This window comes from Aulonocara stuartgranti, assembly GCF_965226115.1.
Source record: "Aulonocara stuartgranti genome assembly, chromosome: 13".
Lineage (NCBI taxonomy): Eukaryota > Metazoa > Chordata > Actinopteri > Cichliformes > Cichlidae > Aulonocara > Aulonocara stuartgranti.
This window is the reverse complement of record NC_138949.1, coordinates 27,382,394-28,515,759: the sequence shown is the minus strand read 5'-3', so window position 1 is coordinate 28,515,759 and position 1,133,366 is coordinate 27,382,394. Positions and strand designations below refer to the sequence as shown.

At 39.9% G+C, this 1,133,366-nt stretch overlaps 29 protein-coding genes and 8 long non-coding RNA genes across 89 annotated transcripts; 19 read left to right on the top strand and 18 right to left on the bottom strand.

Moving 5' to 3' along the window:
• The first annotated feature begins 10,420 nt into the window (after nt 1-10,420).
• Nucleotides 10,421-15,350, top strand: LOC309720459 (homeobox protein Hox-D9b-like). Its single transcript, XM_082557428.1, has 2 exons — nt 10,421-11,794; nt 12,948-15,350. Exons 1-2 carry the CDS (start codon nt 11,113-11,115, stop codon nt 13,190-13,192), a joined length of 927 nt encoding a protein of 308 aa, XP_082413554.1. The 5' UTR covers nt 10,421-11,112; the 3' UTR covers nt 13,193-15,350.
• A 13,696-nt stretch (nt 15,351-29,046) lies between these two features.
• On the bottom strand, nt 29,047-39,313 carry LOC309720116. Its single transcript, XR_014280411.1, has 3 exons — nt 38,314-39,313; nt 35,394-35,457; nt 29,047-31,473 (listed from the first exon to the last, which is right to left on the bottom strand). It is a non-coding gene; the product is annotated as an uncharacterized lncRNA (long non-coding RNA).
• On the top strand, nt 31,469-34,051 carry LOC309720114 (homeobox protein Hox-D4b-like). Its single transcript, XM_082556704.1, has 2 exons — nt 31,469-31,996; nt 32,660-34,051. Exons 1-2 carry the CDS (start codon nt 31,561-31,563, stop codon nt 32,974-32,976), a joined length of 753 nt encoding a protein of 250 aa, XP_082412830.1. The 5' UTR covers nt 31,469-31,560; the 3' UTR covers nt 32,977-34,051.
• Nucleotides 38,011-42,980, top strand: mtx2 (metaxin 2). Its single transcript, XM_082556703.1, has 10 exons — nt 38,011-38,199; nt 39,323-39,370; nt 39,448-39,494; nt 40,207-40,279; nt 40,541-40,617; nt 40,737-40,829; nt 40,943-40,981; nt 41,058-41,183; nt 41,458-41,534; nt 41,922-42,980. The coding sequence occupies exons 1-10, from the start codon at nt 38,160-38,162 to the stop codon at nt 42,079-42,081; spliced, it is 780 nt and encodes a 259-aa protein (XP_082412829.1). The 5' UTR covers nt 38,011-38,159; the 3' UTR covers nt 42,082-42,980.
• Nucleotides 42,981-49,773: 6,793 nt separating this feature from the next.
• cdh5 (cadherin 5) lies at nt 49,774-119,584 on the top strand. Of its 2 annotated transcripts, XM_082556702.1 has the most exons (16): nt 49,774-50,458; nt 82,663-83,475; nt 94,917-95,150; nt 95,396-95,675; nt 96,383-96,502; nt 96,684-96,851; nt 97,017-97,198; nt 100,237-100,341; nt 100,704-100,846; nt 100,934-101,067; nt 102,064-102,173; nt 102,957-103,059; nt 108,246-108,376; nt 108,574-108,688; nt 113,088-113,220; nt 114,238-119,584. In XM_082556702.1, exons 3-16 carry the CDS (start codon nt 94,917-94,919, stop codon nt 114,620-114,622), a joined length of 2,343 nt encoding a protein of 780 aa, XP_082412828.1. In that variant the 5' UTR covers nt 49,774-50,458; nt 82,663-83,475; the 3' UTR covers nt 114,623-119,584. The 2 variants fall into 2 exon arrangements, with proteins under 2 accessions (XP_082412828.1, XP_082412827.1); XM_082556701.1 differs by lacking the exon at nt 49,774-50,458 and having other exon boundaries at nt 82,500-83,475.
• Nucleotides 119,585-127,509: 7,925 nt separating this feature from the next.
• bean1 (brain expressed, associated with NEDD4, 1) lies at nt 127,510-184,068 on the top strand. Of its 2 annotated transcripts, none has more exons than XM_082557127.1 (5): nt 127,510-128,177; nt 135,423-135,542; nt 162,494-162,697; nt 163,154-163,289; nt 180,160-184,068. In XM_082557127.1, exons 2-5 carry the CDS (start codon nt 135,518-135,520, stop codon nt 180,548-180,550), a joined length of 756 nt encoding a protein of 251 aa, XP_082413253.1. In that variant the 5' UTR covers nt 127,510-128,177; nt 135,423-135,517; the 3' UTR covers nt 180,551-184,068. The 2 variants fall into 2 exon arrangements, with proteins under 2 accessions (XP_082413253.1, XP_082413254.1); XM_082557128.1 differs by lacking the exon at nt 127,510-128,177 and adding an exon at nt 128,393-128,452.
• Nucleotides 184,069-186,845: 2,777 nt separating this feature from the next.
• LOC309721086 lies at nt 186,846-188,145 on the top strand. The gene is made up of 4 exons (XR_014280654.1): nt 186,846-186,953; nt 187,044-187,131; nt 187,217-187,294; nt 187,964-188,145. It is a non-coding gene; the product is annotated as an uncharacterized lncRNA (long non-coding RNA).
• A 619-nt stretch (nt 188,146-188,764) lies between these two features.
• On the top strand, nt 188,765-198,195 carry LOC309720310 (transmembrane protein 41A-B-like). The gene is made up of 6 exons (XM_082557126.1): nt 188,765-188,972; nt 189,066-189,261; nt 192,766-192,916; nt 193,038-193,199; nt 193,393-193,531; nt 193,622-198,195. Exons 2-6 carry the CDS (start codon nt 189,122-189,124, stop codon nt 193,855-193,857), a joined length of 828 nt encoding a protein of 275 aa, XP_082413252.1. The 5' UTR covers nt 188,765-188,972; nt 189,066-189,121; the 3' UTR covers nt 193,858-198,195.
• On the bottom strand, nt 196,239-207,204 carry gpr155b (G protein-coupled receptor 155b). Of its 2 annotated transcripts, none has more exons than XM_082557124.1 (20): nt 207,107-207,204; nt 206,450-206,658; nt 206,192-206,339; nt 205,975-206,104; nt 205,002-205,180; nt 204,673-204,825; nt 204,503-204,570; nt 203,991-204,162; nt 203,594-203,749; nt 203,308-203,391; nt 203,051-203,174; nt 202,843-202,927; nt 202,561-202,648; nt 202,069-202,294; nt 201,846-201,923; nt 201,426-201,580; nt 200,971-201,066; nt 200,805-200,869; nt 200,572-200,709; nt 196,239-199,879 (listed from the first exon to the last, which is right to left on the bottom strand). In XM_082557124.1, the coding sequence occupies exons 2-20, from the start codon at nt 206,605-206,607 to the stop codon at nt 199,369-199,371; spliced, it is 2,814 nt and encodes a 937-aa protein (XP_082413250.1). In that variant the 5' UTR covers nt 206,608-206,658; nt 207,107-207,204; the 3' UTR covers nt 196,239-199,368. The 2 variants fall into 2 exon arrangements, with proteins under 2 accessions (XP_082413250.1, XP_082413251.1); XM_082557125.1 differs by having other exon boundaries at nt 199,776-199,937.
• Nucleotides 207,205-210,022: 2,818 nt separating this feature from the next.
• Nucleotides 210,023-233,818, bottom strand: wipf1b (WAS/WASL interacting protein family, member 1b). 3 transcript variants are annotated; one of them, XM_082556811.1, is made up of 10 exons: nt 233,643-233,818; nt 227,284-227,391; nt 215,628-215,736; nt 214,574-214,703; nt 214,249-214,398; nt 213,402-214,152; nt 212,003-212,103; nt 211,661-211,837; nt 211,038-211,151; nt 210,023-210,186 (listed from the first exon to the last, which is right to left on the bottom strand). In XM_082556811.1, exons 3-10 carry the CDS (start codon nt 215,688-215,690, stop codon nt 210,134-210,136), a joined length of 1,539 nt encoding a protein of 512 aa, XP_082412937.1. In that variant the 5' UTR covers nt 215,691-215,736; nt 227,284-227,391; nt 233,643-233,818; the 3' UTR covers nt 210,023-210,133. The 3 variants fall into 3 exon arrangements, with proteins under 3 accessions (XP_082412937.1, XP_082412938.1, XP_082412939.1); XM_082556812.1 differs by lacking the exon at nt 227,284-227,391; XM_082556813.1 differs by lacking the exons at nt 227,284-227,391; nt 233,643-233,818 and adding an exon at nt 227,454-227,518.
• Nucleotides 233,819-236,294: 2,476 nt separating this feature from the next.
• Nucleotides 236,295-239,169, bottom strand: ciao2b (cytosolic iron-sulfur assembly component 2B). The gene is made up of 5 exons (XM_082557719.1): nt 238,939-239,169; nt 238,088-238,167; nt 237,705-237,830; nt 237,517-237,562; nt 236,295-237,410 (listed from the first exon to the last, which is right to left on the bottom strand). Exons 1-5 carry the CDS (start codon nt 239,063-239,065, stop codon nt 237,310-237,312), a joined length of 480 nt encoding a protein of 159 aa, XP_082413845.1. The 5' UTR covers nt 239,066-239,169; the 3' UTR covers nt 236,295-237,309.
• A 40,157-nt stretch (nt 239,170-279,326) lies between these two features.
• Nucleotides 279,327-285,067, bottom strand: LOC309720567. 2 transcript variants are annotated; one of them, XR_014280520.1, is made up of 4 exons: nt 284,978-285,056; nt 284,564-284,680; nt 281,495-281,596; nt 279,327-280,675 (listed from the first exon to the last, which is right to left on the bottom strand). It is a non-coding gene; the product is annotated as an uncharacterized lncRNA (long non-coding RNA). The 2 variants fall into 2 exon arrangements; XR_014280519.1 differs by lacking the exon at nt 284,564-284,680 and having other exon boundaries at nt 284,978-285,067.
• Nucleotides 285,057-365,914, top strand: LOC309720566 (contactin-associated protein-like 4; the record flags this gene model as incomplete). Of its 3 annotated transcripts, XM_082557598.1 has the most annotated exons (24): nt 285,057-285,291; nt 303,884-303,994; nt 313,999-314,192; nt 318,963-319,110; nt 320,618-320,821; nt 330,029-330,204; nt 330,324-330,449; nt 332,165-332,429; nt 333,107-333,256; nt 333,486-333,657; nt 339,827-339,933; nt 342,159-342,278; nt 342,455-342,655; nt 343,287-343,449; nt 343,721-343,848; nt 343,987-344,157; nt 347,773-347,991; nt 349,771-350,010; nt 352,183-352,422; nt 358,012-358,145; nt 358,362-358,449; nt 359,784-360,002; nt 361,840-361,911; nt 363,727-365,914. In XM_082557598.1, 24 exons carry the CDS (start codon nt 285,057-285,059, stop codon nt 363,921-363,923), a joined length of 4,080 nt encoding a protein of 1,359 aa, XP_082413724.1. In that variant the 3' UTR covers nt 363,924-365,914. The 3 variants fall into 3 exon arrangements, with proteins under 3 accessions (XP_082413724.1, XP_082413725.1, XP_082413726.1); XM_082557599.1 differs by lacking the exon at nt 361,840-361,911; XM_082557600.1 differs by lacking the exon at nt 363,727-365,914 and having other exon boundaries at nt 361,748-361,861.
• On the bottom strand, nt 302,635-305,764 carry LOC309720568. The gene is made up of 3 exons (XR_014280521.1): nt 305,723-305,764; nt 303,849-303,978; nt 302,635-302,917 (listed from the first exon to the last, which is right to left on the bottom strand). It is a non-coding gene; the product is annotated as an uncharacterized lncRNA (long non-coding RNA).
• An 8,173-nt stretch (nt 365,915-374,087) lies between the features above and the next one.
• On the top strand, nt 374,088-377,016 carry LOC309720776 (paraneoplastic antigen Ma3 homolog; the record flags this gene model as incomplete). Its single annotated transcript, XM_082557947.1, has 2 exons — nt 374,088-374,392; nt 374,808-377,016. Exon 2 carries the CDS (start codon nt 375,379-375,381, stop codon nt 377,014-377,016), a length of 1,638 nt encoding a protein of 545 aa, XP_082414073.1. The 5' UTR covers nt 374,088-374,392; nt 374,808-375,378.
• Nucleotides 377,017-395,229: 18,213 nt separating this feature from the next.
• LOC309719940 (putative nuclease HARBI1) lies at nt 395,230-396,825 on the bottom strand. The gene is made up of 3 exons (XM_082556366.1): nt 396,047-396,825; nt 395,862-395,973; nt 395,230-395,786 (listed from the first exon to the last, which is right to left on the bottom strand). Exons 1-3 carry the CDS (start codon nt 396,191-396,193, stop codon nt 395,413-395,415), a joined length of 633 nt encoding a protein of 210 aa, XP_082412492.1. The 5' UTR covers nt 396,194-396,825; the 3' UTR covers nt 395,230-395,412.
• Nucleotides 396,826-407,038: 10,213 nt separating this feature from the next.
• LOC309721001 lies at nt 407,039-412,978 on the top strand. Its single transcript, XR_014280625.1, has 3 exons — nt 407,039-407,296; nt 407,385-407,600; nt 412,581-412,978. It is a non-coding gene; the product is annotated as an uncharacterized lncRNA (long non-coding RNA).
• Nucleotides 412,979-414,958: 1,980 nt separating this feature from the next.
• On the bottom strand, nt 414,959-421,218 carry LOC309720880 (uncharacterized protein). Of its 2 annotated transcripts, none has more exons than XM_082558077.1 (6): nt 420,860-421,218; nt 418,280-418,410; nt 417,967-418,089; nt 417,758-417,785; nt 417,625-417,663; nt 414,959-416,606 (listed from the first exon to the last, which is right to left on the bottom strand). In XM_082558077.1, the coding sequence occupies exons 1-6, from the start codon at nt 420,891-420,893 to the stop codon at nt 416,524-416,526; spliced, it is 438 nt and encodes a 145-aa protein (XP_082414203.1). In that variant the 5' UTR covers nt 420,894-421,218; the 3' UTR covers nt 414,959-416,523. The 2 variants fall into 2 exon arrangements, with proteins under 2 accessions (XP_082414203.1, XP_082414204.1); XM_082558078.1 differs by having other exon boundaries at nt 414,959-416,527.
• Nucleotides 421,219-422,350: 1,132 nt separating this feature from the next.
• Nucleotides 422,351-428,068, bottom strand: LOC309720182 (uncharacterized protein). 3 transcript variants are annotated; one of them, XM_082556828.1, is made up of 7 exons: nt 426,875-428,068; nt 425,850-425,974; nt 425,437-425,559; nt 425,189-425,216; nt 425,066-425,101; nt 424,131-424,206; nt 422,351-424,003 (listed from the first exon to the last, which is right to left on the bottom strand). In XM_082556828.1, exons 1-7 carry the CDS (start codon nt 426,900-426,902, stop codon nt 423,979-423,981), a joined length of 441 nt encoding a protein of 146 aa, XP_082412954.1. In that variant the 5' UTR covers nt 426,903-428,068; the 3' UTR covers nt 422,351-423,978. The 3 variants fall into 3 exon arrangements, with proteins under 3 accessions (XP_082412954.1, XP_082412955.1, XP_082412956.1); XM_082556829.1 differs by lacking the exon at nt 426,875-428,068 and adding an exon at nt 426,355-426,496; XM_082556830.1 differs by lacking the exon at nt 425,437-425,559.
• An 8,804-nt stretch (nt 428,069-436,872) lies between these two features.
• On the bottom strand, nt 436,873-442,561 carry LOC309720988 (uncharacterized protein). The gene is made up of 6 exons (XM_082558296.1): nt 441,572-442,561; nt 440,751-440,878; nt 440,295-440,417; nt 440,153-440,180; nt 440,030-440,053; nt 436,873-439,046 (listed from the first exon to the last, which is right to left on the bottom strand). Exons 1-6 carry the CDS (start codon nt 441,597-441,599, stop codon nt 438,898-438,900), a joined length of 480 nt encoding a protein of 159 aa, XP_082414422.1. The 5' UTR covers nt 441,600-442,561; the 3' UTR covers nt 436,873-438,897.
• Nucleotides 442,562-442,652: 91 nt separating this feature from the next.
• LOC309720986 (protein FAM161A) lies at nt 442,653-472,108 on the bottom strand. 12 transcript variants are annotated; one of them, XM_082558283.1, is made up of 8 exons: nt 471,831-472,108; nt 454,298-454,464; nt 449,588-449,715; nt 449,120-449,206; nt 447,907-448,290; nt 447,092-447,363; nt 445,547-445,696; nt 442,653-443,685 (listed from the first exon to the last, which is right to left on the bottom strand). In XM_082558283.1, the coding sequence occupies exons 5-8, from the start codon at nt 448,012-448,014 to the stop codon at nt 442,797-442,799; spliced, it is 1,419 nt and encodes a 472-aa protein (XP_082414409.1). In that variant the 5' UTR covers nt 448,015-448,290; nt 449,120-449,206; nt 449,588-449,715; nt 454,298-454,464; nt 471,831-472,108; the 3' UTR covers nt 442,653-442,796. The 12 variants fall into 12 exon arrangements, with proteins under 12 accessions (XP_082414409.1, XP_082414414.1, XP_082414412.1 ...); XM_082558288.1 differs by lacking the exons at nt 454,298-454,464; nt 471,831-472,108 and adding an exon at nt 456,191-457,346 and having other exon boundaries at nt 447,907-448,115; nt 448,194-448,290; XM_082558286.1 differs by lacking the exons at nt 454,298-454,464; nt 471,831-472,108 and adding an exon at nt 456,191-457,346 and having other exon boundaries at nt 447,907-448,098; nt 448,194-448,290.
• LOC309720989 lies at nt 468,554-479,843 on the top strand. The gene is made up of 3 exons (XR_014280618.1): nt 468,554-469,349; nt 478,159-479,524; nt 479,614-479,843. It is a non-coding gene; the product is annotated as an uncharacterized lncRNA (long non-coding RNA).
• A 15,119-nt stretch (nt 479,844-494,962) lies between these two features.
• Nucleotides 494,963-518,367, top strand: b3gnt2b (UDP-GlcNAc:betaGal beta-1,3-N-acetylglucosaminyltransferase 2b). The gene is made up of 3 exons (XM_082557122.1): nt 494,963-495,181; nt 509,489-509,633; nt 514,940-518,367. The coding sequence occupies exon 3, from the start codon at nt 514,965-514,967 to the stop codon at nt 516,156-516,158; it is 1,194 nt and encodes a 397-aa protein (XP_082413248.1). The 5' UTR covers nt 494,963-495,181; nt 509,489-509,633; nt 514,940-514,964; the 3' UTR covers nt 516,159-518,367.
• A 27,784-nt stretch (nt 518,368-546,151) lies between these two features.
• ehbp1 (EH domain binding protein 1) lies at nt 546,152-708,608 on the top strand. 4 transcript variants are annotated; one of them, XM_082557092.1, is made up of 27 exons: nt 546,152-546,544; nt 547,086-547,261; nt 547,367-547,565; nt 571,589-571,646; nt 571,748-571,843; nt 576,411-576,464; nt 603,612-603,793; nt 605,233-605,372; nt 607,438-607,551; nt 609,143-609,280; nt 610,291-610,552; nt 615,288-615,534; nt 630,506-630,684; nt 631,818-631,866; nt 640,608-641,420; nt 642,667-642,708; nt 643,804-643,950; nt 659,580-659,724; nt 661,971-662,222; nt 663,982-664,139; nt 670,970-671,108; nt 671,741-671,841; nt 674,490-674,613; nt 697,790-697,889; nt 698,792-698,865; nt 707,024-707,138; nt 707,458-708,608. In XM_082557092.1, the coding sequence occupies exons 3-27, from the start codon at nt 547,462-547,464 to the stop codon at nt 707,546-707,548; spliced, it is 3,924 nt and encodes a 1,307-aa protein (XP_082413218.1). In that variant the 5' UTR covers nt 546,152-546,544; nt 547,086-547,261; nt 547,367-547,461; the 3' UTR covers nt 707,549-708,608. The 4 variants fall into 4 exon arrangements, with proteins under 4 accessions (XP_082413218.1, XP_082413220.1, XP_082413219.1 ...); XM_082557094.1 differs by having other exon boundaries at nt 547,086-547,565; nt 661,971-662,027; XM_082557093.1 differs by lacking the exon at nt 607,438-607,551 and having other exon boundaries at nt 546,153-546,544; nt 547,086-547,565.
• A 3,613-nt stretch (nt 708,609-712,221) lies between these two features.
• Nucleotides 712,222-718,716, top strand: otx1 (orthodenticle homeobox 1). The gene is made up of 4 exons (XM_082557486.1): nt 712,222-712,555; nt 714,826-715,015; nt 715,419-715,570; nt 716,890-718,716. Exons 2-4 carry the CDS (start codon nt 714,919-714,921, stop codon nt 717,637-717,639), a joined length of 999 nt encoding a protein of 332 aa, XP_082413612.1. The 5' UTR covers nt 712,222-712,555; nt 714,826-714,918; the 3' UTR covers nt 717,640-718,716.
• Nucleotides 718,717-726,670: 7,954 nt separating this feature from the next.
• wdpcp (WD repeat containing planar cell polarity effector) lies at nt 726,671-810,564 on the bottom strand. Of its 6 annotated transcripts, none has more exons than XM_082556798.1 (18): nt 810,453-810,564; nt 787,056-787,140; nt 783,872-783,916; nt 780,280-780,330; nt 777,326-777,396; nt 776,307-776,366; nt 775,062-775,176; nt 770,071-770,207; nt 766,544-766,735; nt 757,449-758,052; nt 751,720-751,908; nt 751,117-751,240; nt 749,964-750,027; nt 740,550-740,649; nt 734,193-734,298; nt 730,006-730,097; nt 728,504-728,535; nt 726,671-727,094 (listed from the first exon to the last, which is right to left on the bottom strand). In XM_082556798.1, exons 2-18 carry the CDS (start codon nt 787,114-787,116, stop codon nt 727,041-727,043), a joined length of 2,097 nt encoding a protein of 698 aa, XP_082412924.1. In that variant the 5' UTR covers nt 787,117-787,140; nt 810,453-810,564; the 3' UTR covers nt 726,671-727,040. The 6 variants fall into 6 exon arrangements, with proteins under 6 accessions (XP_082412924.1, XP_082412926.1, XP_082412925.1 ...); XM_082556800.1 differs by having other exon boundaries at nt 734,193-734,295; XM_082556799.1 differs by lacking the exon at nt 810,453-810,564 and adding an exon at nt 798,362-798,448.
• Nucleotides 810,565-810,848: 284 nt separating this feature from the next.
• Nucleotides 810,849-819,299, top strand: mdh1ab (malate dehydrogenase 1Ab, NAD (soluble)). Its single transcript, XM_082556810.1, has 9 exons — nt 810,849-811,101; nt 811,581-811,679; nt 812,058-812,154; nt 813,452-813,627; nt 813,903-814,025; nt 814,134-814,310; nt 815,468-815,581; nt 818,391-818,480; nt 818,732-819,299. Exons 1-9 carry the CDS (start codon nt 810,949-810,951, stop codon nt 818,852-818,854), a joined length of 1,152 nt encoding a protein of 383 aa, XP_082412936.1. The 5' UTR covers nt 810,849-810,948; the 3' UTR covers nt 818,855-819,299.
• A 1,330-nt stretch (nt 819,300-820,629) lies between these two features.
• Nucleotides 820,630-862,703, top strand: ugp2b (UDP-glucose pyrophosphorylase 2b). 2 transcript variants are annotated; one of them, XM_082556805.1, is made up of 10 exons: nt 820,630-821,129; nt 825,128-825,255; nt 827,147-827,254; nt 841,525-841,710; nt 846,088-846,221; nt 850,032-850,329; nt 850,919-851,116; nt 858,754-858,996; nt 859,376-859,480; nt 859,807-862,703. In XM_082556805.1, exons 2-10 carry the CDS (start codon nt 825,157-825,159, stop codon nt 859,912-859,914), a joined length of 1,479 nt encoding a protein of 492 aa, XP_082412931.1. In that variant the 5' UTR covers nt 820,630-821,129; nt 825,128-825,156; the 3' UTR covers nt 859,915-862,703. The 2 variants fall into 2 exon arrangements, with proteins under 2 accessions (XP_082412931.1, XP_082412930.1); XM_082556804.1 differs by lacking the exon at nt 820,630-821,129 and adding an exon at nt 821,154-822,035.
• A 949-nt stretch (nt 862,704-863,652) lies between these two features.
• On the bottom strand, nt 863,653-930,351 carry peli1b (pellino E3 ubiquitin protein ligase 1b). 4 transcript variants are annotated; one of them, XM_082556808.1, is made up of 7 exons: nt 929,835-930,351; nt 886,338-886,652; nt 878,904-879,033; nt 877,834-877,935; nt 875,440-875,637; nt 874,831-875,019; nt 863,653-868,187 (listed from the first exon to the last, which is right to left on the bottom strand). In XM_082556808.1, the coding sequence occupies exons 2-7, from the start codon at nt 886,418-886,420 to the stop codon at nt 867,600-867,602; spliced, it is 1,290 nt and encodes a 429-aa protein (XP_082412934.1). In that variant the 5' UTR covers nt 886,421-886,652; nt 929,835-930,351; the 3' UTR covers nt 863,653-867,599. The 4 variants fall into 4 exon arrangements, with proteins under 4 accessions (XP_082412934.1, XP_082412932.1, XP_082412933.1 ...); XM_082556806.1 differs by lacking the exon at nt 929,835-930,351 and adding an exon at nt 915,641-916,095; XM_082556807.1 differs by lacking the exon at nt 929,835-930,351 and adding an exon at nt 915,958-916,095.
• Nucleotides 930,352-931,408: 1,057 nt separating this feature from the next.
• On the bottom strand, nt 931,409-989,626 carry abch1 (ATP-binding cassette, sub-family H, member 1). 11 transcript variants are annotated; one of them, XM_082557113.1, is made up of 25 exons: nt 988,902-989,626; nt 988,662-988,762; nt 983,639-983,714; nt 981,897-981,931; nt 981,704-981,804; nt 967,531-967,640; nt 964,590-964,738; nt 962,900-963,059; nt 961,896-962,050; nt 958,051-958,158; nt 956,484-956,577; nt 953,393-953,467; nt 952,965-953,145; nt 952,583-952,679; nt 952,330-952,498; nt 951,762-951,862; nt 947,756-947,826; nt 946,360-946,409; nt 945,952-946,008; nt 945,759-945,829; nt 945,217-945,305; nt 944,187-944,290; nt 940,544-940,703; nt 937,562-937,666; nt 931,409-935,761 (listed from the first exon to the last, which is right to left on the bottom strand). In XM_082557113.1, the coding sequence occupies exons 6-25, from the start codon at nt 967,600-967,602 to the stop codon at nt 935,655-935,657; spliced, it is 2,175 nt and encodes a 724-aa protein (XP_082413239.1). In that variant the 5' UTR covers nt 967,603-967,640; nt 981,704-981,804; nt 981,897-981,931; nt 983,639-983,714; nt 988,662-988,762; nt 988,902-989,626; the 3' UTR covers nt 931,409-935,654. The 11 variants fall into 11 exon arrangements, with proteins under 11 accessions (XP_082413239.1, XP_082413241.1, XP_082413240.1 ...); XM_082557115.1 differs by lacking the exon at nt 988,662-988,762 and having other exon boundaries at nt 983,639-983,719; XM_082557114.1 differs by lacking the exon at nt 988,662-988,762.
• lgalslb (lectin, galactoside-binding-like b) lies at nt 970,780-977,632 on the top strand. The gene is made up of 5 exons (XM_082557121.1): nt 970,780-971,489; nt 972,040-972,123; nt 972,213-972,301; nt 973,106-973,292; nt 975,750-977,632. The coding sequence occupies exons 1-5, from the start codon at nt 971,457-971,459 to the stop codon at nt 975,891-975,893; spliced, it is 537 nt and encodes a 178-aa protein (XP_082413247.1). The 5' UTR covers nt 970,780-971,456; the 3' UTR covers nt 975,894-977,632.
• On the top strand, nt 987,871-1,004,603 carry aftphb (aftiphilin b). Of its 8 annotated transcripts, none has more exons than XM_082557105.1 (11): nt 989,920-991,157; nt 992,409-992,672; nt 992,829-993,892; nt 994,085-994,251; nt 994,762-994,888; nt 995,014-995,070; nt 995,285-995,407; nt 995,516-995,576; nt 1,001,107-1,001,193; nt 1,001,727-1,001,850; nt 1,001,949-1,004,602. In XM_082557105.1, exons 2-11 carry the CDS (start codon nt 992,444-992,446, stop codon nt 1,002,085-1,002,087), a joined length of 2,178 nt encoding a protein of 725 aa, XP_082413231.1. In that variant the 5' UTR covers nt 989,920-991,157; nt 992,409-992,443; the 3' UTR covers nt 1,002,088-1,004,602. The 8 variants fall into 8 exon arrangements, with proteins under 8 accessions (XP_082413227.1, XP_082413229.1, XP_082413231.1 ...); XM_082557104.1 differs by having other exon boundaries at nt 992,409-992,714; nt 1,001,949-1,004,601; XM_082557100.1 differs by adding an exon at nt 991,281-991,338 and having other exon boundaries at nt 992,409-993,892; nt 1,001,949-1,004,600.
• A 1,043-nt stretch (nt 1,004,604-1,005,646) lies between these two features.
• On the top strand, nt 1,005,647-1,019,200 carry actr2b (actin related protein 2b). Its single transcript, XM_082557194.1, has 9 exons — nt 1,005,647-1,005,789; nt 1,007,906-1,008,016; nt 1,009,661-1,009,876; nt 1,010,098-1,010,170; nt 1,010,827-1,010,963; nt 1,011,349-1,011,498; nt 1,013,426-1,013,571; nt 1,014,039-1,014,171; nt 1,017,565-1,019,200. The coding sequence occupies exons 1-9, from the start codon at nt 1,005,742-1,005,744 to the stop codon at nt 1,017,733-1,017,735; spliced, it is 1,185 nt and encodes a 394-aa protein (XP_082413320.1). The 5' UTR covers nt 1,005,647-1,005,741; the 3' UTR covers nt 1,017,736-1,019,200.
• Nucleotides 1,019,201-1,022,197: 2,997 nt separating this feature from the next.
• Nucleotides 1,022,198-1,049,332, bottom strand: LOC309719914 (sprouty-related, EVH1 domain-containing protein 2-like). Its single transcript, XM_082556339.1, has 6 exons — nt 1,048,720-1,049,332; nt 1,033,231-1,033,423; nt 1,032,960-1,033,128; nt 1,031,820-1,031,884; nt 1,025,973-1,026,122; nt 1,022,198-1,025,866 (listed from the first exon to the last, which is right to left on the bottom strand). Exons 1-6 carry the CDS (start codon nt 1,048,743-1,048,745, stop codon nt 1,025,081-1,025,083), a joined length of 1,389 nt encoding a protein of 462 aa, XP_082412465.1. The 5' UTR covers nt 1,048,746-1,049,332; the 3' UTR covers nt 1,022,198-1,025,080.
• Nucleotides 1,049,333-1,070,448: 21,116 nt separating this feature from the next.
• On the bottom strand, nt 1,070,449-1,072,003 carry LOC309720565. Its single transcript, XR_014280518.1, has 3 exons — nt 1,071,421-1,072,003; nt 1,071,257-1,071,337; nt 1,070,449-1,070,768 (listed from the first exon to the last, which is right to left on the bottom strand). It is a non-coding gene; the product is annotated as an uncharacterized lncRNA (long non-coding RNA).
• Nucleotides 1,072,004-1,075,227: 3,224 nt separating this feature from the next.
• LOC309720564 (zinc finger CCHC domain-containing protein 18-like) lies at nt 1,075,228-1,079,729 on the bottom strand. 2 transcript variants are annotated; one of them, XM_082557596.1, is made up of 3 exons: nt 1,079,369-1,079,729; nt 1,079,205-1,079,285; nt 1,075,228-1,078,716 (listed from the first exon to the last, which is right to left on the bottom strand). In XM_082557596.1, the coding sequence occupies exon 3, from the start codon at nt 1,078,202-1,078,204 to the stop codon at nt 1,076,525-1,076,527; it is 1,680 nt and encodes a 559-aa protein (XP_082413722.1). In that variant the 5' UTR covers nt 1,078,205-1,078,716; nt 1,079,205-1,079,285; nt 1,079,369-1,079,729; the 3' UTR covers nt 1,075,228-1,076,524. The 2 variants fall into 2 exon arrangements, with proteins under 2 accessions (XP_082413722.1, XP_082413723.1); XM_082557597.1 differs by having other exon boundaries at nt 1,075,228-1,079,285.
• A 21,084-nt stretch (nt 1,079,730-1,100,813) lies between these two features.
• On the bottom strand, nt 1,100,814-1,125,188 carry LOC309721000. The gene is made up of 3 exons (XR_014280624.1): nt 1,125,162-1,125,188; nt 1,121,669-1,121,767; nt 1,100,814-1,101,181 (listed from the first exon to the last, which is right to left on the bottom strand). It is a non-coding gene; the product is annotated as an uncharacterized lncRNA (long non-coding RNA).
• Between the last annotated feature and the right edge of the window lie 8,178 nt (nt 1,125,189-1,133,366).

Sequence of the window (1,133,366 nt, the reverse complement as noted above, 5' to 3'; positions counted from 1 at the left end):
TTTGGCCTTCAACTTTTATGCTTCCAGCTTCCTCTGGAGTCTTAAGAGTTATGGGCCTAATAAAATTCTGCCTCTTTTCTCTCTCACACACAATCACTCCTACACACACACACACACACACACACACACACACACACACACACACACACACACACACACACACAAAGATAGGCCTATGCTGTATATATAGCTGATGAGTAATCCTGATGCTGATGTTATTTCCGTTTCATTAACCTGTAATAAATTAAACACTGAATGAAAATGAGCAACAGGGACTTTTCCAACTCTCCAGTGCTCTACTTGCATAGAGTACACACACGCTAATTTACGCGGGACAGCTGGATGTCACTAAACAATAATCACTCGTGTTTGACGATTTTAGACAAAGTACAATAAAACGCGCATTTAATTGAGTTTTTAATTAGACTAATCTTTCTTTCCTCTATTTAGATGAAAGTAGAGAAGAGATGTTTTTATGTTAAAGAGAATTAGAAAAAAAATGTGTGAAACAGCTTTTTTAACAGGGATTTCATCGCCTGGGTAATTGTTGATAACGTCAGATTCTGCATACGTATCTAAAAATACAGAAACAATGTAACAAAAAAGTATAACTCCACAAAAACAATTTAAAAAACGAGAAATTTTTTAAATGTTGTTATCAGATCTTTTATGATTTCCACGATATTTGCAGCTTCCTCTCCAACTTCATTCATTTAAAGTCCTTATTTGCATTAAAAGCTGCGCTACAATCGACTTTGAACAGGCGACGTTGATTCGGGTGCACGTCAGGGATGAGGGGCCCCCTGCACTTTGCACTCAATTAGCGAAACGTGACAAGAAGAAGACGAATATTTCGAAGTGAGTGTGGTGGGGATATCTCGTTCTTTGGACTCCGTAGTCAGTGTGTGTAATTAAAAAAATAAAGACCTGCTTTATGGACAATGTCCAACGCAGAGCCCGTATATTTGTTCTGGATGACGCCACTCCGCCTACCTTTCTAACTGTAGGATTTCATACTTTACTGATTAGGGCATTAGGCAACATGTTAATAATTTCGCCTCTTATACTTTTTCTGGTTTTATTTACATTTAGTGTTTCGACTGTTTGACCCTCACTAAACTGCCTTAATAATGTATCTACCCGCATCATTTTTATTTTATTTTAATATAGCCTATGTTTATTTATTTATTGGTTTAGTTTTGGGCATCTGTTTCACTGAATGAGGTGCGAGGCCAAAATGTTCAGTGCTTTGTGTCGCAATATATCAAAACACAAAATATTAAATACACTGTCCTAAACACACTGTCCTAAACACTTATACACATATTACAACATATTAATTGCGCGAAATTTCACAATACTACTGCTACTACTACTAATAATAATAATACATTTGCGGATATTTAGGAGATACAGAATTTACAAGATATTATTTTCCTGGCGTGGGTGGATTTCCTGTAAATGAAAATCTGGTTAGTTAATCGATGGAGGACAAACAACACATGCTTTTAGTGAACTATAAGTTTCATTCATTATCTGTGGGGGTTTTTTTGTTTGTTTTTTTGTTTGTTTTTTTGCTTTTACAACTGCCGTTTCACACCCTAACATTATTTTTTCTATTTTTTTTTCTTACCGCAGTTTAGAGTAACTACATTTTTCGAACAAGATTACTAAAAATACACAGCCTTATATTAATTTTACTAAAACATACGCACTACCAAAGGTAACGACCATGACCACTGTAAGCTGCCGTTTAGAACGAACATCGGTATTTGGCACTCTGCGATGAGAAGGTGTTATAGAAGCCTATTCTGCATGCCAGACATTATCACGTGTGTCCTAGACGTCCACAGGGGCTACAGTAACTACCGTTTAATATACACACATTGTACAAAGTAAAAAATCTCAAAGCATATTGTGTTCCATATGGTTAAATGGTGAGCAGTGGGCATCATTTTCACTGGATATATTTATTTGATACATTAATTAAAATACACCAGTCCTTTGTGGTTTCTGCCATCAAGGATGTTTTGCCTCATTTAAAGACTTGCATCAGCTTGCTCTACATTTGTTTTGCACAAAAGTACTTCATGCAAATTTAGTTTGGTTACCACTGAACCTGGTCAATTCACCAGCTAAGTAACTGATCTGTACACATCATAATCACAAACCATCCAAAACTGATCAGAATAGTTTTTTCAAAGCAGGCCTGTCAACATAATGGTAACTACATTTACACATCTTATATTTATAATATAGCTATTTCTCGGGACTGTACTATTGCATTGCAAAGCTAGTCGAGATTTATGCCTCATATAAGAGGCTACAGATCCTTTTGAAGAACAGCTTTCACAAAAAGATCAGCCAATCAGTAAACCACACCTCTGGTGCAGTTTCCTCACTTGCTGCCTATAATGCCTTCTGTCTTCTCCTACAACAGCTGCAGATGTATTGAACCTCAGCTGATTAAGGCAGCAGGCCAAGGTTAGAAACAAGAGAGTGGTGGTGGATTTGTTTGTGCGATACTTTCATGATTTGGCTGTTGTTTAGTCCAGGGATTTTCCCATGCTTCTACAGAAGGACCAGCTTTTGTCCTTGTGAATTTCAATATTGTTTGAGGCAATGAAGTGGGGGCATCATAAATTGCTTATTTTGATATGAATATGTATGCTTTTGCAAAATGACTTACAGATCTAAATTTTTTGACAGTGTATGCTTTAGTTAGGAAAGTATTCAGGAAATATAAGGGATATTTGCTATACTTTTATCATGTGAAAGCAACACAAATGCTCACAATGTAAAGTATTTTGAAGATGTGAACCATGCATTATTGTCACTTTCCTTAAACAAGGCTTTTCTAATCAATGCCTGTCGGCTAATCTAAATGTCAAAATTGGATACATTTTAAGTTACTACAGTGAGACCATTAAAAAGAAAAATCTGGTCATGTTTTCACTGAAGGCACATAGTGAGATGTTCTCATAATAAGTGAATGCTCAATGAAAGTGATTAGACACATTCTGTATATTTATTAGACAATAACTTGTCACCTCATACTGTTTTTAAAATATAGTAGCAGAATGGGTTGAAATTACTCCTCACTATTTAAAAAGACATCCATCAGTTGGAAAAAAAAGCATATTTCATAAGTTGCTACTTCCACTGTGTGACTATACTATGAGACTGCTCCTACTGCTAATATTATTACTACCACTGATTATTGGTAATTGATAATTTTTTCATCCATTAAAAACGATCTAATAAACCATTCTTGATTGTTCTTTTAGGGTCCAAAAGAGGGCTGGAACTTATTGCAGGTAGATCAAAGACCTACAGTCAGTTTTTTTTCTTCCACTATATATTCTCATCTGTGTTAGTAAGATTTGTTATTTCGTTCTTTTCCATGGAAAATCCAAATTTGTTTTGGACATCAGGTGTGGAATTAAAAGTTTAGAATTCCTTATTTTTCTTATGACATTCACTTACACGGTGTTTATTAGGCCTTATTTGATGTGGCTTCAGTGTAAAAACATCCAGCCCATCCTTTAGGATTACTTAATTATACTCAGAAGACCAAGTTTAAAGAGACTCAAGGTCAAATGCTAGCTTTTCCTTTCTGAGGGCCATTGACTGTTGTCTTGAGGGTAATGAGCACATGCAAACACGATCTTTTTATTCTGTTTTATTTCATAGTTTTATCTTTGAAGGTGTTTTAACATCCTAGAGAGACTCAAACTACAAGTTCATTTTAATTGTAACTCCTGTGTAAGAAGCAACTGCAAAGGTGTCAAACACTGGGAGCAGGCGCCATTTGTCCATTTTGGCCTAATAGATGAATTTCCAAAATTATGCCTTCTATTTCTATATTTTTGCTCATAAAGAGGTAAAATAATATTGTTTTTGCTTACAAAAACTATGTGTGAAGGATTTGTGTCTCTGTAGAGCCATTACAATCTGTAAATTACATAAATTATAACAAAACAAACGGAGAATGTGAATCTGCAAAGTTATATTTTTAAAATCACCCTAACTTTTTAAAAGATGTCTCAGTAAATGCTTTACACATTAAACAAGAAGGTTAATTTAATTTAAGTGCTCCGTGACATGATTTTTTTCAAGGGAGTGCGGTAAGGAATGTCTTTCTTTGGACCTCTTTGTTCAACTTTTTAGTGCAAAACAAGTGTATTGTCTCCAGTACAGTATTAAGCATTTACTGGTCCAGCTCACTCTACATCAAATTGGGCTGTATGTGGCCCAAACTGACCCTTTAGGAGGAGGATCTGTTCCCACCCTCTCTTCAAGCTGCCGGGGAAGCTGCTTATCACGAGTATCTTGGTTTACAGTGCCCGCGTTAAACCCATTTTTAAGCAAAGGCGTTAGATCCAAGGATTTCTCCAAAGGACACATGATGTTCCGAAATTTTTCCTCGCTAATCCAACAGAAGATGGTTTCGATCAGACGGATGTAGGCACATCGAGGACTGATTCCTAGAAGGGAATTTACACCTGGGAACCAACACGAGAAAGAAATGAAACAGCCCGAGTGCAGGAGTTGTCACTGCATTGTAGATACGAGAGTAGGCCACAGTGTAAACGGCAGTTGAAGTTGAGTAAGTTGAAGTCACGGCGTAATTATAGTACGAGAATGTATAAAACGATCTCCACATCAGACAAGGGTTTCTAGATTAGCGGTCACATGACTGGATTTGATAGTTTATTTCAATGCAATTGAATGGCATTTCTACTCTTCGCTTTTCCCAATTTTCATTGCAAAATTAAAATAAATTCCAACAATGACTTTAGGCGCAAATATTCCATCTTTGTCAGCAGCTTACTGGACTGCAACTACTCGAGTACTATATGATGTGTATTGCTTCGTTATTGTGAAGTCTTTTCTGTACACTGTTCTGGCTGAAGGACTCGTATATGCTGTGCAGCTGCATGTGATTACACATCTTGGCAAAGATTTGTGTTAAGAGTGGCGTGATGATGAACGCTCTCCACCCATGAGGTTTTGTTCAACTTGTGAAATTTAACTTGGAATTTTTTACTTTTAATATGTGTTCAGGATTCTGTTAGATACAAACAAAACACAACTATACGTGACGCACACGAGTAAAGCGCTACGTCACTATAAACGTATAATATTTTTTTTACTGTTTTTATCTTTTAAAGATAGATTTTAAATCTGCGGAGTACCTGCTAAAAGACTGACCTTTATTAACCATCCGATCTGGATGTTATTAAGACTCATATCAGTATATCTCAAATACAATGGAATATTATCCAATATGATGATTAATCAGTTAATGTACTAAATGAAAACAAAAAGACACCTATTCTAATTGTTGATCTTGTAATTACCAACTTTGCAAAGTGCAAAAAGCTATGTGACTTCATGATTACCAATAATGGGCTGTCCTGTTACTATTAAACGTTCAGCTGCAGGGAATATTGTGTAGTCTTCACAATGAGAAACTAATGATAACCAATATATCCAGAGTTGAAATTAGCCAAATCAATATATATATATTTGAAATGTATTGATATTCCAGGAATTAAAAGGACAAAAGCAATGAAAATTGTGCAGATAAAATAGGGAATCTTTGTTAGATGTGTGTGTGTGTGGAATGGTGACATATTGAAATATGTCTCAGTATGCTCATGTTTTTAAATTAATTCTATTTCAGTACATTGTGAAGAAAACATTTTAAAACAAGGAAACAGTGTGCTATCTTTTTGTTTTCAGGTGAAAATCTGGTTAAAGAACAGCAGAATGAAGAGAAGAATCAGGAGACTGTGACTACCTGTTCTGAACTGGTGAGGAAGAAGAACTAAAAGACAATCATCTGCAACCTTTGGACACCTATGAGCAGGTGGTAAGAGACATATAAGAGGGTAATACACAAACCCAGCTAAAGGAAGACCCAGAGCTCATGGTGTTTTTCTCTTGTACCAACACAGATTTTATTATGTTTGCCATTGAGAAAACCTTTTGGAATGCTTCTCTTAACTCCAGCTTCAAGTCATGTGGTTTCACTGCAAAGCCATTAATGCTCTCTCTGCCTCAGGCCATGTCCTTTGAACACAAGGCCATGTGAGCAAGCATGAAGTTTTATCCATAGGGGTGGCTGTAGCTCAGGTGGCAGAGCAGGTCAGCCACTAATCAGAAGGTCAGTGGTTCGATCCCAGGCTGCATCCTGGCTGCATGCCAAATATCCTTGGGCAAGATACTAACCCCGTGTTTGCCTACTGGTGGTGGTCAGAGGGCCCGGTGGCGCCTGTGTCCGGCAGCCTCGCCTCTGTCAGTGCGCCCCAGGGCAGCTGTGGCTACAATGTAGCTTGCCATCGCCAGTGTGTGAATGTGTGTGTGAATGGGTGAATGACTGAATGTAGTGTAAAGCGCTTTGGGGTCCTATGGACTAGAAAAGCGCTATACAAATGCAGGCCATTTACCATTTTCATTTGAAACAAACAAAACAAAATATATGTTTTGAGTTTTCTGTTAATATCTTTTAAAAAATATGTATATTGGATTTTGATGTTATTTTCTTTAAGTTGGTGTTTATCATGATGTTAATGTGTATGCATTCATAAAAAATGTCCTGCTTAATGCTAATAACTTCAGTTTAGTAGTCAGTACCTCAGTATACTGAAGCTGAATATAAAACCAAATGAATATGAGTCTAAACAATCATCTTTGCATAACGTTTGATGTTTGCCTCTTTGCTATTTCTCCTCTAATCAGCAAAATCAACAGAAGTGCAGTTATATTCCTGGATTTCCTTTATGTACTCGTTTAAGGATGATGAATATGAGAACTATGAGGAAACTGTTGTTGATCAAACATTAAAAAGATTATCATTACCACTGACACATTGTCTAATGTCTAATTCCTCTTTTTTGTCTCGTTTAATGTCGCATATATATTCTTAAATGTAAAAAGTAATGAAATAATATTAAATACCCTTGTGACAGGACTGTTTATAGTAACACAGACTTGTTTCTCTTGAAATGGGTTTAGTGGGAGTTGTGACAACCTAGATGTTGATTTGTGACAGTTTAATGACTTAATTTTATAGCTTTAAAGTTTCCAACATCTGTTGTTTATGGGAGACCTGGCCAAGGATGAACAATATTACAAGGTTACAAAATGTGTAAAACAGTTTTAAGTATATTTAAATATTCTGTAAATGTTAAAATTAAAAGAATCACTGGTTAAAGATATTACAGAAAATTACTTCATTAAAAATTGAATTTCTCAGTGTATAACAAAAGCAGTGAACAGAAATAAATAACATCAAGGCAAGTAACACAACATCTAACTTAGGAATGCAAATGTCATTGTTCAGTCACAGAAGTTTGAGATTTGAACTCCAGAGAAACCAAAATTATTTAGTGTTAGTATTTCCTGAAGGTTATTCTATGGCTAAGGAGTAATAGAAGAGGATGATGTTCTACCAAGCTCTGAAAAAACCCTGGGTACTCAGAAAAAGGAGCTCGACAACCATACTGGACAATGGATTTAATTGAATTTTAAAAACGCCTGTTGTAACTGAAATGTAAGGCAATCTAAAATACTATACTATATACTATACTATTTAACATTCGACAGCAAAGAGAAGAAGTACTGCATTAAAGAAAATCTGGAAAGAAGAACTTCTCAGACTTCTGTTCTTTGTTCTTTTACACCTTGGTGTGCTGAGTCTGAACAACATGGGACCAGACAGCAGAAACACCCAGTGAGTCCAAGGCTGCTAATGAACCTTGAACCGCAAACAAATCCCAACAAACCACACGGCCACAAACCACCATTTCCTCAACTCGTGACTTTTATTGGGGCAATACAGACAGTCTGCTGCCTCTCGCTTTGTTTGTCTCAAACATTCACCTCATCTGTGTGTGAGTGGGACTGCAAACGGGTGTGTATTTGTGAGTGATGTCTAAAGAAAGACAAAGGAGAGATTGTGTTTCTGGCTGGAAATAAAGACATCAAAGCTAGCTACCCCCAATAAAACTATTTTTGGGGTGTTTTACCTTTGCAAGAACTTGATGCTGTCGTACTAGTAGTTGTTGCAAACTTTTAGTTACATAATATTGAAAATTAAAGGAGTGTAGAAGTAGACTTGCAGGGGCTTTAATAGTCAGTCATTTCATTAAAGAAATAATCAAACAATTCTGAAAAAAGTTCCAACTGGAAACCTTCAAAATCAACATTTCAATTTTTTTACAATGTGGAATGAAGTTGGTGCGTATTTAATCAACCCATGCAGTATATTACCTTTAAACAAGTCAGTTTAACCTACTCACCAAGTGTCCGAATCAAAAGCCAAAATTTCATTTTTTATGTTTTTAAGCAATTTTGAGCATCGTTATCATGGAATATATCATAGCTCCAACAGGAAAAATAAAAAATTTAATGTCTATGAGCAAGATATAGAAATAGGTATTGGTGCCTAGGATGTTTTATCTGATGGAGGAAACTTGAAAAGATGCATTTGAGATATATGGCTGGTGAAACAAGTTATAGCATATGAAAGATCATATGAAGATACATTTTGGTACCAGGCTCATCTTTTAGTTGTAGTTGTCCCGTGTCAAATTATTTTTAATATAGTAATATTCTAACACTGACTAAAATGTACAATTCTGTTTTATTCAAAGAATTAAAACCATGATAATAAAAAGAGTCTGTGTAGAAATACATTAGCAATTACTCCGAATCTACTAACAGGGACACTTGAATGAGGTATTTTGCATTTAGTGTCCATTATAATGTTTATAAGACACAACATATAGTTGTTTGCAGAAGCACAAGCAAAGTGTTACCAATACGGGGAACACAAGTAAATAAAAAGATGATGAATGACAAACCAGGGCAGTAATCATGTAAAATATGGCCTGATAGTAATAACAACACTTCACTAATTGTTTTTCTTAATACTCATCTCTAAAACGTCTTGGCATCAGTTTAGGGAAATGCATCATGGGAAATGGTGCCAACATTGTCCCATCATATCTTACAATCTGTCATATAAATTTAAAGAGCAGCTTGAGTGACTTTTAATTTTTACACAGCAAACACTCTCCATTCTTTTACAGCATCCTCAGACCCCCCACCCCACCCCCGCCCATTAGCAGAGGAGCCGTTAAAACACTGCCATCTAGAGTAAGATACCCTGAATTTCATTCAGGCATTGAGAAGTCTCTCTGGTCCGAATGAGGTTTGAAGTCATTAAATCATAAATTCTGATTCATGTGTTTCTCCATGTCAGTATTTTCATAAAACCACTTAAGAAACAAGATTTTCAGATCTTAAAATCACTTCTGCAGTGATTTATAAATGATTGCTGGGATATTTTGTATAACATAGAGGACTGTTTTGCTCACATACCTCTCTTCATCCTGCTGGAAGTGACTCTCAAAGTGTCTATTTATTTTCAAGACGTTATATTCCAAGCATATAATCTCATTTTATCTGAATATTATTAGCTGTAGTAATTAATTAATTTACTGAAAGCCTTTGGACCTTCTTTAATTGCAAAGTTTGGAGTCCTTGCAGTGCTTTCAATCAGATTTGTCTCATTCAGCCAGAAGATGGCGCTAGCTGTGCACGATCAAGGTGTAGCCCAAGGGTGTCAAACTCATTTTAGCGAATGGGCCACATAAAGAGCAGTTAGATCTGAAGTAGGGCGAGAAAGTAAAACCTTTACAAAACAGTTTTTATTTAAAAATTAATGAATAAAACTAAAATATCACGATGAAAACATTCACGTGGCTCTTATGATTTTTGAAAAGCTGAAACAATTAAGATAATTTCCCCCAGGGATCAATAAAGTATTCTGATTCTGATTCTGATTCTGATACCACAACCCCTCCCCCACAAAATCTGTCAGACAATAGGAACTTTTACTTATATTCCTTGAGCCTGCAGTCATTAGATGCACAATAACATTTGCTGATCACTGTGGATTTATAAAGACACAAACCTTTACGTGTACAGTTTTTGTATTTAACCAACAGTATTATTTACTATTATTATTTATTATTCCAACAACTTGACTAAATCTAGAGATAATTTAAAATTTCCATCTATTTTCACTCCTGTGTAACGCCACCAGTATTACCCTGGAAATAGCAGTGCAATATATTAAAAATGTTCTTGCAGTTTTCACGCTTTTCACACTTTTTCCGAACTCAAAAGTCAGTGGGCCAAAATGAATCCTTACTGTTTACCGTTCCTGGCCTAACCTAGCATATAAGAGCCACAAAGAAAAGCACTTGGAATTTCACTTTTATGCACAAGCACTGCTATATATATAGATTATGACACTGTTTTCCTTCCTTCCTTCCTTCCACTGCTTAAAATGACGGATAAATCAAATGATCTTCTTAGATTTGGTTTATTTAGTAAGAGAACAACAAAAGCACAGCAACAACAAAACACTCGACACTTTAAAATTAGAAAAAAGTAACTAATTTGAGCACAGAACTTGTGAACTGATACAAATCAATTTCTGATCTTGGGTAATAGTTCCAGCAAAATAAAGCTGCACGCAATTCAACATGAACTTCAAGGGAGAATCACTCTAAGCTCGAAATGAGTCACGATTCACACAAAGGAAAGCCGAAGCCCATCCCCTCCCGTTTTAATCAGTCCTGTGACAATCTGAGGCTGTGATGACATAATTACTAATAAAGTGTAAGTCATATTTTTGCATTAAATAAGTGCAAAAGGCAGAAGCACCTACGCTCTCTTCAAACGGGCATACGAACGGCCCAATGCTACTTTTTATTCAGCCTCTAAAAAGAGTCCAAGTTTTTTTGTTTTTTTGTTTTTTAATATATATATATATATGTTACATTCAGGTCCATCCGCAGTAGGCGTGCTATCACATTTCTGAAAACAAAAGAATGAATTGATTTATCTTCTATACTGGCTAAATACAGTCTAACCATGTGATCCGCAGAGTAACCAATGGGCAGCCGAGGAGAAAGTAAGGGCAGGAAAAAATTACTACCATTTTAGGGGAGGATGTAAGCCACTATACCAGCCCATCTAACGTTTTACAGTCGCATTTAAGTGTCTTTTTATTGAAATAATAAAATAAACATGTCGCTAACGAATTATTATTCCATGATGGGTCTCCAGACCGAGGAGCCTTACGGTGCACATTTCATCCCGGGAGGCTTGCAGGGTTCGACGGCTGGCTGCGCAAAGCCAGGCCGGGGAGCAGAGGAGGAGGAGGGGACCCCCGGCTCACACATCCCGGATTTCTCTCATTTTTCCAACAAACAGTCGAGTTTAAATGGCTTTTCTCCTTGGACAAACACTTCCACTTCTTCTACGTCTTCTTCTCCGCAGCGGCAATCCGCCCCCGGTGCGTCCATTCCCGGCCTTTTTCATCCACATCACCTCCTGAGCCACCACCCCTACTACGGCCCGCAGACTCAGACACACGCCGAACACCTTGCATCCGCGTCGGACAGCAGGTTTGTACGCTGCTGGGAAGGGGCGAGCCCCACCTCGGAGACCGCTCTGTCGCAAGTTTCGGCCACTTTCCCCGCGTGTCTCCCAGCACAGAGTGACCTCTCCAATCCGAGCCCGAGGTATGAGACAATTAAGCCCGAGAGTTCACCCCCGTCACACGACAGTCCTGAAGATTCCAGCTTCGCCAGTCCGGCGGAGGTGGTCCTGGAGCGGCTTGGGACTGTAGAGGAGCTGGGGAGGAAGCCTGAGCCAAAGAAAGAGGACGACGACAGAAAAACACAGCAGCAGCAGCAGCTTGACCCGGGTAAACACAGATACACTAAACTCAGGAATGTTTATTAGCTTTAAGAAGTGGCGATACACAGGTGTGTGTGTGTGTGTGTGTGTGTGTGTGTGTGTGTGTGTGTGTGTGTGTTAGAGAGGGGAGTGTGACTTTTATGGGCCTATAAATGTCTTGTAAACTGTAAAATATAAAACCTTATTGTCCATTAAAATAATTAAGGTGATATTGTTATTTAACAGTTTGTCAATAGCTATATGAAAACCCAGGTTGACTTGCACATGAAGGTTTTTCTGATAGTAGGAGAGTTAGCGAGCCCGTTTTTGCAAATACTACTCCAAGCTAGTTTTGCCTAAAATAGTCAGTATAGTCATGCTATGCTCTAAAAGCATGCCATGCCATTTAAAACACATTATTGGACCCTTACTCCAGAGTGCAGACTCATAGCTTTATTATTATTATTATTATTATTATTAGTAGTAGTAGTAGTAGTAGTAGTAGTAGTAGTAGTAGTAGTAGAGATACATTAATATATTTTATCTTGGGATAAACAAAACAATTATCTGGGTTTCATTAAAATATCTACTTTTTGTAAAATGAGAGATTTTAGCTAATCTAAAGTTAATTTAATGATGTAAGAATCCTAAGTGCTTTAATTTTTTTAATGCAAAATAGCATTGTGAGAGCATGACTATCAAACTATTAAATGTTTAAAAAATATCCTTACTCAGCTGATTAAAAAACAGAAAAAATGAGCATGAGTGTGGCTGTGGTTGTTTTTCAGCCCTGTCTCCTCTCGTACTGAGATTTAGGCTCATCTTTATTGGGTATACTTTCCTGTATTTATAGCAGCTCACTGTCCTTCCAAATCGAAAAGGACAGAAACCTCAAATGTGGCCACATTTTCAATTATGTCACATTATGTTAAATTACGGGTTTGTCATAAATTACAGGAGGAGTATGTGAAAAAAGGTGTAGATGTGTTTCTTTTTCTAATGAGCCAAAAACTGTGGGCTCATAAAATTTGCTCCACAAAATGTTTTCTTTGAATCTTATGCCAGCCTTTGAACTCCTCACAACACACACAGAAAGACATGCTTAAAACCAGAGGAAAGTAAATATACATGGTGTTTGGTGTGAGTAAAAACCTATGCAACTCTCGTCTCTTTTCCTGCAGAAAATCCATCAGCTAGCTGGATCCATGCCAAATCGACCCGGAAAAAGAGATGTCCTTACACCAAACACCAGACCCTGGAGCTGGAGAAGGAATTCCTCTACAACATGTATCTGACCAGAGATCGGCGCCTGGAGGTGGCAGGACTCTTAAATCTGACAGAGAGACAGGTCAAAATCTGGTTCCAAAACAGACGGATGAAGATGAAGAAGTTGATGATTCGGGAGAGGAGGAGTATGAATGAATGATGAATTTAGAGGCTGGGGCTTTTGTTTTCTTCCTGTGATAGGTGAAGAGGTGGTGGTGATAAAAGAAACACAGTGCTCAGAGATGGCCAACATCTCTAACATGAACTGGCAAGATCAGCTGTGACTAAGCAAAGGATTGTAGAGCTAACATTGCTGCTTTTGAAAACTGCAGTGATAAACTCTGCAGGGGAGACCGGGATGTGCTGTAACACACACATTAATGTCTTAAAAAAAGTTAGGTAATCTGTACTTTGGCGCATAATTCTTCCATCTGCATGTTTTAAAAAGAAAACAGCTCATCTGAAACCCGGGGTAGTTGTAAATAATGAAGTGTTAACATTTACAGGGAGGTCAATAAACCCGATCACAAACATACCAGCTCATATCAAAGACTACTCATTTTAAAACACATCTGTTTTTAATATGGATGCACATCTCTCATGTTCAGAAATGGCAATGCTTGAAACATTCCAGACGTAATACTTAAACTGTCTGTGCTCTCAACAAAAAAAATGGGAATGGTGTTTTATGATTTAAGGCTAAAACTATCGCCCTCATGAAAACTATGTTTAATGTGCAAGCTCGGACTGAAGTACAAGGGAAAACTATCAAAGATAAACCGCATGAGTAATCTCATGGCTGAATACCTGCTTGTTATAGCCTGAAAAATAGCTGCAGAATATTTGTATGGGATTAAAATGAAATATTTTTGGGAGCAAACAGGATTCAGGCTAGTGGACTGTATCTGATGCATGTAAGTATTAACATATTTACGTGAAAGATGTTAATACTGTTGGGTTGGCACTACCAAAAGATAAAAGACACATTCGCTAAGGCTGGAGTTATTCTCTTTATGCTCTTTTAACAATGCGATTACCCTTAGAAAACAAACCAAAACCAAATGTATCTTCGAGAACACCAAGATTACACATGTGAAAAATCTAAAAATCGCAAGTACTTAAAAGGTGAATTGATCATGCTAAAGTAATAATGTGTTTTAAATGTGATACTTTCACTTCTGTCCCACTTCAGTGGCTTTTTCAGACCAGGGTCAGCTGTACTTTGTCTAACTGGCTAATAAGCGACTAAAGATGAATATTTTCTGTCTAACACATTATCTGTGACTTGAGGCTTTGGTTTATTGGCTGTAAATAAAATGAGTCTACTGCATTTTAAATAGGACCACCTCTTGTTTGGGTTTAAAAGGCGCTCTTGTCTTTTCCTGGTCCTCCATTGAAGTTTCTGCACAAATGCGTGGGTCATAATAGTTAAAAATACTGATGTAGGTTTTGTATAATCACAACCTTTTACATGTCATGCACTTGTAACCACAGTGCATTTGCTAAATTTACGAGATTTTATATATTTACAATAAGCAACATAAAAAAGGAAGCAAAACACCACTTCTTCTTCTTGCTGTATTTCAGGTGCCTGACAGGTCTGTACAGAAACTTGTTTCACTTTGCTCCTAGTGGAGAAGTTCTCTGTGTTACAACCAATCCTGGTCTCCCTTATTAATCAGAAAGGAGCTTTTAAGGAATTTGCTCCAGAAGACAGAATAAAGCTTCTTTGTTTTGTTTTTATAAACTCTGCATGTAGCCTTATAGGGGCATATTTGTTGGTATTGTTGTCCTTGCTGTTGTTGTCATTGTTGCTGTGTATATTTGTTGTTACTGTGGGTTTGAAATGCAGATATGGTCATGCCTACACACACACACACACACACACACACACACACACACACACACACACACACACGCACACACACACACACACACACACACACACACACCAGTCATGGCTAAGCTATGGTGTGACTGCAGTTTGATTGTTAGATTTTCTGTTTCGCTGTTTCCTCCCAGTAACCAGCTACTGTCCTCTTAAGACGTTTTACAACAACGCACAATCGATTTCCATTTTCCAATGTAAGTTGGTATAACATCCGCAGCAACGGGAACATTGTGAGGATTTTAAAGGTATTTTGGTGCTTTTCGTTTTTGTCCACATTCTCCTTGAGAGAAGAGGAAGAACAACAGGCTATGTTAGCCTACAGCGACAGGCCTGTGCTGTGCTGTGAGACGAAGTGTGATAAAATAAGGCCTTCATCCTGTCATTTAGGTTATAAGTTCAATATGCTGCTCATGGTGATTTTTCTAAATAAAATAAAAGATGGATTACAGCGTCGGTGTTCATTTGCGCCTTCTTTTTGGCGACTTGGTAATTTTACGCACGGATTAGTCCGCACAAATCAGTTTTTTTTTCTTTTTGTTTGTTTTTAACTTGATATTAAAGGCATATTAATAATATTTATAGCATCACATGGCAACATTGTAGACATAAAAAATATCCTGCTATAGAACTACTGCAAAAATATTTTGTAGCCCCTGATCAATGTAGCCTAAAACTCATAAAGGTTAAAATTGCGCTGTCGTTTATTAAATAGCGCAATACAACCCAATAAAAAGGCTTACATACAGCATTATCCTATATTATTATCCTGCGGCTGATTCTACAGGGGGGGAAACAAAGGCAGTAATTCATGGTTGACATTAAACAGGATTATAGGCCAATAACTCGATTTATTATGTTTGTCATTATGATTATATTCCACCGTCAAGGTGTTTCACTGCTCTCAGGTATGTGTTCGGAGTTTCAGCCCACGGAGAGACATTTCTGCCTCCTTGTTTTGTCAAAGTCAGTGCAGCGCCTCGTAGCTTCCTTCATTTATTGCGGCTATATAATCTTCTCAGGGCTCATCCTACTGCAGGGTCATAAACCAACAGCATGCATTTGGAGAATAAACGTGACTTTCCGCCCCAACTCAAGACAGAGAGACACGCAGAGAGAGGTGCCATAAAGTAATTTCGCCCAGACAGTCATCGTGACTATATGGTTTTATTGGACACCCTTTCCTGCCTTAGAGCCTCAACTGTCCTTCTAAATGTTAAAGTCATTGTCTGCAGATGAGACTAGACAGCTCCAGTCACGTCTTTTACAGACAGCGAGAGCACAAAACACGGGAAATTTCATTATGGAGGGAATTAAAACGGATTTGCCAAAAAGCATGTGAGTCTTGATGAGGTGTATTTTTCCTGTTTCAGAAGTAATCGTTCAATTTAGGCTAGGTTATCTACAACCTCGGTGTAGCGGTACTGGTAAAAACAGGAAGCTTTAACATCAGCAGTAGTTTGATTTTTTTCAGCTAGAGCAGAACCTTCTTCTTATTTTTAAAGTTAAGAAATGGCCGTCTGAGTTGCAAACACCATTCAGGCCTTTTGTGCTGACTGGGCACAGGTATTGGTTTCTATGGACTAGTATTAAAATAATTTGGTCCTGTATTGGAGCACAGACGAGTGACAAAAGAACGAATATATGCATCCATTTTAATAGCTGATGGACAAGAATAAAAAGTATTATAACCATTTAAATCTCAAAACTTCACTCAGAGCACACGGACAAATGCATTAGAATTATTGTAGCCGAAAATAGCACTGAATGTAGATAACATATATAAAAAAAGATAATAATAATACTAATAACCTGAAAACATTTTTAAGTAAATGCCTCCAAAGTTCTGATTTAATGTGCACTTTTAATAAAACTATCACAAACGAAACTCTTCCATCTGCATTTACATGTAATTAGCCTCCAAAAGAATAATATTTAAAGTGCTGCAGAAATTCGGATGTATTAGGATGATAGGATTTCACGTAGAAACGTTAAAACCATTACAACTGTCTAAGTGCTGCATGCTCCCCTCCACATTTCTTCAGTATGGTAAAAATAGATTCATAATGATCCATTAACAGAGTCCAGGGCCTCACCAGCTGAGCTGCATGCAAACAATTGATGTAGAAAAGTGATGTGCACTTGCATTTATTATGTTATGAAGAAAAAATATAGACGGTAAAGCACGTAAGCCTACTGCGGCCTGACATGAATATTCTGTTTTATACTAACATAGATAAATTTAAAAAAATAAGTTTTATTAATCAAGGTGGTCTCGATAAGTTAAAGTAACATTTTTGAATTAGGTAACTTCAAGACACGAGCTGATTTAAATTCCTCATAAACAAAAAAAAAATCAAAAAACAGGGCTGCTTCTTCATGTGTAATTACTCATTATGTCCACTGGGCGGAGGTGTTGTCTTTCATGAGCTATTTGCACTCGAGCAGTAATTCTATGGTGTGATATTTATTACTGTGGACCTGAGTCCAAATCTCAGATTCTGACGTCAGCTTTCTTCACAGGCAAAATCTCATTCAGATGCTTGCCCCACAGCATTTTACTACATTAACGTGTAGTTTCCCTGACATGAGTTAAGTCTTAGACACAGAACCTTTTTTTCAGAGGACATCGTCACTGAAATTTCCTTTTAGTCTGAGACAACTTAATCCATGTCTGGGAAACTAGCTGTAAACGTCCAACCTGTAGTATTCAACTGGTGACATGTTAAAAGCTGTAACTGTTCAGGCAATAACCTTTTCTCGACCTCTGGAAGAATTTATAATAATAATAATAATAATGGAACATTTCATTTGGGAGGAAGACAATGAAGGAAAAAAGCAGCTCAGTAATATTCAAACAGCTACTCCGTGATCCGAGTTTCTAATCAATTTCATCCACCCTATTAAATAAATTAATCCTCTTCTAATCCTGTTATGTTTCTTATTTAATAGTCAAAAGGGATAGTAACGCTACTTCCGCTCTGTTTCCTCTTCAAAATAAAAGGTGAAGCAATAATTGAAGCCTCTGAACTCCTTTCGACCTGCAGTTTATGATCAAAGCCTTAAAGTCCATAGAATAAAAAAAGGTTTATTTTTACTGAAACGTGCTCCAAATGATCTGACGCTATTTATTTTAAAACAGGAGAAAAAAAATGAGAGGGAAAACAAAATGCCTACAAAATACACATTTAGAAAAGAAATATCGACATTACTCCTTACCAACAGGCAGTGTTCAGCTTTGTCCATCTTATGTCTAAAACCATTTCAACCAGTTTTAGACATAAAATTTGAAATAAAGGCGCATGTACAGAATTCTGAATCAAGAGATGAATGTGTGAGGGTTAAGATAAAAAAGGAGAAATTGTGGAATCTAAAATCAGAATTTATTAAGTTTATTAGTGTGTGTGTGTGTGTGTGGGGGGGGGGGGGGGGGGTGCGCACACACACACACACACACACACACACACACACACACACACACACAATATACAGGTGCTAGCCATGATGACTTCCAGTGTAATAAAATAGAAATAAAACGCACTGCACAAGCTATGTTTATTCATTCTGTAAAATACTAACTATTACATACCAAAAATGAATGTACTAGAGCGTTATGACTAGATTAGTGTGACGGGATGTTTTCTATCCCTTGCTATAAGCTCTCTGTGGACAGACAGAGGATGTCGCTGAACTTTATAAATAATTAGGCTGCAATAATTCAGTATTTATTACATTAACCAAATATAAAATGTATCCATCCTATAAGGCCAGCCTAAATTTGCTATAGATACCAATATAGACTTTTTAATAAAATGTACTTTATTTTATTTCAGGAAATAACCAGAAAATCAGGGTAAATATGAGAGCTGTTCTGCAACAAAGCGTTGTAGGCTATAATATTACTATTATACTATCAATATTAGCCTAAAATATTAATGTTACACTATTAATATTGTACTTTTCACCAACACAAGGAGGTCTGGAGATCTCCCATGAATGTAATTAGTGTTTTACTTTTGTTTGTTTTGTCTTGTTAAAAAAAATAAAATTAGTGTTGTTTAACAAAAAAATAAAAATAAAAAAGTACACGTGATGCATTCAGCAGCTCTGTTATTACAATTACTTAAAGTTGATGCACCACTCATATTTTGGGGCTATTCGATATCAGCCAGGAATATGAATATTTCAGTAGAGAAGTTAAGCTGTCTTCACACGTGTAAACTGACGCCAAAAAAGTTTATAGTTGCTATTAAAACTATTTTTATTTATTAGGTTGAAGTCCAGCCAGAGTTCAAAGTATTTTGAAGGGCAGTAATACTAATATATAGACACTTGTGTAGTCGTCTCCGAAGAAGGGTAAAAAAAAAAAAAGCCAGTTTAATGATTTAATCAACAAATTTAATTAAGGCAAAATTATTATTATTAATATTACGACGTTTGGGCTGCATGTGGGCCGAAATTGTGGTAGTTATTAATTACTCCAATCTTCCAATAAAATACACTGATATTCCTGTTGCGGCGAACCCGACATCAATACATAACTATAAACTGTGTATCCAGACAGGTTGTTGCCGTCATAGCTAAAATTCTACAAGATGCCTATATTTGAAGGTTCTGGGGCCTTCCGTTTTGTTCTGTAAGTGTAATGTAGCCTAAAGGAGCTGACTTGTTTTTTCTTACAACATTTATATTTTTAAGGGTTAAATAACAGCTAGTATCAGAGGTGGTCATCGGATGATGGTGGTCTAAATAAATAATGATTAAACCTTCTTAAAACTGCTTCTTAGATTTATCTGGAGCCCTGCCTGCGCGTGTTTGTTTGTTTGGAAATGCGGCTCTCTTTTGCACCCAGCTGCCACAAATTCCAATTTTCTCTTTGCACAACTCACAGGTCGTAAAAGCGTTTTACGACCTGACCCTGTTCGCCATTGGCCGCTCACTGTCATGTGTGCGCGTGCAGTGTGCCGACAGCTTTGCCTCGCGCGCTCTGACACCACAGAAGTGTTTCTCGGCATCCGCGCGCCTCCATGGACGGTAAACAATTTCTCACTTTTTATTTTTGTCTCTCTACTGTTCTCACCCTAAGGTCTTGTTTTTTTTTTTTTAATAACTCGTTACATTTTTCGTTTGAACGTTAAGACGTCATATGTACGGTTTACTTTACTTGTTTACACATATAAGACAAGTTTCTAACCAACAGGCTGGCAAGAAAGCAGTGCTGAAAATGAGACGTATTTTTAGACTCTTTTCATTATGTGTAGGCCTTTTACAAGCCTCGTGCTATTTGCGCTGATTTCTGACTGATTTAATCATCCTTTCTTTTTCTCCTTTTTTTTCCTGCTTATTTCAGAATGCTGTGGAAGAAAATGGAGTCCAGTAGACTGATGATGTCAGGTACTACTTCTGACTAATTCTTTACTATCTAGAACTATCCAGAATGTAATTCAGCAATGTAATTGAGTCCTCACAGTAGTTGTGTTTTTCTGCCGACTAATATCCAAGGTTCAATAAGCTCTCATGTTATGCTGCAGAAATTTTTAACTTTGTGCACTGTGTGCAAAACCGTGCACCCTTACTAAATAACTGAATTTGTAATGATGGTATTAATGCTTCAGGGTCTGTCTGTACACACAAGAAACAGACTGAAACAGACTCCTCTTTAACTCTTTTTATCCAAATGATGAAACCAAATATTAATACTATTGTAAAAAAAATAAAATAAAATAAAAAAAACAAATAAGGGAAAAAGAAAGAAGCAGCATCCTTCATATTTGCATATAACTGAATTGGGTTAATTACCCTAAATCAAATATGAAAAATGCATCATTTGAATCTATATAAATACTATACATTTAAAATTTATATTGTAAAACAATAATATAATTGTAAATATACATGATGTACATGACGGTGAGATAAGGCCTGATTCCTCTGAGTCTTTAACATACATTTAAGATCACATGACAATGTGCACATGCATATGCTAGCCCAATATTCATACATATTTGTCTGTTTCAGCCATCAATGCAATGTTTATCTGTAAATGGCTCCATGAACCATTGGGGTGCAACACTAACAGGACACCTGGTGGCTCTTGTGAGGCAAACTGCAAAAATAGCCCCAGAAAGCTTTTTTTTTTTCATTCTCAGGGGATTATCTGGCAGTATTATCACAAAATATCATCTCCTTACATGTTATCTTTAGTGCTTGTTCTGCCATCTGTCTCAGTGCTGATACTTTTCAAGGTCTTTATGTCAGAAATTCAATTTCTCCTTCTTTCCCCTGTAAGTGTACTTAATCAGATGGGCAGAATCATACAGAAGGAATGCTTTCCCCCATGTTTTTGTTTTTGCTGATGTCCCTTTTTATGAGGGCAAGTGTCAGAGAGACAAAGAGACAGAAAGACAGTGTTTTCTCCCTCTTTTGAATTTTACATTTTTTTCCCCCCACAAGGGCAGCAGGCGGGGTGTGAGAGATACAGAGAAACAAAGACAGTATTTCACTGGTGCTGCTCACTCAAGCTCAGCTGGCACTGAGTATTTACAACCTACTGCAATGCGGCAAAGACTCTGTGTGTGTGTGCGTGTGTGTGCGTGCGTGCGTGCGTGCGTGTGTGTGTGTGTGTGTGTGTGTGTGTGTGTGTGTGTGTGTGTGTGTGTGTGTGTGTGTGTGCGGTCAATGCGTATAAGACAGAAACAAAGAGACAATAGGAGATAGTGACGCAGACAACGAGGCAGACATTAAATTGAAGCCTGTGACAGACAGAAAGAAAGCCTGAGAAATAATGACAAAGATGTGTGAGATGAGTTTGTGTGTGTGAAGTATAAAACATGCCTGTTTCTCTCTCTTTGCAGTGCAGTGCAAAAACCCAAGTTTCAACTGGATGTTTTTGAAGACAAAAACAGACCGCAGGTTTGTCCAGGGGGCTTCATTTCACAGTTTTCCTCGGCAGACATCGAGGTTTAAGTTGCTTAAACACTATCAAATTTCAGGCTTGATCATGCAGGCTGCTGTTTATTTCTGTTTTAATAGTCCTTCTGTCATGGCTCGTATTTGGTGTTCGGCACAGTTCAGCTCATGCTTGAGCATTTAAATAACAATGTGTTTCTTTATAAAATGTCCTTATTTCCCAGCATTCACACAGTTCGGCTAAATTGGCCATTATCACTGAATGCAAATACTTATTTACAAGCAGTGATTGCCTTATTGATCCTGTCATCTAACTTTCTTAACTTAGACAAAAACATAGACCAATTTGGGGGAACTGCTAGGCCTGGAGTGCTAATGTTATTATTAACCAGCAGAGGGTGCTATTTGCCAGGAAATTGGCAATGCACACTGCAGCGCACACTGCAGATACTGCAAAATATCCATCCACCTTTATCACAGTGCTAACAAACACATAGATAGAAAAATACAGGAGACAGTTTAATCCCACTTCATTCAAGACAGAAAAGGGAACGGCTTTTAAAAGCCAGTAACACAAAGCCCAAGAGCATTATCAAATTTGTAGCACATTTAAAAAAAAAAAAAATATATATATATATACATATATACATATATATATATATATGTATATATATATATATATATATATATATATATATATATATATATATATATATATATATATATATATATATATATATATATATATATATATATGTACTTTTCAGACTTCGAATACATGTGAGCTGGCGCTATTCGGTGTCGTTTGACCACTAGATGGCGTTAGAGACCCAAGGATGACATTTTTAAACAATGGCCTCAGCTAGCTGCACAAATTGAAGCTCTATGGATTTTTAACAGCCGCTGTTCAGACTGGGGTAGCAACACCATCTTCATCCTCCTCACGGTCCAGCCCCGTTATGACGTTCTTTTCTCCCACTTACATTGAATGCACCTGGAGCAGGGGGATTTTCTCCCGCTTAGTGTCCCGGGATCATTTTGTTTGGTCTGGATGGGATTTTATGTTACAGCTGCTAGGGGGAGTCATTAGGCAAGACGCCAAGCCAAGGTGCTATAAATCAGGGAGTCAAGTGGCTTGTGGTTTTAAAAGCACCACTAAAGCTTCAGTGATGGAAAGATTTATACAAAACGCGCACGAACGCTGTTGATCAGTGAAAGTTTGGCCTAATATGATTCATAATTATTAATTAGCCAAATGTTGAATATTTGAGGGTATTGTGCATCATCTTTTCAAGGAAGGAATAAGCCAAAACTAAAATCAATAAAATCTGCCATACTAGGAATAACGATATGTTTAAAAGAACCGATGAAATGCGTTTTATTGAAGTGTTATTGGCTTGTACGCACCAGTAGCCTGTGTGTTTGAATTAGGCTCAATTGTTACCATTGTTTTTGTTATTCATATTTTTCCTTCTTATTATTAGTAGCAGTAAGTTCGGTTATTAGGTTTTTGAAGCATTGCTACTTCATTAGAGAGATTCTTGTGTAACATTTGGTTAAATGTCTTGTTTGTGCCCAGCAGCCGCAAAGCTGCTAAAGCAAGCATACCGGTGTCCAGTCTGTTTTCACAGAGCAACTTTTATGGCTTTATTGCTCCCCATTTACGGAAATCAAAGCAGGAAACAAATGCTCCAAACAGCATTCCAGACACATCCGGAAAATGCAAAAGGCGTTCAGTCTCTGCTTGTTTTAGAGGAAAGCACTGCAGTGCAAACCACATGAGTCTCATGGGAGTGACAGCATGCAGACTCCCCATTTTACGCACACAAAGTATTTTATGCACGAAAATGTATCTGTTAAAAGAAAATTTTAATGGTAAAAAAAGGCGTTAGATTGAAAATGGGGGAAAAATCAATATATTTTAGAAATGAAAGATAAAAAGGATTTGAAGCTTCAATAAATTGAGAAACCCGTATTCAAAGAACATTTAAGTGAGAAGGAAAACGCATATATATATATTTATATTTAAAAAAGACCACAAAACGGTTAATTTTTAAATCTCCAACAGCACAACCCCCAGAGATTAAAGCTCCCCTTTTTTTCCTTTGGCGCCATTATCGAATAAAGTGGTTCTGGTGCAGGGCCTAATAATTTATGAACCCTTGTGGGAGTTGCAAGAAAAAAAAGCTGAGCACGTGACGGTAATAAAGTGTGTTTTATTGCCGGAGCTTTGACAAGCCCCAAAATATAACTCAGAGAGAATAGCCGACAGGCGGCCAGATGGGATTGGTAGCCGATATTTGTCCGAAATCAACAGAATGCGCTTTGTATTGCTGAGAGAAACAACCGAGACGGTCTCCACGCTCAGCTTCGATCCGCTCTAACGGGATTTTACACTACACTAACGAACGATCGCGTTTTAACGCGAGAGCAGGACAGAGCAAGTAAGTGTGTTTCGTTTTTCATATTTGGCGCAGATATGAAGTTATGACTATGGGGCAAGGGGGGCAGGAAGAACATGGGTGGGGGAAGTGATCTCCGAATGAAAGCGGTGGTCGGGAGACCCCCGAGGGCCCTTGGTAGAGTGAGAGAGCGGTTCAGAGAGCCACCTGTAGTCCAATATATAATCGAATTAACTGAAGCAATAAATACGTTTGGACTGAAAGTAAACTTACATCGAATTTGTGAGAAAAATGTTGACTGTCCCATTTAGTTCGATTTAAGGCGTGTTTTAGTAGAAAGAAATCTGAAGAAATATTTGTTTGCTTTATATTGTCTCAGATCTAATATTGAAACTGCCGGTATATACTCCAGTACTCAATATATATGATTTTCTTCAAAAACAAAATTATCCACTTACACCTCTTTCAAGGAGAAAAAACCCTCTTTCAGTGGGGGACTGTTTAGGATCACAGGTTTAATGTTGCTGTCTGCATTCAGCTCATTGCGGACAGATGATTGATGCCGAAAAGCTGTTCCTCTGATTCTGGAAGAAAGATAACAGTAGTCAGAATTTTTAACGTGCTCTGTAGGAAGTCCTTAACATGAAACTCTATATCCGTGCTCGTGTGTGTGTGTGTGTGTGGGTGTGTGGGTTTACGATTTCCATGTGGCATATGTGTGTGTTCCTAAATCGGAAAACGGTAGCCTGCATCCTTTCTGAGGCGGCTTTATTCCATATGTTGAGGATTATCTTGCTTGTGTACATTTCGAAAATATAACCTCCCATTTAGATTATTATTATTATCAATAATAAAACAAATCATAATAATATTAATATGAATATCCTGTGGAATAATTTAATCAGGCTGGAGAAGTGCAATAATGCAAAACTAACCAGTCGCTTGCTTGGGAACTACACTTCTGTTTGGCGCATTCAAAATGATTTTACTATTGTCGTTGCTCGGCTCATGTTTGTATGGATATGTAAACGCAATCAGATAACAGGAGTTATGGCGTCTTTGTTGAGATGTTAAATTTTACAGCTATCTCTCTAACGCCAAGCCCCGCTCCCTATAGGCTATAAACAGAAGCCAGAAGAGAACTATAAACCAGTGGTTTATGGCAAGGGGAAAATTTTGATTATACTCACAGCTGGGCACTCCGTTCAAGAGAGGCATGACAATTTAAAAAATACATGGCAGCAGGGACATTAATCTTTTAAATAACTAAATAATGGTTACGACTGCGGAGAGGGGAGCCTCACTAAGCTGCAACAACAAATTTTGCAATTGAGGCATCTTTTTTCACATTTTAACTTAAAAGTGAGTTCAGTCTTCTGAAGACGGATTGTTGGAAACAAAAGCAGTGTGTGTGTGTGTGTGTGTGTGTGTTACTTATTCTTATTTTGGCTTAACTGTATATATTTTTTAATATGTCATTTTATTTTTTCCGTAAAATTAAAGAATTTAATTGTTTACATACCGGCAACCATTTCGAACTGGTGCAGTTCACAGATATTTATGGGAGCTATGTTCACAACCCGTGTGATTTTTGAGGATTTAAAACTAGGGGTGTCTTATTTTGATGTAGTTTGATATAATTGTAGTTTTACGCATGCGTTTGTGGAAAAAACAAACTTAAAAAATCAATTAAAAAAGAAGCTTATAATTTTTTTTTAATTAGAATTATGAGGTCAATATTGTTGTTTTTGTACTGAAAGTTGATTTATTCCCTCTTAGTGAAAAATGACCATATTTGAAACAATTTCAAAGTAAATCATTTTAGTCTCACAGTTAATAAAGTGTATCTTGTTAAATGTAAAAGGATCGTTTCCGGCGTTATAGATAATACATTAATTCCAAAAATATTTTTGCAGTCTTGCCATAAGTGCTTGCTCATTTAAACTGCCCTCAGCATTTAATTTTACAGTTAGTTTTACTAATTTACAGCCAGATTTTCCGGGTTTTGCTCGATCGCACTGGTCAGTTCGAGACGGTGCCTGGGTTCCCATGCGGGGCTGGAGTTCGCAGTTAATGTCTAAACCGGGTTAAAGCAGCTCTCAGCTCGGCTTTGACCCGGCACAGGGCCGGGGGTGGAGGGGTGAGCCCGCGGTCAGCCTGTCTAAGATGAAAAAGTGAAACGACCCCAGAAAGAAAAGCCACAACTGAATGGCTTCATGTCAAACTCGGGATGAGAGGAAAATTTATTTATGCGATCTTCTAAAAGGCAATAGGCTGTTTATACGGATAAGTGCTTATGTTACTGCTGCTTGTGGTTATATCATCTGCAGACCCGAGTGTTGGATTCAGATCTGCAAAGACAGCCTGGTGAAAAATTACGTAGTCGGAGTATCACATGAACACCAAGTCTGCAGCGAGAGTATCCAAGACGATCATCTTGGACTGAATTAAATCTACAACCGGAGTGAAGAGGGACATTAAAGACGTCTAATTATACTACCAGATTTACAGCGTTAATCAATAATCAACCTACAATGGAAAAACGATACGAGAAGGTTGATTAAACCGCTGCCAAAGTAGCAATAAGTCATACATGTGGTAGAGAATCCCTTTTAGATCAGTGGATCATATTCAAATAACGGTCACGCACGCATCCTCCCACTTTAACCCCTAATATCGGAGGAGACTATCCAACGAGCGAGCGAGAGAGAGAGAAAGAGAGGGAGAGAGGGAGGGAGAAACCCACGGAACAATAGGCTCGCGACTCCCGCAGGCCGCGTGAACTCTGCGTGGTCCCCACCTCGAGCCCCTGCGTTGGCCTGTCCAGCGCGGGGACTAATGAAACGGTGAACCAGCGGTCAACGATTCTGATTGACCCTCTGGCGACCTGACGGCAGCTAGGCTACATTCTTAAAGAAGAATGCTCTTTGAGAAACCGAAGCATCGCTCCGTTGTTGTTGTCTGTAAAAGAAATCCACCAAAGTTCAGAGCTAGGGAACACCATTCAAAGGTGTAAGCTAATGACGCCAGTGTCCGAGGGCAAGAATAATTGTGAAAAATGAAAGTCAAAAAACAAAACAAAAAACTCAGGATTAATAGTTCAACGTGAATGAACTCTCTTTTTTTGACCATTTGTATTTTCCACATCAGCAGAAAGGTGCCCTAAACTCTGCAGTTTCATTTTTCACCCAAAATCAATCAGAATTGTTATGGATCAGTGTTTGCTTCGCTCTTTTATTTTTGTTTAGCTTTCCCACTGTTTAACGTGAAACCAATCATGCTCTACATAAAGTTTTGCTGTTCTTCTCACTCCATGCAACGCGAGCTTTTTGCTTTCGCAACAAATGGTTCTGACCGGAGTTGTCATCAAGCACTCATTCAACCAGCCATGGGAATTTAGAACATGTAAACACAAGGAATGAGCGTCTGCCAGAGCACAGAAAATCGCCTAGGGGAAGAAATGGAAACAGAAACTCTATGTGGCATCTTGACCAAATTTGCAATACAACTCGAAAAACAATGCAGACGTCAGCAATATTCATAATGATACATTACTGTATAAAGAGGTGAAGTGTGTGGGAATGGAAAAAAAAAGGCGTGGATAATGTTGCCCTCAGTGGAGCATGAGCATTGACACGTGAGACAAATCAATACATATGTAACACATACATCTTACCCAAAATTTAATATACAAGCAAAAAGAGTCAACATGATGACTAATGCTGTCAATTGCAAGTGCACAACTTGAATTCAAATACAGTTGGGTATAAACTGTGGTGCCTTCACTGGCAGCTGACGGCAGATGTTCAGCTGTAAACATTTAGAGGCGCTGTGGACCACCATAAATGTATTTCAGCAGGAACTAATGAGAAATTTAGATTCAGTTTCAGGGCCAAGTTCTCTGCAATTTTCAGTTCAGTCCAATAAATCTGAGGTCGAGGCCAAGTTTGGAAATTACCCCCAGCCACTATTTTAATGTGGATTAGTTTCACTGCAGCTGGTAGTTTGTTTACCAGCAAACTTGGCAGGAGACCAACTGCAATTTGGCAGTTACACTACAATCAAAGCTTGGCCGGCTAAATTATGAAAGACATGCAACTTTTAACTGCTGGTGGGCAACAGCACAGATCGCCTCCTCCTTGATTTCTAATGTTTAACGTAAAGAAATGTGGCATACTTGTTTAACAAAGTGAGGTCATCAGTAACAAACTTCTCTACTGTAACAAAGTCTTTCTGATAAGCTAGCTTTTACCTCAGAAAGCCAAAATAGTATGCCTCAGTAAAGACATGGAAGAGAAAGCGGGGTCAGACTCACAGTCACACTTGCAGAACTTCAATGAATTGTGTTCAAACGATAAAATTGATATCAGAGTAACTCCGACACTTTGTATAATAATTAACAAATGAGAATGTGGCTAGGACAAGGTGACCATCTCAGTTTCACATTAACTATACTCTGCTGCAGTTATCTTATGGGCAACTGTTTGCCCTCTTTCCAGTGGAAGGTGAGCTATTTTTCATGCAGCAAGACCAATTTCATAAACCTGAAATTCACCTTGTGCGAATTATTGCTGACCTGCCTAGAATTTATGGTTTTATGTTAAACTGTAGAGCCAATTTAGAAGTAATTAACTTCAAGGACATTTACCAATATTAGGTAGGACAAAATGAAACATTTTGCAGCATATCTTTAAAATGTACACATTAAAATGATATACGAATAATTAGAAGACACTGCCTTGCAGTTTTCAAGAAAATATCATAAACTAATCCAGTTCCAGATAACCTTCTGGATCCAGGGAATCAATTCATGCCTATGTGGAGAGCATTATGATTATTTAACCCGAGGAGAAGTCTGAAGTCTCAGGATGTTCTTGTTGAGCTTGCTAGTCTTCTGGATGATGGCCTCACCAGTTTACAGTAATTGCACACATGTATCAGAATTAATGTGTTATGCCTTATAACGAATTATTGATGTCAGAAGGTACATGCTGAAGCACCATTAATGGTTTCAATAAATTATACAATGACACTTAACAACAGGTACACGCACATCTTTACAAAGAAGGGACTGGCTGAATAGTGATTTTGGGCATTGTAATTACTCTTACGCAGAGCATTAGTCAACACAATGGCCTCTATGAAAAAAGTCAGAATGAGGGCACAGGAGTGTAAATCTCTGTCAACAACAAAAAGAAGTCATCAGCAGCCAGCCATGAAGTGAACCTTCGCCTATATATACCCTGTAGAACCGAATGTGTGTGGAGCTGCCTCAGTCACAGATTGGGTTCTTGGGGAGTCTATGGGCGATGACTAACCATCCATCAAAATCCACGACAGGGGAGGAAAAAGGGATGACTCTTTACTGTGCTCTAGCTTTGCTAAAGGAACGTGTCCTTCTTCAGCCCTACAGTTCCACACTTTCATAGATTAGAAGGATTGTTTGACATTTGTGCGGTGTCAAGCACAGAAAAGTGTCCGTGAAGTGATGCTGTGCTTTGCTGCATACAAATGGATTGGCAAATCGGGCAGGATGGTTTGCTCATACTGAGTTTCACGGCATGAATTGTGATCATGCCGCTGGATCTAATTTCCTGCATGGTAGCGTAAAGGTTTGCTCAGTGACAAATCATAAAATCAATATTAAGTGCAGCATCTCAACAAGAACCACAGCACAGTATCTTGTTCTGGGGTGTAGAGCTGATAAAGCCCTGGCTTATGAAAAAAATGCAACTCTGTTTGCTGCCCTGAGTACACCACCTCTGCAGACCATTCACAAATGTAGTAAATCTGTAACTCTTCAGTGAAAATCTGTTCACACCTTCCCTTTATCTCAGCTGGAACAAAAACTGTCTGATAGAAACTGAAGCTACAAACGCTTCGGCTGAAAAATATCCATTGTAACAACAATGGAAGAGCTGCCTATTTAAATGGCACTAGACCATGACACAGAAAAAAAATATTCTGACACTCTATTACCTATTTGGTTGCTTATCAGTCACTCTTTAAGGGCTGCTTTGTCTAAATGACTCATTAGATCAGAGCCATTAAGCCCAAAGATGCATGAGTCCAGTTGTATTTTGTCAGCCATGGCAAAGACTTCAAACGCATTACATCCTCCATAGGAACTCTTTAATGCTTTTTACAGGAGTATTATAGGAAGGGGTAAAAGTAGTTCATGTAGTAAAACTGGGGTTTTAGCTGCGCATCAGTCTTGCCAAATCCTCGGAGAGCAGCTGCAGCCAAAGAAATCCTCGTGAAATCTTGAAGGATTTCATACGGATTAATGGTCGATTGCTGGGTGTAAAGATGATCTATCAAGACCTTGACATTTGCGATTTACCATTTTTAAAGGGATCACTTTAGCAAAAGAGCAAAATTCCTTGCGCAATGACGCTCATTATGTCTCTCTTTCTTCGTGTGAGGGCACACATTTAGCATATTCCCACTTATCTCTTTCACCCTTTTTTCCACTAATTTTGCATTAAGCTTCATTTTTTAAGCCGTCGCATTTTTGTCTCGTTCGGCTTGATTTAGCATCATTTTTTTTAAAGCAATGCATTTTTCTCCCCCTCCTTTAAAAGCCGTGCTGGTGAGCGGGACACCTCGGCCTGACCTCGGCCGAACAAAGCCAACTACTAGTCACTGTCTGGGAACCTTTTATCCCATTCTTTTATTTGAGGCCTTTCTGACCGGCCACGTTTTGTTGTCCGTCCTTTGACTGGCCACAAGGCCAAATATGGCCCCGCCGTCCCTCAATATGGGCCAGATTAATTTTTCAGTTTCGGCCATCTGTGGGGGTAAAAGTCAGTCAGCTAAAAGTCATAAATCTACAGTCAGCGCGTCTTCAATAGGGGCTGTGTGGCAGAGGGTGATAGATAGATAGATAGATAGATAGATAGATAGATAGATAGATAGATAGATAGATAGATAGATAGATAGATAGATAGATAGATAGATAGATAGATAGATAGATAGATAGATAGATAGATAGATAGATAGATTTGAATTACTCATATTAACACTTTAAACTGTCAGGATTATTTTTCAGTGTCCACAAACACCTAACCGTAGCAACTTACCCGGCCAGCAAATCTTCATTAGTTCTATAATGAACATTTTTTTCCTCCAAATTATCCCATTACGTCTGACATAAACAACCAAAAGTGTCGCCTCTCATTGGCTGGCCGCAGGGTCACGTGGCCCGAGCGGCCGTCCGTCTATTTGACAGCCGCAGGATGGCTTCATGCCAGAGGGGGGAAAAGAGACAGAGAGAGGGGAGAGAAAGAAAAATTAGTATTCTCCTACCAGCCTCACTATAAATCAATCATGGAGTCCTACGTGGTGAGCTGTAAATATGCTGAGCCGCAGTTCCCGCCATGTGAAGAAGATTACAGTAATTTTAATGAACAAGGGGGGTATTACAACAACCCCGAGGACAGTGGCAGTTTTGGAGGGGGCTATATGTCCATGCAGCCCCCTCCGCCTCCCTATACACAACAACAAACCGGTTATCAACACTCTTTGCAGGGGCATCGCCGGCAAGATGGAGAGGACCCCTCGCAGCATCAAGATGCAACCTACCCGGTCTACAGAGAGACGGACGGGCCCGTGAAGGAGAGGTTTCCCGTGGGTGACCTGCAGTGCCAGGCCTGGATGACCTGCGCAAAGCCCGCTCAGGTGCAGAGGAAAACGGCCTGCCAGGGCAAAGACAAGCCGCCCATTGTTGTCTACCCGTGGATGAAGAAAGTGCACATCGCTCATGGTAGGGTAGCCTGAACGTTTTAATCAGTCGATCTTCACTCCCCATTTCATTTCTCCATAACATTGGTGTATTTCTCATGTTAATGTTTTTTATTTTTCTTTCTTTCTTTCTTTCTTTCTTTCTTTCTTTCTTTCTTTCTTTCTTTCTTTCTTTCTTTCTTTCTTTCTTTCTTTGTATAGTGTTTTGTCCATTTGTGAGCATCGCTTTTTGTTGTCGAGTTATTTACGATCTTAGTGAGAGTCAGCGAGAATTACAACCCCTATAAAGTTTTATGACCCTGCCCTGCTACAGCTTGTTTGTGTGTATGTGTGTGTGTGTGTGTGTGTGGGGGGGGGGGGGGGGGGGGGGGGCAAGCAAGCTTATTGTGTGTATCTGATGTGTAACGCTTGCGGCGGAACAAACCTTTAAAGATAAAAGTCAAAATCGTTTTTGGGCATCTTCCCAGACCACCACGAATGAAGATTACGACAGGAAAGGCTACGTGATTATATCTGGAATGAGAATTTTAAAAGATCAACTCATTTTTATTTTAAATATATTCTTAATATGGGGCTTCACCCAGGCCCATCCTCATCATTACGGAACACAAAACAAAATAAAAGCTGTAAGATAAATAAAATAAATTTAAAGCGGTCTTTAAACCTCTGTTCTTTGTTTTTACAGTTAATCCAAATCACGTGGGCCCGGAGCCAAAGAGGTTGCGGACGGCCTACACGCGACAGCAGGTCCTGGAGCTCGAGAAGGAGTTTCACTTCAGCCGCTATCTCACGCGCCGCCGCCGCGTCGAGGTGGCCCACGCGCTCTGTCTGTCCGAACGGCAGGTGAAGGTGTGGTTCCAGAACCGGCGCATGCGCTGGAAGAAAGACAACAAATTGCCCAACACCAAAGGAAAGAGCAAAAACAAGAAAGCGACCGACAACAACAACAACAACAGCAACAGCAGCAGCAGCGACAGCATGAAGACGGTTATAACTGTCTAAACACACAGGAGCGCAGAGTGTGGCAGTCGAAGCAGCCATGGTAGCACCTTCATTCTCCAAAGCTGATGTTGCTTAATTTATCCAGGGTGACTGCAGTCCTCAAACAATTCTCACCTGCTTTAAAGTTACGGCTTTGACGAACACACGTTTATAAATTCCATTATGTATTTTTTCCCTTGTTTTTAACTTCACCTTTGGAGCATTTTAATTTTTTTCCTTTTTTGAGGTTTCATCCATATTGAATCTCATAATTAATGAATGAATGAATATATTTTAAGTTCACGGAGGCCCTGACATCTCTCTGGTGCAGACAGGGAATTGCTTCATATTTAGACATCCGATGAAGACGCAAAAACAGTGCTCGTTTGTCGCGGTGCCAAAATACTCGTGACTGCGTGGAACAGGATGAATCAGGGTTTTCTTTTCTCCACAGGGTAAACATAATACAGGGTTATATAACAGCTACCTAAAAGCAGAAAAATCCTAATTTATGAATATGCACGTTACCAAAATGTTACATAAACTGGCGCTTAAAGGGTAGGTAGAAGAGCAGAAACACCAAATTGCGTGTTGAGTGACTGCACAAATTATGTTTTAGCTTTTGATTTTGTACAGAGAAGCATCCAAAAATAATTCATATTTGGAAGGAAATTAGCCATATTTTTTCTTGGATTTTATTTCCCACATTTATAATTTTGTTTTTAAAAAAGAGCCAAAATGAAGGTACAATTTTTTAACGCACACACCTGACTGTAAATCCAACTTCTTTTCTCAGGGTTACAGGGTTTTACAAAGAGATCTTTTTTTTCTGAAAAAACTTGTTTGATTTCGCACCGAGAGGATTAAATTAGCCCTCTGTGAAATACCATGATGTTGCATATAAATAGGTATGTTCTCTCTTTGATTCCAGTTTAATATGCTATCGATATCTATCATAGTCTACGCCAGTACTTATGTTTAATTTGTAATAATTAGAAGCATATTTTATTCGTTCTTTATAGCAAGCATCTTCTCCGTTATTTTTTCGTTACTTTTGAAAAAAAAAGTGTATTCCTGTAATAATTTTATATGTGGAAATGTTTTGATAAAAATAGATGAGAAAATAATAATAATAAAAAACTTCAAACATTAAAGGTGTGAATATTTTTCTGTGTTGGAAGATAAGCGAAGGACCGATGATTTTTTTTTTTTTTTGGCGATAGGGGAAGATGAGGTCGGGAGAGAATCAACGGAAGTGACGTGTGATTAGAAACAGTGAGTTAAAGGCGAAATCGTGATATCCATTTTCGGCTTAAGAAAATAAAATAAATAAATATATAAAATAAATAAATAAAATACGGTGTCATCTTTAAGCAGCACGGTCTTTGTCGCAGTCACAACTTAACGGGGACTCATGGTATAGATAAGCCAAGACTAATGTCTAGTGCGTCATGGCTCCGTTGACAAGCTTTTAAAATGCATGCACGCTGTCCCACGGGTGGATTTAGGTTGATCTTTACAGTTTTCTGATTTTCGAGGAGTTATTAAACGGAGCCGAAACTAAGGAGAAAATTTGGCGTTAAAATATTTAAATTTGTGGGTATTCTGTGTCTTTTACTGTTTAAAATTTTTTGGGATGTAAATTATTATGTTAAGAGACTTAAGTATTGTCTATGATGATATCTTTGTTTAGAAGTTTATAAATCCCAGATACAATAATTCGGGCTTCTCATAGATTTGTTTGTCCAAATCGCGAATTTCATATATAAACTTAATATCAACTTAATATCACTTAAGTTGATATTCATATTTTTGTATGAATATCAACTTAAGTGAAATCGTTTGTGCCAGGATCAAGATTAGCGGTTAGGCCTATGTGTATAGTAAGTTTACGGGAAAGGAACGTAAATCAAAGTAAAATCCCTTGAAGTAGTGAAATCATGGCTGTGTGTATTTGTGTGTTGATATGTAAGAGAAATGAGCGCTGAGTGCCAATAATTGGTGGCTTCCGTTGGAGACTCGGTTACATGTGCAGGATAGGCACAAAGGGGCTGACACGGAGCAACCTGGATTATCTATCACACGCTGAAGATCAACCACAGAGCTGCCACAATCATGACAAACAAAGTTCAGATCTTCACTAAAAACAGAAAAGCTTCTGAAGTTCTGCATGTCTGCAGTTTGAGATGTTACTCAGGGGAATAATACCACAAAAACACGTCAAACATCTGGAATTCAAAACCTGATCCCACTAAGACACACGCGTGATTACAAACGAGATGCAATTATTCCTAAAATTTCACACCACAAGTTCACACACATTCATGTATTTTATGTACATTTAAATGGACAGAAACAGAATGCAAACAGAATGCAATAATACTGAACAGCATACTTTGTAGATATGCATGTGTTTGTGTTTGTGCGTGTACACCTACCTATCTTTCTCTAGTCTGTGATGAAACAGGAATGCCCCCGACTGGTAGCATTAAGTATTACAGTCTGGAAGAGATTTTTTTTTCAGGTTAAGATAAATAATATTTTTTCATTTAAGAAAACATGGAAATATTTACATTAGAAATACATGGATATATTTATCATTAGCCCTTTGGATTAACAGAAATGTGTATAATACAATGTACCGTAATCAATGCTAAATTAGCCTTAGTAATAATAAGGTATATGAACCAGAAACATACACATCTTTGCAAAGGTTACAATTTTGGGTTGTTACATCTATCCATGCATCATAATGTGTCTCAGTTACTTTGTCCACTTGTGTTTGCACTGTGAACACACAACCGTAAAAATGTACGACTACATCTACCTACAAGTAAGACTTTTAAGACGGGAATGAATGTTGGATACTTCTCACAAGATTAAGAGCATGGCAGGTCACTTTAAATACAGTCACGTGTTCGATTGTAGAGCTTAAAACAGGACAGGGTGAGAAATGTCACGAGAATGAAACAGTGAAGCATTTCTTGTTAGGGTGTGGACAATAACATAGCTACAGAAAAACACAGAAACATGGGTGTGCCACTGGCTTGTTTAGATATGGTCGAATGCAGCAGCATTTTTCTGCAAATAGTCTGGATTAATAAACAAAATTTAAAAGAGAAATGTTTAAATAGATAAAGTACAGTCGCTGTGACTTTCTTGTAAGTTTTTAAAGATAAAGTTTTTATCTTTTATTTGGACATCATCTGCCTTTTCAGTCGTTTTCCTTGTACCTGACTATTTTTAGAGAAATGTTTTTTTCTTTTTGTTGTTTCTACATCACTTAACACCGACATATTATTCATTTAAGAGTAAAAAGTCATCTCACAAGGGACGAAAGGTGTGTATCAAAGAACTCATTTTAAAATAGCATTTTTAGGCATTTAGTCTTTTTGCAACAACAATGCAATTCCCAAACACATATTAGACAAAAACATGGGATGTCTCAGCATGCTGAGCAGTGTGTAATTGAAAAGTATCTGAAAATCAACTGACACAGGATGCAAAAGATGCATCTGACCTTTCAGTTGATTCATCTGTTTGCAGAAATGATCTCAATGGAAGGAAACTGGGAAGAAAAGGCTGATGTATGTCAAACTATTGAAGAACTGGACTGAAAATCAGTAATCACTGACTTTCTTATCTTATGTCTTATGGAGTGATGAATCCAAATGTGAAAATTTAGGTTCACCCCCAGTATAAACAGAGATCATAAAGAGACAGGTACAACAGTGAGATGCTTCCGCTATCTGTGTCATTTTTGGGGGCTGCATTTCAACCAGTAATGTTGGGGGATCTTGATAGATGGAATTATAACTGCAGAAAAGTACAGTACATTTTTGATCCACCACCCAAAACCTTCTGGAAAGCAATTGATTGCCAGCAGCTTAATTTTTTGACAATGATCCCAAACAAACTGTCAATGCAGTAAACACATGTCTAGCTAGAAAAAAAACACATAATGAAACACTATCAGTCATGGACTGGCCTCCCCAGAGCCCAGACCTCGACATTATTAGAGCAATGTGAGATCATCTTGACAGAAAAAGGAGCCAACATGCAAAATGGAATTTTGAGTGTCATTCAAGAAGGCTGGAGAAATATTCCTGAATAAAGAAATTACAAGAAAGTCTAAAACTAATAGAGTCTAAGAGAGTTCACACTGTGTTGAAGAATAAAGGTGGTCATATCAAATATGGACTTTCAAGCTCATTAGAATTGCACAACCCCTGTTTGTGCCTTGTATACTGCATTTCAATTGAAGTGAGTATATATGTGAGAAGATGTTAATTTCTGCGTTCATAAACTTGGTGGGAAGGAGGCAACTCTTAAAGAAACTCCTCTGAATTAAATAATAACAATACAACAAAATAGCAAATATAATAAGACAGCAACAATAAAATAGTGGGCAAAATAACAAGTATATTAACTTTGCAGATATAAAGGTATAAACACACATAAATGCAGTTCTGCTAAAAATTTACGCTTGTTAAAGAAGGATATTGTACTTGCTGCTAGGTAATAGCAGCCATGGAGTGTGGATGAATGCATGAATATTACAAACGCTATTAACCTAAAATTCACACCAAACCTGAGTTTGGTGTCTTACCCAAGGATACTTAAACATGCAAACTAGAGAAGTGTGGGATTGAACCACTGCCCTCTATCTCCTGAGCCACAGCCACCCCACACCACCAGTCAAATATGATAAAATCCATTCATATTTAGGTTTTGCTGACTTTACCCTCCAAATGTATGTTTTCTGCCCTGGACATTATCCTTTTAATCCTATGTTTGCTGTAACAAAATTATCACACAGATTTCAAATAATGCTTCTCTGAGTCCATGTCTCTCTCACATGATGTGTCTGTTTTAGTCAGTTTCCTATACACTTTTTGTGCGGTTAGTTCTTTCCCTTAAACCCAAATTAAAAATGCTACTTTAATAATATGTATTTTTCCATGCATCAAAAGCCCCAATTATTTCTAGTTAAATACAACAACACTGCTACAGTAGCCTCTATGCGCGTCCATAAAGTGGAACTAAAGATTAATGCAACCGTTTCTCTTACGGACATCAATCGCAGGCGGACCGGTCAGTGACTGCAGAACAAGTACTTGCCCTTAAACTTGCAAGCAGTGCTGTTGCTCAGATCGCTCATTATTCTAATCATTATTTAACAATAAGAGTACAACAGCAGCACCATGTCTCTTGCGGCAGAGGCGTTCATGTCGCAGATGGCAGGTAATATGTTGACTTCACCCCGTTTTTCTATTGATTATGAATAACATTAGCCAGCTAGCTAGCAAGAGCTAAGGTTCACAGTAACATAAGCTCTTTACAAATGTAGTTACTTACATATATGGACCTTTAGCTGTTACTATAGCTGCCTTTGTTCGCCTTTTCTTGGTTTCTTAAAAAAAGGCTGACTGGCCTGGAAAAGCCCCAAGGCACTCTGTCATTCTGCATGTCGTGGATTGCTTGGCAGGTGTAACACAGGACTCTAATGTAAATAGCGCCATATTTCTGTTTACTGTTAAAATCATAAATCAGCAGGGGGACGGCGAATTCAAGCGGAAACTGCTCAAGAGGGCTAAAGTTACTGACATCCCCGTATCGTTACAAAAACGGCTCAAATCTATCAATTTTAACAGAGACATGCTCAGAGATTCCCCCCGGTGGCTGGAGGCTGTACTGCAAGCACGGCGGTGTTACAGCATAGGTCGTTGAGTGAGCACCGTGCACCTCGTGTCTGTATTCTTTATAATCTTTTATTGATTAACTTTATATGAGTAGAGGTGAAGAAGAGGGTGCAGTCAGGGTGATGTGGATGGAGATGAGTGTCACGGGTGATTTGTGACAAAGTGAGCCAGAGTGAAAGGGAAGGTCTGCAAGATGGTAGTGAGACCTGCTGTGATGTATGGTCTGTAGACGGTACACTAACAAAGGTCAGTGGTGCTAAGGTTTTCTTTGGGAGTGAGCAGGATGGACAAGATTAGAACTAAGTATATCAGAGGGACAGATCAGGTTAAGGAGTTTGACAAAGTTAGAGAGGTGAGGCTGAGATGGTTTAGATATTTGCAGAGGAGGGGTAGTGAACATGGAGCTGGAAGGCAGGAGGAAAAAAAGGAAGACCACACGAATGGTCATGGATATAGCAAAAGGAGGACATGGGGAGAGTTGTTGTGAGATGAAGGCAGATGATCCACCGGGATGACTGTTAAAGGGAGAGTCAAAAGTAGATGAAGAACAATTAGTAAAAGAATGTTGACAGCTGATCCCACAAGCAACATTATAGATTAATGAGTCACATTATCACCGTATAATTGTGTGTGTTTGCCTGCATGTCTGTTTGTGACGTTGATAGCTGCTGAGCCGTGGCCTGAAAATGCAACCTTGTACCAGCCACTGAAGGGTGAGTTAGTGAAATGGAGGCACAATACATAATGTCAATAGCAATATAGCTATTTATATATTTTGTTGTTTTTGCAGAGGATCAGATTCTCCTGTCAGACTGTGCCTCATCTCTCGCTGTTCAGGTAAAGCAAACATGCATGTACACAATTTAAACACCTTGTTTAAATATAATGTTTATTTGTTAATAACTCAGTCTGTTGTGCTCAAGAAACAAGGAAAGCTTCTGTAAGTTTTAGTGGTTTTAATTCAAATATTTAATACTATTTTCATTATTTAATGAATTAAAACTGAACTCGTATAAAAGCTTTCAGTTCTTAATTGCGCAATTTTGAACATTTAACCAGCACAAAACTGATATAAGATAACAGATGAACATTGGCTTCTGCCAACGATTTAATGTCAACTTATTTGGTATCTTATTAATTGACTGCCAGCTAATAAGATACTGATCTTAGGTTGTTATACTGCTGAAAATATATACATATTATTTTTTTTAAATGCATCAAGTATGAAATGCAGTTGTTGATATTATCTGTATTTGACCTTTTGACCTCTACTCTGACTTTGGATTTGACCTTACTGCAGAAGGAAATCTGCAGTGCTGCAAAATAAAGTTAACTGTTTTTTTTTTTTTTTTTAAAGCATATCAAAGTATACCACAAGTAATATTTTTCATTTACTTTCACAGTATGTTTAGTTAACACATTCATCCCATAGGTGAACTATTTGAGACTCGGAGGAGATGCAAACCCAACCTCATGGAATTACAAGCTAGTGTCCTCCTAGTGCTTTTATTCCTCAGCTGCTTAATTCTGTCCCGTTTCTGATGTGCAGGCGTACCTGAGGATGTGTGGTCTGCCAGTTCAGGTGTTCTGCAGAGCAAATGCTGAATACATGTCACCTTCTGGTTAGTATACATGTAGCTTCAGAGACAAATTCTGGGTGTCTGATCTCAACACTGTGTGACTCTCAGCACTCATTCTGCTCATTAAAACATTACACAACTATACACTGTAAGCTGGAAGGATTTTATTCGAAATGAAATGCTAAGTTTGCTTCCAGGATTCGTGTAGGTGCATTTGGAAGTTACTTTGTTGCAGGTTAGCTTTTTGTGTTGAATTAAATGTGATGATTTTAATGCCCAGCCTTTTTATGTTTGTGTCCACAGGTAAAATTCCCTTTATCCACGTGGGCAACCAGGTGGTGTCAGAACTGGGGCCGATTGTGCAATTTACTAAAGCTAAGGCAAGTGTTGTACAGATGAAAGCTGTTTGTTTCTTTTGGCAAATTTGCTTCTAGTTTTTCCCAGTGGAGGAGCAGGTTTTCATATTTCTTTCTGCTGTTGTCTTCTTTTGGGTACTTAGGGTCATTCTTTGAGCGATGGCTTAGATGACGTTCAGAGAGCTGAAATGAAAGCGTACATGGAGCTGGTCAACAATATGCTGCTTACTGCTGAGGTATGAAAAACATAAAAACCATAACATACTGATACTAGAACTTCAGCACATGTACAGTTTTTATGAATGTGTCTGAGAAGTATCCTCTCACACATGTCCTCATCTCTCTACAGTTGTACATTCAGTGGTGTGATGATTCTACAGCCACTGAGGTGTGTACACCAGGTTTAAAAACAAAACTTGTTAAAGTCTTGATAGCCTCCTAATCAGCTGTATCTGTTTTTGTAGATTTCTCGTCCCAGATACAGCAGTCCATACTCATGGCCTCTCAATAAAATCCTCGCCTACCAGAAGCAGTGGGAGGTGCGCAGGAAGATGAACGCCATTGGCTGGGGAGGGAAAACGTTGGAGCAGGTTAGCAACAACCTGGAAGTGAAAAGTTGATGTTTTGCCAGCTCTACAATTCCCTTTCTGCAATCAGAAAAATAATTTCCTATCTTTTTATTTTAAAGGTGGAATTCTTCAAAATTTTACAGAATTGATCTTTTAGACTGTTTGAAGGCCCTTAAGTTTAACTTATTTGTGTTTGTCTCTTATTTGTGTAAGTAGGAAAAAGAACCCAGTCTGTCTATAAAAAATAAAGTAAACAAACTTGTTTTAAAAGTCTGTATGTCCTCATGTATTTCAGGTTTATGAAGATGTGAGTCAATGCTGCCAGGCTCTCTCTCAGAGGCTGGGAACACAGTCATACTTTTTTAATAAACAGTATGTATTTTTTTTAATTTTTTATATCTGTATGTTTCTGGTTATCGCTTTCTCTTTTGTCTTGTTTATAGCGACTGAATAATAAATCTACATCTGAGTTCTCCAGAATCCTTTCTCCAACCCCTGTTATAGGCATTCACACCAAAAAGGAAATGTTTCTAATTATTGCAAGCAGTTTTCCTGGAGCACCACCTTGTGGTTTAAAATTGTATTGATCTCGTAATCAACTGAAAGGCTTTGTTCTGTACTCCCTGGCAATGTTTGATTTGTGTTAGAACAAAGTATTACAAGTGAAGCCAGTGTCTGTAACACCTCATTTCTGATTATATTTAAAGCTGAAGGAGTGCCAGTCATTAACGGAGTGTGTGTGTGGCGTGTGTGTTATAGGCCTACAGAGCTGGATGCATTGGTGTTTGGCCATCTCTTCACTATACTGACTACTAGACTCACCAGCACTGAGCTGGCAGAGAGGGTCAAGAGCTACAGCAATCTTCTGTCCTTCTGCAGACGCATTGAACAGACCTACTTTGAAGACAAGAGCTCCTGAAGGACTGAAAATAACATATCACCTCTTCTCGTACATTCTTTCCTTCTCTCATTCCCCAGATTGTAGCCCTAAGAAGCTGAAATGCCTAAAACAAAAAAAATGCATACGTGTCCTTTTTCCTATTTTTCCTTCACTTGTGGCTTCCTGTTCATACATCATCTCCAGAAGTTTAAGAATTATGAATGTCCTAAAGTAAGCATAATTTGTAAGTGTATTAAGAATATGTAAAAGAAAATGTCCTGAGTTAAATGTATTTTTCAGAATATTATAAGAACAAATGCCACATATGCTAGTAACTGTGATCATCACAGTTAGTAGAAGACCTTGAGAATCTAGCTTTATAAAAAGTGAATACAAAAAATATCAAAGCTGATATACAACCTTAAATCAGTCTGAAATGAACGTCAAAGATTAGGATTAAATGCTGATCAGACTTCCAAATCTTTCAGATTTGTTGTCAGGATCAAGTTCACCTCAGCAGAATGTCTGCACACACTTGGGTTTTTCATGTTTTACACTCTTTTTCACGGAAGTAGTGTCTACATGTGTTAGAGTGCATGAGTGCGTTTCTAAACGCCCACCGCCTCGCTGAAAACCGAGGTGTGGATTTCTCAGCCTCGTGACATGACTGCATTTCAAAAAACAGAACTCCACTTGACCTACGTCCGAGGTCAAATGGCTCACTGTGTTTTTCCTCCAGGGCACTCCCAAAGCTTGCAAGAAATGTGAAACAGAGAGAGAAAATCCAGAGAGAGGTTACTTCTTATTCTGTACAAAATGCATGAACATAATCATGAAGATGTGATTTATTCCTTATTTTTTCCATGTTTTACTTGTGTGAATAGAAAGTGCCTACATGATGGAATACACTTGCCACAATACATTTCTCCCCCAAATAATACGTGTTCGGAAGTTTGTTTAATATTGTTTGAAATTATAACACAAAACCATATAGTGGCTCTTTCATTAGGTACCCCTGTATGTTTTAGCATCGGGTTTTATTGGATTAATCCCTCATATGTTGCCAAAACAAAATCTGAAAGAGAAGTTTAAAAAGACGGAACATGCTGCCAAGTTATCGGGTGTCTGTTTCTACCTTTGGGTCTAATACAAGCTCAATGGTAATGTCTGATCACCTCTGATTGCCCTTGAGTTGAACAGGTTGTGAGTGCATGACAGACGGGTAGAGCGAGTCTGTCTTCCAGGTTTCCTGTGAGGTCGGGCTTTGACCCTTGAACTTCCAGGAGCTGTGGCATCATGACTAATGACCTGCAACGACCAAATGCTGCACACTTGGAGGTCATCAGCCAGGCACCAGACAGAGATAAATACATGGAAAAACAAAACGGTACATCTTATTGAAGACATGTAGTCAAGTCTGCAGTTTTTTGTGGATTTTCTTTATGCTATATTAGGGTTTTGATTAATTATTAACCTCTAAAAATAGACCTAAAACACCATACAAGTAAAAGACTGAAGTAATGTGAATTCGTTTTGGTTGGAAATTGAACAGATGATGGAGAACAATGCTGAGAAATTGTCAGCAGACCTACAGTGTCATTTGTAGTTAGGTCCTTATAAATATTCTCATGTTTTTTTTTTATTGTTGAACATTTCTAAGGAAAAAATTTAATGTATGCAAAACCATAGTGTGAATAAAAGTTATGAAAATTGATCCTTTATTTGTCCAGGTAAAAGTCTCACAGAGATTAAAAAGAAACCTGGCCAAGAGGGCAACACAAAATACAACGAATATAACATATAGCAATATAACTACAAACATCTGAATAATATGAAATAGCACATCTTTACAAGAGCAATTCACATTATTATCATGCTGCCCAACTGCAAGCTCTAGATTTGGAGCTTATGAGGGAAAAAGGGTAAACAATGCATGATTTCTAATGTGAATCAACTGATTTTAAGCTAAAATAGAGTCACAACAGTAGTGGACAGCGAGAATGTTTTATGGTGCAGAGATAGTAATGGGTTTATTGTCAAAACTGGTGACACCAGACGAGCAGAATTTTCCCTGATTGCCCTTGATTCTACTCTCCTGCAGGGAGGAAGATTACAGCCGAGTCCACACATCTCTGACTTTTCTGTTACCTTTAAAATGTTCTCATGCTGTGTCCGAACTCTTATTTTGGCCTTCCACTTCAAGGAGACAATGCCCGAGGCCATTAGAGGGGGCAAAGGGTTTCAGGTTCAATCTGTGGCAATGAGTTTGGGGTTGAAGGGCAGAGGTACAGCCTTGACTGGTCACTAGTCCATCACAGGGTAACACAGTCTTATATCCACACCTACAGTCAGTTTTGAATCACAAATTAACTCAAGTCAAAAGCATGACAGAGGAATATTAGAAACCAAAATGATATTAATCAAATTCTACGTTCATAAAAGTGCACAGAAAACTGAAAAACATGCATTTGTCCTCCCACACAAGCTTAATATTTGCATACAGGAAGGGACTGCATACAGATATATTTTTGAAACATGGACAAGATTTATCACTAAAGCAGGTTTACCCCGAGCTACAAATTGTATTGAAAACGTTTGTCCAGAAGGGGGCAGCATTGGGATTCCAAAGTATCTTGCAGTGGCAGGGCTTTAAGGGATTTGGGGCCAGCTTGTCAAAGCAAGTTTATCGTGGATTTTCTCAAACTGCGGTTAGGAAAAAAACTGAAAGAAGAAGAAAAAGGATGAAACAAATGGCGAGAGAGTCTAGTTTAACTGCTTTTTCAGTTTTGGAGAGAGAAACATTTGGTTCTTATTATGAGAAAGAAAGTCACACAGCTGGTTGCACTGGTTATCATTATGTTTCTTGATCATGCTGGGTCAGTGTGTACTCAAATTCAAACCACTGAGGAATTTGAGTGGGTGGAGCTGTACCGTCCAAATGTACTTAGAATTATTATTTTCAGCTGTGGATTTCATGTGATGGCCTGGAACAGGCGATGCATTTTCTTTTGATAATATTCTTGATCGATTTATACGTTTATGGATTTGTTCCCCCCAAAAAGTCTTCCCATGTAACAGTTCAACATTCTCTTTGATAGATTAAATTAAAGGATAGTACAATTAGTTAATATGAGGGCGGTGATGGGAGGGAGGTAAAAATGAAGATTATTGCCAAATCGTGGGAATCATTGTCCCATCATGGAAGAAGTTGACAATGTAAGTTTTGTATTCAAGGATGTGAATGTGCATCTGCACATGTGCTGTGATATCAGATTAGCCAATACGTCTGGAGGCTGATGATTACACAGCTTGATTTTCAGAGTTAGTCATGATGCACAATGTGGACTTTCTGTGAAAGAGGTTGTTTTTTCACTTATGTTAATTGCATCTGGTGTGTATGAGCTGGTTTGTGTGTGTGTCTATGCAAGTACTGAACTGAATCAATGCAATGTGTAGTTTCTGATGCTGCGACCCAGTAATTCTTTAATCTCATTCACATAAACTGGATCAGCATGTCTTCTCAGGTGTCAAAGCATAGGGGTGGTTTAAGTGATTTGGAGACCTCAGGCAGTCAAACACTGAGCTAAGTGCCTGTGGGTTTGTATATGGGTGTGAGCCACACACACACACACACACACACACACACACACACACACACACACACACACAGAGAGAGAGAGAGAGAAATCTGTGAATCTTACGTTTTAACATGACAGAATCATCCCACCCTTGAAAAAGTAATTTCACTGAGACTGAGTGGCTGACTTTGCAAAATATGACGTGACACAACCCCCTACATTCCCTGCAATTTACCACCACTCTGCCAAGACTCACTGCCATTACAGCTCTGCTGGAAACTCTGCCTCTCTACTCACATTTCACACTCATGGAAAGAAACAAAAACTATTTGCAGGCAATGATTTTCAGGGAGAAAATGCGGAAAAGCTTTCTAAGTCCGCGCAGAAATGTACCCTTTCTTGTTAAAAACAAAGATGTATAGACTTAAACTTATGAGGTCTTCACTGATTAGCAATCTCTTAACTCTAAAGCTAGTTTTTCTTCATTGCCTTTAGAGGTAAGGAAGCACTTTTACACATTTTACACATATTACTTTATTTATTATGACGATTACTCAGCGAGGACAGTCAAGATTATAAACTGGAGTTAAAAGATGTGGACATGTTGGCTTTTGAGTTGAATAAAGAATCATTAGTTGTTCTTTTTAAAACATTAAACTAACTGAAGCATGAATATGCCAATAGAAACAAATCAATTATATATTTTAAAATTTCTTTGTTGTTTTTACTATTATCCTTTGTGAGATGATTGGCTTTAAATATTAAACCCTTAAAAGTGTAACATTTTAACTATGTGATCAAATGTTTCCCTGCAACCGTTCACATTCTGAAACACTCTGCACAGGAGCTGCAGCAGCTGTTTCAATGCACCAGAATTTACTTAAGCAAACATTTCCCTGTCTGGTGCCACTGAGAAATTTACTTAAGTAAACATTTTTGCACCCGTGCTTCTTATGAACCTCTCCTGGTATGATCTAATATGAAAAACAGTATAAAAAAGTGATATAGTTTAGTAAAACGTAAGCACTTCCATTGTAAACTACAGAAAAGGCAGACGACATCTCATTTTTTGCTTTCTTGGTCCTTTCCCTGCAGCCAAACCAGGGTTTTCTACCTCTTTCTCCAGGTAGGTTTTCTTGTTTCTAGCATTTCCTTTAAAATGCTATATTTAGTTTCACATACTACTCTTGTAGGAGACCCAAAATGCAGTACACAGGAGATAGAGGTTGCAAACAAAAAGTGAGCTTTATTGCTGGTAGCAAGTCCAAGAAAAACTCCAAATGAGAGGAGAAACAGAATCCAAAAAACACAAGGAAGCAGAAATAATGTTGGGTCAACACAAGAATCAAACATTTAAAACTAACCTGTATTCCTCATAACTGGGATCTAGATTCCAGACTGTTGCCACAGATGCTCTGGCAAATGAAGGTGCAATGCTAGAGCAGGGATCCCAACCTTACTGCTGCAGTTTACCTTTAGCACCAGCAGGATTCTTAAAGTAAGCTAAGGGCAGCTCTTAGTTATATTTTATGCAGCCTTTGAGTACTACAAGGAAAGAATGCACCACTGTACATTTCATTAATTTCACATTATACTATGACAATGCATTGCTGAATGAAACCAGGAAAGCATTTCTATTTACTTTCATTTCATGTTGCTCCAGCTGTTATAGCTCATCAAATCTTCTTCAGCTAACTCACTATTGGCTAAAATGACTCGTTAGAAAGATGAAACATGTTTGATGCGTGTAGATTTTCCCATGTGGCCAACTACATTTGCACTCCAGTCATCAAAACTTTAGCATTGATTCACAAACACACACACACACAAACCAGTGAATTACTTTAATTGCTTTGTCATTGTTGTTTAATTTAGTGATAAAGGACACTAGTGCCCCAGTGAGGGTAGTCATTCTCACTCATATCTAATATGTTGCCAATACACGCCTGTGTGGCTGCTTTTGAGAGTATGTTGACTTCTGTATACCTGAAACATCTTATCATGTGTGTCTCCATCACATTCCATGGTGATCATGCGTGTTTATATGTGTGGATTCACTTTATAAGTATGTAAGGAGAAGATGGTTGTTGAGAAAGTGTATTTGGTTTTTTTTTTTTTGTGATGGGTTGATGTAGATCAGAGTGGAATAACGAGATTAGCTGTGTGTTGATAATCCTCTTGTCAAAGTCCATCCCCTCACACTAACACATGCGCACGTACTACCATTTTATTACCGTCTCCTTTCATGATGTCTTCTCTTACCAGCCATGTTGCTTCTAGTTGTCGTGTTCAGCCTCATCTTTCACAGTTTATGCTGATACACTTGCTTTGCTGCAGCAGACTTAAGTCAGAATTTACATGTTAAAAAAACAATAAGTCTGATTTGTCTCAGGCAGGTTGTTGTTTACTCTAATAGGCTTAAACATTTCAAAGTTTCAGACTCATACTCTCCCACATGCCTCTCAGAAATTCCCAGTTTTACATACATATCACCCAATGTTTAATTCTCACCCTGCAGGAATAAGAGACACGTGTTTAAAATAAATAGTAAAAGCTGTCTGCTTCCCCTGAAATGTCTTTTCTTACGAGTTAAAAATAATTCCCTCCATGGTCTTAAGATGCATTAATTTTAATATGAATGGAGTGTCAGGTACATAGTGTTAATATTCATTTTCTGTACAAATAAAGAGATGGTTTCATGTGCTAGCACTCACTCAATGGAAAATCAATGTAACCGTGAATGTAATCAAGGACAAAAAACGAATAACATCGTGGATTTGAGCCAAGAGTCTGCATTGGAAATCTTCCACCGCAGTTGAAAGGTTCCTTCCACAACACTTTAAATCCACTTTCTTAGCAAGCGGTTATTGGATCATTTTTTCTGCCAACATTTAAAGAAACTATAATATTACTGTTTTGTAAGTCGGTGATTCTGCTGATGATTAACGATGAGCGTTGTGGTCAAGACAAGTCTATTAAAGGCTCTTGGTTCCCTTCAGAGTCAGTATGGCCCTTTTACATCTGGGTCTGGTTTACAGCACAATCAGTAACTGAGCTGCAGTGTCATGCATGTGAAATGAAAAGAAAACAGTGCGTTTAGTCAAATTTGGTCAAAAATATGAGTGTTTGAAGCATAAAGAGTATACAGTTCTCCAGCAGAGAAGTGGATTATGCCATATGACTAGCTTTAAAACTGTCTCCACCATGAAAGCTGGAATCCACTCTAACCACTGTGAATGGATCCCAGCCCTCAGCTTCACAGAAATACAGAAAACTACAAAGTTTTTACAGCACGTCTTTCACTGTCAAATGAGACATTGAGATCTATTTCTGGCATTTTGCCTTTATTGGATAGAGACAGTGAGAGAGAGAGACAGACATACAGAAGGGAGGGAAAGGTGGGGGGCGTTCAGCAAATGGCCCAGGAACTCTCTGCAGCAAACTACAAAGTGAGCTAAGGAGGGATAACACATTTTTAAGGAAAGCATCATTTTAATAAGCCATCCTTGAATTGTTCTGGCATTCAATAAAGTATAAAAAATATGTTTAGTTTTTTCCAACCCATCTTGTTTTTCTTCTAACTTCATACCACCAGTGTTAAAGATGTACCTTCTTCACTAGATTAATTCTTTCTCCTTTTCTTATTTTACACCCCCGATTTTTTGAGACATGCTCAGATTCAGGAAACAATCAGAAATGAACATTTCTGTCTATGTCAGTGTGTTTGCTATTGCCAACTTGCTTAAATCCTTTAATGCACAGGGTCACTTTTCCAACAGTGTCTCAGGTTGCAAACACACAGTCATTTAAATGTCAGCAAAGGGGTTTACTTTTTCAGTTTAGACAGATATATTTCATGTTTATACCATTTTATCTGCACACAAATCACTGGAACTTATCATAGAGTCACACCTACTCAGCTCAAATTAGTCTGCGTAGTAATCACAGTAATCACGTTGTGGCACCCATTTCCTTCTCTCCAGCCCTGGCCTCAGCAGCTGAATGACAACATTTTCCAAGAGAGAGATATTCCGCCTTCCTGTGTTGGAAATTCATCCAGCAAGGCTGAGAGTCTTGAGATTACTATTTGGATGCATGTTGACTACTCAGAGTACAAATAAGGATAAAGAATATACAGCTCTGAACTAAACCTGTAACCCAGGTGCTTTATGTTTCTGTGGCATAAAGCGAAACAGATACACTTTTAGAGCATTTTGTGGAACCATGGGACAGTACCTCCACCACTAAATGCAGCAGCATGTCTTTATATGACTCAAGATTTTTGCACAATAATGTAGACCCCTTTATAGTCTTGTGAGCCTGCACAAACTATCTGGTCATTTTTGTGGGAATAACAATTTTAGATTTTCATCAGTGTTGTAAAGCTGAACTTTGCAACACTGCAGTAAACTATGGCAAACAACACCATCTTCCATAGTTACATAAAAGCCATTTCATAAATGATCATGTCCTAAATAATCAAAAATATGTGATTTAGTTAGTTGGTGATTATTACATCCTTTGTACTTTCAGTTCAGGCATTGCGTGTCTTTAAAAGGTTATCTTCAGGCAGAGAACTGTTGTGGTGTCGAGTGATTGACAGAAAGCAAAAAGTGGCTTAATGAATGTGTGGATGGGAAAAACTCTCAGCAGAAACCTGCATGTTTACTATGATGGTTTACTTAACTCCAGAACTTGTCTTTTAATATTAAACAACAGCAGATGGCTTCTGAAGGGAGGAAAACAAGCCTCGATATCTCCCGCTATGCCGAATGTGTGCAGGCACCGAGAGGAACAACGCAGAGGCAAAGGGGAAAACTACAAGTCTGGCACAAATAGTGAGTATTAAAACGGTGCGATATTCATTCTGGAGAGAAAGTCCTCGGTGTTCACGGTGTGACATTCTCACACTCTGCTGTTTGTGTTTTAAAGCAGTCGACAGAAAAAGGCAAGGTTTCAATCAAGAAACACGCTGGTCTGATGGAGAGAAAGCGAGTCATGCGAAACCACATGTTTTAAATGTTAGTTAATGTTGTTTAGCTGTAATTTGAGGTGTGTTTCATTTCCTGAAGCTGTCACTCCTTCTCCAATGACCTCACTCTTAGAGTGCGCTTGCATTTGAGGCCCTTTTCGAACATGAGGCTTAAGTGGCCCCAGAGACCCCGACACCATGTAATCACACACACGCACACACATATGTACCCTGAAATTTAATGATCATGTGAACCGCATTGAAAATGTGTGTGTGTTGCACTGCGTGAATGTGTGTGCAGACTAAACACTGACCGACATTGCTATTTTTACTGATTAGAGGTTGTTCATAACGAGACCTATTAACATCAGACCTTAAAACACATGCACGCACCAAAACTTCAGATTCAGTCGGCAAAAGGCAGAGCAAGAACATACCCGCTGGCCAAAGCAAGTGCTTGTAATTGTCACGGTTGAAAAGGTAAGTGACTTTTTTTTACATTAAATTTTTTACTTGAGTTTTTTTTCCACTTGGTTGTTTTTAAATACAAATTGAGCGAAAACGTTTACCTTCGCAAACATATTCAGACACTTTATCTGGTCTTCTCTGATTGTTCGCCTTTTGAACTAGTGTGCAGGCATACATATATAATACTTTCTATCCTACAGTGGTGTTTTGTGTTTCAGTTGTGAGCACAGCTGGACAGCGGTGGCTGTGTGACAGTGATGTTTAGTGGAAAAGTGAGCTGAAAGTGGTAGTGTGTGCTCGGGTGTGGAAGAATGTGTTTTTCATGTACTTGTCATGTTTATATGCCTTCCACAGATAGGCATATGTATTTAGGAAGGCATCTGTGTCATTTTTCATTTATCTCTATTTCCTTTCATCGACCCTTTTCCTCTTTAATGCTTTGCATTCATTATTAGGTGCATTCTCTTTGTTACTATTTCTTTCTTTTTAATCTCGTATATCTTATTGGCATAGATGATGGCCAAAAATGAGTAATATAATTTTTAGATATATACGACTACAGTGGCGATTCATGTTATTAAGGAGAAGAACCTTTTCTAGAGTTACCATTTTATACTGCTGCTGTCAACATCTAGAGAGAGGAGAAGGGTCAGAAATGGGATAAAGCGCTTGGGATTTTTGCATTTGATGAATTTGCTGTCACCCTCTCTATCTGAACAAATAAGCCTTTATTATCCAAATAAAACTGTGCATCTTCAAAATATAAACTGAGGAACTGAGTACATGTGCTGACAAAACATCACAGTTTTTTTTAAAGGTGTTAAAATCCTAGGAGCTGGCATGTTAGTGTTTGGTGTGAACGTTAAACCAGGAAATTGAAAAGGGCAATTTATCAAATTCAGAAAAGAGTCAGGAGCAAGGGAGCAGTCAGTGTACAACAACAATCCAAAATCAGGACAAGCAGGTAATCAAAACAAAAAGAGTCATTAGCAATCAGGAAGACAAGCAAAACCAAAGATAAATGTCAAGCTGGAAAATGTGTGCATGCTAAGTGGAGGGTGAGGGGCAGGTGTGAAGGCAGGTCATGATCAGGTGTCCACTACATGATTGGATCTACGATTACACAATTACATACATGATATATTACATATTAGATACACGATTAAAAGCTGCACAGCATGCACTGCAGTAGTTTAGCAAGGTTCACCTTTGCATGTGGGGCTCACCATTTTCAGGAAAAGAATGTAAAAATCATGTAAAGAGACAATGGCAACTGAAGCGGTGTGTGTGATACCAGCTGTCTAGTGTACTCTGTGTCACAGCTTTACATAACTGCACCAGCAACATTATTTTTTTTCTCACCGTGCCATGTCTATGTATATATATGAGCAGAGAAAAAAAACTCAGGTGAAGGCAAGTGCTTTGTACATATATTGGTCAACAAACAATTGGCTGTAATGTAAAACCCATTTTTATTTCCACCCCAAACCAATGTTTGTGTTGTCTGCCCATAATCTCGGCAGACAACACAAATGCAGGAACTGCCTTTTTCAGCTAAGAAACATCTCCAAACTGCGAACTTTTTTGTCTAAATCTGAGTTAGACATGATTATCCATGCTTTTATTTCTTCTCACTTAGATTACTGTAACAGTCTTTTTCTCTGTTTGAGCAAAAAGAATCTTGACCGTCTCCAGTTAGTCCAGAATGCTGCGGCAAGGCTTTTAACAAAGACACGAAAAAGAGAGCACATTACACCGGTTTTACGATCATTACACTGGCTTCCAGTACATTTTAGAATTCATTTTAAAATCTTAGTCCTGACTCTTAAAGCTTTGAATCATGATGCTCCTATCTATATTTCTGATCTTTTAGAACCTCACACTCCCTCTTGCAGCCTGAGATCATCTAATCAAAGGCTGTTGGTAGTCCCACGAACACGTTTTGAGACCAGAGGTGATAGATCTTTTAGAGCGGTGGCCCCCAGGTTCTGGAATTCTCTCCATCTTCACGTTGCCTGGATTGTATTTATTCTTTTGAACATCATCTTAAGACTCATTTATTTAGATTAGCTTTTGATTAGATTTGGCTTGTATGTTTGATTGTGTTGGTTTTTGTTTATTTGTTTTATATTATTGTGAAGCACTTAGTGGGTTTTATCCTGTGAAGAGTGTTGTATAATTCAATAAAATAAAGTAAAGTTTATACTGTATAGTCTGAGCCTAGCATTATACACACTGCAAAATTATTCTAAATATTTGTGCTGGTACAGTTCATCTAACATGCAAGTAGCCTCACCTAAAGTTAAAGCTAAAAGAAGACCAAACAAAGTGAATCATATTCTTAAACATTACAAGTGCAAAGAAGCAAGAACAAGCCAAAATGTCTCACTCAAGCTTCACGTCTCAAATTGCAGGCATCAGAGAGGACAAGAGCACACCCAGCTACAACGGCTGACTCTGGGCCCTTCTCTAAAAACAAAATTTTTGAACTTTATTTCAACAAACGGGTTAAACAGATTCAGATTTAAATTAAAACATATGCAGTAAGTTTCCTTATTTCGATGTAATAGTAATAACATGCATGAGGACAAATGTTCTCACTTTTTAAAACCATTTGGTTGCCATCAGGAGAAGAAGCTTCCAGCAATGTTAAGTTAGGGCTTTAATCTGTCATTTTACCTTTGAACCAGTGCACCAACCCTTCAATGTGGCACACTTTACAGACTCAAACCTGGAAACTGTTAAAGATGTTCTTGACAGTGCTTTATGATTGATCTGATAACCACATACATACAATCACAAAGTGGGCAGCAGCCTTGAAAAATTCAAATTATGCCAACAATCTAGATCCTCTTAATGATGCTAATGTCATTATTTCCATGGAAGATTAATGAGAGCTATTTATGGCTCATTAATCATATCGAGAAGGACTAAAGATTAAACTGTTAATCACACATCAAATACAACTGCTGCCCCCTGGGCAATAACTAAATCCCCCTGGGCGTGTGTGTGTGTGTACATGTATTACCACTGGAGTTCACCAAATATCTCCACCTGCTGCTATTGTGTCCTTCTGTCTTACTTTTATTTATTTATTTATTTATTTATTTATTTATTTATTTATTTATTTAGTTAGTTAGTTAGTTATTTTTGTCTGTCTTCTCATTGTGGCTGACTGATCTTCTGTGTCTTATTAGCCTGCAGTAAAGAGTCACTAGCTCAGAGGAACTGGGCCACGGTGCTGAAATCCAATCGTTCCACTGAATCCGCTTTCCCAGAAATAGTGACTTGGTGAACTCGTTGCTTGGCCTTTGCGTGCTAAATGAATACTCTGCCCTCTGTCCTCGGTGCTCCTCTTTGCTCTGGTAGCTCTGTTTTATTTGTCACTAACTATCATTTATCTGACTGAGCAGCATGTCTGCATTTTTCTGCCTGTTTTACATCCAGGCATTTTTATAATGTTGTATCCAGAAACAACAATAATTGCTTTTTTGGTTGTGCATTGTTGGCTGAGCTGTTCATGTGGGTACAAATGACCACCAAACCAAAACGTATTTATCAGTATTTGGGTGACAGGCACCCCTTCTCCATGAACAGGCAGATCAAAGCTGTTGTGGTGCCATGAAGGAAATCAATATAATTTACATTGATATGGATACTAGAAGGTCAGAAAAGGTGTTATCATCCAATCTGACCTATTCAAAATGTAGAATCAGTGATCAGATTAGAAAGTAAACCAAGAGATCTCTTGCAGTCATGTGAAAAAGTGCAATGAAAACCATCATCATTTTATTTTAGCAAGCTTTCTAACATGTGGTTTACATTATAGTACACAGTTTTACTTTAATCACTAACCAAATCGTGAGTGAAAAGAAAACTATGGAGATGAAACTTAAATCCAAAAACTTGATCCAAGCTCAAGTCTCCTGGGTGAAAGTCATCAGATTCACTTAATTGTGAAACTCGGTTCTCAAAAAAGACTTCCAGACATCAGCACGCATTCCCGTAGAGGTGCTCAGATAGAAACCTCCAGTCCAACAATGAAGCAACTTTTACAAAAATACAACTGAGCACAACAAGGCTCTGTATTGTAAAATGCCACGTTTATTGTGTAATACACACTTTGGGCTTAAACAAATTTAAAAGCTGGAGTTTTCCTTTAACTTTAAAATCTTTTCACTTATAGTTTTAACAATCCTTCATCTTCGGATGATGAAAAACAGGATGCAGGTCTCACTATACTTGCAGCACTTTATTATAATCCCATTCCTGTGTTTCTTTTTTGTGGTGGGTGGGGGTGAGGAAGAGGATTTTATGTAGACATTAGAACTGGCTTAACAATATAACAATCAATTTTCTGTTGTTGTGGGGAAAATGCAGCTTAAGCTGCAATCATAGGAGCAGTAGTGGACGATAGATGGGGTGAGGGGGCATCTGGACTGCAAAACCAGAGAAAGATAAAAAGAGACAGAAAGGGATTTCCCATCCCTTTCTACAGAATCTGGGTGTTCCTAATAACAAGCTTAGACCACCCCCCTTCACTTTTCCACTCCTTCTTTTGGATATGAGGGGAGATCATCCCACTGCGCTTTAAACACACACTCTGCTCAGATTAAAACACACACGCACACCAGATGCTGTTGTTGCCTGGGGTAAAGTCGATGTCAGCCACCCCCTCTTTCTCATGTGCTTATGAGTGGATGTGATTGTTTCATACCTGAAGGCTTTTCCTGACCTTTTCATGATGGTAGTGACTGAGAATAATGACACTCCGCACACTTTTTGAATAATTGGAGTAACAGGATAAAGATTCTGTGGTCTCTGTAGCACTGGGACGTGATCTTGGGAACAAAGGTGTAAAAACTTTTATACACTTTCGGCATATGAACCATAAATAGCTCTCATTAATCTTCCAAGTCTCCTGCCACACTCAGATTGTGTGAAGCTGTATTTTGGCACAAGAGGAAAAAATTAAGAATACCAATATGCTCACCATGTAAATGCTCCAAAATTTGAGCTGATATAATACATTCAACATCTCGATTCCCTACAAAATCTGCACTAAAAACAAAAGTACATCAATGACCAGTGGCAATTTCATTAGTTTGCAAGTAAACTGAATTGACTAAACAGGAGATTAAAAAATGCTGAGAGCAGGTTTTTGATCACCAAGCACCAACTTAGTGTGCTAGTATTTGACTTAAGGCTACAGAAGAAAAATGCAAATACCAACCTTTTTTTTTTTCAATTTAATGTTTGTAATCTATCCGAAGATGAAGATTTATGTCTATAATTATATCTTTTGTGCTGGTTTATATTTTTTAACCATGGGGTGTGAATCAGTGAATGAGGTGTGTTGTATAAAGCACTTTGAGTCTTCAGGAGAGTAGAAAAGTGCTTTACCATTTACCATTAGTGAACCGACATTAGGAGGATTTAATCTGCAAAGATGGCGAGAACAGAGTTGAAATTGAAATGCAATATGCATGATACAAACTGTGGATGAATGCACCATATCAGTCCTCGTTGTGTGTGAGTTGCGCAAAATGCTATCAAAGGCCATCTCTGGCTTGGAGAGCACATTTTGAGAAACCTATAGGTTTAGAGGTGACTCAACCTGGTACTTTATTTTCATGAAGAGAGTAGCTGTAAATGCCTTTTATAACAGAGTAATAATAAACAACCATAATAATAACAGGAATATTTTACTTGTGTACACTAAAGTTTCAACTGCATGCCAGTGAAAATCCAAACTCTTTCCAGTTGGCATCATCAGCACGTTTTACATGAACTTTTGATCTGGAGTCCAACAAATCACTACAAGCACACATGAGCATGAGAAAACCTTTCACCTCTCACGCCTCCATCTGGTCGCAGCCTTTGGACACAGACTGCATCGTGCCTGCTTCGGCAGCGCTGTGAACGGAGTGTGCAGTCGTCTTAACGGCCCTCTGCTGTTGGTGATGGGACTCTAGGGTTGTTATTGTGCTGCTGTTTTTAATCACACACATGTTGTGAGGAGGAGGAAGCATTGCTCACCCTGAACTTTGCTGACTGCTTTTAAACTGTGTGGAACTGGGACATTTCTTGGAACTTAGTTTCTATCTCAGATTTTACAGTCCCTGCTCTGCATGAGCCAAACCTTTGATTATGTTATTATTGTGCAAGATTCTGAAAACTTTCCACTTTACTTTCATTTTAGATTAAACCCCTCAGGCTAGTTTCCTGACCAAAAATACAAACATGAAACTAATGCTAACTAAGCTTTGGTATGTCTATTTCAAGCTGAATTGCATAGCTGTGTATATACGTACTTAATTTTTTTTACACACCAAAACCCCCAAGAGGGATTGTCATGACTGCATAAATGCAAAGCCTTTATAAAGTAAAATGCATTAACTCAGAACCGAAAGAAACAGAGATAGAGGTGAGGATTTGTGTAAATGGGGTGGGACAGAAAGAGGATTTGAAAGTTGGGCTTGAAAGCTGTCACTGCTAAACTCTCAGAGAATCTGTTTGGGACTGAATGTCCACATAATGGAGTTTCAGTACTGGATTTGCTTTCCAGCATTTGTACTATACAAAAAGCAAAGCAAAGTTTGTACCCAAAGTACCCAAATTGGTCACCAGTTTTAAATCTTTACCTGGTTACAGCACTCAGGTCCAATGGCTCTATGGCACCTTACCTTTTTCCTGAACAATTAATTTTGGGAGCTGTTGAAAAAGCTGATGATGTCCCTAACTATTGATTCTAATCAGGAAACAACCTCAACATGGAAGTGCAGTAATTTTTTATACAAGAAAAAAGCCACAGCTAAAGAGCAAATAACATAACTAAGCTGCAACTTAATTTTTTAAACCTATTTATAGGTTTATGGGTGCATTATTTGGATAGGTAACCATGTTGACTGGCAGATAGATGCCTACACAGGCAGCTGTAGCTGTCTGAGATGTCTGCTGCCTTCACTTTATGTAAATTCAAGTCATAGAATTGGACTGTGTTTGTGCTGTTTGAATTTTTATCTGAAAAATAAAATGGTTTACTATGTAGTAACTCACAGTCCAATAAGTCTGTGCTTCTTACAGTGTCATTTAGCATTTATTAGCCGGTATTTGTGTCTTAGCAAATAATTTTAGCCAATAATAACTTTCGCCAGTGGATACACTTATCTTAGCAACATTAGTAGCTTAAATTTAAGCCAAAAATCTTTGCATTTCATCAAAGGATAGCCACTTCTGGCTTTAGAAAACCAAGATGACAACTGCTATACTCCTATAATAGTGAGTGAATGATGTTGCAGTGGGTACCTCCTTCTTTTATATATAGTTTGCAATTTGAATAACTTAAAATGATTATTTTTCTTAAACAAACAAGTGGCAGTAGATGAAAATTAAGGAATCATTTTCAATTCAGACTGTGAGTCTGGACCAAAGTGATGGCTGGTCACATTTGCTAGAATCACTAAAATAAACATTAGAGCCTAAATATACTAGAAGAGGCATATTAGACTTTTTTCTGTCTTATGGATATGAAAGAAATGATTTTCACCCAAGAGACTGAACTGCAATACTATTTTAAAAAGGTAAACTTATTGGACTTTGCTTTCTCCATTACACTAGTCTCCCTCTGTTATCACTTCTTCTCCTGTATTTGATTCTCTATTTATTATAAACTGATTTATGGGTGAAATTGAAAGGTCAATATTTTATGATGTTCACTAAACAAGAAAACAAGAAAACTACTAACACTGGGAAACTACCATATCCAGACAGGAAAGCGTGACAAAAAGTAGACAGAAAGTATGTAAGATAAGAAATTAGCTTTTTATTCAGGCACTTAAAAAAAAACTTTAACTTGAGTTGTGTTTTAGCAGCTTATCTCTTTTATAGTAATTTTCTTTAATCACAGAATAATTAAACAACTGAAGAACATCCTGGTAATTTATTAAAAGGCAAATGTTTTTCTTTATCTATATCTACTTCACACTAACCAGCAGAAGCCAAAAAGCATTAATTCCAGTGGTGTCCACACTAAAAAACAGCGAAAATATAGGCAAACGCAATGAATTAGTGATCTGAACTCAAACGATGTACACTGCAAATACTAGACATTGCATACACAGAAAGAAAGTATGCATTATGTTATACATTAGACTAAAGAAAATAATTTAGACTTATAGATAGACTCATAAAGTTTTATCTGCAGCCAGAAAAGTGTGATACTACCTAAACTTAATAGTAAGACTCGAGATGTGCAATAAAGCAATGACATGATTGACAGTTAGGCTTTCTCCGTGTCCTCCACTTTCCTCCCACATTGTTATGATAAATGGAGATTCTATATAGTTTATGTGGATATGTATATCTATCTTTTAGGCCTGTGATGGACTACTGTCTGGGATCTACTCAGCCTCTTGCATCATGTCTGTTGGGATATACATTCCAGTGTGCTAATTATACTTCATAAACCTGAAATAATTATTCTGTTCATCTAATTTTAACTATTTGTTACACAATTTCGTCAAACTACATTCCCCATACCCCAACTACAATTTAAACCACTTTATTCTTCCGGGTTCCAATGGTTACCAAGCAGACAGATTCATGCACCTCTTATGATGGGCGAGCCATTCCCTTTGTTCCCAGACTCTGTTCTGTCTGTGGAAGGTATTAGGATTGAGGAGGTCGTCTAGTTATTCCTTCCATTGTCCAACTATGTCCTGTATTGAAGTCAGCAGCATTCCATTCCCACTGCATGCAGTGTCAGCAAGAAGCTGCTTCCCCCTCCTGAGTAGTGTGAGTTTTGTCAGAATCACTTAAAAGCTGACTGAATGCCTTGCTCTAAGGAATTACCAACTTCTTCCAGACCCAAGCTTGAGGCATTGATAGACCTGTGCTCCACAGGCCCAGAGTGTTGGAGTCGACTGGACAATTCAACGTCATTCCCATGTTCACACACATTTCACATTGTCACAGCTCAGAGAAGAACAGGCAGTCACTGGCAGTTTTGGGAAGGTTACTTTTAAAATGTATTCCACTACAGATTACAGAATACATGCCCCAAAATGTATTTTCTAACGTATTCCGTTACGTTACTCAATAAGAGTAACGTATTCGGAATACTTTGGATTACCTATTATATTATCATGCTTTTTACAACTACATGAATGTACTATTGCTGTGTGAATTATTACTATTACTGAAGGATACCTGCCATACCAATACCAACTAGATTTAAATATTAATATAAAATGAGTAACAGTAGGGTGGACATCAGGTAAGGCTGCACTTTTTGCAGCAATCTCGTATTGAAAACTATTCCACGCGTATAGAAAACAGGTCCGCGGCTCCGAAGTCCGAACCGTAGTAAAGGGACCTCTGGCTAATACGTCGGGTTCGTGTCGGGCTCGTAGCCAAAAACTAGCTTTACTTTGTTGTCTGGGTCAACTTTGCTAGCGAGAGACAGAGAGAGGCGTTGAAAGGCTGCTCCAATGGAACTTATTGTTTCGGAGGAAAACATGAACACAGTGTACAGTCGAGTCTTAATAGCTTACTTACAACTGGGCTCATCAGATATTCTTTTTGGCTGCAGTGGTTATTATTATATTTACATGCTTCCATCTCCCGCTTCTGGTCAGTGACATCTCTTACTTTTCGACTCTCCTTTTTCTTCCTCCCTGGCGCTCACAGACACATAACGGGTATGGCAGTCCATTCTCCCTGCAGCACAGATTACACTGCCCATGAGGCTACATTCTTTGGGACTATGCCTGTAACACTCATATTAAATAATTTTTGTGAATACTTTTTGAAAAATATTTCTTCACATCATTATGTGGGCCGCAAGTAGGGGTGACATGGGCCGCAGGATTGAGATACAGGCATTAGGGCCTCTCAATGCGTGTTTTGCTTGGGGTGTGGAAACCAAAAATAGAGAGGGCATAGCTGAACATATGATACAGGAAAATACCGCCGTGTAAGCCCTTTATTTCAGCAAAGTAACTGTATTCTGAATACCACCTTTTTAAACGGTAACTGTAACGGAATACAGTTCCTCGCATTTTGTATTTTAAATACGTAACGGCGGTACATGTATTCCGTTACTCCCCAACACTGGTCACTGGTTAGCTAGTTCTTGAATCACAATGGCAACTTCAAGTGCTGCTACTGAATAATTATTTATTCAGTAGCGATTCAGAAGAACACCTTCTCCAGCATGCTATATGACAAGCAGAACCGGATAACTGGATGTCCGGTGAGAAGTGCCTTCTTTTACTGAAACATTGTACTGAAACGTTGTGGACCACCACTGCTTGTTCAGTCTTCTGCCACAAATCATCAACAGTAACTTGCAGGCGAGTAAATGTCCTCAACGTGATGTTACCAGTGTGAAATGCTTTGGGCCGAGGAATTTTTCTACTGTGTGGGGTCACACTGACTTCCTACTATTGAAACAGTAGCAGCATGCAACACACACACATGCAGAGAGCACTGTGAAATGCCGTAACCTCTGTCTTCCTGTTGAGTTGATGGAAACTTCTGACCAGTGCAGCTGGATAACTACTTTACGTCACTTTAAGTTCACTGTAAAAACTCAACTCGATGCAGCCACACCTTGGGAATATTTTAAGAACTCCTCTGCAATTTCCTCTACTGCCACTTTTGAGGGTTGAAGATAAAAATTAAAATGAAAACAGTAAATTAGCAGCTAACCATGGTCATCAAAACAATCTCTTATATAGCGGCTTGTCTTGAGATCAGTGCAAATCAAAGTGCTACAGAGAAGACTAATGCTAACAACATAAGAAGACAGAGCAAATTAAATAAAAATCTAATAAAAAGACAAAAATAAATTAAAATATATTGCGATTTAAAGCTCACATAGACTAAAATTTGTAACAATAATAGCAATAAAAACGAAATACAGCAAAATAAAGGAGTTTAAAATAGAGACCAGTTAACATTAATGTGAAAAAATAAAGTAATACTGGATAAAATTAATTAAAATTGTCAGCTCAATTAGGACCCCCCCCCCCAAGCTAACAAACAAACAAAAAACTTTACAACTTTGATACAATGCACTGGTAAATGAGAAAAGTCAGTAATGTCTATAAGAATATGTTATCAAAAGTAAAGCTGAAGTGAAAGGTTCTAATTTTTAACACTATCAGATGTGACCAGGATGAAGCCATTGTGAATTTTAAGTATTTATGATATATCCTATAATGCTGTTCTTACAATCTTATTAATATATTTTGATATGTTTTTTGTATCACAGCCAAGTTTTATAAAAGATTTCTACAATTTAAGCAGCATGTTGTTAATTTTGTTCATTATGTTTTTATTAGAGGTTCAGCCAAGTGTCTTCAAAGATACTTTTAGTACAAAACAACAAATCAGAGGAGCACTTGAAAGAAGTGAAGGGTTGTTGCTATGGAAACCACCAGCAGGAAGGACTGGGGAGACCTGATTAAGGACTGGCTAGATCAGATTAAGTATTGTTTCTATTATCTCACTTGGCTCACCCACATGCACAAGTGGACACGTGCTCATACGTGCGTCCGCGCATTACACACACACACACACACACGCCATACATGTTCACACTGAAACACAAACAAATACACACAAACACATCACTCTGTGGGACTGGTTTTCCAGATGTGAGCAAGGAGGAAATCCTTTTATGGAAATGATTTTTGATATGAGCCTCAGTTCCCTAAATGGGAATCTAGATTCAACTGTAGTCAATATAGCCAGCCAGCTGACTGGTTTGTTACGGTAAATGTCGTAACATTTTATTCAGTCTGAAAAGTATTTGAGGTTTTTTTTTTTTTTTTTACCTCTGTGACTAACTTCCTTTTGTATACATTGCAACAATAACATGACCTCACTTCAAAGAGCAAAGTGTAATTAGAAGAAGATAAGGTTTGAGCTGAGACCTCTTGGTGTTTTTATCAGTTATCAGAAGAGGAAGTTTGTTTGTTCATTTATTCATCACTGTCATAAATAATAGTGTTTTTAAAAAACACAACAGAATTTGTAAAAAAAATGCTGCGTGTATCTATTGTTTTCCAAAAGTAACTGATAGCGTTTTTAAGAGTTTACCTTTCTTTGTCTGTAGGTCACCAGACTGGCCATGTTCTTAGGAAATATGATTTACTAAGGAGCAGTAAAACTGCTGAACAACGCGGTCTCAACACTTTGAAATCACACATGAGATATCTTATATTCTTAAGGTGCCATAAAAGATATTGGACATGTTCCATGTCCCAGGTATAAACCTTTATTTTATTTTATTTTATTTTATTTTATTTTATTTTACTGTGACAATAGTAGTTTGAGCCTCCCATATTAAAGGTCTTGAAGTATGCTCAATCATACAGGTAAGGTCTGAGAAAACTGATTCTGTTCATCTGGATGTTATATTCGAAATGCAACATCCAGATGAACAGAATCAGTTTTCTGGGATTCCCATATGAAAACATCAGTTTTGACTAATGCCAAATATATTTTTTAAAAAATTCAATTAAATGCGGTAAGCTGAGGTAGTTCAGGCGTCTCACTATAATGCTTCCTGGATGGTTTTTTGGTGACGTGTTTTGGGCATGTCTACCTGGGAGGAGACCCCTGGGGAATCCCAGGACTCTCTTCCGGATGCTGGAGAGATAATGTACTTTGGCTGTCTAGGGAACGCCTTGTTATTCCCCCAGAAGAGCTGGATCCAGTGGACAGGGAGCAGAAGCTCTAGGAATGTCTGCTTACACTGCTGCCCCTGCCAGTATTAGTATAACTGATAGAACAATTTATTTTGCTTGGATATAATTTAACGATGGATAAGTTAATAATGATTGATTCACAGCATTGATTTGTCCAGATCCATGTTGTTCTCCTATAAGACTTATTTAACTGTTGCAAGAACATCTGCTAAACACAGCTCAGATATAACGCTCATTAAATCACAACGCACACTGCTCTCTTTCTAGGAGGATTCTTCATTGGAAAGATCTGTAGATTAGTGAAAAGTGGATTTTTATTATAGTTGCGTTGGAATTAGGCAAAACAGAAACTATTGTCCTTCAGAAGGGAGAGGCTAGGCCATCTGTGTGAGCTGATGTAATGCCTTGAGTGAAAATTAGCTCGAACTCGGTGCCATTACCTTTAGATTTGGGGAAACCTAGCATCAGAGAAATTTGTAGAATAAAGCTTTGTAGCCTTGGTTTATTTATTTTTTAAATAGCCAATTTTAAAAGCTAAACCTGGATCGTTTCCTTACCTTAACCACAAACTGTTTGTGTCTATCCCTAACTAAATGTGAACAGTGAGCGAAAGTGAAACTTTAAATTGGGCCCAAAAAAGCCTCAAAATACAATCTCCCATCTACATGCTGCCCACCTTATAATGTGACCTGTTTAACTGAAAATTGCTTATAACTGTGGGCAAAAACAAAAAATTATTTTTTTTTTTATTTCTGAGGAACTTTCAAAGGAAGAAGTGACTGGTCATATACATCAACATTACAGAAATATGGACTTGAGAAACAATAATCAACAACTAGATGGCCTGATTAGTTCCCCTGGGCTCTGAGGGCAACAGCAGTTTTTTTTTTTCTTTTTCTCCAAACAGTCCTCGCCACAGGGGCTCTAAACCTGCATGTAGCCCAAACCTACTCAAACCTGATTAGTCAAGCTCAAAGTGTAAAATACCTTTGCCTAGGGAGTCTGTATATGCACACACAGTTGTGGTCAGAAGTTTACACACACTCGTCATGGTCATAAATGTCATGGTACTTTTTGGTTTTATATAAATCCTTTGAACTTTTGTTTTTCAAAGGTGGAATGATTGTAGGGTATACATCTTTAATGATTGATAAAACAAAACAAAAAAAGAATTGCACGCACAAATTTGAGTTTATTTGGGATTTTTTTTTAGGTTAAGCCTAGTTCAAACTAGGCTCATATATACATATACACCCCCACCAATATATGTTTAAATGTCTTTTAACAAGTTGCAACTTGTTAGCCTACACCTACGTTCCTAAACCTACGACCACCTGTGTGGATTAGAGAAAAGAAAAAATAAATTTAAATCTGTTGTTCTGTACAACGTCGCCATCTTGGAAAAAAAGAAATGCCCAAAATTATAATGGCAATTTTTAATTTATACATTTTTCAACAAAAAGTGGTTAGTTACGGCCACAGGAAGAGCACTACATTTAAAGCACTGCCTAGTTGAGTGTAATGTTTCAGTCTTTCTTATCGTCCCTTGCTGATTTATGTGGATCAAACATTGCACCAAATATTTTTTGCTTTTTGCAAAAGAAATGGGTTTTTTTTTCCTGTATTTTTTTCCTAACCCCCTCTTTTCTCCAATTGTCTTTGACATGGATTTTTGTCCTGGTGGCATATTGAGCTTGTGTGTGTTCTTGCATATCTTGGTGTATTTGGCAGGAGGCTACAAGGGCAGTGAGAGCAGGAGTGGGGTTCTATGATGAAATTCAGTGGCAATTTGAAGTCTCCAATCATTGAACCATGTGAGAAAAAGAGGCAAAGGGGAAAGCGAGAGAGGTGGAAAGACAGAAATAGGTGGGAAGAGACAAAGAGAATGAAGAAGGTTTAGAGGAAACAGGAAAGAGGTGAATAGAGCCTAAGTAAAGAGAGGGAAAAGGTAGAGAGAGAAAGACAATTAATGGCTTCATCACACACATTTAACTGAGAGATGACATGAAAGCGTTGCCTCAGTCTGTTTATTATACAAAAACAGTGTGTGTGTGTGTGTTTGTGTCTTTGATTCCACAGTTGCATCTCTTGCAATTTTGTGTGTGCGCGTGTGTTTTTGTGTCTGTCAGTCTGTGTAATTACTCTCATTCCTTTCCACACACTATAGCTGGAGGTTTTGCCAAGTTGACATTCAAGCTCTTGTGATAAACAACTCAGTCAGATTTGTTTGGCTTGCATGGTGCTCTGTGTGCTTCTAGGGAGGGCATTTGAATCGCATTCAGTAGGGGGAAACACAGCGATATGGAAGAAAAATATTAAGAAAAGGCATGAAGGAGGCAGTTGTAGAGTCTGGGCACTAGTTAGCACCGTTTGGCAAGGAGTGATGAGAGGTTGCATCATCAGAGAGAGAGAGGGAGAGAGAGACGGAGGGAGATCACCTACTGGAAGCATCAAAGCATTTTAACCTTGATGCTCTCTGTATCACAGCTGGATGGCTGGATGTCAAAGAAAATCACACAGTCTGGTGACCTTGAAAACAAAATCATTTGCATTTTTACCTTTTAACACATTTAGCGGAGGTTTAGATCCAGACAGACATACAGTAATCCCAATAGTACAGCATTGCTCCCGTGGTACTGCAATATTGCTATGCCTGTGGCAAAATGATTAAAAAGAATAAATAAATAAGGATGCCTGTGAAGCAAAGACGGAAACACACAAAAGCTTCATGAATATATAAGAATGCTAAGTACTTATTATGTGGCAAATATACTGTGGATGTTTAATACTAAGCAAAGGCAACCAAAATATACCTTCATCATATAGATCCTTTTTTCTCTTTAAATAGCATGAGACATGCAGAATGTCTCTAAAGATGCTTCATTTTCAAACCAAAATGCAAGAGGAATACAAAAAGGAAGCATGCAGAGCATGTTTATTTCTCCCTTTCTGCCTCAGGCAGTTTAAACTGAACACATTTTCTTTTGCACTGTGAGTTCATTTGAATTCAGTCATTTGAAAAGATAAAGTCTTTCTCTGTCACTTTTTTTTCTTTTAAAAGCAGGAGCTCATTCTTTTCACCTTGTTTGCTGAGCGCTACCCAAAATTCAAACAAAGCAGAATAAAACACATGCCAGTTTCACGGTTCTGCATTTTAATACTCTATGCAGCAGTGTGAGTTGGTTGTCTATTGCCTCATTTCAGAAGTTGAGCATCACTCCGTTTGCCTGTAAACAAAGTGTTGATATGTGCTGCTCACTGGTGCAGTTGTAAGATTTTGCAAGTTCCAAGTGAAGGATTTTCAAATACCTTTGATTAAAATAATGCACAGGCAGAATTGTGGTATGGAAAAGCAGCTATGGTGTAGTTGACTGCTATCTCACACTGTTGTTATGACTGGTTATTTCAAAAGCTGACTACAGTTCCAGTGAACTCTCAGCCTTTCTGTCACAATGAGGCGGAAAGGCTGAGAGCTGAGACAATGAGACATTGTTTTCATCTGAAATATCGCTCGTTTTTCATGCGGATGTTGTGGCTCTGTAAGCTAACGCTGAGACTGTAGAGCAAGAAGACAGAAAACATTTTAGAAAAATATTAAATAGTAATAATTTTTTAAAATGTAATACTAATAGCAGTTTCTGTTACAGCTCGGTAAAAAAGTGGTAATAGTAGGGTAACAAGGCACAAACAAGAATGTAATAACATGGTAAATACTACTCAATTACCAAAGTAATGACTACTTAATAGCCAAGAAATATCAACAGTTGAGTAATATTACACCAATATTACCCCCAAACTGGGGATAATAATGTGGAAATAAAGAAATTCACATGAGACAAAACCAATTGCTGATAGTAGTGTAATACTTAGGTAGCAATATGATAACCTGCTAGAAATAAGAAAGTAATGTCTGTGAGCTTGAATTTTCACATTTTTAAAGCTTTTCACTGTAATAACCTCATAATTAATAGGTAATATTGGCTCATGTCATATTTGAACAGTATTACTATATTACAATGCTTGAATGAATCCTACACTAGGTTCCCAGCATTCTGCTTTGCTTAAAAGCAATAATTTAAATATTATGTTCTGGATTAATAAATGAAAACATCTATGGTAGTTTTGTCTAATAAGCTCTAGTTCTCTATTCATATTTACAATAATAATGGTCAACTTATTTCAAGACAACCTTACTTTTATTCAGTCTGAGTTTTTATTTCTTTATTGAAGAACTAAGCTAAAATTTGATGCTAAGGCACTGTTAGATACTCTAATGTGAGCTAATAGTATGTAGCTTAAGTTAATAACAACAAGACAATATAACTTACCTTGCAGTACAGCCGTAGCTAGCATATGGATTTGATTCCAGATATTTGTGTTATAATCGACTGGTTTATACAAGCATGGATCTATGAGTTAAGCCAAAAAGGGGGCAAAAGGAGGCTAAAGTTAACAGGTGTCGCCCCACTTCTTCTTTGTCTTTATCCAGTGATAAAACAGAAAGTGCAAACTCCCAGCATTCTGCCACCTCCTGGCAGGTGGCTCTTTCCCGCAGTGCCTAGTGTTGAAGGGGACAGTTTAAAGTGACCAACACTCACAACTATAAGGAAAGCATAAATTATTAAACTAATTAATTACATTTCATAAAAATCCATAATAAACCAAAATAACTGCTGTACATTTTCTTTCTTTATTTTTACTGCAATGGAAGCAGAGTGAATGGGGGAAAACTATTGTCTGATCACCACATTATTAGGTTCTTGTTTCTCTCGTGTTTCCCTACTATTACCACTTTATTACTGAGCTATAATAGAAAGTACTGCTGTAATACTTTACCTTGTTTGTCATTTAAAGTGAGAATGTGTTCCACAAGGTAGTGTGGGTGGTCCAGTAGTGTGAAGGTTAAACACAGTTCTTTCACTCTGCTCATCACAGCTGGTCAATGTGTTAAATTTAAAAAATTGGGTTTGCATTTATACTTACATGCTGATTAGTCTGCATTGCTCTCTCACCACTAGTGAAACTGAGCTGATCACATTGGACATGGTGTTAATAAATATTGAATAAAAAAGTACTTTTACTGGAATGCAAGAAAGAGAGAGAGAAAATGTCTGAACCTCATGAAAATTATAAAATATACATAGACAGGAATCATGCATTACATTAGCATTGTGAGAACGCTAGTTACAAATACCGTACGTTCGGTTAAACTCTACTTCACAGAAAAATTATCCGAATGCTAATCAGTATAGCTGTTTTAATTCAGTTCAGTTCAGTTCAATGAATTTTATTCATATAAAATTAAGGCACTTTATATTTTGGGTTAAAGACCCTACAATAACAGAAGGACAAATAATAGTTAGACTTGCCCCTTTGAGATAGCACTTGGTGACATTGGGAAGAAAAAACTCTCAACAGAAAGAAACCTGCTGCAGAACCAGGCTCAGGGAGGGGCTGTCTGCCATCACTGGTTAGGGGTGAGGGGAGAACAGTGTCCCCACATACACAGACAACATATGATTACCAAGTGGACCTATTGTTCACTCACCAGCCACTTTGTATATCTTCCTAGTATTGGGTTGGACCTAGTTGGAAATATTCCTCAGAGACTTTGGCCCATATCGACATGATAGCATCACACAGTTACTGCAGATTTATTGGCCTCACATCCATGATGCAAATCTCCCGGTCCACCATATCCGAAAGGTGCTATTTATGATTGAAATCTGGTGACTGTGAAGGTGAGTTGAATAGAGTAAATTTATTTTCATGCTCACAAAAACAGTTTTAGGTGATTGTGAAAAGGCATGTAACAATGGTGGAAACAGCATGGACATGGTCAACAACAATACTCAGGCAGGCTGTGGAGTACAACCAATGTTTGGTTTGTAGCGAGAAGCTGAAAGTGTGGCAAGAAATTATCCCCCACACCTTTACACCACCACAGCAGCCTAAATTAATGATACAAAGCAGGATGGCTCTATTCTCTCTTGTTGGTTACACCAAGTTTTGTTGCAGCAGAAATCAAAACTAATCAATTCAACATTTTTCCAATCTTCTACTGTATTATCTACTCTGGTAAACCGAAGTGAATTATACTCTTAGTATCCTGTTTTTGATTCAGTGTGTTGTGTGCTCTGAGATGTTCTTCCGCACATTTTAGTTCCCATTGCCCATTTTCCTCTGACCTGTGACGTGAACAAGGGCATGTTTATCCACAGAACTGCTGCTAACTGGATATTATCTCTTTTTAGGACCATTCGCTGTAAACCCTCGAGATGATTGTGTGGGAAAATTGCAGTAAATCAGTAGTTTCTGAAATACTCAGAGCAGCTTGTCTGGCACCGATAATCATGCCACATTCAAAGTCACTTAAATCACCTCCCTTCCCCATTCTGATGTTCACTTTGAGCTTCAGTAGGTTGTCTTGATCAGGGTTAAAGAAGCCAGGAACACTAAACATATAAAGGCTAATTTACATCAGGGCTCTGCTTGAAAAAACTGAAACAGATGTAACTCTGTCTGTGAAGCTGATGAAACCTAAAAAAGACAATTCAATTAAATTCTCTTCAACAGTAAAGACTACTTAATAGTTTAATGAAGGTCAATAAAGAAGAAACCAACAAAAGCTAAAAATTTTAAACCTGCTCTTCCAATGTCTTTTTTTTTATCCTGTTTCTCTGTGGATATGCAATAATGTAAGTGTCAGTTTCTATATTTTGAAGGGGTATCTTTCCATGCTTGCATCTGTCTACCTACATGTGAGTTGGTACAAGTATGTCTATCTGGTTCTACCACTGTCCATGTTTGTGTATGCTCTATATGTGAGCCTATTCAGTCCTGCTGTTTTCAACAGTTTGATGTGAATGAGAAGTGACTGTGTTAAAAGCATTAACATTTTCAAACCCCGAATCACTAATCAGGATGTTGTTGGGGAGGAGAGGCATTCGGCAGAATGCTGCATTATTTAGCATCCACTAGTTAGCATCCTCAAAGAAGAAGCTCACTCAAACACATGCAAAAACACACACGCACACACACACACACACACACACACACACACACACACACACACACACACACACACACACACACGTAAATGTGTTTTTTCACACTTTTTGATGTATGAAATACTGAAATGGGAGCTAGGCAGAGCACATTAAACCACACAATCGCAAAATCTCTCAATAATGAGGAAGAAACACATACACAGATTTCTTTTCACAATGTGCAAATGCATACACACATTTTCTCTCACTCAGATCTCAGATATACATGCAGAGACATCCTCAGACATCTCGTCATTGATTCAACCTCTGATAGGTTTCGGCCACAGAGTGGAGGGGGTGATGAAAGACAGCAGCAATAAGAGACAGACAGGTGGGAGAGAGAAGGAGAGATGGGGGAGTAAAACAAGAGGAGGCAGAAGGGAGGAAAGTCTGTTTGGGAGAAATTTGTAGGTCATTATCTCTGGATTTTAATGGGGATGTTGCATATAAATCCTTTGTGTGTGCATCTGTGTGTGTGTGTGTGTGGGTGTAAGAAAGTGAGTCCTGTATCCTTTAGCGCTTCTTTATTCTTTTCACCTCCCTTTCTCCCTTCTTCACCTCCATATTTTCTCCCTATAGTTCTACACTAGAGACTGTCTTTCAAAACACCAGAACAAAAGACAAGTAGTATTTTCTGGTGTCATGAGGAAACTGTACTACTAAATATATTATGAGATCAACTGGAAGAAAATATTTCTAAGCTTGGTCATTTTTCTGCTTTAAAATACCCCAAATAACATGGATTCTTTTATATTAGTCTCTTTGGATAACATGAAAAGTACATAGTCATTGAACTAAAGTAACACCCTGGTTTGAGGCCAGTTGCTGTCATGTTTCCAGTTTTCCAATTTTGTTTTTTTAAGCAGCTGAAGCACAGCAGCACCTATTACCAGTGAATCATTTTGCATCAGTACTTTGTTAGGTCAAGGATGTTACGCTACTCTTTTACTCTCAGAAACATTTTTAACAAACAGCTTAACAAATAACTGGCTAAGTCACACAGTCAAATACCAACAATGCTATTCATTTTGGAGATGTGATTCAGGCCACCCAGTGAAGGTAGCGTTGGGACTGTGGATTTTGAGGTATTATATGGTGCTTCTTTTTTATGCTTTGTTTGTTTGCTATGTTTGTTTTATTGTTTCCCATTTTTATATTTATTGCTGTTTTTCTTTATATTCTTGGCAGTTGGATCGGTGGGGTGGAAGGTTCAAATGCCACTATAGGAACTTTATTTAAAATTAAATATATTCTGTGTCTATTTGGTGTAACGAACTTTAGTTTAACGAGTCTTAAAAAATCTACGATTAAACATGTTTCTTTGTGTAGCTTTAATTTCCTTTAATGTGTGTTCTGTTTTGCTGGATGCCTCCTTTATGTCATCGTGTTGTCAGTTCTCTGTCCCCCTGTTTTTTTATCCTTGATTGGTTTCAGGTGTTTCTGTTACCCATGATTACCTTCAGTGTGTCTTTGTGTAGATATTGCTTTTGTGAGATCACCTTTTTGTTTCCCTAGTTTGACCTGTTTGTCTCGGTGTTCTTGTTTAGAATTTTTCTTCGTCTTTTCTTTGTTTTTTGAGCGTTTTCCTTCAGCCTAAATAAAAGGCTACTTTTACTTTATCTTATCAGCCTCTGATTTTGGATTTGGATCTTTTCAACCAAACCCTGAAGGTCCAACATTAGCTTTCAACATTTGGCTTTCATTTACTCCTCAGAGAAATGATTGCCACAGATTTCCTGTAAATCTTTATCTGCTAAATTGTTGGCTTTGTATTCATAAATAACATAATTTGATTCAGTGTTAAGATAAAGCTGTTTACTTAAGCAGCTTTAATTTGCACTGTCAGACAGCTAATACAGCCACACATCTATGTCATTAGTGACTGATTAGAAAAAAATCAAATTCTTTCATTGTTTGGTTAGTTTTTTTTCCCTCCTGATGTATGCAGAATTAGATAAGATAATTAATAATGACAGTCATGGGCTTGAGCTTCATTTCAGCATCGGGAGGAGGGGTTGGGTGGGGTAACACCCTATACATTTTTGAGCTGCAGGCACAATTTCCTGAGTCCTGGGGAAAAATATTCTTGACTTTTTGTTTTTATTTGTTTTTATTATACCTACTGAGTTAACACACATATAGGCATAAATTTGCTCTGCTCTGCCTTTTTGTGTTTTGTCTGTTGCTCACTCCCCCAGATGTGACAGTCAGCATGTAATGATTGAACCCATCTGACAAGCTGGTTTGCAAACAGCAACAATTCTAAACTTATGGAAAGATGTCTGAATACCTGACTTTCGACCCTTTTTTCCGTGTGCCTCCTCCCTGATTATCAACTGCCAACACCAGATGAAATGCTGCAGCTGCTGACTAAGATCACAAAACTCCCTCTGTCACAGTTGTTTACCACAAAAGATTGGTTATGTGAGCTCATCATTTATGTTTTGTGAGTAAAAAGACCCTTCCTTTTCTTCACAGTTGATTCATAAATCTTGTCTTTTATGCACACCCCCAACCCCCACAGAAATGTTAAATCTACACCTATGATGTGAGTTGTGGATGCTTTACATTTGAGCTTTTGGGATTATGTATGATTTAGCCTATAGAGGTGACACTTTCTTTCTGTTCACATTTAAATGCAATGGGGCGATAATAACAGAAGCTATGTCAAAAACTGTGGGGATTAAAATAGGGATGGAGGAACATTAAATTACATGTAGCTAACATACAAATATAAATACTTAGCATGTTTGTTTTATATTGCTCTTTTGGCTCCTCATCTACCTTTTTTATTACCCCCCATCCCATTCTTTCTCTTCCTGAGTCACCCCGGGGCAGTATTTCACATTACTATGTACATCAGACACAGGAGCTCTGGATGAATACACCTCATTCCTCTTTGCAAACACACACATATATTTATTATTACACACATGCACAAAGGGCATGCAGTGATCAGTCATGCCTGAAAACAGATCCTTTTTCTCATCGGAACACATGCAGAAAACACAGAATGATACAGTGCAGGAATAAACATGCATTAGCGCACACAAAGATCATTGTGGTATCTTGGAATACACACACAAACACGGACAAATGGACACAGAAACAAAGAGCTCATCCAGAGCCAAGTAATGTTGACAGCGACCCTGCTATTTTTAAAGGGCACACTTCACAAGATATCATCTCCTCATCATTTGTCCTCAGGGATCTTGTCTATTTACACAACACAAAGACACACAGACACACACACAAATGATGTTAGACGCATGTATAGTAACACAAAAGATTTTCACACGCATGCACACAGGAGGGGTTAATGTCCTAACATATATCTCTCTTGATTGGTGTGTCGTAACAATTCAAGCTGGTTAAAACTGAAATGACTTTTTTTTTTAAACTGAGGTCATAGGAGAGGGAGGCCTTGTTTGCCCTGGTTTCATTTTAACAACATTTTCAGATTACAAAAGCTCTCTAGATTTTACTGTAAATTCAAAAATAACGTGAAAGATACAAATCAAGTCAGTCTCCAGGTTAAAGGCTGGACTTTTTTCTTTAAATTTTAAAGAAAATTCCTCTGTTTTTCCTTCTAAGTGCAAAGTGGAACAAATATTATACTGCATCTTTTAACAGGAAACTAGATACTAGTACACTTTGCAGAACAGGCTGGTTTCAATCCTTGTTTTAACTGCTGTTCTTAAATTTTATAGGTTAATGTGATGAGAAATCAAGAACAGGTGTCAAGCTTTAGAGTCACAGCTGACTGACAGCATGAGGGAGAGTTAGATACCTCAGCTTTTCAGATACAGACACAAACACTAAATCATACATCTGCAACTCAGTCTGACCTGTTTTAAAACTGTCTGTGGTGATGAAGCAAGATGCCCACAGTCTGCCTGAGGCAGCCAAGCAGAAAAGGGTAACTTGTCTGTTTGGCTCTAATTTGGGTTTTGATAGCTAGTAAATGATGTTATGGCCACAAATCTTTTTTTTTTCACTTGTAGCCATAACATATTTAAGATATATGGTGGATCGGCATACAAGAGCTCTTTTACTGGAAGCTCCATTATATCTTTGTTTTACAGACGATACACTTTATTTTGCATGTGTGTGGATTTTATATGTTCTCCCTGTGGATGGTTAGGTTTTTACTTCCTCTTACAGGCAGGTAGAACAATATAGATGAGCTTTTTAATCTGCTTTCGAAAATTTATTTTTCTAGCAAAAATAATTGTTAAAAATGTTACCAGTTTTATGATATCACCGGGATCTGTGTTGTGGGCAGCAGTCTAAGTGGACATGCACAGACCTTCTCCCCAGCCTCTGGTGAGACCAAGGTGCTCCCAAACCAGCCAAAAGATGTGATTTATCTGCAAAAAACGCAGAAATAAGCTCCTGAAACCATCTAACCCAATACTCTCCACCCATTGGCTGCTCCTAGAAATCCTGTTTATAATAATTATGTACAGAATTAGTGACAGAGTGCAGGTCTTGCAGAGTCCAACACCCAGTGGAAACATGTCTTACTTATTGCTGGTAAGAACTAAGATGGTTTGTGAAAAAAGTTGTCTTTAAATGTGGCTTAGAAGATTTTTTTTATGTGCGTGTGTGTGTGTGTGTGTGTGTGTGTGTGTATGATCTATGTTGAGTGTTGTGTTCATAAATAGTTGGTTGAAAATAGACAAGGATCAAGATGGCTAAATGAAGCCAACACTGACTATAAATGGGAAGCAGCCGTTTACTTTGTAGTAGATGATCTAACTTTATATTACTGTAAATATGTGTGTGTGTGTGTGTGTGTGTGGGGGGGGGGGGGGGGGGGGTTCCTCTGCATTAGTTACAGTTTATATTATATAAAATATTTGGACCTAAGATTTGGGGGAAAAAGTAGAGATTTGAAAGAAACATCAGACATGGCATTTGATAATTCTGCCCAACTTGCTCTAGGAACGAGAGCCAAAATACAACATTTAGTGGAAATCAGGGCTGATGTGCATAATGTGGGTGACTAGAAACATGGAGGCTATGAGTCTCTAATACAAGCTTGCCAGGACGAAGGGTCATCTAATCGCATCCCAGTATGTTTGACCTAAATGTACAACAGCTGCTAAGAATGATCTAAAAGTAAAGATATGCAGCTTTTTCACATGAAATGAATCTGATGCAATAACACACCGAGGAGGTCTGTACAACCATTAAACCATTTCAGTCACTATGCTGAAATTTACTGACAGCCATTTACATAATGCTTTTCTAACAGCCTTTTTGTGGTGGTTAGGCGATTAACAAATGTGTTGCAGCATGACTAATGAATCATGACTGAATTTACATGCTGAAATGTATTTAGTGATCAGCTTGTGCAGTAAGCATTGAAACATTGTTATTCGGCATGGTGTGAGGTGGGTGTATAGCACGGAGGATTTAACAGACTCTAGCATGTACAAAGTGTAATCTGCAACAAAATAAAGTAGTTGAAGGCTGATGATTTCAAGGTTAAACATTTCCAAATCAATTTACGCATTCAGTTCCTTAAAGTTACAAATCTAACCTTGGTGTCCTGACTTGAATAGAATTACTTTTATCTTTATTTTTTTCAGTAAGAAATCTTTTTCTAGCTTCATTTTAACTGGTGCAATGAAGATTTTTAATGTTCTTTTCAGAACTTGTTCCACTGAAACTATATTTTCAAAGTATTTGTTAGCAATATGGATGGGATTCAAATTATTTACTAAAGAGATAGGAAGGACTTCTCATCACTTAAGTAACTACTTCACAGTTCTTCAACTGTAGCTCCATGCTTTTGTCATCCTATGACATGCCTTTATACTCCACTTCACTTGTCAATATTCTGTATCTTCTTGGCAGGCTCTGTTCACAACCTGAAATCCTACAACTGATGATGCAAGTACTGGCCAAATGACAGCAAGAAAGACTCATTCCAGTCACAAGAGTTGTAATCATTCTCTTTATCAGATAAAAATGTGAAAATTTGATGAGGAGAGATAAGGAAACTGCAGTTTTTCCCAATGAATTCATCTTAAAATAAAAAATTATGTAAAAAATACATTTTAACAGTAACTGCAAAGCGTAAAGGTGTATATCATATTTTGAAGTAGAGTAAAACTTTGGCTAGAGGCATAATAAAAATTCACTCTGCCTGCCTTATTCTCTTGAAACCAATATCTGTTGAACACCTTGAAGGGATTTCTTCAAGTTTGATGGAAATTTACACTTGCATTCAATGATGAAGTGATTAGACGGTAATAGGTCAACAATCAAGGTCATCCTGTTCTTGCAAATGAGGTATCTCTGGGGTAGGGAATCTCAGTAATGCATCAAGAGAAGATTTTTTTTTTTTAAATTGAAGTCGGTTGGGGTTTCTCATGTGGTGTCAGAGATTGGTTCCCGACGATATCGGACATACTTACAACCAGTAAGGAAACGTCTATCGCCCAACTACTTAGCAGTGGTTCCTGGAGCTTGCTGGCTGTCACTGGGTGAAACTGGTTGCAATGAAGGTGCTACAATGAAAACCTCGTATTGATCGCTTGGTTGCTAGCATGGTGGCCTATGTTTGTTTTGTTTTTTTCACGTTTGTCTGCAAATACTTCTAACTACTTCCTGAGCAGTATAGTAAAACTAGGACAAATTTCAACTCAAAGCAGAAATAGAGGTTAGCCTTCAAAGTAAGACTTTTGCCTCAGCCCACATGTTTCACAAGCATATTTAATTGAAAGTCAAATGCTCACCATTATGGTCCAGTTTGTGTATTATTTTTCTCATATTTCACACTTGTCTATAAACAGTTTCACTGGTGTTTATAGACAAGCCAGTTGGTTCCACTTAAAATTTGTATGCAACAATTTGCTTGTGACCAAAGCAGAAAAAGGACGTTTTTGCAGACTAGTTACAGAATACACATTTTTCCCTAGCGACAGATGGTTGCCAAGGGGTCACCGACTGGTCTCTAGGTTTCTGTGACTGGTGCTTTATTCACTTGATCTTATATTCTCACCATGATTACATGTTGACTTCATGTGGTAAGTGGTCATATATATGGAAAACCTCAATAGACATTAGTAATCAAATGTCAAGTGACCTCACAAACACGTTTTTCCTTCCTCAAGAAATTTCATGCAAATGTCTAATGATAATGATGTGATGATAGTTTATGTCCACATGATAAAAGGTCCACTTCTCTGGAAAAAATCGAATTCAATGCCGTTACTGTTCTCACACTATACTTAAATTTGATTTTATACTGATTTGATGCCCACCTATTAAATTGCTTTAAACTCTTCTAGACAGTCTTCCAGACTGACATGAAGTTAAACTGACTGTTGGAGGCATAAATGCGTAAGGTGATCATTTTAGTTTTATGTGATAATTAGGTAATATTCTGATATACTGGATGGGCAGATGGGCAGATTACAATGCTCTAGTCTGTTGCTTTTCTAACTATGTGCTGCCTGGTGCTTATAGATAACAATGCAGGGAATGGAATTTGTTGTGATTCATTGTAGTATGGTTTTTTCGTATAATGAAGGGTTGAGGAGGATAAAATATGATGCTTGTCTCAAGAGTAGATGAAAACTGTCCAAAACAACAACAAAGAAAATATAAATGGGAACTATAATTTAAAAGAAGATGCACTCTTTTAGAGAATGAGCCAAAGATTTGAGGCACAGAAAGCTTAACAAATACAGACATTTATCTTCTAAACTGCTCATTAACAAAATGACTTAATTTTTATGTCTCTTTTCAGTGTTTAAATGGATTTCATCATTCTTGCCCGCTCGACATAGCTTGTCATGACAATAGATTTCTATGTCGAGTGTAGTTGGTTGGTTTTTTTTGAGTACCCAAGAGCAGGGCGCAGGAGGAAGATGTACAAAAATAAACATTTATTGCTAATAAGTCAAAGAAATGCATAGTCCAAAATCTTCTATTCCAAGAAAACAGAAAAGGCAAAGTCCAGGGAATTAAGAAATCCAAAAATCACTAGGATCACAAGTTCAGGAACAAACTGCTGCAGATACCCAGCTAAATGGATGATGCAATACTGAACAACTGAACAAAGGAATTATAGAAGTATTTATAGACACACACTAATGGGGGGGTTTAACATAGGAGTGTAAATTAAATGCAAATGAAACTAATAAAGAGCTGCTGAAAGCAATAAAGGGAAGACAGTCAGCAAGTAAAACTAAAACAGGATGCTACAAAAAACCCACCGCAATCTCAACGAAAACACAAAGAACTAACAGAGACACACTAACTAGACTCCAAAAGTATTAATAATAAAGCTAGAAATTAATCAAGATTAAGATCAAACAGAACAACCAACAGAGACCCAAACTCAAGGCTTCTGTATGTTGAGGTTGGACCAAACCAAGCAGAACCAAACCAACAAACCAGCAGATAAGAACTAATGCTGGATTTGCAGTAGTATTGATGGAAAGATCTGTTTTCTTAAAGTGCTAAATGTAGTGCTATTCCTGACTGACTCCTTCACTATAATAATGACAGCAGAGTTGCATGCTTTGCTTACAATAAAAAACGAGTGAGACAGCAGAGTATTTAAGGAGAGGTGTGACCGCTGATACTGGCAAAATGCTAAATACCAAATGCTAGTGTAGGTAAAAGATAAAAATAAAATCAAGAGACTGGTTTATCTGAGCAGATCTTAGCAGTGCATATGTCGGCGTAACCACTTTCACTTATTGTGGTAGTAACATAATCATGTAGCATGTGTCTCATAAATGGTCTGCATATGTTACATGGTTGGTGTAGCCGCAGAGTCATGAAGCACCAGAATTCCTTGTGCAAAAATTACACGGATGTAAATCAAGCCCAGTTGTGAGCAGTTTTTCTCCTAAAGAAAAATAAGTCTTCTGCTTATAAATTAACAAACATGTCAAAATTTCCAAGTCCCTGTTGGCAGTTTTGAAAAACAAAAATTATTTAAAGGGAAAAAACATATGGTTCCTTACAGTACGAGCGTGGCTTTCAAACTTTTAATTTATTATTGAAAACTAAGTCAAAATAAAACTGGTGGATCTTCATTTAAAATAAATGCCTTGTTGAAGCCTGTGGGAGTCAGCTGGACAAACTAAAAAGCCAATAATTTACTCTGAAATTATAACGACTTACTTTTACTTTTAAAAGCTGAATTTGCTTAAAGGTCAGCTGCAACTGAACCCTTAAAAGAATGATATTTGTGAACCTAATAGGGAACATGTTTCTTTTTCAGAAACGTTGTTGCTTTTAATCGTTATGAGCAGTGGGAACATACTGGAACAGATAAGTAGGAAAAGTCCTGTGTCGTGTGGACCCACCTTTGAGGTAGTGTTTTCAACAGGGATCTATATTTATAGGAAAAACATTATATGTGTTAATGATGAAAGTGGACCCTCTAGGCACATAGACACTATTTAAGAAACATCTGTCATGTTAGACATATTCCTCTCTTGCTCATCCTTCTCTTTCTTCCCTCTCAGTGCTCCTTGATGTTCAGCCCCCAATGGTCTTCTTCCAGTCAAACCACTAGTGGGGGAATATCGCCCGTTTCCTTACATGTCATGAGTGGAACGAGGATGCAATTTTTAGTGCCAAAGTGTTATTTAGGAAAGTAGGCCAAGAGCATGAGGATTTTTGAAAAGACAGAATGACAGAGATACACTGAGGGGTAGAGGGAAAGAGATGTGTAAACAAGAGAGTTTCCATCATATTTGTGACATTTTGTTTGTTTGTTCTTGAGACAACCCTCAGTCTTGTACATGTCACCTTGTTTACTGAAAGAAAACAGACAGCCAACATGAGGAAAAAATCTTCCTCTTATTTCTGCGCTTGTTGCCTTTATTCGCATACATCACTGCCTCTGCTCTGTAAAACTGAGCCCAATTAATGGGTGATTTAAAGAGTGTCTTTTTAGATTTAACAGTGGTTATGATGTGAGCATGCAAATGTCATTAAATGTTGCACACAATGTAAAGGATGCAATCTTAATTTTCATTAAATCTAACGATGGACTAACAAATAAAAAACGACACATTTTCAAACACCATCGTTCAAGCTTTCTTTGTTCCCCCTGATGTGCAGCTGCCATTCAAGTCACTAGTTTCTTATTTCTTATCTGTTTAAAATGACAGTCTTTCTATCTCTCTCTCTCCCACACACACACACACACACACCTACACACACACACACACACACACACGCACAGTCATTTTCCGACAGAGAAGGAGTGAAGCGGGTGAAAGATTTTCCCTGAAGGTAGATGTTACTTGGTCAGAAACAAGAAAACACTTAGGAAGGGTGGTTCACCAGGGTGGAACAAGAATACTGAACAGAGCAGACAAGACTCTCGAATGCAAAGGCAGCATGACGTTTTTATAATAGTGCAAGACCCCTTCATCCTCCATTTCGATAATGGAGTGGAAAAAACTGCACACACAAGGTATTCACACTGCAAATTAAATGGCCAGAAATTTGTGCTTCCATCATTTTGATTGGTCAGATTTTAGCCATCTCACACCTCTGCACTTCTTTTCTCCTCGAGCTTTTTGCACTGTTGCTGTGCTTCATGCAGTGCTGAAGTCAGTTTTAGCAATACAGAGAAACTAGCAGATTTTTCATTGTGTTTGCATAGTGAAAAAAACTTAAATTAGGGCTGTGGGTGGGGCTGCTTTGTGAGGTGCGGCCTCATACATGACATTTGTCTGTTTTATAAAGTCTGTAATCCTCTTGTATAGAACATACACAGCACAGGCTTCACAGAAAATCCTTCATTAATTAAAGAAGTTCCTGATTAGAAGAAGCTTGCATTGTTTTTGTGAAGGCCGTCTGTTTCTTATTTGAAAAGCAATGACAAACAGTCCTTTTGTCTTAAAGTTTGGACTGTGTCTAGAGAGAAAAAAATAACAGTATTGCCCTCACTAATCAGATCAGAGAACTGAGAGCAAGAGAGAGACTGTACATACACAAGTACTACATAAAGTAGATTTAAAGTAAATGTTGATGTATGATGTCTGGAAAAGCTGCTCCCAGATGAAATGACAATATTTTATGTAGAACTGAGCTGAAACTGCAAAATAAAATATAAAAGAAACAAGAGACAGAGCAAACGGGGAGAATGAGAAAAAGATGACAGAGAGAGGGAGGGAGGGTGAGATGGGAGTGAAAAAGAAAGGCTGGACTGCTATTGCCACAGGAGAGGTTTCAATTTAAAAACACACAGCCGGCTTTCCTGTCCAATTCGCCAAATTACTGACGAACAACTCACCCCCGAAGAGACGGGGGGAGTAAGATAAGGAGTGTGTGAGTGTGCGTGCGTGCGTGTGGCAAGGCGTCCCTCTCATCTCATTTTCCAGCTTAGACGACATCTCTCTGTCAGATACACTCACACACACATACACACACACACACACACACACACAAAGTCAGCCCTCTGAAATATTTACTAGCCTCATGTGGGGAAATCTCTAAGGATTATCCCCAATAACCTGTTTAACTTAATCCTTATCTCACACACATGAATAATAAATCTCTCCCCCACTCCCCGTCGCTCTCCCGCTCTCTGAGAAGGACCGAGAAGTAACGCCTCTCTCACCTTACTCTCCATCACCCTCCCTCCCTTCTCCTATCTCACACACTCACTCCATCTGCTTCATGAACATGAGCCGGCTGCTTTCTCTGCCTCTCCTAGTGTTTTTGAGCTGTTTTGACATATGCACTCCCTCTCTGCTTCTCTTGCTCTCTCCCTTTTTTTCTGTCTTTTCACCAATCCACCAATACCTCCCCATACCTCCATCTCTTTCTGTTTTCCCCTCCAGGACAGGAAAAGGAGCAGTAGCTGGGAGCACCAGCGGACAACACTGACCAGAATAACAGGAAGAGGAAGTGGGCAGTGACCTGTGTGAGAGAGGACTGCGGTCAGACAGCTGTGGTTCACCATTTTTGGGTCTTGGATGAGAAAACCACATCAGAGGGGAGAGAGGAAAAGAGAACAAGAGAGACTCGAAACCTGTTGGATTCACACCTGCGGAAAAACCTCGACAACCTGAGAAGAGAAAGAGGGTGACAAAGACATTTTGGGGTAAAAACTCCACTGTTGGAGTAGCTGGAGCTTTTACTTTTTTGATAAAAATCTTACTAACTAAGAGACAACTGTAATACCCACTTGAGTAAAAACTGATAATTATCTGATGAGTGGGGTTTTTTTTTATATTTGATTCTCAGTTTTTCTTTGGAAATCCATCTCTGGGATACAACTTAAGAGGCATCAACCCATTTTTCATCATCACAGACTTTCTTATCTCTCTGGCAGTCCAGGAAGGGATTTGTACAGAAGCCTAGTAAAAATCTAACAAAGAGAGAAATCCCTGCTTGTACACCTGCTGCTCTCATTCTACATCAGGGGGGAAAAAAAGGAGTACGAGAGAGGAAAAGAAGTAGTCGTATCAGTAGGTGGTTTTTGCCTCTGTTGAGCTCATGACCACCCACCAACCACTGATTTCTACCTGCGAAATTAATAAAGCATAACTCAAGTCTGAGCAAGTGAACACGTTGAAGGATTTGGGCTTCATTTTATACCTCGACAAAGATCTGAACAGCAGTTCTGCCTGGCTTCGACTTCAGTTTGACTGGTAAGTTCTCTTTTTATGTCTTGGAAAGAAAAATACTGTGCATGTGTGTTATATACGTGTGTGTCTGTACCTGAATAATGAGAATGTGAGTTGGTGAAGGGTGTGCGCTTTCATGTTCAGCAAATGGAAAGTGTGAAGCAGTTCTTTCTGATTGAAAAGCAGTGCACTGCAGCGTACCCAGAAAAATGTAGCCCAGATCCCTTTAAAACGCTACAGGCTACTTTCCCATTCACTCCAGGGTGAAATGCTCATGAATACTTGTAAAACTGCCTCCAAGAAGGTACAGAAATAACTGAAAATGATGGTTATAACCCCTTTTAAGGACATGCTGTCAGCCCCCGTCACTGTTCACATATGCTGTGCCAATGATCTCGGACAGCTCTGTGTAGATTTGAATGCTGTAATTGAGTGCTGTTCTCCCCCCCAGAGGCTGGACTGTCATTCCTGGAGACAAGAGGTTATAACCATTAAACCATTAAAACAATACAGGATGATCCGGAGACACAGCAGGAAAAATTTAGAACCAATCTCAGTTCACCGGGTGGTCTTCAGTTATTCAATTTTGAGGAGTTAAACAATGAAAAAAAAACTTAACTGTCAAGCTGATGTCAAGTTCATTTGCGATTAAATATTGATGAAACAAAGTATGACGCACATCTAATATTAAAAGGTAGCGTAGCTCTTGTCAGTTGAGTGGTGTCAATTTGTGAGCTGAAGACTTCCTTGCGTTATAGTGAGTTTAGGCTCCCTCTTATCAACCTTTCAAGCCAAACTGTACATGAAAGGATAGAGAAAATAACACCTTACAGTAAAATTTTAATTTCTATTAGGTTATTCAGAGTGTGCTGTAGTTGCCTGTGGCTATCACTACACAGACAAAGTGTTTCTGTGTACCTGCATATATGCCCTGTATATATGGGAACAGTTGTTTTGTAGTACTCTGGATCTATGGCTCAAAGTGATAGAAGTGATTTGATTTGTTTGTTACATTGAAAGCCGTTGATGCAACTAAACCCAGTGGTCTAATTCCTGGAGAGAGAAATCCTTTGGGTGCCATCTGGGAGACTTCACCCTCCCACACACACACACACACACACACACACACACACACAAACACACAAGATTCATGATTAGAGCCGTTCATTCATTCAGATATGTCAGTGTGGTTGACAAGCTGTCCAGCTGTGGCGATGTTAGCTCAGCTGAAGTTACTGATTACTACTGAAAGACCCAGTTAAGGTTTTACTTAAAGGGACTGACCTGTATTCTTTGTTTTACACAGTAGACCTTATTCCATTGTGTATCTCCACAATGTCATTTGTTACTTTAGATTTTTTTAAAATGTTTTTGTTTCTTTTTTTTGTGATCGCTTGAGAAACTGATTAATAGGAAAATGCCATCAATAAAATTAAGAATAAAAGTGAGGAATAATCCAACTGGTCTCCAGCTCCCACACTACTATGCCCACTGTGGGGAATTAAAAGCTTTCCAGTGCAGCAAACTGATCTGATCTGGCAAATCAGCATTCATGTATTTATTGTTTTTACATTCAGTCAGCACCACTTAGAGTTATGGAGTATTTACTGGAGATGAAGCTCGATTTTTGAGAAATAATTAGATTATAAATATTGCTCATAGTATTTTTGGTCATTTAAATTATGTTTAATATGAAAGGAAACTCATAAGTCCAGTATTTAGACTCATTTATTTTGTTTATCTGCTATGTAGCGCTGTAGTTGCAAAATTTGCCTTCAGCAGAGGGGCTGACAGCTGAGTCCAAACCAATGAGGATAAGACTTGAGGCTTTAAATTACTTTCAAATGACTGTTTGTTATCACCATCGCTTATAAGCTGGCCAACATCAGTCATAACCAATTCACTGTATGGAAATGGGATTTGTCTGATGTGACCCAGTGACTGTGTCAGCGAGGACGCTGTGTGTGCGTGTGTGTGTGTGAATGACTCCTGGTGTGACTTTCTGGCAGACAGATTGTTAGAAGCTGCTCTGTGATTAAACCTGTTTTAATCTCTACAACACACACTACACTATTCAATAGGCGAAGATCACAGATCTGAGACTGTGAAATCACTCTGCATTCCTACTGCCCACAAATAAACAACCTCCTGATTTTAAGGTGACAAAAACGGCTAAAAAAGCTAAATAGTGCCAAACACTGATATTTGTGTAACACAACCTAAAGACTGATGGTGATGTGTTCATTAAAAAGAAACTAGTGTCCCTTTGCATGTATAATTTGTTATTTAATGTACAAAATATGATTAAAATATCCAAACTTGGGGAAGACAGAACAGATAAAGACATGAATTTAAATGTGATCAATAATAGCACTAAAGTGAGATAGAATTCATTAAAATGGTTCCAGCTCTGCTTTGCTTTTCGCCAGCTCTCAGCTATGAGAATTTGTTCAAAAGAATCAACAACTTGGTCGTGATCTGGAGTCCAAGCAAATCTCATACTAAACCTGCTTCATTTTACGACAACCTCCATGTTAAATAAACCAGCTGATAACTTTAATAGATTATCATGTAAATGCCACTTACATGATCCCGCTTTTGCACACAAACGTTTAGTTTTATTTTAATTAAAGGTACAGATGATGATTATCCACAGCAAAGATATGATGTCTATGTGGTGATTTGTTGTTGAGATCTTTTGCTTCAACACAAGCATTGGACAGATGTTACTGAATATTGATTTTATATGCTCAAGTTATGCATATTGAAATCATAAATTAGTTACAATTTCATCTATAGACATATTATTATTATATTATGGCAAAAAGAATCTGAAAGGAATCATCATCATCAAGGATCTTACTTTGTCAATTTAATACTGGAGGAACAGATGCCACTTCTCAAGACCAGATTGGTTTTAACAACTAAAAAAAGTGATGTGATTTTAGAGCGTTGGAACTAGTTAAACTTGAATGGACACATTTTTATTTTAGTCATTTTAAATGTTTTAGTTATTTAGTTATGAGTTATTAGGTTAAGATTTGTCTTCAGATTTCCTGCCCATTAGAGGTGGTGTTTTGAGTCGCGGAGACATCCTACCACTGTGGCACCCTTAATTAAAACTTTTGGTTTAGGATAAGTCAAAAACAAAGTTAGGAAAAAGTAGAAGTAAACTTGGTAAGTGTAATTAACTTCTTGCAAATCCAAATCTGCCTGAATTTCTTTGTGAGAAAAAGTCATTGACTCAAATCCACCAAGTGTCAAGATATGCTGAATGACAGACTGAAGGAAAGACAGATTTCTTGTCCCACCATAGTGAGAAAGGATTAAATCAAATTATATTTCCATCTTCAAAAACACAGACGCGACAACAGGACTTCAACGTGAACTTCAAATACCCTTCAGCGACCGCTAGGATTATGAAGTCTTGTTGACTCGCTTCTGTGCTTTAGCCTTTGGTAGACTGAAGAACTAGGTCAGATCTGTCTGCCAGTCACAAAACATCCCGGAGAATGACAACTGTGTCTCTGAGTCTGTCTGTTTCTGCTCCTCTGTCACACTCACACACACTCACTTGCCTGCGGACAATGTACAGATGTAATTACAGATATTCCTGAATGTTATTTATTCTTCATAGCTCCGAAAGATGCCTTTGATAAATGATGCCATAAATAACTTTGTATAATCCTCAAGTGAGATTTGTGTGTCTGACACTTGCAGTTTACAAAGTGATTATTATATAAGCTTATATATATACTGTCATGTATTTAAAAAAACAAACAAACATACACTTAAACTGAAAACTCCTGTAACTTTTCATACATCAATCTGCATGTCTGTTTTTACATTTTTAATTCAAAGAATTAAAAAAACTTGAGTTAAACTATAAAAAAGGGGTGAACTTGGGTAAACTGGGTGCACTGGTGTGTTTATTTATCTGGGTTCTTATAAGGTGCTAGATCTATGGAAGCCCGTTTCCGCCACTAAAAAAAAAAAAAAAGGATCCATAACTCAAAATTTCGAGTTATTTTCTCAAAATTTCGAGTTATTATCTCGAAATTTCGACATATTAACTCAAAATTTTGAGAAAAGCAACTCGAAATTTCGAGTTAGCGCTGCCAATCAGTAATCTACGTGAATGACGTCATTTCCATGTTACCCGGAAGCTGAAGCCCTCAGCTACAAATGCTACAGCTAAGCTACCGGTATTACATCCAGTCGTGAATGCACAGATTGCTGAGTGTTTTCAGCCTGGCTTCACAAATGATGAAATCCCTGTGTTATTAGCTGAATCACATGGTGTTACTATCAGCAAACATACTTTAATTTGTTGGGATCCGTTTTTGAGTGCGCGGTCCTGCGCCATATGCTTCCGGGTAACAAGAAAGCGACCTCATTCACGTATATTTTTGATTGGCAGAGCTAACTCGAAATTTTGAGAAAAGTAACTCGAAATTTCGAGTTATATTTCTCGAAATTTCGAGATAATAACTCGAAATTTCGAGAAAATAACACGAAATTTCGAGTTATGGATACTAGCTTTTTTTTTTTTTTTTAGTGGCGGAAACAGGCTTCCATATAGATCTGCTTTTAAGGTGAGACAGAGAGAGTATGGGGGTGGAGAAAAGGAAAGGGGGAGAAAAAAGGTGAGAAAAGGAAAAGGGAGAAGGAATGATAGACAGGGACAGAAATAGACTGTATGAAAACAACATGCATCTTTCACCTTGAGAGATACAACAAGCCACAAGTGGAGACTTTTAAGAGGAAAAATGTATTGAAAGCACTGTCAGAGAAAAGAAAAGAAAGAAGACGTGGAGGGAAGAGAGGCAGCGAGGTGTCAACGGGCAGAAAGAGATGGGGAAACTAAAAAAGGAATGACACAAAATACAAAATGTTAGTCAAACACAGTGAGACACTGAGTCTGAAACTGAGACAAATGTACAGTCAGCAGCAGGAATGAATCCCAGGAAGGGTGTGTCCACTTACTAATGATGACCCCACATTAGTAGACCCGACAGCATTTCCCAGAAGGCATTGTGTTTACACTTCCTGTTTGCTGATAAAGAGAAGGAGGAATTGCTGTTTCAAAAAAAAAAAAGCCCCTTTGGGGAAAACGCCCCCAACAGATTTTTTCTCTGTCAGAAATAACTGTGAATGTACGTGTGACATTTCTGTGTAAAAGTTAGTTGTGATGGTGAGATATTTGACTTTTATCTTTCTTTTTTCAGTATGCAATCACAGCTAAAGTTCAGCTTTGTCAAACAATTATTGTTATTCATCTGAAGCTACTTTTAGTTGCCACAGTGTGAAGCTCCACATATTTGATCTGGGAGATTTTTATACAGAATGCCTTTCCTGACACAATCCAGGGGACTTGTGTTTCCTTCCATGACTGAATTGGGGATCATTCGGTTGTTAGGCAAATGTGTAAATTATTACACTGTGGAGACACTTAAATAAATAAATAAATAAATAAATAAATAAATAAATAAATAAATAAAATAAAGGGCAGCATTCTAACTGCTGGTCAACATTCTAAGGTGGAAATGTTATAAAGGTAATAATGATTAATGGTTATTAGTAATTAATTATTAAACTCCTTTATATTTGTGGTATATTAGTTTATATTGGCTAAACATACAACTCACAAAATGAACAAGTAGGTGTGAATCACAGGAATCAAAATAATGCCAATCTCTGATTCGGTCTTTTACTTTTAAGTACTCACTAAATTATGAACTAAGGTGGGGATTTACCCTTCACAATTCCATTAATGTTTGAGTTGTCAGTTTAAAAAGTCCCCTGCTGCTGCTGAGACTAAGGTGAAGCAATTCTTTAATTTTTTTTAGTGCTTATTTCAACTCTATTGCTCAGGAATAACATAAATGAAGTCAACAATTGTTTAAGTAAAAATTCTAATAGTTAAGTAGCTCATTTTGCCATCAAAATACACTGAATGAGTCGCAGTCCTCTTAAGCAGCTATGGGACAAATCACAGGTTTGGTCACCTAAGAGGTTTTCCTGCATATGTTTTATATGTTAAATTGCTTCATTTATGGTGTTTGTGAAATTTAGGGAGGTTTAATGAGTTTGATTAACTCTCAAATAATTTTGTTTTGAGTTATTTTATTTTGTTTTAATGTAATTGTATTTATTTTAGCTTTAGTCTTGGCTAACATTCTTCTTCAAATTTAGGGTAAGGCAAGTTTAGTGAGTACAGTTCTTTGTTTTAAAGGCAACAGAAAGTGTGATTGCTTTCTTTGTTCAGATTATGTCAAGAAGAAGCATAGAAGCTGACAAACTAAACAAAGGTGATACAGTGATTAGAAATGTACTGTTAATATATGATTTACTGAAGATGTAAATGTTTGAAGGGACCAAATGCATATTATTATTTTTTTTCCAGTTTTTCAGAGGAAAAAAAATGAATAAGGAGCGGAATGAATGGGAAATAAATCACCTTGTCATCCATTTACAGATCGGCATTGTGACATCACACTCACCCCTGAAATATAATTAAGATAAACTTTGAGATGTAATGTATTGCATGAAAATAAAAAAGGGGCAATATTTGATAGGTTCAGACTCTTCTCCTCATGATCATCATTTACATTTTTTTCTTGTCAACTCTACATAAGAGACAGCTGTAGCAGCCGTGCATCATTTATTGGTTTGTGGCCCAAACCGATGTTTCAAAACCTCAAGGCTGGCATATTTGTCATGTTGGAGCCAGAAGTGATCCTACTTGGAATGGGTTGCTGTTATCAGCTAACAAGCTTGATTGGCAAGCTACAGTAATAGACTGTAGGGCTGCATTCCACAGACAAACACACACATACTTGCTAATTAGTGCAAAATTCATTTTCAGTTACCACAGGTCTAGAAACCTGAAGCAACCAGTGTCTAGACCTGACTGACTGAAAGTGGATACTGGAGATTGCTGGCATTTGCTTTTAAATCAGTTGCTAAAGCTCCATTCACGCAGGTCTAGAGACCAAAGGACTGTTTTCTGTGACCATTTGGCAAGTGGAAGGTAGAAGCTTTTGGCTGTCGCTAGCAATAAAATTGGTCTCAAAGGGGTTTAAGGTGCTTCACAGAGACCTCCTTGGCAGCTTTGCCATGCTTGTCGTTGCCATGGTTTCCCATAATTTGCCCGGAAGATGCTGACTTGTCCGCAAACAAAAAATGAACACTTTAGTAATTCAAATTAGAAAAGGTGATGCCTAACAGACAGCTACTTGCCACAGCTGCCTGAACCCGAAGATCAAAGTCTTCTTCATTTTTGGGGGCTGATCCTGACAAGGGTCACACCAGCGGATCATTTGCCTCTATCTCACACTCTCCCTTGTATCCTCTGATGTCACATTTACCCATCCATCAGTGTTTCTAACTTTAGGTGTTTACAGGTGCTTATCATCAGCCTATGTGATTGATGATTGGGGGACATTTCCAATAAGGTAAATGTAGGTTGCCTGATAGATTTAAAACTGCCCTCACAGGAAAATTTAAATGTAGCGACACAAATAGTAATTTTATCAAATCAAATCACCAAATCCTTGGATTACTGCTTTAAAGTAATAGTAAAAGTAATAAAAAAAAATGTTTACTTAGAAGATAGAATAACAGTGTTATGGAAAACAGATGCTGAAGCTACTTAAAGGTAACAAAAATCATAAAGCAAAAGAAGGTTAATAGCAAGTGAAATTAAAGTATTTGGAGGCAACATTATTTCTCAGTGGTATTAACTTTTAATTTCATTTTGATCACACTGTGTTTATTACCTGCCCATGGGGACAGACGTATGGGGATCCACAGCCAGGAAAAACAAATATTTATTAGCGCTGCACAAATGCACTTTTATGAACATGGTGCTCAGATGTTCACTCAAGTCTCTGTTAGACTGCAATAGAACACAATGCACTTCTGTTTAATTAATTTAGTCCTGAAAGGAAACTAAAGAAAGAAAGCACAAGAGAAAAAAATAAAACCCAAACAAAGGGACGTCAACTAAAGGCCATTTGTGGGGAGCAGTGTGAAGAGGTCATGGGAGGTCAGCAGAATATGAGATTAGACCATTAGAGTGAGGAGACTTTGTGCCAGTATAATCCCTTCATCATAATCTTGCTTTCTTCCTCCCTGCTGCTAATGGCTGGAAGACAATAAGATGCACTAATCTCTGCTGGGATGGCGAGGGGCTGTGCTGAAATATCTACTGAAGTACAGAGTGCATATAGATTAAAGTGTTTTGAAGATTATTTCCCTGGCATTTCTGCTTTATTAGATAGGGCCCAGTGGGGGGAGACAAGAACGATGGGGAAGACAAACACAGACAGAGAGGGTGAAACAGTATAAGAAAGACTGGCAACAAAAGTGAAGATTTGCTGCACTGCTGGTGTTTGTGTACCACATACACTTTCATTTTTGTTAAATGGTGTTAAATGCCTTGCACGCAGGAAGAAGTGATGCAACGCACTGAAACGCCTTCCAACTTGTAATCAGTCAAAAGCCATAAATCAAACGAGGTGCCAGTTGGGCCCAAGTTTTTACGATAAATGGAAGCAATTTTGAATTTGATATAAATGAATCCAATGATTGCTGTTGTTCATGATTAGATAGCTTGGGTCAAGGTAAATGCGAATCGCTTGCATGTGTTACAGTACACACCACATCAATGGTTTATGATGCAATCTATGAGTGAAGTGGTGGGAAATGTAAGAAAACAGTAAGACTTACAAGTGTTGGAAAAAAGCTGAGGTATGTAAAATGGTCAATATCAGTTAATACTGGTAATATCGCTCGACTGAAATCAGAAGCGATGAGTGAGGGTTTGCACTCTCATAGTGTAGTGACTTGTCAGTTACAAGGTAGCCAGTCCCTACTTCATATCCTGCTTTTTCGCTTATCTAACTTTGAAAGGAACCATCATTTAAATATTAATGTCATTCTGGAATAAAGAAGATGCAAAACAATTGGGACCATACAGTAAAGACATCAGGATAATGCCTACTGAAGTCAAAAATCAAGTGAGAGTGTTTTCTTGTTGACTTCTATAGAATTGTCTTTTCACAACCAGAGCACTTGCCCCTGCTGGGAATGAGAAATAATGCAGGTTTAAGGCTTTTCTGCATTAGTTTAACTTTTTAGATCTGAAGGTTGCGTCAGTCTTTTCCGTGCGGTGTATTATGAATGTCTTTAATCCCATTGTTTTTATATTTTTAACTACACTAGCAGCATGATTAACTTTCATGCATCAGAATGAATTGCAATGCAAAATCTCATATATATTAATTAGAGATGGATCGATCCAATATTATTATCAGTCCGATACTGACCTAAATTACTGGATCGAATATCGGAGAAAAATAAAAAAAATGTAATCCGATCTATTAAATATCACGAAAGCACCTCACAAAACTTGCGACATGGCGTAACTCATGGCTCATAACCTTAGCACATAGGAGCAGTATGTCATGTGATAGAGCGGCTGTGGTATGTGAGACCTGTCAGCGGTCTGGTTGAGCATTTGAAGCAGCATTTCATCTCCGAGAAAGTTATCCCAGAGGGAAGTAAAGCAAGTGTGTAAGTTCATCTCTGAATGTTTGTAAAGTGTTCCCACGTGAAGCTTAACAACCCATATATGGAGCGAGTGCCTCTCTCTCCCCCTCCCTCTCCTGCTGCTACTTCAATCATGAAACTGATCAATGATCAGCTGATCGGCTTTTCTGTCGCAACTCAGGTCTCTCTTGTTTGTTTTTGGCCTACTTTGCACCAGAAAGAGGAAACCAGCGGCTAAACAACAGCAGCATGTTTAAGCTTGATAGGCTATTGTTAGAATGTATTTAATATTACTTTCTACACCATTATCCTTTTCTACTTAGCTGACAGCTGGTAACTGTGCAGGGGCGGGTCTAGCAAAGTATAGCCAGGGGGGCCGATAGGGCATTAACAGGGAAAAGTGGGGATACAAAGAAATACTTTTCTTTCTTATTCTCATTTAAAATGTGTAGCTTTTAATAAATAATTATCTGAATCTTACACCCAAAGTTTTGATCTGATGTAAAATGTATAGAAGTCCATTACTGTATATAGTAACTGTTAAGTCTAATATATACCCTAGTAAGCTATAGTACTTTTTCCTTTGGGAAGGTACCATCTGTGCTGTCTGCAATTCTGTTGAAGAAAGATGTTGAATCTATTTAATTATTGTGGAAAAATAATTGATTTCTGTGCATTTTTTTTTTTACACGTGCATTAAATTAAAGTTGATTACCGCGATTAAGCATCAGGAGGCGGAGGGTGGGGGGTGGCTCCCTATTTTTATTTTTTTTTGCTGGGAGCTTGCAACCCTATTAGTTAGGTTGCTTAATATTTCCGCTAAGTACTCTTTAAAATACCAGAATAGGGAGGATGGTGTAGGTTTAAGTTCATTAGATTGATCAGTATTGCTGAACTATGAAATATTTTGGGTGCAGTGTATTTTTTGCATACAAGTATAACAGAATAGCTTTAGTGTTTGTTTGTTTTTTAAACTTGAGTATGAACTTATATGAAATGCAGCAAGATATTTAAAAAAAACTGTTTTATTGATTAAAAACTACACTATATCGGATTCATATCGGTATCGGCAGATATCCAGATTTATGATATCGGTATTGGTATCGGACATAAAAAAGTGGTATCGTGCCATCTCTAATATTAATTATAGTTGCTTTGTACAAACATTTTTGATGAATAATAATGATGTTGGCTAACTTTTTGGCTTTGAGTATTATGTCTCTACAGCTGTTGGATGAGTTGCCGGAATTATTCAACTTTGAATACAAAACCCGAGCTACCTTATATTGAAAAAGAACAAAGAAAATCCAGAAAGAAAATCCAGAAATCCAAATGTCAAAAAGTCCCTTTATGGAAAGTGGCCTTTCTAATGGCTGATTAAGACAGACATCGTAAGTGGTTGTAGCATCTCTGTCAGTCTCTCTTTCTCTGTCTGTGCCGCTCTCTCGCACTACACCAGTGGGTCAAGACCTAAAATAGGTCACAAGCCTATGTTTAATAGATCCCCATATGACCACAGTGGTGATGTGCTTTCATTCCAGGTCCCATGATGAGGGGCTAAATGTTTCATTGGAGTCCCAGGATGAAAAGCTTTAAGAGCCCTGGTCCTAAATGATAGCTAGACCTCGAGCTCAGTAGCTGACTGTAAGGGGAGGACAGAGAGTCCTTGGCCTTCACTCTAAGTCTCACCCGTGCACAGTGAAGGGGTCTGTCCGTAGCTGATAAGTGGTTTTAATGTGATCCTCTCTCTGTTCCTTTCTGGTCCCTCTCTCTTCTCTCTTTTCTACTACCCCAATGTTCCTTTCTGCATCCTTTACTCCTGTCTTGCCTCTTCCTTCTTTCATCTTTATTCTTTTACCCCCTCTTCCTCTCATTCCTCTCTCTTCTTGATCCTATCCTCTTCTGTCCAGATGATGGCTTGGCTCCAGCAGTGGACCACAGGACTTATGGCCACTATGGCCTTGACCGTCATCACTGCTCAAGACTCTGGACTTCCTGGGGTAGAAAGAGAGAATCTCGGCCCAGCTGACATTGTCAAAAAGGAATCCCATCCTGTGCTGTTCCGGCAAAAAAGAGGCTGGATCTGGAACTCTCTCTATGTAGAAGAGGAGAAACCTGTTGTGACTCCGCTCAAGATAGGACGGGTATATTAATATTAGTATTTTCACCTCAGAGTCAAAAACAGCATTCTCCTTGCCATGGCTGTCTATGAGAAAGCATTTTGGTATTTTGCCACGCCCCCTCAGGTTGAAGCTATAACATCCAAAGTGAATCTGGGGCACTATCTGTTGCTGAGAATCTCTTTCATGCATATCTGAATTTTTTTTTTTTTTTCAGAATAGTTTATTTGCAGTAATTTATTAAAAGGTCTATTTTCTTTCTTTCTCAGCTCAAGTCAGACAAGAGTAACCCAGGTGGGGTTTTTAAAATAGAAGGTGAGGGAGCAAACGACATCTTCATCGTGGATAATAAAGGAGACCTGTTTGTCACCAAATCTCTGGACAGAGAAAAGAAGAATGCTTACCATTTGACTGCTATGATGTCAGATGCATATGGCAACCGAATAGAAAACCCTGGAGAATTTGTTGTCCAGGTGACAGATATCAATGACAACACTCCTGTTTTCACTCAATCATACAATGGATCCATTGAGGAGAGGTCTAGAATAGGTAAGTATTATCAAGGATTTTTTTTTTTTTTTTTTGTAGAAGGAATTGCCAGCAGCTTATTTCAGGTTAAAAAAGATGTTCATGCATTTACGTTTATCTGTACTGCCTCGTGCCTTAACTGTGCAGTGGAAACCTACGATGTAACTGGAAACCCCTCTTAACCCTAGATTGTAGCCTTCCACGTGCACCTCCTGAGAACTGTAACCACACATGAGGTTAACGCAGCCTACAATGGCTGAATGGCAAGGAAGGTTGTGGTGTAGAGTTAATAGGGGTTTTCGGTTATAATCTACAATGTAGACTTCCAGTTGAAGTATAATGAGGCATCACGCTCTCAAGTAGTGGTTAATGTTAAGGAAGGAACCCAAACTCAGAAAGAAAAGGTACAGAAACACAATTTTCAGAGTTGCTAAACATTATTTTTTTTAAGTATGCATGTGGCATCTGCTAAACAGGGGTAATGAGACAGATTCAAAATAGACTGAAGTGTGAAAATCCTAAGCAAAATGAAACATTATGCTCACACCTGTCACAATCATTAGTACATCTCGCTGTGAAAAACACAAGTCGGTGACTTTAATTACAGTGTTGGCACTTAGTCATGAAGCATTAACCATTTGACATCTGCAAAACACATACACTTAAACATGATCAGCTATTTACTATGAGGATTTCTATCATACATGTATATTATTTCCTTCTTCTAGGAAGAATAGTGGTTGAGGTGAAAGCTACTGATGCAGACGACCCCACCACTGCTAATGCAGAACTCAGGTACTCTTTGACCCATGGAGACATTTCAGCCTTTGAAATCGACAGCATCACAGGTAGGCTGACTCCAGTGGTACCCACCATGTTTGCCATGCTTTAGCGGCCTTTTTTCATCCTGGCAAATTAATTTAGGATCACTTGAGGGTTTCAAGCTATTTTTACTGTAATATGAGTCAGAGTTGACCTGAAAGATAACACCCTCTCCAAATGTCTCGCTCTTTCTCTGTCCCTCTGCAGGTGTGATCAGCTGCAAGATAAACACTTTGGACCGGGAAACCAGGGAGGAGTATGTGGTGGTGGTTAAAGCTCAGGACATGAGAGGATTGGCCTCTGGCAGCACAGCCACCACCTCGGTCACTATTAAGATAACTGACATCAATGACAACATTGCTTCTTTTACCAGAAGTAAGGAACAGTTTTATGAGCATTTACAGTAATGATAAAGAGATGCTTAAAAAGAAGAGATTATCATCAGTCAGGTTTTAGAACCATTAGAAGCATTACATTATCAAATTGTACAGAATCAACAGAAATATTCAGTCTTAATTAGTGTGTGTTTTCCATCCACAGCAAAATATGATCTGAACGTTCCAGAAAACCACAAGGTGGATGAGACGATTGGGATTCTGGAATTGGTGGATAAAGATGAGATTCAGAACAAGGAGCCCATATTTACCATTCAAAATCTTAATAGCAACATATTCAATATTGAACCCAACCATAACAAGGATGGAAACCTCGTGCTCAAAGAGGTAGGAGACTTATGTGTAAATGGTAGAAAGAGAGCCATAACAAAATAAGTTGTTTTTTTTCCCATCAATCGTGTATAATCTTATGTTAATAAAATCCATGCTAGTATTATATAGTATATATTATGGATATGTCTAACTGATGGAATTACAAGTACGTTTATCAGCATTTTTACTACAATTAATGCATATAGCTATGTTTATCACTACCCAGCTGAACCTGTGCAACAGTTCTGCTGGTTCATTTCCTGTTTGGCTTATAAGAGGAATGTGGGGCAACCATATTTGACGTATAATTCTCTGTTGTATTTCAATTTAACATTCCTGAACTGCCATGGCTGTCCCATATTTTTGTATAATTCATTTAGAGAGTGATTTCTCTCTTGTAATTGCTGTCTCCAGTTTGGGGATAAAATAGAGACATGGTTCCCAGCATTTTTTTTCCCTGTGCACGCAAACAGCTCTGACCTGCTCAACCTCATCTTTATTTTATGGTTTTAAAAGACATGATGATTTCATTGGATTAATTTGAATTATTTTGAAACAAACCTTGACTTTCATTTTATTCTTTTATTTATTTAACTTGATTCAAACATGTTATTCTGCCAAAGTTGTTTGGTTGTTGGTCAAAATATGATAAAGGTGAAATTTCATCATTCATGCTACCACGAGGAGTGGCACCATTCCTGAGTGATTGCCTTTAAAAATTTTATTATACATGATCAATTTTAATCAGTACCAGGCTTATAAACTCAATTAGCTACTTGACCCATTGCTACCAATCAAAGGATTGTAGTAATTTATATTATAAATGTGCATCAGACATTATTTTTATGTGGGTTTTCTTTCTGTATTTCAAACAAACAAAAAACGGTGAAATTAGTGAAATATTATTACTTTTGTAAAAGCAGATTTATCAGTCTGATGACCATCTGTTTTGCAATACATAGATTTTTAAAAATCCTATTAGTGTGTTCATTTTCCTCATGAACACATCCATCCATTCGCTTCCGCTTATCCTTTTCAGGGTCGCGGGGGGCGCTGGAGCTTATCCCAGCTGTCATAGGGCGAAAGGCGGGGTACACCCTGGACAGGTCGCCAGTCTGTCGCAGGGCTAACACATAGGGACAGACAACCATTCACACTCGCATTCACTCGCACATTCACACCTAGTGACAATTTGGATTAATCAATTAACCTATCCCCACAAGCTGCATGTCTTTGGACGGTGGGAGGAAGCCGGAGTACCCGGAGAGAACCCACGCAAACACGGGGAGAACATGCAAACTCCACACAGAAAGACCCCGGCCTGATGGTGGAATTGAACTCAGGACCTTCTTGCTGTGCGGCAACAGTGCTAACCACCATGTCACTGTGCTGCCCCATGAACACATATTGCGCATAAATATTATGTAATCAAATCAATAATTTAGTTTTAATGTGCTATGTAAACTGGCTTAGTCTTTCCATGCAGCACCAGGAAATGGATGCATATCCTAAAATACATAAAGGGCAACTCGCTTTTATTTTTATTTATATATGTACACAAGTAAATCAGAGTGTTTTGGGAAGTGTTGTATCCTCACACTTTTTACAGCATCCAAATTGATGGGACCTCATGCCCAAACAGCTTTAGCACAAAAATAGATTTGCAGTCTACCATTACCAACGAGGATCATAGCCACAGCATGGTGACAGGATTTCCACAAATTCAAAATACTAATGTACTGACATTTTCAAAGTGGTTTCTGAAGCCTTCCTGCATACTCTGCCACCGCATGGCCACTAATTATATATAACATTAAAAGGTGCAATGTCAAATTTCAGATTTTTTTTCCTGCAGGATGTATAAGGTGTGACGTGTTTAAGACTGACTTGAAATCTGGCCTCCTTCTGGTTTCTAAAGATATTTATGCTTGCGGGATTTCTAGCAGGTTGACTTCACTGGGTTGTGCTCTTCAGATAAAGTATTTAGGACATCAGAGAGCTGGAAATGTATTCTAATGAAATGAGCTCTGTAATGGCTTGCACCCTTGCTGGCCTGGAATCAAATCGTACCTCAATCTTCCCCTCAGCTCTCGAGCCCTTCTCATCTTTCTCAACGGCTGTGTTTACACATACAGAATAAGCCAGCTGTTGGCCACACTGTGGTTAAGGTCTTATTCTTGTTAAGCTGTTTACAAATGCCTTTGATACCTTGGGACTGACTATCCTTGTAACCATGAATAATCCAGTTAGCAGAATATTCCTCTCTACCTTTAGTGTCCCATTCACTGATAAAAGAGTCTGTCAGAAAAAATAAGAATATCTGTGTATTTCTAATACATAGGAAATAAATTATAGTGCCAATGTGAATATGACAGTAAGAGCTCTTATATTTGCCAATGTAAAAATGTTTCCATAAAACTTTGCAACTAAAAGTTGTTGTTGCCCCCCACCCAAAAATATAGAACCTTTTAAAAATTGAGGAAAGTGAGCTACACAGGTTGCATAGACTGATTTGTGACATTTACAGCCTTTTTGCACCTGAAATCGTTAGTTGTCCTTGGTGGACTGATGCAGGTGTACAAGACACATTTATGAAGAAAAAAACCACTAAGGTGCTAATGCAGTGTGTCCCCAGTTACAAGCAAAGACCTACAAGGAAAATGAGGTCAAAAGATTTAAAGTTGACAGGCTTAAAGAGTAACATATTGTTGAAGGACTACTATTAATTTTGTGGAAGACTGAAAGAAATTGTAACAGAACCCAAATGCATCAGATTCACACAGCATACAGTTGAGTTCTGTGTTAGTGAGAACTTTAAGCAAACAGCATAATCTAATTTCAGATGCCTTAAAAAAATGGAAATTAACGACAACAAAAATCTCAAATATTTAATGTTTGAAAGAGCGCAACCTTCCACTACGAACACTGTTTTGTATATTTATGTAATAAAGATAGTATTGACTCTGCACTGAAGCTTAGAGTCACAGCTATCAATTCTAATCTAATTAGCACTGACATGTTGCTTACTCACTCACACTATCTTTGCTCCCTAGGCTCTGGACTTTGAGAAGACAAACAGCTATTCTTTCACTGTCCGGATGAAAGAAAATGTCCAAACTCCCGCTGACAACACAAACGCTGCAATCACCAGTGCACAGGTAAATATCAAACAGGGCAACTGTAACTTTCATGAGTCAGCAAGTGAATGTTTGTGATTTGCAGTTCAAATTGATTATTTACTTTATTTTATTGATCACTTTAGCCATCTTCAAAGACAGTTGCCGACTTGATTTTCATTCTCTAAAAAAAGAGAATCAATGCTGAGGAATGTATTTAATGCTTCACTGTCAAGAAATACTTTTCACAGATTCGGATTAGCAGGACACAGTGTGATGCTGTGTAAAGGATTATAGAAAAAAAATTAAACAAAACATTTCATAGTTTCATATTCCTAGTACAATTACATTTCCAATGTTGGTCTAAACTGTTGGCAATCATTTAAATCATTTAAAATTGCCAGGTCAACATCAACGTGTTAGATGTAGATGAGCCACCGATCTTCTCTGAGGACATGTACAGCTTTAACGTGAAGGAAGAAATGCATGTGAACAACATAGGATTCATCAAAGCCAGAGATCCTGACAGAGCCAACAAAACCATACAGTATGCTGCACTCATTCCCCAAAATAAGTAATAGTGTTACTAATCCTGTAAAGTGTTTGTTAGAGTGATCTTGGTCTCTCTGTTTAGGTTCTCCATCATGCAGCCGGACTGTCCTATCGGTATCAACCGACTCACAGGTCAACTGTACACTCTGAGAAATCTGGACAGAGAGGATAAGCCCACACACATGTTTCAAGTTAAGGCGCAAGAGGAGCCAAGTGGTATGTCACACACTCTCATAAGAGCTGTACAGGGTTTATTAATCCCTTTCCTCTAAACAATACATCCTCACATGAAAAATTGAAACCACGTGTTTTACAACAACAGCAATGTGCATACAGGGAGGGAGTTAAAGTACAAAGGCCAAAAAAGACAGTTTGTTCTCTTGGCTGAACATCTCTTGTAGATTTATTGAAGGATGGGAGTGTAACACATTAACAGGGATTTTTACAGACTTAACACACCACCATAACACCTGGTCGACCCACATGAGAAGGAGAGAGTAAGCAGGAAAATCACATTAGACTGCCTCTTTGTTCACTTCCAGCTTCCAAACCAAACTCTATATTTTTAGATCAGCAATGAATGAAATACAGAGATCTATTTTAGTGGCTTGTCACAGCGTTTAAGGAAGACAATGGTCCCCTGAGCTTGACAAGGTCCTCGGTATACAGTACATGTTCTGTACTAAAGATAGATTCAAAATCTTAGTACAAGAGACAAAAAAGAGACTCACATATTTATCAAAAGATGAATATTCAAAAAGAACATCAGTGATATAAAATAAATGTAAAAGATGCTTTAATGTGACGAAAATAGCTGTCCAACAAACAGCTCACAAATAGAAATGCTTTCAGTTACTTGACCTTTAATCTAGTCCTTCAGTGACAGAGATATACACACTAATCTCCAGCATAGTTAGTCACTGTTACATTGGCGCATCAAGGTAAATGACAACTAAATCCTTAGTTTAAGAACTTTTATATTTCATTTCTATGTGGCTTCAGTATTTTAAGATAAATGACACAAAGTGTTGCAGAAACAAAAAGTGCAGTTGTTTCCACATTTGCATCTCCTCCGCAAATACTGAATGAGACTAAATTATACTATCACTACTGAATGCCCTCTTGAATCTCTGTTTGCAGCTTTTGCGCATTTATTTGGACTATTTTCATTGTTAGACGTGTCATTAATGTGATGTTTTCTTTCCTCTCTAGGTTTAGAGTCAGTTGTAAAAGTTAATATTAATGTTCAGGATGTGAATGACAATGAACCTGAACTCAGAGCTGACGACATCTATATATGTGAGAACGACGAGTCTAATACGGTAAGAGGTGATCGTTTTTATATCTATACTATTTATAGATTTTAATTATATTTTTTAATTTATATAGTACCAAATCACACAAAAACATTAGCCTCAAGTGGCTTTATACTATAAGGTAAAGACTCTAAATATTCAGGAAAATCCCACAACAATCAAATTATCTGCTATGAGCAAGCACTTTGTGATGGCGGGAAGGAAAAACTCCCTTTTAACAGGAAGAAATCTTCTGCTGACCCAGGTTCGGGGAAAGGCAGCCATCTGCTGTGTCAGGTTAGGAGAAAACATGAGGAGAAGCTTGTTTCTTATTATTAGAGGATGCATCTTAATGGAAACTAAACGCCAACAGATCATGCTGAATTGTTGTTGATGTGTCTTCTGAATTAAAACTCACGTGAAGCCAAGCATGTGATGAGCTGGGGTAATGAATGCATTTTACATAAAAGCCTAAACGCATATTTAACTGTCTGTCTCCTCAATAACGGAGCCTGGGAAGCTACAATAGGTTTCTCCATTATTTACAGTTAAGTTTTTATTTGATTTTTTTTCCAATTGTGACTTTAATATACATAATCTGAAATTTGGATCCCAACCTAAAATGGTGTTTTTGCCACGTGCCATGTACATGGCAGTCGATGACTCAATGATTCACATGCATGCCATACATGTCTGCATAAATCAGTGCATATATAATTTACATATATGGACTGCACACATTGACTGCAGAAATGTGCAGTCAATGTGCAGAAAGGTTAACTTTAGAGTCATTTTTTGGTCTTTCCTCAGATAATTGGAACCTTGACTGCCACAGATAAAGATGATCAGCCAGTTGCCTTCACTTTCAGTCTGGCGAGTGAGAATTCCAACTTCTCCATCAGAAACTATGGCAGTAAGTCCTTCTGTGTACTGAACATTTATTTACTTTTCTTTTCTTGCTTGTTGCTTTAAATGGTGCTCTGAGCAAGCACTAGCCTTGGAACTTGTTGCTATGCAACAACTGGAATTCTATGTGAAGCCCAATGTTCTGTTTTTGAAATGTAAAATTATTTTAACTTCCAAAAACATCCTCCAGTTCTTTAAGCCAGACGGGAGACTTTGAGAGCCTGTCTGGGACCATAAGTACTATCTAAAATGCACAACAAAGACTGGAAATAATGAGAGCTATCAGTTCGATGGGCTTGAAGATAACTCCCTCTGTGTTGTAACCTTGTCACAGCTGATGATGTTCAATGAGCATAGTAACACAAAGTGGTGCTGTTGAGAGGTCTATAATACATTCAAGGACGGAAAAAAGAGAAACTACATCAAGTGGACAATTACTAACTATGGAAACTGTAGAAAGAGGTCCTGGGCTCAAGTTCAGTGGCTGGCTAGGGTCTTTTTTGTGTGGAGTTTGCATGATCTCCTTGTGCCTACTTGGGTTCTCACCAGGTACGGCAAAACACATTCATATTAGCAAGTGGTTAATTTAAATAGGGTGTGCGTGTGAGTTGTTTGCTTCTATATGATCCCCCTGTGACAGACTGGTGATATATATTTTATGGGCCTGGTTTACTAATAACTTGTAGCACTGCAAACTGGGTTTTGGCATAAAAAAATTACTTTGGGTATTTACCAAGAGAACAGTGACAAAATTTCTCAGTGGGAGTTCCTTTCTCAATGTGCAAAATATAACGATAAGAATATCTAAATTAGACATGCTAACTGATTTACAGGTTTAGTGCTAATTGTGATGCTAATTGTGATTACATTTAATTTAGAAAAAAAAAAGCACGTCTTATGTTTTGCACATGAAGATGAACTGTCTACGCCTGTGCTTAAAAAACAGTGAAACTGCTAAAGGTCACATGTAAAACTGACCAGTATTGTTAGTATTTTAGGATGGATTGTGCTGACATGCTACTTTGCTCATTTAATTTAGTATATCTATATCATGCTTTAGTTTTTCTCATTAAATGAGGAGTAATTAACACATTGGAATATATTAGGGATGAACAAAGAATTTTAATCAGAGAAAACTTATTAATATTAACACACACAATACTAAAACCTCTGTAACTAATGTCTTCAAAGTAGTCAAAGGATTCAAAGGCATGATGGTTGTTTGATTCTCATTCATTAAATGATGCAAGTGGTCTTTTTCAGGATGTAGTATGTCTGTAGACACTAAAATGAACCAGCTAGTTGGAGCCAGCATGCAGACATCTCATTTTGATTATTCCATATGCAAAGAGCTCAAAGAGTGAATAGTACTGATGTCATTTGGGGAAAAATATGTAGGTGTACTGTATATTTACAAATGAAAAAGGTTTAGCTTGAATTAACTGATGTGACATATGAAGAGGTATGATCCTGAGAGAAATTTGTTGGTATCAGCTTTAGGGGAGAGGTCATTCAATATAGGATACATAACAGCAGAAGTAAAAGTGCATTCATGATTTTTATCATCATATTCAGTTATTATCCATGACAGCCAGAGGGAAATTCATACCAACTGTTGCAGTCAGAAATAAAAAATATATATAAGTAAATGAAAGCCTAAGGTAATCAGATGAAACATTTAGGTAAGGTGTTAGTATTTAATCTATCTAATCTGAAACCTGAACCATATTGAAGATAAACAGAAAAATGATGTGAATTTTACTCAACAAATTCCACTCGTGCACGTGCCCAGAGGGGTTGACTTGTTGAACTGAAGGAGGAAAGAAAGACAGAGTAGTGCAAAAGCAAGGAAAAATTAGGCTTAGGTGCAAGAAAAGATTTTAAAAAAGGCAAGAAGTTCAGAACTAAGAGGAGAGCAGGAGGAACTGAATCAAAAGAGACTTACAAGCAGTAAAAGAAAAAAAGAAAATGAAGATAAAACTGAAATGGATGCTTTACGTAAGGCAAAGATTAAAGAAGGAAAGGAAAAATAGAAAATCCAAGACAACTAAATGGAGAATAACAGTCTCGAGGCAGACTGAAGAAACGGTGGACCAACAAAATCAAGGAAGACATTAAGTCTGTCAATGCATCACCCGAGGACCCCTTGGACAGAACCAAATGGAGAAACCTTTGCCGAAGAGCGGACCCTGCACTAGCGGGAGCAACGCCAGGGTGAAGAAGGAGAATAACAGTAGATGAGAACCTGAGATAAAAGAGGACTAAAACTAATGAAGAGGGAGGAAAAGCAGTGCCTTGAGAGGGGAGGAGAAGAAAGAAGAGCATGGGATGAAAAATGAAATAAGGACACTTGCAGAACAAAGTAAGAGAAGATGAGGACATGAAAGAACATTAGAAACACCACATTTTAAGAGCAGTGGTTAAAAAGGTGAAGAGGAAACAGGGATGCAAGAAAGGTGGGACAGAGAAAAGGAGAGAAGAGAGAAGAAGGTAGCTGTTTGATAAAGTGCTGGTTGTCAGTGCAAACCGATGTTTTCCTCTGTGGCTCAAGACTGTGCCCCCCAAAACCCATCTGACAACACCTCACACCACTTAACACACAAACTAAAACATGGCCTAGAGACACAAACACACACATACACAACAAGAGCTGCAAAGTGAAGGCTTTTGAAATATTCATCGACTACCAGCTCTTTAAAACTTGCAAAAAACAACCTTCATTATGGGATTCACAAAGAATCTCACACTCCAACAGTCAATGTAGCTGCACAGTGAAGTGACAGGACTCCATGTTCCGACCACACGACTACATGAAGCTTAGCCCATTAATGCTGGACAGACAAAAGGGAAGGAGAGGTAGGAAAACAAGGAAACAAAATAAGAAAAGATGAATAGGATGCCGGAAGAAAAATATGTAAATAGAAAAAGAAAGAGAAAGAGAGGATAGTGAGAAATATCCAGAGAGAGAGGAAAGAAATTAAATCAAACAAAAACGGAGCAGGAGACGAGACGGAGAGGAGGGATGAGATGAAGGGCGGACAGAAGCTGTTTCATCTTTTATTCGGTTAGTTAAGGATTCATTTACAACCATATCCTTCCACACATACCTTTGCAGATGTTGTCATACAGGCTTTATCTGGTTTATCTTGGTTATTGGGATAGTAAACTTAGTTAAGCACCTTATATGCAGAACCTTGTTCATCCCTATGTCCTGTGACTGGGAATAGAGTCAAAATTATGTGGAAGACTCTGTGTATATAGACTAGTCTCATTCATGTTCGTGCTTTTGTCTCATCATTTAGTTTAGTTCATCGTGCAGAGAAATCAGAATTCAGAAGATAAAGAATGTATTTGTAGTGAAGATAAATGGTTAAAAACAATAGAAATTGCAGTGCTTCTCAAGCATGTTTTTTTTTTTTTTTGATGTTTGGTTTTTTGTTTTGTTATCATGTACTTTTTTCTCTTTGAAATGAGCTCCACTGTCCTGCATGTTATGTGCTCTTGGCCTTTTGGGATAATACACACAAGTGTGTCTCTGTAACCTCTGCATATTTTAAAGATCAATGCAAAAAGGTGGTTGGATACCACCAGAGTGTCATCACTGTTTATTTCCCATACAGCATTGAGGAATTGTTACAGAACTGAATCTTCTCCTGTATTCATTATTGCTGCTTTTCCCATATACACGGACACTTGAAATACCTGCAGCACAGTTTTAGAGTTTATATACTCATTTGTGTTCATGAGCATTCTTTCAACTGCAAATTCAAAGAGCAACAATATCACATATCCTTCATGAAGAGTTTAAAAACAATAAATAAATAATTAAATTGTGGTGCAGGTATTTAATATATTTTCATTTCCAAGGTAGAAATGATTGGGTGTTCAACACACAATGGAACAAATACTTGACTAGATCTTTTCAGTAAACATTCTCAGTATTCCCCTATATAAATCACACAAGACAGTGTGACCTGATTTTCGCTGGAAATACTTGTACATGAAAAAGAATTGCAACACTTTAAAGGACTTTAAGTGTAAGAACATACTTTGACTCTGTGCAAGTGTTTGTGAAAATGCTTTCAGGCAGGAAGTTATTCATGCTGGTGAAAAATCAGGGCTTCTGTTAAACACTCTGGATTTGAACTTCAAGTCCAAATGTCAAAAATCGCAAAGTTGTTTTTGTTTGAACTTGAACTTAAACCAAAGCTACTGAATGTGTTTCTTTATTTGAGAGTATTCAGAAGGGTCCTTCCTGCCATTGTGTTCTCTGAAATTCCTCTAGTGGTGGGATATTGTGGAGGAAAGCGTTTGGCAGGAAATTTCTGCCTGCCAGGAGTTTGACTAATGACTGTATTGTTGCTCAGGTCTATGAAAAGGACATCGATGTAATCTACTCAACAAGTTTCTTTTAACTAAAACTGCAATTCAGTTCAGTTCTTTTTTCATAGCTTTTTTAATAACGTCACAATAACAGTAATCTCAAGGTGCCTTTTTTTATTGTAACTGAAGATCATACATTATTACAACAAGTCAATATGGCAGTTACTCTTGTTGAATGGGAGTGAGAAGGTAAACCTCTGTCTTAACACTGGGGATTCCCATGTGCCAGGAAATGGGGGGTGAGGGGCAAGAAAAGCAGAAAAGAATCGATGGAGAGGCATCAAAATGTAAACGACGGCAATGAGATGACCAAAGTTTTCTGTATCAGACTTTGTCTGGTCGCTGATAGACCAAATTACATACAGAGTAGTCTGTAATGAAGAGATATTTCCAATGACAACAACATTCTTCTGCAAAGGAGAGTGATCTATGTTAATACATTTGTTCTGCCACTTCATTTAAAAACCGCCTTGGCTCCTTGTAGGATTTGCTTTTGCAGATTTTTTATGTTCTGTGATTATTTATGATCCTAATTGACTCCAATCTGAAATGCATCAAAGCCATAACCACAAATGATCTCTCTGCCTTTATTTAGTCACTCTCTCCTCGCTGTCTTATCTCAAATCTAGTCTTATCTGTTCAGCATGACTCACATAAATAGACTTTGTAGACTGAGCAGGTGAGCATTAGTTTTGCTTTAGTGAAACGAGGTGATGGGTGAGGCAAATTAAGGGAAATTTGTGAAGCAAAGGTGGTGTGATATTTTGTACTTAACTTACTATGTGTATTTTCTTGTATCTCTTTGTATAGATGGCACAGCAGCTCTCATTGTGAAACAGGGCCCGTTCAGCCTGGATGACCCCAAGAATTACAAGGTGGATATAAGGGTCAGTGACGGAGGACATCCCTCCAAGAGCAGCGTCTCCACAGTATCAGTTGGGGTATGCATTTTTTGTGTGTGTGATATTGAAAGCTGCTTGAGATTATTTTAGCACTGATAATTTTAAATAATTGTAAAGATGAAATGTCTTGTCTCTGTAAACCCAGTTTTAATGCAGTAAATATGTAGCTTCAATGAATGTTCAGTAAATGGACATTCAGGCAAGGTACTGACCGACTGATTGGTAATATGTTGTAGATATGTCAGTGTGATCCCAACCGGAATCGTACTTATTGCAAACCTGAGGCTCGGAGAATGGGAGTCAGTGTTCATGCCCTGACAGCCATTTTGCTTTGCATACTGACAATTCTCGGTAAGTTATTTTTTACTTTTTTGTTATACTACTTGTTTTTTCTACCTTGTTTCATTGTTATGACTTTTAGAGCCACCTTAAAGGGTTAACCTTGAGATTTTTAATGCTATAGTCTGTATACAGGCTTTTTTAAGAGTATTAATGTTTATAAGAAAATTATTTTTTAGCTGCATAAAATCTGAACCTCAATGATGTCACAGATGACTAGAAGTTGTGCAGGTATGGAGTTAATAAAAAGCAATGATGTCTGTTCTCTGCTCATCTTTGCTTGAGGCCAAAAGAAACCCGAACAGATATCTGACAGATCTATCAGTGGTTGAGTTGCATTCTGGGTATTGTAGGTGTCAGATTTTGACAGGAAGAAAGCATAATAATATATATGGTTTTTCAGCATCCTTTTTTAGACCGTCCATCATGAATATGATGTGAAAATGAAGTTTTAAGTTGTTATGATATTAGGTAATAGATCCTGATTTGGTTGCATGTGAACTTGCTTGAGTAACTATCTCTATATTGTTTTAAGTTTATTTATGCTTGTCTGTGTTAGAATATATAGAAAGGTGAAAACACATCATTCCCAGCATATTTGCATTTATGCTGAAAGTATGGGAAATGCATTGAAATATTTATTGCATTTTTTTGCATTCGTATTGTAGAATCTGTCCAAGTTACACATAATGGCATGTGCAATATCAGTGCACATAATGATGGGATTATAATGCAACAGGAAAATCCATATATCCAAATGACAAGTTTTTTCTTAAGACTATAGCTTTTCACCTTTAATACCAGAGGACCTGCTTAATGTCATCTTCTGTCTTACAATAGTAATTATTTTTGGCTTTTTCCAACATTTGACTATTTTCCAAAAAAGATGTTTTCCTGTTTTTCTTGGAATAACAAAGCCAATAAACATTCAGAAACAAAACCATTTTCATTTTGCAGAATCGTTTAATTTCTGAACTCGGTCTGGCTCGTGAAATGCAAAAGCTTTTTGACTGATTTCAAAGCTAGAAATTTATCTTACCTAAAAATCTATTTTTCCACTGTTCTCCAGTGGTCAGATGTGTTTTCTCACCCTCAGAGACTCACTGAAGTGTACTCCAGGGTGTGAGTCTTGTGGTGTAGTGGTTAACACTTTCACCTTATGTGTGAAAGATCTCTGGTTTGAGACCAGGAGGAAACACAAAAATTGCTCAAAGGGGTCACATGCTTGGAAAAATGTGCCAAATAAACTAATGAGAGAGCAGCTGAAAAAACTCAAACATAATATGGGTATGGATGAAGCAAAGCACACCCAAGGGGATCTGGAAGTGAAAAAGGAGATACAACTTTCAAACAGAAAGGGCAATGAAACATTTTAACCCACTGTGTAGACAGCCATGTTTATGCCTGGAATAGAGATTGGATAAAAAAAAATGTTGTTGTTGGAAGTAGGAAAAGTTTTAAAAATGAACAATAGGACTTGAAAAAAATTCTAAACAACAGGGAAAAAAACAACATTTTCACTCGCCTTGTTTTGGGTTTGTTTGCATTTACACACAACAAATAATAAACAAGCTTTTGTGAAATATTTGAAGATTGAATCAAAGATCGATGCCTAAATGTTTAGACAGACAGTAATGTAAAAATAGTACTTTTCTTCGTTCTTCTTTAACTTTATTACCGGTAAGCAGAGAACTTCTGTATATATTGTTATTCTCTGAGAGAAATTCATGAAGACAGCATCAGTGATAGATGCAAAAAGCCAGTGCTGAGTGATCGGGACACGTGCACAGATTCACTTGCCCTTGCTTTGCGATAAATAAGATTTGTGTTTTGCGGGGAACGTTTTCCCCTTCTGGTGTTGTTGGTTTTATGAATAATGCAGCGGCGGATGTGAAAATAATGCCTGTAGTTGTGCACTCAATATTCTCTTTGATACCTTCGCCCCCTGCCTTTTTTGTATTTCTTTGGGAAAAAGAGACAGTTGTCATGTTGGATGAGAGGCACACTGGAGATACTTGGCCAAACAAGAGGGATGTGGAATGAGATGTACTGAAGAAGGAAGGAAAAAAGAAGAGGAACTTTAAGATAAGGGGGGATGGAGGCAAAGTGACACGTGGAAAAAAGTGTATATCAAGACTTAGATATTGGATGTGGAGAGTGGTGAAACAGGCGGACAGATGTAAGACAGTGAATTGAGATGGAATGAGACCGGCTGAGTGACAGAGAGACAGAAAGAGGTTAAAGAAGAGAGACATGGAAGAGGAGAATTGTGGGAAAAGCAGCAGAAGAATAGGAGTGGTAATGAGGGGAGTTTATCAGTTCTTTAGGTGGCGTCTGCTTATCAAGCACCACCAAACACTCAACCTATTAACTATTAATACACTCCTTCACTATCGGGCCTTTTCCCCTTCATTTTTTCCCTTCATCTCCCCCTTCCTCTGTTTCTTTCCCTGTGGGTCTCTCTGTCTCCCTAACTTCCCCCTTCTATCTCTCCTTCTCTTTATCAAACAGCCCCAACACAGGCTAGATTAACTATTTAATGCACTTGTCATTATCTGTCAGGGCCCAAAGCAATTTAGCGTGCTCCCCATTCACAGGCACATTTTCTCACATGAAGCCGGGTTTGACACACGAAAAGACATTTTTTCACAGTCCTTCTTCTCTAAAGAAAGGGCTTCTTTTTCCCCCCCCTCTCTTTTCTTGTCTCTCTAAGTCTGATATCTCCAGAGCTTATTAAACTGCAGAGCATGTGTTGTAAAAGATTAATCTGTTGGTTTCCCATGCAAACTTAAATTAGTCCCACTCACCCTCAACTAAAAGGCATGGCTAATGCTGCCCGTCCGCTGAGAGAGAAAGAGGTTCATATCGGGACCGAGGCTTGGGGCCTAATCTAATGTCAAATGTATCCTTCCTTCTCTCCTTGTCGCTCTCTTTCTCTCCTGATTTCCTCACCCCTAAGTCGCCAGTTTCTTCCACTTCCTCCTCCCCTCAATCAGTACCCTCCCCCCTTTTTGTTTTCTTCTTTTTTCTCTTGCTTCCTTCTCCTCTGTACTCTGTGCCCACTGACATGCAGCGTGTAATCAAAAACTTTACTGAGCTTCTTTTACCCTACTTTTTATCAAGTTTGGCCTTTTGAACCCACTTTAATGTCATCATAATGTTGTGTACAAGTCAATTCGTTTAATTTTAGAGTAAGCCTGGTTGTTCTGGAAACAATTACAGTTATAGCTTCAGTTTATGAATGATCAGACCGGCTCTAGTGTAACAGCCTGCAGATAAAATCATAAGGGGATTATCGTAAGGGGCTGCCCATCATTCTCTCTGAGATTGTTTTACACACAATAGCAAAGAGCTATTTCATGCAGACTATGAAGTTGAGCTCAGCTGTTATCCTTCTACACATCCAATTGGTTGATATCTAATCAAGTGCATAGCTGCTTCAACCTGCCCACAGTTGCTCTACATGTTTAAGCCACTTTGCAACCCACCTCCCTCACAGCTGGGTTCCTGTGTGGAAATAAAAGACATTTATGAATAACAGCATACTTGTTCATAGCTGCTTACTACAGGAACACAGATTGATTGATGTTCCAGTGGAATTTTTAAAATTACTAATGTCACAGTTCGAGTCAGATTATACTTTCATATAATCTATAATCTTGCACGTATAATTAGGTTTAGAGTTAGGCCTTGTTCTGCTAGAATATTTTGCCCTGTGCACAGCATGCTACCTCGATTGTTTTTGAGACAGACATAATTAAAAGTCTCAAGTCTGATAATTGTCTTTGTTTCTTGAACTGAAACAAATGTTTTTTCTTTATTGATTTTGTGATTTAAGACTCCCATTGTTACACCCCCTCCCCCCGTTTCTCTCTTTCACAATTGTTTATTTCATCGTCATCTGCTTCTCTTTCCTTTCCTTCTCAACACCCCTGCACGTTGTTTTCTCACACTCATTTCCACTTCCCTCGTTGTGTTTACTGAAATTCCCTTCCTGTCTTTTATGCTCCCCTTTCTTGTCTTTCTTTGTGCAGTTACTCTGTGCATGTCTCTGGCTGGGTAGATTCACTTAAGGTTTTCACGCTTGGGGCGAACGTCTCAGATACCTTAAACCATCTATTCCTCATTTTCTCTCCTTCGTCACTGCACTGCTCTCTAGTCTCATTCCCTTGTCAGTGCTCTACTTTTCTCACTTGTTTCCTGGCCCCATTCTTATTCTGCTTTGGTTGCGAGTCTCTATCATGATTTCACAGTCATAGAGCCATTGGTCTGAAAGGATAAATGATTAAATGCAGTCTGTCTTTTTGTTTTACTCTTGATGTCTTCATTTTCTACCAACAGCAGTTTTGATTCGCTGTGCTGGATGTCAGCCGAGTAGATTCTAAACACACGTTTCTTTTCTGCTTTTAAGTCATAGTGATCCTGTTCGCGATGAGGAAACGCTACCAGAAGGATTCTCTGGCCAATATGAAAAACAGCGGAGAGATTCATGAGCAGCTGGTCACATACGATGAGGAGGGAGGAGGAGAGATGGACACTAATGGGTATGCAGATGAAAAGAAGCACTGCTATACACTTTTAAACTGACAACTTGAATATAACTGAAATGAGCTGACATGGTTTATCAGCAGCCCCCCTTTTTTGCAGACTTACATTTGATTCTATTTTCTTTATAATCCTCTCAAAGGAAAGATTTTTGACCTCTGAATGAAACAACAAAAACCCAAGAATTTATAAAGTCTTGACAAAGAATGACAGAAAATCCATTTTAAGTAAAAATGTAAAATAAATGTTGCTTCTTACTCACAATTTCAGCAATGCCAGTGAGGCCATTAATGCTCTTTTTTATGTCATTAATTTCTCTTTTGTGGCTGCCATGCATAAAAAAACAGCTCACAAAAACTGAAGGGAGCTTTAATTATTTAAATGTAGGATTGAAACTGTCTACTGGAACATAGACAGCTTTTTAAACATTTAAACATTCCTCTTTACCTTATACTGTTTATGTTTCTATTGCTTACATCCAGATATTCATATTTTTAAAATAAATGAAACAGATATATTCAACGTTTCTTATGCTTTTTTATGGTTTATTTGCATAATCTTTTTATTATTATAAAATCCTTGACAACAAATAATAAAGTGTGCTACCTCCTATATCTCCATTTATTTGCACTTTAATCGTATCATCTTTTATGTATCTACTGACTTAGTTTCACCTAATCTAAATCGAAATATCACTAGAGATCCACATAATTCAGGTAAACTATCCATATTAAATGTACCAGAACTCACTGTTTGCCGATAAAAGCCACAAACGCAAGTTAATATAAGAATATCTAAGTTGCAGAGTAGCCAAGACATTACCTTACTATTGGTGACTTTCTAAAATATATTTAAAAAGACAAAAAGATCAAATATAACTTGATAGTTGAGCTGTAGCATTAAGCATTCTGTAATAAATATGTCAGTGGACATATTTAAATGTCCGTACCCAGAAAATCTCTGTGATGAAGAAATGTGATCAGCAAATTTACTCACTCTATCCTCTTTTCTTTTAGCTATGATGTCTCAATCCTCACTTCCGCTTGCCATGACGGTTCCCTGCTTCGCCACCAAGATCACCGCCCCCACCCCTCACTCTACGCCATGGTCCAGAAACCCCCCCACCACACTCAGCCCACCGCATGTAAGGGCGACATGGCAGCGATGATTGAGGTAAAGAAAGACGAAGCTGATCACGACCGAGATGGATTCCCTTATGACACTCTCCACATCTACGGCTACGAGGGACCCGAGTCTTTAGCCGGAAGTCTCAGCTCTCTGGGAAGTTCCTCTACTGGTTCGAACTTGGATTATGACTTTCTCAACGATTGGGGCCCGAGGTTCAGGACCCTGGCAGAGCTCTATGGTGTAGATGGCCCAGATCACTACCATCAGTACTGATACCACATACCACCACATAATGACAAATCATACACATACATAACAAACATACAGCTTGATACAGTAATCAGAAAGAGCCATAGCAATACACTCACATACTGACCAGAAGCATGCAGGAAATATACACATTCACACAGAAACAGACCTACAGTAGATAACCGTGTTCTTGAGAGACTTCTCCAGCTCCTCAAAACAAAATCAGGGAGCTCCTTTTTATCCAGTAACAATGACTAACTTCTGTTATGATGTGTAATTCAGTGAATCCATTAGTGTGTTGTGCCTCTGTCTGTTCACTCCCAGTCAAAAGAAAAGAAAAGAAAAAGCTTCATCAAAATCCTGGAAGCTCCATGAAGTTGAGTCAAGGAGGCTCTTTTTTTTTTCCTGTTTCCAGTGAAATATTGGAAAAATTTTAAAGGAACAGAACACCAGGACATCTTTGATAGAAATAATAGAAATAGTGGCTTCATACATTTGCAAGAGGACTGATTATTTGGTGACAATACGAGATCCACACCATGAGGATTTTCCTTTACAGCAGTGTTGTGAGTTTTACACGGTAACCCTTTTATTCTGAAAAAGGTCTAAGCAGGTGAAGCCAGTTGGGTTGGTTATGGATGGGTATGGATAATCCAGTCCCTTTCAGTGATGTTACTCAATTACTTAATTTCTTTTGCATTTAATAATTTTGCAGCAGCATTTTGAAATATGATTTTTCCCCCTGTGGTGACTTTGGCAAAAGACACAGACTATTGAAGATGAAAAGTTTATAACGATTCATTTTGTATCCCCTAAAATAAGCATTAACCTTCCCCATCATATTGGCCTGTTAATGTATGATTAACTGAATTCATATATTTAAATCCTTATATCCTGTTTAACATTAAAATGTATTGCTAATATAATATTGCAGACTCTGAAGATTAGTTCATTTTGCTACAAAGAGAATTAAAGGAATCGTAATAATTCAATCCAACAGGGGCTGCAAAATGCTGCGTGTGAAAGCAACTCACTGCTGATCTTTTTTTCCCCCTTCGTTCTTTTTTTCTGTCTCTTTTGGTATACGGCGTGTGATCTCTTCTAACTTTGATGTGTGGGGGTTTTTTTTATAAATTTGACAAAAGGGACACGAACACTGGGAGAACGAGGTGATTTTATTTTTGATCTGTAGTTGATGATTTGATTTGTAAATATGATTGCTTGAGGGGGTTACTGTACTGGGAAACTCTGAGCAGCCACGCGAGTTTAAGCTCAAAGGGGTTTGAAGTGTTTGATCACAGCAAGATGCCAGTTATGTTTTCTTCATCTGAAATACTAGAAGAGACCGTCTCTGAGGAAAGTTCAGCTCTGTAAAGTCTACTTTGTTCATCAGAGCGTCAAGTCCGATGGGTTATTTTGTGACGTGTCCATTGAGTTCGTGATTTTTCTGAGGTCCAGACATGACATCAGGTGTCTGAACAGTAGTCAACAGAATTCAAAAGAAGCATCAGAAGTCCCTGATTTTTTTTTTGCTGTTTTTTAAGGTGAAAACCTTAAAAAAACTTTCCCGCTTTGTGTTCCTGAAACCAACCCTCTGATATGAATAAGGTCATTTTCCGAGTAAGTCATTTTGCCCATTTTCTCAGTTATCTTCTGCTCTGAAAAGAGAAAAGACAATCGACAGACAGAAAGGAAATGACGCTACTGCTTCTCAGACAGAATTACAGCATGTTCCGAGGGTTTATTTGACAGAACCCATCATCACAGTTATTGTTGAGATGAAAGCCTAATTCTCAGAGGCCTACTGGAACAAAAGTAATTCAGACAACTCAGGAAGCACAGAGCTGGAAAAGCAGCTAGTTGGGCAGCCACAATGACTCTGAGGTGGCTTGAATAACTTTAACCTCTAAACCTTCTTGGCTGCTATCAGATCATAAAACTTGAGATGAAAAATACCCCAAACTTTTTGATAGTCTAGATGGTTACTTAATATAGCTACTAAAAGTTAGGTAATAGTTTCTCCTAATAGTTGTGTAGGATTATTTCTACCTTGAATTTTAGCATTACATAGTAAGGATATTCTACTTAGCAACGGATACGGCGCTCCTTGGCGTCAAATTGAAGTTTTGTCTATAAAATGTCAATAAATATGAGAAATACCCACAAGAGCTTCTCAAAAACCAAAGTAGCTCCTTTTTTCCTTTCCAGATATGCTGGATATTTGGCCTGCCCCGTCTCTTAAGTAATCAGGAACAACCAATCGCAAGGCCGCACTCGGTAGCGTTTAAACAATAATCACAGATCTTTTAGATTATTGCACGAACAAATGCCCAGGAAATAAACCATTGTTTCTGCATTCATTCATAAAGCACCACGAAGGTAGAAGGTCACCATTGTCTGTGATTATTGTGACATCTGTGAATCTAGTACCAATTGTTGCTGATAGTACCACCCTACTGAACACACACACAGCGTAGTGTGTTTCTTTTTTCTTTTTAAAAAAAAGTAATTTCATTTCAGTTTATTTAACCTACTATTCAGTCCCAGGAATCGGAGTTGAACTTGTTCCCTTAAAACTCAGTCCTGCTTGGAATGCCTTTTGATAAACAGTGAGACAATAGCTGGAAGTCCTCTCAACGCCTTCCTGTTGGGGTTTAAATATATATATATATATACACTTAGCCAGTTCCTTCTCCTCAGTCTTAGCTTTGCTCTCCTTGTTTGCCTCACCATATCTCCTCGGCGCTGTCTTTTTCTCCGTCGTCTAATCAGTGAGACCAAACAGTGGACTCAACTTCCTGTCCATCTGGGAGGTTGTGCCCGCCTCTTCCTGTCTGTGTTATCTTTCTCCTGGGCCAACACATTGTGCTCACTTCCTGCAAGTCCAGCCTGAGAAATGGGCTTGAAGAGGAAGAGGGAGCGAGGCAAGGAGCCGCATGGGATGAGGTTGGGGGTTAAGAAGAAAGAAAGATGAAAAGAACAATGCAGAGCAATGATTAGTTTTCCAGCTGAACAGAAACACCTCAGAGCAAAGATGTGTTTTTTTTGACCTGTACAATTTGCCATCCTCATGAAAGAAGGCTGATCCCACCAGTAAATATTACGTTTATTTAAAAAAAACAAAAACAAACAAACACAGTCTCAGTTTTGTGGCTTCAAAATGGCAGGAATGGAATCTTAAGTACTCTTACCTTCAGTTTATTTCTCCTCATTGTTTTTAGGCATTGCACTCAAGATCTTGGTCAAAAGCAACCCACTGTTTTGTAAGTGTAAAAAAACCTTCAAATATCTCTTAAAAATTCTGGCACAACAAGCACCACTGCTAAAAAAAAAAAAAACATTTCTAGAATCTAAGAATCTTAGCTAGTTTTATAATCCATGTCCTTGCTCGGTGAACAAACAATGGCTCATTTTTCTGTCTGACATCTTTGTTTGAGTCAAAGAATGGAAACAAACTTTGTAAACTTTGGTTCAATTTTGCTTCATTGTGCAGTGAAAGAAAAACTTTTTGTCTTGTTATTTCAAGCTATTTCGTGGCTCTAAAAGTAACAGTAATCTTTTTTATGTGTGTGTGCGTGTGTGTATGTTCACTATTATTGTAATCATGGCTGTTATTTAAAAGGTGTTCCCATGAAAAAGAAAAACTTCATTGTTAAAAACCAGCAGGCTGTAGCAGAGACAGGTGCTCCATTATCTACTTTCCTAAAAGCAACAAGTGCTGGCTGTACTTAGGTGAGAAAAGCTGGCACATTATTCGAGGCAGATGGACATTCGCTAGCAATTTTGGCCAGCAGTATTTTCAACTTGTTAAGCTCGTTCCAAAACGATATAAAATGTAGCACATACATTTTTATGACAAAAATCCATTAATAGAATACATCAATCATTAAACACTTCCAAAACATGGACCATATAGTCAGACATGGCGTAATATTTTCCAGAGCGTGTCATATTTCTTTTTTCTTTTTTCTGCCAGGACCAAGACTTGGACATATTGGTTTAGACTAACATGTTTCTTCCAATCCATCATGCCCAGCATGCTTTCATTTTTAGGAATTTTCTTGAGCTCTTCACCCGCTTCTCCACACTTATTCATCAGATTTTGCAACTTCCAACATTTTCCAAGTATTACAATAACACGCTACGGGACAATGACAGCCATACGAGTACCATAATTAATTTGATATGTTGGTTATCAGTGGTTGTGGGAGGACATTTACCTCCCCTGCTGAAGGAGTCACATTGGAAGCAGTGAAAATTAAACCTCTCAGGGTGGGATCCCAACACAAAAAAGTTCTTCACATGAACGTGAAGAAACAAAAATACGTAGTGTGGTTTAAAAGACAACATTTAAGTGTTTTTCTTCTGTTTCTGTCTAATGTTTCAACAAGGGATTTTATTTTGAAATGTATATAGAAAAAATGTGCCTAATAGGGATCTTTCTCTGGCCTCACCTTGTTTATTTTTTTCTTATTGTTGCTATTATTTTTGCCTAAATAACTGTATTTAAAGGATTATAAACTTGACACTCTCTTTTTTTAATTGCTGTATAAAGGAAAACTAGATTCAGTTTCAGCACATGAAAGAAAATAGTGTTTGATGCATGAATGAGTCCTCGAGTGAATATGTAACTTTCTGCTTGTGTGTCCACTTTTGTGTGTGTGTGTGTGCGTGTGTGTGTGTGCAAGGGTGCTTGTGATCGTACCATGACTGTACCCATGTAGATATACACACAAATGAGTATCAGACCAGTTAAAAAAAACAAAAAAGGGAAAGAAACCACATTTCTCTTGTGTGAAAACATTAAGGTCTGCAAGGGAGCGACATGTGCCTTTACTCTTTAAAAAAAAAACATGTAAAGAAAAAGAAAAATGCTTTTTTTTGATGGTGAACACGATGTTTTCTATAGTGTTTTATGGTGTACAGCAACTACTTTTTATTACATGAATTTTTGTAAGTGTAGAAGAATAAAAATCCACTCAAATATGTTTTGTTTATCTGGTGATTTTTACTGACACTTTGGGACAGAAGAAAATATTTCACCAAATGAACTATAAAATGTTAAATGGACTGGTTTATGTACAGCACATTTCTGCTCTGCTTGAGCTTTACACAACATGTTTCATTCGCCCATTCAGAGAAGCACTTTTTTTTCTACACCTAAGGGTAGATCAAACATTCACACTTGGGTGCTTGAGAAGCAACTTGGGTTAAGCATCTTGCCTGAGGATAGTATGATAGGTGAATGGAGCAGCCAAGGGTCAAACCACCAACCTTCCAATTAGTAGATGAGCTGCTCTACCTCCTGAGCTACAGCCAAGACATCTGTGCTGAATAAATGTGGATGTACTAGCTCACCGGTTTATTTTTATACTAAAAAGTATTCAAGTAAGCTCTTACAACCATTTCAAATTGCATCAGCTTGTAAATTCCACTATCTGATGATATGATACATGATGCCAGTAAGTGGCTGCCTCCAGTTTTGAGCCACCCCAGATGACTTCAAGTAGCCAGAGGTTCTTGTATTTTTAAGTGGTCTTCAGCAATAGTCCTCCACATAGATTTTCTGAAGGTCTTTGGCTGCTTTTTAATTCTTTTTCAACCCAGGCCATTTTCAGAGGAATGATTTTGTTTGTTTGCTTTTTGGTGTGTTTGTTAATCTATTTAACTGACCTATGAATCGGTCAAGCATAAAAAAGCACCTAACTCAACAAGTGGTGTACCTACACATAACAAACAACTTAGCAAAGAAAAAATATTGTAAATTGTATCTTTAGGTATTTTATTAGCAGCCTGTCGCAAAAATACATAATTTTTTCTGATTTCTTCAGCCAAATCAATGAATATAATATCCCAGAGAGCTATTAGCTGCAAACTTGGCAAATCTCAGCAAGGTGTCAAGGGTGTCCTTAAAAATGTAATGAAACTGGACAAGTGAAGGGCAAAAGAAAAAAAAAAGAAGACTATCTACAGCAGATGAACATGTGAAAGTCATTTCCTTAAGAAACTTTTCAGCATGACAGTGATGCCAAGAAAACTGCTAATACAGTAAAAGCATACCTGGACAGAAAAACACACTTTGAATAACCTCTCCAGCGCCCAGAACTCAACATTATTGAAGTATTGTGGGATCTTGACAGAACTAAAGGCACTCTAATTCCTTTTTATTTATACGTCGCCAAATTACAAAAACTGTTGCCTCAAGGTGCTTTATATTGTAAAGTAAAGACCCTACAATAATACAGAGGAAACAGAGAAATTCAGCCAGCAACCAAAGAAGAGCTTTCGAATGTCCTTCAAGAAGCCTGGAGAACTATTACTATTAAGAGTACTTAAAGAAATTGGAAGAGGACTTGACTTGAGTTCAGACTCTACTGAAGAATAAAGGTGCTGATAATAAATATTGACTTTTAAGTTTGTTGGAACTGTCCAAATTCTGTTTTTGCCTCATATAGTGTATTTCCATGTGTGTTTGCACATTATTGAATAGATAGCTGCACATATTTATCATTTTGCAAGCAGAATATAAAGAAATGAGGAGTGACTTAAGACTTTTCTAGAGCACTTTATACTGGAAGGCTTACAATACAGCTGGAAAGAACATTTAAAAAACTACATATTGAAAATATTTAATGCTCCACAGAGTAATAGCAATCCCTGAGATTATAGTATATGCATATATGTGAAGGACTGATAATAAAAATTTGATGGGCTAAAAACAACTCAATGGGGTGTTTTCATTCAACACAAAGCTTTTTTTGTTTACATAATCAACCAAACTTAATCACAAGATCCTTAATGGCCAGATACTGTTCAACAAATTAATATGATAGGGGTGAGAATTCTTAAACATCTAACTAATCTTCAAGTTTTTTTAAGGTTTTACTCAGTATCAAAAGTGCCTGTGACTCATGTAAGAAATCCAAGAGAAAAGGAGGCGAACATGAACAATATTTTCTGTCACATCACTCTGTTGAAGAACAACAAGAAACAAAGAAAAAGAACAGCAGGTACCATATGTGGTGTGTCTGCCTTTTCATGACAAAAACACACCTAAGTCTCATGCAAAGAAAAAGTGGAATTTACCGGGATAACCCACTAAATGTTTTTTTGTCAGGTTTAAAGTGTCAACATGGGTCTGAAAAACCAAAATACTAGCAAGTTCTCTAACACGGTGAGACCAGCTCTGTTCCTTTGTGTAAAATGATCCAGCATGTCAAAGATTACACATTGTGGGGCCGTGTGAGGAAAAGCTCTGATCTCCCTCCCTTAATCCTTGACAAGCGATCAGATGTCAGTTGGAGGATATCCTGTGTTTTTCTCCTTTTTTAACATGAGTGTAAATTCACCTCAGGATCGTGCAGTTTTATTGTTGTAGGGCCTGTAGTGGATTTGGGTGTCAGACCTCCATATGTGATCATGTCCATATGCGACGTGACTCATTCTACATGTCCACGGGGTTAAAACAGAGAAACAGACACAGACGTGAATAAGAAGGAAATACCAGAGTGACATCCGCTCTTTTGGGACTTCTTGGGAGCCACACACACACACACACACACAGATTTAAGACAGAGTTAAGACTTCGAGAGTGGAAATTTTGTGATCTTGATCTAGCTGATAAATTATGCTATAAATTAGGACCAGTGTTCTTACACCCTCAGGCTTTACTCGGTGCAGTATTACTGGCCTTATATCGACCTACAAGCTAATACCTGTATATATTTATAAACCTTTTCACAAGTCTTTTGATGTTAACATCAGAATACATAATTAGCCTTACAAAATAATTCATATGCATATTAAAAAATACTGATTATCCTACACTCTATACCACCCTACTTTTACCATTGCTTCTGAGAACCAGCAGTCATTAGTGGTTGTCAGCATCTGAATGAACAACATATTTTTCCCATTAGAACACTCTGGTTTAAAGACTTTGTATGTTTAAACAATGAACTTCTCATTAGCTCTACCTAGAGAGCACAATGACTTTACGACCCTCAAGCCCTGCACATTTATTAGCATTCAAGCTTTCATATTTTCTCACATTTACAATTACACCCTAATTCAGTCTAATAAGAAAGTGGGATGCTTTTAAATAGCTTTTACTGTGATTTTTGAGATGCACAGACACCAGTCTGTCATCAGTTATTCAGGCAAGCAGCATAGCTGGGAGATGTGACAGATGTCTGCATGAAGAAGAGAGACTGAAAAGGAAAGAAAATGTTGAATGAGAGAGGAGAGAGACATACTTCCATCCCATCTCTACTTGTGTCTCAGCCTCATCTCAACTTTGGTCCATTTGTGGTGAGGATCGGACAGGACTAGCCGGCAGCCACGTGCTAAACATTGTGCTACGGTCAAACTACAAAAATCAGACTATTAAAGTGAGGCATGCTTATACTTGAAAAAGATTACATGGAGACTGCAAATGGATAATCCTTTGAAGCCTGATCAAAGAAAGTCTGAATTTTGAAGTGGGGTGCAGTATGTGTTTACATGCAAAAGGAGTTGATACGGGTAGCTGTTTACATGACTCCAGCATGTAATCCAGTTAGAGAGCGCTCTGTCTTGTCAAGAGCGGCTGTTGTTGTTTGTTGGCATAAAAAAATAGCACAGATGAATGTGAGAGAGTGGCACAGGTATCTGTAAGGGAAACGTTTTAAGTGCTCACACTGCTTCAGATTATTTTGGTTAAGGTATATGATATGCGTAGGTTTTTAGGCATGATATTTCCTTCTGATATTCTATATTTGCAGCCTTATTTCAAGATTTCAACAAGAGCTAACAATCTACCCTTACATTATCCTTCAGATTGTAGGTCTAATAGTTTACACAGAGTATTGTTAGTGTAAGAAGAAACATTTATATTTTAGACCCTTTAGATTTACCCTTTAGACATTCATTATAGATGCTAGATGAAAGTTAAAGAATATTTCAAACTGTCAAAACTGTGATCTCAGATCTAAAATGACTCAGCAGAAAATAATGGAAAAGAAATGCACAAATGTCTTCAATTTTCCAACTCATGTGCAGCCAAGAGAAAATGTCTATGATGCAACCAAAGAATGTTTTCATTTAGAAGTCATTTAAAAGAAACTTTCAAAGAAATGTTGCATAAAGAGGGTGACATTAAAAAAAACTATTTTTAAATGAATAAATCTAAATGTTGTGCCTTCCACAAACTCATGCACCTGTGCCTAATTACATGTGCACTGTGGTATTTTGGATCTGAAACACTTTGATCTTACAGTAAAAAGAAGTCAATATAAATGTCAATGGGCTTTAACAGGGAGCAATCTTTCGAAAATGGATTTTCTTTCTGTCCAATCAAACATGAAGAATTTCTTCCATTGTCACAGATAAACTGATGTTTTTTATAAAGCCTTCCAACTCGTCTTCTCGCCAAGCTCTTTCGATAAAATCTCGTAAATAAAACGGTCTGTCTCTGTTGTTATTGCAGAAGGAGAAAAATGTTTTCTTTTGCTTGTCTGTGCAAATATTTCAGTGTGGTGTAACACAAACATCTACAGACTAAACATTGACATACAAAGGTTCTGGCCTCGTGTTGTGCATGAGGATTTGCAATTGGGTTGCTTTTGTTTTCATGTCCTCTGACGGTCTGTAAAGCAGATGTGCTGTTGTCTTTGTAATGGGAAGAAATAAAGCTGTGGCATGTAGATAAATAGGTAGATCATGGAATTGCCAGATGTAAAGGTTCAATGTGTAAGTCATGGCAGAGCAGATTACTGAAATTTACCAGTACCCCTCCCAAATGTATGCCCATTGGCAGCAGTCCTAGCCCTCATTCCTGGTTTAAAAAGCACTGCAGTCAACCATCACAAAAGCAGAGCTGCATCAAACATCCCAATGACACACTGACAAATAAACCCAAGTTCAAAACAGCCCTACAAAAACAGGAGCACAAACGCAGACACTGCCCATGTCTAAAAGCTCATATTTGTTGGAACCACAGACATGCCGTGGTTCCCTGTTTGACTAAAGAAAAGACACACGAGGCATTTTCTAGTGAAAAATGCACTATGAGATGTTTCTCCACACAACAAGGAGACCTGTTTGACTAACATCCTGCCTGTGAACAATAAACGCTTCACAATGTGAAGAAAAAGATATTCTTTTTCCTTCCATCCTCTCCATGCTCAACACTCTTTGTTTTCTCCATATCCTGTTAAGGAGCCTTGGAACAGCTGGTACTGCTGAATCAAAGGCGATTTTAAATGATGTCAAAATATTGCACCAATGATGACAGCGCAAATAATGAAAGCACTAAAAAAGTTCAGCTTTATCTTAACTATTGATTAATTATGCATGAAATATAAATTTCAGATATGATGGAAATGTGCATTGATGTACAGGGAGAAAAGCACTGCATACATACTTTTTTGGTTAGGAGTGAACATTGTAGCAGGGGTGCAGTTGTCACAGGTTTGTATCTTTGATACTGTTAATGTGCACTCAAAATGAGATGCAGTATTTACCAGCAAAGGGGAAACAGCACTACCTGAGCAGACAGCTAGCTCTATAAGAAAACTGGAAGTGCGCTGTCTCCACACTGTGGTTCAAACCGTTAAATACATCCTTCCATGGTTTTCCTAGACATTTGGTTCATTTTGTTAAGAAGATGAGTAAGACATAATAGTACTTTTCAATCCGTTACTTAAAGATATCCTGATTACGATATGAAACAGGATTTTCCTTTCAAGAAAAGGATTATTTAAAAGCACCACAAAATGAGACACTCACTTTATGTAAATAAATCTAAAGAAAATTTCCATATTATAATCACATTATATCTCCGAACTAAATGTTGTTTATGGGATTTTGTTGTTTAGGTATAACAGAAAAGAGTTATACAGCAAACCGGTCATGTCTAACGTCAAAAGAACAAAATGCAACCACAGAAAACGGAGCAGTCAAAAGGAGCAGTCAAAGCCCGAGTCCAGGTTTCAGAGTCAAAAACAGACAGATGGTCACTTAGATGCAGCAGCATGAAGGTCAAAATGCAACCTGGTAAGTGGAGAGTGGGGAACTATGTTCTGAGGGATCACCAAAACGAGGAAGTGGACGCAGGTGAGCTGACTGAAGGGGATTAGAACCAGGTGCGATGGGTTCGTGCAGACAGGTGACTAGAAGAAAACAATGGAAGACTGAGGACATCTGGTGGGTGGATAGTGTGATGCACGATGTTGTGGCCAATAACGGCAAACCCCAAGGCAGAATTATGACAAATAGACAACAAGAAGAATGAAATTTGGTGCCAGTTGAGACCATAAGGTTGGTGAATCTACAACAGCATTATAAAAACAGTCCTTGATTACAGCAAATATTGTAGGGAAAAGTGCTACTTATTATTGTTTTGGAAATTATGTGAGATGAGATTTACTGTAAGAACTCTCAGGAGACTCAGACGTCTTACTCATAAAAATGTAAATAAGGAAAATAGATTAAAAGCGAACAGATCATATTTACGGTCAATCTGAATTTCTCACTGTCTTTCAAGACATGTTTGAATCAACTTTCTGAACATCTACATGCTTCTAACCCCAGTCATTAAAAACACTAATCCCATTTCAGATTAAAAGATTAATCTCAGATGACATTACATCAGTTTGACACCTCCACTGTCTCACCAAAATAGGCATTATTTTAATAGAAAATCCTTCACAATATCCTTTTTTATGGTCTGATCAAGTTTTTTAATAGAATTTTCTATTTTGTTTGTTTGTTTTTGTTTCCATTTTATTTTCTATTCTGATATATAATTATTACAGCAATGCAAAGGTCTACCGTGACAGTGCAGCCTTGCTCAAACAGAAAAGTCAGTCGCATATGCCTGTAAATTAACCAGCAAAAATCAAATTCACCTGTGGGGATTCAGTATTACACCTAAGCATTAGCATGCTGCTGTAACAGCCTGCACTGTTTTGGGAAGACTTTCTACAGGATTTTAGAACATGGCTGAAGGGATTTCCATTCAGCCACAACGGCATTAATGAGGTCTGGCAACTGATGTTGGGTGATAAGGCCTGGCTAACAGTTGGGGATGCAGTTAAGCCCAACAGTATTGGATGAGGTCTAGGTTAAGGCTCTGTGCCCTGGCTGCCTGTTTTTCCATATTGAACTGGGAACATCATTTTCATTTTTTTCATGGGTTTGTGCAAAATGATGCTGCTAACATAGATGTATTTGAAAAACACATGCATGCTATACTTTAGCTTTCTTCACTACAAACACAGAAGCTGCCCAAGGGAATGCACAGTCTGACCTCAAGATCTGTGATAAAGAAGCTCCCGTTACATCTCGGACTGAAGTAGAAACCTCCAGGCTGCAAGCTTTAAACACACTATGACATTTGCTGGATTTGTAATATTGATCGTTTCTTGGTGTGCAGGAGGTCCTGGGGGTTTAAATACAGGACAGGCCCCCATTTGTCAAAAACTAGCTTTGGGAAAGTGGCCAGCTGGAAATGGCAAGGGATGTAGTTTAGTTTTAATAAATGTATTTTATTAAACTTTAAAATATATATATATATGGGAAAGTCAGTAATTTCAGCAAGGCAGTGAGTGATTGTGAGCCATATGAGTTGCCAGGTTGTTCAAAGTGCAAACGCAGAAGCCTAATAGCAGGTTAACTAGCGGGGCATCATTTATAGGCTGGATGGTCCAGGTGAGAAACATTAACTAATAACCTTAGAGTAATAGAGTAACCTCCATCAAACCTCCAAGATTAACCGAGTGTGGACCACTGCGTGTTAGGGCATCATTAAAATATTAGCGTTCAAACTTTTTTTTAATGGTTTCAACAGTTCGCTTTCAGTTACTGATTTTTTCATACATCCTAAATTAAATGCTATCCTAAATGTATCGGAGCGTAACTGCGCTTTGTTTTTGGTGAGGGATTTCCTGGCTGCCTGTCTTACTATTGGCATATGCCTGCCCTGGATGATGCGCTTCTCTTCCCAGGCATGACACACTTACTTGGCTGCAGAGCCACGGGACAGAAACACGACGAGGAAGCAAGAGGACAGAGGCAGGCGAGGGAGGTGAGGATGCGGGTAAGAAAAGCGCGACAGATGACGATGATGATGGCGAGGACGGGGATGAAGATGAGAGTGATGATGCTATCGACGAAGGAATGGTCGTAGAAGAAGCGGAAGAAGAAGAACGGAAAATAAAGCTCTGCGGGATCGGAGGATAGTAACAGTGGTGATGCTGATCGTGAGGCAGTTTGGATTGTGAGTACGGGACCGCAGAGGCGAGGATGCTCGGACGCTCGGAGCACCTGCTCGCTCAGTTTTGATCATTGTGCAGGGTAAAACCTCCGGTATCACCGAGAGTTTAACGAAGCGCTATTCTGAGGAGGTGGGCCAAGTCCCAGGAGAGAGAGAGAGAGAGAGAGAGAGAGAGAGAGAGAGAGAGAGAGAGAGCTCTCCGAGGACCTTTGGACTGAGTGCCGGTGATCCAGCAGGGATGTTGTTGTTCTGTTGTCAGTGATGTGAGGCGACATTAAGGAGCTGGTGAAAGGAATCCTGGCACATATTCCTACATTTTTGCAGGTAAGCAGCAAATTGCTCTGTATCGCTTTCTGTGTCTCTCTCCTCATCCAAAAACTCTCTCTGTCTCTGGTGATCATATTGCTGCAAACACGTACACCCTTCTATGGAAAGATATAACACTAAATAGGGAGTTACAGGGAGGGGTGGTTGCAGTAAGTTCATGTTGACCTCTTCCTCACAGTATTTTGCCTCCCACGGATTAACATTATGTAATATTCAAGTAGGTGGACAGAGAGGAGATTGACAAGAATCTATAAAGTGTTAGTTGGTGCCATGTAAGTACATTTATTTTATTACTTGCATGCACACTGTACATGCACTCTAGTTAAAAACACATTGTACTAAAGTTACTGCATGCTTGATCATTTAAATTAAAAACATACACACAACATATAATATATCCTACAGCATGACTTGCAAACAAATGCTGTTCATAAATTGTGAAATTAGTGGTTATAGTCTATAAATTGATGTATAGTAACTCTAATAGAATCTCACTGCTTAATTAGTGGCTTTTACTGCTATTTTAAGTAGTTTTGTTAATTATAATTTAAAGTTTTACATGTGGGAGAGGGCTTTTGAACTGTTGAATTAATTGAAAAGTGTCTAAGTATTAATTCATATTGACGAGTTATAACGTGAATATGAACAAATGCTGAATAAATGCATATTGTGAGTAAAATAATATATTTTCACACTCTACATTTATCTAACATCCACCACACTGGCACATTATTGGTGAACTCTGTGACACAGGGGAGAAATAAAAGCGCAAATACAAAAAACACAAATTGTAGGAGGCAATTACATGTAAGGCAAATTTACTGTTGGGTACCACAAACACCGTAGGTCCCTATAGGAGTATTGTAGGCGTGTTGTAGTGATTTTTGGATAGGCTCATCTCTATCTCGCTTGCTCAGCTTTCCTCCCAGGCTTTCCTCCCACACACTTTAACTCCTTTGTTTCAGCAGTGGAGTACAGTAGCCTTACAACCCTGCAGTTACATTAAAACTAACAAAGAGGAATGCTGCAGTCCAATGTCACTTTATCCCTTAGATCAAATACTAGGTTGTGTAACAAATATTCGGGTCTATAAAAGAGGCATAGAAGAAGAAGTACAGATAGCATATAGGTCAACTTTATAAGAGAAATCAAAATAGCAAAAAATAAATGCTTATCAACTAGAGAATACAAAAAACATAAAATTCCCCAGACATGGTAAAAGTGTAGTTAGCTATGTCCTTGTGTTAAAAGACGTATTTCCAGTTTTATTATGTGTGACATTTTCGGTGACATGTGGGTTGACGGTTTGATCAAAAGAGACTTGCTGTGTCAGGGCTGCAGGCACTTCTTAGTGCTCAGAGTCCCCAGAGAATATTAAAGCTCTGCCATGGGTTATCTAAGTGGTGCCTGTCTCCACTCAGCTATGAAGGTCAATGCTGCAAAAAGCCCTTTGACTTTACTCTGACACATACACTGTAACTTGGAGTAAACACTGGTATTGAGAGATTTCTTAAAAATTTATTTATACGTTTTTTTAAACTTATGACATCTCATGTTTGGTATCGTTGTGCAGTGACCTTTCAGGTTAAATAGTTCAGTGTAAATGTGCCTGGAGGTGCAAATAGAACAAAGGAAGAACATGTGTTAACTTTAGGAAATTGATGTTTGCATGTTTGAATCCAAAGATTTAATGAGGATGTGGAAAAATGACAGAGCCTTGCAATTATCATAAACCCCACCAATCTCTCTTTAATGAAGCAAAATATTATTTTCTTAGTTGTGTGCACAACAATTTTACAGTGTCTTTCACAGTGGAATTAGATCAATTGATGCTCTTTATCTGCTTTCTATGCTACAAATTACATAACTAATGTCACCATATGTCTTTAAAAATGTGATACATGTGGTAGCGTTGTATGTGATGTATTATTAAGACAACTTAGTGATTTTCCACAGAGGGGATCCTTTAATGCAGTAACAGGGTTAACGCAGATTAAGTGACAACCCTGAAACAAGCGATGAACACTGAGCTCCACGGGGACTGAACTTCCGATCCCCTCACTGTGGGGTTCAGTTCTGTGACCCACCCGTCACAGGAGCTGAACTCCTGGGCTTTAAAGGGTGGCATGGACATTCTAACCAAGGGTCCTGTCTGCCCAGCTCCAATCAGGAGTTGCTCTGAGATTGGTGCCGTACCCAGGACTGACAGGTTGAATGGATGACAGGGCTGTGTGGGCCAAATAGACTGTCAGAGAGAGCTGTGAGGAGATGGATGAGAAGAGGGAGAATGGGACACCGAAAGAACATCAGAGAGAGGGAATACCAGAAAATAGAGCTGAAGAAATGATGGAGTGCTGTTGTGGCTACAGGCAATACCTGATTCCCTCAATTTCTCTTTCTCTAACTGTTCCTGTCCCTCACCCTCACCCCCTTTTCTTTTCCTATCATCGCCTGCTTTTCTCTAATCTATGGGGTATTACAAGCTCTACACAGTGTCTGGAGCTGTTTTGCTACAGAACGAGTGTAGCACCTTAGAAATGTGTGATAGCTACTGTGACAATGGGCCCTACTTTCTGTATAAAACCACCAAAATTGCTTATAAATCATAAACTATTAGTTTTTAAAATTTAGGAAATAAAATACTGCTAGCAACCAATGAAATGCTAAATGTTTATCAGTCATTGGTTGGTGTATGTTTTATGAATCATGTATTCTCACTCCCAGAACAGAAAATACAGTTATTAAGTCAAAGCTGCCTAAACACAAAGTTCTCTTTAGCATTAAGCCTGTGATGTCCGTGTTGCACCAATACCCAGCCCAGTAAGTCTGGTGTCTAAACCAAACCAGCTAGTAAAGGCACAAATAAACTAAAGTATCAAAAAAATCAAAATGGTAAGTATAACGAGACACAAGCTGCAGGTTTGCTTATCACCATCTTCTAAAATAGTATTGTAATCATTCATTTAAACCACTGACGGTGCATAAATGATGGGTGTAGGTTCTGGGTCTGAAAAGTGACGCAACAGTACAAGCGCCTTTAACGTTCATTCTTTTTATTAAATTATTATTTGCTGACTGAAGTCATAGTGACTATGTCCATCTTTTACATACAGTGTATGGTACCTTTATAATAGCATTTAAATAAAAGAACAGACTCACTATATAGTATTTATTAACAAAGGTTTTAAAAACCACTTTACAATAACCCTGCAGTTCATTACATACAAAATTATTTTTACTATTTAGTTCATATTAACAATTATACATCTATTCATCCATCTCCATCCATATCTTCCAGGTCAGTGTCGCAGAGGACCTGAGACATAGCTTAGCTGTCGTGGAGCCAGAGGCAGGGAACACCACGGATAGAGGGAAACAAACAACCATGCATAGTCAGATTTACAGCCACGAACAATTAAGAATCACTTAATCGAAAAATCATGTCTTTAAACTGTGGGAGGAAGCCTGAGTAATGAGAGAAAACCCAAGCAGGCACACAGAGAATAATATGCAAACTTCACATAGAAGCACTCGAGCCAGTCAGCTGTGAGGCAACAGTCATTTCAATTTACAACTGATAATAATCGTTGTTATTGTTCCAAATGATGTTGATGTTATTATTACTATTATCATTATTATTATTTTTTATTAGTAACCCTATACTGTTATGCATGTAGTATTGCCACACTTTATTGCTTTGGCTGCTTAGAGAGAGAACAGTATTTAGTGTCATCAGTCCGTCTGCATGTTGTCATGTGTTGCAACATATGTGAAGCTCTGGAGAATTGTGGTATAGTAGATGAGTTTCTGTGTTTGATTACAAAATCTAAAGGATATAAATACTATTTCCCACTCTGCTTGTCCAGTTAGAGTTTTCACAAGCCTTTTATCTCCAACAAACTCTCTCTAAGGACATTTACATGGAATGTTGAGAAATTGGCAGTTGTCTTGTGTTGGCAACTACGTAGAGCTCAGCTCTGTGAAGAAATGACATTATTCCTATTTTGAAATTTACAGCTATAAAAACTGAATATCTAGTGCATTTTTTCCTTTTGTGTGCATTCTATTTAATCAGGGGTGTCAGATTCACTTTAGTTCATTGGCCACATAGAGCCAAGTTTGATCCCAAGAGGGCCAGGCCACTGAAACCATTGCATAATAATCCACAAAAAATACCAAAGAAATGAAAAGAAAACACCTAAATCACAATAATGAACAGTCCATCTACAAAACAAATAACAGGCAACTCGAATTGTTTTTGTCTTAAGCAAAATACATGAAATTTCCATAATATCTCAGCAATGTCACTGAAGGTAAATATAACTGTGCCAGCACCAGCTCTCTCTATGCTTTGTGGTCTGGCATGACATTGGTTATGTCACTGTCTGTAAGAAACCAGTTAAAGAAAAAACAAATAGTGAACTAGTAGTAGTTTGTCACAAGTCCTTCTGCAGTGTTTTAAAAACACATCCAGCCAGGCTGGACTCTTCAGTGGGCTAAATCTGGCCCATAAAGTGGATTAAATAATCCGGTCCATTTTCCCACTGAAGTAACTTGTGTATAAATATAATGTGTTTGTGTGGGGGTAGTATTTGTTTTTGTCTTTGTAGCTGTTGTGATGTGATGAGCCATTTGCTTTGCTTCTCGTTTGCTTCCCTTGTTTTCCTTTGAAAGCTATATATTTCTGTGTGCTTAGAGCTTTTAAACTTTTACATATAACATTTTATATATGTAATAAAAAATAAAGTGCATCTTCAAAATTTTCACTTTAAAGATGTGCATTGCTGTTGTATCTGTAATAGAGCTTCATGTAAAGTGAATTCAAACATAACTATATACATAAAATTATATTTTGGGGCCAAAGTACTTACATGTTGACAAAAAAACAAAAGTAATCTTTACTTTCTGTTGTCTTAATTTGGTACTGAATAATTTAAAGGATTTATTTCAAAGCACTTTTATGGAAATGCTTGATGGTAGATTGCAAGTTCCTTTCAGCTTTTTGATTTGGGAAATTACAATAAAAAAAGGTATGGATGAATTAAACTTGTAAAATGCAGTAAAAGGACAAAGCATGTGCTGCTTTGTTGTCTTGTTAAAGGCTGACAGCTAACACAAAAATCCAAGCACTGCAGCAACCATCTATTTTCTTCCACTTATCAAATTCAGGGTCACGGGGGGGATGGAGCCTATCCCAGCTGTCATGGAGGAGAGACAGAGTACACCATAGGCAGGTTACCAACATATCACAGGGCTAACAGAAAACCTTCCACAGCTTCATCCAATTTTTAATCGCCAATTAACTTAACGCCCACCTCATTCGACTTGGAAGGAAGCCAGAGGGAGAACACGGAAACACGGATTGGAACCTAGTATCTTCTTCCTGTGACGTGACAGTGTTAAGCACTGAACCACCATGCTGCCCACAGTGTAAGATGTTACTACAAAAAAGGCAAAAAAGCAGACAAAGCTACACTAAACTAAAATCTCCACTTAATTTAATTGAAATTTAGTGTGCTTTATCAGTAGACAGACCCCCCTTAATTTAGTTCACTCATCCCTCTAAGCAGTTCCTCTCTTAGCTTCAGCTCATCCTATTGAATGTTTGTTTGGGATTGAAAGTTCTGCTCTCTCTCTCACACACGCACACACACATAAACATAGTCCAGGACAAGACTGGAGTGAGAACAACTCACTATGTGTGAGAGAGGAGAGATCGTTCCGTCTAGCTGCCAGAGTGTGTTGTCCGTAATATCGGTCTGTGTGTGCAGGGACAGTTATATAATAACAATGCAGAAAGCATCACAGGTTCATGAGTCACAAACACACACACACACACACACATGCAGGCTCCTAACACTCTCACTGCGAACAGGAAGTGAGGCATTACAATCTTCCACGTGTTCACGATTTATCAGAATCAGAACAAATTGTAGCGTGACATATTATCGCTTTGACTTGACAAAGACAATGTGTTTGACAGCACGGGATGTGTTTACCAAACTCAACTCTGTCTGTAATGACCTTTTCCAATTTCTGTATCTGAATGCGGGATACAGACCTACGTCTCCACTGGTTCACAGCAGCTGTTCATGATTTTTGAGAAGAAAAAAGATGTTCACAATTAAACAAGCCTGTTGGATGTGTAAAAATAGAGATCCTCCTACATCGGATGGCATGCAATTCATCTCCGAGTTCCAAAACAAGAAGCCTGACCCTCAATAATACTTTTCTTGATGAATAAAAGGTTTTAAAAATGGCTGTGTCATTAATGTCAATAGTGAGTCAGTGGAGCGATGTGATGAATAAGAGAAGTCGACATGTAATGAAACGGAGGAAGTGCCTCTATTGATTAATGCAAAATTTATGCCTGAGGTAAAAGCAGCCTAAGCAACACTAATACATTTTCTGAAATGTGAAAAACATTAGCTTAGTTGTGGTGAAAATAAATGGAAAAGTAAATATAACAAAGAAAGCTTCAAGCTGGCATCTTGGTGTTTGTTCCTGAAAATAAATTAGCAATACAAGCCTTTATGAGGAGGAATAAGCATAATCATTTTACAGAGAGACTGCTCTAAAGTTAAGCAAATCAGAGAAAGTTTTATCCACAGGTTTCTTCTTGCTTTCAGATTTTTCAAAGTCGTACTTACAAAAATTATCCTTTTGATGCTAACGTGTTTTCCTGGCATCATTGTTATTTTGCATAGCTGTTGCACAACTACAGTAGAAGAGTTAAAGCCTTCAGTATACAGTATTACAAGTATTAGATCCTTGTAGTAAATTACTAGTATTTGCCTTTATATGTGTGTGTGGTTCAGCTATTGATTGGAACGCTTCAACCCTTTGGCCATGTTCCTGAAAGAGCAATAAAGACACACACACACACACATTCAAATGTACACATAGATACACTCAAAGGATGGTGTGGGTGGCCACTTGACTGCCTCACAGACAGACAAATACACCTGCACACACACAGACACACACACACATGTGGCCTGGGGCTTTCTAAACAGCCAAGCTCGGAGGTTGCAATTCGCACATCACTCTTTGCTACCTCCCTCTTTTCCTCCATCTCTCAGTAAAGCAACACAGCATCTCTCACGTTCTTTCATTTATTTCTCATTGGCCATCCACCCGCCTGCTGTTTGTTTTCTTTCCCTGCCCTCTTTAGGCTCACACCACACATTTTTTTCTCACTAATGTGCTGACCTTCCCATTGTTCTCTGTCTGTCTTTGTAGTTACATGTATAGCAGCACTGTGTCATACAGACCAGTAGAAGTTGGCTTCCTGCCTGCTGAGATGTGCCAATAGGAAACACTTTGAACAGGGGTTCATGCTGATGAAATTGATCTGCTCAGGTAAGGAACAAGTATGACATATTGATATTCAAAAGCCTGTAAATGAACAATTGTAATGTCAAACTGCATCTATGGGACTTCATTCAAAAGGTGAAAATTTATTCTTTTATGGAATATTTTCTAGAAAATGTCTTGTTTAGCATGCAGCTAAAACATAGCCTAACCCAAACCTGGTCACATGCAGTCTGGAGCACAGTGTGTGAAAAAAAACACATATAACATAAATTGTCTTTAACAATGCTATTGATCAGTTTTACTCTAAATTAATCAAGAAAAAGGCAAAAGTTATTATGTCGTGCTGGTACCAGACATAATGAGATTTGTTTTTGTTATTGAGGTAATCCTTTGTTTATTTTTAGTTGGATTACAGGTTGAGCTTTTAAACCCCAGAGAACGAGTTAGACATATTTATAGAAGCTCCCCATCTCAATAAAAGATGAATCGCTGTCTTATGCAACAACTCCTGACCACAATGAAGACAGGATGGAGATGGAAGGACAGAGGAACAGATGGATAGATAGATGGAGAAGCAGATGGATTGCTGGATGCATGGACAGATGCATGACTCTTGCAGATGTGTTTTTTTCTGTCAAGGTTGCCCTTCGAGAAAAGGATCCATCCTTCTTCACTCCTGTAAATTTCTCTAGTTTCCTCTAGAATATGACTCGGTTTCTTTATCAGTTTCTCTTTCCCTCTATTCACCACTCTGTTGCTCACACCTTTAATATCGCCGTCATTCTCTCCTTTTGACTCTCTCCCACTTTCTCGTTCTCCTCTCTGATCTATTATTCACATCCCTCTCTGACTCTTCTCTTTCTCCCTTGACACCTGAAATCTCTCCATCCCCTTCAGGGTGTTTAGGCCTCCACCGACAGTGCTTCCCTCCCAGGAAAAGAAATAGAATGATGAATAAAAGAACAGAGTGAAGAGATAGATAAAAAGCTTTGGTATGGGTGGCTCTATCGATATGCCAAGGTATTTCTTCCAGGCTGAGCTGGTAGCATTCAGACAGAGCTGAAAAGGAGAGCATTTGCAATGTTGCTGCAGTTTTTCAACACAGAACTGTTGCCAAAAATGTTTTTTTTTTCTTTTTTTGCTCATTACTGAAGCGTAGTATCCAGCATTAGTGAGCTTAAATGCAGTATTAACTGCAGTGTTTTTCAATATTTGACCGAATTTCAAAGCATGTTGTGAATTTTTTTCATTGAGCTCTTAGTGTCACTGCATTTGGTTGTTTTGAGGATGACACGTGGCAGCAGTTTATCCCTGAGCTTCATTGCAGCTGTGCCCCTGAGAAGGGCATGCATTTCCCAGCTGCCAGTAAAAACATCCACATCTGTCTTCTTTTTCTTGAAGACAGGAAAATGCAGTCAGTGAAGATATTCATGGAGTAAATATATGATTTATTCAGACACTCTTCCGCCTTCAGCATGTCCATAAATTCATTGTGTAGATGTCATAATAAGGTGTTAATGGGTGTATTTTAACCCAAACCAAAACCAAGTACAGAATGAGTACTGAAGCTGAATGCTGACACTCAAACTAATGTTACAACTGAGTGCTTTGGGGCAGGGATAGCTCAGTAGGTAAAGTGGTCGCCCCATGATCGGAAGGTCGGCGGTTCGAATCCACTTAACGGCTACCCTGAGGTACCCCTGAGCAAGGTACCATCCCTACACACTGCTCCCCGGGCGCCTGCTTAGTGGGCTGCCCACTGCTTCACTGAGTGAATGGGTCAAATGCAGAGAAAAACAAGTAATTTCCCCATGGGGATCAATAAAGTATCCATTATTAGTATTATTATTATTTAAGTCACTGACTCACTGTCACCAGTCTCCAAAGGTGGAGTTTTGTTGCTATATTAAACTGAACACCAACTCTAACTTCCATTCAATGCAGTAAAACAACCAAATTTCAACTAAGATTAGGTAATAAATGACTCCTTGTAGGAAGAGGATGACACCAAATTGAAAGCAACTGAAAATGGCTATTCAATGAGCTGAAAGTATTCAAAATGATAAATGTTAAGAACATTAACTGCTAATGATCATATAATAAACGGCATCTATTGAAATGTATCATAAGGTATAATAATGAAATAGTTAATGGTCTTGAACTGTAAAGATGTAACAATGTCATAAAGGTTATTTGAACAATTAAGAGAATTTATGTTCTAGTGAACACTTATATTGTCTAAGTATTAAGTGAAAAAGTCTGTGCAGGAGATAAAAGCTAAACATAATCTACATATAAGATCAATGGCATGCGTGTGTGTCAGATGAAGGCAGATCTGAAATAGAATCTTCTTCCGTTCCTCCTCACTGCACACATCGTCTATCCGCGCTTGCCATATCCCTCCACCAAACCATCAATCATCACATTCCCATGCTTTATGGTAATAGGAGGAAAAACTGCATTTAACGGCATTTTACCTTCTACCTCACCTACCTATCTCTCTTTGTCCCTCCATCCATCCATCTGTCTGAGCTCTCATCCAATCCAGACACAGTATGAGGTTGTTTATTTAAATCTATTTAAATGGATATGAGGCGTGGGCATATACAGGGATATTTCACGGCCCGGCAGGTCAGCAAATATCAAAGCTGTTCCAGCTCACTAACCCCTGATCTCAGGGCCCATAGACATTTAGTACATACCACAGGTGGTCAAAGTTATGTCTATAAGTGATTGTGTATGAGAAATAATTATATCTATCTATCTATCTATCTATCTATCTATCTATCTATCTATCTATCTATCTATCTATCTATCTATCTATCTATCTATCTATCTATCTATCTATCTATCTATCTATCTATCTATCTATCTATCTATCACCACCTGAAGAAATGAGCGACAGAAGTGATGAATCATGGCTGAAATTAAAAGGAGTGAAACAACTGCTTCTCTTCTAAGATTAAAAGGCCAAACTGGATGAGGTGTCTTGGAACAGTTTAAAGAATAAGAAAAAACAGAAAGTGCAAGGAAGGGGAGAGGAAGGAGAAGTGAAGGGTAAATGTCTTTGCTAATGTCTTTGGTGCCAATATTGACTAACACTGGCTCCCTCTGACTTTAGTACACTTACTGCATCCTCTTCAGATCGTTAGCTCTGTCATTAGAAAATGGACCTGTTGGCTCAGTTGTTCATTGTCATCACATTGGATGGATGGATGGACGGCTGTACGGACGGATGGCCAGACGGACAGATGGATGGCCAAACATCACATTTTCTTAATGGAAATATGAGCTTCTGAGATTTAAATTCAGTGTCAATGTTCAGTGAGAACTAATTATTTTTTCAAGGCTACTTCCTGACAGGGTGGACTGTGTAACAGTGAAATGTCAATTAACCAAATTTGGAACAGGTGGGACAGTTAAGAAAAAAAAAATCCATCCATTCAACTTTCAGCTTCCATCTTCTGAAAGATAGAGGTAGATAATCAAGACAAACATTAGAATACATTCAAAAATGGTTAACAGTGTCACATGTAAAATTAGCTAGATGTGTAAAGATTACTTAGATAGTCAAAGGCAGAGGATGTTACTCATCTAATTTCTCACAACAGTCAGTTGTATCGATTAATGGAATTAATGATTGGTGGTTCATAATACAATTTCATAGCACACCATCATGTTATGTAACATCTTGATCCATGGAAATGTTAGTATCAGTCTATGACTGAGTCCAGACAGGAAAGGGGGTGCAGGTGCTGTTTTAACACAATTTAAAACATTGCTTTTCATCCCCTCCCTTAAATTTTTTTTATCATCTTATCCCTCTCCACCCTTTTCTGGCTTATATCCCCTGCACAGCACTTCTGACAAAGAAGGAAAAAAGAGAAAGACCTAAAAGGGCAAAGCAACACAAGGATTTACACACTGAAACCCAAAGAGAGAGTGAGACAGCATGTGAGGGGAAAAGGGTCAGGGAAAGAAAGACATCAGTCTTCTAATTCAAAGGGGAGGTGTCTGTCTGAAATGGAATTCTGTGATATGATGTTACAGATTTTTTGGTTTTTTATTTATCAGACTGCTCCAGTTGGCCCTGTGCACTCAGCACTTGCTGGACTTGGTATAATCGTACTTTAGTGACCTGACAGAAAGACAGAAACGCATTTACTGCAATTCAATATAAGTGAAGGATATCAGATACAGTACAAGTTGCGAGAAGCAGACAGATTTAGATGTAATAGATAGTATACAGTTGCAAAAGAAAAAACATTATAGATTTCAACACCATTTCCAAACAACTCCAAGTTGAATTTTCACCTAACCTTATGAGTGTTGTTCGCAGAGGCTAAAAATTGCCCAGCTGGGCATGTGGCCGCCTGTCAAACTCTCAGTGGACACTTCTGCCTCTGCTTCTTTCTTTTTAAAATGTCAGAACAATTTCTCAGCTTTTGTCTGTTCAGTCAGGCTTTAAAGGCGATAATGTTGTTATGGAGATAATTGTGTAACAAGAAAGTCATCACAAAACTGTTAAAAAGTCATTTTTTGGAACTCGCAATGATGACCACTTTTTTTCAGTCAACCGAAGAGTTTATTATTGGCAGGTTTCAACAGTGTTACTAATGAAGGTAAAATATCAACTGGAAGTTTTATAACAAAATTCTTACATCAAATTTTCAAATCTACTCTATCAGATAAACTTATCAAATAAAAATAAGAAGAAGAATAAAACATAGATACATTAACTATTATATACATAGTACATTTCTACTCTGATCACATTCAGACATTGACAGAGCTTTATAAGTATTCTCTGCCTATCATGCACAGTTTCAAACTCTGCATGGGGGTTTAATCGGATTGGGAGCAATTTGGGCGATCGGTATGTTGCCCAAGGACACTGACATGTGGACTGGAGGAGCTGGAGATCGAACTACCGACCTTCCAACTGGCTCTGCCTCCTGAGCCACAGCTGTTGTTTTTGACTTCATGGTGTTTTGGCTTTCATACAAGTCATGAAGTCTGATGGATGACTGGTAATATAAGCAGAACAGGAGTTTTAAAAAGTAATTGTTTTAGTCCACGTGACCTGACTTTCTTGCACCTTGTATCTTAGCTGTACTACACGCTTGCTTTAAACAGGTTTTTAGTTTGTAATGTGTTCCTGTTAGAAGAGTTATTTTGAGTCATTTTTGAGTGTGCTACTGAAGCACAAATGCTCCCAAAATGCAATGCACAAAAGAAATGTAGCGTCTTTTCAAGTTAAAAAAAAAAATGTAAGTTGTAGTGAAACAGTTCCACAAAGTATTCAGTCTTAAAATGTCTCTTTGTTCAGTTTTTATCACCAGCAGCTTTCAAAATCTGAAGTTTCTTTTTCAGTTGGTCTACTTACTAAAGAGGTTTAGTGATGCTGGTGTTCGCCCCAGCATGCATCCCAGGGTGCCTTTTCAGAGACACAGCAGAAATGGATGAAAGCAGACAGTGATGGACACTCTCAAGCGAGTAAGGGTGTACTGCCATCTTGTCAGCTGCTTAGAGCAACAATGTGGAACCACAAGAGAACAGAAGTGGGGTAAGCAGGTGCAGCTGTCACCTCACAGTCAAGTGTGATAGGGTAAGGCACCTGTCACTCAAGAAGAAACAGCCATGCAGAAACTCTAACCAGTTCAACTGAGGTGTTTTGTGTGAAGTGACAGTGCTCTAAAATGTAAAAAGGGTAACAGTAAAATGTTATCCTTTATCCTTTATGCTCAAGGCTTTTTTCCACTTGGCAAAGGGGACTGGAGGTGTTATGTTGTGACTTGTGGAAGGACTCAGCGACAGGAAATTAGTCACTTAATCTACAAATGCATCTGAGCTTCACAATCTCTTGTGAGAAAACACTTTATTTTAGTGAATTTTCCCACAAGACTTTAGTGAAAATGGTCAAGGGTGCACATGGGAACACACAGCAGACAGTATGGTGTGTTTACTGTCTGTGTGTGTGTGTGTGTGTGTGTGTGTGTGTGTGTGTGTTTGTGTGTGTGTGTGTGTGTGTGTGTGTGTGTGTGTGTGTGTGTGTGTGTGTGTGTGTGTGTGTGTGTGTGTACAAACATGCTATTTTTTGCTGTCTTGATTTACAGTACCAATCATAGCTGGATATAAAGTGCTCCCTGAATTCCTATGGCTCATTTTCCAGTCTGTACTGGCTCCATCCTGCTCACTGAGCAATCATAATTTCCAGTTATTATAAATCAAAACTGGATTTCCAGGGATGACTGACCAATCACAAAAAGTATATACTGCAATCAGTGGTAGGATTTATTCAGTGTTGTGCACACCACTGAGATACCACAGTCTGACTATGTGGTTCATATGTGCATGAAAGAATATTAATACATATTTCTGTTCCTCTGCACATTGACACAACTAGTTCACAGGACACCCCGTAAACCTCCCAGGTCTCTGATGCACCTGCTCATTAAAAACTTTCCCTTCCTGGTTCTTGCCAAATCAACACCGCCAACAGCTGCAAGTACATTTTACTTTGAACTAACTAACTAAGTGGACCAGTGAAGGAATTTGTTTGGAGCCGTGTAAGATCACCTGTCTTATTATGCTTGTGTTCAGCACGATGGCAGCCTATTTGCTTCTACAACCAATGGACACAAATAGTTGGCTATAGTTACCTTGTAACAACCCTTTGAGCACTCACATTTGCATGTTATAACCAATCAGCATGTTCTAGGACTGAAAAATGAAGCCAATGTGAAAGCACCAGAAACCACAGATCCCCACAGACACTTATGTTGAAATCCCTAATTTTAGCTATAAAAACCTGTCGTATGCTTATGGTCCCCAATTCATAACAACTGCAAGTTTTATCAGGTTTAAAGTTCGGTGTGTGTAGCTATAGTTTGTGCTCTAGTTTTGCTTAGTGACATACTAGTATTCTATTAGTCTTTTAGCACCTGCACCCTGACATTAACTAATTCTGCTCTTGTGTCCAAGACAGTAACTTCTATCTCTAAAAACCAACAACATAGCAGGCAAAAAACTAAATTTGAGGGTTATGAAGCCTAGAAACCACTGGCTGATGTCACCATGACTATGACCTTGTTTTCAGAAACTATGTTTGGCTATAATCTGTATTAATTAGCTAATTAAATTATGTTTCGGAGTTTGGATAATCTTTGCTAATTGCATATCACCAATATAGAGATTAGCACCAGTCTTACGTCATTAGCATGGAATTGACATAATTTGACAGCTGTAAGTATTTATTTCCTCCTAGATTAAATAATAGGTAAGCCAGAATACAATAAGAATTAAAAATTCTAATTTGATGCCAAGTGTGAACCTCGGTATGCTTCAGACTCATTCTTCATCATGTAAATGCTAACAAAGCAGATATAGTATTTAGGCTAGTTTGACAATGCTACACTGATAACCTAAATCCTCTGACAGATTATTTTTTACAATTCATGATTGATAATATCATCTAAATTATCTGGTTAGTGTGCCAGCAGTTGTTTATGGAGATAAGCAATCCAAACAAGCGATTAACACAACAATAAAGGATGGTAGCAGATGAATGAATTAGAAAAGAGGTTGATGATTAAATGAGGGGAAAGCAGGAATATGGGCCAGCAGGGTGTGATAATATGTCTCTCTGTCATCTATCTCACATGGGAGGGCGAGAGACAGAGAGCGATTAAGGGGATGTATGATGTATTCTGACCCATATTCTCACACACAGCATGTTTTGTGACCCACATACTACCTCGTCCAATTACACATCTAAATGTTATACTAACATGTGTGTGACTAACTGCTTTCTGTGCGTTATCAAGAATGAACGCACAGTTGTACCTAGAATATGAAGCTTTTAAAGCTGGTTAACCTACATTCTGTTATGTTCTGTGGTTTGCTTTCAAAAGATCCTGGCAGCTCACTTGATAGTGGATAATATATTTTATTTTATTACATTTCAATGTTGCACTTCAGAAGTTTTACATTTATATTACATGATAACATCAGAGAGCAATCTGATCATCTATACTTACCAATGATTGCACAACCTTTCTTGGGAATAGTTGTAGTAGTTGTATAGACCCTAATAAGCATGGCAATAGCTTAATATGAATAGATCACAGGCCCATGGGCAAGTGATTTAAAACATCACTATTCCTCACACTGCAGGAATAAGCCCTGCCGAGTTGTTTGTGCTTGTTTCTTGTTCATAAGACATTGGACATTGGCCTGTTTTACATCTTTGCTGAATCAGCGTTGTGTAGCCAAGTCATCACTCAGTTTATACTACTGTAGTTGTCCATCATCTTGATGACGTTCATCAGGATGACGTGTGTAAAGCTTGCATAAAGCTTTGTGAAAAGAAACAAATCCTCAGTATATGATAAATGAAAAATGCCTTAAACAGGCATCACCCTCATCCATCTTGCTGAGTCGCTTAAAGCATGCATTTATGTTTTTTCTTTTTTACTCTTTTCTTACTTTTACCATTATTTTTCACTTTCTTGCACCTGTGAATACAGACATAACCAGCCAGCCCACAATAAATAAGCTTATACACAGGGGATAGTTATGTAATACAAATAGTTCACCTAATGTACTGCTTTTTAATTATATTGTCCAATCGATCAGAAAAAGCTGAAGTAATGGTGTACCCTATGTAATCTTCAGTATTTATTAATGGCTGTTATGATTTTGTAGTGCTGTATTTTAATACTTTAAACCTTTGAGCAAGGATCACTAAACACGAGGAACAGCCAACCCTGCTTCTAACATAAAATCCACAGTTATATAATTTATGAAAATTATGTTTTAAACCAAGGTCGGCTGAGCATAAGCAGAAAAAAATGACAAATTGTTGAAGTGGAACTCTAATTTGGACACACACTGAAGTATTGTGTTCAGAAATAACAGCATACAGTTTGGTAACATTAGAAAGCTTTACTAACAGCTTCTGTGACCCATGGCTGACATTCTGCCCGTGGTATAGTGGATGTACTCCAGGACTCAGCAGCATCACTTTGGATGTAGCAGAATGTACAACACCCAAACACACTTGACACTCTCATCCAGAGAGAAGAGGAGTGCTTTAGCTTTTCTTTGTGAGGTGTGAAGTTACTCCGAACCCGAAACTAGAAGAAAATATTTCGGCACATGCGAGGCACTTTGCTGTTGTTTTCTTCCAGTGCGAATGTAGGTCCTCCTGTTTTTCCTTCTCCAACTCCTCCTCCATTCCCTGCTCCATTGGTAATGGAACATGATGGTTTAATGGACAATGTTCTCCCTCGTCCAATGCCAGTCTTCCTGGCATTCATTCAATACAACAACAGGAAGGATTAAAGACCGAAAGGGAAGGAGAAGAGCAAGACAGCATTGAAAGAGAGAGGAAGAGAGGAGGTTGAGTGAGAGATGTTCTCTTTGTGCTTCCTGTTGTCCTTTGACCTGGCAGTAGGAAGCTTAAAACTTTTCCAGTCACTGCACAAGTGAAGAGATAACATCTGTCATTTAATGTCATGACTGCAGCACTCACAAATTGACACTGTTTGAAAAAATTCTGTTGCATTTAGAGGATCAACATTTTTTCATAAGACTGTAAATGTTATTATTATTACTACTACTATTATTATTACTATTATTATTATTGTTATTATTATTATTATCTGCAAATTAGTTAAATGAAGGACATTGACAACATAGAACTACCTTTTGTTTTATTTTTTCATTGCAAGCCTCTTTCTTTACTTTCAGTACCTCACAGGTACAGGTTTTTCTTTTTCCTGAATATCCCATATAAAATAGCCATGTTTGGCTTGATTCATTCTGAAAGCAATAGTTTTAGTGTCAAGACTGATCACATGTTAGAAAAGGAGGAAAAATATTGTTTCTGCAAGCAGTGCAATATTTCTGCCACCCAGACAAGTTCACAGACTGGATGTTAACCTGCTGCTTCTGATGCTGAACACAAGTGTTCAGCATCAGAAGCAGCAGGTTAACTTCACAGTGTGACACATAAGCTTTGTGTAAAAATGGCTATTTCATTAGTTATACTTTGCAATTATTGGTTGGGCCCCTTTTGCCTCCAGAAGTACCTTAATTGTTTGTGGCATACATTCAACAAGAGGCTGGAAACATTCCTCAAATATTCTGGTCCATATTGACATGATGGCATCATACAGTTGATTTGCAGATTTCCAACACATCCCAAAGGAGTTCTATTGGATTAAGATCTGCTGACTGGAGGCCATTTGAGTACAGTGAAGTCATTCTCATGTTCAAGAAACCATTCGAGATGGCACAGTGTGTTATCCTGCTGGAAGCAGCCACCTGAAGATTGGTACACTGTGATCATGACGGTATGGGCATGGTTAGCAACACTACTCATGTAAGCTGTGGAGTTTAAATGATGCTCAGTTCATACTAAGAGGACCAAGTGTACCTAAAACATTACACCACAACCAGCAGCCTGAGGAAATGTGAAAGCGGGATGGATCCATGCTTTCACTTTGTTTATGTTGAATTCTGACACTACCATTGAAATTGTCACATCAGAAATTAAGATTCATCGGACATAGCATCATTTTTCCAATGTTTTATTGTCTAACTTAGTGAGCATGTGTAAATTGTACCTTTAGTTTCCTGTTCTTAGCTAACTTGTGTGACTTCTGGTGAGGTCCTGTCCTGTTTTATCCCATTTGCTTCAAGGTTCAAGGTTTTATGAAGTCAGAGTTGCTATTGTGCTCTAGTTGTAACAAGTGGTTATTTGAATTAATTTTGCTATCCTATCCTTTTGCTGAAAGCACTCTGGCTATTCTCTTCTGGCCTCTGACTTTAACAAGACATATTGGCCCATAAAGCCGCTTCTCAATGGGTAATAAGGACGTATTTTCTCTTCTTCAGAACATTCTCTGTATCAGAATCAGAATGCTTTAATAATCCCTAATAAAATTATGTAAACCCTAGAGATGGTTGTTTGCAAATTTCCAGTTTGTGAAATATTCAGAAAAGCCCATCTAGCAGGTCTTCATTCTTAAATACATCATGGCGCTAATTAAATACTTGCATTAACAAGCAGATGTGTAGTTGCGTGAGTGTATGTCACTAGTTTTGGGGGGTTTTTAAGCTTCATGAAATACTTTGGAAGAGTGTCTTACTGAAAGAAACCATCAAAAAAAAAAAGCTCATAGCCAAAGTAAGAGAGACCCTGAAGGCTTCTACCAAAAACAATTAGGTTGGAAATGTTCCTTATTTTGTAATGATAAACAAATAAATGTAACATTGCATTTGAAAAAAACACCAGCTGAGAGGTTAATTAGTGTCTGTGCTAGCTGATGCAAATCCAGCATGGGTTAGATGCACACAGAGGGGTTTTCAAATACACTCAAATCTCCGCAGTCCCTGCTAAGCATGAAAACTCTGTACAAAGGCGCATTAAATCATGTCAAGACTCTCCCAGCAGTGGTAAGTTAGACATATTGAAGTAAAGTGCCAACTTTCTATTCTTTCTAGTCTTTTTTTAATTAGCTAAACAATAATGTGTGGAGCACAAACACTTTTGGCTTCATGTCAAACAAAACAAATCACCCAACCAGACACTGCCAGCAATTATTTAAAAAATGTGGTTATGAAAAATACAACTAATAGACTAATAAACCCTCAGTAGTCTCCCTTGTATACCTTTAGATACAATAATGAACCCACTACAGAATGTGTCAAAATGTCAGTCATTGTGAAGAAGAAATTTACAAGAATGTGATTGTATCATGTTTAAATGACACCAATGATTCAGTGCCAAGGAAAGAAAAACAATTATAAACATGCTGATTCAGAATATGTGCACAAAGTGACATGTTCTTAGTTTCATTAGCGTCCTGCTGAGCACTAGCTGTTTTAAAGACACAGTCAGGTAACGAGTCAAAGAGAAACCAATTAAAACTAGCTGTGAGGTTGTGAGCTAGCACACACAGGTTCACTGTGCCTTGGCATTAAATCGTTGGAGCTCTACTGAAAAGAAAAAGGCAATTTTTCATCTTTTCAGAGAAAGACTATCCGTAAAGCAAAGGTAAGTAACGTTACCTCAATGTCTTGTGACTGAGAACTACATTAACACCATAATATCCCTCTGTGTGGATGGTGCAGAGAGAGATGTTTCATAATAAAGCAGCAATAAACAGTGGAGGAACTACCTCTTCCTAATAAGTAAACACATGTCTTCATGCTTTCCGGTACCGACACAGTGGATAACCACAGCAATACAGGGAGTGCAGAATTATTAGGCAAGTTGTATTTTTGAGGAATAATTTTATTATTGAACAACAACCATGTTCTCAATGAACCCAAAAAACTCATTAATATCAAAGCTGAATGTTTTAGGAAGTAGTTTTTAGTTTGTTTTTAGTTTTAGCTATTTTAGGGGGATATCTGTGTGTGCAGGTGACTATTACTGTGCATAATTATTAGGCAACTTAACAAAAAACAAATATATACCCATTTCAATTATTTATTTTTACCAGTGACACCAATATAACATCTCCACATTCACAAATATACATTTCTGACATTCAAAAACAAAACAAAAACAAATCAGCGACCAATATAGCCACCTTTCTTTGCAAGGACACTCAAAAGCCTGCCATCCATGGATTCTGTCAGTGTTTTGATCTGTTCACCATCAACATTGCGTGCAGCAGCAACCACAGCCTCCCAGACACTGTTCAGAGAGGTGTACTGTTTTCCCTCCTTGTAAATCTCACATTTGATGATGGACCACAGGTTCTCAGTGGGGTTCAGATCAGGTGAACAAGGAGGCCATGTCATTAGTTTTTCTTCTTTTATACCCTTTCTTGCCAGCCACTCTGTGGAGTACTTGGACGCATGTGATGGAGCATTGTCCTGCATGAACATCATGTTTTTCTTGAAGGATGCAGACTTCTTCCTGTACCACTGCTTGAAGAAGGTGTCTTCCAGAAACTGGCAGTAGGACTGGGAGTTGAACTTGACTCCATCCTCAACCCGAAAAGGCCCCACAAGCTCATCTTTGATGATACCAGCCCAAACCAGTACTCCACCTCCACCTTGCTGGCGTCTGAGTCGGACTGGAGCTCTCTGCCCTTTACCAATCCAGCCACGGGCCCATCCATCTGGCCCATCAAGACTCACTCTCATTTCATCAGTCCATAAAACCTTAGAAAAACCAGTCTTGAGATATTTCTTGGCCCAGTCTTGACGTTTCAGCTTGTGTGTCTTGTTCAGTGGTGGTCGTCTTTCAGCCTTTCTTACCTTGGCCATGTCTCTGAGTATTGCACACCTTGTGCTTTTGGGCACTCCAGTGATGTTGCAGCTCTGAAATATGGCCAAACTGGTGGCAAGTGGCATCTTGGCAGCTGCACGCTTGACTTTTCTCAGTTCATGGGCAGTTATTTGGCGCCTTGGTTTTTCCACACGGTTCTTGCGACCCTGTTGACTATTTTGAATGAAACGCTTGATTGTTCGATGATCACGCTTCAGAAGCTTTGCAATTTTGAGACTGCTGCATCCCTCTGCAAGATATCTCACTATTTTTGACTTTTCTGAGCCCATCAAGTCCTTCTTTTGACCCATTTTGCCAAAGGAAAGGATGTTGCCTAATAATTATGCACACCTGATATAGGGTGTGCATCATTAGACCACACCCCTTCTCATTACAGAGATGCACATCACCTAATATGCTTAATTGGTAGTAGGCTTTCGAGCCTATACAGCTTGGAGTAAGACAACATGCATGAAGAGGATGATGGGGACAAAATACTCATTTGCCTAATAATGCTGCACTCCCTGTATGTCTGTGCTGTCTGGTTGGAAAAGTAGTGCATTTGTGTCCGTTTAGCTGTGGAGAGGTAAGAATTGCACGTACATAACCAGATGTGCTTGTATGCACTCTTCAAAAAAGTGAGATGGGTTTAGCGTGACACAGATGAAGCTTTGTGCAGGTTGAATACTGATTGGCAAAAAATTTGGCCTGACCATGAAAAGGAAGCAACTGTGTCATTTACTACAAAGGGGGAAAGAAAAAAAAGAATAAACATTTTTCAAAAAAGCAGCTTAAGAAACACAGACAGTGGTAATTTCCATTGTTTTTAACACTGAGTTTCACATCAACTCATTGTATGGTACAACTTTGGTTATCTTGGCAGCTGGATGAAAGACCCAAAAGAGCACAAGCAAGAATATCCAACAGAAATATTGTTCCACATATTTTTGAAACTGGACCTTGGTGATAATGAGCAGCAACATCTAGATGTTGGTCCGCTAAGCTGCGCTTAGGCTCTACCTATGATCGATGCACAACAATGCCGGCTCTTAGGCCCAAATTCTAGAATAGAATTAGTCAAAATATTGTCAAATGGTATACTGGTACTACATCTTTCTACTCAATTTGAGCACTCATAGTTCTTCTACTATCTATTAACCCATTCACACACTTTCATTCAGCTTACCTATACCTAACTACTTTTATCAAACATTGACACACACACTGATGAATTTGCTGAGGATCTTGCCCAAAGATGCTTTGACACATAGACTGTAGGAGTCAGGGATTAAGCCACTAACCTTTTGATTTGTAGATGCCCCACTCTAGCACCTCTGCTATAGCCATCCACAAAAAAGCAACAACAGGAACATTTAAAGCATATTTGCCTGTAACTACAGAATCCTGAACAGGAAATGTACATAAAAATTGGAGGGAAAGGATGTATGTGTTCCTCAATGATAGAAAACGCTTAATTTATTAAACCCTTTTTGGATGCCAAAGAGTTTTTTGATTTTTTTTAAAGGTTCATAAAAAAAAAACTAATGGAAGATTTTATTTTAACGCTGAAGACTGGAGAGGTCAAAAAGAAACAGACATACAGCTATTAAAGAATACTGAATGACACAAAATCAGTCATAGTATTTAAATCAGAAGATGTGCAACTGTAAATGTATCCATAATACTGCTGTCAAAATGTCCCCATTTCAAATTGAAAAGCACATTTAATTAATTGACTGCATGCTAACAAGGTAAATGGCCGTATATTGTGGTTGAGATGTCTTCAATATCACTTAGGCTGATTGGCTTGAAACCCCTGCTGTGTAGTCAGACACTTGCAATGATGATAATGCACCCTAATGAGCATCCTGAACGAATTGCATTGATACTGATTGTTATGTGTAACTGCCTTAATTGCCCCTCAGTGTCAAATGTGCTAAATGTTGTCCATTAGCTAATGAATGAGCTCACTTAAAACACATTTTCTAGACATACAGAGATTTTGAAAAAAATCAGTCACCTAAAAACAACTCACTTACTTCCTATGCAATTTTTTGATCGTGTGTTGTTACCTTGGAAAAAACTCTTCCTTTGATCCTATTTAAGAAAAAAAAAACTATATGCAAGAAATGCATTTATTTATATAAATTAGGCAAATATTTAGATGAACAGGACTAACTTGGTATGTTACTAAAGGTAAGAGAAAAATCACCAAAACCAATTCATCTTTCTACTGCCTACAGCAATCCTCCATGCTATGTTATGAGAAACATCTCCTAATGACTTACTGTATAGTGCGTCTTGATTAATCTTTTTTTCTAAATAATTATTACAAAGGGTGGTCAAACTTTAATACTCTTTTGAAGATGAGATTTTGTTTCTGCTATTATTCACATAGAATAAACATTTCTTCAAGTCACAACATACACATCTGCTATTCGACACAACTTTATCTACCATTGTAGCTAACCAATCAGACACACACAGTGTGACTGTGAGCAAAAATTGCACAAATGTAGTAAATGTGATACAAAATTATGAAAATTTATATTTTATTTCTTTTAATTAAATTTGTTGGAATGTTCAGTAAATATTATAGTTTCAAAAAATATAATTTCCTGGCAATTATTTAATGGTTAAGGCTTTACAGGGCAAATCATATTTCATCAGAGCTGTTATGTTAATGTATATCGCAGTACACCTACAAAAAAAACAAAATGTCATAATATTGTATATATAATAATTGTTTTCATAACAATATAACTAATCACTAATCCAGCACTAGCTAGAGATTGCTAGCACTTGATTTGACCCACTTATACCTAATTCCCTAAATTTTTCATGGCAAAGATTCAGAAAGGTTTTGGAACCATTTCCCAGAAACTGTGGTCTCTTTTGACATGAGAGCATCAAACAGTTGCTGCAAATTTGTTGGCTGAACATCCACGATGCCAGCTTCCTTTTCTAACACATTCCAAATGTGCTCTATTGTCTTGAGATCTGGTTGACCATCAGTGTGAGTTTTCTGATTTGGCATGTTATCCTTCTGTCAGCAGCCATCAGAAGATGGTTACTAAGGAGCACAAAAGCCCCTTTTCCATTAGTACCTACTCGGATTGAGTCACAGCGGTTCACCATGGTTTTCAGGGTTTTCCAGTAGGTCATAGTACGTGGTACCAGGTACTTTTTTAGTACCTGCTCGGCCGGGGTTCCAAGTGATCTGAGCAGGTACTAAAATGTGAAGTCATCAGACTTCATGCCACCGGTTGGCTGTTCAGTAGCGTCACTCGATGAGTCGTGAGAGTGTCCCACCCCGCTTTGCAGTGTTGCTATGACGAAATCACGCACATTAGGTAGTACTGGATTGTAATGGAAAACCAGTCGATCCGAATAGAGTCGTGGCAACCCATGATGAGTCGATCCGAGTATGTGTTCAAGATGGCACCGGGGGTCATGGCACGCCGTCTCTCGGTTCTGCAATGTTTATGTTTTGTGTTCTTACTGGTGTCCCTGTTAGTTTTAAAAACCCACTCCCTGTTGGCGTATGAGGCACACTTTAGCACTTTTTCCATTAGTAGTAGTAATAATAATAATAATAATAATAATAATAACTTTATTTATAAAGAGCTTTCAAACAAAGTGCTGTAAAACTATTTGAAACTAAAGAGATAAATAAAATAAAAGTGATACATAGCAATACAAGTAAAAAACACAATGTCGCTCAAGAAAAAAAAAACCCTACCCACAATAAAGGATGAATTTATGCTTTCAGTTGAGATGTACTAAGAAAATGTTAACTTTTTAGATGGATGAGAGAAAAGATAAAAGGTAATTTATTTATGATTTGAGTTGATAAAATACCATTTTAGGTTTTCATGATTTTCCTAAGTCGTTTGGAGTCAACAAATAAGCCCTATAGCAGTTTTTTGAGAATCAGTCATGCTTCCTCACAATGAAACTTTATTGTAAAATAAGGCACAAATAACTTTTTCTACACTTTGAGTTCAGTGTCATATACCTTAAGATATTTTCTTTGATCCTCGTTGTCTGACAGAGTTGTCACTATTGGCTTGAGCTGATTTCTTTTTCTTAAGTTTTTTCTTTTTTCCTATTAAACCCTTCTCCAGGAGAAACTCTTTCTGCCTCAGTGTCAATGGATGTACACTGAGTCAGTGCTATGGTATACTTTATATTGAAGAGAAGGTGGCTGTAACACATAATGACAAGCTGTCAGATTGAATTCGAGCAGCTGCTTGATGCTTCTGTATAATTTGTGCAGCTAATGTATAAAGTGATGCAGCATGCACAACAGCAGTCAATATGAGAAGCTTCTAACCTTTATAGTTTATGACACCCTTAGTGAGTCACCAGTCTGGATAGGTACACATGCATTTATTAGATGCAGTTTGACCTTTAACACCAGATAAATATCCAAGGATTAATTGTGAAATTAGATACATGCTTATATTCATGCCCGAATCATCAACGTACAGAAGCCCGGGCACAAAAGCCCTAGCCAGCTTGTTTGGAGGATCCGTTTTGGGTTTTTTTTCAGTAATGAGACATATGAAACAGGAATGTGTGCATATATGTACAAAGCACAATTCTTATTGGAAAAAAAATTCCAATAACCATTAAAATACAGCTTTAATAAAACCTCTAAAGTACATGCCAGACCTTTCTTTTATTTATTTGTTGTTTGTTTGTTTTCTGATTAAAATGCTATGTTTATTCCAAGTTTTTCCACATACATAAACACAGACTACAACGGGGCATTAGGGCCACATTCAGGAAAAAAATAGTTCATTTTGAAATTAAAGTCAAAATTTTGACATTAAAATCAAAATAACAGTTTGAAAAAAAGTCAAAACAATACAAAAGTAGATATATACAGTACAGTGCAAAAAGTAAGAAAATGAAAAGCTTAAAATAATAACAATGGGAAATGGGAAAAATCTAATGCTACCCATAGGAAATGTTATCAGGAGGCATGGCATGATACTAATGGCTACACCCCAGTGCAATAAAGAGGATGTACGTTGTATCACAAGAGATAATATAACAGCTGATCCAGCTGTTTCACTAATACATCAACAGAAGGTATAGATCACACAGAAGTCGAGGCAGTTGTTTGGCTTAAAACGACAACTTTAATCTCCACATTTTGACTTTATTCTCTTTTTTCTTTTTCTTTTTTCCTGGAATAGTATTTTGATTTCAACCTCAAACTTTCTAGATTATTCTCAGAATTATGAATATATTTCTTTTTAATGTGGCACTAATATTACTTCTTGCAGTTATGCTCCCAGGTAAGAGTTGAAACAATAATGAAGTACAGCTCAGAGAGCTTTTTTTCAGGAAAAGCATGTTTGGGATGTGTATATTTAAGAAAGAAAGAAACTTTTTTTTTCTTTATCAAAAACTCAAATTAAATAATAAAATAAGAACACGGGTAAGAAAAAGAACTGGATACTGGATACTCAGTTGTTCTTTGGTTGTGAGGTTCAGCAGGCCCTTTATTGGTGGGTCAGCCTGGCTCCTGTCCAGTCAAACTTTGAGGTCATAAATCCATTATGACTGTGATGTACTAATCTCCAGATTATCTTGCAAGTCATCACACTGAACATCTCAACCAATTTAAAATTAACTGCAATATTTCATCACAATTGTTTGCATTTTTTTTCTATAGTTATGCTGATGACACCCTGGTTTACATGGCTACACCAGTTATGAAGTCTCTGCATTGACTTCATGTCTGCTTCAGAATGAATTTCAAGATAATTTTAGTGGCTGTTGTATGAAAAGTGTTCTTTGTGATGACTCCTACTTATTTTTCATTCCCTCTGTCTGTTTTAAATTTTCTGGAATTTTTATTATTAGTCCTTGTAACAAACCACGGCAGACCCGATGACATTCCTGTGCTCTTCACCATCTTTATTAACACCAGTTTTCACACGTATGGTTGCTGTTCAAACACACAGCTGCAGCTCTCCCGCTGCCAGTTCAACTACCAACATACCAACAACAACAATCATGGCAGTCAGGACCAGCTTTTTATGCAGGTGAGGCATGACTGCAGATGCCACGCAGGCGTGTCCATCTCGCCTGCAGCGGCATCGCAGACCACGCCCCGCCACAGTGGTCCTTTGTGCTACTTCATGTTTTATGTTAAATGACAGGTGCTCAAGTGTTTTTACTTTTATGCTTTGTCTTGAGTGAGTCGGTACCTTTAGTGTATATTTTTAATCTGCATTTTCTCTTTTTTCAGGTTATTGTGTCAGAATTTGCATGGCTTTTATTTTACTATGATAATTTTTGGTGTATATTTGAAATTCTTAGAATTAAAGTCTGCATTAATTTACTTCCAATAAATACATCCGATTAAATACAAATAAATACATCCAAATGTTTTGTTTTGGGGATAATAGGCATAAACCTTCTAACACAAAACCACATGTTTTCCATACCATAGTAAGTTTATAGCTTCTCTTAACAAAGTTTGAGTTTATGAACTAAACTTCTCCCTGTGAGCTTTGGTGGAAGTTTGTGTTGTCAAAGCTTCATAACCTATTTATCTAAATGTAATTTTTTAAAATAGTATTTACACTTTAAGGCTCATCTAACCCAGAATCACCAACACATACATACAAGCAAAATTTCTCTCATCCTTCTGTACCTTATCTCTGCAGGTGCATCCAGTCCCCTCAGGGTTTTGTGAAATATAACACTATCATCTTTTATTACAAGGGTTCCCTCCCTCTTCCTTTTCCTGCGCCCTCACTCCAAAATTATTGTGCTTGCCTTCTCCCTGCGCTCTTACTTTACTCTATGTATCACTTAAGTTCTCCTTCTGTCTTAAATCATATTGGAAGTGGAAAGAACAAAAGCCTTGCCCAGCTGCCTTATAGGACAATAAAATCCATGGTGCTGTATGAAGCAAATTCTTCCTCAATAAGAAGTAAGAAGCTATATGATGATCTAAGATATTGTAAGAGAGCATTGACCAATCCCAGTGAGCAAGCTCAAATGAATGACTATGCATCGTGAATGTCCAAGAGCAATTTTTCCTTATAGCAGGGATTTAACAACATAGCTTTTATCACTCAGCAGGTACATTATGAGGTCTTTAAATTAGCACGATAATCTCTAATTGTGAAGATACACAGAATTGTAAATAATGTCAGCTGCAGACCAATTGAGAGAACCAGCTGTTAAATATGTGACGGAGTTACACCGTCCCGGGCCGCAGACAGCTGACCTGAGCGCATACACGCACCACCACCGTTAGTTTCTACACTTGTAGCGCTGGGTTACCATGGCTGCGCGTCTTTTAGTCGACCGGGCAGATAACAGGAAGGGGTAAGAGGTATATTTTGAGCGGCACAGAGGGTGGCCAACATATTTTTTTTTTTACTCACCTTTAATAAAGCCGGTCGCGTAGACTCTCCGTGATCGCCGATCATACGAGTGGTTATGCAAGCCGATGGTATGGTGTTCCGGGGTTCAAATAGTGGGTTTGCGCGCCCTTGGAAAGGTCACGTGAACTGCATTATTTTGGTTTGTTTTGTTTTTGTTTTGTTTTTTGTTATTGTGAAACACTGTAGGCTGCCTGGAAGTGGCCATAAATGTGTGTATACATATATATATATATGTATTGTAGGAATACAGCTGGAAATATGCTGAGGAAAAAAGAGTGTTTGGGGGAAAGAAATGATAAAGGGATGACTATTATGCCTAGTGGGAGGGGCAGTGGGGCTGTCAGGGCCTACCTGGGCATTCTGTGAGATGTTACATTGAGGGTAACATGCAGACTGGCTCAGCCGCTTGTGTTTTGTATACAGATTTTTGTTTTGTTTTGAATTAAGTCAGTTGTTTATTTTCTTTGTAAATAATCTTTTGTGCACCTGGGAGGAATAAACTATACACACTGAATGGTTCCTGACTACTCCTGCATTTGTTCGGGAGACGTTTAGGAGACCCCCGACAAATATGTCCCACATGTGCACCAGTCACACTTTATTTGTCATTAATAAAACTTTATTTTATTGAAGCGTAAGCAAAAGTGATTGCCACTGTGAGTGGAAACAGATTAGAAATTTAAGTATGCAAATGAACAGATGTGTTAGATTATTATTTTATATATTTGACATTAAAGATAACATTGTAAATAGTCTAAATAGTTTTAAACCAATAGTTAGTCCAGCTCAAACAGGATGACAAATTCTTACATGCTGAAGATCTGCCATGTCCTCCAGCATAGTCTCGAGCATGAAGGCGATATCAAGACACACAAGGAGCACTGGACAGGACCACTGAAGGGCATCAACCTTTGCAGTACTGGTATCTGTTCCTTTGTGTAAGGAGGAACAGGAGGAGCACTGCCAGGGCTCTACAAAATAACGTTCAGCAGAGTACTGGCTCATGTCCATGTTTCTGACCAACCTGTCAGAATCAAACATGAGAAGGTTCACATGTGACAGGTTTGAAAGATTCTAGAGACACAGTTGCAAAATTTAGGATGTTTGCAATCTAAGTGAGGAGAACGGCGCGTCAGTGGACATTTCTGGTGTTCTTTGGTGAATGCCAGTTGCATGACGCTGGGCTGCGAGCACAGGTCCCACTAAGGTATCCTGGGGTCTACCACCACCATCATGGAGTGTGTTCCTGATAGCTTGGTCAGAAACATGCACATGAATAGATTGCCAGAGATCATTGTGTAAGCATTGTTCATGTTCCTTAAAAGGAGCAAATGCTGGTCTTGCTGCTTGATTGATGTCCTATTATGGCCCTGCCCAGTTCTGCTTGTATAAAGGGCTATCTGTTGGTATCTCCTCCACATTCTTGACACTGTGCTGGGAGATGAATTTTCTTGTGACAGCACCTACTGATGTGCCATGAGCTAGACTGCCTGTGCAACTTGAATGGACCACCTGCAAAACTATTCCCTGTGGGGTGTATTGGCTTGTTGCTGCCTTTCCAGTGCACCCGTTGTCACTTTCATATACGTCAAAGCAGGTGAACTGGATTCACAATTGTTTATGGTTCCTAACTGCAGAGACTGATATTCCTGAAGTTTAACTGACTTTTTTGTTTTTGTTTTGTTGTGATTTAGTGTCCCCTTAAGGCAGTGTTTTTGTGCAGTGTATTTTATAGGTTAGGACTAGGGTTAGGTGTTCAGCTGTGATGGCTATGTCAGTGAATCTCCTCACAAAGGTAGATGTTTATGTGCATATGTGTGGAAGGAAGGAAGCAAGGGTTATGCAAATTTAAATCTATACAATTATAGATTTCCTTGTGAGTTCTATCTAGAGAGAATGAGAGAAAATGGAGTTTTTGAGGAAGAGATGAGAAGAGAATTGAAGAGAAAATCATGTTAGGGGAGAGAGAAAGAGGAGACAAAGAAGTGTGAGAGAGAGGAAACATTACCAAGAGAGTAAAGAGGTCCGCTGAGAATCATTTGGGGTGAGAGAACATTTTCCTGTTCTCGGGGAAATGTGTTAAACCAAATTACTGTTGACAACAGAATTATAGACGTAGACATACAAGGGAGAAAGAGAAAAGAAAAAAGCAATGGAGAAGCCCAGAGACTGAAATGAAAATAATATTGTGATTGTAAATCATTTAGAGACTTTGATTGTTCCTCCTGCTTTACATTCATTGCAGCTGAAGACAGAAATATTTTTTTAAAAGGAAACAGCAAGGAAACATCAGATGGATGTCTCCATCTGTGTCTCCAGACTCCAGTTCTAGTGACTCCAAAATATTCCTGTGTTGTTTTGGTGTAAATGCTATGCAAAGCTTTAAATGCGCAGTTCTATATGTTGTATCTCTCCACGGCTACTTGGCTGCATTGCCAAAAATATTTGGCAACTGGTAACATGGGCTGCTGTAGTTCTGATTTGTGTTAGTGTTTGTTTTTTAGCTTTGCCTCTGCTGTGGATAAATATAAACCAAGATTTCCATCCTTTCTTCCTTCATCTTTGTTTCATTTAGCACAACACACACAGCCTTTGAGTTGTGGGCTTGAAGGAGGATTGCATGCAAATGCACCTCCATAACCTCAGTATTTGTTGAATACTGAGTCCAGATAATAGTTAAATTGTTTTAAACATGTTTTAAAATACACAAATGCACATACAAGCAAGACACAAACCTAAGTTAATAATAATAATATTTTAGTCCCTCATTGAACTCCAGAAGGAATTTGTGATTAATATGTGCACAAAGGATGGAAATCAAGCATTAATTGAAATTAAGAATTTAGCAATTCCATTTCCATTGTCAGCATCACTTATCGACTTGACTCCTTATCAGTGCTCTTACTGATTCCCATTGGGTTCCTGAGAAACATGAACAGGTATAAATGGAGGCTGTAGCCTGACTCTTCATCACTGCTTTTGTTACCTGTTGAAGTTCAAGATCGGTTCACTCAGCTTTAACATCACTCTGGTTTTGGCTAGCTTAGTGTTAGGATGCTGTCTGCGTGTTTCAAAGTTCTGTCTTGGACACAGTTTGCACTTTACCATCATGCTCTTGTCCTTTTGTGCAAAAAAAAAAGTAAAAGTGATGTCCATAGCCGTGCTGTAGACTGCGTCACTATTTTCCTGAAATCAGCTGATTGTACCGCAAGTTCAAGTGGAATTGATTGGCAAGCAGACAAACAATTTTAAGGAAGTGATTTACTGGGCACAGTATCCACATTGTCTCTTGCATGTGCATGTTATGTGAATAAATAATTGATAGGCACTTTCATTCATTTATCATCATTATTTTCTAACTTTTGTTATATTGTGTCGATCTGTGGAACCAACACCCCAATACAGGAAGTTTGGATCGGTTGTCTGTTTAAATAGTCCAGTCTCTGATCCGATGAGTCGTACCCAGGAGGCAGTGCAGAGCTCAAATGGAGCAGATGGGTGAAGGGACTTGCCCAGTTCGAATTGCCTCTATCCCACGGATTTCTACAGGCAGGGATTTCTACCCTGCCTGTTAAACTGTGAAACTGATTATTAGGATGACTGCTTTTATTTAAAACCATTATCATCAGCAACACAAAAAACAAAACAAAACAAAAAACTAGACAAAACGTGACTGGATCATGGGACCATTTTTTTCTATTGATATTTAACTTCAATATATGGATTAAATACAGTTTCTGTTTAAATCACTGCCTTTTTAAAGACAAAAAGAAACAAAAAGAAACATGATGAATGTGTTAGCATGAATTTAGTCATGAAAAGTAAATTGAATTTTAAGGTTTTGATTCTATAAATATTCATCTCCACTGTGTTGCTACAGTTAAATAAATAAATACAGTACATTTACAGCATGTTTAACAATACATAAAAACAGCATTGCATCATTTAAGAAGATAATTAAGGTCAAATCAGAGAATGCATACTTTATTTTGAGGAACTGGTATAGTACACACAGTGGGTGAGCTATAGAATTGCACAATGGTCCTTTAATAGAAGCATCAATGAGCTCATCCTCCGATAATATGGAGAAATAACATCTAAACTACACAGTGATACATAAATAATAAATCTAAATGGCATTAATTATCCACAACAAAATAAATAGCTTGACAATATCGGAACACTTTTGGTGCAGAGTGAACAAAACAACTGCAACAGAAAAATAAAGGAAAAGAATAAAGAAGTCTTCTCTTTCACCTGCATTGTGAATGTAGACAGACTGATTCCAAGTGATTGGCAGGAAGACAGATAAGAAGGCAGACAGAGAAACAGGCTGATGCTGGAGAAGCAGAACAAACAGACAGATGAGACATTAAACAGAAATGGAGAGGAACAGGATCGGTCTGTAATCTAATGATGATGATGACTGAGAGAGAGAGGGACTGTGTGCCTAGACTCTAGGTCTAATTATCTGTCACACACTGAAATGGAATAAGTCCTCGGGGAGAGAGAGCTGGAAAAGAGGGGGGAAGACGAAGGGAAGGAGAAAGAATGAGGAGGCAGTACTATGTGTACAGGGCAAGACAACAGTTGCATAACATGACCCCCTGGCATACTGTTGTGGTCATAAAACCAGATATCTGATCAACAGATGGATGATGGGTAGAAAACTTAACTTTGACCAATTTTTCATTTATTTATGGACAAGTAAATCCAAATATGTAGAGGAACAAAATTTCAGAAAACAACACTGTATGTTAACTTATGGTGTCATCTGGTGGTGGAGAATAACTACAAATGCTTCTGCCTTCCATATATGTAGTAGGTAAAGCATGCTTTGCCTACCACAAGAGACAGACAAATGCACAGCTGATGATGTATGATAATGCTCCATAATGTAATATCAGGGCTTTTCGCAGGAAGGACATGACTATACTAATTTAAAGCACTCACATGTTACTGAGAAACAAATGCCCCCACAGTCATGTGACAAAGAGAGGTTTCACAGAACTTAATGCCGACCTTTTGCGAAAAGTAATGCACAGCATCACTTTAGTAAAAACCCTGATTTTTCAGCCGCTGGACCTGGGCATTGAGTCAACCATGAACTTCTCTTTATACCAAAGTATTCTGGAGTCAAATGTGAGGCAATTTGTCAGACAGATAAAGCTTGGCTAAAATTGGATCAGGCAACAGGACAATGACTCCAAGCAAAGCAGCAAATCTGCAACGAAATGGCTGAAAAAGAAGGTGTTGTAATGGTCCAGTTAAAGTTCAGACCTCAATCTGATTGAAATGGTCTGGTAGGACATTAAGAGAGCTGTGTACAAACGAATGTCAAAAACTTCAATAAACCAGTGCATCACTGTAAAAGAGAGTGGGTCAAAATTCTTCCACAGCGACGTGAGAAACTGATAAAGTCATAGGGAAAATGATTGCTGCTTAAGGTGGTTCTACAAGCCATGGGATGTTTGACATGACTGTAACATCCAGCTGTGCTGCAGCTCATTACACCTATAGGTACAGGACAATGGTTTCATCTGGAAACTATGGATTCTACCCACAATGGAAAGACATGAATGTTGGATTAATTGGTGATTCTTGGCGATTCTGTGCCATAAATACGTAGATGTCTTTTTCAGTGTTAGCCTTGTAATGTTCTAGTGACACGTTTAAGGTGTACCCTGCTTTTCACCCCACGACATTTGGGATTAGCTCCAGTTCCTTTGACCCTGAACTGATTCACTGATTCACAAAATAGATGGATGCTATTTCTGACGGTTCAGGAGGCGGATAGTGCAAGAGATGACAGCTGAAAGTGCTTCAGCAGTGCAGCTTGTGATGACTGATTTTGAGAAATGTGTCATTGGGTTACACTGGCTTCACAACTCCAGCTTCACAACACCAAGTTGGATACATGTTTAATGTACAGATGGACAGATAGCACTAGAAGACTGTCTTTGTAGATGTGGGGAAATTGTACCATTTGCTGCATGTCTATGAGTATTTATTAATAAAACAGAAATGGAAAACTATTAAGCCCACATTTCATAATTCTTGGAAATTTGCTTTTTACATTTTCTTTAGTGTTGACTATCAAGTTTTATTGTTTTTTTTGTTTTTTTTCATTTTTTCTTTTTTTTTGTTGGCTTTTTGCAAACAGTTTAATATTTAACTTTAAGGGTGCACTCCCTCAAACCTCAGTTATTTTTTAAAGTAGTTAAACACACTGAATCACACAAATACACACTCCACCCTGATCTCCATCTCTCTCTGTTTCCCTACAGTGAGCTCCAACCAGAGCCATGGGGAGTACCCAGACTGCCGGAGTGAGAGGGAGTCAGGAGGGGAGGCATCTCTCCTGGTGTCTCCGCTGGTGGTGGCGGGGATCGTTATAGGTCTAGTCCTCTTCCTCTCATGCATCACCATCATCGTCGGCAGCTTGCGCAAAGACAGTCGACTCCGAAACCCTCACCTTCGAGCAAGCTATGGTCAGTCTGTGACACACCTTGACATATTCTAGAACTTCCTTTTTGGTAGCTTTTCAGACTCCCATTGGAATGTAAATACAGCATCGTAAGACATTAAGTTAATACGCAACTTGATACAATGTCCACGACTTCAGGTATGACTATACATTTAAATCTTTTTGAGTGTCATGCTACGAGCTTAAATTGACGTAAATTGGTTGGTTAGGTTTGGGGTTAATTACGGTGAGGATCAGGACATGATACCAGACTGAAATATGCAAAAGTTGGCTCTAAATACAGTGGTGCGGTGCTGATCTGTAAAGCACAGCTGGAGTATGAGATGAGATGCCATGTAGAAGAGCACCACATAATAGGTTCAAATAAACCTTAGTTCATCACGCTGAAGTAACTGAATGTCCCCAGATGACAAAAGTCTGATTCTAGCACAGCATGAAGTTGATTTTTGTGTCTCCACAGGACAAGACAGTTTTTCTTATGGAGGTTCAGCAGGTGAACTGAGGTCTAGCTGCTTGGAAGACTTTCCTCCTGGTTTAGACTTTGACTCATACAGAGAGTCTCAGATAAACAGTGTGTATCCTGACTCCCCACCACGGTAAGTGCTTTTTGAATTTAAAAAGCCTGTGTAACAGATGTCAGTATTCAAATAAAAAACCCTCTTTTCAGAGTTAAAGTTTCCCCGGAGGCATCTTCCTTGGGGGGCTCAACCCGGGGTAGCGGTCATGTCCGGTTAGGGGCTCTGTTGGCTCTCAGGTGACTGTTTCCTCGCGGCTGCGTGCAGCGGGGCTAGGGGAGGGTCTGTGCTGACGGACGTGGGTTACTGACCTGGTAGCCTGGCTGCCCCTGGGTGGGTCCGGGATGGGCGTGAGGTTCTGGGGGCGCTCCGTCTCTGGGCTGGGACCCGGATCGGGCCTCGGGGGCTTGGGTCCTGGTTGGTGTGTTGCCGGGGTTGTGGGCGGGTGGGTGCATGGGGGCCCAGCCCTGGAGCAGGGTGCCGCCGGTGCGTCGAGCCACCTGGGGGGCTCTTCAACTGGTGGGGGAGATTGTCACATCTTGCAGGAGCTTTCCTCTCCTCAGGAGCTCCCTCTGCAGGAGGGGGAGATACAGGAGAGGTGGAGGAAGATCTCAGCCTGGGTGTTTATTGTCTTATGTAGTCTGGAAGATGAGTGGATGGTGGGGTGGGTGCAGTTTTCTCTGTGGTGGGGTTGGGTGGACTGTCCCGGGCTCTGTGGGGCCGGGCGGCGCTGCTGCACTGGGCCCGGTCTGGATGGGCCTGGGCCCCCTTTCCCTGGCGGGTCGCGGAGTATGGGGGTGCCTACTGGGGTCAGCGGGGGAGCTGGCCCCAGGGAGGGGTCACTTGCCCCTCCCTTCCTTCCCTCCCCATCTCCAGCTGCCTCCCTCTTCCCGCTCCACCACAACCACCCACACATGCAGGGCCTTGGAGTAGGGGTATGTCACCAGGGTGCAGAGGAGGCTACCCCCCCCCCCCTCTGTCCCCTTCTGGCTGCCTCTGCCTCAATTTTATCCCACAACTTAGACATTCACATTACTCACACTCTCATTACACATACATATAGGATCTTGGGGGTGGGCACGATACACGGAGTCCAAAGTACCATCAGGGTGTACACCCCACCCCTGGCATCGTTGCCCACCTCTCAATTTTAAATACACGTAGACCTCCTAGCAGGAGGGACCATGCGCTTACCTGCTGCTCTCTGGCAGGTAGCTCCAAGCCCTCCTGGGTTTTAAATGCACCTTAGAACACACATGCATCAACATTACAATGAGCGGGTGGAGGGAGGTTTGGAGTCTTCTCTCACCCCCATTCTCTGCGACCTGCTGGAGCAGGGGGGCTAGGACTAGGAGGAGGAGTTGGCCGTCCGACTGCGGTCTGGAGTGTGGAGCCTTCCTGCTGCTGCGGAGTCGGGGCGGTCTGCCTCCCCCCACCGCAGGGAAAAGGGAAACACCACCTGGGTCTGGGTGCAGTTCCCCCCTCCAGGGGCGGGGGCACCTAGACCCGGTTTGTAGAGTACGCTTGGGGAGTGTGATCGTGTGTACAACGTCTCTTTATGTCTGTCTCCACGTTGGTTGAGTGTGGAGTAAGTGCATATGAGAGCATGAGGGTGGGAATGGATGTTTGTATCTGTGTGTGCCTGTATGTCTGTGTCTATATGTCAGGTTGGGTGTCAGGCGCCACCTCTCTGGGGACATCTCAGGCCCTCCAAGGTTTGGAGGCCTAGCTCCCCCTACCACCACTTCCCCTGCCAGTGGCGGACCCCCTCAGACATCGGTGCGTTGGTGGTTCTTTGTGTCCGGGGATGGGCGTCCAGGTACACACCGGCTCACTCCTTGGCGGCCGCTTATCGGGGCCTGGAGCCTGGGGCTCGCTCGGGCCACTTCGGAGGTGGGGTGCCCCCGGCCTCTCGGCCTGGGGCTCGGTCACTCAGGCGCAGCTGGCTGCCGGCGGAGCTCACGGGCGCGTCACTGCAACTCCCCCTGGCTTCTGCTCCGCGGCTGCTGAGTGAGCCCTCATCTGGGACTCTCCTCAGCTCTTTCCGGGACAGTGGCGCAGCTGCCCCTCTGTTGGTCTTCCTTGGTCTCTTGTGTTCTGGGGGCCTCTGGATGTCTGGAGTTTTGATCTCCTCCACACCTGCTTCACGCCCTGGAGGACGGGGCTGTGGCCCCCCCCACACCCTCTAGCAGATTATTACATGAAGGAACCTTTTAAAAAACAAAAAACAAGCGCGTCCATGCTCACAGGTGTACACACGGGTGATCACACCCACAAACTACACCCTTTTTGGCTCCTACCTCAAAGCACACTGTGTTCTGTTGATCTTATGTGCTGCACAATAATGTTTAACATTTAGTATTTACTGTCATATTCCCATATATCATTGTGATGTTGTTTATTCTATTACTCTTGTTCTCTTCTGCTTGCTTTCTTTTTTCTTTCTCAGCAGGTGATCCAGGTGATCGATATATGCATTTTTTTTCTCTGCTCATTCTGTTGGTTTTTGTTTTTTGCCCTTCTCCCCCGTCCCTCTTCTCAGCTGTTTCTCTTTCCCTCTTTCTTTCTCCCCTTCTTTCCCCCAGTCAAGTCTGTCCCGTATTCAGTAAGTGAAAATAAAATAAACAATAAAAGGTGAATCAAATGGACCATTACGGCAAGGCTGGGATGGTCAGTTTGGTAAAGTAAATCCGTTGGGCATCTTTCTTTGCCTTTAGACAACAATTCTGATGGCAAAAGAGCCAAACGGGACAGGCCAAAAAAAAAAAAAAAAAAAAAAAGTTAAAGTTTAATCTACTATACATCTATTGCTTTATTACAACAAAATGTAAATGAAAATGTACCATAGTGATGTCTGTATACTAAATATGAAACTAAAATACTGCTAGACACCTGTTAAAATTGGAAACAGAAGGACGCTTGGGTTTTTTTACACATACCATTTGATAATTACTTAGATTTAACGGCGCAGGAAGGTCTCTGGTTTTGGAAAATTCCTTTTTTCTGGCAAAAGTTGAAAATAAAATATTAAGAAAAAACAAGTCAAATGGAATTTTTTGCCTTTCCTCAGCTACACACTACATTCTATTGGCAAAATAAGAAAGAAGAGCCTTTCCTTTGACATATATGTGAAATGTCAAGTATGAAATATAAGTGACCATTCATACACTATCATGCACTGTTCTTTGGCCACTTGGTTTGACCTTTTTCTGTGGTAATTCATTTATTAGAGAGCAGTGCTAACTTTGGTGCCCATTGCAAGGTTGGCTGTGAATATGTGCATGTGTGTGAGAAAGAGGAAGAGGGAGAGAGAGAGAGAGAGAGAGAGAGAGAGAGAGAGAGAGAGAGAGAGAGAGAGAGAGAGAATGGACTTGCTAAAAGCTGGTGTCATGGTGTTTTTGATCTAAATGTCAGCTGGTCTAATTGGCAACTTTAATAATTCACATAAATCCCTCCCCTGCAGTGCATATGTGTGTGCTTCATTCTCATCACAGTTCTTTAGAACCGTTCAAACATTTTACTCTGTTCAAGGGTGGATGATCTGTAGTCTATAACTCAGAGGGAATAATTGTCATACGACTGAACATATCATTTTATTTTATGGTTTATCAGAGGATATTGCTTACAGTTCTCCCTTTCTGCTGGCACCAAGTGTACACTCTATTTCATGATTATCCGGGGAGTATCATCCATCTGTAGTACGTGATTGAGATGACATTACATCTTATCACTTCCACAATTATTGTCAGACAACAGGGATAACGAGGATATCAGAGAGATAATTTACTGAAATGACTCACTGAAATTTAATAATAATAGTAATAATTAGACACAGTGGCACCACATTGCGGAAAGAAATCCAGCTTTTTGCTCTTTTCTTATGTAGTTACAAAGTAATTGTCATGTGCAATGTATTGAGCATCACAGAACTGCTGCATGTGACATAATCAAGGATTCCCATCTTCATCTCCTCAGTTCACATAGAAGGTAAATAAGAAATGTAGTGCTTCCTGGATTATGATTGTTTTTGGGCTCTTTGGAACTGATCTACATATATGAACTTAAAAATCAAAACACTATGTAACACTTTTACCACCGGCTCGTGTGACAAGACTCCCCCCTTATGCCCTCGGGTGCAGTCTTGACTCTACTTAAACATTCTGTGATAAAAGATACATCTCGAAAAATAAATATCAGTCTAGGGTTCATATGATTCTCGTGTCTACACAGACAAGCGGAGGCTAAGGAAATACACTTAACCGATTAAGGCTAATACATGTGAATACTCAAATGATAAGACACCATGCAATAAACCCAACACAGGATCTCAGGGTTAGAAAATGTATTAAACAATTGCAGGAAATTCACATCCAACCCTTTTTTCTTCATGAAAAAAAACACATATACAAAACATACAATAAACCCCCGGGGGATAGATTTCAGTATTTTTTTCCCTTAACCTGTCCAATGTTATTCTTTTCCCAGAGTGCACTCTTAGTTTATTTTTGTTGTTGGCGCGCTTTAGTTGGAGCTCTTAATAATAACAACAATACCTCCGAGTATCCGTGATGTCTCCACCTCCTCCGATGAATAACTCGCTCGTTGTGGTAGCAACCGTCTCCACTCGCGGCAGCGAGCAACGAATCTCCGGTTCCTTAGATAGCAGCGAGTCATCCACGGTTAGCGACTCTCTCCCGAGACAACTCTCCAACTCCGTCTCTCCGCTCCGGCGGAATCTCCGTTAGCCAGGACCGTGGCGTTAGCCTAGCTCCAGGGTGTGACTCCTTCCCTTTCAGAGTCTTTATCTGCCGTTCTCTGCGATAGTGTCTTTTCCTTTCCAGGCTTGTCTGTGCATTCTTTCTGTTTCCTCCGTTGCAAAACTCTCCTTGTAGGGGTGAGATCCGTATGGGATGCAGAGTCTAGACATATCCTCTCCCCAAGAGGCAACAAGTGATTCCGATGGAGGATCTTGATTGGTCCATCACCATCTTCGGGTTTCAACCGGAACACAGGTAGGTTCGGCATCTTACTTTCCACAACATATGGTTTTGACGCCCAGCGGTCGGCCAGTTTATGTTTCCCTTGCAACCCGAGGTTTCGTAGCAAGACTCTGTCTCCCAGTAGCAGCTGTGCGAACCTAATTCTTTTATCATACCGCTGCTTATTGTTCTCATTCTGTTTGGCAGCGACGGACTCTGCTAGTTCATAGGCAGCCTTTAACTCCTTCCTCAGGTCAGAAACGTACTTGAGGTAAGTTTTCTGTGGTGTGCCATCACTAGAAGTCTCGAAACACAAATCCACAGGTAACCTAGCTTCACGCCCAAACATAAGGAAATAAGGAGAGAAACCTGTAGCTTCATTTGGAGTGCAATTATAAGCATGAACCAAATGAACGACGTGCTGACTCCATTTTTTCTTTCTGTTTGGTTCCAGGGTCCCCAACATGTCCAACAACGTCCTATTAAACCTCTCGGGTTGAGGGTCTCCTTGAGGATGATAGGGCGTCGTTCTTAATTTTTCAACTCCAAGTAAACTCAACACTTCATGGACAAGGCGACTTTCAAAATCTCTGCCCTGATCACTGTGCATCCTCCGTGGCAGTCCGTAATGAACGAAATACTTCTCCAGCAACACCTTTGCAACCGTAGAGGCTCTCTGGTCTCTTGTTGGAAAAGCTTGAGCATAACGAGTGTAGTGATCGGTAATGACCAGAACATTTTCTGTGCTGCTCGAATCAGGCTCTATGGACAAAAAGTCCATACAAACGAGGTCGAACGGTCCCTCACTTTGCAAATGCGACAAAGGTGCAGCTCTCTTGGGTAGTCTCTTTCTTTTTATACACCTCTCACAAGACTTGCAATACTCTTCAATCTCTGACTTCATCCGAGGCCAGTAGAACCGGTTTCTTACCAAACCGTATGTCTTGTCGAGGCCCAAATGACCTGAGTCATCGTGCAGTGATTTCAGTACAGGGACTCTATACTTTTCTGGTAGTACCAACTGAGAACAGCGGGATTTCCCTGGAGGAGTTACAATGCGATACATCACTCCTTTCTGCATCTTTAACCTGTCCCACTCTCTCAACAGCAAAGAGCAAGTTGGTTGCTTGGTCTTGTCAACTTGGTTACTATTCCCATTACTCAGAGCTGTCCACACTTGTCCTATGCCGGGGTCTTCCCGTTGAGCGGTCGACAACTCAGCAAGACTCACAAAGGGCATATTCTTAACACTCAAAGAAGCCAGATTGCAATAAGCTTGTGGGATAGCTTGTGGAGAAGTGCCAAAAGAGTCAATGGCTCTTCTGGATCGTGGGTTTTTATGTTTCATCACCCCAGACATTTGACACAAGGCTCTCACTCCTGCTGCAGGAACGTCGTCCCACTCGGATTTGGATATCGACCCCGATTGTGGCCGGCGAGAGAGAGTGTCAGCGTCAATGTTTTGGACTCCTGCTCTGTACTTGAGACTAAAGTCATATGTAGACAGGGCAGCAAGCCAACGGTGACCCGTCGCGTCTAGCTTGGCAGACGTTAGCACATATGTCAGAGGGTTGTTGTCTGTCCTCACCTTGAACTTGGTCCCGTACAGATAGTCATGCAGTCTGTCCACTACCGCCCACTTCAGCGCCAAAAATTCCAATTTATGGGCTGGGTAATTCTTTTCTGAAGGAGTCAAACTCCGACTGACGAAAGCCACAGGTCTCAATCCTTTGCCTTGATCCTGGTACAGCACTCCTCCTAGCCCCTCCCGGCTAGCGTCTACATGCAGCACATAAGGTAGCTGAGGATCGGCAAAGGCCAACACAGGAGCTTGAATAAGTCGTCGCTTCAGCTCCTCGAAGGCTGCCTCATATTCTCCGCTCCATCGACCACCAAAGGGCTCTGCGGGGTTAAGGTACGGACCATCCTGTCTCTCCTTTACTTTCTTCTTTGCAGTTGAAGGGTAACCAGACAACAGTTGGTTCAATGGGTGAGCTACCTTGGAGTAATCTTTCACGAAACGCCGGTAGTACCCACAGAATCCAAGAAACGACCGTAACGCAGTCACAGTGTTGGGTCTTGGCCATGCGGTTACAGCTTCAGTCTTCTTTGGATCAGTAGACACCCCGTCTTGAGATATGAGATATGTGCCCAACGTAAGTCACCGATGGCTGACAAAACTGACATTTATCCAGTGACAGCTTCAGTCCTTCGTCCTTTAGACGGTCAAGCACCTTCAGCAACCGGATCTCATGCTACTCAAGCGTGGCTCCAAACACAATGAGATCGTCGAGATAGACCAACACCTCAAGCAAGTTCATGTCTCCAACAGTTTGTTCCATTACCCGCTGAAATGTAGCGGGAGCCCCTGTCACTCCCTGTGGCATTCTTTCAAATTGGAAGAATCCAGCCGGGCAAATGAAAGCTGTCTTTTCCTTGTCGGAGTCTGCCATGGGCACTTGATAGTATCCACTCCGAAGGTCAAGCACACTGAACCACTTGCTTCCACTGAGACATGCCAAAGCATCTTCAATTCTTGGCACCGTGTATTGGTCGGGAGTGGTGCGGCGGTTTAGAGTCCGAAAATCCACACACATCCTTATTTTCCCATTCTTCTTTCTCACGACCACAGTGGGTGAGGCATAAGGACTGCGTGACTCTGTAATAACACCAGCAGTTTTTAGCTGCGCTAGATGCTGTCTCAGTGCCTCCACGTCAGCAGGTGGCAACCGACGAGACCTCTCCCGAAATGGTTTGTCCTCTGTGGTTTTGATAGTGTGCTGGGTGCTCTTACTGCATCCGACATCAAACTCATGCAGAGAGAAAACTTCACTTCGCTCCATCATTTCTGTCACCAACCTTTCCTTCCACTCCTTAGGAACTGGTGAGTCTCCAAAGTTGAAAGAAGAGGGGCTCAGCTTCCCAGGGAACTCGACTTCAGACTCTTCCCTCCCAGGTAGAGATGACACGACGTCGACTGGAAACAGATGAGCTATTGGTGTCCCTCTGGTCAAGGTAATTTCCCGTGCTGACACGTTTCTAACCAGAACAGTAATTCTTTTGGCCGTCACACCAGTGGAGGTCTGCAACTCTGGTCTCACCAGAAGTCCATCGGGAAACCGTGACTCATTCTCAGGGTCATCAGGTGAGTCTACAAGGATTGTCTGAGTGCTCAGCACTCCATGAAACTTTGGTGCCCCAGCCACTTGGGCGACTCCCCCAGGCCGTATGGTGACAGGTTTGGCTTGGGTGAACCACACCGTTCCCCTCTGGTTACTGTCAGCATCAGGTGGTAACACTGAGATCTCACTGAAAACTTTTCTGAAGACTGGGTGAATGTGCATGGATCTCACAAAGTTTTCTCCTCCCTTTTCCCTGCAGTGGCTAAGCAATCAACTCACAGTGGGTGTGTTAGTGCCAACAAGCAGGGAAACTTCACCTCTCACAACTGGGTCGGGACATACCAACACAAGTGCATCAATGGTCTCACTCACACCTACATCTGCTTCCAAAAACTCCAGCCTAAGTGACAAATAGCCATCATAAGGGTACTCGGCGGAACTGAGACCCCATATCGCCAACGTGTCGATAGACGTCAATGGCAGGTGTGTCAAATATCTGTCGTAGAAGGATCTGTACAGCAGGGTTACTTGAGAACCAGAATCGAGTATGGCTTTAGAGTAGATGCCTTCAATCTGTACCGACACTACAGAGCTAGGGCCCACTAAGCCTGCAGGTACAGTGTCTTTCACTTTTCCCTCTAAGGTGCTGCACTTGGTGGAACGTGTTACAACCACCGGGATGCCAGGCCGTTCCTCTACTGGACCCCGCGGTAGTTTCCCGATTTCTTTGTCAGTTTAATGAGGCGCTTGTTGACTTTGAGTAGGTTTTCTTCACCTTCACATTCTCTCTTAAAATGTCCATCCTCCCCACATCTGTAGCAAAATATTCCAGGTTTATCCTCTTGATAGCCAGACCTTTGTGGGGTAGCATTTCTTTTATAAGGTGGCTTGGCAGGGACTTCTGGTTGTGAAATCTGGGTGTCTGGATGTGATGCAACCGTAGCAGCTTTAAGACTAAGCATCTCAGCTTTCATGACACTTATCTCTTTTTTCAGCTTTGCCACTTCAGGATCAACTTCTTGTTCAGGTGCCGACTTAGAAACAGGAGTTACAGACTGTGACATTACTGGGTTCTTGCTATCATTTCTGCTTTGGAGCATGTCCTCTTCCTCCCTTACTTCTTTTAGCAACTCACTGAAAGAAGGGGGTTCTCGCAGCTTGTGAGTCATACGAAGACGGAGTGCAATCATGTCTTGTTGCAGTGCTCCCCTCACAACCTGCTCCATCCGTAATCGATTCATGTCAGACAGTGCCACGCCTCCTTTTCTGAAAATACAGTGCAGCAGTTTATCCAACCTCAACAAGTAAGTAGACAACTTTTCGCCCACATTTTGGTAGGTATGTCTGAACTTCACCAGAAGATCGGACGCACTCTCAGTTGTTCCAAAAGCCGTCTCCAAAACCTGCATGTAGTCATATGAAGTTGCAGTGGGCTGCTGCACTCTCAAGAACCTTACAATGTCTGCAGCTGGACCTTTCAGATTTTCCACTATTCGCTGTTTCTTTATGTTGTCACTGCACTGCCACTCATCTAGCAGATGTGTTGTCTGTTCTGCCCAGGCATCATACTCTTCCTCCCCATTGGGCGTAGGTTTCACACCAGAGAACATGCGCAGCTTACGATAGCTCTGAGAATCAACAGATGTGGCGTTACATTTATCCACTAAGGAACTGATAGCATGTATCAAAGCCGTGTTCACATCAAGGGGTGAAGGCTGAAGTAAGCCACCAACGTCAGTAAGAGTTTTACCTTCCGCATTCAGGAATGACATTAGCTTAGATTGAAACTCATCATTTTCTGCAGGAGCAGTGAGCACATGGGCTGGCTATGGACCCGCCTCCCCAGGAAGTCCAACAACATCCGGTACGGTTTGATTTTTTAAGTCAGTTGAAGTCTTGATCAGTACCAACTGTGTCTTAGAAGCTACATCAAGACAACGGTCAACTATCTCGGATTTTCCAAATACTTTGACCTGGCTCAAGGCCGATAGCAGAACTGCATCTGTGACATCGGGGTCCACATCACTCAAAACAACTGCATGTCCATAAGCTAACTGCTTCCTTTTGCACCAAGCTTCAATTTCAACTGCTTCCATTTTTCTTTTTTTTCTTTTTTAGCTCAAACAGTAAGAGATCTCACAATAAATGTAACCACACTTGACAATGAAAATAATTTCCTTAGCAATCTCAAAAAAAAAATTAGTTCCCTCTCTTTGGTGAATAACGGAAAACCAGGTCAGTCATAACACAAATTACATACAATCCCGGACGAGCCCCCAAAAATGTAACACTTTTACCACCGGCTCGTGTGACAAGACTCCCCCCTTATGCCCTCGGGTGCAGTCTTGACTCTACTTAAACATTCTGTGATAAAAGATACATCTCGAAAAATAAATATCAGTCTAGGGTTCATATGATTCTCGTGTCTACACAGACAAGCGGAGGCTAAGGAAATACACTTAACCGATTAAGGCTAATACATGTGAATACTCAAATGATAAGACACCATGCAATAAACCCAACACAGGATCTCAGGGTTAGAAAATGTATTAAACAATTGCAGGAAATTCACATCCAACCCTTTTTTCTTCATGAAAAAAAACACATATACAAAACATACAATAAACCCCCGGGGGATAGATTTCAGTATTTTTTTCCCTTAACCTGTCCAATGTTATTCTTTTCCCAGAGTGCACTCTTAGTTTATTTTTGTTGTTGGCGCGCTTTAGTTGGAGCTCTTAATAATAACAACAATACCTCCGAGTATCCGTGATGTCTCCACCTCCTCCGATGAATAACTCGCTCGTTGTGGTAGCAACCGTCTCCACTCGCGGCAGCGAGCAACGAATCTCCGGTTCCTTAGATAGCAGCGAATCATCCACGGTTAGCGACTCTCTCCCGAGACAACTCTCCAACTCCGTCTCTCCGCTCCGGCGGAATCTCCGTTAGCCAGGACCGTGGCGTTAGCCTAGCTCCAGCTAGCCAACGTAGCCAAACGTGCCTCGTGCTTAGCCAAGCACCAAAAGATACGGGAAGCCCGGCTCAAACGCTCCGAATGATTGCCGGGAAGTCCGCAGACGGGTGATATGTTGTTGCCGAACAACTTTGGTGACATAAGCAGTCCCGAAGTCCATGCTTTGTCTATGCCATTTTAGTAATCCTTCTTTTTCTCCTCTCTTCCTCCCGAGTCTCTTTCCCCCGGAAGTCATCTGCAAGTCATGACCTCTCGTGACGTAGCATACAAAACAAGTTACACTTCTTCTCTTTTAACAGACATTCACATTCCATGAAATTATGGTTTTTTAACGTAACTGATTTTTTCACACACTATTTATGCATTTTAATACAAACATTTATATCACATATCTATACCACTCTTAACCTCACCATGAACAATTATTTTCTCTTTAACTTATTCTCATGAAAACAAAATAAATACCACTGATATTTATCAGAGTATTACAACTACAAACCACATTGTTTTAAGTGAGTTAACCTTTTGTCTCCCTGACAAACACTGTTTGCAAAAATGCATTTTTTTGTTACATATGACAATAGAAATAAAAAAGAAATTAAGACATGACCTTGTTATTTTTAAGTTATTGGGTTTTTTTTTTTTTTCCTTTTAGTTTATTCTCTGTGCAGTGTTTAAAAAGCCCCATATGGACTTCAATTGTAAAGTTTGCTATTGTTTTTGGTCAAACCTCATATGTGAAGGGATGCACCTGGTAGCAGCAGGGTTTGGTGGTGTTAAATGATGCTTGAGCCTAATGTGGGCGACAAATTGTGCCCATACGCAGTTAGAGAATTTCAGTTTGAACAGCGGAAATGTGAGAATAACTGTGAAGAACTCCTCAGCTTTCTATCAAGAATAAGGAAAGAAAGCAAAGAGGAGAGCAGGGAAAAGGAAGGGGAGCTAGAGCGCTACGTCAGTACTCTGGCAGGAAACCAGAATGTTCTGGACCGCCTGCGTGTGAGACGTACTTTTTGGCTTGGACTACAGGACAGCAGCCAACCAACGCATATGCATAAACTCACATACACTCACATCCATACATTCGAATCACACTTTTTTTTGTAACCATAGTGCTGGCAAATTATTGTTTGGTACCCTGTGAAGAAGCAGGTAGTTGCAGTCATATGATCAGAGCGTGTGTGGGCGTGCATATTTTTGCGTGTGTAGGCCACAGATGGTTGAGGAAAACTCAGAGAACTCAGATCAACAGCTCACCTGCTGCGACTGTGAACGCTACACTTCCGACACACACGTACACACACAAAGTCTGGTAGAGAAAAAAAGTCACGCTTGCGGATCAGCGCCTCACCTGTGGAGACTGAAAGCTTCTGCTTCCTCTCAGGGAGAAGCTCAGCAAGCACACACACACACGCAGATTCCTTTCTTTCTGATTTGATTTGCATAATAGCATTGGTGAGCACATAGTGTAGGAAGGCACGTGTGACATTCTCATCGTGTATTGAGAAGATTTAAATAAGCATTAACGTCACAGCTTTGTTTCCTTTTGATTTGTTTTGTGTTTGCCACTTACATGTGTCCAGACACTGATCTATTAATATAATTTTTTCAATTCTGTTATGGTGAGCATGTGAAAAGGAATATTTATGTCATGTTGCTCAAATTTAGGCTGAGGTTTGCCCATTATTATGTCTGGTCTCGAGTGTCACAGCATATGCTGCTGGTCTGATTGCCGATTCTGATCCAGAGTTCTGCCTACAACAGTGGAAACATCTTAGTTTCTGGTCAGCAGTTTATGGATACTATGACCTATGGATGGAAAACTACAGTTTATCCATTTGTATTTTAAGCTTGGAATTATAGAGAATTTAGAATCACATTTGCTTCTTTGTTGATATATAATATGTAATTAACTGTAAATTACATGTTGCAAAGGCAGGCAGTCAGAGATGTTACCTGTGTTTTACCAGTTGTACAGCAGTAAACCACGATGGAGCAACAGTAGCCTGCATCTGTGACTTTTCACGTAACATTCAATAATGACATGTTTAGGAGCAGCTGAGGCATTTGCAATAATTTGCCCGTTGCTGTGTCAGGCTGCGTGACACTAACTGCAAGTGTTTGACAAATACAGGAAGCGTTTTTTCATGTTATTAAGCTGTAAAGCAATTTCTGCACAGTGTCACTTGTCATCTCATAGGAGGAAACTAATCTTCCCACTGTGCACAAACTGGTAATGTAAAGAGATGAAAAGCAGGAAAATGAAAGTAGACACCTGATTATTGTTTTCTGGCACTAAGAGTAATTTGATATGATGAAAACTGATTTGTTGAATGTCATATAGAGGTTTCATATTGTTTCTGCTTTATGCTGTAAAAATCAAATCAGTTTTGGGTATGATTCACACACAGTAGCAGCACCATCTACAGTTTAACTCCACAGGCAAGAACCTCTCACAGTGGTAAAGAGCAGAAACATGCTGGCTTTACACACACAAATACACACACTTGCACTGACACACAGAGACCATATGCTGTAAGCAAGAGCTGTGTGGTGTTCAGCTCTGTAGAGCGTCATAACCATTGCATGAATACATGCCAGAGGTCCTCCCTTTCTGCTGACATGCGTGTGCATTTGACTTCTTTTTCTACTGTGACAAATGTTAAGACAAAATCTTTTAGGTCAAGGTTAGAAGTCTGGGAAATATCTGGGTTTAAATAAACCATGACTGTTAATAGGAAAAATGAAAAAGCAACATTCTTCACACTTGTATCAGTGGCAAACTACTTCATCCATTGCTTTTGACAGGCTTCACTTATTGGTTGCATGTGAAAGTTTGGGGGGGTTGCTTTGTTGTAAAGCAAACCTCCATACAGCTGCATAAAATAGCAAAATAACTAGTAGATAAACCTAGCCTTAATTGACAGAAGCAGCCAGCCTATGCAGGAAAAACGTTGAAACATGGATTTCCCAAACTGTAGCATGAGGATTGTGTCAATGTGTTTGTTTGCCACCAAGCAACAGCATCCTTAAGTTATTAATAAATTAATACCTTGATATTGAATTTCATTTACATGATATGTCTGGACTTTAAATAGAAACAAGCAGCAGATAAAAACAAACAAAACAACAAACAGAAAAGCAGTTGTGCAGCTCCCAGCAAGTCTCCCAGAGGGGGCGAATTATTATTTATTCTGCCACACCCTGCTAACACACATGCTAGTGAACACACAAAGGTGTAAAACACCTCATTCATTATCTAGTGTGAGGTGTTTGCAGAAACAGACACAGTGGGAACAGAGCAGCATATAGCTCCTCAGAGACAAGAGACACAGGGATTTAGAGTGTGTTACAACACCTCATCGTGCCTAGCGCTCACTTTCCCTCTGTCTTCAATTTTCACCTCAACGTGCTGTCATGCCACTGATGTTTACAGTCAGATTTCTTAGCATGAGGCAAGTGAAAATAATCCACATGAATATATTTATTGAAACCCTGAGTTATATGGGGGTGTGAGAAAGAGAAGAGAAAGACGATAAATGATAAATGATAAATGATAAACAATATTTAATAATAAATAATTATAACTAAAGCCATCGCAGAAAACTTTATTTTTCTATATTATGTTTTTTGTATTATATTTCTCCTCATGTTAACTTTTATCAAGTGGAAAAAAGTGATTGTGTTCATCTTCCAGCTTCATGTGTTTATATTATGCTAACCATAGCCATGTAGCTAGCCACCATGTAGCACATCATTATATACCAGCAAGCCCAACTTCAGTAACCCTACAAACATCACTGTTTAGTTTTCTATCTTCATTTATGTCGGAAGAGATAGCAGAGCTGTACGTTTTAATTTTTCAGAAATCTCTCAGTCAGAGCATGGTATATAGACCTTAGATGGAAACTAGCAAGCTAACTCCCTGCTAACTTCAAATTCTGTTAAACTTAATAAATCCTGTTTTTATGGATGCCTGGATGTCAAACTTAATTGTTACACCTGGTAAAGCAGCAACACTGATCATGTCATTAAAGATGAAAGAATTTAGAATAGAATAGAATAGAATAGAATAGAATAATCCTTTAATTGTCCCACAAGGGGAAATTTGGTTGTAACAGCAGCCAAAAAGACAAATATACAAACAAACAGTACACAGGACACGGAACAGAAACATACACAATTTTCTTACATATTTACATTATTTGAAAAGTTTTCTAACTCTTAGTGATGCCGCAGTGTTTGTTTGACTTTGAGACCTGAAGAGTTTTGACCCGGAAACAGCTAATGGCGTCAGCTAATGTTCAACTGGAGTGAACATTAGCTGTTATCTTCACATCATGGCGGAAGTAGCTCTCACTCACTTTTTCTATACACAGAAAGACACAAATTTAACGTGAAAGAAACTATCGCTTAAGCGCTTACTTATAGGAGGTCATGTGATTGTTGGGATTTTCTCCGTTTTCTTTCTATTATTGTAGAATATGAAGCGCCTTGAGGCAACTGCTGTTGTGATTTGGTATTGTATAAATAAAATTGAATTGAACTAAAATGAAATTGAAAAAGAAAGAAAGAAACTCATACACACATGTGTGGCACTGCTGTGTATTGATGTTGTTAACCACTGTGCTGATTAAGTTACGCTGATTTACCTCTTCCTACGGCCCATTCTCATCTACCATTACTTCCACAGGGCTATTTTATAAAATAAAAATTCTAGGGCTCCTCATGGTTTGCAGTGGCAGAGCAATGATCAGAACAACAGCAGCTGAACCAGTCACGTCATTGTGCCCATGCTTTGCATCTTTCCAGCATCAACATGACGCAGTTGCTGTCAAACAAGAAACGTTTTACATTGGCTTGTATTTTGTTTGTCTTTTATTCAGTTATAATCCATCTAACCTGCAGAAATCTTTCATAATTTTAAGGTTGAATTTCCAGTTTTCTTTACATGGATTAAGCCCACTTATAAACCTTAAGTGAATATTTTGACAAAAGCCATGGAACTTTAATCTCACTTTTCATTAAGACTTAATAACTGCAGCTATGCATGTATAGAGTCACTAGTCAAGCAAAACAATATTATGGCTTCATTAACAGCTCAGTCCTGAGTGCCAACAGTGTGCATCTTTGGTTTTCCCTACCAGAACACTGAACAACTGTATTTAAAATTTGCATTAAAGATACATAAACCTTTTCTAGACTACAGCTGAATTCTGCAGGTTTATATTTTTTTGTGTCTTGCCTATTTATCTTCCAAATGTATGTTTTAGATGGTTTTATATAGAGCACATTGTAGATATTGCTTGATTGTGCATAGTTAAAACTGTCTTTATATTTGAAACTGAATGTCTCAGTGCAACAGCTCATGTCTGATGGTGGGAGGGGTCCATCTTGTCTCCTATGGTATTCTCCTGTGAATTTCTATTATGGATGGATGTATTTGAACATAGAAAATAAGGCAATGGCATCAAGCTATCATGAAATAGCAGATTAAAAGCCGGCTTATTAAAAAGATAAGCATTGGGAGAGTTCAGCAAGCGCACTACCTGACATGAACCATTTGTCAGCACAACTGTAAATTTGCTAAAGACATGTTTCTTTACAAAATGCCCATTAAGAGTTTGAGCAGATTACTCCCTTTAAGTATGAGTTATTTTGCAGTTGCTATCATTTTTCCTGTGTTGGGAAGGATACATTTTATGTGCCTGCACTTGGAGTAAGCTAAAAAAATAATAAAGAGAAAAGAAAACCACCTCCAGACACCCACATGCACAAATGGCAAAGAAGAACATAACTTAGTAACTGATGTTATGATATAAAATCAATGTTCTGTAATTTATCTAACTTTTTCATTTTTGTCCTTTTGCCTGTAGCTATGATGAGTGTGTCGGTCCAGGTTCGACTCAGATCTACATCCCTACAGATGACCCACCTCCTTACTCATTGGTGGACCCCTGTCAGGGGGGAGCAGAGCAGGATGAACGGCCTTGCTACTCCCTTACAGATCCTTCCCCACACTGCGGAGAGACCTCAGCCAGTGCTGCCTGGTTTTCTCCCTCCCACTACCCACTGGGACTGCAAGAGCAGGAGCATCAACATCTTGCATCCATCTCCTTCCCACTGGAGGCAGCACCACCTTATGAGTCAATGCTGCCAGAGCAGGGACAGCCCCTCCCTCTCATGCCATGTGACCTTTATAAACACCAATCAGAGAGGGGGGATGATGGCAACTCCCAGCAACTCCCTGCGAACCAGATCTCATAGGACAGTTAATTTGTTTCTCTCACCTGTGGGCTTGGTGAATTAAACAAACACTTGGGATGTGTGGAAAATAGCTTTCATTAGCAGCTGTGACACCAAACGATGGTCCAAAAGATGTGCATTTCTTCCACACGGTTGCAAAGACCTGAAGAGGCTGAAGCTTGACTGCAGTGCAGTCAAAACTCCAGCTTTCAACCATTTTACTGTTGTTTGACTATGGACAAAATAAAACTCAAGAACTGCATTATACTGCAAAGTTCCTGGAATGGCAACTTCTCTCAATGGCTCTCCTCTATGTTGTTTAGTTTAGTTTTGCCATGTGTTGACTGTTATCGTCTCCTTGAAGTAGGACTGATACAAGAGTTGTGTGTCTTGTGTGGAGTTTAGTCTGAATCGCTTCCAAACAAATGCATTTACATTTATCCATCATGTCATAGACAACAGGAAATTGAGTTTGTCTTTACAAGAAAGAGTATGAACAGTATAGATGTGGGTTTTAGTAGTCTAGTTTAAGGTATACACAAGCACACTCAGTACCATCCCTGAGTTTATTTTGCTGTGATGTCACATATCTTCGTATTTAGAAATGTTTTGGGAAAAAACTGTACTTAGCTCTGATGTTATATAGAACATGTCAACTACCAGCACACCACTGCTGATTTACAATCTCTATAGTGTGTGCAGACAGTAGCGTGGTTTATGGCAACCTCCAGTGTTAGTTTGTTGGTTGTGGTAGTTTGATTAGAAGGAGTTTGTGATGAAATGGCTGTGTATAACAGGGGAACTACCTGGACAAGGAATTATCAACATGCCATTTTTCCAGGTATATTTGTATTACCTTTTAGCACCATGATGATGCTATAGAAAACATTGCTAGCATGTCATTTGAATCTGTCATCACCAGAGAGGAGTTCAACTTGTCCAGCTGTATAAGTTGTCATAATTCTTCCAATCAAGGGCTCTGGTTTTAATGTCAATGCTGTAACTGGATCCCAGCAGCAAAATGTAGCTTGGAGCTCTCCTCTTGTCGAGGTTGGGTTGATGCAACGGAGAAGAAACACAGTAAACTGTAGACTTTATTACATTATTCACTCATAAGGGATGCTTCTGCGTTGTTGTTCTTGTTCTGCTCTCATAAAATAATTCACTTGGCTTAAACCGTTACAAATGTTCTCTGTATTGCACACAGGTGAGCAACACATGGCTTGCGATAGCCACTAAACTAATTACTAATGAACAAAATAAACTGATGTGGAAACTTTTTGGGTCATTCCATCTTAACTCATTAAATTTCTAGTAACTTCTCTTTTCAGCCACCTTTGTTTTCGACGAAATGTTCAAAGTTTGGATATATTCTGTATGATAATTGTTGTGAAATTTTACCTTAAGATATTAAATACCTTTCTAGATTTTAAAAACAACAACATTAATTTACACATTAGTGTAATATTCAGGCACGTATCCTAAACACAATGAAAAATTTAAAACAGCATGGAAGTTTAGTGAAAATAGCATTTTTAGGTCAAAAAGCATTCTGTGTGTTTCATTTTACATTAAATTTTGAACATTTAAATTACTTTGTCAATAGTGGTCTTTGACAACGTGAGATGGTTTTGGGGGCAAAATGTCATAGCATGAAAGCAAAATGTCATAGCAATCATGGCATATATGCAAACCATGAATATTTTTAGGAAAGTCAAAGATGGCTGAGCTGAAGGACAACGATGATTTGAGACAGAGTGACCCAGTAAGATTTTTTGTAATATGCAAAGCCTTTCGCATTTGATTCTAAAAAAATGTTTCCGCTACAGTATCTCAACATTTAAACATGTAACTGTCAGCTGCAAAGTTTCTGCTGGTACTTGTAAATCAAAGGGTCCCCTTGAAAGGTTATTACATCATTCTGCCTGACAGGCACCAGACTTCTTTTACAGGCATTATTTAAAAATGTTTAAGGTGACAAACATGTATGGACTGTTCCAAGTGTTAGAATTGCAAAATGGTTCAAGACAAGACAAAAGAAAATTATCATTGTGTCCTTGATACAGTATTTCCTTGTTATTTTGCTGTAGATGCATCAGGGGAAATTAGTTTATACAACAGCAGATATGTGGTCAAATGCATCCCATTAGCAGGTGGTTTGGGTGATCTGGTAATGCTGTGTATTGGTGGTCATTTACACTAATATGCATCAGAGCTGACTGTTGCTGAGCAAACTGCTTAAAGTGTAAACAAAGTAAATCCAGATACAAATGTTTTCGATGTTTCACCATTTATGCATCATTTCCTAATCAGAAACAAAGCAATAGATATGAGCTAAAATGCATCAGCTGTACATAAATTGAGTTGAGCAAAGGGGAAGTAAAGCCAGTCGGAAGCATCTGTAGTGAACAATTTTGCCAATTAATAATTAGTCAGCATTAAAACGGTAAATAAGTTAATAACGGAGAGATAATGTTGTTATTTTAATATATATCTGCAGCCATTCTTTCAAATGGACCATGCAATCATTACACACTCCATTCTGTTAATGAGATGTGGGGAAACATCAGGGCAATTAGTTTCCAAAGAAATCTAAATTGTTCATTATTTATTTTGTGTTTGAGTTTGAAACATAATAAGTTGGGAAATTCTTTAAAGTACAACAAACATGGTACAGTTACCATGACATAGACATGTTCAGAGGGGGATTTTTACAATGTGGGTGTTATCTCTGAACAGCCCGGATGGATAAAAGCAGAACAAATCACAAACTTTTCTAACTTAACCAAAACGGAACAAAAACCCAGACAGCCACTGTTGGTGCACAAAATATGAATATACCTGCATTATGGTCACCAGGCAACCTGATCTATCACCTCAGGTGTCTGTGTACATATGTTATATAATTTACTATATGTGTCACAAATACACAAAATGTTTGAATGAAGTGTTTAGAGTTAAAATTGGGGCTATCCTGGAGACACTAAGACCTGTAGACAACATCATCATTCACCAGTTATTGAAGCAGGAAGCCACTAAAGGCTGAGCTTTAATAACATTTTTTTTCAATGTTAGTTTAATTTGAGAAATTGACAATTTTTTTAAAATTATCTTTACGTGTGACATAGTGTTTTAGTTAAAGATGTGCCTATTAGCCCCCAGACTGTTAGCTTGAACATTGTAGCCATAATTATCTCAAGGCAACCAATCTGCTGCTTTGAGCTAAATCTCTGGTGATGTACTGATTTTGTGATGTGGGTAAAAGCATGCTATTGTAACTGAATCCCTGTTAAATGCCTTGTGATGACAGATTTTACTAAAGGATACCATTTTCTTGACTGTTTCAAGCTGTTCTTAAGGGTTCTAGTTAATCACTGGTTGTCTTTTGGCTCAAATTAGCACCTGGAAACGAGCCACTCACAACATTTACTTCATTACGTTAGAATCTCAGTACTGCTTTTAAGATTTTAAGCATTCAGTCAAGAGTAATTTTCTCTGATGGATTACCATATGTTGTAATAAAACGTTTTTGTCTGCCATTTCAAAGTTTCTGCACTATTCATGTTTACTTATTTTCCTCTCTTTCATTTTTCTGACTTCTATATACTATAGAAAAAGTATAGAGTAAAATCATTTGTAAAAATAATATGAAATAAAAATGATGGGTTTTATGAGAAGATGTATAAGCCACATAACAAACGTGATAGAATCACCCAGGCTAGCAAAGATTCAGACAGGCACATTTAAACCAATTATGTATTTTGACCATATTCTCCTGAGAACCGAGGAAAAAAGTATCTTCCTGTTGAACTTTTTTGTGATTTCCTGTCTCTTCGGAACTGAAAGAGACCACCCAAACACATGAGATATCATCAGAAAGACCAGGAAATTCCACAATTAGGCACATCAGGACTTAGTAGGGTAGCTCCAATAAGTCAAAAGTTATAAAGACCAAAATGACAAATGACCATGAATGAATATGCTGGGTCTCGGAAGAATATTTAAAAATCAGACATTATGATAAGCCAGTTTTACATTTATCCACTAGGGGGCGCTGCAGAACAAAATAGTCTACACAGAATGGTGAGAACATTTATCTAACTACAGCAGTGTTTCCCGACCTTTTGGAGCCACGGCACTTATTTTACATTAGAAAACAGCACACCACCAAACAAAAATGTCACAAAAAGCATATTATATTTTTTTCCCGTGCATTAGGTATAGCGGAATTGGCTTGGTTTGTCCCCAGTATACCTTTTTTGCTTTCTTCTGATCGCTACTCATGCTAGGGCCTTCATCTGGGTCAGAATTTTCTCCAGGACCCAGGTCAGATTGACTACTTTAAAAAAAAAAATTTTTATCTATTGCTATTACGCGTCTCACAGCATGACTATTACGCAATTGCTTCTTTGTCTTTGTTTCACTGGCAGTTGGCAAACCATTTAATTAGAGCAGGAAGAGAAGGTAATTATCCTGCCCGTTACTCATGCCGATTGCTTAGAGTACTAATCAGGTGGAACGGTTGGGAAACACTGAACTACACAACGTTCTGTATCAGAGGAGGAATGTGTCACACCTTTATAAGATTAAACAAAAGGTAAAATGGAGAGATCATTAAATTTGTCTGATTTAATGCAGTTAATAGGAACTGTGTGAATTCTTTCTTAGTTAAAGTGTCTCAGTCTTTAACTTAATTGTTCAGCTAGGATTGCATTACTTTGCAGGTGCATTCTCTGTAAGTAAATACAATTTTGATGGTTTACATGTGTAACCAATCATAATCTAAATAAATTGTTTTTTGAGCAAACACTAGCAAGGCCCACATTAGAGGCTCTACAATGTTGAAATATTGCATCAGTGTGACATTTGCAAATTCAAACTTGTGATTAGATTTATCCATTTTTTTCTAAACAGATTTTTAAAAGTTGGCTAATTATGGGTTATTTTAACCTGACATTTTCCTCGGTGTGGCTGTTGTGATTCTGTGGATTTTGTGTTATTATTTTCCGTGTTTTTGGTAGATGTTTAAGTTCCCTGAGCATTTCCCTATCTGCTCCTCTCTCTGTCACATCTTTTTGTGTTAAGTGTTAGTCTTCATGTTCTTTCATACATGTTAAGTGTTAGTACCCATTGTATTTTTTCCTATTTTACAGTGAAGATTTGTTTCTCTCATGCCCTGTGTAGTGTTGCTCTCATCTGCCTGATTGTCCTTGCCAGTCCTTACTCTGCTGTTGGACATTCCCTAATCAGCCTTTATACTTTTTCACAGCATCTACTCCATTTCCCGTGTTTGTTCCCTGTGCTCAGCATACTGTTAGCCTCACTCATTGTGGTTATTGGATTATTGTTTCTTTACTTTCTGGACTTTTCTCTGCTATTTTAGACTTTCTCTTATAAACCATATTAAAGGCTCACTTTTTGCTGAAGTCGACCTCTTGTGTTCTGCATTTGAATCCTCAGCCTTACACTCCACACACCTTGACATCTTCTAACTTCATACTATTCTCTTCTACATTTTGTTTTTGTCTGGTATGTTATTCTGCATAAACAATAGCAGTTACAAAAGTGATAATAATAGTATTGACAATAAGATATTTGGAGAGGTTAGCTGAAGAGTCACAGGGAGATTTTCTGAGTTTGTATTGACTTTTTTACAGAACTGCGGAGGAGGGGAGTCTCATTTTACTCTAAGAAAAACAAGCTCTTTGACAAAACAAAATCTTTGATAAATATGAAGTTACTCTGTTTCTAAATTGCAGTCATCTGGGGAAATGAAAAACAACATGCAAATGGCACACTTTTTCTATTTCTTTTTTTTTTAGAGCTACATAGTTACACTGCTGAAAAATATGCAGTCATGATGTATCTGTTCATCTACTGTTTACAAGTTGCAACATAGAATACTTACAGAAGGAGTCGTTTATACGGAGCCCTTTTGGTGGATCTCATTGTAACAAAAACACAGGTTTTCGTGATTACTTTAAAAAGGGTTTGACTTTTTGTAACATTAAAACAGAGTGACTGTAGATGAATAGTTTCAACTCCTATTTGCCTTGCTTATACGTGCAAATTTAAATTGAAGCTTAGTTTCAAGTCTTTTATTTCACAATCATTGTTTTTATTTAGCGTCAGTATGTTTGCTTTGAGTGCTCTTTATTGCTAACCCAGTCAAATACCTCATATCAGTGTGAGCAGTTTAGTTCAGTTCGCCAAGCTCTGTGCTTTTGAATACAGGGAACATGTGATTTATTTTTAGAACACTTTATTTCCCAAAACTGACCTGGGTAGATTTTTGAGATGCTTCTGACATGTGCACACCTAGCTTAAGTCCTGCTGGACTGGTTTATAAGTCAGTCTGAGACACTGTAAACAGCAGTTATAACTTTAAAGACCCATTGAGAGGCTACTGCTCGTGAATAAAAAGGTAAGATGAGCTATTATTAAAAATCTGTTTTTCTCCCCTTAATGTGGAATTGAAGCCAAAGGACTACACTAAACCTCATTTCTCCTGTAGAAAATGAAAGCTCATATTGTGCTCCTGATCCTTGTTCTTGTGGTCGGACTTACAGTGATGCCTGCTTATCCCAATGAGGACTCTAAAGGTAAGACCTGTGTGTATGACTTAGAGAATACTCAAACAGCCCTTACTAAACACTAAGTTTGTTTATGATGGTTTCAATCTTACAGTCATTCCAGATTACATAGCCCTACACGAGCTAGAGAGAGATGGAACTTTGAAGCCATTTATACCAGAAAACGCAGGAGGTATGTTTTTTTTTTTTTTTTCTTGCGCAGGAGGTATGTTGACTAAGAATAGTTTTGTGTTTGCTCACATTTGTGTGTGTGTGTGTGTGTGTGTGTGTGTGTGTGTGTGTGTGTACCATGTTTAGATATCTTTGTAAGGACCAAAAATTGGAATGCTACTATACTTGTGGGGACCAACAGCCCTTATGGGGACAAAATGCCCAGCCCCACGAGTTTGGAGACATGTTTAAGGCTCAAAATGTGGTTTAGTGTCAGGGTTACAGTTAGGCTATGGTTAGGTTTAGGCTAAGGGTTAGAGTTAGCCATTCACTTGTGATGGTTATGGTAAGTGGCTAGGGAAAACATAAAGTCAAGTAGATGTCCTCACTAAGATATGAAAAGAAGTGTGTTTGTGTTTAAAGTCTTTACCACTATGGCCATGAAGTTGCCATAAAAAACTGTACATGCAGTACCTCAGGGTTGCACCTCAGCACAATTTTGAAAGTACTGACAGGTGTGCTGTACATAAACTTACCAGAAATGTATTTACTTAGACCTCGAACAACTATGAAACCAGAAAGTTGTAGAGTTCAGGATAACAGACTAAACCTTTCTCAGAGTATATGTTGGTTGTACTTGGTGTGGAAGTAGTGTTTGTGACTTAATGATCTTTTGTTTTTTTTATTGCAGGGAAACCTGATGATCCATGACAGAAAAGAGAGGTTTTCAAAAGCTTCTTATAAATGTGGCTCCCACCCAAGGCATGCTGAATAAACAAACATGGCAATCATACAAATAATGCTAATGTAAATATTTTGTGTTATATTATATACAGAAAAATAATAAAGTTCAACTTGGATTTAAAAGGATAATCTGATATCTTTAATTCCTAATTTACAATGCTCTAATTTAGATTATTATAAGAATACATTTTCTTATATGGTAAATAATTAGTAAAATAAAAGGTACGTTACTTTGTTTTTGATCTTTACCTCAGAGAACTCACATGTATGCTATGGAAAACAAATGAAGAACTTTAACCTTAATTAGGTTGATCAAACCTTCCTGCAGTATTGCTACCTTTTATAATATATAAAATGCATAGGACCTTGCAGAAGAATATAAATCCACTAAACAGAGACTTGCAAGAACAAAACTTTTGCATTGTAAAGATGAAAAAAAGGTATATTATATATATATATATATATATATATATATATATATATATATATATATATATATATATATATATATATGCTTTAAAATGTTGCCAGTGTGACTGCTTTAAGTGTCTTTATTGTATTTATATATGTATGAATAACAACTATTATTATTATTACTGTTATAACCTAGCGTTTAAATCTGAATGATACACAGTTAGGATCCTGCTCTATAAATACTACCATTGCACAATATCAGATCGTATCATCTTACTCTGAACTCATCGTGGACTTTAGCGCCCCCTGGTGGCTGGTCGCATAAGTGCAACTGTAGATATATACCGACCATTAACTCATCCTGATTATTACGACCTGTTGGGATGAATTTTTGGTGTTATTTTAAATAAGACGTGTTGGGGGAGAAACTGTGGGCACAAAGCTTCTTTTCCATCAGTCTAAAGAAAGTTTGCCCGGCTGCCATGTGATCCGTGTGCCGAACACCGGCCAGAATGTCAGCCGTCACCGTAGCCTGGTTCTCGGTAAGCGACACCCACTTTTTTCGCTGCCGTCCAACTGAACCGCAGCACGTCGACTTTATCTCATCGGCGGTTTTCCCCTTTGCTTAAATTCAGCCCGAGTTGTCAGCGGAGTTTTATCCGGTGATCACGGAGTTTCTGTAGGGAGCAACATGCGCTCCTTAACGGGACTGGCTGCAGTTGTCGGGGCGGCAAGTGTCTACCTCTACCTGCTGTCCACGCATCTTCCCCCGGGACCCAAGCAGCTCCAGCCTGGCTCCCAGGGGGAGCACGAGGAGGTCCAGGAGTACAGGTAAGGAAACTTTACATACTTTACATGCAGAATTCAAGTTTGGGCAAAAATATTACTTTCAGTTATTAGAGCCACTTGGTGTTACTGATGGATATGCAGGTAAGTCAATTATCATAGCAGTATTACATTAACCTGTTCCTTATTATCAGTATTATTGGGTGTCTTTGACAAAGCTGGTACTTATGGTGCTCCATTCTTTAAAATCTATCTGCCTATAATCTGAATTTGGACTGCAGGCATTTTTCACCAAAGCACGGTGCTAATACTCTTCATAAGCAGAAAATCTTGGTTGAGAGAAGGTTGTGGGTTGTGGCTTTAGTGCAGAGAAATCTTTTTCTTTTTTTACTTACACGCTTTTATCTGAGACATTTTTAGTCAGGAGGAAAGTGAAATAAAATAATTCCTGGATACATTTGTTTTATGACACCCCTAAAGTCTGTCTTAAAATTCCTTGGGGATTCCCTGGCCTCCCCCCATCTTGGAAACCAAAGCAGTAGTGACATATAACCTTCCCATCGTTGAATTAGTTGGAACATGATGTGAACTCATCTAAAGATATGAAGGTCTAAAATTATATATGCCTTAAATAAAGGATATTTGTTTTTAAAGTATCACATCTACAATAAGTATCACATTAATAATTTATTATTATTATTGTTATTGTTGCACTAAAATATTATCTGCTTGATATTTACATCATGTCTCCTCAAGTACATACTGGACCCAAGCTATACTGGACCGATTAACTCACTTCTAAGTGTGTATGTGTGTGTGTATTGGTGTTTTGAAGTGATTTATTTTCTATATGTGTGTCTCAGTGTGTGTGTCTCAGTGTGTGTGTGTGTGTGTGTGTGTGTGTGTGTGTGAGAGAGAGCGAGAGAGAGAGAGAGTTATGAAACTGATATGTTGTAATGTGCCAGACGGTCAAGTGTGAGGTTGTCTAGAGATGATAGAATAACGCAGACCAATGCACTCTGAAGCCAAGAGTAGGATCCTTGAGTGTGTATGTGTGTGTGTTGGAGAGAGAAAGGGTGCACTCCCAGTAAAATGATATTACCCATATTTTGTTACTTATAAAGTAAAAGCATAGCGTGAGTGGATCTGGTGAGGTGACGTTTTCAATAAAAATTTCTATTTTTATTTACGGATGAGAAGTAGTGTTGTCTGATGAGAAGTAAAAAAGAGCCGCCAGGTGCTAAAAAATAAACCTTAGACTCAAACGTTAGAACAGGCTTTTCCCTGCAGCACGCCGTGTAATAAATACTCACAAAGAAAACGGTGGCCGTTACAACTTATGTCTAAAAATGTATAGTTTCATGCCTCTGTTAAAACACTCGACTCCAGCTACATGACGCGCAGCAGGAAACACTTCCCGCAAGTCGAGCTGCACGAGATTCACAGAATTTACAGAAAATGTTAAATTTTTGTGATTTATATCATTATCGGGACGATAGAATTCTTATATCGGGATATGAGATTTTGGTCATATCGCACAGCCTCTGCAATGTTATATCTACTCCACTACTCTACATACACAGAGAATGCTCCATAAAGACATTAGTGAGGATGTGCAGCTAAACAAACTATCACCCCATCAACATCAGTACATAATTTTTTCCCCATTTTGTTTAGCTCCAGTATACAGCAGTGGATTTTGAAAGTCCAGACGCACTTACTTTTTTGTGTTGTAAAGTATCATTTTAACTTCAGGGTCATCCACTGCAGGTACGATACATGGAAGATGGAGATGTGATCAGATGCTTGCACAGGAAGGTTATGCCATTCCTTACAAAATCTTAGTTGCTTTCTTCTGAGTCTGTAACTTTAATCTTAGAATTTCTGAGTTATTGTTTTTATTACAAATGACTTTAATCTGAACAAACTGAGCATCACAATGGGGTAGAAAGGTGGTTTAAGTGACTTTGACATGGTTGGTATGGTTGCTGGTGCCAGATGGGCTGATATAAGTATTTCAAAAACTGCCGATCCACTGGGGTTTTTCCACCTGACCACCCTCACAAGAGATAATATCCAGTGACAGCTCTCTAGATGAAAATGTCCTGTTGCGGTCAGGCGAGAATGAACAGACTGCATTGAGCTGATAGGTAAGCAAGTAACTACTCATTACAACCAAGGTATGCAGAATAGCATCTCTGAATGAACAAAACATCAAACTTTAAAGTACATGGGCTACAGCAGCAGAAGACCACACCGGGTGGCACTGCTCTCAGCTAAGAACAAGAAACGGAGGATAGACTTCACATAAGCTCACCAAAAGTGACTCGAAAAACACTGAAGAAAATGTTAACTGGTCTGATAAATCTCAATTTCTGCTGTGGTCCGAATTTGGAGTGATCAACATGAAAGCGTGGATCCATCCTTCCTTGTATCAGAGGTTCAGGCTGAATAATGAGAATAAGTGAGAACCTGTAACCAAATTTATCACTGAAAGAAACAAGAAATTAATTAATAGTTATATATCAGCCCCAGTCACATCTTCTAATGCTGGAGATTACAGTCAGCCTAATACAGTCCGGCTTCATATTAATATCAAGCTAGTGGAAAGCTATATATGAATGTTGTGTGTGTGCGCAGATACAGAGTGTTTTGCATAAGGTTGTGTATTAGCAAAATTTAAAAGTGCCCATGATGACACTTGTAGCTGCTTGAATACAGTACATACACTCATGCAGTTTCATGTATCTGAACCCTCATGCATCATCAACTTGTGGACCAATGACAGAACAGAATATTCGTCCACTGACCAGTGGGAACAAGGAACACTGAATGCCAGAGCAGCTGGCAGAGGAAGCCGGCATCTTGAGTTTCAACTGGGGGGATTTTATTGTGTGTGCATGTGAGCTTTGAGAAGTGTCTTCCTACCCTCTGCGCAAGTCTACAGGCAGCAACACTATTTCTGTCCTTCAATCAGATATATCCTGTTACCCTCTGATTCGCTTTGGTGCACACATGCGCACAGTTACACTTCTCTTACACTTTGTGTGTGTGTGTTTTTTTTTTTTATCAAATTTAAAAAATACTATATATACAACTCAAAAAAACAATTGCATCATAGTCATGCTGACATTTTTGCCTATGGGTGCTGTAGTTCAACCACTGAACCAATGCAGTAGAAGTAAATGGGGTTTAATTTCAGGCTCTCATATAAAATCCAGATTACTTATATACTGCCATGTACGTGCTGTCTGTCACTGTATTTTTCCATTTATTTTTAATTACCACAAAGCAGAAAATAAGATGATGAAGGTGATTTAAAACGTATCAGATCATTTATTGTTCACGGTACTCAGGTAGCGAAGTAGCATCACATGTGAGCAGACAATGGTAAAAATCAATACCAATTTATTTTTTTAATCATTTTGAAAAAATAAAGGTAGTCAAACAAAAAAAAAGCTCACAACTTGTTAGAATAGTACATACTCTGTTTTTGCCTTTTATACTGTATTTCCATGCACACAGCATTCTTGTGTTTGTTCCATCTAGGCTAAAGTTCCCATCTGACCTGGTCGAGCTACGGGAGCTCGCAGAGATGCTCAAGTTTTACAAAAGACAACACTACGCCTATGTTCTGTTGCTCTTCTGTAGCGCATACCTGTACAAACAGTCTTTTGCCATACCTGGCTCCTCCTTTCTGGTGAGACACACAGTAATGCAAACCAATGATCCGAACTAATCCTGTGTCTTGTTGATTTCCGATAAATATCTTATTCCTACGTGCAAATTTCTTTTAAACAGAGACTGCTTTTCTTCCTCAGAACATGTTAGCTGGTGCAATATTCGGGCCCTGGGAGGGTCTGGTATTGGCCTGCATGCTCACCACCACAGGCTCCACGTTCTGCTTCCTGCTATCTGCAGCATTTGGAAAGCAGTATGTGGTGTACCTCTTCCCTGAGAAGGTGGCCCTGCTGCAGAGGAAGGTAGGCATGTTTTAAATCCCCTTCTCACCTATTCTCTCACTTTATACTACGCAGCAAATCATTTATTCAGTGAAGGACAAACCAATTACAGTTTCCTCTCTATGTCTTTTTTATCATTTGCTGTCTAGGTTTTAATTTTCTCACATTTCCTTTTATCTTCTTCTCTCCTCACCCATTCTCCTCCCTCCGTCAGGTGGAGGAAAACCGCAGCAGTTTGTTCTTTTTCCTCCTTTTCCTTCGTTTCTTCCCTATGACTCCTAACTGGTTCCTTAACATCACCTGTCCTGTTCTCAACATCCCTATGCATATTTTCTTTTTCTCCGTGTTCATAGGTGAGACCATAGTTTCAAACATGAAACATGCAGACTAAAAAACCTACAAAACAAGTACTGATCAGTCAGCCACCACTCTCTCGCTTTCAGGTTTGATCCCCTACAACTTCATATGTGTTCGCACCGGAGCCATCCTCTCAGAGATCTCCTCACTGGATGACATATTCTCCTGGGGGACGCTGGCTCAGCTCCTCGCCATCGCCCTCGTGGCCCTCTTACCCGGAGCACTGATTAAACACTACAGCAAAGGTCGCCTCACAGTGGATGGCATGGATAGCAACGGAATCAGTGAGACTGATATCAAGCAGGAACGGAAGAGGCGATGACGGAGTGTGAGGTAAAAGAAGACCTAAATGTAACTTAATGTGAGAAGAAGTGAGGTGAGGAAAAACTGACCGCTGGTTGGCATGTGACCTTTTGGTGACTCCAGATTTCTGTAAGGTCACGCCAGAGAGTTATCATACCTACAGTACGATCTGTTCTGAACTTGGCTTCTGATCATGTTACACCAAGTTTTAATACTGAAGGTTCCCTAAAGGTTTGGGGTAAGTTTTCTGAGATGGGGCTGGAAATGTCTTGGGCTCCTTTGTTACAGCAATACAGAGGCAATTAAATGCCCTAAAACAATAAACGTATTGTTTAAATACATACGCTGTAATGATCTGCACCTATTGTCTTAATTAAACAGGACAGGACTGGCATTTTTATAAGGCTAAGCAGTCCAAAATCTAGAAATGTTCAGATTATTAATCAGATATTATGAAGAAAAGCTGCACATTAGAGCATGTGAGAAGGTAAAACAATCTATTTACAAAATATTTTACCTTAAAAATAGTTGCAGGTTTTTATTTTTTCGACAGTGCCTTGTTTCATGTCATTTTCTTTAACCCTGCGTAATGACCCTGAGAAACTTTTTGAACTTCCCCATCTACAGATCCCAATCTAAATCCTAAAACAAACAAAACATAATTGAAACGGACCGTGCAGTCTCAGTAGTTCTTATGGATATGGCTTTTATGATGATTATGAGTATGTTTGTCATACTGTGAGTTTCATTTCTGGGCAAACTGAAGGGTGTCTGATATACAACATTTTGGTGTTCTTTCAAAAATATAATCAAATTTAGTGCCTTAAAATGACTTTTTTTAGACTAGATTTAGACTGAAAGTCCTACGTAACTATTTTTCTAATAACTTTAACATATTACATGGACACTGGACTGGATCTCTTTACAGATATTAGTTTAACAATGTTCTTTATTTTATTCATAAAGAAGAGAGCAGCTAGACTAACATTTCTCTTACATATGTTTATTTAGTAACTAATTTGGTAGTCATTGCTGTTAAAGAAGCTTCATGGAGAAAATATATTTGGACTTTAAAATGTTTTGTACCTGTATTTCCTGAAGCATTTACACATGTGTCTTAATGAAGCTGTTTTTCACTGACATGAGAGGTGTGAGGTTTCATGGTGGTTTCAACAAAGATAATTTAGAGCAACATGCTCTAAATGTTGCAGAAATGTGGAGCTTTTCTGGACTCATTTACAGTAATGAACTAGCTTGTTTTTTTTGTTGTTGTTTTTTAAGAGAGACATTATAATCACTTGTAGAAAAACACTTAAATCACTCAATTCATTCAGTGAAGAGTTAAAATCAGCTTTCCAGCCTTTTATTGTGTCATTTTTAAATATTTAAACTACAGACATGAGAAAATCGTATAATGTGCTCCTATTAACACGTGTGGTGTTGCACTTTACATTTGACTGGAATTGTTCTTTATTTATTAAGTCAATGTTTGAGAGAAGAAAGTCTTTAGAAAGGAGTCTTAAAATCTAGCTTTTTATTTATATCATGAAAGAAAACACACAAAAACAAATGTTAGGTGCAACAGAGGGGCAACAAATAACCTTAACTGAGAAAATGACAAACCTTACTTACAGAAATCTGAATTGTCTGGTGTGTATTTTAGAGGCATTTCATGATCAACCTCATTTCAGGATAATTGTTTGAGTATATGTATATGTACTGTTTTTTGATATTCAACAATATACTACAGTTTAGGATTTAGAGTATCACATTTTATAATGTAGCCTCCCAGTGTGTGAACTTTTCCTGCTTTCCCTGATTTGTGAATGTGAAAAACACCCAAAGTGCCTAACTTATTTTTATCTGTAATTTTGTCAAAGCTACATGATATAAATAAATAAATTCAAGTTTGTTTGTTTTTTTATCAGCAGCGTGAAATTACACATTTATGGGGGGCTGGGGAGTTGCTAAGTATGCTGCCTTTATTTTTAAAGGGCTTTTTGTGTGGGTGGAAGAGGATTTTTATTTTCCTCTTGTTTGATCAAAAATCTTTTCTTCCCCCCTCCATCATGTTTTAGCCATAGACAGCAGAAATGATGGATTTAGCTTACAAATCTGAAAAGTGAAGCCAATGTTTTTGACTTAAACCTTCTATTTAATGCCCATCATGGGGCAAAAAAGATTTTCAGTACTGTGGGAGCCTATGGGAAGTGGCCTAGTGATGAAATTACAGGCTCATCTACACGCTTCAAAATGGGACATCATGGTGGAGTTATCCATCATTTTATATTCTATGGTTGTATGTAATGTAATAAAAATCTAAAATGTTTTTTACTTTGTTTTACTTGTGAATTTCCAATTAGAATCAATAATCGAGTTTAGTGATGAAGTAAAAACGAATTTAGATGCAAACATTTTTTATTTATGCCTTCTGTTACAGTCACTGACCCCGACTAACTTAAAGCAACACACTAAAAACATCCACTGTTACACTGAACCTGCTGACCGACATTAAAATGTCTTACTTTATCTCAGTGCTTTGCAACACGCGCATACACACTCAGACATTTTTGTTCATGCAAACACAAAGACACACACACACCTTCATGTTAACTGAGGCAGGCACTCTTTAAAAAAAGGTGAATCACATTTTTATCAAACATCATAAACACAAGGACCTGATGTTGATTGCATGAACCAGTATGGTGTTTGTTGGCAGAGGATCAAAAGATGGAAATATATGCATGGGGACCAAATACATTAGTAGGTCAACAAAAAAAAAAAAAAAAAAAATCACAGCAAACATTAGTTTGACATTAACATGATCTGTGTCCCTGACATTTTTTAAACATGCATATATTTCCATCCACCTTTTATAACTTCGCCAACACACTGTAAACTTCATAGTAGCAATAGTGTAAAACAGCAACAACGTAACAGGCATTTACGAAAGTGCAACCACACAGTTTTGTAACTCTGCCCACTTAAAAAGTAATAATAATAAAATTGCATCCAACAACCATTTAATTTTTTTTTTTTTTAAATTCGGCTCAAGCCTGCTTTAATGTCACCTGAGGATGACACTCCTTGAACATCCCAGTTTGACCACTTTCAATTGCACATCTTCGATTTCCAAACGCAAAGGAAACACACTAGGTCTGGAGCACTACTGGGATTGTATTCACTATTCACAGAGAAGTCAAGTCTAGGGTAGCGCAAGGTCTACGGTGACCATCAGGGCCGCAATTTCCAGGGGGGGATAGGGGGGTATGACCCCCCCAATAATTAGACATTAATTAGGGGCAGTCATGCAGATCCTTACATTTATACTTGGTAGCCGCACCCCTAATGGTCATTTACAGCATCCAATACAACTTTCCTAATTTACCATATATGGATACACATAGCTGATGTGTGTGTGTGTGACACAAATGCTCAGGCCCCTATAAAACAGGATGTGTGGAGGTATGCCGTACCCTCTCTGCACCTCGGGAAGAAGGGTAACAAACTTCTTCTCTCTTTCCTGTTTCTGTTCCATACATTCCTAGCATCTCCCAACTGTGGCTTCCTATTTCCTTTTATGACAGGCAGACCCCCACTTTTACATTACAGTTACAAATTACACACACACACACTCAGGCTTATAGCTAAACCAGCCTAAAACACGCACACACATTCACAAATCCTTTCTTATTCCTCTGATTTACAGCTGGACCCTATCATCTAAACAAACTTCACCACATTTTATTCTAATCGTTTTCTTGTGCTCACAACACCCGGCCTGCTGACGACATGCAGGGGCATCTGGATTTATAACACAAATTTCTAGTGTCGCCACTGAAAAGACTAGAAATGGGGGTAATACATTAGATGTTGGCTAGTCTACAGTGGGATTCAGAACTCCTATTGGACCAGAGCGTAGAGTGTCTACGTTCACCGTAGACTCCGGGCCAATGAAAAGACGTAACCGTCTACAGTGACCGCAGACTTTGCTACCGTAGACTCGACACATTTTGAACAGGATCTTTTTAAATGGACAGAGTAGTAGAACTTTCTTACAGATGTAAACAGTTTAGCAGTGGTTTGTAAAGAAAGATAAGCCATTTGAAACAAAAACAGGACTGTATCTGTGACAACGTGAGCCCTCTGGCTTTACCTGTCTTTCATTCAAATGGACAGATTTGTCATTCCAATAACTACTGTACGTGCTTTTGTCTTCTGTTGTGTAGGTTGGGCTCAAAGGCAAAGAACATGAGAGGAATTTTGGCTGAATTCTCAAATTAAGCCCGTATGAGGTGGTGCTCCACCATGGATGAGTGAATTCAAAATCAGTCCTGAACAAATATTTAAAACTAAACAGCTGCAACACAATTACAGTTGCAAAGAAAACAAACTTCCTCTGCAGCATCACCAAGAGACAGCTATCCAGTGAGTTGCATAATTTAAAAAAAAAAAAAAAAAAAAGGGAAGAATGTATTTATTCAGTTAGTGCAAACAGCTCATTGCTGAGGAGAAGTCCATACTGCTGAGTCATGCAAGCAGTCAGCATAGACTGGAGCTTTTAAAAAAGACACAGCGTGCAAAATGATAACTGAACTAACAGGCAGATTCTGGACGCTTTGATATCCCCTGAAAGAAAATATGACATTGTTCTTTGATAGAAATGTCACAGGCTGTCACTGAGTAGTTTACTGACGGCTTTTCTGGTCTTCTCACCACGTGCATGCTTATCTTAAATATTATTTATTTAAGCATGGTCATTTAAGTTAATTTCTTTGAAAAATATATCCAGAAAGCAATCAAGGAAATAAAACTTTTACCTGCTACAATTGGGACTGATTCTGTACTGTTTACATCTCAGAGTGATTCCAGTGAGAAAACTGAGAGCAAAATAATCGATGAAAATAAAATAGAAGAATATAATAGCCATAATAAAATTCCAAAGGGCTCTTTCCACAACCAAAAGGAGGCAAGTAATAGTCGGAAGTGATCGTTTCGCCTTTTTAACTTTTTAACCCCAACCATCAATTTCCTTGTTTAAGTTCCTTCTAATACAGGGGTGGGGAATCCAGACCTCAGGGGACGATGTCCTGCAGCTTTTAGATCTCACCCTGGGTCAACATACCTGAATCAAATTATTAGTTCCTTATCAGGCCTCTGGAGAACTTCAAGACATGTTGAAGAGGTAATTTAGCCATTTGAGTCAGCTGTGTTGGATCAAGGACACATCTGAAACCTCCAGGCCCTTGAGGTCTGGAGTTCCCCACCCCTGTTCTAAAGCAACTGCAAGCGCAACCTCTCTCCCGATTAGCTAATAAGTTGATATTCAACTGGGAACCACCCTGAATATACAAGGACAAATAACCCAATTCTGGTGGGCAAATGAGTGTCTCATATGATCCAGATTCAACCTTAAGTGGCCTTTGAAGCAGCTGCACCATAAGGCACTTCTGCTTTGGCACTCAGCTATGGTGGCCGTCGCTTGGTATGCCGAAAGCTTTGTTCATCACTTTCATCATCTTGATCCCTCCTACTCTTCCTCCCGTCTTGGCTGCGTGAAGTGATAAAGAAAGTTGGGTTCATCCTTGAAGCTGTGCTGACCTGTCAACACTCCTCCCCGCTGAAGACGGGCACCATACAGCTGTGCCTCGGCTCGTCCAGCGCTGAGGCCTCGTTCCACCAGCCAATCTACTAAGTCACTGCCTCGGAACACATTTTCAAGATGGGACTGGGGATACTGATGAAACTGGGGAGGGCTTGAAGCATTACCATGCTGACAATTGGTGGGTTCGTGGTCAAGGGAGGTTCCTGGTGCATCAGGGTTGGAAATATGCGCTTGCAATTCATTCTCGGGCTCTAGGTGGGGTTGACTCGGAAGCAAACACTGGCTGCTGGATTTATCTGGATTGTGGTTTCGGTTAAGAATCTGTGAGTGATCGTTTAGCTGACCCTGATCACTAGAATTTGTGTTTAGGTAAAGGGGTTCATGGGCTGAGGAATGTCTCAGAACTTCATTTTCATCCTCCAGTCCTCCTCCAAACCTGTTAGTATCAGAGGAAGGATTCACCTGTCGAAGTGTTCACACTCTCCCCTGAGCCACTATGATGATGATGGTGATGGTGAAGAAAAGAAGAGGGAATGGGCAGGCAAAAGAAAGGAAGGGTACATGAAAGGAATAAAAGAGAAAGCAAAGGAAGGATTATAAGGCATAAAGAAGGTATAGAGATAATATAAATTATTTTGTGTTAGAACGATAGCACCCAGGACTTGTAAAAAAAAAAAAGTTTTAGTTTTGTAGTAGGGTGACTAAATTTGATCTTCAGTATTTTAAAACAGGCACGGCAGAGTATAAAATTAAAATGGTTAGACTTGATTTTAAGAAAAATAACATTCTTATGTAGAGGGAAACCCAGAAACTGATGCAACATGCAAAGAGGATTCAGAGACAAACTGGAAAATCAGAAGTAATTATTTGGACATGCTCAGAATTGAACAAGAACACAATTTAAAAAAAAGAGAGAGAGAGAGAATTCAAACTCAAAAACGGAGATCTCTAATATTTTTTTTTCCGTGTTTACTTCAAAAATATTTTGCTTAGAGGGAATAAATTCTATAAGCAGATGATGTGAGGGGTGATTTAAAAACAAATCATATACACAAACTGTACTATGTAACACACACAAATGTCCTTAAAGAAAACCCCACACAAATACATGTAAACAAGTACTCATACCTGCGTGTGTGTACTATGTCTTGTACACACTGGTCTTTGTGGTAGCGGACAAACTGAGTACAGGTGAGCCTGACCTCCTCTGGTACACCCGAGGGACTCAAATCATCAATGTCCCTGCCCTGCCACAGGCTAAGCAATCTAAAGAAAATGCAGACAAAAAAAACTTGTTCTAGTATTGTTTTATTTATTTGATCACAAATTAATTTAGAAACCACAATGAAGTCTCAGATCACCTCTTCTTAAAAGGCAAGATGATTAGGTGTCTGTCCAGACCAAAAATCCCAAAGGACAAAAAGCCCTGGGGGAAAAAAGAAAACAAAATGTAGTAGATACAACTGAACATAGTATTTTTTTTACTCGCAACACTTCATATATACAATAAGCTGATGTATGAGATACCTGTCCATAGTTAGCCACAGCACAGAAGAACTGTAGTTCAAGGTAGAGCCTTCCTGGATCTTTGTTGAACAACCACCACAGACAGCTGGACAGGTTCTTCATTTAGGCAGAAACATTCACCAATCAGGCACCAGGACATTGTTATGGCATGCATTACAACTTTCCATTTTTACAAACAGGTAATCCAACGTAGCATAAGGTTACTAATTATTAACAGCTTTTATATTAATCCAGATGTTTATATCATAAACAAGATAGATAAGTAGATAAAGACAACACTACAAAGGATTTATTATATTTAAAGGTCTCATTCATCTAACTGATAACACTGTTTGAAGGCAATTTTCATACACTTGTAATGTCCATATAAATGGTGATTTAAATGTGGATGACAACAGCATCAGTCCATTCACACATTTTCTCACACATAATCATAAAGAGTGTTTCATCCTTACTGCTAGCAGGCTGACTATGAGCAGCAGACAGAGCAGAACATGTCTCACAGTCTGTTTATCGTCTGTGGTTTGAAGCCCGGGTGGTGGAAGATTCAGCGGCTGCTCAGAGGAGGAAGTACTTTGCTGATGCCCATCACACAGCGCCCCAATGTGGCCTAGAGAGGAAGAGAATTCCAAGTAAAGATGACAAAGCCAACTTTATGGTTGTAAACCATCTTTATTGGATTATACAGACTACTGTTGGCTATACACTTGGTTTAGTTATAAAAATGCATAATAATCAACCACAGAAGACAAACATTTAAATTTGTGTCATTTACTTATTGTTAGAATTAAAATAACAGAATTCATAATAAAACTAATGAAACGTCACAATTTACTCTGAACGGTGAATGGTGAGGTGAAATGTATGTTTATTACCTGTGCTGTTCGTGTGGTCCCTCTGTGTACTGGCTATCATATCAGGTATGGGCTGGAGAGGAGAGAAACCGTGGAGGTCTGCACAGCAACAGAACAGAATGAATGAACATATTTACTGCACATCATCTGGTTACAAACTCAATGACAACAGATAACAGAGATTCAGACTCAGATTATGTTTAAGTTAGAATAAACTAAAGACAAAGTGAAAGAATGGAGTTACCCGAGTTGATACCACAGGCAGGTGAATTTGACATCTGTGTCTGCTCTTGCTGTTGGTGTGAATCCTCCAGGCCACCAGGGACCCTCACCTCATCATTGATACCCGTTACAGTAGCTCTGCTCAGGGCTTGGTAGCCGCTCTGCTCCCAGTCTCCCTGGCTGAGACCCATCAAAGATATTGCACCGAGAACCAGGCTGACCGCAAGAATTACTGCAGTGCTGATTATCTGGAGGAGAATTGATGAGATTATGAATTAAACTTCCCAAACAAACCTTGTTCTAGAATTCCTGAAGTGTGCTTTTTATAAATATTACTTTAATTTGGTAAAAGAATTTCAGTGCGTTTTCTCCACATACAGCATTAAACCTGAACTTAAAATAAAAAGTCTTGAGCTGAAAAAAAAAAGGAAAAAGACTGGACAAAAATAAACAAAGAGTTCAGAACGACTCTTTAGAAAGTGTAATGTAGAGTTACAGCAGCTATTGTTCCAACCTGGGCTCTGCCATAGAAGAAGGCAGAGTCTATCGTATCACTCCTCTCTCCTGATATGAGAAGACCACCAACCATTAGGAAAGGAACCCTGTGCGTGGAGAAAGGTTGAATAATTTTGTTATTACTTAGACTTTAGATCATATTCTCTGATATGATCTTCTTTTCTTGTCTCCACAAAGAAAAAGAAAGTCACATTTCAATCAGTAAAAGTTTTAAAATGTTTCATTCTCTTATTCTATTGTCAATTAAAATATCCTTATTCATTTCTCTGTGGTGGCCTACCCCCAACCCAAAATCATGAATACTCCTGGTCGGAGTCTCAGCAGATCATCTCTGTTAGTCAGAGCCAGACAGAGAGGGATTAAACCTGAAAAAGAGAACAAAACATTCAAATACAATCACCAACATCTACCAGCTAAACACAAATCATTTGAGTTTTGGGGTATTTCATTCATAAAACAGGTGTAACCACTTACAGGTATTCACTTACCTGTCCAAATGTATGTACTGTAAAGAGACCCATAGAGCAAAGTGAAGGTGAGAATTTTGCCGAGCAGGTTGTCCTCTTGTTTCACCAAGAAATTCCACAGGATCATACTGACACACACTAGGAACTATAGAGAAAAGTACAGAGTTTAAGGTACAACATGTACCTATACAAGGTTCTCAATTAACATTTCATGAATGAATCAATTGAATTAAACACTGAAATCTCATTTTAAAAAATGTTTTCGAAATAAGACTGACCTGGGCCAGGAATAGATTTAGCGCAAATAGGTGAGGGAGTTTGTTAAATTTCCTGCTGAGCAGCATCACCGCTATGGTCCACACCTGAATGAAGATAATCATACTCGATCATTTGATATGTCTATATTTGGAAAATCAATCATGACACCAGCTATCATCCACAACTTCCTGTGCTTAAGCTCTAGGTGTTGTTAAAGCATTTCTGTGCTTCTTCTTTATCATTTTAAAATTCTTCCCTGTCCCACTGATCCAACCAGAGCACTGGGGTGAATTCAAAGGCACTTACCAGAGCTATAAGGCTGACAATGCTGATGTTGAAGCTTACATTTTCAAGCTCTGTAACCAAGGGGGTTGGGTCCATTAAAGGGATTGTTAATAGCCAGGCGGACACATACATGATTGGTGCCGACAAGAATGTACTGATTACCATCCCTGACGTTACCTAAAAAAACCCAAACAAACAGGATTTGGGGGTGAGAGAATGTAAAAACCAAGTTTAAAATACCTGGCTAAGTGTCGACCATGTGGGTTTCCATGCCATCATTACCAGTAGCATGAAAGATGGAACATTTTAGTCACAAGGGAGTCCTCTTCTCTTTGTGTTTCAACAACAACAACAACAAAAAGTAATATTCCTTTCATACAGCTTTTTAAAGTATGATTGTTACATTAAGAGAACATACCACTTCTAACTCCATGTTATAGTGTCCAGCATAGATGGCCACACTGGGGGCTGTTGGGAAAACTCCATATAAGAAAGCAAAGTTGGACAAACTTGTGTGATTGGCACTCGTGCTGTTCACTCCAGTGTCCAGAATATCCACCATGTCTTTACAGACCAGCGGCATTATCAAGCTGAAAGGATGACATTGAGAGAGACAGACAAAAATATACTCATGGAGCTGTGTAATCAACCAAAAACCAAACTGACTATTAAAAACACTTCTGAACTTCATATTTTGTTCATTTTCTTTAAGAGTTCTTGGTGAAGCTTAAAGGCTTGTTGCCATTTTAGAAAGATGCATTTCCGTATTTTTGAAGACAGAGTGTATCTTGCATTACATATTATATACAAAATAATGGCAACTAACACAAAAATATGTACCATGCAAAATATGGTCAAATACAAAAACCCACTAGCTCAGGCCACCTTAAACCAATTACGCTCACACTATTCCATTCAGGCTTCACTTACAGTTTGGCTGTGATGAGCAATATCAAGGCAACTCCAGTGTCTCTGGTTAATTTTCTAAGCTGACCAACCTGCCAAATAAGACGGCAGCTGATGATATCCTTCATGGTAAGTAAAACAGGTTATCCTTAGGAGAAGAAAAAAAGATAGACAAACACAAGAGTGCAACTCACCATAGTGAGGCCAAGGTAAAACAACGCTGCCCCTCCAAAAGAGTTTGCGAGACCATCTATAAACTCTGACAACACAGCAGGGATCTGCTGGCCCAGCGCAAAGTGAGAGATGATTCCCACTATCACCATGAACACTATTGGGTTCTTCAACACCTAGAGTGAAAAAAATAATAAAAATTAAAACTCGAAGACCTAAAATTGGTGCAAAAGGTCAAAGTGGGAAACAGCTACAAATGTACAAATTGGGTCCTTAAAGTTTGCAAATAAAGTAAACCTTAGGATATACAGGTGTATTAATGCACTTGTCAAAACACCTGCATGCTTAGTACCTGTAAGACAACAACTCCCAGGATGCCAAGACTACTGTGCTGTGGATGGCTGGCCTGTCTCCACCTCTGCACCTCACAAAGAGCAAAGCCGATGGGATTGAGGAGCATGAGGGATACAGGAGCAACCAGGTATATGTACTGGAGGTATTCTGGATATGTACTTCGATACAAAGCATCAACTAGAAAAGTGAAGACAGAGAGGCAATGAAATATATACACACTGTCTATGTCTTAATTAGATAAGATTAAGATAGACTTTATTGCCATTGGCACAAAGCAGTACAGCTGCTGGTGGATTTATCAGTCTTTCTCACAAAATTATCTTCTTAAAGATCAAGATCCATTTTGACAGCTTTTTGGCTTTCCGTATGTTAAGAAGAGGAATTATTCTCCTGTCTATAGCAAGTTATATCGTTTGCCAGTCCCCTGTACCATGACTCCTCTTCTATAATGCAGCTGAGGATGGCTGTGCCATAACCATATCTACATACTTTATGGTGATCTTTTCTGAGTAGAGGCACAGTCAAAGGTTTACAATCATAGGTGCTGAAGTGGCATCCTTGGGAGGCTCCTGTGTTGACTGAAAGCTTGGCAGAGCTGTTTTGTACCGTCACCAACGGTGATCTGTGAGCAAGGAAGTCTAGGATGGAGATGCCCTGAGACCCTATATGTGTGCTACCTGAAGTTTGATATCAACGTTGAAAGGTCATTATGGTTTTCCAGTAGGGTGTTGTCCTGGATCCCTGACCAGTGTGTATTCCGTTGTTTATGGGTAGTTAAAACTTTGATTCCCTGCCACATATCTCAGCAGCAGCACTTAAGTTATTGGGAATATGCTTCCTTGGCAGCCTTGATAGCACTTTGTAGCTCATATCGAACCTGTTTATACTCTGTGTTATTCCCTGACATGAGAGGACTTTCTCCACTGCTAACCCTGAATGAAGAGCAAACAGTAATGTTTTGTTGCACTTACCTATAGGATATCCAAGGGCGAAGTCATTACTCTGAGTAGCAAAGATGGCATACAGACCAGCCTTGCTGTATCTGTTGTCTGGACTGGCTACCATCAGTGTCAGCACACATACCAGCACAAAGACTGTCACCTACACAGGACAGAAGCGTGATGATCAGGTTTTTGTTTTCTATAAATCTTCAGCATAATGCAAACTTACAAGTGGTTAGACACAAACCTTAGCAACCAAGACACTCCACAGAAATGCCCATATGACATTTCTGAAGTCCAACAGCACCATGTTTTTAAAAAGCAGCGCTGGAAGAGCAAACTTGGATACGAAGTTCCCCAAACCTTTAGCCTGGCTCTCTGTGATGATGTCACCCCTGGGTGGGGGGGGGGATAAATACACATTTACACTAGGCACTTACTACATTTCCCAGCCAATATTTTGGGAAAACTGGGCAAAAACATGGTCTAATTCTCAATCACCTACCTGCCTGCTATATAGCCACACAGTATGATGCCAAAGCACTCCAGGAGAGCTGGGAAGAGCTTGTCTATGGACATGTGAGGTCCTGCAGCAGGCCCTGTCAGAGTGCTATGGGAGATGTTCTTCCCATGGATTAACACATAGCTGTTGGTTGTCTCCATTGTGATGTGGGACAGGGTGATCAGAGAGGTCAGGTGAGGAATATCAGCACACTAAGGGAGGACGCCGAGAGGAAACTATCAGAGGTTGGAGCGATTCAAAAACAGGCAACATAGAAATATAACAGCGGGTAAACTAAGACTAAGAGCAAATTGCAACGTCACGTCTATAGAATTTAAAAAGGGCTTTAGACAAATATGTAAATGAAAGGTTAGCGACTGGTTGAGTCTCAGGGTTACCAGCATCTCTATTTACGCATCCGCGTCACTATAAGCGATGTTAGCACGGTGCCTTTTTTTTAAATGCAATATCCGGAAATATTTAAAGTCTACCAACGCTGATACAAAATATGCTATTTTCCAAACAAGCACCGTTTCTACTGCCTACCGCAGGTTAGCGCTAGCATAATTAAATGCTAAAAACGAATACGAGGGCGCGGTAACTTTACATCTGACTGAGTGTGCTGTTTAAAATACTTTGTTTCACAGCGACACCTCCTACCTCTCTATTTTAGACGAACATCGTTGTGCAGAAAAGCTCGCTGTGCAATTCCGTGTTATTGTCATTTGGATACAATCTGACAGCTGCTGAGATGTGGCAACGCCCTGAAAAATGACTGACAGATGATTCAGCCAATGAGAGCCGAGGTATGTTAGCACACAACTGTGATTGGGTTTTCAAAAAGTTTGGCGTGTCGCAGCGTCATGTGCGCTGGATTTATTGAATTTAGGGAAAGTGTGCAAAAATTGCAGGTATTTTTGTCGTTTATCAGCTATAAATGTTTGTTGCACGTTTTCTGTGGAAAAAAAGAAATAGTGCCTCAAATAATGATTGTAAGTTCCAGAGGTGATGATTTTATAAACATACCTTTACGGTTTAAGCAATTACTGAATAAATCCTTCACTTGATGATACTGAGCAAATGTGAGGAGGTATGACTGAGCCTGCGCAAGGAAAACTGTTGGATTTCAAGTCCATCAATAAGACTTGAACTGGTATGTAGTCACAGAAGTGATATACTTATTAAAGTAACGTGAAGAAGACTGTATGTAACTGAAATGATGGGAAACAATAAATCAGTTCAGAGGAAGGAGGGGTAAAAATAAGGGGAAGACGATGGGGAGATGAAAATCCATCCAGTTTACATCAGGGGTGTGGATTCAATATCACTAAAGGAAGTGACAGCCATGTTAAGGGGCAGACACAGTTTACTGACATAATTTCATCTAACTAAAAATGATTACATAATGAAATTTGAAAACTGAAAGAAAAAAAATGGATGATCTTATACTTGCAAAACAGTTCTTATATTTTAGTTTTGTAATGTGGGCTTTTTAAACTCTAATTCAGCAGGGTGGGTTTCTTAACATTACATTGTGATTTGAGTGATACACCACATCAAGCAGGGATAAATTATGCCAAAGGAGCAAAATGTCTGAGACGACTCCCAAGTTCTGCAGCTCAAGAAAAGATTGAGATCGAGCCTGCACTTGCAGTAACACAATGTGAAATAATAATCAGTCATACTGCTGGGTAATGAAAGTTGCACATACTATAATTCTGCCTAATTATGTTACAGAAGACACAAACAAAACAAAACAACAATAAAACAGACAATGCCTTCTTTGATCTCACTCAGAAGAATGTATTTGCTGATTTTATTGCACAGATATGTAAAAGATGCATATTTTTATTTGGCAATACAAAAGAAAAGTCACTTCATCTGGATCCTGCCACTACAATGCATCGTTCCCATTTTATCACATGATCATTGTACAGTCATATCAAATTACTTACAATGCATAACAGAATAAAAGCGCTCCATTTTCACCCCCAAGCAAAGAACATAAAGCATTGTTTTAAAGTAAATAAGTTTGTGTATGATTGTCTTTAAGAGTTCCTTTTTGACATGTAGGTTTCAAAATCCATACATGTATCATATATATGGATCATACACGATCCATACATGTACTGTATATGTACGATCCATCATGTATACATGATCCCTACATGATGGATCATGTATACCGGACAGTTTTAAAGCAATGCTTTGTGAAGCAAACACATAATACTGCACAGTTCTTAAACATAACTTAAAATAATACCATCATTCAATATTGGTTGTTGAAATTATACTGATACAAACACATGACCTTCATATTAAGTCAAGGGAGCTTTGACAAAAAAACAAACAAAAAAAACAACAACAAAAAAACGCAAAACAAAAATCAGTTCAATTATGTTGCCATATTCCCATACAAAATTTATTTTAACACCTCAATCATAAACATTAGAAGCAAGCTCATGTCACACATAACTGTAAAAGACAAACAAACAAAAAAACGTACCATTCAGTGGCTCCAACAGAAACACACAGATGCACATTGTTAAGGCACATGTGGTTTTGGCAAATTAGACATTCATGTTCCCCCTGATGTGTTTTCTGCAGTGGAGCCTGGAAGTTAAGGCCTTTTACACTTTGGTTCCATGTCTAGGTCTATGTAAGTATGACACGCTGATATAGTACTGATGTTCTAACTGTTTTATTGATAATGTGGGAATGATGCTTTTTGTAGTTGCGCCAATGGTCCCTGTATGTACGTATGCAATTTTCAGTCATACCACATTCTTTAAAGAAAATTATTTTGTGGACCTTTAAGTTGTGGACTCCCTAAGGTTCCTGAACCCCACTTTGAGAACCTCTGTTCTAAATGATCTGGTAGTCAATGCTTCTGTTTCAACACTGACATCACCAGAGTTGTTCCAACTTAACAAATAGATGAGGCATAAGCATCATAAGGCACAAAAGGCATCTCTAGCTAATTCCTTTAAGTAACCTTAAGTATAATCATGAATAGAAAAGGCACTAGGGAAACACTGGTTCATAAAATAACAGCTTGCAGCTTTTCAACACTTGTATAAGATGACTGATTGCATAAGAAGCCTTGCACTACACAACAATCCTGGAACTAAAATATAGTCATAAGATTTTTAATCCGTTTTAATCCATAAATAGTCCCAGAAAGTCACATGTGCTACATGCCACATTTGTCAAGTATGCTTTTCTATTCCTTTTCAAAAGTGTAACTGGTTGGTTGATAAGAATGGAATAACTAGCAAGCAGTTTATGCAATCCAAACATTGGAAGCAAAGACTAAATAAGTTATTGGAATAAAGTCGATGTGCATAAAGGGTCATGAAACCACTGTTGCTCATGAGGCAGCTATGACTCAGGACACCCAAATAAAACGGCATGGTTGTAAACCATGTACCAAAGTGTACCAAAATATAAACATGCTTTGGTCATTTAATGTGTCATTCTGCTGTTACAGAGGCACATGATGTAAACTCCACATTGTGAGTTTGTCCTTTTTTTGGACAACTGTATTTCAGGTCCATCTTACATGTTGCAGTTCTTACTTGAACTACATGCTGCAGGTCAAAGCACAATGAGCGCAACAAAAAAGACAAATAGGGCAGGTAGACAAAGGGGGTAGTTCCAAGTGTTGCGATAGCTTCCATCTTATCTTCACCTGGGTATAGGAGGAAGAGGAGGTGCTCCTCTTTCCTTTTTACCAGAACCTGCAAAGAATCAAAGACACACAAAGTTAGTGCTTTCTTTAGTAACAGAGCATGTTTTCCTCCACCAGATGGCAGTGTCTGACAAGCCAGATCAACAGTTTTCCCACTTGTTTGGAAGTTTGGACTAATATAATGTAAATATCAGCCAAAATCTTTAGTGAGTTCAATATTTTTAATTTAATGGTGCACAAATGCTTAAATATTGTAAGGTAGTCTGATTATAGCCAGAAAGACTTAACAGAACTAAACTGAATGTTGTGACGTTTTACAGTTGGGACATTGATTGATTGTTGAAAAGAAGATTACAAAAGCAAAGTAATGAACTGGGAGGGACAGCAAACTTTGATGTTGGGAGTTAAATGGGAGTTATTGTCAAATGTCGGAAAAGTACTGCAGACGATTATAAGAGAGATAAATTAATGTTGAGGCTAGTAGTAATAGGCCACAGACAACACAATTAGGACTGGTACCAGAACGTGGCCTGGGCTGAAATGAGGAGCTACAATGTCAGATGTCAGTTCATCAGAAGTAATTTACAAACCATAAAGGAATGCTGATAAACTACTTTGCTTTGATTAGAATCTCATATTGAATATATTAAATCAATAATATATCGTTAATTTGTAATGTTATAATCAGCATCACTTTTTCCTGTTTTGTATTCTTTCCTTTTTTCTGATGTTTTTTGTGCTGTAAAGGACTGTGGATCAAGTGGCTCATGTCCAAAGTAATGTTAAAATATGTAATGTTATGCACTGGTCTGTCAGTGTCTTTAACAGGTTACTAAGCAAACTGAAAACTGCATGAAGATCATCTAACGATGCTGAGTGCAGATAACATGCAGAACTCACCTTTGCTTTCATTTTTGCCAAGCTTACTGGGGTAGGTCTTCTGGGAGTGCACATAGGGCTCAGGTGGAGGAAGGTCTGACACTGGGTGAAAATTGAACCGACCCTCCCACTCATCTATTAATGGAAAGAATGAAGGTGTCAGTGTTAATTTCTCCAGGAGAATGACTTAGCTTTATGACAGTATATGTATAAAGGATATTGTATTTGTTTAGAATTGGATGAAACATGACTAAAAATGTAATTTTAAAAAATGGATCCCTGTAAACTCGTTTTACAATCTTACTACTTTGGTTAAAGGAGTAAAAACAACTGCAGCGGAGGTGAGTGAGTTCTTTTGCCATAACTGAACATAACAGACTTTACGTCTTAAAAACAGTGCTGAAGGATATCGTCTGAAAAAGTCCTTTAGAAGTCAGAGTTAGCCTCTTCTGTTTGGAAAGTAACCACTGGTACACATGGGCTTACGTGCTGGTTTTAGGATTTTATTGTTGTTCCTTAAACAGACTCGACATACTTCAGTGCTATTTTCCTCTTTATTTTTGCATCGTCTTGCCATAAAGTAGCAAAATTATTTTATAGACTACTCAAATAAACCTTAATGACATATTAAAGGTTTTTCTCACCTTGTATTTGGTTGTGGTTTTGGAAACCATTCCCCATGGGTGGTGGTGGAGGAAACCCACCTCCTGTTCCCGGCCTGTCAGGAGGAAGGGGAGGCCTGCCTCCGGGTCCACCACGAGGGGGCTCTGGGCCTGGCCGTCCCATAGGTCGACCTGCAGGAGGTGGAGGAGGTAGAGGGCCTTTGGAGCGGGAGAAAAAAACAATAGGATGTTAAATGATCCAAAGTGGCATAAAATCCAGTAACTTTTGATGTTAATGGGCATGCTATATCATAAATATGTCTAATATAAAATTAGAATGCTGCAGTAATTCATAGTTCAATTAACAGGTGAGCTCTTTTTTACCCGAGCGTACTGATGACTGGTTCCTTCCAAGAGCTGGTGGTCTCTCATTTGGAGGAGGAGGGAGAGGTCCTGACCGGGTAGGTGGTGGTGCTGGACTATGGCTGGCGAAGATAAATGTAATATTAATCTATGTTAATCCTTTTTAAAGTATCCCTATTTTTTAAGCACACATCCCTTAGGAAATATAAATCATTGTGCACACTACTTTAAAACCTTGAGGATTAAACTGCATATCTGAAATACGACATACAGATTTAACTTCATAGAGCATCAAGCACTAATCGCTCTTCTTTCAGATTTGCACCCCAGTCACTTTTGCCATTTTAGTTAAACAAACTTGGATGTTGCTGTGTGCACCTCTCCTTCTGTTCTCCACAGTTAGCAATGTTTGAATGCCATCTGTTAAATCAGCCAATGTTGTAAGCAGACACCAGGTGGAGTTTAGCTAAGAGATGAAACCTGGCACAATCTCATATTGTCATGTTGGTGTTGTTCCCAGATCAACATAGTAAATGTTGTTCCAGCATCAACATTGCAAGTGACCAATCAGAATATTGTGACATCATACTTTTACCTAACCCTAACCCTTTAATAAACACTAAGCAGAATTGATATTGTCCTTGCAACATTGGAATTTCATAAATGCACGAATGGCTTGGCGCGCCAAAGAATAACGTCACAACAATGTGATTGGTCACTTGCAATGTTGATCCTGGAGCAACATTTACTATGTTGTTCCAGCAAAAACACCAACACGACGATATGAGATCATCCTGAAAGCTGAGGAGTGGGGTAGACTTAACTTTTTTATAGATACACACATTATTTTGTGTTTTTTGGTGTGGACAGGTAGTTTAGCTTTATTTTTATTTTTCCTTGCAATTTGCAAGTTTGCTGTTTTATTGTGTACTTAATTTTGCTTTATCTGTTTGTCATTTATTTTGTGGTTTGGGACGATTACCTACTGCTTAATAGCAAAGCAAACACCTAATTTAACAGTAGGTTTCCCACCTCAGTAGCAACAGGAACCTTCCAAAGCTAGAGTAAGTGCTTAGTGGTATGTATGTTTTAGACTGTGACTAGACTAGGAAACCTCTTAGTTTAAAGCCAAATTAAATTCGAGAAAAAAAAAAGATTTTATCAACATTCAACTTAAGTTTTCAAACTGCGAGTGGCCTTTTTAAGGAAGGTACTGGTTCCTTTGCATGAAGTGTGAACTGCAGCATCATAGAACAGCTATTAGATTTGAATCTATGCAAACTCTGATATGTCGACCAAAGTAGATACCATGCTCACATTGTCTGATAAGAAATGCACCGCTGCATTTCTTATTTCTTGCAGTCATCCATTAAGATTTAACAGATTTCAGGTGGCATATCAGATAAAACTTTGTCAGTACCTGTTGAGCGAGCTGTTTCTTTGGGGTAGACGAGGTGAGGGGTCATCACCTCCTACTGGGGTGGGAGGTAAGGAAGGAGGCCCTGGACGTCCTGGTGGAAGAGGAGGTGCACCCCCACCGGGTGTGGGACGCGAAGGTGAGGAAGAAGCAACAGACGGAGAAGGTTTGGAGTTGACTGAAGGAGGAGGAGGTGGCGGCATGTCACGTGGTATGGATGGCCGGTGTCCTCCAGGGGCAGGTGGTGGTGGCGGTCGATCATCAGGAAGTGGGGGCCTCCCTCCTGGAGCAGGTGGTAAGGGAGGTCTGCTGCTATTTGAAGGTGGAGGAGGCGAGGAGAAGCTTGTTCGAGGGCCTGGTGTGGAACCTCCTGGTGGCGGAGGAAGAGGGCCGTGCCTCCCTGATGGAATGCTTGGTGGTCCAGATGGAGATCCATGGCCCGGCCTTGGTCCTGTGGGGAGTGATGGTGGAGGTGGGCCCCCACGAGATGGGAAGGACTGAGCAGGTCGAGGTGTGTTGGGTACGGGAGGAGGAGCACCTCCTGGAGAGTCTTGCCTGGATGGAAAACCTGGGCGGCCCTTGGGAAGATCAGGGGCACTGCTACGGCCACCAGCAGGGGTTCCTGGAAGTCTAGGTGGTCCGCCGCTAGGGCTTCCACCACCACCAAAAGGGCTTGGGCCACCACCACCAAAAGGGCTTGGGCCACCGGATCGGCCTCCAGGTGGGAGAATGGGTCCTCGGCTGGGTCCCGAGTCTGACAGAGAACAAAACGGAAAAATAAACTACGAGATTGCACAAAATTTTCTTTGTTGTTTGTCATTGTTTTGTATCTTTTTTTTTTTTTTTTTACCATTGGAGTCTCTGTTCGCTGCAGATCTCAGTTTTGGCATCCCACCCGCAAACAGGCCTCCTAAGCCAGCAGGAGCCCCACCACCACATCCTCCTCCTCCTCCCCCGCCTCCTCCTCCTCCTCCCCCACCTCCTCCTCCTCCTTTGGGTTCTGATAGAAAAAAACAAACAAATATTGAGTTAATCATTCTTGCGACATGTGGAGGACATTCATTACTGAATCATATTATTTCCTCATTACTTGTGACTAAGTTAATATGACTAACTCCCATTATTTCTCCTTTGCAATCATAACTGAAATAGTCACTGAAATGACATCGACTTACTGTCAAATACGGGTGCACTGCGGTCATTTGTAACAGTTTTCTTTAGTCTGGCTCCTTTACCAATATCAGACAAAAGAGCACTCCTTCCATGCTGCTCTGAACGGCTTAGATTTGGTTTTTCTGTGTTGGCCTGAAAAAGACACACAAACACTGTCAGCCTTGGGAAGCCACTAGCAAATTGAGAAATACATGTAATTGTAATTAGTTATGCTTAATTGGAAAAAGATGTCATTAAATTAACATTAAAGCAAAATGTTAGTGGTTAAAATCAAGGTTACAAGTTATTTTGATATATTTTTGATTAAGGGATTTATAATACATCTAACATTAATATTGTTGTTTTGAACATGCCTGCACTTCTTTTTCAGATATTACTGGACAACGCAACTCAGCAAAGGATGATACTGTTCATTATTACCCAGTGTTCAATACATATTTAAGCTTTCTTTTCCCTTCAAATTCTTGGCAGAAATTACACTGCCCTTTTTCTGCTGGTCGCATCACTGCTGATTGCTATCTGCCATGCCTTCAACCAGTCAAATGCCTCAAAGTGGGTGGTCTTTTCGTCTGTCACAAAAGACTAATTTCTGGAAATTAAATAGCATTTTCCTTTTGAAATAATAAAAAAAAAGCTCCAACACATATTCTTCAGTGTGAAACGGTGAAGATGCTGTTGCTATTAAATGCTCAAAGAGGTAAGGTCAATCTATTACATTGAGGATGTGATTAAAATGTTGACATTTCTTTCATTTTTGGCAGGGTACCTAGTCAATTGTAAGCTTTTAGATTTCTAGAGCAAGCTTTTCAACACTACATTACTTTATAGCATTTTATAGAGAGATGGATAAACAGTCAGTGAAAGAAAGAGAAAACTGTCATTTCTTAAATTACTTCAACTTTAAAGTGACAGGCCATGTAGATGAAACTATGAATGAAAAATAACAAAAAAAAAAAAAGATTTGTTATGACATTATATGGCCACAAGATGTCTCTAGCTCAGTAGAACAGAGCAACAGATCTGGCTTGATTTAGATAAATGAAAACAAAAACTCACAAGAGCAAAAGTAGGAGGAGGGGGAGCTGCTGGAGGTGGCGGTGGTGGAGGTGGTCCTGGCATCTTCTGCTTTCCTCTGTTTTACTCTATCTGCACTGGATGCCGCACCCTGGAATACAGATCACAGACATTCTTGAAAAACAGGGAAAACAAGCTGATGTTGAATTATGTTTGGACCTCTTAAGCAGCAGACTGCATTTTTAAAGCATCCCAGTGTCCCATTAGGGATGAGGCAGGATGCTTGCACTGCAGTACATTTGTGTTTCCTCTTACAATTTGTTTATCAATTAAAGGCTTTTCTGATGACTATATTATTCATGACTCCACCACAGGATGGTAGAGACAGTAAAAAAATGGCAGACGGCAAACAAAACTGAATCACAAAAATAGTGACAAAAATGCTGTATGCTGCTGACATCACAATGTAGTGATTGCCATTGCTTTTTGCCTTTTTAGGGACATTTTTTTCCTCCTTCAGTTACACGGTTTTTGTGATACACTTACTCGCCAGTTTGTTAGGTACACGTGTTCAACTGCCCATTAACATAAAAATCTAATCAGCCAATCACATGGCAGCAACTCGAAGCATTAAGGCATGTAGACATGAAACAGATGACCAGCTGAAGTTCAAATGAAGCATCTGATTGAGTGATAAAGGTGATTTAAGTGACTTTGAATTTGGCATGGCAGTTGGTCCCAGACCGGTTGGTCTGAGTATTTCAGAAACCTATGAACTACTATGACTTTCCCATACAACCGTCTCTAGAGTTTATAGAGAATGGTCCTAAAGAGAAAGTTTCCAGTGAGCAGCAGTCCTCTGGGAGAAAATGCCTTCTTGATGCCAGGGCCAGACTGCTTTGAGCTGATGCAAGGGCAACAGTAACTCAAATAAGAACTCTTTACAAACCAAGTTAAGCAGAAGAGGATCTTTAAATTAACAGCAAGCCTTGAAGCACATGGGCTAGAAGGCCACGCCTGTTGCCACTCAGGTCAGCTAAAAAAAGGAAACTGAGGATTCATACGAATTCATCGAAATTGCATGAATGAATATCGGAAACAAGTTACCTAGTCTGATGAGTCTTAATTTCTGCCATGACATTCAAATGGTAGAGTCAGAATTTCACCAACATGAAAGCATGGATCCAATCTGGCCAGTGGTTCAGGTTGGTGGTACACATTTAGAGCCTTAGTACCAACTGAGCATTGTTTAAACTTCACAGCCAACCTGCTATTGTCCATCCAGCCACTGATGGCTGCGTCCAGCAGGATGACACATTTCAAATCATCTCAGACTGGCTGCTTGAATATGGCAGTGAGTTCACTGTATTCAAATGTATTTCACAGTCATCAGATTTCAATCCAACAGTGCACCTTTGGGATGTTGTGGAACAGAAGATTTGCATCTTGGATGTGCATCTGACAAATTTGCCACAACTATATAATACGTAGCGAGGTGTACCTAATAGTGTGGCTTATGTGTGTAGATTACAGATAACTGTTTCGTGTTTCAAATATCACAGGAACGCAACATTATACATAGCTTTGATGTGATAGTATTGTGCTGTGAGTTACTCTCTGACTTCCTCAACTAGTTTCTACAAACCAAAAGGTTTAACTACAAAATGTTGGTGTGGAAGTAACAGTTCTCATTATGTTCGTGCCAGACAGCAAAAGCACACTCTGATGATCATTTCTCTAGCAAAATCTCTGTCATTCACAGACTAGCAGGGATTGATAGGACTACATATGGATGCTAATAACTGTTTAGAAAAATACCACAAGGAAATCCTTTTTAAAGTATTTTAAGCTGTAGTTTATTTAATGACAAGTACAGTAGATACTATGAGCTGACTGCACTGAAGTGCATGCGTCTATATATTTTGCACACAAAAAACAGTGGCTAAAGAAAGTTACTTTCATTTCCTTAAATTTGGTGAGAAGTCTGAAAATATGCAGAATACAAAAAAAACAAAAAAACAAAAACTGTAGGTTACTTTGTTTGACTGGCAGGGATCGCACAATATCACAATCATTTATCGTGGTGGTGCTCGTTCACTACATCTGAGCTCCACTTGGGTTTTAGCCTGCTGTACAAATCAGTGGGGGAGTCCAGCAACTGCAAAGACAGCAGCAAAGGCTCTCTATGATATGACTTCCTCTTTAGTCGAGTCTTTTTTTAACTAAACATTACTAATAAAAGTGGTTCTGACTGGAAAATGTATCACCCTTTGCACTATAATGTCATGTATTTATGCTATGTTGAATTCTTGGAGGAACTGAAAGTAAACGACGGAGACAAGATCGCTCGAGAAGGAAATATTTTTTTCCAGAAATATGAGGAGTAGCAGGTCATAACAACAAATCAGTTGATATCGATCTCACATACAACGGCAAACTGACAGTAAAAGTTTCATCACTAAGGAACTTGAGTGTTCAGTTCCTGTAACCACAGCTTCAAAAAGTGTTGTAAATCTATATAAAGAGTTTATTTTTACAAAGCCAGAAGACAATGTTACAAGGGCTCATTCTGTGTAAATGCCAATGGGAAGTCCAAGAGTTTATAATGCTTATAATAAAATACTGATGATTAACACACCATCCTGTGACTGTGATAATGTATTAGCTGCTATTATTCTCATTACCATTGCTCTTTTCCACTGAGAAGAAAATAGGGGAAAGAAAAACAGTACGTGAATAGTGAATGCATGCAGCTTAAGGACAAACTGAACATGGCTGATGTAGAAACAGCTGCAGACCACTGATTCTCATGTCCATGAAGCTGTGCAGCGGCAGCTTTCTGTTCTAACATCAGGCAGAACTATGAACTTGCTAAACTCATTTGCTTCAAGCATCCACTATGCGTTGTTTTTCACGAGGGAGAGATTCAGTTTTTCTTAACCTATCACAAGATACCAATGTATCTAACTGAATCTAAGATTATTTTATGTGACCGCTGACGTGTAGTTATGCAAGTATACTGGTTTACCTGCATTTCAAGAGTTAAGTCAGATAGAAATGTTCAGTACAGTTGTCTGTTTGTATAACAGTAACTGTGTCATAAGGATGGCAAAGAAAAACAAAAATAATGAGCTGGATCTCCATCATTACGTGCTTAAGTTTAAAAGTTCTTTTCAATTGGATCTCTTGAATGTAAACTCTCATCGATGAGGCAAATAAATGCAATCCCTGTCTGTAATGCAATGTATCCAGAACACTACACCAATGCAAGTGGCCATGTCACCAGTCACATTTCACCCTATGAGAAAAGGACTAAGATTCCAGTAAAGAGTAAGACTTGTTTACTACCAGAGAAAATGATGTCAGGAAGGTGTCAGAAACCCAGTGCGTCACTCACATTTGACACTTCCCCAAATAAACTGAAAATGAACAAGACTTCTGAGTCGATATCTGAGTGGATAGTTTAAATTACCTGTTTGATAAAAAAGGTTGATGTAAAAAAAGCCACGAAGCAATCAAGGCAGGGTTGTGATTACTGATTTACTCCAAAGATGAATATATAAATAATATAATATTTATTTTCTAAGCCTAATCCATTGCTATCACAATGGCAAACTAGTCTGAATGCAAATAACAAACAAACTCATTGGTTTGTCTGTTTACCAGTGTCAACATAACTACTCTAATCACAGAGGTTAGGCGAGGCCACGTACAGTAGGCAAAAGGCATTTAACCTTATTGACTAACTTTCACTTGTATTTATCCATATCAACTGTTTCATCTCACAAAAATACACACCTCACGTTCTCACTTCATTTTTATTTGCACGCATAAAAAAAGACCATCCTCAAGGGGCCTCTTACTTCCTGTATGCTGCTGACAAACAGGAAGTCACGATGCGCCTCAAGAACCGCAGCCATCCGGTTGCCATCCGATGCCTCTACATCGCAGCCACGCATCATTTTGATATTCTCCTACCTCATTTTCTTTCTCTCAACTGTGAATCGCCAAACCACACCCCAACTCCACACACACACCCTGCATGTGTGTATAACCCCCATGTTCCTCCTTTTTTGTGCCTTCATGTTCACCCTTGCATGAACTATCAGCCTTCTTTTCTCAGTCTCGGACAGTTTCACTCAATGCCCTTTCCCTATCGCCCAGTCTCACTGGTTCCTGCGTCCTTTGTCGCTCTCAGTGTCTCAAAACAGCGAAAAGTGAAGTTTAGATTTTGTCTGCTTCCTAAAGCTAGCAACACAAATCTTATTTTAAGGCATACATGGGTCTTCAAAAATGATCCCCATCTCGTACTGGGGTTGTTATAGGGATACAGCAAATGTCATACAAATTTACTTCCATTATAACAACTGTATATCTGTTACAGGGACAAAAGAACATGTTTATAGCAAAAAAACAATAACAATAATATTCAACATGATTATTAGTAAGAAGTTGAAACATTAGGCAGTTATTTCTCAATGTAGAGCAAGAAAAAGCCTGTAAATGCTGCAGAAACAAACGATAAAACACTGAGTGAGAACAGAGTCTAAAGAGGACAGCATGTACCGTAAACATGCATCAGTGTCAGGGCTGGTATATCACACCACCTCAAGTAATTAAGTCACTCAGAAATTGGAAACTTCTCATTTGCAATTCCTTTCATACATTCTTTAGTCATATTTAGCAGTAATAAGAATACAGATTCGGTGAAGAGTAAAGAGAGGATTTAGAAGAAAATTGTGTGTTGGTGCACAAAGATGTTCACCAATTCCTAAATATTTCTGTTTTAAAAACTACAGAGTTGAAAAATTCAGTGTATAACATTTATTTGGAAATATAATGTATCAGTTCGTGTGGGGTGTTTTTGAAGATTGTGAAAGACCTCTTGCCTACTGTGCCCGAGCTTACCTAACCTCTGTGATCACAGAGTAGCTCTGTCAACACTGATACACAGGAAAAACTAACGTGTTAGTTAATGACATATATATTTGTTTTAAACGAGTTTTCCTCTTACAGTAGCAATGTATTTGGCTTTGAAGACAAGCATTATATCCTGATACTTGCAATATAATTTATCCTTGCGCTTTCTACTGTGGTACAAGTAGATGATAATCATAGAAATTATACATAGACAAAAGGTACGAAGCCACCTACACTTCTACACAACCTTTTAGGACAATCCACTTTAAATAGGTGGAGTAACTTTTGCAGTTATAAAGGCCGTTACTCTTCCGGGTAGGCTTTCAGCAAAATTTTGGAGTATGTGTGTGGGAATTTTTACTCATTCATCCAGAATTCCCAAGCATTTTGAGGACAGATAATGATGTTGTAGAACAGGGCCTGACTTGCAATCTAATGTGTCCCAAAGGTGTACGGTGCGGTAGAGGTCAGCACTCTGTGCGACCCAATGAAGTTCTTCCACAATCAAGGTCTCTAAAGGCACCCAGCCCATGCCTTTAGGGACCTTGATTTGTGCACTGGGGCACAGGCATGCTTGAACAAACTGCTCCCATAAATTTTGAAACATAGAATTGTCCAAGTTGTCTTGATAAGATGAAGCTGGCCCAAGCCAACCCCACAGAATTATTAAATTCAATTCATTTTTTGAGTTACCACCAGACATTGTATGAGAGAGACACAACTGTGATTTCTACTAGTGCTTAGTGAAGTCCTGCTGTGAAGCCTCATCCATCTTGGCGTTTGGCTGTGATGAGGGTTGGATGAGACTGAAAAACTCAAGAAACTGAAATTAAATGTCTGGTAAACTGTGTGATTTTATGCTCATACAACCTGCAATCATACAATAAACATTATGCAGTATTCAAAAAGATTTGAAACTCATGAGTGAGCCCCTAAGCCTATTGGTCTATAGACTTTTATACAACAGATTTATTTTTGAAGCTAGAGAAGTCCCCTAATTCCCCTCAAAGACATTACAAAGAATGCTATTTTAAGGCATTCCTTTTCTGTGTATTATTGTAGGGTCTTTGCTTTACAATTGAGGTGACTGCTGTTGTGATTTGATGCTACATAAAGAAAAAAAATAACATTGAAATCACAGTAGACAGCGCAAGGATTAGATTACTAGCAAGAGGTTAATTCATGATATCCTGGTAATCAGTAAAGGACTAACAACCAAGGGATGTCTGATCTTGCTTTTATCTGTAGTAAATTTTCTCCAAATATGGCTAAGTTGCCAAATACCAAGACTGCTGCATCAACTCATTTCCTCTCCCAGTGATGAAATTACACTGATACAACTGCAGATAGAAGACTGGTAAGTGAGCGTCAGGATTACCAAAGACATTTTTCACACATGCATTGAGCCCTGAATACCTGACAGAATGCATTTGAGAATGCAAATTTCCGACATAGTTGAATGATTTTCCACCTGCCAGTTCCCTAGTACACAGTTCGTGTGATGTCAGTTGGTGCAATATCTGAAGAGTGCAGTTAATTGTTGGGTGCATTCACTGCTGACAACTGGTCATTGTGTTCAATGCACAATCCATCCACTCTCGTGTGTTGGCAAGGGAGTGAAGCTGTGGTTAAAACCACCTTTCTGGTTTTATATAGTTGAAAGTGAGCATGTAAGTTATTTAAGGTGACAACAACAAAACAAGAATTAATTTGCATTATGAGCTGTGTGCTAGCTGCATTTTTAAATAATGCTGAAACAGCTCTGACTAACTGCAGAAAGACATCAACTTCCCCAAAGGAAACAGGCTTGTGTGATGAAATGGTAAAATGCGCTTCAAAACTTCTCTCCCTCTCTCTTATTCACACATAGCCTAATATTAGCAAAGCACTTCACAATGGTTCCTTTGACAAACAGAGAGGAGCAAGAAGGGAGAAGCAGGGAGGAAGATTTGAGGGACTTTGAAGAGACTCCATGAAAACACAGACTCAACCTCTAACATATGCTTCAGTTTACAAATGGTCATAAAAAGGCTTCTTCATCCCGCCACTGAACCCCCTGTGCTCCACATCCTCATTAGATTTACTGCTTAAGTAAAATCATACATACACAAATTCATATTACAAAGCACAGACTTTGTGACTGCTACCCTGAAGAAGAACAAAGTTTGTTCTTTTGTTAAGATCTCCACATTTCATTGCTTGGTGACTCGCTAACTTGATGCATTTTACCGACTGAAGGCTCCCTAAAATGGAAACATCACATTTTGGTAGCTTATTAAGTCACGTCTATGTGTCCCCAAAGCACCACTGGCTGGGCTTGCTGCAATGAGTTATCGGTAACCGAATGCCAGTCAAAGTGTTTTCCCACTAACACATTAAATTTAATCGGCCCCATTATACTTTCATCTTGGCATCTTTGCACTGAACCAACACACATGACTCACGTGCATACACACTTGTGCACACGTGCATGCACATACAAACTGACATACATGCTCACACATCTAACCTCTTTGAATTTAGCGAGAAGTGTCTATTCATAAAGAGAGAAAGCAGAGGGATTGTATCTCTGTCTGTTTTGTGAAAATGGATGGGCAGACCCCCCAGTCTACATGCTACAGCCTTTGCAAAAATATGTATTACGGCTCGTAGGAATACAACCCCCACAAACCCTCTGATTTTTAGCACTATATCTTCAAATAGTCTATGTCGCAAACCACAATACAATTAGAAATTGACTTTGAGTGCTTGTGGTCTGTAAACAGAAGAGATGGCACTGCATATACAGGACCATCTAACTCCCATACCATTTGGACTTTTTATTATACCGCCATAATAGTGTTGCCATTTCAACAAGAAAGCTATCTAATGAAAAGAGAAATTAAAAGGATTCAGAGTGTCAAATTTCATAGGAACGTCACAAAAATTCTAAAAAATATTTCTGATCAAAGAGGCTGCTGAGTCTAAAATGTGCCTGATCAGCAATAATTCTCTACAAAGATCAGATCTGCAGCTTTTCTTTACAACTTGTTAAATAGCCGTTATACCTCGGGGTTGCTGTTTGTGATATCCCAAAGTTGAAAACTCTTGTTCTAAAGGGTGTCTCTGAAAAAACGTTAACGTGCACAGGTTGTTGGCTTCATAAGCGATGGAGCTATGATGTGCAGATACAAAGGAGCAGCCACACTTCTGTGTGGCAAGAATAACCCTAATCTGACTGATTCACTGCATCATTCACAGTTAAAGCCTGGTACTGTAAAAATAACATTATAGAGTGAATTCACATACATTAACACATTAACTTTTAGACTTCAGAAGTCTACTACTGTTCTCAGTTAATCGAACAGAATCACCTCTGTCCCTTTCTGGATAAAAGAGGGGTGACATGACATGCTCCACATGAAAGCCAGAAAGTCCATCATCAAAGCTGAGCGTTTTCTTATGGAGCTTAGAAATTTGCACTCCTGTATTTTGACATTATTTCATATTCACTGTTAAAGTTAAATGGCACAACTAGCCAAATAGCTAAGTGGAATTAGCTAAGTGGAAGGGAAATTTAATTCTGGCATCTTAAAGCATTTACATTATTGCATGCGATGGTGAATGTCTGAAAAGAAATATATGGCATTTAGAATATTGTGCATAATGATTAATTAAAAAAATACATCACAATATTGTAAATGCTGTGATTTTATTTTCAAGCTCTAAACTTGATTATTTAAAGTTCACAAATGTTAGATGCACAGCAGTAACAAACACTATCAGGCTTCAGAGCATACAGGAACGCTGTGGTTCGTGAATTAGAGCAGGAATCCGCCCCCCTTTTGTTATTTTTTTCTTTCCACAAATTGCACTTCGGTTTTACACGTATACAAGAACAAACAGGTTAGCACAAAGACAAAAAGAAACAAGTAAAGAAGAAACAAGGACCATTTAATGACTTGATAATATAGCTGGTATTCTGGTATCCATCCACTTGTATTCACCGTTACCGTGAGCCAAAAGTCATTCATCACTGTATGTGAACAAGGCTCCCTTACTGTTATTACATACATTGTTTGTTATTCTTTTCCTGCACGTGGGAAATGAACTCACCAGTGTGCGTTTCTCTCCATCTGTAATGTTGATAAGAGCTGTTGTGTTTTTTGCGTTTGTGCCATGCACTATGCTTGCAGGGTGGGAGGGTGGACAGTGCTTCTCTATGGAAATGGCATTGACAAATATTGACAATCCCACACAGGGACAGGCAAAAAATAAATAAATAAATAAAAGCTGATTTTATCTCAAACTGACTTCAACATTTTGATTACGTGCAGATGAATGGCCAAAATAGTAACTTTTCCAAAGATTGATTCTACATTCATATGGAAGTAAAGAAATGTGGAAGACTGTGTATAAACTATTTTTTAAAAAGCTGTTTGTCAGTATAAGCATGTGTAATAATTTCAAAGGGGTCATGTTGGGTGGAAGCGGGCTTATCATTAAGGGGAAGCCTGCAATCACTTTTCATTCAACTCCACCCAAGCTGCAAACAGGTTCAGTAGTGAGTGTTAAGTTACCATAAACGATAAGACAAATCAGACACATTTTGTGTATTTCAAAAATTTTAACTCTATAACTACAAATTACTATTTTAACATTTTCATGCATTGGAAATCGAACAAAAAATTTGATGCCAATTCCAAAAGGATCCGAATGTGAGGTGATTTTAAACATGAGCTGCAGGAAAACTGTAATATTATACACTTTACAAGAAGCCCAGGGTAGTAATAAATGTGTCTGACACTAAGCAGAAACAGTGCTGAGTGGCTAAGCTAACATCCTGTGGTGTGTTCACATACACACACCCGCTGACACACACACCAGCTGAATGTTGACAGATGTGGTTCCATTGCTGCTGTTTTAGTCTTCGACTCAGCAGGGTAATTTTACCTCTCAAACATTTCTCCAAAATAGAATTAAAAGCTGAAAATAGTTTGTGATGGGAATGTGTCTTCCTCCAACAACAACAAAAAAAACACCTAAGTTTTTCTTCAAAAAACGTTATTGTAAGTATTGTGGATTTGTGTTTTTCCCCTGACGTGCATTGAAATATGGACAGACAACATTTAAGCAGAAAAGGAAAAAAAGGTTATTGCACAAAATTCACATAAGACAAATATAGACTGGACAGGCATATGAAACCACTCGGCGACGTGATGTGATTTCTAACCACTTTTACCATTTTTTCTGGTTTTCCTCCATACCTACACCACTTCCTACAAAAAAGACAATGTATTTACCTTGACTTTGGCTACCATTCAAAGATTTTGTTTTACGATTCATCATGTGTGTTTTTTCTGAAGCAGGCTGAAGGATGATTCAATACAGTCCTTTTAAATAAAAAAAATTATGTTTTTTAAATTGATGGTACATTCTATAACTACCCACAGAGTTGGTTATTCAAAGACCTCTTTTAACACAACAGCCAGATTGCAAGGGCTTTCAAAGTAACTGGACATGTAGTTATTATGTTTCAGTTTATATTTAATTATATAGTTCCAAATTACAACAGTCACCTCAAGGCTATATAGACTCCAGAGACACTGTTTGGGCAGCAGCATGTCATTTAAAAACAGATCATGCACAAAAGACTCAGATAGGAGATGACCACACAAGTGAAGATGAAACTCAAAAACAGTTGGATACTTTCTAACAACATATGTTAGAAAATATAACAGGGAAGTAGGAGAAACATTATATTATTACATATAATGTTCTTGTATAACATACTGAATTGACAGTCAAGCTACGTGGTGCAAAAAAATCAATAATAATAATAATGATAATCTAAGATGTAGGCATGCATATCTATCTTTTGCTAGAATTTTGAGGATTACTGTGAATATAAACTCACAATGATCATTAATCCTCAAAGAGCAGAAAGGCCCATTTGTAGTTTGCAAATACAAATGTAGGCTCCTGAGTCACAGCCCAATGAGCTGAAACAAAATAAGGCTAAGGCAAAAAATACACCGGAAAATAGCATTGAAAGCATGTGACTGCATATTGGTGGTGTTTCTGTTATGCTATTGCCTTAATAATTATTGCCAGCTGAACTACTGTGTTGTTGTACTGCTGTTTCACATTCTTTGTGCTCAGATTCAGTTAAATGCATCAAAACTAATATCCTTGTTAAACATGATATTCTTGAACATAAATCCAAACCTAATAAAGACCTTTTCAGGGCAAAGAAATTGATCTAGTATGCTGAATCTGCAGCATACTAAGTAACTCACCTGTTACGGTGAAGACCAGGCTTAAGACAGCGAAAGACCACAATAAGCTAGAGCTAAATGGGGCCCGGTGAGATCATCATCATGTACAATATAGCAAGTCTGCTAATGTGGGCTTAACAACTCCAGGAAGTCAATGTGTTATGTTTATCCATCTAATTGCTTTTGAAGAACCTAAACTTTGAGTGTTATGTTGTAAAAGGTCAGCATTCATTACCTAATGTATTTGTTTTATCTAGTTTCTCAATGCAATGTACTTTCACATTACTAAAAGAATCCAGGAAATGAATTCTAACGGATGCTCAGCTGGCTTTAACCAAGACTGGGCTTTGCCCTCAAACTTCCTCACCATAGGAACAAATTATTTTTTAGCTCATAACTTCAACTAAACTACTCCAAAAAAGGGGCCGCCAGGTTAACAACAGACTTCAGGCTGATTTAGAGTCTTTTTTTTTTAATGTGACACAAAACAGTGGAAAGAACATAGAAGTGAATGGACTTACTCAATCTGTGTCCATAGAAGAATCAGCAGTATATTCAGTAGACAGTAGAAAAAGCACCTTAGCTCATTCCTCATAAAAAGGCAAAATGCGAACAGCAGCCACATACAGCTGAAAACGGAAAAAAACGGAAGATTAGTAGCATCTAAAAGTCTTCAACACACATTCATTACCAAGTAGGACTTCTTGATTCCACTTCCTCTAAAGTTGCATATCACATATTCAGAGAAGTCCCTCTTAAACACATACAGAGCATACATACAGCGTGCACCACTTCCTTTTTTCAGTTCCCCCACCTGGTGGAGGGGGAGGGGAGCTGGAGTTTAAAAAGAAGTCTGGGCCAATAGAAATCCAGCAAATATCTGACCTCTGTGGAGGTTATTCATCCAGGTAGGAGTCCAGCAATATCATTAGAATGCAATCGTACACTGAGGCAGCAAAATTCACTAAATAAGAAGAAATATGCAAAGTTATTTTTTGTTATATAATCTAGCACAACAAGGTCCTTCTAGAGTTTTTAGAAGTAATGTATCTATAATATATTATACTTTTAAAAGTTAAATGCAGTAGTTCATCAGCATTGCAATTCATGTTTTAAAGGACGTTCTTTTCAAGTAAAGATCATCTGCACACTGTGTGTGATACAAACAGCGACTATAAAAAAGGTGAAACCTCAGAGAAGAGGAATTAGCGCACCCTCGCTCGCTTGCTCTTCACTCAGTTTACAAGATGTGATGACCTATTTGGTTGCAGTGACCTTCCTGCACAACCAGATTTCGATACTTCTTTACATAGAAAGGCAGTGTTATTTTGTGCGACTGTTTAAGATCTAAGATTCTAAAGGTGGCCTTAATGGCCAATTTCACTAATTGATAAATAGATGTTACACTATTATCAAGAGACATTTTTTATATATTTTATAAAATTAACAGCTCTTTGGTATGCAACACCTGAGTGCAGTAGAGTCAAGTGAGTACTGAGATGAACCAGCTAGGAACATTAACATCTTTGTCAGTCTTTTTGCATCCTGCAAACTGAAGCCTAGTGATGACACCAAAACATTTTCTTTTTTGCTACAATTTGGTGTCTTCAGCTGCTGTGTGGTGAATGGGACATGACTGTGTCATATACATATACACACACACACACAATAGATATTATATATATATATATATATATATATATATATTTATTTATTTATTTATTTATTTATTTTCCCCTGCTTTTTAATGACAGAATATCAGGTGCAGCTGTTATTTAACTGAAAGTGAATTGATTGATTCCAGCCCATAATGTGGCTGGACATAAAGGTTAGCATAGCTCCACAGCAGACGCTTCCTGTGCTCTCAGTGTCAAACTTCCTGCTTCACCACACAGTCAGAGGCGGTCTGCCAAGCCACCGTCAGCTGCACTTCAATACTCTCCCTCATGTCTCCGCTTTCCATCCAACTACAGCAACAGAGCAGCGTCTTAAGGAGACACCTTGGCTTATTCTCATGTACTCAGCTGTTTTTCTTTACCAGAATCGAGTCTCCAGTGAGGGGAAAAAACACGTCTGGGTAGTTACCTCAGTTAACCATATAAAAGGCCACTGTTTCCCTTAACGGAGACTGTTGCAACTGGCTAATCCATCAAAGAAATGCCTATTCTGTTAAATCATCACTCACCCAAACAAAGCAAACACAGATTTAAACACAGTCATTGCAGGTGATGGGACTGATAAATGACTGAGAATGAAGCAAGCATTCAAAAAACAAACATCCCTCTATATCTCCTCGAAACATTCTGAAACACAAGAACATTAACCTTTAAGAGATCAACAGCAAAATCCTTCCATGTTTTCTAGCCCTGCTTAAATGCATCCCTAGCAATAGCATGGTGATTTACATTACAATACTTTAGCATGCAGTGTGTATTAGTGTATTTTTACTCATTCTGCACAGATCCTGCTAAAATTAAACAGTCTTAAAGCTTTGAATCCAGAGATTAAGTATTAAGTATCTTTCAGTGTGTGACTTTTTTGGAAATGCACGGGTTATTTTTTGTTATGCACCAACACTATGTCTAAGATGTTTTCCCATTACATCATGTTGCAGTGTTTAGTCACTGCAGCATCAGCAGTTTGGGCTGCAACTGTAGTAAATCTCAAAAATAATCTAGGAAAATGCATCTTTAAAGGAACAGAGTCACATTTTTGTTCTTATACCTCCCTATAGAACAGAGGCTGTCTGCACTGTTTCATACCAGACACGTTTTCATTAGTCAGGTGTTTGTGGGTGAGTTCTGTTATGACAAAGCAAAGATAACCGTTTCCCTGTTTCCACTCCGTACTAAGCTAAGTCGGTGCTGGTTGTAGCTTGATCTTAAACTAACAGATATGAGAGAGCTATCAATCTTTTTGTCTAGCTCGTAACAGCAAGTGGATGACTCCATATTCCAAAATTGCCACCTGAAATGCTGATGTATTTGTTGTGGCATGTCAAATTTTAAATTAACTTAAGTGTCACATATATATAAGTGCTGCTGTAATATACTGTAATAAGAGTTTGAAAAGGTTACACACCATCTCTGTAGTCTTCACAACCACAGCAGGCACTCTTGTTGTGTCTCGGGCATATTCAGCCCTATCAGATTCACAGTCTGAGCGGAGTTGTGTCTCAGTATTTCCTCTTTGTTACCATTGACATCACAACCACACCTAAAGCATGTACTATAAAGCAAGTTCAACATACCCAAGATATATTTTCCTTATCTTTGGAAACATGTATCTAGGTTCATTTATACTTCTTTTGTCAGGCTGAATGGTAACACAACTCAGTAAGTCAACCCAGGGTTGGTGGGTTGGCTGAGGTATCAGCACTTATATATGTAAGGGGAATATGTTGGCAGTGCATCACCAATACAAACATGGATAAGTCTATAGGTTCCAGAGTGGGTTTTTTTTTTTTCAGTTGTAAAAATGTAATATGACAAAATAAAGGCAGGTGTTGGTGTAAAGCAGCAGCATATAAATCTACTACACAGCAGCCTAGTGCACAAAAAGTGTGGTATTAATGTGATAATACGGCTTGCAGTCTATATTGTCTATATAGTCTATATATTACACACTTCCCTGTGTAGACACAGGGAAGTCTCAATAGAGTTCAGGACTCTCAATAGAGTTCAGGAAGGAATGTCATGGGGTTCAAATGCTTATTGATTTTTTTTGCATCTCAACACACAACCTCAAATATGGTATTAATATAGATGCAAACATCAAACACTGTTATTAGACTCATTAGGCTGAAGAGAAGAGAAGAGAAGAGAAGAGAAGAGAAGAGAAGAGAAGAGAAGAGAAGAGAAGAGAAGAGAAGAGAAGAGAAGAGAAGAGAAGAGACTCATCCTTTGCTGTATGTCACAGTCACATGAGTGTTAGTGGAACTTGCCTGCAGGCCACTCAGTCACTTTAGATGCTTTGTGATCACACATCAGACCGCATATGACTCATATAGTGTAGGTTAAACAGAGATGACACAATTGTGTCACTTAAATGCTTCAATAGTGTGAAAAAAACATCGGAAAATATGCAACAGCTAATGCTTATTTGAAGAAACACTTTAACTTGTACATCTGTTAAGTTAAAATAATTATCCCATGATTGATATGCAGTTGGGAAAAACGTAGAGTACCAGAATGAATAGTGACATTGAATTGGAGGAATACTAATCAAGCGTTGGAATTTAACCACTCTGGCATTTCCTGACCACATAAATCATTGTTTCATTTGTGACTGTGCCTGTTTATAGCTTTGGCTGGTTACATTAATGGCACATGAAGCACATGGTCATGAATTTCAGTACTGGACGGACACAGTGGTGCCAGAATCACATGCTTTACACAGGAAACCGAGCAGAGCACAAAAAACAAGTTTTTTGGTTTTACTACTACCCGCACATGCTACACAAATGCATCTGAACAGTGGTGCATTTCTTTTCACATCATAGCCTTCATAGAAGGAAATGGTATGATGTTTCTTAGAACATGTCTTTTCTGAGTTATTTTAGGAGATGACAGAAGTGGAAGCTCCTCGCTTCCTAACTGACGCTGGGTTCGGCCCACTGCGCACTGTGGAATGAAAAGAACTCTGAGCTAATACTAGTTCTGTGACGAGGCACATGAATGAAATACAACCGGGGGCGATATGAGCACACTCACGAGGCTGCCCTCTGTTGTGCAATGACCAAAACCTCAAACGATTTTAATGAAACCCGGACATAAAGTAGAACAAAACTTTCTACACAGTGCTGCTCTTTTTGAAGGTTGTAATCCAGAGAAGTAACAGGTTCAGTCCAAAATAAGGTTACACAGGAACACCACATATTTACACACAGCTACCTTATTAGGCCGCTTAATAGACAAAGCTTGAAAAGGTCAAGTCAAAGAAGATGTGATGGCACTGACGTGAAAGTATTGGATTTTTTTCCAAGTTTCAGGATCCCAAAAAGCACCACTTCTAGTCATCCTCACTCACGCAGTCAAGTAACTTTCAGCAAGATACTAAAGGTCAAGACACATAATCCTAACCCTGAGCCCCCACAATGTATCCAAACATTATCCCAGTAGCTGATACAGGCGCTCTTGCAGCATAGGTAAATGTAAAGTGCTCTAAACTGTCCTCAGTTAAAAGTAATTTCAAGAATACAGTCCATTTCCCCAGTTAAGGATACTTGACTTCACTGCAGATTTCAAGAGGCTCTACTTATGAGCAATAAAGCCTGCTTCTTACTGAGGATGGAACAAAGCTCAATGAGTGCTTGTATGGTAATGCTTTCAGTTTAAAAGCATCTCTAATAATCTTAAATTAACAAAACTTTCTAATGGAAGAAACAAATCTCTATAGGTGCCATAGTTCCAGGAACAACACGACAACATCATCCCCTCTAAAAGAGGCATTTAAAACCTTTTTTTTTTTGGGGGGGGGGGGGTAATAAAATGAGTCATTAAGATCCAAGATACTTACAGCCTACTCTATTCTTTTGTCCTTCTAGACATTGCTTTGATGAAATGCACAGATCACACTGGATCATCATCCCTGGAGCTACTGGTGCACTAATGCTCTGAATACATTATGCAATTAAGTAAATAAAGTGAGAGAGGTCTGGGACAAACCAGGAGGTTTGGTGAATTAATACACTGAGGATATAAGAAATAAGAAGTGGCTACATATTGACAAATGCACAAATAGCATTTCAGTAGTGCTTCAGTACGGAAAACTGAATTCAAGTCAATTTCACACCATTCAGAACGAAATGTATACTTGGTTAATTTACAAGTGTTCCTTTTAGTGTCAAGTGTCCCGAACTATACCAGCATGTTTGCCGACTCCCCATATCTGAAAAAAGTTATCTACCCAGGCACCAAAACGTAAAGTTTTTTGAACAACAGTAACAGGTGAGATATTACACAATATCAAGAAAAGCTACACAGTGGAAAGAAAGAAAAAGTCAACTGATTTAAACTACTGATAAAGCCATGCAAGTCAGACTGGAGCTAAGAAATGTCAGATAAAGTGGCTGCTAAACTGTGAAAGTGACTCTCCAGGCCTTGCAGAGAAGGGAAGCAGTACTGTGTTCCCCATTTGATTAATGTGTTGTCGCCATTCCTCCATTCAAAGTAAGTAGCCTTATAAACTAAACGTTTACAGTACTAGCTCGGGTTTATGAATCTGTCTGTGTAAGTGCATGCAGAGATACTGCTTGCCAAACAGGTTGTGGACGCACACAAACTCGCGTTATACGCTTTCAGCCTAATATCTCTTCTGTGCAGCTGTAGTCAAGTGCATTTTTGTATGTGTGTGTGTGTGTGTTGCCACAAGTGGCCCCTGCTTTTTACAAGGCTCTTTGAAAATAAAACCCAACATTGCAGCCCGTCCCCGCACGCCTGTAGCTCTCTTTACAATTACGCAACACGAAACGCATGCCTTATGTGTAGCTTAACTGTAAGAGAGACGAGCTACATCTTCATGATCTATGAAAAATCGGAAGTTTTAACAGAAACCAACACTGAGCACTATTTGTGGGTGGAATGAAGAAGGAAAAAAACCCTGGCCTGTGCCCAAAGTCCCAGCCAGATCCCCGCAAGTGCCTTAAAGTCGTATTTTAAGCGTGTAAACTACTCTTCTGATCTTGAAATAAACAGTTGTTTCCATCTCTGCTCAAATCATTCCCAGCTGCTTTTGGAAAGATGACAATTCTCCTTCTTTCTGCTTGTACAGCGAACTCGTCTGTCACGGTTTCCGCTTAAGTGAAGCTTTTTATTTTCTCCACACAATTACACAAAAGCAAAACTTCAACGAAATTTAAGACAATGTTTGCTTAACTTACCTCTGCAAGACCGAATTGCTGTCCACGGCCGATGTAATCTTCCATCGACCGTCAACACAATATGGTTGATGTTGAGGACCGCTACGCAGCCAATCCTGAAGTCTGCAGAGGGCTGGCAGGCAGACAGACAGCCCTGCCACACTCGCCTCATCCAGAGCCTTGTGCACAGTGGGTTGAGCAAAGACTGCTGAAGGAGAGCTACATGAGGAAGTAGTTTCATGATCACAGTGACTGTGTGGAAAATGTAGTTTAGCTAAATGAGACCATAAATAATATTTATACTTTCTATAGACAACACAAGACATTTAGTCATAAAACATTGTAATAACTTCAGTAGTGTTACCAGTAAATATTAAGATGTAGGTGTGTGTCTAGAGGGGAAGGTATGTGGTGGCACTGGCCAGACCTGAAAAAGGATTGTAGGTGCAGCTAACTGCCAAAATACTGTAAAGAGAATGGCAGGTAACAAATATGCATTTGTATTTTAGGTGTTTTAAGCTTTATATATTTTATTTTTTAGAAGAATCAGTACTATTATGCTACTTCAGTAGAATTTTGACATATTCTTCAATGGCTAAATACTTTGTTTGCCACTTTGGAAACAGCTATTCTTTACAAAATGATAAATGATATGTAACCCTTTTCATGTCTTAGCATTGATCTGGCTGCACAGGCCTGCAAATGATGCACACAATAATATGCAGTGTTTCCATGCTTTCTAAAATCCCTGATCAAACATTTTGTTTTCCTGTCGGGTTCTCCTGCCTTGTTCTTGGTCCCCCCTTGTCTTCCTATTCAAAAGCTCCTGGAAGCAGCCCCTTAGCTATTCAACCAGGTAACAAATGAAAGCAACTGTACTTAATAGCAGCTTTTTCAAGAAGCCACAATCATCTGTTCACACAATAATGTACACGCTGGATGTCTGTGGGATACGTCAGGAAAACTTTGGGGTGCAGTATCTTGCCTCAAGAACAATTTATGGATTGAAAGAGCCAGGGATCAAACCACTGACCTTCTGACTGGTAGATAACCACCTCTCCTCTTAAACTGACTGAGCAAATCTAAACCTCTTCTAGAAGCAAGTCTTTCAGCTTGGCATCCCTCTTGGAACACCTCCAAGTAATTACTTGTTCATCATTACCTAAATGAACTTCAATTTTAGTGATCACTTGAACATAAACGGTATAAAGAACTGCCAGGGAAACACTAAAAAATGCTTTATGGTTAAAAGCTTTTCTCCCCACAAATGTCATTTCTACCCCCATCTTTTACATCTACATAGACCTAAAATGATCCTGTTCTGTTCATGCCATTTTCATTTTCAGATGACAGTATTTTTCCTCCTTCCTAGGCTCAACTCTTTGAAGGTATGACTCTGGGTTCGGCCAATGCAGCTGTGCCGGCAGGGTCTCTTATCCGGAGTTTTAATAGTGATGCAATGTTTCCAGATGTGGAACAAGAGAGAGAAAAAACAGCATTAGTGTGACCTGAAAAAGTTATTTTCTCAAAAGACACACAAACACTATATATAAGGGTTTCTGACGTCATTGAATTTGGAAAGAAACACCAAATTCCACTCTCAGAGAGAAGACCGTCAACAGTTTGATTACATAACCCTTTTCCCCCAGCGAGACAAACAGCTGTATCGCGATACTTACTTTTAAAATTAAAAAAACAAAAACAAATCCATGTTTTATCATTCTTTTGCTTGATTTTAACATTTTGAACTATATCTTACTCACATATTATTTTCATATTTGTGCTAAAGTTACACGTCTTTTACACAACATGAGTTCAGAAATGCTTGTGACAATGCAGAAGCCCTTCTTGCAAAAAAGGACTTAAAGGAAACCCGAGCTGATTGGTGAGTGGGTGGACAAGCATGCTGGACATATCAGAGGTGCAGTTTGTTCTGCCAGAATGCCTCCTCACATCTGACGGACATAAGCTTCACGTGGCCCGCCTTACACGAATAAGACAAGGCTGCCTCCTGGTGGACTAATGTAAACACAAGTTTTACTAAATAAACAGTTGCCGTGTTTAACCATAAATTACCAGCTCTGTAGTAAAAGTTCTACATCACAGTACACGTACAGGGAAAAAAGACAAAAGCATCATTTTCATTTAATAAGCTGTACACTTTAATAACATTTCAAAAACATTAAGATTATATACAACAGTTATTGCAGAGAAATTAGTCACAAATGCCTTTGTTAGGTACACCTTACTGTTATCACGTTGGAACCCGAGCCTCAACTCTCGCGGCCCGGTACCAAACCACTCACAGACCGGTACCGGTCCGTGGCCCATGAAGGGAACCGCTGCTCTATTGGATTGAGATCTGGTGACTGTGGAGGCCATTGGAGTACAGTGAAGTTATTGGCATGTTCAAGAAACCAGTGAGTAGACTTCAGTTTTGTGGAATGATGCTGGAAGCAAAGTTCTTTGTGTTACTCATGCATGAGGGAGACCTGCCTGGAGCCAAGTGTCGTTCCACCCACTTGACCTCCGTCACTCTCAACCAGGTTTAAGATAAGATAAGATAAGATAACCTTTATTAGTCCCACACGTGGGAAATTTGTTTTGTCACAGCAGGAAGTGGACAGTGCAAAAGTTATGAGGCAAAAATTAGAATACAATAAGAATAAATACAGTTTCCCATAGCAATCCTTTTATTGTGGTTACATGAATATGTATAGGTTCATTAACATATGACATTTCATATAGGTATACATGTGGACAAAGAATACCTTGTCTGTGTGAGGTCAAGATGTGACCCTGTGAAGACTCCCCAAAGCTGGTGCCAGGAGTCTAGCGGTCCATCTGAACAAAAGGCTCTTATACTTAAACAGATATACGTGTGTTTGCTATACCATATATCAGCAAGAGAAGATACGACCTCTCCTAGGAGGTGTGTGATCTATGCCAGAACCCTCTGAAGAGGAGTGAACGCACTCCCCTCTTCATGCTACACAGAGTTGTTACAGACCTTCAAAGCTAAGCATATATAAATATATATTTCTAGGCATAAATGACAATCCAACAATACAAATCTAACAGAAACCTGCCTCTCACTGGATATTTTCTCTTTTTTATTTAGACCATTCTCTTTAAAGCCCACAAGTGGATGGAGAGTGGGGAAACCCCACTAGATAAGCATTTTATAACATCCTCAGGCCAGCCAGTCTAGCACTGAAACTTCAGCGGATGACCCTTCTCGTGTATATATGTTGAAATGCATTTGGTTCTTCACATAAGAGTGGCTGATTAATAATTAAATGAACGAGCAGTTGAACAGGTATACCTGACAAAGTGGCCGGTGAGTGTATATGACAAATGTAACAGGTAGAGTTTCTCTGCATTTCCACACTGTTAAAATTTCCAGGTGGAAGAATAATTTATTTGTCCAAACGACTCTGTGTTACGAGCTTACACTCAGATTATATTATTCTTTGGCAATTTAAGAACTGGCTTTGTCTGCACTCTTATTCAGTAAATGTTGCCAATGTACAGAACCTGTATGATCCTGATCATTCACACTACTCATACCAGGAGTAGGGGTGTGCAGATAGTTGGTAGATACAAACCAAGTTTTCAAAGAAACCAAACAAGTCCTCCTGCAAAAATCTGAGTCTAAAAGCTGACAAGAGTAAAGCTGGCTGACTGTTCAGATGCTCCTGGTCGACAGACACTGGTTGACCACCTCCAGTAGAGATGCATTCTCCAGAGCTGCTGCCACTCTCTCTTTGTCTGCCAGCTGTTTGTTCACTGTACACACAATGACATAAGCAGTATGATAAATAATGCATTCGATTATACTGGTAAAAATGGTCTAAAATTCCATCTCGCCTCGTTTCTCTCTATGGAGTTTTACCTGCTTCCTCTGAAGCATGAGTCCCAGGAGTGATACAAACATCAATCTGAGAGGAAATAGAAAAAATATACTGCAATTTAGGCCACAATTGAAAATAACAAAAAATTAAAGCACATAAAAATTTGACACTGTAAAATATGTTTAAGGTTAAATGTGCATGCCATGTGAAAAAACATGCATAAACATACTTTGAACCTGTCTGGCAGGGAGCGCAGAAGCTTGACTTTGATGGACAGACCAATGAGTGTTGCCATGCTGCAGTGAGGGATGGTGGGCGTGAACTCAATACCCACAGTACTCTCTGCATCATTAACCTGAGGAAGCATACACAAATAATAAACTTCATTCATCAATTTATCTTCCTAACAGCATACTGCATTCATTTATCAATAAAATTCACTGTTAATACTTTTGAATGAAATGTTTGTTGTTGGATTCAACTGTCTTCAACCATGTCTTTACTAAAGTAATCTGCAAGTGTGTTATAGAGCATCTTTTTATTTCTTTATTCACACTACTACAAACATAGGAAAAATATAAGATAATAGGAAGCAAAAAAAAAAACCCATACCTTAACTCGAACTTGCTCCACAACATTGAGCTCTTCCAGTGACAGTGGATGCTCTGGGTCATTGATAGATCTGATCAGATGTAACTTTAGTTAAAGAATTCAAGACGGTATAATACAAATAATAAATATTTTTGTTTCTGCACTACTGTAATCAGTGTACTAATGATATTAAAGTAAAGATCCAACAATATTAGAAAGAAACGCAAAGAACGATATCTCCTGTGAAGCAAGTGTTTGGTAAAAGTGGAACAGAAGAGCTCCCTTGTAACAGGGAGAGACCTCCAGCAGAATCAGGCTTTTCAAAGTACAGAGATTGGCCATAACCAGTTGGGAGGAGGGGAAAGAAAGGACAAAAAGACAAACTTTAAGCTGTTTGCATAGCCACTGTACCTAAGTCCAAGAAATACTAACATCAGCTTAACAATAACTCAATTAAAAACTGTCAAATTGTTCAAATTATATAATAAAATATATTTATAAAAGTGAGACAATTTTACATTCCTGAGAATACGAATTGAGCAACCTAAATCATTAACGGTGTTTATAAATTTAATCTACGATGGTTAACTAACCTATTAAAACACAGTTGCACTTCAAAATGTTTAGTTACGCTTTCAATACTAAAAATGTGACTACTGTTACTTGTCGGTAAACCCAGATACAATCGTGCTACTTCTTAAACTGCTGTTAACTCCCTCCATTTCATTATCTAGCTGAATGGCACTGGCATTAGCTTTTAAGTCAGGCAAATAACAGAATACATGAACATCAGTAAAAAAAAAAATGATGAAGGGCATATCTCTAAAGCGAAAATGCACTCTAAACCACAGTAAAACATGAAAACAGGATATCGAATATTTCTCTGTCGTCGATGGGGTCGTGGACGTCTTCATCCTCTTCGGACGCCGTCTGTACTCTGTCCCCCGACCGCTGAAAAATCACAGGGTTTGCATTCTCCAAGCGGGTCCCCTCGGACATCTTCAGCGCTTACTTTAGTCCGCGTTAAACAGTAAAAAACCTCGTATTTTGTCACAGCTTGCTGTCTCTACCCGATCCGTACCGGAAACCCAATCGGTAACCGCATGCGCAAATCTTACGTCACTTCCTCTCTTTGCCAACATTGCGACGTTCAGTATATTTAAAAAAAAAGAAAAATATATATATATATATATATATATATATATATATATATATATATATATATATATATATATATATATATATATTTAAACAATGGATAATCCGTATACAAATACACATTCTTTTAGTAGGATATTCAGTTAACTTCGTGCGTTTTCGGACGTGTAAGCCTATACAAATGTTTAAAAAATACCATTTAAATTTCCTTTCCTAGTCTTTGCTTATTCTCTTGCTATTTTCAAATTTCCCCAGGCTTCCCATTTTGAAGGCTTAGACTGTACATGGAAATATATATATTATTTTTACTGGCATATGTTTCCCTGTTTGTCCGGCAGATGGCAGATACAGCCCATTTTAGCACTTGACACTAACACAGAATACGCTTTAATAAAAGTGTTATTGCAATAACAATATACTGACCACAATAATCCTAATTTCACAGGAATTTTTACATGAAACATTATTACTTTATTGTTTTTTTTGTTTTTTTTTTTTTACTATATTTTAGTTTGTGTTTTTTTTTTAAACACAAACATATTTCTTTTTCTCGCATTTCTTTTATTTTGTACACAAACACATTTGACCTGTTAGCGGGAAGAAGAGCGATTCTGCTTTTTCATCTGTGCAGAGTAAAGAGTGTATCCTAATTAATTTATGACAAGCCACCAGTGGTAGTTTAGATTGGTGGGTTAGCTATTCCTGATTTTTATGCCATTACCTGTAAGTTCTCGCTTTAGTTTCCTAGAATTTTCTCTCTGTTTGCAAAGTTCGAGTATGATAATGAGAATTTGTAACTGTATTCAAAGCTAAACTGGTATCTACAACTCAATTAAACACAGTAATTTCACCATTTTGATGTTAAGTCCCTACAAACTCACTGCAATGATTATCTTTGAAAAAATTAAAACAAACTGGTTAGAACACAGGTATTACATATTTGTGTCAGCCTTTCAGCCAAACCCCTTTATGGAAGCACTTTATTTAAAGATTAAATTATCATATGGTCTTCATTTCTGTACTACACAACCACCATCACCTACTTCTATCAAGTCAGAATCTTAATGAACTGCTGCAGTCACTGGAAATATGGAGTGCGGTAGATGTGAAGTTTTACTTCAGCCTGATATGTTCACCTTTTTGAGAAAAAATGTGCATATAATGAGACTGCGCACGGCCGCTGACACATGTTTTAACAAAAATGTCATGGATAAGGGCAGCGACAGTTTGAAAGGGTGAAAATATTTTCCTAACTGTGACAATATGGACTAACAACCTTTAGAGTCACAATTCTGGTTTCAGGTGGTAACATGCTATTTATAAATAGTTGTTTCTATGAAATTAGATAGAAAAAATGTTCACTGCTAAGTCCAATTTATGCAAGAATTGCATTATCAGCACATATGACTCCAAAACCTCAGTGTCTTGCAACTACATGAAAAAGACTGAACATTTTCATTATAAAAGGCAAAATCTTAATGAGCTGCTAAATTAAAATCATATCAACATTACCAGTCTTAAATATCTCACAAGCTTAATGTCTAATCAGAACACCTGATTAGACAACCTTCAGCATTTGGGGATGAAAAGTTTAGAAGCATGTAGATAAATGAGGCACAAACAGTAAAGTTTAATGTTTCGCATTAATGCAGTGCACTATCAGAATGAGAAGTAAGAGTTTGCTGCTGCATAATGTAGAGAGTCCAGAGAGGTGAGTTTTTCATGGTCTGACATTGTGAATGTGAAGGAAATAATATCCTGTTCTGAAGTCAAAACATTTGTGAAAAATGAACACTGTTTGTCAGACATGGGTTTCTTAAGCTTCTGAATTTAAAGAAGTCTTTTTTAAAATTCTCAACAGTACTGATAATAAAATGGAGCTACCTGTGGAGAGCAGCTTGCTGCTGCCATGCACTGCGTGCATTATGTGATTGTTCCTCATTTGGTCTTTGTGTTCAGAGCATGGTGGGATTCCATATTTATAGAGAACCACTGGTGGTGTTGAGCCCGGAGCAGCACACCTGATGTGCATAATGAGACAAAGCTGCAGACAACCAGTTCACAGCTTGCCATATAAATAGCAGCAAATGTTTGCAATATGAAGAAATATGGGTAGATTATTTTCCTTAATGTCACAATGTATTCCCAAAAATGGATTATGGAGGACTAGCAAATTTTATTGCAAAGAGGTCTTTAGGTTTGACTGTATTTGTAGTTTTTTGAAATACACAGTGCAAAAATTAGGTGCAGAGAAATGGAAAAGCATAGAAGGCTTGAACTTCCCTCTCAAGACAACTTTTAAATTACGGTAACTAATTTTTTGGCATTAAAATAAAGACTAAAGACAATGTAAATGTGATTTATCCACTTGATGGACAGCAGTCACACCAGAACGGAGGTCAGTGCTTGACATTAGGAGTGTAAATTTCACTCTTGCTATGTGATGTAAGAACAGTAGCAAGAAGCAGACAATCACTAAAGCACCCTGCATGTTAGTGTGATGGTAGTCCATAGGTGCCAGGCAGAGCTTTGTAGACCCATGTCTGTGTATAACAGTTGTCTACTGTCACCTGGGTCCGGGCAAAAAAATAGGTTGAATAACCAGAAATGTCAACTGCTATTTTTCATGATTCGGCTACTTGGTAGCTCTGTAGCTTTGCCCCTGCAGCTGAGGAGAAAGAAGTCATAACATGCAAAGAAGTTTGTAGTGAAGGAAAAAGATTATCAAAGAATGGAAACTGTCCAGTGCAGCTCTCTGTGCTTCTCCTGTTTTTTTTCCTCTTGATCTTTGATGTTTTCACACTTCTCCTTGTTAAGGGTGAGCTTTGCTCGTGCTCTCTTTTCTGTTCGAGTCAACTTTGCAACAAGTCATTATTTGACCTGTGCAGGGCATTGCACTGATGGCTTTTTGGAGGTTCAATCCCTCATATCCCTCTCTCTGCATATCCAGGCAGCTACGCAAATCACCAGTGTGGGAATACAAATCCTGGAAAATTTAGAGAGATTTTATCATTTTAATTATTCATTTTTGTAACAGAAATGAAAGCAAAATAAAACAAAAATACTTCCAGGAGAACAAGCCTTGTCTTGCATGCTGTCACTTTTACTTGCGAATTATTAGGATCATGGTTTAAGTTTATAAAGTTAAAGACATCAGTGAAACTGTATCATTTAAATGCTTTAAAAATCTCTGCCACATCAGCATAAAAGCTCATTTTTCCTTACCAGGTTAGTGATTTCCACCTGTACACTGCTGCCATGTCATATTTGTGAACCTGCATTAAAAAAAAGTTGACCAATATTGTGTAAATTCTGATAATTCAAGTTGACATTTATATTGTTTAAGATTTGCTACAGCTTTGTAATTAAGCCCAGAAAGCCATGACCTTTTGTACTATGGGTTTTGGCCACTGGAGTGCATAAAATATATTATACATATTGAGGCCAACTTTGCAGTCTCACAGAGAGTTTCTGTGTCTTGTCAGAAAATGAGATGCCTTTCATCATTTTTGAAATACTGAATTAAATATACAAGGTCAAAGGTAAACTTTTGGAGGAGAAATACAAACTATAGGAACCAGACTTTTTTTTTCTCTTTACAAAAGCTACAACCAGAGTGAACAATGAAGTTTGAACATAAGCTTTTATATGATGTGTTCACTCATGCTAAACCTATGTTTTGTTATTCATTGAATTAAACATGAAATGGCAAAATCAAGATCTTTTAGTTTTAAATTATTCATCTAACTCATGGTTTATACCCCATACTGTGAGATGAGAATGGATGAGACATCGTGCCTCTTTTTAAGTTTCAGGTTGCATTTTCCTCTCAAAGAGGAAAGTATCAGTTCTGACAAATTATTGTTCAGTCTTTTAGAATGATGTATCGTTCCAGTTGAAAAGTTAATGACTATGTGTTTCATAATTGCTGCCTTTTAGAAATGTTCACATTTTCCTTTTCAGGAGTTTGCTCATTGTTTCACATTAATGTGCATATTCAGAGTGACTGCAGCAGTCACAAAGTGACAGCAGAAGATGACTTACTTTGGAAAGCAATTTCGAAGAGTCAGGAAGGATTTCTTTTCTGCTTTTACCTCGCCCTCGGGGGAATTAGGTGAAGGAACCAGCCAAAGAGACTATCATTTGAACAACTATTTATAAAAAAAGGATGTGGCAGAACATTTATTGAAGGCGTAAATTAAACTAGCTCACAATTTTTAAGAGCGGCTTCAGCGTTTTGTGTGTCTCATTTAATATCATCCAGCGACAAAACAGCACCGCATACAGTAAATGTCTTTCATGGGCTGTTTAAGCTGATGTAAGCTCAGCTCTTTAAGCGCAGGTTTAGTGGGACTCTATAGTATGATATGGCTGCTCCTTTGGATCAGTTAATTAATAATTTCGTCATTTTTGTGCAGGGAGGGGAGCAGCACAGGTTTCGGGAGTCTTACAGAGGAAGAGAGAGAGGTGTAAAAGATGAAACAGGTTTATACTTTGGAACAGTCACTTGTCATCTCTTATAATAGTTTGAGCTGCTGGATGTCAAGGGAGCTGATAAAAACCCTCAAGTTCAACCACATAGAGAAGTAAACTCCAGTTCAAAAACATGAAGACTAACCAGTTCAGTTTAAAGAACAGCTCATCTGTTCAGGGTCCAGTTAAAATGTGTTAAATGTCTTGCAAATGCAAATCCAGCTTCCAAATTTGATCATTTTTTTTTCAAACCTCTCAGGAGCCAATTTGAATCTCTACTGTTCTCTATATTTCGACTGCTGACTCCTCACACTAGTAATGAGATAGCAAGCATGCTTTCAGTCACAGCTATATTTGAGTCATTTTTTCCTTAGATATCCTTAATGTTTTTGCAGCAACTTTACATGGAACACCCTCTGGTTTGTTTTCATTTTATTTCATATAGCCTATTGATTTTGTAAAAAATAAAAAGTGGGACAGTGTTCTGTTTGTTTTCATGTTTTGACTTGCATCCCTCTAATAGTGCAATTATTTCTCTTTCTTCCAGTTTTAGTGTCATTCAGCTTCACAGGGACCAGGTCGTCTCTAAAAGATGTGATCTCCTCCAAGGTGGTATAGGTTTGACACGAGAGTCCTCCTGCTGTGGGGTTCTCCCTCCCCACATCTTTACTCTCTGTGTATTTATCCACCATCACATCAAATCAGGCATCAATGTTTTCTGGCTGTTCACTGACTTGTGGGGAAATGAGCCTTAAATAAGGGATGATCAACATGACAGCTCTTGAAAACTAATATGTAATAGTTTATTTCCACAGATATCTGCCCTCCAGTGCTGGCAACACTAGTCATACATATCAATCACATATGCACACACATATCACTGTGGCTGATAAATAATGTTGATCATTTCATCAAGAATACAGGAGATCATCCAGAAAACCTGGTCTTTAATTAACAATGTCAGTCTCGCGACCCAGATGCACAGCACTCGAAGACAAGTTAACGATTATTTAAGAGGAGCTTTTAAAGGTAATATAGGTTTGATCTTTGGCTCAGTTTAACTATCACTGAAGCAGGAGTGTAAGCAGAGAGCCAGGGTACATATACTGCTCAAGTCAATGAGCCACAGGGGTACATACTGGTTGGAGTGGAGCCAGAGAGATGCAAACAGAAACAGCAAGGGGAGCAAAAACAGGAAACAAAAGGAGAGGGACAACAGAGGAAGAAAGATTAAGGAACAAAAGGTCCTAATGTAAGTGTTCTAATCTAAAAACATCTAGCAACACTGCAGCTTTTAATCTTAGGATGTTTTGTGACTATAATATTTAAATAAAATACACAATATTTGAACATTTGAAGAGTTTTATACAGAAGATAAGGCCTTTGGATGTCAACTGAGCCATTTTATCTTAATCTATTAGTGTAACAACAGTTGATGAGACGTTCCCAGTGCGGGCCAGACAAAAATGAAACATGCTGAGATGTCTTCTTGAAAATGGCGAATGCAATGAGTGTATTCTTAATTTTATGGAGCAAACAATGAATTATTGACCAATAAAAATGTTTACGACAAGCACAGGGCTTTACACCACTACTTGCTTTTCAACAGCTAGTGGTGCATCACAAAGAAAGGCTGCAATTATACTTCTGGATACTCTTCCAGGCCTTTAAATGTTCAGTGATCTCATATTGATAGACCTCAAACTAATGTGAATAATGTATTTTATATTTAATTATCATGAAAATGCAATGGAGAAGGAAATTCCAGATTAAACTGTCCCTTGAACTGAATAAATTTAAATAAAAGTTAACAACTTATTCCACACAAAAATGTTTGAAATTAAAATGAAAGAGGCCTTTTTCCCACCAACTGTTCTGTCGGTCCATCCGACAAGTCTAGAATCAATAAAAGCTCATTAAATTCCCACCACAACGCTGAGGTTTGGTGTGGGCTGAGCCCTTGGAGGTCATACATTTCCAGACATAGCAGTTGTCAGTTAATGCCCAACTCATGCTGGCAAGAACAGAGGATGAGCTGGTCCTTTTTTTCCGTGGAAATATTTCTGATGTTGGAGATATAGATCAATGCTTTGACTTTCCCCCATTGCTCTCGTCCCTTGTGTTTTCTCACACTGACTGCTAAACATTTCAACTGCTCTTGTGTGTGAGATTCACAGCACACAAAACTGAAAGATTGCAATATTTTTTGATGTTTCTTGTGCGGTCTGCAGTTATATCTCAGTGCCTTTCGCTTTGGCAGGACTTTTGAATTCTCTCTGCAGGGCATTTTGGTTAGTTTTGTACTGAAAACACCTTTTAAAAAGATATTTAAAGCAGGCTTGCCTCTGCTCTCTTTTGAAAGCCATAACCTCATGTCTCATTACCAAATGAGAGCACATTAAAAAAACGCAATATAATGAATATTACTATATGTGACTGTAAGGTTGTTACGTCAAATATAACATTCAGTTCTCTAGCAAAGGTGGGGAAGAAATATAAAGCTTTTTATGTAAAGGAAGCCAGCTGCTGTGAACTTGTTTATTTTCTAAGCAGTGACAGCAGAGAGGAAGACAAGAACAGAGGCCCTGCAGCCAGTCAGTGAACCTCAGGATAGCTTCACAAGAGGGTGCTGGTTGTTTTTCTCTCTTTCAGTCAGATTTATGTAGGAAAGACTGTGATAAATGTACCTTCTGTCCATAGAGAGAAGAGGGAGAAGCACATAGACAGGACTTCAGAGGGAGACTTCAGTCTGAAAGGATCATAAGATTGTAGTAGAGTGAGTTCAGACAGTGACATATGAGGGTATAGAGGGAGAAATTATTTTGTATTGATTCAGCCTCACACACAAACAGAATAAGCCCAACAAAGTTTCACCAGCAACAAACTGAAACCTTGCCGTGTTTAAATCCTATAGTCATTCTCTCATGACACATCAGCTCAATGGTGAGCTCACACCAACCTGAAAACAACCAAAGAACACACGTTAGTTGTTACATGTTGTTACAAACTCACCGGCCACATTACAAATTTCACCTGTTCAACTGCTCTTTAATGTCAGCATGTAATCTGATGACCACATGGCCGCAACTCAATACAATGCGGGATAAAGATATGGTCAAGATGACCTGCTGAAGCTCAAACCAAACATCAGTGAAGAAGAATGGTGATTTTTAAATGACTTTGTGAGATCATTCTTTATAAATCTTAGAGATGGTCGTGTGGGAAATACTTTCTGAAATACGCAGATGAGCCTCTTTGGCACCAACAATCATACAATATTCAAAGAGAAAATATCCAGTTCTCTAGGTGAAAATATTATTGTTGTAGGAAAAGAGGTCAGAGATAAATGGCTAGACTGTAGCAACCAATGCAAGCAGAACAACATCTGAATGCACATCTCATCAAACCTTGAAGCAGATGGACTACAGCAGCAGAAGACCACACTGAGTGCCACTCCTATCAGCATTGTTTAGATGGCACGTTCTGAGTAATGTTGTCCATCAGAGGCCATCAGAAGTGTACCCATCTTTTGATGCCCGCTTCCAGCATAATACAGTGCCATATCAGAAAGCTAAAATCATCTCAAACTGGTTTTGTCACAATGAGTTTAATCTACTCAGATGGCCTCCACGTCACTAGATCTTAATCCTATAGAACGCCTTGAGATGTGAGGGAACGGGAGATTCACATCATGGATACACAGTCCAGAATATATGCCACAAAAATTACGGCAGTTCTGAAGGCAAAGGGAGGTCCACCCTGCCAACAAAGTGTCTGGTGAGTATAACCTTTTATACACATTTCCACTGAAACCACACTGGTTTGCGTGACAAGTGATCATTTTGCTACTGATGACTCAACCTCACCTTTGCCTTCCTGCTGCTCCGTGAATACTGTTGATCACAGCTTGCCATTACACTGTCTCCCAAACCATCCAAGAGGCACTTTGCGAAATCAATTTGTCTGAAATTCATTGGGAAGACTGCAGTGAGTCAAGTGCTCCTCAAGTGCAAATATAAAAAGCTTATGTCACAGTTCAAGTGGGCAATGACCAATTTGCCTCGCATAACTGCAGCCTTTCTCCAGCACGCAGCATCACTTTGCTGTTGTTTTAAGTCTGGTGGCTGAGATGTACTTTAACAAGAGAAAACAAGACCCTTGATAAACGAAACATTGATGTCATACTGCAGGCATGCATGTTCTTTGATGTGTGTTTTGTGCCATGCAGTTTGGAGAACATGTAGAAGCGGGTCTCATGGTGTTAGGGTAGTAGGATCTCTTTTTTGAGACAAAGTAAAACAATGAAACAATAAAAGACATTGAAGCTTTTGAAAACCCAAAACAACCCCTCTCAATAAATAAATATAACAATAATTGTATTTTTCATTAATGATATATCAACAGACAATAACATTACAAAGGCAAAAAAAAGCCCAAGTTGGTCTTGATCTGCTGAACACCAGAACAGCTTTAATGCTCCTGATGTACCTCAGTGTTAACTTCTCAAATCTCTGGGAATCTACAGGAAGGTTTAAACACCATTCTTCCCAAAGATATTCCCTCAAATGTTTTGATGATGGTGAATGTTCTGTAACGTGTCCACAACCTCCCATAAGTGTTTGACTGAAGATTGAGATCTGATGACTAAAGGTCACAGCAAATTATTTTCACACTCAAACCTTCTGCCCTGTGAATTAGGGTAATTTCATTCTAGAAAGAACACTCCTATTAATATGCATAGTACGATCAAGTTTATCACTCAGACTGACCTTTCCTCTAAAGAGACAAGGGTCTCTAACTATACCTCTAAAATATCCATGCATATAATAGAGCTGCCTGGTGACCTCATGTAGAGGGGAGGGGACAAGGGATTCAGGTGTTTGAATGTGAAACTGTTTATTATTTTGGCTGATTTGCATGAGCTTGCATTTGAAAAAGAAACTTAAACTCATCTGCAATCCAAGTTATGAAGACACTTGGCTGGTTTACTTAATTTCACAAGTATTAAATTTCATTTCATGTTTATTCATTTACAGGATGCAATTTAGTATACAATAATAGATACTGTAAAGCAGGATGGAAGTAGGGCACACCTGAAGAGACCCACACAGAAATATGCTGACAGTGCAAAATGATGACCATGTTCTGTAACACCAAATATAAACAGCCAGTTAATGATAAACTCGCATTAATACAATTTCTAAAGTGGACATGCTCTGCTTAAAACAGCTCGGTAACGACCAACAGCTGTATCTGTTTCTGCCAGCGTCTAACACTCCCGGCCCAGACAACATTTCCTATCCTGTCATTAGAGAAGATTGGGTCTCTGTTGACCTTTTACTGTAATTATGTTCTGTCAGGGCGGCATGTCTGCTGCTCTCAGTCCAATTCATATTTCGCTCAGACTCCCTGCAAAATGGCAAAGAAATAAGGCAGTTGTAAAACTAAGCTTACAATAAGTAATATCTATCTATCTATCTATCTATCTATCTATCTTTCTTTTGCTCTTTTGTGTGGCCCTCTACTTTTCCAGGGCAGTAGAAGCTTCCAGCTGAGCACCGACCTATTTAACTCCAAAATGAGACGCCATTTGGAAGGATCTGTTTTTTAAGTATAGCACTGATGCCGTGATTTGATCTATGAGGGCTTTCAGGGTTTACTGGCCTGATAGCCTGGTAGAGGAGAGGCTGAGGAGAGAGCAAACAGGTCAGCACAGAGGGTTTTGGAGGAAAATGACCTCAGTATGGGTCCTACTTTTCTAAGATAACTGAAGATTGGGGCTAAAAAAAAAAGAAAGAAAAGAAAAACACTTTTTTTCTTTAAAGAGTGTAACCAAAATAAATTATGAATAATTTCAAAGCACTTAAGTAGAATAAATTCCTATGGGGATATATGGGCTGCTATATTTTTGTCATATATAGAAGTATTCTGGGAGTGAACTACTTACTACACTGGCCTTTGGATTTCTAGTCAAATTAGAAAGTTGGCAAAAAAAAAAAAAAGATGTTGGCTCGAATATATGATCAATAAAGATTCATTAATATTCTCTGTATAGTGATCTGGGTTGTTTGTACTGAAATCCTTGGCCATATGTGTAGTCTCCTGCACTACTGAACCATAAAAGGAACTGATAGCCATTTAGGCTGCAAGTTCCACATTTTTAACATGAGTCCCATTGTGATTAGAGGCATGTTTTCTAACAGATGTAATTATGGAATAAAGATATTTTTCAAACAGCAAGTGTAAAATATAGTTTTGAAATAATTATTAGGGAGAAACTGGGGAACTCAGATGCATGACATGACAGGAGAGTTAAAATTTAAAAAGACAAACTTTACTTCAGGCAAAAAACGGGTTCATACATGGGTGAACAGTTCAGCCAGGCAAACAAAACCAAAGGGACAAGGTAGAGGCAGAAAGTAGGAGGACAAACAAGGCCAAACACATGGGAACACTAAAACTGGATGGTGACTGCGTGATTTTGTACTCTCCCACACAAAAAATACCCAAGGTCACCATCTCACAAAGTGCCTACTTTGTACTTACTGATCAACAGGAAGGTACTGATCAACTCAACACTGGCACATGCAGAGAATAAATAAAGAAATAAAACAAATCCAACTGGGATACATGAAAGTAAAGCATGCAAAGCGAAAGGTTTTGGATGCCAACATAAAAGGAAATTAGTTAAAATATGGTTTGCAGTTGTTAGCATAAAGAGATTATTTGGGCTTTAATAAATCCAGTTCTTTCAGAGTTTAAATAAAACTATTTGGGAATTCAGTAAAGCAACATAATAGCAGAGTGAAGTCCCAGCAATCGTAGAAAGTAAGGCAGAATCTAGATGTTGGGAGTGGTGGTGAAGATGAAGCAGTCTGAAACTTGGATGAAGCTCTCTGATTGACCAGGATTAAGTGGGGATGGAAAGGAGGCAGGTCACATGAACGAGAGTCAGAAAGGCAGAATGACGTAGCGCAGAAATATTATAAGCACTGGGAGCAGAGTCTGATTGGCTTGCATTATTTGAGCATGAAAATTATTAGTCCAGTTTACTGTTGAGAGAACTCAGAAGGTTAAAGAGTGTTAAAGTGGAAATGATGCAAAGAACAGAATAGTTGCAGAAATGTCCTTGAATAGAGGCAAGTGAACAGACATTTTCTTTGCTGAACTGAGCTACAGTGTTTTGGTCCTCTTGTAGTATGTAATATCAATGTAAGTCAACATGGACAGACTTGATGTCATACCCAAGATTATTAAACCCACGTCACACTATAAGGTTCGTGAAGAAATGATAAGGCTGCTAAAATTAGGGGCTTTGAGGAAGGAGTATTAGGGCTACATTAAGAATCATTTTGTAAATATTAGATGCAGTTGCAATACTATCTTGAAAAAATTCAAAATTGCATATAGCAAAAAAGACTAAATACTACTTTAAGAGAAAAGTCGAAATGTGCAGATTACAGTTGTTTTAAGACAAACTGCCACGGCTGTTATACCCTCTACAAAATGCCTTGTGTATATGAGTTAATGAAACAAATTGATTGGCCGCCTTGTGATACTACATACATGCTCTTTATTGCACGAGGGGGTAACCTTGCATCGATTGACTCTTCCGCATTTGTGTGCTTTTCCATCCCACAAGATGCAGTTTCTGCACCATCTTTTTAACACCCTTATAGTCACCACAACAATGTGTTTATGTGCAAAATGAGCAACCATTTCCTTCTGTGTAACTAATACTGAATCTGAAGAACGATTTCACTGAGGTTATGGGCAGGTTGTCTTAAAACAACCGTTTGTTGTTTACATGTATTTCAACTTTATTCTCAAAATAGATTTAATCTAGAAATTTCAACTTGATTCTCAGAATGATCAATATTTATTTTGCCCTTATGTGGCCATAATACTGCATTGTAGGCTTTCATTACTGGGAGCAAGTGTTTTATTTACACTTTATTAGTGTCATGGGTTCAGGCAAATTAATTGATCCCAGTTTTCCTTTTCAGTTTAACTTATTAACTGCACTAAAAATCTGCACATGTTTACACCCACTCTTATAAAAGACGCTGTTTCCGGACAATTTGGACAGGGTGTTTTTCCACGCTGAAACCAGTGAGGCGAGGGACCGCTGTCTGATCCAGTAGAGAAAGTCAGTTTCAAGGAGCTTCTCGCAGCAGGAACAGCCACACTTGGACAAGCCAATTGTGCAGCAAACCCCAGAGACTCTTTTAAAAAAAAACTGCTGTTTAAGTTGAAATTTTATATTTAACTCCTAAAGAGTTTATGTCATTCAGGATTCGGTCCTGTGCAAGGTGAATCCTGCCTTTTGCCCTATGAGAAGATGAAGCTCTAGCCACTTCATCATTCTGAATCGGATATATGGTTAAGAAAATGGAAGGACAGTAGGATGTTTTGGGGATGTTATTTTAATTGTGAATAAATACTTCTGGACCCTCTGTATTTATTGGTTCACATTCTTTGTTGTCATCGTCTGAATCATTTTTAAACTCATTGCACTTTAAGCTCTTCCCCCCCCCCCCCCCATCTTAGTTATCCAAGGAGAAAAACAATGAAAAAAGGGAAAGAAATATTCAAATACTCATAAGTGAAGAATATCATTCACAGACCACATTCTGACAGGCAAAACAATCACAAAATAAGAGCAAAAAGTGGAGGATCTAAACAAGAATAACTGAATAAAACAGGAATGATAAGAAATATTAGAGAGCATAGAGAAGAGGACCATACAAGTTTGCAGCAAAGTCTGCAGTTCACAGAAAAATATGTGTCCAAAAAATAACTGTCAACTCTGGATACTGACTCAGTTAAAAGTATTTTGTTTAGACTCCAGTCTGAGTTTTGAGAGATCTGAGGATTTGCATTGCTTGGTACACTCACAGACACACACATTTGTAGGCTACTCGACTTGTGCATTCAAATTTTAACTTAACAGTATCCCAAAGAGCTAATATTTGATATTGCAGCCCATAAATACTTTGAAAATTTCCTCCCAAACTCTGTCCGTTCTTAAAAAAAAACTAAGTGTTAACAATGTATCTATTTTTTTGACGCATTTTTAGTTCATCAGTACTGTGACTTGAAATGCACATGCTACCTTAACTTATTCGATTTTTATGTCTGCATGGAGATTAGCCGTATATATTCTCTGCAATCTGTGTGCAATCAAGGAAATCTGATTAACAGTTCCAAAGCATTTTTTTCAATTTAAGATAATGTAGAGCCTTGTTTGAGGGCTGCAAGTCCTCTGTGCCTTTAATTTACATTACCAGGCTTTTAAATTACTCTGATGACAGATCATACAACTTATTTAATAAACACCACTGATATTTTGGGGTACTGGTGGATTTTGGAAACCTCAGCCTACGCTGCTGAGCATTAATCATTATCTGATCATCAGCACATGTTTTTCCCCTTCAGCCTACAGGTAGTAACTCTTAAGCATCTTTTGTTTTCAGGTGGCATTCACTGCCAGATTGATGAGGTTCCATGGATTCAGTCTGAGAGGGGAGATCTCTATTAAGATAGGCTGAGACTGCAGGTTTTAGGAGATGAGGAGCCTCCCTCTGTCCTCAATTATGGAAAGCAATTCAAACCAGGCTGAAGCAGGGCAGAGAGGAAGACGAGCACAACACCAGCTGAATATACCTCCTGAGAGACTGTTCTGCTTCACAGAGCACTGTTCTGTATTTATGGCCTCTTTTGTCCTATTTATGGACTCTATTAGAACAAAGGGCCGGCTGTTTTGTTTTATTTATTTTGTCTGTGTTTACAAGGGAGGTTTGCCATGCTTGCATCCCTCTTTTCAAGACCAGCAATTTAAAACCCCACAGCATAGAAATAAAATTGTGATAACAGTGTGTGTAAACTGATATACATTTTCTGTGTTGTTTGGCATTGCTTGTATGTCTCCGAACAACAACAGATGCTTTTGGAATTAATTAGAGTTTAGCTTAAATTCTGAAGTGTAAACACTCCTCTTCCTGTCATACCTATTCAACCGCTTGTTAACACAAATATGTAATCATCAATTCACATGGCAGCAACTCTGTACATTTAATCATGTAGATAACCTGCTGAAGTTCAAACCGAGCATCAGAATGGGTAAGGTAGTTCTGAGTATCATTAAAAGTTCTGATTTACTTGGATTTTTCCATAAAGCTTTTTCTAGATTTTACAGAGATTGGTCCTATAAACAAAAATTTCCCAATCCAGTCCTGTGGGTCAAATTGCCATGTTTATGTCAGAAGTCAGAGGAGAATGGCCACACTGCTTTAAACTGATGGAAGGCAACAGTGACTCAAATAACCACTCCTCACAACCAAGGAATGCAGAAGAGCATCTCTGAAACTTTTGTGTAAAACATTTCTTCCTTGGCTAAAAGACAAAAACATAAAAATGCTGGGATCTTACTGTCATGTTTGTTTTATCTTTTTTTTTTTAAATTAATAAGAAATATAACCAATTTTTTTCCAACTGACTGAAACAGGATATTAAAGGGCCTTTACTCTGCCAACTCTTTAGCTAAAAAGTTAATTTTCCAGTGAGTTCAGGGTGAATGAGTGTGCTTCAATGAACAGAGTTTCCAGTCGTGGGAAAACATCCAGGCATTTCCTGTTGTGTGTGTGAGACAGCTGCTCCAGACCTGATCCTTGCAACATTATCCAGATTTCACGGGACTGACCTTTTTATGAGTTTTGGCCGATGGTTGCAGAGAGAATTTTTTTTTTTTTTTTTTTTTTTTTTTTTAAGTTTTAAACTTGAACAAAAAAGCAGACCTGCTTTCATTATCCTTGGGGAACTCCAGGCCTCAAGGGCCAGTGTCCTGCAGGTTATAGAGTTCACCCCAGGTCAACACACCTGAATCAAATGATTAGCTCATTACCAGGCCTCTGGAGAACTTCAAGACATGTTGGGGAGGTGATTTAGCCATTTAAATCAGCTGTGTTGGATCAAGGACACATCTAAAACCTGCAGGACGCTGACCGTTAAGGCCTGGAGTCCCCCCCTACCCCTGCTTTAGATCATGTGCCCAACATTATAGCGGCATTTTTCATTCCTTGATCAGTTCTTCACTTCATCTTGCGATTATGACAGTTTATTTGGAATTAACAAGATATCATTCATCAATTATTCATAACACAGAGACAAATTGTATAGAATCCCATCTACAATATGGTGAAGTAATTTACTTCAGACATCATTTATACAAAGGGTGAAACGATAACTTGTAACACATCAGTGCGAAACCTGGGTTGCATATAATCTTATGTAAATTAAGGGTCTCATACTGAAGCTCTGCAATAACCTATGCACGGATGTTCTGGATATTCAGGATTGAAAATACGAGCTTGATTTAGGAACTGTCAAGGCCGAGTGGCAGGTGAGTTTGTGGAGCAGACCTAAGCAGACACACGAGAGGCTGAGTTTCTTCACATGAGTTTCTTCAAGCTGTTAGGAGAAACTACAAACAAAGGGCAAGGGTGAAACTACCAGTAACCTAGACTGGGAGAACTAAACTAGATATGAAAAAGCATAACAAATAAATGAACAGGAGCATGACAAAACTGAGACTCAAGAAACCTGAAATCTGTGGACATGTGACGATGACAACAGACAACATGAACAAAGGAAGACAGAGGTTTTAGATACACAGAAGGGTACAAGGGAAGTGGAAACACATGGGGAACACAGGTGATACAAATGAACATGATGCCACAGGGGAAGCAAAACTAAACACACTGAACATGGAACATGAGGCTACCAAAATAAAACAGGAAGCACGTAACTAAGACACACAGAAAATAAAAAACCCAAATATTACAACACAAAAAACCATAAACTCAAAAGGCTCGGTCAAATGACCCAGCACCATGACAGGAACTGTATTTTTTTGAGTAAAAAAACAAATTAGATGACTTTTTTCTATTTTTGTGAATCAACTGAAACCTCTGGTGTAGAAAAATAATTCCCAGGAAAAAAACAAGTAACTTTTATTTTTTTGTATACAGAAGCTGATGCAAGAACAAATCCAATAATGCCTTAAAAATAACAGATCACCATGAAGATAGATAGTCAGGCAGGGGTAGTGGAAACAAAACTAGACACAGGTGAAGGCAATAAAATTAATCATACAGGGGAAGAAGTATAATTAAACACAAGAAACACTTGACTACTAAGTAAAGCATGAAATGACTAACAATAATTTAAAAAAATAGAAACATGAACTTAAACTCTATAAATACAGGAAAGAAACTAGAACTACAATACAACCATGGGGGGAAAAAAACTCATGACACTGAGTAAAACTGCACAATTAGGAAAACTAAAACAAAAAATCATAAAGCAACAGAACCTGTAAATAAACAAGAACTTCTCTAGTCTTGATTACACTTTCCATGTCTGTGAATCTGCTCGGGTTCACTTGAATCTGAGTGACATACATTTCATCAGACAAGCACACACCTACTGTCCTCATCTGCAAATTCAGCAAACCACATGTGTGGAACAAAGAAGTCAAGCGTACAAAACAGCCACCATGCATGTGACAGCCTCTGCTTTCTGAGGGCTGTAGGGCGTACGCACACACACTCTCGCAGGCAACTGTGCTCTTGGAGTTTTATTCTATTCACACAAATTGAAGTGATGTCTCCTTTGGTTTCGAAGCAAGTTGGCCCTCACTTAAACAGTAATGAATCAAATAGTCACAAACTTTTTAGTTTATTCTTCAGTTAACAGTACTCGATTAGGTTTAAATAACATGCCTTACAGTGTAAGTATAAGTATTTATTTCATTTTTGCTTTGATGTTGCAAAATCATCAGTGAATCAACTTTGTAAACAAATATTTCCTTTACTGTATACAAAAGGAACCCCTGACCACCATCACTGGGTTACTTCAAAACTGAAAACAAAAGGCTCCAAGAGAATGTCTGAAGTGTTCACAACAAAAATCACTAAAACCAAGTAAGCATTATATAGAGGAAAGATGATAATATGCTTCACAATTGCACACACATAGTACAGTGCAATGCTCCAACAAAATGCACGTTCACATTCAGTGTTTATTTGTGATCTTTTTGATCATGCTCAGAAAATATAAAATGTCAAATATATAGCAAGTTGAAAGTCTTTCAGGCACATTTCCAAGCTCTTCCTGTCTTATTCACTCAGAAGCATGTGTGCTATATAAAGATACTTTTCTTCAGTTATTCGAATGGGAAATTGATCCAGAACACTTTGTTGAACCAGTTAAAGCCGAGAAGAGTGTTCAGTGGAAAAAAAGAAGACCCAGACGTGCAAAGTGGTGCAGTGGAGGCTGAACATTTCATGGGTTCATATGAAATTTCTGTGCACCCGGAGCAAAGGTGCCAATTTTCTGTGACATTTTGGCTTGACGAGTGACGAGGGAATGGCATGTTCCTGAGTTAATGAGATTTATCCAGAAAGGCCAATCTGCTGATCGAATGGCATTTCATCCCCTTTTAGACTGATCATTTAGTGGCCAGAACAGCAGACTTTCCCCACAGGCTAAACAAGAGGACAAGACTCTAACTTCACACCATTAAATCCATTATTGGGGTCCTTAAAGAATGAGGGTTATTCATTTGAAAGCCACAGTAAACAGCTGGTTCCTCTGAGTAGTGAAAAGAGGCATGGTTAGATATGCATCACTTTACCTCAGGTAAATACGATAAGAAGTACAGACAACAACGGATAAAAACAGCATAACCAATTAAAAGACAGAGATCTAACAGCAACAACTTGTGCCACAGGAAATCTACTTATTCAACCTGGTTCTGTAATAGGAATTCTAAATAATTATAATATAAATGGCACTAAAAACATCCATTCAAAGTTGAGGATGTTGATGTCCATGTAGGTGTTCAACATATAAAGGTTATCTTATCTTATCTTATTGTATGGAATTGTATGGAATTGTATGGAATTTAATGAATAGTTTTCAAATATGCCGACTAACTAAATATGCACCATCATTCATTTCCAACTGAAGAAAGAAAATAGGAAGAAAACAAACTGCTAAACCAGGAAACTTATACTAAAATAAGGAAGTATCTGAACGATGAACGTCAGAGTGTTCTCTGGTCTTTTGGAAATGGATGTGTTAAACCTACAAAACAGGCCAGTCAATAAATATCACAAAACTCTACAATCTGCCATCTGTAACTATTTGTACCTGTTAATGTTTCTGAGTTTAGGGGCTGATGATTTTGCCCCCTCAAAAGATCATTCACATCCCCATACCATCACAGACTTTCTGCCACATCTGGTGGTCAAGTTCACTTTCATCAGTCTCAGCAAGGTTCACCACAAGTAAGTGACACGTCCTCTTCATTGCGATGATTATTTCTTTTATTCCTTCTCTTTCTTTGAATTTCAATTAGGTTACAATAAATATAATTCTTTTCTGTAAGTCTAAACATGTGAAAGTTTGCATACAATGTGACAGATTCACGCATTTTGATTCCATGTGTGGGTGCTAGGTTTCTGTAAGAGCTCACTAACCATCAGTTACTGGCTGACTTTTGACATTATATAAAACAAAGAACACAATAAACAAAAGTGGAGAGAAGACTTTTTTTTAAGAAGATTGAAAACCTTTTCTTTGAAAGTAAAGATTCCATGCTCCCTTCTACTAATCTGTGTTTAAATGAAGTGTCTGCCAACACAACAAGCCAAGCAATCACAGCCTCCAGAATCACTGTCAGTCAACAGCACCAATCACAGGCAGGGCAAGTTTAATCAGGCCAGAAAAATCAATTTGCTCCATGTAAGGCATGTTAACGGCTTCAAGGATAGGCAGCTCTGCTAACGTGAAAGTCTTTCAGCGCGGATTACTTTAGGACTGATTAGTTGGTTCTGCTTTACCACACTGCTGCTGCCATGCAGAAATCACCCAGCTGCTGGTGGTGATTTAAATACGGTTTGGGTGTTTCAGGTGAAACTTGTTTTATTTTCCCAAGCCAAGGGTGAAGCTATGATTTTGGAAAAAAGAAGGGGAAAAGATCAGGTTTTAGAAATATATTGTCTTTCATTTTCCCTTCACTTCCCTTTTCACTTCCTGCTTTTCATTCCCAGTTTTTCTTGACAAAACCCACTGGATTAAATAGGGAAACTGTCTTCCATCAACAGCAACAAAAGCAGAAGAATATTTCTGATGTGTCGACACAAAGGACAAGAAGCTTAAATGAAACTTATTAGGCATTTGTAATCAAAGGCTGCAAAAGACAAACATAACTGCTGTGACGTGTTATTTTTTTTTTATGACCCACAAGTCACAAGAGGACACTACACGCTCAAGTAGTAAACATAAATCATCAACCCTAAAGCAAATACTGATTAATTGAAACTAGCAGGGGTTTTTTTTGCTTTTTTTTTGCAGAAAATGAACAAATTTTTAAATGCACTCAATGAGGATGTAAATTGAGGGATGCATATACAATCTGAGCTGACCTCTGCTGTCTCCAAAATGTATTTATGTGCAGTTCATGCTTGGCACAATATATATATATGTATATATATATATATATATATATATATATATATATATATATATATATATATATATATATATATATATATATATATATATATATATATATAAAATTTATTTTTTGAGTTCCAATGTCAGCATTCAGATTTACTCCATAACTCTACCTTCACTTAGCTCAGGAGTGTCCAACTCTAGTCCTCAAGGTTACTGTCCTGCAGCTTTTAGACGCATCCTTGTTCTGACACACCTTAATCAAATGAATCGCTTGTTATTAGGCCTTTGCCAAACTTGACGGCATTATGATTCAGCCGTGTTGGAGTACGGATGCATCTAAAAGCTGCAGGACAGTTAGTCTTGAGGACTGGAGTTGGAAACCCCTGAGTTTGATTTTTGCTGTGAGGTCTTTAGAAAAGAGTTTTCTTGAATCTGGTTACAGAGAAGATACTATATACAATGCAAATCTTTTTAAATCACCACTTACTTTGCAGCTACTGAAAAAGTGAAATCTCTGCTGGCTTTACCCACACATGGTTGCATCCAGAATTCTGATCTTTCTGTCTTGAGGATCCAGACAGTAAGAGCTCATTAAGAATTGGGAAAAAATGTAATTACCCTCATGGATGTCAAATGGTGACGCTTAACAAGTTCTGATGCTTGGTCAGGGCATTCTCATTCTAAGTGAACAAAATACAGTTTTTTCAAAGCTTCTGGTGTCTCACTTACACACCACAGATGTCCTGTGGTGGCTGTGCCTGAAAATCCACCTTATGGGATTAGTATAACAGGCCTGTCTTTCCCAACCCATCATTTATCAGTGCAAAGAATTTAAAGGCCATGTTATCAGCCAATCTTTCTCTTTACCTAAGTGCTTTAAAGCTTTAAAGCAAGCACCCTTTAATGCTTAAAACTAAAAAGCAGGAAAAAGCTCAATTTAAAAAGGCAGTTAAAAAAACAAATAAATAAACAGAAGCATCCTTTTGTAGGTGCATCTTTGCAGGTGGTGTCTTGATGCACCTGCAAAGATGCACACACAATTCCACTGATGAAAAACAGGCAACATCAGACCAAACAGCACCGTGTGGCACCACGTAAACGGTAGATTAACAATCCCCCTGACCACTAGAAAGTCCAATATCACAAAATTGCTTTGAGAGAGAGGGAGACAAAGAGTTTTAAACATACAACAAACATCTCAGTCTGGATTTAGTCCTTGGACTTTGTAGTTATTTAGCCACCAACATGCCCTTAGATGTTCTGTTTTATTTAAAAACACTAGTTTTGGAAAATGTGCCTACTTATATCAATAACATTTGCTGATGACCAACATTGCAAACTCACCTCATGGTCCTCGTGATTGACTCCTCTTGACTAAATTATTACAAAATATAGCTTCTTCGTAAGGATTTAAACGGGTTGACATAATCTGTTCTAGGTAGCTTCCCATTCTGAGTACTCGGGCCTGTTGTGGAAGACAGAGTTGTTGGTTCGTGGCTTTTTTGAATGTAAGCAGCTCAGAAAAAAAAGGGGAAAAAAATCATAATTACCCGTGAAAGGTTTTCAATGACCCTAAGCACAATAACCTTTTATGGAATTACTGTTCAAGCCGAGGGCAAGATGATTAGATAAAACCTGGCACTTCTGCAAAACACAGGGTGCTATAATGGAGAGCCTGTTAAAACTACAATTAGGGAAATAAATGGCAGCTAATGAAGCCACAGTGGTACTCAAATACTGAGTAATATACACAGAATTTTAAAGGTTATCCAACAGGAAATTATGGACTTACCAGGGCAGAACAAAGTGCTCTATTAAATTATGTACATTAAACAGCAAATGCTTCTACCAACCAATTTTTTTAACATCATTTTTAGTAAAATGCCTCTGTAACTCAGATGGACAGGACTGAAACTGGAGCTGCTGTGCTCCAGTTTCAGTTAAGTAACATGGATCACAGACGCTAAGATTTAGATTCTGCTAATTAACTTCACTTGCTATAAAAGCCAGTTGTTTTCAGTTGAGTTTCAGTTCAGATTATAAGTATGAAAATAAACCAAAGAATCTTATCAATTGGAGGTTAACATAAACATTTTCAGCAGAATCTCTCTCATTTAATGAGCTGGGGAAGAGGTGGCTGGCAACGTGGCTTGTAGCTCTGCATCAGCTGCAGACGGGCTCAAGAAGCTTAAATAGCTCTGGATTACTCGGATGCATTGAGGGAAATTGGCAGAGTTATCACCTTACATGAGGTCATATTGGCCTGGTCTTCTGGGATTATGGCTGAGCTTGACTCTGTGGCCTGTCTTAGCTGAAGAGTTTGGAAAAAAGGGAAGTAAAGTGGTGACATGTTAAAAGTTTCCTTCTTACACCAGTGGTTGGTTCTAACACTTACTTCTAACACAAGCTGCATCTCAGATTTGTCAAACACAGCAGTTTCTGAAAAACTTTGTGGTCAGTTTACTTTCATCAGAAAGATGTGACAGTCTGTCACCTTCTGTACATAAAATGAAAATATCAACATATGCTGCCTTGTGTGGATAATTTGTTTTTAACTTAATTTGCTTTCGTAGAACTTTAATGCAAGTTTATATTTATGGTGATTCTTTGACAGCAAGCAATGCCAAAATGTGCTCATGCAGTAAACAGCAGGCAAAGCGCTGTCACATGTTGGTATTTCTGTAAACAAACTCAGCACTGTTCCATCCAGGTCTCTCTGTATCCAGGTATCTCTCTATAACTTTATGCACCGTTACCTTAATTAAATAATGAGATGATCCAGGAGAAATCAGTGGTTGTGCCAAAGCATCATTTTAATGAGGTATGGTACTCTTTATTTTACATATACAGCAGGTTTCTTAATTCCCTCCTGAGACTCAGAGATGGTGGCCCACCAGTGGAGTCTGTCTAAATAAAGATGATGTGATTCTTTGATCATATTGGAGTTTGGAAGCTGGACATCCAGTTTTTGCTGATGTTGTTAAATAAGCAATATATACCAACTCACTGTCAAGTTGTGTTTTACTGGTGCAATTATTGCTAACAAATAGGACTGTGTATGGGCATAAATATTCTCTATGTCATTATTCCCACCTAAAGAACAGAAGAATGGGACTTTAAAAGCATACTCTTGTCTTCTTATATATTTTTTGGTAATCGTTAAAATGTCTGAGAGCAAAAAGAATTTTGAGAATGAAAGTTTTTGTTTTCTAGCTAATAGGATGAGGAGATTCTTTGGACTAGCAACAAAACTATTTTACAGTGTTGAGTGTCTAAGTTTTCAGGCTTCTTCGTTTCTACCATTTTCTGAGAAACATTATTTTTGTCCTTTCTTAAGCCACCTAAAACTGACTTATTAGTTATTCAAGTGTTAAAAAAAAGGCACCTACCTCAAGGGATGAACCAGTGTCTATATGTAATAGACAACCTAGCTAAAGAAAATACAAAATGGGAAAAAAAAAAAAAACCCAGCAAAGACCTGTCACACGAGGAACACCTAACAGATTCATGTGGTCCTTTAGGTGATCAACTACTGTTTGCTAAAGTCAGAAATGGTATCTGTGGGAGGGTGGCTGGCATGAAGGAGGGGAAACATTACACAAGCACTGGAAGTCAGTGGCAGTAGGTTTAATGGGGGGGGCTCCAGAGAAAGGAACAATGATGAGATCGGCACACATCTGTAAAACATGGTCCATGCTCTGTTGACATTGATGGAATTCTCTAAACAGAAAAGTGCGCCATGCTAAATAATCTGAAAAGTTGTCTGATTCAGTTTTCAACATTTAAATGATCTAAACCACAAAGCCAATTTAGTAAAAGCATACCTGAATTTAAGTAACAGTGTTCCACACAATGGACTGGCCTCCTCGTAGCCTGAGACGTAACATTAGTGAAGCAGTGTTGTGATATTGTAACAGAAAACAGACAAACTTGAAATGTCAAGTATCATTGAGAGCTTTTCCTAAAGACTTCTTCAAGAAATTCTAAGAAAGCTTTCCTAAGAGAATTCAGACTGTTAAATAATAAAGGTGGTCATACCAAATATTGATTATCAAGCTCATTAGAATTGTTCAAAATCTGCTTTTGTCTTATATACTGTATTTCCATACATATTCAACAAATCTAACCTGAAAATCTGGGCAAGCAACGATTGTGAAACATGTGGCGCTTTCAGATTTCAAAGATCAGAAAAAAAAGCATAAGCACAGGGGATGTTTTATTTCTAACAACAAAGAGACAGCCAAAGGATGAGCTTTCCTCCCAAACAGATGGCTCCTCTTCGCACACTGCCAACCACAGAGAAAAAAGACACAGATGAGGGCAAAGTGGAGAGAATGCCAAGCCAAAATGTCCAGCATCTAGACTGACACTTGCGATGAGGATGTTTGTGGTTTTATGGTTTGTTTGTTTTTTTACTTTATGGAAGTAATTCCACATGTGTCATCCTCTTACTCTCTGAAATATAAACTCAGAACCTGGTTCACAGCTGACATAGATGGTGGGATGGAAACATGTACCAGTGAACCCTTTTCTGTGCATATATAATCAAACAGAATATGAAATATTGAACATAATGAGGAAGCCAAGCCAGAACTGAAGCAAGTGCATCTCTATTGGCAGTCCAGTTAGTTCAAGCAGGCAGAGTACAACACTACACAATGCAAATTCAGGAATTTTAATAACTAATCATCCTAAACTGGAGAGTTTTCTCTTTTTCTTTTGTTATTGTGCAGCTGCCACCTCTACATTTCTGGCATGCAAACATTTGCATACAGAATTTGTTCTTGTTTTTGCCAAATAGTTTATTCTGAATAACCCTTGCTATGAAGTGCTTTTAAAGTGGTTTACACTGACATGATACATACCATAATGTACAGCTGTAACTAATGAGAATAGGTGTAATTCATTTCATGTACGATTAGGGCCTTAATTTGTTTGGCCTCTTCACAGTACAACAGAGTATTTTAAGGGGATGGGGATGATATGAAGTGCAGACTTTCAGCTTTAATTCTGAGTATTTCATTGTTGAAACCTTGGCACACCAAAAGCAGCCTCAGTGTGTCCTTCTCTGTCCAAGTTCCATCCCTTTCCTGATATATTCTAGTTTGGATTGTGGTTTGGTTTGGAATTTTTGTGCCTTCCATCAATCCATCAGTCAGTTCATCCATACATCCCTTATGTATGGATCAATCATCCCCTCGAATCCACTGGTAAAAACTGACGCCAACATACCACCAACATGCCGCTTTTTCTGAATGCAACCCAGACTGGAATAAAGATCACCTCCTCTCCAGGAGACTGGTTCCAGAGCCCAAGCACAGCATTGAGGTGAGCTTGACTATGTCTATCCTTACGCACTAGTTCAGGCTCCATCCTCACCAGACAGGTGACGTTCCATCTCCCGGTAGTTTGGGAAGTAATGAAAAGGACGGGTGCATTTAAAGTATTGATTCCTCAAAGTTCCTGTGTAGACACCGGCAATTTGGTTACAAGAAGTAATTTACAATAAATATTCTTCTAAGTAGTTTTTCTTTTAAATTTGTCATCGGTTTCATACAATTCAAAATTTAGATTGTTTAATAATAAAAGAAGAAATTGAACTAATGAAAAAACTTTTGAACCTCAAGTCATACATGATCAGTTGCAGGAAACAAATAAAATGAAGCACTGGCTTTCAGATTTACCTGGTGGAAATGAATCTATTAATGAATAACCGACGCTAACAAGCAAATCTCAAGAAGGTCAACATAAATTTTTCAAGAAGGAAAAAAAAAGCTTAAGCTGGCATGATGATCCCAGGTGGGATTTCTGTATTTCAAAATCTGAAGTTGGGGAGTAAGTTGGGAACGACTGACTTAACAAATGGGCCCATCTACAGTTAAACTGTAAACAATAATACATACACATTTATTTATCACAGGTGTTCAGAAGATTTCATTTTAAGTCAATGTGTAAATATGAATCAGCCCTGTTAATTAAGCTTTAAAGTTATTCAGTTATGTGACAATTTTAACATTTATAAAGTTAGATTTTAGCATTTGCACAGAATATATAATGTTACACTTATATATGCATTCCCAGGTAATACACTGTTATCACCTCCAACAGTGAAAAACACACATTCCTCCTTTTACTGTTGCACACACTAGCACACAGATAAGGTCCGATAGAACAGATACAGCCCACAGTTGGTAATCGTGTGTTACTCTCACTGTGCAGAGCTGTTTATTCATCCAAGTTGACTCCCAGATAGTATCACTGATGCACTGTCGACACTGTCCTGATACAAGTGGAACCACGGCTGTTTTTTAATGAGACAAAATAACACACTCTTCTCACTGCATCCTTTTAGCTCTGACACCAAAGTGTCTGCAAGGCTCTTCGCAGATTTCCTACACAGTTTCATACCTCCTGCTGCTTGAGGCGTGTGTCTGTGAGTTTGTTAAAAACAGAGCGATAAGCTGGCTAGCAGGAGGTACATTGAATGAAACAGTGAGACAGATGGAAAACAGAGAAGGCAGGACAACGACAGAGAGGGTAAACACAACAAGATGCATATGGAGAAGCAGGTGGAAAGAAATCCCGCTTAGCCATGCTCCCACTCCTCAGTGGTATTTCATGCCTTCATCCTTCTTAATGCATCGATAGTTATCAAATCATTAATTAAACTTCATCAGATCTCCATGGCTCAGTGTGGAAATGGAGGCAGAAGATATCAAAAACAATCAACCACCTGCTCCCCACGCATAGTTAGCATGGTTTCAGAAGTGGGATGTGATGCACCAAACGAGGGCAAAAAACATCTAGGCAATAGGGGTTCTCTTAATTTACTAATCATTGCATGTCTTTAGTTTTGGTGTTATCTTGTAATTTGGGTTAGTAAAGCAATCTGTGAATTAATTAATCATTAAAGTGTATAATAACCAAATCAGCAGTCATCACAAGTCACTGGTGGAACTTATCCAGGTTTTGTGGCTAGGATGTTCTTGGAGGACCATGACCTTCTTAAAGGCAAGTCATAATATCAATATAATATTACAGCAAGACAAAGACACTTGCCTGTGCAAGTGTGGGCATGAATGGCGACAAACTATCTCATCTGACAGCAGGTGTGGTCCCTGAAAACCTTTGGTAAGTACAAGTATCATCCATTTACAATCAAGCTTGGTATTTAAGCTCAAACTTCTCCACTACTCATTTGCAGTTTGTTGACCTCATCTAATTGTATTGTGTTGCTCAGGTTCTAATATCTGCTGGTGCCGAGTAATCTATGAAACATTCGTGCTCCTTTCTTCTCCTTTGCTCAGGATCCTCTTTGGAAAACCCATCCCATTATCATTGTGCCTGTTTGCTATTCCCACTCCTTTCTGCGTGCAATACGCTGCTTTACAAGGGCCAAACACAGTCACTGGTATCCAGCAAGGAGAAGGGAGATTGGTCGTTACTGTGGAATTCATCTACCTTCTCAGGAAACAGATCGTAGGTTGCAGAGTGTCCAGAGACTATGAATCTTTTTGCATAACTAAACATTCCAGCACTCAGTGGCGTTCCTGCTTGCTCGTAAACCTGAGAATACTTGTCTAAGTTTTGATTACTGGTCTGCTTGCACACCTTGCAAATCCACCTGTACCCTGCTGAATTAACTCCTGATTTACTTATATTAAAGTATCAAACTTTTTAGCATTTCCTGGGCCTAAATCAATATAAGTAACATTGCTAAATCATGTCTCTTAAAAAAATGTTTCCGGTGATGCTTCCAGTGATGCGTGCACTTTCCTAACCAAGCAGACAAAACAAAAAAAGTTATTTAATTTATGCTTTTATCACAGATATTTTGTGGCTCCTATAATGTAACTTACATAGTTTATATAGTTAGTTTACATAGCTTACATAGTTAAACATAATGCATTTTTATTTCAGCCCTGAATGATAAGGCTGAAGTCCCCTGAAACCGACAGACTTTTATGTCTATTTTACATTTGAAAACGCTTTCAGTATAGATCTAACGGATGATGAAAGTTCTGCAATATACACTTGGGGAAAATCCAGTTATTTATTCAGCAGCAAGGACTCAAACCTTAAAGTCAACCAGATTCAGCTGGAGGCCAGTAGAGGACAGCCAGTGCAACGAAGGCGTTTGCTGATCAGGAAGTCTGGGCTTTTTTGGAAAGCATATCCACTGATCTAGTGTTCTTGACTGTGAATGTCTTGCAGTTGTGCTGCTGCATCTGCCCTTGACCTTTACACTCCCTGAAGGAGGACAAATATAAAGATAAATTCCCCACAGAAAGAAATCAAAGCACATTATTATGATTAAAACTACTTTATGCAGCTTTTTGCCTTGCACCATTGAAAGCGTGACTCCCATTACACTTGACCTCAGTGGCTCACATCCCCTCATGTCACTCAACATGATGAGCTGTCTGCCTTGAAACGGCATCAGACTGAAGCTAAAATGACAAGTGTCTAGAGGAGCTGAAGAAAGCAGGCAGTGAACATAGACTCTGTAATTTCTTACTGATGGTAAGACTATATCTGAACAGCTCATGCCTGCAGTAAATGTGTGCTTGTATAACATGCATATACTTGTTGGTACCATGTAATTTATGACATTTTATTACCTTTAACCCTCTCAGGCTCAAATTAAACTTTTTGTTGCTAATTGTCAATAGGAAATTGTACTTAGTAGTCAGTATAATCTTTTAATGATATAAGTTTGCATATGGTAGAATACTGCATGTAATCATTAGTGTTTAGAAGTATATAGTTGGTGGCATATTGAAAGAATGTCTCATCCTAGGAGGCCTGTAACTTTCCAAGGTGCTCTAGCTTCACCCCCACATCCTGGGAGCATGGGAAGAGGTCGTACCTTGTCTTATTGTTTTACGGTAGGATTAACGTAGCTATATCTGTCTTAGTCTAAGTGCTTTTTGGTTTGATGAACTACTGGACTTCGAGACCAGCAGGTGTGGAGAAGTCATTTATGGGGTCACACTCTGACCACACACACACACACACACACACACACACACACACACACACACACACACACACACACACCCCTCCACATTTCAATGTAAGGAACAAACACTCACCGAAGCATATAAATAAAGACCGGGGCAGTTTCTCAGTGCGAGTCTCAGTTCTGGAGGCTGCCCTTGCTAGCAAGAAGTTCTGTGTTTTTCTCTTCTCTGAGTCTTTACTGAAGAAGTGTTTTAGAGTATATTTCTTGACACTAATGCACAACCAAGTCCTGCAGTGGTACTTCTGAGTAAAAAAACCTTGTAAAATATGTATGTGGGGTAATCAGGTTGTTAATTTTTAACTGTTGCAATTCGGCAACGCCTGCCTCGAGAGGGTTAAAGTAAAACAGATTCTGGTGGGACTACTGGTTCATAAGATTTAGGATCACATTATTTAACCTTCTATACAGGAACAGGATTAAATTTCAAATGTGGCTCATCAGCATCCTCGTAGAAGTTAGGTAAAGTTAGTCTGACAAAAGTTGTGATTCTGCAGTCCAACCACAGTTGGCTTCTTCGGGCCATATTTCACTGAGCCGGTGTCTCAACTTCCATTTCATTCTGTTAACGGAGCAATGCAGAGGCTGTTCCAACTGCTGATTACTCTAAGATTATATATGTATGAGGCGGTGATGACAGGTAAACCTCTCAATCCCAGATTTATCTGGACAAACAAGAGAACCCAAATCACAAGCAGACCCCACTGCAGGTTTGACAGAAAACTGTAATGTTTGTTTTTAAGATGTAATCACAGCTTTCGGATTGGCTTTGATTGTGCAGAGCAGTGAAAATGACACAGTTTCTGATTCCACAGTCATAAACAGAATACTAAATGGCAGCGTTGGAGCAGCTGCACTCTAAAAGTGAAAAGGCTTTGAAGAACATTTAGAGGATTCTTTTTTTTTCTGACTGCAACGCAGAGGAAATCGCAGAAGCTTTCTTCAGAGGTTTCACTCTGACTGTGATGACATGATTATATATGAGTTTGCGTCCATTTAAGCTCTGCTCCTTTTGAAAAAATGCATTGATCAGTCATGTTGTGGTATGTAAGCTTGCATCACTGCGTATATATTTCAAAAGGAGTCTTCACTGCACACATTCTGCTTTATATGTTTTCTGCCTTTTTACAAATATTTTCACAAGGTGAGGAAGTCTAGGGAGAAAAAATGGGACAAAAAACTTAAAGAAATTCAGTCTATATTTAGCTTCCTGACAAAGTATCTTCTACTGATAAACCCTTTGGTGTTGGAGCTTCTTTGATTGCGCTAGAAAGTGAAAGTGTAGCCATCAGTTGCTTGTATATTATTCAAAATTTTTGTAGGATTTAAAAAGGCTCAGCAGTAATGCAAATAATTCATGACATGCACTGGACCTTCAAAGAATCTCAGATAAAGTACATTTTTTAGAGCATGCAAGACCTTCTCAAATGAAGAACAACAAAAGGGGAAAATAATTTTTAAAAACTAGGAGGAGATCCAAGCCTCCTTTTTCCATTTCCCTTATCACTGCGTGCACACAACAGAATGAAATGCAAGAAATGACAAATTTACAAAGGGACAGGAATGCATTAAACAGGCTGTTCACTGTGTGTCCCAAAGTGAATACAGTCCTTTCATCTGGCTGGGTTTTGTCACCACTTCTTGATAATCATTTAATGCACATGAAGGACCCAATTTCAGCTGTTTGTTGCAATTTAATATGTTAATCTCACCCCTGTTTGGAAGCAATTTTCAGTGATTTGAGTTTGTCTCTTCCTACATCTTTCAAGTACATGTTGACTTTTTGCAGAGACTAAATGTACTAAAAATCCTGCTGCCTAAAACAAGTACAAGAATATCACAACACCAAAAACCCACAGTGGACTGTATTTAATTTCCTGTACATCTAACCATAATTCCAGAGGTGGGAATTAACGAAGCACAAATACTTTGTTACTGTACTTAAATACAATTTTCAGGTATCTATACTTTACTTTGGTAGTTTTTTTTTATTTTCACTGCTTACATTTTAAAACAAATATTTGTACTTTTACATTTCAAAAAAGGTTAGTTACTTTTGCTTTAACGCAATTGGGAGGAGTTATTATTTCGTCACTTCAAGCCTTCGAACATCAAACTGATTTGAGCCCAAATAGAAACAAATGAATGGCACTCATGTTCGTTTATTAATCACCAGAAGATGTCGCTTAAAAAGAGATGATGTGTGTCAAAGTCAGGGGTTATAGTGGGATGGTGTTTTATGTTTTGTTTTTGCCTGTTTTATGCCACAGCACCTGAACAACTCAGCATCTGGCTAACTCTATAAAAGAAGAGCAAACATAAAGGGAGTGACTTTTTAAAAGTGTTAGGTAATTTAAAATGCAACATTTCTATCAGCTCAACAAAGAGTTTGTCTGACAGTGTGCTAGCTAAAGATCCAATTGCTGTATTTCACAGGGAGAGAAAAGAAAGAGACTGAACTTCACTTAGAGATGGAGAAATTTAGAAAGACAGGACAGGAGACGAAGAAGAGATGTTATATTTAAAGGTAAGGACTGCTCAGTGGTGTTTAATAAACTGGAAATTTAAAGTCCTCATGTTTTTAAATCAGATATTGGGTTTGTACATGTGACATTGTGTTTTTTCATAGTGTGAAACATGCAAAACAAACTGAAGTAGACTAACTGTTATTTAAAGGCAACATGAAAATACTCTGTTCTTTACTTTAAGTCCATCACAGTAGACTAAACTAATCTAATCTGTTTATCCTGCACTAACCTGCAGTGTGTGGCTGCTGCACTGGTTTCATGGTTGGAGGTAGATTACATCAAGTGTAGCAGATGTAGTGTAGCAAATATGAATTTTGGCTGATGATGCTTATATTCATCAACTGAATTCCACCTTTATACCATCTAGAAAAAAGACAGCATAAACAGTGTACTGTCAGTGTAGAGGATGGAAATCAGCCAGGACAGCTCATGAAACATCTGCTGACATCTGGTTAAATTCAGTTGTGTACATCCACAAAGAGCAGCAGGTCAGCTGTGCACTAAGAAAATCTACTCGAGCTCTCAATATAAATTACTGTGAGTTGTGATTCTTTTCCTCAAACTGAGCAATTACAACCAATTTTAGGGTTCCCCCATCTGCTGAATCCCACTCACTGCTGTTCAGAGGCAAAGTCACCCTCTACAGTGTAAGCAACAGAAAATAGATATTTTTTATTTTTCTTCTTTTTCTTCAGATTCAAGCTGATTATAAGCAGAATAAAAAAAGTTAGACTGAAGTTTGTATTCTTATCTACTGATATTTTCTTATTATAATGTTTTAATGGCAAAATGTTGTGTTAGGTTTGCACAAAGATAGAAACATCTTCCAAAGAGCTACTCTTTAGTTTGTTACTTTGAGTATATTTCAGAGACTGTACATTTTTACTTTTACTTGAGTAAAGAAGTTAAATCAGTACTTTTACTGGAGTATTTATAAACAGTAGTGCTTGTACTTCTACTTAAAGTATAGAATGTCTATACTTTCACCAAGTGTGCATAATTCCCACCAATCCTAACCTTCCCAAAATGATATCCTTTATCTATTGTACCACTCTCTGTTACACCATGAGTAATAACTGGACAATACACACACATGAACACCAGTATAACGGTGTATTTAGTTACAGTTATGTTCTGTAGATTTATTCATAAACCATATGTGTGAAATGCACAGGCACACATTGACTCATTAGTGCTTTGTGGACCATTAGAATGCTCCAAAGGGCACCATCAGCAGGTTTAATGACTCAAAGTAGTGAATGAGGCCTAAAAGACTGGCTCCAGCTGCCCGTGTTAGGAGACAGTATCAGTGTGGTAATACTCCTTATTCAATTATAGAGACTGATTTTTTTTTTTTTAGATCAGTTGTTATAATGGGCGAAACTATCAATAGAGGCCAAAACTATAACAGGCTGTCAGTTTTTTTTAATAATAGTAATAATTTCTTGTGCTATAAAGTTGGGCATTTTAGCTTGGGGGTCTGTGGTGATTGATTGGAACCAGCCTTTAGTGTTTGCCACTTTGTTGGCTTCATTTTTCAGATATGGAGGTGGCCTTGTGATACACAGACCGAACCGTGCAGGGAATGCAAGTTTAACAAGTCTCTCTTACACGTAAGCCCAGTTTGTTCTTGTTGTTGTGACTCTCATGGACCGTGGCCAAAAGTGCTGGTGCACACCAGGCTTTGGTATCATTTTGGCTTTCATGAACTGCAGATTGCGACAGCTTGATAGGTGATGTTCTGGAACAGACATTCAAGAGCAAACTGGGGAAAAAAAACCACAACTTGATATCTTTTCTTCCTGCTTCTACTTCTACTTCTATACCACTGCTGATAAACTGCCTTTTTTCTGGTGTTGTCGGAGCCAATATGACCATAAATTTATCTTCACTCTTGAAACCCTGTCTATGTATAAAACTGCTCTCTAGCAGACAGCTGGTCTCTATTTAACATTCCATGCTGTCATTGCTCAGATGACATATTTTCAATTAACAGTATCCTTTGCTCCTAATGCTGGCCTCAAACCTGAAGCTCACAGTTCAGATTAATTTAACCTATTACCGATCGACTTTACTCCACTATTAATTTTCTTCCCGTCACTTCAAGTTGCCGAATTTCATTGACGTTCAGTGATCTCTGTTTATCATGTAGCTTCTTGTCTCTTCCGTGTGCTCATCTCTCATGTGCTCAGCAGGTCATTACCGTTTCAGGTTAATCCTTTTCAAAGAAAATCAAAAAGCGCCCACCTCAAAATGCCTTTATTCCATTTTTATAATGGTAAAATAGTTTTAAAAACATTTAACATAGGAGGTCTCAGTCTTAACTAACCCTAACTATGTTTTTGAAAAAAAAAAAAAAAAAGCATTTATTTAGAATAAATAAAAAATGCTTTTTTTCTTGTTTGTGTGTTTCCAAGATTTGGTAGAACAATTCTAAAAATAATAAAATAAAATAATATGTTCTGATAGCAGACGTTGTCATAGTTGTGAAACATTGCCTATGCTAAGACTGTCAAGCAAAGTGCTAACTCCAGAGCTATTAACAAAACAATCCAAGCTGCAAAAACGAAACAACAATTCAGCATAACTGATGACACTGCACTAAAATAAGTTAGTCTTACTTCAGCAAAAATGAAGTTTTTTTTGTTTATTTATTTAATTTTTTCATTATTACCACTGCAAGTGTCTTTGGCCCCACAGACAAAAGGAAAAGTTTAGTTATCTGATTTATCATCCTCTTCCTCCAAACAGACAGAGAGAGACAAAGGTAGAGGCAGGCAGCTAAAATTAATTTTAGCTCAGGTGAAAAATTGCCCACATGACGACCTTCAGTGCAACAGTGAGCAGAAACACAACAAAAAGACAATGCAAAGTCCAAAACTGCCACACAAGTAAAACAACTGAAGACTGTATAGTGTAATCAAATGGTAGCAGTACCTAAATTGTGGTTAAAACAAACAGGTTAAGGCTCTGCCTAAGTTACGAGTGCATTTATGGTAAGGGACTCTTTACTCTAATATCCAGGCTGATATTAGGAGTGTGACACTGAATAACATGTATTTTAATATTGAAACTCGAAATATATGAATATCTACAGAAAATGAAAATGTCTGAAATATTTTGTCTTTGACATTACGCAGAACATATTAATTTTGTGTGTAATTTGTCTCAGACCAGAACCAAGATGAACAAAATAGATTTCTGTAACTGAGCAATCATTCCTATCATTTGGTCCTCCAGTCTAACAGCTACTGCAGTCTAATAGTGAGATATTTATAATTAGAGCTATTTTGTTACATTTAGTAACTTTTGAATGTGTTGTATTGTTTAATATAGTTTAGTTACTGTCCCTACTTACTTGGAGCAACGGTGAGCACATAATTTCTTCAGGGATTGAATAGTATTCTGATTCTGAATACCTGTGAGCCTGTCTGAAATGACATTTAGGGGCATTTTCACTAGTGAGAATCAATAAAATCTGTCTTATATATGAAGCAAGGGAGCAAGAAGCAGGACACACACACAGCTTTTGGCCACTAGAAAGGTCTTTGAGTCTTTTCCATAGCAGTTCATTCTTCTCAGTATAAATGATAGACAGGCTGCTGACATGTGAATACCTGACTTTTCTTTGGTCCTCTGGATACACACCACACAAACTCAACATTGTGCACTTTGTAAAGAGCATGGATACACTTGACCTATCAGGAAGGTTTAGCAAAGTCTCTTTTGGACGGTTCACAGCTTTCTAGGTCTGTTCTGTGTTCCATGCACAGGCTGCAAAGTCACCTGCTCTCCGAGTCATTCTGTCCCACCTTTCTTCCTGGAGCTGAACTAGAGACCAAACCTCTGTCTCTTACAACTGCTTTTTGCTTTTGTTTTCACTCAAAGTACGACATTAAAAAATGTCAGAAAGCTTTATCCTCTGCATTTTCAAGGTTTCAGGTTTCACCCCGTCTAAAGGGGCTAGATTCATTTTCTGAAGTAGAATAGTCACCCCCACCCACTCCCTGTGTAACTAAACATGTAGGTAAACAAATATAAAGACAGAAGGTCTGGCGGTCACCACCTTGCATCATCCTGCCAGACCACAGAGTATGTTCAGTTTGAAAGTAGTGTGGAGCATTTGGTTTTGTTTCCATGAAGGTCATCACACTATTCCCCTCATCTAGTTTAATATTCCACACAACCAGATCCTTAACCTTCTGCTTTGGGTTTATATTGCAATTGATCAACGGCAATGAGTAGTTGACTGCAATTAAAACCAAACATCAGTGTCATCAAACGTTAACTATACTTATGAGAAGTGAGAACAGAAACAGTATCCAGATAATGCTTCAGTCTCATTTCCTCTGTTTTCCCTTCTTAGTTTTGCATTTCTTCACCCTCCTATTGTCTCCTACATGCTTCGTCCTGTCCTTCTCACATCTCTCTATAGCGCATTACTTGTCATCGCTGTCTTAGATAAGTAATACCCCATTAGCCTGGTGAACCTGGAACCACTGATGCACAAAAAAGCTCCATTACCATCCTGTAATGCCGTTAGGCTCTCCATTAATTCGTCATCTCCATACACTGCTGGTTTACCACAATAAACTGCCAGCAGCAGGCAGTTCAATCAGCCAAATGATTAAATGTGCACAGATTCAGTGACTGATATGGATTTGAGATGAAAATGTATTCATAACACTTCACAAAGCTATGTAAATTTTAGAAGATGAAGCTGCAGAGTTACCTACTGAGATTATGTCATTTGTTGGCTGACAGGAAGAAGCTTAAGGTTCATATAATTAAAAGAAGAGCTACTTTAGGAAGCTGTGTATGCAATAAGACACAGTTACATTTGGCTTACTGCTTAAGAATTACTTATGAGCAGCTTTCATTTAATGACATTACTTTAGCAAAATACATGATTAATTACAAACTTTCACTGAGGAAAAGGAATATAAATCACAAATTAGTATCTCTCCTAGATTCATATAGTTATTTTCAATATTATTTGATCAATCATTCCTTTTTGGCAAATGATGTTGAAAACAACAGCTGAATATAATTTAGAATGTATGAAAATATAAAGTAGGATGGACTAATAGGATCTTTGCAGGTAATATAAAAAAGTAAAATAAGAGAAACTGCAATAGGAATTTATGGTGCACTGCACAAGCAATTGCAAATCAAGACATGTGGAAAGGCAATGAATTCAAAGTTTCATTCTTCAAATGACAAAAACGTCCTATCCTAAATACGAGATCACTGAAGGTCCTAAATTTAAAAATGTATTTTTATTGTCAAGTTTGAATGAAAAATTAAGGATTTCACGTGTCTTTAATGACACTGAAATAATGTAAACAGCAAAAATAAAACCCAGAACTTAACCATCCAGTCATCCAAGTATAGAAATATTGGATCGTCATATCTTGACTTGAAAAGTAATGTAGCTAACCCAAGTAATGGAGCTATTTCCTCAAGTAAAAGTTAGGAGATTATCACTGTGAGCACGACTGAACCTGAACAGAGAAACCCCGTTGAAATGGTTGGTTTTAGAAGAAAGAAATGAATAAACATATGTTACTTTACACTTCAGAGTTAATTGCAACTTGCAGAGGTTACAAAAATAACAAAAAGGAAGGCATGCTGTACTTTACCTCCTGTAAGAGTGAAAATCAGTTTACTCAGATTAACACAGCTCTTGTCAGCAGGAGATTGTCTGAAAGGAAATTGGTGTTGGCAGTGACAGACAAAAAGGACGTCAGAGACACAAATGAAGAGACGACAAAGAGCTGAGGCAGACAGAGAGAGAATTGTTAGCTTGGATGTGGATGGAGAGTGGGTAGGAAACCAGAGGTTATCGTTGTCCCTGGTCTTGATCACTGCATCATAAGCCAGGATTGAGAAATCTGCCGAGCCGTTTCAGAGAGATTTTTGTCGCCTACATAAATTTAATGGAGCACTCGCTGAGAAATGAAATGGCAGCCTCATATGTGGGATATTTACTTTATAGTGCTCCTGTGCCTAACGGTGGGGGAAGAAAGAATTCAACTTTATGAACAGATTATACACTAAACAAACCCACTATAAGGGTCAGAGGTCACCACAATGACAGATTCACTGACTGAATGCTCTTAACAGCAATGCAGGTCAGATAGAGTGAGAAATCCTTAAACCAATTTTGCTGGTTATTGGTGAGATTTATCCACATCTCTTCCAGTATATTTTTGCCTTGCTGGAAACTTCCTTTTATAAACGGCAAAGCTAAGGTTGATGTGCATTGTCTCCCCAGAGTTGCACATTGAACTAAGGTCTTTCCTATCATCAAACCCTCTGACTCAACTCCATATTATCTCAGCACCAGTTCTGGCTGCAAGATCCTCATCTCGCTGGATAATGACAGAGTAAATAAAGGGTGAATGTAGCCTCAGCAGGTACAGGCACATCTTATTTGCAAGAAATGTGCTTGTTTTGAAGTGGTTTGCATACAACAAAAGGAACCGTATGCTGAATTGATTTAAATTCATGTTATAATAAATGTTGCATGGTTTAGTACGTCCTCTCTGTCCCAAGCAAATTTACCCTCTGGCACTTATCCTGTTCTCTAGCTAGTAAAAGTCACACCCCCAAAGTGGTGTTTTCTTCCAGCTGAGTGGCTCCTGTCAGTCACTGCAGATGGGTAAGCATTGCTCCGAAATCGTTAAGGCTCTGAGGCATCTTGGCTCAAAGACTTGCAGCTAATATCACGCTTCACAAACCGGTCAATACCCAGCAGCTCCGTGAAAAAGCCCAGCCTGAGCCTAAATGCCCCCAGAACACTAGAGGACATGCTTTCATTCACCCCACTGCTCACTGAGGTCGGAGCCACCAAGAACAAATCAGCTGTCATATGTCTGGGAAGTGTAAGAGCAGTCACTCAATCAGCAAGACAGCCAGACAATAAATATGAAAGTCAGTTTTTCAGCTAAAGATCGCAGCTCGGGTGGTCGACTGCAGATTTTTGTTTGTTTGTTTGATGTCACAACCTTTAAAATCATTAATCAGTAGTGACCGGCTGATTCTGCTTATAATCTTATCCAATTGAAAGTTAACATATTAATGTAATAGGGACTTTTTTGGAAAAAAGCCCAGCTTAGACATTCATGCCAAATGAACACGCAGGGACACACTAGTGAGATTTATAGAAAAAAGTTTTGTGTGGCCTGAAGCATGCGAAGATTATTTTAATGCTTTTGAACCTTCATTCACTAAGGACAGAAATCAGCAATTGTGGGAGACTATCAATCCATTTTCTTCTGCTTATCCAACTAAAGGACACAGGAGCCTATCCCAGCTGTTTTAGGACACACTCTGAACAGGTGCCCAGCCTGTCATGGGATTAACACAGACACACATATGCACAGGGACAAACAAACACACACAAAGCCACTCTAAAATCATCAGTTGTCTTTGGATTGTGGGAAGATTTGGACTGTGGGTAACAGAAACGCACCCCATAAACCGAAACAAAGTGGTGGAAAAATATTGTTTCAAATCTTATAAAAACTTAAATGCATCTAAAATTTTAATATAAAGTGAAGAAGACAAAAAATGCTAACAGGAGGTGAAACGGTCTGCTTCCAGGTGTTTGCAGCAGTTTTTCTTCTGAATGTATTAAATCTCTGCAGGATCAGTGTGAGCATCTCTGAAGTAAGAGAGCTGTGCTGATTTATGCATATGTCTCTGCAGAGAAGCAGCTTGGGTTTTATCCACAGCTGTCTAACATTGTGACAGGTAAGCTGTCAAACATGGAGGTTTCAAATAGCTTTTTGTTGTTACACAGTGACCGTCCTCAGGATGAGCCCTTGGTTCCATCACAGGCATTTTATCTTATATCTGAATATTTTTTTATCATGCCAAATTATTATGATTTTTTTTATTATCCAGTCTCACAGTGGGCTGTGTGTTTGTAGCAGTAATTACATTATTATGCATACTTTGACATTAAAGCGTACACCAAAATATTGCCATATGTAGACTAGTAACAAGGAGTGCACAATGCTGATTGGATACATTTCTATAACATAGAGAGTATCCAGAGTTTTCATCAGCTTCACAGACAGATATGCTGTTTATTTGGACTGATATGGAACTATCCTCTTTCTTATGCATGCTCCATTGTGGTCTCATAATCAGTTTTTGACTTGTGTTTGGTGCCGTGACAGTCATTAAATTAATCTGCTGTCATGATTGATTGCTGGGGCATTAATATATGGAAATTTAGAGTGGCTGATATTTTGGTAGGTTGAGTGGTGCAGTAGCTCTGTCGTGCAAGTGAATGGGGGGAAGGGATTGCCTTGAAAAAGTCAGAGCCCTGAGGCCCTGTTGTACTTTAATTTGCCCTTGTATTACAACCTCTGTTTTCTCCACATTCTTAGGGTTGACTGAAAGCTAAGCTACCAAATCTTACATTATGCATGTACACAGTTTTCATGGATGACATTGATTTTTCAAAACAAGAAACACAAGTGCTGTATGAATCAGTCTGTTTCATCAATGTTTATTAAAATTATTCATGCATTAGCTGTTTTGGAGTTCAGCTGAAATACAAAGAAACCAAGCATTTCTCATGGCCAGTAATGAAAGTGAAAAAAGTGAAGTCAATAGTGGAAACAGCCACTTCTGTGAAATTAGCCATGGCAGCATTCCATGTAGAGGAATTCTACCTAAAGTGCTCTTAGTCATATTATTTAAGAATTAGCTGCACATTCAATTGAAACAAATAATCAGCTAGGCAAACACTGCTGCTACCAAAGTGAAGATGCACTTTTCTGCAAGAAAGTGCTCCAGGCTGCCAAATAAACAATGCATGCCAGTGGTTTGCAGATACCCCTCATAAATAAGTCAGTTTCTTTGTTGCAGGATAAATTTTCATTAATATTCAAGGTGACCAAAGACTGAACATTAACAACCAACACTATTCCCCCTTTTAAGGTGTTAACAAAGAAATCTGTGAATTTCTTTTTTTTTCGTAATGCAGTGAATGAAGAGAAAAAGAGCAACATCACCGGTTTAAATGCTTACCATTTCATGGCTATCACTAGACCTTGACTAAAAGATCATGCTTTTATTTATGTATAAATAACATTTTCTGCTCAGCAAAAAAATCTAACTCCAAGCAAATCCAAAAAACAGCTCTGCATTTGCTAAATACTTCAAAACTGACAGCATTTTTCTCAGTGGAAGTTACACTTAACATCTCTTCCTAACATTTATGATAAACACTTGTAATTGTAATTAGGAAAACAACCCATACATCACTGTTACCCTGTAACCACTCATACCCACTTCATAATGAACCGCAAAAAAGCAAAAAGCAAAATCAAAACACTGACCACCATTAAAAAGTGTCCTTGGTCGTCATTACACGGGGTAAAATCAGCAGTAATTCCTGGATCAGATTGTTCTGCAGTGGTCATGGGTATTTATTGGCTCCAGCTCTCGTTGTCAGTGATGGAAATGTGGTGGACATACAATATTTTTCCCCTTTTTTTATTTCATGTCCAAGTACTTAAACCAATAACAGTGCATATGAGAAAAATGTTAAGAGATGCCTGACAACAACATGATAATAGTGTCAATAACCCATACGATTGTACCATTAACAGGATACATTTGTAACCTCACAAAATTCATATTTAGTTTAGACTGTGAGAAAAGTCTTGGATTTCCCTGTTTTGACATTTGGCAAGTTAATAATAAATATAAAAAAACAGGATGAATTTTAGCTTTCCCCAAAGACAAAATCTTTACACAGACAGTGAAGTGAAGCAGAGTGCGAGTACATCAGTCATTGGTGGGCTTTATTTGGTATGCAACAATAAAAACGATTTCAATAAATGATCCCTGACACGTGGCTTCAGAGGGCCTCAAATACAGCTGCAAAGCAGAGGGACAAAGTCAAGGCAAAATAAGCACTAATGCACCAAAAACACAATGTCAAAGTAATCTCAGTTATTTTCACTTTGATACAATTCATAGGAATTCATTAGCTGTTTGAGTTGCCACCAGGCAGATTTGGAAATGACATCCAGTCAACTACTATAGGAACATGCATAATTTATACCATTTTTTTTTCTAAGAGAGCAAAAATGGCATGGTTTGGTCGAAAAATATTTTTCACATTATAACCCAGATGGTAGATTTGTTGATTCAAAAATGAAAAAATAATTCTGCATCCAGGATGAAACAGCAGGAAAAAGAAACTAGCAAAGATCTACTTAAAGGAACACTATTAATATGTGACTTAAGTAAATTAGGTTGGAAAAGGCTGTACTCAGTTGTACCACAAGAAATCGAATGGATGATACGTTTGTTGCATTATGTACAAAATACTGTATTTGTTAGTTTTGATCAAAAAATATTCTCAGCTCTCAATCTGAATAAAAAATATAAATTAATTAAGTGAATTTATTAACCAGATGTTTTAGTTGCTTCATAGGTGCAGCATATTTAGACAAACTGCTCTCAGTAAAGGGAACCAAATATTGGAATAGCATACGAATGGCAATGAAAGAAACCTCTACACATCCTCTACACAAACAATGTATGATGGCAAACCAGATCTGTGGTCACATTTAGCTCACCTTTGTAAGATACTGAATTTGCTTTTGTTTTTGTTGTGTATCTTGGTTATTGTAAAGTTTCATTTGCCCAGGGACCACATATGCCTTTGTGCATGGCATTTGCCTGTTCTACCTGTGCCTGCATGGGTCCTCTCTGGGTTATCCAGCTTCCTTCCACAGTACAAAGGCCCACAGATGTCTGCTGAGCCCAGGACCTTCTGCATCACTGGGTGGCCTAATAAAGAAGAAAATCATCATATTTTTCAAAGATCCACTGAAATGATGGACTAGATGGTTTTTACATCAGTATTTACACAGTGAATCTGCTGATGACACACAGAAATATTTGAAAATGCTGAGTAAATATTATCCATGGAAATATTTACAGTCAGCTTGGTCATTACCCTACAGGGCACTGAGTGTCATCCTGTCACTTTATAAAGTCTATGCAGAGTAGAAACTTTTTGGAAATGTCATGCTTTTTAGAAATGAAGCAATGATAAGCTTAATGCATGGTAATTATTGCTTGCACACCTCCGGGATACTGAGATAAGAAAGCGTGCTCTCCCACCCATCCCCCTGGAGATTGCAGTTAGGGTTCATCAGGACAGATTCCTCATGGCACATGAGCACTTTCCTTCCTCATGCATTGGACTTCTTAACATACCCTACACCCCACTCGCAAACCTACCATTGGTCAGGACATAGGTGATGTGTTACGATAACACACTTATTTGCTCAGGCTGTAACATTTTACACACTAGTTTGATTAGAAACTCTGCAGATCATGCTTTCACTTACATTTTGCACATCTCCCTGCCTGCTGTCAAAAACATGCATCCAGGCTCAAAAACTTCCTTGAATCTTATCTTTATCTGTCCCTTTGCAAGTTGTACCTCAATCAGATGTTTTTAGTGTTTCAGTGAAAAGTGTATAAATATTTGCCAGATGTTTTAGTCAGTAAGCTTCTGTCATAATAAAGGCTGGAGATTTAACCACTCTTCTTAGCAAAATTGGTAGAATTTATTTAAGATGGTTTGTTAGATTATAGATCATGATGCTGCCATCACCATGCTTGACATGAAGGTTACCATTATTGACAGCAGGTTGTTAAGATTATGAAGCTTCACCCTTACTCCTGTGTCTTGTCTTCTTGTCAATCTTCCTCCCCTCTCACCATTAAACGTTTCTCCAGACTTGGGAAGCTTGGTTTCCACCCTCTTAGTCCATCTACAACTTGCTTCATTGTGGACAGTGATGCTCGTGTTACAACAATTTCCAGTGCATGGCAGGCTTGAGACTTTGGATTATTCCTGATCAGCCTAACCAATTTCCTAACTTTTCTCTTATCCTCTCAATTTTATCCCAACTTAAATCTCTTCTCTGTCTTCTGTCTCTGTCTGTTCACCGAGTTTGCTGGACTTTCTCCGTTCTGATTGTATTGGTCAATCAGAACGAATGCTTTTGACTTTTTTTCTGGAAAAGAGAAACTATTAGTTTTACTTTATCATAATCACTAGTGTGATGTTAATAGGCCTTGGTCTTGTGAAGTTAAAAGATACTTTGGACTCTTCAGTACCATTTATTCAAATATTTTAATGAGTGTATGCATATATTTGAGGCTATACGTAGAGTTTTAAGCCTGTGTGGATTAGAGAAAATCCAAACTAAATTCAAACTTGTTAACCTAATTCTTTTCTTTAAAAGTCATTTTAAAGTCATTAAAGGTGCATGCTGTACAATCATTCCACCCTGAAAGAACAGAAATCAACCCCCCAAATTACCATGACATTCATGTTCATGATGGTTTTATGTAAACATCTGACCACATCTGGATATTCCATTTCTGTACCACTCTTTGCACGGCACCAAGCCAACGTCTCTTTGTGTAAAAGCTTGCCAATAAATGTAATTCTGACTCTGAATGACCTTTTTGCTGACATATAAATACTCAGAATACCCAATGCATGTTCTTTGTGCGTGATAGGATGAGAGTGGGTTTCAGCTTCTCACTTTCAGAAACGTTTAAAACTAAAATTACACTTCAATAAGATGCAGGCAGCTTCAGCCCGTATCTCTAGTTTCTCTGTCACAGTGCTTACTCATTCATATGCAGCCTGCCTCCCTGCTCCTGAAAAGCCTCTCTCACATTCCTGAGTGGCTGCATGGTAAGCCATCATGGCAGATAAAACAAGCACAGCGACGTGATCCAGGAATAGTTATATTAACTGTGATAATGCCACAAAGACCGCCGTATTATCTACTTCTTCATTCAGAAGAAGTGAGCTATTTACACAGTATTCACATCAACGTGTGAAAACCCAATTTAGACAGAGAAATTACTTCTCTCACCTCCTCATTATGTGTTGGTTTCAAATGACAGATGACTGCGCAGCAATGTCGGACTTTTCAAGTGAACAATAAAGAGTATTTTTTAAGACAGGTGGTGTTTTATCAGGCCTGTTTTTCTTGTCTTTTTGTTTGAGTACAAAGACTGGAGGTGGCGAGAAGAAAAAAAAACAATACCTGAGGCTTTCTGTCACAATCCAAGAGCATTGTTTCGATTTGGCAGTTTTTTTTATTACTATTTTAAAGCTGTTGCCATATTGCCATATACATTTTAGAAGCAATAAATATTTATATCTGTTTATAATTGGTTGGAGTTTAGATTTTCCCATGCTTGGACTCGAATGTATCAAATGAATATAGAGATGAAGAAAATTTGAAGCCTAGATTTTGATTTCTAGCTTCCATGAGCAGAGAATAAATTGTTCTGGATGTTGGAGGAGTTCGGACTAGTGTATATAAATACTTGCAAATTACAACTTCAGACCTAATTAAAAGGACTTCTGTTTTCATGCTATGAAGCACTCATTGCCAGCAGGAATTTATACTGTCAAACCAAAGCCAGTGTAGTGCTAAAATCTTTAGATGTGATTACAAGAGGGCGTAAACTCATTATAATTATAATTCTTCATTGATTAAAGCTGATTGACTAAAATACTTGGAAAATAATACAGATGGTGATTAGCTTGTATGTTCAAAGTGGTTATATATTTGTGCATTGACCTTATTTTAACCAGTTTATGGTGCATATGTTGCATTTATTGCCATAAAAATATTTTCATGTATTTTTGGGACAGTTTCTGGATCTAGATTTCGCTCAGAGTAAAGATTAAAGTAACAGCGCTGAGAATCAGACCTTTAATTTGAAGTCATCCTTTAAATTCCTGTATCATCCTTCACTGTGCTGCTTTGGCTGATTTGCAGTGACTGAGTAACTGTGCTGGGGATCCCGTCACTGACCACTGGACCTGAACTGTTGGATTACACAATGACAAACAGACCGTGAGCAGGAGCCCCGAACCCAGTGGGACCTAAGATGACTCTTTTTCTCAAATGTTGCTGGAACACAATAGCCCAGCCTGCAGTGGGTTTTCCATAGTTTTCCACCAAAGGATTCAAGCACACTAGAATTTCTTTAAGTCCTCTTAATGACTAAAGTACCTTGCTTTGGCGCTGTGACATAATGAAAGCTTTCTCACTCCTCTCTCTCTCTCTCTTTTTCTCTTTCGCTCTCTCTCTCTCTGACTGTGTGCCTCTCTCCCTCACTTACTTCTTTCCCCTCACTCTGCAGAGTGCAGCCAAACAGAGAGCAGCCTTGCTTCTGGTGCTATCTCTTTGGAGCCAGGCGGATGTTGGTAAGCACGTTGGACGCAGAAGCAAAAAAATTCATCAGGGATCTGGGGAGTGAGAGAGTCTGGAGGACTGAAGTAAAGAGGAGTGGAGAGGCAGACTGTCTCCCTCCTTCCCCGTGCTTTTCTTCAGCATCGTTTCACTTCGTCATGGATCTCTGGAGTAAAACAGTCCTGGGAATTAATGCACATGTCGCCCTTATATTATTCAGCTTGTATGGGGCAGTGAAAGCTGGTGAGTAGAATGAGATGTCATGTAAAGTTGTTTTGCAGTTTGCATTAATACAAGTAGCTCATTTGCCTTGGAGTTGGAGTTTTTGAGCTCTCAGATATTTTGCATTCTGTGTGTCATCCATAAAAACTAACTTTGCTGTTTCACATGCTTTTTACAAAAACAATATCTGGATTTGGGAAAATGCACTCAAATCTTTTCATTGATTTTGTTTCGGTTAAAAGAAGGCACTGGGAACCAGTGCATGAAGCATGGGGTTGGGAAAAGCGAACAAGAAACAATTTCTTCTCCCAAACCTTATTAAGCAGTTGCCCTTGAGCAAGGCACCTGCTCCAGTGAAGCTGCATACTTTAGAAGCATGAACATTGTGAACCAGGGAAAAAAGATAAAATAAGTTGTTGTTTTTTACTTTAATAATTCTTCATTTATTTCCTTAGTAGAATGTAGATATCAAAATGCTCAGAGTGTGAGAAAAAAGGCCTGTTTGTTTCTGAAAACTTAAACTTCAGACTAAATTCATTACGTTTTACTATTTTCATCTTTTTCTCCCTGTTTGTGTTTTGCAAATTCTTTTGTAGTAACACGTTTCTTTTGATTTATTTCTCCCTTTTTTGTTTTAAATCACTTACCACGTGTTTCTTCTGATTTGGAACTTTTGAAGCATAATTGCTGATGATTTAGCAAAGCATAAAAGATCAACTGTACGCATGAATCAAAGTATCCTGCCCTCATAAAGTGAAATATATCCCAAAATGCTTGTGTCACATAATCCCACTACACCACTGGGATCCAGATCACACACTGTTTTGATGGAAATGTTAACAGAGGGATCACTTTACATCTGAGTTGTTTGCATGTGCCACACACTGGTGTATCAGTGACAAAGCTGCTAACACAGTGGAATGAAGTGGGCAAATTTCTCCTCTCCTAGAGGTGATGGTGTATTACACTGTATTTTGAGTCAACATGCCTGAACAAATACGATTTATTAAGCTTTTCAGAAACACCACAGGCTTCATTCGGTGGAGGCAGCATTGGACAGGCAGATAAATGGTAGATATTACTACGTCAGGCTTATATTCCCCTTGACAGACAGCAGCCGCTGGACACGGAGATGTGCTGATATTATGGGCTTTGAAAGAGTGAAAAAAAGAGATAAAGAGATTTCTCTGCCTTGGAGGAAATGGTTTGGGCTGAACAAAGTGCCTACCAGAAACTATAACTAAAACAAAAGAAAATGCAGCGGTCACTCTCAAATCAATAAGGCGTACTTGTAACCCATTTCTGCACTCTCGGAAAGCAAACATACAGTACATCATCCACTTAATAATCTCCAGTGCCCAGACCTCTCTCCACATTTTATTTGACTTTGTGTTAGTGCTGAGCCAGTGCCATAGGCAAGGTCTGACTCAAGCTATTTGTCAGAGTGAACAAAGGAGGTAAAACCGTCACAAGAGGGCAGATGCTTCTGTTTCTGCAGCTGGTCACAGTGACCCTGCCGTCCACCCGCTGCTTCTCCCAAAAGTACTGAAGCAGCAATGTTCTTTTGGGAGAAGCAGCAGGTGGATGGCTGGACAAACATTTCTGTGACATGACAATTCAGGCTTCAGACAGGTCTGTAATGGGCAGCCTGTTTGCCCTATGAAGACTTCTAACGAATGAAAAGGCTCAACATCAACAACAGCAGGTGTTCTGATTAGTGGGTGCCAGCAAAGATTTCAAGAGAATACATGAATTATCTCAGGTTATAATCATTAATGTTGTAGGAAGTTCTTTGATATTAGCCATATCCCATTTTATGAATTCCAAATGATACCAGTAAAAAAAAAAAAGTGGGTATTAAAGTGTACCCACATGGGAAGTGTTGTGTGAACTGGCGTGATGACCAAACGCGGATGAAAATCAGTGACATTCTATGCCCAACTCTGAGGTAAGCAATTAAAGTAACTAAATTAAGAGCACAAGATACGAGTGATTGACACATGACAGAAGAGCATTAGAGGGTTACCTAGGCAACTGGAACCTGGAATGTGCGTTAGTAACCAATTGTCAGCTTCATAGTGATGTGAAAAAAATTGAATCGCTACCTGTGTGAAAGCGACTTTGTGATAGTCTGCACACATGGAAGCTTTGCTTCAATCAGTCATGTCCTACAGAATAATTTGAAAGATGCTAACAATGGACATACACCCACTGGTAATTTAATGTATTAAGAATTAGCATAAGTGTCCAGTTTTAACATTCTTAGGGTTTTAGGGCTGTGTACACTGATATACATTGATTGAGGAATAGTTTACAATTTTAAGTCATCCCTCTGGACCAAAGAACCACAAAGAAGAACTTTTTTTTCCCTCCAGTGTGTTTCAATCAATTTGTGTTCACAATCTGTTTGTAATTTGCTCCTGATGAACTAAAACAGCTGCTCAGTTGGTGCCCTTGACTGTTTGTACAGTTATTTTCTGCAGATCATAGAAAGCGCAGATGCAATTTAGTGGTGGGATTTGTCCAGGATCACCAAGCTCCCTAATGAAGTTGTGGCTGTAGGAACAGCAAAGTAAAGACAGCTGATAACGAAAACTCTGAGGAAGGAGGAAAGATGAAGCTGATATAGCTAATATCTCACTAACACTGCACCTAACTGTTAACATCTTATCAGAATCATTCACATCCCAGCGTGACTAGATATCCTGTTCCAAGTCTCCCCAGTCTCACCTGAAGAAAGACAACAGTGGTTGATTTTTGACTACAGATTAAACGACATCTTGTTTGGATGATAAAAGGCCACTCACCTAAACACATTTTCCATGTCTCCACAGGCCATTGTACAATAAAAATGACTCTCTTCTCATTAATTATGAGGCATTCATTAAATTCACATCCAACTTTCAATAACCGTTTGTTTCTCATTTCAAACCAACAGTCAAAGTGGTTCTTTTTACTCGCAGGTTACAAGTCTGCCGTAACCAACGAGAGTGAATTTTTTAACAATGACAGCAAAAAACCTTAGAGTGCTTAAGAAAGCCAACCCATGATCCTTCCCTACAGTATATATAAGAAAATTTTAAGCAAAACTTTCCCATTATATTGCTGCATAATGATGTGGTTATTACTATAGCTATGATCTTACCACGAATATGCTTTATTTATTTATTTCTCTGTCATCTATAAAATTAAAAGCTTAGGTTCTTTTTCAACCACAGCCTTCCTCTGTTACACCGTGCTTCAAAGACACGTTTTTCCGCTCCAAAATGGTCCCGCATAGGTTGTGTGAACCTGGCACATCCAGCTGAATGCACAGAACTACTTATCTCCTCCAATTATCTACACCACGTTCCTCCAAATTCACATGCTGACAAACACAGACCGCTAATGACGAGACAAAGCACGCGTCCAGACTGCTGTGTCTGTTCACACAAGACTTTAGACACCTAAAAGAGGTGCGAGGGATGTTTTTCTCTCTCTCTCTTCTTCTACTTGTCTCTAAAGTGCAACGTGGGATCATTATCTCTTCACTCAGCTGATTTTGGACTCTGTGAAATGTGTGTTTCACCCGGGGCCTAATGACAGATAATACCACTATCTGTATCCTACGCACAGACACACTAACCTGTGTGTCTGTGCGTAGGAGCATGCATGCGCTGATGTGTGAAACGTGTGCATCCTCTGACAAGAGGATGTGTGAACATGATGAAAGCAGAGCAAAGGAATGCTAATAAGAGATGTGCCTGTGAATGCACACATGATGGCTAAAAAATGTTTACATAATGCATGAATCACCAGTCTTTCACACATACTAATAACCAAGAAGAGAGGTTTCCAAACTGAAACATATATACGGTACTTAACTGGCAGTAGGTGCTGCATCTCGTAAAAACAAAAAAGCACAAGGAAGTGTTGTCTTCTTTAAGTTCAGTTTCCTTTTATAGTTAATGTCGTGCAGGCACTTGTGGAGATTCTGGGGAAAACACAATAGAACAAGAAAAGTTTCCAGTGACCTTAAATAGATCACCTTATTTTCAGACAGGGTAAAAAACAAAAATCTGAGGATATTTCAGCCTAATAAACGTAAACATGATCAAAGGCACGGAGGCTAAAGCTTATAGAAGACTGACATTAATCTCAAGCACGGATATTTATGCCAGTAGAAGAAATTAGGAAAATGTACCGTACATAATTTAAAAAAACAAATGCAAAATGAACTTAAATTGCAGGAACTGAAACAGTCATATTAACGTGAAACTGCTATGTGAACCTTCAGTATTTCAGCCACCTTCTACTTTAACTACAATAATTGCTTGGCAATATTGTATCGATACAGGAAAACCAAATATTGCTTTTCTATTAAATAAATTAAAATAACCTGGGAATAATATGAACAAGAGGATTCATCTCATGGATCACCATCTAATCTGCAATCATTCTCAGAGTGAGCTCAGCCAATCAGGAAGCTCTGTGAAGGTATGTCATTTCCTTGTTACCTGGAAGCAGGAGCTGAAAGTTTACCATCAGTGCTTGAGCTAAGCTACCGGTGCTAAAGCAGCTGGTCATGAATGAATCAACTTTTGAGTACTCTCTGCGGGGTTTTAAAAATGATGAAATCTTTATATCACTAGCTGAATCGCTTGTTCTTATTATCAGCATAGCAGCAATGTATTCATGTTTAATATATATTATTAGCTCACTGATACAGTCACTACCCAATTTACATATTTTATGGAGTTTCCTGATTTTCTAATGGCTAACTCGAAATTTTGAGTTATTTTCTCAAAATGTTGCCTTGTTTCAAGTTGCACAAGTTGTTCAAGTTAGTGTATGAGGTTTGACTCACTTTTGGAGCCAGCCTCAAGTGGCCACAAGAGGAAGTACAGTTTGGTCAAGCCGACATTCTTTTGTTCACAAACAGACTGAAGATGCATTTTCTGACACAGCACATTTATGTGCTCATAACATAGTCTAATGTTCAAATATGAAAAACTGATTTTAACCAAAAACCCTCGAGCACTATAGAGTGTGTGTCTGTTTTTTAAACACATTTTGGAAAATAAAATCTATTCAGTACTCTCAAGATGATTAAATTTGGTTGAAAATTGCATGAGCTGGGTAAATTAGCACCAGCCACAAGCCAAATTCCAGTAAAATATTTAAGTGGTTAGTATATTCCATTCATAAAATGAAAATCAGAAGTAATTATTTTGTCACTGGATGTTACATTTTCACATTTTATGATGTTAATTTCTCACCCTAGTCCTCAGAAAGATGTAAGCTGATGGGTTCCCAGAATGGGCATCAAATAACACCCTAGGCAGATGACCAGTACATCATAGGTCCAACACATCAAGACAGTGATTAGCAATGTGGCATCACAGCCAAAAGGTCCTGGGTTTGAATCTACAGCCCGGCTGTCCCCCATCACTGTGAATGTTGATTTTCTCCCCATCCCTGTGTGGGTTCTGTCTAGATACCATGACTTCTTCCCACAGTACAAAGACACGCACATTACATTAACTGGTGATGCCAAATTGGCTGTAGGTGTGAATATGAGTGTGAAAGTTTAGCTCAAATTCAAAACTAGGGATTTTTGTCGAATGAGCTTTAAAGAGATTTACACTAGACAAAGTGGGTAATTAATGAAATGCTGGATATGTGATTTTCCTTCAAGATTCGATTTGATTTCAGACTGTCCATTTCACATAGAATATCCAGATAAAATTTTTACTTTTCACTGTTTTGATATAAACATAAACCTGCAAATTTCATTAGTGAGGAAAGTGTTGTGCATTTCTTTACGCCTTTGATGTGATGGTGATGAATGATTCATGAGACACTGGTTTGTGACAGCAGAGATGAGAAAAGTGAGAGGAAGCTAAGGAGAACCCCTTGTCATATTTCTTCTTTAGTGTCATTTATGAAAATGTGTGTTCAGAGAAGGCGAGTCATGAATGTGAGTTGATGAAGTCAAGGCCACGTTACGGCGGCGGCACCCATCAGAGTAAACTTGGAGCTGTCAGTCAAGAATCAGGATTTATTAACCCAGAGACAAGTAGTTAAGTGATAAAACTGACAGTCCTGTGCGGTCCATCCATCTGAGTTTGTGACACACTGATATTTGCTCAAGGCCAATGCCCCTGAATCTCTGGCTCCCTAAACACACGCTCATTTATCACAGGGTCCTGTCATCACTGTAGATCATGTGTAGCTGGTCCAAGAATCTGTCAAACTCTGCTAAGATCATTGTGTTCGGTCACCGCATTGTTGCGGGTCCTAGTTTGTATAAGAAGAGAACTTCAATTTACTGGTTGAAGATTTAAACCTTGCTGTAAAGAATCACTTGAGCAAAGTGTGAGAATCCCAACATACTAGAAGAATAAAGTGATGTTAAACCTAACTCAGGGCCAGATGTATTCTTTTCAGATTTCTAAAACTCTCAAGGATCTCAAAAGTTTGATTAGCCAGATTTAAAATCCCATCATTAGCTATGAGCGGAGTGGCTCCATAGTGTCATGGTTAATACATTCAGCTTACAAGCAAATATTCTTGTGAGCACTCCCAGCGGGGGAGGGATGTGTGTCAGGAAGGCCATCTTGCATCAAATTTGCGTGAAATCAAATATGCAGACTCATCATGTGACATTTAGAACAAGAAAAGGAATTTCAGTGCATTCTTATTTAATTTGGACGTAAAATCAATCTTTGCACAAAAGGATATTAGACATGGTAATGAAGACAGCAAAAAACAGAAAAGTTCTCATAAGAAGATTGGAAGATTGTTCGTGAGTAAAAATCCTTTCTCCAAGGACACTGGCTTTGTTTGTTGGACCTTGATAGTTTTGCGATATAGTTTTTTCACTTAAAACATCGTTGAAGGGTAAATATGTAGGCCTCCACATTATATTTAAAAAACAAACAAACAAAAAGAAGTCTCTCTTTTTGTTTTAACTTGCTCTTTGTTAAGCTTGTGGTTAGGATTAGGAAAAAAGAAATTGGGTTAACCCCAAATAATAACCCCATGTTACAAAGGTCTATTTCTATTTTGCTACACTGCCAAGTCACACCCTGACAACTTGACCCCAAAAACAAGATTTTCACAGTTTTTGTAAAAATACTACCCTTGTACCAACGCAGCTGTGACATTCTGCTCCAAGTCTGAGCTCATGCACTGTATCTCTCTCATTAGCTGATAGACATGTTGTACCTACATGCATTTCTTCACAGAAATTAGAATGTGGAACTCCTCAGTTACATAAAAGCCTTTCTACAGTACTTCTGGGTCATAGTTTATTATTTATAATGTACTGTTATAATACTTCTACTTGTTAGTTTTAATTAGTAAGCATGCAGTATTCCTTCTGTGTTTGGTGTTGTACGTATTTATTCTGCACGTACCGTACATTGTTTACCGGTCATTTATTACACCTGCCCTGACTGTAATGCATTAACTTTAGGTTGATTTAATGGATGTCGCTGACAGCTGAATGTCATCTCTAACATGCATATTTTACGAAGAACAGGGACAACGTAATGTATTCATAATTCAGAAATAATTTAGCTTGCCACATGTATGCTTTGTCATCCTCACATTCCTTTGGACTGCAAATCATCTTCTGCAACCTACCACACTCAGAGCTGCCACTGTAATTAGATTAGATGCAGCATCGTGGCAAATGTGAGAGCGGTTGAAATGCCAAAACATAATCTGATATTGAACACCTTGGGATAAAGCTGAGTCAAAGCTAAAACTTTGAGATGTAAGAGAAATGTATATCTGACAAGCAATTTAACGATTCAGTAAACGAGGCTGAAGAAATAGCAGAGAAAGATGAGTGTGCACCGTCAGAGTACTGAAACTTTCAGTTCCATTCATTTTATGTTACTTCACTATATAATCAGTTTGAGAATAGCATCCCAGCAGCTGGCAAAGATTCAAAGACAAAAATCTACACCAAACAGCTGAGAAAACTCCCACTGTAACTACTGTGACCCCAAATTATGAATAGGCTAAAACTTATGCATTTTACATAATAATAATTAGCTGGTGACATAAATATTTCTCACTGATTAAAATCTAGCATCATCTCATTTGAATTGTTTTCATCCTTCCCTCTCATGCATACTAATCCTTCTTCCAGAAGCAAGCAGAGAATTGTTTGTAATAATCATAAAATCTGTCAGAGGCACAGACAGCCACGGTTATAAATGCGTCTCTCTGAGATGAGATAATGAGTAGCAAACATTGTTTCATTTAGGAAAAATCATATAAGAATATGATCAGTAACCTAATTCAGTTCAAGTTTAATGTGTAGAAAATAAGATTTCGCAGCAACACTTAAATAATTACAAATACATGCAAAATTAATTTTTTCTTCATAAATAAAAGAAAATATAACAGTTATTGTTGCATCAATGTTGCATCCTGTCATGTTGTTGGCTTTTTGGTGTATTCGTTGGCTTCTGGTTTCCATGTTTACTTTTCCTAGTTCTAGGGTCACTGCTTGCTACAGCCCATTTAATTTTAATGATATAGGTACACTAACCGGTCCCTTTGTCTGGTACCCCTGTTCAGCTGCTGGTGAACGTCCAAACCGAGCATCAAGATGGTTGAAGAAATACGATTTAAGTGACTTTGAATGTGAAATTGTTGCTGATGCCAGACAGACTTGGTTTGAAGATTTCAGAAATTGCTAATTGCTAATTGCTAATAAAAAAATATCCAATGAGCAGCACTTCTCTGAGCCAAAATGCCATGATGATGCCAAAGATCAGAGCAGAATAGCCAGACTGACAAGCTGATAGGAGGCCAAAAGCAACTCAAATAACCACTGTTACAAAGGTGTGCAGAAGATTATCTGTAAACGCACAACATGTCGAACCCTGAAGAACTACAGCAGCCGCAGAAGACCACAGCGAGTGCCAAGTGCTAAGAAAAGGAAAACTAAGGCTATAATGTGCACAGGCTCACTAAATTTGTCAATATGATCCGAACTCTCAGAGTAATGCTTCCAGTACCTTGTTGAATCAATACCATGAAAGTTAAAGTAGTTCTGAAGGCAAAGTGGGGTCCAAACTGATACTAGCAGTGATTGGTGAGTGTATATTCCAAAGATTTACCTTGCGCTTGTTCCTTTTGTTGTTGTACTTCCTTCACATGTTTACATTGTGTTCACATGCTCAAAAAATTAAGTGAACCTTCAGACATTGAATCTTATTGAATGGAATTTTAAAGTTTTAAATCTCTACTAACATATATTGTGCACTTTGTTAAAAAAAAACAGGAAAAGGTCAGTGGAAACCAAAATAAGCATTAACCCCTTTGAGGATTGGTTTTTAAAGGGGGATATACTTAATTTATCCCAAATTTAGGAAATTACTAATATTATCAAGTTTTGAAGTATGTCCTCCCAACAGGAAGTCTTATATCCTCTCCTGTGTCAACAGACCTTACTAAAAATGTATTTGTGTGTAACGATGAATCCCTGCCAACTATAAAAGTGCTGATCATTAGTATATGGACTAATCTACTTGTGCATTACTAGTTCAGGAACCAATACAATGAGACACAAGAAAGAAAGGCAGATGAACGCTGTAAAATAAAATCTTTTGTTGATAGTTCTATAAACTCCTCAGGGTAGAGGCAGTAGCATGAAGCCATAATGAAGTATGGAGTTAAATATGGAGGTTAAGGCAGTTGGTGTAACTGTCATATAAGTTATGCACCCAATCTGTCTTTAACGCACAAATGTACAAAGATGAAATGGCTTCAGGTGTATAGCAACAGCTTAAGAGAAGTCCACGCTGTGCTGTCTTTGCACTGTTGTAAATTTATCTGCTGGTAAAATCCAGTTTTTGGAATTAGCCTCTTGGTTATTTTCTCAAATGGGAAATACTAAAAACTTGCAAAACGATAATAATAAAAATGTCATGCTGTGACAAAAAAAGGCTTCCTCTTCACGCATATATGATTAACTAGTAGCTCCCAGTTATTCCAGCAAATGACAGACTTAATGTGATGAGCTGAATATTCAGTATTTCAAAAATGCAAAACAGGAACCATCAACAAGCTCGGCCAGCAATGACTTGTTTTTGTTTTTTTAGTATGTTCCTTTTGATTTCTATGCCACATTACGTGAGTAGTTGGGAGTCCAATATTTCATCAGTAATTGAAGTCTGTGACGTTTTGCATTGTTTTGCCGTATTCTGTAACCTTTCCGGCACTGAGGAACCAGGGGTTTCAGTTTTCTGTCACTGCAGATGGGATGGAAGTTAAACGTGTATGCAGAGTATTGCTCCTCTGGTACTCAAAGGATTACAGTCACCTGCACATCTCAAGTAAAGGTCTGTTTCTCACTTGAAAACATTTTCGTAATGTAGACAGCTCTCTTGATATGCTGCCAAAATCTTATTGAATCTAAATTTGGTCAGAAAATATGCTTCACCGAGCTGCTACTTTTTTCTTTGCCCTTGGCCTAAATTATATGCGAATGTGCCAAGGATTGTACCTAGGACATGCATGAGCGAACACAAGGTTTTGCAGCAGCATGAAAGACTTCTACCTGTCTTGTTCCCTAAATATTCCTGCAATGAGCACAAAGTAGTGATGTGCGGATCGATCCTGAAATATCGATTCCTCCGATACCAATCATTTATGTTCTAGAATCGATTCTCACATTAAAATATCGATATTTTAGTAATTTAGAGTAAATTTGTAGTTTATCATTAACAGGAACACAGTGGAAAGAAACTATATCATTCGGATTGTCTACATTCAAAGGAACTACTTCCTCTTCCGCCTTTCATAGTCATGTGCGAAATAGGGCTGTATAAATGTCTCGCAGCCCCTTTGGCGCGCGCACTCACAACAATGGCTGAGCGTAATTGTGCGGACGTATTTTACCTCCACAAACAGCTGAGACGTGGTTTGCGATACATGTGGCAAAAAAAAGTGCTCCAAGAGTGAGGTGTTGTGGCCATACTAGGGAGACATTCAAGAGGTCTGTTGGTGCGGGGGGGGGGCGTGATAAATAGATTTTACAGGGTTTATTTATCGGAAAAAATACGTTAAATCACCGTTATTATTGGCCGGCCCGGAAACAGCGGGGGTGTCCAAATTCAGAGGCTGCTTCCACCTGAGGACCCGCCCTTCGCGGTCTAAAGAAAGCCGGGTTGTACGTCACGAGCTCCCTCGGTGGAGGGTGAATACAACCGGGCGCTGACGTAAACTCTTCTGTTTAATCATTTTCTGTTTGACGTTTATTCAGCTTTGTGAAAACCCCGGAGGAACCCTCCTGAGGGATTAATAAAGTTACATTTAATTTAATCTAATCTACAGTAATAACTTTATTCTCAGCCAAACCGATTTACTCACGAACAAATAAAACACTGAAAAAGCCAAACAAGAACATTTTTAGGTTATCAAAGTGACTTATATATCATGTTTAACCTGAGTAGCGAAAGACCGCGGGGGTTTGAAGACGATGTGTCGGCTCAGATATTTGAAGTTTACACAGCTACATTCTCACCTGAAAATATGTTAAAAGTTTTTTTGTGACCCAGAAAGAGAAATAAGAGTGATATTAAAACTAAGTAGCTGCCGCCATTGTTGGAAACTGGAATTGGCTGGGCCGCGCTATGAATTCTGCGATATGGTTTTTCAATTTTGTTGTCCGGGTGGAAAATCGGGAGAAATTGGGGAGAATGGTGGCTCCGGGAGATTTTCAGGAGGGGCACTGAAATTCGGTATTCTCCCGGAAAAATCGGGAGGGTTGGCATGTATGGTTGTGGCAACATCACTAACCTTGTCAAACACCTCAGAGTAAATCATATCACAGAATATGACGAGCGTATGTTGAGACGAACTGAAGAGGAGGAGAGGGACAGGTGCTGCTAGGGTGAGACAGACGTCTCTCACGGAGTCCTTTAGTGCTGCAGGCAGACAAGGTGTTCAAATAGCACAACTTCAGGTTTTTTATTTCTATATGATGAACTCTGCATTATTAAGTGATAAGAACAAATAATCTGATGTCCTGTAATTATTATGACGCTATAATTTGAGATACAATAAATAAAATACGTTTTTGTACAAAGTATCGGTATCGGATCAGTATCGTCGATACCACCCTGAATATTACTTGGTATCGGATCGGAAAGGAAATCAGTGGTATCGCACATCACTAGCACAAAGATGCTTTGATATTGTTAGAATTCTGCACCATACACAGGGGTCAGGCCCTCCCACCAGGGGAGGAAGCCACAGTTTCTGCTCAGTGCAGGAGCCCAGTGGAGATTTAATGCGTAGCGCATTTCTACATATTTCTTTTCCTTTTTCTTCTTTGATTTCTCTCTGGTCTCTGTTTTATTTTATTTGTAACCAGAATTTCCAGAACCTTATATTTGCATACTAAAGAAAAACATTGTCTCTGTGAACTTATTTTTATCTGTTACTCTTAAAGAATGAACTGCGAAAATTCCTCAGTGATTGTGGTTCATTTTTTTTTTGAATTGAAGACGTGTGTAGGATGAGTGGTGAAACATCTTCCCGAACTCAAAGAACTCCGGTTGGCTTTATTGTACACGTCAACATGTACAAGTTATTATGTGACACATCCCACAGCTGCCACAGATTTGTCAGCGGCACAACTATAATGCAATTATTGCAATCCAGCACATTCTAAAATTGCTCTACTGGACTGAAATCTGGTGACAGTGAAAACCATTTCTGTACAGTGAACTCACTCTCATGTTCAAGAAGACAGTTTAAGAGTTAGATTAAATGTTTTCCTGCTGGAAGCAGCCATCAGAAGATGGGTATATGGTCATAAAGGGATGGACATGGTTACACAACAGTACTCATTAAAACGATACCCAACTGGTACTAAAGTATACCAAGAAAATATTCCCCCCACCGTTTTACCACTACGGTGATACATGGATCCATGTTGTTTACACTAAATTCTTTGTGTAGCCTCAGTTTCCCATCAGGAATGCAACCCAGTGTGGTCTTCTGCTGCTGTAGCCCATCTGCTTCAGTGTTTGATGTGTTCATTCAAACATGCTTTTTTTCATACCTTGGATATAACAATCGATTTCATTTGATTCTCTGTTGGATTTCTGTCAGTTTGAAGCAGTCTGGGCTTTCTCCTCTCACACAACAAGTCATTTTCATCTAGAGTAAGGTCTCAAGAACTCAAGAGATGGTTGTGTAGGAAAATCAAAGCAGTTTCTGAAATACTCAGAGCACATCTGTCACCAATAACCATGGCATATTCAAAGTCACAAAAATCACCTTTCTTTCCTATTCAGATGCTCGGTTTGAACTTCAGTAGGTGGTCTTGAACATGTCTACATGCCTACATGCTTTGAGCCATATGACTGGCTAAACTGAAATTTGTGTCAGCGAGTAGTGACTGTATTTCTGAAGGTGTTACACGATCAATAGAAACAGCAATGTAACACAGTCTAACACAATATCCAGCCTCAAATATAACTCTACTTAACATCAGCATTAAGACATTATGTGTCATTGTTAGGTATTTGAAAATAAATCTACTCATGTTGCCTCTTTAAAAAAAAGAAAGAAAGATGTAATACGCTTTGCAAGATATGACTTGCCCTGGATACTGTGTTTGACAGGGAACTGAGCTACTGACCGGCAGTTTCTGAGTGGATAAGCATCCGTTTCAAACAATACCAGCATGCCAGAGGTGTTTATAACAAGGCAGGACTGGAAACATTTTTTTTAGCATTCAGTCGCAGCTCAGGAGCTATTCAATAGGCAGGCTCCTGTCTCAAGCCAGAGATACATGCTGGAATGAAGGCACGCAAGTCAGAGCAGAAGAGAGATCTCCCCGATGAAATGCCCCATTCTGCTACCTATATACACTAGCAAAAACGTGACATTACGAAGCTTATTTTTAATTAAAACACAACTGAAGACACACATACTTAATTGGGTCTGTGTAAGCGCGCCATCATGAAAAAATGCAGTCCTGAGATCCCAACTGTAGTGGGAAGTACCACAGGGATGGATTTAAGTACTTCAACAGGTGTTTAGAAGTCTGTCTTTCTCTCTTTGGACAGATTTGTCAATACAAGTAGTCCCTAGGTGCTCACAAATAGAAATATAAACATCGTAATGGGCATTGCTGCCGGTGTGATGTTACTGCAAAATGGTCTCTGGTGCACATAATTCACAGTGATCCAGAGACTCCACTATTATCTGTATAATAATTTATCACCTAGTAATTTTTTCAACATCTGCCCCTAAGCAATGCAAGCCAGCCTGGCATTGCAAAATCCGAAATAAATAATATGCCAAATGATTAAATGTTATCCCCAGAAATACTTTGCTTTTTCTTTGTATACTTTTGGTATCCTGTGATTAAAGAAAATGTAAAGGTGAGTGGACAGCTCTTTCTCTGGATGTCCGTATGTTACACCAAAACTTTAATAACTCCAATGGCAGTAAAAAAGCACAGGTGTTATTGTTTGTGGTCATGCTACGGAACTCTTACCCTGCTAATGGAAACAACTTCCTGGTATGTATTACTGAAACAAACTGTTGCATTTGCAATAAGTACTTACAATTTTTGTTGGAGGATTTATTTAAAAACCTATTTTTTGCCTTTTTACAGCTTTATTTGAAAGGGCACAGTGAAGAGTGACAGGAAAGCAGAGGGAATGACATGCGGCAAAGGGCCACAGGTCGGACTCGAATCCGCCTCCTCATCCCAGTGAGCTTAACTGGCACCTTCTTATTGGAGGATTGAGGAAGATTTGAGTTTGAGGCTCTAATATTTTTTGCTCGGCATTACTGGCTAGAAAATAAAGTCAGTTAGACATTAAGCACCACTGTATTGAGAGTCCAGTATCATTAAGGAGCTCCATACCAATAAATCTGACAGCTCTTGTTCATTTAGGTGAAGCCACTCATAAATGCTTCTGCTATTTCACTGACAGAGTAAAGTTGACTCTATTTGGTGACACAACACGATGGCAGGATGCATGAGAGAATGTGTGTAAAGTTCATTCTTTTGGATATATATTTATTTCATACATGCCATGGGCGTGCAGAGCACTGGGAGGGGTTCTCTTTTTATAGCACTCTCAAAGTCACAGGAGTTATGATTATAAGAGCTGTCAGGGCTAATGATTCACAATATCACTATTTAGGCTGAGGCCTGTCAAGCTAGCACTCCATTACTAGCCCTAACACCCAGTCCTCTGAGAGCCTACACTGTCTGCTTCTACATGGTGTTAAAAATATGCTAAGGCTGGAAACATAAATCTGGAAAGAAATAACCAAAAAAGTGAGTATAATGAGTACCAGAGAATTTAATTGTACTGTGTGGTCTCTGTTTTATGTCTTAACTCTTCCATGAGAAACTGAGCTCCAGTTGAGTAAGCAGTAAGTGTTCAGAGCCAGCTTAATTCATTATGCACAATTCTGTGATTGTCTATGCAGCTTCACAGCTAACAACACCAGCTACTGGACCTATAAAATGTTATGATTGAGTGAGTGCAGACCTAATAGTTAAAGTTAGTTAAACTTAAGTTTTCTTAAGAGAAGCCCTTAAAAGGTATTACAACCATTAGAATCCAATTTGGAAAAATTACAACATTTATCAATCCACAGGTTTAGCTTCATATACATGAGTGTGAAACAGCAGAAGAAGTAGTTCTATTGGGCTTAGTTAGGTTGTGACACTCAGGAGGCAGCTGACAGGTACAAAAAGGACAGTTGGAGTGAGGTCCTTGCAGTACGTGAAGCAAAAACTTGGATGTAGCAGGAGTTTGGGTAGGCCATCGAGCAAGACTTTCAGCCAACATCACGGCACTTCTGAGAAACCGTCAGGTAACTGCAGAAGGGCAAGCAACCTCCTTTTCAAAGTGTATACAGTGGGGACAGAGTGGTGCTGACCTTAACTGAGGTTATAGTCAGTTGTTGCAAAGAATACTTTAAAGAATGTGAGAGGAATTGAGGAGATCCTCAAAGTGGAAGCAGAGCAGGGGACGATGGGGATGACTCGCTTATCAGGGTGGCCGAGGTCACTGAAGCAGTCAAAAAGTGACAAAGCTTTGCTTTGGGTTTCTTAAAGTTGACTGACACACCTCTGCAGCGTCAGATAGACGTTAGGGATAGTGCCTCTGTATTGACACCGGACAGTGGTCACCCTTTTTAAGAAGTGGAACCAGGAAATGTGGTCCAGTTTCAGAAGCATTGCACTCCTCAGCCTATGACTTTATCCTGTGCTTTCTGTTGCTAAATGTGCATAGGTGAACTCAGTGAAGGTCTTTAATTTCAACCCACAAAAAGCTGCATTTCAAATATGTAATAAATGAATAACTGGACACTGAACAAAATAAATAAGAACAAGGTCTCGAAGTTCTCTTTAAATTTCTTTTTAAATGGACACGAGAAATTTCAAATATATTTTAAATCATTAAAATGTTGACATTCAAGAATGCCTGAAATATCTTGTATTATAATGTTTCATAGGAGTTCGAACAATATATTCAAAGATACTGATTATTATTATTGCAGTTTTGAATTATATCTTTATCACATATGTTTGCTGGAAATACAACCAACGCCTAGTCATCCTGCATCATCACATTCTGCCTATTTGTGAAATACCTGTCTCACTATGTAGAATGTCACCTTTGCTTTTAGTCCTTGATGCACTTAATGCAGCAATATTTTTCCTGAGAAATTAAAACAGTTGTGTTTTAAGGCACAAGGTCTAGATTTGGAAGTTAGCAGGGTGTTGTGGTTAATGTCCTGTTTGGACATTTGTGTTGCAAGTTTCTTTTTTTACTTAAAACTAACTAAAACTACATGGTCTGGTTTAACTTAAATAAATGTTTGAAAAAAATCAGGAAAGCATGACGTATGAGCACCCATATGTGACTAGTTGGAAGTGAGCTATCCATCTCACTACTGTCGCTACACACTGCCGCTAAAGGACACCTTGTATTCAAAATTAGCTTTGACAGCAACACAGAAATGGGAACCGACTACATAATAACTTCTCCGCTTAAAGAATCAAATGATCTCTTACTCATGAAAACTTTATTTCTTATCTTTGCATATTTTTAGACACACAAAACCACAAACAGTACACATTATACCTCTCTTTCATATTAATTTCCAACCTTGGCATTCTTGGAAATCTATATAGGTATTTTGTTTCGTGTAGGCAATGGCACAAACACCATGGTATGCCTAAACATATATACGGTTTTAATCTTCGGTGTTTCACCGAAAGAAGATCTGTTTACACCTTAATTTTCAAGTCCAGACTCTAAGTGTCTTTTTCATACACATTGAAAGGGGATGAAAAATGCAGCTGTCAGCTTCACCTCTCTCAGTTGATAATTGAAAAGATAGACTAGATGGCACTTTCATTCAGGAAGGGGTGGGGTGAAAAACTAAAAATATATTGCAAATCATCAATTGTCATAGGAACAGGAACACCTGACTGTAGACAATTGTGGAAGTCCTTTCAAGTATCAAGGAGACATTAGTAGATTTTTATAATTATGCATTCTCTTTAAGTTGCTCCCCTTTATCAGCTGCCAGACACAGGTGCTTTTGTTTGGAGATGAAGTGCACAGATGTAGATCTTTCAGAGTAGAATCTTAAAAAAAAACAAAAAACATTTTATGCAAATAATCTTTAAACTGTGTAAACACACAAATGCCTTTTACGCTTTATCAAAAAGTTCAATTGTATTTAGCTTCTGATCATTTTTATCCTTAATGTCAGTACTTTTGTTTATAATCCAGAGTAATTTTGTACTTGATTTTTAATGCTTTACTTTTTACATTGCAAAAATCGCTGTACCGTGTTGTTTAAGCACAATTAAAATGATGAAAGTGAAAGCAAAGTCAAACTTTCTGTCTAATTTCCCAGAACAGGCAGAAATCCAATATCAAAGCAGGAAGGCAAAGTCTGATTAAATCTTGACTAAACAAAGCTTAAGATGCTTCATTTATATAATCTCGCCAAGAGATATCTCTCTCTCCAAGCTCTCTAAGATATTTGGCTCCCGGCCACAAAGATCATCTAGCAGGAGGATTTAGCTGAAGTCCAATCCTCAAGTCACTTCAGCGGATTACTGAACATTTTAGTTTGTTAAATAACTGTTTATCAGACATGAATGCACAAAAATCTGCATATTTCTTTTCTTTATTGCTTATAACTGACAAAATGTTGCCTTGAACTTATGCTTGCAGTGTTTTTTTAAATGAACGTAAAAATGTAATTATGTATATTCATGTAATCCTTGGAGAAACTGATAAAGCTGAAAGATGCTGCTGAGTCTGTAAATTGAAAGAAAGGCTAAATGTTGTATCGTACCACACTCGGCATCAATTTAATATAGTCAATAAGAATTAGACAGTATGAGTAGCCTCACATGACATGACTGATCCACTCCACTGTTGGCCATTATGTTAAATGAATGTGTTTTGTCAGATGGCGAGAACACTACACAGCTTAAAGCTAATCATGAACATTAATCTCTATTGTTGTTTAACATTTGCAACAATGACGAGGTGTATGCTCACCTATTGTTTTAAATTATGTGTTCTCTGATTCTCAGAGGTGTGTCACAGTCCGCTAGTATCCAACCTGCCACCATCATCGTTCAGGAGCTCATCACAATTATCCGGCAGCCATGGACCCGGCTTTGCCAAGCTGAACCGGAGAGAAGGTGAGTAACAGTAATTACTGCATTGTCTTGGCTGAAATGTTTTTGATCAATAAATCAAACTCCATTAGCTTTCCACATGGATTCTCCTAAGTGTTGTTCTTAGGGCACAAGGTAGGCATTACTTTTCATATTAATACTTACTCAAACGAAAGTGTGAAACTGTGTGATATGAGCGATTCTGCAGATTTTAGCAACTCCATCCACTGCTGTGTTTCAGCAACCCATGTACAACTGTCAATATGAAATTGGAGGGCATAACTCTAAAAGGAGCTGTTGTTAAGAAGCTAGATAAACTAAAGTTTAGTTTTTCTATATAGCACAGATTCACAAACACTTATATTATGGTAAAAAGCCCCTTAACACCTACAATATTAGAGAGTTAATGCCAATGATTTAACAGTCCTTTTTGCACAAGGACAGCATGATGCTTGGGAGCAAGATAGCTCTGAAATAACCAAGGCTCAAGTAGCAGCAGTCATCTCCCTCCCACACACTGGAGGCTTAGGGGTAAAGAAAGGAAAGAAAAGCAATACCTCTGTACAGGACAGAGTAGACAAAAGGTAATGACATGTAGTTGTGGCAGAGATTGCATGCAGAGTTTAAAAAAATAAATAAATAAAAATTGAGAGTCATTGAGAGTCCCACTGAAGTTTCAGTCTATTGCAACTTGACCCAGCCCTAACTATAAACTCAATCAAGAAGTTTTAAGCCTAATTTCCTGAACTCAAACTAGGAATAGTTTTCACAGCAGAGTAGACCAATAGCTAAAAGTTCAGCCTCCCATTTTATTTTTGGAAACTCCTGCAAGTAAGCCTGCAGTTTGAGAATGATGTACTATGACTAAATATTATGGGCTGATCATTCAAGAGTTTGAATCCCTTCTACTCACAAATTAAATCTGGCATTGACATTTAGGAGAAATATGATCTCTCTCCCTCCTCCCTGTTAGTGCTCTCAGTGTGGTTTTTAAACTCAACTGAATAACTTCACTGGGAGCTTTGAGAATAAGCTAATAACAAGAAATTATTATGTATAGGCTAGAAGTTAGAAATGCATGGACTAGAATATAACCAGTGTTGTAAGTGGTGGAAAAGGGACAAAAATTAAGAGGTTTCAATGCAAAACTTAATAAACAACCTGAACCTAAGTTAGTTGGATTATAGAAGTCAGTCACAAATCCAAAAAACAAATATAAACAGCAGAATCAAAAGTCACCCAGCAAACATGAGGGACGACAACAACCAAGCAAGGGACACAAAAAAATCTAACAGAGGTCAGAGGAAATATATGGCTATTTATACACTAAGTTAATTAGGACAGAGTGGAAACACCAGGGGAACAAGACACAGCTGAACCAAGTCTGAAAATGAGACATGAGGGGGTGTCCAAATTCACGGGCTGCATCCTCCTGAGGCCGCATTTGTAGGCCAATTACGTCACAGCGATGCGACGAAGGCTGTCCAAATTCGTAGACTCAAATGCAGCCGACAAATGCATCCTCATTTTCCCCGAATTTGAAGGATGGGTCGGTGTGTCCTTCGTGGCCTACCATATCCCAGAATTCATAGCGCGGCTCAACCAATTCCGTGTGCGAATTATTTAGGACCCAAGATGCGGCAGCTCTGGTGCAAGTGAGTTTATTTAGCAAAAGTAGACACAAACAGAGATGGTGAGGGTGAGCTTAAAACTAAGAAAGCCTAAACTGGGAACAACTAAGGAAAAACAAACCTGAAATTTTGAGACAAGAAACCGAGATAGGAGGAGGAGGAGGAGGAGGAGGAGGAGGAGGAGGAGGAGGAGGAGGAAGAAGAAGAAGAAGAAGAAGAAGAAGAAGAAGAAGAAGAAGAAGAAGAAGAAGAAGAAGAAGAAGAAGAAGAAGAAGAAGAAGAAGAAGAAGAAGAAGAAGAAGAAGAAGAAGAAGAAGAAGAAGAAGAAGAAGAAGAAGAAGAAGAAGAAGAAGAAGAAGAAGAAGAAGAAGAAGAAGAAGAAGAAGAAGAAGAAGAAGAAGAAGAAGAAGAAGAAGAAGAAGAAGAAGAAGAAGAAGAAGAAGAAGAAGAAGAAGAAGAAGAAGAAGAAGAAGAAGAAGAAGAAGAAGAAGAAGAAGAAGAAGAAGAAGAAGAAGAAGAAGAAGACGACGACGACCACCACCACCACCACCACCACCACAGGGAAAAACCACACAGGATGACGGCGGGAGAAACGCAGACAAACCAGCAACTAACAGAGGCAGACACAAGATTTAAATACACAGAAGGATAACGAGGGAATGAGACACAAAAGGAGGGCACAGCTGGGAGTAATCCGGCCTGACGAGACAGGGGAAAAGTAAAGTGAACACACTGAGATCAGACACGGATCTTCAAAGTAAAACAGGAAACACATACACGTAATGACATAACCCACAACCTTAACACAGACTGGGGGACACAGAACATAGGAACATGAACCATGAAACAGAAGAGTACAAACACCCAAGGTAACCAAAACCACAGAATAATAATAATAAACTAAAACATAAACACGGAGTCACAGACTCCGGATCATGACAGGTACTAAGTTTTAAAATTACTCTTATTACTCTTTCTGGGTCACAAAATAAACTTTTAACATATTTTCAGGCGAGAATGTAGCTGTGTAAACTTCAAATATGCTCAGTTTATCAAGATATCACATGTTTGCAAAACGTCTTCGGAGACGTCTGTTATCCACCAGCTTGATAGCTAGCCGGAAGAAGTATTATAAGTGACATTTTCAATGCTCATATTTCAGTCTGTGCTTTCACCGGTGCCTTCTAGTATAAAAGGAATCCTGGGCTTCCAAGACTTTTAAAATAGAAGGTGCGATCCTCCAAAATAGATTCATAGAGCGTTCTCCTATTGTGTCAAAGATATTATATATTTCTTAAAGCTAATAAAAATCAAATAATGGATTTGAAAGCTTCTGAAACCTTTTCATATTTCTGTGACTCACCACTGAATCCTATGATGAAAAATAGAGTGGATGCAATCATTTATTTATTTATCTGCTTATTCAAATCAATAACTTTTCCATCTTATTAAATACTGTTATTTGACCAGAATTGGGACACTGATGCAAAATGTAACCAGCTATGGGAATCCTTTCCACTCTGATCAAGTCATAACTTTTTAAAATGTATCCTCTTCACGCAGATGTATAGATTTTATTGTAGATAAACATTCTCATTTTCACTCTTTAATTCCACTGGTGGGTTGAGCGAATTTCCTGAACACGCCTCAGAGGTAGCTGTCTTTAAACCAGATGTATGCACTTCAGAACCCCAGGATCCTGCCATCTCATTGGCATTTACCAACATTTTGTTGTTTTAGATTAAAATTTTTCATGACATCTACTCGTCATCTCAGGAAACAGGCTCAAAGGTAACAGGCAAGGTTGGTGATGTAGTTAAGCCAAAGAGTGTTACAATAGTTTAACTATTCTATCCCTCCCTCTGCTATACTCACAAGTATTCACATATAAAATTTAGAAGTTTAACATTAATAAATTATTGCTGCATCATTGTCATTTTTTTTAACTCTCCAGTGTTTTCCTTGAGCAGATGTAGAGGGAAGCTCTCCTTTGTTTCTGCTCTGATGGTGCAGCAGCGCGTCTGATGGTGCAGCAGCACGTCTGATGGTGCAGCATGCAACATTAAAGACACATTTCAGCTGGATTCACAGCTGACACCTTGTGATTTGACTAATCGGCAAAGAGAATATTTTGCAAACACATTAGAAGATAGAGGTCAACAACTGAATGTGTGGCTACGTGGTCACTGGGAAAAAATTTTGGTGCATCAGTCACCATCATTTGGCTGCTTTACACTCAAACCAGAGACATAAATCAAAAAGGAAATTTGATGTCTTTGTCTTTGACACAACTCAGGATGTGAATGATTTTCACCACCTAACAGACAGCAGGAAGCGCAGCCTGCAGGTTTCTGTTTCCTCGGTGTGTTTGATGGCAAAAGCTGTGAGCAAACACACCCACTGTGTTTCTCCACTTCTGTCAACCTGTTCCGTTTGTTTGCGGATCCGAGTTTGATCTGCATAACAGAAGATGTGTTGCTTCTGAAGGAAGATTAAGTACATCTGAACAACATCAGTTAGTTTTTCTTTTTTTTTTCCCCGCACGGCTAAAAAAAAATCACCAAGGAGATGAAGATAGAAGAAAACTTGGAATAAAAACGAAACTGAAGCTAATGATGTGCGTCAGATTTTGTGCAAACAAGAAACTACCATTTCTAAATCAGAGCACTCATTTTGCCTGTACATGTGTACTGTGTCACTCTATGGTACTTAATTTGGCTCCACATTTTGTTTTGGCATATTGTTACACTGGATATCCTTCGTGATGCAACCCGCAAGTTAGTGAAGTTTCACTTGTTAGGGAAATATGTTACCCACCATAGGGCCTTACTCATATTGATTGGTATATACACATGCACAGCAAGATACAGCTGATTTGCATGCAAAGTGTACAATATGTTTTAAACATGAGACAGTATGGAGCCTCTGAGCTGAGAGGTTTAACTGTTTGCTAATACAGAATCTTGCAGGCTCTACTGTTTAGTATCAGTGAGGATTTAAGTTATTGCTAATAATAAGAAATGCTTCATTTACTTATCTCTTGCACTAACAGCTGGGATCATTAAGGTTACAAAGCCTTATTAGTTTTCTAAATCTAAAGCTGAATTACTATGGATTCCTTAACAGATTGCATTTCGTTTTGAAAGTATTAACACAAAAACTAGGAAGAATCCAAAATTTGTCCATGTTAACAGATTAATTAACCAGAGCTGCTTTTATTTTAAAGTCCCAACTGTTCTCCAAAGAAATCAGTGAATAAATCAGCAGCTTCTGTTCATTTACGTCTCCTCCAGCTGCTGCTAACACTCCTCATACTCTATAGTTATTCTCTAAGGAGCCACCTTATTCAGAGTTAATTTACCAGCACATTTAGCAGACTCGTATGGAACAACACAGATGTTTAAGAGAAATGGATTGCTAATTTTGCTTCGAATCACTGCGCATCAGTCTTGTTGCACTGTTAACCCCAGCATTAGCCTGTGAGCAACCATGATTATGCAAATGTTGCCTAAACCTCTAACTGGCCTTCTTCATATCCTAAAACAGTTATTGTTTCCTTATTTTACTGTATTTTGTTTATTATTTTTTTGCAAATTTAATTTAAATATTTGGGAACAAATTATTGGAAAAATAAAATGGAGCTACCATGTGTTTATTATTTCTATGATTTCTAAAAAATAAATAAATAAAAATGAGCTGAAGGAAACAAACTGTTTAAACATTAACTGATTTCCCACCAAAATCAAATCAGAAAAACTGCTTTAACATTTAGAAACGTGCACAACCTATTCAGCCATGTAATTCTGTGTGAACTGCAGGCTAATCAGGAGTACTTAAATTAGATGAGAGTAAATGCAGGGGTGCACTGAAAACAGATCTCATCCAAGAAGAAGAAAAGTTTATCCTACTGTAGCTTGCCATGTCAACATATACTGTGAAATCTCAGAAGTAATGAAATAATGATTACTGTTGTTTTTACTGTAATAGTAACAATAGTCATAAGAATGCTAATCTTGTCATATCACCTACCTTCATGATATCATTTTTTTTCTCCAGTGTCCAGCATGGACACCAGCAAACGCTGCAACCAGTGAAACTGTCACAAATATTAAACCAAACCTTCACAGTCCCGGGTTCTTGTTTACTTTTTATTAAGTTTTGGTTCTTGTTTAGATTTTACTGTTTGCTTTTATATTTGTCTAAATTCTTATTGTTTCATTCCCCCCCTTATCAGTTCCCAAGTAGCATATCCTCTATTCCTGCCTTTATTCCTCCCATTAGAGATGGGATCAGAGGAGGCGAGGAAAAGATGCAAAAGGAGAGGAGTCAAAGCAAACAAAATGTAACAAAATGAGACCTGTTTGACTTGGATCAAATATTTTAAAGTGTCAATTAATTATGATGTTTGATGCAATCGGATCATAAATAGTTTTGTTCATCGCCCAACTACATCTCTACTTTATGACATATAATAGTATTAATGATATTTTTTACATTTATGACTACTTTTAATTCATTTCACAACATGTGATAAGATATTATACCTTCTTTTGAATATACACGGAAACAGGGCTGTCAAAGTCCAGTCATATGATATGAATCATATGAATAAAACCAGTGAGTTGCTAAAAGAGCACTCGTGGTTTGTTTACAGTAGTGCTCCAGTCTTTGGGTTTGTCTGTCCTGACTTAATTTTTTCCACCTGCCCCATGTACGTCCCCATGTATGTCCTCCATGTGTGCATGCATTCTCTTTGTCAGATCATGTTGGACTTTTGTAGAGCCAAAAACTCAACAATTCACTTTTCTTTTTAAAACCTGCTTATGTGTCCTGTGTTTGGGTCCTCTCTCTCTCACCCAATACGTTAATTCTGATCTGTTCAACCTGAAAGCTTCAATTGCTACACACAGAAATTGCTGCAACATTCAAGTACAGACAAGATAACTTGCCATTTTTTGGATAGGTTTGGTGAGCTGCGGTATACAAGATTTGGACAGATGAGCACACCTTGGAAAAAAAAATCAATCAAGCAGCTGATCAGACAGCCCAATTTTTTTCTTTTTTTCCCATTTCTATTAACTTATGATCGATCAAATGTCCAGAAAGAACAGTACTTTTTAATCTTTAATTAGATCTGTCCAGTTTTTCTCAGCCTGACATAATTTATGCAGTGAGACTGACATGCTTGATGTCTTTTGTCCATTCCTTGCTTTTCCCCATTTCAATCTTTTCCCTTTTTTCCTCACATAGCAGAAATAATGGGAAAACAGACTTTTGTTAGCTACATGCAGCTAATTGTGAAGCTGTCACTATTGAGGCAATCTGGCCATGGCATTGAACACATCTGAACTACCAGATGAGGGTATTCAATCATCTGTCTCTTTGGACAAACATGCAGGGCCCAACTTTGAGGTCAGCTTCAAAATCCTAATGTGTAATCTCACTGTAATTAAGTAGAAAAGCTGGAAATCAAAATGATAATATCTCGTTTGGAGGGAAATTGATTCCTCGAAGAACTATCAGATTCTGGTTCCAAAAGGGTTGGCTGTGTGAAAGTAATATCACTGGCTATGCAAAAACATTTAACTTTTTCTACATTAAATTGGATTTGGGAGGCCTTTAATGTTCTCGGAGAAAATTCTGGAACTTCCTACTCCTTGAGAAGATACAAAGGATTAAGTGAGCAGAGCAGAAGTGATTTTTCTTTAATTTTTGCTTAAGTCTCAAACTCAAACTTTTAATTCTACTGATACCAAGTGACTCAGCGGGCTTTAATCACAGACTCAAAAGTTTTTCACAAAAAAGCAGACACTGCATTCATATATTTCTATTATCATTGTCTTTCATTATAAAAAGAATTGTGCTGGGAAGATAATGATACTGATGATATTTGGTGATATCTGTATGCATTCTCCTAAATCCACATTTAAACCTTTCAATTCTGTGTATCACTGTACCTTACAACTCATCACAGGTGATTCTTCGTCAGCCATGAAAAATGTGATAACCATGTATGTACGGTGTTTATTTAGGAGGCTCTATACTGCAAAGACTGCCTGCTTACCTCTGCTTTCTGACTCAATTTAAACACAGCACTTACAATATCAGATCCCAGGACACTTTAACATCAGCTGTACCTCTTATTCAAACTGAGCTTGGAAAAACTGGATTTAAATACTTTGCTGCCTATAAATGGAATGAGCTACAAAAAACCCAAAACAAAACACAACAAAAAAACAAAGAACTATGGCGTAACATTCTCTAATCTCTCTAACAACAACAACAACAACAAAAACAACAACAACAATAATGAACAATAGATTTGTCAGCCAAAAACACACATATAATTGAGCACAAGCTGCTTTAACATCAGAACGAATTATAGCTGTTTTTGGTATAATCACACTTTCTCTATAAGGACCGTTTCCTTTAACCTTCACAAAGTTGTTCAGTGTGTTGAATAATATTTTTTATGCTTTGATTATAATTTCAGCTTGGCCTGGGATAAAAAGTGACTGATGCTGCACAATTGACTGAGAGTTACAGAACCCCTGAAGTCCAAAAAGACATTTAAAAATATATATTATGTGTTCAAATTATTATCTTGATAAGATAGTTGTCTTATGAGAACAAATTATCTTATTCAAACTGGGGTTGCTGATTCATCAAATAGGAAGTTGCTAAATATTGTTTTTTCTTACTAACAAAATACGTTTGAACACTTGTGTACTGTTTATATCTATAGTTACATTAGATATTGTTTTGTTTTTTACTTTGATGACAGATTTGACTTTTTCATATTATTTTATTTATATATTATTTAATTGCTTTACCCATTATCCTTAGTGTACAAGGACAGTTGTAGGCTACAGAAGACATTAGTGCAAAATATATAAATAGACATCTGTGAACAGATCCTCTCATAGGTTGTCCTCTGTGTCCACATATGGTCTAAAGATCAGTCATTACTGGGCAGAATAAAACAGCTGTCTATAAAGGACATGATCCTCCCATAGTTTTACTGCTGTTCTGACATTGTTTCTACTAAGCTTTCAGTGGAAACAACTTGTATTCACAGTGACAGTCACATCTATTAGTGTGGCAGATATATATAACAAGGTGTCTGCAAACATGGGAAACAACTCTAGTGTTGGTTGTCTCTTGTGTCTAATTGTGTTAGGTTTTAAATATCTCTTTGTGTTCATCTAGCGTTCTGTTAAGGACTCTAAATTACCTTTATTCTGAATAGTGCAATACAAATAAGTTTGACTTGACTTGCCTATGATTATACTTACACTATATGGTCAAAAGTACTGGGCCAGGACTCTTAGTCCTTAAATTATCCTGTAGTCACAACCTGCAGGATATTTTTGAGATAAAGTGTTAATGACTAATTTGCAAACAAATTAAAAGAAAAAATAGGAAAAAGAGTTATGAACTCTATAAGAAAGGCAGTTAAGTTATGAGCCGAAAAAATCAGATCTGCTAATGAGGGAGAAGCAGGATTAATAAAAGCATCTGTTTATAGTTTGTATACAAAAAACTTTTTTTGGTAACATCTATTGTTATTATCTAATTTCAGTTGAACGTGACCCAGTACTGCAAACATAAAAATCACCTTTTGGTATTTTAATAATTGCCTGTCAAGCTGTTTGTTTTTGTTTTTGCTTGTTTGTCAGTGAAATTGTGCAAACATGTCATTTGTTTTTCCAAAGGAAACATAATGAGGTAGAGGCCAAATAGAAAAATGCTGGTGCAGTGCCTTATAGCTTTCTTTAACATTTCTGACAGGAAGAAATCATCCTGGGAGGAAGAATTCTTTGATTTTATCTTGTCTTCACCGTATTATGAGCCTCTGCCATGTACGGTGGTAATATGGAGCCCATGAGCTCAGGGCGCAATTATTGTGTACTTGAATTGAAATGTCTTAGTTGCAGCTTTTATTATGCACAGAAAATATTTTAAGCCAGAGATTAAACTCTTTACTCCAAATTAAACATTAAAGAAAGAAGCTGATAAAGCATTTGCATTTAAGGTGCTTGTACTACAAAAAGAAGTTTGTTTAGTGAAATCAGTTTCGGAGGAACTTGCTCAAATTTGCCTGAATGCTTTTTTGTTCTTCTTAATTATGAAATTGTATTTAAAGCATTCAGCAGATGTTTTTGTATAGCTTAGTGCTTCTTGATACTATTTAATTTATTTTATTCCCCTTTGGTGTTCTTTTAGTCTTAACTTTCTTGAGAAAAGTTTAAAGGTATTGTACTGTCAAGGTTTAACCATTTTTTTTTTTTGAAGCTCCAAAAAATATATAATGAGATAGAAAAGTCAACTCTCAATTCCTCTGGTTATTAAGGGTGTTTTTCTTTCCCTCCCCTCTCTCTTTTTCCCTCTGCCCAGGAGCTGGAGGTTGGTCTCCTCTGAGTTCAGACAGATATCAGTGGTTGGAAGTCGACCTGGGTGGGCGGACACGAATCACTGCTGTTGCAACACAAGGCCGCTATGGCAGTTCTGACTGGCAGACAGCCTACCTGCTGATGTTCAGCGACGCAGGGCACAACTGGAAACAGTATCGACAGGAAGGCAGTATAGGGGTGAGTTTGTTGTAATAGCTCAGAGTCATCAGAGTTGGAGGAAAGTGAGCCTGAAGCGTGACTAAAGAAAACAACATTTTCTGAAAAAATCAAGTAAAGGTGTTAATGTATTAAGGTTTCCATCATCTACAATTATGTGAACATTTTGAGCTGTGGAAATAGAGAACAAATCTAAGTCTTCAGGTGTTTGCTATTAATTTACTGCAGAGGGAGAGCATCAAGAGAGATTTAAAATGTGGAAGTCAAACCTCTAGTGTTAAAAAAAGAAAGAAAAAAAAATCAGGATGGTGTTTCATTTATTTAGTGTATTGGTTAAGTCAGGTTTTTTCTAATGCTAATCAGGAGAAGTTGTTTCATCCATCCACTGGTTATATGAAGTGGGAACAGCAGGCTAAGCAGGTTATTCCAGACGTCCTGCTTTCTAGGAATGCTTTCCAGTTCCTCCTGAGGGATCCCAATGTATTCCTCCGCCAGATATATAATCTCTAGAGCAGGTTCTGGGTCTACCTCAGGGTCTGATGGAGGTAAATATCCACAGAAAGACCCTCAAACTACTATAGTGTTCATGACCATTATGTTATTATTTACTGGTTATGAAGTTTTAATACTGTAACTATGAGCTTTATGATCTTTCGCCCTGCTAGCTATACTAACAAGTTGACTGCTAGTGTCACAACTCTAACTCCACATGTTCAACTCAGTAGTGAATCCGAATGCAGGACGCAGGGCGCAGGATCTATTGATTAATATTTGATTATTATTGGCTCCACTCACCACTGTCTTACTTTTTTTTCCCTCTTCCTCTTTTCCTGTCAGTCACAGAAGAATAACTCCTCTTTGTTGTCATTACATTTGCTTAAACAGAATCATGTACACAACTTCGACGGCAGTGAGTGTAGTCGGATGGAGCCCCTTGAGGGAGGTCAAGTCTCTTGTACACGGCCACTGTTGTAGTTTAAAGTTTGTCAGCCCTTGGGGGTCTCCCCACTGACCTGGGGCCCTAACAGTTTCTAGTTTTAACTAGTGGCAAATGGCGCCTCTGGGCACATATGAGACACCCTAATTAAATGCCTGAACCATCTCAGCTGGCTTCTTTTGACCTCTGACTTAACTGCACTGGAGATATTGCCCTGAAGCGGGAAAAAAATAGCATCAATTTGCCGCCCTGTGGGTTAACCACACGCCAAGACAGACACTAAGGTCAGGTGCAATGTGACCCAAGTGGGGTGCAGTGGCAGGGGCCTGGGGAGACTGACCAGCTGAATTGCAGACTGATTTTGGGGGATTTCGATGTGAAGGGAGTTACTGTTGAAAAATATAAAACATACATTATTCATTTTATTGTAAAATATATGCTTTTTAATTTTGTATTATATAAATATGTGTATTTAGTAAGGTGCCAAGCTTGCATTCCCTCTTCTGACCTGACCAAATTTAGGGGAACCAATTCTAAAAAAAATCCCCTGCAGTGTTAATTTAGGTGACGCTGCTTTCTCGTCATTGGTGGCAAAGATCCAATGTTGTTTAATCTGCTAATATAACATCAGTCTTCAACACTAATTGGTAGAGTTAAAGGTTGGGTGGCATTTAAAAGTTTTACATATATATATATCAATTTTGCCCTTGAGAATGTTCCATGTTATTTTGTAGAATTGATAAACCAATTTTTCCAGTTGTGGCAAGGACAGAAAAAATTACAAAGATTTTTATATTTTCAGTTATTCTTTTAAAGGTTTAAAAAAAAAATGCTGAAATTAAAAAAGGAGTCTAGAACCACGTGGAAAGAAACAGTGCAATGTCATGGCAGTGAAATTGAAGGAGCTAAATGAAATTTAGCTATTGTTACTTTCTTTCTTAAACCTCTGTGTTTTTTCTCCTCTATGTTCTGATGTCTTCTTTGGTGGAAGCAAGACTGAAAAAATTATGTTATTATAACAGCATTAATAATTTAGAAACTGTTAAAAATATATGACCGAGAGTGTGTTCTTAGGTGATCTTGGGCTTACATCCAAATGCATTGTCTTGACTAAAATGCTGGATCTAAAACAGAAATCTGTTGAAAGTAAGCAGCAAAAATATAAAATATCAGAAGTCAGTAAAGCAGATAGCTTTTCAGTCAACTAAATAAAAAGATCACCTTTCCAGGAGTCTGCATTTCATTACTAGTGATAATTTTGCTTGGCCAGAAACTGAATATTAACAACTACCTTCCAGTTTATTCAAATGTACAAAAGCCAAAGTAATTAGCATCGCATTTTCTGATCACTTTCTAAGATCTAACAACTTTTTGCTTAAACCACACCTAGTGGGTAATGAATCCCAGTCATGCTGATGCTGTGGCAAATAGCTTTATTTTAAAGATTAGGAGAGTTAAGACTTTCACAGCAAGGGTAAAACTAATGTCAGCTTAATACTCCTTCTGAGGGAGAACAAAAAAGACTTCTCACAGCTTAAGAGCTTGTTGATTTCACACACAGCATAAGTCGGTATAAATCTGTGGCATGTCTCAGAAGTCCTTCCAAAGCTCTGCATATTAGTCAGCCTAGTTTATCACGGCTTTCAGGGTACAGAGTCGACTGCTGAGCAGCTTCATCAGTCACAATTCCTCCAGGACCTCTTTTTCCTTTAAGCTTAGAGGACAGAGTTTGTAAGGCTGAGTGAAGCGCTCATTCTCCAATTTTCGCTCTCATCGTCTCCTCTTTCATGCTTCGCATCAGCTGTTATGGTATAAAAGAGCAGGTTGTGTTGGGGATGTATATACTGTTCTAATTAAGAAATACAAATTCTTTAAGTGTCAGTAGAGGTAAATTTACTAGATTTGCATAACATATTTTCATTTCCTTCTGATGCTGATTGTCTCTTAAATATTTTTCTGTTAATGTTAGTGGAGCAGATTTGTCCTGGTCTATGTTATGACTCCTGGATGTTCATTGACTTTGTAGGTTTAGTAGTGGTTAAAGTGTTCTGAAGCAGCATTCTGGCACCTTCAGTTCACAAGCAATTAAACCTTATACACAGAATAATACATATTATGATTTAATTAGTTCGTTTTTTGTGTGCTGCAGATTGACAGCATGGAGATTTCTTGCCCAGTAATAAGAAAATAATTACATCCCACAGCCCACTTACACCTTCAACACATCCCTTCTGTTTTCTCCTCCCTTGAATTTGTTCATAGTCAAAATGTAAATAAAGTCTTGGCCACAATTTAAATGAAAAAACGTTTCTTTTTTAAGAGGCCGGTCATTTCAAATGAAATTATTCAAGCAGCTCACATATCATCATATGTAAACATGGATGCATTTAGCATTTCTGTGCAGTTTGTCACAAAATGTGTCCTCTATCAAATTCACATTTGTTCTACATATTTGACACTTTGAGTGTCATCAGTGACGTTTAAAAAAATGGAAACTTAAACTATGCATATATTGTCTTGTTCATTTTAAACTACTGTTTGTAAAGCAAGTGATATCTAAACGTGTGTTGCTGAATTATGTTTGGTGCACAGTATAACAGTATATACATCCCCAACACAACCTGCTCTTTTATACCATAACAGCTGTGGCATTCATGGTCAAATGTTAGGATGTAGATCAAGGGTATTAGATATGAGTCTATATTTAAGGTGATGATGCCTCAAAAAGCAGTGAATATGAGCTGATCACAACCAGCTGAAAAACCTACTGCTGCTCACAAAACAAGTTATTATGAAAGAAGTATTTGCTCCCTTTGGATCATCATACATATGTTAATGTAAGATAAAGATAACCTGAGTAATAATTTACTATTATTATTATCTAACCAAACCTACCTGGCACTTCAAACAAGGTCAAGAAGTCCAATGCAGTGATTTGAATTAGCGGCTAACCTCATGCTCCACACCCTCCTGTCAGAGCCTCGAGCAAGTGGGGACTGAATGGTTTGTTTAAGGGCTTTCCAGCTGGGCAGATGTCCTCCATGTGAAGGACGTTGCTCACTGAGCCATCCTTTATTTCCGCGCAGAGCTACAATTCTGCTGTTTAGGTTGAGTTTACAGTATTTGCATATTAATTAAAAATAATGATCAGAATAGGTACACAAAGTAACCTTTCAAGTGAAACATTTTAATTGAAAAGCACCAAGAGAGGGAATATTAAGAAAAAGCATAAGCACTTGTATTTTAGGAAAACAGACTAGGTTCTGCAATTTATAATGGAAGTCATTTACTTATTAAAAGTCTTTTACTTATGTCCCTGTTGGGTTCTGGGAGGGAGAAGAAAAGAAAAACAGTCAGCTAAAGGTTTAAAACGTACATAGAGGAATTTTAATGCATCACGTTAAGTCCAAGTTGAAGCTGAAACGCTAAAACAAAATGCAGACAGGCTGTTTTAGGATTGCAGAAGTTAATAAATGTTATTCTCCACGGACCACATGTTTACCAAAGCATTTAACGCACATAAAACTACAACTACTGCTTCACAAATCTAATTTTCTACCTGATTGAGAAACCATTCACCAGAAACCTGGCCCTATCTCAACAATATTCCCTCCATTAGGAGAAAAATCAAACACATCACTTCTCACAGATACCTTGGGGATAGTAGTTCAGCTTCAATGAAGAGATGAAATGTTCATTTTCTGTAAGAATCCTACTACAATAAATGTCCACAGGAGGAAATTTTAGTTATCTTTGTAGTGTCTCACAAACAAAATATGAGTCGACTGATGCATGAATGCAAATTCACAAAACCAGCTAACTGTGATTTTATGTCTTTGTTTGTTTTCTTTAAGGCATTTGCAGGTAACAGTAATGCAGACAGTGTGGTTCAGCATAAGCTACAGCACCAAGTGATCGCTCGCTACGTCCGCCTGATTCCTCTCAACTGGAATCCAAATGGTCGGATTGGACTCAGACTGGAAACCTATGGATGTCCTTACAGTCAGTTTTTGTTTTTCAGTACTTGTTTCTCTACACTTACAGACATTAACTGAAAGCATGACAGTAGATTAGACACTTAATTTTGTTTTTGCGTCTTGAAAAAATTATATAACACTTTGTATTTACTGTATATTCCTATTTGTGTGACTTTGAAGCATATTTTGGGGGTAAAATACCAAAATGGTTTTTTTTCAGTGTCTCTTTTCATTTTTTTTTTTGTTATGCTTAGCATCTAATAGGGACAGGTTTGCATCATCTAGCCTTGTGAGAGGGTTGGACATCAATGCATTTGCTAACCAATTCTTAGAATTAAACAATAAATTTCATTTCTTTTACCTTTGGAACCTTACCAAAGATTTATTTCCTCAAAAGGCGTAAATAAAACAATGTGTACATAAAACAGGGGATGTAAATGTACCTTGGGGGTTGGTGAAGAGGCGGCAGATCAATGCTGATTACAGTAGAAATGAGCCACAGGTGAAACAGACAGTAGGAGCTCACCAAACACCTGCTCAGAGGAAGTGTTGATGGAGAGGGTTAGGGCGGAGCTATGGCCATGCTGGTTCAGCACGGTGTGAAAATATAACCTTGCAGCTTTACTGTTAATGGTGTTGATGCTAATGGGTTTAATTAGACTTTGACATGTTGCTGGCAGCGCGCAAACGTTTTGTGACTTTTCCGCACAACTCTGTAACTCTGTAACTGTATGTGATCTCCCACTTTGTAAATAAAAAAACAAAAGTCTTTCAGATCCCCAAAGATTTACCCCACATAAGGGCATCTTATATGAGTTCATTTTATTTACTTATTAAAATCTTATATGATTAAGGAATTTAAATTAATTTTTCAGTTGTTTTTTTTTTTTTTTTTTTACCTGCACTAACTTCAGTGTACACACTTTGGTAACAGTGGTAGAAAAGAAGATTTATGTAAAGCATATAATATACCAGCCCTGACAGACAAACTTTTGAACAATTTCAAGGCATATTTTTTTTCTGGTGCTTTCAGCCTTTCTGTCACTTGTAGAAGTTCAAATGCATTGGATCCAATAACTCATGTGTCTGAGTTGGCGTTTCTAATTTGACGCTTCAATAGAGACACTGTAGGCTAGAGATTTGTGTTCTTAAGCAACACTTTCACCATTAGTGTATAATTTTCTTCAGAGTGACATGAAAGCTGCACAGTGGTCATTAATCTGCTTTCTATAGTCAGACATCATTTGAATATTAGCTTCTCTTCTTCTTTTATTGATGCTTAAATATTAATATGCCTTTGGGAAGCGTTTACTGTAATATTTTATATGTATATGAACACTGCAGGTAGAAGATGAAGAATCCAGAATGTATGTTTTGCAACAGAAAATTGCAAAATGTGCAGCATATCAGATGGGATTTCTGGAAAGCAGGGTTGCATAATTAAATATTTAATGAGTGTAATGAATTATAACAATTACAAGCATCTGAGTCCAGGGTAATGATTTTGTGTGTGTGTGTGTGTCTTTTTAAAGATTCTGACGTGTTGAGTTTCAATGGCCAAAGCAGCCTCATCTACAGGTTGACTCCCAGGCCGAGGCAGATGTCCAGTGAGAGCATCAGCCTGAAGTTTAAAACCCTGAAGAACTCTGGGATACTGCTTCATGCAGAGGGACAGAACGGGCACAGCCTCACCTTGGAGTTAGAAAAAGGAAAACTTCAATTGCTCATCAGAAAAGGTACAAATCTGAGGTTTTTATTTATGCAGTGTGGAAACTGCCTGTGCTGCTGTTTTTTATTGAACAAACTAAAAGAACTAACAAACAATTTGTTGGTGAATTACTAGTAGCTATAAAATGAAAGTTGTGTTGACATTGCAGCATTTTCTGGTGGATGTATTTCTTGAACGTTGCTTGGTCATCATTGTTATTAGACAGAGGGGTTTGTGTATATGCATAATCTTACACCTGTTAACTCTTAGATGAAAAGAGCATAGACTTCCCAATAATAATAATAATATAAAAACATGAAAACAAATTTCACTACAAGGGAAACCTCACTTTCAAGGTCAGGGCTTATCATTCAAGGTCTAGAATTCTGGCCCACTCAACTTTACAGCACTCCTTGAAGTTTGTGGATTTTCATTTATGCATAGCTCTCTTAAGTTCTCACCACAGCATTTCAGTTGGATTGATGTCTGACTTTGACTAGACCATTGAAACACCTTGATTCATTTTCTGGGAGATCCCTTTCTTCTGCAGAAGTGAGTGGGCCTTAACGCCCACTCACTTCCTGGGCCAATTGATCTTAGTAAATCACATGATAGGGTAGTTGATAGGGTAGGCTAGCTTTCACAGTGTGTTCACCCAAAACTAGGGATGGGTATCGTTTAGGTTTTATCCGATACCGGAGCCAAACTGGTACTTTTGAAACGGTGCCTGTGCTTAAACGGTGCTCGAACCGGTGCTTATGGAATGGAGAACACAAAATTGGTCCAAAAACCTCTCATGTTCAGCTGTTTTCCACTTTTTCTTTGGTCATTTTAGCCTTTTTGGCCAGGGTGACGGGAGTATCTGCCATCAAACAAGAAGACAGCTGCATGTAACTATGACGGTGTTTGCTAGTTCACCTTACATGCATTAATTTAATAACGTGGTTAGCCTACTCAACGTAAATTACACATGAACAACATTAAGCCACTCACCCAGAGAAGAACGGCTGCTGCTGCCATCATCATCCGTCATCATTTCTGCTACACTGGCAGGGCTAGGGGCCAAGACTCTCCTCTTCGGGTTCTTGGGGAATGTTGCTAACTCCGGGACTGATAACAGGCACCACACCCGCAGTAGATGTGCTGCTAAGTGTGAGGTCTTGCAGCAAGCTATCAAATACGTGCATTTCTCGGCTTTTAAAAAAACACTATGCGTTGCCGGGTGTTTCATCAGATTCGAGGTGTTACCTCCTTTGCACAGTATCAGCTTAAAGCACTTGTTGCAGGCTGCTGAGTTTGTATCTTTTACTGTGAAGTACAGCCAGACTTTTGACCGCTTTGCCTTGGGCATTTTTAATCTGTAGCTCTGCTCTAAAAGAACGTACGTACCTGGGTCTGCCTACTATCCTTGGAAAGGGAAAATGATTGGCTCGAATCAAAAGTGTATGACATCTCAGGGAAAAAAAGCACCAAAATAAAGCACTGAAATGTGCGCTGCTTTTCGGTCTGGTTACTACCGTTTATGTCAGAACACCGGATACCCATCCCTAGCCGAGACCTTGGCTGATTGTGACCCACACCCGTTTTCACACCTTGGCTCATGTGATTAGGTAGAGGATCAACAAGGGGTCCATGACCCATTCTGTTATAGATTTGCTAATGTGCTTGGGCTATTGTCCTGTTTCATGACCCAGTATCATTCAAGCTTTGTCTGGCAAATAAGAGATGGAATCATGTTTGAGTCTAGAGTACTTTGATACTCAGAAGAGTTCATGGTCGACTCAATGACAGAAAGAAGCCCAGTTGGTATAAGGTGCTGATATGCTGTGTTTGGTTTTCACCAAACCATACTTGTTCAGTCTTTTTCTAATTGCAGTGTTATGATAACTTTAGAGTCTGAGATGTAGTTTGTCTTGCAGTTTATCTGAAGCATTGCATTTTCTGACTTTGAGGTGAATTTGCTAGGACATCCACTCCTGCGAAGATTTTGGCATTGTGTAGTAACACACACCTGAATGCCAAAACCTCTGCTTTTATGGAGGTGATGATGTCACATCTGATGATGATCACTTAGGTGGGCTAGATTAGTAGCACCTGGCTGCTACCTACCCTCCTGATTCCTCTGGAAGCAACAAGGTTGTTTTTTCCATTATTGCACAGAGTCATGAGAAAACTTTCTTTTTCACAATATTTTATTCCATCACACTGCTATTTCAAAGAAGTTTGCTATGTTAGATAATATTAAAAGAACTGTAAAATATATATATATATATAGTTTTTAAAGAAAAACTCAAGTAAGAACCAGCTGCCACAAGATAACCTTTCAATGGTTTATTTTATTGGTTTTTCATTTGGTTGGCAAACTTGCCAGCTTTATTAATGTTATCCCAGAGATTTTATGGTGGAGAAGAACACATTTATCTATGGTTTATGCTTCTTCAGTTCATCACTACAGGATATGCTGAATTTACATTTACCACGTGTAGTACAGTAATATTTCATAAAAGATCTTCCTTCAAGTAATTCTCTGGTTTTAATTAAACGTCTAACCTTTATACTTCTGCTGCGCTTCGTTTAATTTATTTCACTAAACAGGATATTCATTTTACTTTTATGTGGATAAAATGAAAATATCCTAGATCCTATCTGGGTTCAGTATGTCATCATAGGGACTTATTATTATTATTGTCACTCTCCAATCTCGGTTATGCCTCAATTAAAAACAAAAATCCACTCTGTCCATATTTGATTGGCTAGCTGACTTTTTGGGCATGTTTTCTCTCTGGTATTTTACTTTTTGTCATTCCACTCCCTATTTTATTGGCTGCTGTGGTTGGGTTTATCTCTGCCCCTCTGCCCTCTGCACTCAGTCTCTTCTTCTGCCTTAACAGTTCTGCATTAGTAATTTATCACCATCCTTTGAATATGTCATTCCAGTTCTCTGCTTGCCTTTCTTTTTATGTTTTGTTTTGAAATTGAGTCATTTACCTTCCATTAACTGTGGGACTGTGCTTATTTGTCCTATTCTCTCTCATTATTTTCCCACCTACTTGCCCCCTTCTTCCTATATATGTGCAACCTGAAAGCAATACTTTCAGGTTGCATATACAACTAACAACTTAAAAATATACATTTCTGTGAAATTCGTAGTAAAGTTCCAAAACATAGGGGGTGAGAGGCAACACATTATTCCACTTGAATTACACTGGTCTCAAAGTTATGCTGACCCATGAGACCTGACTGAAATGTCTAATTTACAACTGTAGTTCCTGATTGTACTGCAGCGAAAACAAATTCCTCAGCTTGAACATGATCAACACAGATTGCTTAAATTTGTTGAAGGTTTTTAAAGAACTGTGTGATAATAGATTTATGTTTTTTCACTTTTTGGACATGCAAGCTTGAATGAGTTCACTCAAAAACATTTTTGGCCATGACAAAAATGTCACTGTTGGAATGGCGACAGTAAGGTTAATTTTGTAACACGATCTTTTCTCTTTTTTTCCTTTTAGCTGCTACACAGATATGAGACTTTGTCGTGAGTTTCTGGTGGAAGTTGTTGTCTGAAGCAGCTCTCTGTGATTTGTGTTTGAATTTTGGCCTAAAGCAAATTTTATTGCTGAATGTGTTTTTCTTTAGAGAGCATATGAATAAACATCAGTTCATCCAGAATCCATCCTCGATCTGTGGGTTTGTTCCAAGATGCTGAAAAGAATAAATCCAAAAGGCATGCAGCCCACTGAGATAATCACTATGAAAACATTCAAAAATCAGGTTGAAGTTGACTGAGATGACAGAGCTTTTTGAACGCTGACCTCTTGATCATGACAGCATTTGAAAATCAGTTTTTTTTTACACCAGCCAAAGATCAACCTTGGATCAAACCTTGAGTTAATGTAAAAAAAAACTGACAGGAGATTCTTCAAAACACTTCACAGGTAAAGAGAAGAAAGGACAGTGTAGCTTAACTTTCACACATGGCTGAAACATGCATTTTTGGATGTCCCTCTTTTTCTGCACATATTCACAGAACTGCATGGATAGAGCTGGCCGTGCTATGTCTGATCAGTTTTGTTGGCCCAGTGAATCACTCTGTGATAATTCAGCCCTTTGTCATTCTGTGCACTTCTTTAAAAGTTTAACTTTCCAAATTACAGCAAAGGTAATAACTGACTGATTTGCACCTGTACCAGCATTAGATTGAGAGTTTTATTTGCCCACGTTCACAGTGCAGCCTTCAGCAGTATTTAACAGACGATGCTTAGCTCTCGAGCCCAGTTTGAATAAATACGCTGGCTCATTAAAATTCATGTGTTCTTTCCAGAAGCAAACCATTTCATGGTTACTATACATTCATCAAATTCTTGGATTATAGTTCTCAGGGTCATACCTATTTGAGCTTGTAATTAAGCTGAGTTCTCTTTTATTTTGGCTTTTGATTATTTAGTGAAAGCAAATCTGCCAGCAGTCATTGTTCACTGATCTTGTGCCCTCTGGTCAAGTGTTTTTGTTAGGTGAAGAATGAAGACAGTGCTGCTTAAAAAATGTAGCACTTTTCTCTTGTAAAATAAAGAAGCTGCCTACCAGGTATAAGATATAAATATATACATATATATCATGGAAATATTGGAAGTTTTCTACATGTAAAAATAATCCCTTAGGAGACAGGTATAAAATATAAATGCCTTTTTTGCAGAAATATGTAATATCAAGAAAATGACAGATGAGCAGACAACATCCCCAGAGTTTTCGCTATAGCTCCTACAAACACACTGTAGATATTTGCAGTAATAACAAGGAAAGCTCTACTTAAGGCCCTTTTTTCAGGCACCACAGGAGAGGGGGAAAAAACTCCAAAAGGGACTCCTTCAGGCTTCCCCAAAATAGTGAGGTTCCACTAAACAGAGGGGTCATGTCCCAAGGCCAGTAACTGTACACAACAGTATGCATTTAGAGTTGTTGATAAAGTGTGTCTCTTTTACTCACGCTCATTTGCACAAACAGAGTACAGTTCATTTACTGTCCATGTAGGCACACATGACAAATCAAAATGACAAACTGAGGAGTCTTAGGCGGCACATCAGAATGCCGAACATGTCAAAAGTGACTGGTCGTATTTTACTCCCAACAGGCAGCTGGGAATCGCCTGCATTATTATGAGCACTCAGAGCTTTTTATAGCACATGATGAATTATTACAGGTGTAAAATATTTAAATATTTCTTGTCATTTAGTGGCTGTTCTTCTCGACCCTGCTGTTGGATGCAGGTGATGACTCATTCTGCCAGCTCAGCTGTCACAGTGAATGGTGGGCTGCATGTCATGTTCAATACCGTCTTACAATATTGACTTACCTTGTTATTCTGCTCTGCCTGTATTGACTGATGCGAAGGCGTTGCAGGTTTACTCAGTCTTACGGGGTTGCAAATAAGCTGCTTAGCTTTCATCCAAGAAGCAACATGCTCATGTCAGAAGGAGCCGACTGTGTTTAATTTTACAGCCCACAGCTGAATCATTTCAGTGACACAGAGGCTATGTTTGACTCACAACTGTAAACTGATTAGCTGTAAGCCCTGTGAGACTTGGATGGTCTTGAGTTTGGAGCAGGCCCAAATGTTTTTGGATTTGCTTGCTATGTTTAAAAACTACTGAATATGATCTTCTGGATATTCCATATTGCTTATGCTCCAAAGGAGCCAATTCTTTAACAATGTAACAACTCGGGTACATGTCCACTTGCTTTACTTTTTGATGCATCTCAGAAACAATCCAGCAGTAGAGTAGTTGTACTGTAAATTCTTCATATCGACTTGATTTGCTATGTTTCTTGCTTCCGTTTTGTTTTAAACTGTAATTCCTTCTTTTTTGCTTACTTTTTTTTTTGCTTGCTTGAGAAACTTTTGCTCCTGGAGCAGCAGCTTGTGTTGTGAGCACATTTAGAGGTTGTTCATTATGCTTGTGTTGACTGATTGTGCACACCGTCTCAATCATTTACTCTAAATAGAATAAAATGAAAACACTGAAACAATTATATCAGTCTGTCATCTATCAGTGCCTTCTAACAAAATTAGATTTAGAGCTGTAGCGAAGTGCTGAAATGCAGAAGTAGACAGCAGATTATGAGGAGGTATTGCCCTGGGTAGCTGTCTGAAATGATTTAAAACAAGGACCTATGTGAAAATTAAAACAGCTTTGAGGAACTTTTCACAGTAAAAAAAATCTTTTTTATTCTGAGGGCATACTCTAAATTAAGATGATGTCATACTGGGAAATTTCCAAAAGTCCATCAGATACTTATACAACAAATATTCCAGAGAAGGATTTTCTGGACAGGAAAAAGCTTTTACGGTGGGATAAAAAATTCAAGAGTTTCACATTGTTTTGCTTATCTTCGTGGCCTGTTTCGAATAATTTAAAGATGTCATGTGAACTTTTCTGGTAAATAAAAATTATGTATACATTCAACAAATGTGCTGAATGCATTTCCTTCCTCATAAAACATTTTTAAAGTTGACTTCTTGCACAATTTGAACTTGTATTGAATTGTTTACCTCCATGTTCTTTTTTTCCCCAAACCTCTCTCTTGCTTTCGGTGCCATAATGATGTAATAATTATAATAAATGTATTTGTCTCTTTGGCACCTGTTGCCAGCTGTTTAACACTGGAATATTGTGAAACCATTGGTATGAAGGTGTATTGCATCACTGTAATGTGTGTGCATGAGAGAAGAATAATGTGGACTCAGCTGGCACGAGAGATGGTGGTTTTTTTATTAATATTTCCAGTCATCTGCTGTCAGGTTTTGGTGAGCACGCGTGGATTGTAGCCTCAGTTTTATGTTCTAAACTGACTAGAGTGGCATCCAGTGTGGTCTTTTTCTGCTTAAGCCAATCTGCTTCAAGGATTTATGTGTTGTGTGTTCAGAGATGCTCTTCTGCATTCCCTGCTTTTAGAATAATCCTTTAATTGTCCCACAAGGGGAAATTTGGATGTAACAGCAGCAAGAAAGACACATATACAAACAAGTAGTACACAAGACACAGAACAGAAACATACACAATTTTTACATATTTACATCAAGGACAATGGTTATCAAAAACAGATTAAATACAGATAAGAGGCAAACCCTGGTTATAGTGTGAATCGGTTGATAAAATAGTGCACGTTACAGCGCTGATGTAAACATCTATGTTTTTTGGGAGCAGTTTTGATTGTACAGTCTGACAGCTGCAGGGAGGAAGGACCTGCGGAAACGCTCCTTCATGCATCGAGGATGCAGCAGTCTGTCACTGAAGGAGCTCTGCAGTTCAGCAACATTTACATGCATGGGGTGGGAGACTCTGTCCATCAAAGATGTTATTTTGGCCAGTGGGTCCAGGGTGCATCCCAGAACAGAGCTGGCCTTCCCAATGAGTTTATCCAACCTCTTCCTCTCAGCTGCCGATAAACTGCTGCTCCAACATACAACGCTGTAAAAATGACAAATGCCACCACAGAGTCATAGAAGGTCTTTAAAAGTGCTCCCTGGACTCCAAATGACCTCAGCCTCCTCAGCAGGTAGAGTCTGCTCTGACCCTTCCGGTAAAGAGCATCAGTGTTGTGGCTCCAGTCTAGCTTATTATTCAGCTGAACACCCAGGTACCTATACGAGTCCACTATCTCAATGTCCACTCCCTGGATGTTCACCAGTGTCAGTATGGTGGGTCTGCGTCTCCGGAAATCCACCACCAGCTCCTTGGTTTTCCCAGCATTGATCAGCAGGTGGTTCTGCTGGCACCAGTCCACAAAGTCCAGAGTCCACTGTCTGTACTCTGAGTCATCCTCACCTGTGATGAAGCCGACTATGGCAGAGTTGTCAGAGAACGTCTGTAGGTGGCAGCGTGGGGAGTTGATGGAGAAGTCTGCAGTGTAGAGGGTGAAGAGGAATGTTGTCCCTCTGATGTTGTCCTGTTTTGGTTATTTGAGTTGCCTTCCTATGAGCTCGAAGCGGTTTATCCATTCTCCCGTGACCTCTGGCATCAACAAGGCATTTGTTGTTGATTCTTTGTAAACCCTAGAGATGGTTCTGCAGACAAATCCCAGTAGTTCAGCAGTTTCTGAAATACTCAAACCAGCCTGCCTGGGATAGTGTGACAATACCACATTCAAACTCACCTAAATCATCTTCTCCACTGTGATGCTCATTGTGAGCTTGACCAGGTTGTTTTAACTATGTCTACATGATTACATTCATAGAGTTACTGCCATGTGATTTGGTGTAATGAGCAGCTGAACCAGGTGTAAAGTGGCTTGTGAGTGAATATTTTACCCAAAACATAGAAGTTATTAGTATAGTAAAAAGAAAAAAAAACAGTTGTCAGTAGACTACACCTTTGCTCAGTTTCCCTGTTTCTCTTCATCCTTGTGCGGTGCAGACATCAGTCTGCTGATCAGTGATGACTACTCCCATCTCTTTCTCAGGTCTCTCCCTCTTTTGTGCCAACTATCTGTTTGACAGATCAATTATGATTGATGACAGAACACAGTGAACTTGGCCCCAGTCTGTCTCCCTTTCTCATTCACTCATTCTTTCTTTCCCCACACAGACAAAGTAGTCTCCTTTCAAACAATATCTAATTCATATTTAATGACAGAGTGCATTTAGCTCCCCCATCACTCAGTGAAAGTGCTTCACTCTGCTGACACTTTAGGGAGTAGAAAGAATCAGAAGCATTTCACTGGTCATTTTTTTTATACCCATCTACCTCTCTTTCTCTTTTATTCTACCCCATTTAGTGTTAATTACTGAATGTTTCGCCATCTGCGTTTTCTGGTTCTTTCTGAAATGTAGACCTAGCCTTAGTTTTGTTTCCAAGATATAAACCCCGGCAGAAAACTGTGACACCGTGGCACCACTTCAGAGACCTAGAAAACAGCGGGGAGTTCAAGTTGATGAGAAATTTGAAACTTCATTTCCAGAGAGGAGGAGGAGGAGAAGCGATAGCTCCTGCTGTGCAGTTAGAAATAAATATGTCAGAGTCAAATTCTTTCACTGCAGAAATCATTTGGAGGAAAACAGAATTAAAATAAACAGTTTCTACATGGAAAAGATCCTGACAGCCTGCAGAAAGAAAAGTCAGTGATGTAATACTTATCGCCATTGGTAAAGAAAAAGGTTTTAAGATTCAACTGTTCTCTCTTTTAACCACTGTTACTACATGATCATGTCATTCTTCGTCTTCCTCCCACGCGCCAGGAAAAAGTTTGTCTCCTGACAGCCGGTATCTTGTGACTCTGGGCAGCCTGCTAGACGACCAGCACTGGCATCACGTTGCAGTGGAGCATCACAGCAATCACCTCAAGCTCACAGTGGACAAAAGCACAGAGTGGGTGCACATCTCACCAACATTTGCACATTGGGACCATGATCAGGTCTGTATTTGAGGATAGGATGACAACTCATGAAAAGACAGATGGCAGAAAGACACCCACCTCGCAGCTGCAGACATTTTATTGTATCTGCTTGTTTGTGTACTCTGTCTCCTGTACAGATGATACTGGGAGCACAGCAGGGCTTCAGCTATACGTCATTCTATGGCTGTCTGGAAAACCCAGTTTACAATGGCCTGAACCTGGTAGACCTCGCTAAACAAAAAGACCAGCGGGTTACAGTGAAGGTAAACTTGCTCATAGTGTGCTGCTGAAAAAGCTATTTTGTGTATCTTTCACAATGTGTAGACAGGAGTCAAAGTAGAACTACCTAGTTATAAGTAAAAGTACTTGATTTAAACAATAAACAGATAAATAATTCTTAAAGGGGCCGATGTAAAAATAATGTCACAATATTCATGTATTTAAATGCATGTAAAAATGTGATTAGGAATTAATTTAGTTTTAAAAAGTTCAGTATAGTTCAATGTATCTCTCTGCATATTAAATATTTTCTGTCAGGCCTCTATTATGATAAAAATGGCACCTCAGACCAACATCTAGTCAATCTAAACTCCAGGTAAGTTCTGTCCTCTTGATGTCTGCCTGGAGGTCTCTGTCCAGGTGTTTCTTGACTGTCCTTTCTTTCTCTTTCCTTCATTGCATGTTAGAGCTTCTCTGGTGATGCTTGGTGATGATTTTATGATGACCTCACCTGGCCAGCTGCTTTTGAATCTCACACCGTGAGATTAAAACTTCCAGATGTTGATACACTGATAGCTTTTGAGTCTCTCTCCTTCTGTGAGGGGAGTATCATCTTCCAACTTGCCAGTCCTGTTTGGCTGGATGGCATCCACCTCCTAGACTCATTACTAGCAGACATTTATGTCTATGCTTTACACATATTGACAGCATGGGCACATATTGTATCTCATTTTTCTTGTCCTGTTTTTTAGAGGAAAGTTTGACTTTCTTCTTTTTTCTCATTAATTCTGGAGGCCCTTCTGCAATCTACACAAATCTCTAACTATTCATAATGTGGAATATTTGTTTATAATGAGCATGGATGCTGAAACTGACTAAAAACACACTTTGTAGAGACAATTTTAATGGATGTTGAAATGATGAAGTCGGGTAAAAAACAAATATTTTAGTAAAAATGGTGGAAAACTACAAATGCAACACATAAGAGAACATACTGGCATTTATATAGTGTCGTTCAAGTCTTTAGTGGACCACTCAAAGTACTTATGCCTGCAGGTCACAAAGTGCCTCATCACATATATTTATGCAGCACTTTACTTGTTTTATTTACCTTGCGTCCACATCTGCAGTCAATTTAAATTCACCAATTAATCTTGTTTGCTTGTGTGTGTGTGTTTGGGCACATAAAAATGTATGCGTGGCTTTTAGATCTCATCAAGCTACAGCAATATGTACAAGAAAACTGACCATCTTTAGCTTTCACCTCTTCAGTCTGCATTACTCTATATTGCTTTGACTACCCCACAAAGAGCTTTTAGATTTGATCAAGTGTCAGTGTGCTCTGTGCTGAACTGAAAATAGAAACCCAGTATTCCCACTAGAGGACACGGAATGGAACGTATCACTGTTGCTGCCCCAGCGGTGGATTTACTGCAATTACCACTTCTCGAAGCCTGCTTCTCACTCTCTCGCTATCTGTTTTTGCCTCTCCAAACTTCTGCTCCCTGGTGTGACCTTAGAAATCTTTTGGCTGACATTGGTCTTCACTAAGATCTGTGCTTATATTAAGCCTGACTATAATCATCATGGTAATGCTCCTATGCTTTTTAAAGGAGAATTGCTGATGACATCTTTGTGTATTTGGGTAGCACCAGACAGCCTTGGAACTAATTTATATTCAGACATGATTGTTTTCTATACTCATTCCTCTCTATTCATATATTTTCCTGTCTCCTCTTCTCTTTTCCATCTGTCTCAGGGCAATGTGACCTTTTCATGTTCTGAACCCGTTTTTGTTGCCATGACGTTCACCGGCCCCCAGAGTTTCCTTCGGTTGCCAAGGATAGATCAATCTTCACTGGGTATCTCAGTGGGGCTTCAGTTTCGGACATGGAACAAGGCCGGGCTGCTCCTGACCTTTGAACTCCCAAATCGAGAAGGCAGAGTCTGGCTTTACCTGAGCAAAGCCAGAGCACATTTACAGATCCACAAGTCTGGCAGGGCACCCCTGGAGCTCAACGCAGGTCAGTCTGACAACTCAAAATCATGTTAAACTCTTTCTCGGGTGCCTCCATCCTGCCTGCACTTACTAACTGGACTAATTTAAAGCCGTGATGTAAAAAAGGAGCTTAATGTTAGAAATTCAGTATCAAAAATCGTGATAAAAAATTTCTGTTTTGAGCCCAAAACACTGGAAGGCAGCAAGCTGATATCATCTAAACATCCAAATTTACTTATCAAGATACAAAATCCTGACCAACTCCAGAAAGACATTTTTGTGGTTAAAACTGACTCCCAAACATCAGATGTCCAAAGTGAACCATAATAAGTCTGTAGTATGAAGTCTGTTTGATGGCTGAGTGTTCAAATGTGAGAATTACACAGGTATTTTTTAGGTATTCTTCTTTTTGTATGCTTGCATGATTTTTCCAAGTGTCACCATTTCCTAATAGAAACTACTTCCAGGAGTGATAATAGAACTGAATGAAACTATGTCCTGTTATAGGCTGTGTGGCATTTGAGAAAGTGCAAATTATTCTTCAAGCATTGTTGGGAGTTCTTATGTTAAAGTAGTTGTAATATCACACACTTAGACATTCCTGAGCAAGAACCATCTTCTATTTTTTCCATTTTCAACAAATTATAATTGAAACATGATATCAACATAAAAACACTTAGACATATATGTGTGGCTCTTCAGGTTCAGCTCTGAATGATGGTCAGTGGCACTCTGTGGACTTGATATCAGGAGGAGGACGTCTGACCATCACAGTGGATGGTGATGAAGGAGCCAGTGCTCACGCGAGCCCCTCATTTTTAATTACCACAGGAGGTCATATATTCTTTGGTGGTAAGCGAGAAATGAACGATAAAACACATGCATCATTATTCATCTTTGTCTATATAATCTAATCTTGCATGCAGCGCATTCAGTTTAGTTTTATTTATATAGCGCCAAATCACAACAACTTCTTTATATTGCAAGTTAGAGACCCTACAATAATACAGTGGTATGGTAGAATGATGGCTTGATTTCTCTTGTGTTTCATTTACTGATTGATGTTTTCTCTTCTGTCCAGGTTGTCCTGCTGAAGAAAATAGCCAGGAGTGCTTGAACCCCTTCAAAGCTTTCCAGGGCTGCATGCGTCTACTGACTGTGGACAACCGGCCAGTGGACCTGATCAAGGTGCAGCAGAGGCTGATCGGAAACTACAGTCACCTGCAAATCGATATGTGCGGCATTATTGACAGGTAAGACCTAAAGGGGCCGTTTGCGACACTGATTTATGTAAATGCCATGTATTGGGTATTGCTTATGTCTGTCTCTCCATTTGTCCAGGAAAAGAAACGCATTATTCTATGTAATGCATTTGTTGTATTAACGAGGATTGTCAGAAAAGAGGATTCACTGGCATTAAAATGTTTGATTTTGTTGTCACGCTTGCTTTGTAAACCTCCTTAATCTCCCTCTGAAGCCTTTCTGTGAAATGGGGTCGCATGTGGATTATTAGGCAACAGTGAATATGATACAAACGCAATATGGCGTCAATGTTTCCCGAAATGTGTTCTGGTTAAGAAAACGTCATAATTTTTCATGTAGCTTGTCTCTGTTTCAACTGGTATGAGGAAAATAAACCTGGAGGCGTTCACACACACACACTCCGAAGCAATTAGTGTTCAGCAGCGTGCTGATTAAACTTTTCTTCAAGTTTCCTGATTGCTGCCTCTTCATTCCTGCTCTTCCAGTGGTTATCTGTGTGGCTGTGCTCTGCATCTGGTGCTGTGCTTTGTATTGACAGTATAACATTTTATAAGGACACCAGCACCATGTATGCATACATGCTGGGGACTAAAATGCTGTAGCTGAAAAATCCTTTTTTACCGTCTGACAGAATCGATATTTCTGGGATTTCCATATCATAAAATAGTCGAGCAACTGCAGCCACTAACATGTCTATTTTCTCTTTCCATACTGCAGAAAATGTCAAGTTAAGCTCCTCTGTGTGAGTTTAATGTTGTGCTGTGTGTGAGCAATAACACATTGCTCTCAGAACATGACATTAGACCTTTTTCCAAATCATTAGAGCCCACTGGTGAATGGCACACATATTACCCACAGAGCAGCTTTTGTTTCAATAAAATGTCAACTTGAAAAATTGATTTACATTTCTCCAACCCCTCACCTCCAACCCACAGCACACTTTGTTGAAATAAGTGGTGCTTGATTGATCATATGTATACCAAATGTATCAGTGGACTCTCAGGCTTGATTGAAAAATGTATAAAAAAAAGAATGATAAATGCAAATATTTAAAGTGGTGGAGGAAATACGGAGTGCTGCACCTGGCTTCATGTCAACTTACTTTAAGGTAGAACCTGGGACCATTTCGTGGCCTTTCCGTTTTTTAATTCCACGCCATTTCCACTGTGTTTAATGGAGTATAGCCAAATTTTCAAACATGTATTTTTTTCCCATTTTATTTTAAAATTTCAGTCTGAGTTTTTTAAATGAGCTTAAATGGCTGAATAAAAGGCATACATCCACTATCGGACCTCGTGGCCGATTTGTGCCCCATTGAAACCCATTATAAACGCTATTTTTCACTGTACAATTATTACCATTAACGTCGTGGCGATGGCTTAACTTTCACTTTCATTCTGGACTCAGGGCCTTAGAATTGTAATTTTTTATTTGGCCACCGGGTGGCGCCCTTGTTCCACATGTGACGCCTGCTGGAACATACACACCTTCTCCAGCGGCCTGCTCGAGACAGATACCCGGAAAAGGCAGACTAATTTCCCGCGTGCAGCAGCAGCTTGGCCCGCTGCTCGTTCCGGACCATTTTCTGCCCTTAGGATCGTTTGAGGGTGCATTAATTTTTTTTAATCAACAGGAAATGACGTATTTGTTTTCACGTGGTAGCGGAAGTGTGTGCTGCAGACACGGGAACCGAACCATATGCTCCGGCGCTGCGCGAAACACACCCGTGGCAGAGGCACTCCTCCCCGGGGGAGCAGGAGCAGCGGCGCCGCCTGGGGACATTTTCGGCTTCTGCAAAAAAAATTAAAAACGGATCGAAATTAATGTTGGTGCCAATCTTTTGTCCATCTAAAGGCCTAATTATAATAACAATAAAATATTACTTCAAATGTTTTTTTTGGAAAATATTTTATGTTTTATGTTTTATGTTTTTGGGGCAAAAAAAGCAGTGCGCTCATGTGACGAAACCGGGATATAAAGGGTTAAAATCCGCGAAATGTAATTAAAACTTGACATGAATATTTCAAGGAGAAGTAGGTCTAAAAGATTGGCTAATTTAAAGTGGAATAAAATATTAATATATAAATTTTTTATAGCACTTTTTGGGCGTGGTCGATAGTGTGCATTTTATGAAATGCGCTCCTGGAAAAAAAATAAAAGGCGATCGAAATGACTGTTGGTGCCAATCTTTAGTCCATCTAAAGGCCTAATTATAATAACAAACAAATATTACTTCAAATGTTTTTTTTTGGAAAATATTTAGTTTTTTTGTTTTTTGGGGCTAAAAAAACAGGGCGCTCATGTAATAAAACTGGGATTTAAAGGGTTAAAACAATGAAAATATAATTAAAACTTGACATGGATATTTTAAGCAGAAGTAGTTTTAAAAGATTGACTAATTTAAAGTAGAAAAAAATATTGATATATAACATTTTTAGAGCACTTTTGGGGCGGGACCATTTTTGGTCCCGAGGTTCACGAAAGGATGGGATTTTGAGGTTCTACCAAAGGTTAAGTAGAAAAGAAGCAAAGAAATTGGGTGTTAAAAAAACAAACTTTACCATCTGACAGAGCTGCTGAGTAAGTCTTTTTCTAACAGCAAATTTCCCCCTGACTAAAAGATTAAAAATAGATGCTGCTCTCCCTCCCCTTCTTTTTCACTCTCCGCAGTCACAATTTGCTGACCTCATTTCCCCTTCCAAATATATTTACGTACTCATTCACTGCTCTGTTCATCCAACCTTCGTTCCCTTTGTTGCTCATTCCTCTCCTTCAACACACCCCAAACTTTATTTCTGCTTTCCTTTCTCTCCATGTTCTTTTTTTCCTCTCACTGTTTCTGATGTTCTGCTTCTTTTCCTCCAGTCATCCGCTTTGCTGCTTTCCGTGTTTTACACAGGAAGACTGAGGAGGAAAAAGTTAACAGCAGCACAGTTTTCTCAGACTTGTTCTATGGTGTGTAATTTTGACACGAATTGCTGTGAAAATTCAGGTACTTTTGTCCAGTGATGTATTATTCTCACATATACAACTGTGTACTGTAAATCTGCAAGTTTCCTTTCAATCTTATAATTCTATATTTTCCACTTAGGTCAGGCTTGACTCTCATGCTTGAAGCTGTCAATGCCTCATCCAAGTAAAATCACAATGCATTAGGTGCAATTACTTTATTTAACACACACTCACATTAAAAGGCATGAAATATTTTAGCAACTTGAGGTGGTATTTGCTCAGCACACCGATGGTTCTGTTTGCATCCATAAATAGGAGGTTTTGTAATGGCTGTGCTGAATTTAAACATCACTTCTTGTGGATGATTAATCTGGTTTTGCAGTATTTAATATGTGAGGTCCATACAGCACAAGCAGGGCCTGTAGTGATTTATCCTGTATGAGGGTGTCTTACTCGCCCTCTGGCCTTAAGTGCCACCCTCCTGTGCAGCTGATTTTACTCAGCAATTAGGCCACAGTATTAAAGACCGGGGGGGGCGCTCCAGCCCTGAGAGCCTTTGTAGCTTTTGCTTGTGAGCTGTGTTTGGCACCGCTTCATCCCACTCAGTGGGATGAAGTGGTGCTTGAGTCATTTTGTCTTATTGACTTACTGTTTTGTTTGGCAACAAACTTACAGTTTTATTGTGTTCTTGTCATGGTCCTGAGTCCGACGACTCAGTGCTCTGTGTTTCTTTATAATATTCTGTGTTCGTGTTTATTCTGTTATGTCTTGTCTGTTATGTTCAGTGTCTTGTCTGGTTCTGTGTCTGTTAGTTTCCTGTTTTATTCTGAAGGTCCTTGTCTTATGTGAGTGTGTTCACTTTACGTTTCCCCTGCCTCGTCAGTTGTGATTTCACCCAGGTGTGCTTCCATCCTGTGTGTATTTAAGCCCTGTGTGTTCTCCTGCCTGTTGCTGGTTCGTCTGTGTTATTTGGTGTTTTCTTGTCTGTGAATCTCCTTCCGTCATCCTGTGAATTCTCCCTGCAAGTCGCTTTCTCTCGTGTTCAGGTTTGTTGTTTAGGTTTTGGTTTTCCCAGTGTAGTTTATGTCTAAGTTTGGTTTTTCGCCACACTCTCCTTTTGTTTGTTATCACTCGGGTTCTGTGTCAATAAAGCCCTCTCACTTCACTGTATATCCGCATCTTGGGTCCTTTGTTAAATTCACACGGCTTTCCCCGGCAGCCCGTGACACTTCTCTATTTTGATGGAACTTTTTTTAGTTTAAATACCCCCCTGGACTTTTTAAGGAAACATAACAGTGGTTAAGAACAAGGTTTAGCCAGCAGTGGGCTTTCATAGACTCTTAATGAATAATGATTTGCGTCCAGTGTGGGTATTTTTAAAAAGGTAATATTTATGTAAAGAAAATTGTCGCAGAAGCTGAGATATTGGCATAGGCGTGTTATGTGTGTCATACACACACCTGCACATACAAATAGCAAACCCAACCTTCTAATTTAGTGGTCTATTTCTGTACAACTGGCACCAGTCTGCTTTGCTGTCTAATGTTTCAACCCCTCCACCTGTCACTGGGGTTTGTAATATATTTGTTGTTTTAGATTTTTATATAAGTTGGGTTTGTGTTTCTATGTGTGTATAGTTTTGTTTTTTTCCACTGCCTTTATTGACCATCTTTTTATGCGAGGAGAGGAGATCATTCCATCCCAGATGTCAAAATGAGGCGCCATCCAACCATTTATTAAAAATATCAACTTAATAGGCAAAGTGGCACACATCATGTAAATATTAATAATAAATTTGCTTTCCATTTGCATGACCTGCTGGTATGTTTTGAATTTTTAACAACAGGCTGTCAAACTCACAGCTGGTGCAGCTGCCGTAATAAAATCTGCTTCTTGTCCAGATGTTCCCCTGCATGGAGAGCGTAGAACTATATGAGCTCTCTAAATCAAGTTTGTGCTAATTGATCAAAGTGTGTTTAAAGTTCACTATAGTTCAGTTGTCTTTACTAATGCCTTGGAAATGATGATGAATTAATTTTCACTTTGACTCAGCTGTGGTAAGTGACCAAAGTGAATTTAACTTTGGTCACAAAACTCCAAACCAAGGAGGGGTAATTGAGTTGGACTACTTTCCAGCAGAAAGCCTATATGTTATCTTTAAAGTTCCAACTTTTGTAATGGCATTATTTTTATGTTGTGGTAAAAAGTTTAAAATAACAGAGTAGCGGTAAGATACTCATTTTGTAGTCCATCTTATGAACAGATATTAACATTCTTAATTCAAGCCCATTAGACTTTGTGTAATGTACACATTACTGGAGATAAATTTCAGGAGTGGGTCCACCCCTCCTAACCTTTCGGTTCTCACCTATGTATGTTCCCCCAGTTCACCAAGCTGTTCATTCTTGTTTACTGGCCCCACCTTCCCTCTCCTTTTCAATTCTTTAACTTCTTCACTTCTATTTAGTACATGGGGATCTGCCAGGCCCGGGAGCCATCACCAGTCCCCTTTGAGGCCTTCCCCAAACCGCAGCTCAATTCATGTCCAAGCCATTCACCTTTACCTACTGAAGCACTGTCAAACCTAAAATGAGGACGTGGGCCCAGCTAGTGAAGTTTATTATAAATAGATTTATGAAATCCTTCATCCAGCCATCCATTTGCTTCTGCTTATCCTTTTCAGGGTCGCGGGGGGTGCTGGAGCTTATTCCAGCTGTTATAGGGTGAGAGGTGGGGTACACCCTATACAGGTCGCCTGTCTGTCGCAGGGCTAACACACAGGAACAGACAACCATTCACACTCACATTCACTACCGCATTCACACCTATGGGCAATTTAGATTTTTCAATTAACCTATCCCCACAAACTGCATGTCTTTGGACTGTGGGAGGAAGCCGGAGTACCCATCTTTTGTCTTCAGTTGCCTTTATTGTCTTTGAGACTAAGCAAACAAGTTTTAATAAGACCCCAGAACTGATGCATTCTCTCCCTTTCTCCACCAAACTGGGCATCGAGAGCTACTTGCACTGTTCTCTCATGACGATGGGGTATTTTAAAGCAATTGCCTCACTGAATAACTGATGCATTAAGCTGAAGACCAATAACACAGAATGATGTGTGTCATAAAGCAGTTCATTAAGTAGTTCCCCTGCAACAATGTTACATAGATATGGAGATGTGTGCTTTCTTTCCTGTCTGTCTCTCAGATGTTCCCCCAGCCACTGTGAACATGGAGGCAGCTGCAGTCAGTCATGGAGCACCTTCCACTGTAACTGCTCTGGGACCGGGTACAGTGGAGCCACTTGTCACAGCTGTAAGGCCATGATGTTTTTTTGAGTGGTGTCGTTCAAAGGTCACAGATCTGTATTTCAACTCATGTTTGGGAGTTTCCGTTAACCAGCGGTCCCCAACCTCCGGGCCTCGGACCGGTACCGGTCCATGAGTCGTTTGGTACCAGGCCGCTAGAGTTGAGGCTCAGGTGTGAAATGTATGGTTTTCAGGGTTTTTATCAGTTTTCAGCGTTGTCATTTTTTTTATCGTTAACTCGGTTTTCCTGGGTCTTTTCACGTGTGTTATGAATAAATCTTCTTTTTTTCGGTACCGGTACTAGTTTTATTTTGTTGTATTTATCCACGACACGTTAAATATTGTCGGGCATAAACTGGTCCGTGGCGCAAAAAAGGTTGGGGACCGCTGAATTAGACAGCCTGCTGCTTTAACTTTCCCTTCAGACATTTTTGTGGCAGAAGGTCAAGCAGAGATCTAACTTCTTTCCAGCAGTCATGATTGTAAGCACTCATGGAATAACTCTTAGCACAAAAACAGAGTGATTTAGAGGTCACACAAGAAATAATGAAAGAAGTGATACACAACTCTATTGGAAAATACATCCTTTATAAGCACTTTAGTTTAAACCATGAGGCAGTTTCTAAGACGAGCATGTAACATGTGCTTCTTTTTAGCAAATTAATGAATTTCCTTTGCAAAAGCGTTGCTATTTTTTTCTTCCTTTCAGGGCTTTGTAAAGTGCTCATTTTTGACCATCTAACAAAACTGAAAATCACTGGATATTTTACAGGACAAGCATGGCTATGCAGTCTTTGTTCAGCAGTGGCAACAGCAGCCTCTGTAAACCATAAGTGGTAATTACAAGATTCTAGTGCATTAAATTAAATGGTAAATGGACTGGTGCTTGTATAGAGCTTTATGTAGCACTCTTGTAACTGGGCACTCAAATTGCTCTTTACACCCATTCACTATATTCACCCATTCACAGTGTGCTTTATTCCATGCTTTCAAGTGGTTTCAAGCAAGCACAAGAGCACAAGATATGATATCCACATCTATTCATCTGCTGCTGAATAATTTTTGTTAATCAAGGTGCACCAACCTGTGGACATAGATTTGGGTTTAGAGAATATATCTTCAGCTTTTATTGAGGTTTCCTTTTTTTTTTCATTAATTTGACCAGTATAAACAGTACAATCATAATTCATATTAATATAATAATTACAATTATTAGGCAATAATTCATTTTTTGTTGCTTTGCACTAATATAAGAGTTAAAAAAAAAAAGACCAGCAAAATTAAATCAGATATATTAGCATAAACTTTATTCAATAAACCTTGAAGATATATAGCCAGATACACTTGCAACCATTAGGTGCACCTTTTTTGTACCTGGTTGGACTTGAAAAAATGTTCTCTAGTCTGATGATTCTCAATCTTCTATTGTCCAGTCTTGGTGAACTGTGAATTGTAGTCTCAGTTTCCTGTTCTTCCTCAGTGGCACCCAGTGTGGTCTTCTGCTGCTGTAGCCCATCTGCGTCAAGATGTGACATGCACCTCTGAATGCCTTAGCTCTACTGGTAACTTCCTATCAGCTCAAAGCAGCCTGGCCTTTCTTCTCTGACCTCTGGAATCACCAAGTCACTTTCACCCAACTACTACTCGCTGGATATTTTCTCATTTTCAGACCATTCTCTCTAAACCCTAGAGAAGGTTGTGTGGGAAAATCATCAGTTTCTGAAATACTCAGATCAGCCCTCTATCGCCAACAATCACGTCATGTTCAAAGTCAGTCACATTTATTCTCAGTTATAATGTTTTCCATAAATTAAAAAATACTAGTGCATTAAATTAAATAGTAAGTGGGCTGGTGATCTATATAGTATATAGTTAACTTTATGAGATTGTTTTGACCATGTCTACATGCTCACATGCATTGAGTTGGAACCATATGATGAAGTAATTTAACATATTCATTAAGCAGCAGTTGCACAGGTGCACCTATTAAAGTGATGAGTGTATTAAATGGTAACAATAATATCACTAAAATGTAGCTAAACAGATAATCCAGTGGAGAAAAGTTGGTCCCTCTGCATCTACATTGTAAAAAAAATCTTAAGTTACTTGCAATATGTTGAACAAGACCAGATGCTGAAAAACGAAATGAGCAACCACTGTGCAGTTGCATAGACAGAAAAACAAACTTAAATGTCTGCAGTGATGATGACGAGGATGTCTCTCTCTCCTCAGCAATATACGAGCAGTCCTGCGAGGCTTACAAACACAAAGGCAACATTTCGGGGTATTATTACATTGATGTGGACAGCAGCGGACCCATCAAGCCACAGCTGTTATACTGCAACATGACAGGTAGCTGATACACACATCAAAACACACACGCGTCAACATGCCTGGCGCACAATCTCTTCCCCTCTCTCTTTCATCCTGCCTTATTCTTCCTCTTTCAGTCCTGCATACATACAAATACAGATACAGGTGAAAATTAAAAATACACGCTTTCCCTTATTCTTCTTTCATTGCACCAGAGGACAACACATGGATGGTGATCCACCACAACAACACAGACCTAACGAGAGTCCAGCCATCACCAGAAGTGAATACACATGTAGTGCATTTTGAATATGCATCTGATGAGGAGCAACTAGCAGCAATCATAAGCCTATCAGAGCACTGCGAACAGGAAATTGCTTATCATTGCAGGAAGTCACGCCTACTCACCTCACCAGGTAAAGACCTTGGATGATCTTTAACGCCAAATTTATGTATTGTTGTGATGCAGTTTAAACAGGCAGTTGAAGTTATTTTGGACCAAGCATGGGTACTTCAAGACAATAGTTAAGACTCTTGCATAGTGTGTATTGTGTATCACATTGCATCATAACAGGTTTCTGTTTTTAATAATAATTAATTGTTTTTTATAATGTGAGATATGATCAACAGAATGTCTGTTTTACCTTTGGCAGCCAGCAGTAATAAAAAAGTAGGACCTTTTGACTCAAGGCAGCACAGGTCACTGTGGTTAGCACTGTTGCTGCACCGCAAGAAGGTCCTGAGTTCAATTCCACCATCAGGCCAGGGTGTACCCTGCCTCTCGCCCTATGACAGCTGCAATAGGCTCCAGCCTGACCCTAAAAAAGGATAAGTGGAAGCGAATGATTGGATGGACCTTTTGATTGAATTTACTACCATATAGTTGTGGTTGTGGTATAAAATCATTCAGTATAGCCATGTCTTTTTCTTTTTGTGTTTCTTTTTTTATTGATTACAATAGTCTACAAAAATGTGTCCCATTATAGAAACATAGCTACCATCTGGGGATCGGTCACTTGATATAAGTGATATGTCTGTGTGTTTTAGAGGGCTCTCCCCTCAGCTGGTGGGTAGGAGGCCCAGGTGTGGGACAAATGCACACTCACTGGGGCGGAGCTCCACCAGGGAGCCAGCAATGTGCCTGCAGTCTGCAAAATAACTGTGTGGACTCCAGATATCACTGCAACTGTGATGCTGACAGCAATGAATGGTACTGTATATCATAATACTCATATCAAAGCAATTATAGTGTGACGTGTTCCGCTATAAAAATAGCTCATATCCTCACTGCATTTATAAGTCACCAAATTTGCTGCCAGTGCAGCAGATTTTTGTAGGTGTGGCAGCTGCAAGAGCATAAATCAACAACATGTATTATCCTTTACAGTGAATCACATTTTATGCTAAAGATAGATATGTCTTTCCCTCCTCTAGTTTGGAGTTTGTTTTTAATAAAAAAAATTCTGCTCCTTATTTTTTAGGACTAATGACTCAGGCCTGTTGACCCATAAGGAGACACTCCCGGTTAGATCTCTGGTGCTGGGTGATATCCAGAGACCTGGCTCCGAAAGCACCTACAAGGTGGGACCTCTCCGTTGTCATGGAGACAGTAAGTCGAAATCAGAGTGCCAATGTCAGTTTGTCACTTTGTACATGTTTTTAAAATGATGCAGGTGTGTCATGTCAGAGTTGTAAACTCATTCTTGTACCTTGCTTCATGTTTAAAATGCTTTCATGCATTTTGCAGAAAATGTTTGGAATGCTGCATTTTTTGACAAGGAGACATCATACCTCCACTTTCCTACATTACATGGAGAGCTGAGTGCCGACATCTCCTTCCTGTTTAAAACCACTTCATCATCTGGTGTCTTCCTGGAAAACCTGGGCATCAAAGACTTCATTCGAATTGAACTCAACTGTGAGTAAAACCTCTCTGGTGAGATGTCTAATCTAGACTTCACTTAGATGTGAGTACAAACTGAGCAGTAAGAAGAGTCCTCCGAGTTAAAGTTTCATGTGGTTTTAACTCTGCCGAGGTGATGGTGTCCATCAACCCTTCAAAAGAAATACTTTACAGCAGCACTGCCATTTATTTCTCCTCCTCTGGGAAATCACAGAATTGTTGTTTTTGATGTTGTTGTTGCAGCCAGCTGCAGTGCTTTTATAACCACCAGAGCGTGTAGCCCTCTATCACTCTACTTAAAACACTGAACTACCATGTAAAAGAAACATTTGACCCACCTGCAGTCATTTATATCTGCTGGTGGAAGTCCCCACAGACATCCCTGCAGAGCAGACATTATGACCAGGGGTGCATATAAATGGTCTGTAGGTGTGCATGTGCTGTCAAAATAAAAAACGCGCACCAGATAAGAAGTTGCAACGCACGTTTGCGTACATAAGATTTTCTGGAGGGATTTTCACGGCATATTTTGCACCACATCTCTGTTCATTATTTGTTTGAAGGCAGCTCACCTCCAGTAACCACTTTTCCGAGAATACACACTTCTTTCGCGGTTCGGACTCCTTCTGAAATTTCTTTGGAGGTGGAGGAACACCAAAGTAATTGCTTAAAGGAGCTTCTTCGACTTTTTTAAAATTTCTAAACAAATGTCTGTCTTTCTCCAGAAAATCTTATGTACGTAAACGGGTGTTGCAACTTCTTATCTGGTGCGCGTTTTTTATTTTGACAGTGTATGCGCACCTGCGGACCACTTATGTGTACCCCTGAATATGACAACAGACTAGTCTAGCATAGTATTAAAAAAGAGATGCTGGCATGGTCTGTGTGTCAGTTTATGTGAACTTGCACTGAGAGCATATGATGTGCCGCTGTAGATCAGGAGGCAGTGCAGCCTGTCCAGTAATCAGAAAGAGTGTGGTTTGATCACGGGTCTCATGCTCAAAGTATCCCCAGGCAAACTACTGAATGCCCAGCATATCGATTGTGTGTGTAGTGTTATTGATAAAGTATGCAGAATAAAGTGGTGTATGCAATGTATGCTTGAATTGCCTTGTACAGCAAAAAGTGCTTCGAGTAGTAAGACTACAAAGGAGCTGTATAAATGCAAGTCTATATACTTACAAGTCTATTTACTATTGTAGTTCAGCTTGACTGAATTGCTCCAGTTCAAACACTGATGTGTGTGCTGTTGTTGCTTTCCTCTTTGTTCCTCTCTTGATGAGGTGCTTCACTTCATGTGATTGCAAAAGAAATCGAATCTACCGCTGTAGCTGGTTTTACCTTAAAAAGAAGTCCATGTAACTATATATGCTTAAGGCTAGCAATCAGATCTGACACTCGATTCAGTACTTTCACAGTATTTTGCCGTAAGGCTACAACTGTTGCACTGTAAGCAAGACAGTATCTGCAGTGTGGAGGTACTGTTACTTCCTTTCCTTTTTTATATTCTCTTATATTATTTGTTTCATTTTCTTTTCCAGACTAAGCAGCTAGCTCAACATGCAACATATTTCAGTTAGAATAATTAGAGCTTGAGTAATAAAAATGATGAAGGCAACAAAGCAATAAAGGAGAGCCGGTCCTGCTGAAGATAGAAAACAGGAAGAGGGAGAGCTAGCCTTGAACTTAGATGTGGATTGCTGCTCTCTGAACATCCAGAAAAGGGATTAGAGACTAACGGACTGATAGCAGGTGGATGAGGAGGTTATTTGGCCAGGGGAATGATGACAGAATTAAGAACAAACTGAGTTTGGTAGCATGGGAACTCAGAAGTGAGGAAAAGAAGAGAAAAGAATAAGGATCTTTTCAAATATCCTTTTTCCTACTTTCCTACCTGCCTGACGTTCCTTAAAAGCAAACCCTGTACTTCTGGAGTATGGGGTGTCTGCCCCATTCTTTGCAAGAGCTTGGTCCACATAGCTAGCAATAAGTCAGACTCATTCTGGTAGGTGTGGACTACACCAGGGCTGCCCTGGGTGCTGGCCCACCTTGGTGTTTCCCCAGAGAAGCTGGAGGAGGTGGTCAGGGAGAGTGAGGTCTGGGCTTCTCCAATTAGGCTGCTGGCCTTGTGAAGCAGAAGAAGATGGATGGACATTGACTCTACATCAATAACTTTAGCTTGTTTCTGTGAAAACAAACTAGTGCTTTATCTTTGTAGCTGGTTGTCACAACTACAGTACTTCATTTTTATCTTCCACAGTTGTCAGCAGTTTTATGTGACATGCTTACGAGCTGCTTGGTGTCAGGTTGTGTTTGCATCACTTAGGTGATACATTACTTCAGCCTGAAAGTGTTTTTTCTCATCAGAGTTCCAGTGGTGCTCGTGTGTCAGCTGCCTCTGTTCCTTATCTTTCTTCCACAGATGATGTACTGTAGTTCTAACAGAGAATGAGGACTTCAGAGTGAGCATGCTGACAAGTAAAAGGGGAAAGCAAGAAAGAGTTTAGCAAGATAAAAGATCCTTTGTGGTTCCACTATAAAACAACACAAAGTTGCTGGTGTTCAAAACAAAGGAACATGCTCTACTGGTAATAATTCCTGGCATGCAAACAACTTGATGTGATCAGATTTGGCTATGAAAATGTTGCTCTGTGTCCTTTCTTTCTATTTTCTGGGGGAAAATAAATAAATATGACAGACAGATGACAAATTAAAGGACATTGTAGTGAGTGGATGCAGTGGCTGTGTTTAGCTGTGGATAGTGTTTTACTGGCATGGTTTGTGTCCACTTGTCTCTTCAGTTTAAAAGGTTATTGTAAATCAATACAAAATGGCTTTGAGTTGATCACCTTTAACCTACCTGAGTCAGAGACTCACCAGGCAAGGCAAGAAACTGCAGTGGGCTGCCAAACTTTAAGCTTTAGCAGTGGCAATGCTCAAAATTTGCAGTGACAGTGGGAGAGACCTGACTTGACCTGGCCCCGCCTGACTCAACTCATTCTGCTTACCGACCGAATGCAGTCTTTGAGCCTGAGGGACATACTGTAATAAACAGCATTTGCACAAATCATGGCCCCCAACCAATATTCACAATGTTTTTAGATGGTGTCAAAATAGTTATAACATAACTATGATGAATGCTGGTTGTAGAGGCCTCCTGTGAATTGTTGCCTGGCGCCTCAACCGACTCTAGAATTACCACTGAACAAAGCGGTCTCCTCCAAGGTGGAAGTGCTCCCATCCATATGATGTTAGAAAATGATTTGAATCATATGCTATGGTCTTTGCAGTCATCAGAACTCAAGCCACCTGAAAGTCTATTTGAGTTTCTGCAGAGAATCAATACCAAGATGCAGTGAAGGTCTTCTTTTGGCAAGGTAATAGCTCAATACATTAGTAGGATAATATTTTTTCCTTTACACTTGTTACCCACCATTAATTAGTTAGAGGTTAGACAAACAAAAGCTCACTCAGTTAAATCATGCAAATAATGAGCACATCTTTGTGTGTGAGCTGCCTTGTGTGCAGGGCAACAAGTACCAAACAAGCTGCAGGAAGGTACAGGAGACACAGAAGGTGCTTCTTACATGTTCTAAAATAAGTCTTATTTTTCTTTCCTCTCTGATGCAGCCTCCAATGAGGTCCTCTTCTCCTTTGACGTGGGTAATGGTCCATTGGAGGTTTCGGTGAAAGCTGGATCACCTCTGAATGACAACAGGTGGCATCGTATTCAAGCCGAGCGAAACGTTAAAGAGGCATCGCTTCGCCTCGACGAGCTTCCTGCTGTCACGCAGGAGGCGCCGGCTGATGGGCACATCCACCTGCAGCTGAACAGCCAGTTATTTATAGGTGTGCAATCAATTCAAAGCTGCTTTTTTTGAGGTCCCAACAAAAACAATGCGACATTTGGTTTTTACTCATGTAATTATTATTAGAGATTAGGATTTCTTTCATTTCAGTCCATGCTTGTTGTTGGAGCTGTCAGATTTCTACTTTTATTTCTTAAACTTTTTCAAATAGTCTGTTTTCTGCTCGGTCTTTGTTTCATTGTGTCCCTTATTTTTACACACAAAACCGCTCTGTGCTCATAGGGTACATTTTCATTGACCCCCTGGGAGGTTGGTGGATTTGCATTCTCGTCACAGAATATATAATCTTCCACGACTCCACACTTCCCTCATAGTGCACAAAGAACATATTGCATTGTCTGCTTATTGATCCGCATTGATGCTGACAGGTTTAAACAAGTCCACAGTAAAGCAGTTCTTGTTTCTAAACCTTACTTCGATATAAGCTTAATAGACTTAATAGAAAATCCCCACAAAGTGATAGAAATTCCCTGGGGATGTGTAGAAAAAAGTCACAGTTTTGTGGTCAGTGTCCTTGCAGTAACCTTGGTAGAGTGTTTGAACTCAGTCCATTAGTTAAGGTAGTCATTTCCTGACAGGTCCTGATGAAACTCTTGGCCCTGATACGAACCTCATCAACTCTGCAGCCATGGGAAACTGTTTATCTCATCATAACAGTCTTGAGATTGCCAGTTTGGCAGTCTGAGACAATTATAATGTTGCAGAGCGTGAACTCTGAGGACAGCTGGAGGTTGTGATGCGAAAACTCAGAAAACAATAACTTTTTGAGTTTAAATTCTGACCTGGAAGGAAAAAAAAATATTTTCCTGTCACTGTCAGCCAACCAGACAGGACAAGCAGACTGTCAGAGCAATTGGCAGGTCGCTAACTTTCTAGATAACAACAATCAGCTTGGTGCTGGGTGAGCAGAGCCACAGCCAGTGAAATGTCAATTTCTGGAATTTTTCACCTGCCAGTTTGGGTTTCATTGTGCTTCATTTTAAAAATTCAGTATGAAACCGATGACAGGCCTTTTTTTCTTGGAGGTGCAGAGTATGTTCTGCCATTAATAATAGAATCAGATCAGTCAGTTTTGCTTAAGAATTTGATAACACAGATTGTTTGTCATTCATGCGTGTCTGTACAGTATGAATGCATAAAAATCATATAGGTAGTGTTTTAGATTAAGATAAATTACATCTAAAAAGATAAAGCACTGCAAATATGTCTCCTAAGTTGCATTGTCCTGCAGCACTTTTATTTCACTGTGAATGATAAATATATAAAAATAAACTGGTTAAAATAGAGTTACATTCAGTTTGTTAGTTCCAATTATCAAAATGTTGCATCTCTTTTTCACCTATTCATCAGGTAAATCCTAGACAACCTAAGACCAGGTGGCTAAAAATGTTCCCACAGACTGCCACAGTTAGAAAAGGTGTTTTCTTTTTTAAATTAGCAATAGATACATCAGCTTTCAAGAAGGGAGCCTTTCTGCATGTGCAAGAACCATATTTGCTAGATTAGTTTTATGGCAACTGTTTCTCAAATGCGAGGATTTGTGATTTATGCCACTGTGTTTAAATATATTTTGGGTCTTGGACAAACCTGCAATTTTTAACTTGTTCTCAAGGCAACTGTTAAATGTTTAAACATCACTGGGATTATATTATTTCATGTTGGTGGTTTGCACAGAAACATAAGTAGAATAAAATAGACAACAGAGAAAATTCATTACAGTGTATGCTTTTTTTTTTCTGTGTGTCTCCTGTGTGTTCAGGAGGCACAGCTTCAAGGCAGAAGGGCTTTCGAGGTTGCATCCGCTCTCTGCAGTTGAATGGCGTCACTCTGGACCTGGATGAGAGAGCAAAGATCACCCCTGGGGTTCAGGCAGGATGCCCAGGCCATTGTAGCAGCTACGGCTCGCTGTGCCAAAATCAGGGTCGCTGTGTGGAGAGACCCACCAGCTTCTCCTGCAACTGCAGCTCATCCGCTTACACTGGACCTTTTTGCAACAAAGGTACAGAGACTTGGTCTTCAAGCTCAAAGATGCACAATGTCAAATTGAAAATTACATTAAAAATCACTTAAAAGCTTAAATTTGGGGTTTAATAATATGTAGCCTTGGGTCACTTTAGCAGTAGTGCAGTTCTTGTTCTTCCTCTATCAAAAGTCACATAATCCAAATTAACACAGGAACCTGAAGAATGAGTGTATCTTTTGAAATTTTTAAAAACCCAGTCAGCATCTCTTGAGCAACTGTAGTTGCTGACCTCCAACACAGCCACCTTCATATGCGCTACAGTGCAGCACTTGGATGGCCTATAAATAAAACATATATACAGTAATGTCATATATAAGTGAGGTCACACCCAGCTGTGCTGGGGCACACTGCATACTCTACTGTATATACACAAGGATTAGCTGAGAGGTTTGGTTTGTACATGTAGATGTACGACGACCAGTGTTGGAGACCAAAGTACAACCAAAAGTATTGCTATGATGTGCATCAGACGTGTGCTGTTTTTGCCTTTGAAATAGTAGTTTTAAAGATAAAGATTAAGAGATGCATCATAGACAAGTTGCACTTATCGACACTACTGTAATTGATTGTGACATGTTGGCCTTTCTGTTTATATTTATGAATTAGACAGGAATTATTTGCTAACCTTTAGCAATCCGTTTGAGAGTGATTGCAATCAGTCAAAGCTGGACAGCAATAGGAGACAAGTTGCTTCCCAATCAAAAGGCAATCAAAAGTGGTAACCCAGAGGCAGTGTCACATGCCCAACTTCAGATTAACTATTTGCAACTACTTGTAATCAGTTGGTGAATGTGTACAAACTCAATTAAAACTTATTTATAAAACACAAACAAGGTCAAAAAGTGCCTAAAATCAAGAGAAAATATAAATAAATAAAACAAATGAATGAACAACACTGTTAGAACATAAAAGATACAAGCTTACCAGCTACCTTTTCTATCACCTTAAAGCTACCAGTTTTTCCTGTCTTTAGCAGGTTGCTGTCCTATTTTCGGTTTAGTGTGACTGAGACATAGTGTACTATCACTTGTGTCTTCATTCTGAAAGGCAAAACTAAGTTTTAAAATCTACTCAAATCCTTTTTAAACTATGATGAAAAAGGATCAGTACCGCTGCTGACCAACACTGCTGCATGCAGGTGTATTTGATGTGGCATCTGCCGTCAAATCTAAGCCAAAATGCTTCGCATTCATTTTGGCTTGGTCCTGGCACTGAGAGTGCAAAAGCTTGCAACCTTAATGGCAGGAGTAAAGCCAGCCCAGGCAGGAGGAAAAGATAAGAGCCAAAGAGGAGACGTATTGATGTGGTGAGAGAGGAAGATCAGTTATGTTGACTTCTTAAAGAAGCCAAAAGAAGAGGAGGATTTTAAAATGGAAACCAGAAGCTTTGTGAAGATTTTCAACTGAACTTTTCTGACAAATGTTTCATTTTCCGAAAACTGTCAGTAAAGAAGCCCCTGCTGGGCATCCTGATGGAGGGATTCTGTCATAACACTAGTGCGCACCCATACTTCTTTTTATTTAAGTTATCAGAGAAATATTGAGTCATTACATCGGCATAGTAACACATCTTATCTATATTCAGTTATTAACAATCCCAGCTGCGTTGCTTGTTATAACTCTGCATTTTTATCTACAGTGGAAATCATAACTCTGACATCCGACTCTGTTATAATTAGAGAGCCAGATTTGTTGTTGTTTTTTCACCTGTCAGCTGGTTTCCTGTGGCTGCCTTTTCACCAGCTCACTAATTAGGTGTTGTCAATGAAACAGAGGCACAGCACATTTAAATATATGAATCATTGATATTGTCTCTTGTGAGATTAGTTGTCAGTATAAAGACATATTATTTATAGCCATGTAAATCATACTATACAGTATCTGCAGAATGATGTGGTTCAGTGAAATGACACGACTGGGATAAAATGTTTCCGGGGCTTATTTATCAGGTATAATGTGTATGAAATGGTAAAGAAATGCTTGATGTGAGGAAGAAGAACTCCTAGCTAAAATCTAAAAGCTCAAGTAAAATCTTTCACAGCTTGTAAATTAATCATCTACATATTAAAATATAATGCCCGCCACAACTACTGCATAACTGCTATAACTTCTATGTTTGTAATTCAATTTATCGACTTACTCCCTACAGAGGTTTCAGCCAGCTTCAAGTCAGAAACATCAGTCACCTATGCCTTCAAGGAGCAGATGGTGAACAAGCTGAACAGGAGCAGCAGCAGCAGCAGCTCCTTCCCCTCCTCCATCTACTCTGACATAACCCTAAAAGCAGAAAATGTGTCCCTGAGCTTCAGGACCAGCCAGAGTCCTGCTCTGCTCCTGTACGTCAGCTCCTACCACAGAGAGTACTTTGCTGTGCTGCTCAGCAAGCCAGGTGAGCACTGAGATCCTCTCTGTATTTTTAATAAGGAAAGTGTTCTTGCATCAAATACTTTGACTTGGCCTTTATAAAATAACCATGACCTTTTGTTGCTTATATTTATAAGTTGTAACAGTGGTGTTGTAGCATAAGGCAAAAATTGTAGCATCAGTTTCCTGTTTTTAGCTCGCAGGAGTGGCACCCAGTATGGTCGTCTGCTGCTGTAGCCCATATGATTCAGGGTTTGAGTTGTTATTTGCGTTACTGTTGCCTTACTATCAGCTCGATCAGTCTGTCTATTCTCCTCTGACATCAACCAGATGTGTTCAGTATTTACTCTTTTTTTAGACCGTCTCTGTAAATCCTAGAGATGATTGTATGGGGAAAATCCCAGTAAATCACCTGCTTCTAAACCAGTAAGCTTCAGAACCAGCCCGGACAGTCTCATTCAAAGTCAATGAAATCTCTTTCCTTCCCTGTTTTAATGCTCAGTTTCATCAAAATGTAGACATGGTCATGGTCAATGGGCCTCCATGTTGCTACCATTTGATTGGCTGATTGCGTATTTGCCTTAGTGAGCAGTTGAACAGGTGTAACTAAAAAAAAAAAAGTGAGGAGTGTTACAAAAAATGAAACGTTTTTTCAGTCTTATCAAAATAACAGATTTAAATGGATTTCTAAAGCTATTTATTGGTGTTTCTGTAATAGGCATGTAATAGTGAATGACATCAAAATCAAGAATTCAGGCTATGAAGGCCTCATCCATAATTTCAGCTCGTCTCCGTTTGTCATCCTTCTTTTTTTTAATACAACGAGTCTTCCTGCCCTCACTCACCTTCTTTTTCCTATCATCAAGTTCCCCTCTTCTCTATTCCTGTTCACTTCTGTGTTTAATCAACTCACTGTGAGTTCAGCCAAAGAAAGAGACAAGAGGGGCCCATCTGTGTCGGAAAGGACAAAGAAGGCTGACAGACCTATTGAAAGTGGGATACCACCTAAATTAGCTGTAAATAGACTGCGAATCGGCTGCTTTAATAACCCAGGAGGAAGCTGATGACCAGGAGGTCACACAGTTTCCATGGTGATCAGGTAGTCAACATGACAATAAACTGAAGCACCCCATTAAAACTCTTGGACAAGCCTTTTCTGGTGAAAAGACTCTGTGCCAAGACTGCGAGCAGCTTGGTTGATGTGTCGCTGCTGCTGCTGTGCTGTTACTGCACCTGTGTAACATTTTTATTTTTGCTGTAGTTTTAAACAGGAAGATTATATTTCATCGCATGTCTAAATAAAGGATACGTCTGCTGAAATTCAGCACTTTTGTGATCGTCAATAAAAAAGATGATCAAGCCAATGATTAACCAATCTACCACCATGTTTTGGTGGGGCACTTGGGCTCAGAAGGCAAAGTTGGTCCCTGTCTCCTCTTGACTGCATGTTGAAATGTTCTAGAAAAAAGTAAGATACAAAGGTCTGTAAAATGGCATTTTAGTGTGAAAGTGCTTTAAATGGTCAGTAAGGCTAAAAAGTACTGCATGAACACCAGTCTATGCACCATTACAATTGACACCAATCAATATTTTCAGGTCTTGTTCTCTGCTGTCGTAAAGAGAGGCGAGTGTGAAGTCGTACACCAGATTGATTAAACTATTCCTGGATCTGTTCTTTGACAGAAAATGTCATCAGCTTCATCCTTTTGGCAGTTTTAGCCCACACCACACACATTGAGATGATTCTGGGACCGTAAACATGGTTTGCACTGTATTTGAATTTTAGTGGAAAAGTCAGCTCGTGAAATTTATCTTACTAATATTCAGTGTTTTGTTATGAAGCTAATGTTGTCTTGTAGGCTAACAGCTGTGAGTGAACACAGGTTTTGAAAATCCTGATGCTGAAGAATTTAGAGCTTAAAGCATTGCATTCAGGGAGCTACAATAGTGAAAATTATACTGAATACAGCTTGAATGTGGTAGTATCATTACATAATTTACCATAATTATACTTTTTTCTTGTTTTAAAAAGGTTAGAAGGAAGGGGCTTGTCTTCGGTAGCTGACTGAAATTCCTTTTATAAGCCGTGTTTCCACTTTTACGCTTATAATTCGTGAAACCAGTTGTTAAATCAGTGAGGCTCCACCTTCACTTTCAACCATTTAATATCAGACTGCTGAAATGACAGAATTAATACCTCTTATTTCATCTTGTTTATCTAATAACTCCACCGCTGAGCACATGTGGTTAATAAGTACATAAGAGGTAACAGGTGCACTGAAATTTGGGATTCATTCGTGGGATATTTTAGCTACCTGAAAGCGGTAAAAGTGAAAGAGTGATTTGAGTGTCTGTAAACAGACTTATTCTAGTTTAGACCCATCTAGTAAAAGCATGGAAATGCCTTTTCCCACACTTGAACTGTTATTTCTACAGGAAAATGTGTTTTAGACAGCATTTTATAGGCTTTTTTTAGGGAGTCTCTACATCCATTCGTGGATGATGATGAGAGCGGAAATTAGCCTCGGGCACATACAGATAATATATTTCTAATAGACTGAACAAAAACAATGTGCATGCAAATTTCTCTTTTTTTCCACACAGTTTTAGTTGTGAATCTCTAGAGTTTTATACTTCTGGCACCTGGTGTTGTTAGTGATGGCTGAACCTTTCATCTTCAGTATTTGCTAACTTTTTACCACCTACTAGCTTAAAGCTTGCTGACAAACTCTCTCTGTGGAGTAATTTCAGTCTGTCAGCTCAGCAATCACCTCCCCTGACTTGTTAATCGTGGTCATTACAGTGTGAACACACTTTATAACTGCCTTTGGCTCACTGCTGTTTCTTCACCTTTAATAAGCACGGTTCAGAAGCCAAACGGGTGTTAAAAGTATTAAATTGTTTAAAAAAAATTATTAGCAGAGCTGAAAATATGAATAATGCATGATTTGAAAGTTGGAACAGGTTTCTTTCTCACCCCCATTTTTTTTCTGCTGCTCTCACTTTGTCTCTCCTGTCATTGTTCTCATCAGAATCAGAATCAGAATCAGAAAGGGGTTTATTGCCAAATGTTGAGCAGGTTTACAACATTAGGAAATTGCTGCGGTGCTTCAGTGCAAACATAGTGTCATAAATAGCACTTAAATAGACATGAAAAAATAAAAGTAGGAATAAGAATTAAAAGTGCTACGTAGAAAGATATGTGCATGAGATATACATGAGATATATACATGAGAATAAGAATAGAGTGCTACGTGGAAAGATATATACATGAGTGCAGGTGGTGATCAGTGCCAAACATGGAATGCTCATAAGCAAATTATTATTAAAGATATGCTGATATGAATAGGAGTAAACTAAAAATAATGTGTTTAAATTCGCAGTGGATGACGGAACATTTGCTTTTGAGAAAAGCCTGATCAGCAACACATCTTCCTACAACCAATGGAGATCAGTCATTATTCATTTAAAAAAGGTGTGAGGAAAATCAAAGTACTTCATGCTGTAGAGAGCCTGGCTTTTCCAAATACTGAATTATTTCGGGATATTTTTTGGATCATTGTTCAGTTGCTAATACCCTTGAAGAGCTAGATCTTTTGAATTAATATAATCTTCAATATATTCATGATTATATAATGAGGCATGTTTATGGAGAAAATTTGATTGGGTCTATTTTTAATATAAATAGGAAGATGGCTTTTAAAATGCTACAAACGTAAAAGGTTTATGTTTGGAATTAAGTCATGAAGGTTTGAAATTAGGAATTGTGCACTCACCGGCTGCTTAGTTACAGTTTTTATAGTACTGGTTAGGAATATGTTTTGTCTATAAAAATCTCTCAATTCTTCGTGACACCTTTATACTCCATTCTCATGCTAGGTTTGAACTTCAGCAGCAGAACTTCTAAAGCCCCCCTTATTTTAAGCACAGGCTGGAGGATCCAGAACAAGGACCTCTGGAGCATTTAAAAAGGTTTAATGGAGTGAATAACACCAATATAGAGAGCTGTCAAAATGTCAAAAGAGGAAGCACATCAAGTAAATGTGATGAAAATGGCAACAGAGAGTGGACAAGGAGGGAAGTGGAAAAACCTTTGCAGAAGAGCAAAAAATCACTCAAATGTTATCAGAATCAGAATCAGAATACTTTATTAATCCCTAGAGAAATTTTGTGGGTTACAGTTGCTAAAGAACAGTAGCATTAACAATAACAAATTAGACTATTTATCAATATAATATGTTAATATATGAGGAATAGCACAATATATACAACAAATACAAGTCACCAAGTAATAAATATTCAGGGTTGACAGATGTGATTATAAATAAATATCAATAAATTGACAGCAACATTACAGAGTAAGAACGAGTATGTGCAAAAAGGATGTAACCATTGCTTGATACCACACTGATAGCAAAATCAAGGGGAGAGTAAGTGACACGACCGCATTATATATGCAACAGGTTGATGAGTGGATGAGATCAGGCAGAAACAACATAAACAGTTCTGAGACATGACAAAAACTATTTACTGGATGTAGACACTCCTCCACTTCATAATTTGCATCTAAATTTGCCATTTACACCTCAAGTTATTAGACACTGCAATTGAGACTTTTCTAGGGAAGAAGTGCAATTTTCATTAACACATAAGTGGAGGAAAGGAAATGTGAGTTTCCAGAAAGATGGCTCGAATAACTTTCAAAGCAAAAAAGCAACAGAGGATCATATAAACAATCCTACAATGAAAGCACACTATTATATAAATGAAGTTACTGATAACATTCACAGTAAAGTTGAAAAGGTAAACTGTGCATATTGACAGTGGTGTGTGAGTTTGAAAACAGAAAATGTAAATCTTGGCTGTTTTTGTTTCATATTAACCTCCTAAGACTGGAACTCTTTCATGGCATGCATTTTTAATTTCTCTTTGCTATTTGGGCTGATTGGGACCTGATGAATGTGAAAACAAAGAATTGCCTGATTTTTATTTTTTACCTGATTTTTGTTTCTGACAAAAATGATCCACATATGAGGACATTCATTTTAAATTTCAAAAGAACAGTGGCAGTATAATGTCCTCGTAAGTGGATATCAGGCCCCTGTGGGGCAAAATTTGTTTTTTTGGGTCTAGACAACCCAAAATGTGATGTCTACATATGTTGACGCCAGGTCCTAGGAGGTTAAGAATTATTTTTTTATTTCTTCTTCACCTTATAAAGTTCAGCATGCTCTTGAAAATGAGCATCACATAGTCTAGAATATGCATGAGATCCACACCAGCCACACAAAAATCAGTTGGTATGAAGGAATTCCAATACTTAATTTGGTATTTTAATATCTAACGCCAGCTTATTAAAAGAAAGGCAGGGACAATGAATCCACACAATGGACAGAGATGGCAAAGAGGAAGGATGCATGGCGGCAATGAAAGCTTTCTTTTTTGAATATAATCGGAGAAGAATATCTCTTATGTAAGGTGATTTTAGACAATATTTTCTTCAACTACAGGAGCTTTTGAAACTTCCCATTTAAACATGTATTCAATGTTATTCAGTCCTGTCTTTTGTGCCACACAGAAATATAGCAGTTTACTGTGCTGTTGCTAACCACAGATAAGCTAGAGGTGAGGTACAGACTGGACAGCAGCAAAGATGCAGAGATACTGAGGAGCAAAGTGAAGAACCTCGCCGACCGACAGCTGCATGTTATTACCATCAGTCGACTGGCAGACGTTGTCTCTATGCAGGTAACACACACGTGCAAACAAAAAGCACTCAACCCGTCTTCTTAGTCAATAATAAACAATAAGTCAGCCTCTGTCAGCGGAAAAAGCAACAGACAGGAGGTTTATGAAATAAAACCTCTCTGAAAATCAGTATTTACCAAAGTACTTACTAACTATTCAAGTGTTGGCGTTTATTTGAAAGCCCGTTTTGAAGGGAAACCTTTTATTTTCTGTCAGATTGACCAGAATCCCAAAGAGGACTTCAACCTGACATCTGGTGTAGAATTCAATGGCATAAGGTCGCTGGTTCTTGGCAGTGTGCACGGTAAGTGAGACAGCAAGGCCTTTCAGGCTGAAGAGCACTCAGACAGAATATTATTTTTTCTGCTATATCAAACAATAAGGCTTTCAAACCTTTCCTCACTGGTTCCCTCACTGGAGGCGGTGTTGTCTAGACTATAGGGTGTATACGACACAAGGTTTGCTTTCAGTTTTACTGCACAAAATGACAAGAACAAAACTCCTTCCAGGCCAGAAACAACTATTCCCTGCTGTTAACATAACACCAGCTTTACTACAACTTTACAACTTCATTAAGTGCTAACCATAGACAGTATACAAAATGAAAGCTGCTGTGACATCACCCACCGGTTCCTGAAAGACTGAGACGAATGTTTCTGCCATTGCAATCTTGGTTGCATTCAGTTTTCTGTTTTTGAGACTTCTAGATCATCTATGTATATTTTCCCCTTCTGAAAAAACTAAATCAATTGCTTAATATTTTTTAAAGGAATTTTTAAAAAAAAGCCAGATGCAGCAAAATACATTGCAAGTTAAATTATTTTTATGCAAATTCATCAGATGGCTTAATAAAACTTCTGTTTTATAAACATTTGAATTTTCTGGCAACTATTTAATCATTCAGGCTTTAAAGGGTTAAAGCTGTGTGTCCCGACTCCAGCCAAGCAGCTAAAGCTTGACTTTCAACAAGTAACAAAATCAGTGACCTCAAATGCACTAAGATTCGTTTCAGGGTCACGTCACAGGCAAAAAGTACAGAGGAGACAATGAGCCAAAGAACAGAAAAGCTTCATATGTGTCTTCATGCTTTCTTGAGTATTTTGGGACTTTTTTGTTTTGTTTTGTTGGATCCTCCAGTAACCTTGTTTTTGTTCCCAGCCATTTGTCAGCATTATTTGTCCTTTTTTTTGTCTTTGTATAAAACATTTGATCATTTGTAACAACTAAATGTACGACATTAGCATCTTTAATAGAAGGTTCATTGATGCCAGTTTTTACCTCATAGCGAAACTGCATCAGCAACCTCATCATTGTCATCTTCTCCTAGTAATTATGAGTGCATTGTAGTGGAGTTAATAGACCTCAGACTATTTGGAAGAGAGAAAACCAGACACTGATTATTTGGTCAATACTCTAAATCAGCCGCTGCACCTACCACTTTGAAGCAATATTCTTTCAGCTTGTTTTCTTATTATCTGCTTTTGTTATGCCCAAAGTATTATTTTTCCTTTTTGTTCTTTAGCAGAGTTACAGTAGCACTGCTAAAGCAAAATCAATTTTAAAAAAGTGAAGTAATCACCATCCTTACTGTACATTTTATAAAACATCACAGTCTGTGTGCTTGTCTTTTCTCTATAGATTCTGAAGGGTTGGATCCGGACTTGGCTCAGATTGCCTCTCTGGGTTTCACTGGCTGTCTATCTGCTGTCTTCTTTAACTCCATCAGCCCTCTGAAAGCTGCTCTGCTCCACCCAAAAACTAGTCCAGTTACCGTAACTGGTCCGCTGATCCAGTCCATTTGTGGCTTTACTTCAGCCAACCTCTCTCATGCAACAGAAACCACACACCATCTATCAGGTAAGAGGGTTATTTCCTTGCTCTCTTTATTGGTATTGGAGATTGAAGGAGATTGGAGTGGTGGCAATGATGGTCAAACTGTGTCTCCAACACAGTTTTGTTCTGTCCCTCGCATGGCTTCAGATCACGCAGAGAGAATTTCAGAAGCAGAGCATGTTGTCTGCATGGGGTCATCTGTTTTGAGAGTTGACTGGATTTTCTCTGCTGTTCCTGTATCTGACTTCCTGCTCCCCTTATCTGATTTGTTCAGCTTGAAATGGCTTACATAAAAAAATAGAGCTGGTGCTGTTTGCGTGACGCAGAGTGATTTGCTTTGAAATCACTGGCTGATTTCTTTTCTTTTCAGGTGCTTTTTATTTTTGTTTCTTTGGACACCTCAGTTTAGGCATCTAATTCAGGCCTCTTTACACTAACTCTGCATGTTGCAAAGTGTCAGTTAGCTTGTGCATGTGCATGTGGCATCAGGAGATCCTTTAAAAGCATCCATATGGGACGAGTTAAGAATGACACCACTGCTACTGCCACAGCAGAAATGCCAAAGGACACCCGAGACAGCAAGTGTTTTGCCAAATGAGAATGAAAATTAGAAAGGACTGGTGTGTCATGGGCAGAAAAAGTATTACTTACTTTCACTTTAGACCGTATATGTGTTTAAAACTATTAATACGTTTTGAAAATATAATATTGTGTCTCTACCAATGATATCTGAATTTCTAAAGCTGCACATCCTATTTAATGAGCTGTTGCTTCCTCAGTTGTGTTATATGCAGATCTGGAACCACGCATAACGACTAGGTGAAGACAATCTCGACGTTTCATGGGGCAATTTCTGCTGGATGATGGTTTTTCTGCATTATTCCTGCGACTAGGATAGTGTCAAACATCAGTTTTTTTATGCCAGCCTCTACAGATGTTCTTTTTACAATTGCAAATGCATGTGTCAGGGAAAGGAATTAAATGTAATGACATTATCCTGGTGGTTTGCATAATTAGAACATCATCCAAATAGCTTTGAATATCATCATAAATGCAATGTCTGGTCTCCCCCTGCAGATTTTCAAATAAACACTGCTACAAAAAAAAGAAAAGAAAGATGCTAAACTGCTTACCACTCAGACTTATCATGTCTCAGGTTTCTGCACAGCGGAGCAACAACAGTCATAAAGGTCATGTGCTATTCTTGTAAAAGTCAGCCTAAACGTATTACAGAAAATAAAGGCATATATTAAAACACAGATTTGTAGTTAGGGGACAACGCTTGGACATGTCTCATCTGTGAAAGCTACAGCATCCTCCACACAGGTCAGATAGTGAGTAGCAAACACATCCTCCAATATTTGTAATGTTCCTTTACCGCACAGCCACGGGATTATGTTTCCCATCAGACTCAAATAATTAATATTACTGAAATTCCTATCATAGGCACTTCTGTGTGGGTGATACCTCTCCAACTTCATGATGTGGATGACTCTAATGCTGTTGTGCACTGCAGTAACGGCTAGAAAATGAGGCAATTAATTTGAACCAGTGGTGAGAGTTTGCGTTGTCATATCCTTCCCCTGTGGTCACTCATCTAATCCACTCTGAAGTCCCACCGTAGATGATTCCTGTTTCCCCCTCTCTGCATTCTCTTTTCAGCATGTCGCAATATCTATTTTTTGCCTCACTAATGGCCATCCTTTGCTTCCTTATTTTTCTTTTTCTCTTATCTATTCTCTGTACTTTATTTCATCATCTTCTTTCAGTTCCCCTGTGATGCTTGTGCTGCAAATTCCCTCTTTTCTCTTTCATATTTTCATTCTCCCTGCACCTTTTCTTCTATGTCTCTGTTCTGCAGGCCAGTCTGGATCAGTGGGAACAGGTCAGCCTTTAGTGAATGCCATCAGGAGTGACTCAGCTCTCATCGGAGGTACTGTGGCAGCAACCTGTTTCAATGTGGCTCTGCCATTATCATCAATCATGAGACAGAAACTGTGTACAAAGCCAACGGGGATAATGTGATGTCAAGTCAGTTAATAGACAGTTTCAAACTTGTTCTCCTATCACATCTTTTTTCCTTTATTGGAATTCATTTATACCTTTCTTTTGACACACCTCAGTGCAGAGGAACTGGCATTGAAATGATGATTAAAACTGAACTGCATGTTGTGCAAATGAAAGCCCACAGCTGCCTCTCAAACAGCTTGACTGTGTCTGAATACACAAAGGAAAACATGGCTAATTAGAATACAAATTACGTTCGACTCCAAGTACAATTCCTGTCAGTTTTTGTTATTGCTAACATCAGTGTAGATACCTTCTAATAGCTCAAATTGCCCAGGGAGCCTGGAGAAAATGTGGACCCTGCAGTACTAATGATGAAGCAAAGCAATTTTGTTTCCTGTGTCTGTTGGGCCACTGACCACTCGCCTTCAGATAGGAGTTTTATTTCATAATGTTTTGTTTCCAGTTTGGCTCTCCGGTGATAATTTATTCCAATTGAAAATAAGACAAAAGCACTCAATTGTAACCAGTTTAGTTTCCTGAATCTGCTTTCACTGTAGAACAGCAATGAATAGTTTCAGCCTTTTTCAGGAGTTTCCAGAGGTTGTGTGTGTCCTGCATTATGATTTGCATAAAGTAGTCCAGATGGTGGGCACATGCCATGAGTCTATAACTGGTTTTATTTCAATATGTAAAGGATTAAGAGAGTTGCAGTTATTTTTACAAGAAGAAATGTTAAGATGTATGCAAACTTGAAGAAACTTTTAATTTCAGCTTTGACAATTAACAGGTGTTAACAATTCATGATGCATAAAACGTTTTTTCTTTTGATCACATACAGTTCTGACATATTTTAAACTGTTGCAGGTATAGTTTCAGCAACGTATTATAAAATAATATCTCACCTCCATGTTACACATATGGCTGGGTGTTTCATTAGAGACTGCTGCTCCTTTTTCTCCCGACTCTCTTTCCTTTACTGACAGCTTGTGTACACCGTACTTGTGGTTCTGATGAATCATGTAAAGCAAACAAAAGAAAATCATGACATCCTTAGAACAGGGTGATATGTGCTCTGGCTTTCTGTGGAAGTCTTGTGAAAGACAAAAAATATATACCAATGAGGCCAATTGAAATTTCCTGAAATGTTCAAAACTCAGTCCAATCCACAAATTGCTGGCTTGAGAATTTCACAAGTTTTTCATTAGACATGAAGAAAAAGCAGAAACATAGACTCAAACAGATTGTCTCTACGAACACTGACTTTTAGGGAAAATGCTAGTGTGATACCAAGAAATTATGAACAAGAGTTTTCATTTTTATCAAAGGCAAAAAAATATGCTTTGAATTTCAAAATTACATTTTTAAAACTGTTCCATTAACACTGTTCAGGTGTGTTAATGGAATTGTTCACTGTTCACTTTTTATTTTTGTGAGTCAAATCAGAACTTTTTGATTGCACCTCATAGTTGCATACCCTGTATTTGCTTTTTTAAGTAAGGCTGCCGTTGTCGTATACAGTTTGCATGGAAGAAGTCTCCAACAATTCTCTATGTCTACAGAACTGGAGCCTAAGCTAAGGGATGTTCCTATTGGCTGCTTTAAGGCACTTTAGTATCAGCTTTTCAGACTGAGAAGTTACATCCACTGTTTATGTGAAGTCTATGGTTGATGTCCTTAACATATACTTATATTGCCTCTGCCATACTGTTATAACTTTGTCCATTTATTTGCTTTGCAGGTGTGATAGCTGTGGTGATCTTTGTAACCGTGTCTTCATTAGCCATAATGGCCCGATTCCTCTACAGGAGGAAATGCACATGTCAGCGCCAGGAAGTAAAAACAGTGAAACCCGAAGACAATCCAGAGTTGCCATTCAGAAGTCGGATCACTTCACAGAACGGTCCCACTGAGAACCAGAAGGAATATTTTATTTAAGTGACGGTTCAACTTGCTTCTGACCTGGCAGTGTTGGAGCTGAGGGGACAGACAGAGATAGAGATGCCTTGTCAAGCCTCAGTGCTTTACACAACAAACTGAGCCTGACTACTGGCTCAACAAGACAGGAAGACACAGACAGAAACTCATGTTCTTTCATTTTGTTTGCTTTGTTTTTGCTTCTATGGTAGTGTTTTTAAACAAACTCTAAAGATGGTCATATGTCAATATCATCGGTGGAAAAACTGTACATAGAAAATGATGTAAATGTTACAATTCTGACTTTATATCAACCAATCTTGTGATTATTGAAAGAACAGGACAAGAACAGGAATGATGTTGATAATGAATGTCTGCTATTTTATCAGTGAGCTCAGTTCATTTATTTTAATGTTATATTTCATGGTGGGAAAGAAAAGTGTATCTGTTCACAATGAACATGTTTGTGTTCTCTTTTCTTTAACATCTGTTATTCATGCTTCTTTCATTGTTACACAAAGCAAAGTGTGGCTTGTATTCATTTTCTGAAATCTGTTATCTGAACAAAGGTGGAAACCACAGATTGGTAGAAGTTGAGGTACTGATTTAACTTCTTTGCTCAAGTAAGTAAAAACCAAAAGGCTTTGGTTATGTAAGGACATTGCTGACTATTTTGGTTCAACGATAGCGGACTAATGTCTTCATTTTCTCTCACGATGTCACTTTTCTCTAGCGCAGGCATGTCTTTGCTTTCCACTCATATTCCCTGCATATATGTTTTTCGTCTTTCATCTCTATCACATCTTTTTATATCACGCATGATAAACACCAGTAATGGATACACCACACTTCATTACTTCCCGCCTCCGGTTCCTATGAAGGCATTCCACTTTTTGTCCCAATATCATTTTTTTCCTTTTATCTGAAAGTCAGTTAAGTATGAACAACATTTTTATGTATCAACTGGCGCAGACCAATGGACTATATGAAAAATGTATAACATAAATATTATATTTTGAGCCAAGTACCTCCAACCCACTCTCTGGCCAAATAAAAAACCCAAATTGCTCCTATAAGTTTCACCTTCATTGAAAACAACTTGTTTAGGTTTATCAAGGTTTGGTTTAACAACACAAGAAATATATTGCTGTACTATGTAAAATATTTTGTCAACCCATCACTCCACCCCAATCTCCTTTCTGTGGAAGGTTAGTGAGATTTGAAAAACCTCATCTAAATTCTTCAGTTTCTCTCATTGTGTTCATTGCTCTTAGCCGGGAATGGTGTGAAAATTAAATGTAGTGAACCGCTTGCACACACAGTATATGGTCATGTTTTTGCTGAGAACATTGTAAGTTGTCTTTTTCTATGGTGTATTTTAAACAAGGACTGGATTTCAGTTTTATTGTATTTTCTCTTTTCATCCCAGATGTCATTGATTTTATTAGCTGATTCAGCAGCATCTTCGTGTGCAAGTTAAAAATTTTCATTAAAAAAGTGAGTAAATGACCCCTACGATAAACCCGAGTTGAACTGAGGAGAAGTCGTGGAAGTGTGTTTCAGTGATGGCACCAAATGCTTGAAGACGATGCAGGGCATGCTGGGAAAAACGACATAGCTTTATCACTCCACTACATGTAGAAGCATGCAGACGGGCCTGGAGGATGTGGATGTAATGAAGAACAGAAGACCAAATAATAATGTTGATTAAATGCAAAACCACAGACTAAAGAGGACACTGAATCAGTTTATATAGTGTGAACTCTTTAGTGAATGTCGTGTTGAGTTGTTTTGAGGAGTACTTTTCAAGGTGGTGTTGATAGGTTTGGTTCTCTTCTAGTAGTGCTTCACTTCTGAACTATAGCAGCACAATCCTTTTTAATCGTACTGAAGGTTTACTGTGGTGTTAGTGAGTTAGAGTGACCTGCTGTTAGAGTTTAATTTGTACAGCTATTTTAGTAACAAACACGGTTTTTTGTCGTTGAATTGAAAATAAATGATCTTTTTCTGAAGTGGCTTTATCTTTTCTTTCACCTGAATTATAACCCTGCAATTTTATTGCATTATTAACCTTTTTGTTCTGTTACTGAAGCTGTAATTTTTCCATCACTGACTCCATTAACATGAGCACAGTCTCTGCGAAATGGTACAGAGTAGAGTTGAATCGATGAACATGAGCTTTAGAGCTTGATCAATGAGCGGCTTTTAGTACTTGCAAGACGCTCCATCAATTGAGATTTAGACAGCTAATGTCTGAATCAATTATTTCTCTGTTAAATTAAGTCGAAACAGCAAATTTAATTACCATACATTTACATCTCTGAATGTTAGGCTCTATAAAAGTTAGGTGGGACTTTTTCTTCGCCATGTGACATTTCTAATGGATATGAATATGCATCTATCTGCAGAGAGGAGATAACTTCACCGTTTGCTGCTTTGTGATGCATTCAGGTGCAGAAGATGTCGATGTGCACCTAGCCTCTCTCCGAGCTATAACAATAACACGTGAACACAAAGCTTTGACATGACTGTGCTTCCCACGATTGCTGTCCACCTACTTTGTATGCACTCACACACATACACACACATGCCATGACGATTCAGGTGACAGCAGCTGGGTGGTTGTCAGCAGGTATTATTTACAGGAAGAGACACATCGGTGCCTCTAATAGCACCTCATTAGGGAGAACAAGAAAAGGACTTGTTGTAATGACACATGCTGCGGCACTCGGAGGGAAACAAATCAGATCACGAGTCAAGATTATTGTCAGTTATTTGAGGTAAAGCAAGTTTTCAGCAATGTGTGAATGCGTGACAAGGCTGATGTTATTCTGATTGCTTAAATTAGATTTGATGATTACCTAAGGAGATACTGACACCAAAACTGTGAGTTTGGTTTGGTTTGAGAAATTGCTATTGTTTTTGTAAGCCAATGAAGCAGATGGAATCTGATTTTCTAAGAAGGCGAGGGAAGAAAAACAGAATCGACTATTATTGCATGGTGATGGAAAGACTGTCTAAAAGCTTTTTTTAAGCTTTAATTTAATAGGGACAATGTAGTTTAACACTGGTCCAAAACAGAGCATGGAACTGATGTACTGCACAGAGTTTACAAGTATTGCTTTTTTCCAACTGTGGTCCCCTATTGGGCTTTTGTATACATAGTACACAGATAGAGAAGATTTACAGTGTTTAATTACATAAAGCCAAAATACACCATATTCACAAGACCATTGTGATACCAATCATCTCTGATTGGGGTTTTAGGTTTTGTCAAGTCAGCAGTAATCTCCTCAGACACGCTTGGGAAGTACTTAAACTGTAAAAAGCAGTACATTATATATACAGTCTGGATTACAGACAGCCATGTGTAATTTGTAAATCTCATGGGAGTTTACCAATATAAACTCACTTACTTGTGTAAAAATTCCCATCATCATAAATACCATCATCACTGACTTTGTGTTTCTGCATGCACTGTAAACATGAGGGAGAAAAGGGTGTCCACAATGTGCGTGCAGGTTTTTGATACTGTAAGAATCTGCTGTTGACAGACTCGAGATCCTGCTGTGACTCGTGTCAGCTGGTCAGCGATGTTAAAGAAACCTCGCTGACAGCATGCAGACCTTCTGTGCTTGCACACCAACAGTGATGTCATTGGGGTCAGCAGCACGCAGGCCACAGGCGGGACTGCTCAGGCGAGACAATTTTTGTGTGTGATGATTTTGTGGCTGAAGAAGTCAACGGGGACACAATGAGACAGGGACCACGAGAATCATAGGAACAGCTGCTTCTTCTTTTTCTTTCTTTAAACCTCCACCACATTAGTGACCACAGCAGGGTTATTATTCTGTCCTCCCTTCTTTTAACTTCTACTTTTCTGAATTGTGTGATTGCAGCACCCGTGGGACAAATCACACACCGGTTCCCATTGATGTCCATTCTTCATATAAGATACTGACAGCAATATCACCGCCATGTGGCCTCTTAAAAGTGGATGTAAAATTAGCGCATGCAAAATTATTTCGTGGTTACAACCTGCAGATCAAAACAGCATCATAACTACCTGCCATTTACTATTTTTGCATTTGGATCGAGTGCTACTAGCTTATCATTAATCTTTTTCTCAGTCTTTTTGCACAACCCACTGTCATTGTTTGTTTTGCACAACCACCATCATTGTTGCACTTTCTATTGCACTGGTATGTCTGCACTGTCTTGTTTTTTTTTTTGGTTTTTTTTGTTTTTTTTTTCTTTTTTTTTCTAAATGACATCAGAAACAGCAGTATGCGACATTACGTGATGGCAGAGCTTCAGTTCATCCTTTGTCATTTTTTTTTTTTTTTTTTTTAATAAATAGGACAGGGGGAATGAATGAGAGAAAGAGGGGGAGAGAAAGAAAGAAAACCAAAGGGGAGAAGAGACGGTGAGAAGGGGGGGGAAGAGAGAGAAAAAAAAAAAGAACTCCTGGGTCACCTGTATGGAGAAAAAAAAAAAAACAAACAAAAAAAACAAACAGAGGAGACAGCAAACAACAAAGAGCAACATAATAATAGAGAAAACAAAGCACCATCACAATAAACTAGCTAGTCATAGATATCAATATTTACTAAATAATAAACGATATTGTGCAGCACGCAAGATAGACAGCGCACAGTGTGCTTTGAGGCAGCAGCCAAGAAAGCTTTAGTCCGCGTCTGTGAATACCCATGTGTGCATACCTGTGTGGATCAGCATGCTTGCATTCCAAAGGTTTCTCCATGTAATGATCTGCTAGGGAGTGTGGGGGGGCCACAGCCCTGTCCTCCAGGGTGTGAAGCGGGTATGGAGGAGATCAAAACTCCAGACATCCAGAGGCCCCCAGAACACAAGAGACCATGGAAGACCAACAGAGGGGCAGCCGCGCCACTGTTCCAGTAAGAGCTGAGGAGAGTCCCAGATGAGGGCTCGCCCAGCAGCCGCGGAGCAGAAGTCAGGGGGAGTTGCAGTGACGCGCCCGTGAGCTCCGCCGGCCCCCAGCTGTGCCTGAGTGACCGAGCCCCAGGCCGAGAGGCCGGGGGCACCCCACCTCCAAAGGGGCCCGAGCGAGCCCCAGGCCCCAGGCCCCGACAAGCGGCCGCCAAGGAGTGAGCCGGTGTGTACCCGGACGCCCACCCCCAGACACAAAGAACCACCAACACACCGACACCTGAGGGAGTCCGCCACCGGCAGGGGAAGTGGTGGTGGGTGGAGATAGGCCTCCAAACCTTGGAGGGCCTGAGGTGTCCCCAGAGAGGTGGCGTCTGATACCCAACCTGACATATAGACACAGACATACAGGCACACACAGACACAAACATCCATTCCCACCCTCATGCTCTCATATGCACTCACTCCACACTCAACCAACGTGGAGACAGACATAAAGAGACGCTGTACACACAATCACACTCCCCAAGCGTACTCTACAAACCGGGTCTAGGTACCCTTGCCCCTGGAGGGGGGAATTGCACCCAGACCCAGGTGGTGTTACCCTTTTCCCTGCGGTGGGGAGAGGCAGACCACCCCGACTCCGCAGCAGCAGGGAGGCCCCACACCCCAGACCGCAGTCGGACGGCCAACTCCTCCTACTAGCCCTCCCGCTCCAGCAGGCCGCAGAGAATGGGGGTGGGAGAAGACTCCAAACCTCCCTCCACCCGCTCATTGTAGTGTTGATGCATATGTGTTCTAAGGTGCAATTAAAACCCAGGAGGGCATGGAGCTACCTGCCAAGGAGCAGCAGGTAAGCGCATAGTCCCTCCTGCTAGCCCTCAATGACTAAGTGTATTTAAAATTGAGAGGTGGGCAACGACGTCAGGGGTGAGGTATACACCCTGATGGTAATTCGGACTCCGTGATTGTGCCCACCCCCAAGATCCTATATGTATGTGTAATGAGAGTGTGAATAATGTGAATGTCTAAGTTGTGGGATAAAATTGAGGCAGAGGCAGCCAGAAGGGGACAGGGGGGGGGGGGGGGGGTAGCCTCCTCTGCACCCTGGTGACATACCCCCACTCCAAGGCCCTGCATGTGTGGGTGGTTGTGGAGGAGCGGGAAGAGGGAGGCAGCTGGAGATGGGGAGGGAAGGAAGGGAGGGGCAGGTAACCCCTCCCTGGGGCCAGCTCCCCCGCTGACCCCAGTAGGCACTCCCACCCTCCGCGACCCGCCAGGGAAGGGGGGCCCAGGCCCATCAGACCGGGGTCCAGGTCTGCACTGTCTTGTGTGTGTATCGATCTGTTCTGACTGGTGTTGCGCTGTTTTTGTTTTTTGCATTTTTTGCACACTTGCAATATATGTAGTCCTGTGCTGATTCTCTGTTATATATTATATGTAGCACCATGGTCTTGGAGGAATGTTATCTCGCTTCATTGTGTACTGTAACAGTGCACATGTTTGAAATGACAATACAGCCACTTGACTTGACTTGATCTCTTATCTTTGGGGCAGAGCATGACGGGTTGTCAGCTAACTGGATGGTAAATGGCTCTTCCAGGCCATATATCATATCATTTGTGTTTAGTGTTGAATAAAATTGAATTAAATTGTTTGGATTGGAAAATGTGGCGTATAGATGTGTGTATAATCCGTATTACAACTGTTTCTTTGTTTTTTAAACACAATTACACTGAGCCTGAAGTATTCAAGGAGCTGCAGTTTGTGGGACCTCAACACTGGCGGTTCAGTTGAATTTGTGGGGACTGACTCACTTTTGGAGCTTGCCTCAAGTGGCCACTATGTAACTACTGGAATAAGTGTAACCACTTTAGTAGCAGTCCCACACGTGATTCACCATGTTCAGTATTAAATTGAAGAGCTTGTATTTTGGATGTTTTGCTGATGCAGATGGTGTTTGTTGTCTGTCTCGTTTGGCTCTGTAACATTTTTTTCCTCAGTCAATGACTTGTTTTTATTGAGAGTTAATTTAAATGGCCCTTCTGAAAGTCTAACAGTCTTTTATGGTTTATAGAAATGGCCCCAAACTGCAATGAGTCTTTGGGGAATATCTATGAGATTATTTTATTTGAACATCAGATGCATAGCTGAACTGAGATAAAACTGAGCTTGGCTGCAATGAAGAATGAATATACCCAGGGGATGTCACTAATCTGTAACTCCCAAATAACAGCTCTAGAGGACAACTTTTAATCAGAGTGTTTGAAGATGTGACTGAGTCTCTTTGTGAGTGAAAAGCACAAGAAATGGGTGTTTTTTTTTAAACAAAGTGGATTTAGCCACAAAAAATATTACTTAGAAACAGCTGGTTTCACAGGATTTCTTGTTAAGTGTGACTTGTAAAATTATATATATATATGTGTATATATATATAGTAGGGTGGGGTGCACTTACTTACTCACTCAAGTTTGTGAGGAAGTGGAGTCCAATTTTTTGTGCGGCACGCCCTTTTGTGTGAACCTGAAAAAGAAACTCTGGGTTAAAGAAAGTTGATGACCACCAATGTGATACCACTTAACCATACTATAACCAGAGATTTAGCCAGTTAACACAAAGCCTGGCTTTCTTCATCATGGATGAGATCATTTGTCATTTCATGGACATATTAACAACATCATTGTGAACAAAAACAAAACTATTGGTCCTCATCACTGGCTCTGTCCAAATGTTGTAAAAAATTTTGGAGGGTAATTTCAAACTACAGCAATCACACATCCTTGCTGGCTTGGGTTCCTGAAATCTCAAATTAATGCATAAAACTTATCAGTGCTTAAACAGATCCATTTGCAAATGCATTATTCATATTCCTAAGGTAACCACAAACATTTTTGAAATAGCTCAGTCTTTGATTGCTTACTTCAAAAAAGCCCCCTTGCTTCTGAGTGGATGAATACATTGGCCTTTTGCAGAGCTGTTGCGCAAGACAGGTCAGGACTAATTAACATTTCTAAAGATCCTGCTCACCTTTGTTTAAAGATGTTTTAAAATACATTTGCAGAGTTAAATTTTCCCAAGTTTCTCCTTGTTTTCTGTTTTTACACAGTACAAACTTAAAGTAAACTCTGATTTGAAGATGTAGCTTCACAACAGCATGTTCAAAGCTCATCCACTTCCACATCGCCTGTGGTAGTAACATAGTGAAACTTGGCAAGCAGCTGTAATCAGGTCCGAGTATTTGATCAGCAGCTCTTCAATAAAGAAGACTTTATTGAACAGACTGAATTCTAAAAGCAGTAAAAGTTCAGTTTGAGTTTATACTTTAAAAATGCGGTGCAGTCAGTTCGGAGGTGGTAGACTCAACTTTTGACAAGGAGAATGGAGTTCAGCTCTCATCTGACATCAGTATTAAGTTTTGGTTTCAGTTCCTTTTTAAGCTTTCCAAAAGTACTTTGTGTGGTTAGCAAAAGATCTGGTCTGAGTTCAAATACACTCTTTTTACAGAATATAAAACATTCAGTGGCTTTTGTCCCACAGTGAAATGAAAAGCTGATGCACACAAAGATCTATATTCTAGGCGCTGCCATGTGTCTGTGCCTTTTAAAAGTCAGCGCACTGTTGGTCTGTTTGCCCACCCTAAGTGACTTTCTAACTCTGTCGAGTTTAGGACTTTTTTACATCATGTTATGCTTAATTTATGTCACTGCAGTTGTGTCTAATTTCATAGATATTACTCTACACAATGCCTACTACTTTTCATTTCTTTTAATAATCAGTTTCAATTTAATTATTCACTTCACTTTAAATAACACAACCCACTACGTCAAAGCACTTGAAAGTGGGAAGGAAAAACCTCCTTTTAACAGACAGAAACCTCGAGCAGAACCAGGCTCAGAGTGGGGTGAAGGGAAAGATGGAAAGAGTACAGACCAAGAGAGACAGGACAAAAGACACAATATACAAGAGATCCCAAGTTTAATAATTACTAATGATTAAATATAGTAGTGAAGCAGAAACACACGGGAAGTCAAAAAGAACTATATGATGTTTTGGATGAACTTGTAATGTTACTAATTATCATTTTATCACTGCCTTCCACAAAAGTAGTCAGGGCACCTCTGCACAAGCTTGATTCACTCATTACAAAACCGTCTCACATGACTTTTTGTAACACCAACTAATTGTGTTATGTGCATCAAGTGTGTGTCTACATATCACATTTTCAGTCATGCAAATATTCATTAAACACCGATAGGAGGTTCAGAGTGACGGTATGCTCGCAAGGGGACGTTCCAGCTCCACCACGGTCACCCACACGCAGTGATTTTCACTCTGCATATAATCGTCTTTGCAGCAGCATCTGTGTTCAAGTTACACCTCTCCATACATATTTATAACCACTCGAGAGACAGCTGGGTTATGTGCTAAGTTTCCTCTCCTCTGCTGTGTAATTATTCGGTCTCGGTGGCTACAATACATCAGTAATGCTGTTTATGGCTCAAGGTCAGGGCCAAATGTCCACAGAGATGAGGCGGTGATGGATTACTGCTTTTCAGAGTCTTGAACTCTGTGGAACAGTGACAGATTTCAGCAAATCAAAAAAGACATTTTTCTCTGAGTCATTTTATTGACGCCTCAGACCTCTCAAAGTAAAACAACCTAAAAGTTTTCCTGTGTGTGCCTTCATTTGTCTTTTACCCAATCTGCTCCATCTAGATAATCAACAATCTCTTCAATTGTACAGAGCGCTTTAGTCTCTGAGCTCACTGTTTGAGTTTACATGTCCACCTGAAAGCAAAAAACGCTAAGCTTTGGAAAACACAGTCTGTGCAACCTGTTCTGTTTTTAAACACCACAAAGCACAAAGATAATGTGGATAAATGTGTAAAAGGTATATTGTTCGTGGTGCAGGGTGTATTGTGGTGGTGATTGTTGTTTGTGTTGGTTTTAGCATGTGTCTCTTTGCAGATTTGAGCATGATAAACAGTCAGATTCAGCATGGCGCACTGTTCATGCATTAAAAAAGTTCTCTTTGGTTTCACTGAGCTTCTAGTGCTCGTTCTTTTCCTCTTTTTAATTAGGCTAAGTTCTTTATTCTTGAGTCTTTGGTTTTTCATTTGACTTGATGATCAGTCTAGTGATAAAATTGAGTTTTGTAATCGTGTTTTGGTTTATGGTTTAATTTTTTTTTCTCTAAAAAGAAGAGGAAAGAAGACAATGGATGGATGGATGGATGGATGTTTTACTTCCCTCAGTGTTCCTGTCTGTCTTGTGTAACCCAGTAGAGAAAACTACCTTTTGTTATTTTTTTCTTGTTTTCGTTTTGATTGTATAAATGTATTTTCATTATTTTATTTTGAAAAGAAACATTTATTTTGAAAAAAGGAAGTGTGATCCTCTAGCAAACTTTATTTTCTGTTGCTGGATCACAAGGGATAAATGCCTTTTTCATTGGTTGAAGGTGGTTTTAGCCCCGTCTTCCGAAACACCAGACCATCATTTCACATGAGCTAGATCTTTTCGCACGTGGAAATAGATGAGACAGGTCACGGATAGCTCGTGCGGAATTTTCTAACATTTTGGTGAGTTTAGCCCATGGGTTTGAAAAGTTAATAATGTGTTAGTCTGTTGCTAAAAGTTGTTTCTTCTGTTCATACCGATTCGCGAGTGGTAATTTGCTGTTTAAAAACGGTTGAAATGCTGTTGTGGTAGGATTTGTTTAGCATACTCGAAGGATGATTGGAAAAATGTATTATCTTGCTGGTTATACCTATTAATCATAATTTCATGGTTAAAAAGAGAACAAGAAATTCATTTGTTGTTTACATGGTTAAAATAATTTCATGTATAACGAGAGATATATTCAAAGCATGCATGTAATGTATTACTGTGGTAATGTGAAAGATGTGAAAAGAGATAGAGAACTAAAGCTATAGCTGTGATACAAGAGAAGAAACGGAGCTGGCTGTGTACAATAATGTTAATATTGTTGTGCAGGCTAGGTTTTTTTCCCTTGTCCGTGTGGAAGGAACTAAGATTTTGGATTCCAATGGATTCTCTCCGGATGGAGATGGCGAGCCTGAGCCCAGACTGAACTTTGCAGAGGAACTTACTCTTCTTCCTCGACGGAGACTCCCAAGTGGTAACACACAAACCACAAACGAAAGAGAACAAGAACTAGACTAAGAATTTTTGACTTGACAAATGACCAAAGACAAAAAGACAATTGAATATTGAGCTCAAACGACTATTTCTGGGGTTATTTTTGTTTTGCCGGCTTCTTCCTCTTATTGTTATGGTTATTATCACTACTACTGTCAATGTGGAATTTGTGTCTTGTTTATTTCATTTTTGTGCAAAATAATAACTGTTGCTGCTCAAATTCCTGTCTCCAGCCATTTCATTCTGCATTCGCCTCGCTTTCTATTGTAGCCCTGCCGAACCTAGCAACTGGTCCGTAGTTTGGCTGTCCTAAACTATTTAAAATGAGTCAGTGGTTACAGTAAGTCTTGGCGAGCCAGCCAGGAGGCTTTTTCTCATGTGATTACAAGTATATAACGCACCCCAAATGGACCGTCTTGTTGAACGTGAATCTGTTAAAGTCCCAAATTCGGTGATCGTGAGCGAAATAGCTGGAGATGAGCAAATTGATGAGGTGACTGAATTCCTAAAACAGTATGGGTCAATCTCAAGAGTCTTAAAGGTAGATGATGGTAAATCTGAGTTTATCTCGAGTGTTGTTGTTGAGTACAATTCAGGTACTGCTGTTGATGCTCTTGAGCCGTTACCTTACAACCACATATCCGATAGCGGGGTTAAGTATAGAATACAGTCTCTTGCAAGCGTATACACGCGATGTGTGGGGAATGATACAACCAAGTCATATCTCACTGAGTTAAAAAACCTAGCCAAAATGAGCGGCCGAGGGTTTGCAGATGTTCTGAAAGACATGATGTCACAGATAGCTGAATCAATCAAAGAGCCTGAACATGATCAATCAGAGCAAATTGACTTACCTGAATCTCCCTTGGCTGAGTTTCAGCCTTCAGCTGTTGAACCCAGTGTTGATGGTGCACAGCAATCGAACCAGTCAAATCACACTGCAAGAAACCCAGCTCATAGTGTACCCACCATACCTGCACCTGATTTAAACCCTCCTGAGGTGCAGCGTGTAGTAGTTGAGCACATTGTGAGAAGAGATGATCATTCAGTGCAACATTTTTCACAAAAACTCAGAGCTTTTTCTGGCAAGGACCCCCGGCCAACCTATGAGCCAGATTATGATACTTGGCGTTCCAGTGCTGAACTAATCTTGAGTGACACTTCCATGTCGCAACTGCAACAATCGCAAAAGATTCTTGAGTCTCTCTTACCCCCGGCAGCTGACGTAGTTAAGCACTTGAACCCAGACAGCTCACCTGCAGACTACCTTCAAATGTTGGATTCTGCCTATGGGACAGTTCAAGATGGTGGAGAGCTTTACGCCAAATTTCTTGACACCTTCCAAAATCCAGGTGAGAAACCGTCGTCATACGTACAACGCCTTCAGGTAGCTTTAACTCACACTGTAAAACGGGGTGGTGCTTTAAGCAATGATGTTGACAGACTCCTTGTCACGCAGTTCTGTCGTGGTTGCTGGGATGATTCCCTTTTAAATGCACTTCAACTAAAACAAAAACGGATAAACCCCCCATCTTTTCCTGAGTTGCTTCTCTTATTACGCACAGAAGAAGACCAAAATGCTACCAAAACAATGCGAATGAAGCAACATTTGAACATCACGAAACAAAAAGCGACATACCACCTCCAAACAGTCAAAGGCTGCTTAGATGAAAATGAAGACACAACCACCTTAAGCTCAATTAAAGAACTCTCAAAGCAAGTTGCAGAGCTCCAGGCCCAACTGGTGCAGCTGACCGCGAAATCAAAAGCGCAGAATTCCAGATATGCCTCCCATACCAAGTCTAAAGAAAACCGAAAGCCAGACAAAGTGAGCAAGGAGCCCTCAGAACGAACAGTTAAAACTCAAAGTACCCCACCCAAACCGTGGTACTGTTTCCAATGTGGAGAAGATGGCCACATCAAGCCAAACTGCGAAAATGAACCAAACCCAGCCCTAGTTGCTGAAAAGCGCAAACTGTTTAAAGAGAAACAGAGGAAATGGGAGGTTGAGAACCCTCCAGCCACTAAGGAACAGTTAAACTGAAAACAGTCTCTATTGCGGGGCAAATGGAGACTGCAGCCAGGCGATCATGTCCCACTAAGTACATGCAACATGCTAACTGTAAGCAATCTGTCACTAAGCCACAGAAGTATAGTCTGCCAAAAGGGTTGGTTGGCTCTAAATGCACAGCAGTAGTTAGCATTTCTGGCGTTAATGTAAATTGTCTCCTGGACTCAGGGTCACAAGTGACCACAGTCGCTGAGTCGTTCTACAAACAGAACTTTCCAGATCAAAATCTTAACCCACTCTATGATCTTTTGGAAGTGGAGGGTGCTGCAGGTCAGCCCGTCCCCTATTTGGGTTATATAGAGACATGCATTACTTTTCCAAAAGACTTCTTAGATGCAGAGATGGACATACCAACCTTAGCTCTTGTTGTTCCAGACACTCATCCAAACAGTCAGACCCCAGTGTTGGTGGGAACAAACACGCTTGATGTCCTTTATGAAAAATTTTTGGACCTTAAGACTTCTGACTACTTACCTAGTCCTTGCGGGTTTAGAGCCCTGTTGAAAACTCTAGAACTAAGACATACACAGAACAAAGATGGGAGCATTGGGTTAGTTACCCTGTCAGGCAAGGCTACAGTTGTAGTTCCAGCAGGCCAAACAGTAGTTTTAGAGGGATCTGCTAACGTTCATTGTACTGCAGCAGACACGTGTGCCATAGTTGAACACCCCTCTCAGTCTTCCTTGCCTGGTGGCCTTTGTGTTAAAACTTGCTTGATAACACTTCCTTCCCGAGCTCCACACAAAGTGCCTGTTATGATTACAAATGAAACAGAACAAGATGTTACTATCCCGTCTACTTGTGTCATTGCAGAGCTGGGAGCTTTCCATTGTATCATGTCCCAGCATAATGTCACCAGTGTTAATGAGTCAGCCACAAGTAAGACACCGCTGAATTTCAATTTTGGTGACTCTCCGATTCCACATGAATGGAAAGAGAGGATAACCAAGCAACTCAATGACATTCCGGAAGTATTCGCTTTTCATGATCTTGACTTTGGGTGTACGAACAAGGTGAAACATTCCATCAAGCTTAATGATCCGACTCCCTTCAAGCACCGTGCACGCCCTATACACCCTCAAGATCTTGAGGCTGTCCGGAAACACCTGCAGGAGCTGCTTGCTGCAGGTGTGATAAGAGAGTCTCAATCACCTTTCTCGTCTCCCATTGTTGTGGTGAGAAAGCGGAACAATGATGTGCGTCTATGTATAGACTTTCGCAAGCTGAACTTGCAAACAATAAAAGACTCTTACGCACTTCCAAATCTGGAAGAGACATTCTCTGCCCTTTCAGGATCCAGGTGGTTCACGGTCCTCGATCTGAAATCTGGGTATTACCAGATAGAAGTTGAGGAGGCAGACAAAGAAAAGACCGCGTTTGTGACACCGCTTGGGTTCTGGGAGTTTAACCGCATGCCGCAGGGCATAACCAACGCCCCAAGCACCTTCCAGCGGCTGATGGAGCGCTGTGTTGGTGATATGAACTTACATGAAGTGCTCGTCTTTTTAGATGATCTCATCATCTTCTCAGATAGTTTGGAAGAACACGAACGCCGACTTATGCGGGTACTCCATCGCCTTAAAGAGTATGGCCTGAAGTTATCGCTGGAAAAATGTAAATTTTTCCAAACCACAGTTCGGTATCTTGGGCATGTAATCTCTGAAAGCGGAGTTGAGACGGATCCCGAAAAGATTCAGGCCCTAAAGACCTGGCCACGGCCCAAGAATCTCAAAGAACTAAGATCTTTCCTGGGGTTCTCGGGGTACTACAGACGTTTTGTAAAAGGGTACTCGTCCATAGTACGCCCACTCAATGACCTCACTCGTGGTTACCCACCACTACGTAAGAAATCAAAGTCCAAAGAACCCAACCAGACCTACTTTGATCCCAAACTGCCATTTGAGGACCGATGGACCGCAGAGTGTCAAAAAGCTTTTGACTCCATCATTGAAAAGCTAACGTCAGCCCCCGTCTTAGGCTTTGCAGACTCGAAGCTGCCTTATGTGCTCCATACCGATGCCAGTACTACTGGCTTAGGTGCAGCACTCTACCAGGAGCAGGAGGGTCAGCTCAGAGCCATAGCTTTTGCCAGTCGTGGGTTATCAAGAAGTGAAGCACGATATCCAGCCCACAAGTTGGAATTTTTAGCACTCAAATGGGCAGTGACTGAAAAGTTTCACAATTATTTGTATGGTGGTCAGTTCACTGTGGTTACAGATAGTAACCCACTCACATACATATTGACCTCTGCTAAGTTAGATGCCACTGGCTATAGGTGGCTTGCCGCTTTATCTAACTACAACTTTAAGTTACAGTATAGAGCGGGCAAGCACAACCTAGACGCAGATGGGTTGTCTAGACGTCCTCATGGAGAACTCGTAAATGATGTCCAGTCCAGGAAAGAGCAGGAGCGTGTAAGCCAATTTGTAGAGCGTCACCTAGCTGACACTGACACCACTGACACCATAAAGCTTGTAGATAGTGATGTTGTCCAAGCAATCTGTCAAAATCACCTTGTAAAAGTCAGTGATGATTGTCAGGATAGTGGTGTTACACTTGTAGAATCGCTTACCCTCTCAGCTGACGCGATTCCAGACATCTATGTTTCAGAAGAACATCATGGCTTACCAACCATCCCTGCCTTGTCCCAATCAGAAATTAAGGATAAGCAGAGAGCAGACTCGACAATCAGCCAAGTTATCAAACAAATCGAACATGGTCAGACACCTCCACCGACTGTTAGAAAAGAACTCCCAGATCTCCCTCTTTTGCTTAGGGAACTCAATCGGTTGGAAATGCACAATGAGGTGTTATACAGAAAAAGACAAGATGGAGACCAGGTGACCCACCAGCTTGTTCTTCCTGAGGAGCTCAGAGCTTCAGTGCTCCAAAGTTTGCATGATGACATGGGCCACTTAGGTATCGACAGAACCCTTGATCTGGTCAGAACCCGATTCTATTGGCCACGCATGGCGACACAGGTTGAGCAGAAAGTGAAAACATGTGATCGTTGTATACGGAGAAAGAGTCCCCCTGAAAAAGCAGCTAGACTGGTCAACATAACAACAACCAGACCTTTAGAACTCGTCTGTATGGATTTTCTCAGTCTAGAACCAGACAGTAGCAACACACGGGATATCCTTGTGATAACCGATCATTTCACTAAGTTTGCCCTCGCGTTGCCCACCTCTAATCAAAAGTCATGAACGGTCGCCAGGTGCCTGTGGGACCAGTTCATTGTCCACTACGGCATACCTGAGCGCCTGCACAGCGATCAGGGTCCTGATTTCGAGGCAAAACTGATAAAAGATCTGTGTGAGATCTCTGGGATAAAGAAAATAAGAACTACCCCGTACCACCCACGTGGTAACCCTACTGAACGATTTAATAGAACACTACTTAGTATGTTAGGAACACTGGAATCCAAACAAAAGTCTCACTGGAAAGACTATGTTATGCCATTAGTACATGCGTACAATTGCACCCGTAGTGATGCAACAGGGTTTACACCCTACGAGTTGATGTTTGGCAGAAAACCCAGATTAGCTGTTGATCTTGCATATGGACTTCCTCTCAGCAAAGATCAAAAAGTGACACATTCGCAATATGCTGAAAGTCTCAAGAAACGGCTAGAGGAAAGCTATAGGTTAGCTTCTCAAACCGCACAAAAAGTGGCAGACAAGAATAAGGCCAGATTTGATCGCAAAATAACTGTTTCAGAACTTGAACCTGGGGACCGGGTTTTAGTTAGAAACGTGCGGCTGCGTGGCAAGCATAAACTTGCTGATAAATGGGAGGCAGACATCCATGTGGTAGTCAAACGTGCAGGCGACCTACCCGTTTATACTGTTAAACCCGAGTCCAAGCAAGGTCCCTCCCGAACTTTACACAGAGACCTGTTGCTTCCCTGCAGTTTCCTCCCGGTTGCCACCGCAGACACATCTGAGCCACAGCAGGTTCACCGTCCTAAAACGCGTCAAACTGTTGTCACAGAAAGCAATGAGGATGAAGAATCAATGGAACTTGACAATGAACTTTTCATTCAATGGGTTGATGATTCCCCATGTGAAGAAATAACCAGATTTACTACTGTACATGAATATCCAAAACCTTCTCATGAACCAGACATTACAAACTTACCTGATTGTGACCTTTCTGAAATTGCTAGCAACAAGGAGCTGAATATGGATAAAGATGCAAGCAAAGACGAACTTACCAATCATGTGCTTGTTGAAAACTTACCAGATGGAGATGAGATTGGAATTGACGATCCTGTGGACAATGGAACGGGAACCGTATTGGATGAATCACCTGAGGATTTGGTTAAAGAACCAGGAAACCAGCCTGTTAACGCACCTGATGAGATGGACAGTTGTGATCCCATTACAACTCAACCAGTAAGACAGTCAACAAGAATCAGACATCCACCTAAAAGACTTGATTATCCTGATTTAGGAAACCCTCTAGTTACTGTTGTGAAATCACTTTTCCAGGGTTTGAGCATAGCCTTTTCTGAGTCCCTAAACAGTACAGAGGGACAGTACTGGCTACACATGCAACGAGACGTGCATGACATTTAGCTGGGGAGAGTGTAACCCAGTAGAGAAAACTACCTTTTGTTATTTTTTTCTTGTTTTCGTTTTGATTGTATAAATGTATTTTCATTATTTTATTTTGAAAAGAAACATTTATTTTGAAAAAAGGAAGTGTGATCCTCTAGCAAACTTTATTTTCTGTTGCTGGATCACAAGGGATAAATGCCTTTTTCATTGGTTGAAGGTGGTTTTAGCCCCGTCTTCCGAAACACCAGACCATCATTTCACATGAGCTAGATCTTTTCGCACGTGGAAATAGATGAGACAGGTCACGGATAGCTCGTGCGGAATTTTCTAACATTTTGGTGAGTTTAGCCCATGGGTTTGAAAAGTTAATAATGTGTTAGTCTGTTGCTAAAAGTTGTTTCTTCTGTTCATACCGATTCGCGAGTGGTAATTTGCTGTTTAAAAACGGTTGAAATGCTGTTGTGGTAGGATTTGTTTAGCATACTCGAAGGATGATTGGAAAAATGTATTATCTTGCTGGTTATACCTATTAATCATAATTTCATGGTTAAAAAGAGAACAAGAAATTCATTTGTTGTTTACATGGTTAAAATAATTTCATGTATAACGAGAGATATATTCAAAGCATGCATGTAATGTATTACTGTGGTAATGTGAAAGATGTGAAAAGAGATAGAGAACTAAAGCTATAGCTGTGATACAAGAGAAGAAACGGAGCTGGCTGTGTACAATAATGTTAATATTGTTGTGCAGGCTAGGTTTTTTTCCCTTGTCCGTGTGGAAGGAACTAAGATTTTGGATTCCAATGGATTCTCTCCGGATGGAGATGGCGAGCCTGAGCCCAGACTGAACTTTGCAGAGGAACTTACTCTTCTTCCTCGACGGAGACTCCCAAGTGGTAACACACAAACCACAAACGAAAGAGAACAAGAACTAGACTAAGAATTTTTGACTTGACAAATGACCAAAGACAAAAAGACAATTGAATATTGAGCTCAAACGACTATTTCTGGGGTTATTTTTGTTTTGCCGGCTTCTTCCTCTTATTGTTATGGTTATTATCACTACTACTGTCAATGTGGAATTTGTGTCTTGTTTATTTCATTTTTGTGCAAAATAATAACTGTTGCTGCTCAAATTCCTGTCTCCAGCCATTTCATTCTGCATTCGCCTCGCTTTCTATTGTAGCCCTGCCGAACCTAGCAACTGGTCCGTAGTTTGGCTGTCCTAAACTATTTAAAATGAGTCAGTGGTTACACTTGTCTCTTTGTTTTCATGTTCTAATGCGAGTCTTCTTGTTTACATACTCCAAGCAGGTGTCTTTTCCGTTGCTTCTTGTTTTACTTTGGAGATCAGCCTTCTATGTCTGTCATATGTCTATTATGTGTGCACCTACATGTGTTTATCTTTTTCATCTATTAATATTATTACTATTAATAATAATGTTTTCTTGTTTTTTAATGAGTGCCATGGGGATTGACGATTTTTATTCTGTTGTGCTGGTTACAATGACAATAAAGTTATTCTATTCTAGTCTAGTCTATTCTATTTTATATCCTAATTTACCTCCTGTCGTTGTAATCCATGATTCCTAATTGTTCCCCGTCTGTTAACTGTGTGCACCTGTGCCTAATCGGCTGTCTCCACTTTCCTAATCAGCCCTCTGTGTATATATAGTCCTGTGTTACCCTCACTCTCTGTCAGTGTCTCTTGTGCACAGCTGGTTTCTCACTGCCCGCTGACAGTCTATGACTTTTATACTTTTGTTACGTTCACATTTTGGTTTTTCCTGCATGATAGATAGCTTGATTTCACTGCAATCTACAGTGTCCGGCGTTTGGTTCCCTACTCCTGCACTTTATCTGACTAAACCTGTTGGAATTACTTGAAATTATATTTGCCTGTGATTTTAAATCACTCTCTCAGAATAGTTTACTCTAATCTGACTAATGTAATCACTGTTTAAATAAAAGTAATTGGCCTAATGTGTCATTTATACTATAATTGTGATTGCAGTGTTTGCCTGAATTCAGTTTTGTTTCTTTGACCTCTTTTATGAGCTCAACATTTATTACTTTTGTAAATATAATTTTGGGAGGGGGTTAAATAAATAAACCATATTTTTCTAATAATTCCTGGGACCCCTCCTGTTTTTCAACTCGGTCCATCACATGTGGTCACATTATAAATAGCTGGGAGTCTCTGCTGTTCCCTCACTTTGAGCAGTTTTGCATTGTTGCTGTTTGATGCTGCTTTTGTAGAAATAACCCAATTCTTACTTTCTTGGAAGGCTTCCAAGAAACAGGTGAATTTGTCCTGGAAACAGAGAACACTGTTTCAGTTGGGATGACTTGGATTTGATCTGTAACTTCAGCTTGTCACAAGCTTGGATTTATTTTGGTGGTTATCATTTTTTAATGTCAACATTGCTTTTAACATCACAGGACATTTGAGCTGTTGGGCAGATAGCCTTAAAGCAGATCTGCTACTGCTGTGCTTTTTGCTTTGCCTCCTTTTTAATTTTGTTTTGGATGTTGATGGACCTGGGTACGTGTCTTGAAACCGGTCAGGTTTTTTTTAAAACAACAAATATTTACACATACATCTTTGTGTGTTATATGAAAGGCTTTTATTGTTTTTAATATATTAATTTTGGTTTATTTTAGAGCAGTTGGTGTGTGGTTAACAACTTCATAGTACTAATAGTTACTTTATTTGCTTTAAACAGCACATTAGTTTATTTTTGGTTATTTTGAATTGTTTTTTTTTATTGTTAATTTGTTAGACTACTGGAAAGAGGCCCTTCTTATAGCTGCTGATCACCACTCTGCTCCTGTCATAGAAAGAATGTATTTGATGGTTTTTCTTATGTTTTGGATATACAAAGAACACCTCTTTCTCAATCCACACTAGCAATGTGTACCTAATAGTAAAGTGTCTAGTGAGAGTATACAGTTGTGATGGTGTTATAGTCCACACAAGTTATATAACAGCTGGGTAACATTTCATTGATGAATATGTGTGTATGGGCTACAGGTTTGTGTTTAAAAAAAATCTCCAACTGTTAAGCTGTGTTGTGGCTCTATTTTTTTTTCCTCTTTTTTTATATATATATATATATATAAATTTTATTTTTTTTTTAATTTAATTGTTACTTTCCAAAGTTTTTAAAAGCACAACTCAGGACTAACATGAGAGCCACACAGATAACACAAACATGCAGATCAGAGGTAGAAAGTTGCCAGAAAATGGCATCTTATAACATCATTTTATTCTCATTTTGATATCTGCACATTGTATATTAAGCGTTAACATCTATTCTCAGTACGCAGTTAACACTTCCAAAGTTAAAATTTTCATGTACTCCACAGATTACACCAATATCCCAGTTGATGGAAAAAAATCAGGCTCCATCATTATTGTTAAACCAAATATTACATTTTCTACCCTGAAAAGAAAATGCAACATCTTCATTTTTGGTCAGAAATGAGTTTTGGACCGTGTTCACTAATGTCTGTGTTAGACACAAGAGGATGAACGATAAACAATAATCTTGCTTGCTCAGTCAACATATTACATTCTCTACGTTTGGCTCAAAGTACAAAAACAAGTTCTTTTCAGCTCCACACTGAACCGTTGTTACGTCTTCTGTGGAGGTTATATTTTGTTAGCACGACATCTCAAATGTGAACATTTTAATTAAATTTTGTTGTAAAGTTTATCTGTGGATCAGGAAAGAAGTGATGTTGGTGTGTTTGTGCGTGAGTGCACACAGGTTCAATAAATATTCATGATTTCTGCTGAACTTGTTACTGAAATAAAATTGGAGTGTGTGTGTGTGTGTGTGTGTGTGTGTGTGTGTGTGTGTGTGTGTGTGTGTGTGTGTGTGTGTGTTCTGATTCAGAATTATCCAACACATTTCTACCAGTTTGTTTGCTTTTTTTTAAGCACTGGAATACAAAACACTTTTTCTTGTTGTTTGTTTGAATTAAGAAGCTTTCTAGGTTACTGTATATGTGTATATATCCTGTGTTGGGTGCCTTAGGGAGCTTCGCTGGTACAAAACATTTTATTTTTAAAGCCATGCCATCTGCATCTTTCTGTGTTTTGTGTAAATGCTATGTTAAGCTATTTTAAGCAAACGTTTTATTCCCAGCATGGCAGACACTGCCATTCATCAAAGTCACTGAAATGTCATACAACTACAAGTTTCACCCTTAGTATCTATGCCATGGCTATATGCAGCCCATTCTTTTGTGAAAGCCACTGGCTTTAAACTAGGAAATTTTTTGCGTCAAAACCTGGTCAAACAGAAGTAAAAATCACGTGGAAAATAAGTGAAATGCACAGATGCCTAACATAACGGTTTCAGCAAGAATAAGGAAGAAATAAGAGGCAAACACCATATGCAACACTTCCAACCTTGTGATGCAGACTTTATTTCTTTAAAATGGCGCTATTATACCTCAGGAAATCTAGACTCTGGTCCCCACTGTATCACGAGGGCACCAAAGGAGCCTTTTATAACAAGGAAACACAGCATTACTTTGGTCCATGGACAGCTGCAGACAAAGACAAGCAGGTGTTCTTTGTGTAGTACACTTTTTGTGTTCCCAGAAAGAGGCACACCAGGGTCACTGCCATAAATGTTTTTAGGGGTTAAAACACATGACTTGCCATGTCTAAAGATTTCGCATTAATAAAAGCTCCATGTGTAAGAAGTCTTTTAACTAAATATCAATAAAAGCATTTCTGAAACAACACAGCCTGTCTTCACTTAAAAGGGTGAAGACTGGAGGTGGTGCAAAGAAACACGACTTACAGCTGACCGACTGAATGGAGTTCAAGTCTTATTCACCCTTGCGCTTGCGCAGCTTTTCAGCTGCCTCTTTCAGCTCAGCACAACACATGCAGTACCTCCCGTCAGGTCTCGGCATCCCATTGAAATAGGGAATGCATGATATGGTGATGGAGAACAGCTGTGTGAGTCAGCCTCCCCTGACACCCCCCACTACCTCACCCCTCCCCTGCAGCTGAGCCACAAACCACACCCCACCACAACAACATGCTGTTGGGTAGATAATTCTATTTAAAAAGCGCTTCATAACCACAAACATGATTTTGAGGTCCAGTTCAGTTAGTTGAGTTAGTGGAGGTGAGGTGATCGGCTCCAGCTGCACACACACAATAATCAAAGCAGTAAAAAAAATCATCCACTCTACAGAGGCAAGGCAAGGCAAGGCAAGTTTATTTGTATAGCACAATTCAACAACAAGGTGATTCAAAGTGCTTTACAGAGACATTAGAAACAAGAACAAATAAAAAGCATGATTTAAAATTGAATAAAACATGCAAATAAACTAACTAACTAATTAACAAACAAACAAACAACAGTATATAAAATCAAAACAGATAAAATCAGAACAGTAGATAAAATCAGTAGTTAAATGTAAGTTTTGAAATTTAAGCTTAAAGTGTGGATTTGGTGCTTTATTCAAATGCAGCTGAGAAGAGGTTATGAGAAGAATCCACATACACTAACGCAAAGTTAGCCTAGTTCATACAAGGTTGGAGCTACAGTTTTTGGCACATGCTTCGTTCTTCATCCCTCAGAAGTTGCCACTTGTCGGAGACAGAGTCTCTCTATGTAGACACTGGAAATAAGGCCAGGCTCTTATAGCTCAAACATGGTATCCGACTTATCAGCGAATTCTTCCAAAGAAAGTTAAATATTGAATAATGTGTGTAGTTGATCTCTTGCAACTACACACATGGTTTCTGTTAAGGTTTAGCACAAGAGCTCAGGGAAAGGTTACCAGTCTTTATTACAAAAGCCCTCCAACAGATATTCTAAGAATATGCACGGACAGGAGGTGGAGTCCAAAGAGGGGTTTTCAGTGAAAGTGAATGTTGGCTATTATCCCATCAATACTTCTGTGGTTTTCATATGTACTTAATAACTGCACAACCTCTGCCCCTAGAGAGACAAATTGTATTAAACAAGCAGGAGAAACATAATAATCCTTGCATACCTGCATTCAGTTTTATTCTAGTTTTAAAAACTTCATATTCTGCAGCACAGAATGTTCAGTATGAATAATCTGTGGTATTGTTTTTTACTGTGTGTAGGTGGGCAGAGTACTGAATCACTGCAGTGATGTTAAAGAATGAGCAGCTGTTCAGTCATCGGTATTTGAAGTGTTGAGGTGTCTCTAAAACTTACTCAGTATTCAGTCTGTTGCTGCTCCCTGTGGACTGATGACTGAGAGCTTCCTACTTTGTCAAATCCTCAGACACTGTCAGCATACCACAGTGCAGTCCCAGAGGCTCATGGGTAATCTTCAATCCATTGACTCTGTGTAAATACAAGTGTCATGATCTGACTTTTGATTTGTGGGCCTCACCAGCAAACACTTCGAACTTTGTTCCCGTCTTGTTTCTGCGACAGCTTGACTTCTTCCTAATCTGCTTCGGTATTCTTTTTATTAAATATTTGAATCAAACACAGCCTGGCTGTTCGTAAGGTAATTATGGGGCATACTGATAAAGAAAATGATAATATAGTTAAGGCTTCTGCTTTAGCTTTAACTATCAAATACTCCTTAGTGTATGTTGAAAGGTGAAAGGTGAGTTGTATGAATCATTTCATTTATGATGGCATCATTTATTTTCAGTAGGTGTAAATATAGAGATGTACTTCCAAGGCAGAGGGTTTACAAAAATAAAGTGTATCCCTAAGATTAAAAAAAGAGAGAGATGAACTAATAAATGGTAGAATTTAGTGACCAAAGATGAAGGACGAGACTTCTTGGATTGTCTCTTGGTCCAAATAATCACACACACTTGCCCATATTAAAGAGAAAATTCAGGCAAACACTATCCACTCCTCAGTTTAGTAACTTAGACTGGCTGAGATGAAGCCTAGCAAGCAGCTAGTGGTTATAGCCACCTGTCAGTAAAATAGTTTTGCCCTGGTGGCACGAACCATAACCTTTAAAATTCAATCAGAAGAGTTCTAAAAAATAACATGCAGATATTATGTAGGACGATATTAATTATAGATATTAAAACTGTTTGGAGAAACTGCAACTTTTTGCACGACTGAATTTTTGTCATTTTTCAACCTGATATATGGCTTAATCTCTTATGGTTTCAACCGTAAAAAAAAAAAAGAGAAATCAAAAATTAAGTCATCAAAAACTCCAAACGTGAAGCCAGCTTGGATCACAGACATTTTGAGAAAAATGTTGTTTTTAAACGATCCTATCACCAGGCCAGAGCAAATTCTAAAACATGATTTCGTCTGATGAAACTCTCTAAACATTGTAAAACAGTCTTCTACAAATGAAACCCTGATTTTACTGAACCTGTTCTGAAAGTTCAGCTCTGACAATGGAAATGAAGCACAACCATCCTGCATCTGTTTTAATTACAGTAGCACCAGGTGGCCTCCACTCTAAATGTGCCAGCCCCCTAACCATGGCAGCAGAATGAGGTTTAATAATAGATGCACACTTTCACTGCTGTAGGAAACTCCAGTGAGGAAAAGGTTAACAAATACAAAGAATTAGTCATATTACAATGAGGTCACATTTATAACATTCAAACCAGGCTGAATCAGAGGTTTCAGAAAAGTTTGGTTAGGACTGACCCACAAACCCATGCCACAGGCCAATTCAGGAATTCTCTACTACACAACAAACCATGCACATACAAAGAAGCTTGCACATATCCATCGGAAATATTTTACTAGGATGTTTGTCTTTTTTTTGTGGCGGGGGTTCACTTCTTTCTAAAAGGAAGGAAACAGTTTACTAAGAAACTCGGTTAGATTCTAAATAATGTCCTGTAAATTCCTCAGTCCAGCTGGGGAAAGCACTGTACACTTAATGGTATTCCAGTGAAAACACCGATCCTAAAGATCTTCCACAATTAGAAGATCTTTAATTGATTGGTATGCTATGCAAAGTTGTTTTCACTAGGTGAAAGTGATTTTATTTTTTTAATAGGCCATTGTATAGGCCATATTTTAATGTGCAGAAATTTAATATGCAGGTGAGAGGACAGGAGGTGTAAGAACAAGAAAGGCCGCAAAACAGAGTGAGCAGAAATCACAGAGGAATGTAAAGAAAGCTGTGACCGGAAAGCCTTAGCCTTAGGCTGTGGAGTTATGCTTGCTATGGACATCCAGCATAGAGGAGAGGCCAGATTCAGCAGTAACACTCAACATGCAGCACGAGACAGAGAGTCAACTCAGCTGCGAAAAGCAAAACTGAGTCTTTCTGTTACTGTTGTGGAAATGTTTTTTTTACACATTTTTTTACAGCTTTTATATGCTTAAGAGCTTTTAAGTATTTCTATATATTGTATATTTTCTTGTAATTTATTTCCTTAACTATTACACTTGTCTGTTTTTCTTTGTCACTATGCTTTTTGGCTGGTCTCCACCAGTTTCCCCTGTTAAATAGTCTCTGAGCGCTCCTGCTCTTGATCTAAAAGAGAGGTTGGACCACAGAAATGAGAACAAACAGGAGCATTTATAGACATATGAGAAGGAGGGGAATGCATGAGGCATGGTCCTGCAGCTGAACTTCAGCTAAATTATTTCCAGCAAAAAAGCACAAAGCTATTGTGTTGTTTCTGGGATGACGTGACAACTTAAAAGCAGAAAATGTGCAAAAATCCTTTGCACATATTATATTTTTAAATTCCAACACCTTCACCAAATGTTGAAGAAAACAGTGAACATCCTCCTAGCTGTGCTCATGAGCTTGGACTTGGACAGTTCAGGAGCTTGTGACAATCCACACAATAGCAATGTGTGGTTAACTAAATCGCGTGCATGATATCAAGCTTTGGTGAAAAGAAGCATATTGAAAGCAATTAATGACCACATGCAACTTCAAAACATGATGGCCACACATTTGTTCTTTTAGCTGTATTTCCCAGATAATAAAACCTTCAGAAAATCAGGAGGCTTTCCATTTTCTTGAGCACGTCTACACCAGCTGCAGGAATACGGATTGTGTCGCTTTGCTGTCTGGACTGCAAATGAGTCTGAGCAGCCCAACATGAACCCGTCAAATAATTTAGGACCAAGAACCATCCATACAGAACACAGCAATTAGAATCAAATTAAAGCAAATGTGAGTAGAAATGAGCATGGTTATTTCTTTGAGTCAATGGCAATTAAATTGACAACACTAAATTGAAGCTTAAAACAAACCCTGAGGAATAAATGCTAGAGGCATCATGGCTGCTATGTTTGATAATTTTTACAAAAGTTCTAGTGAAAGCCAATTAGTTGTTTTAGCATGCAGGGAGTACAGACTCCCAACAAGATGTGCTCAGAAGCATCTAAAAGCTGCTGTTAGCAGTGCTGCAAAGTCTGTGTGACTCACGTCCAACTCGCAGAATTGATCAAGAAACTAATTTGATTAGCAAATTTGGCAGCTGAGGTCATCCATCAGACGCGGGCACTGTTTCAGCTGGCTGCAGTGTCTTCACATCTTTTCTCCTTTTGGCATTCCTCCTCTTCCTCTGAGAGAATAGCGATCAAACACATAATGAATCCCTGATGATCCACACATGCTCGCCGTGCGCACACACACAGACACACAGGCACATGTGCACACAGACTTTGGATGAGCTCCTAAGTCTCTGTAGCTGTTGTCACTTTGTTTTCACCTTACCACTCACTATAGTGTGTGGTTGTGTGTAGGTGTGTGTATGTGTGTCTGTGGTGAAACATATAACAGATATTTGTTTTTAATTATTAAAAAATGATCTCAGTTTGAATTTCATTTATATAGGTCTAAATCACAACAATAGTTACCTCATGGCACTTAATACTGTAAGGTAAAGACCTTTCACTAGTACAGAGAAAATAGATAACACCACAACAATCATATGACCCCCTATGAGCAAGTACTCCCTTTTAATCCCCAGCAGAGCTAGGCTCAGGGTGGGGCAGCCATTGCCGAGACAGGGTGGGTGTAAGGTGAGTTGGACAGGACAAAAGAAAAAAACTATAGAAACTAACTGATTATGTCAGTTAGCCTACATGTCTTTAGAGCAGGGGTGTCGGACTCCAGGCCTCGAGGGCCAGTGTCCTGCAGGTTTTAGATCTCACCCTAGGTCAACACACCTGAATAAAATGATTAGCTCATTACCAGGCCTCTGCAGAACTTCAAGACATGTTGAGGAGGTCATATAGCCATTTAAATCCGCTGTGTTGGATCAAGGACACATCTAAAACCTACAGGACGCCTGCCCTCGAGGCCTGGAGTTCGGCACATGTGCTTTAGAGCATGGGAGGAAATCAGTGAGTTCAAACCCAGGATCTTATTGCAGTTTACATGATCGTTTTTGTCCAGATTTATAATAAACATTAGTGTCACCAAATCATGCCACAGGCTCCATTCTGATCCTGAGATGTGACATTGAATAATGGCCAGAAAAGTGTTTTACAGAATATGATTTTTCCTGAGTGAAGTGAAGTGGACTGGCATTTATGTAGCACTTTTCTAGTTTTGCTGATCACTCATGATACTTAACACTGCTAACACTGGCTTTTTCATACATATTCATTCAGCATTTTCTTACATTTAAGTGCTTTATTCAACTTAAATTAGGAGCTCTGGCACATTTTGAATAGCCTTTTAATGTATCATGCTTTTCTTTGACTTGGGAGGAATCTGGTGGAACATGCAAACCTTAAAGACCCCGAGCAAACCAGGAGCCTTAAACCAAGAATCGCTGTGACTCAGCTGTAGAACGAGTGCACCATGCATAGAATTGATCCTTCACATCTAGCATAAAAATGGTCTTGCTTAAGCATTTTTGACATTTTTATTGTTTTTGTTTGTATTTAAATTCAGAAGAAAGTGACCTGAGGTCACAGAGACCTTAACCATCGACTCTAAATTCCAAAATCTAGTCAGTTCTTCCTTGAGGCCAAACACGTCTTTGCCAAATTTGAAACAAATTCCCAGTGTCCCATGGGTGTTGCTGGTGGATATTATTGTCATCAATTGTTTCATTTTATTTGTTTGATGCTGTGTTTTTTTCCCCCAACTTTTCCCATTGTGTAATGCACATGAACAACATTATTAAGAGACACTCTGTGTAATTGTGTCATGCCCTTTGGAAGTCATCAGAAATAGATCAACAGTGTTTGGAAGACAAAGAAATTGCCTAAAGCTGATTTTTCTCAGGAAACATTCTGTGTGCAACACTTAATAATCGACAACAGATGCCAAAATGGGACTACTGGGCTACAACTGTACATTTATTTACAAAATATGCACTAGACGCAAAATATCACAGAGGTCTGATACATAATCCCATAAGTCAGGGAGTAACAAGAGTTTGTTTGTTGTTTAAAATTGCTGCCTTTCTCCACTGTAGCCTTGCTGCTGTTCTCTGCACTATAATCACTTCTTAACCTTCTCTGTGGTGTTGATTCTTGGAACCTTTTTGCTGGATCCTGACAGCATGTTGGCATGTTGATACACCTCTCCTGTTTGGAGAGGAGGAGAGTGGGTTTCTTTCTAGCTTGTTGCTTGTTTTGTTTTTGTTTTTTGTTTTTTTTTCGTTTGTTTTAGTGCCAAAACACGAAGAATGAACCCCAGTTGTATCACAATGTGCAAATAAAGCAGCACCCTTCGTCTTCCTCCTGCTGTTGTTCATTAGGTTGGTCCTGACGTAGTGTTTTAAGTGTTATTTGTTTTTTGTTTGTTCTTTTCATCAGTTTGGAAACTTTTCCTTTAAATGTTTTTATATCCTGCTGCCATTTGGTTTTACTACATCTCTTCCTAAATAGGAGTTTCATCAGTGATAGCAGAGATATCTAAACAACCTCTGCATGTTCCATGGAAATTTCTAAGCCTGGACTTATTCCAGTGTTGAATTGACTCTCAAGTGTCAATTTAAAATCTTTAATCTCAGGTTTATTTGAGCCAAGTCAACAAACATGCTAACATTTCAGCCTTGTGCTCCTCATAGGACATCAGAGAAAATGAAGGTCAAGAAGATGGCTTACGTGACAGTCTCTGTGACAGTAACATTTATAGATTTCACTGTTTACTGGAGAAGTTAGACTAGCTGGGAATCTGTTTGACTTCATGATTGTGTTTGTCTGTTGCATTTTCCGTTTGAGTCCTGGGGCCCGTTCTTCGTACGTCGCTTACTACATCCAAGATCAAATGACACATCCAAGATCAAATCATCGCGCTAACCGTGAGCTCGCTAATCCGGTTCCCCGAACACACCTGCTGTTGACGATTACTACAGCTGGATGAAGTAATGCGCGATCACTGGGTGCCGTAAAAGGGGCTACGCATCGATAGCAGAAACAGTGATCGGCAAGCCTCTGATTGGTCGGCGAAAATGTCGAAGGAGCGCGCACAGTACTTCACCGCAGCGGAGCAAGAACTCCTGATTGAGGGATTTCAGGAGTACCAGAGTGAAATTAAAACGCAAGGTAACAGTGCGAAGGCTGCAAAAGCAAGGAGAGAGGGCTGGCAGAAAGTTGCTGACAAATTAAACGCGTAAGTAATGCAACATATTACATGGCACCATACCATATCATATTTTATCATATCAAATCATACCACATGATATCCTCTTACACATTAGAGCCACAACCGGACCCACCAGAACATGGGAACAAGTAAGAGTGAAATACAAGAACATACTACAGAATGGTAATATCCAACACTCATATTGCTGTCAGTCACTTGAAAAGACACCCCTGAAACAATCCCTGTGTTTGTGTATAACAGCAACCAAGAAAAGGGCAGAGCAACAAAAGACAGGTGGTGGTCCTGCACCCCCTCGTCACACCCCAGCAGAGGAGCTGGCCCTAAGGTTGAATGCCACCAGACCCATTGTTGAGGGCATCCCTGGGGGCAGCTCTTCCGGAGACCAGAAGCCGGGGTGCAGTAGCAGCAGCACCTACATAACTGGTGAATGGGCTCATGATTCCATGTGCACAATGTCAAATATGTGGTTGTTGCCTAAATGAAAATGCTATTCGAACTGTGACATTCATTCATTGGCACTGTGGGTTTTCTCTGTGTGTAGTGTTACATGACACACCATCACTTTTACCTGTTCCCATGGAAGGGGTGACTGGAACATGCACAGTAAGTTGGGAGATATACATATATCTGTCCCCACCCAATTGTACAGACCTATAGGCTGTACCACACCCCTTAGTAACACCATTGTGTTACCATTGCACAGGACAGTGACGCAACCCTGTCAGATGGCTGTGGTGTGGCGGAAGACCCTGTGAGTACATGCATGAATTGGCCTGAAATACCATCTACTTGTGTACTGCCATGTGTGTCTGACTGCAGTATGATTTGCAGGCCAAGAGGCCGGCAGAGAGGCCTGCTGATGCAGAGGTGGGCAGTGTTGTGATCAATTATACTGCCTATATGACATGTATTCCCCGTTAAATGTTGTCACCACAATTGACACAGGGTGACATACGTCTGCTCTACAAGAGAAGTCTCCAGCAAAAAATGGAGTATACTGAGCTGAAGAAACAAAAGCTCCTAGGTGAGATCGAACTACAAGCCCTAATGAGGCATAAACTACAATTGGAAATCGAGGTGCTTCAAAAGGAACTCCAGAGTAAGTAGGAATACATGTTCATACGGAGCACTATTGCTGACCCTGCGTGACGCAGTATACATGCTCTGTTTTCCCAGGCAACTGATGACTGGCCTGTGTGTGGTGGGACAGACAACGATGCTCAAATAAACGTCAATAGAAAATGTGTCATGTCATGTTTTTATTATGCGAAATTGTGTTGCACAATCCTGTCCCGTGCAGCTCTGCCACTAGGTTGGTCCAGGTGCACTGGCTGGAGGTCATCATCAGGCTGCACCTCCACCACGGGGGTCCTCTCTCTTCTGATGGTGGCAATGTTGTGCAGTACGGCACATGCAACAATAATGTCACATGCCCTGTCAGGTGCAACCCTCAGGCGTTTTAGACACTGGAATCGTTCCTTCAGTTGCCCAAAGGTCATTTCAATGCGTGCCCTTGTCCTGGCTAGGGCTGCATTGTAGCGGGTTTGTGGCCCAGGGTTGGGGTCAGGGAACGGTGTCATGAAGTACTGCCTGCATGCATAACCTCTATCTCCGAGGAGGATCCCATCGTAGGCCCCTGTGTAATGAAGAAATGCTGTTATGTTAGGCCCGACATGAGTATGTGGCATCAACATAAGCCTCTTTTACTTACCACGCTCAAATGATGTGCATAACCCTGACTCTCTGAAGATCCGTGAGTCATGCACTGATCCGGGCCATTTTGCTTCCACATTTGTGATATGGCACATCGAGTCACACACCATCTGTGGGATTCCATTATGTGTGACCACACTCCTCCCATCGTATATTGCCATCTGGAGTGTTAGTATTGCTCACCTGCACATTTATACTGTGGCCCCCCTTTCGGTTGACAAAGTCCCCTTCAGTGGGGCCTGGGGGGGCCTTGATCGCAATGTGTGTGCAGTCTATGGTGCCAATCACATTCGGGAAGCCTGCGGACGTTGGAGCTACAGTTACCGACATAGGTCATGATTGCATCACATTCACTATCCAATTTACTGTACCTGCAATGGCGAAAAAGCCCTGTTTGACGACCTGTGGTCTTAAGTGGCTTGGAAAAACCACAAACACACCCAGGAAATGCTTGAGTGCCAGGTACACTTTGCGAATGGCCCGGCAGACGGCACTTTTCCCAACGTTCTCTGCGTCTCCACAAGTGTACAGGAACGTGCCACTCGCAAAGTAGCGCAAGGCAATGCACACAGTTTGTGCAGTTGTTAATGCCCGACTACGGTGGGTGGTACTCTTAACATGGGGATCCAGCAAGTTGGTTAGGTAGATGATACCCTCACGGGAAAATCGGTATCTCTCTATGAGCACACTGTCGCGCTGTGCTAAAGGATCCTGTCTATCCCGCAATATACGTTGGATTCTGAACACTCTCCTTATCACTCTTGCACCTTCCGCAATGGGTGGCTCGCGTAGAAACGGACAGGACATGGCTGCGACAAACTTCCCACTTCCACCTTCGCTTTTATAGCCGTGGTCTGTCATCTTGATTACACGACGTAATTTGCTATTCCTCTACTGTGGAATGTGTGTTGCATCTGGCGTGATCACCTACATGCCATAGCGTGATTACTCGTACATTTCCCTTTTTTTAGGGACTGACCTGTATGTATCTGTGTGGAATCAATAAAAGGATCAAGTGCTGCATTATCTTTAGTTACATTGATGTTATTTATTTGTGGTGAAACGGTGGCGGAATGTCGCTGTTGCTTTCGTATGATGACGCGGACATACCTGCATGGCCGCGATCTAATCCTGTTTACATAAAGTAAACCTGCTCCCGAGCAGGTTTACGCTTACGGCTCTGTTGCTATGACAGCAAGTCCCGGATGAGCTTCGGGGAACCGACTGATCCAGGATCACGCGAAATCGTCAACAATCTAATCCGGCTAACCTACTTAGCGAGGTACGAAGAACGGGCCCCTGCTCTGTAATAGTGTCACAGTTTCTCGTAGACCAGGACAAAACATTGAGTCAGAGGCAAGACAAGGTGGTAACTTAGAAAACAAAGCATGTGTTTACAAGCAGGTCACTTGTATAATGTATGCATGGACTAGTTAATGAATGAATGAAATCATGCTTTAACTGAAATGGTCAAAGTCTGGGAGCCAGTGTCAGTCAGTGCTTGTGTGGCCCAGATCACTGGGCACAGGTGTAGCTCACTGCAGAATAAAGCACAAAAAACAAAACAGCAACAACTAGTCCCCCAGGCGGATGCAGACTGATGGTTGTGGGTCTGTGGCTCTTTCTGTGAGATTATCGTGAATTCATGTGCTTTTATTAAGCATATTCTTTACGAAACTGAGACTGGTCTACTTTGTCATGATGTTTTGCTTAAGTGCTATCTTTTTACCTTTTGGTATTCAACACGAAACTGCAAGATTTTGGTTTAGAATCACAAAGAAGTATGCTCTTTTGACTTTGTTATTTAAAGAAGAATGTATTTGTTTACATAACTGCGCTACTTTGGTATGTTTGCTATGCTGTATATCAATTTCATATGGCATGTATTTTATTTTTCAGCATTTTGCTCCAACTGTTTATATTAATCAAAATAAACTAAACATAGACACACGTGAGAGAGACATTTGTTAAAGAAATGTGTTAAACTCATTGCTTGAGTTGTTTCTCTTTGACCGATTCTGCAGTTGTTGTCTTTGCTTTGTGCAGTAGAAGCTGTAATAATGGATTGGATTTATATAGCGCTTTTCAAGGCACCCAAAGCACTTTACAATGCCACTATTCATTCACTCTCACATTCACACACTGGTGGAGGCAAGCTACGGTTGTAGCCACAGCTGCCCTGTGGCTACACTGTGGGAAGCGAGGCTGCCATATCGCGCCATCGGCCCCTCTGGCCAACACCAGTAGGCGGTAGGGTAAAGTGTCTTGCCCAAGGACACAACGACCAGGACAGAGAGCCCAGGGATCGAACCGGCGACCTTCCGGTTACAGATACGCTTCCCAACCCCCTGAGCCATGGTCACCCCATAAGCCATGGCATCTTGTTCATCCTGTTATTTAGCTGGGAGTTGTTCCTCCTGTGGGGATATTAGTAAGTGAAAGACTGATTGCCGATTGCAGTAATGCGGTCATAGAAAGTCTCTAAATAACAGAGGGTTTCCTTTCTCTGAAGTTTATCTAGAAGGCAAACGCAGCACTTTTTACAGCTTCTGTAGCTGTTTACTCAGGTTAATGTGAGGTTGTGCTTCACAACTAACATACACATAAATATTCAAATAACCATGTTGTGTGAACACAAACAAATTCCTACACATACTGATAAGATTTTTTTTCATTAGTCTTTTTTTGAAACTGAATATTCAAAATACTTGGATTTACCTTCACAGTTTTTCCGTGCTGTTTCTTTTTCTTTCCTCATTATCTCGTCACCATCTACACAGGCTTCTTTAACTATTAATCTAACCCATTCGATCAGTGTTCCATGTGTTTTTCTTTGTGCTACTCATTATTCTCTTTGTGGCTTAAATCTGGCTCGTGTGCCAGCCTGCCACTCATCGGCTGCCTGGCAGCTATCTCATCACCTCACCAGCCCACTCACCTCTACCAATCCAGTCTCTCTCCATGCTCTGTCACCAGCCAGCCTCAAGCTTCAGTACTTCCAATACTCACTTTTTACAATAAAACATTTAAAACTGACTCCTGGTCTGTTAGAGTCCATTAACATTTTGCCTGTTATTTTATCTATAACCTTTGGTTTGTACTGGGCCTTGTTCAAAAGTCAGAGTGAGAGATCAAAGCCAGATTAAGAAAAACCTAAACCTAAATCCTCTTTTCTAAGGGATTCAGATGGTTTCCTTTTGAGCAGGAGGCTCACTGCAGAAAAAAACAAAGTCAATGAATCCTATGCTGAAAAATTATTATGCTGATGTGCGTGGCTCCTCCAGAATCATGATGACCTTCGAGAGGTCACTGAATGTTTTGACGAGTATGATTGATGTGAAAATGGTTGTCATCGTCCTTGGTCTTGAACACAGAGTTGAGTTTTAGACTTTTACATTTCAGTTTATTTAGTATTCTCTGTTTGGTTCTTAATCTCTTTACAGGTTAAAATTTCATGTACGTCCATTAATATTTTAAATCTTACTTGTTAATTTTAGTTTTTGGCTACATTAGAGTTTATTTGATCCTGCAGCTGTTGCCCCATTTTAACCCCATGTGTCAAGTTCTCCTGTTACTCATTTTCACTCTTACATTTGCATTTAGGTTTATTTCCTGCCATTGTCTTTATTTATTTTACCTGTGTCTGGTTTCCCCAGCTGTGTCTTTTGACCCTGTTATCTTGGCATTTGTGTGAACCATTTTCCTACCATTAAAAAGTGCATTTTGACTTTATTTTTCCGTGTTTTGGACTCATTTGGACTTTCATTTTGTTCCTTATTTTCTAAATACCTTGACAATGGTCACCAGATCTCTCGGGCAGATCTCGTTAAACACCTGCTGGTTATTTTGGCCACTAAGGTGATAACGTATCTTCTCAAAAATATTACACTTTCAGCTGCATAACCTGAGAATTTGGACAACCAAGACATTTCTTTCATCGTAAAGGTTATGTCATAATTATGCTTGTGCTGAGTGTGTTGTTCAGAGACAAAATAAAGATATTTAAAACATAAATGGCAAGGCAAATGTATTTCAGTTACAATGATGACAAATAACGCTGACATTTGGCGAATAACCAAACTTTATAAGCAAGTCTTACCAAAGTCTAAAAGAATGACATTATACCCACAGGCTAATGAGCACTGACTCTTCTGTGTGCATCTGACGCATACATGAATCATAAACTTTACCGAATATGTTTCTGACAGCTGTGAAAGTCATGTTGGCATTCCCTTTTTTCAGGATTTCTTAAGAAAGGAAGCTGTGATGAGACGGACGGGACAGACAGTAAAGGTCCGTCTTTGTCTATCTCGACAGCTCTCATCTCCTTCTTTCTCTGTCACCCTTTGTCTGCCACTTTTTCTCTGTACTCTTGAATCTCTTTCTTGTTGTTTCACTGCAGAGATTGATGATTCAGCCTCTTGGTTCACTTTAATTTATCTTTCCTTTGTTCTACAGCTGAGATCAAGCTGCAATCCTCCGTTTGTTCTGTCCTGTCTGTGTGTGCATTCTTTAGAATACTTTTTCCTTCAGATTTCCTTCTTTCAATAAAATTCAAGTTGTAATTGCACATATGATTCAGCCCATTTTCTTCTGCTTTTCACCTTAAGACATTGGTGCAGTGGTTATTATAGATGCTTCATTTTATTGGACTTGCCAGGTCAGCTTGGGCAATTATGTGTAGAATTCTCCCCGTGCTTGCATGGATTCTCTCCAGGTACTCCCCTTCCTCCCATAGTTAATGTTGATTCTAAATTGTCCATAGATGGGATATTTGCAATGTATCACACTGCCAACCTGTAAAAACACGCAGACTCCTACTTGCCCCAGGACAGCTAAAATATACTCATGTACCAACATATATCCAGTCTACTCAAATTAATGTTCCTGAGACCTTGTAGGCGTTGTTGTTGTTTTTTCTATATTTCAGTAATATACTCATATCCTAATTTTTATGCCTAGTGGCCTTCATTTGGAGTAATTTCAAAGGGATATGGACAATGACTTTCTAATTCTATAAATGGAACGTCGCTTCTGTTTATGAAAGCTTAAGCAGTGCCAAAGTGCTCTAAACCTGCTGGGTGAGTTGTGAAAGACCTGGGGATTAACCTATTCTATATTCATACAGTAGTGACTTATCAGACAAATCCACCCCTCCCTGGTGACAAACAAAATGACAAACCTAAAATTTTTAAACTGGATTCCATCCATCAGTCAGTGAAATGAAGCTGGCTGGAGGAATGAAAGTACCATCAAAGATATTTAATAATTTATCAATTATGTCCATACAAAAGGCACAAGGTAACAGTCGAAAAACACACCCCATCAACAGGGAGAACAGGGAATTTTCAGGAGAGCTAAACAGAAACAAGATAAACCACAGAAATAAGCCAAAATACAAGGAAAACCCAAGAACCTAAGCTCAACAAAACCATGAACCAACCGCACATTGGGTTGTTGGATTCAGGCTTCTCGCCTAAACTAGCTCAGGTAAACTAGACTACTCGAAAAACAAAGGCAAAAATACTGCCGGTAACTCCCAACTCATCCTATACTCAATAAACAAAGATTTAAAAGCAACAGAGAGATAAAGTCAGTGGTGATGGAGGCAAGGGAGGAGAAGAGAGGGACCAAGAAGCCAGCTTGCGATCTTAATGCTCTGCAGTCTACGGGTTTGTATTCATACGGTGAGCCTTCGTCAATCAATCAGCACTGAGAATATATCAGAGACGTGAGAGAGAGGTTAGGGTGGTCATACAACCACAACAAGATGATGATTGGATCAGTGCATTGAGGTTGCATTTAATAGCATAAATAGAATTAAACTCCTGTCACTGTGATAAGGTGAACAGCTGAAGTTAGTTGTATTATAGTGTTGATCAATGGAAGTGTCTTTCTGACCTGTAAAATCACTGTATCTGATATATCCTTGTGGCTCCATGGTGCAGTGGTTAACACATTCACATTCACCAAGCTATTGTACTCCTAGTGCTGGTCCCAGACCTCAATAAGTGGGAAGGCTGTGTCAGAAGGAGTGTGGGCCAAATAAAACATGCAGATCCAAGGGAGCAACCAAAACAGCTTTCGTCACGTTTGATGGTTATTACAGGCAGTATATGTTAGTTATCCCTGGCCCACATATTTATTCTGCAGGATCCATTTGCTATATACAAATTTGACCTTTGACCTCTCTCAAGCTATCATCATTATTACAAACTATAACTATGAACCTTTCCCTACCATAGAGCTGCCGAAATGACAAATGTGTGGATGTCCAAGCTGACATGTAGTATATACAGATACTCCGAATAACCTCCAGGGCTCCTTATCTGTAAGCACTGGCCATCTTCCTCATCCTGAAGCCTCTCGGTCTGTCAGTGAAATACAAAGTGACGCAAAATGGGAAAAATACAAATATTAATGCAGATGATCAAAAAATCCTGTCTCTCTTCTTAGGCTTGTGTGACTGAAATCACTCCACAAAGTGCTGTGATAGATTGGCCTTAATTACCAGCTTAGTGTTTAAGTAAGAGTTGTGGGGAACTCATGATTAGATGCTCTAGCCACAGACATTAAAAGGCAATGTTTCCTTTTGTTACCATTTGCAGTAGCCAGTCTTGTCCTGTCAGCCCAATGCAAAAAACACACCATGATTATTCACAAGGAAAAACAAAAAGCACTTTTTAGATGCAAATGCATGTTGATAAAGACATCAGATTCACAAGGGCTATTGTTTGGTTTCATCTTGATAAAGAAGACTGGGGGGGGAAAAGTTTTGCAATGCAAACACGCTCAGATTCTAAAGACATGCAGAGTAACTTTAAAATGCACACAGGGATACGAGCAGAGTCTCTTAGAACCACCATCCACAGCTTATTTTTCCACAAAAAGTGAAGCAAAGAAAAGATTATTATATCTTAGCAAATCTCTTCATTCGACCTCTGATGCTTCGGGTCAATGGTGGAAATTGTTTTTGTGGCCACAGAGAGACAGAAAATAAAACTGAGCTCAGAAGTTTGTAGAGAAGGTCTCTGCTTTACTATCAGGCACTAATTGGTTTTGCTGCCTGAGGGGAGGTGATGGTAAGCTGACGTGGCAAAGGGCCAGAGAGCTGGAGCCACAACCAAAGCTGGAAGTGATTGACAGCTCTGCGGCTCGGAGAGTCATCTGCAGGATGGGTGTTGTGTCCAGATGGAAAATGAGTCAGAAATGTGTCCTGAATGATGGTACAATGTGCAGCTATTTAACAGTGTGTACAAAACTAATAATTGTGTGTGTACTTGGGAAAATTCCAGGGTGATCCCATTCAATGTCTTTTTTGTAAAGTGGAAACAGATGGAACTTAATGAAAAACACACATCCCATTAATCTACTTTGTAACCCATTTTCTCAGATGTCATGGCTTTTATGACACTTTTGAGAAGATGACAGCTAAACGGATAAGCTCACTATATGTTTGATATAGCGTGAAAGAGCAGACAGTGAGCTGGAGTTTGTCATAGGAAACCACTAGAAACAAAACATGTCCACCTGTTTTTGTGAGAAACACTTTTAGACCATCAGAGCGATGACAGTTCCTTCACACCCCTTCAAAGGCCAGTTTTAGGTTTAAGACTCCACAGCAAGGTAAGGGTTTGGCATGCAAACAGAGATGTGTAATTGTTAGTAGCATTCGGTGTACACTTCAGCACTGGATACAAAAACATGGCCAGTTTAACCTCGTCTGCAGTCACTGTTTAGTAAAACTGAGCACAGCATGAAATGCAAGTTTTACAACCCATGAAATGAGACCAAGGCACTAACCACAAAACCAAACACAAATTAGTGTGTTCAAAATCCCCGTTTCTGTACTCTTACTTCAAACTGAAAGTAAAAGTGATGAGTTGTTGTTTACCGTAAAATTTAACAGCAGCAAAAGAAAAAAGGACACGTTGGCATACACACCCAGGAAATATCATCACTTTCTGTTAGAAACTGTTGAGGTTTCACAAACAATTGTAAATACATATTGATGTGCTTTCACTCTCTGTACCGTCATAGTCTAGCACTTCCACATATTTATGTTTCATTTGTATTGACATTATGATGATGAATTCTGTAGAATCAATTATTTATATTTATGAGCCAGTGCATTAAAGAGCAAAGAAGCAGAACTATTCACTTCTTGTGAAAAGCACACTTTCTGGTGAAGCCGATAAGATATCTGAGGCTTTACTGACATCTTGTGGGATGTCATGCTTTTGGCCCAACATTGCCTACAATGATAACAGGAGGTTATATTGACCAAGAACACCACATGTGCACTGGTTTTGACAGGTTTCATAAAGACAAATTTGATGAAGTTCTAAAGCCAAAATGTGATCTAAAATGTATTTAAATTTAACACATCAAAGCTGATGATAAAATGAAATGTTTAGAGATGTCATGTGATAGATGGAATTTGCAGATAAGATCAGCGCTCTAATTTCTCAATGCTGTTGTAACAGGCCCCTACTGAGCTGGCTGCCAGCAGAACCTGAAAGACAATAGGTAATGTTTTTTCCTATCTCACTTCTGCAAAGTCTCCTTTTTTTTACACATTCAATTGTTCCAAATGCATTTTAAAGTTACCGATGTCATTACGGTTGCTCGGAGGTAATAGTTACACTCTTTTTTCACATAGGTTGACAGGACAACTCTGCACAAACATGGCAGAACTAAGAGAATTAATATAACAACTGTGGACAGTTATTTTGAAGGCACTCAAAGCAGCCTGTGTGAACTCGTTAGCTTACTTCTATGCAAAGGATGCATGCTATGCAAAAGTTTAGAGAAAAGACAAACAGAATTGGCACACCCAACATTTGTACTTCACTTGGTATGTCAGTTATATGGACTGCATGTGAAAATTAAGGCCCTTATTTAGCAAAGTTACACATGAAAAACTTACACAAGACAAAAAAAAAGTATCACATAATATGACCACACATTACAATGTGTTACTGCTGTTCACAGGAATCAGTTTTACAGTATATTTTAAGCAACACTACCATAAATCAAGGCTTTTTTCTTTCAAATAAGAGAAAATCCCTTGCTAAGTGACAGTATCTAATTTGGGAAACTTTGCAAAGAGAGTAACAATACAATCTTAGAGCGGTACAAGACGGATTAAGGAAACCTCCACTTGCATACAATCATCGCAGTGAAAAACAGTACCAAAGCTCAAATACTGTTACTATTTATGGAACAGGGCCCGTGTTCTTCTTGTAATTATTCCGTTGACCTCAGGATAATTTCCTTGAGTAGATTCCTCAGTGCTGTATCACAGTGCTGTATGCTCTCATAACAAACAAATCACAAACAATGAACCATGTTTACCTGCTTGTTGTTGCGCTGTGGCTTCAGTCAAAGCAGACGTGACTGACTGTTACCGAAGTGGCATAAATCACACATGGGGAGTTGTGTAATTTTTATCTTTTAGTCAGCCTTCCAGTTAGACTGGTCTACCAAAAATCTGTGAGCACACTAGCCAAATATCTTAATAAAATACACCCCAGAGGCTAAAAAATACCCAACAGAAACAAAGAAAAAAAAAAAAAAAGAAAGTACAAACTAACTCCTAGTGAACCTTACACTGAGGCTATGGATCCAACTCGTTGACCTTCCTTTTCATGTGACCAGCTGGACACCTTGGAAACCTGCTGAGTTTATGGATAAACTCTTCCCCCAAATTTTAGGATCATTAAATTAGTTCACCAACTTTTCCTTTCACAATAGATGATGCATAAATGACTCATACATAAACAATCTGTGGTAAAGTCACAGTTGCTTTTCTTGCCTCTGAAATGAAAAACCTCATTTGGCTTGCAGGAACCGATGCATAAAACCAACGTTATGCTCTTTCACCACCCCTCGCACACACAAAACTGGTTTGCAACCACCAGTTCACTCACAGATGGTGAGACAATAAGCATAGTCCAACATCTGATAATCAGTACAGAACCTGGAGCTTTTTAGAAAAACTTAACTTTTAGAACTTTCAAAAGCACAGTGCTCCCTTTAGGGGAATTTCCACCCCTTAAAACATTAAGACAAGGTTTATTCTTTTAGTTCAGCCATTCTACATTCATTCTATAAATAATACCTATAAAAAACAATATTTAAATCCATTCATTTTAGCAGATTCAATCCAATGCCTGAAAAAGTCTTGAACTTCAGAGGATTTAGAAGATTTACTTTGTGGAAAGTCATTGAAGACTCACGATAAAGCACCTCAGAACAACATCAAACTTTTTTTTTTTTTTTGTATTTCCTCTTCCAAGGAAGCTAAACAGACTTACTGTGACTGCAAAGACTACATCTCCTTTTGGAGGGGTATTAAATTACATGTCATGTGCTTTCCCGTTTACTGCAGGTTTAACCCTGGCTGTGCTCTCTAGAGCCACCTTTTACCACAAGTGACCTGACAAGAATTGTGGCAATTTATTGTAAATTAAACATTTCAGTGAAGTGGTTTGCATGATAACGACCTAGAAGTGACATACTGGTCTGTGAAAGAGCATAAGGCACTTGACTCAGTGATATGTTTTTTTGTGTGAGGACACACTGAGAGAAAAAATGATCATAGAGATATGGGTTCTGTGGTTCACAGAAACCACTGAAACCTTTACACAAGTTCTGCTTGCTCAATAAGTCAGAATATCTGTTTGCAGCTTTCGTGTCTTATCACATTTCCCGTAAATTAGAAGGGATTGGGGGAAAGGCATTCAATTTCAAAGAAGCTGGTATTTCAGTCGATATTACAAAAACCACGAAGTGAAGTGGTGGTAACTTCAGGCAGACTTTGCAAACAGGTTTGCATAAAAACATCTATTGTCAATGAGATTTTTGTTTCCAGATGATTACATATGTTGGTTACAATGTTTAAGGGATCCATGGGAGACATATAGTGCATATTCTTCATTCTATTTACTCATCTGCCTACACATCTTTTAATTGTCTCATTAAACCCTGCTGCAGGTATGACACTTTAACATAATCAATTAACTCACACCTGTTAGGAGGTGGTGGGTAGGTGTATTGTTGTTGTTTGGTTTTTGTTTTCCTTTTTGGCATAGGTAGGTGAGGCGGGGCTTGATGGCATTCCGGCACACCTGCGGCGCATCGGACGTCATCAGTGAGTGCTTTTATGGAGCTGAGTCACGGACGTCTGGTGTCGGAGTATTGTCGCTGTCACAAGTGGTAACGTGTTTGTGCAAGCTGAATCTGCTGATTCCACGCTATTGAGCTGCATGTTTTTAGGATCCATCTTCTGCCTGCTTCTACTTTGTTTTAGCCTGTTCCGCTGCCTGCTCGCCTGCCTAGTTTCTTTGTGTTGGCTACTGTGGATCCCTGACGGAGAGCTACGTTACACCAGTCTGTGATCACTGCTACAGCTGTAGTTTTGTGTTTCAAGTAAGCTCTCCAACTCTCTCCGTCCACTTTAGTTTAAATCTCGGCTGTCGACGTTACTCCGTAAACTCTGTTTGTCCCTCGTTTTCAGGTAGCTCCGGTGCGTCATCTGCCCACCCACATACCTTGGCTCTGTCTCATCTCTTCGGCTTTGCTCTCCTTGCACATTTTTATTTGTCACTGTATATAGCCCCCTCCCTTGTAAATATTCCCCATCATTGTAGATAAACTTGCATCACAACTCTCTTGTGCCCGTGTGTGTTTCTGCCACTAAATCCATCCGTGCAGTTTTCCTAACAACACCTGAGTAAGTAGTTATTGTTGGCACGTGTTGGCGCGCCCACACACACTCACTCACACACACAAACACCAGAGGTGGGACCAAGTCATTGTTTTGCAAGTCTCAAGTAAGTCTCAAGTCTTTATCCTCAAGTCTCAAGTCAAGTCTCAAGTAATGTCAGGCAAGTCAGAGTCGAGTCTCAAGTCACTGGTAAAAAAGTCCGAGTCAAGTCACAAGTCTGAAACTTTGAATTTCAAGTCCTTTCGAGTCTTTAAAAAAAACAAACGAAAAAATAATGTTGCAGTTATGCTAAATGTAAATATTAGACCATGTAATTTTAAAATCTGTGTTTTTCTCAACACATGACAAAATAGTGAACTTAGAAAATATACACAAATTGTGAAATTGCACCTCTTTAAAATGCAGCTCAATTAAACCTAGCTCCAAGAATAATTTTCACCGACAGTTCTGAGATAAGCTGCATGTTATTCTTGGATGCGGTTGTAGGACCAGCTTTAAAATCGCATGACAAAAATATCATACACATTAAAAAAAACTGTATCACCAACGTAGCCTGGAAAACATTTGCTAGTTAGATGAAGTCAGCTATCTCATCCTAGCATATTTATATGCATATTTATAATTATACGCTTCTTGGAGTGAGTGCATACACTCATGAAGTTTAGTAACTTCAGGTCACTGCAACAAGCCCAGGTACAGTTTACCGCCGGATGGGTGCAGGACCTTGAAATGCACCGTGTAGAACGAAAGACCATCGTACATATCATAAGTTTACCAGTCTCACAAATTGTCGTCATAAATACACATTCCTTAACCGTTTATTAATAGGACCTTTGAGCTCAACGGTAATTAATTAGTAGTGGAAATAATTTCTGGTACCCATCACAGAAATGTAGCAGTGACAACAATATTGTATGCTGTAATCGTACTGGGCAATTAGTGATACAAAAAACCTGTTTTATCCTGTGAATAAAAGTATATGTTCTTGTCAATGTACCATAATAACAGAAGCGAAACGCAATATTGTGTCAGGACAATTCACTATTTATGCACAATAAATAAAGGAGCATAGCGCGACAATTTCTGTTCTTGCTTGTAACCTATATCACCAATTATGTTATGAAAATGACGTATTAACTACTAAAAAACACTGACCTTCGTGTAAATGCTTGGAGCAGATTAACCTGTGAGCTGGAGTGTTCTAGGACGTTATATTTGATCTTTGAATGGCTGCAATCCAGGCCATCCGTCGCGTCTTTGTTACTTCGGAAACATGAACAATTTCTCTTCAACGACGTAATCCGATAACAACCGATCTCTTTACCCGTCGGCTTCCCGTGGCTGTCATGCAACCGGCTATTGCAGTTAATAATACAACAGCTTCTTGACATTTTTGTGTTTCTTTTTATCGCTGTATAACTGATTTTAATTGAAAGCCTGCGTGCGCTAGTACCGCTTGCCACGAGTTCCCAGAATCCTTTGCGGTTCTACCCGTGAATGACGTCACATTTTCAATCTCTATATAATATGCATGTTAAATTTTATATTTGGGGTAAAATATCAAGTCTTTTCAAGTAAACCGGTTCAAGTCCAATTCAAGTCCCAAGTCATTGGTGTAAAAGTCCAAGTCAAGTCACAAGTCTTAGAACATTTTTTCAAGTCAAGTCTAAAGTCATAAAATTAATGACTCGAGTCTGACTCAAGTCCAAGTCATGTGACTCGAGTCCACACCTCTGACAAACACACACACACACACCTATAAGATTTTTATCATACATAGTAATATACATTTAATCACTACCCTTGTAATGATAAGGACTTACGTGTTTAAAGGTGACTCAGACAATTGCTCATTCTTGCAATCGTGCAGTAATAATTAACATATAGCTTAGGCAAGGCAAGTTTATTTGTATAGCACAATTCAACAACAAGGTGATTCAAAGTGCTTTAGAGAGACATTAGCATGCACACACACAAAAAAGCAAACAAACACTGATTCAGCAACTGTAGCAATTTGGTTCTCTTTTTCCCAGAAGTCTGAAGTTTTCCAGTAACTGCGTCACATCAGCATCAGCATCAAGTTGACTTCAAGTTCCAGCAAAGCAAAGCCAGTTGCAATATTTAAGCTTGTTTAAAAAAACCACAAATCCTTATAACAAAAAAAAGGTTTGTTTCAGCCTTTTTACACTATTGTACAGTTGAATTTAGAACAACATAAAATGCAAAACCCTGGTCTTTAAAAACAATAGATACAAAGTACTTTGAAGTGTGTTGCTACATTGCACAACAGGAAAGTACTGTTTTTAAACCACTGAACAGTCACTTTAGTGTTAAACCAATGATAAGGACCCGCATAAGATGCACTTCTACACTTTCTAAAGTTACTTAGTGCTAAAAGCCAAGAGCAACTATTTCTAATCCTTTTGTTAAGATTTGGACAATTTGAACTGAGCACCTGAGACAAAGAGATAGAAAGAGTGCGCTAATTTAGGATTATGTTGTGGTTTTGGGTGTGGTTACCCAAAGACAAGAGGCATGCCTGAGTTATGGGGGACAAATCTAAAAACTTGCTGGACTGGTTAAGTCTGACATCAAGGTGGCTGTAGCTCAGGTGGTTGAGCAGTTCACCAACTTCTGTCTGCTCCGGTCTGTATTTATGCCAAATATGCTTGGACAAGATATTAACCCCATGGTTACTAATCCAATGCATCCACTGGAGTATGAATGCATGTGAATGTTAAATAGGAAGCAATGTGAATGTGTGTGAATGGTTGTCTGAAGCACTTTGAGTGCTCAGATAAAGTAGAAAAGCGCTTTATAAGAACAGTCTGTTTACATCAGACTTGCTTAGACGTGATAACAGCTTAAATCATTCTATTCATTTATGTAGGTTTAGAAAGAAGATATTTGTTCAATACAGCATAACACAAAGATGACTCCAAACACACTTTGAAGCTTCAAAGTATACACAAACTATAAGGTGAATGATGAGTCACCCAGGCATTACATGTCTGTTTGTTTATCTGATGCCATGACAACAGTTTATGACAGTTTAGCAACATGAGATTATTTTCTGTTTCTTTTTATCTAAATCAATTTATTGTTCACAGCTGTTGTTCTCATTTATGTCACTTTTGATGTGTAGCTTGACACCCTACAGAAACCATTTTGACATTCCAATTTGACTGAGAGGCCACTGATGTTACTGATATGTCAGTATTTCATTTGAGTCTCCAAACTAAGCTTTACAATTCCCATTGAAAACAAAACCACCACATCATGAGTCATCACCCCCTCAGTTCAATTCAATTCAATTTTTATAGCACCAAATCACAACAACAGTCACCTCAAGGCGGTTTATATTATAAGATAGACCCTATAATAATAGATACAGAGAAAAACCCAACAATCAAATGACCCCCTATGAGCAAGCACTTTGGCGACAGTGGGAAGGAAAAACTCCCTTTTAACAGGAAGAAACCTCCGGCAGAACCAGCATCAGGGAGGGCCGGGGCCATCTGCTGCGACCAGTTGGGGTGAGAGAAGGAAAACAGGATGGAAGACATGCTGTGGAAGAGAGAAAGAGATTAATAACAAGTACGATTCAATGCAGAGAGGTCTATTAACATACAGTGAGTGAGAAAGGTGACTGAAAAGGAAAAACTCAATGCATCATGGGAATCCCCGGCAGCCTACGCCTATTGCAGCATAACTAAGGGAGGATTCAGGGTAACCTGGTCCAGTCCTAACTATATGCTTTAGCAAAAAGTAATGTTTTAAGCCTAATCTTGAAAGTAGAGATAGTGTCTGTTTCCCGAATCCAAACTGGAAGCTGGAACTGCAGAAGAGGGGCCTGAAAACTGAAGGCTCTCCCTCCCATTCTACTTTTAAATACTCTAGGAACAACAAGTAGGCCTGCAGGGCGAGAGTGAAGTGCTCTAATAGGGTGATATGATACTACAAGGTCATTAAGATAAGATGGGGCCTGATTATTTAAGACCTTTGAATTTTGAATTCAATTCTGGATTTGACAGGGAGACAATGGAAGGAAGCCAATACTGGAGAAATCTGCTCTCTCTTTCTAGTCCCTGTCAGTACTCTTGCTGCAGCATTTTGGATTAGCTGAAGGCTTTTCAGCAAGTTTTAGGACTTCCTGATAATAATGAATTACAGTAGTCCAACCTGGAAGTAATAAATGTACGAACTAGTTTGTCAGCGTCACTCTGAGACAGGATATTTCTAATTTTAGAGATGTTGCGCAAATGGAAGAAAGCAGTCCTACATATTTCTCAAAAACATAACATTCAGCCCATTTTCAATTAATGTTCCATTTCAGAAAAAGTTTCAGATATTTCAGAAAATATTGTGTTTCTTACACAGGTCATCTAATAAACACATATTTAAACACATATATTCTTTAATTTTCTTTTTTAAAAAGAAAAAAATACACTATGGTTGTGGCTGTTTTGTGAAAGGCTGTACTACAGTACATGTCAATGCAGTATGTGAGAGGGAGCAGGAGTTATCTCTCTAAAGTAAATCATTGCTGGCTGTGATTTGCTAACATCAAATTCAGTTTAGGTTTATCTTGCTAATAAACCTAATAGATCCCCTTTTTCTGTCTTAATTCTTCATGGCATAGATTCAACAAGGTCCTGGAAGCTTCTCTTATATTTTTATATAACAGTATCAATTCCCAAGGCAAAAGGATTCAAAAGAAGCAAACTTCCAGTTTGCAAACACATAATCAAAAAAAAAAGGTGTTTACTTCACACCCTTATACAACCTCCTTCTATTTTTAAGACAATCAAAATGGAATTTACCTAAAGGTCATATGAACCATTCATGCAGTTTGTTTACGCAACTTCGCTTCTTGTCTGATGTCATGGCAACACTTTTAAAAAAAAATGCTAGTGACATAAAGTCAGTAACTGTAAGTGGAGCATTTAGAAGAAGTGATTGGAATATATTTTCTCTCCCGTTCAGGGTGTGGAGTCCTGCATGGACCCGAGGGGAGACACACCCTTGAAGACAACACAACAAAGGAGGCAATAAGGAAGAAAGGAAGAAAAAGACTCAAGGAACTAAACTGCACTAGAGATGTACCCAACATAAGTGAATCTGAAAAACCTTCCTACAGTTTAGTGTCAATTTAAACAGCCGCTCAAGTTGTTTTCCTTATTAAAATTATGGTTGTCTTTTGGAGAAATGTACAGTATGTGAAAGGAAGTTGCAGCCATTATTATTTAAGAATGTCTTTGACTGTTTTTGTGAGTAACATCTTTTTACCCTCATGAGTCATGGCTTCTTTCTTTCTGCTCATGCGTAACATTTTTTGTCACATGTACAGTATGCTTTAACTAATGACTGGGCTTTTCAATAAAGAGTTGTGAACCAGTAAAGGACCAAAGAGTTTATAGTAACTTAAATCAGGCTCAATATCATGTTATAACTCTTAGTTTGTTTATATATCTTGTTGAAATCTAAGATCAGTGTAAGTGTGGCTTAGTCCTGTTTTAATTCAGTTTTATCTGCATAATCCCAATTCAAAACCCAGCAATGTCATAGAGAATCCCCTACAGGAAAGCATTTGACAACAGTGGGAAATCTGCAGTGACTGGCCCTCAGGGCCTAAATGGAAAGAAAAAAACAAATGAGCAAACAGAAACAAGAACACAATGTGAAGTGTGAGAAAGCATAAGGTATGATAAGCAGAAGTGAAAGAAGAAAAAAAATGGCAGAGAAGTGATGACAGCGCAGGTCTTAAGCACAGCCTCGCTGATTGCCGTCAATGGATATCAAGTGAGCAGCACAGGTGAAGAATCAAGGCTCTGCCCACAAGGCAGACACAGGAGAGCACAGGAGGGCAGTGGAAAAACACCAGGTGCTCACCTGGATCATGACACCATTACAATACAATTTAACTAAAACCTCTAAGATACCTCATAAAAATGGGAAGTGAAACAGACACAATGTCTTTGTGTCGTCTCCCTGACGATCCTGTTCCCTGGAACTCAGAGAGCTTTTCCCAGGAAAAGCACTTTTGTGATTTGTTCACTTAGAAAGGATTAATTGCTTCCCTTTGTCAAAAAAAATGGTAATATCATGCAGCGGCGCAGCTCTCCACTGGTAAGGGTAATCTGGCTCCCTTGTTGAGCTCCAGCCAAACTTTCATGTCATAAATTCACTACAGTTGTAAGCTGCTGCTGCTGCATGTCATCTTACTGAACATCTTAGCAACTTTAAAGTTAACTGCAATGTTTTCATTCTGAATAGGTTGAAAAAAAAAAGAATGACCATTTTGATGAAAGTTGGGTGTAGTTATTTTTCCTCTGTCATGCCTGTTTCATTCATTTTGGAAGCACTGTCCCTGCATAGCTACCTTTTTAGTGTCCCCACCAGTGCAGACCAGGTCTCACAGCAGCCCGAGCTCAAGCAACATACAAAAGGGATGATTTTGGGGTCAGCTCATGCAGCAAGACTTGAAGTTTGAAGTCTAATTTAAAAATGAATCTGGAGCCATGCTCCCTTTAGGTATAATAAAATGTCCAAAAATGGAGTACACCAAAAAGTGACCCGTGTCTGAAACCTGTCACTTTAACAGACTGATTATTCTAATCCTTTTGCAAACCCACTGACTTCAAAGGGCTTGTCTAAGACTCTCAGAGGTATTGATTGTTATGCTGCCAGTCCTTACTTTTACTTCCGAACTACACATAAACTCAACCTGAGCTAAATGCTGAGTCACCAGGCTTTTTCCAGGGAAGTCAACTGTCATGTATTTTTTGTGAAGTCAGGAGCATAAGTCATTTTAATGTGACACATTTAATGCAGTTGTTTTGAGCAATTTTGCAAAACTTCCTTTTCAGCTTATTTGTTTTGACGTTCGAGGACGTGGCAGCTGTCCGTAACATGCTGCTGACAAGGTAATTTAGTGTTATTGGAGCATTTTGGAGAACTGATGTGAACATGAAGAGGAAGAGTACAGTGGCATGACCATATGACACCATACCCTCACTGAAAATTAGACTGAGGTCATTTATAACATAGAAATGGATCTGAAATTGCAGCGCTTCCATTTGAAAAGTTGCCAAAAAATGAACTGATCTCAAATAATCACTCAGTGAGTTCATGTATTTTTATTCAGCAGTGTTTATCATTTCCTGAAGCTGCCATGTGATAATGTGTGATGTGTCTTTGAGAATGCCTCTTAAACTAGACTCTCATGGGGCTGTCTGCCTTCACATGCATATGAACTTGAACGTCCCCTAATGTTGTTTTGTTTTTTTGTTTCTGCTTGTTTACTATACAGATTCTAGGTATGAGCAACCATCTCAGCTGTAGGCAAAAGATGACAACCAAAATAATTGTAAAATATATTTTATTAGTACAATCATAAAAGAATGAAGGACAAAACAGTCCAGTGTACCACTTGCAACATGGATAAAACATACATTCCAAGGCCAGAGCCAGTTATGCCACAAGTCAGGTACTCTTTACATGTTGATTGCTTTAACTGGGATCAGCAGTTGTCCTCCAACACCCACCACCCTGTGAGCAGAAGGCCGATAATCATTCTGGCCTCGGCAACCCAACTCTGCCTTTAGGCTGCACCATATAGTAGGCCCTTGTCAAAAACAGGGTCTTGCAGGTTTTATGGAAAATGCCATTTTTGTTCATGGTTGGTCTAATAGCCCCGTGTTGGTGTTCTTCCTGCATCATCATAATGACACTTATGTCTAAGTTCAATAAGCACGGTCAGTAATCTCTCATATGCCTACTTTCCTGGGTGTTCTGTTTTTCTGTATAAAACATAATGTTCAATACTGATATTATTACTCTAGTCAACCTCAACCTCTGCTTCAGATGGTTTCAATCTGTGCTCTCTGTCATTCTCCCTTTCAGACTCTTTTTCGTGCAACCCGCTGATAGGTTCATAGCATAAACCTATTCGCTGGAACGTTCAAGACAATTTACTACACAGCAAAAAGTAAGACACTAGTAGGCAAAGTTCTTTGTGTTACTCATGCATGAGGGAGACCTGCCTGGAGCCAAGTGTCGTTCCACCCACTTGACCTCCGTCAGACTCTCAGCCAGGTTCCCCATAGCACTCGTTTTATTGTGGTTACATGAATATGCATAGGTTCATTAACATATGATGTTTCATACACACACAAAGAGTACCTTGCCTGTGCGTTGTGCAAGTATGTGTGGGGTCAGAGTGTGACCCCATGAAGGCTCCCCAAAGCTGGTGCCAGGAGTCTAGCGGTCCCTCTAAACAAAAGGCTCTTACACTCAAACAGATATACGTGTGTTTGCTATACCATATATCAGCAAGAGAAGATACGACCTCTCCTAGGAGGTGTGTGATCTATGCCAGAACACTCTGTAGAGGAGTGAAAGCACCCCCCACTTCATGCTACACAGAATTGTTACAGACCTCCTAGGATGAGACATTCTTTCAATCTACAAATGATTATATACTTCTAAGCATAAATGACAATGAACAATACAAATCTAACACCCACCCTCGTCATTTCCACCTCAGCTGAGCTGAGCTGATGCAAGCCCCAGTCTTCCTCTTAACCACCACCAGCGTCTGGACTCCGGGGGGTCCTGACCTAAATCCTATCCCGCTGGGATTCTGTTCTGCCCTGATGGATCATCTAATCGCCAAAAACATTAATTTCTATATCTTAATCAATCGTCTTCAATTCTTCCAAGTGAACCCTATACTGTGGGAACTGACCAATCAATTTGTGATCTCCTAGCTTTGAAATGTTGAGGGGAAACAAACAAAAAAAAAAATTCCTTTTTTTTTAATATAAAACTCTCTTCTGGAACAAATGATGTATGAACAACAGCAAGACAGGGATTTCAGATCGTGCTGCCATGTGGGTTAAAGCTGGTAAACTGGAGGAACCATCTTCTAGCTGGTTGCAGACAAACACTGAAGTTGTAAAACCATGATAAAGACCGTGATAAATGTATTCCAGCAGTGAGAAGGTGTACCTGCAAAAGCAAAGAAAATGAGTTTGCTATTAATTTTATGTTAATTTAACATAAATTTGACAGTTAATTGCTTTCCCTAAGATCCAAGATGTGCAATTCATGCATCATTTAAATCTAAAGTAAATCGTGTTTTTCACTCAAATTAGCCTTGTAACATTTTAGGAAATACACATATTCACTATTGTGAACTGATTGATACCTCCTAGCCAAACTTTTCATCTACCTCTAAACAAAAAGGGTAATTTTATGTATTTGATATCTTAAGATGGTGAAGATTTCCCTCAAGGTGCTGCATGTTCTTAACACACAGTTTTCTACCATCCTTCATCTTTATAAGATCATACACCTAAACTAAAATGTCAGATTTCTTTCTGTTTAAATGTCAGACACCTTCAACCTGTTGTGACATGCTGTCACCTGAATCCACCCATCTGCTTCTTGTTTCACTGACACTCATTTTACCACTGACACACGTCACACGTTAAGAGTAGTGGCAATAAACAATATCCAGGAGGCAGGTTTACTAAAAGTGAAATCATACACTGTTAATTTACACCTTTATGTTTATTTACACATGAATAGCTGAGCTGATCTGGCAGAGAGTCCCAGATGTTGATACTATAAACTGCACTGTAACTAGAGACAAGAGTTTATGCTAACAAAGACAGGATGTAGAACACATAATGCTGAGCTGAAATTAGTCACCTTGGTGAGTATGTTTTAACCTTTTAAACAGATAGTTATGAATGAAAAGAGAGCCAGAGACTCATGGGGACACTGTGCATAACCATACAATAACAGGGACTCTGAATGTGCAGGAAGGTGTGAAATTTCATTAAAAGCAGTTTTTATCTCATATGGGTCTGAACATGAGTGTGAAAAGCTGTCAGCCAACTTCTGACCCTGAATTGAATAAGTGGAAGAGGATGGATGGATCTCTTGTAAACTTTTCACACCTGTTTAAAGATACAACTCGAAACCTAACTGCAATCTAATTTCATACAAGTAGTGGTTTTACCTTCACTTTTCTGAGGGTTAGTAGTTCCACTGCAGCCTGCTGTAAACACAAGATATTCTTGCGTTAGAAAACATTTTATATCAATGGTAATAAACATTTATATGTCTAGAAAATCAGGTAGAGAGATACTCACTGAAACAACTGGTTGTGTGTTGTATCCCCTAAGCAGAAAAACAGAAAGAGAAATTGAGTAAGCTTTTAGTTGTCTAGAATTAAATAAAATTAGATTCATAAATTAAATTCATAGCTTTTAGTTTCAGAAATTGTATTAAAATGCCACGTCTGCATTAAATTCTTCCATGTGTTTCTCAGCATGCAGTACAAATGCTGAAAGTGTAACACCTCAGAGACGCAGTCACGGCTGTAGTTGACCTGCTTCAAACATGCACGGGTGAGAAGAGTCCTGATACTGCTGTTCGTCACCAGGCCAGTCACCGTCTCGTTATTATTCACCAGCACATGACCCTGAAAGCAACATATGACAAAATCACAACACTGATTAAATATTAATAATAACATTAGTTGCTTCTTTTCTTTTCCTATTGTGTCTGTAATGACCAACACCTGCATGTTTTATGTTATGGCTTTTTAACAGAGGTAGAATCCCAGTAGCACAAGTGAAAGTGGTAAAGAAACTCTGGCATGTTGAACCTACAGTACTATTCATCCAGGAGTAGATACATCTGGTTGCCTGGAAATCTGGAACAGTGTAAAGGGTCCCATAAGCATCTTCAGTAACACTGCAACTGATGTCCCATCCACAGCAAAGCACCACCAATGCAGCTGCTAAGAAAAGACAAGCAGATGGGAACACTCATCACTGCAATGTTATACCTTGAAAAAACACAACTGTGTGCATGCCTCCACACCCACACACCTGTGTGACAGAACAATGTTACCTACAGCTGATCATCACAGTTCTTGGACAAGAATGATGGAGAAGCCCAAAGGGCCAACCAAACTTAAAAAAATCATCTGCTGGGAATAATTTATCAAAAATAAGCATCAGGGAAAAATTTTATAGCATTTCATGAGCTAGGAAGACATCATTTCGATTTGACAGCATTTCTAGAATATAATGGCAGATGGCATAAAGATTAACTGAGGCTTTTGGGAAAGTGTACGAGGCATTGTCCCGATCCTGAAATTCAAATAAATTATCTCCAATTTAGTTAAATAAAATATATTTCTTAATCTTCTTAATTTTTCTTGATTCACTAATGGTCAAAAAACTTTTTTATATTCCTGTGAGTTAAAATTGTTTAGTCTGTTGTTAATTTTCTTGCTGGGGGTGGATGGGTGGAGAACACTTGGACTAAGACTAAGAAACTCAGTTACATAACTTTGGATAGCATCATATCTGTAAGGTGGTGCTTGGGGAAGTGATGGCTCGTTTCTGTGCAGGGGTGATCTTTTATCCAGCTATGTGTTGAACACATGTGTCGGACTCCAGGCCTCGAGGCCTGGAGTCCGACACCCCTGAGCTAGGACAAAAGCTCTTATTCCAGGTAACAGCACAGACTGGCATCATGTCCTTCGCCAGCCACTGAAACTTCAGGTCACTGAAACTTCACCCACTGAAACTTCAAGTCAGTTCCTGTTCAACCTTTGTCCACAGTACTTAACAATAACAAACATCAGATAAGCACATCACACATTTCTGCAGTTTACCATCCATCCTCTGGAGCAGGGGTAGGCAACTCCAGGCCTAGAGTGCCGGTGTCCTGGAGGTTTTAGATGTGTCCATGATCCATCACAGCTGATTTAAAGTGCTAAATGACTCCTCAGCATTTCTTGAAGTTCTCCAGAGGTCTGGTAATGAACTAATCATTTGATTCAGGTGTGTTAACCCAGGGTGGGATCTAAAACCTGCAGGACACCGGCACTCGAGGCCTGGAGTTGCCTACCCCTGCTCTGGAACCTATCCCAGCTGGGGCAGACACAGCCTGAACACATCATTAGCAGGTCCCAGGACTAACACAGAAAACCACTGTGTGACTCGTCATTGTGACAAAACGTTTCTCCCACTGACACTGCTTTTGGGATTAATTAATTAATTTGGGATTCCTGCCCTCTGGGAGGCGCCACAGGAGCCTCCGGACTAAGACCACCAGGTACCGGAACAGCTTCTTCCCCACAGCTGTCAGACTCCTGAACTCTGCCTCCTGACATCTGACCCACGTTAAACTCATGGACTGAACATACACACACCCACAATGGACAACTGTACCCTCAAACACAATAATAACATGGACTGAACCACCACTCACAACCACTAGCACTTTATATAGCCTCTGTAGAAACTATCTACACCCTCACTTATCTTAACTGCACTACTGTATAGCTCTGTGTAAATAATCATTCTGTACATTCGATAATCTTTAATCCTACAACTGTTTACAACTTGCATAGTTCCCATCAGGGCCGGCCCGGCATAGGCCGTATAGGCAAATGCTAAGGGCGCCGTCCATCAGGGGGTGCCAGTGCCACAAATGTTGAAAAAAAAAAAAAAGAAGAAGAAGTTGGTACTATTATTTCTAAATACAAAAAATAATCCCACGTTAATTAAAATGCAAAGTAAAGCTTATTTAATAGAAATATTATTTGTTACAACATTACACTACACTGCTGATGTAGGGGGGCGCCACCTAAAATCTTGCCTAGGGCGCCAGATTGGTTAGAGCCTTTTCTGGTTCCCATTTCTGTATAGCTGTATATCTCAGATTCTGTAAAGTTATTTATTTCATATTCTGTATAGTTTTTCATATTTATATCCTGTTCATAGCCTGTACATAGCTTGTACTCACTACAGCCTGTACATACTTATAGTTATAGAATATTCACAACATACTTCATACCGTGTACATTATAACATACCATAATAGACCCGTTTCTGTAATATACTCGAATATCTATATTATTGCTAATATATATTGTAATATATCTATATCACTAAAGCACTTCTGGATGGATGCAAACTGCATTTCGTTGCCCTGTACCTGTGCATGTGCAATGACAATAAAGTTGAATTCTATTCTATTCTATTCTATTCTATTCTAATGCAATTTTATTTATATAGCACCAAAAATGGCAACAACAGTCGCTTTATATTGTACCTTAGAGAGTCTCTAATAACACAGAAAAACATGCGGACTCCACAAAGAAAGGTCCCGGCCAGATGGAGGATTCGAACCCTGGACCGTTTCGCTGTTAGGCAATATATTAATCTACTTACCAGTGACAAGCAGATAAACTTCGCTGTGCCTCATTCTTGCGGTGATACTCGCAAGTCCTTTCCCCAAATCCGATTTAATATGCTGGTTTAGCCTCTAATGTATCCAAGTGCTCTGCCCGCTCAGTGAAGAAGTGCTTCTCCTTCTCCTGTGAAAATGAAAGCGCAACTCCTCGTGGTGGGAGAGGGGGTGGTGGACCAGGTCGGCTGGATAGAACTCACTTTGACGCGAATTACTGAGTATGCATGCACGTTTTGGGTTTTTTTTAAACGTCAAAGGATATGCCATCTAATACAGACACAAATGAAACTGATAAACACTTTTTGTTTTGTTTTTTACTTTTTTCCACTTTGCGGGGAGTAAGTGCACCCTCCCTGCCGCCTGCTGCTTGCCGCACAGGGAGGAGAGATTCTCTGGCTGGCTCTAACGGCATCTAATAACCAGCTCGCAAAATAAAGCAAAATAAAAATAAACCAAACACAAAAACACAAGACCTTGTGATACAGACTTATAATGTGCACCGACCTGTTTTCTAAATTCTATAACACACATATACACAAAAAGTGAGCCAGAGAGCCCTCTGTGCGCCTGCTTGCTGCTGAGCTGTCCTGAAGTCTCACACACAACCGAAAGGAGAGGAGAGCGAGCTGCTTCAAAACAGAGTACATTTCATTCACAATGTTATCAATCCAAGCCCATTAAGTTAATTATTTTTTTCCTGGGTTGTGTGAAATATTAGGGGGAAACAATCCTATACAAACTGAATCTGTGCACTAAGGTGTAGGACTAATAGGTTATGTTGTGATGATTCTCTGGTTGGGGGATGGATGCTGATATTGAGTGCAAAATTAACACCAATGGAAGATGGACAAGAAAAGTTCAAATCCATCAGGTGCTCAGTTTAGAAAAAAGAGAAAAGAGGAGGAGAAACGAGCAAAAGATACAAGTAAGCAGATGTGACATTGGATAATGGCAGCTATTATGACATGTATCCTGAAACAAGATAACATTAGGATAGTGAAAACTTCTGTTTACGTTCGTTAGCCACTTGGCTATGAACGTAAACAGTAGACAGACAGTAGACACTGATGTGGCTTATTGAATCTTTTGGCCTGTGTTCAGCACAATATTAACTGGCCATTAAGTGGAAGACGTGTATTGTTTATCTGTCCCGTATTCTCAATGTATTACAAATTATAATGGCCATTTGTTAGCTGTTTGCATTCCTGTCATAGACACTAAGATCTCTATAACACACTTCCATAATTTCATTGTACATGTACAGTGAAAACAAAGGGCTATTTTAATCTATTCTATCATAAGTTTTCATCCAGTACTACTGAAGGGAACGTGCAGGGAACAAAGCACCACAACTTTCCAGTTTTTTCATTGGCTAGGAAAAATTATAGGACAGAGCAAAGAAGGACAAAAATCAAAATGAGCACTCTCAGGTTTCTCTAAATATAAACTTTTAATGTTCAAATAATAAAATACAGTGGCAGAGCAGTCTTCAGATACAGTGAAGTTAAATGGAAATACAACTTCCATGAAGCTGGGTTAGAAGATTTTCATTATGTCATGCAGTATAAAAATGCCTCAAGACCATATTCTTTAATAAAATCTAGTACTGTACACCAGGTACAAATTATATGTATATAAAAGATCCTCCAAAAACGTACCAACTCTGCATTTCCACACACACATCCAAACACACCTTGTTTGTTTGTAGCTGTGTGTTAAATGCCTGTGCTTAGAATATTAATGGAATGAATTTGGTATTTTAATAGTAAGTATCTTAATTCATATCTATATAGACATTTCATAATAGTATATTTTAAATATATACAGTAAAATAATCTGGCATTTAAACATTGACATGGACATATATCTGCCTTCTTATATGCAAAAAATATATTTTTAGCTTTAATAAAGACATTTAAGGAAAAATGATTTTCTCTACAAGCTTAGCAAAAAGATTACAATCTATATTAAAGGGGTTACAGACAGTAAGAAGTACGGGATAAACACTTTCACAGCTTGACCTTGAAAAGAAACGCTGGTTTTGTGGCAAGACCTGGTTAAGCTATGTTGCTGCTGGGTTTTGGTTTGAGGTTTCCACAACCTCAGGAATATTCCACACTGAACCAGTTAATGACATGACACTGGTGGCTGTGCAGTGATTATAAAGGCTGAAACTAATTAAACACTAATTGTGCTTGTTTGCAAGCCAAATTTACCACTGATATATAACCTATCACAGAGAGGGATGGATATTGTTCTGATTTTAAAAATCAGCTATCAATATTTATCATTACCTTATTGGTATTCTCGGTGATGCTGATATTTCACAAGAAAATCTGAACATTTGTCCACCTACTGAGAACAGGCTTGATTTGGGTTGCTAATTCATTAATAATTGAGTAAAAATGGACACCATTGCTTTGCATTTTTAGTTTGGCAAATCCTTTCGCTATCATCATCATCAGAGCTGGGTGGCTACATTGAGGGCTAGTTTCCAAAGTGGAAGCTTTTGGTTTTAGCCTGATTACAAAAGAAAAAGAAAGTTATAAAGAGAAGCTTATAGGAGGAAGACATACTGTAGCTGAAGTTCTGTCACACTACACCTAAACTAATCAAACTATACACCTCATAATATGCAATACAGTAGACAATACATGCTTCCTCAAATCACATCAATACACTGATTCTCCTGAAATGATTGAACTCAAAACAAAAAAAATGAGTAAATGACACATGAAAGAGGAAATATACAATCATATTTTCCCAGAACCTGGCAAGCGGTGGCATGTTTATAGAATTCAATATTAGAGATTATGTTACCTTACTTAGCGGAGGATAATTTCAACTCCAACATGAAAGTGGGGCAAAGCAGGTATATTTCTGTAATATAGGAACACTGCTACTCAAAATGTAGAGGCAGTACTGTAAAAAGCTTAAAAACTGTTTTGAGCATATATGTTTGAAGGCATTCGTGATAAAGAATAAAGGATGTATCATCAGCCGGTGTTGACGATGAATAAAAAGAACCAGAATTTTAATTACTTAACGGGCAGACAAATGAATTTCCGATGCTTTCTAGATGTGCTGGGCCTTCACATTTTTACCGGTTCCTCCTCAGGACACAACTGTAACAGAGCAATAACAGATTTTTATACATAATATGCAAGATGAGCATGAGGTTAAAGTGTGTGCAAAAGTGAACAGAAATGAACGAAGCCTGGTTATAAGTCTAAATATTTATATTTAAAATACCTCAAAAGTCCCAGCAGCAACACCAGCACCAAGAACGACACGCTGGCAATATTGCTCCAGTACTGTCGAGAAATCCCTGCAAGAGCAAAGAGTTTAACGGTTCATCTGCTGAAATCTCCAATATACATGATTCTAATCAAAATCTATAAGACATTCCTGTATCCCTCCTAAATTGGCGTCTTTGAAAGGTGGAAAGTTTAGTAATAGACATTTTTCGACACTCCTTGTCTTTTATCTGTCCCGAATTGTCGCTTTTTTATTTAGTTTGCTAAAGACAAAAGCTCTTTCTACTGAAACCTCAAGACAATTCAACTGGTCTTTAACTGTCATCACCTAAATTCACACCTCTCAGAGACTAACCACATAGGTTCTAAATTTCCCTTTACAAGGGACAAATCCTAACTCACTTAGCTCACTGTGAAATCAGCGAGCAATGTCTTACAGTCCATAGATTTGTTTTACAAGTCATTTACAAATTAATAACTGAGAAAGTCAGGCTGGGAGTCTGTTGCTGTCTCGTGTGTTGTAATTATGAACTTTCTATAGACTCTATGGAAAGCGATTAGTTTTAACAAAGGCAGGGTGACGAATACACAGCTATAGGAGAATTCAAACTACATTCTTGAACTGGGAAAGTGAGTTTTAAATGTTACATTACTACACAATAGTTACTTATTTATGAATGAGAAGTGAGGCAAGACACTCTTAGGTGACTCATTCATCAACAGGAAGTGGAGAAAGGTGATGTAATAAAAAACAACAACACCATCTAAAGTCACACCCTACACTTCCTGCAGTCATTTATCAGTGGTTGTTTCAGATCCTCATCTCATTTTTTAATAAAAGAGAAAAACTTTCATACCTGTTTTAACATGAAACTCATTTTTAATACAAATCTTAACTACAATATAGTTTTCTACTTTGCTGTTCCCTACCTTTTTCCTCCAGAGGCGCCTGAATTATGCAGTCAACTGTAAAAATGAAAAACAATATCTACATTTGTATCAATGGATAAAAACATCAAATAATCTTTAAATGTTAAGGAGACAAATACTCACTGAAGCAATAAGCCGTTTGTTGTATCCCCTAAGTACAAAAATAGAAAGAGAAATTGGGTAAGTCTCATACGTGTACTGAGCTCATGAGAATGACTATGTTTTTAAGTTAATGTCGATAAATGGATAATTGAAGAACTTTAACTTGTAATCTTCTAGTCGCACATAACCAATATGGTTTATACAGTATCTCTGCTTTAAATTGTTCATGTGTTACTCAGTAAGCAGGTCAAATGTCAGCAGTGTGACACCTCAGAGACGCAGTCCCGAGTGTAGTTGAGCTGTGAGAAGCATGTGCGGGTAAAAAGAGTCCCAATACTGCTGTTAAACACCAGGTCACCCATTTTGTCCTTCTGGTTTGCCAGCACGTGCCCCTGAAGGGAAACGCATGGCAAAATCACCACCTGTACAAAGTCAGTCTAAAGGTTTCAATAATAATGACAGTGTCGACAATAAATCAAGCTCATGAGGTGCTTATAATTTAGAAACTCCTCTTTCCATGTATATTTTGCATGTCAAACACAGGTGTAGCTTACAGCGCTAACGTGGCCAAAGACCAATCACACAATTTGTTTTAATATTATTATTTGCACCTGTGCTTTTCATGCTTCGATTTTTTAACATAGAAGCAGAGGTTTGCTGGCAGAGCAGCTGTTGAACTTACAGTGCTGTTCATCCAGGAGTAGGGACACTCAGTTGCCTTCATCTTTGAGACGCTGTAAAAAGTCCCCTGAGGAAGCTGAGTGGCATTGCACGCAAGGTGCTGTGCACAGCAAAGACTGAGGTAAGCTGGGGAGAAAAGACAAGAAGACCAGATGTAGTGATCTTTATTTGAGCATGACTTTATGCACCGTCACTTCTGGAAACTTGACTTCTTTACGTTATCATGACCAGGCCATATGTTTTCTCTCTGTGCCCAACAGGAGAAGACCACAAGCTACATGTTTTTTTTTTTTGGGGGGGGGGGTTAATTTATGACAGAACCACTAACATTATTGGATTAATGTTAGTGGTTCTGTCATAATGGCTTGTGGTATTCGTGTGGTCATCTGAGACAGTGGATCAATTGTGAGAGCCCAAAAAGACCGTAAAACTTTTTTCTATCCCTGTAATCCCTGCGATGAGATGCACACTCTAATCAGTAAATCTGGTATTGCAGGGAGCCACACCTCTCACGCAATGCAAGTCCTACAGTGAAAAGAAAAAAACAGATAGTGTTGCCTCAAAGCTATTTTCGTGGTATTTCCCGCTGCTGTCCAGTCAAAGCTTCCGCTTTGCGCAGTGCGTAAGGGTTGCCTGCTCCGTCAGAGCTGGCAAAAAATATCACGTGTTTTACGGCAACTACATGCCCCCCCCCCCCCCCCAAAGAAAAAAGAAAATAAATAAATAAATGTAATAATAATAATAATAATAAATTAATATAATAAAATACAAATGAATATGCTCAGGTGTTGCATCTAAGAATACTTTCCTTTGACTCACTGAGTAAACAGACTACTGTTTAGTGGTGATTAAGTTGATAAAGGTGATAAAAAAAAAAATAACAAACGCATCACATTGATGCAAATTCCCTGCGATGAGGGCTCACTTCACTTGACTGCAGTTGCTGACAGACTGAAGGTAACAATGTGAGAGCTGCAGACTATTTGGCTTTAGTTGTCCAATGAAATGTTATATTAATCTACTTACGAATAATCCACAGAGCCAGAGTCCACATCGTCTTCGTAGCGAGTCTAGTTGATTCCAATTTCTCCCGGACAGTCACAGCGCGCAGTTCTCCACTGTGTCACTAAAGGGGATTCCTTAAGACTACTGACCTGACCTGCCTCCGCTATCAACAAGCAGTGAAGGCAGGAGGAGAAGAGCGAATGAACGGGTGGTCACGTGACTCACGGAAAAGTCCCACATAACTTTTCAGCGATTACCATTTCCCTTCTTGTAGTAAAATGCGTGAGGCTGTTTTAGTTATTTACTAATGCAAATGTTTAACTGCTTTCATCTTTTCCACATTGTCCAGCTCTTTAAAGATGTAACAACGAAGGGAAAGCCACACAGTAACAATTTCACTGAGAAAATTAATTAATGATAATTCGAGATAAGGCAAAATTTGAAAAAAAAAAAAAAAAAGAAAAGGTAGGCTAAATGGCCTGTATTTGTATAGCGCTTTACTCGTCCCTAAGGACCCCAAAGCGCTTTACACATCCAGTCATGCATCCATTCACACACTGGTGATGGCAAGCTACATTGTAGCCACAGACACCCTGGGGCGCACTGACAGAGACGAGGCAGCCGGACACTGGCGCCACTGGGCCCTCTGACCACCACCAGTAGGCAACAGGTGAAGTGTCTTGCCCAAGGACACAACGACCGAGACTGTCCGAGCCGGGGCTACCACGATCGCCCCTTGCAGAAAGAAAAAAGAACAAGAAGAAAATTAGGTTTTACCCTATAAACTACACGTGGCTTAAAGTAGGCTAACTACAACACAATCAAAGCAAATGAAAACAGCAGCAGACTGCTTTCAGGGAGAGAGAGAGAGAGCCATATTTGAAGGAAATTGTAGCTTACTGAGGCTCCCAAGCAGGAGATTTCCTTTACTGGAGAGGAGGAGCTATTAATTAGGACCTGAAAATGAGATCACAAAAAGCAGGCCAAGCCACTAGGAAATATTCCTAGAGCCATCACATGGGGGATACCCAGGAAATCCCAAGCTCAGTGACATCACTGTCTGCTCTAGGATCTCCTCTTTATTGGGCATACCTAAGATACCTCACCTGCTAGGTGCAGGAAGCATCTGTCCAGGACTTGTCAACATGGCATTTCTGATGAATCTTCTGACAGTGGATTATTAGGACCTAGACCACCTGTAAAACGGTGACTGCTAGAATGGAATCCAGGAAGTCTGGAGGCTAATCAACAAGTTTTGCTGATTCATGTTACATTAGAGATTCCTGAGCAGCTTTTTGCAGTTTGCACTGCCCTGCTCAGTAATGCCACTGCCATCAGCCAGTGCTGTTGCTAGGGAGACAAAAATGTGCATTCCTCGATTGGTTGGTAAATGGTTGCTGGCTGTGACGAGGGGAAATCCTTCAGAAAGAATGTGCCTTACCAGAAACCTCCTTGTGGTTTGTTAGCTTTGGCTGCTGTAAATTAGCTTTAAAACTGCGATAAAAACAGAGAATCTTCACCTTTTCGACTCCGAAAGAGGTGCCTTAGAGCTGTGACCGAAACATTTCCAAAAGCCCGCACTTTTCACAGTTTTGCTGCCACTTGGCAAGTAGTTTGCAAGTTTTTGCAGACAAGTCAGCATTTACCATGCAACTATGGTTTTACCATGGTGGAAAAATTGGCCTCTCGGCGAACAGTTTTGCCCAGAATTTTCCACATTGACGGGCAGGAATAAACAGCATCCAGTCACCAGCCACTCACTAAGCTTGTGTGACTGGGGCCTGACTCCTCCTTGAAGGACACTAAATATTCTACAAGTTGGTGAAATCTTTCGTCCAGCTATTGACAATGAGTCTGAATTTAACTGTGCACTTCATAATAATAAAATACATGCTTTCACAAATCAGGTTAATACACAATTTTCCTGAAGTGATTAAAATCAGAAAGAACATCTGGAAAAACAGCCAATGCATTAACCCTCTCAGGCTCAAATTAAGTTTTAGTTGCTAATGCACAACCAAGTCCTGCAGTGGTACTTCTGAGTAAAAAAAACTCATAAAATATGTATGTGGGGTAATCAGGTTGTTAGTGTTTAACTGTTGCAAATCTGCAACGCCTGCCTTGAGAGGGTTAAATGAAATATGAGAATGTAAGTATCAAATAGGGGAAACCCAGAATCTTTCTCTGCAGCAGTTTACAGGAGTCAATACTGGAGAGCAGAATGAGATGATAAAACCAAAAAGTAATTAGCTGTGTTAAAAACATGTTGTAACCTCAATGAAACAAAGTAAGAAGGTTAGAAATGGTTATTCAATAAAAAGCAGCATATAATTATTTTATGACTAAAACTGTGGCACCTTTTATGAACATGTCTTTTTTCTAGTCACCCTTTGACTCCATGATCCTTGTTAGCACTGTAACAGAATTATAATCTAAAATGTCCCTGATGAGGCTGGAGATGTAAAATTTCAGCAACTGACAAAATGTCTTTAGTTTTATAGTTTTCTGATTTCCAAAGTCTCACTTAAAGTTCAGTCTATACAATAAACACTACTCCAAGTACTGACTGAAGCTGAAAAAAATCAATTTGATTAAAAAAAAAAGAATTTTTAAATATTGTTTTTATTCTTAGAATCAGGAAAACGCATCTTCATTTTTCAAATACCAGACAACTGTGATTGAAAAGACTGAAGTTAAATAAAAACAAATAAAAACAAAAACTTCCATGAAGCAGGTCAAACAGATCTGATGAGCTTCCTCAAATCACACCAATACACATGATTCTCCTCAAATAATTGCACTCAGAGAACATCTGAAAAATGAGTAAAGCAATAAATAACATATGAGAGTAAACATAAAAAGGTGTTTTCACTGAACCTTTTCCTGCAACAGTGGCATGTTTACAGGACTTGATAGAGGAGAATGTTTGATGAAATGTAACTTCGCTGTATCTAACTCCACATTATCTGTGCTGATTCTTCACACTGTTATCAGCACTGTAAAAGATCAATAACAGATCAGATGCCAGATGAGTTGGAGACTGTTGCTGACATCATTGTAATGATAACTTATGGTACGATCAGATATGTTTTCATTGTTAGACCACCTGTTCCTCTGTCTGTGCTTGCTATTTATTATTAGAGAGCTCATAATCTTTATGGTAATCAGCTGTGTTAAGAAGTATGTGAGGTGACTGATGCCAGTTTTGAGAAATAAATAATGATTTCTGAAAATACTTCAGTCTACCTTCCTTATTACTAACATTTACCTATTTATAGGCTTATCAATCTATAAAAGAAGGGCCTTCACTTCAAACATTGTTCTTTTTTAGTGGTTATAAAGTACATAAAATGTAAAAACTAAAGTTAAACACAACAAACACATAATAGCAAATGTGGTTAAGGTGTGGGCAGATTGTCATTTCCTTTTTGGTTCAGAATAATCCTGACTGTGTCAGGAATAATTGATTGTTTTGAGTAAGTGCTGTCGCTGCTGTTATGCCACACTTGTAAATCTCTACTGCAGGCACTCACTAAAAAGTGACAGTGTAAAGATGAACGTAGCTAGCGTGTCGTAAACTCCCATTCTGAAACTTTAAGATGTCGCCATCTGGGTTGCAAGAGACTGATTGTGACAAGTGGTGGGTCTGATTGTCAAACAACTTGCTCAGTGGCAGATGATTTGTAATTGACAGTCATTAGCCAATGAACAAGTAAAGAATGCTATGACTTGTCCTCCTTTTTGAAACGTGGTATGACTGAGAATTACAGAATAGATTTATGTTTTTATTTAGACCATGAACTCATGTGCAAAGTGTTTAGAGAGGTGAAGAAAGAAAGCCCTTTTTCCCCAAGACTTCAATCTCATTGACGTCTTGCTGCAGGTTTAAGGCACTTACAAAGTGCACTAATTTTTATAGCCCAGAAGTCATTCTGTTTCCCATCTTTGGCTCGACGCTACAATTACTCTCAGTGGTGATCTGAGACTCCCTTGTTGAGATTTATTAGTGCAGTGAGGGAAGTGAAATGAATTTTAAAATACATGTCAAATGCCAGAAGCTTAGGAGTTGATAACCCTGACATGAACAAAGTGTTGTTAATAATAAACATCAATGAAACACCTGCAAATGCAGCACAGAAGTACCACCATTACCAGCAATGCTGTGAAAGAGAAACTGATAATGTTACTCCAGTAGTTTTGGGGAGTCCGGCAGTCAGCTGTAAAAAGAAGACATCACAAACATTATGCAAACTCCTCTAAATGGAAATAAACATATCATCAAACATCCCTATAAAATAAAGCAGAAGGATACTCACTGACACAATATGCTGTGCGCTGTATCCCCAAGTTCAGAATAAAGACATTTTCAATTTAATGTCATAGTTATAAAAGTGCGGCTGAAATGTCAGGTGTAAAGTGGTTACAGTTTATATTATTCCAGTTACATGTATCTAATCTGGCTTTTAAAGTGTCTTTCCATTAAACTATTCATGTGTTAGTCAGTATGCAGTTAAAAAGTGAGCAGTGTAACACCTCAGAGATGCAGTCTCGAGTATAGTTGAGCTGGCTCAAACATCTGCTGTTTGTAACACTCCTGTCACTGCTTTTCAATATCGGGTCATTTATTTGTTCCTTCTGGTTTGCCATCACGTGACCCTGACGGTAACATATGGCATAATCCCAATAGTTTTACACATTCATTCAGTCAGAGGATTAAAATAGTGACAATGGAGACATCAAAACAATATGTGTGAGAAACATCTGTATGTCATAGTGCTGTGCTTTTTTAACACAGAGGCACAGGTTATTTCAGGACATAAACATGCTGAACTTACGCTTGCATTATACCAACGGTAGTTACAGTCCACTGCTGGGAACTCTATGACATATATTCCTGACAGAGTGTGTGGTAGGTCTCTGGCAGCTCTTCTTCCCGACTTCCCCTCTGTTTGATATGAGTTATTAAAAGGAACCTCCTGATTCTGTTTGTGACCTTTAGAGAACTTTTTACACAATTATCTGACGCATTATGATTCACTGTGCTGTTCAAAGGGCCAACAAGCTCTACATAAAGTCAGTGCTCAAGTTTTGCTGTTGGCCTTGTGGTATTTTTTAAATAGCTAGTATATGTGCCAAGATGTTATCTGATAATATAGTACTCCACGCCCTCATTCATTGTTTGTTCATTTCCTAAAAGGAAAAGCCCCAAAACTAGCAGGTGAGATCACAGACGGTAACAATAAATCTGTTATTTGTATTCCATATAGAAGCCCCATCCATGTCTGGGTTATCTCTCTCTTGGCCTCAGCTTCTCCATACCAGAGAGACTTTATTAATGCCAGGGGGAAATTGAGTTGTCATAGGAGCAAATGTAAAACAAACATAAAACACTCCTATAAAGTGTAGAAACGGAGATATTGATAGATAAATATTAAAATAAAGGACAAGTATATGTGAAAATATATATTATGGTGTACAAAAGTGATAGGATGCACTGAGGTTTGATTAATTTTGACCCAACCAGATGAATTAAAGCATCTCATAGCAGCAGGAAGGAACGACTTCCTGTAATGTTCCCTCAGACAGCGAGTTTGAAGGAACATGTTCCTAAAACTGCTCTTCAGATTGTCCTGTGTGTTATGGAGGGGGTGGGAGTCATTGTCCATGATTTCTCGCAGTCTTGCCAGCATTCTGTCTGATCCCCATCTCCAGGGTGGCGAGCTTAATGCCAACAACAGACTTTGTTCAGTCTGCTTTGATGCCTGCACCCCAGCATGCCACAGCAAAGAAAATGGTGCTCACAACAACAGACTGATAAAACATATAAAGCAGCCCGCTGCATACATTGGAGAATCTGAGCCTTCGTAGAAAGTCAAACCCTTTTTGTAGACAGCATCCATGTTGCCAGACCACTCCAGCTTGCGATCCAGTTGGACTCCCAAATACTTATAGGATGTGAATATTTCGACATCAGTCCCACCATTGCAGACAGGGAAGGGTTGGGATCTGCTTCTACTGAAGTCCACCACCAGCTCCTTTGTTCTGGCCACATTCAGCAGCAGACAATTTACATCACAACACCTCACAAAGCGATGAATCAGTCTTCTTTACTCCTCTTCCCATTCCATCTCCACACTTCCAGTAATGGCCATGTCATCAGAGTATTTCTGAAGGAGATACGTTTATATGATGTATGTGAAGTCAGTCGTATAGCTGGTGAAGAGGAAAGGGGACAGCACAATTCCCTGGGTGAACTGTGTTGCTGTTCAGTCTCTCTGACACAAAGCACTGCAGTCTCAGTAGCAGGTTACACCACTTGCAGTTCACAAACACACCCACCCCACCTCCTTTCTTCTTGCAGTCATTCCACAGATCAAGTGTGGAAAGAGTGTCAACAACAAAGGCAAGGCAAGTTTATTTGTATAGCACAATTCAACAACAAGGTGATTCAAAGTGCTTTACAGAGACATTAGAAACAAGAACAAATAAAAAGCATGGTTTAAAATTGAATAAAACAAGCAAATAAACTAACTAACTAATTAACAAACAAACAAACAACAGTATATAAAATCAAAACAGATAAAATCAGAACAGTAGATAAAATCAGTAGTAACTGAAAACAAAATAATTAAAATGGTATGATTAAAATGATCTGATCATGCTGGGAGAAGAGCACCTAAGAGCGAGAGACGGAGCGCCACAAGTGTCTGACACAGCGTCTGAGGAGGTGTGAAATCCTGCCCTGTATACGTCACGTGCATGTACTGTTATCCTTCTCTTCCCACATGATTAAACATGATTAAAGGTTTCATAAAGGTGCACGCTAAAGTGTCTCGCACAGCAGAGGATATTTTTTAATAAGGCTTCTTTCTAAACGCATGATCAAGAACGTCCTGTTAGAGAACACATGATTTGCGGCACATCGCAGTTTGTATTGTATTGTCACGATTCCACTCAGATGAAAGTTTAAAAGGGAAAGATGTGCGGTCTTTTCCTCTTGACTGTAATCTCTTCTTTATTGTTGAAATGCGTCTTGCACCAATCCCGCTTAACGCAGCAGGTAAACCGCCGGAAGTCTCAGCACTGCGAGACACATGCCATATGATCGTATGTCATACCTCTCCCCAGGGGAGGGTAAGGCAGGTCAAGCCTCCTTTATTTACACGTTTCTTTTGATTGTATTTATTAAAAGCAACATAGTGACAAGTATAGATTGTGACGTAAAAGACCACGCAAACCATTAACTTTATCCGTGTAGTGTTTTTTGCAATTTACTTATAAGGGAATCTTCTATGCCAGATCAAAGCCTTTTGTTCTTTTTCATTTCCCTAAAATTTTTAGTCCGGAATTTTTGTGGTTTAGCAGAGTGCACTGCTAAAAGTGAGGCTGCTGCTGTCACACAGTACTGTGACACAGTACAGCCCAGCCTCACAATTAGTTAATTTTAGACTGAAATCCTGGAACATAAAATGCATTGTTACTAGTTGAATTGTTACCAAATTTAAAATCCATTTGTGGCAGTGGAGTGTGATTCGTGACTCATCTGCAGGGGAAGAGATAGGCCAGTGGATGTCAGTGAGCTGTCATGAATCTGAGGGTGTCTACTTCTTGTGCAATAGTCCAAGACATGGAAGTCAAGACTGAAAACCTCTGAGAAAAGTCTGCAAGAGTGATTAGTGGGTAGTGTTTAGTGAGTTTAGTGGGTGCATAGTCTCTACTTGCCTAGATGTTACATGGTGGAGCTATAAGTGAGAACACAAATGTCCAAAGTCACTCAGATCAGATGTGTGATGTCCGATGGTGTGCCAGCTCCTGCAAGCTGCCTAGCATTTCCATTAGTAAGATAAATCTGACAGACATTTCCTGTTGTGTGCTGCATGAGGAAAAGAGCTTGCATGAGTTACTTCTTGGACACTGATAAACAGGTACCTGCATGTAGTTTTATCTTGATAATTCAGAGGTGGTTTAGTTCCCATGCTCAGAACTCCTACCCTTAGATTCAGTATTCAAGATTTCTGAAAGTCTGTTCAATTAGTGAAATGGGGGGAATTGTAAGAGGATTCAGTGTGCGTTAATATATTTGATTAAATTTACAGTCAATCTGAGAATTGCACAGGATGCTGTGTAGAGTTTTGTTTTGGTCAAACTGGTTTCCCTGTTCCTTTTTTTAGCGTTTCAAGCAAAGCCACTGTAGTGCTGTGTGCTCCAGTTCCTTCTGTCCTTTCAAAGTTTGCTAACCTTGAGCTGAGAATCACCTAATACAGAAGCATTTTGTTAGAAGATCCACAGAAAAACCTGGGCATGACTTATGACATAATCAACAAGGCCAGCTCCTGGTCAGAGCCACATCATGACTCTGCAAGTCCAGCTTTTCCTGTGAATTGATCCTCTGGAATCTCCTAGCAGGACTGATATGTCTGATCAGACAGAGTGAGTCAAATTACAATGACTTTTGACATTTAAATTTCGGAAGTTTGGAAACACAGTTACTGACAGTATGTCAAAAATGCTTTTTGAAAGCACTTTACTTGAAAATCCCCAGCCTCGATAGAAAAACTAACAAATGAATTAAGTTTGTGAGTTTCTAATTTAGTGCAAAGATATATTCCTTGTGATTTGGATAAAACTGCCATGTGGGAAATATTGTAACCTCAGTTTTTTGGTTTCTTTTTTTTACATAGATTGCAACACGCTGATGCCTTTTGAAACATTTTTAATGATTTGGCCATATCAGACAAATAATGAGATCTGCTGTGTGATACAGAGGGTATACATATTTGGTGAGGGGAAACTATATTACTTGTTCAGCATGTCCTAATTAGCAGTGGTGCATGGAAGGGGTGGCACAAATGCTCAGGGGGAATGTCTCGTGGTATGTTTGTGGAGCAGCCAGTAAGATTAAGAGTTTAAGAAATCTTCATGTTTGCTGAAAATGTCTTAATCCCAGAACTGCAAGGACCTGACTATCAATCCTTGATCATCAAACACACAAGCTGTTTCTGTGCAATCTGGCACCCAACTGGTCCGCTAGCGAAAGCTACAGTTGATGTGCGATAACGTTCCTCTGAGTGATAATAATGACTTTATTTGTGCCTTTTCAAACACATATCATTTTATATTGTTGCAGAAAGAATCAAAGCAATGATTGACTTCCTCAGCAAACACAAGAACCTCAGTTTGGCCAGGGTTAAGAGGGAGGAAATTTGAAGACATCCACTTACTGTATTTATGGGAGTTATACACTCATCAAGGGTGGAGAGCTTGCCAATGTAGTTTGGCAATGGAGATGGGAAAGTTGTAAGAAAGAGAGGATAGGAGAGGAAACCCTATGCAACATTTGTTTATGTATTGCACAATAAGCAGTAAATCTCGGCTGCAGCAGCTGCCCAGGTCTGTTGGTCATTTCCTGTCCTCAAAAAACATTAAAAAAAAACCAAATCTACAGCAGAAATTAGAACAACTTCTTTCTAATCTTTTTTTTTTAAATAAGTGGTTTCCGTACACCAGAACTTGTGATTCCACCAACTGCCAACCACTCGATATTTATATTTTCCAGCTTCCTCTTCTCCCAGTAAATCCCATCAGTTTATTTACTAAAAAAAAAATAACATAACTTTTAAGTTTAAACTTAAGTGAGCAACACTGTATAAAATAGGTGCAATTTTCATTTAAGGTTGTGGGGGTTTTTTTGTAAAACAGCTCCCAGCATGTCCAGTAACGGTGTGTGTAGAAAGATATGAAAGCAGTGAAACCTTTGTGCTACAGCTGGTGGTAATTTTTGAAGAGTGAGAAAAAAAATCCCTGCCCTCAAAGCAGTACAGCGATTCTTCCCATCATAGACACAAAGATCTCTATGACTCACTTCCTATCACAAGATTCTTCACCTTACAAAATACCCTATCTTACCATCTCATTTTTTTCTCTCCATTTGTTAAAATCATGAGATAACAGAGCACACATAGGTTTTGCTGTAAAAAAGAAAACAGAAGTCTCTTTAGATATAAATGTTACTGTTTTAATAAGAAAATACATTGAAAAGGCAAAATTAAGATACAGTGACGTTAAACATACAACTGTAATGAAGCAGGCAGGATTAACAGATTCAGTCATAGTTTGTATAAAACATGTTTATATAGCTTATCTTTAATAAAACAGAAGTACTAGTACTGTACACCAGGTACGGTATGATTTACATTTAAACAAAGGTTTCTCCAGAAACAAGTGCCAACACTAGAGTGGTATTAATGTTTTATAGTTTCATTTCACTGCAATTTTACTGTGATGTTAACATATCTTTAGAAATATATATAAACATATATATATGTACACACACACACACACACACACACACATATATATATATATATAAATGCACTTTGTTTATAAATAGCATCAAGTCACTCTGCTGTGTGTGTTGATCTCAGACTTAAATGCAAAAAGATCAGTTTCACTCTACTGTTGGAAAGCTACTGGAGAGAACTTTGTATGTATTAAAAAAGTATATAAATTATTTTAATTCATATTTGTAGATAGAAATATTTTTCTTAATGCTATGCATGTTTAACAAAGACATGGTTCAACACAGGGTTAACAAAAAGATTAAAGTTTAAAATCTACACAAAAGGGGTTTTTGTAATGCTATAGGCAGTAGGAAGTGAAAGTTCTCGTGCTTCATTATGGCACAAACATTTCTGACAGCTTCAACTTTGAAAAGAGACGCTGGTTTTTTGACCGGACCAGGTTAAGCTGCTATGTTGCTGCTGGCTTTTGGTTTGAGGTTTCCACAACCTCAGGACTCCACTCTGAACCAAATAATTACATGACACTGGTGACTGTGAATGTGAATGCAAAGACTGAAACTAATTAAACACTGACTGTGCTTGGTTGGAAGAACAAATTGCTATTGATATATAAGGGAAATCAGACACATGCCTCAGTGTCTGAAAGGACCAAATGCCTGTCACAGGGAGGGATGGATATTGTTCTGATCTTATGAATATCAGAACATACTAAATCCTACAAATACTGTATTTAACCAGATGCTTCATTCTGGATGGCATTAACTTGGCCTCCAGTAACACTGTGAGGAATCTTTTTGACCAAGATGTGTCCTACGGAGCACAAATTAAACATATGTACAGTAGAACTGTTTTCTACCATTTGCATAATATCTCCAAAATTAGAAACAACCTGTGTCAGAGTGATACTGAAAAACCTGTCCATGCATGTACTATTTCCAGGCTGGACTGCTGTAATTCATTATTATCAGGATGTTCTTAAAACTCCCTGAAAAGCCTTCAGTTGATCCAAAACTCTGCGAGTACTGACAGGGATTAGGAGAGAGCAGATTTCTTATATGTTGGCTTCTCTTCAATCCAGAATCTAATTTTAAAATCCTGCTCCTCACATGCAAAAGCTTCAATAATCAGGCCCAATCTTATCTTAATGACCTCATAGTACCGTATCACCCCATTAGAGCACTTCGCTCTCAGACTGCAGGCTTGCTTGTTGTTACTAGAGTATTTAAAAGTAGAATGGGAGGGAGAGCCTTCAGTTTTCCTCTTCTGTGGAACCAGCTCCCAGTTTGGATTTGGGAGACAGAGACGCTCGCTCTACTTTTAGGAGTAGGCAAAAAAAACTTTCCATTTTGATAAAGCTTATAGTTAGGGCTGGATAAGGTGAGCCTGAATCTTCCCAGTAGTGTCACTGCAATAGGTCTAAGCTGCTGGGGGATTCCCAAGATGCACAGGTGTTTCTTCTTTGGTAACCTTTTTTTACTCACTATGTGTTAATACACCTCTCTGCAATTATTAACTATTAATAATCTCGGGCTCCCCTCCACAGCATCTCTTTTGTTCTCTCTTCCTCCCTTCACACCCAACCAGTGACTGGTTGGGTGTTTCCCATTCCCTGATGGCCCCCTCTGTGTATTTAAGCCCTGTGTTTTCCTTTGTTTGTGTCACGATCGACCCTCATTCATGCTGTGTGTTCTGTCTGCCTGCCTGAGTTTATTCTTTGTATTTTGAAGTTTGTTACTTTTGAGTTCAGCATTGAAGCTGATGGTTGAAGTGACAATAAAGCCGACTTGACTTGACTTGACTTGACTTGAAATACCTGCAAATGCAGACCAGTAGAACCAGCAGTGCCGTGATGGAGAAACTGGTAATCATATACCAGTAATGTTGAGGTATCCCTACAAGAGCAAAGAGAGTTTGACAATTAGTCTGCTGAACATTTTACTTTGCCTGAGATCTCCAAAGTACAATTTTTGCATTATTTAAACTGACAGGCAGCTGCGTATCCCTCATGAATTAGACTTCCAGTCATTTAGAAAATATTCTTGTTGGGTTGTCTGTGACATGACTGATGCCACTTTTGAGCTATAAGTGATTTTTCATCCATCCAGGCATTCATCTATTGGATGACAACAGTCTATCAAGCTGCTGCATGTTAGTAACTGACACAGTTTTGTACAGTTCCCTTTTAGCATCATTATATGTTCATGAACTAGTTCTGGACTAGCTGTGATATGTACTACAAAACTATAATATTTTTGCAACATCAAAACTTCTATTTTCAGACGTCTCAGAAGCAAATCAGTTTTTTTCTTTACACTAACTCACATTTCAACAATGATTAGCCATAAGGTTCCAAACTTCCTCTCTGTATGAACACCCGACAACACTGCGTGACAATATCAACAATAATTGACTCACTGTGAAATTATATATTATCAATCCACAGATTGATATTGCAGTTTATTTACATAACTGAGCTGATGAGTGACTTGACGTCCCAGATACTAATTTGCACTGAGTGCAGCAGAATTCTATTTAAATTCTTGCACTGGGTCAAGTGTGATTTAACATTTTTAAATATCACACAGTGATTACTTGTTTATGAATGAAAACTGAAAAACCTACTTCCTCAGCAGCTCATTCATCAACAGGAAGTGGAGGCATGTGACAACAACCCTTTTAGACTTCCTTTACTGCCATTCAGTTTTTATGACTCAGATGCTCATCTCTTTTTTGAGATGAGAATCTCAACTTTCCATACCTGTTTGAAGAGGTCATTCATTTCTAATTTTACATAGAAAATTTATTATTAAGATTTAATTGTCTAATATAATAAAAACTTAACATCAGTATAATTTCCTGCTTTGCTGTTTCCTACCTCCTCCAGGAGTACTGCAGTCAGCTGTAAAAAGAAGAAATCAAAAACATTATCTATAATTACCTCAGTGGAAAAAAACGTATCATCAAATATCCTTTAAAAATAAAGCAAGCAGATACTCACTGTCACAACTTGCTCTGCGCTGTATTCCCTAAGATAGGCAGATGAAATTACATTAATTAAATTAATGTCATTAATTATGTCTCTCTGCTTTAAATTATCATGTGTTACTCGGTGTGCAGTTAAAAGGTGAGGAGTGTAACACCTCAGAGATGCAGTCCCGAGTATAGTTGAGGTGGCTCAAACAGCTGGTAATCATAATACTCCTGTTACTGCTTTTCAGTACCAGTTTATCCATTTTACCCTTCTGGTTTGCGAGGACATGACCCTGAAGGCAACAGATGAGAAAATCAGAGCAGTTTTACAAATTCATTCAGTAAGAGGGTTTGTCACAGTCGTAACAGGGTTAAAATAGTGGCTCTGGAGCTATCATAACAATCTCATTAATCATATAAAGCCACATGGCCATGTGCCGATCAGACAATCAAACATTAAATTCATTCTTTTTAGCACTTTTTTCTGCTTTATCTGTCATGAGAAACACCTGTATATAATAGATTTATGCTTAAAAAAAAACAACAACAAAAAAAAAAAACACAGAGGCACAGGATACATCAGGAAATAAAATTTCCTTCCCAAACTAAGCAGGTGTTGAACTTACGCTTGCATTATCCCAGTGATAGTCACACGCCTGTGCCTGGAACTCTGGGACTCTATAAATGATCCCTTGAGGGCTATGACTGACATTACATGGGACCTCCTGTGGATAGCAAAGATTCACGAACACAGCTGGGGGGAAAGAGACCAGAAACATGATTTGACATTGGGTGCCAAAATGCAAAGTCGTGTATTGTGTTTAAAAGCAATGTAGCCAGTATTTGTTTAAACATTGATGGGGCAGATAACTTGGAAAAAAATGTAATGGGATAGTTTGTCAAAAATAACATATTTATAACTTATAACTTTGTTTCTCTTTAATGTCAGCAGTGGTCGGATCTGTTATGCTACTGCAAGGTCAAGTTTAATATCTGTCCAGAAAAAGAAGGGAGTGGCACAAACACACGGTACAATGAAGAAGCAAGGAGGAAAGAGAACACACTCTGCTCCAGCAGTGGAGTGGGCGGAGGATGGAGATCGACTGCGCTGAGTGAGAGACTGAGTTTGACAAACTCAGATAGCCAGCAAAGTGCGTGGGGAGACGCCACGTGCATTTACTGACTTCAAGTCTAACTTGGTGACTGGACAAACCTCCTCGTCCCCCTCAAATAAACACGAGCTTAAATGTCTTAAGAAATCACCACTCTCCAAACAGAAGCGCAAACCGCGCTTTATTGATAACACCTGCTTTGTGGCGAACAACTAAGACTACAGGAGGCTAAAGTTAGATCATATTGATGCAAATCACCCCTGCAAGCGAATGCAAAAACACTTTAGCTATTTGACTTCAGTTATTCAGTAAAGGCTTAAATAAAGTGCACTTACCCAGACTCAGAATGCGCAGAGTTTCCATAATCCTGAGAATTCCGATGAACTCCAGCGTTGGTTATTTTCAGGATTCCGCTTAAAAGGCTTAACGTTTCACAGGCGTCCAGCCCTTTCGTCTCCTGTGCTGTGACTGACACCTAAGCTTTTATCTCTAAAGACGTCTTGCAGCACTGTAATGGGCTACACGCCCTCTTCTCAGCTGCAGCTGGCTACGCGCGTGGAGGAGTGACTTCCGTGAGCGGTGTGATCATCTGGCACCAACGCGATTGTGGTACACATACCAACACCCCGCTATTTACGGCATTTCACTGAGAATGGTCAGTCATTGGTTGAATATGTGCCCAGACCGGTATTTTGTTCCCTGAACTTGCAGAAACGGGTACATGATTAGTTTTAACCTGTTTGAGCAACATTTTACCGAACAGTTCATAAACACAGAGATGGGAAAAATAGCCGAAGTTAGTGAGTGGCGAAAATTGATCCTGAATCAAAAGCTCCCAGTTTTGATTCAGGATCAGGAGGCAGCGTGCTATTAGACCAGGTTCAAAGCTTTCCTTGTTGAGAAAGCTTATAGTTGTGGCTGGATCAGGGGATTTTTGACTCCTGCCTAGATATACTGCGATGGCTACTAGAGCTTTCCCATGATGTGCTGCATGTTTCTTCTTCACTTACCTTTTTCACTGACTGTGTATTAATACACTTTTCATTGAATAATTAGTCATTATTAATCTCTGGCTCTTTTTCACACTGTGTCTTTTGTCCTGTCTCCATCACACCTAACTGGTTACAGCAAATGCAAAAGTTAAGTGGGAGTTTTTCCTTCCCATTGTCACCAGTGTTTGCTTAAAGGAGGACTCAGAGGGGGAATTTGATTGTGGGGTTTTCTCTGTATTACTGTTAAAGTCTTTACCTTACAATAAAAAGTGCCTTGATGCGACTGTGGTGGTTCTAAATATATAAACTGAAAAAAATGAAACAACCTGAAACAAACAATAAATTATGACAGAAAACAATCAATGTATTTTTGATTGCAAAATATTCCACAAAAACAGAAACAAAAACAACACATCCTTGCACATGCATTTCTTTAACCGTGTTTTATTGTTTGATCAAGAGCAACTAGAAACCATGTTGACTTGCCTGCATTGTAAAACTAACTCAAAAACAGTGTAGATGTAACTGCTCCTCGTCTCCCTTTTTGCTGTGAGTTTTAAACACTTTGTCACACACTGAGAACACCTTTGTTACTGAGCAGAAGCTCTGGGCCACCCAGCTGTTGAGACAAGCAGATGTTGCAGCCGCTGGGGTCAGTGATAGGGGTCTCTCTCTCCTTCACCATCTCAATGGACAGCTGTATTTGCTTCTTCATTGGCTTGGAAGAAGGACTTCTTTGGGACCTGCAGGAGTCGAGAGAGGAGTCGGATTGGTGCATATCAAGCTCCAGGTCTGAGCTTTGATCACTTTGGCTCTCATTAGCTTCTCTTTCCATTTTGTAGAAGATTTGAGTGTAGGGATCATGGCTTGTAGTCATGGTGCCCTCTCTGTGTCTGGTGCCATAAATAGATGTGGGCATTGGCTTTGCCTTGAAGTTATGTCGCTCAATTCTCTCACCAAACTTTCCAAGCTCTGCCACAATCCTGGCCTCCTTCTTCCTCCTTTCTCTCTCCAAAAACTGAAAAGGCTGTGGTGAGAGTGCAGTAGAGGTCTGGGTGCTTGTAGCATCCATGTTCCTGTTATTGTTGGTGTTGCTTCTGCTTTGGTTTGACCGTTGACTATTGCGACGGCTGATAATTTCATAGAGAGGCAGGTGTATGTGTGCCGGAGCAGGTGACGCCCGGAACTTTTTCTGGCATTCTCGGAGCTCTTCCAACTCCTGCCTCAGCAGCGTGTTCTCCAGCTCAATCTCTGAACGTGTGCGCACTTTGTGCTTCTTCCTCTCCTCTTCTCTTAGCATCATCTGGAAAGGTTTGGGAACAGTGACTTTGGAGTTGGGCAGAATTCTGGCACCAGCTTGATCGGACACTCTTGCCTGCGGTTTCGGACAGGAGGTATTGGGCTGGAAGCGAAACCGGTTCTGGCTCGTCATCCTCTCTGGGCTCAGCAGCACATCTCTGAGGGAAAATACAGGAGAATAAAATGTGATAGTGAGATCTGTTCATCAGTAATATGTTGATTTAACCACTGAACTTGTGTAGATGTTGCATGGTGAGGATATAAGTGAGAACACAAATATCTGAGATCACTCAGATCAGATCAGATAGCACAAACTATCTCTAATGCTTAAGCCCATATGTAAATTTATTATGATTATGACTATTTTAAATTTCCTTGTGCTTTTTTATTGTTTGTGGGTTTTTCTTTCCCTCTTTATTCTTTTATTTGTATGAATATTTTTTAATTAGTGTATAGCATCAACTCAATTAAACCTCTGTGATTTGGTCACATAAGCAGCAGGTTTTATGTGATTTGGCTTTAATGAAATTAACAACAGGTGCACTAGTATCATGGTCTCCGAGTCATTGACCCAGGGTTTTGACTTTTATGTATTCACGGTGTATTCTTTTGGATTTGTGATGGTAATTGTGGTCAAGCCTGTCTATTTTGTGTCCTGTGTATTGTATTATTGGCGCTTCTGCATTTGTCATCTTGCCTTCCAGTTTTTGGTTTCTCTTCAGATGATAATTCCTTTCTGTGTCCGGTCCATCCAAGTCTTGTCTCTGTTTTGTCTTCTGTCTGTGTGTAGCTTGAGTATCTTTGTCTGGGTCTCAGTGTCAATCATGCCTCCATTTTTATCTCCTGTCCCTGTCAGTTCTCATGTCTTGGTCTGTCTCTCTTTGTTTCTTTACCTTTCTGTCTCAAAGTCAAGCCTGTGATTCAGTTCCAGTGTTCTGTTACTTCCTCTTCTATTTTGGTAGCTTAAGGGAAAACTGTTTTGCTTTCCTTGTCTCATTTGTCTGTGATTAGTATCAGCTGTATTCCCACTGGTGGCCAGTTCCCTCATCTCTCTCAAACTGTATGTGCTGTGTCCCATGGTCCCTCGTTAGAGCTTAGTCTGTGATTCCCTGGTAGTGATGGTGAGATGAAGCCCTGTGAATGTGTCGAATCTTTCCACCGCATTCAACAGCTCATTTGGAACAGCCCAGTCATTCCCCACAGTGAAGAAATCGTTGTAGAGAGTGGTGAGGACTGCTGAGAAGATCATTGGGACATTTCTTCCATCTATCCAGGATGTCGTGCACAGACGCTGTCTCAGCAGAACCTGTAACATCATCAAAGACTCCGTCCGCGCCCATCACCCCATCCTTGCTCCCCTCTGGCAAGAGGTATATTGCAGCATCAGGTCTAGGACAGTCAGATTCTGCAACAGGTTCACTCCCAATGCCATCAGACTCTGGAACTCATAGCTACTCCTCTATGCTGTACCCCTACCCTCCAACCCCCAAACATATATGCACAATGTGACTGTATATTTAGGGCAGTTTTTCCTAATATTCTTTACAGGTTTTCTCCCGTTTTCTAATAATGAATATAGACAAATTCCTCCTGTATTCACATACGTGTACAAATCTGAGATTATTTTCATACCTTTGGATTTATTTATCATTTATATTGTACAGTCAGATGGCGAGTACATGCACTGAAATTTCATGCTGATCTGCACTAACAGGTGTATATTCTGAACAACAATAAAGCAGCTATACTATTCTAGGCTTCATGAGGGTGGCCTGAGGGCATGATGTCCTCTTTTGGGCCCTGTGCTCACTGCTCAGCACAGTCGAGCCCAACAATGCCCAGCCTAATGTGACAAGAGTATACAGGCAGTTCCTAGGGGATGAAGGAACTAATAGCATTGACTGGCCCTAAAGCTAAGAATTACACATGATGCTCAGAGTTTCCCTGTATCTTTTTCCACTCTCTTCCAGTATCCAATGAAGACTCAGCAGTGCTGTGAATTAATACTTCATTACCAACCTCTCAAAAATTTGCTCCTGGCTGGGAGTCCAGTCCAGCTCCCCAATGCTGTCCTCTCCACAGAGCTCCGACTGGTCCGAGCCACTTGATGACTCCTGGAAGTCCAGCTCCTCCTGGGAGTTGATCCTCTGGAGTCTCCTGGCAGGGCCACTAGGTCAGACATTAACATTCTCAGTCAAATTAACAATGAATGTATATGCCAAACACTTGTAAACTGTCAGTGAAGATTTCAGAAGAATGAGAAGTAAAGTGGTGGGTCAGTGGCAGCATTTGGGAAGAGAAGTAACGGTGATGGGGTGTAAGAAACAAAAGCAAACAGGTTACAGGTGAGCAAATGCAAGGACAGGAAGGCAGTGTTTGGGCATGTGGTCCCACTCCTGAGAATTAAATAAATTCCAATTTTTCACATATTCTCTAAAAAATAAAGCTCTTACATTATTAAATATTTGTAGCACAACACAAAGCACAACTCCCAGTAAGAAAAACAAACAATTTCCTATCCATTAAACATCCTTTAAGGGAATTTTTTTTTTTCACTTTAAAGGTCACAGTTCAAAAATGTGTGACTTTTGACATTTAAAGTTTGGAAACAGAGTTCTTGCTACTGCGTCAAAATTCTGTTTGAATTTCCTTTCAAAAGGTTCCTGACTCAACACGAAACAGGAAAAATGAGAAAACGGATTACGTGTGTGAGTTTCTGATTTAGTCCACTAAGCCTTAATTATTTGAATAATGTCTGTATCATCCTTCAGAGATATTATTATTGTTGTTGTTTTGTAATAAATGTTGCTTTTGAATAGTTATCGAATTCTTTTGGAAACAACATGTAAATGAGAGCACGCTAGGCACTCATCTTTGTTCTTACTGTAGTGGCCCAGGACCCACTACAGTTCGCTTACAAGAGGGATGTTGGGATGGAGGATGACATCCTACACAGAGCCCAATCACACCTGGACAAGGGAAAAGGCACGGTCAGGATCCTGTTTCTTGAATTTTCCAGTGCCTTCAATGCAATCCTGTCTGCTCCTGGAGAAACTAAACAGGATGCAGGTGGACCCCTGCCTGATTGCTTGGATCTCCGACTACCGTACGTCAGGCTGAAGGACATCACGTCTGATACTGTGGTCAGCAGCACAGGAGCACCACAGGGAACTGTGCTGTCCCTCAAATGTGCAATCCTATTTATCCATGTTGTATATTCTGTATTTATACATGTGTGTGTATATGGTGTATTTATGCTTATATCCTTACTCTCATTCCCCTTATTGTATCTGTAACATGCAACTTCTGTCGGTGCTGTGCTACTGGAAGCTGAATTTTCCGGAGGAAACCATCCGAGGAATTGATAAAGTTTCATCTAATCTAATCTAATCCAATCTAATCTTATCTAATATAAGGCAGATTTGATTTAACACCTGATGGCTGTTGACTTTATAAAATAAAAACTAAACCATACAATTATTTAAGCAATAGTTATTGGGGTCTTTATGTTTCCATTTCTCTATTATGTCAAGGTTTAAGTGTGAGTCATAGAGCGTATCCAACCTGAGGAGCTGCCTGGCCTCTTTGTTTCTTCCCAGACATGCGTTATCGCCCCCTCCATGCCTTTCCTTGCCTTGGCTGATGTACATCCTCTCCAACTCAGCCATGTTCCTCAGGTGATTGCTCTTCAGCTCCTCCAGCCTCCTGTAGTACTCCTGGTTGGAGAAGTAAACATGCTGCTCCCTCTGCAGACCAACGATTTCCAGTGACAGAGAGCTGCGAATGCCTCTCCCGTCTTTTCCTTCCTCACTGCACTCCGAGTCCAGGTCACATTCCTGACAGGTTAGAAGTTGCCAAGATTATGAAACATTGCGAATGAATTCAGTGCAATAGATTTACTTTGAGTGCTTTGAGTGATTGCACATTATTTTTTCAACCTTTTCTATATTGGCTTCTACCTGTGGCTGAACTGCAAAGATCTTGCATTCATGGGGTTAGAGTGTGCATAAAAAATTAACTTCATAAGGGTATTTCCATTTTTCATTTTTAGACACCTTATGTAGTTGTTATCAGAAACAATAGCAACTGTCTGTTGCACTCAGACTTCTTTCATCTAGCTGTGAAACCGCTGAAGTAGTGTATTTTATACTAATGTTTTATGCTCTGCATGCAATGCCTCAAATAAAAGATTTTCAGTGCAACGTTGAGGAAGGATGTGGGAACTAGTCAGGGGATTTCCTTCTGTTCACATAAGTGCACAACTAAGTGCACAACTTCGTAATTCATAATTCTATCTAACTTTGAATGTACATATACATACACATATTGAAAACAGATTTAAACAGACTTTATTATCTTTAAACCTTTAGCTTCCTTACCTCACTGATACAGTCCTCATCCTTGTCAAAATAATGATCTCTTTCCCCTCCGTACAGAGCCACTAATTCTTTGTTTCCCAGAGAGGGTGATCGGTACATAGCTGCCATCCTTTTCCTTATTTTATCCCAAAGTCACAGCCAGAAGCAAACCTTCTGCACGTCCTCTGTCACCTCACTCAGCACACTGACCTCCTAGGAAAATAGTTTTACTTCGAGTAGGAAGATTAACACATTGTTACCGCCTCGTTCTAACAGACGAACACAGACTGAGAGCCTTATCTTCTTACCATCAGGAGGAATCACGGCTTCATGGCCAGATGGTCCAGTGGCTTTTCACTTGAACACATGATTCATCGAAGTCCGATTGATGTGGACGCTCCCAATCTGATTTACAGATTAGCTTTCTTAAATACAGCACAAGTGCTCCATCTGTTGTAGTTTGCAACAAGTCTGCAGGAGCAGACTTGTTGAATTGTTGATGATCAGCTGTATATATATATATATATTATTATTATTATATTATTATATATATTTACTGGTGACTGGGGTTGGGATGTACCTACAGTGTCACACAGTAAATACTGTTGTCATAATTACAAAAGCATTTAGTTTTATTTTTGGAGTAGATATATTTCTTTCTATTTTCTCCACTAATCTATAAATCAGCTTTGTTTGTTGCCTGTTTATCGCATTTACGTCACAACTTTGGTAAAAACGTTGCTCTTGTTTGTCAGAAGCACTTTCTTTTCCCAAACTAGTGGCTGTGGAGTAAAATGAGCATAAAGTTTAGAGAGAAGCTTAGACAAATATGTGATCCTAAAATTCATATTGCACCATAACAATGAATATTATTTTTAATATTTTAAATACAGAATAGGTTTGATGCTCTTTGTGAATGTACACAGCTGATTTCAACAACATGCAAGCAGATGTTTCATGAGTTGTCCTGGCTGATTATCGTCCGTGACAGGATACTGCCTAGAGTCTAGGCAGTATCCTGTCTAGGCAGTCTAGGCCCTAGACTGTCTTTATACTACAGATTATACAGTTGGTCTGAAGGTGGAATTCAGTGAATGAATCTGGCTGTCATTATCTGGCTAAATAAACATTTGATTTTATCTATCTCAGTAGCATTCTACTCAAAATTAGTGCTTCGTGTTTATTGAGGACAAAGAATCGGGTTTTTTTGAGTGTGTCAGGTGGATCAACTTACCCCTCACATGAGGCATGAAGGCTAAGGTTGAGTATCATATTTCTTTAGCTACAGTTCATCTCACGTTAAATATGAAGCATCTCACCCCTACAGGAAAAACCAGTTCCTTGCTGTTAACTGTTGCTTATCTACAGTGCAGCAAAGCATAGACTATTATTCAGAGATACAAAAGTTAACACAGCTTGAAATGTGACTAATACTCCATAATGATTCAAAGGGTGTAAACTATGAACTCCTTTATTATCCTGTGGCAGCTTGTGGATGAGACCATGGAGAGGTCTAGCACAGAAAATGTGGAATTAATCTTGGTTAGTGAATCTGAGAAAAATTATTTTCACCTCAAATACCACATACAGAAACTCAGAGTCTAATATCTACTGGTTTGGGACAAGTAAGGTGAAGGTTGACTTTGATTCGGTTCAGACTTTCAGGATTTGACAGGTGAAGCTGGAGGGGAAGGACACCTACCGCAGCCAACTGTGGTAATCCGTTTACTCAGGTTTCTCAGCGCTGTCGTTACAGGACTTCACCTCGTGCTACAAAAACTCTCCCCATCTGTCGCCTGTCTCTTTCCATTTCTTCCTCTGTTTGTTTACCTAAGAACCACAGACGGAGCAGAGATGTGATGAAAATCACATGATGATAGTCATGTCGTGAAAGTCTATATTTAATAGACAGTTTAGGGCAATTGTTTCCAACCTGTTTTTTTTCTTATCATGTCTTAAAATCAGCAAACTCTCCTTCCTCGCCCTACACACACTCTCTTTAGAGAAACAGTTTCCAGTGTTTTAACAAAGAAAAACATAATTTCTTTCTTTCCACAACATTTGTTGCCTTTGACTTTCAGTGCAGTTTTTGTGTAATCTGGCATACAAATCAACTCCATATGCCACATCACATGAGGCTTTCTTTTGATTCTCTATCTTAAGAACACCCACTTCTTCTTTTGCCAACTAAAGAAATGTGAACAAATTGTGGGTGTTTTTTGCAACAGGCTGCTTGTAACAAAGTGCATGAAGACTCAATTTAGATCTGGTTTTTTGCTAAGCTGAGTTTAAAGTAAAACTTTGGGGTTATGAGTTTGGCAATTAGTTTTTGTGTTTTTTAAACGAATCTCTCATTTTGTCATGGAAAATATTAGATTCACTATTTGGTGGGGATTATTAGGAAACTGGGCACTATGATGTTGCATTTCTTGCATTTCACTGGCCACTTAATTAAGTGTTAACCTTGGTAGTACCAAGTTGGATCCTTTTACATTTAGAACTTCCTCAATTCTTCATGGCATAGATTTCTTCATGGCATAGATTTAAGAAGGTGCTGGAAGCAGTCATCTGAGATTTTGGTCCATAATGACATCACACAGTTCCTGCAGACCTATCAGCTGCACATCCATCCTAAATGTGCTCTATGTTGGAGTGAGATCCAGTGACTATAGCAGCTATTTGGATCCCTCACTGAAGTGCTTCGTAAGGATTTTACATTTTTCAGCTCCTGTTGCTGTTGGGACATGATAGCGTCATGTGCTAATGGGTGAGCACAGAGTATCAAATGTAATATAAGAAAATATCTCTTCATTTGAACAGCAGATTACTAAAGTACTTACTGAAGATTACTAAAGGTGAACAAATTTACTACTCTCTCTCACTCGTTTTTCTGAACAACAGCATTCACAGCTTCAAGCTAAGCTACCAGAAAGTGAAGAGTTTGTGGAAATGCACAAAGCTCCAGATTCTTAGTCATCTATCTTACTCCCTCCATCGTGACTCAATATCAGTCATCCAAGACAGCTCTTCAATAATATGGTGGGATAAAACATAGGTGCCAGCCAAATTACAAAGGTCCTATTTGCTCATAATTTCTTAGATAACTTTCCAGAAGCACTTTACCAAAAAATATTTTTTTAAATTATTATCATTATTTTTTAAACCCTGCGTTTGTTTGTTTAAAATCACTATCCTTTCAGCCTGTTCATGGCCAAAAGTGTCCACCAACAGATTAGGTCTGTAATTTTTATTGTTTTGAAGTTTTCTTTCTATTTTTTCTGTATGATGTTTTTAACTAACATCAGTTCTTTTCTTAAATGTAAAATAGTCATAAATTTTTTATATTTTTAAGCATTAAAACACCAGTTTGTTTGTACAATGTACTTGTTGGAAGACAACAAGAAGACAACAAGAATAGAAGATTCCCACTCCTGTGAAGTGGTTTCCACAGGGCAAAGGCATTTAAACGGTTTCAATTGGCCAAAAGTGGCCAAGAGGAACAACTGGATGTATAGAGTATATTACTGATATATTTAAGGAGCTGAGGTTAAAAAATTTAAAAATCTGAAAACAAATTGAGACCCTTGGGAAGTTTCATTCCATATGCATTAACACAGCAAAAATGATCAAAGAAAAGAAAGTGAAGTGACCACAAATGGCCAGCATAGAGAGTTATTAAATGTCAAATGATTATTCTGGTCATGTACTGTTGGCTCTTTCTGCTGCTTTTGACACCATTGATCATGGTATCTTGGGTGGGCATCGCTGGATCAGCTTTGGATTGTTTGGGTCTGGATCTGAGAGTTTGGTTCCCACGCTAATTGAGCATCTTCATCTTCAGTTCTCCCAAATGTGAAAAATCAGGCTGTAACTTTTGAGCAGGAATTCAGTTTTGATAAGCAGTCTTTTTTTTTAATCATCTGTGGAACTTTTCCCATCTTAAATATATACTGCCTCTGATAAGTACACATGCTTTTATTTCATCACACACTGAATATTGTATTTCATTATTCCGTTGCCCCCAAAAGGTTGATTCTGTTCATCTGGACGCAGCATTTTCAGTGGGAGATACGTTTCGTCACTCATCCAACTGCCTGTTTCCCCACCCTTATAAAGGTTTATAAGGTTGAGGGAACCTGCAGCCAGCTCGTGCAATCAGACTTGTGATCTGAATGTGCTGTTGCACCTGCTTTTCCAGGATTACCTCTAAAATCTAGTCTCCTCTTTATCAGAGTTTATGTCATGGCCCAGAGTCTAGTGGCTCCGTGTTTTGTTTTGGGTTTTTTATTATTAATATGCTTCATTTTAGTTAGTTAATGGTTATATACAGTGATTTGTAGTTCTTAGGTTTTGTTCCTGTGCCTCCCATGTTTAGTGTGTCATGTCTCCAGTGTAGGTTTCATTCTGTCTTCATGTTTATTCATCTGTTTCTGCTCCCTCTGTTCCTCATATCAGTGTCAAGTCTGTATCTTTGTGAATGACTCTTGGTTCCTGTTTTACTTCGACAGTCTGTTTTACTTTACTGTTTTGAGTTTTGCTTCCCCTTTGTTTCGTCATGTCATATTAGGTTCAGCTGTGTCTCCCTCCTGTTGCGTATTCCCTTGTTACCCTCTGTGTATATGTTGTGTGTGTTTTTCTTTGTTCCTCACGTGTTTCCAGGTTCCTAGTTTAAGTAGTCTGTAATTTTTAATTTATCCCAGTTTAGGTTTTTGTTAGTTATCTCAGTCACCCTTGCCTTTTGTTTTGTAGTATTTTGTGCAGCCAAGAATAAAGGCTCGCTTTTTGTTAAACTTTTACCTCCATCTCTCAGTTGTCTGCATTTGGGCCCACCTCATTCTTTCCATGCGTTGTGCATATTGTGACAGTTTATCTGTTCATTTCTTCATATAAATTTGTGTTATTTCAGTTATTATATTACAAATGGTGAGTATATGTATATAGAAATGCACAGTGTATTTCCAAAGCCTGTAAGAAATCAAGCATACAGCACCTGAAACACAAAATTTCAAAAATGCAAAGGTACATAAGTCAACAATCTTCTTGTTGTGTGTGTGTGTGTGTGTGTGTGTGTGTGTGTGTGTGTGTGTGTGTGTGTGTGTGTGTGTGTGTGTGTGTCAGTGAGAGAGAAATAGAAAAATGTACTTGAAATCGAGGGTGGGAAGCTGCAATAACGCTCCCCAGGATGGATCCAGGAGAACTGGGCCATGTTGTTTATTCCAAATTCTGATCCTACCATCTAGATATTGTGGCAGAAATACAGACTCATCCGGTAACAATTTTCCAATATTCTGTTTTCCAATTTTGGTGAGACTGTGCGAACTGCAGCCTCAGTTTCCTGTTTGTAGCTGACAGGAGTGGCAGCTGGTGTGGTCTGTTGCTGTAGATATTCTGCTTCAAGGATTGTACATTCAGAGATGCATTTCAGCATTCATTGGTCATAACAAGTGGTTATTTGCATTACTGTTGCCTTCCTATCGAAACAATGTAGCCAACAATCTGACCTCTGACATCTACAAGCCATTTTCTGCTGCTCACTGGGTATGTTCTGAACTCTGCCTCCTGACATCTGACCCACGTTAAAACATGGACTGAACATACACACACCCACAACCACCTACACACACACCCACAATGGACAACTGTACCCTCAAACACACAATAATAACATGGACTGAACCACCACTCACAACCACTAGCACTTTATATAGCCTCTGTAGAATTATCCACATATCTCACTTATCTTAACTGCACTACTGTATTACTGCTCTGTAATAATCATTCTGTACATACGATAATTTTTAACCCTACAACTGTTTACAACTTGCACAGTTCCCATTTCTGTATAACAGTATATCTCAGATTTCTGTAAAGTTATTTATTTCATATTCTGTATAGTTTTTCATATTTATATCCTGTTCATATCCTGTACATAGCTTGTACTCACTACAGCCTGTACATACCTATAGTTATAGAATATTCACAACATACTTCATACCGTGTACATTATAACATACCATAATAGACCCATTTCTGTAATATATTTACATATCTATATTATTGCTAATATTTATTGTAATATATCTATATCACTAAAGCACTTCTGGATGGATGCAAACTGCATTTCGTTGCCCTGTACCTGTGCATGTGCAATGACAATAAAGTTGAATTCTATTCTATTCTATTTTTCAGATTATTCTCACTACTTCAAAGTCTCTTAAATCCCCTTTCTTCACCATTAGGGGGAGTTTCCGCCATGTGTCTCATTAGAAATGAGTTGAACGAACGTACCTAACAAAGTGGACTGAGTGTAAATATTTTAGAAGCAAAGGAAACTTTACATCACAAGTGCCAAACTCCAGGCCTCGAGGGCCGGTGTCCGGCAAGTTTTAGATATCACCCTGGGTCAACACACCTGAATCAAGTGATTAGTTCATTACCAGCCTCTGGAGAACTTCAAGACATGTTGAGGAGGTAATTTGGCCTTTTAAATCAGCTGTGATGGATCAAGGACACATCTAAAACCTGCAGGACACCAGCCCTCGACGCCTGGAATTCAACACCTGTGCCTTACATCAAAGTCTGTGAGAGACAAAGACAAAGAAGCTGCACTGATGTCATTTGTCCACGAGGTGGCGGTGTTGCACTTTTTACTTTTGTTTCCATAGTCGTACACGTGACATGAAATGACGTTTTATAACTGAGCCGTTTTTACTAAAACAAAAACATGTTTTTGAACTGAAATACAGAACATATTTGTGGTGATTTGGTATTTTTACTGCCACTTTTCCATTTTCTTTTTTTTCCATTATTTTTATTATTATTTTACCCTCACATTGTGCTTACTAGTCTTACATTTTGTTTTTTGTTCCCTCGCGGAGTTCTTGGAAAAGTTTGCCCTCAAAGGTGTACCACGAGTTTTCCTGTGAATGCTCTCAAGGTACAAACTGTCCTTTGTGTGAGAGAGGAAGGTGAGTCAAGACTGTTTATTTGTGTACCAGATTTTGGCATGACAAACACTGACCGGTGTGCTGCACAACGTCAGACACAAGTTACAGCATTAAAAAAGAAAAAGAATAAAGAGCGCTGAAGATTAATAGGTGTGATTAATATCATCCAGGAAAGATGGGCTTTAAATTGGAGATAACCTGAAATCTCCAATGAGATGCCAGCACCAAAAGCTGCTGCTCACCTGACCTAAGCAGATGTGTAAGAGCGAAGTTAGTCCATTAAAGCATTCAGAACTAACAAAAAACCATATTACGCCTTATTACTTAAATAAGTTTCTGTTTTTCCTGTAACAAAGTTGTGAAAATTCACAGATTTCTCACATAATGGAGCATTTTTGTACGCCTGCTGTATATGTGTGTATATGTATGTGTGTGTCTGATTTTTCCAGTGCTGGCATGGGATGAATAGTGGCAGTGTTCACTCAGAGTGGGGCTGAGTAAACAGTCATCACAAGCTTGGCTCTCTCCTCCGTCACACAGAGCAGAGTGGCTGTGCCACAATCCTACTCTGCATGGTTTACTGAAACACCTGACATCAGGCAGTTCTCCCAGGATTACATTTTGTAGCACTTCTGAAATGATGCAAAGGTTTAACCACATTATGACTTCTTTGAAAAAAGATTCTTTGTCATAATTTCACAAATTTGTCTGCAAGAACACACTAAAGAATAAACTTTAGTAAAATGAATATAGCTAGTGTAAGGTTTTAGCAAATGTTGGATTATTTTTTTGTCAACACCAGCATTTTTTTTAATCTTATAACCCTCCACCCCCATTTGTACCCATGTTTTTACACAGTTAATGCTTTCTTTTCTTTGTGACTGAACTCATAAAGAAGAGAAGACATAAGAGAGGTGAGTTAAGTGACTTTGATCAAAACATGACTGTTGGTGTCAGGTGGGCTGGTCTGGGTGGTCTGTTTATTACAACCAAAATATGTAGAAGAGCATCTCTGAATGCTCAACACTTCAAATTTTGAAGCAGAATATCAACTAAGAACAGGAAACTGAGGCTACAGTTCACCAAAACTGGACAAAAGAATATTGGTAAAACATCCCTGCATCTAGCAGCCAGCAAATCTGCAGCAGCTGCATGATGCTATCGTGTCAATATGGATCAAAAAAGACGTCCAAACTGCTACTAGCAAAGTGTATCTAATAAAGTGACCAGACTTTATATGATACGTGTTGTGGTTCATACAGCTGAAGTCTGAAGCTTTGTCAGGACTCAAAATGGGGATTTGAGGGTCATAAATCAAAACATAAAGTTAGAAAAAACAAGGGAAGAAAGCCTCTTACTCTTCATTTCTTCTTCTTCTTCTTCTTGTTCCTGTTCACTTTAGGGCTCACTACGGTAGATCATCTGTCTCCATCTCAGCCTATAACTAGCATCCTCTTCTGTCACACCTCCTCGTCTCCATATTCAGCGTCCTTTGTCCAATATGTCCATCAAGCCTCCTCTGCACATGTCCAAACCATCGCAGCCTCGACCCTTCCTCTAGTTGAGCTATCCCTCTGATGTACTCATTTTTGACCTTGTTCATCCTGGTCACTCTCACTTTCGATTAATATATGGACATCTTGAGCTCGGCCTCCTGCCTTTTTATCAGTGCCACTGGCTCTGAAGCCATTCATCACTACCTCTTACAAAGTTTCACTTTCACTTCTGGTGCAGTCTGTAGTCTGTCACAAGTTAAGCATTTGATAAACAAAACTCTGGTAAACATAAATGCATTAAAAAATCATTCTAATGCTTGTCATTTTCTTCTGGATCTGAATAAACCTCTTAGCTGTTCAAAATTCCTCTGTGCAGGAAAAAGTAAACCTTGTATGTGTGGGTTTACCAGTCTTTTTCAACGTTTTCTGAATTATCTAGATGTTCTTTTCATTTTCCTTTTTCAAACAGCTGCCATAGTTACAGCACCTATCATGCCTCTGACGATACTGAAGCTTAAAAATAAGGCCCTACTTGTTTGTTTTATAAATCTTGAGTCCCAAATACAGAAAAAATTATGATCACACTAGCCATTTTCATTCAAAAATACTTTCTGAACCATTTCCAAATCCAAAACAAGGCCTCTTGGGAGTTTCCCTTTTCTTTTTTTCTGTGCACACATTTACGGTAAAGACCACCAGCCAAAGCTTTCATAGAGAAGCAGCACAACCGCAACCTATCTCAATGAGGTTTGTGTTTCCGAAGAAATCCACGCCCTTGCCTGAAATATGTCCCCCAACCCCCCACAGCTGGAGCAAAAATTTACATGTGATTACAGAGGTGCAAACACTCACTCATGATGCCAGTACACCGTAAATCCTCATGAGTACAGACAGAGCAATTTAAGTCCTCTACGGGAACAAACACTGACGTGGAGCGACACTCAGGACTGGAGTGTTTCTCTTGTCTGCTATGCTAACCTCCCACTTCCCTCTCCCCTGCAGCACTTTACGGCTTGTTTGTGTTTGAGAGGAACACTCCACCCTCTCAACAACAAGCCCTGCTCATTAACTTCCTGAAACAACTCACTGTGCTGTGAAGCCCATGCATGCAGTGGGAGCCTGATTGCAGTCTAAATGGGAGATTCAGAAATAAATGGCTACAATGTTTAAAATAAGGTGAAAAGTCACAAAGTCTTTTTTCCTCTTGAAATCTTATGTGAACAAACAAGGGATGTATAATATTTTTTCAAGTTGAGATTTAAAAAAATAGATAAAAATTCCTTTTCCCATGTGGTACGCAGTAGTGTGTGGGTGTAATGTTTGAAGTTCTACATAATTTTGGCTGCTTATTATACAACTATGTAGCATAATTGATGCCTATCTATCCATAACCACTTGTGTGGCTATAGTCTATCATAGCTAACATTTGGCTGGAGGTGAGGTATAGTGTCGTTACATATTATGCAAATGAGACACTTGAAGAACCAGAAAACCAGCTGGGAAGAACTTTTGAGTATACAGATGCTCTGTTGGGAGTTATGGGCTAGGGTTAGGGTTAGCAATATAATGAGCAACAAGACAATACAAAATATCAGAGAGAAGGTCTGACCTCTTCAAGGCCTTATCCCTCTGGCTTTCAGGGTCCTGAAATATTAATTCCAAATTTCCTCACAAATCTTGTAAAAACTGCACGACAGATCTCAAACAACAACCATAGCAAACTATGACCGGTTAATCCACATGTTTTAGCGAAGCTTTTCTGGCAGTTGTCTCAAAACTGCGGGACTAGTTCAGCACTAAAAATACAGACTCTTTTTCCTTTTGTCAGTGTGATTAAATATGCATATCTGCCTATTGTTCAAAGCTTCCACTATACAACAGCAGATACAAGACAGATTCATTAAGCTATGAGTCAGCCACCAAGAGGTACTTTATTTTTATTCATCTGGGATAAAACTTCTAAACACGGTACACCAAATACAGTAAGGAGTACAGAACACAATGACTGGGGATAAAAAAATTCTGGTATCTGTTTTCTTGTTGATTTTATTGATATTGACAGGCTCAGCTCAAAACTGGAGAAGCAAAAGAGAATGGATGACTGAGGGATGCTGGATCAAAAAAAGAGGGGGGGGGGTAACATTTTTTCAAAAATCACAAGGGCAGTTAAGTGGACTTTGTTTTTCCTGTCACTTAGGTTACACTCAGTTAAGGTCATTATGATTCAAGAGGCTAAAAGTTAATCCAACATTAAAGCGCAAAAAACTGCAGTTCTTGTGGATGCCACTTAAGGCTCACTCCAAAAGCCAGTAAATCTCCACATTCGCCAGTATTAAAATTAGAGAGGGACCGATCCGATATTACCTATCGGTATCGGTCTGATACTGACCTAAATTACTGGATCGGATATCGGAGAGAAATAAAAAATGTAATCGATCCATTAAATATCACGAAAGCAACTCACAAAACTTGCGACATGGCGTAACTCAGCTCATAACCTTAGCACGTCGGAGCAGTAGCCTATGCTTGCCTTGCGCTGTGGCAAGCGAGACCTGTCGGCAGTCTGGTTGAGCATTTGGAGCTTCGCTACCAAACCGGCATTTCTTCTCTGAGAGAAGTAAAGCATTCAGTTCATCTCTGAATGTTTGTAAAGCATTCCCACGTTAATCTTAACAACCCATATATGGAGCGACTGCTTCTTCTCTCTCCCTCCCTCTCCTGCTGCTACTTCAATCATGAAACTGATCAATGATCAGCTGATCGGCTTTTCTGTCGACTCAGGTCTCTCTTGTTAGTTTTTGGCCCACTTTGCACCAGAAAGAGGAAACCAGCGGCTGAACAACAGCAGCACGTTTAAGCTTGATAAGCTGTTGTTAGAATGTATTTAATATTACTTTCTACACCAGGATCCTTTTCTACTTAGCTGACAGCTGGTAACTGTGCAGGGGCGGATCTAGCAAAGTTATGCAAGGGGGGCCGATAGGGCATTAACAGGGAAAAGGGGGGATACAAAGAAATACTTTTCCTTCTTATTCTCATTTAAAATGTGTAGCTTTTATTAAATAATTATCTGAATCTTACACCCAAAGTTTTAATCTGATGTAAAATGTATATAAGTCCATTACTGTATATAGTAACTATTACGTCTAATGTACCCTAGTAAGCTATAGTACTTTTTCCTTTGGGGAAGGTACCATCTGTGCTGTCTGCAATTCTGTTGAAGAAAGATGTTGAATCTATTTAATTATTATGGAAAAATAATTGATTTCTGTGCATTTCTTTTACACGTGCATTAAATTAAAGTTGATTACCTCGATTAAGCATCACGAGGCAGAGGGTGGGGGGTGGTTATCTATTTTTTTCTGCTGGTAGTTGACAACCCTATTAGTTAGGTTGCTTAATATTTCCGCTAAGTACTCTTTAAAACACCAGAATAGGGAGGATGGTGTAGGTTTAAGTTTATTAGATTGATCAGTATTGCTGAACTATGAAATATTTTGGGTGCAGTGTATTTTTTTGTATACAAATATAACAGAATAGCTTTAGTGTTTTGTTTTGTTTTTAAACTTTAGTATGAACTTATACAAAATGCAGCAAGATATTAAAAAAAAAGTTTTACTGATTAAAAAATACACTATATCGGATTCATATTGGTATCGATAGATATCCAAATTTATGATATCGGTATTGGACATAAAAAAGTGGTATCGTGCTAGCTCTAATTAAAATAGCCCAAAAACGCACATTTGCATACTATTACCAAAACAAAACAAAAAAGAACTAGCTTTGGCCTTGGCCTCTGAGGATAGTTTTTCTTTTCATACCAACTCTACAACACAGCCAGTGTCAGTGGATGTCATCCGGTCTGATCTGAGTCACTGATCTGGAACTCTTTACTGTGTCTGTACTCTTTGTTGGAATACTCTTGTATAATGTCTACGTTTAACACACATGCAAAGTCTTTGTGAGGCTGGAGGTGTGGTAACGATGGCACACTTCCAAGGTCATTACCCAGGACATCTGGTTTACTTCCTGTTGGCATCTTAGTGTTTTGCACTTGGATTCTTTTTACTCTCTTGGTGTTTCTTTCGCTTCTACTTGCTTGTTAGGCTTAGTTCATAAAAACATGTGTAGATTTAGTACCTAACAACCAACTTAGTTAATATGTGAGTTATGTACTCAGACTAACCATCACTCTATTTTATGCTATCAAGCAGTGCATCACAGCACGCACACCAAAAAGCCACATTTTGCATAAATTAGCTAGCAGCTTTGAGAAAGTGGATCCGTTTGATGCATCCAGTGTTGCCAGCTGTGGCTGAGACAGCTTTCTGTTTCAGCAAGTCAGTTTTCTGGTGCGCAAAGTCAATCCCATCAGTCCATTTTTCTTTTAGTCTGGTGTGGAATCTGACCCGAGCATAATTGCCTAAATGTCTTTGAAGCAGCAACCCAAAAGGCATCTCCGATTATCATATTGTGTTCAGTTGTTAAGATGTGTTTATGTTTTAGCTCATACACATACACTCAGTGCTTTCATGGTTTTCAGTGTAGACACAGGGTCTCATGATATATCATGTTCGCCACAAATTTCCCACATGATTTGATGAAAGCGCCATCTGCGTTTGTTCTGCAGGCCAGATTCCAATCTTAATACTAATGCACAGACAGTAAGCGAAGCTGCACGGATGTCACGTGATGTAAATGCTGTTGTGAAAGTCTGTCCACCGAGATGAATACACGGATACAGGATCTGCATAACCTTTACAAGCCTAGTATCTCTGGTCTCGTCTCAGTGGAGTTTTTAGAGGTTGTAGAGTCACTAAAATTCAGTTTAGTACAATTGAGAGTGACCATTCACATGAAGTCACCCTGTCTGAGAGCAACTTAAAGAAGCCCAGCCTCGTTGGTGTTTAAAGGGATTACAGAGTACATCCATTCTGTTTGCATGTTATCTGTTTTTTTCTCTGCAGGCACGGCATCCAAAACGGGAGAAAACAACTCATCTTTTGATTTCCCACAATGTTTCACTTATTATATATGATCACCTGTAATGATAGTGTGAGATCCTATCCTATCCTATTCTATCCTATCCTATCCTATCCTATCCTATCCTATCAAACTAAGGGTCTAACAAATAAAGTCATCCCCGAAGTGGCCAAAACTTTACAGCAAATATGCAAAAACTGTTTTGACCTCTAATGAATAGTTTCCTCCCTTATAACAACCCTTAGTAGGTTGAAAGTTTGTAATTTATACATCTGGATCCGTAGTTAAGGGCGTGGCTGCGTTGGTGTCGCTACACAATCAGCTCGATCCAAACAGCATCGGCTCGAGTCATTCTGTGTGTGCTGTTGGAGCTTTTGGAGCATTTTAATTGATTGTCTGATAATGTTATGGCTTGCTGTTTCCAATAAAAACCGTGGTGGCAATCGAAACCCATGGGTGACTACAGTCTATGCTACTGGCTCCAAGGCGAGGATGTCTCAATTTATTAAAAGCTTCTTTCCTCCACTCCTCTTCGTCGCCTCCCCTGCTCGCATCCCTAGTGGGAGGAGGACGTGCAGACTGAGCGGGGTGGGGAGTGGGATTATGGACAACTAACTAATTTAATAACTGAAACCAAAACAAATCCACTGTAACATTACAGAAACAGACAAGGGAATCACACCAAAGAGCATAAATGCCAAACATAAAAGACTAGAAAATAGGCTGAGGCATATTCCTCCCACTGCTATAAAACAGGCGGCCACAGAGTTGCGTGTGTGACTCAGAGTAGTAGCTTCTGACTGTAACTGAAACTGAAAAGTTTGGATGCACACAGTGACATTTTATGTTAGGACATACAAAAAATTGCTGGAGTGGCAGGGTGTACGTGTCCCACATGTTCACGAGCTAAAATAATTTCAGGACAGTGCTTTGTGTTAACCTACACTATATCACAATGTACTTCCTCTCTCTATAGAAAGTCAAACAGGTTTTTTATTTAGTTTTTTCTAATTTGTATGTTCAATTATTCAGACATTTCTATTTATATGCCACAGCTAGAAGGCCCAGAATGAGAAGAAAGAAAATAAAATCAAAACTTGTGACCAACACTCCTGAGAAGATGGAGCTGGGAGAAGGTACAACAAGAAAAAGAAGATAGGCTGAAAAGAAATTGACAAGGAATGAAAAGCAGAAGAAAGAATCAAATCAAACTAAACTCGTGAAGTAAATGGTCATGTACAGTAGCTCAGAAGAAACCAGCATGGGCATACTACTTGATGACACCACTGACAATGATGAAGCAGAAGATGACCTGAAAAGGGATGAAAAGGAGAAAAGGAATGAAAACAAGAAGAGAGGGGCTCTGATAGAATGCAAACCAATAAAGACAACCAAGCTGCTGGTTGTCACCAGTCTACAACCATTTGGTATTCATGGATCATGAGGAAACATGTGTTTCTGGTTGCGAGTTGTTGCTAAAGGTTAAAGGCAGTCACTGGGAAAATACATGCCCTTAAAACCACCTGTTGCTGGGGAAATAATATGTATTCCCCCATCATTTGACAAAACCTTAAGATGCTTTGTTCTCTGGCAGATTGCTATGGATGCAAACTGAATCAAAGCAACAGACATATCTGCAAACAGTGTCTCCTCTCAGAGCTGTAATGAAACTGTAAAAAGTGTGACACAAACTGAAAATAGAAACCTTTTGCCTTCAAGGCAACAGTAGCACTTTTGGTGGGGGGGGTTAAAGGGTTGCTGTCAGTGCCCATGCACAACTATTACTTTAAAGAAGACAAGCCTTCAAGTTTTACTACTGCTTGGCTAGTAGTTACCAAATATTTGCAGACAACCATAAAAAATTACAGGCAAGCCTGGCAGTCTGCTAGAAACCAAAAAATTACCAGGAGGGTTTTGATGCAGCACCTCTTTTGCAACCAATTTCATCTACTGACAACAAACAGCCTTCAGTTTGTTGGGAAATATGCATTCTTCCTTAGCAACCAGTAGTTATGTCAGATGCAACATGCTTGACTCTTGACCCTTTTACATCACATGAGAAACCTCAATAGGGTACTCACGGAAATACTTGGAAAATGCAAACTGAAGTTAGTGATGTTCCCATTTATGGGATTAGAAACCATGCTGTTACTGTCTGTGACATATGCTGATCTTCACCTATTGGCTGGGTGAAATCCATGTGGTTAAAGGAAAGGAAGATCCACAAACGTTTCCAAATATGGTTTTGTCGCCCACAAAGAGCAAAACAAAAGCAACAACCAGGTGTCGGTGCATGAAAGTGTGCACAGTAGTATGAGGTGAGCTTGTGCAGATCTCATGCTACTGTACAAACAGGCCCTGCAAAGCCGACCATGACTAAATGATGTACGAAAATGAGGTCAGCAGCACTTCAGTGCTACAACAACCGCTGGTATATGATATGTATATGCATTTTATTAGTGTCAATTCTTTTTGATTTGCTGATTTTAGCATGTGCTTGATTAGACAAATGTCTAAAGGTGGCTTTTGGATAGCTTGAGTCTTGTCTGTGGTCACAGCATATGTGCAAACAGCATGAGAAAGTTTGTAAAGCTTATTTCAGGTTTATTTATGAATCGACCAAAAACAGCAGATCAAGAATAGCATCACGTGACAACAGCCACAGTACACAAGACACTTAAACTCATCATGTGTACTGCAACTGTTGTCACTTGATGATATTCTTGACCTGGGTCCTTCAGCTAACTGCCAAGACAGCAGAGAAGATAAGGTTTATTGAGCTAGAAAGCGTACATGGACAATATGATGAAAGGTTTCATCAGAGTGATGAAACCTGAAGTAAGATCAATTTTTCATGCTCTGCTACCACACGTCAGTGCACATCTGCTTATTATTAACTATTAGTGGATGATGTGATGTCCTTGCTATGTCAGTGGTCATACAAGATTGTGGTTTGTGTACGCTTGTTGTCAGACTAATGACTAGTAATGACTAATAATGATCTCTTCCTGTGAAGTCTGACATGCAAAGGGTACCACATCACCTATTGCTGCTGCTGGGACAGCAAGAATGCTTAGTAAGGGCCATGATAAGAGCCAGAGATCATCAGCCTGGTCACTCTAATGTCAACTGTTTTGTCCTTTATTTATTAGTTTAACCAGCAACAAAAAAAGACTTTTCAGATTTCCTTTTTCTTCTGAAAGAGCACCTTAATAGGCAACTGCAGCTCAATCACACATTTCACACATAGGACAATAAAAGGATCAAAATAGAAACACCAAAACTTAAGGAACATAAAACTTTAAAAATGTGCGATGGATTCAGATGATTCAACAAACGTTTTTTCAACCAACAAAGATAATAACGGGCATAAGATCTGATGACAAAAACAGGAAACTGCAAAGTAAGTCATTTTTTGTGTGTGTGAACTGAACTCAGCAGCAGTGTGATGCATTCATTTCAGTGTGAATCTTCTGTTTGTGGGTTAGCAGATTCTTTAACCTACATTTAGAGGTTTACACCTTTAACAGAACAACTGCAGCTCATGCAGATGCAGAGTAGAAATGAATGAATATTGACCTGTATGTTGCTGTCCTAGATCTAAATAAAACATGTAGCAGCTTACTCAGATTTCTCAAACCTTGAGCTTCTGTGAGGGGACCTTCCACACTGTACTTGACTGTACTTTTTTTTTTTGTCCCGGACAAGAAGAGACATGCAATGCAAAGGCATTTGCATGCTACTGCAAATGAAACTGAATGACGAATAATAATGCAAAAAGGGGAAAAGTATCCCAAGCAAAAACTTTCAGTGTGTTGAAAGAGCTCTTAGTGTGAGTGGGTTTGTTTGTTTTTTATTGCTGGGGTTTGATATGGAAGTAATGACACATTAACACTTTTAGCTAGTGTTAAACCTGAGGTCATAGCTTTGCTTCTTGCAAGAGTTACCGCAGATGTGCCGGAGGCAGTGAAGCAGGACAAGGACTCACAAAACACATAGAAAGGTTTACTCAGCTCTCTTGAAGTTACATGGCACACATTTTATTAAGGTGAGACAATTCAGCCAAAAGTGTGCTTACTTTGTCCTTTAATTAAAGGACAACTATGAGTCAAGTTCGACAGAGCCAGGCTTTCTTTGCATCTTTCTTTATTTTCTTTGCTGGCTTTGACAAACCCCCAAACCCCAGTCATAGATGACTGATATTACAAAGGAGGCTCTCAACGTTCTCTGTTAACTCAGACTACCTGCTTCAGGCTCACATTAGAGCACGTGTCAAACTCCAGGCCTCGAGGGCCGGAGTCCTGCATGTTTTAGATGTGTCCTTGATCCAACACAGCTGATTTAAATGGCTAAATTACCTCCTCAACATGTCTTGAAGTTGTCCAGAAGCTTGGTAATGAGCTAATCATTTGATTCAGGTGTGTTGACCCAGAGTGAGATCTAAAACCTGCAGGACACCAGCCCTCGAGGCCTGGAGTTCGACACCCCTGCATTAGAGGGAGCATTTGACTCATCTTCTGTACTAGAGATGGACCGATCCGATATTACGTATCGGTATCGGTCTGATACTGACCTAAATTACTGGATCGGATATCGGAGAGAAATAAAAAATGTAATCCGATCCGAAGTATCACAAAATCAATAAATAAATAGAGCGGCTGTTGTCTGCGAGACCTGTCGGCAGTCTGTTGGAGCGTTTGGAGCCTCGCTACATGCTTCCTAACCGCGGCATTTCATCTCGGCGAAAACTATCTCAGAGAAGTAAAGCAAGTGTGTAAGTTCATCCCTGAATGTTTGCATAGTATTGCCACGTTAAGCAACCACTGATATATTGAGCCACAGCTGGACTGGCCATCGGAGTTCCATATTGAGGTGAAAAGGAAGTACTTCAGCTAGAATTAAAAAGTAGACACAAAGCTGGAGTCTTTGCTGCGCAGTTGCATCTACTTCTCTCATTCACTCCCTCTCCTGTTATTACCTCAAACATGAAACTGATCAATGATCAGCTGATCACCCAGCAGCACGTTTAAGCTTGATCAGCTGTTGTTAGAATTTATTTAATATTACTTTCTAGTATCAGATGATGTTTGCTGGAGCCACAGCTGTTAAAGCTGCTGGTCATGATATCCGTTTGGATATGTGGTGAGAGGGAAACGTGAAGATGAAACCAGGAGATGTCCTTACTGAATCATCAGAGCTGAACAGGTGATGGAGAAACAGGTTTACCTTTTAGGTGACATGAATGAGTTGAAGGGAAGTTATGAAGGGAAGTTATGAACTGTTTCTGAGAGACAAATAACACCAGTATCCTTTGTAGTTGACGGCTGGTAACTGTGCAGGGTTCTGTTGCAAAGTTCTTTCGCAAAGTTCTGTCGGGGGCCAGGTTTCTTTGTTATGTCATTTAAAAACTTTGAATAAGTAATTATCTGAATCTTACAACAAAAGTGGTCATCTGATTAAATGTATAGAAATCCATTATTGTATATAGTAACGAAAAAGTCTAATATACCCTAGTAAGCTATAGTACTTTTTCCTTTGGGAAGGTACCATCTGTGCAGTCTGCAATTCTGTTAAAGAAAGATGTTGAATCTATTTAAATATTGTAGAAAAATAATTGATTTCTGTGCATTTGTTTTACAATTGCATTAAATTAAAGTTGATTACATCGATTAAGGGCAGGGGGTGGTTCCCTAATAAAGTACTCTTTAAAATACCAGAATAGGGAGGATGGTGTAGGTTTAAATTTATTAGATTGATCAGTGTTGCTGAACTATGACATGTTTTGGGTAGAGTGTATTTTTTGCATACAGGTATAACAGAATAGCTTCAGCCTCTTGTTTTTTAAAACTTGAGTATGAACTTATACAAAATACAGCAAGATATTTATAAAAAAAAACTGTTTTATTGATTACAAAATACGCTATATCGGATTCATATCGGTATCGGCAGATATCCAAATTTATGATATCGGAATCGGTATAGGACATTAAAAAGTGGTATCATGCCATCTCTATTCTGTACAAAATCTTCTCAAATCAGAGAAACATATGATCGAAATCTCCAAAAGATTATAAAAAATAGAGATTAAAAAACCTTTGGTTCTGCAAGTTTCCTTTTACAGCTCAGACAGAACACTCCCCAGTTTCACATACCGCAACCTGTCGGTCAGGTACTCCGTAAGACATGACATTTCCAGGAACCTCTTCCTCAGTAGAGCAGTAAGCTCTCTGCAGCATTTAGATGACTGCATCATCCATGCCCAGATTTGGTCTGTATGCAAACTGCAGATGGTCAACACACATTTCCATCTGTGGTCTAGTCTTTACAGAACTTTTATTACATTTAATGGTAAGGCATTGTTGTGTGAATACAGACCTGCTATGCGTCACATTGGTTTCATTTCATCAACATCTTCGCCACACAACTTCCTTTTCTGGCCCACATCTAACTCAGCCAACACAGCAGAGGCTGGCACAATGAGAGCCAACTGCTGAGGTAGATTAAATGGTAAAAATGGTAAATGGCCTGCATTTGTATAGCGCTTTTCTAGTCCCTAAGGACCCCAAAGCGCTTCACACTACATTCAGTCATTCACACACAGGCGATGGCAAGCTACATTGTAGCCACAGCTGCCCTGGGGCGCACTGACAGAGGCGAGGCTGCCGGACACTGGCGCCACCGGGCCCTCTGACCACCACCAGTAGGCAAACATGGGGTTAGTATCTTGCCCAAGGATATTTGGCATGCAGCCAGGAGGCAGCCTGGGATCGAACCACTGACCTTCTGATTAGTGGCTGACCTGCTCTGCCACCTGAGCTACAGCCACCCAAGATTAAGGAAACTACCGCATTTGTTTTAAAGCTGAAACAATTAAAAATGTAAATAATAATGTATAAACAGATAGAGCAGGTAGTTACATATGTCATAGTTAGGGCTGGATCAGATGACCCAGAATCCTCTCTTAGTTACGCTGGAATAGGTCTAGGCTGCTGAGGGCTTCCCATGATATACTTATAGTAGTGTTTCTTCTTCACTCACTATGTGTTTATATACTTCTTTGCATTTAATCATTAGTTATTCTTAATCTCCGGCTCTCTTCCACAGCGTGTCTTGCTCCCTCCCCTCTCCCCAATGGATCAAGGCAGGAGGTCGCCCCTCCCTGAGACTGGTTCTGTCATTTGCATCGTTGCACAAAATACTTTTATAACCAGAAAGTTTGTAAACCTTTAAAACCTGATCGTCCTAAAGTAAATTTTCATTATTCAACAAAATAGCTTTTAAACCTCTGTTCAGCAGTGAGAGAGAGAGAGACAAAGGCCTCCCTGTAGCTGAAGGAGAGCAAGAGAGTAACAGGCAGAGTGGAATAAAGAGCCTCTTCCATCATGCTGGTTACAGAGCAGGAAACGAGGGATTTGTTTTCCCTTTTTTGGCTATTGCAGTAGCTTCTCCGAACAAGTGGGGTCAGATACAAACATTTAATCTTCTCAGTTTGCTCATGCTTTCTCCTCTCTGTGTTTCATATAAACTTTTGCTCTGAGCTGCTTTTGTTTACATTTTTTGAATTTATTTTCATCCACGAACAGCTCTCACAAGCCTCTAAAGTTTAGAGGTTGACAGCGCTCAGTCTTTTTTCTTCTTTCTTATTAACAAAGTTCTCTCTCTGTTGATGAAGCTCAAATGTTGTTTCATCAAATGTTTAAAGATTATATGATATACTGTTCCCCGGGGAGAAAAAAAAGATAAAGTCCAGCCATTAATTGATCCAATTTTTTATGGTTTTGACTTATGCAGAGCATATATACATATATTCATATACTGATTCTTGTTGAGGAGCCAAAAAAGACAGTTGCTCTAGCATATTTGACTTTTGGCTTCCCATTGTCTGCATGACCATGAAGTTCATAAGAATTAGCCCTGCCTCCGGCATCCTGCATTTGAGTCTGCTTCCTGAGGAAACTACGACACTGCTATTTCAGTGCTGGGAGGAGTCGCTGGGAGAGATTCAAGACACGGCTGTAAAGATCACATCTTTCAGGTGGAGTATGAACACCTTAGTGTTCCCCCAGAAGTGCTGGAGGAAAAAGTGAAGTCAATGCTTAGGCTACGTCCACACTAGCCCGGATAGATTTGAAAACGGCGTTTTTGTCCAAAAACGCTCGCGTCCACACTAGCGTTTTCGGTCGTTTTTACACAGTTGCACATCCACATTGAAATGGCCGAAAACGCTTACGTTTCAGTACTGCTCATGCGTGAAACGCAAGAAGATTCGATCTGCCTCATTTCTGTCTGCCGCCTATTTACTTTCCTATTTACTAACCTGACCATTTTTATGATATTGTTGCCTTTTGGTGCAGTTTAATGTGATTATCTGATAAACAAAGGGGTTATTGTGCAGTTAAAAAATCCACCCAGGAAGTTTTGTGTGTCATATGAGAAATTTGTTTGGACTCAAAGTACAGACTCAGCACACCACCAGCAGTTCTAACATGGTTATTGAACAGGGAAATTGATTGGCCTGTGAACAGATGACTTGAAACCATGTTTGTGACACAGAGCAGGCAACTAGGAACCAGACAGAAAAACTGAATAAATACTTATTTATTCAGTTTTTCGAGATACAAGAACACAAGCTTAAGATGTTTACCACATTGGTTGGTGTAGCGCTCTGAGAGGAATCCACAGCATTATCCAGCCACTAAATAGGCAAGCTTAATGAGAAAACTAGACAAAGGCATGCAAGGATATGCGTGTGAAATGGTTCCACCCATAGGCGCTTAAACAAAACCAGCCCACAGTTCCACCTTAAGTCAGCATTTAAGGTTATTAACTCAAAATCTAAACTTAATAATTCAAAGTTTCCAATTGTTTCCGATTTATCAACATCATTCATTTTGAGATAATAACCTAAAACCTTTACTTACACAAGGCAAAGATGGAAACATGCTTCCATAGCTTGGTTTCTTGAACTCTATCTAAAAAAACAAAACTATAACTTTTATCATAATGCAGATTGATTGTGTCCACTGTTGTACAGTCTCTAAGAATCTCATTATATTCAATGTGTTTGAGGTTTTAATAGCGCCACCTTCTCAGAAACATGAATTTTCTGGGATCATCATTTGCAGCTGCTTGTTGCCTTCTCTGGACTTTCTGTGAAAACTGATACTGTGAACTTGAAGTTTGAGGATGACACTTTTAGACACACCCAGAAAAAACTCTGATAAGAGAGAGAGAGGAAGTCGTCCATTAGAGGCCAGCTTCTGATTCATCATCCTTTGTGCACAAATGTGCTACTGAGTACAGATGTATGTATCTGCACAGAGAATCTGAATGTGTGCGTGCTTAGTTTTTGCCTGCAGCTCTGTTGTATTTGCAGCTCGTGACAACGGAAACCTTGATGTTGCTCAAGCAGTGTTTCCTGCTGTGGTCCAGCCATACTGCTCTTCTCATCTCTTTCTCTAATCTCTAAAACACAATATGACTCTTCTGTTCCTGCTCTGAGTAGTAGTGATGGGATTTCCGGCTCTTTTTAGAGATCCGGCTCTTTAGGTTCGGCTCACTAAAAAGAGCCGGCTCTTTCGGCTCCGAACCGGCTCTTCAGGTTGTTTTGTTGCTTTAATTAATTTATTATTAACAATAATATAAAATTATGCACAAAAGGAATTACTAACGTAAAAACAAGTGGTTTTATTTATATATGTTTATATATAAATATATGCGGTGGCCCCTAGAGACAAAACACGTACAAACTCCAAAACACATTTCTAGCATGAACTGAACTTCCAAAGCAGAGCTACTAGATCACTTAAATTACACAATTGAAAGCATGTGTGTATTGTTTGTGTATTTATACACAGGCACTCATATATATATTCAAATAATTAAAAAAAAAGTTCATTTACCTGTTATTACCACACACCAAATCCGGTCGTTGGTACTTGCTGGCTTGTGTAGCCACAAGATAACAAAGGCTCAACACTGCGCCCATCATCCTGGAGCACTTCTGTTGTCTTTTGTACGTGTTTTGAGTTTTTATGTGCTTCTGAGTTTTTAAATGCTTCTGAGTTTTTACGTGCTTCGGAGTTTGTACGTGTTTTTACGTGTTTTGGAGTTTTTACGTGTTTTGGAGTTTGTACGTGTTTTTACGTGTTTTGGAGTTTGTACATGCTTCAGAGTTCGTACGTGATTTGAAGTTTGTATGTGCTTTGTCTCTAGGGGCCACCGTAAATATACTTTTATTTATTCACTCCACATAAAATGTAATAAATAAATCATATAATACAAAAATCAACTATTCACATTTCAAGTTTTAACTATTTAAATTTTCAGCTTTTTCCTTTCACAAATTTAAAGTGAAAAGAACACAAAACACTACAAACCACAACACAATTAAATATAAATTATAATATGAAAACTAAAAGAACATACATATTCTCTGTCATATGGACCTGCATGAATAAACTTTCTCAATCCTTTATCATCTGCAACCGAAAATAGTTGTGGATGATTACTATACCTTTCTAATGTTGTTGTCCCTGCCTCTCTTTCTCTCTCTCTGGCTCTGTTCCTGTGCTACTGAGTGTAACTACCGCCCCTCCCCCCTCTGCCCAGCGTAAAGCACAAGGCTCGCGTGCAGAGTGAAGCGGAAAAAAAGTGCGAGAGAGAGGCTGAGAGAAAGAAAAAAAACAAAAACCCACGTGACGGCTCGCGATAAGGAGCCGGCTCGCGTCGTTCACGTCAAAGAGCCGGCTCTAAGAGCCATTTCGTTCGCGAACGACCCATCACTACCGAGTAGACCGCCTGGCTTCTTGTTGTGCATCGCTGGCGGAGCCACAAAGTCTGGTCTGATGCAAACTGGACGTTTATTAGCCAGCTACATACAGTACGTCTATGGTGCCTGGTTTATGTCATCGTCTATTCAGTGACCATTAGAAAGGCTATTATTAGATTAATAGATGAGCTGTTATTCCCTGTATTTTTAAACTGAGTTGACCTTCATCTTTTAAGTCACATTTAGTGACAAAAAATTATATTTCCTGTTCTAACTAGCACAGGCTAAGTTTGAATGTTCTATGCTTAAGTTAAAGATCCAGGTTTCAATGCTGCCTCATTCTCTGAAGGTTAATGTGATCTTACTTTGAGCTGAAGATCTGCATGTACATAACACAAATGAGTGCATTAGCAACAGAGTACTCAAAAGAAAACCACAAAAGATAACTTTGAAAGGAACACTCAAAACACTCTTTCATTTTCAGCCCAATGTGTAGGATGCTGGCATGTACCCTAGTTAAGATCATCCCATACACACTTAAAGATGTAAAAATTATCCTTCCGGGGCTTCCGGTGTGACGGTAAGTACAGAGCTCCCGCAAGCCAACTGGATAAAATCCGGTAAAACACGAATTAAAGTGTGAGACAAAACGACTTTGGAAGATGAGCGGAGGGACAACAAAAGCAAAGAATAAAAAAACTACGGACACCCAAAGTAAAGACATAAAACACCCGAATAACAAGGACAAGCTAACTTTTCAGCACCCGAAGCTAATATGGCCACGTTCCAAAACGGACTGGATTGTATTAGCAAGAAAATTCAATCCCTCCAAAAAGAATTGAAATCAGACTTCAAGACATTCAAAGAAGAAATTACCGGCCAAATGACACACGAACTTTCCAAATTCAAAGAAGACATCGACCAGAAGTTTAAGAACATAACTGCAGAACTTAAAGAACAAGAAGGGAAATTAGAAGCTGCGCTGACCCGCACGGAAGAAATAGAGAAGTGGAGCTATGAGGCCAATCAAACCCTGACAGAACTAATGAGAGAACAAAAATCGATGATGACCAAATTGGATGACTTGGAACTACGATCGAGACGTAACAATCTGCAGATCTACGGAATACAAGAGGGAGCTGAATCTAAAGCAGAATCGCTGGCCCAGTTTCTGGAAGTTTGGCTCAGAGAGGAGCTCAATGTTAATATCAACCTCCAGATTCAATGCGCGCACCGAGCGTTAACCTCGAAACCGGCAGCGGGTCTCCCCCCGAGGTCAGTCGTTGTCAATTTCCAACAATTCACAACCAAAGAGATGATACTTAAAAAGGCATGGGAAAAGAAAATAGTCACTCTGGACCGAAACAGGGTTTATTTTGACCATGACTACTCGGCGAGAATGGTGCAAGAACGCAAAGCATACGTGAACATCAAAAAGATATTAAAGAAAGAAGGCATCCGTTTTCAGACTCCTCTCAGCAAGATGCAAATCCACTGGCCAAACGGAGTGAAAACCTACGGCAACACAGAGCAGGCTGCTAGTGACCTGCAAGAGAGAGGATACAATGTGGAAAAAGGGATAAACAGCCGGGAGAGAGAGCACCGAAGGACGTCCGTCAACCGGGGCAGCAACATGGACACCAGTGCTGGGGTGGCTAGCAGGGGAGTTCGAGAGAGACTTCAAGAATTTCAGCATAGCAATAACAATGCATGAGAGGGGTATATGGAGACGTATGACGACAAGATGGATTTAAGGTGTGTCTGGTAGGATTATGTGGAAACACAAAGTTGGCTATGGATGGACTGTACATAATAACAAGGACTAGTATGAGTGTGACAATCTTTCATGAGTCATATCTCATTACTGGCGGGGGGCCCTTTCAATACGGGAGATATACCCCCCAAAAACAAAAAGAGGAACAACAGGTGGGGAAGGTGGTTGGTACCTCTTTACTGAAGTCCTCTTATTTGTACATAAAACTTCATTTAGTTTGAGTCCAAGTACTTGCTGTACTGAGCCATGTACTGACTAGAAAAGTGGCTTCACTGGCTTTTCACTGGAACTTGGACCTTTGACTATAAAAACTCAATCGCAAAATCTTGTGACATTACCAATAAGTTCGATGTGTCACATGGCCCTCTTCCTATGGAAAAAACAAAAGTTGTATCCAAGATGGCCGACTTCTAAATGGCCACCATGGTCACCACCTATCTTGAGGAGTTTGCCCCCTCACATATACTAATGCGCCACAAACAGGACTTTAATATCACCAACCATTCCCATGTTATTACGGTGTATCCATATAAATGGCCCACCCTGTAGAATAAATGAAAATCAGCATTGTCAAAAAAGAGCCTGATTAAACAAAGAGGATTTAACTGCAGAGTTAGCTGAAAAAAATCTGGAAAAAAAAGACTGAAAATCAAATAAATTAAGCAAAATGAATAAATATATTAATTTCATTCATGAAAATCAGACCACAGCTTCTGTTGTGGGTAATTCAAGCTTCCCTTGTGCTTACAGGAAGACCAAAGCCAACAAAAGGAAGTGAGCACAGGAGTGCAGCACTGTCGAAACACATTTGCACATTTACTGTAATTTCAATTTCGTTTCTTAGCAAAGGTGAAATTTAAAGAAAACTGAAACAAACCTCTAGACTAAAGGTTTCTCACATCACTGCTTCTCGGGGTGAGTCCCTTTTTCGTTTAAAAGTTTGGCTGTTCACCTGAAAACTATTTTCTCTGGCATGCTGGTGTTTTCCCTTTTCCTGAGAAAAATGCCAGAAATGTTTCACTAAAGCCTTTGAAGGTTATTGTTCTTTCAGCGTGTACACCAGAGAGCACAGGTCAAATCTTTTTAACACAAAGCTTCATTTAGTTTGAGTCCAAGTACTTGCTGTACTGAGCCATGTACTGACTAGAAAAGTGGCTTCACTGGCTTTTTACTGGAACTTGGACCTTGGACTATACTGGACTTGTAGAAGGTCATTCTGGAGGGTAGAAATGGTACCTTATGGCCAAATCTAATTCAGAATTAATCAAGCAGCTCATTGGGACCCACAGTTAAAATGATGATGTATATATACTGTATACCCATACATACCCCCATGATCCAGAGATTCGGGCATGGTGTCTGGCCAGAGCTCATCTATGTAATATGTGGATGTCCTCCAAACTAAATAGGAAAGAGACCACCCACCTTGTTATCAGCATTCAGCTCAAAAACCTGCATCTTTGATAGTACGGAAGTGCATTGGTGCTTATGGAATTGATAGCTTGCACATCTAGACAAATGCAGAAATGTATAAATAGCTTTTAGAGCAACATCCTCCCCCATCCAGACAATGTTTTTTCTTAGGGAAATCATTGGATTATTCAGGAAAACTATGCTAAACCACAGCGCAGCTATTAAAAAAAGTATGGCTTCTAAGTAGAAGAGAAGCAGGAACGGGATAATATTGCTGGGTTCCCGGACGTTTACAACAATGATCACGTGCGTACCGAACTGTGGAGTGGAATCAGTTCAGATTTTGGATCAACCATGATCCGTTGCACCACTAGTTTTTACTAACTTGTGTTTAACACCAACCTACCAGAGGGTCTGCAGATGAAAATTAGCCCAAGGCTAATCTGGCATATTTACATTTGTTAAAATGTTCATTAATATGTATTGCCCCTCTTTCTAAATAAAATAAAATAAATAAATAAAAGGAAAAGAATCTACACTTTTTTTTCTAAAAGTCTGGCAAAGACCTGTTGAAATGCTTTTAAGGGCAGTCTCCAGTTACAATGACAGAAGTAAAAATTGATGACTGGAGCAGCTGATCACGTGGGTTTGTGGGTTTCTGCACGGCATCCTAAAACTAACTTCTTTAAACTTCTTCCTCCTTCTGTTTGTATGACATGTAAAGTGAAATATCTTAAGTCATGTATCGGTTCTGGCATATACAGTAGCTCATGAGAATTGGCTCTTCAGTAAATTAGAAATAATGCATGCTTGTGCTAAACTATTGTTTGGTCTTTAGTACTCTTGGCAAAATGATACTTGGAGATGGTAGATGTTGACATGCTGACAATAGGTCACTCTAGCCGATTGCTAGGTGGTTGCTAGGCCAGGCAATGTGATATCTGATAAGAGCCACAAGGGCCTAAGATGTACCTCCTGTATCAGGCATAGGCAGCCTTCAACATTAAAAGCCATTTTAGCCCCTTCTACCAAAAGAGAGACAGTACCACACACGTGGTGGTGACAGATGGCTTGTTTTGTTTGTGTGTGTGTGTGTGTGTGTGTGTGTGTGTGGGGGGGGGGGGTCTTTTTCAAAGCTTGTGAGAGCCTCAGTTTGACAACCTGGGGAAGACTCACTGTTGTCCAGGTGACTATCATACCTAATTGTTTGCCAAGAACTGTAGTATATTGAAGCGATGTAGAGACACTTTCAGGTACTGTTGTTAATATGAAGGCACTCCTGAACCTGAGACGATGTACTTCATGTTGCTGTCTTCTTACAAACTTTATGCCAGCCTCCTTTTCCATCAGGACTTTGCACCTGCACAGTGCCAAGCCTACTACCAAATAATCTGCTGAACATTTTGTTACTGTGCGTTACTTGTCATGATCCTGGGTCAGTGACCCAGCGATTAGATTCTATTGTTATTATTTTCTAGTTTATTCTGATTTTGTATTTGTTCTTTGGTTCTCGTGTTTTATTTTTTCCTACCTGTGTCTAACGCCCTGTGCTCTGTTTGTGTCCCCGAGTTTTGTGTTGTAAAACAGTCTGTGAGTTTCCTGTTTTACTTTGAAGGTTTGTGTCTCTTCGTGTCTAATTAGGTTCAGCTGTTTTCCCCTCTGGTGTGTCATTCCCTGATTACTTGTGTGTATTTATAGTGTGCGTCTGCCATTGTTCCTCGTCACGTCGTCTGTGTAACCTGGTGTGGATCCTTTTTCTCACCACACCACATGACTGCTGCCCCAGCCGTGACATTACTGGCAGTTGAACACCACAGATTCAGCAGTGTTATTGAAGGTGACAAGAAACGGATTGAGACGAGTTAAGGAGCTCATCTTCTATAACTGACCACTGAAAATAATCGATGTAATCCACCATCTAACAGCCACCTGAAGTGTTGAGGTTCCCTTCCCAGACATTTCAACCCCCACTTACGGCTTCTTTCATGTGATCTCATCAGCTCACATGATATTCGAGTGGGACAATTTCATACAGAAGCTTTGACCCCAAGGGTAAAGACATGCCTACTTTTTTATATTTTTGTCACACCTTGGCTCATGTGATGACTCACTTTCCCTTAATGGGTCAATGAACCCATGCATCACCTCTGAGAACCCACTGGGGTTAAATACCTGAGGGAATTTCCATCAGTAGTTTCAGAACTGAAGAAGCCTGTTAAATGAAAGGTGAAATGAACCAAAAGTCCAGCTGCCTTTTTCAAGTATTCAAGACAATCTCTGTAAGACTCTACTAAAAGAGATTCTAGTAATTTGATACAGGATTTCTGACTTTCATCAGCTATAAACCATATTCATCATAAATGAACTAAAAGGATTGAAATAGTCTCCTTTACAGGCGATAAGTATCTTAAACATTGAGACCTGAGTCTCATACTAAAAGCCTTTAAAGTTGCTTAAATTTAGCATTTTAACCATATTGAAGCTCCCTTGAAGTTGCTAGTTTGAACCAGTTGTGGAGAAACTGCACTTTTTCTGCAGTCAAAACATCTGCTTACTAGTTTCCCCATGTAGGCCATGTTTAGGCATACCTACTCGGGCTCTGTGTGGTATAAATATGGATTTGCCGTTCACCCACACCTACCCAGCTGGGGTCCTTCAAGTTTTTTGCTGGCATATTTATAGAAGGGAAATGCAGCTATACTGTGGAGAAGGTGAAACCACTGAACATGTTGTTGCACTGTCATGTGAGGTTGAGAGAAGGTGACTGGTTCAAATCGCAATTAAAAGTAAAATGCAATTTTATTGATGTACTGCAAAATAAATTCCAGAAGTAAGAGCTGTGGTGCCATTTTCCAATTTCCATTCTCTTCAACTTATCCTTTTCAGGGTTGCGGCTGGGGCTGGAGCCTATCCCAACTATCTTAGGGCGTGAGGCAGGTTGCACCCTGGACAGGTCACAGAGGCTAACACAGAGAGACAATTAACCTAACCCGACTAACTGCATGTCTTTGGACTGCTAATTTGTCTAATCATAATTTATGTACATGGTCACTATGGGCCCCCCCACCCCACTGTAGTCTGCCCCACTGGGGCCCAGTTGGAACCTTTCGGCTCTAAACTCCAGTGGACCATCTGTCTGTGGTCTCCAGTGCTCCCACAGACCCCAAGGAGGCCTATTTGCTGTGTAACCGTTCAAGCCTTGTCCACTGCATGTTTGACTAACTTCTTTAGCCCTTTAGAAATGAAACCAGAGTTTTATTGTAAGACACAATTGTGTTCTGAGTGGCAACTGAAGAGTAAGGTTTCATTTTCCCCTCCCACAGATTCTCTTGTTCATATTTTTAGGGAAAGTGAAACTCTAGTGACACAGACTTGATCTAGTGTGCCGTGTCAGCCACGTCTAACTGTTCAGATGTCTCACGAGAAAAGGGTGTAACTGGTTTGCTTTATTGGGTTACTCCCTTGTGAGCCCGTATCACAGGCAACAGCAGCAGACTGCAGTACAGTACACACATGAAGACACTCAGCTCAGTCTGTTTAATTTGGTAAATAAAGGGTTTTGTTTGCATAAAATGTGGCTTTGTCAAAATCCTGACTTAAATGGGATACAGAAAATAAGCTTATGGATTTGCTAACTGGCCACTTTATCATGGCTACTTTACCAGTACCTGGTTGCACATCCTTTTTCCTTCAGAGCTGCCTTAATTTCTTGTGGCATAGATTTAACAAGGTGCCAGAAATGTTTCTCAGATTTTGGTCCATCCTGATGTGAAAGCATCACATGGCTGCTGCAGATTTGCCAACTGGCATCAGTGATGTGAATCTCTTGTTCCACCACATCCTAAAGGTGCTCTATTGGAATGATATCCGGTGACTATGGAGGCCATGAGTATGTTAATAATAATAATGGATTGCATTTATATAGTGCTTTTCGAGACCCTCAAAGCGCTTTACAATTCCACTATTCATTCTGTCACAGACCTGGGTCTAAAGGACCCACGGTCTTTGAATAAGTATGGACATGTGTATTTTTGGTGCTGCTGTCCTCTGTTTCCTTATGTTTGTGTATAGGTGGGTGTGTGGGTGTGGCAGAGCACCTGTTCTTCACCCCTGGTGGGCGTGGCAGACAGGAGCCTGGCCACACCTGAGGAGAAGAAGCGCACGTAGCTGAAGCTGATCAAGCCTCGTCGGGGAGCTATTTAACAGTTTGGCTGAGCGCTCCTCAGTGCTGGATTGTTGCGTAGGACTCCACGTCAGTGTCTTGACTTAGGTTTAAATCAGTGTGTGCATACCTGCAAGAGCATGTTTCTTGACAGCTGCCTCTGGTATTCTTTCACCCAGGAGGAGCGTGGAAACAGGAGGGCAGTAAGCACGGGGATTGCGAAAACACGGGAGCGGAGAGCACAAAGACACGGATTTTGGGAGAAGACTGCACGGGAGTCAAGGGAGCACACAGGGATTTATTGTTATTTTCCTGCACTGTAAATAAAGACACCGTTGCAGTGAAGTGTCCTGCGTCCTATCTCCCCCACACCCCCACGGTCTGCCATGCAGACCGTGACACATTCACTCTCACATTCACACACTGGTGGAGGCACAGCTGTGGGGCAGACTGACAGAAGCGAGGCTGCCATATCGCACCATCTGTCAGTCTATTGGCCAACACCAATAGGCGGCAGGTGAAGTGTCTTGCCCAACGACACAACGACCGAGACTGTCCAAGCCGGGGCTCGAACCGGCAACCTTCCGATTACAAGACTGTTACGTTTCGGTGTGTCAGTGTTTTGTTTTTGCGTGACTGTTATGTATTTCCTGCTTTACTTTGAAAGTCTGTGTTATTTTAGTGTGTTCAGTTTACATTTTCCCTGTCTCGTCAGTTCTAATTTGCCCCAGCTGTGTTTCCCTCATGTGGTCCATTTCCTGATTGCTCCTTCTATGTATTTAAGCCTTGTGTTTCTGTATGTCATGGTCGCGATCTCCCCCCCGTTGTAAATAGTTTGACGTCTTGTGTTTGGTGATGTAAATAAATGTCGTTTCTTGCTTTAAATCTCGTTTTGGGATTATTTTTGTGGAAGCCCGTATTAGTTCCTTCTCGTGTGTTTTTGCTTTATTTTTACTTTTTTCGTGTTGCACTCCGGTTGCCTAGGCCGGGGTGTAACATATGGGGGCTCGTCCGGGATCGCTGGAGGGTCCGAGGGCCGCTTCAGCCTCCGTCTGTCTTCGCTGGAGGGCCCGGGGACCGCTTCGGCCGTCCGCCGTCGCTGGGGGGTCCGAGGGAGGGACCGCTTCAGCCGTCCGTCTCCGCTGGAGGGTCCGAGGGACCGCTCCAGCCTTCATCTGCCTTCGCTGGAGGGTCTGTGGGACCGCTCCAGCCTTCATCCGCCTTCGCTGGAGGGTCCGAGGGACCGCTCCAGCCTTTGTCGTCGCTGGAGGGTCCGTGGGACCGCTCCACACTTCATCCGCCTTCGCTGGAGGGTCCGTGGGGCCGCTCCAACCTTCATCTGCCTTCGCTGGAGAGTCCGAGGGACCGCTCCGGCCTTCGTCTGCTGGAGGGTCAGTGGGACCGCTCCAGCCTTCGTCAGCCTTCGTTTGTCTTCGCTGGAGGGTCCGAGGGACCGCTCCAGCCTTCGTCGTCTGCTGGAGGGTCAGTGGGACCGCTCCAGCCTTCATCAGCCTTCGTCCGTCTTCGCTGGAGGGTCCGTTGGAGGGACCGCTTCAGCCTTCGTCCGCCTTCGCTGGAGGGTCCGAGGCACCGCTCCGGCCTTCGTCTGCCTTCGCTGGAGGGTCCGAGGCACCGCTTCAGTCTTCGTTTGTCTTCGCTGGAGGGTCCGAGGCACCGCTCCAGCCTTCGTCTGCCTTCGCTGGAGGGTCCGTGGGACCGCTCCAGACTTCATCCGTCTTCGCTGGAGGGTCCGGGGGACCGCTCCAGCCTTCGTCGTCTGCTGGAGGGTCCGTGGGACCGCTCCAGCCTCCACCAGCCTTCATCCGGTTTTGATCAAAACATTTCACTTGGGGTTACATGTTTGATTTTTGGGTAGGGGGAAATGTTACGTTTCGGTGTGTCAGTGTTTTGTTTTTGCGTGACTGTTATGTATTTCCTGCTTTACTTTGAAAGTCTGTGTTATTTTAGTGTGTTCAGTTTACATTTTCCCTGTCTCGTCAGTTCTAATTTGCCCCAGCTGTGTTTCCCTCATGTGGTCCATTTCCTGATTGCTCCTTCTATGTATTTAAGCCTTGTGTTTCTGTATGTCATGGTCGCGATCTCCCCCCCCCGTTGTAAATAGTTTGACGTCTTGTGTTTGGTGATGTAAATAAATGTCGTTTCTTGCTTTAAATCTCGTTTTGGGATTATTTTTGTGGAAGCCCGTATTAGTTCCTTCTCGTGTGTTTTTGCTTTATTTTTACTTTTTTCGTGTTGCACTCCGGTTGCCTAGGCCGGGGTGTAACAAAGACGAACTGCCAACTCCTGAGCCACGATCACCCTGTTGAATGTTGAATGCATTATGTTAAAAAAAAGTTTTAGGTGATTTGAGCATTGTGATATGGCACATTGTCCTGCTGGAGGCTTCCATCAGAACTCATGCTCCAGTTAGTCCCCAGTGTTTATATAGTTGCGTCTTTTCTGCTCTCTCGGCCCATGTATTCCCCATGCGTGCCCTGCCTCAATTGTTTTTTTTTTTTTGTTGTTGTTGTTGTTTTTGTGGGGGGGTGTTCACTTTGTCCTTGTCCTACATTTAGAGTATCTTCTACACCACCGCATAGAAGCAGCACTGGGGCATTCACATGAAGTTTTTTAATAAAAGAATAAAATCTAGAGATTTCAAACTAAAGGCAAATGTCCCTTGCAGGAAGCTGCATCCTCTTTTCTCTACCCACTGAATTGCTCTCTGCTGTTTTCCTCTATTACCCAATTACATAATCATGCAATCCTGTGGCTGCTGTCCATGCTTAGCAACTAATTTCCAGGCAACGCATGGAAATGAAACAGAGCAATAAACTCCAATTTCATGCAGTATAATTTCATAATACCAAATTATGATCAATAATGGAGCACTGAAATGGCTTGGTGCACAGTAAAAAAAAAAAAAAAGGTAATCTTTTCCTCCATGTTGTTACAATAACAACGTGTGCATTTTCTTTCTTCAAATTACTTTACCTCCTGCTCTGTCACTAGCATGGATAATCTGATAATACTTAATTTTAAAATGGTTCATTGTTACCTAGCAGACAACACAACCTTTAAATACACATGTCCGAAAGCTGCTCTGGTTTTTAATTGTATCCATTTCCCCAGTCTTGGTTTTTCAAGTGCATTCCAAAAACATACGTGATGACTCTAGTGGAGAGATAATTGCAGAGGTTCAGGAGAGTGGGGAGACCACAGATACAAACAGTGATGTTCAGCACGGTTGTTTGGTAGGTGGTGTCTCAGGAATTTCCTCCATGTGGAGGAATTGTAATAACAGCAAAGGTTAAGATTTACATGCTTATTTACTTGTTTTCCTTAAAGACACAGTCCGCTCTAAAGAAAATGTCACTAACTACTGCAACATTAGGCAATCACTTCCTGGTGACAGGTTCTATAAGTTTGTTTTAAAACAGCATTTCCCTCTTGTTACATGCTTATAATTTAAACTGCTCTTTTATAGCATCATTCAGATCCTTAGAGTATATAAAATAAGCATGATCTGAAGCTGAAGTGGTTTTAAAAAGATACTCATCTGTTATATCTTAGCAGGATTAGTCAAAGATTTTTGGAACGTCCCAGTCAAGGAAATGTAAACATGGGAAGAGCAGCAGTAAGACCCGCCCACACCCACCGGATATGACATTAAGCCATATACAGCATGTAAATTGATATGGTGTTGCAAAGTGGCTTGCAGATACCACTGTAGGCAGGGTTAAGTTGCTTTATTTGTGCATCCTATATTTATTTGCCATCAGCTGTTGTGGACTGGTGTAGTGATCAATTAATCATAACTTCATTTCCTTTGCAAGCTAATGCTATGCTCAGTTTTTGATCAATAACTTGGAAGCGATATCCACAGAGACATCCATAATGGAGCTCTGACATCGACTTTGCATTTTCAAAAAGGGGAACCTTAATTATCAGGGGATCTGCTCTCTCACCAAGGGGGGCACAGTCGCAGTTTGGATGTAGAAGAAAGGCAGAATATCAAAACAAGCACAAACCACAAACGATAGTAACCTATAAATTCTTTTTATTTCAACGCATGAAATTTCTTCTTTTTAGTGAGAGCATGTGAGAATGCTGAATGTTTTTAAATAATAGCAGTAAGTGATTGTATTAATGATTATATTGATGGGTTGTACTGATCAGTTTCTTGTTTTGAAAACGGCTCCAATTCAATTTTGTTACATGTATTGTTCTGTAGCACAACTAAGTAACAAGATAACAGTTTTCCACTAGAGGCTGACACAGTAACCTCTGTTTAACCCTTCAGAAACTACATTTCTATCCAAGGGGAAAGCAGTACAAACATGCAAGCTTTCAAAAAGCACAAATGCTCACAAACACACATTTCCCTATCCAAATGGTGTTATTTGTGACCTCTAGCATTACAGATGCACTGCACAGGGAGAAAACGCAAGATTTGCATCTTCTCTGCTCTGCAGAACACACCTGCTTAAAATAGCTTTTTAAGCCTTTATTTGGTTTTGCAAATAAGAGTTTGAATTTTGAGAGTAATTAAGTGCATCAGCAAAAGATGCACAGCTCACTGAAGGTCCCAACACAACACTTCAGTGAGGTTGAGGTTTGGACTTTGGGCCACTGCGACACCTTGATTCTTGTCTTTTCTGGCCAAGCTTCAGGTGTGAGACGGATGGCATGCATGCCAAAGTATTCTTTGGTATGCAGAGGAGTTCATGGTCAACTGAATGAGGGTACTACAAAGAGGATTTCATCTTATCCAGGTAACATCAGGCTGAACCCTGAGTTCTACAAAGCTGGTTCACTGTTACTGGGGTATATCACCACTGTAGTTTATGCACAAATCTTAACCTGCGCCAGAGCAGTTTGTTCTACAGTGGAAATCATTGCCTACTGACTGATCAATTTTCTCAGGAAAATACCTTGGAGAGTAAGAAGATATGTTGTTCAATAGCATCTATTTTCTCTGGATTTCCCTGACAGTCAGTAAGACCGCACCCCGCCCCTTTGTCTATAGCAGCTGTGTAGCTTTCAGTCATTATGTGTTTAGCCTTCATCTTTCTTTGTTGCACTGGCAGGTAAACGTACAATCAATCTCACTTAATCAGTCAGCTACTGTCAATACCATGCCCACACAGGGGAAAACTCTGGGTTAACTTAATGAGTTGATTAGCTTTGTGACCACTTAGCCAAACATCGGCAATCAGTAAAAGTTCACTTTAATTCAATCCGATTTCATTTGTATAGCACCAATTTGCCTGAATGCGGTTTATATTGTAGGTTAGAGTTGAGAAAGAAACTTTTAAAAGAAAAACCTCTGGCAGAACCAGGCTCCAGGAGGGGCAGCCGTCTGCTGTGACCAGTTGGGGGTGAGGGGAAAACACATTGTGAGAGAGGCAAAATTTTATAATTACAAAGGATTAAAAGCAACAGTCATGTATGGCAATGAGGAAGGAGAAAAGACATGACTGGAAAATTCTCCCTGGAAGCCCCCAACAAATTGAGACTAGCAATGTGACTTAGTTGAGGGTTAGGGTCACTTAACTAGAAAGCCTAACTATATGACGTTTTGAGACTAATCCTAAAAGTAGAGGGGGTGTCTGTTTCCCAAATCCAAATTAGGAGCTGGGTACACAGGAGTGGTGCCCTAAAGCTGAAAGCTCTGCTCACATTCTACTTTTGGAAATGTGAAAATCACAAGTAATCCTGCAGTCTGAAACCAAAGTGTTCTATTGGGATAATATGGTGCTATGAGGTCTTTAAGATGCAATAGGTCCTCACTTTTCAAGACCTTGATTTTTAAATTAAATTCTAAACTTGACAGCTAGCCAGTAAAGAGATGCTGAAATGAAGAAATGAGTGAATCCAGGTTATGGAAAGCTACCGTGGGTATGTTGAACCCACTTGTAGCACAGCACCTCAGCTGATGACTTGGAGATTGCAAAACAAGCTCCAATTATCAGCCCTCCACCATCAAGCCTAGCCAGTGTTTCTGCTGACATGCTGTGCTTGGTTTTCACCATGCATGCAGGTTTGTTTATTACAGCCAAACAGCTCCACTTTGGTCTTATCTGTCCTGACATGCAAATTTGCAAAGGTAAGCTGTGCTGCCATGTTCTTTTTAAAGACAGGAGACTTCTTTCTTCTTATTATTTTACCTTGAATATTATATCTCCTTTGTGCCCTGTGTTAATTATACTTCAACCGATTCCTCGATTGTTTTTACCTGTGGTCATTATATTTAGCTGTCCCTCAATCCCCATCTGTGTCCTGTTATGTAATCAGGCTACCGTGTTTATATAAATCGTCTTTTCTTCAAGGTTAAATTGTTTTTCTGTGTGCTGCCTTCTTTTGTGCTCTGACCGCTGTGCTTGTCGGTCCATTTTTTCTTTTTCTTTTTTTTAAATGTTAATTCTGGTGTTTGGATTTGTTATTCAAAGTCCAGCCTGCAGTGCGTTTGGGTCTTATCCTTCTCGTCCCTTTGAGTGTATTGTTTTTTGTTTTTCTATTGTCTCTGCAGGTTAAAACCAGCTATAAAAATATGATTCACTGGTGCTCAGTGAGGTTTTTTCTTTCCAAATCTCACCATCTTTTCCCAGCACCGTAATATGAGAGCAGGTGTCAATTGTGGCATCAAATTCACTAACAGGTCTAATTTCAGTGCTGGGATTAAGTTGGGTCTCAGCGGGGAGTCCCTATTACGAAGGTTAAAATTGGCATTTTTATATAGTTTAAGCTTCATGGAAGTGAGAATGACAACCGCAACATTACATGAATTTCCCACCATCAATTATTTATTAGCACTGACCAAAGTCTACCATCAAAAGGTGCATTACACAGACTGTAAGACAATCCCACACACAAACAGTGGGAGCATTGACATCTCTGTTAAACTGATCCAGACTTCTTTTTTTTCTTTTTTTTTAAATCTCATCACTACTGATCAAGTACAACTAGGAAGTATGCTCCTGTGGGGGGTATTTTGTGTTTGTTTTATTTTTATTTTATTTTTTGTTTTTTCCAGCTGTCACAATTTTGTGCGTCATGAAATAAATGGGAAATTATCCCAGAAGGTGAGATTTTTTAAAACCAGGGACACTGGAAGTGTTCCTGAGATGAACAATGAGAGAAATGTGGTGTTGTTAATGGCACTGCTGACAAAGTAAAAGAGGAAGGCCGCAGAGAAGATCCATGAATCTACTAAAGGAGGACGAGCAAAGCGTTGGTGCGAAAGAAGAGTAACAAATAGTGTGAAATCAAGGGGTCAGCCTGGAGTTCTGCTTTAACAGGAGCAATTGGAGGAAGAAACAAAAACATTGCTTTCAGTTCTGCCAGTACTTAACCAGCCTCAAGCTCAGGCTGCAGAGTTCTGGCAAATTAATTTCTCTCTCATGTCACAAGCCACATCTTTGTAATTTCCTTCAAGCCACATCACTTGTATTAGCTTTTAATTGTGTGATTTGTGTTATTTGTGCAGATTCTGCTGAAAGAATGGAATGAAATTGCTCACAATCTGCATGTTATGTGGTGTTCACATGATTCCCATAAAAATAAAAGCTTTCCTGTAATTTCTCTGTGCTGTATGCTGCCGGCTCCGTGCTTTTTAGCAGGAGAAACAAATAATTCCCACAATAATGTGGGGAAGTAAAGCCACAGCAACATTTCAAAACTAAAGTCATGTGAAGTTCTCACATCAGATCATCTGATCGCATCTTGTGACCCTTCGGGTCAGACGTTAAAAATAAAATGAGCAGATTTCTTTTATTCCACAGTAAATTTGAAAGTGAAATCACAAAATTAAATAGAAACAAAGCTCAGTTCTTTGCTAATTTATGGTTTAAAACATTCTGCTAAAAATATTTTAAATATGTTGTGTCACCAGTGAGAGAGGAAACCTCAACGTTAAGTTTAACAATTAAAAATGGCTGCATTCTTCCTCCTTTTCTTTTTTTCTAACCAGCATGTAAAACAGTGTCTTAAGACCCACAGTGCTGTACAGTGACTCCTGGGACAGCTAATGATTAAACATTTAGTCACCTCCAGGAAACAGTTTCTGCATGTAGGCATTGGGTAATGATTTCAGCATGTACAGTCCTGCTGAGCAGTGTTTATTACAACATGCCCACTGATACTAAACTTTCTTTTGATTAAATCACTCTAAAGATGTCATCCAAATGCTTAATTTCTTTATTATGTCGCAGTTATCCTAACATGATTAATATCACTGAGGTAAGAGATGACATTAGAGATTTGGTCATGTTTTTATTTGGTCAAGTAGAATATATTCTTTTTTTGTGTGTGTCAGCAACACCAGACTTGATCACATCAACTTATCTCCTAAAACAGAGGTGGGAAACTCCAAGCCTCAAAGGCCGGTGTCCTGCAGGTTTTAGATATCCCACTGGGTTAACACACCTGAATCAAATAAATATCTTATTAACAGGCCTCTGGAAAACTTCAAGACATGTTGAGGAGGTCATTTAGCCATGTAAATCAGCTGTGATGGATCAAGGACACATCTAAAACCCGCAGTACACCGGCCCTTGAGGCCTGGTGTTCCTCACCCCTGTTTAAGATATATTTCTAAATTAAATCAGTTGCTTGGTTGGTTCATCTAAAAAGATTTTCTAACAATATAAGTGAACAATCACCCCCAGGTTTCGTTTTTCAAAAGGTTTTCCAAAGTCAGTTGGTATTACAATAAATCCTTACAACACAATACATTACATCAGCTCTTGTTTTAACCAATCACTTCTTGGATTCTACTCAGATTTAGACAAAGAGCTTTTAAGGATTTGCTAGAATATAAGGTTGTTGTTCATTTCCAACTTATCTGCTCTTACTGGAACACTGAAAGCTTTCCACACCCAGTACACAGCACTTTGCCTGATTAAATCTAACAGCGTAGATATTTAACTGAGTCAATGACTTATTCCTTGCCTCTGGCACAATCTATACATTAAATAAAACATTTTTTTTAAACCAATGTGCTAGTGATTTCACTAGATTTTATAGATAGATAGATAGATAGATAGATAGATAGATAGATAGACTATAAAATAAAATATATTGCCTGACAGCCATATATCTGTAAAGTGATGGTTTTAATTGTGAATAAGTCAGCAAATCCAGTTCAAGTTTATATTTACTGTCTAATCGATGTGTTTTATTGCCTTTCTGTGGTCACACATTCTTCTGATCTTCTCGCATCAGTCTGAGAAAGCGAGCACTTGGATTAGGCAAGCAGAATGAACAGAAGGGCAAAGTCACAGGACCCAAGGACATCGCTGCCAGGGTCTGACCAAAGAGCTACAAGGGTGCTATTGTTGCTGTAAGAGGAAGCTTGAACAGGCCAATGACAAAGAATTTCAACCCCTTCTTCCCCTTACAGCACATACTGTTTTTTAAAATGAGGGGGGTTGGTTTAAAGTTTTCACTGTGATTTTCTTATATAATTTTCTTTTTAAGATTATAAATTAAAACTTAATCCTGATTTTTGCATGTGGTTTTTATCTGCAGCATGTCAGGCTTCACATGCATGCAGTACCAGCAACTCTAGGTATTTGGTTTAGAAACAACATAATTCTGACTGACCAGTTTATTGTAATGAAGTTTATATTTTGGTGAAATTATTGTTGATGCTAAGGTTTCAAAATGACCTGTCCTGCCTCAAGAGGATTATTAATGGGTAGCGATAAAAAAAAATCTAAAATGCATATTATTTATACTGATGAATAGCTTAAACAATATAGTAGTTGATCCTCAATATATGAATATACTTCTAGAATGTAAAATGTGATGAGATCAGTCTGTTTAATCTGTTTTATGTGTTGTGAAACAATTTAAAAGCTTCAGTCAGTCACATTCCTAAGACACGGGGACCTTGGGGCCCTGATTGTATATTGGATTGTATATTGTGATATACCTGCCTTCTGCTTGTGCTGTAAAATATTTAGGTCGGTGTTGTCTATGTGTGACATATCATATCAAATTTGACGTCAAATCATAAGTACCCGGGCAGTGCACCTTGCATGTCTGCAGGGTGGATCGAATGGAGGGTTTTTTTCTCCAGACTCTGTGTGTGTGTGTGTGTGTGTGTGTGTGTGTGTGTGTGGTGGGGTGGAATGAATAAAACCTCAGTGTTGGTGTTTTGGCAGCATTGCAGAGGAAGTTTCAGCCTTACTTTACATTAAAACAGGCAGATGTGTTTTTCTGAGAAAAACTGCCAGTTGTCTGCAGGAAACTACATATCTGCACTAAAAGCACACAGTTGTATTTTTTCTTTTTTTTTCTTTTTACTCCTTAAATTTTTAAAACAAGTATCTAGTTTCTACTCCTTTTCAAGACAGGCTCAGTACTTTGATTTTAGGCATTTGAGGGGAGTTATTTTTTTCATGTCATTGAAGCCTTCAAATTGATTTGAGTCTCCATAAGTTGTTTTTGCCGTACTTCACTTAAAAGAGGAGTAAGAGGAGCATAACGGGAAAAACAGTTTTTTAATTGGCAGGTAATTTCAAGTGCAATGTTTCTATCAGCTCAACAAACATCAGCAAACACATTAACTGTTTGTGTGTGTTAGAAATAAAGTTTCTTTTTAACATTAATTGCAATGTATATTCATATTAGAGTTGATACATTTCTTATTAGAAAGATGCAACATATTTAACTTCATATTGTGAAGGCTTGGGTGTTGAAGGTTGACTTGCACACACTGATACTAACACATGTGCTCATGTTCCACTTAACTTATTCAAGTTGAGTATACTTACTAGAATTAACATTTACATTGAAATAAAGTTTGTATTCACATCTACTAATATTATTATATTATTATTAAGCTTTGTAGACGTGATCAAAGCAACTTGCTGAAGTTCAAACTGAGCATCAGCATCAGAAGAAATAGGATTTGATGCAGTAAAACCTTTTGTTAATATTTTTTGGTTTTTTAACGAATTAAACTTCTATTGCCATATATGACTTTTAAATTGGTATCATTGTTGCAAAGTCTGGTATTTTTGATCAGTTTATCCAGTTTTTTGGGGGTTTTTGTTTTGTTTTTTTGAAAAAAGGAGAAAAAAAATCACATTAATAATCTAGAGGCCTCGAAAACTCATATTTCAAATATGATACACTTACAGGGTTGAGTGACTTTTAATGTGGCATGTTTGTTGGTGCATGGTGAGCTAGTTTGAGTATTTCAGACACTACTGGTCTACTGAGACTTTCCCACACAAACTAGGGTTTACAGAGAATTGTATAAAAAGACAAAATATCCAATAATTCAGTGGGCAGACAGCTTCAAGCTGATATGAAGGCAACAGTAACTCTAGTAATGACTTGTTTCAACAAAGGTATAAAGAAGAACATCTGAATGCACTGACAATTCTACTTAAGAGTGCTACTCCTGTTAGCAAAAAACTGAAATTTAGACTACAATTCACAAGTGTTCACTAAAATTGGATAATAGAAGACGGAAAAAATGTTGCCTGTCTGATGAGTTTTGATTACTGCTGTGACATTTGGGTGGTAGGATAATAATTTGGTGTAAACAACATGAAAACAGGGATCCATCCTGCCTTGTATGATGATGTAGGAGATATTTTCCCTCGACTTATTTGTTATTATATATGCAAGTATAACCAAATATCATTATATAAATGCCTCTTCTGCCCTCATACTGTATTTGATAGTGTGTCTTTATGATCTATAACTTGGCTTTGTTTCTTTCTCGCCAAATGTTACTGGGTCTTTTATAGTTTGTGAGATAAAAAAGTAGAATATTTTAAATGTTTTTTATATTGTATATTTTCATATATGCTGCAACACATAGACGTTGCTCTTCTGTTTGCTGTCAGTCATCTTCTCTGTGTCACTTAAGTTCAATGCACCATTTACAAAGGCGTACAAAAATTCTTAGCATCCATCCCTGTTATCTAGAATAGCTCCTTTTTATTCTTCTAAGAGTTTTGTTTCTTAGTAAGTGCACCTAAAGTAGGAAGGAAGTGAACACACACTATCAAAGGTGGCTACCGACTGTCTGCAGTTAGCAGCTGGAAGCTATGAAAAGACTCTGCTGTCTTTTGTTTGGTGTTTGCGCTGAAAAATTTCTTTGAGTTTTAACATTTTACATTCTTATCACATGTTGTCACAATAACTGTTTTATTTTGTAAACAAAAGGTCTCTGCTGTCAGCGCCCACACACACACACACACACACACACACAATATACTCGGAGGAGAGCAGTGGCACACCTTTACTGTGACTGAGCACTCTAAATTTGGAGCATTGCCTAATCTATTCGGCAATCTTTGTGATGAGTAAATTATGCATCAGCAATCGAGCTCAGGTTCAAGGTAATGTCCAGAATAAAAATACTGTTCAAGTTTTACCCTTCAGTTGATATGGAAGTTATTTTTATGACACACAACAGTGGTTATTGCTGCTTTTTTCCTTTTTTTTAAAAGGTTGTGTGTGTGTGTGTGTGTGTGTGTGTGTGTGTGTGTGTGTGTGTGTGTGTGTGTGTGTGTGCTTCTATCTGACAGTATCACCCGTTAAATCCTTTAACTTCCTCATTTCTACTGTTTTCTACTGTGTGTGTGGGTGCGCAGACCTTGCTGTTACTCAGACTAAGTTGCGTTGGTGGCTGTTAATCACTCACACCACACACAAGACAACAGGACTGCACTCATTAAATATACAGACAAATGCTGCTTTGACCCAAAAACCAAAGGACCCCTGGAATAGGCTGCAAAAACCTTTCAAAAATGTCAAAACACAAAATGCGTGAAAAATACTCCCACTGACAGCTAGAACAAAAGTAATGTGTATTACATTTAAACACAAAGCCAAGTGAATTCATTTTTAAAGAATTCTGTTTGCATTCTTACCGTGAGTCATTTTTATACTTTCCTCCCAGTTACATTCTTTGAGGTATTTGGTATCATTTAAGTCTGTCTGTCAGTCAGTGTTCCGCACAAGCATAAAGTGAATAAATCCCAAAAACTGATTAAGTGGGTGTTTAATCTCTCCAAATCTTTCTTGCACATGTTGTGTTTCATGAACCTTATTAGCAGTACCACACGTTAGTCCTGCTTTGATTAAACCTGATAAACGAGCAGCTGGGCAGCAGCGGTGGCTACAAGAGCCACATTGTGCTTAACGGACACCCTTGGGTGATCATACACAGCAAACAGCGCCTCTGTGACCACCTGAGACTCTGAGGCAGGCAGGAAAGACACCTGAGTCCTGGCTGCCTGTAGCCTGCTTCACACCCGCTACCTCCACGGTCATCTTATCGCCGTTAACCTCATTAGTCCAGATAAAGCAGCCTGCACGGTCCTCTGAAGCTACAGTGATTGATGGAAGATTTCTAATACATATGGAGCAAGTAATCTTAACTCACAGCTGGGTGTGAACCATATCTGTGCCAATTAATTGCAATCTATCGGGAAAAATAGAAACACTTCCTCTTGCATGAGTATTGAGATCTTAAAATATTAGCAGAGATGTAATACTGATTCTTTGTGCCATCATACAGCAGAACAAAAGGTCCAAATACATTCATCTTTTTCTATAAATATGACTGCATCATATCACTAACATGCGTCATCGTTTTAGAAAGTCTCCATTTTTGCCATCCACACTGCGACCTTAAAGTACCATTTTCAAATGCATACGTTTTCAAGAGCGTTTTCAAAACGCTGTGTTTTCTATCAGAGAAAATGCCGTCCAGTGTGGACGGGACGCCAAAATGGAGAGAAAACAATGCGTTTTCAAACGAAAACACATTAGTGTGGACTTAGCCTTAGAACTGCCAGTTAATCTAATATGCAAGTACATCCTCCATGCAATTACGCATGGCTGTCAAAACACACTGCACATGTATAAATGCTGGCAGCCACACTGACCACTTCTTGTTCTGGCTACTCCCTTTAGTGGTCACCACAGCTGATCATCTGCCTCCATCTCATCCTATCCTTTGCATCCTCTTCGGTCACACCAAACATAGATTCACCTCAGAACAATTTAAGCATGAGCGTGAATGCTAAACTCCATGCAGACATCTACGTACCCTCCAGTTTGATTTAAGTCTGCACAGGCAGTACATTATAAGTACACCAAGTATGCATCAACAAAGAAGACAGGAAATAGTAGGTGCTCATCTGTGGCATCCACAAATATGAGCATCATAAGGATGATATAATCCTTGAATAGCCTCAAACTTTATTGCTGTCTGCAACTAGACTGCAATTTCACTTCAAGAGTTTGAGGTCTTTATAGGTCATATCTGTAACAACATGAGAGCAGGCTTTGGTCATCAATAACTATAATGTGTATAATATGCCAATACCTTATTTTTTTACAATCCTTTAATTGCCTCTGCTTTCGAGGAAGTGCTGAAAGCAAGTTGGCTTTATGATATATTTTATGAACGTCAATAAGGTTTAGCATTCAGATGTACTTTCATCTGTATAAACTTCTGTGTGTCCTCTGGTTAATTATTTATGACCACAGTCTGGATGTCCATTCTTTTCATAGGAGTACCAGCTGTGGCTCTGTTACCCCTCCTAGTCCACCACACAGCAGAGCTCCATTGTCCTGGTCCCAGTCATTAAGAGTAGACAGAATGGCTACTGACCCCCTGCTGTTTGGAGGACACACACCCATCACACAAGATGAAGCTGCTCCAGCCACTACCACACTCTCCAGAGGAGCAAAGGCTTTGACACTGGCACAGCTGATGAGAGTTTAAGCTTTAATGTGGAAGTCAAATACAGTATGTATTTCTGTTTTTGTAAAGTTTGCATATAACGTTTGCGGACCATATGACAATATATAACCAAGGCACACCTGTATTCATGAAAGAGCCTCCATATCATCTGTAATGGCATTATTAACTGAGGTTAGTTTCCAAAGTGAATTTTCTTTTTTCGGTTAAGAGTTTTACTTTAGGTTTTATTCATTTCAGTGTTAAATGTGGTATTATTGTGTGGATGCCAGAGGCAAGACTCACAGTACTGTAAATATCAAAAGTCTCAATAAACACATTATTATTATTATCATTATTATTATTGTCATTATTATTATTATTATTATTATTATTCCAAAAGTCTAGTTTTTATTTTTATTTTAGTTAACTAAAATGTTTAACTGATGATAATACACACAAAGAGATCACAACACTGGTTCATACCAGTTGGCTGCCTTTTTATGCTTGAATAATTCATAAGTTAGTGTTAACAAATAATAAAAACATTCCTCTTTAAATGATCAGGGCACCAAAAAGGTTGAAAATGCAGCCAGAGACCTTCAGAAAACCTCCGGAACTATTGCTCAACAGCACTTCAAAATATTACAGGAAAGTCTGGTTCCCTGGAATTAAAGCTCGAAGAATTACTGTCGCCTAACCGGTTTCTACTCGTCAAGGTCTCTTTATGATGACGCCTTGACAATTTCAGCCTTTTAATAATGGAATAGCCTTTATAAATCGCGCGCTAGGTGACGTCACTGTACAGGGCGTGATCTGGGAGGTGCCGCGACCGCGAGTGCAGTCACAATTGAGACGGTTAAAAAATAGACCAGTCGCGATAAGCAGCAGATCTCGGCTGTTAGCGGAGGGAAAACACGGGAGGTCCTCGGTAAACAGACGACGATTAGCCACCGGAAACGGCACGTGATGGATTTATTTCACTATTTCGCCGCTGTCGGAGTGTCTCTAGGCTGACTGCCAAGCAAGTGAGTTCAACCGAGTTTATTTTTTCCCACCTGTCCGGAGTAACAGTCATATCGAGTAGCTGAACTAGATCCTCATAGTAAGTTAACCGACCCAGTAAGTTTCCAGGAAAGTCCGAGTTACTCGGGGAACAGGACTGTACATGAAAAGTGCTTGTTCCTTTTCAGGAAAACTCAAGAAAGAAACCAGAAACGCAGTAGGAAGAACAGACTATGACAAGACGTAGTGCCGTGGCATTTGTAAAGCAGTACTATCTTTAAAAATACAGCATTATTCTGCTTTAGGGCTAAATGACTAACCTTAATGAATTAATGGACTTACCTGTTTCGGGGTTAAATGCAGTAAATATTTAAGCTGCCTATCAAATATAAAGATGTGTTTATGATTAACAATAACTTGAGCAAGACTGAAAGCACTTCGGGCACTTGGAAGTGACTGAATCAAAAACTAAAGTAAGACATTTTTGTAGCTATTCTCAATCAAAAAGTGTCACATCGAATGCAGGGGTGTCAAAACATGTGGCCGGGGTGGACTACCCAGTTAAGTCTCGACCACTAAATAGGGTTAAAATCCAAAATGCATTTTCATTCTTGGTGAGCTGTGCCAGCAATCTCTGGGAGTGAAAATGTCTGGGAAGTTAAAAAAAAATCTTTACAGATTCCAGCATGTTGTTTAAACCTTAAAGATGGAAATGTTTGTCAATATTTATTTTATTAGCCATATATAGCCAAGTTTAAGCAGTAAAATCACTGCATAATAATCAACATAGAAAAAGTTCAATAATCTTTCTTGCTGACCATCCTAAGATGCCCTGAAAATAAGTCGCATATCACTGTAAACACATTCTTCCCTTATTCTAACTTCAAAATAGGAATGAATAAAAAATTCAAAAATGTGTTTAATTGTACTGCAATGCATTTCATTTAGGAACTGGAGTAAATAGGACCTAATTTGAGCCTTTAAGCCTATGAATGTGAAAATACGGAGATACACTGTTGAAATTTCACAAACATGTAGGTTATCATTAAGTGATTAAACAAGTGATCCACTTATGATCAACTAGGGCTGTATGTACCCTTGAGTTAAAAATGAGCTTGACCTCCCTGCTTTGGACATATAAACAATCTGTAAAAGTAGCACAGAGGAAAGTTAGTTTTAAACTTGGTGTTAATGTTAAACCTGGACAAACAAGTTCCCAATATAACTGTCTGTTCTTCCTTCTCTGTCTGTTCTCTGCCTTTTTTTCCTGTGTATGCACTTCATGATCAAATTTCTGAATCACACGAGCAACATTTTCCAAGGGTTTTTCTGCACAGATGTGTGTGCGTCAGCCCTGTACCAGTGCTATGTTTAGACAGAAACATCCAAACCACACTTAGGATGAGCATTGCTTATCAGTCATGGTGAAGTTTCTGACTGGTCTGTTATGGAATTACGAATACAAAGTGGATAAAATGAATGTAAAGGCGCCAAAATTAACAGTATTAGTTTTAATATGTTGTTAAAATTACATCTGTCCAGTCTATGATATTTATTTGAAATTGCTGTACTATAGATCAGGGGTGTAGCCCATACTGATTTGGATACAGTAAGAAAAATAAAAAGGGACTCAAAAGGTCAACAGAAACATGGTGCAGAAACGTGTCTAATCAATTCATTTTGGTAGAGCTGATATTTTCTCTTAGAAAATGTACATTTTTCTACGACAGTGTGCTGTACAATTCATCTAAATTCTGTATCAGCATTAAAGTATACATGAAATGTAATCATTCACAGATATAAATGTGACAAGTGAAAAGCCAGCCAAAGAAAAATACAGAGAATCCCAGGTGTGTACAAAAACAGCCAAACTTTCCAATGTTATCAGTGTTTGTTATCTTGGCTTCATTGTCTGAAAATATATCTCTAAAAACATAGTCTGACAATTTCAGTTTATTATACAGTCATTCATCTTTAAGCTCCAAATAGACAGCACCCTGTTTTTGACCACACACCTGAGGGAGCAACCTGGCCAGTCAACCAGCAAATTTTACCCCCTTAGTGTCCCTTAGTGACTTTTCCAACTTTGGCCTGTGACGATAATGCTGTGTGAATTGTGATTGATTAATGGTTTCGCATAAACCTAGTTTAATCATTCATGAATGAGATACTATCGTAGCTAGCTGCACTGAGTAGGAGATTCTCTGTATCTCATTGTACAAGTGTATAGTGACAGTAAAAGGCGTTCTATACAAGTGACTGTTTATTAATTATTTACTAAATCACAATAATTCCAAAAATGGACACAGTGTGACATCTTAAAGTTAAAAAGTTTAAATGGCCCAATGGCCGTGAAGATCCGCTTGGTAAAGTAAATCCGTTGGGTATCTTTGTTGGCCTTCAGACAGCAATTCTGACAGCTAAAGAACCAAACGCAGGGCTCGCAAAATCGCTAGCCCGACGTCCCGGAGCTAGCAACATCTCCGGTCGGGCAACCAAAATCTATCTCAGCCCTGCCCGTTGGGTTATCATATAGCCCGAAAAAAAAGTTCATAAAGATAAACAGAAAAAAAAAAATTTTAATATATTTTTTGTACCTTTTCTAACCTAGTTTTTGGCTGCTGCAGAACATAATATGAATAACCGCAAAGACACATTCATTAATACAAATGACCTTTGTATCTGAGTGAGACTGTTTTTTGTTTGTGTTGCTAAGTCGGTCTTTAATACCATCACCGTACAGACATGCATCACTGAGGGAAGAAAAGCTCTGCTAATATTTACTATTTATTAACACATTTTTGTACAGCAGTGTTTCTCACACAGGCTTTATTTTGGAGGCCACTGAAGTGTATCTTAAAATTTATTTTAATTATTTCATTTGTTTCAGTGGAGAAAATTGCATTCAGTTGTACTGTGTGTAAGTCCTCATTCTCCCCATTCAAACAGCACCTCATCTTCTTTATGTTTTCCTACTTGTAGGCTGATCAGGTTGATATTTTGGCAGGCCCCAGGCCTTCATCCAGTAGTTTAAAAAGGTCCTACTCCACCATTTTGGTGGAATATCGATTGCAGGCTTCTGTAACACTAAGGAGTTCAATACAGTGGAGCTGGAGACCATCCACGGGTTACGAAGCTTAATAGACAGATAGCTAACTACTTAAGAAAGTGTGAGGGTACCTCCTTTAGTATATGTGTCCTCCGCAAGTAACAGCTTTCATTGTTTCTCTGTGGAGGGTGAGGAACTGTTACGGTTTCCTTTTAGGTGTTTGGGCTTCATCCCATGTGCACTATAGATAGCCACACATGACTATTGTTTTCAGTTTTTTTGCACTGTTGTGAAATATAACAGAAGGTTGTTTTGAGTTTATTATAGTTTCTTCCAGTGGCTATTTGCATAAATGGCCAATTAAAAGGATACTTCTTTTCATGTCTACTCCGGAGCAGGAAGTGAACAAACTCAAGTGTCCTTTTAATTGAAGGCTTGTGACCTTGACCCTAGATTAATGTGTCGCCTCATCTAATCCATACCACCCAAATTCTTCATTAATATTCCAGACATCATGGTTAGTAAGCAAATTAGTGGCTCAAGGAACATGGAAAGGAGTGAGGGTTATTTACTTTAGGCTTGATGTTACTTAAGGGTTTCTTCCTCATATACTACAGTGGAGAGAGTTCACACAAGTACAGAAGTACATTTGCTGCATATGCTGCTTTTTTGCTCTGAGTTGAATTCATACATTTGGCTTTTCAGCCGTCTTCCTCTTGTTTCAAGGTCATTAATTTAAGCACATCCTGAAACTGGAGATCTGGCAATACCCAGGGGTGGTGCTAATTATGGTGGCATCCCAATAGATCTGTACTATAACCACATTATCGTTAACACAGAAATCTGCAAGGCCCCATTTAGACAGCCAGTCACACAGCCTGATCAGCTATACAGCTTAATGTTCACTTAGCAAAGCTACATGCACAGCACACACACTGTAGGTTTGTTACACTGCTTATCCCCAGAAGAAGTCTTTGGGGCGCGTGTGCCCATGTACAGTGAATGCAGTGTATATTTTCTGTTGTTTAATAAGGTATTTCTCTACATCCTCTAAACGATGGTATTGTTTATAAATTATTAAATGAAAACCAAATGTAGAAACTGTTTTTAAAAAATTCTTACAGTGATGGTGATTTTCTTTGGTTCTAAAATCTCTTTGGGTGCCAAAAACTTCTCTATATAGAAAAAAGCTGTGTTATTATGCAGCTCAATAGATAAGAAGCCTACAAAAAGTAATAAAAACAATCTAATTAATTCAGCTTACTGTAAACCACCTTTAGACAGTCATGGAGCCTGAATTACAACATTGCATTCAAACAGAAATATTGTTCTACTTTCTATTAATTACCATCAGTTTTTATTAATATTATCACCTTACTGTCAACACTTGAACCCAAACTGTGAATATAAATATTTGGCCTGTTCACGTAGTTTCTCTAAATGTTGTTCATTTGTTTGCTACCCAACGGTGTTAACATTGTTCTTTCTCAAATATTCATGATCACATCCAACACCCAGAGAGTTTGGGGGAGTTCTTTGTTTTTCTTTGGTTTAGTTTCTTACACGCTATAAAGCTTGTAACTTGGCAGTAATGCCAAGATGTGTGCATAAGTGACCACAGTCACTTATGCACACAACCACGTGTTTCAGTTTCTGAACATCAAAAGCAAACCTTTCGTGGGCATTGTTTGCTCAACAGAAGTTAGTAATTTTGTTCTCAGTTATTCAAATGATTTTATATGAAGGTCAACATAACACCACCAGTAAGCTCTTCTTTTAAATGGGGAAAAATGTATTTATAAAGTTTTAGTTAGTTCACTATACAACAGAATTTCTTTTACATTAAAAAAATAAATAAATCTGGTTCCACCTCCCCAAATAAACCTCAGCATTGCTGTGATTAAAAATGTTTGTACACATGTTTACTCATTATTTAATAAACATCTAGCAATGACTATATATATATATATATATATATATATATAATATTTTTTATAGGGGGGGTGTACACATTCCAAAGTAAAAGTAAAATATTTTTTCATTGTCTTGTCAATTTGGTAAATATATCTTTGCACGATTTTGGGGTGATTCTTGGCGTGATTGTGCATTAACTGCCTCCATGAAAGGCTTGTATTGTAAAATGTATTCTGAAATTACTCTTAATATCGTGATAATTAAACGGACTAATGAAGAAACCAGACACTGAAGCTAAACGGAAATGGGCAAATTCAAGTGAACTGAAAACAAAAACAAATCAAGGGAAATCAAAAGCCTTATGCAAAACTGTGCTTTTTGAGCTTGGGAAAAACCTTGAACATCTTTTGCCAGGAAAAAGAGTTCTAAATTACAATTAACATTGTTCACATGTGGCAAAGTATAAGGAGCCGAACAGGTAAAACAGTACCTTTATAACATTTGTCTGGAATTTCATTCCTTTTTTTCTATTTATATATTGGACCCACAACAGGGATCAACTCACGGTGGAGTGAGCCATAAAGTCAGTCATACAGTGGCAGAGCAGCTCAGATCTCTCTGCGCATCCAGGCTCAACTTGTCTGACTTTTTGTATTCTGCACAAGACTGTCAAAATCAAACACACAAGCCTCTTCTCCTTTTCCTTACATCAGCCTCAAAACGGAACCTTTCAATGTTAGCCCCGTTAAACCGCAAAGGTTGAGACATACTGCTCAAACAGAGATTCCGGAATGGCTGCTTGTTCAACTTTTTGTCACATGAAACGGAGTCATTTCACAATACCAGGGTTTCTTAATCACTAATATGAAGAGATGTGCATTTGCACACAAGTTAGCACCAGCTATAAATTGCTTTGCTGCCGCTGTTTCCCAAGATCCATTAAAAACAGCTTACTGAGTAGACAGAATTAATCCATAATGTTACAGTCCGTAGTCGCTCCAGAATATGGCAAATACATCAGTGGGCTTAAAAAGACATTAATGATAATGGGAGGAAAACTAAAGTGATGCCAGTATAATAGCCAGGACACTCACAGAACTGCCTAATGTAAGTGATGACTTGCAGGATGATGGCACACTGAGGAAACTAAAGACAGCATTTCTGACTGAGTTGTACTACTTTGTCTTTATCTGGGTCCTACGTTTATGTTGTCAATAGTACTCTAAAAGAAGCCGAGCCATTTTACGAAGTTAAAGTTTAGACTGCTTTGTATCCTTGGCTTTATTTGTATATGAAAACCACCTGGAGAAAGTTTGAAGGTGCGTTTTCATTTCATTTCATGTCATTTCATTTATTTATTTATTTCACACTTGGTTCAACAGTTTTAACAGTTTTGTCCTTTCATACACACAAACCATGCTTTTTCTCAGTATAACACTGTAACAATGCGTGAAAAGGAGCAGGAAGAAGAAAATATTCTTATTAAACCCTGCCCCCATCTGCAATCCAACTAATAACCAAGGAACACACTATTTATCTCCAGATCCTAACGCACACCAAACATCAAATTTACAATCAGCAATATACCACTTCATATAATAACAAGGAGAAAAAATAAGTAAATAGAATAAAATAAGGCGAGAGAAAGCGTGAGAGAGGGAAAAAAAAAAACCTTCTTCAATTAACTCCAATTTGGTTCATATTCTTCATATTGAATTATTGTTTTAGACATGTTAGACTTTTTAAAACAATGTAAATTTGTACAGTTCTTTATATTATAATGAGAGTTCCACAGTCGTATACCCCTAACTGTTGGACTCATTAATCTTTGTGTAGTCCTAGTTAGTTGATGCTTAAAATGAAATTTCCTTCTGCTGTCTTCACCCCCCGAACACATTGAAAAGAAACTTTGTAACGTGAAAGGCAAAGTATTATTTTTAGCCTTAAACATAATTAATAGTGTCTGTAGTTTCACTAAATCTCCTAATTTTAAAACTTACTGTTGAACTGTTGAAGTTAATGGTTCACAACATAGTTCTTGTTGATGGTTTATAGTTGTCCGCTTTTAAAAGTAAAGATTTTGATGCCCACTTTTTTAGCAAAAGAAATTCACCGATTTTTAAGTTGTTGTTTTTTGTAAGTAGGGTTTAATTTACTGAAGGTTAGAGTAATACTTTATTAAACTGATAAAAGATCATTGGAAAATGTATCATCTTCTCCACTTACGCATGTAAGTTCATATTATAAGCTGTTACTTTCAATGGAAATGTGAATTGTTGCATCCTTAATGAGTCATCTTGTTACTGTTGTATTCCCCTGTTCCATTAAGTCTTTGTCATGAGGTAGCTTTTAGCGGTCTGGTAACAGGAACACTGGAGTTGGGCAACATATGAGTGGTCAACAACTCACACAAACTCAAAATAAAAAAAGATAATGGAAACTAAATTGTCAGTGGCTATTTTGTCACCCAATTAATTTACAAGCATTGTTTCTTGGTGAATCTTGTGGAAAATCTAAACTATTATTAAAAATGCTCAATAATAAAACACTTAGAAATGTGAAAACATCAGTTCCCTTTTGACAACAGTCATTGTGTGAACCATTGTCTTTGTGCTTCTTGTCTTTGCCACATAACCACTTCCTGGCCTCAGTTCCTAAGAATCTGTATCCATTTAGCCATTCATAGTAACTATGTAGATGCAATGCCAGCTATAGGAGTTCGCTAATGCACAAGAACCAGACAGATATTTTCAAGTTGAGACCACATGGCTTGTCATTTGTATTGTTTCTAGGTGGATTTAAGGTCTTCCATATATTTCAAAGTAGGTTCGATATCACAGGTCATTCAAGGATTCCAGCCTAATGATGTCTGAGTTATGGACTTTCTCCCTTATTTAATTATACATGGAAAACTATAATCTTGTTATCATAATGTGATTCTGATCTCGTCTGACATAAAGAAAAGTTGTGCACGCACAATGCAATAGCTTCAAAAAGATTTTTTTAGCAAAAAAGCATGCAGCTCACCATGTCATGTTAGGAGCCTGAGAAGTATACATGGTGAGGTGGTTGTGGCTGTGCTGGCACGCACATAATAACATGGGTTAAATAGTGACTTTAATAAAACTATCAGGGGATGAAAAGAAGGGTAGATTCATAAGAAAACCTTGAGATATTGGTGGTGTTTAATTATGTGTAATGTAGAGTTAAAGCTAAAGCTTAGCAGTCATCTGAATCCATACACGCTTTCTTCACAATTTAAATGTGCAGGTGCAAAATTACTCGTTTTTATCGTCTTCCTCGGGAGATGTGATAACATTGTCACTTGATCAGCTTAAAGAGTCCATTTCCTTTCTTGCTGCATTAGCATCAGATGCATAATTTCTGTAAACAAAGCTACCATTTAGGTTTTTTTCTTACTGGCAAACACTTTCTAGGATGTCTCACTTCATTTTTACAAGCTTTATAATGTTTAAGATGTACACTATAATCCCTTGAGACAGAGATCTTCGGTTAATCTCTTTGTTTTTCTCAAGGAGTTCCTGTCATTATTTGCAATTAGCCTTTCAGTGGAAACATGGCTATCTGTCATAGTTGCAGGGAGGGTCTTGTCAATGCATTTCTCTAAAGACTGGAAGTTCATGATTCGTTTTGCAGAGTGCACTTCATCTTTGCTCATCAGGTCACACTGGAGTGACACTACCTAAGTTCAGTGTGTGCTGAGTGTGAGCAAATGACTAGCAGGTGGCCTAAGTGTAGCCAGGGTCACAAGTATTTGTTGATAATGAGAAATTCCAGTCTATTTTAAGTTCCAGTGCTATTGTGAGGCAGTGAATGTCTCTCCTTTCCCCATCACTATACTGTAGCTTAGAAATGGTCACTTTAGCATTACTAGGAGGAAAAAAAGAACATTTCCTCAGGTTGTTTTGAGAATAAATGTGCAGAGCTTGAGAGCTGTTCTTCGCCCCGTAGAACCCACCCCATAGCCATATTTGGATAAGGAAATTAGTGTTCCTGATATTACTTCAGTTTTTGGGCTTTTGTTATTTTAGGATTGTTGTTGTTGTTGTTGTTGTTGTTGTTGTTGTTGTTGTTGGGTCTCATGTACAAAACCAGGAACATAATCCCACCCTGTATACTTCAAGGACCTCTTGCTTGTCTCGGTGCATGCTCAATCATTGAGGTAAGTAAAGCCCTAAAGGTTGATTCTGTTTGTCTGGACGTAGCGTTTTCAGTGGGAGAAACGTTTTGTCACTCATCCAATTAACTTGGATGATGAACGGAATCAATTTTTTGGGACCTCTAGGTTGAAATATTTAGGTTGTTATTGTGGTTTTATAGTAATTCCGATGAGGATGAATGGGAGATTTTTAACAGAATGTCCTCTAAGGCTAGTTATGCATGTGTTGCATTTTAATAAAACCAACACAGAGATCAGAACCAACAAATAAAATTAGGAGACTGTCTCACATCAATGGAAAATTCTGAGAAGGAGCCATGACATTTGGTGGATATATTCCAGCTCAGACAGTCCCTCTTTAAGTTGCAGCCTTCAGGCTATTTATGGCCCTCCTCTCTTTGCACCGTGTCCCCATTAGACCCACATTTTTCGTACAGTAATATCTTAGTCTTGTATGAAGTATTACTCCCCAAAAAATTATCTTTGGTAGTTTCAACCTACAAAGGTGAAGAGAGTCTGCTCAACAATTTACAATCCATGGATAATGATGATTCATATACAAAGGTAATTCAAAGTGCTTTTATAATGCATTACAATGTCAGAGAGATAAAAGGAAATGATGAACTTCTAGATGCATACTGTCAAAATGTACTTGAGATGATCCTGACTGGGGACAGGCAGTAATCCTCTTGTTGAGTATCATCAGTAATTATCATGCTTTATTTATATAACCCAAGATTCATTTTGTATAGCTTCATGGGACATTTGTTTAAACAAAAATCTGTGACAGTGTTCCAGTCAGATCCATTTTTAGCTTGGTATGGGTGGCTGTTGCGTTCCTTTCCTTGACTTTTATTGTTGTTGAATTTATTAAGCAGACCACAGAGAGGTAAATCAAGAACAGTGGCTCTGTCACCTCAAATCATTAACAGGTTTTCTGCTCAGTTTCTTTATGTGGTGGAAAAACTGTTTTTGATCCAGAGGATGCTGAAAACTCCACTCGCTCTAGAAGGAAAAACTTAAAACTGGGACCTGCCCATTGCTTTGCCAGTTTTCACTGCGATGCATTGCCACTGGTAACACCCACAGAGGAAATCGTTAAATGTGAAACCAAAATATCGTAAGTGGTGCCAGAGACGAGACGTTTTACCTTCAGCATAAACACTGGTCAAAAAAATTAAAGGGAAGTTGCAATAAATATTCGTCCCTTAAGTCAGGTGCATGCTCCTCTAAATGGTTAGACTCTTTATCTTTAATTTTTTTTTAGCCTTTATCAATTGAAGGTTGAACTTTGTCCACAGACCTGACGTGGCCTGTGGAGGAGACTTATCTGTTATCACTCGCACACAGCAGTTAGCAGCCTGAGCCTTTTAGGCTTCTCTGCCCTGCTGACCTGTTTCACACAACTTTGGGAGGGTTGCAACCGTGAGTGTGTAGGACATGTGTGCTGCAACCGTGAGTGTGTAGGACATGTGTTCTGCAACCGTGAGTGTGTAGGACATGTGTGCTAACCAGACCTGCTGCAAAACAAGCCCACAAATATCAACCAGCTAGTGAAGAGGATGTCCTAGATACATTTTCTGTTTTTGAGTTCCTAAAAATGATGAAGTTTTACGTTGAGAAGGGCGTGGCTGATCAGTGGAGCTTCATTAGTTGTGCATTCATCTGAATAGTAATGGCAGTTAACGTTGCTTTAACCTCACTGTTAAAAATGTAATTAGTGTTTTCATCTGCAGTTAGTACGAAAAGCCTAGCGGCAGTAAAATGAGACAGAAGTGATTGGAGATGTCAGCTTCAGCGGGGTCAGACAGGTCCTTAAAGTAAAAAGAGGTGTGTTGATTTTTCACTTTTGAAATTTGTGTTGCCTTTTTCAGCATTTTAGAGACTCGTGAAATTTCCAGAGCTGCAAAAATATGTTTTATGTCCATTTTAGATGCCCTCCAAGACTCACAATCTAAACCCAAAAATGTGTTTGTTTGTTTTTCACTAGAGGTTTCTGTAATTAATTTTTAGCATTAACATCGTGGTCTATATAATGTTTTAAATAGGAAAACTGCACAGTTTTCTTTTGCATTGTTCACTTGCATTGTAGTTTTGTTTTGGGAGGTTTTTTTTGTTATTTGCCCAACAAACTGTTGTTATTTAGTCTTAAATAACTTATGTACAGGAGCATATGCAGGAAAGAAAAGAGGAAAGTTTCTCAGCATGGTCAAACAAACACAATGGAAAGCATGAGAAGCAACGGAAATGGAACAAAGCCAGGCGTTCCTTTCGATGATTAACTCCATTTTAATTGTTTGGCCATCCTCCGGTGGCTTTTTCAGTTTGTTTCGTTAAGAGGTTGCCTATGCTTGCTATCTGCTGTCCTCTCATATCTAACCAGCACACACAGGCAGTTTAATGATTAACAAAACCCAGTCATGTTTGTATAAAACGAGCTTTCTACATCAGTCTTTTGCAAAAGCATTAGATTATTATTGCGTGTGTGTGTGTGTTTGTGTTTCACTTTTCTCTTTATATTTATATCTTTCTTTCTGTTTGTGAGAGATTTATCTAACAAAAACAAACTGTACAAGTTTATTTAAGATCCTGCTAGTTGCTCCCATACACAATTTAAAGTCAAAATGCTTTGAGAGATGATTTTATGCAGACATCCACGCAACGGCATGTCTGTGTAAGGAGGAGAAGCTCAGATTTAAGGACTCTTAAGAAGGAAAAGTACCTTGGGTAAGCTCAAATATTAGTAAGCAAACAAATCTCTAAAACTGAAAATAAGTATTAGTCCTGAACAGCACAAAGTCTAGTTTCTGTGGAGAGAAGAGCTCTGTTAAATACAGCAACCCCTCCTGTCTTTCGGTGAGATGGTGATAATAGTCTGCACTGTGTTTCATGAATGTGAAGTCTGTTTCATGGCTTTGCTGTCAGTCAGATGTTTACCTGCACTTGAGTGACCAGCCTCCAGAGTTTTGTGGCAGTAACTAAATTTTTATGGAATTTAAACATTAAGGATTGACAATTGAGGTAGGAGGGTCATGGTGTGTGTCTGTATGCGATTATAGAAGTAGAGTGTGTGTATATGGTGCTGAAAGTGTGCAAAAAAAGTATTGTAAAAATTACTAACTTAACAAACATGTCAGTATGTCATCAGCGCATGAAAGGATCTGACATGTCAGCTGGACAAAATAATTGGATATTCTTTTAAGTTAATAAACTATGTTGTTTGTTTTGCTTAGTGAGATGTTATCCTTTTTCTTTTAGCTGCAGCAAATTTAAAAATATTAGACAAATGTGTAAGTGTGATTAGCCTCTAGGCAAACTGTATATCAGATAAACTCAGGCTCAGACTGTATACATTTAATTTATCACTTTACTGAATATATGGGAAAGTCAGATTATCATAAAATTTCCTGCAACATAGAGGGGAATAAAATATAAAGTTGCTTCTAAAACCATTTCTTGATTGGTGCTCAGAGAAAAATGCAAACATTTCTGTCTAAGAAAATAAATAAATAAATACATTTAGCGCCTCACTGGTCTCTTATCTGGAACATAACCTACACCGGAGCAGAGAGGTGTGCTACAAAGTTAAATGGGTTAGCAAGCTTAAACCCACTGTTCTTTTTTACCTCGCTAGATCGTTATGGCAACTTGTTCTGAACACATAACCTGGTCAGGATCAGGTTATGTTCAAAGTTTAAACATTAGCTAGAGACACCACATACTCACTGATTTGTTTTTTGTTTTTGTTTTTAATTTACGGTCTGCTCTAAGTGTAATAGACATTATCTGCTGCTATACGAAAAAGTCCCACATGCAGTCTGTTCAGTCATGTGTTACAAACACCAGTGAATGTAGTTCAGTCATAAAGTTACAAGGATGCAGACTGTGCGTCACATTGTCACGGGAGATCGGTTCAGTTGGTGATGCAGAAAATGTCTTAATGTTTTCTGCTTGATCTGTTTCTCTGACACTTCTGGAACCGCAGCTAATAGAACACAGATTAGAAAATTCCTCTGCTTGATTTTTGAATCACTCAGCATTTATAGACGTCAAATCACAAGACTTCAGAAGACTTTGTCCTGTCTGTATCTATCATCTGTTCCTTTTGATAATGTCTGATTGACGCTCAGTTGGTAAATTTTTAAAACCATTGTCATGATACCAAATCTCTCTGGCGCCTAAGTTTGCGAATGCAATAACTCGAGAACACGGCAACATAGGAACTTCAAATTGATACCATAGGTGTGCTCCTTAAAAATATCAAATGAGTTTGAATCTCAGTGATCTTGGCGTAAAGGTCAAAGGTTTTCTGAAACTCTTGTGAATGCAAAAACTTGAGAAAAGGGTGACATAGGATGTTGAAATCGATAATATAAGTGTGTCTGCTAGGAGCCTGAGAGGTAGCACAGGAAGTGGCCAGTATTTTTGGTTTTTGTCAAGTCAGCTAACACAAAGAAACCCTGGCTATGTTGATCATGAGTGGCAGCGCACTTCTTCTAAATAGGTTTGCAGCATAACCTGCCATAGCACTATACCGTGTTAAGAAGTGAACCACTTTTTGTACCACTGGGCAATCAGAGTGCCATGTTTATATGCAGCATGAAGTTAGGATCTGCATTTCAAGTAAGAATACTGTACACGGGGAATTACTTATTGTTGTACTAAGAAAGCACTCCCTCTGGAAACCAGCTCTGTTGCTTTCACATAGATTTAGTCGACACATTTTGTCCTGTGGTACCTGTCAGGAAAATTCTTAACTTAAAAATAAAAAAAATGAAAACCGGGAAAAGATACAAAAATAAATCATAGTAATGATTGAACCTCCCTGAAGTGAAATTAAATGAAACCAAGTTCTGTTTTACTGTGAATTTTGACACCAGGGTTTTAATTTCATTAACAGCAAATCTACATCTGTTCCAAATATCACACATAAAACTGTATTTTATTATTAAAAGCTGTATACACCCTCCCACCCAATCATGACTGCTCACAGAGGTCAGACTTCACCAGTTCTTCTACTAGAAACACTAATAAAGATATATTTATCATTTTGTATTTAAATCAGGGTTATTGGTTCTTTCTTTAAGAAGCACGCTTTCAGTATATAAAATTAGAACTGATGTCTTTTTTGTCCTCATGCTCTCTTCCTCAATATTGACATCTGGGTTCTTTCTCTCTCATTTGCAGATTCAGTCTTTTCTCTGCCTCCTCCCCTTCCCGATCCCTTTTCCCCATTGGCTGTTGTCCCCAGACAGTGCACAAAAGTATGGGGTAAAAGTGCTGAGGAGACACCAGGAGAACAAGAGCTGAAGAGGCCCACTCACCTGCACAGGTAAGATCACACAATGTGCGTCGTTGGAAATGTTTTGAATAGGCAGTGCATCTCTTGACATGTCGGTCACATTAAGACTCTCATTTAGATCTGTATAGCTATATTCTGTTATGTTTACACATGAAGTTTAAGGTTTTAGGAAGGTGCATTGTTCATCGGTTCTCTCCACAGTATAGTATTTAAAGCCATCTAAACATAATCATGAAAGCTATTAAGGTCCACTAAGAAGCGTACAAACCCAGCCCTTCAAGCTGCCATTGTTCTGTAGTGTCTCACACCCATCCCCCACTCAGGTGGGATGGCTTACCTCAGTGAACCTTTTTATCAGGTGGAAGCCACACTGGTCAAACACAGTCTAGTGTTGTCTGGTAAATTACTGACCTCATCACAATCCCACAGACCTGTTTGTTACCCGACACCATATGGTGTCACCACAAGCTTCATGATAGATAAACATAAAGTTAATGAATAATGGAGAGAGGTTTAAAAGCGGATCAGATAATTATGTTACAAACTACACCAAAGTGCCCATAGACAACCTACGCAGATACAGGAAGAACATGTAAAGTACACACAGAGAGGTCTTGTCCCGATGGTGGCAAATTGTATCTATATGGAATAAAAAAATCAAAAATAGATTACATGCTATTGTTTCAGTGTATAATGTATAGTCCTTTAACCCCCCAAAAATCCTAATCATACCACAAAGGTTTTTAATAGGCATCTTTTGATGGTTGACTTGAATCAAAGTAGTCAAGTGTATCTGTGTAAAAGAAGCCTGACTGTCTTGGAATCCGTTATCTAAATAAAGTATAATTATCTTTTATCTTTAAAGCCAAGTCAGACGAATTCTGCAAAAGAAGAGCCATAAAGGTTTATTGTGAGCAATAAAAGTGCCACTGCGGATGTTTGCAGACTGCTTTTTGACATTGCGTTTCTTCATCTCTGCCTGAACCGTTATCATGCTCCATTGCTGTCTTTTACCACAGTGAGACTATTTCTTATTATTAGTTTATTAATAATTCGACTTTTTTTCCTCATTCTGTGTGGATTCTGCATACAGTCGGTTTAAGAAAAAATACAATAAAACTTTCTGTCCACTTATTTTGTAATTTTTAGGAGTACTTTGCACCATAACAAGTATAGGTGTGCACTGCTTCCTGTGATGACAGGATGTGACTCATACTGTCTTTTCTTGGGGCACTGCTTATGTTCTGGATCTAAATGTGTTTTTGCATATCCTTAAAATGAGGGTCCATTTAAAAATAATACATTGATGAGGTTTTATGAGGTAACTAGATCTAGTTAGATTAATCAAATCAAGAAGGCCATCAGTCAGTTGTGTTCACTTGCAGACAGCTTTCCAGCATACTTGGTGGGGCCAGACAATTGAATTCAGTTGCTTCCAGTTATTATGAAACATGATAACGGTGACTTTTTTTCTATTGCTTTGAAGCTCTGATGTCTTTTTGTGTAATGAATTAAGTTCACCTCTTGCCATTGCAGCACTGCACTTTTTCCCCCGCCCCTTAATTTTCGAACTTACTTGTCCTTTAGCGTACCTATAAGTAAGCCTTTGGTCACTGAGCTCCAGAGGAAGTAAAATTCATAAGTTTTCCATGGAAGAAATGGTGGAAGAATTGTGTAACAGCTGTCTGGAGCTGATTTTTGCCTCTGATCACTCGAGGTCTCTCACACTTCCTGTGGTGAGCGTGCCCGTGTCATAGTCCAGCTTATGCCTTGCTTATACTGTGTTGCAGACATGGACACAGACATCTGGAAGGCCGACGGTCGAATAGTCATTCCTGTTATACTTTGAAGTCTGCTGCCGTAGATAGTTGATTGTAATGTAGATCGGTAGGAAGAGTCCACACAGTCCCAAAAGAACAGGCAGGCGTGGACCATTGCACCCACTGTCTGATGGGATTTAAGTCACTCAGGCCAAAGCGGACCTCAGTGGGCTCGCAGGCATGGAAAGACATATCATAATATAATGAAGACATTATGAGCCAAAACAAATTATGAGAGAGATTCTGTGTTAAACCAGAATATATGAATTATTAACCCAAAGAATCCAAAAACCTCAAGTTACATTATGAGGTTTGTTAGTCAGTAGTGTTACTGGTTGAATGAGTGTTCGAATGTGTTGTGTAAAATGAGAGAAACTGGCCAGGTGCTCCCAGTTGCACTGATTAACTCTACCTACCAGGAAACTGCAACCTAACATAGAAAAACCACAGTAGTCCCAGCAGAAGCAGGAGGGCTGTCACTTGCCAGCTGTCCTTTCAAGGCAGGCTTTATTGTCAAATGCACTCAAGTCAGGAACTAACCGTGACCAGACATCTCCACATCCTCCAGTGCCTCCACATCTTTGTTTTTCATTTAATGTATATTTCAAGATTAAGAAAATCATGTGTGAACTGATTTTAACTGTCTTTAAGCTGGAGTCAGCTCTAACAACACTGACTGAATGCAAAAGAACTGAAACTATAGCTTAAAGTTTGGTGCATGACCTTACTATGCCTAATCTGTTTTTGTGTGAGTGTCAACCACAAGTGTAGACCTTGTCTTTTTAATGCTGACAGCTAGAAGCATGATATTTGTGTGTCAAACCACCAACATGCCTTAATTGCTTCAGCTAAAATGGCCTCGATGTGAAACACTATGACTGAGTTTAATGTCTTAAACCAAATGCAGATGGTCAGCCAGACTTAGGCAGGTATGCGTGGATTTTGCTGCAGACTACTGGTGGTTAATTACAGGTCCAGAAGTTGTGGTTTCATCTACATGTTGTTTAGCTTTCTTCTTAAGAAGCCTCCCCCACCGACCCACCCACTTGTTTCCCAGAAGTGATCTTGTTTGTATGGGATGCAGAGGAAGGGAAAGCTTAATTATCCATGAGAGTAAGGGAGAAGAGGAGATTGAAGGAAAACTAGCATAAGTCCATGCTTGTCTGTTTGGTGATATAATACTGATAAGTGTGATGTATTCCTATCCTGCGTTGAGTCAGAACAAATTCAAAGGAACAGAGGAAACCTGATGGAGACGGGCAGAGTGAGGAGGAGTGAACGAGGCTCACGGAATAGAAAAAGAAGAGCAAACAGGAGTGCAGCAGTGGAGAGTTGTTGCTAGGAGGCTGAGAGAGCAACACAATACAGAGGCAGGAAGGATCCAGGGAGCAGTTCAGATCTGTTAGCTCATCAGGCAGAGCTCGCACCGCTTTTTGAGCTGTTTACATTGATAATTGTAATGAAGATAAATAAGTCTTAATGTCCTGACTCGGCTCTCTGGGGCCAAAACCTGGTGGAAACAGGTGAAGGCAAAATTAAATTCTTGTAAGTTGTTTAGAATTAAAAACACCTACACCATCTCTAAACACACCAATGAGCAGTACCCTTACACCCAAATGTTTCTAAAAAAAAAAAGACTAAACAGTTGTCAGATACAATGAAAATCCCCAGCAACACAAACTAGTGCCTCATAACCTACCTGTGCCTGGTTAACAGCAAACAAATCCTGTGTCTTGTAATCTTTAATGCTACAACGGGATTTCCTTAAACCTAAAATATAACTCAAAGTGTCTTGTCTGTCCCAAAAGCTCTGCGATGAGATGTCTGCAGACGCAGATGAGAGGAAAGTGAAAGCAAACAGGCACCTCGGTCGTGCCAAAAAGCAGAAAAGAAGAGGCTGCGCTTGATTTTTAACAATAAATAACAGCAGCAAAAGTCTTTATCTCATTGAAATCACTGAAATTATTCGATTGGAAACAATGCTGGGGAGCGGCTTTTCTGACTGAGATGATCAAGAAGCACTTTCCCTAAATGAGCCCTAATGTCTCCCAGATGAGCAGACCCTTTTTGGCTTTCAGAGCTTGCAATCTTATATCATTATCCAGTCGTCTTTTTATTTTACTTTTAGTCTTTATGACTTCAGAGTGTTGTTAAGATTGGAAATTTGCCCAGAAGTGTGCAGCCTCACAGTGAAAACATTTACTCGGTTAGACTTTGTCACAAGTATGGTTAAGCAGTACCAAAACATGTAGTTTATCAATAACTTGATGAAAATATTGCGTTAAAGTGGCTGCTTCACTGGTCTGCAGGAAAAAGGAGAAAGTGAGGGGAACTCCAGGTAAGGACATTTTCAGAGGGGAAAGCGTGACTAAACAGAAACCTGAGGCACAGCTGAGCCTCCTGAAAGGACGGTATTGTCTGTTCAAGCTCACATGTCGTCCTCATTTCTTATTGGTTTAAGCAAAGGATACAAAAGCAGAGAGGAGGACAATGAATCCTCAAATGTTTGCCTTCCGTTAAATTGCCCTCTGGCGTAGTAAACGAGTAAACATGTTGTCAGTGGAAATGCAGGTGTATGCTGTGATTTCAGGCAGACTACCTTATCGTGCTTCATCCCGACAGTTAATGTGGTAAACTTGAACTCTCCTTACACCAAGCAGATCATTTGCTAATTGGTTTCTCATATTTAGTTTGGACTGGTCTGGACACGCAGCTTGGTAATTAGATCAGTTCAGGCTCACAGTTGTGAACGCATGCTGCATGAACACACATAAATAAAGTGAACAAAATAGCAAGGCCTGATGATTGCAGATCTAGTTAGGTAGCTCAAAGTTAAATTATCTTTGTGTCTGCCGTAGGAGGAGTATTTTTTGTTTTTAATTATTCCAAGAAAAAAAACTACCCTACCTGTGATTTGATTATGGTGATAATGGAGACATGCCACCTCATAAGTTTTACAGGAAGTTTTTAAGTGTTTTGTAAGAAATCAGTTTAACCCTCACTGGAAAGCACAGCCATCACTTCTGAGTGAACCAGCATGTTCACTCAGAAGTAACTATGACAGCCAAACAAACAAAGCATTATTATACACCATATCAGTCAACCTGTGAAAAGTCAAGTGATTCAGTGTGAAGATGACACCACTCTGCTTCAGTCTTATCAGCAGTTTGACCTCTGACCTTCTTGATCAGATCAATACGTAATCTTGCTGTTGCTTTGGATAAACAAACTATTCTGACATAGTTTTACACAACGTCTTACAACACAAACGGGGGTTTCCATGTGATCGTTTTGTCAGTGTGGTTGAGGTGTCTTCTCTTCCTTTTTCCACCCATTGTTTCTCAACAGAGGGAAGTTGTAAACCTGCTCATTTCACCATAGATAACTGTTCTCCCTCGTGCTTCCTCCTACCTGAAATTACCTGAGTGATTTGAGAATAAGGTAAAAGATGAAAACTAAAGATCAGTTTGTAGTGAAGACTAAAGTCTTTGTTTCTTCTTCTGTGTGTCTGCACAGGTGTCAGCGTGTGCGGTAATCTGTCATGGGGCTGCTGCCAAAGATGAGGCTTAAGGTTGTGGTGTCACTGACTATGGTCAACCTCTTTATCTTCATCATCATCTCGCGGAACATCAACCAAGACAAAAGTGGACATCAAAAGATTCTTATCCCTTCCAAACGCTTCTGGGCTAAAGTGGCTCCCAGCTCGGCCTACTGGAACCGCCAGCAGCAGATTCTGGACGTTCACAGCAATCACATCTTCATGACGAACCGCAGCAGCGACATCCCTGAGTGGCTCAATGACACCAGTTTGACATCCAACGTCTGTCAGCCTAACCTCAGGGTGACCACTCAGGTAAAAGATTACAACTCCCTGCTGCCCCGCTTCAAGGACTTCCTGCTTTACATGCGCTGCCGCTCCTACCCGATCATTATGGACCAGATGGATATCTGCAAGGAGCCACCGTTTCTGCTGCTGGCTGTCAAATCGCTGGTGCATCACTTTGATCGCCGCCAGGCCATCCGTCAGTCCTGGGGAAAAGCAGGCGTATTAGCCAATCGGACAGTGGTTACCATTTTCCTCCTTGGTAACGCAACACCTGGAGACCACCACCCAGATCTGTCTGGTATGCTGCATTTTGAGAACGCCCGCCATAAAGACATCATCCAGTGGGATTTCCGTGATTCGTTTTTCAATTTGACTGTCAAAGAAGTTCTTTTCCTGGAGTGGATCCAGGCACGTTGCTCCGGCGCCCAATTCATCTTCAAAGGCGACGACGACGTCTTCGTTAACACCTACCGCATCATGGACTTTCTCAAGGGGCTCTCGGGACCCAAAGCCAAGGACCTGTTTGTGGGTGATGTGATCACGAATGCGGGGCCCCACCGAGACAAGAGGGTCAAATACTTCATACCAGAGAGCATGTATGTTGGAATCTACCCACCGTACGCAGGAGGAGGCGGCTACCTTTATTCAGGTGACATCGCCTTTCGCCTGCATAACGCATCTCAGCGCGTAGCTCTGTACCCAATAGATGACGTCTACACGGGTATGTGTCTTCGTAAGTTGGGGCTGGCCCCCGAAAAGCACAAAGGCTTCAGGACTTTTAACATAGAGGAGAAATACAGGTCGAACCCCTGCGCTTACAAGAGCTTAATGCTGGTTCACCCAAGGACCCCACAGGAGATGATCCAGATCTGGGCCTGGCTCAGTAGACCCAACCTGACCTGCCAGTGACTGCAGTCAGTCTGAAAACATGTCAGGATAGATCACAAGGAAGGCCAAAGGGCCAAATATTTTAACTTGAACTTTAAAAGTTGGCAGCTTTAAGTTAAGATATTACTACGATGTCCACACGGATCCTCTGCCTGGTTGAGCGTTGTGGCCTGAAAAAATGAGGGCGGCGCTGATTTTTCACATTTTGTATTATGGCTCTATTCCACAGAGGAGTTAACTCTGCTTAACTTTCAAAGGACCTTCACCCAAAGTGAATATCTTTGAGTTCATATATTTATATCACAGCTATTTATATGGCCTTTATGTGCTTTAACACTGTCACCTCCACCACAAAGTGTCTCAATGCTGTATTAAATAAATGAGAGCTGGAAAGTGTCTGCCTGGCACCCAAGGGTCGTTTTGGTTAAGCTATAACATGCTGGTCAGGTTATTGAAGTGAGTAAAAGCAATTGATTGCTTTCTGAACACTGAAAAACAGTAGTTCCTGCATTCCCGGTGAACACTTCCTTGTAGTCGTAGCTGGAGGCTTAGATTGTGCTGCTATTTCCAACCACACTCCCAGAAGTATTTACTCACGACTCTAAAGCTCAGAGTTTTTGTTCACATCATTTCCTCAGTTTCCACTGGTGAGACTCTGCTCTCAGTCAGCCACAACATTAAACCCACCTGCTGAAATGTTTTTTTTAAAGGCCAGGTCTCTTTACCGAAGCCACCTTTGTGGTTTCTTAAAAGCAGTTCCCTTAATTGGTGTGGCTGATCAACGTTGGAGCAATTAAAATGAGACAGGGATGTCTAGCCTCGCTCTCCGCAGCTCGGCCGGTCGGGGCTCAGAGAAATCCAAATGCTGGTCTAAATCAGCTTCAGGTACAAAAAGGTTTAACAAAAGCCCAAAGTACATTTTCACAGGTGTGTCATTTCAAGCGTTCGGTGTGACGTATTTGCTATGTGCCCGTGGAAAGCGTTGAATGAGGATAAATGCTGCTTTACTGTGACCTGAGTGAGTCTAGATTCTTTAAAACAGGCTGAACACGTACATACACAAATTGTTACTTGATTAAAGTGTCCGTGGGTTTTGCAAGAGACTCTTAAGGGTTCTGTGTGTTGGTGAAAGCTTTAAAGTGTGTGTGAACTTGTGTTTTATTTAAAAGTTGATCCTTAGCTCATTGTTGTTTAGGTTCATTCACCTGACAAGAGACATCCTGCACATATTTACCTTTCCCTCGTATTTCATAAAATTCCTTCTGAGCAGTATTGTATGCACGACACGGTGAGATGCTTGACTCGCACACAGCATGAAGGGTAATGGTGTTACTTCGTCTCTGTTAGAGCTCCCCCTGCTGGTCAGGTTGGCGGCAACAAAACATTTTTTGCAAGAGCTTTGTAAACAGTGGCGATCCCACGACTCCCAAACTGCCAACCACCTGATTTATTTAAAGCATCGGCTTATTAATTATCTCTGTGTTAGTCTCTACATCCTTCGTATATCCGTTATGTGACATTTGGAAATCATCCTACAGATAATCGCACCAGGTCTCTTGTTTTTCCTCTTTTCTTTTTGAACTTCAGTATATTCATGCAGGATAAGACCAACACTAAAAAGAGAAGATAAGAACCTGAAAGACGTGTATTTCATGCTTCTGGATTATTTAATATTTCACTTGTTGTGTGCATAGCGCTGTCACTGCTGACATACATGCCGTTAATCGTTGCACTCCTCACTGTGTAGTTTCGCGGCTGCCTGAACTGTTTACATCGCTTTCTAATTGTTGCTTCAGCCTGATGATTGTCTACAGGTGTGTGGGTGTTGAATTTGTTGATTGGAAAAGGTGCACAATTTATCCAAGTTTGAACAGTCAGTGTTTTTCTGGCCTGAATGTCCCGAATGTGTCCAAGCTGGGGATCATGAAGGAAATTCAGCTGAATGTAACGAGGCCTGTGGCTGTTCCTTCATTGTGTGTTTTTTCTATTTAATCAAAGTTTATGTGGAGTATCTGTGTTGTTTTTAACCCACAGAAAGATTTTTTTTGTGTGTGTGTGGTTTCTTTAAACTTTGGTTAATGTGAGTTCCAGACACTTTTCGCTGCCTGCACGAGTCAAAGATGATTACCAAATCTGTGCCTGATGTTTGTATGTACTGTATGTCACGCAAACTTAAATGTGATCGCTTTAACATCATGTTTCAATAAAGCTATATTTTAATGGTTTTGTAGATGCTGTTATGTGATTTTTATGGTTTCTAAGGATGTACATGAGAATTTAGAAAAATCAATCACGTCTGATTACAAAAAATCTTGATGCTTTTTAAACCTCAAGTCACTTTTTTTTTTCTAATAACAAGCATTTTAAAGCAGGAGTTAACCTAAAGATACACACATGCAAAGCAAGATATACCAATATTTTTTAAAAAAAATAGTTGGGAGGATGACATCAGCGACCTTGAGGCTGAATGTGGAGGTGATAGATCTGTAATATAATACGCAGCTGATCCATGAAAGGCTGTAAAAACAAACTGTAAACGTTTAGCCAGTGCAGCTGAATCAAAACACGAGTGGTGTGTGGTCCTTTCTTGTTAATGATGTTAAACAGAAATGTGGTTTTTCGTAAGGAAGCTAAAAAAAAACTCTCTGGGTCACAGGAGCCTGTTCCCAAAGGTACGCTGTTAAATCCAAGACTTTCAGTGAGTTCAAAGCCCAAACTGGGGAAGAAAATTAGAAACTGCTGGTCTGCTGGGATTTTCCCACACAGCCGTCTGTGTTAATGCCAGAGAAGACGGGCCTGAAACTCAAATAACTACTCGTGACATCTGAAGTGTGCAGAAGAGCATCTCTGAACCCACAACACATCAAACTTTGAAGCAGATAGGATGCAACAGCAGAACGCCACACCGTGTGCCACTACTATCAGCTAAGAACATGAAACTGAGGCTGTAATTCACATGGGCTCCAAAACATTGAGCACTTTGACCTCTTTCCAAAACAGTTGGTCTCTGTACATTAATAATAATATCTCTGATATATTTAATTGCATACATTTAGTTTTGCAGTTTCTTGCTTGCATTAAGCTTTTAAAGTGTGCAGTTTATTCAATATTTAATAAACTACATATATATGTTCAACTTTTCATTACCAAGTCTCCATATCATATCTTTTAATGTCAATGAAATGGAGGACATGATCCCCATCGCCTCACTGGTCTGTGAACAGTGGACCTCATGTTGTGAAATCTACAGATTCCTTCCTGTAAAAGGTTATTTATCTCTTTAGTTAACCTTTAAAAATTGACAAGAACACGTGGTTCAATTCAGTTGGAAAAAACAATGAAAGTCCATTCTAATGTAGTAATTGTGTCTCACCAGCAGAGGGCAGTAGCCGATCATTCTGCGGTATTTTCTCCGTGTTTGGCGCTGACATGGATTTCTGCGCAGCTTGAGAGCAAGAATGTAAACAGTGGGTCAAACAGCTGAAACAGGATGTGCGATGTCAGTTTCTCACAGAGCATTTATTGTGTGCAAGGGCATCCACACTATTGAGATCCTGTTTCTCTTTATTCTTTATTCCACTATATTCTAGTTGCTTCCGTACACTTTTTGGCACTTAACTACTCCCACAGTTTTCATCCGATTTTCACCGTTCAAACTTTAAAAAATTCTGCTCTTTCTGCTAATGCCGGCTATGACTTTTGGTGTTCATAACTTTTATACTTTTTGAGATATTGAATTTTTTTTTTGCAATATTTTTTGCCCATTTCTGCCATATCATCAGTGGCCTCACTTATTTTCCTTGCCGGGCTGACCTGTGTTTTAGCTCAGTGAGATGAGCGTCAGTTCTCAGACTGGGAGGCCCGGGTTCAAATCCCGCTTATGGCAACATTTCTTTCAATCAACAGTTAAACTTTTTTAACTCTTTTCAACACAAATTTAAGCTTTTTCACCCCTTTTCAGCACAATTTTCAGTTTTTTCACCACTTTTCAGCAAAAACCTCTTTTCAGCACAAATTCTGCTGATTGAACTCTTTTCAGAAAAATTTTCTGTTTTTTCTGCTGTTTTCAGAAAAAACCTCTTCTCAGCAAAATTCTGCTGATTGAACTCTTTTCAGCAAAATATTCAGAGTTTTCACCTCTTTTCTGCCCAAATTCTGCTTATTCACCACTTCTGAAACATTTTCAGCCTTTCCACCACTTATCAGGACAATTCTCATCAGCTTCTGCTCATTTCAGCACAATTGTCAATCTCTCCACCTCTTCTTTGCGAGAATGACTTTGGCTCAGTGACCTAAATAGCCACCCTTAGACCAGGAGGGCCAGGTTCGAATCCTGCTCAGGGCAACATTTTTTTTTTTTTTCAACTTTTTCAGCTTTTTTCTGCAGACATCTTCAGCTTTAAGGCATCCACACAGCATTTTCGCAGGAAATGCAAATTTTTCTAGTTTCAGTTGTTAAGCACAGAGATGGGCACGATTAGGAACAAGAGGAGAGTTACGCTCAGTGAGCATGTGGGAAGTGTGTGTATGTTTGGGAAAAAATTTAGAGGTACGTTTAAGAAATATATGCTGCAAAATTTGTTTAGCTTTTTAATGTTTTTGTGAGATTTTGCTCCTTTCTTGAATATATTCTTAGACTGTTCTTTTTCCTTTACTTACACAGTTCAGTTTTTAAACCGATTTATGACGTTTGCAGCACTGATGTGGAAACAGTTTTATTTACATTTTGCACATATCTGCATGCATATATGTAGATATGTTATAATATCTTTTTTTTTCTCTGGGTCTTCAAGTTTATTGTAGCAGAGATGATTACGCCTAACCAAAAAGATTCAGAGGCTGTACAAAGTCAGACCTTTTTGATGAAGTAAAATCCCTGCAATGATAAAAAGAAAACCCCAGCAATGACTGGCACTTGGTGACTGTAGGAAGGAGAAACTCGCTTTGAACAGGAAGAAATCAGGCTCAAGGAGGGGCAGCCATCTGCCGGGACCAGATGGGGGTGAGGTGAAAGAAGTACATGTGCTCTAAATCATCCTGAAATCAACACCCATGATAACACTAATGCAGCAGTCGTCTGTTATGATAACAGGAAGTTACTGTTAAAAATTTGGAATTCTGCTTGTTTAAAACTCATTAATATAAACAGATATCTGGCATCAGCAGACCAGAAGCTCTCAGCTCTCTCTCTTTCTCTGGGATGTTTTTTTTAATTATTTATTTATTTATTTATGGACCTCTTCACTCTGAGAGAAAGAAAGAAAAAAGTTGTCAGAGACAGTCATATGCCTGAGTCGTTTTCTCCCGCAGGTGTGGGAGTGTAAAAACTGTGTATGTGTGTTTTCTGCAGACAGTCGGTGCGTACTCCTTTCTGATAACAATCCAATGACCTTTTAAGGGAAAGAGATGCAGCTTTTTGAACTTCGGCTCTGTTTCCGCAGATCTTTGCCAACAGAGAGTCCAAAACCTACACAACCTCTCCAGCTTCACAGACACAGAATTCTGGCATTTGTTAAAGTCTTCTTGGTATGTAAGTGTGAAGAAATGCTGAACAATAAACACCTGAATCCTGTTACATCAGAGCAGATTTAACTTGCTGTTGCAATAAGAACAGATCGGCCAAGCCTTCAGCCTGAAGTGTGTGCATACTTAAAAAGGCTTCACAGTGTGGTGTGTGCTGCAGAGCATCCATGTCCTGGAAACAAATTACAACCAGGAAAGGAGAGAGAGCTCGGCCTACTTTTTTTTTTTTTTCTGTGTGTACTTTAGGTGTTCAGCCTTGAAAACTATTTCCCTTTCCTCTTTACGTTCCGCAGTTGCATCCTTTGGAAGACTTCAGCACTCATTAATAATAAGGATGATGATAATAGTAGTCCCTGCTTGTCTCATGTGTAGCCATGACATCCTGTTTAAGCTCAGGAGTCTGCTCAAAGTAACAACAGCTAGTTTCTCCACAGTAAGAAAAGTGCAGTTAAACTGGTTATCTCATATTTAGCTGGGGTCAAACCTGAGCGCTGTAATGTGTTTTTATGTTTTTATTCATTCTAATTTATTTAATAGTGTATTCTTTCCATTAATCATAGAGACTCGAGTAGTAACATTAACTTGTTATGAAACTTCAGCTTTTATATTTCAGTCAGTTCCCAAAAAGAGAGTGAAACCAGTTACAGTGAAAATGGAAAAACGAACGCTCCGTGCAGTGAGTCCAGGTTTACTTTTCCCTGCTTGTATAGACAGGCCCTCATTGTCCTCTTTCGTGCCCGTTTGGAAATTGCAGGATTGTAATTCGTTCCAGGTGACAGGAGCCGGAGAAGTGACATTTTTCATGGTTCTCCTTCACACAGCTGTTCTTAGAAAGCTGTTAATTGTTTATCCGTCGTGGGAAGTAAAAGCACCTGGAGCTTCTGCTGGATGCAGGACAGGCTACGCCCACCTACAGTCTGATCCAGGTCTACATGAATCAGAGAGCGACAGCTGAGTCATTCTGACCACGGAGCAGTTTTCCAATTTCTCTTCCAGAGAATTCTTTTTACTAAGAGGAAAAAATGTACTGTTGAAGATCTTCCTGCCTCCCTCTGTCTGTGGGCTGTAGCATTATTTTGAATGCATTCCTACTTAATGTCTTTATAATCATATATTTGAGTAAAAGAAGATGTTTTGTTCATTGCATTTTATTGCACACTGTATTGTATAGACTGAATATTTATGCCTCACTGCATCACTCTGGGAATAACTAAGAGCTTGCAAACAAGAAATGTTCAGCACAAAATTTGACCCTCAAATGAGCTCGAGAGCTGGACTCATTAGTTAAGGACGGCAGTGCATCGAGCCCAGTGAAAAGTGAAAAGAAACACACAGCGCTGATGCATGCAGACTCCGCTGCTGCATAGCATGACCTCAGACTGGAAGCACTGTGCTTGAAAGCATAACCTGCACAGTTTAACTTCAGGGTGTAAAATACGGCTGTTTTCTCAGAACCAGCAGTGCCTCAAAACCGCTCTGGCATCTGTGCTATGAAGCAACAGACCGAAACCCAACCTTTCCCTTTTCAGTATGCAACATTTTAACTTAAACTACAATCTTTTCCTAAACCTGTTTAGGTAGCTTCTGGTACATGAGCAAAACTAAACAGCAAGTGAGAACAAAGTGGAAAACATAGAGGTCCAAATGAGACCTATAAGGCTGTATCAAAGCAGATGGAGAAAGTAGCTGCATCCCTTGCACCATGGCACCAACTCCAAGACAAGGTATGTCATAAACATACATGTGGCAGAGGTGCATTTTGCATCAGGGTTTACCATCATTTTAATGCTGTGACAGGAAATATTTTAATAAAAGCAATAGTGCTGAAAGGAAATGTGGTCTTCTGATTGACAACCCTCCAACTCTAAAAGAATCTACCAGTATTTTTTTGGTGCACAGTCTGGTGCCAAAAGCTACCTTGTGTGTAGTGGTAAGATGCAGGAAGCTGAAAACCCTGTGTTAATGTGACACCTCGGGATCAGAACCCACTAGAGATTTCCTTGACTCAGCAACCTACAAACTACTAGACGCTTCTCTAGCTTTGGCATTAACCTTTGAGTGCAAAGATCAAATCGGAGACAAAACTTCCAAAATCCAAAAATAGCTCCAAAACCTGAGGTTAAAGTTAACGTCAGCTTAACGGATTTTGACGTTAAAGTCAAGCAGAAGGAGGTGATGATCAAATCTAAACTGAGGAGTCAGGCAGACCACAGCCTGACTCACCGATGACATCATCAGGATGCTGCCAGGAAGCCGATATGATAAAGCGCAGATGAGGTTCTGGGAAACTGATGGCAGCAGCGATTTTTCTCTCACACACAGGCACCCATGAGCTGATCTGTACGCCAGGCGTCCCAGGAGCTCTCGCTTCCTCATCTGTCTCTGAAATCAGTGTAGCACCTTTTGCTTATCATCACACACCTTTTACTCACACAGGCAAATACAGCCACATGTTTTTAAGCCTGTGCTGGCGACAGAAAGCTTCTGGCATCAACAGGCGTCTGGAGATAAAAAAATTTTAAAAAAGAAGCAGAAGAAAAAAAGGTTATTAAATGTCTAATTGAATCCTCGAATGTTTCTGTGCCCTGCAGCACTCAGACTACAAGATCAGTCCAGCTGCTCTTTTATTAAAAAAGAAGAAAAAATGAAAATGGAGGAAGAAGAAAGGAAGGGAAATTTTCATGCCTGACTTAGTGCCTTTTGTGGAACAAAAACAGTGCTGTGAAATCATATTAGCAGTGCAGATAGTCGTGCATATTTCCATATGTGTATGTTTCATAATTTTTAAATAAAAAACAAACAAACTGAGTCTCATTTGAGTTTTTTCCTAGCTGGAAACAGTGAGAGGAGGGAAGCCGCTCACTGAAGGATGGTGGCCGTGGAGGGAGTGAGTCACTGCTCTGATCCACATCTCTTCACTTTCCAGCTAAATTCACTAAAAAGCAGGAAATAAGTTTGTTGATGTTTAAACGCCACCATACCAGCCAAGAAATACTCTATTTAGGATGTGTGCCTTTGAGGATTCTCCAAACTATTGTGAATGGATTTTTATCTGAAATGCAAAATCTCATTAAATCTTAACAGCACTGGGAATCTGGAAGGGTAGGGATGTGATGTTATGGTTACAATTATAAAAAAATAAGGCTCCTTCAAAAGTGCAACCCGCTGAGAAGTTTGCCGACCGCAGTGCCGGCATCTTAACTTCACCATGAAGCTCTTTCTGCACAGCAGTGCACAAAGAGCAAGGAAAGGCAATTTACTGCTGCACAGAGCTGAAGTGCTCTGAAAGTAGAGGGAGTTCTGATTGAGCTCCCTCTGAAACTCAAAGCTTTACCAAGCCTGTGTTTCTGGGGGAGGAAGTTGTGCTCTAATTCTCTGCATCCTTTAGGGAGAAGAGGAATAATGAGGGAGAGGGAATAAAAACGGAGGCAAATTGAGCGCAGAGGGGAAATGATGGAGTTTGGGAGATGTGGCAGGAGAGAGATGGGCAAAGACAGAGGAAGGAGGGAAAAGCAATGTGTTAATAAAAAACGAGGGTGTGACTGCAGAGGCCCTGGAGAGCTGTGGCAGAGGATTTCATCATCAGAAAATCAAAATGCAAAGATTGCAGTTGGAAGTGTCGCTCCAGCAACGTGAGATTTTGACACGATTCTCTGTGTCTTTGTCCTTTTTCTAAACACGCCATAAGATTGGTGTCATTGTGCATAAATAAAGGCTGTGATTAACTGCCTGGTCTCTCATGTCCTTGGTCATCTCCAGGGACAAATCACGCGTGAGGATGTGTGGCCTCTAATGGGCCACCTCTTCTTCTCTTAGCTTGAAAATAACTGGATTATTAAACAGATTCGTTAAAAACAAATAAACAAGCATGGGAACAAACATTTATAAATTTTAGAGGAAGAAATTCTGATTTGTTTTTTCTTCAAGGTTGAATGAGCATTTCTGAGAATTACAAGTATCCCTTCTGATGGATAAGATAAGGTGTTAAAGCTCAGAGTCGGGTCAGATTAGTACTGAGTCCTGTCATGGTTTTAAACTTTTATGTTTAGGTTCACTTACTTCCTGTTTTATTTTGTCTTTTACTTCCTTCTTTTATTGGTTTCCCCTTCTTTGAAAATGTCTCATCACAAGGGCATTACTTCAGCCCCACTGGTGATGTTTCTGTGCCAGTGATTCAGCACAGCATATTTACTCCTCTGCAAAATTAGCATCAGCTTTAAAGACCGCTATGGCAACGCAGATGCTGATCTATAACTCACCAAACCTCCAGGTGGCTGGTCCTCTCCCAGGGGTTCCCCAGGGCTCCTGGATGACCCAGGGCACTTATCATGGGCAACATATGGAGGTAAGTTTTAGTTATATCTTGGTGTAACTGAATGTAATTGTGAAATGCTTTACTTCAGTTGCCATTGCAAGCTGCACATTTGGTTAAAGGTATCCTGCAGGAGTGGAGACATTCCATTTGTGGGCAAATGGTCATTTCCAGAACAGGAGTGCTTTCATTCTAACAAGCTGTGTTCACATATTTTATCCAAGAACATTGATCTAACACTCAAGGACCTACAGTACCTTCACCTTTTTTTCTCCTTTGTGTGTTAAATTGTGTGGGAGAGACAGAGAGACCTTAAAGCTTAAAAAAAAAATACTTGGATGTCTCCCTGAATTTGAGTCCGGTCCTCACGAAATTATTACGAGTCCATACACTTTAATCTGAACACTTATGGATTACTTCAGTCAAAACTCAAACTCAATCAAAAATTAATTGCCCACATTTGGCAATTGCATCTACAGAACTGCAGATGTGCAGCAGGCCACATAATGTGATAGCAGGCCATAAGTACACCAATGAACACCCAACATACCCACCGTGAGCGCGGTGGGTATGTTGGGTGTTTCATATTTTGATGTGCAGATAACTGCAGCAGTATTCTTGTACTTGTGCTCCCCACTGAAAGAAGCAGCGATGCCTTAAAGTTGATCATGAGTAAAAGCTTTTTGTTTGTTTGGGAGGATTAGTAAAATCTGTGCCGGGTGCTGAGCCTTTTGAACATTTAAGCAGCAGCACATTAACATTTATTTCTTTTCACATCTAAAATCTAAGCTTTTGCAAACAGCTGCATAATATTAATCTTTATGTTCAAGTGATATAAAATGCATATTTGAATATGCATGAACCATCAGAACATGAATAAATATGCTGAACCTCCTGGATATGATTTTGGAGTAAAGCTGAAAAAACTTCTCCTAATGCTGGATTTTAAAGTTTTCTTATCACTGCATCTTTAATTTCCTGTCTGAAACTCTCATTATACTTGATGATTATACACACTTCATTGAGAAAATGCCCTAAATCTGATCCCGTTTCATGTCTGCACACATCATTCCACTTTGTTTTTCCCTTCTGACGTCTTATCACTCCGTTTCTCAATTTTCTTCTAAATCATAAATTTCCTCGTTGAGTTTTGGTTTATTTTCACTTGTTTCTTCTTTCTTCCTCCCTTGGACCAAGTGGACTATCACTTTCTCAGCAAGCAGTTCCATTAGTGTTACTGCAAATGGTCTCCTCAGTGTGTAAAACCAAGCAAAAAGTACAGTACGGAGTATCTTCAGCTTCATATGGAAGTCTGTTTGATCCCTGTCAATAAAAGCTGATGTAGCTTTCTGGCAGCGCAGTATCTGAAGTGTATTCTCCTCTTTCTCCCTCATCCAAATCTCTGGATCTTGGATGATCATATTTTAGTGTTTGATTTCAGTTTTACACGCTGCAGGCTGGTCTGCTGGCTGCTTCTAAAACCTCTTCCAGCAGAGGAAATTTATGCTGAATTTCACAGCTAAGTTCAGCCTTTTCTGATCTGTATCAGGTATGAAAATGTAATCTGTCCTCTGTGATTGCTCTCTCCTGCAGATTTAAAAGAGGCAAAGAGTCCTCACCGCCCTTGTTCTAACCACCATGACGAATAATCAAATCCAGCCCACTTGGTGGCTTTTCAGGGTGTGAGAATGACAAGAGATTTGACTTAATTTGGTGGGTTTTTGCTGTATTTTGTATCAGGAAGCACAGGTACTGTAATACGTCAACAAGGGATGGTTAGGCCGAGGCACCATGACGCACAGAAGGTGGACAAATTTAATCTCAGCCAGCACAGAGGCCTCTGTCATCAGGATGGAGTGCAGCAAAGAGCCCAGATGTTTGATTAGCTCTTGGGTTGCAGGGCCAATCACAGATGAGGGTTCGCAAATCAGATAAAAGATAAAACTGATAAAACCACACTGGCTAATTCTGGGCATGATGGGAAATTCTTCAAAGAGGCTATTAACTCTTCATTTTTCATCTTACAGATGTGGAGGTGCCTGAATTTGAGGATGTTTTATAGCTTGGTATGTTTAAAAAAAGGAGCATTAGGGCCATGGCTACACTTACAGTTGTCATTAACAGGCTGTATACACAATTATTCTGTGGGACCTCATCAAAGAAACGCAGTGTTGTTTTCTCGAAAAAGTCTTAGATTAAAGTGGGTGTTTGTGTAAATTTTGTGTCAGTCTGTTTCTTAAGTATTGAATCGAATTATTGGGGATGGGTTACCCAGAAGCTTGCCTTTTGCTCAAAGCAATTGTGTGAATAAGTGAAGTCGACAACCTACTAAGTGCATGTTTGGAGCATTTGAGGCTCTGTAAGATGACAGTGTGAACAAACGTGTAACAGAGTAGAGAGGAAGCACTCAGAGAGCGGGTTAGCCAAAATAATGATCCATGTCCATGATGGCAGCTTTGATAGGTACACCAGTTCAACTCTTCATTAACACGATTATGTAATTAGCCAATCACATGGCTCACATGGCAACTCCATGGACATGATTAGGATGAGCTGCTGGAGTTCAAACTGGGGATGAAAAAGTGGAAAAACAGTGATTTAGGTGACTTTGAATGGGGCGTGGTTGTTGGTGCTGTATTTCAGAAACTGCTGATCTTCTTGGATTCATCCCACACAACCATCTCTGGTCTGAGGAAGAGGAAACATCCAGTGAGCAGCAGTTCACTGGGTGAAAATGTCTTGTTGATGTGTGAAGGCAACAGTAAATCATTTCTAACTGGTTTCTCAGTTCACTGCACTCATATGTACTTTATCCCTGCTTCCTTCTCGTGTATGACCACCATCAATTAACCACCATGATTTAAATGTTGGTCTTCCTGTGTGTGTCCTGTCCTTCCTCCTGTGGTGATTGTCACACAACCAGTCCCCACAGAAAGACCAGCAGAGGGCGACTCCTCTGGATGGAAGACTTGCAGCTTCTTGCTTTTTCCTCTGTGAGCTCAGCAAACACAAATTTTTCAGAAAAACTAAAAGTTTTCTGTACTCTGATCAATAAAACATGATGCTGATTTTGGAAATTATGGTAATTATTATCATCATGTGCCTTTTTTACAGCTCCTATGGACAGAAACGCAATCAGCAGCAGTTCACATCAATAACTGAGGTTGAAATTCCTTAAACTGAGAGGAATTTTTATTTGGCTTCATTCATTTAGTCACAATAATGAAAAATACTGTGGTTTTCTGTGTTTATTGGGGAACACAGAGTCTCTGCAGGCCTGCTGGGCTGCACAGTTTGACGCAGTGTTTGCTTTATCCTGCATAATGAGAAAAGCCATCTGGTAAGAATGAGAATACAAAATCTTTAAAGAAAAAAATCAGCTTCCAGACCCTCGTTGCTTATCAGCCATGAGTGTTTGATTGTAGGGTTTATTTGACAAAACATCTCTATAGTAGCTTTGTTCTGACTCATAACATCTGTTTCTATTTGGTCCGGGAGAGCAGATGTGAAATGAGAGCCCCCAGTGACCCAGAGTCAGCAACCATCTGGTTTAAATTACCTTCACTTCACTTTACACCAGTTAAATAGTTACGTTTGTAGCATTTCATGCCTCAGTTACTGTAATTACATGAGATTTAAATTTAAGATTTGCAGATTTTTTTAGCTGCATCTTACTGCAGATTATGATTGATGATTAAAAAAAGAGAGAGAATCATAACAGGACATTCTGATCTTGAATGTAAGATTTAAAACAAGTCATCGAACTTCTGAATTTGGCCTTAGACTTGACCTAAAGTCACACAAAAACAGGACTTTAAACCATTACACTGCTAATGATACAAGCAAGCTGTGCCTATGATCACATACTTTCAAGCCGCTGTCCGGCCAAGGGCTCCTAACATGATTTAATGCAGCAGAAAAGCCGTAAAATGCAATAACAAAGCAAGCCAGGAATGGCGGCTGCACCTCGGCTCATCTGTTAATGGACGATGAAGAGGTGGCAATATGAGACATTTTACCAGCTGAGATCCTTTAAATGTCTGCAGACCACAGCTGAGCTAAGTTTTCCAGAAGAGAGAGACGTAGAAATATCACCTCTGCTTGGTTATCCTGAACTCCAAAAGCCTAGCCCTGGATCAGTCAGTGTTATTACACCTGCAAGCAATGAAGCGGGCCAGCAAGCTCTGCGACACACTGGAGATCAACTAAAGGAGAATATGAGGCTTCCAGCTTTCTTTCCCTCTTTAACCTCTTCTTTTTTTCTGTCTCAAGCAGCTACTTTTTTCCCGCTCGTTTCATTCTTCTGCTTTTTTGTATTTTATTTTAAACCTCATCAAAGGAGATTTTATAAGCATTAATTCACTGTTTCTAACACGAGTCTTGCTCCCTCCAGGGCAGTTTGACTGAGGACGCCACACTCGGTGCTGTCCAACCTATTCTTCATTCCCTTAAAACTTTTTTTCCACAATCATATAAACACAGAAGCAACATTTTCCATCTCTCCCTACATTCTTTTTCCTTCCAGTCTTTTTTCTCTCTGAATTCTTTGCCTGTTTTCTGTGTAGGCACCTTTCCCAAGAGTATTAACTCCTCCACTCCTCTCTCCAGCTTTCAGTATATTTGGACAGCCAGCGAGGAGAAACTCCTGATAATAAACTCCAGAGCCGATCAATTATTCTCTCAGAGTACGAGGAGCTGGACGGAGAGAGCTTTTAGTTCAGCTACGTTTGAGATTTTGCAGATTGTGCACAACAGAGCAGCATTTCATGAGCTGCATTAGCAAGTCAGCCAGGTGCTGCAACTATAAAGAACAAACTGCTGACTGATGATTATTTCAAACTGGCATTCACGCTTTGCTTTAAAGGCTGAGGCTGTCTGTAAATTACATATTCAAAATATTATGTGTTATGTTGTGTTATGTAGTCAGTGCCAGGATTGATCATTTGTTCACCACAAACACAAATTAACTCAGAATTGATTCCGTTTACTGAGTTCTCAAGCACGTGATCTCAAAGCACAAAAAACCTTTGTATGGACAACAATATCATTGTGCCACAACTGATTAAAGCTGACCGAGACCGGCCTTTAGACATGCTAGAGTGTCGCAGATTTGTATGAGAGCCCCCTATCTGATCTGACAGAGGTAATGAGGGTGTGTGGTCCAACCTGATTCAACAGGAAAATTCCCACCTCTATACAGAGGATATCCAGATATTTCCTTGGCCAGCTTTTAATCCCACTATGTCTCCAGCTGAACATGTCTGAATGTGTGCAGGCTGCACTTCTCCAGGAATGGAGAGCAATTCCTGAAAACCAGATCTGGACACTTGTGCAGTCCACGAGCAGTCTGTGACTGCTTGCACTGAGTCACGGTCTGTCCGGAGGCCATACCTTATATTAAACATCCTGTACATGCATGTGTTACAGCAGTGAAATCTATTTAAAACATATTTAACTAGTTTACATTGATAACAGTAGGTTTGCTCCTTTCAGTTTAGTTATGTTTAGTTTTTATTAGTTTCAGTGTTCATCTTAATATTTGTTTTATGATAATATGGAGGTAATCATGGCAACAGACTTGTGGTCATGGAGAACAAACCATAGTTAGTTTATTTCACATAGTTGTTGTTTAAATCTAGTTTTACTCATTATTATTTCAGGTAACTAGAACAGGTTTTCTCTCTGGTCATAGTTTAGTTTTACCAAATTAAAATAAACTTGGTGGTGAAAAACTGGATCTGAAAGAAGTGAAAATGAGTGTGTTTACAGAAATAATCGCATCAATTTCTGAGTTATTTTTCTTTTCTTTGTGTTTTAAGCTAGTGAACTGAGTATTGTTTTAGTCTGGACTCTTGGTCAGATTAAACAATAATATTATACCTTTTTTAATTTATGATACACATTTTGAGAAAATAAATGCCACACAGTAGAATCAATTGCAGCCCTGATCCAATAACAAAATAGAAAAACTAAAATGAATCAACTCCCATATGAGACTACAGTAATCAGCAGTTTCATCCTGCCTTGTCAGCAATCTGTCTTTCTCCCAGATTATACTGTTACAGCAATAATAAATGAAGGTATTGTGTAACTTTTAAAAAGCTGCTCCACAGCCTCGTGAAATGTTTGGACATCACTGCCTGCAGATCACCTAACAGTATTAAGAAAACAGAATAAAACAGAAGCATATTAATTTAGAACAAAAACTGTGGGAGGAATTTCTCACAGCGAACTTCTGAACTGAAGCAGCTCTTCCTCATAAAACAGGCCGTCAGGTTTCACAGCTGTTGCAAAAGGAGGGGAGAGGGAATTTTCTCAACTCGGCTAATTTCACTGTGACCAACTGTTGCAAGGACACTGACAGTTTTGCACTTGTGTTTGGGAACATTGATGATTTCTACAAAAATCTAAAGCTTTGAAGAGAAAACGTTATAAACAAGGCCATCTGTGTTCCTTCTGCATCTAATAAAAATGGGAATTGCAACAAAAGTTGATATATTTAATAGTTTGACAAAGTGAACTGAATTCAAAGACAAGTGGCGCTTATACATCTGCAGTATGCTCAGATTAAGGGACCATCATCACAGTGAAACCCAGAGTCAGTTAAACTTCAGAGATATCAATCTGTCCAGTGGGCTGCTAGTTTGCATACTTCTGACCAGACTGTGTGACAGTGGGTCTGAGGATTTGCCATACTGGTCATGCTGGATGATGTTGCAAGCATCATAACATCTGCCTTGGTGTCTCTTTCAGTCTGTAACATGTGCTCAGTGTGGACCTGTCATCATCCGTGAGGAGAATGTGTTACCGGTGGCAAACCTGTCACTTTTCTGCTGTGATGTCTCTCCTTAGTCGGCCTTGTTGGATCATTTAATTCGTGGCTGGACCAGAGAAATTCTAGCCAGCTGGTTGTCATCGGGGCTGATTTTGGTCCAGTGTATTTAAAGAGCTGACCTGGTTTCTCTTCATGCATGCTGTGACTTCTATCAGCCACAAAACTGTCGCAGCCTCTTTTCAGTCTGTACCCTTTCATGTCCGGACTTTCATCCTTTTCCTTCTTCTTGCAATCTTATTTCTCTCTTTTTGTTAAAAAAAAATCCTTATCTATAAATTTTATCTTTGGTTTGCATTCTTCTAAATGGAATTTCATGACCACTGTGTTACACCTTTCCCCACCATTGTTTGTTCGTATGTTATTCCTGTCTTACACCCAATCTTCCTTCACCACCTCCCTCTGATTTCTGTGTTTAGTCCTCAGTAAGGGCTCTTCATGTCCTCTGTGCCTTCTCTCCCAGTCATCATAGCAAATTTGTTCTTATCCTTCTGTCTACCCATTCTCCCATCTGGGAAAAACCAAGAGGGTGGTCAGCGAGCATGCTTCGACTCCTCCTATTCATCTACCAGAAAGAGTCAAAACTTCTGCAAGAACAAAGTCTCCCAAAACAAAGGATTTCTTCCTTGTTATTTGTTCTAATCTGGTTTTCTTAATGAATGTGAAAACCTGTTTCATTTCATGCTTTCTGTTGTTATTCCATGAGCCAGAGCTTTAACATGAAAGTTCTGTGTCTTGAAATACTACTTAGAACAAATACTGTGAAGACAGGAATTGCTCGTGTCTTTCACTTCCTCTTACTTCTTTGCAGTATTTTCTGACAAACCAGCCTGAGGGAGGAAAGAAGAAACGTTAAACCAGGAATATAATGAGCTTGATTCAGCAAGAGAGATGAGAATTCACAGCCACCTGCTCAGTGCTTGACATAAAACAATTTAAACATCTGATTCTCATGCTTTTCAAGCACCTCTGCTGCTGTGAGTTACTCTCTCAGGGTCTTCAGCTAAAACTCTTCATCAGAGTTTGACCTCTTCATCCCTGCAAACCCTTACTCTGCACTGCCAGAGATACTGAGTAAACTGAGATTGGAGAATAATTACGGAAACGCTGCTGCTTACAGCATGAAAGGCTCTTTCATGCTCTGCAAACTGTTTACGTTGAGGAAATGCAAGATAAGTGGCCTTGTGACTGGAAGCAGGCCAGTTCAAATCACCAGAATATCTGGGTGGTGGAAGTGAGGCCGGTAACGCTTCCTCTTCCTTCAGAGCCACACATGATCAGGATGCTCTCCCCCCTCCTAAAACAGTTACAATCAAAAGCCCTCGAGAGTTGGTATGTGAATGCATGTGACCCTCCGTCCTCTTGCAACAGAGAGAGCGTGTTCTCAGTCTTTTTTCTCAGTCAGTAGCTTAAGACAAAAAACCCCATTAACAAGCACTGAAAGCTCTATAGTGTCAGCCTGCAGGTCTTCACATATGGATGCCTTAGATTACCCTCTAACAGCTTGTTTTAATGCACAACATTTGGAAACAGTGATTAGGCTGGTACTTATATAAGGCTTTTATACTCTAACTGAGCACTTTTTACCACAAGCCTCATTCATTCAGTCACACGCACACATTCACACAAGCCCTTTTTTCTAAACCTCAATGGCTTGGCTAACATTCACATACACACTCACACTCCGATGGGGTAACTTGGGGTTCGGTATTTTCCCAGAGGAACTGCTGAGGCTTCAGTAGCTAGATGAGCAGCTCTACCTCTGATCCCCAAATTTATCATATTTGTCTGCCCAAAAAATGTGATTACATGTTCTGCTGTAAAAAAGCTTGACCTGCGTTACCACACCAAGTTAATTAATCGGACGAAGACCTACAAACTCTTCTCGCTGCAAAAATGTGACTTAGATGAGGGAAAATCGATTTGAAGTCATACAGAAATGAAAACAGCTAGTTATGGCACATCAGTCAGGTTTAGAAACACTTACATCAAGCATTTGTCTTCTTTAGAAGTTGCCAAAGACCTAATATTTGTGCCCACATCTCTTCAACATTTTTCCCTATTCATTTCCTATTCACTGTAATATATGCTAATTTTGGGTAGTGGAAATCAAGAAAGTAAACAGTTGACTCCTGATGGTTCAGTCAGCCTAGAGTAAAAATAGGAGGGACTGACACCTTCAACATCTTGGTGTCCACTTTGTACGTGTCTCCTGATGCGAGGCAACAGTCACAATCCTACTCAGAGTGACTAAAATCACTCTCAAGAAGAGTTTCAGACTGGACTCTGAATGTCAGAGGTTAACCCTCATGTTGTGTTCATTTTGTGTTTCCAGTCAAAAATGACGGTTCTATTAAGACTCATCATAAAAACTAGATTTGTTGTGATTTTTTTTTTTTTTAAAAAAACGATTTTTAATTAACTTTCAATACAAAATAGCAACTAAACATGAGGTAGTAAAAATGTATTACAACTTAAAAATATTTTTATAGTAAGTATATTTCAATGTCATGGCATATACTCATGATTTAGGTGTCTTACCGTATACTGAAATATTCCAAGATCTCATTTTATTTTCAACCATAATTTATTTTCCTAACTCCTTATCGAGTTCAGCTGGAGCTTATCCCAGCTGTCATGGAGTCATAGGAGGGATACAACCTGGACTGGTCACCAAGGTAACCAAGGTTTTGGTGCTTAAAGCTAACCAAACAATGAATTTAAAAATAATCATCATCATCATCATCATCATCATCATCATCATCATCAATTGAAAACAAATGTAGCTGAGAAGAAAACACAAACAGGAGAAGAGTTATATTCTCCTAGCTGACAGTCTTACACCTTCCTTCCTGCCTTCTTTTATGCTTACTTTGTCTTTGGAGCATGCAGGACAGTTCATGCTCTGCAGCAACTGGTGTGTCCAGGCAACGACGTCAAAGGACAGCTTGTGCATTTCCAAGAGATGCCAGTCGCTCTGACAAAACAATAGCACTTGATGTCCTGGGAATAAAAAGAGGGTTAAACATCTCTACTAAATGTTGTGCCAATGTTACGCCCCAGCCTAGAGGAAACCTGGATATAACATATAAAGTGACTCCCCTGCTTTTCCCCCCTGCCAAGGAGGGACCACAGCCACAGCGGAGGTTCAGTCCAAACAGAAATACTTTATTTATCCACATCATGATGGGCAATCGCTCAAAAACAAATATAGATTCCTAGAAACAATATTATTCCATGATTGTTTTAAACAATTTTAAAACTATTTTGTTTTCTCCAAACCTTAATAAACAATCCTGAAGTATAGCATATAAGCTGTTTACGTAATGGCCTAAAATTTGCAAAGAGGCTCACCCTGCTTGCATATATAAAGAGTTTTTATATTTGTTCTTTAGTAGATATCAACTCACATCCTGCCATTTCTGTGATATGCAGAATACTGAAAGGTCTGCTACGTCTCCTACCAGGAGAAAGCCCCAGGATAGACCCAGGACACACTGGAGAGATTATGTCCCTCAGCTGGTTTGGGAACACCACACAGATGAGCAGCAGGTATTGTCTCTGTTTAAACTGCAACCAGGACCTGAATAAACAGGAGAAAGTGGATGGATGGACTTCAATTACACTTTATATTCACAGGTTTTTTTTACAGCATTACTGACAAAAGCAATGTTTTTAATAAGCTTTCTTCCTTGAATATGCCGTCATGCTGCCAGCAGACCTGTCTATGTGTGTGACTGGTCATAAGAGAACAAATGCCAACTGCCACAAAGAAATCAATATAATGTGAAAACTGACCAGAAAGGGAGAAAAACATCAAAAGTGATGGCATGGAGTTGTGATATCTCAGTCTGGAGCAAAGAGACCAACAGAGAAACAAGCTTTTGAAACTGATCACATTAAAAAGTACAAGTGAAATTGCAAGTATTGAATCAGCTCACCTGGGCCTTGAAAGAAGGAAATTCAATAAAAGACCCCGAAGAGAAACAATGGCTGTATTGATTTCAGCATATTAAACAAGCTCTGAGGTGTTGATTAATTACTTCTGCCAGTGAACCCCTTAATGACTTCATCCAGTCGCCGTGCTGCTAATTAACAAGTGATTAAAAAGGCAGGCGGAAATGTCTAATCTAGGCCGGTGGTAGAGCTCACAAGGAAGTCATTCTGCACTCAGTCCGCCTGAGCGGGCTCCCCCCCCAAAAAAAGCCCCAAGACAGTTGTCCAGGGACTAATTTAGCCGCCTTTGTTCAGGTTGTGTGAATGGAAGTGAAGGGCTCTCTTGGGGAGAGTAACTAGAGAGTGACTTGTCTGCTCCACTGTCACTGTTCATTCAGTGAGCTGATACTGGCATGGCACTTGTTCGCTAATGATCTCGCAGCAGTGGGCTGATTCACAGCCCACTTTCTGGGTTGCTCCCTTTTCTGTCCCTTTCTTCTTCTGCAGCAGTGGAGGTTAACAGAACATGGGTGCTGCTGTGCTTTCATACGTCTATATTTGAGCCACTTCTCTCACCAGTCTCATGCCCCTAAGTGATTCACAGAGGAAAGTAAATGGCTTTCATTTCTTAACAGCAGAAACATGATTAGAAGGGCTGAATTTTTAAGTCTGAAATGCTCCAGATTTACTGCTTAATAAAAGAACATCCTTAAGCTAAAAGAAACAGTTGCATTAATCTGTTTGAGCCCCTGTATGTTGCTTTATGCCTGTACTTTGCACCCCAATAAACAAATGCATGGCAATCATGTGCTTTAAGCTGTTTTTGCCGACTCAGAATGGATTTTTCTCAGTTCTGCTTTTGAATACAAATGAGGGCATTGAATTCCTCAGTGCAGGTCACCGAAATAATTCAGAGCTGCTGCCCTCAGCAGATGATGGGATTTCAAAATATGACAGCTTGAGTAAACATTTATTTTGTAGCCATTGTGCAGCATTGCCATCCACTGTGTCGCCCTGCTCCGTGGAGCTCTCACAGTCAGAATAAAATGGCAATGTGATGTATTGGCTTTCGCTATCAGCAGCGAGCAGGCCCTATGTAATGAGCACCATGTTTCTCCAGAGGAGAAGTGATTCTTCAAACTAGAGATCATTGTGCAGTCTGTGCACAGTCCAGGCTCTTCCTGGTTCAGTGTGGGTTTCACACAGATCTGATAAGTGCTCAGATGAGTGTAAATGGGTAATTTGCTGTCGCGGGAACCTCATTGCTCAGCAAAAACAGATTAATTTAATTCTAATTTGAGAGCGTTAGCAGAGCAAGGTGCTTTGACTGAACTACTGTGACACTGTGACAAAGATGTGATTGAGTTTAATGTGTCCATAAATGAATAGATGTGCTGTCTCAGAAGCAGTAATGTGAACATTAAAATGCTATCCACCCTCTGCGCTACTCTTACACTGTTAAACATAATCAACTTGAGACTTTATATTCATCCCAGGGGTTACTCACTGATGAAGTATTTTGTAACAACTTGCATTTTAATACGCTTTGTTGCCTTCAGTTCTCATTTTGGCAGCCCACAGACAGCAGACTGAATTGGCATAACTTCATGATTTACGTTTCCCTTGTGGCTGCATTTTGCTCTCTGATTTCTGTTTCGATGTCAAACGGTACCTTTAAAAAAAATGTTTTTCTTACAGAACATGCTGTGCTGCTTAAATTCATATCCTAAAGCTAAATGTTTGGGGGTGTGAAACAGGTTCTTGGACATTTGACCAGTAGCCTCCAATAGAAAGAAAGGTTCAATTAACTAAACCACAGGTGTCGAACTCCAGGCCTCGAGGGCCGGCGTCCTACAGGTTTTAGATGTTTCCTTGATCCAACACAGCTGATTCAAATGGTTAAATTACCTCCTCAACATGCCATGAAGTTCTCCAGAGGCCTGGTAATGAACTAAACATTTGATTCAGGTGTGTTTACCCAGGGTGAGATGACATTGGAGTGAATCTACTGCAGGAAAGATTGTAGCTCTGTGTTAACACACACTTGATCTACACCAACAAACTACTAAAACCTCTGCCATTATAGAGGTGGTCATGCTTTCTGATGAACAACAAACCAAGTGAATTTGATTAGCAGCACCTGGCTGGTACTTACCGTCCTAATTCTTATGGAAGCAGAAAGGGTGTACGTAGTTTTTCAAAGTGTAGCTTTTACCTAGAAATTATTGTCTCAGTGAATGAATTAACTTGTCTCCTAAACATCAGAAAGAGTAAAATAAGGACATCAGTATATCCTGGAGTCAAATATAACATTGTATTTTGTCCAGTTAATAGTTAAACACCTCCCATAATTCTGTTATGAGATTTAACCCAGTTGTGGCTTTTGATAGCTGCAGTCCAAAAGGGGAAACTGCCACACCCTTCTTCCAGCTGCGTCTGAAAACAGAGGCTTCCTGTAACTGAGCACCAGATACAGATCAGACACTCTGCCATGAGTCAGGATGGCACAGTTTCTATCAGATTTCTATCTAGCATTGCAAGCACATCACACACATCTCCACAGGGAGAGACCAGATCGTGGAAAGAGGAAAACATGGTGGTTCAGGTTGCCTTGGCAAACTTACACACAGTTATATTTGTATTTGCTTTTTCCAGATTTCCTTGACTGATGAAAGATATGGGATGCATTCCCAACTCATCACAATTCCAAATTACATAGAGGCATCGTGTCCAGGTATCAGTGGCTGACAACCCCTGACTTTAAAACAGTATGAGTTTAGAAAACAAGCCTGAGGTTTTTATATATTGCTGTTATTGCCAGAAACAAATCTCATGTAAAGAAAAGGCTTAACAAATTCTGAAAGGAGCTACACTAGGATTTTCTGAGAAATACAGCTAAAAAGGGATGATATTCAGTTATCCAGTAGAAATCAGTAATCTTAAAGCCCAGCCATCATGCTAGATTTAAACTCTTAAAACAACCTTTTTTGCTCAGTTTAATCCGAGGTGTGACATACGGATCCAAGATGTCTTTAAAAAATAGTGAAATTTCAACATGAATGACTTCTCTAAAGCCACCATATCATCCATACTTTTTCACTTTAGTGTCAGATTGTGTTTGACTAGACAACATGAAAAAGATAAAAGAATAACAGTGTGTTTCCTTGCATTCAAAGTGGAATAATTTCACTTTTTTGGCTCATGATGAATGTTTGATACACGGGACAGCAAAGCACAAGTGCGGATCTGTATAACATATTCTGTATATAAAAGGTAAAAAATAGCCACCCTGGTTTGTGGTACCCTGATTTGAAGCCTAAAGTGCAATATTTTAGCCATCCCTGTCATGGTGTTTAGAATACGGACATGTCGAGCAAACCAGACACTGCACGCTGTAAAACATATCCAGCTCGATAGGCTCTTTATGGATGACTGCAATCTACAGAAGGAACACCATGCTGTAAGACTAAGACTACAAATGACCAGTTGAAACCATAAACTCACAGAGAAAGTCTTTGCCGAGGTGAGAAATTGTGTAAAATTGCATCATTTTTGAGATTTCTACAATCCGACTTCTTTTTGCAACCAGAGCAGTCGCCCCCTGCTGGCTTCTGAAGAATGTTTAACCAGACACCAGTTCACTTCTCCAAAATTAAAGAACACCACACACCTTTCGTACTTTCACTTTATGACATAAAATCTGGTTTATTTCCTTTACCATACTGGTTAGAGAACTAACTCCTTTATGGCCTTTTTAACATCTACAGACTCTTAATGCTGTTTATCAGCCAATCATCTCTAAGAAGCTGTGCATCACTGTGAAATAAATAGATGCCTGTAAGCCCCCCAACCCTGAATGGCGCCGTTAAAACATTCACACACTACTAAAACTCAAAGGCTCGAGCTTCTGTTTTCTTCTTCCTCCACTAAGCTGTCAACAGTGACACTTTTGGCGATCTGTGCTCCACTGAAGTGGTTCAGACTCACTTGGCTTAGTATCTAAAGGACTCTGCTTTGTTAACAGGTCTTTTCAAGTGGTCTAACACAGAAAGTCAGAGACTCTGCTCTCAGAGAGCCAACTTACACCCTGGAGGACGTGTTTTTGTTGGCTCTCCACAGAGGGGGAACAGAGCGAGTAGGTGGATGGGTGATGGAGAAATAGAAAGAGAAGTTAGGTGTGAAACTTACACTCTTCCTGCACAGTTGGCTGAAGAAAGAACCACTGTTGGCACAATCAACACAGAGCCCACAATAACAAAAGAAGCTCTGCTACTACTGATTAGACTCCATGTGTGGGAAAAAAGGCTTACAAAGACAGAGCTGCAGAGATACAGGCTGTGGTGAGAGGCAAAGCATGAGGAGCAAAACAAACATACAAATCAAGGGTCGTATAACCGCACAAGCAACAGTTTTCAATTTCAATAAATCTGGTTATAATTAATTACTTAGTGATCAGACTTCCTGCTGATATCTCACTTTAGTTTGGTTTCATAATTTCCTCTGGCTATAATCTATAAACAGATTATATTTATGGCCAAATGGGGCAAATCTCAGTTGGGGGTATGCCGCTTTGCTCTCTCGCTCCTTCCCTTTGTGTTTTTTGGGCTGAGAAAAATATATTTGCACATAAAACGATCCCGTGGTGCAGCATTAGAGATGCTATAGTCATTTAAAAAAATGAAATAGTGTTCACTGTGTAATTTTGAGTATTTTTTCAAAAACAATTAAGCGATTAAAATGGCATAAAATCCAAAATGAAAATTTTTACTTGGCAACAGGGGAAGCAAATTAGCATTTCTTTGCTTTCAGGAAGAAGTTAGGAGAAGGATGTTTGCCTCTGTCTCTCACTGCTGTCCCTTTCTTTCAGCAGGCCTGCCGTCCCCTGTGTTATTTATGAAATGAGGCCTTCGCTGACATGTGGGCAGACACACAAAGCGTCGTTTAGCACCGGGTCATTTGTCACATCAGAGCATTCCTTGGCACATGCAGGGAGGCTCCCTGTAATCTGTCAGAGTCAAATGTAAAGAGGCGACACAGAGCAGCAGGATCAGCAGACGCCCTGCTGTCAAATCGACTGTGACCCTAAACCCCACATTGTTCTCAGTTAGCAAATTCTTGTCTGAATGAAAGCTGAGCCAAAATACTGTTTTGCATCATGATGGGAAAAGACGCGAAGGCTTTTATGTCAAGATTACAGCAAAAGCAAAAGGTAAGCTCAATTTAAGATCACCAAACGAACAACAAAAATAGGAAAACAAACTAATAATATACTATCTAACAACAAGGAGGAAGACAGAAGACAAGAAACATCAACCACAGCTGAAAAGGCAAAAGTAAAGTAAAGCAGGACATAAAAACAGAACAAAACACATGAGGGATCTGTTTTCTACTGAGAGAAGTGACCTGGAGGTATCTGCTGGTCTGTAGCTGAATCCTCCAAACACTAAGGAAAGGTGCAGTACATCTTTTATGACCTACTTTACCAGAGGCTCCACTGAACCATCCTTTATGAAAGGAAAAGAGATCAAATCATTCCACAGTTCAAAGTGACGCACTGTCTTACAAAAAAAAAAAAAAAGCAGTTAATGTTGCGTTTTCTATTTCCTGCCATAACCTGCAGATATTTTTAAACGCACGGGTGAACTGTGAACTATGATTGTATTACAAAAACATTTTTTTAAGAAACCACCTTTACAATAGATAAAATGTCTACGTGGAAAAAAAATGTTTTACTTTTTTTTTAACTGTAAAAAATTGTAGTTATATAGCTAGTACTTAAGGGCCAACTTAAGCTTCCTTCAAACTTGTTCTCTTTTAGTTGTCCTAAGCGGGCTTTCTGATGATCACTGTGCCTCTGCTAATGTCACTCTGTTTGATTTATTTGCTCTTATTCTTGTAGGCTCATTCTGAGATGGTCTGTCCCCACCAAATCATTCAGCTGCATGTCTGCCCTCCATCGTCTTTTGCCTCCTGGAAAAATCTGGCCAGTCACTCCCATTTTAGACTAATTCAGTTCAAACATTAGACGCTTCAGAACTTACCAGCAACATGGATCAACCTCCTTCTATTTCTGACACAAGTTGTCTCCTGTGCTAAGACCCTGAATTCCCCAGTTGCTAATAAATAAACGTTTTAAACTGGACGCTTAAGATTTAAGAAGGATGTTGTCGTTTCAGCACAGCAGGCTTAATCCACTGTCATGTTATTAAAGAGGCTAGAGTAAACAGAATCGGATTTTCTGCACATCATTCTGCCTCGACCGCAAGACATTTTCCATCAAATTCAGGTAAAGTGAGTAGGAAAATACACAGAATATCACTAAAGAACATGATAGGCACACAGAGAAAATAACTAACAGGAAACTAAAGAAAACCATTGGGACTGTGATACTTTATAACATACTGCATCATAGCCTAATCCAGAGAGGCTTATATTTCCAAAATTAGAAAACAGTTGTTGTGCTCAGAGTTTTAAACAATCCTGCATATTATCATAAACAGGTATTTAGAGGTTGAGTAACGTGTTGTCACAGGAAAAATTATTTTTCAGGTTTTACGAGCTGAAAAATGAAGGTCCACTAAAAACTGCAGCATCATCAGCACTCGGCAAGAAGTTGTTGGTTTCAACGCGACCAGCTTGTTGGTGCCTTTCTGTGTGGAGTTTGCATGTTTTCCTGTGTAAGCGTGGGTTCTCTCTGAGTAATCTGGCTTCCTTCTACAAACTGAACACAGGCATGCAGTTAGGTTCGTTGGTTAAGTGTAAGAAAATCAACTGTCTCTTTGATGCATATTTATCAATAAACCGTTTAACACAAATACAGTTACACTAGCTTTTTATCTATTACGTATGGAGTCAAACTTTTACTATTCAACCAGCTCCAGAGAGAAAAATAGAAAAATAAAGAGCACCACCATCCTACATGTGTCTCATAACCCGGAGCAACATCTAAAAGGATAAGATATCAATTTCCTGTTATTATACCCATATCTTTTCTGAGATTTATTTAATCTGCCTCATATTGGATTTCCCTCAGCAGTGCTGGCCTCCTTCTTTCTGCATTTACAGGCCTGTGGTTAACAGGGGTGTGTGAAGCATTTGCAATGGTATGCGTGTGTGTGTGTGTGTGTGTGTGTGTGTGTGTGTGTGTGTGTGTGTAGATGAGGGTTTACTGATTTCTGATGGGCAGTGGGTGTTTTATTTCCTCTTAACATGTGAAAGACAACTCCTCCTCCAGAAGATGGAGGTCTCATCTTCATTAGTACAAACCTGAGGGTGAAGCTCTGCTGTAGATCCAGGCTTTCAAGCAGGGATGTGTCCACAAGGGGAGGGGAAATACGACTGCTCCCTCTGGTGCTACCCACCACCACTGATGTTGGATGAAAACATTAATGGGATCTTTTTTGTACAATGTAGTACAAAGTAGTGTGGTTTTAATGTAGCTGCACCCTATTTATGTCTTTTTTAAGCTGATTTCTGTTTCTGCTGTTTTCTTGTATATTGTAGATACAAAAACTGTAATTTATCAACTAATATTGTCTCCCCCATTGAATAAAAGTCCTACATCATAACATAACTTAAAGAATTCATTGTACTATAATATTCCAATAGAGCACTTTGCTCTCAGACTGTAGGCTTTTTTGTGGTTGCTAGAGTTTGGAAAAGTAGATGGGAGGCAGAGCATCAGGCTCCTGTCCTGTGGAACCAGCTCCCAGTTTTTGTTCAGGATATTTCAGATTAGAAATAATCTAATCTAGAATAATCCCAGCAGCATATAAAATACTAACCTGTTGCAACATTATCATGTTAATTATCATGATCCAGTAAAATATATGACTTTGCATAATGAGAACAGGCCCCCCCAAAATACATACAGACAAAAGATGCATATATGTAGACTACTCCATAATAAAGACTTTAACTGATCAAGCACACACATCCATACATATGCAATAATACTAAGTGCAATAATCCTTTCTGTCATCGTTGTATTTTTACTCAGTTGTATATAGTATTTGTATTTGTATTCTATTTTTATCTTATTGTATATTTATTTTATTTTATTCTACTATATATATAGTATTTTATTTTATTCTATTCTGTACAGTTGTGTACTGTATTTATTCTTATTGTATTCTAATTTTTGCCTCATAACTTTTGCACTGTCCACTTCCTGCTGTGACAAAACAAATTTCCCAAGTGTGGGACTAATAAAGGTTATCTTATCTTATCTTATCTTATCTTACATGTTTTTAATGTTACTTATTACATACAGGGACAAAATACTTGTTTCCCCATTTTGCAAAAAGCTATTTTTATGTGTATAGCTGAAACCCACTAAAAAGGAGGAATGTGTTACTGTATACTGCATTTAAATGCCACATCGTTTTGCAAACTGCAGATATTTGACTTCCCAGATGCTTGATGGTGACTTGAGGAGGTCTGGGGACAGCAGCAGCAAACCCATCCTATGAAGGATTAAGGGATGTGTTTGATGGATGTAGGATTTAACAGGGGCGATAACAACAGCAACAACAACAACCTAGAAATGCCTCATGAATGAGTAAACAGGCACAAAAATGCCACCAATGGCTGATGTCTGGAGGCGTTTCTCCAGCCTTCAGTCATCCAAGCGGCAGAGCAAATGATGGAGAGGAGAGGATCAGTGAAGTCAGCCTGAACCAAGACAGGATGTAGGGGCATCAACCTTCAAAATAAAACACACCTTGCGCAAAAACTTGATAAGCAAGTTTGAGGAATAGCTTATAATGATATCATTAAAATATTACTGAAGAAATATTGTCGGTATAACTGTATTTTTTAACCCTTATTCTATATTTTTTGTCTTGTTTTGATTTTATTTGTCTGTAATTTTCTTATCTTTTAAACTTATTTGTTTTGAATTTCAATTTATTTTCAGTCCATACAGTTTAGAGGCAGGATTACATAAGTTTACTCTTCGTCCTACTCCTTTTCCAGTATGTAAACTGACCGGTCATAATGTTGTTGATGGCAGTTCAGTATCCCTTTTCTTGTTTATCTGTTTACAATGCTCTTTTGTTACTTATTTGTGTTTTCTTTTTCATGTCTAAAATCAATCAAAATGTTTAGTTTGAATTTTACGCACTATTAGTTTTAATCTTTTTAAATGCTCATATTGTAAGGAATACTTGTGGGGGAGGTGGGGGATCAGATCAGCTTTTGCACTAAAAAAGACTTACAGCCAAGTGAACTTTTTATATAATAATAATAATAATAATAATAATACTATGTTTATTTATTCCTATTATAATTTAGTCTCCTTGGCTTGTAATAATGATTGATTAATAGACTCATTGAAGAGTATCCTTGTCCTTTCAATTATCCTGAAAATGCAGCTTCCTCTAACGGAAATCTTTTAGGACCTCGCCTAACTTTATGCACTTTTCAGATAAACAGATCAGTCAAAGTATCAGTAACTATCGGACTACTTAACTAAGAGGATCCCTGCTGCCAGGGATCGGTTCACTTTGCTTCAGTTTAGCTGCGGGACAGCCGTGAATAAACGCCGGTTTTTGAGTTCCAGGGGTTGCGCTTACCTGAGGAGCAGAGTGCCAGGCTACGGTTTCCGCTCGTGCCGTGTTGTGGTGACTAGCCGTGGTCACTAGCAGGGCTAGCTAGCTGTATGACTGGTGTTGCTGCAGCATAGAGAAAGCGGCAATTAGCCAGCAAGCAGGCTACTCTCACTCGTCTGTTTTCTTGGTTCTCTTTTTAAGACAGTTCGCCATCTCTGCTGATAACACATTATGTGCTGGGTGCTGCAGTAAGGTGAGTGTCACACAGCCTCAGGAGTTTCACATGTAAAGTCGTTAGCCTGGAAGCTGAATCACCCCGGTTAGCGGCGGACAGCGGCGCAGACTACTCCCTGGATTCCCGAGGAATTCCACTAATTTGTCCGTGTTTAAAACGTGTTTTAGTGGGGTCTCATTTTCAGGTGGTGCATGTTGTTGCAGCTTTTGTTAACTGTGTGGTTGAAAGAGCTTGTTTTAGTGTGATGTCAGTGCTTCTCTTTCATTATTTCATTGCAGAAATTCAAATTTTATTATCAAACATGCTAGCAAATAGCCCCCCCGACACGCCGTGTTGGCAGCATTAAGTGCTGCTGCATTCTTATACATGAACAAAGTGCTCTGCAGATAAACTGTCTTGTTGTAACATCTGCAGAGCTTAAGCCAGTGATAACGGAGCAGCTGCTTTACGTAAATTGCATCTCTATAACGTTTAGTGGGTTTGTGACATAGTCAAAGATACTCCGGGCTTTTCTGTGTTTCTCTACCGACTGTGTCTTTTCCCCTCCTTTCTTTTGCAGGAAGGTCAGCAGATGGAAAAATGATATTTATACCCAGTGGATTACTCATCACGCCTTTCGAAATTGTGGAGTGCTTTTCTCCTTAGCATCATGCGTTTCTACAAATCAAGCCTAGTCTCCTGCTGCAGAGATTTCACCTCCTTACGTTTGGATTTATCCGCCAGTTTTTAAAGACGGTCCTTATCATCTTCTTCTTCTTTTTAGTGTCGTTCTTGTTATTATTTTTAAAGTGCTTCCGGTAAAACATTAACTATGTGTCTATGCGGGTTGGATATGCTCAGATAAACACAAGCGTGAAGTCGTGCGAAGGGAAGCCCAAAGAAGGAAGTCCAGGACGGGATAGGCACGCAGAAACTACCCCGCGTCCCAAAGAAACATGGCCTCGGTGTGGAAGAGACTGCAACGTGTGGGGAAGCATGCGTCTAAATTCCAGTTCGTGGCTTCCTATCAGGAACTAATGGTGGAATGTACTAAGAAATGGTGAGTTTTTAGCGACCACATTGCTGTCATTGAAGCCTAGTGAAAACTCTCTCTCTCTCCCTCTCTCTCTCTCGCTCTCTGTGTGTGTGTGTGTGTGTGTGTGTGTGTGTGTGTGTGTGTGTGTGTGTGTGTGTGTTTTGGAATGTCGAGCTTGTTCCTGGTGGCCATAATTCACACACACATACACTCACAGTCTCCTTGGTGTACAGGCATGTCTGTATGCAGGGAGGAGCCCGGCTGGCTTTTAAAATGTTTCTTTTTTTCTTGTGTATCGATGTGGATTTGGTGCAGTAGAGAGATTTCACTTCAACCAGATGTGCTGGCTTCACTCCCCTTCTCTTCCTCCGCTCACTCCTCTGTTGATATTCTTGAGCAAACCACTAGCAGCTCTAGGGATGCTTTTGGGAATCTCAGCTTGACCTCCAAACTCACCATATATACAAATTATTAATATAACCAGTTAAGTCTCATTCACAGGAAAAATCTAATGGTTAATGTAAACAGTCACATAAATACAACTCAAGAACAGTGTAAGTTGATGAACTCCAGACACACAACCTTTTTTAAAAAAGGTTGTGTGTCAGATTAAGTTTACATGAAGTCACATTGATCAACAGGAGACTGCAGCCTTTAAAAGTGACAGTTTAAAAGTGACTTAAACTCTTGATTATGGTTTTTACACATGTATGTACAGAGATGAGAGGGAACCAGCCCAAGTAGAAAACCAAGCAAATAGCTAGGAAAGTCTGCAGACATACAGAGAACAGTGATGTACATGATTTCCACAGCGATTGATAATCGTATTGATATCGTAGCAGATCATCGTACTCTGATAAAGGTTTAAAAAGTAGCAGAAATCAAGTGTTTACTCCCATTTGAGAGAGAAACAGGATAAGTTGAGATTTAGTCTGGACTCCAGTATTAGGTGTTTTAAATCAGCGGTCCCCAACCTTTTTTGCACCACGGACCGGTTTATGCCTGACAATATATTCACGGACCGGCCTTTAATGGATCGCGGATAAATACAACAAAATAAAACTAGTATCCGTACCGAAAAAAATAAGATTTATTCATAACACACATGAAAAGACCCAGGAAAACAGAGTTAACAATCAAAACGATAACAAAATAACGCTGAAAACCGATTAAAAACCCTGAAAACCATACTTTTCACACCTGAGCCTCAACTCTCGCGGCTCGGTACCAAACGACTCACGGACCTGAACGGGTCCGAGGACCGGGGGTTGGGGACCGCTGTTTTAAATGCCAAGCCGTGATCTACACCATTTGAGTTTCAGCCCTTTGTGCCTTTTTTGCTTTTTAGGATGATGAGGTGCTTTTGCCATTAACAGATGCCAACGAGAAGTCATTAATTACAGAGTTTCTTAAAATTAAATGCACTGCTTTTCCTTTTGTGAAGTTGCCAGCTTTACTGCACAGGAGTGAAAATAATGTTTGAACAGTAAAGATTTAAAATGATATTAATTGGTAGTAGGGCTGGGCCATATTATACCGTTCACGGTAATACCGGTATAATGTTAGGCAACGATAGGAAAATTAAATATCGCGATAGAATGGGAGTAAAACGCGCATGCGCAGTGCCTTTGTTTTCATACGCACATGGCCGATTGTTGAGTGAAACAGATGAACCAGAATTGGTTTGTAAAAATGGTGCAACTTCCGTGATGTGGAACTGGTTTGGTGTTTGTCGTCAGATACACAACAAAGCACAGTTTTTTGCAGAACATGCAAGCGGCCGTTGTTAATGTCGTATTTGTCGGACTAAGATGCTCTTAAATCTGGGAGTAATCTGGGTCCTAAACGCCGTATACTTCAGGTCAAACAACACTGCAGCATCACTTAGAGTTAAAAACTGTCTAAATTCTTTCATCTTTAATAAAACGATCAGCATTGCTGCTTTACCAGGTGTAACTATAAAGTTTAACTTCCAGGCATCCATGAAAACAAAAGTTATTACATTTAACGGAGTTAGAAGTTAGCAGGAAGCTAGCGGAAGTTAGCTCGCTAGTGTCGCTAGTTACCTAAGCATGATATTGCATGTTCTGACTGAGAGATTTCTGAAAAAAATCAAACGTACAGCTCTGCTATCACTTCCAACATAAATGAAGACAGGAAACTAAACAGCAGTGACGTTTGTAGGGTTACTGAAGTTGGGCTAGCTGGTATATAATGATGTGCTACGTGATCGCTAGCGACACAGCTATGTTAGCATAACATAAACAGTGAAGCTGGAGGACGAACACTAACACTTTTCCACTTATAAAAGTTAACGTGAAGGTTCTTCATGGTTAGAAACAAATGCAATCGCATGGCAGGATGCTGTAAACGGACCAAACTTCAGTCAGGTGAACAACTGAGATAATCCATCCACAATACGAGGTTAGTCATTACTATACTGCAACAACATGGGAATAGAGCAGCTGCCAGAGAATTCAACATTAATGAATCAATGGTACAGAAGTGGAGGAAGCAAGAAGAATGAGTTTAATAAAGTTTGATTTATCTGACTGCTTTGTTTCGCTTAATGTGCCTTATAATCCCGTGCACCTTATGGTCCGAAAAATACGTACTGCACACTGCAGTTTAATGTTGCAAAGCACCTCTTTTTAACTTCAGTGGATATTATACATGGTTATGCTCAGGATATGTCAGCCCATTTCTACTGGAAATGCCTTTTGGTTAAACTTTCAGCAAGGAATTTGCATTTGCACTGTTACATTTTTATAAAGCTTTAATGTACATAAAAACCAGCTTCTTGTTTAAGTGAAAATAAATGGAAGGTTGTCTTTTTGCGCTAGTAATGTTGTGGAGTTGTATTTTGTCTCGCATCAATTATATCGTCGGTTATATCGTTATCGCAAATTTTCAAATATATATCGTGATAAATATTTTTGGCCATATCGCCCTGCTCTAATTGGTAGTGTAAATTTATAAATTTACATGTAAAGGTAATAGACATCTCGTTCTATGTACCATCAATGTTCTTAATAGATCAGTCATTACATGAGAAGAATAATTTAACCAGAAGTAATACTTTCTGTTGTGTGTCAGGTTTTAAAGGGTGCCTTTTGAGGCGTGTCTTTCACAAGTCTTGGCTTATAGGACTTGTACATATCTATAAACAAAAAAACATTTTCACTTGTGTGTAATCATACTGGCATCACCACAGCAAGAATGCTGGTTATTGAATTAATAATTAGACTGTTTTGCAGGCAGGTCCTTGCCCTCCTGGCTTTAAAACCATACTAAGACATCCATACCCTTAAGTGACACGAATCTCATCCCTGCTTCTTTTAGTCAGATGTGAACGCTGTTAGAAATATGACAAAAATGATCTGCACACTTGCATACTCTGCAATAGTAACATACATGCAGTGTTTTTAATCGGTTAATATTGTTTAGTTTTAGTTTAGTGGCTCATCTTGTGGTTGTATGCCAGAAATATTTGAATCTATGAAAGAGGCGGACGAGCTGTGCTTTTAGATGTGGAGATGAAGTGGAGAGATAGGTAGATACGTGCTACAGTTATGCCTGCAGCTGTGTGCCCTGTAACGAGGGAAAAGCTTGGGCTTGTAAGGTAAAGATGTAGCCTGCAGACACAGATTCTCAAGTAGCGTGCCGTAGGCGTGACTAACACAGCCCCACAGAGCTTCGACCTGGGACAGATGTTAACGTGTTGGAGAAAGGAATGACAAAAATGTACCTCTCTTCCCAGAGCAAAGGGTGGGTGGGCTCAGCTCAGTGTCAGTAGTACACTTTGTTTTGCAGTCTTGAGAGGTGCTTTCATCTTATGATATGCCAGAAATGTGTATACAGAGCCATTTGTTGTTATATAATACAGTTCTTATCTATAGGTAATCAGCACTGCAGTGATTTATTGATCCTTAGAGATCAAGTGCTTTTGCATTTTGCTCAAAGCTGTGAAGATAAGTTGAACCCAAATTCCTGTGTTACAGCAGTCACAATTGTAGACACAATCTGTAACCAAACTGCTTAAACAGTTTTCAACCAGTTTCTTTCTTGTATTTGTATATAGGCATATGAAACATTATTGTGTGTCAGATGCACCAGTTTTTGTCAAATTAGTGTATCAGTCATTCTTGTGGCCAGAAAAACTCTTTTAAATGTATCAGGTGAGCAGTCACTTCAGGGCTGTAGTGGGGTGTTTCAATCATATTAGAAGCAGCCCCCAGAGCTCAAATGGTTCATAACGTCTTAAAAAAAAAACAAAGCCAAAAACCAACTGAACCAAAAAAAAAGCCCATAGTTCTTTTTAATTTTCGTAATCAATAACAGGAAGAAAAAGGCTGAATGCTTACTTTGTGTCAGTACTCCTGCATGTGCCTGTATGTACACGTGTGGGTGATTTGTGCTTAGTGTGAAATATAAAAGCATTTCAAATATTCAAAGGCTTAGTAGAGTAATCTCTACAATCTTGATAACTGGACTTCAAATAGTCACTTCAAGGACGTGTTTTCCTTCATGTCGAACTCCTTTGCCTCAGGCTGCTTGCTGCTTCTTGTCACATGATCTTTGGTTGAGCTTGAATAATCTTCAAATTTTTATAAAGAATACATGTTTTAACTGAAAGTTTGTACACATTTTTCATTGTGCCAAGTTTTTATGTAAATGAGTGTACTTCTATTGTCTGATTTATTTATTTTTAAATTTCTGTTTCTCTTTGAGTAGAGTTTAATTTCCTCAGGCATAAACCACATTTTTTGTTTATTAAAATATCAGTAAATACCAGTGATATGAACCAAAAAGCAAATAGGAAGAATGTGTGTGATATAGGGATGGTCCCCGTGAATAATTTATTAGTTGCCCTTGAAAGCTTAGGTGTAACCTTTGACTGTCTTTTCTGAACTGTGCGGTTTCTGTCATATTTCAGGCCTGCTTGTAGAACAAAATGACTAGGTTTGCATCAAAAGTTGATGAGGGTGGGGTCTGCCTATTCAGCTACCATTTTTGTTGCTGTTTTTATTCACACTGATTTGATCGAAAGCATTGCAGCGGCTGCAAACAATATCATCTGCAAATTATGCCGGGCGACAGTAATAGCAAAGAGACGAAGCACTTTTGGAATATGGGGAAAGCCAAAAACTGCGCTTCCTCCACTTCCGTACCATTGATTCATTAATGCTGAATTCTCTCTTTGTTTTCTTTGAGAAAATTAAAGGATTTTAAGTGTGCCTTATAGTGTGTAGAATACGTTATACAGAAGAAAAGAATATATCGTGATATATATCGTTACCGCACATGCTTCAAATTATAACGTGATATGGATTTTAGGCCATATCGCCCAGTCCTAACACTGATTGATACTGAGGTGCTAAAACCCCAGTTAAACAGGTGGGAAAAAGAAAACTAAAAGTTAGGCAGCATTCAGAAATTTGTCAAAACTAAGTGTAATGTAATGGAGTTCCATTTAAAAATTGTATGTGTGTATATAGGATCCATTTGAAAGAATTAATAGTCATAATATCATTTAAATGTGGTTGAAATGTACTTAAGGTCAGATTAGTTTGTGGAGTTCAGTCTCTGCTACCCAGATCTTGCAGTAAAATTCTTCTTAAATAGGTTGGAAAAACAGTATAAACTTAAATCAACTCATATGCTTAAATTTTAGTGTCTTATTCACTAATTTCATGTATTATTATGTTTTCATATTTTGAGAATTGTGTAAGAATTTAGGGCATCTGAGGATATTGATTCTCTTGTCACGTGTTTTTATCATCCACTCAACTAGTCATGCTGACATGTCTGCTTTTTTTCCCTCTACAAAGGCAGCAGGTGAGGTCACAGTCGGCTTAAAAACAGCTTTAGCTGTGTAAAGATATAATCTGTTTATTTGCACACTGAACATTTTATTATTTTTACTGGTTTACCCACCATCAGATGGGGGAAGGAAGTAAAGCCATAATGCTTCCCCAGACTACATTGACAGAAACAGTAATTCAACCTTTCATAACATGGGAGGAGTTCAAGTATTGCTGCCTTGAATTTTTATAAAGTTTATTGTCTGACTTTGGTTATTTAGCATATTAGTTTGCATCCAGAGTAACATGTTAAAATGCAGAGAAGAGAAATATCTGTTTTCTGTGAAAGACAGATTTTTTTTTTGTGCGAGTCAGGGTACCTTCTTTCTTACTGTGGCTCCCAAATCCTGCAGATTTGCAAACTGTCGACTCTTACATGTAGTTTTAGTATTTGGTTCACAAATGCCTTCAATGAGTTATTCCTGATTGTTGGACAGGTGTTGTCTCCTTTCTTGCTGAAGGAGAATATGGAAAGTGAGCTTTTTAGGTACATTGAGAAAGGGATATAAATTCTAAATGTCTTCTGAAATCATGTTGGTAAGTTCTAAAGCATCAATATATTACACAGCCCGAATTTGTCGTCCGCTTTTGTCAGTTGAATTGGTGATACAGCCTGTGAAAAAGCGTTCTACCTGTTAAACCCAACCACATCAATCATTTTACACTTTTGGATCATTTCCTGTGTGGGAAAGTTTGCTGCTAATGTAAGCAGAAATGTGATTGATGGAGTTTTCTTTCCTGTTGTTATATTTTTTTTTAAAGTGATTTCAAGCCTTTATCTGTGCCCTTGTTGCTCTATCTGATTGATTTCTGCAGCTCAGGAAGTTAGAACATCACTCACACAGCCGTTTCAGACTGCAGGATCAATGCTGACGAACCATTTAAAATTTAATGAATACACTGTTTTTCTTTGCCAGGGAAATGAGACACCATTCAGTCTTGCAGCAAGACTGTTCTGTCTTTAGATGAAATATTTACATTAGTATCACTTGCTTTTCATTCAAAGCAGGTAATTATGATGCGTAATAAGTGGCAGGAAGTTTGTAACTTATAATTCTTTTAGAGAATGTTTTTTAACATGTTTTTTTTTGTGTGCTTTTGTCTGTGAATATTTATGAATGTAGATGTTTTGTGGCCTTTTGGAGGCTTATATGTGCTTGGGACATTTCTCTGACGGCTGATAATCTATAATTTTGGTAATCTCCTGGTGACAACATAGAGTAGCTTGGAGACTTTCACACGCTCACTGATCAGGTCATGTGACCTGGGTGGGTTAGATCATTATTTGCCTTATACTATATTATAGGTTGTACAGTCTCTCTCACTTTCTCACAGTTAATCTCACATTAATTGAGTGTGACATTAATTTGCCCCTCTGTGTGCTTTTCTAAACCACTGAGATTAACAGCTTTTCTATCAGAAAACTTGGTATCATATTGGCTGTAAATTTAAGCTTTTAATCAGCCAGTTTGTGTTATTTCAGACCCTAAATATACAAAGTATTACCTGAATGAGTACTGTAGGTCTTGCAGACCCACACAGAAGACGTGGGAGTTGCACACTGCAATCAGCACAGAGACATTATTGATTACATGGTTGGTCTGTCTTGCTCATGCAAGCATGGCTAATCATCACTTCTTCCCTCACACCCACATGACATAACAGGGAATGTTCAGTTCTGAGGAAGAAGCTTCATATCAATCAAAGACTGCACACATACCCTGAAGGCATACGTCCACACTTTTATAGGAATTTAGACATTTTGAACACACACAGACACTCTTATCAGGTAAACACAGAGACAAGTGGATTTTCCCATCTGCTTTGGGGAGACAAGGGGTCCTGCTGCAGATCCAAGCAGCAGAAGAATTTATCATAGAAAGCACTTTATAGATTCTTTGTTTTTCTGGCTTTCATTGGGCATTTGGTGGAGATGACTATGCAAGCATGAATAGACAGTCAAGGCATTGCTGAACATGAGATACCTTTATTTGACAGAAATCTTTGGGTTTTTTTTCTGGTTAATGTTGACAATTTTTGAGCAGAAGTGATGGGTGTGTGCATAAATTCCCTATTAACTTTATATCAGCCATTGGGCTGATTGCGACACATTATATAGCTGGTTAACATCCATTGCTTGCTGTTTGACCCCTAGGGCACAAAATGCTCTACTTATAACTTTTTCTTCACTTCCTTGATGCAGCAGCATAAAGTGTCTCATGAATGTCTGAATAGTGATAAAATGTTTTGTAGTTATCAAATTCAATAATTCGGTGTCACTGAATTAGGCAGTAGAAACTGGTACAGCTTGACAGGTTGGTGGTTTTTCAGGTAGGGCTTTGGATGACAAGATGAAGAAAGCATTTGGAGATTTTCATAGCCTTTTTGTTGTTGTTGTTGTTGTTGTTGTTGTTGTTGTTGTTGTTGTTGAGGGATCTGCAAACTGACTTTGACTGTGTGTTAGCCACAAACGTCATTTTTTTTCTTGGCTAGTATTTGGTAGAACTTGGTATAGGGTAAAATTCAATCACTTTTAATAAGTGGATAATCACACGTTACAAAACTGGTTAAAGCAATAATGTTATTCCAGTGCTCAGGATTTTCCTTTGGTTCATACTTTATTATAATAATAATTATTATACATTAATCAGGCTCTTATTGTTCGAATCAGTTTGTGGTAGTGGGCACTGAAAAGAAATTTTAATTTGAAGTGTCTTTGTAAGCATGAAATGCAGTGGAAGTGGTGTTCTTAACACAGTTATTATGTACTTGAGTGTTGTGAAATGCGTGAAGTGTAGAAATGAATTCCACAGTTGAAGCATCTGGCTGACAGTTGACTAATGGCCAACCTTTTCAGTGGAAATGACCAGCGTGCGTTAGGCTGTGACATGTTGTCTTCTGCTGAGCGTGTGTGCATTATGGCGAGCGTCCATCTCATTTCTCTGCCAGAGAAACCTCTTCTTGCCAACTTGTCTGACGTGGCTCTCCATTCTCTTTAAATCTGAAGGCCTTGACAGATTCCCGAGTATAACTTTGGCACCAGTAGAGGGTTTTTATTGCCAGGTTGTAGTAGAGAGCTGTCATTTCTCTTGTCCGGGAATTTTGGATGAAACCATAAAATCTGGATTGTCATTATGTTTGAGGTTTTGGGAAAAATAACTCTGTCCCTGGATTGAATTTACTTAATTGCAAACATCTCCTTTGTTTTTGTTTCAGTTTTACGATCCATGCTTGTTTATTTAGAAACACACAAGTAAAATGTAAAATTATAGCAAATGTAAAGCAATTTTTATGTTTAGTGCTTGAGCTTTTTATTATTGAAGTTTATCGCCTCTTTTTCTAATTCTGATTCTTCTATTTTCTTCCCCCAAGCTCACTGATGTCTTCTGGGTTAGCTTTCACAGTGAAATGACTGCTTTTCTCTCCATTTATCTTTCCTCTCCATTCTTTCCCGATTACTTTATCTTCCTTCGTCTGTCGCACCTCAGTTGCTTTTCTTTTTGAGGGGGGCTTGCTTTGCAGTAGAATTCACCCAAGTGTTGTTGTTCTGTGCTGCAATCATGAGACAAAAACGGGGCATTTACACACTCCTCCTACGCACACTAATAGACATGAAACATTGCAGGGTTGTGAAGTAGTCAATGGGGTGTAAAATGTGATAAACTCTGCTGGTGTGTTTCACTTTGCTGCTGTCAGCCAGAAAAAAAACACACAGCCCTGAAGACTGCTCATCATTTATCAGCCTGCAGAGCACTGCTGCAGCATCTGCAGGCTGATTCATACTGTGTGTGTGTATCTGGAACTGTACAGTTCGTACAGTTTTAAAACGCGGTTTTGGAAAATATAGTTGACATAGGTGGAATTTAGGATCCTCTCTTGCAGTACAAAGTGGGTTTTTTTTCCCCCTCTGGGTCTCTTTGGATGATTTGCTTCGTTGTCCAATCATAGCACCCTGTGGGGTTGCCAATGACCAGTGGCATTACAGCCAGGGTGGTGCAGCAGAGGAGGTTAATGTGCAGTCAAACACACCAAACTCAATAGTCTGTGGGTAAAAGAGAAACACACCTATTGAAAGTTTGTCACCTTCAGCATAAAGCTACATTTACATTTTGACATGCAGTGGTGAATGATTTAGCTTTACCACAATTAGTTAACATAAGTGAATCGATGTCGGCTGAACAGTTTCAACAATATTGGGTCACAAGATTCATTTGGTGCACATGGGGATCCAAGGCTGACCTGTGTGGTTGGATACAACAGACAAGCTGTTGGAAAGCTGAAAGTGGCAACAGTGACAACGTGAGCATTAGAACTGGACCACGGAGCAATGGCAGAAGCTGGCTTGGTCTGATGGATCATGCTTTCTTTTGCATCACATGGATGGTCAGGGTTATGTGTTTATGTGTCTGTCGCTTACCTCCGGAAAACCTGGCACGCGATGCTGGTGGAGGCATTGTGACGCTCTTGGCAATGTTCTGTAGGGACACCTCGGGCCCTGCCGTCCTGCCATGTGCATGTTACTTTGACATGTACCTAAGCATTGTTGCAGAGCCTACTACCAATTAAGCATATTAGGTGATGTGCATCTCTGTAATGAGAAGGGGTGTGGTCTAATGACATCAACACCCTATATCAGGTGTGCATAATTATTAGGCAACTTCCTTTCCTTTGGCAAAATGGGTCAAAAGAAGGACTTGACAGGCACAGAAAAGTCAAAAATAGTGAGATATCTTGCAGAGGGATGCAGCAGTCTCAAAATTGCAAAGCTTCTGAAGCGTGATCATCGAACAATCAAGCGTTTCATTCAAAATAGTCAACAGGGTTGCAAGAAGCGTGTGGAAAAACCAAGGCGCAAAATAACTGCCCATGAACTGAGAAAAGTCAAGTGTGCAGCTACCAAGATGCCACTTGCCACCAGTTTGGCCATATTTCAGAGCTGCAACATCACTGGAGTGCCCAAAAGCACAAGGTGTGCAATACTCAGAGACATGGCCAAGGTAAGAAAGGCTGAAAGACGACCACCACTGAACAAGACACACAAGCTGAAACGTCAAGACTGGGCCAAGAAATATCTCAAGACTGGTTTTTCTAAGGTTTTATGGACTGATGAAATGAGAGGGAGTCTTGATGGGCCAGATGGATGGGCCCGTGGCTGGATTGGTAAAGGGCAGAGAGCTCCAGTCCGACTCAGACGCCAGCAAGGTGGAGGTGGAGTACTGGTTTGGGCTGGTATCATCAAAGATGAGCTTGTGGGGCCTTTTCGGGTTGCGGATGGAGTCAAGCTCAACTCCCAGTCCTACTGCCAGTTTCTGGAAGACACCTTCTTCAAGCAGTGGTACAGGAAGAAGTCTGCATCCTTCAAGAAAAACATGATTTTCATGCAGGACAATGCTCCATCACACGCGTCCAAGTACTCCACAGCGTGGCTGGCAAGAAAGGGTATAAAAGAAGAAAAACTAATGACATGGCCACCTTGTTCACCTGATCTGAACCCCATTGAGAACCTGTGGTCCATCATCAAATGTGAGATTTACAAGGAGGGAAAACAGTACATCTCTCTGAACAGTGTCTGGGAGGCTGTGGTTGCTGCTGCACGCAATGTTGATGGTGCACAGATCAAAACACTGACAGAATCCATGGATGGCAGGCTTTTGAGTGTCCTTGCAAAGAAAGGTGGCTATATTGGTCGCTGATTTGTTTTTGTTTTGTTTTTGAATGTCAGAAATGTATATTTGTGAATGTGGAGATGTTATATTGGTGTCACTGGTAAAAATAAATAATTGAAAAGGGTATATATTTGTTTTTTGTTAAGTTGCCTAATAATTATGCACAGTAATAGTCACCTGCACACACAGATATCCCCCTAAAATAGCTAAAACTAAAAACAAACTAAAAACTACTTCCAGAAACATTCAGCTTTGATATTAATGAGTTTTTTGGGTTCATTGAGAACATGGTTGTTGTTCAATAATAAAATTATTCCTCAAAAATACAACTTGCCTAAGAATTCTGCTCTCCCTGTAAACTATAGAGAGGCAAATTCAGTTTGTTATAAATCTCATAATAATGATCATATTAATTTAATGCTATATCGGGTAAATTACATTTTCCGCCTGTTTAACTCTGACTGAAGCTTATATCCTGAAACCTATTAGAAAACATGGCCATGCTGGGATCGGTTCAGCCCCCAGTGACCCTGCTTTGGATAAGTGGCTAAGAAAATGGGTGAATTAATGACTGTGCCATGAGAATAAAGGCATTTTATTTAAAGTGGGAGAGATGTGTTGGAGAGTTAACATTTTTAAGCTGCTGTTTGAATTATAATATGAGAGAAATTAAAACATAAGCAGTTTCATTTGCCAGCAAATTATCTTAAAGACTTTAAAATGTTCTCGTTTTTCTCTCTTCAGTTTGATTCTCAGACAAAATAATTGATTACTCACAAATATCAGCACTGTGACAGTCGCCTGGCTGCTTATCTATCATTAAATTTAGAAATGTATTCACCAGGGCTCCTTGTTTTCTGCTGTGTGCGCTCTTAAGCATGTGATGGTTGTGATTCGTACAGTGTCAGTCACTCCCCGAGGCTGTTGGTGAATGGTGGTGTGGGAAGAAAGGATTTATTACCTCACTTCTCCCACTGAAAGGTAGTTTCATTCTTAATTATTTTGCTCCCAAATTCATGATCTACATGATTCCTGCTGTGCCTGATCTGTGCCTGAGGCTCTTGTTGTGTTTTCCCTTAGAGTGGAAGTAAGATGCATGTTGATCATTATTTGCATTGGTTTCCTACTACCACTGTGATTCATGAAACCCTTTTGTTCTCTGTTTATTTTTTTTAAATGAATGATTATATGCAGGGATCTTTTGGTGGGAAGCACATATTCACTCATAACATCTTGCTCTTTGTGTTGTTGTGATATCATATGCCAGTGCATCATGGGTTGTTGTGCACAAGTTTACTCTGGCACACCTGACTTCAGCCGTTCATTTTTTTTTATCAAAGTAATGAAGCTATGGTTCATGCGGCTGTCATCTGTTTGCTAGTTTGCACTTTCCTGTCACAAACAAGAGAGACACGCCATCTTGTCAACCATTCCCCGTGTGTAAATGGCTCATTTGTTTCTCTCACTTATTTGATTTTATTTTTATTTTGTCAGTTGCCATTCCCAGAAATTGGGACAACTTACCGTATTTTCACGACCATAAGACGCACTGTACTAAAAGGCGCAGTCTCAGTTATGTGTGCCATTACTGTATTTAACACACACATAAGGCGCACTGGATCATAGGGCGCATACAAGTACCGTATGCGTATTTAAAAATAAAGCGGGAGCAAACCTGAGTTCGATACCTTACTCACATTTTTATTACCAGTAATCGTCATCATCAACAACACACAAGCATACAAGTGTGCGTATTTAAAAATAAAGCAGGAGCAAAACGAAGTTTGGTACTCACATTTTTATCATCAAACCCATGGAAGTCCTCATCCTCTGTGTCTGAATTGAACAGCTGCGCTAAATCTCCATCAAACATGCCAGGTTCACTTTCTTCACCGTCAGAGTCACTTTCCGTGCCGTGCGGCTCCTCGGAAATGATGCCGGCTTTTGCGAAAGCTTGAACAACAGTGCCAGCAGACATGTTAGCCCAAGCATCTACAATCCATTCGCAAATTGTGGCGTAACTCGCCCGGCGCTGCCTTCCACTCTTGGTGAAACTGTGGTCTCCATCGGTCATCCATCGCTCCCAGGCCGCTCGCAGCCTTACTTTGAACGGGCGGTTCACACCGATGTCCAGCGGTTGGAGTTCCTTTGTCAGGCCTCCCGGAATGACAGCAAGCTCACAGTTCATTTGTTTCACTAGTTTTTTCACATCGGCTGTGAGATGGGCACGCATAGAGTCACAGATTAAGAGCGATGGTGATGCGTGGAAAAAAAAAAAACACCTGGTCTCCTTACATACACCTCCCTCAGCCACTCTTTCATCATTTCCTCATCCATCCAGCCCTTTTCATTTGCCTTAATGATGATTCCTGCTGGAAACTTCTCTTTAGGCAAAGTCTTTCTCTTAAAAATCACCATAGGCGGCAGTTTCTGTCCATTAGCATGGCAGCCAAGCACAACAGTAAAAGAAGACTTTTCGTGCCCCGTTGTGCGTATCGCTAGCGTGCTGGTCCCCTTCTTCTCCACAGTGTGACTCACCGGGATGTCAAAAGTGAGCGGGACCTCGTCCATGTTTGTGATGTGGCTGGGCTGGATGTTTTTGTCCCCGATGTGTTTGCTGCAGTAGGAGCGGAAGATGGCCAGCTTTTCCTTATAATCCGCTGGAAGTTGCTGCGCTACCGTAGTCCTGGTCCGGATGGAAAAATGGCACAGTTTCATGAAAAGTGAAAGTGAAACTGCTTTTAGCCGAATGGTGACCGTCGAAACGCTTCTCCCGCTCGTTCTTTGCTCGATGATCCACCGCTCGAGTCTTTCCTCCAACTCGGGCCACCTCGCCTTATGTCCGCGGAAACTCAGCTGCGTTTTCTTGACCTGCCGGAGCTTGTTTTCCAGCTTCCTCCATTTGCGAACCATCGATTCGTTAATCTTAAATTCTCTCGCCGCTGCTCGATTTCCATGTTCCTCCGCGTAGCTGATGGCCTTCAGTTTAAACTGTGCTTCATAAGCGTGTCTCTTTGCCATTTTCAGGGTTGCGCCCACACTTCACCCTTTAGCGTTCTCATGGTGTTCTCTACTACGTCCTCCTTACAACACACAGGGCGCACTGCGCTATAGGGCGCGCTGTACTTTTTGAAGAAAATCTAAGACTTTTAAGTGCGCCTTATGGTCGTGAAAATACGGTAAACACTGTTTTATTTACCAGAAGTTTCCATACTCTCTGTGCAGAGAGTTTAACCCTTCATCTGCAGGCCAGTGCTGTTAGCCAGCAGCAGCATTTTGTTCCCTTTGCTTCCTGTGCTTTCTCACGGGGTAAGATTTAAAAGACTCTTACCTGACCTCTGTTCCTCAGGGTATGATGGAGCCTTTGATCTCCACTTTCATCCATCCAGCCTACCCACTTTTATTCCTTGTACCTTGCTCTCAGCTAGTCCCTCTTCTCAGCCATGGTAGACCTTTCATAATTGGCCACACTTGACCTTCAGTCTGTTTCTGCAGTTAAGCTCTCAGCTACTGCTGCCTCCACAAAGCTATCCTTTTAAGAAGAGCTCTGAAAAATAATAGCTTCTGGCTTGAAACAACTCAGGCTGTTTACAGAATGGGAAATGCTTCAAAGTAATCTTCATGCTTGATGTCTTTAGGTGTTCAGTGGAAATAATGAAGTCTAGAAGTGACTGGAAATATCCTCTGCTTTTCCAATTCACACTCCAGTCTGTAGTTTTTATAGCAGCAAGATCCAGTAAGTAATGAGGTTAGTAAAACAAATGTTTAAATTAGACACTAAAGACTGTAGCTGTTCTGTGTCTTTAGTCTATAAAGGTCATTTTAATTAAAAAAATCCACAAATACATAAAGTTGTCAGAAATACATAACCTGGCATTACAGTAGTCACAAACAAACATTCATGGACTGGCACACAAGCTGATTAGAGAGGTTCTCTAGCTTTCACTCCAGACTCTTGTACTTGGCTTAAGTGCTTTCAGCATTAACTCTGTGTCACTGACCCAGCTTTTGGCTCACACAGACACACTGACTTACTGTTGTATAATTGGAGGTCAAATGACTGGCAGTGCAGGCCAGAAGAGAGAAGGAACAAATTTCAGATTTTATAGGAAAGTTTTTTTAGATTTTACAAAATGCACACAGCAAGATGATTATAAAGCACTACTGTGTTGAAAATCTGTCTGTTAGATGTCCTCTTCAAAGCTCAGTTGCAGCTTAAGAGGCGATGTTTACAAGTTGTTTCAGTCTTCTCATTAAAAGGATCAAAATGCCCACAGGAATGAGGGCTGGGTCATTAGTTAGATTTTAATTTCAATTAAGAATTTGGCTTTCAGCAATTATGAAAACAAAACTTTGACATTGATTTTCACTAGGAAGCTCTCTAAAAAGTGAAATTCCTAAGAGGTGGAAAGGTCATTAACAGTTTCCTGCCTTTAGTTCCCCATTACTCTCCTCCTGTCCCTTGCTGTCCTAAGGATGAGTATCCCTGGGCCTTTTTGTTGCAAGAGTCACCCATGCATTTCATGCATTTATTCTTTTTTTTTTCTTCTTCTTCTTTTGTTTTTGTTTTACCTTTTAAGATAGAGCCAAAGCGTCAACCCCATCAAACACCTTTAGAATGTGCTCGAACGGAGCTCACAAACCAGGTGCGCTCGTCCGATATTGGTGTCTGACCCCACAACTGCCCTTTTGGATGGATATGCAAAAAAATATCCACTGATACACTCCAAAATCTTGGAAACTCATTATCGCAACAAGCTTCAACTTAAGAAGGGAAAGTTATACTAGGCTGTTTAATTTGCATGCATAACTATACTCCTCAATATGTTGGGGAAAAAGTACAGAACTCAATAAAATAAAATAAAAAACCCCCCCAAACAAACCCTTTTGTAAATAAGATTAAATGGACTTACAATATTAAGGAAGCTGTTTTCCAGTGAAAACAGTTCCCTCTCCAAATAATGCTCTCATTGCTGTCTTTACTGAGTCAGAACTTACGAAGTAGGTCGGGTATGACAAATACATTCTTTTGCTAAGCTTTTAATGGTGGGGCTGTTACTGTGTGTTTCTCATTTTGACCAGATCTTTGGCGTTAAGCGCTTGTGGCAGTCAGTTAGCGCTGCACCCCTACACTGCATGTCACATGTCAAAGAAGAATTCTCTTCATTGCATTCATCCCTGGGGTTTTTTTTTTATTTTTTTTTATGGCTGGTGGCTCACTACATTTGAGTATGACAGTTCTATTTGGAAAACTTAGTTTTCTAATGTCCTTGATACCACAAACCAGGATACTGTTAAAAATACAGCAAACAAAGAAGAATATTTATCTTTTAGCTGGATAAAAATGGAAATCATTATTTAGTGGACAGCTTTGCTTCTTGCAATTTGCCAAAGTGTCTATTGTGTTTTTAAGATACATGATACTTTATCACTGTGTTTATCACTTGTTTTATTGCAATGCCACCAAAACTTAGCTGTGCCCTGCCCTGCTGTGTGTTTGGGTTTCCTGCACTCTTAGAGTGTGTAGGTGGTGTGTGTGTGTGTGTGTGTGTGTGTGTGTGTGCACGTATACGTGTTGGTTTTAGAACTGTCATGCCAAAATGAAGTGTTTCCTTTCTCCTGCCTACAGGGAAGATATGGCAGCCACAACTTCCTGACACACCCTTCACTTCCAGCTATCCAGGGGGATTGAGGTGTGCAAACAGTGAAGCGCGAGATTATTTGACTGTCTTTGGTTTAAGCTGCACATGTTTTTCTGTGGGGTTATAGATGGTGACATTATTTCACTTTTTGGGAAATCAGCCTCTCATGCAGTTTGTGAACCTTTTTTAAGAATTGATAAGAAAGAAATGCTTTTTTTCTTACAATAGTTGTCAGATCACACTTTGTCTCTCTCTGTATTTCTTTCTGTCAGTATTTCTGTCTCCCTCTCTTTTTCTGTCTCTTTAAATCACTGTTTTGCTTTCCCTATTTTTTTCCTCCCTTTATCAGTTTCTCTTTATTCATCTTTATTCTTCTCTCACTTTCTGTCTCTGTCTCTCTCTATATGAATTTGTCTATCAATTGAAATTCAAAGGTGCTTTATTGACATGAGTTTCTTAAAACTTGTTTGAAAGCATCATAATACAGTTTCTAAAATAATATTAATAGGAAAAAAGAACAACAAAATTAGACGTTTCAGCTTAAATTGAAAAGCTCAGTGAACACTTAAACGTCATATTGGACATGTGTGTGCATGTGTGTGTATGCCCTTTCTCATTGTCCTTGTTCCTTTTGCTGATTGAAATTCGGAATTACCTAAGTGAATGAAATAAACTAAGAGTTCCTTACTTCACTGCACAATTTCAGGAGGAATTGCGTCATCTTTGTTCACTTGCCAATTTGTGGTCATTGAGCCTATACTTCTTTATGATCTGGCTTAGTTGTCCATTTCTGACAGTTACGAGATATTCTATCCATTCATAAGCTCTGTTTAGGTTCAAATGACCTTCTAATCTGCATTAGTTTCTTCTTCTGAGAGTTTGAGTACTCTCCTGTGAATGCTAATGATCAGTAGGTATTTGTTTGTGGGTGTGGGTTTTTGTTGTTGTTGTTGTTGTTGTTTTTTAAACATGAATGTAAAATGTATATCTGCAGAGCCTTACATGTAGAGGTCGTGATTATTGAGTGGACTCCATACATCACTATGATAGAGCACAAGGAGCAGGATGATGCGATTAAATATCTCGCTTTATCTCTTAACTCTATCTCTCTATAGTTCTTTATCTCTTATCTCTCTTTGTTGATCTCTCTTGGTCTAAATTTCTCTTTCTCCATGTCAATATCTCTTTGTCTTAGAGATATCGATCCTAAGCTGAATTGATTGAGAAATCTACTAGAAGTAATCTGGTAATTTTTGGTTAATTATACTAAATGGAAACTGTTGGTATGTTGGTAGGTGGTGTTTGTGAAGTCTATAAACACATACTCCACAGTAACTTCAGGATTATGGACTCCACATATTGCTGATGTGGTGTTTAAGGGAACATTAAATAACTACATGCTCATTAAATGCACATTTTTGTGGATAAGAAATATCCACTTTAGTCTTATCTGCCATCTCTTCCCAACATACACATGCACAAATTCTTAGTCTTTTCATTTCTTTCTTCAACATTCTTCGAATATCATTTTCACTTTTTTTTTTTTTTTGTCTTCTTTAGAACATTTTCCCTCTTGTATTGCCATTTAGTTCGCACACTTTTGTGCTCATTATTTCATGCTTTTTGCCTCTTTAATTTCTGTCTCTCCCATTCTGCTAGTGAGAGTCAAGTAAGGGTACACCTACACCATCTTACCTAAATTATCAAATAAAGCGGTATATAGGGTGCTCCTCTGTGGGTATTTTAATTGCCTAGTGCTTTGAAAAAAATAATGGTGCATTTTAAGCAGCAGCTTCTCCAGTGGATTTCTTGTACTATGAGCAAACTCCAACTCAATTGTCTTTGACAGTTGGTGGAAGTGGTCCTTGTTCTGTCCTGGAGCCTTGGCGAGCACAGCGTTAGCAGTACATGAACCAGTTGTTTTTTTTTTTTTTTACTTCAAATCTTTAGATCAGAATGAGGACTACCTTTCTCAGCTTCTCCTGTCTCTAGTCTTTTGCCCATCTCCGCTCTCTCATTATGAAATGTTTTGGGTATGGAGTACTTTTGTGAGGGGAGGCCGGAAAAGGCGCTCCATATTTCCCAGACCTCCTTGTGGGAGTGTTTCTCTGCTTTCAGGATGGAGATCCTGGTAGTCTGTTTTTAGAGAAGTCCTGAATCCTACTGCACTTTATGTGGCTGGCCCAGACTCCTTCCACTTTTTTGTGTCTTGTGTCTTTTACTAATTTATTCTGAGGTTACTGTGGTGCAGGAAGTAGAGCAACTGTTCTTGTTGTTTGATGCTATTTAAACAAATTGTATTCAATTTGATAGAGCAGCTTATCTGCTAATGGGAAAGTGAGTGGTTTGACCTGTGGCTCCTCTAGTCTGTGTGTTGGGCAGGATGTTCAACCCCAAATTGCCAATAGAATAGAACGGGGCTTGTTGTGTAGGATTGCTTTGAGTGGGCACTATATAAACACCAATCCATTTGCTGTGGTATCAGTTCGTTGACTGGAGCTCCAGACCTTTAGTTTATTTTATCTTTCTTTAAATGGAAATCTTTGTTGGTAAAATAAATTTATGTCAAATAAATGTATTATTCTCTTTCTATGTTGTGGCCACATTGAGTTTGTTTGTGGTTTTCTGGGATATTTGGGATATTCAGAGACGACAGAGTCCAACCCAAGACTGGAGGGGGTGAGGGTACTTGATTAACATGAACTGAAATTTTAAAATAAAAGCGATGGGATTCCTACTGAGTAAATTAATTGGAGGGGCTGATTTTTCTCCTGAATAAATACGAAAAATGTAAAAACTGAGATTCTGGGTCCATCCAATTCTCAGGAGAAGGCATGGTTTGGTCCAGGAGTGGAAGGTGTATCACAGGCGCATTGTACATATTTCAGGATGTCAGTGGGGGAGGTTGAGTTCTTGGCAGAATTGGGAACATATCTGAGGAGGCAGAGAAATCATTTCAGACATTTACCAGGAGCAGCGTCTAGCAGTATGAATGTAGTAAAATACTATTATTTTACTGTCTTTATGTATTCAGTAACGGCACACAATTTGAGTTACGAGTGCAAATGTTGCCAAATGCTAGTTGGTCAGGTCTTATTTGGATTATAAAATACTTGTTTCAAAAAAATAAGTACTGCAAATTCATCCAGTGAAATTATGCGGTTGACGTGATCAGCTGCAGTAAGAGTAGGTGAGTCTAAAAAAATATTTTTAAAGCAAAAAAATATCTGTACGGATTTTAGGCATCCAGTTTGTGAAGGTCTTAACATTCAGAAGGGTAGTGGTCATGCTCAAGTATGAGACAAAACGCTCCTAGGGTTTGGACTTCATAATAATTTGTTTCAGATTTATTTTGTGTTTTGCTGTATGTATTTGTGTGGGTATCACCAATTTCTGTTCTACTGCTGCTTATTTTGGCCAGAGCACTCTTGGCTTAATTCTAATCTGTGTACTGTGCTTTATCCTATTGGTGTCTTTTCTGGATGCCACTTTGCAAAGTTCTTACATGAAGAGAAAGCAGAACCAACTAAACATATACTATAAAATTATAAAACATCTAAACTAAATTTCAAATCTAGGGTAAACATAAGGCTGTAATCTAGCTGTGAACTCTACTAGTGAACTCTTGGTATGACTGAGAGCTGATGAATGCCACTTTAATAGTTTTTCCTCAGGCCTTTTTGTGGCCGTCTTCATCTCATTTGTGTTTTTGTGTTGTGACATTCCCCTCTGATGGCTCATTGATTAATGTTACACACAAAATGAAGCCTTGAAGTTGTAGCTGAACACAACTAAAAAAGGGCGTTGAAATAATATAGCCTGCAGACAAATGGTTTAAATTTTTCTCATAGCTCAACAAATACTGTACAAAGGAGACAAAGGGAGGGTGATATTTGTGTGTCTCTGCCTTCTCTCTGATATGGCATGTGTTGTTGGACAATAGCTCCTCTATGTGTGGCCTCTCCTCAAGGCTGAAATTGTTATGTCATTTTTCTTCTCCCCTCTCCTCTTGTCTCTTTTCACTCTTTCCCTCTTTTCTCTTGTCTTTTTGCTCTCTGTAACACTGTCTGTCATTCTTTTCCTTTGTTATTGTTCTCTTAAAAATCTTATACATAAAGGCTGGTGCATGCATAAATCTAGTGTTTAACATCCAGTACTTTACACTAAAATATTGCAGATACAGAAGTTCATGATGCAGATCTGGATTTTAATACCAATCTGCATGAAGAGGCTTAGTGTTTCATTCTGAATTTTAAGTTTAAAATGTGCTGCTGTTTAATTATTCAGGTCTTAGTCACGCCGACTGGTAGGCGAACCACCCTGACGGTTGAAGACTGTTACTGGAAATTGCTGTCGATTTGTTAGTGAAATTATTGGTCACATTGTTGATACTTTAGTTGCTAGCACATTGCTGCAGTTGCCTGTAGTTTGCATAGAAGCTGACATAGATGCTGACTTGCCTGCTAACACTCACCAACTGGTCACCATGTAGTAGCGAAAACTCTGAAACATGAAAGGTGCAATGCAAACAGGAAACAGAGAACATTTGCCTTCAAAGTAAAAGTTCTGTCTTATCGCTGAATCTAGCATATACAGTGCTTAATAGATGTGCTCGACCACTGCCAAATTATAGTTACTGTATTTTTTTTTTCATAACAGTTTAAGGACTGTATCAGAATACAAATGTTTTACTTTCAGTTTGTTGCGCTTGCTCCCCTCTCTCTAATGAGACTGGCATGTTTGTTGTACACAACACGGACGCTCTGTAAACCGTTATCTATAGGTTTTAGCTGTGTACTGTCAGCAGAAAATGGCATGAAAATGTTATTTGTCTTACTCTTTCTCGTGTTTGTGTTGTTGTTGTTGAGTCTTAAGCTTAGCTGCTGTCACGATGAAGAGCAAAGTCATAAAATAGACCAATTAATTGCAATGAAACAGTGTTAAAACAGTACAAACTGTCCACTACAGGAAAAGTCTGTTCTTCACATGCTCAATTTTTTTTTTTTATCTAGATATTTTTTTGGCACTACTTCTCCTCCGTGGTGAACTCTGCTGTTTCAGCGTTTCCTAAAATCCATCAGTCTTCATAGCCAGTGATTCACACAAATGGACACAAACTCAATACTATGATATTCATTTAATTTGTTGACTTCTCCTTATGTTAGGTCAAACTAGTTAGAAACTAGAAAGATGTTTGTTGTGGATTATACACTATGGGAAGCTTTTCATTATTTGATTAATATATACCAAATTCAGTAAATGTATAACCTTGTATTTATGTTTTGCTTTATGTAAAGTTGGGAGGGCGATGTTTAAGTCAACATTTATGTTACCATGCATTTAAAGAATGATTTCCAGTCTTTCTCACAGAGAGGGATGAAAATTGTTGATTTAACACTGGTATTATGTCATTACTCATTATCAACAGATACCAAAAGCTAATGTATTAGTGTGATATTGGAAGTAGGAAAATCTGGATTAGTGCATCTGTAACTGATAGCAATATTAATATGATGTAGCTTCTTGTTATTTAGTCACTCACAGAGCTTATAAAGTTATTTTGATGAATACACGTAGAGTAGTTCGCTCCCTTTCTTCGTGACAGTGGAAAACCAGAGGTCTGCATTAGCTACAGACTGTTATCCATGAAGCTGGAGAGGTTCACAGCATGAAGTGGAGGCTTGCCCATGAGAGTGAGTGAGAGAGATGCTTAAGCATGACTAAAAGCCAAAGTATGCCTCAGCAGTTAACACATGAACCGCAGCACCATCAGCTGCATTTCAGAATGCACTTAGATGCCTAATCTGAACTACAGCCACTCCTCTTCTGAACACCCTGCATTGTCTTGAGGCTGTTTAAAAAATTGTATTGGTTTGTTCCTTCAACTGCTGCCTGTCATCTCATTTGTCAGTTTAAAAAAAATGTTATGCAGCAGTACTTAATATATTTTTTAAAATAAGGAATTACATCAGGTCACAAAAACTTTTTTTTATTAGACTGCAACTTCAATTGTTGATGTAAAATAAGTAAATATTTCTTCTAAAATAATCTAACATGGACGTTCTTGGTCCTGTGGGAGGCGGATTTGAACCCAGAACCTTCATGCTGTGAGGCAACAGTGCTAACCACCACAGCACTGCTAACCACCACAGCACTGCCTTATCATGTGACTGAACTTAGCATGGCAGTTTGTAAAATGGTCACAATCTCTAATCTACTGATTTTTGTTTCTGGGCATGAATGTTACATTTTTATTTTTTAATGTTCCTGATAACAATGTTTGCTTTGTCTGTTCACATATGTACTAATGTTCATGTACAACAAAAAAGGCTTTTTCGTGACTGTTTTTCTGGTGAATTTGGGCTGAAAGATGTGCTGTTGGCATCCCAGGTGTGAAACCTCTCCAAATTGCTTCCTCCATGCTGTGTTAGCTCTGCCACTAACAGCTCGTGCACTGATCTCAGTGGTTATTACACCTTACAGCTGATTCCATCCTGGACTGGATCAGATTATCCTAACTCTCAGACCCCTATTTGTTTTTTGTTTGTTTGTTTGTTTTTTCTCCTGTTAGACTAAACTCGTACTTGTATGTGTATACTCTGTATTTCTGCAAGTGTGCATCCTGTTGTGTGTGCTGCAGTCTGCAGGGACAAAGCTGGGGTTTAGTTGTCTCATCATGATTTATTCATGCTGTGAGACTATGCAGGTATTTGTATATGTGTGTGCAGAGCAGAGGGCTTATCAGGGTTTTAAACTTGAAGCAATAAAATACAATCTAGTTTAGACTGACAGTAATTATATGTTGAAGTGTAGCACAGAAGTGGATGGACTGGCCTTTTTTTACATTAATCTTTCTTTTCTCTCTCTTCTCACAGGCAACCAGACAAACTGGTGGTGGTTTGGACGCGTAGAAGTCGACGGAAATCCTCCAAGGTTGGTATTGGATTAGATGCATTTTTAGTTTAAGAAAATTTTCAATTTCCACTTATTTCCAAATGTAATTTTTTTTCATCATCCATCCTTCTGTCCTGCAGTCTCACAGCTGGCAGCCTGGCATCAAAAACCCCTACAGAGGAGTCGTGGTGTGGCCGGTACCAGAAAACATTGAGATCACGGTCACTCTTTTTAAGGTAACCTGCTGCTCTATTATCTGTGTAAAACAGGCCTTTAAGGAAACTCTAGCCCTAATTTTTCAGACTTTTCTGGGAAAATGTTAGGCTAAACATTTATATACATTTAGTTGGAAGCACACTTATTTAGCCCCCTTATCAAACTAATCCTAATAGCAAAATGTGAACTTTTCCAGTTGATTTCAATACCAAAAGCACACACAGACGGTTAAAATTGCTCAACACAGCTAATATTTTTCTAAATTTAACATAAAATGCTAATTTTCCTGACTTTTGCCTACAATTCCTTAATGAATCTTTCACAAGATCACAAATTTACAAATCAATTGTTGTACAAACAATTTCTAACTTCCAGAGTTCAGGTTTTTCTGTTAAAGCCATAAACCTATCAGGCCTAGAGCTTAAGAGAAGAAAACATTACCTTTCATAAAAGAAGGCAGTCTGGAGGTGGAAGAATGATGCCATCTACAGTGAAGCATGGTGGTGACTCTGTGATGCTCTGAGGCAGTTTTTCTTCCTTGGTTAATAGAAATCTAGAGTGTGTAGCATGGAATTGTCATCATGCTACTAAAGTGCTAAAGACACAGGGGTTGAAGGATTCAGTCAAAGCATCATGATTGGTTGAATTTGGTAATTAAATATTAGTTTAATAAAATGTTCAATCACACTTGTGTAATATGATCTTTACAAATGGCTTATGCCAAAAATTCTGCTTCTATTGTACACTTAAACAGGTATCTGTCACCTTGTCTGACTTACTTAAACATACTGGCCTTTTTGCTGACAGGTCAGCTCAGAGCTCAGTATCTTGTTACCCATAACTCCTACCACAAATCTCTACCATAATTGTCTTGCTTTGTAAAGTGGTGGTGGTGGCTTTTAACAATTTGGATACTAAATACATGAAAATCTAGTCAATCCCAAGGCACTTGACACAGAAACCTTCAAATAGAGTAAAGACTTCATCTCCAGACATCTGTAAAAACAAATCCTTACGTCTGCTTTCGTGTGTACTAGCTCAGTTTTTTGAAGTCTGTGGTTGTTGAATGTAACTGTACTATTAGTGCCTCTCTTTTTTTAGGCCCACTTCCACTTCCTGTCTCAGAGGAAGTAATAAAGCTGTTTTGGTAATGAGACAAAATGCAAAACCATTGAAGGCACCATTCAACCATTAAGTTGGATGGAGCTCAAATCAAACGGCAATAGAATGCAGTCTGTAAGCCTGCTGCCTTGGTAGAAAGGTTTTTGTTTATTCTGGATAATAAAAATAAAGAAACTCTGAAACATCATCCTAGTTTACACGAACACAGCCAGGAGCATGTCATAGATCAGGGTGTTTAATAATACAGTCCGTGAACCATGATTGGACAATCAAAGCATCTAATGCTGTGCAAAGAAGGTCGGCATAACTTTTCACTATTTGGTCTTCAAGAGTTGTTGATGGGAGTCGCAGTGTAAATCATTTTTAAGAATGTTTGACTTTATTATTTTGGTATTTTAATCCAAGAAGGTTGAATCATTGTCACTTTGACACCATTCTTACTAAAAAAGACACCAGACAAGGTTTTGGATGTTGCATGAATATTTAAAAAAATTAGATTGATTAATTGATCATTTATTTTGTGCATATGTGTACATACATACAAGATGGAGCAGAGCATATATAGAGGAAGGAAAATATTGTCTTCTAGTACAACAGGTGCTTGAAAATTAGTGGGAAGAAGTGGTACTTATAGGTCCCCCATAGATGAACAATTAAACAAAATTTCCTGTCTGTCAACAAAAAGATTTTCCAGTGGATTAACAATACATTTCATTTTTTTAATTAAATTGTCAGACTCAGAGTAATGAGCTGCCAATAATGTTTTATCTAACAATACAGATTTATTTCTTTAAGAGGAAAGTAAAGTAGCTGTGCTGAGAGGTTTATTTGATTTAGTAAAGCAGCCTTTCTTTATAATGTTGAAAAACTGAGACTTAAAGTTGAAATGGTGCTCATATTCCTTAAGACATCTCAGACTGAGTGTCATCCATTTTATAAATGGATAGTGCATTAAATGAGAACATTTTTATACTGTATTTCAACTGCTTTACACTGAGTGAAAGGGAAACGTTGTGAATATTTATAGTTGTATTAAAGATCTCACAGAGTCGTTAGGGGGGGAAAAAGATGCAGGGCCTGATTCTCTTTAGATTCTTGACTTTATTATTTTTCACAGCTTTTCAGTTTTCTGTGCGTGTAGCATAAAGCTCATGCTGGAAATACTGTCTACAGTAAAACCCCAGACAGAATCAGACCCTTTGAAAATGCATTAACACCCTAATCTGCAGTAGTTATATTACTGGCAAATACTTTCCTGGTCAATTGCAGGTCAAAAGCTGCATGCAGAGTTGCTCTGGTAACCTTTCTTGGTTACAGAAATAATTAATTGATGTTGTATAACAATAAAATATGAGCTTAGTTTCAATTATTATATTTCTGGTGGTACCTGTCAGCAGGGACATTCAGTCCTCTGCTTGGATAGTCATGCACATCCCTAGCCTACAGTTCTGTAGATTTGAGAGTTCAGGTCACCTCTCTGGTCCTATAACGCCTAAATGTTATAAAGGGCTTTTAACGTTACCTGGGTCATTTTACCTGTGTTATAGGAAACTGCACCAGTTTTTACACATTATATGTTTTTTAAATGAGACTAGGTTTGTGCCCCGATTTTACAGTACTTTTTCAAAAATCCTGTCTCTTGAATTGCCCAAGTGTAACACTTGGGCAATTCAAGTATCTAATAACTTACACTTCTGATTTTTTTTTTTCTGAATTGTGGTAACTGAAAGTGAGGGGAAACGTAACCATGATTTTAAGATCCTGTCAAAGTGTTTTCTGGCCTCAAGCTAGCTGAACTAGCTGAGCCCTGCATTATTGTAGCCTCGGGGGGATGTACACTACCAGACAGCCTTAGCTGAACTTTGTATATAGTAAAAAAAAATCATGAGATTAAATATTAACTGAAGTAAGCAGTGCTCTGGCTGCTCATTATGCAGACAGATCAATCCTGCCAGAGATAATGTGCATAATAAAAGTGGGCAGTTATTGTTTTTACCCTATTGAGTTTTAAATTACCGGTAGCTGGATTTGACTTGTGACATTTTATTTTTTTAATTTTATTTTAAAGTATCTGAAAACAAATCTCACTGAGAGTACCACAAGAGTTGTTCGGTTCTGAATTATTGGAAAGGACAAGCATTTTCCTGTTCGTATTTTAAAAATATTTAACAAAATAATAAAATCCTTGTCACTAATGTTGGAATTTGTTAATGAAAACGATATGTCACAGAAGAAGGTGCATGCTGTGTGTGATCTGCAGCTTCTGTTTACCAGCAGCACTAAAACAGCTGATAACGCCTCACTCTGCTGGTGCTTAAAAGCAGTTTATGTGGGATGTGAAATAACAGCAAGTTTACAGTTGGGGGGGGTATGTGAGAAGGCTGTGTTATTTTCTGTGTTTGTGTGTGGGCGTTGTCTGATTGTTACACTAGACTGCAGGAATATTGATTTCTGGGAGTGTGTCCTGAGCTCAGCCAGACAAAAAGGCAATCAGAGCTCGTGTATTACACACAGAGGCTGCAACAAACAGCAGACTGTACATTTGTGTTTGTCCTCACTAGAGAAACTCCTCCTCTACCTTTTAAATGAAGTCTGGTTTAAAATCTGTCCTATGTTTGTTGGGTGGATCAGCTTTAAAGCTTTTATATCACTATTATTATTTAAATCTGGCCATTGTTTGCATTAATACTTTAGTAAAGGTGTAGAGACTAAACCTGAGCTGTGCCCCATAAGTCATAAGTGTGTTTTTAGTCTGGGGCTTGCCCCCTGGTGTCGACGTATGTCAGCTGACCATCCTTGAAATGCCCATTGCAACCAGGGTTTAATGCATCTCTGAAATCCAACCTATCATATCACCTGTTCTGCAATTTGACTCCCACAGTCCAAATACTGGCATAATATATGTGCAGATGCTTTAGCACCTGAAGTGATTGTACTGGTTTAACCTGCATCCAACCATCTGGTTTCAATGGGCCCAGTTTTTAGTGTTTACCACTTGACATGCAGCTGTGCTTTCTCTCTTTGTACTGTGTCCAGCTCTGTCTTGTGTTTGTGTGTACTGTGCATGTGCTTAAGAGAGTACTGGAGGGCAGTGAAGGTCACCCACCGCAGCACAGTAAGGCCGGGCTGCTTCCTGCCTCCGTTCCTCTCTTCTTTCATTATGTCGATTTTAAACAGGCAGGAAGATGGGAAGAGAGGCAACACAGAGATGCTTAAAGTACACAGAAATTTTCTGCATTTTAATGTTTCCATCTGTGGATTCAGTAGCCCAACCTTGTGTAATTGAAAGTCACCTCAGTAATGCAAACAATTTATAAGGGGAAATGGAACATAAAAACTGGGTCATGAGGTGAATAGAGATGATAGTGGGTTGGAAGCTGTTGAGCTCACTCAGTTTTCTGTCTGTTGGCACACGGCCAAAGTGAAAATTAGAATTTAATTAAATAACTGTTGTCTTGTTTGTAGGACCCCCACGCAGAGGAGTTTGAGGACAAAGAATGGACGTTTGTCATTGAAAATGTGAGTACTAAATGTACACATGCTTCTTCATTAACATGGTTAACGATGCTTTTGTTGTTGTTACATATCCATATTTTCTGTCTAACCTGATGGTTGGAAAGGAGCGCAGCCTATAATTGTGTGAAGTGCTCAAACTCATCTGAAATGTCATATAGAGGAACTTCGGGACTAGATGTTAAACAAGACAGGGATGATTTACCAGCTTTCAGTATTCTCAGGAGTCTTCTAGGGACACGGTCTTTGCATTTCATGTGCAGATTGTGCCACCATGTGGTCAGTTTATGTCATTACATAATCTGAGTACCTCGGATTAAATGGCTTGAATAATATTCATGTACATGTTTTACAAGGATATATTTGTTTTTATTGTAGTAACAGACTGTTTTTCTCAAGTAATAGTAGAGTACTTTTTACACTTGTCTTTTTGACGCCACAAACCATGTGCATGTAAAATACATGTGCTTGTAAAATTCAATTGTTACTTTATTAACGCAAATGTTTTTAGGAGTTCCCATCAATTTATATTACAGCAACTGCTTTTCCGTAATGTGCTCATGCCATGTTAGTCAGACTGCTGTATAAGTCAGCAGAAACAAGTGAAAACTGAAACTTTATCCAAGGAAGGACAGTTGCTTGCTCTCTAGTAGTCATGCTTGGGCTGTCATGGAAAATTGACTGAGGCGAGAAAGTGATAGTGGGGAAGCCTTTTTTCTTTAGGTGACACAGCTTCAGATGTTGTGCACCATATTCACTGTCCCATGACAGTGGAAAAATAAAAGCCCTCTTCACGGAACGATACTTTATTCAGCCTCTTTCCATTTCCACAGTCACAACTGAGTTGTTTCAAACATTAAAATTTAACCAGCCAGTGAGTCAAAGACGGCATCATTGTTAACCTGTAACCTTTTAAAATGTTACATTTAAGCTCTTTTAGACCTACCATTTTCATTACATACTTTTATTTAAGGATATGCATTTACACTTTAAGTGATATGGTTTTGCTCTGCCTAGATTGTTGCACCAACTAATTCATATTTCCAAAAAAGAAAGAAACTGTAAACTGCTGAGTGTGGTTTGGCAGAAACAATTTTTGAAAAAAGCCTCAAAAAACAATTTTTAGTTAAAAAAACTAAAACAAAAATTGGCAAGAAGAACCAAAACATGATAAAATAACATGGATGGAGAGAATTTCTTGTATTGTAGAGGTTTGTGAGAGCAGGAAGAAACTGAGACAGCAAAGTAGAGAATTGAAGCAAACTGGTGAAGAGAAGTGGAGGTGGCCAGGAAGAACTGGAAACTTTTATTTGCTTTTTTCATGGTAACTTGTGGCAGGTTTGTGACGTGGTGTCCATCAATCTTGCACACATGTTGAACTAACTGAGTCTGCATTTTAAATTTCAGTTCAGTCTTATTTATATAGTGCCAAATTACAACAGGAGTTGTCTCAGGGAACTTTATATTGTAAGGTAAATGATACAGAAAGAAAACCCCTACAATCATATGACCCGTTACGAGCAAGCACGTTGGCAACAGTGGGAAGGAAAACCTCCAGGTGTTCCTCCAGGAAAACCTTCCTTTTAACAGGAAAAACCTCCAGCAGAACCAGGATTACGGAGGGGCAGCCAGAGATTAATAATAACTAATGATTAAATGCAGAGTGGTGTATAAACACAGAGGAGAGCACTCAGTGCATCATGGGAAGTGCCCAGCAGCCTAGACCTATCGCATCATAACTAAGGGAGGATTCAGGGTCACCTGATCCAGCCCTAGGATCAGGTGGAGATAGGAGAAGAATATGCTCCCTCTTTCTAGCATTTTTAGTTAAAACGGACAGCTTTTCAGGCAGTTTTTGTTAGGACATCCTGATTAAAAACAAATGACAGAAGTTCAGCCTAAAAGTAATAAATGCATCAAACTAAAAAATAGAAAGTATTGTCTTTGTTTTCTTACCATCTTATTGTAGAGTCATACCAAGTAGCATTTTTATTCACAAACTTTATTAGTAGTGCAAGCTAATGTAAATGTGACAATAAAAATACAAATTTTGCCACTGAAATAGGCCTTCTCTGCTACTGGAACTGTTGTCCCACATTATGGCTAAAGCTCAGCACTAATTCCGGTTCAAGGTACACATAAGGGGAAACTTTCAGGGCAGGCGCCACCCTGTGGTTAGTTAATCAACTGTTGCTTTTCTCATAATTAAATGAAACCCCAGAACATGGTAGTAAGCACCATTTCACCTCATTGTGTAGACCGGCAAGTAGTTTTAAAATGTAGACATGGATAAAAATCAGGTCCTCTATTGCACTGTGGCCTTTTTTACTCATAGGCATTAAATCCTTCCACTCAATTTAGAAAAACAAAGCAGAATTCACCATCTTTGTCCTCATAAGGTATCGCTCCACCAAAGGAAAACCACCAGGACTGTGGAGAAAGCATTTTTCACTGTTTTTCTTTTTCTTTTCTTTTTTTATCTAGGATTAAAAACTAGAAGATAAAAACCTGCACACCTCCAAAATTAACCAGGAATCTCATGAAAAAAATCACTTTAAAACAGGGATGTCAAATTCATTTCACATTATGGGCCACATACAGTACAGCTGGGCAATATGTAAACATTTTTCCGACCGACATTCATCAGTCCAATAAATGACGATAGGCGATATATTCGTGGAGGTGACTTTTTGATGGGCGGAGCAATTTATACATGCACAGACTGCTTTTAGAACACAGAATAAGTCCAAACATGGAAGAACTATTTGCCAAAAGAAAATACAAAGTCGCCAATGGGGGATTTCTTTGGCTTTAAACCGGATGAAAGAGGTAAACCTGAGGATGTAACCCAAGGGATGTGCTGCCTATCCAGACGTATAGTGCCAGCAAAGGACTCGCGCAACTAACTTGAATGAGCAAATACGTGTCCACCAACCCACTGAGTATGCCAGGCTACCACCAGCGTCTGCAGCTCCATCAACAAGCTCTGGAAAAGCTTTTCACCAGCAGCATAACATGGAAAGGACAGCCCCTGGTGGACACAGTGCACAGTGAGACTGATAAACAGTGGAACGGCCTGTAAACACGGGTATAGTGGAAAAAAGAAGCCAGTTTCTCTTTGTTTCCCTCCCCAGCATTGTGTTTTTGTTTTGTTTTTTTAATTTAAATAAAATGTTATTGTTTGTTTTAACATAGGCTACCCTAGCCCTTTTTCTTTCATTATGTTATGAGTTTGAGTAAATGAATCGCTGCTACATTTGGGCGCACACTCTGAGGGTGCATTTGCACACAGCTGGAAGAGGGTGACGTTAAAACAGCCCTTTAAAAACAAATAAATAAATAAATTCCTGTTGACTGCTTCTCTTAGCTTCAACCAACATTATTAGCAAACTTACTCATGGGCAAATAAATAAATGGGTAAATAAATGGCTCTTGTAAAAACGACCAGTGAAAAGTTCAACATTCGTCCAATTGCCCAACCTTAACATACAGCCCACTTTGATTTGTGTGCTGGAGCAGGGAAACTCCCCTTTCTATGTAAAGATGTTTAAATATAAATTTAAACTCTGAGATATGCAATTATTAAAACAAGAAGTGAAATTTCAAGGATATGCCTCTGGTTATCCAAATGATAAAGAAAACCTTGCCTGGAGTTGTGTATACCTGTACTACTTATTTATTTTATTTTTTCCTCAGTAAAACCAAGCAGGTTTTATGCAAATCCTGACATTCAATCATGTGAGCAACGCCAACAATCACTAGGTGCTCTTTCTTCATTCACTTATGTCCATCTTCTGCTCTTTTCATCTTTTTTCTGTTTTCACAGAACAAATCATTGCACACACAAAGAGCAGCTGTAGCCAAAAGCCCCCACTGTTTCTGCTCCACCGTTCAGCAAGTTTTTCTCCTTGTAAATTTCCACACAAAGCATGATAGGAAATGATATAAAAAGGAATCCAGTTGTAGTCATGCAACCAGTGACCCTAAAAGATCCCTAGTCTTTGCAGAATATATCAGTTTATCACTTAAACCTCTCACATATTGACTTTAGATGTGAGAGAGGTACCAAACTCAAGTCTTTTGTTTTTTTAAAGATTTTTCGATGAACAGTTGGTGTGAATACAATTATGTGAGATTGGTTTTACTCGAGTACTTCTGTATGGTCACAGGTACGTATTCTGGTCCTTTAGTTAAAGGACAAGGATACTGCAACATATTTAATCAGGAGCTGTGAAAGTATTCAAATAGTTCTGTTTCCAAGAATTTCAGCTTGGAATATCACCGGAGACGGGTATTTCCTCTCTTATGCAAGCCTTTTTTTTAAATTTTATTTTATTTTATCCTAACGAATGGTCAGCCTGCATTTCTACGTGCAGAAAATTTTAAGTATATTACAGTACAACAATTCAAAAGTTAGTTTTTAATGGACTGTTTTGTTTGTTGTTTTTTAATTAGCAGATTTATTATGTGTGCTGTTATATTAAAGGGTTAGCTGTTTGAAGTAACAAATCAACAACAACAAAATTAACTGTACCAATTTTCTTTGTTGTAAAAACAGCTGTTAGACTTCATGACACGAGTAAACACATCTTTAAGAAGTGCTCTCTTAAACCAACTTCCAAATATTCCAATGTGTGACTTTAGGGAGACATGCACTGCTAGTGACCAACAGGGATGGACACCGAGACTCTTCCACCCTGTTCTTAAAGAATGTGGAAAAATAGAGCTGGCAGAGAGCACAGAAACTGTCACTTTCTGTACTCGTCAAGCTCAAAGAAACGACGCTGCTCTACCTTTCTATCTTTGACAGAGAGTAGAGAAGACAAGCAGGTCAGCAGGTTTTCTCTAGGTAGAGCGTGGGAGAGCACAAGAAAAGAAAAAGCAAGAAGGGGAGAGAAAAAGACAAGTTGGTGGTTTGCCTGTGTCTCTGCATACCTGACTAATGATAGAAAGATCAAAGCCTGACAAAGTCTACTGACAGCAGGAATGGAGGGAGAGGAGGGAGAAGGCAACCTTACACCTTCACACACATGTGAAGGTATCCTGAGGCCGAGTTTCTCCTAACTATAAAGCCTAAAAAAGATCCTTCAAACAAGTCCCTTAGAAATTATTTAGAAAAACTCTGAGCATCTATGAGGATGGAGATGCTGAAATTAGTTTTTGGATCGGTGATTTCCCAACACGGGTGGAAAGTTCAGGCAGACTTTCTTTAGTGAGCTAGGGCCCAGAGAAGGGCATTCCTACATGTGTTTAAAGTATTGGGTGGTGGTTGTTGTTCTCTTTTTTTCCTCTCTTTTGCATGGTGTCTGACCCAATGCATTGACTTCATTACAGAATGAGTCATTACTATATGTGAATGTAAATTTCTCACATTGGTTCAAGAACTTGACTGGATTTTCTGAAGCTTTTTAATAATAACATATGGTATAAATGATAAAATTCCAGAATTCTTTGCACTTAAAAGTTAAGAAACTTTATTCTTAAATTGTTGAACTATTCTCTTATCCAGTCTATCACAGAGCAGTGAAGCCGTCACTGTTTCTTTACTTCAACAAGACTGAACTTGTCTGACGAGCTCTTTTTAAACCCAATTATATTATTAAATAAACTCATTAGATGTTAGGATGGCTACTTAAAAAAAAATGTTTTAACCATTCCAACCTTGGCAGTCTTTTGTTGCCACATCCCAAAGTCTTTGACTCATTTAAATAAATATGGAAATAAAATATAAATTACATTGTCAGATTAAACATTTAATATGTCATCTTTATCCTAATTTCAGTTTCATATATGCTTTAATTTATTACAAACCAATGTATCTCAGTTCTGAGATCTTTATTTGCATTCATTGATGTACACCAGTGCTACTGATTTGCACCCATTGCTCCTTTAAAAAAATTATATATATATTCTCACTGCTAATATTAGTCAGTGATTAAAAGAGATATAGACACAATAATTACATGATATGTGCAAGCAAAGGCAATGATTGATAAACCATGTTCAGTGTTCATTTTAATTTGAACATTCTCACCACAAGAGGGCAGGCCAGCCTAAGATGAGCAAACTCCTTTTCAGGCATTCATGATTAAATTTGCTGGATAACCCGTTTTTGTCACCTGCATCTATGTTTGTCTTTAGATGTCTGTGCAGCCTTCACGTTTCTGTGTGTTTGTTTCAAAGCATGTGTGATGAAAAGTATAACCTTATCCAACATTATCCGTATTACATTTTAGGTTATTTTCATTCTGACTTTGCCTGCGTGTGCATGACTGTAAAGAGCACTCGCGTCCCCCCCCACCAGCCACCCACACCCTTCAGGTATCTGAGCTAATGTAAAGTAAAGGACACATGAATGAATGCAGTAGTGAGTGCTGCTCCGAAGAGGAGGAGTAACAGAAGAAGAGGAGAGGTGAGTTCTCCTGACCCCTCATCAGACGGCAGAGGAGAAAAGGGGAAGAATACTGCATTGTGCCCGAGCGCCGAAGATGATGAAATTCAAGATCCCCGCGCTCGGGCTTCGTCTTAATCTGGGGGCCCAACCTCGCGCTAGGCTAATCCCTCCCCGTCGAATTACTGGCCCTGGCTAGATTGTATTTTGTCATTGAAAATGGCAGTGTCAAACACTACCTTTTTCTCTCCTCTATTTGTTCGTCTGCCAAGGCGAATCGCATAATCAAAAGATGGAGAGAGAGGGAGAGCAAAGAGGAGAAAGCGATGGAGAAGGAGAGAGAGGGAAAGAGGCGGAAGGCTGAAAATGGCTACACAGTAGTATCTCTAAATTGCATGCTACCCTTGCCTTTCACCCTTTTTCAAACAGGCGCGTATTATCAAAAAGGTGGGCAAATTGAGAGTCAAAAGATTGGACGGCTATATTTGAAGGCATTGTGCTGACAGGCTCTTTTGTGTGTGTGTGTGTGTGTGTGTGTGTGTGGTGGTGGTGGTGGTGGTGGGGTTAATATGTGTATGTATGTCTGTGTGTATTCTCTCTGCGTTTGCATATCAGCCAAAGCTGGAGATGGGAGACCAACTTGCCTCATCTTCAAAGCTTTGTGGAGGGATTTAAATAACACACACACACACACACACACACACACACACACACACACACACACACACACACACACACACACACACACACACACACACACACACACACACACACACCATTGCATTTCATGTGAGAAGCTATCATGTCTGAATACATTGAATATACAGTGATACACACTCAAAGGCCCATCTTTCCTCCCTCCAACTCATACTTCACCTTTTTCACTCACATTACATCAATGTCACCCAGGCAGGAAGGCGCTTCCAAATCGGCACTCACAACATTTGACAGCCTGTCTGCTGCACGTACACACATTTTAAATATCGAATTTGAAATTGACACTTTATGTACTCGCAGCTTTTTCCTGTCCTCCTTTTTTTTTTTAAATAGTTAAAATCTTTAAAATGTGACAGTAAGACTGATTATGTCTCTTATTACAGAAAAGGAAAAATATCTAATTTATAAGTGTGTAACAATTTTCAAACCAAGGCTATGGTTTCTAAGTCTAACCACAGTTATATTGATATCTTATGCTGTTTTCTGATCACGACCAATTAATGCGACAAACTGACTTTTAAAACACGATGCAGTTGTTAAAAAAAACAAACAGGGTTTTATTTGTTATTATCACCTGACTGTTTAAAACCAAAGTGTTTCCAAACAGCTGAGTTGGTTTTACTGCTTTTCTTAATCTACGTCTCTCCTCCTCTTATCTTGGCCTGACCTGAGTTTGGAGTTTTAAGGAAAGGCTAAATTAGATCTCGGTAAAGGAAAGACAAAATAAAATACACTATGCCCTTCCCCCCCCAAAAAACAACCCTCAACAAAACAACCCGATATTGATTATCCTGCATTTAAAATTAATGGAGGGCATAATTGCATGGAAATTCAAATTTTGCTTAGTTGCATATCCCTAACTGAGAACAAAACCTGTGAGTTTCATCTAGTTTCATTAACCCATATCCATGTGATGCCTCTGTGGAGCTGTTATTGACTGGTTTAAGTATAGTAGTCTGATGAAAGCTGCATTTTTAAATATTATTATACTGTAATGCATCACAATAATGGAGTTTATTTTTAGTTCAACCTACAGTCTCAGTCAAGTGATTAGGCCAATGGTAAAAATCTTTTTTTAAATTTATTAATTAATTTTTTAAATATTATTATGATGTATCCTTTCTGAAGGAAAACTAAGCCACGAACCAAAACCGTAGCTCAAAGACCGACACATGATCCTGATCATAAAACTGTGGCACAAATCGAAACTAGCCCAGGAGTTTCCACCTGAACTTGGCCCAAAAACAAGACAGGAGATGAAACTGTAGGCTAAAAGCTGTGATGTGAATCTGGCCAAATAATGAAACACGCTGAAAATGTGTCCCAGAAACCGAGATATGATTCTGACCCAAAAACAGAGGCATGAAACAAAACCGTAGCTAAAAAAATCGAGATTTGAACGTAGCCCAAAAACCAAAACGAGCTGAAATCTGAAACAGAAACTGAAATCATAGTACAAAAAGCATGATGTTAAATGGGTCCTAAAGATAAATTTTTAGCCCAAAAAGCGAGGCGTGATGCGAAATTGGTAGACCAAAATCTGAGGCAACAGCTGAAACTGTGGCCCAAAAAACCGAGAAGAGAGCTGAAACGCTAACCTCAAAAACTGAGGTATGAACGCAGACATAAATCAAACTGTAGTATGAAATACTTCTGATGTAGTGTTTTTACATTAATTTAACTTAAATGCATTGAGTCCATATCCGTATTTGATTTGTATGCTGTGTATATGATGGGATTTTCACCAATGGTTTACGATCACATTTCACCTCTTTTGATCACATTCTTGTTGCGTCCTTCTCCCTTCTCCATCTCTTTTTGTCCCCTTCATTCTGTGTTTTCTCTCTAAGGTGAAGTCCTGGCTATTGTGGACCACATCCAACTCCATTAAGGGCCTTTCCACGCCACATATGCCCACTCACACAGTAACACAGTCACATACTGACACACTCAGTTCGGATGAAAAAAAAAAAACATGACGTACACACACAAATGTACCTCTATCACCTTTATACACACACACAAAGACACACACACAAATGTACCTCGATCACTTTTACACACACACACACACACACACACACACACACACACACACACACACACACACACACACACACACACACACACACACACCCTCTCTGTATTGTACACGTAGCCATGGTGTGTATACTGCTCTCCCCCCTCCCCTGTCTCTGTCTGGAACACATTACGTAGGCCAGTGGCTTGTGAGCGCTGACTGGGCCTCGGGGAAGAAAAACACAATTATTTCAGCCCTCGGCTATTCATGCAAAGGTGACAAAAGCTGGTATGAAGTATGAAATCCCAAAAGTTTCTCCCGTGCCGCGGCCGACAAATTGGGATTAATTTGCGCTTGTGTGCACGCGTGTGTCTCCAAAGTTTTCACCTTTGCTCATTTCCCATTTCTTAAATAGTTTGGAGAACTCAAAAGGCCTAATTTATTGTGTCAGAAAGAAGAGCGTGTGCATTCGCTTGGGTTGTTTGTGTGTGAACGCAATGCTAATTTTAAATAATATATGCTTTATAGTTCAAAGATTGAGGCATGTAAATAATTTCCTGTGCGTTTGTGTGTGTGAGATTGTAAGAAGGCGGGAGGTTCCTAGTATGGGATCACACATTCACACATGCTTTCCAAATTAATTTAATCTAATTAATTGCCGTGTGGAGAGAGGACAGATGCTTGTGATTACCCCCCACTTCCAGACTCCTCCCTGGGCGCACTCACACACACACACACAGACACACAACTGTTACCATCCTAAACGCTGCCATTTTCTGCCACTGTGCAGCTAAAAATATTATTTTAATGCTCCGAAAGCACATCAGCAATTTGTTGGCTAAATAAGGAAACGATGCAGTCACATTATGGAGGAAATTACCCCACAATTCAGCTTAAAGTGAAAAAAAGAAAACATTTATAAGGAGAGTGTCTGTTTCTCCTTTTGTGCCGATGTGGGTATATTTTTGTCTTTGTGTAACTGCACCTGTGTCTGGGGAACTCTGTATTTGGCTGTGTTTCCAGCCAGTTATGTGTTAGGGTGCTGTGTGTGGCTGTGGAGGCCGGGTGGTCCCTCCTGTCGCCCTAATAGGCTTACTGGCCCCTAATCCACACCACGCCACCCTGTCACATGGCCAGTCTGCTGACTAACTGCGACCACTGCCATAGAGGTTTGTCTGTGTGTGTTTGCGTGTGTCTCTCGAACTACATCTCTGTGCTGTTGTCATGCTTGTCTGTAACTCAGCATGTGGCAGCTGGTGTCCAATTGAGACACTGAATATATATATTTTTTGGTTCCCTTTTTTTGTATTTATTTCATGTTTGCGTGTTAGACAAACAGAACACAATCATGTGTGTGTATAAGCCACATTTTCTAATTTACATTCTTTTAACTTTACAAACTGGATTTTTGTTTGGAAAAACGTAAAGGAGAGATGCTAAATTATTTTAGTTCACGTCACATACAACTTAATTTAATCTCAAGTGGGCCGTATCTGGAAACTTTATTGATTTTGTCCCAAAGTTGCTTCTTACAAGGAAAAGAAAGTTTGACTTCGACTGCACATCGGAAAAAATACAGAGGCCTGTAACCGTCACCTGACACATTTCAGTCTAGTCCTCTGGGTGTCGAAAATAAAATAACCCCGAGATTCACAAGAAGCATCAGTGTTGAGGTACTGTTGCATGTTGGACACCTGGCAAGATTTAAGCTAATTTAAATGTCCCTGTACTTGTGTCACCTGTAACTATAACACTTGTAACAAAGACATGTTTTTCCACCACTTTTGCTTCATTAGATTTCAGTTTAGGATTATTTAAGTGACCAAAAAATGACATCATTACATCATTACAATGTAACACTACTGTTTAAATCAAAGAAACGTATCAGTATTGCTGCTGTGCCCTCCTGTCTTACTTTAATGTGGTATGACAGGTAAGAGGCGGGCCTTTTGTCTACAAAATACCTATGAAAGTGTGACTGTTAAATCGAGCCGGATAGCACAATCAGGTAACCACTCTCATGACGTGATTCAGTCGAATGAAATACAATATTTTGCTTCCTGTTGCACTCTAGAGTGGAAGGTTTTAAAGACCTTGGAAATCTGGCCTAAATTTGACACTTCAGAGATATTATATATATGTCACAGTTCAAAACAGTATTTTCAAACTCTACAAGGTTTTCATGAAGCAGAAGTATAAAGATACTAATTTAAAACGTGCCTGTCTAATACAAATTTTGATTATCATATTTTAATTTGCAGTAATTTAATTAATGTATGTATGAGAAGGTCTTGTTTGTTTTTCATGTTTTTGTGTCAGTCAAAAGAAGATTTATTACAAGGTAATTTACCATAATGGTAGCTGACTTAATTCAGAAAGGATTCAACAAATTCAGAATTTGAAGCGATACTGAAATGCATCTTTTTGTGTGTGTCTGTAACTCTTCTATTCAGATTGTAGCTCTCACATATACTTAGACACACAGAGGCACCTTCTGATTTGTACAGCTTTTGGCACACAGCTGCTTGGCACACACTGTGTGTGTGTGTGTGTGTGTGTGTGTGTGTGTGTGTGTGTGTGTGTGTGTGTGTGTGTCTGTCTGTTTTTGCTTACATGCATACATGCACGTGTTTGTTAATTAAACTGATTAAACTGTTGCCCCTGACAATGTGGGGCTTTGCTTCTGTGCTTGCATCATCTTTTTCAGTTTCCTGTCTGTGTGGGTGTAGTTTTGCTTTTAGTCCCGTTTTCTTTTGTCTGCTTTGATTTTTTTTTTTTCCTCTTTTTTTTTTTTTTTTTTTTTTTTTATAAAATCCTTGCTTGGCTTATTCTTTCGTCTTTTGTCCTTCACATGCTGTGTGTGTGTGTGTGTGTGTGTGTGTGTGTGTGTGTGTGTGTGTCATATGTTTACGGTGTGTGTCTTGTGCATACAGTTTGTATATGTTGTTTACACTTGCATGTGTGCATTTGTATTTGTGTGCCTTGTCCCACTGGTCCAGGTTGTGACCTCAGCTTTCATCTCCTTGGTTTGAGGCGCCTGCGGCCTGCTGTGATCTGCACCCGGCCAACAACGCAGCAGATGTCACCAGACACTGACAGTCATATGCACAACATCTCAAACACACACAGTTTGTGTCTTTCATACAGTATTTACACACATGTGCACACAGGCTCTCGGCATGGATCCACATACACCATGTAATGTCCCTCTCAGACACATATAAATACATTTATATTACACACACGCAGAAACCAGCTCAAACAGGCTTTGTTTTTGCCTCATACAGTGTGATGTTTGACCCCATAACACAAGTATCACCTGCAAAACATCCTGTCCCCTACCTGTGTCGCCTTCGTTGTAGAGCTCGGAGTTAGACCAAACTCAAAATGTTATTAAAACGTGTGTCTGTCTTTATTCATAACATGCTTCCAATATTGTGTTAAAACTGTAATGATGAAATCTGCTACTGTAACAGCTGTATTGGGAGACAGCCTACCTCTCTGCTTTTAAGATTAAGCGTAAAACTTTTCTTTCTGATAAACCAGGTGACCCTGAACCCTTGTTCTGTCACGTTCTACTGCAATGGGCCTAGGCTGCTGGGGGGTTCTTCCCATGATGCACTGCTTCTTCTCCACTCAACTCTTTTCACCCAGTTATACAAAAGAGCATGCGTCATCCCTTTATTAGGGAAGATGATATCACAAGTAGTGAAAGTGTATATAACACTTTGCATTTAATCATTAGTTACGATTCATCTGAGTCTGTGCCACAGTGTGTGTACAGACTCGTGCCAGTCTTTAACACAAAAGAAATGCAAATTTAAAGTGATTATACATCAGTATTTTTTTTAAACATTGATGCCGTCTTGAGTGCTTTATATTATAAGATAAAGACCCTAAAATATTAGCCTCTGTTTTTAAATAATTATTTCTGAGCGCTACTGTCTGAACAAAGTCTCTCGGTCGTACATTATTGGCCGCCACACCCTCTCTTATCAGTCATCTCTGAGGTTGTCCTCTATCACTTCATTGCCTCACATGCTGTCACCTGCCCTTCTCCTCAGTCGGCGCTAATCCGACTTTACCTTCTTGTCTTTGTCCTCATCTCGCCTTGTTTTTGGTGTCATGTGTTACATGGCGATGATGGGTGGTCAGGCAGTTGTGGTGGGGCGTGAGGTGCAATTGGAAAACGGCTGTGGAACAGTTATTATCTCTTGGTTATTTATTTTTCCCCTGTGCGACTTAAGATGGCTGCTTGTGATGGAGACAGGCCTGTGTGGCTCGCAAAACACTGTCTTCTGTAAATGCCCATGTTTATCCACAAGCTTGACCCAGTGGGCCTGAGTGGGTGGGTTTCTCAGGAGATGCAAGTGATGGTTATGGTTTGTGCATATACAAAGGCTTTTATGGTAAACTCCAGCTAAACTACTGTGCAGGGAGACTGGTTTGACATTATCTTTTTCAAAATCTGCTCACAGTGAGTACGTGCGAGTGTATGTTTGTATATGACAGTATTAGGAAGTGAACACACACCCGCACACACATACACACAGTGTTAAACTAAGGTGACTGTTCTGCTAAGTGGCAATGAATAGGCTTTAGTGATGTGCTCTGATGCCACTGCTAAGCCATTCACTGACAGTTAGACTGATCCCTAAACATGCTCTGTTTGCCATATAAATCTGTTTTTGGAAAACCGTACCCACAGTCTGGGATGAGGAATTTGAGGTTGCTGATGCTAAAAAGGCATACATTTTAGAAAGTGCTAGGAGTTGAAGTGAAGGACACTGTATCATGAACCCCTTTCACCTTCAAGAGGCCAAATGAGGCCATTTGAAACTGAGTGTTTCTAGCTATATTTTATATGTTAATATTTTTATTTGCCATTGGGGGTTTAGACATTATAGACTTTGCTTTTATTGTAATTTGATTTTAATGATTCCATAAACTGGGCATCTCATTTTGACAGTTATAAACAGGGGCTGCAGATCTCTCACTGGGATGGAAAGCTGTAAATAAGTCAGGTAAAAGACAGCTGTGTGAAGCGTTGCATTTCAGACTATAGTCTAGGTCAGTCACTGCCCTGGCAATACACATACCTACATCCTGGATATGCACGATGCTAACAGCATTAATGTTTCAGCTGCGTTTTATAATATGCTTTAGTTAATGAACAATGTGATTAATGGTTTTAAATAGCTCTGAATAAAGTACATGATTTATGTATGATTGATATTTAATCATGTATAATAGATTGAGCTGAATGTTCACTTGCTTTCTATGGGTTTTCTTACTTTGAGACTAATTCATCTGATTTCTTTTTTCCCTTCTTACATTTAAAAAAAAAAAATGTGTTCAGACTTGGTTATATACAGAAGTACTGAAGGTACAGAGATTTGATAACCACTCTGACTATGATGAGTTTGTTGCTATTTGTCTGTCAATGTATAATTGAGGGACTAGTTCATTTTTAAAAAAACAAGTTATGATCATTAAGCATCCTTAAAGTATATAATTAGCTCAGTGTAACTGTTGAACGGTAACAGTGAGGCAGACAAAGTAAGAAAAACAAAAACCAGAGAACTGTTCTGACTTAACATCATTTACTTTCAGTTTTTCTTCTGATAAATATCCACAAAAAGATCTAAATCGTTCAACCTCTGACTGGCAGTTTATGCTCGTCATTATTGTTTGGCGAGCATAGCTGTTGTTTGTGTACAGCGACATGAACAAAAAGTGATATCACAGCTTCTGGCGCGTGCTGCACTTTGGTGGCATTTCGGTGTGTTGTACATCTGTTGTTGTAACCTGGTGAGGCTACTGTACAAGTGGGTTGGTCTTTAGTGGCATTTCAGTCATATGTGAATCTTTCCCACCTCTAATGTAATGATTTTATTTATTTTTATGTAAGCGTGATAGGTTACAAGGCTATGATGATGTCACAGTTCACTGAAGCAATGACCAAAGTGTCAACCTCAACTGCAACTTCAAGCAGCAGTTTTTGATTATCCTTGTGGAAATTTAGCTTAATGTTCTGTGATGCTCAGAACTGCTGCTTTGTTCCAGATATTAATTTGGAATTAATGCAGTTCAATCATTTTTAAACATAATATGCTCCAATTATTGAACAATGTGATTAATGGTTCTAAATATCTCTAAATAAAGCACACAATTTATGTATGGATAATGTTTGACCTTGTATAATTGACCTGAATGTTCACTTTTTTTGTGTGTGTGTTTTCTTACTTTGAGATAAAGGAATCAATTCATCTGATTAATCTGCAGTTTAGCAACTTTATTGAAAAATGTGAACTGTTAGCTTCTATCACATTTACAGTGTTAGCTGTCAATTCTTTTGAGGTTGTGAAAGTATTAGATTAACACTAATGGTGTAGCCGCATTAAGAATGTTTGAAAAATGAGATGGATCCATTTGTATCAGTATATCTTTACATGTAAATGCACAGAAACAGAATTCGTGAACCCCATTGTTCTTTCATGCAAAAGGAATTTCCGAGTGCTCATCCATGAACGCTCGCACACACGCACACCAGCTCCTTATCCAATCCCTCCACTAATTTCCCCTTGGTAGAAGGTGTTCATTGTTTCTCTTTCATTCTAATCTCCCTCTCTCCCTTAAAAAAAAAAAAATCCATATTAGATTCTCTTTGAGTTGGCCACAATCAGAGCCACTGAAGCAGAGCATCACCCTGCTAGTGTTCTTTGTCTCCCCAGATTTGTCACTTAGCATGGAGAGTACACCTTTGTCATGGAGCAGGGTGGGAGAGAGCAGACTCTCACTTTGGGCAATTGTTTCTTGTCACAGGCCATCTTAACCTCCTCCCTCCCCCTTAAGCAAATCAGCTTTGCTCTGGATTAGGGCCCTATCATAGCACCGTCAGATCTCAGCAGCCTGCCAACAAACAGCTAAAACAAATGGATTCTGAAAGTGAGAATTGCATGAAAATAATTTCCCCCCCGAAAATTCCGATCTTGTGATTACCTGGAAATCTGCCTGTTAAGTCTCTGGCATATAGAGGTCCCAGTCTGATTAATCTAGAAAACCCTTGAACTTCTTGGTGTCCTCTTTTGTATTATCTGCTGAGAAAGTTACGAAACATGGTGGGAATCATCCAATAGTCATCATAATCTTTTTGGAACGTGTTTATATTGCAGTTTCATGGTAAGTTGTCATTGTTTTAAGTACATTTCATGTTAAGAGGCTTTGTACTACCTTGAAATAGATACTATACTAAGAATTTAGACAGTGTAGATAGTCAGAGGCAGTTTTTCCCAGAGGTCTGGGTGTTGTTTTTGGCGTGGGAAGAGCATGCACATCAGGCTTTCTTAAGCGAACTACCCCAAAAAAACAGTGTGTCTCTTCTGCAAATACTCTAATTGTAAAAGGCTTTGTGTAAAATGAATAACAAACCAATATAATCAGCATCATTTACAGTGAACATCTCCAACTTCAGCTGGAGAATGTAGTCCTCCTTCTGCAGCCTCGTTGACCTCGAACCTGCTTTCCAGCTGCACCTGGTGCATTGTAGTTAGTGCAACTCCATCATCACCAGAAGGAAAACTACAATCACCTGCTGCAGTCCAGTTTGGTAGAGTATGACAAACTCACTGGAAAGGGAGCTAACCGATATCAACGACCACCACAGTAACTACCAGAACAGGAAGTTAGCAGTAGAGAAAGAGCAAGAGTGAGGGAAAGCAAATAGGAGAGCAGTTTAGTTTAATTATTTAATTTGACTGATAATAATAGTACACACATGTACTTTTATACTGTCAAAAAAAGGTTAAAGCCAATTTTCATCTCTTATATTGTGATGATTTTCTTTCAATACATTTTTTCCCCGCACAGTTGCCATATAATTAATGTGGGCCACATAACTCTTGTCATTGTAATGTAAGCTGTTTGGCCATTTCCACTCTCCTGCACTACTCCATGACACCTTCCTGATGCAAATTCTCAGCAGCACAGATTCACTACATTCCTACGTGAGCTGTTCCAATCAAGTTCTCATTTTGGAAAAGCTCCCTTTCTTTGGTAAAATCTCACAAGAGATCGTTTCCACCTGTTACACATGCACACAGTACTACTTGGACATGGATGGATGCTCTGTGTCGTCCCCCCCCCACCCTTTTTTTTTTTTTTTGATGCACTTGTATTTCTCGTATATGTTCATAGAAACGCACACTAACTCAGACTTTATTGAGCACACACCATCATGGATGTCTGCCACCATGGTGATTCTGCCCTCCTCATATCTCAGCTGCTGCTTCATGCAGAGGGAGTAATCGATCTAAGATACAGTAGCTCAGGGAGCGTGTGTGTGTGGGGATGGTGATGTTATTGGCCATTTTAGGTCTCTGTGATGGCCAGAGATGGTAAAATGGCTGGAAAAGTGATGAGCAGGCACTTCATAGACCAGGAATGAACTCTAGCTAATCCCGTCGACCTATCTGTCTCTCTTCCTCCCTGCCTCCTCATCACTCTTTACTTTCCTGTTATACCCTCTCCCTCATTTTCTCCATCTTCTTCCCTTTTTTGACTTTTCTTTTTCGTTAGTTTCCTTGCAATCAGTTTCTCTCTGTCTTCCTCTCTACCCTTCTCTCTTTCCATTTCTTGACCACCCCCTTCTTTTCCAACCCCCCTGTGTCTCTTTCTCTCTGCAGCAGAAGTGCAGAGCCAGGGCTTTTTCCTGCTGGTAATTTATTTTCCCATTAGCCCCCTGTCTGAAGTGCATGCTCTAGGTCTGAGTGTGTGTGGGGGGCACTGAGGGCCACCCCAAAGAAAGACCCAAAGAGTCAAAAAGAGGAGGGCACCCTGGACACACTGATAACGTGGGAGAGAGAGACTGGGTTGGAGGGACGGAAATGAAGCGAGAAAGATGTGAGATATTAGTTTGGTGTCCATCTAAGCAGTTTTGCTCGTTATGAATTGTGATGCAGACTAATCAGAAAAGTTCAGTGACAGTGACTTATTTCAGTGGTACTAATAATTAACCAGTTGATCCAGACATTTAAATTGATTGAATGACAGCAGTTTACTGTCTTGAACTAATTCAGATTTCCTGCCTTCTTTTCTTTTACCTTTCACCATCAGTCAAAAAGATTTTAACCTGAAGATTTTCCAAACTAAAGCTTTTTTTTTTTTTCCAGACTGTGTTTACCAAACAAACTGTTCCAAGTTGAACCAACAGAACGTTATATGGGCAGTGTTCACACAGATTCATTCTGGCTCTCATCTGAAGCGATTTTTACAGTGACAGTTTAATTCAGTGTCCTACAAAAATCCATTTTAAGAGCCCGTTTTTAATATATAATATATTCATCTAAATGTGTCCATGCCAGTTGATGTTCTCCTTGTTGACTGCCATAGGGCTGTTGAACACTGCGATATATATCTGGCTTCCAGTTTCATAAATTTCATCACTCTGATAGTGTCATAGTGCAAAAGGGCAAATTAAAAAAAACAAATAAAACTACTGTTCTCAAATGACTTGAATAATGTGTTTGCCTACAACTGGTTGGGGATTTTTGACATGATCATGGCAAAAACGGTAACTTTAGGTTCAGCTGTGATGCTAAAGCCACATGTAGCTTGTTTATAGACAAATGTTAGCATTTTACTTTTTGTGACTGTTAATTTGAAGATTAAGCAAAACGAGTCAGCATCATAAGCTATAATTTTCCACATAGCTTCATTTCTGCAATAACCTCAAAGCTGATGGAAACATGACTGCTTTTTCTTTCAAGGACAATTTTGGGTTGACCTACAGAAATTTGCCGTACTTGCTACACTACATTGCTCAATACACTTTTTTTTTCTCTGCAATCAGAGCTCAAAATGCACTCACACTCAAATCAAGTCTGACCTTGGTGGGAAGGTCATGGGAGTATGCATGCCATAGACGCCTGATGATATTTTTTTCCTCCTTCTTTTTGAGTTCCCTAAACCTGCTGACTTGGGTTCTGGCTGTGTGGGGTAGAGATGAAAGCCATTATATCTGGAGATTTCATTAACTCCATTTGGCCTCTAGAATACACCAGTTTTCCATTTAATGTGTCTCTCTGTTTGGCTCTGTGTTACAAGCTAGCCAGAGGTTACTCCCCAGTAAAACGCTCCACTCTCCCAGTTGGGATTAGGCCTTTTAAGGACTGGTTTGTGTGTGGCGCTCCCCCTTTCATCTGCTGCCATCAGAGGCACCCCTACATTAAAGGGATTCCTCTCTCTCTCACTCTACACCCATCGGTGTTTCCTCTCTCATTTAAACACACTGTTATGTTTCTTTCTGACTGATTATCAATATTTGTGATAACTGGAGTCTCTTCACAATTTAATATAGATTACTGGGTGCACACTTGCTGAATAAAGAGATATTTTTTTAAATCTCATGAAATAAATTAAATGATAAAGTTTTAGAATGTGGTGTCATTAAACTCAATAGCAACTATTTGTGTGAAGGTTTGCTTTGGGGGTGGGGGGTGTCAGCTGGAAGTAAAGTGTTTTTTATCAAGTAACTGGCCTCTCTGTTGTTAGGTGGCAACAGTAAAAGAGTTATTTATACAACAGTTTCATCTGGGATAACTTGCGCTCTTTGGTCCTGATTTCCAGCCTCTTAACATTCAGTTAGACCCTTTGTTTTTCCTGATGTCATATACATTTTTTTATAGAGACAGTAAAGTTTCACAGCACAAGGTCAGTGTATTTACAGGTGATTGCTGCAAAAACTCTACTGTAAATATTTTTCTATTCTTCGCTCTGTATGATGTGATCTGCTGTTCAATTTTTGTTTATGAGGGGCAGCAAATCAGAAGAACGTTGTCCTAATGAGGATGACCTTAAATGAAGACAGACAGAGGTACTCAAGAGTTCATATGGACCTTGAAATGAGCATAGCCAGTCTACTTTAAAGAAAGACTACTTTTAATCAGAGTGATTTTGCTCCTTAGTTTATATTGCTGTCCTTCATGTTTTCTGATGAAATAATGAAAATACAGGTTCATCGTAGCAGCTGTGGAATCCAATGAGATCATTTGAAACAAGTGACAGCTACTACACCCCAAACCCCTTGTAATACCAAATACAAAAATGACAAATGAAGAGGTGACAAATTTAGATATTTCTTCATCAAGCTTTAAACTGAGTGTAGTGTAGTGGTTGGTGTTTTTATCCCACCGTCAGCATCGAGCGTGGTTCTCGTTTCATGAGTGATTGTTTCTGCACTATATTCAATTTCTTTGTCGTATACAGTAAAGGGACAGTGTGACTGGCGCTCACTGACATTCAACACCATATTCTTCCAGCACTAGAGCACAAACTGCGGTGTAATCTACAATCGTTTAAAACAACCTTAATCCCTCTCTTGTTGTAACTAATCGCCCTCTTTACTCACTTTCTTCCCATACTTTTACTCAATTGTTTGCAGTTTTGATTTTGGGGTGGTTTTTTGTAGTTCATGCCACCCGAGACGGGGTGGTGGTTAGTGAAAGATCATCTAATTTTGGGGCCACAGTGGGAAATTCCTCTGGTCCTGTTTCCAAAGTGTATATACATATGACAATACACATGAAAGCCATTTTCACAGTTCATTCCATTATTAGGACCATTGTTATTGTAATTCAACGTAACCAAAGTGATAGTATTGCATTCCTTTTATGGCTATTGTTGCCTTTAAAATACACACACATACACACTGCTTGGGGGGAAAAAAATAAATCCTCTCATATAATAGTAGCAGATGAATAAATTGGTCTTAATCTGTGTGTGGATGTGTGTGTCTATAACGCCTATAGTGCAGCATTCATAGGTGGTATGTAAAACTGGCAGCCTTATCAGTTATCAGGGGAGGCCAAATTGACACAGAGGAATCACTCCATTGTGTGCGGATTCAAAGAGAGATGTGAGCACATTGGATGTCTCCATTTCCAATAACTGTGACCTTGAGGCAAGAGGAATAGCACTGTACCCCCGCGTCCAATCTGCTGACTGCTCGATTCAGACAGAGCCAGTTGATTTTGGGTGCTAATCGGGGATACCTCAGGGTTATTCTAAAGGGTAAATTGAGTTTGGCTTTTATTGTTTCTGAACCGTGTGAATGCAAATCGCAAAGGCCAGTGTACAGTTTTGTGTGGAGTTGAATATTTATAGTCTGTCTTTTTTAAAGTTTTAGGTTCAATAGTGTTGCATTTAATAACAGAGAAAGAAAAAAGTTCTTTTCAAAATGTAACACGTGTGAATTTTATCATGTGCTGCCTTCATGAAGTCTGACTTCAGCTGACCTCAGGTTGCCCATTTTACCTCAGTCAGGATTGTTTTGTTTATGTGGTAGCAGGCTTAAGTCAGATAATCATCTGCTTGATGTGAAACCGGCGATTCATCACGTCTCATTATTGTTATAATACTAAAGCCATGTTTTTATCTTCAGTCTATCTCAACAGCATACTAAACATCACCACAAACTCTTCAGTTATAGGCAGATTGGTTGAAAAGGGCATACTCCAGAACTGTGTATACATAGAGTAAAGACGATTGTCATATACATATATAAGTGTGTGTTTTACCTGTCTGTACATGTCTCTGTTGTTTTTGGCCATTTCATGAACAAAACTATATTTATTTTAAGCTTCAGTACTTTGAAAATAACAAAGTTTAAATATCCAGGAAAAAAAACATGTTTGCATTCATGAAACTAATGAAAATAATATGTGAATATACAGTAAATGTCCTTAATTATAATCTCTGTGAGTTTGACCGAGTAACCAACCTGAGGAAGCTTTGAGTTTCACAACTCTTAAATTTGTCCCTGACAAATGCCAGCAATAAAGGAAAATGTAACCAACACTAAATGTAATCAAAATGAACTTGTTAAACCATCAAAATGAAGTGTAAACAGGTAAAGACTCTCGAAACTAAACTGAAACTAAATTGAATTCAGATGAAAAATGTAAAACTTTTTTTTTTTTTTAAATCAAAGCTGCAATATCAGCCACCAGTGGAGTACAAATAATACAATGTATACTTTATTGTATTAGTGTATTTTAAGAATAAATAAGATTTAAATTGATGGTGAATGTATGGCTCAATGTAACGTTTAAATCAAAGTCAGTTGACCTGTGTTAAAAAGCCATTAGCTGAAAGTGTGTGTGTTGGACATCTTTTTGGCCACGTTCACACTGCACGCGAAAGCTCATCAAATCCGATTTTTTTTGAGCCTATGCGACCCATATCCGATCATGGTATGACAGTGTGAACGGCACAAATCCGATTTTTTCAAATCCGATCTGGGTCACTTTCGTATGTGGTACTGAATCCGATACACATCCGATGTTTTAGAAAGCGACTGCTGTTTGAACGGTCATGTCGCATTAAATCCATCTTTTACGTCACTGACACAAGACAGACGCCAATTATCAGCGCCGGAGAAGCGCCCGAGAAGACATTGTGAACACTTCCTGGCCATCCAGTGTAGATGTTAGTGAAACTATTGGGAAGACAACGTGAATGTTTTATTTGTACTGTATAATCTGCAGATTCTGACAGAAATCTGCAACTATCCTTTGAAGCACCGCTCCTCTAAAACAGCAGTAAGGATAATTATTAGGTTATTTACATTATTATCTGTCAGTGCGCCCCAGGGTGGCTGTGGCTACAACGTAGCTTGCCATCACCAGTGTGTGAATGTGTGCGTGAATGGGTGGATGACTGGATATGTAAAGCGCTTTGGGGTCCTTAGGGACTAGTAAAGCGCTATATAAATACAGGCCATTTACCATTATGTAAATAATAAAATAACTTAAAGCAAAAATTGGAAAACGTAAAGTCCGAAGTCTTTATATTAAGGGCCATCAGTCAAACAAAATTGTTTTCTCTGAGTCTAAACAGAGCGCGTTGTGTGTGATGTCTTCTTTTGCGCATGCGGGCCACTTTGAGCGTTCACACTAGAGCGCGTTTGCTGTCACATTTTATTTGTAGTGTGAACAAGCAGACAAAATAAATTGGATTTGATCAAAAAATCGGAATTGAGCGTTAAGACCTGCAGTGTGAACGTCGCCTTTTTGACGTGGTTTAACGCTACCCAACTGTCTGTTTCAAACCAGGTCTGAACAAAGAAGGCAGGTTTCTTTTTAGCACTCAGTATAATTAATCCATCCCTCCCTTACAAAAGGGTCCCTACCCCTGCTTTTCTCCGGCCCGTCCCATTGGCATTTTAGGGCAGAGAGATTCAGCAGGACCCCCGGGCACCCTCCTGCCCTGACCCCTGCCCCCCCACCAGGGGAGCATCTGTGGATCGATCCAGGGCCAGCTGGCACCAGGGGGAGAGAGGCAGGACTGGTAGTCTAAGACGAGGTCTGCTCCAACACAGATACACTCTTCTTGACTGGAATTTATAAAAAAAGATGAGGCACTGTGGGTAGTTTCAGGTTTGCATGCTCTTATTTATTTATTTATTTATTTATTTTAAGAAGAGCCTGAATTTTTGAGTTAAATAGATTCCAAGTAGAAGCTTAACCTTGATTTCTGTTGATGCACTGTAGTTGTAAAAAGATGCAACTAGGGGGCAGCATGCAGCCATCACCCCTCCCTCCTTTACATCCTACATCCTCTGCCTGTGCCCGTCTTCTTCTCCTACTCCTGTTGTGCTTCCTCTGCACACACATTTAGTCCTCCTCCTGGCTCAGGAAAAGAGCATATTGATAGTTCTATCCTCTCTGTAATAAATTCAACTTCTACATTGTCCTCCCTTTTCATTTTACACATTGTCACAACCTCCTAGTCCCTCTAATCCCAGTTACCCCCTCCACTTCCCCGCTCACCATCACCTTCTCTCACACACACATTGATTGACAAGTAGCATCTGGGGAAATGGAGCACATTCCCATTGTTTGCTGCCACTACTCAAATCTGTTGAAATGGTTATTCCATTCTTCCGTCAGAGTATTTGCATATCCTTAAGTATTTCCTATTTTCCCCACCTCCCCTTTCTCCCCATCCTCCTTTTTGCTAAATCCCCTCTTCTTAAGTGTTTAGTGCATTTGGAAAATTCATTCATAAAGTATCTGCATGCGCTATTAGCTTAGTATAATAGCCAGGGTGTAATCTGCAGAGAGATAAGAGGTGGGAAGAGAGTGCTTTTTTATTTTTTATTTCCTCATCTTCTTCCTGTCCTGATGGGGCTGCTCTGTGGACAATCACTGTGCCGATGATATGTCATTATGTTCCCCAGCCAATGCGACAAGGCTCAAATGTCAAGAGGAAATGTCAAGAGGCCTTGCTTCTGTAGTTTTTATTTATTTATTGGTCTGAGAGAGGCGTGAGGTACTAAGGAGGAGGCAAAGAGGGAGAGAGATGGAAGGATAGGAGGGTTCGTAGTGATGTAGTGTTGGATATCGACAGGAGATGGAGAAATGGAAAGGTGGAGTAGAGGCTAGAGATACAGATTCAGATCAGCTGTTTTCACTCCTGAGCAAGGATGTATACTAACTGGGTTCACACAGTCTTTGGCTGTGCTCTACTGTACTGCTACCACATGCCAGCTGCTTTAGCCTCAGCAGTGTCAAACTTAGTTTCACACTGTTTAAGGCCACACCAAGAAATGACAATGGCATTAAGGGCCAGACATTTAAAATGTACTGATAATCTTGAGTTTCATTGAAAATGCCACGCTCATATAGCCTTTTTATAGACCGTTTTGCCCACTTATACCCTTATTAATGTATTCTGATTACAGAAAACGACTGCCAACTCGCAACAGTTTTTTTTTTCACTGGTTCTTGCACATTTCTACAAGTGTTATTGTGTTTAATTGGGCCAAGCATCCACCCATCATCCATCCAGGTGAGAGTCACGGAGGCAGTAGTCTAAGCAGCAATCTGCAGACCTCCCTCTCCTCCAGCCTGTCCTGGTTCTGCCCCCAGGGTCTCCTTCTTTTGGATATGCCCAAAACACCTCATCTAAGAAGCATCCAGGTGGCATCTTAGTCAAACGCCTGAACCACCTCAACTGACTCCTCTTGACTTGGAAGAGTAGCAGCTCTGAATAACTCAGCTCTTCACCATCTGTGTAAGGTTGAGCCCAGACACTCATTTATACCACTTGTATCCATTACCTTGTTTTTTGGGAGACCACCAGAGCTTATTTGGCCATAGCTGAGGACAGAAATAAGACCAACGACTAAACTATATGTTTAGCTTTCTCTTCACACAGCAGACCAGTACAGGCCAACCCATCTGCCAGTCTGCTGCTGCAATTCTTTATTCATCCTCTACTCTAAAAACACATTTCCAACCCAGAATGAGTACTTCACTCTTTCCCAGCTGAGATCCCAATTCTCATCCCAGACCACTGCAGTGGAGGTTTCCCTTTGATGGAGTCAGCAAAACTGTCTGAAAAAGAACCGTCATCTGAAAACAAAGGCTCTCTCACCTCAGAGTAGTCTGTCTCAAGCATCAACTTATTTGTTTTATTATGTGTTATCAAATTTGTTAGCTTATAGGTAAAATATAATTTGACATGTGCAAAGTTCATATAAGGTCGTGAAGGCTTGGATTGTTTACTTCAGTGTTTATTGTGTCCACTTCTTCAGTATTTCCGGCCACAGTTATTTGCAGTTTGAGTATCACATGTTGGGTCTCGTATGGTTGGCCTGTAACACTTTTAATCTCTATTTGGAGCTTACATATTTTCTCTCTATATTACCAAAAGCTTTACCACTCTGTACTGATACAAATTCTGTGTGTGTGAGTGTGAGAGTGTGTGTGAATACCCTGCAGTCCTCAGCGATAAGGCTGAGATTGAGTTTTCCCCCACAGAGCCATAGCGTCCAAGGAGTGTGTGTGTATGTGTTTGTGTGTGAAGACATCAGGAAACAGGCAATGTAAAGAGCTTGTATCGCTTTATCTAGCCTATCCGCCAGAGTGTATGTGTATATGTATATGTGCTCTCAGACTGGTGTAGTGTGAAAGGGAGCTTGCTGGTTTGCTTTATTCGGTATTGTGCGCACGAGAGGATGAATCCTCAGGGCTCGATTCACAGCTGAGAAAAGTAGGTATTTTTCTGTGGTATAGCTGGATGCAGTTTGGAGTCTCCGTGCAGTGAAATGGAGACAAAAAGTGAGAGCAGGCGAAACCAGGCATTTTAAAAAGAAAAGAGAACATGTGCCGTACCGCTGCCTGCTGCTTTCATTCTGGCTGGCCTGTGAAGGGACGTGTGAGACAGGTTGGTTTTGGTGCTAAGATCAGTGCCTTCTCCCATGCAAATAGGGAAAAAGAACATTTAACCAGGAAACACATTACAAAAACAGAATCAGTTAAAAGAGAGGAGGCACAAGAGAACCGAGAGGGGCATGGTATGTCAGTGGTATCAACACAGCAAGGAGGTGAACCAGCCTGATATTCACTGACAGCATGGTGCTTCCATAGCAGGCAAAACCCATCAGTTTTTGTTGGAGGGAGGGCAGACAAAAGGCTGGAGCATCCCCAACTGTTTAGTTTCCATATCTAGCAGTCAGTGACAAGGCTTTCCGGCAGTTCTTATTTTTAACACATGGTCCTCTGGTGAGCAGCTTGCATCCACACACACACACACACACACACACACACACACACACACACACACACACACACACACACACACACACACACACACACACACACACACAGGGCCATGTCACTGATTGTATAACTCTTATCACCTGGTCTGTGGCATATTCCCAAATTCTAATTTGACTGCTAGCCCCTGGCCCAGAGCCCATCTCTGAAAAGAAGTACAGCAAAAATGGCTTCAGCGCGGACCTTTGATAGGAAATATCAGGAGGGATTTTACAGCAGAATTCACAATGAGGAATTCAGGAGGGACCCACTTCTAGCTTCTTCTGGATTTATATAAACCTGACACTGTGATGGGCCATCAGTTTAACCCTCTCCCAGCACTTTATGAAAGTTTCAAAACAATAAAAAAAACAATTAAACTCAACCTCTTTTTTCTTTCTTTCTTAAATTCTGTCTGTCCACAGGAGTCTCCATCAGGGCGGAGGAAGGCCTTGGCCACTAGCAGTATAAACATGAAACAATACGCCAGTCCGATGCCCACACAGACAGATGTCAAGCTGAAGTTTAAGCCGCTGTCCAAGAAGGTGGTGTCAGCCACGCTGCAGTTCTCCCTCTCCTGCATTTTCCTCCGCGAGGGGAAGGCCACGTAAGTTTTTGTTTTCTTATATTATGACCCACATCCTTCGGAAGTGGTTACACGTTGCGATATTCAGCAGTGTTCTAAGTTGTTTGTAACCCTCACTAGTTATAACATTAAGTCTGATGCATGTAGGAATAATACCTATCAAATTGGGCCCAACACCCATGTTCACTTCTTCCTTGTTCTGTTGCCTTTGCTTGTGTTGAGTTAATCAGTGTGTCGTTTCATGTTTCATGTTTCAAAAGTAATTTAAGCAAGCACATAGTGAGATCGTCATGTTCAATTTTGCTGTCTTTAATCACAAGACCGTTACAGCAGTCAACTTTGAATGTCTCACACTAGTGACTGATTGGAGCCACAGATATCCACATGACTCTTTCACATTGGTCACAATTAATTTTGGACAGTCTGGCTTCATTAGGCTCTAATTTAGAGTCTAGTAATGAAGAGACTTTTATCCACTGAAGGGTATGAAAGGATATTCTTTTAAAAAGTAATAAAGTTGCCAAGTTTGCAGCAAAGAGGACAAGTAAAGCTGTTGATAATCCCTGCTGTGAGTAAGAGAGTAATTTGTGTTACCCTTTGCAGACCAGTAACACATGCTTGGTATAAAAGTCTAGCTAATACCCTTTTTATGTCACTTCTAACCAGAGGTGACTGAAAATCTAAATTTTCTTTGTTAATCTGTTAGAGGGTGAAATTTTGCTTTTTGTTCCATTTATCAGTTTAAATTATAGGTACATACAGACACACACACACACACACACACACTTGTCAATCATTTTAAGATATTGAACCATCTTTCATTTGAAGACATGCTTTCAGTCAGTGTTTTCTGTTTGTTATTCATTTTAATTTGATGGCAGCAACTTTCATTTAAAGATACCCCTCCCCACACACACAAACACATATACACTGAGCATGAGCAAAGCGGCGAGGCCTTTGTTGTGTCGCGGATGGCGGGTCGATGGCGCGTAACCCTTGTTAACCCTTCGGGGAATGATGTCGACCACACACAAACAAACTCCATCACAGCAGTTCAAATGAGCCCATGGGCCTGGGAAACACCAAACACAAAGAACAGAGAGGAGAATACAGCGATTATGATGGAGCGGTGGTATCGAGGGACTGTGGGGAGGGGGGCGCACAGAGGACTACATAAAATACAAGAAATGATGTAGAAATGCATCAGTGGGGCAGAGGCTGGAGTCAAAACCAAGCTTTAAAGAAGCTTTAAAATGTGAGGGAGGGGTGTTAAAGTTTTAGGTGTAAAAATGGTCGTCTGGAGTGAAGAAATGATTGAAAGAGATGGATTTTAAATGTATGTGGGGTGTGTAGGTTAAATTGTCCTATCTGTCTTGATGTTTTTCAGCTGCATGTATTTCTCTATCTATGTGTATACATTGTTTTGGTTCTTGGTTTTTTTTGGGGCTGGTGGGGTCCAGTGATGAGGACATGCAGAGCCTGGCCAGCCTGATGAGCATGAAACAGGCGGACATTGGCAACCTGGATGACTTTGAGGAGGAGAATGAGGAGGATGAGGAGAACAGGGTCAACCAGGAGGAGAAAGCTGCTAAGATCACAGGTAAAACACTGGAGGAGCACTTTTTTATTTTGCTTTGTAAGATCAAAGATTTATCTGCTGAAAGTCATTGAAGTTGCTTTTGGTCATTTGATCAAAATCCCCAAAACGCCCGAAATTTCCCAGACTTCCTGAAGAATAAGCGCGGGACCCAGGCTTCATTTGGGGCATTTACTTTGCTTCTTGGTTTCTTTGTTTTCCCCAATTTATGCTTGTGTGTGTGTGTGTGTGTGTGTGTGTGTGTGTGTGTGTGTGTGTGTGTTTTTCCACAAATAAAAAAGTGAGAGTTTGTAAATTCATGAGCTTTATTTGCCGTGTATTGTCTGCTTCAGGGCGTTTTCTGTTGCTTTGACTTTCCCACATCCTTGTTACCCCTCGTTCCCCTCGTCTTGTATTGGTTGCACTGGCAGACTGACGGTGGCTTGGCTCCTTCCTTACATCCATGATTCATTCTACGGTCGCATGTATGGGCCGCGCTGCTTCCTGCTTTGCTTAATCCAACTTTTCAAAGCGCCACCTCTTCATGTTAAGCTTCATTTTTTCTCTCCTTTCTGTTTCATGCTCTTCATCTCATTTATATGTATATGCATTGAGCGCCTACAGCTACGCTTCACTAGCACACATCTCTGAATCAAAGGATGGGCCGGGCTGCCAAAACTCGCTGCTGTCATATTCTTGCCTGAATGGTACCTCCAGAGCAAGCCAGCAAGCAGCCCCAGCAATACTAACACTAGGCTAACCAATGCATACGCTGTAAAACACATGTTCTCTTTTGTCTTTTTATATGCTGTATGTAAATTATGAAACCTCAATAAAACTCTGTGTTTATATAGGGTTGTTAGTCATTGTTCAGTATTACCTCTTTATTTATCAGTCTGGAACCTGAAGCTCTGGAGGCATGTCAGAAATGTTATTTTAAAGTAGATAAAGTTTTTTTCTTTTTAGCTTTTGGCTCTGTGCATGCATTTAGCACTGCAGTGCTGATGCAGTGTTTCCCACAGAACACGGTTTCCTCTGCAAATATTTTATAACTGAGCAATAGTGAGTCTCTACTCCTGGGGATAAACGTCTTCCACATCTTGGATGGCAGTGAGTGATGACAGTTGTTGTTCTGCTCTGGAGCCTTCAGGAGTTTGACATGTTGGTACATGAACCAGTTCTCCATATGCTGCCAGCTCTGGTTACAGTGAGAAAGAAAGACTTTCTTACTTAGACCTGCTGGAGTCTAAGACACAGGGTAGAGCATGTTCAACCCCAGGAGAAGAGACTGTAGAAATGGCTGAATGATATCCACCTTCAAGTGTACACTTTACAGAGAGTCTATGGGAACACCACAGTCTGCTTGTTCGGTGATGATATAATGATGCTCTTTCCCGGTCCAGCGTTGAACGAGGCTCTGTCCTTTTTAATGTGCTGCAGTGCTTCAATTCTTGTTTTTGGATCCGACCCCCTAAAAAACTTTTAACCCTTCAGAACATATTCTGGCGTTGAGATTAAGCTTAGTATCAGGACAAATCTGGACTGTTTTAAACTTTCAGTAATGTCCCAGAGCTTTGTTTGTTTTTGGGAACTGAAGGAGTGTTTGGACCTGGATATTGCTACTGATATGAAACGTAGCAAACAACTAGTTGCCCAGCAAAAATTGAGCAGCACAAGACAGGACGAGCTAGCTATTTATCATTAACAGGCAGTCATAAATATACTTGATTGAGGTGACCTGCCCAGGTAAAGTTGGTGTGGGAAACACTGCATTTGGCTGTTAATACTATAAAGTTGTGAACTTTATAGTGTAGACCTTACCAGCTAAATGGTTGATCGCAGCGCTATTACTAACTAAAGCATGCACATTCACACTAGTGTTCCTCTTTACTAATCTGTTTGTACTTGCAGACTTGTTAGTGATAGAACTGATGATAATATAAACCAAACCAACAGTCTGCACTCAGTTATTGTGCAGTGTAATGTGCGGTGTGGATGTGTGTGGACATTCTGGATGGTGTGTGTTATTTTTGCCTTGTTCACTGCTTTTCTTCCTCCCTCCCTTCCTGTATGGACCTGTCGTTTGCAGAGATAGTAAACCAGTTGAATGCCCTCAGCTGCTTACATGGGGATGATGATGATGATGGTGGTGTTCCCAAGCGAGCACGCAAAGCAACAGCTAAGCCTGCTGCTTCCTCCCAAGGTCTTTTTTCACCTTTCTTTCACCCCTTTTCATCCCACGATTCTTCTTTTATTGTCTTGTGAGCATTGTGTTGCCTCTTCCTACCCCTCAGTGTCACGGTTTATATCTACATATTTATTTATTTTTTATTTTTCCTCCCATAATGTTCTGTCTCCCCCTCTTCCTCTCTCTTTGGCTCTACCCTCCCTTATCCCTTGATCCTTCGTGACATTGGTATTGTAGTCGTGTTGTGTGGTACGATTTATCTTCAATCATGTGGTGACGTGCAGTACGTGGTGTTGTGAACACATCAGTTGGTGTTCATCCTTTTGGTTCCTATTGTTTCTCTTATTTGACAATGTGACCTTTCCCACTCTTTTACTGCAATTGGTAGTGAACCAAACCAGGTAAAAAGAAAAGAAAAGAAAGGGACCCTTTTTCCTCTTTCAGGTCAAAGCAATATTTGTGTTTTCAAAATAGAATTAAGTATATTTATTTTAAATTGAGAATATTTAGCCTATGATATTCTCACGTGATCTTAAGCTAGATAAAAAAAATGTTTTTTTAAAAGTCCGACCAATCTGTCTATAAAAGTAGAATAGTTAATTTAAATTTGGCCGCTTTCCCCTACATGCTCGTCTCCTTTTGCACTTCTAAGTCAGGTTCAGTGGCCCCTGGGTCATACCACCAGTGATGTTTCACACCTTGGCTAAATTTAAATAAAGTGTTTTGTTTTTCTTTTTTGCAAGGGCACAGTTGTAAAACTTTTTCATCTTATTAAAAATCGCATAAATAAGGGCTTTATGCGAAAGCTTTCCCTTTCTCCTCTGGGCAAATAACTCCAGTCACTGGTTCAACTGGAAATTACATCCTGTTGGCTAACAGTAATATACAACAAACATAGCTTTGTACTCTCAAGGTTTTCTGAGTTTATTTGGGGTCTTCCAACATTCTTCTCTTTGGATAGGAGTAGTCACAAACCCTCTCACAGATTTAAACACACTCTTGGACATGTGCACTTGTCATGGCCTAAAATTGGCCATGAATGTTGTGAGTTAAGTGCTGTTCCTCTTATCAGCCATCACCACTTCACATAGCCACACTACATATAGACCCAGGACACGTAGCTCACAGCACAGTTTTTCTTTATACTAGTTCAGATTTTCATGTTTCTCAGCAACATTTCTTGGCATCTACCTCAGGCACATTTACACTCTTTTCAAACTGACCCACACCCTGGCAGCATGCGATTGAACTACAGTGAGTATAGTGAAGATAAAGTACACAAGTACCCCCTCCAGCTGGGAACTCCATAGCAACACCATGCTTTCGCCACAGTCTCCCACAGTAACCCTCCATACCACACAAAATTTCCCAGAATGCCACTGTTGTATATGCTCTGAAGAAGGATGAAATGGTTGAGGAACAAAGGAGTTTAGGCAGTGCTCCCCAGCAAGTGGGATTTCTTATCCAAGACTGAATGGTTCACTCCGAAGTGCAGATTTTGGTGCATTTGGCTTTGTGGCTGTTTGTTCATTGCATTTTGTTGTGTAGCTGTTTTGACTCTGTAGTTTAATTTAAAATAACTTTTTATTGAACTCTTTGGCAACAGAGCTGATTAATAAGCTGAACTTCCTGGAAGACGAGGATCAGGATATGGCTCCCGCCATGAACAACAATCCTTTTGATGAGCCCGATGTCGACCTTCATCCCAACCATCTCAACCCATTTGATGATCCTGATGAGGAAGGTATGTGCAGCTCTGCCAGCTTCTGAAGAAAATGCACTCAACTTCATTTTAATATATAATAATTGTAAAAACTTGTAAAACGTGCCTGGCTTTGGTTGCGATCTTCTTGGTGTTGCTTTGGGAAAAGTCTTTGGGATGATGAGCAGTGTGGCTTTAAGGTTCTGATGTGCAGATACCATGAATGTGTATAATCCTCTGCAACTGTATCAGGCTTCAATGCTTTCAGTCAGACACCTAAACCAATATTTTTGTCTGACCACCTGAGTGGACAGGTATTTGTTTTTGAGTGTCACGCTCTCACATACATAAAAGCACACCTTTGCTGCCTATTTGCTTACTTAAGATGTCTTTGATCTTCAGCCTTAAATCCTGGATTTTACTTTCTCAAGTGCATATTTTTACGTATGTACATGTGTCCTTTAATGTCCTTATCATCTTCAACAAAGGTTTACTTATTTTGGGGACGATGCAGTTGCTGTTTTAATTCAATAGTGGCTGTGTGTAGGATTTGGTTGTCTTATGTTGGCAGTGAAGGCAGCATGAAGCATATGTGCAGGCACCACCCAGGAGCCCACACAGGGAACCTGGATCCTTAAAATGTTGAAATAAACTAAATATTATCCACACAATTTATGAAAAGTCAAATAGGCAGTTAACCTTCTAGGAGCTGGCATCCCACATATGTGGACATCACATTTTGGGTTGTCTAGACCACAATACTAAATTTTACTGTACAAGGGCCTGATATCCTCTTCTCAGAAACTACATCAGGTAAAAAGATAATTCTTTGTTTTTACATTCATCAGGTCCCAATCAGCCCAAATAGCAAAGAGAAATAAAAATGTATGCCATGAAAAAGTTCCAGTCTTAGGAGGTTAAGGCACATTTATTTTGTTTCTCTCTGCTGTCTATCTCTTCAACATACTGAGATCACAAGCTACCAAAGCTCATGTCAAGTCTAGGAGTAACATGATTTATACATGCTGTCAATGCTTTCTGTCCTCTGTCAGAGCCCCCTGCCCAGCCGGTCCTACGACCGCGGGCTGACGACAGTTCCTTTTATGACCACGACGACTCAAATCCGTTCAACGAGCCAGATGAGCCAGAGACACAAGCATGTCCGGGGAACCCCTTTGATGAGCCTGACCAGGACACAGACCCTCAGCCAGATCCAGAACCTCCCAAACCCAGGCAGAGGAAAGGTGTCCGGCCCGTTGACATGAGCAAGTACCTGTATGCGGACACTTCTCACAACGAGGAGGAGCTCGACAAGTAAGATTTTGTTATTCATTGGACAATTGTTTCAATGTCCAATGAATTGTTTCAAACAATGGTGTTTGTTTTTTGTTTTTTTGGGGGTTTTTTTGCATTTGATGACACAGTAACTTTGAATTATGAGGCGTGAACATGCTGTTAAGTAAAGAGCATGCACCTTATCCTGTGCTATTTTTCTTTTTTTAAAGTGTCATGTTTTATTGTTTTATTGACCCGAGACCAGTGATTGAGCTTATAAACTGACTGGGAAAGTGTCTACTGTGCTGAAAAAGTGACTATAGGGCCATTTTCCCATAGACTTTTACACCGCAGAAAATCGTTGTGCAGTCAGAAGAGTCGCCCCCTGGTGGCAAATAGAAAGCATGTAGATTTAAGGGTTTCAGATCACTAGCCTCAAGTGGCCATTGGAGGAATTGCACTTTTCTTCATAAGTAGCGATACTTAAAGCGCTCTGTTACGTTCTCGATTACTGCTGGCAGCCCGAGTCCTGCAGCTCCCCCTCCTTCTAGAGGAGCACTTGTAGGCACAGCTCCCCCCTTCCAAACAGGGCAAAGTGACGAGGCAGCTCTTTCAACAGGAACAAGGGCCCTGTTGTTTCACTGCATTCTTTAACCTTGTCTCCCTCTTCAGTCTTCCACCCGTCCTCCCTATCCTCTCCCTCCCATCAACTTGTTGCCCCATACTTTCCCTCTTTCTCCTTCACTTCCTCGTAGACTCTGCTCATTTTTATTTCACCTTGGAGCTCCTTTACGCTTGCTCCCCACCCTCCCATTCCCTCTTCCTTGTTCCTGTTCCGCATCATTTCGGTTCATCAGTGCTGTCAGCTACTTTGTAAAGAAGAAAATATAAAGATGCTTCTATCTGTTGTTGAATTTAAAGATATGATGAATGTGGCAACGGAGGCGTTTTTTTGGTTATTTACTTTTTTTGGTATATGCTGCATTTTTAAAATTTTTCATTTTAGTTAAGTTTGGTGGCTGTGTTGTGCAACCCTTACTTATAAATATTTAATCTCAGTGGAACTTCCTGAAATTAAATAAATGAACAAGAAAAAATTTAGTCATTGAACGCAGCATAAAAAGGTAGCTTGTTGTGTATGTGTGAATCTCAGTTTTTACTGAAATGTTAGGCTATTTTATACTTAATAGGCTGTGTCACCTTCTCTAAAAGCTCAATATAGACTTTATCTTGTGATAGTAAAGGTTGCCAACCTTTAGGGGTTGAATCTTAGCTTCACACTGATGTGGGGATCCTTCTGAAGTGTTCCCATCAGTGAACCGTTTCACCAATAGTGTGTGACCATCTCCACAAGAGCAGCCGTGCCCAAATTGTCAATGTAAACCCCTTTTTGCCACTGAGCGAAGCCGTCACACAGACAGGCGTAGGTTTCACTCCTCTCAGCTGTCCAAAGACAGACAGGAATTGACTGGTGTGTTTCTTTTTCTCTGTCTCTTACATCAGGAGCAGCTCACTGCAGAATAGAAAGTTCAAGAGGGCAGCGCAGTGTTTTGACTGCAGCCCTTTCACATGTCTTTTAGCCAGCGATGGTCTGTTAGAGCTTTTCTATAGACCTGCCTCCTTTTCTTTTCTTCACTTCCCTCCTTTTCCCCCCCTTCTATCACTTTGCAGTAGGACACTGAGTACCTCCAACCTTCTCTTTCACAGATACCCAGTCAATCAGTTTTTCCTCTCACCCCCTCCTCCTCCTCCATCCAATTCTCTTGTTTGTTTAGGACTGCTTGTTGCATGTTGAGTGAATGTCTTAAGGCCGTGCCTCTGCTTTCATTGCCACCAGCATGCCTGTGTATTGATAACACTGTGGTATGTGTATGCGTGTGTGTTTTGGTGAGTGCTTGTGCGTGTGTGTAATGTAGTCAGTCGTGCTCTGGCCTGTCTGTCAGTAGTCCACCTTGGGTAGTGAGGATATGAGGTCACACAGTCCTGACCTCAGTGCACCTGCATCTTCTATTAACTTACCACTTTCTGTGTGCTGTTCATTGTGCTGCACCATACCTTTGTTTCCCTATTAATGAATTTATAGTTAGATCCTAGGATGTCTTTAAAAGGTCCTAATGGTTATTATAGGTCATTATAAACAAAATGTTTAATGATTAGGCAAAATATATACATATTTTCTAATGTTTTCTTGTATTCGACAACCTAATTTTACAAGATAAAAAATTTGGTTTTATATCTTATATAGCTTATATCAGAGGTGTGGACTCGAGTCACATGACTTGGACTCGAGTCAGACTCGAGTCATTAATTTTATGACTTTAGACTTGACTTGAAAAAATGTTCTAAGACTTGTGACTTGACTTGGACTTTTACACCAATGACTTGGGACTTGAATTGGACTTGAACCGGTTTACTTGAAAAGACTTGATATTTTACCCCAAATATAAAATTTAACATGCATATTATATAGAGATTGAAAATGTGACGTCATTCACGGGTAGAACCGCAAAGGATTCTGGGAACTCGTGGCAAGCGGTAGTAGCGCACGCAGGCTTTCAATTAAAATCAGTTATACAGCGATAAAAAGAAACACAAAAATGTCAAGAAGCCATTGTATTATTAACTGCAATAGCCGGTCGCATGACAGCCACGGGAAGCCGACGGGTAAAGAGATCGGTTGTTATCGGATTACGTCGTTGAAGAGAAATTGTTCAAGCCATGTTTCCGAAGTAACAAAGACGCGACGGATGGCCTGGATCGCAGCCATTCAAAGATCAAATATAACGTCCCAGAACCCTCCAGCTCACAGGTTAGTCTGCTCCAAGCATTTACACGAAGGTCAGTGTTTTTTAGTAGTTAATACGTCATTTTCATAACATAATTGGTGATATAGGTTACAAGCAAGTCTGGCGCTGAACAGAAATTGTCGCGCTATGCTCCTTTATTTATTGTGCATAAATAGTGAATTGTCCTGACACAATATTGCGTTTCGCTTCTGTTATTATGGTACATTGACAAAAACATATACTTTTATTCACAGGATAAAACAGTTGTTTTGTATCACTAATTGCCCAGTACGATTACAGCATACAATATTATTGTCACTGCTACATTTCTGTGATGCTACCAGAAATTATTTCCACTACTAATTAATTACCCTTGAGCTCAAAGGTCCTATTAATAAACGGTTAAGGAATGTATATTTATGACGACGATTTGTGAGACTGGTAAACTTATGATACGTACGATGGTCTTTACTTTCTACACGGTGCATTTCAAGGTCCTGCACCCATCCGGCGGTAAACTGTACCTGGGCTTGTTGCAGTGACCTGAAGTTACTAAACTTCATGAGTGTGTGCACTCACTCCAAAAACCGTATGATTATAAATATGCATATAAATATGCTAGGATGAGATAGCTGACTTCATCTAACTAGCAAATGTTGTCCAGGCTACGTTGGTGATACAGTTTTTTTTAATGTGTATGATATTTTTGTCATGCGATTTTAAAGCCGGTCCTACAACCGCATCCAAGAATAACATGCAGCTTATCTCAGAACTGTTGGTGAAAATTATTCTTGGAGCTAGGTTTAATTGAGCTGCATTTTAAAGAGGTGCAATTTCACAATTTGTGTATATTTTCTAAGTTCACTATTTTGTCATGTGTTGAGAAAAACACAGATTTTAAAATTACATGGTCTAATATTTACATTTAGCATAACTGCAACATTATTTTTTCTTTTTTTTTTTTTTAAAGACTCGAAAGGACTTGAAATTCAAAGTTTCAGACTTGTGACTTGACTCGGACTTTTACACCAGTGACTTGAGACTCGACTCTGACTTGCCTGACATTACTTGAGACTTGACTTGAGACTTGAGGATAAAGACTTGAGACTTACTTGAGACTTGCAAAACAATGACTTGGTCCCACCTCTGGCTTATATGTCTGTCTTTGAGATGGTTTATGTTAACTTTATTGGCATTTTGGAGCCTTTTATGCTTGTGTTGCTGCTGTAAGTCAGGAAATTTAGTTTTATTGTATAGCCCTGAATCACATGTAAAGGTTTAAAGGACTTCATAGGGAGAAGAGCACATTAAAAACACGAGAAAACACGAGAAAAAACAATAAAGTCACTAACACATTAAAATTCAAAAATGGACAAGAAAACAAAAAAGAAAATATTATAAACTTGTATTTAAAAATGAGAATAGGAAGATTTTATAGCTGCTCTAAATGTGGCTGAACAGTTAGTGTGGCCATTATCAGTGCTTTTTTTCCAATTCAATTCAGATTTATTTATATAGTGCCAATTCACAACAACACAACAACGACCCCAAGGCACTTTATTTTGCAAGGTAAAGATCTTGCAATAATAGAGAAAAAAATCCCAAGATCACAGTATGCCATGTAAGCAACAGTGGGGAGGAAGAAATCCCCTTTTAACAGGAAAAAATCTCCAGCAGCGCTATCCTCCACCCTCCAGTATCCCCAGTTCTGCTCGTTGAAGAATATTGTGTCTGTTGGTTTAGCTTTTTAAATGCATTTTTAAGATCAGGAGGATCTTAAAGTGCGAGTCGGGATATAACTGTAATATTTAAGACTTTATATATATAAGTATGAATATTTTAAATCATTTCTGTAGGATCATCAAAAACAGTGTAGCTCTGCTGTTCTGAATAAGCTCCAGCCTAGTGAAATACTGTTTTACAGCTCATTCTTTTTACAAATTCGATGGATAAATTACACCAATCTCTCTTTTCCCTTTTTTTCCCAGATCCAACCCATTCTACGAGCCAAGGACATCGAGCCCTGTGCAGCAGGATGCTGGTGGCCCCTCACCTGATGTGGCCAGCAGCCAGAAGAGGAGAGCTCCCCCACCCCCGGGCACTAGCCCTGGGCTCGGCCCCAGTTTACCACCCCACAAACCCACATCTGGCCCTGATGGGGAGAGAGCCCAGCCCGTCGGGCCCAGCCCAGTGGCAGCAATGATAGGGAGAGAGCTGGCCTCCTCTTCCCCCAAGGTACGCAGTCCTTGCTGGAATGTAAAAAACTTGATTTATCCCCATGTGATGCATGTGAAAAATACAGAAAGAAATGCACTGTGGCTGTGTCTGCAGCGTATCATTACTTTCTATTGTGAGAAATATACCTTTTAGAATAAAGCAATTTAAGATTTTGATTTTAACTTTGATCTCATCAACTACTTGTCGGCCTCGCAGACTCTTAAGTTCATTTAATTACATTTAATTCAAATCTCTGAGCTTGAACCCCAAAATTCAACAGATCTCAGCTCATGTCTACTTCCTGTCATTCACTCTAGCTCGTCCGTGCAGTATGTTTTATTATAAGTGAGTGAGTTGAAGCATTTTGAGTGTGTTGTGTGTGTATGTGTGTGTTCGCAGTAGTGTGTCCACATCCAGTGGTCCTTACATTAGCTTTTTTTCCGCCTGCACAGTCTCATCTCCTGCACCATTCTTTATGCTCATGAAACTCCCCAGCTCCTCATTTGAATATAGGTATTTGTTTATTGGGGTGTTTTCATATGTTTATTTATTTATTTAAATTAGGTAAATCATGGCTGGGTCTAATTAAATGGCTGATGGTCACACACACTCACGGCAGGAGTCAGACCACTGGTGGGGAATGATTGGCTGGGGGTGTGGGGATGAGTGGGGGTTAAAATTGTGAGTGTGTGTGTGTGTGTGTGTGTGTAGGGGCTCAATGAGCCTGTGTAGGGCTTAAACACAGGGGGCTTAACTACAGCAGAGCGATCACAAGGGGGTGTTGACCCCCTGTGCCCATGCACACACATACACGCAAACACAGTACAGTTAGTCATACACACACATAGACACACACAGGTCCCTCCTCCCCATGCAGCTGGCTAGCTGACTGTTTTAGTGTAGCTGGGCGGTGATGCTGGCCGTCCATGTAATTATGGCACAGTGCCTTTATCACCCAGCTGCAGTTGCCTGTGACCATGGGTGAGGGGGCCTAAACCACTTTAATTACCCAAAGCCAGTGGCCTGTGGTGGGCCACACTTCGCCAAGAGATGCCCCTGCCTCTGGAGCTTGGTGTGGAGGGGGCAAGGTGGGGTTTAGAGAATGAATTGTGACTGAAGAGGAGGGGTGAAATGAAGAATATGCTGAGGATAGTGAAGGGTTATAAGACGGCAGAAAAGAGAGGGAACATTTCCAGGGAATTGTGGAGAGAGAGCGCGAGAGAGATGGGATGTTCACAGTAAACAAGGATAGGCCTACAGGGTTTGTTGGCATATACAGCTAGTGTGAATAGGGTTTTTTTTCCCTCTTATTCACACCCAGCACCATGGTACACACCACAGCCTACACATGGGCTGTGAGATGACCTTTGAATGTATGAAGTCAGGGAGGATTAAGAGGAGACATCCTCACTATGAGAGGCCACGACAAAACCAACACATCATAACGCTAGGAACGTGCACAGAGTGTAAATGTATGCATGTATCTGTTCTTATAGTTTCCAGTGTGCCCAAGGCTCAGTTCTGTGAATATGTACTCGGGCAGTTATAACCTTCCCTCAAAACACAGCTAACCTCCGCCTCTCCCATATAAGGCGTCTACTCTTCATTCATATTTATTTTACCAATGTGGGCAAATTGTATGTAGGGCTGAGATAAACACACACACAGAATTCAGTTTAATCTCACAATGTGAATAGAAATTGATATCCAGAAAGCCACCATATTCAGTTCTACATTTACAAACCTGCCCTGAAGGGTTAGTATGAGTTTTTCTTTTTTCTTCTTTTTAAATGAAATCTTGTCTTTGGTAACCGAAAGAGATTAGCTTGTCTCGTTTCACCATTACATTTAACACATTTATTCACTGCAGCAGAGGAACAAGCTTTAAATGGCTGGTCACTCAACAAATAGAAAACGAGTTTAAGGGTCAGCGCCTCGAGCAATGCTTCGGTGAAGATATTTCATAAACCTGTAAAAACCAAGCAAGAGTTCTAACAAGAAAATACAAGGCAACTACAGTCATGGAGAAAGATGTTTGCATTCACTCCAACAGATTTAGGATTAAATGTTTTCTTGGATGCAATCTCATCCTCCTTGTCATTGCATTAAAACCAGCCACTTCAGTGCCAGCCTGTGGAAAATCAGGACATCTACATGACATATGGTGTGCGCCCACTTATTCTATACACAGGTATTACACATATTGATTGGATTTACGTTAAGAATAATATGAGCTCGGTGCTCTGGATTTTTGCCAGTGAAACACATGGGCTGGCACTAACTCAAGTTCTTATGTAGATTCAGATGTAAATGCAGCATCTACAGAGGTTTCAGAAGCTTTTGTTTTGTTGCTCATGATGACTGGTGGACAGTAGGTCCCAACAAAACCCTGCTATATACTGAAGAGGATATGCAGATAGCACCTTTCTGAACAATATATTAGGACTTTGAGTATGTATTTTTAAACATAATTGAAAAAGGAGGCCTTTGCCTCAATGATCAATTAAAGGTGCCTTACTTCGGGTGATGTTTGTGTTTGAGGAAATGTGAAGGTAGGTCATACCTTGGCAGCGGTGGCTCAGGAGATACAGTGGGACATCTGTCAATGAGAAGGTCAATGGTTTGACGCCAGGCTCCTCTAGTCTGCATGCTGAAGTATTGCTGGGCAAGATACTGAAACCTTAATGCTCCTATCAAAGTGTTAATGTGTGAATTTTAGCTTAAAAGGTGCTTCTAGGAATCGGTGAATAAGGCTTGTAGAAAGAAAGTACTTGAAATGTAGCTACACTTCTCAGTGTTTGTCTCTGCACCGTTGTTATTGATGCCAGATTCAGACTACTACTGAAACTTCATCCAGAATGTCTTATGATGTCCAGACAGAAAGACCAACATGTCATGTATACACAGTTGTAAAGTTGTACATATGACTGCACATGAGTCCGGTTTTTACCATGTTGAAAGTTTATATGCACTTGTCATTAGGTCCGAATGCTTAGATGGCTGTTGCGAGTTTGACAGAGAAGTGACCGGGCTTGTTCTTTGACACATGAAGCCGACGCATTAAGATATCGTGAAAATAATGGAAAGGAGAGCATGTCTGAAAGGGGCTTTAGATGCTTCACAGCTCCCATACCAATATGTGATTCCATTGTCCCGTCTAGAGATCCTGAAGTGCGTCAAGTTTAAAGTGTAGCATCTGTGAAGGAGCTGGAAGGATGAAAACATCTGTGGGATTAATTTAAATGAACAGAGGGAGTTCCTGTTGGGCGGGCTGTGAGCTCTGTCTGGTCTGATTCAGTCCATCTCTTTTCCCTCGCTGTAACTCAGTGATCCTCTGCTCCTCCTTTTGTTTCATCTCCATCTCTATTCTGTAGTCAGAGCGCTCTACACTTAGATGCTCTGATCTTTGGATTTTCATCAAGTTTCCGCTTCGTGACTTATTTGCCTTATTTTCATATAAAGAAAAGTTGGAGGTTGGATTATGCGCGTAGGCAGAAGTTTGAAAGAAAAAGTTCTGTGTTATCTTAATATTTGCCAAAGAATCTTGGAAACAGTAAGGAATTTTCAACTTTGTGGTTTATCTGTCAATACATTACATCCTGGGACTGGTGTGCGTTTGCTTTTCAAAAGCTTTTTTTAGGCTGTTCCTTAACTGTATACTGTGTGAATATCACCTATTTCTTTGTATGTCGAGTAATATTTCAAGCATAATCTTACATGAAATCTTTACCACTTTTCCCTTTATTAATTTTTGTTACAAGCACACTCACATTAGACACTAGAGGAATGTTTTCTTTCTCCCCTTCATTTGAAGGGCTTCAGTGATTACCCACGTTAGTCGAAGGGATCAAATTAAATAGAGTTTTGCAGGTTGTGAGAGCTCCTGTGCTGGGGGGAAGGAAGAGGCCAGAGCTCTCCTTCCTCTCCCACATGTTTTCACAGCCCCTCCTCCTGTTCAGACTACCTCCAAATTGAAATTAGAATAAATTAACATTATTTAATTGAGTTCGCAGAAGGCTGCGATATTTCTTAATTAGCTTTCACCGAGGTTCGCGGCAGGAGAGGACCACATCCGTGCTGTGGAGTGTTTCTGAGGTTACTGTGACGACTGAGGGATGTTTTTGGAGGACAGAGGGGAGCCCAAGAGACAAGGACAGTCATCTCTTGTCTTCTGATCTTTGCCCGTTGCAAGGTCTCTCGTCTTGTTATCATTACATCCAGTCCAAAGTTAATTCATCTTCTCTGATAAGTTTTGCAGACCTTTACACAAAGAAACTCAGATGGAGGACATAAAGAAAGTGGACTGGGTACGATGATTTTAAGCAGCTACTGTAGATTTAAAAGCCTCCTTCGTTATAGTTGGAGCTTAAATGCTAAACTAAATGCCTTGTTGACTGTTGTTCATTTAAAGCACACTTCCATCTAGGTTCATTTTTCTGACATGTAAAGCTCTGCAAGATGGTGTCAGTAAACTCTTGTGGTAAGAGTTGTCCACACTCCACCTGAAGTGGCTCTATGCCCCACAGTTTGAGAACCACTGGGTTAAAAGTAAAAGATCAGGAGAGTGTTTTGTGTTTCTTAAATTTCAGAACTTGGCATCGCTATGAGCAAGGAAATGGGCATTGCGGTCCGTCTCTGAGACCAAAGCATTGAAGCCTCAGTGGCTCCCTTTGGCCACGCTGGCCTTTCCATAAGCTGTGTAATATTAGGAGAATAATCCTCGAGAGGAGTAAGGCTAAATAATTACCTTTCAGTGTCTACCTTTTCTCAGCGTGGACCCCTCCCCAAACTTTTTTTTGCCGTCTCTGAGTGGTCTGTCATTGGATCTTGTGGGAGAAAGGAGACCCAGTTTCTTCTCTCAGTCGGTGTAGGTCCAATCATCGGGCTTCCTGTTGTTGCTTCAAGATGCAGGGCATCGCTGTCATCAAGTTAGTGGAAAGGTAGAAGACGATACCAACCTCTGTACGGTCTGCAGTCTCAGAAGTTTAAGGAAATATTTAATACGTATACTTTTGGCTGTTTGTTTAAATCATCACTAAATATGTTTGCATCAATTAAATGAGATCCAGTGGTGGTGAACAGTTCGAGCCATGTTTGAGGCACAGTTTTAATCCTGAAGTCTCACAGGGCACCAGGCATTTACACGTTTAATCATTTCAAGTAGACAAACAAAAATATTAATATTACACACCCTTCCCATTTCAGTTTTACTCACTGGTAGCCATGAAGTGACAAGTGTGTGTGTTTGTTGTGTGTATTAACGTGCTGTCTTGTGTGTGTTGTGAGGGATATATTTTGATCCAGTTACTGTAATGCGGCTATCATTTTTCCACCTCTTCCTCTGTTGGGTGCATGTCGAGTTCACAAGTTAAGCACTGCGAAGAGCTCACTCTCTTCAATACCCGCGCCGACTGGTGTAAAAGGGCCTTCCGCAAAGCGCCGCTTGTAATCTGCCTTTGGTAAGTCCTCCTTAGTTTTATCTGCCAAGGATTACCTCACAAGCTGCAAGCAGGAGAGAACGAGGGAGACGCAGAGCAAGAGAGAGAGAAATGAAAAGCAAGTCAAACAGAAAACGATGAAGATGGAACAAAATGAAAACAAATCGCTGTGTAATCTCTGAAAGAAGGAGACCTGCTTTTGAGTTGAAGGGAAGTTTCCCTCGCCACTCATTTAGAGAAGGAATTGACTAATCCCTCCATGATTGATGTCTGCTATGAGAGGCTCTATGGCAGACTAATAGGGCTTATGAGGATGACCAGAAAGTCCTTTGTGTGTGCGTGTGTGTGTGTATGTGTGTGCGTATGTGTGCACGTGTAGGAACCAAACCTTTTTGTCTTGTGTGTCCTTCTATCCAGTGGCCGTAGAGGCCAGGGGTTTGAATGACATAGCAGCCGAAGAAGGGGTAACTTTATCTTAATCTGGTCTTAATCTGCCCTGGTGCTCCAGGTGTGTGTGGGCCTAAACCTTGAAGGATCCTGGGTTTTGGGGTGAGGTTTAAGGGGACTTCATCTGAGGAGATAGAAGTCCATGCACTTGAAAACTCCTTGGACCTCCAGAGGGTCTGAGACCCCCCGCACATTCCTGAAAACCGCACTCACTTAGTGAAGCTGAACCTTCTTCCCGTCATCTTTAAGTGGCCCTTCCTACATTTTAATTGAATTAAACCAACCGTTCTCCTTAATTTAAAAAAGACCTTGGAAGTATCTTATGAATTAGTCAGTGATTTCTCTTTCAAATTGTGCGGGTGTGTTCAAGTGTGTGTACATGCACACACGTGCACTCTTGTGTCTGTGTTTGAGGAAAAGAGAGTGAGTGTAGAAATGATAAGGCTTTAATTGCCTCTTCCTAAAGCCCTCCAGCCCCCCTCTTTCGGCCTATTATAGTATGCAGGTGTGTGCTTTTATGTGCTATAGGAAATACTAAGTGGCATTTCCAGTGCTCAACTCTCACATCACCTGGTGGCATCCTTCTCAGTTTGTATTTGAGCTTTCACAGACCTCCTTTGACCTAAGCAGGAGTTGATGCATAAATCCAGTCCTGCAGGTACAGTTTGGACCCTTTGAAATGTTCATTCGGTCTTTTTGTGTAAAGACCCCCCATGTTATGAGAGTTAGTAGAAAGTTGCAGTTAGTTATGGCTGAAATGTTCCTCATATACAGAGATTTGAACTCCTTTATGGTCTCAATCATCATCTGTGATCAGCCCAGCCATGAACCTCACTCTAACCCTATCCTAGCAAAATAGGGTTTGTTTGTTTATTTAATGGTTTTCCCAATTCTTGATAAACTATTTACTTGACACTATAAATTATGACTGTAACAGTTATAGTCCGTATTTCATGTTTAAAAAAACAAAGTCAGAGAGGCCAAAAGGAATGACTGCTTACTCTTCAAATTAGTTGCTGCATAAATGTCTGTCCATTAATTGGTCGATTGTGGGATTGATTACTGACATTCAGAAGAATAAAGCTGCTCAGAATCTCCATGTCTACTGAACAGTGTCATGTTAAGCTGCGATCTAATAATTAGCATTTCAACATATAAACTATTAAATGCTAAAAATGAGAAATTGCTGAAGGTGGAGCCATCAGGGGCCTATAGAGATTAAAGTCAGGTGTTCAAGCACCACCCAGATGTATTATTGCCTTTTAGTCACTTAAATGTTCTATTCTTTCTCCAAACTTTTTCTCTTTCCGGATGCTCCTGTCAGTCCTCCTCCACCACACCCATCCTCCTTTTCTCTCTGTGTTGATGCATGTGTATTCTGATCAGGAGTCAAAGGGGTGACTTTGTAATTATGTTCATTTTAATTGGCTCTGCTATCACCCCTCTCATCACTCTGGAGCCCACGCTGCGCTGGACAATGGCAGTCTGTAGTGTCGGGGTTAAGCAACCGCTGTGTTAACACCCCCCCCCCCACCCCAAAATAAAAGAAAAAACACGCACACTCCTCATGTGTATGTATGTATGTATATATACACACACACACACACACACACACACACACACACACACACACACACACACACACACACACACACACACACACACACACACACACACAAAAACTGCCTCTTTACCTGCAGAACATAATTCCTAAAGTGGCCTCCTTAATGAGTTTTCCCTGCCCTGGCTTAGATTAATTGATAAATGGTGGTTTTATCAGCCCAGCTCATCTCTGAATCCATTGCACCACTAATTTGTTTGTTGAAGATGTCAGTTAAAGGAGATTAATACGGTATAGATTTATAAAAACAACATCCACCTTCTTTTCCTCTCTCTGTTCTTTCTCCCAAACCTTGTTACTTATCTGAGAAGGTGGAGGAAGAGCATAAGATTTAGATGGATGTTAAGGTGCAGTTTTAATGTTGGTCACGAAGAAATCCTGCTGGAAAAAAATGGACTTTAGATTTAAAATCTAATTTTGATCTCAGACGGGTTTTTTAGCTCTGAAAATGTGTCTTTTGTTTGTAAGAAGTTAGAAGGTGAAGGTACTTTGAGGGCCCGTGACTCAGAAAATGTCTTCTGATTTATAAAAAAGTGTGTGTGTGTGTGTGTGTGTGTGTGTGTGTGTGTGTGTGTGTGTGTGTGTGTGTGTGTGTGTGTGTGTCAGCTGAATGTGATGGGGTCAGGTGGCAGGATAAAAAACCCAGTTACAAATAAACAGACAAACACTGTTTGAACAGATTTATCGAATGGTTTGAATATTGAAGTGCAGCAGAGCCACAAGGACACGCCAATAATGCCAAACTGCATTAAAAAAAAATCAATTAAAATCTATGTGCAAACTTACCTTTGCCTATTTTTTCTAATTTGATCAACTCCAAGAGGGTAACAGCAGGAAAGTAGTTGTAGGTAGTCTTTGCTATAACGCTGTTCTGTGACTTCCTGCCTTCCAGAGCTGCTTCACCTGTGTTTTTCACAGGTCCTCATAGACTTGCAGTCTCTTAAGTTTGTCTCCTTCACTGCTCAACCAAGTGCACAGTTGAAATGGCAGTTAAAACAGACTAATGCACTATAGATTTATAAAAGCAGCCTCCCATTTTCTCCTCTTTCTCACAAACCTTATTTATCTGAGGGAGATTAGGAGGCAATTAGAACATTAGATGTGGGCGGACTTTGAATTTGTGCAAGTCTGGATTTTAAAATGTAAGTTTATTTCCTGGCAAAGGCATGTCTTGGCCATACGTACCCATATACAGGGCAACCATATACACTGATTTTGAGCGGTGTTTGAAGTGGCAACTGTGAGGTTTCAGTTTGAGCTAGTGACAGTGTAATTTTATGAAATGGTGATTGAGGAGAAGGAAATGGCTCACTGGAATGGCTCAGGAGGAGTCTGAAGTATCCTCTGTTAGATCAGTGGAACTTATGAGAGGAAGCAGATGGAGAAGGACTCAAAGAAATGGAGTGTAGGACATTTTTACCATCAGTGATGTTGTCTTGGTTTGTCCCCACTGCAGACAGCATCCTCACCGCACGTACTCGATCTCAAACCTACCCACCCTGCATGCCTTTTCCCCACAGCCAAAGCTAATTTGCAGAGGCGTGAGTGTGGGTAATGCTACTGCCGTTTCCATGACAAGCTAAAGCCAGCGCTTACACCGCATTATGCCCCTGTGTTACATGTTAGGCGAGTAAGCGGGCGGGTGGGCACACTGCAAGCTGGCACTGTCCCTCCCTCCATTTTATTTTCCTTTTTTTTTTTTTTTCCCCCCCAGTGAATGGTTTTATTTCAATTTCAAAGGCTTGTCCTCTCCTGTATGCTTTTTTTTTTTAAAGACAGCTTTGCATGGTTATGCCTGTGGAGCAAAATAGGCCTTGGAAGCGATACGGTCCTGGAAAAGGAAACCGCTTTTCCAGATTTTTGCATTTTACATCTCTGTAGCCAACTGCCGAAAGGCCCTCTGTCTTGGCCTGCAAGTGATGGAAAGCGTGAATCACCAGCAACCTCCCCCCCATCGCCATCATGATGAGTTTATTTACATATTTCTTTACTTGGTGACAGTACACAAAGCCACAGTGCAAAGATTTGTTAAATAGCTATGAAAACTTACTGAAGCAATTTCAGTGTGTCATAGATGGGCTGCCCTTCTGTTTCCACCTGTTCGTAAAATAAAGCCCAACTTAACTAAACAGCGTCTGAGCTCTCGTACTCATACCTCTCTTTGGAAGGAGGCCCCCACCCCAGTCGATTACAAAGGTAATGAGACATACATTTCCTTTGTATGTTAATGTGTATTATTTTTTACGCTACATTCACTCTCCTCTCCTGTTCCACCCTTTTGCCCCCCATCCCCCACAAACCCCTCCTTCTCCCCAATCTCCTTATTGCCCCATCCACTTCACATCTCCATTTACATAATTGAACTTTTGATTGGACTTTGCTCCCTCCCCTCCGCTCTCACGCAGGCAGCGTTTGAAATCCGAAGCATAATTTCATGGGTAAGATGACGCGAGGTGATCGTTCTCTCTCTCTCTCTCTTTTCCGCTCCGTGTTTTTCCTAATGTGAAGACGTTGGACTTGGAAAGCTCAGATTAAACAAATTGCTTGTTTTGATTGAAGGTGCAATTAAATAATTGAGCATGTGGTTATTTGGAGACGAGCCAATCAGATGAGGTTTTTCTGTAGCAGGATGGACAGGCCACTTAAGTGCACCAACCCTATCCTCTTAAATATGAGCAGGTATTAATTTTTTCCCCAAGTATGTGTATCTTGGATAAGAGGAGTGTGTTAGGCTACCATTTCTAAGATGTTATCCATACAGTAAGTCTGTATGTCCCTGCTGTTTGCATGCATGTACAGTATGTGTGTCTTGTGTGTACTTTGCACTGCGTGTATATGTGTGTGCATGGACTTTCCTTTCCTTTTTTTTTCTTTTTTTGCCTTAGGCTCCTTGAGCGGATTACAAGTTTTAAAGAGTATGAGATTCAACACCTCCTCAAATCTGACACTCTGACACTGCTTTGAAGCCTCGAAAGTGAGATTGGAAAGACACGGAAGCTCTTTTCTCTCCACAGAGTCGTGGGTTTATGTCATTGGGTTGAGCCCAGTTAAGTTTCCATTGAAGCGTCATGCCCCAGAGTGAGAGACAAAGCTGCCACTTTAAAATGTTTGACTTGTGTCTTTTTTTTATGACTCAGAAAGGCTAGTTTGGTGACCTCTGTGTGCTTTAGCCCCCATGTTTAATGCCACGTGACTTTGTTTACATTTGTTGATCTTTGTTTGGGTACAGTTTAGTAGACTTTCTTTCAGATTTTTACCCTTGACTCTGCAATTCTCCACACTGTTAGTGGGGCAAAAGGTATAAGACTTGTCTACAATAAGCAATTAAAAGTTGCTTTATTAACTAAACTAATGACTGGAATCAAAATCTTACCATCCACCCATCCACCTATGATTATCTGAAGTTTAGTCCCAGTGGCATCAAACTATTTAGGGTGTTCTAGATGTCTTCTCCCCTTTCACCATGACTATCCAGTTGAGACTGGAAGTTACCATTGACCACTTCACAGGTCGTCTTACAGTCATTAAATAAGTAAGTTGAATTCCCTCACTTGGGACAGCCACTTTCCCCCAACCAAGAGGAAACAATCCACCTTTTTCTGGCAGAGAACCTCCGCCTTGGAGCTGCTGACTTTTATCCCAATAGTTTCACTACAAACCGCCACAGTGTGTGCTGACGATCACGCTCCAAATGTAACGTATTTCTACAGCTAAAGACTGTTTTTGAGTCTTACAGATGTAAATTGTTGCTGTTCTTTTACAAAACTTCTTTTTTGCATTTCCATTATAAATGGTAGATTTGATCAGTGTGTAAAAACTGAAATATATTTTATTTTCAGACTGTCCATCTGTTTTGTAAATAAGAAATTAATTTCATTAATGTTTCCTGGAAACCTTTTAAGGAGGTAGAGTAAGATGCGTCTTTTCAACTTATGATTTCAGCTTATCTCGAGTAGCTCAGTTGAACATTTTCTTTACTTTTGAATAAAGTGGAGAATTTGTGTCTTTATTTATTTAATAAAGTGGCTTTACCCGTGCTTCCCACTTGATCGAAAGCATTTGTAATATTGTCTTGCCTATCTAGAGTAAATTAAATAGTTGCTCATGGTCCACATCTACAGTAAAGACAACAACCTCACTCTAGAATTGTTCTGTAGCTCCACATTATCCTGTGAGAGCTTATTAATTATCTCTGTCATTGTTGAGCAGCATCACCGTTATTTCAGATCTCACATCACCCTCCCAAAATCACATCTGTGAAACCCAAAATCCTCCTCCTGACTCCAGTACCAACAGGAAGCTGGATGCTTCCATTCCCAGGTTTCCTCCTATCTTTCATTCAGGCATTGTAGTGAGCTTAACCCCCCTCCTTTCTCTCTAACATCCTTTTCCCTTCCTCCATTTTTTTTGCTTTCTTTGCCCCGTCAGATGTATGTTGTTGACACTGAGGCATCAGGAAATAATGGAATCTCTTGTCAGTGGCTTGTATTTTCTGCCCAGGCTGTTATGGCTGTGTATAATAGTAGCAGAGGAGGAGGAAGAGGGGAGGTTATGTGCCACTGATAGTAATGAAGGTTGCCTTTTCATTTTTTAATATGGAATGTTTGTGGGCCAAGGCAATGCTCTCCGCTAATCCTACCCTCGAGCCGAGCTAGCTACATGACTGTGTCAGTGTAACACACACACACACAAACACACACACACAGTGACATTCACACAGACTGATAAAAGACAAACACACACACATGCACTCGCTCCTTTAGGCAAGACAGCAAACTGTTTGATAAGTCAGGGTGCATTTCTGCTCCTCATGAAAATTGCACTCCTGTGTTTGTGTCTTAAGGAAATGCAGCCAGTCCTGTAACGGACGATATGGTATTTGTTCAATATTTGATGGATATGAAAGCTCGAGTGGTGCGATGCATTTGTAAAACCTTTATCGGAAAAGGTGGTAATGAAACAGTCTGAGGAAAACTACACCCGCTTTAGGTTGTGATGACTGTAGGGTCGCTGCAAGGGGTTTGTCGGAAATGAAGAAAACATTTGGTTAATCTGTGCTTTTAAAATGGCTTGCCAATTTCCAGTAACGCACCTCCAAATACTTTTAATTGAAGTCAGAAGTATGTATAAGTGATTATTTGTGTGTATTTGTGGCAAGGTGAATGAGCCTTAAAGACACTTTCCCTTAAACTTAATATTTATTTCCACTGGCTGTGTTACACAGGTGTGTGTGTGTGTGTGTGTGTGTGTGTGTGTGTGTGTGTGTGTGTGTGTGTTTTCTGCCGGCTAGGGTACAGGGTCTGCGGCACTGGAGTGTGCTGTGTGTCTAATTGCTTTAATAGCACCTGGTCTCTAATCCCAGGTAATTAGAGCGCTCAAATTAGACAGCTACTTTCAACCGTCACTTGAAAAAGCAGAAGGGGAAGGCCTGGAGGAAGACCACTCCACACTGAAACTCTAAAAACACACACACACATTGTAATGGCACACACAAATGGCGGCAAAGGAAGAACACGACTGGAGTTTGAGTCTTTGGAATGATCAGTGCTCACGGTTAGAAACAAACAAACAAAACAAAATAACCACTATCCACATGCTGTAATTTTAAAAATAAGATAATCCTTATCTTTTTGCCGCATGATTTTATGACATCTTATCTTGTTTTTTTGCTTCCTTTTTCCCCCCTTTCCATTTGTTTGAGAAGCACTGAGGTTTTGTCAAGATCTCCTAAAACGTGTCTGACGGAGCTGTGGGTAAAGGTTAAGGCCCTCTTTTTAAAGATGAGCCGGAAATGTCAAGAGCCTGCCCCTCAGGCTCTCGCTACAGTCTCCCTGTACCAAGACTGCCATCGGGCCCTGATTGACTCTCTCACTCACACACACACACACACACACACACACACACAGGTACAAAGGTTAGGCGCTGCTATTAGAGATGGCCTCCAGTCTCTTTCATCTGCTTTGGAGCTTGTGGCTTCTTGGTAGACTCCAGGCACATGGTCATAGTTTAAAATGCAACAATGGATGAGTAACAGACTTCCTTGTGCTTATAGGCTAAATGGCTTATTTTTTCACTTTTGACCTTGTAAACTAAATATATTTAATATTAAAACATTTGTGAACAGATAGGGCAAGGCCTGACGGCATTATCAAGCCTTTTTTTCAGTTTATAATGTAAAAATAACACAAAACCATCTAAAATTGACAAATGTTCTGATGAGGAATTAGTCAGCACGCTGGAAATTCTATCTCCTTAAAATTCAAATCTCCTCAGTCTTGGCTCCCATCCCTCGACTTTATTTCTTCATAATGCAGTAGCCGAAAGCAGCCAAGAGAGGGGGTTGGTTGGCCACCACAAGCCTTGTTAGGGGAGTGAGGTTCACACAGTGAGAACTGTCTTGAGCTGCAGCTCTCAACTGTGGGTCTTAAAACTGGGTTAACTAGTTACTGAGGTACATCACCTCATGTGCAACTAACTTCTTTCCTTCACTGGCCTCTGCCGAGGCTTGAGTAAAGGTGAAGTTTAAACATCACCTGGTAATGTTTGGATGTCACAGCTCTCATTTAAGTGAGTAATGTTAAAAAAATGTGTGCAGATAAAACAGACTATGTTGTAAACTTTCTCAAACATATTGCATAATATAATTCATGATGTCTGTGTTATTTGTCATATGTTAACTGCATTTTTTTTTTTTTTTTTTTTTTTTGCACAAAAGACTGATATACACATTTCATTCTTTTTGATCATTGGCCTCTAATGTATTTAATCAAATCTCTATGACATTTTTGCCGTTCCTCTCCAAAATGATCTGAGAGAATTATCCCTTATCAGTCCCTCCATAACCAGATTAGTGAACAGCCAGCTGAATAATCAGAATAGCACGGGCGTCAGGCAAAGACCACTGTCTCCACACCACTGAGGATTTGTGGGATTTGGAGTCTAGGACAGGAAAGGCTCCTAATGGTGAGAGCTTTTTCAACCCAGATAAGACTTCAAAGGCGGAGCTAATTAATAAGATGTTTACATTATTCACGGTCATACACTGCATTCTGAATGACCCTTCATTACGGCACGAGTCTGTGTGTGTGCACGTTCATTCGTGTGCAAGCTCTGTCATTCTGTCCCGGTGTCGTGCTAATTGGATGGGTAGTAGTTTTTAAGTGAAACATTTTTATTCAGTAATAAATAAGGAAAAGGGGGTTGTTTTGGAGTGAAGGGAAGGAGAGCTGCATAAATATATACTCTGGAAATTAATTGACAAAGTACAAGGGTAAAGTATTAATGTGTGGTGTCATTTGTGCTTTAAATATAGTGATCCCAAATGACAGCTGTAATTAAATCATGTATATCTGAATGTTGCACCAATCCCCTCATGTTTTTTTTTTAAATTTATTTTAAAAACATGACATTTAAGGAGTCTCCCTCTTTCTTCTTTCTCCCCCATCATTACCCCTTTAACCCTGCCACCACCTCCTGCCTGCAGCCCAGCCCAGTCCCAAGCCCCATTCTGGGAGGAAAACCCAATGCCAGCCAGTCCCTGCTGGCCTGGTGCCGCGAGGTCACGAAGAACTACCGTGGGGTGAAGATCACCAACTTCACCACGTCCTGGAGGAACGGGCTGGCCTTCTGCGCTCTGCTGCACCATTTCAGACCCGATTTGATGTATGAACCACAAACGCACAGATCACATTAAATTCACACTCATTCTGAACTTAATAACTAACTCAAGTTAGGTCATATGTTCTAGTTATACCTAATGTTATACCTAATCTTTTTTCATAACTTGTAGGGGTGCAACGATACTCCCAGACTACTCTTTCCCCCTTTTGGGGAAAAAAAATCCCCAATGTAGAAAAGACGACATTAAAGCCCATTTGTCATATGTATTTTCAGTTAAAAATTGACTTCTGCATAGACATAGGTTTCCCACTGAGGTCTAAATCATCAGTCAAGCATCAGACCTATAAGATAGAAATATATAATTTCTTTTAGCTCGTATCCTCCTTTAGCATCTACTTTTTATCTATGTGTGGTTTCTAATGAAAACTGGAACCAGACAGATGCAATGAGGAACGATAAAGTAAATGTTGCAGACTGTATAACAAAGAAAATTGTTGAAAGAAACTGAGCAGAAAATAGGGAAAGTTGAGTAAGTTGCCGAAACTGACATTAACTATATCCAAATCAAGCTGCTTCAAAGACTCCACCGTTAGCTGATGGTGTGTTTGTATCGTGATTTCGGTCTCGGTTTCAGAATTCTTACACCCCTAATCCCTCGCTATTATATTTGCACAGTTAACCTGTAGTGTGCCCGTGTTTGATTAATGTGATTCATTCATACAAACACTCAATCTGTCATTTCCACAGTCAAAAACTGTTGTATGTTTGCTTCCGACACTAATCGTGTTGTTCTTGTGTGTGCGATTATAATTCTTTGAAGTATATTGTGTGTGTGTGTGTGTGTGTGTGTGTGTGTGTGTGAGACACTCAAAAGAACATTATATGGAAAACCTGCAGTCCCATCAAGGAGGCACACATGAAGATAATTTTGTGTACACGTGTGTGTGTTTGTGCTTGTGTGCCTTTCCTCTCCGGTGTGTTATTTTTACATATTTTCCACTCTATTAGTTCTGTTGATTGCACTGCTATGAAATTGCATGTTACAGTTCTAATACCATTACATGTGACGCATATTTAAACACACCTTTTTCTCCGCTATGTCTCTCTGTCTACCATTTTTTTTCTCTCTCTTTCTCTGCTCACCTCCTCTCCAACCCTCCCCACTGTTCTTTCAGAGACTACAAGTCGCTCAATCCTCAGGATATTAAAGAAAACAACAAAAAGGTAAGAGGCAGCCACCGCTGGGCCCTTCACACCACTTAGCTCCCTCCCATCCACATCTCCATTTGGCCTTATTTAGAGATCTGCCATTAATCCATGGATATTGTGTTTATGTGGTTTGAACGGGATTGGTAGACACACATAGGAAGACAGTCAAATGCATGTGCACACACAAATGACAGTTTTCATAAGATGTTCCCCCCCTGCTGTGATGTGTGTGTGACTTAGTCACCTGGCAGAGATGAGAAAGTGTGTTCAGCTCAGCAGCATGCTGGGAGCTTACTAAACTACTTTAGCAACTTGTGTGTTTTTAATAAGAGAACATTTGTCTTGTGTTGCTTAGAGCAGTGGCTTTAAATGGTATAAACAGGGATTTGGTGTCAGCCATACATTTTTGTTTTCAGTGGTTCAAAATTAATGGGACAAACTAACAATTACATGTAAAGACTTTTTAAAATACTTGGATGAAAAAAAACAAAACAATGTCTGCCTGAAATGTAAAACCGGGGTGTAGCACTATGGACATCAGCGAATGTTGTGTTTACTCCCTCGAGTTGCTCCCCCAGATCTTTACTGCAGCTGCCTGTAGGTACGTGTTTGTGGGTATTTCTGCATTCAGGTTTTTACTTAATAATCGAAAAGCAATCGAAAAGCATGCTCTCTTGGGTTTTAAATCAGATGACTGAGTCAGTTATTGAAGACTATCCCATTTCTATCCCATTGCTTTTGCAGTATGCTTTGAGTTATTATCCATTTGCGTGGTGAAGCGCTACCTGGTCAGTTTTGCAGCATTTGGCTGAATCTGAGCAGTGAGCATAGCTCTGTACACTGTTAGTTTTTCTTTAGTTTAGTCTGCTGTGGTCTTTCAGGCCTTTTGTTGATGCTGAGCTGGTCGGTGCATTCAATCTTTTTAATAATGCAAACGATTTTTGATTTGTCCACTTGTAAAGTTTTTGCTGTCTGTCTGAGGGTTATTTGGGTTTTACAGGCTAATGGTTGCTCACTTACAATAATATATCTTAGGATCTCATATTGACAATTAAATAAAAGTTACAGTGAAAACCTTCACAATTCAAATTCAGCACTTTGAATCAACAACCTGCTTCATTTGTCTTCAAATAACAAGTGAGCAGGTCTCACCTGGCCATGAAATTGTCATCGTCAATGTCAATTATCCCATTAATTTTGAACCTCTGAATATGGGGGATTGTGTATAAATATGGTTGTCACTCTTAAACAGTTGTAAATTTATGTATATTATAAAACTCCCTGAATTAAAGCTCAAAGTCGCACTTTAATCCCATCTTGATTGTCTGATTTCCATCCCATGTTATTTTGTACAGAAGCAAAACTGCAAAATGTATGTGTGAAAAGAAGAGTTTCATTCCTCTCCTCTTCTAACAAATTTTGACCCACACATAAAGCAGATGTACACACCTATTTTTCATTGTTGCCCTATGTCTTCATGTCTGCACATTGACTGTTAAAGGTTTCCTTCCACACAGATCTACATTTTTTTTGCCCGCTGGCTCTTCGCCTCCACATTTACTTCTTCGCACACTGCTGTATTTTTCCCGCACTTACTACACACACGCTGCACGCACCTGTATTCACACGGCACACCAGCGGTCCCCTTTTCGGCCCCGAGGGCTACACGGAACGATATGCGTCGGGTTCCTGCAGCTTGATTTCCTCTTCTCATACACTCTCTGGCTGAGCGATAACCTCTGGTGGCCCTGTTAGGCATGAATGCTAGCCTGTTGACAATAACCACAGTGGAGGGAGAGGTAGAGACCCAATCCCATATCTGCTAACTGCCCCTCACCCCCCTCCAGGTGCTCAAGTAGCCCTGAAGAAATTGGCTAGATATAAGTAATATAGGAATATGCCGTAGAAGGTGATAGCTGGTGAATAGCTGCAGCACTGTAGCCGGCGTACTCCGACCAGCTTCTCTGTGGAGATCTACACCTGGTGCTCATGTATATTTGGCAATAATGGAGATACAGGTAGATATTACCTACCACTTCCTGTTAGTTCTCATGTAGCTCTCAAAAACCTGGGTCTATAATGTATGTATTTTTAGCTGTCATTGTTTCACACAATGCTGAGAGTGTTATAAGGGGTTAGACTCACGATATTGGCTAAAGTAATAGAATGGATGATATCATTTCTGAATGGCCATTTAATATAATGTTCTAACACCTTGCTGAATTTATGCTATGAAGAATTAAATCTTTATCCCTTGAAAGCTTACTAGGAGTAAACCTTGAAGCTCTTTTTTGAACTGAATCGTTTTTGTCATATTTCATGCCTGCTTATAGAACAGAAATGACTGTTTGCATCAGAAATTAAGTGAGGGTAGTCTTTGCCTGTGGAGCAACCTTTGGAAAATCCCAGAAACTCTTCCAATGGTCGTCAAAACACCTTTTCATGGAGATATACTGAGGTGTCAAAACTCATCATTAGACCACAGGGGCGGTCGTCAAAAGCGTTGAGGCAGTCCAAACTAGTACCGAGCACCAGTGAACATTTCATCGAGAGATTTGACCCCATCGCTCCTAAATGTCATGCATAGCTTAAAGGGCGGTGATCATATTTACATATTTTGTTTCTTGTCTTTTAGCCTAACATTTCAACAAAATGTGCACTGTTCCTTTCATTTTCACTTACCTTTAGCTCCATGTACAGAGAAAATATCACAAGACTCTGATCAGAAAGATCTTCTGTTAGCTTCATCATTTGTAGAAGTACTCTGGTTGAGGTGCTGCCTGGAATGGAGGAAGACAGGAAGGAGGACATGGGGTGACCGGCTGCTAGCTGCGAATTCACCTGACCTACTTTACTGTGTCATCAGCACAGTGTATTCATACAGATGTTGTTCAGACTTTGTGGTGGGAATCTGGCAGTTTAATGTCTGATCCAAGTGAGCAGAACATTTGTGTTTTCACATGCACAGAGAAAGGTTCAGGGCTTCATGTTCATGGAAGGAAACTGCTTCAGACAGCAGATTCACATTTCAGAACAATGAGAGCAAGGCCCTCAGAAAAACAAAGCACTAAAATATCAAAGATAGCAGCCAGTGAAGTTGGTGGAGTTTTTTTAATTTAATTTTTCAGTCAATGAAAATACTCCGGTAAGTTTGCTTCCTCCTGGATTGTGCTGAGTCAAATATTGGCATTGCATGCTGCTTTATTTTGGTTGCTAGATTAATTTAGCTTCAAAATCCTATCATGAAGAGATGCTATGAGATGCAGTATCTGGAAGGTGTTGTATCACATCTCCAGCGTTGCTGCACAACTGTAAATGCAAGTGACTGATTGGATGTGGAAGCCAGGTGGTTCAGGAGAGCAGAAAGATTAGTACTGCACTGGGTGGTGTCATATAGCACCCCGAGGGTGTTTGAATAGAGAAAGTTGACCATCATAAAAAGAAAATGCTGACATGACATGAGATACAGTGGAAGAGAGCATAGTGTGGCAGATTAAGGACCCCAAAGCAGGAAAAACAACAAAATAAATGACAATGGGTGTTTAGAAAGGAGACTTTTTAAGAGGAAATCATAAATGTTTGCAGATCTGAGTGAAAGAGACTGATGAAAAGAGAAGAACCTGTTCAGTGCTGATTCCTGATGAGTTATTGGAAAGTATAGAATTTATTGAATGGAGAGCGGGAATGGAAATGTAGAGAAACGACGACTATCTCTGCTTTTCATGGGCAGTTGATAGACATGGCCCCCTCCTCTCACCGTCTATCTGTGAAAAGTGATTGCAATGAGCTCAGACTGTGCTGAATTATGACAGATAAGGGCAATCAATATTGGGGGTTGGTAGAAAAAAAAGGGGGAGAAAGTGAATAATTCAGAACATCCACAGCCTTTGAAATGATCTGTTATCAAACGGTATGTGTTTGCATGTTAATTTGTAGAGGTTTTGTATGTTTTATGACTTTGGAGCATCGATATGTTTGGACCTTTTGCTTGTGTGTGTGTGTGTGTGTGTGTGTGTGTGTGTGTGTGTGTGTGTGTGTGTGTGTGTGTAATGAGGCCAAGGAGAAGTAATTTGTCATGCCATCTGATAGTGTAGCACCAAGCACCAGGCTAAATCGCCCTGAGCGCAACCATGAGGGGTTGGGTTGAAGGAAGGAGGTGCTGATGATTGACAGCGATAGATAGCTGTCAGTCAATGAGAGGGAGTGGAGGGGGAGCAGGGAGCAGCGGCCTGGGGCAGGCGGTGGTGACATTTAGTCCAGACCCAGAGCTTTGTCGGGAGGTTGATGGAAAGTGAGAAAACTAGATATTCTCCAAAATGTGTGATATATATATATATATATATATACACTTTACAGGTAAAGGAAAAGGTTTTTGGTCCTAGATGCTTTCTGTAGTAGTTTAGCTGGTGTACTGTTGGTCAGTTGTACTCGGGGTTTGGCTGTATCTAGTTAAACCTTGTGCAAAAGAGGGATTGCATTTTTTAAAATAAGCTCGCCATTGTCAGTCAACGATGCATATCAAACAACATAATTTAAATGCCATTAAAAAAATGAATGAGAGAGATTATTTTAACCCTTCTACACTTGAAGTTGATTTCACAAACTCGATGAAAGCCCACCATGAAGATGGAGCTTGATTCAACACCACCTTCTACTCCATTGCTATGCTACTCTGCTGCATGTAGTACACACAATAGTGAGTGTTATAAACAAAGGGTTGGAGCAACTGTACTGGCTAAACTATATGGGGGAACGTACATCAGCAGGTCTTAGTGGTGGGAATCACCAGGCGTTCTATGATATGTTATCACAGGACACAATACAGTATTATTGTGATTTCTTTATTATTTTTTATTTTAGAATATCAGAGTGATTTTAATCAGTCCAAGTCAGACTGTGAGTGTTTCCAGAAAGGTTACCTCCTGTCAGGTGGCCTGTGTGATCAAAAGTGGTCATGAGTGTGCAACACCCTCAAACTCTAAGAAACCATTTAGTTAGCAGAAGTTGCAGTCAGTTACAGAATGAGGAAAAATTCAATACAATCAGGCAACTACCATGTTTTTTGTACATACATGGAGGTTGATGTCCTGTATTTACTCATGTGACTGAGCTTGTTCTGAATGAGGAGTTAGCTTTGTCAAGCTAAGTGTATCCAGAGTTGGATGTTTTTTTTGGGGGGTGGCCTGATTTAACATAAGTTTGCTCAACTAATATTATTAGGGTTGCAGTACTAGTATGCATTCACATGTATTTGTGGCAGGGCCTAGGAGCTTCTCATACATACTTGTTGAATCATATAAAGTGTTTTATTGCATTTTGTTTATATTTATATAGCAGAATCTTAACTGTAATAAGCATAGTGTATTTATGTAAATCTCAGTCATCACACATACAGTGATTATTAACATCTATATATTTTTATAATAACTATATAATATATTCAATTCATTATCCCTCTGCAAATGTGATGTTACGTTCTTTGTTTCCATTTTTTCATGTTTCACTTGTGATGTACATCGCCTGTATGTAATTTAACAGCCACAAAATTTGTATCCAGTAGATTTTGTTCGGCTCAGTACAAAACACAGAATGGAGAATTTTAAAAAGTGCCAAAGGCCCATAGGAGGGGATTTCGCTCATTAGTAAAAAATAATAATAATAAAGATAATGATATAGTTATAATAAGACTCATTAAAGCTTGATAGTAGATTATTTTATTAAATTTCCTGGGCCAGCCGTATCTCCTCAGCTCTTTTTAAGACCTGTGGTTCTTCCTAAATGGAGCCACACTGTTGCACTTGATATTTGCTTTACCTTACAATATAAAGTACCTTAAGGCAACTATTCTTGTGATGTAGCACTATTTATTTGTGCAGCTGGATAGTGTAGTGGTAAAAATACACACCTCTGGAGTGGGGGTCGCAAGTTCAATCCCCGCCATGCTAAAAACCAGCCCTGGAGTGGCGCAGCTACGTTTGCAGCCTGTCTGGGTGACATAAAAGTGGCTCAAGCCATCTTTTTTACTCCCTATAACTGTTTCAGCCCACTATGAGTATGCATGATTATGGTTATATTTACTGTTTTTAAAATTTAAAAGCTAAACATGCGTTTTAAAAGTTATTTTAAAAAGTAATTTTCAGCAAGAAATAAGTGAGAGAGAGGTACATTGTTATTTCTGGCATCTCTGTTTTGGTAGTTTTGTTGTATTGCCACTTTAATTTTTTACTTTACTGGAGATGCTGTACTGTGTCACAGACTGCAGGCTACCACCTTTGAACACCATCCTCTTAAAAACAACAGGGCTTTGCTGAGTAGTCATCATTGTCTCAGTACGATACGACCAATACTTTTCAAACTGTAAGAGAAGATATAAGAAGAATAAAGCATGACACTAAGGTCGAAAAGACTGTAGCGCATGTCAAGACTAACATCGACCCTGAAACAAAACCCAGTTCGAGAGCCTCCCCCGACCTCCTCCTCATGCAGCTCTCACTTTCTCCCACTCTCACGCTTTCCTTTCTCTCATTCTTTCATTCTGTACCTATTGAGCAGCAAAGTTGTCGCTCTCTTTCACAGCCTACCCTGGGCAAGAGGGGAACAATGCAAGCACACTTTGCTCCCCTGAATACGTGTTAGAAACCCAATCAGGCCCTCTTATTCGTCATATTCTTTTCTCTTTTTTCTTTCACAGTCCTGTCAGGGAAAAGGGACCGGGGGGGCTCGCAGCAAAGGCAAACCCCTCTCTGTTCTCCCTTTTCTTTTTTTCCCGCCGTCTCTTCTTTTTTTCCTGCTTTGTTTTTGTGTACATGCACTCACATGCACCTCATTTTCCTGTGTGAGTATAGTTATTCTACCCATGGTTAGTTTTTTAAATCAGTAGAAATAAAACAAACAGGTAAGAGTGGAAAAACAGTCCTTCTACCAATTGATTGTAAATTGAGAAATGCCTCAGGTATATGAACTCTACAAAAGCATGCATACATGCCATAGTTACATCGTAAACCATGTACTTTTAACATCTCTTAAAGGAAAACCGGCTGTACAGGAGCATCAAGGAAGTAGCCACTGTGATGTCAATGAGTGATTTGTGATTGCCTCAAGTTAATCCCTTTGTTTTTATTTTTTTGTATTTTTGACAACCAGAAGTGACCTTTTTTAGACGAACTTGTCTGTAGAAGACACCAAAGACACTGTGAGGTCCACCTGTGTCACCATACCTGTCTGTGAAATTGGTCTTGCCCCTGATAATTCAGACTTTTGGTCTTAATGCAACTGAAACACGCAAGTTATAAAATAAAACAAAAAAAACCCCTCATCTGCAGTTTTTGTAAAGTGGGAAATTTGCTATAGAAAGACTGCATTGTACCAGGCTGTAAACATGCTTATATCTGTGACTAAAATTAGGAATTTTAACACAACATCTACCTGGCTTTTGGGTCCAGCCTGCTGTTGTCATTAGAGAAACATCAGTTTTTTTCCGTCCTGGCTTCATTTTTAGCCCCTGCGGTTGCAGCTTGGTTAGAATCCACTTTTTCCCTCTTATAAAAACACCTCAGTATATATAGGACGTGGTTTGACAGACTTGAGAGCAATTTCTGAGTTGTTCCATGCATAGTCACTACATAGGCACCTCTAACTACTGATACAGTATGATTTAGTAACCAGGCCAAAAATATGACAGAGACCACACAATTCAGAAAAGAGCTTTGAGGTTTTCTCCTAGTAGGCTTTCAAGGTGTAAAGAGTTAACCAACAGCTCAGTAGTAGAAAGGCCCCATGTGAGAGTAGTGCAGGTGCACATTTTTATCCAGGGAAAAACCCACTGGATTTTTTCCACACTAGTGAGAGTGGGTATGAAGCAGACTATCTCCTGCTGTGTGCTACATGTGAGAAAAGCCAACTTTGGACCGTATCCCGACCTGCTTCTTACGATATTGTCCAGAATAAAAGTGAAAAAATGTCTCTAGAGGCTAGTTTCACAAGAAATTGGAGACTGAAGAAGCAGGAAAGAACTCAAAATTGTAAATAGTTAAGCAGGCTCTTCAACCATCAAGGAGGGTTTGGTGGAAATCGTGGGGGTTGATAGACTGAGCAGATCAACAGAGGCAGTGAAACAAACGGGTGCAGCAACAGGTTGGAATTAGATCAACACTATCAAGCAGGCCAGATACAAGCTGCGATACCTGAGAGAGATGGATGACGAGGTTGTGTGTGTGCAGGAATGGAGGCTGTGTGTTTGTGTGCTGTTAATCTATTTATTTACCTGTCATTGGCTGCGATAATGGTTTTCATCCCTTCTCTCTGTGTCTCTCTGTCTCAGTCTATCTTGTGATGGGGGATTGGTTTTTCGTGTGTCGCTTGATAATCACACCTGTATTTTCTCATCAGACTCTAATCAGACCAATTACACGCGTGACGGAGAGCGTGGGCATGTTGATGCAGGGGAGCGATAAAGACACACACATACACACTCACAGACACTTCGGGATTAAGCTCTCTGTCTTGGGGTATCTACGTCCCTTATCGGGGACAACCATCCCTGACGTGGCCTGTCAGCAGGCATGCCAAAAGTGTCGCTCACGCACAAACACATGCGAACACACTTAGGTCATGTATGCAATGCACCAAATATAATCTATGTCTAAAAAAGAAAGCATGCCTCTCCTGTCTTGCTATTTACCCTTTGATCCCTCTCTGCCCTCGTTGTGATGAAGAATACTCTGAAAGTCTGTCTATTCTCGTACTTGTTTCGATAGGCATATGACGGCTTCGCCAGCCTCGGCATCTCTCGTCTCCTGGAGCCATCCGATATGGTGCTGCTGGCCATTCCTGACAAACTAACAGTAATGACCTACCTGTATCAGATCCGGGCCCATTTCTCTGGCGAGGAGCTCAATGTGGTGCAGATAGAGGCCAACAGCAACCGCAGCACCTACAAAGTGGGTGACTTTGAGACTGATACAAATGCATCAATAGACCAGGACAAGTTCTACGCTGAACTGAACGATGTGCAGCCCCGCAAGGCTGACTCTCAGGCTGCTGTTTCTGCCAGCGGTGCCACCACTGAATCTAACACAGCTGAAGCTACTGAGGGAGAGGTGAAGGAGCAAGGTTTGAAGGCCGAGGTAGGAGCAGTTTCGGCCGGCTTGTCGACTCCAGCGCTGTCACAGTCCTCGCTTCCTGTCCCATCACCGCGCACAGTATTAGTTTCCACAGCAACAAACTCAACCTATGTGATGGCGTCAGGCTCTGAGGAGAGGGGAAATCTACAGAAAGCAAACACTTTAGACCTTAGTGAGTTACCACAGCGAGTGGAGATGGAGAAGGAAAGGCAAAACAAGGATGAACCAGGAGAGCAGAGAGGAGAGGGAGCTCCCGAACCAGCGTCCCCTACCAGGAGAGGAGCTACTTTGTCCCACTCGCCACCCCATCCGAAACTGGGCTTCTCCTACAACAGGGATGCCGACCTCATCAAGAAAAAGAGGGCAAGCCTGCGTCACTCAGAGTCTGAGCCTGCATCAGATACCAGCTCTTCTCCAGTGAATCATACAGATGCCCCAGTCAAACAGGTAAATACACATGAAGCCTAACATTTCATACTTTATTAACACACTGTAGTGTTTCCTGAATATTGTAAATATATGACGTTGGAAAGTAATCAACTAAATTACACACGTCTAATCTTGAGTCCAGTGCCTTAAAACACCTCTGGGTCAGTCTGTATGATCTGGACTAATTCTAACTGCTTAATGCAGGTATTAAGATTCTGACAGCGTTTGCGTGCAGATTCCTGCTTTTCCCCCTAAATGAATTGTTCTCATTTTTATCCTTGCACCCTGAATTTGATTGAAACTTTCACAGCTACATCAGTCAAAGACAGAGGATACGGTGAACATTCATTCCCTTCTGACGCTCGCTAAGCTTCAAATCCCGACCTCGTTGATGCGGTTGCAGAGATGACCGTACTGAAACTCTCCCGTTCTGCATTAGATGTTGTCGTCACCTGTCTTGTAGCCGAGAACCAGACGCGTCTGGGCCGAGCCTTTAACACGTGGCAACTATGAAAGGCACTGGGAGAACCCCCTGCTTTGACATTTCATTATATTTTTCATTATATTTCTCATCCCTGCAGTTGATGGCAGTCGCACCGTGACTGCTCAGGCGTGGCGATGCTTTGCACCGAGCACACATCATCTCGTCTCTCACACACGCCCTGTGACACACACCTGTATGTGCGTGTGTGTGCACAATCACACTGAATGCACTGCTGTCTGCGTTGGTTAACCCCAGATTACTGCTTGTTGTTTACAAGTCGAAAGGTCACAGGGCAAGCGGGGGGCTATGACAGTCATGACATCCCATTTTGATCTGCTTTTATCTAGTTAGCAGGATGTATCCAGGCCAGATTTGGGGTAATATTGCTAAATGTAAAAGCTCTGCTTACAATACACCCAGAATTACCTTGCAGATAAAATTCTGACTTCAGTGTGTGGTTTGCTTATTTGCCAAAGCCGTCATGCTCTCCACACAAATGGACCCAGACAGGGCTATGAGCCCAGGTTCCCCTCAGAGGGTGCATATCATAGGGAACATACCTGCTCCTGGATTAGAAAAGCATAGGGCTGAATTAATCCCCCACTTGCTGCATGTCCAGTAAAGAAATGTGAAAGCCGCTTGTGTGATAGTTTGCGGCTGAAGATAAACACATCACTCACCATTCTAAACAACATTATTGGTTTCATTCTTCTGGGGAAATGCTTTGAAAATTAGGAGTGCCTCTTTGACCACTGCAGTCATGATTTATTTTCTTTTTAGGAGCCACGACCTGCCCCTGTGTCGAGCCCCCCAGCTGAGAAGGTGAGTATGGTTTAAAAGAAATGGATTGTTTTAGTACTTCAGACCTTGATTAGCAAGTGGTAAATTATAAGGAGAAGCTACCTTACATAGGAAGTGGCCGCAGTCTTGAGCAATAGGGCAAAAACACGGACAGTTGGAGATCCAAAGGCTGAGTAGTCATTCCTGTTATACTTCTTTAAAGTCCGCTTAAAGTCAACTGCCTGGGTCCATGCATAGGTGGTGTATTTTGATATAAATTCTCAGTGAACAAGTCCAGGCAGTCACAAAAACTAAGCAGGCCGGTTGGCATCAGCATGGACCTTTGCGCTTCCCAGGTAGACCCTAGCGGACTCGTGGATGCGAAAAGTATGCAACCTCTTTTTATCTTCTGTGACTTATTACCCAGGTGATATACTAGGTATGGATACCAAAGATGATTTCATTTTTATATCATTAAGAAGTTAGATTTAAAAAAGCTATATATTATTATACAACATTCCAGGATTTTTTCCTCTATCTGGCATGCATGTTTATGCCGCATTGGCAACCACCAATTGCTAGAGAAAAAATGGTTACTCCACATTTGGTTGGCGAGTGATTGCTGGAGGCTGTCGCACTTCAAACCTCCTTGCAGTTTGTTTGGTCACTAGCGGTTTATGACAGTTGTCACTGGTTTGCCTGGAAGACACTGACTTTTAAAACGTAAAAAGCTGAAGTTGACCCATTTGAAACCTGTTATTTTAGTGGTAATGCACAACAAAGTTTCACTACCGCTCTGTGGTAGAGACAAGTTTGCAGACAAGTCAACATCCTCCATGAAAATCAAAGTTGACCACGTCAATCTGCTAGCATCCAAAGAAATCACAAGGTTTTTAGTGCAACACCCTCTTTGCAACCAGTTTCAACTATGGGGAACCTGCAACCTCCAGCAATCACTCACCAATCAACCCTGGAGGTTGCCAGGGGGTCACCGGTCTGTAGGTCTGTGTGATTGAGGTCTGGCTGAAGAAAGCTTACCTTATTTATGGCACAATGTGATTACAATGAACCCTTCCCAGTCTCAGTTACAATAGCTTTAGTTTTCTGAGTATATCCTCTCTCTTTTCACATGTGTAGAAGGTCCTCTCTCGTCAGGAGGAGTTGAAGGAGAGAGCCAGACTCCTCTTGGAGCAGGCCCGCAGAGATGCTGCGATGAAAGCCGGCAGCAAATACATCTCCAACTCAGCTGCAGCTGCACCAAACAGAGCTGCAGGTGTCTGTGATGTAAGTCCAAGCCTTCCTTTTTGTCTGTGTGGGATTGGAGGTGTTGGTATTGTCCACTTAAAAGAATGAAATTGTCTCTGTTCTACCATCATTCTGGTAGAGTTTGATCTTCGTTTCATCTGCCCAAAGAATGTTTTTCCAGAACTGTGCTGGGTTTTTTTTAATGTTTCTTTTTTACTGTAGTCCAATCTGGACTGTCTGGTCTTGAGGCGTATGACTGGCTTGCACCTTGCAGTGAACCCTCTGTATTTACTTTCATGCAGTCTTCTTTTTATGGTAGACTTGGATATCGATAAATCTTCTTCCTGGAGAGTGTTGTTCACTTGGTTGGCTGTTGTGAAGGGTTTCCCTTCACCATGGAAATGATTCTGTGATCATCCACCACTGTTGTTTTCCATGGACGTCCAGACCTTTTTGCGTTGCTGAGTTCACCAGTGCTTTATTTCTTTCTCAGGACATACCAAACTGTCACTCCTAATATTTTAGCAGTTTCTCAGATGTTTTTTTTTCTGTTTTCGCAGCTGAAGAATAGCCTGTTTCTCCTGCATGGAGAGCAAAATCTTCCAAATGCAAGCACCTCACGCAAAATCAACTCCAGACTTTTTTTCTGCTTAACTGATAATGACATAACGAAGGCGTTTCGTCACTTGCACATGAAATAACCTTTGAGTCAAAGTACTCCAATTAAAAACTGAGCGGCACAACTCCTAAGAAAGCTGCCCATCTACACATTAGGCCATGACCATTATGTAACCATTACTGGAATATGTTTAAGTGAACAGGTAAAAAAAAAAAAAAAACTTGTGTCAGTGTCCAAATATATATGGACATAACTGTAGATGTGGACATTGTATCTAAGAAAGGCCCTGAGAGTCAGGATGAGGTCTGTGTAGTGAGTAAAAGCTTGCTTGAATATGAGTTTTGTTGTATGGCATCACGTCAGTGTGCAGGGAAAGCTAATAGGGTGACCCCACACCTCCTCAACTTATTCAGCGCCCTCATGTCACTTCCACAGTCTCTCTATTTGCTGCTCACTGCGCTTCCAACATGCTGGAAAAGCTTGTCCAAACTGTCTCATCCTGTGGCAGCCCACTTTGGTGAACACTTTAAGGAAAGGCTTTGAGAAGGAGAGAAGACTTTTCCTTATTAACTTCTGCTGAGACTCACTTACACTCTGGTGTGTGGAACATGTCAGTGTGGAAAGCTCAAATATGGATGGACTTCTTCGCTCTCTCCTCTCACCATAAACATGTCTCCCCCTCTCTCTCGTGCTCTCCCTCTCTCTACTCAGACTCTCTCTTTGGTCATCTTGACTCTGCACAATTTTTATGACATCCCCCACCAATTTTGCTGCCCCCTCACTTTACCCTGAACACTGAGTAAATGTTGTACACAAACACCTGTCAGCAAAAGTACATTCATGGTAAAAAAAGAAAAAGAAAAAAAGAAGGGGGCCAGAAATCGCTGTAGCGAAGCAAACTAGACTAGAGAAGATGCGAGTGAAATTGCCAGCTCTGAACTGAGCACGCTCCACTGAACATAATATACTGGGAGGAGGGGGCACACTGATGAACCAGGAGTTACCCTGGGAAAGCACTGTGGTCAAATCCTCCGTTATGTTTCCAAATATTTCAGAGAAAAGGAAAGGGGGAGGGTTAAGAAAAAAATATGGTCTTGTGAGAATTGTGACGACAAGGGATTTGAGGGTAAAATGAAATAAATACCTTTTGGTAATGAAATATCTAAAAGGCAGCAGCCGCATGCCCCCTGCGTTTGCTCCCTGAGTCCTTAAAGAGAAATATGCCCTTGAATTAGATGTTTTTAAAGTGTGTATGTGTGTGTTGTCGGTGTTTGTTCATGTTTGTGCGCCGGCCACAGGAATAACCAGTTCGGCATAATCTGAGGAAATAAACGAGGACCTTCCAAGGACTGGGAGCCGTTAAAAGTCTTCAGTGGAAGAAAGCAAATTAAAAGAGTTTTCCAAAGCTGTTGCAGTGCTGATATATTTCCTTAGCCACAAAAAAAGGTCCTCTTCTGTCCCTTGTTGTCTGGCAAGATGGCGGACTTCACTTAGATTAGCTCCTTAAAGTAGGCAAACCCACCCCTCCACTCTTTCTCTCTCTCCTCCTTATTTCCTCACTCATTTCCAAGGACAATTGGTTAATAACCCCTAAACACACACTTACTTACACATACACACACACACACTCCTCTGCATAAAAAAGGAAGGGAAGCAAGAGGGGTGGGAGGGAGATATTGAATTGTTTACACTTTTTTTAATAGAAAACATTGATCAAAGGAATACGACTGGCCTCGAGGCCAATGTGCTGATAATTGTTAGTGATTCAGATTAGATTACTTGATGTCTTGTTTTGATTAGCATGAGTGTGTGTGTGTCTGTGTTATCAGCTGGAGAGGCCCAAGCTTTTCCCATTTAACTCTCCATCTGTCTAAGTAGGTGCTTTGTGGTTTAGCATGCATAGGGTATAATTTAATTCAGCTAAAGCAGGCTTCGTTCTTCAAGGGAAACGGCTAATGTGAGGGAAAGGTGGGGCTTACATTAGCTGCTTTAGCGTATAGCTTTCAAAGCACAAACGACAAATGAGTCATCAGGTGTCATCTTTTAACTGAAATCATGTCGTACACAAAGCTGCAGGTGTCAGGATTTTTATATGATAATGCAGTTCTCTTTTATCGAAAAACTGATACTCCAGAAAACTCATAGTTTTAGTGCTAATTATATTACACTGGTCAGCAGTATTTCAGGAGTTGTCTTCAGAGATAAAATGAGCTATTACTTATTTTGTCTGCCAGCTCTAAAGAAGTTAGAAGTTAAAATGGCTCATTTTTTTGGCATTTTTAAGAGATTTAATTTTTCCTGTTTTTACACTTGTGCACTGATTAGATCAAAAAAAGATCAACTCAGGTGAGATTTAATATAGAAATTTAAAAAATCAAAGCTTATTCAGCTGCTGGGCCAGGCCAAAATGTTGTCTAAGTGGGATGGTGTGAAACAGTGATTAATTGGAGATTGATTACCCAGAGTGTTATGACATACATCTCAAATGTTTAAAAAAAGCAATCGTTATTTACTATTTAACACTGTAGGACATCCCTTTGAGTGTTGAGACTAGTTATGCTACTTAGGTTTTAGGTTTGAAACCTTCTTTCCCCACAGCTAACACTAAATGTGACAGAAACCTCAGAAACATATACAAACTGATACATGATCAAGCTCAGCTATACTAGCTATCTGTACTAAAATCAGGTCTTCATCTATTCATGTGAACATAGCACGAACAATGTGTTAGACACTTGTTTGCTGTGTGTGTGTGTGTGTGTGTGTGTGTGTGTGTGTGTGTGTGTGTGTGTAGCCCTGTTCTCCTGACCTATGCTCTCCCTCCTGCCATCCCTAATTGTAGCCCACAGTCACTGCTTCTTTCATCTAAGGTCACAGGTTCCTCTCTTTCTCCCTGCCTTCTCAGTCTTTCTCTCTCCTCCTCACTCCATTTCTCTTTCATGTCAGATTTTTGACTTCGAGCCCCAGTTCTTTCCTTTCCCATCTCTTTATTTATCTTTGTCTGTCCTCTCTCTGTAGTCTTTGATGGATGACCAGTACTACTAATTGTTCTGTGCTCACCAGCGTTGGCCTCACCACCTCCTCCTCCTCCTCATAGGTGGCCTTCACAACATATCAGTAGTCACTGGTGCAGATGTCTTGTAATGTTGTAATGTCACCACCCCCTACCTAAGCAGTAGCCAAATGGGTGTGACAAAGTGGGTGAGAAGACCATTTGTCTACATTCTTAGTTAACATTCTTGTTTTGATTTAACCATATTTCACATGTAATCTGCAATAGGCAAACATCTACTATCCCGGGTTTGTTTATGTTCTGCACTTTTACAGATTATATAATATAACATCTTGGTTTAAATCAATTCATGCAAGTTTGTTAAGTTAACATGTTATTTATTTCAACTGTTAATTTGTATTGTTTGAACTTATCTTTACCTACCTGTCTTCCAGAAGCAAAAGGAGGAAATGTAGTTCTACTTCCTGCTTTATACCTTCTGGGTTCATCTGAGGTCACAGGAAGAGACCAAGGGCAGGAGGGGAAGAATTCTTATAATTTAATAAAGTTGATTTTAAAGGGTTTATAAAGAAATAGATTTAATGTTGTGATATGTATTGATTACACCAGAGTTTATGTTGCCAGTCAAGAGGAGTAGTAGAGGATGAATATAATCATGTTCATCTCACCTACCTACTGAATGGAATAGTCCAGAGGAGAAAGTGTTTGATTAAGGGGACTATTTAAGCAGACGAACTCAGGTGTTTCAGAAGAAGGGTTCAGGTCAGTGTAGCGGTGTGCAGTTTGACCTTAATTTCCGTTGATTTAAGTTCAGTTATGTTTATTTGAATTGAGTTTATTATAGAGTTGAGTTTCTTATTTGTTTCTTTGTAAATATTCTTGGGCCACAGAATGGTGAATAAATCACTTGCTACACTGGACAGCATCAGTCTCCTGCACTTCTTTGACCGCTTAAGTCGAGTCCTACCACAATGGGTAATTAATGAGCTTTCCTAAAAATATCTAGACTTTTTTTTTGTCCTTAGTCCTGACATCCCCAGTTTTGGTTTTAGTCTTTCTTTTGCTCTTTGGACTTTCCCACTGTTATTCTTTTAATAGGAGGTGTGTGTGTGCGTGTCTCTGTGTGTCTGTTCACTTCAGGTCTTCTCATCCATTAGCAGATGAGAACAGTAATTTCACACCGGCCTGGCCAGGCTAATTATCAGGATCCACACTTGGTTTGGGGAGAAGTGTGTGTGCATGTGGACCCACAAAGCAAAATGTGCAACTATGTGTGTTCCTTTGCAGAAAACTATAAAGCAGAAATTTGTGTGTGTGTATGTGTGCAGATTTGTAGCACCTGTGCATATTTGAACGTCTTTTTTTTATTTTGTGTGTGTGTCTTTGAGTATGTGTGTGCTTTGCTTGTGGAATGCGTTCAAGAGTGCACGCAAATGCCTCGGTGTTTTCCAGGTAAGAGAGTTTCCCTGCTCACTGACTCGTTGTGATTCCTATAATTGGGTCCCGTTTGATTTTTGCCGACCAGCACCCCAACCACCTCTTCCTCCCCTTCTTCCCCCATCACCCCCCTTATTCCTCTTCCTTCTCCTCAGCAGTGGAGAGGACTCCTGGGTCTCTGCTGTTGTGACCTGTGGGTGTTGTCACTCACTCCCATCTGCTGTCTGTCCTCTCATTCTGACTCGTCTGTCATGTCCTCCTTTCTTTCTGAATTAGATTTCATTCTGTTTTAAATTGGGGACCAAAACAAAGCCCTCTGGCTGTACTGTGATGTATGTAAAAAAAAAACAAACAAAAAAAAAAACAATAAAGAAAATATCCAAGAGCCATTAAAAAGGTTACCTTTTACCCAAGGCCCTCTGACTGAACCTTGTGTAAAAGTCCCTTTAAAAGAAAAACACATTGTGTGTTATTTATTTAATTTCATATATTTCATTATAACAGGTTAGTATTTTGTCTTTCCTTCCTTCCTCCATTTATTTTGACATTTGGGACCAAAACAAAGCCTTCTGGCTGAACATTGTCATTTTTAGGAACCTTTTCAAATGCCGAACATGGAAGTTGTGTGTGAGTTCTTCCTGTTTTATTTTGGAAGCATTACATTCAGGTCCTCACGAGTGGCCCATTATAACAGGTCCCTTCTTTTTACATAAACTAAAATAATCCTGAAAAAATAATCTTAGTCCTCACATATTCTGATTTCGGTTTTGTTCTCATGGATTTGACCATTGAAAATCCAACCAGTAAAGGGTTGTCTGTGCAGCAGAAAGAGGAAAGAAATGTCTGTTTTGAAAATGCAAATATGGCCATATGCACTCTCCTTTTTTTGTCCACACTTTATGTTCACACACTGTTCTTTACTCCCCTCCTCCTCCATCTACTCTCCTTTTCAGCTTTCTCCCACCAGTAATAGTTTTTCTCCAGGTCTCATTTTAATGTGGCTGCAGTGCCTTTCTTCTCCCAGTGCTCATTTTTTCCCCCTCTTCTCTTCTTCCTCTTCTTCCTTCCCTCACCCCCTCCTTTCTTCTTCTTGTTCTCTGTCCTTTTTGAAGAATCTGCCCCTAATGAAACTAAATAGTTTGGTGGGGAGTTTCTTTGGACTATGTGTGCGTGCTTGTCTTGGAGTGTGTGGGTATGTGTCATGGCCGAATTGGCTGGAGTGGAGATCAAAGGCAGTCTCTAAATCGAGTGTGTGCGTGCGTGTGTGTTAACGAGCAAGAGAAAGACAGCTCTCTGAATTGCATCACAAGAGCTGATCAAGCCATCAGAGAAGAAAGCGGTAACTCACTTACACTTACATACCTCTCCTGAACACATGTACCTCTCCTCCTTTCTCTCTTTGTTATATTGTTCACGTTTGACCAAGTGGAAGTGTCAAATGTTTTTCATGTCCATCCTCTAACACTGGTGTTTTGCCTTTTTTACTTTCTCCCTCGTTTTGTTCTGCTTTATGAATAAAATACAGAGAACAAAGTATCAAGTTTAGAGAACGTTTAAAAATTGATGCAAAACAAAGGCATTGTGACTCAACAATGATGTGATCTTGGTCACAATGCAGAATGGTTATGTAGGATGCATCATGATGTCTGCGTAACTCAAGAAAAAAATAGACTCAAAGTCAAAAAGGACCTGCATATTTGTTCAATGGTCCGTTTCAACAGTATAGTTATGACACTTAATTTTATGCATAGGCCTAGCCAATGTCTGCTGGCTCCAGCTCCCTGGCTCAGGACAGTTAAAACAATCAGGCCTCTAAAATCACTTCACTCAGAGTTTTTATGAAGGTAAAATCTATCCATTGAAGCCCATTTTCTTTTTGTAAAGATGAAAGCATATATATAAATGCTGTTAAGTCGATCCTTTTAAAATGAGAGTCTGTGGAGTTTGGTTTGGTTTTTAACAATAACAAACTCGTTTAGTAAACAAAGAAAGAAAGAACAATGCAATAAACAAAATATTCTAAATAAATGAAATAACAATTAAGACCAGAAATTAAAGTGAACTTTTTCAGTCGGAGGAAGTCTGAAACATGGAAGCCTTAGTGATACACAAAGGATATTAAAGAGAAACTGATCTGACTTTTTTAATGCATCATTTGAAGTATTTGGAACAGTACTGAGGAAAATTAATCGGTTGATTAATGAAAAAAATTATCTGGTACGAATGGGTTTGTCAGACATGGTACAATGACCTGTTACAAACTGCTTGCATTGTATTTTAACAGCTATTTTGACTAACAACTGTTATCACTGGACCTGCACAAACACACCAGTCTATCTGGAATAAGCTATAGTGCCTCAGTGAATGTCTCCGCCTTAACCCCGGCACTTTCGAGAACTTTCTCAGGAAGCAGTAGTGGAACTAACACAGGCCATAACTTCTAAAGTGAGTTCTGTTTTCTTCAAAAGGGGGCAGGGAGTTGATCTCATGTTCTCCGTTTCTCTATTACTATGTCCCTCCGCCGCCTCCTCTCTCACCCCCTTCACCTTTTTTGTCTCTCTCTCCCCAGCAATTATCCTGTCTATTTAAAGGGCAGAACCTTCCCATCATACTCGTCTGTCAGAACGACAATCTGCTCTGACTTTTGTGTGCATGTCCCCACTCAACCTGTTCTACCTGTCCTACTGTACAAGTGTCCTTTGTTAAGTATGCACACCGGCTTACACACTGTGCTGAGGGCAAATTGTTAATTCAACTATGGAACCACAGTTAAACAGAACTTCAAAAGTCAAACACACTAACGTATTTGCTCATTATTAAAAAATCAGCTGAATTTTAAACGCACACCTTTGTTCTTCTGCCACATACTCAGTACTTCAAAACAATATTCTGTCGTATACAAACCATATGAATTTGTTTTTCATGCAAAATGTCTCCTGTGTCATTCACACATGATTCCACTGCTGCTTCAACTGTTAACAAGTAAGAGATACCAAAAAGATTTTGCACATACAGTATGTATAAACAAAAACTAGATTTTTATATTCTCGAACCACAGATCATTTTGGCTCTGTACACCACCACGGCGGATTTTTAATCAGACAATTAAGGTATGATTGAAATTCAGACTTTTCGCTTCAATTCAAGACATTTACCAAAAGTACTGCTTTTTTTATACATAGCCCACCACTTTCAAGGGCTCAAAAGTAATTGAACAAGCAGGTTGATGGCCAGGTGGGCTTGTTCCCGCATTCACTATTTAATGACACATGAAGAAGATATAATATCTGAATTGATTCCACTTTTGAACTTACAGTTCATTGCGCTTTTCTAGATCTCTCAATGAGGACTAGAAATGTCAGTGCAAGTTAGGGGGAGTTCGTAAGTATGAAAAAGACAAAATAAACTCATCAGAGAGACAGTAAAAACGTGAGGAAGAGACAAATCAATAATCTGGTACTTTCTCAAAAACAGGGAATACACTGGCCAGCTAAGAGACACCCCAAGTCCTGAGAGACCACAGAAGACAACAAAAGTTCATGATAAGAAAAAATACTTCACAACATCTAACTAAGTCAAGAACACTTTTGACATTGTCAAAGTCTTAAATCAAGAGATGCCTTCATGAATGCATATAGAGAGGATTTAAAACAAGATTTAAACTACTAGTTACACTCGAGGCTAAGAAGGGCAAAAACAGCTTAAAGAGACCGCACAGTTCTGAGTAATCGTCAAACAGATGAAACCAGGATGAACTTGTAACAGAATGATGTCAAGAGAAACATATGGAGGAGGAGAGAAATGGCTCATGATCATGATTATCTCAGTTTGTCTGATTACGTCTGAGCTCCTGACAATAGGAGACTATGTATAAAAAGATCTGTAATTTCTAAACCTTTAATGGAATACTTATGTTAAACCCCTTGAATTAAAGCTGAAAAACTTCAATCTCATCTTGATTATCTGATTTAAAATCCACTGTAGTGCAGTATTTGTAGCACCGGCTATTGTCCAAATACTTACGGACCTAACTGTACTTAAAACCTCAGACATAACCTTGCACACCACTCCTGCATCTTTGCAGTTGCACATAAACACACACTAACACACAGGTGCATAAGCCGCACTCCTGCTCAAATTCCACGCCGACATCTCTCAAATTTATATTTATGTACATATAACACACACATACAGGCACACACAGACCCCTATCATGGGCACGCACCCGTCGAATCATAATTAGGCTGTGTCCTGGTTCTTTGATAGCCATGTACAGTGGCTCTTCTTTATCTTTATCAAATGCATTGATCGCTGTGGGCCTCGCACGCCCATTGATCCGCGCACTCTGTCTGGAGCCAGCCGATAAGCTCTCCCTTTCCCTCCCTCCCCTTCTTCCTCTCTCACTCCCTCTCCCTTCTTTTCCATTTCTGTTTTTACCTAAATTTGAGGAAAAATATTAGATTTATTAATTTGGTAATATTGTCAAAAATACTGGCATTGCACCTTTCAGTGGAATTAAGCCAAACAAAAATCTCTGCTCTTTGTTTAGATGGTTTTTTTTTTAAACTGGAAAACCACATTTCCCATAAATCCCACTCCTTCCTGTCACCAAGAGGATGATGATGTTTGTTCCTTTCCACCTTAATCTGCTCGCTCATCCCAGCATATAGAGCTGTAAATACCTGCATTAGCTGTGTTTTACTCTGAGGATAACATTCCAGAAAGGATCTGGGAAGACTGGCCTTTCAGCATCTTTGTAGATGTTGAAGTATTAGTTATCCATCCATAACCTTATAACCTCATCTGTAACCATAACTTCATTATATTTGTTGTTGATTAAGTATTGCTGAGTCACCAGATCTTATATATTTAGGTGTTAAAATGATATGAGCATACTATAATAGATCATTTTAGTGTTACTGAAAATATAACAAATATTTTGTAACAAGTAACAGATTGCTGTCTAATAAAATCTAAGTTTCTAACTTTAACAATTCTTTGCATAGAAACTATTGAAACTATAGTGGACTGTATCTGTGGGCATTCCTGTGTGGTTGCTTGAAGGTTCATAAAGATGCTTTCTGTATTTAGTGATGTTTCGACTAATTTGTTGCTGAATAATTATATGTAAATGACATTTCTTGTTGTGATTATCATAAGTAGGCACATGGTGATATGGTAACAGAAAATCAGAGTTTAACAACTAGCTGATTTCTACCTGAATCTCTGTGGCTTTTAAACATTGTTGAAGAGTGTGTGATTACATGACTATTTGATTGGCTTGGTGTGTGCATGTGTGTTCTGTGGTTCTTTAGTGTGAGTGTGTGAGTCTGGACAAGATAGAGACCTAAAGCACCTCTTGACTGTGAATTAGCCTGTCATGACAAATGTCTGGAGCTGCATGACTGGCTGCCAGACTGGCTGGCTATCTGGGAGGTTGGCAAACCCTTTTAGATAGTGATTGTGTCCGCGTCCCTTAGTGTTGGTGTGGGTGTGTGTGCGTGGCATGACTGTGTGCCCACGCCAGGTCTCTGTACATGACCAGTGGTGCGTGCCCTCCCTCTCTCCCTCCCTCCCTCCCTCTTTCTACTTGCCCAGAAAAGAGCAACCAAGGCGACAACCTGCTCCCCTTGCTCAGACAGAGCTTCCAGAGCGGAGAGAGGTCCTCACTCGACGCCAAGCCCACAGAGGAACCCTCTGTCTCAGACTCGCACTCATCCGTTCAGCCTCTCTTCCACTGGATGTTCCCAGCAGTCAGTGGAAGACAGTGGAGGATTGTTCTTGCTGTCGCCATTTAAAAAAGAAAAGTCTCTATTCCTCCTGGGTTTCCATTCTTGAAGCTGTGCTGCCCACCGACCACCAGCTGACAAGCTTTCTCCTCTTTTTTCATTCTTGCTTTTTCATCCCAGCTTTGATCACATAATGATTTTTCTGCTGCTTTTATTTTTTCTTTTGTTTTTGGTGTTTTGCTTGTTTGTTTTTTTATTAAGTTGCATTCCCGTGGCTTTTTGGATCCACCTTTGTTGTTGTCTTGTCCAACCAAGTTAAAGCACTGTTGTATCTATTGCCACTTTCCAACTTGGAAGTACTGAGTGTAATCACCACTTAATTTTAACATTATGTCCACTAGGTAGCATTTAATCTCCACATGCTCAGCTACTCTTCCCTAAACTTCTGGCATATTGTGTTGCTACAGAACAATGAGTTGTAATTGGAATTGCAGCAGTGGTAACACTTGAGTGGCCAAAATAAATCTCAACAGGTTTTGAGAAAGAATTAGAAATTTGACAGTAACCAGAAACGACCTCTCCTCACCCAAGTCTACATTATTTAGACCTTTAGACCATCAAAAGAGCCTTTTTTGACCAAGTGGGGCAACAAAACATGTTTAAGTCTTATTATCACAACCACTGTTTATTTCTCTTTAGCATTCTGAAGTTTTTGTGCAGACTCTTAAAGAAAGTCGTCTTATACTCTTCATTGTTAATTTCTTAACGTTACCAACACAGAATGCACATACAGACATCAACGTCTGTAAAAGTTAATGCCACAAAAGGATTTTATATGACAAACTTTGTCTTTCTTGTCTTTCACACAGTTTCACATTTTTAAAAAAGCCCTTCCTCTCCTATCCTTTGCCCCCTCACCGACCCACCACACACACTCTCTCGGTTCCTTAGCTGAGGGAGCCAGGCGGTGGTTAGATGCATTTTATAGTAGCATAGTGTTAATCCTTGCCTCTGGATAGGCAAAGTCAATTTCCCATTTCCTGTCCCCAAAATGGCTAACAACAATAATGCAATGGGATGTTTTTATGGAGTGTGTGTGTGTGTGTGGTGGGGGGGGGGGGGGCTGTGTGGGCTATATGTCTATATAAAATATAAAATGGTACAACACACACTCTTGAACTGGTAGTTGTCCATATCTGTAAAGGCCAGATTGTGTATCGGAACCAGTCCATAGCCAGAAGGCCGTTAGTGACATTACTGTTTATTTTGCATTTATAAAAAGTGGGAGAAGCATGCTTCTTTGACATAATAAAAAGTAAGGATGGAAAGTATAAAGAAGAAAAAGCAGTTTCTCTCTGTGTGATACTGTTATGAGAATGTGACAAAACAGAAAACACCTATTTGGGATCATACCGTGCTACATCCCAACGTTTGACACAAACAATATAGAGGATGGACATAGTAGTATCACCCACGTTTAACGTTCTGTTGGGAAGTCTCAATCTTGGTTGTCGCTATTATTGTTCTTTTGAATCTACAAGTCCACAGAAAGAGTTGAGTCTCTCATTAACACGCTCATCAGTAAAGACGTCAGAGTTTCTTTAAGGCTCAGTCCAGCCATTCTACAGATGACCTTGGTTTCAGCTATACTCTTTCCCAGATATCATAGGTGAAGGTTGAAATGTAGATGGATTGGGCTGTTGGCTCAGCTTTCTCTTCTTCACAACATTTGGGTACAGTTCCCTGATAACTGCTGACGCTGCACCAATCCATTGGTCCACCTGTCATTCCACTTTCTTATCAATCCTGAATAAGACCCAGAGATACTCAAACTTGCTTAGGCTCCCCTTTATCCTCCAACCAAGAGGGACCATTTTGAAATCTGAAAGTCTTCTGTGTCCCACAAACAACTTAATAACTGTTATGATCATGGCACAGACCAGATATAAAGCATTTTCTTTTTTGTGTTTTACTGATTCTCCCTCCCTTGTTTTCACGTAACAACCTACGTGTGTGCTATTAGACAAATAATAAACAGCTCTTTCTTGGTTATAACGCCATAAGCAAACTAAATTGAGTCTGGATTCAGGTACTTATTTTATAATTTAGTTATGAGGGAAACATTTGCAGTTGCAGATGTCATTTCTGATGTCTATATCCAGAGCTAAGTTACAACATCAACCCCCTTGAAAGGGTTTTTCCTGCTCACAGTTAGATGACTTTTGTGGGTGGCTCCACCTGAGGGTAAAGGTAATGATTTTGGATTTGACCAAAACTACTTTTTCTTTTATTTTTATATATATATATATATATATATATATATATATATATATATATATATATATATATTATATATTTAAAAAAAAATCTTTTCTTATCCTTAAGTACATTAACCCCTTGCTAACAAAAAATGGTTAAAATCATTTTAGTAAGTAATTTCATAAATCATTTTATTAAAAAAAAAAAGGTAGGGATTTTCCTATGAAATGCTTTTCCTTTTTTCCTCTACTTAGGAAAAACTGATACATGTAACTACTAAATGTGTTTTATAATGGGTAATATAGTCTAGACATCTAATGTTTAAACAGTTCATAAACAGTTTTCAGGATATATTTGATCCTTTTCCTGTTTGTTTAGTTTCTTGTTCCTTTTTTTAAGTGCTAACAAAATATATTTATGGATTCCTTGCTTTGTTAGATACTGAGACCTGGGAGAGAAGTATTTTTCTTTAAGTAGTGTCATCATTTATTTTTCTGCTTGCTCTTTATCTCTCTCTCTGTCTTCTTTTCTTCTGCCACTGCCACTGCCTCTTTTTTTTTTTTAATCACTCTCTCTCTAAGGTGTGTTCCCATCTCCCTGTGGGCATCCCCCTGGGCTCTCTCTCATACACATACACAGAGTGCATTAGGGTTGCTGTCATTTACAATACAACCCCATTGTCCCCGCCAAACAATGGCTACAAACAAACAATTGACATGGAAATGGAGAGATGTAGCTCATTAGCGGGCGCTGCTTGTTTTGTTAATGGATAAATGGGCGGCTTCAATAGGCCAGCCCTAAAACCCCTGCCTCAATATGGAGAAGGCTGATTAACAGGAAACCACAGGGAGGGAGAGCAGTGACAGAAAAATGCAGCTTCATTCTCCCCTGGGTCGTATGTGGCTGTGTTTGGGCGGGGGGGGGGGCAAATTTAGGACTTTGTGTGTGTTTGTGCTTAAAGATTGAGTTGTTGGAAAGATGAGTTTATGTTAACTTCTGCTGCAGTGGCTTAAGTCATGAAGGCATTTTCATGTTTATTAAATTCAGTCAGTATATTCTCTTATAACTTTTCCCATCTGTTTTCAGTGCCGTTCAGTTGCATTCACTCTTGTGTTTTTCTGGTATTTTGATCTACTTTTGGTCCCCTATTTTTCTGGAAATCACCCGCTGACATTCCTGTCATTTTAAATTACCTGTCCAGGATGTTTGTTTACTACTGCCTGGTTACTGTATGTAGTGATGGCCTGCCCAGTGAGGGTGCTGCTTGGTGGGGTCATCATCTGTTAAGTGCTTGCCAATTGACATCATCAAGGTTTTCGTGTGTGCGCGCGCGTGCGTGTGTGTGTTATCAGGGGGATCAGATTGGATCGACCTGAAAATGGCATTTCTGCCATTGCTGTGATGGTGACAGCTCAATACTGTATCTGTCTAGAGCCAAGATGGTGCGTGTGCCTATCTCTGTGCTCCTAGCTCCATAACGCAGTGAAAGGTGTACATGCTTTTCATAACAAAACTTTTTTTATTATTTTTAAGACTTGTTTTGTTTACGTTTTAGGGCTTGGTGAAGTACCAGGTGTGTACAGATCATAGTTTCATGCATGATGATTTTTCAGATGCGCTCAAGTACCATCATGAGTGCTTTAGTCAGCAAGGAGTAAGAACAACAAGTAGGAAATTTACAAGTAGGAAAACATCACTGAACGCAGTGATTTCTTAAGCATAGGCAGTTTATTACACTAATAATTGCGCATTTATAAGGTTACACCATCATTGCTGGGTAATACTAGCTAGTTAGGGTCATTGAGGCTGAGCAGTCGCACATAAGTATAGACCAGTCGGTGACCTTCTGGCAACCTCTGGTTGCTAGGGAAAAATATATATTCTCAGTTTCATTGTCACAGGGTGAAAATGGCTGCAAAGCTAAACCTAAAACATCCTTGCGATTGATTTGGTTGCTAGCGGACTGCAGAATATATACTTTTCTCTAGCAACCATTGGTTACCGGGGGTCACTGACTGGTCTCTAGTCTACTGGTCGCCTGCGTGAATGGGGACTTCCCGCCACCATTTGCAACCAGTTGGGGCATACTTATTTTTCCCTCTGACTGGTGTTTGCCAGATGATTGCTGACTTGTCTCTAGGCCAAAGAGTGATACAATAATATCAGAATCATTTTTATTAGCCACGTTTGTATACACATAAAAGGAATTGGGCTACAATTATTTCTTTACTCTCAGTGTATGTAACAGAGTAGACGACAGACAATACTGACATCACCATATCAACATACAGTAACAACATGTATAGCATGTTCAGGTACAGAGTGCAAAGATTTTGGAGTAAGTTACCAATTTAAAAAAAGGATGGAGAAGTAGTTACTATATATACAGTGTGCATATGGCATGCTTTAATTCAGCGGGCTTATAAAGCCCTAAAACAATGATAGACCATTAAGCAAAGCAGTCATATATATCTAAATAACAGTTATAACATCAATACCTTCTTAAAATGATGCAATGATGTGGAAATAAATGCATGATTTTTTTTTTTTTCTTTTTGAATATGTATCTGTCCAAAAGTCCCTGAGAGTTTTTTTTTACTCATGTGTGCAGGAGCGGGATGCTGAGCGGCGAAGACAGCTGAGAGAACGAGCCAGGCAGCTGATAGCCGAGGCTCGATCCGGAGTCAAGATGTCCGACATGAGCCTGCTGGATCCATCAAGCAGTGGTAAAGGTGGCAAGGCGGGCACTGCTGGAGGTCAGCTCACACAGCAGCAACAAACATGAAGTCTTGATAGAGAGATCATTTCCATTCGCACTTTATTTATCCACATTAGCACACTTTCAGAGTTTTGTTAAAAGCATTTGTAATTAACTAACATTCACTAATGCTCATGGGCTGTAATACAAAAGAAATGTCACAGTAGCATGCTTTCGACATGCACTCACTTTCTTCATCCACACATGCTAAGACACACACATTTCCATTATGCTCTCTAAAGGGGTTCTACTTAATCCTCAGAGAAAAACAAAATGTCATTTGACAACAGCCGCGGGTCTAAAAAGCACCACCCTTATATTCAAACAAGCAGTTTGCCCTGCAAGTCCTCCCTCGTCTCGTTCACCCAGTAATTGTTAATCAACACAACGCATTGTGTGGCCAAATTATGCTCAAAACACCAGACACTTCTAATAACAGCTTGCAGAGGTAGCAAATGCTGCCCGTGTGCATTTCCCACTGCTTTCCATTTCCTTGAAATTGGGGTTATTATCGTAATGACCATTATCAGGCCTCCAGAGTCATTTGTTTATGATTCCTCAACATTACACCCCTCTTTCTGGTTATTCTCTTCAGGTGGATCAGAAAAGGGAAAGAGGAGACAGCTGAGGACAAAAAGTGAGAAGTGGAAAAGACAGTTAAACTAACTTGTGTAGTTGTGAAGAGGACAAAGAAAGACAAAGTGTTTGACTGATTAAAAGCAAAAGAAAAGTAGAGAATATTGAGCTTTTCTGATGAATTAAAAGGTTTATCAAAATGGTTACCAGTCAGTGGTTTATCGGCTAAGCATTGATGTTCTTGAGATGATTAGACAACAAAAGATAGGTCAGAGAAAATACCTAAAAGACTGAAAATGGCGATGCACTTCTTTTATGCTCAGAAAAGAAGAAATCAAAAACAAATAATCCCTTAACGAGGAGTAAACATTCAGCGACATGTCGGGCAGAAGAAGAGGAGACGGACAGTGAGGCAGAGGGCGGGTAGCACTTGATTTATTTGCTCTTTCAGCTTTTCTGAATTGGACTAATTGTTGATCTCATTAAAAATGGAGTTGGAGGAAAGAACGGAACAAGGGAACAGGAGGAGGAGGCGGTGGCGGCGAGGAGAAGAGAGAAATGCTGTGGGCTGTGATACACAAGGCCTGCCGAGCAGAACGGCTAATCCTAGCCCCTCTCTCTCTTCCTTCTCTCTCCCTCTCCTCCTTCAGCGCCATTGACAGTCCTTTAAGTGCAGCTCGGGCTGCCCGCAAAGAAACTTTCCAAACTCCATCACCATGGCCTCCCATTAATTAGGCCTCAGCCAGCCACGCAGGAAGGGTGCTTGCTAGCACGCTCCACATCGCAGCTAGCAAATTAGAAAAGGAAAAAAAAACACACACACACAAAATGCTGTTATGTTGACTCCCTCCTCTTCTTTCTTTGTTCTTGGTCTCTCCCCCACCAAGTAGTAAATAACGGAGGAGGGAGCTTGCAACACTGTGTACTGATTATATTGTTTTAATCCATGGTGGGTTATCCATGCAGTTCCATTTGAGTTTCTTCTAACATGCTTTTCTTGTTTTGTTCCTAATGTGGAGACACTGTTGTTTCTATTGAGCCCCTGTGCAAATTTAATAGAATATACACTCATGTTTTTGTGGTTTTTGTTCCCCCTTCGTCTTTTATCTGGAAAAAGAAAGGCGGGTAACAGATCCTTGAATTGGTGGAAATTAAACTGGGGTCTCATTTTCACTTTGTGTGTCAGATATTTTTGCGAGCAGGCACTAAGCCCACACAGATCGATGTACTCAGAGACCTTTCTTCTCTCTTTTGGAGTTTGCTGCATTTTCATGCCAATAAATAAACGTATTAACTAGTGTATCTGTGTAGATAGAAAGAAAATGTGCACAGAGCCCTAAAACGTTCCATGAGTTTTCTGCAAACAAAAGCTATCATAATATATTTACTGTTGTTTTGAGAGCACAATGTGGATGGAGATGGTTAACAACAGGATCCTAACACTTATTCTTATCACAGACTAATATTATCACAAACTAACCAAATGTCTCTCTCTGTACTCCTCCTTTATTCTATATTGTGTTCTCTTAACAACTTTCTATTTTCTAAACTTCATCGTTGCCCTTTTTTTCTTTACATCATCACCATCTCCTTTTTCTTCCTTCCTGCTCATTCTGCTCCTTACTTCATTTTTTTCCTCCTTTCTACTGTCCAACTCCATACCTACAGATGTTTTGGACGGAGTCAGACGTCATCATGAGGATGTTGGTGTTACTGGTGTAAGGGGTGAGGATGAGGGAGATGTGAGGGCCGAGGAGGAGCAGTTCCACTTCGGTGGTGATGATCATGCTGTTGATTCCGCTGCCACATCTGCATCTGCACTGCCTACTAACCTGCTGCCACTGGAGGCTCTTCCAACTACTTCCAGCACCCAGGGCCCCCTGGAGCTTACTAACCCCAGCTCTGAGCTAACCTTTTTGGGTAAAATAACTGGCTGACGCTGTGCAGTTTTGCATGACTCGCTGTCTTCTTTTATTTTTCTAACTAATTCATGACCTGCCTGGACATTCTTTAACATCCCTTTTAGTACCTAAATCCTCTTTGCCAATCGTTCACTCAAGTTACATTGAATTACACTGTCTTCAATTAATTACCATTTTAACCTAATATCTAACAGATAATGCATTTCCAAAGATACTTCATTTTTGATTTACCAGATAGTGAGAAGTTGTTATCCATCTTTTTGTAAATTTATCCATTAGATTTTGTGCCTGTAGCTCTCCAACATGATTTTAGGTCCCAAACATAGCTGAGAAGAATTTACTGCCCAAACCTAACCCAGAAGACTTTAGTGCATAAACCTAACCACTGGTTTATGCACTAGTTGTAACATTTATAACCAATGCGCTGGTTGAGCTATGCAGGTATTTAATTATTACCAGGCTGCTCATTCACTTATTTTTTCGTTTAGTCACTTGCCTGAGCCCAAGCTTTTCATCTTTTCAGTTCATTTCCACAAACTACTCTTCACGCACTCTAACTTAGTAGTTTGAAGCTGCCATACTGTCGGTGTAAAACTGTTGGGGTGTTTTTATGTTTTCTTTTATAATTAAAAAAAAAAGTAATTAAAAACTCTGAAAACTGCTCCCTAGACATAAACAAAACAAAAAATATCTTCAGTAAAGCGTTTGCTCAAATCTTCAGAGGTAAACTAATTACTTTGTTTGTATTTCATTTACTTTATTTGCCTCTTTAATTTCCTGTCGATGTGAGATAGGTGAGAGTACAGTGAGGGGACCAGAAGAAACAGACATTAATAAAAAACAGACAAATGCGTCCTCAAGCTTTGAAGTTCAGTATCTCTGCACTATTTTTGTTTCACAGTTGTGTGTAAGGTTTTTTTTTTGTTTGTTTTTTTTGCTGGTAGTAATTTTTATGTAGTCTTGAAAGCAATTGATTGTGGTGATTGTAACACTAAGTGGCTGATACCACTGTTTATTGTGTTAATATTTCCACTGAAAATGGGAAGTCAAGGTTATTCAGCCTACCTGCTCCATTGTGTATATGTGGTGTATTTGTACGTTTGCATTCAAAAGCATGTGCCTGTGCTTGGCATCTGTATACATGCATCCTCACACTTGTGTGTGTGTGTGTGTGTGTGTGTGTGTGTGTGTGTGTGTGTGTGTGCGTGTGTGTGTGTGTGTCACGGGGGGAGGTGACACATGAAACGGTCGCCCTCCTGTTCTTTCATCTTCTTCAGTGCAGTGCTCTGGCCTGGCAGGGGAGCTGTGGTTACCAGTCCCTGGAAAATAAAGCTGTTTGCAGCTACTGGCAAGCAGAGACAGAGAGGGAGGGAAGGAAAAGGTTAAAAAACAAAAAAAAATGGGTGGAGGTAAAAGTAGGAAAGAAGTCAGATTTTTGAAGATCAAAATCACCTTCATTTATCTGTGAGCATAAGGGGTGGGATTAGACTACATGTACACTCAGAACCTGGGCGATAATGCAAACAGGATGTAAGACTTCCTACTCTTTCCACGTGTTTGTGTATACTGTATATGTTGTATTCTCACATATGTTTGTTGTGTATATATTCCTTATCTGTGGGTTTGCCTTAGTGTGTGGATGTTAGAGCTGACTAAGTCGCTTCTCTTTTTTGGTTTTTGTGTAAGTGTGACATTGATATAAATTGTAGAAATAACCCTCTTATTGCTTATCAGTTTGTCCCTTTCTTTCTCTTCAGGTACAAACAGTAAGCATGTGGATCTGAAGCTGAAGAAGCTGGTGGAGGTCAGCCCAAGAGGAGTCACTTCTCCTTCATCCCCGTCTTCCACCTCCTCCTCATCGTCACCCACCGCCTCCTCCTCTACCTCCCCACTCAGCCCTGCAGAAGGACTGGAGGTACGCTGACCTCAGAGCACCTACTCTCTAGTTTTTTTACCTCTTTCCTTTCATCTCTCGTTCTGTTGTTGTGTGTTTGTGTGTGTGTGTGTGTGTGTGTGTGTGTGTTTGTGTGTGTGTGTGTGTCTCTTCCACCTTTCTCAGCACACCATCAAAGACTTAGTCCAATCAATTAGGTCCGATTGACCCCGCTTGTCAGCCGGCTGAGTCTTTGTAGACATCAGTCACCTAGACCACTTCATGTAAGACCATAGTTTGTCCCCCTCTGTCCATTCGAGTCTGTTTCCACGAATCATGCACACACAGACAGACATCACAATGCTCTACATAACATGTAGCAGTCCCCTCTATTAAGCGTGACCTTTTCAGATAGTCATATATATGTGTGTGTGTGTGTGTGTGTGTGTGTGTGTGTGTTCGTGCGCGTATAGGTTGGGAACAGGGGGATGTTATGGCTACTTGCGTCTATAGCTTCTGATGTGAATATTGAGTCAACAATGCAGTCGGCCGGTTTGAACATCTGTTTAATTGATTTTGAATGTCAAGTAGAATAAGGTGAGTATGTGTGTGGCTGTCAGTACAAGCAAAACCCAGGGTGTCTTTGATCATCGATTCACATAAACACCCTCTTGTGTTCAAAGCCTAAAAGGCTTAGTCCTTTATGGCCAAAGGAGTGCGTATGCGTGCGTGTTACCGCTTGACCCTCAGAGAGGTAAAATTATCATTTGGTACATTCCTAACTCTTCTCATAGCACTTTACCCAAAAGTGTATTTACATACTCTATTCACATCTGATTTGAGCTCCATCACTATCAGTGCAGTGGGTCTGCTGTGGCGATCATTCTGGGGTATCAAATATGAAACCAGTTGGTCAGAACCAGCTTTCAGAAGGGTTTGGTTAGCATTGTTGTTATTGGTGTGTTGATGCAGTACCAGCATTGCTACACACAAATTAAAATGTAATGAAAGTTAAAAACGTTTTTAGATCTAGATAAGTTATTTGTTAAAAGGATATGAAATACTTTTGCTGATTAGTTATAAAAATGTAACACGTGAAGCATTTGTGCCTTTTAAATCTGTGAACTTGGTGAATCCGGTAACACTGAGACATTATGTGAAACCTAAAGTTTTTGGGCATCTGTTTCAAATTTTTTCAAAATTCACATCTACTCATTTACAAAAAAGCTGTGTGTCATAATTGGGGGGGGGGGGGGGGGGGGGGGTGTCGGTTATTTCTTTCTCACTTCACATGAGCTGAGTTTAAAATCTGTGGTTTAACTGCTGATTAACTTTTTCATTACAGTTTTACACAGGAGATTTACACACACCGTATTTAGGAGTTTTATGTTGTCACTGAGGCAGAAAGAGGTATTTTAGAGACTGTATCTTGAAATAGTGTTCTGTACAGTACATCAACAGGTGCTCAGGGTTTCTGCCTGAAAATTGGCTTTGATGGGTGGCGACTTGTATCGTTACACTCAGTGTATTGCTAACAATCTGCTAAGATGGTAAGTTTGAGACAAAATTTGTCCAAAATGCATCTCATGTCCCAGTTTACAGCTGCTAGAGAAAGAGACTGGATAATACAGAAAAAAAATGATCTCTACAGTGGACATAAGTGGGCAGATATCAGCTGAACAGGTAAAACAGTGTTAACTTAGAGCATTTTCTTGGTTCTTCATTTATTTCTTACAAGGTGAAAGGCATGAGTAAGATGATAAGTTGCATTAGATTCTTGAATGTTGCCGCTTTTTATATAAAATAACAAAAGTCAGAGCAGCCCTGGTTTCTGGGCACTGGAAACCATGAGTGCTTGATTAGGTTACTGAATAGTACGAACAACTTAAAGATTGTTTATTTCAGGTGCAATTTCCAAAATTTCTAAACCATTTCTAAGCCTAACAGAGCCACACTGGCACTAATCTTTGTCATCTTCGAGAAGTTTTTAGGAATATATAATTTATGCAATTCTGCCATCTGTTGTAAAGATGGTACACAAGAATTTAGTAATACTGTTGCTCTATTTTTGTGCAGCTTTTATCATCTCCAGTTTTAACTTAAGTTTGGTGCAACTACTAAAGTAATAGTTTTACAGTAAATGTGTGCGAATGTGAATAATCATGTCTGTTCTCCCTCGTCAGCTGACTGGGTTCATTTTTTCTGTCCTTTGAAATATGGATAAATTGTCCCAAGAGGATCGGGTCTCCCAAAAGTCCTTCAGGCCTTTGGAACGACCTGCAGGAACGTCACACACGCACTCGTCCTCTCATTAGCGATTGTGTGTATGCGCAGCCTCGGCAGCGCACGATAAGGGCATGCAACGCTCAGCAGACTGCAACATTAGTCACGCAGCCCCATGCACACACATTCACAGACTCACATGCACCAAAAGCCCTGAATCACCACTGCCACAGCTTGCCACAGCTCAACACAGAGATGATAGCGGTGATAAGTGATGCAGAGGGGAGCGGCAGAAAGTAAAAATTACACCCCAATATCTGCTCGTCCCAAAGCGTAAAAAGGAGACAGAGGGGTAGCCAAGTGGGTATGCATTGTGGGTGGGTGTGTTTGTGGGGGTGTGTGTGGCTGAGAGAGAAATGTAAGACTATTCTTTTTCTCTCTTTTTTTGTCTTTTGGTTGAAATGCAGCTGCTGAACTTTAAGAGAGTGGCTGCTGTTTAACCTGTAGTTGTAGTCTAGTGAACAAGTCACAATTCACAACAGTTAAACAGTATGTAATAATTGGAGAGGCAGGCCCAGTGCCCTAATCAGTCTCCCCAGGGATTAGATTATTCTTTTGCTAAATAAACCATTCCCTCCACATATTGTTAGAGCTTCAGCTTTTACCACTCAGTGTGGTAAAATCTTTAAAAAAAAAAACATCCTCATGAAAATATGACAAGGACAGGAGCATTAATCCAACAAATCCGTTGACATCCAATTATCAGTGATTGTTTCATTTTTCTTTAAACAAACAAATGAAATATTCATAAAATCACTAACTGGATGGACCTTTGTCTTTTATATGACCAATAGCACTAAGTTTTCAGCTGCTTTGCATCACGCTTTTGTATTTCTTGTTTGCTTAAACTATATTTCTAACACAATATGTTTAAGTCTGTAGATCTGCACGCTTGACATGATTGTCTGTATAAATGGATCTTGTCATCTTTATTTATGCGAATAATAACATTTTCATACATATATACAGAATACATAGAGAAAGCCAAAATGGATAGTAACTTAAAGTTTAAAAAAAATGCACAAAGCGAAATGCATATTATGAAATAAATAAATGATTAGTAATAATCATCATCAGAGGAAGAGGAAATCACTTTAAAGTAAGCCTATAAAAATGTGTGTTAAATTATTTAAATCAGGGCTGTCAAACAGAAGGTCTAGGGGCCCCTGCCATGATTTTTGGACTTTTAACTATATTTTCATAAGTTTTACACTAATAAATGTCTCTCCCATGGCCATTCATAATGCACAAAAGTAATTAAGTAATATATATAAACTGTTAAATGACAGAAAGTTCCTGTTTTTTCACTGTCTACCATAGAATTTTCTTTTTGGGGGGCATTACATTAGGTCCACAAAAACCTGTCTTATCACAACTACAAGATGTTATGGATAATGAGCTACCAGCTAACTTGTCTATAATTTTGCACATGTATTACTTACTTTTTAAGATCAAAGTGACATGCTGACAAATTTCTTTGATTTACTACAGCAGCATTTCTCTGTCAGGTAGGAAAATGACATATTGTTGTAATTACACTAATTTTATATATATATATATATATTAAGATATCTCCAGGATTAAATGTGCAGGTAAACTTCTTTACAATGACACATGGGGGAGCTTCACTTGTCTGGCTCACCCAAGATTAAAGTGGCAGATGATGTAATATAAGTTTCACATCCCTGATATAAAGGAAGTCACCGATTCTCTCAGCCTCATCTACTCAAACAAGTCAGACTGGGTGGCAAAAGCACAGTGCCATTTAAGTTTAAGCTTAAAAACAATCAGTAAAATTTTAAAATCACTCAAACAGGAAGCTGATTTAGCAAAGCCAGGATTGGCGGGTGATTGTGATGCTTTGTGCTAAAACCAATAGGAAGCCACCTTATTTCTGTAACCAAGCCCAAGAAAGTATCAGGTAAACAGAGGGCAGATACATGCTGCTGTCTCTGTTTACTGCTGGGATTTAAGGACTAGAGTTACTCATCGTATTAACACTTTAAAGAGCATTTAAGAGAAAGAACAGCAAAATGAATTTCGAGGTGGGAAAAATTAGTATGAAAATATCATCGTGATCTCAAACGGCATCACGATTCGTCTCTGTAAAATAGTGGTCGCTCGTTTATCGCGGTAGTTACGTTCTAAAAATAACCCGCGATACGTGAAATCTGCCAGGTAGCCAACTTTATTTTTTACAATTATTATAGATGTTTTAAGGGTGTAAACCCCTCACTAAACACTTTATACACTTTTCTCAGACAGGCACGAACATTTTCACACTTTTCTCTCTTGTTTAAACACTCAAAGTTCAAACCTTTGCAGAAAAACAAAACACATTTTGGCAACATTAATTGGAAGATGTAGAACAGGAAATTCTCATAGTTTTGAAGACTGAGTTTAAGAAGCCTGTTGAGGATGTCAGCAAATGATTTGAGGGTACACAGTAAAAAAAAACAACAAAAAAACATCAAGCACAATTATTTAACCTTTATTGAGTCGACTGTTACCTTTTTTACTTTTTGTTATTAGTTAGAACTAAAGACGTAAAATTGAAGCAAGATCCTCACCTTATATCATATATCATCTAATATCATACACTCTGGATGAACTACACATGCAGTGGTGCATTCTGTTTTTAATATATTTTTGGCCTTTTAAACCTTTACTTTGATAGGACAATGGAGAGGAGACAGATCAGAGGGAAGTAAACCCTTTGATAACTGTTCCTCGTTACTTCTCCCTCAATAAGTAATTTAACTTTAAGGTCATCCGATGGAGGCATTTGTGAGCCCAGAAATTCATTACATTTGTGTGTCATAGAAATGCTTTTTCCCAGGAAATGGTGTGGCATGGTTGTTTGTTTTTGTTTTCTTAACATTATAGACTTAGATTTTATTGTGAATGTCCATTCCTGAAGTATTTGCCGATTGACAAACGCGCTGTTTTCAGGGGTAGTTGGACAGTTTGTAGCACAGTTTTCTCACTGGTGATGATCTTTGTTTGCACTTCTAAACTACCAAGTATGGCATAAAGAGCAGGTGTAAATGTGGTGCCATAACGCCTTTAAACCGAAATGTGACTAAAAACCATAATTAATGACATAAGAGCATTTTATAATATCTCTCATAGATAAAGGAAGCAGGAGCACTGATAAAGTTTTCCACTTTATCGTGTTTTTGTTTTTAAAATACCATGGCTGTGTAAGAGTTAAACATCCTTCTGGATCGCCTTGGTGTTGCCTTGATGCGAGCGCTGTCCTCACATTTTAAAATGTTTAATTGGGCTTTTGTGTATAACACTTCATAAATAAATTTGCCTCAATTTGTCTTGACATAAGGTTTTTAAGTGGCTGGTGGAAGCTGACAGACTAATAGACAAAACAAAGTGAGAACAGACTAATTGCTGACATTGTTTTTGAAAGTCAATAATCTGAAGCTAAACTAACAACTCCCCGTCTACACGCCGTTTCCCACCCACACCCGTCTCTATTAGCCCTCCTCGCACTGCACACGCTGCTTGACTATCTCCCCCTGTTTCAAGCAGTGGAACATGTTTGCTCTAATTGTCGACTTTATTACACGTTTCGCCGTCTTATTAACGTTGCTGCGACGTCAATCTTAGCCCGAGTCGGTTTCTTTTCCACTCGGCTTGGCATATTTGGGGGGCTTGGTAATAAAGCATTTCTGCATGCTGTTTTTGATAGCGGGAGAAGCGAGCGTGTGCCTTTCTAACACATGTTCGCTTTGAAAACAATAGCGTTTTTTTGCATTTTGCATAATCTGAATATATTTTCTGGCTCGAGGTTTTGCTGAAAGTCAAGTTAATTGCCTCCTTTTTGTCTCTCTCATGAGTGAGGGAGTGAATGAATGAGTGTGTGCGCCTCTGTATGTGTGTGTGTGTGTATTTTCAGAGGGCTTCATGCAAACAAATCACAATGTAGCTAACATATCAACTTCTACCAGATTTATCTCATGGCCTGTCAGTTGGTGTGTTCACTTACAGTGCTGTAGTTTTGTGTGCATGTGTGTTTTTGATCACAATAATCACAGAGCCGCTCTGAAATCTTGAAACGACTGCCTAATAAAAGGTTGAGAGCATATCTAAGTGACTGGTAGAGTCTGACAGAATAATAGACGAGATTTGAAGAGGCAGCAGACTAATTGCTGCCATTGCCTGTAATTTAAAATTAAACAATCAGCTCTGTTTCTATGTGTGCTTTTGGTTTGTTTTAGCTTTTGTGCACCAGCTGTTATTGCAGTCTGAACTCTCTTTGCGCGTCTCTTTGAGCCGCATGTGTTTGTCAGTTGGGTTATCCATCTCTCCACATGTCTTGCCTTGTAAATAAAATCATCAGCTCACTAGGCTATGATTGCATTTCTTTCCTTACTTCACGGTTAGCTTTATTAATTGCATGATTTGTGTGTTGAAGCAGTTTTGACCGAAAATATGTCCCTTTGTTTACCTTGTTTGGCGATGCCATGAACTGCAAATTAAGAAATAGAAACAACCGTTGATGGTCTTTGTCTTCCTGAGTCAGTAGGCAATACTTGACCAAGCTAAACGCTGACTTTCCCGGTGTCTGACAGAATAATGCAGAGGAGTTGAGAGCTGAGAGGCTGCGCAGAGCCACGGAGAGGTTGCGAAACCCAGTTGTCTTCAACAAGGACTCTGCAGTCAGGAAAACACAGCTCAAGTCCTTCAGCCAGTATGTGGAGAGCAGACCAGGTGGGGGAACGTTACAGCACAAGCACACAAGCACACAAACACAATGTATGCACTGTTTACCCAAGGAGGTATGTTTGCATACGGAGACACTTGATTCACACACAGCAATTAACTGTTGAGGACGTCCACAGACATTTTGAGGAGCAGTAACTCGACTCCTCAAAAGACTACAAGGATTCACTTGTTCAGAGTAACGTTCGAAAGCAGGCTTGTTTATAGCTGTGGGGGTTTCTCAGTAACTATAAGATATTTTGATGCATAATGTAACTGAGTCATCTGTAAAATGTCAGAAAATATCTTATAAAGAAAGTATAGAAAGAAAGTATAAAGAAAGTAAGATGACTACTATATACAATATAATATGTAATACAGATAATACTCAATTCAGCTCAAATGACTGACTAAGAGGAAGATTTGAGGCTTTTCTAAGCAGGTTACATACACCTGTCATGATGTGTTCACACCAATCATGAAGATCCATGTAGCTGTGTTGTTGTTTTTTTTGTAAACCCACAAATACTGGATCACTGGATTATTTTGACCAGTGACTCATGTAAAGCTAAAAATATAAAGACTGAAATGACATTAGGTGGATTTCTCACCTGTTAGTGTATGTAACTTCATTGTTCCAGAGATGAAAAGACAGAAGTCTGTTCCTGAGGATCAGAAGAAGGCTGAGGAGGACAGAGGTTCACCCATAGAGGTTGATGTTCGCAGACCGTTTGAAGAGGAGGTTTGTTCATATTTTCTGTAGTGTATACAGTTTTGTCCCATTTGCAACAACAAACTAGTGTGTGAGTGTGATAGTAGCACAGGTCTTTCTCCAGAAAAGAAAGACCTTGGGGGTCAGATGTGAAGTGGTTGATTGCCCCCCCATTTCCTGTATGTCACCTTACTAGTTTAAGTTGCCTCCTCACTTTAACCTTGTCCACTCCTATACCCTCACACACACACACTACTGTCGTCTCTTTAACTCACACACATCTAAGTATTGATTTATTAGGCTGCCATTTTAATTATAACAATGGTAGATATCAGCTCTGTCTTTGCACAGAAGTGTGCCTTCACGTCCTTCAAGTGTTCGCACACATTTCACACTGTATTCCAGGCAGTGTGCACAAAGAATGTGTTTATAAGAATGTTATTATGTGTGTGCGTATGTGTGTGCGTGCCACCAGAGACCACGGGGTGAATCTCTTCCCAAGCAGCCCTCTCCTACCCTCGACCCTGCACCCTCCACCCCAGTCCCATCCACATAGACACACAAACGCACACACAGCACCCTCCTCCCAGCGCCTGGGCCCCAGGGTTAATGGGTGTTCAACCTTTCCATTATCCCGATCAGCCAAGAATTACCTGCTGAATGATGTTTGCATTAATATAATATATATGGTAATTTCCCTCCTCTTAATTACGGCTGGGCCGAGCGCGGCAAGGGGAGTGGGCTGATCATGTGTAAAATTGATTTGCCAAGGAAAAATATGGTGATAGAGCGAGAGCGCGCACAGAAGAGGAGGGGGGAAAGGCTGTTGGGAATCAGCACACACACACACACACACACACACTTGCACAATCACACGTGTGCAGAGCCGCACAGATGCACACACTCGCATGCTGGAAGGAGTAGAGGAAAAAGTGCTGGCCTGGGTGGAATGGAAAAAAGAAAAAAACTTTCTCTCCTGCTCTCTAGTTCTACTTCCCATTAAGAAAAATGAAGTGCATCAGCAGTAAAATAGAGATATTTTTTCGGATGCATCCTCAGTAGTGAATTTGAATAAACATTTTTTCCTCACTCAGAGGAGTTTCTCTGAAGAATAGCAAACAGCCTGGAGACAGAGGTGAAGAGAGGTCAGAAATGGAGTGTGTAGTAAGTGTCTGGTTATAGAGCGAGGTGTGTGTGTGTGTAGAGTGGCTGATGTTGCTCTGTGTATTAGAAGTCGTGAGCTTGAAGAAAGCTGAATCGAAAAAATAATCATCTTAACCAGTTTATTTAGTGTGGAGTAAATAAACTGGATATGCAGACATCCTAAAGCAAAAGTACATTGACTTCAAAGTGCTGAAGGCTAAATGGTGGTTTTAATGACTTGCACAGTTTTGGAAGTTTAACAAAGCCTCTGCCCCCCACTGATGCTCATAGGATAACTCAGGATAACTACTTAATCTTGTTTATGAAAATAACTGACCTCATCGTACATTACACCAGGCTTACACACTTATATCGTCCAGTATTTAAATTCAAATCAATAACATAACAAACAGTTATTAGGAAAAGCTCAGTGTTTAGTTTAGTGTTAAAATAACCAATGATACAGTGATAGAATCTTTGATCACAGTACTATAATCTGGATTTTGGAGATTTTCTCTTAACGTGTGGTTAATGAGCATTTAGTGTGAGCAAAACATAAATACATAACATATCTTCAGAACTTTTGTGAACTGGAGCCTATCCCAGTCATTGGGCTGAAGCAGGGTACAGCCTGAGCAGGTTGCCAGTCTGTCACAGGGCTAAAGCATACGGTTCTTCGTGCTCACAGTCCACCTCACCCTATGGCCATTTTAGAATCAGCAGTTAGCCTAACATCCATGTCTGTGGTGTGTGGGAGGAAGCTAGAGTGCCTGGAAAGAACCTACACAGACACAAGGAGAACATGCAACCTCCACACAGAAAGGCCTTAGCCAGCTGGTAGAGTGGAGCTCTGTTGCTGTGATGCAGTAGTGTTAACTATCTACAGATTAATGCCTGCTACTGATTTTGGGAAAGCCCCATCTTGTTTGCAAATCTGCTGATGTCAACAGGGCCAACACTGGCTGATAAATTGTTGCATGAAAAGCGAACAAAATACTGGCACTCTTTAAGAAGTGAGCAAGACGTTTAGTGATGAGTGAGTGCCTGTTTTCTGTTTCCTTGTTAACTCTTCATTGACATTGTTAAGATGAGTGTTGTTAAGATGTAGCTTATCAGGTCCCCCCCCCCCCCCCAAAAACAAAAAAAAAAACAGGATATTTAATGGACCACACATAAATAAACTGATAAGCAATAAGTTTAGAGAAAGAAATTTTGTGGCCTTATTCTGAATTTTTTCAATGTGCTTTATTATCAAAGTAGAATAAGTTGGCTTATTTTATGATTAGCACACCTAATATACATAACTAATGTTTACTGAAGAAAACTTCAAAGTGTTTAGTGTTAAAATAAAATAATACAGTGGAATGTGGTTAATAAAAGGCTATAAAGTGGGTTTGTAGATGTAGAACTCACAAATGTGGATTAAAGCTCTTTGTCTAATATAGCTATACTTCCTTCCTCTAACTATTCTCTCTCTGTCTCTCTTTCTCTCTCTGTCTCTGTCTCTATCTCCCTCTCTCTCTCTCGGTTGACAGAAGGCGTTCAAAGACACCAGTCAGTATGTGGTTGGGGAGCTGTCTGCACTGGAGAGCGAGCAGAGGCACATAGACGCCCGAGCAGCTCGCGTGGAGAAGAGGCTGCGCTATCTCATGGACACAGGTACCCCAAGCCCAATTACACTGGAAAAACTGTTTTGGCAAATTGAGCGTACACACGCAAACACACATCCATGTACGCCCAGGGTGTGTGTGTGTTTGTGTGAGAGAGAATCTTTGAAGCCCCCCCCCCTCCCTCATCGCCCTCCCTCCTTCGTCACCCTCCCTCTTGGTTGAATGTTGCACGACGGAGCGCTGGGTGTATATGAAAGGAGGGGATGGGTGGGGGGTGAGGGATGAGGAGGAGGTGGAGAAGGGAGGGGAAGGGTGGGTGGGGAGGGAGGAGGTGGGGGAGTGTGTCTCGGGGATGGGAGAAGAAGGGAGACCTCTCTGGGCTGGGGTGATAAGGGAGCCCTTCATGGGGGAAACGATAACTGGGTGCGATAGCGGAGCCCCAGCCGAAGTCTCCGCTGCAGCCGTTTGCCAGCCGCGGCCCCAGCCAGCCAGCCAGCATCCACACTATTGAACAGTGCGCTCAGCCATGCACGGCTACACACATACACCCTCCTTCCCCTAGTACGTATCTGGCCTTCATTGATATGCTGTATAAGGAAAGACGGGGGTGAGTTAAAGGGAGGAGAGAGGGAGAGGCAAAGAAATGGCAAAAAAAAAAACATGAGGTAACACAACATGAGCACTGACACAGTTCACAAATCCACGACAGACACACACAAATGCTTACACACCCGCGAAAAAAAGCGCAAAAAAAAGCAATCTGGTTTGGCGTACAGAGCCGGATTCGGAAGGTTTTTATTTAAGATTTGGCTGGGGGTAAAGCCTTGTTAAGACATGAGACAGTGTGCTGAGCCAAAAGAGGGGCCTTGGCTCCGTCGAGTCCCTAACTGAAATTGGAGAATAGCATCCTATTTGTGATACTAAACCATCCCATTCCTCACCCAAGAATGCTGCTGGGGGGGAAATGGTTCCAAGAAGTGTAAAATTTTGATGTCTGTGAATGTTGTGAGAGTGTAGGTACAGTATTTGCTGTAGTAATTTAGAAGCAGCTCTCATGCTCTTTCTGATATATCAGCGTCTAACTTGGTGGATTTAGCCCCCGAAATCCTAAAAAGGCAACACAGGGGAGGATAGAAGAAGGGGTTTTTAGAAAGGAAACTGGGGCGGTGGGATTTGCGCTCACCTTCCCCATCCCATTTGGATCCTGATATGGCGGATATCTCTCCTCTGTTTGTTGTTGTCGTTTTCCTCCTTTTCGCCTCCCTCCCTGCCTCTGTGCCCTCTCCCTCTGTCGGAGCGCATGCCATTGTGTCAATCTGAAGGGCTGGTTTTTTGGGGGGGGGGGTTTTCCCCTCCTCCTTCTTCACCCACTGTTAAAGCGGCAACTAGCCAGCAAGACGCCAGGTTATTTACTTTCAAACACCTTCAGCCATAAAGATTTTTCTTTATATAAATATATATACCCGCGGTCCCCTCCTGAAAATGTGATTCACTAGAAAAGGAAGAGGGCGACGACAGGAAGGCGAGGACAAAATAATAAAAGGATATCACGAAGAGAAATTCACCTTGGTCGCTTTTCATCTCCTCCTAACATGAGTGTGGAATGAAATCGAAAAAATGTGGTCTCCACAAGTCAATACACTATCAGGATATATAAAGGTGATATGGTACGTTTTATATACTATAAAACTGACCTTTAAGCGTCACATTTGGTCGCTGATCAAAGATGTGTTAGGATATTTATATATTCATGATGAAGTAGTCATTATGTAAGGCAGATCGGTACAACACTGGCAATATGTCGCATCAAATGAGGGAAAGTTTCTCACTTCCTGAAAGTGTATTTCTGTTTTCATATCTCATTTTGCAGCACTCATCCGATAGGTTATGGATTGAACCTTTGGGCAAAGTCTGGAGTCTTCAGGCTGAAACTCACCCATGACAGGTGGTCACTAAAGTAACCTTTATCACTTCAGCAACTCAGGTCACCTTTCTATATGCTGTCAGAGATGAGAGAGATTTTTTTTTTCTCAGGACCCAGAATATCAGAAGTTGTGCCTGATTGGCTGTAAGCAGTATATCTACTATTGATCCGTCACATCTGACTGGTGCTTTAGTAGGGATCATAGAAAGACTTTTTAGTAGCTACTAACCAAACGCTAATATTTTTGGTTTAAATATCATTTGCTTTGCCAGCCTTACTTTGGCAGGTAGCCATCCTTTAATTTTTACCCAGTGTGGACTTGCTTGCGTGCATCCGCTTAGGAGAAAATTTATTAGTCATAACTTGCTCATAATGGGTGGGACACCTTTTTCCTTCGCAACCATGTTAGGGAGAGTGTCCACCAAAGTGTTTTATTCATTGCAGGTAGTTGTTCAATGAGCACACTCAGTGTATGCACACCGGTGTGTTTATTGGTCAAATTATTTTGTCTCGTGTTTCTCCTAATAACTGGTTCTGAAATCTGCCTCCGTTGTGCGTCAGCGTCACCCTGTGCACGTGCCCATGTGGTTTACACTACACTGGCACTGCACAGACATACATACCAAGTGTCATCACACGCGACAGGCATCTGTGTGACGTTGTGGTGCTGATTTGGCACACTCGTGATCTGCTGTTAAAAACTAAAATTTTGGTGAAGGAAGTCGACTGAGCAGGTAGCCTTCTTTTTTGATAACACTCTGCTTCACAAATAACCAACACTACTCTTCTCCGAGTGAAGCTGTCATCACCTTCAGAACTCTTTTTTTCAAAAAACAAAACAAAAACACAAAGAAATAAAAACCTCATACACACACTCCACTGTCAGCTTTAATTTCAGATATCCTAATCCAGAGTAAAATGATGTTTATGGAACATGAAGAGATGTGAGCCAGCAGCCAAGCTTCGCCACGGTCTTTCAGTGTTTTAATTGAGCTTAAGTTCAGTTGTGATCTCAGCAAAAGATTAGACAAACTACACAAATGAAGATTTTTAACAGAAGGGCAACTCGGGTCAGAACGCAGAAGAAGAGGTGCACTGACGGATCATCACAAAGATGAGTAGTTTTCAAACTTGTACTGCAGCCTAAAACTTTTTGGGACTTGCAGACATGTTGCAGCTCCTACTCCAAAACTATTATTCCAGTTAGGAGTGTGTTGAATCAGACTGTTTCCTGCTGTCTGATAAATTTGTTGAAAATATTCCAACCCGATTCTTTCGAAATTTCATGTGTTTCATGTGTAAAAACAAACCCTGTGGCTGAAAGAAAGCAGCAGACTCCCATGTTAAAATTCAGTTCAGCTCAGTGTAAGTTACCACAAGGGTTGCCTCAAGGTGCTTTATGTTGTAAGGTAAAAACAGACTGGTAAAATGTGTTTTTACTGTGTGGGGATACCTGTAGGGACTGCTTTGATTGACTGGTGTCCCGACGCAGGCAGCTGTACCTCTGCTAACTGAAGTCCCTGTACTGGTCCTCACCACTATGTTTGTGCTGCTGATGCCTTTTGAAGCATTTCATTGGTACAATCTGAATAATAATATGGCTTGCTGTGTGTTCCGAGACATTTTTGCCTGATTTCTAGGATTTTGTTTGTCGGTTTGTTAGCACTAATCATCAGATGTGTGCCTGTGCACTGCACCTGTACAGTTTTTGGATGTAGCTTGCTAATCAACCTTAGCATTAGCACATAACTTCACTCCTTGGGTATGTGAATTTTTTACCTCAAAAATAAACAACCTAAACCCAACACTGACATCATTGTGATCATTGTTATGATCGTTGCTGTCATGCTGATAAATAGCACTGACGCTATGCTTTGGTGTCACCTTCCCATTTTTATAACCTTATGTGCAGTCAGGCTAGAGATGGAGGAGCAGAAAGACTCCGTGATGGCAGAGAAGGAGAGTTGGACATTCTGAAAACGCTCTCTGATCATTGTTTCCTATTACAACTTCTTCTTTTCCCATTGCAGTGCCAAAGCTGCGTTTTTGTTGTGATAGGCAGTCTGTGGTGAAAAAGCTGCCGTGAACCTTACCCCCCCCCCCCCCCCCCCCCCAAGCTACTGTTTATAGGACAGGAGAGCTTTAGCTTAGAATATGGTCTGAAGCCGTGCACAAATAGACTTGATTGACTCAGAGTTAACCATCAGTTAAATAATGCATATGTGCGTAGCTTATACGCAGACCGGCAAGCAGTTAGTTCAGACTCTCAGTAGACTCTTTGAGCGGGGATGTGCAGAGTAATCAGAGCAGTGAATCTAATCATATGATTCAGACCTCTCAAGGTAAGTTTGGGTGAGCTCAGTGTGCAGTGGTGCTCTGGTAACGCTGAGCGCTGCAGGAGTGACGGGCAGATGTGAACAGACAGACCGACTGACCCATGACTGATTGTTCATCTCTCTGCTCCAGCAGCAGAAAGCCTGGGAACATCCTCTGTGCTCTGCTGGTCCACAGTATGCCTTTCTTTGATATCACATGCTTTTGCTTTGTCATTCTCTCTCCCCTTTTATTTTCGAGATTCTCTTTTTCTGTCTGTAAAGAGTTTGTTCTTCTTTTCCACCAGGAATTTGGTTACCTAAAAATTAAAAGACCTATCTTATGTGTTTTTGATAGACGTTCTCACTCTGGGTGTCTTTACATTTTCTCTATTCCTTTTTTATCCCTGTGAATCTCAGTTTCTCCAGTCAGCCTTCCCCCCCCCCTCCAAAAAAAAAGAAATGCTCCCTTCTTTTCCACACACCTCCCCTCCTCCCCTAGGTTTGGGCACAATGCAGCTTTCTCCTGCATTTTCTATTACGCAGCGGCCCTCCCCAGATGAATCCAAAGTAATTGGGGTGGTTAATTTATTTACTCAGAGGCAGTTCACAGCACATTAAATAATAGAGATAATTGAACAAGAATTGTCAAGTGTCTTCTGATATCAGACACATTACAGGAGGGAGTGTGCATAAAACTCCATTTCTATGCCCCCATTGTTTATGGTAATTAAGTACACAGATTTATTCCTTGGTTGCCTTCCAAGCTTATGGCAAGCGCCATTGTTGTCTTCTATTAATATGTAATCAGTAAATAGTTTAATTTTCTAATCTGCGGTTGGAGAATTCACTTTCTAACAACTCTTAATTACTGCTGGGCTCTAATGAGTCTCGCCATGCCGACGCAGCCAGCCAATCAGAGGCCGGGCCCGGGTCGGGGGGGAATTTGAATTCCTGCAGCACCCCCCCTCGACTAATGAACTTGTTATTCTTGCACCACTGGGAGTACTGTCCTTCACACATGCAACATTAGGAGAACGTTTCACCTCCTGCAGTAGACCAAATATTTATTGGAGTTTATTGATTTCTATTTGAACTGAAGCATATTCATTATTTATGATTTATGCATGGCTGTCTGTGTCATTTAACTTTTGTTAGGGTATCTGACCACCTTAGAAATGCAAAAGAGCTGGAACACACTGAAAAGCTTCGGTTTGTGATGGTTTCATTGTACGTGTTTAATTTCTGTGAAGATACCATTCATTGTTAGTGTGTTTCTTCTGGTGCATGTAACGCTCCTGACCTTGGATTTGTTATTTTCTGAAGCTATTGTTGCACAGACAAAAACATATCAAACACTGCTTATTGAAAATTCAGCTTTAGGTGTGAAGAAGCATTCAAATGCATCATGTAGCCTTCGCAGAAAATCCCCTGGCCTCTTTTTGAATATATCTCAGCCACCCCCTACCTGGCCCCTGCACCTATTTACACACACCTCCCATTTCAAATAGCTATATAACCAGCAACAATGGATGCAATTATCCAAATAATGGCACTTAGCTGCGCCGCAAAGCTGCCCCTCACCTACTGCGCATTTGATAAGAGATAAACAAGCAGAGAGAGGAGAGAATGAGTTTTAGCTCCCCCAGATTAACATACATTTAAAAATTGCACTCCAAGCCGATAAGATTGACACAGGGTTTTTATGGCGTGCGCTCCTTTAATCTGCCTTTGTGTCTGAGAGTCGACGAGAGGAGAATGGCACAAGGAAGGATTCCAGCAAGAGCTTAATGTACTTTACACATGCAGTATCCCCCTCGGTATCTGAGGAAGGGACAGCACGGACTGTCAATGCCGTCACATCGGAAAAGGCTGCTGGCCGCTTTGACTTGCCGTGTGATTGTGTGGAGGATTGCAGCTGCTTAAATGTCAACCTGTGGCTCTGAATCCCGTTTGTCCAAGTTTTATTCATCCATCTGTATTGTTTCAAAAGCTTTTTCATCTACTTGTAAATCAGATTTCAGCCTCTTAAAAGTATGAATGCCACCCTGTTAAAGAAATAATCTTTAGTTGGAATTTACCAATGATTGCATTTCAGATTAATTTCTCCTTTTTAAGCGACGTGTCCTTTTGCTTGTCATCCCACAGATGCTGTTGTAGCTGCATGTGTAGTTTATATTTCTTTAGCATCAAGTGAGCCGCCTTCTCACTCTCTTTCCCATGCCTGTCGACCTAATCCAGCATTGTGGCAGCATCAGCTTATAGTTTGACTAAAGATTTAAGCTGAGCTACGTGAGTGGCAGAGGGACTCTCGCAAGTACGCGTGCACGTCAAGCTCTGCCTTTTCTTGTCGTGGCAACACAAACAGCATGTGCAGCTCTAAGTATATTATCAGGACCGGTTCTTTCACAAACGTATTGCTGAAGAAGCTTAACATTAATTATTGTAACTTTGGGCAGATTACATCCGTGCCCGCCTTGTAAGCGCAGGCAGACTCATCTTGACCTCCTATACGAGAGCTTAAAGACACAAGAATGGCATTTTACCAACTTTAATGGGATAACCAGTCTAATCTTTCAGCACTGAGAGAAGAAAAAGTGTTTAGAGTATAATACCCTCTACAGTTCACACACTGAAAGATGGAGGGAGAGGAGAGGGTTTAGTGTTGGCTTTAATCAGCAGTCACTTTGTTTTTCAGGTGGTGCTTTTCACGTTTTCCTCTGATTGCTTTTTTTTTTTCATTCTTAGATAGACATTTTCCACATTCACCTCTCCTCCTGAGCCTCCCAAAATAAACACAGGCTATGCTGAAAGCTTGTCCACTGTGTGAATTCTGATTGAGATAGTTGAACACAGAACGATTGCCACTATTGTTTATCCATAATCACAGACTCTGTTCGTAAGCTAAGCTCGTGGCAACTGAGATAGACACAGCCAAGAGAAGATGCGCTCCCTTCTTTTCAAAGCCCGTGGTCTTTTTCTTGTTGTTGTTGTTGTTGTTGTCAGGGTTACGAAAAGAGCACTCGCTTTCAATCGAATGGTTTTGTATTAGACCACGGTGGAATGTGTTTGTGGTCATCTTGAATTCACTTCAGGAGCAAATGCACCGTTCTTCCCTATGGGGCAAGAAAAGAAATCTAGGGATCACTCCTTTAAAACCCCATTGCCTTTTTCTTGCCTTTGAGGGAACAAAACAAAGGATTTGAGCTTTTTTTTTTTCTTTTTCTTGTTGTGTTGTGTGTGTGTGTGTGTGTGTGTGTGTGTGTGTGTGACTCTAAGGTTCAACTGGGTCAGAACACAGATTAACACCCCCCCCCCCCCCACACACACACACACACACACACACACACACACACAGACTCCCTTTCCCGCCCATGCCCTTAATCTCCTCGGCCATTTGAATGTTTGAGCAGCAAAACAATTTAATTACTCAACTTGCAAGGACTGAGCACAAGCGACCAGCGTGGAGCTCCTGTCCTCCTCCCGCCCTCCACCCTCACAGTCCAGCGCAGTAACACCACCCTCACTCCCAGATGTGCGCTGCTCCTTCTTCTTCTCCTCCTTTCTCTCCCCTCCCCTCCTGCTTTTCTCCAGCTCGGTGTCAGCCTTTCATACATTCTTTAACAGTGGGGATGAAAGGGGGATTTTTAGGAAGATTAGGGAATGGGATCCTCTAGGCATTGTCTGAGAATCTTCAGATAAAACGAGCCGGGTGGATGGAGTCACCGGGAGGGTGGGAGGAAGGAGGGGATTGGAGTTGAGGGGGGGTGGCTTCTTAGTACAGAGACGTGCAAGTTAAATTTGTTTCCAAACTGGAGCAGAAATCATCCTGTGTCATTTAGCTATATTTTCTTTCGTTATAACGGTTACTCAGAACTAGGTAAAGTTGTGTTCACTGGGCCGGGCAGCCCATCTGTGTTTCCTGCCAGTGATTGCGCCGATTAACATTTTCAGCCACAGGGTGAGTAAGTGAAGATGAGGAGGCCGGGGCGGGGGGCGGTTGTTGGAGAGAATTCGGAGGTGGACAATGGCCGCTTATGATAATCTGCTCTTTATTGGAGCATCCCGCCAACGCTTTCATCAGCTGCCTCTTCGCCTGAGACCCCATGCAGCAGCCGGTCCAAAGCACGCTGCAAGCTGCCAAACACGTCGTCACAGACAAGCGAGTGTCGAAATTACACACACATGCGAACATCCACAGCTACACAGAGGACAGAAAAATAATCTTTTTAGCAGCACAGTGATCCACACAACCAGATAAAGTGAAAATAGATGATTTTTTTAATTAAATTGTTAAATTTGAGTAATAAATTACTGATTTGTTTTGTTGTTGTTGTTGACTTCTTTTGTGGGGGGGGATTTCTCTTGTCAGAGTTTAATCCACAGTCTTTCAGCCATCTCTTACTTTACTTACTGGCTTTCACCTGTTCTCAATGATAATCCTTCAATGCACATTTTGGCTAAAGATGTTTATTTTTTCCCTCCATTATATAATTGATTATTATTTCATTTAAAAACTCCAGCCCAATAACATAATTGAATTTCATCGTTACAGTCAATTAATCAAGGCTTTCTTATGGTAACCGATGTGGTGGCACTCCACAATGCAGGTTAATGACAGAGGTTTGGCCAGTAATTACACCATTCACTTGCTAACACAGCTGCTTGTCATCACCCCCCCCCCCCCCCCCCATACACACTCCTCCCCATTTCCCCATTGTTATGAGCACTCCAGGCTACAAATACCAACAGCTGTCTTTCCCAATACATTTCCATTTAAATGTCTATTTAAACACTGCAATTTTGCATCTGTGTATTGAATCAGAAGCTTCATCAGCCTGGTGTTGGTGTCTGTGTTAATTTAAGGCTATTCCAGATTGAAAGGTGTGTTTATAAACACATTAAAAACAATGTAAAGTTTGAGTATTTATCAAGAAATCGAAAGACTTTATTAATTGGTAGTTTTCAGTTTGTTAAATGTACCTAACCATGGGAAACAGAAGCTGATATCTGAGGGGAAACGGCTGTCGGAGGAGTGGATAAAATGATTGTGTAACAGGAAGAGATGAGGGAAGAATCGCAACACAGAGATGTAAGAAGGATGACTAATGTTGTTAGCGGAGCCATTACTGGTCCGCAGATTAATTCATTAAGTAAATTCATCATTCACCTCCCCTCGGCCTCTTGTCACAAGCCGTGTAATATGACACCCCTCAAATTTGTTCTAACATCTACCCCAGGGGGGGTTGAGCTCCCTCCCACCCACCATCCCCACACACACTCACACACACACACCCTCCTTCTTCTCTTTGCTAATGGAGCAGGCGGAGCCACTTATGCTAAAAAGGCTGCAGCTGTCTGTCAGCAGGTTGAGGGGGGTCCTCCACTGGGGGTTATCACCACTCTCTACATCTTACAAACTCTCACTACTTCATTCAAAAAATCCTCCACCTACAGGTGGCTTCACCAGGCTGTGCGTCACAATTAAAGCTGAAAATAGCGACTATTCTTTGCCTATGCCTACACAAAAATTATCCAAAGCTTGCTTCTTTTTTTTCATGATAATCTTTGTTAATATTTTAAAAATAAATGTCAGCATTTAATCAGAAATCAGAAACAAAACGAAAATGAACAGAAAATTATCCTCTTATATTCATACATGACAATTCATATCAAGACACCTAATTTATTCATATTTATTATTTTAAGTTCAAGTATAGAAAATAAATATTAATAAAATACTTTTGTTCATTCAACGTGTGTACCAAAGCAAACACTGCATACCTAATATGAATTAATTACTCAACATCTCTTTGAAATCCAAATATTCAAAAAAGGTCCACAATCCTTTTATAATATATTTCTTTTCTCTTTCAGTATATATGCGTTCGTTTCAGGTGGAATGTTTGACATCTGGTTTGTTTTTTTCCACAGTGCTGTTAGGATTTTCTGCTTTAAAACACTGTGGTTCATTAATATTTGTTCATTTCTGTTCTTTTAGATACAAACCCAGTAGAAATGACTTTGGGTCTGGTGGAATTTCTTTTGACATCTCTGCATCTTTTTATTCATATCAGGTTAAAAAATAAGTTATCATGACTACAGACATCTGTTGACTGCTTTTAGGGCCTAACAGTTTGAAACTAATTGAAAAAAGTAACTTGATATCCAGCCTTATTTTGCTCGCTCTCCTGCAGCTCGATGATTGCTCGGCCAGCCTGAGAATCCCTACAGATTTATGCTGTTTGTCTTAAGCTGTCCCAATTAACACCCGTCAACAGGTACCGGCGTTTACACTAGCGCTAAATCAACTCGTGTTTCTCCACCCCTCTAAGCTCCCTAAATGGTTCACACCTCAGTGTGTGTGTAAACACATTCCCGGGAAGCTAAACCACATGGCTTAACCTTAGTTTAGCCCCGCCGAGCCCTGGCTTACCTGCGAGTTTCAACATGATTCGTTTACAGTGCTTTTTAGGTCTGTGGCTGCATGTGGCAGAGAGGAAAGCCTTGGTTTTAATGTGAGATGGGAGTGGAAATGAGACTGACATTTATGTTAATTGTGATTGTCTGTGTTGTAGCAGATGGTTGCTATGAGATTAAAACTGGACAAAAGACAATGCAGTTGAATGCACGTATCTCTAAATAATACAGTATAACCTGTTTACTGGTCAAACACCTGTTTAGGTAATATAATTTTTAGCTACATTAGCACAATCGCATTGGTTTTGACTTGATTATTAATAAGTTTGATTGGAATATTTAGGTTGGTTAAGGGGAAATTTAGGTTCATTCCACACCTTTTTTAAGGATGTCAATTTTATTAAAAAGTCAAGAAACCTCTTTTTTTTTTTTCTTTTTTTTTTTTTTTAATCCCATATTTGACTGGAATCAGTGTTGGGTTAATAATGCTAAACAGAAGTGACGCACAGTATTTTTCAGGTTTGGCTTAAATCAATCATGTTTGAGCCTTTAATGTCTGGGTTTAGTTTTCTTGCAGCAGCAAAAACAAACAAGGTTGCACATTTCAGCTTAACATATTTACCATCATGAGTAGGATCCAGCTAGATGGCATTGTAGACCCCCTCCACGAGTCTCCGTCAGGCTGTACTGATGATGTAACCCCCGCCCCTCCAATTCCTCGCAGCCTGACCACACTCAAGCAGAGCAGTCAGAAGAAAAAACGAACCAAGGGCCTAACAAATACATGAAGGTTTGGTTTAACTAAATCCCACAGATAATGGCTACTGTGTCAAAGACTAAAGATAGCGGGGAGGGGTGGTGGTGGTGGTGGATGGAGGGGGAGATTACTCTGGCGTTTTGCATCAGTTGCTTTCTGCTGGGTGGCCCTGCTTGTCAAGAAAAAGAGGGAGAGACGGATGGAAAAGAGAAGGAGAGAAAAGCATTTAACGCGGCACATTGAGAAGAAGAGGGCTCTTAATGCCATCAAAGCAAGGGGAGAAATCAGCCATTAATTTATTCCCGCCCTCAAACACACTCATGCATGCATGCAGGCAGGCATACACAGCGCGCGCACACACACACAAACACGCCATGTACACTCGTTCTGTTGTTTGAGAATTTCTGTAACATCTGGTCCACGCCAGTCCTGCAAACCCACCGAGGACAAGGCTGACAAAATGTTTCCACTGTGGTCCCCATTGTATGTGTGCGTGCTTGCGTGCGTGCGTGCGTGCGTGCGTGCATGTACATGTGTGTGCTCCTTAAATGATTTTTGTGTGGATTGAATTATAGCCCTGACGTGAGGAGAAAATTTTCACCCTAAGATTCAGCAGGAGAGGCAGATGACTGGGCTATTCATTGGCTGATAAGAACTGATGGAGAGGTTAATAAGCTACACACCCAGGTCATCACAGGCTTTTTACTGGGCTACAGAGGAGAAAGGAGGAGGACGACGACGATGATGTGTGTGTGCGTGCGTATATGTGTGTGTGGATTGTCAGGATGGATGGTGTGCATCTCTTGAGAATCTGTACGTTTAACATACCTTTAAAGGGCCTTCAAACTTCAGTCTATCAGACGGAATTACCAAATATTTGACTTTATGCAGGCAGGAAAGCGTGTGCACGCGAGCATCTATGTGTAAGATTCTTCCATGTATAAATGCACAGTGATGTAAAGTGCTCATTAAAGTGTCCTCCTGCTGGAACGGTGACTGCAGTTGACTGACTGAAGTGACTGCAGTTGTTCAGCAGCGGAGCCAGACTGAGCAGTGACTTGTTGCCATTTGCATCATCTCACCATCAAGCATCAGGAGCACAAGCAAATACTGTAGCTGGAAACTATAACTTTGAAGCAATATATGATTTATGTTTTGATTTAATGATGAAATACTTATTTTAAACATTCAAAAAGAAATGCTTTCATTTTGAGTTCAGAAATGTAACATTACTTAACACATCTCTGTGATGTCACTTTGCTCCTCTTGCTCTTATTCACGCACTCTTAGGCTCAATAGTCAGTTGCAGTCAAAACAATTACCGGTTAACCGCTGAGTTCACATAGCCTTGTAACCTTCAGGCGACAAAGCCACTAAAATTAGTTTGTTTATGATCCTGAGGTTTTCTTAAAGGCTCTCTCTGAGTTTACCTTTAAAGTTTCCTTTATCTATCACAGATGCTACAAAGTGTCCTCGTGTGATTAATCGTGTTTTTTAATCACACAAGGAGTTGACCCACCTCATCTCCATCAGTTGATCTGTTTCATCATCACAGAGTCTTTGTCTCAAGGTTTCTGCAGCAATAAATATTTCTACTCTACAAGTGTTAGTCATGATTCTCTGCGTTGTAGTCATTAGAACGTACCCAAATTTCTTTGCTACAGTGGTGGATCCGTTCGTTGTTACAATTAATAATATTAAATAAGTCTTGAATCTCATTTTTTTCTCCATGTAATCTGTCACCTTTATGAAATATATTGCAATATAATTTTAGAAAAACCACCTTTATAAAGAGCTTTACAATGACACTAATTATTAACTCAGTGAAATTGTTACTAATTGTTATTTCAAATGTTATTTCTAATTTTCTTTTTTCTTCAAGCGGTGACACCAAAAGGCAGTGAAAAAATAATCATTGAAGCCTTTTTTTGATAAATTGAACTTAAAATATACTGAAATTGTGGAACTGGAAAACGGAATATAGAATGTTTTGCTGAATTATAGACGTGCCTGTGGTTCAAATATGAGAGCAGGTCGTTCACGAATCAGAAGGTTGGTGTTTCGATCCCTGACTCCTTTGAAGTATCGTCAGGCAGGATGCAGAACCCTGATGTGTCCATCAGAGTGTGCGTGTGAATGTGTGTGACTGAGTGAATGTGGCTTGTAGTAAGAAAGCTCTTTGAGTGCCCTTATTGTGTAGAAAGATGCTATGTACATATAGTCTATTTACCATTTACTTAAACATCACTCATATTCTTTAAATTTATCTTAAAAGAGACCTTCAGTACTACCTGCAGTACTCAAAAACATCTTTAGTTTAAGCACAAGCTTATACCTTTTCTGTATGTTTTAATGGTGGGTCAAGCACTGCTGTTATTCCAAACCTAGCTCAGCCTAGTTTTATTTCCCACAATTCCCTTGTGTAACCTGAGGCTAGAGGAAAGCACCCCCCACTAAGATGAAGACAAAACACTCAGGAAAAAAAAACAGACTAATCTGTGTTTCTCTCCCCCAACCTCTTTCCTCTCTCACTGTGCTGTGGATACTCAAAAATACACCTCTGTAAGGTTTAAACCGAAACCACAGTACAAGTGTTTTTATGCTTTAAGAAGCACTGGTCAAATCACGTAGGACTTGGTGGATATCAGCCATCAGGAGTTGACCACCAAGGCTCAGCTTGAATAAATGTACCTCATTTAAATCTGTACCCCAATACCTCATTGCTGCCATGTAACGGTGGAGCTAAGGAGTAACGTGAACCAGATACAAATGAGTTTTAACAGATGGAGCTCAAGATGTTTTCCCAGTGATCATCACTTCTGGCATTGAGCTGCTTGATTGAAGAATCTCTCACACTTTGTGTTGTAGCACTGAAGCCTAATAGAAGCCGCCTCCCGAAGGTCCAAGCAAAGGCTCTCATTCTGAGAAAGAGAAAAAGACTCCAAACAGGACCCTAGCATGGGGTCTCTCCGCTCTTCTCTCCCCCTCATACCGACTCTTGTCCCAGGGCTAATAGGGAGGCGCCGCGCGCCTTTCCTGCTCCCTATCACCTACTCACCTTAATAATAAAAGAGAGCCCCCTGTGGAAAGTGGCTAGCAGGAGCTGGTGAAGATCACACTGGTAATAGGATGATGCCTTTTTGCCTTTTGTCATGAGATTATGAACAGGGATAGCCTCTCCTCTCTGCTCCTCCACTCTTCTTTACTCTTCCCACACACAGCTACAGACGTCCTGGAGGGCCCTGTCGAGTTGGAGTGGAGACAGGCGTAACTGAGGCTTTGTTGCTCTGCTTGTATGGTAAAAGGCCCGCTAATGAAATACCTTTTAGGGGGTATCGGCAGGTGAGCTCCCCAATCAGACATTTCAGCAAAAACACACACACAGGCGTACATACACTCACATATTCTCCATCTCCTCTCATCTGCCCCCTCTTGCTATATTAATTACCTGAAGTGCTCCGGCCCTGAAAAAAGCTCTCGATTCTGCCGCGCCTCTCCCCTCTCTTCATCCAACGCGACAGCCACAACGGCCCGAGCTAGCCTAAAGTGGGGCAGGGGGGTGCAACAGAAAAGGAAGGGTGATAATAGTAGTAATGAACACGGTTGACAATAATGAGAAAGGTAATTGAGAAATGGCGTATGGCAGGCCCCCTGATTTTCTTTTTCCAGCCCCAAGCTAAGTGGGGACGAGTTGAAAATCATCTTATTTAGGGCTCAGTTAAATGGTTCGTGTAGCGCGTTGGAGAGTGTGGGGATTTCTGACGCTAAAGCTAAAGTGAGCTGACAAGCATAGAGTGGGTGATACAGCAGCCTAATGGGTTAGGGAGTGTTTAAAGCCGCTGTTGACTTTAGGCTGACTCTGTGTGTTTTTTTTTCCTTTCCCCCCTTTAATTTCTTATTGACATTGAATGGCATGGTCAAAACAGCCTGTGCTGCACTGTTAGGATTATTGTTAAACACCTCAGTGCTTCACTGCTGTTCCTTTCTCTTCCAGTCAGCTCGCTGTGGTTGTTTTCTCCATTTGTATGGATGTGAAAATTCACTCTGCAGGACTGCACATGCTCCAAATGCTCTGTTTGAGCATATCTGTGTTTGATTGTGGCTCAGTTTGTATGCACTCTGCTTCCATCTTATGTTTACTGTAAATCCCTATAACTTGTGTGTGCGTTCGTGGACTCGCATTGCCCGCCTTTCTCTCTCTTGTGTGCATCTTTCTGTTTCCTCCTGGCCTTCTCACCCAGGCTGTGATAGAGACCGGGCGGTCTGGGCTTTAACAGACAGAAGCTGCCTCCACCAGCCCATAGTCTGCCACTCTCTGATAATGTTTATTGATTTGTAGCAGAAACACAATTTGATGGAGATGGGGGAGGGAGGAGAGAGGAGGAGATGCTTCGGGGGTGAGTCGAGGCAGAGTGCATATTTGTGATTGTCACGGCATGGCTGGTTCTCCTAGAAAAAGACTCTGGGAATGGCACTTATTTTGTTCTGATCTGAGCACCTTTCAGCCCCTTTATGTGATCAAATAAAATATGTTTGATTTAAATATTTAAAATGAGACGCTAAAGAAAGTTGAAAGAGGAGAAATTACTTCTCCTGTCCAAATATACTCTTCAGCTGCTGTTCAGTGTGTGAAAATGAAACCTCCTAATATGAGCATTTCATCTCCTCACTCAGTCTATTATGTGAACTCTGTTTGCCAAAGCTCCCATCTGTCCTTAGCTTCTGAGGTAGAGGTGTTTGGAGGTTGCTCTACTGTTGGCTCTGAGGTCAAATGTGTTTACCCAGTGGTGTGTGTTTTGCGTTTGTGTGTGTGTGCATGCGCACATACGTTTCTGTATATTTAGAAGAGTCCACAGAAAAGATTAAAGAGGTGAAGAGTGGCGGATGGAAAGGAAGAAACATGTTAGCAGGATAACATGTTAGGCTTTGACAGTCTGACTCTTCTCCTCCCGCAAACTAGGCTCATCATCAGGACTCCATATTAAAAATTAACCTAAAACAGCATGTGTTATATGAAAATGAATGAAATATATATGAATGAAAATAAAAAGCATGTTTCCACTTATGAAACTTTCTAAAAGAATTTTGCAGCTTTTGGACTCAGGAAACGTTGCCGAATAAATCCCAGGGGGGGTGGGTGGGTGTGTGTGTGTGTGTGTGTGTGTGTGTGTGTGTGTGTGTGTGTGTGAGAGAGAGATGCCACAGGCCTCTTTTACTCTTAAAATTATCAGTGAGTGCCTCCTACCTGACCCCCTCAAAAATCAGCTTTTTTTTTCTTTCAAATCTGTTGACATCATGAAAAACTTCGCCATCATATGAAAACTGTCAAAGATACAGGGCCTCAAAATACTTTATGTCATGCCTCTTTTTTTTCCCAGAGTGAACTCTCGAGTACACAATTCTGGGTAAAATTCTACCAAATAAATCTTTAGTAATCATGATTTAACTGAAATTGATTCAATATTTTGTTTTTTTAAAAGCTGGCTCTTTTTTGCACTTCTTTAATGGGACCTGATGTTCACTATCATCACCATCAAAGCAAACCAGAAATCTACAACAAAGAGGTACAGCTGTGTTTTTATTGGATTTTTCCTCCTGCTCGGTTTACAGTTCGCAACACCAAGTCAGTTTCACCAGTCACATCCAAACAGGTGTTAAATAGGCAATAATTATTTTATCCAGCATAATTTCGTAACACTCATCCCCTCCTGATCTCCTTTTATTACTGATTATGCTAACAAAACAATCGTATGATGAAAATATTCATCGTCATTCAGCAGGCCTGCTGTTGTTCTTCCAACATCAGCATTTTGAAAGATGGGCTTCCCCTGTCAGCATATTGCGTGAAATCAGAAACAAATAATTCTGCAGCCCTGCTTATGATTATGCATCAGATTTAATTAATCTCAGTGCCTCCAAAACTCTGCAGCACCCTACTCCTGCTTCTCCTCTCCCTCTCCCCTACCTTCACCTCTTTTGTAAGTTGTAAAGCAAGCAGTGGTTGACAAATGACACCAGTGGAAAAGGCACGCATTGTGCCTCAGTGTGAGAGGAGGGTTTTTTTCCCTCCTCTTTCTTTTTTTTTCTGAATTTTTACTTTTCTCTATCTGGGGGGAGCAAAAGGAAAGAGGTGAGTGTGAATCGGTTAATGTGTTCCATTCACCAGACCTTATACACAGGTTCAATAAAGCAGGAATCTGCTCTATGAGCTAGGACCCATTGTGCCATTGAGGACACCTAAAAGAGGCCTCGTACAAGACTCCCTTGGAAAAATAGCCCTCAGCACCACTCCAGAGGAGAGGAGAATAGAATAGGAGAGAGCAGGAGGAATCACATGCAGTGGCTAGGCAGTTTGATTCTTACACATCTCACCAGTGTTGTAACATTTGGCGTGCATAGCTTTGAGTACATCTTTGACTTCAGTGTTACTCTAATTTTCAGAAATGGAGAGAAGCGTAAGCTTCAGATGTGACGCTTTTTATGGGTAAACCTGAATTTGAGAGCTCCCTAAACTCTCCTGCTTACAAGCTTCACTCTGTTCTTCCCTGTCTCCTTTCCTAACAAGACACTCCTCTCCTCACATTAATTAAATCAAGTCTTCAGTAGGCTACTTACACACAATTCCCCCCCTCCCTCCGGTCCTCGGCACAAACCTCTCTGATTAGGCCGGCCCCTGTCATGCATATTCACATCACTGCCATGACAGCCTTTTAACGAGCTCTTACCTAATCACAGGAAACAATGTTCATCCTGTTCTTTTTATTCCTCCTTCTCTCATTTTCTTTCATGTGTCTTTGGCTTTCTTCTTCCCCCGATCCCCGCTGATATCAGACGGGCTTGACGCTCGGATGGAGAGAACGATGGGGGGAGATGCACAAGTGCAGCTCTGCCCTAAATAAACCGCAATTGAGAAAGTGACTTGAACACAGAAGAGAAGTTCAGCTCCATCTCCTCCCTTCCCCTCCTCTTCTTTCTCCTCCTCCTCCCTGCCTTTTTATATGTCCGATAGACAAATTGGATTAGCAGCTATTGGATTAAATGACAAAATGGTGGGATAAGGACTGAGATGAACATGCTGTGATCACAGCTTTTAATGTGTTTCTCTTTCTGTCGCATTCATTTTCCTCGGTTATCCAAGCTGCTTCCTTCAAGGCACAGAAGTTTCTCCAGGGAAGAACAAATGCAGGACACCCTGCTCATCCACTTACTGCAATTTATATGAATTAGAATGAACATCTCATGTGCAAATACTGCACATGTTGCTGTTTGAAGCCATTGATCACAATAATGAAACAGAAAATACATTTTTCTCTTTCACAATAATCAAAGAGAAAAAATTATTTTAAGTATTAGTTGCTGAGAGCAGTTAACATTAGCAGCCCTCTTTTCTTACAGATTAACTTCATAATTAAATTTGTAATTTGTTGCAAAGATTCTTTTATGTTGTGACTTCTGCTTTCTCCACAGCGGTGGCTAAACTAAACAACTGACATCGTTGCAATCTCAGGAAAATAAAGAGCAGCCCCATACATCTGCATACATTCCTATTTTCAGCATTTTCATTGTGACTAATCTGTTTTGGTCTTTTTGTCGCTCTGTAGTCCTAGGGTTAACATCGATCACTGGTTTGAGAGGGAGACGCAAATCCCCGAAGCATCCAAGTAGATCCGTCCTCTGCTGCGACCGCTTGCAAATAAGAGAGCAGCTAAAAGAAGCTAAACTACACACCGATAATTTAAAGCTAAAGTTATCAGTAATTGCAGGTTTAGTGCAGCTTCTGGTTTGATGTTTTAGTCACCAATTAAAAATACAGTGAAGCCAGTTAAAGTCAATTAACGTGTACTCACTAAGACTAATGCTAAAGCATGAATTTTGTACATTTAGCACATGGCAGCATGGCGCTCTTAATTCAAAGCAGCTCAGGCCAACAGCAGCAGCAGTTTGACCACCTCGGGGTGAGTTTCATTATTCCTATCAACACTGAATGGAACATTCGCCAAGATTGCTATCTTAATCTTATTTGGCTATAGAGGCTGCCTTTGTACCCGCCTTTTTTTTTCCCATTTCTTTCTGCATTTCTCTCTCACCCAAACACACAGTGACCTATGCTAACCAGCCTTGTCTTCATGCCTCGAGGATAGCAGCCTCCCTCCACACACGGCAGTTGGTGTCATTGTATCCTGGTTGCGTTTCTGCGAGAAGCCGGGAGTGGAACAAGAGAAGAGGAAGACAGGCAATCAGATAGAGGGGTTGTTGGGATATGTCTATCAGTTGTATCTCAGCTCTGTGTGTGTGAGTTGATTGTATCTTGTGTGTTTCTCACTAGCACAGCTGCATTGATAGCTGAGGTAACACTAAGGATGATATTAATGGCGATAAACCTTGTGCATTTTCATCACTAACCCTTTGATGTCCCCATCACACACTGTACCAACGCCAAATTCATTGCTTCGGTCTCACTGGAGTTGGCCTGTTTCTGCTCTGCCCTGCTCTGTGTTGAGCACTAAGAAGTGGCGTGTAAGGCGAGCAGCAAGACCCAGAATGCACCCTGCCAAACTGCCAGATGCTTTGATCCAAGATGGCCCCCTGAGAGCCAGCATGCATCCACAGTGTCTCAGAGCCAAGGCTGGATTCGCAGACACAGTGTCAGTGGTGACTGCCAAGGATATTTACACCATTTGTTTTCATACACCACCACATTCAGCAGTCTGTTGTCACTATAAGCATATGGCTTTCTATGGAGCAAAGATGTTTTTAGAATGTGCTGCACCAGTGGGAATCAAACCCCCAACCCAGCACTAGACCCTTAATTATCATGAAACTGAAACGACCATCACTTTTACGTTTAAGATGACGGTATCGCGTACAGTTGTCTTGTTAATTCAGTCGTATCGAGTAGTCAAGCTAGTAGAAAACTATTTAAATAATCTGAATACTTTTCAATAATTCATTAAATGCAATTGGCCTGTAAAATTACAATGTAGTTATATAACTTTTTATTTTTTAAAGGCTCTTCCCCCAACAGCTCAAAAACTATAATTAAAGGTATAGTAAAACATAATTTCCCCATGCTTAATTGATTAAAAAGGGGTTTAGCGCCCACCTATAACAATAAATCTGCGCCCAGTCTGTCTCTTTAAGAGTCAGGTAGGATCTAGAGGTCGGAGGTGGATGCTGAGCAGCTGTCGAGTCTCCTGCCTCCATCCCCTGACTCACCTGCTCGCCTTTATTTCCTCCTCCACTCCCTCCCTCGTTCCAGTCATCCCATTTTGCTTTCACATTCAATATCCCCCCCCCCCCCCCTCCTCCTCATCTCTCCCTTTTCTCCTTCCTTCTACCCTTTTCTCCTCCCTCTTCTACCACCTTTTCCTCTGACCTCCCTGCCTTCCTCTCCCCTCGCCTCCCCTCCCTCCTTTCATAAAATGTGGCTGTTGGTTGGCTGGTAGCAGCTGGCTGGCTAGCGGTGGGGGATATAGCTTTATAATCCCCTCTCGTCTTCCAGCCCGCCTCGCCACAATGTCACAGGAGCTTAATATTTGCCATTATTATTTGCTTGTTTTATTTGACTTCGAGGCAGCACAATGACCTGTCAGCGCTGGCTTTATCCCCCCTCCGAGTGTCGTCCATTTCAAAGTTGACTACAGTAATCCACGAGCCCGTGATTCCGCTAAATCCTGAAGCTTTCTTTCATTCGCTTGGTTTTTTTTGGGGGGGGGGGGTTTTTGCTTGCTTTCTTTCATTTTCCCTTCCCGCTCCCTCCTCCTAAATGAAATTACATACATCTGCTGGCTCAGAGTATCACAAATGTCCACACATTCACCGGTGTCCACACACATCCACGCGTTTGCCTTTTGTCATCAGTGACGCAGTGGCCCGATGCTCCCACTGCTGCAATGAACACTGGTGTGTGTGTGTGTGTGTGTGTGTGTGTGTGTGTTTGTGTTTGTGTTTGATGGAAAAATTTCTTTCTTTCTTATTTTCTTGTCTCCTAAGAAGCAAAGTTATTTATTTACAGCTTCTCATCAAATAAATGATATAGTGGTTACAGCTACAATACTCAGACAATAAATGTTGGAAATCTTCTTAAAACCGTTGCTGCATTTACCACAGTGAATGGAAGGATTCATATCGCCGCTGCAGAGTTAAACGGGACCTTATGGATTATCGCCGCTGACACTGTTCAGCTGACCTCGAGATTCGATAAAGAATAAATAGCATTTTAATTTATAACACGTGAGAGATTATTAAAACAAACCAAGCAGAAAGAGATGCTTAGTAGTATTATTTTATGGAAATCTAGTTTTAATTTTATTGATTATCCATTCCTTAAAAAAAAGTAGTTATAACATTTAAAGATTTACCTTTAAAGTAATAGTCTTTTTTACTCACAAATAAATTGTGAATTTGTAGAATTATAGTAAATAATTATTTTACTGGTAGCATTTTGCATCTTTATTATGTGTTTATTAATCATCACTGCTGAGACTGTTGTTATTTTTGTTCCTGCTCAGTGAGGCCATCCTGATTCCCAGGGTGTCAAATACTGCAGTTTAATCAAAGCCTCTGGATCCTGAGAGACACGCCTGAGGTGTCTTTTCACTTTGGTTTGGTGTAAAACCTTACAGTGTAATCATTACAGGATGAAAATTGGAGCAAAAGCCTGGGATTAAACAGACCTACATGAATTTACAGCATAAATACACCTGCTCATTATCTTTGCCACACCTGGTCCAAAATAGCCCCACTTAGTTGCCTGAAGATGCACTAAACAGTATCTAGAAAGTTTTATAAATAGGTTCCAAATTTACAGTAACCATCCTGCTAATGTTCAGACTATTATCCTGTTTCCAAATTTAATTCATTCCAGAAATATTAAATAACTTTTCGTGCATGTTTTTGGGCCGTACCTGAAAATCCTGTTGATCAACCCTTCCTCTGTAAGCATTTAACACCTGAGAGCTTCAATGAGCATTTAGTTATCATTTGTCAGTTTCTGGTTTGAGCGTCATCACAGGTTCCAGTATGTTTAAAACCTTACGATTATGTGGTTTTAGTACACGGAGGCCAGCAGATGCACAGTGGGAGTCAAACTCCACACCCAGGCAGCTGGTCTTTATTCCAGGTCAAACACGATGGAGGCTGTCACTGTTACCTGGCTAACATTTGAAGCTTTCGATTCGACGTGCTTTGTCTGTATCAGTTGTGCGCATCCCATTGTACCTTGTAAGTAAGTTACAGCATAGAGCTTTAGCCCCAGGCGTGGGCAAAGCTTACATTAGCCATGCATCTGAGCCTCACTAGCTCTCTGTGTGTGTTGAGCAGGTATTACACTAAGCAGTAGAGAGTCCCAGAGACTTTTTTTTTTTTTTTTTTGAAGGCCTGCTGAGTGATGGGATATGTATTGCCCTACAGTGAGAGGCTTCACTCTGTAAAGGCGCTCGACGGTAATCGCAGAGTTAATCCCGCCCCGGTTGAAGCCGTATTGACGTTGTGAAGGCATGGTGTGAAGTAGGTGAATGTTTACACAGGGAACATAAGCGAGGAGAGTATTTACACCCACACATGAATATCTGGTGGACACACTGACTCTGCGGGGGCAGCAGCTCCGTCGTTTATCTGCCTCATCGCTTTTCATGTGCATATGCTGGTGTACACGGCGTGCTGTAATTTTTATGTCAGGTTCAATCCACTGTAAAAAAACAAAACAAAAAAAAAAACAAAAGCAAAAGAGCAACGTGTTATTCTTGAAACATTTCCTGTAACGTGTGTATCTGCTGGTTTATTTATTGGTGTGTTTCTGTGCTCTTTCTAGGCAACAACAAGGAGGAGGAGGAGGCCATGATGCAGGAGTGGTTCATGCTGGTCAACAAGAAGAACGCCCTCATCAGGAGACAGAACCAGCTCTCTCTGCTGTGCGTACTGTTCTTCCTCTCTGTCGCCTCGTCTTTGCTTCCATTTTAATTTCTCACATGTCAAATTAAAGCAGCTGAGAAGCGTTTTAAACCTGCTCCTCGAGCTTTAGATCAAGCTCGTCTAAGCTGCACGGGGCAGGAGTGTCCTCTCCACTCCATTCACCCCATCTCTGTCTATCCACTCATTGATTTACATGCAGAAAGGGATATAAAATCAATAGAAATGTGGCGATCGCTACTCTATCTGCAGTCTCTTTGTATGTGGTCAGCTGCGACAGGTGGAGACACGCGCTGCCTTTTTTTCTTCATTTGCGGCTGTAGGGATTTCAAAGTGTGCAAGTGGAGGAGAGCCTGAAGTATTCATAATCACATTATATCGTGGGAAAGGAGAGGCTTTTAAAGTGGCCAATTGACAGAAGGGCTGATTATTAGCCCTTTCTGTTCTCTCTTTGTGGAGGCAAAGAGAAAACGGCGCCTGTGAAGGACAAATTCTATTAGGGGCCGAATTAGCTCATTTTTTAATATGGCTGAAAGAGGAAAGAATTCAATTTGTGCTGCGGGTGGCAGATAGATCCACACAGGGCCACGCTTGCATATACACATCTACTCCCTCATCTTCTGTTTTTAATGCATTTTCACCCCCACCCCCCAAACTCCGCTCCTTATTTCCCTTTTTCTATCCTTACACATACACACACAGACACACACCTTCACCCAGGGCTGTGCACTATGAGTATCAGTTATGTGCAGTAGATTAATGCGAAGCCAGAGAAGGTTCGGGCGAGTGGCCGAATCGATGTTTATTGCAGGTTTCTTTAAGTACTTAATGATTTAGTCATTAACATATTGATGAACTTTGTGTGTGTGTGTTTCCCGTCTCCCCTCTTTCTAACTTGCCACAGGGAGAAAGAGCACGATCTGGAGAGGCGTTTCGAACTGCTGAACAGAGAGCTGAGAGCCATGCTGGCCATCGAGGGTAAGACACACACGCAGAGGGAGGCTGCACACGCGTACATTAAACTCTTAATTTTGTAACTTTAGATGCATTTTAAACAGCAGTTTTCACAGCTGAGGAGATTATGTAACAAGTAAAGTAAAACAACCAGGAGCTCACTTTACTCTCTCTTTCCTAAATCTTCCTGAAATTTACCAGAACATCTGCATAGTTTAATTACTTCCCAAATGAGTCCTGCAGGAGACCGGCAGCAATAGTTGAAGTTCATTTTCCATTTCGTAGTGAGGAGGGTAAAATCGACTGTCGAGGTCGCTTGAGTTCGAGTAAAGTGGTTGGTGTCTCTTCTTCTGAGTCCTTTCTACGTGGCGTCCGCCCGTTAGCGGGGGCCAGCCTTCATCGGGAGCCTGAAGCAGGGTGATTTGAATTCTGCTTCGGCTTGATGAGGATTAAGATGCGAGCTTGCGAGGGATTTCACTCCCAGATACTTGATCAATGCTATCTGTTTCTCAGCCAGACCCGACTAGCCGATGCCTGATGTGGAATCTGACCACAGCTGCATTCAGTGTTTGCAATGTTAAAAAAAGAAAAGAAAGAAATGCAGTTATATTGTTGAAAGCTTGTTAACTACACCGCAGCCAGAAAAGCAGCCATTGTGTCGTATCAAAGTTGTCAGAGGGCCATGGAAGTTTAATCCCCTTCGACTGCGTCCTCTTTGGCAAAATGAACCTTTCGCCAATCAATGCTAATTGATTTTGCCATTCGACATTGACCAGCACCACCCCCTTCTCACAAACCACCCCCTTTCTCCTCGCGGCCTTCGGACACCCATTGTAATTTCACCGGGCACCTGATAAGCTACCTGGTCCATAATAAATCAATTCTAATTAGCAAAAGAGGAGATGGTGGGGGGGGCAGACACGTGTATCCAAAGCGGCGCTGTAGCCGGCACCACGCTGCCTGCGTTCAGCTTGATTTCCTCCCTCTCTCCGGCCGCTTTATTTATTTTTATTTATCGAGCTCCTGCTGGAGTCGAATGGGAGGATTTCGCTTTTTCTGCTTCACATAACGGAGTGTGTGTTTGTATCAGCGAGCCTGCTTTAAGCACGCGTGTGTGTGCATTGTTTTGAGCTGTGTTTTTGTCTTTGTCTCGTGTGTGTGTTGTGGATTCATATGGCTTGCGCGCATGTGGATGTGAGAGCAGAGATAGTGTGTGACTCGAGGTGGAGAGGTGGTGTGTGCCGTGTCACCGCCGTCCTCTCTGCCTTCATGTGGACTTGTTGGATTTGCAGCTGACTAACTTATCAGCAGCCTTATTTTCCTCCCTCAGGGAGGCACTTAACATTCAGAGGCTCTGCCTTTCTCTCGCAGCCACAGATAGTTGTCAGCTGCTGGGAAGAAAGGTGTGTGTGTGTCTGTTGGTCTCCATTTGCCTGCGTCTGTGAGTTTACATCTCACAGGTGTGTTTCCACCTTTGGTTTTGTGTGTGTGTGTGCGTGCGTGCGCGCGCGCGCGTCTCCCCAGCTCTTATTTGGTGCTTGGGCAGGTCCATTGAGCGATGGTTGGGCGTGCGAATAATTGCTGATTTGGTTGGCCAGTCGATGACACAGAGAGAGAGAGAGATGACTCAGAGTGAGAGAAGAAACACACCTGCCCTCACACACACACGCCCTGCTGAGAAAAATATATACCTGCACTGAATCAAGCGCACCTCTCCCTCTCAGCTGACACACATGCTGAATCACACACACATTGTCAGGTCAGTGTGAAGACCTGAAGTTTCTGTCTTCGTCTTTTTGTGTGAAAAGATGTTAAATATCTGCTGATTTACCGTCCAGCTGCAGCAGATGTGGGTAATATTTGTAAGCAGTTATAGAGAAAGGAAAATCCTGTGAGTAGTCTCTGCAGTGATGTAGACATTTAAGGGTTTGATGAAAGTTAAAGGCAGGAGATTATAAGTTAAGCCGCTCGGCCTCCTCTGTTCTGAGGCAAAGGTTTGACTCGTGATGTTTTATTCCACGTTTGTGAGGCTGACGTAAGCTTACTGGGACAGTCGGGTACAAGAGGACAAGGAGGAGGGGAGGAAGAAAAGAAAGAGGGGAAGCTTTGAGGGGGAGAAGACGATTCATCTGAAATCAACTTTGAAGCCGATATTCTGCAAAAGGTCAAATTCTTCTCAGATTTTTGTTTGTTTGAGTTAGAAGATCTTAACGGAGCAGTGATTCCTGATGTAGTGAAAAGGCACAATGTAGAAACATTAAAGTCACACAAAGAGGGAGAGAGAGAGGGGAGGAAGGGAGGGGCTAGTTTGCAGGGCTACAGCTGCAGGATTCACTACAGTGCCAGGTATTTTTCCTGCACTTTGGATCTCAGCACATATTAACTGATAAATACAGAACAACTAATGGTCTAGTGCGACCCTAAGCAATGCTTTGTCTAACTGAATAAAGAAAGAACTGTATATTTAGATGATTTCATATCAGCACACAGCAGTGCAGTATTTTACACATTAGTGCATCACAAACCTTTAAAAAACAATAGATCAGCACAATAATCGCAATACATGTAAAATTTAAGATGTTAGAGTGAATTAACAAGGTTGTCACTGTACGTCTGTTGTTTTTGTTTAAATTGAATGTGTCATCTGTACATGAGGAATATTCAGAATACATTTTTACAAAAGCACTCAAACATAATTTGGTAACTGATGCTGACTCATCTTTGGACATCAAGTGTCTGCCTCGAGGTTTCTGCAGCAGTAAATCTACTCTAGGTCTGTTAACCATGATTCACTGCGTAAAATCACAACGCAGCGATCACAAGTGGAAAATTATAATCAAACCAAAGCCAGTATTCTTAACAAAACACTCCTATAGGTAATAAATAAATCCACGTAGTTGCATTTCCCTGCCACAGCACTGGGCCAATCCCTGTAGTAAAATATGAAAAGTTGTGAGGAACGATTTTCATGATTAAAAATATCCCAACAACACCTATAAATGACCCCAGTCTGACACGTGAAGGTTAACAGCACAGAGGTCTTGACTTGAGGTGGGCCTTTGCATCATTAAAGCATCCAAACATCAGTCGGTGTAAGATAAAAATGCTCCGTAACTGAAGTTTAAAGCAGCTTGACATTAAAACGGTGTTCAAGGTTTGATTAAATGTGCAGAATAAAACGGTCAGGATCAGGGCCGAGGCTTCCAGGCCCCTGTTGATGTCGTTTATGAGCATGCTCAGTGATAACCACCTCCTTGTATCGTCTTGGTGTGATGCCAGGCGGGGAAATGCCATCTGTATGCCATGCTCTCATCTCCCTGCCACAAAAATTGATCCACTATGCCCTCTTTATCTGCTTACCGATTCACACCTATGTACGCACACACGGAGCGGCGTCTTGGCTTCCTTCGAGGGCCTGTGTGTGTGTGTGTGTGTGTGTTTTTAAAGTGGACGCCCTCTCGCCATCTAAAAGGGATTTATGCATAGCTGGGTCCCAGAGTTGTTTTTTTTTCTTCTTCTCTCCCCTTGTTATGGTTTGATATGATAAGCTTTTTTATATGTTTAAAATCAATATGTAATCCTATGCAGGAGCTTATCCCTCTCCACACCCCCGACACACACACACACACACACACACCCCCACAGCCCATTTGTAAATCTATTTGGGCTTTGTAACACATCGGGACAGCGCACTACAGACCCTGATTGATTAGGTGCACTTTAGAATCCGATCACATGGGCAACTTTTGATGATGTCGCCAACTCTTTCAGGCTTGCACACTGACTGAAGAGGCCGATAGCAACAGGCTTCGTTCCACGCGTCGCCGGGCTCGAGTTTTGGCGAATTCAGAAGACCAGTGTGTTTAATTATCTATTCACAGCTCGGGTGTTTGTGTAGGTTGAAGTGCGTCCACGCTTGAAGTTTAATATTCGCATCGTCTCCAGCTGTTTTAACTTGGTGTTTATGTCGAGGACAGGTGCCACCTGTAGTGAAGCTAACGTGGTATTACATGCTGCTAATCGTCACATGAGGCTGAACAGATGCTGAAAATGTTCACATTCATGCCTGGAAAGAAATTACAGCTTTTTAAGAGATGTAAAATCTTTCCTGTGGTTCAGCCTGCTTCACACAGGTGGAAAACCACTTGATTGTTGTATCTACCGTGATGTTCTCAGTCTTCTGCTGGACACGTAGACCAGAAAACTACAATTCTGAATGTTTTTATGGCAAACAGACACAATGAAGCTAAGCCAAACTTTCTCACCTGATACTCACCCAGAGGCTAAAGGCAGTAAATCCTGTAAATTGGTAGCTGCCGTCAGCATGTTAAATAGTTTATGAGCCATCAAGTTATAAAGGTTCAAGTTGTGTTTAAATGTGTTAAGGGCAGGTTTGTCCTCTTGTAGATAAATTTACCTCCTTGCATGTTGCATGAGGCAGGAAACACCGCTTCACAAAGGTTTGCACTACTAGAAATATTCAGCGTGTTTTAGGTGGTAGAGCACACCTGACATACACTCATGGAATTAAGGACAATATTAGCTACTTTGTCCACACGTCTGAACAAAAAAGCATCACACAAACTTTGGGAACCTGGGTAAAGTCTGGAAAGGTTCAGGGGTGGAGTGCATGTGTGGAAAATGGCTTCAGAAGCTAACAAGAAAGGCCCTCCCCCATTCAAGTTCAGGTTCAAGGTTCTTTATTTGTCACATGCATAGTTATACAAGTATAACACACAGTGAAATGTAGCCTGACACGCTCCTCGACATGTGCAAAAATTGGGGGGGGGTGTAGAGGAAGAACATTTTATATATATATATATATATATATATATATATATACATACACAGACATATAGTATATACACTGGGTGAATGTGCAGTAGTAGCAGCAAGCAGGTGAATTCTGTACATTAATATGAATAGACATCTGACTATTTTACAGGATAGACAATATAAACATATTTAAAATTAAAGGAATTGAAATGTACATTGTGCCTTGGTTTAGTGTCTGGAAGAGTCCTGTCTCAGTCAATTATAGATGATGTGAGAGGGCGGGTGTGTGTGTTTAGGGCACGGATGGCTTGGGGATAGAAGCTCCTCTTGAGTCTCTCTGTCCTTGCCCGGAAGATGCGGAACCTTCTACCAGATTGCAGAAGTTGGAACAGTTTGTTGCCAGGATGGGACGGGTCCTTCAGTATCTGCGCTGCTCTAGTCCGGCATCTCCTGGTGTAGGTGTCCTGAAGCGGGGGGAGAGCAATCCTGCAGCAGCGTTCTGCTGTACGGATCACTCTCTGGAGAGCTTTTTGGTCCTTCACACAGCTGTTCCCAAACCACGATGTCATGTTCTGTGTGAGGATGCTTTCATACTGCCTTTCCTGAGAGAAAAGGTGGACTGGTACTCTTTTACACGCAGCTTCCCTAAACGTCAGGTCCCTACAGGAGTAAATCACATAGATGGGCAGATTAAGTCACATGCAGTTATGCAGTCATCTCTTGGCCAAGTAGAGGATGAACTGCTCTGAAACTGCAATATAAACTTTTTTCCTTTATATTCGAACCTCAACAAAAGCAATCTTAGTAATTTAGAGAGAACTTTTGTCTTGCAATTTTTAGCCTTTGTGTTTGTTGCTTTTTAGCTGTTTTTTAATTATCAGTCCCCTTCCCCCCCCCCCCCCCTCTCTCTCTCTGATGACACTTGGATTTCAGCCGAAATCAGCTGTCAGGGCCTAAAGAGGAGGAGGGGGGGTAAAAAAGCAAAGAAATGAAGGTGAATAAATTGTATTTTGGTGTCCGTGTCCAAAAAAGCTGCGATTGAAACCCTCCGATGTGATGTCGCCGTATTTTGGTATAAAACAGAAAAAGAGGCAGCCAGACGGACTCGGATGCATGAAGGGCGGCCTCGTCCCGCTTTGAGAGAACGAGGCTTTGGACCGGTTTGCTCTCTTGAATAAATTTAGCGTCGGGGATAGCGAGCAGGGAGAGAAGAGGGGGGTGTTCATGGGGATTTGAACCAGCGCATTCTTGTGTGCCTTGTGCAGATTCACATGGTTACCACTGGCGTGCACGGTGAGAGTTATCTGAATACGCACCCACCGTGTGAGTTGTACACACTCCTAAGTCTTTAACCTCCCTCTCCCACTCTCTTATGGAGGGGGGCGTGGCTTACATGGGGGGGGGGAGGGTGGTCTGAGTGGCTGCAGGCTGTTTTGTTTGTTCCTGCGTCTCTGGTTACCCAGCCTGCCCCGCTCTGGTGTTGCCTGGTCACGTCGCTCATCGGCTCTTTTTATTGTTTACCTTCCTAATGAGGGGGGCGGGACTCTGAGACATGTGATTGACAGCAGTGAGCTCACTCATGGGTCCCCTTCCCCTCCCATGCACACCCCGGGTCCAGCAGGTCTTTGGCTTTTTGGCTGAGAAATCCTTTGAAGGAGATTAAAAAATAAAAAATAAAAACCACCTCGTTCGTCGTGAACCCTCCTCTTCTGAGAGAGGATTGTGGGAGATTTATGGCATACATTCCTGTCTCAGTTATCTAAAGCTGACGACTCACCCAATATTCCCCACACTTTGTTCTGATTCTTCCTAAAGAACCACATGTTTAAAAATAAATAAATAAAAGGAGCAACAAATCCTCGAGGTGCAGATTCAGACATATTTTGAAGTATTTGTTAACTCCTGAACAAAAACCAGAAGAGAGTAAATTTGCTTCCCTGAGAGAGAGAAAAATAACGAGGGGGGGCTAGAGAGCCAAATATTGGGACTGTGTTCATTTCGCTCTGTGGTCGACTTCAAAGGGACGAGCGGGGCCAATGAAGAGAGCGCAGACCTTTCAGGACAAACCCACTGGGCCCAGCGTGACACGCACACAGCCTGACTGCCGCAATTTGACTCAATGAGGAGGAGGGGGGATATTTATTTTTAATAAAGCCACACTTATTTTGGGACTGACATTTTACAACATTCCTTTTATTCTCGAATCAATAGCCGGTTAAATATTGATAGAGGGGTGAAGTTGCCTACGCGCCACAGAAGTTCAGTTTGTTTGAATTCTCGCTGGGACGAAGCTGATTTTTTTTTCAGTTTTATTATGAAACGATGGAGGGAGGTTTTAGAGGGAGACACGTTCTCACACTGAGCTGAGGAGCAGAAGGAGATTTCCTGCCTTTCTCCAGCTTTGAGGCAGTGAAATGGATAAAACACTGCAACCGGCAGCTGTGTGTGTGACACGACGAGAAGTTGAATCTCATTCGGTTTAATTTATGTACAGCATATGTTGTCCTGTCTGTGCATGCTAAGTGTGGTGGTTGTTTTAAACTGCACAAAAAGGTTGCAGTGAGTGTTTAGGGTGAGTTTTTTGGGGTGAGGGAGGGAGGAGCGCTGCCCTGGTGTTGGGTGAATGCAGAGCCGAGGGCGCCAGGCGGATATTCGAGCCCCAGGGGGAGCGAGCGCTCTCCTGTGGGCTGCCCCCCTCCTCCAGGGAGAGGCTGAGGGGATTTGGATCAGGGTCCCACCTGGACCCTGTGGGGCCCTGTGGGGCCCCTTCCTGCAAAGACCCTGGAGAACTGAGAGACGAGAGTCAGGGGTTCACCTACGTGTGTGTGTTTGTTTGTTTGTTTGGCTGAGGAGGTGACATTCAGGGGTTGGTATTTATTTATTCATAAGTTTCTGTGGAGGATTTTGGACCATTAAAACTCAATTTAGGAGACTTTCAAACTTAATTTACTTCAGGATAGAACTAAAAATGTGACAAATACAAACGATCGTGAATGCCGTCGTTCAGCAGAGCTGCCGCTTTAATAGAGCTTGTGTGTTCCTGAGAAGTTAGAGGTTATAAAAGAACGAGAGCCATCTTATACCTGCGAGAAGTTGCACATTAACATGACGTCATCACTGTGCGCGCAACCTGATGGAGCGTGTTTACACGTCACATTTACATCCCGCTCCATCACAGTCCAGCAGGTCAGTGAGGTGATGAAACTGTTTCTCCGTCTTTCTGATCATCTGCAGTCCTCACATAAATGAAGCCACATCCAGGAAACCCAAAGATCTTTTTGAAAACACTTCAGTTACAGGTTCAGTCCAGAAGAAGATGTAGGCATCCTGCAGCCTGTGAGGTTTTTAGAAAAGAAATATCCTCAGTGTCTCCACCGCTGACTGCAGGTCTCTGGTTGTGTTGCAGACTGGCAGAAGACCGAGGCCCAGAAGAGACGGGAGCAGCTGCTGCTGGATGAGCTGGTCATACTGGTCAACAAGCGAGACGCGCTGGTCAGGGACCTGGACGCCCAGGAAAAAGAGTAAGTTACTTAAAAACACTGAACACAAGTATAAAAACACTGAGCTGCACAGCAGGCGCTCCTGTGGTGTCACAGACGTCCCCAAGAAGCTGTGGACGTAGAGAAAGCTCGGCGAGCCTGCCCTGCGGCGCACCTGCACGGGTGGGATCCCTTCCAGGGCACCGCAGGCAGGTAAAAGGTCAGAACGTGGCCCCTGGCACCGGGCCACTCCACAGGTGGTGCAGCGGCGTTCACCGTGGCACCAGCTGTTTTACCTGTCTGCCCCTTACCCCAACCCCACCCCGAGACATCTGACCTTTTGACCTTTTGCCGTCCGCAGGGCCGAGGAGGAGGACGAGCACCTGGAGAGGACGCTGGAGCAGAACAAAGGCAAGATGGCCAAGAAAGAGGAGAAGTGCGTCGTTCAGTGATTGTCAGCAAACACAACCAACAAATGTAGCCGATAAAAGAAATGTATCACATGATTATTATCGATCATTTTATTTGATAGAGGAGTCGAGACATTTCTGTCAGTTATTGGAATCCCTTTGAGGTTTATGTTCGGGTCAGATTAACCGCAGAGACTCGGCTGAGCGAAGAGGCCCTGCGACACCTTTGCACCAACTTTTTACGGACTCGGACTGTCCCCCTTTATTTTTATTTTATTTTTTTTTAAATTTGAACTCTGCTTTACTTTCTCGAGAACGGTACCTGTGTAACAAACATGAATACGTGTGAGACGAGGGCAGCGCACAGCCTGTGTGCAGCTCGCTCCGTCTGAATGTGGAGACCAGGCACAGTCTGTGGTGGATTTGAGGTACAGCACAACAATGGGGGAAATTTTACTCTTATTTGTTTTCTTTTCTTTTTCTTTCCCCCCATCATATTCAGAAGATGATGAGGTGGGTTGACTTTTCAGTCAGACTTTTTAAAGAAAAACAAAGAGATAACATCGCTCTTTTCAAGCTACTTCATTACTTGACCGTATCTTTTAATTATCTCACTTTTTACTTGTAAAATATCTTAACTTGGGAAGCATTACTGTTCACAAATCTTGACTTTCCTATTGCTTTTTTATCGTCTTGGCTTGAAAGCAGTTTACCAAAACAAAGAAAGGAAAAAAACAAACAAACACTTGTTGTATATTTTCATCACTGCTCTGACCAACAGCTTCCAAAATCTTTTTTTCCCTCCATCAGGAGTCATGCAGTCAGAAAACAACAGATATATATATATATATATATATTATTTATTGTCATTTGTCCAATAAGCTGCTTGTTAAGTGAATCTACCATCACGTTTCATTTTGCTCAACGACTTTTGGTTTCTATTTATTGTATTCAGAAGAAGAGAAATATGCTTCCATCTCTTAGAGCTCCACATCTTGTGCAGCTGTTCTTTTTACGTGTGAACATTTATCTGATTATTTATTCCAGTGTCATAACCCAAGTCTTCAGTAATAAAGTCTTTATGATTTCATACTCCACAAGACGCGCTGTGTGGCCTCTTCTTAAAAAAAAAAAAAAAAAAACCAGCCGCTGTGGATTTTTAAATCTTTATTGTTATATTTAGTGTGTTGTTTTTTTTTACTCATTTTCTATTTTTCAAAACGCGCACGCACTTTCAAAACTCTGTTCCAAATATTTGTATTTATTTTTTACTCTCAGTTTAAAGAAATATCTCCAATCCTCGATCTGAACTCTGTTTTTCCTCCTCTTTCTGTTTACATAATTTAAAAAGTTATTGAAATGCACGCCTTTGACTGCAGCCCCCGCACATAAGTGGCCCTTATCACCGCCTCCACCGGCGAGCGTTGCGTTTATTATTCGGCGCTCTGTTCAATTCCCCTGCGACCTGTGCGCGTGTTTATAAATTAAAATTGGCGGGTTTTTTCTTTTCTTCTTTGAGGTCGGTGTCGAGCAGGTTCCTCCGAGGAAGATTAGAGAGATCACTTTGTTCCGAGCAGATGTTTTCCCCCCTCTCTCACACCTCTCTCTGGGCCGCTCCTGTGCGCGCTGAGGACGGGCTGCAGAGCTGGAGAGGCTCGGTCACCCGCAGCCACGGATGAGGGGAGGAGGGCGGGCACAACAATTGGTATTAATTTTCAAAGATGTAGAAAAAAAATCACACCCTTAAATTCTTAAAGTGTCCATTTTAATTTGCAACATTTTACTGAAATGAGCTGTGGAAAATGTTCCTGCAATAAAAGCTCCGGATGAACAAAGTGTCTGCGGTTTAACCCTCCTCTCCGTCCCTGCAGGCAGCCTCCCATCCCCGATTAAAGCAGGAAAATCGGTTGTGACAGCAGACGTCCTCCCCGGCCTTTCTAATACTTTCAAATTAATTTGCTGATTCGTTTCTTCTCTGCTTGGGACCGACTGTACGCGCACATTACGCACTCTACGTCCCCCGAGGCGCTTTGTTTGACTTTGTATTGCAGCGCGTTTATCGCGGGCGCCTGTGATCTGGAGGAAAAAGAGCAGAGCCTGAACGGTGCTGAGTGTATGTGAGTGTGTGTGTGAGAAAAATCTTTAAAATGATGCACACAACCTGTCGTTTACACTTAACTTATAAATTATTTTACATGCAACATTTTAAAGGCTGTGTCCTTACACAATCATTCATGCGTAAAACTGAACTCTTAAAAGTTTTAACTTCCTCTAAATTACTTCAACTTCACTGAAAACTATTTTAAACCATTTTAAATGAATCACTACATGTTTTTAATTTGGCGTTTTTGCATTTTTTAAAGAATAAAACAGTTGAAACAGACCTGTCCTACCTCCGCAGCATCGCCCGGCTTTCTTTAACGCTCCAGCAGAAGCAGAAGGAGTGAAAATTTATTTGGAGTCGTTTTCCTTTTTTCGCTGAATAAGAGCGAGGCACTGCGTAAAAAAAGCGGCGGTGGCTCGGCGCTGCTGTGCAGCTGAGGATCCTTCAGCTGAATGGATTATCTCCTGAGCTTTGAAGTCTCCTGGCCTCACCTCACAGGTGCTGAGCGCCGCTCGGCCTCTGCGTTTTTCACTTCCCTCGCCCGCGCCGCCGTCCAAAAAAGCTGCACCTGAGGGAGCCGCGGTCTCTGCGTGCAGCGCCGGGGCTCCTACAACAGTCCGTTTTATGCATCATCGTTTTAATAAGCACCGACAACATCCCCACAGATCCCCGCTTCCAATCCTGCCGGCTGAAGGGACAAAACTTTTCCCCCTCCTCTCCTCACCGCCTAATCCCAGGCTTTACCAGCTCAGCATTAAGAAAATTCAACTGCAATTTGGGATTAGACAAAATACTCTTATTACAAAAGGTTGGTGCAACTTGATAACTTGATACTTGTTCAGGGGTTTATCTCGGGGTCTTACTCACATCGAGAGAGGATGGAAGGGGCAGAGGAAAAAAGCAATGCAGGGGAAATGTCAGAATAAACCGTCTCTTTTGTGTTGTGAGGGCCATATTTGTTGAATGGCCTTTTTGCATAATTTAACGGAGCCTGTGTGTGCATGTGCAGAGGAAAGGAGGGGTGGTGGTATTTCGGTCAGAGCCTTCGCCGGCCCTCTGACAGCTCGGACTTCAGATGTGGTGGAAATAAAAAATGGATAAAAGGTGCGTGAAACCCAAATCAAATACCTCCACTTTAGGCCGCCTCCTCTCTGCGCACACAGCCTCCCTTCAATCAAACGGGCCTGATTTCTCTTTGATTTTGGCCTCTGCGTAAAAACACGGACCTGCACAGGAAGGTGCGTTCAGGTGCGTCTGTAACAAGCATCACTGCAGGCCTACGCACACAACCTACATATTTTTTATTTTTTTATTTTTTTTGTAATTATTATTATTGTGCTCTGCAGACTTTTGATGCTCAAGTTTCTCTGTCAAAGTGCTCTCATCGATGACTTTAAGTCCCATCGGCCTCCACTTTGATACTCCTCCTCTTCCTCACTCACACACACACATAAAATTGTAAGTTCCATCCCTGCTCTCTCTCACCCTCTCCCTCTCTTTTTGAGCATTAGCTCGCTTTCAGCTCGGGCCTCATTTACAAAAGTTTGTGTTTTTGCAGAGAATAAGAAGCAGCATCCCCCCCTCCCCCTCCGACACCCGGTACCACTCAGGCCAAATCATAAAGCATACGCAGTGTTTTTCTTTAAGTGCGGAGGGTTAAAAACGTGTTAAAAACATCAACACAGGATTTGATTCAGTGACCGCAGCTTTCTGCTGCTGATTCTTCTTCTGTGGATTCTTCTTTTTCCTCCGCAGTGAGTTGGAGGTCTATCCCTATTAAACTTTACGTCAACCATCCTCAAATGTAATTCTAAATGGGGATTAAACCTCATTCATATTCATGAGACTGGTGTGTGTGTGTGTGTGTGTGTGTGTGTGTGTGTGTGTGTGCGTGCGTGTGTGTGTGCGGGGGAGAAAAAATAAAAGATGGGAGGGGGCATCACAATAAAAATCAAAATGGATAATTTTAACTTCTATCCTCTGTTTTTTGTTTCGGTGTCCACTTGTTTGTGTTTTTAAAAAATGGCAAACGGTGACCGTAGATAGAAATGTGGCTGAAGCTTCGAGGCCTTTTCTCGTAAATGTGTGTATTGTTTTTTAGGAAATAACTGCCAAACTACAGCGGGGGTTTCCTCGGGTTTCTATTGCTACTAAATCTTGATTTGTAACCTTTGCCATTGAAGCGTTTGTTCGTCTGTTTTTTGTTTGGGGGGTCTTTTCAAAAACCCAGAATATGTATTTTAGGTGGAGAAAAGTCAGCACTAAAGTTTGCTGACAATCCCAGCAAAGATGCTCTATACCCGGCATGCAAACAATAAAAAACTGGTTCCTGTGAGGTGCGAGTACCTTCTAAATTCTTCTTATACGCACAGCAGAGCGCAGGCCTGCAGCCTCTGAAGCACCTTCCCCTGCAGGCCTACGAAACATTTCCATCTTTTTAAAACCGCTCTGTGGTTCCTGTGGTCCGGGACTGAGAAGAGGAGGAGGAGGAAGGGTGGTGGGGGGAGATGAGTGGGAGTGGGCTCCCCCCGGCTGCCTCTGCTCGCCCATAGGTGGCCTGCGCCGTCCGTCAGCTCGCTAGCCCTCGCTGATTGGCTGCAGGAGGCGGATCCGCAGGTGATCCTCCGCTCATAGAGGCGCGGGGCGGAGAGAAGGTGATCAATCTCCATCCATCTCCATTAGAAATCACCTTAACACTCTGACAGACAACGACAAACCCCCTGAAAGCAAATGAGTTTGATTTATTTGGCTGTAAAAACGGCCGGAACCGCACCGAGGACGCGGCAATGCTGGTGATGCTGCTCGGTTTGCGCACTGATATTTGTTTCTGAGAAAGTCTGCTGCCGCTGCGCGAGTTTTGTGCCCCGCAGACTTCCTGCAGCTGGATAATTTTTACTCGCCTCTTGCGGTTCGAGCGTTCGGGACAAGGGAAGGAGAACAACAAGGTAAAGTTTCCTGTTTTCTTTCGCTGATTTTACGCAAAATCTTCTGGTTTGTGTGCATTTTCGCTCCGAGGAACTCTGAGCCGCGGTTCATTCACGAAGTAACCCTATAGCTAAAGTACAAAAACATATTAAAATGTATATTAAAAAAAAAAAAAACCTGAAACATTTTTCATGAATAACCCGTACCACGCACCTGATTTCAGTTTGTACCGCTGCACTTTTATATTGAATTTTTGCGCAGATATCAATTACTCAGCACTGTCAAGGACTTCATCTTGAAGCCGATAAATCGAGCCAACTTCCTCCTCCTTTATTAATTTTTTTTTGTTTGTTTGTTTTTTTTTAAATATTCTCATTCCTGTAAGTTTTTATTTATTTTTATTAAGAGCAATTGTCCATTAAAGACTCTGAAGCGCTCAGCAGATAATTGGAGAGGCGTGTTTTTTGGTTTTTGTTAATTTATTTTGCTGATAAGGACCCTTCTGAAACGCTCTCTCTCCCCGGAGGTCTAATCTAAATTCTAATTGAGTTCATTTGCACGGAGATCTCGCCTTTTCACTCCGGCCTGGCTGAGCTGGAAGCGCGTTTTTTTAAAGAGCTGCTGGAATACGCGTTTGGCACGCAGAGGTTTGGTTTGGTCATTGTTAAAATAACCCCACTAATTTAATTCACACTCCCGGGTTGCGTGTTTTTAAGCTTCAGATCAGTCTGCACGCAAACTAGTTTCTCCACCCGGACTCTTTGTGTGTGTGTGTGTTTGTGTGTGTGTGTGTGTGTGTGTGTGTGTGTGTAAATGTTTTAGGAGCTGCTGAATATGTATATAATTTTGCTTATTTTCCTTCAGGTTTGCGTCTTTACTTAACCAGCAGTACTTTACTAGAAACAAAAATAAAACCATGCAGGGTTTTATTTATTAATTTTCTCTGTCTCTCTCACTCTCTCTCTCTTTTGTTTTTCTTTTTTTAAGAGCCGAAAAGTAAAGAAGACCGAAGTGTTGCTTTACTAAAAATACAATGCTAAATGTATCTTTTTAATCCAGTAAAAACCCAAAATTAAACAAATTTGAACTTTTTTCCAGCTGAATTTGGTCCTCACTTTGTGCACCTTTAAAACAAAGCACAAAAATCGACTCCTCACATCTTCAGCCTGGTTTAAATATAATAACAGAAGCTGGCTGTGAGAGAAAAATGCGTTTCACGTTGGTGGACTTTTAACTGAAATTCTCAGCCGAGGACTGAAGAGCCACAGGAGTCCTGCTGTGGTCAAAAACGCACACGAAGTCTGACGATCCGAAAGAAACAGAATGAGCCAGAACAGAGATTTTTTGTTATATATGTATTTTTAAATTGATTGTCAAACTACACAGATAATCTAGCGTTTTGTAACTGCGTGTGTGTGTGTGAGAGAGAGGGAGAAAGTGCAGGCCTACACACACCTAACACACACATTTTATTCATAAGTTTTATTAAGTTTGCTTTTGTTGTGTGAAATAACCAGATTTAGATGAAAAATACACCGGTAATTAGGAAATTTTTTTAAAACTGCAGGTTTGAAAAAACAAATACAAATATGTGAGCGCTGATTATTTTGATTATTTTGATTTGAATTATTAATACTACGGAAATGTTTACCCGCGTGTTTTTGTAGTTTATGTCGCAGTAAGAGTGCGCGTGCGTGATTATTTTTTTTTTTGGAGGGCTGGAATAATTTGCAGGTCTGCTGTAAATAAACGTTGTTATAGTTGGACACACACACGAGACAAAATGCAAATCTAGTTTCTTCTTTTATGACTTTCGTAAAGTCTGTGGGGAGCTTTCAGGTTTAAAGTGTGGATAAATTCTGCTTTGCAAAATAAAAGCTTTGCATTTGTCTCTCTGCGCTCGAGTCTCGGGCCGTTTGGCCCTCTTAATCCTAAAAAATAATCAAATAATCCTGAACACGTTTTTGTTTTTGTTTTTTTAAGTTCATAGTATTCTGCACCAATTAAAAGGTCTATGTCGAGCTTGAATTAAATTCCTACACTATGATTTCCTGGTTTCTTCATTTATTTGAACATAAATGCGTTTTTCAGTTAACCGTGATTTGGGAGGAGGGGGAGTGAGTGGAAACTGGAAGAGATTTGTGAAGAGCTAGAGGTGATAATGATCATGATAATAATAAAATATGACAGCAGTGGTCATCAGTGTGAAATGCATACATGTCGGGATTCATCTTGTTTTTTGGTGGCGCACAAACTTCTCACTTGTTTGCGGTGTCTCCTCTCCGTGCAGTAGCTGGAATCGGCCCCCTGACCCGCCAAGCTGCAGCATCGGGGGAAACTGAACCGCTGGCCTGAGCTGGGTGGAGCAGTGACCGCCTGTAGCATGATGTCCTACCTCAAACAGCCCCCCTATGGCGTCAACGGCCTGGGGCTCAGTGGCGCTGCCATGGACCTGCTGCACCCCTCAGTGGGTTACCCAGGTAGGACCCCCCCCCCAACTCTCACTCTCTCTCTCTCAGCCACACACACACACACACACACACACACTGAGCACCTGGACAGAAGCATGCGCAGTAAACATGAGCTCCAAATCAAGGGGTTAGAGTTAAACAACAAGAAACGTTTATAATAATAATAATAACATTGCGTGTTTCACTGTTAAAATGGTAAAAACAAATTTTAAAATGTACACACAACAAAAATGTAAACGTAAAACAGTAAATAAAAAGACACAATTTCTTTTCTAACCCTCAGCCAACAGCAGAGCAGGACAGGCTTGCATGTCGCTACCACTCACCCGACATTATTTACAGGTTTCCTCCGTGTTTCTGACGCGGTTCTCCGGTCTTTCTCTCCCCTCTGTGTCGCCTTTCTTCCCCGCAGCTACTCCCAGGAAGCAGCGGCGGGAGCGAACCACCTTCACCCGCTCCCAGCTCGACGTCCTGGAAGCTCTGTTCGCCAAAACCCGGTACCCGGACATATTCATGCGGGAGGAGGTCGCACTGAAAATCAACCTGCCTGAATCAAGAGTCCAGGTACAAAAATAAATAAAAAGTAAAAAAAAAAAGACATTTTAATCTCTGCTTCCGCTGACATTAAGTTAATGTCTTTAGTGTGGTTGACCGTATTTTTAAAAAGTAGGACAATGAAGACCTGCAAGTTTAGTTAAAATAGTCAAACGAAGATGTCAACTTACTCTTATGAACTTCAAAGTAATTTATTTAAAGAGTTTATTTTCTTTATTTTCAAAAACCTCTAATTTAAATACATTTTCCCTTATCTCCTGAGGGACTGTTAATGACGTCATTTGTGTCTGAATTAAAGGTTAATTATCGGTTAACGCTCCAGCTAGCAAGCTACAAACTGTACAGGCAAATATCTTAGATTATGGTACATTTATGTCCCCGTTTTCATGCTACTAAATCATTAATCTTTTTTTTTTAAGAGTCACAAATATTTAAGTCAATTATGGGGAAATTAAGAATGATTCCTGGGTAACTTTAGGCCTTGTATGTACCCCAGTAATGCACTGATTTTTAAGAAGAAAAGGACAACAAAAATCATGCAGATGGCTAGATACTGGTTAGATAATGAGTGTAATTAAAATTACACACCTTGGTTTGTTTATTAGTTCCTCAGTAAAGTAAAATTTAGTAGCTGCCTTTCTATTTCTTTTTTTTGTTTTGTATTTGGCTCAATACACTGGTTTGTGTGGCATTTTGTTTTGTCACACAAACCTCATAGTACTTCATTTAATTTCAATAATAATAATAATGATGATATCATAGACCCGGGTAGGCTGATGCAAACAAACTGAATTTACTAAAGATTATTTTACAGCAGAATCACTCAATTATTTTTAAAAATTGTATTTATTTTTTTCATTTTTGATGCTCTTCAAGTACAGGTCGTGTAATTCGATCTGAAATATGAAGAAACCAAGACTCAAACCTGCATATACTCCAAACATCTCACTGGTGTACTCCAGTATTGAACAAACACTGCTCCTTGAAAGGCATTAGGGGAAATCCAAGGCACAATTCGAGTTATTTTCAGAATGTGTGTAAAGCAAAATGCTCTACACAATCATACCCTCTCTGTGCTCTAGAGTTACTCTACTGTGTGGTGAAACTCAATAGCCTGTTATCTTAGACCCGTCTACCAGGTATGAAATTAGACCCCTGGCTGGTCCAAGCCAAGGGGCCGGGGTGGAAATGAACCTTGATGGCTAATAACCCCCAATTTTCCTCCATAATGTACTCCCACCATGGCCCAGGAGGTTCTTTTTTTCCTGAAATGCTGAGGCCGGTGTCGTGTAGGGTTGCTAACTCCTGGCTGGTGTTTGTGGTTGTAGGTGTGGTTCAAGAACCGGAGGGCCAAGTGTCGCCAGCAGCAGCAAAGCGGCAGCAGTGCCAAAGCCCGGCCGCCCAAGAAGAAGTCCTCTCCGGCCCGGGAGAGTACCGGATCTGAGAGCAGCGGCCAGTTTACACCTCCTGCTGTCTCCAGCACGGGCTCTTCCTCCTCTTCGTCCTCGTCCACCAATCACACGGGCCCAGCGGCACTCAGCAGCACCTCTACCTCCATCAGCACCGTCTCCTCTATATGGAGCCCTGCTATCTCCCCTGGAAACGCTCCGGCTCCTGCCGTGGCCCCGCTCCCTGAGCCCGGGCCCCCATCTAATGCCTCCTGTATGCAGCGTTCCATGTCAGGCTCTGCTGCAGCCGCCACCTCCTACCCCATGTCCTACAACCAGACGCCGGGCTATGGCCAGGGCTACCCCACCCCTTCCAGCTCCTATTTTAGCGGCGTGGACTGCGGCTCCTACCTAGCCCCCATGCACTCCCATCACCACCCGCACCAGCTCAGCCCCATGACGGCCTCATCTATGTCGGGCCACCCGCACCACCACATCTCCCAGTCGTCAGGCCACCACCACCATCACCACCACCACCAGGCGTACGGCAGCTCCGGCCTGGCCTTCAACTCCTCCGACTGCCTGGATTACAAAGAGCAGACTGCCGCCTCTTCATGGAAGCTCAACTTTAACACCACAGACTGCTTGGACTACAAAGACCAGGCGTCCTGGAGGTTCCAAGTCTTGTGATCAGGCTTTCTTCCCCACCCACCCGCCACTGCCCGCCCTGCTTGTCTGCTCTCTTTTATTTTCCAGATTAGCTTACTGCTTGTTTTTTAAAAAGACAAAAGAGTTTATGAACCATAAGACAACAAGATAGCAGCAGGAATGCTCAAGAATCGGACTTCCTTCTCCCGCTCGTCCTGTTTCAAAGTTTAAAAGAAGAAAGAAAGAAAGAAAAAGACAGACCTGTAAAGAGAAAGCATCAGGAGCAGATTTCCTGAAGACGAAGAAAAAGGGTTGTTTTTTTTTTTGTTTTTTTAAAAGACACCCCTCCTTGGGATAAGCTTAACAAAACTGTTTTTCCAAGAGTCATTTCAACCAAACTCCTTTGACCACCAGCTCTCTGGATGGGAGGAATATTTTCCCCTCTGGTGCACCGACGGGAACTGCCTGCCGTGCCCTCTTTACCTCCATCGAGTCCTGTATAGTTTTTATTATTTTCTGGAATTTGTTATTTTAGGATGACAGAGATTTTTAGTCAGCTGCACACAGGAGCTGAAATATGTAAATATGTATTTGGGTCAGTTACAGTGACCATGTTTAGTTGTTGTTTTTTTCTTTTCTGAATTTAAAATTGTTTATTACCACTTTGAAAGAAAGAAAGAAGAAAAAAGAAACTGTATGTAAATCTTCCCAAATATTCCAAAGAGAACAAATTGGCCATAAAGTTCAGCTTTTATATCCACCTTGTTTTACTCAGCAAAATTTGAAATGTCTTGGGGAAAACTCTAAATCTAAACTATAGATGCAGAAACTATTCTGGGACATTTTCTTTTTTCCAGATATTATTATTATAATTATAATTATTATTCTAGCTTCCACGTTTTCAAAGCAGACCACCTCTCTGGGACATGTTTGAACCGCAGCACTTGGCTTGTTATTGGAGTCAAAGCTTTTTATTATTATTATTATTTTAACTCTTCTGGGGGAGGAGAGGAAAATGTGGATTTATAGCTCCAAAAATGACAGTGAGATGTTGAATGTATCTTTAAAGGCGACCACCCTTACATACATGTTCATCCAATAAAGATCCGTTAAGTCATATTTTATTTTTCCTTGTCTCACTTTGATTCCCAACAGGGAGTCGAGTTTCTTTTTGTACACCATCAAATTACAAACTCGACACTGCTGTTTTCTCTTATTTGAACTAGTCACACTTTTATTTAAAAGCTTGTTGATTTTTGTCCCCCCCACCCCCATCCCCTAATTATAACGGGGGTAAATGCAAATTAGGCCATAATTAAAACAAGCCGTGAACGCCGTGTAGGCTTGCATTTCCATTTTAGAGAGCAGCCGTTTAATCCTCTCAGTGTCTGCCTTTAAATTGAAATGCTGACATCTCTCCTTGCTTTAGGGAAGCAAAGTGTCTTTTAAAATAAAATAATAATCTTTTTTTTTTTTTTTTTTTAAAGTTAACCTCCTTCACCAAACAGTCCAAACAGTAAGCCGGGAGACAGCTGATCGAGGCGTAATTGAACGCAGCGCTGTAATGGCGTGATAATTACTCCTGCGCCCCGAGTTGGTTTCTCCAAAATATCCTGCAGGAATTTCACCGCCTCTGATGCGGTAATTACGTAGGTGGGGCCAGGTTAGGGGGTCACATGTAAGTGTGTGTGTGTTTAATGCGTTTCTGCTCCGGGGCAATATCAAAAGGAAGGAGGGGGGTAGTTTTAAAAAATCGCGTCAGTGCACTGGCAAGGTTGTTTTGGACGCGTTTAGAGCAATGAAGGCCGCACAGAGAGCGGGAGGTTCAGGCTAATTATTTGCCCCAATTAAACCCTCATCCTTGCGCAAAGAAAATGAGCAGGTTGTGCGCACTTTCTTTTCTGCCCGCTAATGAAGACAAATTGAATTCTGTTTATTATTACAGGGCTCTCTCTCTCTGTGTCTCTCTCGCTGATTATTTCTATACTTCTGTCTGTGAAAAATCAACAAAACGTCTGAAACACAAAGTTATATATTTTAAAAAGGAGGATAACTTATAAAAGGTGAGAACAGTAACGCTGGAATTTATTTTCCTTTTTTTTGCATTTATTGGTTCAAATATTTTTAAAATGAAAGCCACAGTTTTGCCAACTGAGTTCTGCTTTTTAAATACGTCTCAGTGAGAAGTTAAATCCTACAAATGTATGCACTTTTACGCAGAAGTCTCTGGTTTTGTTTGATTTAAAAGATCCAAACCAGAAATGGAAATTATAGCAACAAATAATGTAAAAAAAAAAAAAAACAACAACAAGAAACTGCTTTGACTTTGAATTTTTCCCCCGGTAAAATCTGGGTCGTTCTGGCGCTTTAAGGCCTCTGAAAGCGACGCAAACAAACAGAAGCAGTTTTATTCCGCCTGTGAGGAAAGGTCACGACGTAAAATTGAGTCTATTTGAAGCATAAAAAGGTAAAATTCAGGAGATTTTTTTTCTTTTTCCTGTTGCCCTGATCAGATTATCAGTCTGATCGATACATATTTCAGGTTCCTGCTCGTGTGGAGTCCGTTTCAGCTGCAGCCGGCCCTCTCCCACTCTGTCCCTCTCCCTCCATTTCTCTATCTCTCCCTTTATGCAAATGAGTCTCGCAGCAGCTGAATAAATATCTGCAGACCAGGACATTAAACGTGTTTGCGCCAAGACGCGCAAACAGCGCAGCGAGCGGCGGATTTGTTCGGATTTGCATCAAACAAATATTTGCTGCCGCTCTTGCGCGATGGTTTAAGGAGTTTGAGGGAGCCACAGGTCTCTCGTGAGGCAGCTGCTCACCTTCAAACACGAGCTGGAGTGAAAAGACGCGCTTTTCATCTAGTTTCCTCTGAGCGAGCGAAGCCGCGGTTCCAATTAAACAGTCGAGCAGGAAATCAGAGTGTAAAACAGACTGTAATCAGACTCAGTGCGAACAATGCAGGGATTAAAATCTGGGATTTAAGGCTAAACTACTCCCGCAAATGCAATCTGATTCTGCGCAGCGTTAGAGAGCAATAAAGCGCACGAAGCAGCACTTTGGTACACCTGCGAAAATGCAGCAATGGCCCACCTAAAATGAGAAAGGATCCAAAAAGAAGGAAGTTTCAGTTTTTACAAAAATCCTGGAAAATAATCCGATCGTTTTAATTAATAATTAATATATTAGTGTTGCTGTTTCAGTTGTTGACTTATTAATTTTGGTGTCAAACGAAGGAATTCAAACCTTTGAAAGTCAGGAAATTATTTGGCTTAAATCCATCAGGAGTGAATTCAAGTGCAGTTCTGTTCAAGCTTAAAGGAGGTGATGGTGAATTAAATGTTTAGCAAAAGGTCGAAAAAACAAAACCACATTGTTTAGTTTGCATTGTTTCTACTGTTTCACACACTAAGATTTAAAAATTTTCAAGTAATGTATACTACAGGGGAAGCTATCAGATTGACTTAACAACGCAGACATGTAGTTCGTTTTCCCTAAGACAACATTAAACGCACCACACTTCTTTTTACACCTGATGTAGTTCTAAAACGACGTAAATGTGTTGGAACATTGTCTTCTAATCCTAAAATGTTCTGACTGATCTGAAAACTGGACTGGAATATTTATCGACCTGAAAATAAGACAGAAATTATTATAAATTAAAACAAGAAATTTGCTGAAAAATGCACAAATTCAAATGATATTTTCCCCACGTTTCACAACAATAACGTGCAGAAAAGCTAAACACACAAAACATGGCCTCACCTGAGCTCCACCGAGCTCCACCAATGAGAAACCTTTATATTTATATGATATCATCCAGCCAAACAGTCTGTCTTTGTTCATCTCACATGTTTTGCAATCAGTTTTTGAATTCTTGGAGGACTTCAGTTGATCGGAATCATGGGGGTGTTTTGAGGACACCGTTTAATCAACATAACGGATAAACAGAACTACAAATAATCAGTTCTTTCACCTGAATGTTGGCAATGCGATGCTCTAAAATGCTGACAGGGAGAATTAAAGCCTTAAAACAATAATCCACAGATACAAAAACAGAGTGCTGCAGCAGTTTTCCTGCAGGAGTATATTAGATATGTGATATTTTAATAATTAAAAAGGGTGTTATTGAACTATTAGTGTGACCAGTGTTTGTATAAGCCTGATTTTGAGGGTCTGACACCTTCATATTCTGCTCAACGGGACGATCGATCGCAGCACAACGTCCCCCTGTTGTCAGCTGATTTGACCTTTTGGCCTCTCATCTTTTGCGGTTAAGGTGTGTGAATGTGGGTGGACTGGAAACTGTTGACACTTTGTCCACACTTTGTCCAGGAAATGAACTGGAACCATGCCGGACGGTCCTCGCATGAGTGGTTTGAGATTTGTATCTAGGAAAGTAAAAAAGAGACAGACAGAAAAGATAAAGACAGAAACCGGACTGATCCTCCAGTATTTGGTTTGCGAGCACTCCTGGGCTTCGATAAGTCAGTGTGTATGTGTGTGCAAGACAAAGATCCGAAAGGCCCGGCAGATGCACCGATAGCAGCCTGCATGCTGGGACTGTTTTCTTGTCTTCCATTTCCATGCAGGACAGGAAAAAAACAGCACTCACGCTTGTCTTTCATTGGCTGCCGACTGTCGCCAGACCTTGGCATCCTGTTGTGTTCATAGGCCGGTATGAAGAGTGAAGGGTGATACAGAGGAGGATTAAATTTACCTGAGAGGTTGATCTGGGGTCAACTGTACACCAACATGGGAGTAGTCCGGGCCACCGTCTCAGGTTTCTGTGCTTTGTCAGGCAAGGCCTCAGTTTCCTGCTTATAAATTCTTTAGTTGAACATCAGGTGTGGGAATTTTAAAAAAGGGTAGCTTGGTTGATTTGTTTTGGTTTATTTAGTAATTTTGAAATGTTTTCTGGCCTAAAAACCCTTCAACCCCTTGAGTTCGTCATTGAGACTCAAAGAAGCCGAGAGTACCACCGAGGATTTCACAGCTGAGTCCAGGCGGCCGGCGCAGCCGAGCTGGTGGAGTGAAAGCAGCTTAGTCACCCCTGTGGCACTAGGCACTGAGAGCATTCATGAAATTCCTCTTGGGTTTGGGAGCTGTAGGTTTAGTTCAGCAGAGGACAGACTAGGGACAATTTGTACATAGAGTCTTAGCCGTCCCATTTCTGTGGAATTAAAGGAGTACACGGGTTACCTGATCCTGAAGCGTGCTGAGAGATTTGGTCACCTCTCTTTACGTCAGGTAGACAGCTCTGGTCACTTTGTTGGTGATTCTCAGTTTCCAGCTAGTGAGACATCCAACACTTGTGAGAGCTTTTCTTAAAACAAGCATGAAAAGGCATAATTTAAAAACAAAATGCTTTTTGTGGCAGAAAATTGTGCATTTACACAGAAACACTGTAGGCCCAGGTGGCTTATTGTACTAATTTGCAAAGAATCCTGATTATAATGAAGGATGAAGGCCGGTAAACAAATTTACAACCACAATAGGAGCCACCTGCACTTATGCACGTGATGATTTGGTAAATTTAGTAGCTAGCATGCTTTTGATCTCTTTCTATATAAAAGTTTGATATTAATGACTTAATTTCAAATTTACACCCATAAATAATAACTAAAAAGACCCACTTTCATTCACTCGCATGGCATCTAACAATCCTCCCTTTTTTATGTTAGCGATGGAAATCCACAAAGTTTAAATAAAGATGTGGAAATATTTCAACTTTGGGAGAAAATAAGTCAGTGGATCCTCCTGACACCATCACATCAGGAATGGAGGACAAGCTTCTAGTCGGTATTTGAGGGCAGCTGGAGCTCTGTGGTTCAACACTACTTGTATATGGAGACAGAACGGTGGGTGAAACCACAGAACTTATCGGCAAGTTACAGGAAATTGCTTTACCAGCAAAAGTGGGAACCATGTCCCATTTAAATGCGCTGAGTACTCTTAAGCATCACTATGAGCCTGCGGGTTTATAATGTAATGGAGCATATTTAAACACAATATTTTCTTAAACCTATCCAGCGAGTGAAAATTAAACAAACGAGTGAGTGAAAACAAAGAAGTGCAAAACACAAAAAGCTCACAAAGGAGACAAGAACTGTGGCCTCCTGACCTCCTGGGACCTTGCGTGCACTTCGTTTGCTGTGAAGTCTAATTCTGCTCTTTAAAATACTGCTGTTAACTCATGCACAGGGACAAGAACCAGCAGCCACACATCAGTTTAGTTTCACAAAACACCAAATGAACTTGCACCGTCTGAACCATGGGCATGTGGTGCTGAATTAGCCAAAGGTAAAGAGGTCTGATGGGGGCAACAAGGCTGAAAAGTTGGCATTTTTATTGACATGGGTAGAATAAAATGGTGACATTGAGATTTAACATTTTTTTTGTCAACATGCAAAGGAAGTCCAAACTGCAGGGCAGAATCAGATGTATTTGACTAGATGTTTGCTTACACTGATACTGCCCTCCTACACCACTGCTGCCATTATCTTACTTGGGTTTTGCTAATCACCAACACCGTCTCCACTGAAGTCCTGTTACTGTAGACCATTAAATTAAATGATTGGAGGCTTTTGTGCTGCTCTGAGATCAGCTGAGCAGTCACGCACTTCCTTCCTCCTCCTTTTCCTCCCTTGAAGTGGCCGATGGAGGGAAATCAGACAAGATTGGACCGGCGAAAGCAGCTCTCGCTGATTTCTGCAAAGGACGACACCCCTCATATCTGACTTTTGTTTTTCTGATGACAGCCCCACTTCCTGTCCTCTTTCCTCATGCATCAGTTGCGTCACAGCGAGGAGGGGATAGATTAGAGAGGTATCTGAAGAGTGCTTACATTATCTCATCTGCAAAGGATGCAGCACACTCATCATCCCAAGTTACAACTTGTCTTCTCCTTGCAGCCCACCAGACTTGGGAGGGCTTAATGGAGGGCTGGTTGGCCTGCAGGCTTTAGCGCTTCCCCGCAGCGGACGTCGTCTCTGTGTGTCAACGCATCGCTGTCTGACGTGTTGGCCACATTTTCTTTTTCATTCAGAGACAAGATTCTCTTCACAAACAGATGCCAGGGGCAGAAATGCATAAAAATGATGCAGTACTATGACCGTAAACCTTCAAAATTAAAATCTCACAGCAAAGAAATAAAGTTACTTGGACCACGCATGAGGAAATATAGATTTCTATACGTGTTTACATTATTTGCATGCACATTTATTTCAGTCTGAGAGTTAGTTCAGCTCATAAAATCAAAAGAAGACAAATCCTAATGCATCTTTTGGGGATTTCAGAATTCAATTTTCTTTAAAGAAAATAACTAACAGTGTTTTGCAGCTCATGTGTACATCAAAAGAAAACTTTGTAAGAAAATCTGACAAAATCAGCCACATTCATGAAGTATCAGCCTGATAAAACTATAACGTGTGTATAATTTGCTGTCATAAGAAGTCTCCAGAATCTATAACAGGACCCATCAGATCATATTTATTTTATTTACCCGTGCTTTATTTTTTTGTTTAGTCTAACAAAAAAGAAAAGAAAGGAAAAACAAACTGTTCGAATCAGAGAATCAAGATATAACGCTTTTGTCTGTGAGGCTTTTTCAGGAACAGATATTAAAACTAGATATGCTAAACTATAACCGAGCACTTTTCTCGATGAAGCGATCGCAGTGTGATCCTTAAGCAAAGTGCATCTCAATCACCTGAGAACCAACAACAAAGAGAAACCGTAACACTAGTCAGTATATTTCTTTGTTTTTCAGGGAATCTCTTCCTTCTAAAAACTCTCCGTTGTAAGTAAACTTGTCTCTTTGATGTCTTTAATGGTCTTGACATATTTGTCTATAATATTTTAGGGATTTCTCTCGCAGAGATCAGAAACAAACCTATAAATCATACAAACGTCCCCCTGAGGGGGGAACCGTATCAGTCCAATCAGGGCCATCATTAGACGCAGTGCAGAGAAACAGCACAGCTGTTGCACAGAGAGGGGGGGGGGGGAATAGGCAGATAACCTGGATAATAGCAAATGCTGGAGGCTTGATTCATTTCCAAATGTTAACAAGGCCGTTTCACAGCTCCAGCACGCCGCGCAGTATGTTAATACCACTAATAAGCCTATCTCTGCAAGTCATCTCGGATGGCAAAGATTGGAGCGTGAGGCGGTGTTTCATAAATAAAAGCTGCTGGCCACATTTTAAATGAAGCATAACTATTTAGGATTTCACAAAGCTGACATAATTGCTTAAAGGGTAACCGAGGAGAGCATTTGGTCTCCCACTTTGTTTTCTGTATTATGAAATTTCATTTGTATTATGAGCTTTCACTGTTTGCATGTCAAAAAGGTGACTGTGTAGGCCATTGGAGGGATGGGAGGGACCCGTGTTTGCCTGTTAAGCAATTTTGCAGTTTTTATTCAAGCTGTCAAGTCAAACAATCAGGAGATAATGCAGCCTTGGTTTGTAAATTATAAACGTGTCAAGAGATGCACTAAAGGCGGCGACAGATGCCACTTATCTCCAGCTGCCTCTGCAGTGTGACTGTATCATCAGAAGGGAAATATAACATTTTGATGTTTACATAAGAGAAGTATTAGTATCAGTCAGAAATGTAATTCCTTTCACCCATCCCTTTCGTAGAGGATTGACTCCCCGAAAAACATACAATGATTTTTTTTTAAAGCTAACAAAACAAACAAACAAAAAAAAAAAAACAGCAGAAAAGCATCCTCGCTGATCTTCTGTCCATTTCCAACATCGCTTCTTGTATATTTTTTGGTGGAAATCCTCTTAGAATGCAAAGTAAATAGATTACGATACAGTGAGGGATTAGGGCTCGCGCGGCGCTGTCAGATTAGTCGGTGAGCGCAGCGCGTCGACAGCTCTGACACGGCTATGGCTGCTGTTCAGGAAAGGGGCTCCGCGCGATGCTTTAAAGTCGCTGGTTGGCTCCCGTTCATGAATAAAACTGCGGCCTGTAATCTCGTCCAACACGCAAACACACACATTTACTCGGCGCACACGCACACATGCGCGTGCAGAGGAAGCCTGGAACATCCAATATCAGTGAGATGAGTGTAAAATGGGAGTCTTTATTTTTTCAGGCTGATTAATGTAAAGGTTTTAAACATTTTCTGCCGTGTTTTTAAAAGAAGAAGCAGGTAAGTGTTTCCTTCAAGGGTTCATTTGGTTTAGACTTCACAAAGACACGAAATAAGCTGAATTCAGTGAATTTCATGTTTATGATTTGGCTGAAATGTTCTATGACAGGTATAAAAAAAATAAACAGTTTTCCATGTGTGGCTGTGAATGAGGGGACTTTTAAACCCTTTATAGATTAAGTTTCAAGCAAAGTAACTACTGTGCTTGTTATTGGTGAGATGTTGTGTCCCTCTGGGATTAATAAAGTCTTATCTGTTGTTCGTTAGTCTTTTCAAACCATCCCTAAATGAACCACATGAAGCATCCCGGGGTCGTCGTCATCATCCTGAGGAAGAAACAGAAACATCCCCCTTAATAAACATGAATAATGACTATTATATAAATATAAACATATGGCGCTGCAGTCATTTCTGCATTTATTATATTCATCATCCAACAGTCTGTTGAACAATTAATCCTGTAAAAACAATAAAAAGAACTAAGTGACCAATGTAATATAAATGTTATCAAATGTAATAAAAATAACAGCATATATTAATTTTTAATTTTTTAATATCTAATTGGCTAATCACTGTAAACAGCAGTCCAATAAGACATCCTCCAGGTATTGTTCAACTCTAATGCAATAACTTCTCTTTGTTTACTTTTATACATATAAATAAATACACACATTGTTTATTTAGTTCTCGTTTCAGTTTACGAGTCTATAAGTTGAATTCATGCAGTTTGATCTATTATCAGCAACTATAAATTTAACCCTCATTTCAGTAATTAAGATAATTCAGGTAATAAAAGATTGACACTCACTGGCCACTTAATTACGTCCACCTGTATAAATTACTCCAATGCAAGCAGTCACATTTATGACGCTGTTGCAAAGGTGTCCTTTCACCGCACTGTTAGATAATGATTGCATTTACGGTTAGCAGCTTCCAACCAACCAAATGTGGGGCAAAGTTTATGAGTTTATCTAGGACAATGTGGGAAATGTCACTGATGCTAAACAGCGACTGCTCTGGTTTGCATCGCTCACGTGAAGCATGGATTTACTGATGCCCCAATTTTTTCGAACCATGAACGGAAGCTAAGGATTGTTTTTGCGATCTTATGCGACAGTCTTTCAGCCGCTGGTCTCCCTGCTTGTGATCTTGGGGTTTCACTGAGGATAAATCCACACAGCCACACTTTTCTAGTTGTTCACCTTCATGAATTACAGTCAGCTGAACTGTTGGTGTGGGACTCCATATAACTATCACGGCGTGCCAAACAGAGCGAGACCAGTAGTGCACATTTAAGAACATCAGAAATGAGCGATTACACTGTTATGGTTATAGACTGTCCATGGATTTTTATATAAAGTTTATATAAATGACAATAAATAAAGTTATGTGTAACTCACTGACAGGATGGTTGTATTAGTTATTTTTCTACAGGTGTCACAATAACTCCCGTAGTGAGACTTTTTTAGCGCAGTAATCATGAAACTCTGCCATCACGACAGCACTAAATCACAGCGAGCTCTGAGTTAATGTGTCTTAATATGAGAAGCTGTGATTGCTTATAAAAACTGTACATTAACAAACTCCTAAATGTCCTTATAACTGCTTGTAAATGCAGAGCATTATTAGCATTAATACGTGTTTATACACTGATCATAAATGCAAAACTTTACATGTTTTTCTGCACTAAACTGCAGCTTCTGCAACCGCGTTACTTAACTATCAGTCAACTTACATTCACTCCGTCTCCGTCAGCTCTGCTGCTTCCTGCAGAACAAAACGACAGAAGGCATCTGAGAATGATGTTCGATGCTGCCGTAAACCAGCCATGACACTTGAAACAAGTACAACAACCAAACATTAGACATGCATAATCACACACGACAGCCCCACGGCGCGTAAACACACGCAGCTGAACGCCTGAACAGGTTACATGCTCGCTCAGCAGGTCGGACACGTCGCCTTTTCTGGGTTTTAACGAATGTAAACCGTTGTCACTCATGGCGATCTCTCTCGCTCTGAGCGCTGCGTTAATAAGGTTATGATTGACATTAAAACCCTGACGTGCATATACAGATATTTAAAACGGTGATGCAAATTCTCAATAGCCTACAGTCCGGATTATGGAATGACAGAGCGATTTGATGCAGAGACAATTGCTAATCACCTAAAAAAAAAAGAAGGAAAAAATGGAATTATTAAAATGGAGAGAGCAGGATGGAGGGAGGAGGCAGCGCAGCTACAAGAAGAAGAAGAAGAAGAAGAAGTGATGTTTTCTTAATGGGTATTTTTCCTAAATGACCAGTTAGTCATCTCAGACATCTGAGACGGGGAGAGCAGAGCACTCAGGCGACGTTTAGAGAATAAAAAGCAGGCTGAATGTCGCCGGAGAATTGCTGCGGGGCTTAAAACGTGGCCCTGACACTGAAATGCTGAACATTATTAGCTGCTCTTTAAAATAATGGGCACGCTCTCTCCATCAGCTGTTACTGGTGAAAGCACTTGTTGTCTTGTAGGCAGTTTGGGATGATTAACAGCAAAATGGAGGGTGGATTAATCTAAAGTCAAAGGAACGTAAACATAGTGGATTCAATTATTAGATCTGCAGTTTTGGCTTAAATTCTAGATTTGGGAAGGGAAGGTAACTCGAGCCAGAAAGAAATCAGATGCTTTGTACAGGTATAAGTACCTGTACAAATGAGAAAAATTATGTTGGCGTGACTTCTTTAAATAAGAAAGAGCCACAATAACTTGACACGGATGAGATCTAACATGCATGAATGGTCTTCAATCATACACAAAATCATACACAAAACTCTGTATTTCTCTGGTCATCATCTTCAGGTTAATCATTTTCTTGTTTTCATTTTTTAAGCATTTAATAAAGTCTGCTAGGTTTGCATCTAAACTCAGTCTAGATGTAAACCAGGTGAAAAATGATCCATCAGTCTATCCATCTATCAATTTTCTGCCTCTTCTGCAATCAGGTCAAAGGATGCTGCAGTCTAAGTAGAGATGCCCTGACTTCTCCTCTCCTTGGCCACACTAACCAAGATGTTGGAAAGACATCTAAAAAAAGCTAAACTGATTCAAAAGTAAAAAGTTTAGTAGACATTGATATCAAACCTAGCTATGGTTTCTTTACAATAAGACAGGTTTCACTTTTTTACCAAAGCTGACTAGCAATGTCATCCTCCGAGAGAGTTTTGCACTGTTCATTTATACCTGCAGACTTACCTGTTTGTTTCAGCATCCTGAGCACGTCTGGGTTGACGGTCAAATGTAAGGTCTCTGGTTGTTGTCTCCTCCGACTGGCTGCTCCATCAGCACTGACGAAAGAAAATAGAGCTGGTGACACATGTTTCATGTTGTTTAAAACTGAACGAATGAGTACGTTCGTAAAACAAAGCACAGAATAGATAAGACCAGAAACATTATGATAAAGTAAATATGCTGTTAGCCTCTAAGGTTCTATATCTGGCACAAAACCATTAGCGGCAAATCCTGAAAGGCAGAGATCTTTAGACAAGCAGAAATCATCCATGAACCCTCTTATAAACCCAGCACTGATTTAGCAGGTCTGGACTCACTCACGAGCTTCTCCAGCTGGCTAACAGGCTAAGCTATGCAGTTTCAGGAAAAGCTCACTGCAACTGATAAAAGAGAAATTTAACGACAGATTGACATGAAGTGTGAAATCATGAGATTTTCTACTGGCCCAAAAGAGGAAGGAAGCAATGCAGACATTAAGCCTGTATTACTCCATGCTTTTAAGCAATACATTGATTTATAGAAAATAATTTTATTGACCATTTGGCTGTGGTTTGGAATTTTTTGGGCGTCCCCAAACCACTACTTTTTCCAGGATCCCGTCGCTGGTTCATGTTTCATTCCCCCCTTTGAACCTCTCTGGTCACCACTGGTTACTCAAAGCACCTTATGAGCTTTGCCACCTCAGAGAGCTCCCATCCAATTATCTGGCTATGATGATTCGGCCTTGTGAAAGCAGCGCAGGTTTTTACACCTGACTATTTCCCCTTGTCCAATTTTTCAACTACTAAAGCTGTCTTATTTCAAAAAAAGTTTTTGTATTTATTCATCTTGGGTTTGCTTTGTCCACTAAGGTTTTAAGTCTGCTTCTAGTTTATATTTCAGATAGAGATTTAATGAATTCAATGAATCTGAAACTTTAGTTTTACAGTGTTTGGTTTGTCCGTTTCCATCACAGATTTAGATACACACCACTGTTACTGCTGAAACTGCTAAAACTAAGGTGTTTTTTCTCTATAGCATTACCAGAAATATAAATATAAATGGTCGGTAAGACAGAATTGAACTGCAAGCAGATACTTCTCTCAACCTTTCAAATGTTCAAACATGAACATTTTTAGTTTTTCCTTTACAACTTTAGATTAAGTCACACCAAGAAGTCACAGTCAGCGCATTTATCGTTATCATTTATCATCATAAATTAAACTGTTAACGGAAATTCTCAGCTCTCTGTCACTCTGAATGCTCACAGTAACTTTGGCCTCCAGTAAGCAAAAATAAAAAAATGAAATCTTGCATTCTCCTTCCTCCACTGACAGAAGACTGTGTGATGAGCGAGAGAGGCCAGCAGCCATCAAAGGAACGTTGGGACGCTTCCCAGATTTCCGTCTTGTTCTCTCTCACTTCGAGTCGGATTTGGGGAATGCGGCGGGAATCGGCGAGGAGCCCCCAAACTGCCATTGTGCTCGCCTTCCTCTCTTTCTCCGCTCTTTTCTCAGCGAGCCAAACGGGAAAACGCCTGCGCTATAATTCCTGCCCTACTCAATCTCAGCTAAGCTGTCACTGGCTTCACATGAGAAACAATGAAACTTCATCGGAGACCAGATTACAAAAGAGGAGGGGGGGTGGGGGGTGTTTCAATATAAAAATTGTTCTAAAGGAGGAGGAGGGGGGGGGGGGTGCAATAAAAAAGCAGAAGCTTTGTCTCTTCCTCTCTGTGGCCATTATCTTTGGGGAGGTTTGGGGATCTGCTTTCTTAGCCTCTGTCAGTGGTGCAGGGGAAGACCTGGGGTAGTACGACTGGGCTTTTGGCTGCCAAATCGCCCTAACCCTCTTTACCGCTCTTTTTTCCCTCGTCTCGTTCCTTTTACTGTTTTTAAAAAGAGCTTAGGACACAGCATCTCTGTCTCTTCCCCTCTCTCTCTCTCTCTCTCTCTCTGGACCCAGCTTGTTTAAATTGGCCGATAGGAAAGGATTTGGGGTGGATGGAAGGGGCTTAGAGAAACGCAGAGTGGAGGGGTTGGAGGGTGGAGGGGGTGCAGCAGAGAGTCATCAGTGTTACAGTCAAACAGCCATGAAAAGCCTATGAGGATGAAAAGAACAAGAGTGCCTTTTTATCTAATGCACACAAATCCCATATAAATACTCCAATATGTTAGTTGGGGTATGACAAGGAAGGCCCCTCCATCACTTCCCCACCCCACCACCATCCCACAATAATAGAGCCGTGGATGTGGCTGTGTTTGTGTGTATGTTTGTGTGTGAGAGACGGAGAGGGATGCTTTCAGCGCGTCTTTAGTCACACTGTTTCAACATGTCATTCATGTGGACGATTGTATTAAACAATCACTCTGAAACACTGAGTTTGGTCTGCACTCTGGAGACTGAGCCGTAGTGAAAATGGACTCTGGTGGCGTTTTAAAAATGTGGCTCCCGGTTCAACTCTGGGATCGCTGGAAGCGTAAGACCCGGAACTGATGTGGTTTTGACATTTGAAATGTCGCTGGGAGTGAAGGCTCTTAGGCTGCAGCTGGGTCATTTGGCCACAGACGCTCTCATACGATTCATGAGCAGACAATGCAGAACCTCTGGGGGAACGTAGCAGTGTCTGGATGCCTTATTTGTAGTGAGCTGAACTAAAAAAATTTTTTAAATATAAATGGCAGCTCAAGTCAACATTTTTGCAAAAACAAAGTGTCAAATGATTGTGACAGTATAGTATCGCCTGCATTTGTAACCTCTTAACACTATAGAAAGTTTACGTTTGTTTATCTGCCTGATCCACAAATGTATTGTGGTTAATTCTCTCGCACTATATGCACAAAGGGTAAAGGAACAGTGTTATACTGTGTGTGTTTGGAAAGAGGTTAAAGTGATCAGCAAATCACGCTTCACCAAAACCTGTTGCTTCTTGTTTTTATCCAGAAGGACATAAAATACACTCAACAGCTACTACGTTAATGCGAATATCTAGTCAGTCGATCACTCAGTGCATTTAAGCATGCAGACATGATCAAAGCGAGCTACTGAAGTTGTGACCATCAAAATGAGGAGGAAAGGCAACTTCAGCAGCCTGTTTCACACCAATAACCACACCATGTTCAGAGTATTTTAGAAACTGCTGATCTGCTGGGATTTTCCCCTCACAGCCATGCCTACGGTTTACAGAGAATGGTCTTAAAAACAGAAAATACCCAGTGACTTAATATTGTAAGGTAAAGACCCCACAATAACACAGAGAAACCCCAAACAATCAGGCGGCCCCTTATGAGCAAGCACTTTGGCGACAGTGGGAAGGAAAAACTCCATCTTTATCAGGAAGAAACCTCTGGCAGAACCAGGCTGACAGAGGGGCAAGCCATCTGCAGCAACCAGTTAGGGGTGAGGGGAGGGACACAAGACAAAAGGCATGCAGTGGAAGAGAGCCAGAGATGAATCATCACTCATAATTAAATGCATAATACTCAAATAACTGCTCATTAATTGGCGGTACAGGAGATTCACGTCATGGATGTGCGGTGGACAAATCTGCAGCGACTGTGTGATGTCATCTTATCTTTGAGGAGTGTTTCCAGCACCTTGCTGAATCTACGCCTTGAGGAATTAAGGCAGTTCTGAAGGCAAAAAGGGGATCCAACTCAGTACTAGGAAGGAGTATCTAATGATTGGCTGGTGAGCGTATGTACTAACATTAAAGGACCTCAGTCCAAAGCTTACAGCCTTTACAGTGTCATATGCACCACTTTGATAACTTTACAGTCTTTTTCTAGTGCCTCTTCTCTGATGCCATCACGCATGTCCTGAAAAAGAGCGTCCATGACTAATCGGGTATCAGTGTAAAAGCTGTAATGTCTCTCAGCCATAAAAAGGCAAGATTTTGTAACTTTAATCTGATCATAGACCACATAAAAGTTAGACACAACCACCGTACCGTCTCGGACTCATTTCTGGACTCTCCATACTGAAGCTTCAGCATTAACGTGTTGTTTTCTTCCTCAAGAAGGGAGGAGAAGGGAGGAGAATCTGGAAAATTTGCTTTGATATGAATATACAAATATGGTTCTAGATCTAAGGATGTCACACCCTGTTTGAAAACCAGTTTAAACAGATAACACTTGACAAATGTGGAACTGCACATGGTACATGTGACTCACTGTGTTGATGGGGAGCGTGGAGGGTCCGCTACACTTTGCGTCCTCGCTACCTGAAGGTCACTGAAGCTGGAACCACAGGCATCACTTCTGCCTCTCTGAAGATCTTCTTTAACACAAAATACAAATATAAGGATTAGGGAGAGCAAAAAATTAATAAAGTGACCCAGATTGTGTCACTGCTTTCATTACACATATACTAATAAACTGTGTGCTTCTCTGGCGTCAAGATGTTGCTCTGTTTATTGGCAGCTGCTGGTGCTGATATTTCGGTCTATAGCATGTTTCTAAGCCTTACAATTTCTCCTCTAAATATGGTTTGTATAAGGCGAACAGTGCCTGAGCGTCTGTTTCTGCTAATTTGGACATCAAACCTTGATCATCTTGTTACTGATAAACACTCGATTCGAGTTTCTGAATTGAGACAAGATGTCAAACAGTAAATGGCGGATGTGCTAACAAAGCAGCTGACAGAGTTGAGAAGGAAGCAAGAAACAAACGCTGCTTTCCCTCAACACACACCGCAGCTAACAGGCTTTTACCGCAACAACCAAGAAGAGAGGGAAAGAGAGGGAGCGGGAGGGAGGAGGAGGAGAAGTGGATCTTCAGATAAAGCTCTCATCTCTTTGCCTGTTGAAAAGCCCTGCAGTCATGTCAGCCTTTGTGAGGGGGAGACAGAACGATCGGGAAACCAACTTGGCTTCTCCTCTTGGCAAAACGCTACTCAAAGGAAAAAGAGATAGAGGGGAAAAGAAAGGGGCCTTCCCTCGCACTTGTTCGCTACTCTGCCTCTCACAATGCTCTATCTATCCAAATCAGCACACTTGTCAGCCAGACAGCTATAAGCGATTTCCAATGCTGTTATAAAAAGGGACCATTTCTAAGCTGAAATGTGTGTTCTCTATTGTGCGTTTATGTTTGTCTACAAGCGACAGCAGAATCTCTGTTCATCGGGACTTACAATGGATGCACATATGGGCCGTTTCCAAGTCTTAGACTGACATCCACCTTAAACAACCGCTCGATTTGGAAATGAGTCATTTTGTTTTTCTTTTTTTTTTTTTTTTAGAAAACAAATACAAAAATGAGTCAAACAATATGAGGAGATGTATTCATCTTTCCAGTGTTATTTTTTTCCAGTTCTGCATTGTGTAAAATAGCACATGGTGGAGATGACCTAGATGAGGTTTTTTCCCCAGTTGCTACTCAGGGAAACCGCAGCAAGTAGTTTTTCTGTCCTATAACTCAGGTAGCTGCAGATGGGTTTCAAAGACTTTTTGAGTTGGCACAGAAGACGGAGGTGGAGACATCTGGGCTCATGTGTTTTCCTGTATCCTAAAAAAGGTGATTCTGGAAGTCATAATCCTACTTCAATAACAAGACCAAAGTTTTAGCATCAAAATATACTAAAAGTACATAAAGAAGAAGTATCGACCACATAGACTCATATGCACAACATTACTGGATCATAAACAGTGATTAATTAATATATATATCACTTTAATTTTGCAGCTCAAGATGCTGTTTAGCTTCATCTGTACTAATAGTTTTATATTTCAAAATATTTTCAATTTATGTAGTACAATAAAAGTTCAAAATATAGTGAAGCGGAAGTAGAAAGCAGCAACTGTAATATAGTGAAGTACCTGAGTAAATGTAGCAAGTTCCATTTCATCTGTTCCCATTTAATTACGCTCTCATGCAACAAATCAACAGTACACTAATGACTTAGTGGGCGGTGGTGGTGGTGACGGGGGCATCATATTTCAGGGTGGTCTGTGTCACCGCATGCTTCGCTTTTGGAAATGCCTTTCAGTACTTGCAGGTAATTTCAGGTGTAAAACTGCCTCAGGATATAACCTCAAACGCAACTTGAATGATTTAACGGCTATTCTGACGTCTGTCTAAAGGACAGCAGTTTTAGGTTTTAGCAGAATTAGGCTTTAAGCTAATACATTCATTTAAACAAACAAAAAAACATAGCATCAAATAAATAAAATTGCAGGGTGGAGAACAGCAAAAAAAACCCACTCACACACAGTTGAAGGAAAAGTTCAATATACTGTCTAGCTGAATGTTGGTTTCTCCTTCAATGTTTTCTCCTTGTGCACCTCTGGACTGTTCTCACCACCTGCACACTGTCAAAGGCACAACCTGCAATTTGTATTTCTTTGTGGGGAAGAGGATGAGCCAAATATGGCCGTAGGTTGTTTGTGCTCCGTGTTCTCCCTAAGATGGCTCAGCATGTTACACTAGAACACAGCAATGACAGTCTGACTGGTAAAGAAATTTATGGTTCACAACTAAAAAAAACCTTAACAAGAATACTTCTGATCTGATGCAACATCTTTAAGCTTGGATGCAGCAAACTTTGACTGAAAACTACAGTTTGGTTCCTCAAACGATTCCACAGAACCAATCTATCATCATCAGTGATGATGAATCAATCTAAAGGCCCGGTGTAAGTAATATAAAGGAAATAACTAATCATTTGGTTCTTGTTTTTCTGTTTTTTTTTTTAAGTGGGTGAAGTTAGTTTGGTGATAGACTGGTAACCTGTCTCTCTCACCCGGTGACACCCTGGATAGGCTGCATCTTTCTTCATAACCTTGGATTGGATCAGCAGTTAAGAAAACTGAAGGATGCATGGAATAAATTATCATTTTAAAGCAAGAAAACAGATGCGAACAAACTACACATGCTGTTCAGTTAAATAGTGTCTTACACTGTTGCCTTAGAACAGATCCCCCACCATCTGTCCTAAAAAACGAAACAAAACTAACTAACTAAATAAAATGTGTAACAGGTACTCCAGTGAAAGTTACTGCTGGCCACTCATGACCGAAATCCATACAGAGGGAGGAAAAACTCTTTCAAAGCTCAGAACAAAGCTGGGGTTAGGTCATGCTTATGCTTTTGTCATAACAACAGGTTGACCTAATAGAGTTCATTTCAGATTTCACAAACAAAACGATCTGTTTTTAAGTTTCTCTTGAGCAGCAAGAAACTAGAATTGATCTGCTTTCAAACGACCACCAGAACACGTTTACACAAACACGTGTGTCTGCTTGATTTCTATTGAGAACAAACAACTTTCTTGAGTGTGTTTGAACTGAATTTTTTGACAATGTGGGGCAAAGGTGACTGAAGCTGCACTGTGGGAACTTTGTGCACAGAGAACATGTGACTGATGACACAGTCTGTGTTTAGTCAGTGAGGAAGGAATCAGGAGGAGACCATGTGATGATGAGAACAACCAGACATACCTGCAGATGTTATTTATATTTTAACAGCAAACAACACTCTGATTAATTTGCAAAGCACATATTAGTACATGCAGGTACGGACTGAATTTAACTGAAAACCCTGAAAGGCACCGAAACTCGAAAGTTGACTTCTTGTCGTTACCTTGGACTGGTTCTTAGTGAGCACTTTTCTACTCTATCTTGAACACTCAAAGCGCTTTACACAACTTGTGCAATCACCCAATGACACCCATTCGCACAAGCACTTTTTCCTAAGCTGTTACCAAGTGCTTCCTAACTAACATTCACACACATTCATATTCCGATGGATGCATCGAAGAGCAACTTGGGGTGAGTATTTTGCTCAAGGATATTTGGCATTCAGACTAGGGGGAAGCCAGGAATGGAACCACCAACGATCAGTAGATGACCTGCTCTACCGCCTGAGCTACAGCCACCTTAAAAGTTAAAGTGGTTTCCTTAACAATCAGTCCGTTTACTGCTTCTGTTTTAGGGGCTTGCACATGCCCAATGATAAATGTGTGAGTGTGTCACAAACACGCCAGAGGCTGTGTTTGTGTGCGTGCACGCATGCATGCATGTGTGTCTGTAAAGCGAGACTTGTTCACTGGAGCCCTCTGCTTGAAGCAAGCCACTCATTATTTATGACCTGGCTTTTCTGCTCTGTTAATATGCTGTCTGCTTGTCTGTCTAACATACAAGGGGACACACACTCTTATAAAATGGGATCAGTTTAACAGTCCTCATCAAGGGCTGTGACAACACTAAGTGTCACTGTCATGAGTGTGTGTGATTTCTAAATGAATTCAGACCTTCTGACGGCTGACTGTGTCATTTTTTTTTTTAAATCTATTAATCAAATAAACTTTAATAAGAAAACATTTTTTATTTAATTTACGGTATAATCACATGAAAACGAGTTTTCACAGGACTGTGCATGCAAGTTAACTCTTAATGTTACCAAGGTCAGACCATGCAATGCTCAGAGAACCTGCAAAAAACCAAGAGGTACATTTCTCTACAGCCTCAGTTATCATGCTAAATTGTAAAAATCATGACAGTAAAAATAGAAAAAGACTGAACAAGTATGGACTACTTGAAAGGGTTTTCCAGAAGAAAGCCTCGTCTCTCTAAGAACAACATGGCAGCATGGTTTAAGTTTGCAAAGCTGCATGTGAACAAACTACAAGACTTCTGGAATAATGTCCTTTGGACAGATGATACAGAAGTGGAGATGTTTGGTGTCACATTTGATGAAAACCAAACACTGCATATCAGCAAAAATACCTCATACGAACTGTCAGAATGGCTGTGAAGGGGTGATGATTAGAGCTTGTTTTGAAACCACAGGACCTGGGCATCTTCCAATCACTGAATCGACCATATGAGGCCATCTGTGTGATAGATAAAGCTTGGCCGAATTTGGGTCATCTACAACAGAATGGCTGGAAAAAGAAAAGAATCTGCGTTGTGATGGCCCACTCCAGACCTCAACCTGACAAATACTGTGACGGGACTTTAACTATTTTCCTCTATACCCTGTGATTGCACCTCACTTTACATCAATAAAGACGGGTGTTGACAACCACCAGTTTTCGGGTTTTTCCACAGGTAGCTGCAATTTGTATTGCAATGTGGATTATCCCCTTTTATGTAAAGACTTGCGATGTACTTTCTTTTTACCGACTTTATGTCCCATATTACGAAACTGCAAGTAAAGTAAAATCTAGTGACACATAATGAAGCTTCAATGCTGTAGAAACATCATCTACTGCTATGCAGCAACACAGGATAAGCTTTGAATCAAGTAGATAAGTTTGCACTAAATATTATCATTTTATTCAGTGAAGTTGTGAGGACTGATCAGGACCCAGACTTCTGACTGTGAAAGAAAAATATAGGCAGGCCATACAAACCAACGTCGTGTTTAACATTCATTAATTTCTTTGTTTTCTTTACTTTGGCAAGTTAATATTTGATGTTTTCCCTCTTCTTTATTTACACTTTATCTACACTTTCTTCGTTCCTCACTTGTTATTTATTTTCCCTTTTCACCCTCCTTCTTATTCCCGCTGTCATGCCTCCTTTTTCTTTCTCCCTTCTGTCCCTCTTGCTCTAAAGTGCTGTTGTCCAAGGATAGGACACGCTGCAGGTGATGGAGGCAAATCATCGAGGACATAATTAAGAGGCTTACGAGGAGGAGTGTGCGTTTTACGCATCACATTTGAAATATTAAAAAAAAAAAAACTGCATGCAAACAGGCCTCACAGTTAGACAAGCGCTCATTTTCATTCACAGACAAACACACAGACACTCAGCCGTAGGGGTTTGACCTTATACAGTCGAGTTAAATACCTCTCTTGCTTCATTTGGATGTCTGAGTACACATACACACGCACGCACAGCCTTCCAGTGTGTTTTAAGCACCAATGAAGGACTCTTCCGACATGTTCATCTAGTTCCCTCACAAATTTGAATGTAGTCTGCTCACCCGTTGGCCCTCAAAGCTTCTGTGAGGAGTTGTGTGTGTGTGGTGTGTTTTTGAGTGTGTGTGTGTGTAATCAGGAACGTAGCTTGATCCCCTCTGGTATGTGCTTTCGGGAGTGTTTGTCAAAGGGCAGCAGCAGAGGCTGAAAATTGACAGAAAAGCTGGGTCTTTCCTCCTCTTGCTGGTGTCAGACTACATTTCATTAGCCTGACATTAAAGACTTTGTCTTAAATGTATAAAACGTAATCTTGAAATATCTACGGTGTGGGGCTAAATTCTAATTGTCCACTGTGTAGTCATCACTTTATATCATTTGTGACAAATATTTCCTGCAGAATCTCACTTTTGCTCATTCTTATATACCAAATAAGCACATGTTTTCAGAGTTTTGACACAGCTATTACTCTGGCAATCATGATTCTCCTCTGTGCTGTTAAAGGAAGGCTAGAGCCCGAGAAAAAAATCTGCTCTCAGATGTGAGAAAAGTGTGTCACAGTGGGTGAGTTACCGAGGTTATCAGGTATCCACCTCCCATTTCAGATGTGAGGAGAAATAACGAGTCACATTTAGTGTCTTTTGGTTAGACATGATGATTACTTTTCTTACCGTTGCCTGCATTGGTCCGGGCCTCGATTTCATTAGCTTTCCTCTTGGCCACATCTGCTAGCACCAGCTCGCCCTTATCACTGGCAACATAATGGAGGTCCTTTGAAGGTAATGCAAGAAAGAAAGAAACGTGAACGTTAATCTAAAATGAATCTAGGCTCAGATGACAATAGGGTTTTTTTTATTTGAGGGGTTTTGGGTGGGGGAGATGCGGCATTTTGGCGGGAGAAGGAAGAAACAGATGAAATGACAGGGGGAAAAAATGAACCGTTTGAAGCCCAACATCAGAAGGAGCACCGGTTTGGATGAAATGCCGGTTCCTCAAAAAACTTTGAAATCAGCCTTCTTGCACCCCACACCATCACCAACCTCCTGCACACACACGTGCACACACAATCACGCCCGCTTCCCTGGTTTTGAACTACGGAGGATGTTATCAGTCACATTTCAAAAGTGTGAGAGGAGACGAGGGACTGTTCACCTTTCAGAAACGCTGGTATTCTCTCTTTACGGAGAAACATATCCAGCTGAGCACATTACGATATCAGCCTGCGACAATATTGGAAACAGCATGTATCCTCTGTATCTCTCTGTTTGAGTCTCACATGGCCACAAAGATGGAGATAATGTGGCTAAATGATGTCTGAGGGTGGCTGATTTAAAGCCCAGCGCTGCCACATATTCATTAACAACCACACTGAGTATTACATCTCAGTTGTAGGAGTATTACATCTGCTTCCACAAGCGAGGCAGAGGTCAATTCATTATTTATTAAATTGTGGAAAAATACAAAAATATCTATATAATGCTTTAAGTGATGTGCTTCGAAAATGCCAGAAACAAATAAAATAAAGGAGGTGCTTCTAGCGTTTTGCAAAGGGCCTTTCCCCCTAGAGCCACACGTTCTGTGTCCAGGTTACAAAACACAATTGCTGCAGATTTATTGAAGGCTGTCCAGCCTGGTACGTTCAGAGAGACGTTTCTGTTGCATCAGATTTGGAAGAGCTGCAGCTGAGACGTTCTCATTTGCAATTTTGATCAGATGGCAGTAAAACTGTAGTTTTTCCTCTAACTCACACTCTGGATTGATAATGAACAAAATGAGACGTGTTTCTAAATCCTCCCATTCAAAGAGCCCGAGCTTTTCATCTTCAAGCTTACAGTTTTGTTATGCACTGAAGTTGAAAGTAGAAATTCCAAACATTAGTTGAGGTCTCAACTTTATTTTCCCTTTATGAACTGTCTGAATTTGACCAACATAAAACAAAGAGAAGTTTTTTTGTACTGCTTTTTTTTTTTTTAACTATATGTCACATCAGATACTTGTAATTGTCCTCTTGGTATCTAAGGAAGTTAATACATTAATTACCTTTAAATACCCACTGCTTGTTATCATGTCACTTGTTTAAACAATTAAATGAAACTTTGTTTTTTCTGGACTCTTTGTTCTTTCGGTTTGTTGGTTGTTTTATGTTATTAGGTTTTCCATTCACTGTATGAATGCTTGCTTGGACCACCTTGAAAACCGAGGCATATTTCGCAAGAGGTTTTATCTAGAAATGATAAATATGAATACTAAAAAAAAAAGGTTTATAGTGTAGAAAGACCCTGGGAGCTCTGTATTTGGTTGTGTTTATTCACTTTGTTTTGTCAAATTGTTTTCAGGCATTTTCTTAATTTGCATGTGTGTTAAGCTTTCAGGGACACCCAATTAATCAGACTTTTTGGATATCAAAGGCAAATACAACATACTATAATGATCAGTCTATAGATAATTTGCATGTATTTTGAGAGTGAAGCAGCTTAGTTCATTCAATGAATTTCAGAATAAAAGGAAGAATGTTAAAGGTTGGCTTTGTTGTTTTCATGTAAAGACACTGGAAGCATCATCATCATCACCATGTTGCTGCAGTTGTTGCATCCTGTGAATGTGTTAGCAACGCTGCTGAAAAGGCCAAATATACAAACTATACAAATGTGAGAAAATGTTAAAGTCTGTGCAGTAATAATGGCAGAACCTCTGTAACATTCGACCTCTTGAATTGATTGAAGTGGGAGTGAATCAAACCCTCATCCTGGCACCCCATGAGGGTTGAGTGAGAGTCGCAGGGTTTCCCCGGGCTGAGTGCAGGGCCTGAAGCTCCATCAAAGGGTACAGCGTGTTAAGGAAAGTCTTCCGCCTCAGCGACATCACAGGACATCACTGCCGTGACTCAGGGCTCGCCATGGATAACCCTCAGCTGGCTAAAGCCAGCCCCCAGCTGAGTCTGCACCCGGCCCTAATACCCCCATATTGTAACCCAGCTTTTGTACCCTCAGAGGAAAGAGAGAGGGGGGTGCTGGTTTCCAAAAGAGGTGTGGAGCAGAGAGGGATTGAAGCAGACAGAGAGCGAGAGTAAAGGGGAGAGAGAGTGGGAGAGAGGTGCTGAAATTGAGGAGTATGAATGGGAACAGATTGGGTAATTATAGTGCGGTGCCTGCCCTCTGTGGCGAAGAGTTAGGAGGAAATGTGAAAATGGCCGACAACAAAATGGCCTCAAAAGAGCCTAAATCGGCTCCCAGGACTGAGGTGGCCAATTGAGCCCCTGTGAACGAGGAGACATGGCCCCTCAATTAGATATGAGTGAGGCTTCTTAATTGATAACAAACAGAGCAGCACAAGATTAAACAGACGAGGAGGGAGAGGAGGCAGTACAGTGAAATGATGGAGAGGCGCGTGAGTGACAGAGCACAAGGGAAGGGAGAGGGTGAACAAGACGCAAAAAGACGAAAGGGAAGCAAAACTCACAACAACAAGGAGAGAGAAAGAGAGAGCGGGATGACAGACAGAACAGAACAATATGAACATTTGATGTTGGGGCACTTTATTCCAGCTTAGCCCCTCATAATGCTGTCTGAATCTGAGGAAAGAGACCCAGTGAAAGACGAGTGAACAAATGCGAAACGATAGAGAGACAACTGAGAGCTGGAAAGAGAGAGAAAGGGAGAGAGGAGTATCAACCCGACTAAGAAGGGATAACAATAATACTGCATATAAAACCATCAGATATTACACCTCTTATTCCCCAACGCTCAAACGCGACACTAATCTTATTTATATAAGAGCTTTAGGGGTTGCAGCGAGCCAGCTAACCGCACCGATAAAGAGGGGCGTTTTAGTGGGCCATATTTGGGGAGTAGAGGGGAGGGAGGTGGTGGATGCTAAGAGCCCGATATTGCCTGATATTTGGGTTACCTCCAAATAAATGAGGGATTAGGTTAACTGGCACACAGCAGCGCTTACAGCACATTAACTGACGGGCTCGTGTCTGTATGTTTGCAGTGTGACGTGTTGGCTTTGGACTCAGGATCGATGAGAATGAGCATACACAAAGTGCACTGCACTTTTTTAGGCGAGCATGTGTGCACAAAAGCTTATTATGGAGCGATAACAGCATATAAACTCAGTGCCCTATGGATGTGTGGCCGTTTGCAGAGACTGCAAAATAATTCAGATAATAATAATCAGATATTTGTAGATTTTTAATTCTTCTGTAATTTTCAGTGCATTTTTAGTGCCTTTCCTTATTGCCTCAAACTTTACAGTTTATTCTTATAAATCAATGCCTATTTGTGACATCAAACTAACAACCAAATATGAATGTATTCTTATTTGTTGCCCACCTTTTTCAACTTTTAATAAAAGCAAATCAAGTGGGTGGACATGGACAACACATCACTTAAAAAGCAATGGGTTATTGGTATATTTACAGTACACACATATTCCACTCATACATTCAAATTGCAGCGTTACACGTAAAGGTCAGTTTGATCATGTGGTTTATTTCTTGTAATGCCTGGCATTTGATAGCTCTGTGAATTCCAGTGATGCACCTGTGAGCCCGGAGTCAAAATGATGATGGTCACTTATACACGTCTGAAATCTCAACATGCAGGGATTAGTGAATGAGTACGGGCACAGCTTTTGCTCTTTGATTCATGGGGGTGGCATTAAATCCTGATGATTACCTCTGAAGCAGACACACTGGAAAATATCTACCTGGACCTAGTCGGCTATCCCTGGTGATAAACACACACAAATAGCTGTGAGTCCTACAAGTTCTAACTAAATAATAAACTAAATTTTGAGCTCACGTGGCTGCTGAAATGTTTAAGGACACAGTTATCATTTAACGGCTGCCAACGAATATTCAGTTAAATAGTAAGAAGAAGCCTGGACAAAATTCCACCCACCCAATTCTACCAAAGATCGTCCAGTCGCGACATATTTAAAGATGTTAAATATGCAAAAATGAAACAGAGAGAACAATGACAGAGGCTCACATACAAACTATGATACATAAGTATTCATAGTGCAGTGTGACTGCTAATCCTGAAGATCAGTAAAGTTTAATTACAACTTTCCTATCAGACTGGTGATTAGTAACCACGTTTTCTGAAAGAGACCTGAAAAACATACTATATCTACTTTTCTCTAGGTGTCACGCACTTCCTAATTCCTTCAGCCACCTATCGAAGGTTGGATGTGTCTCAGACTTCCAGGACTGCAGCAGAATTTTTCTTGCTAACAGTGGTAATAATGAAATGGCCTGAGCCTCACAACGATCATTCCCACTGCTTAAATCATCAAGCCTGAACACTGCTGCAAAAGCGGAAAGGAAAAATAGAGTTTGGTGAAAAATTCAAATAGGTGACCCCAAAAAGTCTGCACACAGAATAAACCGATAGGATAGGCTTCCTTGCTCTGTTGATATAGATATACTATCGAGTTACTATGATGGTTTTCCAAGCATTTTTCCTACACTTCATCAGTAATCTCAGTAACAGTTCTACTTGCCAATCTGCAGAGACTTTGTTTGTTTTTTATTACAACATATTAATTGGTTGTCGAATGGTTGTGATCAGATAGCCACACAACATCCATCCATTCACTAATGTGACCAGACTGGAAAAGCATTGGCACTTTTCTAGTCTCACTTACCTCTCAAAGCAGTTTATGCTACTAATCACACATTCATACAGTGCTGTATTCTCCACTGCTCATCCACAACCGGCTTAGAATCACCACTCATCCAAACATACATGTCTCTGGAGGAAAAAATGCACAAACGCTATACACTGCCTGGAATCAAACCAGGAACCTTTTTGCTATGAGGTGATAGTTTATTGTGTGAGCCTATGCACAGTCAAAACTTACACCTTCAGCACACCAAACTCAATATTACCAAACAGCACATTTGCCAAGGTGCTGAAGAGGAAGAGATTTCCTTTCAGTTTTCAAACAGATCTACATGTAAATTGTTTTTTGGAAATCTTATCAATGATGTGAAAAGATGCCTTTTCACCTTTTACTTTTTAACCAAATTAGTTTTTGCTGGGTGGTGCAAACACATGCACACAAAAACATATTAACAACCTGACATAAAGTTTAATCCTCTGTACATGAGCGTATCCGTTTCACATTTGTTTTCTGACACATCTGCTATCCAGGAGTCTTGTGTTTGACTTCTATCTGATAGGCCTTAAGGACTTTAATTGTGCTAATTGCTTATCTAAGCAACAACAATGAGCTTACTGCCAAAGATGTGCTATTCCTCCTCCACCTACAGCACTGCCAAGCCTGGCATCAGATAGGAGAGGAAGATAGAGGGTGAACCGAAAACATGCAGCTCGCCTTACTGCTTGTGTATCTAACAAGAAAAAGTACAAGCCCTCACTGGGGAACAAAAGAGCCGGCATCAGATTTCGGCTATCACACAATTTGATTTAATTAACAAGCTACATCAAGAGCCAAAAAAAAACCCAGGAAGAGAAGAAGAAGAAAAAGGGGAGGTGGTGGAGGGAAAGAAAACTTGACTTGGCTGACAAATGACCTAATTGGTTACATTATCGACTCATTATCAAAGGCTAATTAGGGAGCTACTAAACAGCATCAATTATTTTTAAAAAATGCAAACGACTCAGTAACCCCCACTACCAACTCTTCATACACCCCACCAACCTCCACCACCACCACCAATTCCTCCTCCCCCTCAATTTAACCCGACACAAGTGTTTCATTTTAACAAAAGGTTTCTTCTTTTGGGGAAAAAAGGCTTGGAGGGCCTCTATTGTTAGCTGGGAAACAATGGGGCAAGAGGGGACGGGGGTCTGATGATAGAGGGGGTGTATCATGCTGAGCATTTCTAGAAGAGGTGAGCATGTTATCTGTGTGCATGTGTGTGCTCTTTACCAAGTCGACGGTGCGTTATTGAGTTCTATGGGCGAGTTTGGTAGTTAAAAAGAGTTTGGCGAAGGTGGGGGTTGCCCTCATTAACCTCCTCCACCTCGACTCGATCAGCAAACCAGCGGGTTAAAGCAACAACACAACCTAATTAGACAGAAGGACAGAGCGAGGGGTGAAATGTCAACGTCCTCCTTCTCTCTCTCTTCTCTCTTTCGCTCTTTGTGCACAATGAGGTGCTGCTCTCTTGGTCGCTGAGGCAAAAAAGTGCTTGAAAAAGGTTGTTGTGACTGAGCCTGAACTTTGTTACAGATCCAGCATGACAAGGACTTGCAATTATCTGTTAAATTTGGTGAGAATTCCCATAATGGGCCACCACAAAGGGATCCGCAGATGCTTAGTAATTCGGTCTCTGAAATTTGTTTGTAAAAGAAAAAGAAAAAAGGAGAGTAAAATAGGGCAGTCAAATGATGTTCAAGAGCTCAGAAAGATGTCACCTGTCCATAGAAACAGCTCTCTCACATACATCACTTTTATATTTACATATATATGTTAGAGATGCATTTATCTCCATGCGTAGATTTTTTACATTTACTTTTCTCAAACAAGAAGTGAGTGACCTGGCTCCACAACCATACCCATGAAATCTCGCCCAGTCCCGAGAGCCAGTGGACACAACGGTGCCGGATAAAAATCACACCAGCTTCACACAATCTGGCTTCAAGGTCACGTTCTGTTTGCTGCTGTGATCCAAATCCTCTCTGTGAGGGAAATCGCTTTTTTTTTTTTAAAGAAAAAAGAAAAAGCCTCATTTTACCAGTTAGTAATACACTAATCACAATTTCGTGATTTAACTAGATCTTCTTGTCTGTTTAGGGGCAACATTACTCAAAAAAGGTGTGTGGACTTTTACCTGAGATGAAGCTTATTTAGGAAGGCTTCTCTATCACTGTCAGAGCCACATTGTTTATTGTGTCCCATATCTTTTCAAATACATGACAAATTATAGTCGCTAAAAATGGGAGCTATAATCTTGATGTTTTTAAGAAAATATGGCAGACAAAGAAGAATTTAGAGCAATGACAGAGGTATGTTTTACAATCATGTTTTGCAATCACATTAGTGCTTCTGACTAAAGATACAAGTTATCATGTCTGCATCGAATCATTTAAAAAAAAAAAGATGACAGAAGAAGATTGTGAAAGTACATGAAGCTATATGGAAAATATGGCAGAGGCTTTCTGGACTGATTTTCTTGACCTCTACTTTGCTGACAGTACAGGCCGCCTTCCGCTCGGGCTGATTTGTCCTGTAACTGACTCCACCCATCGAAGCTAGTTCATACCCTTCACTGAAATGTATTATGATTACAGCTTTCTCTCCCCTCTCACTCATCTGGACACAGTTTCATCTCCCCCTTCCATCATTTTTGTGTTACATTTATCATTTAGTTTTCCATCTACACCACAGCCTCCTCCCCTCCCCTCTCTGCCCCCCTCTTTCCTTTGCACTCTTTCAAGGTTCACAGGCTCGACTCCACCTTTTCAATTCGGCTTCCCAGCAGCACTACTTAGTGGGGAGGGAATTGGAACCAGTGCTATCAGTGTGATTGAGGGACCAAGAGGAGTGTGTGTATGTGTGTAAGAGGGTCTGTATTAATGTCTGGGGTGTTGGTGAAGCATGGAGCAAAAGGGGCCCCATGAAAAAGGGGGTCAAACACATAGGAGCATTTCAGCGTGGAGTGGAAGAAAGAACGAGTTAGAGCGAAGATGAGAGGAGAGGAAAAGGCTGAGCTGAGGCCGTGGAGGTTGTGAAAAGATAGAGGCCCATACTGAGATCACACCTGCTCTCTGACACGCAACACACACACACTTGTATGGGTTACAAGTCATGTGCAAATGAAAGTAACAAGGGTGCAACAGTGAATGAGCAATTATAATAGGTTTTATACCAGTGGAAGAGCTGCAGAGAAGCTCCCTATAGCGCATGAGTCAACATCTAACCCTCAGGAGTCCATCTAGAGCAGATACACCAAACATGTTTTATTTCACTAACATAATCTAGAGTAAACATGTTAAGAAGACCTGATGAAAAGGTTCATGTACACAGATTCCAGATTTTTTTAAGAGAAAAAAGGCATAAAGGTAAGCTTAAACAAACAGTTATCAGAGCTCACAACTTTTTTACTGTAATATTATAAGTGATTATGAGAAAGAATTTCCAAATATTCACTGGTATCCGTTCATCTATTTTTATGAGTTGGGTTCCTTGCACTTTAACACTTTCTTCAACAGACAAAAAAGAAAAGATTCAGAGTTTTCATCATTCAAACCTGACTGCTGAAAATGAATACATTATAAAAGGTGCCCAAGAAAGACAAGACTTAGTATAAAGTATAACAATAGTCTACAGACATGTGTCATACTTAATGTCATAAAGCAGGTATTTCGAAACAAATACAGGTATTGATGAATGAAGAAAAATGGCGGTAAGCATGTTACACGTCATGACAGATTCAGTCCATGCAGTGGTAATTTGGACTAAAATTGCAAGAAAGGGATCTTTTAAACATGTGTGGTACATGCTATGCCATTCTATTTTCACTGGCATATTTTAAATATCATTTAATTTAAAAGCCAATGGCATATAAATTTGAAATTTATACTCTAGCTCAAAGGTTTCTAAATTTCAGAGATATTATATGTGTACCGTAGTTTGTTAATCCCTGTTAGCCAGAAGCTTGTGGTTCAGATTCTGCTAAACACTCAATTTCACACAGTTCTTTCTACTTTTGGTTCTGCATGATGTCAGACAGGAGGGATATCCTTATATGGTCGTCTCAGATGCACAGCTTTGACTGCAAGCAACCCACTTGTTGGGTAAATAGTCTGTTTGTGAGCAGCATTCACTTTAAAGTAAGTTGGCTTGACAGGAAGATGGTCTCAAAAGAGCTATATAACTGATCAGCAGCACCAAATCCCATAAATATGGATGATTTTAAACCTTGAATCATTGGCTATTTTCATTAGTTCATTTGTTAAATTAGTTGATAATTAATGTCCATGGAATTACATATTTTATTTAAGAAAAAAAAGGCTTCCTCGTGGATTCTGTTTTGATGTCAACAACCCTTTTTGTGACTCTTTTCCCCCTCAAGAAAGCACATAAAAGGAAATTTTCTTTCTACTCACCATGAATAAATCTCTGGCTTCTAAATCTACAGCGAGGAGGAAGGCCTTCTCGAAACACTGGTGCCTGCAGAGAAAAAAGGAGACAGTGAAAAAGAAAGACAACACCCTGAACATGAAAGCAAAACAATCATCAATCTAAAAATACATGCTTTGAATGAAAATGCATAGTTAAATAAGTCTAAGGTACATTTACGTGCTTGCTTTGGTCTGCATGTAGACACACGCCTCAATACAGACATGCACATGCACCTCTGCATTCAACACTGTCAATAATTGAACTGAGAATAGCGAGCTCTTTTCCTATTATCCAGAATTAAAGCTGGGAGAGAGAGCTGTATCTCCCAGTACAAAACACCTCAACTTTCCCCGGCTACAGCCGACATGAAACAAACAAACACAAGCGGAGAGAGGAGGTGCGGGAAGGAGGGGGGGCGGGGGGCGCCTTCCTTCATTTGATGTTGATGGAGAGAAAAAGAATGCAGGTAGGTGATAAGAGAGGAGAGGACGAGGGATGCCAAACAACGCTCCAGCTCGGCTACAGAGGAGGAAAAAGAAAGAGAGGGAGAGGGAGCGGGGGGTAATTGCGGGATGGAGAGCAGTGAGCAGCAGTGTGTGGGAACAACAGGGTCTATTTCAGTCAAACAGGCGTTTCAAAAGGCTCTCATGGCAGAAGGGAAAATGAAACAACAGTCTAAACAGGTGCATGCGTGCTGCTTTGCCTTATGAATGACTCAAAGCTGCATCAGTATGTGTGTGCAATGAAATTCAAAAGCTATTTCTGTTTTAGAATTTTTAATAGCAATAAAGAGAAGGAAATAAGCAGTGTTAAATTGTTTCTGAAAGAGGTTTTTGGATATTATTTCTTATTCTGATTCTCCACCCTGTGCTGATAAACTGCACTAAATGTTCCAGTAATCCCTTGAAAATAGTCTGTGCATGTATTTGTCTGTGCAAAGTCTTCAGAGATCTGGAACCTGATTGAGGAATGTACTCTTAATGCTTTTACTTTTTAGATGTCTACATTTTTTTTTTTTATTTCAGGAGAGCTATACAAAACACAGTCCTTGACCCCTTGAGGACATGCACAAAGTAAATTTCTCCCTCAGTCCATTTAATTAAGACCACAGCAACAGCACAGAGTGAGTGGTGTTACCTGAGGAGGTGGTGAAAAAAGCGCCGGGCGTACTTGCTGATTGGCTCCCTGTACTCCAGTATTACTGTATCAGAGAGAGGCACAGGTGGGGCATAAAACACACCCAGAGCTGCTTCTAGCTGGGCTACAGACAGATCAGAAACACACACAAAATTAGGAAATGCATGTGATGTTTGCATGGAAATTAGCTAAGAATGTTTAAGGATGTGTGTTTCTAAAGCTAACAATGTAAAATTTGTTGCTCTTCTGCACAAAAATGAGATTTTTATACTTTTTTATTTTATAAGAGACAGTGCCAAATCAAAGGCTCACTGACTAAAAGCCAACTAAAAGCAAAAGTTAACAACTAAATGAAAGGAAACTAAGATTTGAAAGAAAAACATCCAAAATATATCAAATATATCAAATATATCTAAGCATTCATAAGGTTTAGTCCATGGAGGTGCTAAATACAGCAAAATGTAGACGAAATGAAAGGTAAATAAAAAATAAAAATCTTCAAGCACTGAAAGTCGACAGGTTAGGTTAGACTCATGAAATTTGAAAAGCAGCGATTTCGATTTGATAAGCATCACCAGGAAATGTAAAACCGATCAAAGCCACCTTCTCTCTCTGGGTTCAGCTCCATCCTCAGCAGGTGGTTAGTGACTGAGCTCAGGCCTCGGTACATCTCATCCCCCATGGTGCTCCAGTCCATGGCCTCTAGTATGCCCAGTGCCTCTCTGACTTGACCACAACGTAGCCTCTGCAGCAGCAGCTCCCCTGGACCCATCTGTCCCCCCGTGAGAGCTCCTGTCATATTGAGGAAAGGTTTGTAAGAAATAATAATAATGTGGTTAAGAAAAGACGAAGAAAAGATTTTTATGAAATAATCCAGTTTTGATCTAGATGGGCATTGAATTAAGGGAAAACCCAGCAGACACAATAGGTTTCACATACATGGTTTGAGCCTAGTCCCATACTAAAACAAAAATTCAGACAAAACTACCACTGAAAAAAGATTTAAACACTAGGGCAAAGATTTATGCATATCTGGGAAACTGAGGTTTAATCAGGTGCTGCTACATAGCACACAATTGATTCTCCAAGTCTCTCGGAGAATCAATTGGAAAGGAAGATGTTTTTTTCAAAAGATTTTCCTCATTTGGCGTTATGGTGATGGTGTCTAACAAAATGGTACAAAATGTCCTGTAGGTCATTGTGAAGACCACACTAAATGATTCACATCATTTTCAGCAACTCCTTTATGCCCTAATGGATCCTGGGAAATAGAAGATAGATGTGTTTTATTGCATTCATTCAGAACAACTTTTAAGGATCTGCATTAAGAAACCAACAGAAATAGGAATAATTTATTCAGTATTTCTATCTTTTGCTTCATTTTTATACCTTTTTGTTTCGTTTCTATATTTATATTTTTTCTAAGATTTTGATGATAGAGCAGTATGTGATTATTGATCTTTTCCTTTCCATCTATACCCTTAACAGTTTATCCAATTTAGGGTAGCGCGGGTGCTGGAGGCCTATCCCAGCTCATGAATACCAGTCCACCACAGTATTGAATGATACAGTATATTTTCATCTTTCTGTGCTACAAAGAGGGAAAATTCTCTTTAGGCTTTAACAGTTGGTGTGATAATGATTCTGTGACCGTGCAGAATAACCTGGAGGAGTTACTTAAGTTAAGTGAGTGTCCAGTGGATCAGTTCTGACTCTGAGGCAGCACTAGATTTGTTAGACCAGCATCGACTCGTCAATCAATTAGAGAGGAAGTGTGTTCAAGCCTTCATGTGTACTTTGTGTCCATCAGTTTCTGTGTGCAAATTCAAAATAAAAGCAAGCTTCTCATCCTTTAACACTGAGCAGAGTGCATGTTAGCATATGTTCAAATAACTTGCCTACATGTTATTGAAATATTTAGCTCTTTAACAGAATGGAAACCTTTTCAGGGTGTAACCAGCCTCTTATGGGGTGTGTCTGTGTGCTACTGCAAACGATATTGTAACATAGAGTGACCTTTACCCTAAGATCATTTGAGGACTGCTCTGATGGACTGTACCTTCTGATCAGTGATGACTGACTGTGCTTTTGTTTGTGCAGACAAGGAACATGTTGAATAATGGAAGAATGGCATTTTGTACCCTTAACCGCAGCAGAGGTGTCTCACTCTGTTTCTTAAAGTTCAAAGCACATATACAGGTGAAGGTGTTGAATGCCAGGGGTAATTATGCTCTATTGTCACTTAATCACGAAGGTACATAATGCAGCAGATGGAGGACTCCCTGGCTCATTCTGATTTGCGTGAGACGAGTTGGTACAGGACCATGTTCTGACAGTAGTTTCACCTCACTTCTGAACTAGCCTTTTTCACATGCATGCAACATTTAACACTCTGCTGTATATGTATTAAAGTGTATATATTTACCAAAATTTCTGGACATGGCTAGTGGCATAATAGGTGATCACTGACAGCAGTACTGTCAATGGGCCATGCTGCAGGCAGGCAAGAAAAACTCACTACTGATTCTAGTCTAATTAGTATCTGTAGGGCGGGGGGGTGGTATGAGCAATTAAAATGACAAGCTGGCAATTAGCAAACCACCAAATCCCCTAAAGAGTGGGCTAATGTGGCTAATACATCAGCTAAGTTGCTTGTGTGTGATTTTTGGGTACTGTATGTGTTTAACTACATGTATGAGTCCAGGAGTTGGGCGCTGACATCTGCTCTAAGCTGACACAGACAATGGATCACACCTGTCCACACTGACTTATTTGACTGTGCACAAACAACACTGAGCAGGACAAGATCAGCACCAGCATGGAGAAACACAGAACGTAGCATAAACATGACTAAAAATATGAAAGACCTTGGTCTAAAACATAAAAAACCAAAACGTGTTAACTTGGAACTATTATGTCACATAAACTCATTAGCTACTGAACTTCACATTAGCACAATAATCTAAATCATCCAATCATATGGCCTCAAGTCAATTAATTTAGGCATTAGGAAGATTTGAAAAAAAGTTGCCTGGTCTGTTGAGTCTAGATTTCTATTGCAATATTTAGATGGTAGGGTCACACTGGCTTGAGTCAAACGTCAGTTTGATGTTGTTGGTGGTGTAAAGGTGTGGGGGGATATTTCCTTGGCAGACTTTGGCTCCTTAGTACCAATCTAGGGGTTTCACCCAGGCACAGTATTAGGCAAATGTGGATATTATTTTTAGAAGTGAGTATTAAGTAAAGCTACTGGAGTACCTACTCAAGTTAGTACTTCTGGCCACAGATGGCTCCATCCTCATTAATCAATGCTGGGTACTGGCAGTAGGAGTGCACTGGCTTATGAGTGGGCTTGTGTTTCATCTCTGGTTTGGTGTCAGTTGAATATAATAACCACCACACTGTGGAAACACATGCAGAACTGAGGACAATGGGACCCATATAAAACGTCTATGATAGGCTATGCTTCAAGTTTTAATCAGTTTTAAGATCAACTTTTTGTCTCCAAAAACAAGTCAAAGAGCCCATTCTCTCTGGGAAGACAATGATGAAGTAGCTTTTGGTCACACACATGAAACGTGCCACAAATCCTTGAGCAACAAATACAAAAACAAAAGGAAAAAATCTAGCATGTGAAGTAATGTATCTGGTTCCTCTCACACCTCTGCACAGGTGGCTAATAACGGTGTGCAGTGGGTAAATCACTGGAAACGAGTGGGGATTTCTGATGTTGCGATCAAACATGTAATTTTGACAGACCATAAACCCATCTTAGAAATGATGGATAACTCTGCTCACTAATTTTGACAAACAATATATGCCAGGCTAGATGAGTATGAACCCTGCTCGCGCAGCAGATCAACAAACTCACTTCCAAGTTACCTTGATGACCTAGTGAATTTTTTTATTGCCAATGAAAGAAGCATTAGCTTGGGTTCATTCTCCACACACAGTTACATCATTGTCCTTTAATATTTCCCTGTTTTCCCATCTGTACAAAAAAAAAGAAATTGCTATTTTTTTCTTGGGTGCTGTGCAGCACATTCCCCAGTCTGCCCCTCCACAGCCTGTACCAGTGCAGGCCCAGCCATGGCCAACGTGTGCCCAGATGAGATAACTCGGTGCAGGCAGGGGGGTGGGGGTGGGAGGGGGCACCAGGGAGAGCTGCCTCCTATGGAAAAGAGAGAACTTGGAGCTTGGCCAAGTCTTTCTTCCTAACCGCCTCACGACTCACTCCTTCTGTCATGTAGCGGGCCTTATGAAACAAGTCAATACAGAGAAGAAGCAAACAAATGAGTTGGAGTGAAAGTCTGTGTGTGTGTGTGTGTGTGTGTGTGTGTGTGTGTGTGTGTGTGTGTGTGTGTGTGTGTGTGTGTACGAACAGAAGCACAGAAATAGAAGAATACACACATGTGTGAAGGGGGGGAGAATTATCATGGAGAAAAGACGTGCAGTGACTTTCTTCATCAAATACTTGGCAGACGATCAGAGGAGCGGAAGCTATTGTTGGAAGGCACCCTCCTCTTTCCCTGTGCACACAGGCAAACACAGTCAAACACACACACACCCCTCAAACACACATTTCAAATGCACACTTCTACTACCTTCCTCCCTCCACCCTCACTCTCCTGCTTTCAAACTTCGGTAGAGAGTTGCGTGCCACTGTCACATCTTCTTTCCAAAGTCACAATTAAAGATGCTGAATACGTGAGTGTGCTTCGGAGGGTGAGGTGGCTGCTTCGTAAAAATTTTGATTGGCAAACTTTATCTGGGGACCCCGAGGGACTTTGCAGCCACTGTAAACGATTTATCGGAAAAATGCATCCCAGAATGCTCCTCGGGGGCTCGTGCCCCGGGGCGATTATTGAATGACCTCTGAGAGCGTGACTCCCGCTAACCTTCCCGCCTGTCAACAAATTAACTTCCTTCAGGAGTGGAAAGGTACTGGGACGACCAGCTTGACAGCACTATTCACACAGGCGGGTTCAGACACAGCTTCAGATCCAAAACAGAGCAAGAGTGTCTGAAGGGAGGAAGGCACCTTCATTAGGAAAGGGAGTGAAGTGTTTTCTACTTGGAACTGTGTAATGTAAAATTTCAACAAATGTGAGGGAACTTATTCTTGGCAGAAGGAGTAAGAAATACAAAGAACTCAAAACAGGAAAACAGGTAAAACAGGAAAAATGGATCTCATTATCCATCTGTTTTATGTTTATTCCAAGTGGCAACCTCCACGGCTGAAAAGCAGGTCAAATGTCAAAAACTGCAATTGCCTGAGTGACCACTTGAGGCTAACTTGCAAAAAAAAAAAAAAAAAAAAAAGTTAATCTCCATGAATTAGAAGTTAAAATATTGAACTTTACAAAGTTCAGAAAAGGTTTTGTAGTCCTTACAGCACACTTGTTGAGGCCTCAGTTGCAAGACTATAAGAACAGTTTGCAGCACATTGGCAACCTTGGCCAGGGCAAAATGTGCATTCCTCAACTGGTTACTGGAGAGCATTGGGTGAAATTAACTGCAAGGAGAAACAGGGTGTTGTACCAGGAATCTCCCTGTGATTGCTTTTGCTATGGTCAACCGTACCTTGAATGGAAGTCTCCGGGCTTGTCTGCAAATACTCAAACTCACACTATGTTTGCTTTCAAAATGAAAGTTGTGCTTTACCCCTGCAACCATATAAAAAGTGCAACTTCTACTTTGAAGGCAAACAGTCTCCATTTCCAGGTTGCGTTGCACTCTTCAGTTCCATGACAGCTGAACATAGCTTTGTTGCCAGCTGTTTGCAGGCAAGTTGGCATCTTCTATGCAATCTATAGGTGACTACAGCAACTTACTACTCACCAGCTGATCAGGGAACCCACTTTTCTCCCTAGCAACCAGTGATTACCACGAGGGTCATTAACCAGTTTCTAGGCCTCCAAAACGGAGGCCTTAAACTTTAGACTTAGGTTTACGGTCAGTAGCATGGCCACTTCGAGGAGGTTGAACCTTACAAGATGCCTCCTCTAATCAGTTTTTCTGGTGTTGGTTTGTTTTGGAGCATTTGTATAGCAATTATCTGAAGCTTATGTCTTTTTGTGCCATTAATTGTCCTAACATCCAAGAAGAATTTTAGTGCATGAGATTCTGCTATTTAATTTATGTGTTAAGTTAGCACGAGTTAGCCAATATCCATGGTTTGTAGATTTATCAAACAGTCTCAGCACACTAGCAATATGCATCTTTTATATAGCCCTTGTTTTTTTCCTATACAAGATTGTGGTGATTGACAATAACAAAACATTCCTCATAATTTCAGAAGACCATTTTTTGTCCAATGTTATTTTACCTACCTAGTCTAAATCTCAAAGCTGCCAGTGGTCCACCATGAAAAGAAAGTGCGAGCATATCTGTCCCCTCTGGGCCTCCATCCAAGCCAGTCGCCCATTGCAGTCCTGCCAGGCCTCCAGAACAGCGCAGGTGCTGAGCTAGTCTTAACGTGGGAGCTGAAGCTACCTCCTCTGATACGAGCGCCATATTTACAGGTGCCAAGCCCACATCAAAGCACATCAGCTCCTCCTGTCCTCCCCCTACCATGACAACAGCCCCAGCAGGGTGCCAGGCGAGGAGGGTGGCCGGCACGGGGCATGAGGCTAGGAAAGAGATCCCGCGTCGTTGGTCGTACAGGACTAAGGAGGAATCACTTAAGCCAAGAAGCAGAGTGGTCTCAGAGGGGTGACGCGAGCAGGAGACTGGGTGAGATGACAGCGGGATTCGGGTGACTGAAAGGCGGTGCAGGCGTCCTCGTGCACATTCATACACACAGGTATCAGCCCAGGACTCCTCTCTGAATCCCTGAGGCCCTGCAGGTAACTCCACTGTTAGGACCTGGTAGGGCTGGAGCAGGCTGAAGCGGCAGTCCAGAGGGTTGCCTTCAGTGTGGACTGAGCTTAGGACCTGAAGGAGAAAAAAGTTAGAGAGGACAAGGGAACAGCTTCAGAAATAATGGCATGAAGAGAAATTTCGAAGTTGAAGAAAAATGATCTTGTAATCTTGTTTTGCACGGCTATATCCTGGCATGTAATGTTTCCACAGGAAATTGAAGCATGTGTGAAGGATCGTGGTACGCCTGTCTACAGACATCCCCGGTGGAGGCTTCACAGTTTGGTCTGGCAAATTCCTTTCTGAGATGGAATCTATATATGAAAATTAAGTACACATATTCACAGAGGATGATTTGTAATAATAATTTGCTTGACCCAAGATGCCTCATTTGCTGTTCAAACTTTCTGTTTACAAGAGGGAGCCAATCAGAAGACAACTGGATTTAAATCAGCACATTTCAGACCGGACATGAACTGTAGGGGGCCACCAAGGCCCAATATGAGGAGAGGATTATTTTAAACAGTGAATCAAGCACAGCTACTGTAATAAAGGGCAAGAAGAGCAATGTGGAGTTTGAAATCAACATAGTCCTCCTTCCTGATACAGGCATGCCAGCATGCTGAAACAAGATTTGAAGGATGATGTCTTCTCTCAGTGTCGAGGAACAAAAACATTACTGTAAACTTTAGGGGAAGAGGACTGCATCTACTGTAGATCAAGTGTATTTTAAAAAATGTTTTTATTAGTCTGTATTCATCATCAAAGATCTTTTAATTTCTGTTGCTGTTTTAACATGCTCTTCAACTTGAAACCTGTTTTGTGCTGCAACTGTTATTGAACTAACCTGTTTTGGAATAAAACGGCAGAGACAAAGACAGAACACGTGAGAGAAAGACAGAAATGAGTCATGCCGTGGCAGCAGCCCCAAACCCCCTGGAGATGGAAGAAATGGAGCCTTCCATATTGCTCATAAACACCCAGCTGTCAATCAAGACAGCTAATGATAAGAGCTCTATTTTAACTCAAGGTCAACAACATCTTCTCCCTAAGCATGCCATGGCTTGGCACATAATGATAAACAACCTCCTCTGTTTACCTGTGTGAGGAGCCAAGAGCTCAGCAATAGACATGGCAAATGACAAGAAAAGGAGCCCTTTTCACTGGATACATGAAGAAATCTTGAATTTTTTTGACCAGTGGTCAAATGCAAAATGTAGATTATTTCTGCCTGGCCTACAACCAGTTTGCGTGGGTACAATGGTCCTGCTATGCAAACAAGCACTGACATTGAGGGAGACAGGCCGTGTCACGGGTGGTAGTGTCGATAAACACCCACAAGAAACCTGGAACAGTACGTGGATGACAGGAGAACACAGGCTGTACTAAACATCAGTCCAACAGTTACACAGTCACTAAAAGAGCTTTTTAGGAAGGATTTCACCTTACCAAAGCCTCTATCAGAGCCCTGCATTGACCGTGGCAGCTTTGGCTAAATGAGCCCATTTCTTTTCGCCGTGTAGACAGAAAGAAGGATCGGCTGCCTGCCTGCCTTCCTTTCCTTTTGCAAAGCTGCTCGGCCCAGTTTTTTGGCAGGCATTGCCAAAAAGGGACTTAGAGGGAGGAAGGCAGGTTTTTTTTGCCTGCCCATGGTCTACAGCAGGAGAGAAGCAGATGACTGTCCTCCTGAAAGCTTTTTTTCCTCCCTATAATCCCCCAGAGCTAGCTCCTGCTGCACCCCAGGGGGTGGGTGCTGCGTGTGAATGTGTGTGTTTATTTGAAGCAGCAGGGTAGAGGGGCTCAATTCATGTAAAAGGTGGTGTATCCTGGGGCTGGTGCAGTTCTCTGGATAGCTTAATTTCTGCAAAGTGACACATGCGTGAAAATAAACTAGCACACAAATGCATAGCAGGTGAGGGTCCATCGTATTCACCCTACAGAACACTGGACTCATAAGACCTACCTCAGTGCCAAAAACCGTGACACCCCCCACCCTTCAACTACATCTCATCCTTTCAGCTTTTCATCGCATGCCCGGCTTGCTAGTGCCCGCTGCCTGCTGTGAGCCTGCATGCCACCATGGCACCATCGGGGGGCTGAGGTGCAGCTGACTCAGCTCCGTTTCACCTGACAGATGACCCTCCAAGAACAGGGATCAGAGGGCAGAGGCAGCTAAAGTTCTGAGCCAACAAATAAATACTACATGGGCGGATTCAACCTGCAGCAGCCACTATTTACATTTTTAAAAATGTACAATGTGCACAAAAAACATGTATGACGTGAGAAAATAACAGCATGTTCAACCCAAGTTGGGATATTCATAACACAGCTGATGATAATTGCTTTATTACACTCTCAGCCCCTCTATAAATATTTCTGACCAACATTATTCACAGTTTAAATATTAAACCAGCTTTAGCACCATTGCACATAATATTCATCATCTAATCCTGCTCTGTGGCACATTTAATTCAGAATTGGTATCAAGAAAGTAAAAGAAAAAGATTAAAGTCACTAGAAAAGTGGATTATGGAAGTCAGAATCCAGGCTACTGAACTGACTAGTGTTTCAATAGAGACAGTGGCTGTGAAAAGTCCCTGAGTCTATCAATCCATGAGGCTGCAGGTCATAATCCCATAACCCCCCCTCACCAATGAAAATATTTAAGTTATTTAAGACAGCAGTCCCCAACCTTTTTTGCACCATGGACCAGTTTATGTCCGACAATATTTTCCATGCACTGCCCTTTAAGGTGTTGCGGATAAATACAACAAAATAAAACCAGTAATTGTACCAAAAAAAAAGAAGATTTATTTATAACACACGGGAAAAGACCCAGGGAAACCGAGTTAGCGATTAAAACGATAAAAAAAAATAACACTAAAAACCGTTAGAAACCCTGAAAACCATGAATTTCACTCCCAAGCCTCAACTCTCGTGGCCCAGTACCAAATGACTCACAGACTGGTACCAGTCCGTGGCCCGGGGGTTGGGGACTGCTGTTTTAAGAAGTTCAAAAACACAAAGATCAAGAAGAAGTGGCAATCCTGAACAGTTGACTGCTGAAGTGAGCAGATGATGGCTCCGTTAAACTGTAGGAGGTGATTAGCTGCCGCAGTGTGAGCCCACTAGGGGAATAGTGGGCTCACAAAGATGCTCTGACTTTAGGTTTATCACACAATCACGCTCTCTCTATTTGAGTGGTCTCATCCATTTTCCCCAATCTTAATGTGATGCATATGCTACGACCTCAAACCAGTTGGACACCTCAAGGAGATTTTTGACTGATTTGTTGAGAGTGCATTATTGGTACATTCATCAAAACATTAAGGGGGTAGCATCTCTTGGAAGAGTGGTCTTCCATCCCTCCAGTACTGTGTTTGGTTATATATCTGTCACTCTTTTGTATTTCATATAGTTACAATGAATATTCTCATGGAGTGCCGTCATTTCACCATTTCACTTTTTTATGCATTGACCTGTGTATTTAAATATGTTGTATTTACTGGCCTTAAGTATAATAGTGCCTCAAATATTTTAGTGGATGCATTTGATAGTGCTAAAAGCGACATTCAGTGCCAGAAGCACCCACACTCCTACAGCCAGTGTAGTTGCATTGTAACTCCAGGTAATCTTTAAGTCGAAGGTACGCCTCATATTCCATCATCTGGACTGAGCAAAGTCAAGCAAAATGTCCCTGAAGGCAACACAACTGATTAGGAGATTTAAGAAAATTCAAGACTTGCAGGGTTATGGAGGTTTCTGCCTTTCAGGGCCAAAATATAATCTTGAAATGCTAACATTACTCTAAAGACCAGAAAGGAAGAAAGACAAACGATAAAACTGTTGACCTGCAGTTGGCTGTGTGATCTCTACAATAAGATGTAGGTGATGTGTTACTCTTTAGATTTTAAACAGACTTAGCATAGCACAGTAAATATTTACAAATCACTGGGACTTCATCATTTACAAAGCCAAATCTTTTTCACCTCTTTTAACAAGCTGCCCTTAAACAACAATCGACCTGTAAAAAAGGTGTAGAGATGTGTCGTAATGTGTCCAGAAAAGCAAAGCTTTGTTTGCCTGTGAACTCTTCAGAGTATATTGTGGCATGTGAATGTACAGCATTCCCTGAATCTGGGAGCATAAAATAAAAAATGATGAATCAGGTCAAGAATGAGAGTGAGCAAGTGAGTGAACAGATGTGCAAACGAGAGACAGAGAAAAGGGGATGCAGACAGAAATATGTAGAAAAGATGATGAGAAAGAGTGGAAATGGAAAAGAATAAAGAGAGGAGAAAGATGCAAAGAGAGCAGAGACAAGGAGAGAGGGAGACAGACACAGAGAGAGAAAGAAAGACTTCTAGTAAGTAGCTTTCTCCTGGTTATTGGTTTCAGTGACTGGTCAAAACTATTCTTCTCCATTCTTCTCCTCTCTCTCTCTCACCGGCACCTTTTTTCCCCCTCCATGGCGTGAAAGATAAAGCGGACGGGCCCAACTGTGTGGCTGGCCCTTGTTCACAGCAGTGGCCTTTTGAAGCCAATTTTCCAGCTCACGGAGCAGAGAAAGACAGGGAGAGACGGATAGAGAGAGACGGAGGGACTTGGAGGAGAGTCGAGGGATGAGGGGTGTTTGGGGAGGCGGAGGGGGGATAGCTGGGTGGGACTGGGGAAGTTTTAGGTATGTGATTTGGGGTTAGAGTTGAAGTACTGATGTGAGAAAATGCACAGGCACAGCGGGATTACGAACCAAAATATTCCTCATACCTTCCCCGGCTGAAAATAACGGAGGGAATATCGTTCACTGGACGCAAAACTGTACCAGCAGTGCTCCCAGTGTGATGTTTAAAAAGCAGCGGAGCTTGGGGGTAAATCGACACTTTGGATTCAGCACCAGACCCTTTCATGGTACAAATTATTTTGCAGTGCATTTCTGAAACGTGCTTTAATTCTTCATATTAAGACTGCAGCTTTTAATTTTTAAGGAGCAAGTCTTGCCAGCAATCTTGCTTCAAAAGCACCCTTACTCTTCATCACAGTGTTCTTGAAGTGAAGAATAAATAAAATATAGATTAGAAATTATTTAATTTCTATGAATTTTTTTTTTTTGCTCTACTCTTAAGTCAAAAAATAATTAAAAGACAGCACAAATCAACAAACAAATGCAGATCAAACAACTACAGACTGTTTGGTGACAGATAACAGGATAGACATACAGTTAAAAAAAAAGTGTTTGGAAATAATCGGGGAAAAAAAGCAAAAGCAAACAAAACATTCATCTCACTTCATTTAAGATTATTCAATTCCAGGAAATGGCTGATTTATGTGTTTGTTTGGAGGGGGAGGGTGTATAAAGTATGAAGGAAGGATCATTAAAAATGTTAACTGGCTCCTGCATAAAAACCAACTGTGTATGTTTTCCTCTCTTTACCCCCCCACGTTCCGTGGCTCCACTTATCAGCATGAGGAGGGAGGAGGTGGTGAGGGGGGTATACGAATTAAGACCACATAGGGAAAGAAATCAGACTTTTTTAAATGCCGAGACTGGCTAGAAAATTGGCTTAGTGCGGCAGATAGCGAACTGAACAAAAGGAACATATATATGAGCTTGAAGTGATTGAAGTAGCTGGCGTCGCCCGATGTGTGCCCAGCATTTGATTCCCGCTACGGCTCTTACATAAACTGCTCGCTTAATTTCACACCGCGCATCTGAAAAATGACAACAAACGCTTTCATTAGAGAGCGATGGCGCAGCCCCATGAAGAGACTTTAATGTTCTTGAAGCGAGGAGGAAGGAAGGAGGAGAAGGATGAGAGGGGGGGGGGGGGGGGGGGGGGGGGGGGGTGTTGAAGGAGACACAGACTAAACTAGGTGAAGGAGTGTGATAAATGTGGCGAGCATTCCAAAAACAAGAAGAAAAACCAGCAAACAGCATCTGCTTTGATTATTTCAATATTCATGTACACCCCCCCCCCACACACACACACACACACACACACCTCCAATTCCTCCCTCTTTCTCTGCTGCGTGAATTTGTTTTCCTAGCGTGCGATTGGTAACGCTCATTTTTCCTCCTTCTCCCTTCTCTCTTTGGTGTGGCGAATATTTTGCATATGCTTACTGAGGTACACGTACCGGGGTTAGAGTTAAGCCCGGTTTGGTAATTTGGGATCTTTCATCTGCTTTCGGCACGAGGCCAATCCTACACTGACACAGAATCGGGTCATGGGTAGGGTTTTTGCCACAGGGCACGAGGATGTGCGTTTCAGCCTGTGCGTGAATGTGTGGGCGTTCTCCTTCACGCTGTACCACAGCTTAGCTCTCTTGCTTTTTTCATATGGTGATGCATGAAGGTGCAACACAGAGGTACCACCCTTGAGGTGACTAACACACCATCCCCAATCCCATCCAGAATAACACAGGTCTCTCCTCAAATTCAGCAGCTTTGTTGCCCCTTTTTCCCTCGCTGGTGTCTGGTGAGTGTGTCTGCAAGCTTCCCTGTGTGTGAAACTACAAAAATATATGGGATGACTTTGTGTTACTGATACTGAGAGCTTCAAATAAAGACTGAAAAGTATTTTATAAGTATTTACTATATTTCATTATGTGTTCATGTTACTAAAATTCAACTTAGCCTTCCTCTAAAAATTCCTAGTTCAATAATGAGAGCATCCATCCTTGCCAAATCATCAGCTACCATTATACAAAATCTACTGTGAACACTTAGGAAGTATGAGGATTTCTGTACTGATTAATTAATCTTCATCTCAGTCATGAACAGATGGACTTAATAATCAATCACACTTTAGGCTTTAAGAAAACATGAATGTCTTTGCAACTTATTTCAAAGCTACTTGTAGTCAGGTAATTTAACTAAGAAGTTAACGTAAAAGACATATGTGGTTTGTAGAGGTGAACAGATTCTTTTATAGAGAGATTCTAGGTGCAGCTAATCGGTGGCAGGGTGGGGGTCTCAGGATCACATCTCCGATTTGGTTCTGTTGGCTATGTCGACTGATGACTTCCAGCTTAAACCCGATCGGTTTGCTGGTGGTGAAGTGGCGGGGATGACAATTAGCACCTCAAGTCTGAAGCGAGGGAAGGCTGTAGGTGCTCACTGCAGTTTGGGAGCAGTTGTTGCTTCAAGTGGAGGACATTAAGCATCTATTCCTAAGTGGGGGAAGAGTATTGAGGTTTTGCAGACACATGACCACTAACCATGTGATCTTAATTTGTCCACCATTTTGGGCATGTGACAATCATGGTAGGGTCAAATGACTAAGCTCCTAATCACACAGGCCTAGAAACTGGTCAGTGACCCTCTGGCAACCACTGATGATTAGGGAAAAATGTGTACTCCTCAGCCAGTCAGGAAAAATCTCCTTGCAATTTCTTTGGTTGCTATTGCTGCATTTGCCTGTGGTTTGCATGGAAGACTCTGCTTTGTCTACAACCACTTGTATTGTCTTGGCATTGCAAACATTTGTTGGTTTGCATCGCCCTTTCCAAGAAGTCAGCAAATGTTTGCACATATGTAGGTATCCAAAGCAAAGCAAAGCACAGGAAGCCGCTGCAATCTGTTAGCGACCAAAGCAATAAAAACAATGTTTTTCTCAGCACCGTTTGCAACAGCCAGCAACCTCCAGGAAGCACTCGCCAACCAGTTGTGCGATATACATGTCACGCTCATGACCAGTGATTGTATCAGACCCAATATGTTGGACAACTATAGCAAGACTCTATAGCAGGAGACTGAAATATGGATTGTCTGCAGCAGTGTGGCTGCTGCACCAATCTATTGCAGTGAAGAGAGCTGAGAGAGAAGGTGAAAGTGTAGATTTTCTGGTTGTTCCCACCCTAACATAGGGTCATGTGCTGTGGGCAGTGACTGAAAGATGAGACAGCATATAAAAGCACACACAGCTTTAGATATAGCATCAGGAGCTTGTTCTGTCAGGAGGAACTCAGAATAAAACTGTGACTCCAGGTCAGAAGAAACCAGCTAAATGCCCTGTAGGTGAGGTGGATTGTGAGTGATGTCACTGCTCAAATCCACCAGCCATGTCAACCTCAGTCATCACTTAAGATGCTTGAATTGCTCCACAGGGAGTAGGAGCTTTCTTCCCAAGAAAACGATGGGAGTAATCATTTTCTGCAAATGTATTCACACATAAGTCTGATATACCCGCAGTAACCCCAAAAGCATCCAAGACCAATTCATTAACCCTCTCCAAACCAGTAAAACATTGGAATGAGCAAAGACCATTACCGCTCTGGTTTCCCTGTAGGTAATTGTCTTTCATAGTTTTCATTCCACAACCTTTTCCTCTGTTTTAATGAATACAGGGTTTGTTCGACTGCTTACATGTGGTGTTCATTGGAACCTTTATTAAGGTCTTAAAATCCAAACAAGAGGTTTAAAGTTTTGAGCGGTTTGACTAAACCTTTATCATAGAATTTTGACAAGTTGTACTAGGAAATGCACAGTTGGAAATTCCCTGTGTTTAATGTAGCCATCATAAGTATACCTGTGCTATGCTCTGTGTGTGTGTGTGTGTGTGTGTACCTTCAGGCCTTCAGCAGGTGAGCAGCTGATTAGGACAAGGTTATTCCTGTGTGTATCTGTGGGAGTCCAGGGCCATAGCTCCTCACTGGACTCATCCTGGTTCCACCAGCAGAGCGCCACATCCTGGACACTGTTGAGACCTACATGTCTGTGGAGCCTACGACCACACCCGCCCAACTCCACACATACCACCTGGACACAAAAATACAAAACAGTGAAAATGGCCAATTAAAATAGTAGGAAGACAGAGATTCTTGAAGTTAGAACATATTTTATGAAGAATGGGAAAGATATGCGAGCATCTCAGTGTTTCGCTCATTTGGATTCACCTTCCTGGCCTGTTTTAAAACCCGAGGGCTCTGACACTTTCACGGCTGGAGCCCCTGGTGCCTCTGCTGTCCTTCCCCCATCCTGTTTTTGTTGATGTCTAAGGTTGTTTTTTCATCTTCCATTATTAATGTCTGTGTGCGTTTTGTTCTGTCGGGCTTGTTGTTTTAGTGATGTGCATATTTTTTGGGAAGGTCCGCCACGCTCTACGGGCCACAACAAAGAGACGCACAGTAATGAGCTCTCGTGGCGCTTGGGGGGGTGGGCGGGTTACACACATTCACACAGACACACAAATAGACACACATACATAAATATGTGCATGTATGTATACAATCATTGATTTATAAAGTAAACAAACACTCTTGGATAGACACACAAAGTGCAGGTACACACACACAGCCCCATATTCATACAAACCTTTCATATATTCTTTATCTTCAGCCATACTCACTAACACAAGGAACCAGAGTCAATGGCTAATGCGCACACATTAAGAGACACACACACATCCATGACCTCTGTCACTCTGCAGAAGAATGGCTAAAACCTGATAGGTAGAGGGAGGACAGAGGTGAAGGAGGCAAAAGAGAGAGGAATAAATGGTGATAACGAATTTTAAAAAAGCTGATTGTTTGGGTTTGGAGAGAGGGTTAAGAAAGGCAAGTGAGGTGAAAGCTGCTGTCATGCACTATAGCTTCAGGGAAATGAGAATTGAGGAATAAAATAAAAGCATGAATTAATGAATGAGTGAAGGACGAAACAAAAAAGTGCACATGAAGAGGTTAAAAAGAAATCCAGATTAATTAGATCAGTATCAGTAATTGATCAATGAGAGGTTTGTGCCAAAATAAATGTTTGAAACCTAGGAAAAGAGCAGTTGTAACATCAAAATCCCCCTAAAAGGGCATCAGCAGGAATTTGGGAATATGTCTTTAGAAAATCAATTACTAAAAACATGTCTCAACAAAAGAAAATGGTCTAAAAGTCCCAGAACATGCAGAAATTAGTAAATCGACAAGCTGTACTGTATGAGTGGAGCAGATTTGAGAGTCAGTGGTCCATGTCTGCCCTCCTTGCCCCCTCGGGGGGGGGAAATTTGCTTTGGACACAGAATACGCCTGAAAATGATGGAGCTACATCCGATGATAAAGGGAACAAAGAGTTGCTCCAAACAGCTGAACGGGAGATCACTGACAGATTAGAAATGGAAAAGAAAAAATAAAATCTGAAAATCACTGGGTTAATAACACACTCTATCTCTACCCCCCGTATGTCCCCTCCATCCCTACCCATCTCTTCGCTCTTCTAGGTTTTTTTTTCTGCTGGCGTTTGCTGGTCAGCAATAATCAAAAACCACTTTCTGTGGGCCGGATTAGTTTAGCCCCCCCCTCAACGCCCCCTACTCTCCCTTCTCCAGCTTAGCCCACTGGACCAGTGCGGCGTGTACGCGTGTGCGTGTGTGTTGTAGGGAATGGGCAGCTGGGCATATGTGTACACATGTGTGTACTGGTCGCAGGTTGCATGCATGTATGTGCACATGCATTGACAGAGGTGTGTTGGATGTACAATATGGAGTGGTGGGGGTGATGCGGGGGGGTGTCTTATCAGGACTGTGCTTCTGGAGACAGACGCACAGCAGCAACGATTGCTTTTACACACACTGACACACACACACCCCCCCCCCCCCCCCCCCCCCACACACACACACACACACAGCCCTTAACAAAAGGGCCTGGCAGTAATGTGATAATGCCAGGGTTAGCGGTTAGCCAGCTAGCAAAGGAGGACAGAGTGTAGTTTTGTTTTGTGGGAAGAACCGTCCTACACATAATCAAGCATATTACTAACAGCTAAAAAAAAAAAAAAAAAAAAACACCTTCAGATCAGAGGGAGCCCAATACACACCTGAATGGAGATTAACAGACAGGAACAGGGAAGTCGCAGAGCCAGAGTCAAACTGGGAACATGTGAGGCTACATTCTCATGATAATGTATATTGTATTGATGTAATACTAAACTGAACCAGTTGGAGAAATATTTATGACTTTTAATCCATTTCCCACCCTCATTTTCTTGAAGTGTGTCTCTGAAAACAATTTTTCCGTTTGACTGGTCTCATATGTGCTGATTCATGTCATGTGTACAAATGGAATATTTTCCTCTTTCAAAGCATGAAAAGAGCAGTTGGTGGTGGTGTGAATCATTTCATTTTTTACATCACAGACCACAGTTGGAGGCCTACATGGGACTTCAACTGCTTTACTCTAATTGCCTTATTAATTATCATTAGAAACTGTGTTAGGTTTAGGTAGTAAGAGGTTTTTTGTTAGGTTCAGGATACATGTTTATGTTTTATAAACTTCTTAGTTAGGTTTACAGAAACATCTTATTACATCTTATTAATAAACATTTTATTAGTTGCAGGGTGACACAGGTTACAGTCTGGATAAAATACATGCAAAAGACATGAAACATACTTCCCACTGAAATGCATTACATTCAAATTCATTCTAACTTCACAAAAATGAAATAATTTGTGTTCGCGATCATGAACAGATTTCTTTTTTTGTAACCTCTTCACATTTTGCCACAATGCCGAGCGTTCAACCTCATATTTAAGAAAATGTGATGAGAAAAATATTGGATTAATGGTTTATTATTTACAGCCATTTAAATAAGATTTAATTTTCACATCTTTGTCAAAATCCATAGTGATGGTCTACAGATTACAAAAATCATGCCACCGTCCATATAGATTGAGAACAGACTGGAGGAAACTATTCTTAGTGGACTTTCCAAGCCAGAGTTGGTAATTTATCTAGCTGTCACAGGGAGAAGGTCAATAACAAATCAAGGACCCAGCAGGTTCTGACTGAGCTTCAACATGTTTTTTTTCTTTCCTAGCAGCATTTTCATAGTTATTTTTAATGGCATTTCCTCTCCGGTGTCCACTGAAAGGACATGTAACTGTTTTACTTAATCTCAACAAGAAAAAGTACCCTACCGAATGTGAAACTGATCCAAGAAAACACTCTGGAAGTGTTTCCCAAGCAGCTGGCTACATTGAGTGCACTTTTTCTTTTTGGCCTCCGTTTTATTTTATTTTTTAAACACTTCTCCCTCTCTTTTTGCAATCATCAACCTAAAGACACACATGCTTAAGCACACACATTTCTCCATCAATGCGTTACCTGTACCTTGATTTCAGAGGGTGAGAGTTTGTCTGTTCGCCTGCCAGTCTCTGGGGAGTTCTGGGTCTTTTTGTTCAGGTAGACTGCCGCCACTTGGCTCTGCTCCAGGAAGGACAGCAGAATCAGCCTATCGCTCAGCACCGCTGGCAAAGACATCGTCACACGAAATGTCATCATTCAAAGCAGAACAAAAAAACCCACCACAACTGTGTGCTATTGAGGAGAACCATATTATTAGAGCACAATTACAGCTTTTACTTGTAAACACATGAGAAAAATGTGGAATAATTTAGTAGCAAATCTGCATGTTATGATTCATCAAGTTTTTCTGATTGTAAATCTACAAAGTCTGCAATAGCTTCATTAATATTCATCATTAATCACTGACAGCTGGACACATCAAGTAATAAAGACTGGGCTTTTTATGTGGAAAATATCCAGACCTATCCTGTTAGCTTCCACACTGTTAACTCTGCAACCTGTACAGCGTCCTGGAGATCCTTTCTAAACATTATGCTCTCCTTACACTTTAATGCAGCTTATCATCCTTCATCGGTTTCCATTAGTTTTGAGCATCTGTCTCACATCCCGTCAATAATTCTTCCTTCCTACTCTTTCCTTTTCACCTAGTCTACTCGTTTCCTATCTCCACCTTCCTGCATCCCCCCCTCCTCTGTATCTCTTCCCCTCCTGTCAGTGCACTGGAAGCTCTAAGGCCTTTTTGTGGTAGAAGAACACACTTGATCCTGTTCAACTCTTCAGGAGCTGCATGGAAACGCTGATTAGCAATTAAGCCTCCCTCTCCTTCAAATTAATCTGTTTATGAAACCAATTAAATGGAAAGGGTGGGGGTGTTGTTACACATGCAGGATATCTGCTGCTTTGAGTTGAACGAGTAAGGCTGCACCCCGAGATTCAGAAATCTAACCAGCAATTAATCATGGTATGTGTGTATTTATAAACGTAGGGTATTGGTACGATTACACGTCAAATTATCCTGTTGTGTGAAAATTTCAAATTAATATGCAAATATTCACGTGCGAAGAGAAATGCAGAAAAACTAGCATTTTAAATCAGGTCAACTGAGTCAGGTTGTCCTCATGTTGAAGTTGGATTATAAAGCATTCGTAACTAAAACTGGTTCAAGGCTTAAACCATTAAAAAACAAAACAACAACAACAAAAAAAAAAAACCCCAGCCATTAACGATGCCTTAGCTTTACAAAACAACATTTAATGCAGTAGTAAGCGTCTTTGTAATAGATTATAGACAAATCGAGTTAAATGCAGTTTAGTATTGATCTCGATGGGTGTCTATAAACGGGATTAAGATTAATCCCATTCATTTCCAAATGAAGGAAGGGATGTGAACCCAGGCTGTGGCCCAATCTGGGACCAGGTGGCTGACTTGGCATTAAGAACCAGACCTTCATGACCCACCCGTGAACACCCCAGACGCACACACATTTTAGACACATTCAAATCTACCATTGCAGACAAATGCACGGATAGCTACAAATACATTCATACAGACAAGCCTGCAACCACGGTTTATGCATGCATTTCTACACTCAGTAACACATGTAGAAATGCATTCACGCCCACAAGCATACGGCAAAGCTAACACATGGCCCCACGAAACGTACTCAGACAAAATGCACACACACACACACACACACACACACACACACACACACACACACACACAGTCCCCTAAATCCATTTAATGCCATCTCCTCAGCAGCATGTTGACATAAGAGGCCAATGGGCTTAACCAAAGCACATTTAAACAGTGGTAAATGAAACCGGCTATGAAAAAATCACTTAAGGATGCTTAATCGTAGAGCATACGCGCAGCTTGGCCCAGCCACCGGCCAAAGGAAGCTGCTAATACTTTGATGGTGTAAAATGTTTGTAATCTGCAGCTCTTTATGATGCAATCAGAGCTCATGGTAGGAACACTGTCGTAACCAGCATTCAGGATGCAAAGTTTAACAAAGGAGTACGAGTGTGATTTGTTGCTTTGTGAAATAAAAACAGACCTGGATGCAGTTGCTTTAAGTACCAAACCTCACATTTAGCTGAAACCATGCAAATCAAAGGGATTTTCGTTTGCATACAAACACCAAAAAGCTTTTTTTCTCTCCATTTAGAAAGTTGTCCAATCCTGTTCAGACAATGAAAATGAATTCTTTGGCATTACGCAGTGGCTTAGAGTTTAATTTAAGATTCGACTACAGCTGCAATATTTAGCCAATTAATTGCTTGGGTAAAAGAAAATGAAGGAAAAGTATTTTCATAATTGTCAAGCAAAATGCCAAATATTGTTTCTCACAATATGAGGATTTCCTGTCTAACACATGACAGAAAATCATACACTTTGGGCTGTAAAAGGCTGGCTGCGGGAAGTTATGGTTTACTTTTCATGCATTAAACAAATAAAACGATGAAGAAAATAATATTCACATTAACTGATGGTGAAAAAAATATCAATATGAGCAGCAATTTAAGTAAGTTTTCAACTTATCTGACATGGCAGTAATTTAGATATATATAAAAAAAATCTAACACACGTTGACCTCACATATGTCCTTACACAACAAGAAAAACCAAAACACACAGACACACACATATAGGAGTTAAAACTGTAATTGTAAACTGTTTTAGTAACTGTACATTGTAAGCATTAGATGGTGTGATCCACTAAGGCTCTCTACTCTAATTGTCTCAGGCTAATTTAACAAGTGGCAGATGTGAGAACCTCTAACCGACTGCACCACCCTGAAAACACGCACGCACACACACACACACACACACACACACACACACACACACACACACACACACACACACACACGCACACAATCCCCGGAACCCACCCTCTCACAACCATTACTCTAATAATTAGTGCCTCTGAGGCTTTGAATGGAGCGCAGCGGGAGATGAGTTAGTGTGTGTGTACCTGTGTGTGTGTCTGTGTGTGTAAATGTGAGTGGACATACAGAAAGTGTTTGTTTGTCTATAAGAGGGTAAAAAAATAAGAAATGAAAAATCTGTAATCGCAAATGTATGCATATGGGGACAAGTGTGTGTATGTCTGTATGCCAATTTGTGTGTGTGTGTGTACTATGGGGGCTTTATCAAGTGTCTAGAGACCCCGGGCGGAAGTGGGGAGGGCGGTGTTATGAACAAATAATTGATACAGAAAGAAAGAAATAATTAGCAGATTTGGGCCGGTGTCCACAGCCCTTTATTCTCTCCTGCCAGGTCTGCAGAGCGAGGGAGTGCAGCGCGAGGGGGGCGGTACTCCCTGGAGGAACGCGCGATGGAGGGAAAAACACTGATGGATGCTCTTAAGGGAAGGCCCCTGGACACACACAGCACAAAAGGATTTGCCCGCAATTAGCTAGCAGAGTCGCCTTGCTCACCTGTGGCACCTGTTATGTGTGTCTGAGTTGGCGCGTGTGGCGCGAGAGAGTGTTTGCGTGACAGAGTGGCGAGGAAAGGGTAGACGGTAGATGCATGTGGGGTGAGCAGGTGTAACTGCGGCGTCTATGCCGCCGCTGTAAGAGAAAGTGCGAGGTATAGACGTCATTGTGGTTTTTATAAAACTGAACATTTAAATGCTAATGCGTTCGCATTTGTTTGTTTGTTTGTTTGTTGCTGTGGGCAGAGAGAGGTTGTTTGTGTTTGTGTCCGTAAATCTGCTTAAAGCTCAATGAACCTCTGGAATATTTAAATCACCTAAAAAACAGAATTTCTTTCAGTAAATTCAAAAATAAAAACAATACACCAGAAAGCCCTTTGTTTACACTATAATGGGCATGCCGGTTGCAACAGCACTAATTAACATCAGCAGCACCAAAATAACCAATACGACAGTCAAAAATGTCTTATGATGTTAATTGTACACTAAAGGCTCCCTGAATGTCTTGGACCAGCTGATCAGGGCTGTCAAACCCAGTAGCACTTAGGGCCACTAATTAAGGGCCACAAATATATAGCATTGAAACACTTTAATTTAATGTAAAATGCATGTTCCACATAGCCTAAAGACCTTCAGTCAATACAAACGCTGCTCATCTTTCATACCGTTTGGTCAAGCAAAGAAATTTCTTATTAAACCTTTACAATAAAGCATATAACATACATCAAACTGTACTTGCTTTAAATGCCTGAAACATAAAGCTACAATCACTGGACTTTAAAAAACAAATAAGTGTCAAACTCATTTTAGTTTGACAGCCACATGAGACCAGTAAGATTATTCACTTCTAAGCTATAATAAAAAAGAAACTTCTCCAAATTGCTCCCCTTTAATTTAGTGTAATTTAATGTTCAATATACCATCCATTTATAATACTAATGAGCCTGAGAGTCTTAAGAAAATGAAGTGTAATTTCAGCAATACACCAGTAAGTCTGGGGCTTACACTTCAAGAAAAAAATGTGTTACAGATTACTCTATTTTAAGTCATCCTAGTTTTACAACGGTGCCATCGTACAAAAAACACAAACAAAAGGAAACATGAAGCTACTTAACTCATTTTCTACGGTGAAAAAAAAGAACTTTCAGTTATTTAATGGAATATTAGATGTAAAAAGATACCCTGTCATGTGACAGTTTATTTATTACTTACTTTCTTTAGTGCAGTATGGCAGACGATGGATGATGTTTTTAAAACGGACAACTTCTGACTAAATAAAAAGTTCAGGCTCTCTTGATGTGGCCCATTTGACAGGAAAAATACAGTGAAAAGTCCAAATGTTTGCAATTTTCACATTTTAAAAATGCAGTCCTAAAGTCTGTCTATTAAAGTAGCCTGATTTTATAGGGGGGCTTAAGTATATGAGTATGTCTGCTTATAAAGCTAAAAGTCAATAAGTAAGGGCCAGGATCACTTTCTTCAAAGTGTAGGGGTTTTTTTTAAGTTAGGGTCCTGTGATGATGTGCTAGGGGGTAAAGAATTCATTATGTCAGTGTGCCTCTACAACTAACCATGCGTCACCGTGCTGGCTGGTAGTCGGCCCACTAATGTACGGTCTATACACACTTGTTCGAGCTGAGGTCCTTGTACAGTCAGGGTCACCAGCACTCCACTGCTGAGCATGACCTGCAGGACAGCACACACAAAAACAGAAACCTCAGAATGACTACAGCTAAAAGAGATTTAGTCTAGTCTCTCTATTACACCATTCAACAATGAGCAGCTCCTTTGTTGAGTTTAAAGCCCATTTAATGTCACAGATAATGTACAAGGTGTGCACCTATGAGGAGGAAGTGTAACATCACAATTAAAATTCAACAGGTAACTTTGGGAAGAACTTTAATGTGGAAACGTGAAGCATGCATTGCATAAAACAGCGAAAATTGACTTCTAGTGATGTAGAAGACATCACATATGAAGTTTATCATCTGAAATTAAACCAGGTAATTTTCTTAAATGTTGAGACTATGTACCAGATTTTGACTTAGCAATAATCAAGACATAAAGAAGACAAGAAATGCGTGGCTCCAAAGGAGATGTGCAGCTCTACGTGCTCCTACTACAACCCAAGGATGATGTTACTAATTCAAACAGCAGCTTCTGGCTTCCATTCATGCTCATAAGAAGCTGGGAAAAATGAACTTGAATTAAATACAGTTTATTTATCCTTGTTATGATTGGTGGCATAGTTTGAATTTGTTTACTCTTTAGATTATCTTTAATATTAGAAATATGTCTAGAGTGAGTCTTTCTAGCTCATTTCAAGAAAGAAAGAAAATAGTGAAGGAAATCATTTTTCTTTTATAAACCGAGAGTCCTAAAGAGGGACTAGTAGGTTAGATGCTAAAGAAATTTGGGGATTTTTCTGTGTTAATCTTAGCAAAATAAAACTGATATTTTAATACAAGTTTAATTTCTAAAGAAATTAGCTTAACTCTCAGATTCACTACTCTGTTATCACTTGGGGTTAAAGAAATGATCGTGCTCGGGGATGACACAATAAACAAATTCACATATTACTAACATTTAAAAAAACTAGAAACTTGCTTTTACCAGGATTAGCAACATGCAAATCAGCCTTAGGGATTTTTAAAAATGCCATGTTGTAATTATACTGATATTGTTTGAGATGAACTAGTAAGCGGTAATATAATAAAGAGAAACTCTTGAAACTTCACCCACAAAGACATATCTGAGTGTATGTGTGTGTGTCTCTACTTCCACACAGTAGGTCTTGGGCTTAGGAGGGTGTATACCTGGCAGCAGTGCTTGTTTCTCCATCTGGTGTGAATGCAGGTGTTGGTCTGCAACAGTTCCTGAATGAGCACGATGGACAAACGGAGAGAAAGACAAAGAGACAGAGTTGAACCAAGTAACGCAACAAAAGTGAGCTGAGACCAGACAGGTGCTTTAGACAGAGTGGGAAATTAAACAGCAAAAAATATGTCTGTGTAAGTTTCTGGAGTCACAATTCGCTAACTTTCTAATGCATAAATTGTCTTGGTAGCACACAGTACCAGGCAACTGCCACCACAGGAGGTCACTGCAGCAGTTCCTGCTCATGAAGAGGTGGAAGAGGGTTGAGAAAGGGGTGCAGGTAACAACTCTGTGTGTGTGTGTGTGTGTGTGTGTGTGTGTGTGTGTGTGTGTGTGTGTGTGTGTGTGTGTGTGTGTGTGTGTAAGGTCAGTCATTCCTGCCACATTCCAAACCCAGCTGGGGTGATTGGATGGGAGGAGAGAGGGATGGAAAAGGAGGCGGAGGGTGGGGTGTGGAGGTGAGCTGGGGTGTTTCTAGTTTCAGACAATGGTTACGGGTGAGAGGAGGGAGGTGGATGGGTGGGGAAAGTGTGTGTGTGTGCATCTGTGTGTGTGACAGCCACAGACAGGTTCCAAACAAAGCTAGGTCTGTACTGCTACAAGTACAGAGGGGAAGAAGGGAGGGGGGTAGGAGAGCGAGGGGAAGAAGGAGGAAGAGGAGGGATGAGGGGGCTGCAGGCAGGCCCCTGATCCCCTCAAATATCCCCCTCGATGACAGAGCTCGGCCGAAAGAGAGGTGATGAGAGAGAAGAGGGAGAGAGGAGAACAAACGGGAACGACAGGGAGAGTGAAGGGAGAGGGAGAAAAGAGAGAATGCCCCTATTTGTTAATCAATCGGCCGTTTCGGAAAGGGAAAACTCCAAAAATCCCCAGAGGGAGGAAGAAGATGGGGGGCATCCAGGAGGGATGGTGGTGGTGAAGTTGGTGGTGGGGGCTACTGAAAAGAGGAGGCGGGTACCTCCAACTCCTTCAGCGAATCGCGTAGCTTTTCTGGTCGGCGGTTCCTGGGAGTCCACGAATAGCCTCGAGCTACAGAGGAAAAACACAAGAAAAGCCGGGAGATCATGTGACTTAACTTTTTAACACAGACACGGACATTTTTTAAAAAGCCACTCATGGGAATTGAGAAGAATGTGGCGCCCAAAACCCGGAAATGATAAAAGTTAATAGAGATCTGAGTGTGAGAAGAGACGATATGAGGAATGAAGGCCAGGTGGAATGAGGAGATGTAGGTAGATGAGGCAGGCGGTCCACATGCCAGTGATTGTGTTTGTGAATGCATGCAGAGAGAGTTGCTGCACTGCTCCAAGACAAACAATTAATGTCTGAGTTCAAAAACAGAAAGAAAAATCCAATAACTATTAAGATTTTTTTTAAACACGTGTATTAATGTTTGCACATTACAGATGTACAAAAAAGAGAAGTTTTTAAAAAACACCAAACACATACATGGGAACACGGGGAATGATCACATAGCCAGTCGTTTAATCAGTAATGACTTATTAGTTTATCTGTTGCACCAATAACCAATCATTTGAACAGTCAGTTTAGTCTATTTCCTTCTAATTGGTCCCTTTTTTGTTTGTATACAATTTTCTCTAGGTGTGATCCATTTTCTAATTCCTTTACCACTTTTCAAACATCAGATTTCCAGGATTGTAGCATAATTGTCTTTGCTAAGAGTGCAGACAGCGAAATGAACCTCCACATGATTCAACCACAAATATGGTTTGAGGAGGCAATGGGGAACTCCTTACTGAAAGCTTTGGCAATAAAGCTGACCTTACCTCAGGAAGTTTGTAATCTACTGCACTGAAAGAACTAAAGACAGAGTTATTTGCTCTGCTAAGTAATCTAGTGGGAGAAAAGTACAACATGTGGACACATTTGAGTAGTTCTACAGCATTTACCGTGGTGCAGATGTTTGATGGTTAGCACTCAGCCAGAAGGGTCCTGGTCTGAGTCAGTTGAGGCCTTTCTATGTGGAGATTTACATGTTATTATTGCCTGCAGCGTCATTGTACAGGCCAAAAAAATGTAGCCTTACGCTTACGCTTACTTCTATTCTAAATATATTCTAAACACTAATTGAAAGAGTTTCTCTTTTTGAGTTGATCCATTCTCTTCCAGTAAACTTAAGAAATTGGAGCAGAAGAGGAAGTAGCCAATAGTGCATAGGTGGAAATGACAGTACTGAAAAGAACAGTCAGAGGTTTTAAAGAGCCTCTGAAAAAGATTGGCTTGATAGCCAATGATAAAACTGGTTAATTAGGCGTTTTTGGATTTACTTTGCATATTTTATACAAATAGGGCACTAATGACATCTTATCTTAAATGTAACACTGTATAATACCTAAAATACATTAAAGAATGTAAATTGATAATAAACTTTGGTAATTTCTTCATTGTACTTTTAACAGTGATATAATTGATTAGGTTATAATATATGTTTATTGTGATATATAAAGAAATTAGCTTTTAGTAGAACTACATTATGCATTTTTTTAATGATTGCAAATAAAAAGTTTCTTAAATGATTAGTAACTTCCAGAGTGTCAAAGCATGTACTAGAAGCAGAAGTATTTCAACTTTTCCCTAAACCTAAACAAGTAAATGGAAAAAGGACTGTTCAGTGTTTTTAATCTATACCTTTAATTAAGGCTTTCTAACCATTACTCACACACACTCACACTCTGACGGATGCACTGGGGTCAATTTGTGATTCGCTTCCAACATATGGAGTCTGCGATGAAACCACCAACCTAGTAGATGAGCAGTTCTATCTCATGAGTCATATGTGCCCCCAACACTAAAACTGCTACTACTGAATTGGATAAGTGGAAGAAAATGAATGAATAGATGTATCTTTTGATTTGCGCCACTGCCTTCACCTCACCTGCATATTTTCCAATTTTTTAAGCATTATATACATCATTTTCATCTTTATCATATTATCGAAATAACACTAACACATGCACCACACAGTACTTAATAAAGTTCAAGTTTAATTGACTGTTATTGACAGGCACCCTGATTGGAGCTATTAACAAAAATGTGAGACATTTAAAAGACATATCTCCTTATCTATAAATTAATGGTACAACCAACGGAGTACCAGCAGGTATGTGAGTTGTTTACACTTTACTTTATAAAGCAAAAATATTCTACTGAAAGCAAAATGTCCCTTTAAAGCACACAAACCGATACTTGAGGAGAATCAAGGACTTCTGGTGCTCTTATACAAGTTATCTCCTAAATGCAAGCTCACATTTAGCAGAACATATCTCAACCAGTACCACACCAAGGCCCCCCTTATTTTAATTTTCCAGCCCTCCATTTCTCCCCCCTCCATCTCTAGTGGTTAAACAGAGGGAAAGAAGCATATAGAATGAAAAAAAAAAACAGTTAATTGAATTTGTGCTTCTGCCCACACATATACATGAAGTTCAGTGGGGGGAAAAAAAGGAAATGAAGGAGTGGTGTTTCCAATGTGGTGCAATCACTTGCCTATCTGTGTATTTTACAGCCTCTCTTTTCATCTTTATAGAAACGAACCATTAAGGAGTGGGGTTTCTCTATTAAGAATAAGTGGGAAGAAGAGGTAAACAGATACATGCAAATGAGAATGTGGAGGGTGAGTGCAGGAGGGGGCAGGAGAGCGAGGGGAGGGAGAAGAGGGCAGGGGGATGAGTGTTCGTCTCCTGATAAGGGTGTTTGTATTCCACCACTGGGTGAAAAGCAGCGCGAGTGTGAGGGAAGAGAGGGTGGGAGAGAGCGAAAAGAGGAAAACAGGACAGCTGACTGAGTATTGCAGTGATTTCTGAAGGATGGTCATCCAATGGCGAGATGACCAGAGCTCAAAGAAAGACACAATTGTGACAATCACTCTTTGGAAACTGCTGGAAAACTTACCTTCACAGAACTGGAGTTTGTCATTGTAGTAGTGATGATCCAGGGAAATGGCTGGGAACAATAAAGAAGCCATATTAAGGGATTTATTAGAATTATTGGAATATATAGAAAATACAAAAAAGGACAATATTTGGGATTATTTAAATATGCTATCTAGTTTTATTATATGATGTAGACACAAAAAGAAAACTAAGCTGGAGCTCAAACATCCCCTTAGCTCCAAGGGGTCATGTTGGCAAAGTACAACCCACAACCATGCCTTACGGCCTGGCTGCCCTGAGCAAGACAGTGGCCAGTCTGGTGGCCCGCCTCTCTGGCAGGCAGGAACACCTCCAGGATTAGTAGTATTAATCAGATAAGGGGGTGAAGGGCCAGACAGGCCCAGACATGGGCACCTGCTCTGGGGCTGTGGAGCGTGGAGAGGGGGGGCTGGCTGCTGGGGACCCCCAGAGCTGCTCCAGTGAGCTTGGGTCTCCCTCTAGTGGGGACAGGTGGAAGCAACAAAGGTAAACACAAACAACTAGACACAAAATCTGATTTTAATGATGCTCGTGGCTAGAGTGACCAACCAATCATTGAAGTCTTACCGATATACAAAGATTAATTTTTTTACAATGTGTTTAAAAAAAAAAAACCCAAAACAAAACATGTGAATTTTGCTTAAATGACCAAAAAACTAAAAAAACTTTAAAAAAAAAACCCAAAAAACTTTACACACATGCAAAGTAGAAAATGTTGCTTTTCTCAGCTTTGTACCTATAAGTGACGAGGTCCTGCATAAACACATGGTACAAAAGGTGATATTGCATACTGTTACTGAAAATCTGAGGACTTTTTTGGTCACCACCAATCAAAATTAATCTAACCATACCCACATAATTCTAATAAAGCAATTTCTGCATACCAAAAAATGCTTTAAGTTGTTTTCAACTTGAACGTTGCTTATTTGGTCTAATATGAACATTCAGTGTTGAAGAGAAACATCAAAAATCAAAACCCATTTTTATAGAGGCTTTGTAATACTATAGGCCTGTAGGGATCTTTACATTTCAAAACATGCCACCTCATTATGGAGATCATTGTTATGCAGTTTTTTAAAGTTTTGCATACAAAGTTTCTCTTATTTATATAAGCTGAATGCCACAGAGAAAAGAAAACATTCAAATTCTATTGTAATCCAATGTAATCTATTGTATATGAAATCGAATCATGACCCAAGCTATCGTTACACCGCTGTGTGAAAATGTTGTGATACTTTTGGATTGTGATTCTCCCCTCCCTCCTCCTCCCACGGCTTCCCCACTCCTCCCTCCACTCTGATATCAAGCCACACTTTAGTAATCCTCCAAATGAAAGGATTTGGAGCAAGAGCATCGTCTCTACACTGAAGATTGGAATGAAAGAGAAGGCAGCTTCTCAGATGAGAGAGAAGGGAGAAAACCTCCTGATGAGAGCGAAAGGAAGACGGAGAGGAGAGACGAGACAGGGAGACTTACTGTACACAAAATAAGAACAAAACAGAAAACTATGACAAAGCAAAGGAAATCCATGACAAAGGCGCTGAAACATATAGTGTGAGACTGCGACAGATTACAGGAATGTTACAGAACTGATGAAACAAAGATATTTAGGTCTATATCTACACTACACCGGAAGATACGATTAGTTAAACCCGTTCCATTTAAAATATGTACCAAACCAAACCACTGTGTGTAAGGTGAAAGAGGATGGTCCCAGATTTTAGATTTTGGTTCACCCAAACAAATCAAACTTAAAACTTAAAAAGCCACATGAATGCTAAGGCTAATATCAATTAACCTTTGTTAGATGCATAAAAACCCAAGTGTCTAAATTATTGTGGTTATAAAGTAATATTCATTATATAATTAGTAATATTAATTTCAAGTTCGATCAGATCTTTGCATTACTTCCAAGCAGTCAAACATAAAAATGTGAGCAGTCGTTTTAAAAAAAAAAAAGTACAGTAGTTTTGCCAAAAACATCTCACCAATTGCAGCAGATGAAAATATTGAAATGTCTTCAGATAAGACAAGTCCTGATATTTTCCACTGAAAATGAAGCAAAACCTACAGAATTAAAAACATGTCAATTCTTTTATATAAGCTGACAAATCTCAGGGTAAGATAGACTCTTGGGCTAAAACAACAAAACAAAAAAGAAAAAAACTTATCAGCTAAAACATTAAAATAATCTACGTAGTATCGTGTGAGTCCTCCTCGTGGCACCAAAACAGCTTTGACTTGTTAGGGGATGGACCAGGATCTGTGGGGGTGTCTTGTGGTGTCTGGCACTGGGACACTGGCAGCGGATCTGTTGGGTCTTGTGGGTTACAGCGTAGAGCTTCTATAGATCAGGGTTGTTCTGGCATATCTTGTAGATGCCCAACTGGATAGAAATCTGGGGAGTTTGGAAGGCAAGTCTACCTGTCTGTCAGATTGCTCCTGATCATTTTCTTTTATAATAAACGGGGGCACAGGGACCAGCTGGGAATGCTTCATGTCCCATGACGAGGTGCTAAAAAACCCTAGGATTTCCCAGCAGCATAGTGAATTTTCACTTTGATAGTGGTTTTATTGTTGTGCCTGAGTGATGTTAAAAGTTCAGCCATATAAGTGTGTCACTGTACTTTACATACTGAAACATGTGTAACTGCAGTACTTTATAGTGCTACGTGGGCAGCTCATTTATCACAAATTGTAGCTTCACATGTTTGATGTGGCAGAGGTTTACACCGCATGCCCCTCCTGACACAACCCCTAAAGGGATTTAGGTCTCTGACTGGAATTGAACCAGCAATCTTTTGTTGGCTTCACTTGGACGTGGAACAGTGTCAGTGGTGCCTTTTGAAATAACAGCATTTGTTGTTTGGTTAAATGTTTTAAAAGACTCTCCAAGAAGATTCAGTATAATTCTAGTGTTTTATTTGTATTAAATGTATTTTACTTGGCACTATTCAGCTATCTATTAACTGTTCCCCAGTAGTTTATGGATGCAGTTTGCTAAACAAGCTTGTTAGTGATAATATAGTAGCCCATCCTCTCAAAAGAGAGTTTCCACTCATGTGGGAAAAAAGGGGGAGAAACCTGAAGGATAAGGGAGAACGTCCCCAGGCAGCAAAGACGGTGGGAGAGCGATTTGAGCACTTCCTGATGGTAAGGGAAGCCTCCTGGCCTGAGGCAATATGAAGCTGGACTGCATGGGGCCTCTTGCTATGTGATCCAGGAGAAAGTCAACAGCTTAGTTTTCCTATCGCTATGTGGCAGGACCCCGGGTCAACAGGAACACAGGCAGTGTAAGAGATAGAACCAAGGAGGCCTAATATAATTTTCGTGTGTGAGCAGTATGTGCATGTGTATATAAGGTTTTAGGGTGTAAATCCTACATACTAATAGCCTCTATGTGGACAAGTCAATGTGTGTAGGACACCAAAATACGCAGAGCCAATAATCTGTGTGTCAGGAGGCAGCAAAAAGCCCTTCTTTATATATAAGGAAATCGCATACGTCCCAAAAACAAGGCAAATGCAACTTATCTTAAACACAAACAGACATCCAATATAAACACTATTTACCTGGCTCTCCTTTATCGTAGTACTGATAGGTGCCAATATCTGTATCTGTGGGGCAAGAGAGGGAGAAAGAGAGAGAGAGAGAGATGAACATCTAGCTGTCAGGGAAAAGCAGAAGACAGATCAGCAATTTCGCACCGTGGGATAAACAATCGCTATCAGCCAGTGGCCTGTCCCGTCTGCCAGCACCACAGTTTAGATAAGACCCTGTGAGGGAGAAGGAGGAGGTGGTAGGGTGGGCTGGGGGGGGTCCGAGCCAATATAGAAGGGGGGCTGAGGGGTATTAGTAAAGACAGGAGTGTGCCTTCACCCATCCCACCTAAGGGACAAACACTGATTTACACACATGCAACATATACATTTAAAAAAAGCAGATAAAGAGTCTGTGGACAGCTACAGAAACGTATGACCGACATACACAGGGCATGCAACAAGCACAAAAACACACACACACCCACATATATGCGCACAGATAAATATACACACATACGCACACAAACTGCTGAGCTGAGACTTTTTCTGTGAGAGTTATTCCTGCAGGCCCCAAAACCATAAGCAGCCAGCTTCAGATTCGCACAACACATCGTTTCTTTATCGCTCCACTACTCTTGCTGCCTCTGCTGCTGCTCCTGAGGCCAGGTCACACTAATACAACAGGAGGGCTGATGGCAGACACACAAACACATACAGACAGACAAACAAACACATATACCACACATACCGTATGGGAAACATATGCAAAAATTGCTTGGTTTTAAAAATTAGGACAGATTCAGTCTTGCAAATGCCTCTCACTGAAAACCCACAGCCTTAAGTAACAGTTTAGGGTTGCTTTCTGACAGACATAATATGATCTAGATTAAACAATGACTAAGATGTCCTCAAATCACGTGGATCTGTGTTTTGAAAGAAAAACCTTTCGTGATCCATTTGTGTCACGGGAAATTCATGATTTATACTTTTGCATTTTATCCAAGTACAGCAAAAAATGTAGTCGCTATAAATGCACAGGAGAAAATCTTACTAAATACACCAATCACAGTCATTGCAGACGCATTTATGCAATGTGCACAGTGGCACAAGTTACAGCGTAGGGTTTCGGAAGACATTATTGCACACCTACAGCACATATTTAACACAGATGATGCAAGGAAAGATTTGTTTACCAAGAGACACCTGAAGTCCTGTCGCATATCCAGACGAACACATTATTAAAGTTCGAGTTGTTCAAAGTCGATCACCACATTTTACCTTACTTTTAATTATATCCTGTAATCGTATAATTTAATAGTATCCTGCTTAAGTGGGCAAAATGTCAAATAATGGTTAGCGTACAAAATCAGAGAAAAGTAACTACATGTCGGGTCTATGCAGGCTGCAACTGTTATGGTTTGCCTGTTCAGCACTTTTTTGCCACAGCTGTTTAATTTATCAGTGACAGAACAACAATCATTGCCTCAGTATAAAGGATAATAATCATAGCATCAGTATAAGGACTTACAAAAGTCAGCAAATTCCTGGAGGGAGACTGCTAAAACTATTGGAATTGATGTGAGGGAAAGAAAGAAGTGAAAAAACTACAGAGACAAATATTTCTGCCCCTAAAAAAACAAAACTGACCACAACAAAGACCGGGGACACAGGAGGGTAAAAAAAAGTCCTATCTTCTATTTCGTTCTATTTCTTTCAACCCGAGGTGTCAACCCGCTGACACCTCGTAAAAAAACATCAGGACATGACGACTTTGTGATTAGCACCACTTGATGCACCAACACAAGAAATAATTACGGACACACGGAAATCAAAATCAGGCCTTTTGGTTCCCAAGCAGCAATTAAGCACAAGTAACAGAAAGATTGTAAGCTTGCTTCCTTTTTTGTCTACAATTAAGGAATTAAAAGGCTTCATACGGGAATTTTTTGTTATGCAAAATTCTCGGTTTTTCCACATAAGGACACAAACCCCAATTAATTCTGTGTTGATGTCCTCATGTGGCAGTCTCTAGATCAAATCAGCATCCTTATTTAAAATCTGTTGACTTCTGTTGAGGTCCCCCTGTGCAAAAGTAGTCGAGCTGTGCAATGCTGTCAGCGGTTATTAAAAATGTGATTAGCACATGCAGAACACATACACACACACAGCATTTCACAGCACTGTACTGCTTTTCTAAGTTCTATACTTTTGTTTCTGAGGTAGGCGTATATGATGTAAGAAAGGTGGTGATAGGGAGCGTCACACCTCAGCGACCAGGTCTCTTCCCTCAGATGGATCTATCCACGTTTTCTCAGATAGCAGAAAACACACACAGCGGGGAGAAAAAAATAACAAACAAATAAGGATATGTCACTGTCACCTATGATAAACACCCTCCCGTACCTCTGTGTGTACACATAGGCTGATACACACACACACACACACACACACACACACACACACACACACACACACACACACACACACACACACACACACACACACACACACACACAGCCTCAGAGAGACACTATCTTCGCCTGAAGCTCAGCAGACTGTGAAAGACAAGACAGAAAGGAAGGGAAGAGAAAACAAGAAAATGGAGAAACGAGATGGACTGATAGGTGAAGAGTAGGGTACCTCACAAAAACTACCAGAAAAGTAAAACTTAGACCACACTTGGCCCAACAAGGCAGTTTCTCAATGTCAATAGTTTTCAGGTCTTGTACAGCACTGTTTGGAAAAAGCTTCTCAAAGCCAGATGACTCTTTTTAGTTAGCTTTTGTTTCATTTATTTGTATTTTTAAACTAGCGACCTTGTAGTGGGAAAGGCATTTTAGCAAAATAGGAAGAAGGGAGGCTAGAAAGTGGATAAGATATTAAATCTTTCCTTGTCAACAAATCTGGAATCCTTGGCCAACACATGGATGTCTTCCTGGTTTCTGTAACTGCTTGTGTTCAAAAAAGGTAAAAACAATATAAAGAATTTAAGGTATGATGCAATAAACACTGAAATCAGGAGAAAGTGCAAACAGATTCATTGAAAAATGATGTGAAGTGAAAGTCAGATTGCAAAAGTAGATCTAAGTACTTAGAAAGTGCATCAACAAAGTGAGTGATGACAGAAAGAGCCAGAACAAGGCAGAGGGAGAAAGAGGAAAGGAGGGAATCCAGGAGAGAGGGGAGGGAGATTGAACATGTTGATAAGTTGTACCTTTAACTTGAAGTGAGCCCTTAGTGGACCACAAGTGCAGCTCAGCCAGGCAGAACGCCATCTGATGGAGGTGCGTAACCCAAGTCTGAGGAGAGGGACAAGTGAGAGAAAGAACAAATGAAGACGAAGAAGGGGCAGACCAAACACGACCACAGATAAATATCTTAATGAGGAGACATAATAGACAGGGCCATTTATGTCAAAGGGTCAAGCGAAGCATTGCATGTAGGGACACGGGCCTACAAATACAAATGCATACACTTTAATGACAACCAGAGATGAGGTGGTGTCCTTTTCCTTTTCAAAGTTTTTATTACTGATAGTGAAAAATAAAAGAGGGAAGGACATGAAGCAGTGGGTGGAGTGGGTGGTAGAATATGCATACAGGAGAAAAGAGATACAGGAGTTTTTGGGTTTGTTTGTTTTTTTTCTCAATTCAAGCGCACCGTTATACCAGCAATCTAGCACTGCATTTAGATGAAGCAATGAATGATTTAGCCCATATTAATTAGTAGAACAGCGAATAAGATGCATTAACAAATACCTGCACTGACTAACCAGAACATGAGTGATGCAGTACCTTACCCTGCTCACGATCACTCACAAACCCCAGGTTATTGCTCAGAAAAAACAAATGTAATCTTGACCTTAAACTCAGTGTAAGTGAAAACTAATTACATGATCAATGTGGCCAAATTCCACTAAAATCTGTACAATACTCTAGGAGGTGGTGCAATTCTTGTGAAAGTAGAAAAGTGCCTGTAAGCTTGACCTTGAACACACGTGAAGACTCGTTAGGTGATCAATGTGCACTTGTCTGATTAAATTCTGAAAATGTTGTAGCAGAAGTGATTCTTTTTAATTGTGGACAGATGGACGAATGGCTGTGGCATAAGTGCATCCTGGCACACAGGCCCAGTGGGGCCCTGGTAGGCTTGCAATGTGCTTGTGAAGTTTAATTCAGATAATACAGTATGCCAAGACAAAAGTAGAGAGAAAAAAAACTTTCAGTGGTGTCACACAAAAATATTATCAAGATCAACATATAATCAGAGTATGGCACAGCACTGCAGCCAGATTAACATTTAAAAATAGGAAATGTAACAGTGTAATCAGATTTTCCTATTATGTCTGTATTAGTGGTATGAGTGCTAGTAGTCGATTATCAGGAGTAGGAGTAATGGCAAGGTGTTATTTAAAAAACACATGACAAATACCTGCATGCAGGACAAAACTCTTCTGGAGGCAAACCTTCCTGCTACACCTGAAGTACTGGTAAGATGGAATAACTGCAACTAATTAATATGAACATACCAAAAAGACAGACGTGTGCATGAACTCAGACTGACACCGAAACAAGGTCACAAGCGGTGATGCTTGCGCATTCATTCACACATCACTGAGGACTGAAGGACGAACACTTTGGGGCTGACAGCTCAGACAAACCAGTCAGCATTCCAGATTCACAGCCTCTGCTTTCCTTCTTTATTACACACTTTATTCTCCAGGCAGTTTCCATTGCTACCTTAAAGGGTTGAGCTGTGGCTGTCTTCTCATGCCCTTTGTTTGGTGTCCCCCTGTACTACTGTTGTTGACTGGTTTTTAGTCAGACTGTATAAACAATAACCAAACTGCTGTGATGTTTCGGAAATAAATAAAAAAAACATTTCTCAGCGGAATAATAAAATCACAAGTGCTATCACTACTGCTCTGAGGGTCGCAGTTATTAGTTGTTGCCATCAAGGGAGTTGAAATGTCTGAAAGGCACAAATGAAAAGCTTTCCCTGTTAGTTACTCCCTATTGATTGTTCACTCTCATGCTCTTTATGCTTCTTGTAACGCTGCATACTGTCCTAAACTTAAGGAACGGAGATGCACATAGTCAGGCTGAGAGCAAAGCAAAGAATAAACTAATGGAAACATAAATGATATAAATGCACTCAGCTGAAATGAGGACTAATATTTATCTAGACAGTGAGGCTTTGGTTTTCTCCCGCAAAGGAAAATTACCAGAACTGCAATAAAAATATTTCTCCACCAGCTCTGTTTGAGTGGGGGTTTAATTTACTCAAGCATAAAATACATTTTTAATCAAATTGCCAAGAATAAAAGGAATATGCATGGACCTCTGTTAAGTAAGGTAACATAGACTCATTGCTTTAAATATATGCAGACCAAATGTGCTTATGTGTGAACATTTGTGCTCACAAAAATTCCATTTTGAGCCTGGACAAAATCCTGCTTTACATGTCATATTGTAGGGTTTTTACATAAGATATGAAGCACCCTGAAGTGACTGTTGTTGTGAACTGATGTTAAGTAAATAAAATAAAATTGAGGAGAGTTAAATATGCACTTATTAAAAAGCCTAGGAGAGATTTGATTACATGTACTACTGCCCCAATCTATGAGACTAAAATCCAACCAGGGATGAACTCAGATTAGCCCACAGATAAATGTTGATGCTCCTCACAGGACAGTGCAGGATCTCTGTATAGTTTGTATGTTTCACAGCATTGCTGTGTTAGCCATTAACTCCTCTATCTGTGCAGTTAATGCTCTCCGCCTTTCCCTCTCTCTTATTTTCTGTAGTTAATGCTGAGAGGGGACTCTCTCTTATCTTTGCCCTCTTGGTCCTCTTGGTGTGGGGAGAAAAAAAAAAATCCCATTTTGCCACTCAACTCCCAAAACTACAAGTTCCAACAAAAATACACGTAGATAACACAGGGCTAGCATGGCACAGTGGTGATGGTGAAACGAGTTTACTGACATAAGAGGATTCTTTCATCCTCCCCTAACCAGCTTTTTTTTTCTTAAGAGGAAGTCAGCTCTTTTGGACTGAAAACCTAATTTCAGACAGCTTTCATTCTGTTATTGCCAGTCTGGCTAGCCTAAAGGTTCTGTTTTGAGGAGATGTCTGGGTCTCTGGAAATAGAGGAAACAAGGAGACTGATGGGGATACAGAAAATGAGAGCACAAATAGGGGAGTTTGTACTGGACAAAAATTAGCCCTGTGGTCACATATGTATCTGAGCAGTTGGGCAGGATAAAGCAACTGAGGGTGAGATCGTTCACACTAGGTATATGAGGAGACATATACTGCATTGCCAAAAGTATTCAATCACCCATTCAAATACTAAGTTCAAGTGCTCAAATCACTTCTTTGGGCACAGGTGTATAAAATCAAGCACATAGGCATGCAAACTGCTTCTACAAACATTTGTGAAAGAATGAGTCGTTCTTAGGAGTTCAGTGAATTCCAGTGTGGTGACAGGATCCCACCTGTGCAACAAGTACAGTCATGAATCTTTCTCACTACTAAATAATCCAAAGTCAACTGAAGTAGAAGTAGAAGTGATTAGGAACGACAGCAACTCAGCCATGACGTGGCAGGCCTCGTAAAATCAGAGAGTGGGTCAGAGGATGGTGAGACACATAGTGCGCAGGGGTCTCCAACTTTCTGCAGAGTCAATCACTACAGACCTCCAAACTTCATGTGATGTTCAGACTAGCTCAAGAACCACTGTGTGATTTTGGGTTTTTTTTTTTTTACAAGTTAGGCTCAGTCCCTTAGATCCAGTGAAATAAAATCTTAAGGTTTCAGCATACCAAGACATTTTGGACAACTTTGTGTCTTCTCATCCAACATCAGTGTCTGACTTCACAGATGTGGTTCTGAAAGAATGATCAAAAATTCCCATAAACACATTTCAAAACCTTCTGGAAAGCCTTCCCAGAATGTTTGAAGCTGTAATAGCTCCAAAGGCTGAGTGGACATCCTATTAAGAATAGGATGTCACCCAAAGCAGTATAGTACAGCGGTCCCCAACCCCCGGGCCATGGACCGGTACCGTTCCCTGAGTCGTTTGGTACCGGGCCGTGAGAGTTTAAGCTCCGGTGTGAAATTTATGGTTTTCAGGGTTTTTATCGTTAACTTGGTTTCCCTGGGTCTTTTCCCATGTTGTAGTTGTGCGTCTTATTTTGAAAGAAATATTTACGCATTACCATAGCGACCAGAGTGCATTAAGGGGCAGAGAGGAGGATGTTACTCTCAATGTTGTTGGCGCATTTCAGGAAGACGCTGCTAATAAAGTTACACAAACGAATTCGTGTTTATTATTATATTTATAAAACACCAGTTTTTGTCTTGGTTGTAACATTTTATTTTGTTGCATTTATCCACGACACCTTAAAGGCTGGTCTATGAAAATACTGTTTGACATTAAATCAAATAAATCAAATAAAGGTTTGAGAGAAGAGCTTGATAAAAAAAAGAAAAAAGCAAAATGATTAAAAAAAAAAAAGTCTATTCGCTTTTGTTTATTATTAAAGTTCTGGTCATTAAAAAAAGTCAATGACTGAGTTCCGTATAAATGTTTACTATGCGCATCATATTTTAATTTGGTTATTTAAAGTGTAGTGCTTTGCTTAATTCATCTATGTTAGAAAATCATTTGAATTTTTGTTTCATGATGGCATAATTTGATGACAAAATATTGAAAAATTATTAAACAGAACCATTTGTGCTTTTTAAATATCAAATGCTAAATCAATGCATTACTCTGCATGAAGTTTCCTTGTTTGTTTGTTACAGTGACTGGTGCACCTAAAGACTTCAACATTTGCATACATATAGTACATAGACAAACAAGTGCACGCACACACACTCGCACAGTACTGCCCAGGTCCTGGACAGCTGCCACACACATTCTGGTTTCTGGCTGGGGTTGCTGTGGGTTACCTGTCCCCCTGCAGAGCTTTGTGGGGGTGTACAGAGGCGCTAGGTGAGGGGTTGGAGGGGGTCTAGGTTATTGTACCCCATCTTTACACTAGTAAAGAGACTGCTTTAACATCAAAGGGTGGGGAGGGAAAACATACGACTCCCCTTTCAAAGACAGTCCACAGGAACTACGACCTTGCCTGCTCTCTGCATCTCTTCTCTACTCTCCTTTCACTGTCCCCTCTGGGTGGTTACTGAGTGTATGAACAGTTATGTGTGTGTGAGAGACAGAGAGACCGAAAGTGTCTTTGTAAGTGTGTACTTCGATATGTGTGCATGTGTCTGTGACAGACACATCGGCATGGCTGAGAGTGTTTTAACCTTGTGAGTCTGTTTGTATGTAATGGCAAAATTAAGTCCTGGAACACTAGTAGCAGCGACCTAAAAGGTGGTTTTGAGCACTTTAGAAGATGTTATAGGTTTTCTGGATCAAAATGTACCTTATAGTTAAATCAATGAGTGTGTGTGTGACCTTACTTATAGACTGTTGTTGTTATTTGATTAACAAAACTGTATCCTACGCCTGAGGAAATGAAACTCTTCTTAAATAAAACATTAACATTTTTTTATTGTAATCCTGGTATTCTTTTGGAGGAAAACACATTTCTTTGGATGACACCAAACATCCAACAAAGGATCCAACAAACAAAAAACACATATTGACCTCCATGCATGTGGAAAGATCTCAATTTTTTTGTGGGGCAATTTTCTTAACTTCTTGTTTACAATTACAATAATTAACCTCACTAACCTGCGTTGCTTTAAAGCTGCATTCTTTTTAATGGTCAGCAGAGGTGAACCTTTGGTGGTTGCACCAAAATGGCATGAAGTTCTGTTGTAGAGAAGTTCATGGCAACAACCCTCACCTCCCTTGCTCCCTTAGTAAAGTTTCCTGACAACCTTATGGGTTTAATTGCTAGTGTGATTTTAAATAAAACGTGAAGCTCATTTTGTAAATTATGGTAAGTGTTAAGAGCCAGGAAGAAGGATTAACCAATGTATGAGCGTCCAGATTCACAGTTTGAGCCACTGCTTGCTTATTAAATCTGGTTTCACAACACAAAAATGTTACACAAAATGCTCAAGGTCTCATAACAGGAATTCAGTAGCCATGTCTATTTCTAGACTGTCATTTCTAGACTGTCTATATTCACAAGAGATGTTAAAACTTTGCAATAAATCGAGAGTCTATTAAGGTTGTGGTCCAGATCTCAAGCCACTGCAATCAGAATGAGACTCAGTCGGTAAGCCTGCCTTCGTTTTGTGACATAACATCTCAAGAATCCTCTCCTACAGGTGTGTACTCTTGTTTTCTTCTCCCCCAAGCTTCTTTCTAACTGACAGATGAAAATGCCAGAGGCATTTCTGTCACCCGGTGCACTGGCCCCATCATTGCAAGAAGACTGATGTGATAAATTACGGGGTTAAAGAGCTGCCATGGGGTGACTGACACAAGGCCATCACAGCCTTGCCTCATTCCGCTGCCCTACAACACACACACACACAAACCTTCACTAAACATCACACACATACCGCAGTTCCCTTCTCACCTACCTGGCTCTGTGCGAATTTGTCTGTCACTTTCCCCCTCCTGTTTTCCTCATGTACCTTCACTTATCATCCCTCTACCTACTTGTCCCTTGTCTTTTATCTTTTCCCCCCCACACTTTCTAGTCTAGTTTTTCCGAGGTACCTCCTATTAGAAATGCATTAAGCTTTCTGACCCTGTCTGCAAGCGTTCACTCTCTTCCTGGCAATTTCGACTCACCTCATTCTTTGTCTTGTCGCTCTCAAAGGACACTGTTTCAAATTTTATGACTTTTTTTCCCCCACAAGTTTTATCTCCTACATACACCCTCAGCTGCTGGCTTGTTTTGTTTAGGCTCTTGGAGAGAAACTTGGCAAACATGAAGAACATACAAAGACAGACCAAAAGGTACACATCCAGAGAAAGATAGTTGGGGTAGTGGGGCAGTGTGTAAATACAGTATTTTCAAACCCAAGGTCAGAGTTTCTGTCAAGTCTCAGTCACTGACTGCATCGACACCCGCACTCATGTATTCAGCGGACACACTCAGGCACTCAGATCAGTCCTACGTTGTGTACACTCCAATCTCTCAAATTTCTGATACGTGAACTCACACAGCACTCCAGAACATGCGTATGCATGGAAAGGGATATATATTATGGTTGGCGCATATTCTCCTATCTTTTGATTCCTAAGGAAATGTACACATGCATATATTTGCATACATATGAAAGGATGCACAAAGACTCACATGAGCTCTTATCTTCACCATACCCTTGAGGTGCAAGGCCTCAAGCTCTCAGTGTTGTACCAAAGTAAAGGAAGGAGGGCAGAATTTGAAACCAATGTGTTTATATAATAATGATAACAATGAGCACAAAACAAAGAATGCAAGCAGTCAAAGAGCTCGAATGTACACACTATTACATGCCCATATACAGAAGGGATGGAGATAAGATGATGGACGAGTCTTGTGCAAACTTTTATGAAAAGTCGCTATGATAGCAGCTCCCAACCGAGCCTATCCCTGCTGTCAAAGGGCGAAAGGAGAGGTACACCCTGGACAGGTTGACAGTCTATACAGTCTAAAAACAGGCATAATATTTATTTCTCCATGAGTATGCACGAGGTGACAGTAGGCTGACTAGTTATGGGTGAGAGGAAAGAGAGGAGAGCAGAGAGAGAAAGGACAAAAACTGACTATGGAAGAAATAGAGTTTAATAATAAGTAATAATTAAAAGCAGAATGGTATGTAAACAGATAGTAAGTGGAAAAGGTGACTGAAGAAGAAATGCTCAGTACATCATGGGAAGCCACACAGCAGCTAAACCTATCCGAGCACAATCCAGAGAGGGTTCAGTCACCTGATCCTGCCCTAACTATAAGCTTTATCAGAAAGGAAAGCTTTAAGCCTAATCTTAAAAGTAGAGACAGTGTCTGTCTCCCAAATCTGAACTTAGACCTGGTTTCATAGCTAATTGTAGACCAATTTCTTAACTACCTTTTTTATTTCAGTTCAGTTAAGTAAAACACTTAATAATGGAGCCAAGTTCCATAGTTAAGGTTTAATCACTGCTACCTTAAAAGCCTCAGAGCCCCACCTCTGAATAGTCATAAAACACTTTACTAACCAACTGATACCTCCATGGTGGCTACATCCATCTTTTATAACTTATATGGTGGCGTAATAAATATTATAGCCTTTAGTTGTTACTGTTGGGCCCCAGGGCTCTAGTCATATTCTTGTCAGCATATCTGTCCTACCAGTCTTTCAAACACTCTAGTTCTGAGGTTTCATTAAAGACCTAAGGCATTACAGAACTCCACCCACTGAGGGGAGATAAAGAGGGGACAAAGTGAAGGGTGTGAAGCCTTGTGGCGAATGTATGTACTTAACCATGCACCAACAACCACAAGTACAGTGTATGTTCTCAGCTGTCCCATTACAAGAAAGACGGTTTGACAGAGAAGAGCAGAGAGTGGGCAAAGTGGCGCCAGGCAGCAGGCTGGAAACCTTTTATACAGAGTCCCACAGGAGCCCATTGAACTGTCAGCAGAAGAAGAATAGAAGTGATGGACAGCTGGAACAAAATGATGCAAAGGTAATACTATTCAAAACAGGCGGCAGGTACAGTAGCTCTGCATGAATCCGAATATCTGTCCATTTTTTGGAAAACGAATCATTACATGACCTCTGGGCAACGACACTGTCAAGAGGGTTTGTGTCTAGAAGCACATGTCTACTGTTGTGCGCAGAAGAAACCAGGTGATCGCTTGAAGCACTAGTTCAGGTTTGGAGGGCGTGAGGAGGTGAGGTGAGGAGTTGAAAAGTTCAGAGGGAAACAAAGTGGAGACGCACACAAATATACAAAAAAAGAATAAAAAAAATTAAGTATATTAGTCAGTGGAAAAAAGGGAAAAAAAAACCACTGTTAACTCTGTGTTAGGAACTATAAATGAGGCTTACCATGTGCAAACAGAGCCTTAAATAACGAGCAGTATGGAGTATGATATTTCTTGGCTGGGCTGTTATGAAACCTTTTTGCTTTCATAACAGGCTTTTTGGGGGAAATGACTCGCATCATCCAACTGTCATCTTTGGCATTAAAGAATTTTACCTTCAAGGGCTTTGAACCTCTCCGTATCAACACTTGAGAATAGCCAGATAAAATACAACCACAGGAGAAAAATCTGAGTGATGAAAACAGTTTTTAGGAAGTTATGAGGGTTAGTGGTCCCATGATCTTCACTTCTATTTTAACAACATAAAAGATAGCAAAGGAAAATGCCACATCTTGTGATATGACAAGTTAAGGTGGAGAGAAAAAGGCATCTTTGCATGGGACATGAATATCAGCCACTTAGGAGTCTTATGAGATCTACAACTCAAGATTTACATTTCTGTTTGTGGAGGCCCTAATCTGCCAACTATAGATTTCTTTAATAATTTTTTTTTAAGACATGTTACAACGACTTTTACATAAGTGGCCACTAAGCAATTATTTCACAAGGTATGCATTTCTAATTTCGAAGCCAAAGAGGACATGTTTTTTTTTCTTGTCTTTATCAGCTGTTTCCTCATGTGCACATCTATTTTTATAGGCATTTGAAAATATTTGTTTTTTGATTTATATTTTATCCTCCCTTTTCTTTTTTGTTATGATTTGCAAAAGATTGAGAGACTGTTAAATAATATAAACAAAAATAAAATACAGACAAAATCTTTCTCCTTACACAATCTTTCGGACTCTCTGTGTGCCTGTGCTTTTGTGTGTAAGTACAAGAAAAGGAGGGAAAGGACAAGAACGGGGAGACAGAAAGATGTGTGGAGGCTCTTCTAAGCACACGCGTAAACATCATTAGAGGAGGTAATGGAGGGAGGAAGGTGGGAATGAGGGGAAAACCTTTTTTCCAGCAGAGGTATTTACCCAACGCCTGGAGCAGAAACACAAACAAGTACCAGTAATGACTAAGAGTGGTGATGAGAGACAGAGAGAAAGAGATGTTTGGTGGAAAATGTGCAACTGATTGGGCAGAAAATGTGGTCTCCCAGCAAAAGAGAGTGAGACTTCCACCTTGAAGCCAATAAAATGTTTGAACAAGCAAAAATTTCTACATTTAGCCAGGATTAAAAAAAACTTGATGGTGGTGGTCTTTCATTCCTGTTCAGCTAATAGTTCTAATCCAGGCAAGTGTTTCACTAAAAGCTGAGTGTTCTGCCCTAAAGCAACACCTAAGGCCAGGAAAGGCAATACTTCCAAACCACCGGCACAATTGCTCGGCTTCAAAGAGATTCTCGGGGACTAGGAGCCTCTCTGGTGTCTGTCCCCTGTCACAGAGAAGGTGACGCATGTCACACTGACCGTGGTTTTGTTTATGTTGTTGGATTTTCTTCTTTTAAAGCTGTCTGGTGCCCCGTTGTTTGCCCCTCACCTTCTGACCATAAACAGCAAACACACAAACACACACACACATACACTAAATGTGCACAGACACATTCATAAAAACACAAAACATGCAGCTCAAACATGAAAAAGTGTCTTACTTTTTCATTCATTTATGAAGCAAATTACCTGCCCAAAATTATCAGTTAATAATAAAAAGTACACTCCTGCACATAGATGCAAATCCCTCTCATAATCAGGACACAGAAGATCATTCTTGCTTAAATATTAAGTTCTTAAGTATTAACATAAAGCCGACAGCAATGCTGGTAACCAGTACAATGTGCACTTCATAGTGATTGCCACAACTACACTACTGTAGAAATTATTTTGCTCCATATTGACATGATAATATCACCAGCTGCTGCAGATCTGTTGGCTGCACATCTATGATGTCAGTCCTCCCTGTCTACCCAAAGGTGCTCTGTTGTTACAGAGATTGGGTGGCTGTGGAGGCTTTTGGGGACTAGTTAACTTATTATCATGTTAAAAAACAAACAAAAAAAGTTGGGTACCCTGTGGTCATAAAGGGATGGACATGGTCAGCAACAATACTCAGGTATGCTGTGAACATTAAAGAGTGCCAAGAAATGATCCCCGACATCATAACATTTTCCATCTGGCACCAACAACCACTCAAAGTCACTTCAGTCACCTGTCTTCTTCATTCTCATGCTCACTTTAAACTTTAAAAGACCGCGTCCATGTGCCTAAATGCACAGACTTGTCGTCATCTAATTGGCTGACTAGATATTTGCGTTAACAAGTGTACATCCACTAATTAAAAGTGATTGGCCACTTAACTACTTTTTCTTCTCACACGCAGGTGTAAGCACCTTAATACCAGTAAGCACAAACCAATTTCAATACAGAGAAACTAGTTTTTGATTTGAATGGTCGATGTATAATGCACCTTTGCAAAGTTTCAAGACCAAGAAAGGCGTTAGCTTTGTTTTTGAGTCTGTGCGCACATCCAGAAAACATTGACCTTAGCTGAAACTTCCCTGTTGTGTACTTAACCACATATGCGCACTCAGGTACACACATACACACCTGTCAAGGTCTCAGGAAGACCAGGGCCTTTTAAGGTTGTTGTCAGAAGCACTGAGAGAGATAGACCGAGGCAAAATGAAAGGTCACAATGAACGTCCCCTAGACTTCTCAGCGGTCTTATTTCGCCGTCACACACTCACACACACGCTGTCTGTCACCTCCCAGACGAGGCCATGACACCTTGGACACCTCTCAGCAAGCAGTGCCTCCCTCTGTCCATCTGTCTTTCTGACAGGTTGACATGGCGCAGAGCGGTCGGACGTCGATGACACTCAGAGCAAGAGGTTTGTTCTCTTTGCTGTGACCTCAGAGATGGACACTGGTGTCCTATCTCTGTTCTCCCACCGCTGCCGTCAACTTAGAAGAGGAAATAAAATCCTTTCTCGCATCGACTCCCAACTCTTCTTCTCTTTAGCTGGCAGTTGTCTGTCATGAGCATCACTGCAGGGTCTATGTGGAGACTGCAATGAACATAATCTACAGATTAAAACCAATTCTATGACAGCAGCTGTAATAATCAAACTTTATTCAGCTTGTCCAATTCATAGATTCTGAAGGAATTTAGTCAAAGATGGTGTTAAAATCATATTTACCAAGTATTTGGTAAAGGAAAACAAATTGCCTGTGAAGTTTAACTATAAAATCTTGGCATAATGGTATGACCGAAGTCACGAAGGCCAACAAATCAACACAGTACTAATATAAATATGAAACAGCAGTAGGAAAAGTATAGGTCCTCATCAGTGGATTTCTTGCTGTTGTTTAGGTAACAGGAATATCACTTGAGTGGTTAATCAAACTTAACAATTTCATAAAAACTACAAATGAAAAAAGAATAACTTTTTAACCAAATATTTCTGAATATATAAAGAGTAACTAGGTTACTTTTTAAATGACCATGCTACCTAGCTTTTTTCTTAGACTATATATAGTACAGTTTGCCTTGACTTTAAAGGTGCCCAATAGAATCTAATGCTCTGGCGTCAACAGAAAAACAAAAATAATAGAAGAATACTACAAACTACCAGGTGTTGTGGAACTTCAACATTAGTTGCTACTGTGCAAACATAAGAAACATGCAAAGCCAAAGCAGAGTATAGCTGTCAAAAAGTCAAGAACAATAAACAGAAATGAGACAAAGTGAAAACTGCAGCAGGTAACGCTAAAGGTCTGCCAGCTATCTGCAGTCACTTCCAAGCAGTTAGGGGTGGGGTGCTATCTTTGGTTCTTTTCCAGGCAAGCATCTCTGGTGAAAGTGCCCATCCCCTGTCAAGCAATATAATGTTTTTGATATGAATCTATTCAATCTAATGAATCTAATCAGTAAGGATTATTTAGACCATAATCGAGCAGCCCTAAGTGGAAACCAGTTTCTTAATTTCTTTCTATACCTGTTCACCATTATCTGCTAGACGAAATGTTAAAATCTCCAAAAACTGCATGCATTTATGCATACGCATAAAAGCCATTACCTTGGTTACAAAGGGTTTGTATAATAAACAAAAACCCCAGGTAAAGTTTGGCCTTTGTATCGCTACGGTTTTCTGACGCATTTTCAGCTTTCCATCATTACAGAGTCTGATAATTTGCTGCCTGCAATAAAGAGGTCAGTGAAACTGGTGAGGAGGTTTAAAATCAGAGTACAAAATAAGACAACAGTGCACACACACACACACACACACACACACACACACACACACACACACACACACACACACACACACACACACACACACACACTTGGCTATTCTCCATCTGTCTGAGAGCCCAAGCATCCAGCCATGCGTAAAAACAGCACTGTCCTGCCCAACACTCCTCCAAGAGTACAGTCATTATGGGACTGAATGGCATGGCCTGCACCCCATGACACACATGCACACACACGCGTGCGCACGCACACACATTTCAGTGTTGTGTTCTTTTAGACTCATGACCTATCTTTACTTCCCTTTGACACACACATGGAGTCTTACAGGTTCAGTTATACTTCAAGCTCAGGTCCTCTACCTGAGGCCTGGGAGCTTTTATTTAAAGGGAAATTTTACAGCACTCATTTCTGTTGTACATGCAGGATCGTTGGGTCAAGTCATGTCTTGTCAGGCCCTGTATCCTGTTTCCATTGAGCTTGACAGTTAAGAGTAGCACAGGGGCTGAACAGGGCCCCGTGTTAAACACATTCACCCTGCAGTTAGCCCTGTCTGACTTCAAGAAAACAGCTCATCTTTCACATCAAACAGCTATACAAACTTTGACACACCTACAATTCAAAGTTTACCACAATTAGTTGAATAGCTACAGCTGACTGTCAACCATTTTTTCATCCTGTTTTAAACCCCCCCCCCAAAAACTTCATGTTTCCATTACCTATAATGCCATCTGTACATTTAGTAATTGCTCATCATTATGTGGGTAAGTTAAAAAGAACACTAGCAAAAGCCTTAAGTCTCAACTCCTTTAACAGTCTTTAACAAGTTGGACTTTTAACTACAGGGCCATTATTATTTGCATAAGTACAATTTAAGTATTTGCCATCATGCTCCTGGTAGACACCTATAATATAATACCCACTCACTAAGCAGCTAAATTATTGTCTAGATCAGGGGTGTCAAACTCAAATACACAGTGGGCCAAAATGCAAAACTGGAACAAAGTCGCGGGCTAACATTAATATTTATTGAAAAAAAAAAATCTTCCTCCAGATATAAGAATGAATCTTTTCTTATGGACTCAAACAAGTGTTGCTGAAAAACTGAATATGGAAAAAGCAAAGCTTAATACTAAACAATATATATATTAGCTGTATAATACCAGTAGGCCAGTTCTAATAGTAATTTGGTATGGCTTTGCAGGCCAAATATAATTAGGCTGGGCCAGAGTTTGACACTTATGGTCTAGATGTTCCATGTCACTCAAAAGCATCCAAAACACAAACCTTGCCATCCACAACTTTTCAGCTTTATGCGTGCCAGGCTAAAGAAAGGCTATATACGTACCCATGATTGGTAAAATAATTATACTATACTACTACTACTACTACTACTACTACTTCGCCTCCACTTTGTGTCACTACCAGTAATTTTACCTTTCATCATTTGAAGTCATCCAATGTCATGGACTTCCTGTGGCATATAAAAACCTAATAGATTTGCTTCAGCCAGTTTGCTTTACAGGTGAAGTCACAACTGTGATTGGTGGAAAGTGAAATTAGTCATTAGCTGTCCAATCAACTTAAAACCAGACTGAGTAAATACAATCCTATTTAAAATAATTATTTAACAGAATAAACAATATTTTTTTCGCTTTACTTGTGATTTTCCTTGAGGGGAAGATCAAAAGCTCTTTGAGGAGTGCCAATATTTTTCTACACTGTATGTGAAACAGTGCAGATGAATCATGTGACTGTGGAAACAAGTTTCCCAACGCCGTTCTCTATAATGTGTGACAGAACCTTCCCTTCACCCCCTTCTCTCCCATGCATGCCCATAGGCTTAACGTCGTCTGGGTGGGACGATCCCGCCGGCTCACTGTCGGCACGGCAACGAGTGCTATCCTGGCTAACATCTGCTGCACGACCCGGGGCCACTCAGAATGGGCCTTAATCCCCACACAGCCATGTTGTGGGGGAAAACATTCTTTCCTTTTAGAAAGAGCAGACAAACAGGGACAGGCGGTGTTGCTGGTAACCTGCAGGCAACTGGCCTCTTGGAAGGACCTGGAATGCTGTCGGTTACGTGGCCCCCAATTGTGCCACGGCCCATTATGGCTGTGCAGAGGGGTGTGACCGCCAGCATCGGCAGCAAGTTGCCATCGCTGGTCCAGTTGGATGGATTTGGATTTTGAAGTTAATGAAAGGTGGTGCGAGTGGGCTTGCTGGGGTGGGTCAGAGGGGGGTTTGTGAGCCAGACTTGTTATGCTAAAACAACAGTTGCATTGATAAAAACAAATGTGAACCACATTCCACTCTGTCCTCTCCTGTGCGAGCTTGCCACCACGTCAACTGGCTGTGGGTCCAGGATATTGTTGCTGCAGCATTTCTGGTCATCCTTCAGTGAGTTTTCCATGCGTTGGTTGCCGTCAACAGCAGAGAGAACAGGGAATAAGTTTTCAGTGAGGACCCAATGCACAACATGTGGCAGTTTAGTGCCCCCTTGTGGGCATGGTAAAGAGAAAAGGTGCTCTGGAAGCACATAAATACACCTACAGACACTTCTAGCAAGAATCATTCAAAGTCATAACACGACAAGTGAACAACTCTCCCCTCCGAAACAAGCCGAGCCATGATCCTTCATATTACTGTTTCTGATAAAAATCTTCTCTGAGGAAATGAAGACAGAGCCCCATCAATCAGTCCATCAATTGCTGTGAAATATGTATTTGTCTTAATATAGAGTTTGATTCCATCAAACCCATTTCACGGACCATTTCCTTATGCAAACACCTCTGGGAGAAAGAGGAAGGGAGATTGGCAGAGTGTGAGTGAGGCTTGCTCACAGGAAGAAACACACCTCTGAGGATGGCTCGGTGTGTGTACATTATGAGATTTAATTGAATAGTTCTGCATCAGTGCCAAAAAGTTACGTTAGTGTGTTTGCAGAGGTCTGTGTTCTTATTGATTGAGGGCTTAGTTGTTGTTTTTTTATATCATCATCATCATCATCATCATCACCATCATCATTTTCACAGCATGCCAACATAATCAGAGTGCTTCTCAGGTTTCAATCACAGACAGTGAAAGCAACCAGCTCAAGAAATATCAGTACATAGGTAAGCAAAGTTATGACAGTCTTGTATTTTTGATTAGTTTTGTTTTCAAGTCAGACCTTTCTGTAAGTTTCCACTTAAAGCTGTTTTGCCCATTTCAGTTTAGTTAGAAAATGTTTAGCTATAGCTCAGGGTTTTTTTTTAAGTTTTAGTCTAAATTATGCAAGAACTGACATTTGTCAGGGCAAGATTTAAGAACCTCAGAACAACACCTCAAACACACAAATTAGAAAATTATAGATGTTACTTTGTGGGTTAGATGAAGCCCAAAATTATGATCATTTTTGTTTTTGGGAGCGCATATGTGAGGATGGATGACTGCAGACCAAATCTAAAGGGAACAAATAAAGTAACCCAAACCTGAACATACATGTTTACTTATACCAAACATGTAGTTTAGTATGGTGACATTTCCTCTACATCTCATATTAGTTTTGCAAGTGCACCAAATCTTTAAAGTTGGGAGGGGGGTTTCTAAATATTTGTTTTGTATTAATTTCACATAAATCAAATGTTTTTACACACCGATTTAGCTTTTATTTGAAAATATATAGGCCCGGACCTACAGCAGTTCAGGTGCAGATAATGGGAGGGAAATATGAAGTTAACATAAATGATTTTTGTGTAGGGGAATTAAAAAATTTGCTGGTACTATTATATTTACGACCATTTAATTAAAATTCAATTAGGATAATTTTTTTATTGTAAATAAAAGATTAAAATCAGTGGGGTCAGGGGAAGAACGTTAATTATCAGTGATTCAGAAGATCTGATCCACTCTATTTTATTTATCACAAAACAAAAGACTGTTGTTGTTTTTTTTACTTTTAAAGCTAAAGCATAAATCGTATGTGGAATGTTAGGTTGAACTTTTAGTAAAAACTACACAATTTAAAAAAAAAAGAGTTGAGAACAAATCTGGGTGTAGAATTCGAGCATTCACACATGACCTTTACCCAGCTTCTTTTTAACCATTTGTCTCTCTCTGTTTGCCTTTATGTGCAATGTTACCAGACTTTTAATATTTTATGTCCCACAATCCTTGCTTAGACATTAGGTAATACATTCTACATTAGGTAATCTACCTCACTAACACCATTTCCATGTACCCCTTTTCACAAACGTATGCTCTTCTTATACAGTGCTAACAACCCCAGTATATCATTAAATAATTGCCATTTTCACTTTTTTTCTTAATTGTCCTTACTTGTTTTACTTCACATTTTAAATTGTATTTCATCATATGGGTTTAAATGATGCATTGAATGTGTCTTGTATAATTTGTGTATATAATTGTGTATAATTGGTATGTGTATGTTGTGCAAACTGACCCCACGATTTTTTTTTTTAATCCACACCTTCTTGCTTAAAGCACACGTGACTGCTAACTTTCCTAAACTTTCCTTGTATATTTTTTGGAATAGGTTTAGACAATGCACTGTTGCAAAAATGGTTTTCATGTTTAAGACAACTGAGCAGTGCCGTGTTACGGCGTGGGTCTAGATTAAAAAAGGTCTGAATCCCTTTTCATGTCAAATTCCAGTAAAACTGACAGCTGTTCCCATTCTGCTGCCAGCCTGCTGCAGCAACAAGTGCTTTTGGATAGTCTTCAATACAAATCCATCAGCAGTTTTTTCCAAGTGCTGCGTGAAGAGTCATCTATGACTTACAGGTAAACTGTAGCCATATACTGACATCTAGTGAATTATTATGGTTACTGCAAATAATATCCCAACAGGATGGGGCCACACAAGTTCAAACAACACAGCACCTGCATGCATTACAGTGTGTAGATAAATAATGGAACAAACATCATCTGCTGCATCTGATCTAAAGCTTCATCAATTAATCTAAGACAGAGACATGACACTGCGGAGACAGATATGCCAACAAGTAAGCAAGGTGATGGCACGAGGATACAGAAATTGAATATGATGAGAGATAACAGTGACAGTGATGTAGTTATCTGCTGCGTATGTGTGCATGTGCACTCGTGTGAATGCAGCCCACTATCTCATGGTGTCTGGCGGTTCACTGTGAGGGCTATTTGGTCTAGCAGCGCAGATAAGAGGGTGATATAGAGGCCGGTGGGTGTGCTGGCTATCAGCCTCCCATGTAACAGGGTCACTCAGGTGTACTATGCGGGGACAAGTGGAGGAGCAGAATAAGGGGAGATAAAGTAGAAGAGGACAGAGCGGGTGGAGATGAGGGAGGTGAACAGGTCAGGGAACAAAAAAAGAGGAGGTGATCGAGTGGACAAAGGAAATGCTGACAAGCACTTATCCAGATTTTGAAATGTACTTTGTATGTGTGGACATATATGTTCATAAAATCTAGACATCACTGAGAGTGATCACACTGCACATGTGTGAGTGTGTTTTTGTGGTTTAAGATTTGTGCATGGGGAAACTTTCACACCTCTATTTTTCTTTCGGTGCTCCGGTTTCACCTGGCGCACACGCACACACACAAACACAGAACATCAGGCTGCTCTGCAAATAAACTGGCACCAGATATTATCATGTGTGCTGCTGCTTTTCTTGGTTTCATTCCGATTTCCTTTTAACAAAGAAAAGTATGCTAATCCCCTCATGTCAACCTGACTGTGGAGACTGCCATGGTAATAAACACGGGAGTGACAGCAACAACAAACTCCTCTGAATATGCGCAGTCATCACGGTCACGTGGCATGTCATTATAAACCTTTGGGGGATTTTGGATGATTTCAGTGGGTCAACAAGTTTGAGGCTGTAGGTTAGCTGAAAGGCAGGTGAATATCCTGTAAACAACATTATCACTGAGTTAGCAAAATATGGAGTTACTTCTAAATCAAGCAGGTAAAAGAAATACAACAAGGCAATGCTGACAAATTTCAGTAACAGTGTGATTTTGACCTAATTCACATAAAAATTAATTATCTCTAATATTAAACAATATTAAAATCACCTGATCGCACAGAGGTATGGAGTGGAACGCATGATATTAATGGCTTAACGGGGTATATTGGGCTTAAAATCAAAGTTTTCATTGGGTCAGAAGTGATACGGTAACTTATGCTGGACACAGACTAGACTGAAGCAGGTTATGCTCAGAGTTTTGATTTAAAAGTCAGCTGCAAATACCACATTTTGACGAAAACTTTTAACTATGCTTTTAATTATAACTATGAACCATATTCAGTCAAAAAACTTTCACTTTGTGAAAATGATATTTGTGTCTTTTTAATGAGTCCAACCTGAATCCATCAAGATTTAATGTTTTTCATACATCAAATGAACCGTTTCTGAGTTCTAATGGGCATCTGTAAGAGGGGGAAATCCATCAATCAATCCACTGAGAGGTAAAATACTTGTATTAACTTATTAATTCACAACAAATTTGCATTATTAGCTTTGCTTTTATTTATAAAGCTTATACAGTTAACAAACAGGAATATGGTTGCCATGAAAAGTTGCCATCTTTGGGTTCGTGGTTTAACTTAAAGCACAGTGCATCCTGGCTCCATCTCAGGTACAGTGGCATATATATCCCCCCCAGAAATCTCACTCCTTCATGTTATAAAATGGGAGGCAAGTGAAGAAAAAAAAACTATATGTAAATAAGTAGACCATACAATATCTCACTTCTTAAAAAACTAACATAATACTATGCAGACATTGTGTTTAAACAGCAGCCCTACACAAAGCTGTGAAAACCTGTTTGTCCCTTTCCGATATCATTCAAAGACACAAGTACCTTTCACGCAGAGGGGTAAAAATCTTCCTGCACCTCAGAGGAGCACTGCCAGGTTGCAGCAGCTGCTTCAAACAGCTATGAATCAGGCTATCAAATTCAGAGCCTTTTGAGAAGAGAAGCATTGGTGTAGGCCTCTGTCACTAGCAGATGGGGCAGATTTAGGCTTTGGATAGAGAATTGGTGGTGGTTTGGGTTAATCTTGTGCCTTAGGCTTTACAGACACTTTTGGACTGAGGAAAATATGTGAATGTAATTTGATTAATTATTTTGACCCTTGTCCATCAGTCGCTAGACCGCTGTCAAGCAAGATTTCAGCTTTGCAAACTTTAGTCTGCAGCTGTGTGCAATCAAACATTATTGCAATGGAATAATAATTACAAAAATGTATCTTTAAGACAGTAAATTGGTATGAGGAGTATAAGATCGCTTTTCACTTCCAATTCCTATAAGATGATAAAAACAATTTTGCCACAGAAGTATGGATAAAGAATATGTCCACGTATCTGAGATGTTATTGATTGGTGCTGGACAAATTTATCCATTCATTCATCAGCCAAACACGTCTACTCATTGCAGTCTGTCTCTAATGTGGATAAAACTCCTGCTGTGTTTGTTCCAGTGCTTTGTTGCAGTTGTAGTTTACTTACTCAAAACCTTCTGTCCAGTTCCCAAACCAGCTCGATGGAGTTTAAGTCTGGAGAAATCATTTGAAACCTACTGTTTTTCTAGTCTTGGTTTAGGATAAAGTCCTGACCTGAAAGTCTATCCTTTGTTGCTTTACCTTTTCTCACAATTCACAACAGCACAGACTACAGCACTAGTTTAATAATACATCAGCGAGTGTAGTGGTCACACTGCCATTATACAGACAGATGATAACTTAACTTGAATTGCTTCAATTTCAATTTAAAAAAAAGGGGGGGGGGGGGGGGAACTGTGATGTCCTAAAGCTTTTGACATCAGTAAGCCACTTTGTCATCCCTTACACGTCCAAATACGCCTACTCCTATCTACAAATAACCAAAACAATCCCAAATATCAAAAAACGAACCAAAACAAATGTGCTCAAACTATCAATACCTCAATCAGAATAATATACACTCACTAGTCACTTTATTAGATACACATGTTCAACTTCTCATTTGCCCAAAATATCTAATCCGCTAATCACACGGCAACAACTCAGTCCGTTTAGACATAGACAATGGCTGATCTCCTGAAGTTCAGACCATGCATCAGAATGCGGTAGAAAGGTGATTTATTCCTACAGAATCACAAAATTGGATAATATAGGGTTTGTAAAACACTGCATGGTTTGATGAGTCTTAATTTCTGTTTCAACATTTGGACAGTGTGATCAGAACTTGCTGAAAATAAAATACAAACCACCTCATATCACCAGTTCAGGCTGCTGGTGGTGCTTTAACCCCGGAGAACCCATAGGGTCGGATCTGACCCCATGGGTGCTCCAGGGTTAATGGTGTTATGGGATAATGGGAATATTTTCTTTGCACATGCCCTTGGACACTGAGTAAACACCACATCCTACCTGAGCATTGTACCCAACTTCTGAATACACTGGTTTCCTGAGCATAACAGTGAGTTCACTTAACTCAAATGTTCTCCACAGCCATCAAATCTTGAGATGTAGTTCATAAAACACAGTGGTGTTTGGACTGGATCTAAGCCAAAACACCACTTTTGGATTGGTGTGGAATGGGAGCATGACATCATGGATGTGCAGCCAATGGAGAAAATCAAGAATTAAGGCAATTCTGAAGGTAAAACAGGTCCAACCTGGTATTGCGTCAAAAAGCGATTAGGGAAAAAATAAAACTGAATTGAACTGAACAGTTTAAATATATATATCATTTTTTGATATGACTCATTTACTAGCAAAGTGTCTAAAAATGTTGTGAATTGGTATTCGGTTTAGTCTGGAGTAAGTCTGATACCATTCAGGTGTAACAGTATCTCATTTGCTTTTTGTTCAAGTCATGTAATGAGCCTGTAATGAAGCCATAAAATATTGATGCTCACGTTCAACCAACCGATCAACTTAAAACAAGATAGCAGAAAGAAACACTTCCCTTCCTGAGGAAGTACAGGTGAGGAGACTCACAACAGGAGAGGACTCGTTTAAAACAGATCATAACTTATATTCAAGCACAATTTAACAATAATGGGCAAATAAAGACACATTTAAAGACTTTCCTTTAAAAAATACTTCACTCTGTCATACCTTGGCTATGATAGGTCCAGACGATTACTTTAAAGGCAAAAAACTACAAAAAGAATTTACATAAAGAACTATTAAGATTATTGTGTTAGCACAACTACAACTGAAGAACAATTTATGCTTAAAAAAATGCAACCTTTCATTTTATAAATTTCTGTTATATATTTAAAAAAACAAAAAAATTGTTAAAAAAAATGTATCTGTCCAACTTCAAAATCAAAAATACACTTTTTATAAGATATTTTAGTTACTGTATGCTATGCTTGGCACAACCCTGCTGCCAATACTTCAGTCTGGAAACGTTGATTTTAAAAGTATTATTCAATAAATCTTTGACCATTAGATTAAAGATAGTCACCCTCATACTAAATACTCATTAAATTAAGACTTAATTTATGTTAACTTAAGCAACTTAAAATCTATCTTAACCAACCTTTCAGTAGTCAACCCTTATTAGGAATTTCAGCATTTATTTTGAAATCTTAAAAATACTATTCATTACAAAGGCAACAGATTAAACACTTGTATGCAGAATGGATATATGAGTTTGAATTTGTAGATTAGAAAAAAAATGTTCAGGTAAACAGAAATGTTTTTCTCAATAAAATATTACTTTGTTATGCTTCGCTTTATATGTATTTAACATAGTGGCGCAAAACAGGTAATTGACAGATGTGAGCTCTGGAACCTAATGCACTGTGACAGTCAAGGATAAATGTAGTTATATAAAAGGAAGGAAACCTAAATTAATTAATTTTATTTTGGTTACACGGGTAACAAGGTTGCATTGACTCAGTCTAGTCAGAACATACTACAAGGGAAAAATGCTAAATGTATCAAAGAGGTCTGACTTTTAGTTGACCCATATTGTTAACACACAACTCAATCGTGCCATTTCGTCTTCTTTCGGGACGGTTCTGTCTTTTCCCTTCCCAGACTGAATAGGTTTCAGTATCAGGGTTGTGCATATACGGTGGGACAAAATTTGCAGAGGATAATTATTGTTCTGAGTTATTGCTGTATTATAGGAGAAATATGTCAACAAACACAGAAAAACAATAACAACAAAAGATTTATAACGTATTTTAAGTATTTTACTGTTAGTTGACATGCGGGGGGGAGGCTGTTTTGCATTTTAAATATTTTGGGACCACTTTTTCAACTACTAGGTTTACATTTTGTCCCAGTGCAGGTTTAATTTTACACAACAAATAAATGTTCTAGTATTTTGTGCATGAATTGTTTTCAAATTCACGTGAGACAACAGAAAATATCCTGCAATTGTAGAATGGTCCATAACACCGCCGCCATGAAGGACACGGGGATATCGAAAGAAGCAGGTTATTAACAACTCACCTCAATTATCTCATTGACGAGGGCTGCAGCAGTGTCTGTTCTTTCTCCACCCGATTGACTTCAGCGTTTTCTTAAACTTAATAGCTACTACAAAACTTTCATACTGACTGTTCACTACAGATAGATAGCAACTAGCATTAACGTAGACTTGTACGAACTGTACTATACCTCGATATATAAAGATAGTCTCACCTGATCATCTCACTGCTCTGCCAAATTAAATGCACCATCTGTTTGTCTGTGCATCTGTTTGCTAAGCTAATGACAAACTGCACTCACGCTACTAGCAAGGTCGCTAAGCAACGGTAAGCGAATCTTCCAAGGCTATGCTAACCAGCTAGCACAGTAAATATCGATATCATGGAGGAGCCTTTTTTATAGCATTGGTAACGGTACTGCAGTCTGTAGGATTGTTTATTTGCTTGCTAATACCTTTCTTGTTGAAGCTGGCTTATTTATGTAGCATTTGAAAAATACCTAAAAGACTACACAAACGATGAAAACTACAACTACATGGATCCTCAAGCTGCCGTTTGGCGATTGTAAGTGTCGTAATCAAAAGAGCTTAAATACGAGTGACCTCTGGCTTGAGCGACAAGTGGGAGAAACAGAGAAACGTGAGGGACGTCTTGCTTGTCTTGGCAGTATGGTGAGTAGATACAGTAAATATGTTGGTTAACTTATTTTTTTCTGCACTGGAGATTAAACTGATATTCACCCTGCTAATGCAGGAAATTCACAAAGTAAGGTATGCGTTGTTTCTAGCTCACGGCATGACGCAGCCAACCAGAGGACTCAAAAGTTGACTTTATTTAAAAAGTCTCCTTTCGTGTCAAAGTCACGTGACACTTTTCTTATTTTGGTTATTTTAAATTGATGCTATCGAATAAGTGTCAAAGATGGCGATGAACCTGATCCCCCAAGTATATACTCGTTTGTTATGCAACCCTAAATCGTGTCTGCAGGCACAGGGCTATTTTTGAACTCACCCCCTGCTTTACTAAATCTTTTAGACAAGAATGGACACCCAGCCCACGTGCAGCTCCAGTTAAACTTTCATGCTTGTCTTATGAGAGAATTCAATACTGTGATTGTTAACAGCAGATTTCTTCACCTTGTGTCTTGCAGGCTGAGCCTATTAGAGTTCTGGTGACCGGTGCTGCTGGGCAGATTGCCTATTCCCTGTTGTTCAGCATTGCCAAAGGAGATGTGTTTGGCCAAGACCAGGTAAAGAAGGGTTTTGCCCTGCGCTTGTTAAACACTCAGTTCCTTCTGCCTGTCACCAGGCGCACCCATAAAACTGACAGCTGGGACTGTCACAAATTTTCCAGGTCATATCTGGGATGACATTGCACATACTGTATGTTGTTCCTTTGGAAATTGATCAGGTTACACTAGCTTATTTATGACCGCCCAGATCAACCTGGACTGTCCTTGAAGTCAATGAAGCGGATCTTGTGCCAAGAGCACTTGATCCAATTGGTACATGGCTTAGGCCTTCCCATGCTGTCGCAGAGAACTAAGTCTCCTGCTGACATGTAATTGTATACAGGGGTTATTATGCAATTGCATTTAAATTCAGTTATTTCCTTTTTCTTCTGGCAGCCAATCATTTTGCTCCTGTTGGACATCACCCCCATGCTGCCGGTCCTGGAAGGTGTAGTCATGGAGCTGCAGGACTGTGCCCTTCCACTTCTGAAAGGTAGTCCTTTAATAATTGAGCAATGCCAGTGTGTGGGGTTTTTTTTTTTTTTTTTTTTTTTTTTTTTTTTTGTGGTGTTGTTTTTGGGTGTTCTTTTGTTTAGTTTTTTTTTGTATAGGCATTTTTTCTTTTTTTGACAAGTGGGATATTTGAGAGCAGAAGTAGCTAAATTATCTTTTTTGTTTTTTCTTTTCTTTGCTTTCAGCCTTTTCTATTGTTAATAATAGAACTGCCTGTGATACTTCAATACACTTAAATAAATTCTTAAACGACCATATGACAAATGAGATCTGCTGTTCCAACTCACGCTCAATCTTCCCATCGTTCATGAAAAAGAATGCCTTGCTGGAGGCAAACAATGGTGTTTTTATTTTTTTGTTTTTATTTCCATTTATACAGATACCATTTCTTCATGTGTGTGTGTGGATTTTTTTATTTATTATTATTATTTTTTTTTTGGCAGAGGGATCACCTTGTAAATGTTTTAATCCACCTTTCCTTCTATACCTACATATCCCAAAATATGATCCATGAGCAGATGTTAGCTAATAAGAGGAACCTACACCATTTTTGTTGGAGGTGGTGGTTTTTCTTGAATGCTTTAAAGATTTGGTTTGCACAAATGGGCTCGTTTTCTTGTATGGACCCAGTTTTTTGTTTGTTTTTTGTTTGTTTGTGTGTTTCGTTCCTGCTGTCATGGACTCAGTCATGAGGCGCCACTATGTGCCATCTCCATTGTGACCTGGAATTTTTACTTTGCAATGGTGCTGTCCTTTGCTTTTGTTTGCACGGGGGCTGAAAGAGGCCCCTGTATTAGCCAGCCACGATGCAAAGACAACACCTCATGCACATCAAGACAAAGATAAATGCAGTTCTCATCAAACTGGTCACCATTTTTCTAAATCTTATGACTGCACTTTAGAGTGATGCTTTGTCTCAAACAATTAAAGAGTCAACACTGTAAATGTCAGATGCACAACACAAACAGGAAGGACTTCCTGTGGACCTCATGTTCTTTTGTTATAACAGTTTTAGGGAGTGTGTGTGTGAGCAACTTTTACTCATGCAACTTTTATCAGGAGCTGACACCATGTTCCCATATTGCAGTAAAGATCTGATGTGCCATTAATTTAAACGGAATTCATTTTTTTCCAATTGTCACATTTGATTTGACTGCTTCCCTTCAGGAACAAATTCCACTATGAACTTAATAATCCCTCTCAAGGTTCAAAGTTGACAAATTGCCAAAGAGTAAAGTACTAAAAACCTATTGTCAATTAATTTTCTCCTTCTACAGAGATCATACCCACTGACAAAGAGGAGGTAGCCTTCAAGGACCTGGATGCAGCCATCTTGGTGGGCTCAATGCCCAGAAAGGAGGGTATGGAGAGGAAGGACCTCCTTAAAGCAAATGTGGCCATCTTTAAGAGCCAGGGAGCTGCCCTGGATAAGTATGCCAAGAAGACTGTGAAGGTAATTAGAAGCATATTTTCTGATGTAAAACACTCCCTTCCTGTCAAGTGAGCAAATTTGAAAGAAACTTCTCAGCCTCTGCCAAATAGAAATGTTTCCTAAACATTTTGTGCTTCTGGGAAAAATGGCAAAATCCTAATGAAGTATTTCCTGATGCCAAAACATTTTTCCCTTCTCGGTGTTGCATAATACAAGTTTGCTCGATTTACTCATGATAGTAATAAGACATAAAATCTGCATGGCATATGTTTTTAAATTGGTTTATGTGTGTTCAGGTGCTGGTTGTGGGAAACCCTGCCAACACCAACTGTCTGGTTGCAGCAAAGTCTGCTCCCTCTATCCCCAAAGAGAACTTTTCCTGCCTCACCCGTCTGGACCACAACCGGGCTCGCTCTCAGGTACAGTCCTCTCACTTCTTTCACTTTCTGATGGTGGTCTCAGACGTTTGGCATCCACATTGTTAATCTTGGCTGACTGCAAACCTGGCTTTTCTTCGTATCCTGTAGGTGGCAATGCGCTGTGGTATTCCAGCCACTCAGGTGAAGAATGTGATCATCTGGGGGAACCACTCCTCCACACAATACCCAGATGTTCACCACTGCAAGGTCAACATGTCCGGCAGTGAGCTGACCTGCTTTGATGCAATCAAGGATGATGATTGGCTTAAAGGCGATTTCATTACTGTGAGTTATTGATTTCTAGATGAAAGCATGATATTTTATAGCTGGAGTGTACTCGCACTCGGATGCTTTTGGCTGTGCTTGAGAAAAGGCCTATAATATAATCCTCATATTTTACTTCATTGTTCTATCTTTTCTTCATCCTGACACTCCTAATAAGATTAATGGTTCTGAACATTAGTGGTTACATTTGTGGTTTAACAATGCTCTTTTTTTTCTTTTTTTTTTAAATTTGTACAATAGTCAGTTTTCCGGTCACTGTTCATGCGGGCAGATGTCAGTAAGACATGAAGTCCCTTTTTTAGGCTGAGCTGATATACTCACCTGTTTTCCAAGTCTATTTGAACTGCAAAATTATTCATCTGTATAGGCAAACAGTCTAATTTTATGTGGTTATAGGTTTGGAGTTCAGTTTTTCAAATGCCACATTTATTTTGGAGCCTTGAGCACCACTGACTAAATTTAAGTGATAATGGCTACAGAGAAGTCAGCCTTGAGCTTGCTCTAAAGACAAACTATAAGCACTTGTATGAGGCCCCTTTTCTGCTAGCAAACATGTAATTTTCCTTCAAGCAAAATATTTTCTGGAAGACATTCAAAAACATGTGTGGTGTTTTTTTTTTTTTTTTTTTTTTTTTTTTTTTTTTTGGGAACCAAAAACCTCAAAGATTTGCAGAATGGTCAAAAATCCTCAGGGTGTGTTTCCAAAACCTCCAAGTCATATTTGTTGGGTCTATCCTGGGTTCTTTCAGGTAGGTATGCCTGAAACAACCCTTACCTAGAAGGTGCTTGTCTCTAATCTTATTCTTCACACATTTTGTAGCAATACCCTATGTTCCTGTCCTTACCTGACAGCTTCACTGTCATGATCAGCTCTCTTCATTACAACAATCTCTGCATCGCTACAAACAGTGTACCGGTCCTTGTGTCAATCTGCCACTTATGAACAAAGGGAGAACACGATTATACCTTGTTGCTTGCAGTGTGCAGCACATGTAAAGCAGATATTTGGGGGACAGTAAGTATAGTAGTAGTAGGCAGGGGCAGCATTTACATGAGTCCAGTTGATAAAGAGAACTGATTCTCAAAATCAAACCTAGTCACAGAGCTCAATAACACTCCTGCATTTTCATTTAATGGCCCATGTTCTTACTTTGCAGACTGTGCAACAGAGAGGTGCTGCAGTCATCAAGGCCAGGAAACTTTCTAGTGCCATGTCTGCAGCCAAGGCCATCTGTGACCACATGAGAGACATCTGGTCAGGCACCCATGAGGTAAATCCTACATCTGTTTGTTATATCGGTCATTTGGGAATTTTTGCATGTTGCACTGTTCTGATAAGAAGTAATTATTCTGACGTTTAAAGATCCATTTTGCACTTTTTACCCCTCAGCTGTAAAAGCCTGCTGGGGTATTGTCATTGGGCAGACAGTGGCATGGACATTCAAGTTTGTGAATGCAATAACTGGAATGGGGTGATGTAGGCTTTTCATATTGATACCATAGGTGCATCTACTAAAAATCTCAGATGAGTTTAAAACTCAAGGTCAAAGGTCCTCACCGAAGATTTTCAAGTTTACACCATAGGTGCATCTGCTAGAACACTGAGGGGTAGCACTGGTGACCACCATTATTTTTGACATGTTAGGATGATGCCCCCTTTGCACCATTGATATTAATTTGCAACTATTTTGACAAACTGTAGGTTCCTAAATCTAACAAGATCCTATACTCAAGATGCACTGTAGCAAATTAGATTATTTTTCATTTATTTATACTTCCTTCATCGTAGCAGAACGATTGAGTTTATAAACTTGGATTTTTTTTCCTGTGTGAAAACAAATCAAAACACTAGAAAAAGATACAAGAGAACTCCAAGGACACCAAAATGCATCACTACAAACCACTGAGTATTCAGTCTGGTCACTGGCCAGATGTAAATGCAGAAAGAATGTCCTGTGTTCTGGACACACTTTGCATTCATTTCACAGATGGTTACTAGTCTGCACAGACCTTTGCACATCTGTAGTACCTGTCTGTCGTTCGTTCGACCGAAATCTGCATTCTACTATACTTGTGAGAACCAGCAGTCACTTGTGAGGACACACAACCCGGTCCTAGAGCTGGGCGATAGAACGATAACGATATGTATCGCGATATAACTTTTACTCGATAGAGAAATTAAGCTATCGCGATAGACCTCGCCGCTCTTGTCCTCAAAAAAAAAAAAAAAAAAAAAAGGTCAGCCAATCCAAATTAAGTAGCGCAGAGCCGAACCAATCACAGCCGCAGCGTCACGTCGCGTGACTTGTTACATACAGCACAAGTGCCAAGCCGCACGTGTGTTTGTTTGGGAAGCAGCCAGCAGGTAATGGAGGAAATGAGTGTGCCGACTAGAAAAATCAACCGAGCGTGACCGAAGAGAAAACAGATGATGGTTCCAACGCCGGAGAGATTGTCGAACGGAAGAGCCAGAGAAGTTCCGTAGTGTGAAGGTATTTCTGCTATTTCAAGTCTGACAAAAAACAGAGTAGCTGCACTGTAAATTGTGCCGAAAGCAAGTCTGGAAATACAATAAACTGGTGCATGCGTCACACTGTGCGCCACGTTATTGTTTCAGTGAAATGAATTTCTACAATACTGTTAATTCTACTCTCTGCAGTGTTTAAATGCTTACATATACACACAGTTACTGTCCCTCCACACATACGACTCGGTTCTGCTTCTATGCCCCAGCTTTGTTTACTTTTTCCCACCGAGGCTTCTAGACTTCTGATTGGCCAACATTTCTGCACGGTTAGGAATCTAGCGCCACCTGCTGCTTTGGCATGTTCATAGCAGCGTTTTCCTTCATTTCTCCCTTTAAGTGTGGACGGGATTATTTTTTAAAACGAAAACGGAAAATCTCAGTTTTCAAAAACACCCGTGTACGTGTGGACGTAGCCTCAGTCTCTGACTGGAAGCGCTAATTCGTCATTCGGCTTTTGTCAGACTAAAGTAACTGTTAAAACTGTTTGAAAAGCTCAGCTATACAACAAGGAGAGATTGAGAATTTCCTTTTAGTTCTCAGTTTATTTGATATTGACAAAAGTTAGTCAGTTTTGTCTGTTCTTCTGTAAAACAAACTAAGATTTATTTTTAGAATTAATATTTTGTTTCTAAGTGGAATTGACAGTTTAGTCTGTTTCGTTTGTTCTATTTTGAAACTTAAACGCTTTAGCGGCTGCCTTTTGTGTAGTTTGCAATATTTGCCTTTATTTATCTGAAAAAGTCTCATGTTCCTTAAGTACATCTACCCTGTTGAACTTATTATGGGAAATAAATATTTACATAAAAACAAGCTGCTGATTATTTCACATTTTACTTGTGAGCAACGGCACATTTAAATCTTACAAATATAGTTATTTGGCTTATATCGTGATAGATATCGTTATCGCCTGAAATGAAAAAAACATATCGTGATATGAAAAAATCTCATATCGCCCAGCTCTACCCGGTCCTCACATATTTAAAGGCATGTTTGAGGCTCAAAATGTGGTTTTAGTGTCAGGGTAACAATTAGGTTATGGTTAGGTTTAGGATAAGGGTTAGGATTAGGCATTCATTTTTGATGGTTAGGGTAAGGGGCTAGGGAAAGCATTATGTCAATGAGGGTCCTCACTAAGGTGTGTGTGTGTGTGTGTGTGTGTGTGTGTGTGGTTGTTTTTAAAAAAAGCTCAAACTTGGACAAACAAGTAGTCGTTGTTTGTTTTTTGTCGTGGTCAGCTCAGGTTCACACCATAAACGAACTGCTCTGGAGTTCACTTGGAACCGTATCAAGACCACTTCCTCCAAAAGGTTGTGGTGCGGTTGTTTTGGTCCACACCTGAGTGCCATTACTGTGTTTTAACCAACACACATGAACCTCACCAGAGGGGTAAAACAAACCAGAGTTTGATTTAAATGGACTAAATGCTGCGGGTGTGAAAACGGCTTCAGATTTCTGACAGGTTACATATGGTTCTATTGTCAGTGATGCAAAGTATTTGGAAAGGCTGCATTTTATTTTAAATTCACTTTTAATGAGGTTTTTTCCTTTTTAAGGGTGAGTTTACCTCTATGGGTGTTTACTCAACTGGCAACTCCTATGGAGTCCCTGAAGACCTAATCTACTCATTCCCTGTCCAGATCCAGGTAAGCCTCGATCTCACTTTGTCTCCATTCTTCTAGCAGCTAGCATCATCTTTTCAGTGCAGCTTAAGACTAGCATTACCCTCCATTGTCTTTTTTTTGGATGTGGATTTTATATTGAATAGGGTTTTTGTTGTTTTGATTTTGTTTTGTTTGTTTCTTTTTAAATTAAAGTTTGCATTAAATAAAATTTTGGGGATTTCTAGAAACATTATAGATCAAAGAACAAAACTGAAGGTACTTCTTTTTTTCAGAACAAGACCTGGAAAATCGTGGACAGTCTGGCAATCAATGATTTTTCCAAATCAAAGATGGATGCCACTGCAGCTGAACTGGTGGAGGAGAGGGACACAGCTGTGACTTTCCTTGGAGTATGACTAGAGCCTGCACAGCAGCACTTAGACAGCCTCAAAACTCCAGATGCACGCCTGTGATGAAGCACTCCACCAGCCCCTCCATTACTGTGTGCTTGTGTGTGAGCGAGTTGGTGCTTATGGGTGTAAAGTTGCATTTGTATGTCAAACGATGTGAATCTGATTGTTATTGTTATTCAAGATCACAAAAATGTGTCATACTTTTGACTACATATGACTGGGTAAGTTTAAGTCAAAAGCAGTTGTTGTACGTCATGATGCACAAGTATCACTCACCATAAGTATACAGTACACTGAAACTCCACTACTAGTTAAAGCTCTCTCCATTGTTTTTTTTCCCTTTATTGATTATTACATGGATCCTTTTTACAGCTAGTGAAGTCCTAAAACACTGGAATATTAACGCTGAGACAATTAAAAATAAATTAATTAATAGAAAAAACAATAAGTTGTCTGATTATTGATTTCCATACATGGATGCTGTCATTTTTTTCCAGGTTTTGGCAATACAAGCCTTGAGTTGGTAAACCTCAGCTACTGTGTGTGTGTGTGTGTGTGTGTGTGTGTGTGTGTGTGTGTGAGAGAGAGAGAGACACACACAGCCTTTTAAAGCACTCACAATAGGCTGTTTGAATCCCCTAGGTTACCAGATGGGCCTCAATGAGTCAATTCTGTTTAAGGATAATTTGATGCAAATGCTCGATTAGTTTGTGATCTGTAGTTGTGTAGTATATTTAACATATTATGTATGTATATAAAGTAACTAAAATTGGGTCCTATTGCAACATTTAAATGGTGTACTAACATTAGTTATGCATGCATATTTTTATTATGTGCTATTTTGCATAGTGAGTAATTTGAGGTGTTTTTGAAAGCTCTGTTTGGACTTCAGTAGTTTTCTGATTTCCTATAGGCACAACCTGATTGTGATGGAGTCAGGACAGATGGGGTCCTGATAAAATATAAAGTTAACTTATTAAGACTTGATATGTGGCTTTATGCAACCATTATTCTATTACAGAGATTATACCTTGTTGCTTGCAGTGTGCAGCCCAGGTAAAGCAGGTACTTGGGGGGACAGTAAGTAAAGTAGTGATTCACTTACAGTGAAATGACACAGTTTCACCAGGCAGGGGCAGCATTCCCTGTTTTATTTTTTACTCAGTTACAGTATGAAGAGTTATGTAACATCTGCAATTAATAAATTCACAGCTGGTTCACTGAGGATAAGCGTTAAATGGGGCAAATCTACCAAAACAGTCACCACTCCCATATCAACAGTTTCATTTTGGAAATCCCAGTTAAAGTACTCGTTTTAATCTTTACATTAAATTTACATGAAAAAAAAATCATTCGCAGGTGTTTCATAGATGTCACACATGTCAATGTGAACACGTTACTTCTTTTTCTTGATATCACTTATTTCAATATTTTGTATTTATTACACAGCGTGCTGCGAGGAAAAGCCTGTTCTAACGTTTGAGTCTAAGGTTTACTTTTTAGCACCTGGCGGCTCTTTTTTTTGCTTCTCATCCGAAAATACTCTGCATACTCTTTCACGTGATTTAGTTTATTTTGAAAAGTCTCAACGGGATATTGAGCTTTATTGTGAAAGGTTTACGTGACGCGATGGTTTTACCGTCGTTGTTGCTAACGTCAACACATAAATACAGGCGCTTGTCCGTCCGTACTGTGGTTATATTAAATATAAGAGAAAGAGAGAACTTTAATAAATTAATATAGCCACTACAGTGACCATCAAAACGATGAAAAAATATTGCCGTAAACAGTTTATTTTGCGACACCACGAAATAAACGATAGCGCAAAATTAAACGATAGACGTTTTTATATCGTTATATCGAACAGCCCTAATTTTGAGCTATCTTCAATCAGACATTGCCAGAAACCAACATCGCACGTAGCAGAATCCTATTGGCTGTTAAAACCACGCACACAAAAACAGCATTTGTCATTGGCTCCCATCCTCCCTCGGCGTTCCGATTCGTCGTTGCCTAGAATGGCACTGGAGTGTAAAATATCTTCAAAAACTATCCGATCACCTTTTTAACTTCTGCACCTTTTTTGTACGTCCTGTGCTTTTTTTTAACACCCATTCAGCGATGTCGAAGGGCAGCAGAAGCGGCTTGAATTAAGGTGTAAATAAAACACATACATATTTTTGTGTACCCCGCTGTCTCCTCTGCTGGATCTCTGTGGTCCTCCAGACCTGCAGGACCAGGCCGACCCCATCGACTTTTCTTCCGCCAGTATTCTACAGTAAGAAAATGGCTTCAAATGTGTGTGTATGACGTGTTTCCCTCTCTACATTAGCCATCGGTAGGACTCCACACGCGGCTGGTGTTGAGGCGCTATGTCCGGGTTTTCTTTTTGACATTTTTCAGCTGAGAAAGGTCGTTCCTCTTCCTCCTCCAGTGTTACGTTCACGGCACCGTTGTTGATTATAGTTGTCTCCTTGCGTGTGGCTTGTTTGTGGAGGGCATAGCGTTCATCTCTGTCTGTACATCACTCAGTCACTAATTCATTTCCGCAGGCAGCAGGTCATACAGACAGCGTGACTGTACCTGTGTGCCCGGGTGTGTCTTTGCACATCTCGCCGGTTAATTATTGACGGCGTGTGTGTTAGTTGACTTTAAAAATCCCTGTGGCAGCCATAAGGTGATAAAAATGAAAGCACTCGAGGGGGAGGGGGTGAGGCGCTGGGGGAAAGAAGTGTCCAGAGGTTGTGAGACACAGTAAGGATTTGTGACGTGGTTGCAGGGTTGGGGCAGGGGGAGAAATACGGGCGGTACGAGCAGTAAAAGAGCTGGGTACATCGGATCCAACTTCACGTTGAAGGGAGGACCACTTGGCTGGTGTCCAGAGAGATAAGTGTGGTCGGATGAATGTGTCCTTGTTTTACTCGCAGGCACAGCGTCTTATCCTTTAAAGCTTCAACGCTGGATCGATTTAAAAGGCTTGGGCACCAATGAAAGAATGACCAGTCGGATGATTTAAGGATACCTCAAGGAAACTTTTAATATTATTATTATATATATTTTTAAATCCATTCACCGGATGTTTGCTCAATGACATCTTGTTTTTTCTGGGATACAAAACTTAAAGCGTGTCCACTATTATTTTAAACACTACTTGGCAGCTTAACCATGGCACTTTATGTCGAAGGTAAGTGATCTCTATTTTACTAAAATTGTGACTCTAGGAGAGGGAGGCTTAAAGGATTGTTTATTTTTTTTAACGATCTATGTGTTTTTTCCTGTTCATTTCAGAACATTATTTACATCAACTTTAACATATGAGAAAGTGTGATTTATCACATTTTAATTTTAATCACTGATTATTAAAAAAATAAATAAAAATCCACTCTTTGCCAGACTGTTACAGGTTTAGTTGAGTTTACCATCATTCATTTGACCAATAAGAAAAGTTTTTTTTTTTTAAATTTCATAAATCTACTATTATTCCTAAACCTTTTAGTAATCATATTAAATAATCTTCACTACTATAGTAGAGTAGCCCCACTGTGATAAAATAAGCAATAGTGTGATAAATGTATGTTTAAGTCAATAAACGAATGCATTAATAACTGTGAGTAATTGTTAACTGATGCCTTCATGTGAAAAATGAGGCCTTACGAGTCTTCTTTACATAATCTTTAGTAGATTACCAGTAATCTGTCTGTAAGCAAGGTCTTCTTGGGAGACAGTCTGCTCACGGTTTTCTAGTTTACTCACTGGTTTCATTCAATTCCTCCTTAACATGAACACACAACCTTGAACTGCTTTATAGCAGTTATAAACACAGTTGGGATTTTTTTTTCATCATTGGTATCATTGTTCTGCTGACATGTGGTGACTCAAACACCTCATTGTGATAGTTTACACAAGTTTCTGCTTCTAAAATGCTATAATTAACTGGTTGGTTAATGCTGCAATACTTCCCATGAAAAGTGAGAGTAATTTTGTCCACAGTAACACTGACACCTGATTTCGTAAATCTTTAAATGGTGTTAAACTGTTTCCCTTTGCTACTGTCTGCTATTACAGTATGTCGTGGTATTTGCCATTTGGCTTCAAAGTTCAGTTTCCTGTTGTCTCTGTGCCAGGAGCAGTTGATTGTTGTGTTGTAAGGTCACTTAAGGTTAGTTGCAGCGCTACTTGGGAAATTGGAAATAAAATTGGAAATAAAAAGTCTGAAAGGCAGGATATCAGGAATTAATAAGCTATATCTCACAGCAGGTTAATGATTTCTAACGTCTTTATATACTCATATGCTTTTCATTTTTTAAGTAATAACAATAAATGGTACTATCAAGGCGTTCTCGGTGAATATTATTATTTTTGTCATTGCCATTCATTATATTTCAGCTACAGTTCATGTAGGTTTTTTTAATAACTTCAGATCTTTATTCTTGCTTTTGGTTTGTGGAAAAGTGAGTTTCTATTGTCATATTTACCTTTTTTGACAATGTGTGTCACATTTTGCTTAACAAGCAGTGAACATGTTTAACTGCTTTTACTAATGGACCATAACAACAATTAGGGTGAAAATTGCTGTGCTAGCAGGTATAATTGCCTTGTCTCTTTGTATTTAATCAAAGCTTTTTAACTGGTCAGTGTTTGGTTTTATTGGCACATGCAGAGCTATTGTTTACCTTGTGCTCGATGTTAACAGATGGACTGATATTTGATAATCATTTCTTAACAAAAACAACATAAACTGCCATTTTAGAGATAAATTAGCCATAGATTAAGTTGATTTAAAATACCAACAGCATAGAACCTGTGTTGGGCATGTTACTGTTAAAAAAACTGTTTTCATAACTATCTTAAAGCTATATTTTCCTTTTCTGAATTACAGTGATCTGCTGTAACTTTAGATGTAATTACCTAGCTGTCATTTTTTTTTCCTGTGATGCAAGGAAGTTACATTAAAACTCTGCTTGAGACTCTCAAATACCTCTCACAGTCCAAGGTTTAGTTTTTTAGTATTGTTTACTTATCTATGGAACAGATTGCTAGACACAAGCTAACATAATCACGAGGGTGTCGCTGCTTGGAATAACGGGTGCTACAGTGACTCTTTAAGTATACCTCAACCCTTTTACGTCAAGTCTAACTAGAAGCATGACAGCCCTCCTCTTAAATGTCATTGCTTTTATCATACGGCGCAGATGGCTGTTGACTCAAAGACTGTGCCCATGCTACAATAATGGTACAAGAGCCTGTGTTTACTTCTTTGTACATCAGTCACTCAGGTGTTTCCATTGAGATCAGGGCTGCTGTTGATTAAACTGAGGATAAAATCGTTTGGTCTAAAATGACTGCAAGTAAAAAACAAAGCAAAAAAAAAAAACAGCATTTCAGTCTGGTTGTATTCATTGACGATTCAAGGAACACAAGGTGTCCATGTGCTATAGAGGTTCTTGGTGCGAAACAAGCCCAATTCATCACCCCCTGTGCTTCGCAGTTGGTATGAGGTGTTTATATGGAGGCAAGTTGAGCATTTTAGCAAAAGTGGGGCTGCGCATTATGTCCAGACGTTTCCACTTTGGTATCATCCTCTGAAAGGACATCATTCCAGAAGTCTTGTGATTTGTTCAGATGTAACTTTACAAACCTGAGTTTATGTGCAAGTATGTTAAAAGCTAAAAGTTAAAAGTGCTTTAACGCTTCAGACTATTTTTTTCTTTTACTGTTGGATCTGTATGATGTCAGAGAGAGGCGATATCCTTAATATGGGCTTCTCAAGCACCCATTGGTGGTCTGTGGGTGCTATGCAGTGCTTGCATGCTTACATCTTCATACTGTAGCTACTACCAAAAAGGAAGCCGTCTGGCTACATGTAGAAATTCTGTCCATTAAACACTATAAACAGAATCAGGGGCGAAGGGCATTCAACCTCTTGATTTGATTGGCCAGTTACGCTTTAGATGGACTTATCTTTTCTGCACATTAAGGTGGGGTTTTTAACTGGCTACAAAAGAGGTAAGAACTGAAATAATATATTCAGCCTTTTTTTTTTTTTTTTTTTTTTAAAGTGGGTTAAAGTTTTTGAGCCAGGAAAAACCTTACAGGAATTTATGTTTCTATGTTGCGTAATCAGACATAATTTTATCACACACAAAAATAAACAATGAATAAAATCAGCAAAAAATCGAGAAATGTTTCACTCTGAGGATTGAGCATATGATACGAATCAAACACGTTAAAACTGTCTCCCGTCTCACTCCGTATCTCACCGTCTTTCGTGTTTAGGTCTGAGTAAAGGTGTGGCTAACGGAGGGATGGCTCAGTTCCAGGAAACGATGCGGCAGCAACTGGAGAGCTCCATGCACGATGAGCTGGAGAAGCTGCTGGACACCACCACAGGGGCTGAGCGAGAGGTACACAAACTGTCTGCTTTGCTGTCTTTCTCCCTCCCTCTCTGACCATCTGGTTGTGATTCAGAGGGTGGTGGGGTCACAATGCTGGGAAAACACAAAAAGTGACACATACTGGAGCACACTGCCAAAAAGGGTTCCACCTACATATCTCATAACATTTTAGCAGCCAAACTTCTTAAGCAACATTCGCCCATTTTTGTCTGGTTTTATTCAGACATGATACGTCAGCAGAGGGGTGCAGGCCCTAAGAGACTAGGCAGATTTTCTCATTAGCCCTAAATGAACCTGAGTGAGCTCTTTTCAGCCCACAGCACCAACGTAAGACTAAAATCCAAATTAAAATGGCAACATTAACACTCTACAGACTCGTCTTTCCTCTGTGAGATTTCTTTGGCTTTAAACTAGCATAAAGCTTGGGACAAAACTGGAAATAAATAGTGCAGTGTTTAGCAGTAAACTCTTTCAGGCATTAACCAAACCTTGTTTAACTGCAAGCAATCAGGGAATAAAACACTCAGAGTAAAGAGGTGAGAAGTCTGTCACATGCAGGTGTGAGCAGTAATTCCCACACACTTTCAAATATATTAACAGGAATCGCTTTTGTACTTGCTGTAACTTATACGTGTAAAACGCCATGTGCACGCATACACACAATGGGTTACTCATTGAACTTTGAAGGTCTCCAGTGTAATTGGATACCAGTGTGAAAGTCGAGACAGTGACGGCCACCTAAACTGTTATTTGCTCCACATTGGGTGTTTGACTTTTTTTCATCACCCATAAATGGGACTTTTCCTTTTCTTTTTCTTTTTTTTTTTTTAAATTAAAAGATGAAAAAGCACAAAGCTACATGGCATGTGACAAAGTCTGGACTGTACAAATCCAAATATTTTGTGTAAAAGCAAACGAAAATTTCAATTTAATTTCAATAAATCCAACCAGCTATGTGTGGCTGACATGAAGTAATTATACTGTAGATTTCACTTTTTAAAATAAGATATACTTTATTATTATTCCCACTGGCTGGTGAAGTTTAGAATGTATGAATACATCATTCTTGTATTTGATGTCCAGATGCTGTTTCATCTGTTTGTGTGCACATCTGTTAAAGTCGTGTATAAAATGGTTTCTGAAGAGAAGTTCAAAACAAATTTCATATAGTCACAGTGGACCAGACAAATTGTATCAAACCTTCAAGTAAAACAATTAATGTGTATTCGGGACAAAAAAGGGTGTTTAAATATTTTTCGGGACCTTGGCTATTTTGTTTGTCTGTGTTAAAAATATAATAACTATATGTTTAAAACAAATACAGATTAAGGCTTCAAATGTGGAAATATAAAAAGGTCCTTTGCTGCAGTTTTGCACTATACTGTTGAACTTAAAGAATATGCTAAATCACCCACAGGAAAGAAATAAACAGTTTTTAAATGAAGTTCACACCCATAAATTTGCATAGAACAATAATGATCCTTTTTATATGAGAGGTATGGGGCCTTTGAAGCACACTGCTCAATGTGTGTAACAATCCATGAAACTGAGACTGAAATTGCAATACAGATGTCTACAATATTGTATCGCGAATCCTCAAACTCATCTTTTAAATTTAAAGCTTTCCAGTATGAATTTGATGAATGGAAGTTTTTAAATTCAAGACACCAGCCCCACTTAAATAAACCGTAAAATGCCTGTAAAATTAAGTATAGTGGTTTTAGTCAAACCATTTTTCCAAGGCGTGCAGCTTCTCTTCTGCCCTCAAGGCGATAATACTCTGAAATAACTGAGGCCATTTCAGAAGTGATTTTCAACATTTTCATGTCTTTCTAGAGACCACTTCATATTGACTTTGCAAACCTCAGCCTTAGTTTAAGATAACATCTTTGTTTTTCAGGTATCCAAGAAAGACTTTGAGGGCTTCAAGAATCTCTTCCATAGATTTCTGCAGGTGAAGGGACCATCAGTGGAGTGGATCAAGATACAGCGACCTCCAGAAGACTCTGTAAGCCTTCTTTTTTTGTTTTTAGCGGTTAATTGTATGTTTGTCTGTGTTGACTCTGGATTTGTCTTTGTTTAAAATATTAAAGCATCTATTTTCCTTGCAGAAGGGGGCATTCGACCCCATAGCAATGGTAGATATGTCATATATTAAAAAAGTAGCTGATATTGAATACAGAATAAAATAACTTCTAATCGGTGGGTTGTCGGATTCGATTTGATTTTACCCTTACCACTGAAAGTACAAGTGAAATGATGAAATATGATTTTGGTGATGCATTCACCAGTTGTGAGATTAAGTGATACCAAAAGATTGCAGTGATAAGTTCTTCTTTTCAACTTGTGAAAGCATCACTCATTTCAATCCCAGATATTCGTCATTCACTGTGATTGTGGGGAAAAAAACAGTTAGACAGTTGGTGTTTTGCAAGTTTTAATACCAGCGCGTTGGTGTCGTTAAACCTAGCGAGGAACCTGCATTTATATTTCTGCACAGCGGCGTTTTCCTAACAACGCCTAACGCAGTCGGTAATAAAGTTAGTTTTAGTGCTTCAAGAATCTGTCTGCACTGTGCAAGTCTGATGTGTGACTAACATTACTCAGCAGCTTCAGAGCTGTTGGATGAGCTTGCTTTGGAGCTCTTTATAACAATGGCAAGAATAGACGATTGTATTAGTTTGTTTGCCTAAAAATGCTCCGCTTAGAAAATTACTTTTACACTCTGGACAAACTATAAATTCAGCTTGCCTCAGGATTTACAATGACCTAAGGAGTTCCTGCACCAATGAAAACCTTTGTTAGAGTCAACAAAGAGAGAGAAAAAAGATGTGTGGTTGTCATCAGCTATTATTTTCACCTCCACCAAGGAGGTCATGTTTTTGGTAACTTTTGCATGTGTGTCACTCTGTCTTTAAACAGGATGGCTCGAAAGGTTTTGAGTGAATTTTGATAGAACCTTGTAGGGGCGTAGAGTGGAAGCATCTTAACAATCCATTCAAATTTGACTTGCATCCACTAATGTGTTCAAGGTCCACATAATGATTAATTTGCATAAAGTTGACAGTAAACCTTGTGACTTAAAACCTGTGATCCTTACAGATGCGGCGTGTATCGTCAACATATAGAAAGTTCTATATAAGGATTGGAAATGTCATGTCACATTTGACCACACGCACACATTCAAGGTCAGATAGATTGGACTCAAGGTCAAAATGATAATAATGTTATTCAGAGCTATTTAAAACTGTTTCTTACTGCCATTGTTTAAACTGACAACATATAGAAGTATAAGGAATGATTTATGGAATATCACATCATTTTACAAACATATTTACTCAACAATGAAATGAACACCGCAAACAAAACACAAAATTAATGTATAGAATAATCCAAGTCTGTAAACAGAGTGCATTTTTTTTGGATGATTGAGTGACCAAAATTCAAAGTGGGTGGTTTCAGATTACACGATTACACAGAATAGGTTTCCTTTTCTTGCTAAACTCTGTACGCTTGCAGGCTGCTGCATAGAAAGTGCTTAGGTGTTGTCAGCTAGCACCGGGGAACACTGTGAAATACATGGATCAACCAGTAATGTTGGTTTTTTGTTTTTTTTTTTTGGTTGGTTGGTTTGTTGTTCCAGATTTGTTGTTCCCCCTCTTGTCTTAAGAAGCGTAGTGACTTTGTGTTCAAAAAACTAACATGGTGGAAACCTGAATCATTTTTCCTTTCACTAACCCTTAATGGGCCTTTATCTCTAGCTAGCTCCAAGTACCACACATTTTCTTAGTGGGGTCTCGTCTTTCTACACTTTAAGGACAGTCTTTGTTCTCTTCTATGTGTCATCCGCAAATGAAGGCAAAGCCTTACTGTTGAAACTGAAAAGTCAGATTTTTCTTCTTTGTAACGGCACTCGGGACCTCCAGCAGTTCATGAGCTGTAGAAAGACTGTTCTTCTCTTGATTCCATGCTTTGACATCTAAATCTGGACCACTGTGCTTGGTAATGATACTTCCAAGATGACTTCACTATTCCAGGTCCAAGTATGACTGACTCGGCACTGGTTACATTGATTCTTGTGATTTTCTTATTGTCCATCATATAGGATGTTGGGGCCTACTTGTGATCGGGTGTTTTTTAGCATCATGATCTAATCCTGCATCTGCTTGATTGTAGTGGTTGTGAGAAAGCAGAGCTATAGCATCCCAGTGTGTGCCAGTGTGGTGTCTACGTCCATGTTTTATACAATCTATAAGTGCACCTCCATAGTTTGCTTGTCTGTTTGTAATCCTTCTTTCTGCAAACGAACACCAGTGCAGTACTCCTGGCTTTACTTTATTCCATTACAGTAAACCCATTACAGTAAGATCCATTATAATGTAATCTTGGTGACTGTTAACATTTTTAGACACAGGGTTATCTTATTAGAATGATTCTAAAGAAATGGTAATGGACCATTGTAGACTTTACAGGGATAACACCCACATTTCTGAGCTGTTTGTATCCTGAAGGCCCCCTCGTGGATTGCAGTAGTCAGCCTCTTTGTACTGTCTTCTTAAGCAACTGTGGATAAAACTACAAATTAATAGTGGCCTGCTTGTCTGTGATATAACTGACCACTTACCAGTTTTTACTTTGTGTGACTGTGATTTAAAAAAAATAGATACCAAGATCATGATAGCAAAGCGAACAATAAATGAAGAAGCAATTCATGCCTTCAATTTCGATTTAGCACAACAAGATTGGAGTTCGGTGTATGAAGAGTCAGATGTGGACAAGGCTTATGATAATTTCCTAGATATTTTTACTATGTGGTACAATAAACATTGTCCTGTAAACGAACACATGACAAAGAAAAAAAAGATAAAAAGTCCTTGGCTCACAAAAGGAATTCTTAATGCTTGCAAAAAGAAAAACAATCTGTATAAACAGTTCATCAAAGTAAAAACAAAAGAAGTGGAACAAAGATATAAAGCATATAGAAATAAATTGACTGATATTATAAGAACGAGCAAACAACTTTATTATAGAAGAAGATTATATGAAAATAAAAACAATATAAAAGGAACTTGGGATGTGTTAAACAACTTAATTAAACAAGGATCTTCTGGAACATCATATCCTGAATATTTTACTGATGCAAATGGTGAAAATCACAACATGAGTAATATTGTCGATGGGTTCAATAAATTCTTCATAAATGTTGGCCCAGAACTAGCAGCAGACATCCCATGTCATAAAAATGAAAATATCAGTAATATAAAATCAAATCCCTTTTCACTGTTCCTCTCAGCTACAAATGAGCAAGAAGTAATAAATATCACATTAAAATGTAAAAGTAAGTCTTCAATGGATTATCATGACATAAATATGTCTGTAGTTAAACAGGTTATTCTGAATATTGCTAGTCCCTTAACATATATCTGTAATTTATCATTTCAGTCCGGTTGTTTTCCAAAAAAAATGAAAATTGCGAAAGTAATACCACTATATAAAAGTAATGACAAACACAGTTTTACCAATTATAGGCCTATTTCTCTACTGCCTCAATTCTCAAAAATTCTAGAAAAACTTTTTAATTCAAGATTAGAAAAATTCCTTGAAAAACATCAAATAATAAATGTTGGTCAGTATGGTTTCAGAATGCAAAGAACCACTTCAATGGCGATAATTGAGGCAGTAGAAGAAATTACTGATACACTGGATAAAAATAAATATGCAGTTGGTATTTTTGTTGATCTCAAAAAGGCCTTTGACACAATCAATCACTCAATATTATTGGATAAATTGGAAAGATATGGTATTCGAGGGAAAGCTGGTAACTGGTTAAAAAGTTACCTAACGGGTCGGGAACAATATGTTAGCATAGGGCATTACCATTCAGAGAAACTTGGTATTACATGTGGTGTTCCCCAAGGGTCAGTGTTGGGACCAAAACTTTTCAATGTATACATAAATGATATTTTTGATGTTTCTCAAGTACTTAAACTCATACTGTTCGCAGATGACACCAACATATTTTTCAGTAGCGATGATTATACTGATCTTGTAATGACCGTAAACAGGGAGCTAAAATTAATAAAAAAATGGATGGACATAAATAAATTATCATTAAATATAAATAAAACTAAAGCAATGTTTTTTGGTAATTTAAAATATAATGTAGAATTACCAATTATCATTGAAGGTGTACCAATTGATAATGTGAGTGAAAACAAATTTTTGGGAGTCGTAATTGATAACAAAATTTCATGGAAACCCCACGTCAGACACATAAAAACCAAAATTTCCAGAAGCCTCGCAGTTTTGAACAAAGTGAAACCATACCTTGATAAAGATGCACTTCGTACTCTGTACTGTACTCTGGTTCTTCCATATCTTACATATTGTGTGGAAGTGTGGGGAAACACATATAAAAATACAACTAATCCATTAGTCACAGTACAGAAACGAGCACTGCGTATTATTCACAAGGCTGGTTATCTAGATCATACTCACAAATTCTTTCTTCAGGCAAAGTTACTTAAATTCCAGGATCTGGTTAATTACAATACATCCATAATTTTGTATAAAGCTTTTACTAAACTTTTACCGGCAAATTTACAAACTAGATTTGAAATTCGAGAAAAGGTTTATAATGTGAGAGGCTTTGGAGAATTCAAATTACCCAGAACTCGAACAACCAGTAAAGGTTTTTGTGTGTCTGTATGTGGTGTGAAAATCTGGAACAGTCTGAGTTTACAATTGAAACAATGCAAAAATATTCATAGATTTAAATTTCTCTACAAACAGTTGGTCTGGTCACAGTATACTCAATGATGGTTTTTAGTGTGCTCTGTAATGTCTGTTCTCTTACCATTGCTGGTATGGATTCCAAAAAAAAATAAAGTGTGCGTATGTATGTACATATATGTACTTGTGTGTGTAGATATATATGTATGTATATGTATGTGTGTTTGTTACTTGTAGTTATTACTGCCTGTTACCTGTGGTAATGCAATTTATAATTTATATATTCTGTATTCAGTTATGAAGGCTCTAATTGTTGTTTGCGAGCTGCCGTTTAGATGCTTGTATCTGCCCGGGGCTGTTGATGGGTCTGTATGCAATGATGGGCGTAGCTGCGGGAAGTTTGTTTTTTTTGTTGATGAGTGAGTATAGGGGTGGGATTTAATAAGTTTTCTTCGTCCCACTCCTTTTTCAGGCAATTTTTGTTTTTTGTTTTGTGCATTTTATGTTCAATATAGGTATTTGTTGTGCCTGAAAATGAACAAATAAATGAATGAATGAATGAAGTTGGCCAGCTTCTCTTTTCTACCACTCTGTGATCAATGACATGGGTAATTTCTATCTAACTATACCTAGTGCCCTTTATTGAGCACATACGGTTTTAACAGGGGACTTTAAAATACCTGTTCATTTTTGTTAACATTTACACCTCTAACTCTACACTGTCGTCTTAGCAGGAAACCAAACAAACCAACCAACCACACCAGCCAGAGGACGTCATCATGGCGCTAGTGTGCATCAGTCACTTTACATAGTCAAAGTGTGAAACTGTCAGGGTGTCTAGAGTTTGTTTCTCTTTCGCCAAAAAAAAAGCCCACTTTGTAGACCTTCAATGGATGCCTTCAGTGCTCCCCTCCAGTTTCCCCAGTGCTGCATGTTTTTGCGTTAACTTAATAGTGCAAGATTGAAGTTCAGTTTAATCTCAAAAGGGGGATCTTTGAAATTTAAACACTCCATTTTCGTTGAGCTGTTGTTGAGCAGTTAGGAGCAGCACCTGAGTGCAGCCAGTGAGCAAATGGATCTGCAGAATCAGATGAGTCTGAGAGTTGGCTTTCAGTCTGCGTTCTCTTTGAAACTCTGTGGAAGTTAATCTCTCTCTCTCTCTCTCTCTCTCTCTTGATGGAGTGGAAAGTCTGACTAATAACAGAAATGAAAACACTGCAGTAATGAATTGTTGAGCTGTAAGATGAGATTGCACAAACATGTTAAGGCAACACAGCAGACCTTGTGAAACACACGGGAAGAAAAAAGAAAATTTAAATGATTGATTAATTGGATTAGATGCACATTTACAAAAGCATCAATGTCAGCAGCAACGTGTTCACCTCAATTCGACACATTTGGCCTAGCAGGGTGTTGTGCCAAAAAAGGATTACTGGTATTTGAACTTTGGTAAATGACTTGTTGACCTATAATCTGTCAGAAAAGATTATAGGTCATTTCCAGGTTCTGGCCAAGAGGGCAGGAAAAATTGCAAAACATAGCATAGCAGCTCTATAAATGTGTTTAGGCAAAAAAAGTTCGATTGCTTTATAATTTAGCCATAAGCGTATTTGCACAACTGCTCGTTTCTTTATTCTATAACCTTTTTGTAAGTCCTGTCGTCTACTGTGTATTTACCAAATTAAACAAGGATACTGGAAGTTAACAGTAAATGCAAACATTGGGCATCACTTTTTGGGATAACACTGTCACCAAGCCAGGATATATAGGCAGGAAGGGCATCCGGTATGAAATTTCCCAACTCAAATATGCAGATCCACTGTGACAATCCCTTGGGGAAATAAAGGGAACAGTGAAAAGTACCTTTAGCTGTTAAAATGTCACTAAGGCATAAAAACATAGTTGTGTGCAGGCAAGGGTGCAAAGAGCAATAAATATTCTCAGTAATAGTGGTTATGATGCAGCAATGAGCATCTGAAGAATTGCATGTAAGTATGTGCTTGTCCTATTATGTGTCTTGACTTGTTTTATTTCTTTTTTTACCTTAAGCCATTTACAAAACTAATAATAAACACTAGTTTGTATAGAAATTGAAGGTCTAGTTTAAACTGTAAAAATGGAGAGCCATATGTCTTGAACGTAACCATAGCTAATGATTACACCCTTTACCAGAAAACCACAACATCCGCACTCTGCGTCACACCCTGCTCTCCTACCACATCTTTGTACTCCTCGTACTCGCCAGATTTGGACAGCTAAAATATTTTGTGCAGATTGTTTTCATTTATACCACATCGACACCAGCTTGCTTAAATTAGCTGCCTCACAGCTTAAATACCTAAAGAGACTCATGAAGCGTACATGTGTGCATTCCTAACATTGCAGTCTGTCACAGCTATGAAAGCCATGTGTCAGTTTCTCATAGGGCTTTGTTTGTGAAGTTTGTGGTAAAGTTTGTCAATGTGTTGCTGTTCATTTCTACAGTTATTTCTCATTTCTTGTGTGTGACTGACACACATAATCGTGCAAAGTCACTTGTCCTGTTCCACCAAATTAGTTTGATGAATTTCAGAGCGAGTCACTCAGGTATAACAAAGGAATTAGTTACTGAAGCTTCCCAAGTGTTTCCTTTATAGACTTTCTTGTGCGTCATAGGTTCACACCTGTCACCTGCTTTCTCCTTGTAATTTCTTTGAAATCTGTACTTGTGGACACAAACTATGATCATTTTAAATAATGAGACATTTTCAGTGTGAATAAAATGAATTAGCGTTTGACAAAAAAACCCTGGAAAACTTAGTATTTATAGCTTCCTTCTACTTTCTGTACCACTCTTTTTGAGTGCGCTGTAAGTAGTAACTTATGATTTTTTTTATTTTTTTTTATTTTTATTAGTGTTTTGTGAATCATTAACTGCTGTTTTACAGATCAGTCATAAACTGTTATTAAACTAGGAAGGAAGGTTAGGAAATCTTCTCAAAAGTCAACCGTCCTATCATTCCTCTGTTAATTTGAGGGTGGGTTTTAGAGGATTAGTATTATTGGTTATTATTGGATTATTGGTATATTGTTTTTTGTCTTTATAGTTGGATTAACGACCCACAGTAATCTCTTCCTGTTGTTTCCTCTCATTTTGAGGTTACGGAGCACTGCACTCATTTTAAAGAGTGCATAGTTGTACACCCACACATATCTGTGCCATAAGTTATGAAATAATTTACCCAAACTGCATCTCAGAAGTTGCTCACTTCCTGTGTGAACAACTGTTGCACGCCAAAGTAAAAGTATAGTCAAACAGATTCAGTCACATTTGAATCTGATATTATTTTATTGTATTTTTAATGGGTGGGCAGCGTGGTGGTGCAGTGATTAGTGCCGTGTTGATGCTGATTTCTTGAGTATGAAACTATTTGTGGAGTTTGCACGTTCTCTCCAGCTTACTTCTGCAGTCCAAAGACAAAGATGTCTGATGAATTGGCTGTAGATGTAAAGCTGTGCCTGAATGGCTGTCTGTCTCTTTGTGTTAGCCCAGCATCAGAGCAGCAGCTTGCCCTATGCTCCAGCCTCCAATATGTCCCTGAATTGGATAAGTAGGAGAAGATGTGTGGAGGCGTGGCATTTTTAATGCAAACTATTGCAGATCACTCTGATTATCACCACTTTTTGGTAGCCAAAAAATTAAAAGTATCTTTGACTGGTTGGACAGTTGGAGCACTTATCTTGTGCAGGAATTTTATTATCCATTTATTATTAGCTTATGAACCATATATAAATGGATTAACAAAACCTTGCAAAGGATTTATTAAAACATTGGTTACTACTCATGAGCTCTGTTTAAACTGTGATTTTTCTATAACATTTTTAAAATTCCAGTAGTTTCATCCGTGCTTTCATGTTCATCAGGTGTCACAAAATAAATGGAATAAACAGAACTCTGGAAAGTGTTTTTCGGTACAGTAGCTCAAAGAACACAACCTGATCTTTCTTACTACAAACTCTGTTTCTCACTGTCAGCAGTTACGCCACTCTGCAAGTTTGGCTACTTCTTAAGAAATACTTTTTTCCCCTATAGAAGTAGCTCAGGATAAGCCAGTTTGGTTTGTCTCTGTGTGATATGTTTTTATACATGATAAGTAAATGATGATGTTACTTTAGTTCTTAGCTGCTTTTTCCTTTTTTTTTTTTTTGTCCTTAACGATCTCAGAAGCTGCAGACACAGAGAGAGAAGATTAAAGATGGAGAGTAGGGCAGGAAAATAGGAATAAGGAGCAAAAGGATGTGGCTTCACAGAAAGATAAGGATTCCATAAAGAAAGACGGAGACAGAGAGATGATAGGGTTTGGGAGAGAAAAGTGATGAGGCAAGAATTGGAAACGGAGAACATAAAATGAAATCAAAGTCGTGACAGTGACAGACTGTAATGAGACTGTGGAGATGATATATGCATACGAGACAGAGAGAAACTGAAATAAGAGGGCACATAGTTAGCTAACGTTTATTAAAAACTACAGCAAAAGGAAGCACTTGACTGCAATACTCAATATATTGCAAGAACATCTATTACATCTATTACACATAAATGTATCTAAGTGTATATCATTATTATTCAGCTTTATTAATGTGGCAGTTTAGTGAATTAAATCTTCTTCTTCAGTGCTGGTTAGCAAACTTCTGTTCACTCCAACCTGGAGGTGTGATTATTAGCGCTTCAGACATGCTGGACTTGCAAAAACATGACAGAGAGACAAGCCATCCAAAAACAAAACAACGCAATTGTGGAAGTTTCTTTTCTTTTCTTTTCTCTTTTCTCTTTTCTCTTTTCTCTTTTCTTTTCTTTTCTTTTTTCTCTTTTCTTTTCTTTTCCTTTTTCTCTTTTCTTCTCTTTTCTTTTCTTTTCTTTTTTCTCTTTTCTTTTCTTTTCTTTTCTTTTTTCTCTTTTCTTTTCTTTTCTTTTTCTCTTTTCTTCTCTTTTCTTTTCTTTTTTCTCTTTTCTTTTCTTTTCTTTTTCTCTTTTCTTCTCTTTTCTTTTCTTTTTTCTCTTTTCTTTTCTTTTCTTTTCTTTTTTCTCTTTTCTTTTCTTTTCTTTTTTCTCTTTTCTTTTCTTTTCTTTTTTCTTTTCTTTTTTCTTTTCTTTTCTTTTCTTTTCTCTTTTCTTTTTTCTTTTTTCTCTTTTCTTTTCTTTTTTCTCTTTTCTTTTTTCTTTTTCAAGAATAAACTAAATAGACTGGTTGTCACCTTAATTGTTATCCCTTGAGTCTCTTCCCAGCATGGACATTCACATGTATGAAACATTTTCAGCATTTCTACAAGGACAAACTAGAGAACTTTGCACCGCGTACCCCCCTTGGGCTGAGCGTTTAAATCTCATCTTCAAGATTATTTGCTGACGGTAATAAAAATGCTGGATAAAAAAGCCAGACTCAGTGCTGTGGGGAGATTTGATGGCACACAGCACTGGAGTTGTAAAAGGTCATATTGTTTTGTGTGCGTGCGGTTTGTAAAAGATGAGATGAGGTTGCGGATTATTTCGTGCATTGTTGTGATCCTGAGGTTTGTTTTCTGTAGAAGATGTTTGTGGCTTGGAACATCTTGAATATCTTTATGCATAAATGGCAGTGGTGAGTTTTAATTTGTATAAAAAAAGAGAAACTTTGAATGATGGGCGAATGGAAAAATACAAATGTTTAAACTACTTGATGGGAAAATGCACAACTCTGACTCAGTAACAGCTGAAAGTAATTTCATGTCCGGGGATGTTTGTATTGTTTTCTTTGAACCTTTTCTAAAAGGAAGACGAGTGATTGTCCCCACAAATATTTCCAGTTGTTGTCTCCTAATATTGTCTCCTAGTGACAGTAGAGTTGCGCTTCCTGGATTGATTCCTTGTGTGCAGAAGATTTAACTGCTCTTTTCAACTCAACATGTACTTCTATTTTGGACCTCATCGCTCCCCTAAAAACACTCTGTCCCAAAGCTCACGCTGAACCCTGGATTACAGACTCTGTTCGTGCTCTCAGGCGCACCTGTAGGTGTGCTGAGAGAAAATGGAAAAAGGACAAGCTGCACATTTCTTTTAATATCCTCAGAGACTCTCTTTCAACCTATCAGAAAGCCGTTAAAGAGGCCAAGTCCTCCTACATATCAAACCTGGTTAGCAGTAGTGTCCATAAACCTCAGACTCTGTTTCGTGTTTTAAATTCCATTGTAAATCCTTACACATCCACCAGCCTCACACCTTCTGCCACCCTCTGTAATGACTTTCTAAAGTTCTTTGTAAACAAGATTTCCTCCCTGCAGTCTGTCATTCCATCTTCACCTTCCAATCCCTGTGTTTTGTCTTTGTGCCATTCTGCCTTTAATCAGTTCGAACCAATCTCTCTCTCTCAGCTGCATGAAATAGTCTGCAAGGTTAAGACTACCAACTGTTCCACCGATGCTATCCCCTCTCGGCTTCTGAAGCAGGTTCTGGACTCAGTCGGACCTTTCCTTCTGGTCCTGATCAATGCCTGCCTCAGTTCTGGTTGTTTTCCAACACCCTTCAAGCACGCTGTTGTTCAACCTCTCCTTAAAAAGCCTAATCTAGATCCATCCCTACTCTCTAACTATAGGCCCATTTCCAACCTCCCTTTTCTGTCTAAAGTACTGGAACGAGCCGCCCTCACGCAGCTCCAGCTATTTCTTGACAATAACAATCTCTATGAGAAGTTCCAGTCTGGTTTTAGAGCTCGGCATAGCACAGAAACCGCCCTTCTGAGAGTTTTTAATGATTTGCTTTTAACTGTTGACTCTGGTTGTTTTTCTGTTCACCTTGGTGAACTGTCATCTCCCAGAGCTCCTTTAACCTGTGGCGTACCTCAGGGGTCCATACTAGGCCCCCTGTTGTTTATTCTGTACTTGCTCCCTCTGGGCGATGTGCTCCGTAAACATAATGTGTCCTTCCACATCTTTGCCGATGATATTCAGATCTACCTCCCTCTGAGGTTGAACTGCAATGTTTCTTTGCAGCCGCTACTCTCCTGCTTGTCTGACATTAAGACTTGGATGACTCTTAACTTCTTACACCTTAATGAAAGCAAAACTGAAGTCATTGTGTTTGGGCTTCCTAAAGATCCCAACTTCTCTCTTGACTTTTTGGGACCCCTAACCTCCGATTGCACTTCTTCCATTAAGAGTCTTGGTGTTATTTTTGACAATGCTTTTAAACTTGATAAACAAATCAGCTCTGTAGTTAAGGGATCTTTTTATCATTTGCGGATTTTAGCCAAAGTCAAGTCTTACCTTTGCAGGAACGATCTAGAAAGAGTGGTCCATGCTTTTATTACTTCACGGCTAGACTACTGCAATTCCCTCTATGCTGGCCTAGATCGTTCCTGTCTACATCGCCTTCAACTGGTGCAGAACGCTGCCGCTCGCCTGTTGACCGGTTCAAAAAAAAGAGACCACATCACTCCGGTTCTCTGCTCTCTCCACTGGCTCCCAGTTGCCTTTAGGATTGATTTTAAAATCTTATTGCTGGCTTTTAAGGTTTTAAATGGCACTGCACCTTCTTACCTGTCAGAACTCCTTAGAACTTATCGCCCCAGGAGATCTTTGAGGTCAGCCGACCTGATGCTTTTAGATGTTCCCAGGTATAAATTAAAGACAAAGGGAGAGAGGGCGTTTGCTGTGGCTGCACCCAGACTGTGGAACAGTTTACCTCCTCACGTCAGACTCTCCAAAAGCCTAGAAACTTTTAAAACCGCTCTTAAAACTCACCTCTTTTCATTGGCTTTTAGAAAGGTTTAATTTATTTGTTTTATATATTTTTATTTTATTTTTATCAGCGAGGTGTTATTACGAAATTGTGTTCTATTGTATTTTTATCTGTATTTACTGTACAGCACTTTGGTCAGCCTTGGTTGTTTTTAAATGTGCTCTATAAATAAACTTGACTTGACTTGACTTGACTTCCACTGTGCTTAGTAATCTCAGTTTAGTGAGAAAATGTCTTTCTCCTTCGAATCGTGCTAACATGTCGTGAAAACCATAATTTAACTGTGTAACATGACAAATCCTGCTGACACCCTCATAGTTGTAATCGAACAGTGGGCTCGTTGCGGTCGATATAATACTCTGCAGATTTCCTTTAGGTGTTCACCGCTGCCTCTGACAGCAGCTTTTCAGTTAGAGGAAATGGTGAAGAGCAAATTCAGCACATTTCTCAGTCGGTGGTCAGTGAGATGTTCCCTGGTCAACAAATGGGGTTTTAACTTGACTGGCTGTAGCTGGGATCAACACACACGCAGGAGTCAAAGGTAAAAGTAACCCCCATCTGTTTTCTCCAGAAAGGGAAATGAACATCAGCGTGTGGGAGACATTTCCCTCCGGGGGGACAGGGATAGGATGGGGAAATCGGCTGAAAACATTTCTCTCGTTGTAAATAACCTCACGTCAACAGCCTCTCTTCCTTCCCTCCTGGACTTTTTTGATACCCAATACTTGCAGGGATTTCATCTGTCTGCGCTGTTATGCACAATAATCATCTCCATTCCTTTAATGCAAGTCAGTAAACACATTTTACCGCCTCCAGCCATCCATTTGTCCTTTACGATGCCCGTCTCTGTGAAGGACGGAGAGCGGGTAGCAGCTGCATCATTTTTGTGTGTTGTGTTTTGTAACCTCATCCTCTGTGTGTGGCGAGCAAAGGGGATAAACACCAGAGAGACTGTTTCCAGCATGAGGTCTGCTGTTTGTCCACTATCACTGATCAGCTACTCTGTTATTTTAACAGGAAGAGGAGGCAGGATGACATCCGGCCTTATCAGTGCTGACGCATTAATCGCATGATAAAACTGCACAGAACATGACTTAAACACAGACGGGATCAAAATACCATGACATATGGTTAAAATTTAGCTTATTTAGCTTCTTGATTAAAGTTGAGAAGAAATAATGGTGGGAAAAGGGGTGAACTGCAGGTTTACGTGTTCCTAGCTGACACAATATATTTATATCATCATCATCTGTGGGAGACAGCAGTTAGGTAGATATGCTGATGTGAGAGCTGCATTGCTGATCCTCTAATGTACATTTACACACCATACTCCAATAAATCAACAGAACTGCTGTGTACTGTATGTATAAACTTGCTGTGTCGTGTATCAAGCCTTGTTAATGACTATTTTCTGCACCATTCGCTCGAGAAGCAGTTGCAGAATGTCTGTTTGCTGCAGATCAAGTTAACAATTTCTGACATTTTCACATTTCTGTATCGCGTCAGCCCGTTTCATTGCTCAGCTAGTAATTAGTCCGCCCACGCTCAAAGCTGTTAATGTCCCTGTTTTGCTTCTGTAAAGAACTTAAGACTATCAGTTTGCTTGCAAAAGCCGAAAAATGTAAAAGAACGAGAAAGGTAGGTCAGTCACAGGTGATCTGTGAGAAGTGGGATGCAGAGGCTGTGCAGTTGTAAGCACTTTCAGAATCAGAATTAAAAGAATTTATTTGCTTTATTTTTGTTTGTTTGCTTTTTTTTTCCTGACCCGCAGCCATCTCCTTTCTCTCCTCCAGATTCAGCCGTATGATAAGATTGCCGCTCGAGGCCTGCCGGACAATGTGGCCAACAGCTTGAACAAACTGGTGGTGGTGAAGCTGAATGGAGGCCTGGGTACCAGCATGGGATGTAAGGGCCCCAAGAGCCTGATCAGCGTCCGTAACGAGAACACCTTCCTGGACCTCACTGTGCAGCAGATAGAGGTACAAAAGCTCTTAAAAGCTCCACTCTAAAAGCCTTGAATGAAAGAAATTTTGTGAGACGTGTTTTTATAAGCAAGCAACGAAGCCACACTACCTCACAAACGGATTGCATGTAGGCTAATTGCCAATGTAATACCATTTAACAGTAAAGTGATAGCAGACTAAGGTTGTCTTACAATAAGAACTAACTAACATTTTCCTTGTGGATGTGTAATATTTGATTTGTTTGTTTGCTGTGCAGAAGCACGTAAAATGCTGAGATTACTGAAAGATCAACATTTAAATAAGATGAAGAAGATGATAATAATTCCCACTAACAGCTAGTAAAATTTAAAAGTGATGATTTTTGTTCAATTTTGTTCAATTTTAATTATTATTTTGTGAAGTGAAAATCTACCAGGACCGCCCCTCATTGTAGTAATGCAATATTTTGCTGTACGGCAGCCCTGACACCGGTAACAATAGTGTTGCAACAATGTGTATTCCTGGAAAGCCTGAAGTCAAACCTCAGTTGTGACTTTCAGGCACAAGAACCTATTCATAGAAATGTAATTTGGTATTAAATGGTGGTTCAGTTGAGGCAGAAGGAACACTTTTGACAACACTGGTTATTTTAAAACTTTCTTACTAAAGTTGCAGATTCAGTCCATCAGTGTGGATAATTACTGAGAGCTCCTTCTTTCATATGAAATTGTTAGTGTGGCACTGATTTGAGAACAGCTGGGTGTTGCCTTCTTGTCTGCAGCCACACCAGCACTCATGATGTGGCTCAGACATCAGAGTAGACAGAGTAGGAAGTGATGTGTAGCCTGATGTAATATAAACATTTGCTCTGTGTATTGAGGGTTTGTGTTGTCTTGATGTTTCTTACTTTACTATAGAGCACGGCAAAAAAATCCAATGATTCATGGGGGTGGGTTTGGATTTACCTCTGCCTTTTTCCAGTCTTACACGGCATGCGTATCATCCTCCAGAGACAAGCCTGACTTCATGCAGCCATGTGCTTCTGTGAACCAGAGCTGAGGGGCTTCTGAAAGGGGTTCAGTGTGAAATCTCAGGGTGCCGGCCAGTGCTGGCGACTGGCCGGGAAACAGAGATGTCTGTGTGCTGGAGGAGAGGAGTTGGTGTGATTATTTGGATCCGATCCTGCATTATTTCTGCAGCACTTAATCGTTCAGTAATTTTAATAAACAGTAAACCACATGTTCAAATGGCCTTTCAGGGGGATGTAGGAAGAAAAGTTATTTTCTAAACAAGGTTTGCGTTAGTTGTGACCATTGTAAGGGAATCTACTGTGAGTAATATTAAAGTCTTTCATTGTGTTGTATAACTGAGTTTAATTGGGAGCTGTACGTTACCGGAGTGTTTCAGTGTTTCATAACAGCCTCCAGGGACACTCCTCTTCTCCCAGCACACTGCTCTCTGTGTCAGAGGCACTGCTCTCCATTTTCTGCTCAGTCTGGTCAGATTACATGCTGACTGAATCGACCTATTGAGAAGGGGGAAAAATGGATACCCCCCCCCACACGCGCACACACAGACCCCCTTAACCAGGCCCTCCTGCAGGAGAACGCACCTCTCAGCCACCCCGCTGAATCATGCATGTTTAATTTAGAGCTGAAGCATGTACCCTCTCACTGAGAGCGGACGTAACAAGGTCGGACAAAGCTCCGACTCAGGCGCCGCCTGGCTGCTGAAGATTTACAGCTTTCACCTGAGTGCCTCCCTCAAGAGCAGATTTGTTAAGTTAGCAAGTTCAGTTAAAGATGTGTGAAAGAGGGTAAACCTGTAAAGTTACTGCCTGGGTCAGGTCTCTCTTGTAGAAGACGTCCTGGTGAAATAAAGGTTATAATAATGCAATTTCACAACAATTAGGGCTTTGTTAACAAATACACACACGATCAGCATATCTACAGCAGCTCTGGAGGTAGAGCGGGTCATCCACTAATTGATTTCTGGCTCCTGCAGTGAAAATATCGAAGCTTCCTTTGGCAAGACACTGAACCTCAAGTTTCCCTTGATACATCCATCAGAGTGGGATTGATCCAAAAAGTGCTTATTGTGTGTAGAATAAAGCATTACATGACTGTAAACGTGGCTTGTAGTAGAATTGGTTTGAGTGCTCACTAAGAGTGGAAAAGGGCTTCATAAATACCAGCTCATGTGCTCATCTCATGCAAGTACTGAACAAAACCCATGAAAGTTGTGGCTACACTTAGTCAAGAAAAGCTTCTTTGCTACAGTAACAACAGAATCTCACTGCTAGTACCACAACGCTAGGCTCATATGGTTCATATTTCTAGTGTTGATTGTCCCTCTGGGGAGGGGTGCAGGACAACCACAATCTCTTTTGCTTTGAGGATTCAATGGAGCCTGTGTCTAATACACATAAGTGGAGATTTATTATTTGCTCACAGAAATTCGGTTCCAGACAGTGTTGATAAAAAACCATGATGTAATTTAACCTTTGCATAGACCACTGCATATAAGGAAAATGTTAAATTAAAAGATTGGGATGAGTTTAATGAGAATACTGTTGTACTCAGCTGTTAAATCAATTTCAATTCATTTTCCTGAAGATTTTTATAAATATATAGATGATGCATTAATTAGAAACAGATCCCACTGACAAAATACTGAAAAGAAAATCACTTTGTGTGTGATAAGTAGGAAGGGCACATCATTTAAAGGTGTATTTAATGTATCATTGTAACATTTAAAGGTGTATCAAAGTTAAACACAGGGAGTTTACCCATCTATACAACTCAGAAACAAGACATCTGTGTGCGTTAGAAGCTGTGTGAAGTTCATGACCAGCCAACACCCATCCTGGTTAATAAATGGAAACATGACGTTCATACTTTAGCTTAGAAAAGCCCACTCGTTCGTTGTAACTGTCACAGGCAGTAAATTTGATTCCTCACATCATCTTAGCCCCACTGATTCACAGCCCGCGTCTCATCCTCCGCCTCCTCTACTCATTTTAATTTTCTGTTATTGCAGTAAAGAAACTGCTTTCCATTCTACTCGGGTGTAATTTACATCCTTTGTATTCATTCAAATCGCACAGTCAAGGTACAGAGTTATTGGTTGAAAACGAAGGCGAGTGGGCCAGTTTTCCTTTTGTCTTATGATGATCTGAAAATTCAAAATGTTTTTGCAATGTTGAATTTTCAAATTCCAAATGTCACAACGACACTTGAAGAGCTATTTAAACACAGACTTGAAAACAGTGGCGAAAAAGTTTTATATGCAGTTAAATTTAAAGTAATTTGAATACAAAGTGCTTTCCTCAAATCCAGACTTAAAAACACAGAGAAAAGCTGTTTTAAGATTGGCTGATCTTTCCTTTAAGCCTGTTGCTCTATGCACCTCTTGACCACTTCCAGGTGTTGTCTCACATTTGGTGTGACCCCTGTTCTGACAACTTGCAAATGCATCAGAACCTCAAACATGTGCAAAGATTGATCATAAAGTTTTGTGTAAAACTGTGTTAACTGTCGTGTCGCTACTGAAGCATCTACAGCAGGGCTGCCCAATCCCAGTCCTCGAGAGCTACTATCCTGCAGCTTTTAGATGCATCCCTACTTCAACACAGCTGAATCAAATGGTTTGATTACCTCTTCAGCATGCCATCATGTTTGGCAAAGGCCTGATAACAAGCCATTCATTTGATTCGGGTGTGTGGGAACAAGGATGCATCTAAAAGCTGCAGGACTGTAGCTCTCGAGGACCGGGATTGGGCACCCCTGATCTACAGCATCTAAGAGAGGGTTGTACCAGCAAGTGCACGCTCACCGTGCCTTTAAAAGGCAGTGGCAGAAGTGTCTAACAGTGTCACTCACTACAAGGCAGACTCGCCAAATTTGGCTCCCGGTTTGTTTTGATGGATACTTTACATAAATGGATGGAATGCGGAAGTGTGGCATAGAGATTTTCATTTATTTGTCTATGTTGTTTCCTTTTTAAAACGTTATCTGTGTCAGATCAGGTCACATTACTTGCACAAGAGCACAAAGTTGTTTGGTTGTTGATGAGGTAAACGGCCCAACCTGACCATCAATTTCTGCAAAGATGCTTTGAGTGTTTCATTGCCTTCACAAAAGTCCTCCTTCAGACCCATTATTAGCTCTCCAGTCAGCCGGTTTTGGTGAATCCAAAAAATATTTGTTCATTTCCACCAATTTTCCTGAATTAAAAGGCATCTTTACTATGTGAGTTGGTCCTTGAGAGTTAGCATCATCTCTGATTATAACACTGTTGAGCCCTTACACTGTTAAGAAACACTTGATGACCGTCTACTGCCTACTTCTCTTTTTTCTTTATTGGATAAATATGGATAAATGCATTTATATACTTTGTTTTTTCACCCTACAGCACCTGAACAAGACTTACAACACAGACGTACCTCTGGTCCTCATGAACTCTTTCAACACAGATGAAGACACAAAGAAAATCCTGCAGAAGTACACACACCACCGGGTCAAGATACACACCTTTAACCAAAGCAGGTGAGGGAGCACGATCGTAAAACAATGTCCTATTGAGTAACAGTGAGCCCAGCAAACACTCCCTGACACAGTTAGATATGCTGTATATGAACCAGTGCCAAAGGGAATAAGAGTCCATTTTTCTGTCAAATATTAAAGGAATATTGAATTGTGTAAGACAAATACACAGAAATCTCAATTTGTTTTAAGAAGTTAGCAGTATTAAATCTCCTGAATGAACTCATTTTCCCCTAAAACGAACTCCTGAGTGACGCTCCGGCTTCTGAGCTCAGACTGTCAAGAACAGACAGGAGGTGTCATGCAATGTATGGAAAAGGCTTTTAATATTTAACGCCCTGGTGTCTCCAGTTTGTCAGGGAGTGGAACTTGCTTTTTACCATTTCGCTTGAATTATTTAAAGCTTGTATGTTTTGTGTACCTCAAGGAGTTACACTACAAAGCACTTTGGGACGGAAGCTGGAGGATTTAATGTCAGCAGAGGAAAAAGTGGTTGAATGGTTTAAATGTCAATCAACAGGAGAACAAAGGAAAGTCTGTGACCTAGGGCGTGACAGTAATTCATAAAAAGAGATTTAAATTCAGCTTCAGAGTCGCGTTATCTGGTGTTACACTTAATGAAGGGAAAAAACTGTTTGCTTTATATACCCAACAAACCCAGAACTTCTTATAGTCACTTAAATAAAGCTTTAGACTCGAGCATGGAGTCAGCTGATGGCCCAGCTGATACTGTTCTACACATGCAACTGATAAACCTCATCTAGGGTACGAGGTTTCACTGAAGGTGCGTTAGCCCGCATATAGTAACTGCTTCCTATAAGAACTGGTTTGCAGCTGACCTCTATCCCAGTTCCTCTTCTTATACAGCACAGGTGTCGAACTCCAGGCCTCGAGGGCCGGTGTCCTGCAGGTTTTAGATGTGTCCTTGATCCAACACAGCTGATTTAAATGGCTAAATGACCTCCTCAACATGTCTTGAAGTTCTCCAGAAGCCTGGTAATGAACTAGTGATTTGATTCAGGTGTGTTGACCCAGAGTGATATCTAAAACGCACAGGACACCGGCCCTCGAGGCCTGGAGTTCGACACCCCTGTTATACAGTATTTAACTGAATCCATGTCATGCACAGAGCTGGAAAATCAGGTTTGCTCTAAATGCATACCTTGAGACGTACAGCTAGCCTGTTCTGCCACTTGTGTTAAAGCTTTGTAAAATGCATTCTCAGAAATGTGCTGTGCATACTAACGTACCTACATTCACCATGCACTAGTTGCTCACTAGCTTGGATACTAGTAACAAATTAGCTTTCTTTTTTATTTTTTATTTTTTTACATTTTTACATTTTAAATCACATTTTAGATCAATGGTTAGCACTGTTGCCCTGCAACAAGAAGGTGCAGGGTACAGAACAGGGTAGGGCCCTTTAGTGTGGAGTTTCTGTTCTCCCAGAGTGTACGGCTTTTGTCTGGGAGTTGCGTTGCCAGGTTAATGGTGCCTGTGTCAGCCAGAAAAAGAGATTCTTTACCTCAAGAGTTTCACTTTCAGGCTAAATAAGGTTGTCTCATGTTTAATAAAACTCAAATTGGTAAGAGTGATAAACAGTTTGAATTCTGTTTTCTTGCAGTTGCATTGCACTATCTGTATAAGTTCAAGCACCTAGCCATGCAGGCCGTCTTCAGAAATATCGGTTGTTCTAAAGAATTCATTGAATCAGAGCGTGGTGCTGTAACAGGATGCATTTGTTGCTACAAGTCAGTTGTGAAATTTCTTCCCTCGTAGATATTTCACAATCAACTGTTAGTGCTGTAAGTGGCATTATTGCAAAGTGGGCATGTTTAGGAACAGCAGCAACTCAGCGGCAGACCACGTAAAGTTATGGCACACATGTGAAAGTCACAGCTGAATGAATAACTGAGTTCCAGATCTCCTCTGACATTAACATCAGCACAGAAACCACGTTTCACGAGATTCATGGCATGCGTAGCTATTTTATCCATATAGGGCATCTAATCCACTTACTTTGAAGTGAAACTGAATTCTTAAAAAAGAAATCTGTCCACTTCCCCAAAGCAGTAGGGATTTTAACTGTGTGTGTTGGTCCATGGTTTTCTTTACTTTTACTAAAGCTCCTATTAAGCCTTAAAATAATAACTGGGTGTCCCTTTGAACAAAGCTCTAGGTTTTTCTTTCCATGATCATTCCTTCTTCAGTGTCTTCAGGAAGACAAAATCAGCTGTCATGTAAACATTGGATTTGTTAGATGTAGTTTTCCTAGACAGCGTGAGTACCTCTTGAATGTCTGGTTTAATCGTGCCTGAGCACCAGAAACCAGAGGAGTCGTCAAGCTGATGTAAAAATGCAGGTTAGGTTTCACTTTTTTTTCTCTTTAGCCACATAACAAATTTATTCCGGGTGTTAAACCCATAAACGTTCAGCGTATCCCTCAGGAGAGAAGTCAGAAAGGACAAACTGCCCAATGAGATGGTTGAATACATGAAGTGACTTCTTTCCTTGTCCATGTCTTTGTACCCTGAAAGACGCTTCCCTCTGAGGCAGCACATGTCCAAGAAAGAAGGAACATTTTTTGTGGAAGTAATCAAATGTTCCCAGATTTGGTTTTAAGATGACATGAAACCTTTGAAGTGTGTGAACTTTCATCAGAAAGTCTTATCATAAACATCTTCCCAGAACAGTCAGATATAATTAATCTTCCTTTAAAAGGGCCGTGGTACCCCAACCCTGCAGCTCGTCTCACCTGACCAGCTCTGCTCTCATAAGCTTCCTCAAAGTGCTAAAAACACAGGCGGCTCATGCTCACCGGGCTCCTCACCTTGAGGTTTGTTAACTAAACCTGACTCAGATCCTTCGAACAAGCCCTTTGATCACTTTAATGCACACTGCCATCATGGCTTGGACTCTTTGGCGTGTTGCCTTCGCTGCCTTCTTCTTGGAAAAAGCTAAAAAGTTTGCTTGTCGAGGGAGCAGTTTGAAGTCTGGGCAGTGATATGAAAAGGAGAAATTTAGATAGCACTTGGCATGCTGGCTTGGTGCAGAGTTTCCGAGGATTTACGTCAAATGTGGAGCAAAAATGATTTCACACTTTTTGTTTTGTCTTTGTGGTGTTTGTCTGCTTAAGTCTGAGATTCACAGCTCTGCAGCTCCACAGATAAATGAGTCAACAAGCTTGTTTTCTTCCTTCCATACATATTATAAGTTGCATAAGGAGATAGACTTTAACCACATAAACAGAAGAGAAGGATGTGCTTTATATAGTCAACCTTTTCTGATTTTTCTCCTGTTGAAGGACATTTCGTTGAAACACTTCCAAGAATACTTCTATTTTTAGATCCATCCCTACAGGCTCCTCTTCCTACTCCCTGCATGTGTGCAATATGTGCTGGATCTGCTCCAGTGTGTCAAAATGATAGCTGTTAACTGGAAGTTGATTTGAAGGTTTTAACAACATTACATGAAGCCAGTAGCACATACATGGCGCCATAGCATGCACCACAGTTTAGGTCATTTCACATGTACATGTCGAGATGTTAGCGATATCTACATTGACGGTCTTACCTCGGGGTCATTGTATTGTGTCTTGTACATCCTTCTGAATCTTGTACTCCTTATTATTTGATATTTGTACACAGTTTGGTCTAAAACATGAGGGCTGGGGGCCATAATTGGCCTGTCAAAGACTCCAATCCAGCCCACTGGATGGGACTGGAAAAAAATGAAGGACGATAAAAAAAACTGAGCCGGAACGGGTCGTTAAATAACCCCCGATCTTATCGTGAACTCTTTTTCTTCATCAAGGTACCCTCGCATCAACAAAGAGTCTCTCCTTCCCGTGTCCACAAACTTGAGAATGACCGGGCAAAACGCAGAGGGTTGGTACCCTCCCGGTCACGGCGACATTTACGCCAGCTTCTACAACTCGGGCCTGTTGGATCAGCTGATTGAGCAGGGCAAAGAGTACATCTTCGTGTCCAACATCGACAATCTGGGAGCCACTGTCGACCTCCACATCCTGCACCACCTGGTCAGCCAGCCTAACGGCAAACGCTGCGAGTTCGTCATGGAGGTGACGGATAAGACCCGCGCTGACGTGAAGGTATGATGAAGGTTATTGTGGATGTGAGATTCTGATTTATCCCCGTTGCATTAACAAGGACATAAACTATTTTTGTGGTAATGTAACCAAAGTAAAGACGTTTTTTTTGTGGTTTCTTACTTTCCTCTGTTTGCAATAAGCCTTGACATCATTTCTGTCTCTAATGTTTCTACTAATGTCTCAATACAATGAATGTGAATGGAATTTGTACCCTTTACTTTTCACTGATAAAGAATTGCCCCAAACTCGAACAGCTTCATCAAAGTAGCACAGTTTTCTTTGTTTGTTTGTTTTTTTAATTTAAGTGAACAGAACCTTTAATTTTTCTGTGGTTAAATCTATGTAATCTTTGTATTATTAAGATCAATATATGTGTCTGAATTAGTTGTAGTTATTATAACCTTGTGAACTTTCACTGTTACTGGGTTACACTTTGGAGGTTTGCATTTCCTGCAGGTGGTTATTGGCTGGCATTTCAGTGTAACCATTATTTTTTGCAAACCTAACAAACCACTTTTAATTTCCCAGACTTTGGCTTAATCTCTCAGGTCAGCAAGTGTTCTGTAAAAATGCTGCTTGTGATTTCCAGGGAGGCACGCTGATCCAGTATGAAGGGAAGCTGCGCCTGTTGGAGATCGCCCAGGTGCCCAAAGCGCACGTGGACGAATTCAAATCAGTTTCAAAGTTCAAAATCTTCAACACCAACAACCTGTGGATCTCTCTACCTGCTATCAAGAGGCTGCAGGAGCAGAATGCAATGGACATGGAGATCATAGTCAACCCTAAGGTGAGTGAAGAGGAGCCAAACATAAGGCACATGGCTTACTGCACGTGCAGCGTGGAGTAATTCAACATTCAGTGAAAGTAAAAGTTAAAAATGAATAATCTCTGTAATAATCTTTGTAACCTGCATGCCATTCTGTATGGCATTCGCCCACATTTCTATGATACAGTGACATATTTCGCATGTTTAATATCCCGCAGATACTTTCACAAACCCTGCACTGACCTCATTGTTCAAAACTGTCTTTAATATGAGCTTCTGCCACCGCAACAGTGTGCAGATGACAGAAAATGAAAGAATTTTTCTTGCTTTAATATTCTCTGTCGATTGAGATGAGTTGAGGATAGTTAGCAAAGGATTTGGTCCTCATTCAGAGGTAATAATTCACCCACCAGCAGCAGCTGCGACACAACTGGGACTCATACCTCAGGTGGCACTTTAAAAGCTTTGCTGCATTTTAGATTGATTTTTCTCTCCTTGGAAGATTTTTAGAATCCGTTTGCTCCATAACAAAAAAACATAAATGTTTTTAGAGAACACTGGGAACAAAAACAGTTCTTTATTATCAAATTAAGGTATTCGTTTAACCAGGAACTGTTAGCGGTTCTTTGAATGGTGCAGATGATAAGTGAACTTCTGTTTGTCATCCTTGATTCCTTTCATTCTGTACACTGCTATAATGTCATCGCTCTTCCAGCAAGCCTGCTCTTGTCACCACATGCGTTTTAGAAATTGTTATATCCTTTAAAAGCTACGCTGCGATTGATTTCGGGATGAAATGCAGGAGAAGATGTAAGTTAAAACTGGGAGAAATGAGAAGAGCCCACTGATTTCATGTTAACGTTGCACATTTCACTGTTTCCAAAGAGTCCAAACTGTGATTTATTTGTGGCTCACAGTACACTGACAAGTGTAGTTAAAGGAAAACTAACTAACTAACTGAACTCTGCTTAGCCTGTTTCTCCTCCATGCTTCACTTTAAATAAATTGCAAAGGGCATCAAAGAGAAATGAGTCATAAATCTTCTCGTTCAAGCCCTCTGGAAATTTCAAAGAGGGTTCACACGAGGGCGGCTGAGTGTGCAGAAGAAACTGTTTCGTTTCAGTGACCAGCCAACCTCCCAGAATATCATCATCTGTCCGGTTTAACCATGTAAAGTGGAGCAGGGACAGATCTGCTCTTCCCCCACACAGACCATCACTCATGAATAAATCATATCTAACAAAACGCTTGCTGAGGACACCCATATTTTAAAGCTTCTCTCATCTCCGCTTCATGTTTCTGCCATCCTGCACAGCTTCATTCCCACATGTCACATGACAATTTTCCACACAAAACAATCCAGCTCATCTGCTGTGCTTGGACTAAAGTTTCAGCTGCATGTGATGTGAACTGTCCCGATTCGTGATTGAGGTGAGAGACAAACGACTGCTGGTCCAAGTGCGTCAAAACAATGATTTTATTAAACACATGTGTGGAGGAAATGCATCATCACAATCCTCAGCATGTGTCAGGGTATAACGCCCCCTCATGCGTCAAAGCAGATACATAACATGCATAAGTTACAGTAACCACAGCTCCACGCCAGGTGCTTCCTGTTGGTCTTCTTACTCTCGCTTATCTTTGGAACATCAGAAACGCATCCTACAAAAACTGTCACTTATGCAGGCACAAAATGCAGTTACAAGCAAAATATGTCTGAACTCTTACCTAGAAATGAGTCTATATAGTGTGTGTGTGTGTGTGTGTGTGTGTAGGCAAACTGTGGGTGTCTCGACCTCAGTGCACTCTCTCAACTCTCACCTCGCCAACTAAAGCTTATAACCTCTTACCAGACAGACATTTGCAATATGTGTAATAGATTGAATAAATGTTTTTAATCAACTACTCAAAGCTTAATAAAAAGGATATAAGAGAATAAACATGATATTAAAAAGATATAATCCCCACAGAATGTTCTGCGCTTCCTCCTCTTACACACATGTATTGCTCTGGACTTGGAAAGGCATCCAGCATCCACCTATCCTAATTTGGATATGTCCTTTTTTTTCCGGTACAAGTTCCTCTCTTTGAGCAACTTCCTGTGTGGGCTGCAGCCCCCTGGTGGGCAGTCAAAGTACTGCAGTTTGGCTGCTAGACATAATTTATAGTAAACTGTTTTTGTTTTTCTAATTTTTTGAAGTTGCTGATATATCTTTAATATTTTTAATAATTTTCATATATATATATATATATATATATATATATATATATATATATATATATATATATATATATATATATATATATATATATAAAAAATAAAATCCAGGTTATTAATCAGGTGCCACATGTAAAGCTGTTAATGGAGAATCAACCTTAAAAAACTGTCAAAAGATCAAAATTAATAATTTTAAAAAAGCACTTCATGTTAGGCTCATGTGTTGATGAGAGGAGGCTGCAGAAGAGTCACTTGGCATCTCCTGGGAAGACGCTTATACATTCCCGATGGCCTTGACCAGCATAAATGCATTCTCAATATTGTTAGCATAATTATAACTTAACTGTAACTTCAACCCCCAAAAATAACTCTTACACCCTTACCAGGTCTTTGAAGAGAGCCAGGCAGGCATAAAAAAAAAAACAGGGGTGACAAAGTCAACAACAACAATCTTTATTTATAGAGCACATTTAAAAGCCTTGGGCATACCAAAGTGCTTTACATAAAACAAAAGGTTCAAACATTGATAACGGATAAATAAAAATAAGGAGTTATGTTCATAGATAAAAGCTACCAATAAGAATGACTACAGCACATGGGTAATAGCAAGATAAAAGCTGTACCACCATAATAAAAAACACCAATAGAAAGATAGGAGGGAATTAATACAAGAGGTCAATAGGTCACAGCAACCAAACAAACAAACAAACAAACAAACCAGCAATTAAAAGGTGGAGAAGGCAAGTTTAAAAAGATATGTTTTAAGCTGTGATTTAAAAGAATGAATAGAATCAGATGCCCGGATGCCAATCGGGAGATTGTTCCAAAGCACAGGTGCAACAAGAGCAAACGATCGATCACCTCTAGTCTTAAGTCGAGATCTGGGCTGAGCCAGCAGTAACTGTGACGATGACCTTAAAGCCCTGGCAGGAGCATAAGGGTTTAAAAGGTCCTTAAGGTAGCTGGGTGCAGTGTTGTTAGTAATTTTAAAAGTAAACAACAAAATTTTAAATTGAATACGATATTTGACAGGCAACCAGTGCAGATCGGCAAGGACAGGAGTAATGTGGGCAAACTTGCTGGTTTTGGTTAGAATGCGAGCTGCAGCATTCTGAACTGTCTGTAATCTCTGTAAAAGGGAAGAGTGGAGACCACAATAAAGTGAATTACAATAGTCTAGCCTCGACGTTACAAAGGCGTGGATGAGCTTTTCGAGATCTTTATGCGGGATATAGCGCCTAGCCTTAGAGATAAGACGAAGCTGGTAAAAACTAGATCTGACAACAGCAGACACTTGTTTGTCAAGTGAAAAGGAGCTGTCAAATAAGACACCCAGATTCCTGACAGTATCAGAGAGAGAACAACTAAGAAAACCAAAGGCATCCCGGAGTTTGGCACGAAGGGCATTACTACCAAAAATCATAATCTCGGTTTTCTTCTCATTAAGGATAAGAGAATTCGACAACAACCACTTCTTGGCCTCAGACATGCATTCTCGGAGGCTATTCAGAGACAGAGCAAGATCGTCGTTTAGCTCAAAATAGAGCTGGATATCATCTGCATAATAGTGATAAGCAATATGGTATTTCTCAAAGATGGCACTTAAAGGAAGCAAGTATAATGAGAAAAGGGTAGGGCCCAGCACAGATCCCTGGGGGACACCACAGCAAACAGGTACAGCCGAGGAAGAGGATGTAGCCAGATGTACCGTAGAGAGCCGATTGGAGAGATAGGATTTAAACCAATCCAGGGCAGCGCCCTTGATGCCTACAGTGTGCTCAAGTCTCGCTAATAAGATATTATGGTCAACCATGTCAAATGCCGATGATAGATCCAAAAGCACTAAGACTGAGGGGCGTCCGTTGTCAGCCATTAGTAGGAGATCATTGAAAACACGAAGCAATGCTGATTCTGTGCTGTGATGTTGTTTGAAGGCCGATTGAAATTTATCATTTATATTATTCTCATCAAGGTAGGTCTGCAGTTGGAGCAGAACCACCTTCTCAAGTATTTTAGCCAGAAAGGGAAGCTTAGAAATTGGCCTAAAATTGGCAAAATCACTAAGCTCAAGGTTCCTTTTTTTTTAGAACAGGTTGGATTATGGCATGCTTGAGAGCTGAAGGTACATAGCCAGAAAGCAAGGAGAAGTTCAATATGGACAATAAACAAGGTCCAATTACACTGAAACAATCCTTAACAATACGGGATGGGAGAGCATCATGTACACAGTTAGTATTGTTCAGTTTATCAATTAGACGCTTCAGAGTGGAGAGAGAAACGGGTTCAAATTGATAAAAGGTGGCCGAACAATCAGGAGTAGACATACAATCAGTCACCAGAGGAAGAGTAGATCTAAGGGATAAAACTTTATCTAAAAAATAGTTTGAGAATTTTCCACAAAGACCCGGGGAAGACAGCAGTGGCATAGAGGGACGGGGGTTCACCACAGAGTTAAAAATTTTAAATAGAATTCGTGGATTATCACCATTAGTGGTAATAATTTTAGAGAGAAAAGCCGCTTTAGCCGTTCTGGCAGCAGTTTGGAACTTCGAGCGGCTAATACGTAAAATATCATAAGAAGACTGAAGTCTATCACTCCTCCACTTCCTCTCATCACGCCGACATATACGTCGTAGGGCACGAACAGAATTATTTAACCAGCATTGTGAGAAAGTTCTAGGGCGTTTCATTTTGATGGGTGCAACAATGTTAAGAATCGAGGAACAGGTGGTAAAAAGAGTATTAGTAGAGTTCTCAAGTGTGTGTGGGGAAGAACAATCCAGCATACTAAATGGGGAGTTAACAAAAGACGTAATAAAGTTGACCACAGTATTAGCATTAATAGTGCGCGTAGGATAAAGAGGAGAGTTTAGGTATTGTCCAGTATCACCCAGGTCTACATCGAAGATGACCGGGGAATGATCAGAGAGACCAGTATTCCTGATTTCCTTAATGCAAATGTCCACATTGAATGAAAAAACCAAATCAAGGGTGTGGCCTTGAACATGGGTAGGCTCATTCACCCACTGAATAAGATTAAAAGAATCAGTCAGCACAAGAAAGTCTTTAGCCAATTGGTCATTCATACAGCAAACATGAATGTTAAAATCTCCAGAAACAATAACAGAATCATATTTAAAAAGAACGGATCCCAAAAAATCAGCAAATTCAGAGATAAACATCTTATGATATTTAGGCGGACGATAGACCACGACACACAAAGTGGTCCGAGAGCCCGTCAGTTCCAATAGCTGAACTTCAAAACTGGAATAGGTTGGAGAGGATAGCAGCCGTGCATCATGTTTATTATTGAAAACCAAGGCTAAGCCACCACCTCTACCAGTTAGCCTAGGTGAGCTAAAGAAGGCACAGTCAGGAGGTAGAAGCTCAGAGAAGGGGATGAACTCACCCGGAGAAGTCCAGGTCTCCGTTAGAAATAGGACATCCAGTCCTTAGTGTACAATCACCTAGAGAACATAAAACCAAAGATAAAACAACGAGAAGTACAATGCCGAGGCGAAGACGTGGTCGGAGACGGTCAGCCATGCACACCGGCGCCATCTTGCTTAAACAGCTGATTCACTAAAACAATCTGTTTCTCAACCCACTAACCCGCTAAGCGCGCTGTCAAGTCAGTTTAGGTTATTGGTCAACTTCAGACAAATGTGATCCCAAGAAACCTCCTGGCTAACAAAACATACAGTACTAAGAAAAAGTCTTCTTTCCTTTTTTTACATTACACTGTGGTGTAATGGTTTTTGTTGTTGTTGTTGTTTTTTAAAGTGGTCTGAAGCAATAGTTCTTCAGGGTTTCTAAAGGTCTTTCAAAACTTCTGTGAGCAGAAGCTTTTTCACTCACTTTCAGTCCTGTCCTTGCGCCGGACCATTTATAGATGGATGTTTTTGTTTGTTAACTTACTTAACACTGAAATATGAATCATTCAAGCACCTAACTCAAGAGATGAAGCAGTATCATCTATGCACAACAGGCAACTTAGCAGTAAACCAATTTTAAATTCTATCTTTAGCCCTTTTGTTACTAGCAGCCTGTCGTAAAAGCACATCTTTGTTAAGTTGAATTTACAAAAATTGCCAAACTGTTTGACAGGCACAAAATGGTAGTATGTTTGCAATAAAAGGTGATTCCTCAAGAGCTATTTGCCAAAAACTGTAGTGTCTTTAAATGTGGAGGAACTGAACAAGTGGAAGACAAAAGAGTAGATGGCAGCAGACGAACAGTATCTGAAAATCCTGTTCTTGAGAAATGGGAAAGACGCAGCAAAGGCCTGAGAGGACCTCAGATGTGTCTGGCCCTTCTTAGATGCTTAGATGATTGGATTTGTAGCTTATATTTGCCCTCTTTTGACAACACTAACACAATAACGGGTTCCTCCCTCGTTCAGTGAGGTTTGCACAGGTCATGGTAAGTCAGAAGAAAAAAGGAACACTTGACTGATGAAGCAAATGTTTGAGTAAATGCTTAATCAGTGAATTTAATCTTGTACCTAATTTGTCTAAATGTGACTTATTTCCCACATATCTTTGTTCTTTAATGCCCTGCAGAGTCCTTATTGAGAGCAATCCTGATTTAAAGCAGCACAGCAAACAAATGTAACTTGCTGTGACTTTGTGTTATTTCGGTCCTGCTCACTCACTGGCACTGCGGGCCTCTGGCCCCCCTGATGGGGGGGGAAGTATCGCCTCAGGCCGTCCAAAACTGCAGCCAGTGTAATAAATTCACAGCTGAACCGCAGCCTCCTCCCTGATTATTGCTGTCTTGGCCCGATAGGTACAGATGAAATTTTCCACTCCTCATGTGCAGGATTGCAAGTGTTATGCAAACTGGACATAACTTTGCAGGTGCTGTGTGGTTTTACATAAGTGTAGGTCCCATCTAGATAAGAGTACAGCACTAAAACCACTCAGTTTGAGGGTTCAGTTTCAGTTAGAGGCCTGCACACTGCAGAACTGTGTGTTTAATCCTAATTAGTGGACATTCATTTTATCTTAAGTGCCTCTAAACCACAACAGCGCAAAGTACAGATGATCTGCAGGGTAATATTATTAGTTGTACAGGTGGAGTGTTTAGTAATGGAAAAATAATAAAATAAGTAATGGAAGGAGATGTCACCACTGACATCTGAACCGCCATTGGCTTAAATCACAGTTCGACTCTTGTTTATTTAATTTGGGTGAAGAAGCTTCTCTGTTGGGAGTTGCTGCATAATTTAAATGTAGTTTTATAGTAAAGACTGTACAGTTAGGGGCACAAACGTGCACTTTTGTTTTTATTAAAAAAAACACGTTGGGTAGGGAACAACGTGATTCGGACTTTAACGGGGTGTTAGCGCTGTGCTACGTCTCATTTTTCTTCACATTGTTGGAAATAAGCAGGAAAAGAAAAACAGCTAACGTGTCCTCTCCCCTCTCCTGTTCATCAGACGCTCGACGGCGGGCAGAACGTCATCCAGCTGGAGACTGCGGTGGGTGCGGCCATCAAATGCTTCGACAACGCCCTGGGAATAAACGTTCCCCGCAGCCGCTTCCTGCCGGTCAAGACTACGTCGGACCTGCTTCTGGTCATGTCCAACCTGTACAGCCTGGATGCCGGCTCGCTCAACATGAGCCCGAAGAGAGAGTTCCCGACAACGCCGCACGTCAAACTGGGCAGCTCCTTCACCAAGGTAATCACACCAGCTGTGGAAACATCGGAACATCTGTCACTGCGTGTGCAGCCTGTTGATCTCACGTGTGGCTGTGATGATAATAAAAAGTGCCGAACTTTTTCAAAGCCACTGATTAAATGTTGATTAAATACTTCATTAGAGATTTGTTATGACCATTGTGATGTTAAATGGGATGCTAAAGTTGGGTGTAAAATAAATAAATTCTTCCAAGAAGGTTTCTGAGTAATCTCCTGATCCTCAGAGGTTACACCACTGATGCCCCCAAATTTCTGATTCTCAGTGACGGTATTTAGTCAGTAATTTAATTTGCCAAAGGATCTGTGGGGTTGAAAAGCTCACATACAGATGACTTACTTTTCTCTGTGTCTGCGCTCAGGTTCAGGAATACTTGATCCGCTTCGAGAGCATTCCCGACATGCTGGAGCTCGACCATCTGACGGTGTCCGGAGACGTCACCTTTGGGAAAAACGTGTCGCTTAAGGTAAAGCTCTGCAGTCAGATTCGTTTTTTAAGACGAGGAAACCTTGTTTTCTTTTGTTCCATAATGCCAGCATGTGAGCTACAGTTGTTTTCATGGCCACAAAACGTGTTACAGCTATTTAATTTACTCTGAATATAACGACGTTGAGCGTAATAAATCCAGAAAGCTCGCCGACAGTAAAAGAAACTTGCTGTTTTAGTAATGTGGTGGAGAAGAAGTGCAGAGAGAATTGAAGACATTAATTTCAGACTTTGAACCTGCGTGCTTCTGTTTTTGATTTACGGCTTTAATTAAATTCAGTCCTGTCATCATTTCTGTCTCTACAGGGCACCGTCATCATCATCGCCAACCACGGAGATCGGATCGATATTCCGGCTGGCTCCATGCTGGAAAACAAAATCGTATCCGGCAACCTCCGCATCCTGGACCACTGAGGCCTTCTTCACCCTCATCGTGTGACGTAGTCCCCCGTAATCCCTGTCATGTGACCCATTTGACATGTTGACACGACATCAAGAGATTGTGAGAGGATATGACTTTTTCCCCTGGAGGCTGAGTGTGATTGCATGTGCAGTGCTACCCTGCAGTCTCAGCATTAAGAAGCAGTTCGCCTGCTTTGATGGTTGGAAGCAGCTGGGATATACTGCCCTCTGCAGGCTGTTCATCACATAACCTTTAAAAGTATTACTAATGAACTAATCTTAGCGACCACTTTTAAACACTTTTATCCAGATTAGGGAGAAAACAACTCACCCTTTGTTTTCTTTTCTTCTATATTGATTTTGACTTTTGTTGGCCAGAAAATAAAAAATTATATATTCTAAATAGGTAGGGATAATATACTGATATACTCACATATTATTAGGGACACTAGTGGGAGTACAGTTTGGAGAACAAATTAGATTTGGGGTTTTTTGCACTGCTAATGCAATCACAAAGATGAAGTCATGGGCATTACGGGAAGGTTTTGACCTCTTATTTCAAGCACAAAGACGTCTCTGCTGGACTCGATACGGTTTCGCAATTTAGCCGCAGCAAAACACACAGAGTTGTGTAATGTAAACCCAGCACAGGGTCCTGATTTACCACTGAGTTCAACAATACAACAGAAAAGGATGTCTAGCAGTGCAAAAATGACTTACTGGTACATCAGATTTCTTAGAAACCCAAGTGGAAATGCAGCGCTTAGCACTGGTTTGGAGAGGTGTCATTAGGAACCTCTGCTGGATTTTCAGGGCTAATGCAAATGTCATTTTATTAGGGAGGAAAAAATTCAGATATCAGGCGTGTCAGCAGTTTATTCCACAAACTTGCCCTCAGTCTGCCCTCAAATGTAGCAGGTAACGGCGACAAAGTGGATACAAGCACCAAAAATAGAGAAGTCAGTTGAATTCTCAAGTATACAGCTTAAAAGCTTCTTCAGAACTTCTTTGCTTCGTTTCTAACTAAAATATTTTATAATTGAAACATTACAACACTGGTGTTTATGACAGTATACAAACACTGAGGGTACTTTTAAGGTTTTCTGATATTTTATGAGACAGAATAAGATTCTCTGCATTCATTTTCCAACAGAAATTGAACATTTGGTCTGATTTAGCGACTCTTATGCATCCAAATTACCAGCACCATTAAAAAAAAAAAAGGTACTGTGGTTAATACAGCTGTGTCTGCCTATATTTATCCAATGAGAATGAATTTACACTTCATGTATTTTACAACAGTGAAAGCTCCTTTTACCCTCGGTGCACACCCTGTCAGTCCATCCTGCACCCCTGCGCTCCTGTTAGTAAATTATTCTGAATCAAATGTTTATAAATGAGACAAAAAAGACTTCTAAAGTTGACTCTGCTCAGTGGACTCGGTGTAATTTGACACTAAGATCATTTAAAATCATCAAGTCTAGCTGACTTCATCTGGCAAGCCTCTTGAAAATGAGCTTTTAAATGGATAATTGACTTTACCACAAAAGACTTTGGTACTTGTATCCACTTGTGAAAGGTGTCCCGGGAGTACTAATTTGTCGGCTGCACTATGAGGATGGACCGACCTCTGTAGTACCATCGGCTCAGCTGTGACGCCGCAGAGAGCTCTGAGAGCATTGTTAATGGAGGCGAGGCTGCTCTGCTGCAGAAACTGAATGATATCATTTTTTTATGCCTCATGCTCAGTAAAAAAAAAAAACCACAAACAAAAAAGCAACCGTATAAAGCTTTTTCATATCGGCACATTTTTTGACCAAAATGTTCTGAGATTGTCTGATGTTGTCGGATCAACTGATTAAAACGATCAATAACATCAATATAACCAGCTCTCCAGTTTATATAGTATTGATGTAGCTGATACAGACTTCTCACTGACTTTTAACTGCATTACCATCCACAAGTCAGTGTTTTGCATGTGTTTAAAACCACTCAGAACCGTTGGAAACATGAGAATAAATGGCAAAGGCGACGGCTTGTTATGCATGTGGCTCAAGTGAAGCTTGGCTTTCATTAGTTTCAGGTTTCACTAGTGTCATATCACCGTACCCTCTCAGTTTATTGGCTTCAAAGGATGAAGACCCAAAGATAATACATTTTGAGCAGCGTTCTGATGGAAATGTGACTTTTATGTCCTTTGCTGCACTCTCCTGCTGATTTTTTTTTCACTACAAGCCGCATCTAAAATGCGCGAGTCGTCATTAGATCTGTTGTTGCCGTGAAGATTAAACAGAGCAGCTTTAAGCTGAATTAGTGGAGCCCACGAAGCCCGCAGCGACGTCTGTGCTGAGAAATAATTGGGTACTGCGATATGAGATTTTCTGGGACAGGATGTAATTTTAAAGTGAAGGCCTTTATTCGTCTCTGTGTGGAGTAGCTGACGAGAACATCACAGTGTTGTGTATTTTTTTTTTCCGGTTTGTTTTCACCTTCATGTCATGTGAAACCTCAGCGTTTCTCCGGTTTCTCTGCCCATCCCATCACTCAGCGTTATTCCTTCACCCAAAGACACGAGGTGCTGTGTTTTCTGCAGTGTTGGGGCACACACACACACATACACATATTCATTTACATATGTACATGTACACAAAGTTTCAGTGTGAGTATACTTGAGATGGGTCCGACCCGTGCGGACCGAGAGCCCGAAAGCAATAAGTGTTGATCTGTGACAGCGACGAGGTCTCAGCCCAGACCGCTTCTGCCTCTTCAGAGGTGAATAAAGTGCAATATGAAATACCGAACACGTGTACTGTGTCATCTGTCCGTCAGTCAACTCTTGAGAGATGTCGGCAGAACATTTATTAATGTTTCTGGAAGGTTTGCAGAGAAATCCAGAACACTGATCCAGTTCCTTTACTCATTCTAATCATTTGTATGACCACCTGGTGGCCTCTGAGTGTAAAAGCACCAGAAATCATGTGTATGGAGCAGTCAGGGTATGAATTAATAGTTCATAAACTCGACTCATAAAACAAAGCAAAATGTGCAGAAGCAGATGCTTGACTTCGTCTAAAATCTCTGTATTTAAGAGATACCAACTGACCCTGAACTAGGGTTGGACTGTCTTCTTCCGGTTATTTCCTTTACAGGTCGCCACAGCAAATCATCTGCCTTCATCTCACCCAATCCCAGCATCCTCTTCTGTCATATCAACTCTCTTCATGTAATCCTTCACTACATCCATGAACCTTTTCTGGGGTCTCCCTCTTTCTTCCTGCCTACCAGCTTCAGTATTCCTTTGTCCAACATATCCACGAACCTCTCCACTGCACATGTCCCCGCTGTTCGACCTGAGCTGTCCCCCTGATGTACTTCTTTCTAATCCTGTCCATCCTGCTCACTCCCAGTGAAAATCTTAATATGTTCACTTGTCATCTCCAGCTGTGCCTTTTGTCTTTTTCATCTCCAAACCATACATCCTAGCAGATCTCATCAGCATCTTGTAAACCTCTGACATAATTTTTAGCAGTTAATTTGAAAGACTACCTAAATTTATCTATTTAAGAGTTGATTCAAAGTCAACAGAACAAAAATGAGACTTCTGTAGAATCAACAGGTAAATCTGATCGAGCCATTTCCTCTCACTTCTATTAACTTGTTGTGTAAACCGTAGTTTTTGTTTCAGTTAACTTACATTTTGTTTAATAGCTTTGCACTGACGATGCAAATAAAACCCAGCACACGGTGAAATGTGTCACTTTTACACTTTATTGTTTAAAGTCGTTTACAAAAAAGTGTTTGCTGGAAACATTCATTGCTTTCGCCTTTTACAAGCACAAATACACTCCGAACAAGAGAGGAGGAAGAGCGAGTGGAGGGCGGGGGCGGGATCAGGCCTGTGTTCGTGTAGAGAAACAGTACAGAGACGGAGGGAAGCCCTTAAAAATCACACACTTAATCCATGACAGAAGACTGGGTTAGAGAGGCAGGACGCACATCTGAATCCAGATTTGACTTCTAACTCATGAGGTATCCTCAGTAGACCTTAGCTGTGTGTGTGCGTGTTTGTGTGTGTGTGTGATTCATATTCGTATTTTCTCCCTGAGGTGAGTTAGTGTGTTGCACTCTGAGGATACTGATGGACATTATCTGGAGAGCTACTTAATGTGTGGACACATGAGCACGCGTAAAAACTGCACACATACAATCAACACGAACGTATAAATTACAGCTTCTCACTCACACGCACTACTTTTACCTGCAGATACGAGTGTGTCCACGCAGACCTGAGGCTCTGTGTGAACAGTTTGGAAGTGACTGATTAGTAAAGCTGCTTCGTTTTCTGGAGGTTTCTACAGTTTGAGTGTGTGGGCGAACAGCAGTGATGTTACAGATGTGTGCAGCAGGAGAATCTGTGCTTTCACATAAAGCTCCAAATATCAGGACAGTGGTCTCCAAGGTCAGCATTAACTTTTCAAACAGCATCTGATAAATGATCTGTAGTAGCTCATCCTGAGCTTTTGATCACAGCACACAGTCTTCCTCAGCACATGAAGTTGGATTCGGTTATTTTGCATCTCTGCTTTACGTTGTTTTCGAGGCAGAGCTTCAAACTAGTTTCAGAATTTTTTTTTTTTCCCCTTCGACTTTTAGCTCTGTGTGATGTCATTCAGAGCTGACATCCCACCTGTTGTTTGCATAGCCAATCAGAAGAAAGTTGGCTTAAATTTTTTTTAAAAAAAGGGATAAAACTGCTTGTTTCATGCAGAGGACGAACTGATGGGAGGAACCAAGGCACAGTAAAAGATAAGGATTATTTTGAACTGTGACTCATGCAAAGCTACTTTAAGAGAATCTAATCTGGAGCATCTGTAGTGCTGCGACTTTTAAAAAGAAAAGTTTAGACAAGAAAAATGAAAAATATTTGTGGTTTAGTGCAAGTCTGATGTTATTAGAGGAATCAAATCTCAAGTTTAAGGTCACGTTTCAACGTCGTTTACTCTTCAGTCAAAGGACTATCAGATGGGTTGGTGGGCAGATATTAAATAACTAATCATACATAACTAACCCGTGCACTGGAGCTGACACAAAAATCTCTCCTTAAAAAGCTCTACACTTAGTTTGAACATGCAGTTATTGTTCACATTTAGTTTCTATGATAAGTTCTGAAGCAGTTTGTTATCCGCTTCCAATGAATCAATACAAAATTAATAAAAATAAAGAGGCATCATTGTGCGGTTTTTCCACTGTGTTTATCTCGAACCTGGTTGTCTCGAGTCTGACTAACTCGTCCATCCTGAAGCTAAGATGTCAGCAGAGAAAAACTTCTTTCCTCAGATTAAGTCCCATTAAAGAAACTCCAGGGCGTAAGGTGTTTACAGATTTAAGCATTTATGTGGTTTAAATATAAAGATAATAGAGTGCAGTTGGTTGTTTAGGTCCTTATTTAAAGTAAAAGCATCAGTGGAAGACAGTTTTCATCATATGTAGTAAAAGGTTATCGAATAATATATTATATTTAAATCAGAGCTCTACATCGGAAACAAACTACAAAACGAGGCCTTTCATGTCTCACACTTTATGCTCTACTCTTCTATTTTCTCTCATAAAGGCTTAAAATGACTCAGCACTATATTGAAAGAAATGTACATATAATAGCTCTCCAAGTTACTATATTAACTATAAAGTTAATAAATTAAGCCTAACAGCTCTCATTCTTGTTTTTAATCAACATAAAATATAACTAAGAGCAGCCCTGATATCTGAAGCTCGACCTTGTTTGGAAAGCACAAGTTAACACGAAGCCCTAATGAGCGCACACGCGTGCATAAAGAGAATTGTGAAGCTTAAAGCCGTGCGTGTGTGTGTGCTTGTGTCAAACCTGAGTCAAACCACAGCAGATGTGTTTGTATCTCCTGCTTTTTGTTGCTCGCTCGATGCGTAAGACAGATGGGACTTCCTGCACTGTGACGATTCACGCCAGAGGAGGAGAAACCTGCTGAAATGACTTCAACTGCCTCGGTTTGCATACTTTTAGGTGTAGCTGAACAAATAGTGCGTAGATTTTTTTCCAGCCTCCAGTAGGGCACGTGACAAGAAAAGGATTTTAAAATACTGGCGTAACTGCAATGCTGTCAAAAGGATGTCTAATACATTCGGAGCTCAATACTAATACCGACCAGAAAACCGTACCTCATCTGGCACAGTAGTGATCTTGCTTTGACTGTGCAGGTATGCCTCAGACATCCCAGTTATCACGCAGAATAAACCAGACACTGTCCACACATGAAAAGCATGACCAGAGGGGTGTGCTGAGAAGCAAGGTCAATGTGGCCGCCAGGCTTTCTTCAATAATACACTCTGCCCAGCGTATTCACTTCTAACCATATTCACTGTAAAAGATGGCTGAAAACTGTATGCCTGCATTCATTTAGGTAGCCAGCAGGGGGCGACTCCTCTGTTTACAAGAACACTTTCTGGTTGTATTGGAGTCAACGCTTTCCTGATACCTTAATGGGCTCAGTTGCTGGTTTCAGGTCATATATGCCCCCCATATGCTTTCAGGTCAAGCATAAAATTACTATTTATACATGTCCTGCATCACCAGCTGAATGCAAGAACTCCCAATGACAATGCAACACATTTTGCACGTCTTCCTTCACCAGTATAATTAAAAGGTACTCCTTCCTTCAAAACATTACACCTAACTAGTCTGGAGCAGATTATGTCACCAGCATAACGTACCATGTGATCTAGACATGGTTAACAGAAAGCCATCTTTGTGACTTAAAGTCTGACTTGAGGATAAAGATACCTCGCTGATCCACTAATCTTGGTTTGCAGTGCACCCCTCTGGTCTGGTTAGCGTGTGTGTCTGCAAGTGTGTGTGTGTTTGTGTAAAGTATAACATTAGCTACATGGCTGCGTAGAGATTCACTCACTTACCCACGAAGATATTTCACGTTAAAGGGAGGGAGCAGTCATTCAGGCCATTTGCAAAGATGCCTAGAAGACTCTGTTTCCCATAATGCTTTAGGAGGTTTCAGTTCCAGATCTATTGCTTTGCAAGGGAAAAGGCTGTGGTGATGGCTAATGAGATAGAAGAATAACTGAAGGGTTTAAACACACGACGTGAGAGGACGGGGTGTATAAATATGACAGATCTGAGTGGTGAACAAGGCAGAGAGAGACAGAACAAAACCCTCAGAACACACCTAAAACTTTATATCTGGTTAACAATATACTGAAGTTTCAAAATAAAACGCTTAATAGTATTGAAGTTATCTGACAGATAAAGGATGAAGCGATGCTCCAGGGCCATAAATAAACATCTTTGTTTAAATTAGCTCTAAGAGATGTACACAGATGTATAATGCAACAATAAACATGAATAAAACCGCAGGTTTGCGCTGCGGTGTGTTAGTAATTTAGATAAATACTGTTGAAAGTCCTTTCCAAGAAACAAACGCAAAAAAGGTTTGACCCAGCAGTGTTCTTTGTTTGGTTTTTCTGTCTCTGGTTTCACTTGAAAATATAGAAATCTTTGTCGTTATTCATGAAAAAGCAATACAAAGGTCACTTAAAAATGAGAGAGAGACAAAAAGTCCAGAAAAAAACAGATCTGGGAAGGTCCCCGTGTTAAATACGGGGTCAGCATCCAAATAAAACCTCCAAAGAATGCTGGGAAGTTCCCGCCGTTAGTCAAGGGGTCCCTGGAAGATGAGTCTGACGTAGCCCTGCTCGCCGCTTAGCTGCTGGGCGCAGAAGGGGCAGGCGGCGTGGAAGGTGTGTGTGCCGTGAGGAAGCGGGATCTGACTCCAGAAGGCCGCAGTCTTCTCCGAACAAACGTGACCGCAGGGGTTAAAGGCGTGAGTGGGCGGGGCCGCGTCCACGTAAAAGCCCGCCTCGCAGCCCAGCCACAGCGCCACGTACGGCCCTTTGGTTCTGCACATGGGACACTCCCTGAGGCGGCCCTCCCGGCCCTCCCGGCCCTCCCTCTCCTCGCGGTGGTTGCCCCAGTTGTGGTAGCCGTGCACGTGACCGCACTGGAGGTAGACCCAGGGCTGCTTCTCGTCAGGTGTGTCTTTGCGACGCATTGAGGGAAAGGCCAGCGTGTTGAAGCCCACGGGACATTGCGGGCGGGCCGCGTTGATCTCCTGCCGCAGCGCCTCCAGGTGTTTCAGGGTGGGAGTGCGGGCCAGGCCTTCAGCAGTGCGCCACAACAGGGTGGCGCCGCAGAGGTCGATAAGGGAGCCATCAACGAGCTCCTGACTCTCCGTCTCCACCTGAAAGACAGAGGAAGGGTAGCAGGTTATACCCAGAGTCAAATTTAGACAAAACTGAGATTTTCACCGGCAGGTAAGAAAAAACTTGCTTTCAACAACTTTTTTTTAAAGCTAAACAAAAAAAAGTGGAAAGGTGATGATTTATTGTGCACAGAAGACCTTAATGACACCGAAAGCCTACAGCATTATGTCCGACAGGAGCTGATTAGGTAGGAGCGGCAAGATGATGAAGTGCTATTGGTTCTTGGCCTCCCTGAGCAAGTCCAATAAAAAATCCAAGAAAGGTCTCAATTGTCCCAAATTTAAATATTTTTCAGCACAAAGCAATAATGAAAAAAAATCATAACTGGATTCAGTAACAAATGAGATTGCACACAAAAGTAAAAGTTAACTCTTTAGCATATTTTATGACCCTTAAATATCGAACCAATTTCTTCACCCTGGACTGGCTGCTGGTCAACTACCAAGCAAACACAGAGACAGACAACCACACCGACGACCAATTCAAAAACACCACTAATGTGTGTCTTTGGAGAAGAACGGGAGGTTTAAACCAACAATTTTGGTGTAAACTACTGCATTGCAGTGAGCCTATACTTTAAAAATAAACTGAACACTTAAGGATCTGTGGCTTTCCCAATAGTTAGCTTTTCTGTTTTTCGGTAAATTAAAAAAGTTGTCATGGTCCGTGCAAATGCAAATCCACACTGAAGTTTACTGGAAATTCTCACCTTTGAACAAGTCGTGTTCACTTATTTCATTTGTTTTTATTGTCACTTTATCGTATGGTTGTAGCAACCTAGTACTTTACTCGCTATAGCTACTATTAGAAACAAAAGATTTCACATTCTGAAATTCGACTTTTCTGACAGCAGCTACACTCATGATTCAAATATCCTGTGGAACATGTGACATTTTATATAATTTAAAAAAAAACATTAAAACGTGAAGGTTTTAGCCTTTGTGCACCCTGCAGGAAGAATTTAACATTTTCCAAATACAGCTGGTTTTATTTTAGTCATTCGAGCCTTTGCATTCAGTGACCTCTCCTGAGTGCCACGCCTCTAACCCAGTGCATGCTGGGATACGCTCAACCCTGAAGGTTGGAAGAGTATAAAACATGAAACACCGGGGCTTGCAGGATCTGTCTGACCACAGTAGGTGGCAGCGTAGCACAAATATCCACATGTCTCCCTCTGACAGATGTGGGTTTCAGGGAGGGAAGCACGGGGCTGACAGCTGGAGACAACATGGCATGAGGAAACTGAAATGACGGCGGCAGACGGGGCAGGACAGAGAACTGGTGGAAATTTTGGTGAAGTACAGTCTTGAAGTAACTGCTCGGATTGGCTCTGTAAGATCAGACAGGATGGGAAATTCCATGTTGAGATAACCAGAGGACACCAGGGTGAGGGCAGTGTGAAAAAACAAAACAGGAGACAAACAGAAAAAAAGGGAGAAAGAGAAAGGGCGGGAAAGTGACACAATAAGTGACACAGAGATGAGGGTGAAGTCAGCTCCCAGGTGTTTTGATGCCATCAGTCACCCTAACACTGACACCCAGGTCACCCTGTGATTCAGGGTGAACAGATTTACATAGCGGCAGCATTACATCACCGCTGGCTCATGTGTCCCTCCTGGTCTGTAACCTTCATGTATGTCGTTATTTATGTCAGTAATGCCCTTGTTCGGCAATAACACAGAATCACATCTGCCCAGTAAAATAACACACTCTACTTTTATCCAGAGGAACACTGATCAAGTTAAATGATGAAACATAATAGAAACACAGCTAACCTACACAAATGTGATACACATTACAAATTCGTCTACAGTATGTGGGCTTCTTTTTAACATATAAATGCAAACAGATTCACAATAAATGCTTCTGTGCTGGTTATCGTCTCATATGCACCACTGTGAGGGTCACTGATAAAACACATCAAACTGCAATACTAAACTTAAAATAGATTATTATACAATCATCAGGATATAATATTTACCATGTACTACATACCTACATCAATGATTTAAGAAAATGTTGGTGATAGCAGATTTAAATAAAAAACATACATGGTCAAATTCATAAATTAACCAAACCGATCTTCTGTTATTAAATGTGTCACAGCTAACTCAGACTTTTTGAAGAAACTCTTTACCTACATTTACTATTGAACAAACGCAATGTGGAATACATGACTACAATAATGGCCTGAGATAATGTCTTCCCTTTTCATTAAAGCCTGGCTTCGTGTCTGATGCAGAAATACCGAAGCACAGAGGAAAGATGCACAGTAGAAACGCGGATGTAGCTTCTGGATCTGAAAAGTAAAGCCAACCTGGCAGCGCCTGACTCAGCCTCAGCAGACACTTTCCTGACTTATTTTCTCAGCAAGTCCCTTCAGATCACACTGATTAAAACATTAAGTCTATTTTGTTTATTTGGAGGATTATCCAGGGTTATCCTCATTGGCTAACATCTTGAGTCGGTGCAATGACTCGGTTGCAAAACACCAAAATGGTGACAGCAAACATGCTCATTGCAAGACAGAAAAAGTCTGCATCCGTCATAAAGGTCGATTACAGCCCCAAGCAAAAAACTAAAGTGGCATCACAACTGCTGGTGTAAACTACACATGGGTGTTGTTGTTTTTAAACATTATTTTTATGGCATTTTTAGGAAAGTAAGGAGAGGTCACAATAAAACCCCAGCCACTGGATCGAGCCTTGAGGCATTTGGTCATTTGTTCAAACTCACACTCAGTTCAGTGTTATGCCAGGTTGTTGTGCACCTTTTGTAGTTTTTTAACCTGGTGTGCTGCATTCACCTTCAGAGTAAAAGCTGAAATGCTCGTCTTTTACCTTGAAGGCGAACTGCATGTTACACAATTTCATTCCTGCTTGGAGAGCAGCTGGAGAGTTTTCTTAGACAAGTCAGAGTTTTCCGTAGAAACTATGGGCGACTGCGGAAATCTGCAAGCAACCAAAGAAACTTTAAGGAGGCCAACTGGTTGGGGAACATACATTTTCCCCTCATAAATGACGGACAAGTTACCGTCAACGTGGTTAGTAGTCATGTGACTGTGAAACCTCAATACTAGCACGGAATGGTGAAACTGACCATCAGCTCACTGTCCTGAATGGTCAATATTATGGTCATGCGGCGACCATAATATAGCCTTCAAACTGCCCAATTTGAACACAGTAGAGTGACGTCTGATGGAATAGAGTTAAAAGCAGTACAACCTTGTTATAGTCATTCATTCTGAGACTGAATCGCATAGCGCTGCCTTTTATTCATTTTGAGGCATTGTTTCGTTTTCCCTTCCTTTTAAAAAGTACCGGCCTGGATTAACATCGTCTGTGAGCCGACCCTCACCCTCAGGCTTTATGTTACGTACTTCAGATTTTCAGCTGGAACAGGTAAGAGTTCAGAAGGTTAAGCAAAACCCTGTATTTATAAGGTAGCTTCTTCTAACCCACTTAAAAAGACAGTTTAAAGAAGTATTTGTCTCCTCGGTGTATAATCATGCTCAAGCTTAATGACATAAGGGCCCTCGGTCCATGTAAACATCGAGATGCTCTCACCTCCTCTCAGAGTTTAATTAAATTACACTGAAACCGTTAAATTATCAGGACAAAAGCTTGTATTAAAGCAGCAGGAGCTCAGACACTGCACTCCGATCATTTGTCATCCCTCACGAAAACCCCCACAGCAACACTACCCCCCATTACAACCCACTGTTATATGTGTGTGTGCGTGTGTGTAGACTGCACTGTAAGATATTCCTAATTATGTCAAACAGAAGGGCAAACCAGCTGCCCTGCTGGTAAAGGCTGACTCAATCCACCCAATAACTGAAACAAACTTGTGCATGTTTCATCTTCACCTCCCAGTAACGACGCAAAAAAGCTACCAAAAATGCTTCTGATGAATCTTTATCCCCACATGTCATTTAAAGATTACACACCGTGGAGCTAAACATTAAACCAACAACTCAGGGGCTTTTGGCAAACGTGCTGAGCCAATTTATTCAAGACTATTCAATCACAATGTCCTTCATGTGTCAGCGTCCGCTACGGCAGAGCAGTTCTCTCATTAAGAGAAGTGCACTTGAGAGTTGAGGAAAACACTATTAGAAGCCAGTAAGATGTTCAGTTTTCACCCTTTTCGGTCAAAAATAATGTTGTTGTTTAATGATTTAAGGTTGTTGGATGAGTCCAACACTCAGTTTTTAATTCTAGTTTTGATATCGAGTGAATACAAACCAACACCTAACTGGACTGAAATGACATCTGCTGGAAGGTTTCTAAGCAGTTTAACCCTGAACAGAAATCTGATCCCTTAACTTTAAATATGGAGGTTGTGCTGCTCCTGCCACAAAAAGATCCAGTCCAGGAAGCATTTAAGACAATCATGTTGTTGTAGTGATTCCCATCTACACTTTATTGTAGTAAAGATATCGAGAAGTGTGCTTTATGTCTTATTTTTGGCTAAGAAGAACTGGCAACAAAGACAAACTTTTTAAACCTGAATCAGAGTCACAAAACTTTTAAAGCACTTATTATCAGATTTTTTCGCTACATTTTATTCCCTGATGGCCAAAATTAAAATTCATGTTAGGTCTATTTCCTCATTTATTTAGATAGGGACTGCATGGAGTCACTGCTGAGTAACAGTGGCAGTTGACGGAGTGTTTTTATTGCTTCATGCAGAGATGTGACTGGAGGCACAAAAATGCATTGAGCAGGTTTATTTCAGTTTCATCGTGACACAAGATTTCATTTCTCTCTTTTGGTTTCACATTATTCATCAAAGGCCAAAACAGAATAAATGACTTATAAAAGCACACATATATTTAGTCAGCTATTTAGTCATTAAATTCTAGTCTCAACAATCAAGATTTGCACTCCACTAAACAGGTTTTGGCCTGTTTAGGACTTTAAATAAAAGAAAAATATTTCATCTAAGTGGGGTTTACTAACTCAAACTTTGAAAAAATCACAGAGAAAATACGGTAATTTTAAAATTTAATTCATGTTTTACTTTTTTCTGTATCTCTGTGTAATAGCACATACAACAAAACAACAATGGGTGTAATATTTCAAACCAGGGCTCCAACATCCTCTTTAGAGTTAAGGCTTCTTGTTGTAGTCACATGTTAAAGAAACATGTTTTAAGAAAGTACAAGTTATCTTTGTAGTAAAGTCCCACAGCCTTTCATCTTGTATAGTGATGTTACCCCAACTGTAGCGACGCTGACAATGAAAGGACTCCACCTGAGCAGTAACCACTCGTATGTGCAGACGGTTTAAACACCATCGCGCTTTGTTACCGTGCGTAATGAAAATATGTGCTGTCCCGCAGCTGGCAATACAAATGATCAACCAGCTGTGAAATAACGAGTGGATGCTGTAGAGGTGGATAACACTGGTAAGTGTGTGGATGGGAAAGGGCAGGTGGAGATAAGGGAGCTGTTAATTTGTGGAAAGACTTGAGAGCAGGTGGGACACTCGATAAAGGGATGGATTAATATTACGGCTGCTGACTGTGTGCGCGTGGCTGATGATATACATCTTGTGGAGAGGAGGAGAAGAAACAAAGACCTAATGAAACATCCCAACAGCCTCGTAAATCCAATCAGACAACTGTCCACACTGATGAGACGCAGACAGCGCCGCGACTGGCTGGGAGACTGTGACGTCAGCAGGAGGATCCCTTACATGGTCTTGTTACAAACAGCTTTGACAGGAGGGCCTGCTGCCATGGAGATAGCATCCCAGTGACCTCCTGGTGGGTGTTAAGCTCTGACTGACCTCCTGCTGCCTGAGTGACAGCGCTGCTATGCGATTGTGATGAAGTATGAGATACTGTGATGGAATGTGTGCGAGGGAAATATGTTTTGCGGTTAACTGATTGCCACGGAGCAGAGAGACTGAAAATGCATTCATCATGTTAATCACAGTAACTCATGATACATATCCTACGATAACTGTGGCATCGCGATACAGCAGTTCTGCAAGAAAATCACAATATTTGTGATTGTAGAAGAAAAAATTACCTCTAAAAAGGCAAAGACCAAGAACTGTGCATTTCAAGGTTTTCATGCGTTTTTTAGCAGTGATTAAAACAGGTTAAAATGCTCAAATCAAAATAAACATTAACATTTAGATGCTAATAATCACTGAACGTGTGATGATGTTTGTGCAACAATTATGCAACTTTTAGAACTCGCTAATTTTCTCCCCCTTCTGAGAGTTTCTTCTTTTAACCTGTATATTTTACTAATTACTGTGACTATTTCCTGACAACTTTAAAAAAGTGGAAATATGCAGGAACTCATAACTTTTGGCCAGAATTGACTATTTTTGGTGACAAAGCGTGGCACTAACTTCCTTAATTGGCACAGGTTGCTAGGAGTTAGTGGAGAACAAGCTGAAACCTGTGGAGCTGAAAAATGACAATCCACAGTGTCAAAAATATTGGCATCCACCAGCGCTTCCCCTCAGCTTCCTAGTAAACACACCTATTGTATATATTTTTTCAGAAAAACCTGACCTCAGGGTCAGTGAGATTCAAACTTGTATGAAATTTTAAGTAGATACACCTATGGAAAAAAGTAAACAGTTCATGTGTTCCTACCATCTTTCCCCGCTGCTGTGCTGAGCGCGTTTCTCGCAGGGTGAAGACGTTGCCGCAGACCGAGATCTCCCTCCAGACGCCTGGTTTGGAGTCCTGGCTAAAGCCGTTGCGAGGGTGCATCACCAGCACGCCATTGGTGGTCAACCCGTCCATCTGACCATCAGATGTCTTCCACTTAGCAGCTTTCTCCTGAATGAAGCAAAAAACACGCTGATATTCATATGCGTTCAGCAGCCCTTCGTCCAACCTCCAATCATATTTAGCAGACAATGTGCAGATACATATTTAGCAGACTGAGCTTTCTCTACTGAGCATGTGTGAGTTTAGTGTTGCCACCAAGAGCACTAACAGGACACCATCAGTTGTTGTCCTCTGCTGTCAAACAATGACAAATTGAGAAGGACAGTAAAAACAAGAACATGGGAAAAGTAAAAGCAGGTTAAAGGTTTTAGAATAATATGAGAGCACACGCTCTACGACACGTCTTTCATGTCTTGTTTTCCTCTTTGTCCTGTGGTTCTTTAGTCTTTCCTTCTCTCATCCTTCTGCCTTTTTGCTCTCACAAACTCGCCCACACGTGTCTGAAGCTCCAGATGAAACAGTGCTCACCCCGAGGAAGATGCTCTTGGAAGAGTCGAAGCCTGCGGCGTAAATGCGCGCTGTGTAAGGCGGCGTGCGCTGGCACATAATGCGGCAGGCGAAGCGGGAGATGGTGCTTTGGACCGACTGAGTGTCTGCGTTACTCTGGCTGCCTGCCACTGTATCCGTCACTACAAAGTCTATTGGACTCTCTGTGGATCGACCGATCTGGAGAAGAGAGATGGAAAGATTAGCCCACAATGCTTTTCAGCGATGTGATAATATAATGATGTATTACCTCAGGGGAAGCTGGTAAGATGAAAAACATAACAGAGAATGGAGACAAAAACTGCTAAATGGATGCAGAATGTGTCCAGGATGGAATCCATTAGGAAATTTGAAATACATAAGCCAAGACAGTTGGATAATCTTTAATAGCAGACAATACGCAGAACAAAGACATGCTAGAGACTTTTAAGTAGAGTCGAATTGCTTCACATGCATTGCAAACTTGTATAAAACCCATAAAACCCCTAAAGATGAGTACTTTTCTTCCCTGATAGCGTCACCAGAGTACCATAGACACCACACAGGAAAGCCTCAGTGTTAGTGCAAGTCAAGACAGAACACAATGACTTTGGAGGAATTCTGTGTTAAAAGCTTTACTGATGCAGTAATATCTTTTGTCCAAATCTGACTAAGATGAATGATTCATGATTGGTTCATTTTATTACTCAACACAGTGAGATCAGGACACAGTCAGCTCCAAGAGTTAATGTCACCAGATGGAAAGAAGTCATTATGTGACATGGCTGAAAGCACCAGCAGAGCAGTAGACTGCTTTTTCCAAGCTTAAGGCGACTCACCAGTTAAGGTCATCAGGCAAAAAAAAATAATAATAATAGAAATTTTAACATTTACCATTTCATTAAAACTCCATTTGATGTAAAGATCATTTTATATCCAAGCATGCATCCGTTTTCTGCTGCTTATTCATGTCTGGGACACAGGGACTCCAGTCTAAGCAGAGATGCTCAGTCTTCCCTTTACCCCTCTTCTGGTGAGGACACTGAAGCCAAGCCAACTGAGAAATGTGTTATCTGCAGCAGGTCCTGGACTTGCCTCCTTCTAGTAGGACGTCACTTAAACCTCCTCCTTTCAAATGACCAAGCTTGCATTTGGGATCTTATTCTTTTTTTCATAGATCGGCCAATAAATGAACAGTTCTGCCTTTTCTTATGCGCAGTTTAGGGCGCCAGGGATTATCCCGCCAACACCTCCGTGAATACACAAAGCACCGGACCCCCATGGATCCTTTTGCAGGTGGTAAACTGACAGGATGGTGGAGTCGAACATCGCTTGAGCTGACAATAAGCCCATTCACCGAGGCTCCTGGGTAGTTTCCTAATCTGGGCAGTACTTCTAAGGTTTTTTTGTTTGTTTTTGTTTTTGTTGCGGTTGTTTTTGCTTTTCTTTTTTTGAATCGCACTTAGTCTGGCCCCTCACCCAGGACCAATTTGCCTTGGGAGACCCTACCAGGGGCAAGTTGCCCCCGACAACATAGCTCCTGGGATCACACGGGCACGCAAACCCCTCCACCACGATAAGGTGGCGATTCATGGAGAGGTGTTACATTAAGGGCTTTTTTTTTTTTTTTTTAAATTAAAAACATTTCTACATTTACATTTGTATACACCAGTGGTGGTTCTCAAACTGTGGCTCATCCAGGGGGATGTGGACTATACAAAAGATTTTTGTATAGAAAACAAAACTCTGGTGATGCTTTTGTGTTATTTTTTATTAACTAAAATTCAGCTTTGATCCTTGTTTATTGGTGACTTGATATGGATCAAAAAGAATCTCTGGTTTATACTTTGAGATATGGCACATTATGAAGATGCTGAACCTGTTTTAGTACACAGACAACTATAACTGAAGTACTTTGATATTGTTTTTCAAAGAGGCTTTTTTCTTAGCTTTTCCAAGTCCATTTGTGGCCCTTTATTCATGGTGCACATTGGAATAAAGGGTCCGTTATTACGAGAGGTACAAATTTGGAAGCAGTTTGCTGTAATCAGGACTGAGGTTTCAAAGTATCTCAAGTGTCTATGTGTCACTTCCACTGCTGCAGATCCAACTGCTGACTGTGTTGATAAGCGGGCCAAACCACAACAACTAACTTCCAATTATTTTCAGAAAGACATCATGCACTTCACCTCACACATTGTGCCTCATGTCTCTCATTCCGGCGTCCCTTCAAGGGCTCTGCTTTAAAGATCGAAAATCCCTGCACTAAACACGCAGATGCTCTGTTACCAGCCTCTATTTAATATGTGTGTGAGTGGAGCAGTGAAGTGGAAAAAGTAAGGACTGTGAATTGGTTGTAAAACTCCAGGCACGGTGATAAAAGCTGGGGCTTGTTACCTGGAACATGTCTGTATTGCTGTCGTGGGTGTACTCCACCACCACCGTCTGGGCTCGAGACAGAGTGTAAGAGATGCTGTGCTGGTCTTTGTTGCTTATGGCCTGGAAAGACAGAAGGAAGAGATCAGATCAGCACCGAAAGCAGAATCATACCCTTCACTTTAAATGCAGAAGACTGAACTGAGCATGTTTTCTATCAAAAACACCTCTGACATCTCCTCAATGATCCTTGCAGAAAATAACAGATGCACACGGGAAGGGTGGAGATGTGTAATCATTAACTGGATCCATGTTCTTTTTGGTCAGTTAGGACCACACACAGGACTGAAACGGACAATCGCTCTTCCAGACTGCAGCTAAAGCCTGGCCTGTGCGCGAGTGCGTGTGTGAGTCAGGGTATAAAAGTGTGCGTTCTCAGAGAAGCCATTATGTGCTGATGTCAAACCAAAAAAAGCACTCTCTCGCACACATACACAACTACAATTCCCTGATCATTTAACAGATTTTAGTGGATTTCTGGGCAGTCTTTGGGCTGATGATGGAAACACATGAACGTGTTCTACCCTGGATTTTGCAAGAAAATGCTCAGTTACCTTCCACTGGACAGCTCGCATTTGTTTCTCTTATAAACCTTGACCATGTTCCAGTTAAATCCCATGTAAAAACCATTGTCCAAATATATTTTAAAACCTTGACAAAACCTTGTACCTGATTTTTTTCCTTGTTCTGCAAACTCAGGGAAGCTCTGCTGAGCTTTTTTTCCTTTTCTCTCCTGACAATTGTGTGTGTGTTTGTGAGATTCATTGTGTGCAGTACTTTAATATCACAGAACAAAAAAGCAGAGTTTCACAAAAGCCTTTGTTGGAGCACTGCAGGCCAAAACCACTGAACCAGTGTGTTTGTATTTGACGTTTTCATAAAAACAACATCCCACACCTACGCAGAGATGAATTAAAGAATGCAATTTTCCATCATTAAATGTTTAGGCCATGTGTTTAATGAATCTAACTGACGGCTGCAGCTTTGTGATCACTTGTAAGTCTAAAAGGTCGTGTTATTGTGCGTCTCACCTTGGCTGCTTGTGGAGAGCAGGCGACGTGAACTGTGCTGGGCTTCACCCCGTTTGCCTTCGGCCTCTTGCAAAGTGCAAAGCGGCTTTTACGTCGCCCCCGATCCCCGTTGGGCAGAGAGCCATTGTATCTGCATGTACACACACACACACACAAACATAAACACACTTATGCATGCATAAAACAATAGGGCATTATTGTCTGGGCAGCTGCATAATACGCTGGAAAAAACAGTCATTGTGGAAAATGCTTGAGGCCTTTTAGTGCACTCCCTCCAAGTGCCTAAGACTACACGCACACAAACAGCAACCTATACTTTTTATACATGCCTTTCTACAAAAGTACATCATGTGCCCCAAAACAATAAAGCCCTCCAAACATAACCCTCGAAAGGCTGAGAAAATAAACACACAGAGAGACTCATTTAGACTGATACATGGCTGCGGAAAGGAGAATAAACAGAGGCGTTCCCTCCAACAGAAAAGTCTCTGTGGCTCTCAGCAGCACTGTGACTGCGCTGTTGTGTCTCTCTGAGCGTGTGTGTGTGACTTTGTTAACATCCTGAAATAAGAAAACATTCATCACTTCTGTCCACATTTCAGCAGGTCAACAAAGTGCCACTGATTACCAAGACAGAAAGAAAAAATGATATCTGGTTCATCCCTCTCATAAAACCTTCCACTTTCTATTCAGTACAGCAGAAGGAAGGCGCTCACTCGCCCTCACAACAACACAATCAACAAAAGGAAGTCATTAAAGCAAAACAGGTTGAAAGGCAGTTTGAGTTTCCAGGTAAAAGCGGCCACAGAGGATTTCAGGAAGTAGTTACATTATTTCAAAATAAATTCCAGTAGAGCCGAAGTTATGTATCCAGCAAAAAAACAAAACAAAACAAAGCAAAAAGGACAAAAAGCTGATAGCATTGTTTTTATTTTTAACAAAAACAGACAAAACAATACAGGTTGAATGTTACACACTGGATACATGTTAAAAGTAATATGTAATTCACTGACATTTTATTAGGTACACCTGTTCAAGGCAAATATTTAATCATTTATATTTGATATATACGGCAGGAGCTCTGCGCTGTGACATGCTGAAGTTCAAACGGGGAATCAGAACGGGGAAGGTGATTTAAGATTTGACTTTTAAGGTGGCATGGTCCCACTAATTGCTAATCTACTGGGATTTTCCCACACAACTATCTCTAGGGTTTGCAGAGAAAATATCCAGTGAGCCACAGTTTTCTGGAAGAAAATGCTTTAATGATACCAGAGGTCAGAGAAGCTGGAAACAAGAAGTCAACAGCCACTCAAATGACCACGTGTTATAACCCAGTTTTGCAGACTAACATTACGTCAGTCATAACACACACACACAGGCAGAAGATCACACCGGGTGCCACTCTTGTCATCTAAAAACAAGAAACTGAGCTACAATTCACACAGACTCTCTTGGACAACAGAAAATTGGAAAAACGCTACCTAGGCTGTTGAGTCTCGACTTCTGTTGTATTGTTCCTGACCATGTCCATCCCTTTATTACCACTGTGAGACCATCTTTGAATGGCCTTCCAGCAGCATAACGTGCCCCAAAGCTCAAATCATATCATATTAGCTTCCTGAACATGACAAGTAGTTTAATAAACTCAAACGACCTCCAAAGTCACCAGATCTCAGTCCAGCAGAGCACCTTTGGGATGTCGTGAAACGGGAAACTCGCATCATGAATAAAAGAAATCTGTGATGCTGTCATGTGTCAATTTGGACAAAAATCCAAAATCTGATGAAAAAAAAAGGATCCAACTCAGTACCAGCGAGGTCTACCTAATAAAGTAAACTAATTGTATTTAAAAAGGTCTTTTGAGTTTTTTGGAAAAATGTGGACAATTTGGATCTTTCAGAAAGTCCATCGGAACAGTATATTGCACTTTTTGAACTGCTGCAGGATTTTTGTCTAAAATTGTACAAGAGGAGTGGTCTGTTGCACGTTGGGCTTCTCTGACTTCATTTATTTGTACAATAAGGAAATGCAATCACATATAATTTGAAGTCTGCCACTAATTATTTAAGCAGACAACACATAATAAATAGTCTAAACAATATTTACATGTATTTATATAAACACACTACATTTTGGTTTTGGTTCTGTTTGCTCATATATGGAAAATTGTAACAAACTTATTACTGAACAAAAAGAGAGAAATTTCCAAACACATCGGATCCGTGTTTCTCTCAGTACACAGATGTTTTACTCGTTATTGCACACACATGTTTCAGATAAGCCGTCACCAGTGTGAAGTGATATTCCTATGAGCGGTGCCACGGCTTTATAAACATTACTGCATGCATAAACACTGCTCGCTACTTTAACATTGTTATGACATCCAGAAGCCACAGACGTTACGGTATGAACTCTTCTGACTTATACCCTAACTGCACTTTACGTCTCAGAACACATAAGAAACAGTCACACGTAACTCAAGGTTCAATGTGTAGTCTTTCAAAGAGGTAATCTTCTTCATACAGGAAAACTATTCATGCAGTATAAGCACAGTTGGAACGTGTCTCCGGCCAATCAGACTCTTGAAACAAACCCACCCCCTCTATGAAGTCCAGGTATGACAGACGACACAGGCGGGTTTGTGAGGACGCCCAGCCTCCAGCTAAATGTTTCTCTGAGTTAGAAGATCTGGGATCAAACAACGCTTGAAGGGTTTATGAGTAACCATGGTGAGAGAACAGAGCCACGGCAACGTTTGGGAAGAGTAACCATGGCAAGACTGTAACCATGGTGAAGTTTAGCCCGTATCCAGAGCAAGGGCAGGGCGGTCTGCTGGAAAGAGCCCAAAGTGTTCCTGGCAGTTCAAAATCAGGTTCCCATGGGTAGCAGTACTGCATGCATGACACGAATATTCTCAAAACAAAAGCAGAAAGGTCAAAGATCGGCGACAAGTTCATGATTGTGCATGCAGGTTGGAAGACAGGAAGAACCAGAGTCAGGAAAAAGTTAGTCTGAATGTGCAGATTCATACTGTATTCCTTATTTCCGACAGCTAGCACCATCTAGTATGTCTGTGTGTGTCTGTGTATTCACTCCAAACACTAATAAACTAAATCCCAGTTTGCAGCAACAAGGTAACACTCATACAGTAAACCTATAAAAGCATAAAGGCAGGTAGTGTGAGCAATTACTTCTCATGCATGAGTCACTCTCTGTGTCTCTGTTTATATGTGTAAAACCAAGCAGCAACTATCAGGGCTGAAAAATAAAGTGAGCAAGGCAAAAAACCGCAGTTCCTCTAGTGGACATTTAAAGGCCAGCTCTGATAGCAAGCCAATCCCCAAAGACATGTTAAAAACATACAAGTTTATACGGCATAAAGTTTGGGTGTATGGTCCCATTGACTGACAGGTGGATGCTGACATGGGTAAATGTAGTCTCCAAGGCCTCACCTCTATTATTGAGTCTCCAAATGCGGCATTTGGGAAAACCTGACAAATTATCTGGCTTATTGTTAAATCTACCAATCCAGTCACCTTTAACACTGCAATAGTACTGACTTAGAGTTGGTAATTACTTAAAAAGATGTTGTGCTTTATAAAGTAGGCAATAAAAGACAAAATATACATGATTGTAATAGTTCTCTCCGTGAGACCTGTATCTATGTGTTTGCACAGCTGTGGAGTATAGGGAATCACATTCATGATTCATGAGGATTTAAGCCACACGGATAAACTAATAATATTTGTGGACACACAGTTAAGCTCACAGAAATGATGCATGCAGACAGACAGAGGTGCACTGGGGGAGGGATCTCATCTGCAGCATTACAGCTGTTTAAAAGCCCCACATGCATGTCCAGGGCACCTGTAAACAGACCATCCCCAGAGACACCACAGCATTCCTCCGCATTAGGCTACTAGCATTACTGGGCATGAAACATATTGGACTCAGTTAGGCGTTTAGATCGTTGATGGGTTTCTCTGTTGCTATTTGTGGATCTGTTGTCAGTTACACAGGCGACACAAACAGAAGGACAAACAGACATTCAGATGGGTGGAGTTTACAACAGCTAAGCTGTTTACTTCATAGAACCATGAAAACCTTCCAGCTGCCTTCCAAGTAATTTATTGCATTGCCTTTTGTCTCCCAACCCCCCAGCTAGCAAAAGTGCAATCATCCTGATTTGGCACGAGGTTTTATGATAGGGAAGAGGTGAAACAGAGAGCCCTGGTTTCTTGAGCTGTTCACCCATCATGCCCCAGGAGGATGCTGGCAGTGATTCAAGGTAAATCAAATGATCAGATCAATACAGTCACATTTTTACATTTTCTGAGGATTTCTTCAACAGCTGCTTTCCGATAATTTATTGCGAGACATTTGTTGTTGGTGTCACAGTACAATTTGGCTGCAACTAGAGCAGCTGAACACAGTTTTGCTATGGGCCAGTTGGGATCCCATGAATGGCTGGAAATATGTTGTGCATGAACACAGTTTGATAAATAAAAAACTAAAAATATCGTGGATATCATTTAGCAATGATTTAGTCCACATAAAGGCCTCAAAGTTACACCATTTAGTCAGTGCGGGTAACTAAATACACAAAAACCAACAAATCAAACTAAGTCTGCAGCTGGCTACGATTTGGGCCTTTGCCAGTTTTAATTGACAAAGGTCTCATGTGTCTTTGAGTTTTGACACATGAGACTAGAGCAATGCTACTTTATAGCTCAGTCACACTAGAATAAAAATAGGATATCAACCTCCTTGGAGAAAAGTTGCCCAGTGATTGCACTGAATATTTTTGCGTTAAGATACCAGAGGCTGAGCGAAAACACCCTTTACTTTTGGATGGTAACTTTCAATCGACAAAGGATTGAAAGACAAGAAAGACAAGAAAACTCGCAGCGTGGCTTGAGTGCCGGTGATGTCTTTACTTGACTGTGATAGGTCAAAACGCCTGCTGTGGTGCTAATGTGAGGGTTAGATGCTCAACTCCCACAGTGACCACTCACGAAACACATGCAGTTTCAATGAACCCTGCAAAGGTTTAAAGAGCAGCCTCAGTTGCTGCACAGTATGTATTTGCTCATGTCATGGAGCAGTGAGTGCCTGTGTTGACCTTTAAAAAAGGGAGGCCTGACCTAGAATCAAAAAACTAGGAGCAGAAAAAGCACAGCAAAACGGAAAACTGGGGTTCTCCCTTGTAAAGCCATTGAACTGAGTTTACTGCTCACTGCGGTTTTCCACTAGGGAAAATTTCCACGGTCATCTCCCTGACAATGCTGCTCTAGCACAACCCAGAACAACAAACTGTGAGTCAGCTGTGGATCCAACTATGTGTGTGTGTGTATAAGACATGAAAAATGTGCGCTCTATGCTCATAAATGTGTGTGCGTGCATGTGCATGTTTGTGCGTCTATGAACGTGCATGTAAGGAGTCTTTCCGACATCTGCATTCCTCTGTGGAGTGGGCTGGGACAGGGACCAGAGTGGAATGCCCCTTTGGGGAATAAACAGGAGATACATACAGATAGAGGAAGTCCTCCACTGTCAGTTGTTACTGGAGAAAGTGTGTGTGCAGTTAGAGTTATGCGTCTTCTATGCTGAAGATGCAGGGTGGAGTGAAGGGTTTTTCCTACAGCTGACTATGTGGACTTGACTCAAAACAAATCTCAGCATCCACTGATCTAGTAACGCATCAAGCAATGTGGGTACTGTCATGTTCAATAAGTCCAAAGCACCAGATCCGTGTGCATGACCCTGTGTGGATAAAAATATCCCCACTGTTTATGCTGCTTTGTGGAAACACATTCCTTTTGTTTCTTTTTGGCATCTTTTCAAAAGAATCATTCTAAGCGTGTCAGAAAATATCCACAGATAAACTGACCAATCAAAGTACCTTTAAAATTTCACTGTATTTCTCTTGCAACCCCTATTATGTTTCTATAATTCTCTTCAGCAGAAATCAGCTGAACGGTATAAACATTATTAAGCTACAACATGTTGCCGGTTCTTTGGTGCTTTTTAAAAGTTCTTTAGTTTTTGGGGGTTTTTTTTGCTGGTTTTATATCTATAAGATGGTTTAGGTGACATGAGGGTAATGAGGCTGCATTAGCCAACTTATTAGCTCAGAAAGGGATCAACTTAGAGCGCCAACATTTATAGAAAAGTCTGAATCAGTGTTGAATGATACATTACATTTCTGTAACCAACCACTGTCAGTCCAGCATCTAGAATGCCAGATAATAACTGTGTAGCAAAACACAGTCAAAAAACAGAGCTTCATGGATTCCCCAAATCCATAACAGTGACTATATTCATCATGCATGACCATGAAGGATATTAAGGTATTATCTGTCTGTGTTTTGAGGGTGAGTCTTGGTTTATGAAGCCAGATTAACAGTCCTAGAACTTACAGGCAGCAACCAACACATTTAATTATTAACCAACCATGAATCAGATTCTTTAATTAAACACATCAACAAATTAAATAGAAATATTACCGGTATAAATAATTTTCATGAATTTGACAACCTCTAAAAAAGTGACAGACATGAGAAAAAAGTGCACAAAAATTTTCCTTTGAAATTGAGGAAGACTTAAAAAATAAACATGATATTTTGAGTACTGAGGTGCCAGGGAATTTAACGAATAATTAGGCAGATTTGAATTTGAGCTTACTTTTTTATTACAATTATTATTCTAGCACCATGAAAACATTTCTGTTTTTTCACCATGCTGCAGTATTATTTGGCCTGTATGTGCTATTGGCTATGAAATAAAATGATATAAAGCTTTTATGAGGTGTTGTAAACGCATAAATGCAAAAAATATGGGTCATTTTAACCCACCGCTTTGTGCTTGCTAGGCAGCATGATGGTGTTATGATACATCATGTGTACTTCAGCTTTTGTGGATATAACTGAGATGTTGCTGTCATGGAATTAAAGCTACAGCATGCTCTCATAATGTGCTGCAGGTGCATAATTGCAAAAATTAGGTCATTTGAGCCCATTACTATGTGGTTTCCAGGCAAACTGATGGTGTCCTAATAAATCATGAACTTTTGTGGGTATAAGTTAATATGTTGCTGTAGTGAAATAGAAACGATACAATGCTTTTACAAGGTATAGCTGCATAAATGCTAAAAAAAAAAAAAAGGTTGTTAGGCTGCTGTTAGGTGGTTGCTAGGCAATGTGACAATGTCATCATATCTGATATAGATAAGAACCTTTCTGGGCCTAAGATGTACCTGTGTGTCAAGTTTGGTTACTCAACTCCTGATCCTGTGGGAGGAATTGGCGGCCCAGACTCAAACACTTACTAATATAGTAAGAAGATTAACAGACAAAAATAACTGCATAAAAATAATACAAATTAAAAAATGTGTGTTCTGGATGTGAGGCTGAGTATCTGTCATCTGCTTACCCTAGCACAATGAGCTCTCCATACTTCACTGGCACTTTGGTGGAGGCGGTGGTGGAGATGTTTTCCTGCTCCGGGGAGTACATTGGGCACGGTTGATTGAGGTCTGTAGGAATTGGAGGCAAGGAACGATGGGTGAGATGCAACGGGGTCACGGGAGGAAGGAAGGGGCAACGAGGGGAAGGGAGGGGGTTGGTGCTGATCGAATGGAGCACTGGGGAGAATAAGGAGAAGAAGGAAGGGGAAGGGTCAGCTGAGCCTCAGCTCCACCCTGTCATGCTTCATGGGTCCGTCTCTTGTAGCTCCACTTGTTCTACACTGAAAAGTGACAAAGACACAAAGATTAGTGTGTTTACTCACAGACAGTCCTGGTATCAGATCATTTAGATACACACTTTACTATTTTCACCTCAGGCTGAGAAGTAAAATGACCTTAAAGACTTTACAAAGTTGGGCATCCTTTCATCTTCACTTATAGAATAAACTACAAGTTTAAGATTTTAACAAGCCCTCAATCATGAGGCTGTCCTTTATAGGGGCTCCACATGTGTAAGTTATTTAATGCCACTTTAAATGAAGATTAATGAAATGACATTAAGAACAAATCTTTGTGTACGGGGATCAAAATTATAGCCGGCTGCAGCCACAAAACTTTGTAAATAAGACTTATAAATTAACCCCATAAAAGATGGTAATTAAAACAACAGAAGAAGCAGAAATGAAATAAACTGATAATTATAAATGAGACCAGAACCGATGACAGATGGAGATAGATGGAAATGATTTGGTAAGTTTTTCCTGAATCTTCACCAGTGTTGGTGTCGACCAGAAGAATATCCAGGCGGCCTGTTCCAGATTACACGAGGGGTCGAGCTGGTTCACAGTTTACAAGCATGTCTGAGCGATATTAAGGTCCCAGATGTTGCAGGGTCTTACTAACATCCACTAAAATTTTAAAATCAATTCTAAATTTAACGCAAAGCCAAAGTAATGACCTCAGAACAGGTGTCATATGGTTATATTTTCTTCTTCTTTTTAAACTGCGGAATCTCTGAAGTCAATTAAGATGCTCTTTTGATATTCTTTCGAATATCACGGCCATATTGTGACCATAATCAGTCCGTGTGGTCTGAATATGGTCACACTAGACAACCTTAAACTTCCGCAGATTAAATAAATAAAGGCAAATGTCTACACCTTCACATGTCTGGATGGGAAATCTTTCTGCTGACTGATCTGGGTGTCTGCGTTAAGCGCTTTGAGTCATTTTCTGAAGTCAGCATTTATACACAACTTTCTAAATACACAGGAAATCAAAGAAAGGAGAAGAGAAAGAGAGTGTGTGTGAGAAAAGAAGGCATGAGAAAAATGGAGAGGATGGACTTCCTGTTACTTTAAATTTAACTCACGACCTTTCTTGTGTAAGTCCCCCTCTCTTCCAATTACAAGGTAAAAAAAAAAAAAAGAAGAAAAACAGCATGCAAATCTTTCCAAATAAGAATATCATCACTTCAAATACAGGCAACCCTCCACATATGAAGCAGAATATTCCCTGAGTGCCTATTTGCTTAGAGAGCGCATGAATAAAGTATAGGAAGTAAAGTGTTTTGATGAAGAGTGGGGGTAGGTTTGTTGTTTCTCAGTACTCTTAGTGAGGCTAATACAGTCCCAAAAGACTGAGCGTTAGGTTCACGCAGAGGCCTTCCAAATAAATATTTAAGGCACAATGCCCTATTTAGTTTGAACTAAAGGCAACAGTTATATGAGCACTTGTGGAGCATCAGAGTACACCATTTAAAATCAAATCGAGCCCGAATCCAAGGACGTGGCTTGTAGTTGATAATTAAACAACTCACAAAAACTTCCTTTAATAGACTAGACTTGTTTTAGGACCAAAGTTAGAAGAGATTCATCTTTGCAAAAGACTAAAACACCAGAGGCATCAGTACCACTCGCCTCTGTCCAGAAAATAAAGCTTGTTCCAGGAGTTGGTTTTCTTTAATCTGAGATCAACTGGCCACTAAATTGCTATCGAAGGTTTTTATTATTACAGATGTGTCTGACCTGACTGCAAGCTCTCAACTTGTGGTTAGAATTACTTACTTAGTGATTCTTAGTTTGTTAAATAAAGTCTGAATTTGTAGCACCAAAACCACTAATAACAGGTGTCCTATGCAGCATGGCATAGGTGAGCGCCTAAGCCATGCTGCAGTTAAACTGCTGTCCTGCAGAAATTACCTAACTATTTGAGCAGAAATTTCTTAATTTCTGTTTCAGATGTACGAGGTTTCAACTGGAATCTAAATGCAAGTAGCAATGCAATCTTTGTGATTTTCGCAGAGTTGTCACAGTCAATCACCATATTCTCACATGTAAGATTGCCACCTTGAGCCATGCAATCACAAACTGACAGCAGAGCCACTTTGCCACACCAAAGTGGCTTTGAAGACAGAAGCTGACTATGAATGTTTGCAGACCTGGTTTCAATCTCTTAAGCAATCATCTCAAAGGCAACAAAACTGCACACTCACGCCACACGGTCGTAAAACCTCTGCTCGTGCCACGCTCTCCAATTACGCCAAGTCCCCATACCACCAGCATCAGTAGCCTTCTATAGGCAAGCTGGCCATTAAAACACTTTTACACTGTACATTTCTCTCTGCCCTGCTGTTATCACAGATGTGTTTAACTCGCTTGTCATCCTAACAGAACGAATTATCACAGTAACAAGTGTCAAATGTATTGTGAATGAGGTTTTCTTACCTCTGGAACAGAATCTGGAAGTTCAGAGGAAAGCTTTTTATGGAAAGGCATCTCTCATCAAACTATTCCAGAAATGAAAAAGCTACTTCCCAAAATATATATTAAAAAAAAAGATGTTCTGCTGTTAAGAACAGTGCACACATGAAATAGAACGCACAGTACCATGCTGTGCAAAACAAAGTCTGATATGATTTGTTGCCCTCACTTTTAGAAGTCTGCTGATTACGCCTACAGCTCATATGCTCAGTGGGTTACTAGGAGGAAGATGCCTCTTTGCGCTAAATGGTAGATGCATACACATAAACAGTTCCCACACAGAAACAGGAAGTCAGAGTGTTTATACCACCACAAGCGCCGCTTTCAGGCCGATCAGTTGTGACAAGCTGTGGGTATCAGTGGTGCACCCAACTCTCATTTTTTCTACTGCTTCGACATGTCATGTGCAAATTAAGCTCGCAGTAGCTCAAAACGTTACCTGGAGACGAGTAAATATTACAGCAGAGAGCATGGGGAAACACTGCATTGTGGTTTACACTTGAGTGGCAGTTTCTAGAGGTGAGAACACATTTACATAATTTAGTTCACTGGTGAAGAAAGGCTTTCCCAGGTTCAGCTTTGGGCAGCTTTTAATGACCCAGAAACCTACTTCTTGGTCTTGCTGACAGTAATCTGATCTCTCGTCATAACATGAGAAAAAATAACATGAGGGAGGAGTTGGTTTTTTAAGTACTCCGATGAGGGCATCACAACTAAGATTTTTAGGAGCTAGACGCTTTACATGCTAAATGCTCATGCAGTCATAAACTGCTTTACAAAAAGATCCATGTAGCCACAGTGATATTACTCACTGGTTTTGGACCACGTTCTCTATTATTTTTTGGAGCCAGAGGTGACCATATTTAGATGCCTGACACCTACCTTTGTCATGACACCTATTCATCAGATAGATAAACTCTAGTATTCAAGTGGATGAGCTCAACCTGTGAGCTTTCTAGAGCTCTAAAGTTGGGTATTTTAAAATGAGTGTCTATGGGGAATGACAGTAGGCAGCAAAAGATGGATGCAGTTACCATGATGTTCCCCACAAAACCTCAAAATCTGTTTTTTTGCCACCATCTTGGCGTTGTGAAACCAGATGTGACATGAGGGGGACTATGTTGGCAAATGGCGGTGGTTAACAACTTGTGAGTGACAGGCAACTGGGAAATCCTCCTTTCTGAAACTTCAATATGACTGGAAATGAGTGATGTCATGGCCCAGGACTGCTTTGCCATAGAATCCTATAAGATGAGAGCCCCTTTTTGCAACCACAGACATCACTTCTTTGTGGCCAATAAAAAGAGCTTGAGTTTAACTCATGTCTTGTCTTTTTGAAAACTAAAAAACAAAAATTTGGTCCACCCCAAGGATCGGGTCCCCCGACACAAACAGAGTAATATAGTGTACGCTGTTAAGTGCCAGGAGGATTGCTAGGATTAATACATCGGGGAAACCAAACAACCTCTGGCTAAGCGGATGGCACAACACAGAAGAGCCACCTCGTCAGACCAGAACTCTGCAGTCTATTTACACCTACAGACTAGTGGACACTCTTTTAATGATGAGGATGTACACATCCTGGACAGGGAGGAACTCTGGTTTGAGCGGGAAGTCAAGGAGGCGATTTAGGTGAAAAGGGAAAGACCATCTCTGAATCGAGGAGGGGGCCTAAGGGTACATCTTTCGCCATCTTGCAATGCTGTGATTGCAGCCTTTCCCCAACTCTCTTTGAATCGTACTCATGGCCATTGATCAGTGGTCTTTGATCAATGAGCTTTGATCAGTGGTTGTTGATCAATGGTCACGAGCATTTGCATATTAATGAGCAAGGAACTGCTCTCACAGCCCATTGTTCCTTCAGTGGTGCTGGTTTCAGTCATTATGTAAATGTACTGTTTATAAGATTGGGAAAACCTGCAGTCAGCTGAGACTGAAGAAGTCACTTGGATGAGTAACGAAACGTTTCTCCCACTGAAAACGCTACGTCCAGATGAACAGAATCAATTATTTGGGATTTGAAAACTATTGTTACTAGACACAGACAACGCAGCGATATTCAGTGTTAGTACATCTGGTACCAAGCTGGGACTACACATTATTTTTATCTGATACAATGGTCACAGTGTCAGATTAGCTGATTATTGTATTTGACTGAGAACTTGGTAATAAAAAAGACAACTGGTGACGACTGTGTGCTCACAGATCTCTGTGGAAGATTCACAAAAATTCCAACGTGCTGTATCTGGTTCAGAGTAGACAATATCAGATGATCAGGCACGTCATTTCACCCCATCAGAAAGATTATGACTTACTTAGATTAGCCAGAACTGTTGTGGCATTGCTGACACTTGAAGGTCAGAGTTCAGCAGGTGCTGAAAAGAGCAGTGAATCCTCTCAGCTTATCCCGACACTAGACACTACTGTGAAACTAGATGCAGCCCACATGCTCCTCTTACAGAAGAGGTTAAACCCACTAACCCTAAACCTCGACTCTGAATTATCAGCACACATGAAAACACACGTCTTACTGTACAAAAACACACACACACACACACACACACACACACACACATACACACACGTTTGCACAATCAGCAGTGCTGAGCAAACTGTTGGCTGACTCACTGGGAATTGATTTTTTTCCAATGGATCTAGACGTTGAAAACAAAGCAAAAACAGGTCAGGATGCTGTGGGTTTCATTACTGGAAGCGGCTCCAGGGTGTTGATCTTTCTGTCTCAGCTCAGAAAAACCAGTAGCTGCCTCTTCAGGAACAAAAACTGCGCATTCTGGTTTTTTCTTAAAACACGACCGAGGTAATGGTGAAAAGTGAGGTGGGATTTGCGGTGCTGGATGCACATTTATGGACTCAGCCATGTTCAAACAAAGCTACACTAAATGGACAGCAAAGTGGACCATAACGAACAAACACAATCATTTAAACTGAAAGTTATTTTCTGGCTAATAGATTAATCATTTGCTCTACAGACAAAAACTCTGCAAATCTAATATTTTGTCACTGCTGGCATCTTCACATACTCACTTTACATGTCTTTAAAAACAAATGGGTGCTTTCACTCAAGAAAAAAACTGGGCAACGATAAAGAGTGCTGCGGATTCATTTTCTGGCAGCTCTTCTCTGCTTTAATTTGGTTTAAACAATTTGTTAATCTGCCCACATCATTTGCTTAAAGAATCATCTTTCTGAGGAAAATAAATGCATTTTGTATTACGGACTAATAATATCCATAAACTGGAGGAGCTGAGGGGGAGCAAACTGTTTAAAAAGGACGTCCCCTGTACACATACGTTGCATACACTGCATGGGCGTGTATATAATTTTTTTAATGTGTGTCTGACTAAGCTCTCGGCCTCTGCAGCTTCATGACATAGAGCTCCGTGTGGCTGCATGCCAAGTGCTGCTTAGCGACCGAGACACAGTCCTACAACAATAGGGCCATATCTCAGAAAGGCTGACTTTGCTGGCCGAGGTCACTGCTTGTAACGGTGAGCTGCTGACAGCGAGAACAGAACCCTCAAAATCAAAAGCCTTCTGAAAAGTTTACTTCATGAAGGCACCTGCTATTCTCACCGGCTTCCAAAAGAGCTCAACACATGATGATGAACACACACCAAATTTTTCATATTTGCATGCAGGATAGCAGCTGTACTTTTTCTTTTTAATGCATCGCCAACTTAGCAACAGTGCAACATGTCAAACTGTGCTATTTAGTGTATGCCATTGAGCAACACAGAGCCGTGCCCAGTGAAACCGAGCTTGCATCAGCCCCCCACGCCACACACTTAACAGAGATCTCTGCAGGATTTGAATCCAGCACAATGCTTTCATGTTGAGTTAAAATGTGTGCAGTTCTTAAAAAGGGTTGTGTTATGGTAAGTTAAAGGCTGACACACTTTCAGGATCACAAAGCACAGCTTTGTTGAAACAAACAACATAACTACAGAGGCAGCGTGTTTCTCGGCTGGCAGGTCAGGAACCTGAAATGGGTCAGAAAATAGAACTAACAGGGTCGTTCCTGCTTCAGGAACAGCTATTGCTGACCACTTGGTAAATAAAACTGTCTATTAGATAGAGTAAATGGACCCCAGTTTAATGGAATGGTTTAAGAAAATAATCTTATTACAGTTCCAATGACTTTTCTTTGGCTCTGTATGCAGGAAATCCCTTAACTACTCCGCAAAGTCTAGTGCATGACTGAGTGAGAAGGCAGGTCCTGATATGCATGAGCTGCTGGCCTAAGGCCTTCAGCTTGGCTCATGTGAAAACACCTCCCAAAACGGACACTTATCTACATATTAGTGACATTTTTAAGTGATTTAAATTCCTACTTTGGTGCCACAATTCCTACATGCAGCCCTAATGAAATCCCAACAGAGACAGACTTCAATATAGAAGCTAAAAGTGCAGTGTTATTCTATTATCTAATCTAAAAACCCAAATGAAGGCATGTTATTGTTTGAGCGTATGTTTTAGGTGGAGGTCCTGACTATACATTAGCAAGATTTGTCAAGAAAAGATGCTCAAGAGGACACAGAAAGACTAAAGAAGGACTTTGGACACCTAAGATTGATTAGGAAGGAAAGAAAACCAGGACCTCCTACAGTGCAGCATCTTCATTACTGGAAAGCGGTAATGAAATCCTCCTGGCAAAGTGGGTCATCCGATCAATAAATAATCACAGATGTCTGGTACAGAGTCAAAGGGGATGGCATGTTTTAGCTCTTTTGGACTAGATGAGGTATTTAATATGAAATACCTGTTGCTTTGTGAAAAGATAACCTGGACTTTGTCGGTTTTTTAGTGTGAAATTGTACAGAATTAGAGAGGAGATCTTTAAATTCCAGTTTTAGCAAATTCAATTTTTTTTTACTTCCCCTTCATCTTAATAGCAAAGATGAAAGCTGCATTTGATGCTACTATAATCCAACACAGTGTATGGCGATGCTAAATTTTTTAATAACTGAGTCTCTGAAATAAAATCCACCTCATATTACTGTTCTTGAAAACACACAAACTGCCCGGGTATTCTGCCTGCTTGCTTAACAGTAAATATAATCCAATGCAGGCTGAAAATAGGTAACTGTTGTTTTGTTAGTTTGGGCTTCTGTGTAAAAACGAGAATTCTACGTGAGGAAAGAAATAAGCTCATCTCATCACTTGTGGCTCCTGTGATCTTAATCAAAGCTCTTTGTGACGAAGGTCATCATATGCCTAATCATCCCAGTATTACTGGCTCTCACCACATCCTCAAACGCTGAGGCTTTTAGGCATCTCACACCTTTCATGTTTCCTATGAGTGGCGTGCAAGCGAGGAGCTTTGAGCTCCCCAGCTGTTTCGTGCTGAGCAGCAGAATCACGTGCGCTTCAAAAGCTCGCAGCTTTTTAAAAAACAGAATCTCTCCCTCCGCCATCGGGCCGAGAAGCAGCGACATGAGGGGGGCTTTAACTTCTTTCCATCATGTGTGCATAAAATCAGAAATTCTAATGCATCGCGCTAGTGTGAACTGAATTTTCCTGCATCTCGAGCCCAGAGCTCACTTTACAGAAAGGTGCTAAGTTCAAGACAACAGTGCCAAAGTCAACTCTGCATTCAAAGAACCCAGAGTCACATCTGCAGTCAGAAAAATAGACACATAACATGATGTGCACTACTGTACTGTCAGTCGGTGGAGTATGGTTAGAGAAACTGCTGAATCTGCACACAAGCAGCTGGAAACAAATAAGACAGAGTAGGGAGAGGTGAGACGTCTTCTTAAATGCAAACGTCGCTGCTCAAGCAAAATATCCAAAAGTCTTCATTTTAGTGCTTAAAAGGATTGATCAATCAGTTATTTATGATTGCCCCTTAACTCTGAGCAGTAGGGCTGTGCGATATGACCAAAATCTCATATCCCGATATAAGAATTCTATCATCCCGATAACGATATAAATCACAAAAATGTAACATTTTCTGTAAATTCTGTGAATCTCGTGCAGCTCGACTTGCGGGAAGTGTTTCCAGCTGCGCGTCGTGTAGCTGGAGTCAAGTGTTTTAACCGATGCATAAAACTATACATTTTTAGACATAAGTTGTAACGGCCACCGTTTTCTTTGTGAGTATTTATTACACGGCGTGCTGCAGGGAAAAGCCTGTTCTAACGTTTGAGTCTAAGGTTTATTTTTTAGCACCTGGCGACTCTTTTTTAATTCTCATCCGTAAATAATCTGCTCTTTCACGTGATTCAGTTTATTTTGAAAAGTCTCAACAGGATCTTGAGCTTTATTGTGAAAGGTTTATGTGGAACATAAACAAGCGGACACGCGATGGTGTCGTTGTTGCTAACGACAACGCATAAAAACAGGCGCTTGTCCGTCCGTAGTGTGGTTATATTAAATATAAGAGAAAGAGAGAACTTTAAGAAATTAATATAGCCACTACAGTGACCATCAAAACGACGAAAAAAATATTGCCGTAAACAGTTTCTTTTGCGACACCACGAAACAAACAATAGCGTAAAATGAAGGATAGACGTTTTTATATCGTCATCCGATATATATCGTTATATCGAACAGCCCTACTGAGCAGACTTATTTAGTCTACTTACTGCAATAGAAAGGTGAAAAAACTGTTGTAAACAGAGAACACGGCAATGTAGAGCAGCAAGAGAGATACTCGGTGGTGCTGAAGGACAGCCGTGCTGTGACAAACGTTTTAGCTCTGATTGCAATCTGTGCTGAAACCTTTTTATGTCACAGGTGAAAGCTCTTGAAACCGTGATGCTTACAAGTGAAATATCAGAAACCCACAGCAAATGAAAAACATCACGATATTCTGAGCTACTTCAGAGATACAGTGGGTGTTGTCCTACTTTCCAACTGAATTTACAAAAATACTTTATTGGTACAAGTGTTGGTTTATGGTAATGTCAGTAAGACACCTGCTCCCACCCACTGTGCCGTATTTCTAGGTACCAGCCTGAACATCAAAGATGGTTACAGTGCAGCAAAACCAAAGAGGGTTCCCATCAACCAAAAAATGGTCGAATGCATGAGCAGTTTTTTTTACTGTTTTTTAGATGCCTCTAAATTCTCATATAGAAATGATTTCTTTTCCCTGCACAAGTAACCTTCTTTAGTACAGATTTAAGGATACCATCAAGATAGAGCACAAAGGAAGTTTATAAATATTCATTGTGCTTTTTCTAAAGTGAATTAAAATCTTTGTATCCTCATCCAGTGGCTAATCATCTCACACCACCAAGAATGTGAAAAACAAAACTCTTTGTCCCCGTCACACTCCCAATCTGCCTAACCTGCGTTCTGTATGGAAACCAGGGTAAGCTTCTTGAGCTCAGCAGAGCAGCGAAAACAAATCTGAGTGCAGAAGCTCGTGGCCTTGAGGAATGACCTTCACAGAGAGGAGGTTATTGCTGCTGTGGTCAAAGCCCCTCGCTCATAGCTGCAAATTTGAAATGTAATTCCTGCTACTATCCAAAGTGCAGAAGCACATTTCTGTCATAACATTATTCACTCGAGTGAAGTGCAAATGTAAATCTTATATGTAACTACGGTGACGGCCTGCACCAGCCATCACGGGGCCTGAAATTCATATTTCCAAACCGAGAGGAGTATTTGGCCTTAAATGCTTCCCACAAAAGGGATTTATACACTTTGAGGGTGTTCCAGCACCCTATAAGGGAATAAGGCGGGCAACTTGGGCAAGACGAAGCATGGTTCTACCATCTCCTCTCACTGATCTGTCAGTTATTTTCTATATGATGACATAATCATTGAGTTAATCTTATTAAGAGAAATAACATATTTCTTCAAAAATATTACTTTAAGGACAAGTTTATGAAGTATTTTAACTCAGTCATTTTAAGTTGTCCTAAAATATGACAGAATAACAAAAATTGATACAAACGTTGTAAAATGGGAAACCTTTGCTGACACAATGGCAGCAATATTTTGTCTTAAGAAAGCAACTTAAGGGGCTTTAGTGTAGAACCTTCTTGTGTACTACAAAGCAGCCACTGTAGACTTCAAGGGTCGGGTTAAACATTTACAATTAGGTAAAAACACCTATTAAACAAAGCATAAGAAAAAAAGAGAACAACTGTGATTTTTATTTTCCTAGAAGAATCTCGATGTGGGGGAGGAGTCAGATGGCTCAAATCACAAACCTCAAACACCAGCTGGTTGATGGAAGAGCCAATTTCTCAGCCGACTCAAAATGTTAGCTGTCTGCCAGATTATGATTTCTAATTAAAAAAGGTTTTAAAAAAAGAATAAAAACACAAGGATTGCAGCTGATCAGGGAGACCAGAATGAGTCTAACTTTCAGTGAGCTGATGAGAATAATTTCTGCCTCTTTACCTTTAACGAGAGCCGACAAGATGTTTGTTTGAATAAATTATTAGCTCAGCCTTTTCACATCCAAAGAGCAGTGAGAAGGCCTTTTCTGCAACTAACCCGTCACACGATTAATCTTTGCAGCATCAGGTCAAAGTGCTAATAATCCAAACGCTGACGCCCACAAACAAATTACAACCAAATGTGAAAGAACAAGTTTGATGCAGATGGCGGTGTAAACATAACAATAAAAAAGCCTCACGGGTCTTGACATCAGTCGTCTCTTTATGGCTTTCAAAGAAGGAAAGAGCTTGAGATGAAAGGCTTCCTGCAGGTTCTTGGAATGTCTTTCATTGTTTTTCCAAATGGTGACTAAAACAGAGCATTATCCAGCACATCATGCTGGAGCTTTTACGACCGTAGAAAAAAAAAGGAGGACTGCAGAGTCTTGACCATAAACCTCATCCTCGTAAGTGCTGTTGGTCTTAAAAAACCAGTTTCATCCTAACAAGACCCAATAACAAGTCAAATCATGTGTTAACCCTACAAATTATGGTTAAGTATTTTGGAGAGTTCCGTTTGGGTGTGGGAGGTTGTGTGTGGGAATTTTCTAATCCACTGTGAGCGTTTGTGTGAAGTGAAATGCATTTGTGTGGGCGCAGGCTTGTTTTCGGGGTCTACTCTTCAGTGTGCATAGCTGCACGGGTGGGTCAGTTGAGGAAGATTAGTTTGCACACTGGGAAGATTAGATGCTCGATGATTCAGAAAGTGATCTGGGAAGCAGGAGGGTGAGCAAACGTGATGATAGATTCTCTCTCTTTTCTTTCTGTCTGTGTTTTCCTTTGTCAGCATGGTTAGATCGATGGACATGAACAGCTGGTGTTAACATTACAGGACATGAAAAGAAAGGAAAGAGGAGGAGAACTCTAAGGAAGTCACCCGGGACATGGCACGGAAATGGACTCTGTGAAAGGTGTACACTGTTTGTTCTCAGGAGTGGCCTTCCACTTATGTCTACACTTAAGAGTCCTCAGTCCAGCGCCATGCTTTTTGGACTAGAGTAGCTCTGCACAATTCACAATTCAAAATGATCCCAATTTAATTAAACTGGGCCCCTCAGTTAATACTGTATCAGGAATAGACACACACTCACCAGACACTTCCTTAGGTACACCTGCTGATAAAAAAAAAAATCTATTCAGCCAATCACATGGCAGCAATTCAGTTCATTTAGACACATAGTCATTTTCAAAAGTCATTGTCCCGTTGGAGTTCAAACCGGGCATCACAATAATGAGGAAAGATGATTGGTCGTTAATGCCAGATGGCATCCGAGTATTTTAGAAGCTGCTGATCTACTGGGATTTTCCCACACAACCATCTCTAGGGTTTTTGGACATTTATAGAAAATGTCCAAAAAAAGAGAAAATATCCAGTGAGCAGCAGTTCTCTGGGTGAAAATGCCTCGCTGATGCCAGAGGCCAGAGGAGAATGCCCAAACTGCTTCAAGCTGGCAGAAACTCAAATAACCACTTGTTACAACCAGGGCATGAAGAAGAGCATCTCTGAACACAAAACACACATTAAATGTTGAAGCAAAACCACTCCGGTCAGCTAAGAACAGGAAACTGAGGCTACAGTTCACACATTTCAGTTTCTATGGTTGGGTCAGAATTTGGCACAAACAACATGATAGCGCTTTTCTACTCTCTCGGAGTACTCAAAGCACTCTATACAACATGCCACATTCACCCAATCACACCCATTCACACAAGCACTTTCTTCTAAGCTTTTTACTGCTTCCTAACTAACATTCATAGACATTAATACTCCGATGTATGTATTGGAGAGCAACTTGGGGTTAGTATCTTGCCCAAAAATACTTGGCATGCAGACTGGAGGAACCAGGGATTGAACCTCTAACCTTCCAATCAGTAGACTTGCTCTACCTCATGACCTACAGCCACCCAACATCAACAATTCAGGCTGCAGGTGGTGGCGTAGTACACTTTGGGCTCCTTAATACCAACTAAGCATCATTTAAATGCCAAACCCATCTTCTCATGGCTGCTTCCAGCAGGATGCCTCACCATTTCACGAAGCCAAAATCAAATTCAAAATGGTCCACCTTTCTGGCACCTTACTAAATCAATTCCATGAAGAATTAAGGCAGCTGTGAAGACAAAAGAGTCCAACCTGCTACTAGACAGGTGGACCTAATAACCTGTCTGGTGAGTGTTATTAAAAATAAACAAAAAAAACCCCCACAAGTCAAATTGTAGATGCATTCTGAATACTTTATCTTATTAACTGTTATCTAAAGGTGAGATAAGCTTAATGGTTCAATACAAACATGTACATTAACTGGCACATCTCTACTCGCTGCTTTCTCAGAACATGCACGACTGACCACATGTAAAACAGAACATTGAAGGCTTTGAAATGTTATGAGTAACGAAGAGTCTTGCTCAAAAGTAGTAAATTTTTTACAGAGTGGAGAGATGTTCCAGAGGACCGCTGGTTATTGTCCAAACTGACTGGATGATGCTTCGAGACAAAATCTCAAAATCTGCCTGCGCTTGGCAAATGCCAAGCGTTAATTTTCCGTGCTGCTCACACTCTCCTTCAGTGGTGTGACTTGGATTTAAGAAATAGGGCTACAACACCTCCTACAATGTAAAATTTAAATTCTTACAGTTAATGTAAAGATTTTTTATGTTCACAATTAGCTCATCATCAGTCCATTTCTCTATCTATTAAACTTATTTCTAATCAAACAGATTTTTTCTGGTCATAAAATAAACCCCCAAAGAGTACATGAGAGTTATTTCCATCCAGAGAAACTATAATCCAAGACGACCTTGTGTCTGGGAAATTCACGGCTGATGCAATGCTACAGAAAATTAGTGTAGTGTGAATTACATCACCTACAGCTCAGCTGGGTGTACACACAGAGATAAGACGGCATTATCAATAGCAGTCAAAGTGGGAATTCCTAACACGTGCTGCTGAGTGGTAGTTTCAGCAATAAAACTGAAATAAAATTACTGTTTGTATGGCTGGGAGTGGTTTAAATGTATTTTAATTTCAATGTTATTCTGAGGCTAAAGAAATACAGGACCTCACAGGACCATAGGATCATTTCTGTTGGGATTAGACATGCCTGCAGCTCGGCCTGCTTGAAAGTGATTTACACCGAGCCAGTGTGTCGATGCACACAGGAAGTCCCAATTCCCTGCTCTCTCACAGACAGGCACACACTTATCGTGTTCAGGGGTCCCTGGAGGTGCTCTCCAGTGTGCGTCTGTGTGTGGTCCAGTATTTACACCATGATGGATGAACACATAGTGTCAGGCTAGGATCACATGAGCCCCATGACGCTGCTCGACAGGGAGAAGATAAAAAACAGTGGGCACAGTAAGGCAGACAGCGAGTCTGTCCAGCTCAGAGGAAACTGGAGACAAAGGGTGGCAAGTTCAGTTAACCTCCAGGTTTAACTTCTAATAATGAAGCTAAAACACACTTTAACAGAAACTCAACACACTATAACTTTATACTGCACACACTACAAAACTCTTTGTACAGATATATTGGGCAAATCCATGGACAGCTCCTCTGTTTCATTTTTAGTTTTGGTGGTCTCTTTCCTATGAATTTAACTCAATAAGTTGTAATTTGTCCAAATTATACATGTTCTTTCTGTATATTAGTTCTGCTTCTCAAAAGACAGGGCAGTTACCCAAAAATGATCGTCTTTTGTTGTGGTCCAGTCAACTGGTGTCTAAAAGCTCATATTTTACACCTAGACCAAAAAGTTTGCATGTGGTTGTGTGCCCAGATCAAATAATATGATGTTATTCCCACAAGCTAAATTATTTTAAGTCTTTTGACTCATTTTAGTTCATCTGGTTTAAACTGAAATGTTGAATTGATCCTGCCTGGTTGGGAAATTTATCAGTGAACCTCGACTTTGCAGTCCAACGTTGAAAGAGAGACAAATTTAAAGAAATTCAAAACAAAAGAGAAAAAAAATCCAGGATCTAGGTTTTACTGCAGGGTAATTGTGAATTCCTCCTCAAGCTTGCAAGTCTACTCGTCATCTCATCATGAGGATAATTTAATCACTACCCAATCAATAGAATCCCATCAGCTATCACCTAATGTATCAGACCAGTGTTTCCTGCTTTTCAATATTGCCAGTGTATATCTGGATAATTAATAAGTAGGCCACGACTTCCTGTTCTTTATAGCCCAAATACAAATGCTCATTAATTTTGTAAAAAGGCCATTTATCATCTACTGACAGCAGATGGGTTTGAGACTGTATTTTGGCCACTGTATCCCTCTTTTAATTTACATATGCACTGTTTACATGCATGCAACAAAAGCCCACCCAGGTGTCATCCATAAATACCAATTGGAAGACGAACAAAAACCAAAAAAGCTCCCGGTACCAAAAACTGAATATTCATATTCATATATCAGTTTATTGTAACTGACTGCTGCAAAATATATGACTTCACTGGATCTCATTTGGTTTTGTTTGTCTTAATCATGAAAGCTGAGCAGAATTGTGATTTACACAAGAAGGGAGACTCAGCCAAAGACCATTAAAGTAAATGTGAATAAGCAGCAGACATACACGACTAGCTCAGGATGGTGCACATATGCTCTCTAGTATGGCAAATAAAAAAATAATTAGCTTCAGCCCATCTGTCATTTTGTATGTGAGGTAGAGTTAAATTTCCTCCCTTTTTATGGAAACATATTAGAAGACATCCATTTTCTGTGGTGTTTGGGCTTTCTGGAGTAACCATTAGCTTATACCAGAGACCTTATAAACTTCTACACAAAGCAGACCAATTTCCCATGTGGTGTTACTCAAACAGTGAGTCTACATAGACACTGTAGTGGCTAATATTAAGCCACGTCGAGCTACTTTTAAGAGGATCTTCCATAGCTGTGACGATGGCGGAAAAAATGAGTAGTTGCTAACAAGGCCGATTACAATAATCCACTTTGGGCCGGATGCCAAGCACTTGACCCGAGGAAGTGTTGCCACAACAATGCTCGCACTCATCAGCTACAAACAGCCAGGCATGAAATATGTGGAGCAGGTCAGGAAGGGGACTTGAACGTTAGGGACAAGGTGAGGAATGTAAACCTGAGCTGTGTTGCTGAAAGCATATGTGAACATGGTGAAGATGGCATCAAAGGTCAAGGGGCTCTGTGTATAAAGCAAAGCTACAAGGAAACATGCAGGAGCATCCCATAAATGCTGCTGCAAGCTCAACACATCTCACACCTCTCTGGCCAATTTTAACCATGAACATGGCACATCCATTTACAAAGCATCTCATATTTCACTTCAAAAGTAAAAATGCTGCCTAGTATAAAATGGCAACACACACCCAACATTCCTAATGGGAGACTGGAGTCAAACCCCTCTGGCATCAAATTCCTGCTGAGAACTTAATTAAATAATTAAAACAAACCATTGGTTGCTCCAGAAGCCCCAATGGACTGCAGCTCCACAAAATCCAAGAGCGCCCCCACGGAAACAAGATCCGCTCAAGGTCTTATAATGTGGGACACCAGCGTTGGACTGTCTGGAGGCTAGGTATATTAGAAGACTAAGTCCACTGTGAACAGAGGTGAATCTGACTCATGGCTAATGTGTCATGGCTCATCCCAGTGTTTCCTTCTTTCCGCATCTTTACTCTCAAATAAAAGCAGCTCAGGATGAGTAATAAAGAATAGAGGTGGTTCCCATGTTTTCCTGTTTTTTTTTCTGAATAACATCCATGTGAATCAGACTTCCCAAAATCTACCTTGAGCTGTGTTAAATTAAGAATAATTAAAATAAGCCTTGATTCTCCCAAAAACTATAGCAGTAAACCCTATTTTGTCTGGCAAATGGAAGAAATGAATTTTACCTCAAGGCCTCTAATACAAGACAAGCTTCAGACAAGCAAATGCCAGACATTTGTAGAAATCTAGTAGTATTTAGTATTTAGTATTTATTTATTTATTGTCATTGTCAAGAACAATGAAATTGCGTTTGGGGCTTCCATACAACCCAAAAAAAAAAGAAGAAAATAATAAATACCCCTTAAAACCCAAGTGTACATATTTAACCCAGTGTGACTCCAATGCAATAAGACAATCCTTAGCAATAATGTTCGTAGAAATTCAGACAAAGACCTGAGAAACATGACAAAATACAACAATGCAACCCATTCAATATTATTGTACTGTGAGATATGATATCAGATATGATAGTTATCTATTTAAGAAAGAGGGGGGGGGGGGGGGGCAGGAGGGGGAAGAGAATAAAGATATGATGCACCAATGCAGACCAGTTCATTGCTATTAAGAAGTTGGATATGGTTATTGTCCGTGAGAGGGGGGCAGAGAGTTCAGGAGCCTCACAGCCTGTGGATACAGGCTGTTGGCCAGTCTGGATGTTCTGGCCTGTATAGACCTGTACCTTCTCCCTGAGGGCAGCAGATGGAAAAGGTGGCGCGCAGGGTGATGTTGGTCCCGCAGGATACTGTGCACCCTCCTCAGACAGCGAGTGGGGAAGATATTACTGATCTCTGGCAGACTTGTTCCAATAATTCTGACAGCTTCTTTCACCACCCGCTGGAGTGCTTGCTGATCGGCCTTGGTGCAGCTGGGGAACCACACTAGAAATCCATACGTCAGAACGCTGCTGATGGCACAGTTGTAGAAGTTCAACATCAGAGATCTGGGAATGTGTGCGCTCCGCAGTCTCCTCAGGTAGTAGAGGCGCTGTTGGGCCTTCCGTACAACTGAGGTGATATGGTTGCCCCAGGACAGGTCCTCGGTCACAGTTACCCCCAAGAATTTAAAACTGCTCACCCTCTCATACTACATAATGTGGCTATGTTTGACATCACAAGCTACTATTCAGGTTTTCCTGTGGTGCTATCAATTCATCAGTTTATGAGGGCACTGGGTTTTCCACTAGCAAATACCTAGAAACCTTTAGATCTTCATGTTACAATCATCTAGCAAATATTCACACCTTGAAACACCCCATATGGAAAAGAAATAGAAAAAACCTAAAAAGACTTGCATAAGATGTGGCCTACTTCATATAGTGAATCATATAAGGCTTATATAATTTACTCATGAAAGTGGCCACTTTCTCATTACTTTCATATATTGTTTTAGGAAGTATCCAAAACATACAAGTTTCATTTATATAATTTTTCAAGGGATCTTATATCTGTTTTAACTCTTTTATGCTTTTCATACAAGTTTCACACAAGACAGATACAAACTTTATTAGATTTATATATATCTTTTCCATATGGGGCCGAACACAAATTCATTTTTGCTACAAAATATAAAAAAAGCCGGGCAGGCTTGCATGTTAATATGTTGAGAAAAAACGTCATATGGTTACTGTCACAGTTTGCCCCTGTGCTGCTTTGTCCACTGTGGAACTAAGGTATCTTTTTTCAGTTTTCAGGGAAGGTCTACTGTCTGGTTTTCCCGTGAGCTGCACCGGGAGGAGGATAACTGATGACAGAAGGCAGGGGTAGAAATAGGAGGGCTGGTGTTCGAGTTACAGTCTCATTAAAGATTCAGAGGGAAGAACACAGACTATACACACAGACGACAAACAGCCTCGTAGGTGGACGTGTAACAAGACACAAACCTACGCAAGGTCTTAGACATGCCAAAATGACACGATCACAGAGGCAGACATATAATGTAGGATGATTGCATGTGCGGTACATGCAATCAGACACTGACGCATGTGTACAACAAGGATGTTCTGTACTCACATCTTAATACAAGCAGGCCATAAAAACATGGAATCAAGCATAAGCATGCAGTCAGAATCACAGTTACAGAACAGGATATTACACTGAAGTACATTATTTCCTGGATACTCATCACGGTAATAAACTTAAACCTTTACTACAAAATGTAATCATGGATATAAAATTTTGACACCTGTGTGTTTGTGCAGTATGTTTTTTCTTCATTATCTTCATGGTCATCAGAATCTCTTGTGTTTGGTGACACATGATGTCCTCATGTTTCATATCCTTCAGATGTTTACTTTTTCTAAATTTTAAACCTCATGTGTCTATAATGTAAATGTTTGTACAACATCCAGGGTTTTCCCACACATACAGGTTAGACTGTGCCAGAAGTTGAGCATCTTTGCTACCAAAAAGGACTGATATCGCCTTGCTCCTGGCACGCAAACAGCAAATACAGGACTTCAAAGCCAGGTCCACAGTTCCGAAAAATATGTAACTGCAAAGATACAATTCAGGGTTTTATAGTAAAAGTTTATAAAGAATGACTAAAATTCTCTGAGCAAATGGAGAATTTTCAGTTTCATAAAGAATCAGGATAAGTTGTGGAAAAACAGTATGTCTGCATAAAATAATCATAGAGGGTATGTTTGTAGACAGGTCTGAAGTTAAGAAAGATTGGGGGAGGGTATGATAGAAAGAGTATAAAAAGCCATGTTTCAGAAGGAACTGGGTTTCATGGCAAGGAATGTGTCATCATAAAGGAAGGACTTCAAAAGGATAGTGTAAAAATAGGATCCTCAAAGGATCAACCAACGGCAAACAGCTGTGAACGTCACTCTGGAATTAAAGTTCTTTTCCTCATTTTGCTGTAATAAACCAGGGATCTTTAAAGCAGAGTTGAGAAGTCTGAATAGACTAGAGGAAAACTAGGTGTTTTTCTGTTCTGTTTTGTTTTCTAATTTAACGACAACCCAAAAAAGCAGGAGGGAGTCAGCTGCTGGTGTAGAACGGTTTGCGGTAGTAAAAACATCTACCTGAACGCCAAAGACAAAAGCCAGACCTGCCTATCTGCAAAAACTGCTAAAGGCAGGCGGGGAGAAGAAGAGAACCTGTAAGCCTGCTCAGAAGGAAGACGATAGCAACACTTAGGAAAAAGCGAGACATGAGCGACGGAGCAAAAGGGAGTTTTTTGGAGGGAGACTTTGATATAGGCTGCAGGCTTAATGAGGACACAACCCAGGAGCCCCTGAGCAAGAAGCCAAGGGCTGAACTGGGAGCAAGTTATCTAGGCTCCTAAACCTACCCCAGTTTACCCCCTCTATTCTGGAACAAGGAAAGATGCCAGTGAAACGGAGGAACAACCCACAGAAGGGGCAAGAGGAAACAAAGATAAGAGTCAAGCCACATGTGTCACAAGCTGAAAAGGCAGGGCACAATAACCCAAGAACATGAATCAATGGGACAGATAAGATGAGGAAACAAAGTGAATGCTACCACAGAAGAGTAGGAAAACATCTTTAACCCTTGTATGGTGTTCGGGTCTGTGAGACCCGTGTTCAGTTTTTTTCAAAAGAAAAATTAAACAATTAATTATTTTTTCACGTGTAAATGTGTTGTGTCTTTCCACTCACTCCACTTGATTATAACTGATTTATTTATAACATTTTATATAAAAGAAAAACGAGAAGCACATTAATTCATAAATGTGATCTAACAAAGGTAAAGGGAAAAAATTAACCATGTTTGCTGTTCATATGTCTTGTAATTGGGATGAAGTAAACATCTGTTGAGTAATTTAACATAAAATTGTTTGATAGTGTTAATTTGGAAAGCCAAAACTCTAGCGGGTCCACCAGACCCATGAACACTGGCTGAGTAACAAAAATACGAACACCACACAAGGGTTAAAATGCCCAGTTACACGACAGTGGAAGCTGTCTTTAGAGATGGAGCAGGGCGTATTAAGTGTGGACTTACACAAGTGTACGCTAAGGATATGCCAGATACCCACCCATCTGTTTATGGTGACAGGGTGGACATCCACAAGTCTCTTGTGGATGTCCACCCTTCAAAAACTGAACCAGTGTATCGGCAAGCTATAAGGAATGCTCCTTACATGGATGAAATGATGATTCTTGATCAATCAATGGGAAGCTCATCTTAGGAAGTTACTTGACCCCAGCAACAGTTACTGGCAGACGAATACAGCCTTACACAGGAAGTGGAAGGCGAGGAGAATATCCACCTTTTCACTCCCTAAGTGCAACCAGTGATTGCAAAGAGGGAGTGTCAAAATGGGCTGACGTCCCCAAGCCCCTGCCACTTATAAACCACAAACAAGCGGTTTAGTATGGAGCCATAATATGAATATTACGACTCAGAGTTCTGAAATCCATTAAACTGATGATGACTTTGTTTAAATTCAATAATCTATAGTAACAGTTTATAATGAAGGTAATGATTCATTGAGAAAATAAGAACGTGCAATTTCACAGTAAATAAGGATAAGCTGTAAAAAACAGGAAATGTGCTTGAAATAATCATGAAGGCCAAGCTGAGACATGTCTGCAGTTAAGAGCGGAAAGATATGATAGAAAGTACGTGAGTAAACTGGAGTACAGAACTGGGAAAATCAGAGGATCGACCAATGCCAGCTCTGAATGGATTTCTGGAATTGAAGTTCTTTAGCTGATTTTGCCAAAATGGCCCAAAGACTTTAAAGGAGTGAGGCTGTATTGGCCATGCAACGTTTATATCACTCTCTCCAAATGTAGTATTAGATATCCAGTCTCAGTTCTCTTGATTAAATTTTATTATGATGTGCCTGTGATTTCTTTCTTTGGCACTTAAACTTGCCTTTTGTTTAAGCCAGTAAGCCAGCTGATCCCACTTTGAGTAATACTCTCAGAACACAAACTCTGGCCTTTTAAATGGATACCTGGTCCAGACTTCCTGTATAGGGACACCTGAGATATTACAGGTACGCGTGGTTGTAAAGAAATTATTAAATATTTTTCGGTTTTTTCATTCAAGTATTTTGTGACAAAAAATAAATGAGACATGTATTCAGTCGCATTTCCTGATCAACTCCGTCTTCCTGTCCTGCAGTTGTAAAAGCAGCCCTAAGCAGCCATGGAGAGCGTTACACATTTCCAGAGCCAGTCGATCCCAGAGCAGAACAAGGACTACTACTGCCATATTCAACACAGTGAAGCCTGAGTACATTCGACCGCCAGAGAAAAGACACACTAGAAAAGCAGCTGAATGATATCCAGGACAAACCTGGCCAGGCGGGAAAGAAAGCATGAGACAGGAAGGAACAAGGATAAATGATTAGCTTAACCTACAAGTTATGACCATGGTGATATCCACAATGTAATATGGCGTTATTTTCAAGGACAGTGGGGAAAAATGCTAAAATGAGTCACTAAATATACAGAAACACAGATTTTCAATGCATTTCCTTATTTTTATACTAGCCTAAAAAAAATAACATAAAAGAACCAAACTCATTGACCTGAGTTGTTTTTTTCTCCCCACAAGAAGTTAAGTCCTCACAGGGTGTTTATAGACTCCACATCATCAGCACCAAATGCTTATATAGTCATGTCATGTTTTGATTGCATGAGGCATCCAATGTGACCTTCTTAAATGCACACAACAGCAGAAAACAGTGTGTGTGTGATTTGTGAGCTCAAAATGATTCATCTGCATCCAGTTCAGTGTTATTGAGGTCAGCATGTGTCACTCTTATCTAGAAAAACAATACTGAATAGAAGAGAATAGAAAAAAATAGCCCTTATTGTCATTGTACATGTTCAATGAAACTGTGGGTGCTTCATGCTAACTGTGCAGGAATAAAATAAGGATGGAGGACGGTGCTTGCCTACCAACTATACAGTGACTACATTAATGTTTATAGCAACTAGAAAGATGGAAACATTTAAGTTAAATAATTTTACTGTATTTAAAGGTAAATTAGTAGTTTGAAACAGATGTTATAAAGGTATATAGCATCAATCATCCCGTTTCCACAGAAGCTAAAGCAGACAGCAACCATCAGGGAAAACGTTCTCATCAGTTGGTTGGTTAATGTTTCCGTTCACCATCCATTTCTTAAAGTGTTGGTGCCGGTTGGTTTTCTCTAGAAAGGGAAAGGGGAAGGGCGTGTGTAGGTCTAATTGAGCTGCACCTGGTTGAAAGGCAGCCAAATTAAATGAGCTGTCGTTTAGTCCTAATACCCCATTCAGGCTTCAGCTGTATTAGTTTGGCTACTCTTTCCAGACATTTAAAACAAAGACTTTACATTGCTCAAAAATTTAAATAGTACAACACTTTTATATATTATTTATTTAAATAGCATATCTCAGAAATCTCAGGCCAAAGCATCAACAAGTTACACACTCAACTGTTTGCGTGTCCGATGCACACGCAAGCTCATTTGAGACAGGAAGGTTAAAAAGTGAAGCAGGAAATGGTGATCAAGCACGATCAAAGGAGGGGTTGACAATTACAAGCCCATGTGTGCATATGAAAATGAGCATGCATGTGCGTGCAGCAGTATAAAGTGCCAACCGATATCACCAGCAACAGCTGTAGTCGCCTGTCCGAACTAATAGCAAAGCAGGAAACCTCTGAGATTTTATCTTAATAATCGCACAAAAGTTCTCTTTCACTTTAAAAAAAAAAAATATATATATATACACAACCTCAACAGTACTTTCAGTTTCAGCTATAAAAAGTGAAAAAAATTTGTGATGTAAACAGAAACTAAAGCTCTTGTGGCAACAGGCTGCGGTTTGAGTGTGGGGAGAGGTGTTGCTCATTATCATCAAAAAGGCATGCCAACAACACAAAGGTGAGAAACCCAGCCCATTCAGGGCATAAGAGCTGTCAAAAGGTCATGCTCTCCCATGAATCGGCCTCTTTGGTAAACGTGAAATGTAGTGGCCTTGTCTTTATGTAACAAACTGCACATCGAGTATCTACAACACCTGCATTTTTTTTTTTTACTAAAGTGTATCAGCAAATGCCCAACATTAACAGAATTTCTTCCCCCCATCAGCATTTACAAATAAGGATCCTATTCATGAATTTAGAGTAATAAAGCTGCCAAAAAAGCTTCAGTGTATTTCAGTTTCCACTCTACCCTCAGTTTTCTGACTTAGGTATTTAAAGCAAGAGAAAAGGTCTTTGTGAGGGAAAGGAATGGAGTAACAAATTGGTTAATGGTAGAAGATAAAAAGTAAGAAAAATATAGAACAAAAAAAGTATACTGTGTCCTCAACATTGTCTGAAAAAAGTAGTAAGAACTAAAAGGGAACTGGGCGAGCTCGTCCTTAACCTAAGCTCTTTCTCTTATCCTTCACCTCTCGTGCAATTTTAAAGAAAGATTTATTTCTTTTCCACTGCTCCAGTAAGATTAACGAATTAGAGCCCTGTAGCTTTTGCCTAATCTTACAAACAAACAGACAGCACTCATCACATGCACCTTGGCGTCAGCAAAGACATAAGCAGGCACTCTCTTCAGCTGCTGTACCCATATGTCTTGAATTGTTGTCTTTCACTATAAAATCTTTATTTGTGTTAAGACAATAAGACTCAAGAGACCATAAAGCAATCAGGCACAGCATTAAAACCACTGCCAGGTGAAGTGAATAACATTCATATTCTCTTTACAATGCAATGATGTGCTGAAAAACCTTGAGCCTTAACCCACAGCGAAGCACTCCCCCATCCGGATATTACCACCTGCAACACCATAAGAACTGGACAGGACCAACTTGAGGAAGACAATAAAGACTATATAGTCTTATCTGGGCCTTTAAATTCCCAGATTCCAAATCCGACTAAGCAACAATAGGACGGCTACTACCAAATAAAGGCTCCACTCCCAACACCCCCGTGTTAGACACAGCAGGAAACATTCAGAGATCCTGTGTCCATGACCCAATGGATAAGTTGCTTTGGTGGTACAAGAAGAACGTGCACAAAGTAGGCAGGTGGTTTTTATGTTCTGGCAAATCAGTTTCATGTTGGGTTTCACTTGCCCAAAATGCAATCCACAAAAGCAGCATTCTCCCAAATCTTTTCAAAGGATACTCGGTTATTTTAACCCGGTGCATTAGCTGCATATGTGGCATTTGTGGCTCTACCTTGGTTCTATCTCAGGAAAATGAGGACTCAAAAAGCAAGCACATATTATGGCAGCTGCTCACATAAATATGATTTATACAAATGCTTGTCTGAATCTGAAATGAACCACTTGCAATGAGTGGAAGGAATGATCCATTTGTTTCTTAGGTTTAACTTGTTTAATGTCATTTGTTTTTTAAAATGAGTCACATACTGAGCATGTATCCTCACAGCTCCTTAACAGATCAGCCTACCAACAAATGACTGCCTTGCAAGCAAACGCACAAGAACCTAACCGTGACTCTGGCAAAAAAGGAAAGCGCCCTAAGCGCAGGCTCTTTAAAGCAACACTATGGAAAATGGCTGGTGGTTTAACGCTCCCCTTCCTCTTTTACTCCCTACCTTGCAGAAACAAGGCCATAGAATCGTGCCCACTGTCTGACCCACTTTCCATGACAGACGTAATCTCCCTGCACAAACTTCAGCCTGTTTACCAGCCCAGGGGAGTGTAAGCCGGACCGGGCGGAATGTGCCAAGCTCCTCACACAGCGGGAGGAAAGCTGCCGCTCAGCTGTACCGACGATTACACCCGCTGAGCTCATCGGCCCTCTCTGATAAAACTACACACCACAGGCACGTGCACACTTAAAGAACGCTGCAAACACAAAAAATCTCCTCTCAGCACGAGCACACTGTATCATTAAGGTTTAAAAGGGTGCCAGCACACAGATGTTTGGCAAGTGGCTGAGTGGTTGGTTTGAAACTCAAATATAATCACTCAATGCAAGGATCCTGTCATGATTGGCAGCTTTAATTTGTCTGAGTGAATGTGCAATAAAAAGGCTTCTATACAGTTCACATAAACGCATTCATTCAATTTGTCCACTTATCTTCGACAGTCTACTTATCAGGCTGTCTTGACAAAGTAATACAACAATGTAGCGCTATGTTGTGCTGCTATGTTTTAAAAATGTACTGTAACAAATCTCCTGCAGCAGTATTTTTCAGATTAAGTGCAAAACACACCCAGAAAAAATATGGAAGATATGTAGAATTTTCCTTTTAATTGTGAAAGACTATCATTGATCTTCGCACTAAAGACGTTTTGTCAAAACTATTTCTGAACATTTGCTTCGTAATGACAACATTTCATCATGCAAACAGGCTTCGGGAATCCAAAATCCCTCACAGAAACAAAAATGCGTTACCAAAATTGCCATAAAGTCAACTGCTCATACTTCTTCTTCAAATATTGAAAGCCACTTTTAAAAGGCCGATAGGGGGTAAGCACATTAGTAATTCTGTTGGTGTTTAGCACAGTTTCATGGTGCTACTGAAGCTGTTCATCTACAAAATCATGCTAAATATTTAATTGAAATTAAAAAACGTAAACATTTTAGATGAAAAGGGTTCATTCCTTTTTTTTCCAGTCCAGACCGAGGCGAGACTGTGAGGCCTCCCTGTGTCCCCACAGACTGGGTAACTAAGGATACAGGCAGCACTGAACCTCCATTAAGACATCAGAGCTGCACTCCCGTCTGACACCGACAGCTCCGATTTCCTTCCTGAAATTGAGACTCTAAAGCATGCTGAGAACATGAACACACACTCGGGCCTGTAGCCAACACACCCTATGTAAATGTGCAAACGTGTATATGCAATACTTGCACTCTCCCCTCTGTTACACAACAAATCCTGGCCCAGTAGAAGCTGAAGGTTCCACAATTTATAGCAGTGATGAATTGCAGGATTCTTATGCAGGTCTGCACTGTGACGCAGGATTAGGGATTAGTGAGATAAGAAATCAGATTTAACTCTGGATTTTCAGCGTTGCAAAGCAGTTCGCTCCTTTTCCTCTGTTATGTTCAGGGGATCGATAAGTATAAAATCACCACCTACTGACCAATCAATGCTCTTGGAAACAGAATCCCCATTCGTTGGAGATCACTCTGGCTTTGGTGCATGGATAGTTAAAAAGTCTTTAGTTCTATAAGTCATCAACAAATGACAGCAATTCTCAGCTGAGAGAACTTTAATTCTTGTTTCTTTTAATTCCATATATAATGTAATAATAATATATTTATATAATAAAGTTTACTAAAGATTTACAAATGATATTCACCAATATGAACCTTTTTTTTTTAGTTTGTTCTTGTCTTGTCCCCCTACTGTCAGGTCACAGTTGAAAAAGCAAACATTACGCTAACATAAATTCAGTGGAGGACAAAATTTTAATTGTAGTCAGACTTTATTTGGCAATGACATTGAAAGCATATAAACTTACACGACTAACAGTCGACACTGTTCTTTAACAGCTTAATGCCTGCAGTAACTGTTTTGCTTTCAAATTCCTAATACTTGTTGAATATTTGTCATTCATCAGTGTTTCTACACACTTTATTGTGAACATGTCGAAAAACCTGTGCTGCTCTGCTTGGTCGGTTATCAGCATTGCTACAATATGAAGACATATTCTGAGAACTGTTTAAATCTTCTTCATAATACAGGGTCTGATTCTAGACACCAGATCTAGACGTGTTTGGTCACTGATACAAACCCATATTTCCCAATAACACTGTGCACAACTTATATGTTTGCAGAAAACTGATTGCAACAGTATGGAAGCCCGTTTCCGCCACTAAAAAAAAAAAAAAAAGGATCCATAACTCAAAATTTCGAGTTATTTTCTCGAAATTTCGAGTTATTATCTCGAAATTTCGACATATTAACTCAAAATTTTGAGAAAAGCAACTCGAAATTTCGAGTTAGCGCTGCCAATCAGTAATCTACGTGAATGACGTCATTTCCATGTTACCCGAAAGCTGAAGCCCTCAGCTACAAATGCTACAGCTAAGCTACCGGTATTACATCCAGTCGTGAATGCACAGATTGCTGAGTGTTTTCAGCCTGGCTTCACAAATGATGAAATCCCTGTGTTATTAGCTGAATCACATGGTGTTACTATCAGCAAACATACTTTAATTTGTTGGGATCCGTTTTTGAGTGCGCGGTCCTGCGCCATATGCTTCCGGGTAACAAGAAAGCGACCTCATTCACGTATATTTTTGATTGGCAGAGCTAACTCGAAATTTTGAGAAAAGTAACTCGAAATTTCGAGTTATATTTCTCGAAATTTCGAGATAATAACTCGAAATTTCAAGAAAATAACTCGAAATTTCGAGTTATGGATACTAGCTTTTTTTTCTTTTTTTTTTAGTGGCGGAAACGGGCTTCCATACCAACAGAGCACGTTATATACGCAACACTTTTCGCACCATGCATCTGTAGCTAGAACTCTTTGAAAGCCTACTTTCCTGCTTTCTTTTTAAGCTTAAATTAAATAAAAATGTGATAGAACTATACAGTTTATAATTATTTGAATTTCCTATTCTGAAACAAATTTTAAAAAGCTGTGGGGTTGGTTCAGTGACAAAATTAAATGCACTGGCTGCTACAACTTGCCAACATTTCCTCATTAGAGTTCACAATAAAAGGCAGACAATGGAAGTAAGATCAGGGGCAGATGGTGTTAATGCACGTCCCTCTTCTCTGTGACATTTCCAGAAAGGGGAAGGGAAGTGGTGAGATCTACACCAGCTACCCAAACCAGACAGAAAGGAAAAAGAAAAAGAGATGAGGAGAAGGGGGGGGGAGACAGAGAGGTGAAATGAGATGGGAGACAGAGAAGGAGAGGAGGGGGGAAGTCATTAACTCGCAATCAAGCTCTGGGAATGGCAAAAGAGTCCGTGCATTTGCTTAAGCAGTGTACCCTTTCTCACTCACCCCTCCCTGTGACAGGTCAGCACCCAGGATGGATGGGATGTAAACTAATACCTGCATCTCTGAAGCCTGCATTGCACACAAAGATACAGTCAGCCAATGCCAAGCAGAGAGCTGTATCTTAGCGAAGCTGCCTCTGATTTCCACTTAGATAAACACACAGTCAAAACAGGTGCATATGTGTGTGCGTCTGAGAGACAAAGATCAGCGCTCTGCAGCTGCAGCACTCCCTGTCATGACTTTACTCGCAGAGTAAGTGAGTGAGTGAGTGGACATTACCAAATGAGGTAAAGTAGCGTTAATGAAGGAGCAGTTCATTCCCGGAGCCGTTTGCAGAACAAAGACAGTTATTAGCGGGCAGCAGGATGGCTATTGTCGCACTACACCCGCTGTTTTAATTATCAAGCAAAGTCAGGTGGCCTGCGAACTCACTGCGATATAAATGATGAGGTCCTCTTATTGTCCCGAGCCTGCGGTCGGTCTCAGCTGCTTAGCCTTCCAACCAACTTGCAGAGGCTAAGGAGCTAGCTATCGTCCCACCGGCTCAGAAGGAAAAAAACAAAAACATGGAAAAAACGGCAGAAGATTTCGTCCTAATTTCTCCGCGTCTTAGCTGCTTAAAAAAATAAAATAATAATAAAAAAAATAATAAAGCGTATCACGTAGGAAAAATAAATAAAATGGAAGCAGATTAGGGTTTTTTGGTATTTGCTCTCCCCTTCCAGGAGTCGTGAATTGCAGACGCTCACCGTAAGAGAAAATATCCACGGTGCTTTCTCTTTATTTTAAATGACAGCCTCTCCGCGGTGCGCTGTCCTTTGTTGTGAGCATCTCAACGTAAACACGGAGCCGACCCGTTCTGCCCGTTCTCCGCCTGCGAGCGTGCGCTGTAGGCGGGGACAGTGAGAGTGACGCCGCCGCACAGCATCCTGGGACTTGAAGTTTTACCTCCCCCAACTTGTACGAGACCTGTCAGGCTTTTCAGTTTACACAATTATTAGCGTAAGTTAAAGATAGATATAGATATATATATATAGCAATATTTCAGGTTTACAGATATTGGGAATGCAGATAATTTATTTCTTGTTAATTTATCCTGGGTTAATTTATCCAGTTATATGAACTGGACGGGCAACAAGGGCGATAGGGCGGCCTTTAGCTCAAGTAGCATTGCTTTTCCATTTTCTTTTTTTTTTTAAAAAGGAAAGAGTATTTACTTTGTTACTCACACAAAGCTGAGGTTATAAATTATGATAAGCAGCAAGACCCGTTAAATTTACACATAGGAGTAAGGTTCAGTCCTATGATTAATAAACCTATACACTAGGTCAAAGTTAAACAAAAAATAATTACAACTGAACATGGATAGCAGACTTAGAGAGAAATCTAGTCTCAGTTACTAAAGTGCAGAAACCTCTGTCTTTGATTGCAAAGCAGGAGACAAGTAGGAGAGACATTATCTCTAGTTCCTGGTGTGAAAATATGAACTCACCACACACACAGACACAACAGTTGACTGTTAGCGCACAATATCGTCACCGCATTTCCATTTGTTTTGAAATTTTTAAGTGAAACTACATCATACGGACAAGCATACTGGGCCACCAACACTTTACATGTACAGGAGCTGCTTGGTCATGTAAACTCATGCCATCAAGGTCCTGGTGCACAATTTTTGTGCTGATGTTAATGCCAGAGGAGTTTTTGAACTGTGTGAAATATGTGCCCCAGCAGCTGGCAACCCCGCTCTTTAACTTTACATTGTCTTCCACTTGGTGCCTGAATTTCACGTTGCCATAATAACACATAATCGATCATGGAATATCTAGGAGGGAAGAAATTTCACCAAATTACCTGTTACAGTACCACACACGAATTCAGTGAGCTTTTTAAAATGGCCCATTCTTTCACTAATGTTTGAAAAGTTAGAATGCATGGCCAGGTGCTTGATTTTATACTGATTGCTGCAGAAGAACTAAACTACTATTAACCAAATAATTAAGTTAATCTCAAGATACAGTAGCTTATCTGCCTTGTGGGTCTTTTCATTACCAAACTAACATAATTTACCATGACCTTTAACTTTACCTTTATGGACAGGTTGGACCCCCAAGACCTGTCCATAACATTAATGCTGATATAGATACTGGCGGCTTAGACTGACAGATGTTCTGACAGGCCAGTGTTTGCTAGGCCTCAGCTCCCCTAATTCAAGACAGTGAACTGGACAACACCACTGTGTTTGTTCTGCTGGTGACTTTAAAGTATTTTTAATGGACTACTTTCTAATCCAGATCTGCTAACTTCTGGCTTTTTTTTTTTTTTCACTTTGCTTTCTTTACTTTATGTGTAAAAGCCAAAGTTTTGGTGGCTAAATTGCTAACTGGCTAAATCGCTAATGGCTTCAAGATTAGGAATATAAAACCAGTGGCTCAAGCAATAGTGGCTGCATACATCTGTCATATACAAGCTATGGTCTAAGACTATACTCATATAGTATACTAACTCTTAGTATACTAACTCATACTAACTCTTTGTTATGAAGGGGAAACGACCATACACAGTTTGTAGGAAATTCAGAATAAGTATAGAATAATATATCAGTTAAAGGTGTGTCTAAAACGATATGTTTTATGAAATAATATAAAAAAGGGGGGGAAATGTGAAACAATTTACATCTATCTATTTTTTAGCCACTTATTTATCTCTGCTGCCACGAGGACTGATACAGGACATCTCAATAACTCTTTAACACCAAGCAGGTATGCACGTATGCCTAGCAGAGAATCATCTGTTTTCTCATGTTAATGAGATCATGTTAAATTGTCATGTTAACCGTTTATTTCAACTGTTAACCAAGGAACAGTTGGCAACAGCGGCACCACCATGCCGTTTGACAATTACATGTAACTACTAAAGTTACTTCCCAGCATTGCTGCTGATACATTGGTACAGCTGGCCGTTAACACACACAAGGGTAACGACGGCTCGTATCTTTCACATTATGTACTTTTGCAAAGCCTTCTTAATATCTCTGCTTTTAAGAGTTTGGTAATGCTCCAAAGTAGAGTTTCAAAATAAAACCTTTATATTTCAAACATATGTGCGTGCACAAGACTCACGTAGTTCATGCAAAGTAGGATTATAAGTATGAGTTGTATGCATGAGTCAGTCAAGTAGTAGTAGATCTGGAAAGACTAGTTGACTTTCACGACACTGTATTTTAATTATGCACTCACTACAGATGTGGTAATAGATAATGGTAATAGACTGTCTTAGTAGGCATTTGCACTGTCTCTACTAGAATAAATGCACTGAAACTGAAATTATTTTTATTAAAAAAGTCAAATCTTCTTTTAATCCACATTTGGATGAAATAAATGCTCATATCTAATAAAAATAAAGTAAAATGATTTGATAAAGACCAAAACATTATGAGGTTCTTTTGAACACCAGCTATTCTGCTTTGCTGCCTCTCCCCTTTCACGTCAGTCTGTGAGATTCATGTGATAATAACTCTGTAGACATGCTGTACATGACTTCACTTTCAGTGAAAACACCTTACATACCATTTTTTAAAAGCTTTATCCTGGGTGGAGCTAACTGGAATGAAAGTTGTGTTACTGTCTGTCTTGCTGCCGCCGTCATTTTTGTCTTTATCTCCACCACGCTGCATGCCATCTTTTTCCTTTTTCCTCCAGTTCGTGAGTGTGTGAGCATGAGCGAGTCTGCGGGTGTTTTCCAGAAATCATCTTTTTGTTTTAGAAACCAACTTAACAGTTTTTAATGTGGTGAATTATCGGCTTTGTATTTGTTTTTGTTTGAGTCAAAATATTTCAGTATCCAGGACATGGACTCAGTCAGTGGAACGAAACTTTTCGGAGCTGTTTGCATAACGAGTCTGAGCTTTTTCAATGACAAAGCTGTCATTGCACACCTGAAGCATTAATACAAAGCTTGTGTTCCTGTCTAGTTTATATTAGAGCCAAGCCAGTATGTCTTGATTGGGGATAAAATAGTGCATACACAGCACCAGGTATGCTTATATAATATGTGGATCCAGAAACTTTAGCAGACCCATTGGTTTTTGTACAATGACACAATGTTTGTATAACCCCAGCCTAAAAAAAAGCTGGGACACAGTTTAAAGTTTAAATAGAACCAGAAAGCAACGATCTGCAAATAATATAAATCTATTGTGTATTAACAATAGAAAACATAAAATATATCAAATCTTTAATGTTGAAACAAGGAAAAAATTATCTCATTTTGAATTTAACGGCAGCAACAAGTTTCAAAACTAAAAGGACAGGGCAACAAAAGCCTAGAAGTAAATGTTACTGATAAGCAGCGCCTGGTGGATAATTTTGCAAATAAATAGGTTAATTGGCAACAGGTTAGTAACTTGATTGGGTCTAAAAAGAACATCTTAGGGAGGCAGAGTTTCTCAAGGTGGGCAGAGGTTCACCATTCTGTACAAAGACTGGGCCCAGACATTGTGGCATCATTTCTGAATAATGTTCATCAATGTAAAATTGTGAAGAGTTTGTCATTGTTTGCAGTTCATAGCGTTAAAAAGAGGTTCAGAGAATCTGGATAAATATTTGCACAAGGAGACAAGGCAAAAAAAAAAACCCATACTGAATGCCTGTGATGTTCAGGCCCTCGGGCAGCATTGCATTAAAAACACACATGATTCTGTCGTGTAAGTCACTACATGGGATGGGAGACATTTTCAGAAATCATTGTCTGTCCATTCACAAATGCAAGTTAAAGCCATATGTGAACATGATCCAGAAATGCTGTCATCTTCTCTGGGCCAAAGCTTATTCAGAATAGGCTGAAGTAAAGTGGAACGGTTTTCTGTGGTCGTTGAAATTTTCAGTGGAAAACATGGAAACCATGCTCTCGAGACCAAAGTGGAAAGGATTCATCCGGCTTGTTATGAGCGCTCAGTATAAAAGTCCACATCTCTCATGGCATTGGGAGTGTATTAATGCCTATGGGATTGGTAGTTAGCACATCTGCTCCCATCCAATGACCTGTTTTTTTAGGGAAGGCCCCGCATATTTCAGCAAGACAATGCAAAAACGCATAATGCAGCTATTAAAACAGCATGACCTCATACAAGAAGAGGTGGTGAGCTGGCCGGTCTTCATTCCAGAGTTTTAACCAAATAAAAACATTTGGATGACACCAAAAAATGACAAAGAAAATCATGAAAAACATTTTACATAGCATCCCAACTTTTTTGGAATTGGGGTTGCATGACTGCTATAAATATTAATGTATTCCTCTGCCAGTTAAATAAACGAGGAGCTTGTGACTGAGTGACAGAGAAGTGGAGAGTTTTTAAGTACTTGTTTTTTAAATTATTTTTATTATTATTTATCCCCATGTATGTGTTTCCATTTGCAGTTTTTGTCTTATTTGGTGTTAATGTCTGTTTTTTTAGTACAGTACTTGGAAGATTTTCTCCTATGGGAGAAAATACAGTAACCCTATCTTATCTTGTCTCCCATTTGTTATGGCCATGTGGCCCAGTTTGTAAGAGTCGTCCTCTGTGATCTTTCAGGCCTTTTGGTGTTGTTAAGTTGGACAGTAAATCAATTCTCTTCTAAGAATGATCTCTCATAAAGCTTTTGTTATATATCCGATAGGTTTATTTTGGTTTTCCTAACGATGGCTTCCTTCTCTTGCGTTGACATATCCTTGGACCTTGTTTGGAGACTTCCAGTAAACAGCTACCAAATGTTTGTTCTATACTTGGAATCTTTTAATGATAAACAGCAGAACTCAGCAGGTCATGGAGCCCTTTGTCAGTCAGTTATCTAAATAATTTGGAGGACTTTGTTATTGTCCTAACACTTTAAGACCTAACTGTATCTTATTGTAGAATTTAGCAACCCAGTAGTCAATGAAGGGATTGGAATTAGAGCTAGTTTTCTGAAGTGTGACTGATTGATGTTATCTCATATGAAGATAATATTAAATAATAAAAATAATAACAACATAGTCATCAGAAAGCATTGCAGCATAAGTGAAAATCTGCTACTTTTCAGCTGCTCCATCACTGACAAGGGGGCGCCACAGCGGGTAGCACTGCATATTTGATTTGGCAGATGTATACGCTGGATATTACATTTGTTTTTTCGCCAAATTATTTAAAATTACTGAGTCTGCATCAAATTATCAATAACCTTTGTCCAAAAATTCACTCCCTGTACGGAAATCCTTGAAAATTGCTTTCCTCCATACTGAAATGTATGCACATGTTCTTAAACCATTGATCCAAATTTTGTTGAAATCTGTTTGACAGTTATAATAGAGTGTGGAGGTGGAACTTAGAAGTAAAGTGTATAAATCATCTGACCCATATATAAGAAACAAGCATGGTCGTAATAGCCTTAGTTTAATTATAGCCATGACACACACAACAAACATGTGGTTCCTGTCTGTCTCTCACATAGTGACTGTCCAACAAAGGCAAAAAAAAAAATGCAACCAGCAAACAAAAACACTTAAATCCCAACTTTATGCTTGAGAACTGCTGGTGAATACAGGATGTTATGTAACATTTCAGAGCTGTTGTTCATCACTAAACATCGCTAGATCACATCATTAATCCACAGGAAGGAAACTAGTTTGGTGGCTCAGACCAGTTTCAGCAGATATGTGAAAGGTACAATTATTCTAACACATAGTCAAAGAGGACCAGTTCATATTCCACTTAATTAAAAAAAAGAATAGTTAATAATGACGTACGTTAGAAAAAATATTTTCCCAAACCTTAAAAATTAACACGTAGGAACAAACTAAATCTCACTGAAATGACCTTTTCTCCTTCAAAGACTTGGGAAGTGAAACCACACCAGATGTGGTGCAAAAAAAATGACTGCAATACGGCCCCAGCTGTGTGTATATAACGCCCAAAAGATCAGTCTTACCAGAAGACCTTCATGTTTTTTGATGATGCTTGGATGTATATAGTTGGATAGAGTGGGAGACAACTCATTCAATGTGAGAATGAGTGGAAAAATCAGGGGAGGCCAAGAACACGTTAAACTGAACTCAGCTTTGCTCACACACACACACATCAGCACAGAGACAGACTTATTTTTATGCTGCTGAGACGCTGTAAAACACACACTTACGTTTCCTAATAAAATACACGCCTGCTGCTCCACTGGATGCCAGGAGTGAGTAGTGGGCGTTGTGAGCTGAAGTGGTTTTCAACGGGCTTCAGAGACTGAAAGAAGACTCTGACTTTAAGGCTTTGAGTTAAGAAGCATAAGAAACCATGTGTGCAGTATGCATGCACACACACACACACATAGACACACACTTCCATACACACACCTTGCATAATCTTTGCACACATTTTAATCAGTGTTTGAACCCTCCTGTTTACGTTGCTACGGTTACAACACCAACACTGCTCCTGGTCGTTTCCAGGGTTGAAAGCAGCAGACACACCTTCCTTTGATTCCTCGGGTGAAAGCGCTTCAGCCAGTTCATTTCACTCGGTATGGATGTTTTGACAAGTGCGCCTCTGTGCAGGAGCCAGTGGGCTGCACTTCTGTGTAAAACATCAGGAAATTATGAAAAATGTAGACACACACTTGTGGCGCATATGGTTGGATTTAAACCCTTGGGGTACAGGTGGATCCTGCCGTTACTTATGTGTGCACATGGTAAAAAGCCTTGCTTGAGTCCAAAATGTGATATTAGCTTAAAGTTATATACAGAATAATGCCACAGTTATACCCTGTATAAGTATTTAGTAACAATTTTACTACTCAAAACTGGAGGACGGACATTTTTGAGAATGTATTAATGCAGTAAACCACACAGCAAGCTGTATAACTTGAATTAATTGCATTAAAAATGTTCCAAAAGGCACTTACGTCCACAAAATGAAACAGCTTGCAGCGATGTGGCGGCCAAAGAGTGAAGAAAGCCAATCGCATTCACTGACTTTAAGTGAAATAATTGCAAAGTGAGTGGGTCCTTGACCCGAGTATGAAGGAGAACACAGAATAGCACTGACTGACATATGACACGGCAGTAAATGTATTAGAGGTTACCTAGGCAACCATCAGCCACAAAGTGATGCTTGACGATGGAACAGCTTCCTGTGTGGACAGGGTTTAATACCACAATTGTTGCTGAGACTCCCAGTTTTGTCCAGAACAGATTAACAGAGGTGAAGCCAAGCAGACATCCATCAACCACAGCTCCTAATAATGCTAAGTCTAAAAGAACTACCCGACTTTGGAGCTGGCCTCAAGTGGCCAGTAGAGGAACTGCAGTTTTTGGAGCTTCTGAGCTAGCTTTATTTTTCAGCCCCTGAGGTTGCTGCTTGGTAAAGAATTAAGAAATTTTAAATCCGGATTTGACCCGGATAAATATTTTTTTTAAAAAGGATTTAAAAATTAGGAAAATGCATGATAAAAAGACTGAACAAAAAAAAAAAAACTTATAAAAAACTTATAGTAAAGAAAACTTATTTCTTCCAGCATCTTTGTAATCTGCACCATTGTACATATAAATATACTATACATGTTACTATTGTCTGTGTCATGTCGCTGTCTGAACCAGAGCCCAGTTCCTTGTATGTGTACACATACTTTACCAGTAAAGCTGCTTTTGATTCTGATTCAGTTTAAAGAGACCGTTTAAAGACAGTTTACATGAAGAAATGAGCAAAACCAAAAATCTGACTGATATAAATGCAGGCAGTAAGAAACTTCAATAAGCAATACAAAAAATGATGAGCAAGTGATTAAATAAAGATGATACCAAATAAAGACAGAGATGAACAAAACAATGGTAAATGGCCTGTATTTATATAGCGCTTTTACTAGTCCCTAAGGACCCCAAAGCGCTTTACATATCCAGTCATCCACCCATTCACACACACATTCACACACTGGTGATGGCAAGCTGCATTGTAGCCACTGACAGAGGCGAGGCGAGGCTGCCGGACACTGGCGCCACCGGGCCCTCTGACCACCACCAGTAGGCAACGGGTGAAGTGTCTTGCCCAAGGACACAACGACCGAGACTGTCCAAGCTGGGGCTCGAACCGGCAACCTTCCGATTACAAGGCGAACTCCCAACTCTTGAGCCACGATCGCCCCCAATGAAACACTTTAAATAAGCTCTGATTTTTAACTGTAATGAGAGAAGAAAAATGTAGTCTCCTGACCTCTGCTTCTTCTGCTGGTTGAATCAGAGACGATGGCTGCTTTTTTTACTACAGAGGATTTTTTTTTTTTTAAAGTACATTTATTGGCATTTATACTTAAGCGTCTCACCAGAACTAATCAAGTGCAAGTTTCACTAAACGAGCAGAATGTTGCTGTTTCTGTGTTCTGCTACTGAATGTTTTGACAGAGTTTGACCCCGGCTTCAGGTTCATGACACAATCTGGGTTTTCAGCCTCTATCTTGATGCTGTTTTGGAAACAAAAAGTGGATTAAAATAACTTTTTCATATGTTGGCCAAAAACTTATTTTGGCATCAATCTCCTCAGTTACAGCCACATAAACATATCTGTTTCCGTCCTTCCTTAATTAACTTGATACACAACCTCAGAATGATCTAAGCGCCCTAAATCTGAGCAAAAGCATCTGCTCTCATCCCATGTGATGCTGACCGTGGACAAAGTGTGTGGGATTGCACTAAGGCCAGTCTGTTCTCAGGGAGCATTTTATCCTTTGTTGTTGTTGTGCGATCAGACCAAAACATAGCAACAGCTGGGCTGTGTTCAGCTGCACAAGGCTGCATGGAGAAGTCTTCACTAGTGTGACAGGATTATGTGATAGAAACATGCTGTGCTCATGGGTAGCCAAATATTAAATAACACTACTGTCCTGTGTTTGAGGGGCCGGGCTAAGCACTGTTGTCATGCTGCCATGGTGACAGTAACCATGCACAGGGTAATGTTTACAGAATGTTTAGCATATCACAAAGCAACACATAGAGTGAATCAGTGTGTGTGCGCTTGTGTGTGTGAGTGTGCTGGTATTACGAGACTGAGGACTTTTGTAACTGGTAGGTTTCAGAATTGCTTTGAGAGTGTGTGTGTGTGTGTGTGTGTGTGTGTGTGTGTGTGTGTGTGTGTGTGTGTGTGTGTGTGCTTTACTTTGTGTATTTGATTAACAAAACTGAAGGCGATTGCTCATATTGTCAAAGGATGAAGTGTGGAATTGGCTCTGCCTAACAACGCTGCTTTGTCCCACTGAAGAACCAAATATTATAATTATACAGCAACATTTCTGAGAGTGATTGAGAAACTTTAATGTGCGCTATTACATACAGTATAAAGTAGCATGCACAGTAATTTACTCCAGATGTAAATGAACCAAACTGAAACTCCTCACTGAGAAGGGCTGAGAAGAGATGCCATCTTTCTTGATGGGATTTCAAAATGAAAGCCCCCTGTCTGCATGCATTTTAATATGGTAAAAATACAAGCCACAAAGAATATTTTATACAGCACTTCGAATGGTCGGTAAGACTAGAAAAGTGCATTATAAATGCAGTCCATTTAAAGTTTAGGTTATGTCTTGTAACCTTTAGTGTGTTGTACTTTTTAAACTCCTTGTGGTCTAGTTTAGAAATTAAAGTTACCAAAGCAAGAGGCAATGGGAAAACATCATTTTCTGTCTTAGCTGTCAGCGCGTCATTTGACTGAAATGCATTTGCATCTGAAACGGTGGATGTATGGTTGGACTTATTAAAATTTTGCTGTTAGATAACCAGATAATGTTTAACTCCATAAAAACTTCAGTGGTTGTATATTTACTGCAGAACATATTCACGAGATGATATTAACTTCTATGCACGCTTTATAGATGGAATTGTAGATCTTTGTATACACAACTGGAAATATACACTCACCAGTCGCTTTTTTAGGTACAGCTGTTCAGCTTGGCAATGCAGTCATCTAGTTAGCCAATCACATCGCAGCAACTGCATGTAGGCATGTAGACATAGTCAAGACAGCCTGCTGAAGTTCAAGCCAAGCGTCAGAATGCGGAAGAAATGGGATTTATGTGACTTTGACCATGGTATGGTTGTTTGTACCAGATAGGCTGGTCTGGGTATTTCACTGTTGATCTATTAGGATTTTCCCAGACACCCTTCTCTAGTGTTTTCTGATAATGGTCCAAAAAAGAGAAAATATCCAGTTAGAAGCAGTTCTCTGAGTGAAAGGGTGGTGTTGATGCTAGAGATCAGAGGAGAATGGGCAGAAGGTTTGGGGCAAGGAAGGCAGCAGCAGCAGCAGCAACTCTAATAGCCACTTGTTACAACCAAGGTATGGAGAAGAGGATCTATGAAGGCACAACATATTGAGTCTTCCTGTCAGCTGAGAAAAGCAAACTTGCATGTGCTCACCAAAATTGGACAACAGAAGATTAGAAAAAAATGTTACCTGGCATGATGATTCTTTATTTATGCTGCGATATTTACATGGTAGGGTCAGAATTTGGCACAAATAACATGATAGCATGGATCCACAGCTCAAGCTACTGTTAGTGGTATTATGATGTGGAGGATATTTTCTTGACATATTTTGGGCCCCTTAACACCAAATGAGCCACAGCCTATCTGTGTGTTATTGCTGACCATGCCCATCCCTTTAGAACCACAGTGTACCCATCATCTGATGACTGTTTCCAGCAGGGTTATGTACCATGTCATAAAGTTAGACTCAAACAGACAATGGATTCACTGTATTCAAATAGCCTCCACAGTCACCAGATTTCAGACCAGCAGAGTAGCTTTGGAATGTGGTGAAAGAGGAGACTGACTTCATAAATGCCCAGCCGATAAATCTGTGTGATACTGTTATGTCAATATAGACCAAAATGTCCAGGGACGCTCCCGGCACCTTGTTGAATCTATGCAGTAAAAACTGAAACTGCCCTAAAGTCAAAAAGGGTCCAACCTGTACCTAATGAAGTGGCAGGCATGGGTGGATAGGGCTATTAAAGCCAAACTAGAAAGGTTCCAGGCCTTTTGTATCTCATGCTATGAATAGAACACAATGCTGCGTTGTCTATGAATCTGACCGTGTGGAAAACTTTTTTGTGAACTAGTGAAACTTCCTCACATTCACACACTATAAATCACAATGTACCTTCCTCTAGTTCTTAGATCATTTGAAACAATGATACAAACGTGCATACAGTCTCACTCTCTGAATGACTTGTGCAGCACTGAAACCGAAGCTACTGAAGAGTCCCTGATATGATAACAACATTTCAGATCTGGCTTCCCACTGGTCTCGCAGAGATCAAACATGATGACTTAGACCTTTTCAAAGTGATTTAGTAGCGATGTGAGTGATTTATTGGCTTATTACAGACCACAGATTAACAAAGCACTGAACAAAGTGCTGAAACTCGGGAATGAATGTCTCGATCTCCTTCTGTACCTAAATAAGTGAACTTAAATTTTTTTATTCTTTTCTTTTTTTGTACAGATGTAATTTACCCGACATCTGTTTTAAATCAACAGGAAAATTGAATGGGTAGATCCACAGACGACGCCTTCAGTTCAGCTTTTTATAGCCTCTGTAAACCAATACATTAACTACTGTACAGTATGCACATTGATAAGTAATATCTATTTGACAAGACATAAGACATTTCCTCCAACAGACGATGCCATTTTCTGCTGCAACTATCTCTTCTGTGCACTCTTCCAGAGTTTGATGCAACTGATAGCGGTTAATGCAGCTTTTATTTGGTTTAATCTGTTCTGGGTTTGCTGATTGTGTCCCATTTGAGGGGATGAAATCATCCCCCACATGATTGCATCCCCTTAAATCATAACTTTTATTGCCACGTGCACCACTAGCATGCGGTGCGCTGTATTTCTCCTGGTTTATTGCCCCTTTGTTAAATGGGACAGCAGTTAATTTGACGCAAGGCTTCGTTTCAAACTAACTTCAACTACACCGTGATGTTTTCAGGAAGAGTAAAAAATGGAACGTTTTTTGAGAATAAACATATGACGAGTCTCAAAATGATTAGAAGTAATGTCATCCAGATGTGTACAGTTGTAACCTGAATTTTCCTTCATCAGTTTCTTCATCAGTTACATCAGTTTCCCAGAGAGCCTTTTTACCATGCTCGTCTCCTACTGTTGCAAATTTGTTTGTGCATTTGTTCACATTGCACCATATATATGTATATTTGTGAGTCAGTTGCATCGGCATGACAACACAAACGCTTAGAGTTGATTTAAGTGTCATTGAGTGTAATTGCAGAGTCACTGACAGTAATTAGGTAGCACACCAAGCTCACCAACGCCTGTAATAGAGTGTAGAGAGACAACCAGTCTCTTATTTCACACTGAACTGAAGGACTGTTTTAATAGCAGCCTGTCAGTAAGGCTGTTATCTGTTTTCCAGAGGTTGCATTATGAGGTGTACAGCCTGGTTGAAATGTTAGATTTAGAGCAGCATGAGTGCACAGAAGCAGTTAAGACATGGCAAAGAGAATTGCGTGGGGATTTTCACAACTGAAACTGCATGCACATAAGCACACAAGCACATGTGGTAAATTTTAAACAGTCAACATGAAGCATTTCTTGAAGGAAACATCATTTATTTTTATATGTAAACACAGATCATAAGTCATTAGAACTACTAGTACTACTAATAATAATAACGGGAAGAAGAAGACAACTGATTTTTTTTAAGATGAACAATTTTTTTCAGTATTAATATCTGAATTTTGGCTCCATTTATCTTTTGATTAGGGTTTTAGTTAATATTGGGTGTAATTAAATATGTTCAGGTTTACTCTGCAAATTTTTCAATACCTGTTGCCATTTAATTTCACCTTCCATGTGAAGAAGTCATCTGAGACCCTCAGTCACAGACTGCGCACACATACACTCACGGGTCTCTTTGTTAGATATCTAATCAGCCAACGACATGGCAGAAACTCATCATTTGCCTGCAGACATGATGAAAATGATCTACGGAAGTTCAAACAAAGCATCAGAAAGGAACAAAGCTAATTTAAGTGACTTTGAATGCGGCATGGTTGTTGGTGCCAGAAGGGCCAGTCTGAGTATTTCAGGAATTGCTGATCTACTGGGATTTTCCCACACTACCATCTCTCGTGTGTACAGTGAGCATGGCCAAAATAAGAGAAAATATCCAGCGAGCAGCAGTTCGTTGAGTGAAAATGACTTGTTGATGCCAGAGATCAGAGGAGAATGGTCAGGCGACGTCAAGCTGACAGGAAGGCAACTGTGACTCAAAAAAGCACACTGGATACAACCCAGATATGCAGAAGAGCATTAAGTCAAACACAATACGCTGAACTTTGAAGCACAGGGTGCCGTTCTTGTCAGCTAAGAACAGGAAATTGAACCTACAATTCACTTTGACTCACCAAAATTGGACAATAGAAGATTGGAAAAACCTTGGCTGGTCTGATGAGTCTCACTTCTACTGAGACATTCAGAGAGTCGGGACAGAATTAGGCAAAAACTACACAAAAGCATCAAGAGTATGAACAGTTCAGACAGCTGCTGGTGGTGTAATGTTGAGGAGCTCTTAGTACCAACAGAGCATTATTAAAATATTACAGTCTACCTGAGTGTTATGAACGCAGTGTCTTCTGATAGTGCCTTCCAGCAGGATAAATCGACTGCCACAAAGCTCAGATCATTGCCTCCACGGCCATCAGATTTCAGTCCAATAGAGCACCTTTGGGATGTGTTGAGCATCATGGATTTGTAGCCAAAATTTCTGAGGAATGTTTCCAGGACTGTCTTGTATTTGTGACATGAAGAATTAAGGCACAGTCCAACCCTGTGCAGAAAGGTGTACCTAATAAAGAGTCCACTGGCTGTATATTAAGCATCAAGAACAACTCCGCTCATAGAGTTCACTCTGTCTTGAATGGAATCCTCATTTTCCCAACAAACTGCACAACAATAGAAAAATGCAAAAGTCTGCTAAGGGCATCGGACCCTGTTGTTGTCCAAAAACATATCCGCACTGTTGCACAATGCAACGATTTTATTTTTATTCTTTGAACTCCTGAAAAACAACAGTGCTACTGATTTACACTGGAGAAAATATACTGTCTCACTGTTTTAGGAAGAGAGAACCTTTTTAAGATACATTTTATAGACTTCAAGTAAGTGAGTCTGGGTTGGGACTAAGTGTGACAGACAGGAGAGGCGAGATGAAAAGTGCTGAGAGATGAACTAATGCAATGTTGAGTTTGGCATCCCATGAGATTTGTTTTTCAGCCTGGCAGCGTGTGCTCACCTAAAGCAAATATATCAAACAATGACAGCTTTTTGTGTCAAAGCCCAGTTATGTAATATATGGTGCAGAGCCAAAAAAACATCCATTGCGAGCAGAAATAAGGAAATGTGCACACCGAAGAAAAACAGTGTTAATGCTGATGTTCGTGTTTGAAAAGAGGATGAATGCAGAAAACTGTCAAGGCTTAAAGTCAAGGCTTAAAGTCACGTCTTAAGTCGTGTCCTGGACAAATATTTTGAGTTGTATTACAAAATATGTATTTTGTGTTTGTTTGTTTGTTTTCTGCAGTTGTGTAAATACACTTTTTCCTTTGTGCACAAACGTGGCTTCAAGATAGTGCGCTGACAGCTCATACACAATAATTATGTTTGAATGTGTTTAATGAAAGAAACATTTGTGCCCAGGTCGTAAACCCACACAAGCATGCACAGACTCATTATCTCCCATAAACATGAACAATGGGCCATGAGGCATGCTTACCACACATAGTCATGTTCCATCACTTCAGAGGAGGAAATGCATTAAATTCCCAGCCTAACCCCAACCCTTGGGCTTTGATCATATATTTTTCTTATGTTTCTAGTCCCCAAAAGTTGAGTCCCCTCAATGCGACTGAATAAACAAACAAAAGCACTAATAACATTAATCTGACGCAAACAAAGGCACACAGAGTTCAAACAGTCAAGCAGTCAGATAAGAATACAAGACGCAGTGGGGTCCTCTCCATCACTAAGGTAACAAACACAATGACGCAACTATGAAGTCATCAAATAAATCCATCGTGCATGGCCTCCGGGTGTTTATCGTAACCACAGGAATTGCGGGGATTTTATAGGCATCGAGTGAAATCTGGCATGGCTCCAATATTCAGAAGGAGGAGACAAAGAGAGGATTTTTCAGACGAGTTTATTGTCTGAGAATACATGAATGCAGACACGCTTGTCCACTTTCACAGTGCATAAATGTCACAACACAGGAGTATAAATGCTTTACATGCCCTTTAGGGAGAGACAGCGGAGGTAGAGTTTGGAGCAGAGAGGATGTGATTCAACCTGGCAGCACAAACCTTCATAACATTGTTTATATGAACTGCAATACTCCAACTACAAAAAGACTAAACTCTGAATAAGACTTGGCTGCTTCTAATCATGCTATCAAGGTGAACTGAAGAAAACTTTCAGACTTATATTCACTGAAAAAAATTGTTTAAAATTTCTTAACAACATAAAATATTTTTGATAAGATCATCAGCGATTACATTTGCTTGGGTGTTCGACACTCATAGTTCAGCTAATCTGCTTTCTGAGGGCATTACGGGTGTTTGGTCAGATCTGGCTGATGGTGGCTTGGCAACACAGACAAACAACACAACAAATGTAGTGATTTGACTGCAAAAAACTCAATTGCAACACGTACGATTTGCGCAACCACTTCTTGTCGTTCCCTCAAAATGAAAAAAAAAAGAGATAAACTGGCTTATCGAGATTAACTGAGAAAACACATTTTCAGAATAGGGAAATCGGACATTTCAAGGACACAAGCAGCCGTTACTCTCCGCAGGGTACACCACAAAGCTGCGCAGGCTGCAGTAAGGCATAGCAGTAGTTCAGCTAAATGCTGAAATTAATAACAAAGCAATGAAAAATGCAGATCTCTTGGTGGCGCAGAACTAAAGGTCAGTGAATGTTGTGCTGCATCCATCTTGTCTAAAATACTTAACCTTTTCATGCATGAATTATGACAACCTCAATCAGGATTATATCTTTTAGCATTTTTAGTAATCTTTAGGCATGAAAGGATGAATAAAAATACTTGAGAAAAAAATTCTGATTGAGGTTGTCATAATTCATGCATGACAGGGTTTAATAACAATAATTACAATGAAACACGTCATACATCTATAGTAACATTGAACAACCAGTGGGTGGCAGGGTATGGAGTGACACATCAGTGTCCAATGCAGAGGTTTATGTGCAAGTATACCACCAACATGACACAAATACAAGAAAACAGCCTTTGAATAGCTGTCCACTGTAGTGACCACTATACGTGAAAGGGTTAATTTGATATGCTTGTTCTTGTGGTGTCATTAGTATTATAGAACCAATACAGGAGAATCCCCATAGCTCATTTAAATCAGAATCTTTAGTTGGATCATTGCAGTTCATGTAAATCATAAGATGCAAAGACATGCAGGCTTTTGCTCAGATGTTTGCGTTTACATATTATTTAGCTGTAGGTACTGGAGTGTGGGAAAGTAAATGTAAGTAGTGAACACAAGATTATGACTCAGTAATCGATTCAAAGCACTTTTGAACAAAAATCAGAAATTTTACACAGATCAAACTGAGTTTTTGGCAACAATATATCAGCTTTCCAAGAACAAACAAAACAAAACAAAAGCATTTTCACAGAATCAGCAACAGTTTTACACGAGCTGTACCAATTTTACCACCACTTTAACATGATTTTATATAGAGACACATTATCGTGTGATGAAAGTCAACTGAGGCACAGAGGTAAGAATATGAACAGAGCTACAGTATATCCTCACAGTCCATTTAGAAATCCTCTGAACATAATAGAAAGCTGTTTAAATAAGATGAATACGTCAACGCTCCCCTATTTCTACCAATCAAGAACACAATGTCCCATAAAATGTGCGACAGGAACACTGATGAATGTACAGCAGAGCAGCAAGAGCAGATTTACAGTGCAAGAAAATCTCAGTACACAGCATGGTGTATGCACATCATCATTAAGCCATAATGTAAGCCAACACAAAGCAAGCAGAGGGACTTACAATCATTTAGATTCATTATTTATCTTGTTAAAGGACATATTAATGATATAACTGCCATTACCAGCACTGTTGCATCATGGGTAAAAAACCAACCAACATTATGCATCAGTATGTGTTTTTAGATCAACAGGATGGAAACAAAAACTGGGTAAAAAGTAAAATCTGATTTATTAAACATTAATGAATGTAAACATTTCGAAATCTTAGACTGGCACGACATGTAATGCTGGTTTGGTGCTTTTGCAGCACTGTGGGTCTCTCAAAGGTTTTTACATTTAAAGAAACACGTTGATATTTTGAGAAAATAGATAAAATGATTTTTACCAATGTCACTTCTTAAAAAGCTCTTGAACAGCAAAAAAATACTTGTGGTTGAATAGGTCCTTATTTTTATTTTAGTTCAGTCATTTAGTTATATTTTTTTGATGAACCAAAACATGTATTAACCTTTAAATATTTTTGTGTTTTTTTAAAATTGGGCAGGTTGTTTTACCCTTTCCTGTATTAGCGCTAAGCTAAGCCAACGGTTTACATCTTCCCCTATTATTAGGCCACCAGAAAGTCAAACTATTCCTCTGAAGACATGATGCTATGGGTAAAGGCAGACAGCTCACTGGTTTACACTTAAGTTATTCTTCTGCAGTGAATCTATGCAGACACTACGATGTAGCGTACACAAGTGGCCCACATGGTTTTCCAGCATTTACACTTGCCCTTGCATTAGTGTGACATATAATTACATTGTTGGGGAGGTGCACATCAGGTTATTGTGCATGGTTTCTGGTTATGATGCACCTATGATGTAGATTTAAGACAGAAAAATAAACAACCTGTGAGATATAGGCATGTCTTGTTTTAAAATTGTTTTTCTCATTGTTTATTCTAACCTCTAATTGGAAACACACCCTCCAAAACAAAGAGTGGTATCTGTTGTAGGATGTCAAAGCACCCCCAAAGTCAAAATTAAAATTTCTTCATTACAGTTTACTCCTACATAAAAAAGGAAGGAAAACCAAGCTTTCTGACTATAAACACCTTATTTCTGCATTTTCATTTGATTTTTCTTCCCTTTTTTTTCCTCCCTAATTTCCATAGCATGTTTAATTCAAAGCAGAATTACTCCTGTGTGCTTTTAATCTGTATTATTCTTAAAGAAAGATTAATAAAAAGTCTGAGCAAATAAAAAGTCTGTGTAAAAAATAAAGTTGTATGGATTAGGACAGCTATATACCAGCGAAAGGGAATCTGTCCAAGAACCTCCACTCTGTCCAGCAAAGTAGAAAGAAATAATAATTAAAAAACAGATACAGTACCAATACTTTCCCCATCACCAATCTCCTCCTAAAAGAGAAGCAGGCACACAAAAAAAGAGGAAACCTTCAGGCTGAATAATGCACCTCTACGTGACGATTTTTCAGCACCTGGTAACACGGTGAGATGAAACCACTTCCTGTCAAGTCATAACCAGACAGGACAAAAAGCTGAACGCAAACATCAAAAGCGAGCAAATAGAGAAGATGGTGTTTCTGTGGGTGAGAACCTTCTGAGCAACATGATGCAATCAGCACTTTAAAACTAGTCCCACGACATTATGCAACAATCCTCCACTCAGGTTCTCTGCTTGAAAAACATTTTCACATTTTCTTGTGGACGAAAAGCTTCTGTTGTGCTAAGATTCTTCTTTTTTATATAAACTTGAACAGATTTGTCTGTTTAATGCAAATATACACAGGATAGACAGTATATACTGCAAGGACAGTTACATTCACTTCCCCCCACCCCCCAAAAAATGGGCTGCTCCACTTGATGTAATATAAAGTGTATTACAGAAAAATCTTTAGTAGCATTAAAGACTAAGGCCAAACAAAAATAATAACACGTGACCCTGAGCTGGTGCATGGCCGTTCAGATGGTGTTGAGTTAAAGAAGCTACGGATAGAATTGAAACAAACTAAAGGACCACACACGATACTTAAATAACATATTGTGCATGTAGATTTTCTACTTTGTGTATTTCTGTGTGCAGCATCCTAAATTCACACTTGCGTTTAAACAGGCCAAAGGCAACTGCTGCAGGTTCAGGCAGCTGGATAAGGAACCACAGGAGTCTATGTTTGTAAGTGTGTGTGAGAGAGACATAATTTGGAGGAGAGCGACTGATGCATTCAACCCATCAAACTATTACACCACAGTGAACCCCTCTCCTCCCTTTTCCCTCTTGCTGTTGCCCCAGTCCATCCACATGCAGGAGGCCCTGGTGAGTCGTTGACTTCAGGACTTCCCCTGACAGCTCCACCCCCCCATTCTGAGGGAGGCTCTGTGGGGTGAGGCTGTCACGTCCGCAGCTTCAGGATGACTGTCGCCAGGATGAGGAAGAAAGTGTTCCAGCCCAGGGTAACAGCGAAGCCTCGCCACACCATCATCCGAGACAAACCCCAGCCTGATGGGAAGATTTATATCTACAATTACTACATAGATTAAGAAAACAAAAGACAAAACAAGCAAAGAGTGGACACAGAAAAAGACAAGGTCGACGATTTCAGCACCAGATTTATGCAAACTGTGATCAAAAAGTTCTGAGACTGCACCTACAAGAAAGCAGAAACTCTACCCCCTCACTTCAAGGTTGTCTCTATATGCACTTATGTGTATTTCCCTGAGCTCGTGCCAATTTAAGATTTCTTTCTAACCACCCTTTTATTTGTGATTTGTGCAGAGAGCAAGCATCAGCTTCTGTACCCATTTGACTCTTCATGTTGAGGACCATCAATGGGAGCTGGGCTGCAACTCAGAGACGTGTCAGGCATGTCAGATCAATTGTGCAAAAAAGGAGCATGCTTTTACATTTTTTGTTAGATATATTTACAGTGTTGTGCACTGTGACACTGTCTAATGGGTCAGACTGCCAGTGGGAAGCTCTAATGTAACCTGTGTGTGACCTTTGATGAAATTCCCCCAAACTGTGGTATGCATCACCCACCCGGCTTAACAGATTGATCCCTGCAACTTCTTCCGACAAAATAAATACAAGTTGAAGGTTGTTGTTTTGCAAACGCACACCTGCAAGTGGTCAGAGTGGACACGGAGAGATCAAAGACAGGGCAAGGCTGCTGAAAGAGACCCCGGTGTTTCAATAAAAATCAGGGACAATTTTTGCTTTTTTTTTTAATAGCCGACAGTCTTTGAAGAATTTTATAGTTTTCCAAGACTTTAGTAAACTAACCCTTTATATCAATAAGAATAAGAAAGGGTTTACAAAAAGTGGACACAACGTGATGTGATTTAGAAATTTGTAACTTGTGTCTCTTTTTTTTCTGTCTATTAAAAAATTATCAATCAAAAAAAAAGAACTAAAGTGACTCACAGATGTAGCTTCAACTCATTTAAAGCTGACCTACTGTTAAATTTTCATGTCTGCTGGACTCTGTTAGAGTTGCTATGCATGTTTTAAAATAGACCTCAGAGCGCCCCTTAGTTTATCCTCGATTTGAAATAAGCTGTTGTAGCTCATTTTGCTTCATGCCAGTTTTCTTATAATGGGCTCCCCTTTGAAGGTGGGGGAAACCAAAAGTTTCGAGCAGACTCAAATTTTATCTCACAGGGATCTCTCATATATAAGCTGACCTCAGTATCTCAAAAAGGTTTTAGTACAAGCTTCGACCCCTGGAAAAAAAAGAAAATAAAACAAAGCATAATAGATTGATCTTAAATCTGGGTCTGCATTTATAGACAGGGACATCTTGTATGAGATTAAACAGTCATCAAGTCCAGTTAGCAAATGTGGCAGGATGAAGCTGCATTTTCCATGGTAAAAGAAAAGAAAGGTGGCAGTTCATTTCCTAAATTGAACTCTGACATTGTGGACTTGTCCCTGTGAGATTTTTTCCACCACATCTATACGATAAGGCCTTCAAACAGGAAATGGCTCCTCCGACTTCCTCTGTATCAAATAGCATAAGGGGAGCTCGTGCTGTCATCAAGTCTTATTGTTCAGAGGTCAACAGGAGTAGAAAAGATTGGAAGACAGATGAAACCACTACACCTCCTGAGAGATGAGTTACACTGGACCCAGAGCTGATTAATGATTTAGTCAACTGGCTCCGTTGTTCATAACGTAATCATCTGAGCCGTGCACACGCTGCTAACTCTTACACGCTACCAATATGCCATATGGTGCGCAGCAACAACACATGACGTTAAACTGTTGTTGTGTGTGATGTGTTCTGTGCATGAGCGTTACCTCTGTACATGATACAGCGAAGGGCTTCTGAGGCGTAGGTCTGAGGAAGGACCAGGCTAAGGTAGCGGAGAGGATACGGGATACATTCCACGGGCCAGATGATACCTACATGACAGGACAGAGAGGACAATGTGTCAGATGTGGGTAAGATATCATTTACACCTCCAGCAGGAATGCTTTGTGTCTAGATTCTGATAACAAGCAGGCTGTGAAGCATTAAAATAATCTGCCCTTTCTCTTGTTTTTTTTCTGTTTTTTTCACATTCCAAATCAGGTTCAAAGTTCAGTCTGAGCAGCTGAAAAACTAATCTCACTTCACGGTGCATTTAGCAGCTCTTCTGCAGCAATCACTTCATCAGCACACAAATTTTGCTTTGAATTGCAGATGTTCAGAATTCCATCTTTTTCTAAGGAAGTCTGGACTCAGAGTTCAAAGATGGAAATATTGTGATATGGCTGGAAGATCCAGAGCAGAACAGCAACAGGATGAACACTGCAGTGGAGAGATTTTATTCACTGCTGTTTCCGTCCTTTTAGGCCACAGCATCAAAATAAGAAAAAGCCTTTAAAGAATTTCTTATTATTCTGTGTGGTCTGACATCACAGATGTATGCAGAGTAACTATTACATCCTCCAAAAATATCTTCAAAAATATCAGTTTCTTTACTCATGAATCATTAACTGGGACTTAATCAAAGGAATAACAAGCATGTCAAAATTATATCACAAATCTGATATGCCTCACACTGATATAAGAGCATTTTACACTTCATTGTATATTTCAGGCATGTTTTTCTTGTCTGCATGTTTTTTCACTGGATTTTGTTGTTGTTGTTTTACGTGGCCCTTGGGAAGACTAGCAACCAGTTTGTGCAACTGCAGGGCTGCTAACAAGAAGTCTGATATGATATGAAAACACTGGATGACTTAGTGTGCATAAGAAAAACCAAAATTAAAGAAAATCTGCTACAAATGATTAAACATCAGTGAGTTAGGCAGTGGGCTTTAGCAGAGGTGGGACCAAGTCATTGTTTTGCAAGTCTCAAGTAAGTCTCAAGTCTTTATCCTCAAGTCTCAAGTCAAGTCTCAAGTAATGTCAGGCAAGTCAGAGTCGAGTCTCAAGTCACTGGTGTAAAAGTCCGAGTCAAGTCACAAGTCTGAAACTTTGAATTTCAAGTCCTTTCGAGTCTTTAAAAAAAGACAAAACGAAAAAATAATGTTGCAGTTATGCTAAATGTAAATATTAGACCATGTAATTTTAAAATCTGTGTTTTTCTCAACACATACAAAATAGTGAACTTAGAAAATATACACAAATTGTGAAATTGCACCTCTTTAAAATGCAGCTCAATTAAAGCTAGCTCCAAGAATAATTTTCACCGACAGTTCTGAGATACGCTGCATGTTATTCTTGGATGCGGTTGTAGGACCAGCTTTAAAATCGCATGACAAAAATATCATACACATTAAAAAAAACTGTATCACCAACGTAGCCTGGACAACATTTGCTAGTTAGATGAAGTCAGCTATCTCATCTTAGCATATTTATATGCATATTTATAATCATACGGTTCTTGGAGTGAGTGCATACACTCATGAAGTTTAGTAACTTCCGGTCACTGCAACAAGCCCAGGTACAGTTTACCGACGGATGGGTGCAGGACCTTGAAACGCACCGTGTAGAACGAAAGACCATCGTACATATCATAAGTTTACCAGTCTCACAAATCGTCTTCATAAATACACATTCCTTAACCGTTTATTAATAGGACCTTTGAGCTCAACGGTAATTAATTAGTAGTGGAAATAATTTCTGGTACCCATCACAGAAATGTAGCAGTGACAATAATATTGTATGCTGTAATCGTACTGGGCAATTAGTGATACAAAAAACCTGTTTTATCCTGTGAATAAAAGTATGTGTTTTTGTCAATGTACCATAATAACAGAAGCGAAACGCAATATTGTGTCAGGACAATTCACTATTTATGCACAATAAATAAAGGAGCATAGCGCGACAATTTCTGTTCAGCGCCAGACTTGCTTGTAACCTATATCACCAATTATGTTAAGAAAAATGACGCATTAACTACAACAGCAGACTGACCTTTGTGTAAATGCTTGGAGCAGACTAACCTGTGAGCTGGAGGGTTCTGGGACGTTATATTTGATCTTTGAATGGCTGCAATCCAGTCGCCTCTTTGTTACTTCGGAAACATGGCTCGAACAATTTCTCTTCCACGACGTAATCCGATAACAACCGATCTCTTTACCCGTCGGCTTCCCGTGGCTGTCATGCGACCGGCTATTGCAGTTAATAATACAACAGCTTCCTGCCATTTTTTGTGTTTCTTTTTATCGCTGTGTGACTGATTTTAATTGAAAGCCTGCGTGCGCTAGTACCGCTTGCCACGAGTTCCCAGAATCCTTTGCGGTTCTACCCGTGAATGACGTCACATTTTCAATCTCTATATAATATGCATGTTAAATTTTATATTTGGGGTGAAATATCAAGTCTTTTCAAGTAAACCGGTTCAAGTCCAATTCAAGTCCCAAGTCACTGGTGTAAAAGTCCAAGTCAAGTCACAAGTCTTAGAACATTTTTTCAAGTCAAGTCTAAAGTCATAAAATTAATGACTCGAGTCTGACTCGAGTCCAAGTCATGTGACTCGAGTCCACACCTCTGGGCTTTAGTCTTTGTAAGCTTATTTGCACATCAGTGTCAGCAAAGGATAAACACATTTCCCATAATGTATATATACAAAATATTACACATCCTCCTACAGCTTCTAAAGTTTTGAGCTTTTAATCCAAATAAAACCACCATTTATTTGCACTACCTACACAAATGCTTACACCCAGTTCACAACATCAAAGATGATTTAATCAGATTCTAATTCCCTGATTCAGTGATGCTCAGACTCACACCTACTGTGCTTTTTAAGGCTTTTTACACTCACAACAGTAAATCTCACTGCTTACCACTAAGGATGAGATTGGGGTAGAAGATACCCAGAGCGGCCTGGTTGGCGCTCTGCTCGTCGTCGATTGCAGATGAGATTACGAGGCCAAATGAGATGCCTGTGACACCCTGCAGGACTATCAGAATTATGACGAGCACCAAGGACCCTTCGTTAGGGTTCTGCAAAGACAGAGAGAGAGAGAGAAAGAGATGAAGAGCAGGGGTAAGAAAAAGATAACAAGCTTGATTAAGTTGTGGGCATTTTAAATGCAAAGCTGCAGCAGACCTAACAGTTAAGAAAAATAGAGGGGAAGCTAGAACAAAGCAGTACTTCCAGCATCATAAACATGGGTAAGGGCCTTCCATCGAATTATTACTAAGACAGTGATGGAATTACTAAAAATCATATGGTTGGAAAAGAAAAATCTTCAACGACTAAGTGAGATAATTTTCTGCACAGTGTGAAGAAAACCTCTTTGCTAGGGTGCATAAAGATTGAACTCTGGATCAATGGGAAAAGGGAATAATCTCATATTTACGCTGTTCCGGACTGACTGGTGTATCAGCGTAAAAACAGAGGTGGATAAAGTGATGCACCTATTACGTCTACTTCCTGTGAGCCTCTCGGGGGCTGTGCTATGATCTGGGGTTGCTTCATTTTGTCAGGTCTAATTCAGCAACATTATGTACCCCAAAAATGAGGTGAGCTGACTGTCTGCATCTCATCATCAGTTCTGCTCTGCTTGGAAATAAATGTTGTAACATTGCATAAGGTCATCAAAATGATGCCACAGCTAATGTGCTGTGATTAAAGCTAAAGATGGTCAAGTATTCAATATTGTTTTAGCGAGCACAGTATTTCTTATCACAAGTAGAAAAAGCTGAATAAACACAGAGAAACTGCAGCATTACAACCAGATTTTTAAAACTTAGAAACAATGTAAGCTTTTCTTGTAAAATATATTACAATTGTCTGTCTGCTGGGAGTTTCTAAAACTATTTGAAGATGATAGTAGTTTTTTTTAAAAATGTTTGTGATGGTTTATGTTTGTGTCACAGAATTATTGATGAAGCTAAAGCCATGGAAAACCATGATATGATACATTTTAAAAAAGGAGCTGTGAAAGACGTTTGATGGACATGAAATTACACCAGCGCTTGCTGCATGCTCACTCCCGACATGATGTACAATCATCTTGTGTGGCTGTTAAAGGGGAATTCCACTATTTTATCATATCTGCATGGTCTGTGGGGAAAGAGAAGTCTGAAGATGAATAAATAAATAGAGGTGAGGAGTTAGAAAGAAATGAGATTGCAGGGCTGATCCTAATCTCTGTCTTAATCAGTTGAAAACTCTTTCCTAATGTGTAATAATTACGTTTTTAAGTTATGGTTGTTTTTTCCATCCCTGGACATTCAAGGCCATTTTAAGGAGTTTTAACATTTAGTTTCACCACAGATAACAAGGACAAATAGTTCTTACCCTGACTATACACCAGTGAAATGGTCCTGTGATGTTAATATGGGAAGTTATCATGCATTAAAGAGTGGTGTATAAAATCAGACACTGCAGAGAGGAGTTTAACTGTCCACCACATGTAACATATCAGAGTGCAATACTAAATCACCTGGGGCAACTTTGAATCAGTGGAATTTTTTTTAAATAACACAGGAAAAGACAAGAAGATGAGATGAAGAGAAAGGGGGGGAAAGATAAAAAAACAAAACAAAAAAAAAACGTAGAAGCACTTTGATTTTCTGGACTTATCTTCAGCCAAAAATACCACAAGAAATGGAAAGAAATATCACTGATACTGAACTTTGGTCTGTGATGTAAATGAGATATGAAACTTTTCAAAGTCACATAAAAGCAGTAAAACAGAGACTGGAAGTCTCGCCTCACAAGATTCCAGGTGATAAGCTCCCTCGCTAAACTGTGTGTGTGTGTGTGTCTGTGCCCTCCTTGGAGTGTTAAGACACTTCCCGTCTCCCCTGACAACGTGCAAAAATAAACCTGCACCAAGAGACCACATGACCACTCGGTTGCCACAGCAATCAAGGCCTGTTGTTGTGGTGATCCTGCAGTGATCCTTGGATACGGCCGGAGCGGGAAGTGATTTATGGAGCGGTGGGTTCTGTGGACTTGAGCACCTTAATTAAAACACACACACACACACACACACACACACACACACACACACACACACACTAACATAGAGGAGCGTACGCATAAAAGCAGGTCCCTGCATGAACTAAACGCACACTCACATTTATACTCTGTTCTTTCTTCTCTCTATTGATTTCATATGGATGTCTATCAATAATCAGTAGTGAAGGAAATCCTGATGTTCCCACTGGTTTGGTCATTAAAGCCAAGGATATTAAAGTTAATCGAACTTGGGACATTTAAGTTAATGGTAATAAAAATTAAAAGTAGACTTTAAAAAAAGTACAACAAAAATAAATAAAATACCAAAAATGTCTTTAGCAGCAACAACATAACAACAGCATAAACTAATGAAAAACAGAAAACCATAAAACTCTGGGTTTAACAGTTCAGATACTTTTCTCGCTGGATGTCAGAAGGATTAATATTCTTTAAATAAAGAAGAAGCTACTTTCCCTTATATATTCTTCCTGGCCCAATTCCAAAGGGATTTGTATCTCCTTTTAGGATTTTTTTTGCTTGTTAGTCAGTTAGTGTAAACCAATACACAACTGAGCCACTGTTTAAAGTCTTTAAATGTGAAGACAAGTTTTCATGTCCTCATAGTCAAGTCATAAAACAGCAAATAGCCAATGAAAACTGGCAAGATTTGTCACATGTTTCATGACATCAGCGATTCTACATTAAATCTCGAGTCATAATATAGTGAAAAGCAGCACTGTTTGATAAGTCCATGTGTATATAGAGTAGCTGAACTTTGTCTTGCCACATAAGTGATGTTATGAAACTGTTTTGGACCAATAGAAGAAAGTGGAAAGTGGCCTTTATGTGATATATTTCCTCTTGAGTGCACTGTAACTAAATTTTTATGAGGGAAACAAGGTATATGCTTGAAAAAAAATAGAGGTTAATAAAATTATCATAAAATTATGACTTGAATCCACTGCAGGTAAAGTCTGATTTTGATGATGTAGGAAAAATGCAAATGAAGATGGTAAAAGGTCGGCGAGGGATTAACCTTCAGTATGTCAGAGCTGTTCCCTGCATGTTGAACGAAACCATATCAGAGGCCGTTTTAAAAAGCAAAGAAAATCTCCCTCACACAATGAGTTTGCAAAGAGCACAGGAAATACCACGTTTCAACCTAAAGTGTTTAACATTAAGTGACCGTGTTGTGGTCTCAGCAAAGGTTAAACAGGACTGACCCTGTGGTCTGGCTTTGCAAACACTTATTGGCATTACACTGACTGAAAGCAAACACAGAAAATCAATTAAAGAAGCAAACAGTGAGGTGACATCTGTTATACTGTGAGGTAAAAATAACAGTCAGCCTTGTTTATATAACCAAACCGTTCTTAAGGCTTCTATTTTTATCATTCATTTCCCCTGCTGACACTTTCTTCTCTGTGGACTTCATTTTTTACTGCTGCAAAGGTTCATCTGACTACGTCTGTATTTTGAGTTTCTGTGTTATTTTTCGGTTTTATTACTTCTACCTTGAAGACGAGCAGCATCATAAGAAGCAGCAGGATGATCTGAACGCTGATGACGAACAGCTGAGAGAAGAGGTGAGCCAGCATCGTCTCCAGAGAGCTCACACCTGATAGAAACACAGAGAGACAAAATTCAATAAACTCACTAAAAGATCTTTACACATTTTACATTCACATCAATTATTTAATCAATTACGTAATGTTTCAGTCAATTTATGGGTTCCCAGTATCTATCAAATCATAATCATAACAGAGGATAAACATAAACTGCTTCATAAACATAAACTTTTTAACTGCTCAGCTATATTATACTTTTTTTTATTACAAACTAAGTCACATGTGATACCTGCAACTATAACACATTTTTGATATAATTACAAATACTCAATAAGAGATTACTATTAACTCATAATCCATTTCAATGCTAAAAACAGCAGTTTATAAGAAGATCAAAACAAAAGGTTCTCAGTGTGTCTGCTTGCTCAAGGACATCTGCTGAACCCTACTGTGATCTTCTTACTCCCTCTAGTGGTCAAGTCATGAATTACACTTGAAACAATCCATTGATTGGATTCTTATCACCACTATATGGTTAATACTGAACACAGACTCAGTTTATTTGATGGTTTTTCCCATTTATGTGATTCACACCAGTTCTGCAAACAATCCAAAATTGGACTTTTAGATCAGACTGTGAAATCTTGACAAGAGAAATTAAAAACATGCTTCTTATAGGTACAGCTAACATTCAGATTTAGTTGAAGCTGTTTGGCAATAAGCCACAGTTATATATATATATATATATTTTTTTTTTATCAGGGTGAATAATTTCTTTTCCTTTTCCCACTTGAGTGTAGGAGTGTTTTAAAACTAGAAACCATACAGAAAGATTTGTCATTCTTCATCGTGGAAATGCACTTGCACACTCAAAACCTGCATAGCATTAATATGTACAGGTGCAACATGTGTACCACTACAGTGGTTTCTGTATTCGCGTGTGAGTGTGGGAGCAATGTTAGCTTTGACGGCTCACCTGCGACCCAGCATCTATCCAAAAGCCCCTCTTTCCTCTCCAGGACAAAGGAGAGTGCTGTCAGACCCACGGCCAGGTAGAAGGTGATACTGGAGGGATCAACGGAAGAAGAGAAGGTAGAAGTGAAATGATAAGGTGGTATGTTGTTATTATGAGCTGATGCCAAAAATTTCACAAAATTAACCAAAAGGAAATAAACACAGATGGTAAAAGGCCTGTATTTGTATTTACTAGTCCCTTCACGCACACATTCACACACTGGTGATGGCAAGCTACATTGTAGCCACAGCCACCCTGGGGCGCACTGACAGAGGCGAGGCTGCCGGACACTGGCGCCACCGGGCCCTCTGACCACCACCAGTAGGGAACGAGTGAAGTGTCTTGCCCAAGGACACAACGGCCGAGACTGTCCAAGCCGGGGCTCAAATCGGCAACCTTCCGATTACAAGGCGAACTCCCAACTCTTGAGCCACAATCACCCCGACACAGGTATAGTAAGGTGTCTACTACCCTATACTTTAACCAGCACACAGTGTACTGACCTGAGCACAGCTCCAGGGGTCACAAATGTAGTAAAGTCTGTGTTTTGGCTGCCGTAGATTGGCTCCTCAAACTAGCAGAAGAAATCAAGAGTGTTTATTTTACTTTATTATGCAGCATGTATAAATTCATATACATTTAAGTATTTACAGTATTTAATTACATTCAGTTGCTTTTTTCCATAAACTCTCTTACCTTTATTGGTAAGGCAACCATATATGCCATGCCACCCAGCTTATAATCCACAAATGCCTGCAGACAGAGGGCAAAACATAAGTGATGCATCTGTTTTTTTAAGAAAAAATCAGGGCTACTCTTTATCATCTTTAAGTATTTTCATTAAATATTCAAATCAGTTTAATGTTGTTTACATAATTCTAGTTCACAACGGCTCTCGTCCACAGACCGCTTAAAAAAGATGGGAGGTGTTTGAAAAGTTGGGTTATTTTCCAATGGCCAGCAGTAAACGCTGTCCTGATAACTTTATGGGCTCAATCAACAACCAGGCTTCTTAAGCTGTGGCTAAAAGCTCAGTGATGGCTCTTGTTCACTGAAACATGGATATTTTATGTATACAGCATAGACTTCACATCATATTTGTACCTGGAAGGCCTGGTGTAGTTTCTTCTGCACCATGAGGGCAATTTGCCGATCTAAGAATGAAAAAAAGGGAAAACATGAGCATCTTCGTCTTGTCAGAGTGATTTTTTAATGTTCACCATTCAAAATTTAAAGGGAGCATGTAAATCACACATCAGATCTTGATGAATGAAATATTCAGGTTGAAAATCTTTGCTGACATAGAGTAGAAACCAAACTTATTGACCTTTTAAGGGCTGGATTTAAAATTATACCAGAAATAAGAAATTGAAATCACAGATTGAGGCCAGCTTGTGTTATCTGTCTTAGAAGTATACATGGCCCCCACATGACATCTGGGCATACTCCTGATTAGAAGGTCTACGGTGTCCTATGAGGATCTCCTCCCTGACCTGGAGTATCAGTGAGCTCCTGGACAGTCTATGGCTGCACTGGAATGCACCAATATGTGAGGTCGCATTTAGGAATTACTTGTACACTTTGGCCACATGTGTCACGGTTTGTGGAGACAGACCGTGCGGAGATGTGTGTGGTGGACCCAGGTGCGAACACAAGTGAGGATAAGGGAGTGAACTTAAACAAAAACGAGCCTTTTATTGTGGCTGATGATCACGAAAGAAACAAACGAGAATGAGGGCAGCAGAAGAGCAATAACTAAACAGAAACCTAAACTGGGAACAAACTATGAAAGCTAACTATGGCTGTGACTCTGGCTATGGCGAGAAAAACAGACGACCTGATGACAAACAAAGGAAGAGTGAGGACTTAAATACACACATGAGGTGATCAGGGGAAGTGGAGACACATGAGAACACAGCTGACTAGAATGAAACATAATGACAATACAGGGGAGAGTAACACTAACTACAATGAACAAAGAACACCAGACTCTTCCAAAACAAAACAGGAAACATGTGAAGAAGACATGACAATACAAACTTGATAACATAAAACATGCAGTCAAAACAGCCTCACAGACAGAGGGTGAGGGAAACGTAAATGAGCTTAGGTAATCTAATGAACTTGAAAATAAACCATAAACATCAAACATTACCTAAAACTTAAAACGCTGGGTCAAAGACCCAGGATCATGACAATATGAGGCTCAGCATTGTCCTCCACCAGGATGAACCTACTGCACCAGTTTATGGTCTGACAGTAAACTACCTAACAGCAGACATGGTACTAATATCTAATACAAAGAGGTCTACTTGTGCAGGCCGAATGATCTGCAGGTACCATTTCATACTACCACCAGTGACAAGCAGTAGTTTGATGTAATGCCAGAATTTGATGTATGTGAGAATCCTATATGTACAATATACATTAGTATAACATAAATAAAGCACACAGTATGTTTCATTCAACAACAATTATCCAAAAATGGTTTGTATCTTACTTGTCTGGTCCAGCCAGACGTGTATTGATCCTCCATCGATTATCTCCTGAGAGACCTGCCGCTGGAGCATCCTGTGCAATAAGGAACCAGAATTATGATCAGAAAAAAGTAGAACCTCAGTCTATCTAACAAAACACTAGAATGTAAATATCGCAATGACAAGCTGAAAAGTGAGTGATAATCTGCTGAATCTGCAGGTTTTCTAAATTTGTCTGGCAGGACAAGTTTAAATGATAGACAGCATACGAGAGAGACAGATAGAGACAGATAAAGCACTACTGAACTATGTGATAGTGAAATCTAATCTCAGTGACCCAGGTTGAAGAATTTGGCCATTAGGACACTACAAACCCGGTGAACCTGAGGAAGGTGCATAGGAACATAAATATTCATTTTTTTCCTAAGGAATCTGGTTATTGATATGGAACCTTATGAAAGGAGTGTATGACCTTATAAACTAAGCAGCCAAGTGAATTAATAAACAGAGTCATGCATACATGTGACTGCAGGCTGGTAGCACTATTTAAAACTCAGAAGGTCAGCAGGCTAATTATTATTTCTCTGACACAATTAAAGCAATGCCTCAAGTCTAGCTGAGCCACTGAGAGCATTGAACCACGTGTAATTTACTATTACTAAATTGTAACTTTGTTCTTGAATACCAGTGAACTGAATAATGCGTGTCAGATATGTGTAGCCTGGAATTCCTTAAAGTATTTATTTCAGATGGTCTCACTTGGACAAACTTACTGTCTGCGTAAGTGCATAGATTAAAATTTTGATTAAGGGTGTTGCACTTTAACATAGTTCCATTACAAAGTATGAAATTGGTGTGCTGCACAGAGAGTTTGTAGCTACAGGAAATTTTCTGCCTTGTCCCTAGTTAGGCTTTTACAAAAATCTACTGGTAGTTGTTGTATTTAATCCTTTCAGGAGATGATGATGCCAATACATGGCTGAACATCTAAAAGCTTCAAATTGAGGGTATTTTATCATTTTAGATTTTTTATTATGTTATATGTTAGATATATGTATATGTAGTAATATATATGTTTTATTTTTACAACAGTGATCCCCAAAGCGGGCTATGAAGATACTGCACGGGTGCTAAGAAGAGATTTTGTTAAGAAAAAATTTTGTATTAAGGTTTAAATCCCAATAAAATGAAAATGACAGAATACAATTTATTTTATATTTTAAAAAAGCAAAGCAAACTATTAAAAAAAAGCATGGAAAGTATGCGTTCATTTTTTTGTTAAGACTTACTGACATGCATTTTTCTGACATAATGTTAACGTTCATGACAGCACAATCACAAAATGACTGAATAAGAATGGCTTGTTTGGAAAGGTTGCCAAGAGAGCCTCTTCCCTCTAAATGAACGTAAGAGCAGAGCTTAGGTTTGTAAAGTTGGATCTGAACAAACCAGGAGGTTGTGGAAGAATGTGAGTGCATGTGAGTCCATCTGTGCCACAAAGCTTGGTTAAAATGAAACACAACAATGATCCCGAGAACACCAGCAGGTGTTCCAGTGGTCCAGTCAAAGTCCAGATCAGACCTCAGCCTGTGCTGTTGAGGATTCATAAAAGAGCTGTGCATAAATGAATGTGTGCGAACCTCGATGAGCTGAAGTGATAACTGGGCCAAAATCCCTTCACAACAACGTCAAAGACTGATAAAGCTGATAAAGGTTATTGTGATTGTTGTAAAAATCTATTTATCAGTCTTTGTAATGTATCACAAGTTGTTCATCTGAGGTTATATCTAAATTATCGTAGATCCTGATAAAGGCCTGGTGAATTTTTTATTATTATTTCCTGGCACGGTGATTAGCATTGTTGCCTCACAGCAAGAAGGTCCTGAGTTCAACTCCACCATCTGGCTGCGGCCTTTCAGTGCGGACTTTACGTGTTTGCGTGGGTTCTCCGACTTCCTCCCACAGTCCAAAGACATGCAATTATTTGGGTTAGGGTAATTAATGATTCAAAATTGCCCATAGGTGTGAATGTGAGTGTGATTCTCTGTTAGTCCTGTGATAAACAGGCCACCTGTACCCTGCCTCTCGCCCCATGTCATGTCCAGCTCCTCACAACTGAAAGAGGATGTACTTTCAATTTCAAATGACTGTATCTTAGATTTTCCATCTATATATGTGCCACCACCAGGTAGGAGTTAAAATATAGCCACCAACTGCCATAAACAAAAGCTGTTTTTGAAGAATAAACCTCAGTAGGGAATTTATCACAGCTTTGAAATGAATCCAGAAAAAAGATGAAAAAAACGTCATAATGGTGGGTCAGATTGTGATAGGTGTGAATATCTTCATTCTCATAAGATATTAAAACGTGCATACCAAAAATACATTTGCATGAACTCCTTATCCATCCTGCCTTATCCATATGATTCCTAACAGGAAACAAAAATCTGCTTCATGCTTATGTGATAACATTAAGGTCTGCTTGAGAATCAGCCAGAGTACCACTCTGCCAGAAGACATGGGAGAAGAAGCTTTTTGTTTTTCTTAGGCAGGTCTGTCACATAAGAAGCACATGATTTGGTAAGAATAAGCATCTTATTGGTCGGTGCTAAGATGCAACCTGCTCAGGTGTGTTACGGACAGGAAGGACCAGACTGTCCACCCTGCAGTCTCACGCTGTGACTGACGACTGAACAACAACCCTGCTGCAATGACTCACCTTCACATGATTTTGAGGTGTGAGTTGGTGTGGTGTGGCCTCTGTGAGCTTTTATGTGTATCAAAACAACAGAGAGTGCATGTGGAAAAAAATTTACTTTCAGATTAATTCACCATCAGAAGAACATATTAAACATTTTAATAAAAACAGTTTTAAAGCCACTTAGAAAAGCAAGATATTAAGCTGATTTATGTGGTCCTTTTAAGTAGAAGCAGATAAATAAATGATATATTATTTGCTGTAATGCTCATTAAAACAAATATAAAAACATTTATTGGGATATTTTTGGGAAGCTGTGTACTGGGACTGAAAACATTTTAATTCAGTATTTCAGATCCATAAGAATCTGGTACTTTCCTCCGGATGATTGCACAAATACCTTTATGCATAATACATCAGGGCTGATGTGTTTGATCACGTCAGTCATGCTGTTTGTTTTCACTGGCAACAAGAAAGCTGCACTGATTTACCTGAGGTCATAATTTCTCTTAATGCAAACCACACGCTGGATTTTCTGGATTTTATGCACTATCACCAGGGGAAATATTAGTTGGATATAATGTGAAGATTTTTATAATTATAATGGAGGCTGGTGCAAATCTTCCAGTCAAAGTTTCCAAAGAGTCTACAACCATCCTCCAATCCGAATTTCTAAGTAAGTAAATCACCAACTTGTGAAATTATTGTTAAGGTATATAATAGGTGCATGGTGTTCCCTGAGGTGTGGACTGTTCGTGTCGGTGTTTAGCGTGTTTGTGATATGCAGCTGGAATGCTGCCATGCATTACAAAGACTCGTCTTCAAAATCTGTCTGCTTTGCCTGACTACTGAGAATCCCCACTGACAAACACAAACGTCTGTACACAGCCTGTTCTGCCCACGTGTAGGTGCATGACATCAGCATGTGCTGCTTGAAAGGGAACTATCAAAAGTAGGGCAATGAGGAAGAAAAAGGCAGCAAGTTGTTTGTTTGCAAAGGTACATGAAAACAAGCAACATCCTCAAGCTGACACTTGTCATAAACAGGTCAAATATAACATGTACATGAAATGTTGGCTAATCTAACCAAGAAAAATGTCAAACATTTAGGTCACACAATGCAGTTTTATTCAACTCATCTGCTCTGACGCCTCCAATGCCAGTGCGGCTATTTATCCCACGTCTTTGTATTTCAAAGGTATGTCAATCATTTTTTTCTAAAGTAACATGAGGGCAATGAACATTGAGTGCAGACATGTTTTGCAGTCATAACATCAGTTACAGATGCTGATCCAGCACATCAGCTCGGCCCATGACGCTCTGTCCCTTACCGTTTAGTCAGGTAGCTGGTGAAGTTCTTGCCAAAGCCGATTACACTCCAGTACTCTCCATTATAGATTCCCTCAAAAGCTTCTTTGTGGGACAAGTTCACCTGCAGATAAAAAAAAAGAAGCAGGTTCAATTCATTCTATGTCCTAAGTTTCATTTTCAAATGCAGATGGACCATATGCTACACCATGTTTCCTCAACCAGTCTGAACTTCACCATCTGCCGCACAAGGTCAGACTAAATCAATTAAAGTTTCTGCACATTATGTATGTTACAGTTTGTTGAACAGCTATGGTTCTGTTACAGAGAGAAACAATCTTTCCTCTTCAATGATTTCCCAGAAATGGGAAGTCCTGGTGTTTGTTCCTTTGTGAAACTCATTTGCTTAGAGTGAAAATAGATTTTAACAGCTGAGAAAGAAGTCTGCTACTTTGAAAATTGTACTTACTCACTTTCTCATGTGCAACCTACCAGCAGATTTACAGTAACAAAGGAAAAGTCAACAAATTCAGAATCCAAAGGTCATCACAGCTGATAAGGATTCATATCTCTTAGGGCCAAAACAAATACCTGCTGCACACTCGAGTTGTCCAGGAAGGAGAGGAATGATTGGCTGAAAGCAGAGGGGGAGGTCTCATTGTTCACTATAGCAACCTGGATGCCCTTTGGATCTCCTCCGACACACAGACAGATGAGGGAGACCTGGATGACGGGCAGCAGGAACTGGAAACACAAAGAGCTGCCAACACAGAGTAGAAAATAAAGTGTAATGAACTGGTTACTTATAGACAGTGACAAATAACCTCTGTTAACTGCATCATACCCCGGCATTCTCTTCATCCGCACCAATGTTTTGATCATCAGGGCTGCGATGTTCCTCCACTTTGGCAGCACATGTCTGGCTCGCACCTTCCAGTCCACTGAACACAAAAATGCAATATAAGTGACTGCAACTTATATTTTTTAAAACAGCAGCGGTTAAAATGTTTACCTTAATCTGTGCCTCCTCTTTAAAAAGCTTTAGTGAGTTTCAACTCATTGTTTATCAACCTGACCTGCAATTATATTATTATTATCATCCACTCCTCGTACCTTTACTTTTTGATGTCAGAAGCAGCTGATTTTAAAGAAGCGCTATAAAACTCCTGGCCCATTGTTAAATGATATGCACAGGTAGAAAAAGAAAAAATGCTAGATGTCGGTACCTGAACATTTGAGGCTTTCCTCTGCAGGTGGAGATCTGACTCCAAGAATTGGCTGACTCTCATCCTTCCCATTCTCAAATGACTGGCTTTTGTCTAACGTTCCATCTGGAGAACTGGAATCGCGTTTAGAGTCGACCTGGTCTGACGTCTCACACAGCTGCAGGAAGGCATGCTCCAGGGTCTGAAGGACGGATAATATGGGCTAAAATTCACAAGCCTTTTTTAGCCTCCTGTGTATTTGGAGGGTTTACTACGAAAGCGTGCCACAGCCATAGTTTTAATTGCAAGAGGAAAAAAAGTTCACTGTTAACTTTTATTCATATCAACATAAGATGTAAAGCAAAAAGCAAACTAAACAACCTCCATGCCTTGACTATCACCACCCCTGGGCACCCACACAGTCTGTACTGGGATTTGAGAGTACTCACTGTTGCACAGTGCTGCTTCATGACGGCATCTGGGGGACCTTCAGCCAGCAACCGGCCATGTCGCATGAGACCGACCTATACAACGGGAAAAAGAAAGAAGAGAGAGGTTCTCTTTTTAAAACGAGTGACTTAATTTTTTTTCTTGGCAATTATTTATTTAGTTATAAAGTAAAAGGGTACTAATAAATAATCATATATTTATAATTAGATGATTTATTTTGTTATAGACACACACACACACACACACTGAATGTTGCTGAATGAATGTTAAATGTATGTTTTTTTATCTTCTGCAAAAGAAATGCTAATTCTTATCTTAATAGAAATCCAAAGTGTATCGCATATAGCTGTTGTCAGGGAGCCAAAACACACAGTTGTCTGAATAAGCTTCTAAAGTTGTATAAGAGCGGTAAATCAGGATAAGCCAAACAGTGGATTTGTTAGCCATCTACAAAATAGCAAACTACTTCTTATTCTGTTGTGTGTGAATGGTACTCTTATCCTATTAGTCTTTTTTAGTGGGTCAAACATGGATAAACAAAGGCTGCAGCTGCTATGTGATCAGAGTTTATTTATTATACCAGAAAGCAAAAGATTTGTGCATGCAAGAAGCATGTTGACATGGTAAAAGCTCATTCCTCAGCTGTGGAGTGATGCATTGCTCCACTGGGTGCTCCGTCAGTTGACATACGTCTGTCAAAGTATCACGAAGACAGGAACAAATAAGCCCATTTGTCTCAGTCCTTCACACAGATATCGTTTTAAGTGAAAATGGAGACATGCCTGATAGGACTGAGTGGGCAGACTGGTTTTAGTGGAGACGTTCTGGATCCAGGTTATAATGATTGTGACACAGATAAAGTGCTTGAACTTTGTGAGTCCTGTGTGAAGCCACCATCACCACTTCTGACTGTGGAATTTCTGTGGAATTCCTACCATCACAAAACTTTTACCTGACCTTTCAATGCCCTTGCCTCGGTGGTGAATTTGCAGTCATGTGAAAATGAAAGACAGTAAACTTTGGAAAAACAAAGGAATTAAGAGAGTAAGTAGCAGCCAAGTGCAGACATAAACTTGATTAACTGATTAGTAAATGTGACCACTTCTATGACAGGTGACACCTCAGCACTGCATTAACAAATGGCCACAAAATAAGCGCCTTGAGGCGACTGTTGTTGTGATTTGGTGCTATACAAATAAAATTGAAGTGAAATTGAAATTGAATATTCTTGAGTGGGTATCCCAGCAATTCTGCCCAAAGGTAAGACAGTGATCAAAGAAACGCAAGAAGTACATCTCATACTCTACAAGCTCAGCGCGTTAAATGTTAGTCCATGACAGTCCAATTACAAAAAGACTTAACAAGTATGGCTTGTTTGGAAGGGTTGCCTGGAGAAATTCTCTCCAAGAATAACATGGCAGCACAACTTTTCAACGGTTTTCAATGTTGCATCTGAACAAACCACAAAACCTCTGGAACAATGACCTTTGCACAGATGAGACCAAAGTGGAGATGTTCAGCTATAATGCACAACACCACATTCAACACACGAGCACAAATACAGCATACATACTGTCAATGCAGTGGTGGAGGGGCAATGATTTAGGCTTGTTTTGTAGCCAAAAGTCCTGTGAACCCTGCAGTCACTGAGTATACCATGAACTCCTCTGCATAAGTATTCTAGAGTCAAACATGAGGCCGTTTGTCTGCTAGCTAAAATTCGCTGATACCATGGGACAGTGATCCCAAGAACACCAGCCAATCTATGACAGAATGGCTGAAAAAGAAAAGAAGAAAGATGTTGCAATGGCCCAGTCAAACTCCAGACCTCAACCCGACTGTGGCAGGACATAAAGAGAGCTATGCATAAATGAATTCCCGCAAAACCTCAAAAAACTGTAAATGATGCCATAAAGAAGACTGTGCCAATGTTGCGAGAGACTGATAGAGTTATTCTAAAATCTTATAAAAAGTAAGATTTCTACATGTTTACCTGATACTTAGAGAAGAGACCTTACATGTTACGTTCAACTAATAGAAAACCAATCAATAAATCAATCGGTTGTTTTGTACTGTTGTCTAGAGCTATTAGCAGTGCAATAGTGGTACAAGTGTAGGTTTAAGTATGAGCCATTGTCTAATGTTTGACTCTTCATTTGACACTTGTGGTTACACGAGCTACTGTGTAAATCTCTTCAGCTCTTCAGCAATTTATTGATTAGCTCATTATAAACTAAGGTAGAGACAGTGAAAACAGCACGTATTCTCAAAACTGCTCTTTGTGTTGCACATTTCCTTGCCAGCAGCTTCAGCTTTAGAAAACTGTCCCTATACAGTTTGTCCCCAATCTGCTTCCAGTCTTCAAGTTAAATTTAAACTAAATGGCATCAATATTTTTCATTGCACAAATTTATGCATTTGCAAACAAAATTTCATAGGCTATGCACAAGCAAATATGATGCTTCTGCCAAAATTGAGAGTATAAACATGCTGAGAAAATGTGGTTTTACAGACTATATATTCAAAGGAGATTACTGGTGAAACAATGAATGAACTCAGTGAATGAATGGATTTGTGCTGAGCCAAGCATTAGTTTCACCATGAGTGAAATATGTTGTAAATATGAGGAGCTAAAGTCTGGAAAGCTCTGCTGACCTTTAGAGCGACTCTATTCTATAAGGTTTACAAAGAGATGATGACTGTGTGTGCCTGCCTGGCTTTCAGTTCTCTGTGTTTTCTTTATAGCACCTGGATTTGTTTGTTGACAGGGTGGAGTTCAGAGTATGCAAAGTCTTAAGCACACATTTCATTCTTCTGTTGCAAAGGTTCAACTTCAAGGCCAACCAGCCATTTAATCTTAACTTTAAAATAAAATGTTTTTCCTACAGACAGGAGAACCTACAAGTGAACCTTTACTGAGCTTTGGATTCAAGAAAATCCAAAAAGTACAAACGATTTATAGAGTAAAAACAAAACAGGAATCAACACACACATTCATAGACACAACTGATTTTCTATTGAATAAGTCCCATTTCCCCTTAATTTATGTGTTTAACATATTCACATTTATTCAGCAACCTTTTAACTCACCACATTGGCTTGCCTGGCCTCTTCTATGTAGTGTGTGGTGATAATAACAGAGACTTTTCCCGTCTTCACAATCTCTACCAGGTGATGCCAGATCCTAGAAAGAAGACAGAAAAAAATCCTTGAAACACTTGACCCACTCAGTAATGGAGTTTGCTTCAAAATCGCAGCTGTGCCAGCAACAGCTTTGCTGCCAGCCGTCTGATCTTAAGAGGCTTTGTGATTACACAATGACACTGGAGTAACACATTTGGGGGGTACAGTATGCTTTCACCAGTGTTTGCTTATCGATGCATGAATATGGGTGTAGCCTTTATCACATTTTTATCAAAACTTTATTAAATATTAGCCATCTTGTTGAGTAAATAAGAGAGAGAATGATAAATCCATGCAGAGATCTTAGTGGAAATGTAATTTTACTGTAGTGTTAACTTTTGTCTATATAGAAAAATATAAAGATGCCAGTGGGCTCTCAAAAGAGAGGAAACTGGATAAAAAAGATATTTAATTATGCCGTAATATAGGAAAACACAACTGTCCATTTAAGTAATCTTCATCTGATGGGCTGCCCCTTGAAAACAAAAGTTAGGAACTTCTTCATCTTCTTGCGTTCTATTGGCTTCTCTTTCCCAGGGTGGGTGTGTGTCTGGTCAAGCGGCTTCCTTTTGGCCCTGCATCTTTGCAACAGGTGCAAATGCAGCATTTGCACCTGTTGCAAATGAGCTCAGGCTTGTCCTCTCACTTGTTGCCTGACTGCTCTGTCTACTGGTATGTTAGTATTGCTCAGGCTTCCCGTTCTCTTGTTAGGTTCATGTTTTTCACTAGTCTTACCTTGGTTTGTCGCCCTGTGCAAAAGATTGCACATCACCTCAGCTTCTCGGATTCTCTGCCTGTCCACTCACCGCCACTCACAGACATGCCCCGTGCTCCCTGGACTTGCCCACCAGCTCACTTGCCAAGCCTCTAGCACCACTGCATCTGCGCCTTCCACCTCAGGATTCCCCATTTCCTTCCTTGCAATATTCTCTGACTTTTGTAGTGAAATCTGCAAACCTTTACTGAGTGGTGTCCTGCATTAGAGTCCTCAGCTTGGTTAAAGATAACATTTATAGTTTTATTTATTGTACAAATGTTAAAAAAAAAAAAAATCACAAATACGTTTTTGTAAGGACTTTTGAAGGGATTGGAACTGGTGCACATGCCATAGACTTAAAAATGATTTTTAAAATGATACATTCTTATAAATCTCTTAATTTGATGTCTTTTTTTAGTTTATGATTTTTTGCTAGCTGTGCTTGACAGCAGGGTTTCTATTTTGCCCTTTAGGATCAACTACTTTTTCTTTTATTTCTCATTATGTGTGAATGAAAAGATCTATTATACATGAATTATGAAAATCTCTCATTAACAAAAGTGGCAAAAATAACTATATTACACTGGTAGTAATCTTCCTTCAGTTCTGGCGCCTCAAAAACATTTCTCTATGCAGGAAAATATTTGGTGACATCACCTGGAAAACAACGGTGCACGTGTGCTGCATGATACAGGAGAAGACAGACGGTATACATACTTGGATCTGAGCACAGGGTCTACTCCCACTGTTGGTTCATCCAGGATGAGCAGCTCTGGATTCTGGAGCAGAGCCGCCCCGAGAGACACCCTTCGCCGCTGACCTCCACTGTAACACAAAAGCAATCAAAGGGCAACAGAGTGAATCTTCTCCCACGATGGGGGAAGAACAAGCTGAGGCATCAGCCTGTTGCAAAATCTTTACCAACTTTACCATGAATATTAAATGAGCCTCTAATGAAAACTGGTGTTAGGGCCTCCTGGACAACAGAAGGCTCTTTGTATTGAACCAGGGTTGTGAATCCGGAGATGGTGATTACTCTTATAAAAGGGCCATAAAGTAATCTGCCACTTGCATTGATCTGCCGGAGCTTTAGCAATTATATCTCTTATAGTTAGAATAATTAGTAACATTTCTAAAAATAAATTAAATCAAAGAGTTCGCTCAATAATTTCCAGAGGTTTTACAGCTTATGCAGACTAAGCTTCTGAGCGTAAAAAGGAGGATACTATTCTTTTATTTTTTGGTTGAAAAAGCATAAAAAAACAAGAACAGGCCTCAAGGAGTTATTACCATAGATTGGAAAACAGGAACTCAGAAAGGCAAATGTCATCTCAAGAATGAGGCTTTTTGCTCTCACTTTTTTGATGTGCAAAGGATGACACTGTGATTAGATAACAACAAGCAAACAGAGCTGCAGCTGGCTTCATACTAGTCATAAAGACTCTGCAGATATGATCACTTGTTCACAAAAAAATATCATGCTGCATGTTTCAAAGTGAGCTGCCAATGTAGTGGTGCTCAAACTTTTGGTCTGGATGGTGACGCAAGTGGGAGTGATGTTGAATGCAGAGCGACAACTTCTGAATAATCAGAAATTCTTTCTTGCTTATGAGAAGCTCTTTACTTTGGGGCACATATTGTATATTAAGCACATAAGATTGAAAAAGACAAACTTTGATGTCTTTACAGTGAAAATAGGGACTTTGCTGCAGCCTATGAACAGCAGGGGAGACTGGAATATGCAGGCAATTTCACATAATATCCCTAGGACTCTAGGGACCTTTGCTTTGATGGCTACACAAAAGCATGCAAACCAGTGTTGCCAGATTGTCTACTTTTGGTTTGAATTTGTGAGTAAAAATAGTTTGGGAGGCTTGTGGAACTTTCCCTTGATGAAAAACACAGTAGAAAAATGCTAATGTTTATACAATAGCTGCAAAATGCTCCAAAGTACATTACTAAACTAAATTCTCATTGCTTTAACTGTGGTTCTGAATTTGAGTAATCTATCAAGTCTACTTCATTATATACTTAAACTAGAAAATTGTTGACAGATTTGATTTGACCTTTATTAAAAAGAACCATCTGGAAAGTCATCTGTGCATACTATTTTGAAGCATACGGCACATTTAAAAAACCTTGGCATGTGATTGAATGACCCATTTCTCTATCAGTGTCTATCTACTATCGGTTACGCAACCAATCCTATCAGCAAAACACTACAGAAAGCACAAATTAGGGAAAACAAGCAGCAGTCTGACAGACTTTAAAAACTAACAAGCAGTCAGTGTAGCTAGCTATATAGTTAGCATGTCAGTAGACAGTTCTTTATGTTGTTGTGAGAAAATCTCTGCATAAAAGACTTCCAAACCAGGGCCACCTTTCAAAACAGGAATTCGGAGCTGCTTGAAAAATATTAAAAAATAGCAGTCAGGATAGCTTGCTAGTATAGTTAGCACGTTGACAGATGATCCATTTATCTTCGATTACATTGAAGATTAAGCCATAGCTGTGGAGCAACCGGCCAACAGTTCCTCAAACAACACAAACTGAATGTTTTTAAGGCCTACTTCAAAAAATTATTGGATTTGGACAAATATATCTAACTATTGAGGTTTTGTAGACACTTTACAAGTAATCAGGCAACATTAACTTTTACACCATTTTGGATGTGTGGCAATCATGGTGTCAATGTAGGGTGAAGTGAATAAGGCTCTGGCCACGCATGAGACTGATCTGTGACCAGTTGGCAATGACATTTGTATGGGGGAAATATGAGTATTTCAACTGGTTGCTGAATGTTGATGATAGTTGCTTGGAAAATGATTGCTAAAGCCCAGTCACAAAGGCCGACAGACTGGTCAGTGACCCACTGACAACAATGAGTATTTCCTGACCAGTTGGCAAAAGATTCCATGTCATTGCTTATAACTGGTTGTATTTTAGATGAAAGTGATGAATTTATCTACAAACACTGTCCAGCAACTCTCACACTGTAGTGAAACTGAAAAGTGTGATACATTTTTTACTTTTTTCCTTCAAAGTAAAAGTTGCACCTTGAAACATGTTGGCAATGGCATGGAGGCGCTACTTTTACTTTGAAGACAAATCTTCTCCATTTCCTGTTTGCGTTGTACATTTTCAAGTTTTATTAATACTTGGCTAGATGATAGTGAGTATATCCAGACAAACTTAAAAATTACAGGCAACGAGGCAATCTGCTAGCAACCAAAGCAATTTTGTACAGCACCTTCTTTGCAACCGATTTCATCCAGTGACAGCCAGCAACCTCCAGGAACCACTGCCAACCAGTCAGGGATAAACATTTTTCCCTATCAACCAGTATGCCAAATTACTTTTGAGCAATGTGAGCATTATGTCATGGAGATACTGCAATATGCTAACTGCATCCAGTAAAATCAATAGCACAAGGAGGATAGAAAGTGCCTAAGAAGAAAAACAAGCTGCAATCTATGGCACTTAAAAACCTAGCAGTTCCTTAGTCTACCAAACCATCTAGTTGGTGTCAGTGGCTGATTATTGCTCCATCTGTCCAACTGTCTTCTGTCACAGCTAAACTGTGTCTATGGCTGCTACCTTACTGGCCAGGAGCTCCTTAAACAACTACAGTTACATTTGTGGATCTGGTATAAGAGTACAGCGTTAAACATGGCAAGATAAGATTATCGCATGACTGTGATCAAGAACCCAGCTGCCTTGCAAGGTAAGATTTGATTGGGTATCTTGGCATCAGTCAAACCTCACACCACTAATGGAAAGTGATAATCAAGGGAATATAATGTACTGTACAACTGCCCCTGAGTTTCACCTGGTGCTTTATCAGAAAAGTCATAATGTTTTACTGAGCCTGGGTGTTACGGTTCGGCGTTGGCAGTGTATTGTTTTAGGCGTTTTGTTTTGGCGTGACTGTTATGTGTTTCCTGTTTTACTTTGAAAGTCTGTGTTATCTTAGTGTTCAGTTTACGTTTCCTTGTCTCGTCAGGTCTAATTTGCCCCAGCTGTGTTTCCCTCCTGTGGTCCATTCCCTAATTGCTCCTTCTATGTATTTAAGCCCTGTGTTTCTGTATGTCATGGTCGCGATCTTCCCCCCCCCCCTGTTGTAAATAGTTTGGCGCCTTGTGTTTGGTGATGTAAATAAATGTCGTATCTTGCTTTAAATGTCGTTTTGGGATTATTTTTGTGGAAGCCCGTATTAGTTTTTTCTCGTGTGTTTTTGCCTTATTTTTATTTTCCTGCGTTGCACCCCGGTTGCCTAGGCCGGGGTGTAACACTGGGTTTACAGCCTGTGGTATAAATACAGATTTTAGATTAAGGGTTTAAAGTCTTCACACAGACATCTGCAAAAGCACAGTGCTACCCTTCATAAATTGGCTGTATCTAGGGAAATAATGCATGAGTTCACATCTCCGTGCATCAAATCTAACATCCATGAACCACATCACTGTTTGCAGAAAAAACACTTTCAATATTAGTATACGCTTTTATGATGATCACTCTTACACATCTGTAAGGTCAACTGCTGCATCATATGTGGTTTTTACCTAAGATTTCGGACCAGACTGGTCTTCTGAGGTAGATCCAGGAAGTCAATGAGAAAGTTCATGCGTGCCTGGGTTTCCTTAGATGTCAGGCCGTGAATTCGGCCAAAGAAGGTCAGGGTGTCGCTAATGGTGAACTCATTGTACAACGCCAATTCCTGTGCAGCACAAAAGCAGAAAATGAAACTCATATCTGATGCTCTGATTGAGTCACAAACACCAACATTTCCAGCACACCTCAGGACAAATACAACTGCACCAGTGGATGTAAATCTATTACATGTACAAAGTTAGCATCTGTTTTACTCTTACTGCTTTTACTTTATTTTCTTGCTTCCTGGGAAGGATTAAAGCTGGTACTTTTTGTTGAAGGATTAAAGTCTTACATAACAGCAGATATACATTTTTTATGCAACAGCAATTTCAAGAAAGCAGTATATATCGCTAGTTTAAAGATGCATCTGTCCGCATTGCTGTAACAGAAAACATTCAAGGTGTCACATTCCTCCCACTCTGGGTTGCAGATTACTTCCTGCATGGATGAATGCAATGGTCAGGGTTACACACAAGACGACAAATACTATGCTGTGTTATCTACTTCATCAGATACCTAATGACAGTAATGGGGCTCACTCAGGTACAGGTGGCTCATTGCAGCAAAGGCCAAATTACAGAAGCCCCAGAGCAAGGCTTCATACAATCTTTATGGCTTTAAAGCAGCTGATGTGGATGTTGGGGTGATAATTTTCTGGACAGAACACACTTGCTTAAACCTTCTGTGGACAAATGGCTGCAAGGACTTTGATTGTAAGTTCACAGGCTTTTTAAGAACAACCAAATAATAGAGAATACATAAAACCAGGTAGGGCTGCCTTTGTGTCACTTCAACAAATTTGCTGCTTTATTCAAATATGTTAAGGATCTTTGGGCACATGAGTATTTCAAAAAAATTAAAACAAGAGCAAAGGTACGCATTTTAATGTGAATATATACTATGTGGTGTTTACCTGTGGCATGTATCCGACTTTCTTCCCCGGAATATCGTGGCCAGGAAACGCAGGCGGCTTCCCTAGCACAGTGATGTGACCTCGTGAGATTTTCAAAGTTCCCACAATGCATTTGAGAAGTGTGGTCTTCCCACATCCACTAGGCCCCAAAAGGCCATAACTGAAAAACACAATCACAAAAATTTCAGATAGAACTTAAAGCGTGATCCTGCAGAGGGAAACACTGGGACAGTACAAAAGTATGTGACTAGGGAATGCTGCTCTTTCTGGTTATTGAGTTAACTGAAAGGAAACTAGTTCACCATTCTAGAAAAAAGGTGTTCCTGGAATCTAATCTGAGACAGATATTTCCTTTTAGACGTTTCAGTCTAATACCAGCCTCTGAAGACGCTGAGATGCTAATGCTGCTAAGTGTTAAAAAAATCAAATTGCAATGGCTTTGTGACTATTTTCATACATAATGTCAACTTACAACTAACGTCTGCTGAATGTAAAGTGGTTTTCATGTAGAGCCATTTTTGGATACATCAAAAATTGTATTTTTTCATATCTAGGCTACAAACGGTCTCAGATACATCACACAGAGTTTGCACTGCACTCTGTTATCACATGCACTTTTATCAGGTATGTCTAGAAATACTGATGGCTTAAATAGCTGGACGGGAGACAGGCCAATGACAGTTCAACACATTTTTAAGTTTAAGTTTGAAAAACTTGATAAAAGACTATATTATTTATATTATTTTGAAAGTTAAAGTGCCTATACTCATTCTACAATCAATGAGATAATTATCCTCAGGTTTAAAACAATGAACAATAACATAATGGAACAATATAAGTTATATTCCAAGAGCACAGTGGGGTTTTGTAACACTCGTTCTGTCTGCATGTTTTACTGGTTTTTCACATTCATGTTTTACATATTTCCAGCTAGCAAGAAACATGAGAAACCTTCAAGAATTTGCCAGGTTGTTCATTTGACTTTATTTTCTCTTACATACTTTGTGTGCACAGGAAAGCATGTAACAATGCTTTCATGTGCACACAAAGTATAGGTCAACGTTTTTGGTGGCCCCATTCTTTGTTGTCATACTTGTCACTTCAAGAATGCAGATTCATATTAGAGAAAAATGAATGTAGATCATCTATAAGAAACTGACAACGGAACGAACTAAGAGACAGCGACACCAGAAGCAAAATGTGTGCACTTAGAGCTGAACTGTCACCGACACATCAGGTTGAAAATTTCTTTGCAGTGTCATGCTAAGCTCTCCTTCCCCTGTGGGATAGTGGAATTTTCCCATTAAGGCCTTATTGAGAAACAATGTAGATGTTTATAAAGATAACCCTGAATATCCTGCAGGAAATTAAGCTTTCAACAGCTAATCAGTCAATAGATGCTTGACAAAAGTGAAGGCAAGATGAGCAGCTTGAATTGGGTCCCGACACCTAACCCAGAAATGTCAGCATTGTTTGCAGGTTAAGCATTTATCTGCTCACCAAGAAGAAAAGAAAGAGTCAAATATTTGTTGCTGTTAGTGATACAGGAAGTAAAACACCTTCAGCTTTTCACTATTTCACTCAGTATTTACATTTTGATTTTTACACTTGACTTTTGTTATGAAAATTTATAGTCTTGTCCAGTTAAAACGCTCTAAATTAACAGGTTGTGTTGGTATTTTCTACTCACATTTGTCCCTGTGGCACAGCCAGGTTCAGGTTGTTGAGGACCTTCAGTTTGCCATACGATCGGCACACATCTCGACACCGGATCGCAAAGTCTTCCTGTCCAGCCGGCAGAGGCGCCTCCAGATCAGCCTTCATTTTTTCCTCCTTCAGCTGGAAGAGAGAACATTTTGTTAAACACCAACATTCCTGATGCAAGTCTAAAAGCATGCTCAGTATTGGCAGACTTAACGTTACAACAATGATTTCTCGTGCTGTAGTCTATATAGATATTGTCACCTGCATAAACCTTCCAAATATCTTTAAATAATATTTTCTTTAGTGGAGAATATGTACCTCGCTGCTTTTGTATTCCTCCAATAAGGAAGGATTTATAGCAGGAAATATGACAGTGAAATAATGTCAAATATGCTGCAGATAATCTGTAGTTATAGTCAACCTTTCGCAACGTTTATGCAATGACACACAAAGTCTTGTATTGTGTTAAACACAGAGCATCCATGTACTGAACCTAAAGTAAATGTTTTAACTTTGTGCATTTCGTTTCTGCACATGAAGTGAAGGTTTTGTTGTGGTGAAGGCTTTTACTGAAATACAAAGAGGAAGTAGGATAACTGTCTAGTCTTCCTCTTTCTACAAATAATTGATTAGAAGATGCCGCAAAAAAAAGTTTCCTACAACAAATTTCTGTGGCCACATTTTAATTTCTAACATGTTTTCCTATTTGTTGATTAAGTGCTTGAAATGAAGTGCATCCATCATTAAATATTCCCACCAGGAAGAGCCGACCACTTAATTTGCCACAATTTTTACATGTGCTTCACTTAAACACGTTTGCCTGTCACAGCGGTTAGGCTCAATCACAAGTTTGAAAAATATTTAAGTGGCCACTTACAGAGACGAATCTTCCCACTGAACTGGCCAGTTATGTTTACAAATGCAAGGAATTTGAAAGTAGGAAGTTTCCATTCCTTATAGTTACAAAATACCTGTTAGTTTATATGGGGAAACCACCCTTGACATAAGTGTGTCTTTTTTATAGCCATAACATGTTGATGTAATTCTCTCCAGAACCTCAGTTAACCAATGCTTACACATATTTAACACTTATAGACCCACAAATAAATTGAGTTTAGATGATGTTCCCATACTGTACCGTGCTATTTTCTGCTTTTCAAAAATGGAAATTTCAACTTGTTAAAAATAAAAGCATAATTTTGTGTAGCCTAGCCATCTCTACAAATAAAATATCCATCATTACTGTTAAAGTAACAACATTTGACTCCTGAATGAGTTTTAGTCCCCTGGAGAAGGTTGCAGCTCCTTCAGCAGGAGAAACAAGGCTGGATTTGAAAGACTTCAGTGCAAGAAGCTGAAAATACAAACTGTTATTTTTCATAAGCCAATCACCAAACAATTGAACAGGCAGAAAGAGAAAGTTGTTTGCCCTTTCATCCAAAAGCCAAATACAAATCTCACTTCTGACCAAACAACACACAGAAACAGCCAAGCATACTCTCATGTTCCTGTTAATTTCTCTGCATCACTACAAAGCTGCATCAGACAAAGTATGTGGGTCGTAAAACAATCCTGAGTCCAGTAATCTCTAATAACGGCGTTCTTTCACGGGTTTCCACCAAACTCCCTCCTTTAATCCAGAATCTCTCATTTTCCAGCAAGGAGATTAGGGAGACTGCAGTGAATAATCTGCTGCATTTGGTTAGCCTCACCTTTGGCACTTTAGCCTACATTTGCAGACATGTCACCCTGATTCTGTGTGGCAACTGTAACCACTTCAGATGACACATTGATTTAAAATGCAAACAAACGCTGACTATCCATCACTGAATATGAGAAAGGCCTGGAAAAAAGACAAGGCTAACCTCATCTAGAGGAGACCAAACCGATTGAAGGAGCACAAACTCACCATTGGACACGATGTAAAGAAAAAGGGAGATGTGGAAGGGATGAAGAGCACTTGAGAAGTGAGGCCAAAGACTGAAGTCAACAGGTAAAGAGCATTTGAACATTAGCTGACACAAACATCTCGTCCGCATGAATGCAAAGTGGAAGAACAGGTTGAGTTTGAGAGCCAGCAACTGAAGAAGGCATGAAGAACAGACGCCAATAGCACGCACGCACACGCACACGCACACACACACACACTTTAACTGGTGCTATAACCTCAGTAGCGCTCCATAATCATCAATATGTTTTCTGATGTCCCCAAAATAATACTTGGGAATAAAATTTAAAAAAACTAATGACATATTTTAAGAGCGTGATTTTTTTTCTCCTAACACATTTTTTTTTGTAGCAATCCCACCCTTCCACCCATCTGACCAGATGGACAGACCTATACTTGATGAAAACACCACATTGCCTCTTTTGCTTGTACACTGCGATAATGACCTCGATCAGCCCAGCAGAGGCTCGCTTTTCATTCATAACAGGCTCTGCTCTGTTGATCAGGAATAATTTCCTACCTTGCCTGCCAAGTTGTTGCCAATTTGCGTCACTACCAAGTGGAAGAAAACAGGCTTGACGGCCGTATTTAAATCTCTCCGAATTCAGGAAGACACATTTGCCGAATAAAAATTGTGAAAGAGAAGTCAACGAAGGGCTATTTATAAGCCGAGCCCTCTGCAGCCGACCAGCTGCTGCGCTTTCACTTCTCCCTTTCACGCAGGACGTGAGCGCTGCAGCAGCGCTGCGATGCTCAGCGGTCGCTCTCTGCCCCCCCTCTGAAAGATAACCCTCATCCACCCTCCCTGCTTTACGGGAAAAAAATGGAGCTCTGGCCTGAAATGTGACACAAAATGAAAAAATAAATCCCAACTCCATCTCTGCAGCGGCGCACAAAGGCCTGCTGTCGAGGGACCACCTCGATCCTGGAGGCTTCCCGCGAAAAGACAGCGACCCAAACTACCTGAAAAGCATCTTACCCGCACCTCCATCTCTGTGCTGTTTGCAGGTCCACGCGTGGCATCATTCCTACCGGCAGCCTCCGCGGCCATGGCAGCAGGGAGGACAGCCGGACCGGACCGGCTGGTCTCTGTAGGAGAGAGAGAATGAGGGAGAGAGGGGGAGAAGGAGAGAGTTAGATAGATGATGAGCTCTGGGAATTTTTAGGTTTAAGTCAGGCGAGCTGTTTGATCTGCTTTCAGCGATTCCACAGATGCACAGAAATGCAGTTTGCAATTTTCTGATCTATTTGGCCAGAATTTGGTGCCAGCTTTAGCTGATGCGGAGCTGCACTAGCCTGTAAGCAGCTGCAGGGGCTCGATTAATAATATATTTTTTAAGAAATAAAAGAATTCACCAGGTTGCTAATATCATTTCATTTGGCATTTCTAACATTAACTGCTGCTGCAAAAGCAACGGAAGTGAAACTAACCGATGGATTCTTGTAATGATGTCGTTCCAAAAATAACCGCTAGGTGGAAGCACAAAAACAAGAGACTTTTAGATGAAACGAGGTCAAGCAGGCGTTTGATCACTGATTGATGAAACTGAATGTGACACAGACACATAAATGACTGTTACGGAATGAAAGAAGGGAAATTTCCCCTGGCTCCTATGTTTGTGTTTCTGGTAGTAGCACAAACTTTGTGTTTTATACAGTTTAGTTTATAATTCCAGTTTTTATTTTCATTATTTTTCACATGTATCTATGATATAGTGACAGACAACCTTAAACACTTTATAAGTTATGGGTGGACACACAGAAGCCCACAAACGGTGCTTTGAACATTAATATCATCAATCAGGATTTTGGACCAGAAGCGTTTATCCCGTATTCTACAGAGAACTGCACAAATTATCAAGGAGGAGGATAACCACTGCACATTCAGACTCATATGAAATGCTTGTGATCATGGTTATGATTTTTCTTCACTGCATCTTCATTAAAATACATGCAAAAATCGAATGTAAATAAAAACCCGTTTGAAACACAAAATTTTCTCACTGATTGCACATTAGAGAAGGAATCAATGACCATGCAATGTCATCGCCCACATAGCTGTTTCCACAAATAATGATTTTTTTTAAAACACTTCAGTTTTTTCCTACATTTCAAGGAACCATGAACAAAATGCTTCTCAGCGCTGACAGCACTGCAAGGCTGGATGTTGGCGCAGCGGGCCCCTTTGTGCAGAAAATTACATGTTCTTCTTTCACTATGTCTTTGACTGAGGCACTGGTTTATATTTGGAGTTGATCACTGGGTGCTACACAGTGGCTGCCTGCTACTCCTAATACATATGATGGGTTTAATGCAATGGAGACAACTTTATCCTTCTCTAAAGAAAGACCTCAGCATTGAAATCATTAAAAATGAGATTTAGATTCAGCTCCTCCTCCATGTTAGTGTCTAATATAAAGAAATGCTTAATGACAGCTAAGAAAAAATGTTGTGGCTTATTTAAAAAGAGTGTGTGTGGGGGGGGGGGGGCAACTACGAGTTCAGGACATGAAACCAGACGGCTGATACTATGTACAGATTGTGAAGCGTGCTGTTCTACACTTCGACACCACTGGTTTAAATACACTGCTAAAAAAGGGAACACTTGATCATCGCAGTGTAACACAAAGTCAGTTAAACTTCTATGCTATCACCAGTGTTCTCTTCACACTGAGCCTCTGTGAGTCTGGACAGTTTACGGAGGCTGTGCCAAATGTTAAGATGCCTGTAACTTCATCTGTCATGAGAACAGGGCAAAAGTGGCAGACCTACCAGTTCTGTTTTTTCTCTGGCAAATGCCAGTCAAGCTGGAAGGCACTGGTCTTTGAGCACAGGTCCCACTAAAGGGCATTCAGCCCTCACATGGCCCTCCTGGATTCTGTTTGGCCAGACACGTGTACATTAATAGCCTGCTGGAGGTCATTTTGCAGGATTCTGGCAGTGCTCTTCTTGTTCTTCTTTGCTGGGTAGACACTGTCCATCTCTTCATGTAACAGCCCACCTCCTGGTTTATTCTCCACACTCTTGTACTGTGCTGGGAGACACAGCAAATCTTTTTTGTGATGGCAGGCCTGGATGTGTTTAATTTAGGAAAAACTGAATAAGCTGCTGACATTTGTCTTGTTTTTGCCTCTCCAGTGTATGCATTGTCATTTTCTTTTGCACCAAAGCAGGTGTAAAGGATTCAAAATGGTATGCGCTTCCTAACTGGACAGACTATGTAAACACATCCTGATTTAAATGTGAATAAATGGGATTCTTGAGTTATGTTTTTATGTAATGTAAAATTTTCAGCATAACTTGAAACCATGTTTTGTTTCATATGTCACCATGCAAGTGTCATCAATGTGTGACGTTTCATAAGGCAGGAAGGCCCTCTGGAAAACATGTTGCCCAACCCTGGACTAGAGGCACGAGTAATGCATTGAATAGAGATATATGTAGGATATTTGAGTGTTATTACTGCAGCAATAATAAGAACTAATAACTTGTTAAGGGGTGTTTCAATAGTGCAGGGGTTTATGTACTTGGCTAACAAACAAAAAGTCTCCAGTTTGATCCTGGGAGGAGACACAAATCCTTTGGAAGATATGATGGGACCTGATTATTCAAGACTTTGTATGTAAGGAGAAGGACTTTAAATTCAATGATAGATTCAACAGTGAACCACTAAAGATAAACTAATCTTCGTCTTTCGGATGCTTCCGCTAGGGGTCGTCAAAGCTCCATCTCTACCTAAGCCTAGCATCCTCTTCTGTCGCGCAAGACCTTCTGGAGGCCCTGCTTCCCTACATCCATGAATCTTCTCTGTGATCTTTTTCATTTCTTCGTGCCTTCTGGGTCCATCTTCAAAATCCCTTTTTCAAAATATCCACCATTGCTCCTGTACACATGTCCAAGCTATCTCAGCCTTGCCTATCTAACTTTGTCTCCAAAATGCTCAACCTGAACTGTTCCTCTGATATACTCATTTCTAATTTTGTCTCTCTGTCAAGAAATAAGAAAATCTAGTATAGAAGAAACATGATCTATCTTTCTTAACCCTGTCAGTACTCTCGCTGCAGCGTTTTGTATTAAGGGGAACATCAGTGCATCACTGAAGTCACAGTGCATTGATTTGCTTAGCGTGTAATGCCTTTAAATATCCACAAAGGGGCAGAGTGGACCAGTTTAACTAAACAACAGCCGGGCTAACGATCAGAGATGGGGGTTGAATAGATAGAGAGCATACAGAAAGGACGGAGAGGGTTGCAAAAGTCAATGAACAGACAGTGGGATTGTCCACTTCATTCGGTGAAAAGCAATTATGTCCCAGGCTCACAAGTGAGCAGAAACAGGTCAATTTGTAGCTATTTTTAAACTCCCTGACGCCTCTGAGCCCTACAGTATTGTTTAATCATTCCAAAGTATTGAGTGTGCCCACTTTGGCCAATTAGGCCAAAACCCCCCAGTCTGTGTCACAGTCAAACTGGATAAACGACACGCGAGCGCAGTCTCATAAAGTAACCGCTTATTTAAACCAGCTAAAAGTCGTGTCCTGGATTGTTATCCCAACCTAGAAACCCCCCAAAGAATCCAAACAATGCGTTGTCTAATTGGGTGAAGGGTTGAGGGAAATCTGTCTGATTAGCCTTCTCCAACAGACGGGGATTAAGCTTTTGGTCTGTAATTATTATAAAGCATACGTCAGCAGACATCCACCCATTTCAGTGGAGCAGAGGGATCCTGCGAGGTGACTGTGCTCTCTCTCAGGCCAAGTCAGACGCGAGGACCCAAGAATAGGAGCAGTACTGGAGCAGGAACAGGAATATCCTCCTGAGTCAGTGCCACGACGCTGACAAACCACGCTCCCCGGCAGAGCTGCCTCTGCTCCGATAATCAGCATCCTATGCTATTCTGCTCAAGATGGCGGTGCAGGCAGCGGAGAAGGACGGAGTAGTGAGTATTTTGAAGGTTTTCGGGGAACCGATCCGGGGTTACGTGTGTTGGTATTTATTTTCTGTGCATGGGGGCCTGTTAGTTGCGATTTAAGCGCACCGTTAGGTCGATTATCCGGCGCTTATTGTAAATGCGGAGCGCCGGGCGCAGCGCATTCAGAGCGTAGGGCGACTCCTCTTTCATCTGTGGCCGGGGAGGAAATTGGGAAATCCAATACGCTGTGGTGAAATGCACCGGCGGTGTGTGCTCTTCTAGGCCACCCAGCCGGTGCGCATTTCCATCGTAGTGCAAGATGGTGCCAAATGTGGGGCTCATTTATAATAACTCATGGCTCCCGGCAGGAACGCTGATAACAACATGACAGGTCTGCTGCCACCTCGTCATTGTTGTTGCACGCCGCGTACGAGGCCACACTCTTGTGCATATATTGAATGATAGGCCTGTAGCCTCTTGTTGTGCCTTTAACCTCAGCCATGCAAGTTGTATATCCTACCTGACAGCGCGATAAATGATACTTTGCATCCTGTGTCTTTTGTCACTGGTGTTGAAGAATGTGGAAGAAGACCACCTGAATGACTCGCTGGGGAACCCCGGCCTCATCTCACCTGACAAGGAGGATTTATCACGCCTCCTGGTATGAAATATTTAAACGATTTCCCGAGTGTCCTTGTTTGATGCTCGCTCCTGGCTGTGCGTAATAAATTCAATGTGTGCAATGCGTAGACGGTGCCATTCAGCGGGCGCATCCGGGGGGGCATGCGGCCGGGGAAGAAGATAATAGTGATGGGCATCGTGGACCTGGAGCCAGACAGGTAACATAACACCTCACAAAGGCATGCATGCACACACTCTTTATCTGGAGCCATGTTTTTATCTCTGCATATTTAAAACATTCTGATTTACGTCTGCACAGTACACATTCTTTGCTAAAGGATGTTAGAGATGGGATGTTTTGTTTTTGTTTTTTTTGTTTGTTCTTAGGCTAGTCAGACTTGCACGGCCACTCGAGGACACACTGAGTAATGCGTAGGCAGCCAGAAAGAACAGTGGCTCCTTAAGTATGCAGAGACAGGGCGTTCCCTCACCAGCAGGGAGAAAAAGGGGGGGATTTTCCTTTTTTTTAAAATTTTTTTAAAAAAAGAGAGAGATCCAGTGAAGCAGATTTGTTTGGGTGTGTCCTTACCCTACATGGAAACTTGTGTCAAACTTGGAAGAAACCTCTCGATGACCTCATCTTGTTTAGTGCCTGCTGCTGGGAGGGTTTTCCATGCCAAAGTTCATGTGAATGTCCCAACAGACAGAACAGCTCCAAGGCCTAAACACACAGTCTTTCTTTGTTGCGTCTCATTACTTAGAAACTTGATGCCTGTAACTGTGACCATAAACTTACACCAAGACGCATAACTGTGCAGCAGCAGCAGGGGAGGGTGGATAAACAGAACTAGCAGCAGGGATTATGCATAATTAACTCACAATTGGTGAGAATTGTTCTTACGCAGCAGAATTATGCATCTCATTTATCCCAGATTATCTGATGTGTGCTTTACCACTGCATCCTGCCTGAATACCCGATACCCCGGTTTTGTTTTTTGTTTTTTTTTTTTTCATACCCTCAGCTTTGATGTCAGCCTGACCTGCGGACGTGATTCAGAGAAAGGGGAGCCTCCATTTGATGTGGCCCTGAAACTCACGGCTCGTTTCACTGACCGTCAGTTCCTTCGCAGCGCTCGGGTTTCTGGGAAATGGACAGAGGAGGAGGCGTCCACTGTGTATTTTCCCTTCATCCCTGATCAGCCTTTTAGGGTAAAAAAATCCCTTTTCTCACATCAAATAATTCTGGGTAATCCCCAGCAGTCGCCTGTAGCAGAGATATTTTCAGAATTAGTTATGTGAGATTATCTGCGCAGCATGATAATGGAACACAAACAGGAAATGTTGTCCATGCTTCATCATATTGTAATGTAAATACAGCCTGTACCCCATATAGTGGCCTGTTTACTGCGTTAGGACCACATCAGCTGTTGTGGTGTGCTGAATGAGTTGGAGTTGGAGGGTGGAGGGGGTTGAGCAGCAGGGCATATGCATGATGAGTAATCTCATAACACCCGAGGACTTGTTAGCTCTTTAATGTCATATTCTGCTCCAATAAGTCTGCACATGAATAACACACATGGTGTACAGCTAAAAATATACAATAGTGGCAATGGAGCGAAGAACAAAGCATGAAGTTTCTCGAGATGTTTTCAGGACACTGAATGAAGTTGTTCTTTCTCCAGTGTAGCCGAAGGTCTGTTTAAAGTGCCAAGTTCACGACACCCACACGTCACCGTGAAATGCACCATAACACTTGCTGCAGTGTTGGCAGCTCTGTGAAATCCATATAGAGGTTATACTTGAGGAGCTGGAGGCTAAAAGACGGCAAATGCCCAAAGCAACTGGGTCGGTAATTTGTGTACTTGTAACCATCTCTATTGCGTAATGTCTCGAAATGTTCAGGACTCTAGTGCATGTGTACAAATTTAGTAAAAATTTATTTTGGCACTGATTGCTGGAGCTATTTTTATTTATCTTGCATAGTGATTGGACCTCCTTCTCAAGCAGATCACGTCACAAAGTCTCTTACAGGTGCGCACTGCAGCTGAGTTTGGTTCACTGTCAAAACCAGTGCATATGATTAATCTCCTTTGCAAACTTAAACAATTCAGTAACCCCTTGCTATCCTTTTTATGGGGTACATTATAGTCCTGGAAGAGACCACTCCACCATAAGTTTATGGATTTACAGTGATCCTTACTTCTAAGGAGACACACACAATGTGAGCAAAACTATTCCAACATCATAACAGAGCCACTGGATCCCCTAATTGCTGGGGTCAAAGTAAAGTGTTAGTCCCCATAGGGAAATAGTTCCTCTGCATTTAACCCATTCACCCAGTGAAGCAGTGGGCAGCCGCCAGTGCAGCGCCCGGGGAGCAGTGTGTAGGGACGGTACCTTGCTCAGGGGTACCTCAGGGTAGCCGTTCAGTGGAGTCGAACCCCTGACCTTCCGATCATGGGGCTACCACTCTACCTACTGAGCTATCCCTGCCCCAGTCAAGGGTTTTTGCTTAGTGTGTTTTCCAGTCTGATATCTTTAAAACTCAGCTGTGGATGCATGAGAATTTTTACAAAGAGAAACTCTTTCTGTTTTTTAAGAATGCGAAATATGCATATGCAGACACAACAACTTAAGTTATTTTTAGAGGTGAACCCTGCATCTGGTTGTTGAATGTCAGCTCTCTGATAAAGTGTCATTGTTTGTGGTTGCAGCGTGACTGAGCAGGTCGGCACAGTCATGACTCTGTCGAAAGCTGGAGGCTGGAGATTAAGTCTGCCATGCAGAATGTTTAAAACAAACTCCCTCCTGAATCCAGGGGCATGTGGAGAGACACATGATGTGCTGTGGTCTCAGAGCAGGATGGTTTGTTTCTGCTGCTTCATCTAAAACATTCTGCCTTGAGTTGTTTGACGGTTTCTTTTTTTTTTTAAATTCCCCCCCACTGGCATAAACCACGCGGAGGTGTTTATGCAGTTACATTTTTGTTGTCGGTTTGTTAGGATTCAGTGTGTACACGTACAAACAAGAGAAGAAAATGAGAGCGAGGCTTAGCTCTAGCCTACTTATTCAATAACGTTTTGGGAGCTTTAAATGTTTTAACATCAACTAAAATAGCTGATAGTCATCCTCAGTGTAAGGGGTCATTTGGTCTTTCTCTTTACAAGCGGTTGTCTTTATCATGCACCCTAACCAAGGAAGAAAAAATGACAGATTAGCTTTGGTAAAAGACCGAAAGTTGAGGCACACAACGATGTGTGCCGCTGGTAAAGTTTCTGAGCTGCCTTTCCTCATAACAAGCATCCGTCAACGTTTTCTCCATTTAAAGCAATGCAATATCAGGGATTGTAACATCTAGTCCTTTACTGAATCTATTTTGTAATTATTTACTCAAATTGAAACTGCACAAATAATATTTTTATATTAACGAGCAGAGAAAGAAATGGTTGTATAAAGTGAGATGCGTCCCTTCAGCTCATGAGGTGATTGTGTGTAACTCTGACACAGCTTTTTCCACCCACCCAATTTCTTCTGCTTATTGTGACTGTATGGAATGAGTGTGTTCAGTCTCTACTTGTCATGAAGTCAAAAGCGGTTAAAGTGCGGTATTTTCTTTCCACCTTTTGCCTAACTGTCTTTTTCTCCATGTCTTTCTTCCTTCTGCAGATTGAGATCCACTGCGAGCACCAGAGGTTCCGGATATTCGTGGATGGACACCAGCTCTTTGACTTTTATCACAAAGTAAAATCTTTGCCCTCTATCGACACAGTACGAATACAAGGAGACCTACAGATTACCAAGCTTGGTTAACTTGCCCTCTGACCAATTCCCGCTCCGCAAGTCGTGTGTGAAGCAAGGACTTGATCACACATGACCACACACACACGTGCGCCTGTTACATCATCATCCATAGCCCATCGTACAGCACTGCATCAGCATAGTAACTGGATCAAAGTTTTTCTGCTTTGCTGTTTCTTCTTCTTCCTCTTCTTTATGTTGAACCAGGATCTGATGTGATGGTGCTTTGTGGGTGAATGTGTTTGATCCATTTTTCAGGTATTTTTCCCTTGTAGCCCCAGTTTTTAGATCAGCGAACTTGTAGCTTATTTATAGGACATTCCACTTTTATGTCGAATCCTTTAGGGAATTTGAGATGGAGGCAGGTGTGGAGGTTTGAAAAAACCAGTTAGATAAAAATATCTGACAATTAGCAGCTAAAGTGAAAGTTAAGTGTTGCTCATGGATAGAACAAAATCAAAAACTTAAACTCAATTCAACTCACTTTGTTTAAACATACAAGCGTCCTCTTAAATCTTTTGCTGACCAAGCAACGTGAACAAATGTGCAGTAAAACTCAGACAGGCCAGAGCAGTGTTCCCAAATCAGGCGGATACATGATGTTATGCGAGATGCAACTGGTTTCAATTCAAATATACCTGGACATATATGTATATTTGATATGCTTTAGTTAGATTGAGCTCAGCACAGCTGGATGTGTAACTATTTCAAAAACTCATCTGAGCACAACACAAGACAGCATAGCGGCCTGTTTTCTCTCTGCTGATGTATATCCAACTCTGCTGGCACTCCTCTGCATCCCTTGGGTTTATTCCAGTTGTCATGGTAACACGTTGCAGCCTCATTGACCTAAATACTCAAAAATGAGGATTATATCATGACAAGATGTAGCATCCCATGCTTAACACAGCGTGTCTGGGTAGTTTGCACTTTTCTTTTTTTTTCTTCTTTTTTTTTAACTACAGCCACTCTCCTGTCAGTAGATTGCGCTATAGAGGCAGTAGAGCTGCAGAGAAATGTTATTTAAAATTTGACTTCTGCTCCTTTTTTCTTTTGCAAGCCTCATCAGAGTTGAACACTAAAATAAGATAGAAGTTTTACTCCTTATATGAAGAAGAAACCGTGCTGTCATCGAGGTCACAGGTTCAGCCGGGTGCAGGTTCAGTCACACATTTTGGAGTCAGGGGTCAGATCCTGGGGGTACTTTGAATGTATAGGGTTGATGTTTTTTTGTTTATCTTTTTTTTTTTTTTTTCTTTAATAGTAGCATAGAAGATATAGTGATGCACAGATTAATTTCTCAATGTCACAGTTTTTGGTGGTATGGCTGGTGCTGTTTTAGTCCATTATAGGTCTTGTGTGTCTCATGGCTTTTTAAAAAAAGAAAAAGGTTTTCCTGAATCATTCCTCATCGGCATCTTGCCCACACTGATGCAGTCTCATCCTTTCCTAGCGCTGCAGGCTGTGTTTTAGAAGTGTAACTAACACAAATGTCTGGTCTCTTATGCGTTGTTTTCTTTATGACAGTTTCCTTCACTGGGGCAGGGAGCAAGTTCTAAAAAATATAGAGAAGAGATCTTCAAGTTAAACCCACAAGTATTGTGTGTATGAAATCTTAAGGTGCTCTGTTTACACTCTTCCAGTATCAACGTTGATTATGCGTTATCAGGTTTTTGGGGTTTTTTTGGGTTTTTTTTCCATACTCTAGAAAGATGTAAAAACTCACTGCAGACATTAAAAGGTACTTTTTTTTTTTTCTGTTTATGCATTTCACCTACTTCTAATATACAGGTAGGAGAAGGAAAAGTCTGAGGAAGACAAAGCTCTTGCAAAAAGCTGGCCAGATTTGTTCTAGACAAATGGCTTAGGGCAGCAATAAAGTTTCTTTGTTGCTGAAGCCTTGACCTCTTTAAAGGGTTTTATAAGAAAAATGATTTAAGTTTAAGTTATGTTCATGGGTCAGTTATTAGCCTGAATATATTTGCCAAGTTGTGAAAAATCCCTTTTGTGTGTAATTAAAATTGTATTTATTAAAAGTTGGTAAACGGTTATTACCAGTCCCACTTTTAGAAATGTTAATAAATCATTAAAGTTTCCTGGGTTTCTAAAGATGCATTAAAGCTGAAATTATAAACGTTGATAAGCTGTTCATGAATAATAGATACTCTGGTGCAGATGCCCTGCAGCTGTTTCCCAGACACTTAAAAGAACAAGGCACGTGTCATTTCACATGAAGGGTTAGCCAAGGGGGTTTTTCACAACTGAAACGTTTCCTGAAACTGCTCATAAATGTGATTTGTTACACATTTATAACACGTTAGGGGGTGTAACAGAAACCAAAGTCATGATACAAATAGTACATTTTGAAGGTCATTCAGGTACAGAAGTATCATGCATCACAATAATGGAAAAATGGAATGGTGTACGCTGTTTTTCTAGAATTATTACATTGTTAGAAATCATTAAACTATTCAATAGAAATTCACAGAATAAATGATCGCAACTTGTAAATGTTGGAAAGCGGCGCTGCTGGTTCTGTTTATGACAGTAAAACCTAAACCAGGTTTCATGAGCCTGTTTGATCCCTTTTGAGGACTTTTTTTTTAGCAGTTTGACACTGAAGAAGTGAACAGCAGTTGCCTGCACAAAACTGCTCAGACATTTTGACATTTTCACCCTCACATATTCTGTGTTTATCATAAGCCAATGATGGTTTTTGGATCGAATTTTTGCTGCTGTAAAATTGGAGTAAGCCATGAATGAGGCTTCCTTTGTGGGCAAACTCTAAGGAAACTTCTTCATTACCTGTGGGCAGCGTTTGTCAAAATGCAGAAAGGCTGCTTTCTATACATGCATGAGTATTTGCTAGTTCCTTTGATATAGCAATAACATCGCTGCTCCTAGAGCTGACTCTAAGCTTCTTTTTGCCTGGTTGGTCAGACAGCGTCTTCCTGAGTTCCTCGTTTTACCCAAATTTATTCTGGACACAAACGAGCGTGGTACTGAGAATTGCAGTGTAACGGATAGGTGTGTGTGAATCATTCTTACTTTAGTATTACAAGGGCAAATGTGTCCAAATAACATGTAATTATGCTGATTGGGCATGTTGTTGGATGCTATTGGTATTCTGGTGACCATATTTAGTAACAGTTTACTGTAATAATGTTGATATAGTCCATGGAAGTATGTTTGAGTGATGTAAAAACAAGATGTGTGTTGAAGGGTGATGCAGGTTCATGTTTTGGGTCTTCAGTTTACTGTGTTGACAGCAGCAGGAGGTACGGGGGAGGGAGAGGAACAATTCAAGGCTTCCTGTGCTCATTCCAGGGAGCTCTTTATATGTGTGCAGAGCTGAGCTGGGAGTCTGTTTGGCTCAGCATAGTGTACACTTGAACTCTGCCATTAGCAAATTGTTTCTGGAACTGCTGTGTTTTTTTCCAGCTGAGCGCAGTTTGTTTTCCTCTAGGTTTTTAGATGTGGTGCAGGTACAGGATAAGCTTGTGGGGTACTTACCTATTTTGTACTGTTGCACTTTAAAAAAATTGCAAAACTCACAGCGAGAAGAAAACAGTTAAAGCATTTTTACTGTTAAATATGCAGGCCTCTTTTTCTGATCTCCTAATGATCCCACATCTTTTGAAGAACAACCTTGGGAAATCATAATTTATTGCTCTTTGTAACTCTTATTTTATTTTCTCTGCAACACTTTAAAAATGTAACTGAAAAGCTGAATGTCATTTTCTGGCTGATTGTAATCTAATGGTAACCCAGGTGAAATTACTGTCCACAATCACCCCAGTTATTTAGGACCTGCCCTTTTATACCCATTCAGTGAAGTAAATCTTTACACTCTTCCTACCCTTAAAATCCAGCAAGTCTGATGTAAGAGAAGGAGTGTTTGTTTTTGTTTTTTACCCATGTCTGTCTGTTTGTTACCCTCCTTTCGGACTTTGGATGTACGTGGACTCAGGGTTTTTATTTTTGAAGAAAACACATGAAAGCATTTGTTGTGCATGTAAGCTAGTACCTGGCAATTTGGAAAGACGACAGATTGACGTACCAACTATGTATTGCCAGTTTCTGTTTCAGTCAAGCATGCGGTTTTATTTCTTTTTGCCATCTATCCACTGTCTGTTCTTTTGGGCTGTATTTTTTTATGGCCTAATGTGGACTCGAGTATTGAATTAAAATCATTTCCCCATGAGTTTCACCAGGTTAAAGAGCGGTTTTCTAAAAGGTGCTAAAATGACTTCATGGTGTTCATTGAGTAGAAGTAGGCTGATGTGTTGCTGATGTGTTTGTGCGGTTGATCATGTTATCATTTGTATTTATTACACCATAACCAGCAGCTTTGTGTGTGGTAAAGATATCCTGACTGTATAGCTAACGTTTTGCTGTTTATATGAAGGCGCGTTGAAAAGCTGAGTCTTTTATAATAATGAAAGTGTTTTCTTTGGCTCTGGGTTCTGATGTGTACAAATATTACAAATGATATGGAAAAAGAGTATTGTCTTAAACTGCAACCTTTCCCATTTCCAGATGCTTTTCTTTTAACTGCACAACAGTTTCCTGTCATTGTTTTCAAGGATGTACTGAGTCGGAGGATCACTCGTGTGCCGGCTGCAGTAACTTTGATCTCCCTGATACTCTTTCATCTCACGCATCATGTTGGCTGTTTGATCTGCTGAAAACAGGAGCACTTGTAATTACCACATGATGTCACATTCCCGAAATAAATAGAGTTGACTGTAAACTTTGTGAGAATGTGCACACGGCCAGTGTTTAGATGAACACAATACATGCTCCAAATGTTTTCCCCCCTCTATGCTTTTGTAAAAACAGCTCCTTTGCAAACCAATAAACTTCTTACGTTGAGTTTTTTCTTCTGATCACTTTTTGTGTTAAATAATTTTGAAGGTTATAGATGCATATCGATGAGGAGATTGATGATATATATTAGTCTCCTGTGTTTGTGTTTAGACCTGTCTTTCTCTTTCCCCTCACTCCAAAACCTGTTATGGCAGATAGATGTCTTCCTCTGGTTTTGCTTGAGGTATCTTTCTGTTAAAAGGGAATTCTTCCTCCCTGCTCCTCCTCTAAAACATTCTGAGTTTGGTGATTTCAAGGAGAACGGTACTTGTCTGACTGCATTGTGCCTAGTGTAAAGTTTGGTGGAGGGGGGATTATGGTGTGGGGTTGTTTCTCAGGCGATGGGCCCCTTCGATCCAGTGAAAGGAACTCTTAATGCTTCAGCATACCAAATCATTTTGGACAATTTCATGATCCCAACTTTGTGGGAACAGTTGGGTGAAGACCCCTTCCTGTTTCAATATGACTCCGTACCAGTCATGGATGAGCAAGTTTGGTGTGGAAAAATCTGACCGGCCGGCACGGAGTCCTGACCTCAATCTGACCGAATGCTTTTGGGATGAATCAGAGTGGAGACTGTGAGCCAGGCCTTATCATCCAACATCAGTGTCTGACCTCACAAATTCTGATACACTTGTAAACTTTGTGGAAAGCCTTCCCATAAGAGTTGAAGCTGTTATAGCTACAGTTCATATATGTGTGAAGTGAATACGTGGTCATCTTGGCCACGTCTACATGTCAAGATGCATCCACTGCAGTTTCACTTCATATTTCTCACATCGTATATTTTAAATTTCCACTAGGATATGTATGTTCATAATGGAATTCTCCCAATGAGTCAGAAATGCAAGGACAAAAACAGACAATCAACAGATAATTTGGTATATTTCTATTCCTGATCCCTGATAAAAAAAAAAAAAAAAAAGAGGTTCTTTCATGTTTAAGAGAAGCACCTGAATTCTCAGAAGAAATGATTCTTCCTCTTTCATCTTTCAGCTCACAGCCGGAGAAGAGTCCCAACTCAGAGGCTCAGCAGAGGCAAGATCAATTATTTCTGCACATGAAAGAGGGAGAAGAGGAGCTCACATTAATGCTGGGTCCTTTCCCTCCAGCACAAAATCTTTATACTGAAACAGAAGGACTTACCATCTGTCAGGCCCCTTCATCAGACTGCTCTGCTTCTGCACATGTAAATAAAGAATAAGAAGATGAAGGCATGCCATGGAGCCTCCAGTCAGGTCGCTGCTGTCTCTGAAGAGTACTTGGCAGCATGTGCAACATCCATGAAAAATATCTAATCATTTACAATCTCACACTGAGATAAACTTCTGCTGTGTTTGCTGTGCTTGTTTTAAAGAGGATGTTGACCTCATAATACATGCGAACATGACAAATCATTCAGGCAGACATAACAAGTGTTTGATCCGAGTGTGCCCCTGTGTGTTCATCAAAGAATCCATACAGGAGAGAAACTGCACTGTTGCCTCACTTGATGCAGAACAGCAGCAATTCAAGATATTACCTGAGATATTGTAGAGATAAAAAAGTAAACAGCTCATTTACGGTCCACTGTGCAAAGGTCAAAGAGAGATCATGTCTTCAGCTCGGTGTGCCAGGGAGCCAAGAGTGCCTGCTTCTTCTGACAACCGACCTTATTGTGCTCAGTTTTTTAATTAATGCTAATGGAGAATATTTCTTCCTAGCTACTGCATGTTTTTCAGTTATGATAAAACAGCTCAACAGTTAAGATTATTTCCTTTGCGACTATCTACAGTGACCAGCAGAGGTTTAGCAGTCTTTCAGTCACTAAGTCCCCAGGGCTGAGGGCACAAATTAAAAAAGGTCTGGACCACCACCATGGTTCAGCGCCTCAGTAATGTATGGAGGGGAAAAGAGCTCCACCTAGAAAGAACCATTTGTGGTTGTTCACTCAGAATCTATTCCTGAAGCCTGCAGAGCTCAGCATTTTTCTGAATCCTGTTTTCTGCCTCACACATCCATCGCCTCCCTCCTTTTCTGCACCTTGCACATTTTTTAGCAGTTTTGCTCAGAGCTGAGGGTGAAGTTGCACTGTGATGATAACTGCCCCAAGTTAGAGGAAGAGACAACAGTGTTTCTAGATTGCAGCACCCTTAGCTAGCAGACTTTGTGATATTCATATCACTGATGCACAACTGGTGCATTTTTTCCATTAATGATTAAAAACTTTTCACCCACTTTTCAGTGAAGCACTTTTGATGTAGTTGGATATTTTTAGGCTGCTTTGCAGAAGATGCAGCATTTTTAATATCCACCTGCAGAGTTTTCAAGTCAGGTCACTCCAAAATATCCTGCTTGTGTTCCTTAAAGTAGATCATGGTGCTTTTTTTTTTAAATTTGCAAAATCATACACAACGTACTCAATTGAAAACTGATACAGTTTTGTGTTTCGTTTAAATCACAGATGCTACATTAGACATGGTTATTTTGTCTCTTAACCATTTAAAAAATTATGGGACATATTTTTCCAACAGAATTGAGAAGATGGCATTGTGAATTTTGATTCCTTTGCATGTAGCAGCTGTCTTTGGAGAAACTGTTAATTCACTTCACTGGATTGTGTTGATATGGTTTTAAGGAAATGCTTGAGACTTGAGATAAAAATGGATGCATATATTTAAGAGATGCTGTTCATGTTTTTAAGACCTAAAGTGCACTGGTTAAACTATTTTTTCATGTTACTTCATGACACAACTATGTCAAAAGGACATCTACTCATCCATCTATCCATATCTTGCTACTTATCTGGGTTTGGGTTGCAGGGACAGAAGGTCCAAGCAGAAACATAAAGACCTTACTCGCATCTCCTTCTTCCAGCTGTGTGTAAATGAAGTGGAAAATATAATTACCCAGAGGAGATGGAGAGATTCACCCACAGGTTACAGAGAAGCAGGTGGATCAAAACATCAGTCCATACATGGGAGCCTGTACTTTAAACAGTGTTGAAAGGAAAAATCTCAAATTACATCACTGACAACACGGCTGATGTATTGAAGTGATGCTTCTTTTTCTTCATTATAACACTGAAGCCTTTGTGAAGCTGAAACAGTAACCGGAGTGAGAAAAGTCTCGTTTGTGTAAAAATTTAAAAATGAACTCTTTACAAAAGCTCAAACAAGTTATTTCATTACATGTGCCTTAGCATGTCTGACACTCAGCACTGCATAACTGAACTGTATTGAAAGTGAACATTCCCACAAGATTTAACATGTTTTGCATAAAATACAAGCTGCATCAGAAAAACAATGCAATTTTAAATGTATCCAGTTTAAATTTCAATAATTTTCCGCTTCATTGCCAGGACATAAAATATCCCAAATGACCTCACCTAATGACATTACTCACCCACTCCATCCTCCCCTCTTTTTTCTCTCAATTACCTCCTATAAGGTCTGTGTGTAAGGAAAATAAGTAATACTGTCGCAGTGAAGTTGTAATATGCACTCATGCCAGTAGCAGTTTATGAAGAAATAAAATTAATACTGATTAGAACTGAGTTCAGCTTAGTAGTTTGAGCCTCCACACCAGACATTACTTCATATTTGGATATGTATGATGTTAGTGTTTCTAAAATACTTAAAAATGTCTTTATTAATAAAGTAAACTAAAAATAGACATTATTAAATTTTATACTTTTAACTACTGACTTGAACATAATATGAAATAATGTGTTTCCACTGTGGGAATGATGGATCCAATGACAAATAACTTCCAGATTAGTAAAGTTATATTTTTATTTTTTCTAGTTTTCCATTTCTATTTAGATGATTTATATTCATATTTAAAATGAACAGGATCATAAAAAAAACACCACTGCAAGTGTAACAAAAATATGTTGAAATCAAATGGTATGTTATGTGAAATCAATATGAAACAATGACACATGCATTTTATCCAATTTTTTTTTTTATTTAATTTTTCCCAATTGTCCAAATTAGTCTTTGATTGACTTATCAGCGGTTGGTTTTAAAAAAAAAAAGCCCCAAAAATCTCCTATGAGCAAGCACTTGGCGACGGTGGGGAGGAAAAACTCCCTTTTAACGGGGAGAAACCTCCGACAGAACCAGGCTCAGGAAGGGGTGGCCATCTGTCGCTGCCGAGTGGGCTTAAAATGTTCACTGTCCATCTTCCTTCTGACAGGAACTTCCTACAGACCAGGTATGAATGATGCCTGAGTGGACATACAAAACTCACAAGTTCCTGGCTCTCACGGCTCCTATGCAGAGGGTTAGTCGAAGAAGGAGGGGCATCGCGAGGGGCGTCGGGGGACGGGGGACTGTGCCTCACTGCCCTCCCCCTCTCCAAGAAACCCGTCTTCAACCGAGTCGAGAGAGCCGGGAACTTGTGAGGTGTGCATGTCCTGGTGAGCCTCCACCTGTTGTAGGTGGGTGCAGCCTCGACTGTACAGAGACAGACCAGACCAGCTGCACCACACAGACACTTCAAACCTCATCTGAGGACAAAAAACACATACATACATACATACATACATACATACATCTTACTTTTAAAAAAATAATAAAGTTAGGGTTCCTTTACAATGTCAGAAGGAGGAAGGCACTAAGGCACCGCCTTCCGCCCCTCGACGCCCTCGCGGTGCCCCCTCCTTCTGACAGGAACTTCCTACAGACCAGGTATGAATGATTCCTGAGTGGACATACAAAACTCACAAGTTCCTGGCTCTCACGGCTCCTATGTAGAGGGTTAGTCGAAGAAGGAGGGGCATCGCGAGGGGCGTCGGGGGACGGGGGACTGTGCCTCACTGCCCTCCCCCTCTCCAAGAAACCCGTCTACAACCGAGTCGAGAGAGCCGGGAACTTGTGAGGCGTGCATGTCCTGGTGAGCCTCCACCTTTTATAGGTGGGTGGCAGACCAGGCTGCACCACACAGACATTTCACACCTCATCTGAGGACAAAAACTACAAGAATATCGTAAAAAGCAAACCTTGGAAACGTGCAGGGTTACAAGAGACGGCAGCGCTGCAGACGTGAACCAGTTCAGGCTGTGCGAATGTCAGTTTCACTCCTATATATGACCTCCTATCGCAGAATGCGTTACTGTGACAACACAGGCTTTGTGCTTTGAAGTGTGGTGTTTGGTGACGGCATTGGAACGGCCTGTGATCTTACGTCACACGAGCCCGGATAAATTTGAAAAAGGCGTTTTCATCTGTAAACGCTCCGTGTCCAGACTACCGTTTTCACAGAGTTGTGCGTCCACATTGAAACGGCCGAAACCGCTTACCTTCCATTACTGCGCATGCGTGAAACGCAAGGTGATTCGACCTGCCTCATTTCCGTCTGCCGTTAATCCGGTTGTTCAGTGATGACGCGACGAATCGTACTTCTGGGTCTAAAGTAGTCTGCGTTTAATATGGCTTTTGTGTTGTTAACATGTTTAATGTTATGTATTTTCTTCTATTTGATCTCAAAAAGCTCCTAAAACAGTCAGTGATCACTGTTGACCTCCCTCGGCTTTTATTACCGCTAGGGCTGAACGATATATCGCATTTGCGATAATATCGCGACATGATCAAGTGCAATTTTCTAACCGCAAAGGCTGCGATTATACTCTGGACATGTCCAAATTCATGGGCTGCATCCTCCTGAGGCCGCATTTGTAGACCGATTACGTCACAGCGACACGCCGAAGGCTGTCCAAATTACTACCATATCCCAGAATTCATAGCGCGGCCCAGCCAAACTCCAGTTTCCAACAATGGCGGCCGCTACTAAGTTTTAAAATTACTCATACTAATCTTTCTGGGTCACAAAATAAACTTTTAACATATTTTCAGGCGAGAAAGTAGTTGTGTAAACATCAAATATCTGCTCGGTTTATCAAGATATCCCATATTTGCAAAAGTGCTTCGACGTTTTCAGAGGCGTCTGCTACCCACCAGCTCGACAGCTAGCCGGGAGCTCGAGGGTTACTGATGCGGCCGAGAACGGCACAACTCCCGGCACATCATTTTCAGATCACCGCGGAGTTTCGCTGCTCGGGTTAAACGTAATATATAAGTCACTTAGACAACCTAAAAATGTTATTGTTGGGCTTTTTTCAGTGTTTTGTTTGTTCGTGAGTAAATCGGTTTGGCTGAGATTAAAGTTATTAGATTAGATAAAATAAAACTTTATTAATCCCCCGGGTGGGTTCCTCCTTGGTTTTCACACAGCTGACTAAACGTCAAACAGAAAACTTATTAAACAGAAGTGTGAGACAGTCGAGAATTTACACCAGTGTCTGGTTATATTTTAGATAGCAAGAAGCAGACGGCCGAGTTTATTAAACTCCACCGAGACAGCGGTGACACTAATCAGAACTAGCCTTCTGATTCAGAAGGCTAGACCGTCCAATTTCACGCCTTTAAATTTTAAAGGCGTGTTTGTGTGTGTGTTTATACAATTGCTATTATGTTTGCACTTTATGTGTAATGTTACTGACTGCAGAGATCAGTAAGATGTGTGTATTTTTTATTTATTAGTTTTATTTATTTAATATTATTTTTTAATTGAATGACTGTCTAGTAGTTCACAGATGTCGAAAAACTGAGTGTGGTAAAGCCACTGATTTTGTTTATGTATATTTCTGCAATCTGCACATTGTACTGACTTTCATTTTAATGTTTACACCAGGGTTCCTTGTCAGCACTTTATGCTCAGATGTTTGTAAGCTAAAAATAAACTATTGTGTATGTTCAAATATACTGTTGTGATTGAAGAAGTTAAATAAAAATGTCAGTCATCAATTCATGCATCACCTCATGTCATCATAACAGAGGTCTGTCTTCCAGGAAAGAACAGTTTAAAATTAATGTAATATAGTATTGGCCATACTATATGATGTATTGCTTGTCTTTGTTTAATAATACAGAAGACAAAGACCTTAAAAAATAATCGCATATCGCATCGCAATCGCAATATTGGGGCAAAAAATCGCAATTAGATTATTTTCCATAATCGTTCAGCCCTAATTACCGCTAATCATTTATTTAAGCTCAGTTTTTACCTTAGGCTGTAACTACAGCCCAGCCCATACAGCAGTATATGAATGACTAACCTCGTATTGTGGATGGATTATCTCAGTTGTTCTCCTGGCTGAAGTTTGGTCCTTTTACAGCATCCTGCCGTGCGATTACATTTGTTCCTGACCACCGAGAACACTCACGGTAACTTTTATCGAGTGGGAAAAAAGTTAGCTTGTTTATATTATGCTAACATAGCTGTGTCGCTAGCGATCACGTAGCACATCATTATATACCAGCTAGCCCAACTTCAGTAACCCTACAAACGTCACTGCTGTTTAGTTTTCTGTCTTCATTTATGCTGGAAGTGATAAGAGTTGTACGTTTTAATTTGTTTCCAAAACCCCGCAGTCAGGACATGCTATATTGTATTTAGATAGAAGCTAGCGAGCTAACTCCCTGCTAACTTCTAATTCTGTTAAATGTCATAAATTCTGTTTTCATGGATGCCTGGATGTTAAACTCAATTGTTACACCTGGTAGAGCAGAATGCTGATCATTTTATTAAAGATGAAAGACTTTAGACAGTTTTTCAACTCTCAGTAATGCCATAGTGAACAACCGGATTTACTTTCTGGCTCTTGTCTCTGCAAAATGTCGAGCAAAAGCAACGAGTTTTTTTTTTAAATGGACTAACAATTAGGTGGAGTTGTTGCTGCAAGTAATACAAAAGTACAAAGTTGGAAAAGCGATTGAGAATTGAAGAAAAGCTATCTGGACCATGTACAAACTGATATTAATCTTTAACGGTGCTGTCTCAATTTGTCACATGATTGCATCACTTGACTAGGCTATGTTCACATGTATGGGTATTTTTGAAAACGTAGATTTTTCTATGCGTTTGTACCTTTGGTCCACACGTAAATGGCGTTTCCGGCCACTGAAAACGGAGAGTTTTAAAAATTCCTGCCTGGGTGGAGATTTTCAAGAACTCAGTTTTTGCGTTTACTATGGACAAGAAAAACGGAGAAAACGCAGGGTCATAGGTGCGCCAAGTTATTGTTTCGGTGAAATCAATTTCTACAATGGCGGACTTAGACAAAATACTGTTAATTTTACTCTCTGTAGTGTTTAAATGCTTACATACACAGACAGTAACTGTCCCTCCACGCATAGGACTCAGGTCTGCTTCTTTGCGCCATCTTTGTTTACTCGTTCCCGCCCAGGCGTCTAGACATCTGATTGGCCAACATTTCTACACGGTTAGGAATATAGCGCCACCTGTTGCTTTGGCATGCTCCTTTCAGCATTTTCCTTCGTTTTTGTTGTTGAGGCGTGGATGGGATTTTTTAAAAAAACGAAAAATCTGTTTTCAGAAATACCCGTGTACGTGTGGACGTAGTCTACAATGTATCATTGTTCTCAAAAAGGCTCCAGTTCGCTTTCCACAATGCTACTCGAAAACGTCGTTTTTCAAATGTATATGCTTTGGAGAGCGTTTTCAAAACGCTGCGCTTTCCTTGACCGAAAACACCGTCTCAGTGTGGACGGAAGGCCAAAACGGAGAGAAAAAGTGATGAGTCATGATAGCATTACAGGCTGTTCATTTTTAAGTGTGGTAATTAGAAATATTGCAAAATAAAATATCCACAAGAAAAGGCTTTTTAGTATATGCTGAATTATCAGTTTCAAAGCTACTCTACCAGAGTTTCACTAAAAAATGAAACAAAGGATAAGTTTTAACCCTTTCATGCATGAATTATGACAACCTCAATTGGGATTTTTTTGCTTAAGTATTTTTATTAAGCTTTGGGCATGAAAAAAACTTTTTTGAACCTTTTAAACATCTACCTTTCAAAGAGTTTTTTTTGCATGTCCACTTGCCTCAGAATTTGAAATTGTTATTAAATTTGTAAGGTGTCCTTGAGTGTTTTCAAAGGTGCCTATAAAAATCTGTATTAGTGATGAATGTTTGCATTTTTTCAAAATACACATCTTTTATGAATGATGTGTACAGATACACCCTTAGTTAGGGGAAAAATGATGTGAAAATCATCAGTGGAACCGCTGTGTAATAATATTCAGATCATACACAGATCAGATGTAACATTACTGCAGTTACATGTGTTAGCACATGCTGCACCCAACAATGGGAGGCAGAGGCAAGTTAAATAAACAAGAGCTAAGCCTTTAATGCAAAAGCCTTTAATCCAAAAAGAACTAATGTTACACTAAGTCCAGTAGGCAAAACAAATAGAAACTCCCACTCAAAAACAAGCGAGAAGGAACTCAGGGAAGAAGAGGTGGGGAAACAGATGAGCTTACTTGGGGAGAAGCAAGACACTTCCACACATGACAGATTGAAGAGAGTTGGAATCAAATAGAGGTAATACTCACGATGGCAGACTAACTGCAAAGAGGAAAAGAAATACTGAAACATGAAGGCAAAGGGAGGGGGAAATGGAGAAACGAGATAAACAGGAAGGCACAACAAAACAAACAGGAAGAAAAGACCGTAACAACATCCAACTAAAAATCTCAAACCAATCACTTAAAGAAAATCCTGAAACTATGTGGCCTGTAAAGCCTGACACTTTCTTTTATTCTGCCATACAAACAGCTATACTGAAGCAGAAAAAGTCAGCCCAGTCTTCACATAGTTCGACCCAGTTTTATTTTTTATTTTCTGATATTTTATGTGTTTGCTTTGAATGTTTGCACAGTAAAAAAGAATAATTATAGACAGTGATAAAGCACACATTTCCATAAATGATCTAAGCCTTTGTACTGTAGGATATGAGATAAGGGCAACTCCTATGGACAGATAACCTGATACAGGTGAAAAAACATGATAAACACCAGGAAGAATATATTTCCCACAGTTGCAAACCTGAGGATGCTAACTTAGATCCATGAAACATAGTTTGTTCATTCGTTTGTTTACAGTGACAGTAACAAAGTGGAGGTTAAAAAAAAGGCAATTTAGGAATAAATTTCCTCCAGTAGGAGGCGATATTCTTCAACGAAGATCGTCTATTTGAAGAGGCATCCCTTTCCCCATCTGTGACGCTGACCTTGAGTTACTCCCTTCACTGTGGATGGAGCAGAGTGTGACATCTTAGTACTTTTAGCATCCCAGGTGACGCCTACGGAGACCGCGAGAGGATGGAGAAGGGCTGCACCGTTGACAGACAGGCGAAGTGAACGAGAGGTGATAAATAAAGAGCTGGGATTGCTCGTTAAACGGCCTGTCACTGTCTGGCTGATTCTGACGGACAGCTAGCATCAGACAGCGGCTACATGAGCTAGCCGCTGGCCATGTCAGCTAATCAGCTTCTGTGTCGGTAACAGGACAGCGGAATGCCGTTTGGGAACTACCTTATTTTAACCCCATTATTTATTGGTGAGTAAGCTCTCTTTGCATCAGTGCTACCTAATTAGCGAGTTTCGTGAACAGTTTGCGTTTACATGACTCTACATTCAGCTGTTCACGTCATGCCACGATGACACCTGTCTGTCTGTCCAGGATGAAGAGGCTGGAGAAAATGGCAGGACGGCGGTGCTTGTTTTCGCCCACAAAAGGCGTGCGTTAACTTGTTCAATACAGAAACACGCAGAGTTCACATGATCACATTTGTTAAATAGAATGAACCAGAATAGACTCCAGTTCATTTGTTTTTTGCGTTAAGAGCTTATCTGTGACCCTGTAGGGCTAAGACTTCGGGTTTGTGCTGTTCATCTAAGTAGCACAAAGCTGCGGATATTGTTTCCCGTATCGGCTTACTGTCCGGGGCAGCGCTGGCCTCTCTTGCGTCTTAGGATCAGAACCAGGTGGAGAGTCATGCAGGTGGTTTTATAGATCAAATGAAAGAAGGTGATATTTGAAATGAGGAAATCAGATTGCTCATTGTGTAAATTATGTGCAAGTTCCTCATTATTTAACTCTGCAGAATGCCAGCAGTCCCATGTACACAAGTGTGGAAATCAACGATCACAGGGCTGTGCCAAATTTATTTCAGTTGGTCTTTTGTTCCACCTGCCTGCTATTTTGATCTCAGGTGAGCCAGGCTAATAAAATAAAAATAAAACTTTTTTTTTAAAAGGTAAAAAAAAATTCATATTTAAAGGGGACGTGGCCTGCTTATTTCCAGCACATTTTTATTATTGGAATATTTAATCGGTGAGAGACACTACAGTATTACAAAGAAAAGCCCAACAATCGGAAAACCCCCTATGAGCAAGTACTTGGTGACTGTGGGAATGAAAAAGTCCCTCTTAACAGGAAAAAACCTCTGGTAGAAAAAGGCACAGGGAGGAAGAGCGATCTGCCGTGACCAGCAAAGGAAGAGAGCAGAGATGGGAGAAAAGAGAGTATGGTAGAAGGAGCCAGAGTTTAATAACTACTAGTGATTGAATGCAGTAAAGAGTGAAAAGAAATGATTAAGGAAGAAATGCTCAGTGCATCATGGAAAGCCCCCCCCCCCAACAAGGGTTCAGGGTCATTTGATCCAGACGAAAATATAAGCTTTATCCAAAAAGAACCTTTAAGTATAAATTATTAAGCAAATAACTTTAACACTGAAATTATTCCCAGAAGCTGTTGTTTTGTTTTTTTTATCCTTCTTTTCTGATTGTGTGCACTTACTTCTACCAGGTGCATGAGTCCTTTGGGTCCTGCAAGGAGAACCCATGGAACCCAACATCATACCCTTGCACTCCTCTTCCTTGCCTCTGATGGATGATGATGGTGATGGGGAGGTGGCATCAGAGGAGGATGAGTTTAAGGACTTTTCTGTCGGGATGTCCTGCTCCTCTCTTAATTTTGCTGATGCAACTGAGTCACCTTCTAGTTTCAGACCTCCTTCTCCAACCTCAGAACCAGCCACCCATCAACCCAGTTGCAGCTCTAATTGCGCAGGTGAACAATCCCAGCCTACATCCGAAGTGAAGCTGGAGTCTGGTAAGGCTCAGATGGATGTAGGACAGGAGGATTATAATGCTGAACCTTCTTTGCACCTCACAAATGGATTTGCTGAAAGTGAACATAACTCTGGGGCCCATACTTCTTCTGTAGGTGGTCGGTCTCCTGTGGAGGAAACGGGGTTTGCTGATTTCACTGTGTTTACAAAGCAGACGGGACACCCCTGGTGTTGTGGCTTCTCTCCACTGGCTAACACAGAGCAGGAGGATGCGAGAGTAAAAGGGACAAACAGCACCTTTAGTGAACAAATACATGAATCAGGAGAGGATTTTATTATGGAATCTGAGCCCAGATATCACTGTGCACACAAAGAAAAACAAAACATCTGCACTGAGATCAGGGAGAAAAGAGATGCAGCACTTGTGCAACCATCTCAGGTCCATCATCAGCCTCAGGAAGCTACAGGAAATTGGAGTTTTCCTTCTGAAGAGGAGGAGCTAGATAAGCCTTGGGATAGTCAGAGGGAAAGGAGGAATAGCTTTAATTCTCTTCAAACCTCTGAGGTACAGGACGATGGAGATGCAGAAGAAATCTTTCAAACATGTAGTATGCATGAGCCTATGTCAGAGGACTTGGCATCCTTCAGTGATGATTTGTCATTTGAGGTTGCTTCTGCAGATTTGGAACCAAATGTTTCATCCCTTGCTTCTCAAGATGATCAAACTGATTGGGACCAGTTTGATGAAGATGAAGACCTGGGAAACTGCAGACATTCTGACTCTTTTGGAAACAGTAATGTGACAAACCTCAACCAGACTGAGTCAGACAGGGACATTCATCACTACGAATATCCGACTCAGGAAAATTCTGCTACCTCCAAACAGTCACAATCTGGAACAAATTTGCAAGACAGATTTGCTGACTTTACTGACAGCAGTTTTGAGCATCACAGACCTCAAGAAGATCTTCAAACAGCTGATGCAGGGGTGCAGATTCTGGGAAATCTCCCACTGAGTGACAGCTTTGCAGATTTCTGCTCGGCGCCCACGCAGGAGGATGAAGAGGGGTCGTGGGCGGAATTCAATGACCAGAGTGCAGAGGATGGAAGAAGTTGGAGACAGTTCAGAGCACCAGTCAGCAGCCTGCAGACTGATGTAGACGATGAGGAAAAGAATAAGCAGGACAGAGTGGAAGGAACAAGAAGGAACAGCTCTCAGGTAGAAGTTAATTTTATTTAAAAACCTAAACTTCTGCTTACATTATCGGTTGTCTGTTTTTATTATTAAATGTTACCAATTTTTAAAAAGAATTTAAGCTATTTAAAGGCATATTAATGTTTTAAAAAGATAAATAGATATTTCTGAAATTCTAGTTTAAAAATGAACCATCTTATATTCCTATCTGACCAGGATTCACTGCCCTGTCGTGTCCAGGAAATCCTTCAAGCCAGTTTCCCAAAGGTAGTGGTTCCAGCTGTGGAAGATGAGAAGGAGCTGGTTGGCCTCAGTGCTTTGCTTCAAGCTGAGCATCTCTCTGAGAGTGGGGAGGAGGTACCAGTCCCCAGCAGTGCTCAGCGGTGAGGAGAAACTCCTGAATTATGGCTTAACCAATCTGGAAAGCCATCAGCTAGTCTGTCAACTTCCCCTCAGGCTTAGGATTGGTTAATTTTCTGTGATTTCTTGGTTGTTGTTTTTTTATGTACACATAAACCACTACATTGGACACTGATGTGTCACTCCATACCCTGCCACCCACTCCAAAGGTGATGTTTGTGGACATGTCAAAAACTATTTGAAAAATAGTTTAAAAATAAAGTTCAAAAATCTTTTTTGCCTAAAGATGAATAAAAATATTTAAGAAAAAAATCCTGATTGAGGTTGTCATAATTCATGCATGAATGGGTTAATAGAAATCTGGTCTGAAGATGTACCCTATACGATTAGTTTGCACTAATCACATTAGTGCATAAATTTTTCAATTTGTAGTGGTATCCTTAACATTTTAGAATTTCATTCCTTGATATAGCAGATAAAGTAATAACTTCTCAAAATCTTAGCTGCTTTTAAATTTTCTTCTGACCTTCCAGGATTCAGCAGGAGATATTGAGGCCACATCAGGATGTCCACAATGCAGTTGGGCTCCAGTTTCAATGGGGGGGCTCCCATACTAACAGGACTCTGCTCAGTTGTCTTGGCGTGGACACAAGAAACGTTGTGAGTTAGGCATCAGTAGCATTTTCCATTACATGGCTTAAACTGCTGCTAAAATGGACCAAAAATTCTCTTGGTATCTTCCAATGCTATAGTGTTCCTAACACTTGCTCATTCCCAATTCCAAGGTGTTCACTGGGAGGAATAAGCAGTCTGTGACTGTGCCTGCTTTTGCATCCAGTCTGGTGAGTCTTGCTGCAGTAAATGTGAATAAACTTCACTGGTGTGTGTGGTAGGAGATCAGACAAACTGTGTCTTGTCTGATTGTCTGTGAATTGAGGACAGATTCAGTAGTACTAAAGCATACTGGGCTTTGTCGCTTCCCTGTGGGACCGGTTGCTCTTTATGTATCTTTATTCAGTGTTTCCCAGCTGGAATATCAGTTTCTGTCACTTTCAGGGAATGCTTGAGCCAACCAAAGATGCCGTGCCAGCTGCCTGCTCTTCAGGAAGCACAGCTGTTACAGCACAAGCACCTCCAGGGCCCCGGGATATACCGGGCCCCTCAACACATTCAGCGCAGGTAAACTTGTCTGTTTGATTTGACTCATTAAACAAAATCACAAAGCATTACACTTGAATGGAATAACTTAAAATGCCACTAAAGAAGGTCAATTTTGTGTCGTGGCAGGAGGAGCTCCCTTCCAGCCAGCTGGACTGGAGCGGTCGTGGCCTTAGCAGCTCTCAGGACGGTACGTCCCCTCGCCGAGCCCCACATTTCTGGGGTCGGAAGTAGACTACCAGTCATGGCTTCTATTATCAAACCAAACCTTTTGTTAAGATTTAACTCTGGGCTTCTCACTATCTTCACAGCATGTGCTTTTTCTCTTTGAATTTACTGTGTTTCCCCTTAAGGCACTTTGCAGTAATACGGGATCACAACATGTCATCAAAATATAATATTTTCCTTTAATAATAATTTCCTCTCAAGAATAACAATCGTCCAGTATTTTGAAATCATGACCAAAAACAGGGGAAACACTGTGCTGATCTCCCTTTTTGCTCTTTTTCTTCACCTGTTGTATTTACCTGTTGTCCTGTTGAGGAAAAAAATGATCTCAGTCTAATTTATTTATGGAAAATTTCTAATGAACTCACACCTGATGTGTAAGAAGCCTATTGAAGACATGATGTGCATACTAACCTGTTTCATTTCTGTTTTGTGGTTTACTCACTGAGCATGAAAATAACGTGCACTCTGAATAATCAACAGATTTGTTCTTCTAAAGGATCTTTTTTTTTTTTTTTTTTTTTTTGGTCTCTTTTAATTTTTGGCTATTGTGGGGGTCAAACTCCCAGGTCCTTAGTACTAATATCGTCAACCTGTTGCCAGAATTACTGTAAGTCAGCCATTAGACATTTCTAGTAAAGACAAATTAAAAAAAGAATAATCTATACCAGTATACTTATTTATTTATTTTTTTGCTCAGGAATGTTTTATCAAGTCAATGAGAATCATAACTTATTGTACTGTTCAGTTTTATGTTTTTGCAGTTTTCAAATGAACGTTTGTATTCATCCTAAATTCCAAAAATCGTGAGTTATAAATTAAAAATTATTAAATATTCTCTTTGATCAAAAAGTATGATTTAAAAAAAAAAGGTTCCAAGAGTCCACAGAAAAACGCAAATTAGATTAAAATATGGCCAATCTCCCCTTCAGTGTAATCTCCCTGTGCACATCTGGATCACTTCAAGCATGACTGCCTAATTTCATAATGAACATCAAACTTTTTGAAAGCAAAGATTAAGGAGATGATCTTGAAGGGGACTTCAGCCAAGTATTGCTGGGGTGCAGTTTTTTGGGTTTTTTTGTTGTTGTATTTTTTTGTTTGTTTGTTTGTTTGTTTTTAGTTCTTTGTTTTTTGTTAATTTGAATTTGTCAATTGAATTGCAGAACTTTTTGATGAGACCACAAACAAAAAAACAAAAGGGCAGGTAGGAAAATCCCATCTGGTTCTTTCATAACTTAATGCGACATGGATTCAAACCAACACACTAAAAAAGATATAGCTCTGTCATTGCTGTAAAACAGCTGTGAACAGTCATACACAAACTTTGCCACGCAAATCATTTTGCTGCTGCATATGTTTAAGAGGGTAAAGGTAAAATAAAGTGTGCTAAATAATTCTAACAAAGAGTTTGTTTTCCATGTATGACATGCAGCGTGGCTGAAAGCATAGCTTACTAACCTAAAAATGTGAATTGTGACTACTAACTAAAATATAAAATCCATTTCTAATTTGTAGCATGAAACATAGCATCTTTTTTGATGGTGTTTATTGATATATACATGTATATAACTAAGGATGGCACTGAGCAGCTACTACATCCATTTCCTGGACTTGAGCAGTAATGTTCTTGCTCAAATCTGGATGATTTCAGTCTGCAGGTCCTCAGGCAACTGTACGAAAAGAGATTTTACGTCTCCCTATCATCTGAGTTCAGTTTTGTTTGTTTTCATTTATTTGTAATTTTTTATTTTATTTTATTTTTAGATCGGCAACACATAGAAGACTAAACATAGGGCAGAACAAAGATTAAAGTTGTAATAATGAAGCTTGCACAGCAGAGGGCAGTGTGCAGGGTGTAAGTGGTGCTGAGTGCAGAAAGAAAGTCAAAACACATTACTAGTTTGCAAGAACAAATCTATTAATACAAGAAGATGCAGGATGCAATCTTATTATTGTACATCATTTTATGTAACTGTGTGTCGTCTGTTCTGTAATTTATTATTTATTTATTTCTGTTAGATATGAAGCCAATTTTGGGATAAATTTAATTTGTGGGATTACTGTCCTAATAGAAAGCAGGCTTTCATAATTAAAATTGCAAAGGAGGAGTCACAGTTAAAGCTTGCAGGTGTAATTTTTATGTCGTCAGTTAATACTTAATTCTTTGTTTTTCTTTTAGTTTTTTTGCACTTGATTCTAGATCTGATCGTTCTGTGTGGCAGTGTTTGATTCCAATTTGCTTTATTTTGAGAAAACGGGTTTTGAGTGCTTTTCAGTGTTTCATTATCAATCAAACATGTTTCTGCACTATTCCTGTAAACACACACTTTTTTTTTCTTTTCTTTTTTTAAAATAATGAGTTGTGCCTTTTGCTAAGCATTTTCTAATGAGTGCTTTTTTTTTCTCCCAAATAGTGAAATAATGTTTGGACCTACAGTGACAAAAAACTTTTTTTCCTCTTAATTTATTCAGATTTACTGCTCAAATTGAGAATTAATGCACTGCTATCAGAGTAGAGGGAAATAGTTGTAAATACTGAAATAAATCGGTTGATCCTTTCTGCTTGGTTTGTCTTCTCTTCTCTTCATGTTTTCACTCTTTTATCACTTTGTGATAAAACCACTCTTCTCAGTGGTTGACTAGAGTTACATTACTCAAAGCTTAACCATTTGCATGGCTTTTCTATTTATTTATTGATTTTTTTTTTTTTTGCAAGACAAATGTAAAAGTCTAAAAAGCAGAGACTTTTTTTAACCTCCATCTAATTTACATTTTGTCATTTTTGTGTTCCAAACTGTCAGATAGTCAAACAAGATTTTACATAAAAACATTCAGTTAGCACTAAATGATTGTGTTGAGCCTTTTGAGGAATGATTCTGTAATTCTGTAATGTGATTCAGAGACGCGATTACTTTATAAGTAATAAGAAATCGCGTCTCTGAATTTAATAGCCAATTGTGCCACCTTTAGAACACGTACAACCAAATGCTTTGTGCTTTGGTGCAGCCACATTTAGGGGGCTGGTTTTGAGGCCTAATGGTTCTTTTCAGATCTTCCCACAGCATCTCAGTGGGGTTCAAGTCCAACCTCAAACTAGCTCACACTAAAATGGAATTTTATTCAATTCATGAGCCATTTAGAAGTGAACTTCTTGGAAGTGTTTTGTTTACTGTTATGTTTAGATCATTGTCTCACCAGGGTTGCCCTTGCACTCGAAACTGAGTTCTGGGATTTTTGGCAAGAGCCCCCAGACATGCTAGCGTAATCATCGATCTGGTTTCAAGCCCAGATAAATGGGAGGGGTGCGTTAGGAGAATCCAAGCTGTTACACCCCGGCCTAGGCAACCGGGGTGCAACGTAGAAAAACAGAAATAAGGAAAATAAAACCACGAAGGCTCTCCACCAAAATCCCAAAATGAAAATATCCCATAACGAAAGCATTGACAAACCCATTCACAACTATTTATAACAAACTATTTATTTACAACACGGGGGGGGGGGAGATCGCGACCATGACATCCTGAAACACAAGGCTTAAATACATAGAAGGAGCAATCAGGGAATGGACCACAGGAGGGAAACACAGCTGGGGCAAATTAGACCTGACGAGACAAGGAAAAGTAAACTGAACACACTAAGATAACACAGACTTTCAAAGTAAAACAGGAAATACATGACAGTCACGCAAAAAACAAAACACTGACAACACCGAAACGTAACAAAGCAGATCCACCTGTTGTGGTGACCCTTCAGGAGCAGCCGCAACTACTTTTTGCTCTACAAGATTTTTGGTCAATATCAAGTTTCTCTCTGCCAACTGGCACCAACAGCATTCACAACACTAACACTTCCACGCTTGACTCTTTGTAAAGCATCCAATTTGTTGAATTCTGAGTCTGGTTTATACCAGGTGTGACACTTTTTCTCTTACAAAAAGTTCATCCTAATCATTCTTTAAAACATTGACCCAAAATGTCTGAGTCCAGTAGAGTATGTCTTAGCAGAGTCTGTATAAGCCTTAGTTTTCTTCAAAAGATGCTATAACGTCTACACTCTTCCATGGGTCTCATTTTTGCCCACTGTGCACAGTTTCTTACATCTTTCTCTTTAGATGTGTTTCTGCTGACTTCTATTTTTTTTTTTTATGACTTCCCGGATGAGCCGTCCTGGAAAGTCTTTATTTATTGATAATGTGTCGTTGTGGATCTGGAGGCCATGTGTCTGCAAGGGTTTACATGAACTGGCCTCAAAAATAGCTTTGTAACCCATCCCAGACTGATGTATTTATCACTTTCTTCTTAAGTTCTTCAGAATTTCTTTGGATTTAGGATTATTGTGTTGCTGAAAGGTCATTTAACTGACTCTGCGCTTCTGAAAATCTCTAAGTTATTTTTAGTTAGGACTGGTAGTAATCAGGTGTGGTTGTCTAGTCAGACTGTGTGTGTGTGTTTGTGTGTGTTTACACAAGGTTAGTTGGTATTAATTGACCTTTAAGACTACTTCAGTTGCACACAAAAATGGAAAAAAATCAGAACTTGGGGTCATTTTTTAACTACAAATGACAAGGTTTTATTTCATGACCTTATAAGGACAAATCCACCAGAGTCTGCAGGAGGAGGCAATCCTCATCAATTAGTACAAAAGACTACTAATTTGATTCGATTATTCTATTTCATCTTTAAGCTAGAACCTTTTAGCATTAACATTCACTAGTATTACACACAATAATCACATATAAAACTTAAAAGGGAAACGGACTAAAATAAACCCAACTTTAGCGGTGTGTTTCTGCTGACCTCTACTGTTTAACCTTCTTCATTGCAGTGAAGTGGCAGCCTCCTGGTTGTGACTGGTTTTGTCAGTACAGTTTTACTTTAACATTAACAGGCATTACAAATGACAACATGACTGAACAATAATGCCTCAATTTGAGTCTAAAGTCAAATTTTCACTGCTGGTTATATTTATTCTTCATCTGGTAACATGGCTCTAACATATAACTTAGTGTGCCCAAAAAAACCTCTGCTCTTTATTTACACAAAAAATATCATGGACACATTAAGTATAAAGTATAAAGTTAGAGGATTTCTTGTGGCACATGATTTGATGTGACTTATGGTAACTAAGCCCTTGTTACATTCCTGTTGTGACAAGTCACAGTATGTCTTCTGTGAAAAAGGTTTCACTACAGTACACAACACCACTGGGTGTTCTCAGTGAAACACACTCAAAGACTTCCACCACAGCAGGCTCCAAAACACTGATTTAAACTTAAACTAACATACCAATATACATATACTTGCCTTCCAAGTGTACACTCCAAGTCATGGAGAGTACATGTAGATAACTTCTAACAAACAAAACTGCTGACACCACATGCCATTGAGGTTCTTTTATTTACCTTAATGATTGTACCCATTTCCTTTGACTGTCCTGATAAAAAGACAAAGCTTCAGACCTCTTCTTCTTTCTCCCTTATGCTAGCACAGACTATTCTGCTCTCAGTCTGGATTACTTTGGTCCTGAGGATGAGAGCAGGTCCAGCAGTAGCACCCAAAGCCAGAGTCCCCCTCCAGGTAAATAACTACACCTTTCAATTGTGATACTTAGAGCAATACAGAAATGAGCCTCAGGGGTGGACAAATACTTTTCTCAAGAGGCCACATTAGAAACTGGGACTGTTGTGGAAGGCCAGACCATTAAGCTGAACTCAATTCTGCTCAATATTAATCTTATGTATTTAATTCAATGTTATTTATATAATGCCAAATCACAACAACAGTCTTCTCAATGTTATAAGGTAAAGATCCTACAATAATACAGAGAAACCCCAACAATTAGACACCCTATCAGCAAGCACTTTACTGACAGTGGGAAGGAAAAACTTAATTTTAACAGGAAGAAACCTTCAGCAGAACCAGACACAAAGAGGGGCAGCCATCTGCCACGACTGGTTGGGAGTGGGCTCATCTCTTTATAAGCTTTTTAATGCATCCACCCACAACAATCCCAATTTCATTTGGGAACTTGGGAAAATTATTTGCCCACCCCTGCCTTCAATGCTGCTTGTGGTGTATGTCTTGTTATAACGAAACACTTTTGTGTAAAGGAATTGATCCAGAGCTGTATGAGTTGACCATCAGCAAGCTGGAAATCAACACTAACAGCAGCCACCTAGAGGACACTTTGAATCGCCTGATGTCCTCCGCAGAGAAGACGAGCATTTCAGTGAGGTCAGTGAATCTGATATATGATCTGTTTTTTGTTTTAAATTGAAATAATTCAAAGCCAGTTTAACTGTTACTGTTTGGTTGCGTGTGCTCTCTGACAGAAAATTCCTGCCGAGTGAAGAGCTGAGTGAAGAGGCTTCCAGGGTGATCGCTGTGCTTCCTAACTTGTCTTTCATGCAGGCCAAGGTCCTCATGTTCCCAAGCGTGCTCCTACCCAAAGCATGCACTTCTCCAAAATGACAACACATTATTTATATTTACAACAAACTGGATTGTGAAAATTTGAGATATTTTTGTTAAACACACACAGATAGAAGAGTTCAGAACATTTGATAACACAACTGATCATTTTAAACACATTGTGATATGGTTGCTTGTGTGCAGAGTTCTCTTTCCACTGTTTATTCCAGCTGTCTGCAAAACTCTTTTATACACTGCAAGTGAAACACTTCAGTGCATAAAAGAGGACAAAGGACATACCTGTGCATCCTCGATTGTAGCTTCTTGTAGCAAGACCTGCAGATGCATTTTAGGAACTGAGACAGGAGGAAGAACAGGGGACATGAGAAGGCATAAATTAGAGAAATGAGAAAACCCTTTAATCTTTCACTTGGCCTTGGCCTGCTTTCCCATGTATGTAGCTGATTCAACACGGGCTGTTTGAAGAGGTATAGAATAGGTATACTACTACATGTGAGGTCACATGAAATCATAGAGACTTATTGGGAAACGAGAGGTTGATTTTCCTGCTTTAGTAAAAATACTCCACCTGCTGGCTATCCTCTGCTTTTAGGGTGAAAGTTGTGAGTAAAAAAATATCCTCACATATGAGGATATTCAAATTTCAAAGCATACTAAACTGCAAACTGCAAACTGCACTGCGGAAGATCAGCAGCAACAGTACAGTGTGTGAAAGTATTATTCTCCTCAATGTGCAGTGTTGTGATTTAGTTTGGTTTAACGTCCCTTTTACCCAGATTTATTTAGTCTGTTACAGGAAACATGTCAGTCGAAATGGATATTTTTATATGTATGTTGTTATTTTTACCTAAAAACGACTCACGGTTATTTTAATGTAAGGCTATAACAGACAAATCATATAAAAGACAGAAAGAATGTGATTATGTAATGTGGCCTTTTTAAAGAAATATACATTTCAAACAATTTTTTTGTTTCTTTAATTTCAGCTTTAGCAAGGTCACTTTTGTTTTCACTTTTTCATTTTTCTTCCTCTATTACAAAGTTTTGCTTCATGCCAGTTACAGTATTCTGTTATGTCTGTTTTAGTATTAGGATGCCATACATGTGTTTCCATATTCAAGTCACGAAAGTATTTGAGATTTCTTTGATGATAATATTTTTTTTCCTGTTTCCTGCTCCTGGCTGATTTTTTGTTTTTATGTTTTATGATGTCCACAAACTAATAGGCTACATGTTCCTGACTATTTTAGAAAATATTTAGCATTATTGTTGTTCATTTGTTTGTTTCCAGTGATTTTATGTTACTGAGGTGCTTTGGAGTATAAAAACATTGTCCTGAAATACTGCCGTGACAAGCTTGTTGTCCACTTGCGCACATTCCTGTGAAACAAACAGCTGCTTCCTATAGTCATTTTACAATAAAACGAAGGGTTTATGTACAGTCATGACAGTCAAAGTAAGAACACCTTCTTTGAATCTGAAATGGGCCTGCCTGATCTCACAAGCAGCCTTCTGTCAAACAGGAAGTCACTAATCCCAGTGTTGGTGGGAGCAGGTGCATTCAGCCTGCAGAGACGTAGAGCTGGGATGATGGTGTTGAAAGCATAACTTTAGTGCAAGGGATCCAGGAGGGGGTCAATGATGGGTTTGAAATGTGACAACACAACATCCTCAAACATTTTCATTACTAATGAGGTCAAAGCAACAGGACGGTAGTCATCAAGGCGAATTTTAATTGTTTTTGGGAAACAGAAAAATGGTGGAGGCCTTAAAGCAGGCTGGCACATTTCTCCAGCGAGGTATTGAAGATATCAGCTGAAGTACTCAGTACTTCGGAAGTCTGCACAAGCTGTTTTGCAAAGGTTCTGTCTAATGAAGAGTCTATTTACATCTCTTTCAGAAGCAGTTTATGAAAAATTAAGTACACCCCATAAATTAATAGTTTATGGAGCCTCCTTTAGCAACAACAACTTAAAGTAATCGTTTTCTGTATGACTTGTCTCTTGCAGAGGAATTTTACCCTACTCTCTGTTACAGTGTTGCTTCAGCCCATTGAGGTTCACGTTATATTAAGGTCCTGTCCTGTTGTATGAACCAGTTTTGACCAAGCTTTATCTATGAGACAGATGGCCTTACATTTGATTCTTGAATAATTTGGTATGCAGAGGAGTTCATGGTCGAGTCAGTAACCGCAAGAAGCCCAGGGCCCGTGGCTGCAAAGCAAATCCAAATCTTAACACCTACACACACTGCACATTGTAATATGTGTCATTTAGCAAAATGTGTCATATCTGTCATTTAGTTGATTGTCAGAGGTTTAATTTTCCTAATTTTGAGGCCTGCTAAGGATCAGATTATTTTTATTATGTCCTGATTTGTAAAACCTGTGAATTGAAAGATGGTGTACTTTCTTTTTGCCATGATTATAATGTGAAAAGAGGGATTGTAAGTGTTATCAGAAACTAATCAAATAAGCTAAAAGGAATTTGTTCTCTCCTTTTTCCTATACTAAATAAAAATATGTCTGGAAGCGTGGGAGGGTAATTCTAAATTAATACATTTGTATACGATACATGGATTGTGTGCAGCCATTTATAAATATAGTTGTGGTCAGAAGTGGAACGCTCATCATGGGCCTGAATTTCTTAGTAATTTTGAACTGTTCATTTCCCAGGATGGAACGATTGTACAGCATACATCTTTCTTTGTTCAAAAAACACTAATCTGAATTTATTTTGGATTTTCTCTAATCCACACAAGATCACAAGTGCACATGCAGGCTCAAATATATATATACACTCAAATATTTTAAAAGTTAAGGTTCTGCAGTTTCATTTCATTACTAACTTCGCATTGGTGATTATGATTGACTATAACTGTAGTTTGTCTTTGGCAGCATAAAAAGAATTTGTTTGACAGCACTCACTGGCCAACACTCAGAACAATGAGAAATTCCAAGGAACTGGAAACTGCTGGAAGACCAGTGTCAGAAACTGAGCTACTTGGTCACAATAACAGAGGGTATGTGTGGAGGGGCAAAGATGATGCTTTCAAATCTAAGAACACTGTACCAGCTCTTAAGCATGGTGATGCTAGCATCATTCTCTGGCGCTATTTTGCTGTCAGTAATTGTGGTACATTGCAGAAAGTGGATGGAATAATAAAGGAGTAGGACCACCTCCACATTCTTGCAAAGATAGTAGTAGTTAGACAGAAGCTAGATAGTTAAAGCCAGAACACAGCTGGGTACTCCAGGTTAGGTTCATGACAATGACCTAAAACACACATCAAAACTGGACCGAATAAATAACTGCATCTAATTATTGTTTTTTTTTTAAAGTCATTAAAGAAGTATGCTATGCAGTACGTAAACTTCTAACCACAACTTCATGCGTGCACAATATGTAGATGGTTTGTGACACAGTAATTATTTGTGTGATTGTGTTTTTCCTTCCTTCTTTAACTGTATGTAGGTTGATGATATGAAATTAAAAAAAATAAAATAAAAGTTGAAATAAATAAATAAAACGGGTTTTATGGGACGAATTCAAAGATGAAGAAGAGAATGTATGTCATTTGAACACACCGGATGAGCACCCTTCCCTTCCTCCTTTCGGCCGGGTTGGTGTGTCTTCCTTCCGGCTTTGCCGAAGAAAGTTGAGGGAGGTTCAGCAGCAACTGGGCTTTTACATAATGGACAGCCAGGGAAGGAAAGTGGTGGTCTGCGACAATGGGACCGGGGTAAGCTTACCGTTTTAGCTCGGCGTGTTACCAGCTCGAGTCTTGCTCTAAAAGGAGCCGTTATGTCGACTGATTTGCTGAAACAGGAAGTGGGTCTGTCACCGTCCAAGCTAGCTAGCGTTAACTGGGTGTGTAGCTAGCCAGTTAGCCTGCTAATTTTCATTCATCCAGTCCTGATGCGGAAACGGCCCGCGGATTGGATGGAAATGCACGGATAAAATTTAATTAAAATCTCTAGTTGTATTGCTCCCTCCTGCATAACTCCCTTAATTAATAGTTAACGTCCTAGGTGCAACCACCGGTTAGTAAGCTAACCGAGCTAGCCTTTCTAGTTAGCTTTTAACAGCTGGCTGTCTGGTTTCTGCTGTCTGGCAGCTACGTCAGTCATTTCAGCGATTTGTTCGGCAAACCACACGGAATTTGCAGATTCATTCTTTCCATGCTGTAGTCGGGGTTTGCTTTCCAAGGACCGGAGCTACATGTTTTTTCACTCAGTGTCGGCTAGGTGTAATGCTAGCTAGGCCGTGTCAGGTGAATTGAGGAACCACCTTTACGTTTTCTCATTCCGCAGCTTACACTAACTTCGCTCATTAAAAATTTAACCCAAGCATCCATTAGTAAGGAGTCCGGAAAGACCTCAGCAGGTGTATTTCTGCACGTATCTTTGGATCTGCACGTCGGCTGTGTGTTTACATGTACTTATTGATTAAAATTGGGGGCTAAACACTCGGAAGTTATGGGTGTGTAAAATGAAACATTGCGAAAGAGCCCCCACCACAAAGGAAAGTAACCACCATCCAAAAAGCTGCTCATATTTGCACTACATCAGAAACATTTTTGTGGTCTTTTCGTCCCCAATAGTAATTATCAACATGAATGATATACTGCTGTATTTCCTTATAGCTGTACTCGCTCTTAATAAAATACTCAGCTTGTGCGCCATCAAGCATTTAATATAAACTTTACTGAGCTTTGTTTATGCTTCTAAATTGCTTCTTGCACACACACAGGTAGCACTGTTTCTTTTGGGGTGTGCAGGCTTCCTTGTCTAAACGTCAGCAGTCAAAGAGGATGTTGGCTCAGCATGTTACTGACTAATAAGGCTCTTTTGAGTTGTGAGTCTTTCAAGAGCTTTCTGTGAAACAGAGGGAAAAAACAGCCCTGTGTCAGAGTTGAACTGAGAAGTCAAGAGGAAGTGAGACGAGTCTGAACCACAGCCGTATATGTCACGAGCAGATTTGTTAAGAGCGTTGTTGCATGCTTTTTCACAGTCCAATGCAAATGCGTTTTCTTTTCTTTTCTTTTTCCCATGCAGAAAAAAGTTTAGACTGTTTATTGTTTAGTTTACTCTTGATAGTCTTTCAATGAATTTTACCATAACGGTTTCCAAATTGCATGTTTGCATCCCTTGTTACTTGGTTACATTTTGTGCTGTGTATTGATGCAAAAAATGTTTTTATAGTTGGTTCAAAGCAAATTAAACTGGTGCAAAAAAGGGTGTGTAGAATCAGAAAACAGCCAAATATTTTAATTAGAGCTAAAACAACTTCCTGTAACGGTATTTGCGGCTGATATTTTAGAGGTAATCGTACACCAGTGCACCCCTGATGCTATCTTTTCCTGGTCTTTGGTTATCTGAGCTCGTGCAACTATTCTAGCTGAGCGCAAAGAACAGCAAATTGTCTATATCTCCATTTGGTGTAAATGATAGTCTTTGTAGCTCTCACAAAATTGATTTTTACAAATGGTTCTAATAATATTTTATTTGTTGGTAATAACACAGAGGGGTTTTCATTGTATAAATGTGAAAATCACAGATGCAGAATATTAATGTTAAATATCTTTGTTTGTTTTTTGCATTAAAAAGGAAATTAGTTTTAGTTAAATTAGTTTTTTTTTTAGTTAATTAATGCAGGAACTGACCACATTTAGACATGCAGTACATGAAACGTGCATCGTCATCAAACATGCTCATTCTGAATGGTAATTGGGGTCTTTGTTATCAATAGGATGATAGTAATGTTTTCAAGCTCTGTTCTAGAATTGATCTTATCAGTATTTTCTAATCACTTCCTCTGTGCTCTGGTTTTCTTTCCTTTTTGTCTCTCTATTGTAGTTTGTCAAGTGCGGCTATGCAGGCTCCAACTTCCCAGAGCACATCTTCCCTGCACTTGTTGGGAGACCCATCATTCGCTCTACAGCCAAAGTGGGAAACATTGAGATCAAGGTACAGACTGTTCCTGCTTATGCATTTTTTCCCCCTCAAGGAAATGGGTCATCGGACAAAAATATAAGTTGAAAACAGGAGAGAAAAAAAATCAAGATGTGAAATATACATTACAGAATAAAGTCAGTCTCTTATATAAGCACAGTGTCAAAGTAATAGACAGTCAAGATAGACTGTTGTAAGAGTTGGCACCCTAATGAATCTCTGAAAAATGCTTTGAACACCAGCCCACATCAAAACTAGCAGGTCCTTTTATTTTAGCAGGCAAGACAGCAGCGGTGTAAATGTCTTGACAGCTTCACATTATTTTGGCATGGTGCCTATCTCTACCTTTCTCCTTGTCCTTTCCACTTTTGTTTGTTCATTTTTTTTTATATATATCTGCCTCCTCTTCCTCCATGTTTTGTTCCTCTCCTGGTGAAGTAGAATGTCCAGAAAATGGTAAGTTTAGGTTGGTGTGTGCTTCTGATTCTTGCTTGCTATAGAGAGCTGAGTCATATAATGAAATTAAAAATTAAGCCTCTTGTTTGATTGAGTTTTTCTTTTGTTTTGTCCAGTGTGTTTCATGAATTTATTTTTTCATCACTCATTCTGATCACATTTTTGTACATCCTCATTACCTTTTGATTTTGGGTCCTAAGCTGGGTATTGCTGGCTGGTAAGGCCAATCCACAGCAGTTTTTTTTTTCTCCAGGCTGAGAGTGTTAGCAGAAATAGCTGCAGTGAATCATAGGCCAGCTGTTATCGATGGAGTGCTAAAAGAGATTTTGGACCGGTTCCATTGTCAAAGTCTCTGATCTCCTGCTGCATCCTGACAGCTACCCTCCCACCAATCCTGAAGCACTTTTCAGTTGAAAACAACTTAAAATGTCACCCAGAGCAATGTGTGCCAAAGATCAGATTTTTCTGTATCTGTATGTATCATATGTATCTATTTTCCCAGCCATTTTGAAGCAGTCAGCATATTTTAATTGATTAATGTCCAATATGAAAAATAATTATTCTTTATTCTAAGTATAGAGGAAGTGCCCATACTTGAGGATGCATGGCAGACAGCTGTGGTGGAGATGGAAACACATCTGTTTTTCTTTCCTTTTTTCCCCCCTTCTTTCTTTCTTTTTTCTTTAATGACACCACATGGAGGCGATGCCTGTGACTGGTACTCATTAATGCCAAAGAGCACAGGATGAACCCATAAAATGGCTGCCTTCAGTAGGCTTTTGATGTCTCCAAGTGGAACGTGAGATGCTTGACTGTGTGGCTAACACTGAGCTCTAACCCAACAGTTGTTTACATTTTGCCGGGGTGCCTTGCATGCAGATAGTTGAATGTGGCTTAAACGAGTGGTGTACTGTAGCTAAAGGAAAGTGTTTCCAGGTGTATATGCATGGAAAATGATGCCTTGTTGTGCATGGTGGGTAATTGCGTTTTAAGTCAAAGTGCTACATGAATGCTTTTGTTGTCACATGACAGAAGTTTTCAGGTGGCAAGTAGGCAAATGAGATGACTGAGTTTAATTTCCAGACCGAGGCTATATACTCATCCTTTTGCTCAGTGACTCTGATTGTTCCACAGTGGGCTCCACAATCCTGAGGGCTCTGCTGCACTATTTTTAAATATTTATCTCTGTTAAATTTCCTGCAGGACCTGATGGTGGGGGATGAGGCTAGTGAGCTGCGCTCCATGCTCGAGGTCAATTATCCAATGGAGAACGGCATTGTCAGGAACTGGGATGACATGAAGCACTTGTGGGACTACACCTTTGGCCCAGAGAAGCTCAACATCGACTCCCGCAACTGCAAGATTCTGCTGACCGAGCCCCCCATGAACCCCACTAAGAACCGTGAGAAAATCATCGAGGTAACATTAAAATTGTCATTATCAGAGGCAGCATCTTGCAGTCTTTCGGGGGGAAATTGATTTTTAAAGCATAGCAGAAGTTGCAGTTTGGTTAATCCTCCGTGAAATGACTTCATTGTGTGCTACTTCTGCATTACGCTACAGAAATAATTTTGCACCCACGTTGCCTGCTGTAGTGTGTCAAGTTTCTCAACAGTTGTACTTCCTGTCCTCTACCACAGGTGATGTTTGAGACCTACCAGTTTGCAGGAGTCTACATTGCTATTCAGGCTGTGCTGACACTGTATGCCCAAGGTAGAGGCCTTTACATACATGTTTAGTCAAAACGGACACTAACCTTTTTCTGTTGCATAACACAGCTTTCATGTCACAGACATTTTAGACTTGTTCTTCTGCTTCCTTAAACTGCCTCATCTAGAAATTAATTTTAGCCCTAAAGTGCAATTATAGGCCCTTCAAGCGGACAGTTATAAAACGTATTGTACTATTTTCTTGATTACTATGTACGTCATTAAACTTAGAAACAAGACCGCTGTTAAAGTTAGTTGTGGAAGTTTTTGTGTAGCAGTATTTAGCTACCACACAAACACTTCTTGGTCAAAATGTTTGTTCTTACAGACTAACACAATCATATTTGTGCCAAAACATTTATCAGTACTTCTGACATCAGCTGATATGTTGTGCAAACACAGCTTTGCGTGAGGTCTGTCTAGTATTCTACTATTTTTATCAGATTTTTTTTTTTTTAAATAAGCAATTACCTACTTATAACTGCTCAGTAGCAGTTATAAGTAGGTAACTGTTACATTAGCTGTGTTATTGCAGCAGTTTTTGTGTGTGTGTGTTTACCCAGCCAGCAGTAATCAGCAGCTGCAAGCACACTCTGGATAAAATTCTCCTTGCTTGATAGAATTGCAGGTTATTAACTGTAGAGTGTGTTTGTGTTTCAGGCCTTCTCACTGGTGTGGTGGTGGACTCAGGTGATGGTGTCACGCACATTTGTCCTGTGTATGAGGGCTTCAGTCTGCCCCACCTGACAAGACGTCTGGACATCGCAGGCAGGGACATCACCCGCTACCTCATCAAGGTATCCAGTTTGAATAATGTCATCAAAGTGTTTCTACGTGAGGTGGAGATTTGGCAAAATATTCTTAGATTAATCTTTAAATAGCAGGTTCTGTGAGAACTCCATTCTAACATCCGACTTCCAAAATGTGCTGCTGAATGCACAAGTTTGAATATGTTTTGCAGCGTATAAAAATATGTCACAGTTTAGTCTTTTTTTGTGTGTGAAGTCTTGCATATGTCATCAGATTCTTTGTTTGCAACTTAATGGGAAGATCTTAATTTAGAAAAGCTCCTCCAGTGCAACTTGATATATTAGGAGATTACATTAAGTGAGCCAAAGAGTCTCATTTTATTCTGCTTTTCCTTCCCTATTCCCTGACCTCTTTCTCATTCTCCATGTGCAGTTGTTACTGTTGAGGGGTTATGCCTTCAACCACTCTGCAGACTTTGAGACGGTGCGCATGATGAAGGAGAAGCTGTGCTATGTAGGCTACAACATCGAACAGGAGCAGAAGTTGGCGCTCGAGACCACCGTGCTGGTGGAATCATACACGGTAGACACTCGCATGTTTATTCTTAACAGTAATAAGTCACTGACAAATGCAGTTACATTTGGTGTGACATTGTGAGAGAACTGATCCACATGTTTGATGTTAATCCCAAGCTGGTCGGTACAGTTGCCTTATGAACGCCAATAAAAGATTTTAGGGTGTGCCGTTTTGGAAAGTGTTATCAAAACACTGCAGCTTGCATAAAAAGGGCGTTAAAAATGATTGGTGCCCTCACATGGGCATTGTGTGCATTAGTCACTCAAGAAGCCGAGCTTTATATAACAAAAATGCAGTAAAATAACAATAACAAAAATCTACATACATTAATAGTCATTAACTCAAGTATACGAGTCAGCAGCTCTGTGCATTGAATCTTTTTAAATTTTTATTCCAATTTTGGCTCTCAGTGAGTCATATCACTTTCATTTATCCAGCAAATTTAAACAACAAGACTTCGACTCCACTCCCAAAAACACACAACCCGTGAAAACAAACACTAAAATTACAAATTGCAATGATGATAATAAACAAATGAATAAAATCTGGTTCTGTTTTGTAGTGGTTAACACATTTGTCTAACGCACAAAAGGTCTCCAGTTCAAGACTCAGAAGAGGCAAAAATTGCTGGGAGGGTGTCCGGGGTAAAAGTCTGTGCCAAATCAAATATGCAGATATATCCTGTCATGACACCTTGTGAATAAGGGAGCAGTCAAAAGAAGCTTTAAATAAAAACTAAATATTAAAAAAAATTGTAATTTTTTTTTTTTTTTTCATCAAAAAACAAGTTTAAATCCATAATTTTTCCAAACCTTGAGTATTATATTTATTAAATAATTGTCACGGTAACCAAGCAGCCCTACCCATCACAGGTACCAATGTGCAAAAACCGATTGAAATTCTGAAATGTATATTTTTGGCATGTTAAACATCTATTTTATTTAGGTTGAATGTTTTTACAAGTCAGCAAATTTCCAGCCCTGAGGGGTTGCACGTTTTTTTTGTTTTGTTTGTTTTGTTTACTTTTTTCCTTTAAAATGAGTTCTTTTTACGCACTCCACATGTGCACAAGTTTCATATTTCTGCCTAAAATAGCACCGGTGCAGACAGAATCCCTCCCAAAGGATTTGTTATTCAAAAGTGGCAGTATTTTGAAATAATCAAAACTAATGGGGTAACTAAATCTGTTTCAGCACTGAGCTAAGTAGACTACCACATGCCCACTGTTGGTGCAGTTGGCAGCTTTGGTACAGGACCATGCTACTGACTAACAGTTTTCTCTGAGACTCAGACATATGGGGGTGCAGTGCTCCTCCGTCAGGCTTGCTTTTCTTTCCGAGGTCCATTTCCCTGCAGAGAGAACCACAGAATCCAAACGTTAGTCCTGGTGTCTGTGTTACTGCACGCCTTTCCGAGCACATGTTGTGTCTCAGTGCGCTCTGACCATGTGTGTTTGGGTTAGTGTAGGCGACTGTGTGCGTGTAGGTGAATAGGTGCGTGAACATGTATGTGTAAGTATGGTTTTGTGTGCCGAAACAAGGAGGGCAATGTACCTGTGGCCGAAAGGTCCTGAATTGCGCGTTACATCATTTCCTGTGCAGCCACTTTGCGGCAGTGGCTAGGCTCTGTTTCCTCCCACTGCCCTTGGCTGAATGAAGCCTTTTTATAGTCACATGCATTCACTATAGTCAGTTTGAGGCCAGCACTCTCCGTGCTCTAACTTGCTGTACAGTGTCACCAGTCTGGTAGGATTTTCTTTTCTTTTGAGAAGTTAAACCTTCCTTTCAGTTTAAATCATGATTCTCACTGTAGAGTTTCACACCCTTGGGCACTCTTGTACATTAAATCTTACCTCTTCATTAGTGTCATATTTTTTTTTTTTTTCTCCCCCTCTTTGCTTTTTTTTTTTTCTCATCCTCCCACACAACTCCAGCTGCCAGATGGCCGTGTGATCAAGGTGGGAGGAGAGCGGTTTGAGGCCCCTGAGGCTCTGTTCCAGCCCCACCTCATCAACGTGGAGGGCGTTGGAGTGGCCGAGCTACTCTTCAACACCATCCAAGCAGCTGACATAGACACCAGGTGAGGCCAACAAAAGGGCACATGTATACTCCACTATCAATAAAAAGCTTTCCTGAGGGTGACTCAGTGTTTCCACAGCATTAGGAAGTTTCAGCAGAGGCAGACGTTTTGGCAAGCAATAGATAGATGGATGTCAAATGGCAATGTCAGCTGATCACAGCTTTCCCTTAAGCAATGGAGGCTTTTAGACTTAAAACTAAATATTTTGTGAAGTCTAGAGTTCAGTATGGAAAGTTTGAAAATTGATCATGAGTCTTTAAAAGAATGGAACAAGGGGAAAAAATGTAAACACTTGCAAGTCAACTAAGTATGACTGATCCTTTGCTGCTTAAGTTCAATAATTTATTTTTACTCTCTTGAAGTCACTGAAGATCTGTTTGGAAAGTACATTTTCCAGCATTTGCTGACTTAAAATGAGAAAATGTGCCTTTTCCTGCTTTCACCCTTTTCTGCCTTCCTGTCATCAGGCCTGAGTTCTACAAACACATCGTTCTCTCAGGCGGATCTACCATGTACCCCGGCCTGCCATCTCGGCTGGAGAGGGAGCTCAAGCAGCTGTACCTGGAGCGTGTGCTCAAGGGAGATGTGGACAAGCTTTCGGTGAGAAACCAGCCCTCTCCTATAAAGTGACATGTAGTACTGACTGTGAGCAAAAACTGCTCAAATATGATTCACAGTATGATTGTCACTTTGAAAAACTGGGACATTGATTTTAGCTCATTAGATCTATCCAGTGTGATTTTTAAAGAGTGCTCTAGTTATAGAAAGGAACATAGAAGTCTGCATCTGGCCTCTGGTTTGAAGTAAAACATTTCCCCTGATTCTCACATTTTGTTAAAGATCTTCAGTACGGCTTTTCCCACATGTTAGAGAGCATTGAAGTGCCAGAATGAAGCACAGGGAACCTGTTTCTCAAGGATGTAAATGACATCTCGCTGTGTTTTCACACACCTTGAACTTAAACCGCATGCAGCTATCATGTCTGAACCTTGCCCGTTTCAAGCACAAGACTGGCTTTATGAATTTTTTAGTGCAGTGTAGACAAACTACCACAAGGTAGTGCCAGAGGCCAGACACTCCTTTAATTTAAACAAGCGTGCAGTTAACTTCATAGTGACAAATATTTGTTTTGGTAAAATATTTCTACCTTTTCATGTCGGTATCCCAAAGACACAGATGATTTTAAACAGAAGTATTTTATAAACAAAGCTCAGCAGATGACTCATAGGTTTAAAGAACACATCATTATGTGCTTTACTTTTCTGCCTGCAACTGCAATCGACCCCAATTTTCCCAGATTGTCTCATTTTTTTTTTTTTTTTTTTTTTTTTTTTGGAATTGAAGTCTGCAAAGTTAGTGTGGGAATCCAATGATAGGTTTTTTTTCCCTTTATGAAAACTCTTCAGAACTAAAAAGATGCTGATGAGTTTTTGCTAGAAAGAAACTGCTTTGTTGAATGTCAGTTTTAACTCTAGCGTTAACTAAACCACAGTCAGTCTTGCTAGCACTTGTTTTCCTGCTAGAATATGGCAAATACACCACCTCCTTGTGTAGCTTGCACCTTTACAAGTTTGTTAGTACGTTTAGACAGCCAGTCACGTGAGCAACAAACAGAAGCAGCATCCTTTGCCCTATTTGGTGAAAATATGAGTGTTTAAACATGCCACACAGAAGTAGATTGTGCTGAAGGAGATGTTTGTGTTATCATTTTTCTGTGCTGAAAACACAAATTGGACTGCCTGTGAATCTGACCACAGCTGTCATGAGGTCGCTTTAAAGCAGCATTGGTCTGTGTTTTTGATTATCAATTGATCAGATGACTCTGTAATTTGCAAGGTCTCAGTTGTCGTGATAAAACCACAGAGTTATCAGCTCACGCTGTGATTCCTGCTGGGTCTTAAAGCAGCATTTTACTGCCTGTCACCTGATTGTTTTGGTCTTATGATAGAAAGTTTATTGTTTTCACGTCTGTCTCTGAGCTCTCAGTCGCATCGATTCCATGCAGGCAGCTTTCTTCCTATATTTCCCTCAGGAGCTGGAAAACTCCTGAGACAAATGCAGATTCTCACACAATCGTGATCATAACAGGATCCATTTTATTAGACTAAAAGCTTAGCATTTGTTGGTCGGACCAGTCAGCTTCTTGTGGCAGCTGTGTGTTTTAGCTGCAGTAAAAGTCTACGTGTTGTAGTGGTGTACAGTCTCCAGGTTATTCTTTGTTTGTGCTCTCTCTGTAGCCATGTAGCCTTGTTTTGAATTCTTTAATCCATATACCAAATAAGAAATGTAAAAACACGAACAAGGTAGTAAAATGTTTCTATAATTAATAATGGTGTTGTTTAATGTCTTTCTACAGTTTCACACTAACATTTCCATGACAACAGTGACCTCCTTCAGTCATAGATGTTGCCGTTTCAGTTATTCACTACTTCTTTATTTTTGTTAAAACAAGGTTGATATGTTGTAGATTTGTGGTTGGTGCAGGAGTAGAAACCATCATTTCACAGTGTAGCTCATAGTAAATCTACTTTAGATGATTATAACATTATGGCTCATAATCAAATCCCTATGGAGAATATAAATGGGATTTTCAGTTCCTGAACCTCACTGTCGTGTTCTGTTAATACCCACATTAGCCTGTGATAGACAGAGGCCTCATCCAGTCACCTGTCAAGAGCCTTTAAATGAAGAGCCTCCCAGTTACAGGCACTGTAAATTTGACTGGTCACATACTGGCTCCAAATGTTTCCTAATGTCTCATAGGTCATAACAGTTTTTGCTCATTTAAAAAAAAAAAATCGACCTCAGTTATTAATCACATGTATGTATGTGATGGACTACAGAGGTGCCCTGCAAGCTAGCGCTTCAAATTCACGTTACTGTTATTTGTTAACAGTAAACTTGCGAGTGAACACGGGTTGATTTTCCAATTTTCAATTTATTCTTGTGGTTTTTTGCAAGCGGAAGCTCCTCGGAAGGTTTAAACACACTTAAATGTGTTTTATATTTTAAATGTCACAAAAAAAACATGTTAGTTACACCTGGCTAAACCAAGCTGTCCAATCCTACTATGGCGTAGTTCTCAAGTTTGCTGTTGGTTTAGACTGTAAAAAATTGAATTCAGCATGTTTTCGATAGAAGCTCCTTCAAACATTTGGTGTTTGTTTTGTTTTTGTTTTGTTTTTTTTAATTTATTTGAAAAAATCCCACTAGGTCTTGAGGAAAGTCTTGGCCTGTTTAACACTTTTCTGGCCGAGGTGCATGTGAGAGTGCAGTTATCCACCACCATGCTGGTCATGTATTAGCTGGTCCTTATCCTGCCAGTTGTCCAGTACAGAGGCCCTGTCAGATATCAGATCACGCCAGTGTGCAAAAAGCTCAACTAATATTTAAGTGCATTTAATGCTAGCAAGAGGACATCGTGTGTCCTGCCTCCTGTAGTCTCTAACTTAAGCAGCTCCTGTTGTCTGAACCACATGAAATATTTTCAGTAGCTCAACTCCAGTTGTTCTTTCTCAATGTTAAAAAGTGGACAACTGTGGAAATCAGCAAAAAATGCTTGTATTTCTTTTCTTTTCGTTCTTTCTTTTTTTTTTTTTTTTTTTTTGCTTGCTTGCCTTGCCGGCTGTCTGGAGGCGGTGTATGTGTATAAACTTAACATGAGGCTGCTTCGACAGCGGACTGTGGTTAAACTATTTTTATTAAGAGAGCTCACGCCATCTGAAGCCAAGGAGCTCATTGTGTCAAGAGTTGGGTAGCCATGAATTCATAGGAAGAACTGATAGTTAAGTAAAAAGTATTATCATAATTATACCTAATTATCTTAATTATCTTCTGATCTTAAGCTTGTATCAAGTTAGTTTCTATCTGATTTAGACCACTCGAATTTTGATATAAATCTCCTTGACATTGATTAGAAAAACATGTAGACTTTTGGGAACTTTGAGCAGTATTGGCAACTCATCATTCTCCTCTGTGTTTCTTTTCCTGTAGAAATTTAAGATCCGGATTGAGGATCCTCCCAGGCGAAAGCACATGGTGTTCCTGGGTGGAGCCGTGCTGGCCGACATCATGAAGGACAAGGACAACTTCTGGCTGACCCGGGAGGAGTACCAGGAGAAAGGAGTCCGTGTGCTGGAAAAACTTGGAGTGACCGTCAGATAAAGCACTGGACGGACAGAACACCCACACGACACACACACACACACATGAATATACACACAAACACACACATACACGACATGCACACACATTTCCACCCCTTGCCCACATCGCAGAGTATATATCTATTTATCCCTGTTCCTCTCTGTTTCGGCCGTTGATTCCCTTCAAACACCGCAGGGAATCCAGCCATCACCTTCCCGCTCTCTCCTCTCTCTCTCCACTCTGCCTCTCTGCCTCTCTCTCTTCTCTCCTGGTTTGGGATTGGTTCACACTTTTCCTCGCAAGCCCCAAGAAACCAATTCCATCTTTGCAGATTTCCACTGATTCTTGCTGAGTGCTGGTGGGAGAAGGTTAAGAGCTGTCAATGCAGCATATTTACCTGCAGATTAGGCTTGTTGTGAATTAACACTTGTCGGGTAAACCGACCAGCCTCAGCAGAAAGCTTAGTTTCCTCCCTTGTTAAACCTGTAGAGGAGATAAAATGATGCAAAGTTTCTAAGCAACTCGTAAGCGTCTGTAACGTCACAATCAGGGTCCACCACAAACAGCCACGGGCCGCTTTGAGCATCTTTTCCGGGTGAGCAAGAACTGATCACATTTTTATGTCGGTTTTTATAAATGATATCATGACTTTTCTTTTCTGGGAGAGGGATTACTTTGTTTTTGCTTTTTTTCCTTTTTTGTTGGATGTATGAGTTTGATTTCCATCTTTAAATTTGACTCTTTTCTTTTTTATTGACTTTTGTTGCTGTGCACTGCTACCATTGTAAATGGAGTGTATTGTAGTAACAGAAGGTCCTCCATGTGTTTTGTTTTCTTATTTTATGAAGAATTAATGGTTGATTTATAAAGGGACAAATACACAAACTAAAAGCCCCTGAGCTTGACATCGAGTGTGTGACGGTACTTTAGGGGTTCGTTGGTGGTGACACAGTGATGGGGTGTGGGGAGGGTTAGTATTTTTTTTTTTCCTCGTCAGACAGCTTGGCCTCTGCCTCCTCTCTGGTTATAAATCAGAAGTTGAACGAATGGGTGTGAGCAGTTATAGCAATATTTCAAACTGTATCGACGCTATAGTACCTCACTCATCGTGTTCCTCCAGATCCACCAAAGCAGTGGCAGGTTTTAGGATGAGATCTGTTTAAATTTGGACACCTGGAGCATCGCAAAGCTGGGAAATTAAAACAGTATATTATACGGCTTATTTAAGTTCTCCAGACTTTCATTCCCAACGGTCGACTTAATGATTACTGGAGGCACTTCTATTTTGATTACGATAAATGTGTATATTTTTTTTCTCCTCTTTCCATGAACGTCTATCCAGTGCCAAGTGCAGTTAATGTTAACTGGATCTCATGTTTTAATGTCTTTCTTTTTGTCACAGTTTTTTGTTTTTACTTTCCTGTGTTGTTCATAGCATAACTGCCTAACGCTGATTTAAATAAAGAAAAGTGATTTATAAGGATGTTTGTGTGACAGGTTCCTTCTTTTTTTCTTTTTTTGGCACATGAAGCTTCTGTTTCACAAATTTATGGCTCGGAATAAGAAATCCTGACCATTGATTTGTAAATATTTATCTTTTGAAGTCTATATTTGCGAGTAGGGGGCAGATTAAATGGGTTGATTAAGTACAATGACAGGAGAAGGGTGTAGGTGGCCGAGGCTCATCCACAGAAGAGGACGAGACCTCTGCTCACAGACCCGAAGGAGGAAGAGGAAATGGAACAGCGGCAGAGGACTGGCGCCACCAGAGGAAGAGGCTCTCTTTCCGTGCCTGAAATAAAGATCGCACCCAGACTCTTCCGGCCTTGTTCCATTTTAATCCCTCGACTCTTGCCACTTCCCTCTTAACCCTGAACTATTACCTCAGGAGCGCCGTTTGAAATTTCCTCCCCATCAGAGCACAAAGGGCATCACGTAAGGATGTTTGCAAAAGTAGTGGAGCATTTCATTGTGGGTTTTTTTTTTTTTTTTTTTTTTTTTTTTAATTTATTTTCTGTCACTTCAGAATATGTATTCGCTATGAAATGAGTTAAAAATCCGCCACATGAAAACATGAACTTTACACATTTTAAATGGTGCACTCAAGGTCCCCCAAACAGCTTCTGAATAAACGTTGTTTAGCAATTTAAGACTAATAAAAAAATTCTTCTTTAATACTTGTTTTCCTATAGTTTTGCTGCCCAAACATTCTCTCTAAACTCTCTCTTCAAAGCATTATCCACAGGGTGGGAGTAGAGAGACATTTCCTCTCAGCAGCCTTTATCTCATGTTCAGGCAATCAAAAAAGTATGCTGAAGCAACTATCTCTTCGAACTTTACATCTGTAACGTCTCTGTTCAGTTTGAGTGAATCAAGCAGTTTTCGACCTGATGCAAAAACAGAACAGGTTAAAATGCTACAAAGGTAATACTCCCCGAGTTAACTGTTGAACGAAATCTTTGTGGTAAGGAAGGAAAAACGTTAAATCCTGCCTATTTTTGGGCATGGGACCACGGCCACCCATTCCTGTAAACTGCACTGGGAAGTGAGCGCCGGTGCTCATGCACCCAGAGAGGGGCCATGCTGACCCCATTACACGAGCAGATATCTTAAATGCTTGCACATGTGGACGGCGATGCTGTTTGCAGCCGTTGAGCTGCTTAGCAGGCCCCCAAAAGCCCTCAGGGACCTTCTTTCTCTTCTCTTTTCTCTTTCCCTCCCCCTCCCCTCACTTGCTCCATCATTATCGCCCACATGCTTTTCCAGAGACATCCTGAGTGAAACAGCTCGACGTCCTCGATGGCTATCACATGTTCCTCCTGTGGAGGGAGGCAGCTCCCCTGGAAGACATGTTGAGGAGAATAAGACAGGCTGTACTAGCCTCAGTTTTTCTTTGTGCTTTCTTTCATCAAATATGTTGCAAAACTTTTTAGAAGTTTCAAAGTCATAGGGAAAAACTTGTGGCTTTGACATTTTTTTGAATCCTCTGGGTCTCCTCGTGAAATCACCCTTTCTCTTTTCATGAAAAGTGATTTATAACGATGTTTGTGTGTTAGGTTCCTTACATCAAACTTCTTCTGTTAGCTATTACCTCACTAAGTTCTACCACGATTTAAAACTGTTTAGGGACTTCATATAACCCTATATTGAATTTTTCAGTATATTTGATCTACATTTAAGCAATTTCTTTCAGATGCTGGAAGATGGACCTAATAATATAAATCATTGTTCTCTAAATCTTTCTCTATCTTCTTGGACTTGCACTGCAGCAGGAATTGAGGCCAGTTTTTTTACACAAACCCCACCCACCTCAAAAAAGAAACAGAAATACAGGTCTTATTTTTGAAGGGTTCACCAGAGGATAAATCCTACTGACTTTGGAGATTTCTTGTATTATTATTGGAATTGGTGGCTGTGGTCCCATGCCCAAAGATAGGCAGGATTTAACTTTTTTCTCCTTACCACAAATATTTTGTTCAACAGTTACCTTTGCAGCATGTTAACACGTCCTGTTTCTGCATCAGGTCTAAAACTGAACAGAGATGTTACGGATTTAAAAGTTGAAGATACAGTTGCTTCAGCATACTTTTTTGATTGCCTGAAGTTGAGATAAAACTGCTAAGGGGACACGTCTCTCTACTTAGGGTCATTGTAGTGTCACTGTTGTTTTGGAGCACACTGGGGAGACCACGGCCATTGGGGAGGGCTGTTGCAATGAGGGGCTGTGCTTCATGTGCAATGATTCCTAGGTGGGTGGTACATGTCAAAGTAAAAACCACATGGATAAACTTTTAAGCATACCACTGAATTCTAAACCTCCAGGTGATTTTAACACTGCTGATTTCTGTATGAACAAATGAAAAAAATATATAACTTAATTTTATTTCAGCTTTACAAACTTATCAGTAATGGCATAACTGATGTGTGCTTACAGTTACAATAACGTATCTCCTACTTTTACTGATGGGTTGAGTATAACAGTTTGTATAGTCAGTATATTGTAATTAGCTAACTGTTTCAGTTGTTCATAGCTAATCGTTTCATGAGTAAAAACAGGACGTCAACCACCTTGCCACTAGGAAAAAATCAATGGCTGCCCAGTGACTGAATTATTTTGCTGTCTGAGACTGTTTTAGAAGTAGTTTCCATGAAGATCTGGTTGCTCAGAGGTTGACTGTGCAACATCCTTATCCTTTGGGGGACCACTTCTGATTGCGAGTGCAGTTGCTTGCTTGCCTGTCTCGAAACAACTGGAGTCTGTCCCAGAGTTAGCACTCTCAGACAGATCGGTCAATGATCGATCTTTTTTTATAAAAGTAGACAGACTGCCAGCATATTGCAATCGGTGAGTTAGTCTGCACTGCAATAGGACACTTGACTCAACTGGTTATGAGCTGGTTACATTCCAATATCAACAGAAGATTGTTGTGGGATCGTCAAGGAAAGACTAAAATAAAGCTGTAGACTTCTTTTTTAAAAATCGTTTTCTCTCATTTTATTGGAGGCGGAAGGTAAGACACACATTTCACTTTTCTCACAAACCTGGCCACCCTTCAGTATCTACAAAGTACTTCCTGTTCCTTCTTGAAAAGCAAGAACTACATCCATTGTACATGTTAGAAACAGTTATTTAAAAAAAATAGAAATAAAAATGTACAACATACACTTGATATATATAATATAATTTTTTGCTCTTTTTTACAGAGGTAAAAATACTAAGCATAAAAAATGGGTCTAATTCAATACAGGGAGTTGTTTCTTAAATTTTTCAATTTAAATACACAAGGAGATAATGAGGATGCGTTCAGGCACTTGTAAATGGCTCTGCATGTGAGAACACCAAACAAGATGGAGGTAAAAGATGACACACATACGCACACTCTTTCCAATCTGATTGGCCCCTGCCCCTGATCGATCAATTACAGCATCTGAATCTACTCAGAAGGTGTCCATATGTCATAGCATATTCAGCTGATCCCAGTAGCTTTGGATCAAGGAGCAGAAAAGGATGAGCAGATCTGGAATATACGCCAACACGCAAACACACACACCAACAACATACAAACTGGTACACAGGACAGGATGTATGACAAAGATACCACTGGGGAAGGAAAAAGGACATCCTCAGGCATTCTGTAGTTCGACTACAGTAAGTGACATTTCCTTGGCAAAACAATCAGGGATGGATGTTTGTTTCCAGAATTTCACGTTTTTCAGACTCCTGATCTTTTCCGATGGGATCCTGCTGATGTCCTGCGTCTCTTTATTTTTAAAAATCTCATTGTGTTTGCGTTCTGATCCTCAATGCTGCCATCACCCAGGCTTAGATGAATCATCTAGCACCGGAGTGGTTGTACTTTTAGTGTTGCACTCTTATTGTGAGGGCGTGATGGGCCAGCTGCAGCATCACAAACCACGACAACTGAACTGACTATAACGTTTTTTGTTCTTTTTGAAATGTAGTCATGCCATATTCAAGCATGACTTTACTCTCTTTGTGCTTAGGATGATACAACAGATCTGGGATTGAAGGGAACGAGTGCTGCTGTAGGACTGAGAAGAACAGCACATACATGTGTCACATGTGGTTTCAGCAAGTTAATCTCTGGATTAAAACACCACATTCTGCGCTTAAGGGAATAGTTTGACATTATGGATTCAACTTAGACCCTCTGATGGATGGTTTCTGGTGCCTTCTAAGACAGCCAGACAGGCCATTTCTACTGCTTCCAGTGTTTACGCAAAGCTAAGCTAACCACATCCCGCATCTAGGTTACATTTTTATTTATCACACAGACGCTATTGCACGTCTTATCTGTGTGTGCTTCCTAAAATGTCAAACTTTTCTTTACAATTTTATAAATCAGACTCGTCACATTGCTGAACTGACATACATAGTGGAAAAAACACAAACCCAAAAACCCACAAGTCCCATGTTTTAAAAAGTCAGCATTAATGTTTTACCTTTATTCATTTTTTTTTGGGAGTGATTTTGGATGTTTTCAATAGAGTTGTACGAGTTTTGGCATTTGCTTTTGCACATAAATGACAGGCGGGGGAGAGGTGATTGTACTTCGCTGGCAAACTAAAATCCATAGTTTACATGCTCTTTTTTTAAAAGAGTTTCTTTTTTATTACAAAAATAGATTAAATGGAGTTTCAAAGAACATGTGGTGAGACTTGATTGAGCCATAACCAAGCTCACACTTTTCGCTATAGCAGACATCTTAAAAGAGACGAGTGAGACTCCACATTTTAAGGCATATGGGCACCAATTTAAACGGTATCGGATTGATTTTTCAGTCCTTGATGTAACACAGACCGCTGGCTAAGGTTCTGCAAAGAACAAGAAAGAAAAAAAAAAAAAAAAAAAAAAAAAAAAAATCACACTACTCCAAGTGCACTGTAAGTAAAAATGAGCCAAAATCTGACTGGAATAAGACTCAGTGGGTTCCCGGTTCAGGCGATTTTAGGCACTGTTTGAAATAATGTTTGAAAGGAGCAGGGGCGGATGCTAGCGTGACTTGAGGCACCGTCTCATTCAGTGAATGAATCATAGCCCAGCACCCTTTTGATGGTGGATCAATTTAAGAGAGAAAAATAAATAGGATGAAAGCTTGAATCTTTGGGATATTAGACGAAGATTAAGATGAGTACCACGTTTGCCTCGGTGAACAAAGAAGACGTTGATGGTGGAGAGCTATGTAGACTATATACATGAGCTTTACTATAAGCTGCAGTACAGACAACAAAAGGCCTAGGCGCACAAGCATGCACATATACCATCAACGCACACACACGCGCACACTAACACACATGCGCAAAGAGATGTAGTGTTTGATGTCTCGTGTTGCTGGAGTTGAGCTGAGCGGGCCTGATATTGGAATAGAGTATAAACAAAATGGCCACGCGTACATCAAAGGAGAGAATGAAAAACAGGACAAAGAAACAATTCAAGTTCTTTGACGCCGAGTCAGTGTACAAATATAACAATATAAAGTACCTGCATATGTGATACATGACATATAGGTCAGCTATAAAAAAAAAAAAAAAGGCCCCCTGAAAAAGAGTGCTCTCTCACTAGAAACAGAGCAAATGGCCACGTGGAGAGCTGAGAGAACTGTCTGCCGTAAGGGGGAGCTTATCTTCCCAGGCCGTTCAGAAAATGCACCAGCAGTTTTTTTCTTTTTTGGCTTATTTCAGTGTCTGGAATTTGTAGAGAAACCCAGAGAAAACAAGGCAAGAGAGTAAGCAGCCATGACCACTTGTCCCTTCTGTTCGTTTCCCCATCCTTCCCTTTCCCTGTCCTTGCATTGGGTTTAGATTTGAGTCGTGTCCCTCTGAGGTTTCAAAGCACGGCCGCTCAGCTCAGGGCCTTGTGTCGACCTCCGCAGCAGCCGCATGCAAGCCCTACCTGGTGGCAAGCGTGGAGAGGTGGGTAGAGGCAGAGGCAGGGCGCCACCAAAGACAAACCAAACAGGGCTAACCAGCGCGTGCCCAGACAGCCTCCCCCGCTACCCTCGCCCCCGTCACAGGAGCAGGCGTCTGAGTAGTCCCCCTCTGGGTCAGACATGCAGTGGTAGAGCATGGTGTCTGCCAGCCACATGCAGCTGACCCGTCGGATGCACATGCGCACCGGGTCTGGAGCATCCTGGCACCTACCTCTCCGGTTGCTGGAGAGGTAAAAAGCCTCACCGCAGTGCTCACACTGAGCACGCTCCATTCTGTCATCCTTCTGCCCCTTCCCACCATTGGTGGATGAAGAGGAGCTCGGGAGTAGGGAGCGAGGCTGACTGGACACCACAGACGGGAACTGCTGGCGATACGAGACGTTTTGGCCCTTACTGTTTAAGGGTCCAAGGGAGGGATCAGAGTCTGAGGGCGACAGGGCCGGTGCCAGCGGGTACGTGTAGTCGTGCTTCTGCGCCTCTGTCTTGTCAAAGTGGACATTGGGCTCAGGGTCGTCCATGTTGATGAATTTGTCACGCACTGTTGTGTGGCGGTAGTCCTCGTAGCCGGTGAGCCAGGAGCGATCTGAGTGGCGTCCACGATGACGCTCGGCGGGCCGCTCCCAGCTGCGCTCCCGAGGGTTGATGCGGACGATTTCCTCGTCCTCGAAGGTGACATGGCGGGGAATCCGAGACAATGGCTAAACAACAGAGAGAGTATATAACATAAACAACACTGGCAGTAATTCACTCATAAAATATATGTATAAAATATGTATGGATACAGCTTAGCCGTGTTTGTCTCACCTGGTCCAAGTAGTAGTGGTCTGAGAGCCGATAGGGATCGTGGCGAAATCCCAGCGGGCACTTGTGTCTCTGGGGAAGGGGCGAGGACTCGAGCGGCTGCAGAGAGGTCTCCAGTTTCTGGGAGGAGTTGGATGAGCTGTCTGTGGTATTCTGAGGTGACAAACAAACACAGGATGCAGGCTGAAAAGCTGATTTCTGATTGCACACGTCAAACAAATAGTGAGAGAGGACACCCTGATTGGACAAACAAAAACAGGAAGCCTCCATGCAGCACTGATTGGAAAAACAGGAAGTGTGAGCTCTGTTTTCCAATCCACTTTTGGACTGCTATATGCGAGTTAAGCTTTTACTAACAACACCTGCCACAAAGAATCACTTACGAAAACATTGCAGGAACCATCACACCTAAAATCACAATTAAATTAACCACTTTGATTTAATTTATTTTTTTAACATATTTTCACAGCAAAAACTCTTATCTGACTCAGTATGAATATATTGTCTTGTATATTCATATGAACTGGGTATTTGACAATAAAAGTAAAAGGGAATCAATTAAATTAACATTTTTTTAAAATGACTGAAAACAAGAAACCTAAGCATTCATGAAGATCAAGTGACTGATACAAAATATTCCTAAATCCAAAAAAGTGGAAACAGAAGCATCCTTTAAAATGTTTTTTTAAAGTCTGCAGAAAAACTGTACACACACCATATCCACAGGCTCACCTTTTAAGCCTCTACACATCATCTCCTTCTCCCCAGTCAACCTGTCCTCCTTTCCTCAATCGCACTTTCTCCACATTCCACCTTTCCTTCTCCCTTTTCCACCTCTCCACGCATGTGTGTGCACATGTGAACAGTATCCCGTCTCCTTTCCGCTAAAGTCTATCAGGGCTCCAGTCCAACTCAAACACTGGCCAGACACAAGACAGTCAGACCGCTGCCGATTTCAGACATGCACAATGGGGGTCAGCCTCTGTTAGCCACCAGCTGATAGGCAAGGACTCCTTTTGTCTAATCATATCAGCATTGTAATATGAGTGCATGTATTGTAGATGTGTTTAGCCGCGGGGCAAAGGGTGCAGGTGTTTCTGTTTGAGAAGCTGTGCTTGAAATGTATCCTCTGCATTTTGTCTTGCTTTGGGGAAGACTGGTCACAAGAAGTCAATGGCAAGAACGATTTTTTGCATGTCTTACTTTTTCTTGACCATCTTCTCTTAGCTATCTGCAACAGCTGTGAGATTTCCAACATGTTTTCCCAGAAATGTTATTTCACAAATTAGATTCGATTTTTTTTTTTTAATTCAAACTATCCAACTTCTCTTCAACTATTACTGGACAGATATACAAAAAGCTAGATCTGCCTTAGAGAGGGGTGGCTGTAGATGCAAGGAATTTTCTATTAATGGCAACTACTTTTGTCATTTTGGAGATATAATAAAGTGTCCTTGAGCAAAGCAATGAACCCAGAATTGCTACCGTTGGAGGCGACATTATGTGTATAGGCAATGGTCGTGCCTTTGAGCTTACATGCTTACACTAACATGCCAACATGCTAATGATAATATTTCTAACATGTAAAACTCTATGCTTACCACTCCAGCTGTTAGCATGCTGTCCTTACATAATACAGCTAATTGTGCAATTCAATATATTAAAATTTCTGAATTGCTTACAAACAAATCACAGAAAACAAACACAAAAAGAAACCACACGAACAAACGCCAATCAAGGCATGATTGGTGAATGAACTTCTAGAAGGCAAGATAAAGAGAAGTTCACACCTCATTCAATAACAGAAGTTATGCATTTAATCATCATTAACACTGAATATCAGCGAAATCTCTGAATGAAAGAAACAAGGTCAAGACCAAAAATAATCGGCTGTGATCTTTGAGTCTAAAGTGGAAATCACTTCACAGGCTCAGGAACACTTCAGGTAACATCAGGGAGGTGATTTAAAACCGTCCTGTGCAAAGACATTTTGCACATACTGGGATTTTGGAGGATGCAGAGTAGGAGTAGCTCATTTGGACACCATATCCTCCGGGCTAAGAGGGGGCAGCCTGTTCAGCTTGTTATCAGATCTCAGGACCTGTGATATTGTGACATTATAAAACTGAGCAACTGAAATTCTGTGGTGACCAAGAATGTGAAAACATTATGCTTTCAAAACTACAGCAAGTAATCCGGGAAAGATGTCTCATCCTGTACTTTGGGAAATATCTTAATGGATTTCTGTACCAACACCTGATAGTTTGTTTTTAAATGAAATGCGAAGTTTTAAGGATTTGCAAATTCCACTTTTATTTGGAAGCTACTGACATCATTTAGAATTTCTAAAACTATTCCTAAACTATTCTCCCCCCCACCACCAAAAAAATATAAATATTTGGCACTCCAATAAGCCTAAATCCAATGCTGCAAACTATTCTGCAGAACTATATGACCCAGATCTGATATTTGTGTGTGTGTGTGTGTGTGTGTGTGTGTGTGTGTGTGTGTGTCTGTCTTGCTGAAGCTATCCCCATTATATCCTACTCCCCACATGGATACTGCCATGCTGAGAATTTCCCCTTAGCTTTCTTACAAAGCCCTCAGAGCAGCCTGCCAAAAATAACATAACATGCTCCCTCAGCTTTGGGCTCCGCCCCCTGGCGAAGCCATTATTGGGGGAGGAGTTGGTATGGTTGAAACCAGTCTGACTCTGGCCTCCATGGCTGCATCTAATTCAAAACACAGACCAGACTTTCAGCTGCAAGCTCAGACTGCACAAGAGGACAGGGAGACAAAGGGAGGAGTTGAGGGGGAGAGTTTGTATTTCTGGACATCCTCTCTCTCTATATATTCTGGTCCAAGGCTGGACAGAGGGCATTTCAAGTTATTTTCTGACACAAAACATGCCCCGACTCAAAGCTTGGGAGGATTCATCCTTCAACAGGCCTGTCTCGCTCTCCTGGGATGAGCCCAGAATTGCATCTATAGCTTTCACTCCCCCTGTTGTGAATGAGCCAAAATAGAGACAGAGAGGGGAAATGTGCTGAAGGGAGGGACAGAGGAAGGGTTAGGTTAAGTTTAGGTTTGGCGAACGAGGAATCATTTAGGGAAGTATGTCCATCCTATCCCCCAAGCCCATCCAACCATCCTCCCCCATCCCTCCAAAGGCTGTAAATTTGCTCCAGCATTTCCCTCTGTCTACGACCGCCTGCCTCACTAACCGCCACCGCCGCCGCTGCTAACTTTAGGAAAGGTCATTAGCACAGAAGAACACAAGCAGCACTAAACCCCTCATGTTCCACCTGTGATTTTACAGTCATGACACTTTGCAACGTTTCATTAGAAGAGGAGTAACTTTTTGACATGTTCTATAAGGCTGTTGTTGTTATATTCATGTTTAGGGGTTTTATATTCCAATATGCTATGCAGCAGTCGTCAGGTAGAAAAATACAGAGATGTTGAGAGAGAAACCCTAAAAATGGGCAGGGAAGACACAAATCGAGGCAGTAATTGTTTCCCCCTGGTTTCATTCATGAGTCCAGTTGGATCCTGACAATACTCGAGTGTCTTTCTGAATGTCTGTGGGGAAATATTCCCCGTAACTTTTATTTTTTTAATATCTGGCACAAGCATAAGATTCAGAATCAGACCCAACATGTAGCCTATTTTTGTTTTTAATTCCACTATGTTTTTTAGATCACAAATACAGACTGTGTCCTAGTATTTCCTCTTATGCAGTCGCATGCTATGTGTAGGTCTGCTGGCTGTTTGCTGTAATCTTGTGGCATTTTTCAGCACAAGTTTTAAAAGCAGACGTGAGGCAATGCATAATATTTCCTCAGGCAGGCTTTGTTGGTTGCTAGCACGACTCATGCACCAAACAGGGTGAGCCTTGTGCTAAAAAATAGTTTATATTAGGCCACAAGGGAAATGGAAAAATCGAGGCTATCACACTGTTTTGTTTTATAAGTCAGTGGGGATTTAACTGAAATGGATGTGGGCTTTCTGGGTCTTCATTTGTGGAGAAAAAAAGGTCAATTTTATGGAACAATACCCATGAATTGCCGTGGATTTGTTGCACTTTTAGCCTCTCTGTTAGCGAAAACCTGCTGCTCCATTTCAGGGGATTGCTCCGCCCTCCGACAGTGCTGTAGTCCCCCCACTCCTCAAGTGTTTGTATGCATCTCTGTGGTGGCTGTGTGCTCCCAGCACAGCACCTATTAGTCTTGGCCCGTACAGACAGCTCGAGTCAAAGATGAACCACGAGGCACTTCCTCTCGTAAATCACCGGCCCTGCGCTAAGCTGGGAAACAGCTGCTAACTGCTAGTTTGGTAGTGTTTCTCTGTTTCAAATGGGAGAGGGATGGCGCGGGTGGGGGAGGGGGGTGGGGTCACCAGGAGAGTGGGAGCTTTTGGGACACAGGAAGTGACCTTGTGACCCTGCCTGCTGGCCCTTGTGTCAGATTACGGGAGGGTGTGTGTGTGTATGTGTGCATACATTTCCTGTACTGTGGCAGGTATAGATGACCGGCAGCGAATACTCTGTGAACTCCTGAGCAGACCTAATTTTTGAACGATGGATGAAATAAATTTGATCAGTGTGTGCTCCAGACCAGATCCTAATTTTGCTGCCTCCTTCTCCAGTTATGAAGAGTGGAACTTCTAAGATAGGACTAGTGCAGTCAAGGTAACACACATGGAGGTCTACACCTAAAAAGCCATTCAGACTAACATCCGACCTGCATTAAAACAAGGCTTGTAGCGGTGCTGGAAAAGGCGTGTTGTTTAAAGTACTGGATAGACATGAAATGTGATCCAGGAAGTCCAGTTTCAGCGTTTTAACCCCTAATGAACGGCACAGCACTGTGCAACAGCTTATAATGTTCACAACAGCGTTTTATAACTCTAGAAAGTTATCACAGCAGCAATTATTTTCTGTTTTGTTGCACTGATAGTTAGGTAAACACAGTGTGTACAAAGTAATCCAGGAATGTGTTCCTTTCCAGATGACATTGTGAGAAATGATGCTGTGTTGACAAAAACCTGGCTCAGCTTTTGCCTTTGAGTAATACCACACAGACCACTGAGGCACACTACTTCTGTTTACCTCATGATGGTAGTGAGAGATTAATTTTCAGAGCAGTGAAGTTCTCACACACAACATTAAAAAGGTTTTGCAGTGGTTTGATGTCTGAAAAGCTCCAACTCTGTCTAATCTGTAGTACAGAGCAGCTGGCTGAGTCTACGGCCAGTTGTTTTTATTTAGAGCCTTTTACTGCATGATTTCTATCACTGCCAGGGTGTTGGTTTAGTTTGTTTGTGTTAGCAGGATGACTCAAACGGATACGAGATTTGCATGAACATTTTACCAGAGATCGGGCCTTAAGCATTTGATTTGGATCTTTCCATTCAGAGTTGATGTGTACTTTGCCAGCAGAGAGCCTACAGAGCACATGGATGACGCCGTGAACTGGGATGAATAATTTTGATGATCTTTTGGATCTAGCAGTTCAATTGTAGTGGTGACTAGAGCCACTAGGTGTTGGCTTCTTCTTTTCTGTGGTGGAGACTAAAGCTGAGAGTTGTATACAGACATCACAGAGACTTTTATTATGTATGACCAGCGATTATGGTGCTGTGAAGACCTGACATTGTATAGATGATATTATCCGTGTGATCCTGAAGCCCATTTTAGGTAAGCTAGCCGTATTTTGTTGCAAAATCTTTACGCACACAACCACACATTCAATCTACTGTGTCCACAACAAACTGAAACTTAGTAATGCCGCCTGCTGTGAGTCAAAAGTTGTGACCATCATAGTTATTAATGCAAAATAAAGTGCTTACAGTAAAGACGTCATCGTCACCCAGCTCCCCCTCATTCTGGAGTGCCGTAGAGGAGGTCGTGGAGCCTACAGACAGGAGAAGGGAATAAACTTTATTTCAGGTTGTTTAATTTTTACATACAACAAAGAATCTTTTGACGTCCTTTGATAACGTCATGGCAATCAAATAGCTCCTGACTTCCTCATCCTGTCCCTTACCAAAATTTTTTAACTTGACAAAAAACAAACTTTACTTTCTGGTACACGTTCCTCCACATACTTAACCTTCATTCATGTCCTTGCCAAGACTAACTGGTTATACCGGTGGATTGTGTTATGCTTTAAAACTTCAAACCTTGAACCAGCTAGTGAGTGTCTTATTCATTAAGTAGTGTGGTTTCCTTTTCTTTATGTAGTCGGAAAGACGCAAACAATGGTTTAGTCATAACTAGAACGTGGAATTCCTGGAGAAATAGTAGCAAGCTGCTGCAGCTTTTAAAGTTCAGGAGGAGCATGGGATTGAAACAAGAAGTCTGCCTTTAGTGGACTATGGTGGGCACACATACAGCTGTGGTCAGAAGGCTACATACACCAATTATGTACATAAATGTGACGGTAATTTTCGGCTTTGATGATTTCTTTGAACTGTCCTTTTTCCAATGATTAGCATACATCTTTAATGACTTTAAAGCAGATATGATAAGTGTATCTAAACTTCTGACCACAGCTGTAGACTGTATATAAAAGATGGACTTAGCCACCCATCACCCATGACCTAGTAAGGTTTGTTGTAAAGACTTGAGACGAGCATTTGCTGTCTTACGTTTCTGAAACCAGACCTCGAGAAAACAAAGCAGTGAAGTCTACAAAGACCGTATGCCCACTAAGCATATCTTGCTTTATCTTTCCCAGATAAGTACCATCATCTATAAAACAAATGTCCTGTTTTATACAGTAAGACTTGAAACTAACAAATGAGCCCATTAACCCAACAGGAGACTGTTTACTGACGTCGATTGACAATAAAGCTTTTCAGCTTCGGTTTGGGTGTGTTTAATTAGAGACTGGGCATATTTTAGCTCTGGAAGCTTTATAGGTGCTAGGACAGGTCTCTCTCTGTCTTGTCAAAACATTTGAATAGTTATATTGCAGCACAGTTTACCTTCAGCCAGGTCATCAATTGCCTTTCGAACTCCCCTGTCGAAAGCTCTGGCATCAGCTGGACTCTGGAAGGATAGGCCGCACCTTCTGTCTTCCACCTTCCAATGGTGAAACGTGGGCGTCGCTATGGTGTACACTAGATCCTTCCTCAGCGGGCAATCCAGGATCACCTGTTGATACGACACGCACCAACCATTTACAACATGGATCCATTTCTGATCTTTAACAGACACGTTGTTGCTCACATTCATGTATGCGTGTGTGTATTTTACCTGGTTGTCCCGCATTCGTTCACCACGGATGAAGAACTGGGAGCTGGTGGAGCCCAACACAGGTGCCAACTCTGTCGGCAGCAGGCGGCACACCCCTACCCTGCTCAGAGCTCCCCCGTCCTGATTCAGCCACCCACCGCTCGAGTCGTCCCGCGTCATCACCACCGCTTTTACACGTACGATGTAGCTGTCACTGCACAGAAAGGAAGAGAGAAGATATTAGCACAAAGATGACTGCAACGTAAATGTGTTTATATTATACCAGACAGTAGAGTGGTGATTCCAATAGATGATAAGCTCAGGATCTAATCATTTTTAACCCTTGTATTATGCTCATTAAACTTAAAACATGCTTTAAAATAAAAGCATCATCCATTATGTGAGTAGTGTGATTTTGGAGAATGTTGAGGCAGAAAAAAAATTCTCCGCAGCTATAAAGTTACACAACTTAATGCTTTAGGTTACTGGGAAACCCCCTCAAAACCTTCACTGCTGTTTATAGACTTTTTGTAGCTGCAGTCATAGAGGAACCTTAATCATATCAAAGCCGAAGCCGGCAAACTATTCTGTATTTAACAATACAAGCCTAAAATTAGTTTGTCCACAGTCAAACTGAGCTAAGCAAATTAGTGTGTACGCTAATATACTGTGAAGCGTAACTGTTTCTAAAATAGCATCAGTAAAATTTATAGCCGTATCTATCTAATCTCTTCATCAGATTCTGGTTTTGCTGCAGTGCAGTCCAGTTTGCTTGAAATGTGGCAACATGTCGAATGACAACCATTTCCTTCCACAGGAAAACCAAAGAAATGTATGAATACAAGATAATGCAAGGTCAAAGCAAAATTCACATGATTGCAAACCGAAAAATAACAGTAATATTTTCCACGCGACACAATAACTCTTTGGATAAGAAAATAACATCTTATCCCATCTTGTGAAAATTGACAATGCTTTTCTTAATGTGCATTAAGAGTTTATTCTAGAGCAGGAATCACACCCTGGCAGACTGTTTGAGGGCGTTGCAAGTCACGACTTTGCCTGGTCCTCGCTGTGCTCAAGTAGGAGGTGTTGTACCAGGACAAGTCAGTTGAATGCACACACACAAACAACCCCAAAGTTTAATGTAAATTTAATATGGTGCTATGTTGTTTTAAAACTTGTTTAAAAGTTAAACTGCTGCCATTTTAACATAAAACAGTCCACGTATTTAATAAAATGCTGTTTCAGCCCATCATCTCCTCACTAACCTCATCATATAGCTCATCACTTCTGCTCCATATTTTCCTGGAGTAACCCTCTGATTATTAGTGAAAACATCCCTTATCTTGTCGCTTTAGTGGTTGTAAACAATAAGAACTTCCCTATTTTCATATTACATGTCATATCACTTTATTTCTCTACCATCACTATAAATTAAAATAAAATTGCCTACAACAGTGGGGAGATTTGAGTGGATGTGAAGTTTTTGCAAGTCATCAAACAACAGAAAATTTAGGTTCATTATTTGATGTTCATTCACAAATTGCCTTTCCTCTTCCGTGAAGGTTAGATCCACTCATAAAATGTACATATTCCTCTTTTGTTTTTGAGAAATACTTCTGGACACATGTGAATACAAAGAAAATGATGCAAAGTGCTGTGAAAAGCATGCTAAAGCAACAGGTGGTAATAGAACCCTAACCCTGTAGAAATGTTGTGTATTTAGAAGCCTACAAACAGTAATGCAGCCCATAGTCTGACCTGAAAAAAGGGAATGAACGTGCACATTTCTGACGTTGGAGACATCTGGAAAGTCTTAACTCTGGAAGGAATTTTTCAAACGTTCAGTTTTCAGTGACTTAAAATGCATAGAAGTAAGACTAAAATACTTAGAAAAAAACAGTATGTTTTCTAAAATACCCATGTACATGTGGCAGGGCGTTAGTATGACTGTAAACTGAATTCCTTTTTTAACAAAGGGAAATTTTAGAAATAGTGTATACTTAAAAATTGCTCTCAACTGCCTGACTGATAAATCCACTAGGCACATATATTGTGTGCTCACTTAAAATACAGGACTTTTTTTTAAAATCGTACTGTTGGCGAGTTTTTGCAGACACGTCAGCATCTTGCATGCAAACTGCAGCAATTAGTGGTAATAAAATAAGTCTTGAAATCGCATTTTCTGCAATTTTTTTTTAAAATTCTTGTTAATAAACGGGAATAAAAAAAAAACAATTTACTAATTACTCGTACAAAATGGCTGCAGCCTAGTTAGAAGTCCCACGTTATCCATGTTATGTCTTTTTGTTCTTTGTGCCTAAATCGGAAATGGAGTCGTCTGCACCATTTAGATGAGACAACATTGGATTGGAGCCACAAGTTATACAAGCTGACAGATAATACAGTGTATTCTATAAGAAGTACAAAGCAGATGACAAAAACTGAAACCGGAGACAATACACCGGAGGCTGATAGTAAAATACATGGTATTCTTATGTGTAAGCATGACAGTCACCACTATACGTGTACACAATGGACATGGTTGCAATCCACATGCATGTACCCATGTATGAACTATTGATGCTGTGCTGCATGTGCGTTCATGTGTGTTTGTGTACGCGTGTGGGGGAGAAGCATGAAGAGATAACGACAAACATAAAAAGAGAGTGATGAAGTGAGGGAGGGAGGATGAGTGGGAGTGAATGAGAAAAGCGTTGTTATATAATTAGCTAACAGTACTAAGGACTCAATGCACACACACACACCTACACACACAGGTGGCAAAACTGGTTCACCAGCTCCCACCCACACACATTCATAAAATTGAGTGAATGACAGACTGACTAGGTGACAGCAGTCAAACTGCACAAACAGAAAGGCAACCAGAGATTCACCCACAACTCCTGAGCTTTTGTTTCCATTCAGAAATTTAAAGTTACTTGAATTAGAAACTCAAAGACACTACCCAAAATCTACTTGGCAAGAAATATTACTCAGTGTGAAGCATTAAAGATTTAGTGTTGTTATTGGCCGTGTGATGGACTGGCGATCTGTCCAGTATGTATGGCCTCTTTCTGTCAGCTGGGATATGATCCAGCCCCACTGCAATACTAATTAGGTATGTGGTTAGAAAGTAGACAGATGCACATGTGTTGTTTCTGGCTATAGCAATACACTCTGTAGGCAGATATTATTCATCTGCTATGTCAAGCCACAACAGGCGTAGGTAAAAATTATTATATGAGCTCTACTTTACCGTGTGGAAAAATTAAGTAGCAACAAAGGAAATAAAAATGAAATCTAAAAATAGAAATGGTGGTGTACTAATTTAAGAAAAGAAGCTTACTATTAATCATGGACAAAAAACAAGACAAGATTAATTTCAAAAGGTCAGACAGGCGGTAATATAGTTTTACATCTATATGGTTGACGATACAATACAGTTAACAAGCAGATTATGGTATGTTTGTAGTGTCAAATGTGTCTGCAAAAGGGAAACAACTAAGGATACAGAGCAGAACCACCTGACAACCACTGCTCATAAGACAAAAATATATATGTATGTATTTTCTTCCAATTAAATTGCTTTTCAATTGCATATCTGTTTTAAACATTTATCTATAATTATCTGAGTACAAAGTATCTACTGCTTACCCATTATTTTTAGTTAATATTTCTAACCTATTCAGGTGCACTCAATCTTATAATTACATCATAATATCTGTTTTTTTCACCACCGGCACTTGAGGTCATTTTTACCCATTTAACCACTGGCTACTACAGAAGTAACCCTGGAGCATTTGCACCCCTGTTTAGGAACGACTAAGCTATTTCGGTTCATTGACATAATTTCTGCTCTTAAACTGAAAAATGTTTTTAAAAAAAATCCACGCTCTGCTTTTATATGAAAGTACCACAGTGGTTCAACATGACTCAAACACATGTATGACATATTTCCATACAGAACCACACATCCAGGCCACCCACATACAGAAATAACACTAAATTCTGTGCTATATAAGCACATGTGCTTTAAGACACACGATACCAGCTATCAGCTCTCTGAGATGAACTTGTCACATTTTGGGCTGTCTTGTGACCCATGTTTAGAGCCCCGTCTGCCGACAGGCCCTATAATCTGTGGCGGGGACACACAGACAACCACAACCAGCAGCTACACACTAATTTAATACACTTGGAATGGTCACACATTCTTACAGACACATACATTTGGGAACTGTGAATCTAATTCTGTCCACACGAATGTTGCAAGAGGTACTGATGCTGAAAAAGGACTGCAACGCCCATTTTGAGAAAAGGTACAGTACCGTGCAAAAGTCTTGTGCCATCCTTCATTTCTTTAGGAGCCTGAGGTCCATGTATTTTTTTAAAGTGGTCTTAAGCCAGGGGTGCTCAATCCCGGTCCTCGAGAGCTACCGTCCTGCAGCTTTTAGATGCATCCCTACTCCAACACAGCTGAATCAAATGAATGGCTTGTTATCAGGCCTTTGCCAAACACGATGGCATGCTGAAGAGGTAATCAAACCATTTGATTCAGCTGTGTTGGAGTAGGGATGCATCTAAAAGCTGCAGGACGGTAGCTCTCGAGGACCGGGATTGGGCACCCCTGTCTTAAGCAATAGTTCCCCAGGCTTCCTGAAAGTCAAAGGCTTTCTTTGGACATTCACTACTTTTTCTCTTATTTTCACTGCAGTACTCATACCTGACCATTTTCAAAGGAATATTCTTTTGTTAATCATTCAAGCACCTAACTCTAGGAATGAATGTTGAATAATTTAGTTTCTACACATATAGAAAGCTTAGCAAGGCACCAAGTTTTAAAATGTACATTTAAGCTTTTTGTTACTAGCAGCCTGCACAAAAATACATTATTTGCTCCTGTTTTTTTTGTTAGCTGAATCTATGAAAATTGCCCAGTATAACACAGTTTGACAGGCATAAAGTAATACTTTTGCACCAACAATGTGCTGCAGAAAAACCTTTTGGATGACATATCTGGACATGGTGCGTCGTGTGTCCCTAAAAAACAAATTTGAACTTTTTTTGTTCAAATTACCAGGAGAGTGGAATAACAGCGAGTGTCTACAGACATCTGTAAAATACGGCTGAGGCTGTGACTCTTGAGAACTTTGTACAGTACTATAGTTTGTAGACTATTTATAATCACCAATTAAAGAGGAATTCACATACGGTACACAGCATCTCTAACTGTACATGGACCATTCTAAAATATGATTGTCTAATATTTGGTGGGTTTGTGATCTCAAGCTTTAAGTTGAGACTGCAAACACTTTTCAAAGTCTCTTTGGGCGGGATAAGGGTACAGTTTGTTGCATCAGAAAATGACTTGGTTAAGAAGAAAGGCTTGCTGAGCTTACCTACCTGCTGATAAGGAAATCATGCATCACATCCATTTCTAATTTAATATGAGACTTCAGGTCAAAGGTTCAAGGTGTGTCTGGCTTCCATTTCTTAAGAAAAACAGTACTGCAGTTGCCAGCCAATTGCTTTTGTTTGCTTTGCAGTACAGCCTGACAATACCTCACAGCACCAGATTCAGCAGCTTGGCATGCAATCATACCAACAAGTTCATTGAGCTCATGGTAGCCATTACCTTAATAGAAATAAAAAAAAATCTAGGCTGGAGCACAGTTCTGTTTCAAAAAAGCTGGGATGTTGTGTAAAATATAAATAAAACATTTAATGTAATATAATCAAATTGTTAAAATTGAAGATTTTTAGATAGTTTTTAGTAAAATGTGAGAGATTTATATAATCTGAAGAGAAACAAGATTGTGTTTCCCAATTCTTTACCAAAATGTTACATCACCTCTTCATTTACGAACACTTAACTAACATTCTCGCCTGTTAAAAGCTCAAGAGTTTTGGGTCTTTGTCATTTTTTAAGTGTATAATAAAATCCACTAAATGTTTTAAATGGCTTATAAATTTGGAGTCCAGACAGGCCAGTACTTTGCACTCTATCTATGGAGCCATGCTGTTGTTAGATGTGCAGAATGTAGTTTGGCATTAATGGACTTCCTGGGCAAAGTCGACTTTCAGCATGAATGGTGCTCTCACGTGTGCTCATTACCAACGCAGTGCACCCTAATGCAAGCTCCACACCAATATCTTGGAATTTGTAATCTGTGCTGATAACATGCAGCATGGTCTCTCACCTCTTTACCCTGGAGGTAAAGATTTTACGCCTAATATTTTCATAAAGAAATTAACACTTAACATTTTGACTGTACCAGACCACAGGACAGTTTTGGCCTCACCCAAGCTGCTATCAGAAGGCACAACTACTTGCATATTTTTCTGCTTCAAAAGGGACTCCCTACTGGTGTTAGTAGAATTTATTATTGTACATTATTAACTGTAAATTCTGTACTTGTTAAATTTACATCAGCTCATCTTTTTCCACTTGAAGGCAAGTGAAGCAAGCTGTAAACACAAAACTGACTCGTTCAGATTCACTTTCAGTTTAGCTACGTTTTTGGTCTCCACCTTCTGTGATGACAACTAAAACAAGTGTCAAGTTGCTACTGGAAACCAAAGCAATCAGCTGGCATAAGGCTCCGTAACAGTTAGTAGTGTAAATATAAAGATATGAAAATGCAAATGTCTCCCTATCCAATGGCACTGTGTACACGTGGTTCAGATATTACTGCCAAATCTTTAGAAACGATGTAAACAAACAAACAAACAGAAAACCAGAATCCTTACAGAAACATCTTTTCATTTAAATTAACACGCATTTGTTGCATTAGCTAGAACTCCATGTCCACTCTAAAAGTCTAAACAATTCAGTGTAACATGAACTTGTAAGAACAGTCTCTCCGGTTCAAGTGGTTCATTGCAGTAATCATTCTGTTCTTTTTATTTTTATGCCTGCTCCACACCTTATAAGAGAGTCATCCTAATAAGGAAATGTGATGTGGGTGGAGTACACACCTGTTGAGTGAAAACTATTTATTGCACTGTCATTGTTATTTGCCTTTATGTCTCAACTGTTTTAAATTCCCCATTTTGCTTACACTTGCTGTTGAACCACAAAAACACTGAATACACTCTTTTAGATTATACACTGTTAAAAGTGCTCCACAGATAGCCAAACCCCGACAATACTTGATGTCGTCTGTGTGTAACAATATTGCAATAAAACAGTGAAAGGGGGTCGGAAGTGCACTGGTTATCAGGCCTGGAATCCAACTCATCTTTGACAGATAAAAAAAAGGCCAGTGAGGGCAGCCCAACCATGTGTGATAACAGTGGCTATACTTCCTCTGATAAGGAATAGCTGGCCGCGCCTCTGCCTGATCAACAGAACACATACACACACCCACGTCTCTATGTACATCTGAACACAACACACATGCTCCCTGTGTCAGGAAGTGACAAAAAGGTCCATCAGAATAAGGGTTGTTTTATTGTACTGAATGCTTACAGTGTTTCACACTTCCGCCTCAGTAACTGCTGTGAGTAAGGCCACATGTAGAGCAGAGCTGATTAAATATTTCTTAAATGTTTCGACTTGATGTTTTTTGTTTCACATCACTGTAACTTTGAAATTTGTGAGTTCCTTCACTCATGTTCAGACCAAACATGTGTGAATATGTGTTAGTTTACTTCAGAGTGACCAGAAATGAAGTTGTAAGAGTGGTTAGAGATCAGCTTTAGAGATCAGTAAAATGTTATTAAGTCATATAGTTGTTCCTATATGTGCAAAAATGACTGAACTGAACAAAGGTGAACATTGTGTCATTTAGATGCATTATTTAAGCTAACCGTTCTGGTTCACAAGAACGTAGAGCTTAGGGCACAAGGGTTGTGGTGTACAACCCTGAACTCCCCTATCTTCAACTCACAAGCCTCACGTCCACTGTGCACTCTTTCACCAACAAAAATTCACGCAATGAAACAAAAAGACAAAAGTAGACCCTCTAAGTTCTAAGCAAAAAAAAAAAAAAAAAAAAAATCTAACCAGAAAACAGCAATGCCCCTCTGTCTGCTTTCTCTCATTTTGTGATAAGGTTGCAGGCTATCAGTGTAGCTAGTCTTCATGTGCATGATAATTTCTGTGCAAAGGTGCAAGCATGGACGTCATGTGTGTGGCAATTAGACCTGGAAATGCTGACATGAAGCTATAGCAAAAAAAAGTAATATGTGGAGCATGAGGTGGACTGTTAGATTGGCAGGGCGTCAGTGGTAATGTGAGCTTTGTACCAGACTGTTGTAGTGAGGACAGAGCACAGCCACAGTCTTGAGATTTGAGTAATGACTGAAAGAGAAGGTTGGAAATACAAGTAGTCAACATGCTGGGCCTTACAGACGGGGTAAGGAGCTCAGAGCTAACCAGGATGTGTGACAAACAGCTTCTGTGGAGTGGTGTGTATTTCTGATCAAATGTGTGGGCAAAAATGTGTGCTGCTATCAAAGTCTTGGTAAGACAACTCCTCGTGTCTTACAAGGCAGCTTGCTACAATTGGTGAGTAGCGTGTACATTAATTAGAGGCACGCTATAAAGCACACTGCGTAAAAACAATATGAAAATAGATTTATGAATCTCAGTAGTATGGGGAATTATCTTACAATGTTGTTCTTTCCTGTTCTGGCTTTCATTCAGAGGGCAATAGAGTGGGGGTTGGGGGTTGGGTGAAGAGAGTTCATTCACAATTATTGACACCGGAGGCTCCTCGGGGGAAGTTTGATCAGCTTTCTGTCAATCAGCTGTTGTTATATGGAACGGTCACATGTTTGGGCAGCACAAGCTGCCAGTGTGAATGAGTGCGAATGGGTCAACTGACATCAGAGAGGTCAACAATATTCAGAGAAGTGTTAAAGGAAAACATCCCATTTCCAAATGACCAGTTAGAACATGAGCGCTGAGCTATTCAGTGTTTCCGGCATTGTGTTTGTACACCAAGAGAAAGCCATCGGTGCGAAGGTGACTCTGCAGCAGCACCTCCATCTAAACATGAACTTTACTGAAATAAAGCTGATTCTAAACCTCTTAAAGGCGACTAAACCAACTTAAGACTCTTTACCAGATATCCGCTTAGGTTCCGTTAAAACCTGACACTTTGGCCACCCGTTAAGTGATCGGTGAAAGGAGGGGGGGAAACTATTTTAATCGTCTTTACATCTGTAATCTACATCTGTGCCAACTTTGGTCTTTTAATCAGGTAGATGCTCACATCTAAACTGTCAGATGTCAATGGTTTATCTTGTGATTGGTCTACCCGTGTTGCTACTCCAGGGTATTAAAGAAACGGAAAGTTATTTGCATAATAAACAGCAGGACATCTGTTCTATTTAGGCTTCGTTTAAATATACTTATTTTTACCGCTACACATGAGCGGCTGAAATCTTTCAAGATGCTGTTTGGGATTAACCAACCTCAGCTTTTCTCTTTTCATGGGTGTGGGAATACTTTTCATTTTATCCTGAAACATCTGGTTTGAAACTATGTGAAATGAAAGTGAATCTCACAAAGTGTGGTGGAACTTATTTCACAATTAAAAACCAGTTTGCTCAGCTAAGGTTAGCAAAGGTGAATAAACAAGAGATTGTTTTGTACATGACGTGAATAATAGGATCTATTGTTCTGATTTTGAATTAAATGTTTTTATTTGATTGTAACTCTACTACTAGAGTAACACTTCAATACAATCCTTATTCAGTCAGAAAACTCATGTTTGAAATGGTTTATTGCAGCAGAATAACAAAGTCCGAACTTGGGCTCCAGGCTTCTCATTCCCTGCACACACACGGAAATTAGTGAGCGATGAGTAAACATCGCCCTGGATCCCACAGGTGGATGCTGGGGTGGTGGAGGGGTTGAAAAAGCAGGCAGAAATGCACCGACATGTCTGCAGGAGAAGTGGGAAATACTTCAACTCAAATAGACCACCACATTGGGGTAGTTGTGTTTGGTGCATGATGTAAGGAGAGAGAGGTGGGTTGCACTGCCTCATGCACACTCGAACTGCGTGCATGAGGCAGTACAGCTCAAGTTTCCTGTCTGAACTAGCTCCCAGGCTTCGCTTCATTTATCGTATACCGGGCTTTGGCACAGCCCCTCAGTCCATCTATTGAAACTACCTGTTTTAGCCAACTTTATTTTAACTGGGTGCTGCTCGCAAACAAAAGATTTCAAGAGTGAGTGGGTGGCGCTCGTGCTCACAGCCTCATATGACTAACTTGACATAATACGTAGCCAAGGGCAGAAAAAACTGTCTGAAACCTAGAGTTTCACAATTACTTGTACATACGATGATCTCATTATTTGAAAAACTGAGTATGTTTAATTTGCATGGGCAACATTAAGGAAAAGTAGAGTAGGTTCCCTTTAAACTTGCAAAATAAAGTCTTAGGTCGTGTTATCAGCAAGTGTAAAAAAGTAATCAAAGTACACTCTCATTTTATCTAACACACTTGTATTATTTTAGCCATCATACAAGAAGAAAATATGGCACTGGTAGACGAAAAGCTAAATTATAAATGCCAACAGGTTTGAGATTAATAATCAGCCAGGATAACAGAAAACCCACAGTACAGTTTTATTTATCTACAAAATAACCGACTGCATGCATGCAAACTGCACTGTTTGTGTTGATTTAAGTAAATTATTAGGGTAATGAAATACCAAACCAAACTAAGCACGAACGTAAAGTGGTTATTGACGAAATGGGAGTTCACAGGGTTCACACACTGAGAAGAAGTGTTTTCAGTAACCAGCCCAATGGATTGTTCTACATGTGGTGTGACAAGCGAAAAACACAGAGTGGAGTGAATGAAAACTTGAGCTATTATAATCTTGGTCATCTAGTCAGCTGATGAGCAGAGATTAGTAAAAAAACAGACAAACAATCCGGCTCCATTGTTTAGTCTCTCGATATAAACAGCTCGGGCCATTATATAAAGGCTCCGGATAGCAACCAGTGATGAGCTGCCCTGTAAAACACAGGAAACACTGTGAAAAGGGATCTGTTCCACATGATGTGTTCATATGTGTGTGCGTGCAGAGGGAGTACAGACTGAAAGAAGAAATGCAAAAGGTCTGTAAAGGAAGTTATTATGTTAATTATGTGTATCCACATATGTGGACTTGATATTTACCCAGATATGAACCTAAATAAACTGCCGCTGTACTAACAATGATACTCAAAGTACTGCATCTGTCTTGCAGGTTGGTTAATACAAAGAGCATTTCTTATTTTAGGATATTATCGTGTTTCTGCTGTTCTAACATAGCATTAAAGAGAAGCTGCTAATCAAGCCCATCTGAGTTTCTTTCCCACCACTGAGTTGGTCGGTCTATGCATGCTTCCCAGACTGTTTTGTTATATTTATGTACTCTTGTTACAGTATATGAAAACACTGTATACATGAAAGACCAGTTAGCCATCTACAATGCAAGTTTGACAGTAGAATGCGTCCAAGCATGCTAAAATACCAACAGAAAAATTTCCAAATGAAACAAACAAACAAACAAAGCCTTGCTAGGCAATGCAAAGTGACTCCCAACACATGGAGGCAAAGTCTCCTGTTTGAGTTTTGCCCTCGCTGCAATAAATCCTGCAACACATTCGGAGAACTTTTTGATGTTTAGTGATCTTACTGGTAAATGACGGATACAGTGTGAAACAACCCTTGCAAGCATTCCTAAAGCGACATACATGAGCTTTTCCACTTAAAAGAGCAGAAAAAGTTCATATTAGGTGGCAGGTAGGGTGAATGGCACAAACACATTAAAGTTAAGTCTGAACTAGGAGCATTTTATGGTTGAAATTACAAAAAGATCCTACTTTGTGTAAAATATACCCTTTCACCGTGTTCATCATGTTAGAATTCATTGGCAACCTCTGAGGGTAAAAATATGAAAGTCTGTTTCCAACACTAAAAAAAGAAAAGAAATAAAAAGTCTAAATTTTCAGTTATGTGTCTCAAAATTTCAACTTATTTTTTTACTTTTTTTTTAGTGGCAGAAACAACTTTCCATGAATAATAACAATCATATAGCATCCTTAGAGAAACCCAAGGTCAATTTACACACAAAAGACAAAGGCCTCAATAAATACATTACATTTCAACTTCCATAAAAAACAAACAAACAGCCCAAATAAACATGCCAAAACAGCCCTGTAGTTCCCTGAAAGGCCACAGGGCAAACTAACTAAAAATGCGAGTCAATCGAGGTGTTAAAATGTTGAACTTTACAGCAGGACTTTAAAGCTAGAGCTTTCTTAAAAAGCTTGCACTAACTACCTATCTGAGAGTGTTCTCGTTTATTGAATTACAAAACAAGAGACAAGGCCAGCTGAGGTAACATGTACAGCCAACAAAATAGGTTTCATAACAGTGTAAGCAGTATTTCTTTAACATAACGTGCACTTGTTACAAAAGTGCAGCTCCAACATGACTAATTACGGTTCATGCACTAATGAAACGTGCTAGTGGGGACACCTCTTATGGTTTATCTTAACCTTAGCTCTACTCTGTTTTTGGCGATGAGCTTTGCCCTAAAACTCCTGTCAGGTTAATTATACTCTGTTATGTCGAATGCTGCTAATGGAGAAAAGCATTATGTGCGAGGAACAGAACAATCCTGCTGGGGGAACGTGCAGGCCTGCTAACGCCTGGGTTGGTCAATTGATGAGTGCTTTTATTCAGGGATTATATTTCGATGCTACGTTGACCTTCTCTGAATGTCACTGGACATCTCCTGTCTAATACTGACTGTGCACATGCTGACCCTGCAGCAGCTCACATTAGATCAATACGTCCTCGGCTCGTGTTGTGACTCTCGGTGCAGGGGAGAGCTTCTACTTCTATAAAAGGTAATAAATGTCCCCAGAAGGACGGTGCAAAAGAGGGACATCCTCCAAAGAGGATAGTGACATTATAGTTTAAGGTATGCAGTCAACAAAAGATCCTCTCAAAAACTATGTGTGTGCGCTACTAAACACAATGCCTGCTGATAGTAGGCTGACACATGGGCATGTGACCATGTCCATAGCATGGATCAACAAAGACAAGCTAAAGACGCACAATAAAACTGAAGCTGTAAAAGAAGCAGTGACAATGCTGCACAACATGACATAAAAAGGTGTGTCTTACTTCCTGACACACCTGTAATCCCACAAAAGGTGTAATTTCTGATAAGAAAGCCACAACACGCAAAGTTGCAGATAACAACAGCCGATCACTTCCTTCCAGTAACTGGACAATAAAAACCTTTATGAGGCCACATAGCCGAGTGGTTCACATTAAAAAAAACAATACAAAAAAGGAGATTTTGTACCGTGCAGAATAAAGTTATTACTGCAACAAAAAGCCAATTAGAGAAAGATGTGGATTAAAAAACCTTGGCCTGTTACTGGTGATTTTATTTGACTATATTCCTATTTAGATACAAACATATGGACTGCGATGGCAAATCTGCAGCTGTCAGACGTTTTGAGACAGTCTAATTCAGTCCAAAAGAAAAAATAAAATAAAACCAAAAGATAAATTAAAATCTGGCAGCCAAAGGTTCATACATTAAAACCACCTGATGTTTATTGTGAAATACTGTGGCTCTTTGAGTGTTCCCCTAACCGATCCTGAGCAGTTTTTTTGCCATGCGGTGGCGTCTATTTTCACTTTTGTAAAGTCTTTGCCACTAAAATAAATCTACTGTTATTGCATTTAGAAGCTTATATAGGCCGGTTTTAATGACTGCAAGAACTTTAACTGATATTTTTGCCCATTTTAGTGTAAAATAATGAATCATAAAAACATAAAAAGGCCTCTTTTGCCAATTGATGGTCAATCAGCCACGGTTCTTTTGAGTGCTTTTTCCCATCACACCATGAGAACGCTGTTTATCAGAAACACATGACTCAGAACAAGGCCATAAAGATACAGTTAGCACAGATGTTAATACAGGAAATGCAGAGTTTCAGAAGACAGGCAAGACAGCAAAGCGTGGTTTGATTTCTTGGTTGCATCTAACACCCCACCACCACCCCAAATGTGTGTCTGGCAACATATGACAAGCAGAGACAAAGGCTTGGTCGCAGTCCCTGCTTCTTTCAAACCCTGGGACCGGGAACAGACACACATACGCTGGCTTCGTAGAGCAGAGTACGGCCGGCAGGCATGAATGGGGACGCGCTGAAGGTTAGAAGGCTTTTATGAATGAGCCGGCGTCACGCCACCGCAGCGCAAACATCCCCTCCGGTGCCCTTCGCCCTTCCACCCCCCTCAACAGATTTGCAAGGCAGGCATTCCCATCGAGCACAGCCCCGTGTAGACTGACAGAGACAGACGCTGACGATACAGCTAGGCTAACAGAGCTGTAAAAATGCAAACAGGAGCCAGTAAATTAAATAGTTTGGCAGGCCTGCTCGTATGTCTGTACATATGTTTTTTTTTCCTGACAAGGCTGCAGGATTGAAAAAGGAACAGGCTATATAATCTATATTTGTTTTGGCGCTCTGCAGCCTACACAGTGTAAAGGTAGCACAATGCATATTAATCTGCTGTTAAGCAAATTCTAAGCGTTAACCGCTTGAGTACAGGCCCATCGGTTCGCACACGAACGTATCTGTGGGCCTAGGCAGTGAACAGCTTTGTAGAAGCTATAGTTCGCAGAAGAAAAAGCACGATCCCCGCGTGTGCATGTCAAACACAACTTCGCCAGTTTCCAGTTTAGGAAAAACGGACCAGTCTCTCTTCTTTCTTTTTCTTTTTTTAAGGCTGAGTCGACGTTTACGATCGCTATTTTTTATGAATGGAGCGTGGTAGGCTATGCAAATGAGGGCGATTGAGAAAGAGATGGCGGATGAGGCATATCGGATATCTCACATCCTGTGAGACTTCCCCTTCGGTTAGAGACAAACACACAGATGTGACTAAAAACAAAGCGAAAATGTCCTTGCAATCGCCGCTCAGTGGTTTTTTTTTTTTTTGCTTGTTTGTTTCTTCTGAGCTACGCACAAACAAAAGATTCGCGAGCTGGCCGCCGAGCGTGTATTTATAAAAGGTGTAACTTCTGGGCGTGCTGGAGTTTCTAAGTTACGCTGCAACAGGGGCCTGCTCTCTCGCTTCAGATCCTTTCAGAAAATGTTTCCGACCCACCCACGCTTATTCCCCTCCTCCTCCTCCCACTCCCCTCTCCTTTCTCTCTTGCCTTCCCAAGCCTGGAGTCTACACCGAGGTGGGGGCCCTAAAAACCCTCTTCGACAGCACTGTCAATGCATTACTTCACAGCACCATCAAACAGCAAATCCAACCAATTGAGCGTAATAATAATAATAATAAAAAGAATATTAATAAAAAGCATACACCATGAACTGATCTGCACAGAATGCACATTCCATCAAGTTGCTCCAATCACCTCTAACTTGTAGTCACGGAGGGAAGCAAGGGGGAAAAGACAGAAAAGAGAGAGCAGTAAACATATAGAGAAATCTTCTGAGTCCCAGTACTTACTCGTTTGGGTGTGTTTCTTCTATCATTTTCTCGTTTCACCTCAGGTAATGTACCACGGCGGTTGCATACTTTTCGCTTGTCATTCTTTCACCGTGGCTCCTCCGATTCTGTCTCCAATTCCGCATAAATCCCCCTGCGCCTTTGTGCGAGTGTCGGCTCTTTGCTTGCCTTCGACTGGCTGCGCCTCCGTCTTCTTTACCCCTAAAATTTTCCTCTTTTACCCCCGGAGCCACCCTCTTTCTTCTGGATCGCGAATGCCCGCTTTACTATAACTTTAACACACCATCACCTAGCATGAACGGACAATTTTGTAGCTTAATCCAGCTCCGGTCTTCTATTACACCCCCCTCCCTGCCCAAACACACTCACTCACTCACTCACACTCGCACGCACTCTCTCTCTCACACACACACGGGCGCACAGGGCACACACTCCGTTTTTAAGTCCTAAGGCGCATGTTTTCACCGACGACTCCGGTTCCAGTTGTGCGTAAAAAGCGCGTCGTCGCTGCTGTTACCGAGGGGTGGCCCCGCTAGAGCCCCATCTCTCTCTACTCCATGTTGGATTGCAGGCGGCCGAGAAGCTCCAACGACGCCGGGGCAGGGAGGCGGGAGAGGAGAGGGGGAGGGATAGCAGGAGGAGGGGGCGGAAGCGGTGACGTAGTTTACATTTTAACGGAGGGCCCACGACGGCTGCAAGCCAAAGGGTCTCTTGACAAACGCACTCTCTCGTCTTTATTTCTCGAAAATCCTTCATTTTAAACCTCAATTGTCACCTTTGTGCGCATATGAAATCCTTCACTGGGCACAGTGCAGATAGTTCACAGAAAGGAAACCCCCCCAACTACATTCCAGTGTTAACACCCTTCAACGCAATAAATCAGCCTTTATTATCATCATGATATTACTTATTTAATATTTATTCATAAGATCTAAAAGTATAGATCTCGTTATTAAGCAATATAATAGCACCGAGTTGCTCACAAAAACCCCCAATTTTCGGGGGGGGGAAAGAGGCAAAGTTCAGACTTCAGAAACTAACATAATGCCTGATGAATCAAAAAAGATTAAAAGCGATTGCTGGCTAATCGTGTTAACTTTTTAGCACCATATCAGCGAGAGACTATCTGCTAATCTCTTATTGCCTTTGTGCCGTGAACTACTCTGGGGATTGAGGTCTTTAATACCTATTGATTTGCTAAGGTGTGTGTAAGTTAGATGATTAGCCTGTTTTGTTTGCTCTGAGTGCTGCCAGATTTGTGTTCCTGCCCCCAAACAGTTGCCAGTATTGTTTTCAGGTTCATGCCTAGACAAAAAAAAAAAAACAAGAAAAAAACAAGAAAAAAACAGAGAGACAGAAAAGAAAAAAAAGTCTTGTTTATTACTGTGGTCGAGTAGCGCCCTCAACTGGTATTTCCTACAGCTTACACATTTGGACTTACAGGTTTTGACCAGTAATAATAATAATGTCATTCTGAGAGTTCACAGGGGACAATGTCAGACCTTGAAGTAAAGCCAAGACATTCCCTCTAAGTTTTCACAGTCTGTGTTCATGCAGTTGATGAAAATATATGTTTCCAAGGATACATTAAGACAAATTTTTCATAATATTTATTTATTAATTTATTTGTTTATGTTTACAGAGGGTAACTCAGTGAGCATTTGCCCTCATATCAGTAATCACGACATACTTTTACAGTAGGTTGCACATGTACTTAGTGTTGTCTTTAGAAACATACTTCTTGATGATGTATTCACGAGGGGTTGTGGGGATATGTGGACTTTTCTCTTAAAAAAATAAAAGAAGCACAGAAATACTATAATAGCTATACCAGTATTCTCCAACACAGTGACGTCTCTGCCAGGGCCAATTTAGCAGAAGCAAGTTTTATTGTATGTAGTAAAACTATGACATGTGCAGCAAGCGTACTGACATTTGTGCAAAACAAAGAATGTATGAATGGTTGCATGCGCCAAATATAAACAGTCCATGTGTTCAACACTGACATGGTGTGGTTTGAACGTGTAACTTCAGAATGTAGTCATCCTCCACAGCCCACTGGATGGCTTTGGAAAATGTGAAGGATATACATTTTCAACATTTAACTGTATTTTCACAACTTTTACAACATTTTCTGTTGACAAAGACCTCCCCATTGGCATTCACGCAACACCAAAGTAATTAAATGGTAGATTTCTGTCATTTCAAACATTTACTTCTTGCAATTTAAGCCCATAGAGTCACGCTGACAGATATTTTTAATTTATTACAGCAGCATTTTATTATCATGTAGAAAAACTGAGACATACTTTTGAAATTGGGCTTCTTTTTCTGATATTAGATGTTTAATTGATTATAAGTGTAGTTACATTTCTGTACACTGTGGCCCGCAATATAAAATAAGTTTGACATCCCTAGCTATACAGCTAATAACATTTAACGGGACCCAAAAAGATTAATATGCATATTTGTCAAATTGTCAGTTGCTGTAATGAAATATTATTTACTGTATTAAAAAAAGTCAAGATTTTCCTATAATAGAATGTAAAATGTTATTGAATTATCCAAGACCATGTCCCCATGTTGCAGTTGTAATTAAGAATTGTCTTTGATCCCCTTAAAAGTACAGCCAGTGGGTATAGTGTTTTATACTATGTCTGGTTTCTGTCAGAAGTTATGTTGTTTTTGTGTGCTTGTGCTGTCCTAATATTTGCTTTATATTCCGTATGTACTTCATGCAACAGAAATTTCCCCTTAGGGTGTTAAGGGGTCATTCATCAACAGCTCTCCAGTGTATATAAACAGTAAATGAGTTCTCTCACTCACTCACACACACACACACACACACACACACACACACACACACACACACACACACACACACACACACACACACACACACAGCATACCATTTATTTCAGTGGAGTAAACACTATGATTTTAGTCTCAGCTTTCCATTTCTCAGCTCTGGGAAATGTATTATAGTATCATTTTACAATAATTAACATACTTTTGAATGGCTGCATTCAACAGTTACTCCATTTAATAAAACTAGTCACATTTAATGAATCAGGTTGTATAGTCTTGTAGTTTGTAAGGTGCTATTTGATCAACTGGGACCTCCTAATGTGTAATTTCACTCATTGTATTAATCCCAGTAGTGATACAATGTAGCCACACATTTTTATTTTTTAATTTTTTTTGTGCACTAAAAGTCTGTTTTTTCACAGATGATCTGTGCCTGAGTTTGGCACTTGTCCATCTGATCACGATTTGTGTGACATGTGATTGAGTCATGAGTTATTTGGAAACCACTTGTGGTCTCAAATCAAACTTACACAAGTATGTTGTGAAAACTTGAAAACTTTCCAGTTCAATAAAATACTTTTCACACATAATTTTACTTCTTACTTCAGTTTAATTAACTATTATGACTTTACCGCAAAGTATCCAGGTATACAGTAAAAGATGTAAAAGCAAGGATTAGAAAAAAATCTACAGTATCAGCATCAGAAAACTTGTACTTGTAGTACTCATTATTCATATTAGTGGTTAATGTAAATGAGAAAGGGTGATTTTGATTGAGTCACAAGATGTCTGGAAACCATTTGTGGTTCCATTTCCAACTTTCACAAGTATTGTGTAAAAACTCCAAAAAAAAGGTCCATATACACAAAAACAGTCACTTTAGAAAAGAAGGAGACATGCTGTGTATTACACTTAAATCAGTTTCTTTCATTTGAACAGTATTATACTGTGACACCTACAGTAAGAGAATGTAATAAGTCTATACAGTCTATTACTCTTAATCGCAGATGAAGATGGAAAAAACATTAGGTAATTATGATAATTCTTCACCACTGTTCACAACAGACAACCTACTGAGGAAAAACTGACCAACTTAATGGACTTTACAATCGTGGAGGTGTCTTATATCCTTTTGGGGTGGTTGACATTTTAAAATTTAAACAAAATGAACTGGTGAGCGTAAATGCAGGAGTTACATTGGTTTTATTTATAAATATCTAAAGTCCAGTCCAGTTTACTGTGCCTGTGTGGTGAATGGTAAATGGACTGCGTCTTATATAGCACTTTTGTACTCTAGCTGAGCATTGAAATGTGCTTAGATAGAGCACTACTGTGATAGAGATCTACTGCATGCTGCTGTTTGATGCTCCAGGTGTGTAATAAATTCACAAGACAACCTTGTAGGAAGAGCAGGAAGCGGCAAACCAATAGCAGCTGTGTGAAACTATAGTGAGAGGTGTAAAATTTGTCATACATGAGAGGAATGCAGATCTCTATCGAAGTTGGCATCAGTCCAGCTGATGGGGTTTCTGTATTGTAAAACAAAAAATTGTCTATAATTGATATTAATAATCGTTTAATTTGAGTTATGGTTATTGACCAATTTTTCTAATTTTAATTCTTTATTGTTGCGTGTTATCCTGTGAAGTACTTTGCAACTGTGATGGCATGCCACACATGGTAAGCTCCACACCTCACCACCCGTTGATTCATCCATCCATCCATCCATTCGCTTCCGCTTATCCCTTTCAGGGTCGCGGGACCCGTTGATTCACTTTAGTTTAATTTACAGTCACTACTTTAATATATTCTACTTATTGTTCAATATTGTTTCTTTATTAAATGTATGTATTTTTCGATCACGCCTTCCAATGTTTATATGGCGTGCACACATATTAACCTTGCAAGGTCAAAGTTCTGTTTTATGTTATATTAATGCATCTTTCTTTGTTTGACTTACCTGGGGTTTGGCTTCTCCTCCTGTCTGGCAAAAGGTGTTTATCACTGACAGCCTAATTGGATAGAACCACATGCTTCATTGCCTGGGGGGTGGAGGGGGGGGGGGGGGGGGGGGGGGTTTCATGTTTGTTTAATTGTTTTGTATTAGTTGGTTATATGGCAGCCAGTTTGTTTTCCCCCGTGTGTGTCATTTGGTTTAGCTAAACCAGCAGGTTAGTTTATCTTATGTTTGTTTGAGGTTTTGTTAATTATTATCTTGAGTTTAGTCTATTGAGTTGACCTCTTTTATTGCTCTGCCTGTTTAAGTTTTGGCTTTGTTAAATATATCTTCATGTTTTTGGGTCAATAAAACCCCCTTTTTGAATTAAAACACCTGTGTCCTTTATGCTTTACTGCTTGGTCCCTGACAGTAACATTGTTTTGAAAGGTGCTATATATATATATATAAAATTATTATAGTACTTAAACTCTAATATAAATGGGAACACATACCGAAATATATTAGTTTAGTAGGAACAAGGGGAACATGCAAACTCTATAAACTGTTATAAAAATGTTACTTTGCCACAAAAAAAAACAAAAACAAACACCAAGCAAAACCACTTGTGATCATAATTACATGCAACTGTTTTGGTTCTTCCTTGGGTTCATATGGATGGGTCCTCTTGTGTCTGTGGTGCAGAAAGGATGGCAAAGGGATACTGAACTCATAATGTTGTTTCCTCTTTATTTTGGTACAAAAATCATCATCATCTACAGTGTTTAATGCAACTGCAACATTCAGGACTCCAGCTTAGGATTAGTTAATGAAAGACTAATATAACATAGGTTCTTACATCACAATGTTTTCAAACTCTTCCTTTATAAATTCTACTTCAAACCAATTGTGTGATCATATAGTGGCAGTAATATTTCATACAATACCTGACAAATAAGAGATGCTGCTTTTACTTTCTTTGACTAGCAACAACAAACCAATGTCTTTAATTTTGCTCGTATACAACACATGTATTGCCATTCTTTGTTATATGTAATGCAAATATTATTGCTGTTCTACAAAAACCTCATATCAGCATTTCGAGAACTAAGACCATTATTTTCACTTTATACTTGTGACCATACACTTCAAAATGGTTATCAGGCTGTAAATAGCGGTCCATAAGAACCAACATAGCCTTCTTTCCATGCAAATCCTTTTGTAAGAGCTAGAGCAAGTTTTTGTACAACATCAAATACAGCTTTTATTTAACAATGCCCACTTACTATACAAATCACATTACACAGCTGTCATCAGTAACGTGTTACGCAACGGCAACTTTCAGGTCTGTAAACAAGCATACAAGAAACCTTTAGTTTCTCCAGCTCCAGAATCCAAAATTAACCCTGTCAGGGCAATGGCTGCCCTCCATGGGGTTTTTTGTTTCCACAATTCATTGTATAAATGAAAACATATGGAAAGATAGCTGTAAATAACTCCATCCATTTTCTGCAACTCATCATGATTCGGGTTGTGTTTGCAGCAGTCTGAGCTGAGAAGCCCAGCCACCTCCTCCAGCTCATCCAGGGACACCAAGATGTGGGGAGATCTGGGTCTACCCCTGGGGTTCCGCTGAATAGGACTGCAATACCTGACTTAGCTGACTCAGCAGCATACTGTAAATAACAAATATGTGAAATCTTTACATCCAGTACAATACTGTGTATTGAGACTTTTTTAATTTACTTTTTTATTTTTTTATTTGTTTACAGCGCAGAAAATTATCAGAACATTTGTGGCAAAAATTCTTGGTTAATAAAATCAGCACTGATAGGCAGAAGGAGAACATGCAAATGCCATAAATTTATATAAAGATGTTGTTGTTCAACAAAAAGCAAGAAAAACTATGTGTGATTTAAGCAGCTATTGCAGAATTATATGCAACTGTTACAGTCCTTCTGAGGGTTTATGGTACATTATGGTGCCGAAAGGATGGTACAGTGACACTGGACTTTCTCTTACTTCCTTTTTATTCTTCTTCCTTCTTTATTATTCTAGCTATTTCTTCCTTTGTAGAAAGCAGAAATGAAATCCACACATGCAAAAAATGTTGTTGTTTTATAAAACGCAAGCAAAAGCAATTGTGATCATAGTCATAAGTATCTGTTTTTATTAGATCAGTGTATTACAGCGTATAATGGAAAAAATGTATCCCCTTGTTTTTAAATGTTCTTGGGGACTAGGGATCACAGTGTTGAAGCCTTGGTTGCGGCCCTGCTGAAGTAGGCTACTTAGTTGGAAGTGGCTACAAGAAACGCGTTTACGTTTCTCCCCTTATTGTTGCCATGGAATCAAAGATAGAGTTCTCTGACATCAGAGCTTTTGGTTGTCATATGATCTGATTCAGTTCCACTTTCTGCTTTGATGTCTCACCAGCAGGGTTAGTTGTCTCACAGCCTCATACAAATTTACGCAAAACACAACAAAACAAAAAACTTTTAGTAGCCTAACTAGAAAGAAACGTTTTAGAACCTAACATTAACATTAAGAGAGAATATAATAATAGGAGACACAGCGTTGGAAAACACAGAGAAGTTTAACAACCTGAAAAAGCTCAAGGACTCAAGCATTATGGAACTGCCACAGTCATCGGCAGCTAACACGTCTAAATCCTGCTGTGAAGCCGTAGCCTGGGCAGACGGGAACCAGCACCCACAGGAAAATAAATTGTCGGGAGCTACCTCGTTGGAAGATGCAGCAGAGTTGATCATCACGGAGAGGCACAAGGACTCTGCTGTTATGGAGCCACTGCAGGCACTTGATGCTGATGAGCCAAAGCCCAACTGTGAAGCTGCAGCCGGGGCAGGCGGGGACCAGCAGCTGTCAGAGACCATAACACGTCCCGAAGGTTTGTTACAAGAAAAAGTAGGTCCGAAAAACAGAGCAGAGTCTGAAGTTCATGAATCGGTTACAGACGCACCTGCTGTGGAACTGACATCATCATCAGCTGCGGCTGATAAATGTGCCTCCACCACATCAGACCAGAGCAAGCAGCACCTGGCGTTTGTCTGCGATGTGACCTTCATGGTGCTCAAAGACTGTGGAGCTATAGGTCCCCACACCGATACCAAGCAGGAGTGGGAAGCTCCCGTTGGATGCCTGGCGGCCCAGACAATGAACGGACTCCGCATCTCGTCGAAATTCTGTCCTGACAAGAAACTCGTTAAAAAAGTCTCCAAAGCGGTTTTAAAAGACCTAAAGAAGACATTCAGTCGTGAACAGCTTGAGTCTGTGCTAGTAATGCAGGATCCAGCCATGGAAATCGCAATCGTCAAGTCAATAAAATCCCACATGATAGAGATAGCTCCTCGCCATCAGAAAAGGAAAAAGTACCTGGGGATGCTTAAAAGCACACTGAAAGTCTTCATCTTCTTGTCATCCTTCTCGGTGGCTCTTGTCGTAATCGCGATCATTTTTTTCTGATGTCCATCTGCAGGAGAAGAAGGCCAACAGCAAGAGTCTATAAAAGGTCCGCATACTTATGGGCTACCTTTAAGGGTCTGGTTTGGAGTGTCACCCTCCTCATGGCAATCATTAAATATAAAAACTATTCCAGATGAGTTTTCAAATTTGCCAGTTATATATTTTTCATAAATCATGCCTGTTCATTATTTTATATTTTTATACTTCTGTTGAATATTGTAATATTGTATTAACATGGTATTCATCTATTATATTAATTATAGTTGTATCTATAGTAGAAGTCCCTGCTTGATCAGTTAAAAAAACAAAACAGAGAATTCTAAAAATCTTGAAAGTTTGGTATGACCACCTTTATTCTTCAACACAGTCTGGAGAGCGTTCTGGAATTATCTTAAGTAGTCATCAGGAATAATCCTTCAGTTTCCCAAAAGACATTTAAAGATCTTCTTTCGATGTGGGCTGCCTTTAGTAAGATTCTTTGTCTGCATGATCTCACACTGCTTCAGTATTGCGGGGTCTGGGCTCTGGGGAGGCCAGTCCATAACTAATGGTGCTCTGTTGTGTGTTTTTGCATCCAGGTATGTTTTTACTGTGTTTGGGATCATTGTCATCCAGAAAAATTAAGCTGTCGTGTATTATATGACTTCCAGATGGTATTGCTTGGTGGATAAAATTTTGATGATACTTTTCAGTGTTCATAATTTCATGAAATGCAGCCCCAAACCATGACAGAGCCTCCACTGTGCTTTAAGGTTGGCTGTACAACACTCACTGCTGTATCTCTCACTTGACTTTCTTTGTACATAGCCCTCACAAGTTGACCAAAAATTTTAAATTTGCTTTGATCACTTCATCAGACCTGGATTTTCAGCCCAGTTCCTGTGTAATTTGGCATACATTAGCTTTTTCTCACTGTTTTGCTCCCTAAGAACTGTCTCTTGACAGGCACCCTGCCACTAAGAGCATTTCTGTGAGGCTTCAGTTAACAGTACCTAGATCAACTCAAAGGCCAGATGTGTATTTCAGGTCTTTTTTCTGGCCTTTATAAATATTTTTTTCCTATTTCTTAAATACATACGTTTAGATACTGTTCATCTGCTGTAGACAGTTTTTAGAGGCCTGACATTCCAGTTTTCTTAATTCTTTACTGCACACCTTGCTGAGATATGCCTTTTTTGGCCAATATCTTTTTGTGAATTCCTTTTTGTTAGTTCAAAGATACTATTTTATGCCTGTGAGACCGGTTATCTTTGGAAGATTCAACTAAACAAATGGGAACAAACTGCCTAAATATAACACTTAAAATAGATTCTTTGCTAAGTTTCCTGTTACATAACATAACACTGATTGATCCCTTAGGTTTGGAGCTGTTTTTTTTTTTTTATCCTTGAGTGATTCATTGGTCAGTGATTAGTCAGTAAACAAAAAAGTTCCTCTGAAAATAGTCAGACACAAGTACTGGACTGAGAATGATTGCAAAAGCAGCCAATGTTCAAAGAAAATTGAAAAATCTTCAGAAAGCCTCAAGAACTGTTGCTCAAGACCACCAGAACAAAACAATATCTGGCTTTTCATAAATATAATAATATCTGCTTCTGCACAGTACTGCATGTCCTTTACTTTATGGGGTGTCCATTGTGAATTGAAACAACTAAATGATGGGGTATCAAATCTTTAACTAAAAGCAAATTTAAACTTCCGGTCAGTGGAAGTATCAAAATAAAAGCTTCCTGCAATGCTCGGCTCCTATGCAAAGTGTCAGTCAGGAACGCCGGGATCTGTACCCCTGAGACTGTGCCATTATGTGCAAAGATCCATTAAAAACACTGGAAAGAGTTACAACAACGTCTGCAACACGACAACATGACCATAACTCCACAACATTACTCGGTAGGTTTTTTTCACTGAGCAATTTGGAGAGACTATTGTCAGTGTTAGCTAACATTTACCGAGCATAGGTGAGCTTTTCTAAGTTGGGTACCTTGATTAACATGCATACGACGTAACTACAAGACCCATGCTTTTCTTCTGTGGTGGACGTTAGTCTTAGACCTCTTCATAAAGCACAATTTATTAATTTATTAACTATTTGAGTTCTACTGTACTAGGTCCTCCTGGGCTTTATAGTGATATCACATTTGTGGAGGTTTGACTACTAGCATCATGGAGTTTACTTTTAAAAGGAGGACATTAGTAGTTTCAAAAATAATTATGGCATCAATAAGGAAGTGATATTTGTGTACACATACACACATGTATATGTATATATGTATGTATGTATGTATGTGTGTATATATATATATATATATATATATTAGGGGTGCAACGATGCTCGTATCGATATTGAACCGTTCGATACGGTGCTTTCGGTTCGGGACGCATGTATGGAACAATACAAAATTTGTAATTTATTTTATCAACTTTCCTTCTGACGATGCTGTCTGTGTTGAGCGCTCAGTGAATCTACGTTCGACTACTCCGCCTAGGCTGCACTGTCGAGCGCAAATCCACTGAGCGTTCAACACAGACAGCATCGTCAGAAGGAAGAGCGCAGGGCAAGCTAGCGAGACAGAAGTTAAGCTCTCCTTGCAACATGGCAAATTGAACCTCCCGCACCCTCATTCAGATCTGGCGTTTGGAATTATTTTGGTTTTCATGTGACGTATGACCCTGAAGGTAAGCGAGTCATAGACTAGAGTAAAACAGTATGTTGGATGTGCCACGCAATGAGGGCGTCACCCGTCACTATGGCAACATAAACAAAACATAACTGTACAAACAGAACCCCGAACAGCCCCGACCCGCTACATAGCCCCCACCTAAGGGGTCAGTCGTCCCCGACGACCCCATTGCCCCACACAAAGTCCTGCAAATGTCCAGGTGCCTTCTTTTGGCGCACCGGCCGGTCACGACCGGTGGGGGAAAAGTCACTCGGGTCAGAACATGGGGTGCCACCATCATCCCACTTCTGACACCAATGTGGCGAGCTCAGACAAGGAGGAGACGGAGGTGTCGTTTGGTCTTGCTTCCCGTGAGCTAGCCAGGGAGCACAGCCGTTTATTGACATCTGCAGAAGAACACTGCCGCTAGCTAACTGCTCAGCGCGGCAACCGCACAGCAACAACAACAACACACAGGGCGCCCCCTGACCCCAGAAGGACACACCGTCACAGCGAGAGGGCGTCACCTGTCACTATGGCAACATAAACAAAACATAACTGTATAAACAGAAGCCCGAACAGCCCTTACCCGCCACAATATGCTGCTGAGAATATAGCCCAGAAGAAGCGTATAGTATAGCTTTTATTTTGGAAAGAGCCATTTCTCTGTAATAAACTCTCTTTTCCCAAGATGAGTGATTCCTCAATCAGATACAGGGCTTGCAAAATCGCTAGCTCGACGTCCCGGCGCACCAATTCCTCTGACATCGTCTTATCAATCGTTAGCTTACTATGCAAACATGACAAGTGAAATCTCCCGCAGCAAGCTTAAACATGTGAGAGGTTGATCGCGCAGAGAATCGCTGACTGTTATGTGTGTGTGTGTAAAAGCAGCAGGATATATATTTTAGTTCTGCTGAGCCAAATAAGACAGGTCAGGGTGAAGAAGTGACAGCCAAAGAAAAGCTTACCACAAAACGGAAAAGTTATGACAAATCAGATAAGGCAAAAAGAAAGTGCAGCTTTATGGTTTCATGGACAAAAGAATTTCTGTGGCTGCAATATGACGAGCTATATAACCGGGGCTGCACATAAGTGGTCCGCAGGTGCGCATTCGCTGTCAAAAAACCCCCCAAAAACGCGCACAAGATATGAAGTTGCAACGCATGTTTGCATACATAAGATTTTCTGGAGGAGGACAGACATTTGTTTAAAACTCTTAAAGATGTCGAAGAAGCTCCTTTAAGCAATTACTTTGGTGTTCCTCCACCTCCAAAGAAATGTCAGAAGGAGTCCGAACCACAAAATAAGCACGTATTCTCGGGAAAGTGGTTGCAGGAGGTGAGCTGGCTTCAAACAAATGACAGAGATGTGGTGCGGAATGTGCCGTGAAAATCCCACTCTAGCGGACAAAAACAGTGCTTTTTATATGGACGCAAACACGCGTTGCAACTTCTTATCTGGTGCGCGTCTTTTATTCTGACAGCGAATGCGCACATGCAGACCACTTATGTGCACCCTTGTAAATAACATAATGTTCTGCCGGGTGTGTTGTTGGTTTTCTCTCGATTTCTGAGTCGACAAGCGCCTTTGTTACTGGAACCAGTCATTTTAAGAAAGGCCCCCATTAGAACCCATGAGAAATGCAAGAAATGCATTATTGCTCAGTCTGCAATATCTTTCCCAGAACAAACACCAATTGCAAATAACATACTAAAAATAAACCTGAAAAATCTGTTTAGAACAGCGTACTATGTTGCAAAGAGTGAACTACCACTGGCAAAATTTAGCAGTCTTTGCAAACTTCAAAAAGCAAATGGCCTAGATTTTGGTTCCACTTGTCTCTTACCCGTGACTTCAGTGGAAATTTCAAATTCAGGATCTGACACAGACTGATTCATGTCCTACACAGTTCTTACAAGTTCATAGAAATTTCTGTTCAATTAGAACCAAGTATTTGAGTTGATGATTGTAATTTTTATACAATGTTGTAATTTGTTTTTCAACAATTTTTTGATTAATGTTTTGTTTCCTTTACAATATTATACTTTAATGTATAATATTGTAAAGGAAACAAAACAGGAAACAAAACATCAATCAAAAAATTGCTTTCTTTTTTATTCGGGCTACTTACATTTATTTTGGGCTACCAAAAACTGAAGTGTTCCTGCCTGAAGGGCTACCAGGGATTTTGAAATTTTGAGAGCCCTGAGATATATTTATTTTTTTAATTACTTTTGTTTCAGCAACATTAAATTTAAAAACTGTACTTTTGAGTTAAAATATATATTTATAATTTTAATAAATGACAAATTAAAAAGGTCGTGACACCAAAGTATCGAACCGAACCGTGAATTTTGTGTATCGTTGCACCCCTAATATATATATATATATATTTTGTGTATCGTTTCACCCCTAAGATATATATATATAACACCCAGCACGCCCCTGCGGGCGGTTTATCCTTCAAGCTCGGGTCCTCTACCAGAGGCCTGGGAGCTTGAGGGTCCTGCGCAGTATCTTAGCTGTTCCCAGGACTGCGCTCTTCTGGACAGAGATCTCCGATGTTGTTCCTGGGATCTGCTGGAGCCACTTGCCTAGCTTGGGAGTCACCGCACCTAGCGCTCCGATTACCACGGGGACCACCGTTACCTTCACCCTCCACATCCTCTCGAGCTCTTCTCTGAGCCCTTGGTATTTCTCCAGCTTCTCGTGTTCCTTCTTCCTGATATTGCTGTCATTCGGAACCGCTACATCAATCACTACGGCCGTCTGCTTCTGTTTGTCTACCACCACTATGTCCGGTTGGTTAGCCACCACCATTTTGTCCGTCTGTATTTGGAAGTCCCACAGGATCTTAGCTCGGTCATTCTCCACCACCCTTGGGGGCATCTCCCATTTTGACCTGGGGACTTCCAGGTTATACTCGGCACAGATGTTCCTGTACACTATGCCGGCCACTTGGTTATGGCGTTCCATGTATGCCTTGCCTGCTAGCATCTTGCACCCTGCTGTTATGTGCTGGATTGTCTCTGGGGCATCTTTACACAGCCTGCACCTGGGGTCTTGCCTGGTGTGATAGACCCCAGCCTCTATGGATCTTGTGCTCAGAGCTTGTTCTTGTGCTGCCATGATTAGTGCCTCTGTGCTGTCTTTCAGTCCAGCTTTGTCCAGCCACTGGTAGGATTTCTGGATATCAGCCACCTCCTCTATCTGCCGGTGGTACATACCGTGCAGGGGCCTGTCCTTCCATGATGGTTCCTCGTCTCCCTCCTCTTTCTTGGGTTTCTGCTGCCTGAGGTATTCACTGAGCACTCGGTCAGTTGGGGCCATCTTCCCAATGTATTCTTGGATGTTCGTTGTCTCATCCTTGACTGTGGTGCTGACACTCACCAGTCCCCAGCCCCCTTCCTTCCGCTTAGCGTACAGCCTCAGGGTGCTGGACTTGGGGTGAAACCCTCCATGCATGGTAAGGAGCTTTCTTGTCTTTATGTCAGTGGCTTCTATCTCCGCCTTTGGCCAGCCTATTACCCCAGCAGGGTACCTGATCACGGGCAGGGCGTACGTGTTGATGGCCCGGATCTTGTTCTTACCATTCAGCTGACTCCTCAGGACTTGCCTGACCCTCTGCAGGTACTTGGTGGTTGCAGCCTTTCTAGCGGCCTCTTCATGGTTCCCATTTGCCTGCGGGATCCCCAGGTACTTGTAACTGTCCTCTATCTCTGCAATGTTGCCTTCTGGTAGTTCAATCCCCTCAGTTCTGACTACCTTCCCTCTCTTTGTTACCATCCGACTACACTTCTCCAGTCCGAACAACATTCCAATGTCATTGCTGTATAGCCTGGTAGTGTGGATCAGTGAATCGATGTCTCGTTCACTCTTGGCATACAGCTTGATGTCATCCATGTACAGGAGGTGGCTGACAACTGCTCCGTTCCGTAGTCGGTATCCGTAGCCAGTCTTGTTAATGATCTCACTGAGGGGGTTCAGGCCTATGCAGAACAGCAGTGGGGACAGAGCATCTCCTTGGTAGATCCCGCACTTGATGGTGACTTGTGCTATGGGCTTGGAGTTGGCCTCTAGTGTTGTACGCCACATCCCCATTGAGTTCCTGATGAAGGCTCTTAGGGTCCCATTGATCTTGTACAATTCTAGGCATTCCAGTATCCAGCTGTGGGGCATTGAGTCATAGGCCTTCTTGTAATCAATCCAGGCAGTGCACAGGTTGGTCAGTCTGGTCTTGCAGTCTCGGCTGATTGTTCTGTCTACCAGTAGCTGGTGTTTTGCACCTCTGGTATTCTTGCCAATTCCTTTCTGTGTCCCGCTCATGTATTGACCCATGTGCCTGTTCATCTTAGCCGATATGATGCCTGACAGGAGCTTCCATGTAGTACTGAGGCAGGTTATTGGTCGGTAGTTGGATCCCTTCTTGGGGTCCTTGGGGATCAGGACCGTCCGACCTTCGGTTAGCCATTCCGGGTGTCTCTCGTTAACTAGCAGCTGGTTCATTTGTGCTGCCAGACGCTCGTGGAGTGCAGTCAGCTTCTTCAGCCAGTAGGCGTGAACCATGTCGGGCCCTGGTGCTGTCCAACTCTTCATACTGGAGACCCTTTCTTGGATATCTGCCACTGTGATGGTTACTGGACCCTGTTCAGGGAGGTCGCTATGGTCTGCCCTCAGATCCACTAGCCACTGAGCATTGCCGTTATGGGTTGCGTCCTTCTCCCATATGCTCTTCCAGTATTGCTCCGTCTCCAGCCTTGGTGGTGCTATTCTCTTATTATTATTGTTCCCTTGCCACTGAGAGTACACCTTTGCTGGTTCTGTGGAGAACAGCTGGTTTATTCTCCTGCCTTCTATCTCTCTGGTGTACCTCCTCAAGCGGCTGGCCAAGGCTGTGAGTCTTTGCTTGGCAGTTTCCAAGGCCTCAGGTATGGACAGCTTGCTGTATTTCTTATGCACCTTCTTTGTCGCACCTTTCTGCAACTCCGTTAGTTGGCTAACCTCCCTCCATGTATATGTATATATATATGTGTATATACACACACACACATATATATATATATATATATGTATATAGAGGCTGGGGTCTATCACACCAGGCAAGACCCCAGGTGTAGGCTGTGTAAAGATGCCCCAGAGACAATCCAGCACATAACAGCAGGGTGCAAGATGCTAGCAGGCAAGGCATACATGGAACGCCATAACCAAGTGGCCGGCATAGTGTACAGGAACATCTGTGCCGAGTATAACCTGGAAGTCCCGAGGTCAAAATGGGAGATGCCCCCAAGGGTGGTGGAGAATGACCGAGCTAAGATCCTGTGGGACTTCCAGATACAGACGGACAAAATGGTGGTGGCTAACCAACCGGACATAGTGGTGGTAGACAAACAGAAGAAGACGGCCGTAGTGATCGATGTAGCGGTTCCGAATGACAGCAATATCAGGAAGAAGGAACACGAGAAGCTGGAGAAATACCAAGGGCTCAGAGAAGAGCTCGAGAGGATGTGGAGGGTGAAGGTAATGGTGGTCCCCGTGGTAATCGGAGCACTAGGTGCGGTGACTCCCAAGCTAGGTGAGTGGCTCCAGCAGATCCCGGGAACAACATCGGAGATCTCTGTCCAGAAGAGCGCAGTCCTGGGAACAGCTAAGATACTGCGCAGGACCCTCAAGCTCCCAGGCCTCTGGTAGAGGACCCGAGCTTGAAGGATAAACCACCCGCAGGGGCGTGCTGGGTTTTTTTTTTTTATATGTATATGTATATGTATATATATATATATATATATAGCAGATATTGTGTTTCATTAGCTTAAAGTCAACTTGTTTCTTAACTATGAAATTCTTTAGTTCAGTAGGACTTCAGAAATGTACAGTAGATTTAAACCTTTCAAAACAGAAACTTTTATTCATTGTTACTTGCAGTGGACAGCAGGAGTTACTTAACTCAACATATTTCCACACTTGAAGCAGAGTGAGGCAGAAGGGATTTTACTTAGAATTATAGTTCTGGTAGTCAGACTGTCAGGGGACGAGGTAGAGGAGGGCCTGACATTAGAGTAGGAAGGTTAAAGTTCATGGAAAGACTTGGCAACTTTTGAGGAGCCTGAGCAGGGACACAGGACCTCTTACATCCATTATTGCTAAGAAGCAATGTGCAACCATTGCTTCTGAAGTCTTTTTGTCTTGTAGCCATTTTCAGTCAAATTCACACATACATAAATATAGAGTTATATAATCAGGTTGATAGCTATTTATTTAGTTTATTTATATAATTAGTATTATATTTGCTGTATTTTTGAAGTGCATTTCTCTGCACCTCTTCTTTATGAATTTATTTTGAAGCCTACTGAAATTGGGTTGAAACTGTTTTTAGTAAGAAAATGAAAACAAGACTACGCTAACCACAAACACCTGTGATTGCCTAACAGTAAATAACCATGTTTATAACAAAAATCTAGACCTTGCAAGCCAGAGGCAGGTGCTGTCTGAAGGCAGCTAAAACCACTGTAGAGCTAAAAACATTGTTCAGCATATCGATGGTCACAGCATGACTCAGATGCTCAAAGATCTTGATATATTGGGTCCTAGTTTTGAAAAGAATAAAGCCTTCAGGCTAGTGCCTGAAGAGCCCTTTTATTTTTAACAGAGAGCAACAAGGCTGCCTCAATTTACCAAGACCATGGAAGGCCTGTATAGAATGGCAGATGATTTCCTTTGCAAGTCATTGCCCTGTACTCCAGTTTGTACCAGGGAAACCAAACACCACACACAACCTCAGAGCCCTAGTAGTGTATTTTGGATGTTGTTGATTTGCCTCAACTAAGTCTCCTCAAAACCAGAGCTTTCATCTCCCTGAAAGTCTGTCTGGTTGTCCTCCACCTCATCTCCTAACAGCACTAAGGATGACCCCATCCTTCCACAATTCTGAATAAATCCCTTCTGCTTGACTCACATCTCTGTCATATCATGAGTGATGTGACCTAACAACCCAGCTTGAGTTAACTATAAGGTGTGCAGCATGCAGTTTAATCAGAGAGCTTGAGTATGTTTGATGGGATGAGTATGTTTTAATATTTATAAAATGAATTTTACCACAAACCCACACCAAAGTCATTAGAATATCATTACACTACATTGTTTCATGATCCACAATGATCCACATTGCTACAGATCTGATGGCCACTACAAGGCACAGACAATAAAAGATACTCTTCTTCTTGAATTTATTACAAAATGTAACTTCTTACAAGTGTCTGATTTAAAAGAAATGACCACTTCCTTGCTAAAAGGAAAATGAAATTCCAGCCATTGACCATTTCCTTGTTTTGGATTTTAGAATTTGATGCATTTACCTTAAAAAAGTAATCATTAAATCAAAAGGTAAATGAGATAAAAGAAAAATGCATATAATTTCAAGACAATTTGATCTCAGGTTAAAATAACATTTTTAGTTTCCTATAGCTTGCTAATGTTTGGGTTCATACAGGGAGTGCAGAATTATTAGGCAAATGAGTATTTTGTCCACATCATCCTCTTCATGCATGTTGTCTTACTCCAAGCTGTATAGGCTCGAAAGCCTACTACCAATTAAGCATATTAGGTGATGTGCAACTCTGTAATGAGAAGGGGTGTGGTCTAATGACATCAACACCCTATATCAGGTGTGCATAATTATTAGGCAACGTCCTTTCCTTTGGCAAAATGGGTCAAAAGAAGGACTTGACTCAGAAAAGTCAAAAATAGTGAGATATCTTGCAGAGGGATGCAGCAGTCTCAAAATTGCAAAGCTTCTGAAGCGTGATCATCGAACAATCAATCATTCAAAATAGTCAACAGGGTCGCAAGAAGCGTGTGGAAAAACCAAGGCGCAAAATAACTGCCCATGAACTGAGAAAAGTCAAGCGTGCAGCTGCCAAGATGCCACTTGCCACCAGTTTGGCCATATTTCAGAGCTGCAACATCACTGGAGTGCCCAAAAGCACAAGGTGTGCAATACTCAGAGATATGGCCAAGGTAAGAAAGGCTGAAAGACGACCACCACTGAACAAGACACACAAGCTGAAACGTCAAGACTGGGCCAAGAAATATCTCAAGACTGATTTTTCTAAGGTTTTATGGACTGATGAAATGAGAGTGAGTCTTGATGGGCCAGATGGATGGGCTGCCAGCCAGGAGAAAGATACAATAGTGTGTATCTACAGCTATCTGTAAACATGGTGGGAGGTTCTGTCATGGTTTGGGCTTGTGTTTCAGTCAGTGCTGTTGGGAATCTTATCAAAAATGAAGGCAGAAAAAATGTTAAAGCTTGAGCTTTTGATTATTTACAAAGTGTCTGCCAACAGCTTCATTGTTCACCACGATTATGATCCCAAAACAGATTGCCAGTGTCCTTGAACAGAAAAAAATCGATGAAATCGTTTTTGCCTTATGTTTGCTGATATTTCAATGACTGACTGAGTCTATTTCTCTTTTTCCAACAAAAGGAATGAGAGGTGATCCAAGACAAAGTACTGTATTAGGGATACAAACTGTACTGATAAGTGGAAAATACTCTGACAAACAAATTTTTAATCTGGAATTTAATTCACTTTTTCACTTAATCAGAATCAGAAAGGGTTTTATTGCCAAATGTTGAGCAGGTTTACAACATTAGGAAATTGCTGCGGTACTTAGTGCAAGTAATACCATTGTACAGACATACCAACTAGGAAATTCAACCACATTGAATCTGGCAGATAGAGAGCATAGTTTTCTTCTTTAGTATCCTATTGGCCTACTGCTTTCAAATTTAATTAATTTAAAAACATATCTCTGGTTGTTTTACAGAATTTTCTGTTCTTTATTTTCATCTATGGTTTACTTACTGGATTATAATTTGTATGATTATCTGTTTTTAATGTGTAGTTTCATGCAGAGGTGCCAGGTTCAAACAACCTTTACCTCCCACAGGCACCCATGTTTCCCAAACATCAACTTCTGTCATAAACTAGAAAGCCATTATTTATTTTTGATGAGTCAACAAGTTGTGGGGATAGGTTAATTGGATAATCCAAATTGTCACTAGGTGTGAATGTGCGAATGAATGTGAGTGTGAATGGTTGTTTGTCCCTGTGTGTTGGCCCTGCGACAGACTGGCGACCTGTCCACGGTGTACCCCGCCTCTCGCCCTATGACAGCTGGGATAGGCTCCAGCGTCCCCCGCGACCCTGAAAAGGATAAGCGGAAGCGAATGGATGGATGCTTGTTGTTTTGGCAGTAGGAAAATATTTCTAACAGCCACTTGCTGTTTGTTGGCTTTTTTCCACTTTGACAGTCGACTGGCTTTGTTTTTTCAGTTAACTGTAATAATGGCCGCTCAAGGATATTTGTCTGTGTTGTTTCTTTTTTTAATGTTTTTTTTAATGATTAAATATTTGTAAGTAACCACCAGTAAGGTAAAATACTTTTCTGGCACTGGAAACTTAGTTTTTATAGCTACTCAGGATCAGAGTAAAGATAAAGATGAAGAACCTGAAGGGTTATGCATCCTTACGCCACCTGGTTAAAACTCTCTTTACCAATATTAGGAAAACGTTCTCTCTGAAGACCTCTTTGTGCTTGTTGTTAATGAAACAATCATGTGCAGGATCAACTACAAGCTCCTTACTGTTAAAATGTTGACATGTTGATAATGCGATTGCTCTTTCATGGTGGGAGGCCATCAAAAGATGTATCAGTAGCTAGAGATCAACACATGAGAGATACAGCTGACATTGACGAGTTAAAACAACTTGCAGTGTATGTGGTTGAACATTTAAGAGCAGGAACCCAATTACCCTTAGGGTGTAGTCTTTGGCACAGCAGACACAAGGTGATCAGTACACTGCCCGAGCATGTTGAACCCCCCAAACTCCAGTTCATTTGACTAGTGTGATATGCATGCCATGCTCAGGCACAAGTAGGCAAACTATGGTCCAGTTGGACTTGAGTATGGGATGCATACAGTTTGATCGCTATCTGCACTCAAATATGAAATGTCAACACTTCCTCAGTGACAGCTGCCTCTGCGAAACTGTGCGAGAGCGCTTTTCAGGAGAGTGTATGCATGTGAAATAAAGAGAACATGTACAAGAGAAACTGAGGCGCTGAGACAAATGGATGCATACTTGGACCCGGCTCATTACGTGCAGTGTGAGTGCAGGTCAGAGGGTGAGTGGGGAGGGAGGATAATCATGCTCAGGCAGAGTATGAGGCAACTGTGTCTAGTGTAAGTATGCTCTATTCTGCCTCCAGGTAATTCAAATAACTGCGAAGATTACACATCATCATTACAACCTATAACTTCATTTCAATGGGACTATATGTGCTGTGTTCCAAATGTAATAATGTTCCCCATTACAACCGCAATTCATCTTTTAAAATGATTTCAGTGGCCTTTCTTTTGATTTCAGTGCAGTTGAGGTAAAACTGAGATGGTGAAAATTTGTTTGTATAAAAAAAAAGAAAAAGCAGATAGATCAAATATCCTTTTATTTTTCAGTGTTTGGAAACGTCCACATTTAATCTATTCTAGGAGCAGTGGGCAGTCAACCCTGGGAATCAACTTCAGGTGTAATCTAGTTCTTTGGTCAAAGGTGTAATTTTTATACTTAAGTAGTAGCTTAATCACATTTTTTTTTCTAAAAAAGCAACACTTTATTTTACATTTTGCTATAGAGTTGTGTGTAACCAACTTTAAGGTATAAAGGTGAATTACAGCGCAATAATTACTTGGGCTCGTAATAAGACCCTGGCCAGAATCAGAAGACACCAAATTCGTATGGAGCCAAAGTATTGAGCAGCAATAATGACCTGGACACAATGTTAACTTTTGAGTAGCCACTCTTGTATTGTTACAAAGTATAACAGGTATTTGTCCAATTTGTACAGATAAAGTATAAAATAAAATAAATAGTGTGCACACTCAACAAAATAAAAGTACTCGTTGGGGCCCTTTAAGAATTTAGAGTTAAGCTGGCGATAGCCAACTTCAAAGGTCCTTGTGAATGTAACTGGAATGTATGAGTGTGTGGTGTGTATCTTCTTTGGGGTAGATCGTCCTCAAAGTGGTTGGCTCGCCATCTATCACAACCAGAATATCGTCCTGGTCCTTGGACTTTTCCGTCCTCTCCAAAAAACCTGACCTATAATCCAGGTCATAAAATGTACATTCTAATCAGTCTGTTTCAGATGCATTGTTTAAGGTTAAAATACAAAATCAAAATATTGCATCACCTCATATTCATTGCATCAACATCTTAAATCTTATCAAATCTCACAGTTCTGTTGTACAACATTCAATTTTCAAGCATATCAAATATGAGAACTAAACATCTAAGTTGCTCAAATATTTCTCTATTCATGTAAACATTAATTAAACAATACTTATGGTAAGTAACCATTGACACTCAAAATACAATACACCATAACAAATTCAGAACTATGTGCAAATAAGCAACAAAATATACATATGAGTTCAGTTCAGAGGCATTAAAGCAGTGTGCTTAATTTCTCCACGCTATAGGCCTATTCGTGAGAGAGAAATGCACTAAAAATTACCCTCTAGATTACTTTAAACTCACAGTGAACTGACAAAATTTAGCTTTAGAGCCGCTAAGAACATGTTGCTCACCGTTGCTCTGTTTCACAAAAGCCCAACACACACTGGCGTTGGAATTGCAGCAGCTCTCCGGATGAAAGGTGAGTGGTTAGCCTGTGAGACACCGAGCTAGCATTAGCATGATCGCGACGGTAAGTCTCTACAAGTTTTTTCCATCAGAACAACACTCGTCTTACCGACGTTGCCTCTCTCCTTCATCCAGCCACTCGACTCCGGACTTCCAGCAGGTAAGTAGGCTGGCTTTCCTTCCTCTCAATCCTGAGTTTTCCTCTCTTTTGTCCGTGGATTTCTCAGTTTGAGTAGTAGATGCCTCCACTCCTCTTGCTGAGATGAGAAAAAACCCGGGAGCACCATGCACCTCCACCTCACTTCCTGGCTGACAGGGTCAATGCGGCCTGGGTAGGCTCTGATTGGTTGCTGAGCTAGGTGCCCTCACGTGGGGTGAACTGAGAGGTGCATTCAATGGTCATAGGAAATACGACGCTTGTTGATGTGGACAGTTAATATAAAGAGAATAAGTATGATATTTTTCATCTGGGCTACACCCTCCCCTCCTGAACTCATGCACGTCCCTGTGCATGGTAGACAGTTAAATGATGATTATTTGACGGGTCAAGGAAGAGGGCGAAGCAGGCTCTTCACCATCACTGATGACATCGGCCCAAGCTGAAGACAGTCCTTGCAAGAATGATTTTGCTGCAGTGATCAGAGGATTGCCTAGCTCCGTATAGTCAAGCCGTCGTGGCGGACGACGGTTTCTCTCAGACCTCCTTACAGAATCATTTGTATCCATGTTTTCCCTTGTATCCACTGGGACTATCTCCTCCACTCTCTCCTCAGAATTCGCACCTCTGGTGCCAGCCTCCTGAAATGGAAGTTGCCTTTCTTGGACGTCTGGGTCATCAACAGGTGAGTCAGTTTCAGTTAAGGTTATTTCATCCACTTGTTCGGTCGGTGTGACTCCATTGGTAGATAAGTACTCAGTATCATCTGTAGTACTGTTAGGCATATCAGGTATGTTGCCAAAATCAGATTGGCTGTCAAAAACAGGTGGGTTGTCAATATCAGGAACATTTACAGGACTCTCACTCACTGTGTGGACAGGGGAACTCAACCAAACAGGAATGAGCAAATCATCTTCTTCGTCTGAGGAGTTCTCTTCCTCTAGCGCTGGATTTGCACGGGTTCTTGGCCTGCGTGACACTGGCTTCTGTACATGCTCACTGCTTTCCTCCACAGGTAGGTAGCCACATGGCAGCAACAGATCCCGGTGTAGTGTTCTTAGGGGACCATCTTTGTTTTCAGGCTTAACTGTATATACTGGGAGGTTGCCTGCCCTTCTCACTACTACATGCACAGTGTGTTCCCACTTGTCTGAAATCTTATGTTTGCCCCGGATACGGACATTCCTGACCAATACCCGATCTCCAGCTTCCAAGTCTGATGCAGTTACATGTCTGTCAAACCTCATTTTGTTCTTGTGAGCCATCTTTGCAGCCTTGTCCATAGCTAACTTGTAGCTTTCTTTGAGACGTGACTTGAGTTTTTGCACATATTCAGAGTGAGATGAGTGTTGTTCCTCTTGCACTGGCAGGTTGAATGCAAGGTCAACTGGCAACCGAGGTTGGCGTCCGAACATCAGTTCGTACGGGGAGAAACCAGTCACTTCATTCCTGGTGCAGTTATAAGCGTGGACCAGGGGTTTTACATGGTCACGCCAACAGGACTTATCTTGATCACGGAGAGTTCCCAACATATCAAGCAAGGTACGATTAAATCGTTCCACAGGATTGCCCCTAGGATGGTATGGGGTTGTCCTCACCTTGTGGATACCAGCCACCTGACAGAGCTCCTTGATTGTGCGGGACTCGAAATCTGGACCCTGGTCACTATGCAATTTTTCTGGGATGCCATAGTGTACCATAAAGTTCTCCCACAGACACCTTGCCACTGTGCGGGCCTTTTGATTAGGTGTTGGGATAGCAACTGCAAATTTAGTGAAGTGGTCCGTGATCACCAATATATCTTTGGTTCCACTCCTGTCAGCTTCCAGGGACAAGAAGTCCATGCACAAGAGTTCAAGAGGTCGTGTCGTATTAATGTTGACCAAGGGGGCCGCTCTTTCAGGCCGTGCCTTCCTCCGCACGCACCTGCCACACGTCTTCACTTTCCTTTCCACGTCCAAAGCCATCCTTGGCCAATAAAATCTTGACCTTACAAGGTCCAGTGTACGGTCGACTCCCATGTGACCCATATGGTCATGCAGGCTGGTGAGAACTGTGTTGCGAAGCTCAGCTGGAAGTACAAGCTGGTAGGTTTTCTGGGACCTCTCTTGGCGTCGCCGGTACAAGACATTGTTGCGGAGCTCAAGACGGTTAAGCTCTCGGAGGAGCAGTGGAAGCTCAGGGAACTGTGTGCGCACGGTTGGAGGTGGTGTGTCCCCATATTCGATCTGAGAAATAACATGCTTTATACACTGATCGGCTCTTTGCTCGTCTGCCAGCTCTGCCTCAGTTAGATGGGGAATGGTTGGCAGACCTCCAAACTGTTCCTCTTGCCCATAGCTATCAGGTACAGCACTAGGAGACACAGCAAGCACCTCCACCAAGGCAACACAAGCTGCATCTGCCTCTCTTTCATTGTCAGGACTGACGCTGTAGGTGAACTGCCTCTCACAGATTGCTTTCACCACAGACTGATTTACAGCATTGATGTTGTCTGGATCACAAAGGTGATCTTGAGTGAACTGTTGTATGCGTTCAATCTCTTTTTGTGATTTCAGGTCGTCCGCTAGCCCTCCGTGTGGTCTGCGTGATAATCCATCCGCATCTCCATTCTGCTTCCCTGGACGATAGAGGAGTTTGAAAGAGAATGTGGACAGTGCTGCTAGCCACCTATAGCTAGTTGCGTCAAGTTTTGCTGAAGTCAGAATGTAAGTCAGCGGATTACTATCCGTTACAACAGTGAAGTGGTTGCCGTAGAGATAGTCGCTGAACTTTTCTGTAACTGACCACTTGAGCGCCAGAAACTCCAACTTGTGCGCTGGATAGCGATTTTCGCTCCGTGACAGCCCTCTACTTGCATAGCCTATGACTCTAAGTTGTCCCTCTTGCTCCTGATACAATACAGCACCAAGCCCGGTGGTACTGGCGTCGGTGTGCAGTATATAGGGTTTCTGGGGGTCAGCGAAGGCAAGTACAGGGGCAGTGGTGAGACTTTGGATGACTGACTCGAAGGCTTCCTGGCAAGCTGGCGTCCAGCGACCTCCGAAAGGGTCTTTTGGGTCATGGTACTGATGTGCACTTTGTCTTGCGTTTACTTTTGATTTCTTGTGGCTAGGTGGGTACCCTGAAGTTAAGTTGTGGAGAGGTTTCACAATGCTGGAATACCCCTTAACGAACCTTCTATAATACCCAGCAAAACCAAGGAACGACTTTAACTCTCGCAGGGTCTGTGGGACAGGCCATGTTTTAAGGGCCGAAATCTTCTCAGGGTCAGTCCGAACTCCATTTCTGGAGACCACATGTCCCAGATAACGGACTGAAGTCTGGAAGAAGACACATTTCTCTGGTGACAGCTTTAACCCAAACTCTTTTAGACGAGTGAGCACTTTCATGAGTCTTTCTTCGTGTTCCTCAAGGGTTCGGGAGAATACTATCACGTCATCAAGAAAGACCAATGCATCCTTCAAATGCATATCCCCCATGCACCGCTCCATTAACCGCTGGAACGTGCTGGGGGCGTTCGTTACACCCTGAGGCATTCTGTTGAACTCCCAGAAGCCGAGAGGGCACACAAAGGCCGTCTTCGGTTTGTCTGCTTCTTCGACCTCGATCTGGTAGTACCCTGATTTTAGATCAAGAACAGAGAACCACTGTGAACCATTGAGGGCTGAGAATGTGTCCTCTAGCTTCGGAAGGCTGTACGCATCTTTTATAGTCTGAAGGTTTAGACGCCTATAATCGATGCACAACCGCACTTGGCCGTTCTTTTTCCGGACTACCACTATGGGTGACGCAAATGGGGACTCTGACTCTCTAATAACTCCTGCATCAAGGAGTTCCTGAATGTGCTTCCGGACAGCCTCAATGTCCCGTGGGTGGATTGGCCGGGCACGTAGTTTGAAAGGCGTGCCATCCGAAAGTTTTATATGATGTCGCACCTGGTCCGTCCGGCCAAAATCCAGGTCGTGCTGTGCAAACACCTCAGGCATGCCGCTGAGCTGCTGAGTGATGCGCTGTTTCCATTCCAATGGAACTGGGGAGTCACCAAAATTGAAGGTTATGGTGGGCTCTTGGAAAGACGGAGTGTCTGGAGTTCTCTGGGATAGTTCTGACTGTTTGGTCTTGTTGTGTTCCTTTAATAGGATGGTCTGATAAGCACTAACCTCTGCAATAGTACACTTGGCAGGGATGACAATGTTGTGGTCAGACTCGTTGCTTATAACAACTGGCAACTTGTGGGGCCGCCGCTGGGGAAAGTCCACCAGACCGGCTTTAAGTAGCAGGCCACCGGGCAAGGGGGACGATGATGGGTACTCAATTACAACTGATTTTTCATCCTGAAGGCCCTTGCCAAGGGCGACTCCCTCCACCACTACAGTTGAACCAGCTGGAATGACTTGAGGCATCTTGCCAAGTAGCTTCACTACCCCCTGATGGGTGTCACTTGTCTGCTTCCGTCTCAACTCAATGATTTTGAAGACTACTTTGTAGCCATGTGGGAGGGGTTGACGATTGGCTAAGTCAGTCTCTGAGTAGATGTCGAACAGTACATCTAGGGTGTTTGTGCCTATGAGCATGAGGGATTGTGAAGTGTCAGGGACGATTAAAGCAAGTGTGTTTACATCTACTGGAACACCTATAAAGTCCTTTGGAAAAGTTATGGTCATTTCTATATAGCCAAAGTAAGGCACTAGCTGGCCATTAGCACCTTCCACTTCTAAGAGGTCATGTAGTGGCTTGATCTTTTGCTCTGAAAGGTGCTGCTGGTAAAATGACTCAGGAACAGTGGTAACTTGGGAGCCTGAGTCAAGAAGACAGTTGACTTCTTCACCTCTCACAGTCACTTGAGCTGTACTTCTGGTACCAATCAACTGTTTAGGGAGTTGGAAAGATTGGTTCTGCTCTGAATGGTTTAAGCCAGAACATGTTTGTGCTTTGACAGTCTTTGCTGGGGTACTTACTTTGTTAACCTCAGCTGTGATTTTGTCACCATTGTTTACGTCTGAGGGACGTTGTTGACTCTCCTCAGCTCCTGTTTGTCCCACAACAGGAACTGTTAGATGTTTAAAGGTGAATCTGTACAATCTCGCGCTTCCCACTGGCGTTGTTTCTCCTCCAACTGCTTCTTTTTTTCTGCTACTAGGTTGGGGTTAGCGGGGTCAACACAGCATGGAGCGATATGTCCATCTTCACCGCAGTTGAAACAATACCAGGGCTTGGGTCTGCCCCTTTGCCTCTTTGAAGTCTGTCTTTGCATACGTCCATCTACACCATGTGGCTTTGACATCTTACTCTGCGGCCTCCCTGCAGGGTCCTTGCTGTTTGCAAACTTTGTTTTTTTCTGTGACATGAATGTAGTTAGTTGACTTTGCAGACTCGCCACCTGCTTTCGCAGATCCTCAATAGCAGCAATGCTACTCCCATGTTTCTCCTCTGGTTCACAAACATGTGCACCCTGGAACTGTAACTGAGTTCTCTGCTTTGTGGTGCCAATGTGTTTTCTCATACGGTTAGTTTTTGCTTGCTGTCGATCTTCCTCAGAGCGAATCATTGACAACAGGTCTGAGAATTGGGGTGGGCTGCTCTTCTTTTGCTCAAGTTGCAGGGCGCTGAGTAGGTCGTTGTCCCAACATCCCCTGCAGAACTGTTTAAGTAGATGTTTGTCCACTTCTTCACATGCGACTCCCCCCCTCTTCGTGGCTCTGTTTAATGCTAGCTGTAGCCGGTGAAGGTAAGTGGATGACTTCTCACCTGGATCTTGAAGGGTGTTCAGGAATTGAGCGAAAAGTTCCTCACCATCTTCTACAGTGCCAAAGGCTGAATCTAGAAGCTGCAAATAAGTCACAGGTGGTGACTCAGGCCGCAAACTCTTAACTATATCAGCTGCTGGTGGGAGCAGGCTCTCATGGATCTTTCTGGATATTTGCAGGGGGGACATGCTGGGATCATTTTGGAGCAGTTCAATTTGTGTGCGCCATGTGTCATAATCAGTTTCATTGTTAGGTCTGGGAACCTTACCGGAGAAGGAACGGAGTCTCACCTGGGACTGGATGTGTGGGACAACATCTTGCCTTCGTACGATATGCTCTACCACAACCTTCTGAATGTCAGGTGGGTTCAAGTCACTTACTGAGAGGGACGCTGCTCTCCTTCCATTAGTGAGGGGAACATCATCAGTGGCACCAGTATCACTTGGTGTAACATCTGAATGTGAGGTGTGACACTGTCGCTCTTTAGAAGCGGGCGGAGATACAACAGTGGTCTCGACATACGTGGGAGAAGGTTCTTCAGTGGTAGGTCGCATGGCTTCAACATCCTCCCCAATCTGACACATCATCTCCTTCAGCACCTCACCGTAGTCTTTGCCACTCAGCTTGGCTAGTTCCTTGAGTTCCGCCAAGTAGGTTTTTGTAACATTACTCCCAACCGTGGTAGTGTACATGCTACTGAGTGTTTTAATTTCATAGACAACGCTGGGATCAGCTTGTGCTGTGTATGTGTATGGTAAACGAGGTTCTAAACCTTCTAAGGCTGAACTGCTAGAGTATTCTACGATCAGGTTTTGGTAGAAGTTGGACAGTGAATCATCAACAAAAAGGACTCTTGTGATTTTACCATACTGTTTCAGAAAGTCAATGACCTGTTCATCTTTCTCAGATACCTGTGTTATCCCAGCGACAACAACCGCATTAGGTATTTTGACACCAGACTTTTGTATGAAATCCATGCTGGTCATTGCCTCAATATTGATGCTCAAATCAATTGGCTCCTGGCTGGCTCGCCACTTCTGTAACCAACTTTAAGGTATAAAGGTGAATTACAGCGCAATAATTACTTGGGCTCGTAATAAGACCCTGGCCAGAATCAGAAGACACCAAATTCGTATGGAGCCAAAGTATTGAGCAGCAATAATGACCTGGACACAATGTTAACTTTTGAGTAGCCACTCTTGTATTGTTACAAAGTATAACAGGTATTTGTCCAATTTGTACAGATAAAGTATAAAATAAAATAAATAGTGTGCACACTCAACAAAATAAAAGTACTCGTTGGGGCCCTTTAAGAATTTAGAGTTAAGCTGGCGATAGCCAACTTCAAAGGTCCTTGTGAATGTAACTGGAATGTATGAGTGTGTGGTGTGTATCTTCTTTGGGGTAGATCGTCCTCAAAGTGGTTGGCTCGCCATCTATCACAACCAGAATATCGTCCTGGTCCTTGGACTTTTCCGTCCTCTCCAAAAAACCTGACCTATAATCCAGGTCATAAAATGTACATTCTAATCAGTCTGTTTCAGATGCATTGTTTAAGGTTAAAATACAAAATCAAAATATTGCATCACCTCATATTCATTGCATCAACATCTTAAATCTTATCAAATCTCACAGTTCTGTTGTACAACATTCAATTTTCAAGCATATCAAATATGAGAACTAAACATCTAAGTTGCTCAAATATTTCTCTATTCATGTAAACATTAATTAAACAATACTTATGGTAAGTAACCATTGACACTCAAAATACAATACACCATAACAAATTCAGAACTATGTGCAAATAAGCAACAAAATATACATATGAGTTCAGTTCAGAGGCATTAAAGCAGTGTGCTTAATTTCTCCACGCTATAGGCCTATTCGTGAGAGAGAAATGCACTAAAAATTACCCTCTAGATTACTTTAAACTCACAGTGAACTGACAAAATTTAGCTTTAGAGCAGCTAAGAACATGTTGCTCACCGTTGCTCTGTTTCACAAAAGCCCAACACACACTGGCGTTGGAATTGCAGCAGCTCTCCGGATGAAAGGTGAGTGGTTAGCCTGTGAGACACCGAGCTAGCATTAGCATGATCGCGACGGTAAGTCTCTACAAGTTTTTTCCATCAGAACAACACTCGTCTTACCGACGTTGCCTCTCTCCTTCATCCAGCCACTCGACTCCGGACTTCCAGCAGGTAAGTAGGCTGGCTTTCCTTCCTCTCAATCCTGAGTTTTCCTCTCTTTTGTCCGTGGATTTCTCAGTTTGAGTAGTAGATGCCTCCACTCCTCTTGCTGAGATGAGAAAAAACCCGGGAGCACCATGCACCTCCACCTCACTTCCTGGCTGACAGGGTCAATGCGGCCTGGGTAGGCTCTGATTGGTTGCTGAGCTAGGTGCCCTCACGTGGGGTGAACTGAGAGGTGCATTCAATGGTCATAGGAAATACGACGCTTGTTGATGTGGACAGTTAATATAAAGAGAATAAGTATGATATTTTTCATCTGGGCTACATGTGCCTTAAAATTCCTCACATACAGACAATTTTGAAATATATGCCAAGTCTTTTAAGCACAGCTTCACTTCAGCTAGTGCGTGGTTGTCAAAAATATCAAAGATTTTACTGCATAGGGAACTAGCTATATTTTGAAAAAGTTAACAGCTGTCAAAAATAAATGGGAATAAAAATGAAAACTTTTCCTGTTCTTATCTCCAAAAGTTTTTTTATGAACCTTCTCTACTGATTTAAGTTATACTAGTAATTACAGAGTATGTTTAAAGGGGTTCAGCTTGTCACTAATTCAAACCACACTACGCTCCCCCTCTCATACAGACCCCCCCCTGAGTATCACAAAACATTCATCAGGCCTGACTCCATGACCCCTCTGCATCCCCGGCCTCCCCGGCCAATCAGAATCAAACCAGACAGCGTCTCTCTGTCTGTAACTTTTGTACACACACATAAAAGCCTTCTTTCCCTTCAAGACTGTTTATACCCCCAAAGCCACGTCCCCCTTTAAAAAAGAAAAAGAAAAAAAAAAAAAAAAGAATCAACATTGGCACTGCCCTGCACATTAATGACCCCCAAACACCCATACACCCCTCCAACCACCCCGCTCTTCCCTCCACCCCCTTATCACAACACTCCATATCCAGGTGACAAATGAGGTTGCTCCAGTGTGTGGTATAAGGTCAAAGGTCGACCTAACAGTTTTTGAGGTTTAGGGGCAAATAGGAGTCATTGGGACTGGGGTTCCTATTGTGGTCACAGTGCTGCAATGCTTCCCACCATAACACTACATCTCTCTTCCAGCAGAGGGAGACAGGCCTTCACATTCTAGCTCAGTGCTCTCAAATTCCATAACTGGTTGTCATAGACTGTACGGAAAATGGTTTAAAGTGGGTCACTATAATTTTCTAAAATGTATTAATTAAAAATTATATGTTTAATATTATATGTGCTCTCACTGTATTTAATAGAAAAACAGTAACACCATTTGCACTTTTAAATGGTGTAAATGGTGGAGCTCTTCTTCAGGAAAAAAGGCTGCTAAATGCAAATGTCTAACGAAAAAAGTGCCAATGCACCAATCCCAGAAATATTGGCTAACCCATTCAAATTACTGAATTCAGGTGTTCCAGCACTTCCATGACCACAGGTTTATAAAATCAAACACCTAGCCATCAGACTTCTTCAACAAAAATTTGTGAAAGAAAAGGTTGTTATCTGGACTTCAGTGAATTCCAGTGTGGTACTGTGACATGATGCCACCTTTGCAAGAAGTCCAATTGTGAAATTTCCTCACTACTAAATATTCCACTGTCAACCGTTGGTGGTATTAAAACAAAGTGAAAGTGGTTGGGAATGACAGAAACTCATCCACGAAGTAGTAGGCCATTTAAAATCCCAGAGTGGGGTCAGTGGATGGTGAGGCGCATAGTGCGCACAGGTCTTCAGCCTTGCAGAGTTCATCACTACAGGCCTCCAAACTTCCTGTGGTCTTCAGATTAGCTCAAGAACAGTTCATAGAGAGCTTCATTGAATTGGTTTCCATGGCCGAGCAGCTACTTCCAAGCCTTATATCACCAAGTTTAATGCAAAGTTTCAGATGCAGTGGTGTAAAGCATGCCAACAGTGCATTCGGAGGAACAATGGAGTGACAAATCACTACCTGGCAGGCCAACGATTGTCTGTCTCTGTGTGTTAGCCCTGCCTGGAAAATTGCTAAAGGCAACTTAAAAACGGCACTCAGCAACCTTGCTTTTATATAGGAATATAATCAGAATACAACCAGTTGAATCGACTCCCCTATTGCAAAGAGGCACATTTTAGGTGTGCTGGACTCGTCAGTGCAGACTGAATTGAAAATCTGCCAGTCTATAGATTAGATGACGGTTTGCAATTTGCTTTGTCAGCCTGTCTGAGAATGATTGCAGTCGCGATTGTCTGGAGACATGTTGCTTCCCAGCAGGCAACCTATGCAGTCGCCTTGCAATCAACAATGGTGACCCAGTGGTTGACCATGCAGCACACTCAACCTATGGATGACCTGCTGCAACTTCTTGCAGTCGGTCGCTAAATACAAAAAAAGAAATAAATGCAATCACCTGGAAACCAACGATTTTTAACTAGTCACAATGACATTGGCATCAAGGGTTTTGGACAAGTGTTACTAAGATCTCATTGACTAAAACTGTTCATTGTTCATTTCAACAAATTTTGCGAACATTTGTAGGCTCTGGCTGCTGAGATGTACAGATTTTATGCTTTTACTTGCCTTGCAAAATGTAAATTTTGAACTGTACAGCAAACTTGCAACAATTTTGAGGACAGTCATGGGTTTCAGGGACAATGAGAACTTTTTATTCCTCTGAGCAAGTAACAGATGTCTGTTCTCATGAACTAGATATCCGAAGAAAGAATATTTTTCAATTTAGGCACAAACTGTTGCCTGAACTCATGAATGAACAGATTAGCGATGTCAAAGTTCAAGGTCACGTTGACCTCACAACATATGCTTTTGGCTCTAACTCAGAATTCAGATGTTTTTTATTAAAATACATTTCTAATAGGACTTTTCACAGCAGAAATACTTTTCTGACCATTTTTACATTTGGTCAGCTTTTTGATGAAACTAATCCTTTGTACCCACTGATTTCTTCAAAGTTGTAGCTTGATTTTTATGCGAGTCTTTCCTTGTTTCTGTTTATTTGTACAGGAACAAGTATGTAACATGAACTAAATCCACAGCATTTGTAGCCTAAGGTAATTTGGCATACCCATCCTTTGGTAGGTTCTTAAAACATGAGCCAGTAAGAAACACAATCTGCTGTATTCAACAAATGCAAACATTAAGCCGGGAGAAACATGACTACTTGGCTCATTTGAGGTCATAATTTGAGGTTCTGGAGGTAAAAAATGATCAAGGATTTCAAAAATAATTGGCAGATTTATTGATTATAAAAACTTTATTTTTTCTTAATTTTATTTATTTTTTCCCCCCAATACTGACCAAATTGTTCAGTTTTTGCTCTTGGACCAGGAGGTTAGAAAAATGCTATATATCATTTTGGTGTGTGTGTGTGTGTGTACTTCTAAGGTCACCATTGGGGTCATCGTTGTTTAGTCTGTGGGTTCTCTGGAGTGGCGACTACAAATTTCTGTTTGGACTGCTAATTTATTGGTAACTTCTCAACTTTGGACCTTTTGTAGTGATATCTAAACATACTCATATAATATAATATCACAATATAGACACAGACACTCCATAAGGTATATGAAAAGGTCACCAATATAATTGTGAGATTGTTTTGCCTTGGTGTAATTATAACTTTAAAGAACTAAGATTTTGTTGGAATAAACTGGCATTATCACTCAACAACAGCTTTAAGAAAAGCAACACTTTTGATTAGACTTAACAAAGAAAGCTGAATTAGGTACAGACACCATTGTAGTCATACACATATTTTGTCAAGCTTGGGCTCAAAAAACCTTGCGGCACTATCAAAACACACATTGACTCACACAGCTTGGCCTCCGTGGCTCCAGCAGGCGCAGTAATGGTTCTGGGAGCCAGACTTTGTCTCTGTCGCCAGGCCTCGGCTCCAGCCCCTGCGTGTGCGACAGCAATTTCCTAAAGAATCCACAGTAAGCACAACACTTCTCCCTTTTATTTTAACAAAAACACCACTGAACCCCCACCACACAAACATGCACAGGCACACACACACACAGAACACAGCTACTTCTGAGAAACACAGAGCAGTCACTTGCAATTATAGCTCATCTAATAGTATGATCTACAGTCCTGTCAAATAGCCAGCAGGCCTACAGGGGAAGCAAAGGGTCATTTAAAAAAAAAAAAAAAATTGTTTGTTTGATCACACTAGACCAGCCTGTCTATCTCTGCCTGTGTAGCCATATGGACTCTTAGAAAGAAATGCACCATTACTAAATGCTCCTCTAAATTAAGACTTTTGCAGATTCGTTAATAGACACAAGTTGTCTGCAGTAATGTTAAACCATTTAACTGTTACTGATTGTTCATTTTAAAGGTCTAAATAATAGTTTTGAAAAATTATATACAGTTGTTGATTGCTTATCTACACCAATGCTACCGCAAAGGATATCATGCTACACACATCAGAAGGCCCAGACATTTCCAATTATTCATGACAGATCTGACATAAACAGCTTATCATCTCTGTCTAAAGCCAGCTGTAAACAAATCCACTGGTGATCAACCAACCTGACTTAATCTCCCACTTAGATTTCCAAACAGGCCTTGTGCGACACACGGCGCTGCAGATGAAGACACACACGTAAATGCTTCACAGATCCTAAATCTGAGTCCGTCACCAGAGAACAAGCAGACGTTTATGAGATCAGACATTTGACATCAGCTATCAAAGCGAGCAACAGCAGAAACAGTGTTCCTTAAAAGGGATCTGTATGTTTCTCTGCACGTGTGTGTATGTTGTGTGTTTAAGGCTGGGGCGTGTGTGTGTGTGTGTGTGGCCCCCATCTAAACAAGCCCCAACAGCCCCTTTGTTGGCGAGTTGCTCCAGGAGAGCGTGTTGATGGAACTGCATTGATGTTCGGATTAGGGCACGCCTCCGTGATCAAGTGCTCAAACACTAGATAAGAGCGTCAGAAACACCCTTTAATCCTGGCTAACCCTTTTCTAAATAGGATGGGATCCTACCATGCTCACTGGAGGGGAGGAGGGGGTGAAGGAACAGCTCAAAGTTGAGCTTTAATCTGGTATGGACACTATGTTTCATTCTAAATCCAAGAAGTCATCTTGTGTACATAATTGGAGATAACAGTCCACTAAAATCAATTCACAACATCCTTAAAAGAAAGACCAGGAATGGAAATTAGGTTGGAAAAATTCATCTTGAAGATTATAGAATTATTGGTTGTTTGGAGTCGTCTTGTTGCCAGGCTAGTGAGTGTTTTCAAACCCTTTTTAGATTTAGTCGGCCCTAAAAGTGTTTTGTTACCTCAGGAGTCTCTGGTGACTTATGTAATGTGTTTTGATGCCATGGAAGGAATAAATTCACAGCAGCCGAAAACGACTTAATGCGTCACCCAATATCATTAATACAGAAATGAACCTGGGAGAAAATTTGTCAAAACAGACAGGAATTACAGCTGCCACAGATGATGAGCTCACTAAAGAATGCCAGCTGTCAGAGAAAATGGTTTTGACCGCTTCAGGATTCTGGCAGGAGAAAGTGTAAACATGTGACTGATGGACAAGATGCACAAATGCGGGTTTTATGGATGTCCATATTTCATGTTTCACTTATGCGATAGTAAAGGTTTCAGTGGTTAAGACTCTGTTCTCCTTGTATTAATGGTATCTCAGCAACGCTTTCCAAACAAATTCAGGGCAGAAATGTTAAAATCTGTAGGAAATTGCGAAATCCAATATATTTATTTTAATAATTTGTGAAAGATGCTTAGTAGTTTTCTTGCCAAGAGTTGAATTTGAAGATTGATATGTTTACCACTGTTATGTTTGGTTCCTCTGCCAACCGGTTTGTGAGGAGTTTCTGTTTTTGGTTGTTAATCGATAGATGTCTATCCATCCATGTCCTGGAGCTTGTCTCACTTGATGGACTTGTTCTTGGAATATCAACTGTAAAAGTGAGGATATAATGCCAACTACAGAGAATACTGAAGTTCTAATGTATAAAGAGCTATAGTGAAACTTGTTGTTAAAAACAACCTGTGCAAACTGTCCATTGCACCTACTTTCTATGCTTTTGATGCTGCTTTTAAAAAAAAAAACCCCTATTTTATTTATTTATTTTTCATCCTGCTTCTTCCTCTTTGTAGTAAACTGCTGTCACACCCTTTCTTGCATAGTGTTATCCATGTTATATGTTATTGGCATAATCTTTATCTAATGTAGCCAGTGCTATTGTGACATGTAAATTGAGATACTTTATTATTTTAAAAACAAAAACAAACTATGTTCACCCATGTAATCATCTGTGACCCTGGAGTAGCCCGAGAGGCTGACCTTCTAGCCTGTAGCTGAGTCCTTGCTGGTAAATAGTTGTGGATTTCCAGTGTAAATGATATTGTGACTACAGACCAAAATCAGTCCTGCTTTATAACGATGCAAAAAGCTGTGATTGCAGGGAATAACACCAGGAACCATTGAGATAAATGCAGGGTCTACTTGGAGCAACATTAACGCTTTAATGCCTTAAACTGGCATTGTTACTAATGCCCAGTGTGATGGTGGGCGGGGGCAACTCCTGGTTTTAAAAAGTATTCCAACTGCATAGAAGTCAATGAATACCTCATTCAATACATGTTTGCTTTTTGTGTTTGATGTTTTTTTTGGCAATTATTGCCCCATGTAGGGTAAATAGAGGATATCATGCTTCAAAGCTTTATAGTGGGAGTGCACAAACCAATGGATAAAGTCAATACTTTTCTAATTAATTTACAGCCTGATGTATTATTACATTATTATTATTTTTAAATTATTAATTTTTGCTGACCTTCTGCTCCACAAATGTACTTGCTCCTTTTAATTGTTATTTTGAAATAACAAGGTTCATAATGTATTTTTTCAAACCATGGCAGTTTTCAAGGTGCTTTAGATAAATGCATCAGCGAAACACTCTGTGTGTGAGATATCAATACATCTATATATGTATAGATATCTACAAATGTAGATGATGAGGACTCAGGGCTGTGTGTCGGACAGGGTCGTCTGCAGTACGGGGGCCCCACAGGGAACGGTTCTGGCTCCGTTCCTCTTCACCATCTACACTGCAGACTTCTCCCACAATTCCACCCAGTGCTTCCTGCAGAAGTTCTCTGATGACTCTGCAATAGTCGGCCTCATCACTGATGGGGACGACAAGGAGTACAGAGGACTGACTCAAGACTTTGTGGACTGGTGCCAGCTGAACTACCTCCAGATCAACGCCAGTAAAACCAAGGAGCTGGTGGTAGACTTCCGCAGGCACAAGCATTCTCCACTGCAACCACTGAACATCCAGGGTATGGACATTGAGGCTGTGGACAGCTACAGGTACCTTGGTGTTCATCTGAACAACAGACTGGACTGGACTCATAACTCAGACGCCCTCTACAGGAAAGGGCAGAGCAGGTTGTACCTGCTGCGGAGACTCAGGTCGTTTGGGGTGGAGGGCCCACTCCTGAAGACCTTCTATGACTCTGTGGTGGCTTCTGCTATCTTTTATGGTGTGGTCTGCTGGGGTGGCAGCATCTCTGCTGGGGACAGGAAGAGACTGAACAGGGTGATCCGAAGGGCCAGCTCTGTTCTAGGATGCCCTCTGGACCCAGTGGAGGTGGTGAGTGACAGGAGAATGGCGGCTAAGCTGTCATCCCTGTTGGACAACGTCTCCCACCCCATGCAGCAGACTGTGACAGCACTGAGCAGCTCCTTCAGTGGGAGACTGCGGCACCCACGGTGTGGGACGGAGAGATTTCGCAGGTCTTTCCTCCCCACTGCTGTCAGACTCCATAATAAAGACTTTAACTGATCAAGCACACACATCCATACATATGCAATAACACTAAGTGCAATAATCCTTTCTGGCATCGTTGTATTTTTACTCAGTTGTATATAGCATTCGTATTCTATTTTTATCTTATTGTATATTTTTATTCTATTTTATTCTACTGTATATAGTATATTATTTTATTCTATTCTGTACAGCTGTGTACTGTATTTATTCTTATTGTATTCTAATTTTTGCGTCATAACTTTTGCACTGTCCACTTCCTGCTGTGACAAAACAAATTTCCCACGTGTGGGACTAATAAAGGTTATCTTATCTTATCTTATCTTATCTTATCTTATCTTATGTAGGCATATATGAGAGAGATAGGTGGAGAGTTATTTTTTTTTTGTGATAGTGAGAAATGGGGGTAGTGACAGACTCCGTTAAAGTGTTTTTATTTTCTTTAGGGGACAAAAAAAAAAAAAAGACAGTTGACAAAGAAAAGAAACCTATATCCATTCCCAAGTTAAGATCCCTCTTTGTCTCTCCTCGATTTTTATTTTCACCCTAGTCTGTCAGGATTCTGCCACAAAACTGTTGAAATTGGATGTTAAAATACCTTTGCTTTAGCAACCTGTCAGCTTCAAGCTGACGTGTGAAAAGGTAATACAAGCTAGGCTTTTACTCTCACTGAGGAGCCTTCACCTGCTTTCCCCATGCCTGGTTGCTACACTACAATAACTGCACCAAATTCACACCATCCCTGTCCAAACCATCCTAATCCAAAGACGAGCAGAACCCAAGTCAAGTGATTTTGCACTTCATTAAAGAAGAAAAAATGCTAGCAATTTTCATTGATAACACTTAAATGAGGTGACTTGACATATGTGTTGAGTTCTCACGATGACAGAAAATCCACAGAACAGGGAATTAAAAATAATAAATGTGATAAATTTATTTCCCACTGGCATCACATCTGTTGATCTGCAGGGGTTTAGGAAGAATAATAGTTTACCGTGTTACTTGGTACAGTAATCCTACAGTAGACATTTATAACATTAAATATTTTAAAGGTTGAATTATTGGTGGGCAGTTTAATTAACTGGCACCTATTCTGATAAAGGGTTAATTCTTAAGGTATCAATTGCTAAACCTTTTCTTGGTTCAGCATCTTTGTTGTTTCAGCTTCTTTCAGATGGATCTTCTGCTTAGATCTGCCAGGATACTTGAGTACTTTGGGACCTAATTGAACATTTAGTCTAGTCACACAGGTCTATACACTAGTTGGCAACCATTTTGCAACCAGTAGTTTGGGAATAACATGTATTCGCACACAACTTTGAAAGTGGTTGCTCGTGAAACTGGTTGCAAAGAGGCTGCTGTACTCCACGTGATTGCTTTGGTTGCTAGTAGATTGCCAAAGTTGCCCATAGTTTGCACGGAAGATGCTGACTTGTCCGTCAACTCTCACTAATTACTTTGAGCTGTAGTAAAACTGTGAAATGTGTGACACAAACTGGAATCCGAGGATGTTTGCCTTCAGAGTAAGAGTTTGTACTTTTTGAAATTTGTGTTGTAGTTACCGAGTGTTTGCAGACAAGTCAACGTGTTGTATGGTCACTACTGGTGACTACGGCAGTCTGATTGCAACCAAAGCAATCACTGTGATTGCTTTGGATTGGTGCAGCACGCTTTGCAACAGATTTCACCTAGAAACTGCCAGCAACCACTTGCTAACCATTTGGAGAATAAAGTTCTTGCCAGATGGTTACTGACCAGATATAGACCTGTGTACTCGACTTTAAATGAGTGGGTCAGTTGATGGTTATTAGTTGAGCTCCTATGTTTTTTCTGACTCTTTAAATTTTTCATTAGCAGTTTTGTATAATGGATATCATCATTTGGTCTTCAAGAACACTTGAGGAGTTAAATATGCATGACCACTACCACAAAATAATCTGAGTTACATTTAGTTGGGTGAGGGGTTTGGGTTTTTTTTTGGTGGGGGTCAGCAGTGACTTTATGCTTACACAACTAGGGTTGTCACTGTTGCCTCTTTTAAAAACTGACCAAAGAAACACAGATGGGGAATTTGAGACATCTCATCCTTGTTACCAAAAGAGATTGGCTGCAGTAGCCGTCATATGAGATCCTTCACTTGTGTCTGGGTGATACAATTTTTTTTTTTTCGCTGAGGAAATGGGGCATAAAGCATAATGGTTTTTGTAATCCTGTTTCCTAACATTTATCAACATAATTTGATCAAAGGATGTTCAGTGGATGGGTTTCCACTAGAAAACCAACTGACAGAGCGTTTTTAAATAAAAATCTTTTGTTTTGTAAACTTGACTTGACTTGAAATGCTCAATTAGATTGACACGAGCTGCTGATAAGTAAACGACGAGCCATTACGTCTTAAACATGGCAACCCCTGAGCGCCCTTACAAACAAGGACTGTTAATTCCTGTGTCTAGATTAAAAACACCTGTTGGTAAACAAGACAATTATTCTGTTCAGTCCGATGGGGGAGCAGTGCGTTAATCATACATGCATCCTCCTGTGTTAAAAGGCAACCCGATATCCCCCCAATGAATTCTCACTGATTAACTTGATACTCCTGACTGTTTAAAATTCATCCCACCGATGAACAAGAAACCGATCTCCTCTGTGTGTGCGTGTCTACACGTTTGTGTTATTTCCCCAAGATCTTGGAAAGTGTTTGCATAAAATATCCCAGTCCCTGGCGTCAGCACAATTAGCCGTTAAATAAAATGCCTTCTCCTCGATGCTTTAGCAACATTTTAATTAGACGAACCAGCTGAATTGAGGGCCCCTTTTTAGTAAAATAAACAGCTCTGTTTGCCAAGAAAAAGCTCCCTGGAGGGAAAGGCACTAAGTGAGGTTGCTTGGGGCAGGAAATTGAGAGATAGCAGCAGTTTATCCAAGAAACTAAAAGATATTTGTTTCTTTGAAAAACTGGAAAGATCTGCACACTTCCTCAAGGCATTAGCACTTTTAAGTACATGTGCCATATTTGTACTTCTGTGTATCTGTAGCTTCTTTACATATCTGCCTCAGTGCAAATAATGCAAATGTGTTGATTGAAGTTTTAAGGTTCCTCTGTACTTATAGACACAAAGATTATATTGCAGGTTTGTGAGGAATAATGAAGTGTCAACATTAACCAAAAAAAGAATCTAACAAATTTGATATATTTAACATCAACAGCAGTAATAAAGTTTTACAGAAAGCTCTGAAAAAGTGATTTGTTTTTCTTGGATGTGATGTTCTAAGTTACTGTTTTTTTTATCTTTACTTTTTTTTTTAACCATTTGAGTACAAAGACACTCTTGACTTTGATGCTTTAATTGCCAAAGTTACTTATAGGAGCAATTTGTAATCGTCACCTTAACAGAATAACTTTTGTGTATTATTGAATTTTCTTGAATAATTTAGAGATTGAGAGACCATACTATTCTGGAGTTAAGTATACAATAAAAATGTTCTCACTCAGCCACTCACAGGTATGATGCTAAACAGTTCCTCTTCTCAGTGGCAAATCAGTAAATAACAATGTGAGGACATCCATCCATCCATCCATCCTTTTTTTTCTTTTTGCTTTTACTTAAGAGGAATACATCCAGTCTTAAACCTGTATAAATCAAAAAGTTTTTTATTTCAAAACGTGTGATATGCCAGAAACTGTCCACCTATTCTGGTTACACTTACAAAAAATCAGGGTCTTTCCTTCTCTTTGCATCACATTGTGTAATAGCTTTCTTGTATATAAGGAACCAAGGAAAATAATACAAAAAGATGATCTTTGATTGTGCATTCTGGTAGAAAGAGACGGTTGAAAGGTAGCCCATATTCCCCTTTGTCTTCCTTGTCCCTTAATCTCATTGCCAAACTTTCCTCCCGGTCTGTATTTTAGCCAGAATATTATCAAAAGGTTTTCCTTTTGTCCTCTGTCCACTTCAGTACTCTTTCTTCGACATAAACATTTCACATCACTGTTCTCCATCTCCTTTCAACTCTTCTCCCTCCTCTGCTCCACAGAGACCATCATAATCCACATATTCGCCTGATGACTTGCAGTCTCCCTCTCTTGCATTCCCATGTCTCCCTTTTCCTTGAAGTGACGACCGGCATGCTGTCATACATGTTTTCACGTTGTCAGTCCATTTTCAAACACTGTCAATCGTTTTGTTCCACAGAGGATGTAAAGTTGGAAATACTCTATATTCGAGCTCAACAATCAAACAGTGCATAAATGGAATGACTGACAGTGTTACAGGCTTTTCCTGGGCGATATATCATCATCTGTGGGTGCTGAAAAGTTGCAGAAATACGGTGTATTTGTTTAAGTAATTGTTTTTGCCATTTATTGATCAGATGTCATGAGAGTGTGACTGTTTGCACACGTATGTTTACATCCAGTTAAAATGAATAGCAAAATAGGCAATTTGGGCATTTTCATCTACAGCCTGAACTAATAAATGTTCTACTACACACGCAGATCAAATTTGTTTTGGAAAATACTCTACCACAGCATATTGTGTAAATGAGAGCTAATTTGGGCTCAGCTGGCATTTAAAATTTACACTATGAACCTAATCTTAGTTTCTACATATTTGCCAACACCCGTATGGTTATGTGTCTTTAGATCAGCACACCAACTAGTTCTGAGGACCTAACTTTCAGCTTCATTCTGAACGTTTTATAAAATTTGATTGCCTTCTGCTCGTCAATGCAGAAATGTAAGCTTTTACTTTGTGCCACTGGGGGGCAGTGTAATCCTAGCAGTCAGCCACTGTTGAACCAATAAGAACTCCCCCTGGTTGTCCTCAATTTTAATTTTGCCTTCTGAGGAATAAAGTGCAGTGGGGTAAAGTCATTCCTAATCACCTTTGTTATTTGTGAAATAAATGTTTGTCACCTTTTGTGGAGGATGTATTCAATGCAAATCAGTTAGCGGAGAATTGTAAGTAGCATTAATTCTGCAAAATAAGAGTTATCGCAGTTGTTGAAGCTCTGTTGAGTTCATGGAACTGATAAAATCACTTTCACTGTGTAATAGCTAAAGTTCATTTTCTCTTTTTTTTTTTGTTCCATAAGATGCTTCTTGCGATGTTTTGATTCTTAAGTGTCAAGAAAGTAGAAAATTTGAAAAAAGACTAATGTTGCTACAAAACGCAAAAAAACTAAACTGAATAATTAAAATGAGTTGCAAAGTTAATATTTGTATCTCTGTGTATAATAAATAAATAAAATCTATATATTTTTCTGTTGTTTGTATTTTGTATTCACTGTTTTGAGGCTCCTGATTAAGCCAGTGTGATAAGACTTTTCCCTTTACTTTGCCTACTTTTCTCCCTCTTGTTCCACTTCTGCTTTCTTAGTTCTCACTGCTCACTGTGTGTCGTGTTGCTGCAGCTATTTACAGTCACATAATACTAGCTAGATAAACTCTTTTGATGTGCCGCAATCTCAGATCTCCCTGTCTTTGATGGGAGTAGGTTTAGACATGGCAATCAAGACGTATTCACGTGGTGGGCATTGATTGATTCTTAGATTATCTTTCAATGCAAAGTCTAAATTTCTTTCCTTAAAAAGGTTAGCCCGGAACATGGTTCCAATCAGCCAAAATACTTTCCGTGATGGGGATTAGCTACACAGATGGAGACGAAGGAAAGTGAGATAAGTTAAGGGCTGCCCAGAGAAATAATTTTGGCCATTTAGGGGCTTTTAAAGTGTCAGAGGATATTCTATCATCTTTTTTTTCTTTTTATTCCAGTTAATTCAACTTAATATTCTTTGAGCGATTTACTGACCACAGACAATAATGGTGCAGTCATCTGCTTTGGTGGCAGCCATGCTACACTCATGCTTACCATATTGATGATTCTGGAATACAAACAGAGGCCAAGACAATACCAAAGACATATCGCGCCGCAAGTGAAGGTTCAGCATCCAGTGACAGATATTGTTTTTCAATACTGTGTTCTTGTGAGAGAGTGAGCGAGAGATAGCGGCGGTGTGTGATAGTTCGTCAGTCCAAACAGAGTCATAAAGCGCTGCATGGTTAAGCCTGATGAATTAATAACAGGGAGGCAGATGGGTCCCAGGGGCACTGTGGGAGCAGAGCAGCATGGAGAGCAGAGAGAACACACGTTGATATCACACTAGTGCACACGTACACACATGCACTTTTCTATGCCTGCGTGCATCCAGATAAACAGCCTGAAAATCATTTGCATCCATATAAAGACACGTGCATGTGCTGAATGCCGACAGATATATGGATATATGAGAAGGTTAAAGTAAATCTAACATTTAACTCAAAACTTGATTGGCTGCTTGAGTGAATTTGTGCACAAGTAGAACAACGGCCCTTCTTCAGGAAGTGTTGATAATTAGTTGTTGCACATTAATGGTTAGCACTTCTGCAGACCTAATGAAGGCCAGCTAAGGTCACAACTTTGATGAATGAACCCACCAATGAGCACTAGTGTAATAGGCAGGTGTGTATTTCCCCTTAATTGTTTTGTGTTTTGCATCAAGCTCAGTTTTGGGTACTTATGAGCTTCTGTTACTGCGCTTGCGAGCCCTGTTTGTTTGGGAATGAATGAATGAAGCTGGTAAACTGAGGTAATGATTAGCATCTGAATCTTTTATCCCAGTTCTATTTAAGCTGGGTGGGAGTATGAGATATTGTTTAAGATGCACATATCTTATTAGACTTAATTAAGAAACTGGAGCTCTTGTTTTCCTTTTGCTGGTTATCTGAGCACTGAACCTGGTATGGTGAAGCATTTTAACTCCTGATCACTAGCAATGAGTCAAAAACATGCTTAAATTACTAAGTTAAAGAAAAATATACCGAGTGCTGCAGTGATAGTGGGACAGGCATCTCGAATGCAAAAGCAGAGACAAGCAACAAGTGAAAACAAGTTGAAGACAAAGACCTGGCAAACTCTGAGGAGACAGACATATCAAATGCACACAAGAGCATAAAAAGGTACAGGTGAACGTAATTGGACACTAACAAGGGTGGGGAAGAGAACAAAGAGAGAAGTAAGAGCACAAAAAAACACGAGGAGCTAACCTTCATAATAAAACGGGAAGTAAACTGAAAGCATGAGTAAGACCAAACTCATACAGACAAAAGTGAAGTGGAATTACTGGCATCACATTTGTTTCTGTTAAAAATAAAGTATGAACAACAAGCTCAGACAGTGGCTGCACGGGGGAGTTTATATTCACTTTAACACAACAAAGTTTCACTGTGCTAGAACAACGTTCTGTGTGTGTGTCTTATGACTTTGTTGTCTTTGGCAAGGATGGCAAGCACAGATACAAACACGTGGAAGCTTGTTTCAGCCACTGAAAACCAAACCAAACAAAAAAATATATATTTTTCCACATCTGTAAGTCAAACTTTCAAGTTATTAAATCACAATTTTGACTTTAAATTTTCTGAGAAAATAACTCGAAATCTTAGGATAATACCCTGAACTTTTTGTTTTTGTGGTGGAAACAAGCTTCCACCCAAACAAGAGTACCTCAAGGACTGGTTGTTCCACATATTGTTGAGACCACCCAAGGTGACAATTCATTCACAGCATGTAGATGATGTAGATCGATGTATGATTGATGTCTTGTTGATGTCTTCAAAAGCAGATAGGGGGGACATTAAAAAAAAAAAAAAAAAAAACCCCAACCCAAACCCTCCACCAGATATGGCTGTACATAAAAGAAATAAACCCATATAAAAATGTCTGTAATTCTTGAACTATGCATGGTAAATATTTATAAAACCCCTTGAATGAAAGCTAAAAGTCTGTATTTCAAGCACTTTGATTCTAATTATATCAGTCTGCTGTGGTAGAGTACAGAGGCATAACTACAAAAATTTTCATTGTTCCTAACAGCAGCATTTGGGGATGATCACATCATCAAAAGTACCGCCATAGAACTCAACAGCAACTCACTTGGAACATTCCAAAATATGATGTAACATGTACAATAGACTCCTTATTTTGTTTTAAGTCATCAGTGCACTGATGTGACGTAATGGCGGTTGTAGAGCACAAGCTGATGACGCAACAGAATGAGGTGTCAGTGGAGACTGTGTTGAAATGTACGATCAGCAGACTGGTCAAGGTTGCCATGTAATCTTCTGTCTGATGGAGAGCAATAAGTGCGTCAGATGTGCTGTAAGAAGGGAGTATTTTTTTAATATTATATACGTGCATGTGAACGTACTGGAGAAAGAAATGAACTTTTTTATTTTTTGAAATTTTCAGGCGAATTGCAATAAAATCTAAGCTATTTTTATGTTAGTGGTTTGTGTTAGCCTGTGCTCTTCTATACTAAAAAACTGAAAAAGTATCTATTGCTTCAGGCTGTGCAATCTCTCAGATTCTGATTAAACTTTACATTCTTAAAACACAATACTTGGGTTTTGACTGCAGTATTTGTTTGTATAATTCGTGGAACAGTATGGTTGAAATCTTCAAGACTGCGACATTGACTCTTTAATCATGATACTGTCACTATATTCACAATCTGTGGAGTAAGGTTTAAACATGACCCTGCTTTCGTTGTGATACATACTGCAGTACCGTAAATCCTGCCAGTGCAGATGCTCAAGCTGAGGAGCAAAACTAGCAAGGTTCTCACTGAGTTTAAGACCTGTCTTACAATTTATAAGGAAGATCTGAGAAAAAGAAAAATTCACAAGAACACAACCAGCGGAAAGAATTATAATGCAATAAAATATAATCATTAAAAACCAATGCAAGACTTATTAATTGTATAGTTGTGTATAGAACCTGAAATCATATCTATAAAGATGAGTTTCTAATGAATTGTAGTTAGAAGATTTAATGAGAGGAGAAATGTCAGTGCATGACATGGTTGTTGGGATCATCTGATTATTTCTGTAACTGCTCATCTACTGGGATTTTCCCCATACAATCATCTCTAGGGTTTATAGAGAATGGTCCAAAACAGTGATCTGTTATGCCAGTATGGCATTCTGAGGAAAGTTTCCAGGACCTTGTTGAATCTATTCCATGTAGAATTGAGGCAGTTCTGAAGGTAAAAGTGCAGCCTGGCCCTAGTGAGGTATGTCCAGTGAGTGTGAAGTCAACATTGTATTCTTAACAGTTATTAAACCCCTTGTTTACCACTGATTAGTAGTCGTTGGGGATGATTTTGATTGCGTCTGTATTGTTGTTTATGCTTTATAAGAGGATAATATTTTACTCAAAGTCCTGTCACTTTATAGTTTGTAAAGCCTTCTATGAAAACTTGCTTTTTTAACTCAAGTTTAACACCGAAAAACTTTAATTTAACCTCTTTCTTCCAAAGACCTTTTCATGTCCCGTTATAATAGCTATAGAATTTTTGAGGCTTCAAAAAAATCCAGACATACTGTTATAGACATTAAAAACCCATATCAGTCAATACCCTGAGTAATATGTGCCCTTTCTTCCATAGTTCCTGGTAGATCAGATCATATCGAAATTTGTCTTTCACTTTTAAATGCTTTTCACTGTACTTAATCTCAGTTTTCACTCGCTGTTTAAGAAAAGCAGATCTCAGCTCTGACAAAAGCAACAAAGTAGTAATGACAAATATGCTTCAAAACAAAACAAATTATCTACATTTCATTGAGCAGCAGTGAGTCACAACATTCTCACAAGTTACAAGTTAAAAGGCCAGTTGCTCTGTCTTTGGCTTCTTGGTCCGCCAAGTTGAATAATTGAAGTTATTTTCACTGACTGTCAGGCCAGGAGATGTGGAGCCGAGGTTCCATCACTGATTCTCTCAGCTTCATGTCTCTTGTTTTCTTAAGCTCTGACATGACATTGCTGCATGTGTCTGAATTTGTGTGTGTGTGAGTGATTTCTCAGATGAGTTATGAGTGTGGGAATGTCTCCACATATTCTTGGATAAATATAGGTAGGCAGTGAAACGCATAGAGATGAACAGTAGGCAAAGCAGCAAATAAGCTCTGGCAAACAGACAGTTGGATGTACAGAGCAACCTGCCAGATGCATACACATCTGCAGGCACTCACACAAGCAGTGAAACTCTGCTGCACAAAGCCTGCATGTTTATGAGTATGTATTTGGGCAGTCAGGCCAATGGCAATCATGCATGTAGGCATTTGTGTGTATTGTTTACGTGCATGTGCCAGTTTCTATGTGTGTATGTGTGTTGGCTGCAAAACAAGGAGAGCAGGAAGAGGAAGAGGCTAGATGGTTGGAGGGGGTGTTTATTTATTCATCACCCAGCGGCCTTGGCGGTTTCAAGGGGACATGGCAACACTTGTCCTGGGCCCTTTAGCGCTGCTCTGTTTGTGGCCTGCTTTGGCCCTGCCAAAGCCTTCAGCTCTCACCTCCTCTGCTCTCTGCTCAACTCTGTTTGTACCACTTTTTTATTCTTTAGATCCTTAGGCTTCCACTTTTGTTTATCTTATAATGTTCTGTGTTCTTGCTTTTGTGCTGCAACCTCTCTTTCTTTGGGCATTTGGATACTTTTCTGTTGTGCAGCTTTCAATGTGCTGATGATGAGCTGTACAGGTCCTGATTGGCAGGTTTTAAATCTTAGAGCTAGGCAGCTAAGTTAAGGGGGCTACTGGCTATTGTCTAAGATTAAACAAATGGATATAGAATGAATAGATTTTTAAATTCTCAGTAGCATAAAAGTAGTGGGATAAATGTCCTCTAAAATCCATACTTGGTGTGGCTGAAATGTTCATGATGGTCTACAACTGGTTTGAAACTGTTGAAAGAGGCAAATAAATGGTGTGAGGTACAACTAGATATTCAAACAGCAACCAGTAAGCTTTTGTCCCACAGGACATTGAACTCACCAGTTTTTATTTCTCTATGGTTCTGTAAATTTACAGCAGTTTCAGCCAGTTAGTTTCTTGTGCTTCCAAGTTTCATTTTTTCCCCCTTATCATTACCCTGCTCCGATTTAGAGAAGTCAACATGTAATTTTTGTAATTCAACTTAAAAGTGACGTTAACAGGAGAAAAAGACACCTCAGATAAGAAACTGATTCAAAGCATTAAGGAACAAACGCATGCTTGTTCTTTGCACAGACTAAAAGTGTTTTTGCAGGGACGCGTGCTCATTAGATGTCATGCTCGATCACGCTTATGCACTCAGACTTGTTTTTCTGTAAACAGTGTCATTGTGTGAACTTCTAGTTTGAGGTAAATTTCATAGACATATTTTTATTTTGCCGTAAGACAAATGTGTGTTTGTGCCTCCTGATAGTGTCAACTTCCAGCAAAGCCAATGACTTACTGCCTGAGATGCACACTTTTTTCAGATCTGGTCACTTGGCAAAGCAAGAACACATAAGTTAGATTGCAATAAATGATAAAGTAAAAGAGATCCGCGTGAACACTGAATGAGGCAGAAATATTGCCATCAGACACAGTGTACAAACTCATAACAAAACGTAACTCGAGCTGTGCTCCTTACGCGACCTGAGTGGGCTAATCTCCATTGTGGGGGACCATTGATTCTCGTAACAAAACAACTGAGCCGAGCGCACATTTTTGCATCTGACCCTTCCCTCTGTGCTTGGCCTGAGCGCGTGTTCAAACCCCAACCCAATCAATGGCTATACTGAGGGATCAATTTCCTAAGCTTTTGGGGTGTCAAATGTGATATGGTGTCACTTTAGCCGGGTGGCGTAAAGGAGTCCAGCCGAACTGATGTTGTAGAGCTTTTATGTCTCTTTATTAGCTGAACTATTCAAATCAAGATTCAGATTAGTGTAATGTCGCAGGAAAGAAAGGCATGGCAAGGGATTTGATCTCTAATCGTTGTGTATTTGGAATTTGTTTGTTAGCTTTTCCTGTTTGCATCGAAATATCAGTCACATATCTGATATTCACATTCCTTACTGCAGTCAGACTATTGGCAAATAAAATGGCATTGTTCGATGTCGGTGTTGGATGTTGTGCTGTTGTGCTGCCTTCGTTTTGTACTGGCTGAATGTATTGTTAGTTGGTAAGATGTCAGTTTATTGTATAAATCATTATATGCAAAATGGCAAAAATTTAGATAATTTATCAAGCATATTTACCATGAAATTACTCATTTAAAAAAAAAAAAAAGTATTGTGATAGGATCGTGCCATTGTAAAAACACCCCTGAAGAGTTGTACATTCAGCATTATATGGTGAATTACAGTACAGTCTTTATACAACTCCTAGTGTGCTGGGCCATCACGTCCATCATGATGTACATTGCTTAATGCCGTCCATTATTTATTTACTGGGGCTAATGTCTTATATAGACTATATAAATGTCCCTTTATACAAGGTAATGTTTGTCAACCAGTTTTCACTCTTTCTTTTAGACGTGGAGTGATTTACTCTATGAACAGTGTGGAGTAATCATGTAAATCCTGCTGAATTTTTGCAATAATTTTCTTGCCTTAGGAATGTAGTTTGAGGTAAACACATTCTGAAAGTGGAGATCGTTTTCTTTAGTAAGAGTTGCACCTGAAATGTGTTGGTTGCAGTGGTAAGACACAACTTTTACTTTGGCCAGTGTTCTCTTTTTTTTTTTTTTTTTTACTTTTTTTTTTTTATAGCTTAGAGAGTAAATGACAAGTGACTGTAGACAGGTTGGCAGTGGCACATCTTCCACTGAAGCAAAATGAGCATAGTTAGTTTTTTGTAAAAGGACAGATACAAAAACTCTTTCAAAACTCTAATCTACAGCTCGTATTTCTCAAAAATGTTGAAAAATATATCGCAGATCATTTCTTCAAGACAAAGGAGACAGAGAGAAGAAAAACAGCACAGGATGGAAAAATAGCCACTCTTAAAAGAAGAAATGGGCGAAAACACAAAGGTATAAAAATTTAATTGAAAAATAAAAACCATGTTATATCATAAAAACATTCTAAATGGGCTTAGTAGGGCTGTGTATGGTGGGAAGCCGCACAATGTACCTAAGGCACTGCAAAGTGTTAACATGAAAAACACATCAGAAAGGGGGGAGGGGGGATGCCAGGCGGCCTGAAGTGTGTGTGTGTGTGTGTGTGTGTGTGTGTGTGTGTGTGTGTGTGTGCATGCATAGAAATGCAGACATGTGGCTGATATGTCCCACTTTGCAATTAGTCTGCATGCTATTGCTGCACGCTCATGAGGTCGGTCACAAGTTTGCATTTAAAGTATTAAGAATTGATTTCGAGATGAAGTGAGATCATTTCAAAGAGCTTACACATGTGGTAACACCATAAAAAGAATTAAATTAGCATCTTCTGAACATTTTTAACTTATAGCTGTACTGTTCTCACCTCTAGTTATGGTGGAGGGTGCGGTCCAAGCTATCTGTGGAGCATTAAAGGTTTGAAGTGAGGTGTTGTTGTTTAACAGGAAAGATATATTATGTGTCAATAATCCTGCAAGCCTTGTTTAAAAATCAGATTAGGATCAAAGGGTGGTTGTCATTTCAAGCTGGTCTGCATTACTTTTATTTCATGGGGTCTTGAAAAGAAAATCAGACTTGGGTGCAGACATAATTGCAAATAATTTATTGTATTAAGTTGATTATAGGATCAGTATCATACAAATGGAACTGATATTAATAATTAAAAGGGTGAAGCAGTGGTTTGGTGATTGTCTCAAAACAAGAATTTCCTGGGTTTGAACCCACTGGCCAGCTGAGGCCTTACTGTATGGAGAATGGGTGCTTGCCCTTCATGGGTTCTCTTCAGGCTTCCTTCAAAGACAGTCCAAAGACATCCACGGTAGGTTAACTGGTGATTCTAAATTGGCCATAGGCTTGAATGGTTGTGTGCCTCCCTGCATTAGCCCTTCAGTAGACTGATGATTTGTCTAAGGTTTACTCTGCTTCCTGCCCTATGACAGCTGGGATGGGCTCCAGCCTCACTGCGACCCTGAATTGGAAACCTGGAAAAAAAATGGATAGATGGATGATGATTAATGTTTGAAAGACTGAAGGTTAGATTACTATACTGCAGAAAAATCTATTTCTTTTTTTTTTTTTAAATGCATGACTGAATTTTCCACTATACTTTCTGATTGAATCCGATTAAATGCAATGTTTCTGTGCCAAACAACAGTTGTGCTGATGTGCTTCCCTTTTTGGTTAAGTTGGAAGAAAACTGTTTCAGATGCAATTTTTAATTTCCTGCCTGGTAGAGCGAACAAAGTTGAGACTTGTCAGGCCCATGACAAGTTTAATTGGAGAAAAAAAATGCCTCAAGCAAAGTTTTAACATAAAGGTTTGTTTGTGAGGTGTGTGTGTATGTGTGTGTCTTTTATTTTTTTAATAATGAAGGAACAGGGCGTGTTTGTTTTTTGCATATCCCGGATTCCCAGATTCTTCCGCCACAGTGGAATGACTGAAGCAAAGTAAAGACGGAGCAAAACACAGCAAAGAGAAAGGGAAAAACAGTGGAGGAATTAGTGAGTTAAATATCTCAGGGACTTTCCCATCTTTGTCTCCTTAGAGTGTTTACATCAAAACCAGCTAAGCATTAAAGAGTGCAGGAAGCCACAGAGGACTTGCAATCATACAGCAACACTGACAGGAATGCCCTAAAACTATTAGCTCTTCTCTCTCACACCATCACACTTGCGTGCACACACACACACACACGCACACACATCCCTACACACTCTCTAACTCTGTTTGTTTCCCTCTTCTGTGTCTGTCTCACACATACATTTAAACTGCATAATAGAATGCTGGTAACCACAGGCAGATGTGTGCAGGACACATACTGTACTGCAAGTATGCAGATGCGCTCTCTAAAAGTCCTGAAAGGAAACAGTCTGTGGCCTTTTGAGAGTAACTAATGGGCTGTTCAACATTCACTACTGTCAATGCATTTAAGTAAAATATGTCAAACCAATATGAACTCCCGTGACCTCTCATTAAAAGCTTTGACCACAGCTGTTTGGTCACTACTGAGGTCAAATGAAACCTCAACCCTGCATCTAAGCTCACATTACACTGCATCTCATTCAACCCATCACTGTTACAAGACCAAATAGTATCTGAGGATCTGATCCACAACCTGTAGCTAATAGCCACCTCAGCCCGCTCGGCTCCAAGACTCCTAATGGAATGAATAGAGCTGTGGGCTTACTGCCTTTTTGGCCTGAGGCTGTAATCAATTTCCCCCTGTGAGAGGCTAGGCCATGGAGATCTCTGTTTGCAGGGTTAGATAAGAGGAAGCTGAGCAGAGACCTTTAGTTTGGCCTAATGTCAGGTTCACCATCAGATAAACACACTGATTTGATCTTGGTGCTGCAGGGAGGAGATGACTGCTGCTGCACTCAGTGGAATTCTTACTGTGAGAGTGTGTTTTGTCTCTCTGGGGTTTGTGTGTGAGAGTGCACAAATGTGCCGGTGTGATAAAGTGAGCTAGTGTAAAAATGTGTGTGCGATATTTATGAACCAACGTCACTAAAAGCACTGCTGACACAATTATCTAATTCAGTGTTTAGCCAATTAGTATCAACATGAATCACTAATCCTTTGATAATGATCAGAAATCAAGTGTTAATGCTGCACATTTATGGGTCAGTGCTTCTCCACTATCAGTTTGGTGACTTTCTTGACTTTTTAACTATCGATTGTCCAAACATGCAGTTTAACTAAAATTAAGAAAACTGCTACAAGAGCTTGCTAGTGGGACTTTGATGTCAGGTTTCAAAGCAACAAGAGTTAAAGGGGCTTTTTTGCATCCAAAGTGGGGTTGTCTAAGTCAAAATTATGCCAACATATAAACTGTAAATTTTCCATCCATCCTTTCTCTTCCATTTATCTTTATCAGGGTTTTTTGTGATAATTATGCAGATAAGTTAAGTTTATCTAGACTTTTTTTTACATGTTCAATCATAATTTATACACAGTATAAAGTGAGTGCTTTGGTTAAATCTGAATCCTTTCACATATATTATATCAGTTTTATTACGTACACAGGAATTCTGTTTAAGCATAGACTGTATATAAACATGAAGATAGCTATGTAGCTGTGACCTATTGAACTGCAAAAGTTCACTCAAAGTGAACCTTTTGATTTCTATTTTACCCATTGCCATCTTGTCTTTTGAGACAGACCTTATGGTATGAAAATGATCAGCTAATGCTAACAAGCTAGGTTCATAAAATCTATGAATGCTCTGAAACCATAAACACCAGGTGCATTTCAGCACACCGATCAATACTGTACTTCCGTTTTTGCTGGCTTTCTCCCGTCTGCTTCTCGTTTTGCCATTTCTCCTGGAAAACTTCTGCAATTTGCAAGACCCTTAAACGTTATTTTAAATAACAAAATTAATATGTTTTTTTTCCAACTCAGTGAAGTTGCCAGACTCTTTATGTGACACAGTCTTGTATTTAATGTGTGGATTCTTGACAAGAGATTTGTGCGGCTGATCTTTGCTCTTACACATAAGTAATTACCCCCTCTCTCTGCTGCTCATTTCAGCTGTCCTTAATGCAAAGAACGAGACTTTAAATAGACACAAGATTAAAAAACAGCAACTTGAGTCATGCTAAACAGGGACTATCAAAACTAGCCTTTTGGCTAATTCTGGCATATGTAGATATTTACATTTAAACGTGTTTTCAAAACTATCAATTCAGGATTCTGCAATCAATAACTCATAATTTAAAAGTCGACACACAATGACACAATGGATTCATCCAACACGATGAGTTGCATTGTAAGGTTAATTAGTGATTCTAAATTGGACATAGATGTGAGGAAAGTGTTTTGATCTGGACAAAATAATCTTAAAGAGCTTTGTGTAGGTCAGTAAGACTAGAAAAGTGAAATTAAATTATATTGTCCAATTGAAATGACATCACACATCAATGATATGATGCATAACAATGAATGAAAACCTCCTGGAATTTTATAATTTCACTGACTTAAATTAGCTGAAGCGAAGAATAATAAGGAGCTTCTAGTAATCTGTTAATACAAAATAATTTATGACAAGAAAAATCCGCTTTTAATTGATTTTTTTTTCTTGGTCAGGCTATAAAGATGTTGTGTGGACTTTTTTTTCTTTTCCTGTAAATGGACATTTTAACATGATAATCTAAGGACTGACTCACCAACCTAAAGTGGCTATGGAAACAATAGCACTTTTTGGCACTTTTTCTCTGTAGGTTGCCATTTTTCACATGAACAACTAGCAACTCTCACTCATTTATTTATAATTTATGACTTGATAACTTTGATAGTGCAAATAAAATATGTTTTCAGGTGTTTTTACTGTGCAGCTTTTCACAAGTGCTACTAATTGTAAATCTTTTACTGAAGTTTCACGAGTGTCTTAAAGTGTAAACCATGGGTCATGCAAACTGGTAGTCTTTTCTTTAATACCCTTATCCATCTATCCCAGCATCACCTTCCTGTTTAATTGCCAAAAACACTACAACCACTAAACCCTCAACCTGTTCACATTAGGTGATCTCTGTTTGTACTCGGATAACTCCTCTCTGGTGGCTTCTCAAAAGGAAGGCTGATGAGAGGGTATATTACGGCTGTTAAACAGTTGAGGAGGGCTGGGGGCTTCTGGGAGCCCAAAGAGACAAGAACCTTTATTGGAAATGTAATTTTTGTTTGTCTCCAATTACCTCCCTGCTCATTTGTTTTACAGACACTGTTGTTATAGTGAGGAGAGAGCTCACAGGATTCTCCCTAGGATTGCTCTTTTGAGAGGCTGCAGTTTATTACAAATGGGAAAGCTTTCATTGCAGATTGCACCCGCGCTGCGTATAGATACGTGACCCATCTCAGGCGCACTGGGCTCGGCTTTATAGGGTTGAATTTACTCTCAAAGTGCTCAGACATAAAGTTGGTTATGTGTGTGTGTGGTTTGTGTAGGTTTGTGAGTGTACACACTTGAATTATATGAGTATTGTGTTTATAAATGAGTAACTATAGCAAGAGAGGAAATGTGGGTTTGCTGGCATGAAATTAAAGCAAGAAATGTCTGTTTTTATAGAACACCATGAAATATGTGTGTATAGGCATCCATATGATGTAACAGTCAACTATTATGTTCACTGCACTGGCTTAAATTAAGTTTGCTTGAATTCCCATTCAAAGTCAATATAATATTTTCATGTTAGCCACGATATTTACAACTCCACATCAATGACTCATGCACCATTTCCAAAAAGGTATCAGAAGAACTGATGGTCTTGATTTCAAAATGTTAGATGTCCTATGTGTATATGCACTTGATGTCCACTGCAACATGTTAAAAGAGTAGTTTATGATAACAATAATTTCTCTCATATTTACAGCGGATGTTTGATAAAGGAAAGTGTACTGTACAGTTAAGCACGCTAAGCCAAATTCATGGCAAATACTTGCTATACTGTCCTAGATAAATATAACTGACCCTAGTTAGTTAAAGTGATAATCTTCACTTGTGGTATCCTTCTTTATTATTCCTTTAATAAAGGATTTGTGTTAATATCAGAGAGTGGATCAAAAGAAGTTAGACATAGTGACAGCCATTCACAATGTCTGTCTTTTTTTCTTTTTTAAACCGGACAACAAACAAGCCATATGGTGAGACATGGCTTGTTGTTAGTATTCAGTTCAAAGGTCTGCATCACTGATATAGGCCTGTGTGTGTCCGTGGAACTGGCAGCTAGAAAGGCACTGTCAATGCTGAAAGGTTTGTACAGGTTTTTAGATCAGCATATGCTCCCATGCAGACATCTTTTTCAGGGAAGGTCTTGCATATTTCAGCAAGACAATGCTAACCTGCATATATCTATTACAACCGCATTACTCTGTAGTAGAAGACTGAAGTGGCCTGCAAGCAGTGCAGAGCTTTCTTCAATTGAAATAATCTGGCACATCCTGAAATTAAAAATATGACAAATAAGATCTAGGACTGTTGAGCAGCTAGAATCCTATATCAGATGAGAATAGGACAAAATTCCTATCTCAAAAGATTAGCAACTGGTTGCCTCATTTCCCAGATGTTTACAGACTGTTGTTAAAAGAAGAGGCGATGCTACACAGTGGTAAACATTGCCCTGTTTTAAATAAACTGTCTGCCATCAATATGCCAGTGACTTAAAACATTTTTTACTTAAAAAAAAAGCAGACATAAGCACCAGTTAAAATGAGCGGAATAATTCAAATACAGCATGTTAATATAAATCATTGAATTATTTGTAACTTAAATATTCCAAAAAACAATTTTTTTAAACATTTAAGAATGTAAAGACAAAGGGGCAAAAAGCTTCAAAACTTGTTAAAGAAATCTGATGTAGGAGGTAAAGTAAAAACTAAAATCACCTCTTGTCTCTTCTTTCTTTTCAATAGTAGAAAGCAATTTCTGTTGTCACACTTTTGCATCCCTAACTACATGTTGTTCAGCTAGTAATTACTAACCACTTTGTTATTAGTCGACATCCTTTAATAAGGTTACTGCCCCCTGACCTCCGCCCTTATGAAAGAACTGAGTAGTTGTAGCTACTTGTCTGCGCCGCACTGGGAGATGCCGTTATTGCTCATAGGATGACGATGGGCTGAGGGGGCTGGAGAGGGGCGGGTGGGGCCTGGGGAATAGGTAATTTGATTGGTGCAAAATTAGGGACTTCTCTGTGAAGGCATTATGGGAGAGTTCCTTGTGGGTCATTTTAGCTTCACTTCCTCCATATTTCTCAGCTTGATTAAAAATTGATCGGCAACGGCAATGTGAATATATTATTGGGGCCATTATTCACCCCTGACAGATAATTGGATGGTACACACCACTCTATTTTCTTTGGGGGCAATGCCATCGTTTGTGTGGCTCTGGTCTGTGTGCGTGTGTGTTAATATGCGCGCGTGTGTGTGTGTGAGCCAGGAAAAGAAGATGGAAGGAAAGAGTGAAGACTGGGTGGCTAGATGGTTTAACTGAAGCCTTTTTTCTTCTTTATTATAAGTCAATATATCACTCTCTCTCTCCTCTCTTCTTTCAAGCCATCACTCCATCCCATTCCAGCTCTCCTGTCACCGTCTATGGCCATATGTGATGGATATGTTATTGAAACATCATGCAAAGCATATAATCGTTTTTCTGGTAATGATTCACAACCTATTCTCATAAAAGTTTGGAATGTGGCCATGAAATACGTTGTTCGATAAAACTAACATGGATTTGGATTTGCTTTTTAGTTTGTGCTTATGCTCCATCTCAAATTCACTTATTACCAAAGATTGAATTTTGCTTTAAAAAGCACTAGAGCTGTGGAAAATATCTGTGAATAAGCCAGTCTGATAGCAGTTAGCTAGCATAGCCGTAGGCACAGATGGATATTGGAATGAGTAAAATGCAGTGTCTGCTCAGTGGCTAATGCTATTTGCTATTCGCCCAAGGCTTAGCTTGCTGCCATTTTCACGCCTTCTTAATGTCTTAAACTGCATGAAGACGAGATGGCATGCACAACATGGTATGGACCCGTGCACAGTCTTCTGCCGGGGTATGCTGTCAGCAGAGTGGTCCTTTTTTTATTTTGCAAGCCAAACTTAGATTTGGAAAAAAGTTCCGTGGACACGTAGGTGATATATTTTCTCTTTGCTTTTCTATCACCGAGTTTTTTAATTGTCTGCTCTGTCTTCATAGCTGTCAGTTTCTAATTACCTATCACTCTCCACCTACTATCTTCTTCTGTGTGGAAGCACATTTCCAAGGAATATTTTTCCTTAATACTGAGAACTACGAGAACTACTTGTGAGCTCAGAAACTTGAACCACATCTTAGCGACATGGAAAAAAGCCACATTGGCAGATATTATATTTAATGTGACCTTTTCCTTGTGTTGAATGTTAAAGATGTTTTAGTGATGCTGAACGCTGTTCTCCAGGAAAATAATGTATTAGACTAGATCTTAGTGTCTCGCTTTAGGAGCAAGGAAATTTTTATGTCATGCTATTTAGGAATTGCAGTCTGGCTTATCTCTAAAAGAAAATTAGCAGCAGAGCAATTTGGAGTGAGATTGAAAGAAAGACTCTTGTCGCTACATTGACACTTTTGCTTGTTCGATGTATCCGATGTCGCAGTCGTTACTGGCAGCTATTGCCATTTAACCTAAGTAAATCTTTTTCTACAGCGGCAGTTGAACAACCCCTTTCTCATGTACAAATCAAATTAGCCGCTATGATCTCACTGATGGAAAAGGCCTCTCAGGAAATGGCATGTTTCTGTAACTGTATTTGCTGCCTTGCTTTAGTTAACTTCCCATTCTGTCTTTTCCTACTCTTCCTCTTGTTCCCTTTTAGCATCGAGTCTTTATTGTCTCTCCCTCTTTTCCTCCACATGGTTCGTTCACTTTTCCTCCCCTCTCCTCTCATAACTTTAAAGTAATGGCACTTTTTCAGAATCACTCCCTAATTCTCTTTCTCTCTCCATCGTTACCACTCCCTCTTTCCTTCCTTGTGGGGGGAAAAACATTGCTCTCCCCTAACAAAGACGCTTCTCCTGAGTGGAAATTACTGGTGGAGATTAATAACGACATTAGGCAGTAATGATGCTGCATCGAATGAAATATTTATTAAAGATCCCTCTGCTAGCAATTAGCATGGCATGTAATCGTTCAGCACAAGAAATCAAGATGATTGTGCCGCAGTCCCCCATCCCCTTATCGCCCTCTTCTCAGACAACCCCCTGTGCAACCTCTCTTCGTGCAAACCCCCCCATCTACCCACCCATCCCCTGCTGCCATCACCGCAAACATTTGCAGCCTCTTCCCCTGACATCTTCTCTCCATGACAACACTAGCTCTGGGAGGTGGTGGAGTGCGTATGTGTGTGATGAGAGGTGGTGGTTGTGGTCTTGGGCATCCAAGTCTTAATTACAGGGACTCTGCCTTAAGCTGGGGAGAATACTCCACCAGGAAATTACATTGTCAAGGATGTACACTTCAGGAATGGCTGTTGATCAGCTCAGGAGGACTCTGAAGTCAGACCGCAGGCGCGTCAAAGTGAGCCGGTGTTTCGTCTTCGTTCCAAATTTCTGCCAAGTTGTCCAAGGCGGGAATAAAGTGAGAGAAAACCTCTTTAATGGATGCTTGTCTTGTGTCTTGGAGTCCATTTACTTCCACTGCCTAAAGGGACAGGTTATCACAACTTGCACAGAAGTTTTTTTGTTTTGTTGTGTGTGTGTGTGTTTTTTTTAACCAGAGCTTTCACTTGGTATAACTTTTTGAAAAACAATGTACTTTGTTTATGCGGCATTCAAATCCTCAGCCCTTTTTGAAGACGATGTGCCATGTAATTAGTTACATTAAAACCATTCCTGCTTCATCTTGTGGTTCCCAGAGGTGATAAAATCACACACTGAATCTTTTCAAGGGTGCTCTGCCCTTGAGGATGCACACCCTTGTTTGTGTTCACACAAGCATGCCTTCATTTTCAAGTCGTCACCAGAGAAGGTCAATGGAGAGAAGGAGGCGTGAAGTGGACGCAGAGGAAAAGCTGGAGGTTGGGTGAATGTGGGTGGGAGGGTGTTTGTTGTTGTTACAGAGGAGGTCAGGGGTCAGATAATCAAAAGTGTCCGTTTATTGGCTACATCATCAAACCTCAAGGAGCTCATCAGTGCAGTCAGTCAGGCGTGTTGCTCTGTTAATCAGCTCTCAAACCAGTGTTTAGCCATGCCGATGCCATCCTCAGAATGACAAGAAAGAGACAGAATCAGTGAAAGACCCCGAGGGGCGGAAGAGGAGGAGGAGGGTGGGGGCAAGAATCGGAGAGTGGGCTAATGTAATAGTAGCTCACTTCACAAACCCTGACAAAGGGTGGCGGAGAGAGACGGATCAATTTGCAATATCGTGAGCTGCGGCCCTCGCAACAAAGGCAGGACATGAAAGCAAGCACATTAAGTGATGCTCTTGTATGAACTTTGGCAATCAATAAGCATCAGGGGCAGAGGGGGGAGGCTGATTGTGTGTGAGGGGGAGAGAGGGAAGAGAGGCGGAACAGAAGGAACGAAAGAGGGTGAAAGAGAGGGATGAGAGAGAACAATGGATGGGAGAGAAAAGGAGTGATGGCTAAAGATAACACTGATATCTAAAGACAGAGTTCTTTGTTTCACAAACTTTGTTACTTTTCCTTACTCATATTGTTAATTAGATGGTTATCTTTAGCCCTTTGATAGATTAGATAAGCCGTTAATTAATCTTTGAATCTAATTAACTGTCTTGCTATTAATAGGTTTGGTCATATTATTGTACCTTTGACTGTCAAAGCATTGAAATGAGGATTTGTAGCCACAGTTCAGGCACAAGGCGCAAAGTGTCTGGGTTCCCTTAACTCTTATACCTTTCTAAAGTTTTTTGACAACAGTCCAAATCCTGTCATTCATAAATAAGTATTCAAAAAATCAGCTCAAACAAGTAGCGATGTACTGATATTTCCTGCTGTGCAATCTTAACATGTTATTTTGCTATAGTCACGTTAATTTGGCTGATGCTCCAATTACAAGTCACGATTTCTTAATATTAACTGTATTCCTTTATTTGTTTTGTACTCTATAACAATACATTCACAGAGAGTACGCAGCAGCGAATTACCATAGTGATACAGTATTTAAGAGCACGTAGAACCTCATCAACAGGATAACCATAAAAGAAGGTACAATGAGAATCTTCCTTCCAGCATAATTTACTCTGTTTCAGCTGAATGCACATCTCTGTCTGGAAACAGCCAGTGCGTATATTTCCTTTGTCCTTTGTATTGACTTAGCTTGTACCCACAAGGATATATTTTTAGTTGCCATGTGGAGACAGAGTTTCCTATAACCTCACTACAAAAGTAATTTCCCTTTGGGACAATAAAATCTACCTTGACCTTGATCTTAAGAATGTGGATGATTGGGGAGGGGGGTTGCTGAAGGAGAGGAAGACAAGGTGGAGGTGAGCGAGGAAGAAAAATGTGAAGCATTTTTAGTCTTTAAAGGAAAAGCAGCGTCCTCAGTCTTCATCAGTGGGAATCGTGCTGAAATCAGGGGTCAGGTAGCAAGGACACCTTGAAAGCTTTATTAATAGAGACGTCCGACTTTCATTCTTAATCTTGCCTGATTTAGAAAATCATGGTAAATTGTCTTTAAAAAGTGACTTTTTTTAAAGCTGGAAGTGAGATGAGTGTAATGTGTGCATGTGTCAGTGTCCTTACATTTACAGCACAGCACCATATATTTAGGGAAATGGGTGTCATTTGCTTAATTGTTCTGCAGTTCACTTTATGGGCCTTGACTAACAAATCGTAATGTTATTTAATGTCATTTATCCAAACTGTCTTTAGCTTAAAAGATCCTCTATGCTGAAATGTACTGCACAGTAGGAACAGAAAGACTTGTGTTGTGTTCAAAAGACATAGATGACAAAAATTTGTGTTGAATATATATATATATATATATATATATATATATATATATATATATATATATATATATATATATATATATATATATATATATATATATATATATATATATATATATATATATATATATACATAGCAGCTGGATAGCGTAGTGGTTAAACTACACGCCTTTGGAACAGAGGATCGCAAGTTCGATTCCTGCCTGGGGCGTCTGTATCCAGTAAGGGTCCTAAGGCTAGACCCCCTATGCTAAGCAAGCCTACCGCAGACATGAGCGAGACAGATAAATATGAAGGCATGCCGGCTCGGACGTCGCCCGGATCAACAAGGTCCGCGTCAGGTGTTGAGGAACCAGGGCACCCTGACGAAAAGTGGGCTACTGGAACAAGAAGGCATCGGTGGGCAAGGGACGAAAACAGGGCGTTGTTGGAATGCTACTACGCAAGTAACCCCGGCGGAAGGGGCTACATGAATAGGATGAGGGACCTATGGATTCTTCGATACCCAACATCCACAATGACGGCGAAACAACTAGTAGCTCAGTGTTCCAACATTCGAAAGAAGGGACTGCTCTCACAGCTAGAGATTGACGAGGTACAACACAAATGCTACGGCAAGGAGGAGTCAGGACGCCAGGTCAGGGGGGAGATATCATCACCCCCACCCGAGATTGGGTACATAGCCCCAAGTGCGATAGGAGAAGGATCGTTGAGTGCGAGAGGAACTGACCTGAAAAATAGGATCATGGCCAAGCTTGAAACCTGGATCCCCCGTAGCCGGTTACCAAGATTACGTGAAGTACCCTCAGAAGGTCTGCTAGATGATGTTAATGCAGCACTACGGGCAATACCTACAACCACGATTACCGACACTAACAAGCTGATCTACAATACGGCAGCAGTGATCAGTGAGATGCTTGGCTACAAGTTGAACAGCCACAAGGGGCAGTACCCTCCATGGAGAAGGAGGCTAGAGGGCAAGATCAAAGTAGCACGGAGGGAGGTTAGCCAACTAACGGAGTTGCAGAAAGGTGCGACAAATAAGGTGCCTAAGAAATACAGCAAGTTGTCCATACCTGAGGCCTTGGAAACTGCCAAGCAAAGACTCACAGCCTTGGCCAGCCGCTTGAGGAGGTACACCAGAGAGATAAAGGTGTACTCTCAGTGGCAAGGGACCAATAAGAGAACAGCACCACCAAGGCTGGAGACGGAGCAATACTGGAAGAGCATATGGGAGAAGGATGCAACCCATAACGGCAATGCTCAGTGGCTAGAGGATCTGAGGGCAGACCACAGCGACCTCCCTGAACAGGGTCCAGTAACCATCACAGTGGCAGATATCCAAGAAAGGGTCTCCAGTATGAAGAGTTGGACAGCACCAGGGCCCGACATGGTTCACGCCTACTGGCTGAAGAAGCTGACTGCACTCCACGAGCGTCTGGCAGCACAAATGAACCAGCTGCTAGTTAACGAGAGACACCCGGAATGGCTAACTGAAGGCCGGACGGTCCTGATCCCCAAGGACCCCAAGAAGGGACCGGTCCCCTCCAACTACCGACCAATAACCTGCCTCAGTACTACATGGAAGCTCCTGTCAGGTATCATATCGGCTAAGATGAACAGGCACATGGGTCAATACATGAGCGGGACACAGAAAGGAATTGGCAAGAATACCAGAGGTGCAAAACACCAGCTACTGGTAGACAGAACAATCAGCCGAGACTGCAAGACCAGACTGACCAACCTGTGCACTGCCTGGATTGATTACAAGAAGGCCTATGACTCAATGCCCCACAGCTGGATACTGGAATGCCTAGAATTGTACAAGATCAATGGGACCCTGAGAGCCTTCATCAGGAACTCAATGGGGATGTGGCATACAACACTAGAGGCCAACTCCAAGCCCATAGCACAAGTTACCATCAAGTGCGGGATCTACCAAGGAGATGCTCTGTCCCCACTGCTGTTCTGCATAGGCCTGAACCCCCTCAGTGAGATCATTAACAAGACTGGCTACGGATACCGACTACGGAACGGAGCAGTTGTCAGCCACCTCCTGTACATGGATGACATCAAGCTGTATGCCAAGAGTGAACGAGACATCGATTCACTGATCCACACTACCAGGCTATACAGCAATGACATTGGAATGTCGTTCGGACTGGAGAAGTGTAGTCGGATGGTAACAAAGAGAGGGAAGGTAGTCAGAACTGAGGGGATTGAACTACCAGAAGGCAACATTGCAGACATAGAGGACAGTTACAAGTACCTGGGGATCCCGCAGGCAAATGGGAACCATGAAGAGGCCGCTAGAAAGGCTGCAACCACCAAGTACCTGCAGAGGGTCAGGCAAGTCCTGAGGAGTCAGCTGAATGGTAAGAACAAGATCCGGGCCATCAACACATACGCCCTGCCCGTGATCAGGTACCCTGCTGGGGTAATAAGCTGGCCAAAGGAGGAGATAGAAGCCACTGACATAAAGACAAGAAAGCTCCTGACCATGCATGGAGGGTTTCACCCCAAGTCCAGCACCCTGAGGCTGTACGCTAAGCGGAAGGAAGGGGGCCGGGGACTGGTGAGTGTCAGCACCACAGTCCAGGATGAGACAAGGAACATCCAAGAATACATTGGGAAGATGGCCCCAACTGACCGAGTGCTCAGTGAATACCTCAGGCAGCAGAAACCCAAGAAAGGACGAGGAACCATCATGGAAGGACAGGCCCCTGCACGGTATGTACCACCGGCAGATAGAGGAGGTGGCTGATATCCAGAAATCCTACCAGTGGCTGGACAAAGCTGGACTGAAAGACAGCACAGAGGCACTAATCATGGCAGCACAAGAACAAGCTCTGAGTACAAGATCCATAGAGGCTGGGGTCTATCACACCAGGCAAGACCCCAGGTGCAGGCTGTGTAAAGATGCCCCAGAGACTATCCAGCACATAACAGCAGGGTGCAAGATGCTAGCAGGCAAGGCATACATGGAACGCCATAACCAAGTGGCCGGCATAGTGTACAGGAACATCTGTGCCGAGTATAACCTGGAAGTCCCCAGGTCAAAATGGGAGATGCCCCCAAGGGTGGTGGAGAATGACCGAGCTAAGATCCTGTGGGACTTCCAGATACAGACGGACAAAATGGTGGTGGCTAACCAACCGGACATAGTGGTGGTAGACAAACAGAAGAAGACGGCCGTAGTGATCGATGTAGCGGTTCCCAATGACAGCAATATCAGGAAGAAGGAACACGAGAAGCTGGAGAAATACCAAGGGCTCAGAGAAGAGCTCGAGAGGATGTGGAGGGTGAAGGTAACGGTGGTCCCCGTGGTAATCGGAGCACTAGGTGCGGTGACTCCCAAGCTAGGCGAGTGGCTCCAGCAGATCCCGGGAACAACATCGGAGATCTCTGTCCAGAAGAGCGCAGTCCTGGGAACAGCTAAGATACTGCGCAGGACCCTCAAGCTCCCAGGCCTCTGGTAGAGGACCCGAGCTTGAAGGATAAACCGCCCGCAGGGGCGTGCTGGGTGTTTTTTTTTTTTTTTTATATATATATATATAAATGATAAAAAAAGGTAAAAATAAATAAATAGATAAAAATACCAGATTTGCAATTTGAGAGCTGATGGTGGAAAATGAAGTTTTGTCAACTACCTTTGCAGAGCTGTTTAAGGAAATACAGGGTCACTGTCATTTCCCACCTCACATGTGTGGTGTCGTATCTCAGCCTGCTCAATGGACCTGCGTGTGTGTGTGTCTGCGTGTGTGTGTATGTGTAACTGGACCTGGTCCTGAGCCATTGTGTTAGTGTGACAGAAGCCTTTGCCCACTCTTTGATGCCCCCTCTTGAGCTTTCCAGCATCCTCTATCAAGTGCCTGACTATTTGACAACACACACACATGCACACGCGCGCACACACACACACACACACACACACACACACACACACACACACACACACACACACACACACACAAATGTGTGAGCATTTCCCTGCTGGGACCAGGGAGCTTCATTTGCATTACGATGGCAGGCAGATTAAGTACATTCCAGTGCACACTAAAGGGACTCAGAACAAAACACACACACACACACACACACACACACACACACACACACACACACACACACACACACACACACACACACACACGTCTTTGGGCCAGCAAGGCAGCCTTCGAATAAAACTGGTGCCCAGTACAGGGTACCAATCCCATTACTTGCCCCATCCTCTGTTGTCCCCTCCCTCTCGAGAACAAAGAACAGCGACATCGAATGGATCTAAACCTTACCGATTCAGGGCGGGAGGAGGAAGAGAAGAGCTAAGGCATGGGTGGAGAGAGGAAAAAGATGAAAAGAAAGGAGGGTGTCAGGATGGGGCTGGTGTTGGAGAGGGAGAAATAACTCTGACAGGCAGCTAGAGGGACTAAGCTCATTTAGATAAATTGACATCCCCAGCTGAGATAAAACCAATGATGATTTGTACTGTATCTTCAGGGGATAAAAGCCATTCTGTTGGATTTCATAGGGCCCTGGCATCCAGGGATTTCACAGGCCCCGGTGCAGAGCGTTTGTGTGAGTCTCAGCATGGCGAGACAGGCCGCTGGAGAGGGGGAGAAAAGCGACTCCTGCTAGGAGAGGGAAGAAAATTCCCACCATTACTGGGAAATGTCAAACTAATCAAACATGAGGAGGTAAAGAAGGAACCACGAGCAGTGATGCCAAGCTCTCTCTGTTGCTTTCACTGTATTGTCTCTTCATTTTAATGCCAGCCTTCTTTCATGGCAAGAAAACTCAGGCTGGGTAATCTGCTGTAGAAGTGGTGTTAAGGGCTTAAGATTAAGCCATCCCATCTTGGTAGATGGAGGCTCATGATCCACTGTGGTAACCCCTGAAGACAGCGGTCCCACAGACCGGTTTATGTCCGACAATATTTTCACTTTCCTTTCAGGTGTCGTGGATAAATACAACAAAATAAAACCAGTACCTGTACCAAAAAAAGAAGATTTATTCATAACACACGTGAAAAGACCCAGGGAAAAAGAGTTAACGATAAAAACGATAAAAAAGATAACGATAAAAACCCTGAAAACCATGAATTTCACACCTGAGCCTCAACTCTCGTGGCCCAGTACCAAACGACACACGGCTGGTACTGGTCCGTGGCCCAGGTGTTGGGGCTTGCTTCCTAAAGAAACCAGTGAAGGAAAAAACAGGATAATTTTGCTAAATATTAACTTTAAGATTGAAAGAAGGTTCCCCCTTTTCACCAAATATTACCTAAAATCTTTTGTGCATGTATGTAAGTTGCAAAATGTAACTGTAACATATGAGGTACTTTGGTAGTTACCCTTGTTCTGTTGCAAAGTAGCTGCATTGTGAAACAAGAGATTCATGACTAAATAACCAACAACAAAACTAATATTACTATTTTATACTTAAGAGCAGCGGTCCCCCACCCCCGGGCCTCGGACAGGTACCGGTCCGTGAGTCGTTTGGTACTGGGCCGCGAGAGTTGAGGCTCAGGTGTGAAATGTATGGTTTTCAGGGTTTTTATCGGTTTTCAGCGTTATTTTGTTATCGTTTTCATCGTTAACTCTGTTTCCTGGGTCTTTTCACGTGTGTTATGAATAAATCTTATTTTTTTCGGTACCGGTACTGGTTTTATTTTGTTGTATTTATCCACGACACCTTAAAGGCCGGTCCGTGAAAATAATGTCAGGCATAAATCGGTCCGTGGCGCAAAAAAGGTTGGGGACCGCTGTTTAAGAGCATAGGTCAATGCTAAAATTTATTGAGTGCTAATAAGAGATTAAGATGTATTTCAAATCAAACAGTTATGGGAAATATGAAGACAGGCAGGTAGTTTTGGCCTGATTTTAAAAAAATGTGGTGTTACAGTTCAATAACAACAGCTGCTGAATTTGGTGTAAAATTCAGTAGCAACAAAGTTCTGATACAAGTCCTAATACATTAAATAAAAAGTAAATCATAATATCAATAACAAGATTTTCCCCTTTATTCAAAGTCCTCTTACATCCTTTACTTTGAAAAGGTCCTCGGGGTGTATTTGGTTTTGATGGCAATAGTGCTTTACTCATTAATAATAAATACAGTGCGATCCTTCTCTACATTAAAAACTTCTACATTTAGATTTAGATCCCCTCCACTCCCTCGCCATTCGTAGTTTCAGGTAAAGAGCCCTGGGCCTGAAAAATTAAAGAGATGGTAAAACCTCCCCTACAAATTAAAATGTAATTAATGTTGCTACCTTGGATGTACAGTATGAACCTCACTCAAAATATGGGTACACTATAAAGTGGTCCCTTCACAAACCTGCAAGTTAAGTAGAGGTCTGAAACCAGCACACTCCACCTTGCTTGGGGGAAAAAAAATCAACTCCATTGCATTAGAGCAATTAGACCATCTTGGCCTAAATAATAAACTTAAAACCCCACAGTCTGTGTTCAATATTTCATCTTTTATTCAGGTACTAGGAGTGCTTCTATACTGAATACACTTTCTCCACAGCAAGGCTCTGTAATGCAGGTATTTTTCCTGGGAGGCTTTTAGGGGGGACTTAGGTAAAAGCTATTGGAAAGGCCCTTCCCTGCCCGTTCCTGGGGCTGAATAATGAATCTTTTACCTGCAGCCAGCGTATCCGGCTGGTCAAATGTGAAGGTGAGGTAATGGTAAACGTCAGTTTTTAAGCAAAGAAAACCCCATCCTGTGAGTAAATGCTCATTTGCACAGAAGTTAAATAAACCCAGAATGATTCATTCTTAAGCAGGGAAAGACACAGTGACTTTTGAAAGAAACTGTATGGCCTCATACATGTTACCTCATGGTTTCATCAACTGTTTGCAAAACCAGTCTTGATAAATGACAGAACTGAATTGACAGGCTAGACAAAAGGAAGGCGGTGAAAAACAAGTGATAGGGTTGAACTTACTTTAGACCTACAAGACTATGATCTGTATGCTGTTGCTCGCAGTTAATATGGTAGCCGATTGCAATATTTTGATTGTCTGAAGGTTTCTGTCACAATGTGGGGGACTGCTGTAACCACTGGAATTGTTCAGGTTTAGGCTATGTCCACAGTTCTCAGTTTTTTGTAAACTGAGATTTTCCGGTTTCTTTAAAAAAAAAATCAATCCTGTCCACACGTGCAATTTTGAAAAAAATATCTCCATCCACACGTAAATGCAAAAAACGCAACCTCATTTCGATTGTTAGGTCTTCGATGTGCGGACGAAGTAGCTAACAAAGAGCCAAAAATGAAGTCCTCAACATGCGAAAATTCTCTTGCCATTGTTCCGGAAGAACTGCCTCACTTTCGGCAGTTGTCCCACCCGATCTCATTGTGAGAGCATCTGTGTTGAATGTAGAAGCCATGTCCGAAGTTCACTCTGACACCTCTGTCTAACTGCATGTGTAAATGTAAGCGTGTAAAAACTACACATAGTAAGATTAACAGGAACAGTATTTTGTCTACATCTGCCATTGTAGAAATTAATCTAATGTTAACAATAACATGGCGGACAGCGTGATGTCAATAAAGGCGCACACCCTTGACGTCGCGTGACTAAATCTCTGTTTTCCTCGGCCACACGCAAAAACTGAATTTTCAACAATCTCCACCCTGGCAGAAGTTTTAAAAAATCCCTGTTTTCAGTGATCCAAAATGTTTACATGTGGCCCAAACGCATAGAAAAAGCTGTTTTCAAAAATACCCGTGTACGTGTGGATGTAGCCTTGTAGGTACAGATGAGGTTTCTGGAAGATGACCAGCCATTCAGCAGTGTCATTAAGGATTTAGGATAGAAATCAGCTTTGTGAAATTAGTTATAGAGTAAACCTCAAACTAGCATCCAACAAAAGAAAATCAACAAGCATTCCAAAAGGTGAAGGAAAATGAATCTAACAAAGACATCTTTTCACAGGAACAGTGACCAAGCTAACATGAAACAGTATCTGGGGTTAGCGGTAATTAGCACTGGTGGGTGCCCCGTTAAATTGAATTTAACGACAACACAGCAGTCTTAGTGAGTGTGAACTAATCCAGGACTCTGGAGCATTATGGTTAATGGGCCTGAAAGAAAATGATGGGCTTTCAGAAGCAAAACCAATTAACACAGAGGGGAGATGTCTAGTGCTGAGCTTTCCAAATCTCATAAGAACTTCTGCCCTCGTATTATATAACTGGATTTCTGTTCATTTTGAATAATGAAGGAGGTAGGGAAGCATGACATAATATAGCTATCATAACTCTGAGTCCAATGAAAGAAAAGTGGAATATGTTTCACAGAACAGCGGCAGTGGAAGGCAGACAGTAATGCTTTACTTCTGCAGACTTGAGACCGAGTTTTTATCTAGAAAATTACTTAAAGAGAACCAGGGACCACACAGAGATATTACTTGAAATAATTTTTGACAAATTCTCACTCATGTGTTACAGATTGAAGATGACTAGAAGCCATGGATAACCAAGGACTGGTGCTTATGACCAATGTAATGTATTAAAGTTAAGAACACATGTTCTGTTTAGAAATAGAAAAATTAGGTGAGCATACCTTTTAAGTATTATTTAAAGTATAACCTACTGGGAACCCTAAGCAGACCTGGTATTATTTCCTTTTGGTTTGACTCTAAATCTGATGTTTCACTTATTTTGAAACCTCTCACGGGCCTTTTTCTAGAAGTCCTTCTGTCCTACTCAGTTGGGGAATAGATTTTGAAGTTAACTCATGAATAGTAATGAATCACAACAGTACCTTTTTCAAGTCTGTTGTCTCTCTCATTCAAGTTTCTTTTCCGATTGCCCCAAGACTTGGCCTCAATTCCCTATCTGTCCTGAGGTTCTCTCTCCCACCTGCTGTGCAGAGAAGCAGGCTGGGGTTGAAAACACTATCCACACTGTCAGCAGAGTTGTGGCGTCTAACTATGCTCTAAATGGTGTTTTAGAGGTGTCTTTACCCTGACAAGAAGAAAGTCTGGTACAAATCTAAAATTCTTGTTGAGTTTTGGTGTTAAAATGCTGTCAAATCTATGAGGAGCATGTTGGAAATGTAAGTGGAAGAGTTGCAGAGCATATTGGCTGTCAACAGTTTCAGTAAAAAAAGAGCTATTGAATATGTTTCTGAGAGTGAACTACACTGAGGAAATAAGCTTATGTGTGTGATAGAGTGTAGGAGGCTGAAGTCCGGTAAGACTTGGTGAATTTCCGTGGTATTAAGGCCTGTCTAAGCTATATATCAACGTAATTAAAGGCTGGTGTAATGACGCAGGGCCTCGGCAGCATGATTTCTGTCTGATCGCCACGCTGCTTCATTAAGACCACTCAAGCTAACGAGCTGTGGCTGTAATAAAGTCCTCCCCCCGGTCTGCTGGATTGATGAAGGAGCTACCTAAAGTGAGCTGAGCCAAGGCGCTAGATAGAATTAGTAAAGGAAAGGCTTCAGCTAAACTTACTTTGTGACTGTTACTATCCTGGTGATAGGGTCATGGTTCTTTTTGCATTAGACTGTTCAGTTTTTTTATTTAAATGTAAGTGAACTAAGCCACACCCATTCAAAACAGTTTCATAATTCAGGGTGTGACAGAGGGGGTTCAAGTGAGGCATCTAGCACATTTGGCAGTGACTTTAAAAGGGTGCTAACAGGATCACTTGATGTTTTCTGGTCTGTAACACATGACACAGGGTAGAGCTGCGCATCCTCACTAGCTGTCCTTTTGTCTATGTGTTGCACAGCTTGAATTGGTGTGAATTACAATTAATGCACCACATGAATAAGTGAAATAATCATTATTGTATGAAGCTTATTGCGCACTTAAAGATAATTCTGTTACTATTAGAGGATTATTCGTTACTTCTTTAGTCTTTACTGTAAACCACCTTGGGTTAACGGTAATCTTACAGTCCTTATGTTTCTCAGTCCAATAAATCCACCTGTCCATCACTTTTTCAATGCTTCTACACTGTGGTTTGTGGTGGCAGCGTATTTAACACAATAGCCCAGGCCTACATTTTCTCAGCCATGTCCATCTGCTCCTGGAGGATCCAGAGGTGTTCCCACACTGGTCAGAACGTGTCATCATCCCCTTCAGCCTCTTCTGGAACTGCTCTAGAAACATAATAATTACAAACATTATAGTCCAGCAGCATAAAGCCGGGATTATATTTTCTGTGTCTGTGAGTCCGCTAGGGTGTTTGAGTGATGAAAATTTTGTAATCAAATGGCAAGAATGAGGGTCTGTCCATGAGTCTTTGTGCCTGCCTGTTTTTTGTGGACTCATCCGTGGAGAATTTACATCCTAATGTGTCAACTGTGCATGTGAATTGGGCAGGGGATTTCAGAAAAAGTACCCAGAAATAAGGTTTCCTGCCGTCTGCAATGTATATAATGGGTATTATGCCTTAGCCTAAACATCTGGATATATTCAGACAACAATATTTTATAAACCAAAATAAATGTTTAATTAAAAAAGGCACATGTTAGCAATACCTATGTGTGACATAAAGGTCTAAACTTTAACATCTGAACCAAATTTAAGTTGGTTTAGCCTAGTAATGTATCAATTAGACGTCTTTTAGCACTTTAAGCTGGACTCAGGTCTTTTATAGTAGCTTCATAAAGCTAACCTTTCACCTTTCACTTTTCATCAATGTTTAAAATAAAGTGGAAGTTTCAGCAGACCAGATTAATTCCAGAAATTGTCTGTGGATGTGTGGTACTTGTTGGGTAACCAAAACAGAAGTAGTGTGTTACGTCTGGTTTGATTAAAGGGGGTTATTAGATGAAAGCAGAAGACAGCTTGTATTGGGTTATTATATCAGATCATATGTCGGAATTCTTCAGTTATGTTAGCCTAATAAAAATGTCTAATTTCACACGGCGATTTAGCTTCCTGTATTTAATTTTTAATTCCTTGCTGACTCTCAGACTTGCATATTGAATTGTGAAGGATATTTTGTCATATATTTTCAGTAAAGGACAGGCCATTATATATGTATAGTCATTCATGTTATATGGTTTATTTAAAATTATTCCTTCAACAACTCAGGGTTTTGTGTTGTTTATATATCTGTGTGCAGGTGAAAGTCAGACTCCTGTGGAGATAAACCTGTTTTACTTCATTTACAACTGCACCAAATCTTTTCCTTGTAGCTGCCAAAACAGAATTATTTTTTTCTCTGACTTTGCCTTTTGAGCCTGTTGTATTAGGCTTTGAGTGAATTAAGATCCTCTGTGAACACTGAAATAATTTATGCTTTACTTAACACACTGTATTTCCATCAGGAATGACTACACATAGTATTTCCATTTGGTTGCAGCAGCCTCAGATTCCCCTGGTTTTCCACTGGCTCATTGAAACGGTTGCCTATGATTAGTCACACAATAAGACATTAACCTGTAAATTAAAATTCCTCCATGCAATTTGATGGGTGATTTAATTCCAGCATTGTGCCACCCCTCCCTTCCCTGCATCCTTCCACCCACCCTCCCTCTGCCCATTTCTCCCTGTCCTCATCCTGCAGACATCTACCCCCATACTCTCTTGTTTCTCTCTCTCCTTCTCCATTCGCCGTGGGCTAATCCCATTATGAATTCTTTATATAGCCTTTTCCCTTAATGATCAGTGGGGCCTGCTCCAATCCTGATTACTATTGTACACTTAGCACTACATAAAGCAGGGGATTAATATGCCCCGCTAGGATCGTTGCTATGGATCCACTCGTTGCCTTCCGAGAGATGTTGCTGCTGCTTCAATTGGCCATAAATCGCTCTCCCCAGTGGTTTCCCACGTACCAGACAGGGCACAGAAGAATAGGGGGTGAATCTCTCTCTCTTGTGGTTTCTCTCTCTCTCCCTGGACCTAGACGAAAGTGATCCGCTCTATAATTCATGACCCAGCATTTTCTCTTTCTTCTTCTCTCAAATTTTTTCTCTCTTTCCCAAAGATGCTGCAGTGACGCTCTCCCTGAGTAGCCTTTGCCCAGTAGAACGGTACCGAAGTGCGGGTGGGCATCATACATGAACATGAAAGAGGGGTTTTGAAGATGTAATGTATTCATAAAAGTTCTGTGTGATGTTTAACATGCACGCGGAGGGAGGATGGTGGGTATTAATTGGCTTGGCTGTGTTTCTTTGTTTCATTGAGGAGGTCTGTGCGCACTAACAAGCAACTGCAGTAATAAAGTCCAATAATAACTTTTTTTCCAATGAGAAAAATGGAAATGCCTGTAAAAGATGTGTAGACGGCTTTAATCACAAAAAGCCTGTTTAAAATGTATGATGTAGTGTTTCGAAAAGGCAGATGGTTCGATCTCCAGACATGTGTTCGTTAGATAAAGGTTGCAAATGTTGACTCATATTCCTGAGAGTTTTACTTTCGTGTTGGCAGTTACAGTATTTTGTAAACCTATTTTTAGCCCCCACAGATGAAGTCATCCTGGAGTTAAACTCTTTGTAGGGGAGGAAACAGAGAAACCTGTGAAAGAAGGCAAACTACAAATGGGGAAAACTGAGCAAACTCTTCAAGCTTTTATGGTGTCCTGTTGGCTCCTGTAGTGTTTGAGGAAGACTTCTCTTTTTCATTTGGTTCTAACATATCCCTCCTCTTTCTTCTTTGAAAGTGAGCACTGAAACAAGAATGTAGTTTCAGGCAAGGCTTGGTGAGCTCAGGGGACACCTGCAGAGAAACAGCGAGAAAAACCTCCTTTTGATTCTTGTATCTTCTTAGTTACAGTCTACCCTGTGAGTGTCTTCAGCACAGATCAACAGCATCCTGAGGTTTTCCTTCTCCTGTACTTCGCTGTGAACCTGAGTGGTAAAAATTTGCAAAGCCCCTATGGCATTGGACTGATCTTTATTGTTTTGTGAGAAAACAAATTGCATAATCTGGTTCCATTGTGTTCTTCCTCTAGTTATGTACTTGTACTCATGGCTAAATGATGAAGTACATAATAATATAGAGATGTTGCAAAAACTGTAGTGTGCTTTTTAAAATATTAAAAAAAGATAAAAGGGTAAACAACCCTAAACTTTCACGTTTGAGCTTTACACATATTCTCAAGTGCCTTACTACGTGTTTCTAAAATACTGTAAAGCTAGTTTTTTTACTTAAAGGGTTCACACATGCTCCATATTTCTATTCTTGGTTCTTGGATTATACTAGTGATGAGCTGAAAAAGTTGAAACCTGCCTGAAAATAAAACAGTACTACATATTTAAATGATAGTATGGATTGAAATCTTTGTGACTGTGGAGGCAATTTAAGTACAGTAAACAAATTTTTATCTTTAAGAAACCAGTTAGAGATTATCAGTGTTCCCATCGGTACATTGTGCAGTAATACTTAGGTAGACTGTGGCATTTAAATGATGCTAAATCTGTTCAAAGTTGCTCAAGTATTAGGAGAAAATGACCCCCGAGCTATTACACCAACACCAGTAGCCTGAACTGTTGATACAAGTTAGGATGGATCCATGCTTTCATGTTCTTTACACCAAATTACCATCAGAATGTTGCAGCAGAAATCACGACTGATCAGACCAGGCGATGTTTTTCCAATCTTCTATTGTCCAATTTTGATGAGCAGAATTGTAGCCTCAGTTTCTAGTCCTTAACCAACAGGAGTCTGGTCTTCTGCTGTTGTAGCCCATCTTGTTCCAGGTTAATTGTGTTGTGCATTCAGAGAAGCTTCCTGCATACCTTGGCTGTATTATATATGTTTGGCCTGGTCTGTCTTGGAAAAGACATTTTAATGTAAATGAGACTTTTTACCTAAAAAATAAATGAAGGATAATGAAAATAAGTGGTAATTTGAGTTACTGTTGCCTTCCTGTCTGGGAAACTATATACCACTGGCAAACTAGAATAATTCTGTACAGCTTTGCACAGATTTTTATTCTTTGTGATATAGTATGGAAGGCAAACATCTTGTTTTTTTTCCTCAGGTTTCAACTATAAGCCCTCTCTACCAAGACCACAATTCTCAGCATATCAGAATCTAAGTGGTCTAGAGGGAGCTCCTCTTAGAAAGTCTGTAGAAACTCTATGATGGAAAACTTTACAGGTCATGTGTTTTGCACCATGTGTGTGAGTAGTCATTCCCCCCCCCCCTCTATTTTACCATTTCTTTTCAATCTTAACATTATGTTCGCAAATTTGATATACCCTGTATTTTATGTGTCTTTCATATCTTTATTTCAGCCATGGGTTTACCTTTGCTGGCAACTTCAGCTTCCCTGTCTTCCTCAAACTCTTGTTTTCCTTCTCTCACTGGTAAGATTGGCTTCCATGGTGCGGTGGAGTCACGGTGTGGGGGAATCATTGTAAGGTACATTAGCTTTTGAGCAATAGCCAAAGCAGCAGCTGTGTGTGAGACAGTCTGCCTGCGTGGCTCTGACATGCTGCACAACTTCACATGTTTGAACAAGATAGATGCCAAAGATACAGTAAAAGAGGATGAATATTACTGTAACTATGTGAAAATATAAAGTGATGTAAGAGATTTTGTGACAGCTTTGGATTGCTTTGGCCTTTTGGAATCTCTCCATCCAGAATTTGCTTGTCAGCCAGCAGCATGTGGATAGATTATTTTGTAGCTCTCCCTGTTTAGTTTTGTGTGAAGTGCACATTTCTTTTTTTTCATTTTGAAAGAACTTTTTTGGATGTTTGGATCATTACAGCATGTGCTGGGTTTGTGATTAGCTGATATAAGATGTTGTAATCTTTGAATGATTACTGTTGTTCCTGATCAGCCTTTTCCCTTAAGAAATTGAAAGGACTTATATAACAGATATAATAACAGAATTTAGTTCCAGCTAGTGTGAGATTTGCCATCAAATGGCTTGATATGTCAGATTTCAGGCACCTTGTTCACTTAAAGGAAATAAAAGCCCGGTATAGCTCCTTCTGCTTGCTCCTCATCACTGCAGAGTTGGTCTGAACAGTAAAGGTTATCTGCTAACGAGCTGAGCTAGCCTAGAGACAGCAACAGTTTGAAGTTTTGAAGAGTCTTAATAAGTTAAATTCAAACTCTGTGAGCAAGAACTAGTTCATTATTTAACAACGTGGCTTGAAAAGGGTATGTTGCATAGATTTGAGCATCAGTAAATTCAAAGTGGGCAATACTATTACTTTAATGTTATTGCTTAAGTTGTTTAAGCGTGTATTTTCAATTTTCCACAATATCATATGGTATTCAAGCATTATATGTTAGGAAAATAAACATAGTAAATGGCCTGTTTGTGGGGAAGCTTCAATTTGGCAAAGCACAAGAACTCAACATGAAGCTGATTTGGTTTCCTCTCCCATCCTTCCAGTCTCCTTGCATCCTTATTCCTCGCACCCTCAAAGAATCTCCATGATATCAAACTTCGTTGTCATCTGTGTGTGACAGTGTTGTAACTCCAGTGCTAGAGTGTTACACCTAGAGTTGTGGTTATACAGAATGTATAACACCTCCTATCACGCATACAAATACACACTTACACATATATGCCATTCGGGCCAGGTTTACCACCTGTCCTGGCTATAGCTGCCTTTTCCCAGCCAAGGAAGCTCATGTCTGGGCATTCTGGGCAGCAGCCCAGCCTTTCACATCCAGGTCCAGGGCCAAGAGATGGGGGCCAACAGCTGGCGGTGTGCAGAAGGAGCCTGGAGGCTTCCACAGCAGATGAATCACCACGGATTAATATTTAACTCCAGACTCTTGCTTCCCTCTAGCATCTCTCCTTCCTCCCCCTTCTCCCCATACCACCTTCCTTCTCCCTCTATGCATCAGTCCATCCCACAGTCCTGCAGGTAAGTTGGCATACGCTCAACAGACGCCTTCTATAAATATGTGATGGGATACTCTTTTTCTAAGATAAAAGTATTTTTGTTGCAAAATTTTCCCAGCACTAGCAACTTATTTCACAAAGATAAAGATGATGATAATATTTTGTGATCTTATAAGACTTATAGTAGCTTATGTGCAGCAATGGTATAAAAACAAATTTTAAATGGAAAAACAAAAGGAAACAACATGATATAATATAAATAAATAAATCAAGTTTAAAAGTAGAGAACAGTTCATAAGAACTGTGAAAATCGTGCAGCACTTTTCAGTTCTGACCTGCATGAGGTTTGTGTTTTATTGGTGACTTTTTTTGTTCAGAGCAAACTGAAAAGTTTGTGTTTCAGTATTTTTATGGGGTTTTCTTTGGCTTTTTTTTTTTACCTGAATGAAAATGTTTAAAGGTCTCCTGAGGTGAGCACAAGGCCAGATTTCTCACCTGTTTGCAGGCAGCAGTTTTATTTGCACTACCACACCATCACCAGCCTGGGGATCGTTGAATGCTTTGATATTAAGCAGGCACAGTTTTTCAGCAGGTATTAAAGGCAGGTCGTGGCTGAAAGGGAATGCTTCTGTGCTGGTGTTGTAAGCCCGGTAGCCTTAGCTACAGCCAGAGCCAGGACTGTAATAGCATTCTCAGATGGGATCCGTTATGATGACTGCATGCCTGCCTCGCTCCTTCAGTTCTGATTTTATGATTAAATCACCAGACTGCTTTTCTTCCAGTTTTTTCTTTTTCTTTTACTTCAGACTCACTCTCTTTCCTCCTGTCTTACTCTTTCCATCATCCCCTTCTTTTCCATCTCTCCATCTTCCTTTACCATCTTGTCTACCTTCTTGTTTCTATTTATTTCTGTCTTTATATCTTTTCCTCTTCTCCCTTTCTCTACCTTCTTCTCTATGTGCATATATATATTTGTAAAGATATATCGGTCCCCTGCGGTTCCCCCTCATTCACATGCATGTACTGTGAGCCTCAGCCATTGGAGTGTACATAAAACCCTGCTCTTTATGGCCAGACATAAAAGAGAAAGGAGGGAAAGAGAAAAGAGAGAGATTTTCTTCTGTTCCTTAAAGACGGGACGCTCTGATCTCACTTGTAACGGATTAACCTTTGAAGCACCCCCTTTTCATTTGGCTTTTTGTTTCTCTTTCGCTCTTGTAACTTCCGACACAAAGGCAATTTTGTCCTGACTAAAAAGGGCAATCTACTGTTATCTAGGGCATGTTGCGACGGTGAATGAAAAATTATTTTTTTCCATCTCTTTCTGTCGCACTCTTTGCCTCTCTCTTGTCCCTTTATGACTGGGTTCAAGGGGAGCACAGTGGTGCTTTGCTGAATAAGTAACCAACCAACGGGCCAGTGGAATTGTGGGAATTCATGGGAATCGCTATAGGGACGGGGGTTCTTGTAGCACGACTTCCTGTCTGTCTAATTCAGGAACACTCAGGGGTGCTTGAGCTTCCTCCGTGCTTTCCCTGACTAGGCTGCAGCGGAAAATTTTTGTCTTTGTATAGGATGGGGTTGAATACACCCACAGGGGCCAGTAAACTTCGGAGTCTTCATTGTCTTTTATGGTGACCAGGGTCCAAATATGAATATGCATATTCATAAGCAAGGGTTCAGTTTTCATGGTCCCCCTAAAACTCCTCCCTACCACTCTTTATTCATCTTTTCAGAATGGCTGTCTGTCTCATTTTCAATTCCAAATGAGGCCTTCGGCATATGAAAGGTCACTGTGTTACACCGTTAAAGATTTTACACTTGTAGAAAAAGGGGAAAAAAAATCAACGTATAATTACATAGTTTGCCTATGTGATTGTGTGATTAGTATTGGATGATTATTTCTGGAGACTGAAAATGTGTGGGCTGATGCCAAGAGGTGAGTCTCAGTGGGCTTTGCGAAGACAAAAGTACTTAACTGCTCTTTTCTTTTACAAGGTCAGTATATTATTATTTCCTCTGAACTTGCTTCTGTAGTTAAATTGTGAGAGACCAAATCCCACGCTGTCTGGCACAGGGAGCCCTCACTTTCTTGTCAGCATTCATATTCAGTGCAATCACGAACACCCTAATAGATCTTGATGTTGCTCACTGAATGTGGAATTGAACGGTGAGGATCGGTGCAAGCCTACGCTGTTCAGTGAAAATCAGAGGCAGTATTATTTATGGTAGTGAGCATATTCTCTGTCAAGTGATGAGACGTTGCTAAGTTGACCCTGCTTGCTTGAAGGGGTACAGTTACATGTGAAGACAAGATGTGTCAAGCTTACACAGTGCAGGCAAGCAAGGAGCTACTGGATGATACAGGGCATGTAGGAGGCTGCTGCTTGATATCATTTAAACACTGGAAGCCACTTCCATGAATGCTTCCTTAAACATTTCATTTTAATAATAATACTAATAATAATGGATTGCATTTATATAGCGCTTTTTGAGACCCTTAAAGTGCTTTACAATTCCACTATTCCACTCTCACACACAGGTGGAGGCAGCTACAGTTGTAGCCACAGCTGCCCTGGGGCAGACTGGCAGAAGCGAGGCTGCCATCAGCCCCTCTGGCCATCACCAGTAGGTGGCAGGTGAAGTGTGTTGCCCAAGGACACAACGACCGAGGCTGTCCGAGCTGGGGCTCGAACCGGCAACCTCCCGATTACAAGACGAACTGCCAACTCTTGAGCCACGATCGCCCATTTTAAGGTGCTCCTACTCCTTTGTCTATGCACGGCAATTTTCTGGTGTGCCATAAATACATGGTTTGATCTGCTTATAGTTGCAGAATGCATTCATAGATGTGGCGCTGTTCCTAACCTTTTGCAGTTTTTAAAAACGTTTTGTTATTAATCAAACACAATATTTAAGCAATATTGGCATTTTTTTTAAAGTTCCTGTCACATATATAGTTATGAATGAATATTTCAGTGGCAAAAGAAATTCAGATTACCAGTTTTTGATCTATAGAAACGTATTTATGGAATTGCAGCCCAGAAGAACCACCGTAGCTCTGAGTACTGAAAGCTGAAAGGTCATGTACCGCTCGGGTATTTTTGGAGCAGTCTTTTTCAAACTGAAGTTTCTTGTGATAGTTACTTGTTCTGATACTGCACATATTTATTTACTTTTTTCCACTTGACACCAAAATGGAGTGGAAAATCTTTGAAAGCAGCATTGTGACTGCCATGTTGTACCATAGCCGTTGGTGTTGAAATACAGGTTGCTCTTCTCTGCTTGTTTTTGATAGTTTGGTATTTCCCTTTAATGGGACCCAGGCCACAGCTTGCTACCTTTTCACTCCAGGACTTTTGTGGTATGCCTCATGTAGTCACTAAAGGCAGTTTCACACCTATAGTTTGTTTTATATGATCGGAATGAGTTGATGAGTTGTAATCTCTTAGCTTTTTGCCATGGTTTGGTTTCTTTTCACACAGGATAAAATTAAAGCAATGTCCATGAGGCCCAAAATGTGTTACAACAATATGCATGAGAACATTCAGTCAGCTTATTGGCCAGATTTGTCTGGGGTGGGAACAACAAAAGTAACAGGAAGAAGGTGCTGTGTTCTAGACTAGTGGAAAACGTGGAAAATTTAGCATTGGGATTTATCAGCACTTTTGGGAAACTGGGGCTCTGCATGACCATGATTCTCTGCTACATGCTAGAAAGTATACCTGACTACAGGAATGTGCTCAGCTCTGGTCTGGAGTTTGTTTGCAACCTGTATTTTTTTCCCCTACTACTGCAGTTTTGGAAGTCAGAGAGGTCTTACCCACTTTGCTGTGTCTGATCCCAGTAAAGTGACAACAACCTGCCTTTGTGGGCGGGGTCTAACATCATAGTGCGAGACTGGAAATCTGGACATGATCATTACAAAGGCTGAGAGTCAAGGCCATTATCTCCACTCCCCCTCTGGTGAGTTATGGGTCGTCTGTCACGGGGGCCCAGTGTCCGAGACCTGTCACTGTGAAAGATGAAGGGGTCCTTGCACTCTCCAATGAGCCGTCCGTGGAGATGCCCGCGACAAATGACCCATGAGCAGAGACACACCTTTCATCAGTGAGAGCGATGAGAGCAATGGGATAACTCTGGTGTGTGTGTGTTGTGCAGTGTGTGCATTAGAATTGACCCTTTAAATACCCTTCCCCCTTTTCCTACAATCCATTTTTCTTTTTTTCCTTAACACAGAAAAGCCTTGGGAATGCTCAGCGCTGTTTCTTACTCCCTGCTGACAAAAATGTAATCAGGCAACCTCTGTCTAGTTTAACAGTGTAGTATCATTGATTCATAGAGCCCGGGTACTCATTAAATCGTTTCTATACTCTAGGAACAAAAGAACAAGAATGATGTAGATAATTAAGTGTAATTTCATGGGACTTGCTTGACTCTGTGGGCGAAGAATGCTCATTATAAATGCGTGGACAAAATAAGCAACACGTTTGATGTTAGACTATCTCAAGGAAGCACACCTATATCGGATGATTCCACACATCACATTTGCCCTTGGTCACAGGAATCAGGCAAAAAGAGGCAAGTTTATTTATATAGCATCGTCAAAACACCACATTGATTCAAAGTGCTCTACATGATAAAATTAAAACAGATGTGATCAAAAATGTATGAATTAAGAGTAGATTAAAAAATGGTAATAAAACGAGCTGTTTTAGTAGTAGAAGTGGAGTTAAAGAATGTAAAGGTGCTGACGGACGTGGGTTACTGACCTGGTAGCCTGGCTGCCCCTGGGTGGGTCCGGGATGGGCGTGAGGTTCTGGGGGCGCTCCGTCTCTGGGCTGGGGCCCTGGCCGGGCCTCGGGGCCTTGGGTCCTGGTTTGTGTGTTGCCGGGGTTGTGGGCGGGTGGGTGCATGGGGGCCCATCCCTGGCGCGGGGTGCCGCCGGTGCGTCGAGCCACCTGGGGGGCTCTTCAACTGGTGGGGGAGATTGTCACACCTTGCAGGAGCTTTCCTCTCCTCAGGAACTCTCTGCACGAGGGGGAGATACAGGAGAGGTGGAGGAAGATCTCAGCCTGGGCGTCTATTGTCTCATGTAGTCTGGAAGATGAGTGGATGGTGGGGTGGGTGCAGTTTTCTCTGTGGTGGGGTTGGGTGGACTGTCCCGGGCTCTGTGGGGCCGGGGGGCGCTGCTGCGCTGGGCCTGGCGTCGTTGCCCACCTCTCAATTTTAAATACACGTAGACATTGAGGGCTAGCAGGAGGGACCATGCGCTTACCTGCTGCTCTCTGGCAGGTAGCTCCAAGCCCTCCTGGGTTTTAATTGCACCTTAGAACACACATGCATCAACACTACAATGAGCGGGTGGAGGGAGGTTTGGAGTCTTCTCTCACCCCCATTCTCTGCAGCCTGTTGGAGTGGGGGGGCTAGGAGGAGTTGGCCGTCCGACTGCGGTCTGGAGTGTGGGGCCTCCCTGCTGCTGCGGAGTCGGGGCGGTCTGCCTCTCCCCACCGCAGGGAAAAGGGTAACACTACCTGGGTCTGGGTGCAGTTCCCTCCTCCAGGAGCAAGGGTACCTAGACCCGGTTCGTAGAGTACGCTTGGGGAGTGTGATCGTGTGTACAGCGTCTCTTTATGTCTGTCTCCACGTTGGTTGAGTGTGGAGTGAGTGCATATGAGAGCATGAGGGTGGGAATGGATGTTTGTGTCTGTGTGTGCCTGTATGTCTGTGTCTATATGTCAGGTTGGGTATCAGACGCCACCTCTCTGGGGACATCTCAGGCCCTCCAAGGTTTGGAGGCCTATCTCCACCCACCACCACTTCCCCTGCCAGTGGCGGACTCCCTCAGGTGTCGGTGCGTTGGTGGTTCTTTGTGTCTGGGGGTGGGCGTCCGGGTACACACCGGCTCACTCCTTGGCGGTCGCTTATCGGGG

Bases quoted from the DNA above. Each gene is read 5' to 3' on its own strand.
- LOC309720459 (XM_082557428.1), top strand. From the start codon at position 11,113: ATGTCGCTAACGAATTATTATTCCATGATGGGTCTCCAGACCGAGGAG. The intron at 11,795-12,947 runs GTAAACACAGAT...CTTTTCCTGCAG, and splicing joins GCAGCAGCAGCTTGACCCGG to AAAATCCATCAGCTAGCTGG.
- LOC309720114 (XM_082556704.1), top strand. From the start codon at position 31,561: ATGGAGTCCTACGTGGTGAGCTGTAAATATGCTGAGCCGCAGTTCCCG. The intron at 31,997-32,659 runs GTAGGGTAGCCT...TTGTTTTTACAG, and splicing joins GAAAGTGCACATCGCTCATG to TTAATCCAAATCACGTGGGC.
- mtx2 (XM_082556703.1), top strand. From the start codon at position 38,160: ATGTCTCTTGCGGCAGAGGCGTTCATGTCGCAGATGGCAG. The intron at 40,830-40,942 runs GTATGAAAAACA...ATCTCTCTACAG, and splicing joins ATATGCTGCTTACTGCTGAG to TTGTACATTCAGTGGTGTGA. The intron at 41,184-41,457 runs GTTAGCAACAAC...CATGTATTTCAG, and splicing joins GAGGGAAAACGTTGGAGCAG to GTTTATGAAGATGTGAGTCA.
- cdh5 (XM_082556702.1), top strand. From the start codon at position 94,917: ATGATGGCTTGGCTCCAGCAGTGGACCACAGGACTTATGGCCACTATG. The intron at 100,342-100,703 runs GTAAATATCAAA...TAAAATTGCCAG, and splicing joins CTGCAATCACCAGTGCACAG to GTCAACATCAACGTGTTAGA. The intron at 100,847-100,933 runs GTATGCTGCACT...CTCTCTGTTTAG, and splicing joins AGAGCCAACAAAACCATACA to GTTCTCCATCATGCAGCCGG.
- bean1 (XM_082557127.1), top strand. From the start codon at position 135,518: ATGCTGATGAAATTGATCTGCTCAG. The intron at 162,698-163,153 runs GTCAGTCTGTGA...GTGTCTCCACAG, and splicing joins TCACCTTCGAGCAAGCTATG to GACAAGACAGTTTTTCTTAT. The intron at 163,290-180,159 runs GTAAGTGCTTTT...TTTTGCCTGTAG, and splicing joins TATCCTGACTCCCCACCACG to CTATGATGAGTGTGTCGGTC.
- LOC309720310 (XM_082557126.1), top strand. From the start codon at position 189,122: ATGCGCTCCTTAACGGGACTGGCTGCAGTTGTCGGGGCGGCAAGTGTC. The intron at 189,262-192,765 runs GTAAGGAAACTT...TGTTCCATCTAG, and splicing joins GAGGAGGTCCAGGAGTACAG to GCTAAAGTTCCCATCTGACC. The intron at 193,532-193,621 runs GTGAGACCATAG...TCTCGCTTTCAG, and splicing joins CTTTTTCTCCGTGTTCATAG to GTTTGATCCCCTACAACTTC.
- gpr155b (XM_082557124.1), bottom strand. From the start codon at position 206,607: ATGGAGACAACCAACAGCTATGTGTTAATCCATGGGAAGAACATCTCC. The intron at 204,571-204,672 runs GTGAGTTGCACT...CTTATTTGGCAG, and splicing joins TTTACCTTGGCCTCACTATG to GTTGGTCAGCTTAGAAAATT. The intron at 203,750-203,990 runs GTATGTTCTCTT...GGGTTTTTTTAG, and splicing joins ATAACATGGAGTTAGAAGTG to GTAACGTCAGGGATGGTAAT.
- wipf1b (XM_082556811.1), bottom strand. From the start codon at position 215,690: ATGCCAGGACCACCTCCACCACCGCCACCTCCAGCAGCTCCCCCTCCT. The intron at 214,399-214,573 runs GTAAGTCGATGT...TTTTTCTATCAG, and splicing joins CAGTGCACCCGTATTTGACA to AACCCAAAGGAGGAGGAGGA. The intron at 211,152-211,660 runs GTGAGAAAAACC...TTCCATTAATAG, and splicing joins AAACCACAACCAAATACAAG to ATGAGTGGGAGGGTCGGTTC.
- ciao2b (XM_082557719.1), bottom strand. From the start codon at position 239,065: ATGTCCGAGGGGACCCGCTTGGAGAATGCAAACCCTGTGATTTTTCAG. The intron at 238,168-238,938 runs ATATCCTGTTTT...AACTAAAGTTAC, and splicing joins CGACGACAGAGAAATATTCG to ATCTGATCAGATCTATCAAT. The intron at 237,563-237,704 runs GTATGTTTATGC...ATTTCCTCTCAG, and splicing joins CCCTGCCAGACAGGTTCAAA to ATTGATGTTTGTATCACTCC.
- LOC309719940 (XM_082556366.1), bottom strand. From the start codon at position 396,193: ATGTCGGTAACTGTAGCTCCAACGTCCGCAGGCTTCCCGAATGTGATT. The intron at 395,974-396,046 runs GTGAGCAATACT...GGAATCCCACAG, and splicing joins GCCACAGTATAAATGTGCAG to ATGGTGTGTGACTCGATGTG. The intron at 395,787-395,861 runs GTAAGTAAAAGA...TTCATTACACAG, and splicing joins ATGCACATCATTTGAGCGTG to GGGCCTACGATGGGATCCTC.
- LOC309720880 (XM_082558077.1), bottom strand. From the start codon at position 420,893: ATGAGGCACAGCGAAGTTTATCTGCTTGTCACTG. The intron at 418,411-420,859 runs GTAAGTAGATTA...GTCTTTTCTTAG, and splicing joins AGTTTATCTGCTTGTCACTG to CAGCTGCATTGGTGGTGCTT. The intron at 418,090-418,279 runs GTAGGTTCAACA...TGTTGCTTTCAG, and splicing joins ACTCCTGGATGAATAGTACT to GGTCATGTGCTGGTGAATAA.
- LOC309720182 (XM_082556828.1), bottom strand. From the start codon at position 426,902: ATGTGGACTCTGGCTCTGTGGATTATTC. The intron at 425,975-426,874 runs GTAAGTAGATTA...TTTTCTCCCCAG, and splicing joins TCTGGCTCTGTGGATTATTC to CTTACCTCAGTCTTTGCTGT. The intron at 425,102-425,188 runs GTGAGTATTTGT...TCATTTTTACAG, and splicing joins ACAAACGGCTTATTGCTTCA to TTGACTGCATAATTCAGGCG.
- LOC309720988 (XM_082558296.1), bottom strand. From the start codon at position 441,599: ATGGAAACTCTGCGCATTCTGAGTCTGG. The intron at 440,879-441,571 runs GTAAGTGCACTT...CTTTCCCCCCAG, and splicing joins TCTGCGCATTCTGAGTCTGG to CTGTGTTCGTGAATCTTTGC. The intron at 440,418-440,750 runs GTAAGTTCAACA...TGTTGCCTTCAG, and splicing joins ATCACTGGGATAATGCAAGC to GGTCATGTCCTCGCAAACCA.
- LOC309720986 (XM_082558283.1), bottom strand. From the start codon at position 448,014: ATGGCAGCTATGTACCGATCACCCTCTCTGGGAAACAAAGAATTAGTG. The intron at 445,697-447,091 runs GTTGGATACGCT...TGTCTGACCTAG, and splicing joins GAGGCCAGGCAGCTCCTCAG to TGGCCCTGCCAGGAGACTCC. The intron at 443,686-445,546 runs GTTGGTAATGAA...ATTTTCCCTCAG, and splicing joins CAGGAGCAAATTTTTGAGAG to AGATGTGCTGCTGAGCCCAG.
- b3gnt2b (XM_082557122.1), top strand. From the start codon at position 514,965: ATGGGGCTGCTGCCAAAGATGAGGCTTAAGGTTGTGGTGTCACTGACT.
- ehbp1 (XM_082557092.1), top strand. From the start codon at position 547,462: ATGGCCTCGGTGTGGAAGAGACTGCAACGTGTGGGGAAGCATGCGTCT. The intron at 674,614-697,789 runs GTACCCCAAGCC...TGCTCTTTCTAG, and splicing joins GCGCTATCTCATGGACACAG to GCAACAACAAGGAGGAGGAG. The intron at 697,890-698,791 runs GTGCGTACTGTT...AACTTGCCACAG, and splicing joins CAGAACCAGCTCTCTCTGCT to GGAGAAAGAGCACGATCTGG.
- otx1 (XM_082557486.1), top strand. From the start codon at position 714,919: ATGATGTCCTACCTCAAACAGCCCCCCTATGGCGTCAACGGCCTGGGG. The intron at 715,016-715,418 runs GTAGGACCCCCC...TCTTCCCCGCAG, and splicing joins CCCCTCAGTGGGTTACCCAG to CTACTCCCAGGAAGCAGCGG. The intron at 715,571-716,889 runs GTACAAAAATAA...TTGTGGTTGTAG, and splicing joins TGCCTGAATCAAGAGTCCAG to GTGTGGTTCAAGAACCGGAG.
- wdpcp (XM_082556795.1), bottom strand. From the start codon at position 784,452: ATGTGTTGTGCGAATCTGAAGCTGGCTGCTTATGGTTTTGGGGCCTGC. The intron at 728,536-730,005 runs GTAAGTCTGCAG...TTTGTTCTGCAG, and splicing joins CAGGATGCTGAAACAAACAG to GAAGCAGCAGAGCTGACGGA. The intron at 727,095-728,503 runs GTAAGTTGACTG...TTTCTTCCTCAG, and splicing joins CTGACGGAGACGGAGTGAAT to GATGATGACGACGACCCCGG.
- mdh1ab (XM_082556810.1), top strand. From the start codon at position 810,949: ATGAAAACTACAACTACATGGATCCTCAAGCTGCCGTTTGGCGATTGT. The intron at 811,102-811,580 runs GTGAGTAGATAC...TGTGTCTTGCAG, and splicing joins TTGCTTGTCTTGGCAGTATG to GCTGAGCCTATTAGAGTTCT. The intron at 815,582-818,390 runs GTAAATCCTACA...TTCCTTTTTAAG, and splicing joins TCTGGTCAGGCACCCATGAG to GGTGAGTTTACCTCTATGGG.
- ugp2b (XM_082556804.1), top strand. The intron at 850,330-850,918 runs GTATGATGAAGG...TGTGATTTCCAG, and splicing joins AGACCCGCGCTGACGTGAAG to GGAGGCACGCTGATCCAGTA. The intron at 859,481-859,806 runs GTAAAGCTCTGC...CTGTCTCTACAG, and splicing joins GGAAAAACGTGTCGCTTAAG to GGCACCGTCATCATCATCGC.
- peli1b (XM_082556808.1), bottom strand. From the start codon at position 886,420: ATGTACTCCCCGGAGCAGGAAAACATCTCCACCACCGCCTCCACCAAA. The intron at 879,034-886,337 runs GTAAGCAGATGA...GTGTACATGCAG, and splicing joins GGAGAGCTCATTGTGCTAGG to ATACAATGGCTCTCTGCCCA. The intron at 875,638-877,833 runs GTAACAAGCCCC...TCTCTTCTCCAG, and splicing joins GCAATACAGACATGTTCCAG to ATCGGTCGATCCACAGAGAG.
- abch1 (XM_082557107.1), bottom strand. From the start codon at position 969,402: ATGCCCTTTAGTGGGACCTGTGCTCAAAGACCAGTGCCTTCCAGCTTG. The intron at 967,641-967,982 runs GTTAGTTTCACT...TCTCTCCTACAG, and splicing joins ATCATTACAAGAATCCATCG to AGACCAGCCGGTCCGGTCCG. The intron at 963,060-964,589 runs GTGAGTAGAAAA...TGTGTTTTTCAG, and splicing joins GCTGTGCCACAGGGACAAAT to TTATGGCCTTTTGGGGCCTA.
- lgalslb (XM_082557121.1), top strand. From the start codon at position 971,457: ATGGCGGTGCAGGCAGCGGAGAAGGACGGAGTA. The intron at 972,124-972,212 runs GTATGAAATATT...TGCAATGCGTAG, and splicing joins AGGATTTATCACGCCTCCTG to ACGGTGCCATTCAGCGGGCG. The intron at 973,293-975,749 runs GTAAAAAAATCC...TTCCTTCTGCAG, and splicing joins TCCCTGATCAGCCTTTTAGG to ATTGAGATCCACTGCGAGCA.
- aftphb (XM_082557101.1), top strand. From the start codon at position 992,444: ATGGAACCCAACATCATACCCTTGCACTCCTCTTCCTTGCCTCTGATG. The intron at 994,889-995,013 runs GTGAGTTAGGCA...CCCAATTCCAAG, and splicing joins GCGTGGACACAAGAAACGTT to GTGTTCACTGGGAGGAATAA. The intron at 995,577-1,001,106 runs GTACGTCCCCTC...ATGCTAGCACAG, and splicing joins CCTTAGCAGCTCTCAGGACG to ACTATTCTGCTCTCAGTCTG.
- actr2b (XM_082557194.1), top strand. From the start codon at position 1,005,742: ATGGACAGCCAGGGAAGGAAAGTGGTGGTCTGCGACAATGGGACCGGG. The intron at 1,009,877-1,010,097 runs GTAACATTAAAA...CCTCTACCACAG, and splicing joins ACCGTGAGAAAATCATCGAG to GTGATGTTTGAGACCTACCA. The intron at 1,010,964-1,011,348 runs GTATCCAGTTTG...CTCCATGTGCAG, and splicing joins TCACCCGCTACCTCATCAAG to TTGTTACTGTTGAGGGGTTA.
- LOC309719914 (XM_082556339.1), bottom strand. From the start codon at position 1,048,745: ATGATAGAAGAAACACACCCAAACGA. The intron at 1,033,129-1,033,230 runs GTAAAATACACA...TCGTATCAACAG, and splicing joins AACGAATGCGGGACAACCAG to GTGATCCTGGATTGCCCGCT. The intron at 1,025,867-1,025,972 runs GTGAGACAAACA...TCTGTTGTTTAG, and splicing joins ACCACTACTACTTGGACCAG to CCATTGTCTCGGATTCCCCG.
- LOC309720564 (XM_082557597.1), bottom strand. From the start codon at position 1,078,204: ATGACCAGCATGGATTTCATACAAAAGTCTGGTGTCAAAATACCTAAT.